The 993,813-nt window shown below is 42.8% G+C and overlaps 5 protein-coding genes and 2 long non-coding RNA genes across 31 annotated transcripts; 2 read left to right on the top strand and 5 right to left on the bottom strand.

The window, feature by feature from the left end:
* Nucleotides 1-78,618: 78,618 nt before the first annotated feature.
* Nucleotides 78,619-105,812, bottom strand: LOC102450762 (uncharacterized). Its single transcript, XM_075922536.1, has 4 exons — nt 105,765-105,812; nt 82,731-82,778; nt 81,945-82,118; nt 78,619-79,126 (listed from the first exon to the last, which is right to left on the bottom strand). Exons 1-4 carry the CDS (start codon nt 105,766-105,768, stop codon nt 79,068-79,070), a joined length of 285 nt encoding a protein of 94 aa, XP_075778651.1. The 5' UTR covers nt 105,769-105,812; the 3' UTR covers nt 78,619-79,067.
* On the bottom strand, nt 93,670-105,643 carry THNSL1 (threonine synthase like 1). Of its 2 annotated transcripts, XM_025180798.2 has the most exons (3): nt 105,480-105,643; nt 98,108-98,222; nt 93,670-97,271 (listed from the first exon to the last, which is right to left on the bottom strand). In XM_025180798.2, the coding sequence occupies exon 3, from the start codon at nt 97,229-97,231 to the stop codon at nt 95,012-95,014; it is 2,220 nt and encodes a 739-aa protein (XP_025036583.2). In that variant the 5' UTR covers nt 97,232-97,271; nt 98,108-98,222; nt 105,480-105,643; the 3' UTR covers nt 93,670-95,011. The 2 variants fall into 2 exon arrangements, with proteins under 2 accessions (XP_025036583.2, XP_006115354.2); XM_006115292.4 differs by lacking the exon at nt 98,108-98,222 and having other exon boundaries at nt 105,480-105,641.
* Nucleotides 105,796-121,833, top strand: ENKUR (enkurin, TRPC channel interacting protein). Of its 5 annotated transcripts, none has more exons than XM_006115290.4 (6): nt 105,798-105,968; nt 106,284-106,378; nt 110,786-110,931; nt 111,723-111,952; nt 119,437-119,607; nt 121,466-121,833. In XM_006115290.4, exons 2-6 carry the CDS (start codon nt 106,302-106,304, stop codon nt 121,637-121,639), a joined length of 798 nt encoding a protein of 265 aa, XP_006115352.2. In that variant the 5' UTR covers nt 105,798-105,968; nt 106,284-106,301; the 3' UTR covers nt 121,640-121,833. The 5 variants fall into 5 exon arrangements, with proteins under 5 accessions (XP_025036584.2, XP_014425137.2, XP_006115352.2 ...); XM_006115289.4 differs by having other exon boundaries at nt 105,798-105,982; XM_025180799.2 differs by lacking the exon at nt 106,284-106,378 and having other exon boundaries at nt 105,796-105,968.
* A 110,162-nt stretch (nt 121,834-231,995) lies between these two features.
* Nucleotides 231,996-427,038, top strand: ARHGAP21 (Rho GTPase activating protein 21). 3 transcript variants are annotated; one of them, XM_075922534.1, is made up of 25 exons: nt 231,996-232,199; nt 302,335-302,517; nt 316,306-316,330; nt 348,867-348,959; nt 353,928-354,006; nt 355,871-355,925; nt 373,913-373,942; nt 375,469-377,407; nt 401,181-401,339; nt 401,505-401,607; nt 401,701-401,737; nt 402,425-402,550; nt 403,533-403,817; nt 408,593-408,657; nt 408,737-408,885; nt 413,866-414,008; nt 414,129-414,284; nt 414,390-414,468; nt 416,066-416,139; nt 416,226-416,315; nt 418,339-418,464; nt 418,645-418,686; nt 419,015-419,120; nt 420,994-421,025; nt 424,484-427,038. In XM_075922534.1, exons 1-25 carry the CDS (start codon nt 232,119-232,121, stop codon nt 426,221-426,223), a joined length of 5,997 nt encoding a protein of 1,998 aa, XP_075778649.1. In that variant the 5' UTR covers nt 231,996-232,118; the 3' UTR covers nt 426,224-427,038. The 3 variants fall into 3 exon arrangements, with proteins under 3 accessions (XP_075778649.1, XP_014425139.2, XP_014425138.2); XM_014569653.3 differs by lacking the exon at nt 231,996-232,199 and adding an exon at nt 276,413-276,669; XM_014569652.3 differs by lacking the exons at nt 231,996-232,199; nt 373,913-373,942 and adding an exon at nt 276,415-276,669.
* Nucleotides 294,297-305,809, bottom strand: LOC112544518 (uncharacterized). Its single transcript, XR_012902076.1, has 3 exons — nt 305,674-305,809; nt 297,634-297,811; nt 294,297-294,431 (listed from the first exon to the last, which is right to left on the bottom strand). It is a non-coding gene; the product is annotated as an uncharacterized LOC112544518 (long non-coding RNA).
* Nucleotides 427,039-434,120: 7,082 nt separating the features above from the next.
* Nucleotides 434,121-983,594, bottom strand: KIAA1217 (KIAA1217 ortholog). 18 transcript variants are annotated; one of them, XM_075922523.1, is made up of 22 exons: nt 983,369-983,594; nt 685,161-685,444; nt 569,336-569,416; nt 561,539-561,734; nt 543,795-543,993; nt 540,776-540,869; nt 497,945-498,777; nt 487,159-487,263; nt 486,579-486,628; nt 475,395-475,564; nt 464,820-464,995; nt 460,094-460,224; nt 459,262-459,409; nt 456,295-456,778; nt 454,919-455,099; nt 448,628-448,782; nt 446,453-446,599; nt 442,737-442,856; nt 438,787-438,864; nt 436,987-438,675; nt 436,401-436,523; nt 434,121-435,717 (listed from the first exon to the last, which is right to left on the bottom strand). In XM_075922523.1, exons 1-22 carry the CDS (start codon nt 983,463-983,465, stop codon nt 435,226-435,228), a joined length of 6,033 nt encoding a protein of 2,010 aa, XP_075778638.1. In that variant the 5' UTR covers nt 983,466-983,594; the 3' UTR covers nt 434,121-435,225. The 18 variants fall into 18 exon arrangements, with proteins under 18 accessions (XP_075778638.1, XP_075778644.1, XP_075778639.1 ...); XM_075922529.1 differs by lacking the exon at nt 983,369-983,594 and adding an exon at nt 746,772-746,972; XM_075922524.1 differs by lacking the exon at nt 983,369-983,594 and adding an exon at nt 693,254-693,532.
* LOC142827364 (uncharacterized) lies at nt 928,505-933,629 on the bottom strand. Its single transcript, XR_012902075.1, has 2 exons — nt 931,036-933,629; nt 928,505-930,782 (listed from the first exon to the last, which is right to left on the bottom strand). It is a non-coding gene; the product is annotated as an uncharacterized LOC142827364 (long non-coding RNA).
* Nucleotides 983,595-993,813: the final 10,219 nt, after the last annotated feature.

Genomic DNA, 993,813 nt, shown 5'->3' with positions numbered 1-993,813 from the left:
TTAAATAACTTGGACATCAAAGCAGCTTTGGAAATGCTAACAAAGAACTTTAATCAGAAAATGTGCTAATTCCAAAGCATATGGCCATTATGATGACTGAGGATCAGAGACTTCAAGTGTATTCAGGGCATCCCCGTTATAAGTCGCCCCAGTATACATCCGTTCCATGCTAAAGTCGTCGATGCTTGTAGGAACTGATGCTTTATAAGTTCTCCTGTTTCCCGCTCTTAAGTCGTGCATCCCTCCCATCCCAATTCGCGCAAATGGAAGTCAGCTGTGAAGAAAAAATTCCCCTCTTTAAGTTGTTTCACTATACGTTCAAGTTTTTTGGAATGTATCTTGGACTTACAAGCGAGAACGGCCTGTTCCTCACTTATCATTCAAGGAAAACTCATGTAGTTAGAGACACCGTCAGCTTGTCTTCGGTCAGAAGAAGATAAAAGAATAGATACTAGGAATAATCCTTCATTGCTGAATTGTTACAGAGACATATGCCAGATGCAAAATAAAGAGCCCCAGAAAGAATATAGGTGCCTCAAAAAAGCCTTTGGAAATTAGCAGTTTTTTACATCACTGCCACCATTTGGAATTACAAATTCTGATTCACCTGTACATATAATTTTGCCTGCTTTAACCTCTTAATGACTCTCATATCCTTTTCTTAGCTAATAACTCTATAGTTGGTTTACTAAAGAATTGGCTGCCAAGATTGTCTTTGGTGTGCAACCTGGAATATTAATCAGTCTGTGCTGTGACTGATCTCTTGGGACTGGGAGCAACCTGATGTGGTATGATTTTAGGTTTAAGGTTCATCACAAAGCCCCATTTGTCTGGATGGAAAAATGGCCTGGAGAGTACCCTTGGATTCCCTCTCTTATTCTTTGCATGTACACCAAGTGCCTCCCACTTCTTATCACAGCGCTGCTGTGGACTAATCTTCAGTCAGAAACAGCAGGTAGTTCTGTTATTTCACTGATCTACTCGGAGCTCTGTTATTTCACTGATTTACTATCTTCTTTGTAGCTGCATAGGGAAAGGTTTGCTGGGAATCTGTCTCACTGGTGCTGTCGCATCTATTTCTGCACCCAGCAATGCAGCACCATTGAGGGGTTCAAAGAGCCCATCACTACTCTATAACACTGGCTTCTACAGGTGTCTTAGGCTTGCTCCTAAAATGGCAAATATGATAAGCACAGTTAGTTAAAGTTTAAAATAAGACACAAGCATATCATAAGCTATCAAAAGAAAGCCACTTCTTTTTTTATAATAGTGATCCTTCAGGTGCCAAAGGGAAGGGATTAACAGATTTCTGCAGCTGGAGTGGACAAATCCAAGGCACCTTCAACATGGAAGAGTTTATCCTGGATCTTCATGGATTGATTTTGGAAAAACAAAGAGGTTATGGGTGATATTTCTCAACATTTGACAGTATGTAGTATTAATCTTATTTTTTTTTAAATTTGAACTTTTAAGGGCAAGTTCACCATTGTACCAAAGCAGCATGAAACTGTCAGATCACACCAAACAGTTAAGCTGACCTTATCAGGGTAACCAAAAAGCAGCTAAATGAAACTGATGAATAAGAACATAAGAACAGCCGTACTGGGTCAGACAAAAGGTACATCTAGCCCAGTATCCTGTCTGCCAACAGTGGCCAATACCAGATACTCCAGAGGGAGGGATCACAACAGGTAATCCTCACATGATCCCTCCACTGTCACCCTCCTCTAGAGAAACAGAAGCTAGGGATACTATTCCTACCCATCTTGGCTCATAGCCATTGATGGACCTAACCTCCATAAATCTGACTCTTTTTTGAACCCCGTTAAAGTTCTAGCATTCACCACATCCTCTGGCAAGGAGTTCCACAGGTTGACTGTGCGCTGAGAAACAAATGGAAGTTTTTCTTTAGTTTTAAACCTGCTGCCTATGAATTTCATTTGATGACCCCTAGTTCTTATATTGTGGGAATAAGTAAATAACTTTTCCTTATTCACTTTTTCCATACCAGCCATGATTTTATAGACCTCTATTATATTCCCCCCCTTAGTCTCCTCTTTTCTAAGCTGAAAAGTCCAAGTCTTTTTAATCTCTCTTCATATGGGACCTGTTCAAAACCTCTAATAATTGTTATTGCCCTTTACTGAGCCCTTTCCAATGCTAGTATATCTTTTTTGAGATGAAGCAACCACATCTGTACACAGTATTCAAGATGTGGGGGTACTATGATTTTATATACAGGCAATAAGATATGTTCTGTCTTATTCTCGATCCCTTTTTAAATTACTCTTAACATTCTATTTGCTGAGTGGATGTTTTCAGAGAACTATCCACAATGACTCCAAGATCTGTCTCTTGAGTACTTGTAGCCAAATTAGTCCCCATCATATTGTATATATAATTGGGATTATTTTTTCCAACGTGCATTATTTTACATCCATCAACATTAATTTCATTTGCCATTTTGTTGCCCAATCACTTAGTTTGGTGAGAACTTTTTGAAGCTCTTCACAGTCTGCTTTGGTCTTAACTACCTTCAGTCCCCGGGTTACGTCAGTCCGACTTAAGTCGGACTCCTAGTTATGAACAGGGGGCCTGCTAGTGCGGGGTGCCTCCCCCACTGTCGCCGCCTCCGGTGGCGCGGGGGACGCTTCCCCCCAGCAGACCAGGGAGATGCGGAGCTAGCACCCCCCCCCCCCCCCCAGCAGACCAGGGAGACACAGAGCGGCTTTTCTCACCGCGAAGGACGCGGGCAGCAGGACCGCGGCGCGTCTCGGCGGTCCCACGGCCCACGTCTCCCTGGTCTGCTGGGAGGGAGCAGACCAGGCTTTTCTCACCGACGCCTGGGGTAGAGCAGCAGGGGGGCTGCCGGGTTGGTCCCACAGCGCTGAGGTGCTCTGCCCAGAGCTTCCTGGAATCAGCCGCTGATCAGTTTCAGCAGTGGCTGACTTGGGGACACCTGGGGTAGAGCAGCTGGGGTGCTGCCAGGTTGGTCCCCACAGTGCCGAGGCGTCCAGATTCAGCCGCTGTTGAAACTGATTAGCGGCTGATTCCAGGAAGCCCGGGGCAGAGCAGCTCTGCCTCGGGCTTCCTGTAGTCAGCCGCTGGTCAGTTTCAGCAGCGGCTGACTTGGGAACACCTGGGGCAGAACAGCTGGGGTGCTGCCGGGTTGGTCCAGTAGCGCCAAGGAGCGGTGCTGCGGGACCAACCTAGCAGCACCCCAGCTGCTCTGCCCCAGGTGTGTCCGAGTCAGCCGCTGCTGGTCAGTTTCAACAGCGGCTGAATCTGGATGCCAGTTCCGACTTACATACAAATTCAACTTAAGAACAAACCTACGGTCCTATCTTGTACGTAACCCAGGGACTGCCTGTATCTTGAGCAGTTTGGTATCATCTGCAAATTTTGTCACCTCACTGTTTAACCTTTCTCTAGATCATTTATGAATAAGTTGAACAGCATGGGTTCCAGGACAGACCTTTGAGGGACCCCAGTAGTTACCGCTCTCCACTTGGAAAACTTACCATTTATTCCTGCCCTTTGTTTCCTGTCTTTTAACCAGTTATCAATCCACAAAAGGACCTTCCCTCTTATCCCATGACAATTTACTTTACTTAAGAGCCTTTGGTGATGGACCTTGTCAAAGGCTTTCTGAAAATCTAAGTATACTATATTCACTGGATCCCCTTGTCCACATGTTTGTGGATCCCCTCAAAGCAGATTAGTAAGGCATGATTTCCCTTTACAGGAACCATGTTGACTTTCCCCCAACAAATTATATTCATCCATGTGTCTGACAATTTTATTCTTCACTATAGTTTCAACTAATTTGCCTGCTACTGACGTTAGACTCACCAATCTATAATTGCCAGGATCACCTGTAGAGCCCTTTTAAAATATTGGGGTCACGTTAGCTATCTTCCAGTCTTTAGGTATGGAAGCTGATTTAAAGGATAGGTTACAAACCACAGTTAATAATTCTGCCATTTCACATTTGAGTTCTTTCAGAACTCTTGTGTGAATGCCATCTGGTCCCGGTGACTTGTTACTGTTAAGTTTATCAATTTGTTCCAAAACCTCTTCTAATGACACCTCAATCTGGGACAATTCCTCAGATTTGTCACCTAAAAAGAATGGCTCAGGTTTGGGAATCTCCCCCATATCCTTAGCCATGAAGACTGAAGCAAAGAAATCATTCAAGTGAAGGGAATCCTCTGAACTGTCATTCATGTTAAAATTTGACACTCTCCGGGAAGGAATGAACAAATACGCAAACTACCTTACCCATTACCAAGATAGCTTCTCCAATTATCACCTCTAATACCATTAGCTCACAGACGTCCCACTCTCCCCACCTCTAATATCAATTCACAGACACTTACCTTCCTTCCTCCCCCCTCCCCCCCCGCATCCCCCTCCTGTTCTGAAATGTGATTTGTTCTTTTCATATGTGTTCATTTTTTTTAATTGTATCCTTTGGTATATATGGTTGTGACTATTTTCTTCCACTATTTGATCTGAGGAAGTGGGTCTGGCCCACGAAAGCTCATCTAATAAACCCTCTTGTTAGTCTTTAAAGTGCTACATTGTCCTATTTCACTAGGAGTGTGGTGAAGCACTGGAATGGGTTACCTAGGGAGGTGGTAGAATCTCCATCTCTAGAGGCTTTTAAGACCCACCAGAAATGAATTTTGTGCCAACTTCACCCAAATATACAGTATGAGGGCTTTGTCCTGCAAGTATTTTACAGTGAGTTAAAGTGCTTCTTACCCTCACTGATCCCATAGAATTCAGTGAACCAATTCATAGTAGAAAGCATGTAGTATTACATATATTCTTAGATCCTGTTGTCAGTCAGGTGTCCCGATGGCTTCCTGACAGGTCTTCTGCTCCGTCAATGATGATAAACTTTTGGCTGTGTGTGTTCTCCCCTGTCTACAGTGTTAACTATGTGCAATTAGTCAACATGACAGACTCCAAGAGAACCCCCAGAGACCACAAATCCAATAAGGTTCGAAAGCACCCAGCCAGGTTTATTGCCAAGCAAGGTACAATAATAGTTGTCAGCGAACAGACTCACCACTGCAACACTACATATATGTATGCCATGACAATGGACTAACACAGACAATACTATGGGTCCAGCATTGCCCTCTAGGTCAGCCAATTACCACTTTTTGGGGTACACTTTTATACACAAGTACAAACAAGTTACACACCACTCCTGACATATGAGCTTGTCACCCTCTGATGTTACCTAGATCCACCCATTTCCTTGTACATGGGATTGGATCACTATATCTATCATGCTATCGGGGGAAGGGGCTGGGGGGGAGGAGGCCAGTGCCGGCATCTGTGCAGTGAGGTGGAGGTGGAGGGGAAGTTTGTCTGGGATGTCCCTTACTCACTTGCTGCAGTCCTCTCTAGCTGGCTGTGTTGTAGGGGGGAAGCAGGCTGCATGGGGTGGGTGAGTGCCAAGTCATTTGCATAATTCCATTTCAAAGAAAGTTTATCTGGGTGTTAATGGCTTACAGTAACAAAAAAAAATATTCTTTAAACAGATTTTTTTGGAGAGATGCAGGTATCTAAAACTCTGACCTTAATGATTTTTTAAAATTCTGTGTTACTAATTAATACATGGTAAGTTTAATTTTATATTAAATATCATAAGCATTGCTCCTTGTTAACTATCCCTTGTTTTAACAGATTTTCTTCCACACATATGGACTGCTTAAAGAAAAAGAGAAAGCGAGCGAGAGAGTGTGTGTGTTTTGTTTGCACTGGTGGTGCATGCACATCCACACACTCTCAACATTGGTGCACATAAGAAATTTCATTCCACCCAAGGATAGAGAATGTTAGAAGAAACACTGACGCTCACCCCTATTTTTCCCCTGTGCAGGCCTGACAACTTTTTCAAAATATTTTGTGGGCTGAATTGGGGAAGGGTTCAGCCTGAGATGATTTCCAGCCCAGGAGTTTGAGGCCTCTGTTGCAGATGATAGAAATTCCTAAAAATAAAATATATTAAAAACAAATTGAAATAGAAAGTAGATATTTGAGGGTGCATTAAAAAAATTGAGACATTGAGGTCTTTGGTCAAATAGGAAATACGATTTCAAATCTAGTGGAAATTGAATGTTTAATAACTAATAGGATGACCTTTGACTCCTAATTGTTAAGGGAGGAAAATCATGCTAAGAGAAGGCTATGGTTACAATTAAGGAACATTCGGGCAATAAGAAAGTTAAGATGACACACACAATCTAAGTCTTTCCTCTTGTGTATTTGCATTATAATGCAGCCTTTAATTACATAAAACATTCTTATCACAGAAGTGTTACTGCTTCAAGATCCTTTACAGAGAAGGAAAGCAGTGCTTCTCTATCTGGTGATTGTCTGACCCCCCAGGAGGGTCACAAGATATGTTTAAGGAGGCTACCTCACAGAGCACCACAATATGATTTATCCCCAAGCAGCAGGGCTCTGGCTATCCCAAGTACTGGCTGCAGCCCCACCCCAGAGTGACAGGGCCCAGCTGATTCAGGACATTGTTTTTCAAGTTTTAGTGGGGAGGGGGTGTATGTCAAGATTTAAGTTCAAAGTGAGTTGCCAGCACAAAAAGATCGAAAAACAACTGATTTAGAGCAAAGCTTTCAATTCACAACACAGAAATAGACAGTGGAGCCAGGGCAGTTCACCCTCAGTGGCTTCATTTATACTAAAAGGAGTGAGAAAAACCAAAGACAGAATAGTAATGAAGCTAGGATAAGCAAAGCCAATATAAATAAAGTAACAATAGAACACTCAATCCAAACTGCCTCCACAGAATGGCTCCCCTTACACAGAGACCAGCTTGCAGCACACACTTCGTGTGAGTTAGGCATACTGCATGTACAGGCAGTCCCCGGGTTACGTACAAGATAGGGACTGTAGGTTTGTTCTTAAGTTGAATTTGTATGTAAGTCGGAACTGGTACATATTGTAGGGGAAACTCTAGCCAAACATTTCTCCAGAGCTCAGTTTTATTCTCCCACACCTAACTTCCCTCAGTCCTTTATTCTCAAGCTGAGGTGTCTGTTGAGAAAAGCCGCTCCGTGTCTCCCTGATCTGCTGGGGGGAAGCAGCTAGTGAAGGGTTGCCTCACCCCGTTTGTAAGTAGGGATCCGATGTAAGTCGGATCCATGTAACCCGGGGACTGCCTGTATAGTATTCCTAACATAGCAAAAAGCTTCAGAACTTAGAAGCTTATGTGCTTATGGTGCCATCCTCAGCTGTGGAGGTACTAAAGTGCATCAGATCTGGGATTTGTCTGATGTACCTTAGGAGTGAAGTACTTCGCAAAAAAGAGTACTTTTGTATTTTCCCCAGCTGACAGACACCTAAGGTGCTGCAGAGCAGATTGGTTCTTCTCCCTCAAGTTCAGCAATATTATTTGCGTGCAAAGCTAAAATAGCTGCACCCGCATGTACAGTTCAACCTTGCTTAGGTGTATTGTTCACTAAAAAATGTACTGCACATTCTGAGTATGTTACTGCCAAATGCTCAGATTCTGTCCCATTAAGCTCAGTTTCTTAAAGGGATTGCACTGGTCCTCAGTGAGGTTATTTCTAGCTCTTGTCAAAAGATTAACAAAAATAATCACAGTTAATCACAAGATTAAAAGAAGAGTCATGTTTAATTGCAGTTTTAATCACTCTGTTAAAACATAATAAAATGTTAATTTAAATGTTTTATAAATATTTTGAATATTTTTTTACATTTTCAATATTTTGATTTCAATTATAACAGAATACAAAGTGTACCGTGTACAGTACTCACTATTTTATTACAAATATTTACACTATAAAAAGATAAACAATAGCAATAATACTTGTCAATTCACCTCATACAAGGACTGCAGTTCAATCTCTTTTGTGAAAGTGCATAAAGGGGCATAAGCATGTTTAGCATATCTGACACAAATACCTTGCAATGCCAGCTACTATAGTACCTGTTGTCACTTTTGTTGACATTGAATAGAAGCAGCAGGCAGCATTCCTTTTTGGTAAATGTAAACAAATTTGTTTGCTTGGCCAAACAAGAAGTAGGATTGAGTGAACTTCTAAGAGGTGAATTGAAAGATACCAGCTCTTTTGTTTATCTGTTTCACAATGCAAATAATTGTAATATGTAATATAATATAAAGTACTGGTAAGCTCTGTACATTTTGCATTCTGTGCTGAAACTGAAATCAGTATATTTAAAAAGTCAGAAAAAATCTTTAAAAGTGTATAATACATTTTCATTGGCATTCTATTATTATTTAAAAGTGAAATTAAACTGTAATTAATTGTGACTTTTAAAAATCTAGTTACCGGTAATTCATTTTGCATTAATCACATACATGAACTACCAATGACAGCTCTAGTTATTTCTATACCAAAATTTTAAACTTTCCAAACTTCAAAAATAACTGGATGCTTTTGTTCAAACTTTAAAGTCACTTTTGGATGGAAACAAGGATGAACAGTTTCTACCTAAAATTTGAGAGCTTTGGGATATTATGATCTACTCAGAAGGTCAGGAGATTGGAATGCAAATTATTCAACCTTAACTAGAGCCAGATATATCAAGCATGTCATTATGAAACTATTTTGTCTATCAGGATAATACCTTTAGCAATAAATGAGTTAGATCACTATGGAATTTCTGTGAAACAATACATTTTAGCAATTTCAATATACATCCTTAGCTTTCAGAAATATCAGAGGAGGAAAAAATCTATTGGTCCAAAAATATCTGTTAGGTCAGTATTAGAGCTATCATCAAAAAAGCTTTATGATAATTGCTTTTTTTTATTAAAGTGAAAATTCTGAAAAACCATTTTAATGATTTGGAGTTTGGGGGAAAAAGAGTAACTAAATCAACATTTACATTTTATTTTGATAGGAAAATCCAACTTTCATTCATGTTGAGTGCCACAATACATACATTATTTTTTTCCAGTGCAGAAAAAAGTGAACATCAGTAGGAGAAAAACACTTACTCAACTTTTCTCCTTTTTCAGCAACCAAAGAAAGATGGGGAGCAGACTGAAAAATAATATTTTTCAAAAAATTATGAAAAAAAATAAAAAATCATGACAATATTGGAATGACAACATTTTATTTTCCAGGAAATATACCTACCTTGCTTTTACCAACTCTAGTCAATATCTGTAACTACATAGTCAATTTAGTTATTGGTAGGCTTGCCAACAGAGTCAGGGGACAAAGAAGCCTGGTGATTCAAAAGGGCCGGGGCTCCCAGCCACAATCGCTCTGGCTGCTGTCACTGCTACAGTAGTCCCAGGTCCTTTAAATTGCCACCAAAATCCCACGCTGCATAATCTGGGTGACACTGAGCCTGTCTGGGGGAAGCTGGCTCCGACTCCGCCCATTCCGGGGACATGGAGATGGCTCCCTCCATCTCACTCAAGGGCCCAGCGAGTCTGTCAGCCCCCCTGGTTTCGGGCATTCTTATATAAAAGAATTTGACTCCATGAATAGTTCTAAATCTGGCAGGAAACAAAACAACCAATTCCTCTACCTCCACACAAATACATTGAACATTTGCTATTCTCCACAAAGGCATTTCTACACTGATATAATCTATATAAAAAGATTTTTTTTACTCATTATAGACTTTGTTAACTAGACATCACCTATCTACATATTCTGACTGTTCTCAAAACCACTTTATGAATACTTGATCTATTATCAGTAATCAAAATAATATTAAAGAAACAACCTCCCACTTAAAAAAATGAAGGGGAAAATGAGCTGAGTACAATGACAGTTACAGTGATTCCTGGAGAATATAGTCTGAAAGAAGCTAAAAAAAATCCTTCCAATTTGTCTATATCAAACTGATCGTGCAAATACTTACTACGAGGTGTAGTGGCTATTCATGTGAATAGTCCCATTGTCAGTCATCCTGATGTTCTCAGTTAGCATTTTGTTTTCAGATGCTTTCAATTTAGGCTTATCACTCTTACACTCTGTAGCCAGACAGAATCTCCCCCTCTCCCCCCCCCCCCCCCCCGACATCCTTGGGAGAGAGAATCCTTGAGGACGAAACTCTGTCTTCAAAGGCTCCAGGGCTCCAGAGGTGATGGAATAACAATGGCCCTGGATGCTAGACAGGAACCAGATAACAGCGGCAATTAGGCCAACAGGTGATCTGAGCCTCAAGCTGCCCTTGGCTGTCTACACACACCGTCCCAGAAGAAGAATCTGCCGCCCCATCAGAAAGAATGTCCGGCCCTAATGATTTAGTTACCTCCACCTCACAGGTGCAAATTAAGCTTTGGACCCCCTGTGGGAATGGGCATCAAAAAGACCTTCCAACTTAATTGGCATTTTAATGACAAGAGAAGCGTTTACGTGACCACAGGGGTATAAAGTGGGGCCCTGTGCCCCACTAATTGGAGATCCACCCATATACCTGCTGGCAGGCGGTCTTGGACCCGCAAGACTTTATGGATGCCTTCGTCTCATATCGTCTGCTTCCCATTGGGATTAAGAGAAACGCTGGCTTCACCAGAGTAAGGATCGCAGAGGTGAGAATATACCTGCTAGGTGTCTGTTTGTGCACATTCAATAAGAGCTCAGGGAACCAAAAGGGTTCCATGGTATCTTTAAGTGACTGTTATTGTATTAAAAAGATGGTTTATTAGTCTTTAAAGTGCTACATAGTCCTGTATTTTGCTTCAGCTACACCAGACTAACACGGCTACATTTCTATTGTTATTGTATTGTCTTTGTAGTGACTGTTATCTGTAACACAGCAGTAACATTTAACAGCTAAGCTTGCCTTGTAACAATAAAATAGTAACTGTTTAAGCTTTAACCTGACTCCTCCTGTTACTGTAACAGAACCAAACACAAACAAAAAGAACCATAGCCGGTTTGGCTATCTTGCCACGGTCGGGGGTAAACACAGTAAGAGCTGAGCATTGAGTCGTGCCGCCTCCACGGGGCAGACTCTTGGGGCACCTGTCCAGCTCCCTGGCTGCCCGCTGCGAAGGGACTTTGTCCTAGCAGTTAAAAACTTGGGTGTGATAGGGCTCACAGACCACTCATTACCCCGGCCACTGGCTAACAGACTCAAAATCTCATCCACTGTTTACTAAAAATGCTACTCTGGATGGAAATGACAAAGACCTTGGTGCCAGATTCACAGGTTACTCAATGGCTCAGTGGTACGGTCTGAGGAATAAGGTACTGAATCATAGTATCAGAATTGGGCCCTTAGGCCTTCTCGGAAGACATACATCAGTTTAATTAAAGCTTAAAGTGTTTTTAAGCTAATTGAATTAAAAAGGCACTTGTGTATATCAGCATTCTTATTTCAGTATCTTGTTCTTTGTTAGCTTAATCCCAAAAACCAGATTAAACCAAACTAAGCCTACTCATTTTGAATTAGGGGTGACTACTCACAAATCTGTATCTCTTTAATTGAAACAAAAGCAGGAGGTTGCTGATTTAAATATAATAGTACAGATTCCCAGGTGGCATAAATTATTGTACCTTCACTGAAGCAAATGAAACTGCACTGATTTCCCCATTTTGAGGCTCTGGCCCATTGCACTTTAATACAGAAGGCTAAATTCATTCTTGGAGTAAATCCATTGACTTCAAAATTCCTAGTAAAAATTTTTCCAAAAGCCATATCATGATCACATTTGTCATAAGAAGCTGCATGTGTTAGCTAATGGAAATACATTTCAAAGGGAGGAAATAATTAACAGCTTATTCACAAATCTATTTTGAAGTCCTCTTTTTATATTATGTTATTAAACAAGGATTAGTCTAAACTTCATTTTAGGTACAGCAACCCCTCATTCATAATTACAGGGGCCTGCCTACACTAGGGAATTATTTCAAAAAAACTAAATTTGAAGTAACTCACAAAATAACAAAATTGAAATAGCCTAGAAATTAGTCCAAGGCAGGCTCTGTTATTGTGAAAGCGCTACCTCAAGTTAGAGCCCCAGGAAGCACTGGGGAGTAATTGCTTTGAGTTACCGTGGGGAGTAGTTATTTTGAAATAGCAGCAGCTGAACATCTACACTAACACTATTTAAAAATAACTATTTTGAAATAAACAACAAATGGTCTGGTAGCACTTACAGACTAACAAAACATGTAGATGGTATCATGATATGATACCATCTACATGTTTTGTTAGTCTTAAAGTGCTACCAGACCATTTGTTGTTTTTTCTGTACAGACTAACTCGGCTACCTCCTAAAGTTTCTGAACATGCAAGATATTTCGAAATAAGTGTTATTCCCCAAGGAAAGCAGGAATACAGATTTTGAAATAACCATCCCATTATATTGAAATAACAGGCTTTGTAGTGTGGATGCTCCACTTACTATTTTGAAATAAGGGGAGACTGTTTCAAAATGTAGTATACCAGGTTGGTCTGGGGCACCTCTGAGAGTGTCAAATCAGGGCAAACTGCTTAGAACCAGGGCTTCTTACAGCCTTCCCTATAAGGCATCAGTCCAGTCACAGAGCACTTCAGCTGCCACCTAGCCAGCAAGAAGTCTCACAAGCAATCCCCTTAGACTCTCCAGCTTTCTCTGTGCCACAGGCAGTGTAACAATATGGTTTTTCTGTAGCCAAATTGGAAGGCCTGTATCTATAATGGAAGGCATAAAGCCTTTCTCTGCAGCCAGATTGAAGAGCTGCAGCCAATAGCTGTAAAGCTTGAAGTCACATGCTTACATTTTATCTAAATTGCATCAAAAATAGTATCACCCCAGGCTGTTACAAGGAGATCCTGTCCTAATGGCACCCATTGTCACCAGATAAAGAAACAGATCTCAAGATGAGTAGAGAACTTTGTTAACAGTATTTCATCTGGCAAGAAACTGTTTATCACACAAATCAGATATACATAAAGGAAATGTACAGAAACCTATTGGGGAACACTTTAATCTTCCTAATCACTGTTTAAAAGATCTTCAAGTGGTTGTCTTGTCACAAACCAGTTCTACAAGCCAGATACACAGAAACATTGGAATTAGAATTCATCCTCCACTTCAATTCACTTGCTAATGGACTCAATCCTGATGAAGGATGGTTGGGGCACTATCAACTTAACAGTCGTTGAAGGTGCAAACAGCTCTTTCATAGACTCCTATGTCAGGAAGGATACTGTCAATGGACTTTGATTCTTATCTGCTTTGTTTTAACTACCCAATCTTCAGATATCAGAGGGGCAGCCATGTTAGTCTGAATCTGCAAAAGTGGCGAGGAGTCCTGTGGCACCTTATAGACTAACCGAAGTGTTGGAGCATAAGCTTTCGTGGGCAAAGACCCACTTCATCAGATGCATGTGGGTCTTTTACCACAAAAGCTTATGTTCCAACACTTCGGTTAGTCTATAAGGTGCCAAAGGACTCCTCGCTGCTTTTGCAGAATCTTCAGATACTTACTGATTCCCTCTAGTTCTCTGTCTCCCCCACTTCTTTTTTTTCCCTCCCCTCACCCCCACTCCCTTCTCTCCTATTTATTTTGGGTCTGCACATCCTAAACTCAAAACTCCGGGCATCTGAAGAAGTGGGCTGTGCCACGAAAGCTCATGATGCCATTTACATGTTTTGTTAGTCTAAAGTACTACCAGACCATTTGTTGTTTTTTCTGTACAGACTAACTCAGCTACCCCGGGAAGCGTCTGTTTATCAAGGGTTGAGGTTGTGGAATCCTCATTCTATGATTATGGTCCTCACTTTCCTGCTGTTTGTCTGTATGGTCTCTGTCTGGTTTTTAATTGTTTCTGTCTGCTGTATAATTAATTTTGCTAGGTGTAAATTAATTAAGGTGGTGGGGTATGATTGATTAGGTAATTCTGTTATAACATACTAAGCAATTACAGTAAAATTATATTAAAATAATTGGATATTGTGTAGCAAAGCAGAACTCAAGTTTCACTATATAAACTGTAGTCCAAGAAGATGACCAGCAGGGAAAGAGGAAAGGAAGAAAGGAACAGGAGGAAGAAGGAGGAAAGGCCTGGAAGAAGAACTCATCTTCAAGACACAGCCTAAGACCAGAGCTACCAGAAGTCTTCTGTACGACCATGACATGCAGCAACTAGGACCCAGAGAGACTGACCTTGCCTGGCCAAAGCGAAGTTTGCCTGCCTTGATCAGGATTGGTGAGCATGACATCTTATGCTTAGCATGTATATTCTGCTTGCTTGGTAATTGTCAATAAATAGAGAATGAGAATATTACTGTGTAAGGCTCTTTCAGTGGCAAAAAATCCTGCAGACCTACAAGAATCCCTAGGAATTGGGTAAAGATGAATGTCCCTAAAATGTGGAACGGATGAGGAAATCTGTGCAGGTAACAGCAGCACTACTCCTTACACAGGGGAGCAGTTATAAAACCCAATCTCACCAACTCCAAAGGACTAGTCAGTCCCAGGTCAATTTATACCTTGGATCTTACCCAAAAGAGCCTGTTGTGCCAATCCTTTAAAATCTAAAATCTAAAGGTTTATTGATAGAAGAAAAAAATTGAGAGTGAGAATGTTAAAGGGAATACATTTACATACATCAGTCATCAAGTTCTTGATGCAGGCTCTTAGCAGAGATGTAACAAACTGTTAGTTTAAAAGTCTCTGGAGTACATCCTATGTTAGAATGGGTCCACAAATTGTTTCAGGCCCTCTGTCCTTAATCAAGGTGCTTCTGGAGCAGAAGACAGGAGTGAAGACAAGACGGAGGCATCCCCAGGTTCCTTTTATAATTTTGCCCGTGCAGAGGGAAAACCCATTCTTCTCCAGTGCCAACTCTGTCCACACATCTATACAAGCAATATCATTACAGGATCTAACCACTTAATTAACCCCTTCAGAGGCTCATTTTAATGCGCATTCACTAATGTGATCAATGCCATCAAATGCCAGCAATGCCCCTCTACCCCTGTGCCATGTATATTGGCCAAACTGGACAGTCTCTACAAGAAAGAATTAGTGGACACAAAACAGATATCCAAAAAGGCAACACACAGAAACGTGTTGGGGAACATTTTAACTTCCCAAGGCACTCATTAATGGATCTTAAAGTCACCGTATTGTTTCAGGCCAATTTCACAAGCCAACTCCACAGGGAAGCCTGAGAACTTAACTTCATTTACAAGTTTCATTCCTATAACAGAGGTATGAATAAAGACATTGGCTAGATGGCCCGCTACATTCGACATCCTAATGACATAAAAAACAAACAATGGGTACTTAAGGACAATTAGTACCTTCTCAATCAGTGTCATGTAGCATGAGCACTCTAATAGACTATTTCTTTCCCTTTTTTTAAATTTATTTTCCTTCTTTTTTCTTCTCTCCTTCCTCCCCCACTTCCTATTAAAGGTCCAGTTTCTAAATTAATAACTCCATTCATCTGAAGTGGGTTGTGCCCACAAAAGCTTATGACACCACCTATGTGTTTTGTTAGTCTCTAAGGTGCTGCAAGACTATTTGTTTTTAAGTTATTCCAGTTACAGACTAACTCAGCTACCCCTCTGAAGCTTACTGACAATGGAATCATGCTGCCAGTTACCAACTTGCTCAAGGTTGTCTCCTGCAAACCTAGAAAGGGAGATTTTCACTGAAAAAGATAATATAATTCCTAGCCCTGTCCCAGTCTTTCCCTTGTATCCTCAAGCTCTTTATAGATCCTGGATCTTTTAGAGTATGTCTACACTTGCACCCTAGTTCGAACGAGGGATGCAAATGTAGGCATTCAAAATAGTCAATGAAGCGGGGATTTAAATATCCCATGCTTCATTAGCATGATCTCGCCGGCATGTTACTCCGATCAAAAGTGAAAAGTGAAAGTACGTGCCGGGATGTGTTAGTTCGAACCAAACTCCTTGGTTCGAACTAATGTTACTCCTCAAAACAGTTGATCGGAGTAAAACGCCGGCAAGATCATGCTAATGAAGTGCGGGATATTTAAATCCCCGCTTCATTGACTATTTCAAATGCCTACATTTGCATCCCTAGTTCGAATTTGGGTGCAAGTGTAGACATACCCTTAGAGAGGTACCATTGAGGTCTGGAACAGTAGAGTCCTGGACATGGATGACAATCCTTCCCTGAAGCAGAAGGGAGATCTCTTTATAACGGGGACTCTTTATATATTGATCTGAAGGAGATAATGTGGGTCACTGCCTTTTCTGTTTATTTGCTCTTGCTATTAGGAGGAGGCCTTATAGGTACACGAAAGATAACTGCTCCTCAATCTCGTTGTCAGGACAAAATTAATTTTAGATACAAATTTCAATGTGCCCAAGTGACTTGGAGCCTAAAAGTGTCATTGACTTTCACTAAGAATTAATCATAAGCATTTATGTCACTTTGGAAAATGGGATTTAGGCTTCAAAGTTATTTGAGCAATTTTTAAAATGTTACTCATTACCTCTGACAAAACTCAAATGTTTTGTATGTTGAAAGAAGCTAAAGCAGTAACCCCTTCCCACAGGTGAGATAGGAGTCTTGAGTATACGGATACCTCTTATGATACGGCATCCGTACCATCCAGTCAAACACCTACTTTTTATGACTAATTCCCCTTCTCCAAAGCAAAACAAATGTATCTTCTTGCACATACACACACAATTTCTCTCAATTAGTTATACACAGATTTATGTGTGTTTTAGGTGTTACAATTCATTGATTTCTAAAGAGACAAATCAAATGCATCTGAAATGTGGAGTTCAACTTTTAACTGTTGTGTGACAACAGATCTGCAAAAACATTTTTACAAGTTGTTGTACTGTGATATGACTCATCTTGGTTAACTTTGCCTCAAATACACCTTTTACAGACTATATCATCAGCAAAAGTAGTATACAACAACAGCTTTTAGTTTCAATATAAAGCCTCACTGTAAAATTAGGAACATTAGTGATCATTCACATTGCCAAACCACACTTTTTCCAGAAGGGATCATTCATCTTGGAAGATGGGTATTTAACAGAATAGGAGTATGAAAGGGAATAGGTTCTTTTTTTAAAGATCTGCAATGTCTGTGATGCTCTATAACAAACAGAGCAGAACAAATTCTACTGAACATTCTAGTGAATAAGTGCTCAGAGTGAGCAAATGAGAGACAATAAGGGAAATCAAATGCAATAGATTTGACAATTATTTCCTCTTCCAGTCTTTCTATTTGACTTTATGTAATTTTATTTAAGGCAGGACTATTGTATGTGGAGCATTTAATATTGTTTTAATTAAATATGCTCATTTAGTTTGTGAAGAAACACTCAACAGTGATGATTTGTGAATTCATTCTTTCCCTGAAGCTACAATCAACTTTAATAGCTTTCCTAACTCTAACAAAGCCTTTATATAACTTAATAAAGGCTGTTTAGAACAACTGCAATAAATGAGCATTGCAGAAAGAAGGTAAGTTGTCTTTCGGGTGCACTTACACCAAAAATGAGAAGAGAAAGGAGATATGTCTTCCAAGTCTGCAAACTATTACAACTTATACAAACAAAAACAATGAGACCACTACAAGAGTCAGCTACTTGCAGCTGCCTCAGGTCCTAACAGTTGGGTATTGTAAGGCAGAAGGAGCTTCATTTTTATAGTTCTGAATGTATTAAATATTTCAGTTTGTCACCCTTTTGATATCCTGGGGCGCGGGGGAGAAGGGAGCAGGAATTCAACTTCATGGTCACAAAGCCAGTCACCTTATCTGTGTGGGCAAAGTGTGGATCTCCCCATCCTGATAACTACAGACCCATTAACCTGAGCTGAGAAGTATGGAAGGCTTTAGAAATTTTGAAGAAAGGAATAGTTAAAGACATGGAGAAAAGCACCATGAAATGAAACATACATTTACTAAAGAAAGACCATGCTAGTCTACACTGATATCTTTTTCTAACATAGCTGATTTGCTAGACAAGGGAAATGTGGTACATCTAGTCTGGACTTCAGAAAGGTTGCATGGGAAATGATTTGTTAAACTGGAGAATGTGAGGATTAGTACAAAAATTGTAAGGAATTAGCTAAAAGTGAAAATGGATGGGCTGAAAGGGGCTGTCCTGCTGGACAGAGGTTACTAGTGGAGTTCCTAAAGAACTGGTCTTGGGTTGATCTTATTTCCATATGTTTATTAGTGACCCATACTCACTGGGCTCCTTATGTATGTGCATCTATCACGTAAGACACACCTGGATGAAAATCTATCCACTGCACTAGTGCTGTTCACCAGCCACATTGCCTTATCCTTGATAAACACCTCTTGCAAACAGTGATAAGCTCTTTAGCAAACTCAGTTCTACTGAATCTATTTTCATTTCCAGCTACCCCAGGAGTGTGCATTATTCATCCAGTTCACAGTATGCCAGTTGGACTCAATTATGTATCCTTGTGTTCCCAAAAGTATTATCTGTGTTTGGACTGGGACATAAGGATTCTCACCCTACCTAAATAATAGTTCAATGCATAACTCCATACAGCCATTGAATCGCTAACTGCCTCAACTTTGTTTGGAGCAACAAGGACAAAGGTTATACAATGAATCTGAGGGTCATAAACTGACAGTCCAACAAATCACTCCTCTTTTTTTCTGCTTTCCTTCCCCTTTTGGTTTCCACACTCCAGAACTGGCCCTTGTTTCTCTCCTGTTATTATCTCAGTGAATTCAGCCGTTCTACAGTTCCACCTGTGCTCAAGTCCCAAGTCTATTCCCTACACTGACCTCTCCCCAGCTATCCAGTATCTCCTTCCACCCATCTCACAGACACTGCTTCTTTGTCCTGTCTCTTCTACTTGGTTTTGTGCCTTTGACAAGGCAAGGAAAATTGCTTCAAGCTTATGCAGTCCGACAGACAAGCACTTATTCTCTCCTTTAAATCCTTCATGAATTCCAGAGATCCTTTCTATTATGTTCTCCCCAGTCTTTTATGAATGTGTGTCTCCCTCTCTGGGAAATGATGCTTTTCTGATGGTAAAATGTTTTTGGTAGACATTTAAAATCTTTGGGCTTTTTCTCTTGTATCCTTCTCAGTCATCTTCCATATTGATGATAATGTATGCAGAATTTTATATTCATTTCCGAAGCCCTTAGAATTCAGCAGCACCCTGCCATTCCTTTGTGCCTTTATACATTCTTGCTTGATGTAGAGACCACCCTTAATCTTCCCTGGAACTGTTCATCACTGCAGGTCACCTGTCATCTTTCCTGCCACAGCTTCTCACTTTCCATATGCTATGCATTTGCATAGTGTAGTCTTTAGCTGAGTTTCATTATGGTGCCTTTTATAACCTTCTCTGCATCATTTTAATCTTGCCTGCTTTTTTGTGCTTCTTCACCTTTCCTTTTTATCCTGCTGATAAAACTCCTGTTAGATAGTTCTGTTCCATATGAAATTCTTTTCACATCAGAGTGTAAGAATCCAAACATTTTTTTTAAAAATTAGCGTGCAACTCCCTAGACCCTGGTGAGCTATGATACTGAAATAAATTCATATCCCAGGGTTTCATATTCTTTCCTGTGTTCAGTGCTAATCAATCTCTTCCAGCCCCTAAGCTAGCTATGCCACTGTGTGTGTGTGTGTGTCAGTACTCGTGGCTCTGTCAGTTTTTTAAATCTCTTCCTTTCCCTATTATTTTGTCCTGCTGTTCTTACATTCACTTTCATTCCTCACATTCACTTTCATTCCTCACTAAAATATATAAAGTCAGTATCACAGGTCTAAACCAACCATTTGGAAAAGGGGGGAGGAAACAACAACAAGAGTTATAGGAGGAGAAAAATCTAGCCAGCAGAAATATTGCCAGATGCACTTAAAAAAGTCATGGCTAAGCCCCAGAACAAAGTGGGCTACAAGATCCTTGGCGCATACAAGTGCTCTTAGAAGCAGAGCAAAGCAGGTAAGGGTCACCCACTGGCTCAGCTGTAAAACTTTCCTGAATTTTGGTGATTTTGTATAAGAAATAATAAAGAGTCATAGAAGTCAGTGTTCTTCCCACTGTTGGTATCTGTACAACAGCAAATGTACTAAATCAATTTTAATACAGAGAGAAGTTTGAATGTAAGTATTAACAAACTGTATTTGTATGTCCATTCCACAAGAATGCATATGTGCACTGTTTCCCTGTAGCAGAGAGACTGTCTAACTTGCTCATCAGGGTATCTTACACATGGTGTGAAACATGCATGCTTGTGTTCCTAAAACATAAATATGGAGCATTAGTAATACCTCTGATAATAGAACCCAGGTTCACCTCACAGTTTTATCATTCATGCAGCTCTGGAGATGGCCCTTTCATACAATAAAAGGTACAGCAGAATCTTAGATGCAAATGCCACAGTTATGGACTGACTGGTCAACTGGGCACCATGTGAAACCAGAAGTAACCAATCAGGCAGGAGCAGAAAACAACAACCAACCACCCAAATACTGTATTGATACCTATGTTGCATCTTAAAAGGTAGGCGCATGTAGGTTGGCTGTCTCCACTCCACCTGTGGAGCAGCCACTTATACCAAAATGAGCTAGTGCTGAGCTGAGCCAGTGGAGCAGCTGTAGTATGCACAGGTTTCACTTTCTCGCCTTGCCCAGAAAATGATGTGCTGTTTTTACACACACATATCTCCTTGACCAGGACGGAGGGAGAACATGTTGGTTTTACCCCATTATTGGCAACCTCCATTCCAAAGGCATTTGTAATTCAGAGGTTCTAGTGTACTTCTAAATGAGCATTATGGGCATATACAACTTATATCCTGTTAGATTCTTAAACAATAATTCTTTGTTTTCTCTTCCAGTGTGATGAGCCAGTAAGAGATCCTCTCTGGCTTGTGGGTGGGTTTAGACTGGGGTGTGCAAATATTGGCCCATGGGCTAGGTCCAGTGTGCAAGGGTCAGCCCCTAGTAGGCCCCCACCACCGTATTTACCTGTGCCACACCAGGTATGGGTGATCGCAGCTCTCATTGGCTGTGGATCATCATTCCCAACCAATGGGAGCTGTAGGAAGTGGTATGTTAGTCTGCACCGCTTCCTGCCACTCCCATTGGTCAGGAAGGATGAGCCACAGCCAACAGGAACTACCACTGCTGGTACCTGCAGAGGTGCAGGTAAATACAATGGTAGCGGCCCACCAGGGACTAACCCTAGCAAACTGCCACTGTTTTATTGCCCACTCATTTAGCTCCACTATCAGTTCATAGAATCATAGAAGATTAGGGTTGAAAGAGATCTCAGGAGGTCATCTAGTCCAACTCCTTGCTCATAGCAGGACCAACCCCATCTAAATCATCCTTGCCAGGGCTTTGTTAATCCAGATCTTAGAAACCTGTAAGGATGGAGATTCTCTCACTTCCCTAGATAACCCATTCCAGTCCTTCACCACCCTCCTATTGAAATAATTTTTCTTAATATCAAATATAGATCTTCCCCACTGCAAAGTTAGACCATTGCTTCTTGTTCTATCATCTGCTACCACTGAGAATAGCCTGGCTCTATCCTCTTTGGAATCCCCTTCAGGCATTGGAGGTTGCTTTCGAATCCCCGTCTTCCCCCCCAGTTTCTTTTTTAAACTATATAAGCCCAGTTCCCTTAGCTTCTCCTCACAAGTCATGCACCCCAGGCCCTTTAATCATTTTCATTGCCCTCTGCTGGACTCTCTCCAGTTCGTCCACATCTTTTCTATAGCAGGATGCCCAAAACTAGACGCGATACTTCAGATGTGGCCTCACCAGTGCCAAATAAAGAGGAATAATCACTTCCCTCGATCTACTGGTAACGCTCCTACTAATGCTGCCCAATATGACTTTAGCCTTCCTGGGAACAAGGGCACACTGCTGACCTATAACTAGCTTCTTATCTGTTATAATACACAGGTCCTTTTCTGCAGAACTACTACCTAACCAGTAGATCCCCAGCATGTAGCAGTGCTTGGGATTCTTCCATCCCAATTGCAGGACTCTGCACTTACTGAAGTACAGATTTCTTTGTCCCAACCCTCCAATTTGTCTAGGTCACTCAGGACCCTATCCCTACCCTCCAGCATATCTGCTTCTCCCCTCAGCTTAGTGTCATCTGAATTTGCTGAGGATGCAATCCATCCTAACCTCCAGATCATTAATGGAGATGAACAAAATTGACCCCAGGACTAATCTCTGGGACACTTCGCTTGATACCGGTTGCCAACTAGACATCAAGCCATTGATCACTACCTGTTAAACCTGACAATCTAGCCAGCATTCTATCTACCTTATAGTCCATTCATCCAAGCCATATTTTAACTTCCTGGCAAGAAAACTGTGGAAGACTGTATTCAAAACTCTGCTAAAGTCAAGGTATATCACATCATCTGCTTTCCCACTATCCCCAGAGCCACTTACCTCATCACAGAAGGCAATCAAGTTGATTCAGCATGACTTGTCTTTGATGTGTCCATGTTGACTATGCCTGGTCACCTTCCTCTTCTCCAAGTGTTCCAAAATTAATTCCTTGAGGACCTGCTCCATTATTTTTCCCAGGGAGATGATGCTGACCAGTTTGTAGTTCCGCAGACCACCTTCTTCCTATTTTTAAAGATGGGCACTACTTTTTCCAAACATCCAGGACATCTCTTGATCACCATGAGCTTTCAAAGATAATGGACAATGGCTCTGCAATCACTTCAACCAATTCTCTCAGCATTCTCACATGCATTTCATCTGGTCCAGTGGACTTGTGCATGTGCAGCTTTTCCAAATAGGCCTTCATGTATTCTTGCACCACTGAGGGATGCTCATTTCCTCCATGCTGTGCTACCCAGTGAAGTAGTCTGGGTGCTGATCTTCTTTGCAAAGATGAATGCAAAGAAAAGCACTGAATACTTCAACCTTGTCCCCATCATTTGCCACTAGGTTGCCTTCCCCATTCAGTAAGGATCCCATACTTCCCCTGACCTTATTACTAACATGCCTGTAGAAACCCTTCTTATTATCCTTTACTTCCCTTGATAGTTGCAACTCCAACTGTGCTTTGGCCTTCCTGATTACACCCTTGCATGCTCAAGTAATATTTTTAAGATAGAATATGAAGGAGCAGTATAAGCTTCCACTTCTTGTAAGTTTCTTTTTTTGTGTAAGCTTCCTTTTTGTGTTTAAGCTCACCAAAGATTTTTCTATTAAGTTAAGCTGGTTGCCTGCCATATCTGCTATTCCTTATGCACATTGAGATGGTTTGTTCCTCTGCCCTCAATAAAGCTTCTTTAAAACACAGCCAGCTCTCCCATGCTCTTCCAGATGTTAGGAAATAAAAGACTTCAGGCTTTTTCACGTTTTGTTTCCCTCCACCCTCTTCTGGCTTGCTATTAATTGGCACTAAAAGTATGGTTAACAGATCCTTATAATACCATTGGTTATGCAATGTTATCTAATCATTAGAATATATTACTGTGCAGTATTTAATCTTAGATATTTTAATATGGGCGTTCTTGATATATATGGCCATATACACAGAGATACATAAAACTGCCTACACTGACCTTTAAGAATCCACAATGTTAAAACATTGAAAAATCTCAGGTGAAATATAAGAGCACTAAGGAAAAGCAATATCAAGTGTCCCTAATGCAATATTTGCAAGATAAGTCTTTATAATAGTTGTTTTAACTTTTGACTGGTTCAGGCCCTTTGTATCTATCATATCGCTACAATATTCATTTTTCTCTTGAAATAATTCACATTTGGCCTGGTTTTCTCATTTCAGATAGTTCCTGTCTCAAAATACCCTGGCTAGGTTCTTCTAAGTGTTCTGTGTGAATTATCCTGTGACACAGCATCAGCTAACCAACACTGTGTTCCAGGGATTCCTTCCAACTCCACAGCTCTTTAGCATCTTGCAGACATTGGTGCTACTCCAAAGGGCAGTTTAATAAATTGGATCAGTCCCTTAGGGGTATTTACCCTCAGTAGTGCATGAATTCATAGTTCCATTTGTAAATAAATACGAGCTGTATGTAAACTTCTGCCTCCCACTCATAGCAAAAATGTCTTCTACATTTCACATGGGAGATTTGCTGACCCTTAAAACAAGATGATTAATCAGAAATCACTTTGAGCAGTTCATCTGACCTCACAAACAGAGCGTGAATCACACTTCATTCATGTCGTTCTAGCCAGTCCTTCAGCCACCAGCTGGCCAACCTGTTGGTGGCACCAGACACATGATCAGCATAGTGCAGGGCTGGGCAAGAGGCTGTCAACAGGCCGGATCTCGCCCACTCAGCACTTTCATCCAGCCTGTGGCAGATCCTGGTCCCACCCCATAACACACTGCTTGGAAGCCTTTGGGGAGTCAGGAGCCCTTTCATCTCGTGCTATTTAAAGGGCTCACGCCTTCCCGGCGGCTGCCAGGCAATGTGTTAGCAGTCATGGGGAAGGCACAAGCCTTTTAAATAGCAGAAGTTGAAAGGGCTCCCAAGCAACACATTAGCAGCAACGCTGGGAGCTGGGAGCCCTTCCAACTGCTTCTATTTAAGGAGAATGTGCCTTTCCTACAGCTACTAAGGTGCAAGCCCTTTAAATAGAAGCGGTTGAAAAGTCTCACAAGCTCCCAGCCCCACTGGTAATGCGTTGCCTGGAAGCCATCAGGGAGGTACGAGCCTTTCACTTGCTTCTATTTAAAAGGCCCACACCTGCTGGTAGGGTGCCAGGCAACGCGGTAGCAGATGCTCGGCAGGCACAAGCCCTTTAAATTGCTGCTATTTATAGGGCTCGCAGCGCCTGGAGCTGGAGCCAGGACCCCCTTAAATAGCAACAATTGAAAGGGCTCCTGGCCTGTGATCACCCTGCCACTCCCCTGCTCCCAGGCCAGTCAAGACCTAGAAGTGTGGGGGGGGGGGGCGAGGGTGCATGCAAAGTCTCCTTCCCTCACCCAGAACATGCAGCAGAGGGAACTGCCAGCTGTTCAAAACAGCTGGCGGTTCTCTCTAGGCCAGGGCTACTCAACTTTGGAAGCCATGGGGGCCACAATGATATTCACAGCACATGCTGAGGGCCACAACTTAAATGTGTTTGCATATACATGCAAATATATATGCAAATAGCTTATTTTACACCAACAGGCATGAATACAAAACACTTCCCACAATGCCCCTGCGCTCCTGGCACCTCCTCCCTGGGGTCTAGAAACGCTGACACCCTGTACCCATTTGTTCCAGCCAGCCCATCTGCTTGAGTCTTTCAGTGCCTTGGAGACACCTCACTATTGTGGAGCATGCTCTCAGTGGAGGCCACGTTCAAAGGATTCCACCCACAGGCTGCATGTTGAGCCCCATGTAAACTCAAACCACATCATGGGCCACAAACAAATGGGCCGCAGGCCGCATGTGGCCCAGAGGCTGCATGTTGAGTAGTCCTGCTCTTGGTCCTGCATGCCCCTGGCGTGGGGGACTAAGATTTCATGTGCTTCCCCATCCCCAGGACCATCAGGGTCTGTGGGTGGCAAAGTCTCCTGGCTCTACGCCTTTCACCTGAGGCCCAACCTTTTCTGGGGCAACCCTCAACCACTTCAGAAATTCCAAAAGTGACTCCCCTTCAAAAATTAATGCCCACCCTGGCATAGTGCATCACATCCCAGAACTTCTGAGAGATCCATCAGCCTCTGCCTCCCAAGTGGCTGGGATTACACCCAACTGTTATACTATTAGCACAAATAAAACTATTCCAGAAGCTTCAGGGGGTAGCTGAGTTAGTCTGTACAGAAAAAAACAACAAATGGTCTGGTAGCACTTCATAGACTAACAAAACATGTAGATGGTATCATGAGCTTTCGTGGGCACAGCCCACCTCTTCAGACATTCAGTAGGCGATTCCCAGTCCTTACAGGACCCATCATAGAGATCTGTGTGTCCAATAAACCCAGCTATTATGCCTAGGAATAAAAAGAGCTTTACAAAGCTCTCCCCCCTGACAAAGGAAATGGCAACCAATCCTGTGTGCGCTGACAGCTTTCATGATTCTCATAACCCTCCCTATAAAAATTGTTCCAGTACTCCTGGTAATAAGTCTCCACCACTTGAATTAAATGACTAAGGACTTTAGTTGCTAGTTCTATTAGACACAAACCTCTTATGTGGGCCAATCTTCAGTAGACAGAGATCCACGCTTTGCTTGTGTGGGTTATGTTAGCACAGACTGACTATCCAGGGATCTCATCCCCATCATCAGTTTGTGGGAATAGTAGGCTTTCCTGAGAAAATGCAGCAGTATGAGGCATGCACACACCAATCCATTAAGCTCCATATTGAACTAACTTATTAACAAGAGACTGGGAAAACAATTAGAAGAAAACAATTAAACTTGCCATAACCACAGAAACACCATTAGGGGGAGCTCTTTTACTTATTCCAATACCTTGTGTCAGTAGCAGCAGGGAAGCCAATTGTCAGAGAAACCAGTTTCTCCCCTGCTTGAATATTGGATTAATATCAGAAGAGGACAGTTTGTTAATGAACTGCATAGTATTGATTATAGAGTTATAGCCAGTGCTAAAGCAGCATGGAAACTGACAGAGTCCAGATTGCTAATGTCAGAAATGGTGCCAATTATCAACAAAATTATGACCCTCTCCAACAGAAGTCGCATCAATGTAAAATTTAACTACAGTCTTTACATGTAGCAGACTGATTTACGACTGGTATTGATAATCAAAGTCAGAGCCTTTCATACCAAGGCCATGTTGCATGAAATGTGCTGGAATGCTCAGTGCAAATTTTAGGACTTGTCTTCTCTTGGAAACTTACCAAAATAAATATTTCACCAGAACAGATATTTCTGCATAAGTCCCCATGTGAACACTTACTGCAAAATAATTAACAGAGGAGAGGAGGAAGGATAGGGAACATAGAGAAGAGGCTGTGACAGAGATGGTATTTTCGTATAATACACTTAGGAGACTTAATTGAATTAAGTTTAAGTATCTTTAAGGCTCATTGTATTAAATGAATGATTTAGGTATTATGTGTATGAACCTCTGAAGAAGGGAAGATGAGAGATGAGACACTGGTAGATTCAAGTGATTTTACTGAAAAACATGCCAGACAAGAAGGAATTTTGCAACCAAAAAAAAATGTGTTAAGTTGATTTCCTGGAGAATATTTAGGGGAAGGTTGTCATGGCCCCCTCCATGCTTTATGAAAATTGGCTTATGAATATGCATAACTAATAGATACTTAATGCAAAATGCATCATGTTACACTCTGCTGAATGTGTATATTCTATTGCTGTTCACGTATCATTTTTATATGTGAAGTGTGGCAGGGTGTTGCCCTGCACTGGCCCTTTAAGGGGCTGAGACTGGAGTGGGGGGAAGCCCAGCTGAGGTAAATAGAGAAGGCCCTGGAGACTAAGAGCAGCTCCTGGGAGGAGGAAAGAGACCTGCCTGCAATGAGAGAGGCTTCAGCCTAGCAAACCCAGGCTACCCGGCCTGAGGCCCAGGGCTGCAAGAAGGCTGTCATGGAGGGCAGGGCTCACATGGCGGCAGCCCTAAAAGGCCGGGCTGCAAGGAGGCAGCTGTGGTAGGCTGGGGGAGTTTGAACCAGGGAAGCCCCAGGCCATAAGACCACAAGGCAGGGTTGCAGAAGGCAACCAGGCAGGCAGAGGTGCGCCTTTGGCCAGGGAGGAATGGCCGGGAAAGACTGCAGTCTGCCTGGAGACAGGGCTAGAGAGGGACTGGCAGTGGGCCACTGAGGCCTGGAGGGTGCTGAGGAACTGTGTGTTCCTGGAGGGAGCTGGGTGTTCCTGGGAAGAAGAACTGGGGATTCTAGGGAGTAGGGAGGACCCTGGACTAAAGGAAGAACAATGATGCCCTCCCCCCCCAGAAGGGGGTTCAGACCAAGACGGGAGTGGTCACTGCTGGAGGGCAATACCCCGAAGACAACACCACACCCAAAGGGGGAACGTTGGCGTTGGAGCAGCCAGCTACTTCCCCAAAGTCACTCTGCGGGATGAGCTGGGCTGAAAGTGAGTTGAACCTGCTACAGAAGTTAGAACTATGAAGTGTGGATTAGTTTATAATTCTAAGTGTGCCATTACTGATACTCCAGGAACATAATGGCTCCGTGATCAAGCCAATGACTGGTGAATGGTTTTATTCTTCCTGTGAGCCCAACCTGTGATCAGTACTAGAAAGACATGTGGCCTGACCACCTAATGCTGAATCCCATTTTGAATCTTGTACTTTTCCACTTAAGAAAAACTTGAACTGAACACAAAGAATACCTGGTTTGGGCAAAAGGGATATAGATGGGGGAGGGCAAATAGGGAAGTTGCCAGATGCCAGGAGACACCCCCCACCCTCCACTTACCTACCACCTATGATGCCTCTTGGAAACATCTAAGACTGAACGGAAGGAAGGATCAGGCCCAAGCTAGGAGGCTGCTTAGCTTACAAAAAAGATGTTAAGAATAACTGTTAGGGTAAGCATTTGGATATAACAAGTTTCCTAGTGGATTAGGATTAGGAGGCATTTTATTTTAATTTAGCAGTTTACTTTAATCTGACTGTTTTCACTTGCAACCACTTAAATCCTACTTTTTGTACTTAATAAAAACACATTTGCTTATCATCAAGCCCAGTGTAAGTAATTGTTACATGGGGGGAGCAACCAATGTGCATTTCTCTTTCATTGATAAAGAGGGTGACTGGATAAACTTTCTGGCTACGTCTAGACTGCATCCCTTTTTCGTAAAAGGGATGCAAATTAGATGTATCGCAATTGCTAATTAAGCGGAGATTTAAATCTCCCCCGCTTCATAAGCATAAAAATGGCTGCCGCTTTTTTTGAGCATGGAGCTTTGCCGGGAAAAAGCGCCAGTCTAGAAGCGAATATTTCAGAAAATAAAGCCTTTTCCGAAAGATCCCTTATCCCTCTTAAAATAAGGGATCTTTCGGAAAAGGCTTTATTTTCTGAAAGATCCGTGTCTAGACCGCTGCTTTTTCCCGGCAAAGCTCCATGCTCAAAAAAAGCGGCAGCCATTTTTATGCTTATGAAGCGGGGGAGATTTAAATCTCCGCTTAATTAGCAATTGCGATACATCTAATTTGCATCCCTTTTACGAAAAAGGGATGCAGTCTAGACGTAGCCTCTCTCTGTACAATTTTTGCCCAGCGCAAGACAGATTTATTTGGGAGTTTGGTCCCTTTTGGGGATTGGTTTTGAGGGGGAAATCTCGCTCCCCTGGGGTACAGAGCCCCCAGAAGGGTCCGAGGCTGGAGGTCAAATCAGTGAGGCAGGAGAGAAACCTAGAAGGGAAAACTTTATGATGCATGCATGCAAGCTGTCACTTCCAAGAGTGAAAGCAGCAGCAATGAGAGACAGATTAAGCATTCTGTATATAGGATACCTGAGAGTTCAGTTGTTGATTGTTCTTCCTTAACATATCAAAGGATCAGCAGAAGTACTCTGAGACTTCTGTTCACTCCAGGAGTGCTAGAAGTTTTTACAGTACACAAAGCCACATGAGAACTTGAGTGGAGGAGTCTACAAGGCAAACTGTGACAAAGATAAGGGTTTACATGACAAATTGTGACAGACTAGGAGTATCCATGAACTTGAGATAGGAGGCATTGTAAGGGTCTTGATTAGAGTTAATTTGATTTCTCTCTGTTACAGGGAGAGAGGCCTGGAAAACTTTAACCCTTACAGCAGTTTTCTTTTAGAGTTTTGATTTCCTGCACAGTCCCCCCCTTGACACAAAATGCAGGACAATGTAGCACTTTAAAGACTAACAAGATGGTTTATTAAATGATGAGCTTTCGTGGGCCAGACCCACTTCCTCAGATCAAACTTTTTGATCTGAGGAAGTGGGTCTGGCCCACGAAAGCTCATCATCTAATAAACCATCTTGTTAGTCTTTAAAGTGCTACATAGTCCTGTCTTTTGTTTCAGCTACCCCAGACTAACACGGCTACATTTCTATCCCTTGACACAGTTGGAGTTATTTGATTTTTTTTCCCCCCCACAGTTTCCTGGGCACTGAGCCCTCTAGCCCTCTCAGAGCTGAACTGGTTCAGTGTCTGTGTTGCTCTGCAGAAAGGCAGTAACCTCAACTTTGTGCCTTGCCTGGGGGAGACCAGAGTGTCTGGCCCAGCAGTACATGGTGATGGGGAGCCCTAGAAGGCAGGAAAGCAGGCATCAGTGGCACGATCAGCCTACTGTGGGACAATCCCAAGGGGACTTCTGCAATCTATCCTGTCAGAAAGGTAAAAACAAATTCCCCAGCTCTGGTTATGCAAAAATCCTGTCTTTTGAGGCTCTTCCCTGAAGAGTGGGCCACTCTCTATGATCACCCCTTGTATGAGACAACTATCAAAGACACAAGGGCTGTGTCTAGACTGGCAAGTTTTTCTGCAAAAGCAGCTGCTTTTGCGGAAAAAATTGCCAGCTGTCTACACTGGCCTCTTGAATTTCTGCAAAAACACTGACATCTCATGTAAGATTGTCAGTGTTCTTCCGGAAATACTATGCTGCTCCCGTTCGGGCAAAAGCCCTCTTGCGCAAATGCTTTTGCGCAAGAGGGCCAGTGTAGACAACGCGGTATTGTTTTGCGCAAAAAAGCCCCAATTGCGAAAATGGCGATCGGGGCTTTCTTGTGCAAAACCGTGTCTAGATTGGCACGGACACTTTTCCGCAAAAAGTGTTTTTGCGGAAAAGCGTCTGTGCCAATCTACACGCTCTTTTCCGCAAATGCTTTTAACGGAAAAACTTTTCCGTTAAAAGCATTTGCGGAAAATCATGCCAGTCTAGACGTAGCCAAGTTGTATAAAAGACTAAACTATTTGTGGATGTTCTGGTTCTGAATTTAGATAGTCATGAATTTGTAGCCTGAAGGAAAACCTGCCTGAGAGTTTGAGGGAGGACACCTGCCACAAACTAAGATTAGCATTGGGATGAGCTTTGGTGAGCTTTTTAGTATGTATGCAGGTTCTTTTATTAGATTTTCTCTGGAATGCTTTCACCTTCAGAATAAATGTTACCAGACAGTAACTGTGGGCAAGCCTTAGCACATATCATCTGGAGAGAAAACAAAGCAAGATGCTGGCCTTTTAGACAGGCTGACTTGCTGGGAATATCGCAGAGTAGGCAGAGAACTGTGCAAGAGTGAAAGTTTTCTGCCTAGGAGATCCCTTCAGGTTTGTGAGTCACTCCTACAGTTTGCTACTTAGGGCAATTCAACTCCTTCCTCCCACACTGACTAGTGTCCTCCCTTTTAAAGGCATCCTCCCTGTCAGACCTAATTGACAGGGTCAGAGCTGTAAGGCTAGCCTTGCAGCCAGGGCCTTTCTGGCCCCTGCCTAGTCCACAATGGGCCTATGCTCCCCCTCACAAAAGGGATGGAAGAAGAGTTGCAGAGAGGGAATAAAGGCATGTTGTGGATGCTGGTGGTAGAGGTCTTGAGGGGAAGATTAGGAGGGAGGATCTGGGAATATGAGGAGAAGCAGCAGCTGGGAGACAGAAGGGATGAGGTAAGCCATTACCAGAGGGAGGGGATTCAGCAATCAATTCTGGTATTATTTAAACAGCAAAATAAATCTTACTGAAGTATCTCATGTGGATGCTTTCACGCATCTAAATAGCCTATTACTAGCCTAGTTATTCCCCTAAAATCAGTGGTGATGTCCTCACAGTATTTGTCAGCCACATTTGAAAAACACCTAACGCAGGGGGAAGAAACCTATATTCAGGTTCTGCAGGCACCATCTGCTAAGCAGGGACACACAGATGTACAGAAAGCTGCCAGCTGGCCGGCCATTTCTCACTCTTGTCAAATAAACATGCAACATGTTTTCAGTAAATTCTGAACATTACGACGTCCCTTATCTCCCTTTCTCACTTACAGCATAATAGAAATAAAAGGGTGAGTGCTATTTATCTCAGCCATATTGCTCTTTTCCAGCAGAATAAACCTCCACTTCAGAAGTTCATAAAAACAGCATGCCCAGATTAATATTTATTGGTCATTTATGAACTGTAAATTGAGTTAAAAGCACTTTGGATGAGGCTAAAGAAATAAGATCTACTTAAAAGATTTCTCTTCCGAGCATAAACCTTAATTAATTATTTCAAGGATATTTCAGTACATGATCTCTCTAAAATTAAGTTATTTTCATCCTAAAGGATGTTTAGCAATTATATACATAAATTGCTGAAAAGCTGCTAGCTCTGGCATGAGATCTGGCAACTAGATAACTCTACCACAATTTGGTTTGAGCCAAGAAATATCTTACATAATTATTGATGAAGCAACAGACACCCACCCAACACAGAATTTGACCAGGATATTGGGGCTAGCAACCCAATTCTTGGAAAAAGAATCAATAACCTCAAAAGGTCAAGACCTCAGAGTTACTTCTCAGTACCAGTAGATTTTGAGAGCTCCTCTTTCTCTATTCAGTGTCTGTATAGGAGTCCAAATAGTTGGTGCTTGCACTTGAAGTGGAATGGAAGGATCAGACTAAAATTGTGAAAAGGGGCTCTAAATGGGGTTTGCACCCCTATGAGCAGCTGAAATGCAATGCCACACCTTCTCCATATGTTTACCTATATAGTTTAGGGTATTATATAGCCATCCTTCTCCTTAGCACTCAAGTATCTTCCATATAAAGTCAACTGTAATTCTGAAGTCCCTAAAGGATTGGCTTTTCCCTTTCTTATTATCTGGAATAAATCCACTGAAATCAGTGCAGTTATTCTGGGTTTACACTAGCTTTCTGTCCCAGTGCTTTATGCAAAGTGCTGCTTTACCTCTTGCATAAAAAGCTTTACATTTTTAAAAAGGTAAAAATTTAAAGAGATTGAAAAATACTTTCATGTTACAAAGATTTTTCATGTTCGTGTTGTGCTTCTTAAAGAATATTTCAGATTACACAATGAGCCAGCCTACAGATGCTTGCAAGCGAAAGCCAATGCACATGTACAGTGCCTAGCAGAATGGGTTCCCAATTCTCTGATGGGACCTCTAAGGTCTGTTGCAATGTAATTAATAAAGAGATCAGACACTTAACTTTTAGTGCTCTATGAAAACTATTAATTCTGTATCCACGAGAGTGCTTTTTCTCATAATGAGCTAACTTGCTTCATCTGGGATCAAGTTCCTTTTCCTTAATTTCTCTTGTTCTAGATTAGCATAGCTTGGTTTAAAAAGAATATACCATTCTCAGAAATGATCTGATCCTGCAAGTACTGAAACATGTGAGTAACTTAACTCAGATGAGCATGCTAACACTTTAAGGGCACTACTTCTGTGAATCAAGTTACTTGTATGCATAAAAATATTTATAGAATCAGAGCCAAAATCAATTGCAGGAATGGTTTCACATCAGGCAATAGCATTTGCATGTTTTTATTGTGATGATGCAAACAATTAGATAAAGGGATGTAAAATCCCGGTTAACCAGTTAAACATTGGCTGTGTCTAGACTGGCTAGTTTTTCCTGGAAAATCAGCTGCTTTTCCGGAAAAAACTTGCCAGCTGTCTACACTGGCCTCTTGAATTTCCGCAAGAGCACTGACTTCCTACTGTAAGAAATCAGTGCTTTTTGCAGAAATACTATGCTGCTCCCGTTCGGGCAAAACTTTTGCGCAAAAGGGCCAGTGTAGACTGCTCAGATTTGTTTTCCGCAAAAAAGCCCCGATTGTGAAAATGGCGATCGGGACTTTTTTGCACAAAAGCGCGTCTAGATTGGCCAAGGACGCTTTTCCGCAAAAAGTGCTTTTGCGGAAAAGCGTCCGTGCCAATCTAGACGCTCTTTTCCGAGCATGCTTTTAACGGAAAACTTTTCCGTTAAAAGCATTTCCAGAAAATCATGCCAGTCTAGACGTAGCCATTATGTTTAACAGGTTAATCACTTAACTGGGATCCTGTGGGCAAGGGAGCCGGGCTGGGATAGAGGGAGGTGGGCCCACCCAGGCTGGAGTAGTCTCCCTTCCCCATCCTGTCTCCCATAGTACAGTGGCTGTGGGTAGGTTAATCTGAATGAATTGACATCTGTTTGAACTTGGTCATGCAGTATATGAAATTGATGTTCAGTAGGAATAGAATTTAAGTTAGTTAGGTACCTAAATATCTTTGTGAATTGACTTAACTCCCACTGATCTCAGTAGGACTTAGGCACCTAAATACTTCCATGAATCTGAGCCTACAGGTTTGACCCAAACAAATTTGAGTGTATTCCCATTTATTTTATAATGCTTTGGGTCAGACAATAGGGCACTTCCATTTCCAGCAAGAGCTAGCATTAAACACTACTCTGACATCAAGTTTCATGCCTCCTAAAAATCTGTCATAAGAAAATTTCAGAATATACTCATCGATGAAGAAAGCAGTAATGTTAGTGGGAGTTTCCACTGAGACAACATAGGAGATCCATAACAATTAGTTTTGTGGCAGCATCAGAGCCAACACTCTTTCCAAATGTATAGGAAGGAAATGCAATTCATTTGAATGGCTAATTCCATTGTAAGAAATGTTTCACATGCTGACACACTCCTTCTGACAATACAAGCACATCCTCACACAATTATTAAGCACACATCCGGAAGTTACACACCAAAACAAAAAGGTCTCAAAATAACCTCAGGATGGACTGAAACAATTAAATCAAGGAAATTCCACGTGAAGGTTGTCACTGCATTGTACAAAGCCATAACAAGTATAGAGGCCTTATAAATAAACTAATGCATAATAAAGGGTACATTTACTGCACTGCATCCCACACAACTCATATCCTGCAGCATTATTTCCTGTCATTAATTACATTGTCTACATCAAAAAGTTGTCAGCCAATTGGAAACATAAGTTAATGAGCTAAATCTCATACTCTGGGGTCAAGTTTTTTCTCCTTCATTTGTCTTCATTAGCAGCTTCTTTCCAGGCTTTCCAAAAATAGAAGATGGGAAATTAGCCAAAGAATTTTAAAATTCTGTCTCAAGAATGCTCAGAAATGAAACAGAGCTTTTAGGACCAATTTTGGATTGTTATTGTTAAATATGATGAACAGCACATCTTTCCCTTGATAGCCATTTAAATTGATATTAATGATGATGATCTCAAATTTACTTAGCACCTCTACCCTCAGGATACCAAAGTACTTTACAGAAATATTAACTGGTTGATATGCTACAGCTAGAATATTATTTCCTACACAGGCTTCCCCTATATAGTGGAATGGTATCTCTGAGATTCCTTTCAGTTTCCTCTACATTCTTCCACTGGTGGATGGGGTTTGCCCTTCCCAAAGACAAAGTTGGTTCAGTCTCTTCCAACCCGCATGTCCTTCATTGTCTGCACAGATATCAGGAGATCAGTGAAAGCATAGGTCATTCACACAGTGGTCCTGTTTCTCTGCACTAGCCCTCAGCCCCTTTCTGTCTCCTGTCACTGTTAGTACAGCAGGAGCCAACAAGAACTCCTCTGCTGGACCTTACACCACGTGAAGGATCTGTATGGAATAGGTGTGGGAGGGGAAGTGGTGAGTTAATGGTGACAGGCTTAGCATTTGTTTCCCTTTAAAATATGCGTGAGGAGATACACGGCAGCTGTCCCTCCTCTCTCCGGGTAGACTGACCCCACAAACCATTCACTGGAGCAGAGGGGAAAGCAGCGCCTCAGAGGCAGCCCTTCTGTGTCCAGTGTCAGAATATGTCTGAGACTAGCCATGCCCTTTGCTCACAGCAGTGGATGATACAACAGGGCTTTATACTCCGATGAATTACATCATGTATTACTGAGATGCATGCACATGTGAGATGAAAATATGGCAGCTGTTTAAAAGCTCACTGCAGTGGAGAGACATGCACCAGTTTGGACAGAAAGTGAAGGATGTCGTATCAGTACATCTAATTGGAACTGCAGGAGGCATTTATAATAGGTGGGGAGAGTATGGGAGAAGCCAGAACACTGAAGAGTGACAACATTGTCCTGTCAAACGAGTCAAAATGTGTTTTAGATAAGTCATACGTGGACATGTCCTTTCATCTTAAAAGGGTTCTGGTCTCCTGCTACGCCGGTTTGTAACCTAAGCTTTGAAAATCACTAATCAGTTCTTTTTGTTCAAACAAACTCTATTTCAATCAATTTTGTTCAAGCCACTAGGCACTCATACATCAGGGACAGCCAAAAATCAGATTGAGGGGTCATTCCATGCCCAGCTTCCACTCATACCCCAAGAAGAGAGCCCAAAATGGTTATTTGCCCACACCCAAACTTTAAAAAAATGTAGGGTTAGCCCCCCTCTCTACCTTCCTTCCCTTCCCTGTTTGACTTGCACTAAGGCAATGTTTCCAAAGTTTGGGATGCACCTCCCTGCTGCGTCGCCAGGACAGGAAGGACCAGCTTGGAAGGAGAGCAAGGAGGCTTTAGGTGCTCAGGCTATCATTCTCCAAAGTGTCTGCTTTATTTATATTTAATTAACTTCCTGAGCCTTGGTCTACACTTGGCAGTTATTTCAAAATAACTCCCCTTATTTCAAAACAACAAGTAGAGCGTCCACACTACCAACCCTGTTATTTCAAAATAATGGGCTGGTTATTTCAAAATAATAACTCCTGCTTTTTATGAGTGTGGGGGTCCCATTGTTCCCCCTTCCTTTTTGCAGTCCTCCCGAGCTGCGTGACTGTAACTGTTAACAGTTTCGATTCCGTTGCACTTCGGGTGCTCAGGGTGGGGGTCTGGGCCCACCCACCCTCACAGACCCCAGCCCAGGGCCCTAAGGACAGAGTCCCCTAGACCTGTCCCACCGGAGGGGGTTATCCCCTTAACCAACCAGTGCGCCGGCTCCGTGCTCTGCCCTGGGCTGCTTCCACCCTACCTGCTTCCATTCCCCATCCCTCCTCCGGCATGCCTTGCTCCTTTCTCCCTGTGAGGGGGTCACTCACCACCGTAGCAGGGGTCCATCATCTGTCCCCAGAATCAGTCCATTCCGCCCGCACAGGCCTCCGTTCACGTGGCGTTTCCCCTCTGGAATCCTCCGATCACGTCATTCTCTTCGCCACACTGCCCTCCGGCAGTGCCCAAGTCACTCGCTCTGAGCCCCCCTTCCGGGGGTTGGTGTCTTTCCAGCAGGCCTTGCCGCAGGCCTAGCAGGCTGGCCGGTTGGCTGTCCTAGCGCCCTGGCCCAGCCTGGCTCTCTAGCCCTGCCCTAGCTCCAGGGAGCGTCCTGCTCCCTCGGCAGCCAGGCTCACACTGCCTTTGCTGAAGCAGCCCTTCCCTTTTAAAGCTCCCAGCTGGGCCTTAATTGGCCAACGCCGCCCAGCTGGGCTGAACTCCCCGGGCCTGCTCCAGGCTGGGGTTTGGCTCCTAAAGGGCCAGTACAGGGCAGCTGCCCTGCTACACTCCCTAACCGCCGCTTTTTCCCCCATACTCGCAAGGGGGGGAGGATTTATACCGCCCCGCATCTCCTGCTCCGGGCATCTGACGTCACCCCTCCCCTCCGCCCGTCGTCACTTCCGGCCTCCATGCCTCCCCACTCACGTGGAACACATTGCCTAGCAACGCCAGCTGTCCCGTTGACCAGCTGGTGCGCGGCGGCGCTACACCGCCTGCAAGCCGTTAGCTCCCGCCGCGCCGTCCCCAGGAGGGAAAGCGCGATCGCGGGATCAGTGCGGGATGGGCCTGCTTCTGGTGAGTAGGCGGGTCCCACCCCGTCACAATGAGGAATAACTCTTATTTCAAAATTGTTATTTTGACAGTGTGAGTGTGGATGCTCCACTGCTGCTATTTCAAAATAATTGACCTCCAGAGCCCTCTCACAGCTGCACTTGTGGCTGTTCTGGCCACACACCTGACAACTCCACTGCTCCCTTTCTCCTGCAGACTTCAAAGCTGCAGGAGAAGGGAAAAGGCTGTGGCACCAGGAGAGCCCTGCCAGCCCTCTGCCACACAGTACCCATCGCAGAAGCCATGAGTGACCCCAGAACTCCCTCTGAACTTCCACAGAACCCTCGGATGCCCCTAGCCAGGGATGAAAGAGGGCTCCGGCCAAGAGCCCTCATTGAGGTCCGTGGGGAGGAGACCAACCTCCAGGATCTCTGCACCAGGAGCAGGAATGCAGATGTCTATGGCTGTATGGCTGCCAGCCTGGCCAAAAAAGGACACATGTGGACCCTCCACCAGGTCCACATAAAACTCAAAGAGCTCTGGCAGGCCTACAGTAAGGCCAGGGAACAAACTGCACGCTTTGGGGCAGCTCCTTACATCTACTGCTACTACGAGCAGCTGAATGACATCCTGGGAAGGGGGAGCAGTCACCCCCCACTGTCATCAAAGAGTCCAGCCAGGACATGCCCGGCACCAGCTTCCAATGAGGACGGGGTTGTGGAGCAGGTGGAGGGGGAGAAGCCTGCCAACCAGGAGCTGCTCTTCACCCTTGAGCCAGTCTCCCGTTCCCAGGATGTCTCCCAGGCTTCAGACAATCCCAGGAAAGGCAGTTCAGATGAGTTCCACCACTTTCCCTATACACACGTGGGGGCAGGTGGCGGCCTGCAAGGGGCTTGTGTTTTCCTCACTTGGCCTTTTCAGCCTGAGGGTTGCACAATAACCTGTGCAGGTGGGTGCACATAGAGTGCCAGGCCAGAGCACTCAGCCCCATGATGTGGTCTCACAGGAATCCCTCACTCCTCCTCACAAGGTTCCTGGAGAGGCTTGCCTTGCTTTGGCCTCCATGGTGGGACACTTTCCCATGACAAGCCACCACTAAGGAGACTGGGGTCATAGAAACACACAGCCCTGCTGCACATGGCACAGGGTCATGCCCGCACTTGGGCAGCATCCAATCCCAGTCAAGCATGGCGATGTGGAGGAGACTGATCCCCCTGCATGGGAACCTGCTGGGGGGAGGAGAGGAAGGAAGAGGAGAGGACCCCAGTAGCACTCTCTCCACTCACACACACCTTCTCCAGCCTCCTCCCTCCCGCGCTCCAGCGGGCAGGAACAGAAGTTCTCTCTCTGTGGGATGCCACCACTGACAGACCTGACATGTGTGGATCTTGGAAGGAAGCTGATCCACCCCACTCCCCACACCCACAGCCTCCTAGCCTGCCTAGCATCTTCTCATGCCTGCTTGCCCCCAGGTCAGGGGTGTTGCAATGCTCCATTGGGATGTCTGTGTCCCCACTGGAAAGTGCCCACTGTCTAGGCAACAGATGGCCTTGCTCAAAGCGCATCCCCGTAATCTGAACCAAGACCATCAGTGTTGGCTCAGAGAGCAGGGCAGACTTCATACAGTGTCTCCTCGGATGACTGGCCTTGTAACTTTTCTTCACAGTTGGGCCAGCTGCAATCATGCCACATCTACCACCTCCCACGCCATCTTCCCAACTCTGTGGGATCTGCTGGAGGGAGCAAATTTGGGAAGACCTGCTGCAGGATCAGATGGCCTGCCTCCAGTCCTTCATCTGGGGGTTCGACGAGGAGCACCAGGAGTGGGCCGCTGACCAGGAGGAGCACCAGGCTGAACTGGAACAGTGGAAGACCATGTGGGACCAGCATGAGGGCATATGCTCATCCATAACCTCTGTGATGGAGTGCATGGCCACGTGCATGGAGCATGCCACCAGCCACCTCCTTGCTCTCACTCCCGCAACTCCCTGCCTCCCCAGCTCTTTGCACCCACACCTGAACCCCTGGATTCTCCCTTTAGTCCCCCAGGGGTCACCGGGGCAGAGGGACCTCTCGGGCAGCCAAAGCTTCCTGAGTTGACTGAGGCAGGCACCAGTCCCAGCCTCATCTCTGAGCCATCCTCTCTCCTTCTTCCTTCTCCCCCATTCCAGGTTCTTTCCCCAGTCCTTCCCCTATTGTATATACCCCAAATAAACAGAGTTGTGTTTTCTAAACAAAAAGGCTCTGGAGGGGTGGGGGATGGTGGAAAGGGAAGGCAGGGGAAGGGAGGAGTGGGGGAGGAAAGGCACATGGGGGCAATTCAGGGTCCCCTTGTGCAGAGGCCTGGGGGAAAGTCTCACAGGTGGCCTTGAACAAAACTTTCCCTCGAGGCTTCCCAGATGAACACACTCCCCTGGTGTGTTCTCTTGATGGGCACTGTTGTTCAGCTGCTCATGAGCCTTGGCCAGATGATCAGCCTCTGCCCTCCCATCCTGCTCTCACATAGGGTGTGGAGCACACAACAGGCCAACACCACATAGGGCATGTTTTGCTCACTGAGGTCCAGGTGGATGAGGAGACTCCTGAACCTCCCCATTAGGCAGCCAAAGGCACACTCCACCACCATGTAGCACTTGCTGAGCCTGGCATTGAATTGTTCCTTGATAGGGTCCAAGCTGACTGCGTAGGACTTCATCTGACAGGGGAGCAAGGATAGGCTGTACATAGACCCTGATGGTGTGGTCAGGGAAAAAATGCCGGTGTGCATCTTCTGGAAGATGCGGGTGTTGTGTGCCTTCCCCGACCAGCCGACATTAATGTCTGTGAACTGACCCTTGTGGTCTACCAGGGCCTGCAACACCATAGAGAAGTTCCCCTTCCTGTTGATATAGTCTGAGGCATGATGGTCTTGGGCCAGGATGGGGATGTACATGCTGTCTATGACTGCCCTACCCGCCTCCCCCGTCACAGTTGGGAAAGCCCATGGTAGCAAAACCATCTACAATTGGGGTCAGCATTGCCCAGAGTGACGACCCTCCACAGCAAAATGGTGTTGATGGCCTTGACTACCTGTAGGAGCACAGCCCTGACCGTAGATTTCTCCATGCCAAACTTGTTCCCCGTGGAGTGGTAGCTGTCTGGCGTGGTGAGCTTCCATAGGGCGATGGCGATGCACTTCTGCAGGGGAATGGTGGGTCTCAGCCAGGTGTTCTGTCACCTGAGGGCAGGGGCAAGCCACTTGCAGAGCTCCAGGAAGGTGACTTTCCACATGCGGAAGTTCTGAAGCCATGAACTGGTCGTCCCATTCCTGCAGGACGATGTGGTCCCACCAGTTGGAACTGGTCTCCCTCCACATTCCACGGTGTGCAAGGGACTGAGGATCATTTGTTGCAGCAGGAGTGCCAGGGCCTGGGTGAAGGGGTCCTCCAGTTGGGACTGGTCATCGTTGTGCTGAAGCAGCACATGGGCAGTTTGAATGAACTACACCATAAGGCGCGGCATGAGGCCTGTGAACCTGGCACTTCCATGCTCTGGCATCTGCAAGGGCAACCAGAGCATACAGTGTGAGTTTGGTGTCCTGGGAGGGCGTAAGCAGTGGAGAAGTGGCGTGTCAGATGTGACGGTAGAGAGGAGCCCCTTTAAGCAAGTGTCTCAGCTAGCTTCAGCAGGACAGGAAGTGTCTGCCCTTCTGGTGCCCTCCCCGGAATGCTTCCAGGGGGCTTTAAATCAAATGCAGGCTCCAATCAGTGTGGACGTGCTATTTTCAAATAATTTTGAGCTATTTCGATGCTGCCTTGTAGTGTGGATGCGCTATTTCAAAATTATTTCTTGAGTTATTATTTCATTTCAAAATAACTTCCTAGTGTAGACATGCCCTAGCTGTCGTAGTCAAAGGAAAGCCTTCACATGGGAAGCAAATGTAAGTGGTGGAATGAAGTCTGCCTGCATCTGCAGAGAGCTTGAACCAATAGTACTGTGATATGAACAACATTCATTACAACACGTACTGACCCAAATGCCATATAAATGTCAGCATGGTTAACTATTTCCTTATTTGTTAGTGTAAGAAAAGTGACAGTTACAAAGTGCTTCACCAGCCTTACTCAAAGTGTTTGTAGTGGTGGGAAATGCAGGAGATGGATAAATTAAGAGATTTTTAGGCCTTTCCCACCATACCACAGGATTGAAGGATGGAGGAGATTGGTTTCCCAAAGTTCGGGAAAGGCTGTAATAAGGCCTGAATTCTGGCCCACAGTCACATGGTCCCTTAATGGTGTATAACCAATTGTGCATTGGACTGACTGATCCTGACCACCACTAAGCCCCAGGTGGGAATGGAGACAAGGAATTCTGCCTGCTCCCTGATCAGGAGACACTTAAGTGAGCAGTAGTTGATGCAAGAGAATCCATGAGCAGCCCTCTTTGGAGTTTTGTCCCTGTATATGAATCATTGTAATAATGGCAACCCTAGGGCGGCAATAACTTCTGCATGAGAATAGGAGAAAGCGCGGGTGGGATCAAGGAAGCATCTAAAAATAAGCTGTTTTTTACTGACAAATCTCTTATGATTCACTTAGGACCCTGCAGATCCCTGCCAAGCTTTGCAGCACGGAGACTCCAAAGGACAGGATCCGGTAGAATAAAGGGTTAGTTTTGTATTGCTTTATTTGTGGGTGTAACTGATAAAAAAAAGTTTATTTAAAAACTAGAGTTGGTGGATAACAGTCACTCATTTCGCAAGTAATCCTCTGCAGTGACAGTGATTTGAGTATTGAGATGTAATGAGTCTCTTGCATGCATTATTTTCTTTTCCCACTACTACTAGAATCTGTGCCAAAAGGTATTATTTATAACAGGTTGTGGGTAGGTTAGTCTGAATGAATTGGCATCTATTTGAACTTGGTGAGGCAGTATATGAAATTGCTGGTGTGTGGAAATAGAATTTGCAAGTTAGTTATGACAAATTCCTAAAGGAAGTGACAGTATCAGTTTTGTTGTTCTCCTTGAGGAGGCTGCAGGGATGAATGGAAATAGCTTGAAATGGCACAGATCCTTTCTCCTATGGAGCCATCCAGACAGTCCCACAGGGCTCAATCATCTCTCCCATATCAATCAATATATTTACAAAACTGATAAAGAAACACTGTTGGAGCTCCAGCAGGGGACAGATGACACCCTGCAATACTTTGGGCCAAAAAATCAGCCCCGCATCTAGACAAAACTGAATCCAGGAAAGACTAGGGTAGTGCTAATAATGAGAAACTCTCTTGAAAGGACAAATCTGCCCCAATCCCACTGGCAGTTGTACTCAGTTTAACAAATGATCTTACATCTATGGTGTTATTTTTTACTCTAATGCTTTTAGATGCTCAGTTAGCCTTGGCAGAAAAACAATGCCCTTTTCATCAGTAATTGGCCGGAAGATTAGGTCTGTGTCTGCTACAGTGGGCCCAAACATTGATCCAGGCAGACACGATCTCCATGATTGATATCTGCAGCCCATATCTAGGTATAAATCCGTAAACTGTGAAAAGCTCCAACTTGTACAAAACACAGCAGCCCATCTTATTGCTCTGAGAGCTCTCCGTTAACACACCACCCCAGCAAACCACTCACTCTCTACCCTGATAGACTCTGTTCAACAAGGAGTTCGGTTCAAGGACTTTGTCTTGATACAGGCTGTACTGCATTGGAAGGAGTCTTGAGTAATATCTGATTCACATGACAGCTCCACTCTACTGGAATCATGAAATATCAACCAATAGCAGGAGACTCATGAAGGCAAGAGACAGGATTTTAAATGGAAAATTGACCTCAGCTACAGAATTCCCTCTGCAAGAAATAGAAATCAACACTAATCTCAGCATGATAAAAACCCAATGGAAATCTCACTTGACTGGCTTTCCTCCATATATTTTTTTCCTCCGCACTAAAACTATGAAAAAAAGAGCTGTAAACCAAAAATTACTCTAGCTACTTCTCTAGCAGACTGGAAAAGAAGGAAAGAGATTAAAGATAACAAAAACAACCACTTGTAGCTTGGATGCCATGCTGAAGAAACTCCATAAGTTCCTAAATAGATGAAACAAGGAAAGTAATTTATCTAATTCAAATTTGAACTGAAAAGAAAAAGCTTGAAAGAACGGCAGGTGCAGAAGCTGAGTTTGAACATTAGGTCCTAAATGACTTGCTGAGTTTCCCCACAAGATGTGGGAAATATCACACAGCCTTCTTTGAGAAAGCCTTTCCACTAGAAAGGACACTCATACTGCAAATACCCCTTTTATTCCCAAACCCATACCAACTCCCTCCCCCCAAAAAACTCCTACTCCAAGCAGAATTCTGATGAAATCCAAAGACAGACAGACAGAATTCTGTAGAAGAGCCTGAATGAGAGGCCATAGGCATGATTTTCCATTGTCTTCAGGGTCAGCTCGAGCCATTCCTGAGCTCCGGACAGTGGGTGCGCGACACATGCGTGGCTCCCCCCCGGACACACGGTGCATGCACGGCCCTGCCCCCCCGGAGCGCTGCGCACCTTACAGCTGCAATTGGGCACGCAGTGCCCGATTGCAGCTCTAAGGGGTGCCAAGTGGCCCCTGGCCCTGGGCGCGCAGCGCCTGATTGCAGCACTAAGGGGCGCCGCACAGCTCCCTGCCCCGGGTGTGCGGTGCCTAAATGCAGCTCTAAGGGGCACCGCGCAGCTGAGCTGGCAGTGCCCCTTACAGCTGCCATCAGGCACCCCCCATAGGTTGGTGCCCTGGGCAGCTGCCCAGCTAGCCCTCCCTTAATCTGGCCCTGATTGTCTTGCACCTTGTATGGTCATTTATATCAACACGGTTTGCAAACTCTATGTCTATACTGCGCTGTTTTGTGCAAGAAATATGCAAATAAGGTGAAACACGGACTATCACCGTGCTCATTTGCATAATTAATGAGCAGCCACTTTCTGCACAAGGGGCTTTTGAGCAATAGCCATTCTTCCGCATTTTTCTGAGGAAGAATGGCTCTTGCACAAAAGCCTCTTGGGCAAAAAGTAGCCGCTCATTAATTATGCAAATGAGGTGCAGCAATATTCCATGCTTCACCTCATTTGCATATTTCTTGCACAAAACAGCGCAGTATAGACATATCCTGACCGAGGCATGAGTGAGTGGAAAGTTCTGTTTCAAAATCACTTTGCGGGTACTTTGCACAACTCCAAATAACTAAACAAAATGCAAAGGAGTGGAGAATCAGGCGCCTGGCTTTCAAATTTCTCTATGGACTTGTTCCAACCTCTCACACACAGCTAGCTATGTCTATTAGACACGCTTTTTGTCTGTATCTTTAGATTATAAAGTCTTCTGAGACATATTGTCTTACCTGGGTGCTTACACAGCACCCATAGCAATGGGGCCCTAGATCTTTGAGTGCCACAGTAAAAAAATATGCCCACTATTAAGTCAGATCTAAGCCCATGACTGCCTAACACTGGATATGAGAGAACAATCACACATTCACCATTCTTGGTGCCATGGCCTTCTCCTCTGCAGTTATTGCTCTTTTGAGCAATCTCCCTCTGTCTCTGCCCATTGATTTGCCATCTCTCTTCAGATCTCCCCTCAGTTATTTATCCTTCTGAATAGCATTCCGTCATTGTGTTGTTTGACTCTAAGCCATTTTTGGTAGCTTATATGAAGGGTGCTGTACTGAGTAAAGCCCATGATGTGGGTATGTTTTATTGCTCCTGGGGCTTTTGCCAACATCCTGCGTTCAAAAAAACCCCCACACATGCTGCTGGGCTCATTGTAAAGATGACACCAGTCTCTGTTTTCACCCGTTTCAGTAGGGCTGGGAAATGACAACACTGGAACTGGCTTAAGCTCTCCACGACAGTAGCTGATTAACAGAAACAATTGTAACACTGACCACCAGGAATCCAGACCTTCTGAATAGTCAGGAAGCCCTACAGATTACACTGAAAAACTCAAAACTCCGGTTATCTGAAGAAGTGGGCTGTGCCCACGAGAACTCATGATGCCATCCACATAAGGGTGGGCAATAATTTTTGCCCGGGGGCCACTTCAGAAATTTTTGAAGTCGCCCTGGGCCACCCCAGAAGGAGCCTAAACAGGAAGGAGTGGGGCTACCCCATCCCCAGACCAATCTAGTCCGGGAGAGAGGGAGTCCCTTTGCCCCACCTTCCCACTAGGCACCCATGCCCTGGAAGAGGCTTGGCATGTTCCCCCAACCCCAGGCCAATCAGGGCCTGGGGGCAGGGGAGCGTGGGAAGCCACCTTCCACCCTGCCAGGAGCATGTGGCACTTTGAAGTGCCGCAGGCTCCTCACAGGGCCGGGGCAGGGCGAAGGAAGCCTCACACAGCTCTCCCACCCCCAGGCCCTGATTGGCCTGGGGTTGGGGGAGTGCACGAAGCCTTCTCTGCTCTCCTCCTGCCCTGTGAGCAGCGTGCAGCACTTCAAAGCACCACGTGCTCCTGGCAGGGCGGGTGGAGGATTCCTGCGCTCCCCCGCCCCCAGGCCAATTAAGGCCTGGGAGTGGGGGAGCGAGCAAAGTCTTCTCCGCTCTGCCTCTCCCCTGCGAGTAGCGGCAGTGATTTGAAGTGCTGCGCACTGCTCACAGGGTAGGGGCAGAGCAGAGAAGGCTTCAGGCGCTCCCCTGCCCCCAGGCCCTAATTGGCCTGGGGGTGGGGGAGCAGCAGGGTCTCCACAGGCCGAATCCACAGAGGCCTTTTTGTCCACCCCGATCTACATGTTTTGTTAGCCTATAAAGTACTACCAAACCGTTTGTTGTTTTTTAAGTTTATCCTGTACAGACTAACTCAGCTATCCTCTGAAGCTTCTGATTACACTAAGACTTCTTAGAAGAACTTTACATTCTTTATTTCATTAAGAAGGGAAATGGATCAGTCACAGCTACAGAGCTATCAACTTTAACAGTTTTGTCCACCCTAGCATTAAAGAAATATACCTATGAACTCCTGCAAGAAAGAGTGCTGTCACTGTCAATGGAAACCAGTCAGTAGTTTGTGAAAATAAAAAGTAATTTTCCTGAACAAATAAAAGAAACACTACACATACACACCTCACACACACAAATAGGCAATTCTGCTCCTGAATTCTGTGGTTCTTCCTCAATTTAAACTAAACCAGGCTTTTCACTTTGCTGTGACATGACTAACAGTGAAGAAAACTAGAAACTCCAACCGCCACCACTGTCCTTGTGTTTAAAGGAATAGGAGCAGGCATTGCGCAAGGTCTTACATATATCACAAGCTTTCCAGGTATAGTACAATAGAACACCCCCAGAAATGTGCAAAGAACCTATAATAGACCAGAGCCTGGCCAAATCTGTCCAAAAGTGAGTTTCTTATCCTTGCTCCCATAAAAAGTATTTTTTCCTCCAGCTCAGTCACTATTAGAGCTTTACTTTCTTCCTTATTATCAAGTCTGACAACTTCAGTTATCTTCTATACTTCTTTTTCATCCCACATCTGGGCATATGAATGAATATTTGCTGAGAAAGAGAGAGAGAGAGAGAGACTTGAAAATGTATTATTGCAATTGTGCTATAGCTGTTTTCTGCATAGTTCACACCACTGATTGCATGGTCCAGGTTTATCTCATAACAAAAATGGAATGTGTCACTGTTCAACAGGAGTCATGAAAAACACTGGAAATGATGGTAGCCAGAAGGAAGAGGTCCCATGTTACAGACATGGTATCATTTTGCATTGTTCACCAGAAGGAGGTTGTACGATAATTAACCTGATACAATTGGAGTGCAAGACATTTTGCAAAAAGAGTGCTATGGATATCCTAAACAAATTGACTTTGTTTTTTTAAACTCGTAGCCAGTTCCCAGCTCCCCTGGCTCACCAACTATCCAAATTGGATTCAAACACTTTGACATATTTCTATATACAGCAAAATCTAATTGGATTCATTATAGCAGCATTTGCATACATTAGCAGCACCAGCAATACAGAGTGAAATTATTATTATGTAACTGTCCTCATTTTCAACAGGCTGTCAGTCAACCACCTCCGGGGTTGGCAGAAAGCATTTTGTTGGCAGAAAGACTTTTCCAACCTCTTTCTACTGTCATTTATTTGACAAACATTATTCTGTCAACCAGATACCTTAGCTATCTGTCATCATGCTGACAGGTATCTGCTCTATCATTAAATAAGGAAATCTCCAAAAAATTTATATAAACATGATAAAATGTATTATTTCAGCAAGTCATTAATCAAATTATACTCTGAGCCAAGTGAACATATATTTTTTCATTAAGATTTTCTTTCTATTTTCCAGCTGGTGAAAAATAAAAAGGAACAGCGTTATGAATAAGGAATTAGGAATAAGCATTACGAATTGCTCTCTACTATTTTGTGTGTGCCTTTAACAAAAAAAGGAGGGGTTCAGCCAATCTTTCTGATTATTAACCATTTTTCCTGATTAATAAATTTGATATGGGGATTGTCAGTGTGGTTGGTCAATGATAGAAGCTGTGGTGAAGTTAATACATTTTGGCAGTTTCACTTTTCCCAGAGAACAAATACAGAGGCTGAAGCTTTTAGCAATCTGATCTACATTTCAGTACCTCCAAATGACATCCTCTTTAATATATGCCCAGAATGAGGTCAGGCCTGTTGATGGCAGAACAAGAGAAAAATTCTTTTCTAAAAAAGAAAAAACAGAAGCAAGAACTTGACAGAGTTTGCCTGGAATGCTTGAATTTAAAATTTGTCTTGTTTCTAAGAGTTTTTTATTTTTATTTAGTACAATATGTTTTCTTGTATTACATACTCTACGTATTCATTTATGTTACACTGAACATTTTTTTACCAACCCCTTTGGTGCATTATGTTATTACATCCTAGTGTTAAAGCAGTGAAAGGAAGCAGATAAGTATAAATTAGGCCTTCAGGGTCTGGATGAACACTACGGGTATGTCTACACTACCCCGCTAGTTCGAACTAGCGGGGTAATGTAGGCATATCGCACTTGCAAATGAAGCCCGGGATTTGAATTTCCCCGGCTTCATTTGCATAAGCGGGGCGCCGCCATTTTTAAATCCCCGCTCGTTCGAACCCCGTGCAGCGCGGCTACACGGGGCACGAACTAGCTAGTTCGAACTAGGCTTCCTAGTTCGAACTACCGTTACTCCTCATTCCACGAGGAGTAACGGTAGTTCGAACTAGGAAGCCTAGTTCGAACTACCTAGTTCGTGCCCCGTGTAGCCGCGCTGCACGGGGTTCGAACGAGCGGGGATTTAAAAATGGTGGCGCCCCGCTTATGCAAATGAAGCCCGGGAAATTCAAATCCCAGGCTTCATTTGCAAGTGTGATATGCCTACATTACCCCGCTAGTTCGAACTAGCGGGGTAGTGTAGACATACCCTACGAATGGTAAAAACTTAAAAAACAACAAATAGACTAGTAACACATTAAAGACTAACAAAGCATGTATATGGTATCATGAGCTTTTGGGGGCACAACCCATTTCTTCAGATGACACAGATGATAGGAATATTAGAAGTCCAGATCCAAAAAAAAATAAGGGGGAGTGGGGGAGAGAAAAAAGGAGGTGGAAAAGAGAAAAAAAAGAAGAGAGAGACACAGTGAGTAGATAGTTCAAATAGTTACAACAGGCTGATAAGAACAATTAGCACCTTTATTGTTTGGTTGGTAGGTTAAGTCATAGGATGTGGAAGGTAGTGTGCAAGCAAGTCAATGTCCTAGTTCATACATTTGCATAAGAATTAAACTTGTAAATGAAGTTAAGCTCCAATCCTTCTCTGTGTATTTGGCTTGCGGAATTGGCCTGAAACAAAACAGTGACTTGGAGATCCATTAATGAGGCTCCAGGGAGATTAAAATGTTCTCCAACAGGTTTTTGTGTGTTGCCTTTTTGGATATCTGATTTGTGTCCATTAATTTTTCTCATAGAGCCTGTCCAGTTTGGCCAGTATATATGGCAGTGGGGCATTGTTGGCATTTGATGGCACAGATCACGTTAGTGACTGTGCAGTTAAATGAGCCTCTGATTTGGTGGCTAATGTGGTTGTGTCCAGTGATGAAATCACTTGTGTAGGTGTGTGGGCAGAGTTGGCACTGGGGCTGATTGCAGGAGTGGATTTCTGGATGATTATGATAGAGATGTGTTGAGTGGTTATTGGAAAGAATTTGTTTGAGATTAGGGGGTTGTCTGTAGGTGAGGATTGGCCTTTCCCTGAAGGCCTCTGAGAATGAGGAGTAATTTTCCAGAATAGGTTGTAGATTGTTGATAATGTGTTGGAGAGGTTTAAGTTGTGGACTGTAGGTGATGACAAGTGGAATTCTGTTGTTTTCTCTTTTGGGCCTGTCTTGAACTACTTCATGTCTGGGTACTTTTTTGGCTCTGTCGATCTGTTTTTTCACTTCTCCGGGTGGGTATTTCAGTTTTATGAATTCTCCATATAGATCCTGTAGGTGTTTGTCTCTGTCTGTGGGATTGGAGCAAATACGGTTGTATCTTAGGGCTTAGCTGTATACAATAGATTGAGAAATACATCTGGGATGGAAGCTAGAGGCATGAAGGTACGTGTATGGTCAGTAGGCTTCCGGTATAGAGTGGTAGAAATTTGTCCATCATTTAATAGTGCTGTAGTATGAAGGAAGTGGATCTCTCATGTGGACTGATCCAGGCTGAGGTTGATGGTGGGGTGGAAGTTATTGAAGTCCCTGTGAAATTCTTCAGGGGTCTCTTTCCCATGGGTCCATATGATAAAGATGTCATTGATGTAGTGTAAGTAGAGTAAGGTTGCTAGGGGGCGAGAGCTGAGGAAACGTTCAAGATCAGCCATAAAGACGTTGTCATATTGTGGTGCCATGCGGGTGCCCATGGCTGTGCCGCTGACTTGAAGATACTAATTGTCTCCGAATCGGAAGTAGTTGTGGGTGAGGACAAAGTCACAGAGCTCTGTAAGCAGGTGTGCAGTGCTATCATCGGGGATGGTGTTCCTGATAGCCTGTAATCTGTCTTTATGTAGAACGTTGGTATAAAGAGCCTCTACATCCATGGTGGCCAGGATGGTGTTTTCAGGACGATTACTGATGTTTTGTAGCTTCCTCAGGAAATCTGTGGTGTCTCGAAGGAAAACCTCCATTGCTTTGCAAAGAAGCAGTTTCCTTCTGAAAATGGCAACTTCATTGATAATTAAAGCACAGGAATTCTAGAGAGGCAAGTAACTGACAGTCACACAAACTGTGCCTAGTGAGTCTATGGCCTCCTTTCTAGATGCAATTGTCATAATCTTTGTGATAAGTGCAAAACAGCTCCTGATTTTAGTATCGTTGTGGATAAAACCTGTGAGGGGGAAACAGAAGAGAGAGTAAGCTTCTGTCAAATACCTGTCAAAGCAAAATACAAATGTCATTTCCCAGACAATGTTGTTGTATTAAATATGCACTCTAAACCACTGCATTATGCAAAGCAGGCACAAGATGGACAGTTTGGCAGAAATTCACTTCTCAGATTCCTGCCAGTTTGTCAGGTAAGTATTTTGCTAATTGACAGGAAAATTACAGTGAATAAACCTGTGCACCATGGGCCAAATGCATGTCCACCAGTAGGACCTACTCCTTATTCTACAGTATGGGAAGCATGTAACAATATACTGTCCACTACCTCTCCCTTCAGACACAGCAGGAAGAGGATGAGAATTCCATGCATAACTCACTCTTCCAGATAGGGACACCTCCTCTGTCATTCCATGGCATGTGCTACTCACACACTACCTCCATATTAGGTCCCTGTTTACACTTCCATAACACCTTCAGTCTAGCAGAATCCCAAACCATTTGACAAGTTTTGTACAGAATCCCCTTCACTCAGCACTGAAGTGCAGTCACCTGTGGATTGTAATACAGTATTTCTATTGAGTAGAGCAGGAAATGAGGAATCTCTTATCACACTGAATAGACAGAGATGGCTTTGACTGGACATGGAGCAGGATGCCTTTCAAAATATTCTGGGGGGTAGCTTCATGACCACAAGTGGGCAGGATCCTGTTTTTCTCAGCCAAAGGAGAATGCCACCAGCAGTACAGTGCAGCCTAGGAGCACACACATTGCTCCTTCAAAGCTCACTCAGAAGTAGAACTAGGTCTATCATAGGAAAAAAATCTTGGACAAATAAATATTTTAATATGAGAGTTTTGCAAAATTTGTCCAATAATTTATTAAAAGTATTTGCAGTTTGGTCCCCCAGCTTTGCAATTTGGACAAATGACGGGAAGGAATGATTTGAAAAATAGCACAAGATTCCTAATGTTACTTTACAAACTTTTAAGTAGCATGGATTAGCTCGTTTACCAAAGGTGTCTGTGTCAGACAGTCAGTGGGAAATCATTTCTTGTCATTGATTTTCACAGTAGAGGAAGGATTTTTAAAATAAACCATAGTTCCTTGGTTGGTTCTACATTAGAGCTGAGATTTTGGGAACAAAAATGTTGTGTTTTGTTTTTTGTTGGAAGAAGATGGATTTGAAATTGAGGGTGCACATTTACCCCCAAAATCCAGCTCCATAGAATATGGGATCGTATAGAGATAAAGAAGCTGTATCCACTCTCTTCATCTTGGAGCTAAGAGATGGCTAATAATTCATCCAGAAAGTTAAATTTGTTTAGTCTTGACCTTCCAAAACATTTACAATTAAGTGAGCGTGACTGAGGCCCACAGAATGTCACTAATCCCCAGGAAGAGCTGTTAACTCAGGATGAATCAAAATGAATCCCAGTGTCATGGACTGAACTAGTGGTCAGAGCAGGAGCCAGGCCAGGTCTGATACCAGACATCAGAGTCCAAGACAGGCTAGAAGGCAAACTGGGAATCAAATGTCAGGACACGGGCAGGGTCAGATTACCAAGAGACTGGGAGGAGGAGCAGGTGTCTCAGAGGAAGCAGTCCAAAGCAGGGAGAACCTGGGTGCATTGTTAACTTCCTGTTCGTATGCTGCATTTATATAGAAGCTGTACCCCCTGCCTCCCTCCCTCCAGCATTCTACCATTTGAAAGTAATTCCTGTTAATTATGGTATCACACGTATTCGCTTTACTTATTATGGGTATCTAATGTGTATCTGTAGTATCACAGCAACAGTAACTACTGCCACAACAGTGACTCTCCATAACTTAATGACAACCAACATAAGAACGGCATGTTCCATTTACAAACAGCATAATTGATGCTGTAAGAAAAGTGCTTATTTTCATATTTTTAAAAACGTGAGAAACCTACAGATAAACAATTGTTATGGACACTATATAAGACTGTATACATAGACTGTTGTGCGACTAGTACCATGTCAACTTTAACTAAAAGTTGAAGAGTTCACAAACACCCTAAAGCTCATGTGCAGAGTTAGAATAATTTCAAAAGTGCGGAATAAGAAAAATGTCTAAGTAAAAACAACACCTTCTTACTCAAAATACACACTCCCACAAAACCACACTTGCCTACCTTCTTACAAAAGAAGTTTTACTTCTCAGTGCTGCAAAGCCAGTACAGACAGGAGCAGCCCACTGGATTCTATTCTTCTTTGTACAACAACGAAATTGTGTGCCAGCTTCTGACTGCCAAATTTTGTTACCAAAGTGGATGCATTGCAGAAAAAATACAATCTGATTTTCAAATCCTGTTTGAGTTGCAGGGTTGGCAATTAAAGAGACATCTTTTGGCTGGGGAACTGAGAGAACAGGATATGAATTTTATTAGGCAATAACCTACAGTGTGGTTTCTGACTACAGTCATGATTTAAACAGTCATTTTGGGGAACTGTTGAAGGCTTGGGTGTTGTATTAGAACACAGAGACTCTTAGGTCACCAGTTAAAATCTAGGCTAGATAACCTATATATGGAATGAGCTGGTGAGCTCCATCTATTTTTTGCCCCCAAAAGTATCCACCTTACAAAAAGTAAGAGAAAGCCAATGACTGACTGGGCATGGAAGCAGAACTCTTTCCTCATTACCACAAATGGTCCCTTCTGACCATTTCAGGGTTGAAATGCACTGGCAGAAAAGAACGAGAAAGCTTGAATTGCCATGTGTGTGCTGTATCTATTCCTATGGATAAACAAAGCAATTTAGCTTCATCTCTTTTCTAGCAGGCCCGCATCTATGGGGCCAGAAAAGACAAAAGGAATCAATTTTTTTTATTTAAATTAAATTTTTATTCATAAGTTTAATACAGATTTTAAAGCCAATTTAAAATTAATTTGAAAATATGACAATATAGTGAGCCTTCAATTTACTATCATTTAAGTTAACTTTAAAAAGTATTTTGCAAACAACTCTTTTTAACCCTTTGTATTATCTCTGTTATGACAGGGCACTATTCACTTGACTGGGAAACATGTGGCCCCTCCAGAGAATTAAGATTCACTCCCTAGAGCATGAAGAAAAGAATATAGTTGATCTTAGCCTGAAGTGTGAATCGTATTAATCATGAACAACATTAGGAGCAGAGGCATAAGTTTTTTTCCTAGGTGCCCCAGAATGAAGAAGACATCCCATTGCTTCAGGAACACATTACAGTGTGAAGCATCCTGCAATCTATGTAAATAAAATGTATATCCCTATATGGAAAAGATACTACCTCTCTCCACTGCTCTGGCTTTCGATACTATCTGAAATCTCACTGCTGGCCAGATCAGTGCCCTCTGAGTCACTGAAGTCTGTGTTATCCTATTTACTTTGGCACTTTAGCACTTGGATTTAGAGTCTGACCTTGAACTTTGATGAGACTTTGTCTTTAATTCCTGATACTGTTCTGGGTCTCCTCTTTCCACCAGGGGTTTGACTGGTAATTGTTTAACAAGGATGCTGCTACTTTTATCTTTTCTCTATATCCACTAAGTTTGATACTTTAAGAAGATGAAAAATTGTGTTTCTCAAGTTCTTTCAGTTCAGTACTCTTTTAGGATTTTATCCTGTACCATGACTGGCTGGCCAACCTATTTTATCAAGGAAAGTGTGACATTTCGTAGTATTGTTGTTATATTTACTGTATTACTATAGTATCTAGAAGTCACACTGATGTACAAATCAGAACATCCCTACTATAGTGGGTTACACATGTACAGAAAACTCGTGATCATAATATGGCCTTTCTCTTTCTTCCATAATTTCCCAATTAGTTTCCTCTCCAAGAGCCTGATATTAGTATCTAATCATTTACCTGTGATTCAGGAAACTGAAATGAAAGAAAATAAACCACCCAAACAAATATATAATGCTACAGCTGAAATTTAGGAAAATAGCAGGGGCCTTAAAGATTTTGGGGAGATCTTCAGCTGGTGTAAATTGTGGCCACTCCACTTTTCAACTGAGCTATGACAATTTACACCAGCTGGGGATCTTTATCTAGTAGTTTCTGAACTGTCAAGACAGTTGCACTCTTTGGACAATTCCTATGACAAAGCCCACCATTAAGCATAGCAGAGCTGAGGATAAAGGGTAACAAAGTTCCAGAAATTAGGCAAACTCAGAATTTGACCAACCTTTTCCATTAGAACTAGACCATTCACTGTTCGCACACAAGAAGTCCCATCCAAAGTAGGACCTCCTGTTACCCAAAGAGGGAGAAGAGCCCAAGATTCCAGTCTATATTTTACATGAAGAGTGTTCAGATGCCACAAATACTTAAAAGATCAAAATTGAGATTTCATTAGTTTCTTCATGGTTCAAACTGAGGCCTTGCCAGATTAACCACAATTCAGTACCTAATTCTGCCTCGTTCTCCCTTCTTTATATTGTGTTATTTGGCGGAGCCCATCCCCAAGGGCGAACAATGAGTCATAGACTGGATCCAAAAAATTAGATTTAGTTATAAAATTGCATTAAGAAATCAGAGCTAAATATCACTCTGGTTCTTTGCCAGGATGGATTTGAGAGGAGATACTCCCAGCCTCAGAAAAAGGCTGAGCTGTTGTTGATGCCACAAGCAAATTAGCATGTCTCAGAGTTCCCAGAGAACAAGCAGCAGTAAGGGCTGGAGGGGAGAGAAGGTTGGAAGTTATTAGAGCAGCAGTACAGAAAAAGGAATTCTCAGCAGGCCAATGTGGAAATGGTGGGTGAAGAAAGAGCATATTAACAGTGGTGATATTAATAGCTCATTTGCAAGTTTTTACTAGAATCCATACACTTCAGAAGCTCAGCTTGGGGACAGAGGTTTTTCAACAAAACATTAGTCTCAATTAACTGAATGTAACTAAGATAAATGAACTGAAAGAGGAAATTTATGCAGATAAAATCTGTGAGGGTATTAATCCGTAAGTGCAGGGAAGATGCTTCAATCAGAAGGTTTCCGAATAGAATCTAACAAAGTCTTCCAAAGCAGGGTCAACATGAAGTGCAGGGGACCCTCTTAGACAAGTAATATGAGAGCCCAGTATTGGCACACTGACCACTGAACAACAGGGTGGTTCATAGCAGTGGTTGTGCACAGCGTGGTTACAATGACTGCTAAGAAGCTTGGGGTATTTGCATGGGTTAGTCCAATAGTATGCAGGCAAGAATGTGGAACTGTCCCATTTCCAATATTTTTAAACAAAGAACTACATCACTATGAGAGAGAACACAAAATCAAAGATTAAGCCATTATGCCTTCTGGCGAGACCAAAAGATAATTATAACTGAAGTCTCTCTTCTTGAACAAGAACTGCTTAAAATTATGCATGTGTATGAGAGTGCTTTGCTGGATGAGGGTCAAAAGTAAACTGAAAAACTGAAAAACAAAGATTGTTTTTGATAATTTCTGTCACTGACATCAATCATAGGTGTTACCAAACACTAGAGGAAGGCCAACGTTTTCAACTAGGCCATTACTAAATGGCTAGTGTCCCTTTAAGAGAGCATTTGCTGATTTCTTCAAAAAGTTCTGTATCCTTGTCTTCTGGATCCAAGCATGTAAAAAGTCCCACACTCAGTATCTTGTGAGAAGGCAGAATCTGCTCCTATGAAGTGTTACTGAGGAATAAGAGACTACATTGGGGATGGCATAAGCAAAATGATCACCATGGAACAGGGGTCATGACAATGCTCAGCTGCTTTTTTAAAAAATATTTACAATACGTTTATCATCCTAGACATTTCCCCTGGGACCCATTACAGCCTCAGCAACACTGCAGAGGTCCAGCAGATGGCTATTGGGTAGGCTCTTAGGGTGTGTCTAGACTATAGGGTTTTGTCAACAAAACTATATCTGCGTCTACACTACCGTCTCATTCTGTCGACAATAAGTCGACAGAACACGGCAGTTTTGTCAACAGCAGTAAACCCCATTTTACGAGGAATAGCGCCTTTGTTGGCAGAGTTCTGTTGACAAAAGGGCAGTGTGGATGCAGGTGGTTTTTTTGTCGACAAAAAAAGACCTCAAAGGAAAACCCCTGCTGAACAGTCCATCTTCAGGGAAAACCTCTATTGTTCCTGTCTGTAGCCATGTTTTAAAGGCACAGACACCCTGGGCAGCCATTCTGACAGGAAGCTGGCCACAGACCAAGACTGTCAGCTCACAGCTCTCCTTGCCTCCCTGCCACGTGGCCATGTGTGAAGACCAAGATCCCCGAGGCCCCCAAGGACCTTCGAAGGAGCCATCTCAGGTGCCCTCTCAAGGAAAAAAGAGAGTGTCAGCCTGGTCAGGGTCAGTGGTCTTGACCCTGCTCAAACTTTGAGGGGAGGAAGAAGCGCTCCAGGCCCTGCACACCCGGCACAGAAATGTGGACATATACGGCCGCATGGCTCTGGGGCTGGCACAAAAAGGGCACCACCCCAGGACATGCAGCAAGTCCGGGCCAAAGTAAAGGAGCTCAGGCAGGGCTACGTCAAGGCCTGTGAGTGCAGCTCCACCTCAGGTGCAGCACCAGTGCACTGTGTATACTATCAGAAGCTTGACCGCATCCTGAGTGGGAGCCCTGGTGCTCCAAGCCCCTGTCCTACGTCTTGTGACCCACTGTGGCTGCACACTTCCCTGGCCTGTACGGCCATGGTGGGGGGGGGGGGGGACAGACAACGGGGCCCCTGTGAGGCCGGGGCAGCTGGCAGGGCCAGACATGGCCTTGCAGTAACAACATTCCCATCCCTTGTTGTAAGAACTGATTCACTGAGCCCAAGCAGGGACAGTGTATGAATTCCTGACACTGATCAGTTCTCCCTCTTCTCCTCCACAGCCGGACCTGCTGCTGCTGACCGCCAGGCAACACCCGTGCCACCACCCACCCCTCAGGCATTGGCGGGTCTACAACAACCTCCTGAGGAGGAATGTTGAGGCCATGGAGAGAATGGAGGACACTGTGGCAGAAAGGGCGAGGGAGGAGGCTCGCTGACACAATCGTCTCCTGGAGGATTTCCTCCCCCAGTGAAGCGGTATGTGTGCCACTGTCTGAGAGGCTCAGGCAGTGCCAGGTCCTCTCCCCCTGGGGCCTCCTCCCGCTCATCCGGCTCCAGCCCCCTCTGCCCCTGCTTCCTCTCCCTCAGCCCCTGCCACCCCTCTAGCCCTGCCCCCTTCTCCCCTCCTGCTAGGACAGAGCCATCTGCAGTCCCTCCCTGCCCCCCACCGGCACAGCCCCGACTGGATCACGAGGATGGCAGGGTCCATGGACCCAAAGTGGCAAAGGTTTGCGGCCCAGGCGATACCGCCATCATCCATAAGCTGCCTGCCCTCCATCCCTCCCTTCCCCCTCCAGGCTAACATCCCCTCTCCTCCCCCAGTTGAAGAGTTTACAAAACAGTTTATTTTTGATTACATGTTGAACAGTTCTATTTTTTTACAAACATTTAGGGTATGTCTACACTACCACGCTAGTTCGAACTAGCGGGGGTAATGTAGTCATCCGCAGTTGCAAATGAAGCCCGGGATTTGAATTTCCCAGGCTTCATTTGCATGAAGCTGGCCGGCGCCATTTTTAAATGCCGGCTAGTTCGAACCCCATGCCACGCGGCTACACGCGGCACGGAGTAGCTAGTTTGGATTAGGAAGTGGAACGAGGAGTACAGCTAGTTCCCTCATGGACTGCTCCCCCCTCTCCCCCCCGAGGGACTTACCTCCATCAACACGGCGCCAACAGTAGATCTCCCCATCCCAAACTGGTGTCTCACTGACTGGTAGCTGTCAGGAGTGGCCAGCTTCCAGAGGGCAATAGCTACCCTCTTCTACAGTGGGATGGCAGGGCGCAGGTGGGTGTCCTATCGTTGCAGCACGGGGACAAGTCAGGTACAGAGCTCCTGGAAGGTGGCCTTCCGCATCCTGAAGTTTCGGAGCCAAGCCTGGTCATCCCACTGCTCCATTACGAGTCGGTCCCACCAGTCTGTACTTGTCTCCAGCCTCCAAAATTGCCTCTCATGGAAAAAGTTCAGTGGTAAGAATAGTGTTGCTGCATCCTGAAGGAGGGGCTCCAGGCTGGGTTCAGAATCCAGACGGGGCATTAACAGCATGAAGGTCTCATGGAGTTGCAGCAGCACTTGAAGCAATATGGAGTGGGGCCATCTCCTGCCCAGGGGCAGCTCTGGCTCCATGGCAAAAAAGGGATCTAAATCAGAAAAACCTCCAAAAAACCTGCAAACTGCTGTGGTGTCCCAGGAAGCAGGGCACTCACAGCAAGCACTGCAAAACCTTTGCTGTCCCTCTAGGAGGTAAGCAAGGCAGCTAGAGAAGCAGAGCAATGGCTGTTCAGGGGGGTCCCTGTAAGCAGGTGTCTCTGCAAAGGGCAGGCAGCAGCACCAGGAAGTACATGCTGCCCCATGCCCTGCCAGAAGCGCTTCCGGGTGCCTTCTTTTGTCGACAGAGCATCCGGCAGTCTGGACCCTCTTTGTTGACAAAGCGGATCGCTTTTTCGATCCGCATAATGCGGTGTCAACAAAGAGCGTCTAGGGAGGCCTGTAGTATAGACTCCAGACATACCCCTGGGCTGTGTCCAGACTCAGGGTTTTTTCGAAAAAAGTAGCCTTTTTTCGAAAAAACCTCACCTGCGTCTAGACTGCAGCCGCATTCTTTCTAAATTAAATCGAAAGAATGCGGCTTTTCTTTCGATGGCGGTAAACCTCATTTCACGAGGAAGAACGCCTTCTTTCGAAAGTTCCTCTTTCGAAAGAAGTCGTTCTTCAATGTAAATAGGGCTTCTTCGAAAGAGAGCATCCAGACTCACTGGATGCTTTCTTTCGAAAAAGCAAGCCGCTTTTTCGAAAGTTCAACGTGCAGTCTAGACGCCCTCTTTTGAAAGAGGCTCTTTCGAAAGTATCTTTCGAAAGAGCCTCTTTCGAAAGAGGCTTGCAGTCTAGACATAGCCTTAGTGTCAGGAAAAGGCAGAAAAAAAAGAAAGAGCTACAGAAATGGTTGATCTCTTCATAAAAGAATGATAATGTTTCCTCCTGAAGTCATGGAAGGCCCAAAGGAGCTACTGAACCCAAAAGCATGTCGGGAGGAATGTTTTCTTTGCTCCTCTAAATATGTTGAACTTTAGGATCGCATAGAAGGTGAGTATATTTTTTAAAAATGGTAAACTGCTTGGCATAAAAGAATCACAGACTGTTGATCCCATTTTGTATGATTAACCACACAAACCGTCAGGAAAACTAGGATGTCAACTAGTAAGGAATTCTAATTAATGTCATTTTACTCATTCTGCTTTTGTCATGGTTTGTTAAAAATGGTGGAATTTCTCACTGCAGGGCAGTTTGTCTGCATTATTTTTAACCAGCTTTTGATAATGCTGGATTTTCCAGGAGCACTAATAAATGTATCTGATGGCTGGTCTATGCACCAGATGGTGTACATTTTCAGACAAATATCTGATAACTGTATAATGACACTGTCACTACATGTAAACCCATGTAGTTTTTCAGGGCCCTCAAAAAAACAAAAACACTGAAAAATACAATGTATTTATAAGCGCTTTCATACAGTAACCCAACATAAACTGCAAAAAATCACTTTAAAGCAACTAAACATTAAAAAGGACAGATATGCAAAATACTGTCCCCCCAACAGACTTGTAAATAGTGGAGTGCTCTTAGCTAATTAGAGTTATTTCTGGCAGTGTATAGTAGATCACTTTAAAGATTATAATATTTCATCTTGTTCTTTATCTCTCCAAGGTAGCTTCAAAGTCTTTCAGTGTTTCACACCTCAGTGACTTCCTTTAATTTTTCATTTTGAAAATGGATATTTCATAACTTAGCAAGGTAGATTTCTATTATCTATTCATACATTTTGAATTAAACAAGACTTTCTACTTAATGGAACGCTGCTTCCTGTGCGTCTCACTGAACAGTGTATATTTTGTCCCAGATGCAGACCTGTACAATTGCTGTGTTACATCTCCCACCGTGCTTTGGTTTTTTGCTGTTGGTTGGTTTTTTTGTTTGTTTGGTTTTGGGTTTTTTAATCAAGAGTCTATTCCCTATGCAATGAATGAGTGTGGTATTAAACCATTCTCATTCCTAGCGGATTGTCCTTATTGCCAAGTGTACCAGTCTCATACAGGTTACATCTCCATTTCACTAGCTCAGTTAGCAAAGAATTGACCAGCTGTTTAGATGCTCTCAGTTCAGCAATTATGTTGCTTTGCATAGGCATGCGCAGGACATTTCATTAGGGTGTACACCCAAAGAATTTTTTAAAAATGTACTTTGACCCCCATTAGCCATACCTCTGACCCTGTTAACCACCCCCCCTGAGCTCCATTGGCCACACCTCTGGAGGTAATACTCTCCTGGAAAGATGGACACATGACCAGAAGTAAAAGGTGTCATGTGACCCCCCCAAGGACTTTTCCCACCATCCTCCTACCAATAGGGATTAGTTTGCCCCCCCTAAGCTCCCCTCATGCAACTATCCTGCAGTTGCATTACCCCAATGTGTGTGACATTAACTTGGGAGCGGAGAGGCTTGTGGAAGTGTTCCCTCTAAGAGTTTCCTCCTATGAGCAGAATTAATTTTGTGTTGTGCACCAGTATTGAGTTCACATGGCTTGTTTGGATGTGCCACTGTGGCACCCAAGTTATTAATAAATATCTTATAAACCTCTACACTTTTCCTCTGCTGCCATGTCTCCTCCCCTTGCTCCATCAGCTCCCCTGGTGCCTGCTGCCCCCCATCCCCTCACCCTCCTCTGCTGTCCTGACTCCTGCCCTTCTCACTGCCCTCAGCCCAAATGCGACCAGCCCCCCTCCACCAGCCCTTCACTCCCCCTGTACCCACTCCTCCAGTAGCCCCACTCTGATCATGTGAGCTACCCCTCCTCACCCCCTCTTCTAACACCTCCCTCTACACACCTGCCCTGCCTCTCTCCTCTGGTGCTGGTCCCTCCCCTGCAGGTGTCTGCCCTTCTGCTTCACTCCAGAATCCCCTGACACCTGCACCTTCCCTTAGCCCTGCATCCTCCTGGTACCTCCCCCTTCCCTCACTGCCCTTGCCCTCTTTTTCCCTGATGCCCATCCCTTCACTGCCCTCTGCCCCCATTCTCCTCATGACCCTGTGCCCTCACACGCCTTGCTCCATCCCCACCTTTCTCACGCCCTCCCCTCCTTTCAAGCCTCCCAGCACCTCCCCCTCCCCCTCTAACCACCAATGCCCTTACTCTCTCCTCTCCCAGCATCATCCTGTCTCCCTCCCACTGACACCTCCCCTCCTGCCCTTTTCCTCATTGTCTCCACCTGGCCCCCTGACATTTGCCTCTCCTCTACCCTGTCCCTTGGTGCTTTCTCCTTTCTTCTCCTGACCTGTCTCCCTCCCCTCAGTACAAGCCCCTTCCTCTCTCACCCCTTCCTCTTATTTTTCCCCCTTCTCCTCCCCTCCCCTCCCCTCCCCTCCCTTGCCTTCAGCTGGGGCTGGAGTCAGAGCTGGCCCAAGCTACAGGCCAGCCAGGCCCTAGCCAGGCGTCTCACGGTGCTGCCGGGCTGGGCGGAGGCATCCCCGGGGCACCTCGGGGGGGCCGCGCGGTGCTGCTGGGCTGGGTGGGGGTATCCCTGGGGCTCCTCGGGGGGGGGCCGCGCAGTGCTGCCGGGCTGGGCGGGGGCACCTCCAGGGTGCCTCGGGGGGGCACGCAGTGCTGCCGGGCAGGGCGGAGGTGCCCCAGGCTGCCTCAGGGGGGCCGCGCGGTGCTGCTGGGCTGGGCAGGGGTGCCTCTGGGGCACCTCGGGGGGGCCGCATGGTGCTGCCAAGCAGGGTGGGGGTGCCGGGCCCGGGGAGTAAAAATGGCTCAGGCCAGCCAGCGTTTGTAGACAGGCCCCAGTTCCTTCTGGAGCTGGGCTGCACGGTTTGAAAGTCTCGAGCCATGACATCACGCTGTGCCCAGGCGTCTCCTCTCTCACCTCTTGTGTGGTGTTTGAGCACGCTGCGCATGCGGTCACTCTGCCCCACAGTTCCCTGTTGATGGCCGCAGGGAATTTAAAGTGAGGGTCTGTGGTGCCCTGTCACAAATCCCTCTCCTCCTCCAACAGCTGCTAGCTGGCCCGAGACATTAGGGTGCACCTGGGCAGACCCGGCACACACCGTACACATGCCTGTGTTGCTCTGTACCACTGTCCAGGCAAAATAACTATCCCCTCAAGCTCCAGTTGTCACAGCTAAGATCTGACAACTGGATAAGGGACATTCCAGTTACATCAACATTTTGTGACAGTATTTCCAAACATTTATATAGGGAAAATCAATCTGGCTACTGTTTTCACATTAGAAGATAGTGTAAAATAGTCTAAATCGGAACTTGCTTCCATTCTTTCCTTCTTAGGCTTTCATAACTTTCTCATGAGTTGGGTGGCAGAGTACTGGAACTATTCCATTGAGGAGTAACAGTTAATTCGAACTAAGGACTTAGTTAGAATTGCCATTTCACTGTCGCGTGTAGCCGCGGGCAGTTACTTCGGACTAATGGAATTTAAAAATGGCGACCAGACGGGAACATGCAAATAAAGCCTGGGATATTTATATCCTGGGCTTCATTTGCAACTTCAAATGCCTACATTAACCTCCCTAGTTCGAACTAGGGGGCTAGTGTAGACATACCCTTAGATTCAGAACCAAATTGCACTCTCAGAAGGAAGGCAGGTATGGATAGTGATAGGTCTGCTGTTGTTACCTGCACAGCATGTGCCATGTTTGTCTTCCTCCCGGAAGAAAAAAGGGATTTCATCTGCACTAAGTGCAAGCTGGTCGCCATTTTGGAAGAAAAAATTAGGGGACTTGAGGCCCAAGTATCGACCCTACGTTCCATCAGACAGGATGAAGTCTTCCTCAATAGAAGGCAGCATTTAATCCTGCAGGTACAGGAGGCTGAAGAGCCAGTCAGGGCAGTACAGGACAAGGAAGAAAACTGGCAGCATGTAACCTCTAGAAGAAGAAGAAGGCCAACTCAGGTCTCCCCTATTCCTGAAGAGGTATGTAACCGCTTTCAGGCTCTCTCCACAGGCATTGCGATGGAGAATGCCGTGGCAAGGACCTTTCAGGGAAGAAATCAGAAGGTAACACTATCTACCAGAAAGCATGGGATGCATAGTCCTAGAGATGGGGGTTCCATGACCACCACTCCCAAAAGAAGACAGGTGGTAGTGATCAGGGACTCCCTCCTAAGAGGGACTGAGTCATCCATCTGCTCTCCGGACCTGCAATCTCGAGAAGTGTGCTGCTTACTGAGAGCTCGCATTCAGGATGTGACCGAGAGTCTTCCAAAAGTGATTAAACCTTTGGATCTCTACCCCTTCCTGCTTCTCTGTGTAGGAACTAACGATACAGCCAAGAATGACCTTGAGCGGGTCACTGCAGATTATGTAGCTCTGGGAAGAAGGATCAAGGAATTTGAAGTGCAAGTGGTGTTCTCGTCCATCCTTCTGGTTGAAGGAAAAGGGCCGGGTAGGGATCGTAGAATTGAGGAAGGTTGCACAGGTGGTGTTGGAGAGAGGGATTTGGTTTCTTCAACCATGGGACTCTGTTCCGGGCACAAGGATTGTTAGGAAGAGATGGGATCCACCTAACCAAGAGAGGAAAGAGCATGTTCATGGGCAGGTTTGCAAACCTAGTGAGGAAGGATTTAAACTAGGTTTGTTGGGGGATGGTAACCAAAGCCCTGAGGTAAGTGAGAAAGTCAGATACGGTGAAGAAACACAAGGAGGAATGAGCAACAAAGGAGGAACCCTGACTAGAATGGAGAAGGTAGGACAATCAGCTGGCTATCTAAGGTGTTTGTACACAAATGCAAGAAGCCTGGGAAACAAGCAGGAAGAATTAGAAGCCCTGGCCCAGTCAAAGAACTATTATTTGATTGGAATAACGGAGACTTGATGGAATGATGCATGACTAGAGCACTGTCATGCAAGCGTATAAACTGTTCAGGAAGATCAGGCAGGGGAGAAAAGGAGGAGGAGTTGCATTGTATGTAAGAGAGCAGTATGATTGCTTACAGCTCCAGTATTTAGAGGGAGAAAAGACTGTTGAGAGTCTATGGGTTAAGTTTAGAGGTGGAAGCAACAGGGGTGATGTTTGGTTGGTGTCTGCTATAGACTGCCGGATCAGATGGATGAGGTAGACGAGGTTTTCTTCGGACAACTGAGAGAAACTTCCAGATCGCAGGCCCTGGTTCTCATGAGGGACTTTAATCACCCTGGGTATGTCTACACTACCACCCTAGTTTGAACTAGGGTGGTTAATGGAGTCATTCGAAGTTGCAAATGAAGCCTGGAATTCCTCAAGGAATCCATTGTGAAGCCCTTGGAAGAGGGGAAAGTGATCAGGAATAGTCAACAGGGATTCACAAAGGGCAAGTCATGCTTGACCAATCTGATTAGCTTCTATGATGAGGTAACTGGCTCTGAGGATATGGGAAAGTCAGTGGATGTGATATACCTTGACTTTAGCAAAGCTTTTGATACCGTCTCCCACAAAATTCTTGCCAGCAAGTTAAGGGAATATGGATAGGATTCATGACCTATAAGATGGATAGAAAGCTGGCTAGGCTGTCGGGCCCAATGGGTAGTGATCAACGGCTCGATGTAAGGTTGGCAGTTGGTTTCTAGTGGAGTGCCGCAAGGATCTGTTCTAGGACCAGTTTTGTTCAACATCTTTATTAATGACCTGGATGAGGGGATGGATTGCACCCTCAGCAAGTTTGCAGGTGACACTCAGCTAGGGGGGGAGGTAGATATGCTGGAGGGCAGGGATAGGGTCCAGAGTGACCTGGACAGATTAGAGGATTGGGTCAAAAGAAAGCTGATGAGGTTCAACAAGGACAAGTGCAGGGTCCAGCACTTGAGATGGAAGAATTCCAAGCATTGTTACAGGCTGAGGACCGACTGGCTAAGTAGCAGTTCTGCAGAAAGGGACCTGGGGATTACAGTGGATGAGAAGCCGGATATGAGTCAACAGTGTGCCCTTGTAGCCAAGAGGGCTAATGGCACATTAGGGTGCATTAGGAGGAGCATTGCCAGCAGATCCAGAGAATTATTCCCCTTTATTCGGCTTTGGTGAGGCCGCACCTGGAATATTGTGTCCAGTTCTGGGCTCCCCACTATAGAAAGGATGTGAACACATTGGAGAGGGTCCAGCAGAGGGCAATCAAAATGATTAGGGGGCTGGAGAGCATGACCTATGAGGAGAGACTGAGGGATTTGGGTTTGTTTAGTCTGTAGAAGAGAAGAGTGAGGGGGGATTTGATAGCAGCCTTCAACTTCCTGAAGGGAGGTTCCAAAGAGGATGGAGAAAGGCTATTCACAGTAGTGACGGCTAGCAGAACAAGGAGCAATAGTCTCAAGTTACAGTAGGAGAGGTCTAGGTTGGATATTAGGAAAAACTATTTCACTAGGAGGGTGGTGAAGCACTAGAATAGGTTACCTAGGGAGGTGGTGGAATCTCCATCACTAGAGGTTTTTAAGTCCCGATTTGACAAAGCCCTGGCTGGGTTGATTTAGTTAGGATTGTTCCTGCCTTGGGCAGGGGGCTGGACTTGATGATCTCCTAAGGTCTCTTCCAGCTCTATGATTCTATGATTCTAGTCATGTGAATAAGTGGAACAGGGTCTGGCTCTCATTAAGTATCACTTGTGGGTTTGCAAAAATCTACACGATGCAAGCATGTAGAAACATGTACTTTCAATGCAGCTGATCCAAAGCTCAGTGAAGTCAATGGGAATCTCTGTTGACTTCGTTTGTCTTTTGATCAATTCCCATGATTATCAGAGTTTTTATTGAGCAATAATCTGCCTAGTAGAAAAGTATCATCAACATTAGAATTCCCTGTCCAAAGCTGATTTTCTACCCAAACTGTGTACTGTACTGGTATGCTACATCTACACTGGCAGCTTCTTACACAAGAACTCTTTTGCGGAAGAGTTCTTGTGCAAAAACTCTTCCACAAGAGAGTGTCTACACTGCCATGTGCTTTTGTGCAAGAGATGTGCTTTTGCACAAGAGCATCCATGGCAGTATAGTTGCTCTCTTCCACAAGAAAGCTCTGATGGCCATTTTAACCATAGTGGCTTCTTGTGCAAGAAATTCATGTTGCCTGTCTACACTGCCCTCTTCTGGAAGAGCTCTTGCACAAGAGAGCTTATTCGTCATGGGGAGAGGAATAACTCTTCCGGAAGAAGCTCTGTTTTACAATGCTATACTGTAAATTTATTTCTGGAAGAATGCTCATGCAGTGTAGACAGCCAGCAAGTTTTTGCGGAAGAACAGCTCTTCTTCCACAAGAAGCTGCCAGTGTAGACATAGCTGTAAAGTGCTGATAGCCAATCACGGAATTCCTAATCTCTTGGAAAATAAACTAAAGTGAACAGTTGTGATTTCACTATTCAGGCCACTAGAGCATTACTGTAACTTCATTTGAAATGGGTGCTAGCTACGGTGCTAGCAGACCAATCTGAAGCGTCTCCTAGAAGTTTGAAATATGGCAAATTTCACACATACTAGAGAAAACTAGAAGTAGAAGACTTTAAAAGGAGGCAGAATGAACTCGGGGAAAAGAAGAAGATAGATGAAAGAAAGATAGCCATGAAAAAAACATTTGGAGAAATACAATTGTAGGCAGAGATGCCTGTAGCTAAGGTTGTCTCCCACTTTTCATTATATAATCACATTTCAGTTGCTTAGAGTTGTGACAAATTTTAACCATTTGGGCTGAAATTTTACATGTTGGATGTCTAGCTGGAGCTAAATTTTTTAGCATTTCAGCTAGGCCCTTGAGGGAAAATGTGCATGATTATGTAATTAAAGACTATCCATGCATATGCTCAAGGGGAACAAATGAATGTTGCATGGACGATCAGGGTATGTCTACACTGCAGGTATTTTTTTAAAATGGCCGTATTTCCGAAAAAACTTCACTTACATCCACACTGCAATCACATTGTTCTGGAAAAAAATTGAAAGAACAGAGGGGGTTTTTTAACATTGGTAAACCTCTTTCTACGAGGAAGAAGCCTTTTTCCAAAAGAGCTCTTTCGGAAAAAGGCATGTGTGGACGGGGAAGAGGGAGTTCCTTCAAAAAATGAAGAAAGAGGAAAAAGCACAGGTGCCCTGGTGGCCACTCTGTCCATAGTAATCACATTTTAAATGCGAGATAGCGCCCATTCAGTGTGGAAGGTCTCTTTCGAAAAAGCAGATCTTTTTTTGATGCAAAGGCTCTCTTTCAGAAGAAGTTTTTTTCAGAATATCTCTTCTGGAAAAGCTTCTTCTGAAAGAAGCTTGCAGTCTAGACATAGCCTCATAAATCTGGCAGTTTCTAACACTTGAGTGCTGAAACCATAAAATTCTTTTACCATAGTTTTTGTGTGCAATAGTATATAGTTTTATAAGCCATAGCCACCTAAGACCCTAAAGGAACTGTGTCCCCCGTGTTTTTGCTTCATTGTGCATACTGTGCGTGAGAGAGAAGGGAGAAGGAAGAAGATATTAAATAAGTTTTAAAATAATCTATTTTGTTTATGTTAAAATGTGTATTTGGTCACTTATTAGGATAGTTGACTTCTAGCACATTATTAAGATGTCAGTATAAGAGACAGGTTCAGAGAGGGACTGTCAGAGATAATTATCTTAACATTGATGAGTATGTAATTTGTGTCCAATTTTCACTTTGTAATAGCCCAATCCTGGTCCTATTAAATTCATTGGAAATTTTTGCTGCACATTTTTAAATGACTATAATCAGATCTTAGCAAGCAGTGCCTAGAACTTACAGTAATACCTAGCACATACATAGCTCTTTCATCCATAAATCTCAAAGTCTTTGCCAAAGGTAAGTCAGGGATATCATCCCCATTTTACAGAAGGAGGACCTAAGGTTATATGACTTACTAAGAAATCATAGACAGTGGCAGAACTGAAAATAATTTATAGACTAATTTAAAAAGTAGTTTCAAACCATATATGATTCCATTTTAAAGTTAAGAGTTCTATTTTATTGCTTGCATTTGTGTTTTTGTGATAAGATTAATGTGGTTTTACCAGTTTCCTTTATACCATCTCATTTAAAATGAGCAATAGATTCACACTCTTGTTTTCAGGAATCCATGTAGTATATTGCACTTGGAAAACGAGAAAAGATTTGTTCAGCTGGGGGGCACAAAGGCATCTCTTATATAACTTATTTCCAGTGGGTAGTTTGTCGCTTTTATAATTTACAAAGGAAGTTTAACATCTCAATCACTTTTTGTAAATAGATTTAAAACTGCATCGTGATAAAGAATATGTTGACTTAATTCCAAAGACATCTGCTCCAGTGTCTTATAAATATACAATAATCCAGGTAATTTATATCTAAATATATACACTTCAAAGTTATCTTAATCATTTTTAGGTTTGCAAAATACCTAAAAAATTGACACAGAATCTTTCCTATCCTCTACAGAATCTGGCAATAAATGGACAGAGTACAGTAAGAGCAGATACTGCCATCATTGTATCTAGGATGCTGTTATTAGTTTCTTCTTTGAGCTGCTACTGTCTCAGTTAGGGTACGTCTAGACTACATGCCTCTGTCGCCAGAGGCATGTAGATTAGGCTACCAGACATAGTAAAATGAAGCGGCGATTTAAATAATCGCCGCTTCATTTAAATTTACATGGCTGCCGCGCTGAGCCGACAAACAGCTGATCAGTCTGGACACACGGGTGTCGACATCAAAGGTATTTGTCGACCACCCAGGTAAACCTCTTCGCCGCTTCATTTTCCTATGTCTGGTAGCCTAATCTACATGCCTCTGGCGACAGAGGCATGTAGTCTAGACGTACCCTTAGGGTGTACATATTCTCCTTTGCCCTGCAGGGCTCTCTGCTTCCTCTTGAAGGTGGTATACCATGAAGCTGTTGGCATCACGATATTAACTGAAACTTTTGAGTCCAAGTATCAGAGGGGTAGCCGTGTTAGTCTGGATCTGCAAAAGCGACAAGGAGTCCTGTAGTACCTTATTGACTAATACATGTATTGGAGCATAAGCTTTCGTGGGCAAAGACCCACTTCGTCAGATGCATGTAGTGGAAATATCCAGAGGCAGGTATAAATATGCAGGCCAGAATCAGGCTAGAGATAACAAGGTTAATCCAATCAGGGAGGATGAGGCCTACTTCTAGCAGCTGATCTGGAGGTATGAATACCAAGAAAGGAGAAGCTGCTTTTGTAGTTAGATAGCCAACTACAAAAACTATTTATTAATACTTAAATCAACCAGTGTTCCTGGAAAGGCTTGTCCCACTTTCGTGTCAATCATGGCTAGCTAATTAGAAAAGCAACTTCTCCTTCTCCTCTCTTGGTATTCACACCTCCAGATCAGCTGCTAGAAGTGGGCCTCATACTCGCTGATTGAATTAACCTTGTTATCTCTAGCCTGATTCTGGCCTGCATATTTATACCTGCCTCTGGATATTTCCACTACATTCATCTGACAAAGTGGGTCTTTGCCCATGAAAGCTTATGCTCCATACATCTGTTAGTCTATAAGATGCTACAGGACTCCTTGTCGCTTTTGAGTCCAAGTTTGTCTCTGCTCAGACTTCCTGTGGCAGAAAGGCACATAGACACTGATCAAAATCCATAGAATCAGAGTCCAATTTATACTGTTCACAAAAAAGTGTAGTCCAAGTAGTTTTGCCCAATGTTTTTCCACTTTGGACACCAAGTCTCCCATTTTGGGGAAAGGTTGTGGATTATGTACAAAAATACAATGAGTTCTTTATTAATAGTTATATCAACCAGTGTTCCTGAAAAGGCTTGTCCCACTTTCATGTCAATCACATTGTGGAAAATAACCCAAAAGATAACATCTGATCTGTGAAACCTTTTTGATTTTATGTTGGCAGATATCTGGATAATGCTACTTATTTTCATTGTATTTTATAATAAAAAAGCCACAGCTAGCTGTGGTGTCCTGCTAGCATATCTTTACTCCACAGCATTTTGGAGGCAAGACAGTTAGGGTAGTAGGCTTCTAATAGTCATCCTGTAAAAACTGGTGATACTTTTGAACAATAGTATTTGCCCATTTTTCTTTCGCTATGGTGAATTAAGCTGTTAAACACCGAGCTGTGGTACAGCTCACTTTCGGTGCCTAATACTACACACACCTACTTTTTCCCCCAACAAATATATTCTGCAACCCCTCTAATAGATAGATGCATAAAGAATTCAAATTCATAGGAAGTAAGGTAAGAATAGTGGGTTTTGCTCTCAGTCTGTTATAGTGCAGAATTGCTACTACATCAGTTCTCTGAGACTGTTCTTTCCCTTTGCAACAACTTTCTCTCCAATATATGCTTCTGCCTATCTTCTGACTGATGCCACATATTGTGTGATGACCAGTGACCCTTCCAGGTTCAGAACACACAAAACGGCACTTGAAGTGCTTAGAGAATGGGTTGGAAGGCAGCCATTAAATCACAATATAACTATAGAATCATTTTATTCCTCTCTGACGTTCTCTCTTTCTCACATGCAGACAAATTTCTACAGTTTCCACCAGTGATTTAATTAGGTACTCTGGAACCAAGCAAATTTGTTCACTGAGTGGATTTTCCCCACTTCATGCCTATATCCAGTTCATTCCACGTGGTTCTAGTTATCTCTTGCCAGTGTCAGACCTCACTGTTACTTTTTAGTTAACATTCAGTTTTGTACAGCATAATAAGCTGTAGTAGAAAGTCATCCAAGAACAAAAGTTTATAGATCAAACTGAGGTCATGTCTTTCTCTCCATAATATGCAGCCTTCTAGCATGACAGCCTAACTTCTTTCCAGATGAAAAGGCTTCTATTCTGGCTACTTTTTATTTCCAACTTTGTACCTAATTATCAGTCTAATGAGTCAACTTTCCACTTAGTCCATTACTCTTTATTGTAGATATTATACTCTTCTGTGACACTTTGCCAAATGTTTAAAAAAATCCATGATCTTCCCTTTCTATACCATTGCATAAATATCTTCAAACACTTCCAATGCATTAATGAACGCTGACCTTTCTTCCCTAACATTGTGGTTGCTCTCCAGCCTTCCGTTTCTGGCTCCATGTTAGTTTTCCATCACTTCTTCATTTCTCTCTTTTGCTTACAATAGTTTCTAAGAACCCCCCCTTTGTCACGTCACATGCGCAGTGACGCCATGCGCATGCGCAGCGGTGCCACGGCACATGCGCGGGGCTTTCTGAAGCACGGGGCCCGGGGCAGCCGCCCCGTTCGCCCTGCCCTATATCTGCCCCTGGTTCAGAGAGGTCTGAGGGTGCCCGTCTCATCTCCACTTTTTATCCCCCAGTCTGTGTCTCTAATTTCTCTCATCAAAGACTGTTTACTCCCACCCCCCTTGTTCTCAAGATGGGGTGACCCAATGGTCAGTCTAACTTTCTCCTATTTGCAAGGAAGCACAGTTCAATAGTCCTGTTGTGACACAATGGTCAGAGTCTATAACTTTCCCCTATATGCAGAGTAGCACAGTTCAATAGCCCCAGTCTATAATTCGTCCCTCCTTGTGGAGGAATACGGCCCAATGATTAAAGTCTATAAAGGTATGGTTAGATAGGGGAAAGGTTTACTTCCCCCAGCAGAGGGGAGTCCAGGCCCTTCCACTCCACTGGACCCCAGCCCAGGGCCCTTTTAGTGATGTGCTCTAGCTACTGTGTCTGCAGGGAATATTCCAGCCACAACACACTGACTCTCTGGCATCAGCTCACTCATCCTGTAGCCAATGCTGTCCCTGGGTTGCTTCCTGCTTCAAGTGTCTCTCCTCACTGATAGGGTTGCCAGGTGTCCAGTATTCACCTAGACAGTCCGGTATTTTTGCCTCCTGTCCGATAAAAAAAAATCAGAAAATACCGGACACCTAAAATGTCTGGTATTTTCTGATTTTTTTTTCCCTGCCAGGAACAGAAAATACCAGACACCTGTCAACCCTACAGATACCCAGCAATCAGGCTCAGCCCCTGGGCCCACCCCCCGACCCAGCCCCAGGGTCCCTCCTAGATTCCCCTCCTCCCCACTTACCTAGTTCCGCAGGGGGAGCTCTCTTCCCACACAGAGTAAGAAAACAAGATGGCCACCAGCAAAAAAAAAAAAAAAAAATAGGTTGGGTTCCAGGCCAGACCCTTTGGGGACCCCACTAGTTACCTCTCTCCACTTGGAAAACTTACCATTTATTCCTACCCTTTGTTTCCTGTCTTTTAACCAGTTATCAATCCATGAAAGGACTTTCCCTCTTATCCCATGACAACTTACTTTACTTAAGAGCCTTTGGTGAGGGACCTTGTCAAAGGCTTTCTGGAAATCTAAGTATACTATATTCACTGGATCCCCCTTATCCACCTGTTTGTTGACCCCCTCAAAAGAACTCTAGCTGATTTGTAAGTATGATTTCCCTTTACAGAAATCATGTTGATTTTCTCCCAACAAATTATATTCATCTGTATGTCTGACAATTTTATTCTTCACTATAGTTTCAACTAATTTGCCTGGTAGTGATGTTAGATTTGCCGATCTGTAATTGACAGGATCACCTCTAAAGCCCTTTTTAAATATGGTGACACATTAAGGTATCTTCCAGTCATTAGGTACGGAAGCCATTTTAAAAGGCATACCTCATTCCACGAGGAGTAACGGTAGTTCGAACTAGGAAGCCTAGTTCGAACTACCTAGTTCGTGCCCCGTGTAGCCGCGCTGCACGGGGTTCGAACCAGCGGGGTTTTAAAAATGGCGGCTCCCAGCTTATGCAAATGAAGCCCGGGAAATTCAAATCCCGGGCTTCATTTGCAAGTGCGGTATGCCTACATTACCCCGCTAGTTCGAACTAGCGGGGTAGTGTAGACATACCCTAAGGTACTACAGGACCATGGTTGTTTTTTAATATATATATTTATTTAAGTTACAGACTAACACGGCTACCCCTCCAAGACTTTTGGTACTGAATGTAAGTGAGTGAAATGCTGTTTCCAATGTTGTAATGTAGGAATACAGAGAAGTAGGACTATGCTTAACCTGTCCCAAATGAGGGGGGGTCACCTCAGTGGGAAAGACCTCACTAAGCCAGGTGTTCAAATGCCAGAGCCCTGTGAAAGTAAGAGGGATGGGGACAGGAGTTCCATTTAGGCAGTGTGGATCTTCCTGGGACTGGTTTCATCATGGGAGTGCTATGCTTCAGAACCCCGCACTGTGTGCTCAGAGGGCTGACAGGCATGGTGCAATCTGGGCAGCGCTAGGGGAAGGCTGCCCCAACCCCGCCCCTTCCATGAGCACAGAGCCACCCCCACACACACATTACCTTGGACCCAGCAGGCCTGTTGGCTGCCCTGACCCTTTGTCTTTGTAACCAAGGCTGACTGTTTCTAAGAGACCACAGCCTTAATGTTAACTCCCCAGTCTTAGAAGAGAAATATGGACATGTATGGGGTGTACTACTCCCCACTAGGCTGGCACCGCCTGTTGGCCACTCTGGGGATAAGTTTACAATTGCAGGAAGGGTGTGCTCATCTCTTTCATCTGCTGCCCCTCTCTTGGTCCAGGAACCATGCTCTCACTGAAGAAACTATAGCATTCTGTTTGTGATTTGGCCCTGCAGCCAGGTCACTCAGTGAAACTACATTCTTCAAAGTCTGTCACTCTCACACTGATTCAGGCAATCATCCAGTCCACTGTGCTGGGTAAGGGAACCCAGGCCTGCCTTATAGTCCAGACAAGGTCTGTTTAGTCCCCAGGCTTGTGGCTTACCCCCGGACTGCTTCTTGCCCTGGTCTGCCAGCCTCTCTGCTCCTTCCTCTCAGAGAGCAACCGTGGATTACTTATCTCTATAGCCCCAGGGAGTGACTGCAGACTGCTCTTTCCTGCTAGCAGCTCTAGCTTTATAGAAACCCTGCCTGATCCTGCATAGATGGATTTCCTTTGCTTTCAGCCTAATAGACTAATCATCCTGGTTGGTCTCCATTACCCCTCTCAGGGTAAGTGAGAGGTGGACACTCTATCACAGGACATTTCAAAGGCTGCCTAATTGTAGTGTACAAGTACTGCTCTTGATTTGCCATCTAAGCTTGCAGCCTGAAAGGAACTTAATAAAATTAGGCACAAAGCTCCTGTTACAAGAAATGATTTTTATAAAGCTCTGATTCTGGCATTTTAAGTTGTAATATAGTGTTTAAAAGTCAGCCCCTGTAAACTTTAATTCTCCTGTAAGAAAGGAATAGAGAATTTTTTTAAATGCTATGCCAAAATGACTTTATGATGATGGACCACAGTGAAGAATTTCAGTGCATTATAGAAACATCTGGTCTGCAAATGAAACTATTTCCAAGGTATTCTCAATGAGGCTCCAAACATCATTTGCTGCATGGATGATCCTCTGCCCTGCCCTCATCTCTCTGCCCAGTAAAAGTGATGTGTTTACACTCCAGCCACAGCCAATCCAATTGCACAAAAAGGAAAAATCTTGACTACAACAGTGAAACAGAGGTGACAGCAAACTCATCTCGGGAAAGACAAAAGACTGAGGCATTTAAAGGAAAAATTTTCTGCTTTTTGTGGCTCATTAATAACCATCTGGCCCAACAAACTGTTAACTGCACAGCAGCAGATGTGCTTTGGTTATGAACTCTTCATATACCAAAATGTAGCAGTGGAAAAGCCTGAAAGCACATCATCCTATTAACACAGGCACAACTCTTGGGACTGAGGTGACCGTGCTCCTGTTCCTATTGAAATCAAGGGAAATTTGGCCTTTGAACTCAGTGGGAACAGGAGGATCAAGGCCAAAAAGGTGACCTTCATCTCTTGCACTCAGCACAGCACTCTTAAGTGTTCACAGCGGGCATGAATACACAGTAAGCAGGAGGCGCAGCTGTGGCACATCTAGTCATAACTACATTGGCTTTGATCAAGCTACCCACCTCGTCAGATCTCAAACCCTTGGCTGCAGCCCAAGCCCAGACACACTTTAAATCATATAGCCCTACAGTCTGAGCCCCACAAACTTAAAGTCACCTGTCCAGGGCCTGCTGCAGGTCTCTTATTCCAGTGTAGACTGATGTAAAATTTCGATTAATTGGCTAATTGAATAGTCGATGCAATTTGCAACGACTATTCGATTAGTTGATGAGGACGCCTCCACCCTTGAAGTGTAACAACAGGCCGAGGGCCAAAATCTCTCTCTTGAGTAGTTGTAGCCAAGTTAGTACCCATCATATTGTATATATAATTGGGATTATTTTTTCCAATGTGCATTACTTTGCATCCATCACCATTAAATTTTATTTGCCATTTTGATGCCCAATCACCTAGTTTGGTGAGATCTTTTTGAAGCTCTTCACATTCTGCTTTGGTCTTCATTAACTTGAGCAGTTTGGTATCATCTGCAAATTTTGCCACCTCGCTGTTTACCCCTTTCTCTAGATCATTTATAAATAAGTTGAATAGGTTGGGTTCCAGGCCAGACCCTTTGGGGACCCCACTAGTTACCTCTCTCCACTTGGAAAACTTACCATTTATTCCTACCCTTTGTTTCCTGTCTTTTAACCAGTTATCAATCCATGAAAGGACTTTCCCTCTTATCCCATGACAACTTACTTTACTTAAGAGCCTTTGGTGAGGGACCTTGTCAAAGGCTTTCTGGAAATCTAAGTATACTATATTCACTGGATCCCCCTTATCCACCTGTTTGTTGACCCCCTCAAAAGAACTCTAGCTGATTTGTAAGTATGATTTCCCTTTACAGAAATCATGTTGATTTTCTCCCAACCAATTATATTCATCTGTATGTCTGACAATTTTATTCTTCACTATAGTTTCAACTAATTTGCCTGGTAGTGATGTTAGATTTGCCGATCTGTAATTGACAGGATCACCTCTAAAGCCCTTTTTAAATATGGTGACACATTAAGGTATCTTCCAGTCATTAGGTACGGAAGCCATTTTAAAAGACTGGTTACAAATCATACTTAATAGTTCCAAAATTTCCCATCTGAGGTCTTTCAGAACTCTTGGGTGAATGCCATCTGATCCCAGTGACTTGTTACTGTTAAGTTTATCAGTTTGTTCCAAAACCTTCTCTAATGACACCGCAATCTGGGACAATTCCTCAGATGTATCTTCTAAAAAGAATGGCTCAGGTTTAGGAATCTCCCCAATATCCTCAGTTTCTCCACTATGACTTTATCATCTTTGAGTGCTCCTTTAGCATCTCCATCATCCAAGGGCCCCACTGGTTGTTTAGCCAGCTTCCTGCTTTTGATGTACTTTAAAAACATTTTACTATTACTTTTTGAGTTTCTGGCTCGCTGTTCTTCAAACTCCTTTTTGGCTTTTCTTATTATACTTTTACACTTAGTTTGTATGTATGGATTTGACTTCCACTTTTTATCTGTCACTGCTTCTTTTACCTGGTTGTTAATCCACGGTAGCACTTTTTTGGTTCTCTTACTGATAGAGGCCTCTTTTTGGTAGATGCAGCAAGGTGGGAGGGAAATGACTGATTGACTAGCATGTTGTCTATCCGACAAGCATTTGCTTATCAGATAGTCAACTAGTCATTCATATCCCTACTGTAGACATACTCTCCATCACACGCTGCATCATGGTTTGGTTGACCAACTTTGAGGCCTCAAGCAGCATGAATTTATCTAATTTTCCAATTTCAGCAGAGGGTGGTGATCGGTTTTTATGCAATTCTTAAGACAAATGGGTCACTGAGAAATGTTCCAAATCTGTCTTGTTCTGGACTGAGAACAGGATCTTTTGCCATTGATTGATAAGTTTACTGTTTTAGTCCTGCAACATATATTGTTACCCAAAGGAATATTTTTATCTGATTGTCTCCCTCGGTGCCTTAGAATAGAGTATTACTGAAATACTGGACTCATGCAGAGTCATTTTGTAACACTACCTGCATGTAACACTACCTGCCCGTGGTCCGTTACTCAGAGACTACGTCTAGACTGGCATGGTTTTCCGGAAATGCTTTTAAAAGAGCGTGTAGATTGGCACGGACGCTTTTCCGCAAAAGCACTTTTTGCGGAAAGGCATCCGTGCCAATCTAGACGCGCTTTTCCGCAAAAAAGCCCCGATCGCCTTTTTCGTGATCAGGGCTTTTTTTGCGCAAAACAAATCTGAACTGCCTACACTGGCCCTTTTGCATAAAAGCTTTGCGCAAAAGGACTTTTGCCCGAACGGGAGCAGCATAGTATTTCCACAAGAAGCACTGATTTCAGACAGTAGGAAGTCAGTGTTCTTGCGGAAATTCAAGCGGCCAGTGTAGACAGCTGGCAAGTTTTTCCGGAAAAGCAGCTGATTTTCCGGAAAAACTGGCCAGTCTAGACACAGCCACAATGTTCTCAAGAGGGCAAATCATATCACTACTCCCAGAATGGCTCTTCTCATCACCTAGCAGAATCTTGCATAGCCAGAAGAGTAAAGCCATTCAAGAACCAATGATTGCAACATTGCGCTCCCTGGAGAGAGCATCCTTTCCTGTTAAACTGCTGCTAGTCAAGGGGCTTATCTGTTGTAATTCAAGAAGACTCTGGTTTTGGAAGAACAGGTGGTTACCAAATGACAAAAGTTATTTTCTTGATTAATTTATCTGTTTGTGTGGAGTAGAAAACAGAGAAATAATTTATCTGTCATGCTTGGTTAGCAAAAAGGATTAAAAATTTCCATAGACTCCTATGCACTAAATCTTCCTGAATTGATGCTTCAAAGAGACACTGGCCAGGCACTTACAATCTACCTCCACAATATTGTCACTTCCTGATTCAGAATGTTCCCTGATTAAAAATAAATAAATAGAAACCAATTAGCCAAAATGACTGTAACTATCTACAAATTCCTGAGTGGGGCTGAAATTAACAATCAGCATCACAGATGCATGATACATCTCCTCTCTTCCTGCCACCTTGGTTCTTGCAAGCTGCCAAGAGGTTGAAATTGATAGGGTTCATGCTCTCGGAAGCTGGAAGAACAGGCATCTCATCGGTTTTTCATTACTCTCTGGACCTGTAAGAACAGAACCAACTAGAGTTAGGAGTACAAAAGGATGACATCATGTGCATTTAAGAGTACTGGATTGAAATTAACCAGTTTTGCTGTGACTGTTACTGGATTGGAAAGTCTTTGTATATTTCACATTTTGGAAGTTTTTTTAAAAACATGAACAATGACACTGTCTTTAATTGTGAGGCAGTATCAAACTGTGGAGTCTATTGGTGTTTGCTGTACTGGAATATTGTGGGAAAATGGAACAACCAACAACAACAAAAAAGATTAAAACCAATGTCCCTATGCAGTTAATCAGTTAGGGCCAGATTCTGCTACTCAAGTTTCCTTAATACCTTACTCTACAAAGAGCCATTAAAATCAGTGGACCAGCCCATAGAATTGCATATTATTCAACATGAATAAGGGCAGCAAAATTCGGTAGTGCTTTGAAAAAGAAAAATGAATCATTCCAGGTCTTAACATGGGTGAATGCTGGATGAGCAGTGTAGGCAATACTGTATAGCAACCTACCCAGTGTAGAAATACTCAACAAAGCTAATTTAGTTTATGAACCAGCCTGATTTAGCAGGGATTAAAAAACATGCCCACCTAATGTATGTTTGGTGGCCCCTATATGAGATGGGTGAATTCCAAGTCCAGCTACATCAGCATAAACTCACCATTGTGAACTAATTTATAACCACTTTGGAGTAGGGACTGTCTTCCTATATGTTTGTACAATGCCTAGGCACAATGGGAACCCAGTCTCTTTAGCAAGAACTTCTGGAATCGGGACTAAAATCACCTTATTCACCTTAAATCCGTGAGGCTTAGCAATACTAAAACACTGAAAAGGGATGTTACTGTCTTCTTCAAAGGAAAATCCCACTTTGAATGCCACTGAAGGTATGAGTACAAAGGAGATGGAGGAATTGCATCTGATCCTCTGTTATTTGTTTAACAGCTTTGTATGAGATCTGATATTGTACAAAGTTAGAATTCTTGTTCCATTATCTTGGAGAATTGAGAGAACTGAACTTTCTGGCATCAGTGCCACTGTATACAGAATTCTATTTAATTGATTGCTGAGTTTGGTCTAGCTTCACCTCCACAAAGAACTTCATCTTGGCACTACACTTTTCTGTTAGGATACGCCTACACAGCAACATTATTTCGAAATAACTAGCGTTATTTTGAAATAACTTAGCCTGCATCTACACAGCAGGCAGTTATTTTGAAATAATGTTGAAATACTGTCAAGCTGGAGGACTTCTTACTCCAACTCCTGTAACCCTCATTGTACAAGGAGTAAGGGAAGCCGGAGGAAAAGTGCTCTATTTCGAAATAAGTGCTGTGTAGACGCTCCCAATTTCAAAATAAGCTGTTTCGAAATAAGATACACAATTGGCGTAGATCAATTTGCATAGCTTATTTCAAGTTAAGCCCTGCTGTGTAGACCCACTCTTAGAAAATGCCATTAAGTCCAGGAGAGAAACAAGCATCTCCTGCATTTTGCTGGCACAACACCAGCATTCTACATTTCTCAAAGGAAAATGAACTACATTTCTTTGTGGTAGGCTAGAGCAATTAATCTGATGGGGTGGAAGATAAAAAGCAGAAAGACAACTACTTCCTTATGTTGTTTTGTTTAGAGACACAACACATTTCTAAACCAACACGTGTTGACTCCAATGTGGATTCTGTGTGTGGTAAATTCTGCCCTTGTACAGATTCAGTTGTGCAATACATTCACTATAAGAATTACTCAACGTATTTAGGTAGTTGGGTGCCTACTTCTATCATGGGAATGTTTGTTGCCTTCTTATAAGTGATGGACTGTAATCAAACATTGATCAGCATTACAAAAAGTGTAATAGATACATTTGTTTATGAAATAATCAAATATAATTAGATCAAAAGCAAGCTCACAAAGACCAAATAAGAAGGAAGTCAGCTAAAAAGAACATTTTCCCATAGATTCTATACGAGTATCATCACATTATTAATATAATACATTATAACACTACAGTTCTATCTTCAGAGGAGCAAAATAATACTCTCCTTCTAGTTTTATTAAATGAGCCCTAATATCTTTTATTTAAAAATACTGTGTGTTTGTTCATTGTTCTTCTGGATGTAATCCAGAACATTTACCCCGTCTATTCAGGCCTGGTCTACGCTACAGAGTCAGGTTGACGTAGTCAGCATCTACACTACACTGTCCCTCCTGCTGACAGGGCCGACTTATCCATTAGGCACAGTAGGCACAGTGCCTAGGGCCCACGATACTTTTAGGGGCCCACGAAAATGTTTTAATTTCTTTTAAAATCAGAAGAAAAAAATGAACTTTTGGGGTCGAAGAAAATGTTTTAATTTTTTTCTCACATCAGAAAAAAATGAAACTTTTAGGGCCCATGAAAATCTATTACATTTTGCCTAAAACAGAAAATTTTTTGAAGTATTTAAAGTTATATCAAAAATAATTTTTAATATTGATATTATTATTGTGGGAGGGGCCCACGAAGGCAAAAGTGCCTGAGGCCCAGGAAAGTCATAATGCAGCCCTACCTGCTGACATAATTCATTTACTACAGCCACTTAATTACTCCACCTCCACAAGAGGCATAATGCGTAAACCGATGTAATTATGTTAATATAGTGGCGTTGTAGACACTGCATTGCTTATATCAACTTAAGTGGCCTCCCATGAGGTAGCCCACAATTCCCACTGTGATTGCTGTGGTTACCATTTTGAACTCCGCTGCACTACAGCCAAGTATACAGATAAATGCTGTTCCCCTTTTAAAGCCCCAGGAAGTTTTAAATTTGCTCTTACTGGTTTTTGCTTGATCTGGAGATCTCACATTAACAACTGTCCTGCTGAGTAGGTTGGCTCTACACATTAAACACGCTCCTGCCTGGAGTATGGTGCTGGTGGAGCTTCTGGGTCCATGGGTAGAAGAGGCTGTGCAGTCACAGCTCCACTTCAGCCACTGGAACTTTGACATCTCTAGTCAAATTGTTCAAGGCATGGAGAAGAGCTTGTTAAAATCAAAAGCAGTGGCAGGCATACCAGGAGGCAGAGAGGAAAACAGTAATTTTGATGTGGAGCCACAGACATTTCCACAAAGAGGGGGCTGGAGTCAGGATGGTGTTATATGGATTGGGGTTGGGGCAGTGGGAACTATCAGGGTGCAGTGCCTCTGATTGTAGGAAAAGAAGGTTTGAAAGGAAGAATGAAAAGAAATGAAATTTAAGCTTTTGCTGGACACACAGATACTTCTGGCATTCACTTTTCCATATAGATGTGAACTTTGCATGGTTAAATTACTGATGGAGGATAGGAAATTGGTACAATTTGTGTGTACCTAGTGTAGATTATTCATTAGAGAAATGAGATTTACTTCTCTTGAGGAAGGTTTTCATGTTAAAAAAAACTCCAGGTTTCAAAATATCTTTACTTTAGTAAATACGTTAAAATAAATTGCAGCATCACATGGCTCTGAACAGCCTAATTAAAGTGAGTAAGTATCATGTGTACTGATAATGTATTTATTACATTACACATATTTAAAATTGGAATGAACTTTTGTTATCTGGAATATATGACGCAGATAGCTACCTTCACAGGGATCACAGATACAGAGTGGTATCCTTTGGACTCTCACCTCTGTCAAAGAAAAGAGAAGAATGTCTCAAAAGTATTCAGGTTTCAGAAAAACCTAGACCAGTGACTCTAATTTCAAGAATTTCTGTCTTTGTACTGCACCTGTACTTATTTTTGCTTTGGTATGCTCTTTTGAATCTATTTCCTCAATTCAGAGCTCATAGGAGTTACTACATTAGCTGTAGAGAAATCATAAGCAAAGGAGACTTAATCCTTTCCTCTTCACAGGTGCATAAGCCCTGATATAAAGCAAAATCACTGTAGGGAGGCAGGAGAAGAGAATCTGAGGGGAGTTTTCTGTATACTTCGTACTGCAGTTTGCTGCATGTGAGTTACAACACTCCACAACAAATCATCAGATAAAAATGTAAATTATCCCTGCCTGAAACAAATTCAAATGTTTGAGGTTTGTTTTAATTTGGATGGAACTTTCTCCAGTCATTTAAATCTTAATTTGAAAAAATACAGTGTTCTGGGACCTCCCTGCACTACTCCATCCCAACAGACACACACATTTCATGTTTTTTCCAAGGTGCAGCAATACCCAAGCACTCCACTCTACTGGAGATTAAATACAATGACAGTCTCACTCGAGCCCGGCTGTGAGATTGATAAGTGCTTGTGATTTCCTGGTTCCCGCCCCTTTAAAGATACTTCCTTTTGCATGTAGGGAGCTTACCTCAGCTTACATAGGTATGTTTGCATGGGTGTGGAATGAAAATCTATTTATGGAAACTGAATTTATTTGCCATCACATGGTGGCCACTGCTGACATTCACAGACAATTGCAATAAGTGCATCTGCATTGTAATTGTCAGGCACACAGAGCAATCATTAAAAGGTTCATAGTATGATGCAAACAAATAGTGCTCAGCTTTTTAACATACTACAACAACACAGTTTTCTGACTCATTGTTAAAATGCTCCTTCAAGGCCTCCCTCAAGCAAATAGTCAGGCACTGAGCTTGTCTTACAGCCTTGTGTTCATAATGAACAGCACAATGCTGAAGAGCAGTACAGGACCCATGCTGTCTGATGGCTTGCTCGCAGGGTACCAGGGCAGGTTACTTGCATGATGTTCCACTGAACCTGCCCTTGATGGCATTGCAAACCCTTCCCAAAACACCCTGCAGCAAGTTGCATAGTGGCATAGCTACCCACAGTACACTGCTCTATGTCAATGCAAGAGCTGTTAAAATGGATGTGCTCCCCCAACACAAAGAACAAAGTGTGGACATACACAACTGACAATTACAGGGGTGGCTTTACAGCGACATGACTTAAACCAACTTTAGTTTGTAACATAGACATGTCTTCACTTAGTGCTACACTCAATTACCCAGGCAGAAACTCAGGTGCTTAACCCAAACTGTAACAACTGGTCATTAACTGTCAATCATTCACAAGTCGATCAACATTTGCTGCATTTTTATTAAGCCTGATCTTTTAGCACAGCCAGTGTTGAGTTACTTGAAGGATTCATTTTAATTACATCAAGATTTTAACTTTAAAATCTATTACTCTTAACTGGGAGATTTACAAAGGTACAAAAGTATCCAAGTTCTATAGAAAATCAATGAGTATTTGTGCCTGTGAAAATCCTCCTGCAAAAACCTGTTAATTTTGAGACTGTTTTACTAAATTATAATTTTTTTCAGTATTAAGAATTTTTGTTCTCTCCCTTATCCCTGGTTTGGGAGGAGACAGTTGCATAGGGTCACCAACTCTCTGAGTTTCGCCTGGAGTCTCGATCTCCCAGAGGATCCTAAAGCCAAAGCAGGAGATTGGCTGCCAACAGTCCAGTGGCACTGTGGAGCAAAGGCAAGGTCCCTGGCCCCAAGCCACTCCTGGAAGCAGCCAACATGTCCCTCCCTGTGGTGCCTAAGAAGGAGAGGATCTCCCCAGCCTAGAGCAACAACTCCACAGCTCCTATTGGCTGGGAATTGTTGCCAATAAGAGCTTCAGGGGTGGTGCCTTCAGGCAGAGACAGCACATGGAGCCACCTGTTCCTCCTTCCCCCTCTCCCCACATCTAGGGGCCAGCCAATTCCAGGAGCAATGCAGGGCCAGAGCATGCACCCACTGGGACTTGTACCTGTCCAAATGCTGCCCAGCCTCAGCCCACACCCCTTCCCACACTCCAAATCCCTGCACCAGCCTGACTGAAATGCAGTTAGGCAGTACCAAGAAAGGAAATTGAAAAGATTAATATAAATGACCTCATCTTGTACCCATTAAATCAGACATGAAACTCCCATTGACTTCAGTGGTATCTGATCAGGTCTTTAATGACAACACCAAAAAAAATGGTTAAAACAAACCATCAAAGTACTTGACATTGTTTTTAGTGCTATTTGTCTCAGGTCTGCACCCTCACTAGTTTAATATGCTGCAGGCTTGCACATGAGTTACATTTTGTCCAAATTTCTCTATTTTAGTAAATGAATACTAGAGAGTATTTTGTTTTTAAAATGTAAAACATTACAAGAAAGCTGCCAAAAGAAATAGGACTACGGAAAGACAGGTCAACTTTTAAGTTTCCTTTTCCTCCATAGGTACAAATGAACTATGAAAAATACAAACTCCACTGAAAGCTGTATTCTTTTTCAGACATCTTTAAAATATGCAAATGATTATGATTATTTGTTACCTGCAAGTCTTCATCTCACAGGCTATCACAAGCCTCAGTTCCCTCTCTCTCACCCAACACCTTCCTCCTCAAAAACATATTACTCACACCAAATCTAAGGGACAGTGTAATTTGTGCCCTTGACTTCAGCACTCTGGATTTGAGATATAATGTTCTGGTTTTGTTCACTAGATTTTGTTCACTAGATTCAAATCTTGCAACTGACATAAAACATGTAACATGGTTAATCTAATATGTTGTTTTCCTGAGCTGGAACAACCAGACCTTGCTATATTTTCCACATATCAAAGAACATGGGTCAGTTGTGATTTTTAATACAATTTTTAAATTGTTTTCCTGTTCATTAAATGTTCTAGTATTAAAAAGCTCATGCAGACCCCTCCCGCCCCATCCCTCTCCTCCACCCCAAGAAGTGTTGTAAATCCTCATCAGTACTAAACTTCTGTTAGGGGCGCCATCTTGTGGTAGAGAGCTGTAAATAACAAGGATTCGAGCTAGGGATATTAAAATACATTTATTTTTGTAAACCTGTAACTGCTGAAATTTTAATCAGTTACACATTTACATGTGGGGGGAAGGGAAGCAGGAGCCAGTGCTCACAGGGAGCCAGCTTGAAAGCCAGCTCCCCACAAGCATCAGCTCCCATCTCTCCCACACTCATATTCCCCACATGTGATACAGAGGCAGCAGCACAGAGTAAGAGGGGGCTGCATGTAACCATGAGGATTATTTGATGACCTGGCTCATTGGTGAGCCATGTACACAAGTTCACGTACACATCCCTAATTCTAGCATATCAAAAGCAAGCTTTGATTGGAAAACACCATTTATGAAGAAGTCAGCTTATTTTAACATTAAGCGCTGTTTAGTGTGTCTTTACAGGCCATTTATGGAATAAAAATGCCAGTGAATATGGTTTTCTAATATGCTGTATGTCTAATTGTTTGTCAAAATGGACACATGGAGAATGGTGAAAATATTGCCCTCCTCGTGGGGTATTAGGGCCCAAATATTAAAGAACTATTTATGTTTCAGTTGTACGTATGGGACTGCTCTGCTGCACTGTTCTCCCCTAGTGGTTTAATCAGTGTAGAATGTTGCTGGAAGCACTGACTGACTGCATTGTTTCAGCACCAGGCTAAAGCCATCTTTATTACTTGTGCTTTCATTGGTGTTTGAGTCTCCGTGTATGCATGCATGTGTCTTTCCTTTTGATGCCTTAGCAGGTTTTATGTCCCCCTGGGGTCTCTTATTTTAATTTTTTATATATAATTATATTGTGTTTTTTAAACTATTGTAAGTCAGCCTCAAATATTTTAAATAGAGAGGTGGATAAAAATATAAAATAAAATAAAATAAAATAAAATAAAATAAAATAAGAAAGATGCCATGGAGGAGAAGGGCATGTGAAAAAAAGACAATGGGGATGGTAAGAAAAAGAGGTTGGGGGCAGACCCAAATAAGCAAGTGTAGAGACTCAGAAGGAAAGAGACTGCAGAACAGAGATGAGATTAGATGAGATAAAGATCAGAGAATGAGGAGAAAAGGGAGGGAAAACCCAAGGGAGGCAGAAAATAGAGTGATGACAGGTTAAGCAGGCATGGGAGATAGGTAAGGCAAGGAGCAACAATGATGGATGTAGCAAGAAATCAGAAGGTAGAGAATAGTAAAGTTAATCAGAGGGGAAAGAGAAGCAGAAAAAGGTAAGTGAAGGAAGAGAAAGCTCAGCAACAGACTAGGCAGGCAGTTCTAGTTCTAAAATTGTTTACATCAGCATTTCCCAAAGTATGGTCCGTGGTCCAGTACCAGTCTTTAGGAAAAAAAATACCAGTCCTTAGAAAAATTATCGCACACGATCCTATTAATTTGTGTGACGAGGTAGCAGTACCCCGCACTGCTGAGCCCGCCACCACAGCGCCTCTGCTGGGCATGCTCCTGGGCGTTGGGGCTAGATCCGGTGGGTGCTAGGACTCAGGGAGAAGGCTGAGCACCGTGCGCACCGACACAGAATGCCCAGCACTGGACACAGCCACGGGAGCTGGCGCCAGCCAATAAAGCAGCCAGGATTGAGGCAAGAAGGGGGGGGGGGGCGGAACAACCCACCAGACAGGAAGGGCCAGCAACACAATTTATTTGCATATTTATCATTTGTTTAATGAATATGCAAATATGCAAATAAATTTTACCAGTCCTCCAAAAGCTTGTGAATGGGTTTACTGGTCCCCAGTATCAAAAAGATTGGGAACCACTGGTTTATAGGTTAGCTGTCAAAACATGCACAAACACATAATCCATGGTTTGATTTTCACTATCACTAGATTTTAGAAAATCTGATTCTCTGGGATGAATATGGTAGAGCCACAGAGTACTCAAATCTAGTTGTGAATGGGAGGTGGGAAATGGAATGCCAGAGTTTGTATGCAGGGGGGAGGGAATATACAGTTTACATTTCAGTTTAGGCTTGGAGGCATTGGTATTACATAGTTTCTTTATGCATCTGATGAAAGATGCCAAGAATATTTGGAGAGTAATGTGGTTTTATTGGGTTTTGGTGACATTTTTCTCAGAACTTGAGTCCCACGTGCAGCTTATCCTAATACAGAATTGCAGTTCAGTGTCAGGTTAGCACATATGTAGTTTTGGTATGAACTTTTAGTGTTAAAAATATTTTAAAATCTAAAAAGAGTTCCTGGCCTTTCAAAAAAATTTAGGGAACACCCTTTGGTTTTCCCCATTTTGTACCTCCATTCAACCTGCCAGAGCCTCCCTATTTGGACCTGGCTGGCTACAAGCGTGTGCCTAACACGTTCTTTCAATGCATTTTCTATTGTAAACATGAAACAATTTTTCAGTATTTCACGTATACGCTTTATCATAGACCATGAGTTGAAATGACTAGAAATATGAAACAACTTCTGTATGAGGGGAAATTAGGAAGACTTGGACTAAAAGAGGATATGATAGAGATCTATAAAATCATGACTGGTGTAGAGAAAGCAATAGGAAAGTGTTATTTACTCTCATAACACAAAAATTGGGGGTCACCAAATGAAATTAATAGGCAGCAGGTTCAAAACAAACAAAGGAAGAATTTCTTCACACAATACACAGTCAACCTGTGGAATTCTGCCAGAGGATTTTGTGAAGGTCAAGACTATAAAAGTGTTAAAAAAAAAGCTAGATAAATTTATGAAGGATAGGTCCATTAATGGCTACTAGCCAGGAAGGGCAAGGATGACACCCCTAATCTCTGTTTGCTAGAAGCTGGGAATGAGCAATGGAGGATGGATTACTTGATGATTCTCTTGTTCTCTTCACTTCCTTTGAAGCACTTGGCATTGACCACTGTCAGAAAACAGGATAATGAGCTAGATCGGGGTCTGCAACCTTTCAGACATGGCATGCCAAGATTTAACTTATTCACTTCTATTTATGGATCTGCATGCTGGGGAGAGAAAGAGGAAGGGGCAAGCTGGTTACAGTGACCATATTTTCTGAACCAGCTGCCACTAGGGCGAATGGTTTAATTTAAATTAATAAACAGACTAAGCATTTTAACTTTGTTACTCTATCAAACTTCATTTTAAATAAAGTAATATATTAATGTGTCCAACACAAAAGACTTCAATGTTTTATTTATGGCAGGGGTGGGGAACCTTTTTTGGGTTGGAGGCCACTAACCCACAGAAAAATCAGCTGGGAAGCAAAAAAACTCCTCCAAAAACCCACAACCCTCACTGATGCGGTCTCCAACTGAAACACCTCACTCCTCTGATGCTCCAACCTCATGAGGTGAACGGAAGGAATAGTGAGGACTGAGGTTCAGGATTACCCACAGGCCAGATTTACTTTTCTGGGGTTCCGGAGTGAGTGAATGTTATGGACAAAAATGAGGGGTTCAGTGTGCGGGACAGGGCCACCAGCAAGTGAAATAGGGATGGGGTGCAGGATTTGGGAGGGAGGTAAAGTACAGAAGGGGAAGAGGTTGTGAGGTATGGGTGGGAGGCAGGGTGCAGAAGCAGGCTGGGGGTATGGGTGGGAGGCAGAGTGCAAGAGCAACAGTGGATGCAGGAGCAGGGTGTGAGGATAGGTGTTTGGCCAGGCCAGGAGGGAGGGTGCAGGACCAGGATGGAGGTAGGGTATCTGGCCAGGAGGGAGGGTGCAGGAACAAGAGAAGGTGTCAGAGCAAGCTGGAGATGCAGGATCTTGGCAGGGGGAGAGGGGAGGGAAGTGAGTGAGGGGGATTGGGGTATAGGGGTCTGAGCATGAGGGGGGAGGCTTACCTGGCTTTGTGCCCCCTTACAGCAACTGCCACAGCCACGCAGTCCCGGGCTGGCCCCAGAGGTGCCACTACCATTGACATGCAGTCCCGGGCTGGCCCTGGAGGCATCGCTGAGGACTCTCAGCCACAGTACTGCCTTCTCCCAACACAACCTAACCTGCTGCCAGGGAAGAGGGCTCTAGCGGCTGCACAGGGGAGGAGGGATGGGGCTGAGCTCCCGCTGTGCGTGCCACTGAAAATTGGCTCACGTACTACTTATGGCACACATGCGGTAGGCAGCCAACCTGAGCTAGATGGAACTTTGTTCTGACCCAGTATGGCTGTTCTTAAGAAAGTAGTTATTGGACCACACACTGCTGCTGAAAGAGCAGCTAGGCTCATGGGCCTAACTATATTCAACTTAAAGGATAACATTTTCCTATCCATTGCCCTACTACATTTCTTGTTCTTCTATTTTTTTCAAAATGAAAGGATACAAACCATCACAATATATATATAATTAAATGAGAAACTGATGAGCCATATTGTTGTTGCCTGATTTTGTATAATTATATATTTGACTTATGCATTTCCAGTTACGCAGCTGCTAATATAAAGGGAACAAGAGGAAGGAAAGGAGGCAGTGTGTGGTCATAAGTCACTGAGGGTATGTCTACACTACCCCGCTAGTTCGAACTAGCGGGGTAATGTAGGCATACCACACTTGCAAATGAAGCCCGGGATTTGAATTTCCCGGGCTTCATTTGCATAAGCGGGGCTCCGCCATTTTTAAAACCCCGCTCGTTCGAACCCTGTGCCGCGCGGCTACACGGGGCACGAACTAGGTAGTTCGAACTAGGCTTGCTAGTTCGAACTACCGTTAAATTATTTTCTCTATATGATGTTTTTGACATGATTTCCAGAGCAAAGCATCCAGCACACTGGGCTTCCAATCCTGATCAAGCTCTCTAGCTGCTACCATAATATAAATAAAACAACACAAAACAAATAAAATATTTCTGTGAAAAGGAGGGGAAAAAACTTGTTTTCCGCCTCCCCTCCTTTTTTTCTTCACCCTTCTCCCTTATTTATTTTGGGTCTTCACATCCTAAACTCAAAACTCCAGTCATCTAAAGAAGTGGGCTGTGCCCACGAAAGCTCACGATACCATTTACATGTTTTGTTAGTCTATAAAGTGCTACCAGACCAGTTTTTGTTTTTTAAGCATATCACCTACATCAGTGGTCCCCAATGCGGTGCCCGTGGGTGCCATGGCGCCCGTCGGGGCATTTATGTGCGCCCGCCTAGTGACCAGGGCCGGCCTGAGCAATTCTTGCGCCCCTTACATCGGATCCCTACTTACAAATGGGGTGAGGCAACCCCGCACTAGCTGCTTCCCCCCAGCAGACCAGGGAGACGCGAAGCTAGCGCCCCCCCCCCCCCCAGCAGACCAGGGAGACGCGGAGCAGCTTTTCTCAACAGATACCTCAGCTTGAGAATAAAGGACTGAGGGAAGTGAGGTGTGGGAGAATAAAACTGAGCTCTGGAGAAATGTTTGGTTAGAGTTTCCCCAACAATATGTACCAGTTCCGACTTACATACAAATTCAACTTAAGAACAAACCTACAGTCCCTATCTTGTACGTAACCTGGGGACTGCCTGTATAGTGAATAGGAACAGATATGTAAGAGTACAAGAAGAGTAGAGAACATAATTTGTTAAATAATTATTTATGATCTTGATCTCCCTGAGTAATGCAGATTTTTTTAAACTGATGTTTTATATAGAGACAATTCTGATAAAATATAACAATTTATATAATGCATACATATAGTATATGAAAAATTAGCATTTTTATTACTAAGGCATTTGAATGAAATCAGGTCTGCCCCTTAGAAATCGGTTTGATTCTGCTGTTCTTTCTTTTATTCAAATGTGGTATTGCAGGTAGTAGCAATTGAAAAAAGAAACAGAATTATGACTGAAGAAAAGTTATGAGCAGTTGGTCAGTTACTAAGCAACACATATCATGATTACATGCAAATACCCATACGCTAAAAAAAAATCAATACAAACATTGTATTGATTAGTGGTAGAGATGTAGCCGTGTTAGTCTGGGGTAGCTGAAGCAAAATGCAGGACAATGTAGCACTTTAAAGACTAACAAGATGGTTTATTAGATGAGCTTTCGTGGGCCAGACCCACTTCCTCTGATCTGAGGAAGTGGGTCTGGCCCACGAAAGCTCATCATCTAATAAACCATCTTGTTAGTCTTTAAAGTGCTACATTGTCCTGCATTTTGCTTCATTGTATTGATTGTCCTTCAAAGTTCTCCATGAAAGACCAGTGGCTCAACAGATGCTCATCTACACTAAGAAGTTGTAACAGTTTAATGAAAACTGTGATGCTACACTAGTTTAGGGAAACCAGAGTCACACCAGCTTTACATGTAGATGCTCTTACATCGATGTAATCCTGGCTTGTATCAAATTGATTTCCAACATCACATCTTTATTTAAACCAGTTCAACGTGTGTGCAGCCCAGGCCTAGAGAGTATTGATATTGTCTGCACATCACAATGTTGACATTATGTTTTCCTGCAAATACTATAAATGTATAGTTTTCCCAGTTGAAGTGAAAACAAAATTATTGCATATCACTAATAGTACATCACAGTATTTGTAACACTAAATAGGTTTCAGGGAACCTTGCATGAAATGAAAGTGAAAATGCATTGGGTTTTTTGGTTTGTTTGGTTTTTGAGTGAATTTATACTCATGAAAGGTACTAGACAGCTTGAGAAACTTATTCTCTCATGTTAATCTATTGCCAGAACAGGTAATACACAATCAGTAGCAGTAGAAAGCTATCTAGTGTCTCTCTACCTTAATTTCAGAGTTCCAAGTATGAAGCTATGTTTTCACTAGAAATGTTGCGGCTGTGCTGCTGTAGCACTTCACCATAGACACTCACTCTAGCCAGGGAAGAGTTCTCCCATGGCTGTAATTAATTTACTTCCTTGAGGGGCAGTAGCTAGGTTGACAGCAGAATTCTTTACACCCCTGAGTGACAGCCTAACTTTTTAGTGTAAACATGGCATAAGCACAAGAGAATTAAATGTTCCATTTCAAAATCCATTCTGTTCTTAGCCCCTGCCTCCCATAAAACAGTGTCACCTGTGATGAGTTCATATCACAGGAATTGTTATCTAGCAATCTGGTTGATTTTTTTTTTCAATAATCAACCAAATTTGAGGTACTTCTGTGAGCTTTGAAATACTGGCATTAATCAAACTAACACTATCCTAAAAAATACTTCTGTTATGTTGAGTATAGCTGCTATCTTATTCCCATTATAAATCAACTACACCAGTTTTACACAGGCTTTTAGCCTAATCTTAGAATCTGTTGGTGGTGGGAGGGAAGAAGGGTTGTGCTATATATTGTTCATTAAATCAAGTTTCTCTTACCACATTATTACATTACAGTTTAAGGTAAGATTTAGCAATGGCCTGAGTTTCAGTGCTGCAACCCAGTCTACCCTATCCTTAAACATCTATATTAGTTTATAACAGTACAGGGTTTGTAATGGCACATACAGTGAGACAATCACATTTACTGTTACTTGGAACTAAAGGGAAAATTCAAACTCAGAGCTCCAGAAGTAAAAGGGTATTCATGCTCTAACACAATGCACAATCAACCTTCTTTTCAATAATAAACTTGCACTACCTTTTTGTAAGACCAATAACGTGCTGCATTAAAGCCCAGCATTTTGCATTTCATTGCTTATTTTAGGCTTTGTTTCTGAAGACAAAAAAACAAAATGTGATTCTAGCATTACTGTGGCAAAATGAAAAATAACTTTAAAAAAAAAAAAAGGAAAAAACTAATAGAAAAAAATGTCCTGAAAAGCTATGAAATAGAAAGGCAAGGAAAAAGAAACAACTACATATATATTACACGTGCACACATAACTTTGTAGTTGGATACACCTTTATTAGACATGAAATGCTATTATTTGTATTAGGTATGATACAACATATACAAACTATTCTTATTTCAATCAGCTTATATTTTCACAAAGCACACTATATTATGTAACAAGTACTTAAATTTTACACCCTTGGTTGCCAAATATAATCTACAATTAGTAGATAAGGTAAAATGATCAAAAAACTTTGACATTCATATCTATTATTTTTGATGCAAAAAAATCTGTTAAACCACTAGTTATTAGCTGATATAGAAAAGGTCTCCTGACCATGTAACCTAAAATAGATTTGCATTTAGAAGCATTTAATTTTAATTTCAATCTTCAGATAATTATTTTCTGTGGTTTCTCAGCTACACAAAAGTTACTCAATCAGAGGAGAAAATTGACATGTTAAGTAAAAGTAATTTTAAATACTTCCCAAAGCCTATGGGGTCCCTAACGCCAACACAAAATGTAATACAAAGATGATAATTCAACAATTGAGTATTTTCATTTACATTTATCCAAGAAGCCCTCTGATATTACTATCCTTTACTGTTAGATAAGATGGTGCAATAAACTTGTGACCTCAACAAAGCCTCAGCAGAAGCTAATGGAAGCTGCAAGAACATTCAGGGAAGAAATATACTTTAAAAGGTCATAAAACAGACGAAAAGCTTTTATTTGATAAGGCAAAATACTGCCCCCATGACAAGAAAAAATCTTTGATGGAGAACAAGAATACATGATTATATAAAAAACTTCAGCTACGGTCAATACAAAAGCAATATATTAAGAGAAGGTATATTGAAATATTGTATGGATAATAGGATATAGGTAATTTTACTTCAAGGATTCCAATTTAAATGTATCCCAGCTGAAGAGAAGATGGAAGCTGTTATTACATCTGAAGGCTCCGCAGTGCCTCAGGTGTAATGAGTGTAATGTTTAGCTAAATTCCCAGTGGACAAGTACTCAAAGCACTTAACATACACACACAACAAACAATTGTAGCACTTGTTAGCCATTTCAGAAAGGATTACCTTTTCACTTTAGATGTGCTGCCTCCAAGATTAGGGCTGAGGCACATTGGCAGAAACCTATACTACTGATTTGTCCATACTATATTTTTTTCTGAAAAAGAGCCCCTCAATCTCTTCAGCTGCCATTAGCATTAGAATTCTCTCATTCATGAACAATTTTAAAAATTCAATGTTAAAGTGTTTTAAACTGAACATGAGAAAGTGTACTCAGAATATAAACTTGAGACCTTGTGTACTATGCATCAATGCGTGACTTTTTTGTGAAGAAAATATTTAAACTGGTATAGTAAATACCAAGCAAGTTTACTTAGAACACTTTCATAAACTTCTTTTGTATTGCAGTTTCTATATATTCCATCATGACACTCACATCAGCAGCACAGATCTGATGTTTCTGCTTTTCATTCTCTTTCAATGTCTTTAACAGGCCCTTATGGACTGGAGGCAAAGGGCTGTAAGAACTCAGTAAGTGAAGCTGACTTAATGGATTTTGTTTTATTTCTGCAATCCTTAAAGCCCGCAAGATAGCAGGTGCAAACTTGGAATAATGAGCTGTAGATGGAATGATAACTGGGCATGTTCTATCTTGTAATCGATCTGCAACTACTTTAGCAACAGCGCTGTGTGTGTCCAAAATATACCCTGTAGTACTGTACACAGAGTGGATGGCAGCTAAACAGTCCTCCTCGGAGCACCACCCAGCTACCAAGTCCTGCTGAAGTTTCTCAAGTAGATCTTTCTGCAACTGAAAGTGACATTTATTTTCCAGGTCACTATATAATTGTGTCACCAGCTGCCCATCACCACTAGCAATCAGATGTAAATGTCGTTCAAGATTGGAAGACTTCAAAATATCTATTGCTGGTGATGAAGTCTGTACTAATCTTCTTCCCCTTAAATCATAGAGACCTGTTCTTATAAAATCTGTCAAAACATTATTGTCATTGGAAGCACAAATACATTTTCTGATAGGGATTCCCATCCTTTTTGCATACAATGCAGCTAATATGTTGCCAAAGTTTCCTGTAGGAACACACACATCTATTGGGCTTCCAAAAGTAATAATATCTTGATGAACAAGGTCAAGGTAGGCAGAAACATGATAAATCACTTGGGGAAGTAGTCGAGCCCAATTTATAGAATTTGCTGCACTTAAAGTTGTTCCATATTCTACAGTAAGAAAGCCAGAATAATCAGAATTAGTAAATATTTGTTTTATAGCTGTCTGGCAAAAATCAAAATCAGATTTGACACCCACTGACCACCCATTTTCTCTTTGGCAGCCAATCATCTGTGATTTCTGAATCTGGCTTACTCCATCCTCAGGAAAGAAGGTGACCACAGCAATTCTTTGCTTGTCAGTATCACTAAGACGACTAAAACCATCCAGGACTGCACTGCCTGTATCTCCAGAAGTAGCTACTAAAACCAAGTAATTGCATCTTTTGGGAACACAGTATGCAAATAGATGAGGCATCAACTGTAATGCCAAATCCTTAAATGAGGCTGTGGGTCCATGAAATAACTCAAGAAGAAATTGGTTGCCTGTCAGATGCCTAAGAGGGGCAATTTTAGAACACGTAAAGTTTTCTCCATAAGCAATCTCAACGATTTCTCCCAGTTTGAAAGCAGGTATATCAGCTGGATGTATAAATCTTTCCAATATAATCAGAGCTCTTTCAACATAAGTTGCTTCTACTAAGCTTTGCCATTCTCCAGCAGTGAATGTTGGAAGACCCTTCTCAGGAACAAAGAGTCCACCATCAGATGCTAGACCCTCAACAACAGCGTCAGTGAAATATTTAACAGAGCCTTTTTGCTCACATGCTTCAGACCTTATATGTCTGGTTGAAATAAAAGTTTCTGATTCCGTATCTTGATATCTCTTTACTGCATCAAGGACTTTATTTGCTACAGCCACTGCTGTAAGTCCACGTTCACAAAAAACACGGATATCATACCATTTTTTATAAAACCGCTTCCTAAACTGAAGTATGTCTCCTATAGAATTTCCAGAATCCTGCCCCACTACACGATCCACTTTAATTAATTCCAGCCTATTAATTATGTCTTTAGTGGGTACATCAAGGTACACAACAATCCCATTTTTCTTCACGTGCTGCATGCTGGCAGCATGCATTGGATTAGACCCAGAAAGGGAAATTACACTTCCAGATGCTGAAAACTTTAACAGGGCTTTTCCTTCCTCTTCTATAAATTGCTGACTACCAACATCCTGCAATTTTTCTGACACACTCATATTCCAGGTTGTTTCAAGGACATCATCATCCACATCTATGACACGACAGCCAAGTTTGTGACCTATTATTCTCCCAACTGTTGTTTTCCCAGCTCCAGGAGGTCCCATCAGGACAATATTCTGATCTCCAACAAAAGAGAGAGTTGAGAGCCATGACTTCCATAGTTGTGCAAATGCAAGAGTTCTTGGAAAAATCAACTTTAGATGTACACTAGAACTAATGTTCTGGCTTATTAATTTTAGATGCTGATACCGAACATGAAACATCTTCTGCTTTTTCAAGCCAACTTGACAAGTAACTTAAATGCTTTAAAGAGAAAAAAAAAAAGGTAATTAGTAATTAATAGAAGAATAATTTAAAAGAGTTGGAAACTGAAAATAATAATAAAAAAAAAGGTCCCTCTCAATGCTGGAGGGATAAATATTTTTCATTCAAATAATAAATCCTGACCTTTTAAAAAGTACCATCTCACTTTTAGTGATGAATTCTTCAGCACTGCAAGATTTTAGTAAATACTCTCCCCCCCATACACCTGAATACAAAATTTAGTGCATTTTTTTTAATGTTGAAATGTTGCAGGATTTCTAAAGATGTTACCAGATACCCAAAACCCAGTTTCTCAGATCTGATGTCTTTGGCACAGTCCCAAAAGGAAGGGGATCTGTATTACACAAGTCTCTTTCTGAGTGCCCTACCTCTATCATTCAGCTCAGCTAAGGGTTGTTTCTGAGTAATTCTGCTTATAAGTGCAAAACAGTAGGTATTGAATGCACATTCAGTAGTGATCTTTGAGTCCGATATCCTCAGGATAAATAAGATTTGTTGGCTGTCAAGAGAACCCCTCAAAACTTAATGCTATAATTCTGAAGTGTATACTAACATGTTTATTTGCTACTTGCTGCTTGTTAGTAATTGAACAATTGTTTCCTTAATAGCACAGATTTGTTTTTAACCCTACATAGCTCCTTATTGACAATGAAGACTGACTAAATGTTTACCTTTTCACAATCTTATTTGGTATAAATATCTGTCCTACATGTCTATGGTTTAGGTTTTGTTTTATTCTTTAAGACAATAAAATGGGAATGCTACACAACCCATGGAAACGTATGGAAAAACGTATGGAAAACTTATGAACCTACTGTAATAATTCTGGCTCTAGCTCATCCAATTCCCTTCTAAGTAGACATGACACCAAACGAACAGCATCAAGTATTCCTGGTGTGGAATCCTATTTGATTTTACACCTTCTGTAGACTGAACATATTTAAAGAAAATAAAGTGAAGTGACTTTATTCTAAGTATAACCTTGCAGTGAGAGCACACTGAAATACTGGATAAATCAAGCTGTTCTCAATAACAGTATCCTGTTTTGCTTGTTTTAGAAAATCAGTGCCAGTGTCAACATGAATTGCACAGCAAAAATTCTGTGTGATGTTTAGGAGTAGTCAAAACCTGCACAAAAATGAAACAATCAGCACAAAACTGCACAAAGGTCCTCTTTTCATTGTATGCAAGAAAAAAACCTGCAACTCTGTTACTGTTATTTCCTAATGGATATTAGCTAAAATAAACATGGTTGTCACAGTTTCTTTGGGGAACTTATAATGAATCTAAAAAATTATAATTTATATATTTGTGGTTACTAAAGACTTTGAGGTCATTCTTGCAATGAAAGGCAGTAGCAATACTGGATATTTACAATTGCTATGGTATTACTGACCATGTTTGGAAAAGCTACATTAAAACTAGAAATGTGAAAGGTTAACTGGAAAGCATTACCCTTAACAGGGAATGCTTAGTGGTTCCAGTTAATCTGTGGGGGCTGGAGCAGCTCCCTGCCCACCTCAGGCAAGGGGCTGCTCCAGCCCTACAAGACCTGCAGAACCTGCCTGTGGTGGGTGGGCTCTCTCTCCTACCCACTACCCCTTTAATTGATTGACAAGTTAAAAACTGTTTAACTTGACACCCCCATTTAAAACTGCTAAGAACTTTTTTTTTAAAACTACAAATTGACCAGTGTTTATTTTCCAGGCCAAAAATTTAACTCACTTAACTCAAGATAACATTTTTTTAAAATTACCCATAACCTATACATAGTTAAAGCCATGAAAACAAAATGTCCTCAAACCTACATAAAACAAAATTAGCAGTAGTTTTAAAAAATAACTTCCAATAACTAAAAAACAAAACAAATCAAAACAAAAACTCTACTGTGCTGACACAGAATAGGTGAGGTCAGCTGTGATTTTTTTGGGATGGTTTTTGCACAGATTTTTTTATTCAAAAGCAAAACTGGACCCAGCTGTTCCTAATTAGATTTTAAGGATTCAGTCTTGGTGCCAATATTCTGCCTACTTGCTTAATAGCATTATATTTAAATGCTTCATTAATTTTCAGACCACTAATTTTTGTGTCTTTGCATAATGCAGAATGCCAGAAAATTTCAGACGAAAATAATGCTTTACTAACTAATAATACATGAAAATGGGAGGTATACTAATAAATTCTAATCCTGAACAAAGACTTCATAAAGGCAATTCTGAATTTATAATTGTATAAATAATCTTAAAGTAAATATACTAAAATATACTACCTAGAACTTTTTTTCAAAATCCAACATTTGAAACTCTAGAAATTAAAAAAAAAAAGTTTATACAAATTTATGTCTGGTCTTGTAATCTATAATACATTCTGCACTAGCTATTTTGTGGCTACAATAAATATTACAATTACTTTTCATATTTTAAATAAAAAAATAAAAAATAATATATTGCGTTGCACACACTGATTCCTCATTCTTTTTTACTTGCAACAGGCAAAGTTACATAGTTTACATTGCCTGTTTTATAGAATGAAACACTCTGATCTCTGCCCAGTATTTATAGACAAGATGAGGTCAGAGTAAGGGTGTGTCTAGACTACAGTAAGGGTGTGTCTAGACTACAGAGTAAGGGTGTGTCGACAAAACTATACCTGAGTCTACACTACCGCTGAGTTCTGTCGACATAACGTCGACAGAACTCAGCAGTTTTGTCGACGCTGGTAAACCTCATTTTACGAGGCATAACGCCTTTTGTCGACAGAGTTCTGTCGACAGAAGGTGTTATTGCATCTAGGGTTGTGTCTAGACTACAGGGTTTTGTCGACAAAGCAGTTTGCTTTGTCGACAGAACTGAATGTAGTCTAGACGCTCTTTGTTGACAGAAACTTTGTCGACAGTATCTGTCGACAAAACTTCTGTCGACAAAAGCCTGTAGTCTAGACATACCCTAAGTATCTGTTATAGGCAGATGACAACACTACAGACTAACATGGAGAAATAAAATTAAGTGTATGGATTGTTTTTTAAACCACTATACAGAGATGAGCAGATGGAAGAGTTTTAAATATACTGCAGAAAGCTGCTTTGATTGTGGGGCATATAGTGAAATAGTAGACAGCAGTAAATGTTTGGAGATTCATAGCTGTGGACTGGATATGAACATGTATATTGGTTATAATGAGCATGGAAAATGGAAGACCTAACACCCCAGAGAATCACAGGAACAAGGAGCTTGCAGGTTAGTTCTTTAGAATCAAAAAGATTCTTTGTCCTAGTTGCTATCTCTTCCATGCAGTCTGTAAGTTCCACATGAGTGCATATCCTGGGTGGCATTCACTGGCCATGATTGAAACAGCAAAAGTTTTATTGATTGCCAGAGGAAGTCCTCAAGGGTTATGTAAAATGTAGTGTGTCACTCAAAAAATGATCATCCACATTTTTTAAAAACACACAAGCCAGTAATCCTCAATGAGAACAAATTAGTAAACCAACCCAATTTAGAGTTCTTAAATACCAAGTCTGGAAGTTTCATCTGATGTTCATTATAAAGCAGGGGTGGGAAATAATTTTTGACAAGGGACCACTTGACAAGATTTTCATAAGTGTTCAAAGTCTGCACTTTTCTAGGGAAGGGTCTGGGACAGAGGTTGGGTACAGAAAGGAGCCCGGGGTATGCGTCTGGGGTGCAGGAGAGGATGTCGGGAGGGAGTTTGGGTGAAGGAGGCAGTTGTGATCTGAGGCAGGGAATTGGGATGCAGGATAAGATTCTGACCTGGGGGAGGGATGTAGGAATGAGTGCAGGCCAGGGTCTGGGTGGGAGTTGGGTGTGGGAGTGGGTGGTATGCCAGAGGCAGGCTCTATCCAAGATATGCTTACCTAAGCAGCTCCCAGCCAGCAACACTCTCAAACAGGCTTTCATGCCTGCCAGCAGCCCCCAGCTGGCTGTTCCATGTTGCTCTCTGCACTAGGGGGAGAGGCTTCTCTGACTGCCCCCAGCCCCAGCAAAATCTCTCAGTTTCTATTGGCCAGAAACAGGCCATTAGGAGCTGAGACATTATGCTGCACTGCCCACACCCCAGAAAAATCTTTCAGCGCCCATTGACCAGTTTCCCAGCACGAAGGGCTGGGTCAACCCCCTTCCGCCCCAGGCACCACCTCTTTCTGCTCCTGCTCAACCCATGCCCCTCTCCACTCTGACTCTTCTCCTGCCCAGGCAGCCCAAAGGTCTAGTAGAACTGTGCCAGCAGCAGGAGACCATAGCATTCTCTCCTACCACCGCAACACATGGTGAAGGTGCAGGAGGAGGTCTGTGGCCATGCCAACCTGGGGGAAGGATGGGACCATCCCAGCACTCCCCAGAAGCAGAAGTGGCCAGAAACACTTTCTACACCACTGCTACCAGTGTGTGTGTGGGGGGGGGGGGGGGCGGATGGCATGGACTCATCAGGGGACTTGCAGGGCCGTTCCAGCAGCAGGAGGTTGCACTCCCACCTCCCCCCCCACACCCACACTCACTCACCAGTGACTAGCACAGTGCAAGATGGCCTGTCTGCACCGCTTCTGGGGAGCAGTGAGACAGTCCCACTGTTTGACCATAGCCACCTAGCCTGCACTTTCCCTGCCATCACAACTGGTGAGTGCGGAGGGAGTCAACAGCATAGATTTCTGCTGCTGGCCCCGGCCCTCCCCCTTCTAGCTGGCTCTGGCCTCTCACTTTGGGGATGCATGTGGCTCCATGTGCACTCCCCATGCAGCACATAAAACTGTCCTAAGATATAACACTGTCCAATGGCTAGGAGTGGAAGCTAGACAAATTAAGACTGAAAACAAGGTGTAACTCTTTATTCGTGGTGGTAATTAGCTACAGGAACAATTTACGAAGTGCCATGTGGATTCTCCATCATGGGACATTTTAAAATCAAGATTAGATATTTTTCTAAAAGGTATGTTCTAGATATTAAGTTTTATAGCCTGTGCTGTACAGTAAGTCAGATAAGGCAATTATAATCATCCCTTCTGGCCTTAGAATCTATGAATATCTATTGATGTTTTTCCTTGTTCTTTGAGTGTGTAACTTGAGATACCTAGTTCCTAATTTGCAGAAGTGCTGAACATATAATTGTAACTGAATTCAATGGGAATTCTGCTCTGAGCAAACAAAGTGCTATAGAATGCCACATTAATATTAAAAATCAAACCCTAGATTTCTCACATTGGGCAATCAAAGTTAGCAGACATTTCTGACCTTAATCTCTATGCTTCAGTTAATTATCTGTAAAATGGGCACAATACTGCCATTTTACCTAACCACTGAGATGTGAAGATAAATGTATCAATGTTTGAGAAGGACTCAGGCCAAGACTTTTAAAGATATTTAGATGCCTAACTCCCACTGACTTCAATGAGAAGTCTAAATACCTCAGGTTTGGGACCTCAGACACTTAACTGAAGAACACCATAACAAAGCCCATGAGAGAATGAATAAATATATTCAGAGCACACTGTGAAGGGTGTGCAGTATTAAGTGCCATGGAGTCATACATTGAACGACCAAGATACAATCAAATATTGAATAGGTATCCATTCAGTGAACACCATTTATCCTGTGCATTGAATGAGGCTGGGGTCTTGTGGTAAAATACATGATCATAAAATTAAAGACCATATCACAATGCACAGACGAGGGGACCAAACTAAGGATGCACAGAATCTTAATTTTGGCACTTCCTAAATTCTCATTACTGAAAATTTCAACTTTAATTTTCTTTTAATGTAATTTTTTTGGGGTGGGGGTATATGTGTGTATATAATTGCAGGCTTATGTGATGTTTTACAATGCGACATAAAAGGATAAGCTGAGGAGCTTTTCACATCCTAAAGCAATATCAGGGATATTACAAAATGTCAGCCAAAATGGAACTATTCAGTAGAGGGGGAAAAAAAATGTGGGAATGTAAGTCCAAAGCGGGGTGGTGTTACCTGCACTGAAAAAAAAAAAGCAGAAAATGGACACAACAGATTCCAGGATACACTTAGGAGGTTTTGTTTGTTTTTCAATATACTATAATTCAGGGATGTGAAAGGTTAAAATAACCAGCTGGCTGATGGGGGTTGGAGCAGCACACCACTCACCATGGGCAGAACAGGGGGGAGGCTCAAACAGGGGCTGCTCTGGGTATAAATCTCTGGGATTCAAAGCTAGAACGCATTTATTAAGCAGTCTTTAAAATATCTGGAAAGAGCCAAATGTAAAGTTCTGATTTAATTAAAATTATCTAACATGTACTTCTAACATATAGAATGAGGCAGAATATGTAGTAGTTCTAAAATAAAAAAAGGATACGAATTATTACTAAAAAGAACTATGCACAAACACAAGGAAGATAGGAAACAGCGGACCTAAATGAAAACTCATAAATGGAATGGCAGTTTAAATTATTACAAATTATATAGAGGAGGTAAATAGAAGAATAGGTAGATATTAAAGTACTGTGGTGATGAGCACTATAAAAGTAATGACACAGAGCAGCGTTTCTCAAAGAGGTCCACGGATACACTGAGAAACCTGCTAACTGGCTGCTCCAGATTGTTTATTTACTAGCGCTGCAGACACAGAGCCTCACAGCTCCCATTAGCTCTGGTTTGTTGTTTGCAGCCAACGGGAACCACCAGAAGTGGTGGCCCAACCAACGCTGCTTCACCTTGGCTGCAAGCAGTGAACAAGAGCCAATGGGGGCCACAAGGCTTTGTGGCTACAGAGCCAGTAAATAAACAAACCGGAGTGGCCAGTTAACAGGTTTCTCAGAGCGGATCTGTGGACCACTTTGAGAAACGCTGACATAGAGCAGAAGCAAAATGCAGGGCAATGTAGCACTTTAAAGACTAACAAGATGCTTCAGCTACCCCAGACTAACACGGCTACATTTCTATCACTATTTGACATAGAGCAATGTTTCCTAACTGGAAGGTCACAGTTCAAAGGGAGGTCACCAAATACAATCAAAGGGATTGTGAGGCACTGAACATTTTATTAAAATTCTAAAGCAAAGAAAGTTTCCAGAATAATGTTGGGGCCAAAATCTTCAATGTTTTTGAGTTTGCATAGGTGACCCTCTTCTACTGTCTCACTCCTTCATACCCATACTCCTCCAGGTTATCTATGGATACAGCTACACGGAGCAGCTATATCAGGATACCGGAGGTATCTCAAAATAGCTACCCCATGTTTTAACAAGCCACCCATTATTTCAAAATATTTTTCAAAATAATGAGCATGCTATTTCGACATCCATGTAACCGTCATTCCCGGAGGTCTCCAAGAAGTGTGTTATTTTGAAATTTGGCGCTGTGTAGATGCACCAAATTTCAAAATAAGCTAGTTTGAAATAGACTTGAAATAAGATAAGCAAATCTTATTTTGAGTGTATAGACGCACCCTATTTTCTGCCAAGCTCTTCAAACACACACACAATAAATTTCATAGGTTTATGATCACAGATACATTTTGACACTTATAGAAAGTGTTAGAGGGTTGCAACAGTTTTCAAAAACTGGGTTGCCAGCCTGAAAAGAAAGCGAAATAGGGAGCTCCAAGCATGGTGCTATAGGTCTGAAGTGTTTACAATGACTGCAAGCTACCAGTTCAAAATAAAGGATGTCCTGGTGACATTCTCTGGTTCACGTGAAAAAAAATTAAACCAACAGAAAGCAAGCAAGCAAAGGTTAGCTATTACACAGTGTGGGGGAAGAGACCGCCCCTCAAAATAAACCGCCTTCCAGACTATGCCCCTGTAACTATCCCGAGTTTCCCCCTACCACCCATCCAGGGCAAAGACTTCTCGGGGCTGGAACAGGGCGGCATCTAGGAGGCAAGAGTGCCGCTCGCAGCAGCGCCCCTTGTCACAGGCAGAGGGGGATGCTGCTCCTCACTGCAATGGGGACCCCCGCGCGGGGAGGGGGAGCTAAGGCAGCCGAACCCCCGCTGCTATAGGGACCCCCCCCCCATGTGGTGAGTTTACGGCTGCCCCACAGGGATCCCTCCGGGGGCGGAGGGATATCGGCAGCACCGCACGGACTTTGAGCTCGCCCAGGGATCCGGCTACCTCGCCGCTGCAGCGCCCTCCAGGACGGGCAGCGGCCCCAGAAACTCAGTCTGAGCCCTTAACGGAGTCACTGAGGGTCAGACGTACCCAGCAGCAGGGCAGGGCCGCGCCGGGCCTGGCGCACGGCTCAGAGCCCGCACGTTAGCAGCAACGTGAGCCTCAAAGTGCCGCCGTGCAAACACAACCTCGCCCTCCGCGGCACCACCTCGCCCGCCTCTAGGCTGCGCATGCGCAGCAATCGCATCGGCAGTCTTCCAGGGCAACAGCGCGTGCGCAATTATTTCCCCAGTGTGGGGCGCCCTCCGCGGCACCGCCTCCCGTCCTAGGTCTATACTAGTGCGCCTGCGCAGCGCCTGGGGGGGGGGGACTCACCCATGCTGCTCAGCTTAGTGCGCGTGCGCGGCTTCCATCTTTTTCTTCTCTCCCACTCCCAAACTACTCGCGGGCTCAGGAAGAAGGAAATGAGGTCACAAATAGCCCAGTCCCTCCACACCAGCGTTGCTAAGCAACGCTTCCCATAGCAACGGAAGAGACAACAGTAGGCAGCTCTCTGGTAGAACCATCTTCTCAGCCGAGGCAAGCGGAGCAGGGTGAGGGAAGGGGGGAGCTCCCGGCGGGGGCGGGCAGCGGGGAGAAGCGAGGGGTGAAGGGGACGGAGGGAATGAGGCGCAGAGGGGCAGGGGGCTGGAGCGAAGGGTGGGAGCGGGTCCCAGGAGGGGGCAGCGAAGAGAGAAGTCGCAGGAGCGCTGGAGATGAGAGCGGCGGGGGAGAGAGAAGGAGGGAGGGGCGGGAGAAGTGGAGGGAGATAAGGAGGGCTGAGAAAATGGCAGAGAAGAGAGAGAGGGGGCAAACCTGAAGGGTGCACGTACAATGTCAATGTACCACCCCCAGGGCCTGCTCAGGCCAAGGATGACCGCGCTGTGCGCCCAAGAAAGCATATATAATCTCCTACCCCGGGTGGAGGAGAAGCCTGTCAAACTACCAAGGTATGTGGGAGAGAAAGAATCAATTTCTTCTGCAACTTTGTCTCAAGTCATACACTCCAATTTTTATTAGCTCACGTGGGGAACTGATATGACAAAACTGTAAATATATATCCAAATAACACACTTGCTGTGACTTGTAACTAATCATTATATTACTATGTAAAAACCAGTTTGAATATAACCTTTTGCACATTCCTTTGATAAAATAAATGGAAGTGTGAATGAGTATCCAGTCTTTGCTCAAGTAGAGGTTCATATTGCTAATTTGTCACACTTCTGGGCTCTGCAGCATCTGTAAGTGAAAAATAAAGCATGTTGCAGGCCCTTTCATCTTTTCATGTTTTATTATTTAATGTACACCAACAATGCTCTTGGCATTCTACAAAATAGAGAGAAAGGTGTTTCCTGCCCTGAGCTTTTCATTTAAATTCTGTTGCAGTACTACCCTCAATACCCTATGGTCTGTGTCTTCCATAACTGGGAAATCACTCCCTTCACTTTTTCTTGTAAGTTACACAAAACATTTAGCACATAAAAGGGGACTTGTCTAATTCACATTTGGGAAGGAAGCGGAGAAAAATCCAGTGATGTAATATAAGAATAATCAAGGAGAGTAGCTGTTCTAAAACTCTTCTCATACCTTTCAAAAGCTCTACATTTTGTTTGTTTGTTTTTAATTTTTAAAGTCATATAAGTGGAAATATCTATCTCCTTCCCTGAATTCAAAGGCCACGACCTCAAATTCTGGTCCTCAGTAACTTAGCTTGCATTGATGAAAGGAAGCAGATTCTTAAATGAAAACCTCAACAATTCTGAAAAATCCTTTCCCCATATTAGGGAAATGTGAGGCCTTTCTTATTTATATGATCAAAAACATAAGGACCACTAGCGGGGAAATTGAAATTCATCTTAATTCAAAGAACAGAACTCTCTCTCTCTCTGTCTCTCTCTGTAGTTTCATAAACTGTGAGCCATGGTAGTTGCAACCTGCTCTGCCCATTCATTCTTATTCATGGTCTAGTTGTGTCTAGTTTGTATTCCACCATAAGCCACACAAAATATTTTCAGGGAAAACACAATAGTACAGTAGAGTGCTATTTATGTGAATCTTTTGAATCCCAATCTTCCTGTTAACCTGAAGGCATTTCCCTGTCTTTTAGATCACCCCCATCTAAAGACAGTAATAAAAATAAGTGATCTGGCTGGCCCTTGCAACACTTTTACTTCTGTGCACATTTTTGATAATGCTGCTACCATGACTCCCATTCAGCTGAGCCTGTTTAACCAAAGCAATTCCTTCTGTTCTTTTTTGATTAACTAGGTTGTATTATAGTCTCTTTTTGTTGCTTTTATCATATGTGAAAATGTGTCACATGCTGTTTGGTAACAGCTTAGGGTTTTGCCATTTGGGAGGATTGGTACAATTTGTTCTATGACTGTCTAATACACTCCTGTTTTTATCTCAGTATTATTGTTATGTATTATTATTAACATAAATGCATTTTGGGGTACTGCATTTTGATACCACAAGGAATCCATATCTTGACAAAAAGATAGATGTACCTATCAAACAGGGGTGCTGAACGTCAGGCCTGGGAGATGAATTCGGCCCCTGGCTTGTCTGGATCTGGCCCCTGAGGCTCAGGGCTCCCCCCAGCACTGGGGAGCCTGCCCTGGCACTCCAGCCTCCCTCCCCCCTCCGCGCTGCCCCTCCATGGGGATGAAGACCACAAAATCTACTACCCTGGGCCACCATAGGTTCTAGTGTATGAGTGGAATGTGGGGAGTGCCTTTCTCCTTCTCAGTTGGTGATGTCAGTGAGGAGTGCTGTTTTGTTTTGTTTTGTATTTTTGCTTCACTTCTGTGAGGCCACCAACTGAGTTTTCTGTGGGACACAGTCTCCAACCCCAAAAAGGTTCACCATCTCTGCCATAAATCCACATGTCTTTTGTTGCTGTTTTTGTTGTTTCTGTTTAGGTTTTTGTCACATACATAAGCATCCCCTTGAACAAAGTAAGTTAGGGTGCTGTTCTCAAGAACAACTTTATTGCATTATAGATATGTCCAGTATTATGGGCCATATAGTATATAAATTCTTCCATGCCTGGACTCTTGGACCTAATCTACACACAAAAGCCAATGACAAAATTGCTATTGATTTCGGTTTTTCAGGAACAGCCCTAGGCCATATAAGAAATATATGGTATTGGAACATAGAACTTGCTGTTCCAGTTCTGACCAGTGGTCCTTTTAGTATAGACTATGTCATTAACAAGTACCATGGAGGTGTGCAATAATTTGTTATAGGGAATCCTTCCAAGAACTTGGTAAGTGGTTATAGGCTGCACTTTTCTATTATATTAATGGAGATGGTGTGGAATCTGAAATGGAAGTTGAGTATAGAAGGGAACTCTGATTGGAGTGTTGGAACGGGTATGGGGTTTGAGAGAGAGTTTGGGTGATGGAAGGAGTTGTGACCTGGGGAAAGGGATTAGGATACAGGAGGAAGTGTAGGGTCTGGATGGGGGGGTTGGGTGCAAGAGAAGATTCTGACCTGGGGGAGGAATTTTGGAAGGAGTGCAGAGGGTTGGATTATGACCCGGGGCAGGAGTGCAGGGGAGCATGCAGAGGGCTTGGGTTGACCTGGGGAAGGGAATTGGCATATGAGAGGAGGTAGGGTGCCAGGTGCATGCTCTGGCCAGGAGGTGCATACATTAGGCAGCTCCCAGCCAGCAGCCCAGCAGGACCTTAGGACAGGCTCCCTGGCTGCCATGCCCCCACATGCCATTCAAAGCGCTGGCTGGTAGGGCCAACATGTGTGTCTCTGAGTGGCACGCCCTTTGGAGATGAGGAGGGTAGCGGGTCTCCATGTGCTGCACAGCTCCCATTGGCTGGTTTGGCTTTGAGTGGCATATGGGGCCATGGCAGGCTATGCCTGGGGATCCCCCTGGGCAGTAGTACATTGACAGCCCAACATTATACTGTAGGCCAGATCCAAATGTGTGGTGGACTGGATGTGGTCCGCTGGTCATATTTTGTCTTTCTCTGCTGTCAGAGCCCTGAAAATTTGAGGCACTGCTGGGTCTTAATGTCCACCCATCTGCCTCTTCCTACCCCTGTTCTGTGGCTTTGCTTCCTCAAGGATCCTTCCTTAAGGATCTCAATAAATAAAAGTGAAAAATCCTGCCAGACATATTAGCAAAACATTGAACCTGTGAAAGAGTCATTTAAGAAGTAATGAAGCCATTTAACAGGCATTTGCCAACCCCTAGGCTGTGTCTAGACTGGCAAGTTTTTCCTCAAAATCATCTGCTTTTGCGGAAAAACTTGCCAGCTGTCTACACTGGCCGCTTGAATTTCCGCAAAAGCACTGACGATCTCATGTAAGATTGTCAGTGCTTTTGCGGAAATACTATGCTGCTCCCGTTCGGGCAAAAGTCTTTTTCTGAAAAACTTATGCGCAAAAGGGCCAGTGTAGACAGCAGAGATTTGTTTTCCACAAAAAAGACCCGATCGCAAAAATGGCGTTCGGGGCTTTTTTGCGGAAAAGCACGTCTAGATTGGCCACGGATGCTTTTCCGCAAAAAGTGCTTTTGCGGAAAAGCGTCCTGCCAATCTAGACACGCTTTTCCAAAAATGCTTTTAATGGAAAACTTTTCCGTTAAAAGCATTTCCAGAAAATCATGCCAGTGTAGACGTAGCCTCAGTGTATACTGTAAGTTTCCAAATTTATTGTGTTATTCTAAAAGACCTTTGTTTATTTGTTTTAAAAATATTTTATGATTTGTATGTCTGAAGATTATAAAATCACATCTCTAAAAAATCATCATCTCCCCTCACCTCCCAATCTGGCTGTCATCAGGCATAGGGGCACCAGTTTAATAGTACTGCATAGGGCCCCGTAAAACCTAAGGCCATCCCTGCCTGCTATACGTGCTCCACTCTAAAATGTCTCATGAATGTAGTTGAAGTCTTCCTTCAGAAAAACTGTATGCATGTTTTCAGTGATCTTTGGGAAAAGTATAATGAAGTTGATGTGCTAATCCTGCTGGAAAGGTGAAGAAAGATGTCATTTTAAAAAGTAGATGATTTAAAAAGAAGACCAAGCAAAGTGTGTAATGCAAATTTATGCTTTTATCTCTTTAAAATGTTGCTATAATGTTTAATTTTTCTTACGCAGTTGTGGAACTGCAACATTTATTTATTGATTGATTTGTATTTATTTATTTAAATATTTTTATCTCACCTCTCTATTTAAAATATTCAATGAGGCTTACAAAAAATGTTTAAACACAATACAAATATATATATAAAAATAAAAATATTTTAATATTAGCGATAGACTGCAATACGTGTTTTATAATACTTTCTCACTTTTAACTTTCTGATTATTTTTTAACATTAAAGATATATATCAACATTTAGACCATCTGTGAAACATGAAATAGAAGAAAGTAGAGCTCCATGGAAAACTATGGGACCAGCAAAAATTGAAGTACCATCTCCAAAAAACTTTCTTCAGAAGCGTTCAAAGGAGCCAAAGCTACTACAGAGTATGTTTTTGGCATAAATATGTGAAAAGTAACATATGTTTCTTGTATTTTTAGGATTTGTAACCATATTGAAAGTGAACCCATCAACCTGAAATCTAGTCATGCTTTTAAAGTTTAAAATTGTTCTATATACAGAACTATAACTGGCCTCGTGTTCTTACTAATATTTACAGTTTTATAAGCGTTGCTCTATATTCTTTTAAAATGTTTTTTCTACCTTCTTTTGCTGTGTAAAATCATTAAACAACAACAAGGGAAAGTGACTAATCAGTTGACTGGAAAACAGTACAACTGACTATATAGAAAGCACAGTTGAATGCACAAAGCAAACTGAAAATAGGGAAAAATCATCTCTTTTGGCTACAGTCATCTGAGATATTAGGTGTAAAAATAGTACATGAAAAATTCTAACAAGTGGGATTTTAAGATTGATGGTGTGCTTTATTTCAATATTCAATTTGGATTATACATCAGCCATTTTATAAATTGGTCATTAATATATTTTTAAACCAAATTATACAAATTTAGAAAGTTAAAAATCGTTATTCACAAAAATGAGGAAATTACATATGGACATTGTCTTAACCCAATGATTTTAAAACTTGAATAGGGTTCCCTAACCCATTCTTATGTTGTTAACCTAGTTCATTTTCATTTAAGAGTAGTTCTGTGCATTTTTTCTTTCAGTTTTAGTTGATACTTCCACTTGAGATACCTGAGAATGCTGACACTGGAAAATTACTTACTGCTTTATATTAGCTACAAGGGTGTTTATATGCTTAATTCCACAGGAAAACAAGATGAAGGAAGAAAGAGGATGCTGACAATACCACCAGTGCCACATGTGACAGATCACCCACTTATGGGAATTCAGAGTAAAAAGAATTTCATGAATACAAATGCAGCAAATGTTATCATGGGAGTGGCTAAGAAGCCTCAACCTATTTGTGTTGACAGAAGACAAGGAGACAAATATCTCCTTGAAACTTCAGGACTTGTTCCAAAATACATTAATAAAAAGGTATGTTTTGCAAATTATAGGGGGAGTTATATTTGGGTTGCCTAACATAAAATGGGTTGCATTTTACAAAATGCATCTGACTTTTTCTGAGAATGGATAATACTCCACTGTTTGCAGCAGACTTTTGAAGTTCACGAAGAGGAAAGCCTTAGGACCAGCAAGAGTTTTTTCTTTTTACCATGAAACTTAGTTCAGGTTTAGGTCAGATATACACTTTTGAATATTTTCATTCCCCTTCTCTTGTATTGTGAACAAACTTTTGTCAGAATGCCCAAATAATAACCAAGTATGAACTAGGGATGTTAAATATTGGTTAATTGAATAGTGAAGTAACCTCATGATTTTTATCAGTTAACTATTCCATAGTCCCAGAGGTGGGGCCTGCAGCCACTTTATCAGAGGCAGCGTACGGTGCCAGACGTGAGTTAGTTCACAAGGAGAGCCAGTTTCAAAACCAGCTCCCCTTGTGGACTGGCTATCTGTCGGCTGGTGCTGCTGCCTCTGAGAAAGAGGCAACTGTGTGGGGTGGCAGCAGCTCCTGTCTAAGGAGGATCTGAGCTCCTAGACCCAGTGCAAGTCAATCTGAGCCCGGCTGTCTGCCGACCTAGCTCCTAATATACTTTAAATGCAGAGCTACAGCAGGGGTAGGTTCTAGACCTGGCATGAGCTGGAACTGAGCCGGGCTGCTGGCCAGCCTGCTAAAAAATTTACTGACAAGGGTGGGGGGGAGGGAAATGCATGTAGTCTATAGTATTAACCTATAAGCGTTTGCTTATTGGTTAACCAGTTAATCGATTACACTATTACATCCCTAGCATGAACACCAAGGGTAGCTGAGTGAAATTGATATGATTTATGACAGCTTCACCACTGTAATCCTGAATGGCAGCCCTTAAAGAGACCATACTAGGCTGCAGTGAAACTCAGAAGAAACATATGAGAAGATGGCATAACCCAGAGTTTGTGGTTCTGGGGTAGTCCTACCACACAGACTGTCTGGCCCAGTCTTGTGGCCGCCTGCTTGGAAACCCTGAGACCTGTGGATGGAAACAGGATTTTCAGGATTCTCCGACTCCTTGTTGCACAGCTGACAGCCAAGCCCTATTTAGAGCTTGGGCTTCTAGGGTACATCTACACTGGAATAAAAGACTGGTTCAGCTGATTCGGTCTGCAATACAGTTGTGTAGGTGTTCAGGTTCAGGTCATGCCTGAAACCCAGACAGCTACACAGCAGTTTTTAACTCTAGTGCTCAAACTCCGTGAGCCTGAGTCACCAGCTCCCACCTGCCCCTTTCTCTCCCCCCTCCCCCCACATTGCTGCCTCTCATACAGAGGCAGCAGCTTGAGAGTGAAGGCAGCTCCGCGGGAGCTGGTACTCATGGGGAGCCCCTGCGCACTAGCTCCTATGGAGCCACCTGGTCTCTCCTTCCTCCTGAGTGTAAACATGTACCTGTTGACAATTTCAGCAGGTAACATTTACCAAAATAAACAAATTTTAACATCCCCAGAACTAATCATTGAGCCATCAGTGGGCACGAGGCTGTGGGAGGACCACAGAGGAGCTGCTCTGCAAGGTTGTCGGTGGGTGCTGAGCACCTACTGTTTTGTTTTGTTTTTTAAAGCACTGATGAAGTTAGTACATAGGCCCCGTGCCTAGGATAGTTGAGCTAGTGGAACACTTTGGGATGGCAAGGTATGTATCTACACTTCATCTTACAAAAAGGTATAGGGTAAATTCTGTGGGCTCTGGGGTCCAAAATGAAAACTGCATTTGCCACAACATTCAGGCTGTACCACTTTTGAATGATGCTATTTGGGCTACATGAAGCTGTAACAACCTTTCAAGACTTCTGGACCAGGTTCTCATAGGTGGGCAATAAGCCACTGCTTATTCAGATGAAATAGTTATATGTAGCCAAGATTGGGACAGCCACCATGGCAGCATTATTGAAATCTTGCCGTTGATCACCAGCAACAGCCGAGCTCCCAATCAGTCTAAGGGCTAAACTAGGGCCTCTGATGTCACCTACTTGGGAATACTGTGGGAAAATGACATATATGCCCAGCTGTGGACAAAATACAGGCTTAAGCTAACTATATGAGGCCAATGACTAAGAAGTAAGTTAGACAATTTCTGGATTTGGCTGGATATTACAGGCACTTCATGCCAAACTTTGCAGTCCACCCCTCTCCTCCCCCTCTCCCCCCCAGATCCGATGGGAAACCACAGAAGGTGCAGTGGTTTGATGCTTGCAGTATGCCTGTAGTATAGAACATAACAAAAGAGGTTATGATGCAAACATATGCTCTTCAACCCAGACTTTTCAAAGGACTTAGATGGACACGTTGAATGAGGTGTGGGGGGCAATACAGATCATCGACGAAGACGAACACTCCATACTGCACCTGATTCAAATTATTTCCATGTGAAAAGGCATACTCAGTAATTGAAAAGGAAGCCTTGCGGACCAGGTGGGCCATGGATACTTTAAATTATTACTTTTTGGGACTGCTTTTTTGCTGATTACAGACCACGTGCCCTGTGATGGCTGCACATAAGGACAAAGCTGCTGCTCAAGTACCCCTGGAGTAAGGCAGTGCCACAGAAAGTTTCTTTTTATTGACCCCAGAAGGAACTTGCTTTGTGTTAAATCTGAATTTTTGCTTTTCCCCCCACTTGTAAATAAAGTAAGGAGGCCCACAAGGGCAGGGCCTGCTGCAAGGGACTAAGAGACTGGCCTATACTGAGTCAGTCCTGTGGTGGTAAGTGGACATGGTGAGTCCAGTAAGAAGGAGCTCAGACAGACACTTTTTACAGGGATTCTCCACCACTGTACATGTCATGGAACAGAAGCTCTCAAACTTTCCAGACTACTTTACCCCTTCAGGAGTCTGATTTGCATATCCCAAATGTTACATTACTTAAAAACTACTTGCTTACAAAATCATATGTAAAAATAAAAAGTGTCAGCACACTATTACTGAAAAATTGCTTACTTTCTTATCTTTACCATAAAAGTATAAAATAAACCAACTGAAATATAAATATTATACTTACATTTCTTTGTCTAGTATATTGAACAGTATAAATTAGTCATTGTATGCCATTTTAGTTTGTACTAACTTTGTTAATGCTTTTTATATAGCTTGCTGTAAAAAGAGGTAAATATCTAGATGAGTTGTTGTAACCTTGGAAGACTTCTGAGTACCCCCCAGGTGCAGGTGTATTCTTGGTTGAGAACCACTGTCGTAGAGATCTTTGTGGTATAGCACTGCATCAAACCTCAGTCCTGGAGGGAGAATTGTGCCTGCTGCTTCCCCATGTCCTATACTAACATCCATGTCCTAGCCAATTGGACAAGCTAAAAAGTCAGTTTTTTCAGCCGTGTAACATTTTAAGTTATAGAAAGACCTTTTATTCGGGATTGAGCTTTGTAATTACATTTTCCCAGATACATTAATTTTCCTTATATTTTCACCAAAACCAGGCTTCCTTTCCATTTGAAATTTGCCCAGCATGCTATGCTGTAGAGTATCAAGGCATGTCTACACTAGAAAAGTAAATCAACCTACATTAGGTCAATTTACAACCACAGCAGTAATGGGGAGCATAGGTGCTGTCCAGAGTCTCCCTGTCTGTGTCTAGACTACACCTCTCTGTCAACAGAGAGATGTAGATTAGGCATGTCGAAATTGCTAATGAAGCAAGGATTTAAATATCCCGCACTTCATTAGCATAAACATGGCTGCCACTTTTTTCCTAAATGGAGCTTTTTCGGGAAAAAAACCAGCAGTCTAGACACAGATCTGTCGAAAATAAACCCTTTTTTGACAGATCCTGTACTTCTCAAAAAATGAGGTTTACAGAATCTGTCGAAAAAGGATTTATTTTCGACAGATCCATGTCTAGACTGCCTTTTTTTAAAAAAAGCTCCATTTCGACAAAAAGTGGCAGCCATGTTTATGCTAATAAAGCACGGGATATTTAAATCCCTGCTTCATTAGCAATTTCGACATGCCTAATCTACATCTCTCTGTTGACAGAGATGTGTAGCCTAGACATAGCCCCTGTGGGAAGCTTGACGGCTGCCCCGAGACTCTTGATCCCATGGGGAATCCTGTGGCTGCACAAAGGCTCCCAGCTCTGAACTATGAGCTTCTCAGACTTCAGACCCAGAGCTCTCCTCCAGGAGCCAAACTCCGTGGGGAGCTAAGACCCCCAAGTGGGCAGATGGGCTCCCAACAGAGAAGAGCTAGGAGCATCCAGGCAGTACCTGGGTTCCCTATGGGGATCTGGGAGCCTCTGGGCAGCAGTCCAGTTAGCAGCAGGGTAGGCACACCCCAGCAGAAAGCCTGGGAAGCAGCAAGACTAGCAGGAGCCCCTCCCTTGCCTCCAGGGACAGCTCGACTTTCTTGTCAACTTTATAGCATCAGCATGGAGCTGTGACATACACAAGAATGACAGCCAACAGTAATTTAAGTAACACAGTTACACAGTCTACTCAGACACTGCTTCTCTCTCACCACACCAGCAGAGGCCCTTCACTTCTCTTGGAGGTGGAGTTATTAGGTTGGTGTAGTAGGCCAGTTATATCAGCAGGAGCAAGGCTGTAATATGCACACTGACATAATTAAGTCAACATAAGCTACCTTACAGTATTCTATCTCTGTAGGGTAGACGAAGCTGACTTACTCTCACTTCTCTCCTGGGCAAGCAAAGAAGTATTGCAAAGGCAGTATGCTCAATAACTGGGGAAACATTCCTTATGTTGCTCTGCAGCAACCATATGCCATTTCAGGAGTGATATTGGTAGGCTTCTAATAGAGCCCAGACTTTCCATTCACTGCTTGGTGGTTGTGGCATGCAGCTTGGGCCAGAGGGAGAAAGGAGACAAAGCAGAAAAATGTCTGTCAGCTTTCAGGGGACCTTGAGCCTCCAGTATAACAAAACAAAACAAAAGCTAAAATTGAAATATTCATTGGTTCACTACTTGCAAAATATCTACAAAATGTAATGTATTTTCCAGAATGTTACTGGAACGTCTTTATCTAATACATTTGCCTAGCATTCATAAATATCAACTCACATCTAAATAATTGTATCTTTATGAACTGTGAAATGAACTTTGATTAGGATTAATATCCTTATACTCCCATCTACAAAAGTTGGGTAAGACTGAGTAAACTGCTGTATGCTGTCTCTTTTACCCAATCACACACATTCCCATACACCTGAGCATCTGTTTTATGTCTAAAAGAGGAGTAACAATCCATCTTCAGATCATAAAACTTGCAAGAAATGCAGAATTTCTGTGTAGAACAAAATATTCATTTGAAAAACCTTATAAAACATCACAAAGGAAATTGCGTATATTCTGTTTCCTTACCCATTAATTTATGCAGAAATGTACATTTGAAGCTATACTGATGCTTATAGATGCTTTGAAAGATCCATTTTAAAAGTATATTTTAATATGTAAAGCCACATTTCAGTCAAGAGCATTTTTGTATGCTTTGTATACTACCTACAGAATTCATAGGACTCTTATGCCTAGTAGCTGGACAAGTGAGCAAATACAGGGGAAGGAGAAAAAATGTTCCCATTCCTTGCATCTCGTATGCAGTGGCCAACCATGGTCACAGTTCCTTCCACCACTACATAGGTCACAAGCCACGGCAAAGATGGGGACGAATTGAGATTTTGCCTCATACATCAGATCTAGCTGGGTGCAATGAGAATACAATGCATCAATCTAAAGGATGATGTAGTTGGTATGTTCCCCTGCACATCTGGGATCTTCTGAAGTAACCTATCACCTTGAAACATAATCACCTTGAAACTGTCTCTGTACTACAATGGGCATGTCTACACTAGGAATCTTCAGGTTGAACCTTCCTAATCTGGCACCCTCAGGACTTGACCATTTCCAAACCAGAACATTTTCTGGACCACGGGAGGTCAATATTATTTAACAGCTTTACCAACATTTCCAATGCTTACTGGCTTGCTAGAAGACTTTTAGGGGTAAATTAGAGCTAAATAACAGCACAGAACACTGAGAGCCAGGACTGCTGGCTATAAACAAACTTTATGGGATTGTGGGAAGCTTGGCCACACCCATGAAAAGTGGGCATCCAGCTAACTAAAATCATTCCAGATGATGTATGTTTCCAAATTAGAGAGTTCTGGACTACAGAGGTTCAACGTGTATTTCAAAATAACTAAAATCAATTTAATAATTCCTGATTTAACAAACTCGAACTAGCATGACCACACTATGGGGAAGCCTCAAAATTAGTCCAAGGCAGGTTCCGTTAATGTGGATGCCCGACTTTGACTTAGAGTCCCAGGAAGCACTGGGGAGTAATTAGTTCATATTACTCTGAGCAGTAGTTATTTCAAAATAGCAGCACCAGAATGTCCACACTAATACTATTTTGAAATTAGTGTTACTTCCCAAGGAAAGCAGGAGTACAGATTTTGAAATAAGTGGCCTGTTATTTTGAAAAAGCAGGCTTGGTAGTGTGGATGCTCTGCTTATAAATTTGACCTAACGGGGGTTATTTCAAAATAAAGCCCCGGGCTGCGTCTACACTGGCATGATCTTGTGCAAGAACTCTTTTGTGGAAGAGTACTTGTGCAAAAACTCTTCCAGAAGAGAGTGTCTACACTGCCATGTGTGTTTGCGCAAGAGATGTGCTTTTGCGCAAGAGCATCCATGCCAGTGTAGACACTCTCTTGTGAAAGAACGCTCTGATGGCCATTTTAACCATAGGGCTTTCTTGCTCAAGAAATTCATGTTGCTTATCTACACTGGCCTCTTGCACAAGAACAGTTGCGCAAGAGGGCTTATTCCTGAGCGGGAGCATCAGAGTTCTTGCGCAAGAAGCACTGATCTCATACATTAGAACATCAGTGTACTTGCGCAAGAATTCACGGCCAGTGTAGACAGTCAGCAAATTTTTGCGCAAAAGTGGTCGCTTTTGCGCAAGATCGCGCCAATGTAGACACAGCCCTAGTATAGACCAGAGCACTGTGTTAAACATTTTGACCTTTTTGTATGGTATATCATGTTACAGCAAAAATCTGTATACATGTAAAGCAAAGGAATGTACATGTCAGAGTATGGCATTTGATGTCATGAAAATATAGATATAAAATAGTTGCACTCTGATTTACTGGTGTAAAGCTGTTCAGTGAGTCTTCTATCAGCCTTTAGATCTGGAGGTTTCAATTTTTACTTCTTCCTGGTTCTGAGGCCTGGTGCATAAAATTGATGAGAATAATTTTCACAGACTTTGGACAGGCTATAGAAGAATCAGGCTTGCTGTTTTTCAGAAGACGACCCTGACATGATTTTTTATTTTTCTGTAGTAATAACCAATATTATGGTATTGTAAGCTAACTTTGTACATTTAAAATGGCATTAGTGATAATATTTATATCATATTGTTCATTTATTTCTTCTTATAAGTTTCTATAGGGAACTTTTCCCTTGACTTTTCAGGATTATGGTCTTACTCCCACATATGTAATTAAGCGAAATGAGGAGGTAAAGAAAGCCCAAGAAGAGTATGATGCCTATGTCAAGGAGACTTTACGACAAAAAGCCATGAAACGGCTCTCTGATGAAGAAAGGGAAAGTCTCCTACAGGTATGCATTTTGATTTAGGTTTAATAAAGATAAGTACAAAAACAAATTAGATTTGTATTTCCATGTACGTAGAAGGAAAGTATTACAATGAATTGAAATACAGTACTGTTGTGTACATGAAACAATGCATTTGAGTTGTCTAGCTTTTCACTAGATGGAGCTCTAAAATAATTATCGGTAGGGCTGGGCAAACAGTCTGATCTGACTCAAATTTCAGAAGTTTCAGATGCTCTAAAGTTTTATAGATATGTTCCCTTTGACGCTTCAGTTCTGGATCCTTTCCCCCATAGCTTCAGTGATGCTCCAGGCAGCTGAAGGGATCCAACACAAGGGATCCAGCTGCAGATTTAGTACCTTTTGAGTCTTAGACTATGTCTAGACTGCAGAGTTTTCTCAGAAAAAGATACTCAAATTGCGAATCGCAATTCATGTATCTTTTTTCGCTTTTTTTTTTTTTTTGGAAGAGGCTTTTCCGAAATTTGGCCTGTCTACCTGGGGCCAAATTTTGGAAAAACCTCCTCTTTTGGAACATCCCTTATTCCTCTCACTGAGAGGAATACAGGGATGCCGAAAGAACGCGCACGCTTTTTTAGAAACTGTTCCAAAGAAGCAAATGCATTCCCTGGACATGTCAGAGCTTTTCTGGGATACCAGAGGTATCCTGGAAAAACTCTGCAGTCTAGACATAGCCTTGGATAAATACAACATCCTATTTTTTGGACTCCCCAGTTCTTCCAGGAGGAAATAAACTATAATAGGTCTGTATACCGGAGTTCATGCAAAAACTACCAAGCTGTGTCTAGACTGGCAAGTTTTTCCGGAAAATCAGTAGCTTTTCCGGAAAAACTTGCCAGCTGTCTACACTGGCCGCTTGAATTTCCGGAAAAGCACTGACGATCTCATGTAAAATCATCAGTGCTTTTCCGGAAATACTATGCTGCTCCCATTCAGGCAAAAGTCTTTTTCCGAAAGACTTTTGCGCAAAAGGGCCAGTGTAGACAGCACAGTACTGTTTTCCGCAAAAAAGCCCCAATCGCGAAAAGTGCTTTTGCGGAAAAGCATCCTGCCAATCTAGACGCGCTTTTCCGAAAATGCTTTTAACGGAAAACTTTTCCGTTAAAAGCATTTTCGGAAAATCATGCCAGTGTAGACGTAGCCCCAGTGTCTTCAGTGTGGCAGGATTAGGCCTGAATTGCACACAAAGGTGACTAAATGACAAATTAATGACACTTCTAGAAAGGTTTCAGAAATCCTATGTTCCTTTTGATTATTAAATGCAAAATAGTAAAGAATTCCTCATGTCTGCTGAACTACAACTAGCTTCATACATATATTTTACTGCCTTTAATTGTAAAAAAAAAATAACATTATAAACCAGCAAGTAAACAGGACCAAGTTCTGCCTTTAGATGCATATGCTGCCATAGTCTTTAACAAAATAATTTACAGATTACATTACCAGATTATCATTAACAACTTTGAAAATAGCCATTACAAATAAAATGCAAACATGCACAAATACATGCTATGAGCATACAGATAAAGCAAATCTTGTAATGCAAAATGTAGTCACTTCAGAATGCCATTTTAAATTCACTAAAAGGTATTCATTGCTTAGATCATAGTGCATATTTTAGGACACCAAGCCAAATTCATCCATGCTATTACTATATTGATTTAAGGTATTAGTGAATTATGTCCATTTATTTGACCCCATTATATATTATCCGGATGTTAATCAATTATTTTAACTTCTGTTGAGTATTACTGAGAGGTCAGCACATATCACAGGGCAGAATGTTAACATTTCAACAAAATAAGTTATTCTTACCAGTTTTCTTTTCATATAATGAATTTAGGGTCTGAAAAAGAATTGGGAAGAAGTACATCATGAGTTTCAGGGCCTTTCGGTAGAAATAGACACCTTACCAAAGAAGATCCATAAACAAAGGCTGGAAACACAGATGAAACAACTGGAGCATGACATTAATACAATTGAGAAGCACAAAATTATCTATATTGCAAATAAGTAAGAACTGCCTTGGAAATATTTTTTTTTTACCCTGAGAAGAAAATGTAGATGCCTAGAAGAAATGTCCATGTTATTCAGAGAAAAAAAAATAGCTAATTTATACAAATAGAATTTTACAAAGTTGTTAAATTTAAGAATTTTTCATCTGTATAATTCACATATTTTTTCAAATAAAATTCTATATTAGTTTAATTATCAATGAGGAAGTACAAGTTTTATTAATTATAGTAAATCTCTTTTATCTAGTTTTTCTATGTATGTTATATAAAAACTGTTAAACGACAGCTTTGATACATTCAAAGCACTTATTTTTTGACATGAAAATGCTATGTAATTGAACTAATTCATCTTAGAAGTGAACTTGGTGAATACACTGAGATTGGAAATCACTTGCATACTACTTATTAACATACTGCTAATAATTGAAAGCTTTGAATTATTCTATTTATAAATAGTTTGGTTTCTGTATGATACATTTCCTTTATTTCTTCATTTTTATTACCAAAAACAATGTTTAATATTTTTACAGTGGAGGAGGCCATTTAAAATGTAATCGTCCATAGTCTTACCATGGATAGCAGGATACATTGTACTGGGGAATGAATGATTCTATAATCCTGTGACATATTTGTATCAGGAAGAGTACTTTTTGGTTGCTTCCATTATACACAGTGTTACATTGAAAATGATGTAACAACACATGGGTCATGATTTGGGCATAATGCAGTGTTGGCATTTTGTGAACCACAGTTGCATTTTATAGGAAAACTAAAACTTTGCTTCTCTCTTCCTGCTATGTTTCTGACATTGCATCATTTCTATAGTAACTAGCAATTGTGCTGTCAGAGATAAAAATGGACTTCATGTAGCATCTGGAACTGGACTTCTTTAACCTAGGTCCTGGACACTCAGGCTAGATTTACACTACAGTCCTTTGTGGGAAAAAGCTATGCAAATTGCGCTCTCCAGAGGCATCCCAGAAAAACTCTGCTGCGTCCAATCTAGATGGGGCCAAATGGTGGAAAAGCTTCCTCTTTTGGCAGAGCCCTTATCCTTCATGGAATGAGATATACGGGACTCCCCGAAAGAGCACGTTTGCTCTTCCACACACAAAAAAAAGCGGAAAAGCAAATGCGTTCCTTGGACGCGGCAGAGTTTTTCCGGGATGCCTCTAGTATCCCGGAAAAATCCCACAGTGTAGACATAACCCCAGAATATGTCTACATAGCAAAGAAAATCTTGTGACTGATATATCTAGCCAACTCAAGCTAGTGGGGGTTGGGCAATGGGGCTGTTTTATTCATTTCAGCCACAGGTTTTCCTTTGCTGTGTAGAAATACTAGGCAGCCCCATCTTGTTAACAATTAAGAGCTCCAGTCCTGGAATCTGATTGGTGCCCCTGGCCCCTATTTTAGTTGAACTGCAGGGACATGAAGTTGTCAGTGCAACTGAGTTCTTCCAGCCTGACTGTTTTCCCTGCAATTCCTGCTCCTACTATCAGTCTCTAGGGATATGTCTACACTACAAAGTTAATTCGAACTAACAGCCATTAGTTCAAATTAACTTTCATAGGTGCTACACATGCAAACCGCTAGTTCGAACTTAATTCAAACTAGCGGATTGCTTAATTCGAACTAGGTAAACCTCATTCTACGAGGACTAACACCTAGTTCGAATTAAGTAGTTCGAATTAAGGGCTGTGTAACCACTTAATTCGAACTAGTGGGAGGCTAGCCCTTCCCAGGTTGCCCTGGTGGCCACTCTGGGCACAACCAGGGAAACTCTTCTGCCCCCCTCCCGGCCCCAGAGCCCTAAAAGGGGCACGGTCTGGCTACGGTGCCCGTGCCGGGTGCAAGCCTGCTAGCACCCAGCCAGCAGACTCTGCACCTGGCACGGGATGAGCCAGCCACCCGCTGCCACACAGCCTCTTCCCGGGACCAGGCTGGCAGCTCCCAGGAGCCTGCCTGGGGCCGCAAAAGGCGGGAGCCCGCCTGGTCTAGTGCGGAGATCGTAGACCTCATCGAGGTTTGGGGGGAGGCCTCCAATGTCCACGACCTCCGCACTAGGCACAGGAAAGTGGTCTAGGGCAGGATAGCTGCCAGCCTGGCCACCAAAGGCCACATGCAAACCCAGGAGCAGGTTTGCATGAAAATCAAGGTGGTCCAGTGAGACCCCCGAACCTGAGCCCTGAGCTTAGAACGGCCGTACTGGTTCAGATCAAAGGTCCATCTAGCCCAGTAGTCTGTCTGCCGAAAGCGGCCAACACCAGCTACCCCGGAGTGGATGGACTGAAGACAATGACCAAGCCATTTGTCTCGTGACATCCATCTCCAGCCTTCCACAGAGGCCAGGGACACCGTTCCTACCCACTGGCTAATAGCACTCCATGGACCGAATCTCCATGACTTTATCTAACTTCTCTTTAAACTCTGTTATAGTTCTAGCCTTCACAGCCTCCTGTGGCAAGGAGTTCCACAGGTTGACTATTTGCTTTGTAAAGAAGAACTTTCTTTTATTAGTCTGAAGCCTGCTACCCATTAATTTCATTTGGTGTCCTCTAGTCCTTCTATTATGGGAACTAATGAAGAACTTTTCTTTATGCACCCTCTCCACACCACTCATGATTTTATAGACCTCTATCATATCCCCCCTCAGTCTCCTCTTTTCTAAGCTGAAAAGTCCCAGTCTCTTTAGCCTCTCTTCATATGGGACCTGTTCCAAACCCCTGATCATTTTAGTTGCCCTTTTCGGAACCCTTTCCAAGGCCAAAATATCTTTTCTGAGGTGAGGAGACCACATCTGTACACAGTACTGAAGATATGGAGTACCATAGTTTTATCCTTTCTCTCCTCCTTCTTCCCCTGGCTTCTCCCTTCCAGCTCCCTCCTTCCAGGTTTCCCCCTCCCCTCTCCCACCCTCTCTCTTCCCCTCTCCCACCTCCTTTTCCCAGTCTCCCCAGAGGTTAATCCCCCCCAGTTTTGTTCAATAAAGAGAGTTTGTATTTTTGGACACCGTTTCCTTTATTTTGTACATCAGGAAGGGGGGCTAGGGAGGAGTAAGTAGAAGGAGGTGAGGGAGGAATGGGGTACGAGCCCCCGATGGGGAGGACTGGGGTGGCTTTGAGGGCTCCTCGGGGTGGAAACACTCCTGCGGCCCCCCGATTGACTCCCTGGGGGTACGTCTACACTACAGCGCTAGTTCGAACTAACTTAGTTCGAATTAGTTAATTCGAACTAAGCTAGTTCGAACTAACGCATCTAGAACTAAAAACTAGTTCGAACTAGCGTTTTGCTAGTTCGAACTAGTAAGTCCACATTGAGTGGACTCTGAACAGGGCTTAATGATGGCCGGAAGCAGTGCCGGCAGGGCATAAAAGGAGGACTTAGAGCGTGGAGATACTGTCTCAGGCTAGCCGAGGGCTGCGCTTAAAGGGTCCCGACCCCCACCCCGGACACACAGTTCTAAGGGGTGCCCCGCTTGCAAAGAAGTTCTGGCTTGGAGTGCCCTGAGTGCCCACACTGGGCACATCACACCACTCGGCCATCAGCCCGGCTGCACTTGCCGCAGGCTGCCATCTGGGGAGAGGGAGTAATTGGGGGGCTGCAGGAGAGCTTCCACCCCCAGAAGCCCGCAGAGCCAGCCCAGTCCTCCCCATCGGGGGCTCGTGCCCCATTCCTCCCTCACCTTCTTCCACTTGCCCTTCCCTAGCCCCCCTTCTTATTGATGTACAAAATAAAGATAACGTTTCTTCCAACATTGACTCTGTCTTTATTGAAAAAAACTGGGGGAGACTGGGAAAAGGAGGTGGGAGAGGGGAAGAGAAAGGCTGGGAGAGGGGAGGGCAACTAACATGATCAGGGGTTGGGAACAGGTCCCAGACGAAGAGAGGCTACAGAGACTGGGACTGTTCAGCTTAGAAAAGAGGAGACGGAGGGGGGACAGGATAGAGGTCTCTAAAAGCAGGGGTTGGGTGGAGAGGGTGCATTCAGAAAAGTTCTTCCTGAGTTCCCATAAAGAAGGACTAGAGGACACCAAAGGAAAGGAATGGGTAGCAGGCTTGAAACTAGTAAGAGAAAGTTGTTCTTCTTGACAAAGCAAATAGTTAACCTGCGGAACTCCTTGCTGCAGGAGGCTGTGAAGGCTACAGCTAGAACAGAGTTTAAAGGGAAGTGAGATCAAGTGATGGAGGTTGGGTCCATGGAGTCCTATTAGCCAGAGGGTAGGAGTGGTGTCCCTGCCCAAAGTTTGTGGAAGGCTGGAGAGGGATGGCACGAGACAAATGGCTTGGTCATTGTCTTCGGTCCATCCCCTCCAGGGTCCCTAGGGTTGGCCGCTGTTGGCAGAGAGGCTACTGGGCTAGATGGACCTTTGGTCTGACCCAGGACGGCCATTGTAAGCTCAGGGCTCAGGGTCGGGGGTCTCAGTGGACCCCCTTGATTTTCATGCACACCTGCTCCTGGGTGGCCAGGCTGGCAGCTCTCCTGCCCTAGCCGGCCACTTTCCTGTGCCTAGTGCGGAGATCGTGGACGAGGTCCACGATGTCCGCACTAGCCCAGGAAGGTGCCCGCCTCTTGCGGTCCAGGGCAAGCTCCCGGGAGCCGCCAGCCTGGTCCCGGCAAGAGGGGGTGGGCTGGGAGGCATCGGGTGGGTGGCTCTGTGCCGTGCCAGGTGCAGGGTCTGCTGGCTGGGTGCTGGCAGGCTTGCACCTGGCACGGGCACCGTAGCCAGCCCGTGCCCCTTTAAGGGGTCCGGGGCCGGGAGGGGGGCATAGAGTTTCCCTGGTGTTGGCCAGAGTGGCCACCAGGGAAACCTGGGGAGGGCTAGCCTCCCACTAGTTCGAACTAAAGGGCTACACAGCCCTTAGTTCGAACTAGCTAGTTCGAACTAGGCGTTAGTCCTCGTAAAATGAGGTTTTCCTAGTTCGAACTAAGCGCTCCGCTAGTTCGATTCAAATTCGAACTAGCGGAGCGCTAGTGTAGCGCATAGGAAAGTTAGTTCGAACTAACGTCCGTTAGTTCGAACTAACTTTCTAGTGTAGACATACCCTCGGATAGTAGCCTGCGGCAAGTGCAGCCGGGCTGATGGCTGAGTGCTGTGATGTGCCGAGTGTGGGCACTCAGGGCACTCTAAGACAGGACTGCTTTGCTGTCCCTTATCGAGGTAGACAAGCAAGTGGGGAACACTGAGAACTGTCTGTCCGGGGTGGGGGTCGGGTCCCTTTAAGCACAGCCCTCGGCTAGCCTGAGACAGCAGCTCCATACCCTTAAGTCCTAACCTGATGCCCTGCCGGCACTGCTTCCGGCCAGCCTTAACTTCGGTTCAGGGTCCACTCAATGTGGACATTCTAGTTCGAATTAGCAAAACACTAATTCGAACTAGTTTTTATGTCTAGATGCACTAGTTCGAATTAGCTTAGTTCGAATTAACTAATTCGATTTAAGTTAGTTCGAATTAGTGCTGTAGTGTAGACATACCCTAGGTAACTTAATTTTTCCTGACACATGAGTCTCGATTTTGCCCTTTGTCTTACCTTGGACTCTGACCTCCCTACCAGGACTCAGACTGACTCCTGCTCCAACTAATAGCACAAATTTCTCATGCCCCTGTCATAACAGTTTGCATGGTTAGGCCACAGATTTGGAACTGATGCCAACAGAATGGACGTGGGTAAATCTTTGGGAGTACTAGCCATGCTTGAGTGGGCTTACCTGCATTCAGGTTGACAACCTAGCCCTGCAGGCCCAAGTCATCCAGCTGATCTCAGAGAATGAGCTCATGGCAGAGAAAGTCACACAGTTGTGTGCAGAAAATGCCATGTTCTGGACATGGCTCATGCAGCCGTGTTCCCTGATACAACTGTAAGAATGGTGTGATGGTAATCTCCAGAAATTCCAGAGTTTTATAAACCAGTTCTGCTTTGTTTTCATGAGCATCCTGTGCTATAATACTGATTGTGCAAAAGGGAGACTGGTCATCAGCCTGCTGTTAGTGGAAGCCTCAGATTGGGCCTTTCTTAGTGTGTGACAGCCCATTACTGTTGAACTGGGAGGTCTTCCTCCAAGCCGTGGCAGTATTATTTGATGACCTTCCTGTCGCAAACACAAATAGTGGAGGCCACCCTAATGAACCTCCAGCAAGAGCAGGGCATTATTGCCTCCCATGCCATGCTGTTCTACCACTTAATGACAATACAGATTGTAGAAGCTGACCCTTTAGTATAGAGATTGGGACTGTCATCTCCGAGCAACTTTGTCCTAAGCAAGTATAACTCCCACGCACCTAGTACTGAAGGAAGCTCACTGCCACAGATCTTATCTTTGAAAACTTTAATAAAGAACTCCTGCAAATAAAAGCCAGGAGTTTGCTATCCACTCCAGATATTCATTGATTATAGAAAATTGGAATACCTACATACATTAAAACCCTTAAACCAACAACAGCTTTGATGGGCCCAGTTTTTCTCACGATTCAATTTTGTATCACGTACTTCTATGGATCGAATATAGCAAGGTTGATGGTATGTCCCAAAGGTATGGTACCAACTTCTGAGGTCTCAACCAGGAAACATCCTCCTTCTCAAACCTCGTAGCTTTCCTAGTGCAGCTAGCCCCCAGGATATATGTAGATTAATATGCTCAGCCTCTGCCTCAGGAATTCCGCAGGAAGAACAAGCTGTTGTCCACAAGCAATCCCATGATTCTTAGGAAGGGATCACACGTGTGAGGGACCATTTCTGTGTTCCCTCGCACCTTGCAAGAGTTACAATCTTGCAATTATCTCATGAGTTCCCCCTTGCAGAACACTCTGGCTGCTCCTGTTGGTGGTCTCGGATGCAACCCATGATACAGTCATTAATTGGCACATCTCTTGCGCAAAAGCACATGGCAGTGTGGACGTGCTCTTGCGCAAGACCTTTTGCGCAAGAAGTCTAGCACAAAACAGTTCTTGCACAAGAAGCTTGCAGTGTAGATGTAGCCTAAGGGTAAAACCCAGCCCTGGGAGAGGGCTGTAAGCAAAACCTGCAGCTGAGGCAGGTACTGCCAATTAGGGCCCAGCTGGGGGCTGTATAAATAAGGGTTGCCAGAGGGAGGAAGGAAGACAAACATGCTCTAGTTAGGAAGAAGAAGGTATCTGGCTGCTAAGGAAGCTTGGCGGCTTCCTAAGACAGAGCAGTGCTAGGGGAAGGCAGGCAGGCAGGGGTGAGGACCTCTGGCCTGGCCTCGCTCCCAGGCTGCAAGACCTGATGCAAGCCTGAGAGTAGTAGGGCTGCAGGGGGAAAGCCAGGATAGTAAAATGCAGCAGGTGCATGCCCCCTTGCTAATGATGAGTGGCTATTTCAGACTGCAATTTGCCCCTGACTAGGTCACTAGTCTTTCGGCAGCAATACTGATTTTATTTGGACAATCCATAATAGCAGTTTTGTATACAGATAAATAAGGGGCTAAATGAAGACTGGCAGTAGATCACTGAGGCAAGGTGGGAAGAGGGGAATTGGGGGCTCCCTTGGAGAGGCGGACTCCAGAGTACAGAGACTGATAAACACCTTCTTCCCCCAAAGGGGGATGAGACAACTATCATGGGCCCTGCCAGAGGGCACCCTCCTGAAGAGGGACACTGTGGTCTGGGAGCAATGTGGGTCCAGAACTGACACAGGGAGGCAGATACAAGCTAATTCCCAGTGCTAATGGCAGGAGGTGCCATGGCAGTGGGTTCCCGCCTTGTGACAATGATACAGAAATCAAAACTGCCCTTCAAGTCTGCTGTGGGAGTTATGGGTGTGCAAAAAATGCAGGATTGAATCCAGTGACCTTGTTTTCAAGCAGATATGTTTATTAATGGAGAGTACTTACTATGGAAGCTGTTCTTGTGTAACTTACATCTGTTTACTCATAACCGGTACTAATACTGTATATTTTAACAGAGCAGATGCTATGGCAATGACTCAGTGAAGTGACACACTCTTTCTGAATTAAGTAGAGGCCTTTCTCAAAGAACACAGACGTTATGGTTATTGTGGATGCTGCTAGTTCCCTTAGAGAAACAAAATTATTTCCATTCTCAGGAGGGCTGTGGAGGAACTGCCTTCCTTCCCAACTGCGTGGAACATTGGGCTAAGCTGTGTCAAGGTGATTTTAGCCTTCCCCCTCCCCCCCTCCATTTGGCAGTACATAGGTGGTCAGGTCGCTAGTCTTTCGGCAGCAATACTGATTTTATTTGGACAATCCATAATAGCAGTTTTGCATACAGATAAAGATTTTCCTCTTGAGGAATGTGTGTAGCTTCTTTCCATTTATTTAAATATGTATTTTGAGTATTATGAGAACTCCTGGGTTTGATAAAACGTTATAATGAAAATCTATTGAAAGCACAGATACTAGGAAAACATTCTTTTGTTTTAACTCTCTCCAGGAAATTTGACACACACACATAGAGAATCCAAGGAATGTAGTTCTTCATTATTATTTTCAGGAAGCACCAATGATTAAGCTGCAGTACACCTGAATCAGGTTCTATGCACTTTCAGCATAAGTAAAGGTACAAAGGCAAATAAACATCAATTGTCTCATTATAATTGTTCTGTTATAAGTGAACAGAATAACAAAAAAAAGTGCCAACTTATTTTTATAGGTCAATCTGTTCTCTGATCTGTAGGGCCGGTCTTGATTCCCATAATCTGTTTAACATGTATGGAATTCCCTAGAGAGCAGCAGACAAAATGTCCAAAATGGGAGCTATTGTGCAAATCAAATAGAGAGAAGCGAAAAATTCTGCTCTCTCATATCTATACACACATAAAATGTTCAAATACTAAGTAACAAAAATGTAGGACTTCAAACATTTCTAGTAGCTCATTTCAACATCAGAGTACCTCCTGTGGTTCTCATTTGTGGAGAAATTAATATTCTTCAGCAGGAACCTGTACACTTACCCATCCTGGGTACCAGTATGACATTCCAACTATTGCCAAGGATGTAAAAAGAGCAGGTCTGCTGAGAATTGTGACAAAGATGAGTGGGTTTTCCTGAATGACACAAGATGAGTCAACCTAGGGAAAGCCTTAAATGTGAAACTTTAAACCCATTGAAGTCAGCAGGAATCTTTAGATTGGCTTCAATGGTCTTTGAATGAAGCCTTCCTTCAGGAGGCAGCTCTGGTTAGAAAGGAAAGATGTTATTTTTTTTTGTTTGATGCTACATTTGGCTCTTCAGATTAGCTTTGCCAACTGTGCCCTACTTATATAATTGCATGGCATAATTGGCAAAAGCGGCAAGGAGTCCTGTGGCACCTTATAGACTAACCAAAGTGTTGGAGCATAAGCAACTCCTCGCCGCTTTTGCAGATTCAGTCTAACAAGGCTACCCCTCTGATACATGGCAAATTGAATCTTGTGCTTGAATAAAATTCAGGCTTGAGAAGCCAGTTATGCTTGTCTAAAACATCCCAGGAATTGAATGTGGGTTGCAGGTGGAGCAGAGATTGTTAGTACATGTGCTGCATCTCTTGGTCAGCTTTACAACTTGCTATAGCCTCTATGGTACCGCAATAAGAATTTGAGCCATAGTCTGCCACCAGTCTTTGTGCAAAATCCTTAAGCTCAATGGGATTTCTGTCCACAGAGTGAGCACAATATTATTCTTTTCAAACATTTTATTTACCTTTTAGAAAACTTTGCATCATAGTCAGGCATCAATAATTTACTCACAAAATAAGGTCAGAATATATCCCATGTAATTTTGTCTAACTGAAGTCCTCTCAACTTCTCCAATTGATTATTGTGACTGTCAATATTAAAGTGAAGCAACTAGGGGGAAAAATCCATACTGTTTACTTATGTTTCTGTGCTACGTAAGAGATGTTGCCACAAATTGAGACCATTTGCTCCTGAATGTTAAACATTGTAAAACAGAATGCCTATTTTTTAAATACAGCAGTGACCAATGTGTCCTAGAACAAAGCCTAGCCTGCACTTATGCATCTACACTGTATTTTAAACCTGAGTTTATAATTTATGGACCTATGTACTGCACTACACAGACCCAAGGCAGATCTTCTTCTGCCTAGTGCACTCACCAGCTGTGGCTGCTCCAGGCCTTTAGTCAGGATACATTATGGGACAATTTGCCCATCCATGTCACAGCTCTTGGCACAGAGATCTTAGGCCATTTCTGATCCATGCTCCCTGCAATTGGAGCCAGCACCAACAGAAGAATTTGAACAGTGTACACTTGATCCTATTTCAGGAGTCAGGCAGAGTACCCGTGAGATGCTGATGGACATTTTGGCAGCAGTTTTGTTTTGCCTGTTTGAAGTTTCTTGTGAAGGGTAGGTGGAAGAGGAATCTGGCCAAGTGGTCGGAACTGACTATGTAGGCATGGCCAGGTGACATGGTAATGATTATAGTCAAAAGTTCTGAAGCTGGCAGGGACTGAGGCTGGAATAGGAGCAACCACTGTTTGGAGCGAGGACTAGCACAGAAAGCAGGTCTGGTGCTGCTGTGGGCACTGAACAGTCACTGCATGCTGCTGCAGTTACTACATGGCTTAAATGGTGATCTGTTGCCCTGTATCACAGAGCAGACACACCTATCTCCCCTCCCCCCAGTGCCTCCTGCTGATGGCTTTGGAAACTAGCTCTTCAGCCCTGGAGCATCCTCTTTCAGCTGATGTCACGCCTGCTGGTACCATCCTAGTTCCATGCCCCTGTGCTCTAGGGTCCTCCCCTCCAAAGGAACCCCCAATTCCCCTGTACCCACTTTGCCTCAGTGACCCACTGCCAGTCATCATCTAGCCCCTTACCTCAGGGCCAAACTGCAGTCTGAAATGGCCACTCATCATTGGCAAGGGGGTGTGGACCTGCTGCTTTTGACTATCCTGGCTGCTCCCCTGCAGTCCTAGTCCCCTCAGGCCCTCCAACCTGGGAGTGAGGTCAAGCCAGAGCTCTCTAGCTCTGCCTGCTTTTCCCCAGCACTGTTCTGCTCTGCTCTGCTCTGTCTCAGGAAGCCTCTAGCTTCCCTGGCAGCCAAGTTCCAGCTAGAGCAACAGTGTCTCTGTTCTCCTCCCTCCCAGGAGCCCTTATTTATACAGCCCCAGCTAAGCCCTAATTGGCAGTAGCTGCTGGCTCCACTGCTCCAGCCCTCTCCCAGGGCTGTTTTAATCCTTAAAGGGCCAGTGCGGGTCAGATGCCCAATCACACCTTTCTATCCCGTCAGAGAGCACAGACAGTTGGTAAGCTTTTATTGAATCCAGATAACCTCAATGGGTTGCTAGGCCACTGTGCACAGAGCCAGGTGAGTACCTGGCAGCTGTGACCTCTCTGATGCTGCAGATGCCACTTGCCATAACCACAGATTTCCCCATTTGTGAACCCGCACTTTTGGGAGCAGGGCCATGAGCACAGAGTAATGGGATCGTGGGGTGAGCAGCGGTGGCTCCAGAACTTTTGCACGAAGAAGTGGACCTTACTGGGACTTTGTGAGCTTCTTGCCATGACCTTTGGGTCTCAGCAGGGAAGCCAGACCAATCTAGAAGCAGGTAGCCATGACCGTCTGGAAGCGGAGTATTCCAGACGGTTACAGATTGGTAGCTAACTAATTTGATGCTGGCAAGGCCACTGCTGGGGTTGTAGTGGTGGAGGGTTGAGAGCTGATGAGAAGTGTTATTTACCCAAAGGTGGTGGGCACAAGCAATGCTCCCGAAATAACTGCTGGTTTTGAGAGCAAGAGATTTCCAAACAGTACCAGGGCCATTGAAGGGACTGATGTGCCCATAGCTTGCCTGCTGCACGCAGCACGTGAGTACATAAAATGAACCAGGCACAACTAACTCCTCCATTATGCAGGCCTTGGTTGACCACAGAGCAAGTACATAGACACTAACCTGCGCTCCAAAGGTGCACGTTGCCAGGTTTTCTAAAATAAGACATAAATAACCTTTATGTACAAGCTGACCTTAATTTATAACAATGTCATGTGGTAGAAATAGAGTTATTGACCCCACTGTAATTCTAGGGGACCCTGCTTACCTCCTTTTACCATGGCTTAAGAAGCCACACCCTGATTTCAGAGGACCTGGCAAAATAAGGCTCAGTGATGCTCCATAGTTGTAGGACGGGAAGGAGGGGGAGATTGAAATCCCCGTGGTGAGGCTTACAGAATGTTTGGATGTCCATGTGATCAGTGCTGTACTAGGGCGCAGACTCGCCACTGCGGTACCTCCTGCTGGCCATTCCTGCTGGGAACGAGCTCATTCAGCAGGATGTCTTGGCTATTGTGTCTCACTCACCACTGTTCTCATTGTCTCCACCATCTTCACAGTTGGACTCGTGTCACTTCCAGACCACAGCATCCTCTCAGGGCATAGCCCTCCAGCTATGCCCAATCTACTGGCTCTTCCCCTTTCCGGGGACCAGCAGCTCCTGGCTTTATCACTTGCCTCAGTGGCTCACTGCAGTCATCAGTCTAGTGCCGTGTTGGGCCACCTGTGGCCCTCAGGCTGCATGCAGACCATCAAGGTTCTGTGTGGCCCAGGAGATATTTTGCTTACAGACTCCCACAAGGTTAGCAGATTCTGTTGGTTTCCATCTACATAGTGTTTTCCTACCAATGTTACTAAAGTGACATACACGTAAAACAAGCACATGGGAAGTGAGGTGCATGCTGGCTGCACACAACATTGATTGTAAGAGCTGTGTGCTCCCTCTTACGTCCAAACCAATCTTTAAGACTTGGTAGCTAGTAAAGCTGCTGCTGTGAAAAGTGATATTGTGTGTTTGTTGATCTCACTCTTCACAGCAGAGGTACTAGCTAGCTTGGAGGCTGTGAAAAGTGACATTAACAAACATACAAATAACATTTTTTTTCACAGCAGACTTATTCAGCCTTGGCCAGACTGGGGACAAATTAATCCCTGGATGGGGAGGTGGGCAGGGAGGCAGTGGGGGCCAGGGACAATGGTGGGAGGGGTGAGCCTGTGCATGCATTACTAACAGACACCAATCTAGATTTCCGTTTAACTGGAACCAGGCTTTTAGTGTATGGTTGTGGTTGCAATGCAATGGACCCCACTGCATGTTTTAAATTTCCTAGGGACACCTTTTTCCATTTTTTGTCCTCATTCTTCTGGCACAGAGTAGTTACTGAAGCCTGCTGTTGGCCACCACTATTTATGACAGGGGATGACAACTTGGGCTCGATTCCATCTTCTAATACATTCATGCAACCTCACTGAGAGGAAAGGCAAACACACCAAGGCTGAGGCATGGAGAGCTGACCTAGTCTGGCATAAAACAAACCCTTATGCTACTAGTCACATGCTTCCTTAAATGTTTAGGTTTCTTATATTTGGGAGACTTTGCAGTTGCAGAGTCTGTTTTGGAAAAAAGCCAAAATCAAATTAATAAAATAATCTGTAAAGAATCTCTAGCAGTTAGTCAACACAAGGTCTGACCCATAACCTACATTCAATTTCCTGACTCTCTTTTTCATGATCATACGTGAATAATTTTTCACTGGATTTGGTATGAACAGCTTTTTATGGAAATAATGTTTCTTTGTTGAGATTTAAATATTTTTCTCAAACTGAGAAAAATATTCATATAATATCATTACTAGAAAAGCAAACAAAATATACTTCCTTTATTTTAACACAAACTTTATTCCAGATAAAAGAATATTATATTAATAATATAAAAAAACATGGATAGCAAAAGCAATCTTCAGGAGCCATGGACCTCTAGAGTAAGACCGTCAATCACTGTACCCTAGCACAGTGAGATTAATAAAAAAAAAAGTTAGCTTTGTATTAAAGATGCTTATCTTGGATCAAATAAGCCCAACATGAAAGTTTTGCCAAGCAGTCTGAATGTGATTACAGTATATTAAAGGTCATACCAAAATTTGTTGACATCTTGAATGTCAGATTTCAACCTCCTATTACAGAAGTAGTGCCATTTTATGATATAGGGCTAGACGGTGTAACTTTTAACCAGGTAGGTGGGCACTGACACACAAATAGTTCCTCTGACTAGGTGAATGGCTGATGCGAATAGGTGCTTATTACTGATAGTAAGGACTATACATAGCTGCCGAGTGCTACAATTTGCTCTGGTAGATTTTGGATATAGTAGTTTTGCTGTAGTATGAGGTTGAACAAGATGTTATGCCTGATCCTAGGCAGAGACACTCAACTTCTGATCAGCTGCAGTAGCCACGTTAATTGCTGCACCCTCACGTCCAGAAGTGTCAGGAAGCTGTTCAGACCATCTGCCTAATTGGATAGCCTCCCTATCCTGCTCGATTCAGTTAAAGTACTTGGAGCACAGTTCAATGGCCCGCAGTATGTCTCTAATCCTTGCCCCTCAATTGGTTTTGATGCATTCAAGGTCTTCAGCCACGTCTGTGAATGCAGGATATGCTGCATAGTTAATACAAAACACTATCCCCATGATAGCTCAGGATTCTGTGGTACATGGCGGATAAGAAATCTGACACCATATAGAAAATTCCTGAGTTGACTGCACTGGTATAAAATGAAAGACTAAACCTAGTACAGCACTGCTTATTTTGTATTGTATTCAGTGATTATTTTGTATGACACTGCCAAGGTAAATGACTAGTTCAGCAATGATAATGGGATTTACCTGCTTTGCCAGGGCTAGGAACTACATGATGTTTTATAAACAGTAAGATTATTTTCTGTTCTGATGCCCCCAGTAAGTTTAGAACAGAGTTTCATCTTTGGCAAACTGCCTCTGCAGCCATGAAATTCAGGGCCAATTTAAGCCACACCCTGGACACATTCTGGATTTTTTTTACTTTATTTGTAATGTTTCTTTAAAATCCACAAAGATAAAACATAACTTTTTCCTTGTTATATATTAATATGGTTTTTAAATGTTTGTAATACATACTGTTGTATTTAATGCACAGATTTAAAGGTTATAACCTGTTTAAAATCAACATTTTTAATGGAAATGCAGAAATTAATAGATCGTGTAATTATTTTTGTTTCATACTTTTATTACTCAAATTCCTCCTCAGCTCTCTTTCTTGTCTTGATTTATTACTATGAATAGATGGATGCTGTGTGCATTGCTTTATGACCTTCCTTAATAGGGCAGGAGGAGGGAATGGCATTTAACTCAAATTAAACAGTTTGTTCTGTGAGGATCCATGAAAGAATTCTTTTCATAAGGGCCTCTCTTAAATATTAGCTGCGCACTTCAGTCATGACTCTGCTTTGTGTTTTGTTTCCTAGTATGTAGCTTTTTCCAGCTACTTCTTGTGTTTTTGGCTATGAACTGAGATCTACTTTTTTGTATGAGTTCATGTTTTACTCTCTTTATTCTTTGTTCCCTTTGATCATTTCCCACGACTATGTATCTACGGGTTGTGTTTATTCTTTTCCCACTCATTCTAACTTTCAAACAGGCAGGTAAACAGAGAAAGAAGACTAGGAAAACATCTTCAGAACTCCTGAAGATTTTCCATAATTAAAATTAAGTATAATCACTCATGCTTTCACCTTTATTATAGAAAATATTGATGATTTACAGTAAGATCATTGAACTTTGGCTAACAAATTAAAGACCTTTATAAATTTTCCTTTCAGCATATGCCTAACCATACCACAGAAAATCTTTGTCAGCCTTCAGTTCTTTACAGAAAAATGCATTATAAATACAGGCCCAAATTGACTCTAATTATTCTGTTAGCTTCTGTGGATTCCCACATGAGTGAATTTATTCCATTGAGTGTGGAGACAAGCTAAACAAAATGTATTTACTACAGAATGTAAAACTTAAAGTAAATATATTGTAATAAGTAAACTAAAATGAAAAAAGTGATAGCTTAGACCAGTGTTTCTCAAACTGTGCTCAACGGAGCCCCAGGGCGCCGCGAGACATCTCCAGAGGCTCCGCGAGGTTGACAAACTGGAAACATACAATCAGTGGACCACTGGGGCTCTGCATACATTTTTACACATGTAAAGGGCTCCGGAGCCCAAATAGTTTGAGAACCGCTAGCTTAGACTGACTATTATAGGTGTCCAGTACGCTAGGCGGGGGAAGGCACAGCCTTCCCAAACTGCCAGCTTGGCCCCGCCCATGCTCATCCTCCAAAGCACCGGCTGTAGGCATTCTGGGGCAGAGTCCTGCTGCCCTCAGTGCTTGCCCTTCCTGTGCTCTAGGGCTGGGGAGGCTGGAGCGCATGTGCCCATCTGCCCTTCTCCCCATCCTATGGTGGTGAGGAGCACATGCAGCACACTGCTTCACCTCCCCATGGTAGGGGACGGGGAGGCGGCTTGACTCCCATGGGGGTGGGGCCTCCCCGAAGGGACGGGCTGGGGGTGGGGCTTGAGGTCTCTTCCAGCTCTATGATTCTACGATTCTCCCCCCATCCCTACCTTCACCGACTGCCCATGCTAGTATCGACTACCTGCTTCCCCCCACTTGCAGCCTCTATGAGAGGAAGTCGGGGGGACAACAGGAGCCAGTGCTGGCAGAAGCTGGTTTAAATGCTGGTGTCCACCCCCAGCACCATCTGCACAGTGCCGCCTGCCCTTCCCTTTCCTCCCTCCCCCCGCTGCCTCTATCAGAGGCAGCAGCGGGGAGGGAAGATAGTGGAGGCTGCTGCAAAGCAGCTTCTGCCTGTGGCAGGCTGAGGTTCACCATGAAGAGAGGCTGCTCTGGTATCAGCCCCTGTTTGCAGCAGCCTGGTCTGGCTGCACACAGGGGCTACTCCAGCTGCAATCCCTGGGTGTGGCCAGGTGCAGGAGCAACCCTTACCCACAGCCAGCAAATCACAACTAGCCCTGTCTCCTGCAAACAGAGGCTGCTCCAGCAGCAGTCCCTCTTTGCAGTGGCCATGGCTAGCCATCGCCTAGGGACTGCTGGACTCAGCATGAGCCAAGACTGAGCAGCCCGGCTTGTGCTGGTCCAGGAAGCTGCATTTTAGATATAGTAAGAGCCCAGCAGCTCGTATTACATCTAAAATGCAGAGCCACAGGGCAGGTGGCTCCCAGAGCCAGCACAAGCTAGGACTACTTAGTCTCAGATTGTGCTAGCTCTTGGAGCTACCCCCGCTGCAGCTCTGCAGAGCAGTCCTTATCGACTAATCATGATTAGCCAGATAACTGCAATTTAACATCCTTTGTGTTATCATCAGAGGCCAAGGAGAACAATTTTTCTTCCTTCTCCTTGTAACAGCCTTTTAGATACTCGAAAATCGCTATCATGTCCCCTCTCAGTCTTCTCTTTTCTGAACTAAACGAGCCCAATTATTTCAGTCTTCCCTCATAGGTCATGTTTTCTAGACCTTAAATAATGTTTGTTGCTCTTCTCTGGACCTTCTCCAATTTCTCCACATCTTTCCTGAAATGGGGTGCCCAGAACTAGACACAATACTTCAGTTGAGGCCTGATCAGCGCAGAGTAGAGCGGAAGAATGACTTCTCGTGTCTGCTCACAACACTCCTGTTAATGCATCTCAGAATCATGTTTGTTCGGGTTTTTTTCAGTGTCACATTAACTCATATTTAGCTTGTGGTCCACTCTGAGCCTTAGATCCCTTTCTGCAGAACTCCTTCCTAGACAATCACTTCCCATTTTGTATGCGTGAAACGGATTGTTCCTTCCTACGTGAAGTACTTGCATTTGTCCTTATTAAACTTAATGCTATTTACCACAGACCATTTCTCCAGTTTGTCCAGATCATTTTGAATTATGACCATATACTCTAAAGCACTTGCAACCCCTCCCAGCTTGGTATCAGCTGGAAACTTAAGCGTACTCTCTATGCTAATATCTAAATTGTTGAAGATATTGAACAGAACCAGTCCCAAAACAGACCCCTGCAAAATCCCACTTATGTCATGTCTTTCCAGCATGACTGTGAACCATTAATAACTATTCTGAGAATGGTTATCCAGCCATTTATGCACCCACATTATAGTAGTCTCACCTAGGTTGTATTTCCCGTTTATTAATAAGGTCATGTGAGACCATATAAAATGCTTTACTAAAATCTAGGTATACCACGTCCATCACTTCTCCCTTATCCATAAGACTTGTTATCCTATCAAAGAAAGCTATCACATTGGTTTGACATGATTTGTTCTTTACAAATCCATGTTGGCTGTTACCTATCAACTTATTTTCTTCCAGGTGTTTGCAGATTAATTCCTTAATTACCTGCTCCATTATCTGCCCTGGCCCAGAAGTTAAACTGACTTGTCTGAAGTTTCCTGGATTGTTCTTATTTTCCTTTTATAAATGGGCACTATATTTGCACCTTTTCTAGTCTTCTGGAATCTTTCCCATCTTCCATGACTTTTCAGAGGTGATAGCTAAAGGCTCACATACCTCCTCTGTCAGTTTCTTGAGTATTCTAGGCTGCATTTCATCAGGCCCAAAATCTCAATTGTTGTTGATGAGATTTTGTAAGTACCCTAATTACATGATTTTATGCAGTGAAGAAACATACAGGATTGAGCTAGTAATGAAGCTGAGCAAGCTCTCGTTTCCCTACATTCCTTTCTAATGATTTTAGTTTAGTCTGGTTCAGATCAAAACAATAGAAAGTGACCTGCAAATAATTCTGAAAACTGTGCAGTTTACTCTGACTGGACAGTAACTGAATTACAATTTTCAGTACATACTGATGTCTGTAGACTCTTGGGGCATGTCTGTACTTATCAGAAGATCAAGGCACCAGAGGTCAATCTTCTGGCATTCGATTTAGCAGGTCTAATATAGACCTGTAAAACCGGATGCTTAGAGCAGTCATTGCCGGCATTCAATACTCCTCCTTTTGCAAGGAGTAAAGGAAGCCAATGGGAGCGTTTGTTCTCATCAGCCTCCCACTGTGTGGATGCTGCCAAGGAATGGCTTAAAGTAAGCTGAGTCCTGCTACACATTTTGCATAGCTGGAGTTGCGTACCTTAAGCTGACCTTCCTGGTCTAGCATAGACCAGGCCTTGCTTATATTCAAGGGTGGGTTAGTAGGATGACTTTGTGTTTTCAATTTGACTGAACTACAGATTCTGAAAATATATCTTTCAATTGCTGGTGGCAAGAAAGTAACATTTTAAAATTGTCCCCCCAAATATAAATAAACTTCAAAAGGAGTGTTATTTTGCTAAAGTATAAATCATGTGGAGGAAATTGTAAAGGATTATGTGGACTAAGCCACTTCACTTAATCCTTTGAAATTAATCAAAAGTATTTATGGTTTCCAGAACATAACTGATTTAAAAAATGTGACCTCTGAATAGCAATCCTGGCACAATAGTCACATTGATGTGCATACACAAGCAAATACATTGACATTATCTGTGTCCTCTTCAGCATCCAGTTGTTTGAAATATATTTACAGCTGTTGATTATTTATTTTGGCATAAACAGAAGCATTTGTGCTACAAAACACTAACAAAACAGGCATTGTACTTTACACGGATTTGAATGTTGTAGTGTATATGAGGCCATTTCAGTAAATGGGCTTGGTAACTCTATCTGCTGTAGGAATATAAAAGCACAGGCCTGTTTTATTGTAGTCATGATTGAATTGTATACCAGTAAATGCAAAGAATAAAATTATATTTTTCTACCTTTACATCTTTTATTGTTGCCCATTTCTTACACCTTAGAAAGCTCAACTGTCTAAATTATCAAAGAATAATCATAGTAGAAGAAATGCATATAAAACAAATATTCATGCATTTTGTAATAGGCAATGACTGTTTCTATTCTGTATATTATCACTGAAATGGATAAATATTTACACATGAAAACAATCTACATGTTTTGTTAGTCTTTAAAGTGCTACCAGACTATCTGTTGTTTTTTAAGTTTACTCAGATCTAGAGAGCCTTAAAAATGGGTTGTAGTTGTTAATGCTTTCACTCATTTAATTAAAGAAGCTCTAAAGAATGCTTTTTAGGTTTAATGATCCATGGCTGCATCTAGACTGTTTACTAATGCTATGATTGTTAGGAATCAACACACAAGTGGCATGAGAAATAGAACTTATGATTTGCTTTAGGAACACATACCTCTTGAGATAAAGGAGAATCTTAGTTCAAGTGGTTACAGTTGTTTTTGAGAAGGTGCAGAAAGTTAGGAGTTCTGCTCACTGTCTTATATAAGTGGTTTAGTTGATGTGACTGTACTGCCTTCATTCACAATATGTGACCCTGGATTAATTACAGATTGATGCCTGCCTGGTGGAATGAATTGCTGTAAACCCCGGGGGCCAAATTTTGCACTGCTTTAAAAATGAATTTAATAGGGTTGCACGAGGAGTAAGCCAGCACAGAATTTGGCGGTATATATTTCAAAACAGCTCTACAGCAAATAATTTGCAAATAAATATTTTTGATCTTTTCAAAATGTGTTGGATTTTGCTGGACAGAAAAACATAGCAAGTAGTTTAGGCCATAGAATACTCTACTATATTGAATGTAATGTCTTTTTACTTTGGGTAAAAATGTTGTATGGTTTTTTTACTAAATTTCACACCTTTTTCCTAATTTGATTTATAAATTTTAGAAACCCTTTTGAGGAGGCCAAACTGGGTCCCAAACTGTCAGATGATGAATACCCGCTACAACTCAGTGTTGCAGGGTTATGTCCTACTTTCTCATTTTCTCAGATGTTAATGCACAACACTTTTTAATGCTTGTATGTGATTGCACTAGTCACCAGAGGCCTCTGTGTCATGGCATACTGGACTTTAAACTTGTCACAGAGCCAAGCTGAAATACTGATTAGCCTGTGTCTCTGTCCGGTGCCATTTCATAGGAAGAAGGAATTTCTCTAGCATATTTTTTTAAATGGCAGCTATTGGAAGCCTCTAAGGTTAATGAAATGTTAAAATAAATTACAGTGGAGTTGGGATTAATGGTGAAGAGAACAGGTGAGCCATCAAAGTGCATAATAATCTCCATGTATTAATAGCTATTCATTTATATGAGTGAATATATTAATATTAAATACAAAAGATTATATTAAAATAATTTTGCAGTTTTAAATTCAAGCATCCAGAGGTTAGGAAATGCCAGAATTTTGCTTGCCTGTCCAACTCCAGTATAGCCCACTTGTACATACACATATAGTCTTGTATAACATCCCATAGAAATGTTGTGGTAGCAGCAGGAATAGAAATTAGCACTCCTAGGCTCCTATCCAGCCCTTAAACACAAGAGGATGTTTTTTCCTTCTTGCAGCTCTCTCCCGCATTCACTGTCCACTGAGAGAAAAAAGGGGTCTTGCAGAACAAGCATGGGATCATGTAATTAAAGTCTGTATGTTGCTGCATGTACTAACAAGAGCTGTTGCATAAGCAACCATCTTTCTGACCCTTTCCTAACTTCTGAGGGCTTGATTTTGCAGCCCTCATGTTCTTTTTACCCAAGTATTTTGTATGTAACTTCCTTTGCTTTTTTTAAAAGGCAAATTGAAAAAAAAATCAGAAATTCTGTTTTGTGGAACCATAGTAATTTGTGGGTCTGGACCCCCACAAAAGCCTGTACCTTTTGAACTAAGGAGTAAGCGGTAGTGGCAGTAGTTTGTTATGCTCTGTCTGGATCAGTCACTAGAGAGGATACCATACAGCCCAGACTAAGTGTTCATTTTGCTGTTTGCTAGACAGTGAAAAATGTTGGGAATCATGATTCCTGGGTTGCAATGAGGTTCTGGAAAGAAATGTCATTTGGGGGCTTAGATGGCAAAGGCAATGATAAATGGGGCTACATAAGTGAGATCTGGGTCTACCATGTTAGAGACAGAGTTCTATTTCCACAGCTACAAAAAATGAACTTGTGCAACCTTTCAGGTATCTCATCTATAAAATGGAGGTATCTGTATTTGCCTGCCTCCAAAGGTAAGGTAGAGTGGCTTTGCTCAATAATCAGACCTTTGAAATTCACACAATTAACAATATTATTCAGTGGAAGGTCTCCTTGTTGTTCCTAGGCCACAGGCAGGGATGGGCGTATTGCTGCTGCTGCTGTCCATGTGTCTCATCTGAATCTCTAGTTGCTTGTATACCAAGTGGGAACTCCATCATGGGACCTGGAGATTGCTTAGTATGGACAAGGGAACTAGACATATATTCAATGCTGAGTTTAGATTTTAGCAGTTTCTAAAAAGCTTTACTGGGCTTGTGCAAATGGAGATTTTTCCAAAGGTTTATAATTTGGCTAAATCCAATTTTTTTCACAGAAAGAGCAAAAGACACCTCTCTGACTTCAGCATTAGCTGACTGAAAAATGTTGAGTTGCTCCAAAACTCAAGTTCTTCAAAGAAATTACTAGAAAGGTTCTTAACTGTGGAAATTTTACCTTGTTCTCAGAAGAGGCGAAAATGTTTTTGTTAATCCTCAAGAAAAAATCAGTATGAGGCAAAAACCAGGCCAGTTCAGCACAAGCTGTTAAAGTGTGGCAATGTCAGAATGTAGGACAGGTCCATGATGCAGGGGAGGAAGAAGGGTATAATGTAAAGTTTCAGAGGGGTAGCCGAGTTGGTCTGTAACAGGAAAAACTTAAAAAACAACAAATAGTTTAGTAGCACTTCCTGTCATCTGAAGAAGTGGGCTGTGCCCATGAAAGCTCATGATACCATCTACATATAATGTAAAGTGTTAGGCAACTTTAACTATAGGATACCAGCTACCTCAATAGTACTACAGATATGCATGCATGGTAGTTTGGTATAAAGGTTTTGAGGGTGTGTGTGGGATGACCATGGCCCCATCACAAAGAAGTGGTAAAACCTCAAGTGAGTATGCAAGTCATCCCAAATCACTGAGTAAAAGCTTTAGACCACAATACTATCCCAGTCTGCATATGAGGGGTACATAGTCAAGTTTTAAACTGAGTTCTTGAAATTAGCTAAGTTCAAGCCGCCAGATTTTTAAAATGATGCTCAATACCAGTAGCATTCATTGATTTTGGTAGGGGGCTAATATTAGGCACCCTGGTTTGAAAATGCTGATCACTATATCTTATTACTTACTACATTGTGATAGTGCTCAGAAAGTGACGGATGACCCAAATACACAAAAAACACAGTTTCTTCGGCAAAGAACTTAGAACCTAAGAAGACAAGCAATAAATGAAGGGTAGGGAAGAAAAATAAAATATAAAAACAATATTTTAAAAGGATATCAGCTATCTCTCTACATAACTTTTATTATTTTATTAATTTTACAGTAGATTGTGTAGGAAAACAATTTTCAGAAATGTTTTTAAAAATTATATTGATGCTATCTTTGATACCCTCTGCCTGTAAAACTAAGCATATTTGTTACCATGAGTGCAACAATATGAGCCTCAGAGGAAGAGAAATTACAATATGTTTTTTTAAATTATTTTAAAATACCCTGAAATAGCTTTATTATTTGTAATATACTATGATTTTTTAAATTCAATATCTTGGAGTTTAAACAAGAATCTAAACAAATGCCATTAAAAATCTTAATGTCTTTTCAATGGTCAAAGTTCCCATTTATAGCCCTTGCAGAAGTGTGAGATATGGGAACTTAAATTCAGCACTGGTCCAAGACTGAATTTTGCCCATACTGCATGTCAGACTGAGTGCAGTCTTGTGAGGAAAGAAGGAAGCACACAATTCTGCAGAAGTTATTTTAATGACAACTATTGGAAGTTACTCAGCGGTCTGGAATATTCCAAGTGGAGACAAATCAGTGGCTATAGCACAGATGAAGCGATCACAAGCATATAAGAAGTTCAATTTACAATCACATGGCTCTGCAATTTCACTTTCGCATATGGAGATACATATGTTATAGATGCATCAAATAATGTACCCCCACACAGGATATATATTTGGCACTCATCTGAATTTTTTATGAACTTTTTTCACAGAAGAAATGAGTCAGTGTTTCAGTGACTCATATGTGAGAATTTTGGGGAAGTTGAACAGAGGTAGGACAAGGCAAAACTGTATAAGAAGCAACAGCTTTGATTACTGTGTGGGCAGAATGAACAGGGTGGCAAAGGCTGAATGACACAGTAGAAACTATTGGGAAAATCAGTAAATCATACCCATCTAGTAATACCAAAGAATTGCCTAGAGCTACTACTCGTTCCATTAAAGCAGTGTAATAATAGTGGCATGCACTGTCACACTCCCATCTCTGTATCCCTCCTTTTCTGTTTTCTCTTCAGCATCTGAGGAAGGGAGCTGTACTCATGAAAGCTTCTGCCCTAATATCTTAATAAATGTGTTAGTCTTAAGTGCTACCAGACTCCACATTATCTTTATTTTTGAGTATTGCTTTCTATTTGTTGTATTGCCTGCCTGTATAGTTGAGCATATTTTCCAGCTTCACAGTTGTGTGTTTTTCTGAATTGTTTATATTTCCTGCTTTCAGACACTAATATAGTCTTTAGTAAAATATCCTCTGTGTCATATTTGATATTTTGTGCCTCCAAATATTAGGTCTAACACAAACTCGATTATAGCACAAACACAAGCGCCATTGATGCAGCAATTTTGTTTCCCATGGTTCCAAAAAAGGTTATACATTCGAATACTATTTAAAAAAAACTGGTTAACTATATTATATCAGGTATGCTCATTATAGGTAAGATTAAATTCCAACATGTATTCTAAAAGCTATTTTTTTCATAATTTTCTCAAATACTTTTCTTTAAGGCTGATCTGTTCCATCTTAGCTCAAAGTCTATTTTATTTGGAATTCTGAAATCTCAAAATGCCTAACTGAGTTTTCTTTGTATATGTGAAAAATTATTTTTAAATCAAAACTGCTAAAATAACTGAAACCCAGCTGAAGCAAGAAAGGTCAAACTTGGCTTGTATCGTGTACTCCAAGTGAGGTCTAAGGAGCAAGCGAAGTTTGAACTAAATTCATTGTTCATATTTTTTACAATTTAAACATCCACAATAGGAAACTTTATGTATGTGGCTACAGAATTTTTACTGCATGTAACTTTTAAGCAGTCTTTATTGAGACAACTCAGAATTTGTATATTCCTAGATGGACCATGTTTAAGGACAGCTAGGTTCAGGGCTTGAGGGCTAGGAAAAGAAGCATCGAGGAAGTGTTCAGACAAAAAATTCCATATCAGTAAATGTACAAATTACAATGAGATTTTCTTTGTTGTTTTTTAAACAGGAAATTCTACACCATAAATAGTAATTGTTTGTTTAGATGTTTACAAACTAACAAATACACCAACCACAGAGTCAGTTACCTCAAGCATTTGTCAAAGAACAAATTATCATACAATATCTAAAATATTGAAATGATACCTTATTAAAATATTTGACTTCATAGTCTATGCAACATATGATACTGCTACTATAGATGGATAAATGATTATACAGATGGGACTTCTGTTCTTACCTGTATTTTGAGTTCTGTGTATATAAACATAGATCTGTCCCTCCAATTTTATAATATGGTGGAACTAAGATCTTGTCTATAGTGGATGGCCAAAAAATGAGCAATGCCCATTCTGTTTTTTAAATAAGACTTGAGGAAGTAAGAAGGCACTATGACATGTTTATACATTGGCAAATATCACCTGGTTCCTTGTTCTTATGCTAACAATATGATTAAGAAGGCATTTCCTTTCATTAAGACTTGAAAAGGAGGATAGTTAATCAAAAGAAGCCCAGGGGCTCTAATTTTCCCAGAGGCATCCCATGACATGCTCTGTTGGCATCTCTTAATCCCAGTTGCTTAAAACAGATCAGAGTATGTGTAATGCTCAGACAGTGCCACACCCCAGAAATGCTGGAATGCGTAAGACAAAACAAAATAGTTAGCTGCTTAAGAATGTGGCAATGCCAAAAAGTGATGCTGTTGCATAACACTTCCCAGTTGTGTGTAACTGCAAGCACAGAACATCTTTAGCATTACACCATTATGCCTAGTAAACAGCAGCTCACATACTTTATGGCAGTACAAATACAACTTTTATCCCCACTGCTTCGCATATGAGCAGACAAATCATAGCACAGCTGGAATTCTCATGAAACTACAAAGGAGGAAATCAGGAGTTTCTCTAGTGAGCATAGACTACTAGAACATACTGTTTTGACAGTTACATGGGATATGACTATTTCTTCCGGAAACGTTTAAGTATTACTTAAATGTTTTCAGTGGACTTCGATGATAATTTCCGTGAATAAGTGCTCTCTAAAAGCTTGACAATCATACAAGATGCCTGCTAGCCAAAGGATTCCATTTTATAATAGGGGGCAAATACAAAATACACCACCACTGTGGTCTAGCAGCAATGAAAAGCCCAGCCCTTGAACTCCCAGCTATTAGGAAGGGGAAGAATATTAGGATTTCTATAAGGCTGGTGGCACTTATAGACTAACAGATTTATTGGAGCATAAGCGTTCGTGGGCAAAGACGTGACATGCATCTGATGAAGTGGGTCTTTGCCCACGAACGCTTATGCTCCAATAAATCTGTTAGTCTATAAGGTGCCACGGGACTCCTCGTCACTTTTGCAGATTCAAACTAACATGGCTACCTCTCTGATATAAGGCTGGTATCACTCCTTTGTTATCAGCCACTAGCCATTTGAGTAATATTTGAAAATTCTTTTTCTGCTTTTGTCTCTCTTTTCACCACAACCAAGATCCTTTTCATTTACTCTTCCAACGTTCTACTACTCAATAGCAGACTGTGTTTTCTGGTGGTTACTGGAAGCTCAGACAGGAGGATCCTATGTGCCAATTCAGACTAAGGGTACATCTACACTGCACAACTATTTTGAAATAAACTATTCCAGAATAGGTATTCCTAAATAGCTTATTTCAAAATAGCACATCTACACTGCAGGGAAGCCTCAAAATTAGTCCGAGGCAGGCTTCCCTAATTTAGACATGCTATCTCGATTTAGAGCCCCAGGAGGCACTGGGGAGGAATAACTTACAATGGCCCTGGTGAGGGGCTATTTCGAAAAAGCAGCAGTGGAGCATTTGCACACTCCTTATTTCAAAATAGCTATTTCGGAATAGTGTTATTCCTCGTACAACAAGGTTTACAGATATCAGAATAAGTTGTCCGTTATTTCGAAATAACAGAATGGCTGTGTAGACGCTCACATTGTTATTTCAAAATAATGCTAGTTATCTTGAAATAACAATGAAGTGTAGAAGCACCCTGGGTCATAAATTCACTACACCGTCGTTGGGATGATCAGTCAATATTTATGTGTCTCTGGAAATATGGCAGGAAAAATAGGTGAAAACAGATGCTGTACCTGAATTAAATTTTACAGAATAAGGAAATTCAAATGAAATTTAAGTAATAAGTTCTTTCCCAAAAGATGTCCACAGCAGCACTGGTGTGAATCAAGGACATGACATTATAGGATTTTGACTGTGGTTGTATCGTGAGGTAATAAAGGTAATCACAGTGAACTTTAACCATAAATTGATATAATAGAATATAATTGTAAATATGTCAAGATGTACACAGAGATACATGTTTAAACATAGAATAGATATAGCTATGATCAGAAAACAATTTGAAAATATTAATACAAGAATGACTATAGCTCTCTTCTGTTTAAAACATAACAAATGACAAGAGTTTATAGAGACAAAGGAAAAAAGTACACCATGGAAGTCCAATTTAAAACAAATTCAAAGGAAAAAATTTAATAATTGCATATTTTAAGAAATCTGAAGTGAAATCCTGGCCTTTCTGAAGTCTATGGAATTTTTGCCATTAACTTTGGTAGGTATTTTGCCTGTATATTAAATGTAAGGTCAGACCTAAAGTGATAGCACTTTGAGAGAGAGATGTGTGCAATAACATGTATTTGTAGCCATTTTTGTTAGGTTTTCCATTATCACTGTATTCCAAAGTTATTTGTGAGACCGAAATAAAGCAAGACCCCGTCTGCTCAGGGTTTCTGCTCTTGCATGGTAGAAATGCAGCTCTTACATTATTTCAGCCCTCCAGAGGCAAAAATCAAGGGGGAAGGGGAATGAAAAACATAAATGTACACACTGTACAAAAATATGCAGGTTTTTATGGGGACTACGTGTACAGCCCGAAGAAGTGATAATGTTACTTTGTTTGATCCTGGAACATAAAACAAGTGGTATGGCGCTATCATGTAGACAGCTGCTACAGCAATAGAAAGGGTTTCTCTGTCATTATAATAAATCACCTGCTCAGGAGGCGGTAGATGGCTCAATGGAAGAATTCTTAGGTCAACTTATCTGTGTCTTGAGCCAAAATTAGGTCACCCTAACTAGGTGGCACAATGTGAAATGTTTCACAGCCTGGAGCAATGTACCCAGTTCAAGCTAAGTTTTAGGTATCAGGCCTGAGGATCCACATCAACATTTTTCACCTGAGGAGGTGGGCAGGGCTGGCTCAAGCCATCCTGCACCCTGGGCAGTGGGCACACAACACATGTGCGGCCCCGCCCCCAGCGCGCTGCGCACCCTACAGTTGCAATTGGGCGTGCAGTGCCTGATGGTAGCTCTAAGGGGCGCAGCATGGCCCTCAGCCCCGGGCACACGGCACCTGATGGGGGGCGCGGTGCCCCTTACAGCTGCCATCAGGTGCCCCCCCATAGGTTGGCGCCCTGGGCAGCTGCCCGGCTAGCCCTCCCCTTAATCCGGCCCTGGGGGTTGGTAGATGTGTGAGTGTGTGTGTGTTTTCAATGCAGAGGATTAATGTAGTCAAAACAAGAGAAAAGAGTTTAACAAGGCACTAGTAAAGAAAATATGTAGCTAAAATAATGCAGTGCCAATTAAGCAATTTCTGAATTACATTACCACCAGGTAGTGTATTTGTTAGAACAGAAAATATGAAATGCTGTAAGCCTTAGTAACACTTATTGACTGTATTTTTCCATGTTTACATTATTACTAGCCAATGGATTTTCAGGTCTCTCCTCCACGTCGGTCTTCTCTCCTGAGCCTCTCGTCTCTCGCTCTCGCTCCCTCTCCCTCTCTCTCTCTCTCTCTGTCTCCTCCTCCTACTGCCTCCCCCCCTCTCTCTCTTTCACTTCTCCTCCCCCTCCTACCTCTCACTCTGGGGACCACAGAGCCCAAACAGCTGTTTGGGCTCCGCACTCCCCGTGCTGCATGGGGGGCACGGAGCCCAAACGGTCACTTGCACCTCTTGCTCCCATGGGGCGGCCTGGCTGAGCAGCGCAGAAGTCATCTGAGCGCCACGGCAGGAGGCGAAGGGGGGCGGAGCAATGATGTTCACGGCCAGGAGGCGGGGCCTGGAGCCACTATCACACCGCACGTCACCGCCCCGCCCCCCTTCACCTCGCACCGTGGCACTCGGCTGACTTCTGCGCCGCTCAGCTGGGCCGCCACAGGGGAGCAAGTGGCACAAGCAGCTGTTTGGGACCCGCACTCCGCATGCAGCATGGGCCGCCCAGAGGGAACAGCCAGCATTTTGGCATTACAGACTCTCAGACACTGGGCTATTATATATATGATTATAAGGTGCTTCCTCTGGTTTTTACTTTCATTCAGAGATGTTATGCCTGAGTTGTTCATTTGTTTACAACCAGCAAAGAAAGAAATATAATTTCAATATTTTTCAATGGAGGCTTGATATTCAGAATGCAATACTTGCAGTTTCCATTGATTTAAACTTGAATTGTGTATGCTGATCACTTCTGAAAATTGGTCTCTGAGGTTCTAATCTTAGTGGCTTTTTCCTGGGCCACTTCAGCCCCTAATCAGAAACAAAATCTTCTGTCTCAGCCATTTAGCTGTAGACATTTTGTGTCTTGGCCTGTCATAGAATACAACTGTACAACAGATGAAATGCATCCTACAGCTTAATGCTGTGCTTTGTGAAATATCTGAAGTGAGAAGACCAACAGCATTTCAGGATCTCACCCAGGATTAGACCAGTCTACAGTGCTATAAATCAGAAGCCTGAGCACCACTCCCTGGGCTGCCAGCCCTCTCCCCACTTTTCTGGTGTCCTCTTGGGTACAGTCCGGAGGCCACACTGTGCCTCACCATAGGGCTGCTCTACTGATTGACTGTTAGGCGTTGCTGCCCCAGGCACTGAGGCTATCAAAGCCTTTAGTTCTTAGACTCCAGGGCAGTGGGGTTGGAGATGGACAAGCGACGTTAATGGTGGTGTCCATAAATCCACTAAACCTCCTTTTGGGACAGGGTGTGCAGACACTGCCCCACGCCCAACAAGACAGCTGTATACTTGCATTGCTTTTGTATATTGCAGTCTGAGATCCCTTTTTGGTACCTTCTGTCCTCTTCAGAGTGGGGGACGGGAGAGGACGCAAGTAAAAGCGTTATGGGCTATGAGAGTCTGGGATATGGCCTATGTAATGCAAATCCTGAAACCTCTGTCCTGAACTCTCTTAAATGGCTGGTACAGGGAAACAGGGCAGATAGTGCCTCTCCCCTGTATTAAATTAATAAAGTTGTGGCCTATTGCTTAAATCCATCCCTGTATCTGTCCTCGTTCACCTGCGAATCCTAAGGAATTGGTACAGTGTCACAAGTGCATTCTTCTCTCTCCCCCCTGTCATTTCTCCCCCCATCACCCTTTCTGCTCAGAAGAGACTCTTCTATTCCCTAGGAATGGACTCATTAGACCAGAATTAAGGCTTATTGGTGGGGTGATGTGTCAGTGATGCTGCTTGTGTGTATCTGTTGTGGGGATAAATGGAAACTTCAAGGTTAGGTACCCTACAGTGACCAAATAGGTGATTTTGTTACATTTCATTTCCCCGGATCCTGAGGCCACCTTCACCAAGAATAATTTAGAGCATGCTTGCAATCGTTCTTAACTATACCCAGCTGCCTGAGGTTCCAAGGGCTAAGCAGTGGAGTGCGGTGTCCCACTGACCCCTGGCTTTGCCCTGGAGATGAGTAACAAAAAGGCAGAAACTTCCCTGAGGGAATACTCAGTGTGGCAGATGTGCCAGATTTGCAGCTACTTTACAGTACTGGCAATGCACAAAGCACGTGGAAATAGGAGCGAAGATCTGGCCTTTCAGTCTTCAAGGCATTTGGTGCTTTTTATGAGCACAGATTAACTGACTTCTGAACAGAAAATGTGAATGAATTGTCCAGGTTGTAGTAAAATAGAATGCAATAAAGTTACATCTCCATTTTATAGTTCAAATGTTCACTTGAACTGATTTAATAAAAACTGCCCTTTTTGTCCTGATTAAAGTATCTTTCATACTTATTGTACAGTATTAATGTAATCCAGATTCCATTCATTTGCTACAGACCAAAGATGTGCAGTGCTTTATGCAACTTTCCGGTGAGCAATGGTGTTTACAAGACATTTTCCTGAGACTACCCAACTCATTTCACTTGTAGATCCATTTCACTTTCACTCATTGGATCCAAGAATTGGTCTCTAAAGAAGTAAAAAAAATGCAATAATTCACTGCTCCACCCTGTTCACAAGACATGACTTAATACAGAAGAAATGTAAAAGGCTGTTCTGGCAGTCAGCAATGAAGTTAAACAAACTGTTACCTTGCAAGCAATCTGAGAAGTGAAGGTAGCAATAGGTATATTTTGCTTTCTTTCTCAATGTCCTCTTAACTTCTCAGGAGACACAGTGAAAGATATTGTGAACATTAAAAATAAATCATTATTGAGTAGAAAAAGTTTTCAGAGCGTAACCATGTCTTCATGGCCTATCTCCTTTGATATGTGTAGCCTTTTTTCCCCCACCTCCTTGTATTTTAGTACAGGTTGAACCTCTCTGATCCAGGACTCTTTGGGTATGTCTACACTACCCCGCTAGTTCGAACTAGCGGGGTAATGTAGGCATACTGCACTTGCAAATGAAGCTCGGGATTTGAATTTCCCAGGCTTCATTTGCACAAGCGGGGAGCCGCCATTTTTAAAACCCCGCTGGTTCGAACCCCGTGCAGCGCGGCTACACGGGGCACGAACTAGGTAGTTCGAACTAGGTAGTTCGAACTAGGCTTCCTAGTTCGAACTACCGTTACTCCTCGTGAAATGAGGAGTAACGGTAGTTCGAACTAGGAAGCCTAGTTCGAATTACCTAGTTCGTGCCCCGTGTAGCCGCGCTGCACGGGGTTCGAACCAGCGGGGTTTTAAAAATGGCGGCTCCCCGCTTATGCAAATGAAGCCCGGGAAATTCAAATTCCGGGCTTCATTTGCAAGTGCGGTATGCCTACATTACCCTCCTAGTTCGAACTAGGAGGGTAGTGTAGACATACCCTGTGAGACTAGCAACATCCAGGGTCCAGCATCCTTGGGAACCCTCTGGATGCTCTAGAGTTGGAGCACTCAGAGGGAAAAATCGTGGCAGCAGAACCAAGGATATTGCCAGACCAGAGAGCCCTGGCAGCAGGTGGGCCTGTGGCCAGGAGCAGGAGCAGAAGCCAGCAGCAAGGGGACCAGCTGGGGTTGGGAGCAGAGTCCAGCAGCCCCCAGGAGCAGAGTCTGGAGGCCAACAGGAGAGGACTCCATTGACCTCCCTTGGTGTGGCAAATTCTCTGGTTTGAGGATTGCTCAGGTCCCAAGAGTGCTAGACCAGGGAGGTCCAACCTGTAGAATTCATTGACTTGATTAGCAAATAACAATGAGGAGCTATACCACTCTAAGGGCATGTCTATACTGCGGAAAAGATCAACTCTCTGAAAGTCGATCTTCTAGCATGCAATTTAGCTGCCCTGTCAGCATTCTGTACTCTTTATTTCAGAATAAGCTATTCCAGAAGAAATACTCCAAAATAGCTTATTTCACAATAGAGCATCTATACAGCAAATGTTGATTGAAATAGCACAGAGCTATTTTGAAATAGAGCATCAACACTCATTGGATGCTGAATTGCATTTAAGGCCTCCTGGAAGTACTTCAGGCAGGGCTCCAGGACAGCACTCTCTTCCTAAAGCTGCTGCCTGAGGTTATCTTAGGCTTGAGCTTAAAGGGACGCCCCTGTACATTCATGTCTCAGGTTTTTCTCCTTTGCCTACCTCATGGAGGGACAGCAAAGTCTTTTCTCTGCCTGCTGTGGTTGCCCCTGCAGACACCTCAGCACTCTAACCATGGAGCCAGAGCTGCCCCTGAGCAGTCGACGGCTCTTACAGGTTGTGCTGCACCTCCTGCAGCACTTTCTGAGGACTGTCTTCCTGGCCCTGCAGGGACACAACCCCAAGCTCATTGCAGGGAACTTCCTCATCCCTCTGTGGGTACTGTTCATGCAGTAGAACCCCATCCATCCTCCCCTGCACACCATGCCCTGCTACTTCTGGCAACTGGACACCAGTTCCGACTGGTGGGACCAGATCATTATGGAGCAGGGGGATGACCAGCAGTGGCTCCAGAATTTCCACATGCAGAAGGAGACCTTTCTGGAGCTGTGTAAGTGGCTTGCCCCTGCCCTCAGGCAATGGGACACCCAGATGAGTCCTGCCATCCTCCAGAAGTGGGTCACCATCGCCAACTGCAAGCTCGCCATGCCAGACAGCTACCGAGCCATCAGGAACCAGTTTGGCATGGGGAGATCGAGCGTTGGGGCGGTAGTCATGCAGGTGTGATACTCTCCAGCTGTTGTCCCAGGAGGGTGCAGAACTTTTGGAATTGGGTTCTGCAGGAAAGTTGGAGAGGAGATGTCAAGCTCCCTCCCCGAGCGGTTTTTCAGTCACGCCTTCACAAAGCCCTGACGAGGGATGAGGTAAGTAGGGGGTTGCTTCTGGTGTGTGGAGGGGAGGAGAATGGACTCATGGACCTCCCGAGGGCCCTGGAGTCCCTGTGATTCTCTGTCTCCCTCTACAGGCGGTGAGGGTCATCAACCTGGGCAATGTGGACCCCATCATTGCTGGCTTTGCCAACATGGGCTTCCCCAACTGAGGGGGGGGCTATTAATGGCACCCACATCCCTATCTGGGCTCCTGACCACCAGGCATCTGAATACATCAACCACAAAGGGTACTTCTTGATGGTCCTGCAGGCCCTTATCGATCACTGCGGCAGTTCATTGACATTGACGTCAGGCGGTTGGGGAAGGCGCATGACACTCGTGTCTTCCACAACTTCAGCCTATTCCAGACGCTGCACACTGGCACCTTTTTCCTCGACCACACTGTCAGGGTCAGGGACGTGGACATGTCAGTCTGTATTGTGGGGAATGCAGCCTATCCTCTGCTTCCCTGGCTAATGAAGCTCTACTCTGGGCACCTGGACCAAAGCAAGGGCTACTTCAATGCCAGGCTCAGCAGGGCCTGCATTGCGGTGGAAGGCGCTAGCGGGTGTTTGAAGGGGAGGTTCCACTGCCTCCTCAGCCACCTGGATGTTGGGGAGCAGAACTTCTGCCAAGTGGTGGTGTGTTGTGTCCTTCACAATATTTGTGAAAGCAAGGAGGAGACGTTCCTCCCAGGGTGGGGGGCAGAGGGCTGACTGGATCGGCAAGGCCTTTGAACAACCATGGACAGCTTCCATCCGGCAGGCCCATCGGAGGCTGTGCACATCTGGAAAGCCTCTAAGGAGAGTTTCACACAAGGACCCCAGTAGTACTCTCCCCTGGGCCTCCCTATAAAGAGCCTCTGCAGTGCCCCTCTTGACCTTTCCTCCCATACCCCTCCCTTCCCCTGCCCTCCCTTCTTCCCCTGCAGAAACAATAAACTATACTTTTTGTTTTCAAAAAATAAACCCTTTGGTTTTATTTGGGGTAAATGTAACTGGGGAGGGGCTGGGGAAGGAACATTGGAGGGGAGAATAAGGGATTTGGAAGGGGGAAGGGAGGATGAGAACATTGGAGGGCGGAGGAGGGATTTAAAAGGGGAAGGAGAACAGAGGAGAGGCTCAGGGCTCAGGCTGGGAGTGGCGGATATGACCCTTGATGCCCAGGCTCTCAGCCATAGACGTCAGCATTCCTGCATCTGGTGTGGAGATCCTGGCGGTTTGCCTCCTCGCCCCAGACCAAAATGAGGTCCAGGATCTCTACACCAGACCAGGAAGGTGATTGCAACCTTCATCCCCTGGCAGGGTCCTGGGAGCTGGCTGCCTGCTCGGCTGCAACCATGGAGGGCTCAGATGGAGCACAGGGGTGGCTCACGGCAGCAGGGACAGCTGTGCAGGCTTCTGCTCTGTGGCTCAGGGCTGCCAGGGCCTGCATTTTGCCACAAGCCCTTTCCCCTGTGGCTGCGGCTTTAAGGGCTGCAGGGGAAGCGGTACGAGAGAGTTGCCCTGAGTGTGGACAGAGGGGCCAGCAGACATCTTATCTCAAAATAACTCCAGGTGCGCGGTCTACACACGCCCTATTCCAAAATAGCTATTTCAGAATAGGCATTATTCCTCCCAGAATGAGGGTTACAAACTCTGAAATAAGCTGCCCATTATTTTGAAATAAATAACAGGCTTGCTGTGTGGACACTTGCATAGACATGCCCCAGGAGTTAGAGACTGGATGTCTAGCTACCGTTCCTATCATGGAATCTGTTGACAAAAACTTTTTTTGTTTTTTTGAAAAATGCTAATCTATGAAAACAAATTTCATGAGACACGGTCAGGATGAATGAGGTTCCCCATCTGAAAAAATGCTGTGTGAAGAAAGGCTTTGGAAATTGTCAACATTATATGAAAATTATATGAAAAATTTGAAACAACTTTTCACTTAGAAAATTATAGACTGAAAGTTCAAATGAAAAGGCAGTGTTTTTGTGTTTAGCAGAGGCACTTAAACTACCATAGCGATAGGTGGATAGGCTGTGTCTTATTTAACCTCTTCATTAGTGCTCTGGAAGAGACAGTAAAGAGTATGTGCATGACATTCCTGGATGATGCTATTTCAGGAAGAAGTTCTAAACCTCAGTAACCACATAGAAATCACACAAAGGAAGCTAAATAGATTAGAAACATGGGCTGGAAATAACAAAATGAGACTCCACTTGGAAAAAAAATACATGTGGGGAAAATAATGTTCTTTCTTTTCATTTAATATCTTTGTTTCAATCAGGGAAACAGCAATGCTGAAAGAAGCCTAGGTGTAAGAATGGACACAAATTAGATGTGACTTTGTAATGTGATACGGCTGCAAAGAAAGGCCAGTGCAATTTTGATGCTGTATACACAGTCTCATAAAGGCATCCACATAGCAGAGATTATCTGTGGATTTAGTCTGACTCCCCCTGACATGCTACATTCAGATATAAGCACTACTTTGCCAAAAAAAAGTTTAATAGACCAGATGAAGTTCAAAGAAAACCAGATATTGTGCAGGCTTGAGAGCAGGGTGAATTGATTTTAAATCAAAACTATTTGTTTCACCAATTTTAATTAGGATTTAAATCAGCAAGCAGGCAACCTGGATTTAAATAATCAACTTTAATAAACACGATGATTTGCAATGAAATGTAACCTGTACACTAAATTTCTCCTGAATGTTTTTTCTTCTCTGAAATCTGTAAAATGTTGATGCTTAAGACTCACTGCACTCTTAATTTGTGATTCTAAATCTGGAGAAGTCAGAAAATTCCAAAGTGAAATTCCAATGTTAACCATAACTGCATGCCTTTCTACGTTTATTATTTATTTGTTTATTTATTATACATTTATATTATGCTGTGCTGTGTAACCATTTGGTAAGTATTTATATTACAGTATGAGTTAGCCATGCCTGAGAAATATTCATATTTTCAAGGTTTGTGTATTTTTGTACTGACATGCAATTTTCTTATCTAGTGGATAATATATAGATACTGATGCATGGCTGTTTCTTTCATGATTATGCAGTTCTCTATACCCAGATTGGTTCTGGAGGTCTGAATTGCCTATTTACTGTATGGAAGTCCCCAATAGCCATACTGAATACTTACACTTGAGTTCTGATATCAATTACAAGCTAATTGGAACACAGATTTACATAAGTGTACAGTGCTGTCACAATAGCTAGTCTTTGAATATGCAGTTCTCTTTCTGATTACCGTACCAATCCCTGTGCTCTGAACCACTCTTGGGTTCAGATTTACCAAACTGTTGACAGCAATGAAGATATTGCTTTAGTTTCTTCCTTTCGGCTGAGGACAAAAATATCAATAGGCAAAGGAAACGGTGTTTTGAAATTGCTGAAAGGGATTTTTTTAAAGCTGGACTTGATGACCTCTCAAGGGGTACGTCTACACTACAAAGTTAGTTCAAACTAACGGACATTAGTTTGAACTAACTTTCATAGGCGCTACACTAGCGCTCCGTTAGTTCGAACTTAATTTGAACTAACGGAGCGCTTAGTTCGAACGAGGTAAACCTCATTTTACGAGGATTAAGCCTAGTTCAAACTAGCTAGTTCGAATTAAGGACTGTGTAGACCCTTAATTCGAACTAGTGGGAGGCTAGCCCTCCCCAGGTTTCCCTGGTGGCCACTCTGGCCAACACCAGGGAAACTCGTCTGCCCCCCTCCCGGCCCCGGAACCCTTAAAGGGGCACGGGCTGGCTACGGCACCCAGCCAGCAGACCCTGCACCTGGCACGGATCGAGCCAGCCACCTGATGCCCCCCAGCCCTCCCCCCTCTTCCCGGGACCAGGCTGGCAGCTCCTGGGAGCTTGCCCGGGACCGCAAGAGGCGGGCACCTGCCTGGGCTAGTGCGGACATCGTGGACCTCATCCACAACCTCCACACTAGGCACAGGAAAGTGGCCATCTAGGGCAGGAGGGCTGCCAGCCTGGCCACCCAGGAGCAGGTGTGCATGAAAATCAAGGGGTCCACTGAGACCCCCGACTCTGAGCCCTGAGCTTACAATGGCCGTACTGGGTCAGACCAAAGGTCCATCTAGCCCAGTAGCCTGTTTGCCGACAGCGGCCAACCCTAGGGATCCTGGAGGGGATGGACCGGAGACAGTGACCAAGCCATTTGTCTCGTGCCATCCCTCTCCAGCCTTCCACAAACCTTGGGCAGGGACACCACTCCTACCCCCTGGCTAATAGCACTCCATGGACCCAACCTCCATCACTTGATCTCACGTCCCTTTAAACTCTGTTCTAGTTCTAGCCTTCACAGCCTCCTGCAGCAAGGAGTTCCACAGGTTGACTCTTTGCTTTGTGAAGAACAACTTTCTCTTACTAGTTTGAAGCCTGCTACCCATTCCTTTCCTTTGGTGTCCTCTAGTTCTTCTTTATGGGAACTAATGAAGAACTTTTCTGTATGCACCCTCTCCACCCAACTCCTGCTTTTAGAGACCTCTATCCTGTCCCCCCTCCGTCTCCTCTTTTCTAAGCTGAAAAGTCCCAGTCTCTTTAGCCTCTCTTCATATGGGACCTGTTCCCAACCCCTGATCATTTTAGTTGCCCTCCCCTCTCCCAGCCTCTCTTTTCCCCTCTCCCACCTCCTTTTCCCAGTCTCCCCCCAGTTTTGTTCAATAAAGACAGATTCCATTTTTGAACACAATTGTCCTTTATTTTGTACATCAAGAAGAGGGTCTAGGGAAGGGTAAGTAGAAGGAGGTGAGGGAGGAATGGGGTACGAGCCCCCGATGGGGAGGACTGGGCTGGCTCTGCGTGCTCCTCAGGGTATAAGCTCTCCTGCAGCCCCCCAATTGCCCTCTCTCCTCAGATGGCAGCCTGCGGCAAGTGCAGCCGGTCTGATGGCCAAGTGCTGTGATGTGCTCAGTGTGGGTAGTCCGGGCACTCCAAGCCAGGACTGCTTTGCAAGCGGGGCACCCCTGAGAACTGTCTGTCCGGGGTGGGGGTCGGGACCCTTAAGCACAGCCCTCGGCTAGCCTGAGACAGCATCTCCACGCTCTAAGTCCTCCTCTGATGCCCTGCCGGCACTGCTTCCGGCCATCCTTAAGCCCGGTTCAGGGTCCACTTAATGTGGACATGCTAGTTCGAATTAGCAAAACGCTAATTCGAACTAGTTTTTAGTTCTAGACGCGTTAGTTCGAATTAGCTTAGTTAGTTCGAATTAGCACTGTAGTGTAGACGTACCCAAGGTTCCTTCCAGTTCCAATATTCTATGATTCTATGATGAACCTTCATTAATCTCCCTCCTAGATACCTCTTTTTCTCCTTTTCCTTTTCTTTAATTCCCAAAGCCAGAAAGGCTTTCTTCCCCACAATTGCTGTGGTATATTTTTGTTTTATTTAGGGGGATCCCACCCTCCACAGTTTGGAAACACAATGTAACAATGTTAGTTTTATTCTGATGAGGCCTCATATGTGCTAGAAGTGGTTCTCCTACACCTTAGGATCTCATATTAACTTGAACCCCAGTAATGTAGGGTTTCTCCATAAGGTGTTTCTCTTCTGTTTGGTGCCAAAACACCTACCCGTAAATATTGAAACACCAGAATTTTACTGCTTCAGAGCTCAGCAATATATCTTTCTTATATAGATTGTTTGTTTTATATTCCATCCATCTGCAAGGGTTCAGAATTTCCCAGGTATATTTTTGAAATAACTTTTTATTGTATGTAGCATTGAAATCACTGAAGAGGTAAAGAATGCAGCTTGTTGGAGGTTGCATTGGAAATCAGAAGGATCATATAAAAGGGGTATTGGAAGATATAATCCAGACTGCTATTTTCTATTCATATGGATGTATTGTGACATGAAAAACATGGGACTTGTTTGTCATAGTTGGGATTGGTCCTGCCTAGAGCAGGGGGCTGGACTTGATGACTTTCTGAGGTCTCTTCCAGCTCTATGGTTCTATGATTCTATGCAAAAACTTCATACTATTTCTTTCAGTAATCAAGTCCTTTAGTAGTGTGCAGACTGTCTGCTGACAGTGGCCAACACCAGATGCCGCAGAGGGAGGGAACTCAACAGGTAATCCTCATGGTATCCCACCCGTGTCACACACCTCCAGAGAAACAGAGGCTATGGACATCATTCCTACCCATCCTGGCTAATAGCCATCGATGGACCTAACCTCCATGAATCTATCTAGCTCCTTTTTTAAATCCTGTTAAAGTCCTAGCCTTCAGCAGGTTGACTATGCACTGAGTGAAGAAAAACTTCCTTTTGTTTGTTTGAAACCTGCTGTCTATTAATTTCATTTGGTGTCCCCCTAGTTCCTATTAAGGATGTTAAGGAAGAGTCAACTAGTTGACAATTGGATAAGCGAATGCTTGGTCTATCCAGTAAGGGCTCTTGTACATTTCAAAGGAGGAATGTGGAAGTGCCTATCGACTAGTCAAGTAGTCAATGAAAATTCCATCGACTACTCGACTAGTAAATTACTTGATATTTAATATCCTTAGTTCTTATATTGTGGGAATAAGTAAATAACTTTTCCTTATTCTCTTTTTCCTCATCAGGCATGATTTTATAGACCTCTATCATATCTCCCCGGCCACTGTCAGTATTTGGTATTGGCCACTTTTGGCAGACAGAATACTGAGCTGGATAGACCATTGGTCTAACCAAGTATGTTATGTTCTTAGAATAGTTGAGTAACCTATGAGAATTCATGAAGTTCTATAGTCCCCGGGGGCAGGGTTGGCAGCCAGTACACTCTGGCCCCACACCAGAGGAGCCCCCTGCCACTCCACACTCCTGCCTCTGTATCAGGACCATCAGCGCGGGGTGTCAGGCAGGAGCTGGTCCGCAAGGGTAGCCAGTTTAAATATCAGCTCCCCTCAAGGTCCGACTGCCTGTTGCCATGTGCTGCTGCCTCTGATACAGCAGCACAGAGTGGTAGGGAACTGTCCACGTTGAGGACTGAGCTCCTGGACCCAGCGCATGCTAGAACTGAGCCAGGCTGCCTGCCTGCCTAGCTCCTAATACACTTTAAATGCAGAGCTGCAGCAGGGGTAGGTCCTGACCCTAGAATAAGCCAGGACTGAGCCTGGCTGCTGGCCAGCCTGCTAAAAAAATTACTGGCAAAGGATGGGGGATGCATGTAGTCTATAGCATTAAACTATAAGCTTTTGCTTATCGGTTAATCGACTACCCTATTACATCCCTAGTACAGGGGTCAGCAACCTTTTCAAACCAAATGCCAAGCTACATCAAAATTGAGAACAAGTGGTCAACAAAAAGCTAGTATAAGAATGGCCATTTACATGACTGGAAATACACAACTTCATATTACTAATAATTGATTTGATGATTAGTAATAGCATAAATGAAACATTATACTCAAGACTTTATTTAATGGGGCTTCTGCTGCATCATCTTTTTGCACGTTTCTTTGAAGTTTACCTCATAACTGGTCAAATCCAGCTTCATGCACGCATTCAGGCAGTCTTCTGTCAGTCTTGAGCACAAATTACCTTTGATGTGATTCCAATGAGAGAGAGCCTGCTCACACGTAGAGGTGGCGCCAAACACTGAAAGTAAGGCCAAGCTGACATTTTGCATGGTGTTATATGTGATAGAAAGTTCTTTCCAAGTTTGCAGATTCAGATTATCATCACGCTTCAATTTCTTCACATCAGTCCATTTGTACAGTTTTGCCAATTCTGCATGTTGTCAAGCAAGGCATCCTAAATAAGAATTCAGCCTGACAAATTTTTCCACCCAGATATCTGACTCCTTGAAATCTGCTATTTCCATTTCAAAATCGCTGACTGAGATGCCTGGAATGACTGTCAAATCCAGTTCTTCAATGGATGCCTTATGTGGACGAATCATGCAAAGCACTGCATTTGCAAAAGTCAAGAAAGTGAAACTTGAATGCCGCCAGGAGCTCAGAAACAAACACGGCAAGTTGCTGCCAATCAAGGCTGTTACTTGGATTCTCTGTCTGATATGAGTCATGAAACGTTCGTAATCTTTCAAAATGTGCCAGTCTTCCCATCTCAATATCTTTGATGAAGACAGTTTTGACTCAGATTCAAATATTGCCTGCTGCAGAGTCAGGATTTTATGTCCTTGTCCTTATAGCTTAAGGCTCAACTCATTCAAATGATCAGTAATGTCAACAAGATAGTAAAACTTGAGCAACCAGTCACACAGTCTGAAAGCTTGGTGGTCTGTCACTCTTCATATTAAAAAATTACTTAATCTCGTTAATGCAGGCAGCAAAACAAGACAAAACTTTGCTGCAATACCAGCGAGCATTCTGTGGTAGTAGATCGGGGTATTCAGAATCTACTTCCTTGAGCAGTGACTGAAATTAACAGTGATTAAGGGCTTGGACAAGAATCCAACTGACCATATGAATGACCAGTCCCATTACATTTCCGAGTTCGGTTCTGCAATATTTAATTTCAAAAAGGGGAACTATGCAAAAATGAGGTTAGTTAAACAGAAATTAAAAGGTAGAGTGACTACAGTGAAATCCCTGCAATGAACACTTTTCAAAGACACCATAATAGAGGCTCAACTTAAATGTATACCCCAAATAAAAAACATAGTAGAAAAACGTAAAAAAAAAACCACCGTGGCTTAACAACCATGTAAAAGAAGCAGTGAGAGATAAAAAGATATCTTTTTAAAAGTGGAAGTCAAATCCTAGTGAGGTAAATAGAAAGGAGCATAAACACTGCCAAATTAAGTGTAAAAATGTAATAAGAAAAGCCAAAAAGGAGTTTGAAGAACAGCTAGCCAAAAACTCAAAAGGTAATAACAAAATGTTTTTTAAGTACATCAGAGGCAGGGAGCCTGCTAAACAAACAATGGTGCCCCTGAACAATCTATATATAAAAGGAGCAATCAAGGACAATAAAGCCATTGCGGAGAAACTAAATTAATTCTTTGCTTCAGTCTTCACGGCTGAGGATGTTAGGGAGATTCCCGAACCGGACCCGTCCTTTGTAGATGACAAATCTGAGGACTTGTCACAGATTGATGTGTCATTAGAGGAGGTTTTAGAATTAATTGATAAACTTAACAGTAACAAGTCACCGGGACCAGATTGCATTCACCCAAGAGTTCTGAAAGAACTCAAATGGGAAATTGCAGAACTATTAGCTCTGGTTTGTAACCTATCCTTTAAATCAGCTTCTGTACCCAATGACTGGAAGATAGTTAATGTAAAGCCAATATTTAAAAAGGGCTCTAGAGGCAATCCCAGCAATTACAGACAGGTAAGTCTAGTGTCAGTACTGGGAAAATTAGTTGAAACAATAGTAAAGAATAAAATTGTCAGACACATAGAAGAACATAATTTGTTGGGCAAAAGTCAACATGGTTTCTGTAAAGGGAAATCATGTCGTACTAATCTATTAGAGTTCTTTGAAGGGGTCAACAAACATGGGGACAAGAGGGATCCAGTAGATATAGTATACTTAGATGTCTAGAAAGCCTTTGACAAGGTCCCTCACCAAAGGCTCTTGCGTAAATTAAGTAGTCATGGGATAAGAAGGAAGGTCCTTTCACGGACTGAGAACTGGTTAAAAGACAGGAAACAAAGGGTAGGAATAAATGGTAAATTTTCAGAATGAAGAGGAGTAACTAGCATTGTTCCCAAGGGTCAGTCCTAGGACCAATTCTATTCAACTTATTCATTAAATGATCTGGAGAAAGGGGTAAACAGTGAGGTGGCAAAGTTTGCAGATGATACTAAACTGCTCAAGATAGTTAAGACCAAAGCAGACTGTGAAGAACTTCAAAAAGATCTCACCAAACTAAGTGACTGGGCAACAAAATGGCAAATGAAATGTAATGTGCATAAATGTAAAGTAATGCACATTGGAAAAAATAACCCCAACTATATATAGAACATGATGGGGGCTAATTTAGCTACAACTAATCAGGAAAGAGATCTCGGAGTCATCGTGGATAGTTCTCTGAAGATGTCCATGAAGTGTGCAGCGGCAGTCAAAAAGCAACAAGGTTCAACAAGGACAAGTGTAGAGTCCTGCACTTGGGACAGAAGAATCCCAAGCATAGTTACAAGCTGGGGACCAACCGATTAAGTAGTAGTTCTGCAGAAAAGGACCTGGGGGTTACAGTGGATGAGAAGCTGGATATGAGTCAACAGTGTGCCCTTGTAGCCAAGAAGGCTAATGGCATATTAGGTTGCATTAAAAGGAGCACTGCCAGCAGATACAGAGATGTCATTATTCCCCTTTATTCGGCTTTGGTGAGGCCACATCTGGAGTATTGTGTCCAGTTCTGGGCCCCCCACTAGGATGTGGACGCATTGGAGAGGGTCCAGCGGAGGGCAACCAAAATAATTAGGAGGCTGGAGCATATGACTTATGAGGAGAGGCTGAGGGACTTGGGTCTGTTTAGTCTGCAGAAGCGAAGAGTGAGGGGGGATTTGATAGCAGCCTTCAACTTCCTGAAGGGAAGTTCCAAAGAGGATGGAGAGAGGCTGTTCTCAGTAGTGACAGATGGCAGAACAAGGAGCAAGTTGTGGTGGGAGACGTTCAGGTTGGATATTAGGAAAAACTATTTCATTAGGGGCTCGTCTACACTGGCCCCTTTTCCGGAAGGGGCATGTAAATTTCACCAGTCGTCATAGGGAAATCCGCAGGGGATTTAAATATCCCCCGCGGCATTTAAATAAAAATGTCCGCCGCTTTTTTCTGGCTTTTAAAAAAGCCGGAAAAGAGCGTCTACACTGGCCCCGATCCTCCGGAAAAAGTGCCCTTTTCCGGAGGGTCTTATTCCTACTTCAAAGGGCACTTTTTCCGGAGGATCGAGGCCAGTGTAGACGCTCTTTTCCGGCTTTTTTAAAAGCCGGAAAAAAGCGGCGGACATTTTTATTTAAATGCCGCGGGGGATATTTAAATCCCCCGCGGATTTCCCTACGACGACTGGTGAAATTTACATGCCCCTTCCGGAAAAGGGGCCAGTGTAGACGTAGCCCCCGAGCGTGGTGAAGCACTGGAATGGGTTACCTAGGGAAGTAGTGGAGTGTCCATCCCTAGAGGTGTTTAAGTCTTAGCTTGACAAAGCCCTGGCCGGGTTGATTTAGTTGGAATTAGTTCTGCCTAGAGCAGGGGGCTGGACTTGATGACCTTCTGAGGTCTCTTCCAGTTCAATGATTCTATGATTCTAAATAGAATGTTAGGAATCATTAAAAAAGGGATAGAGAATAAGACGGAGATATCTTATTGCCCTTATATAAATCCATGGTACACCCACATCTTGAATACTGCATACAGATGTGGTCTCCTCATCTCAAAAAAGACATACTGGCATTAGAAAAGGTTCAGAGAAGGGCAACTAAAATGATTAGGGGTTTGGAACAGGTCCCATATGAGGAGAGATTAAAAAAACTGGGACTTTTCAGCTTGGAAAAGAGGAGACTAAGGGGGGATATAATAGAGGTATATAAAATCATGAGTGGTGTGGAGAAAGTGAATAAGGAAAAGTTATTTACTTGTTCCCATAATACAATAACTAGGGGCCACCAAATGAAACTAATGGGCAGCAGGTTTAAAACAAATAAAAGGAAGTTCTTCTTCACACAGCGCATAGTCAATCTGTGGAACTCCTTGCCTGAGGGGGTTGTGAAGGCTAGACTAACAGGGTTTAAAAGAGAACTAGATAAATTCATGGAGGTTAAGTCCATAAATGACTATTAGCCAATATGGGTAAGGAATGGTGTCCCCAGCCTCTGTTTGTCAGAGGGGGAGATGGATGGCAGAAGAAAGATCACTTGATCATTACCTGTTCGATTCACTCCCTCTGGGACACCTGGCATTGGCCACTGTTGGCAGACAGGATACTGGGCTGGATGGACCTTTGGTCTGACCCAGTATGGCCGTTCTTATGTTCTAAGATTGAGCACAATGCAATGAAAGTTCAAAAGCAGGTGGGTCAGCAGTGCTGACAAGAATAAGGAATCCAGTGTATTTGCCAACTATGCTAGGTGCACCGTCTGTACATGCAGATACAAGATTATCCAACTATACTGCTTTCTCATTTACAAAGTTCATCACAGTTTTAAGGATGTCTGCACCCCTTGTTTGATTTTCCATTGGCAATATCGCAATCATTTCTTTGTGAACAGCATTTCCACAAATGTATTGTCTCGGAATACACAACTGATTAGCACCACATATGTCGGTTGTCTTGTCCAAAGCAAATGAAAAATAAGTAGTTGTAGTCAAATTTTGCATTTGTTCATTGTCAGTTTGATAGGCCATTTTCACAGCTCTGTCATGAACTGTTTTTGCCAGTAATAGCATGTCTTGAATTTTCTGTAAGAATTTGTCTGCGTTGTGAAACTCGCCAAGTAGTTCATGGCCAATTTTTACCATGCATCTCTTCACATAACCCCATCCATGAAAGGTTTCCCCTCTGGAATAATTCTGTATGAGCCCACAGAATTCTGTATGAGCCCACAGAAGGTTTCCCCTCTTGAATAATTCTGTATGAGCGAAAATGGTGATCGGGGCTTTTTTGCGGAAAACTGCGTCTAGATTGGCCACGGACGCTTTTCTGCAAAAAGTGCTTTTGCAGAAAAGCATCCTGCCAATCTCGACGTGCTTTTCTGAAAATGCTTTTAACGGAAAAGTTTTCCGTTAAAAGCATTTTCGGAAAATCATGCCAGTGTAGATGTAGCTCACATGAATATACGGGCTGGGGCGCTCTGGTTCAGCAGGACCATGAATGTTGCTAGACTAGAGAGCCCCAGGAACTAAGAGCAGGGGCCAGCTGGGATTCCAGGGGAGAAGCTGGCAACAGGGAGCGAAGCCAGTCCAGCAGCCGAGAGCAGAGCCAGAGCCCACCCAAGGAGCCGGTAGCCCAGAACCCAGCCAGGGGGCTGAGAGTGGAGCCAGTCTCACAGCCAGGGCCAGGGAGCCTGGCCAGGGCCAGCAGAGGGGTCAGTGGACAAGAGGGGAGCCAGGCCAAGAGGCTGGAGGCCCCCTGGGAGAGCCCAAAAGTTGCAGCAGAGGAGTCACAATTGACCATCCCTGGTCCGGCAAATTCCCTTCAGGACTGGTCAGGTCCCTAGGATGCCAGACCATAGAGGTGTAATCTGTACTGTCAACTGAAATTAGAGGAGCCAAAAAATGCAAAGCTATTTATTTTTCTGTTTTAACACTTACCGGTACTTTGAAATAATATTTGATTGTGTATTATCTTTCTTCTTTCAGAATGATCCCTCTACATAGAGTAAGGGAAGAGGTGATCTTTCAAAGCTGACTGGAAATGTTTGTTAATTTTAAATAGAAAATAGGAGAGAATTTCATTCCTTTTTATGTCACTGTAACTCCAGTACTTGTAGGATTGCAGGGGTGTAACTGGGGCAGACTGTAGCCTCTGTATCTGAATATTGAAGATTCTGTTTTTCGTGTGTTCTGTATAATTTAATTGTGGGACTTGTTAGTTGCTTAACTGAATCAGACAGGATATTGTATTTCCAGTATTTGGCAGTCTGCAGAGCATTCTGTGTGACTGGGTTTCCTTTTCCACTATGGCTGAACATACTGATGAAGAAAGAGAAATAGAGATTTGTTTCATTGAAAAGGCTATTTTGATCCAAGCAGAGCTTTACAAAGCAGTATTTAATGAAATCATTCTTCCTTCCTCTTTAGGCAGATGGTGTATGTGGAAAATAGGCAGAAAAAGTAAGCTTCACTACCCATTTTGTTATTTATACTATACAGGCAGTTATTGTTGTATTAAATGGTGTTGCCTAACATCAATTTCCTTTGTAAAGTAGTTTAAAATGTGACATTGATACAACCATTTACTGTATTTTTTTGTACTATCTCTTACTGAGAAGAGAAGAAAACAGTTAAAATACATTCATATTAAGTAGATTTTGGTGCCTCTAGACCTGGAATGACTAAGTACTATATTCTAAGATATTTTAATAGCAGGAATGTCCTCATTTTGCATTCACAATTCCAACTGGGTGGGAATAGTTCTCTGGATCAAGCCCTAAATTAGTCATATTCTTGCCAAGCATTTCATTTAGAACTTCCTACTTAATTCAGTGTTAGTGGTACCAATTTTTCTGAGAGATGATTTGTACAAATTGTGTCTCTCTCTCCCCCTTACAGGTGAGGCTAGTAGAGCCACCTATTAAGGTTGCCTGACACTTCCTATTTTAATACCTTATTTTCAATTACTTATAACTTCGTACAGATTTTAATCATTGAGGCTGAGAGAGACTTGGAGTGGGAGAGTGAAATGAAGAGTCAGTAAGCCCATAGTGGCAGAAAATAATTGTCTGTCAGGGGATAAGAATTGGGATGAGAAATGAGAATATACGAACAGCCATACTGGGTCAGACCAAAGATCCATCTAGCCCAGTAAGCAAGAGTGGCCAATGCCAGGAGCCCCAGAGGGAATAAACAGAACACGGAATCATCAAGAGATATATTCCTTGTCACCAGTTCCCAACTTCTAACAGAGGTTACAGGCACCATAGCACCAGAGGAGAGGAGAGTGAGGCAATGAAAATGGGACTTGGACAAAGAGCAAGGAGTGGAGAAGGGACAAGAATGAGGCCAAAATGGTCAAGTTGTGGGGAAAGACCGATTCTTCTGCCTACTAGAGCATCATAGGCCTGGCTTCCTCTGGGTTTATGCTCAACCCCCCTGCTCTATCCCAGTCTCCACTCCATCTGACCCCTTTCCTCAAGTCTCTACCCTTGCCCCACCTCTCACCACCCCCTCCTCTAAGTGTGCCCCATCCCTGTACCGCAGCCTTCTTCCCAGAGTTTCTTGCATGTCATGAAACAGCTGGCTGCAGTGGGCAGTAGTCGCTGGGAGAGAGGGGCAGGCGAAGAGCAGCAGAGCTGCCATCAGGCAGGCATGGGAGGGGAAGCTGGCTACTGTTGGGTACTAAGCATGCACTAATTTATTTTCTGAGCACCCCCAGAGTTGGCGCCTATGTAGAGCACATTCCCTTCCAGAGGACTAGGAGGAAACCCAAGATTCCTGAGTCTTACCATTCACCTGCTATCAGCAAATACCTGAAATTCTCTGGCAAGGTGTCCCTCTTGTTCTACTCTGGTACAGGCCACGCAGCAGGAGATAACCTACTACTGCAGTCAGTTATTTCATTAGCTCCAGTGGCAGGGCTTTGTGCAGTGGATGTAATGATGCCAACATACTTTATCAGCAGAACTAGAACAGCATATTGCCACATGATGTAACTTGTTTTTTCAGTGTGTGTTTTAAAAAACCTCAAATTACTATGATATAGCACCCCATATTTTCCATACAGATGCTATGGTATGAATATATGGCATAACTAAGATATGTTCTATGCAAGATGAATCATGTAGGGGTATCATTGGAAAGGATAATCAGCAAATCATAAGCAATTTGTAGGCACATATCATTTTTGTATCTGAAGTTAGGAATATTGCTACTTCGGGTGACACCCACAATAAGCCCATCAGATACAACAATGCAAAAGTCAAACTGGACTGATGACCCATCAGCACAGACACTGGACTGTGAAATAGCTTGGTCTTCCTGTGGATGCTCCAACCAGCCTGTAAGTAATAGCTGCTATAACCCTGTAGAGACATGACTCAGTCACCATCCCATCTTGGAATGCCAGTGTTTTTCCATTGGAAGACAAAGGGTTCCTGCCATGCACAAAACTACATGAGCAGGGGAGTGACGTCATCAAGGTTCTCTCCTGCCATCCCACCAAAAGAGACACTGAGAAACAAGGACTGAACTGGATGTGGAGGGAGAAAGAAGAGCCGAGCCCTGGCTGGCTATGAGTGAAAATACTTGACATTTTAAACTGCAGGCTGGTGAGGCTGGCTTTTAAGAATCTCAGAAATTTGCCTGAACAATGTTTAGGCCAGGGTGAGAAAATTGCTATTGGTAGCCAGTGTCTTTAGTGTATTAAGCTTAGTTTGTGTGTTTGCTGAATGACTGTGCAGGGCAAGGAAGCAGCCTCAGAAAAGTAGAGAGGACTTGCTGCACTGAAAAGTTCCAAAAGATGCATGTGTCATGCACCTTTCCAGACCAGCTGCCTTAACGTTCATGAGCCACCCATTGTGATCCACAAGTGCCTGGAGAACCATGGAGAAATACCCTTTCTGATTAAGGTACTCAGAGGCTAGGAGGTTTGGTGTCAGCATTGGAGTATGCCTGCAGTCTGTCGCCCTTCCACAGTTAGGGAAGCCCATTTGTGCAAATCCATCCACAATTTCAAGCATGTTGCCAGAGTCATGGTGAGTTTCATCAGACCCTGGTGAACTGAAGACATCTAACCTGAGTAATTTTTTACTTTTACTTTTATTTTTAAATGTTATTCTGGCCATAGAAAAATAGCTGTTTGTGACCTAACGTTGCACAGCTGCACAAGAGCCCTAATTTATTTTTCAAGTTTATTTTTTAATGCATATTTATTTTAGTTAACATGCATTATGATGGAGTTTCCCATACTTCTGGTGACATTCCTGTAGAACTGAGTTTCTTTTGTTTTGTTTCAGTGTGTTAACTGTAGTGGTAAAATGACTATTCATATAATATCATGCGTGGATAATAGACATAATTCTGTGTTCCGCTTCAAAAATACTGTTGGTGATATTGTTCACCCTTCATGAGGTTGGAAGGCAATGAAGAAAGGAACCATTTTATTTGTGTGCTGACCTCTCTGCTACCTCTCTGAGGGTATGTGTACACTACAGCACTAATTCGAACTAACTTAATTTGAATTAGTTAATTCAAACAAAGCTAATTCGAATTAGCGCATCTAGACCTAAAAACTCATTCGAATTAGCATTTTGCTAATTCGAACTAGCATGTCCACATTGAGTGGACCCTGAACCGAGGTTAAGGATGGCTGGAAGCAGTGCCGGCAGGGCATCAGATTAGGACTTAGAGCATGGAGCTGCTGTCTCAGGCTAGCCGAGGGCTGTGCTTAAAGGGACCCGACCCCCACCCCGGACAGACAGTTCTCAGGGGTTCCCCGCCTGCAAAGCAGTCCTGGATTGGAGTGCCCTGAGTGCCCACACTCGGCACATCACAGCACTTGGCCATCAGCCCAGCTGCACTTGCCATCCGGGAGGGGTGTCAATAGGGGGGCTGCAGGAGAGCTTCCACCCCGAGGAGCCCGCAGAGCCACCACAGTCCTCCCCATTGGGGGCTCGTACCCCATTCCTCCCTCACCTCCTTCCACTCACCCCTCCCTAGCCCCCCTTCCTGATGTACAAAATAAAGGACACGTGTGTTCAAAATAGAAACTCTCTTTATTGAACAAAACTCGGGGGCTACGTCTACACTGGCCCCTTCTTCAGAAGGGGCATGCTAATTTTGAAAGTGGGAATACGGAAATCTGCGGTGGATTTAAATTTCCCCCGCGGGATTTAAATAAACATGTACGCCGCTTTTTTTCCGACTTGGGGAAAAGCCGGAAAAAAGCGTCTAGACTGGCCCGATCCTCCGGAATAAAGCCCTTTTCTGGAGGATCTCTTATTCCTACTTTCAGGTAGGAGTTTCCCTGGTGGTGCCCAGAGTGGCCACCAGGGCCAGCTGGGGAGGGCTAGCCTCCCACTAGTTTGAATTAAGTGGCTACACAGCCCTTAATTCGAACTACTTAATTCGAACTTGGCGTTAGTCCTTGTAGAATGAGGTTTACCTAGCTCGAATTAAGCGCTCCGCTAGTTCAAATTAAGTTCAAACTAGCGGTTTGTATGTGTAGCGCCTATCAAAGTTAATTCGAACTAACGTCTGTTAGTTCAAATTAACTTTGTAGTGTAGACATACCCTGATTGGCTTTCTGCTGGCACTATATTTGTGCTGCTCTCATGGGTTAATGCAGGATCCAATCTCATGTGCTCAAACACCTCCCTGGCTGCATCATGTTCTCTTTTGATTGATGTTGTCACAGACTGTTGCTGTCTTCTCCTAATGGTTCAGTAGTTTGGGGGACTGTAGATGCTGTCCTAAGCTCCCTGATTGCATGGTTTTGGGATAGAACTGATAGGTAAAAGGATATGGTCCTGGATATCATAGAATCATAGAACTTGAAGGAACCTCAAAAGGTTATCTAATCTAGTCCCTTGCATTATGGCAGGACCAAGCACCACTAGATCATCCCTGACAGGTATTTGTCTAACCTGCTCTTAAATATCTCCCTCGCTGCTTCAAAATCTCCCTCTCAGCTTCAGTGATGTCCAGGCCTTGTTCACAGACTATGTTTTTGTTTGAACTGCCCATAACTGATTAGAGGCCCTGAGCCTGTGGGAGTGTTCCGTCATGCCAGCACGTCAGAGGAAAGACATTGTGGGTATGTCTAGACTACATGGCTCGGTTGACAGAGCCACGTAAACTAGTTTACCTGACATAGTCAACGAGATTTACAGGAGCGGTCGACAAAGGCTTCCCGTGTCGACCGATCCGCATCTAGACTCCCGCACTGTGCCGGATCAGCTGATTGTCAACACAGCTTGGCAGCCATTTTTTATTTTAATGACGCGGGGATTATTTAAATCCCCGCTTCATTGACTATGTTGGGTAAACTAGTTTACATGGCTCTGTCGACAGAGCCATGTAGTCTAGACATACCCTGTGAGGGAGGAATGGTGGAAAGAAGATCTCATCTGGGAGGAATTGCAAAATCATAATTCTCTTTAAATGTAGCCTACACGACAAAGGGAGAAAAGGTGCATATAGGTCATATTTGTGAACACCTCAGTATGTGATTGGCATAACCACTAAGTCTGCCCATGAGAGGAAGAGATTTGAGGTGGAGCCACATGGAAGGTGGATGACATGCGGGAAGTTAATAGTGGGCAGGATTTAGAGTTTGTCATTACGGAAGGAAAAATAAAAAAGTAAAGAGATCCATTGGTTGGTTGAAGAATAAAGCAAAACCCTTGATATTGTTTAGCACTTGTTTCTTCAACAGTGATTTAATAGTCCACCCAGCACTAGGGACCCCGCCCCCCGAGACCAGGGATGGCACTGTAGCATCTCACTGTGCTAACACTTCCTGCCAACAATTACCTCCAATGCTGTGGTGATCTCTCTTATTCACTTAATCAACCCTTCAGCCAGGTACCCGTCTTTGGTTCTCCCCTTCTGGGGTCCCAAAAATGTCTTAACATGACAGAGATTTCTGCTCTCTCTGGGACTATTCCTAATTCTCGGCCCTGTTTTGTTGGAGTCTCCTTTGCCAGGAGAGCTTTGCCCTGCTGACTTAACAATGCTTCAGGGGTATTTCTTGTTCCTTATAGTCACTACAAATTCAGTGACCATTTCCTAGGTCAGTGACCTTTTGCAGCCACTTTTTGCTCTGAGTTTCCTGCCTTTAGGGACCTTCTAGGGTTGCCAGGTGTCCAGTTTTCGCCCAGACAGTCTGTTATTTGTGGCCCCTGTCTGGTAAGACAAAAACAGAAAATACCAGACATGTATTTTCTGTTTTTCCTGGATGGAAGGCCAGTGGGGACATTTCTCCCCTGCTGCGTATGGCGGGGGAAGTGGGGAGAGTGGGGATTTAAAGGCACAGTAACCTTTTTTTTTTTTGCTCAACAAGTTTGGTCCCCCAAACAAGTTTGGTTTTTGTTTTGTTTTTTTGCTCAACCAATATTTTTCCCTGCCATGTTTGGGATTTTTTGTGAAAGTATCTGGCAACCCCAACCTTCTTTCAGCTCTTTTCCCATCTGGGCTTTATCACTGCTTAACCATGGTTCCTTTTTACACAAGAATTGATGATTCCTCTCTGGTGAGGCCCTATCTGTAATCAGTTTGGTTTACCCACAGGCTTTCCCAAAGGATTAAAAAAAACCCCACAATCTGGAGCCAATTATATTAAAATGTGGTAGCTGAGGAGTGATAAGATGTTGCCAACTGAAACTGCAAACACAGAGTTTAGTTTCACCGTCTGCTCACCTAGTAATATTCAGTTACATAGCCTCATACTTGCGGATTAGGGAAACTATGATATATAAGTATGTGCCCATTCAGATTGTGCTTCATTTCCAGCAAGGGAGATTTAGGTTAGATAGTAGGCGAAACTTTCTAATACTAAAGAGAGATGAACTCTGGAACAGGCTTCCAAGAGTGGCTCTGGAATCTCCAGCATTGGGAAATGTTAAGAACAGATTAGATCAGTGATGGGGAACTTGTGGCCCATCGGGGTTCTATTGTGGCTCCTAAGTCATTTTGTTTACTGTTGCCAACAGGGTTGCATGTTTTTTTCCTACTGTTTTACTAAAGTGACACACACGTAAAGCAAGGGCACACCGCGCTGTTCCATCCATAGGGCAGTTTGAGGTAGCTGCTCCAGGCCCTGTGGTGGCTTCCGCAACCATCCTATGGATGGGGCCCAGGGCAACTCAAGAGATTACCGGGGAGGCCTGGCACGGGATGGCAGCAGGCGTCGCCCTCACTCCCACTCATCGCAGTATTGGCAGCCAGAGTGACCCAGCAGCCAACTCTGCCCTTCCCCACTGACCTCTCCCAGCCCACTGTGCTCCTCTTCACTGCAACAGCAGGAAGCAGAGCACCCCGGGACCAAGGCATGCTGCCTCCTGCTGCTATGGTGAAGAGGAGTGCAGTGGGCTGGGAGAGGAGGGTGGGGTGAAGTGGAGCAGGCTGCTGAGTTGCTCTGGCTGCACAGTGAGTGGGGTGTGGGTGGCCCCTGCTACCATCCTGCACCAGGCTCCTCAGTAATCCCCCCAGCTCGCGTTGCTCATGGGATGCTCCGTCATTGGAAGAGCTAGGCAAGAAGGTGGAGTGGAGGTAAGAGGGAAGAGTGGGGGAGGGGATTATGACAAGGAATGGAGTGTAGGCAGGAAGGAGGGAAGTAGAAACGAGGTGGGACCTGTGACAGGGGTGTTGCACCCTGAGCCCCACACCTGAGGCATTGGAGGAGGTTGCCCCAGACCCCACACCCCTCTAGGGATGGCCTTGAAGGCACGTGAAGTGAGGTGCATGCTGATATCATGCAACACTGACTATGAGAGCTGTGCACTCCCTCTGCATCCAAAGTGCTGTTACAGTTCAATCAGCTCAGTCCACAATAGTTATGCAAGTGCAGTTAGCAAAACTTCCCTGTCTCATAGACTCATAGACTTTAAGGTCAGAAGGGACCATTATGATCATCTAGTCTGACCCCCTGCACAGTGCAGGCCACAGAATCTCACCCACCCCTCCTAGAATAATCCTCTCACCTATATCTCAGATATTGAAGCCTTCAAATAGTTTGAAGACGCCAAGATGCAGAGAATCCTCCAGCTGTGATCTGTACCCCATGCTACAGAGGAAGGCGAAAAACCTCCAGGGCCTCTGCCAATCTATCCTGGAGGAAAATTCCTTCCCGACCCCAAATATGGCAATCAGCTGGACCTTGAGCATGTGGGCAAGACTCATCAGCCAGACACCCAGAAAGTTCCCTATAGCAACTCCTATCATCCCTCCATTGACCTATTTACCACTGATAATGAATGGTCAATTAGTTACCAAGATCATGATATCTCATCAAAGCATCCCCTTCATAAACCCATCTAGTTTAATCTTGAAGCCAGATAGATCTTTTGCCCCCACTACTTCCCTTGGAAGGCCGTTCCAGAACCTCACTCCTCTAATGGTTAGAAACATTCGTCTAATCTCAAATCTAAACTCCCTACTAGCCAGCTTATATCCATTTGTTCTGTCCCGGGAGAGTTGGTTACTACAATCTTGTGGCCACTGAGAGGAAGGAGGGCCACTTGTGTGGCCCACTCGGTAGCCTAAGTTGCCCATCACTGGATCAATAACCTTCTGAAAAGGTCTAGGTTAGTGCAAGGAGCTAGACTAGATGACCTCTTGTGGCCACTTCCAATCTTACATTCCCATGATTCTGTGACAAAATGCTTCTTAGGGCTAAAATCTGTCCTTAGATGCACAAGTACTGAGATCCCATGATCATGGGCTTGATATAAGAAATCTGATGGTTATATATATGAGGTGACCATTGAAGTCAGCAAAATCCCCACTAGTGTGTCCCAGGGCAAAATCTAGCCCATTATGGTAGAAATCAGGCAGTCCTCCAACCTGTTTGTACTTCTCTTGTATTGGAGCCCTGTGGGTGAAATCCCTGGTTCAAAGAATTGAACCACTCTCCCAATCTTTCCCGGATATAACTCTAGGTACCTTAGGGGAAGAAACCAAAACCGTCATTTCCCCAGAAATAAAAATATGAAATGGTTCTAATTTTTCTCATGTTTCTTGTTCCAAGATTATTTTTCCTTATTTTATTTTTCATGTTTTACAAAGGATATTGTTGAGACTGGAAGGACTATAACATCTCTGCTTAATGGTGAGAATGTGGCACCTTATAGACTAACCGAAGTGTTGGAGCATAAGCTTTCGTGGGCAAAGACCTACTTCGTCAGATGCATGTCACAGGACTCCTCACCGCTTTTGCAGATTCAGACTAACACGGCTACCTCTCTGATACTTAGCTCTGCTTAATAACATATTAAAATACAAACCAAACATGATTCAGGTGGCAAGGTGAATAAAATACTCACAAAAATCATGTTTAATCATTAGAAGAAAATAAATGGTTAGTCTAATGGTGGCACAACATGATTCCCTAAGTCTGATTTAATTTTGTTGCACTATACCAAGGTCACCAACTAGTAGATCAAGATGCACTGTTAGATTTTGGGGTCTCTGACAAGTGACCCCTGACAGTTTTGGCTGGGAGGCTGGCACCAGCCTAGTCAGGGCCAGAAATCAAAAACCTGCTGTAGCTCTGGTCCCAGGAAGAAGCCCTGCAGGCCTTGCAAACACACTGAAGGAATGCGGACATCTATGAGTGCCTGGCCCAGGGACTGGCCACCAAAGGGCATCACACCCACAACATAGCACAAGTCAGGGCCAAGGTAAAGGAGCTGCGGCAGGGATATGCCAAGGCCCGGGACCAGAGCTCCTGCTCCGGGGCAGCCCCTGAGACCTGCCCTTACTACCAGGAGTTGGGGCAGATCCTGGGTGGTGGGGAAGCCCAGACTCCACTGCGTGTGGTAGAGTCCAGGTTACCCCACCACATCGTGGACCGACCCATCCTGAGGGAGGAAGACCAGGCAGGAGAGGTGGGAGATCTGCACCAGGAGGAGGAGGAGGAAGAGGAGGCAGCAGGAACCCAGGTCCCAGAGGCTTCCCAGGCATCAGTGGACAGCGGGGAGGGAACATCAGGTGAGTGCTTTGAGGGGTCACCACACACGTTGGGTTGGCAGTGTGGGGGGCCATCTAGTCCCTTTGCCACTGTGGGGCCCCTCTGAGGCTTTCAGGCCACTGCCCAGCTCACACGCAGAGTCACATGTAACACCCCTGAGTCTCCTGTCCAAAGGACAGCCCCTGACAGCCACGGCATGCCCTCAGGGACAGCAGGGGTGCACACAGACAGTAATTGTCTCCTCCTCTTTGCCTTCACAGACGGACCCTCTACCCAACAGGGGAGCACCACACCCACCCACCACCATCCCAGACTCATGGCACCCGCAGGCACTGGTTTGTGTACACGGACCTGCTGAGGGAGCACGAAGTGGCCCTGCACCACCTCCGGGATGTTGAGTTCACCCATCTCCAGGCATGTGAGAAGGCAACGGAACCTCCCTTTCAGCCGGCCAAAGGCGCATTCCACCTGGATGCGAGCCTGGATAAGATGCATGTTGAAAAGTTCTTTGCTCGCATCCAGGTGGCTGGTGTAGGGCTTCATGAGCCATGGCATCAGGGGGTAGGCCGCATCAGCCACTATGCACACTGGCATCTGCATATCCCCGAGCTCAAGGTGCTGCTGAGGGAAAAATGTGCCTGCCTTCAACCTGCGGTATAGGTAAGAGTTCCTGAATATGCTGGCATCATGTGCCCGCCCTGACCACCCGACACAAATATCCATAAGGTGTCCTCGGTGGTCGACCAGGGCCTGCAGCACCATGGAATAGTAGCTCTTCTGATTTATAAACTGGGCTGCTCGATGGGGCGGTGTGCGGATTGTGATGTGTGTTCCATTGAGGGCTCCTCCGCAGTTCGGGAATCCAAGGGCAGCAAACCCGGCAATGATGTTGTCCAGGTCCCCGAGATGGACGAGCCTTTTCAGTAGCTCCGCATTGATGGCCCTTATCACCTGCAGCACGAGACAAACAGACAAAAACCAGGGAGTTAGACAGGTTACCTAAGCGCTTGGGAGGAAACCCTCCCCCCCCCAACCCACCCCTCCCCTTGACAGGATGTCCCCCTCCCCCGCATCAGTGCAGGGATGGCCGAGGAGCGGCCTTCACGTGCCACTCCATCCCCCACTCTCCCTTGCCCTGGCCTGGCAGTCCCCCCAACTCAGGAGGACCTGTCCCCCGACAGTGACTTACCTCCATCAAGACGGCCCCAACGGTAGACCTCCCCACGCCAAACTGGTGTCCCACAGAGCAGTAGCTGTCGGGGGTGGCCAACTTCCACAGGGCAAAAACGACCCGCTTCTGCAGGGGGGTGGCGGGCCGCACATGGGTGTCCTACTGTTCCAGTGCAGGGGCGAGCCAGGCACACAGCTCCAGGAATGTGGCCTTCCGCATCTGGAAGTTGCAGAGCCAGTGGTCATCATCCCAGAGCTGCAGGATGAGCCAGTCCCACCAGTCCGAACTCGTCTCGTGACTCCAAATCTTCCTGTCCCCAAAAAAGTTTAGGGGCAAGGACAGAGCTCCTGCATTCCAGAGGAGGGTCTCCTCAGTGCAGTCCGGGTCCATATGGGGAAGGAAATTCATGACAAAGTCATGCAGATGCAGCGGAAGCTGCAGTGTGGCAGCGTGGGGCCATCACCTGCCCAGGGGCAGCTCAGGCTCCATGGCCAAATAAAAGGTGACAAGCAGCAAAAAAATCTGCAAATAAACTGCTGTGGTGTCCGAGGAAGCAGGGCAACCGGAGCAAGAACTGCAGCAGCTTTGCTTTCCCGCTAGGAGGTAGGCAAGCCAGAAGCAGGAGCAGAGCAACGGCTGTCCCGGGGGATCCCTTTAAGCACACGTCTCTACAAAGGGCAGGCAGCAGCACCTGGAAATAAAGACTGCCCCCATACCCTGCCAGAAGCACTTCCAGGTGCCTTCTTTTGTCGACAGAGCATCCGGCAGTCTGGATGCTCTTTTTCAACAAAGCGGATTGATTTTTCGATCCACATAATATAATCTAGTCGCTCTTTTTCAACAGAGGCTCTGTCAACAGACACTGTCGACAAAGCCTCTGTCGAAAAAGGCATGCAGTCTAGACATAGCCTCACATTCTAGAGAGCAGAGGCAGAAATGGAGTGGGAATACTTACAGTTCTGAGGGTATGTCTACACTACAAAGTTAATTTGAACTAACAGCCGTTAGTTCGAATTAACTTTCATAGGCGCTACACTGGCAAACCGCTAGTTCGAACTTAATTCGAACTAGCGGAGCTCTTAATTCGAACTAGGTAAACCTCATTCTACGAGGACTAACGCCTAGTTCGAATTAACTAGTTTGAATTAAGGGCTGTGTAGCCACTTAATTCGAACTAGTGGGAGGCTAGCCCTCCCCAGCTTTCCCTGGTGGCCACTCTGGGCACCACCAAGGAAACTCGTCTGCCCCCCTCCCGGTCCCGGAGACCTTAAAGGAGCACAGTCTGGCTACGGTGCTTGTGCCAGGTGCAAACCTGCCAGCACCTAGCCAGCAGACCCTGCATCTGGCACAGCATGAGCCAGCCACCCGCTGCCATCCTGCCCTCTGTCTCTTCCTGGGACCAGGCTGGCAGCTCCCCGGGGCCGCAAGAGGCAGGCGCCCACCTGGTCTAGTGCAGAGATCGTGGACCTCATCAAGATTTGGGGGGAGGCCTCCAACATCCACGACCTCTGCACTAGACACAGGAAAGTGGCCGTCTAGGGCAGGATAGCTGCCAGCCTGGCCACCAAAGGCCACATGCGAACCTAGGAGCAGGTTTGCATGAAAATCAAGTTGGTCCAGTGAGATCCCCGACCCCTGAGCCCTGAGCTTAGAACATAAGAACATAAGAATGGCCATACTGGGTCAGACCAAAGGTCCATCTAGCCCAGTATCCTGTCTGCCAACAGCGGCCAACACCAGCTACCCCGGAGGGGATGGACCGAAGACAATGACCAAGCCATTTGTCTTGTGCCATCCATCACCAGCCTTCCACAAACAGAGGCCAGGGACACCATTCCTACCCCCTGGCTAATAGCACTCCATGGACACAACCTCCATGACTTTATCTAACTTCTCTTTAAACTCTGTTATAGTTCTAGCCTTCACAGCCTCCTGCAGCAAGGAGTTCCACAGGTTGACTATTTGCTTTGTGAAGAAGAACTTTCTTTTATTAGTTTGAAGCCTGCAACCCATTCATTTCATTTGGTGTCCTCTAGTTCTTCTATTATGGCAACTAATGAAGAACTTTTCTTTATGCACCCTCTCCACACCACTCATGATTTTATAGACCTCTATCATATCCCCCCTCAGTCTCCTCTTTTCTAAGCTGAAAAGTCCCAGTCTTTTTAGCCTCTCTTCATGTGGGACCTGTTCCAAACCCCTAATCATTTTAGTTGCCCTTTTCTGAACCCTTTCCAAGGCCGAAACATCTTTTTTGAGGTGATGAGACCACATCTGTATACAGTACTGAAGAAATGGTGTACCATAGTTTTATACTTTCTCTCCTCCTTCTTCCCCTGGCTTCCCCCTTCCAGCTCCCTCCTCCCAGGTTTCCCCCTCCCCTCTCCCACCCTCTCTCTTCCCCTCTCCCACCTCCTTTTCCCAGTCTCCCCAGAGGTTAATCCCCCCCCTCCCAGTTTTGTGAAATAAAGAGAGTTTCTATTTTTTAACACACGTGTCCTTTATTTTTTACATCAGGAAGAGGGGCTAGGGAGGGGTAAATAGAAGGAGGTGAGGGAGGAATGGGGCACAAGCTCCCGATGGGAAGGACTGTGGTGGCTCTGCGGGCTCCTCAGGGTGGAAGCTCTCCTGCAGGGCCTCCTGGATCCTGACAGCCCCCCGATTGACCCCCCCTGGATGGCAGCCTGCAGCAAGGGCAGCCAGGCTGATGGCCGAGTGCTGTGATGTGGTGAGTGTGGGCACTCAGGGCACTCCAAGGTAGGACTGCTTTGCTGTCCCTCGTCGAGGTAGACTAGTAAGTGGGGAACCCTGAGAACTGTCTGTCCAGGGTGGGGGTCGGGTCCCTTTAAGCACAGCCCTCGGCTAGCCTGAGACAGCAGCTCCATGCTCTAAGTCCTAATCTGATGCCCTGCCGACACTGCTTCCGGCCATCCTTAACTTCAGTTCAGGGTCCACTCAATGTGGACATGCTAGTTCGAATTAGCAAAACATGAATTCGAATTAGTTTTTAGGTCTAGATGCACTAATTCGAATTAGCTTCGTTCAAATTAACTAATTCGAATTAAGTTAGTTCGAATTAGTGCTGTAGTGTAGTCATACCCTGAGATATTAGGAGAAAATGAATATATTTTAAATGTACATTCTCTCGACAAATCCAATTATTATATTTAAAAAATTATAGTTTGTGAAAAAAACATCCCAACCTGATGGACACAGACCTGACAGTAAGTGCTCTTCTGAAAGTTTTCTTTACATCATGATCCAATAGTCCAACATGGCTGTAGCAGTTGCATTGCGCACTGTTCTACCACTACTATGCAGGGTTTCAGCTTTGGCAGTCAGTAACCCAATGGTCAGCGAGACTAGAGACTGCATAGTAATGATTCAAAGTGCTGCAGTTTGGAAAGTCTGACCTCATTAGTATACTCCAGCTAATACACGAAACAGTTGTTTTCAGTCTGGTGTTCCCTGCTGAAAGCTTTGCAAGAATATCATTAATTTACCTGTAACAAGGAAGTGTTTTCCCTTTTATCTTTGCTAACAATACAGGTTAGATTTTCCTGTATTGGACTGACCCTGCACTAATCTTCACATTTACAAAGACTTACACTTGTGCTTAGTTCTGAGCATGTGAATGGACTCGTACATTTAATATGTCTATTCACATACTTAAATTTAGGTATGTGCTTTACTTGTTATAGGACTAGAGTCTTACTTTGTACAGTACTGGCTACATTTGGTGCTATTGTAATATAATAATATTTGCTGCTGCCAAAAGAGAATGCATAGACCTGTATACAGGACTATAAATTGTTACCTATGAATTATTCACTAAAAAGCATCTTTCTTCATTTCCTCTGTAATGAAGTATAGATTGGCTGTACATATACATGCATGTTTAAGAAGCTACAATCCAAAACTTCTCTGCCTTGATTCTGACTCCTTCCACAATTAGAACCACAAGGAGACATCCTACAGCAAAATAACAGTTGTCATCTCAGTGGGCCACAAGATTGTCATAACCAAGATGGTCTCCCAGAATAGGGTAGTTGTGCTAACTGTGCTAAGGTACCAGAAATGGTGGGGTATGCCTATTGAACCATAGCAGTGCTTTGATTAGGTGCAGAGGGGTTTTCACAGTCAATGTTGTGTGCAATCAGCACACCCCTTTCTTCATGTGCACTTGCTTTACCTGCATGTCACTTTAGTAATACTGGTAGGAAAAATCGGACAACCAATGGTAAACAAAAGGTCTCGTTGGCCACACACAGAATCCTGATAGGCTGTATGTGGCCCACAGGCCACAAGTACCCTACTACTGGTATCTGAATCTGAATTATAAGAAATGAACCATTGCAGAATATTCTTGATTTGAACTTTCAAGATGTGATGATACTGGTGTGTCATATATGTATGGATGTACTCAACAGTGTTTAATATACTGAATTTTAATTGAAAGAAAAACAATGGTGAGGCTTCAGTTACTAAACTGTGCTCTTTTATTTACATGGGACATAAGTTACAGAATTAACAAAACAAAATGTTTACAAAAGGCATAATTTATAATAATCAAGTACAAAAGTGTAATGTTTATATGGAAGTTACTCCACTATAACTTTGGTTTTCATAACTTTGTTCAAAATGTTAAGACATTTTTATAGTAAATTGTCTTGTACAGGAGACCCTTGTAATTTACAGAGGTTCAGGGGGGCAGGAATGGTGGGGGCCAGAAGCCACAGGGAACTCACCACAGCTCCTGGCCCCCACAGTGAGTTCTTCATAGCTCCTAGAAGCTGTGATGAGTTCCCCATGGCTTTCGGCCCTGGGGTGAGTTCAGGAGCCATGGGAAGCTCACCGTGGGGGCCAAGAGCTGCAGCTCCCAGTATTCACAAATTTTGCCATTCACAGTGGTGCCAGGAACACATCCACCACAAATGCAGAGGGTTTCCTGCATAGGAATGAACAAGTGACTGGTTAGAAGGGTCCTACTATAAAAACAGTAAGCATTTATAACAAAAACTCATGATCATAAAAACAAATCAGTATTATAATTACTACAAACTCTAGATTTTCTGTGTTCCTTAAAACAGCTTTTTTGAGAAGTTTGTTTATTTACCTGTTGTATTACTTTGAAAATGTAATTATGTGCTGCATACAACTGTTCTCAATAACTTCCTGAAGGAAGCAAATGTCAAGTAAATAACTATAACAACAAGTGCTTTGTTCTGAGTTGCATGGGGTATATTTTTATTAAGCTCTAGTTTCCTTTAAGCTTATGAAGAAACAGTAAGAATACTTATTATAGTATACAGTTGTCTATGATTTTTTTTTCTTGATTCAGTATTTTTACACACTCATTTACAGTCCTTTAAAAATGTGCACTTGGACTAGTAAACAAAACATACCCTATAAATATAATCAGTGGCATAAACTTTTCTTATCTTGTTAAAATCCAATATGTTAATGATATTAAATAGTATATTTGTGGTAATTATTGGGATTGGAAGGAAAATGTTTTAGCACTTCCCCCTTCCTGCCTCAACAACTTCTTTAAATTCATACAGATTCTTGTTCAAAGGTTTTCTTGCATTTAATATCCTCATTCAGTTTGCAAAAGAAAATAAACTATACCCAACTATTCCAATGGAGAAACTGGTAAAGGGAGCTGCATCCCATTTTATTCGATACATTTACGAGTATTGAGGTATTTGATAGTTAGGCATCGTTAGGCTCATTTCTGGAGTTACCATAAATAGTGTGAAAAATGTGTTGTCTTAATTTAAAACGCAATAAAATATGATTTGCTAAATACTATGCACAAGTATTTGATTGAAATAACCTGGGTTGTTGGAAATTCTTTTTTTGTATAAAAAGTCATTGATTACAAGATCAAAATTAGTAACTTGTAAGAATTGTCACTGAAACAAAAGAGATTGATTCAATAGAATTTGAGAGATGTACTTTGATTTAATGGAAAATATATTCTGGAAAACTTGCGGAGTATGTAATGAAGTGCAGTGCACTTTTTATCTCATTTCTTGCTCAGTTATGGCTCCAACAATGAATTTGAGAAGAGTGAAAGCAAAACAGAAAAAAGTGTGCTTTTTACTTTAACAAGACAATAGTCTGTCTAACCATTATTTTTCAGAGTTAGGGAAATCACAAAGTTTACTGGCTGGTCAAAGTTTCAATGTTTATATTAGCTATATTTTTATATCTTCCCCTTACAGAAGTCCTGTACAACTGCTGCATTAAAAATGGTTATAAATCACTAGGCCAATTTCAATAGACAATGTAATCCCTGTGAGCTAAAAGGTACTTTCCCTCCTAATTTCATACTTGAATTTTATTCCAATGAGCAAGTCCAGACATCTCACTTGCCACTCCACACCTAACGAATGTATCCTTCTATCTATCTTCATAATGCAATTTCATATGAAGAATTCATCTCCAATTACTTTCTTTAGCAGTATGATTCCATAATATTGCCAGTGGACACACCACTAACAGAACTGTTCAAAGTATATTTCTTTGGTTAATGCGAATTTCAGTTTCTGCACAGAAAAATTTTGTTAAATGTACACAAACTATTAAAAATAATTCTTACATTTCTATAGATATTTCTTAGTTTAATGTTTATTCCATATCTCACAATGTGCTTTAATTAAAGAGCCAATAAATATTTTTCAACTGTGGTTGCACCCTATGACTCATAAGCTAGTTGTATTTTTTTAAATCAGTTCGGCAACATCTGGTATGTTATATAAGAGGAGAGGATGTTCTTTACAATTGGTTATTTTTCTGGACAATATTTTCCGGTATTTGGCAGACATCCATTTTTGTCTGAATTTTTCTTGAACACTCCAACACGGGCACTCTTTCTTCTACCCCAAAAATAATAACATATCCAGTAATTATATTTAAAGTTACATAAACTTTATTATTTGTCATTTTTTAGACTTCATTGAGTTCATTCATGCTCAAGAGTGGTCCAGTCCCGGAAAGTCTGAAAGTAATTTTCTGATGATAAATCAACTGCAGGAAAAATCCACATCCTGTGATTAGTTTTAGAGCTATATTTTTTAATCTGTGATTTCTTCATATAAAATGCAAAATATTCAAAATATTTAGCAATTTCTGCTAAAGATAGGATATTTAAATAATGCAAATTGTGTCTGTCTGAAGTATTTTTTGTTTCTACGCAATTTGATGCTGCATCCCTTTCTCTATCACAATTATGCAAATAGAGTATAAAATAGTGTCTGTTTTTTCCACTGCTAGCTAGTGGCTTTATCAAGATTATTGAACCTATTGGTAAAATTATCCTAGACTGGAAATACAACATTAAATTCTTGAAGTAATTTGAAAATTCAAACATTTGAAAAGTAGTTTCTAATCTCCTCCTGATCCAGGTTTGTTTTGTTTATACACAATGGGTGTGTCTAGACTACATGCCTCCTTCGACGGAGGCATGTAGATTAGCCAGATCGGAAGAGGGAAATGAAGCCGCGATTAAAATAATCGCGGCTTCATTTAAATTTAAATGGCTGCCCCGATCTGCCGATCAGCTGTTTGTCAGCAGATCGGGGGAGTCTGGACGCGATGCCCCGACAAAGAAGCCTTTCTTCATCGACACAGGTAAGCCTCGTGAAACCAGGTTTACCTGTGTCGATGAAGAAAGGCTTCTTTGTCGGGGCATCGCGTCCAGACTCCCCCGATCTGCCGACAAACAGCTGATCGGCAGATCGGGGCAGCCATTTAAATTTAAATGAAGCCGCGATTATTTTAATCGCGGCTTCATTTCCCTCTTCCGATCTGGCTAATCTACATGCCTCCATCGAAGGAGGCATGTAGTCTAGACACACCCAATGTAGTGCCTAACTGGGGATTTATTTATGATATGGGCCATCATTTTACAACTGGAATTACATTAACTCAAAATACTGCACTTACAATTTTTGCTGTCATTTCTTTTGACTAAAAAGGATACAGTGAAGCCAAGTCACTTACCCTGCATCTGTTTGCATTTTCATTTCTCCAGATAAGATACTATAGGAGTGAAAGATTGTATTCTAATGAAACTTGGCAGGCATCAAGACTGGAATTGACTCCAGATAGCTAGAATACTTAATTCAGTTTTAGTTAAGAATAAGGAGAGGATACCAAAATAAAAAATATAGTAGTTAATGAGAGATAGAAAAGGCTGTTGTCCAGCAGACTTCATTTTGTCATTTTACAACAAGTAAATAGCTAATTAGATTTATTTATTATTGTAGTGCCACCCTCTGAGTCACTTTGTTTAAAGTTCTGCTAGTGCTTCTGTTACCAACCTTGGTTGTCTGTGGTTTCTTATTTAGTGGTGATAATTCAGTCTGCACTGGATGTTGGTATGCAAATTCTTAATCCTGAAGCAACTTTTTAAATTACTATTTTAAAACAAAATGTAACCAGATTGGCAGGTTTTTTTATAAAAGTTTTGCAAATACTGTATAGAAACATGATGTTTGTTGGCTCAAGATTAGGTTTGACAACCCACCAGGAGTCTCCCAGAGGCTCTTGAAGCCGAGATAAAAGTTCAGCAGCACAGCAGGGTTAAGGCAAGCTCCCTGCCTTCCCGGCCCCATGTCAGTCCAGAAAGTGGCCAGCACATCTCTGCAGTCCCTGCAGGGTGCAGGGTTTTGTGCACTGTTCCTGTCCTAAGAATGGGATTCTGCAGCTCCTATTGGTCAGAAACTGAAGCCAACAGGAGCTGTGTGGGTAGTGCCTACAAGCAGGGGCAGCACATGGTGCCACTTGCCTCCCCTCTTGTAGGGGCCACAGGGACATACTGGACACTTCTGGGAGTGATGTGGGGCCAGGGCAGGCATGGAGCCTGCCTTAGTCCTTCTGCGCCACTGATCAGGACTCAGAGACACCCGAGGTAAGCACTGCTTGGCTGGAGCCTACACCCTGGCCCTCTCCCACAGCCCAACCCCCTGCCCTAACCCTGAGCCCCCTTCCAGAGTGCACACCTCAAGCCACTCCTGCACTCCAACCTTGTGTCCCAGTCCTGAAACCCCCGTCACACCCAAACTCCCTCCCAGAGCTCACATCCCCTCTCCTGACCGTAGCTCCCTCCCAGGTTCAGCCCAGGGCTTCCCCAGTCCCCTCCCAGAACCCACGCTCAAGCCCCTCGTGCACCCCAACCCTCTGCCTCATCCTGGTGAAAGTGAGTAAAAGGGGGGGAATAGTAATAGGAGGAGGAGGGATGGAGTGAGTAGGGGCAGGGTCTCAGAGAATGGGCGGGCCTCACGGAAGAGTTGTGGCAAGTAAGGATGTTAAATAGCGACTAACTGACTAATCAAATAGTTGATGCATTTTTCAGTAACCATTCGATTAGTTGATAGGATGATTCCACCTTTGAAGTGTGGCAACAACCCAAGGGCTGTTGCTACACTTCAAAGGCAAAAGCGCCATGTGGAGCCCAGGATCAGCTAGGGACTTCAGCCGCTTTGAAACATCGCGTGCAGCCTCACGCCAAGCTCCCCACAGCTTTTCAAAGCGCCGGTGCCACACAGAGTCTGGGGCTAGAGGGGGAGTCCCCAGCTAATCCTGGGCTCCCTGCAGCGCTGCCATTTTGAAACACTGCATGCAGCCTGGGGACACCCCAGCTGGCATTTCAAAGCAGCAGCACTGCGTGGAACCCAGGGTCTGGCCCCAGGCTTCAAGCGGTGCTGAGGCTCTCCTCCCTCTCCCCGCCACTGCCTCTGTCAGAAAGAGGTAGCAAGGGGGTGGGAGCAACTAGTTGACTAGCATGTCAACTAGTCCTTCACATCCCTAGTGGCAAGGGTGTTTGGGTTTGTGCAATTAGACTGTTGGCAATCTAATCAAGACAATTTAAAAAAAAAACAGTTGAATAATGTAACCTGATATTGAAACTAGCAAGCCATTTTTGACACCTAGTAGCTTTTTCAGTGGAACTGTCCTGTTCTCTTTGCAGCATTTGACTTAAAGAATGTTACAGTTATATCAGGGGAAAGTTTTCAAATGGGAAAAGTGGGAAAACCTGCAGTTGGTTCTGCTATATGATATGAAAACTTGGCTGGTTCCCAAACATTCCAGATGTACGTTATCCCCTGGGGCAAGGGTATATATCAGGGCTACTCAACATGTGGTTCACGGGTGGGAATTAAAGCAAAAAAATAGTCAATATAATGGTGTTCTGTTGATATGCGTTCTAGGGTGTGTCTACACTGCACCGTTATTTCAGAATAACTAGCGTTATTCCATAATAACAATGAAAGCGTCTACACAGCAATTCCATTATTTCGAAATAACATTGAAATAATGGGCGGCTTCTTCTGACTTCTGTAATCCTCATTCCATATAGAAGAACTCTGCTTCTGAAATAGCTACGCCTAGTAGTTAAATTCCTGGACTGTCATTACTCGTTAAAAGTGCTGTCATATGGGTGGAAATTGGGTAAATATTACATTTTATTCATATCAGCAGAACTGACTTAAATGGGGCCTGTGTGTTATGTAGTCTTGCCTTAAACTTTGTATTCTTGCCTTAAACTTAGTATTCATTCATGTGAAAGAAGCTATTTGCATATATTTGCATGTATATTTGCATGTATATGCAACCACACTTAAGTTGCAGCCCTTGGCATGTGCTGTGAGTATCATTGTGGTCCTCGGGGCTTCCAAAGTTGAGTAGCCCTGGTGTGTGTATATATAGTAAATAAAGGTATCTTTAAAAGTAAGTAACAAGAAAATGCTACATTAATAGATAGGTACCATTTACACCCACAAGAAATTTGGAGGATTTTTAACTCTAGCATGCTCAAAACCATTCTGTCGTGGGGAGAAAAGATTGTAGTACAGAGAGAGGCACCTGAGAAACATGGAAGAAAGTATTGAAGTGTGCAGGGCCCATATAGGTATTTTGAAAAAGCTGGGTATGAATGAAAGATGTGAAACATATAAGAAATCTGTATTAACTCCTCAGTTTCTGCATTCTGGTCCATTTGCAGTACAGTGTCAGTGTCTTGAGAGCGCCCTCACAGAAAACTTTAGGGACCAGGAAGTTAAGTGATTTTCAGCCTTCTGTAAGAACGCAAAGAGAGAAGAGCAGTAGTATAGTACAGCACAGAAATGGAAAGAATCCAGGAACGTGAATGATTAGGCTGAAGCAAGAGTAGAAAGCGTTTTGCAATGCTCTTGGATAAGAACATAGCAATAAATCACCACAGCAAATACACATTACTTGTGGTCTTTCTATAAATTAGAGAGAGATGTTAGTTTCTATATTATAAGTAAGGTTGAAGCCAGCTTTCCAGTATAAACTTTTTTCTGACACCCAACCCTCCAACTTTATTAAAACTAAACCAATCAATCTGATTTTTTTCAAGTAAAATGTTGTGCTAAAGTAATATTTATTTTAACTTTTTTTTAGGAGAAGGGGGCTTGTCATATTTCAAAAATGGTTTGGCCTTGAAGCTACAGTTTTTGTTTTATTCACTTATGCTTAGAAGATGAATGTTTTTGACTAGGTTTGGACAGTTCAATGTCAGACTGCCATAAATTATTAACATCAGGAAATCCAAATACAGCCTTCTAGAAAATTACGTAACATTGGTATGTCTTGGAAAACTTGCAAGCTACTGACTTTAAATGTGGTTTGAGCCAGGATTTCAAGTGTGTGTGTGTGTGTGTGTGTGTGTGCGCGCACGCGTGCGCAAATGCACATGCACAATGATGTTTAGCAAAGTCAAATTAATATTAGATCAGTGCTAATAAGAACTAGTCTAAATGAAACATAATTTTGAAACACTTTGGTACAGGATGTCCTGATATTTGCGGTGTTAAAATAGAGAAACATGCTATAACAATTCAGAACTGAAAAGATTACTCTTCTAGCTCATGAAAAATGAGCCTATGTAAAAATTTCTACTTTGAGAATATGCTTCTCAACCATTGCCTACAGAAGCAAAATTATCCAACAGCTAAGTGGGAAATGGTGGGAGATTTTTCTCTTCTTTCCATTAATAACTAGAAGAAGATTTTCCCCAAAATGGAACTCTCTAGTTCTTTATATATAAAACTTCAGATGATTGCAAAGTCTGGGAGTAGCTGCATCAAAGCAAGGAGTAAAGGCATATCCTACTCTCTTTTCTTTATTGGTGTGATTAGATAATTTTATGTAGACAATGTCTCCTACTCAGAAAGTACTGCAATTAGTGAATGAGAAAGCTTGGGAGTCTGGACACTGATCCCTCTCAGGCCTATGACTGTAGCATAAACCATTGGTTATGGATTAATGGGCCTGATCATGTGAGAATAAGCCTTCTTTGAGCCTTGTCCCCTATGGGTGCTTCACTCTGTGCATACTAGTGACTTTTGTGCCTTTGATCAGAGATTTGTCAGAGCAGCATCTGTTTGGCTTGCATATGTCTGCATGTTAGTCTTGTACCCAACCACCGCCCCCGCCACCAGCTCTACCTCCCGCCGGCGGGTTCCTCCCCCTGAGCTCCCCTGGCCAGCCCCGCTCCCTCTGGCCACCCTCCTTTCCCACCGATCTCCCCCGGCCAGCCCCACTGACCAGCTTTGCTTTCCATCAGCCTCCCCCCGCAACCTCCCCCACCCAGCCCCCAACCCCCACTGCCAGCTCTGCTTCCCATCCACCCCTCCTTCCTCCCAGCCAGCCCCGCTCCCCTCCTGGTCAGTCCCTCCCCCCCACCATGAAGTGTGTCCGGTATTTTTCTTAAGACTACCTGGTAACCCTATAATGTCTTAAAAAAAAGTGGCTTTGGCTACGTCTACACTGGCCACCTATTATGGAATAGGCATGCTAATGTAGAACTTTGGAAAAGGCAAATGCGCGGGGGATTTAAATATCCCCCGCGGCATTTTCATTTTCATGGCCGCCGCTTTTTTCCGGCTTGGAGATAAGCCGGAGAAAAGCATCCAGACTGGCGCGATCCTCCGGAATAAAGCCCTGTTCCGGAGGATCTCTTATTCCTACTTGCAAGTAGTGAGGAGTCATAGCATAGTGTCTGACAAAGTATGTGTAGTTACCTTACCAATTGCAATAATGGGCATGTTCTTGTACCTTGGCGGTACAAATGGCTCTTGTAGTATGAGTACATGTATTCAAATAAGTAGAAATATTGCAAGTAGGAATAAGAGATCCTCCGGAATAGGGCTTTATTCCGGAGGATCGCGCCAGTCTGGACGCCTTTCTCCGGCTTATCTCCAAGCCAGAAAAAAGCGGCGGCCATGAAAATGAAAATGCCGCGGGGGATATTTAAATCCCCCGCGCATTTGCCTTTTCCAAAGTTCTACATTAGCATGCCTATTTCGTAATAGGCGGCCAGTGTAGACGTAGCCTTTGTGTTTTAATTTAATTGCATGATACGCTCTTTTAGTTTTAAAGTATGGATTGCTGTATTATGCAATAAGTGCCGAATTGCTCATGTAAAAAACAAATTAAGAAGTACAATGTCCCATACTTAAGTCTGTATTTTTTAAGTAAAGTTTAGTTGTTAATTTAAAAAAAAATGTTTAGTTAAGTTTTAGTTTTTTTAGATTGTTTGATGAATAAAAATAATGTCCTTTATGATTGAGTATTCAATAAATATTCGCCTTTAAAAAAAATTCCCTGGGTCCACACCCTAATGAAATGTGCTGCGTATGTCTATGCTAGTGGATAGGTCACAAGGGTCTGCAGTCTCTAATAAAATACTTTCCCAGTGGATATAAGAACATAAGAACATAAGAATGGCCGTACTGCATTGATTCTTGCTACGAATCTTGCAGTATTCAAACACATTTGAATACATGTACTCATACTAGAAGAGCCATTTGTACCGCCAAGGTACAAGAACATGCCCATTATTGCAATATGTAAGGTAGCTACACATGCTTTGTCAGACACTATGCTATGACTCCTCACTCTGCTGCTGATTCTTTCACTTAGTAGTGAACTCAACTCTTAACTCTCCCCTCCTCCCACCTCAGAGGGAACTTCTGGACAGTCCCTAGAGTGGAGCATCCTTACTGACATTGTGCAAGAAAAAGAAATGGTTATTCACTACATGTAGTAACTGTGGTTCTCTGAAATCACTGTCTGTCTTCCTTCCCCTTTGCTTCAGAGTTCTCTGCTGTGGCGCTTCACTGTAGTGAAGGAACTGAGAGTGGCTTGCCCAATCAGTAAAATAATGGCATGAGGCTGACTAGCTTGTATGCATGGGACAAATGGACAGTTTTATGAAAAATCTCATCTCAAAACCTAGCATGGAGCACATGGCGGGACACATCTCAAAGAAGCTCAGTACTATTTCTTCTTTTTATAAACTCTGCCTGGTTTATTTGGGTGGAAGAAGTGCAGAAGAGGAAGCAGACTCTACAGAATTTACCACAATTCACCATAAGTTCCTCCTCTTCCTTCTTACAGAATGAATACATTGTTTGACTTAGAAGAGGAAGTAAGAAGCAAGCACGTGATTTGGACAAGAGTGGGTAGAAAAATGTGTGGGTTCTTACAAAAACAGTAGAAAAGAGACTGATAAGATGCTTAAAAGACAGGATAAAATGTAGGTAGAGTTATTTTAGTAGTCAAGGTTTTAAACTTTTGTATAAATATTAGAAAATTGTCTAATGATGGATGTAAATTGAATATAAAATCAGACCCACCTTAAGTACCTTGCTAGAGATGGATCTGGTGGTCTTCATTTGTGAGAAAGTCATGTTGCTTTAGAATTTGCTATCATCATGAATCATGATGATATATAGTAGCAGCAGGAAGAGGGGCACTGACACATATCACTACCAGTATTCCCTCTAAGCCAGTGTTTCTTAAACTTTTTAAGACCGAGGAACACCAAACAATTTTTTTAATGAGGAACACCAAGGATTTTTTGGTAAGCAAAAAAAAAAAAAAAATTGCCTGACTCTTTAAGGGCAGCCATTTTGAACTCTGTTATTCTCTGCAGCACACCGGTGTGCTGCGGAACACAGTTTAAGAAACACTGCTCTAAGCTGTGAGGCACCACAGCTTCACAGGTGATTAATCAGCTCCGGCCAGTTAGTCAGCTCCATGCACTGATCCCTGAGCCTCTGACTGGGATGGGCAGGGCTGATTAATCGCCTGTGAAGCTGTGCTGCCACGCAACTTAGAGGGAGCACTGATCACCACCACCCCAAAAAGTGAGAAATTATAAGTAGAGTGAAAATAAATGTATTTTCATCCCAATTCATATGCCTTTTGTGGTTCATTTAATTGGCTAGCTCTTGTTGGTAAAGGAGCCATGTGGGGCAATTGGTCCAGTAATCTAAAGTATATAGTATTCATACCATTAGGAGTCTTCCAGGAAGGAACAGGGCTTTTGGAATAAGGGGTAGTATTCCAAAATTAGAGTTAACCGTTGGAGAAATTGGGAAAGGGCTTGGTTTGGTTTAGAAGAATGTGGCTGCTCCTGGGTATGTCTACACTTGCACCCTCTTTAGAGAGAGGGATGCATATGAAGACATTTGAAATTTCAAATGAAGCTGGGATTTAAATATCCCACACTTCATTTGCATAATCGTGTTATGGCGCTATTTCAAAATAGCGCCATTTCGAAATACATAACACGGTGTAGATGCAGTTATTTAGAGAGCACCCTTCTTCCAAAATAACCTCTATTCCTCATAAAATGAGGTTAAACAGTTATTTCGGAAGAAGGGTGTTCTCCCGAAATAACCTCATCTACACCGTGTTATGTATTTCGAAATAGTGCTATTTTGAAATAGCTCCATAACACGATTATGCAAATGAAATGCAGGATCTTTAAATCCTGGATTCATTTTCAGTTTCAAATGTGTTAATTTGCATCCCTCTCTCGAAAGAGGGTGCAAGTGTAGACAGACCCCCCAGAGAGTAGTAACTGGAGCAGGAATTAGTAGCTCTGAATGGGAGCCCAAGATCGGAGCCTGGATCAGAGGCCAGATGCCAAAACCAAAGGTCAGGGCTGAAATCAGAAGCTAGATGCCAAAGCTAAAGGCTAACACTGAAGTCAAGAACTGGAGTGGATGGTTAGAGGCGAGTTACCTGGAGTCAGGCAAGGCGGGAGCAGGATTGAAACAAGGTGCGAGCAGGGGCAAATGCTTTGAGTAGCTGCCAAATTGCTGCTGCAGGGCTTAAGACCTTGTCTGCTGACTTTTCCCAATTCCCACCAATGAAGTGGTGTAGTCTGTCAGGCTTCCTATAACAGGCCAACTGCCTTGTGGTTACCCACAGACTGGCTCAGTTGCAGGCTCTGATTCCTGATATTTAGGCACTTTGAAAATTACCCTACGTCCTTATCTGTACCCTTTGATGCTAGACTATTTGTTGTTTTTTAATTTTTTTCTGTTATAGACCAACTTGCCCACCCCTCTGAAGTATTTACAGATGTGCACATATTATTACTCAGTTGAGGCATATATGGATAAGTGCGGATGACACAAAGCAGGGAGGGGATTCTAGCATGTTGAAGGCCAGGATTAGAATTCCAAACACCAAATTGGAGAATTGGTCTGAAACCAACAAGATGAATTTCAGCAAAGACAAGTGCAGCAAGTACTACACTTGGGAAAGAAAAATCAAAATCTAAGTGGGGAATAAATAACTGGCTAGGCAGCAGTACTGCTGAAAAGGCTTGGGGATTTATTGCAGATCACAAATCAAATGTGACTCAACAGTGTAATGCAATAGCAAGGGCGGGGGTGGGGAACCTATGGCCCGGAAGCTGGATGCAGTCCCCTGCTTTCCTGGATCTGGCCCCCAAGGCTCAGGGCTCCCCCCCAGCATTGGGGAGCCTGCACTGGCACTCCAGCCCCCCCCCCCTCCAGCTTCTCACTTGTGTGTGGCCCCCGACTGATTTTTCTGTGGGTCAGCAATTCCCAATCCAAAAAAGGTTCCCCACTCCTGCTCTGGGGTGTATTATGAGGAGATTCATATGTAAGACACATGAAGGAATTGTCCCTCTCTGCTTGGTACCATTGAGACCTCAGCTGGATACGGCGTTCAGTTCTAGGTGCCATATTTAAGAAAGATGTGGACAAACTGCAGAGAGCTCAGAAAGGAGCAATAAAAATGATAAAAGTTTTGGCCAAACAGATCCATGAGGAAAGGCTGAAAAAACTGGGCATGTTTTAGTCTCGAAAAAGAAGACTGAGCAGGGAGCAGCTGATAACTATTTGAAGACTGTTAATTAAGAGGATGGTGCCAGACTATTCACCATGTCCAGCAAAGGTAGAGCAAGAAGCAATGGGCTTAATCTGAAGCAAGGGGGATGTAGGTTTGATATTAGAATAGCTTTCTAGAAAGATCGTTAACATGGATGGTCAGTGAAGGTAGGGCTAGGGGGAGGCAAGTCCTCAGTGCCTCTCCCCCCCGCCTTGCCCCTTCTTCTGGGGTCCCACCCTGCATGGTAGACAAGCTGCCTCTCCCCTCCACTACCACCATGGGGAGGTGGGGCAGTATACCACATGCACCCCCCCATGGGAAAAGGGGCTAGTTGGGTGAGTGAGTGGCCCCAGCCTCCCTGGCTTGGAGCACCAGGGCAGGAAGAGGCACACAGCTCCAGCCTCCCTGGCCCTGGAGTACAGGGAGGGTGGGCAGCACACAGCTCCAGTGTTCCAGGCCCACAGCACTGGGGAGGGAAGGGGGCGTGTGGCTCCAGCATGGGGAGGATGGGTAATTGGTAGCCCCAGCCTCCTTGGCCAGGAGCATGGGGAGGGCAGGCACAGGGAGCAGCCACACTCTGCCCCCAGAACACCTACCATAGGCATTCTGGGGGCAGAGTGTGGGCAGGGCCAAACTGGCGGTTTGGGAAAGCTGAGCCTTCCCCCGCCTAGGATACCAGCCTCTGGATGCCCAGGATCATTAAATACTAGAACAGGCTTCCAAGGGAAGTTGTGGTATCCCGGTCATTGGAAGTTTTTAAGAACAGGTTAGACAAACACATGCCAGGGATAGTCTCTGTATAATTGATCTAAGTTGAGTGCAGAGGACTGGATTATATGACTCCTTCCTACCCTACATTTCTGTAATTCTATGTTTTTATGATTTTGTGGGTAAGTGGGCAGCCCTGGAGAAGGCAAAACCCCAAGGGCAGCATTGGCATTGTTGCTAGCAGATTTTAAACATTGGAAGTGAATACTTTATTTAATTTGAAAAGCCCCCTGGTTTGCTTCCAGAAATATCACAGCAGAGAGACTAACCGGCTTGCAAGGCATATAGAATTCTGTGTACCCACGAACGTGCCCAAATATCTTGGTTTGTTCCCACAGCAGAGACAACAGCCCTGCTATAAAATAGCTGTGAGCTGGAATAGCATTCTGGCTATTGACATGCAAATGAGCACACCAAACATCCCTCCTTCTGCAACATTCCTAGAGCCACTATTCTGACAAATAGATTTTAAAAGTAGAGTGTATGCAGGTCAGGTTTGAAACGAGAGATGCCTTTCATTCCATCTGGAGTCACCAACATGTAGCAGTCTAGCCAAAATATATATCAGATATTTTGATATTTTCTCCCAAAGGTCACAAACCAAAGTCCAGAACTTGTAAGTATTTTCCTGACTGTGTTACATTTATTTATGGAAAAGAAGTCAAATATAAGAAGACATTTCCTGAACAGAAAGGAAGAAGGAAGTCTAGGTACGTCATGGTAATACTTCAGAATCTCAGGCTTTTGGGAATGACTGTATTCAAACAGGCCTGGAGGACAGTAACTGATGTTGTTATACTTCTCTCCAACTGTGTTTATAGTATTTATGTTTTGGTGCCATTGGGGGAACATGATAACCTGTTTTTGTGATTTAAAAGTATTCAGGCACAAAGACAATAACATTTTGAATATTAAAAAAAAATCTGAAAATGTAAAAACAAAGGAAAACAAGGAATGTGCATTGTCTGTGTGAACAGAGAAATAAGATCATAGCAACAGGAGGGCTGATCTTTCAAAAAAGTACATACTATTTGAGAATGGGACTATTTATATGCTTAAAGTTAAGCACGTGCTTAAATCTTTGCAGGATTCAGGACATAATTATTAGTAATATTTTTGTAGCAATAGTTGTAACAAACAATGTGGCTGTTGTAACAAACAACCTTTTAGCTTTTTGATACAACAGCACCCATATAAACAAAGAAAAAGCCCATATTATTTTATGTTAAGTCTGAGTGTTTAAATGTTTGTATGGCATTTACTAAATTTCTAAGACTCTATTTTCTGTAGTATATAAGACCATACTACAGTCTTTGTGGGTAAGATCAATAAAAGAATCACCACGCACCAGCATATCCCTGCTACTTTTAGGGTCTTCTGTGTTATAAAATGGCTTACCTGTTTGGACAGAAAAATGCAAGTTGCTATAACCATTCTTGGGAATTTTCTGTAGTCTAGGACTTGACCTAGGCATCATAGGTGGCATGTGAACCGCTGGCTGGGGGAGGCCAATCCAACCCCTTCCACCCAAAGCCCTGACCCTTCCTTGCTGCCTGGAACCCAGAACAAACCCACCACGGCCACCAACCTCCTCCTCAGCCTAACTAATGCTCACAACCCCCAGGACTTAAAAACCTCTAGGAATGGAGATTCCACCACCTCTCTAGGTAACCCCTTCCAGTCCTTCATCACCCTCTTAGTGAAATAGTTATCAATCCTCCCTTACTCTTCTGTAGACTAAAGAAGACCAAATATCTCAGCCTCTTCTCATAAGTCATGTGTTCCAGCCCCCTCATCACTTTCTCCAATGCGTCCACATCCTTTCTGCTTAACCAGTCAGTCCCCAGCCTGTAGCAGTGCTTGTGATTCTTCCATCCCAAGTGAAGGACTCTTCATTTGTTCTTGTTGAACCTCATCAGATTTCTTTTGGCCCAGGTCAGACCTTTGATTTAGGCCCCGGTCAGTTCTGAAGAGCCTCCAGCACAGAGAGATGTTAAATACAAGCACCCCTCTAGTGGATTTGATTGATCGGAAGGATCAAGCACCACAGCTGAGCTGTCATGGAAGGTTGATACAACATTTCGGTGTTATATCTGAGTAGGGTGACCATCTGTCCCGTTTTTACTGGGACTGCCTCGTATTTAAGATGTCTTGCAGGCATCCTGAATTTTTTTTAAAAAGGGGCAAAATGTCCCGTATTTGCATGCCCGCTGCTGGTCCTGGAGTTCCCCAGTCAGCACAGATGCAGCAGCCTTCTATTTGTGGCTGGCAGTAAAACAGGCACCAGCACATGGTGTCTGGAGTCGGGCAGGGAGCCAAGGGAGAAACATAGAAAGAAACTAGGCAGGAGTGTCTTCCCCTCCCTCTGGACCCTAAAAGAAGGGGGAAGTCTGAAAGCCTTTCCAGAACATGAGGCTGAAGCCCTGACCACTGGCGCCCCCCTCCACCGGGCTGAAACCCCTTTCTCTCTTGCCCTCCCCCCCCCCCACCGCTGGTTGCAGCCCGGTTCCCACAAAGCCGTTGCCATGGGACTGTGAAGCCCTTTTGTTACTGCAGGGCTCAGCCCCATTCCCAGGAGGCCCCTGCCTCTGAGCTCAGCCCTGTTCCTGGGTGGCCCTGGCCACAGAGCTCAGCTCCATTCCCAGGCAGCTCCAGCCACGGGAGTGAAGCCCTGTTTCTGGGTGGCCCCACCCACACCACAGGGCTCGGCCCTCACCCTGTCTCATTCTTCCCCCCTCTGCTGTGGGGCTGGATCCCCGAGCACTGGCGGCTCCTCCCCCCCTCCACTGTGGGACTAGAGCCCTGAGCACCGGTGGCTCCATCCTCCCCCCACTGTGGGGGGAAACCCTTAGTGCCGGTAGCCCCCTCCCCTTTGGGCTAAGGCCCCAAATGCCAGCAGCCCCCCATTTGGTGTCCCATATTGAGCACAGGGAAATATGGTCACCCTTTATCCGAGTGGGTAACTGGAGCGAAAAAACTTTTCTAAGACCTGGTCTACACTAGGAGTTTATCCATACCACCAAGTCTGTTCCGTCGACTTAATGCTTGTTCCTACAGCCACATCCATTTACAGCTGCATGGCTTCTGTATTGTCCCATTTTGGATCTCTGCTGCTCCCCTTTCTTGCTGCCTCCTACCTCCTGTTCTAGCTGATCCTCGGACCTTTGCACAGGTAGGAGAAAGATAGTGGTTCATATGGAGTCACTGTTGATTGGATCCCAAGGGTACTAAGGGAGAAGAGCAATGGTAAATTACACTACGAAATTTGAAGTGTAAAGCAAAATCAAACTGTCCTATGTTCAGTCTCATTTTACTGCTACATATAAAGAGGTGAATAATATACAGCAAAACAATCAGAATTATTAAAGACAGTTTTGTCTGTGAAGGTGTAAACATAGAGGAGGGAGAGGGTTTTCTTAGGATTATCTGACAGGAAACAACTGGGAGTAATGAGATGGAACAGAACAAAGGAAAACTACAGGAGGCTGAACATCAGGAAAATACCCCGACAATGAAGTCTATTAGACTGTGGACTAATTTCCCGGGGGAAGTGGTAGAAGCTCTATCTCTCGAGTCATTTAAAACTAGACAAGACAAAGCACTGAAGTAGGGAACAGCCCTACAGCAGTTGGAGTGGGATAAACTAGCTAGCTTAAAAGAACTTTTCAATCTCTGCAGACACATAGAGGAAAATGTTTTGAAATCTGTAAACAATTATGTGTGAATCTCTTGCCTGTTTGTATTTCCTGAAGTTTTGTTATGTGAAAAACTCAATTCTTCTTATTAGGAATGTTTGGTCCGTAGAGTTTTTGTTTTGTTTTGTTTTTCCTGTGCACAGACATTTTCTCTATGAACTGAATTTAACTGTAATACATTTCCTTTGTCCAGGCTGAGATCCTGAGGAAATTTGTGCAATGCCAGAAAATTAAATAGAATAGTAATCTTACTGTGGCACATTCTGTTTTTTCTGGAATTATACAGGTAAATTTCCTGCAACCCTGAGTGACTGCTACAAGTTATGTGGCCTTTGTTATCTCTAGAATCATTCTTGGTCTTTCAGCTTGTAAAAGATGAGGAGGAAGAAAGGACAGTACTTCTTTGTGTGACAACCACCACTGACACCATGCTGTTTTTGGAGATATTATTTTACTCTCCAGACACACAAACTGAATGTTGCCTGTCTTACACCCAGAGGCATAATAAATAAGATTAAACTTATTCCCAGATCTGTGTGCCGAGGGGTGGGGGGCAGGGACAGGGGCAGGCTGGGTATGGTGACCATATTTTCTGAACCAGCTGCAACTAGGGAGAACGGTTTAATTTAAATTATTAAACAGATTAAATGTTTTAACTTTCTCATGTTAGTTTATCAAACTTCATTTTAAATAAAGTAAAATATTATATCCAACACAAAAGGTTTCAATATTTTCTTTATTTATGGCAGGGGTGGGGAACCTCTTTTGGGTTGAGGGCCACTGACCCACAGAAAAATCAGTTGAAGATCATACAAGTGAGAAATAAAAAAATTCCTCCAAAAACCTCCATCCCCCCAACTAAGACACCTCACTCCTCTGGTGTGCTCCAGCTTCATGGGGTAAGTGGAAATGATAGGGATGACTGAAGTGCAGGGTTTCCCATAAGCCAGATTTACTTTTTTGGGATGCCAGAGCCCATGGATTTTACGGACCCTCTTAGGTTGAGGGTTCAGTGTGTGAGACAGGGCTGCCAGCAAGTGGGATAGGAATGCGGTGCAGAATCTAGAAGGGAGGTGGGGTGCAGAAGGCAGAGAGATTGCTATGTGTGGGTGGGAGATAGGGTGCAGAAGCAGGCTGGGAGTAGGGTGTCTGGCCAGGTGGAGGTAGCAAGAGCAAGAGAAGGTGCAGTGCATGGCCAGGAGATAGGGTGCAGGAGCAAGGGAGGGTGTCAGAACAAGCTGGGGATGTGCCCCCTTGCAGCTGACTGCTTTGGGCAAGAGGTCCTGGGCCAGCCTCGGAGGAGCTGCTGCCGTGGCCAGGTGTTCCAAGAGAAATCAGAGATGTGCTCAGAGATCTCAGGCGCTGAGATGCTTTGCAGAGAGCAGCAGAATGTGTAACTTAGAGAGACAGGGGGAAACCGGAGCACAAGCTAGGAGGTTGCTGAACTTCCTTCAGGGGTCAGTACTTCTCTGGGCACGTACTGGGGTGTCAGGCCAGCCTGACACCCCCAGGTTTTGGGGTTTCTTCTGCCCTGCATGTTTCAGAACTCCCATCCCTTCCCTCCCCCCCCCGTCCCTCCTCCCCCAGGAAAGCAGCCCCCTTGCAAAGGGTGCACCGTGAGGAAGAGGAACTAGTGCCACTCATGCACCTGTTGCGCAGGTCTGGATGGGGGCAGGAAGGTGAGGGGGTTTGGCCCCTCAGGCCCCGGGGCCAGCATCAGGCAAGTGAGGCAAGGCAAGAGCCAGGGCTACACAGCCTGGGCCCCCCTCAGCCCAGCAGTGCTGCAACCCCAGCCAGGCAGTAGCTGCCCACAGGCAACACCGAGGGTCCGGGTCTGGCAGGGGGAGGGGAGGCAAGCCCAGCTCGGGAGGGAGACGACCACTATGCGGGGGGGCTCAGGGACTGGAGCCCTCCAGAGGCAGCCAAGATGCACGCAGCGTGATGTGGCCCCTCCCTCCATGCTGATCTGGGGGCAACACCTGCTGGATCTCCCTGAGCCAGCACAGCTGCCTACTCCAGCCGGGCCTGGGCTGTCACTGTTACCCCCACCACATAACCCTGGCCAGAGTAAAGGGGGGCAGGCCAGCAAGAGTCTTTCAAGTCAGAGGCACTTCTGGAAGCCCTGCAGTGGCTGCTGCAGCGGCTCATGTGGGATTTGCACCACTGAGGAGCTTCAGCCCCAGCCACCTCCTCCCACCGCAGCAAACCTGCTGCCGGGGAAGAGGGAAAGCTCCAGCAGCAACACGGGCTCCCTGCTGCGAAGGGGGAGGAGGGGTGAGGCTGAGCTCCTGCTGTGTGCCAGTGCAAATTGGTTCACATGCCACTTATGGCACGTGTGCCATGGGTTGCTGACCCCTGATTCAGAGCCTGCTCCTCTTACACACTTGTGGATGTCAGTGTAGATGAGTGTTACTGTCCAAAACATTTGCGGGGAGTAGAGGGTGGCCAGAAAGTCAATTATTTTACCCAGGTTACCGACTGGTCTCCATTTTAGATAAGCAAACTATCCCATGAACTTTCTTTCCTCTGACTTGTATAATTTTACACAGTTTATTTGTTGAAGAATTCTGTTATATCAAGAGCCTCATTTTTTTTCCCCTGACAAAGAATGATCGATTAACTTCTGCCATCACCTGTTTTACCTGTTATTTCCATCTTGTCTCTTCTATTCCCTTTAATAGTTTTAACATTTACCTTAGTCTTCTAATTTGCAAAGATGGTCTTTCTTTGTCATTTCTTCATTTCACATGTTGTTCATTGCATTTTGCTTCATCACTTGTTCTTCCAAATATTATCTCATATCTTGTTTTCATAACTTCTGTATTCCTCTTGATTCTCCACCGTATAGTTTTAGAGTATGAAATATTCACTTTGCAAAACTTCCCTCACACAAAGATCAACAATAAGCAAGCTGAAAATCATCCTTTTATCATTATATTCCGCAATAAGAAGGACATCTTTTAAAAGATCTCCACCCTACATCTGCATCTCATCCCTGATCTATTAAATGGTTTTAATCTAACTAGAACACATATGTTTCCCATTACAAACTGTCTAAGTGATATCTGTGAGCTAGTTTTAGTAATAGATCTTTGTGTAACTGAACTACTTTGGAGGTATCAAGAGAATATATTCTTCTGTGCTAAACAATAAGTCTTTAGTTTTAAATATCTATGAGTCACATGCGTCCTTCTTACAAGGTGTATAAAGTAAATCTGTATCCATGTAATTGAAAAGAATGGTCACTAAAACCAAATGGTGTGATTTTAAGGGTTATGTATATGATCAGAACAAGTGGAGCAGAAATAAGGGCTCCTACTTTCCCATTGTGTGGATTTTCTACAGAGACAGAAATACTAGTATAGTGCCTTAGGGTATGGTTACACTAGCCAACCTAGTTCGAACTAGGGTGGCTAATGTAGTAATTCGAACTTGCAAATGAAGCCCGGGCTTTAAATATCCCGGGCTTCATTTGCATGTTCCCAGGTGCTGCCATTTTTAAATGCCCGGTAGCTCGAACTACCTGCCCGCGGCTACACTTGGCACGGGCTAGGTTGTTTGAATTAACACTCTTAATTCGAACTACCGTTACTCCTCTTGCAATGAGGAGTAATGGTAGTTTGAATTAAGAGTGTTAATTCGAACTACAGGCTAGGTAAATTACCTTTCGCCACCTAATATCATTAGCTCACAGACATTGACCTTCCTTCCCCCGCTCCCTCTCGCATCCCCCTTCTGTTCTGAAATGTGATTTGTCCTTTTCATATGTGTTCACTTTTTTTTTAATTGTATCCTTTGGTATATATGGTTGTGACTATTTTCTTCCACTATTTGATCTGAGGAAGTGGGTCTGGCCCACGAAAGCTCATCATCTAATAAACCGTCTTGTTAGTCTTTAAAGTGCTACATAGTCCTGTATTTTGTTTCAGCTACACCAGACTAACATGGCTACATTTCTATCACTATGCTTTATTAATGACACAGTGGGCACTCAAGAATGGGTAGGAGACTGTTTGGCTTCCTGGAACCCAAGCTAATTTGAGACTTTTGCAAATTAGGTGAGGATGTACCTTCATTCTCCTTTTCTGGGAAGGGGTAGAGGTGACTTGAGATTTAAAAATCTGTTTATCGTGCCCTAACCTCTGACTGCAATCAGAAGCTCCTTTGGCCCTCACGTGTGCCCCACCATTGAATTCAGTAGTGATGGATACATGTATTTGATAGATGTTCTGTTAAAAATGATCAACAATTAATATTAGACTCCAGCAGAGTTGAGAGAGATGGTTCACACATCACAGAGCTATTGCTTCATGCTGTTTGTTTGCAGTCTCAGGAGAACAACTACACTGAGGCTATGTTTACACTGCCACTTTGTATTGGAAAAAGGTATGCAAATTGCGCTCCACAATTTGTGTATCTTTTTCCGATAGTTTTGTCAGAAGAGACTTTTCTGAAATTTGGCCTGTCTACACTGGGACAAATTTCAGAAAAACCTACTCTTTCGGAAGAGCCCTTCTTCCTCGTGGCATGAGGAAAACAGGGCTTCTGAAAGAGCGTGTCTGCTCTTCCGCAAAAAATGTTGGAAGAGCAGACACGTTCCCTGGACGGGGCAGAATTTTTCTGGGATACCTCATAGTCTAGACATAAGCTGATTTGAATTCCCATTGAAGTCCCATTCTGAAACAGGTTTCCTTTGCAATCTTAAGGGCTAGAGAGTTATCTTTTTAATGGAGGTATAGATTCCACAGTACAATCCTAGGAGAGGGATAGATTGTCTGTTTGGAGAATCATGGAAAACATGAGCCCTGCTAACTTCTTCATGTGGAATAGTTTGGTGAGTAAATGTATTTTTTACATTTATCTGCTTAATTATCTGCCTATGAGAACCCATCTACAGTTTAAAGTATATAGAACAGATTACCATTGCCAAGTGAAATATGCACAAAACAACTTATCATACAACCAACAGATTATAAATTTGGCTTCAATGAATTTGTTTATATATGATGTTCTGGATATTCACCTCCAGGAGAGCCAATTTATATATACGTTCCAATAATTTAATTTTATCTCAAGTTGTGCACAGAAGACCAATATAATATCTTTAAAAGTCTTTCTAATTACCGCTTGAGCTGAGGGAATACTCTGTCCAATTCTGCACTACTATTGAATGGACAGTATATTACAGTCAATAAAAATCATATGTACCAGGTAGATTGGTAGCAATCAAAAGCTTCAACACATAAGCAGTTCTGTACTGTGATGAAAGAGGCTATATTGAAAATCAATATTTTCTTTTTCTAAAGCACAGGAGAAATATTCATTATGATGCTCTTGATCATTACAAGTATTATCCCCAGCAAAAAACTTAACTGACAGTTACAAATGCTGCAGCAAATAGAACCCTTATTTAAATACTCAGAAAGAACATTACAGTTTTTAAACGGCTGAAGCCTTAAAATATGTAAATAATGCAGTATGATAATTTAAATAGCCAATATAGTTCATACATTTGGTTAATGGCTATACAAACAAGAAAAAAAATATTATATACATTCTATTTATTTATTGTTGGGTTAACTGTAACCCATAAAACATAATTACTTTTTTATATGGACATCATTAATTTATGTATATTAGTAATGATCTATAGCTTGCTGCTCATGTTTATGATTTTATGATAGCGGTAATAAATTCTAGACTCTATGTCCAGACAGCTCTCCAGGCTACCTGACTCCACCAGCAAGGGGCTGCCATGCTCCCCAGCCAGGGAAGTCTAAAAAACCATGAACTGATGATTTGGTGAGTGCTTAGTTTGTACTTTATGAGATTTGCATTCACTTCTATGGGTGGCGAATGAGATATGTGTGCTGCTGTGATAGGATGTTTGTTTGGGGTTATTGTATGTGCTGGTTGTGTTGATTTGTGTCTGGGGGGTTGTGCTGAGAGTTTCTGTGTTGATTTGTGTGTGGGTTGTGTTGAGGAGTTTCTGTTGAGTTGTGAATCAGCCTTTAAAGGAATGTTGCAGTTGAACCAAGTAATCCATTAACTGTGTTGTGTCCCTCATATCACTGACACATCACAATTAATAAACTTATTGCATGCAAATTAGCTGTAAAGTAAGTGGTGACTGGGTGAATTATACCTCTAATATCACAATGATCTAGGGCTCTTGGCATGGGTACATTCATGGCTTACTGCTTTAGTGTATTTATAGAGATGTTCAATTATGTCAAACAGCATTGCAAAATTGTTCTCCTGCACTCGCCCTGAGTGTCTAATTCCTTGATGTAGGGTAAAGTACTTCTTGAATTGTACTCTTCATGGTGAAGGGCAGATAAACAGATTTTGTAAGCAAACCAGTATATTTTCATTATAATTTTGCAAAACTGATGTAAGATGTATAGACCTCTGTGATAGATAGGAGGAGTGATGGCCAGCGCTTGGTGACTAAAGGCTTAAACTCAGAGAGCTAAGGTTGTTGTCAGGGAGCTAGAAGAACCAATGGGATAAAGTGCTGAAATGTACATGGTAAATATATACCTGCCGCCTGCTCTGTTTGTGGGAGTTCTAAGTTAGAAGTTGGAGGAAGCAAGATGTATGTTTAGTCGCAATCAGGGTATTTTTCTTTATTTTGCTGTTTGATTAAATTTCTCTGTGTGAAATCCACGTGCCTCCCTCCCTCTCATTCACTATACATAAGATGTGCCAGAGATACCATTTTTTCCTCTGTGTTTTAATCTGCCCTTTTCTTAGTTGCTCTGTAATACTAGCGACCAACTATGCTTTGTCAAGTATATCTTTTTGTTTTGTTAATAAAATCACCTTTTTAAAGGCTATGATTTGATTCTTGTGTCCAGAAGGTAACAGGTCTCTGAGTGTGCTTGCCTAGGCTGAGAGAGATTGCAGATTTTTTTCAAACTAGAGATTACAGTTTGTTTTCTGTTTTCTTTTTCAAGCTTTCTTGTGGTAGAAGAGCTTGGGGTACTTCTCTAGAAGAAGTTCAAGTGATTTTTCCTGGGTTTTAAAAGAAGGACTTGAACACTTGCCAGCCTCTCTCCCAAGGATAGGAACTCTGTAATCTTGGGGAGTTTTTGTAAGCAGAGCCTATAGAGGCAAGGTATTTAAGGTCTCTTGTGGGCCTCCACCTTCTGCACCTGACAACCTCCATGCTGCAAAGTTTCCCATGTGCTTAACTTTACACACTGGGGCTGTGTCTAGACTACATGCCTCTGTCGGCAGAGGCATGTAGATTAGACAGATAGGCAAAGGCAAATGAAGCCGCGATTTAAATGATCGCGGCTTCATTTACATTTACATGGCTGCCGCGCTGAGCCGACAAACAGCTGATCAGCTGTTTGTCGGCTTAGCGCGCTAGTCTGGACGTTCCCCCTGTCGACATCAAAGCCCTTTGTCGGCAGCCCCGTTATTCCTCGTGGAATGAGGTTTACCGGGGCTGCCGACAAAGGGCTTTGATGTCAACAGGGGGAACGTCCAGACTAGCGCGCGAGCCGACAAACAGCTGATCAGCTGTTTGTCGGTTCAGCGCGGCAGCCATGTAAATGTAAATGAAGCCGCGATCATTTAAATCGCGGCTTCATTTGCCTTTGCTGAACAAACAAATCAACATGCCTCTGCTAACAGAGGCATATAGTTTAGACGTACCCTGGGAGTACTCTTCTGAAGTCAGGAGAACTACATACTATGTATAAAGTTAAGCATGTGAACAAATCTTTTCAGGACCAGGGCCATAATGGTGTATATATTGAAAGGGTTTGTAAGTCCAGGGGCCTTGTAGACCTACTAAGTCAGTGGCAGGCAAGGAACATTCTTTATCAGTTGCATGTTGCATAGACAGGAGGGATGGAAAGTATTAATTGCAAAGGCTGTAGAAGTCTAGACCAGAAATGACTAGAGCATAGAATGAAGCTCTGACAAGAATGATTTTTTGAGATATTATAGAGGATAATCAGAAAGATTTAGCAACCAATTGTCTCAGGAAATTAATGGAAAGAAGAGGCTAATATGACACTAAGTTTGCAAGATAATTTGACTGTAGGATACAGTAGTATTGATAGTTACAAAAAAAGAGAGTAGGGAGAGGAATATAAAGATTTTGTTTTTAACTCTGTTAATTTTCTAAAGGAGATGTCAGAGATGCAAATAGAGCACTGAAAAGGAGGACTAGGTCGGTGCAGGAGTCTTTGGTGTAGGGATGATCACTGAAGCCAACCGAGCAGTGGATGTCACCCACTCATTGAGTGCAAGTAGTAGAAGTGAAGTGGACTTCCAACGGAGCAATTGGAGAGGTTGGTGGACAGTGGGAAAAGGAATCTCTGTAGGAAACTCTCAAGGTGCATTCAGAGAGGCAGACAATGAAATCTTATGTACAGAACACACAAATGTTTATGAAAACTATTTTATTGTAGTCTTTTCATTTTTAAACAATGGGTATTTTTCCAAAGTTCAGCTTTAAAATGTGAGAACAATACATGCACAATAGATAACACATTGACAAACTCTTTACTGCATAGTCCTGCTACAGTGTACATTTGCCCTCTAAGGGCATGTCTACATAGCAGCGTTATTTTGAAATAACAAAGTAAGCATCTACACAGAAAACCTGTTATTTTGAAATAATGAGCATCTTATTCTGAATTCTGTAACCCTCCTTTTACAAGGAATAATGACTATTTTGAAACAGTTATTTCAAAATAAGGTGTGTGTAGACAGGGCAGTTGTGGTTATTTTGAAATAAGTGACCTCCAGGGCTTCCCACAGGTACCCTGCTGGCTACTCTGTCCACAGTCATCAGGACTCTATAGTTCCCCTTTCCCTGCAGGCTTTAAAGATTCAGCCTCAGGGGAAACAGTGTATGCCACAAAGCAGGTCCAGCTCACACTATGCCACACAGCTGCACCCAGATCTGCCTGCCCCACTGCAATGGCAGACCACAGCACTGTCTCTGAGCCCCCAACAGCTGCAAGCACAGCTGCAGGCAGTGCCCAAGCTCCTGCCCGGGGTAGGAGAAGTAGGGCCCCATCCTGGATGGGTGTGGAGATCCTGGATCTCACTGAGATCTGTGGAGATGTGAACCCCCAAGATCTCCACACCAGGCACAGGAACGCTGATTTCTATAGCTGGATGGCCAAGACCCTGGACCAGAGGGGACACATGTGCACCCAGTGGTAAGTGTCCATGAAAGTTAAAGAACTCAGGCAGGCCTATACCAAGGCCAGGGAGTGCAGCTCCTTCTCAGAGGCAGCACCCCAGACCTGCCAGTACTACAACCAGCTCCACCGCATCCTGGGAGAGGGGGGTCAGTCCCTTCCCCCCCTTAGTGAGACTCTGGGTTGGAGATGCCCATTGTTACCTGCCCAGATGGCAAACTTGTGGCTGGTGTGGGGAGAAGCAGGCCAGTGAAGCTACCAGGCCCCCAGCCAGGAACTCAGCCAGTCCTTGGAGCCAGTACCACCCTCTCAGGATGTCACCCACGGATGAGATGGGAAGACCCATCAGGTGAGCTCCATAGCTGTCCTTAGACACACATGGGGGGAGGCGGCAGGCAGCAAGGAGCTCCATGCTCCTCGTTCAGCCTTATTGGCCTGTGCACGTGGGTGTACATGGAGCACCAGTCCAGAGCAGATAGCCCCAATGAGGTTGCCTCAGAGGACCCTTGTGCTCCTGCTCACAGAGTGTCGGGAGAGGCCTGCCTTACTCACAACTCTGTGGTGGGACACCCTCCCACCACAAACCACCACCAAGGAAACTGGAGTCCTGGACGGACACACACGCACAGCAGTGCCGCACATGGCACATGAGTATGCCCACTTTCCCGCACAAAATGCTTGGAGGAGTGTGACCGATCACATGCTCTTTCGACCTCTGCCCTTCAAGGCTTATTAAATCTAGCCAGGAAGGGATGACTAGCTGAGTCATTATTAATGCGTCTTTTAGATCTGGTATGGTCCCCACCACCTTGAAAGAGGCAGTGATAAAACCACTATTTAAGAAATCTTTCCTGGACCCACATGATTTGAATAACTATCACCCAGTTGCTAATATTCCCTTCTTGGGCAAGGTACTTGAGCGGGCAATGGCATTGCAACTCCAAGCTTTCTTGGGAGAAACAGATTATTTAGATCCATTTCAGTCTGGCTTTAGGCCAGGTTTTGGAACTGAAACTGCCTTGGTTGCCCTGGCAGACGACATACGCTGGGAGATAAACAGAGGGAGTGCATCCCTGTTGATTCTCTTGGACCTCTCAGCAACTTTTGATCCCACTGATCACTGTGTCCTTCTGGAACGCCTGGTGGAGCTGGATATCAGAGGCACTGTTCTGCAGTGGTTCTGGTCTTACCTGTCAGGACACTCTCAGAAGGTGGAGCTAGGGGCTGCTATTTGAACCCGTGACGATTGTGCTATGGGGTCCCGCAAGATTCCATCTTGTCCCCTATGCTGTTTAACATCTACATGAAGCCACTGGGAGAGAGCATAAGGAGTTTTGGAGGATGGTGCCATCAATATGCAGATGACAACCAACTCTATTTCCCTGTGACATCAGAACCAGGTGTTGCAGTGACTGATCTAAACTGGTGTCTAGAGGCAGTGGTGGATTGAATGAAGTCAAACAAGCTGAAGCTGAATCGAGATAAGGCTGAGGTCATGTGGATCAGGAGGCTATCTGTTCAAGACTGTGGCATGGTACTTGTTCTAGACGGGGTTACTCTCCCCCTGAAAGAACAGTTATGCAGTTTGGGAGTCCTCCTGGACCTTTTTCTAATATTTGAGAACCAGATTTCTTCAGTGGTCAGGAGTGCTTTTGGGCAGCTTCGTCTGATTCGCCAACTGCGACCCTTCCTGAACAAGCACGACTTAGCCACAGTGATCCATGCTCTTGTTACATCCCGACTGGATTACTGTAATGCGCTTTATGTGGGGCTGCCTCTAAAGAGCATTCGGAAACTTCAACTGGTCCAGAATGCAGCTGCTCGAGTTTTAACTAATACTCATTATATGGATCACATTATGCTGCACTGGCTTCCGGTATGTTTCCGGGCACAATTTAAGGTCTTGGTTATGACCTGTAAAGCCCTGAATGGGTTGGGTGCGGGGTTTCTGAAGGATCGTCTTCTCCCATATGAACCTGACTGGGGATTGAGGTCAGCTGGGGAGGCTCTGCTCAGTGTTCCCCCATTTATGGAGATAAGATTAATATCTACGCAGAACAGGGACTTCTCAGCTTTTGCTCCCAGGCTGTGGAATTCTCTTCCTCAGGATATTTGCATGGCACCAACATTAGCATTGTTTCGGCATCAGGCTAAGGCCACTCTTTTTACTTGTGCTTTTATTGGTGTTTTAGTCTGTGTTTGTGAGTTCCTCCTCCCAAGACATTTGTAGCAGGTTTTATATCCCTCTGGGGTCTCGTATTTTAATTTTTTATATATATTTGTATTGTGTGTTAAAAAAATTTGTAAGCCACCTCGAATATTTTAAATAGAGAGGTGGGGTAAAAATATTTTACCTACATACATACATACGTACATACACACACAAATAAATAAATAAATAAATAAATAAATAAATAGTTATTTGACATAATTTGTCTCGTGTGAAGAAGTGTCATCACTGGACAAGAGGGGCATGATCCTGTGAAGTGCTTGGAGCTGAAGGCACAGAGCATCTTGCAGCAAGGGAACTTCACTAATAGTTGCATGTTATGGAGCTTCACTCAGTTCAATATAGGTACCCCCAAAAGCGAGCAATTGAAATGGCCCTCTGGCACGAAAAGAGCTGAAATCACTAGACTCTCATACATTTGTTTTTACATCTCTTTCCAAGTGTATTTTGAGTGTGAAAATACTGCTTTAAGCTGTTTCTTTTTTAAAATTCTTTTTGTTTTTCTGGGGCATGTGGCAATTCAAAAGGCAACATCACTAAATATTATCAAAGTGCTTCTTATTGTGGTATTGGCAATGTTTTAGCAACTGTTTCTTCTTAAAAGAAAGGCAATAAATAAAGGAAAGAAGATTAAATAAACGTAGGTGCTGTCGATAAATAAACGTAGGCGCTGTCAACACAATAAACAATCTAAGTGACCAAAAAAGGTTGACAAATGATGATTAATGCAAATTTTTGTCACTCATTCTCTGGCTTTTATCACACTCTTTCTAAAAGTTACTGATCTTCTGCAAAAGAGGAGCCTTGACATTAGAGAACTTGGGGGATGAGTGAATAAACTTGTGCAGATGGCAGACAGCAAAATGAGGAGAGGTGGTGGGGTAGGTACCAAGCAGAATAGGGATACAGATTAGAATGCAGTAAGGAGTATGGCACCTCTTTCAGATTTCTGTTTTATATTAATTATGTGGACTAATTTAATTGTATACCATGTGTGTAGTATTCCTGGCTTCCATCCCAACAGCTCTTTGCTCCTGGAGTCTCACAGTCCATCTATACCTCATTAAAAGCAAAGACTACTGTTTCTGTATCAAGAAACTGACATTTTATTACTTTTGATTTATGAAGAAAAATGCTTTGGGCCCATCTGTGTTTAGAATTTTGTACTGTTTTTAAGCTGGTGATCAGTTTCTGCCTGAGTGATAAGTTAACTTCTGTTGTTTCTCCTGCCTCCCTTTTAATACTTTGGTCTGCTGACTATAAATAAGGCCCTGCTAAATTTACAGCCATGAAAAACACATTAGTCCACAAAATCCAGTCCCTCCTCCATCCCCTCTCCTGGTGAAATCTGGTCTTTTGTGTGCTTTTACCCTATTCAGATTTCACAGGGGAGACCAGAGTTTCTCAAATTGGAGGTCCTGACCCAAAAGGGAGTTGCAGGAGGTCACAAGGTTATTTTAGGGGGGGATCATGGTATCACCACCCTTACTTCTGCACTGCCTGCCAGCTGAGCAAATGAAGAGTAGCAGCTGTTGGCCATGTGCCCAGCTCTGAAGGCAGCACCTCACCACTAGCAGCGCAGAAGTAAGGGTGGCAATACCATACCATGCCATCCTTACTTCTGTGTTGCTGCTGGTGGCAGCTTGTTTTTGGAGCTGGGATTCTGGCCAACAGCCACCTCTTCACAGCTGCCCAACTCTGAAAGCAGTGCCACCACCACCAGCAGTGCAGACGTAAGGGTAGCAGTACCACAACCCCCCCCACAATAATATTGTGATCCTCTACAACTTCTTTTTGGGTCAGGACCCCTAAAATTACAGCATTGCGAAATTTCAGATTTAAATGGTTGAAATCTTGAAAATTATTATTTTTTAAATCCTCTGACTGTTTAATTAACTAAAATGGACTGTGAATTTGGTAAGGCCCTAACTATAAGATCTTGATAATGTACAAAGCCTTGGGGTGGACAGACCCCTACACTTACAATGAAGGAGCAGGAGCAGTTCTGAGTTGAAATGTTATGATGTTATGAAATAATTCAATTTATTTAACAAGTTAAAACAGAGAAGTTTTAACAGACAAGTTAAATCAGAGAACAAGCAGTGTTGAAAAGAACACCCACGGTAGTCTCATTTAGCAGAAGACTGCTGAAAACATTTTGTTAATGTAGCTTTATTTCTCAGTTCACTATCTTCGTTTCCTCTTCTCAGTCAGTGTTATGTGATTGCTGATCATACTCCTGTGTTGGTCTTTTTTTAAAAAAAAAAAAAGTCAAGATGCATTTAAAAGTCTATAGAATATTGACATAAACTGGTGCAAAGTGGTAATAATTAAGTTAGTCACACTATAAGCACATTATGCCTAATGCTTTAATCTCTGTCAGTTCAAAAGCACATTTCATCTTTATATACTGCAATCTGTATTGGTAATCAGTAGCATAGCTAGTTTTCAGAGATGAAAATAAAACCACATTTCTGTTCATTAAATGCACTGATCTGCACAGCTGGGCCTCCACATATGCTTTTTACTTACTGGCAGATGAGCCACTTCGAACTTGCCAAATATTGGTACTCCTAATTCCTGCTGTTGCTTCTGTGAGTCCCTAATGCCAGATGTTCTGTTCTTGTTAAGCTATTAATTATATGAACTCTCAATACTGGTCTTCAAATGTATTGCAAAAAAGAGGATCATCCCAAACAGTACCACTAAAAATAATGATCCTGATACTACTCAGCTTAGCACCTTATATCTGGATGAAAGAAACATAGAGCTGAAGAGAACAAAAAAGAAATTAAAATACCTACATGAGTCAGACAAGGAGGGGACTGCAGGTAAACATGTATTTGAAGCAGAGACTTAAAGGAACAGAACTCATATGGGGTTGGCACATCTGGGGGACACTGCTTTTACTTGTCCTAGAAATTCTGTCTGAGGCATTCATGAGTTAGGTAGATACACTACTTATGGATGGTGATAAATACATTATAAAATGTAGACCCCTGATTCTGCAGACTGATTCATAAGGGTAGCCCCATGTGCCCATCCAACATCCTATTGAAGTAACTAGGTCTACGTGTGATCACATGCGTATTTGTTCAAGGATCTGATCATAGGTTCAGGGCTATAGGTACTTAAGCATGTAAAATAAATCCTAGCTAGGAAAAGAACAGTGCAGCCATTTATGTAGGTAAGTTATGCTAATAGTAGGCTAGTTATTTGAATAGTCAAATTAAAGAATTTACCATCAAGGCTAATTCCCACTAGAGGTCACAGATCAACACATGGGAGCTGTTACTTCAGAAGGGAGGCATAAGGTAACCCAATTTATCTTGTTTCACTATCTGAATACCTAAACCTTTTCTAACATGAGTGATTTTAAAGAGATTGAAAACAATTCTGAAGAGTAAATAAATGTAAAATGCTGCACATCTTATAATTCTTACTAGTTTTCTAAAGTGAATTCATCATCATTTAACTGACTATCATATCATTTTACTGAAAAAAGTAGCATACCCTGAGCAGGACTGAAGTGGTTCTCTTATTTGTTAAACAATGGAGGGAATTTACAGATATTATATTGGCCAGTGAAGGTCTCCTTACTGTTATGTGAATGCACTAGAAACCAAGAAAATTACAATGGAATAAGATTCGGGTACTACAAAAGATGGATATAAAGGCTATAAAAAGCAAATAATGCACATTCACTAATTTGTACAAAAATCTAGGCTCAGGGAAAGATTTTTTTCATTTAGACTAAAGATTTTTCATTGAACTATTTCAAAACATTTCTGATTCAGAAACCTTTAAATTCTGAAGATTTTTTTTTTTAATCCTGAAACAACATTCTAAGTGTATTTGTTTCCCTGATTTAAAGATCTTCTTGTGTGTACCCAGGCCTGTAAGTCACAAAATATGGATAGACTCCTGAATGCATATGAAGACTCACTGATGGAACAGGGCTATGCACACAAGTAGGGTACGTCTACACTACAGCGCTAGTTCGAACTAACTTAGTTCGAATTAGTTAATTCGAACTAAGCTAGTTCGAACTAACGCATCTAGAACTAAAAACTAGTTCGAACTAGCGTTTTGCTAGTTCGAACTAGTAAGTCCACATTGAGTGGACTCTGAACAGGGCTTAAGGATGGCCGGAAGCAGTGCCGGCAGGGCATAAAAGGAGGACTTAGAGCATGGAGATACTGTCTCAGGCTAGCCGAGGGCTGCGCTTAAAGGGTCCCGACCCCCACCCCGGACACACAGTTCTAAGGGGTGCCCCGCTTGCAAAGAAGTTCTGGCTTGGAGTGCCCTGAGTGCCCACACTGGGCACATCACACCACTCGGCCATCAGCCCGGCTGCACTTGCCGCAGGCTGCCATCTGGGGAGAGGGAGTAATTGGGGGGCTGCAGGAGAGCTTCCACCCCCAGAAGCCCGCAGAGCCAGCCCAGTCCTCCCCATCGGGGGCTCGTACCCCATTCCTCCCTCACCTCCTTCCACTTGCCCTTCCCTAGCCCCCCTTCTTATTGATGTACAAAATAAAGATAACGTTTCTTCCAACATTGACTCTGTCTTTATTGAAAAAAACTGGGGGAGACTGGGAAAAGGAGGTGGAAGAGGGGAAGAGAAAGGCTGGGAGAGGGGAGGGCAACTAACATGATCAGGGGTTGGGAACAGGTCCCAGATGAAGAGAGGCTACAGAGACTGGGACTGTTCAGCTTAGAAAAGAGGAGACGGAGGGGGGACAGGATAGAGGTCTCTAAAAGCAGGGGTTGGGTGGAGAGGGTGCATTCAGAAAAGTTCTTCCTGAGTTCCCATAAAGAAGGACTAGAGGACACCAAAGGAAAGGAATGGGTAGCAGGCTTGAAACTAGTAAGAGAAAGTTGTTCTTCTTGACAAAGCAAATAGTTAACCTGTGGAACTCCTTGCTGCAGGAGGCTGTGAAGGCTAGAACTAGAACAGAGTTTAAAGGGAAGTGAGATAAAGTGATGGAGGTTGGGTCCATGGAGTCCTATTAGCCAGAGGGTAGGAGTGGTGTCCCTGCCCAAAGTTTGTGGAAGGCTGGAGAGGGATGGCACGAGACAAATGGCTTGGTCATTGTCTTCGGTCCATCCCCTCCAGGGTCCCTAGGGTTGGCCGCTGTTGGCAGACAGGCTACTGGGCTAGATGGACCTTTGGTCTGACCCAGGACGGCCATTGTAAGCTCAGGGCTCAGTGTCGGGGGTCTCAGTGGACCCCCTTGATTTTCATGCACACCTGCTCCTGGGTGGCCAGGCTGGCAGCTCTCCTGCCCTAGACGGCCACTTTCCTGTGCCTAGTGCGGAGATCGTGGACGAGGTCCACGATGTCCGCACTAGCCCAGGAAGGTGCCCGCCTCTTGCGGTCCAGGGCAAGCTCCCGGGAGCCGCCAGCCTGGTCCCGGCAAGAGGGGGTGGGCTGGGGGGCATCGGGTGGGTGGCTCTGTGCCGTGCCAGGTGCAGGGTCTGCTAGCTGGGTGCTGGCAGGCTTGCACCTGGCACGGGCACCGTAGCCAGCCCGTGCCCCTTTAAGGGGTCCGGGGCCGGGAGGGGGGCATAGAGTTTCCCTGGTGTTGGCCAGAGTGGCCACCAGGGAAACCTGGGGAGGGCTAGCCTCCCACTAGTTCGAACTAAAGGGCTACACAGCCCTTAGTTCGAACTAGCTAGTTCGAACTAGGCGTTAGTCCTCGTAAAATGAGGTTTACCTAGTTCGAACTAAGCGCTCCGCTAGTTCGATTCAAATTCGAACTAGCGGAGCGCTAGTGTAGCGCATAGGAAAGTTAGTTCGAACTAACGTCCGTTAGTTCGAACTAACTTTCTAGTGTAGACATACCCGTAGAGATCTTACCTGTTTCAATGTGCTTGATTTGGGCCTTTATCAGTCTCTTCCTTGATGGATGTCTTTATACACATTCCATTTCATTGTTTCCCTATAAAATTTTGTTAAAATTACAAAGGAAACAGATTTAAAAAAATAGAGAAATTGAGTTTTTGCTTGCTAATTTATTTTAGTTTTAGCAATTGTGAAAGTTATTTTTAATGATAATATGACACATTCAGAAACAAGTACTGCATTATTTTCATGTTGATGGTATTCTGTTTATCTTACTGTGTTTTTCTTTCAACAAAGTATAAAGAATAAAGTTTTGTTTATTGGCACCTTCTAGTCCCAGTTTCTACATAGTATTGCTAACTAGAATTTTACACTGCAACCAACTCATCCCAGCACACCACGGAATAGGTGTTATTTGTCTCTGGCTGGTCTATGGCTATGTCTATATTACAGGCTTCTTTTGGAAGAAGCTTTTTTCGGAAGAGATCTTCTGCTTCTTCTGAAAGAGAGCATCTATACTGCAAAAGTGCATAGAAAAAGCAATCTGCTTTCTCGAAAGACAGCATCCAGACTGAATGGACACTTTCTTGCATGTAAGCTGTGATTGCTATGGACGGAATGGTCACCAGGACACCTGTGCTATTTCCTCTTTCCTCTTCTTCCGAAAGAACTCCCTTTTCCCCGTCCACACTCACCTTTTTGTGAAAAAGCTCTTTCGTAAAAAGTCTTCTTCCTCGTAGAATGAGGATTACCAATGTTGGAAAAGCCCCTCTATTCTTTCGATTTTCTTTTGGAAGAACGCAATTGCAGAGTGGATGTTCCTCAAGTTGTGTCAGAAAAATGGCCATTTTTCTGACATAACTCTGTAGTGTAGACATACCCTATATGGTGAACTCCTTTGGGTATGGCCATGTTATATTTATTTGGAGGGCACTGAGCTTTCTTTTGGGAGTGGGACTCAGATAGTAATAGTTAAACCCACGTATTCTAGTTTAGTCAGCAGTCTCTTCTCTGCAAAGGCCCAGAATAAGCTACCACTCAGCATGAGAGACAGTGACAAACTGGGCCCTGAAGATCCTTCTCAAACTGCCATTGGAGGCACCAGAATGCTTTTTAACTTCTTTGAGAGGCTTCTATTTCAAAAGGACATCATTTGGGGTTAGATAACGGAGTTGCCAAAAGCCATGAAGTAATGGGCTGCAGTATAAATTTGTATGTAGACCAATTAGTTATGCAGATGCAAACTAAATTGATATCAATGAGCCTTCCCACACAGGTTGTATGGGTCTAACTCAACCAATTAAAGTTTAAATTGGTGCAACTTTTATGCTTAGAAAAGTCTTAATGAAACCATCAACACAAAGATGATAGAGTGCTGGTTGAGAAGAAGGTGATGATGTTATAGATTTATAGAACACAAAGAAGATAGAAGAACTGTGAGGTGTCTTGCATTTTGTTCCCCAATAATCAAAGAAAAAAAAAGAGAAGTTCACATGTGGTTCAATCTCTTGGATTTGTGTTCTAGCTGAGCTTGAATTTAACCTTACCTTAGAACAAAAGCTAACCTAAGGAACACAAAAATGTAAAAGGCAAAATGAGTTAATATAGTAGTCACATAAATACTAACTTTTCCACTCACAAATAGATTTTTATTCATATTAATAGTTTATTACGCATCACACACATTGTCAATAAAAATGCACATTAAATTGGGTATATACATTAGGAAAGATTAGAAAGCTAAACTACATGTTCACACTATGAGGTTAAAGTCTTGCAGTAATGCACTACATTATGTTCCCTGTAACACTCAAACAAATAATTGTTGCAGTTAAAATGAATAAAATACTATCTGTAGAGGATTTGTTCTGGCTAGACTATGTGGGAAAAAGGCTGGTGAGAACAAACTTCTTTCTATAGTTAGCATAATTAAATCAATCCTACTTTTGATAAAACTGTTACTGCCTAACCCTACCTATTTGTTTTATGTAAAACCAGAGTAATTTTTTCTCAGGGTTATTTTTAAAGTTCAAAGTTACATCTGCGTCACACTTGTATGTTAAACGTTTATCCAAATTGCCTGCTATAGTTTGTGGTTTAAAAAAAGAGTTCTGATTTATTTTAGTATAAAATCTTAGTCCCTGTTTAAAGAGGTTGTCTTGTAACAAACAAGATTGCCAAAATACAAATCCTTGCATTAGTATGTAGTTATTGTGACTATTCAACAGAAAAAGGGTTGTAGAAGCATTTTATACAACCACATATGACGGGTTAAATTCATCTGTGGCTGGGTGGGCAATAATTTTTGATGAGGGGTCACTCCAAGATTTTGGAAAGTGGTCGAAGGTTGCACACTTCTACAGGGCCAGCCTAAGCCCTTTTGGAGCCCTGGGCCCGGGCATGTGGGGCTGCTCCCAGGCGCAGGGCGCATGCTCAGGCCCACCACCCCAGGGTGCATGGGCCCACCCCCGGGGCACATGGTACATGCGCTGCCCAGCCCAGCCTGACCAGTGCTGCTGGTGCACGCGCCGGGCCGTGCAGGGCCCCGCAGCCGTGGGGGCAAGGGCGCTGCTGTCCTGCGCCGCGGGGCCGGGCGTGCGGCTCCTGATGGCAGCTGTAAGGGACACCGTGCGCCCTTTACAGCTGCCATCAGGCGCCCCCCATGGGTTGGCACCCTGGGCAGCTGCCCGGCTCATCCATGCCTCTGTCTGGCCCTGCTCTTCTATGATATTAATGGATGAGGAGCAGGTAATTAGATGGAGGCTGGATAGAGAAGGTAGCTTGGGGTAAGGGATTGAGATACAGAATAGGGTGTGGGGTCTGAGAGGGAATTTGGCTGAAGGACACAATTATGACCTGGGGCACTGGCGGAAGTGCAGGGGTTTGGGTTGTGACCTAGGGCAGGGGACTGGGATGCTGGGGTTTGGGTTGTGACTTTGGGCAAGGGATTGGGGTGCGCTGTCTGGGAGGGGGTATGAGTTCAGGAGAGGGACAAAATGTTTGGGTTATGTGGGGCTGGGGGAAAAAGGGGCTGGGGAGCCAGAGGCAGGCTCTGACCTGGAGACTTGCCTGGGTGACTCCCAACCACCAGTCCAGCAGGGTTCACAGACAGCTTCCTTGCCTGCCCTGCCCCCCATCAAAGGCTGCAGAGGCTATGTATGTTGGTGTCTAAGAGCCTGTGGAGAGAGGGGCAGGGTGCTTTGCAGCCTGCCTGTTCTTGAAACAGGCAGCTCCCATTGGCCAGAAATCAACCAATGGGATTGTGCAGGCAGCAGGAGCAGCCCATGAAGCACAAGTCCCCCCTCCCAGGGCTCACAGCTAAGAAAGAGAAATGGTTGCAGCAGCCACTTTTTCCTGAGTGGTGGGTGTGGGTGAGTGAGATAAGCAGGGAGTCTGCCCGAGGCTTCTGGCTGTGTCTGTCTGTGGGTTGGAACAGGTGGCTTGTTGGGCCAGATCTTGCCCGGCCTTGATCTATGGAATAACTTAATTGAAATCAGTGGAGTAAGGTATGGTGACTCAACATATATTTCTCTTTGAATAAACAAATAATTGAAAATTGATCTTTTTATGTCTTGGTTTAATTTTAATATCTGATGATATTTTAAATTAGTTTTTAGGAAGAAATAAAGTTGCATTCCATTGCTCAAAATGGAATAAATGTGAGTATACCTTAGAAAGTTTGTACTGGTACAGATTCATACACAAACATTGTAAAATATTTTAAGCTGGTGGGAACTAATTTTATTGTTTAGGAAATTGGTAGAGACACAGAGCCTTTTGGCTCTCAACTGCCTGTCTACTTCTACCTCAGTGGCTTAGGTTTAAATAAGTTGGTTGTCTTGGTCCAATTCTAAATGAATAGAACAACAGTTATTGTCAGAGTGCATGATTCGGCACTCTGATGAGCAGGGCCAGTTTTAGGAAGTGCGGGGCCCAATTCAAACTGTTTTGGGCTCATTCTACTCTCCACTGTCTCTATGATTCTCTGATGACCTGTGACAAAAAAGGAGGGTGGAAAGGGAAACTGAAGAGAGACCTCTCTAAATTCACCCATCAAAGAGTAACATTGCCAACCCAAAAATCACAAGGAATGCCTACACAAAGTTATGAGACTGGTCTACAAATCATAAGACTCTTTTAAAAATAAAACATGTTGGATTTTTATTGGCCTTTTTTTTTTTTTGAGTATTTAGGGTTCATGTTTTAAAGCTTTCCTCCTTAGCTGTAAGGCCAAGAAGTAGAGAGAACTTTTTTTTAAATGAAAGCTGAGATTCCTACATAATCAATTGACTCCAGGCCTTTAGAAAAACAGCAAATGTTTTGAAACTCATGGTAAAACACTGGAGGAATTCTTGTGAGCCCATGCTTTGCCCACAGTATAAATAAAAAAAAAACAAAACACTATCTTCTCCGCTAAACATCATAATGAAATACTGCAAATGGTGAACTGAATTCAGCAGCTCCTGATATGAACAGGTATCAACCTAGTTTTTCATATTTAAGATGGGTTACCAGGAATCATACATGACAATAGGAAATCTTTCCACTCTCAAGTCAGCATATTCACAAAGCACCTATAATTTTGATCCATGCATTTATTGGATAGTGAAAGAGAAAGGAGGTGAATTAGTGTAGATAAATGTTCAAATTAAAAAAAAAAGCCTGAAGGAATTAGGACTGGGCTCCTACATCTCACGTTCAGAACTGACTAGGACACTTATCACCAGATTTTCAAAGGTGTATAAAGATCGGATAGATATCTTTGAAGATCCGAGTTGGCAACCGTCTCTTTAGGAGCTTAATTACCTTTGAAAATCTGAGCTTAGATTTCCAAGTCCAATTTTCAAAAATGACTTTAGTCACTCAAGTGCTTTTGAAAATTTTAACTGCGGGCCTAAAGAGACAAAAATAGACAAAAGGCATGATATATGGTATTCCCTTTAAAAATGTGTGACATCTATTTTTAACTACATTTTATATTATTTTTCTTCCAAGAGCAACTGACTCCTCCGGCCCCCTCACTATGCCACTGCCCCTCCTCCTGCAGATCTATCCTCTTATGCATGTGCAAGATCTGTGAGAGCCGTCCCATGAATCTGCAGTTAGTGTCTGTGTCGCCTGCTTTTGGGTGGTATCTCAATGCTGCCACATTTACCTCCAAAGAGGGGGCTTCCCAAAGCAGGCCCTTGTTGCAGACCCCCAAGGCATCCACAGGTCCAGTCTCCTTTCAATGGGCCCACTTCCCAGGGCTCATTGATCTTGGATCTGGCTTCCATCCCCTTTCCAAACCCCATCAGAACTACTATGCCCTCCTGGCTTAGGAAAAGAATAATTAGGAGGATTGGAAATAACCAACCCAATCTCACGTCCCCTAGGCAGGGAATGAGCCATCTACATTAGGCCCCAGCTGGAGTATCATGTCACGTTCTGGGCATCACATTTCAGGAAATGAGGAGAAACTGGAGAAAGTCCAGAGAAGACCAACACAAATGATGAAAGGTCTAGAGAACATGAGATATGAGGCAAGGCTGAAGAAATTGGCCTTGTTTACCTTGGTAAAGAGAAGGCTGAAAAGGGACATGAGAGCAGCTTTCAAGTATCTAAGAGTATCATAAGGAGGAGGAAGAAAAATTGTTCTGCTTGGCCACTGAGGTTAGAATGAGAAGCAATGGGCTTAAATTGCAGATATTTAAGACCAGGTTAGACAGACACCTGTCAGGGATGAGCTAGGGCAACTCAACTTCGGAAGCCCCAGGGGCCACACTGATACTTCTAGAACATGCTGAGGGCCTCAACTTAAGTGTGGTTGCATATGCAAGCAAATAGCTTCTCTCACACTGACAGGCATGAATACAAAGATTAAGGTAAGACTACACAACACACAGGCCCCATTTAAGTCAGTTCTACTGATATTAATGAAATGCAATATTTACCCGATTTCTATTCATGCGACAGCACTTTTCATGAGCTATGACAGTCCAAGAATTTAACTACTAAAAAACATATCAACAGAAGATCATTACACTGACTACTTTTGTTTTGGCTCCCACTCGCTGGCCACGTGTTGATCCCCACATAAACCTAAACTGCAGTGTGGGGCACAGACAAACTGGCCGTGGGCAGCATACCATGTTATTAATAAATATTTTATAAACCTTTACCTTTTCTCTCTGCTGCCATGTCTCCTCTTCTTGCTCTATCATCTCCCCTGGTGCCTGCTGCCCCCCAACTCCTCACTCTCCCCTGCTGTCCTGACTCCTGCCCTTCTCACTGCCCTCAGCCCTCCTGCGACCTGCCCACTTTCACCAGCCCTTCTTTCCTCCCTGTGCCCACTGCTCCAGTAGCCTCACTCTGATCACGTGAGCCACCCCTCCTCATCTCCTCTTCCAACATCTCCATCTACACACCTGCCCTACCTCTCTCCTCTGGTGCTGGTCCCTCCCCTGCAGGTGTCTGCCCTTCTGCTTCACCCCCAGAATCCCCTGGCACCTGCACCTTCCCTTAGCCCTGCACCCACCTGGTGCCTCCCCCTTCCCTCACTGCCCCTACTCCCTTTGCCCTCTTTTTCCCTGATGCCCACCCCCTCACCATCCTCTGCCCCATTCCCCTCCTGCCCCTCTGTGCTCTCACTCGTCTTGCTCCATCCCTACCTTTCTCATGCCCACCCCTTCTTTCAAGCCTTCTCCCAGCACCTCCCCCTCTAGCCCCCAATGCCCTTCCCCTCTCCTCTCCTCTCCCCTCCCAGCATCACCCTGTCCCGCTCTCACTGACAGCTCCCCTCCTGCCCTTTTCCTCATTGTCTGTACTTGGCCCCCTGGCATGTGTCTCACCTCCACCCTGCCTCTTGGTGCCTTCCCCTTCCTTTCCCACCCCATCCAAGCCCCTGCCACCGCTCCTGCTCCTCTACCTTCTGCAGGGCCAGTCTGCAAACTGCGTGCGCGGTGGCGTCGGCTGCGTGGCACTTTTCAGTTTTAAAATCCCGGGTGTGATATCACGTCACGCCCGGGCATCTCCCTGCCCACCTGCAAACAGCATGCACAGCAGGAGCAGCCAGCAGTGTGCACAGGTAAGGGTGAGGGAGGGAAGCTGTCAGAGCAAAACCGAGGGAGCCAATTTCTGGGTGCAGGGGCGCGGGGCCCCCTTACGTGCGGGGCCCGATTTGGGCGAATTGGCTGAATCGGCTTAAGGCCGGCCCTGCTGATGAGTAATTCACAGGACTACTTGTGTGAGTAAGATATTAATCAAATACCTTAGAAAGGGGTGTGGTATAACAACCCAAGTAGAATTCAGTTGCTCTTCCTCTGAATAATGTTGACAGAATCAGGTGTGCAACTGGCACCATGGTTGGTAGTTTTCATAAATTGTCAAAAATAGAAATGGTGTAGAGAATGAATCATCCTCTCACTTCTAGAAATGATTCCTACACAATCTGATTGTGGCTAAGGGTAGTGGAGAGAAATGTGCAGTACCATTGCCCGTTCCATCCATGTTCTGTGGATAATATGTTGGAGTGCATGCATTTGCAATCACATTTTCTATACATAGAAAATAAAAACTGGGGTCTTGTCTATGAAGTGTTTTTTGCACCAGTGTAGGTATACTGATACTGCTTCACTGATGGATGTGGCTCAGAGATGTAAAAGAGACTTTCAAAACCTTCACAATCAGACCTGGAGTTCATTTGTGTTGAAAACTGCCTATTAAAATAGTTTGAAAACTTTCTACGGAGATACTACTATGATTATTCAGACTCACAGTTAGCATTACTGTATAGCTTCTATAGCAGAAGTTACTATAGTGCAGTGGTCTCCAACCTTTTTAAGCCACCTTTTTGAATTTAAGTGCAATCCAAGATCTACCTCAAACCCGAACACCCTTGCCCTGCCTCCTTCCTACCCCTTCTCCAAGGCCCTGCCCTTGCTCACTCCATCCTCCCTTCCCCATTCTCACTCACTTTTTTCAAGCTGGGGGCAAGGTCTGGGGTGCAGGAAGGGTTCAGGACTGGGGTTCAAAATGCGGGCTCAAGCTGGGCACCACTTACCACAGATGGCTTCTGAGTGATGGTGCAGGGGGCTAAGGCAGGTTCAACCCTACACTGGCCCTGCTCCACTCCCAAAAGCAGGCAGCAAACTCTCAATCCCTGCCCCCTTCTGCTCTGTGGAGACAGGGTACAGGGTGGAGGCAGGGGCACCCTGACATCAGCACCACCCCCCTTCCACTTCTTCCTGTGCCCTGTACAACAAGCAGAAGATTCCCAGGGCTGAAGGGCACCTCCAAGGCAGAGGTCACAAGCAGCACAGCAGTGCTGGAAGGGGCAGATGAAGTGCCAGCACTTGATAGCCTCCTGGCCAAACCTCTCAGGATCACCTGTCAAAGGTTCCAAGATCTACCAGTAGATCCCGATCTACTGGCTGGTGACTACTTTAGTGCATATGCACAAATCTCAGAGGCTCTTAAACACAATAGATTGTTCTGCAAATAAGCAAAGAGATTAATTTGCAACCTTAAAATAAAAGTTGGTTTTTGCTTATTTTGCTTTTTGATATCAGCTTGTTTACAGGGAAAGGTTTTTTTTTCCATCCTTACAAAAAGTCAAATGCTTAACTTTAGGCGCAGAAGTAGTCTAGCTGAAGTCAATAGACATGCATAAAGTTAAGCAACTGTCTGAGATGTCGCAGGATCAAAACTCAGTGGTGCAATCTCATCCTAATTGCAACAGGTGCAACCATCCCTTATAAGAGAATTTTTACTTAAAGCCTGGTCTCCCTGGACATGAAAGATCCTACCCTACTTTTCGTAGAAGGGATTTAATCCTATTTCCTCACAGTTGTGTAACATGTTCTGTTGGTAGCTGCATTGCATTGATAGTTCTCATCACCAAACCCTATGAAAGGGGCTTCTGCTTAACTAATGGGGAAAATCCTCTTGCAGATATTTCCATTGATGCAAAAGGAGTCAGTATTTAGATAGTCAGATGTCTTTGTTTGGACTGAATAATACAGACACTTTTCTTGGCATAGGGTTGCCAGATGGTTTCAACAAAAATACCGGACACACTTGACATTACATCACAATCGTCACTGCATCTTATTTAGAAAATACTGGACATTTATATTTTCTCAATTTGTTTCCTGAACAGAAAGCTTAAATACTGGACTGTCCGGTTCAAAACCGGACACCTGGCAACCCTATCTTGGCATTGTAGATATATCTTCAGGTTGAGTAAATATTGTGTGATTGAGAAGGACAATTATTTTTTCTGTAAGCCCTCCTAGATCAGAACAGGAAGAAGGTTATGTAGGGCACACTCAACTAAAGAGTATTTTTTTAGTTTACAAAGGTGGGGAAAAGATGGGTTTGAAGAAAAAGAAGAAATCAGCATTATATGATTTTTGAAGTGGAACTTCTATGATCTCAGTTTTAAACAAAAGTAAAAACAAAGGCTTCACATTTTTATTAGGGCTGTGTCTCGACTACATCCCTCTTTCGATAGAGGGATGTAAATTAGATACTTCGAAATTGCAAACTAAGTGTGGATTTCAATATCCTGTGCTTCATTTGCATAATCGCATCATGGTGCTCTTTTGAAAAAGCGCCATTTCGAAAGTAAAACCATGGTTTAGACACAGTTCTTTAGAAAATGGCAGGCTTTTTTGAAAGATCCTGTAAACTTCATTTTTTGAGGAGTACAGGATCTTTCGAAAAAGCCTGCCGTTTTCGAAAGAACCGTGTCTAGACCATGGTTTTACTTAAAAATGGCACTTTTTTGAAAGAGCACCTTGATGTGATTATGCAAATGAAGTGTGGGATATTTAAATCCATGCTTCGTTTTTAATTTTGACGTGTCTAATTTACATACCTCTGTTGAAAGAGGGATGTAGTCTAGACACAGCCTTGGAGGATTAAAGGAGTCCTATTGATCCACTATAACTAAGACCTTCACCAGCCTGAGTAGTACCTGCCCTTTTATAGGAAATCTGCATCCAGAATCCCTGAAGGATTGGCAGGGAAAGTGAATTGGTGGTGTAATTGATTCCGGATTAATTCACCAGGTCTTGAAGGCTGGGTGGGTGGTTTAGGACTCTCTCCAAGACCTAAGGGGGGCTGTAAGGGTCATTGGTAGTTACGGTGGGAATTTATGGTAAGAGAGGATTAGAGGATGCCTGGCCCATCAACTGCTGTGTGAGCTCAGGAGGCAGATGGTGGATTTAGAGGGAACTTGCATGCTTTGGGGAGAGCTGATTCCCTGTGCTGTGCACTCCAGGATAGGTGTCCAAGGGCTTTCCACAGGATCTTGGAATATGTTAGTAAGAATTTAACTAACATAATTTGAACTTAATTTGTTGGACAAAAGTCAACATGGTTTCTGTAAAGGGAAATCCTGACTTACTAATCTGTTAGAGTTCTTTGAAGGGGATAACAAACATGCGGACAAGGGGGACCCAGTAGATATAGTATACTTGGATTTTCAGAAAGCCTTTGACAAGGTCCCCCACCAAAGGCTCTTGTGTAAATTACATGGCCATGGGATAAGAGGGAAGGTCCTTTCTTGGATTGAGAACTGGTTAAAAGACAGGAAACAAAGGGTAGGAATAAATGGTAAATTTTCAGATTGGAGAGGGGTAACTAGTGGTGTCCCCCAAGGGTCAGTCCTGGGACCAATCCTTTTCAACTTATTCATAAATGATCTGGAGAAAGGGGTAAGCAGTGAGGTAGTAAAGTTTGCAGATGATACAAAACTGTTTAGGATAGTCAAGACAGAAGCAGACTGTGAGGGACTCTAAGAAGATCTCACCAAACTGAGTGACTGGGCAACAAAATGGCAAATGAAATTTAATGTGGATAAGTGTAAAGTAATGCACATCAGAAAAATAACCCCAACTATAGATACAGTATGATGGGGGCTAATTTGGCTATGACAAATCAGGAAAGAGATCTTGGAGTTATCGTGGACAGTTCTCTGAAAACTTCCACACAGTGTGCAGTGGCGGTCAAAAAGGCAAATAGGATGCTAGGAATTATTAGGAAAGGGATAGAAAATAAGACCCAGAATATCTTACTGCCCTTGTATAAAACCATGGTACGCCCACATCTTGAATACTGTGTACAGATGTGGTCTCCTCACCTCAAAAAAGATATTTTGGCCTTGGAAAGGGTTCAGAAAAGGGCAACTAAAATGATTAGGGGTTTGAAACGGGTCCCATATGAGGAGAAGTTAAAGCAACTGGGACTTTTCAGTTTAGAAAAGAGGAGACTGAGGGGGGACATGATAGAGGTCTATAAAATCATGAGTGGTGTGGAGAGGGCCGATAAAGAAAAGTTATTTATTAGTTCCCTAAATAGAAGAACTAGAGGACACCAAATGAAATTAGTGGGTAGCAGGTTTAAAACTAATAAAAGAAAGTTCTTCTTCACACAACCCGTAGTCAACCTGTGGAACTCCTTGCCAGAGGAGGCTGTGAAGGCTAGGACTATAATAGAGTTTAAAGAGAAGCTAGATAATTTCATGGAGGTTAGGTCCATAAAAGGCTATTAGCCAGGGGATAAAATGGTGTTCTTGGCCTCTGTCTGTCAGAGGCTGGAGAGGGATGGCAGGAGACAAATCGCTTGATCATTGTCTTCAGTCCACCCTCTCTGGGGCACCTGGTGCTGGCCACTGTCGGTAGACAGGATACTGGGCCTAGATGGACCTTTGGTCTGACCCAGTACGGCCGTTCTTACGTTCTTTATTTAGGCGATGGCAGGCAAATTTCAGAGAAAGGGACCTGGAAGGCTGGTTCTGCATTGGCTGTGTACAGCCCAAACAGTAGGACCAGGCTGGGGATAGCAGGCGGTTGGTGGGAGCAAGGAGGCAGGAGTATGGCTTCTGTTACCACAGCCTTGGGTATGAAGCGTTTTCCCCAGCTCCCTCTGGTGGCTCACCGCAGCCAAGCCAGGGGTGGTTCTGGGGGTGGAGCGTGTCAGGAAGGCATTTTCTAACCTCGCCACCAGGGCCCTGCGTGATGGTGTCCTGTCGGGCTGAGCGTGGAGCTCACGGCCCGCTGCTAGTGTCGGCTGGTGGAGCTGCTAGGGGGTGGGGATTTTGCTCGGGAGCCGCGGATCTCCAAGCTTCTGCTTCCGACCGGGGTGCGGGAACTTTGCTGAGAGCAGCGGGTGTCGGGTTTGGGGGCAGGTCTCGCTCTCGTTAGCCAATGAGAAGCTGGGGGAGAGGGGTCACGAGTCCTGTGAATGATTATCAGAGCCTCAGGGCGACCGAAGGGACCCCATGGGGGAGACAGTGCGGCGTTGGCTTTGGGGGGAGGGGAATCCTCCGGGCAGTGTCTGTGTTGAAGATCGCAGGGGAGTCTCTGGCCCCTGAGGCGAGCCGCTGTAGCAAGTGTATTAACTAGAGCTGGAAAAATAGCCCCGCTTGCACCCTCCGGGCAGTGCCCAGCTGGGGAACGCAGCGCCCAGCTGTCGCCGATCCGGGTGCAGCTGGCACCGTCTGCATGATAGCCCTGGGCACCGCGGTGGGAGAATGAGCGCGAACTTGGCTTTCATTTGCCACGCGTCTTCCCAGAGGGAGTAGCTCAAGCGGCTGCTGCTCCTCGGGGCTGGGCGTGCGAGCTGGCCGGCCAGGCAGCGCGGGCAGGAGTGGTGTTTGGGGTGGGTGTCGGTAGGGAGGGTGCTGTGCGGCTTTGATCAGGAATAGCTCCAGGAACGCAGAGAAACGTGGAGGCGTTTAACACACGCAAGCCAAACTCCCCCCACATCACAGCTCCGACGTTGCCAGGTTTCTCCTGCTGTAATACGCGGGGGTCTCCCTTTGAGGCACCAGAAGGACGGTCTGGGATTTAACACCGGGCCCCTGTAACTCTGCAGACGCCCTCAGTCCTCTGCTTGGCTGCAAGAACGGGAAGCTCCCTGCAGCCTTTACCGAGACGTTGTTTCTCTTCTCTCCGAAGTTGCTCAAAGTTGGCCGGGCCAAGGAGTAAAGTCCCCAAGAGGGCTGCGCCGGGCGGGTTCCTGCCTTCGCCGTGCCTGGGAGGGGGCGCCTCGGCGGCCAGCGGGATTTCTTTCCACGCCCTTGGGTCACCTACCCCCTCCCAGTGGCACGGAGGATTGTGTGTAGCGGAGGCGGTGGGCGCTTCCCGCTCCCCCCGTGTCTGGGGCTCCGGAGAGGAGGAGGAGGAAGATGACGAGCCAGTGCAATTAGCCTAACAAGGGACGGGTGGCGGCGGCGGCTTTACCCCCGCACTGACACATCTCCCCTCTCTCCCTCGCCAGCCATGAAGGTGGAAGCCGGGCACTTCGGCTGAAGTCCGGGGATCGTCCTGTCCTGCCCCATGGCAGCTCGGTGAAGCTCCCCCCCCCCCCCCCCCCCCCCCCAGCGCGGGGCCGGCTCGGGTTGCTGCGGGGCGTTGGGCGGGCGAGCGTGTGTTTTCCAATGAGGGCTCCAGAGGATTTGCTCCTCCTTTGTAACCGGGAATGAAATAATGGCGACCCGATGGGCAGCGGGGCCGCCCGGGGCAGATGGAGGCACCGAGCAGCTCGCGGGCGGCGGCAGCGGCAGCCAGGTAGGAGAAGCGGGGTGCGCGGGGGTGCGGTCCCGTCAGGCGGGGGAGGGGGCGCGCCGTGCTAGGCCCGCTGGCGCTGAGTACCGGGAATGGCTTAGCTGGAGCTGGCTTAATGGCCGCCCCCTCCCTCCTTCCGCTCCTTCCTGCCCGCCCGCCCGCCTCAGAGTGGGACGCTGGGAGCCGGGATCTGCCGCCCCTGGGAGCGGGTGGCGCCGCCGTTCCTCTGGGGGGGATCGCCGCAAAGTTTAAGCGGCTTCTTCCACCCCCAACACACGCTCGTGAGGTGGGGGCATCCTGGCCTCTCCCAGCTTTCGGGTGTTGTCGGTGTGAAGGAGCGGGAGCCTGGCCTGCCTGACCCGTTCACTCCACCCTCCCCCGGGATGTCAGTGCTGGTGGGGCAGCCTGGCCTGGTCTGCCTGCTGCTTTAGAGTGCCATTGGTGTCTGGCTCTCTCCCTCTTCTCCTTTTGCAGGCAAACTCCAACACCTTCCACTGAGAAATGTTTGTGGGCAGATAGATTCCTGAAGCCGCATGAACCTGCTGCCTTAGGCTTTGGTTTAAATCTTTGTGCGAGTATTTGTATACCCAGTGGTGTTAGTGGGGAGTTCCTGTGTGTGTTTAGCTTTTAAAAACAGTGTGTATTGATTACTCTGTTCAGAGTAGTAGACCTGGCATGAAGGGCTCCAACCTTTGCACTTCGTATTGTCACGTTACTTGGTCCCAATGCTTCATAATTAATCTGTACTGGACATCAAGCTTGACTTTATTCAGCTCTTATTATTATAGGGCTTCACTTGAACTGTCTTGGTTCAGAGTTCAATAAGAAAATCAACATGCTGAATATCTATTACAGTGAGCCTACAGCCAGTACAAGTTCTATCCTCTTTCCCATGTGACAATGAAATGTCTGTCCTTTCTATTGAGGGGGGCCAGTCATACTTCTGAATTTCATCAATAACACAAATGCTTCATTAAAGTCACCATAAGTATTGTAATATTAAGATTTGGGTTTTTTTAATACAATTGCCTTGATTCATTCCAGTCACTTGATGTAATAGCAACACACATGGTATTGTAAGTTCATCCTAGTATTGAGAGCCCTGTAATATTTCGCACACCAGGGTGACGTCAGGAGAAAGATTGTCATAATTCAGAAGTTGTTTGCTTTTGTTTTGTTAGTTAAAACCTTAGGGGTTAAAGTGGGATTGTGCTGGATGGTGACAGTGTTAATTCAATTGAGATTTTTTCAAAAGTTATCTGCATAACTGAAAGCCTGAGAATTCTTGGGGAAAATGTATCACTTACCTTTATGGGAACACTAGCTGGACTTACCTGGCCTTGCTCTGGACACCGGAGGAACAAACTTTAGAAAATTTAGGAAAGGAGGGGACCCTGATCCAGGGGACCTGGAGGCTGATGGCTCCTGGCCCATACCTGACCCTGTGAGAGCAGCAGGACCCTCCTCCTCCCAGGACCAAGCAGCCAGCCCCCAGGAGAACAGTACACAGTCATGCACCCTGTAGCAAGGGGACTTCTCTTTGCAAGGCTGGCTCAGGGATCCACCTGCCCTGCCTTGGCAAGCAAAAGCTCAGAGCTCACATCTAACCCTGATGGCTGGAACCAGATATGGAATCCTTTGATTATAGACATAGTTTGTAAGTGTCACGTTTCACAGGCAAATTATAATCTGTTGAAAATAAGATATTTGTAGTGGAGATTCTCACCTACATCAGTTGATACATCTGTCGTATGACTGTGGACAGTATATATGATAGATAAAAATCTTGATGGATCCTTTCAAAGTTTTAATTTAATGCCATTTATATGTTTCTAAATACTCTAGGGTTACGTCTAGACTGGCATGATTTTCCACAAATGCTTTTAACGGAAAAGTTTTTCCGTTAAAAGCATTTGCGGAAAAAGCGTCTAGATTGGCATGGACGCTTTTGCGCAAAAGCACTTTTTGCGGAAAAGCGTCCGCGCCAATCTAGATGCGGTTTTGTGCAAGAAAGCCCTGATCGCCATTTTTGCCACTGGGGCTTTTTTGCACAAAATGGTTCTCAGTTGTCTACACTGGCCCTCTTGTGCAAAAGCATATGCACAAGGGGGCTTTTTCCCGAATGGGAGCAGCATTGTATTTGCGCAAGAACACTGATGATCATACATTAGATCGTCAGTGTTCTTGATCATACATTAGATCGTCAGTGTTCTTGTGCAAATTCAAGTGGCCACTGTAGACAGCTGGCAAGTTTTTCTGCATAAGCAACTGCTTTTGTGGAAAAACTTACCAGTCTAGACGCAGCCTAGAAGTAAGAGTTTTTTGTGAGGCTCTAATTTTACAGAATATAATTTTAACCTTGAAGGTTATCGCAAAAGTTATTTCTAGTTTGGGCCTCCTCCCTCATATGGTTGATTGAATTAGCAGGGCTCGACAAATACTGTAATCTACTCGCCCGTGGCGAGTAGATTACACCCGGAAGAGCCGGTGTGGAGCACAGAACTGCGCGGCTGGCGAGCCCTGAATTAGGATTAGGTGTATAGCATTTATGTAGGTATAAATAGAATTGAACTCTTAAAGAGTGAATTTGTAAGGCTGATAATTTGCACTGGGATATTCAAACATCTTTTATTACAGACATTTAGATGTTTTAAGATTGCAAAAACAGATCCCAGCTAATAGTGGGTTTTAGTCACAGTGTGGTCATCTTGACACCATATAACAGTTATGTGGACTAGATTGTAACAAATACTTTGTCAGTTTGGGGATATACAATTTTTCTTCACAACTCAGTATTGCACATGTACGTTTAATAGTGGACTGCAAATTGATCTACATGTAGATGTTGTTGGTATGATAGGTCCCAAGATACAGCCTGCGTTCACTATTTCGAGAGGAGCTGAGTTTGAGTTTCAATGAAATTATGTCCTCTGTAACTTTTTAGCTAGTTAATACTGTTCCAACCCTCTGTGACAATCAAGTCAAGCATTTCAGCCTTCAGTGTCACCCTTTATGGGAAGAGAAGAAATATCCCATGAGAAGAGGTGTGTTCTGGCACAGAAGTGTGAGAGTGAGGGGATGCATCTTGGATGTTTCAACTGGCACATACTGAATCAATAGTTTCCCACTTTGTACCACCCTCTTTGAGTTTTATTGGTATTTAGTGCTCCCCTTGTTCTGCTATGGCCCTGCACAGTTCCTATTATTTCTTAATTTTAATCCATATTTTCTCCTGTTCTTTACCAGTTTTTCTTTTTGTCTTTGGTTTTTAATTGTGTGGTGGCTTTTTCTTCTTTCCCCTTGAGGAAATTATTATTGTGAAAGCGGAGATCAGAAATTTGGTCTTTGAGACTTCTGCCTGAATTTATGGGGGCAGCTCTTATAAACAGCAGTATTGGGAGCTGGCAGGGAAGAGAAGCAGCTTTCAGTGAAAGAGCAGCATGCTATTTTCTTTGAAATTGTAGAAGTGGAATTGCAAACAGAAGCAATGATCACAGAACTTTCTCTATCACCATTAATCCTTTACCATAAGCAACTTGTTATCCTCCACACATTGGGGAACATACTCCTTGTATTTTTAACATGCTATATATTTTTAACATGCTATGGTACATTAGAAGCTTAGAGATAGAAACACCTTGGAAATGGAGAGTATTCATAACCAGGGCTCGACAAATAATACAATCTACTTGCCTGTGGTGAGTAGATTGTAACCCGGAAGAGCCGGGTTTGGGCCATCTGCGCATGCGCAGAACTCTGCGCATGCGCACATCGCCGGACAGCGCGGCTGGCGAGTGGGGCTCGCCGCGATTCGGTGAGCCCTGTTCATAACTTTAAAATGTTCATAAGTCTGAAGAAAATGTCATAGTTCTTTCAAAAGTTTATAATTGAACACTAACTTCATACAGCTTTTGAAACTTTACTATTCAGTCGCTGCGCTTGCCAACATCCCTCTCATGGGGGGGTAGGTAACCCTGGCGCTGCCCCCCTCCCCCGACCAAATGGGCAGGGTTGGGCTGCAGCTATGCCAGCCTGGGTTCCTTTTCCCTCTCATGGCATGCCAGCCTAGGCCCTCCACCTTTTCCCCCCGCCCCTACCCCAGCCTGGGCCCCTTCTCTCTTTCCCACTGTGTCAGCCCAGGCTCCCCTTCTCCCTCCTCTCCCCTGTTCCACCAGCCTGCACCCCTTCTCCCTCCCCTTCCCCCATAAGCCAGGGTCCCTTCTCCCCCTCAACTTGCTGAACAGTTGATCTATAATCCACATTATGGTTATTATCTTGGATTTCCACTGAGAAGAAAGCATCCAGGTCACCATTTTTATAGCTTTAAAGGTCATTGAGTCCAGTCCCCTGCTCTAGTGGCAGGACCCAGTACCGTCTAGAGTGACCATCTCTGATAGATGTCTATCTAACCTGCTCTTAAATATCTCCAGAGATGGAGATTCCACAACCTCCCTAGGCAATTTATTCCAGTGTTAACCACCCTGACAGGAAGTTTTTCCTAATGTTCAGCCTAAACCTCCCTTGTTGCAGTTTAAGCCCATTGCTGCTTCTCCTTGATCTGAGGATAGGACAATTTTTTTCTCTCCTACTTGTGACACCCTTTTAGATACCTGAAAGACGCTATCATGTCCCCTTTGTCTTCTCTTTTCCAAACTAAACAAGCCCAGTTCTTTCAGTCTTCCTTCATAGGTCATGATCTCTAGATCTTTAATCATTCTTGTTGCCCTTTCTGGACCTTCTCCAGTTTCTCCACATCTTTCTTGAAATATGGTGCCCAGAACTGGACACAATACTCCAATTGAGCCCTAATCAACACACAGTAGAGCAGAAGAATGACCGCTCGTGTCTTGCTCACAACACTCCTGTTAATGCATCCCAGAATCATGTTTGCTTTTTTTTGCAACAGTGTCTCATTGTTGACTCATATTTAGCTTGTGGTCCACTATGACCCCTTTCTGCAGAACTCCTTCCTAGACAGTCACTTCTGATTCTGTACGTGAGAATCTGATTGTTCCTTCCTAAGTGAAGCACTTTGCATTTGTGGAGAAGAAAGATGTGGCGCCCCAGCATTCTGTGGGACATCTCCAGGGGCTCCGTGAGGTTGACAAACTGGAAACATCGATAGGCACACATACAATCAGTGGACTGCTGGGGCTTCGCATAAGTACAACACATACAGTCAGTGGATCGCTGGGGCTCTGTATAAATTTTAATTATAATGTTTCTTTGAAACAAAATGTTTCACTAAAATCTCAGGATGAGAGAACCCCAAAATAAATGTTTATGTTCAGTTTAACTGCCAGCTAAATTGTTGGGAATAGCTATCGTGGAAACTTTTGAAAGCTTTTTAAGTGGGGAATAAATGCTTGGATATGGCTAGGTGTCTAGAAGGCTTCTGTAGGGGAGATCTGACATACAGTAGCAAATTGACAGCTAATCAAAGTGTCAGGTCTGATGAATACTGTATAAGTTTAGTGAGCTATGGACTTTGTGTTCTCATAATATTTATGAACATATTTGTGGTCAACCCTTTAAACTTTCATTGAACTTGCTACCTTCGAAAACCACTACTTTTTCAGCACATTAGTGACTGTGGGACTGTAAAGCTTAGCCACTGTGTAAAAACATTGACTCATAACAAGTTCCTGAATGAATGTACAGAACTTTGTCTCTTAGGATTAGTACTCCTTTCAGTAAGCATATGCAATTTGTGGTGATACAGAGTTATGCACATGTTTCAATCAGAGAATAAGTATGTATAATATAAATTCCAAGATAAAAAGTTGGTGTTGGTTAGGCTTCAAAATGTCTGGGTCAAGTTTTGATCGGTCATTTTAGAATAATGATGCTGATTTCAAAAGTGTTATTTTTGATTGTGTGTGTGTGAGAGAGAGAGAGAATGAATAGAGCAGAAGTTGTAATATTTTCTGCCATACAAAGAGTTCATGTTTGGAAATCCTAAATAGTTTTTATTTTGGTACTATCTTGAGCTAATCTAGGTGAGGGATAAGCAGAACCTTCTAATGCAGTTATTAGTGACAAGTTAGACAATCCCCACTTCCAGCGAGACTAGGCAATAGCTGTTCTTAAAATTCTTAAGTTTGGAGAGACCCTCTGCCATACAATGACTGTTTCAAAGTTCTTGACACATTTGTAGGAGTCACTTAATAGTTTGCAGAATTAATCCTAAAATCTCTGAATGAAAAATAAGTCTGTGTCTGTCTGTCTGTCTGTCTGTCTGAAAATACATACTTGTACACACTGCAGCAAGGAATTCTTTAGTTACTACTTAAACAGTTTCTGGCAGAATTTGAAGCTCCTTTGTATAGGGATGTTAGTGAGTAGTCGACTATACAATAAGCAAATGCTTATTGGATAGTTGAGTAGTGACTCGACTAGCCACTCCATTCCCCCCCTTGCTACTTCTATGAGGGAGGAGGAGCTGATGTTGGGAGGAACCGGCTTTAAATTGCTTCCCCTCAGCCCGGTCTCCATGGGGAGGAGGGAAGGCAGAGGCACAAAGGGAAGGAAGTGGCACAAGTAGGGACTGCTTCAGTCCACACTTGGGCTGTTCCAACTGCGGGTGCTTCTGCTTTTGAACTGTACATTTCAAAAGCAGAAGTGCCACAGGGAACACAGGCGAGCGAGGACTAAAGCAGTCCCTGCTTGCACCATGCTCTCTGTGGCCCACCCATGCTCACAGCAAGTGGGGGGGGGGACAGGAGTTGGTGTTGTGGGGGAGCTGGCTTAAAAGCTGGTTTTCCCCCCGCACCGTCTCAGGGTGCCACCTGTCCCTCCCTACTTCTGGGGGGATAGAGAATGCTGCTGAGAAGCAGGCTCCATCTGCAGGGGTCCCAGCAGGGAGCTGGGCTCCCCTCTGGACAGGCACTGCTGCCACCAAGCAGCCCCTGTTTGTGGCAACCAGGGGCTGCTAAGGCAGCAGCCCCTGTCCATGGCCAGATCACTTTGCAATCTCACACCAGCCCTTGTTCGTGGCGGATAGGAGCTGCTGGAGTCAGCGTGAGCTGGGACTGAGCAGTCCCTGTTAGCACTGATTGCTGCGCTTCTGAGTTTTAAATGTAGTAAGAGCCCAGGGGCTCTTACTATATTTAAAATGCAGAACCATGGCGCGGGTGGCTCTGGAGCTGGCACGAACCAGGACTGCTCATTCCTGGCTGGAGTGGGCTCCTAGAGCTACCCTCACTGTAGCTCTGCACAGTGGCACTTATTGATTAATTTTATTGACTGTACAGTTAGCCAGATTAGCCGGATAGTCGCATTTTAACATCCTTCCACTTGTATAGGGTTTGTATTCACTTTTTGTAAATCTATTTAACTTGAAATTTACCAGTTAATGTTAAAATGACATTTCACTGACATTTCTGCCCCATAACTTTGTTTATTCAAGTTACTTTTTTTCCTGAAAGATTACTGAAGTACTTAGTGGAAACACTTGTTCTGCTGACATGGTTTATATATGGCAGGATTATGCTTTTTCTGAACTTGGCATACTCTTCATAATACACAAAATATCTTTAGTAGTTAGTCGTCTTGTAAAATGTAATTGAATGTTAACAGAAATGGCTTTGAAAATGTGAAAGCTGTTGTGTGTATTTTCTAGGAACACTCAAATGAACACAAGTACATAATGTGTGTGGTGCTGGTGCAATTCATATAAATGCATTTAACTTGTGGACTTTTCATGTAAATTTTTTTTGAACACAATTTATCTTTAGTAGGTCTGTAGTTCAGCTCTCTGCTGACTATTTGGACAACACAACCCAGTTCTCTGTTTGCTGGTGTTTTCCCCAATGATAAGAGCTGGAGGAGGGCAGAAAAGATAAGCTTGTTTATTAGATACTGTTCAATGACTTTTTCTCCACAGTTTGTCCTGTTTTATACAGGATAGAAATAGGTGGTGTGTGTGTTAAAGGAAATTGTTGAATAACAATGGGGTTAAGCTGTTAATATGATATCATTGTTTTGAATAGAGCAATAAAGACTTGAGCTACTAGCTATACAATATACTTACATGCCAAGGTTTGAGGTCTTTATTTTGAGCTTAGTTCATCTTGTACAGTTAGTGACCCTAGTTTATTTGGCTTGATTAAACAATGGATGGGGACAACTGTCTTCCTCTCTTTATAATAATAAAAACATATTTGTACATACTTAGGTAATCCCCTTCATACCCTTTTCACAGATTGTGTTTTAAAACTCATACTCTTTGGGAAAGGAGCCTATGTCTTTGTTTGAGTTATTCAGCAGTCACTACAAAGGGTTATGATTCTGGTTAGAGTCAGTGAGGATTACAGTAAAGGATGTATTAAACAAGACTTGGCTTTTAATTTAAACATAGCCGGCGTATCATTTGCATGTAAGTGTCTAAACCGAGAGTCCCATGTTCACTCCCAGTTTCATGCTGAGATAAATATTTAATAAATGTGTGCAAAAACCTTAAAGCCTCATCAAAATGCATTCTTTTTGCCAGAAATGGGGTGCATTCTGCTTACACTAGCTTTGTGGCTAGAATCCTCAGAATGTCAATGAAACATGCTCTGCCTTGTGACTTCATCTTGGTTTTTAAGATCAGTAAGCTTTTAACTTTACTTTATTTTTGCATTGTAAGAGATGCTAACATTAATGCTTTCCCCAAAAGTAAGATGAGTTTAGAAAGTTGCTATTTCTTAGTAGAAGTGCTTCATGTATGTGAGTATATTGCTAAGCTTTCCATTTTTCCTTTTTAGAGCCATGTCCCCCTCACCTCTCACCAGCTTCCTTCTTCAGTTCCTTAGTTTGTACAGTTCTTTTACCTCAAAGCGCTATTGCTTTTTTTCTGGCTTAGTCAGTGGACTATAACTGAATTGCTTTCAACTGAAAGCAAACTCTGTTTTTGCCTTCAGTTATAACAGCTTGTGTACTGTGAACTCTTTTATACAGATACTACATTACCCAAAGCATTGTGGGCTATCACTAGACTGAATGGGTATTGTAGTTTGGGGAGGCTGGTATGGTTCATGCTGTTCGCAAATACTTTGTGCTAGACATGCGGTTCAGTGTCGGCACTCTTCTTTAATTCTGAAAAATACGAACAGCTGTTTCGGTTTTGAATCTTGCTTGCGGTCATGAGTTTACACTCTTGGGAGCATAGGTAGTGGACCTATTTTTGTTTCCAATTTCTTTATTCCCTTTTGCCAGCTGCTACTGCTTCACTGAGGGTGAATGAGGTGTCTCCTCTGAGGCCTGTACTAATTATGGATAGTCTATTTGCTTTTATGTATGCATCATTTGCATAATGTGTTGGGGGATACTGTATGGTTTGCACAAAGCACTAGAAAATGTACTGTAGGGAATAATCCTGCCCTAGCACCTGGGGGTAGACTATATGATTTGTTCTTTCTCATTTCTGTGTTTGATATTTCTGAGATCTTTCTCTTAAAAAAAAAAAAAAAAAAGTAGAACTCATTAAATCCTATCAGAGGGAGACTCTAATTGTTTCTGTTAAACAGTTGCAATCTGCCCAAGTGAAATGAAAGGAGAACCTCGACCCTGATTCTAACTTGTACTTTTCCTCTCTTGTGTTCATTGAATGAAATGTAAGATAATCCAGTGATACTGGAAGGAGTTTTCGTATAGTCACATTTTAATAGATTAAGCATTAATCGTCTTACTGAAATATTTTTTCACAATTAATGTCTTTTTGGTTTTGTAGTGTCTTGGATTTTTGAGGGATGCACACTTTCCTGTTTCTTGACTACTGGTTTTGTTTAAATCTTTAATTTCTGTGATGCCTTATTCAGATGAAATACAAAGTGGGTGCTACTAGCAATGTTACATTTAGATTAATTGGGTAATTGATAAGAGCACCTCTGACTTTTAAGTGTAGCAACTGGCCCAGGGGGACTCACGCAGTCCTCTGCTGACCATATGCTCCCCGTGGCGTTTCAAAGCAGAAGCACCGTATGGAGACCAGGGTCGGGGGAGTCCACAGCTGACCCTGGGCTCCATGTGGAGCTGCCGCCCTGGGCTGCACACGACGCTGCCGCTTTGATGAGCTGAGTGCAACCCCCATCTGGGCCCGGGCTGCATGCGGCATCTCAGAGCAGCAGTCCTGTGTGGAGCCCAGAGTCTGGCCCCGGGCTGCACGCAGCGCTGCCACTTTGAAGCCCCCTTTCCCCCGCCTTTTTGCTGCCTCTTTCTAATGGCGGTAGCAAGTGGGTGGGGGGATAAGCGACTAGTTGACTAGTGTGTCGACTATCTGATAAGCATTTGTTTATTGGATAGTTGACTAGTTGTTCACATCCCTTGATGCCACTTTCTTATGTTAAGAATTGGGAAAGGATGCGATGGAATTAAGGATGTTTAAAATTCGTGTAATAGAGTAACCGTATAATTGCTGAAAATTTCAGCCGTTACATGGTTACCTGTGCTGTAGAGCCTGCAGCACAGGGAAACCTCCTTAGGATCAGGGTCACCAGCCCCTGCTGCCCTGGCTCTCAGGGAGGAGACTTTGCTGTCCTCCTACAGCGAAGCTGCCTCCCTGGAAGCCTACTGAATGTAACTGAGACCAGCAGCTTATCTGTTAATTGGTTATATCTAACATCCCTAGAGAGAATGGGCACTCTTTTTTTTTTTTTAAAAAAAAATTAGGTAACTACCTTGGAAGGGCTGCTTGGGAATAGTTATTGCATACAAGTTGTGTGTATCTAAATAGCTGAAGTTGTCTGGGACTCTTGGGCTACACTATGACTTTTTTTCAGATACAGCGCAACTTTTTCTGAATGCTTTTCCGCCATTTGGCCCCATATAGATGGGGCCAAATGGCGGAAAAGCCGCCTCCTTTTTTGGAGGAGCCCTTATTCCTCATACAACAGGGTATTCAGGGCTCCCCCAAAGTGCGTGTTCGCTCTTCCACAAGAAAAAGCGAAAGAGCAAACGCATTCCCTGGACATAGCAGAGTTTTTCTGGGATACCTGGATGTGGTGGAGTTTTTCTGGGAGGTATCCCGGAAAAACCCTGCAGGGTAGATAGCCTCACCTGAAGAAAGAGTAAATAGCGTGGTGACCATTTTTATTTTAATGAAGCGGAGGATATTTAAATCCCCGCTTCATTGACTATGTTGGGTAGTCTAATTTTACGTGCCTCTGTCGGCAGAGGCATGTAGTCTAGACATACCCTTAGGGTAAATATGTTGAAACTAATGAAGTTTGTATTCACCCATGAGTTTGACCAAACTGTTGGATTCCATTTACGATAATTCATTTTTATCAGAGTATGGAAACCCTCTAACTTGTTGAAATATTTTCTTACAGGTTTCATCTACACTGAAGGGTTTTTATGCAAGAAGCTTTTTGCGGAAGAGCTCTTGTGCAAAAACTTCTTGTGCAAAAGAGCATCCAGACCTTAAAGTGCATCACAAAAGCAATGTGCTTTTGCACAAGAGGGCATCCACACTGCATGGATGCTCTTGTGCAAGAAAGCTCTGATTTGCCATTTACAGGATGGCCTTCAGAGCACCTGTGCTTTTTCCAATAGGGGTTTCTTGCGCAAAAACCCCTCCGGAGCATCCACACTTGCCTTTTTGCGCAAGAGCTGTAGCGCAAAAAAGTGTTATTCCTTGTGGGGAGAGGAATAACTCCGTCAAAAACCCTGTTCTGTCGATTTTTCTTGCGCAAAAATGCGCTTGAGGTATGGATGCTCTGCTGGTTTTTGCGCAAAAACAGGTGTTTTTGCGCAAAAAACCTTGTTGTCTAGACATAGATGCATCTAAGCTATGCTGTGATAATGTGTCTGAACTCTGATGTTTGATGATTTTTTTGTAGTTAAGTCCCTTTTACCTTATGGGGGCACTATATTTTAACTTTGCTTTGGGGCTCTAAGATGTGACTGTGCTGGTAACTCTAATTAGGACTATAGATAAGTTTGTCTGAAACAGTGTTTAAACACTGGTTCTTATTTCAACTTGCAGCCCATTGTAGATTGGCCAGATTTGAACCTGGGTGTGACTTCAGCTTTCTGTGATTCAAAGGGCTAGAGTTCACTGCATGCCTAAAGGGTGTGGAACAATATGGTCACCAGAAACTTCTCCTTTGCCTCCCAAAAAGTTATGAAACCTTTTCAGGATTTGGGATGAGAAAGGGAGGATCAGATTTGGAGATGCCCACACATCATTAGCTCCACTTCCTTTTTGGCACTGGTTAAGGCTCATTAGGAGATGTTTACCTTTTGGCAGGGAATTCCCAGTCTGCTGGTGAAAAGCAGTTTTGTCAGATTGCTTCCTTTCTCTTTCCCTGTAGTTACTGTTTTTCCTTCTCCTTTTAATCCCTTTCCTGATCAATAGGGGACCTTGCATGATTCCAGTGACAAGTATTTCCATTACAGGCAGTCCCCGGGTTACGTACAAGATAGGGACTGTAGGTTTGTTCTTAAGTTGAATTTGTATGTATGTAAGTCGGAACTGGTACATATTGTAGGGGAAACTCTAGCCAAACATTTCTCCAGAGCTCAGTTTTATTCTCCCACACCTCACTTCCCTCAGTCCTTTATTCTCAAGCTGAGGTGTCTGCTGAGAAAAGCCGCTCCGCGTCTCCCTGGTCTGTTGGGGGGGGCGGGGCACTAGCTTCGCGTCTCCCTGGTCTGCTGGGGGGAAGCAGCTAGTGTGGGGTTGCCTCACCCCGTTTGTAAGTAGGGATCCGATGTAAGTCGGATCCATGTAACCCGGGGACTGCCTGTATATGGCCACACGGCTTTTCATTGCTCCACTCAGTTGGGTAAAATTCTGGTTGCTCACTCTTGCAGGCATATATTTGTGTTGATTCATCATCAGTCACCATGATAGAGGGCAGACAAGTAAACTTTGTACCTGATTTATTCAATTTTTATGGCAGATTTATTAGCCTTTTACTCTGTTCCACGTATTCAAGACTTTATCTTATTGAGCTCCTTTGAATATTGTCTGGGCGTTGACTGTGTTTTCACTATTTGAGGTAGCCTTTCAGAGGCTGCTAAAGGAGAGGAGGTTGGTTGGTTGCTGTAAGAAGTCAATGATTTTAAGAGGTTTCAGAAAGGGGATGGGGGGAAAGGATAGCTCATACAATGGCATTTCTGAGCAGGTGCATTCCAGCTCTATATCTCTATAGATAAGAATCAATGTGATCTAACATAATCATCCTTAGCTCTGCAAAAACCTCAAGCAAAATAGGTAATTTTCAGTATTTATGGCAATCTATAATTTTGGCTAGGAGTCTGGGTTAACTTTCTATCAAGGAATAGTTTTTAGGCCAATATTTGACCCTGATGTACTGAATAAAAAGTTGCAAGGTGGTGAGTCTTCTGTATTATCCAAGTTTAATTATTGGTTAAGCTGAGTCTTTTGCTGCAAATCTGATCTGTGACTCAGTTTGACAGGTGTAGAAATCAGACTTAACTGGTCTCTAGAAGGTTCAGCATAGTTTGTTTTAAAATTCACTTTTTCACTTGGTTATGGTCAACTTTATTTTCCTGTACAATAGAAATCAACTGGTGAATGAGGAGGCAGAGTAACTGATTTGTAGGTGGAGATTTTCATGATATTTATCAACTACGCTCTTTTTTTTTTTATTGTGCTTATAAACTCTGAAAGTACATACAATGCGGATTGTGGACTTGTCTCACTGTACACCATAGTTAAGTGAATTAGGCCTTGTCTATACTACATAGTTTGACATAGGGCAGCTTATGTCAACTCCACTGTGGAGGTATATGTATTGCAATGCCTCTTGCCAATTTAACTCTCCTGCTATGCTGACATATTAAAACCACCACCACAAGAGGCACCTCTTTTATGGCAATGTAGTTAGTGCCGCAGTGTCAGCATTGCTCATGTCTCCCTAACTGGTCTCTAGGAGGTGTCCCATAATGCCCATCATCTCTCTGGTCACCAGTTTGAACTCTGCTGCCCTGCAGTCAGATACATAGGCGTGTGCCCCTCCCCCTTTAAAGCCCTGGGAATTTTTGAAATTCCTCTTCTTGTTTGCTTATTGTGGAGAGCTCACATTTTGCATCTGTCCAGCTAGCTCTGGTGGCTCCCTGTAGCAAATGCACTCCTGCCTGGAGTGCACTGGAGTTGTTGGATGTGCTGAGTCTGGAGGGAGAAGAATCTGTGCACACACAACTCTGCTCTAGCCACAAGAACCAATTGCTCAGGACATGGAGGAGATAGTGCCATGCCAAGATCAAGGAGCTGAGTCTGGGATCCCAGAAGGGAAGGAGGCCAGTTATCAGTGTAGTATATCAACAAAGACCTGATGCTTCTGCAAGGAACTCAACATCATCCTTGGCAGTAACCCTCATCTCTACCACCAAGAACCCCTGGATACTTTCGGGGGCTAGAGATGGTGGTTGACAGAGTGAACCCTGAGGATGATGAAGAGTGGCATTGGAGAAGAATGGGGGGCAGGCAAGCAGAGCCAGGAACTCTATTTAATTCCGGAGGGTCTATCCAATCAGTGATATGGCCCACCTGATGCAGGAAAGGGGGGGGGGTCTCCAGTATGTGCTTTAATACTACAGAGACACATGAGGTACGAGGGATTGAAATAACCAGCTCAGGCGCTGTCTGTATTTGCTTCTCATTCCCCTGAATAAAGGATGCCCTGCGTAAAAGTGTGACGTACATTGAGATGCCTCAGGAAATCTCCACAAAAATCTCTAGGAAACTTTGCTGAAGGTACTTGGCAATACTTTGTCCCGGTTGCTTGTGAGAGGAGCCTTGTTTGCTTTTCCCACTGTAGGAAATTTTGCTACATTAGTTGGCAGGTACTACTTCAGATACCAGTGCTGCTCATTGTGTGCTGTTCATGGGGCAGGTCTGCAACCATGCACAAGCAGAAGATGCATCCTTGGTTACCCACAGGCGCGAGATACCAGCTGCTATCTCCCTACTATGGAAAACTGCCAGTATTCATAAAAGTGGCCCTCTGCATTTGCAGTGATACCCCTCTGCAACTCCTCAGCCCTTAGTTTTATCTTGTCCCTTCCCTGCCCCCTCCAGGCTGAACTTACCATGGCTGGGGTTTGCACCATGATGCACAGAAGGCTGCTATGACTATGGGAATAAGAACATAAGAATGGCCATACTCGGTCAGACCAAAGGTCCATCTATCTCAGTATCCTGTCTGCTGACAGTGGCCAATACCAGATGCCCCAGAGGAAATGAACAGAACAGGTAATCATCATGTGATCCCTCTCCTGTCATCCATTTCCAGACTCTGACAAACAGAACCTAGGGACACCATTCCCGCCCATCCTGACTAATAACCATTGATGGACCTAACCTTCATGAATTTATCGTGTGTGTGTGTGTGTGTGTGTGTTAAACCATGTTTCTTTTTAAACCTCTGGCAAGGAGTTCCATAGGTTGACTGTGTGCTGAGTGAAGAAAAACTTCCTTTTGTTTTAAACTCATTACCTATTAATTTCATTTGGTGACCCTTAGTTCTTATGTTATGAGAACAAGTAAATAACTTTTACTTATACATAATAGTTTTCTCATTGAAATCTAACTTGCCAAAAAGACTCAATGACCCTTTCATTGGTCAAAAGCACATACAACAGCCATTCTGTGCCTGCTGAGTCTTTTGAAGTGCTTGATGCTGTCAAAGTTTCTGGTCTAAGGCTTCATGAGCCAAGGAGTAAACTGTCTCCAGAGATCACTATTGGTATCTCCACATCCCTGACTGGAATCTTCTGGTGTGGAAAGAATCTCTGCTTGCAGCTTTCTCTCCATGCTAGTGTTTCTGAAGATGCATGTGTCATGGACCTTTCATGTCCACCATGTGGTGTTAGTGAAATGACTCTTGTGATCCACTGGAGTTTACTATACCATAGAGAAGTAGCTTTTTCTGTTGAAGTGCTCCGTTGCAAGGTGCTCTGAAGCCAAAATGCAGATAAGTGTGCCATCTATTGCATTGCTATAGTTTGGGAGTCCCGTTTCCAGCAGAGCCATACGCTATTTTCGTTGCAGAATGATTAATGGCCCTTTCACCTGCATTCCTACAACTCCATGGGTGGACTCCCTGATTCCAAACTGATTTGTGACTCAACAGTTGCAAGTTTCCACAGAGTGGTCACCGCTCATGTCTCTCCACTGTTAGTGCAATCTGTTTTGGTATCCTTGGAACCAGAGGGGGTGAGCCTCTTACACATCTGATAGGTTCTGCAGTCACTGTGTGTCTTTCCATACCCACATAGTGATACAGTCCCACCACTCAGCGTTTTTCTTATGCCCAGAACCAAAAGTCCACTGTGTGCAGCTGCTCCATGAATACCAAAACCAACCTTGAATGGTTTCTTTTCATGGCACACAGCAGGGCAGATACCACGTTGTCATTTTCAGATTTTTTTAGCCCATGAAATACTACAGGATCAGCTGTGTTATGTTCATAACACCCTTTGCAGTATCAGAGAATAGTGCAGGATCCATGCTTTCAGACATTGATGATGGGTGTGCCGTTTACAGGATTTTTTTCTGTTACTGTACTTCAATAATTCCGTAAGTTAAACTCCTGCCTTTGCTACATATTTTAATTCTGGTTTGTAGTATGTTTAAACTCTGCTAAAATATTTAATTTTTACAATTGGGAAAACTCTGTTCTCCTTGTCTGGTTAGTAAGTAGTTCCTTGCTTCAGAGAACCTTTGTTCAAAATATTTATTGAGCAAGATGCAAAGCAAACTATGGGCAGAATAAATGCCGATAAGCAAAACATAGATATCGTCAGTGAATGTAGCTCGTGTAATTCTAGATTAACTGTACAGTAATTGTAAACACTACTTCTCTTACATTGATGTGTGAGGCCAGTTAAACCTTCAGTAGCAATGCTTTTAATTAAAAGTGAGAAATATGCTACCGAATTGCTAAGTATTATACTGTCCTGGTAGCATTGTTTGTTTGTGGAGAGGCACTTCATTCTTAGATCCTCTTTTTTGGCATTAGTGATTTTGGCACTAGTGATTTTTCTAGAAAAATCACATCTTTTGGCTGCACCTTCTCAAGTTTATTCTCATCCTAAATATGTTTCTCAGACTTTGAAAGTCTACTTGATTACTTTTGAATTATCACTCTGACCATAAAGGTGGCTTTTAAGTCTTGAATACACTAGTCTCATAGCTTGTATATTTAAATACCTAAGGATCTCTCCTCTCAGCCATCAATGCCTTTGTTACTTCTGAACTTGACTATTGGAAGCTCTACCTAGGGCAGTGATTTGCCACTCATGGTGGATTGGTCACTTGCAGCCCAATCAGCACACGGCTGCAGCCAACGTGACATCCTTGGGACCATACAAGTAGAATATGTTTTGTATGCATATGGCCCACGTTTACACAGAGAACTGCATACGTGACCCACAATGGTAAATAGATCGAGAACCAGGATATAGGGGAGAAACTGTGAAGTCCTTTCAAAAGCTTCAGTACACTCTAAAGGATAGTGAAGTTGGTATTGTCAAGAGCATGTCATGTCTGTTTTCTTATCTCTGTGTTGGCTGCTGGTAATCTTTTGGGTGAAAATAATGGTGCTGTTCACTTCCTTCAAAGGGCAAATACCGTGATGCTAAGTCATCTAAAACATTGGCAATAACCCTTCCTAAAGGTGATGTTTTCAGGAGCTGTGGGCAAGAGTATTCTAGGTAATAAGCCCTCACTTTTAGGAATTCATTTCTTCTGGAATATTTATTCGTGAACTTGGTTGGCTATGTGTAGAATTAAGAGCCATTTCCACCCAGATTGTGGGTTACAGAATTTTGGATATTTATGTGATTAATCTGTTCCTTTTTTCTGCCACAGAGTTGTGGGCCACAGTGTTTTGTTCCTTATATTTGGAAATATTAATGACCCAACCTATGTAACATGCACACTGATACTGTTGTGTTAAGAGCCTTATGAACATGTTTAAATACATATGATCACTGATAGAAAAAAATACATTGCCAGTATTCTGCAGCTGAGTTGTGTACTTACACTATGGAAATTCTAAAGCTGAATATCCTGGCTCCTCTAGGAACAAAAATAATTATCAAAAACTTATTTCCCATCCTCTCCCTCCCCCATTTTAGTTGAGATCTTTATGCCTCACTGAGTCACAGGCACTATGACATTTACCCCTTTACTTTCAGTGAAGATAGACATTAAGAATTCCAGACTGTTTAAGACCTGTCAAATAGAGATCCTGTATTAAGCACACTGCCACGCAGAGTGGTGCTTACAAGCATCAGTAGTAAACGCAAGTTGTCAGGTTAGGGGAGAAAACTTGTTTAGTATTTCATAAGTTCATGCCATAATATTCTTGCTTAATATATTTTTTATGTCTTCAATACTAAATTTTACTTCAGAAAATGAATAATTTGCTTTGATTCTGCTGTGCTAATTATGCTCTTCTATGATTTTTTTGGATTAATCATGTCCTGTCGTCATGATTCAACAGGCTTTGTTCCCCCATTTGCAGGAGGCAAAGTAATAGTAGCATATGCCAAATATTGGCATAGTGATGTATTCATTTGATTTCTCTTCTGCTTTGTCATGCCTGTTGAACCCAGATATCCCTCCACTGCATAAAGTTTAAAGTTCTCATCCACGTTTTCAAGTATTACAAAGGTTGCAGCTGTTGGTTAGCACCCTTTTCAGAAGGGCAGCACAATCACTAGACAGCAAAACCTTGTGAAAGCAGCTCATCCTGCTGCTGTTGTGGATGCTCCTTCTGACTCTCATGATCACTCTAGAGCAGCTCCTATTCTGTGTCTAGTTCATCCCACCCCACCCTACCAGATTGACCACAAGAGGTAGTATGTCACAGATCATAATGAGTATCCTGTTGTGGCCATCCATTTGGCCTGCTGTGAGAGGAATCCAACCCTCTTTGCTGTGGCTTTCCTAGAGTGTGTTAAGCTTCAGGAGCCTGACTGGAGTTCTGTCAGTGCCCCAATTTTAGGAGTCCTAGGTACACTAATGGTGTAGACCTTCTCTCTTGCACCCTCGGAGTTTTGGAACTTGCATTTCAACCACCGAGCCCCGCTGGGCACAGGGCTGACCCTTCAGACACCCCTGTGCTTAAACAAACCCCTCTCCCAGAGTTCCAGCCTATAAAGTGTGAAACTTTTGAGTTTAGCTCCCTCCGAGCCACACAGTAGTTGTGAAGCTTGTTCAATTTAAGATTATGCTCTTTACTTAGTTCTAAAATATATACTAAGGTGTGTCTGTCGGTCTGTGAGGCTATTTGTTCAAGAACTCCTCCTAAACGCTAAGAGCTAGGACCACCAAATTTGGTATGTAGCTTCCTCTTATCAAAACTTGAAGCAAGGTCAGAGTTTGGTTGTACCAGGATAATGGGATGTGTATGGAATGCTATTGTTTCTCATAAATGGAAAGGGAGGAGTCTGACAAGGGAGTTACACTGCAGACCACAGGGCAACAAAGGCCCAGAGATGGGGACAGAGACAGCTACATTCCCATTGGGCCAGCAGGGGGCAGGATGGAGAAAGGGTCAGCTATCAACTATATATTTCAGAGCAGGTGTTTTTTCATTTGTTTACCATCCCTCCCCTTGCTGTGCCCACTGATGCTGCAGTGGACAAGCACTTCTCACTTGGCCTCAAGCTGCTGTGGTGACAGAGGGGTGTGGTTATCCTCTCTCCCTGGGACAGTCTGCATATTTATCCGCAGCCCTGCCCCACAACAATGATTTAAATGAAGAAAAACAAAGCTTAGTTGTGTTAAGGATGTGATCAATTCTGGGTAAATCTTTTAGTAACAGATAAAGTACAGGGAAGTTTCTCCCCCCCTCTCCCCCCCCAAAAAAAACAACAACCCCAACAGGACATTCTAAGCATAATGTCCATCACGATCTGCCCCAAGAATTCCCAATGGGGAGGTGGGCTAGCTAATCTGTGTTCTGTCAGGCAGGCAGGCATGGCCCTCTGCCCCCTTGCCTACCCTGTCTTTGCAGTAGCCACCCCCATCTTAATCTGGTTCAAAATGTCTGTCTCTTCCACATTCCTCTGTGACATTCTCCCCCCAGTCTCTTTATAGACTCCTGCTGGGGTTACCTGCTTCTTTAGTAATTTTCCGTTACTCCTGGCCCTACTTTTCTTGAGACCAGAAGTGTCTTCTTCCAGGTAGAGCAAATCAGTTGTAACAAGGTATTTTACTGCGAATAGACTGCCTTTTGAAGTATTGACAGATGATTCATTGCTGTCCCTGGCATATAACATCACTTTTCCTCTTCATGGAAAGTCCACATACACATAGGCTTTCTGTTACACAGTAATTTCATGCTATAGTTTCATAAAGTGATGCAAAGTTCAGAAGTGGAACGGACAGGACCGATCACAAAGTAAAGCAGTACTTTAAGAGTAGTGACCACCTGTGACTGGTCCGTGTCAGCTGTCTCAGACCCTTGGAGTTGGGCTGGAGCCTGAGCTCTGGAAGCCCAAAGGATGGGGAGCATGGCAAATGTCCCTACTGCTACTTGGGGTCTGCAGCTCACAAAATGCTCCTGAATAATCCCATTACTCAAATAATTGTGAGGGTTGCAAAATGTTTTATGCAGAGGATGGATTCAGAAAGATTAAGAATTGATACTTTACACTAGGGATATTAGATAGCGGGTAATAGAATAGTTGACTAACCTGATAAATTCTTAGCAGTTAGTCGACTATTCTGTAGTCCTTAGGGTGGGGCCAGCAGCCAATGCAATCCAGCTCCACTCCCAGGGAGCCCTCTGCCATCCCACACTGTATTACAGTGCCAGGCAGGAGCCAGTCCGCAAAGGCAGCCAGTTTAAAAAACAGTTCCCCATATGAACCAGCTGCCTGTCGCCCCGCAGTACGGCCTCTAATACAGAGGCAACAGCATGGGGTGGCAGCAGCCCCTGTCCGCGGGGGGTCTGAGATCTCTGCGGATAGAGGCTGCTGGGGCTAGGGAGGGGGGAAACTTCCATGAAGCAGTCTGTGACCAGCAGCCCTGGTAGTAGCCCCTGTCTGTGGGGAGCTTGGACAGGCTGCCTCCCCTCACCCCGGTGCTGCTGCCTCTAATAAAAGCAGCAGCATTGGGGGGGGGGGGGGCAGGTGGCACTCTGGTAACGGTATGGGGAGGAACTGGTTTTTAAGCTGGCTTCCTTCAGCACTTGTTCCTGCTTTCTCTCCCCCCCCCCCATCTTGCTGCCTTGGATACAGATGCAGCATGGGGGAGAGGGAATGCGAGTAGTTGACTAGACTAATGGATATGTATAGGCTTAATGGTTAATCATCTAGGTAACTACTTGTGTAAAGTAGGGATGTGAGCTACTTCTGGTTGGCAATCTTAAAAAAAAAAAAAAAAAAAGTGTGTGTCCAAAAATATTAGGTGCCGGACAGACCCAGCTCTGAATATCTTATAGTCAAAATGACACATTACTTGATGGGTACAATAAGGCAGGGGAGGAGAGGTGGAGTAAGATTGTACACACCTTGTGTAATAGAAACAAATTCCTTCTAGGCAGATGTATTCCTTAGAATACATTTGTTGTTCTTTTCATACTGATAGAGCAGTGCATTTGTACATTTCCTTTGTTTAAAAAAGTAAGATAACGACTTATAAATTTTTGTGGATTCATGTTAACATTTAATATTTTAAAGCGTTTTATGATCTAGCTTGCTTGTATTGTGGGACCTTGTGGTAGTTGATGCAGATTTATTGAGGGAATGGTGTTTTGTCTTAACAATACCAGCCTCCAGGACCCCTCTAGTCATATCAGCCTCTTCTTCCATCTCCTGGACCAAGAGAATGTGACCATAGCTCCCTTTGGAAGCTATCAAATACCATTTGGATTGTCAGCAGACTCCTTGACCTATGTAAAATATTACAAGTGGACAGTAATATATCTGCAGCCTTCTCAGCACCTGTCCCACTGGAACCTGAATGTTGTAAACTGAACTCTGTCCAGATCTGTCAGTCCTGAAGCCTGACACTGGGTCGTGCAAGCTGTCACTGGGTAACAATCCTAAAAGTGTGGAACATCTTGTATTCTTCTTGTGTGCGGTACAATAATTGATTATAATCAGTTTTTTTAAACTTAGTAACCTAATTTGTTTAACTCAAAACCATTTTTGCTGTGTTACAGAGAGAGTGGAGGGATAAGATTGTTTGGGGATAAAATGGGGGGGGGGGGGTAAGATCCTGAGCATCTTGTATGGGGGCTAAGGATGGAGAGTTGGGAGAAGTGAGGTCTCTTCCGCAGCCCACAATTGACCTCTGTTGCATCTAATACTGCTACCTGTTTCCTCTCTAGCTACTTCAGCTTGGCCCTATGTTTATCAGGGTTCCCTTACTGCTGCTGCCCTGTATCTCTTTTACCCTTCTTTACCCAGTTCAGCTATTTGGGGCCCAGAAATCCTTCAGTTTCTACTGCTTAGGAGCAGGACGCCTCCTCCTCTCTTCCACTCCTGTCTCCGAAGGGATCAGAGAGGGTCCTCTGAGGGTGGGGGAGGTGAGAATACCCTTCAACCTGTGTTAGAGCACATCTTGGGGCCTGCTTTGTGCCTAGAAACAACCATTCACTCCTGAGCAGTGCAGCTCCTTCCCTCAGAGGGATTCTTTGTGTTAATTGCAGCAGTGAGAGGAGCCTAGGGCCCTAGAGGTGCTGGAGGGATAGTTTATCCTTTCATATTTGCCAGGTAGTTGCTCCTTGTCTGCAGAATACCACTTCTTTTGGTGGGGTAGTTGAGCATCAGAACTTGAATCCACTACAATGCGGAATGTACTGACAAATGTGGGACACCTGAGAGCTTGGAGTCCCTTGTGTGAGGTGGCACACAGTGACACTGCCATGCACCAGCAGCACTGTTGCAATGCTTGAATAAGTGCTGTATATCCCCTTATATCTTATTTCTTTCCCTCTGCTGTCAGATCTCTTCTTGAGAAGAATTCAGTGTCCCCTGAGCAGCAACATAGGCTTCAGCTTCTTATGTTTTATGCCATAATTGCTCTACTTTAAACAGAAAAAATTCAATTAATTCTAAAATGGAAAGAAAGAGAACTGCATTCTTGTGTCCTGCATAATTCCTTTAAAAGATCTCAACTAGAATTAGTATTCTTTTAAAATTAAGATTACTCTGGTTTTGCTTTAATTTAGCCTTGATCTTTAGTTACTGTGCATTGTTTTTCCATACCACTGTCATGTTGTGAGGAGGGACAGTATTATACTATTGTACTATTTGTACTTTGGCATTCAGCTACTTTAAATCTCTTCATATGTATTAAAACAGTTGTGGTCTGTGATGCTCAAAAGTTTGGCTCCTATTGGAGTGGAATGACTTTAGTATGGAAGCTTTCAGACACTGCTGAGAACATAAATATGTAGAATAATTCTATTCCGAGATGGCTGTGCCTATACTTACTTGGAAGGTCAAATTAAGATATGCAACTCCAGCTATATTAATTGTGTTGCTGGAATTAACATACCTTAATTCGATCTTCGGCACTGCCTTCACAGTGTGAGGTGGTTGGGAGCAAACGCTAGTGTAGACTTCCCTTATCGGCATCCTCACTGTTGCATTTTAGGAGGTCTTTACTAGACCCACTAAATTGAATTCTGGAAGATTTGACTGCCGCAACATTCATCTTCCTGGTAATGAAGATGTGGCCAAAACGTACATCTTTTATTTTCAACCAGGAAGGGACTGTCTTTGCCATTATGTGATTCTCAAATACTGTATTGGGTAGAAATTTTGAATTTATTTCTTAAGTTTTTAAAAATTAAAATCCAGACTTCTTTCTCTGTTTGTTGTTTATTTTTAGATTAATAAATATACCTAACCTAGGGCCCTTGACCCAAAGGCTCCCATTGGTTTAACAGGTTTTCCATTGTTTTAAATGGGTGCTTGGTCAGATCTCAAACTTAAGGACAGTTGTTTCCCCTGACGAATAGTCAGCATTACCCTCCTAGAATAAAAGGTACATAGGTTGACCGTACACAGGTTCTGCAGGAGGCCCAGGGGAGGCTGCTCCGGCAGCAGCCCCTATTCGTGGGGGGGTCCCAGCAGGGAGTTAGCAGCTCCTGTCCACGGGGAGTACCATGGCAAAGCAGCCCATATCGGTGAGAGTTCCCAGCTCCCTGCTGGGACTCTTTGTGGACAGAGTCCGTTGGACCCAGCGTAAGATGGGACTGAGAGAACCCGGCTCCAAAAGCTTGTGAATGGGTTTACTGGTCCCCAGTATCAAAAAGATTGGGAACTACTGGACTACAAGATTAGTCAATAACTAAAGGCGCTCTGCATTGGCTTGTGACAGTCCAGGACCTACACCCGCTGCAACTCTGCAGTTAAAATGTAGTAGGAGCCAGGCATCAGGCAGCCTGGCTTCTTCTACATTTAAAATGCAGAGTTGCAGCAGTCCCAGACTGGTGCGAGTTATGACTGAACCAGCTTTGCTCAGTCCCGGCTTGCACTGGATCCAGCAGCGCCTGTCTATGGGGGGATGGGCTGCTGCAATAGAGGCAGCAGCGCGGGTGAGAGGGGGAGGCAGGCAGGTGGCAGAGACTGTGCTGAGGGCAACTGGTTTTTAAACCAGCTCCCACCAGCACCAGCTCTTGTTCTGCCCTCTTCCCTTGCTGCCTCTGATGCAGTCAAGTTGACTACTCACTCACTTCTCTCAGATGACTGGAGCAAAGACTTGGGAGGTACAGAGTTATGTTAAGGTTAGATGCTGAAAGTTTCTTCAATGTAAAAGTTACAACATTTTGTTAAAGGAAAGTTTAATTTGTACAGAAACTCATGACTTAGCCCTCCATTCCCAAAGTTGCCTCTGCTGTTTTCTACTTGCCATTGACAAGAGTTTGTGTATCTACGAACGGTGGGAGATGGTTTCTTACAGCTAAACTTGGAATGCTTGCCTTCTGCAACATGCTGCTTAGATCAGGGGTTTTCAAACCTTGGTTGTGACTTATAAGGGCAGTTGCTAGCTGGCTGCGAGACCCTTTGTTTACTCGAGCTTCCACAGTTACAGGTGATTGCAGTTCCCATTGGCATTCCTGGCCAATGGCCGCTTCCAGAGGCAGTGTTTTGCTCTGCACCGCTTCCCAAAGCTCCCATTGGCTGGAAATGGCGGCCCATTGCCAATGGAAGATGTGATCACCTGTACCTGCAGAAGCACAGGTAAACAAAGGGTCTTGTAGCCAGCTAGCAACTTGCCCTTATAAGCCTCAACCCAGAGTTTGAAAACCCCTTGTCTTATAGCTGAAGTGGTGATGGGAAGGCAGGTAGATATGTTCCTATTATGGAAAAGAACTGGATTAGAAAGAAGTCATAGTTTGTTCCATAGTTGTCTGTTGCGGCTATTCTTGTACTTTCCTCTGAATCATCTGGTACTGTCTACTTTCAGAGGGCAAACAAACCTAAGATGTCTAGTCTGCTATGACTATTCCTATTGCTTAAGTTCTTTTAAAACAGAGTAAATAACTTGAGAGATGGCCTTTGATAGCCTATATAATAGGAGGGAAAATTTCCCAGATACCAGGCAACAAATATTAAGCAGCAAAAAAACTTCTATAAGGAAGTAACATTGGCTCTGATTCAAATATGAATTTTTAACACTGTTGTCCATTAGTAAGAGTTCCTTGCAATATGAGAGGTGGAGGAGAGCAAACAAATATCAAACATGGTAAGAGGATGCTGAAGAACATATTTAGGATATGCTTCAACACGACTTTCACGTCCAATGAGAACATGGACCCCGCCTTGGAAAAACGAGGGTGAATGACAGAAACATGCAGAATAATAAAGAAGCCATAACTCTCAGAAGCCTGTACAGACCCGTGCTAGACTGAAACGAATGGCAGAAAGTGGTTGGATACCCGATGCACCTGAGGGAATAGGAGAATAAAGAGAATGAAGAAAGAGAAAAAAGTAGTTGAATAAAGAGAAGGAATTTTTCCATAGGAAATATAAGCCAGAATAGGACATCCAGTTTTTTTTTTAATTAAAGTGCATATTTCAGAATATTAGAGAGTAGCTTTGGGAAACTCCTGTATGACTCTGCAAAGATCATTTTTAATAAGATATTACAGGTTGGACCTCCCTCTCATCTGGCACTGATTGGTCCCACATCAGGGATTTTGCTGGACTAGAGGTGGTCATTTCTGGCCCCCTCCCTGCTGGCCCCTGGCTGCCAGCCCCTTCAGGCTCTGGCCCAACTGCTGCCCTCCTAGCTGAGTCCCTCCTCTTGCTGGCTCCGCTGCCCTGTCAGCCATCACTGCTTTATCAGGGAGCTCCGCCACCTCTGCTCTCTGGGCTCCCACTGCTGTGCCAGGCAGCCCACTGCCTATGCATGCACTGGGCTCCTGCTCCAGTGCCTGGCAGCTCTGCTGCCTCTCTGTGCCAGGTTCCCACTGCAGAGCCTGGCTCCTGCTGTTGCTCCGGGCAGCCCTGCTGCCCTACCGGTCTGCTCACAGTCAACCTCTGGAACTTCTTGCCACAGGATGTGGTAAAGGCTAGGACTTTAATAGGGTTTTAAAAAAAAAAAAAAGCTAGATAGAGGTTAGGTGCATCAATGGCTATTAGCCAGGATTGTTTCCCTAGCCTCTGTTTCTCTGGAGGTGGTGACAAGGGAGGGATCATTTGAGGATTACCTGTTGTATTCCCTCCCTCTGAGGCATCTGGTATTGGCCACTGTTAGCAGACAAGATCCTGGGCTGGGTGGACCGTTGGTCTGACCCAGTATGGCTGTTCTTATGCATCCCCTGCCCCAGGTCTCAACTCCCTCCCAGACACTGTACCCCTCCTACACCCTTCCTCCAGGCCAGAACTCCTTCCTGCATCCACACTGCCTCCCTGACCCAGGTCACAAGCCCCTCCTCCACCCTGATAGATCTTGGAGCCTCTGACAGGTGATCCTGTCTGGTTTGGCCAAGAGGCTATGAAGTGTGGGCACTTCAGCTGCCCCTCCCTCCTGCCCTTTGCCTTGGAGCTGTCCCTTCAGGAGCCTCCTGCTTTCAGGGCAGGCTGCACCCTTCTCTTGCTTTGTATCCTATCTCCATGGAGAAGAGAGGGGGCACAAGACTTGGGCAGGGGAGCGTTTGCTGGCTGCTTTTCGAAGTGGTTTAGGGCCAGGACTGGGGTGAGCCTGCCTTCGCTCCACTGTACCACTACCCAGAAGCTACCTGAGGTAAGCAGAGCCCACAGCCTACCCCATTCATGAATCCTCTCCTGCACCTCACGGCCCTTCCCTAGCCCCAAGCACCCCTGCATCCAAATTCCCTCCTAGAGCCTGCACCCAGAATCTCTCCTGCACCTCAACTGCTTGCCCCAAGCTCAGTAATTAGCTCATGCTGTATTTGTAATTGACTCTGCCTTCTGAGACACTGAACTTTTGCAAGTCAAGAGAGTTGAAATTCTTTGACAGATTATCCTACTCTATTGGGGTTTACAATGGCTGGTCCTCTCCTCAATTAAGTGGATTAAGCAAAGACAAAATGTTTTTAGAAACTATCTCTTGTGAAAGGGTGGCAGAATATTCACAACAAACCTACTGTATGTTCTGTAGTAACTACCGAGGGTGGAATTGTTGACTTGTGTGACAAGCATAGTGCCTTTTGGATGTCCATGTCTAGTTAGAGTGTGAGTGTGAGTGTGTGTAAAAATATATATATATAAAAAATAAATTTAAAATTTTCTGTCCCATAGCTTTTGATTGTAAGCAACTAGTGACAAACAGTGCAGCCAATAAAGCTAAAATTGCAGGTTTTCAAGAAGATCATATGACTGATGGCTGTTATACACTTTTTCTACGATGCCTTTGTGAGGGCTGGTGGGTCAGTGCGCATCTGTATTTAAATGTAGGGATGTAAACGAGTTGTTGACTATATGATCAACCGATAAGCCTAGGCTTATCAGTTAATCTTCTTGATTAATCAAATTCCCCCCTCCCCCCTTGCTGCCTCGGTATCAAAAGCAGCAAGGAGAGGGCAGGGGGAAAGAGGAGCCGGTGCTGGGAGGAGCCTGCTTAAAAGCTGTGTCCTCCCCATCCTCCCCCCCAGTACCAGTTGTGCTGTACCACCTGGCTCCCTTTGTAAACCAGCTCCTGCCTGCCCCCCTGTGCTGCTACCTTTGACACAGGGGCAGCAGTGTGGGGCGGCAGGGGGCTCCCTGGAGTGGGGCCGGGAGCGCACTGGCTGCTGGTCCCACCCCCTGGGACTATCAAATAGTTGTGTAACTGACAATATTTTGTGGGTTACACAACTATTCAGTTACCCAACATCTAATATGCCTATTTAAATGCTTGTCTGTTTTTGTTGCAGCCTCATAACTCCTCCTTCCTGTGTTTGTGCTTTGCCCCCACCCCCCCAAAGAAATTCAAAACAAAACCATAATTATCATAAATTGATTCTTGGATTAGTAGGCACTGATGGTTTTATTTGTCTTGAGAGAATCAGGCTTGAGGCAGAGTGCACTCTACTTGGGTAAAATCAGGGTCTGTGTTCTAACCGTCAGGCTAAGTCTACACTTAAAACATTAAAGTGCTGGTGCGGCAGTGCTTTAAAGTGAAAGTATGGCCATAGCACCAGTGCTGGGGAGAACTGGCACCAGCATGCTATATAAATCATCTAAACGAGACACATAGCTCCCAGCACTGGGAATCTGTTCACACTGACGCTTTGCAGCACTGTGACTGGTTGTGCTCCGGAGGTGTGGTGTGTTTGTTTTTGTTTTGTTTTTTAATACCCCTGAGCCAGAATGATGCAGTGCACTAAAGTGGCAGTGTAGACAAGGCTTAAGTAAGAAATCTTCATTTTTAAATGGACTCTTCAGAAGAATTCTGAAAGTAGAAAATGTTTTGAACTTCTACTGTTACCAAACCACCTATCCTTATTGTAGTGGAACAAAATGCTACAGGAAAAAAATCTTTTTGTATGAGGATTTGACAGTACTTTCTTCCTAGTCATTTTCGTTATTTTTCAGTTGCCTGTAGTAAACAAGTGGGTCAGATATACTGTGTGAATCTTTCACGATCAACAAGGGGAGCAGATTCCTAAACATAGGCGCACACACAATTGTAAAAACTGCAACAATTGGGTTTTACAGGGTTAGGTGTAGTACTAATTCTAGCTTTTCTTTTGCTAGCACCCCTTTTAAGTTTCTCTCCCTTGCAATATCCCTTGTAGTATTCTGTGCAGCTAATTATGCAAGCAGCAGCAGTTGAAATAACTTGTGCAGTTGCTCTTTCTCTCAGTAATTATAGTTTTTCATTTTATTGGTGTATGTCTTATACAAAATAATATTTACTCACTTGGTAATGATTAGATTTACACCAAAAGTGGCACCTATGCAGGCTCTGGAAGCCCCTTTCATAAATTATGAAAACAAAATTTGATCTGCAGCAAAACAGTCTGCCTTCTCCCTCTCCCAGATTTTTCTCAAAGGCCCATCTCCTGTGGAAAAATAAGTTGTGCAGTGTGCTCTGAAGGTCGAAAGACTAGGGCTATTTTGGCCTAATATGTGGGAAAGTCTGATAAAAGCTGAGGGCCCTTCATGGATAAAGTATATTTAAGTTATAGTTCCAGTCTAGAAAACACTTATGTGGGACTGATACTCTTGCCCCTATTTTAATATCTTTGTCAAGTGCAGTGGTTGCAGAGAAGGGCGTTTGTCCTATTCCAGACTGAATTTTAGTTTGGCTTCATCTTTTCTCAGAATACCCATTTTGTTACTATATAGCCCTTTGAAGAAGAGGGGGGTAACTGAAATTTGGTCAAGCGGATTAGTAAGAAATTATTCTGAAGCTTCATCAATAAGCTTTACCATCATGATTTTTGCCAAAACGGAGCAAGGCTAGCTGTGCTCATTAGTGTTAACTGTAGAAAGTCTCTAATTAGGTACTGCAGTAGATAAAAAGTAGAACTGATTTTCTTGAGTTGGCGTCTCCGTTAATGTTGGAAGTTGGTAGGAGTTGAATTTCAGGTCAGCTTTTGGGTGGCTCCTGATAGAGAATACCACAGTTCTACATTGTAACATTTTATTGTTCAGGAACTTGAAGGTCACTCCTCATTAGCTTGTTTCTCTGAAGAGTACAAAAAATATGAGGCGAGGGAAGGTAAGATGAACATGAGAACAACACACATTCTTGTATTTTTGTCTTTTGAATAAGTATGACAAATTCTGCTGCTGTGGTATCTGACTTTGGTTTAGGATGGTGAAATTGAGCATGTGCAGAAGTGTTTGGGACAGGGGCCTGAGTAGTTCGGTTGAAATCAGTGTAATTACTTGGGGTAGTAAAGTTTACGCATCCATGCGCATATTTCTGAGATCAGGTCCTTAAATAGCACTTGTATGTGGCGAGTACAGCTAAGATTTATGAATGAGTGATGAGATTTATTAATGATGTAAGACAGTGAGTCACAGCTAGGGGTACAAGTTGGTCTTCCTGAGGGCATGTCAATTAGGGATGTTAGGAAGCGAGTAATTAGCTAATTGTATTGTTGATAGAAATTCTATCGACTACATGATTATTCGATAAGGGAGGAAGCCTCAGTCAGTCTGGGAACTACCTCCCACTGTGGCTCTGCAGATTAAATATAGTAAGAGCCAGGTGGGCAGGCAGCCCCTGTCTGTAGCAGACAGGGCTGGCTGCAGAGCACCCATGAAGGGTCCTAGTGAGGAGCTGGGACCCCCTGTGAACATGGGCTGCTCTGTGGGATATGGAGCAGCCCCTGCCCTGTGCCTACCATGGGCAGAGGCTGCTTCGTGGCAGACTCCTCTGCCCTTCCCATTCCCCATGCTGCTGCCGCCTCTATTGGGGGGGAGGAGGAGACAGGTGGCAGTGCGGAGACGGTGCTGGGGGAGCCTAGCACCGGCTTCCTCAGCTCCAGCTTCTCTTCCCGCCCCACCCCCCCAGCTGCCTCTGACACAGAAGTAGCAAGGAGAGGAGGATACGAGTAGTTGATTCAACTAACTGATAAGACTGGTTAGTTGACTACTTGACTACTCCCGTACATCCCTAATGTCAACTCATCTAGGTATTTGTCTGGTTTTACAACTAGCTATATAAAAAGTACCAGAAAAATTTGTGCAAACTAAAATTTCATACAGAAAATGACTTGTTTATACTGGGTCTGTACTATACACAGAGCATAAGTATATGCACTCCCTGACTTACAAACATCCGCACATACAAACTAAAGCTCACCTGCAACCTCATGGGAGCAGACAAGAGGCACAGGTGGTGGCAAGCAGCCCAAGTGGTGGCTGGAGACTCAGGAGAAGCAGAGGGTGATTAGGCAGCCAGTGGCTGAGACAAGCAGTGCTTTGAAGGGGAAAGTGCTTTTTCTCTCCAGCTGCAACTATTTCTACTATTTTTTTCATTGCAAATATACAGTACTGGAAAATTTACCCAGCATTGCTTGGGTCCTTACCGCAAATAAGTTTTGTTTTTAGGAAAATAAAATGAAAATGTACATGAATCATTTGAATCATTGTTTTGGGGTGGGGCTGGGATGACGGATTCAGCATGTATCCTGCCATGGGGAGAGAGGAGTGCGACTATCCCAGCCTCTGTCACGGCAGAAGCTTGGGGCCAGGCGGGAAGTGCCTCTCTGTGGGCACTGTAGCTCCAGTGTGCACAACCAAGAGAGATGGTGTACACTCCTCATCTGGGCAGGTCCAGGTTCATCTGCTCCCTGAGCTCCCCAAGCAGAATAAGGAGTGCCACAAGCCACTTTCCCTTCACTCCCTGCCAAAGGAAAAGAGCCAGCCATGTTCCCGGGGGAAGGGAAACGGAGCTTCAGTTCCCCGTCCATGTTCCTTAAAGGGTGCCTGGTGGAGTAGGAGGCCTAGTGAGCCCTTTTCACCTGCACGGTGATTCTTTTGTGTGTCATTTTTATGGGAAGAAGTCCCATTCCATATCCTGTTCTCCTGGCACAACAAAACCCTTACCTTGCTTTAAGTTATGATAAGAGGAAACTGTATATCAAATTTGATGGTCCCATTTATTATTATTTAGGAGGTGTTCTTGAACAGACAGACACATGGACATACACATTCTCTCAAATGTATAGTAGATTTCAGCTCAGCTACTTTATGGGGTTTAATAGGCTTATGTGGACTAGCCTGGGAACTGAACTACCATTTATAGCAGGCCTGGGCAAAGTATGGCCCACCAAGCCACCGGATCTGGCCCACGGAGGCATCAGGAAGCCCCAGGCAGGCTCCCCAGCTAGCCCAGCATGCCGTGCAGAAACACAGCTGTAGGGCTCCCTTTCTGTTGTAAAACTGGAGGGGAGGGGGGAAGTTTTAGGTGCTGCCCCACCCCCAGCACATTCCCATTGGCCAGTTTTTGGCAGAAACCAGCCAATGCAAGCTGCTTGTTGGAGTAACAGGCAGCCAAGAAGAACCACGCCCCCGTCTTCTCCGCTCAGTTATTAATGAAGCACATAGCCAGGCAAGCAGGCTGGCTGGGAAACATTTTAAGCTCTGCAGGCAGGCAGGCTAGGGCAGCTGACAAGTCTCTTGTCCACAGCCTGCTTCTGGCACCCCAGCCCTTTCCTGACCCAACTCTCTGACCCCTCCCACTCAACATACTCAAACCTTCTGTCCCTATCTTACACTCAGACCTCCTCCTAGATCTGGCATCCCAATATCCTGCCCCAGATCACAATCCCCTCCAACTCTAGGTCACATCCCAAACCCCTGCATTCCATTCCCCCTGCCCTAGATCAGAACTGCCTGCTTCATCCCAACTTCCTCCCAGACCCCAGTCCCTTTACCCCAAGCTCTCTTCTGTACCCAACCTCCATCCCAGACCTCGCATCTCTTCCATTAATTTCATGGTAGAGTGCGGCCCTCTACCACTTTCCAAAATTTACCCCCATCAAAAATTATTGCCTACCCCTAATTTATATAGCATTGCTTCTATGGGAAAATGTGTTCTAAGTTCTAAACAACTGACTTATGAACAAACATTTGGAACATAACCCATTCATAAGCTGGGAACTTCCTGTACAATATTTATGATTTGAGAAAATAAAAATGAGAGAGTAAGAAATGTTTCAGTAACAGTGTGTGGAGGTGCTCTTGTATTTTTATGTCTGATTTTATAAGCAAGTAGTTTTTAAGTGAGGTGAAACTTGGGGTCTGCAAGACAAGTCAGATGCTTGAAAAGGGAAATACAGTAATTCATCACTTAACACTTGCCAGCTTAACACATTTTCGCAATAGCACGATTTTTTGGGGGGGAACATTTTTCAAACAACACGATCCCTCAACACGATTTTCTCTAGGGCCGGCCGGTGGGCGACAGCTGCGCAAGGCTTCCCCTGCCTCCCTGCAAAGCTGCAGAAGTTTGCCGCTCTCTGTGCCCTTCTCTGGTGACCCCCACTGGCTGGACGCAAGGCGCAGCTGCCGCCAGATGCAAGCCCCTTCCCCTGTCCTTCCCTTCCCTTCTCCAGAGCCAAACACCTCCCCTCCCTGCTATAACCCAGTCCCCTTTCTCCCCCAACCTTATGTTCTAGTCCCAGCTGCTAACAAGTGCAGGCTGGAGCTGCGAGCTCATGTGCACTTGAAATGCAACCCCCACCTTTTCCATTATTTTCAATGGGAAAATTGACCCCACATAACACGTTTTCACTTACCACGATCATTTTCTGAAACGTATCTACCGTGTTAAATGAGGAATTACTGTAGTAGTCTGGAAAGGTTCCTTCAGACTGAGCTTTTATTGGAGCCTTAATCTGGCAATAAGGAAAATCCTGTTTTTAGGTTGTTTTATTATCAATTATGAGTGGGTTTGTGAGTGTGTGGGGTCCCCCCCCAGAAAAAATTTTAAACAGTGTATGTAAAGCAGTCTGTTTTAAGTATCTTTTTGGAAGCACAAGCCCTTGTCTCAAAATCAGGGCCACTGATGATTGCAAGTGAGGGAGGGAAAAGGGAGCCCTGCTCCTTCTGCCTGAGGTCCTGCCAATTCCAGAGTGTGAGGTGTGGAGCAGGCTCTTTTCAGGGCACAGCAAAGACTATCCTCAGCCCCGCTCAAAATGTAACCTTACATTGCTGAATTTGAAATGTAGACATGATTCTACTTTTCAGGAATAATCAGAGTTGCTGATACTTTTATTCAATTCTGGTATCTTTAAATAGAACCTAACAGCTAAATTGAGAATTTAGAAAATATAAATCCGTGCTTCATAATAATAATATGAGATTATTTACATACTTCCCTCGAAGTACTGAGTCTTTTGAATTCTGCGAGCTTTTTGCAGTTGGAGCCAAAACTTGATTTTTCTTTTTAGGAGTGAACATTTAAGCTCTGATGCTGAAATAATGCTCATTAAATCCTGAGGAAGGTATTTTTTTTTTCCTTATGCCAGATGAAGAAGCCTGGAACTGTAATGTGGCAGTGCTTCTAGTAGATGAAAAGGCCAGTATTTAGTTTACCCGTAGCTTTGTTTGTGTCTTGCATGGGCTTTTTTGCTCTCACAAAATGCTTGTCTGTCATCTCATGGTGAGAAAATACAAGAGACTTTTTAAAATTCTGGTACAATACAAGCATTCAGTGTCATGTGGAGTCTCTTTCATGCTGTAGATAATTGCCTATTATATAATGATAAATTTAGCCACCTGGAATGATATGTAGAGCAGTTTCTAGGGTTTTTAATCATTCAGAGCCAGATTACAGTAGAATTTCTGTGAATGTTTTTCATTCTCTCTCAAAATGCTCTATAACGAATTAATTTAATGAATGAAATACTGGTAGCTGTGGAGTGTACTTTCAAAGGCCCAAAACCAGTTTTATGCTCCGCTCTCATTGAAAGTTAAGCACTAAACTACCACTGAACATCTCTCTGCAGACCATAGAGTACACAGTGATGACTTCGATATTAGAATTTACTTTGTTGTTAAAGCATTGGTTAGAAAATCAGTAATTCTGCAAAGAGAAGTCTGCAAAGCCTTCCCCAACAATTTTGTTTCCAAGATCAGGGTCTTTATCTCTCCTCTTTCCAAAATTGCTATGGCATTTCCTTCCCCCCTCCTTGAACTTCTGTGTCGCTCTTGACAGATTTATATGACAATATCATACTTGAAAGATTTATTTTTATTACTGCTAGGAATTTAATTTCAGTTTAAATTGTTTTAAAAAGTTAAGGGAAAGCATCAAGGTTCTTGGGTGTATCAAGGAACAATATATAGAATGATGTAGAAGCCTAGAGAGGAAGGGGGGGTGCATGGGGTTAATGCTTGGAAAGAAGAGTGAGTCTAGCTGGAATAACTGTAGTTTAGTATTGAAGAAAGGGCAGTTGGTGCAAAAATTTCGGGGGGCAGGGATCTAGTTGTTGGAAACTAGTGGTTTCTGCAAGATGGACATCCCATCTGGGGTGGTTCTATATAAAGTTGGCTAGCTAGCCGGATACCTTCTCAGTATTGGATATATTAGTTGGCCTTGTGTTAACTGGAGTAAATATAAAGTTTCAAATAACCAGGTAATTGGTGTTTAGTGATTTTTTTTTTTCCCAAATATTTTATCAGTTTTACTTGAGCAAAGGAAAGTAGTTGGGTAATAAAAACACAACTCTTCTAAAGTAACTTGTGAACTTCAGAGTTAAAGAGCATGTTAGAAAAGGATTCATGCTTCTCTCAAAAGTGAAGGAAACTCTTTTCTTTGTGTGTGTGTATTAGTTGTCACTGAATTAATATTTAGTGGAAGAACAGAAATTTGCTCAGAGGAAGAGGGTTTTGACTTTAAAACCATGCACATTCTGCACAGCAGAGTAGTGCTACAGTTACAGTAGGGATATTACATTGCGGTTAATTTACTAGTCGAATAGTCGATGGAATTTCTATCGACTACTTGACTAGTCGATAGGCACTGCCACATTCCTCCTTTGAAATGTACAAGACACTGGGGCTATTGTGCATTTCGAAGACATGGAGCCTGGGGTCAGCTAAACAAAGTTCTGTATTCATTCATATTTTTCCCAGTATTTCTAATCCTGCACTGATGCACATCCACCCACCCCAGGGCCAGGAAGAAAAATATATGGTGCACAATGTATTTAAAATACTACACTACAGCTCTTCAGAACTTCTCTAAGATGATTTAGGAATCCAAGTGTGAATTTCTTTTAAGTTTTACCCCCCAGCTGACCCCGGGTTCCGAGCGACATATCAGCAGAACCCAGGATCAGCTGGGGATGCTGCCTTGGGGTTTCAAAGCAGCAGCGCCTCACAGCTGATCCCTGGCTCAGCTGTGCGGCTCGGCTACTTTGAAGTACCCCTTCCCCCGCCTCTTTGCTGCCTCTATCTCATAGAGGCAGTGGGGGTAGGGGAGCAAGGGAATCGACTAGTCGACAGACTATGCGATATGCAAATGCTTATCGGATAGTTGACTAATCCTTAACAGCCTTAATTTACAGGAATAAATGAATGAGCAAGGCTATGAAGGGAAAGGACTACAGGCTGCCACTACTATTGCAGTCTCATTGGAAATCTGGTTTGAGTTTATTTAGATCAAAGAACTGAAATCACAGGAGGACAAAAATAGAAAAAAACATGGAGGGAATTTGTGGAATCTGTCCATTGCTTAATCAGCTGACTATATCCAGGTAGAAAGGGCATCAGCTGGCCCCAGAACAGAAGGGAGAGACTGGTAGAATATAATCCTCAACTTCTCCATCTACCAGTGAAGAGTAAACACCCAGATTCCTATCCTAAATCTTTATTTGTGAAAGGCAATTTTTTTTTTAGAGGATGAGGTTAATATAGTTTGATTGGTTTGGTCAAAACTCCATTAGGCTAGTTGTCAAGAAAACAAACAACTTGATAAAATGTATCTATAAGTGCAAAGCAATGGTAGGCCTACCTGGTTATCAGACTTGCATTTTACATACCTCTTTTGCATCTTGTTGAGAAACCCAGTCCACATGCAGCACTTGAGCAGCATGATGATTTCGTTGGGTACTGTGATTGTCTTATTTGTGGAGTGTATGCTGTGTTGTCTAGTTTAGCTAGTCAGGTATTTGCTAAATTTTGGCGCTTTAACCTGTTCTAACTCTGGGGATAGGGATATGGAAGCTCCCATGGTTTTTAACTGTTGTCCCTCCCCCAAGTAGAAATTACAATGTGGAAGTGAGCTATACTACAAGATTTCATTAAGTAAGTAGCTCAAGGTCTGGCTTTGTATGCTTCCTGTGAACAAAGAATTCTCTACAGAACAAAAAATGTGTAAGAAAAATGATGTTCTGGCATATGGATTCCCTACTTGGATAAATTTAAAAATGCACAAGGTTCTTAAACAATGGCTGTTTCTGATTTTGTTCATAGTGATTTCCAAATGTGACTTTTAAAATGATTTTATTTTGCTTGAAACAAATGCTTACAAGCTGGACCAGCTCCCACCCCACTGTAGGCATGGGGATGCGCCAGTCCTGTAGAGCCTGCCCTGGACGGGCTGCTCCTGATGTCCAGAGCAGTCTGTCTGCCACAGGCCCCTACTGCCCCCTTTTAATTGGTTAACCAGTATGTTTAACTGGTTAACCAATTAATTGGGATTTTACATCCCTAACTAGAACCCTGGTGCAAATTATTTTTTCACTGAAGTGTTCAAACTTTAATGAGTGCTAATAATGCAAAAAGCCTGTTTCTCTCTGCAGGCTTGAAATAACACCAAAAATCCTTAAAAGTGCTGCTTAAATCTTAATTTATGAGATTACGGGGAGGGAATGTGGAACGCATTCCCAGAGACTTAAATGAATCCGTGCTTTGAGATCTCTTGCAGCATTGGTCAAGTGGTTCAAAGAGAATGTTCAGCATTCCTGGGAGTCTTATGACAAAATGTGACCGCATTCAGAAGTGGTTAGCTGTGAGCACTCATAGCTATGGCTACAACAAGATGTTTACAGTGGTGTGTATGATTTAGGATGCATGCTTATGGGCCCTATATAATGTACCATTTAATTTCTTTATGCAGGAACTTTTATGACATACAGACAATTTTGCTATTCTGCATTTCAAGAAGTAAAACTTAAAAGAAATTCACACTTGGATTCCTAAATCATCTTAGAGAAGTTCTGAAGAGCTGTAGTGTAGTATTTTAAATACATTGTGCACCATATATTTTTCTTCCTGGCTCTGGGGTGGGTGGATGTGCATCAGTGCAGGATTAGAAATACAGGCAGTCCCCGGGTTACGTACAAGATAGGGACTGTAGGTTTGTTCTTAAGTTGAATTTGTATGTAAGTCGGAACTGGTACATATTGTAGAGGAAACTCTAGCCAAACATTTCTCCAGAGCTCAGTTTTATTCTCCCACACCTCACTTCCCTCAGTCCTTTATTCTTAAGCTGAGGTGTCTGCTTAGAAAAGCCGCTCCACGTCTCCCTGGTCTGCTGGGGGGAAGCAGCTAGTGCGGGGTTGCCTCACCCCGTTTGTAAGTAGGGATCCGATGTAAGTCGGATCCATGTAACCCGGGGACTGCCTGTACAGTAAAACTACCATTAGTCCGGCATCCAATGCTCCGGGACTCCTGATGGTCCGACACCATCAGGAACCCGGAAGTACTGGGGCAGCTGGACAGGCTTCCCCCATTCAGCTGCTGCTGAAACTGACCAGCAGCTGAATCGGGGAAGCCCGGAGCAGAGCAGCTGGGGTGCTGCCGGGTTGGTCTGGTAGCGCTGCCCCTTGGGGCTGCGGGACCAACCCGGCAGCACCCCAGCTGCTCTTGGGGACGCCTGGGGCAGAGCAGCTGGAGTGCTGGCGGGTTGGTCCCGCAGTGCCAAAGGACAGCGATGCGGGACCAACCCGGCAGCACCCCAGCTGGTTTGCCCCAGGCATCAGGATTCAGCCACTGCTGAAACTGACCCAGCAGCCCTCCCCAGTAGATCAGGATCCACAGGTAGATCTTGGAGCCTCTGCCAGGTGATCCTGACTGGCTTGGCCAAGAGGCTATCAAGTGCCAGCATTTCAGCTGCCCCTCCCCCCACTGCTGCTCCTCTCCTGCTCTTTGCTTTGGAGCTGCCCCTTCCCTTGGGGAGCCTCCTGCTTTCTGAGCAGGGCGGGGGAGAGAGAGAAAGGGCACTTTATGTCAAGGTGCTCCCTCTACTATCCTGTATCCTTTCTCCACAGAGCAGAGAGGGAGGTACAGCAGGAGTTGGGATGGAGTTTGATGGCTGCTTTAGGGAGTGATCCAGGGCAGGAGTGAACTTGCCTTAGCCCCACTGCACCACCACCCAGGAGCCACCTGAGGTAAACAGAGCCCAGCTGGAGCTCACATCCCAAACGCCTACCCCAGTCACGAACCCCCACCTGTACCCCAAATCCCTGTACCCCAAGCCTCTTCCCTACCCCCGAGCACCCCTGCATCCAAACACCATCCCATAGCCTGCACCTAGAATCCCTCCTACATCCCAACTGCCTGCCCCAAAAGCAGCTCAGAGCCCCTCTCGCACTCTAGATCCCTTCATCCAAGATCAGAGCCTGCACCCCAACCCTCTGCCTCAGCCTGATGAAAGTGAGTGAGGATGGAATGAGCAGGGGCAGGGCCTTGGAGAAAAAGCGGGAAGGAGGTGGGGCAAGGGTATTTATATTTGAGGTAGATCTTGGATTGCACTTACATTCAAAAAGTGATCTTGTGCTTAAAAAGGTTCGAGACCACTGGGCTATGGGCTCAGTGGCCCTACCGCCCCGTGGACTCCAGCAGCCCTGCCGGCTTCTTGGCTGGACCAGCTCAGGCCCTGGTGCCCTGTGAGTTCTGCTGCCCCACTGGCCCCACCAGCTGGCTCTGCTCCTAGCCACCAGCTGCCTCGGTGATGGGGCTCTCTAGTCCAGCCACATCTGTGGTCCTGCTGGACTACAGATGTTGCCGGACCAGAGAGTCCCGGACCCCAGAGGTTCAACCTGTACTATTTGTAGATTTTCACAAATATGGTGGCTGTACGAATCATTTCACTGAATATTTATTAGGGTATTTGGATGAGGTTTTTTTTTTTTTATAGGTTTGCAATATTTTCTGAAAATATAATATAAAATGTTATAGCTGTTAAAGTGTAGTAGAAAATTTCACATGCATTGTGTGTTTGTGAATTGGTTAGCCATAGTGTGAAATACAATATTTTCTTTTTGAAGATGATGCACTGTGATGCTTTGTTAACTTGCTGTTGAGTTTGACTTTGTTATTGAGAGACAAGTCTCAAGAGTGAATGGTAACTTACCCTGGACACAGCTACCATGGAGAGTATCTCCAAAACAGAAGTAATTGTACCAAATGAAAGGAGATGGATTATGAACTGATTTTACTTTAGATGTCAGATTGAACCCTGAGAGAGAGAATCCCAGTGACTTAATTTGTTAATCATTAATAATTTTTCAGAATAAAAATTTGGAGAATATTCTAGTTGTTTCACACCAGTGATGTAAATTATGTGTGTGTATACACACTAGTCTCTATATTTAGGGAAATGATGAATTGATTGTTACTCCCTGTTGCAATCTAAATTTTTGTATTTGACATTGAATCCTTGCATGTTACATGGTGTATATTTGAAGAGCTGCTGATGTCTTATGGAAAACTTCATCCTGTCTTACTAATCTATTAGAGTTCTTTGAAGGGGTTAACAAACATGCGGATAAGGGGGATCCAGTAGATATAGTATACTTGGATTTTCAGAAAGCCTTTGACAAGGTCCCTCACCAAAGGCTCTTGTGTAAATTACATGGCCATGGGATTAGAGGGAAGGTCCTTTCTTGGATTGAGAACTGGTTAAAAGACAGGAAACAAAGGGTAGGAATAAATGGTAAATTTTCAGAATGGAGAGGGGTAACTAGTGGTGTCCCCGAAGGGTCAGTCCTGGGACCAATCCTTTTCAACTTATTCATAAATGATCTGGAGAAAGGGGTAAGCAGTGAGGTAGTAAAGTTTGCAGATGATACAAAACCGTTTAGGATAGTCAAGACAGAAGCAGACTGTGAGGGACTCCAAGAAGATCTCACCAAACTGAGTGATTGAGCAACAAAATGGCAAATGAAATGTAATGTGGGTAAGTGTAAAGTAATGCACATAGGGGAAAAATAACCCCAACTATAGGTACAGTATGATGGGGGCTAATTTGGCTATGACAAATCAGGAAAGAGATCTTGGAGTTATCGTAGACAGTTCTCTGAAAACTTCCACGCAGTGTGCAGCGGTGGTCAAAAAGGCAAATAGGATGCTAGGAATTATTAGGAAAGGGATAGAAAATAAGACCCAGAATATCTAACTGCCCCTGTATAAAACTATGGTACATCCACATCTTGAATACTGTGTACAGATGTGGTCACCTCACCTCAAAAAAGATATTTTGGCCTTGGAAAGGGTTCAGAAAAGGGCAACTAAAATGATTAGGGGTTTGTAACGGGTCCCATATGAGGAGAGGTTAAAGCGACTGGGACTTTTCAGTTTAGATAAGAGGAGACTGAGGGGGATATGATAGAGGTCTATAAAATCATGAGTGGTGTGGAGAGGGCCGATAAAGAAAAGTTATTTATTAGTTCCCTAAATAGAGGAGCTAGAGGACACCAAATGAAATTAATGGGTAGCAGGTTTAAAACTAATAAAAGAAAGTTCTTCTTCACACAGCATGTAATCAACCTGTGGAACTCCTTGCCAGAGGAGGCTGTGAAGGCTAGGACTATAACGGAGTTTAAAGAGAAGCTAGATAATTTCATGGAGGTTAGGTCCATAACAGGCTATTAGCCAGGGGATAAAATGGTGTCCTTGGCCTCTGTCAGAGGCTGGAGAGAGATGGTAGGAGACAAATCGCTTGATCATTGTCTTCGGTCCACCCTCTCTGGGGCACGTGGTGCTGGCCACTGTTGGCAGACTGGATACTGGGCTAGAAGGAACTTTGGTCTGACCCAGTACGGCCGTTCTTATGTTCTTATGTTATGTTCATAATACCATTATCTTTAAGAACTATCCTCCCTCTACAGTATAATTTATCTAGTTTGTTCATTTCATTTTATTACAAGAGATGCTTTCATGAAAGTAATATTTGGGTCCTGCTGTTCATTACACATCTTTAAATCAAAATAAAAGCTTTCATTTTGACTGGGAAATTAAATTCTGCATCAAGATTCCTAATCTGTGACACTTTCAATGCAACAAATGGAGTATTCTCCAGGAACTTCATTTGAAAACTAATTCAATATGTAAAAAGAATCTTAACTTCAATTTATTTCATACCATCACCAACCTTCATTTTTTTAAGTATACCAAATAGTCTTGTGTTGACTGTGTGAAACTGTATTGTAGAATTTGTCAAGAGTGAAACTTGCTGTTTGAACAGGTTAGCAAGGGGTACTTGGGGATTTTGGTAAAAAATGTAAAAGGCAAGGGTGCAGTAAAACTTAGCTTAGTTTTAGGTTTGTGCCTTTAGGTAAATGGGTTACAGAAGATCAATTTCTTAGAGGACTACTAAGTGACACTTTGATCCAATTAAATTTTATTCAAAAGAAAAATGAATAGTTAGGCATAAATTATTATTACTTACACAATACAGGTTGTACCTTCCTGGTCTGGAAGAAGACACTACAGGACTGACTGTTCATATTTTTTTGTCTTACCAGTTTCAAATAGGTTTCCTAGGTGCCCTCTTTGTATACATGTTGAGAAACTGAAAAGCACATTCAGCAGATAGAGCTTTTGGTTTTAAGGTTTCTTGACCCATTGTCGATCATTACATTCAATCCATTTACATTTCCTCATCGTTATTTTACTTAAAACCTAGGGGTCTTTACTAGTAAATCTTCTGTGAAAATATTTGGGTTTCTTTCAGAAACTATTTAATCAGTTGAGAGAATCATCTTTCTAAAGATAAAGTTTTTGTGGTGTACTAATTGGGCATGTTCTTTTTTTGCTGTTTTCAAACCTAAAAACTTTGAAGTGAGGGGGATAGGTAGGGACAAGGTAGATACTTTTCCTTCTACACTTTTAATAATCAAAATGCATGGCTGCTTTTGGTATTTGCCCCAAAATTGTGGGCACTACAAGTCTGCTTGGCTGCTACAGCTGCATTTAACATCTTCCTTATTTCCATATTTTTCAGTTTCAGAACTGAGAGATTTTCTCTTTTTTTGGCAGCATGACCGCCACCATCTTTCTGTATATGGAGAACTGGACACAGTTAAGAGCCAGTCAGTACAGGTTGGACTTCCCTAGTCTGGCACCATCCGGACCTGACAGGTCCTGAATGAGCAAATTTGCCGGACCAGGGGAGGTTCCTGCTACTGGCTCCCAAGCCCATTGCCTGTTGCTGACAGGCTGCCCCAGCAGGCATTGTGTCTCGCCCTCCCTCAACCTGAACCTGTCAGGGCTGCTTGCCTAGCTGTTGCTGGATTCTTGGGCAGCAGAAGCTCTGGCTCCTGCCACAGGGCTCCAGCACCACACATCTGGGGCTGCTGCAGGGCCCTAGCCCTGCACTCTGGGGGGGCTACTGTGGGATTCTGGCCCTGTGCTGCCACAGAGCTTGACTCCAGCCCCGTGCTCCAAGAAGCTGCTGGGAGATTCCAGTCCTGTGCTGCCGCGGGGCTCCAACCACAGACCTGAGCTCCCAGAGGCTGCTGCAGAGCTCTAGCCCTGCGCTGACCTGTGCTGCCAGGGGACTCCAGCCGAGCCCCGGGGGCTAGTAAAGGTTACCATGGGGCTCTGGCTCCAGTCTCACACTGGCCCAAGTCAGGCTGCTGATCCTATTGGCCTGGCCCTCCTGACCTTAGGCTCATGGGCTTCCTGGTCCAGAAACATCCATGGTCCTGCCGGATGACAGATGTTGCCAGACCAGAGAGTGCTGGTTTTTGGAGGTACAACCTGTACCACTTAATTCACCTGAGAGGCTTCCATTCAACTTTATGAAGGAGAAATTTGGGATAAGTTAAAAGGATTTTATTAAAACAATATATATTCTAAGGTTGGTCACTCTGCTGCTATATTTTAAAACAGTATTGGCATGTAAGGTTCCATGAGCTTTGACAAAACCTTGTCACTATTGTTTGGATTTTTTTTTAAAAAAAAGGTTCAGATACATAAATGTTAAGTTAAATACAATTTGTTACAGCTAAAAGGCCCTTTTCTTTAAGAGCCAAAAAGAGCAAATGAGATATCATCTCAGGATTTATTCTAGTGAGATTTCTTAAAAATTGTTTCTGCCCCCCCCATCTTTTCCCCAAGAATGAATAATTTAGATGTACCAGAATGTATTTAAGTGCACTAAACAGTTCTGCAATTTGCTGTCTTGCTGACTTGACAGATGGGGAGGGAGGAAGGGGAAAGTCCTTGTTCCTGAATCTCATCACTGCATAGCTCTGATGCTGTTGAGTACTATACATACAAAAGCTGAGTCAGAGCAGAGAAGCAACCTGCGCTATAGGCAGACATGGCCCAATTCAGGATTTTAGACTGCATGATCAACCACAACTGGAGTTTGATATGTAACCTGTATTGTGCTTGGAGTGGTCAGGTTTGTCTATTCACTATTTTTACTGCTTATGTAGAGAGTTTTTTATTCTTATTTAGTAAAAAAGAAAAAGCTCCAAAACAATCTCCTCCCCCATCCCCCAAGAATCCTGTTAGAAACATCTGTAAAGTAAGGCTTACCTTTAACCATAGAGTAATCCTTTGTAAATGGTAAACAGTTGTGTATCAAGTATGCTTTATTGTATCTGCTTGCTTTTTTTTTTTTATTTTTTTTTATTTTTACAGACTGTAAACTGTTCTGGCAAAGGATTCAGTTTTGAAGGGCTAATGGCAAATTGCAGAAAGAATGCAGCATATAATGGATAGTTGAGAGAGCAGAGAAATGGGGAAAAAAACCACTAAAACCATTTTTAAAAAGTAAAAAAAAAATAATTTACTCTAACATTACTTTCAACTATCTTGTCTATTTTGATAGAAGAGAACAGTGTTTCCCTTTATTTAGGATAGAATTGCCTGTCATTACAAGATGAAGTTCAGATACATGGAACTATGTTTTTAAAGCATATAAACTAGAATTCTTCCAGGAGACGGTCTAATTTTTAACAGGGACAACATGGAGCCCAATAGAATACTTTATGGCATAATTGAGGAGAAGCCATGGAATGGGTTTTGGAAGATGGTTGGGTTTGTTTATATAAAGTGTGATTTCTCCCTCCCCCCCCATTATTTATCTAGTTGTTAGAATATTTTCAGAGCAGTTGGTTTTACTTTGTGACAGACTTCATGCAAGTCACTAAAAATAAGACTCTAGGTAATGCACATATTTCACTACCATTCCTGCCTAATGTAGGGGGGAAATGTTGCTATTTGTTTGTATAAACCTATAAGTTTATAGATATCTTGATGGTTAAAAAATAACACACAGGCTTCATTAGCCCCTTACATCTCCTTTTAAAAAATTATAAATGGTCTTGAACACCTTATTTATACCGAAGTACTTTTTAATTAAGCAGATATATTGTGTGTTAATTAAATCACTTTTTTTAACAGATACAGATTTGGACAATAGCTGTCAATGTCTCCATTTCTGTGCTAAAGTAGTCTGTAAGACCTATTGAGAACTATTCATATTTACAGTCAGCTTGATTAACTCTTGCCCATATTTTTATCTAGTAATTTGCAGTTGAAAATGTAACTTTGTTGCTTGCTCTCTTACCTCTCCAATACTACCTTTTTTTACTAGCTTTTTATGTATGTAAGAAAGTGCGTCATAGCTGGGCTTTTTGCCAGGAAACTGAGTTTTCTCAGGAGGTTCTTTCATAATGTGGGGAATTTCAAGGAAGGGGAATCTTGATGTCTTATGGTTTCAAGGACTCAACCAAAAAAGCTAACGTTTTACATTATGGTAGTAATGGACTGTAGGTGCTTAAATTGTCAAGAAATGATGAATGTTTCTATTAAGATAAACTAAACACATAATTGAGCCTCTTTTCTCTTCGGTTCTCATTATATTCTCTACAGTGTCTTATTACATTTCTGAATCTATTTTGATTTCTAATCTAGTTTGCTCATAGGAGGCAAGAAATCACCTGTTTAGAGTTCAGTTATCAAACACAAATCAAAGCTTACAACTGCTACCTGTACTTCAGAATTCAAAAAGACTAAAGAAAAGGGGTGGAATTATCACATTTTATTTAAACATTCTGACTATCATAGGTTGATCTTCTTACAAACTGTGGGGTATTGGTTTTTATGGCTGCCAGTAGACAAAAGTAAGCAGAATAAAATAAGCAGGGATTCACACAGTCTACAAAAAGCTACAATTAGATTAATTTTACTTGTGCTAGCTTACAATATTTTTCTAAAACAAATTAGGCTTTTTCAAATTTTGAAGTAAGATTTTTGTTTTGGTCATTAAGCATAACTAATACATTAATTTCATTGAATACTGGTGAAAAGCCTTGTTTTGTTAATTTTATTTTTTTTAAATGGAGGAATGCTGCATAACTTTTCTAGTAAGTGAAATTAAAATCCTTTTGTTGATTGTGCATCCTAGTAAACACACTTGATTGATAATTTTTCTCTGGGCCTTTGTGTTGTGTTTTGTAGAAGAAAGTCTCTCTTTCTGTGGATTGGATGGCCCCAATTGCAGCTCTGCTCCCCCTAGGGAACTACACCCTCTGTACATTGTTGAGCCAAGCTCTGTTTAAGCTCCTTACTTCATAGGGTTTAAGGAGGGTGCTGGTGGGAAAGGAGATGGATGGAGGCTGGATTACTTGTCTGGATTTGCAGCTGCATAAATCTAAGCTATTCCTCCCACACCCTGTGAATGGGGAGCAAAACACAGTACTAGCTTGGGCAACTGCAGTATTGAGACTATTGTGGGGTCCATGGAACAGGTGTAATTTCATAGCCCCTAACCCCAGTAGAAATTCAGGGCAGTTCCATTATGCAGACTGTGTGGTGGCTGTAGATTTGCACACTAAGAGGAATAATTATATTTTTGTTCTGAATAGCCACTTACAGGGATGTCAATGTGTAGATGACAACAAGATTAACAGATGAACCTGGGTTTATCAGTTAATCCTGTCAACTACATGCATTCCCCTCCCCCCTTGCTGCCTCTGGGAGCCAGCTTAAAGCACTGGATCCACCTACCTTTCCCCAACCCCGCGTTGCTGCCTCTCATAGAGAGGCAGCAGCATGGAGGGTGATATGTGTAGGGAACCAGCTTATAAACTGACTCTCTCTGTGCGTATTGGCTCCACATTCCTGCCTGCCCCTGCCTGCTACCTCCTACGGAGGTAGTGGGGGTGAGGGGAGGACAGGAAGGAAGGAAGGAGATGGATGCGGGAAGGTGGCTAAAAAAAACAGGTGTCCCCCCCCCCCCCCCCCAACACAGGCTCAGTGATGCCGCCTGCCGTCTCCTGAGCACAGAGGGTCTATTCTGCAGAGGGTCCGAGTTCCCCTTGCTCAGAGGCTGCTCTGACATCCCATGCCAGCTCCACCCTCGGGAACTATAGAATAGTTGTATAACCATTAAAATTTGATGCGGTTACATGACTGTTCAATTACACGCTAACATTCCTAGCCACTTAATATATCAAGAGAAAAAGAAGCTTTTCTAGGTTAGTTCAAGAGATGAAAGTAAGCCAGCGCTCTCTGGTGCGGCACTCTGGCAACAAAAAGCTGTCCAGCTGGGGCACTCAGCTGTAGCTGCTCCCATCTGGGCTCCCAGGGCTCTATTGTAGGCTGCCTTGCTAAGGTGAAAGTAGCTGGCTGGGGATATGCGCCGCCCCCATCTCTTCTATCTGAGGGTGCCTCAACCCTCTCTCCACCAGCACTTTTTAGGGAAGGCAGGAGGGCTGCAGCTGCACATACCTAGAACTCTGCTGCTCTTCTTCCCTCAACTCTCAGGGAATGAGGGGAAAGTGCACAGCTTGTATGCCTTCCTCTTGCTCCTGGCTGCCCAGGGGAGGGGCATAGGAGGAATGCAGCAGTCTGTGCACTTTCTCCTTCCCCTTCCCCTACCAGGAAGCGAAAAGAGCAACAGTGACTCAATATGTGCAGTTGCAGCCCACTCACACTCTCTGATAGTGCTCCTGCCCTGCCCACACTCATCCCTGTACCTCCCACCTTCAGCTCCCTGCCCTGATTTTAACCCCCCCTCCCACTTCCCTGTCCTGAGACCTTCCTCACCGACTCTTGAACCCTTTCTCCATAGACTACTGTTCTGAGGCATCCCACACTACACCGGATGATTCAATTTCACACAGGTGCTGTTGTATCACCTCTTCCTCCCCCCACCCCTCCAACCAACTCCCTGCCTTGATTGCCCCCTGCCCTGGGGGTGTGATACTACAGTACCTGTAGGAAACTTAAGTTACTTTCATCACTAATGTAGTAGGTACTCATTGATGTAATGCGAGAGTAATTAATCATTTACTCATTAACGTAATGCAAAAGATGCATCTGACTTCTGCAGGCCTTTTTTTCTATTACAACATCCTGAGTTTTTTTTCCAGGACAGGAAAATACACTAATATGAGAAAGACAAGGGATATTTTTTGCTCTGGATTGGGTGTCTAAAAAGCATTATGGCAGTATTAAAAAATGAAAGTTAGTGTGAACAGGAATTACTGTCCTTAGCCTGTTTTGAGGAACAAATACTTTGTGGAATCATCTGTTCTTTAATTCAGTGGAGTGGAAGTCTGTCTAATGGTTGTGTTGCTTTAAATCTCCCAAGATTTTCATTCCCTGGGTCTCCTGTGGATCTGTAATAGTTTTTACTTTTGTTAGGTTGAATATTCTGAGTACATACTGTGTATGTGTATATTAATTTATACTTTAGATGATGTATTGTTTGATACACGTAAACCTATAGAGACAAATCCCTAGCTGGTATAAATCTGCGTCGTTTCTTTGACTTCAAGTTAGGGTTTTTACCACAAGCCCTGCATCATGATGATGATGGCAGTGTGTTTCACATGGTGACACCTATCGCTTCACTTGAAAGCTGTCAAATTTAATTTTTAATTTAACATAGAAAAAGTGCTTGACAGAATTTTTTCTCCTTTTTCCTTCTTTATTGGGCTACTTTTTGGGTCCCCCCCCCACTTCTTAAAATCACCCCATTCTCATTGTGCACTGAGACCTCCTGCTGCTCCTTTCTGCATCATGTATGACTACATCAATCTCCAGGGAGATGGATAGTTTCAACAGTGGGAGATGCACAGACTGTTTAAAACTTCCACATGATTGCAAAATTTAAGGATTAGTGGGGGCGGGGGGGGGGGGGGGAAGGAAGGCGGGTAGCAGATGGCAAGCTTATATCATGTGGGAGATTTGTGCCTTCTAGAAACAGATTTACATGCAAGCCTGTTTGTATTGTATGCATCTCCAAATTGTTCCATCAGAATAATAGATTATACTTGAGGGGAGGAGGAATGAAATCAGTATTTTAGATTTCTAACACAAGAAGAAGGGGGAATAAGCAGGAGATACTTGGTGTTAGTAAATAAGCACAACAGTGATATAGTTGGCATACCAGAGACTTGGTGGGACAATACACATGATTGGAATATTGGTATAGAAGGGTACAGTTTGTTCAGGAAGGTCAGGCAGGGAAAATGAAGTGTTGTCTCATATTAAAAATGTATGCACTTGCAGTGAGGTTAAGATGGAAGTAGGAGATAGACTTGTTGAAAGTATCTTGGTAAGGATAAAAGGGGTGAAAAGCAAGTGGGATCTCATGATAAGGATCTATTACAGATCACCTAACCAATAAGAAGAGGTGGATGAGGCTTTATTACAGTAACAAAATCACCCAAAGCACAGGACTTTGTAGTGATAGAAGACTTCCAACTACTCAGACATCTTTTGGGAAAATAACATAGCAGGGTACAGATTATCCAGCAAGTCCTTGCAGTATATTGGGAATAAATTTTTAATTTCAGAGTGTGGAAAAAGCTACAAGGGAGAGGTTCTAGATTTTATTTTGACAAATAGGGAGAAACTGGTCAAGAATTTGAAAGCAGAAGGCAGCTTGCATGAAAGTGGTCAAGAGGGAAAACAGCAGTATAAAGACAATGGTTGGCAAGAAGGCAGACTTCAGCAAACTCAAGAAGTTGGTAGGTAGGATCCCCTGGGAAGCAAATCTAAGAGGAAAAACAATTTAAGACAGTTGGTAGTTTTTCGGAGACACCTTATTAAGGGTACACAAGAAAAATATCCCACTGCATAAGAAAGACTGGTAGTATGGCCTGGGACCACCCTGGCTTAACCAGGAGATCGCCAGTGATCTAAAAATAATAATAATAATAAAGAAGTCCTAGAAAATGTGGAAAATGCATCACATTACAGAGAATCAATATAAATAAATAACACAAGTATATATGGACAAAAATAAGAGAGGTCAGGGCACCAAATCAGATCCAACAAGATAGAGACATAAAGCATAACAAGATAATGTACTAAAATACATTAGCAGCAAAAGGAAAGTCAAGGACAGGGTAGGCCCAGCTCTCAATGAGGGGAGAAAAACAATAACAATAATCATCATTCAGGGATGTAGTGAAAGTTCTGTTGTAAGTAAGGTATGAGAAGTAATTCTTCCTCTACTCTGCACTGATTAGGCTTCAACTGGAGTCCAGTTCTGAGTGCCACATTTCAGGAAAGATCTGGACAAATTGGAGAAGTTCCAGAGCAGTGCAACAGAAATTAGTAAAGGACTAGAAAACGTGACCCAAGAGGGAAGATTGCAAGAACTGGGTTTGTTTTGTCTGGAAAAGAAAAGACTCAGAGGGGACGTAATGGTTTAAGTACATCAAAGATTGTTACAAGGAAGGAGAAAACTTGTTCTGAATTTCTGATGATGGGACAAGCAGCAATTGACTCAAATTTCAGCAAAAGAGATTTAGGTAGGTTGGACATTAGGAAAAACTTGCTAACTGTCAGGGTGGTTAAGCAGTGTAATACATTTTCTAGGGAGGTTGTGAAATATTAGTCATTGGAGATTTTGAAGAGCAGGTGGCAGAAACACTTACCAGGGTCTACATTGAATATGCTTAGTCCTGCTAAGAGTGCAGGGAATTAGATTAGATGACCTCTCAAATTCCCTTCCACTCCTATGATTCTATGATAATTTATCCCACTGTTAACGAATTCCAGACTTTCTGACAGGACTAGTAATTAAAGCTGTATTTTAGTCACGGATACTTTTACGGCCCATGACTTGTCCTACGTACCTGGTAAATCTTGGGTGCTTTTGGGTAGTGGTATCCCAGGGGTGCCATAGGTGCTCTGGGAGGGTCGGTAGCCTGGGCCTCTCACTGGTGCTTAGAGGGGAATAGGGTTGGAAGGGCTTGCACGCTTCCCAGATAGTTCCATATAGCTCCCCAAAAGTGCCGACATGTCCCTCAGCTCCTATGCAGAAGTGTGCTCCACAGCTCCCATTGGCCAGGAACTTTGGTCATTGGGAGCTGTGGGGGTGGCACTTGTGGGCAGAGGCACCATGTATAGCTGCCTGGCTGTGTCTCTGCCAAGGCTCCGAGAGACATTTTGCCACTTCCAGGGACCCCCCCACCAGAGGTAAGCACCATCCAGAGACTGCAGCCCAATTCCCTGCTTCACCCAAACTCCTACTGCTGCAGGAGGGTGGAGTACAGTGGTCTGAGATTGCCCCAGCAGCAGCGGTTGGCCAAAGGGCTGCCCAAGTTGCTCTGGTGGCCCTGGGGCCTCTGCAGAAATCTCAGAGGTCCCAAAAAGTCACAGCATCCATGATCTCCCTAATGGACTCCATAACACTCGCAGCTGCTTTTTGAGGACTTAATTTTGTCTTTTGAAATGTATTTTAATATTCACAGTGAAATATGAGTGTTACAAGGAATTGGTATACATAGACAGTCTCAGAAACAAAAATCAGTATAGTGTGACCTAAAGAAGCTGTCACTTTCCACACATTGCCAAAAGAAACAGCACTAACTGTACCTCACTTAATTCTTTAACGGTGAGGTGAAGGAACTGTTCCTCCATGTCTTCCTACAGGAAAACAAAATTTCCTTAGCCTTTAACATGCATACTTGTCTTTGAAGTTTTTCTATCTACTTTCTGGCAAAGGTGAACTGCCTAGACAAGTATTTTTGAATTGACCAATACCTTTTCTGTAGTTGATCAGAGGAGCTGCTTTTGAATAAAGTAAGACTATTTTATTTTGCTCTCTTCACAAACATTCAAGAGACCATACATTGAAAGTAAAGAACCCAGGCCCACTGGGGCATGATAGGGATGTAACCGACTAGTCAACTATCTGATAAGCATAAGCTTGTTGGATAGTCAACTAGTGATGTGGCTAGTCAATTCCCCCCCTTTGCTGCCTCTCTGAGAGGCAGCAAGGTGGGGGGGGGGGGGGAGCAGGAGCAGGGCAAGGAAAGTAGAGGCACAGCAGGAAACGGTGTGAGCAGGGACTGAAACAGTCTCTGGTCGCTCCAGTTCTGCTGAGATTCTGCTTTTTGAAATATAAATTTCAAAAGCAGAAGCCCTGCAGGGAGTGTGGGGCCAGAAGCTGAGGGGCTAAAGGCTGAGGTGCCGCAGAGAGTCCCCTGCTGGTCCCGCACTCCCTTTGCGGCTTCTGCTTTTGAACTCTACAAGAGCCGGGCAGGCGTCCTTATAGACTAATCAAATAGTCGATGGAAATCCCATTGACTATTCGATTAATTAATTAATCTAAATTTAACATCCTTAGGCCATGAGTCTCCCAATATAACAACTTCTATTAATTTATGGAGGAGCAGAGCTTCTGAATGTTTGTTTGCTATAAGTTTGGATTTTTTTCATTGCAGCTAATCACATGGTTTCATTGTAAAGAATAATCCTGAAAAAGTGAATGGGTGGAGTAGGGATATTTTCAATTTCATACTACATTATAGTATATAATGAAGTAGGCATATAAAGGAGACTTGTTTTATGTATATTATAGGATGGACTGTAGTGTTGTGGTTTTCTTTTCATATAATGTATTGCAGTTCACTCTGTTTCCAGGTCGTAATTTTGGGGAAAGAGAATGAAACAGTGCAATAGCCTAGCTATCATGTTGCATATAAGTTTTCAAATACAGAAATGCTGCAGAGATTGTTGCGCTGCAGACTCCCTAAAAGAGTTTGTTCATATTAATTTGAGAGCTTTTAAAATCATGTTCTTAGTTAATCTCAAGGACAACAGAATAACAAAGTTTGTTAATTTCCTTTTTGTAATGACTGCAGGTGATAGCTATTTCGGAATTTTTGTGTTTTGAATTGATTATTTTCATATCATAATTTTGCATTCTGTCTCCTCCACTTCCTCTGCAGGAAAACTACACCATATATTTTCATCTTTCATATTGTACAGTGATTTTTATATTGATTACATTTGCTTTAGTTTAAAAATAAAAAGGTTTACAATTATTCATTGAAGGAAACAGTTGATGGTTGAAATCCCTATTGATGGAGGTACCTGTTACAAAATAGGTAAAATCCCATTTAATTAAACATAGTGTTTAACCAGCTAACTGCTTACATGGGGTTGGGTTGGACCAAGGGGGCTGGATCATGATGCAGTGGCGCTGTGGGCCTGCTGTTGGTGGAGGGCTATTCCACCCTGACTGTAGTGCCCCAGCTGGGGAGAGAGGAGCAGGCTGCCAGGTAACTAGCAAACATCAGCTAATAACGTTAACCATTGACATTCCTTTTACAAAAGTACTGTTTGATGTTTGTAAATACTGGAAAATAACTTGGCAACATAAACACTTCAAAAAACAGAGTGTCTCATGCAAATACAAGTAGGCTTGCTTTATAAATAAGCAAATATATTTTATTAAAACAGTATACTGTTACAATAGATATTTCCTGAATGGAGTCTCAAGTATAGGTTTAACACCTCAGCACTGACTGCTATTAGAGAAGCATCTTCAGCACAGACTATTGGAAATATGCAACTTAGTTCTGACCACCTCACAGCTCATTGAAAAAGTTTCAGGAATTACAGGGTGCCACTGGCGCCTGACCTCTCTTGGTGTGAAAAGTTGGAATTCCAAGGTGGGTTCAAAATTTGGGTGTACAACATGCCCATTTTAATGAAGATGGCCTTAGAAAATATACTTTTATGTTTTTGTAGTCTATGTTTTTGTTTGCAATATTCTCTAAGGACAAAAATTGTCAAAAGGGTTTTTTGCCCTTCCATTGCCTATCTAGAGAAGTTAGAATGGCCATGTTTTAGCGAGGGTTGTCAGGCAATTAAAAAATTGTGATTAATTATGCTGTTAATACCATTTATTTAAATATTTTGGCTGTTTCCTACATTTTCAATTTATTTCAATTAGAACACCGAATACAACGTGTACAGTGCTCACCTAATATTTATTTTGATTACAAATACTTGTACTGTAAAAACAGTATTTTTTCAATTCACCTAGTGCAAGTACTATAGTTCAATCTCTTTATCATGAATGCTGAACTTAAAAATGTTGAATTATGTACAAAATAACTGCATTCAAAAATAAAATCATGTAAAACTTTAGAACCTACAAGTTCACTTAGTTCTACTTCTTGTTCAGCCAATCGCTCAGAAAAACAAGTTTGGTTACAATTTGCGGGACATAATGCTGCCTGTTCCCTATTTATGTCATCACCTGAAAGTAAGAACAGGTGTTCGCATTGCAAGATATTTGCATGCCAGATATGCTGAAGAGTCATGTGTCCCTTCATGCTTCAACCACTGTTCCAGAGGGTATACATACTAAGAATGTTAAATATCGGTTAATTTACTAGTCAACTAGTCGATAGGACTTCCTTGTTCCTCCTTTGAAATGTACAAGAGCCGCAGCGCGATCTATTGTGCATTTCAAATTTGGAACTCCATATGCAGCCTGAGCCAGTGGGAAGTCCAGCTGACTCCGGGCTCCACGTGCTTTGAAATGCACACGGCATACTTGCTTTGAAATGTACAAGAGTCCCTAGTGGGAGCTCTTGTGCATTTCAAAGTGGAAGCGCCTGCATGGCACCTGGACTCAGAGTTCCCTGCTGAACCTGGGCTCCATGTAGCTCTGCCACTTTGAAATGCTGCGCAGAGACAGGGTCAGTTCGGGACTTTCCAGCAGTTCCTGGGCTCCATGCAGCATTTCCATTGAACCTGGGGTGCCCCCAGCTGCTCGGGGCTCCTTGTGGCATTTCTGCGGAACTCGGGGTCAGCTAGTGACTCCGCAGGTGATTCTGGGCTCCACCTGTGGCACTTCCACAGAACCTGGGGTTAGCTGGTGACTCCCCAGCTGACACCAGGTTCTGTGGAAATGCCGCATGGCACCTGTGGTCAGCTAGGGAGTCCCCAGCTGACCCTAGGTTCCACGTGACACTGCTACTTTGAAACGTGGCTGTGTTTCAAAGCAGCAGCACCATATGGAGCCCTTCCCAGGTTCCGTGCGGCACTGCCGCTTTGAAGTACCTCCTCTTTCCCTCCCCCCTTTGCTGCCTCTATCTTATAGAAGCAGTAAAAGGGGAGGGGGAAGCAACTAGTCAACTCAACTATCTGATAAGCATTTGCTTATCGGATAGTCGACTAGTCCTTAATACATACATGCTGCTGAAGAGATTTGCTCAATAACAATTAAAAGCAGAACAAATTGATACAGGTGATGAAAATGAACATGCATGAGAAGCCACCAGCAGAAAGTTGCTTTTCTTTTATGGTGGTTTTGTTCTGTAGATTTTGGATGCCACTTCAAATTCTTAAACTTTGGGCCAAGTGCTGTAGCTATTTTTAGAAATCTTGTATTGGTACCTTCCTTACGTTGTGTCAAATCTGCTGTGGAAGTGTGCTTAAAATAAACATGTGCTGAGTCCTCATCCAAGACACTCGCACATATGTGGCAGAAAGAGGTAAAACAGAAAGGAGACATGCAATTGTCCCTTAAGGAGTTAAGTCACAAATTTAAGACAAGACTTTTTTTTTTTTTTTTTTTAACAAGCACCATGAACATTGAAGTATGTCCTCTGGAATGGTAGCGGAAGCACGAAGAGGCATGTGAACATTTAACGCATCTGGCATGTAAATTCCTTGCAACACCAGCTACAAAAGTGCCATGTGAACACCTGTTCTTACTTTCAGGTTTCATTTTAAATAAGTAGGTCATATTCTCTCATAAATGTAAACAAACTTGTTTGTCTTAGCATAGTCTGATCAAGAAGTCTGTTTTGTTTTGGAGTGCACTTATGTCGCAACAGCCTATATTTGTAAGTTGCACTTTCATGATAGTTTGCCGTACAGTACTTGTATGAGGTGAACTGAAAGATATTATTTTTTATCATTTTAGTAGTGCAACTAATTAGTCAAAATTTAAGTAAGCACTGCACTCTTCATATTCTGTTGTAATAGAAATCAATATATTTGAAAATGTAGAAAACCACCCAAAATATTTAGTAAATTTCAATTGGTGTTTTGTTTTACAATGTAATTAATTATGATTTTTTTAAAAAATCAGTTAACTTTTTGAGTTGGTCATATCCTTAATAGCTGTAGTTTTTAATGTAATAGTCTTAATATAGTCTCTGTACAACATTAGCTTGTAACTGAGATGCAACATAGAGAGCATGAAATGCCTGTATTGTATGTATGTGTATAAAAACTTGATTTTGTATGTGTGAAGTTCTTAAATTCTTACTGTATAATCTGTCTTTAAAAAGATGTTATATTTTTAAAGAGTGTTTTAAGCACTAGATTTTATGCCTACAGTTTTTTTTAATGCCTCAATGTTCAAGAACAGTATAATTCATAGATTCCAAAACCAAAGGAACCATTGTCATTATGTAGTCTGGCCTCCTGTATAACACAGACCATTGAATGTCCCCAAAATAATTCCTAGAGCAGATATTTTAGGAAAACATCCAATCTTGATTTAAAGTAATTTAGGTGTACAGTGTGACTGAAAACAAACTTTGATAGGCTGGCTCTTTTGTGTGTATGGGCAGTGGTGGGTTTGGAATTGTTAGTCTGATTCTCTTAGCTTTCTTGTTGTCTCAAACATTGTGAAAAGTGTGTTCTCAGTGTTTGGCTAATGACTTATCTTATTGTGAAATGCTTAGGCTTGAAATGGAAAACCTTTCTATAAAATATGTTATGTAGGCATCCCACCTGCCTATTCCCTCCCCTCCGCCCCCGCCCCTGTGGCTGCCTCTGATATGGTGCTTTTAAACTGGCTCCCCCTGATCTCTGTGTGAGGGTAGGCAGCTCCTTGGAGCCTGAATGTGGGGAGAGCTGGCTTAAAAGTTGGCTCCTCACAGGCACCAGCTCCTGCCTCTCCCCTTCCCCCCCCTTTGTTGCCTCTGATGCAGTGTCCACTATGCTTATCAGTTAATTCGTTTACACGATTATACACTAATATCCCTAGTGACAAGCAGCCCCACTAGGCAAGTCATTTCTGTTGAGCCACCTGGAAGGCTTTATTAGCTATTCCTCTGGAGGGTTTGATTCCTTTTCCTTTTACCCTTGCAAGTATTGTTGCTGGAAACCTCTTTTGGTATTGAGACTCTTCATCAGATAGTGAGGTTACCTGTTGGTAACAGCAATACCTTCACTGCTGAATAAAGAATTTAACTAACAAGCTCAGATCTGACATGTTTTGCTGTTGATGTGCTACCAGTCCAGCAGATGTTTCCTTTCTTAGCAATTTTTAAAGAGGATGTTGCTGTTAAAGAATGGAGGCCTATGTTAGTGAAGCGATAATAAAACTAGGAAGACCTTAATTTCTTTCTTTTTAACAATTTTTTGACCAACGTTAGATGGAATTTTAAGTTTTTTTTAGTACTGTGGTCTGGCATTGGTCTGTGAATGGACACATTAATTACAAGACATTACAAAAAAACACAAAAGAGATTTTATTGTGGAGAATAAGTCCATCAATTACTGTTAGCCAAGGTGGTCAGAGGTGCAACACTGTGCTCCAGGTCTCTAAATCTCTAACTGCCAGAAGCTTGGGACTGATCTATAGGGGATGTATCACTTCATAGATTGTCCTGTTCTGTTCATTCCCTCTTGGAGCATCTGGCACTGTCGGGTGTCTGAAGGCAGAATACTGAGCTTGATGTATCATTGATCTGATCCAGTGTGACCATTATGTACTCCTGTGTTACAGTTTTGTCAGTCATTCATTTGCTGTGCAGTATTTTTTTTCTTTATTTTTGTGATTTGTGAGTAGAGGTACATATTTAATTTCCAGCAAAAGAAAGAAAATAAATATCCCTGGTGCGTTTGAATTTGTGCCCACTTCTTAGGCAGGGATTTCATCTTTCCCATACTTGAATCTTAAACTGGATTAATACATTTTATTAGATGAAAAATGGAAGGGTTCTGATTTCTCAAGAAATGGACCTTTGCATATATTAAAGACTATCTTGTTATACAATAAGATTTTATTTTTCATCTAAGTGACTTTTCTGTGCCCTAATGTCAGCCAGAATGATCAGCTCTCTGGAGGTGCTTGACTGTAAAGGACTTAATCTTTGCTCTCTACCATACAGGGTATGATCTGACAGGATGTGTTGTTTGTTTTATTTATTTATTTAAATATTTTTTACCCCACCTCTCTATTTAAAATATTCAAGGCGGCTTACAAAAAATGTTTAAACACAATACAAATATATATACAAATTTAAAATGAGACCCCAGAGGACATAAAACCTGCTAAAAACGTAGTGTTAGTCTTCTGGGTCCTCCCCAGGCTCTGACCGTTTTAGAGGGACTGCTGGCACAGTGACAGATGCTCAGATATAAACATTTAGGAGAACGAATGGTTCTCCCTTTTGGGTTTAAGCACTGTAGGAGCCATAGAGGCACAAGGCTCAACATTGTTTTATGCTGTTCCACACTATTCGGTGCTGCTGATTTCAACGCTTGTGCAAAATAGGGGACATAGATAGGAAGCAGCCTATCGAAGTATTTACAAAGTTAGATATGGAGCATGAAATTTATTTGAGGTCTGTCGATGACTCTGGGGATTTATAATCCTGCATAGGAGACTTTCATTTTGGGGATGCTGTCTGAAATTAAGCCCAGATCAGTAGTATCTGAAAGATATTACCATCTTATATCGTCTGACTTTCTGCGTGTGAGAGAAGGGATTGATCTCAGCACACCAACAAACATATGTCCATATCATAGAACTGTCTACTGCAGTTATCACTTTTTGTGATAGTCTCAACAGAAAAGTCAACAGCGGAGTATGCTGGAGTATCTTCACAAGCAGATTCGTAGAGGTGTGCCATAAAGTCTGCAATACTGCTGGTCCAGCTATAGCTTTTCTCTGAATAGACTATTTTAGCTTCCAAGGCTATACATGGGGTAACATTTACAAGGACTTTCTGTTTGCACTTAAAAGGCTTTAAACAAGGTTAGTTGGTAAATGGAGTTAACAGAATAGTGTGGGTAAAATTCAGAAACCAGTCCTAACTAGGGATATGAACATGTAACGAGTTACCCAATAAGCATGGCTCTTAGTGTGTGTGATGCTTACCAGGTAATTGTTAACTGGTACCTAGGCCTGCCATGGGTGGAGGGTTGCTGGCTTCCAACCCGCATAGATATGGAGCCAATAGACCTGCTAAGGGCCAGAAGCAGCAGCCTCGCACAGGACCAGCAGAGTTCCACCATTCTCCCGTTAAATGTAGTATTTAATACTACGTTTAACTGGTTAACCAATTAAAAGGGATTTTACATCCCTAATTCTAACCGTGACTTTCAGAACACAAAACACAATATGAAATATGTGAGATCGAGAGCCTCTTTGTCTCTACTGTAGTGGACAAATTTACAAAAAGCGTAAGAGTAACATTGTTGGTCTTACCATGGCAAAAAGGATCCTTACACTTGGTCAGGAATCCCTAATGCTAGGCACAGTACAAACTTAGGTTACAAAGATGATCTCTGCCACAAAAAGCTTTCAGTCTAAGTAACACAAGAGAGAACAGATGAATCGAGACAGACAGGGAAGTACAACGAAAGAATGAGACAAAGTAAGAGGCAATAAGGTCCTAGAAATGCTTTGTCCCTTCTTAGCTTCTGTTCTTAAATTGCAACTCATTGGGGTGTTAGAGAAGTGTTGAAAAAAGATAAATTGATACACTTGTTTTGGCTATAAAACGGTATTCCTCCATGGGGAGCAAAATTCACACTTGTTCAAATTGCTGATTGTAAAACTAGAGACTAGTGGAAGGTGCCATTTCTGTGAGTTTCCACAGTGAATGTATTGGGTTTACTTGAACTAAACCCTCTGTCAGTCCATTCAGTGTTAGAATTAGGGATGTTAAAATGTATTTATTAAAGTAAACATGTAACCGCTGAAAATGTCATTGGTTCCATGCAGGAGTAGAGAGGAAGTCAGCTTCCTGGGAGCCTGTGCATGTGGAGAACTGGCTTTTAAGTTGGCTCCTTACATACACTGGCTCCTACCACCCCTCTTTCCCCACTGCCTCTGATACAAAGGGAGCAGCTTGTGGGGATGGACTGTGACTGGGCTCATTGGTTAACCATGTATACAATTACACTTTCACGTCCCAAGTTAGAATGTGAATGCATGAGGAGGAGGTAGCTTCCCAGCCCAGAATTCTAGCATTGCAGATGGTGGTTTCAAGAGCTCTTCTGCACCAACAATTGTTTGTCCTGAACAACTTGGGATAGGGAGAGAACACAGGAAATATCTGTCCTCTCAGCCATGCATGTTTATGCAGGAGTCAGACACTTCTTCTGGCATGGAGGGGAAATGCAGGAGGAATCTTACTCTCTTCACTCTTCCAGAGTGTGTTTGCCATGGCCATGCTTTGATGTGGGTACTGTGTCGCCAAAAGCTTAGGTAGAGTTGGTTTGACTCTGACCTCCTAATCTTCCCATACGTAACATGACTTGCTGAATTGCAGTGATCTGATCCTATGTATTAATCATCAGCCATGAAACATTGAATAGAGTTTAACTTAATTTTGGGAGAGATTTTGGAAGGTACACAGGGCATCTGGATCTCAACTCCCATAGAAAGAGGGAGAAGAAATAGAAGTTTGGCACCTAATTCATATTTGTCCCCTTTAAAAATCTTTCCCTGTGTATGTGTGTAATAGATCAGACATGCACCTAAAGAATAAGTAATATAACTTTTGATTTTTCTGGTATTTACTTGTACCTTCATTCAGAGAATTAATTTACACTGTAAGTAGTCTCCCGTAATATTTTATTGTTTTATATAAACTAACATGCAGTCAGGGTTGTGACCAGCCCATCACACAATATGCTACAGTTTGTCTACTACTTCAACAAAGACACGTCAACACACAACCCAAGTGATTTTGCAAACCTCAGCTGGAGTCAAAAAAGTTACCACAAATGACTGTTGTTGTATCCATAGTATTTAAACTTTTATGCTAGCAGCTAAATACTTGCAGGGTTGTTCTGAGGATTAATATCCATAGTATTTAAACTTTTATGCTAGCAGCTAAATACTTGCAGGGTTGTTCTGAGGATTAATTGGTTAGTGTTCATCCTTTAATATAAAGTCTCTTTCATATTTTTAAGGCAATTGTTAACATATGTTTGGTGGTGGTTAGTTGTCCAGACAATGTTTGAGTTCTATATGAAGAGAAAGAGAGGTGTATTGAGAGTTTGGGAAGTAAGCCAAATGGAAGATTTTTCTGGATTTAGGATTTTTTTGTTGCAGTTTTCCATGCCTTTATCAAAGCCAGACAGGACTAACTGTAATAAGTGCACAGAAGCTTAATGGTAACCAGCTAATAATTTGTAAAGTAGGTTTGTGCTCTTTATTTGGTCTACTTTATTGTATGAAGATGGTCTGAATAGCTGAATATTTTCTAGGGTTTTTTTTATATGAAATATTTTATTTTTATTTCAAAACATTAAGTATGTCTTTTAATCTTGTTTAATGTTGATGCACAGCTTGTTGGGCTTCCATGATACTAACCTATTAAGAGTCTGTCTATCCTGCAGTCTGTAGATATCTTCACAGTTCAGAAAAGAGTACTGTATTTATTATTAAATGAAATATTCAAGGTGAAATAAAGGAGAAATATTTACTGTAAACTTCAGCATCTCGTGTTTTATGGTAACTTTACAGAAAAGGAAATAGTTTGAGATTTGGAAAAAAACCTCCTTTCTCGCAGCACTAGAAATGTCTTTTAAACTCTTTAGGGACAGGGTACTTAAACTTGGACGGTTCAGCTCTTATCTGTTTTGTTGGTTGAGTTTGACTGGATAATCCATAGAAATTCAGGGATTTAACTTCTGTTTAAAATGAAACAGACACACACAGCTTTATTAAGGTGTATGCTACAAAATAGTCTTTGAGTTTGTCAGAACTTACATTTAATGACCACAAATGATTCATTATGTAACTATAAGTGAAGCTTCTTCAGAGTGAAGTCACCTTTAGGAAATGACACATTTGTGTATTCTTAACTTCTACATGACAATAATATTTATTCAATTCACAAGTAAAAACATGTAGGAGCTCTGCCCTTAGTAAGTCATTCTAGTCTATAGAAATCAACATAATTGCTTTCCTGTATGTGTTTTTTTTCTCTCTCTTGTGTATCATACAGCTTAATTTTATATTGGAAAACTTCCTCCTTTTCCTTTCAAAAAGTTTTTTCTAAAGAGGGAGGTTTGAGTGGATAGGGTGTGATTTTTAGGGAATGCGTGCGTGTATGTGTGTGTGTCTGGTTCATTGGGCTAATAATGTGACACAGAGTTTTTAACTTGTAACTTGGGCGTTGTCTACACTTACCAGGAGATCTGTGCTGAAGGGAACTCTCTCCCCCCAAAAATCGATTAAGCTAAACTGATCACTGAATGCATGCTCATCAATGCCAGTCCTCCACCAGATGGAGAAGCATAAAGCAATTGATGGGAGAGTTTCTCCCATTGACATCCCTCTTTCTTCTCTCCCCGCCACCCCAGGCAGAGGAGATGCCATGGCAACTTGATCTAATGGACATCTATTCATGTAGCTGGAGTTGCATACCTTAGTTCAACGTTGCCTCCTAGTGTAGACCTTACCTAGTTCAGATCCTTCTCTGGTTAGAGAAGTGCCTGAAAATTGCTATTATCTGATGGTTATTTGGGTGAAACAAATTGTGTTTTGTGACATGAGTGCTGCTGTCATTGTAATTGATATTTTCAGACACATTATTGGCAGGTCTCTTACCTTTCCCCACCCATGCAATCTGTCCTTTCAGATGGCGTGGCTACATGGAAAACCTTACACTGCTATTGCTGTAGGTGGTCTGTGAATACATGTCTAACATATTTCATAGACTTCAAAGTAAGATGGAAACATCCTGATCATCTAGTCCAGGGGTGGGCAAAAGGGCCTCTGTGGGCCTGATCCAGCCCGCGGAGGACCTGCTGCTCCCCTGGTCCCAGAGCAATTAGGGTCTGGGGGAGGGGGAGCACCCAAAGCCTTCTCTGTTCTGTGAGCAGTGCCGCACACTGCTTGCAGGTTGGGGGGAGAGCAGAGGAGGCTTCATGCACTCCCCTGCCCCCAGGCCAATCAGGGCTTGGGGACAGGGGAGCTGCGTGAAGCTTCCTTTGCCCTGTCCCGGCCCTGTGAGCTGCAGTGCTTCAAAGTGCCACGTGCTCCTCGCAGGATGGGAGAAGGCTTACTGTTTTCCCCAGGCCCTTATTGGCCTGGGGGCAAGGAGGAGCGTGCGAAGCTTCCTCTGGTCTCCCCCCCACCCTGGGAGCCTAGTGGGAAGGGGGACAAAGAAGCTCCCTCGCCCCCAGGCCAATCATGGTCTCGGGGTGGGGTAGCCCCGCCCCTTCCCATTTAGGCCCTGCCTCTTCCAGGGTGGCCTGGGGCTACTTCAGATTTTTTTTAAGTGGCCTCCAAGCAAAAATTATTGCCCATCCCGGATTTAGTCTGACTTTCTGCACATTGCAGGTCACAGAACCTTACCCATTCCTGAAACAGACCCCCCAATCTCTGGCTGGATTATGGAAGTCCTCGAATCATGGTTTAAAATAACACAGAATTCACCATTTACACTAGTTCAAAGCTGCAAGTGACCCATGCCAAATATTGCAGAGGAAGGCAAAAGAACCCCCCAGGGTATCTTTCAATATGACTGGGTGGAGGGGATTCCCTCCTGACCTCAAATATGACAATCAGGCTTTCAGTGTATGTGTGTGTAAGACCCAGGAGGCAGATACCTAGAAGAGAATTCTCTGTAGTAACTGATTTTTTTTCTTATTTCTATTTGCCTGCTCAAAAGTTTTCAAATGTACCACGTTCTGTACAAAATTGACTTGTATCTCTACACTATTATATGGGAGTTAAATAACTGAATTTCTGCATTATGTCTTGAAAAATTTAGTACTGAAGAGTTTTCCAGTGTTCTGAGGCCAGTGGTTAAAGTACTGTTTGCTCAGTTAATGGGATCAGACCAGCTCTGTCTCTCTTGGATTAGTTCTCTTTTTTTTTTCATGAGCATGTAAGACACTTTTTGAGAGCATTTATTAGCCTTGTTTATATAGCTCAATTGATTGAATTGGAGAAAAAATCACATACAAAATAAGGATGTTAAATGGCATTTAATCAGCTAATCAACTAGTCGATTAGTTGATGGATGTGGGGAGGGGGAACAACCCCACTGCGACTTGGCAATCTCCCTGTCCCAGGAGCTAACCCCGCTGCGGTTCTGCCTTTTAAATCTATTACGATCTGCCAGGCTCTTAATACATTTAAAAAGCACATATGCAGTGAGGTGGGGGGGGGGGGGGGGGACTGGGCATGAGCTGGGAGTTAGCTGATTCCCAGCTCACTCCCGGTCCCCCACTATGTCTCTGCTTCCCCTGCCCATCTGTGGAGATGGTGCTGGAGGCCTGGCAACCGGCTTTTAATCCGGCTCCCCCCAGCACCGGCTTCTGCTCCGCTCTTGCTGCCTCTCTCTGATAGAGACATGGTTATTGGATAGTTGACTAGTCGCTTTCATCCATAATACCGAAACTATGTAGTAAAATGATATAGTGAAGTGTTTTAAAAGCTAACTTGATAGCTATACTAAAAGGTTGAATACCTTAATTAAGCCTGTCTCTAAGTTTTTTTGTCTTGTGTGGTCACCTCATCCCCTCTTGGATTACCCATTTCTACCATGCCAACCACAGGTTTCCTATCTTCACTTGTTGTGTACTCCATCACTTAGGTTCCAGTTGCCAGGATAACTTCTTACGACATTTGCCCCACCCCCCCATTCACTCTGCTGGTGAGACTGACCTTTAGCAACCACTTGTACACTTCTCCTACAAGCATTGCTCACATTCTGCCATGACTTTCCTTTATGCTTGGGAAGAGAGCTTCTCAGTAAAGTTCTCAAATGGCCACCCCAGTCTCTCTCATTCTCCTTAAAACGTATGTTTTCTTTGATGTAGATACTATTATCAGAATAATAAATAACAAACAATATACAAATGACTTCAGTGGACTCACAGCATGAAGAATTTTCATATTTAATTCCCCACAATCGATTCAGCCACAGGTGAAGTGTGATGTGAGGACTATTATCATTCATATTTCTTGGAGAAAATAGCTCATGCAGAAACCTCTCTTCCCTGGACAGTTTACCATTCTTCTCTCCAATTCCGGTTAATTCTAATCTCTCTAATTCCTATAGATTAAAAATGAGTACAGAAAAGTGTTTATATTGGAGACCTAGCCCACTTTTAATCTAATAGATACAGTTTTCATATTACACTTAAACTGTGTGGTTGTCTTACTAATTGAAAAAAAAAATCTGAATGATTTCCAGATCAAATACCCAAAGCAGACAGAGAAGATTAGATCCTTTTTGGAGGCCTCATAGGGTTTCATACACTTAAAAAAAAAAAAAAAAAAAAAAAAAAAAAACATTTTGACTTCAGCTTTGAGGTAAATAAGCATGAAGTGGCATTGGCTTGGAAAATCACAAGTGGATGTCATTATGAATAAAGGATTCCTGCCTGAAGATGCAGCTGCATGAAGGGATAAAATGATATATAATTTAACAAAACTGCATAATTTGAACTATAGTTCATATAGTTATATGAAATCTACATAAATATTTAGGATTATTCTTAAAAACATGGTTTTTTAATGCTTGGGAGGGTGAGGTGTAATTTACAGCAGATGGTATTTTAACTTTGCTACTTGTATAATTTTGGGTGACGTTGGTGGGGGTGAATCACTCTCTAGGAATGAACTCCAAAACAGTTTGCCAGTATTTTCTTGAATAGCAAAAGACTAAATTTATATCAAGTAGACTAACAAATGAAATGGCTTTTTCATTTCTTTTGTCACACTGCTCTACATGTTGTTGTGTAAAGCAGAAATTAGATTTGCTTTTGTCTACACTTTGTGTAATTCCTTTTCAGGGACAGAATATTTAACTTGTGAACCAGTGTAGATGGGCCTGCATGTTTAGTTTTGTCAGATGGAGTGTGATAATTGGAGGGAAGTGAAGAGGTTAAAAAGTAATAACTGATCAGGTTCAGAAGCTACTGCTGCTCTCAGAATACCAATTCTGAGCATACTATGAAGTAAAGAAGAGAATTACCAGACACACAAGTTGTATGATATATTGGGGAAGAAGCATGGCTTTGTAATGGAAATCATGCTTCCTCAATCTATTAGAAATCTTCGACTGGTCAACAAGTATGTAGTTAAGGGTAATCTATGGGATGCAGTGCACTTGGACTTTAAGAAAGCCTTTGGCAAGGTCCCTCATGAAAGGCTTTTAAGCAGAGCAAGCAGTCATTGGATAAGGATGTCCACCTGAGATCAATAACTGGTTAAAGAAAAAAATGTAGGAATAAATTGAGAGCTTTAACAGTGGAGAGGGGTAAATAGTGGGCTCCCCCAAAATCTGTACTGGGACCAGTGTTGTTGAACATATTCATAAATGATCTGGAAGAAAGGCATAATCAGTAAGGAGACCAAGTTTTCAGGTGATACAAAATTACACATTATGCTCAAAGCTGATTGTGAAAATGGCAAAGGGATCTCACAAAATTGGGTGACTGGGCAACAACAGCAGATGAAATTTATTGTTAGAAAACAGAATCCCCAATATATACCTATGATTAGGGTGCTCGCTATACTCACCAACCCCTCTCTTGGCCGGGGCTGAGGCCACCCTGGCCCCAGCTCTGTCCCTGCTCCCTCCAGCTGCTGGGGAGGGTCTGATGTTACCCTTCTTCTTCCTCTGCCCCTATCCCTGGCTCTTCCTCCTCCACCAGCTGCCAGGGAGTGTTCAAGGCTGCCCCAGCCCCCTACCCCCACCCCCAAGTCAGCCCTGGCTCTTGGGCCCTACCACTGGGGAGGGTAGCTGGGTTGAGGTCATGCTTGGCTTTTCCCCCTGGCTGCCAGGGAGGGGCTGGGGCTGGCCCGGCTCTCCTTCCCCTGACCACTGGGGTGGGCCTGAGACTTCTCTGGCTCTTCCCCCTATCCTAAGGTGCCGGGAGGGGTTGGGGTGAAGTCGTACCAGGCTGAAGCCATGCTGGGCCTGGCTTTCACCCTGGCCCTGGGGGTAGGGTTGCCAGGTGTTGGTATTGACCCGGACAGTCCTGTATTTTCGGCTCCTGTCTGGTAAAACAATTCAGAAAATACCGGACACCTGAAATGTCGGTTATGTTCTGATTTCCCCGCCCCCTCCCTTCCCGGGCCAGGGGGCAAAAATACCAGATTGTCCGGGTGAATACCGGACTCCTGGCAACCCTACACACACTCAGCAATCTGGCCCAGCCCTCCCCCTGCTCTCCTCCATGCTGCTTACCTGGTTCTGCAGGGAAGCTGTCTGGCGGAGCAGAGAGGAAGGCAAGATGGCCACCAGCAGCCTTTTAGGAGAGGCAGAGCTCAGCCCCTTCTGTTCTTAAAGGGGCCATGCAGTTTAAAAAAATTTTTTTGCTTAACGCTCTGGGTCCTTCCTCCCCCCCCCAAACTTTGCTCCCCCCCCCCCGTTGTTCAACAGAATTTTTTCCCCTTTTTCTTGGGGGGAGTAGGGGAAGAATGTTCGGTATTTTTGGTTAAACCATCGGGCAACCATAACTGGGAGTGGGGACAGTCTGAGGCCAGGCCAACCCTGGAACTTCTTTCCTGCCACTGGGCAAGGCCAAGGCCATACCAGCCCTGGCTCTGCTCTCTTTCACCAGGAGGAGGGACCAGGCTGAGGCCTCGCCTGGCCAGGCCTAGCCCAGCCACTGTCGGGAAGGGGGGGAGGCCTAGCCAGCCCCAGCTCTACCTCCTTCCCCTTCACCTCCCCCTCAACTCTCTCTCCTCCCTCCCCCTCCCCTGCCCAGCCTGGCTCTCTTCCCTCTGGCTGCTGCAGGAGGGAGGGGAGTTGAGCTGAGCGAGGCTGAGGCCTCACTGTGGCAGGCCCGGCTCTCTTTGCCCCAGCCGCCGGATGGTGGTTGGGCCGGGTCCAGCTGGAAGCTGCGCAGCTTTCCCCCTCCCCCAAATATGGGGGAGGGACAAGGTGGGAGGTCACAGTGTTTGTGGTTCCCCGGAGCACCAGGGAGGGGGGAGGCTGTGTGGCTCGCGGCTCCCTGGAGCACAGGGTAGGGGAGAAGCCGTGTGGCTGAGGGCGGAGGTAGGGGCTGCAGGCAAAGGGAGGGGCTGTGGGACACACTGAGACACATAATGCCCCTTTCTCTCCCCCCTCCCCTCCGCAGGATGACAGAGAGAGAGAGAGAGATATCGAGATATCTATCTATTTATCTTGGAGTCACTGCATACTATTTTCTGAAAACATCTGCCCAAAATCCAGTGGAAGTGTAATACTGTATAAAGTGTAACACTGTAGGGAACCATTAGGAAAGGATAGTTAATAAGACAGAAAATATACTGCTGTTGTGGGCATACCATGGTTTTGTACATCTTGAATACTGCATACAGTTCTGGTCACCCCATCTCAAGAAAGATATTTTATAATTGGAAAAGGTGTGGAGAAGGACACCAAAATCATTAGGGATATGGAACAACTTCCATACAAGGCAAGATTAAAAAGACTTGGGCTATTTAGCTTAGAAAAGAGACAATGGGAGAGGGGATGGAAATATGGTTGTGGTTTATAAAATCATAAATGGTTTGGGGAAAGTGAACAGGGAAGTATTATTTACTCCTTTTTTTTATAACCCAAGAATCAGAGGTCACCCAATGAAACTACTAGGCAGCAGTTTAAAACAAGTATAAAGAAATACTTCCTGTACACAATGCACAACCGACCTGTGAAACTCATTGCCGGGGACATTATGAAGTCCAAAAGTATAGCTTGGTGAAAACAAGCAATTAGATAAGTTTATGAAGGATAGATCCATTGGTGGCTATTTGCCAAGACAGCCAAGGGGACAACTGCATGCTCTGGGTTTCCCTAAGCCTCTGATTGCTGCTAGAAGCTGGGCCTATATGGATGGATCACGCAATATATTTCCCTGTTCTGCCCGTTCCCTCTGAAGCATCTGGCACTGGCCACTTTCAGACATTGGGATACCGTTCGTCTGACCCTGTTTGGCCATTCTAATGTGACATACAGGTCAGGACAGAATGGTCTGTGTACCATATATGTATGTATGTGTATGCTGGGTAAATACCTGACTCCCAGCAGGGACAAAGGAAGCAGATCAGTATTTGTACTTGAGTAAAGTATGTTAGACAAGATTTTCAGTCTGTATGAAACAAAAAACAGGACTATGTAGCACTTTAAAGACTAGCAAGATGGTTTATTAGGTGATGAGCTTTCGTGGGCCAGACCCATTTCCTGGGTCTGGCCCACGAAAGCTCATCACCTAATAAACCATCTTGCTAGTCTTTAAAGTGCTACATAGTCCTGTTTTTTGTTTCAGCTAGACTAGACTAACATGGCTACATCTCTATTATCACTCTGTATGGATCTCCCTAGATGAGTCGAGTACAAATTATTAAACACTGGCACTTGATTTTTTTTGATTGACTTTCTGAGGTAAATATAGTTTCACACAGTTTTAAATATATTCTCAATCAGTCTTAGTGTATTAGGAAAACTTACAGCTTGCTAAAATGATCCTGTGTATATTTTGTTTTGTAAATTCTGTTTCTTGAAGATGGAGTGTCTTGTTTAAAAAAAAAAATAGAATGTACAGCTTTTTTTTCTCACCTAGTACTTTTAAAAATCTGTTTTAGGTGTCAAAACATAAAGATGGAAAAGAGCAGAGTGAAGTTGTATCACCATCAGAGGAAGAAGAAACATTCTCTTGGCCTGGTCCAAAAACAGTTATGTTAAGAAGGACGTCGCAAGGTTTTGGTTTTACCTTAAGACACTTCATTGTTTATCCTCCCGAATCTGCTATTCACTTTTCTTTTAAAGTAAGTAAAATGATTGAGTGATATTTTTCAAAACATTCACGTTTCAGAGATAGAGCTTTATTATGTTGTTTACTTACTATATATGTGTGGCAATTAGGAAAAATGATCCATGCAAAAATAACAATCTCCTTTTAAGATAATAAAAGGTATCCTATTTCCATGAGTGCAAATGAAGGTGAAATACCTTCATGCGTACTAATAAATGTCAGGTTCATTTTCTCTCTCCTTTAGAGAGAGAAACTCTTGATATGCTTTATTCTCACAAGTGCATCTTTCCTAGAAAAATTATTGTTGCGCTGCTGTTCAGATTTAAGTCACAGACCAAAGTCTTCCTCTTTAATTTTTTCCCTTGCAAAATATTACATCAGTGTGGGCCCGAGATTTTATTGTTGAGTTGACTTGATAGAAACTGAAAATAATTACATGAAAAGTCAATTTAAAGATACACTTTAAAAAAAAAAAAGCTTCTGACAATGTTCTTAGATTACTACAAATAAGTTCAGTAATATTTTGTTACTGTAAAACTTGTTACTATAAAACTGTGAAACTTGAATGTACAGGCAGTCCCCGACTTACGCGGATCCGACTTATGTTGGATCCGCACTTACGAACGGGGCTTTCTCGCCCCGGAGCTCACAGGCAGCGGTCAGCCACCTGGACCTCCGGGGTGAGAAAAGCTGCTCCTGGTGCCCCTGGTCTGCTGGGGACCGTCTCCAGCAGACCAGGGACACCGCGAGCAAACCCGGAGCCGCGGCGGGGTCCCGCGCTTCTGAGGCACCCCCCGCTGCCGCTTTGCTCCCTGTGTCCCTGGTCTGCTGGGGGGGGGGGGGGGGCGCAGCTAGTGTGCCCCCCCCCCAGCAGACCAGGCTTTTGTTGTGGACCCTGGGGCAGAGCAGCTGGGGCGCTGCCTGTTGGTCCCGCAGCACCGCTCTGGGCACTACCTGACCAACCCAGCAGCACCCCAGCTGCTCTGCCCCAGACGTCCCCAAGTCAGCCGTTGCTGAAACTGACCGGCGCTGACTACAGGAAGCCCAAGGCACAGTTGCTCTGCCCCGGGCTTCCTGGAATCAGCTGCTGATCAGTTTCAGCAGCAGCTGACTTGGGGTTCTTAAGTTGAATCTGTATGTAAGTCAGAACTGGCGGTCAGTTTCAGCAGCGGCTGAATCTGGACGCCAGTTCCGACTTACATACAGATTCAATTTAAGAACAAACCTACAGTCCCTATCTTGTATGTAACCCGGGGACTGCCTGTATTGCAATCAAACTTGGCAAATTTTTGACATAAAACTATTGACACATCTGTCTGATCCGATCTTTTAAAAATACAATGTAATTGAAAATAATGACACTGTCACAATGTCACATTTAGAGAATAACTTGGAAGGAAGAAGTAAACATGGTAGGAAATCAGTTTAAGTCTGAAATTAGTGTGCTGCAAAGACAGTTTTCATGGTTCTTGTATTTAACTTCCGTAAAGGGCTAGAGCTTTTCAGTTCCCAATTAGTCTTGAGAGTCTTGTATTTGCATATGTTGCAGAAAGTTTGTAAATTTATACAGTATACAGAAACAAATTTCTTTTCTTTAAAACAAATAAACGATGCTATGTAATTGGTTGATATGGCTCAAAAGACAATTGTTGTAATGTTTTAAGTGTCCATTTGTATTCAGTGGATAAAAAATAGTGTGGCTTTTATATTGATAGACAGTAGTAAATGAATTTTGGAGATCTAGTTGTGATTACAGGCAGTCCCCGAGTTACGCGGATCTGATTTATGTCGGATCCGCACTTATGAACGGGGCTTTCTCGCCCCGGAGCTCGCAGGCAGCGGGACCGCCCAGAGCGCAGCGGTCCCCCAACCTTGACCTCCGGGGCGAGAAAAGCTGCTCCGGGTGCCCCTGGTCTGCTGGGGACCATCTCCAGCAGACCAGGGACACCTGGAACAAAACTGGGGAGGCGGAGGCGGCACCCCACCGCTGCTGCTGCTTCGCTCCCAGAGGGAGTGAACCAAACAGGTAGCAATCGAGCAATCTCTCTCGTGCCATTCATTTCTACCCACTTGACAAACAGAGGCTAGGGACACCATTCCTTACCCATCCTGGCTAATAGCCACTAATGGACCTAACCTCCATGAATTATCTAGATCTTTTTAAAACCCTATTATAGTCCTAGCCTTCACAGCCTCCTCAGGCAAGGAGTTCCACAGGCTGACTGTACGCTGTGTGAAGAACTACTTCCTTTTGTTTTAAACCTGCTGCCCATTAATTTTGTTGGGTGGCCCCTAGTTCTTATATTATGGGAACAAGTAAATAACTTTCGTTTATTCACTCTCTCCACACCACTCATGATTTTATATACCTTTACAATATCCCCCCTTAGTCTCCTCTTTTCTAAGGTGAAAAGTCCTAGTCTCTTTAATCTCTCTTCATATGAGACCCATTCCAAACCCTAATCATTTTAGTTGCCCTTCTCTGAACTTTTTCTAATGCTAATATATCTTTTTTGAGATGAGGAGACCACATCTATATGCAGTATTCAAGATGTGAGCATACTATGGATTTATATAAAGGCAATAAGATATTCTGTCTTATTCTTTGTCCCTTTTTTAATGATTCCTATCATCGTGTTTGCTTTTTGACTGCCACTGCTCACTGCATAGACATCTACTACATAAGGAGTCAGATAGTTCTCTGAAGAAGAAAGCAGGCAAGAGAGCTTTGCCACTCTTGTACCAGCTCATTTCAGCAGTCTGCTATGACTTGCATTGTGTGCCTGACAGACTTCTTGAAGCCAGCCAGCAGCAGCAGAAATTGCTAGCTAGCAGAAATCGGGTGAGCATGACATATTTGTCTGTTCTACAGCACGAAATGATCATCAGAGGGTCAGCCAAGAGATTTTTCTGGGTGGATTTCAGTTTGAAGCAGGGGTAGAAGGTAGTGAGGAAGTTTTGGCAGTGCTGAACAAGCCCTCTGAGCCTTGTTGCTTCCTGCTGATGGAGGCCATTTTTTGTAGTCTCCATCAAGAAATCTCAGCAGGTCATTTCCCTTCACTTATCCAACCTCTTCAGTCTTCTCTAGAGGCTCTTCTGTGTTCTTAAACATATGCTTCCAGAGAGATCCCAGAGGAAGCGGAAGTAGATAAAAGTAAATCTTCCTTACTTTAGCTGTAGGTTTTCCTCTCCTGCTTTTGTTTCCAACAGTTCTTCTTCGAGTAGTGTCCCCGTGGGTGCTCTATTGTAGGTGTCGGGCTCGTTCTGGCACCGCAGATCGAAGATCTTTTCAGCAGTCATTTGCCGGACCACACATGCACTTTGGCCATCTCGTGCCTTTCATGCCATTTCTGAGCATGCGATCTGGCTCCCGCCAGTTCCTCCTAACCGTCCCTGGGTACAGACGGCGTGAGCTCTCTCTTGAGTTCAATCCTGTTAGGAATTAAGACACAGAAAAATTGTATATAGTTACCAGTTATTAGTTAGTTTGTTACACTCTGTTGAGCACGTTTGTTTAAACAGACAAACAAACAAACAAACAAAAAAAACCCAAGAAATTTCATCACGATGCTACTATGCCAGGATCACCAGGCTTTAAGAAGTGTGGCACATGCCGTGAGCCGATGCCCGCATCAGATGGACATTCCTCATGCATAAGGTGCCTAGGCGAGGGACATATCACTCAGAAATGTCCCCATTGCTCAAAGCTTACAGCTTGAACTAGGCAGGACCGGGCTATGTGGCTGAAAATGCTGCTTTTCAATAAGGCACGTCAGCCGCAGTTGGATGCCCCTGGCCCTTCGGAATCTCTGGCAGTTGCCAGGCGCCGACCTTCTTCTCTGAAGGCGACACATTCTAAAAGAAGACCTTCTCCCTCTTGCTCCCTGTCATCAACACAAGTGAGCATGGGAGACAAGCCAGGCACTTCGGGCGCAACCACAATCCACCAACCTGACACACAAAAGCAGATTTGAAGTGCGTCGGCACGAAGTCCAGCATCGACAATACAGGTGGCACCCGTAGCGGTCCCGGAAACTAGACCAGCACCTACTGTGGCACTGGCACTGGCACCTGCATCGGTACTGGTACCGGAGGCACACACAACGCCGGCGGTGCCACGCATAACAGCACTGGCTCATACAGCACCGACCGTGTCGACACCAACAAGTCAGCCAGCACCGGGGGGGCCGCCTAGCCTCAGCATCGTCATTGCACACAAATGCACAGCTGGCACTGACGCCCACATCGACACCGGCGTAGTCACCAAGCCAGCACTCTCCGGCACCAACTAAAGCAAGCCGGAAAACTCGTAGGTTGCCATACACCATCCCAAGCCTGCAGCACGCCGCTTTCTCACCAGGACTGCCTTCACCTTCTCCGGCTCCATCAATTCACTCAAGCCATTGTCTATCGAGCCCACATCACTACTCACCGCGTACCTCCCTCTCCCCAAGATATTACCATCAGCACCGATATTCACCACCCTCTCCGGTGTGTTCACAGGGCAGATCCAGATCACCCAGGTCCCCTACACTTTCCACCGGTTCCAGACGCCGGGACATGTACAGAAGCAGGCATTACCATAGATACTCTCCAGAGTATTATGACCTTCGATCCAGGCACAGTCATCATGACAGCCATTATTCATATTCCCTGGAGTGTAACTTACGGAGATCACCGGCCTATCACCGAACTCACACTATGCACGACAAAACTAACTCTCCCACCCTGTCTACAGTGAGACCAATCTGAGCCAGAAGAGGGACAGCTGTTGAATAGAGAAGATCCACAAAACCTGCAGACATATTGTCATCCTCACGCGATGACACTGTTTTCCCTGGAGATTCTTCACCTACTGATGATCTGCATCAATTCCAGGAGCTGTTCAAAAGTGTCACTGACAGCCAAGAGGTGCAGCTGTGAAAAGTCCAGCAAAAGCAACACCGTTTGCTGAGAAACCTATAGCCATCACAGACGTCAAAAGTGGCTTTACCACTCGATGAAGCAATTCTGGAAGTGACCAATGATAAATGGCAAACACCTGCCTCCACTCCAGCAACAAACAAGAAGGCCGAAAAGAAGTACTTCATACCCACAAAAGGGATGGAATTTCTCTTCAACCACCCCCAGCCCAACTCCCTCGTTGTGGATGCGGCACAACAGAGAGCCAAAGCACCACAGTACAGGAACAATACTGGGAATAAGAACAGTAAATGCCTAGACCTTTTAGGGAGGAAGGTCTATTCATTGGCCACTTTAACCTTAAGAATGGCCAACTATGCCGCATTCTTGGCCAATCATAACTTTGATAGTTATTCAAAACTAGTGCCTCTCTTGGAACACTTAGCGGACAGTAAGTGCCAGGTCATTAAGGCTCTGGTGCAAGAGGGATATGCGGCCTCTCGATAAGCCTTGCACATCACCCTGGATACTGCAGATGCGGTGGCACGAACCACAGCCACATCAGTGATTATGTGCAGGGCGTCATGGCATGGCTGCATATGGCAGCCGTGCCAAAGAAGCTTCAATCAAAGGTAGAAGACCTACCTTTTGACAGACAGTCTATTTGCTGAAGAAACTGACCAGGTTCTTCACTGTGGTAAGGATTCTCAGACAATGCTTAGGACGCTAAGCATGTACATACCGACTTCTCATCGGAAGCGCTATGTACCTTACCAGAAGCGAAGACCTTTCTCCTGTACAACAACCCATTTAGGCACTATGACCAACGTTGTCTTAAGCAGCGTCAACAGAGATGGCAGCCGCAAACCAACAGGCCAACCAATCAACAAAACACCAGGCAACAGGTTTGACGCATCGATTGAGGGATTGCAAACCATTCCACTATCTGCTGGCCAACGTGGTACAACGAAACTCTTCCACCATCGTCTGAGGCCGTTTCAACACTGATGGGACGCCATCACCACAGACCGATGGGTCCTACAGCTGATATACGTCAGGCTACACCATTCCATTCACTTCGCTCCCCCTACCTATCCCTCCCTCCACGTCCCTCTTCACGGACCCCTCTCGCGAGTCTCCTCCAAGACAAGAGGTAGCTCGTCTGCTGGATATCAGCACAATGAAGAGGGTATTAGAGGACTTCAAAGGAAAGGGATTTTATTTCCACTGTTTTCTAACTCAGAAGAAGTCAGGGGGCTGGAGGCCAATTTTAGACCTTCGTCGACTAAATTGGTACCTCCGCAAACAACGTTTCAGGATGGTGACATTAGCAACTATCATTCTAGCTCTCGAGCACGGGGACTGGTTTGCATCCCTCAATCTACAGGACGCCTGTTTCCATGTGAGTATCCACCCGGCACACAGATGCTTTCTACGTTTCATAGTGGGATCCGAGCACTTCCAGTACAATGTCTTACCATTTGGCCTCTCTTCATCTCCCAGGGTTTTCTCAGACAGTAGCAGCATTCCTACGACGGTCGGGAATTATAGTATTTCCTTATCTAGACGATTATCTTCTCAGAGCCCCCTCTTTCGACAAAGCACTCCATGCTACCAACACAAGGGCAGTATTCAGAGCACTCGGTCTTACAATCAGCATTCCAAAATCATCTATGGCACTGCAACAATCCATAGAGTTCTAAGGCGCATCTCTATATTCCCCCCCGGCACGTGCGTACCTACCCACAACCAGATTCCACACTATTCAGGACCTTTGTTCAAGTTCTCTCCACCAGTCCCAGGGTTCCTATACTTACCTGTCTACAGCTCATGGGACAGATGGCAGCTATAACGTATGTCTTGGCATATGCAAGGGTACACCTCTGATGCTTTCAACATTGGATGGCCATGGTGTACGTGCCACACAAACATGACGTACACAGGTTGGTGGTGGTACCGCATCTTGTCAAAGAATCCTTAACTTGGTGGACCATTCCCGACAATATGTCAGCTGGGATACCCTTCCACCAACCCCAACCAACCATGCAAATCACGACTGACTCATCCCTACTAGGCTGGGGTGCCCATCTCCATGACAGGCAGATCCAAGGTTGATGGTCTGCACAGGAGTCCCTACAGCACATAAACCTTCTCAAATTGAAAGCTGTCTTCAGCTCCTGGAAGCATTTCCTTCCTCTTATTCGTGGCCATGTGGTGTGTGCCCTGACTGACAATTTGACAATGGAATACTATATAAACAGGCAAGGAGGGGCATGGTCCCATTCCCTTTGCATGGAAGCAATTCGATTATGGAACTGGTGCAATCAGCACAACGTTGTGATTGTGGTGGCGTACCTCCCTGGCAAGGACAATATCATAGCCGATGCTCTCAGCAGGCATTTTACGACACAGCACGAATGGGAGTTACACCTAGACATTCTACGAGTGCTATTCAGACGATGGGGATACTCATCCATAGACCTCTTTGCTACTCAGCACAACATGAAGTGCCCTCAATATTGTTCAAGAACGGGAATAGGACTGGTATCCAAGGGAGATGCTTTCCTCTTCAACTGGAGTAGTCACCTTCTATACACTTTTCCTCCCATTCCTCTGATTCTGAGAGTTCTAGAAAAGATAGCTACGGACGGAGCCACGGTAATATTGGTGGCACCCTTCTGTCCATGTCAAACGTGGTTTCCTTACCTGTTTTGCATGTCGGCCCATCCTCTGTATCGTCGTCCCATCCTCCGTATCGTCTTCCCAGACGACGCGATCTACTGACGCAGGACTACGGGCACTTGCTGCATCCTCAGCTGGATCGCCTCGCATTAACAGCATGACTCCTAATTGGTTCCAACAAGGAGAAATTAGTTGCTTACAGCTGTCAGGCATGTTCTCCTACATAGCAGAAGATCTAACATACATACCACTTACCTGCACAAATGGTGCCAATTCTGTTCTTGGTGTTCGGACAGGAAGTTATACCCTAACACATTACCCATGCAATCTACTTGGACTATATTCTCCACCTCAAACACTTGGGACTTGCACTTTCTTCTCTGAGGGTCCACTTAGCGGCAATCACAGCCTTCCAACAACCTGTGGACAGCTATTCTGTTTTCTCACACCCAATCACAAGGAACAGTCTGGACCTGAGAGAGCTTCACCACATCACAGATTACAAATGATGGCAACAGTGTTGTTTTTCAAAAACTTGTTGGTTTAAATGTAATAACTGCAGGAATCTGGATAGGATGTTGAAAATGAAATTGGCAAGGTACCTTGAAAACACTATCACATGTGCAAGGCTTGAGTGTTGTAAAGGCGGGTAATTTTCTTTATTATGCTTGCCAATGAAACAAGCCAGTTTTACTTGACTATTTTCCAGGGTGTCTCTGCTAGCCAAGGAGAACTGAAAGGCAGGGCGATATTGTGACATATTCTATTGGAAATAGATCGGGAGGGTTAGGCACTTCCTAAATAGTGCACATAGTAACACGTGTGCTGTGTGTTTATCATCTAGGCTATGTCTACACTACAAAGAAAGGTCCAAAAAAGATAAGCAAATTGCAAACCACAATTTGCGTATCTTTCTCCGCTCTTTTTCCAAAAGAGGATTTTCCGAAATTTGGTGCGTCTACGCATCACCACATTTTGGGGGAAAAAAAACCTCTTTTGGCATATCCCTTATTCCTTGTAAAATGAGGTTTACAAGGATGTTGAAAGAGCGCATCCACTTTTCTGAATTTTTTTTTTTCCAGAAAAGCAGACGTGTTCCGTGGATATCAGTATCCTGGGAAAGCACTGCAGTCTAGATGTAGCTCAAGTCAGATGAACTCGTTCTGTTTAGACCCAGTCTATGGTGATCCAGCAGTTGCAGGGCACCACATTCCTTTTAGTTTCTTCAGGGTTCAGATGCTTAAAGTCTGCACAGAATTGGGGAGTCTCAGTACAGGATTGGGGTTGTGCTTCTCTCAGAGCACTGAGGGCCTTGGTTATATTAAAACAATATTTTTCAACCTTTTTGTGCTAGTGACACTTTTGATGTCTTCCCCTCCTCCCCCTAAAACTGAAAAGGTAGGGGGCTGAAGCTGAGTGAGGAAACCTCTCTTTTCCTGAGGCTGGATGATCTCCCTCTCCTTCCAAACCTGTCCCACGGTCCCCCTCAGTGTCACGGGCTCAGGTTGAGAAATATAGTATTAAGGTGATAGTCAATGCCAGCCAAGTAGTTTCTCTCTAAGCTACAATATTAAAAACAAGTACTGCATGGCAATAACTGTGACACAGGCTCTCTTGTCCTAGCACATAACTAGTAAATAGAGAAAGATATGATAGAACCAACCAAATGTGACCTTCTGTTTGTTTATTCCTACTACACTGCCTCAAGAGCAAGAATAAACTTTCTAATGTACCCCTCTCTGAAACAGCCTGAAGAAATATGTACCATAAAAGACAAGAGATCAGAGTTGAATCAGTGATAGAAGTGAGCTTCAGAGTTGAGCATCCTCAACTAAGATCATCCTTCCTTCCTTTCAGGCCGTAGTCTTAGAACTGTAGAGTCTGCCAGTTCAGTGTCTCTGCGACTGTTCCCTGCTCCAGCACTTTTGAGTGTAGAAGGTAGGAGTCCACAAAAGACCTCAAAATACCTTGACACTAAAGGTTTCTGGTTTAAAACTCCCCAGGGTCACAGACTCCCTGACATTGGGTAGTACGCAGCCACCACCCAAATGCAAAAACTTCTTGAAGCTAGGAAAAGGCACTTGGGAACTTCTCCTTGGGGGATAACCCCAAGCTCTTTAATCCCCCCATCAGAAGAGAGCTTGAAAACAACTGCAATTCCTTAACAGTGGCTTTTCAGTCTCAGGCACATGCACACGAACCACCTGCTTTTTCTTAGGACACCGGAATTAGATTATAGTCTTAAAAAAGTGATTGTACTAGCAAAACAAAGATACATTTAGTAAAGCATACTTGGTTGCGAGGTGGTAGAGCAACTAAAATAAGATTAAGGTACCGACAATTGCTTCCCTGAGATTGTTAGAGTACAGTTTAGCACAGAAGAATTTAACCAAACTAAAAAAACACAGAAAATAACCTGATCGTATCTAACTATAAAGATTCTCTGTTCATTTACATATCCTTTGTTTTAGAGTACAGTCTTTCCTGAGGCATAGATATGGTTAAAAAAAATCCATGACTTTATTCCTGGTTCAGTTCATCTCTCTCTCCCCCCAGCTCCTGCTCTAAACTCTCAAACAGATAAAACTGCCTTGTTTCATTTCAAACTTCTCCCACTCTGTTCCCTTTGGCTCTTCTGGCACCCTGCCAACACTCCCTGGATACCCACTATTCTGGTTTTAACCCTTTAGTTATTAACTTGGGATATCTGGAAAAGGGTAGTACCCCTCCTATCCATCACAGCCTCCATTGACCTTCCTTATCAGATAAAGTAATTAAGGTAGTTTCTAAGGTAACCAGGACCCAAACCATAACTGACATAGCTCAGAGCAAACAGCCTGAATTACACTGCAAACCAAATGAGCAGACTGGAGCCACAGGTATTCTCTGGAACGCATGAAATAGGCTGCTATACACCTATATCTATCTATTTTCATTTCATTTTATTGAAATGTAATGTAAAACTTGAATAAGGATGAATCAGTTGTATTTATAAAACATTATAAATCTGGGGTTGTTCCTGGGGAACAGGTTAACTGTTTCCCAGTAAGCATTACCTAGTATGGGTGATGCTTACTGGGGGAACCAGTTAACTGGTTACCCATTCACATCCCTATTTCAAGACAGGGCCTTGGAGATGGGGTGGGGGGAGTGCTGGAGTTGCGGGGGTGAGAGTTGAGGGGTGAGGAGGGGCTCAGTGTTCCCTCACACTTGCCAGGGGCCTGTTCTCTCTCTCTCTCTCTCTCTCTTTCTCTCGCGTGCGCCAATGTTTCTCCCTGGCCCTAGGGGCCTGTTTGCCCTTCTCCCAATCTCCTAAAGGTGTCGTTCCCCCCTCCCCGGCCACTGCAGCCAAAGGTTAGTGGGTGGGGGGAAGGAGGGAGGGGAGAAGGGAGGGAGAGAGGCGGAGGAAGGGAAACCCAGACCTGCTGGCCACTTCTTTGGTGGCATTTCTGCGCCCAGTGGACACTTCAGGATAACTCTCCCCTGCAGGCTCGGTGTCCCCGGTGGCTACTCTTCTATCGTGTCCTTCCAAGCAGCAGCCCTCTCCTTTGTATATTATGGAAAACCTGTCTTTTTCCTAGAGCTTCCTGTTGTCCCGGCATAACCAAACCCTGACCTTTCTTTAAGTTAGGAGGAGAGGAACTGCATACCAAATGTGGTGGCCCTAGCTCTTACCGCTTAGGAAGAGTTCTTGAACAAATGGACTCACAAACTCACAGTGCACATCCTCTTAAATAAATAAATAAATATATAAAAATAGGGTCAAGTCTGATTGTGTTAGGAGTCATACAAATGCATATAAAGTACATGGTCCTTTTTTGAAAGAGCTTTTTATCTAAGAAGGGAAGGTGACGTAAAATAAATGGGAGAGGGATAAATCCAACACACAATGTAGTATACTTCTGTCTCCATAATATATTGTTCTATAGATTGGGCACCAACCAAGCCCTATTTATTGATTTCTTATATGCCTCCTGACCAGGGCTCAACAAACTGTAGAATCTACTCGCCCAAGGCGAGTAGATTTCAGCCGCGCACCCTGTTTACCAGTGGTATGTGCATGTGCAATACTGCTCTTGCGTATGCGCAGTGCGGGTCTGGCAAGCGGCTTTCGCCACTGTTTGTCAAGCCCTGATCATGACAATAGCTGGTCTTGAGAGAGTATATTGAAGTGTAAGGTAGGTAGCTTTATGAGCTAGATCAGGAAGGGCACTCCATATGTGAGAGAAGATTTAAGGAGCTGAGAAATGGGCAGGTGAGACTGATATTGTGGGATTAAAGGTGACAAGGGGCAACGTGATGAAGCAGAGAAGAGTATAATGAACATTATATGCTAAGTTGCCACAGAAGCTTTATTTTTATAAGTGTACTACTTTCTGCATGTTTGTATTGTTATGAATGATGTAATACAACTGAAACAGAATATGCTAAAAAGTTTTGCAGTATATATATGAGGGGAATGTAAAACATGCTTTTAAAATTCAGAAGCACTTGCATTATCAGGTGCTCCAGGTAGTTTTTTTTAGGATTGAGCCCACTGCTTATGTGACATACAAAATACATTCAATAGTAATCTTTTGCAGCTGTTTCCTGATAAAGTTGTGCATGCTGGATGACAGATTTCCAGTTCTTTACAAAATGATACTCATTCTAAAGTTGGCAATCTATTAGTATTGTTCTATCTACTTTTTAGAGATAGTCGACATGTGATCCTTACTAGTTCAATCCTTTCTAAAGTTAATTTTTTGTGTTGAGGTTTTTAAAGCTTCAGCAGACTCATTGATAACTTCTATGGTGTGGTGACAATGTATTGTGATGCAAATTATACTGAATTGCTGGATCACAACAAGGCAGGTTGTAGCTTAGGGGGACCTTTCCCTCTATATTGTACCACATATTATAAACTTTCAGGCAAAAAAAATAAATCATTCACTTGGAGCAAAGGTTGGGATGAAAAGCTATCATTACAAGAAAACAGAATTAATAGGAGAAACATATATATATATAAAGTGTGTGTGTGTGTGTGTGTGTGTGTGTGTGTGTGTGTGTGTGTGTGTGTGTGTGTGTGTGTGTGTGCGCGCGCGCGCGCAGCCTGGACATTTGGAACTAAGGCTCCACTTTAAAAAACAATTTACACTGGTAAGATTACTAAATTTAGCTTTGCCTTCACTAGTTTACCTCATTCTAAGTGAGGCCATGTCAGCAAAGTAAACTCTTAAACCAAGATACTTTTTTTTTAAATGAGAAGTTAATAGACTTCTGAAAAGGTTGGGTGTGTGTGTGTGTGTGTGTGTGTGTGTGTGTGTGTGTGTGTGTGTATATATATATATTTTTTTTTTTTTTCCTTTGGCAAGGTGGGAAGGGACACTTTGTACTGCTTAAGTGTAACTTTCAAGAAAATGTCTACGATGATGTAAGACAATTTCCAAATTGGTAGAATTTTTGTGAAGTTAGGGAGCAGAAAGGTGGGAATCAGCCTTAATATGGAACAGGAGATTGAATTTAACTGTTGGTACTGAATCTCCGTCTTCATTCTAAAACATGGTTCTGGACAGAAAAGTGACAATGTAAAAACGTACCTGCTTATTCAGATTATCTCCTTCCTAACTATTGTCAAGTTATAGCTGCATAGCTCACTGATGCAACCCAGTTTTTAGCTGTTAATATTCAAAACTAAATGCAGCTATGAGAGAGGAAGCATCAACAAACTTGTCACCTAAGACCTGTTCTAACCATAGAAATTGATCACAGTATTACAGATAAAGCTTGATATTTTGATTTTAAAAGGAGTTTGCAGGATTTGCCGTTAAAAAAATATTTTAGACTTCTAAAGTGAACCATTTTGATGGAATCATTGATAGACAAAATGTGGAACCTCTGAATTCAATTTTAGATTGCCACATTTGCAGTAAAGCATTGCATTTTATTGTTTTCTTGAACCAAAAAATGCAATGTGGCTGCTGCTGTGTGACATATCAACTAATATAAGATTTATTATTTTTAAATACACATCCTGCCAAGATTTTTAGTAATTAGTCCCTAATTTTAAAATGTGCTAGACATCCAGCCTCTACCATGTACATCAGACCATTTATTTAAGCATGTAAATATGGATTTATGAGCCTAACCAGGCATCCATTTTTGACACCCTTATCTGTACATATTTTCCTCCATTCGGTAGTTTACATTTTAATTTTATTTTGTTTTTGTTTGACAGGATGAAGAAAATGGAAATAGAGGAGGTATGCATTTTCATTTTTTGTTTTACTATTCCTTATTTGTTGCTTATCAACAATTTATTGTAATAGCTACTTAAGATCTGATTTAAAAATTGTGTGTCAGTGCAAGTTGTTTATAGTTTTTTCATGTGGCATTGGAGCAGAAGTCCATTGAGTACCAGAGGAGTCAGTGTTCCCTCTAAACTGTGGGGCAGCAGATCTTCACAGGTGATTAATCAGCCCTGCCTAGTGCAGGGAGCTGAGTCTCTGACTGGGTGGGGCTGATTAATCACCTGTGAAGCTGTGCTGCCCTGCAGTTTAGAGGGAATAGTGGAAGTGATTTATTCTGTCTCTACTAACTTTAAGTTGAAAAGCATGCAGTATGTAAGTACAGTGGCTATGCTATTAAGAATACTTTACAGGCAGTCCCCGACTTACGCGGATCCGACTTATGTCAGATCCGCACTTACGAAAGGGACTTTTCTCGCCCCGGAGCTCACGGGCGGCGGGTCGCCACCCGTGTCCTCCGGGGCGAGAAAAGCTTCTCCCGGTCTCCCTGGTCTGCTGCGTGGGTCCAGCAAAGCCACTGGACCCCACCCCAGCAGACCAGGGGGACAGGAGCAAAGCCGCGGAGCACGCCCGCAGCGGGACAGCCTGGGCCCGCTTGGGCTGTCCCGCTGCGGGCATGCTCCGCGGCTTTGCTCTCCATCTCCCTGGTCTGCAGGGAGACGGGGAGCAAAGCCGCGGAGCACACCCACAGCGGGACAGCCTGGGCCTGCTTGGGCTGTCCCGCTGCAGGCATGCTCCGCGGCTTTGCTCTCCGTCTCCCTGGTCTGCAGGGAGACGGGGAGCAAAGCCTTGGAGCACGCCCGCAGCGGGACAGCCCGGGCGCGCTTGGGCTGTCCCGCTGTGGGTGTGCGCCGCGGCTTTGCTCTCCGTCTCCCTGGTCTGCAGGGAGACGGGGAGCAAAGCCTGGGAGCACGCCAGCAGTGGGACAGCCGCGGTGCGCCTGGACTGTCCCGCTGCCCGCGTGCTCTGCGGCTTTGCTCCGCGTCTCCCAGGTCATCAGACTAGGGAGACGGAGCAAAGCCGTGGAGGACTTGGGCGGTCCCGCCACCCCTGTCTCCCTGGTCTGCTGGGGGGTGGGTGCAGCTAGTGCCCCCCTTCCCCCCAGCAGATCAGGCTTTTCTTATCTACCCCTGGGGTAGAGCAGCTGGGGGCTGCCGGGTTGGTCCCGCAGCGCCACTCCGGACCAACCCGGCAGCACCCCAGCTGCTCTGCCCCAGGCGTCCTGATTCAGCCGCTGCTGGTCAGTTTCAGCAGCGGTTGAATCAGGACGCCTGGGGCAGAGCAGCTGGGGTACTGCTGGGTTGCTCCAGTAGCGCCAAGGAGCCGCGCTACTGGAGCAACCCAGCAGCACCCCAGCTGCTCTGCCCCAGGCGTCCCCAAGTCAGCCGCTGCTGAAACTGACCAGCGCTGACTACAGGAAGCCCGAGGCAGAGTTGCTCTGCCCCAGGCTTCCTGGAATCAGCCGCTGATCAGTTTCAGCAGCAGCTGACTTGGGGACGCCTGGGTTTCTTAAGTTGAATCTGTATGTAAATCAGAACTGGCATCCAGATTCAGCCGCAGTTGAAATTGATCAGTTTCAGCAGCGGCTGACGCCAGTTCTGACTTACATACAGATTCAACTTAAGAACAAACCTACAGTCCCTATCTTGTACGTAACCCGGGGACTGCCTGTATAAACGTCATTGAATAAATGTGTTACTGTAGCTCTCATGAATTCTTTGTGAGAAACCACCTGGCTTAGCTTTTTAATACTAAGATCCTGATCCTTCAATATGAACCACGCAGGAGCAATCCTGTTGACTTCAGTAGCACTCCACAGAGGTACAGTAGTCCACCTGCTCACAATGTAGGACTGGGGCCTGTTTCTGTATACAAACCATTTTCTCTGTATATTGTGATCAATTAATAACTTCATGGCTCCTGATGCAGTTCATTCTGGTGAAAGCAAACTAGCACTTGATGAGGTCAGGATATGAATCTAGTTGATAAAATATTGGCTGGGATTGAAATAAGCTAAAATTTTACCCACAAATGCAGCATGTAACTTTTAGAAAAATATCTGCTGTATGAACCTAACTAAATTATCACTCAGAATTTTAACAGCATTAATTTGGATTCTCATCTGCTCCAGTATTTTGCTATTTTCATTTTCCATTTCTTCTGAGATTGGACACGTTGAATGTAGTTGAAAGATTCAAGAAAATAAATGTATATGTGAAAAAGTATACACTGTACTAAAACTAGAGGAAAAACCAGTTTTATCCAGTCATTTGTCTGCTGGTTTCCATCCCCCCCCCCCAGCATTCTTTGTATTTTTTTTTTTTTTTTGCTCCATCTTTATTTAATTGAAAATATTAATTTATTTTACAAACCAGAGCAACATTCCTGCTTAACTTAATTCCCCCTTTGGCACTTACAGTTATCTATTCCCTGCCTCCATCTTCTTCTTTTATTTTTTCCTTCCTTACAATGATGAGTATTTTTGATGTGTGAAGAATTTGGCTTCCAAATTAAAGGGGCCTAATCATACTTTCCTTGCTCAACTGTAATTCCCACTGAGCACAGAGTGAACATAGGGAATGCAAAAGATTTATGATTTGGCCCAAAACGAGGGATTAAACATAACATCAGGTGTTTGAATCTGCATTGAGTTTAATGTACAGGTGCAGTTCTCTGAAGACTGGCACATGCAAGTTCAGATTTCTTTGGAGAGCAGCACACTGTATTAAAAGGACACTATTGCAGATTGGTATTCTTTGAGGATGATGCGTGACTGTGGTGCCTCCCAAACAGACTAAGAAAGGAATTGTGGATCTCCCTGCTGCTTCTTTTCCTCTAATCGTGAAGCAGATTATATCCCACCTCCCATGGTTTCAGCTCAGCTGCATTGGCATGCATTTGGTGGGGTGGAGCCAACCCTGCCAACCTATTTCCTACCAACCCGTGTCAGAAAGGAAGCAACAGCCATATGGAAACTGTGTCCTAGTCTGTGCTAGAATACACTGAACACACAGCCTGTAAAGGAGAGTACCACCCCACTGGTTCCTTGGCACAGGCCCATAGAGCAAGAAACACTCTTGCCTTTGGTACTGAAAGGAGTCGATCCTGTGAATAGAACAAGGACTGAATAATCAAGAGTGAATGAACCACTGCCTTACAATACATGTATTTGTTATTGACTAAGTGCTGCAAAACTCCCCATGTGCACATAGTTAGAGCAGGGGTGGGCAAAAGCGCCTCTGCGGGTTGATCTGCTCCAAGTAGCCTGCAGAGGCTCTTCCACTCCCCGTATCCCCAGGTCAATTCCCCCCTGGGAGCGGGGGGAAGTGCGTGAAGTTTCCTTTGCCCTGCAAGGAGCAAGTGGAAGGAGACTTTGCGTGTTCCCCCGCCCCCAAACCCTGATTCCCCTGGGAGTGGGGGGGGAGTGCATAAAGTTTCCTCCCACCACCAGGGGCATGGGCACCTCAGAGGAACCTCAGGGGGGGAGGGGAATACTCTGTGTGCTCTCCCACCCCCAGACCAGTCATGATCTGTGGGTGGGGAAGCAGGGAAGTACAGTAAAACTCCGATGGTCTGGCATCTGATGGTCCGGCACTCCTGATAGTCCGGCACCATCAGGAACCCGGAAGTGCTCCGGGTAGCCGGACCATTGGAGCTGCTCTGCCCCCAGCTTCCCGGATTCAGCCGCTGCTAAAACTGACCAGCGGCTGAATCCGGGAAGCCGGGGGCAGAGCAGCTGGGGCGCTGCTGGGTAGTTCCCGTAGCGCTGCCCCTCGCTGCTGCAGGACCAACCCGGCAGCACCCCAGCTGTCCCCGATTCAGCTGCCGCTGAAACTGACCAGCGGCTGACTAAAGGAAGCCCCGGGCAGAGCTGCTCTGCCCCGGCTTCCTGGAATCAGCCCCTGATCAGTTTCAGCAGCAGCTGACTTGGGTACACCTGGGACAGAGCAGCTGGGGTGCTGCCAGGTTGGTCTAAAAATGAGAAAGTAAGCAATTTTTCAGTAATGTGCTGTGACACTTCTGTGTTTTTATGTCTGATTTTGTAAGCAAGTAATTTTTAAGCGAGGTGAAATTCGGGGGTACACAAGACGAGTCAGACTCCTGAAAGGGGTATAGTTGTCTAGAACAATTGATGACGGATGCCTTATGGAGATAACTCAAATTGATGATTTTATGGAAGAGTTACTTGGAAAAATACATGATGCAAAGGAGCCATCTAGTGGCAACTTCATTGCATAGGTTTTAGGTTAAGGAATGATTGTTTTTTTGTTTAAGGCAGTGTCACTTCTGATTTTGCAGTAACAAGCTTACTTATTTTCTTTTAGCAACTTCATATTACTTAGTAAAATAAGTTAGTAGAATGATTTATCAAATGTCCCACCCCCTCCGAATGAGGTTTTTTTAAGTTTTATGAGTATTATTAAATACTTAAAGGAATTAGGGGAGCAGTATAAAGACCACTTTTTTTTTTTTTTTTTTTTTTTTTTTTGTGGTGGTGGTGGTGAAGTGAATGGGGGACAGGAAAAGTTGGCACTCAAACTTAGAGGGCTGCATAACATTTTATTTTTGTGAAGGAGGCTAAATAGATACTGTACTCTTGCTTGTTTTGAGACAGAAATCTCTTAAATGGAAATTGATTACATTTTACTGTTCTGTGCTTGAAGATATGACTTAGCTGCAGTTTTGTTAAAGGGCTAATTGTAAACATGAACTTTTCTGAAGCACTCACGTAGCATTTTCACTTGAATATTAACATCAAAGATTAAACGAAGGTTGTAATCGCTTTTGTTTCATTTATATAAATTAGATGGGAGTATGTGTAAAACTATTACATTGTTTGCTGAAAATTTTTTTGGAATAGCAGTCCTCTAGTTATTCACACACTTTTTTTTTCCTTTGTCAGGTCCCATCATCTTTATAAGCAAATACAATAATTTCAGAATTGAATGTCTCTTCTAGGGATGTGAATGACTAGTCAACTATCCGATTAGTCTACTTATCGGATAGTCGACAGACTAGTCAACTAGTCACTCCGCCCTCCACTGCCCCCCCTTGCTGCCTCTATCAGAAAGAGGCAGCGGGGAAGGTGAGAAGAAGGGGCGCTTCAAAGCAGCCAGACCCTGGGCTCCACACGGCGCTGCTGCTTTGAAATGCCGTGTGCAGCCCAGGGACAGGGGGGGAACTCTCCGCCACCTTTTCATCTTTGAAGTGTAGCAACAGCCCTATGGCTGAAATGATGAAATGACTAGTATAGTTGATAAGGAAATTAGTGTTGATGTAATACATTTCTTAAAGGCATGTGATTTGGTACTGCAAAACATTTTGGAAAAAAAATTTATGATATAAAATGGTGCACATTAGGGATGTTAATGCGTACCCGGTCATACAATTAACTGGTAAGCCTGGACACATAAATTAATCTTAATGGTTACATCCACCACCCTCCCTTGCTGCCTGTATCAGAAGCAGCAAGGGGAGGGGAAGGCAGGAACCAATACCTGTGGAGAGCCACCTTTTAAGCCAGCTCCCCATGAGCACTGGCCTCCCTGTACCCTGTTCTGCTGCCTAGGGCTGTTGCTGCACTTCAAAGGCAGAGGCGCCCTTATCGACTAATCAAATAGTTGATGCAAATTGCATCGACTATTCAATTAGTCGATTAATCTAAATTTAACATTGCTAGTCTTGACAGTGTTTAGCACTTAGGGATTTGGCCATGCAAGACTAGGACTTGAGTACCCTCAATTCCCACTGATTTCACTAGGAGTTGTGGATTCACAGTAGAGATGTGGATTCTCAGTAGGGATGTAAAAATGCAGTTAAAAAGGTAACTGTGTAATCACTAAAAATCGTAGTTACATGCACTGCAAGCTCTGCAGCTGGGATTGCCAGGTATCTGGTTTTGAACCGGACAGTCCAGTATTTGAGCTTTCTGTTCGGGGTACAAATTGAGAAAATGTAAATATCTGGTATTTTCTAAATAAGATGTAATGTAGATTGTGATGTAATGTCAAGTGTGTCCGGTATTTTTATTGAAACCATCAGGCAACCCTGTCAGCTTAAAGCTTATTCAAGCTTTATACTGCAAAGCTTGCAGTCAAGCGTTCCTGGGAGTGGGACTGGCAGGGGCTGCTGTTGGGTCCGCTCCCAGGAAGGAGACTTCGCTGTGGATAAAGAGAGGTTGAAAAAGAATGGCAGCTGTTGTGTCAGAGATCAGACTCTGGTCATCTTGAAATTCTTTGGTTCAGGATAAGTTTGGTCTTTCAGAAAATTACCATTAATGCTGTTACCTATCACAACACGCGTGTTCCTGAACTACCAAATCTATTTTTCATGTTTGTTCTCTATTTCAAATGGAGGAAGTGTTACTGTGAATGTATTCATGTCAAAAACCCATCTACCATGCTAAAGAACAGAAGTAGCTGACTAGTTAACCACTGTGAATATCCTCCTTAGTGGTACAGAGGCTGTCAGACTGGGGATGGGACCCAATTCTTTTATGTCCCATGAAGTCTTATCTGTGCATCTTTCTGTCTTCTGTCTCCAAAAGCCCATGTGTGGTCAGTGTCTGAGGGCCAGAGCTCCTTGCACCGCATGCACACATAAGTCAGGCAATCATACATGCCACATTCAGTGCAATCAACTGAATAGTCCCCATTCTAATGGTGGATGTCTGCTTGTATACTTTACTCTTATAGCTCTTTCTTTTGCTGTTGAAATTTAAACAGAGGCTGTTTATCGTCTTTAGTTTAAAGAATGTTAATTAAGTTTATCTAGCCACCCCCCGCTCCCAAGCCCCCGCTATTCATGAGCAGACTTTTGAAATCCCTGTAGAATAGTGATAGAAATGTAGCCGTGTTAGTCTGGTCTAGCTGAAACAAAAAACAGGACTATGTAGCACTTTAAAGACTAACAAAATGGTTTATTAGGTGATGAGCTTTCGTGGGCCGGAGGAAGCGGGTCTGGCCCACGAAAGCTCATCACCTAATAAACCATCTTGTTAGTCTTTAAAGTGCTACATAGTCCTGTTTTTTGAAATCCCTGTTCTTCTTGCCCCAGCCCCAGGTTAAAGGTGCTAAACCGCTTGGGGATCAAAGCCTTTTTAGGAAGCTCTCAGCCTGTTAGGCTGCAAGGCTCAGCGTACAGTCCCCCAAACCAAGAGACTACGTGTTTACTTCCATTAAGTAGCAAGCACACCACAAAAGGTGCAAACTACAGATGACAAACTCACACCAAGGGGCATGTAGTAATCTGGGGCACTCCTTCGCAAAACTTCCCTATTGACTGCTATTGTTTGCTAGCTCCTCTGGTCACTTAGGAGCAAGCTTTTTAAACCCCTGTACTCCCTGAGTAGCCCTGCTCTCTGGTTAAGTTTTGATGGGTGCCAAAGGGCTTGGGATCAAAGCCCCATTAAAGCAAGGCTGTGAACTTCTTTTAAACAAGCTAGCTGAGGAGCTTGTTGGCCCATTAATGTTGATTTTCAAAAAGTCTTGGAACACTGGGGAAGTTCCAGAAGACAGAAAGAAAGCTAATATGCCAGTGTTTAAAAAGGGCAAATCCACTGGTCATGCAGGTAGGCATTGTAGGCATGTTAGTCTGACCTAGATCCCAGTAAGATAATGGAATGTCCGATAAAGGGGGCTCATACAAGTCCCTTAATTATTTTTATTAATAAAAAGTCAACATGGGTTCATGGATAATAGATCCTGTCAATACATCTTTGATGACTTTTTTTCTTCATGAAATGGCTAGTATAGTTAATAAGGAAATTAGTGTTGATGTAATAGATTTCGGAAAGGCATTTGATTTGGTACTGCAAAACATTTTGAAAGCTATATATGACATAAAAAAGGGATGTTAATGTGTACCCAGTCACACGATTAACTGGTAAGCCTGGACACATCGATTAATCTTAATGGTTACATGCACCGCCCTCCTTTGCTGCCTGTATCAGAAGCAGCAAGGGGTTGGGGAGGCAGGAGCCAATGCCTGTGGAAAGCCACCTTTTAAGCCAGCTCCCCATGAGCACTGGCTCCCATGGAGCCACCTGCCCTCCCCCCACCCTGCCCTGTGTTATCTTACCTCTGTGTTTGGCACTAGTGCGACCCCTGCTAGAAAACTGTATCCAGTTCTGATGTCTACATTTCATGAAGGATGTTGCTAAATTGGAGAGTATTTAGAGAAGAGTAATGAACGTAATTAAAGGATTAGAAAACAATCTTGATAGGAATAGACTCAGGGAATTCAAACTATTTAACTTAATGAAGAGAAGGTTAAGGGGTGAATTGAATACAGTTTATAAGGGCATAGATGGAGAACAAATATTTGATGATAGACTCTTCAGTGTAGCAGAAAAAGGTATAACACAGTCAAATGACTGGGAAATGCAGTGGAAATAAGGTATACATTTTTAACAGCATGAGTAATTACTCATTAGAGCAACTAACGCAGGGATCATGGTGAATGCTCCATCACTGACAATTTTTAAATGAAGATTGCCTGTTGTATAAAGGATATGTTCTAGGAACTATTGTGGGGAAATGCTGTGGCCTGTGTTCCACCGGAGAATCAAACTAGATGATCATAATGGCCCTTTCTGGCTTTGGAATTTATCAACATTATAAACTCTATTTTCCAAGGGGTTCATACATAAATTTAGCTTAGATTCAAATTACTTTTGCTGATGTTTAGCTTTAGTTTTAAAATATGGCTTGACTTATATAAGCACATTTGTCATGCCAACTATATAATAATTTTTTAGGTTTCTCTCTCTCTTCTGAACAGTTTTATTAAGAATACAGTGTTATCAGAATTGCTCGGGTATATTGATGGTGTCGTCATCTACTGAATGCAGCCACAGAGTTCTTGGAGGCTTCCTAACACAAAGTGGAAAGAATGTGATAAGAATTTGAGAGAGAATGAGTTGCAAACAATAGAAGGAACTAATTTGAATGTATCAACCCCTTTATCATGTGAACTTGCATAATTATCTGCTAGTTCAGTTTTTCCAGTATTGTGGAGCAGGTGCCAGTAGGGGAAATGCAGAAATTGCCAGAGGCCCTTGGACAGATTTCTATGTTCTTTAGTCTCAGCTTTCAATAAAAAAGACAAATTTTAACTGTCATAGTTGTGAATAAAACCTTGAAAGCATGAAGCAAATGTAACTAATGCAAAAGTCATCTGCTTGTGTTGGCTAAGAGCCTGAAACAATAACTCTAAGAGATGTGAACTGCTCGATTCGTTTCAATGGATGGTAAGTCAGGTACTTGTCATAAGAAATTCAGTGTTAACATTATTAACAATTACACTGTTCAAAGCTTGTAAGAGAGAGGAAAAATACCATATTATGAACATTTACACCAGTTTCTCTCAAATTATGTGTCGTGCTATCTGAAGTGCCTCACAACAGTGAGTGTCAATCTCAGGTCAGATTGTCAAAATAGATCACCTCCTCCCCCACCACTTCCAAAACTGGCAGTAAATAGATTTCACCAAGCCACTAACAAATGGGTACTCCTAGAGCTCTTTATTAGCCTTACCACATGGTCATAAACAGTACCATGTCAAGCCCTACCTGGAGTACTAGAGTTTAATGCTGGTTGCTATACCAAATCACATCACATCAGTTTTTTCCCTATCCTAAAGGGTCAGTCACTTACCCCAGGGCAGTGGATGTCCTCAGTGACATAGCAAAGACAAAAGCTGGCAGCCGATTTCTTGAGGTAAACTACCTTAAGAATGATTAGTTAAGAATAAGGGTAATTATTGAGAGATTAAAGCAGGTAAAATACATTAATATGTGAGTCTAAATCCAAAATTATAGCAGAGATGTAGTAATCTGCTCCATAAATCTCTCATGGTTATGCAAAATACCATTGGGGATTTTTGTCTGAGTATTCAGAGGTGAAGGATCATTGCCTGGAATCCATTTTTTAGCTTCTCCAGAAAATAATCTGAACTGTGTCTTCACCCACATCGGTTTCATGTGAGTCTGATTTTTGTATTGTTAAACACAATGGCCCTTGCTTTGAGATTAACAACCTTCATATACATTTCCAAGTCTCCGATCATATTTGATAGATAAATGTAAATTTTAATGTAATAGCACTCAACAATCCTTCCTTAGTCTTCATGAAGTTCACACGTCAAGTAAACCCCCATTTTAGTACTAACACACATTTAATCTAGGGTTATTAATTACAGGGTACCCCTAATGTAGAAGTATTATAATGGTAAACTGCAAATGAAAACCATACAGTCAGCATCATCTTTGATCTAGATCAGCACTCAAATGAGTTAGTTTGAACATATAACACTTTAATATTCCCATACAAATGAATTCTCATGAAACTCTGGTTTGTGCTGGCTTCTGGTCTGTCAGCATCACATTGTGGACTGCACCCCTCTAAAAGGCTCCCTGTTGCATGGTGTCAGCAAAGGGTAGAAAACATCCTGTGATTCAGGATGTGTGAGACTTTAACAACATTTTATGGGACTGGATGGTCACAGGCATTAGTTTTTATTTTTCTGAATAGCGTGGGAGTGAGTAGCCTTTCTAAAGTTTGGAAATCACAATGCTAATCCATAATATAGTGATAGAGATGTAGCCGTGTTAGTCTGGGGTAGCTGAAGCAAAATGCAGGACAATGTAGCACTTTAAAGACTAACAAGATGGTTTATTAGATGATGAGCTTTCGTGGGCCAGACCCACTTCCTCAGATCAAATAGTGGAAGAAAGTAGTCACAACCATATATACCAAAGGATACAATTAAAAAAAATGTGATCACAAAGAGAAAACAGTTTCTTGCCATTTTAACCAGAAAGGACACTCTCTCAATGACTTAACCACCTGCATTCTGCTACAAAGACCTTTTACATCTGCACTTGAAAGGGAATCCTCTGAACTGTCATTCATGTTAAAATTCGACACTTTCCAAAAAGGACTCAACAAACATTTGAACTATCTCACCCATTACCAAGATAGTTAGACAAACATCCATTACCAAGATAGTTTCCCCAATTATCACCTCTAATACTATTAACTCACAAACATCCCACTCTCCCTACCTCTAATAGCATCAATTCACAGACACTTACCTTCCATCCTTCCCCCCCCTGCATCCCCCTCCTGTTCTGCAATGTGATTTGTCCTTTTCATATTCATTTTTTTTTAATTGTATCCTTTGGTATATATGGTTGTGACTATTTTCTTCCACTATTTGATCTGAGGAAGTGGGTCTGGCCCACGAAAGCTCATCATCTAATAAACCATCTTGTTAGTCTTTAAAGTGCTACATTGTCCTGCTTTTTAATCCATAATATAAGAACTTAAGGTAAATGTCATCTTTTTATATCTTGGAGAGATTTGCTGATATTTGGCATTTGCCACCCCACATTGATTACCTATTATTTCATCCCCTCTTAAGTAATGCCATTGTGTATTTACCTTAAATAGAGTTAAAATCAGTAAAACAAGGAGAATTACTTCAGCACTCCACAGACAGCAACAAAGTATGTCTGCACTGCAGCTGGGAGTGTGCCTACCAGTCTGGGTAGGCAGATGTGCACTAACTGCTTGAGACAGCATTTTAAAAGTAGCGGTGTGGCTGTTGTGGCAGTACAGGCTAGCTCAGTGGTGTACCACCAGGAGTATGCATATCCTTGGAGCTAGGCAGGGTCCTTCCAGGGGCTACTTCAACTCATTTAGATATTGCATAGTTTTACAACCGGCTATATAAAAAGCCCTAGTGAAGTCAGTACAAACTAAAATGACTTCTTTGTACTACTCTGTTTACTAAACACTACAATATAAGTACAATATTTATATTCCAATTGATTTATTTTAAAATAATGTGATAAAAATAAGAAAGTTAGCAATTTTTATTCATGTACTGAGACACCTTTGTATTTTCATGTCCAAGATTTTAAGTGAGGTGAAATTCAGTCTTTACGGCTGAGGATATTGGGGAGATTCCCAAACTGAAGCCATTTCTTTAAGGTGAAAAATAAGAGGAATTGTCCCAGATTGAGGTTAGAGGAAGTTTTGGAGCCAATTGATAAATTTAACAGTAACAAATCACCGGGACCAGATGGCATTCACCCAAGAGTTCTGAAAGAACTCAAAAGTGAAATTGCGGAACTATTGACGGTTGTTTGTAACCTATCCTTTAAATCAGTTTCCATAACTAATGACTGGAAGATAGCTAATGTGATGCCAATATTAATAAAGGGCTCTAAAGGTGATCATGGCAATTACAGACCGGTAAGTCTAACATCAGTATCAGGCAAATTATTTGAAACTATAATAAAGAATAAAATTGTCAGACAAATAGATTAACATAATTTGCTGGGGACACATCAATATGGTTTCTGTAAAGGGAAATCATGCCTTATTAATCAGCTAGAGTTCTTTTGAGGGGCTCAACAAACAGGTAGATAAGGGGGAATCCACTGGATATAATATACTTGATTTCCAGAAAGCTTTTGACAAGGTCTACAACTTGGCTACAACAAATCAGGAAAGAGATCTTGGAGTTACCATGGATAGTTCTCTGAAAACATTCACACAGTGTGCTGTGGCGGTCAAAAAGCCAAATAGAAAGTTAGGAATTATTAAGAAAGGAATAGAAAATAAGACACAGAATATCTTACTGTCCCTGTATAAAACTATGGTATGCCCGCATCTTGAGTACTGTGTACAGATGTGGTCTCCTCACCTCAAAAAAGATATTTTGGTCTTGGAAAGGGTTCAGCAAAGGGCAACTAAAATGATTAGGGGTTTGGAGCAGGTCCAAACCTGAAGAGAGGCTAAAGCGACTGGGACTTTTCAGTTTGGAAAAGAGGAGACTGAGGGGGGATATGATAGAGGTATATAAAATAATGAGTGGTGTGGAGAGGGTGAATAAAGAAAAGTTATTCATTAGTTCCCAATAATATAAGGACTAGAGGACAACAAATGAAATTAATGGGTAGCAGGTTTAAAACTAATAAGCGAAAGATCTTCTTCACACAGCGAATAGTCAACCTGTGGAACTCCTTGCTGCAGGCGATTGTGAAGGCAGAACTATAACAGAGTTTAAAGAGAAGCTAGATAAATTCATGGAGGTTAGGTCCATAAAAGGCCAGGGTGTAGAAATGGTGCCCCTGCTCTCTGTTTGTCAGAGGCTGGATATGGATGGCATGAGACAAATCGCTTGATCATTGTCTTCAGTCCACCCCCTCCGGGGCACTTGGTGCTGGCCACTGTTGGCAGACAGTCTACTGAGCTAAATGGACCTTTGGTCTGACCCAGTACGGCCATTCTTATGTTCAGGGCTTCACGAATGGCGGCAAAAGCCGCTCGCCAGCCCTGCACTGCGCATGCGCAAGACCCATATTGCGCATGCGCACGCCGCAAATGAACGGGGCGCCTGGCTGAAATCTACTTGCCATAGGCGAGTAGATTCAATACTTTGTGGAGCCCTGCTTATGCTCTTATGTTCCTCACCAAAACCTCTTAAGTAAAGTAAGTTGTCGTGGGATAAAAGGAAAGGTTTGTTCATGGGTTGATAACTGGTTAAAAGACAGGAAACACAGGGTAGGAATAAATGTTAAGTTTTCAGGGTGGAGAGAGGTAACTAGTGGGGTCCCCTAAGAGTCTGTCCTGGGACCCATCCTATTCAACTTATTTATAAACGATCTAGAAAATGGGGTAAATAGCGAGGTGGCAAAATTTGTAGGTGATACCAAACTGCTCAAGATAGTTAAGACCAAAGCAGACTGTGAAGAGCTTCAAAAAGATCTCACCAAACTAAGTGATTGGGCAATAAAATGGCAAATGAAATTTACTGTTGATAAATGTAAAGTAATGCAGATTGGAAAAAATAATCCCAACTACACAAACAATATGAGGGGGGCTACTTTGCTACAACTACTCAAGAGAGGTCTTGGAGTCATTGTGGATAGTTCTCTGAAAACATCCACTCAGTGTGCAGTGGCAGTCAAAAAAGGAAATAGAATGTTAGAAGTCATTTTAAAAAAAAGGATAGAGAATAAGAGAGAAAATATTTTATTGCCTTTATATAAAATCATGGTATGCCCACATCTTGAACACTGCGTACAGATGTGGTTGCCTCATCTTAAAGATATATTGCATTGGAAAAAATTTAGAAAAGGGTAACAAAAATGATCGGGGTTTGGAAGGGTCTCATATGAGGAGAGATTAAAAAGATTGGATTTTTCAGCTTAGAAAAGAGGAGACTAAGGGAGGGATATGATAGAGGTCTATAAAATCATGACTGGTATGGAAAAAGTGAATAAGAAAAAATTATTTACTTATTCCTACAATATAAGAACTTGGGGTCACCAAATGAAATTAATAGGCAGCAGGTTTAAAACACTCTATCTATCTAAACTTAAAAAAAAATCTTTCTTAAAGCACACCAAAAGACTAAAAATAAAGTTTTCAGCTAGCAGTGTAGGAGAGAGATTGGATGGCTAACAGTTAGCAACTACCTTGAATCGTATTTAGTGTATTTATAAAAAAAAAATTCTTTTTGGTCTTTCCCCTCAACACATTGTGGGATTGCTGCCCCCTCCCCCCCCACACACACTCTGAGGCTGTTGCCCTCCTGGCTTTGGGGCTGCTGCCCCCCATTAGTCTTGGGCTGCTGTTGGGGGTCCTGGAGCCGGCGGGAGCAGCCTTCCTCATCAGCGGCCTGGCGGGGGGGTCCAGGAGCCAGAGCTGCCAGCACGAAGGCAGGTAGGCCACCTAGAGGAGGTTCTGGGGGGCGACCTGGCGAGGGGGGGGATCCAGAGCTGGCAGGGACAGTCTCCCGGGGGGGTTGGGAGCCGGAGCTGGTGGGGGCGGCCTGCCACGTTGGCCACAGCAGGAGCCAGGTGGCAGAGCACTCCTGCAGGAACAGGCAAGGGCGGCCGGCGCGTGCACAGAAGGGGCAATACGCGTGAGCAGGAAGGGCAAGTTGAAAATCCCGTGACAGACAAACAAGAACGGTGACGGCTTAATAGAAAAAATGTCTAAAAAGGAAGTTTTTCTTCCCTCAACGCACAGTCAATCTCTGGAACTTCTTGCCAGAGGATGTGGTGAAGGCCAGGACTTCAACAGGGTTCAAAAAAGAGCAAGATAGATTCATGGAGGTTAGGTCCATAAATGGCTATTAGACAGGATGGGTAGGAATGGTGTCCCTAGCCTCTGTTTCTCCTCACGTGGGTGATGGGAGGGCTCACGTGAGGATTACCTGTTCTGTTCCCTCCCTCTGGGCATCTGGTATTGGCCACTGTCAGCAGACAGGATACTGAGCTGGATGGACCGTTGGTCTGACCCAGTATAGCTGTTCTTATGTTCTTAATTTGTGTGTTTGCAAGAGAAATCAGACTCCTAAGAGAAGTAAGTTGTCTGGAAAGGTTGAGGGCCATCATTACCATGTTTTTCACATGCTGTTCTTTATAAAATGGTGACAATGATTCTATCCTGAATTCACACTGTGGCTGAAATAATTTAATTCAGTGACTGCTGTGTGTGATCAGACTGACTAGCAAATATTTATATTACCCTTTTTCATTCATAAACAGAAGTGTTTGAGCACATATTTCACACGTTTAAATTCATACAAGCATACACAAATCCATGGACAGTTTACAGCATATCCATTGTCATACTATACTCAAAAATTACTTCCCTGGGTTGCATTAATTCACAAATGTTTGTAATAGAGCGGTAAAATCCCATTTAATCAGGCAGCTGGTTAAACATAGTTTAACTGGTTAATCGCTTAAACGAGGCTGCAGAGAGGGGCAACTCCAGCTGGGCTGGAGCATCCCTGCCTGCAGTGCAGGTGGCCAGGTACACCATGGATGGGAGCTGCTCCAGCCCAGCTGGGCCACTGGTTAACCAGTTAATCTTGTTTCTAAACAGGATTGTAACACTTTCTGAATTATGTATACTGTAAGATGTATGTGAACTATATCCTCTATATTGCAGTTGCTGGATGTGTTAAGTTTTGGGAAACGCAGTTCATGCTCTGATATCTCTACCAAGAGAACAGAATGAGCATCTTGATTTTTCTCAATTTAATTTTGGAAAGCAGGTCAGGTGTGTTGTCTTTGGCAAATGCTACTACAAGCTGTAGTTGACCAAGTAGTGCACAGTGTGAAGTGTTAATGCATGGATGCTTAGAATATTTCATTTGATGTATTCCATTAAAGCTATTCAATACATAAGTTTTCTTCCTTTGATCTAAAATAATACTATTTTGAGATCATTCGTTCATAAATTGAGTAAATAGAAGCAATTTGTCTTTCTACAGAATTCTTTTGTTAATATGAGAACTGAACAAATCTATTTGTGTATTGATATTATGGTAAAAAATGAGGTTGGAAATCTAATTCTCGCAATGTATTTTTGGTGTTATAGTTCATGATATTCTAGCTCATCCCACTTTCTATTTTTGTGTAGCAGTATCCATAGCAACTACCATCATTTCAATTTCTCATCTTTTGCTAACAGTGAATGCTTACCTGCAATATGTCAGCTGCTCAGTTTTCTCTCGTAACAGAATATAAATTGACAAGCTACTACAAGACTTCCATGTCTTTGATTTCCTTGGGATCGCTAGGTGCTCAGTATCCTAAAAAATCAAGCTACTTATTTAGGTGCCTAGTTATTGATTTAGGTATCTACATTAAGTTATAAAAATTCTGACCTGATATTTTAAGCCTGTGTTTGGCTTTGGGTAGGTTCTGGTATGATAAATGAGAGTCAAGCATTTATTCTTGTTAGGAATATTAGTCTTGAATATCTTTTGATGTGTTTCCTTCTGCAGATACAGGAAGCTGACTACAGTGACAGCTCTTGTTCTGAATGAATTTAATTCTATCTCCATATTGTGATTTTTGCATTGATACAATGTTTCCAGAAGTTAACCTATGGTATGCTGTGCATGGTGACTGTAGGAGACAGAACACAAAGGAGAATATATTCTGGAGGAGTGTATAAAGGGGGAGAGCGTTCCCTTCTGGATGAAAAGGAATTTGGAATCTGGGGAAGGGAAGAGAGAATAACAATCACTACCTTTATCTCAGGAGTTAGAAGACAATAGTATCCAGATGCATTGCCTACGTTTTTTAGTGTGAATTTTGTGTGTGCATTTAAGATTTAATTTTCAGTCTGAAAAGACCACACATCAGGAAAGTGCAGCTCATGATTCTAGAATACTTTTGGCTGGCAATTCTGGAAGAGTGTTAACTATCTGTGTGTTCAGTCTACACTTCTAGAGCTATCTTCCACTGGTTCCAATGCTTAATTCTTCTACGTCTTGCTAAAAATATATTTATTTAGAAAATGTCGCCATGTTTGTAGCAGAGATGGACCTTTTGTATCCTAATGATCAGTACTTGTCATCCGAGACCACATCTGTACACAGTACTAAAGTTGTGGGCGTACCATAGTTTTATACAGGGGCAGTAAGATATTCTGTGTCTTATTTTCTATCCCTTCTGTAATAATTCCTAACGTCCTATTTGCCTTTTTGACCGCCGCTGCACAGTGTGTGGAAATTTTCAGAGAACTATCCACGATAACCCCAAGATCTCTTTCCTGATTTGTCATAGCCAAATTAGCGCCCATCATACTGTACGGATAGTTGGGGTTATGTTTTCAAAGGTGCATTACTTTACACTTGTCCACATTAAATTTCATTTGCCATTTTGTTGCCCAATCACTGTTTGGTGAGATCTTTTTGAAGTTCTTCACAGTCTGCTTCTGTCTTGACTATCTTAAACAGTTTAGAATCATCTGCAAACTTTACGACCTCACTGCTTACCCCTTTCTCCAGATCATATGAATAAGTTGAACAGGATTGGTCCCAGGACTGACCCTAGGGGGGCACCACTAATTACCTCTCTCCATTCTGAAAATTTACCATTTATTCCAACTTTTTGTTTCATGTCTTTTAACCAGTTCTCAGTCCAAGAAAGGACCTTCCCTGTTATCCCATCACCATGTAATTTACACAAGAGCCTTTGGTGAGGGACCTTGTCAAAGGCTTTCTGAAAATCTAAATATACTATATCTACTGGATCCCCCTTGTCTGCATGTTTAACCCCTTCAAAGAACTCTAATAGATTAGCAAGACATACTAAAACTTCATCCTATTTACCTCAGACCATTTCTCCGGTTTATTCAGATAATTTTGAACTATGAACTTCTCCTCCAAAGCAGTTGCAACCTCTCCCAGCTTTGTATCATCTGCAAATTTAGTAAGCGTACTCTCTATACTAATATCTGAATCATTGATGAAGATATTGAACAGAACCAGCAGGATTGTGAACTGTTAATAACTACTCTGATAGTGGATATCCAGCCAGTTATGCACAAACCTTATACTAGTACCTCTGGTATCCTGGAAAACCCCCACAGTCTGGACATACTCAGGGAGAATGAGGAAATGAACTTATTAGAGACTATCTGCAAGGCAACTCTGTGAAGCAGATGATAGCGATAGCACACATGCTCTGTCTCTAACAATGTATAAAGAAAGTTTATCTTTGTCCGGATTGCAACTGAGCAATGGGAGATCATGATGGTTCCTTGTCTGGTGATGGAGATGATTGCTAGTAGCCTCATCTGATCAGCTCCTACATAATTTATAAGGTTGTTAGATCATGTAATGTTACAGGAAGTATTGCTCAACAGAATTTTCCAACCTAATCTTAGTTGGCCCTCCTCTAAACCAGAGTGGATGACTAAATTCAGGAGCACAACAGTGTCATGATTTTGTACATTCATTCAGTTGTGGCTTCTCTGTGATTAAGGAAGGCAACAACAAATCTTGTGAGATTGAAGATTCCCAATTAATCTGTTATAAGACTTGTGTAAAATTACAAGAGAACTTCACAGGTTGTCCTAGAAAGGCGTAAGTGGATTCTCTAACTTGTCAACATAAATTCCTTTTCTGCCTCATATCTGACCCTGTCTTGATTAGAAGACGTCTTTATGTTTTTTTCCAGCTCTGGCCAGTTAATGAGTTTTGTTAAAGTGATTGCCCTGATATTATGGGAATTGATAATATACTTAGTAAGAAAGAGCACCCTTCTAAAATACCTATGGCTCCATTTTCTTATATTTTATTCCTAGTGGCATTTAACTCTGTATGGAGAAGCATCTTACTTCCCTAAACATTTGTCTTCATGTGGTGTCAAGTTCATATCTGCGCTGTTAACTCCTCTGAGTTTAGTGAGGGCAGTCCCAATGCAAAATAATACTTGAATAGCATGGAGTGTTTTGTATTATCAGCATAGGGCACCTGTGTCCTGAGAGCTTTATTAGCTCAAGTGTTAACTGCACTTACACTTCACCTACACTTTGCTGGACCAGTTGGGTTGAGTTTAAGAACTATTTAACTTCAGCTGGAGATTTTAGTGTGACCATAGTTGGGTTGGGGGCAATGCTGCCATGAAGATGAGCTTTGACTGAGCTAAAAGGAATGCAAATTCAGCACACAGGATTCTTACACTGCCCCCTAAAAGAGAAGCAATCCAATTTCGATGACTGAAAATCCAGACATTTTCTGTAGTTTGAAAGAAGATACAACTTTAAGGCTCTGTCATGGAGAGCAGCGAGTGAAAAGTTGTGCTCGCAAAGGAAGCCAGAGTAAATGGGGGGTCACAGTGAAGTATTGCTACCACTGTCCAGCAGAGGGCATTTGTACTCGGGAGATGAGTTGTGATCCCTCCATTGTGATGCTGGTGCAATGAGCAGATCTAACGGAGTAAGTAAGATTAAGACCAGTTCCCTCTTTAAGCTAACTTTTATTTCTCAATGCAATATTTTTCTGAAGAAATTGATTTTCTATTTCAGTGTCTTCATGTTCTTTATAAACTACCAGCTTTTTAAGTGTATTTTCATTTGACGGTAGTGAAATTGTGAGTCCAAAAATTGTACGTTACACACTTTGTGCTTTTTTTTTTTATTCTGGGAACAAGGGTTAAATAATGGAAAACAGTTAATCGTATATGTAAGATGTATTGAAATCTGGATTATCTTGTTGATGGATAACTTTAAATGTTGCAAACAAAAAGAGTGCAATAACTTTGATGCAGGAAGTCTGGTTTAGATGACATAGCATAGCTGTATGTGTGAAGGAGAAAAAGTATAAATTTACTTGTTAGGCATTTAACTTTAAAAAATGAAAAACAAAGTAGGGCAGCGAGAGAAGAATCTGGAATTTAAATGTCTGGTACCTAAATTAATCTGGGCAAACATCAAAAATTTGGATTTGATAACCACTACTTTCTATGAAGGCTCTCCTGATGTATGTTTGTATATTGTCTATTAAGGTAAGCTTAAACTGAAACAATTTTTTGTTAGTCTTCCCTGTGCATGGCTTTCATCTTCTGATTTAATTACTGCCCTGTAAAAGTTCCCCTTTCCACTCAGCTGACTCACATCTTGTAAGTAGTTTTATTCAAACAATTTAGATAAGGTAATTTTTAAAAGCCAACTTCCCACATGGCTTAATTGACTTCCCCAAATCGCAGGCGGGAGTATAGTGATTTATTTATACCCAATACATTTGCTTGCTCTGCTTTTGTGATAATTTGTGGTCTACCCTCAACTTAGGGACACTATATATAAATTGTTTGGAAGATTTTTCATATTAAAGCAACACAAAGGTAAACATTTTAAGGATAAAATGCTATCATATTTAAAAGATACTCTGTAAATTTTTCTTGTCCGGCAAGCTCAGTGCCTTTTTTACGCCTGCAATTTTATAACCCATGGTAAATGGTTTAGCTTCAATGAATAATAGAATCATAGAATACTAGACTTGGAAGGGACCTTGAGAGAGCAAATACAGTCCTCAGCCTTCACGGCAGGACCAAACACTGTGATCATCCCTGATGTCTATACAACCTACTCTTAAATATCTCCAATGATGAAGATTCCACAACCTCCCTGGCCAATTTATTCCAGTGTGTAAACACCCTGACAGTTAGGAAGTTTTTCTTGTTGTCCAACCTAAACCTCTCTTGCTGCAATTGTCCAATCTAAGCCTCCCATTGCTTCTTGTCTTATCAGAGGCCAAGGAGAATGATTTTTCTGCCTCCTCCTTATAACACCCTTTTAGATACTTGAAAATGGCTATCATGTCCCCTCTGTCTTCTCTTTTCTAAATTAAACAAGCAAGCCCAGTTCTTTAAGTCTTCCTTCGTAGGTCATGTTTTCTAGACTTTTAATCATTTTGTTGCTTTTCTCTGGACTGTCTCCAATTTCTCCATCTTTCTTGAATTGTGGTGCCCAGAACTGGACACACTACTCCAATCGAGGCCTAATCAAATGGACAATTTTCAAATGACTCTATTGGTTAAAAATACAGTTCATGCTGTGGCATTGGAACCATGTGGAAAATTTGTGACTCACAAGTACTCTTGCAGGGTTGTGTGTTTTATTGTGGAGATTTGTAAGGGACAAGACTCCAACTGCCCTCAGTTCTTTTTCACTCTTTGAGATCTTTGCAAAAGTGGAGAAGGGTGTAATTTAATTTCTTCTGTTAGAGATGGAAGAATGCGGTGTATTTTCCAGGTTTATACTGGGAAATGCATATGCTGTGTTAGTCTGTATCTGCAAACACAACAAGGAATCTTGTGGCATTTTAAAGACTAAAAGATTTACTTGGGCATAAGCTTTCATAGATTAAAAACACTTCATCAGCTTTATTTTTTTTTAAACCCATGAAAGCTTATGCCCAAATCTTTTAATCTTCAAGGTGCCACAGGACTCCTTTTTTGGGGGCAGAGGGAGTAAATACCTTGTTCATCTTTTAGTTTTGCTATAGTCTTATTTTTAAAAAGTATAATACAGAATAACTTTTGGATCTCGTTTTTTCTGTGTGTTTTTTTTTTTTTTGGTCTTGTTTTTGGATTCTGAGGTTCTGTCTCTCGTTATGCATTATTAAGTGTGTCTTTACTTCAGGGATTAATTCTGGGGTTACCTTGTAGTTGGCTTTGTTTTGATTCCCTCCAAACCACAAAACACATACAAAGCCATTGATATTTCCATGGTTGTGGTTTCTCCCCTCCAAATACAGTCTGTTACTTGAATTCAGTGTCTGAAAGCACCTAATATGACTTGGTTTGGGTAATCTTGTGTTAGAACTACATGAGTGGTAGCTAAGCCATTGGATTTAGTATTATAGTCTCTGCAATTTTTTGTGTTTTTATGAAAAAGATGTTGGATTGCGGATCTCTCAGAATATCAAGGTAGAGTTATTCTTTGCAGCATAAACTATTGAGACTTAGTATATCGGCACATTTTACAGGTGTCAGTAACTTGACATATTTGAGTCTCATTTTCAGAGGACCCTTAGGGTGCAGATTTGGTGGTGGCCTTTGAAAACTGGAAGCCAGAGAACATATTGGTGTAATACTTCTTTTGCAAACTGATCTGTGTCTACCTGACAATTTCATTTAAATGCAATTTCTTTAACCGTATTTTCTTAAGTGTTGTTGAGTTTATGGAATATATATTTCATTACTCTTTCCATAATGTCTGCTACTGTCTCTGACATTTTGCTTTGCTTGTTCCAATTTGTCTACAATGTGAATATTGTCATTAGAATCCACAATGGGCCCAATTTTCTCTGTAGCAATATTAAGTTATTTTGTGCAGCAAAATATCCCTCACTTTCATGCCCACAAAAACAGATAGCTGTGTCTTGTTGACTTGCAATATCATGTTGAATATTTTTGCCATAACTGTTCCAGAGGATATGGTTTTGTTCTGTCCATCAAGCAGCATAGCTTCATTCCTGAGGCTGTTCAGCTCAGAATTTCCTTTTCCTCATGTATTCCAGGGAAGGGACTGATTGGCCTCTTTGTTACACTATACTTCTCTGTTCTACTCCATAAATACAAGCTGTACTTTTCAGTATTTGCTCTCCAGTATCCTGCTGCCCAGCTCTATGGAATAATGCATAATAGAATGGATTGTGACACATTCCCCACTCTCCCCTCAAGGAAACCTACAGAGAAATCATCAGGTGCAGGCAGTCGTAGCACAGTGGGGAGCTAGAAACCAAAATGCTGGGTATCTGGCTGCTGAAAAATGTTGGATTCCATGGCGGAATTGCTGGATACCATGGCCACGCGGGGAAAAAGCTGGCTAATGCTGGCATGTAATTGTGGCACCCATAAGTCCTGATCTAAAATGAATAGGCTGTCACATCTCTGAGCTATTATTTCAAATTCTTCTTTGAGTGCTTGCTCATGTGCATTTGAATTAGGTGTGCATACACGTGCTGCGTGCACAGATTCTGGAGCCTTTTTTCCTCAGCGGTATCCATCGGACCAGCAGGGAGCCCCCTAGAATGGTGCCAACATAATGATATATACAAGTACTCCTGCTGGCTTTCCCCTCCCGCAGTTCCTTCTTACCACCCGTGACAGTAGCTGGAGTGTTTCATCTCTGACTTTGCACCCAACATATTCATAGTTACCTCTGTAGTTAGTTATTTGAAGTGTAAATAGTTAGCAATTCATTAAGTCGTTGTTCATATAGTTCAAACCTTCCATGATTCTTGTTTAAAGTGTCTGGAAGGCGGGGGGGGGCACCTCACAGAGACTTGCAGGATCTCCCAGGAAGCAGGGGCAGGGGGGATGTCACTGTGAAGACTCGCTGCCTCGACATCTGGAGGCTCCTGGTCCTTCTAGGCACCGGCTGAGCTCGATGCGGCCTAGAAGTCCGATACAGGAGGGCGCTCTTCATGCAGTCAGGCCGTCAAACCCTGAGAGTTTCGACGCTGCGAGGGAGCTAATTGAGCTCTCCTCCTTGCCCATCTCTTCCCCAGCACTGGAGTCGGCACCAAGACAGGGCAGACATGCAGCGCAGATGAATCTTCTGTCCTCAGCTTTGGTGACCTTGTCAGCACTGGGAAACTCTCTGGCACTGGGGGCCTTGTCGGCACCAAGTACATATGGGTAAATGGTGGCCTTGGTGGCACCAGTAACTATGGCGGCACCAGTGGCCTTGGCGGCACCAGCGGCCTTGTCAGCACCAGAGGTCTTGGTGACACCGGTAGTGCCATCAGTGTAGGAAGTTCTGCCACCTTTGGCTCTGGGCCAGTCAGTACCATGAAATGGTACAGACTAGCATGCAGCAGCGGCACCGCCTCAGGGTGTGCCTGGGGCTTTCCCACCTGCTGCAATGAGGCCGCCTTCTCCAGTGCATCGAGGCAAACCTGATTCAATGGCTTGGCACTGGTCTCAACACCTCTCCCAGGCTCCCTCGAAGGCAATGCCTTTGTCTGCGTCCAACTATTCATCGGAATCTGACGTAGAATCAGTATAATCTGGGACATCCTCACACAGGTCCTCTCCTTGGCACCGATCCCACTCACGGCACCAGTCCCAACATCAGGGATACCAACCTCACCAAACGTGGCTGCCCCTAATCCAACTGCAGTAGCTATTCTTGATGTCCTGGGCCTACCACCAAATGCAGGGTACAGCACCATTTACTCAGGGTTCTGTCTAGTCTCAATCCAGAGGCACACTGTCAGTGGCCCCTTTGTCTAGAGTCCCGGCCTCGGAGTATGTAGGTAGCCCTCAGAGGGACCAGTCGCATCCCCAGGCAGAGGGTCAGGGAGCGCAGGACTAACCACAGTCCCTGGCAACCTCCCAGGTGTCAGATCCAATCCAAGACCAGCCAATGGTAAGAGAGTCCTTGTCGTCCTCTCCGGACGAGGCCCTGGCTGACCCAACTCCATCTTTGGATGCTAGAGCCCACCAGGACCTGCTATGGTGTCTAGCAGCCAATTTGGGGTTGCAGGCAGAACTAGTCAATGAAGACTCAGACCCCACGATTGACATTTTGTCGGCAGATGCACCATCGAGGCTGGCACTGCCACTCAATAAGACTGTTTCTAAATTTACCACCAATCTATGGCAGACGCCAGCATCCCATCTCGCCTACTCAGAAAGAAGTAGAGAGGTGCTATTTTGTCCCCCAGACTATATTTGAACGTTTATACTCCCATCTGGCCCCAGACTCACTCGTAGTCCAGGCGGAAGGGAAAAAGGAGAGGCTGGGTCAGCCAGGACCTACCCCCAAAAAGCAGGGAGCTGAAAAAACTGGACCTGCTGTGTAGGGAGGCATATGCCACTGGAAGCCAACCAACAAGCAATGTTAAGCAGGTATGCATATAATACCTGGATGGCAGTGGATAAATTTAAAGAATGCCTGCCACAAGACTCCCACCAGAAGTTTGCAGCACTGACAGAGGAAGATAGGATTATATCCCATACAGGGTTGCAGGTGGTGCTAGATAGGACACTTAGCTGCACGCACAATGGCTCCAAGTGTCGTGATGTGCCATGGGTCCTGGCTGCAAGTTTCTGGCATACCTCCTGAGGTGCAGAACACACTGCAGAACTTGCCGTTTGAGGGAAAAGATCACTTCTCCCAAACATACGGATGCCAGGCTGCATAGTGTAAAGGACTCCAGGGCTACGCTTAGATCCCTGGGAATCCACACACTGGACACGCAGAGGCAGTTCAACCCCAGACCACAGGGCAGGTCCCCCATCAGGGCTATAGGCCTGATCAAACAAGGTGCAGGCCTCGAAACGCCGGCAACAGTAATTCCAATGGACACAACAGGAGGCGTAGGTATCGTTTGGGCTCAGAAAGGGGAGGAGGACCACCCCCTCCTCAGCAACCCAAGTCCTCATTTTGAAGATACACACAAGGACAGAGTACCAGTTCCCGTGTTTGACCGCCCCCCCCCCCCCTTTGGGACAGGCTCTCCCACTTTTACCAGGCTTGCGCCCAGATTACAACCCATAGATGGGTCCTTGGCCTAGAGGCAGTGGGATATTCCAACCCCTTCCCTTGTTTGTCATTCTCCCATCCTCATCCCTTTTCAGGGACCCCTCTCATGAGCATCTTTTGAATTAAGAGGTAGTGTCGCTTCTCCAGCAAGGGGAGGTGCACTGGCTTCCTCAAGAATTCAAGGGAAGGTGATTCTATTCCTGGTACTTCCTTATCCCCAAAGCAAAGGGAGGCCTCAGGCCTATTTTGGACCTAAGGGATCTCAACGCCCTCGTACCAAAAGCAAAGTTCGAGATGGTCACATTGGTGTCTATTATTCCCTCCCTGGAAATGGGGGACTGGTATGCTGCCCTCGACTTGAAAGACGCGTATTTTCTTATTTCTATAAGGCTGCCCACAGGAGGGTTCTCAGGTTTACTGTGGGGCAGGAACACTTCTAGTTTTCAGTCCTCCCTTTCAGACTGTCTATGGCACCAAAGGTATTCATGAAGTGCATGACCGCAGTAGCTGCCTTCCTGAGGAGGCTGCAGAATCCAGGTGTTCCCCTATCTGAAGGATTGACTCATCGGGGCTGCTCCAAGGAGCAGGTGTTACATCACATAGACCTTATCAGAGATCTGTTCAGCAGGATGGGTCTCCTAATAAACTAGGAGAAATCTATCCTAGTACCCACTCAAGTTATAGAATTTGTGGGAGCTTGCTTGGACTCGACCTACAGCCAAAACTGTTTCTAGCTATGATCCTCATCATACAGGGCCTCATAGCCTCTTCAATCACAACAACAAGAAATTGCATGAAGGTGCTCGGTCACGTGGCAGCTTGCACCTATATGGTCAGAGACTCCAGATTGAGGCTCAGACCATTACAGATATGGTTAGCCCGGGTGTTCAACCAGGCACGGGCATGTTGGGACTTGCTCCTCACACTTCCTCAAAATGTCATCCGGTCCCTCGAGTGGTGGACACGAGAGGATGGTGGTACGTGCGGCAGTGCCTTTTGTGAACCCGAGCTCAGTAGTGCAGCTTGTCACCGATGCATCGAATATGGGATGGGGAGTGCATCTGAGTGAGCAATGGACCCGAGGTATGTGCCCAGGGAGCAGGTATGTGCCCAGGGAGCAGGACCCCAGGGAGCAGGATCTTCACGTAAATGTCAGGGAGCTCAGGGCGGCCAGACTAGCCTGCACATGGTGGTCTCAGTCCTGACGGACAACACAGCAGCAGTGTTTTATATCAACTGACAGGGTGGAGCTCGCTCCTCTCCCCTGTGTCTAGAAGCCCTACTCCTTTGGGAGTTCTATATAGCCCACTACATTCACGTGGAGGCCATGTACCTACCAGGGAACAAGAATGTCTTGGCGGATACTCTCAGCCGTACTTTCACAACACACGAGTGGTCCCTAAAGATCAAGATACTAGAGGAGATCTTCCAAATGTGGGCTTGTCCCCAATGGGATCTATTTGCCTCTCTCAGGAACAGGAAAGTGTCCGCTATTTTCCTTGACATGAGAGGTGGGGGGGGGGGGGCAAGAGCCATAGCCCTCCTCCCTCCCCATAGTGCCAATCGTAATCTCCCAGGAACTGGGGGATGGATGGCTATGCCACCCGAACCTGCCATCACTCCACCTGGCGGTGTGGTATATCCATGGCTGACAGAAGTGGAGCAGGAGTGCTCGGAAGAAGTTGAGAGAGACCTTTTGGGAAGCAGGAAACCCTCTGTTAAGTCAGCTTACTCGGCCAAGTGGAGGCAATTTTCTGAATGACATTACAGAAGGGAGTGCAATCCTTGTGGACACCCATCCCACTGATTTTAGACTATCTCTTGCACTTGTGGCTGTCGGGTTTCTCTGTGTCCTCCCTTAGAGTCCATCAGGCAGCTATAACAGCCTAACTCCGCTACCCCACTGAAGTTTATGAAAAAGACTGTTTTACACTTTTCTGAAAGCCATCAGATTTCTGGTTACTCTAACCATCAGGTACTAAGCTTCAAAGCTTTTGCCCTTTTGCTAGGAGTCCTGTCCTCTCTTCGTGCATCTTTCACTCTTGAGGATGACAGCTTTCATAGTTACTTCTTGATTAATGCAATTACAGAAGGGAATCATCAGAGAGAGGGCTTTTCTATGATACCAAAGGCCGTTTCTGTGGAAACTTTAGTAATGACCTGGTATTCTACTAGGAGTACTGCACTGAAGTGTTGTCAGGGTTAATATTGGGGAAGTGGGAGGCTGTATTCTGGATTAATTGAAGGCCCCTCCCCTCTTTTATCAGGTATATGGTCATACCTAGGAATAATGAATGGCAGTAAACCATCTGGCTGGTTACAAAAATGTAGATTGCAATGACTAAGTCACCTGGTAGGACAGAATATGAGCTTCTAGCCAGTCTCTGGGTATGTCTACACTACAAAGTTAGTTCGAACTAACGGACGTTAGTTCGAACTAACGTTCATAGGCGCTACACTAGCGCTCCGCTAGTTCGAATTTAAATCGAACTAGTGGAGCGCTTAGTTCGAACTAGGAAAACCTCATTTTACGAGGATTAAGCCTAGTTCGAACTAGCTAGTTCGAATTAAAGGGTGTGTAGCCCCTTAATTCAAACTAGTGGGAGGCTAGCCCTCCCCAGGTTTCCCTGGTGGCCACTCTGGCCAACACCAGGGAAACTCTATGCCCCCCTCCCGGCCCCGGACCCCTTAAAGGGGCACGGGCTGGCTACGGTGCCCGTGCCAGGTGCAAGCCTGCCAGCACCCAGCCAGCAGACCCTGCACCTGGCACAGCACAGAGCTACCCACCCGATGTCCCCCAGCCCACCCCCTCTTCCCGGGACCAGGCTAGCGGCTCCCGGGAGCTTGCCCGGGACCGCAAGAGGCGGGCACCTTCCTGGGCTAGTGCAGACATCGTGGACCTCGTCCACGATCTCCGCACTAGGCACAGGAAAGTGGCCATCTAGGGCAGGAGAGCTGCCAGCCTGGCCACCCAGGAGCAGGTGTGCATGAAAATCAAGGGGGTCCACTGAGACCCCCGACCCTGAGCCCTGAGCTTACAATGGCCGTCCTGGGTCAGACCAAAGGTCCATCTAGCCCAGTAGCCTGTCTGCCGACAGCGGCCAACCCTAGGGACCCTGGAGGGGATGGACCGAAGACAGTGACCAAGCCATTTGTCTCGTGCCATCCCTCTCCAGCCTTCCACAAACTTTGGGCAGGGACACCACTCCTACCCCCTGGCTAAGACTACTCCATGGACCCAACCTCCATGACTTGATCTCACTTCCCTTTAAACTCTGTTCCAGTTCCAGCCTTCACAGCCTCCTGCAGCAAGGAGTTCCGCAGGTTAACTATTTGCTTTGTGAAGAACAACAACTTTCTCTTACTAGTTTGAAGCCTGCTACCCATTCCTTTCCTTTGGTGTCCTCTAGTCCTTCTTTCTGGGAACTCATGGAGAACTTTTCTGAATACACCCTCTCCACCCAACCCCTGCTTTTAGAGACCTCTATCCTATCCCCGCTCCATCTCCTCTTTTCGAAGCTGAACAGTCCCAGTCTCTGTAGCCTCTCTTCATCTGGGACCTGTTCCCAACCCCTGATCATGTTAATTGCCCTCCCCTCTTCCAGCCTTTCTCTTCCCCTCTTCCACCTCCTTTTCCCAGTCTCCCCCAGTTTTGTTCAATAAAGACAGAGTCAATGTTGGAAGAAACGTTATCTTTATTTTGTACATCAATAAGAAGGGGGGCTAGGGAAGGGTAAGAGGAAGGAGGTGAGGGAGGAATGGGGTACGTGCCCCCGATGGGGAGGACTGGGCTGGCTCTGCGGGCTTTTGGGGTGGAAGCTCTCCTGCAGCCCCCCAATTGCCCCCTCTCACCAGATGGCAGCCTGCGGCAAGTGCAGCTGGTCTGATGGCCGAGTGTTGTGATGTGCCCAGTGTGGGTACTCCGGGCAATCCAAGCCAGGACTGCTTTGCAAGCGGGGCACCCCTGAGAACTGTCTGTCCGGGGTGGGGGTCGGGACCCTTTAAGCGCAGCCCTCGGCTAGCCTGAGACAGCATCTCCACGCTCTAAGTCCTCCTCTGATGCCCTGCCGGCACTGCTTCCGGCCATCCTTAAGCCTGGTTCAGGGTTCACTTAATGTGGACATGCTAGTTCGAATTAGCAAAACGCTAATTCGAACTAGTTTTTTAGTCTGGATCCATTAGTTCGAATTAGCTTAGTTCGAATTAACTAATTCGAACTAAGTTAGTTCGAATTAACGTTGTAGTGTAGACATACCCTCTGATAGAAGTAAGCATTTTCATAGTTGTAGTTGCGTGAAACTGGTAGCAGGAAGGAGTTCGGCACCCCATGCTGGTTTTATGATTTAGGGACAGACTCCATGAATAGATGGTGAAATATGGTAGGTCTTCAGAATGTTTCCCCCCTTTTTATAATATCACTTCCAACTTGCTCAGGTTCACTTTCCTGCCCTGGGTTGATACAGGCAGGCATTGGCATAGATGGTAGGTGATTCTGTTGTCAAAAGAGGTGAATAAAATATTAAAATTAAGATCTGTAAATTGCTGGCATTTTACAATGCCATCTCTCTGTTCACACGATAAACATAATTTTGATTTTAAAAAGGATCAGAGAAGAGAATGGATTGGAGAATGGGAATTTTCTGGGAGTGCTGTGAGGAGGGAGGAACATTTACTCACCATGACTCTCTAAGAACATTCTGAAAGGAAGGAATAAAACAGGTGCAGTGCTTTCCCATTTCCTGATTTGAGGGACCCAGGATGTTGGGAGGTGGTGGAGACTACTCTGCTAGATTCTTAATTTTCTTGCTCAAAATGGGAGTTTGGCTGCTGAGCAGTAGTTGACCATCTGAGTCAAGAGAAGGTTTAAAAATACGATATTGTTATACTCTAATCAAAGGTGCCCTCATCAAAGGTGGTATTTGATGATCTTTACCAATAAAAGTGCCAGATGTTCCAGATGCATCTTTCCAAAGTGATCATAGGTCTGTATGATGGGGTGTGTCAGCCCGATAGGCCCCCCGAGGGAGGTCTCAAGGTTCTACTACATCCTGTCCCCAAAAAAGAAGCAGTAGAACTTAGTCTTTCAAGTGGCCTAGGGAGGCTGCACAGGAAGCCGCTAATGAAAGGGAAGCTGCAGAGAGCAGCCAGTCTAGGCCTAGCAGGCCCATGCAAAAGGGAACTGCAGTACAGGAGGGAGTTTCTATTTCAACCCAGTAGAGCTAGTGGGGACGAGGAGGAGAGGGGAGGGCAATAGGAGGGGTGACAGTTGCACAGGCCCCAGCCCTGCTCATGTTTTTCTGACTCCAGTTGCCAAGGGCCGGCAGCCCTTGTGTCTTCACCTCATAGTTATCTGTGAGTGGCTGCCCCACCTATGGGCTGGGGATATGCAGCCCACATCTTTAAGATGCAAGACAGGAACAGTACAGCATCTGCTTTTTTGTTTGTTTTTTGCCTTCTGATGCTGCTTGACGGATAACTTCTGGTTTCACATGGTGTCTTGTAACTCTGGTGTTTCTTGGAGGCTCTACTTCATCCCTTTTCACAGAACCAAATTTCTTCACTGTTCCTGGCTATTTAAGGTTGTATGATGGTTCTATCACATACAATTGTAACTACTTTTCACTGGGAGTTCAGGGTGCTCAGCTGTTTGCAGAATTGAGCCATTGGACTTGTTTGTTTGTACGCTGTCGGACAAATGCAGAGGCAAGTCTAAGGTGATGTAATGTACTATACTTCATTCTAACTTTTGATATGCTATGCTTAAGACACTCTACTTACAGATGTAACTGACACTACACTCCATCTCCTTATTTTAATTTATACATGCTAACCACTGTTTCCTGCTACACTATTCTGGACCTAGTATGGCTAATACACTTCGACTTGAAGGACCAGATGCAAAGCAGTGTGTTAGAATGGAAGATACGGGTTATTCATGTATGTCAGTGTGCAGGGTGAGAAAGCAAGGGTATTATAAATTTCACTGATTTAGACTTCCTTAAACAAACCTGTGAATGTCTCACTCAGTCTATGAAAGTGTAGTAAATGTACAGTTTTGTACACATACCTGCTATGATTAACCTTGATATGCTTTTTGAACCTCCATCAAAACCAAATTTTCAAATAAGTTTGCTCAGCTTGTCCTGGGGGAGCTATGAGTTGCTGTTAATAATTTGGGTGGGAAGGGAGTTGGTGCTCTCAGGAGCCTAAAAATGAAGAGATGCCTCATTTTTTTCAAGTTACAGGACTGTAATTGTGATTGTCATTTCAGATAGTGTGGTTTCATAAACCTGCCAGATGGGAATCTGGGAAACAAGAGATGGCCCTTATTGAATGCCATGGCCACTTGTATGAGAATGGAATACTGATGAGATGAAAAAGTAAAGCTGAAAAGTGTCTGTTTTCTAATATGTTCATGTGCTACAGTTTTGTAACTACAGCTTTACACAGATAGTTCTAAAGATCTTCCATCTAGCCAAAAGAGAAAATGGTTTTAAATAGAACAGATGTTAGTGCGGTGTTTGCCAAATGAAATAAGAGATCATTTGGATCCTAATATTTTATATGTAGATAAATGTCATGATTAAGTTTTTTCTGAATGGTTTTTGCAATTCAGCATCATAATGCAGCTTAATAAAATGCCTTTCAAAACGTATGCTTTTCTTTAGGGAAGCAAAGAAACAGACTGGAACCGATGGATACCATATTTGTTAAACAGGTTAAAGAAGGTGGACCTGCTTTTGAAGCTGGATTATGCACAGGTGCTGTTCATTTATAGTTACTAATTTAATAAAAACAAAACTATGCGTTTTTTGCAGTCTGGTCTTTCATTTGGATTATTATACTTTTTGGAGCATGATATTTTTCAGAATAAAGATGGAATTAAATATTTGCAAGACTGAAAAGGATAAAATCAGTACAGAGAATATTTTATTTTCATACTTATAAAAAGCTTTTAGAAACCAAGATGGGGGAAAGAATCACACACACACACACACACACACACACACACACACACACACACACACACACACACACACACACACACACACACACACACACACACACAAAATAAGTTACCTGACTGCTTATCATCTTACTATCTGATTAGCTCATGTTGCAATTTCTCTTCCAAAACTTTAGATTGAAATGTATTGTTTTGGCTGTATCTCAGAAATCACCTTCTAAAGCTCTCAGAATTATTAGCCATTTAGATTGCTCTGCTTCTGACACAATCACTTTATTTATAGCGGGCATCCCATTTTTTGAACCCAACTTTTCTTGAGTTGTTCCATTCATACAACCATAGAACAATAGAATTGGAAGGGACCTTGAGAGGTCATTGAGTCCTGTCCCCTGCCCTCATAGCAGGACCCACTACCACCTTTAGACCATCCTTGATAGATGTCTGTCTAACCTGCTCTCAGATATCTCTAGAAATGGAAATTCTACAACCTCCCTAGGCAATTTATTCTAGTGTTTAACTACCCTGACAATTAGGAATTTTTTCCTAATGTCCAACCTAAACCTCTCTTGCTGCAGTTTAAGCCCATTGCTTTTTGTCCTATCTTCAGAGGCTAAGGAAAACAATTTTTCTTTCTCCTCCTTGTGGCACCCTTTTAGATACCTGAAAACTGCTATCATGTCCTCTCTCTGTTCTCCTTTCCAAACAAACTAAGCCAAATTCTTTCAGCCTTCCTTCATAGATCATGTTCTCTAGATCTTTAATCATTCTTGTTGCCCTTTCTGGACCTTCTCCAGTTTCTCCACATCTTTCTTGAAATATGGTGCCCAGAACTGGACACAATACTCCAATTGAGACCTAATCAGCACAGAGTAGAGCAGAAGAATGATCGCTCGTGTCTTGCTCACAACACTCCTGTTAATGCATCCCAGAATCATGTTTGCTTTTTTTGCAACAGTGTCACACTGTTGACTCATATTTAGCTTGTGGTCCACTCTGACCTCTAGATCCCGTTCTGCAGAACTCCTTACTAGACAGTCACTTCTCATTCTGTATGTGAGAGACTGATTGTTCCTTCCTAAGTGAAGCACTTTGCATTTGTCCATATTAAACTTCATCCTATTTCCCTCAGACCATTTATCCAGATCATTCTGAACCATGACCCTGTCCTCTAAAGCAGTTGCAACCCCTCCAAGCTTTGTATAATCTGCAAACATAATAAGTGTATTCTCTATGCCAATATCTAAATCGTTGATGAAGTTATTGAACAGAACCGGTCCCAAAACAGACCCCTGCGGAACCCCACTTGTTATGCCCTTCCAGCAAGTTTGTGAACTGTTAATAACAACTCTTTGAGAGCGGATATCCAGCCAGTTATGCATCCACCTTCTAGTAGCTCCATCGAAGTTGCATTTGCCTAGTTTATTGAGAAGAATATCATGCAAGACCGTTTGATGTCTTACTAAAGTCTAGGTATACCACGTCTACCCCATCTTCCTTACACACAAGACTCATTATCCTATCAAGGAAAGCTATTGGATTGGTTTGACATGATTTGTTCTTTAAAAATCTATGCTGGCTGTTACCTATCACCTTATTATCTTCCAGGTGTTTGCAGAAGAATTCTTTAATTACTTGCTCCATTACCACCTAATGCAACTTATGGTTTTGTTTTATGGTTACACTAAAGAGTTAAAACATATTAGATTTCAAAATGAACTTAAATAGTTTTCATTATTTTGTCAGTTCATATTTCATTGCTGCAAGACATTTATTTTGTATTATTAAATGCCTCATTCATGGTGTGGATAGAGATACCTTATTTGTCAGTGAATCAGTAGCCTAGAAAAACCAAATGTGTCTCACTGTATTATAAAGAGATGTTGTGGTCATTTTGTAAATTTGAATAAAATAATATCTGAACTGCAAAATGGTTTAGTTTAACCATTTGCCATAGCTTTATGCACTCTTGTACTCATAAGTCTAATTTGACTGGTGCTGAGCAGGTCTAACTCCCTATGTTTCACATTTAAACTGTTTTACATCAGAGATCATATCTAAGAATCTCAAACATGATATTTGAAACATGGTTAAAAGCAATTATGATATCTATAACTGCAGTGGGCCTGATTCCTCCATGCTTTGGCTCTTATGTACTTATGCAAAGTAGGTATAAGACACTTGTCAGAACAGCATTTTGCATTCATCTCAATCAAGGCAGGAGAGAATTGGTATCAATGTGTTTGGCTTGATTTCACAACATTGCCAAAAGTAGGTTGTCATTGGATAACTGTCAGAACAAGCTTTCACCTGCTGCTGTTTATCTTTTTCCACAATAAACACACCCTCTCCTTCCATCTTTCTATCTGCAACAGAGCAAAGATTCTTCCACCTTAGTCTTCCTTCAGTTACTTCATTTCCGAGGCTGTTTCTGTTCTGAGTGCCACTTAAACTTCCAGACAATTTCTTTTCTGATTCACTGGACACTTGCTCTGGGCTGACCCACATCATTTCTGCTGGTTCCTAGTCTGAGAGCAGATTTGAATATCAGGGGAAGAGAAATAAAAACACCAGAGGAAGGCAAGTGATCTGAGGCAATCTAAGGATGCTCATAATTACGCAATATTCCTAAGAAAAAACAGGAAGTATCAAATAAGTAGGTAAAGTTTGAAGCTATAATTAAAAAAAAAATCAGTTCTCATTTTCAGTGTCAGAGGAAAGTATATAATAGTATTTAAAAGAAGCCCTGCAATATGGCTGAACTTTTTAGAATGGGATTTAAAACTTATAAGTAGCTCTTGGCCTAAATAATAATTTTTTATCGGCAAATTATTTTTGTAGTTTGAGAATGATTTAACTTTCCAGACTAAATTGTGGTTTCAGAAAAATCCAGCTTTTCAGTGGAATTAAGTAGGAAATTCACAATGATTTACATACATACATACATGGAGTTTCTTTCAACAAGCCAAGATTACTCATTGGTCATGTGGATTACCAGGAGCCAAGAAGTTAGGAAAATAATCAGCTGAAACAAGGGTATAAATGAAGTGTTTACTATGGAGTGAAATTTTGCTGATGTGCTGAAAGCACATGTAGAGTCTCAACCAGTAAAAAGAGGCACAATAGGTCCAATTCTGGGTTTTGGAACCCAGAGAGGTGACATCTTCATGTGGAACTCTGTACAGGTTGGCCCTCTCTAGTCCGGCACCCTCGGAACCTGACCAGTTCCAAACCAGAAAATTTACCAAACCACAGGAGTCAATATTGTCTAGCAGCACTACCAACACTTCTTCTGCTTCCTGGGCTCTTAGAAGACATTTAGGCATAAATTAGAGCTAAATAAAAGCACAGAATACTGAGAGCCCAGAGTGGTGGCTATAAACAAACTATGGGACACTGGGAAACTTCATCACACCTATGATAAGTGGACATCTGGCTAACTAAAATCATGCTGGACCATGGATGTTGCCAGACTAGAGAGGTTCAAAGTGTACTCCGCAAGTTGCCCATCAGCAAAGAGAGGCGATCACTCTTCAGAAGTTATGATTCCAAAGAGTCTCCAGTGAATCTGTAGGTAGTTAATCACTTCTTGGGATATTTGTATAGCCATGATTCAACCTAAGAAAAATTTCTGTTCTCCCTGTCTGTTACTAGAAGCGTAAAGCTTTCTTTTTTCATGTTTTAAAGATTCTTAAGTGTTATCCTTCCTTAAACATTTTTATTTTTTTCTTCTTTTGAGAGAAGTCAAAGAAGTGCACAAGATTTCTTCATAATTCCTACCTTGTGTAGGAGAGCATAGCCTATTTTGCCTTTTATCTTAAATTGCATCTATCCATATTGAGTGAGACACGATCGTAATCAATCGGACACAACAAAACTACTTGGGAAAGCTCAAAGAAACTACAGTTCAATTTTATATTTGATGTAGGTGGCATAGAATTACTTACTGTATCATGTGAATTGATAGTTTGATCATCAAAAAGGTTAAAGTATCAAAAGAGTGATGCTAACACTTTAAAGAACAGAACAGCTTTGGAAACATCCTCCCTTATTGTAATCACTGCTATCTTGTAGAACAAAAGAAAATTGCAGTGCCTGTTGAAAGGACAGAGGTGCTTATGTAACTCTCTTACCTTCTGGGTGTGATGTATTGTCATATCTAGTGTCACTGAGACCACTTACAGAGAGAATGAGTCTGTTTTACACCTTTAGCTGAGAAACAGCTGGATTTTAGCTCATGGTAGAGGTTCCTGTACAGTACTAAACTCCAGAGATCTGAGGTTCAGTTCCGCCTGTCAGGGATACACTGCTGCTTGAGATGTTTTAAATCTAAAATTACCTATTTTTGAAGTCTCTAAACAAAAGTACAAACACTTTAAACTAACACATTTCAATTTAGAGAAGTATGCATCAAAAGTCGTTTTGGAGGCCAAATTCTTAAACTAGTCTCTTATGTTGTTTATGCCTACTTGTGTGTGTTAAGAGCATTTGTATGAGCAAATGAGATGTTTAACGGGTGTGATTAGGGAGCATAGAATTAAGTACCACATCTAAAATTTTCCTGACAAATTTTCAGTTTTTGTATTTTATATACACATAAAGAAATCTTAAATAGCAAAGAATGTGCTTGTAATTTGTTTTTAAAGCAAGCTAAACTTTTCATTGTTAGTGAAGTATATTGAAAAATGAATAGAGAAGTATACAGAGCGCTGGAATAGAAACACATATGATGTATGTTTAACTTTCTGCTTATTTTCCCCCATAGGTGACAGAATTGTAAAAGTTAATGGAGAGAGTGTTATTGGGAAGACATATTCCCAAGTGATTGGTTTAATTCAGAACAGGTAAGATATTTATAAATGTAGTCAATTTTGAGTGCTAGTTCAATACACTGGTGCTTGAGAGGGATGAGTATGTGATTCTACAAAGGTGTGTGTGTGTGTGTGTGTGTGTGTGTGTGTGTGTGTGTGTGTGTATATGTGTGTGTGTGTGTGTGTGTGTGTGTGTGTGTGTGTATATATATATATATATATATATATATATATATATATATATATATATATATATATATATAGTGTACTCCCTCCCATCCCCATACATAGTAATTGCTGGACTGGAAAAGTGCCATGGTCCATCTAATCTAGTAGTTATCTTTAACGGTGGCCTATCCCAGATGCTTTAGAAGAAGAGGAATGGAATAAATAGTACTATGTAGCACTTTAAAGACTAACAAGATGGTTTAATAGGTGATGAGCTTTCGTGGGCCAGACCCACTTCCTCAGATCAAATAGTGGAAGATCTGAGGAAGTGGTTCTGGCCCACGAAAGCTCATCACCTATTAAACCATCTTGTTAGTCTTTAAAGTGCTACATAGTCCTGTTTTTTGTTTCAGCTACATCAGACTAACATGGCTACATTTCTATCGGAATAAATAGTGTAATACTCTGCCCCTCCATAAAGGTCTTTTTCTAATCCCTAATAGTTGGAGATTGATTTAAACAATGAATATGAGGTTCTATGTCTTGTCAAAATTTTTGTTAGGATTAATTTATAACTCTGGATCTTATTATATACAGTGATTTTTGTGGCTGTGTTGATCCCAGAATATTAGAATGACAAGGTGAGTGAGTCTGGAGAATAGCTCTATGTAAACTCAAAAACTCTCACCAATAGAAGCTGGTACAATAAAAGATACTACCCCACCTTGTGTCTCTAATCCTTTGAATCTTGTTAAATTCTTAGCCTCAGTTACATTGTGAAACTCATTGACACAGAATCTAGCAGTGTAGGAAAAAGGATTTAATTTATCAATATTTAAAGTGCCATATTTTATTTCCATTGACTAGCCCCTTATTTTTATGTTATCAGGTAAGGCTAATGGCATAGTAGGAAGCTGCATGTCAAATTTGGTGATACTGGCTCTTATAGTTTAAGAGTTTTTGACAAACAGACTACGGGTACGTCTAGACTACGTGCCTCTGTCGCCAGAGGCATGTAGATTAGGCTACCAGACATAGGAAAATGAAGCAACGATTTACTAATCGCCGCTTCATTTAAATTTACATGGCTGCCGCGCTGGGATGAGGTATACCTGGGTGGTCGACAAATACCTCTGATGTCAACACCCGCGCGTCCAGACTATCGTGCTGAGCCGACAAACAGCTGATCAGCTGTTTGTCAGCTCAGCGCGGCAGCCGTGTAAATTTAAATGAAGCGGCGATTATTTAAATCGCCGCTTCATTTTCCTATGTCTGGTAGCCTAATCTACATGCCTCTGGCGACAGAGGCATGTAGTCTAGACATACCCTAGGACAGATGAACTGACGGATGCATATTTGTAAAATATATAGTCAGATTCCTTTGCTTTGTTTGGTGTAGTATTGAAGCAAGAATATTTAATTATGTTGAATTGGTGTGGTTTAATATATTGTATGTACAAACAAAGCTTCATAAGGTAAATTAATATGAAAGGGGGAAAAAAAGAAAAAATGAATTTATTGGTCATGCTATAATAAATTGCCATTATGATTTCATTTCTAGTGTGAAGAGACTTATTTGAAGGTCATGTATTAACTTTTAATGAGTGATGGAAAAAGTTCTGACATGGAGTGACAAGTATACCATATCTTAACTAGTGTCCTCATTCTTATCCTAACAGAACATAAAATCTCTTTTCCAAAATTGTGAATAATATATTTTGTGTTTCAGTGACTGCATATTGGAACTTAGTGTTATGCCTAAGGATGAAGACATTCTTCAACTGGTATGTTGTGTTTCTGAAAAATGAAAATAAGATATATTTTTGAACAATGTATGCTGTTCGTTGAATACCTTAAATTTGTGAACATTTGCTATTAGGAAGTAGTTGGAATCTAAACATTTATTTTTCTGTTACTCCTTAACTCCCACTCTGCTTGCTCATTATTCTTGGAAATCTCAGGATCGGAAAGCATCGGTAGCTAGAGAGGAGAAAAATAGCTCAATTTGTAACATTTTTATAGTATATAAATACTGAAGCTATATTAAAGAGATTTTTAGAAAGCATGAGACGGACATTTACAGTCATCTGAGTAGGTTTAATTTACGTTTCTTAACAATATGTAACTTGAGAGAGCAGGTTTTTTTTAAAGTCCCTTTTTGGACATAGGACTTTTGTAGGTGTCACAGAATATAAGTGAATCTAAGTTTAAATGGTGTTCCGTGTGGTCAGAGAAACAAGCCAAGAAGATGAAAAGATGGAATGTCTTCAGCAATGAAGACATTAAATTATGATAATATGGACGGGGGGGTTGGCTTTGTGGACCGAGGGAGGGTGCGGAATGAATTTTGCGGATTATGTTGTGTGGTAATAGTGGAAAGATTTTTTTAAAAAGGCCTAAATTAGCGCACAACGCCCAGGTTATGTCCTGAATGACTGGGAGAACGGTGGTGCTGTCCACAGCAATACTGAAGGTTGGAAATGGGGCAGAGGTCCAGCCCGAAGTTGAGCTGTCTATTTAAACTCAACATAGGGGAAAAACTGGACATCTGTGCAGAGATTCAAGACAGGTTAAGAGACTCAAAAGAACAAGAATGGATGAATCATACAACAGGCACATTCCACAGAATTCAATTTATCTGTTTTAGGTAACTTAAATCTTAAATGTTGCCCATAAGTCATGTTCATTTAATTTCATTTTACATTTGCTAGTGCAAGGATGGATAAAGAAGTTCTTTCCAAAACATGTGAAGTATACAGTTGCATTAAGATTTCACTTTTAAACCAGAGGATACTTCATAACATAATATAAAACCTATAGCAAAGGGCTTTAAAATTGAAATAACAGCAAGTATTTATATACTACAACCTGTGCCACTATAATGAATTTTGACTTAATTGTTGCTATTGGAGAGGAGTTTAAATTTTTTTTTAATTGGTGTTTTAATCTTTAGATGTAAGTGTTCAGCTAATAGTTTCTTGAGGCTTAACTTCTAACCAAGAAACATGAACATTAGATTCTATGTCTCTGATTACTGTGTTCTGTAACAATTTATCAGTTAACTTTCTTGTACAGTTATTATCAAAATTATCTCTGATTAGCAAAGACTTGTGTAACATGCTGCTGGGAATACTCTCATCTGTGAACTACTACACAATATTAGCTTTCATATGAGCCCCTATCCCAGGCCGTATTTTCTACAGATATTATTGCAATATTATATGTAGGGTGTGACCCAGGGCGCCTAGCTTCATGACTGGGAACACATTTAATATAGCTTATAATAACATAGGAAGTTATCTTGATTCTTTGATGGTTTTCTTTGTGTGACATAACCCAGCTCCATTTATTGTTCTGAGTCTGAAAAAAATCTTGTCAAGTGTTGAGTATGTAAAATTTAGTTTAGTTAGTCACAGTTGGCTCCCAGAGAGAACAATCTGAGAATCCCTGTTATTCCCCATATCTTTACTGTGATCACCTAAACTTATTGGGCCAGATATCCTGCCAGGATAGAAGAGCTAAGTGAGGCTTTTTACAAATCCATCAACACAACCCAAGCCTGTCTTTTTCTGGTATCCTTCACCCTGACACTTCCGATATGCAGCATTGCCTTTGTAGGGGTCTCGGACTATCATCATGAGAGTTATAGTGTGACTCCATAACCTTGGTATCTCTGCAGAGACAGTCAACATCCAATAACTGGTTAGGCCAGTTAGGAGTCTAAAATATCCTCTTGCCCTTAAAATCACTTCCTTTCACATCATAGTTGAAGCATGTTTATAGTATGATTGTTCAAGCCTTTTGACCATGTTATATTCAGTGTAGTAGATAGTTTAGTGGGATAGTACTGGGGCTCCAGGACTATCAGTACTGCACATCATTTACCAGAGCCCTTACTAGAGAAGCTTCTTTTCCCTTGCTCCAGGTGCTAAGGCTGAACATGTTGTGTATGGAGGAGGGGGAAAGGCACTCTTGAATGATGGATAGTAATAAAAAGATGTGGATGCATTGGAGAGAGAGAGTCCAGTGGAGGGCAACAAAAATTACTTTGGGCTGGAGCATATGACTTATGAGCAAAAGCTGAGGGATTTGGGTTTATACAGAAGAAGAATGGGGGGGGGGGGGGGGTTGATAGCAGCCTTCAAGTACCTGAAGAAGGGGTTCCAAAGAGAATGGAGAAAAGCTGTTCTCAGTGGTGATAGATAACAGAATGAGGAACAATAATCTCAAGTTGCAGTGGGGAGGTCTAAGTTGGATATTACGAAAAACTATTTCACCAGTCGGGTGGTGAAGTACTGGAATGGGTTACCTAGGGATGTGATGGAATCTCCACCCCTAAAGGTTTTTAAGTCCCGGGTTGACCAAGCCCTGGCTGGGATGATTTAGTTGGGATTGGTCCTGCTTTTAGCAGGGGTTGAACTCAGTGACCTCCTGAGGTCTCTTCCAACACTTGGATTTTAAGATTAGTTGATAATTTCAAGAAGTTTCATTGTTGTAACTTTGTCATTTGAATTAGGTTCCTAAAATCAATTATGTTAAAGAGATGGTTCTTTTGCACCAGCTTCCAGGTTCAGTGAAGGACTCCCCAGAGCAGTGGTCCTCAACCTTTCGGGGCTGCCGGGCGCCCAGAGGCGGGGCCACTCATGTGCTGGGCACCCAGCTGTTACACGCCCAGGGGTGGGACCACCCATACGCCGCATGTCTAGGGCTGGAACAGCCCATGCACTGCATGCCCAGGGCTGGCGCCACTCCTGTGTCGTGCGCCCAGGAGCCGGCAGCACCCATGCGCTGCACACCTGCGGCCGGCGCCATTCCTGTGCTGCGTGCTCGGGGGCGGGGACGCCCATACGCCGTGCACCCAGGAGCCAGCAGCGCCCATGCACCACTGGCCCTGGGCACTCGGTGGGCGCACAGAAATGGCCCGGCGGGCGCCATGGCGCCCGCGGGCACCACGTTGGGGACCACTGCCCCAGAGCAAGGCATTCTAGGGATAAGAGCATAGTCTTTAAGAATAACAGAACAAAATGGAACTTTCTTTCCGTTGTCTGTGGAATACTTTTTAGAGTTGAGAATCTGCATTGCATTTCTGACTCCTAAGAACTGTATTGGATGCTGTTAAGTAACCTATTTAAGTTGTGTCAAATCAGACTTTATAGTTAAAATACAAAGTAAAGTTCAACTTCAGAATACAGATTCTCTAAATTTTTTCCTTACTGCCCACAAAGAGAAAGAGTTGGCTTTTTGCTTTGTTGTAGTTAATCAATACATCCATGATTAGGGTTGCCAGATGGTTTAAACAAAAATACCAACCCCCCACCCCCCCCAAAAAAAAACACCAGGGAAAAAATTCTGTTGGGGGGGGGGAATGGGGGAGGGAGGAAGACCAACGTTGCAGAGAATAAATACATAAATAAAAGCATCATGGCCCCTTTATGAAATGCTTTTGAGGTGTTTTTTGGCCTTAACAGGCTGCCCACCATCTTGTCTCCCTGCTACGGGCCAGACAGCTTCCCTGCGGAACCCGGTAAACACACGGGATTTTTGCCTCCTGGCTGGGAAAAAATCAGAAAATACCGGACGTTTTAGGTGTCTGGTATTTTCTGAAATTTTTTTACCAAATAGGAGACGAAAATACCGGACTGTCAGTGTCAATACCGGACACCTGGCAACCCTATCCATGATGTAGATCTTCAGGTGACATTGTTTTCTTGCATCAGAAGCCAATGTAAACCTTTTTAAATTAAACATATATTTTGTACGAAGTCTCAGAATTAATGGTTGACAGTGGTAGTTAATTGATAAAAGGTTTATCTATCTTGGGGGTCATCAAAGAAGCCTCTGCGGGCTAGGGATGTAATAGTGTAGTCAATTAACTGATTAGCAAAAGCTTATAGGTTAATGCTATAGACTACATGCATTTCCCTCTTCCCCCCTCCCTACCAGTAAATTTTTTAGCAGACTGGCCAGCAGCCTGGCTCAGTACTGGCTTACAACAAGTCCAGGACCTACCCCTGCTGCGGCTCTGCATTTCAAGTGTATTAAGAGACAGGCGGGCAGGCAGCCCAGCTCCGTTCTGCCTTGCGCAGGGTCCTGGAGCTCAGACCCCTCCTAGACGGGGACTGCTGCCACCCCACACTGCTGCCTCTTTCTCAGAAGCAGCAGCACAGGGTGACGGCAGCTGGTCGGCGACAGCAGCTGGTTTTTAAACTGGCTTCCCTCACAGACCAGCTCCCACTTGGCACCCTGCACTGCTGCCTCTGATACAGTGGCTGCCGGCCCACTCCCAGGAACTATAGAATAGTCGACTGATAAAATTTCATGAGGCTACTTGACTATTCAGTTAACCAATATACCAATATTTAACATCCTTGTTGTGGGCCAGATCTGGCCTGCAGCCACCCTGCCACTAACCCACTCCCAGGCCAATCAAGCGTTCCATCTCCCCTCCCTGCCAGTGGTGCGTGGCATCAGTGGGAATCATCAGCTGTTTTAAAACAGCCAGTGGTTCTCTCTCTAGCTGCCACGCACCCCTGGCAGGGCAGAGACAGGCGGCAAGAGACTTTGTGCACTTCCCCAACGCCAGGCCCTGATTGGCCCGAGGGGCAGGACCGGCCCTGTTGCCTGCTGATGCCAGGCTAGAGCAGTGGTCCTCCCCCTTCTGCAGGCAGGAGCTGCTCCAGCCCAGCCTTATCCATGACAGGCCTGGACACGTCACAGGCAGTGGTTGCTCCGGGTGACTGGAGCAGCCCCTGTGTGTGATGCACCCGGGCCCACTGCAGACAGGGGCCGCTCTGGGCTTCTGGAGCAGCCCCTCCCTGCATGATGCGCAGGCCTGCTATGGGACTGGAGCAGCCACATGCCTGAAGCAGGTGGGGAGCTACTTGAGCTTCCACTGGATAAGTTAACTCAGACTAGTAAGCATCACCCGTTAAGGGTGACACTTACTGGTTAATCAGTTAACCTTTCATATCCCTCTGTGGTAAGCATTAGGGTGCTTGGCAGTCTCATCAATGTGGGAAGGACGGATTACTGGGGTAAATATAAGAATATGTCACTGTTTTTCTGTCCTTTGAATGCTATTTTATGAACATTATTTTAAGTCTTCATAAACGTCCATGATAGTGTGTGAATATAGACTTTTCATTACATTTATTCCCTGAAAACAGGACTCTGAAGAATCCATTCACCGGTAGCACTTAGGAAGTTTTCAAATGCAAGCGTTATTTCTGTTGCGTGTTTCCCTTTCCTTATTTAAAAAGGGAATTAAGGGTGAAATACTGGCCCTACTATAATCTATTGCAAATCTTTCATTGACTGGGAGGGTGAGCAGGAAACAGTTTTTCCCATCTGTGACAGGGTACCTTCCCGTTAGAATGACACCTCCTCCTGGTCACTCTGAAAAATAATTCTCAAAGTTGACATCCCCTTCCCACAGTTGGACATCGTTTCTCTCTCTTTCTCTCTCCTTTCTTCTCAGGAAACCCCCTCTCCCCCTCCATGAGCTGTATCCTCTTTGACTTGGCCTTCTGGGCAGGTAACTGTATTTTCCCCTTCTGGGGTAGTTTTTTCCAGAGTCTTTGCTCAGCAAACTTAGGAGGTTTTCCCTTTCACTTGCCTCATCGTGCTAGTGGATGATAGAGCAATCCCGATACCCCCTCAAGTCTGAGTTCTGGCCTAGGGACCTCTAGTAGGCAGCCAGGGTCCATTCCCTTCTAGACCTTCCTGCCTTTCCTTGATCCCTTTCATTACCATCTGGTACTCTTCCTCTCTGGGCTTGTAAACTTTCCAACTCTCTCCTTCTGGGGAGTAACTGCTGACCACCTGTCTTTGTATCCTCCAAACACTCCTCCTTTCTCCTAGAGAGTAATTGTAGCCTATTTCCTAGCTTTATAAATCTGGACCAGCTTGAATTGAGTTGGGATTGCTTAGCCACTTGATTCCCTTCAGTGGTGACCTGTTAGATTAATTAACATCCTTCTCAATCTACATTAACCCCTTCAGAGCAAGTGTGGGGTGAACCTCGTCACACTAGCATGTAGAATTTTCAACATTTAAAAAACTGTTCCCCCTCAGGACAGAATTCAAAATTTCTTGGTTTGAAACAGTCAAAATACTTTGATAATTTTCAAACATTTCTTTGTTTTTTACTTTTTGTGAGCTTAAATGTAAAAAATTGTTCTAAACCAAAAATCTACTAAAGAAAGAAAGAAAGGTGAGATGGAACCTTTCAATAATTTCAAAACTTTAGGGGAAAAAAAATAAATTAGATTTCTCAGAACAAAACAACTCCTCTCAGCCTTTTCACATGAACAAATTTAGATTTGTCAATGTAACATTTAAACAAAAAAGTCAATTTATTCCTGAACAGCTTCATGACTTTCAATGGGACAAGATTTCTAGTCTTCATTGCTATTTTTAATCTTTCTTCCAAATATGAACTGAATGAAAATCGCTGAAATTTGTTTCTTAGTCAAAAGAAATTTTCTGAAGCCTTGTCTAATACTGGTAGCTCTTTTCAGGCTTTTTCAAAATTTAAAACTGCAAGAAAGATTGAGGGAATGCCTCTCGAGTTTTGTGGTAGAGTCCTCTGGCTTTGGAAAATTTGGTAGACCTTTCTGGCTTATGAATGAGGGAAGTGACCTGGGTAGAAGTTAAGTAATTTGTGTGTGAAAATGTATATGGAAGAGTAGAGGGAAAGATGGAATAAGTTTAAAAAAAAAAGTGAGGGAGAGCTATGAGTATTTTGTTCTGAAGGAAAAACTGAGACACTGCAAAAATAGACAAGGAGATAAAACACATCATGTGGACACAGGAAAAAGCGGCATACTCTATGGCCAATGTTCTTTCTAAATTTTCCAACACATGTGGAACAAATTTTGTAATGTGCACTAATATGGAAATAGTGTGTGACACCTCGCCTCCATATTGTTGCACATAACAATTCATGTGGTGGGGAGTGGGGATGTGGATTGGAGTGCAGGGGTATAAGGACTCTATCTGAAGTTGTGGGTCTGGGGGGAAAGATTGGGGATTAGGGCATATGGGCTTGGCAGAGAGTTGGTGTGGTGAATGGTAGCTCTAGTTGGGGATGTAGGTTCTGGGGTGGAGCAAGGGATGAGGAGTTTGGGGTGCAGGATATCCTGGGACTATGATGGGGAGAAAGGACTTCCTACAGCAGCTCCTGGGCTGTGGAGGAGAGGTGCCTCTACCCCTCATGGCAGTTCTGTGGCTGAGTTCAGGCCTGTGGGATAAGCACATCGAACGGGACTGAGAGGGTGGTGCCCCTCCCTGGGCTGTCACTGGATGCAAGCAGGGCCGGGTTCTTTGCGCCCCTGTACAGCACTTAATAGGTTGCTGGGCGACCGCACCACTTATAGGAAACAGTCTGAGGTGGAGGCAAAGAAGAAAGATACAGATAACAAAGTAGGAAAATATAAATATTGATTAAACAGGGAAAAGAAGGCATAACTAAAGCAAGACACATCTAACATGTTACCTTCTATATAATTCATTAAACAGAAAACTGAGAACATATGACACATTCAAATCCTTGTTTTTAGTCACTTAAAATTTATTAACTCTTCCAGACTGTAATTTTCTAGATTGGTCCTTTGTTGTGGCATGTTTGAACTTCAGTTGTTGACCTGCTTTTTAAAAAAGTGGAGTTTTTGTAACTAAAAAAATTGTGTAGCATCAAAATAGCTTGGGAAGAAAGCTACAATATAGCATAAAATAGTCCTTATTGAAAAGAACTTTTTGAGCATTTTAGGAAATATAATTTTTATTTGATTTAGCTGAGAGCCTTGGAAAATTCATGCTGTACATATAGTACTATTGGTTTATGATTTTAAGATTTTAAAGACCTGAGGCAAAGGGAAAAAATGTAATTTACGCTTGTGCAAATATTATCTGTGTAGTGTAAAATATCGTAGATATGTAGTGAATGATTTAAGGCTTTATGAAAAGTCCTACCACCTACTCATATCTTCTGAATTATAAGATGCACTTCTCAGAAGGCTTGTGGAAGGGAGGTTCACATGTGAACTTCCTATGGGAAGCAAGAGAAGAGAATCCCTCTTAAGGACTTCAAGGCACATGGGATAGTCTATAAAGGTGTTAGTGATTTATTTATTTATTTATTTATTTATTTATTGTCCAAACAGTTCCACAACTTCATTATACTGTTGCCTCTTCTTTAATTAAATGATTCAATTTTAGATTGTATCTTTTTAATTTGATATATGAAATGTTTTGCTGTATTTGGGTTTTCTATCCTGGGAAATTTTATTTGAAAACTTCTATCCTAGTATATTTTATTTTAAGTGCATATAGAGAATAGTAAGTTTGCACAGTTCACCATTAAACAGTCAGGAAGTGATAATGTTTAGATTTTACTTGCAGCTTCAGTTCTGTCTCCTTGCAATAGGCTTCAGGCACCTGTTCACATGCAGTACAATAAATCATTCTTACACAATATACTGTAACAGAGTAGCAGTTAAAAGTTACTTTCATATATATACCACTTAATTTTGAAGCAAGTTAATTTGAAAGTTAATTGCCTCTAGTGGAAGGAAGGCTTTGCAAAATTAAAAAAAAAAATGTATAAAAGTCTGCAGAATAAACTAACAATGAATTCCTTAAATAAAATTAATAATGTGAATAACCCATATGTGGGATTTTCAGTCACACCTAAAGAAATTAGGAGCATAAGTCCAACTGAATTTTATTTAAGTTGACAAACATATACTGTACTGTCGAAACAGTGAAAATAATGTAATTATGCAAAAATGACAAATATTAATCTGAAAAGGAGCTGTTCTGTTGAGTGGATAAAGAGGAAGAGATCCAGAGGCCCAAATATAAGTGTTTTTGTGGTCATTGGTGTAGGGAGAAGAGATCTAGGAAAGACCGGAAGACGGTAAATAACTGTATAGAGAGAGAAAACAGCTTCTTTGAAAGCAGCAATGAAGCCAGATGCAGTTTTGGATGCTGGCTTCTGTGTAACAATTCAGCAGAATCTAGAGGAAGTGGAATCGGAACAAAGCTTGTGATGGAGCACTGCCCGGCCTGTCCCCCTTCAGCTTTTTGCCCATGAAAATTGCCCAGCTGTGCAGCTAAATTTGTCCCAGAGCAGTGGCCCTCACCATTACATTCTGTTTCAGCAAGTGGCACATCAAAATAATTAATTGGAAATAATTAAATTTTCTGAAAACTAGAATCATGTTGTTAAAATATCTAGAAGCAGGTATCTTGCACAATTGCATTGAATTTTAGAGCATATTGTAGGCAAGAAAGATGCTGAACTGATGCGAGAACAGAATAGTGGGCATTTGACATGAAATATCAGAGTTTAACTGTACTTCATATAATTAGAAATCTGTTTTTCTTTACCCTGAAAGTTTAAAGGACAGAAGCACAGTTGTGTGTTGGTATTTTCTTTACTAAAAGAAACTTTAGAATAATCTCTCACTTTCAGCTGATGTGACAATCAATCAAATGCACTTGGAAACAAAGCTATATTTATGAAAATGTGTATGATTTAACATCATACATTCAGAGTGTTGTCAATGGAGTCAAAATGTGTTCAGACCATCCAGTAAGAGTTGTTATAGACCTCATCATTCTGCCCTGCTACAAGAGCTTAAATATTTCATTTTATAACGTCTCCTTCAAACAGCCCTGTCTGGAACATCTTAGAAGCAGTTGTGTATAACACTAGAGAGAATTTTCTCGCAGGAGCAGAAAGTAGATAGTTGGGGGGAAATGTACAGCCTTTTGCACTTACCCACTTCTTATCTGGCAAGCTAAGGAAGGGTCTAGGTATTAATACTTGTAATCTATCTACTGTGAAATACCTTTTTAAAAGGGAAGTTCCATACATGACTGCAGCTACTGCATTTTTCACGTGCTGTTGCTCCCTGAGCGTTGACTGCGAAATATGTACTTATCGCCAAAAGACACAGAAATACTCTTCCTGTAAATCTGGATCTCCCCTCGCCCCCCTCTCCCATAATTGACCAGCTTTCTATGGTATTGTATAGCTGCTGAATTGGCACTTTTTTCAAAGACAGGAGGGGAAGGTGGTAGCTGTTACCTATTAGGTTTTAAAGGCTAGAGAGAATATAATATGGAGATCCTTAGGGCTCCAAGATGGAGACATACCTGCCATCTTTTTGTTTGTGTTTATCGTTTGTCATACATGGGTAGTTATTTTCTGTTATGAAGCACTCTTCATGTATTTTGGGTGATACGGCTGTAGCACTCCCAACATTTCTGATGCAAAGAGATGCAAGGACTTCCACTCTTTTATTTAAAAAATAAAACCTAAATTTCCTGAATGTCCCATTCAACTTTTTTGAATGACATAAGTGTAAAAAAATTGGGTTGTATTTAATCTAAATATCTTCCAGGGAACTAGTTTAAATATGGGCTAATACGTTAACTTTTTAATCCAGCAATACTCAATGGCAGTAGCTTTTTCTTAGAGGTGAATAATTCTGTTTACTATAAGTACCTTCAGATAAGTTAGTGGCAGTTCACTTTTGTGAGTGTTGTTCTCATGATGGTTCCATCCATTTACTACTCTTAACTCATTTAGCCCTCCCTTTGATGAGATGTGCACAACGTATGAATTATTTCACCACTCCCATTATGCTTTAATTCCATTATTAGTTTGCCCCATCTGTGCTGGAGCACTAATATGTAAAGAGCACAGCAGGAATGTATTGATTAAACACAATAGCATAAATAAAACTACAAATATTATCCTACAACATCTACTCTAAATGCAGTAATGGCAGAAGACAAATAGTTCAGGTCTCTTATAATCCAGTCTCCTATAATCCAGCCCTAACTATTACCCAGATTTTCAATTTTCTTCCCAGTGAAAGTTTTTCACTCATTTCTGGCGCTTTAAAGAATTTAGAGACCACCCCGCTCTCATTTTCCCTTCTCTAGAGATTCCATCATCAGCTGCACAACTCAAAAGATCATCTGTTCTGGTTATATCACATTTTCAACTACTGTACTTTGAAAGATTCAAAACTGCTATCTCCTCTTGTTAACTAGCCCAAAGGCTAACAGAAATGCATCTTTGTGGGTTACTTTTGCAACTCATAGATATAATCTCTGATGTGCACCAGGACTACCAATTGCAATTTTGTCCGAAGGGTATTCTAGCTTGTTAAAAAAACAAAGAAATAAACACTCAGGATAAATTGTGGTTTTAAAAAATAAAGCCATTTTTCAGTTATTGTCCCATTAAAGACAATGTGTCATGGCAGCATATTACAATTTGCTATTCCTCACAAAACTGACTGCATAGTTCTTTTTGAGAGAGAAGAGCAATTCATTTATTTGTAATGTGGCTTAATCTTGTTTTGTTTTTTCTTTAAATTAGAGGTCTTGGACTTTCAGAAAGCCTTTGGCAAGGTCACTCACGAAAGGCTCTTAAGCAAAAGAAGCTGTCATGGGTTAGGGGAGAGTCTCTCTAAGGATGTAAAAGAATAGTCAATTAGTTGACTACTCACATTTCCCCTCCCCCCTTCACCCCGCTGCCTCTAAAGGAAGTCAGCTACTGGCATTCCCCCTTTTCCCGTTTGCTATCTCTATATCAGAGGCAGCAAGGGATGAAGGGAAGCAGGAGCTGGTGCTCCTCCTCCGTGCTGCTGCCTCTATCAGAGGCAGCAGTGTGTGGGGGGTTGGAGGAGGCTGCTCTGGCCGCAGCCCCTGTCCACTGGGGGTTCCTGCAGGGAGTTGGAACCCCCGCAGACTAAGGATGTTAAGTAACAGTTAATTAACCAGTCAAATAGTCAATGGAATTTCTATCGACTAGTCGATAGGCACTTGTACATTTCAAAGGAGGAATGCCGAAGAGCCCCCGGTGGGGAATGCAGAACTCCATGTGCAGCCCGGGGCCAGCGGGAAGTCCCGCTGATTCCAGGCTTTACGTGGTGTACCAGCTTGGAAATGTACAAGAGTCCCCAGCGTGGGCTCTTGTGTATTTCAAATTGGCATCACAGCATGGAGCCCAGGGTCAGCAGGGGACTCTGAGTGGAGTCTGAGTCCCCCGCTGACCCCAGGCTCCATGCTGCGCTGCCAATTTGAAAATGCCATGCAGAACTGGGATCAGCAGGGGACTCCCCAGATGATCCCAAGCTCTTCATGGCATTTCAGCGGAACCTGGGATCAGCTTTGAACTACCCAGCTAGGGAGTCCCCCACTGACCCCAGACTCCACGTGCGGCAGCACCGCACAGTTGATCCCCAGGTCAGTGCTTTGAAGTACCCCCTACCCCTGCTTTGCTGCCTCTATTTGATAGAGGCAGCAAGGGGGGTGGGGATCAACTAGTTGACTGACTATCCGATAAGCATTTGCTTATCAGATAATTAACTAGTCCTTAATATCCCTACCGCAGACAGGAGCTGCTGTGGTGAAGCAACCCTGTCCATGGCCAGCCACTGGGGACAGAAGCCCCTGTTTACGGCCAGCCCCAGCAGCCTCTGTTTACAGTGGCTGGAGTTGGCTATGAAGAGGGGCTCTGGCAGCAGCCCTTGTCTGCGGGGGTTCCCAGCTCCCCACTGGGACCCCCCCAAAGACAGGGGCTGCTGTAGTCGGCTTGCACCAGGTTCAGGAGCTACTCCCGCTGCCCAGCTCTTACTACACTTAAAGTACAGAACCACAGCGGAGGTAGCTTTTTCCTTTAACTACTCATGTAGTTGATACAAATTGCATTGATTACATGATTACCCAGTTATCCGCCTCTGAACATCCTTAGTCCTCTTATGGATCAGTAACTGGTTAAAAGAAAAAAAGGATAGGAATAATCAGTTTCCAGAATGGTAAATAGTTATGTCCTCCAAGGATCTGTACTGTGACCAGGGCTCTTCAGTATATTTATAAATGATCTGGAAAAAAGGGGTAAACAGGTGGTAGAATTTACAGATGATACAAAATTACTTGAGTTAAATCCAAAGCAGCCTGCAGAGAATTACAAAGGGATCCTACATAACTGGATGACTAGGCAACAAAATGGTAGATGAAATTCAATGTTGATAATCCTCACATGTTTTGAGATCACATTTCTCTTTTAAGAACTGGCTCTGGCTTCCTGATTGAGAACAGGGCCCAGGAATAAGGGCTCACAAAAATAACAATTCTGCTGTTGATTTCTCTTCCGTTGGTGGTAGGCAGACTCCCTGTGGTTACTCTCCTTTATATCACTGGCCACCAGTGTCACCCAGCAACCAAAATTAGAGTAAAACGTTACAGCCCACAGGAGGCAAAACTGACAGATTACATGACGTCATTACATGACGGATACTCTGATAATAACACCAAGTCACCTGCATGCAGTGAGGCAGAGGAAGCTGGAAAAAAAACAACAAAAAAAACCCCAAACCCGACTGCTAATCAGACTGGGGAAAAATGCTTCACGATACCACATACAGTGCATATAGAGAATGATTGGTGCCACATGAGAGCTTTGGAAAGCATTATCCAATGTCCCATTCTGATGCTTTAGAGCAGGGGTTCCCAACCTGGGATACGCATACACCCGGGGGTATGAGAAGCTTGTCATGGGAGTACGGGGAATATTTTGTAAATAACTAGATTATCCTAATTGAAATATTCCAAAAGTAGCAGTGTCAGTGAAAAAAGTTGTGGATTCTAGAGTCTAGAATTTATTTCCTTTCATATTGAATAGGGGAATGGGAAGGTTTACTAATAGCCAAAGGGGCACGGGGACCAAAAAAGGTTGGGAACTCCTGCTTTAGAGGAAGGAGACTAATAAAACAAAAAAAATCCATGATCCCAGAGTACATTGGTTACATGAGACTGAGAAAAGAGATTCCCCCTTCTCCAACCTGCTTTTACTAAGGCTGTAGTTATAGTAAGAGGGGCAAATCCTCTTACACACAACATTAGAGTTGTAGAAAAGAAGCACTAGAGTAGCGGATGACCCTGGAAGCTGTCAATCTAATTGAGAGAGGCCCAACAAAGAAATCAATCATTGGTGGTTTTTGTGATGCAGACATGTCTATAAGGAAGTGAACCTAATATGTCAATTCCTTTCACATGCACATCTAAATATGATTGCATTGTAAGTAGCTACCCTGCTGGTGGTGAAAGTCTCCTTTTGCTTATTGCCTGAACCATTTTGTTTTCCTCAAACTAAAGAGTCCATATTGATCTTCCATGGCAATTTAGCATACTTTCAAACTATTGAAAATTTTGTAATCCGGGATGTAGGTGTTATATTGTGACAGTACTCTTGGGGTATGTAACTTAGGCTTTCAGCTTTTGAATTAAAGCAAACATTTATTGTCCACTGAAGTTAATTTAAAGGTTTACCAGTAAACACTTAGGGATGGGAGATGTTGCAGGTGTTATGACTCAAGTAGATGAAGAGATAGAAACAGAGTATTAACCTGCTCAATAAATCTTATGGCATTGAGAAACGATACTTTAAAAAATTAAAATGTCAGTGAGATAAAATGACACATTTAAAGTGACATTTCTTTGCAATAAAATATTCTTTATATGGGTTATATTAAATTTCTGGTGTTTAAGAATTTTAATATTTAACAGGACTTTTCCCACTGTTCACAACTGGAAGGAGAGAGGGTAGGTTAGTGTGTTGATTTCATAGGATAATTGCTCATCAGTAATATGCTGGGCTTTTTTCATTGACCCAAATCTCCTTGAGTATAGTCTGGTCTTGTGACAAATAAACTAACGAAAGATGATGCAAGATGAATGATAAGATGTGTACCCCCTGTTTTAAGAGAGAACTGTGTCTGATACCGTGCTCACCTGTTAATGCAGAATGGTGAAGGGCAAGAATGGGGAAGAGCAGGGGCGGATATAGGGCAGGGCGAACGGGGCGGCCGCCCCGGGCCCCGCACTTCAGAAAGCCCCGCGCATGCGCCGTGGCACCACCGCGCCTGCGCCGTGGCAAAGGGGGGGCCCTGTGGAATTATGCTGCGCAGGGCCCTGCAAAATAGTCATCTGCCCCTGGGGAAGAGCACATTGAAATACAGTAGATTAGTAAAGAAATGGAATCATAAGAAAATGCAACTTGCTAGAGAAGGAAGTAGCCATGCCAAAGAATCTCCAAGATGCTGATGACCTAATGCATATGGGTGGTGCTCCCATTGAAATCATTAGGACTTTTCTTGTGCCTAAAGTTAAGCATGTGCTCAAATGTATTTGTGGATTGGGCCAATGGGTGCAAGTTCTCTGAATACAAAGTTTACCATGATAATCACTTATCCCAGCATATTGTCTTAGTTGTTTCTGAAATAAAAGTTTGTGTGTTAATTAAAATTTGACCAAATGTGATGGCTGCCAGTAATAACCATGGAAAGAAAAGATAAAACTGGGTTTGTATTTTGGTTTTTTACTGTCAAATGGCATAAAATGTATTAGAAATTTTAATATGTTATGTTAATTATTTACTGTAATATGAGGTGTGTGTGTGATTAAAATGGGATGATTTTTTTATTTTAATAATATATGGAGATATACCTATCTTATAGAATCAAGGATTAAACTCACAACCCTGTGTTTAGCAGGCCAATACTCAAGCCACTGAGCTATCCCTGCCCCCGTTGTGCTAGCTGCTGTGTAAATACCTATCTCTGCCCTGAAAAGTTTTGCATACAAACAAAAACAGGATGAAGGGGAGAGAGAACTGTACAGTATTTTATTATATAAATTATTCTTACTCAGCTTGATTAAAAATTGAGTTTTTCTTTCAGTTTATGGCTCTATTTCACTTATCTTTAAAGTAAGTAGTCTGAGCAATAGATTTACAGGATAAGTGTAATTATAGTTCTATAGCATGCTTTCATTGAACCTCATCATATTTTTATGGGAAGTAGGAATGTATTCAGAGTTGTAATGTAGTGCTTTTGAATAATTAAAAAGAGAAACTTTGTGGGTGCTGAGCTTCTTAGTCTCTCAATACATAGATAGGTGTTTAGCAGCTCTTGGCATCAGGGACTTAAATGGGGATGTAATGCTTTTAAAATTCACAAGGCCTCTTTGAGCCACTGTGGTTTGGCTTAATTTTTGTAAACATATGTTTTAGCACAACAAGTTTCAGATACTGCTTTTGTCTTTAATATATTAAACTACCGAGAGGAACTAAAAGACTGAAAAGAATATGCAAATAGGGGTATGAATACCAGAAAATGTATATTGATGCACTGAAGATTCTGGTTTAATTCTTGAACTTATTTTAAAAATTCAAGTGACTTGCTGATTAACACAGTTAAAATTTTTCAGGCTAATATTAGCAGCATCTCATTAATTCATTTCCTCAGTTTATAGGATTATCAGGACAGTAATAAAATGCAGCACTTTCACTTCCCTAAATGTTACACTATTTCATGCAGGCCCAAAACTGGAATTATAAAAGGATTTAATTAATACAAATATGGAAACTCCTTACTCTTTGTTTCCCCTCCCATTGAAAATGAAGCTTTGACTGAATTAGTTCATTAAAGAGTTTTGCCAATCCCTCTGAGCTCTTTTTAACCAACTCTCCTTTCATCACAATACCGGGCCTGCTCTGTGCAGATAGTAAGCACCTATGAGCATAAATACATGCCTTTGTGTACATATGTTTAAAAAACAAGTATCAGTTCTGTGTTGAGCATTCTTAGACCATAGTTATCTTCGGAGGCATATTGTTAATAGTTCCAACATCCAGGTTCCTGTCAGTACATAATTATTACATTTCCAGTCATTTGAAATGTGAGGCATCTTCAGATCATGTCAGTTTAGATCTTAGCATTCTTGTCAAAGTTAATGAAGCATTGTCAGTGGTGGACATATTGTATAAAGATGTAAACGCCAACAGTATGTAAGTTAGGTCTTCAGGAATATGCTAACACTAGGTTAGTTGAGGAGGGAGAACTATTTTATGGTTTGTTGTTTTTACCTTGAAAAGTGACGACAAACTCCCTGTTCTTAATTATATTGCATGATAATAGTCTGTTTCATTTGTATTTTTCTAGGAATCTCTCTTCCTTCCTATTTCTTTTTCAAACCATATTGGGAGCCTGTCAGTATCCTAAGTAGCCACTTACATAAAAGTATAGAAATCCAATTTTTACCTTCTGCTATAGGGGAAAACACATACAATGAATAAAAAAAACCTAGTAGGGTGCAATGTAATGGAAACACAGCTTGCTCCTGTTATGTGAGGGGTGAAAAAAAATGAACACAGTCACATGGGGAGGATATTTCTGCAGAATCATTCCTCTCATTTCAGACACATAAAAGCAGCTGCAGTCAGCTGACAGCTTGTGCTTATGTTCAGATATATGTGGGGAAGGGGTGCACTGTTTCATATGCATGATGAAGACCTCATTTCGTCATCTGGAAGCAGAGATGGTAACAGCTCAGGGGAGATGAGACAGTAATGTTGCTCTGCTGGAAGGGAAGCCTTGTTACACACAACCAGAGCGCTCTGCATGCAGCAGTAAAGATGCACCAGTACAACATGGCACACATGTATTTTGCTTTCCTGAATGGGGAGAAAATAAATGCAAGAAGCAGGTAGAAGCAGGAAGTGGAAATGTCCGCAAAGAATCTGAAGTTATTTTTTTATACTCCACTGCCCTTTACCTCTGTTGGTACTTTCCAGAGAAATTGGTATTAGATGTATTTTTAGCTTGCTGTATCCAGCATCAGTATGACAACATAATTCTGCCTTTACATCTGTGAGCAGCTTTTACTATGTTTTCCTATTTTCTGCCAGCTGCAGTTTACAAAGGATGTCACAGCACTGGTAAGAAATGTACACAGTAGCCATTTCTCTGATTTTTTTGTAAGGCATGTTTTCCTAAAGATTTGTAAGAAGCCAGAATATTAAAACCTGCAAGTTGCTAGAAATTAGCTAGATATGCTGATCGGCTGAATTCCTTTCATAGTGTATAACCCTGTTAATTTGTGGAGTATGCCTGTGTTACTTGGTTGATTTTTTTTTTCCAGTTTGCTTTAATATTCTGCACTTAACTAATGCTCAGCATAATGTGTTTTGCAGCAGTCTTTTAAGTGCCTCGCCCTCCCCCTCAGTACTTGCTCTCAATCTGATGTTTATGGCTGCACTTGGGCTTTTACAACCTGTCTAATGCTAAGACAAGGCACGTCAATTGTCTAAACTGAGCATGTTATGATTTGACCAGGAAATGCTGTAATATGATAGCACACCTAAAGTGTATAAAAGATCTAGGAAATCATTTTAGTCATTTACTGCATTGGCAAGATTGGAATTGTCAGCTCTTTAATTTCATTTTAACTAAACAAAGTCATGCTAAAGTTTTAAAATAATGTGGTAGTGTTAATATAATGCTTGACTTTGATTTTGTATATATGCTGTTTTGCAATGATTACAGAAATGTCTCTTGATGCTAAAGAGAGACTGATGAAACGTGCAAAATGTAATCTAACCATTTTTCTTAGGAGTCAGGCTCTTAAATACAAGGTAAGATGTGAATTATTAAACATACCGAGCAAATTAATTTGGAGTCTTAGTTTCCATTTTACGGTAAAGGTATATAGACAATAGTAAATATGAATTTATTTTCATGTTATATCTGTCAATTTAAGTAACTGATTTTATAATGGTGCCATTTATTGAATGTCTTCTGTATCATGTAAGATTATTAAAGGGTGGTGGGTGTTGGCTGGCAACACAGATGTTATCAGTCACTCTAATTTATTCATTTTATATTTAGAAAAAATGCCTTTTACATATGAGAATCAGTATTTCAGGGAAAAGTGTATACATATGCTATCTGCCCTTCTGTGTGGCAAGACAACAGAGACTATTCTAGCGTTGGTTAAATTTATTATACAGCCATTTAACCTGTCGATTGCTATGAAATTCTAGCTCCCAGCATTAAGCAGCTTAAAAGGGAGGAATATCTAAAGTAATATTGTTGAAACAAATTGGGGCGGGGGGAATTAATCCTTTAGTTTGTGCTCACAGATCTTTGGAAATACATCTCATCTATCTGAATTAATTTCTAGAAATTTATAATTTATTTGGTTTCTACAATGTTTTTCCCCCTTTTCTGTAGTGACTTCATATGTTACTACTCCCTTGCTGTTTGGAGATTTAAGTGAAGAAATGTGCTATTTTTATACATTTTTAAACTGGCCTATTTAAGATCAAATGAAGTATGAATTTCATGTCTAAGCTGTCATTTCTAGGGACTTTATCCTGCAGTTGCAGGAGAAGGGACTCAGTTTAGTGATCTTTCCATATCTGTTTTCTGTGAATTAACACTTTTTAAAATCCTCCATCCACAGGCATATTCTCAAGATGCCTACTTGAAAGGCAACGAAGCCTATAGCGGCACTGCTCACAACATTCCTGAACCACCACCAATATGTTATCCTCGTCTGACATCCACAGCTTCTGTCATGGCACAGACTGTAGACATACCACCTTCTGATTCTTTATTGAACAAGCAGCACGCCAGTAAACCAGTACGGACATTGATGCAGCCAGACAGGGCCTATAGAATGGAAATACAAGTGCCTCCATCACCAACAGATGTTGTAAAATCAAATACAGCTGTGTGTGTTTGCAATGAAACCATAAGGACTGTTGTTGTGCCTTCTGAGAAGGCTGTAGATTTGCCATCCTCCAGAACCAATCATGCTGGTCCATTACACAGGACAGAGGATGTGAGGTATGGCTTAAAGGATCAAACCACTTTAAAAACAAAAGCACGGACCACATCACCCCTGTCTTCAGTGTCTACTGCCATTGTACTTCCTCAGACTCCAATTACAAGGCCAGTAGATCCCACTGGAATGACAAGTAAATCTGGAAATTATGGAGGACATCCAGAAGGGATCTCAAGCACTAGACCTCCTGCAGGTTCTCCCCCAATCTCTACTAATCACTATACTTCTCCAAACTCCCACCAGCACATAGACTGGAAAAACTACAAAACCTACAAAGAGTACATTGATAACAGACGTTTGCACATGTATGGCTGCCGAACAATACAGGAAAGATTGGATAGTTTGAGAGCAGCCTCTCAGAACACAACTGATTATAATCAAGTGGTGCCAAATCGCACTATTTCACAGGTACGACGACGAAGCACCTCTCATGATCGGGTTCAACAGTCTGTTCAGATCCGACAACGGAGTGTGTCCCAGGAAAGACTTGAAGATCCTCTGTTGATGAAAGAGTGGCCAAGAAGTGCTTCACAGGATGCATTAACCTCACCATCTATTAGTTCTAGGAATCACAGAACTCATTCATGGGATTACCTTGGCAAGCAGGGTGAAATAGAAAAATTTTATGCTGAGAATCTTGTTACAGATCCAAATGGAGACAGAAAAAGGACTTATAAGTGGACTGGATTTACTGAGCAAGATGATCGACGAGGTATTTATGAAAGATCTAGGCAGCATGCATTTCATATGTCTCTTCGAGGTCCACATTTTTCGGTGGCTCCAGGTGCTCATAATTCAGACAGGCGAAAAGGCAATAGAGCCTCTATGTCTGCTTCTCAGTTCCAAAAAGTTCCATCAGATGTAAAAACACTGCAGCCTACTAGGGATTTTCAAATAGCAGGTGGAGTTTCAAAGCCTACAACCAGTTCACATGAGAGGGCATCTCTTGTGACAGCCAGAAGTTCTAAAAGTAACTCTTTGAAGACCTCTGCTCCCTATGCAGAAAAATCATCACTTCCCATTAACCAGAGCTTGGATATTGCGGCCAAAGACCAAAGAGCAGTAAATCACGTGCATCAGAGTGATATGTTAAATCATCAGTTACGAATCCGAGGAGAAAGCATCCCAGACCACAAAACAGAAATTGGTAAGAGCATTCAACCCCCTACATCGACTGCAGCTTCTGCCAAACTGGTCCAACAGTTGAGTGAGAGCTCAGCTGCCTCTGATAACTTAGATGTTTGTGTTAGACAAAAGGTTCAAGATTTTGAAAGGGAAAATGCACACGAGCCTGAAATTCAGCAGCCAGACATTCTGGAAAATGAAAGAGACACAGTTGTGTTGCGGGAAAAATCACCTTCTGGTCACCAGACTCCACAGCCTTTAAGACATCAGTCCTACATTCTAGCAGTAAATGACCAAGAGGCTGTTTCAGACACTACCTGTTGGTTACCTAATGATGCACGTCGAGAGGTGCATATAAAAAGGATTGAAGAGAGGAAAGCATCAGGTTCCAGCCCACCTGGTGATTCCTTGGCATCCATTCCATTTATAGGTGAGCTAGCAAAATTAATTGCATCAATGTACAATATATAAAGTATATTGTTTTACTGCTTTGTCAGCATTAATGTGGCTAACTAGAGTTCAATCAAAACTTCCCTCTGTATGGATCTTTTCCAACACTATTTATCCATATAGACATTAGATGATAAATACTAGAGTGTTGCTCAGAAGAGGAAAAATGTTCCATTTGTTATGTGCTCTATAGTATGTTTAGGAAAACCCATTGTGATTCATAATGTTTCTCTAGAATTTTCTTTGATTCTTTACACAACTCCCAAAATTACTTACCCTCTTTAGACTTGTACTATGTGATCTGATCTGATATGCGCACGTGGTCATTTTTTATTCATTACAAATAATTTAACAGAAGCAGTGTTTATGCTTTTCAAAACACTATGAAATATAAGATTACTGTCCTAAGGATCCTTCATCTGTCTTAGAAAACGATTAGTGGCGAACAGGTATGGGTGAGGATCATTGTTATAACAATTTGTGGGGGGAAAATGGTCTTAAGGGTTTTGAATAAATAAACAGAAGCTGTTCATTGACCGGTCTAGGGCACAGCTGTACCAAGTGTAAGCAGTGATGCAAATCTGTAAATAGGGACAATTAAGAGGAATAGTAAGAGCAGGATCCATGGTAGATCGTGCAGATTGTCATGGACAGACACATAAATAGGGACAGAGTTGTACAGAACCTAGACAGTGAGGACAAGAAGCATGACGTTGGTGTGGAAGGAAAAAAAGACACCTGTATTACAGCAAGGAATCCTGTAGCATCTTAAAGTCTAATGGATTTATTTGGGCATAAGCTTTCATGGTCAAAAACCCACTTGTCAAATACATAGAGTAAAAAACACAGAGGCAGGCATATATACTAGCAGATACTAATCTTTTCATGTGCTAGTATATTTATGCTTTCCTCTGTAATTTCCACTCTGTGCATCTGATGAAGTAGTTATGAAATCTTATGCCCAAATAAAGTGGTTAGACTTTAAGATGCCACATGACTCCTTGTTTTCATGGATATAGGCTAACATGGCTACCCCTCTGATACTAAAAGCCTATAAGAGATTTAAGAAGCAGCAGGTAGAGAGGTTTTCAGTGTTCTGGATAAATGGGAGGGCAGAGAGTGAGTTACAGAGGACATTATTTCAGTTTCCAGAATGAGATGCATTCCTGAAGGAAGATTCCAAAGAGGATGGAGCCAAGTTATTCTCAGTGATGGAAGATGACGGAACAAGAAGCAATGGTCTCAGATTGTCATGGGGGAGAGCTAGATTAGATTTTGGAAAGAACTATTTCACTATTCTCACTGGAATGGGTTGTCTAGGGAGGTGGGGGAATCTCCATGCATTGATTGATTAATTTGTGACATTGCTTGACAGGTTGAGTGATAAAAGGGCATATCAGTTGTATTATGTGGCCCTCCTAACCATGGGTCAATGGCAACCATTTTTGTTTAGAACAAATAGTTAAGCTTCCCGACCAAGTTGGGAGTCACTTCATGATATCTAACATGAAATAGTAAAGAGAATTTTTGTGTAGTGGAGAGTGACAATCTCTCAAAGAAGGCTTATTATTTTCTTCATTAGCTTTAATTGTCCTAACAGAGCAACTCTCTCTGTAAATGGACAGGAGGTTCTCCTATTGTCAAGTTGGTATATAAAGCATATAAATTGTTAATTATTGTACAACCCACAATTCTTCCTAGTGAATTAGCATAAGACAGTAAGGTATAATAAACAAACATTTATTTTGTTCAGGGTTGAGTACGGTTTGCATCTCAAAGACCTGAGTTTATCACATAGCAAATGTTACATGAAGTCTGGCTTGGCTATATTAAGAGGTTCTTTATGGTTTTATACATAGATTACATATATGTTGCTTGACTGGTTAAGAATTCTCTAACCACATGCAATTTAAATGGCATGCTTTAACAGGCAAATCATGCCACATTGTGATAAAAAGACTGTGTATAAAAGGATTGGATTTAATTTAAACAAAAAAGATTTGTCATGAACTTGTGACAAATGTGGCTTACTTCCAGATTTAAACAAGTATGCAGATTAAAGTCTAAAGGAGCTTTAAATTATGACAGCTATATATCATTTTGGTAATGGCTCTGCAAGTTAGAAAGAGTTGCCGCTTTCCAAGTTTCTTTTTTGGTCTGCCTTCTCGTAACCCCATGTACTGCAATCTTGTGAGGCTTTCATAAGCTGTATAGCAATCTTTTGCATGGGAGACCTCCAAAGAACATGAAGAAGTGATACTGTTGATTCAGTGGTAGGCACACCCTTGAATCACCACCTAATTTCTTATAGTATTAAGCACGATGCTAGGGATGCATGTGCTGTTTTTTACATGCAATCTTTTGGAAGTGATTTTATATAGTGGTGCCAGCTACTTGTGTTTAATAAAGCTTTGGAAAAGTAGAGAGGTATTAGTTACTAATAATGTGACTTGAATAATTAACATTGTCAACTCCTAAAGTTACAGGTGGGTAGTACTCTTCATTTCTTGTTTTAAACTGTTGCATGGTGTTGCTTCATCTGGCCTCAATAGTGATTGTATTTCAGTGGATGAAGAGTATCAGAGGGGTAGCCGTGTTAGTCTGAATCTGCAAAAGCGACGAGGAGTCCTGTGGCACCTTATAGACTAACTGAAGTGTTGGAGCATAAGCTTTCATGGGCAAAGACCCACTTCGTCAGATGCATCTTATAGTGGATGCATCCAGTGGATGAAGAGTTTCCCTAGTTATAGTTTGATAATAATTGATTAAGCATGATTTAGTCTTTTGAATAAAAGTTACTTGAAAAAAATCTAAGGGATTTTCTATGTACTGTATGTTGGAAGAGAAAAGATTGATTTTTCTGTATAATTTTATCCTGGTATTGGCAGCCTGTTCACATCCTCAAGGCTGTGCAAGTGTGTATACCAGTATCCACTTTGTATAAAATACTGATCCTGTTAGTATGATGGAACTGGGATCCAGACTACCTAGGCTATTACCCAAACTTAAATACTTCAAATAAAATCTTGCTGATGTTATGTAGAACTGACCTTTTTAAATAGGCAGATTTTGCTTCATTTATTACTATTATATTGTTACTTTTTTGTTCCAAATAAATAAATAAATAGATGTGGTCAGTTGTTCAAGATAATTTGATTAGATTTTGGTGAAGATGGGGGAAGATTTGGCCAGGAACAATTTAGTATTAAAGGGGAAATTAGTCAGGAGGCAGGAAGAATGTTGTTTTCAGGGTGCTCTCTGGGATCACATCTTAATACTTTGCATCCTTCACAGAAAATTCAACCAAGTTTCTTTCAAACTTATGTTTGCCAGTTTCTTGCTGTACTTAAGGATGCTCACCTATAGCATACATCTTAATGTATTCCTTTCATGAAATGACATCTTAAGGAGGGTAGTGGTTTAGTAACCAATTTGAATCAGTAAGAAAAATATTTTGATTGAAATGACCTATTTTAAACTTGCTTTCCATTTGTTGTCTTCAGTTATTTATCTAAAAAAAGTTGATTTTTTTTAATTGGTTGGTATAATTTGGAGGTACTTTTGCTCATCAGGAGTATCTGCACACATTTATTTAAATGATTATATAGCTTAATATAATTGTACTCAGATTTTTAATTTGTATAGTGTTTATTGTAGTAAAAATGGTGGGATTTTTATTTATTGTGACTTGTGTTCGGATGCATTTGGATGAAATGTGAATGTAATTAAAAAAGCCCAGAAACAGCCTCTTACATTTTGATTACTTAAATAAAGCTACCTGAAATGATCAGGATATCAAAACATGATCTTCATTTAAAACTGATGTATTTAGCAAAGTGATATTCTCAGTAGTTAGTTGATTGAGCTGGTTACTATGTTCTTCAAGATTTAACTACAGGTTGAACCTCTCTAGTCTGGCATTATCTGGTCAGCAACATCTGTGGTCCAGCATGATTTTAGTGAGCCAGATGTCCACTTACGGGTGTGGCCAAGTTTCCCACAGACCCATAAAGTTTTACAGCCATTAGTCTTGACCCTGTTGTTCTGTGCTCTTATTTAGGTCTAATTTACCCCTAAATGTCTTTTAAGAGCTCAGAAAGCAGTGAAAGTATTGTTAATGCTGCTAGACAGTATTGACCTGCCATGGTTCAGCAAATACTCTGGTTCGGCACTGGTCAGGTCCCAAAGGTGCTGGACTAAACAGGTTCAACCTATAATAGATCTCATCCTCTAACCTCATTTTTGACCAATCAATTTCTCAAGCTTTATCTCTAGCATTTCATGCTTTTTTTTTTTAGTCCCAAGTGGTTTCTCAAGCTTTGAACAAACTGAAACTAGTTAGTTAAACTGAAATTAAGAAAATACTCATCAGCTGCAGAAGAGGCTACTGCTATGGCTACGTCTAGATGCATCCAGGGAACGTGTTGCTCTTCCGCTTTTTTAGACGCACTCTTTCAGAAGCCCTGTCTTCCTCCTTCCACATGGAAGAAGGGCTCTTCCGAAAGATGAGTTTTTTTTTTTTAAATTTGGCCCAATGTAGATGGGCCAGTTTTCGGAAAAGCATCTTCCGATAAAACTATCGGAAAAAGGGACGCAAATTACAGAGTGCAATTTGCATACCTTTTTCCAGTAAAACATTGTAGTCTAGACGTAGCCTGTCAAAAGCTTGTTGAACACTTCAACAAATTATGGCTCCAGGTGCATAGACAGAGACTGACTTTCACCATTTTAGTGGTTTGAAATCCTTTAACACATCAGCAGCCAGCCTGTACTACATAAATATTAATGTTATTTTAATTTAAATTATTTGAGTAAATGATAGTAAGGTTAGGTCTTAATATAGGTTGCAATAATTTCAAATTTAATTGTAAATTGATTTTTACTTTGCTCTTAAGTGCACTTCTTTCATGTATCAATCAACAGCAAATTAAAATTTCAGTTTTTCTATGAGAGGCATGACCAGTATTTAATAAATTAAGACTGATAATGTATCAGTCTCCCAGGAAATGGTATCACTTAAGTCCATTACCAATGTATGTGCTTCTGTAGTTGTGTCTAATTTAGAGAAACTGGGCCAAATGTACAGTAGGGGAGGGCCAGGCGCTGAGTGTTTGTAGGGTTGCCAGGTGCCTGGCGTTTTCACCTCCTGGCCGGGGAAAAATATCAGAAAATACCGGACATCTCAGGTGTCTGGTATTTTTTGAACTTTTTTACCGGACAGGAGGCAAAAATACCGGACTGTCAGAGTGAATACCGGACACTTGGCAACCCTATTTTTGTCAGGGATTTAAAACTTGGCCTGCAAAATAAGTGTAGTTCCAGACTGTAATGTTATTTGGTCTAGGAACACATTTTTAAAATGTTGGTGTATTTAAAGCAGAGGAGCATGAAAACCGCTACAGGTTAATGCTTTCACCTTTCAAACATTAATTTGTGCTTCTGTAACTTAAAATGCATTTGACATTAAAACTTACTTTTTCAAGTGAATAATCGATAACATTTAGAGAAGAACAGATAATTAAAAACAGGTTGGGGATTTTTTTTCAATGGCTATGATGTTTACAATTAAATAAATGCACACATTTTTAACATCAGTTTAGTTTTTAAAAAAAAAAAAACCCTCACGTAATAAAAGGACAGTAGCAAATGTCTTATGCCAGATATGTTGTTTTCCTTTAAAGGTATGATGTGTGTGTTCAGGATTACTCCTAGGGGAATTCTGCATCACTGCCCAGTGTACATTTTTGCAGACATTAACATGCTTGCAGCATTCCCTTTACATCACAGAAGGGAGCTGCAATGCTAACATCGTCACTAGGGGTCACAGGATCTGGTCACACCTAGCTTGCACATAGAAGTCACTGTTGAGTTCTGGGGGCAAGGTGGGTGCAGGTGTCTGAGCAAGAGGGAAGCAAGGTTGGGCTCTGAATTGGAGAGAGGAGTGGGTGTGTCTGGGCTAAGGGGGGCATGGCTGGGCTCTGAGGGAGGAGTTGTGAGAGTCTGGCCCCAGATGGGCTCTAGAATGGAGGAACAGGGCAGAGAAGCAAGAACTGGGTTGTCATAGGGATCTCTTTAACTCTCTACTCCTTGAGTCTATATTGTTAGACATATTTGCTCACAGACTTTGAAATAAATTACCAAAGTATAATCAACACTGGCATTATTATGTAATGTTATTTTGACCATTTTCAGAATTTTTAAATTTTTGGCACAGAATGCTCCCAGGAGTAGAGGGTATTCTATTTAGAGATAACCCCATGTTAGTTTGTAAACCTGGTCATTTGAAAATCTTATTGTGCCTGGTTACTTAGATACCTAGATCCATATATAGGTAGATGGCTACATGTATATGCACATTCTATTTCCTCTTAGGCTAACATTAAAACAAGTATATATGTTCAGTGTAATTAGTAAGTCATACTACAGGCAGTCCCCAGGTTACGTACAAGATAGGGACTGTAGGTTTGTTCTTAAGTTGAATTTGTATGTAAGTCGGAACTGGTACATATTATAGGGGAAACTCTAGCCAAACATTTCTCCAGAGCTCAGTTTTATTCTCCCACACCTCACTTCCCTCAGTCCTTTATTCTCAAGCTGAGGTGTCTCCTGTGAAAAGCCGCTCTGTGTCTCCCTCATCTGCTGGGGAGGAGGGCGCTAGCTTCGCGTCTCCCTGGTCTGCTGCGGGGAAGCAGCTAGTGCGGGGTTGCCTCACCTCGTTTGTAAGTAGGGATCCGATGTAAGTCGGATCCATGTAACCTGGGGACTGCCTGTACTAGTTGTCCAGATCAATTATTTTTTTGTAAAATGGATATAGGGAGAGATTCCTGAAGTTACGACTGCGGTGTCTGCTAGCTTCGAGGGGCATATTTCCCTCCCAAATCTATCACATTCCTTTTTTATAATAATGTGAAAGGAGGGAAGATAGCATGTCCTAATGAACTCAGGCACCAGTATATCTGTTTTCATTATCATGTTTTATAGATGGAGAGCTTGCCCTGGATAGTATTTGATGCCCTATAATGAGCATACACTTTTGTTGTGGAAGCCCCATATATTTCATGTTTGGACAATTTGAGTTATTGCCCTGTCAGTACACTGACTTTTTTTGCCTAGGTATGATTTATTTAGTAAGTGTTGGGCTGCAGTTGTCCATTCTTTAATAGATTTTTATAAAGAAAATAAAATTCACTGAAATATGTATTTATATATACAATTTTAAGATTTGGGGAGGGGAGGTATTGATGTAGTCATATATAATAATACTCTTTTCAGTCCACTAGTATTTAAGGAAGATGTTAAACATAGGCTAGTGATGTTAGGCATTTTTAAATCAGCAGGTACAGATAACTTTATCAAAGAATTTTAAAAGAGTTGGCGTAGGGTCCTCTAGCATTAATGATTTCCATTATCTTTTGTAAAACTGCAGAAGTTCTGGAAGACAGCTTAAGTTTTTGTGACAATATATTAAAAAGGCATATAGTGATGATTTGGATAGTTGATGGCCTATTAGATGATGAAGCATCTGATACTAGACTTGATTAAGACTAAAAGGAAGGTAATGAAATTAATGCAAATTGACATAGGTTTATAGAAAATAGGTTATGTCAAAATAACTTGATTTTTAAAATGAGGTTACAAGTTTGATTGATAAAGGTGGTAATATTCACATAAAAGACTTCTGTAGGGCATTGGACTTGGTACTGCACAGCACTTTGAATCAGCATATGAAATAAAATTAACATGACACACAGTAAATGGAATATAAGGTGACTAACTAAGAAGTCTCAAAAATACAGGTTGAACCTTTCTAGTCCAGCACACTTTGGTCTAACAACATCAGTGGTCCAGCATGATTTCACTTAGCTGGATGTCCACTTACCATGGGTGTGACCAAGTTTCCCACGGTCCCATATAGTTTTACAGCCACTGGTCCTGGCTCTCAGTATTCTGTGCTGTTGTTTAGGTCTAATTTGCCGCTAAATGTCTTCTAAGAGCTCAGTAAGCAGCGAAAGTGTTGCTAATGCTGCTAGACATTGACTGTCTGAGTTTCAGTAAAGTGTCTGGTCAGGTCCCCAGGATTTTGGACTAGAGTGGTTCAACCTGTATCCTCATAAATGGGGCCACTGTGCAGGGATGTTTCCAGTGAAGTCCCATCAAGATCGGTTCTTGTTCCTATGCTCCTTAACATTTTTACATGACTTGGAAGAAAACAAAATAATCACTGGTAAGTGTACATATTGCGTAAAAAATTGGGGGAGTTGTAGTAATGAAGAGGACCATCACCGATTGAGAGAGATCTGGATAAGTTAGTAAACTGGACACCAGTTAACAATGTGCATTTTGGTGGAGCTAAAAAGAATAAACAGTGTAGACCATGTTTTAAGGATTGTGGACTACCTTGAAAGGTAGTGACTCTGAAACAGATTTGGGGGGTAATGCTGGATAATCAGCTGAAACATTAACTCCCTTTATAATGCTCTGACAAAAAGGTTACTGTAATCCTGGAATGCATAAATGAGAATTTCAAGTATGAGTAGAGAGGTTATTTTAAATGTTTATTTGGTAGTGGTGCATCCACTGCTAGCATACAGTGTCCATTTCTGATATCCACAATTCAAGAAGGATATTGATAACATGGATGATGACAGAGAGTATGGTTATTAAGTTGCACATGATACCAAGCTGGGAGGGGTTGCAAGCAGTGTTCGCTCTAAGCTGTGGCTGCACAGCTTCACAGGTGATTAATCAGCGCCAGCCAGTCAGAGGCTCAGGGTTCATGCACAGAGCTTACTGACTGGGTGGGGCTGATAAATCACTTGTGAAGCTGTGCTGCCCCACAGCTTAGAGCAGTGGTCTCCAACCTTTTTAAGCAGGAGATCACTCATTGAATTTAAGTGCAATCCAGGATCTACCTCAAATATAAATACCGTTGCCCCGCCTCCTCCCCCACCCCTGCTCACTCCATCCTCCTTCACTTTCATCAGGCTGGGGCAGAGGATTGGGGTTCAGGCTCTGGTCTTGGATGAAGGGATCTGCAGTATGAGAGGGGCTCTGAGCTGCTCTTGGGGCAGGCTGTTGGGGTGCTGAGGGGGTTCTAGGTACAGGCTCTGGGAGGTGTTTGGATGCAGGGGTGCTCAGATCTTGGGGTGGTGGAGGGGACTCATGACTGGGGTAGGAGTTCAGGATGTGGGCTCCAGCTGGGCTCTGCATACCTCTGGTGGATCCTGGTTGGTGGTGCAGTGGGGCTAATGCAGGCTCACCCCTGCGCTGGCCATGGCCCACTCCCTAAAGCAGCCAGCAAACTCCATCCCAAGCCCTGTTGTGCCCCCTGTCTGCTTTGTGGTGAAAGGATGCAGGTTGGGAGGGGGCACCTTGACATCAGCACCCTCCTCTCTCCCCCCTGCCCTGCACAGAAAGCAGGAGGCTCCCTAGGGGAAGAGTAGCTCCAAGGCAAAGGACAGGAGATGAGCAGCAGTGGGGGGAGCAGCAGCTGAAGTGCTGGCACTTGATAGCCACTAGGCCAAACCAATGAGGATCACCTGTCATGGACTCCAAGATCTACCAGTAGATTCCGATCTACTGGTTGGTTACCACTGGCTTAGAGGGAACACTGGTTGCAGCTGCTTTGGAGGATACGATCATAATTCAAAATAATCTGGACAAACTGGAGAAGTGGTCTGAGATAAATAGGATGAAGTTTAATAAGGACAAATGTAAAGTACTCCACTTAGGAAGGAGTTGGAAGTTCACACCTACAGATTTGGAAGTGACTGTTTAGGAAGGAATACTGCAGAAAGGGGTCATAGCGGACCGTAAGCTAAATATGAGTCAGCAGTGTGACACCAAAGGAAAAAAAAAGGCAAACCTGATTCTGGGATGCATTAACAGGTGCAAGACACGAGAAGTCATTCTTCTGCTCTGTTCTGCACTGATGAGGCCTCAATTGGAATATTGTGTCCAGTTCTGGGCACCACATTTCAAGAAAGATGTGGAGAAATTGGAGACAGTCCAGAGAAGAGCAACAAGCATGATTAAAGGTCTAGAACAGTGTTTCTGAACCAGTGGTATGAGTACCCTTAGTGGGTTCTTGAGGGAAGTCTGGGGGCTACATCAATACAACGGGGCTACGTCTACACTGGCCCCTTTTCCGGAAGGGGCATGTTAATTTCATGAGTCGTAGTAGGGAAATGCGCGGGGGATTTAAATATCCCCCGCGGCATTTAAATCAAAATGTCCGCCGCTTTTTTCCGGCTTTTAAAAAAGCTGGAAAAGAGCGTCTACACTGGCCCCGATCCTCCGGAAAAAGCGCCCTTTTCCGGAGGCTCTTATTCCTACTTCAGTAGGACTTTGAAGTAGGAATAAGAGCCTCCGGAAAAGGGCGCTTTTTCCGGAGGATCGGGGCCAGTGTAGACGCTCTTTTCCGGCTTTTTTAAAAGCCGGAAAAAAGCGGCGGACATTTTTATTTAAATGCCGCGGGGGATATTTAAATCCCCCGCGCATTTCCCTACTACGACTCATGAAATTAACATGCCCCTTCCGGAAAAGGGGCCAGTGTAGACGAGCCCCTGAAGTTGGGAGAAAACGGAATTTTTGTTAGGTTTTATAGCGCTTTATTATTTTTGTGCTTTTTACACCCAAAAATTTCATTGCCTGCCCGGCTACGATTAAGTTTAAACAAATGTGTTGCAATGGTAGAAAAAAAAATTGTCTGAAAACTGTTGGTATTGGGGGTACTTATAATTTTTTTTAAAGGGGTACTTTATTAAAAAAAAAAAAAAAAAGTTGGGAAACACTGGTCTAGAAAACATGACCTATGAGGGAAGACTGAAAGAATTGTTTGGGTAGTTTGGAAAAGAGACATCTTAGAGGGGACATGATAGCGGTTTTCAAGTATCTAAAAGGATGTTAGATGTAGGAGAGATAAAAATTGTTCTCCTTGTCCTCTGGTGATAGGACAAAAGTAATGGGTTTAAGCTGCAGTAAGGGAGGTTTAGGTTGGACATTAGGAAAAACTTAACTGTCAGGGTGATTAAACCTGGAATAAATTGCCTAGGGAGTTTGTGGAATCTCCATCACTGGAGATGTTTAAGAGTAGGTTGGATAGATATCTATCAGGGATGATCTAGATGGTGCTTGGTCATGCCATGAGGGCAGGGAATTGGACTTCATCTCTTGAGGTCCCTTCTAGTTCTAGTATTCTATGATAATTGAACAGCATTCAGAGAAGAGCCACAAGAATGATTAAAGTATTAGAAAACATGCCTTTCAGCAATATACTAAGGAGCTCAGTCCATTTAGTTTAACAGGAAGTGTAAGGAGTCACTTGATTATAGTCTGTAATTACCTAAAAAAGGATCAAATATTTAATAATGGGCTTCTCAATCTAGCAGACAAAGGTATAACAATATCCAGTGGCTGGAATTGAACTGTTTTTTAGCAGTATGTACATTTATAAGTACAACTGATCTTTTATGAACTGTTGATGGTTTTGTGGCTGCATTTTTACAAAATATACATCAAACTCCATTAGGAGTTCAATAGTTAAATTACATGTAAAAGGTAAGATAACTGTTCCTTTTGTGGGAATTTTGTATTAATTGATTATGAGGAAACTGAGAAACAATTTGTGATTTTAAATATTTTGTGTGCAGTAGATGGAACTGGTCTTCTCCGTATTTATTGTGATTGCCTAAATAATACAAGTGTGTGCTGCCTCATTTCCAGGAAAACGTCTGTGACTGTATTATTGTCCCACCAATGAAAATAATCTAGTTTTCTTGTCAGTTGTTTGAGTTCTTCGTGTTTGTCAGCATAATTTCATCTTGCTCACCTTCTCTCAGCTTCCCACCATTCCCTTTCCCAAGTGCATTTTAGTGTTGAGTAACCAAAATTACTGTGCTGATTTTTACATGAATTACTGAGGGGACATGTTAAATAAACAAAACACATTCTATAATATAATATCAGGTGTAGAATTCATAAACTCTGTAAAACTGAATAAATAGAATTTTCCCACCTCTACTTGGTTGTAATTCTGTGGATTTGAACATAAGTGTAATTATTCTGTGTGTGCTGCCTATGCTCTTGAGTCCTCTGCATATAAGCCAACTTAAAACTACTTTTAAAAATCCATCTATACACAAATACATCATTAAGATTCTACATTATAGAGAAAATATGGCATCTTGTAAAACTTTTAAATCATAGAATAGGCCTTGTTTAAATATGTATTTGTTAGAATATGATTTGTGACCACATGTATTAAATTATTATCCCCAATAATGTCCCAGATGCTGCACCTCTGCTTTTAAATGTATTAAGAGCCTGATTTTTAAAATGTATTAAGGCTGGTGTGCAGCAGGGAGGACCTGGGAATCAGCTGTCCGAACTCGCGCGCGCGCACACACACACACGGCTGTGCTTCAGCCTTTTAAATGTATGAAGAGTCTGATGGCTCAATACATTTAAAAGGCAGAGCCACAGCGGAGTTAGGTCCCAGGTTTGGGAGCTAAACCCCTCTGTGGCTCTCGTGCTTACCTATTAGTCAATGGAAATTCCATTGACTAGTCAATTAGTTGATTAAACAAAATTTAACATCCCTAGCTCGGTTAAGGGTCTAATTGCCGTGTAGACATTTGCATGCAGGCTAGAGTACAGGTTCTAGAACCCTGGGAGGTAGGAGGGTCCCAGAGCTGAGTCTGCAGCCTGAGCCTGAAGTCTTCATGTCAATTAAAGAGCCCATTTCAAGCCTGAGTCATCTGGCACAGGCCAGCTGTGAGTTTTTAATTGGAGTCTAGGCACACTCTAGGACTAGAAGATTTTCTAATTTGAGTCAGAGATTTTAGAGAATCTCAGTTCGTTTCCTGGCTCTGCCAAATGCTTCCTATGTAATCTTGGGCAAATGAATTAATGTCTGTGCCTCAGTTTTCTCTCTGCAATATGGAATAATTTATACTCTGCCTTTCTACTGCCCTCTGTCTCATCATATAAATCTTTACAGGTTCAGTCCTTGAGGCTGTCAACATTCTGGGGGTTACTTTCTGTATGTCTGTTGCCTACAACTGCAGGTCCCTGATCTCCATTGAGTTCCTAGGTGATATTGTAATAAAATAGTTATTTTTATCTTAACACTGGGTACCTAATTTGACAGCTAATTGAATTGGAAAAGTATAACTGTCCTGACCTTTTGCAGGTTATGAATCTCTGGTTTAAATTGTATTGCATGTTTGTGTGCATACACAATACTCAAAGCTCACCTTTCCTGTGTATAAAGGTTTGTGTATTGTAAGAAAGTGCAGTCTTATTTTAAAAATCAAATATACTTGTCATATTTCTTGTTGAAACATATTTAACAAGAATAGATTGTTTCAACATTCTGCTTGTCACACCACACTAGTCTAGTTTGCTTGCTGATTCATTTTCGCTGTCTCTTATGTCACTTGGCAGACAATGATGTAAAATAAGCTTTAATCATATTTTGTTTTTAAGAAAGAAGATGGGTTTTAATTTTTCAGTCTGGTAGATTGATCAGCCATCTGCAAGTGCTTAAAAGGATACTGTCAACTGGAAATCTCATATGTACTTACTTTTACAAGTAACCATTGATGTTACTGTAACTGAAAGAAACAGTTTTCTTCTTTAATTACTCATTGGTTGGTTTGCTTTGTGCATTGACAGTTCTTTGTGCACAAGCACTTTCATGGATATATTGAAGGTGCACACCCTTTCACCGGCTCTGGAAGGAATAGTTTGTAAGTAACAGCTGCAGTACAGCTGAAACAGAAGGAACAATTCTGTGCACGGAGAGAAAGGGAGGAGTATATGTGGTAGTGATGGTTTCAGGTCTGAGGAAAAATACTTAGAAAGATAAAAAGAAAGAAAGCACTAAAAACAAGTTCGTGAAAGGAGGAAAAATAGTTTGTACCTATTTCTCCCCCCCCCCCCCCCCCCCATCCCCACTGATCCTTTACCACAAGAGTGGGGAACCTTTTTTGGATCAGGAGCTGCTGACCCACAGAAAAATCAGTTGGGGGGCATGCACACAAGTGAGGAAAAAACCATCACCTCATTAACGTGGCCCCCAACTCAGAAGGAGAAAGACACTTCCAGTATTCCCCAAGGCACACCAGAGCCTGAAGGGGCCCAGCCTACTAGATTTTGTTTGCCCCAGTCTGTGTGGGGCTGGAGCACCAGAGTGGGCTCCCCAATGCGAGGGGACCCTGAGCCTTAGGGGCCAGATCCAGGCGGGCCTGAGGTTCCCCACCCCTGCTTTACTATAAGAGGAGTGGTGGGTAATGGGTGTGCAAAAAAACCCTAAAATGATTAATCATGACATGTCACTGTCACTTGTTTGAGACTTTTTACCTAAAAATGGTGCACGGGGCTTAAATTAAATCTGTATTAAGGGTAATAAGATAGACTGGGGAGGGCAATCTGTGGCCCACGGGCTGTATAAGGGCCACTGGGGCTCTGCTGGTGGACCCTGTTGTCTGCTCCCCTCCTCCAAACGCCTTTCATACACTGGGGCACTGGAGTCCAGCACTTCCTACTCCTTCCTTCCAGCAATTTCGGAGTGCATGAATCATCTGATCACCTCCTGCTCTCTCCCAGAGTTTGAACAGCCACAAACAGCTGATTTGTGGTATTCCAGCTCTGGGAAGGAGGGGGAGGAGCAGGGATGGGGTGCGAATCAGGAAATTCATGCATTCAGAAAATACTGTGAGGGAGACTGGAGGAGTAGGAAGTTCAGGACTGGTACACCAGTGCATTAGAGGTGCAGGGGGGACAGAGGCAGAAAGGAGGAACCATTAGGCCATAGGTGGCTGTGGGTTGCTGTGGCCCACTGAGATGGAGGGCCACTCATACAGCTCATTCCCTTTTTGTTGCCCATCGCTGACCTAGACTGTCACGATACTGTAGCTTAAAAGAAAAAGAATAATTACATCACAGCTTCATAACAAAGGAAAGGTTTTGATATAGGCTGACTTAAAAGCCTACTTGTCTTGGGGATAAGCTTGAAAATATGATAAAGTAATTAGAGCTATGCACAGTTTGCTACAAATGAGATTACTTAAGTTCTGCACATCTCTAAAAGTAGCTTAATTTTGTATACGACTTAGAAAACAAGATGAATGGACAATACACAGCTTATTTGAATAACTTATTCCAAATTTAGCTTTGGTCAGGGAGTAAGGAAGGACATTTTTATTGTGTTGGAATAAATGGGTCATGCTTGTACCATTGGAGAGAGACACAATAGTTGGCATAATTATAGATTTTCCTGTTTCCTATAAATAACTTTTTAATGAAGTTTTTGAAATAAAAACATTGCTTTTTAAAACAAATATTTCTTCTAGTTACTCTTAGCCATTTCATTTGAGTGGTGCCAGATAATGCTGCAAGAAAGGAATTATTTTACTATTCTCAATAAAGCTGCCTTCCTTTTATAACCTGGTTTAGTAATATGATGAGGTTTAACCAGGAGGGTATAGTTTGCTTCCCTTTTACCTCATTTGAGAACAAGAATGCCAATCTTATGGAAAAGAGTTCAGACCATTTTTATTTTGGCCTTCAAGCTTACAGTATTGTAGCTGGGTACTTCACCTCCAAATATTATGATAGTGTAACGTGGTGACACTCCCCTCCTGTGAGCGCCCCCCATCTGGTTGAGTGTGTTTGCCTGCTCTGTCACTTTAAAAGCCATTTTGACTACACAGGCCACTACACACACTGTGAAATACTCAACCCCCTTCTGTGGTATACTTCTAGCAGGGATCCATCCCAGTCCCCTCTGCCAGTGTCCCTTTTAGCCTGTTCCCCACTCAGAGGGTACGTCTAGACTACATGCCTCTGGCGACAGAGGCATGTAGATTAGGCTACCGGACATAGTAAAATGAAGCGGCGATTTAAATAATCGCCGCTTCATTTAAATTTACATGGCTGCTGCGCTGAGCCGACAAACAGCTGATGAGGCATACCTGGGTGGTCGACAAATACCTTTGATGTTGGCAGGGGAGCGTCCAGACTATCGCGCTGAGCCGACAAACAGCTGATCAGCTGTTTGTCGGCTCAGCGCGGCAGCCATGTAAATTTAAATGAAGCGGCGATTATTTAAATAGCCGCTTCATTTTACTATGTCCGGTAGCCTAATCTACATGCCTCTGTCGCAAGAGGCATGTAGTCTAGACGTACCCAGAGAGTGGTGCCTCCCGGGCTTTCCCTGTTGGAGACCACCCTTGCCCCTAGGTCAGCATTTTTATCTCAAATCTCCATCTCCCTTCTCAGTCTGTTCCCCAGTCAGACAGAATGTTGCCTCCAGGGCTTCCCCTCCTAGAGACAGCTTCCTCAGTCAGCCAGGTCTGCATGAGTTCTGCCATTTACTGATGTTGTGTTTTGCAGCTCCCTTTTCAGTTCTCCCTGGCCCCTGATTGGCCAGTTTCTCTTGGCCACTCTAGCCTCTGGGGGACTTCTCTATGGCCCCTTTTGGTCTCAGGGCCTTGTCCCAGACAGACAATGGGATTGCTATCAAGATTTTTTTAATTATTTTTGTTACTCTTATCTTTTTTTTATTTAAATTTTGTACTAGAGGATAATGCAGTACCTCATGTTACAGAGATCACTTGTTAGGCAAGAGTCAACATGCCTTTTGTAAAGGTAAATCATGCCTCACTAATCATTTCCCTGAAGGGGTGGGTAAAGGGGATCTAGTGAATGAATGAATGTCATGTACATCATCTTTCAGAAAGCCTTTGACAAGATCCCTCACTAACTGTTCTTAAACAAAGTAAGCAATCAAGGGGGAAAAGAAGGAAGATTCTCTCATTGGGAAAAGATTAACAAGGATAGGAATAAATGGTCAGTTTTCAGAATGGAGATCAATAAATAGTGGTCTTGTGCAAGGATATGTACTAGGACTAGTACTGTTCAATGTCCTCATATATTCTAGAAAAGGGGGTATATAGTGAGGTGGAAAAATTTGAAAATTATACAAAACTACTTGAGAGTTAAGTCCAAAGAAGATTATAGTGAATTACAAAGGGGATTTCACAAAACTGGCTCACTGGGCAACAACACAGCAGACGAAATTCAATTTTGATAAACTGCAAAGTAATGAACACTGGGAAAACATAACTGCAACTACACAGCATACCAAGTGGTGGGGTCTAAATTAAGTGTTACCCCTCAAGAGAGAGATCTTGGAATTATAGACAGTTCTCTGAAAATATCTCAGTTTTCAGCAGTAGACAAGAAAGACATATGTGCAACTATCCAGACATATGTTCAAAAACTAACACAGCAGGGCACACGTTATCCAATAAGTTCTTGGACTTCATTGGAGACAATTTTTTTACTTCAGAAGGTTGAGAGAGCTACTGGGGGATACTGTTGTAGATTTTATTTTAACAGAAAGGAAGGAACTGGTTAAAACTTGAAAATGGAAGTCAACTTGGGTGAATGTGTTCATGAATTATAGAGTTCGTGATTCTAGGAATGGTAGAAGGGAAAACAGCAAAATAGAGACAATGAAATTCAGGAAGGCAGATTTTCGTAAACTCAGAGAGCAGGTAAGTAAGGTCCCATGGGAAGTAAGACCAAGAAGAAAAACAACTGAAAACAGTTGGCAGTTTTTCAAAGGAACATTATTAAGGTCCCCAAAACAAACTATTCCACTGTGTAGGAGAGATAGAAAGTATGATAAGATAACAAGGAGAAATTACATAGGCTAAAAATCAAGCAGCAGACCCAGGGCCTACATTGTTCTGTGGCTGGTGATGGTGGCAGCAGCAGCGGCTCCAGCCCTGGGAACAGGAGAATTTTGTAGCCAGTGGTGGCAGCAGCCATGAGCAGGAGCATTCTGATTCTGAGTGGCAGCAGCCCTGGGAGAGTCCTATAAAAAGAGGAAGCTAGGTTAAATTACAAACGATGAATATAAGCAAATAACACAAGTAAGCAGGGTCAAAATTAGAAATGCAAAGGCAATGAAATGAGCTAAATCTAACTAGAGAAATGAAGGGTAACAAGAATACATTCTACAAATATATTAGGAGCAAGAGGAAGACCAAGGACAGGGTAGGCCCATTGCTTGGTGAAGAGGGAGAAACAATAATAGGAAACCTGGAAATGGCAGAGGTGCTTAATGACTTCTTTGTTTTGGCTTTCACCAAGAAGATTGATGCTAATGGGATGACTAACACAGTGAATTCTAGTGGAAGTGGGATAAGTTTAGAAGTTAAAATAAAAAAAGAACAAGTTAAAAATTACTTAGAACAGTTAGATGTCTTCAAGTCACCAGGACCCAGGCCTGATGAAATGCATCCCAGAATACTTAAGGAGCTGATAGAGGAGATATCTGAGCCTTTACCGATCAACTTTGAAATGTCATGGAAATTGGGAGAGATTCCAGAAGACTAGAAAAGGGCAAATGTAGTGCCTATCTATAAAAAGGGAAATAACAACAACCCAGGAAACTACAGAACAGTTAGTGTGCCAAGGCAGATAATGGAACAAGTAATTAAGGAATTCATCTGCAAACATCTGGAAGATAATAAAGTTGTAAGTAACAGGCAGCATGGATTTGTAAAGAACAAATCACGCCAAATCAATCTGATAGGATAACAAGACTTGTGGATGAGGAGGAGGTGGTGGGTGTAGTATACCTAGATTTTAGTCAAACATTTGATATGGTCTTGCGTGACCTTCTTATCAATAAACTAAGGAAATACAACTTAGATGAGGCTACTATAAGATGGGTGCATAACTGGTTGTATAATCATTCTTAAAGAGTAATTATTAATGGTTCAAAGTCTTGCTAGAAGGACATAACAAGTGGGGTTCTGCAGAGGTCTGTTTTGGGGCAAGTTCTGTTCAATATCTTCATCAATGATTTAGCTATTGGCACAGAGAGTACAGTCATTAAGTTTGCAGATGATACCAAACTAGGAGGGGTTGCAAGTGCTTTGGAAGATAGGATCATACTTCAAAATGATCTGGAGAAATGGTCTGAGGTAAATAGGATTAAGTTTAATAAGGACAAATGCAGAGTTTCTACTTGGGAAGGAACAACCTGTTTCACACATACAGAATGGGAAGTGACTGTCTATAATAAGAGAAGATCCTGGATAGTATTCTGGACTTCTGCTGAGATCCCACAGACTCGCAGCCATGAGCTGCACCACATAGTGATAACTGGCTACAATTCTTGTTGCCGAATTGGCCAAGCTCAGAGTGGCCTGGAGGGAGGTTCGAGCCACAGTTCTGTCATCTTCTAGGACTGTAGCAAACTCCTGTTGAGGCTGAGGGAAGTAATTCTTGGAACCGAGTCACTATATGTTTAAAATGTGGAACATGCTCTCTAAGTGCCACCAGCTGGTTTGATATTGGGAGCTGGCAGCCCTGCACAGGGGCCCAGCCTTGCTGGAGCAGCCCTCCACCCGTGGCGGGCTGCTCCTTGGGTACCCAGTTAACTGGTTACCCATTAAAATCCCAATAGCATACCAGTAATAAATACTTAATGGTACAGCATACCTGGCCATACTGGCTTACTTACTAGTTTACTAATGTAGAGAAAGTGGAAAGGATCTAAAGGCGAGTGACGAAAGTGATCAGAGATGAAATGCAATCCATATGAGCAAAGGCTGGAACAGACTGTCGAGGGAGGTCATGGAAGCTCCCTCACTGAAGCTTTTCAAATGAGGCTGGATAGCCTTCTGTCTTGGATGGTTTAGACACAAGAAATCCTGCATCTTGGCAGGACTTAAACTGGATGACTATTGTGGCCCCTTCTAAGCCTATGGTTTTATGATTCCCCACTACTGTTTTCTCACTCTGTATAGAGGCATCTAAATGCTTAGCATGAGAAAAATCTCCCAAGAACGTGTGTCACTGCTCTGAGTGATGTGACATACAGAAGTACTATAATGGTAAAACAAATGCCAACAACATTGGCTTTAGTATTGAAAGTACTATAATGGTAAAACATATGCCAACAACATTGGCTTTAGTATTGAAAGTAACGAGCATTAATGTAGCCAGATATCCCATAAGATTGTCCTGAGCTCAATGGAGAGGACCAGCTTATTTCATCTACTATATATTTGAGAGTTTGTCTGTCTGTTCAAGAATTCCTACAAAATGGTAAAAGCTAGTATCACCAAATATGGTATATAGATTCCTCTTATAACTGAAAGTAAAGAAAGGGTTCAATTGTGCCAGGAAAATGGACTAGAATGGGATTGCGTCTCATAAAACCATACAGAAGAAAGACAGAATCGCCAGGCAGGTGAAAGGGCTAGTGGGAGACATACCCTCCCATGTCTAGGACTGCCCCAACCCTGAGCCTCTCACCTCCTGGGTGCCATTTAGGGAGGGAAGGGGGACTGAAGCTTCTTTCTCCCCTCCCCCCGGATTCATACAGGGACGTTGCTGGCTGTTCCCCTTTGTCAGTGCATGAGGGAAAAGTGCAGTTTGCACTTATCTCTGGCTGGGGAGTGCAGGGGGCAGACAAACTTGGACCTGCTCCAGCTGGCGGATGTACACCCCTTCCATTGAGCTGCAGCAGCACTGGAGAGGCGCTTCTCCCCTGGCCCCAGTCTGCTATGGTGAGAGAGGGCTAGAGATGAGAGCAATTAGTCGACTATCTGATAACCAAAATTTATTGGATAGTCAAACTAGTCCCTCGACTAGTCACTTCCCCTCCCCCACCTTGCTGCCTCTAACAGAGGGAGCAAGTTGGGGGGAGCAGGAGCCAGTTCTGGGGAAAACCGGCTTAAAAGTGGGGCAGGGAGTAGCGGGGACCAGGCACAAGCCAGGAATCAGCTGATTCCTGGCTCATGCCCAGTTCCAGATGTTAAGACTCTGCTTTTTAAATGTATGGCAGAGCCGCAGTGGGGTTAGCTCTCAGGACCGGGAGCTAACCCCACTGCAGCTCCCCCGCTTATCAACTAGTCAATGGAAAATTCATCGACTAGTCAATTAGTTAGTTAATGTATATTTAACATCCCTATAGAGGGCTAGTATAGTCCTCTCCCCCTGGGACAGCCTGCATCCCCAGCCCCAACCCTGATTAATGATTTAAATGAAGAAAAACAAAAATTAACTGAGTTAATGACCAGAGCAAAGCTGGGTAAATCTTCTCATATGTATATAATTGAAAAATTTCCATGAATACTGAAAAAAGTAGGAAAATAAATAGTAACTTTGCAAAAATTCTTTCATTCTCTCCACATTCTTTGTCCATTCTGCTGCTGCTCCACCTATAGACTTTGAGCTACAATTTCATAAATTACATTAAAAAACAGTGCAAGAGTTCTGCTGTCAACATGTTTTACTGAGCACTACTTTCATTGAAAGCTGAATGGATCAACTGATTGTTTCATACCTTGCATTTACAGATTATTTTTTTTTAATTCTGTTGCTTTTTAAAGTTTATTTTTTATAAAATTGTTTCAAATGATTTCTCATGGTGGTGTTTCATTACCCCTTGAAATGTGTGTTTGAGCCATTTAAAGTTAGTAAAAAGTAAATATTAAAGTTGAATTATTATGAAAATTAGTAAAGTATGAATCATTGCTGTTATCATGGGATCTTAGACGTTTGTGATGTGTTTTTTGTCAACATAGTTCATGAGTAAAATACCACATACTGTGGGAAATCAGGCAGTATCCTGAGCATCGAGTAACACTTCAGTATTTGTAGGTTGAATAGATGCATTGCAAATGCCAGCGTTTCTAGCCTATGATAAAAGGGATTATTGCATTCTGACTGAACCTCATGGGTTTTTTTTTTTTTAAAAGAGGGGGGACAAGCTGAGCATTCCCAATTTACATGTTAAGAACCAGTTAAAGGAAATAGCATTAGAATCAATCATTTCAGAGTATATACCCTTTATTCTAGTATTCTGGACTAAAGGATTTTTCAGGATTTGCTGTTGGAAAGGATGATCACAGCGTAGTGAAAAGGAAGAAAAGAGGCGTGCGTGCGTGCGTGCACGCTGTAGTTCTGGAAAAAAAATAGGAAAGTAATTACATGTTGAACCTCTCTAGTCCAGCACCCTTGGGGACCTGACCATTGCCAAACCAGAGAATTTGCCGAACCATGGGAGGTCATTGTCTAGCAGCATTGCCTACACTTCCACTGCTTACAGGGCTTTTAGAGGATATTTAGGAGTAAATTATAGCTAAATAACAGCACAGAACACTCAAAGCCAGGACTGGTGGCTATTAAATAGATTTTATGGGACTGTGGAAACTTGGCCACATCCATGATAAATGGATATTCAACTAACTAAAATCATGCCAGACGACGGATGTTGCCGGATTACAGAAGTTCGACCTGTACTAAATTTCTCCCACCTCCAAACTACAATAAGGGAGTGATTTATTAATGTCTCTAATAGCTGCTGTGGAAGTAAGTAAAACATGGAAATTAGGTAAATGTTACTTTTAAGGAAAATTAACTTTTACTTCTAATTGTTTTGTAATTACATAATTTTGAATTGTATTGGTAAGTTCTGCTATAGCCTTTTACATTAGTAAAATGTTAGAACAGCTTTTTAGAACAGACATCATTCTTTTTGTTCATGAAATTACTTCAATTTTCTGCTTTTAAAAAAATGTAAGCATGAAACAAAATTGTGGTGGTACAAGCTCTGTTTTGAACAGAATTGTTAGTGACCACTTGGAAACACAATACAGTGCGTGCAGTTGTGTTCGTACAAAGCAAAGAATAAACCTCTGTTTGTGAATGTGCACAGATTTCAATAGTCTTTTCAGAAGCTCTGCATATTGAAATTCATGGCACCTAGAATACATATGAATTATAGAAGTACAGTTGAGCAGCATGCTCATGATTGGGTTCTACTGTACCTCTGCATTGGAATAAGAAGTATTTTCCTAGTATTTCTTATGTACTTTAAGAGCTGTATATATACTGTCTCTGGAAAAAAAAATTGTTGTGGCTGATTTTTCAATATCTTCCATCTTGCAAGAAATATATATACAAATCATGGAAATGCTTAAGCTTTTCTGGATTATTGCATGATGACCCTTGTTGCTTTTGAGACTGTGAGGTGTTGGACATGTACAGACTGCAGTCGTTTATATGAGCAATTAGTGGAAGATATAATTGGTAGGTAATAAGTAGCAACTTATAAGTATGAGTAACTGCTTAATTGCTTCAGAATTGTTTTTAAATGGATGTTTGGCTATCTTTTAAGAGTTACCATTTCAAAAAATTCTTCTTTAAGCTTTTTTTGTGATTATTTATTATTTCATGATTATTTATTCAGGTCTTATGCATAAATTTTAATGCAATGAATATTACTTGTATTCCATTTATCTTGTGTTTAGCTTTCTTATGCATCAACAATTGAATTTAGTAGTATAGTTCTGACCAACAACATGCTGTTCAACAGCATAACATTTAAACATAAAAATTCTATTGTGCCCATTGTATGAAATAAGAAAACAACACATTCTAGTTTTACTGACTTGCTCTGTATAATCTCTTATGGCATTCTTTATTCTTATTCCAAATATGTAACTAATATAAGTATGTCCATATGATATGGCTCACGTTTTTATTAAGAAAAGTTGATGTTTTAACAATGTGAATTAATTGGGTCCTTGATATTTGAAAGGCTGGATGTTTAAGATATTAGTTTCTGATACATTAATGAAGAGGCAAGTTCAGCCTGTTTAGTCTGAGCTTTTTACTAAACCATTTAATATGCTAATATATTGCATGTTGTCTTGTAGATGAGCCGAGTAGCCCTAGTATTGACCATGATATTGCACATATTCCTGCTTCTGCTGTTATTTCTGCATCTGCCTCTCAAGCTCCCACAATAACAACAGTCCCTCCCAGTCCCACATCTTCAGTTCCTTTAATTCGACGTCAGCTATCCCATGACCATGGTAAGTTTTTTAACATTTTGTTTTTAAACCAAGCCTTTTTCTTTTTAAATTTGTTTTCTTTGTAGGGAAGATATGGCTGCTTATAATGTGTTATTGCTTGAAATGGTCAAAATATAAAAAGTGATTCAAGCCTATTAGTGTTTGATAATTTTGATTAATTTGCAGAATCTATCAGGCCTAGTATATTGGATGGTCAATCTCCTGCAAAAACTGAAAGATCAAAGTCTTATGATGAAGGATTAGATGACTATAGGGAAGAAGGAAAATTGTAAGTCCTGAACAAATTTTTGTATGTATGTGCACTTTTATTAAAAAGTATTCAGAATGTTCATTACAATGCCTACTTTTTTTCTCCCAACAGATCTATTAAACATCTATCTAGTTTAAAGGGTATCAAGGTTAGTAACACATTTAACAATTGAACAAGTGAAGGTACTTGCTGTTAGATTAGTTTTATACCTGAACAAAGACTTTGGTTTTGATTTTCTGCAACCTCTCTGATCAGAGCATAGTATATAATGATATATTCTAAGACAAAAATATCAAAGCAAATAAAGATGAATGTCTCAAGAATTACATTGGCTTGAATAGTGTGTGAATTCACATTTAATTGTTTTGTACTAATGGAATAGTAGAAACGTTCATAGCCTGACAAGTATGATGAGAGTACAAGTTGAACCTCTCTAGTCTAGCACACTCTTGTCCAGTAACATCCGGGATCCAGCATGATTTTAGTTATCCAGAAGTCCATTTATTGTGAGTGAGGCCAAGTTTCTCATAGTCCCATAAAGTTTGTTTACATCTACCAATCCTGGTTCTTAGTGCTCTATGCTGCTATTTAGCTCTAATTTAGCCCTAGATGTCTTCTAAGAGCCCAGTAAGCAGAGGATGTTCTGGGATAAAACATTGACCTCCCTTGGTTCAGCAACTTCTCTGGTTTGGCACCAGTCAAGTCCCAAGGGTGCAGGACTAGAGGGGTTCAATCTGTATTCATAGGCAGAGGCAGAAGTTACCTAAATATAAGACTTCTATAGAATAGCATATTTAGAAGACCTCTTGATATTCAGACTAATGTTTTTCTTTAGGTCCCAGACAGCCAAAAATCTTCAGAAGACTCTGGATCCAGAAAAGATTCCTCTTCAGAGGTCTTTGGTGATGCTTCCAAGGAAGGATGGCTTTATTTTCGACAGCTTGTTTCAGATAAGGGAAAGGTATTGTGCTTTCTAGCATACATAAAGGATAAATATAAAAAAATACAACTGCCAAAATTGGAAGTAAGAAAAGTCAACTTGTAGCCAAGAGATGGTCCTTGTAAAGCTTCCTTCGTATACAGTAAAACACTACATAATGGGCACTAATAAGTGACATTAAGCTTTAGCTTTGTTCACTGCAATCTGTAGACTTACTTGGGCAATTTCCACATTTTCTTTCATAGATTGTCTCTGTAAGTGCCTTCATTTCTGTTGGCTTAAATTCAGAGCAACAGTTAGTAATTTCACATTTCCAATCTAGTTATTTAGCACAAATAATCAACGCCCAGAAAGATTTTTCTTAAGCTAGCAGTGGGACAAATTTGTGTATGTGCAACGTTTTTGCAGTCATATGTATCTCATGGACTGGCTGTAAATGTGTAAGTCACGATTTTAAAAGATAAAGCCTGATTTTCAGATGCGAGGGCAGGTGGCTCAGCGCTTCTTATAATCAAGCCTTTTGAAGGAGACACAAGTGGGGCACCCAGTCACTTTTGAAAATCTTGTTTATAATGCCTGCTGATTCTGCAAGCATGACTTCTTAAAATTTTTGACCTTTTTGCTACTGTCACATTTCCTCACACATAATATTATAGAATGAGAAGCCCTGTGGCACATTAAAGACTGACAGATTTTTTGGGGCATAAGCTTTCATGGGGGAAAACCACTTTGTCAGAAGCATACAGTGGAAATCCAGATTGCGAGTATCTATTTCAGGAAATCCACTCCATGCATCTGACAAAGTGTTCAGGTAGCAGGGAGAGTTGAGAAATGGCCCTTTCCTTGGATGCAAAGCAGTTAGTGAATGGTACTTTTGAATGATGAAGTTGAAAGTTCTGTGTCATGCTGAGTTTATTCTTTGTGTTCTAAACGTTTTGTATGTGGCTTTTAAGTAGATAATAATAATAATACACACAAACACCGACTGGTTCATATTTTCCAGCGAGTTGGTGGCAGCATTCGACCATGGAAACAAATGTATGTTGTTCTTCGAGGTCATTCACTTTATTTATACAAGGATAAAAAAGAGCAGACAACTCCATCTGAAGAAGAACAACCTATCAGTATCAATGCATGTTTGATAGATATCTCATACAGTGAAACCAAGAGGAAAAATGTATTTCGACTCACAACATCAGACTGCGAGTATCTATTTCAGGCTGAAGACCGAGATGATATGTTGGCATGGATTAAAGCTATACAAGACAATAGCAACCTCAATGATAAGGTACTTAGATAATATCTGATGTATAATCTTATAGACAGTTCTTTTATATTGTATTTTATTTTAATATTTTTATTGATAATAGGACAAATATATTTTTGGGGGTTTTTTTTGGTCGACACTAAATTGAAATGGCCATTAAGGGAGAAGAAGAAAAACTTCTTTGAAATTAGATACTCCTATAACTATATCTGTTTACTTAGAATAATAAATTATGAATCTGTCTTTTGATTTAAAGTATACCAGCATGCAGTTGAGCTAATAAACATTTGGCATTTTAATAAGCCAATGTTTAGTTAATTTGCTCTTAACTTGAGAAGTAGTAAAATAAGTTTTGCCCATTAAAAAGCTGTTGTTAAAAATACCTGTTAATTTAACAACAAATATATTTCAAGTTACACTGTTGTATAATACCTGTTAAAATCCCTGTTCTACAATATAATGAGAGAGGAGCAGTCATTTCTGGGCTGCTCTGACCTACCAGACTCCATTGGGAAGTCCTAGCATAGGAGTAGTTTTCACTGAGAAACTTTGCACCAATAATAGTAACTTAGTGAAACGTTGACAGGTGTTTGAAAAAAAATGTTTTGTAAATTTTTTATTCATTTACATAAATTATCTATTCTATATTTTGAAGTTTGTGAATTTGTTTGTGCAAAATAGTCATACTTCGCAAATACCTACATATACCAAATTTTTCATAAACAATCCTGCCACTTAAATTAGCTGAATGCACTACTTTTTGCTCCCAAATATGCTGGGTGAAAGGTTTAAATAATTATTTTTGTTTTTCATTGGAAAAAGTCATGACTTATGATTAGAATTCATAAAAATATTTCCTAACAAAATTAAAATCAAGTCACCTATTCAACTGTCATTTTAGTGCAAAGAAAATTATTACTGTTACACATCACAAATAATTCAAATTAACTATTGAAAGAGTAATGAAAGATTTATGAGTTTCTGATTAAAGTTTACTATGTATGGTAATTATTCAATAAAATGAATAATGTTGAAATCCAGAAATTTAAAACTGTTCTTTTACTTCCCATTTGCAAGCACATTAATCAAAAATTCTATTTCATATATTTATTTTTCTTGAATTTCCCTGTAAGTGTAATCTATGCAAAATGACTTTGCCCAGTCAACAACAGGCCTCACCTGCTGTTACTATATAAACACTGGGAGACGGCATATTGGGGCGCGCGCGCGCGCACACACACACACACACACACACACACACACACACTTTTTATATTACTAGAAGATTTATCCAGCGTTGCTCAGGTCCTTAACTCAATTTAATTTTTGTTTTTTGGAAAATAATATTAAAATTATAGAATCATAGAACACTAGAACTTGAAAGGGACCTCGAAAGGTCATAGAGTCCAGTTCCCTGCCCTCATGTCAGGACTCAGTACCATAGACCATCCCTAATGGATGTCTATCTAACCTGCTCTTAAATATCTCCAGAGATGGAGATTCTACAACCTCCCTAGGCAACTTATTCCAGTGTTTAACCATCCTGACAGGAAGCTTTTCCTAATGTCCAACCTAAACCTCCTTTGCTGCTGTTTAAGCCCATTGCTTGTTGTCCTACCCTCAGAGGCTAAGGAGAACAATTTTTCTCCCTCTTCCTTGTGACACCCTTTTAGATACCTGAAAACTGCTACCATTTCTTCTCTCAAACTAAAGAAGCCCAGTTCTTTCAGTCTTCCTTCATAGGTCATGGTCTCTAGACCTTTAATCATTCTTGTTTCTCTTCTCTGGACCTTCTCCAATTTTTCCACATCGTTCTTGAACTGTGGTGCCCAGAACTGGACACAATACTCCAATTGTGGCCTAATCAGCACAGAGTAGAGTAGAAGAATGACTTTTAGGCTACATCTACACTGGCATGATTTTCTGGAAATGCTTTTAATGGAAAAGTTTTCCGTTAAAAGCATTTTCGGAAAAGAGCGTCTAGATTGGCAGGACACTTTTCTGCAAAAGCACTTTTTGCGGAAAAGCGTCCATGGCCGATCTAGACGCGTTTTTCCTCAAAAAAGCCCCGATCGCCATTTTTGCGATCGGGGCTTTTTTGCGGAAAACAAATCTCTGCTGTCTACACTGGCCCTTTTGTGCAAAAGTTTTTCGGAAAAAGGCTTTTGCCCGAACGGAAGCAGCATAGTATTTCTGCAAAAGCACTGACAATCTTACATGAGATCGTCAGTGCTTTTGCAGAAATTCAAGCGGCCAGTGTAGACAGCTGGCAAGTTTTTCCGGAAAAGCGGCCAGTCTAGACACAGCCCTAATGTCTTGCTCACAGTCGCCTGTTAATTCATCCCAGAATCATGTTTGCTATTTTTGCAACAGCATCACACTGTTGACTCATATTTAGCTTGTGGTTCACTATGATCCCTAGATTCCTTTCTGCAGTATTCCTTCCTAGACGGTTGCTTCCCATTTTGTATGTGTGAGATTGATTGTTCCTTCCTAAGTGGAGTACTTTGCATTTGTCCTTATTAAACTTCGTCCGATTTACCTCAGACCATTTTTTCAGTTTGTCCAGATCATTTTGAATTATGATCCTATCTTCCAAATCAGTTGCAACCCCTCCCAGCTTCGTATCATCTGCAAACTTAGTAAAGTACTCTCTATGCCAATATCTAAATAGTTGATGAAGATACTGAACAGAACTGGTCCCAAAAACAGACCCCTGCAGATCCCCACTTGTTACGCCCTTCCAGCAGGACTTTGAACCATTAAAAACTACTCTCTCAGAATGGTTATCCAGCAAGTTACGCACCCACCTTATAGTAGCCTCATCTAAGTTGTATTTGCCTAGTATATTGATAAGATCATGTGAGACTGTATCAAATGCCTTACTAAAGTCTAGGTATACCACATCCACTGTTCTCCCTTATCTACAAGACTCGTTATTCTATTAAAGAAAGCTATCCGATTCATTTGACATGATTTGTTCTTTACAAATCCATGCTGCCCGTTACCTATCACCTTATTATCTTCCAGATGTTTGCAGATGAATTCCTTAATTGCTTGTTCCATTATCTGCCCTGGCACAGAAGTTTGGCTGGTCTGTAGTTTCCTGGGTTGTTCTTATTTCCCTTTTTATAGATGGGCACTATATTAGCCCTTTTCCAGTCTTTTGGAATCTCTCTCGTCTTCCATGATTTTTCAAAGATGATAGCTAAAGGCTCAGGTATGTCCTCTATCAGCTCCTTGAGTAATCAAGAATGCATTTCATCAGGCCCTGGTGACTTGCAGACATCTAACTTTTCTAAGTGATTTTTAACTTGTCCTTTTTTTATTTTAACTTCTAAACCTACCCCCTTCCCACTAACATTCAGCATTCCTTTATCATCAGACTTCTTGGTGAAGACTGAAACAAAGAAGTCATTAAGCATCTCTGCCAATTCCAAGTTTCCTGTTACTGTTTCTCCCTCCTCACGAAGCAGTGGACCTACTCTGTACATGCTTTATTTAAATCATTGCTCTTGAGTGGGACTGGGGATGAGGGATGCTCCTGTGAGACAGGACTACCCCAGACCCTTCTCACCATAGCAACTTGGGGGCAGGTGAGAAAAACGTCTCCATGGTTGCTGCAGCTTGGGGAGTGGTGTCTGTCCCCTAGCTGGGGCAGGTCCAGGTTTGTCTGTCAACCTGCGTTCTCCAGCCATTGAGAAGAATGCAGCAAACTGTGCACTTTCCCCCTGTTCTTGAGGGGCGGGGATGCGGAGCTGCCGCCTCCCCAATCCTCTCTAGCAGATGGCTTGTGGGATGGGAGGCTTGGTTTGGAGCAGTCCTGGATGGGGAGGGGCACACCCCCACTCAGCCCTTTTCATCCTCCTGGTGATTCTATCTCTCTTCTGTTTTATAAATCCTATTCTATCCTATTCTGGGAACATCCCATTTTCCTGGCACAACCAAAACTTTACCTTAATCATAGAATTATAGAATCCTAGAAGTGGAAGGGGACCTCAAGAGGTCATTGAGTCCAATCCCCTACCCTCTTAAGTTAAGAGGAAGTAGTATACCAAATTTGATGGTCCTAGCGCTTACTGGTTAGGAGGAGTTGTTGAAAAAATACACAAACTCTCTCAAATATATAGTATATGTTGACTTCTGTGTCTAAACAGTGAATTTAGAAAACATTTTTAATATGTTTGCTTTTTTGTTCTGGGAAGAAAAAGATTTGGTGCTTTTTAAGTAGATGTTTGAAGCTGCTCAGTTTTAGAATAGTTAGCCTATGGAAGGTGGATTGAGCAGAATTTTAGTGAGATGATTAAAAGTGTTCCAGTAGCCACGTGATAAATTGTAGATTTGTTAGTGCCACATATGTGGGTAGAGAGTTATATAAATAGGGATGTATTGTAAGTCTATAGATTAAGACTTTCAAAGCAGTGTGGGGAATATAGTTGCACATCTTCTATTGAAATGTCAGTTTGAGGAGATGTGCTTAAATCCTTCACACTTCTTTGAAGTTGCACTTCTGTTGGAATTCTACAATTGTTGCATTTGGAGCCATAGTAAATTGCAGAATTCCAAGAGGAGTAAAGGTACTTATCATAGAATTTAACTTTAAACTTTCTTAACAATGCCTTTATTTCCTTTCTTAGTTCATGAAAATATTCATTACATTTTAGCTTTACTGGAATTGAATTCTACAATTACCCAGTGTATGTGATCTGATTATGGGAATGGTAGTGTGTATTCGAAAGGTGCAGTGGTATTATCAAAACTATGATGATAAAGTAGATATCGATTGCTTTTTATAGGATACCGGTGTCACTAGTAGGGATCTAATTAGCCGGAGGATTAAAGAATACAGCACAATGATGAGGTAAGCAGTATATACACAGCTGGCCATTTTATTAGCCTTAGAACCTAACTTCTTTCTACCAAGTAATATCTTGTTTCAGTTCTTCCAGCAGCAAAACAGAGCCGTCCCCCAAAACACCTCGCCAGAGTCTCAGTATCAGGCAGACGCTCCTTGGCACTAAAACAGAACAAAGGACACAAAGTCCTCACTCTCCCAAGGAAGAATCTGAAAGGAAGCTGCTCACTAAAGGTGGGTTATACTGTGTACATTATTGTTCGTTAAACCTATAGAAAATTTAAATTGTTGAAGGCCAGATGTTCAGAACATAAAAGTTGTTTTAGCCCAGTTCTTCAGAACATGATATACAGATGAAAACGAGCATTAACTAGTTTTTTTGAGCTGTATTTATAATCACTGCCAGTCTTCGGGCCTTTCTCACTACCATGCTGCATCAGTTTCAAATGGATGTAACTTATGTCACTAGGGGGTGGGTTCTTCAGGCCTTTGAAGTTCTTTATTCCAGTCTCCACTGAAGTAAGTGTTCATTCTTTTCCTGCAATTGTGTTCAATTAGCAGCAATTGACAGCAGCAATTAGAATATACCAGTGTTGTTTCTTACAGCCAAGCTCTACCAAGCTTTCCTTGCTCCAGAGAAGATTAATCTTCTCATCTACCACTAGTCTTTCCCTCCCCTGGCTGACCTGCAAATGACTAGGTAGTACCATTTTTTAACTACTCTTAAGTGAATGGAATTTTTTCTCTAAAACCTTTTTTATAACTGTAGAGGATTTTTTTGCCCTATGGATTTAAAGTACGGAAAGGAAAACATTATTCAGGGTGGGAAAAGGAATTATTTTTTCATGAGCAAGAAATTAAACTCTGAGCTCTTTCTAAGGTGCCAGCATATTGAATTTCACAGATGAGTGAACTGTAAGTGTTAAGTCCATAATTGAGCTCCAACAGGTCAAGTCTTGGGCCAAAATTTCTAAAGGGAGTTGCTGGTGCATAGCACTGCTGAAAATCAGCCTACTGATTTGGATAACAGACCAAAGTACTCAGGCATAAACGTGCGCCCAAACTGAGAATAAATTGTATGTTGTGCTCCTAACAAGTTTTCCTTTATACTGTCTCATATAGTATTATGTAATCAAACTGCAGTCGCAGTTTGCTGGCAAGGTAGTGCTGAGTAACCTTCAGGATCTTAACCAGCATCATTTCTTCAGAAATCTCTGAAGAAGAGGACAAGATGACATCAGGAGTAATACAGTGCTAATAGAGCCTCACTTGCACAATATTTGGTTCTCCTGAGCAATATATGTATCATACTGGGTTTTACCTATTGAGACTACATCTATCTAAGCATGAACTTTTCAAAAGCACATAAATCCCATTTTCAAAAGAAATGTAAGCCCTTATCCTGAGTTCCATTGACTTTTAGTGAAATTTCGGCTCCTACATCATTTCTGAAAATGAGACTTGAGCGCCTTTGAAAACTTTACTTGCAGCATAATTAAATTATACGGTATGTCTGATACTACTTCAGCTATTTCTATCCCTAAATCTTGGGACTGAGAGCATCCAAAAGCTGGTGCTGTTCTTTGAGTGCTTGTTCATGTTAATTCCATTCTAGGTGTGCATGTACCCATGTGCATGGGTAGAGATTTTTTCCTTTGTGGTATTCAGAGAGTTGGCTGTGTTGCCTCTTAGAGAGCCACACAGCTCTATATCACACCTCCTCTCCCCTCAGTCTGTGCCCTGTCATCTTCTTCTTCTTGCCCATGCATAGCACAGGCTAGTGGTTTTGTCTATCCTGATTTCAACCCTTAAGGTCATGCAAATAGTTTGTTTATAATAGCTAGTGTTAAGCAGTTAGAAGTCTGAGTCCCATTGGAGACTTCACCACAGCTGGGGCATGTCCTGCTCTCCCAGGTTTAAGCCCATCTTAGACTGCAACAGTTATGCCTGTTGGTGATTTCCCATAGCAGCTGCCTGAAGTGCTTGGGGAAGTCATCTGTGAAAGACAAGTGTTATATCTGTAAAAACTTTCAACCCAGGACCAATATTCCCGCTGATATTTTTTCATCCATCTACAGTATGAATTTTGTTCTGTGCAGCACTAATATAGAGGTAATTGGTGGATGCATGCTACCAGTCCAAACAAAACACCTAGTTACAATGTGGTTTCCTGGCCAGTTCGGCTTTCTTGCCCCATCTGAAGGACAAGGCAGTGCCAGCCCTGATGAGCAATACAACCATGATGTATTACTTTAACAGGCAAGGCAGAGCCAAGTCATTGGCCATTTGCCAAGAAGCTCTCTGCCTTTGGGACTTTTGTGTGCTGCATGATATTCATATAATAGCTGGGACCGGGAATGTATTAGCAGATCACTCCAGCAAGACCTTTCTGTCTTGTCATGAGTAGTCACTGCATCTAGAGGCAGTCAGTACAAATTTCCAGAGGTGGGGGACTCCACTGATGGACATGTTTACATCCAGGCAGTACAGCAATTGCCATGTGTTCTGGTCAATCGGGGGATGAACAGGAGCTCCCTGTCAAATTTCTCATCCTGTGGTTGGGTGCTTGAATATACATCTTCCCCTCAATGCCATTGATTCAGAGTCCTTGTGAAGCTCAAACAGGACAGAAGGTTATCCTAATAGCCCCCAAGTGACCTCGACAGCACTGGTTTGGAAGACTGCTAGACCTTTTAGTTTCAGCAGGTCTTTTTGGGCACCAGAGCCACTTACCTGGCCAAGTGGAAGCAGTTCACATGCTGGACCTCAAAACGGCCTATCTGGGCCAAGCAGGCCTCTCATAGATATCCTGGATTGTCTTCTGAACCTCACACTCCCAAGTTTATCCCTGTCATCACTCAGGGTCCACATAGTCACTATTTCCAAGGCAAGGTTAGTCTTTGCTCATGAAAAGACTGCCCAGTTTTTGAAAGCCTAGAGCATATCTGTATGCAAGTCTCTGATACCACCCTTTCCAGGGACCTGAATGTCATATTGTCAAAGTTTATGGAGCCTCCGTTTGAGCCCCTGGCTTCCTGCTCTTTCCTGGAAGGTTTCATTACTGGTTACCATAACTTCAGCCCACAAGGGTGTCTGAGATCAAGGTGCTTACTGCAGAACCACCCTATATGGTATTCTACAAGGATAAGATTCAGATGCCACTGTACTTAGAGTTTCTGCCCACAGTAGTTTTAGTTTTATACTGGCCAGGACATACCTGTCTTCCTTCCAAAACCTCAGACATCAGAGGACATCCTCTCCATGCTGATTGCATGCCCTGGATGTCAAGAGGGTGCTGGCCTTTTACATGGATAGAACAAAGCCATTCCATAAGCTGATGCAGAGTTGTTCATTGCTGTGGCAAATGGAATGAAGGGTCTCCGAGTTTGCTCAGAGGATTTTGTCCTGGATCACTGCTTGCATCTGCTAGAATTAGGAGCTGGCAAACGTGCCTTTGATGGCAGTTGTGATTGTACACTCAACTAGAGCACAGGCATCATCAATGGCCTTCCTGGTGCTGGTTCCAATCCAGGAGATCTGTAGGGCTGCTACCTGGTCATCTGTCTACATGTTCATGTCTTATTGTGCACTTACCTCGCAAGCTCGAGAGGATTCTGGCTTTGGCAAAGCAGTGCTGCAAGCCGCGTGGCTGTCAACTCTAACCCAACTCTCAGTGTACTTATGAGCCACTTAGAATGGAATTGATATGAGCAATCACATAAAGAAGAAAAAGCCTGTTACTTACCTTTTCATAACTACTGCTCACAATGTGTTGCTCATGTTCATTCCATTATTTGCCCTCCTGTTCCTCTGTTGGAGTTTCCAGCAAGAAGGGGAACTAAGGGTGTGTTTATACAACACCCTTACCTCAAAATTAGCTACGCAATTTGTGCTATGCAAATTGTGTCGCTTATTTTGAGGTAATTTTGAAATAGCTTATTTGAAAATTTAGCACCAAATTTCAAAATAAAGTGCTATTCCAAAATGTCCCTTAACCCTCGTGCAATGAAGTTTTCAGGGACATTGGAATAGTGAACCTGTTATATTTCAATGTAATGGGCTTTCTCTTAAGATGCAGCATCAGGGCCGGCCCACAACATTTTGGCACCTGAGGTGGGCAGCTCAAATGACACCCCCATGCCACCTTTTCGCCTGCCTGCCTATGTCTCTTGTGCCCTCCTTTCTACAGCACAGCACTCCTCCATCTCTCTGCATCTAGAGCAGAGAGAATATGTATGCACCAGCAGCAGACACAATTTTCTACTCTCTGGGTCCTAGTGGGGCCCCCTGAGGTGGCCGCCTAAGTTCACCTCATGGTAAGGCCAGCCCTGCGCAGCATCGCTATTTTGGGATACCAGAGAGATCCCAAAATAGCTCCACAGCATAGATGTAGCCTAAGAGGGCAAGGGCTGTTGGCACCTGATATACTGACACATGAGCGTGGCTCTCAACGGGACACCATAGCCAACACTACAGATATCAGTAAAGCAAATGGACATGAGTAATACATGTCAAAGAATATAGTTACGAAAAGTTGGAAACTGTTTTTTAAAGTCATCCAAAGAGTCAGAAATGGGTGTTTTCATATAACCTAAAGGGGTTGGCAAAATCCGCTCACCCCTTTTAGTGGAGGCCAGATGTCTGGCTGCATTTGAGAAAGTACAAGGAGTTTGGGGAAAAAAGTGATGAAAATGAAACAAATAATGAAAAACTAAGTAGTTGGCCTTTTTTGTTTGACAGGTGGGGGGTATAAAAATTGACCATATGTCCTTTTAATGAAGACAGAGATTACATTTCTAACAAAGCTTGAAGACCTGTCAGAGAATCAAATGAGATCTTATACATTGCTCTAAAGTTTTGAAGTGTCCTAAAATACATGGTGATGAATCCTGTGAAGTGGGATACTGCCCTCTACTACTGCCTTTTTCCTCAGATGGGGTATGCCGCAAAAAATAACAGTTTCAGAATCTGAAATCACCATTCCTAGTGGTTGGTAATGCACAAGCTGAATGGCAAGCTCTTTTCAGTAAGGAAACAATGGGACAGCTGAGGGAAGAAGAAGAGAGAATAAGAAATAAAACATTTGTTAAATGTCTATGGTTTCAAAGACACAACAGTTTTGTGCTTGTGATTTTTGTTGCCTTTAATCAGAATAGGCTTCGATTGTATGATTTTAACAGTTCCATTTTCTCCCCATTTGCTTTAAATTAAAAGATGAGACAAGCCCACCAAAAGACAAGGGAACATGGCGAAAAGGCATTCCAAATATCATGAGGAAGACGTTTGAGAAAAAGCCATCTGCTATAGGAACCTTTGGCGTTAGGCTTGATGACTGTCCCCCAGCTCTCACCAATAAAGTATGAAAGTACAATTTTTCTTTTCATGCTGCTTTGAAAATGCTTGCATGTTCTTACTTGTGAAAGAGACTTTTTGAAACAAAACCAATCATTTTCCCCTGCCTTTCCTCTCTCTCTCAGTATATTCCACTGATAGTTGATATATGCTGTAAACTGGTGGAAGAACGAGGCCTTGAATACACAGGTATATACAGAGTCCCTGGAAACAATGCTGCTATCTCAAGTATGCAAGAGGAACTCAATAAAGGAATGACTGACATTGATGTTCAGGATGATGTACGTGGGAATTCACTGTATTTCCATTTAAATTAATCTCTTCTAGAAAGTTTTTTTTATAGTGATGATAGAAATATAGAGTCTCTCTTTCTTTTGAATACATAGAAATGGCGAGACTTGAATGTGATTAGCAGTTTACTGAAATCCTTCTTCAGAAAACTCCCAGAACCACTTTTTACTAATGGTGAGTTGTCTGTTCTGAGCCTGTTTTAGGAATTTTTTGTCAAATATTAATCCTCATTAGGGCATTCAAATGATTGAGACACAATATCAAGTAAAAACCTAATGAAGTAATAAACTTCCACATTTTTTGTTAAATGAGTTATGGATTATGATTATTAAAATGGCTTACAAGAGTTAGCTGAGAAGTAATTTTTTTCTAACTGCTCAGGAATCACTGTAAAAGGGTCCAAAACGGGAACATACATTGTTAATGTCTTTGCATTGCATGTACAGGCAGTCCCCGAGGTACGTGGATCCGACTTATGTCGGATCCGCAGTTACGAACGGGGCTTTTCCCAGATGCGCTGCAGTCCCGCCGCCCCCATCCTCCCGGGGGGGAGAAAAGCTGCTCCACGTCTCCCTGGTCTGCTGGGGTTGTCCCAGGCTGTCCCGCTGTGGGCGTGCTCTGCGGCTTTGCTCCCCGTCTCCCTGCAGACCAGGGAGTGCTCCAAGGCTTTGCTCCCCGTCTCCCTGGTCAGCAGACCAGGGAGACGGAGCAAAGCCGTGGAGGACGCGGGTGGTCCTGCCACCCGCGTCTCCCTGGTCTGCTGGGGGGGGGGGGTGCAGCTAGTGCCCCTCCTCTCCCCCGCCCCCCCCTCCCCCAGCAGACCAGGCTTTTCTTACCTACGCCTGGGGTAGAGCAGCTGGGGCGCTGCCGGGTTGGTCCCGCAGTGCCGCTCCTCGGCGCTACTGTACCAACCCGGCAGCACCCCAGCTGCTCTGCCCCAGGCATCCTGATTCAACCGCTGCTGGTCAGTTTCAGCAGTGGCTGAATCAGGACGCCTGGGGCAGAGCAGCTGGGGTGCTGCTGGGTTGCTCCAGTAGCACCGAGGAGCGTCCCCAAGTCAGCCGCTGCTGAAACTGACCAGGGGCTGACTACAGGAAGCCTGAGGTAGAGTTGCTCTGCCCCGGGCTTCCTGGAATCAGCCGCTGATCAGTTTCAGCAGCAGCTGACTTGGGGACGCCTGGGTTTCTTAAGTTGAATCCGTATGTAAGTCAGAACTGGCGTCCAGATTCAGCCGCTGTTGAAACTGATCAGTTTCAGCAGCGGCTGATGCCAGTTCCGACTTACATACAGATTCAACTTAAGAACAAACCTACAGTCCCTATCTTGTACGTAACCCGGGGACTGCCTGTAATAGGATAATATACAATTAGTGTCCTATTCATTTTAACCCTTTGCCAAACTAACACATTTTCCTTCTTTCTTCCCTGGTGGATCTCATGTTTCTGAAATGTAACCTAGTATGTCTGAATAGGTGTATAAGCACTATTCCACTTTTGATAGCACAGCTATGGAGATAGAATTTGCTGCCTTTAACTGCAGATGGAGCATATGTTGTTTTTATAGGCTTGATTTAAATAGCATGTTTTTAAAAATCTGTTTAAATTAATATTAGATTAAATTTTATAATTTGAATTCAGTGATATTTCCAATCAATGTATTAGAATTTAACATTTGAATTTGACACACATTCTTTGAGAGCTGCTTTTCCAAAATAGCTGCTTGATATATTATGTAAAAGTAAAAACAGATTAACTTTTCTTTTCTTTGTCAGATAAATATGCAGATTTCATAGATGCCAATAGAAAAGAAGATCCCATTGAGCGGCTGAAGACGCTTAAGAGGCTGGTATGCTGACCCAAAATACATTTTAAATGCAGCACAAATTCAGCACTAAAATATTTAAAACTCCATACTAAGATTTTTTGTTTCAGATTCATGATTTACCTGAACATCATTATGAAACGCTCAAGTTTCTTTCTGCACATCTGAAGACTGTAGCAGAGAATTCAGAAAAGAACAAGGTATCAAATCAAATCTATAAGATATGTTGTCCACATTTTACATATTGAAACATATTTCATTGTGTAGGATTATTTCAGAAGTTATACCCAGCACTTAACTTTACCTACCTTTTTACAAATTAACATAAGACTCTTTGCTGTGTGGATCTTTTGGATGAGACTTGTCTACCTACAAAATGTGTACTGGTTTAACTAAACTTTATTTTTATTAATTTGAAACTGGGTACAAACCCCTGTTTAATACTTTAACTTTGGATATGTGTTAGAGAGAGATTTCGGATATGTGTTAACATGAGAGATTTCAACTCGTTGAACTGGGAACTTCAAAACCAATTTCAGTTAGAATTATGCACATTTTCTATGCAGACCTGAGATGTCTGCAACTGTCTGGTAGCTGATAAAGATCTCATGAAAATAGGTGTCTGCCATGATTTCTTTACAAACATTATTCAGTCTCCCACTGCTGTATAGTATGTTATGCTCTATTTGCTTTTAGTGTTCTGCAGTTGTTGTGATTGGGCCAGTACTTTGTATAGTGCTTTGGGATTCTTCAAGATAAAACTCTTGGTAAAACTTTAAAAAAATCTTCTAAATTCTGTATTCAAATGTGATTTTAATTTAAATGCCTAAGTCTAGTTAACTTTTATTTAATCTTTGGTTCCCAAGCACCTAAATCACTTTTTAAAATTGGACTTAATCTTCTAAATCACTGAAGTGCTTTTGAAAATTTTACCCTCTATTTGAATGTGTGATTTTATTACAAATAATAATCAAATGTTATGGGTGAATAAAAGCACATCTGTAAGAAATGATGATGATAGTACAATCCATTTATAATATAAATGTTTGTACAATGCCTAGAGTGTTCAGGAGGGTGTTAGATGGTAATTAGTCCTTTATAATAGCATTTTATATAGTAAAAGTGCTGTAAAAATGTCAGGTAATGAATCCTCGTAACATTAGGTAAGCAGTGTGGCAGTATCCCTGTTTTATAAAGTAGTGATCTGGCTTACCCAAGACAGCATACTGAGGCAAAGCCAGTATTAGGATTTAGGACATCCTGACTTGATCACTTTACCTCCTATTTATGATTAATTTATTCCATGTCATGAGCAGAAGAAGGATTAACTGTAGGCTACAATATATAATAAACCATAGTAGAAGTGCTGTGCTTCTGGTTGCTTATGGCTTCTGTTGTAAGGTGCTGTTTAAAAAGCAGATGATACATAGAAAGATTGGTTAGTGCATTGAGGAGCTTAGCTGATACATCTGAGCACTAAAATATGATCAACTCTCATAGGTCCAAAATGTTGGGTACCTTCTCCAGAGGTGTAGGGGAGTGGAATGGGTTGTGTACATCATAGCCAGGGTGGGTACAGACAGTAGAGATTTCCATAGCATTTAAGAGAAGTGTTTAATTAGTAGCTGAAATTCTTCCTTTGTTGAATAAAACACGGAGACAGAACACAGTTTGGAAATTTCCCAATACTTAAGGAAAGGCATTGGAAGGCATTGGTTTTTTACAGAGTTACTATTTACATAATCTAGTTTTTAATGTAAATTCAATAGCGCAGATGGAAGATGGGAGAGAGTCTTTTTTAATGTAGCCCTTCCCTGCAGTTGTAAAGCTTTTCCCTGGTTATAAGCAACAGATTGAGTTCTGAACTGCAATAAAGGAGTGATATTACACTGTAATGACCTGGATTAGGTTTTGTATAAAGGCATCATCTTTTTATCTGAAAAATAGATTTATAAAAGTTTAACGTAAAAAAAACTATGTATCAGACTTCCTGCAGTGGTGGTAAGAGCACAGCTGAAAAACCTTGTGAATGTCATTAGTGTTACTGGTTTTGAAAATGACAGTAACTATAAAATGATTATTGTACTTTGCACAAATAAAGACTAAGTTAGACTATTAGGAAGCAAACCTGTTTAGTGCCTGAGAGGCACTTTATTGTAATGGATATTATTATATATCCCTATTATAAATGTGTAATGCAGATCTACTCCCATTGTTTGTTAGATGGAACCAAGAAATCTGGCTATAGTGTTTGGTCCAACTCTTGTGAGGACATCTGAAGACAACATGACACACATGGTTACTCACATGCCAGACCAGTACAAAATTGTAGAAACACTTATCCAAAAAGTAAGTGAATTCATTTCATTATTTAAAAAAAAAAAAACATTAGACTGACCTGCTTTCATGTTTTGCACCAGTTTGGCTCTGAGTCTGTCCCTTGCACTCATTACTGTCCTTTTTAGTGATGTCCACATTTGATTGTCTCAATTCCTGTGGGGTGTTTACTTTTTTTATTTTAAATCGTAGCATGACTGGTTTTTCACAGAAGATGGTGCCGAGGAGCCCCTTGTAAGTATTGTTCCTTAAATATTTGTGTTCTAATTCATTTTAGTTTAGAACACACAGTCCACATACCCTTAGAATATATATATATTTCTTATTGCTTTTGTATACTTCGCTCTTCAGAAACACCTTTCTAGCCCTCCAATCTCTGCAATAATGAAAGAACTAATAAGTTCCATGTGTTTCTGTTAAAAATGATAAAGCAATATGAAAAAAAATAGAGCTCATGAGGAAACTGTCCTGAGGTGAAATAGTGCAGTTTTCTAAATGCTGTTGAATCATAATGAACTAACTGTGAAACGATGATGAAGAGATGTTTGTTTATTAACTGTAGACAACAGTTCAGGAGGAAAACACTGTAGAATCTCAGCCAGTGCCAAACATAGATCATTTACTCACCAACATTGGAAGGACGGGAGTATCTCCTGGAGACGTATCAGGTAACGCTTGCGTGGACAGTGTTAGTCCGTAGGCTAGAATAACCTACTGTATTCATTCACTGTAATTCTCTATTTTCTTTTACTAATATGTTTTTTCTTATAAACAATCATAACTATTTTTAAGTGTCTATAGTGTTGTTTGTATGCAGTGAGATTGGCGCCATATTGGTTCCAGGATATTACAGGGGCACAATGGGTGAAGCAGTATCTTCTATTGGACCAACCTCTGGTGGTGTGAGAGTTTACACAGAGTTGTATGATACAGATTGGCCTTTGCTGATCAATAGAAGTGTAACTTATTGAAAGAATGAGGGCCAACAAGTGCAAGTGCACTGTTATTTATATACAGTTCTACGTGTAATAATCATGTTGCTGTGATAGTAAAAAGTTTTACCTTCTACGCTGTTCTAAACAGAGATTTGTCCCAAAGCTACGAATGCCCTTAAAACTTGAGTTACCTTGCTTGTCAACAGATGACATTTTCTTAAGTATATTGCAATATTTTTATATTAAAGCTGATTTCCTTCTGTTTATCAATTACTCTCCTGTTGTGTGGTTAAGAACTAGTGATGCAGGCGCAATCTTGGTGACTTTTACTCCCACTGTACTGTTGTACTAATTCAGATTGTTATTTTGCACAAAAGTTATCCCTTTGTCTCTAGCTTTTGTTTTAGTTTTTCAAGGGTTGTTCAGCACTTTACTGAATCAGTCACTCTATACTGACATTGAAACAGGTGAAGTGGGAGGAGTCTATCACACGGTGATGTCACTAGTGGATTCTGTGATGTCACTGATGGACAGCTGGAACTGTAGGAAGAAGGAGGACTGTTGCCCACATTGTAGCTGCCTTGTCTGCAGAAACCCCCGATTCTTGTAAATGCAACAAAAAAAATTGATCTGTGTTGTAAATTTTCTTTTAAGAGTATTTTAAACAGATCAATGCTACTTTGTAAAAGTCTTTCTGCTGTTTCTTGTTATTTCTGAAGCAGACCATGAGGAGGAATAGCATGGTATGGTCCACTGGTTTTTCTAGTCATAAAGCATTAGCCATGTGTCAAAAAGGGGTGTGGCATTGGGCTCAGCTCTTTAATTATGGGGGAAAAGATCCTCCAAAGTTGGAAAAAAGTCAAAGAAAACATTTTGAGTCATTGTGCTAGCCCCTTCCTACCCCCTTTATAATTGTATATCCTCCGTTTTTGCTAGACAGTAAAATTATGGTGTTCATTTTTCATTTCATAATAATGCTTGTTACAGAGAAATACAAAACTAGTAGCTGTTCGAATCTAGCTAGGTAAAAGTAAAATTTAACCAATAAGTTACTCAAAGGAAAATACAGATGTAAAATTGGGATTTAAAACAAAGCACAATGTTAAAATATCTTAGCAGTTTGATAAAATGAAAGCAACTGTGAGAACCTCAATTTGCAGCTAGGCCAGCCAACAATACTAAGTTGTTGAGTTTTGCATTGTGTGTTGCATCAGTCACAGGAGAGTACCCAGGGCAATCCTGAAAAGGTCTCTCAGCTGCAGTTTTGCAGGGCTGTATACTTTAAAACATGGAATAAACATTAGTATTTCTGTTTTTTATTTAGAAGAACAGGGCTCCTTTGCCATTCCTGTCATTGAGCTGGTTCTGCCTACAATTCACAGCATCCTTTCATGGCGGTGGCTTTCTGTGGTGCAGCTTGCATCTTTGTGAGCTCTGACTATCCACTCTGTTCTGGTTTTTATTTGCTTTCACATTTTGGTCTGTGCTTGTTCCTCCCCCTGCTCCCCATAAGTCCAGCATTGTCTGTAACCAAAAAAAAAAAAAAAAATGTAGCAGTGAACTGATCATGTTATATCTGATTTTTTTATTTTTTTTTAAACTACAGACTCGGCTACTAGTGACTCAGCAAAATCTAAGGTAAATAATTTGTGAAATTATAAAGAATAAAGCATGAAAGTGGCAAGAGGCACTTGTTTGTAAAGATTGACTCTCAAGATGGGAAGCTTGCAAACTCCAAAGCAGCATTTGTTACAACTGGGGTCTATGTACTTAAACTACTGTGTATTTATACATCTTGTTTAGGTTCTATAGAATGTGCCTCTTCATTGCTTGCTTGCTGTTGAGACTCAGACTAGCATAACAACATTTGCATGTGTGTCTATTTTAGTCATCTGTAATGTATGTGTAGACTACAAGTGAAGCCTCTGCTGAAGGTCTTGGACCCTAGCTCCATAAGAAGCCAGCTAGTATAGGGAAAGATTTGTCTGCAAAAACCTATTAGAAAGTACATTTTGGGTAGGACAGATATCCCTGTGGGTATGATACAGGACCAGGACATGGGAGCTTAGATCCAATTCCAGACTCAGGCATAGACATTTTATGGATATGTCGACAGTGAGGTTAAAAAACTGCAGCTAGTCCCTGCCATCTGGATCAGGCTGTTTAATTGCACGGTAGGCACTCAGGCTGGAGCCCAGGCATTTGGATCCTAAAGATGGGAAGAGTTCCAACCGTGCATTCTGCCATTAACAGCCCCTCAGCTGGCAGGGACCAGCCATGCGTGTCTAATTGCAGTGTAGGCATACCCTATATCAGTGGTTCTTAGCAAGGGTCTGCAGCTTCAGGGAATCCTCCAGATGGCAATAGACTCCCTAGAACCCAGGGCAGAAAGCCAAAGCCCGAAAGGTCCATCTAGCCCAGTATCCTTTCTTCCAATAGTGGCCAAAGCCAAGTGCCCCAGAGCCTATGAACGGATCAGGTAATCACCAAGTGATCCCTCCCCTTTTGCCCATTCCCAGCTTCTGACAAACAGGACTGAGGCCCCAAACCACATTCCCCAGGGCTGAAGCTGAGCTACTTAGCTCTGCAGTGTCCTCTGTGGGATAGGCCCAGGACAATTGCCCTGCTTACCACTCTTTAACTCTGGCCCTGTTTTTACGTGCAGAAAAACAGTTGTGGCACAGCTGGGTCATAGTGCTTTTATAACATGATAGGGAGGCATCAAAGACAAAAAGGTTGAGAATGACATGGTTTTAGGCGTGTCATTTGGTCTAACTTTTAGTCAGCTCCTCATCCCTGTATGGGAATAATTTTTCCCTACCTCGAATTGGTGTTGAGAAGAAAATCTTCAAGTTATTGTGAAGCACTTACAGCCATCACCACCATGAGTTCGAAGTATCTACTAAGGATGTTAAGAAGTGGGAAATTGACTATCAAGTACACAATTAGTCAATAAGGGGCCCTGTGGCAGTGCTGCAGTTTAAATGTAGTAGGAATCAGGCACTAGGATTATTGGGTAGTCGACTACTCAACTAGTTGCTTACATGCCTCGTATCTTACTAGATAATGCTATGTAGCAAGTGATGTTTCCACTTCTTTTAAGACTTCTTATATTTATTTCCCCAGCATTTGTAATTGCTGGATGGTAATTTAGCACAACTGCAAGTGGACAAGCTAAGCAGTTTCCAGTTTTGTTTTAAACGGTGGGGGTATCCTAAATCCTCATCAGTCTTCCAGTCTAGACACAATCAAAGCTTTAGGAGAGTGAGATGTGTAGCTCTAAGGGAAGGGGATCATGAGTCAGTTTGGTTTTTGTTATTGAAATTGACCAGTTAGTATTTGGAACAAAGGAAGAGTTTGTTAAATAATCAGAAACCTCACCCCTTCCGTTAATTTATTGACAATAAAAATTCTCTGAATCCTCCACCTTTTGTTAAAACCAAAGAAGATGGGGGGGAGGGAGGGGAAGAACCACGATGTCAAGTCCTAAAACCTAACTTACGTTTGAAGGTTTTATCAGTATAACTTTGGATTAGGGGTATGATTTTTTTTTAAAGGCAAAATAGTTACACCAGTAAAAGCCATAGTGTGCATACCAGTTTGTACTAATATGACTGGAAATAAGTGACTTTTATTTGTATAGTTATTTCCTTTCCTGTACAGAAACTGCTATTCCAGTATAAAATACTTTTATATTGATAGAACTGCATCTAAATGAAGAGGTTGTACCGCTTTAACCACACCAGTATTATTAAAGTAGTACAACTGTCTAGTGTGGACAAAGATGACAGGAAAATAGAAAAATTTCAGACTGCTTTTATACATAACAGAGAAATGAAACAAAAAAGGGTGTAAACAATTTAAGGAAAACCTTTGGGAGTGCATCTGTAATTGTAGTGATGATTAAAACCAATCAAATAAAAAAGACTGTCCCCAAGGACTTTACCACCTGCCTTTGCTGTAAGCAGTTCATTCATTTTTTGTGGAAGTCATGTTGGAAGTGGGCCCTGGGGATGGAGTTGAATGTGAAGAGGGTAGTGGGTTTGAGGACATGATCAGAGAGAGAGTGAGTTCTATGCACTGGGAATGTCCTTGGAGAAAGCCAAGGGAATTTTATGGCAGAAGCAAACGGATGGGGGAGCTGAGCTCAGTGGGATTGGTATAGTCCTGTGGAAGGGTGATGCAAAAAGAAATACGAGAGACAGAGCTATAGAAGACCTTGAAAGCAAGCGTGAGAAGCTTGAACTTGATGCAGAAGAGCAGTGAAGGTTCAGTGAAAGGACTCCTATAAGGGCACTATAGACAGGCAAGGAAAATTAGCTTACAGTGTACTGTATGGCATAGAGGGGAATAATTGGTTAGGGAGGCCTGAGAAGAGATTACACTAATGTAAACAGGAGATGAGGGCATAAGAGGAAAATTTTAGCTAGAGGGAAGAAAAGAAAAGCTTGATCTCTTGAGTGCTTTGGAAGCGGCAGCAGAATTTGAGCAGGACTTACCTAACATGGTGAAAAGGAAAAGGAAGAGACATACACGACTCTCCCCCAGCTGAATAAGAGAGAGATTTGTGGGCATACTATAAGTGACAGAATGTGGGGTGCAGAGAATGCTTCATGGCCAAAAATGATCTTTCCTGTGTTGAGCTTAAATTGAAGGATACATCCAGGAGGCAGTGTCAGAAAGATGGGCATCGATGTAGGAGATCACCCACAGAAAGTGTGTAAAGCGAGAGGAGGCAGGAAGGACTGGAGTCAGAACCTTGCAGGATGTTTTCTGTAAAACAAAGCACACTAGATTGTGATGTTGGAGAGAAGAGCTCTCTGGAGTCTCCTGCAGTACATAATCAGGCATCCAGTTGTTAATTGCAATTGGACTGTGACAAATAAGAGGGTCTCTGCTGCAAAGGGGAGAAAAAGCTGCAGTGTGCTGTGTGTGGCAGTGCAAGCTGCACACACACAACACAGAAATGTTTCCTGAAGAAACAGGAGTGAGCACTGTGGCTTTAGAGACCAGGCTACTCATAAACTCTCAAAACAATGACACACTGGTACATGGTCTAACTGCTAACCTTGTACCTTGATTTTTGTTTCAAACAGGGTTCTTGGGGATCTGGAAAGGATCAGTATAGCAGGGATTTGCTCGTGTCCTCCATCTTTGCAGCAGCCAGTCGCAAGCGAAAAAAACCAAAAGAGAAACCGCAACCAAGCAGCTCAGAAGATGAGCTGGATAATGTGTTTTTTAAGAAGGAGCTTGCTGAACAATCTCATGGTGATGTTACAAAAGAGGACACAGCAAAAGAGGAATGTGAGAGAGAGAAAGAGGCAGCAGGAAGAAAACAAAGGATGTTTGTTCTGAAAGAAAAAGAGAACAGCACTAAAAAAGACATGGATGTTGTAAAGAATGAAAAGAAATCATTCAGGAAAGAGAGCATGCCCTCAGAGGAACCTTCACCACCTTCCCACCAAAAATATACCAAATCACCGAATCTCAGCCACCGGTTAATGATACACAAAGACAGCCCTAAAATGCCTATTTCACACGCCTCATCCCAGGTTGAAGAGATAGTGTCTGACTCTGGAACTATACTTAGCACTTCTTCCCAGGCTTCCCTGCACAGATTTTCAAGCAAAAAATTAGCCAGCCCTGAAATTAAATGCATTGAATTTTTAGCTGCTGATGTCAGTTCTATCACCTCGGATTACTCAACCACTTCATCTACTACGTACATAACTGGTTTAGATTCTAATATGCTGAGCCCTGAAGTGCAGTCAGTGACAGAAAGCAAGGGGGATGAGGCTGATGATGAAAGAAGTGAATTGATCAGTGAAGGTCGTCCTATGGAAACAGACAGTGAAAGTGATTTCCCTGTCTTTGCTACAAGTTCTGTTGCTGAAAGGATATTCAGGGGGAAAATACAAGAAGTGCCAAAAACAAATCGGAGGAACTCCGAAGAAAGTGAAGTAAGCTGTACTGAGGGAAGTTCAACACCAAAGTTAGACAGCCGCAGACTGTTTAGCTCTCACAAACTTATTGAATGTGATACGCTATCTAGAAGGAAATCTGCCCGGCACAAAACAGATAGCGAGGGATCAGGAGATGCCAAGAGTGAGAAGGACTTGCCTGCAATGACCAAAATGTTTGATATAATGAAAAAAGGAAGATCAACAAGCAGTTTAACTACATCAAGTAGAAGTGAAACAGAAAAACAGGAACCTACCTGGAAACTTAAAATAACAGACAGGTTAAAACTGCGTCTCAAAGCGTCTGCAGATGATATGTTTGGGATAGGAAATCAAAAATCTAGCTGTGCAGAGACCTCAAAGAGAAAAAATATCAGGCGAAGGCACACACTCGGAGGGCAGAGGGATTTTGCTGAAATAAGTGTTTTGAATGCTTGGAAAGCTCATGAGCAGGGTCAAAGTAGAGAGAGAGAATATGAGCTTTCAGCTGTGAATCGGTTGAAGCCAAAATGTCCAGCCCAGGATCTCTCAATTTCAGAGTGGCTTGCACGGGAACGTTTACGCACTAGCACAACTGACCTTAATACGGGTGAAACTGGAGAGCCCAAACTTGAGAACACTAGCTTAACAGATGTATCAAAGGCAGATTTGCCTTTATCTGCAGAGATGCAGGCAGATGAAGGCAGTTCTCCTAGCACCTTGACTTTAATCAATAGAACACCACCTCTGTCAGGACCACTCCAGCCCCCTGACCAGATAAATGGTGAAAGTTATCTGAGCATGAACAAAAGCAACTTTAGTGCAGCAGTTGATGCCCATCCTCATAAACTCTCTGGAACCCAGGTGGTTAGATCTCGATTTTACCAGTATCTCTGAAATGGGGAAACATCCACTACAGCAGTTCAGTAGCTTACTGTTACACTTCCCAATAACTCTGTATATATTTTCCTGTACTGTTGTTTTTATGCAGCCTTCATTTGGGCTGGTTTCATCCATGTGCACTGTGGAAAGTCTTCACAGTGCATTACTACAGCCAGAGGAACATTTAAAGAAAGTTAAAGTATATATCTATTTTAGGAAAAAGTATATATGGCTGCATAAAATGTTGAACAAAGCATCTGATGCACCATGCTATGTAGTGGATACATGGTTTTATAACTGAAAGTTGGCCTGGCATTAGTATGCAGAAAAATTGTTCTTTTGGGTTAGTCACTAACAAGTGCCTCATCATAAATTCATTTGGTTTGTTAGGGTGCCATATTGCTAAGTGTTAAATTAGAGAAACATACTATAAACAAATTCATGCATTTTATTGGTAACATAATTCATTACATTTTACAGATTTTAACACAGGTGGATACAGAGCTTCCATTCCTTAGGCATTCCAGTTGGATCTCTGAGTTTTATATTCCAATTTTAATACAGTTTTTGAGTTTTATGTGACTTGAATTTTTAATCTTTCTGTAAAATAAGTAACTTAAATGTACATATTACATGTGTATCTTTTCTTCAGATACCAGATTTGATATAAATGTTGTAACATAGGCCTGTAGATAGTGGATCCTGGATGGAACTGGTTTCTTTTATTGAGAAGAATATAATTCTGCATGAAGACTTAATGAATCCAACCTTGTATCATGCTTGTGTGCATCTACTTAAACACTGGAAATAAAATTGTTTTGGTGACTCCTTTCATGGCCTGAATTTCATTCTGATAGTTCTAAAATGATTACCTACAATCAGCAACTGCACCCAATATTAGAAAATCTGCACTTATTGGCTGAAATGAATGTCAGGCAGTGTCGAAAGAGACAATTGCAAGGTTTTGGGTTGCAGAGTTTAAAGAGGCTACTATTAAAAATGTGTGAATTATTCATAGGTTAAAAGACTCTGACGTTTTGCAAACCTTTTGTGTCTGTGGGACAGTGCCAAAAGTATAGCATGTAACGAATGTTTGATGCTTAAATTTCTTCATTTTGCTTTTAAACTCCATTTACAATCTTTCCCTACATCAGACACCAAAAATAAGTTTATTTGGGTAGGTGGTCTTCCTTCAATGTGTAGTTTCTATGGTGCTGAGGAAAATATCAGTAATCCTTCAGAATCACAGAATGCTCAATATTTTAACGCTTAGATTTGTTGCTTTCCATATCACCAGCCATATCCGTTCTCTTTCATAATTCATTTTAAAGACCAGCTGGTGGATTGTGAAACATCAGAAAAAATTCTATTTACAAACATTTCTACTTACATGTTATACTTGGTTCCCCTCTTTCTTAATGCCTGGCATGTTTGTTCCTTACATTGTCCACTGCTGGATAAAAAAGCCCTGTTTTCATGAGCATGTTCTCTGTACTAACAAAGCACAATGTCTAGGCAGGCCTGGTTACATAAGGTTTTTTTTTTCATTTTGTTCAAAATTTGCTGTAATAGTTATAGACTTCAGTCTATATCTATCTTATTGTTCCTTGTGAAGAAATTACTATACAAATTTATTTCTGTTGAGAAAAGTATGTATATGTCTGTGCCCAGTAGCAATTGAAATAAAAATGGTTTCTTGTTGTGTGTGTGTGTGTGTGTAATGACTTTTAACTAGCACCTTTTCCAGATGTACTGTTACGCTGGTGTGTAACTAGCATCTCCATCTGAAATAAAAGGAAAAATCAGTCTTTGCTAGTTTCTGAATGTCAGTAATTGATGGTAGTTTAATTTTACTCTACAGTTAGGACCAAAATTTTCCTTTTAAAGTGCATTTCTGCAAGGGACTTCAACACCATGGGTCCTATGTGACTTTGATATTCACATCATAAAAGTATGGAGTGCAGGTGGCCTTTATACATCTTTTCACAACCGAAGCCGATTCTTTTTCTCTGCTAACAAACAAAGTGTGTTTAATGCCTGTGGAACATAGGAGACCCTCCACAATTCATATTTCCTAAATAGAGCATTGAATTGGTATAGCAGTGATCAAACAGAAGAGGAGGACTGCTCTCTATTGGAGTAAAAATGTAAGGCAAATTTCTGGCCTCTGTAGAACTTTAGGACCTTAACTTTGTACAGGGACTGCCAAATCCTTTGCCTGTTTGAGGTCAACAGAAGAAGCAGTCCAGATTCCTATGGAACTTGAGATAAAGTTGGAAACGGGGGGCTAGGTTATGTCATTGCTAAAAGGGGAACCATGAGGCAACAACTAATAGCTCCTTCAGTGTGTCTGGCTTCTAGAAAGGCCACTTTTGAGTCAAAATCAGACCTTTTGTTTAGGTTTTTTTTTTTTGGGAGATAGTCTATCTCTGAGAACTGGAAGGGACCATGAAAGGTCATCAAGTCCAGTCCCCTGCCTTCACAGCAGGACCAGGTACCTTCCCTGACAAATTTTTGCCCCAAATCGGCTTCTGCAAGGATTGAACTCACAACCCCGGATTTAGCAGGCTGATGCGCAAACCACTGAGCTATCCCTCGTCCCTGTGTTAGTCTGTGATAATCAGAAATAGGTTTTGCTGATGAAAGGTGCCACAGGACTACTTGTTTTCAAAGTTAGACTAGCATGGCTACCCCCTGAGACTTTTTGAGCTTGCAAAGGTTGGTGTAACCTTTCCTTTCCTGTCTGGGTCATGTCCTCTATGCCTTCAGGTGAGTTGCTGCCCAGTCTTAGAATCTGGCATCAGTGACAGCATAGTATTCTGAGGCTCTTGAAAAGCCATGCTTTGCAATAGAATGCCCAAAGCTCATCTTTGAGAGGGTTTAACTGAGAGCGCAGGGCTTTTAGAAGGTGTTCCTGAATGCTCGCTCTACAAACGAGGACATTGCGCCTCCAGAAGATGCAGCACTTGTTTGCTGCTGGGTTCTCTGTCTCCCAGAACTAACTAGTTAGGTTGATAGTCTTTTCTATGCTGCCCTATAAAGTGGCAGATTACTAACCTGAGGATGTTGAATAGGGCTTCCAGATGAGTACTTCACTGAATTGGAAGGCACTTCACCGTGTCCTGTTTGCTGACGAAGCCTAGTGGCTACGTCTAGACTGGCATAATTTTCTGCAAATGCTTTTAACGGAAAAGTATTTCTGTTAAAAGCATTTGCGGAAAAGAGTGTCTAGATTGGCAGGGATGCTTTTCTGCAAAAGCACTTTTTGCGAAAAAGCATCCGTGCCAATCTAGACGCGGTTTTGCGCAAGAAAGCCCCGAGCGCCATTTTCACCATCGGGGCTTTTTTGTGCAAAACAGTTTTTAGCTGTCTACACTGGCCCTTTTGCGCAAAAACATTTCGGGAAAAGGGCTTTTACCTGAACGGGAACGTCAAAGCATTTGTGCAAGAAGCACTGATTTCGGACGGTAGAACGTCAATGCTTTTGTTCAAAATCAAGGGGCCAGTGTAGACAGCTGGCAAGTTTTTGCGCAAAAGCGGCCACTTTTGTAGAAAAACTTGACAGTCTAGACGTAGCCAGTGAGAACGAACTTGATACTGTTGCATGTCCTTATGGCTGAGTGGCAAGTTAGGACCTTTACCAGCCAATTGTTTGTGAAAAGGAGATGCTTATGGTGACAATTGAAACTGTACCCCACCACAGTGTTTGAAAGGAGCAGTAGCTGGGGCTGTTACCTGGCTAGAAGGGAGAGTAGACTACTTAAAGATGAGGACCTGTGGTGAATAGAAGGAATGTCTGAGATGGGGCAGGAGGCACATGGAGGTACACATGTGTCCTAGCAATCTGTGGAAGCAAGCACACCTGGCAACAGCTATGATGGACTGCAGCAACTTCCCATTCTGAAGTGTTTAGTGATTAAAGCATTGAGCTCTGACACTAATCTCATTCTTCCTGGCTGGGTGGAGGCTTCAAATGGTAACTAACTAGGTGGAGAACAACAGATTCTTTAGGAATTCAGTCCCATTACTTTGTGCTACAGCTGGTGTTTCAGAAGCCTACCTGTGGCTTTTTTCCCCTGAAATAAAGGTGAGAATCTGATCTTGATTGAAAACTGAGCAAATTACCCTGAAGAGATGACAAAAAACAGAAGAGCAAGTGAGATCTATGGCAATAAAAACTTCCATAGCATGCCCCAAACTGTGCCAGAAGCAGTGTCTCAGAAAATTTCTGATTAGTTTTTGTTGCTGGTAGGTTCTCTGGAACAGAGATCTGAGCCAGAATGTGGTGGCAAATGGATATTTTGTGGATAAGTATGAAAATGTAGATACCGCTTTTTTTTTGGGTGGGGGGAGACCTGTAATTTTTGACATGGGAGGAGTTAGGAACTCAGTTTGCTTAAAATTAAACACTTAAATTTTGATTTTGAGTGGGATCTTCAGCCATCTTCCTGCTTTTCTGTCTTCTTGTAGGGCAGGGAAGGAGAAAGCCACCTGTGGAACTGCAGTTGCCCTTTGTAAATTGAAGACATGGTTTCTCAGTGGCTTGGTCATTTAGAAGATAGGGAGAGAGATGTGCACTTTAAGGTTCAGCTGGAGATGGAGGTTCCATCTGCACCACAGTGATAGAGTCTCTATTCCCTTTGCCTAATCCACAGCAATGCAGCATGGGCCTACCTTTAAAAAAAACACCAAACCCTGAGATTTTAAATGTTACCCTGCCAACCCTTCCCCTGTGCTTTGCTTGGATTTTTGGTCCTATCAAGGAAAGCTGAGCAAGGCCAAAGGGAGTGCATTTCAGTTTCAAAATCTACCACCTCTTTCATTCAGAGCTTCTCTCTAGCCTCCCCCGTGCTCTTATGTTTATGTTCCTCTATGTTTTTCTTCCCTTTATCTTAACAAAACCCTTCCTGGCTTGTCCCCATTCTCCGGTGCACCATGTTCAGATTGCTTTGTCCCCATGGCCAGTAGCCTTGTGCACCCCATGCTACTGTGACAGGCCATGTCTTTTCCATTCTCCTTTGTCCTGTGTTTATGGTATTCCAGGAGTGTTCATTGTAGATCCTCAATTACATCTCTCATTCAAGCTCTGAGCATCCTATGTCTTCTGTTCTCTATGGCCTGGTAAAATTTCCCCTCTGGTGCCATAACCACTTTGTGCCACAATCTTCAGTCCCATAGAAAACAAGGTTGGGTTGCTCACCCCAAGATCAGCCTTACTGCTGCAGTGGAAGGCTAGAGCCTTCTGATTGCTGAGCTTAGGAAGTGCAGACTGTGTGTTAGAAAAAGAAAGCCAATTGCACTTCTGTACTCTACCATTATTTTCCATTGTTCCCCTCTCCACCCACCACAACCCATCCCCAGTACTGTGGTCGGGAGGAGAGGTAGCCCCACAGAGTGGTGATCGATAGGCATGCAGGGGTGGGATTACAGCAGGGCCCCTCTTACACATTTTTGGAGTGGGCTTAACACTACAAGGCAGCAGTTGGGAAAAGAATGTCTCCTCCCTCTTCCCCCCCCCCCCCCCAAGCTACAAGGAACGGGGGAGCAGGTGGATTCTGATTTATTCATGGGGCTGGCACATGGTGGCAAATTAAAATACATTGTCAGGTGAGATTGGGGCAAGTTTATAAAAAACAAAACTCTCCAAAATGAGACTCCAAAGTTGTCAGGGCAGGCAAGGCTCTAAGCTCCCTGTACAGAGAACCTGCTGAGCCATTGCCACATCAGCACCCACACCACCATGAAACACTTGCAATGCTGGTGAGATGGAGTTAGGTCAGGGCATGAGACAGGATGGGCTTGTGGTTCTTAGCAGAGAAAGCCCCCGCTGCCACACTGCACACCAGTTCCCTGGAGCCTATGAGTAACAAGTAGATGGGTGTTATCTTGCTGAAGCAACAAAAGGAAGCTGCCTTTCCCCCAATGGAATCACTGATACCTTTTTTTGTATATGCAAGGGGTTTGTGGTCAAAAAATGCTTTTTCTGTCATCAGCGCTCCCACTAGGTCTGTGTCGCCAATTTGTTTGAATGATACATTTTGCTTTGAAGCTGGTGGGTCTTAGCTATGCAGCCTCTTAATGTTCAGTGCTCCTGGGCATGGAAAGGTGCTAGACAGCCAGTGCTTTGCCTATCATTTACATGAACATAACCCTATGGCCAACTAGGTGGAGCAATGAGTACAGCTGCTTAAGTAGCATAGAGGGGTAAGGCTAGCAGCTGGGTCAAGAGCATGAGAAAGCAGGTCTGCCTAGGTCTGCCTGTGCTGCTGCTGGCTCAAACTGAGCGGGGGGCAGCGATGATCTGCAGCAGCACCTACTGAGGGGGGAGAAGTGCCCCATCATGGCTTTTGCTCAGCTGGATAGATGCAAAATGGATTAGGACACCAGCAATGCCCTGCAGACCAATGCATTTAATCAGTGCCTTTGTGCACCAACATAAACATTACATCGAAGTAGAGGAAAGATTAGCATAGGCAATTTCAGGTGTATAAACTATTAGTCATGCATGTGAAGGAAAATAGCCATGTCTAAAGACTACAACTACTCTTTACCAATTTGCTTAGGTTTGTTTGCACAATTATCTAGCAGATATGAAGATGAGTAGCTTGACATGTTTTGTAAAATGTAACCAACCTCTGTTTGGCTAAAATGGCCCATCTCGGAGGAGACACGCGAATGTCTGGGTGGTGCCGTTCGTATACTCACACTCGCAACGTGTAGCAAACCATCAAGCCTCTGCCTACATACAGGAATCTGTCAAGGTCTCCTGCCTCTTAAGTTTCTCAGCAAATGGCAAGTCAGTGTTAGGAACCTGGATTCACTGGTGATAGGTGAGAGTACAAATAGCAACCACTTTACCCCTGTACTAATGAATTATCCTGTAACTTGTTTGTAGGTATGTATGAAAATTAGATCAGTCATTGATCTAATTTATAGGCAAACAAGCTCTGTAATTGCCAGGAACAAATGTGTGACATTCAGTAAATTAGGCCATAATTTTGGGACTGGCAGGTTCAGCCGAACTGCTTTGGCAGCATAAGCACTGTTGTTTGCAAGCCATATAGTAAAAATCTTGTAGCAGCAGGCTTAATAAAAGGGGGAGCCGCAGCGTTGTCCTATCTTCAGTGTGGAGCAGAAGTTTTGAAGGCTGCATGACCCACTCCATGTTGATGAGTTCCTCCAGTGCATGGAGAGGAAAACAAAGGAAGAAGCACAGGTTGAGGGGGAAGGAGGAGCCAATTGTTTTAGGCAGACAAGGCCATGTGACCAGTACTAAAGCTGCTTATTTCTTGCCTGCCAAGGAACCTTGCACGAAGTGCTGGGCATGCATGCCGGCACAGGCAGCTCAGTCCACCACACTTAAAAATCATGTTGATGCAAAAGTTTGCTGCTGTCTCCCACTTCTAATCCAAAGCAGCCCTACGTCAGCTAGCGTTGGTTCAGATACTGGTTTTACTATGTTTACATCAATACTGATGTGATTACCCTTTGCTGGAATGAGATGACTTGTACACGAGGGCTCCAATGACAATATTACTGCTGCAAGGGACTCGAAGAACCTTTGTGTAAGGGAGCAGAGGCTCCAGGTTTCAGCCTTGAATAACAGCAACTTGAGTTTTTTAATTGTGATAGGAAAAAGAACAGAAAATATACCTCCTCCCTCACCCCAAAAAATGGAAAAAGGAGGCAGTTCCTTTTAACGAAGTATGGTTTCCCATTTCTAAATGTCTTTTGCTGTTTGTACAGGTAACGCTTTAATGGCATTTGGAGGAACTGACTAAGATTATTGCTAAATAAGGTAGAGTCCCAATCTCAAAAAATCACAATTTTGCTCAGTCAGGCTGAATACATAAAAAGTAAAGATTTTGACTTGGAACTACTATAAGTTATTAGTGACAAAATACAAAAACATAGCATGCAGCCCTTTATTTTTGTAAAGTTCTTTGCTTAGCATAGTTCTGTATATTACATCATGGTGTTAAACAAAAAAAATTTATTTACCAAAACACCAGCTATGCAAACTTTTTCCATTTGATCAATAGTCCTCTCTCCCCATATATATATATATATATATATATATATATATATTTAAAGCATGCATAAAAATTAACTTTGGTGTAGTAAAACTACTCTATGTGCCTAGCCACATATAGTATTTATTTATATAGATATTTATAGATATGTACAAAAGATTGTCAGTATACATAACAGTACAGAAGTGTACAAATCCACACTGCAATACAAGTTACCAGGTCTCAATAAAACAAAAAAATGGTGAATTTAGCTAAGAATAAAAGTAATCAGCAAATACTTATATGTAAAAACAAAATTTATTTTGTTGGATTGGCAAATTATTAAATATACTTAGAATGGCAGTGCAATATGTTAAGTTACCTCATATATACTAATACCAGTCTTACTCTGTTTCTTGTGTAAAGGTTTACTGTCCAGCATAACACTTTCAAATGTACATTATAATAGTATCAAAATGTTTTGGCAAAAAGATCTTGAAAGGAACCTTGATGTTTTGTTGACAAAAATAGAAATCTATAACAAAGCTAAATAACACTAAAATAAAAGAAAACATATTTTTGTTTCAGTTTTACATTTGTGTATAATCACACTTTAGTATATCTCTGTTCACTTGTAGTCCCCATAATGAAAATAGCTTTATACAAAACAATTTACTAAAATTTTTGGAACCATACATTTTTTTCCCATGCTCTATACATTTCTGTGTACACGCACACACACGCTCACTCACATATCTTCTGCAGTTTTTGTAACAGGTGCCAGATATAGGCAAAAATGCTCCATTGTCATTAACAGCAACAAAGTTTTACAAAACAGCTTCACTCTAGTCTATTGTATTAATCCAGTACTTACAACGTTTAGTATTAAGCCTCAAACAATAAAACAAAATGATACATTCCATTCCCTTGCTAAAAATACTAGTTGCAGATTCATTGATAATAAACAAAAGCCTTGGTGAAGTTGCATACACTAGTGTTTAGCCTTTAAGCTGTTTCCTTGGCTGAGGAGGTGATTTTGCTGGCGTTTCCATTCTGTGACTTGTAGCTGGTGAAGCTAGGTGTATGGATTGTCCTGATGCTCTTCAGGCCTTGGTTCAGTGAAGTGGGAGAGGTAGACGAAGGGGGGGAAGAGGAGGAAGAAGAGGGGAGTGGCCGCCCATTTTGAGTCTGTAGTGAGAATGAAAGATGGTGACCTTTACCTGCGTAAGGGGGGTTCTGAAACTTTAAGGAGCCATTAGAGACAGAAGGAATGAGGGAGGTAGAGTGAGCAGTGCGACCTGTTTGAGGACTCAGAGGGTTAGAGGAAGGAATGGATGTTTTAGTAGGTAGATTAAGAGGGTTAGAACTGTCACCACTAGAAGCAGACACAGAGCTGCTTTTCCCAGAGGTAGGAGAAAAAGCTGGGATCTTAGAAGCAGGTAGGGTAGGGGAAGTAGCTTTATAGTCCCCACCAGCTTTCTTAGCACTTCCATTAGCCTGCAAATAAAGATGGCAGGAGACAGTTTGTCAGAAAGCCAGTTACATCAGTCAACAGGGCCTGAGAAAACGGCCCTAGAGGAAATAAGAGGGAACTGTTCAAGGCCTGGGCTAAGTTTTGCAGCTGTGGACTGGACCTGGTGGAATCCCCAAAGTGCACAACAAAGACCACATACATTATGGAATGAGAGAGAGACAGAAAAAACAAAGCTTGCACGAGGAGTCACAACAACCTACCAACTAATCACTACAGTTGTCATGCTTCAGGATGGTTAATATGAGAATGGAAACATTTGTAGGGAGCGTTAATGTGCATCTAATGCAATCCATAGAACAGTTAGGTTAGTGTCAGTGGCTTCCTTTCAAACGCTTTGAACAGAGGCTAGCCTAGCTGTCCCGATGCAGCTCAGTTACCAAAGGGAAGAAAACAGGTTTGGCATCTTAAATATACAGCTGAACAGTGGAGTAAAAAGCAGATGTTTTATTGCAGGCATGCACAAGTATGGTGAAAGTGTAATAAGGATCATACAGAGATTTTCATGCCCCAGGGTCCAGGATGTCTAGTTAGATCTCATTTGAAAGTAGAAATCCATTATTTGGTATAATCTATGCCAGAGACTTGACTTACATTTTTTTAACAGCTTTTAATGTCCATCCAAAGATTTGGTTTAGGGTAAAACTACCTGTCTGTATTGGCGCGGATCCTGTAGCTTGTGCTGTCTGCCTGCTTTATCCAGACTTCCTTGTCTACTTTTTGCAGCCATGGGTATTGGCATCCTGCTCGTCTGTGGAGTGGTGCTTGAGCCCTGTTAAAAGGATTGTAGGGGTACGGGGAAGACAAGGAAATCAGTGGTGAATATGAGTGTACTTAAAGAGGGAACTCACGGGCCATGCACAAAGAAGCTTTGTGTGAGAAGCCACAGTACTACATGCAGTGGAACATCAGAGTCATGTTGCGAACCACACCACTCTTGTTAATTTCAAGAATCAAATGGAGGAATCTGCTCAACTACTGATCAAACTGGATTGCATGTCAGTGTCATCTTTTCATTTCACACACAGCAGATTATTGACCCAGCTTCCCTGCATGGCCCATCACCAAACAGCAGCAGAGGTGAAACAATCTATTAGCTGTTAGACCCCTAGTGGGGAGACCAAACAAGCCACCTGAAAGGAAGCAAACAAATCACAAAGACACCTGCTTGCTTAACGGTGATTATTGGCAGATTTTAGAAAGCAGCTGGAGTTTGATTTCTCATACTAAGGTACCTTATGTGAAGCTGATAGGACTGATGAAGGGGATTCTGCACCAGCATGGCTTTCATCCAATGCTACAAGTTTTCTGGGTGCAGCCTCTTGTGCTACATGGGGAGAATAAGAGGCACTGCTTGGTGCAGGACCACATGTGGGTTCAGGGACAGCTCTTGGACTCATCTCACTGATAGTATTCTCCAGCTGTTTAATAGTCTGCTCCAGACTGTCCAGAGTTCTATATGTATTCTTTCGAATTTCATCAGTCCTAGAACTCTTTGCTGAAGACTCAGAAATGGTTTCTTCCTGTCCAGGACTATCTTTGGTAACATCCTCTGGCTGAGACCCAGGGATTTCAAATCTTGTGGCCTCCTTTTGTTGCTTTAGAGTCCCATCTTCCTCCTCCTCCTCTTCATATACCACCACCTGCAAGGTCTTCTTTCCAGTTTTGGTTCCTGTACGTATAGCTTGAGTCAGAGCAGCCAGCTGCTTTTTAGGGAACTTAAATTTAAATTTTTTCTTAGTATCCTGCTTGCTTCCAAACTGATCAGAAGAATCTACCTTCTCTTCTGAATTTAGACCATAAATTTGGCTAAATTTATTAAAATTGGTCTTTGCAACTTCTTGTTCCTCAGTTTTGGTTTCTATAGAGTCAGAAGGAGACTGATGTTTAAATTCATATTGTTGCTCCAGTCCAGGATTTGCTAAATAATCTGTAGTAGCCCTTCCATTATTAATTGTCTGCTCTGCTTCATTCTGTAACGCAGGGATTTCAGATATTTCATTTTCTTCCTCCTCCTCCTCCTCTTCTATCTTCTCTTCAGTCATCATTTTCTCTAACTCCTCATCACATTCCTCAAATATAGTTGAAAGTCTTTTATAAGCTGATCTGATATCCATTGGTTCTTCAAAGATGATGATGACAGGTTTTTTATCCAGACAAACCACAGGTTCTTCATTCTCTGTACTTTCTAGCATACCTTGTTGAGATGTCTGGTCCTTTTTGGCATCAATATTAACTGTTTGTACATCTTCTCCCTTTCTGCTTACTATATCATGAACTTCTCCAGTCGACAGAACCTGGAGAGTTGTCTTGGTAATCATAAAAGCAATGTTCTCTCTTGGTGGGTTTTCTTCACTTGGAGAGCTAGCTGGAGACTCTGTCTCCTCAATGTAGTTTACATTGGTATTTCTAGATACTTTAGGCCTTAGCACAACCGGACTGTAGTCTATTACAGGCATTTCTTGCTCCTGCGATCTGGAAGCCTCCTGAGTTTGCAGTTCTGTTTGCCTGACGAGGGGTGAAACAATGCTGCTTAGGACACATTTGCCTGCACTCTTTAATGGTTTGTTTGGAGGCATGCCAGGATCCGTGTCTCTCAAGATTCCATAATTCAGCTTTTGTTTTCCAATTTCAATAGCTGGATAATGCACCCCTAAATCATCTTGACCCCCTTTTCTTCTGCCATTTTCCGGCAAGCTGACACAAGAGACATTTGTGCTGATATTATGGGGGTTCTTGTTGGAATAGTCTTTATTCCCAGCAAACAAATCTTTACTGACTACAGAATTTTCATTCATTGAAAAGCTACTTTTACTTTCAGAGATCCTGGAAATATCAGAAATCATCTCATCTTCTGTTTTCCCTTCAGTCGTCTCCTTGGGGTGGTCACTATCTTTTGGAGATCCTGTTGTATCCCCATAGACCTACGGGGGAAAGTTGGATTATTTAGTTAATCAGAGTTGTTACCTGCACAGATTTTTTTTCTCCAATTAATCACCATATCCTCAGATGAAGTGAAAACCTTGTGAACTCACCGCTCTGTACACTGCTGCACAGCCGTCTCCATAACGGTCTTCTGATTTCTGAACCTCTTCATAGGAAAATTCCAAATTCTAGTAGGATAGTGTACAACGTATTACTGCTCAAAACTATGTACGCAGCAACTATGGACTCTACTCAAAAACTGTCCTTTTTTTAATAAGGTCTCCAGAATGTGCTGAGCAAAAGCATGTGTTATCTTATTTCCAACACTGTTATACCTTGACCTGGTTGACACCGGATTTCAAAAATTCCTTAGTTTGCATAAGACTGAAGCTTGAACTAGATACAGTATTTGACTAAGATCTGTTGGGAACAATCAAACAGTAAATGAGGAAGGCTGACTGCCGCGCCAAAGGGACTGTTTTGTAACTGCAAATACTGACAGTCCCTACAGCCTGTAGGTTCACTGGGACAGTCTCCATTACTCCTCCCTTCTCAGTGTCACCAGGACACAGTTTACCTTGCCTTGAAAGTAAGCTTTGAAATATGAAAAGCTGCTTTCTAAATGCCTCTGCTGTTCCTTCTGTCTAAGAGGTGATGTTCTGTGTTAATGTCACTGCAGTCTGGGCATACCAAAGCCATTCTCAAATGCCTCCTGCAGATAAAAATGATGCTTAAGCCAAAGTAAAATTTAACACCCTGAAAAATGTAAAACCCAGAAAACAAAATTAAACGTCTTTGTCTAAAGCAACAAGTCCTACAGGCACAAGATGATTTCATCCAGTAGTTCTTTACCTTCCTTGAATGTTAACTGCCACCAGAAATCCCTTTTAAATGGCCAGTTCATATGGACACAGTCCAAAGGAGGCTCTAAAGCAGGGCTACTCAACACGTGGCCCGCGGGTGGTTTGGATTTACGCAGGGCTCAACGTGGCCCGCGGGTGGGATCCTTTGAACAGGGCCTCCCCTGGGAACACGCTCCACAACAGTGAGGCGTCTCCCAGGCGGGGTGAGCATTGAAAGACGCAAGCGGGCGGGCTGGCTGGAACAGATGGGTACAGGGTGTCGGCGTTTCTAGCCCCCAGGGAAGGGGTGCCGGGACACTGTGGGAAGTGCTTTGTATTCATGCCTGTCAGTGTGAAAGAAGCTATTTGCATATATATTTGCATATATATGCAACCACAACTAAGTTGTGGCCCTCGACATGTGCTGTGAGTATCGTTGTGGCCCCCCCGGGCTTCCAAAGTTGATTAGCCCTGCTCTAAAGTAAAGAACTTTGCGGCCAATACTTCAGAGCAGTAAGCAGCTGTGCAAGGAAAGCTTCTTGGAGCAGCTATTTCTAGTTCAGCAGAGTGACAAATCCCTGTGAAAGGGGCTTTGCCCTTCACCATTGCTTTGTTGTTACTTACGGTTTGTGCTGCTGGCACTGGGGGGGTAAAGAGGCATGCTGAATACAACTGATGTGAAATAACAATTCTACAATCAGATGTCTAGTGAAAGTATTGTCAGGACAAAGGTATGACCCACATCAGCTTTGATTGCAGTAAGAAAGCCCAACGAGCTGTTGTTTATAGTGCTTGTGAGTGGGGGGAAAAATGGTTCCAATACATCAAAAGAACAATCAGATTTATATCAACAATAGTTTACCTTGGAGCCAGCAGTTATCAGCCAAGAAATTCAGGCTCCAGCACAGAGGAAACACTAGAGCAGGGGTCGGCAATCTTTTCAAACCAAAGGGCCAAACTATATCAAAATTCAGAACAAGTGCTAAACAAAGAGCTGTATAAGAATACCCATTTGCATGACTGAAAACATACAACTTTGACATAATTGAAATGATTAATAAAAGCATAAATGAAACATTGTACTCAGACTTTATTTAATGGGACTTCTGTTGCTGCATCTTTTTGCACATTTTTTTGAAGTTTACCTCATGACTGGTCAAAATCAGGCTCATGCATGCATTCAAGTTACAGGAGTAATTACGCATTTATAAAATTTTGAATTAATTTTTCATTTAATTTAAAAAGTTGCATGTGTTTTGGGAATGACAAAAGAGCCACATTTGGTTCCATACTGAACCATGGGTTGCAGACCCCTGCACTAGAAGAGTGAAGGTACAGTAACTTAAGTGAAATCATTTAATGGACTTAAGTGTACACTTTATCTCTTAACACAGAGAATCATGCATTATTACATATGAAATTCAGACAGAAGGGCAGAAAGAAAAACAGCCAGCCAGCAGAGGACTAGGTTAATGGTTTAAAATCTTTACTTAACATGCTCCCAGTGTGCTAGCACGAACAGAGATTATGCATTGGACTACACCTACTGAATGGTGTGAATGGGGAGGCGTTATCATACAAACCAACCAAAGCCAGAGACTAATTAAAATTCAGTGTGACGCTCCAGCCACATTTCACATAAGAGTGTGTGCATCAGAGATAAACTGTCAGTCCGTACTTACTTGCTCCTTAAGGACTCAGACCTGCAAGTTGCTAAGGGGCTGCAGTTCTCATTAAAATAAAGGACTTGCAGAACTGGGCCCAATATATTTAATGGCATTTCTTGGGGAGTTTACAGCAGGGGCCCTGGCTGAATTTCATATTGTGATTATGTTCTACCACCCTCCAGTTTCCTGGATTTTTCATGTTTCCATTTTACACTCCACGTCTCATACTTTGGTACAGTGTGGTTGCTGAACACCTCTGCATTTTGTCCCAGAAATAGCATTGGGAAATGAAGTGATACTTGTACAGTGTGCATACCAGTGGGTTGAGTTTGTTAGGCTCCACTGGGTTGAAAGGTGCCAGGGAATGTCATGCAAGATGTAAGCTCGATTAACTGTAATTGCTCGGACTTTGTGGTTGTCACAACCATTATCATTACACTGAACAGTAGTTTTGAGTCAGTTCTTTGGGGAAAAAAATGTTTGTACTGTGCTTTAGAACATGTTCAATGACGCAGGCTGCTGGCTCGTCACTGTCGTACAATCATCTGGCCTTTTCAACACTGAATTTGCACTGCCAAAGAAATCTGGCACAATTTCTCCCAAAGAAAATGTGGACGTAAAAACCCTCCGGCACATCCAACATCAGGATTTAACTGTGCAATGGAGAAAGTCAAAGGCCAGGTTAAAAGGCTATTCCAGACACTCAATGTTGTTTGTAGATATTGAAAAATCTCACTTGGCTTGTGTCATGTGATATAAAATTAGTATTGCGCTACCAGCTGCTACAGGATCAAGCGCGGGACCAGAGAGAGAAACACAGTACTGAGTAGGGATATGAAAGGTTAACTAGTTAACTGGTAAGTATCACTTGTTAAGGGGACTACATACTGGGTCCAGTTAACTGGTGAGGGGCTGGAGCACCTCCCTGCCGGCTGTGGACAGGGGATAGCTCCAGCCCTGCCGTGTCCACCATGGATAAGGACACTCCTGCTAGACTGGAGCAGCTGCTGTCCACAGCAGGCCTGGACATGCCAGCTGGAGCAGCCTCTCCCCGGAGGGTGGGAGGGGGGGTGGAGAGGGCTGCTCCAGCCCAGCCCCAGCTGGTGGGGCAGCTGCTTCCTAGTGCTGAGAGCAAACCTGGGCCTTTGTAGCCTGCTTTTCAGAGGTGCTCACCACTAGTTTCCACAGATTTAACTGGCGCTCAGCACTCACCTGACTTAGTGAAAATGTTCCAAGCTGCCCTTGGCACCTGTAGATTTGAGACCACAGGTTTCACCACTCCATTGGCGGTGGTGGTGTATTTTAAATTGAGCCACTGCCACGCCCCCCCTCACCTGGAATTCTGATGTCAAAGCTTAAGATGCACTGGCCCCCATCTTGGGCCCGTGCACTACTATACCTCCCTCTCCACCAGCCTCGAGTTCAGAAGCAAGCAGACCACTGAGATGGGGTTAGAGAGGAAAGGACACACATGACACAAAATTAGTCTTGAAGCCAGGGAAGAAGGTTATGTGAAGAGCGTGTGGCATATTTATAAGCACCACTTGTTACCTTCTTTTCCTTGTGATGTACTAAAGCACCAGGCCTTGTGTCTTTAACATGTGTGTCATTTCTGGACTGCTCAGCATGACTGTTTGAATTTACATCCGTAATTGAGCACTTCTGAAAAGCCTAAGGAATTAAAATACTGCGGGTTAGTAGGAGAGCAGTTGGCTTTTTACACATACCTCTCCAGAGGAGTTCCGCTTCAAAGAGGAGAGTTGTTTGAATGTTGGAAGCTGGAACCTACTCTCACTTGTCAAGTAAAGCCTGAGATTTAGATTGAGTCAAAGCAAAAACTGAGGGTGAATGTAATTCTACTACTGCCATGAATGTCTGAGTGAAAAACTATTTCAGATTAGGTAGTATCTGCTGGCCAGCAAGCTCACACTTCATTACAAGTAATGAATTAATTTGGTCTCAGGAAACCCTTGTCAGAAAGAGTCTTTTGAGTGTCATTTTACAGCTGGGCATGCTGTGATACAGCAGAGATAGGAGTTGCCTAAAGTCAAACAAAGACCATGGTAGGTCTAGGGACCAAAAACCCAAAACTAAACCCAAAACATCACACAACAGCTCCTGAACTCATATAATCACAACACCAGAAATTATTGCATGTCTCGCCATCCCTGTCTTTCACTTGCATGCTTAACTCTGAACCCGCACTGACCTCGCATAAAGCTACACTTTCAACTAAAAAGACCCAAAGGAAGTGAATGACCCTAAAGGACATGGCTGGACTGCAACAGGAAACCTTCCACCATCGTTCCACAGACTCGCACGCCGGAGGCTGGCGTGCGAGCACTCAAAATGACTGAGTACCCGTTGTGGTTTGAGTGCTGAAACCTGGCGGGAGGGAGAGCAGAGTGGCCCTGCAAGCCTGCATTCAGCCTGAGCCAGGCTGCACACACAGCTATCTTTAGAGCACTAGGACGAGCCCTGAAAGCATGCCTGGGCTAAGAGGACGATGCCAAGGTGCACTACAGACACCCTCAGGATTTGATCGCTTTCTCTCGGCACCCCGGGACTGTCCCCACTGCCCCCAGATTTGTTTCTCTCCCTGACCCACAGCTCCTTTCCCCCACTGTCCCTAGCTATCTGCCTCCAACACTCCAGGTGCAGGCCAACCCTAGGCTGTGGGTTCTTCAGACTGGTATCAGCCACACTACAGCAACCATTCTCCATGGTAGGGAAGAATAAGGAATGTAGGTTCTTCAGGGCCTACAGGCCCCAAATTCTTCTGTAGCAATGCTCTGGTACAAGTCTAGTCCTAGGGGCATGGGTCTGCTATTAGGTCCTCCTCCTATTGCATCCCAGAGTGTGGGCTCTCAAGACCTCTACCTTGCTGTTCATAACTGGCTTCTCTAATTTCCTTGGGGGGGTCCAGCTAATGTCTAGTTCAACAGGAGGGGGCTAAAGGCCATTGGCAGTAGTAGGCGTACAATGCTGACCGCACCCGCAGGCATAGCACTCTGGGAGCTCTGCTGATGCACATTTCCATGCCAGGTTGTCAGTAAGGTAACCTGGCAGTGCTGTAGAGGAAACCTGCCAACAGGGAAGGAGTGGCAATGAGAATTAACACCACCATTATATATGATTCATTCATGTCACTACCATGCAATTTACAGCACTAAATTACTGGCTACAGTCAGGCACATCCTCCAGTTTTACATCCCTCCCTCATTTTCCATTTCCAAATCTACTATATATTTGTGAGAGTTTGTCTGTGTGTTCAAGAATCCCGCCTAAAAAGTAAGAACTAGGACACCAAATTTGGTACACAACTTATCTTCAGAGCAAGATAAGAGTTTAATGGTGCCTGAAAATGGGATTGCTTCTCATAGAACCCTACAGCGTAGAATCAACAGGCAGCTGAAAGGGGCTGGTTGGGGATGTGACACCTGCCGCAACCTCGAGCCTCCCACCACCCAGGCACCCTTTAATGGGGGGGGGGACAAAACTTCCCCCCAATTTGTGCGGGGACATTGCTGGCTGTTCCCCTTTGTCAGGGAGCAAGAGGAAAGTGCATAGTTTGCTCACTCTGGCTGGGGAGCATAGGGGGCTGACGAGCCATGCACTTTGATAGGGACAGGAAGAGGAAGAGCAAGCAGCTCTGGCACAAAACTTGGTGGGGGGGGGGAGGAGCTTTGGTCCCCCTGCTGTCCATCCCCTCTCTTCCCCCCACACACAACCCAGATTAGGGATGTTAGATGGCAAGTAATAGGATAGTCGAGTAACTGCATGAATTCTTATCAATTACTCAGCTGTTCTATAGTCCCCACTATAGCACCGGCTCCTGCTCCCCCCACTCCTCGCTGCCTCTCATACAGAGGCAGCAGGGCGGGGGGGGGGGGGGAGGGAATGCAAGTATCAAGAAGTATCAACTGATATGCCTACTCTTATCGGTTAATTGTATACTTGATTACTTGTTTACATCCCTGGCCCAGATCCCCTCCTTACCCCCCCAACCCTGACTCCTGAACTCCCCGCAGCCTCTGCCCTGAACCCCTCCTTAAGGATTCGACTAATGCTGGGTAAATGTGCTAGTTATAACTAAACAGAGGAAACTCAGAATAGAAAATGGCAGCAAACTCTCCCAGTCTTCTTCTTTCCAAAAAGTTCTCTTTATCGACCCTACTGTTTAATTGGATTCATAGTGGACTTCCCTGCATACCCTCCTTCCAAACCCCATATTACTCGTGTCCCCACTATCCCTCCACTCACAGCCTAGAGGAGGAAGAGCAGAGGGACAGCTGGGCTGCCTGTAGAGAGACAAGAGGAGGGGGAAAGGGAAGCTCACTGCTGAGCCACAGCAGCCCCTGGCAGCCAAAGGACACACTGCAGGGAAAACCTAGCTGTAGATGCCCGCGGCTGATGCCTGAGAAGGGTGGAGATTGAGTGTCACTCAAGATGTCCATCAATATGGAGGCTTGTCTCATGTATCACAAGCGTTTGGAAGACATGTCAAACCCACTGCTGAGTGGGTGGATTAAATAATGTCTGTCTATGGCTCTTCAATACCTGAAGTGCTCCACAGAGACCTAGGTATTGCTACAGAATCTCAGTCTGTCCTAACCCATGTGCTGCCATTTGCTCAGCCCGTGTCTCTTACCAGAGTACAGAGGCAGTACCATAGGAGCATGCAGCTTGGGGCCACTAGAATGTCACTGACTGCGGTGTCGCTGTCAATTATCTAAAACAGCTCCCTCTCCTGCAAAGTGACAGACCGCGGAGTGAGCATCTCTTCTCAGCAGCTGCTGTCACAATGGTGCATCCCATGGTGGGAAGCTAAATTCTGTGCAATATCGAGCATTTAGGCATATATAAACATGAGTCTAAAAAGGAGATCAAGCTTTACTGTCTGAATCCAGTTAGCCCCGTAAGATGACCAGTATCATCTGCTCCCACCAACTTCAGCAAGCAGGGGCAGCAGGCACCTTGCAGGCTGCGCCTCTGTGTGACACACTCAGATCAATGCTGAACATCCTGAATGTGTATAGCTCAGCAAACCCACTTGTGTATCTGTCATGCCAAGCCAAGAGCCACAGAAACCCTGCTTGTCCATTTCCAGGCCCGGACAAGGAGGTGGGTGCGTTATGTGGATGTATATTCACAAAGGGGCTTGGGTGAGACATTTTCCTTTCTGAGCATGGCTAAGAACAGATACAAGGCTTGTACAGGAGCGTGAGATTGAACACCTGTAGCCAGGTGCAACTCAAAGTGCATACCTGCAATTCTGCCATTATTCGGTCTCCTTCCTCCTCCTCCTCATCCTTTGCGGCAGATGCTGGGACAGGCAGTGGTGTCCGAGACGAGGCTGGATCCTCTTTAGGTACTTTGGACTGTGCTGTTTGCCCAGCATCTTCGCTGCCTTCCTGAAAGGGGAAAGAATCACAAAGAGCCAATATACATACAGCATGTTAGTGCAAAGCAAACTCAGTGAAGTCAATGATAATGCAACTCCCCCCTATTGTGGGATTTTGGGAGGGGCTAGGTTGCTTGTCTTTGTTGAATGTCATGTCTTAGGAGCTCACTTTTTTTATCAACTTAAAACAAAAAAAAAATTGTTGCCAGGTCAATATAATCCTGATGCAATCTAGCAGAGGTAGGGAGCCTTCCACCGCCGGGTCGGATCCAGCCCCCTGCTTAATTCAATCCAGCCCATAGCAAGTCTCCACACGCCAGCCAGAGTCCATGAGCTTTGGTTCTTGGCCCCCCTGGGCTGGAGCTGTGGCTACGAGCGCTGCTGCTAGCTCACAGTGATCGGGGAAGCTTAGCACTCAGCTTGCCAGCAGCTCCCACTGGTGGCAAGTGCAGCCAGTTGGAGCTGTGGGAGTGGTGCCTGCAGGCCAGGGCAGTGTGCAGAGCCACCTAGCCCTCCCCCAGGATTACAGGGACATGCCTGCTACAGCCACTTTCAGGAGCAGCAGAGGCACAGGGCTCCTTAGCTTCACTGCGCCATCGAACGGGAGCTACCGGAAGTAAGTCTCCAGCACCCCCTCCACCCCCAGCCCACTCCAGCTCCCTAACTTCCACCCAGAGCCCCAACCTGCTGCCCGGAGCTCCCTCCTGCACCTCAAACCCCTCATCCCCAGCCCCATCCCAGAGCCTGCACCCCCAGTTGGAGCCCTCTCCTCCTCCCACACCCCAATCGTCTGCCTCAGCCAGGAGCCCCCTCCAGCATCCTGAATCCCTCACGCCTTTGCCCCTGGCTGTTTTTTTGGGGAGGAGTCAGCGAGCCCAATAAGGAAAAGGTTCCCCGCCCCGCAATACAGTGTGGTGTGTGAGAGGGAGAGGTAGACCCATACCGCCCCCCTCCTTTTTATTTCAAATGCAACAGATGGGTAAAGGAACCAAAAAGAAACTCTTCAAATGTTTCTGTGGGAACTCTCTTGACTCTCTTCCCCATCTGCATGATACGACCTTTTTATTTTTAATCTTCTTATGACTTGCTGGATGAAAGCCACTTGTGATTGAATTTTGCATTGTTACAGAGATGAGTGGAAGCATAATTCTCATGAAATGACCTATTAGGCGCCTCTCTGGGCCATGGCCCTGTCTCAGCTTTCAATGCTTCAGACCAGAGGTGGGCAATAATTTTTGATGGGGAGCTACTCCAAGAATTTGGTAAGTGGTCAAGTGCCGTACTCTCCCATGATATAAATGGAGGAAGTGAGGGGTCTGAGATGGAGGTTGGGTGAAGGAGAGGATTGGGGTGCAAGAGGGGATGCGGGGTCCTGGAAGGGGTATGGGTGTAGGAGAGGATTCTGTCCTGCGGGAAATGTGTTGGAGGGGCTGCAGGGGCTGCGAGGGGATTGTGACCTGGAGAAGGGGTGCAACAGGGGATGCAGGAGTTTGGGTCGTGACCTAGGGCAGGGAGTTGGGGTGCAGAAGGGAGAGGCAGGCTTTGGGTAGGAGGCACTTACCATGGCTCCCAGACAGCAGCCCAGCAGGACCCTCAGGCAGGCTTCCTGCCTGCTGCACCCGCACATGCTACTCACAGCGGCCGGGTGTGGGGCCCTGTACTCTCTATGTTCCACATGCCACTTGATTGTGGGGGTCCTCCATGTGCTGCCTGCAGAATAGGCCTGGCTCAGGCAGCTCCCATTGGCCAGTTTCCAGCCAATGGGAGCTGGGAAATTGTGCTGGGGGCAGAGGTGACGCACATGGCCTCCACAGCCAACCCGTTTGAATGGTATGGGGATGTGGCAGCAGGGAGCCAGCTTGAGGCTCCCGATGGGCTGCATGATGGCAGCAGACCAGATCTGATGGCTTGACGGGCTGGATCCAGCCTGTGACCTGTATTTTGCCCTCCCTGCTTTAGACACCGCTGAAGTCTGGGAATGTTTCATGTGCCAGCCATTTGTCAATAAGTCAATTAGCTACTGCTTGAATCATCAAACCTTGACAATGGTAGTCTCTTTTCGGATGGTATAAATGACATCTCCTGATCTCGTTGTGGTTAGGCCAGACCCCGGCAGGTAGCTGCGACGTGGAGGTGGAGGAGGTGGTGACTTTGCCACCTTGTCAGCTTCCTGTTCTGCATCGGGAACATCTTCTGCAATGTAACATGGCATCACAGAATTAACAAAGGGGGAAGGCTCTGTTTTCTGCACAGTCTATTCCACTTTAGAGAAAGTCCAGCTGCCAAGAGCTGTGTGAACTCTCGCATACGGGAGATTCTAGCTTTAAAAGGCACTTTCCTACAACTCTGAAAATACCTGCATTTGCAGAGAGAATCCAGGTCATTACACACAGAAAACTGTAGCCATCTCCTCCTTTCATTAAAGGCAACAAGGCCAGGATTTCACCAGAGGTGCATAGGTTAGGCTGCATGATGTACCTAGATGCACTTGTAGTTGGCACATTTTGTAAGCACACGTATCTGTTAACACAAGCACAAGCTGTGTGTTCAGAGGGGTATCTCTGCCATTGCCCCGCCTCTCCCGACCCCACTGCGCCTTCTTTGCAAGCCGGTGAGAGATCTGAGTGCTGCCTCCTATTCTTCCAGCATGTGGCAAGTTAAAAATCAGCACATAATCCTGCTCTGTCCGCGGGGTGCCGTCTGCACTGCACGAGGAAGGGATCTGAATGCCACTGTTACTGTGCAGCAAACACTGGGTTATCTTTGACAGCAAAGATAGCCAGGGAAATAAAAAGGAAATACAATCACATTTTTCAGTAACATACGTATTTGCCCCTGATATTATAAAGTGCTGACTCTAATGCCACCGAGAGACAGTTTCCAAAGCATAATCCAATAGCTCAGATGAGCAACCCCTGAAGGAGGCTGCTGAGTACTCTGAAGGGAACACCAGTTTCCACCACTAGACACCACCCACCCTTACAAACGACTCCCACCGGTAACCACCAGCTACCCCCAGTAGATTACCTTTCCCAGAAGCCCAAGTTCCTAGGGCTGGAAGAGACCTCAGGGGCTCATCCCCCTGCCCAAAGCAGGACCAACCCCAACTAAATCATCCCAGCCAGGGCTTTGTCAAGCCAGGACTTAAAAACCTTTAGGGATGGAGACTCCACCACCTCCCTAGGTAACCCATTCCAGTCCCTCACCACCCTCCTAGACTATGTCTAGACTGCAAGCCTCTTTCGAAAGAAAGCGGCTTGCTTTTTCGAAAGAAAGCATCCAGTGAGTCTGGATGCTCTCTTTCGAAGAAGCCCTATTTACATTGAAGAATGCCTTCTTTCGAAAGAGGAACTTTCGAAAGAAGGCGTTCTTCCTCGTGAAATGCTGCGTTCTTTCGATTTAATTTCAAAAGAATGCGGCTGCAGTCTAGACGCAGGTGAGGTTTTTTCGAAAAAAGGCTACTTTTTTCGAAAAAAACCCTGAGTCTGGACACAGCCCTGGTGAAATAGTTTTTCCTAATATCCAACCTAGACCTCCCCACTGTAACTTGTCAAAGTTACCCAGCTCATGGCTTCAACATGATTCAGTCTTATTTAAAAGGAGTATGTCTGGCTTTTTTCTTACTTATTACAAGCTTTATTTTAATGAAACTAGATGGCCATTATATAACCAAATCAGTCACAGAAGAGAGTTAAAAATCTCACGTTGAGGACTGCAAGCTGCTTGGGGTTCGAGAAGGAACTTTCCCCAGGAGCATAAGTGTCAATTACGGAAATTCAATGCCTACCTCTGAGATATCTAACACTGACCACTGTGAGACACAGAATACTGGGGTAGGCAGAGGTTGAGCTAATTCACAATGGCAGTGCCTATTTTTCTAATGTGATTAGCCTTGTCTTTGTTCTCGTTAGCTCAAATGTTCTTCAAAAAAGGTTAAACTTAAAGAACTGTTCTGATGTATTATGTAAGCCAGTCTGCCCCTTCCCGGTCATCTGGCTGTGACCCACAGCGTCACAACAAAAGTCAACTTCCAGATAAACAGCGATGGGGAACCTTTTTTAGGTTGGAGGCCACTGACCCACAGAAAAATCAGTCAGGGGCTGCACACAAGTGAGAAACAAAAAAAACCCCACACCTCACTAGAGTGGGCTCCCCAATGCTAGGAGGGAGCCCCGAGCCTCAAGGCCTGGATACGGGCAAGCCTGGGGCTGCATCAGGTCCCTGGGGCTTAGGTTCTCCTGCACTAGAGCTTTTCTCTTGTCAGCACATACCATTAGGTATGCTTGTAATGAAATCTGTGTATACTTCTGCCAGGGAAACTAAGAGACTTCCTTGAATCCCAGGCTTGAGGAAATCAGAGTCATTCTCTCATCCCCTATACATTGACACTTAGCAGTTTGGCTTCATAGAGAGAGCCCTGCAAATCTGTGGATATCTGCTTCATATCCATATCCATCAATGTGGATGCAGATATCTTCGGCTCATTTTTGTGGCTACAGATGCAGATATGAATTTTGTATCTTGAACCCCGCAAATTCATGGATATCTGCTTTAGATCCATGAGTATCTGTGTATCATTTTTGTGGATGCAGATTGGAGGTGCATAGGTGTCTGTTATCCAACTTTGTAACCACACAGGGTTTCCATTCATAGATGCTTACAACTAATTGATGGTAGGCCCTGTGGAAGTCTCAGCTCCTTCACAGGCCTGTCCAATCTGCCAGCCTTACAAAGGCAACAATACTAACCACTAGCATCCAAAATGTTCCTTGCAACTACTGAAAATAAGGGTGAAGAAAGAACAGGAAGCACTGAAGGAATGGAGGCAGATTGATTTCTACTGTGTAACCTCCACTAGTGCTTTCCATTAAACTGGAACATAAAAAGGAATGAGTCAGAGAACCAGAAAGAGGAAAAACTGAGAGAATGCACCTGCACTCCATCACAGGCACCACCTGGCATCTCATGAACAAAGCGTTATTGTCAGTTCAACTTCTACCCCACTCCTTGCATGGGAGAGGCTGTAAGAGTATCTGCATGGGCATAACACTAGGTAAAAATCTGAAACTGGGTGTTCTTCTGTTTTCTTTGTTATTTTATCTTCATGTTATTAACCTTTGAGGAAACAGCCTTGAATCATGCTGCTAGAGTGCAGAGGAGACTCAGGGCAAACAGCTCAATTCAATTTGGCCAAGGTTATTAAGAGTGATTAGTGATTTGGGCTGCTTAATAAGAGACATTTCAACAGGTCATGCCTTTCAGAAGATGCTCACCTCTTTGAAAAATTAGGCCCCTCGTGGGTGTCATTCGGGCACTCAAAATTGCTGCTCATGTTAATAAATTTGACACCTTTTGCGTCAATTCTTTCCCAGCAGATATTGCAACAACTGAAAGATTAGAACTGAATGATGATTAAGCTTTGTATCACCACTGGAAAAATCAGACACAACTGTTTCAAAGAATACTGAATAAGAATCTCAAAAATACATAGAGCCCAGATTTCAAAAATGGGTGTCTAAAATCAAGCTCCTGTGTCCAAATTTAGACACAGAGGTAAATGATTTACTCCAGTGGAAGCTGCTGCCAGCTCAGCAGTTTTGAAAATTAGGCCACATATTCAGCTGCACAAATACAGGCGTAAGAGCCTAACTTCAGGCACTCATTTTTTAAAAATGTTACCCTTAGTTCTCCAGAAATAAATATGTCAGTTTCTTCCTAATCTCTTCTTGGTTGGAGGGCAATCAAGACCAGTTTTCTAGCAACATGATCCATCTGTGCTCTGGGTAAGAGCATACAAAGCATTCTATTAATAGGTTGTTTACATACTCTGTGTACTGAATTAATAAAGTATTGGTCTCTCTCTTCCAATATGTCACTCATTTTTCTAGCCATGAGTAGGCAGTAGAATGCTGAAACTTTTTGACCTGCAGGAGATTTGGGTGGTATGTGAAATGTTTAATCAGGGAATTAAGTAAGGAAAAGCTTTGTTGTTCCCTTAAGTTATGTAAATATTATAGGATTCATTATGCAAAACAGAAGGCCGATGTCCCATCATTTCATCAAATTTCTTTGCATATCTGCCAGCTGGATGCCCTATAGAATCTTATTCTAGAAATGGATTAACCAAATATGTGAGTAAGAAAAGGTCCTCTTTGTTATTGTCATTTGCACTTTCTCAGACATTGTCATAGGCTCACAGCTCAGTGCACCCATATCATATTTATTTTCTGATTCTTTCTGTGTTGTGCCATTCACTACACAAGCTAATGCTCTTTGAACCAGTCCGGTCACTCAACTGTGCAGTGATTTTCCAACATTACTATGAAGCTCTCATGTTAATAAATGTTCAAAACCAACAATTGCCACAAACTTCTGTGTTAGAGAGGAGCCTGACACAGAGGGGTAGTTCTGAAAGCACTTCTCCATAATTCTGTAGAAGTTTATATAAATGTCTGAATTAGAAATTTGCAGCTGATTCATATCCAGATATGGGCTGTACCAAAATCTTAGATGAGACAAACACTCCCTAAACTTTGAAAAATTTCAGGAATGGATTTGTCTTTCACAGCTTGCCCATCTGAATGTACCGCCTATAAAAAATCCATGTGCTGCTGACGACATACACCTTGCTAGGTACACCTCACTGTAGATACTTGGCATTATGTGGAATTTAAAAGTGGTGCAATTAACTGTGTGGGTCTGTCCGTGGACTCATCCACAGTGTAGTATATTCCAATTCATAGAATTTAAGGATAGAGGGGCCTTAAGGTTACAGCATCTGACAAGAAGAAACAAAGTGATTGGGGTCTCTCTTCTGAGGGGAAGAGAGGCTATTGACCGACCAGACATGATATCTCAGGAGGTTTGTTAGAGCCTGTGTCCAAAATATTACAGAAAGTCTGACAAGTCTCATTAATCCCTCTGATTACTACTTCTTGACAGACACCACACCATGGTAGAGTCATCCACATGGACACGAATGATGCTATCAGTTCTGACTCTGTACAGACCAGCAGCGACTATAGGCCTTTGGGAGCTGGGGTGAAGGTCTCAGAGGTGCAAGATGTGTTAGAGGAATTATAATCTCCCTACTCATCTTTGATCTTACTCTATTTATATATTCAAAGGATACATTCAGTGTTCTCTACATGGGGTTTGGTTTTTTTTTTTTTTTTTTAAATACTGAGCCGTATATTTCACTGAGTACTACATTTTTGCAGAGGGATGTGTAAATGTGTGGGATGAGGGAGGGTGTGAATGGAGGAGGGCTGTAAGAGGTGTGCAAGGAGGACTGTGTATGCATTCACATGCTCACACAAGTGCGTGTTGAGGACTGCGCACAGGATGTGGCATTGTTTGTGTGGGCATGTGATGAGGGATGTATGTCGAAGGATGTCTGTGATGAGGGGTTTGTAGATAGGCAGGGTACAGATTTGTAGTGAGGAGTATGAAGGGGTTTATGTGTGAAGGGTGAGGGGCATGCAGGGGAGTTTCACACAGGTGGGCAGGGTGAAGGGGTGGGTGTTCAAGTGTCGACATATGCACAGGTGGGGCTGTCCTAAGGTGGCTCCCCCATATCACACAGTCGTACCATTAGCAGGGTCCCAGAAGGAGGCAATACGATCTGCAACAGCAGCCTGAGGAGTCTGGCCAGGGTCTATGTGTGGGGCGGGAAGGCTGTCACACTGCCGTTCCTTGAGGCAAGGGATTTCAGATGGCCCCTCCCACTCCTGGCTGGAGCAGCCTCTGCTCCCACTTCCATTGTGCCCGGGAAACCAAGTGCCAGTCAGGTGGGCTGCGGGGACTTTGATGCATTGGCATGATTTGGCTTCAGCTCTGCAGCTGCCACTGCCCTGAGCTGACATGGCAGAGCCCTCCAGGTCCTTCTCCTGAGCTACTGCCACAAGGAGTATCCTAGGGCCACCCCCCACCATGTCTTCAGCTGGAAATGCTCCCAACTTCTTCACAGCGAGGAGTTGGGGGCCACAAATGCTCGGTCCTGAGGGAGCAGATTAAATTCTTAAAGGGCCACACCACACCCCTTCTGGGGCCACACCAAAGAGATCTGAGCAGCAGGGATTCTGACCTGTGCCGTACGTACAAGATTGCTGCACCAACACACAGTTTGCAGGGATCGTTGCTTGCATTTCCCTCTTATATCCCCTACAGTGGCCTTGCTTTCAAGGCCATAGTCCCCCACTCTGTCTCACAGGAAAGGCGAGGACACAGATGAATCTATAAACTTAAACTATCATTTCAATTAAAAACAGTTTTTCTCATTTAATTTTCTCAAAGATGTAAACCCTCAGTTCACCATTGTTCATCTTACCTGAAACCTCTAACTTGTCAACTGCCTCCACTTTTGGCAGGGTTGTGGCCTGTGGAGGCATCTCTAAGTTAGGAATTGACTTCATAATATTGGCCTGTGCCTCTTCTAAGAGTTTTTCAAACTCCTTTCCGTTATAGTGATCAAGGTTCTGTCTTTTCTCTTCCCATTTCTTTTCTGCTTTCTAAAGAGAAGTAGTACAGCATTCAGTTAGCACTCTTTGATGTCATCGGTCTCTAGTATGGTACTTCTAATCCTTCAAATAGAAACATTATGTATCAAGTATGGTTAGATTCTCTCAGTCCTGGTGATCTGTGAGGTAAGAGAAGTTTCTGAGTTCTGTTTGCTTCCTGCTGGATAGCACCTCATATCAAATATTCACTGCACACTCTTCAACATCTTACAAACCTCTGCTGTGTTGGCCTCCAGAACTGAGCTAGCACTTCTGTTTTCTAAAGAACACTCCTTGCAAGTCAAATCAGCCCGAGAAAACTTACATTTTGCCTTCCTATAGGTTTATTTCTGAACTGCTGCAGGCATGAACATTTACCCAAACAGTATAGGAAAGCTATCATTGATTTGTTGCATAATCATAGAGCCCAGGGAGTCATGAATGAAGACTTCGTTGTGCTTGGTGGGCCCTGTATAAACCAGAATAAAGGTAGCCCCCAAAAGGTTAAAATTTAAAGGAGCAAAGGAAAATTTTAAAAATAGCAAAAGTATCTAAATGTATTGTCCATGTGCAGTCCAGTAATTAAAGTATACCACTGGGAGGCAAGAGATTTGCAATCTGCTACACAGTTGCTGGATATTCTGGGTAAGGTTCTATGCCTCAGCTTCCACATCTGCACTACAGAGATCCCCAAATTCATGGTGGTTTGAGGACCTAGTGAGCACTTCCATATTTTTTTTTATATTTAAAAAAAGCCTCTCACACACCACTCTCCAAATATTCCTACCCGAGTCTCTTTATAATGGCCAAGCAATAATAGAAAGGGACTTAAAGATTTCACCCTGGTTAACACCATTTTTCAGTTTGGGATTTAAAAGGAAGCAATCACCTGGCTCTAGTAGTCATTTCTTTAGGGTCAACAGAGCACTCAGAAATGGCAACTCATTGGATTTTTTTGTTTGTTTATGGTTTTTTCTTTTTTTTTTTTTTAAATATCACAATATTTTGTCTTGGTTCAAAATAAGGGGCTAGATTTTCAGAAGTATGTAAGGAATCATCTCATGGATTTTTCTTTGAAAATCAGACACCCATTTCCACTGGTGTTTTGAAAACCCGACCTAAGGTCTCAAATGCATGCTGGCAGATCCCAGAAAAGTCAAACTTGGGCCCAGAGAGAGTATCTTTGGTAAAAGAGAATACACGGTACCTCAATTGATACAGCTCGGTTCCTGATACTTGCACTGTGGATTTCTTCAATAAAAAGGCTTTGCATAACGGTACCATTGATCTGTGGTGATGGAGAAGTCTGTGCTTGCTGAGTTGCTGCTGTGGACTCCGGTGCAGTGACTGGCATGGTGGAGGTATGATGGCTTGTTGTTGACAAACTTACAGAATGGCTGGTCACCAAAGGTGAATTCTGGGCATGGTGGACCAGTGCTGCAGAGTGCTGAGATGGATGTATGACTACAGGAGAGCTCTGTACATGATGAACTGTCATTGTAGAGAAGGGTAGAACTTCTGACTTGACTGAGGACCCTTGTAACTCTCCTGTGTTTTGCTGGGGGTATCCATGGACATACATTAGCTCTTCTTGATTTTTCAGCATTTCGGTTGCTGTTGCCTTTTCCATGGCAGTGTACTGCATAGCTTGTGAAGGATCCACACCCTTTAGCAGGCCTTCTGTAACATGTCTATTAAAACAAGTCACATACATCATCATTCATTATTTACTAAAGTAGAATATAGTTAATCCAGTCATACACCACAAAATAACTTCAGTGGATATAATCTGGATGCGCTTTTTTGTCTCACTCAGCTGGAAACAGAAATCAATGTGGTAATTTTCAAGTGATAGGAAACTAGATATTAAAAGGTAGTAGGTGTTTTCTGATGTAAGCATGGCAGAATTATTCAATGATTGATAGAATCAGAGAAAAGAGAAAGGGAAAGACAGGTGGAATGAGCTAGTCCATCCTTCTGCCAATACAGGAATATCTCTTCTAAAATATTTTCTAGAATAAAGATGTCAACCCTAATCCTTAAATTAATCTCTCTTTGTTTCTCTCTCTCTCACACACACACAAAGCAGATGTTTAATTTAGCTTTTGCTACGGCACAGACAGTTATTAAAATACTCTGACTCCCTTGGTGCTGGCTATTGGCAAGAAAATTCAGTGCTCATTGCCTCACAAAGTTAGCATGTTTGCTGTTCATGTTTTCTGACAAACATGGATAATGATTATATAAAATTGTTGAAAAAAAATCTCACCTACAGCTTGTATTTTTCTATCACATCTCTCATTTCCAAAGCCCACAGTACAGAACTCTGTGAACTCACAGGCAGACTCAGAAACATTTGCCATTTTTGTCTAGTTCTCTTGTACAAATTTGTTAGTGACACTAACATCATGGAAGCAATGCTTTGGCATTCAAAGAGCTATGGCATTTCAAGAAATGTTATTTCTTAGTGTTATGTTTTGAGGGATTCATGCTGTGTACTCAGACAGTACCTGATCTAACAAAGATTGGTGTAGAATAATGGTCACCAACCAGTATATTGGGATCTAGTGGTAGATCTTGGAGCCTCTGACAGGTGATCCTGACTGGTTTGGCTGGTAAGCACTTCAGCTGCCCCTCTCTGCATTGCCCGCCTGCTCCTGCCCAGAGCCTCAGAGCTGCCCTGGGAGCCTCCTGCTTGTTGTGCAGAGTGGGGGATTCAGAGGCAGGGGGACTGTTGATGTCACTCTGTCTCCTTCCCCTGTGCCCCATCTTCACAGAGTGAGAAGAATGGGGCCTCGGAGAAGGGGTGGAGCAGGGCCTCAGAGAAAGGGGGCAGGGGCATTTGCATTTGAGGTAGATCCTGGACTGACTTAAATTCAGAAAATGATCTTGTGCTTAAAAAGGTTGGAGACCCCAGGTGTAAAATGTCAATAACTGATTAAGTTAGAGATGGGCACAAATGCACATTGTGTGGCTCCTGAGTCAAATGTCCCCAAGAATCAGAGGTGTGTGGGTCAGCACATTTGAATTCAACCCAACCTAGTTAGGGTCTCCTAGAATACTGTAGCTGCTTTAGACAGAGGCTGTATATAGAATGACTGACATCATGATCTGGCAAGCTGTTGGGCTGTTCTAAAAGGAACTCACAGGTAACCCCCTGCTCTCGGATCTCCAGACTGAACCTTTAGGGGCTGTCCTAGACTTGGGACAATAACAATAATGGCTACCAAGATCCTTCCGCCTTATTTTCCAGCATGGTTGGAGTCAGGGGTGGGAACAAGAGGGGTTAGAAAGCCTTGTTGGTGTTCTCTGGACAAGACGTTCATGAGATCAACAGCAAGACAGAGCTACACAGCCCCTGGCTAGCCTGAACACATCAAAGGACTGAGTTTAGTCTCAGTTTTAGTTTGGAATCAGAGACACAGCACAGCTCGGGATGTTCCTGCTAGATTCCCACTCCATATTAAGGGAGATTTTTCACTGTCATAAGATTTCAACTGCAAGATCAGGCAGTTCCAGCCCTGAAATGACCAGCACCCGGTAGAGTAGGAGAGAGAGAATCTTGCACCTGAGACTCCAGGAGGTCTCCCGACCAGAGAATAGCAAACTCAGCTGGAGTCAGAAGAGGACCCTACCCCACTTGGGAGACTTTTGTCTAAGCTGGCAAATGCCACATCATTGCAACACTCTGTCCCAGGAAACTCAACATCAGCCTACCCTCTGCCTCAGAGAGATGCCTACGAGGGCATTGAGGGTTGGCAAACATTAGGAGAACTGGCTGATTCGTAAATTAATTTGTTAACCCTAACCCTTCCTCTATTTTCCTAGTCCCAGGAAGGCCCTCTCTTTGTTACGCTATTATTTTTGGACTGTTATGCCTTTGCTGGAGGGGGTTATTTATTGTATTCCCCTATGTATGAGGCTTTTACACTGCTTGATCTTCCTTCTCGAGGGCAGCATCCTGTGTCTTGGAACATTGAGGAGTCACCAAGCCCTACAAAGTAACCCAGGACGCAACCCACACGCTGGGAGGGAACAGCTACGCTTCCAGGGAGGGGCTATGCATACAATCCTATAAACAAGTCATGACTCTGAAATCCTTTTGACCTGCATGGGAAAAGGCCTTGCAGTGCTCCTTGCTTGGAACCATTCAACGTTTTGAAAAGTAACTCACCTCCTCAGCGTGCTAAGGATATCAGTCATGCTGCGGATTCGTTTCAGCAAGCTGTCTAGTTTATGGGGTTCCTCCTTCAGAAACCTCACCGCTTCCACTTCAATGCGAAGGATTGCCCGCATTTTATTCTGCAATGTTGGAAAGTCACCTGAAAAAACAAGCAGCACCATGTTCAAGAGAAAGTGACATGCAATTTAAAGAGTTGGATGCATGCATGTGTATTCAAGTTACATACCCACCTGGACACAGGGGCCATATACTCAGGAACCCCCCTCACAAGACTTTGAGGCTGTGTCTAGAATGGCAAATTTTTCCGCAAAATCATCTGCTTTTGCAGAAAAACTTGCCAGCTGTCTAGTCTACACTGGCCGCTTGAATTTCCAGAAAAGCACTGACGATCTCATGTAAGATCGTCAGTGCTTTTCCGGAAATACTATGCTGCTCCCATTCGGGCAAAAGTCTTTTTCCTAAAAGACTTTTGCGCAAAAGGGCCAGTGTAGACAGCACAGTAGTGTTTTCCGCAAAAAAGCCCCTATCGCAAAAATGGCGATCGGGGCTTTTTTGCAGAAAACCGCGTCTAGATCGGCCACGGACGCTTTTCCGCAAAAAGTGCTTTTGCGGAAAAGCATCCTGCCAATCTAGACGCGCTTTTCCAAAAATGCTTTTAACGGAAAACTTTTCAGTTAAAAGCATTTTCAGAAAATCATGCCAGTGTAGACGTAGCCTTAGTGTTTTTAAAGAAGGAAAAGATTAGTTCTCAGATCAAGATGCAAACTTACATCACTCCCAAGAGTTAGAACAATCAATCCAAAAAATAAAAGAGAAACTACACCTTTGAGGGTGGCAACAGCTTCTCCCACTTGCCGCAGAAGAAAAGCCCCCTCTTCAACATCTTTCAACGTCACTATCTTGTTGGTGGTGGCAGAGTCCTTCTTCAGGTCTTCAATGAAACCTTCTAGCTCACTGTTTAAAAAAACAAGCAAAAATAGAATTTGAACTGAACTTCCATATTAGAGGTTTGTTTTGTGAAAATATTTGGAACTGAATGGACAAATCTGGACCAGAAATATTGCAGCACCTTAAAAACAGCTCCTGCCTCCTTACTGGCTAGGAGGGTGTGTGAGATAGCTACAACTCCAGCTTCCCAGCAAGGTGACTTCCTCTCACTACGCTGGGGTTTTTGAATATGCGGAGAGTAATATAATATAATATATGGAGATATACCTCTCTCATAGAGCTGGAAGGGACCTCAAGAGGTTAGCATGGCCAGTCCGCTGCCTTCACAGCAGGACCAGGTCTGACAGATTTGTCCCAGATCCCTAAATGGCCCCCTCAAAGATTGAGCTCACAACCCTGGGTTTAGAAAGTCAATGCTCAAACCACTGAGCTATCTCTCTGTAATAAAACATACAGAGACAGCACATGTTATGGGAGGTTTTGCAAGGAACAGGTTACCTACCATGTGAATAATCTGCCTTGATGCAAACAACATAAAACATAAAATGTAGCACTGTGTACCATCTCATAAACAAATAATAAAAATGGCCTTAATTGACACTCATTTTTGACCACTTTCAGGGATTATTTTAAGCTAAAGTGTTTAATATCAGGAATATTCTCAGAAATGGCAAATATTACGTTAATACCAGAGAATTTTCTAAATACATTGAACTGATAATTGTTAATAATTGCATCTGAATCCCGAGTTTAAGAGTTACATGCATCCATTCAATGACTAGAAACAACAGCCTGTGACTTACATGCCCAATTAAAACTGACACCAAAGCTTAATTATCAAATATATGCAACAAACAGCATTCAATAAGCCACAGATCATGGTTATTTGAACACGTTATGTGTCAGATAATTTCAAATAGCAAATGTACCTGAGAAAATCTTACATCTCTCTTGGTCAGTTCAGAAACAGAAGTGGAAACAAATGTGCTGAATTCAGCAATAAGCCTGTATGTGCCTCAGTTTCCCCATTTGTAAAATGGGGATAGTGATTCTTATCTCTTTTATAAAGCACTTTAAGATCTATGGATGACGAATGCTATTTAAGAGTTATGTAATAACCACCATCACCACCACTACCACCACCAGTGATATATTGTATGTGACGCCAGGCACTCAGATATCCCAGTGATGGGCATGTTATAAAGACACATATAGAAAAGATAGCTGTATTACACTGTTCATTTGTTAAGAAAAGCCAGCAGATAGAAAAAGGCATAACTGCCCAACAAACTATGAAAAACCAAATAACAAATAGCCGCTATTTTGGGACTCCAACATCTGTGTCCTACATGCTGCCCTTATAAATGCTTGTCTTTCTTCCACAGCATCTCTAGACTAAGGACTAATCCTTGGGGCAGGCTTTGGTGAGCAAATACAGCATATGAATTTAGCAGCTTTTCTTAACTTCCATCAGGTCAGCACCCTTTGTTACATCACTGACCCCAATGAAAGCCTCTCTCCAGTTGTTCACAGTGCTATTGCAGTGACCTGAAGAAGAGCTCTGTGTGTGTCGCTCGAAAGTGTGTGTCATTCATAGAAGCCTAGGGCTGGAAGAGACCTCAGGAAGTCATCAAGTCCAGTCCCCTGCCCAAAGCAGGACCAATCCCAACAGAAGTCAGGCAAATACAAGATGTTACCTCGGCTCCCTTGTCTTTCCCACCAGTTGCACACTCTTTGGACCGTACATTAAAGGCAGTACTACGCTTTAGTCACAAGCACTGCTACAGCCTGGGGACTGACTGGTTAAGTAGCAGATCTACAGAATAGGACCTGCGGATTACAGTGGATGAGAAGCTCGATATGTGTTAACAGTGTGCCCTTGTAGCCAAGAAGGCTAACAGCATATTAGGGTATATTAGGAGGAGCATTGCCAGCAGAGCTAGAGAAGTGATTATTCCCCTTTATTTGGCACTGGCAAGGCCACATCTGTAGTATTGCATCCAGTACTGGGCTCCCAATTCAGAAAGAATGTGGACTCATTGGAGAAAGTCCCGTGGAGGGCAACAGAAATGATTAGGGGGCTGGAGCACATGTCTTATGAGGAGACAAGAGGCTGAGGGATTTAGGCTTAGTCTGCAGAAGAGACGAGGGGGAGGGGGATTTGATAGCAGCCTTCAACTAACTGAAGGGAGGTTCCAAAGAAGATGGAGAGAGACTGTTCTCAGTGGTGACAAATGACAGAATGAGGTGCAATGGTCTCAAGTTTCAGTGGGGGAGGTCTAGGTTGGATATTAGAAAAAAACTATTTCGCTAGGAGGGTGCTGAAGCACTGGAAGGAGTTACCTACGGAAGTGGTGGAATCTCCATTCCTAGCGGTTTTGAAGCCCTGGCTGGGATGAATTAGTTGAGGTTGGTCCTGCTTTGGGCAAGGGGCTGGACTCAGTGAGGTCTTTTCCAACCCTAGGGTTCTAGGTACTGAGAGCTGACTAGAGCTCCTTGTCCCAAGCAGGGTTTACTTGTTTTTTGTCAGCAGGCAGGGTCTGAAATGTACAAAAGCCCTGTTTGCAAGATCTGGAGAGAAGGATTTGTGTTATTGCAATCAGCCTGCTTGCCAGAATGGGGCAGATGTAAATAAGACACACCTCCGCTGAGCGAGCTCATTTTCCGACCAACTGGACTCCCTGTACAAATGCAGAGGAGAAAAAAGTCTTTTAACGTGAGAGCAGAAATCACAAAAGGGACCACTAGGTGGCACCAACTGAACGACAGTCTGCATTTACAGGGAACCAGGAGGTCGAATTTAACACAGCTATAACAACATAGCCACTGCTCCTGCATTTGCCTTCACAATAAAGAAGACACAAATGCCAGGATACCCCTGAAGAACAGTGCCCATAAAGGAAAGATTTTGCAAAAACCCCTTTCCATCATCATGCCCAGAAAATGTTGCTGTGGGCCCACACCCTCTGGAAGGAGGTTGCTCCACAATCGAAGACCCCTGACTGATAGCTCTGCCAGAAGCACCCCTGAACTTCATCTTGGGGAAGAATGGCTTCTGTGGCCCTGAGAGACCCAGCTGTCTCACCGTTGGGAATGCAAAAGCAGCTCCTCCGGAATCTGGACCCTTAGGACCAGATATCTGAATGGTCTCCTGGCTTGAATGGGGAGTCAATAGCAACACGGACCAGGAGAGTAATCTTTTGTCATGTAAGGGGTACTGTCATGTAGACAGGGATAGAAGGGAGAGGTCTAAATAGCGAGGGATCGTGTCTGTCTTGCTTTTATTCTGAAAGTGAGAGGTAATGCCAGAAGATGGTATGAAAATGTGGGTTCCACCGGATAGTAACATATCCAAAAGTCTTTTCTAGCTGCATTAGAAAATAATGACATACTATGATAAACCTTTGAAAGTAACAGGGACATTTTAAACATTTTAAAAATATTTGGGTTGAAATAGTATGTTTAATCAGTTAACAAGTTAAACATTAGGTTTAACCAATTAACTGCTTAAATTGAGGTGGTGTGGATCAGGCCCGCCACAGCTAATTCTGCTCCAGCTAGGGTAGAGCACCCCTACCAGGTGTGGGTCCCACCAGGCTGGAGCAGCCCTCTACCTACTAACCATAACTAGTAAGCATCACCCGGTAAGGGTGATGCTTACGAGTTAATTGGTTAACTATTCAAATCCCTACTCTACACAATACTCAACTCAAAGAATATCTTCTCCCACTGCACCTCTTGAAGAAAATGTAGCCCCTTTCCATTCTTTCCTTTTACAATTCTGCCTTATTTAATATCTGGGTACAAAGAGGGTCATAGGTGGTGTCTGAAAGTGAAGGTTCATATTTGTTGTGGGCATATGGATGGGGAGTTCTGAAGAGAGAACCTACCATCACAACTTAACTAAGGACCCTCATCCAATCAGAGGCCAAAGAGCTGCACAATGTATGGTCACTTAGAAATAGAGCTGGCTGAATATTTTTAACGCTCAACCATTTTTTGGTGGAACATGCAGATTTGATGACACCAATGTTTTTTGTTACTGTGCATTGATTTTGCCAAATTGTTTTAGTTTAAAAAGGCTAAAAAATTGAAATGGTTTGCTTTAACATTTTTTTAAATGAAATAAAATGAATTATTGTTTAAAAATTTCCTTTACTTTTTATTTAAAAAACAGCCGAGTGTTTTTAAATGGTTGAAATCTAAATAAAATATTTCATTTAACTCAAAACAATTTCTTCTGACTTTTTCCTATTTTTTATTTTTATTTTTTTTAAAGAAATTGGGTTTTGGTTTGTCCCAAAATGAATTCTCTTTCACACACTCATTTTTTTCAGTAGTGTCAGCAAATTTTAAAAAATCTAGTTTTTGCCCTGCTGTAGCTGTCGGTAGCTATCATTTACAATAGCTATCAGACTCCCCTGATCTCTTTCAGCCCATCAGAGTGCATGGAATTATGGAAAGGAGAAACAAAACATGCATGCTAAGTAGCGCATATGAACATGTGATCAGTCCCACCGTGAAGTCAATATTCTATTAAAGAAAAAGCCAAGCACGAAGAACAAACCAGCTCAAAGCACTGGAGAGGTTTTCCCACCCACCATAACTTCTTTACAATCTTTTCCTCTTCATGGAGATATTTCTGCCTTTCTTGCTCCACCAGGATGCGCTGTCGCTGCACAGGATCCTCCAGCCTCTTCACTGTTTCAATCACTTTGCCACTGATTTCCAGCTCAGCTTTCTTCATCATTGCCCTCAGCATCTCCTGGTTCTGCAGCTGTTGCACAAAAGAAATCAACTTCAATTTTCCTGCCTGCCTAGCATCCCCAGCAACTGAATGCATTGCAGCACTCAGAAGAAGGTTTGGGTAAACAGCCCAAAACACTGAATGAAAATACCCCCTCCCTCTTTAACATTATCCATAAATGTTATTTCAAGGAGAAGAGGAGAAAGAGCAAAAATTCCATTAACTTCTAAGGCATGTATCTGACTTACAGTGGCGAGCTGACAAACCGAATGTGCAGATTTCATTATAATGTACTCTGTCTGGCACCAGTTTCACCATATATTTCTGTTGGGACTGAAACCTTTCTACTCGTTTCAGTGTGACATTAGAAAGTGTGTATAAAATATCAATGATGAGTTTCCTGCTTTCTGCTGGGTAAAAAGAGTGCAGCCGCTCCTCTGCGAGCTGTCACCCTAAAGGGCAAGATTCCAGTCTGTATTTGCCTCTTCTTATTTCTTCACAGAATGCGCTGTACGATCATTTGAAAATATCATGAAAGCAGCGTGAAAGCTGAAATGTAATGCCATTCTTTGAGGGCAACCTTTCAGTGTTGCAAGCAGGCGAAACACCACCCAATGGGATGCACTGAAAGACAGACCACTAATTTGCAATGCGTATGCATCAACAAAGAGACTTTTGAAATGTGAGTTTTTTCTCTAACAAGTGACTATTTAAAATGAGAACGTTCTACGGAGATCTACTATTTGTGCATACTCAGCCACAGAGCTTCTCACTTTAGCAAGCAATTTACATTGTAATACAGTTTGGTCCTGTTAACCTTCCAGAGCCAAAACAGTTAGGAGAGAATGAACTGTATTGTGCCCCTCTTTGTGCATCAATTGTGCACTGAATGCTATATTCCGGGCCAACCAGTCACACATGCACAAAATGTTGGGAAGGCAATGGGAATCCACAGGTGTCACTGAGGTTATAGTCTGAAGATGCCCAGTTACCATTTACCTTTTGCCCAAAGAATCTTCATTAGTGGAAAAGGAAAGAAACCACCTTGGCTGTACTGTCCAGCATAGCTTTCAGGGCTGGCAGCTTTTTTAACTTGCAAACCTAGCTCTTTAAATCTGGAGAATACAGAATACCAACTTTATCCTTTAAAGAGAGCGTCTTTTAGAGTAGAGCTGCCCTTAAAGATGTAATACTCCACATTGCAACTAAAAACATCTTCTATTAGAAGACATTGCAAATTACAAAGGCCAGGGGTGATTCATGTATAGATTCTGAGCAAGTTCCTCCTACATTTCCAATGAACCAAACACTTTTTATATGCCCTTTCACAAGTATGTGTAAGAGATTCTAATCGCCCTCCATCAGGCATGGAGTGCTGGGGAGAGGAAGTGGGGGATCTGTTCTTAGGTTCAACACTGGAGCATTATCTTCTGTCTCAGCAGTAAACATTTCTCATCATTATTACAAGTAGAATTCCAAGCGTAACACTCCCCCCCCGCCTTCCCCCCCCGGAAGGCCTGAAATTGCCAACTTTCTATGACTAGTGTCTCCTGCTTTCTGCTTTATTAAGGCCACAACATACAAAGTAGTAAGTGAGGCTTTGTCCAGATAGCACAGTTAGGATCTGTGCGGGCATGAGAATGGTTCTGTGATCCTAGCAATGTTCTAAATACAGAGTGCAATTTTCCAAAGTGCCTGACGCCAGATCTACAGTAGGGAGACAAGCTTGAATTAAGATGTGCAACTCCAGCTACATTAATTGCATAACTGGAGTTGACATACTTTAATTTCAACTTTGGCACCGTCCCCATAGTAGGAGGTCAATGGGAGAAATGCTCTTGTCAACTTCCCTGACTCCTCATGAGGAGTAGGAGTACCGGTTCCGACTGCAGTGCCCTCCATGTTTCATTTAATGGGTCTTTACTAGACATACTAAAACGAATGCCAGAAGATTGACCTCTGGAGCATCAGTATGTGGGTAAGTGTAGACATGGCCTAAGTGTCTTAGGAGACTAGTGTCTTATGCACTTCTTACTGACTTCAAAATTTTATTCCCAAACTCCCTCTAGGACTTCCACCTTGCTGAACAAAACTACAACTGTTTTTATGAGCGCATGAGCATAACTTGAAGAGCAATGCTACTGCCTACAGTGCCTGGAAACAATCACTCAATCTTGCAAAGATGGTAAAGCGGAAAGTGGATTTCAATTCAATAAAACCACCCAGAAGCGGATTTAGGAAGACTGTAACAAGGCAAATAGAAATCAGAGATAGACAAGGCCTGTTATGTCACTGTTCATCTTTCCAGTCAGTGAAGGAACTAAATAGACAAGTCAATATATTGCTTCTGGCTTTCCAGATTTGTACTATCTAATCAGTTCTCTACTGTGCACTCATATGTCCCCATTAACATTAGAGGGATGCACACTGAGAAGCAAGTTAGCTCTTTAGTGATACGATTCTAGGTGCCCAGTGTGTTTAGGCCCTGCGAGGCAGCAGGTGCTATTTCAAAACTGTAGGAGGAAAAATAGAGCAGAAGGCAACAGCTGCAAGTTGAGTCAGAAAAGCTGGGAAATGGTTCTTTAAAAATATATGGAATTCTAAAAGTTTTCAGCTGCTAATGTCCATACTTGACCATTTTAAAAGTGTTCTGCATATATAATTATTCAGTGTGGGGTCAGTGTTTGGATTTACAATAGTGAAAGGCCAGCATGGTAGTTTGAGACACCAAAGAATGCTGCAATGCAAGGCTTCTGGAGTTGGAAACTCTTGTCTCTTTTTTCATAGCTCATATACACACATATTTGAACTTTGAGATGGGAGCAGAGGTCAAGGAAAGGGACCATTCTTACATACATAATACATACACACATAATGCCTAGCTCTCACACAGGACTTTTTACCACAGGTCTCAAAGAACTTAACAACTTATCATTATCTTAAAGATAGGGAAACTGAGGCACAGAGGTGACCTGACATGCCCAAGGTCACCCAGCAAGCCAGTGGCAGAGTCAAGAATAGAGTTCACATCTCTGGAATCAAAGTCCAGTGTTCTATCCACTAGATCTCACTGCCAAAATGATAAAAAGCAAAATGACTAAAGGCAATGGAAGGCACATGCCATGGAGGGTTCATATTTTTTATTATTACAGGTGACACAAGTAGTGATGCCACTTGAAAAGGTTTCCCAACATTTCCCATTACAAGATCCTGTTTTCAGTTGCTTATAATTTCAGGAGTCTTTGACCAATAGGGCTGCAGTTTCTCAGGTCGGATGTCAGAGTTAGTCAGTGTAGACAATGTGTTTCTTATATCAACCGTTGCTGCCTTTCAGAAACCATCCCACAATGCCCCACGCTGGCTTATTAATTGGTGCAAACGCTCCTGGTGAGGACATGCACTGCCAATGGAAGAAGTGTACTGTGAAGGAATGAGGATCAGATAATGGAGTATAAGGAGATGGATAAGCATGGGGGAGGGCGATAGGAAACAGGAGATGAAGTTACAAGCAGAAGGGGACTGGAGACACAGAAGAGGAAGGAACTGATGGGTACAAAGAAGAAAGGAACAGAAACCATGGAACGGGGGGATAAGACAAGTAGAGCCCTGTGTGGATACAGAATGTATGTCCATACATGCAGATGTCGCTGCACTAGCATGAGCAGAGAGAGCTGCCAGTGAACCTGGTGCCTGCCTCACTGGATGGGGTAGGGGGCAATCCTGAACATTGGAAGAGCTGCTGACGTGGCACGGGTGCCTGGGAATGGAAGCCGGACAGGTTGCCGCTTTCATGGTTGCAGCTGGTAGAACCCTGCGGCGCCATGGATACGGATTTATATCTGCAGATAAAAATTGCGTACCTGCACAGGGCTCTACGTATAGGAGCCGAGTGGAACAGAAACAAGCTATGGGCACCAGGGAAGAATAGTTCATAGCCACTACAGCACGCACCCCCTCCAAAACCTCAAACGGAACACATGCATTCCAAGCCTCTGCTATCACACACAGTGGAGAAACCTGTGGGCAAAGCGCATGGCTCATCCCGCTCCAGTGGCTGGCCCTACTAAGTACTCAAGTGGTGGAGGTCTATGCTGTGATCTAAATCCTCCCAATGCCCCAGGCGAATGGTCATTAGGAGCCACATGACAGAATATTTCATGTCTGCTTAAAAAAATACCTCTGGAAATTTTACTGAAAACCCCAACTTAAAAGAAAATTAAGGTGGCATGAAAGGCCTCAAATTTTGGTACTTTGTAATGCTTGAGTCCTTGATTTTTTTAAATAGAGCTCTTTGGATTATAACCCCTTGGCTTTATTTCTTTATAATTTAGTGTTGCAGGCAGAGGTGTGGTGAAGGGAATGGCTAGTGGGGATGAGTTAACAGACTCAAAGGATCCTCTTCCGACTCTCACAGTTCAAGAGACTGCTGAGGCCTTTTGGCTAGCTGGGATGCTCCTCTCTGCCAGCATGTGGGTCCAAGAGGACCAGCCAGGTGTCAGCCGCTGAACTGCTGCTGCTGCCATTACACTTGGCTCTTGCTGGAGAATCTCTGCTGCTAGCAGGGCTGCCCATCCCCCAAAGGGTGCTTATTTTCTAATCTGTTATAACTCACCATGTATTTGAGCACTTTGTGCAAGCCAAGTCCAGGAGAACTGCTGCCGCACGGTCTTTGGAGCCTTTGGAGCCACATACGATGCCCACAGCCTTCTACTGAAATAGCCCCTGATCTACCCCAGCGACATCTGTGTCAGGAGTATATTTTAGCACATCAGCTCCAAAAATGAAAGGCTCATCCACAAATAGGATTTGGCTACAGTGTGGGACTTTCATGTATTTTAATTATCTAATTAGAGTAGCTTGTTGCCAGGCACAGATTTCACACAGTTTTGCCGCCTTTATATCACAGTTAAAAGCATATTTGAATAATTCAATTTTATACTTCTGATACTATTTTAGTGAGTGCCGTGCCCCACTACGACAACACTACTATCACTGAACTTTATTCGCGGGACTCGTTTCCCTGCACGTATTGAAGGAAAACACCCCTCCCACACCCACACACTGTAGCTTAGTAATGTTTTTCTTTTTAAATTGGATGCATTAAAGAAACTGACTAAAGTCAGGCATGGGGATGGGGGAAAGAGCTCACAACATACAAATGAGCCAACAATGTTTCATATTGCAATGAACAAGTTAGCCTGCCATAATCTAAAGTGCTTTTTAGACCTGTTCTATATATGTTCTAATTATTGTCAGTGCCACTATTCTAGGAGAGCAGAGTGAACTACTCTATGTAATTGTCTGCTTGTTTATTGTTCGAGTCATTGAAACAACAAATACAATAGGATCTAGGCTGCAGTCACAGCTCATTTCCTGGCATTGATGATAGAAATCCTTTTGTTCCTCTTACACTGAACTATTATTAAAATAGTTATAACTACTTGCAAAATAGAGCCTAATTGTTAGGGGTACTGAACAGCTGTCTTGGACATCTACTGGAGCTGAAGTTGTTGAGCAACTCTGAAAAAAATCAGTCCCTTAGTAGCAGAAGATAATGCAGGAGTAGGAAAAATTTCTGACCTTAATAAACCTTTGATATATACACTAGCATTTCAATAATTGTAGTTAATTCCTAATCAGTGGGCAGACACAGCCCTATCCTCAGTTTGCATGTGGCTACACTTGCTGCTAAACCAGCTTCTGAATCAATGGCTCACAGTCATTGTTAGCTTTGGATAGTTCTACCGCCATAGACAAGGCGCCTCAGCTTCTCCTGACTTGCTCTCCTTAGCCTGCTCTCACTCAAGTCAGTACCTGGACCATCACCGTCCATTAAGTCTGTCAGACTGGTTGCAGTCCCTTGGCTGTTTTCTTAAAGACAGCTGTTGCCACCTCACTATTGTGACTTTTCTGCTCCTTTTGCTTCTCTGCACTCTCTTTTTACAGCAGCAGGCCTTGTTCCCTCTGTTGTTGCAGCTGGGGTGGGTGCATGCCTCCATGAATGGCAGCTCTAGCAGCTGCCTGGGGTTGTGGTCAAGCAGTTTGCTTGTAAATTAGACAGACTCTCCTCACCTCCAACCTACCTATATTTGTAGACCCCATTACATGAGGCTGAAGTGAATTAATGGGTCCTTTTTATCTCCACTCTCTAGGATTCCAATATGTTAATTAACGGTACCCTGAAGACTAGATTTGGAGTTGATGGTGTACCATTTTTTGTAATTGTTAGAAGCACTGCATCTGTCCCTAAGTCAACATGTCAATTTTTGTGCTGGTCAGATGGGAAGCTCTTGGGAACAGGACCTGTCTTTTTGTTTTGCGTTTGCACAGTGCCTAACACAGTGAGGTCCTAGCTCATGACTAGATACTCCTGGTAATACAAATAAATACTATTTTTTCTAATTTTCAGAAGCAGTTCTTTTTCTGTAGCTATGTGAAATACTTGCACAAATAAAAGAAGAAAATAACTGATAATACAGCACAAACAGTGACACTGACAAAACACAAAGTGTTGTCAAATGTATGAACTAAACAAACAGGAGAAAAAGACTTTTTCCTTTGATGTCTTTCCAGGCAGAAGTGTGATTTGTAAACAGAGGGTGTTAAACCATTATCTGCCTAAAAAACTGTTAGCTCTGTTTAAAGAAAATGAAAGGGGGAGGTGGGGAGGAGAGAGAATCATGCATTCTATGAACTTAAGATCAGCACATATTATAGTACAATAAAACTCCAATAGTCCAGCATCCAATTGTCCGGCACTCCCTGTCACATTACTGGATTTTAAGGGGATCAGACAGGTCACTGCTGCACCCGTGGGGGGGGGGGGGTTTGTCCCAAAAGTTGGTACTAATGGGGCCATGTGAGGTGTCGAATGATAGCTTATGCTTTATTGATTCTGTATATGCTATTCATGTATTCGTATGATATATGTGTGTGGAGTTATAAATATGTGCTCCGTGTTGATGCTGGAAAATTCTCTGTTTGAGGCAGAGCAATGTGCTAGGAATGTTCGTTCAATGTCTATGCTAATTAGCAAGAATCCAGAGACAATAGATCTCTAAGTGCCCGAGACACACCTGAGGAAAGTCTGGATACCTGCAAGCCAGCCAGAATAATGGTTGCTGACTTGGGACACAAGAATAGGTCATTGGACCATGTGACATGCAGTGACCTGCTCTGGCTAGGAAGATGCCTGGGGAGGTATTTAAATGCCATATGGCACCCTCCATCTTGTCTTCAGTTCAGCTCCTGATCCCAGATGCAGCCTTGCAGGGAACGACGAGCCAGAAAGAACTGTGGACCCATCCTGACATAGGATGTACACCAAAGACTTTTCAGATAGCAGTTGTAACATCTCTGCTAAGAGCCTGCAATGAGAACTTGGTGATTCAATGCATGTAATGTATTTTCTTTAACAACCTTACTCTCACGCTTTTCTTTCCTTTAGTAATAAACCGTTAGATTATAGGTTCTAAAGGATTGGCTCAGCGTGATCTTGTGGGTAAGATCCAGAGTGTAAATTGACCTGGGAACTGTGGCTGGTTTCTTGGGACCGGAAGAACCCATTTGGGATAGGGGAGAACCCCTCACCTCTGTGTTAGGCCCGGGTCTGACTGGGGCACAGGAAGAGCTGAGGTGTCAGAGGGGTTTTGCTTGTGAGGTTTCAGGCTGGCCAGATTGGCAGCTGAATCGCTTGTTGTGACTGGTTTATGGCCTGTTTGGGAAGGTCCCCAGTCTGGGGCTGTAAGGAGCCCTGAGTCTGAACAATTCGCCCTGAGCGGACGCCCTCAGCTGTGCCCAGACCCGGTCCGGTCCATCACACTCCCGATAGTCTGGCATCAAAATGGCAAGAGCCTAGTGCAGGGGTGGCCAACCCGAGGTTCCTGACGGAAAAAAATTGCGGCTCCTGACAGAATCGGGATGGAACCCGGAACCCAGAACCGCTAAGGTCAGCCGCTCTCATGGCCGGGCCACTGTGAGTCGCATGTGTGCTCACGGCCCATGCTGTTCCACTCACGGCCCCCAGTGCACTACATCATACCCTGCACGTGCATGCTGGGTTGCACACAGCGTCCCAGCCTGCACGTGCTAGCAGCCAGCTGTTGAGTGCAGGCAGCTGCTTCGGGACCCAGACATAAGGTTGGGAGGAAGAGATGCCTGGCTCTGGAGAAGGGGAAGGGGATCCGGGGGGGAGGGAGGGCGATGGCCCCGGGACCCAAGCATAAGGTTGGGGAGGAGGAGGATTGGCTTACAGCAGGGAGGGGAGGTGTTTGGCTCTGGGAAAGGGAACAGGAGGGGAGGGGGATTGGGTTGTGCACAGCGTCCCGGCCAGCTCATGCTCAGAGCTGGCTGCTCAGCACACATGACCCAGCACCTGGAGGGAGACGCTCAGCTGTAGTGGCGGCACCGGGACCCGAGAATTAGGTTAGAGTTGGGGGGAGGAGGATTGGTTTGGGAGTATGCCCTCTTATACTATCTCCTGATAATCTGGCATATCCGATAATCCGGCACCACCTACGTCCCAAAGGTGCCGGATTATCGGAAGTCTACTGTAATTTTTTAAATAATCTATGTGAATAATCACCTCAAACACACGATCTCCCAGTGCCTACTGGAGTGACCCTCAAGAGAAATGCAGAGGGCATCATCACTGAAATAAATGGAGGAGGGAACTGCTGTCATAAGTGGCTGCAGACCCTTAGAAACCTTTCTCAGAAGCTGTCCTGGATGATACATTTATGCTAGAATAATGCAACTTTACTTGCTGGGAGAGAGATTGAAGGGTAGTACAACTTCCAGGTGGGTATACAAGATAGGTTGATACCAAGATATAGGTGGGCAATGCTATTAATAAATACGTTAATGTGCACTTGTATTCCAGAGATTTATTCAAGCCTAAATGAAAGAGGTAGTACATGGATACAGCAGCACACACAAAATCACCTGCCTGATCTTGTCTACTCCTCTACAGCATCTGAACAAATGAATGAAGAGGAGATCTTCTATCCTAGGGATATACTCTTCATTCTTATTAATCTAAACCTGTCCCCTCCTCAGCTGGTATTCCCCAAACCACACCTCCTGACTAGGGAAGAGGGCAAAAGGCCCGTGTATTCCAATCTATGCTAACAGCATTCTGTTCCATAATAAACCAGAATTGCAAAAGGTTTTAGGTCATTTTCAAAGCATGGTGTCCTGCATGTCAGAATGTTAGTTGGCTGCTTCTCTATCCAGATTGACTTGAAAGAATAAATTTTACATTTCCAGTGACGGCGCATTTATTTATGTATATCTCTATCACCTCTCTCTATATACACACCACATTTGATATTCAGTCTGCAGTTGGGCAAAGGACTGAAGAATTGTAAACATTTCCCCATAGTGTTTTGGATAAGCAGTATATGTATTTACATACTGTATAATGAGTGGTCGAGTCTACATGGGCATTTTATAGTGCTGCAACTTTCTGGCTTAGGGATGGGAAAAAAACACCCCCCACTGGGTACCGCAAGTTACAGAGCTGTAAAGCACCAGCATGAAACAGGCCAAGGCACCATGCTCCCAGCGCTGTTAGCTACTCCCCTCACATAGGTGATTTACACAGAGCACTGGGAGAGCCGTGCCGTGGCCACACGTTCAATTTAAAACTGCCGTGACTGTGCTTAAACTGTTAAGTGTAAAGCCAGTGTGTGTGTCAGATAGCCTGGTAGGACTTCTGAACTGAAATCTGCAGTGATCAGTCACATTTGAGAATCTCTTTCAAATTCTCTCTCATCATCTCTGAAGAGCTGACGCTGTGCAGGTCATGAAAGCATTGGTAAAATACAGACATCACTACAACAGAAACAGTTTTCTCAGCTTCTACTACATTAGTCTTTTTCTTTTCATCCTAGAGGAGGTTGCCTACTTCTTCTTGTGTCTAAAAATCAAAGGCCCTAAAAATTGCACAGCTCTTTCACAGACCCAAAATTATTATATGGCTTCCTCATATCTGAAGTGTTCATTCAGGATGATGAAAACTATTATACTATATAAGATTTTTGGGGCAGAGACTGTATCTTCATACCTGTTTATGTATGGCATGATAGCTACCTGGAGACTTTTGGCATTACGGTACTATAAATATTGAACTAATAACTTATCTAACAATAATAAGCAGGAAGTTATTTTTCTGGCTCTAACCAATTACTCTAAAGTGAGATTCTTTTCTTTATGGAATGTGAAAGGTGCATACATCGTAACAGTTTGGACATGTGTCTTTGTGCCTTTTGATTTTCCTTTTTCTCTATAGCCGTAGTACATCAAACAACACACATAGAAGCAACAGAAGAAAGAAAAGGCAAAAGGCAAAATGCCTTACACTAATCAAGAGGAAAAGGCTTTCAGAACCGGAATGTGGGCTTATGCAAATGAAGTGATGTAACCATACCTGTAACTGCCTCATCTGACGCAGCTGCAGCCGCAGGTCTGAGACGTTGCATCTCATATCATGTAGGCAGACTTGCATTGCTGGGGAGCCTGCAGGTGCAAGGTGACTATTGATGGTAGCGGAGTCAGTAGTTGCTAATGAATTCTTTCCACCAGACATGTGAGCAGCTCCTGCAAGTAATGCCAGCAAAACTCTTCAGTTCACGGAAAGAGAAGGTCCACCCACATTTTCCTCCCCACTGTGAGCGCAGCCAATTCAGCTTGTATCTTAAACGGATGAAGACATTCAGACTTCAGTGCTCATTATCTATCAAATGACTGATTTCCTCAACCAATACACAACTTTGTAGTGAGACAGCTAAGGGCCTGTATGTAATGCAACTTCCACCACATCCACGGAACTGTTCCCCCTGACTGGTTACCACATGGGTCCATTTTGCTGACCATCCACTGGACTGTTCCCTGCCCTATAGAGGTGTGCTGGATCCAGGTTTGGAGATAGCTATGCCCTAACTGGGTCCTCCCAACATGGCTAAAATAGGGGAAGGGGAAGGCAGGTCATTCGTCCAGTTTAAAGGCAGATAGACCATTTTAACACAATTTAATTTTGTTCTTTGTCTGCTACGGAAGTCAAACTGGACATGGTTTTGTGTAGTATCTCAACTGGGCAAAGCCATTTTGAAGAGCTTGCTGCTCTACTCCCCAGCATGACCATGTGAGGTCAGGCTGCCAGGGAGGAGGCAGTATGCACTTCAAAATGGCATCCTTCATGAAGCACGAACTTGCGGACACCATGCACTCAAGGTCATATTGATGGGGGTGGGCCCACACAATTGCTGGAGGTATCAGAGTGACCAGCACTCCAGGGATGTGGTGATGCTCACCCTACATAGGGGTCATCTGAGACTGACTTGATCAGCACACACAAAAATCCTGCACTCCCTGTTTGTTTACTGATTAATGTGGAAAAGTGATGTGTGGAAAACAAGCACAGGAAAATATCCTAGTTTCATGTTCCTAGTTGGCAACTCCACAGGCTGATTCTTAAAAAGTATAAAAAGAGTAATCACTATATTCCCCAAACAGAAATCCAACAGTGGCAAAACTAGGGTGACCATATATATATCCCTATGCCAAACATGGGACATCAATGGGGTGAGGGCCTGCTGGCGCTTGGGGCTTTTGCCTAAAGTGTGTGTGTGGGGGTGGGGAGGGGAGGCTGCTGGTGCTCGAGGCTTTTGCCGAAAGTGTGTGTGTGTGGGGGGGGGGGGGAAATCTGCTGGCGCTTGGAACTTCAGCCCTGAAGGGGGGGCATTCAGGGCTCCAGCCCCAGAGGAGGGATGGTGGAGGAACCACTGGCTCTTAGGCGCTTGGAGCTCCAGCCCCATGGGGGGAGGAAGGAGCCGCCAGTGCTTGGGGCTCCTATGGCTGAAGCGTTGAGTGTCGGCATCTCCCAACCCACCGTGCCCACTGCAGGGATGACGTTCAGCCCTGCAGCATGTAGGGTGGCAAGGGGAAGGGAGCTGCTGGTGCTTGGGGCTTAAGCCACTAAAGCACTGAGTGCTGGCACCTCCTCCCTCCCTCACCCTAGGCACAACAGACACAATCTGACTGTATGCTGCCTCCACTAATCTGCCCATCCCCTCATCTTCAATTGCCATCCGTACACAGACTGCATTTAAAACCAGTGCTGGTTGTACAGGACTCTACACATAATTTTTAAAGTAAACACAAAAATCTCTGAAACTATATTCTTAACAAAAGAAGCATCACAGTGAGGCCAATTCTTTTTATACACATAGTCGTTTTCTTTTTGTAATTCAATCAAATGCAAGATCAGCAGCTAGTATTCACATTTTGGCATTTCTCACTTTTAAATTGTCTTTTTAGTATGATCTCTTCCCCTGGAATAGGCAGAGTGAGAGACTAAGCCGGCCCTGCCTCATTTTCTGAATAACTCCACAGGATTATGTTGTCTTGCACTGTTGCACACCCCATGGTAACAATGGCAAGTCAGTCCCCTGTGCACAGAGTAAGAGGACAGTATGTCTCCAGGTTTCCTGTCTGTTATACATCTGATAGTTGCATTCCTCCTTTCAACCCCCTCCTCCACTCTCAGGAAAAACCTACAGCCTGCATAAATTGAAAGCTACTTGGCAAGGAAGGTAAGAATTCTTTCTGAGCACAGTAGCTTAGGTTACTATTTGCTTCACCCATGCCCCGCATCATGACATGTTTGATTAAACCAAACTAAAGCTAGAATTACAAGCTTTTCTTTGCGGGTTAAGAGTAAATCCTCAATGTAGCGAAGGACACTATGCACCCCACACTCCCTGCATGAAAATGAACCCTGAGGATTATTTGTACGCCAATCATCAATTGCTCTAATAAACTTGGAAAGCATACAAAGATATAGCCCAGCCCACTGCAAACATGTTGTTCCTCAAGCAACAGGTGTACGTGCCTTATCATATTACTTCCTCAAATTCTTCCCATACGAAAGGTGTTTGAAACAAGATGAACCGTCCCTTTTCTGATGTGTCTTTGTTTTCATTTAAAAGGAGGCTAGAGGGCTTGTAAAAATCATGTTTATTTAAATATGCAAAATGAGAAAACAAAGCAGCAACCCTATCCACAAAAGCACATACATAATGGACTGCACCCACTCAATTCACTGCTGTACTGTACCATGGACTTCTTGATACATGAACAAAAGGCTATTCTAACCCATTGCTTGGAGCTGTAATGCTATACCTTAATTCAACACACTCCAGTTAGATCTTAAATGACACCATCTTCATTTCACTGCTGAGCAAGCTACTGCACATTTTTGCTCCACTTCAGTATAATTCAATACTCTCTTGCCTTCCAAGAAGCTCTTTTACCAAATGCAGCGCTCAAGAAATAAGCAGCCTTTGTGTTTATTGCTATCCTGTGCACATTTCACACTGCAGTCTAATATGCATCAATACTTATCTATGCATCTGCCAATATGTATGATGCAGCTTTCTTTGTAAGGAAATGCCTCACTTTCTCCATCCACTATCTATAACTGTTTTGCATACTTTTAAGAAGAAAATTAACTTCACTGACAATACAGATAGGATCCTCAAAAGGTCACTAACTGTTAGCCACAATTCTGGGCTTTTTATTTTTTTAAAGTCTACTGCCTGAGGTAATCTTTTAATTCCTTGTAATTAGCTCCCACAGTTCAGTCATCAAACCAGTGATGAGATGGGCAGGTGCATGCCTCATACCCATAAGCTCTCCTGTAAATCTAGCCCCCAACCAGTACATATGCCTCCCACACTTGTTTGTCCTCCTTGTAACTGGAGCTGGGTTGTGATCAATTTCCCTAAAGGACAAGAGCCCAGCCACTACTGCCCAACCTAATCTCGCTCTCTTCCTGCCACTTGGCTGCCATTTCCTCTCGCAGGTAGGTCCTCTTTATTCTGGCATGCCACCCCAGTCACTGCCAGGAGCCTGCACTTCTCGCTTGTTAGCCATGGTACCCATTGCTTTCTCAAGCACTATGGGAAGGCACAAGGAATGTGAAATGTTAGTAGAGGGCAGGCTCTTGGCTAGTGTGGGAGTGCCTTGGAGAACAGTAGTTGACTTCCACAGACTGATATTTCATCAAAAAGGAAGAAAAAGGCAGCTGAGTGAGAAGAGGGTTGGTATGGGGAGTGTAGCGTCTCTCTGGAAGGAGGCCCAGGCCTTAGCCTGGTGATTAGAAGGCCTGTCAGGTGGAGATACAGAAGACAAATATCTTTAGCTGTGGACTGTTATTGTGCAGAGCTTCTTGCTTGAGCTATGTAAGGAGGAAAAGACATTTTATACTTTGCACTCCTAGAGCATTTTGCATTGAAACATATCCAAGTATTTTACAAAAGTCAGTGAACGAAGCTGACTAGTGATCCCATTTTTAAACAGAGGCACAGAGAGGTGAACTCCCTGTAACATGTTTAGGACCAGAGAGGTAGGCTGTGTCTGAGCACAGAATAAGATCCAGACTTTCTAACTCATAGTCCATTGCTATAGTCCCAAGACCATCGTTCTCTTTCCATTTTACTATTCTTCAGAACATTTTTTTTTTCTATCCCAGCTGCTAAAGAAGGTTCGGACTTGATCCAGACTAGACAAAAGAGAAAGATAAGGCCAAATACAGATTTCTGAAACCAGCTTGCCCATCCCCTCATTAGAAATAGCCTCTTATAGTCTAATATCACAGTCATTTAAATATCAGAAAAACTGGACTAGAGTCCACCAAACAAAATAAGAAAATTCAAAGTTTAGAGCTACAACTTCACCACTAACAAGCTCCAACTTTTCCCCTAACCCAGATTCTGAAGGGTCTCTAAAGAGCAAATCATCCTATATATCATCTTACTTTGCCTGAGACAACCAGGGTGCATTGAGGATCATGTCTCATTTGCAAGAGTAAACAGAGCTTGAAGCTTGGCATGGTCTACTTTCAGCAGGTCTATCCAACAGGGAGGACAATGTTTTTGGAGACATATCTCATTATATAGGAGATTCATAAAGGGCAGGATCTCCACTGCAGTGCAACAGTGACGGATTCAGACAAGTTCAAACAAACACCTTCTGTGCATTATGATCCCTTTCAGTAAATAACAACTTCTTGAAGTTCAGAAATATATTCTACCTCTTTTTAGGAAATTCTCAAGGCCCCCTTTCTCCCATCCTTCCAGGAAAAAGGCAAGAGGGAATGGGTCGCTGAGCTTCTTTGGCAAGCTGTGCTTTTTTCTATCCCAGCCACTTGAAGGGCATGTCTAGACTGAATCCCTCTGCCGGCAGAAGGATGCAGATTAGGCAGGGTGAAATTGCTAATGAAGTGGGGATTTAAATATCCCGTGCTTCATTAGTATAAAAATGGCTGCCGCTTTTTTCCAGCACGGAGCTTTGTCGGAGAAAAGCGGCAGTCTAGAGGCTGATCTATTGCTAAAGAAAGCCTTTTCCGATAGATCCTATATACCTCGTTTTACGAGGCACAAGGGATCTATCAGAAAAGGCTTTCTTTAGCAATAGATCAGCCTCTAGATTACCGCTTTTCTCCGACAAAGCTCCATGCAGGAAAAAAGCGGCAGCCATTTTTATGCTAATGAAGCACGAGATATTTAAATCCCTGCTTCATTAGCAAGTTCACCCTGCCTAATCTGCATCTTTCTGCTGGCAGAGGGGTGCAGTCTAGACATATCTGAAAAGAAAAATAGAAGTAAAAGAGTGAGGGTGGGTGGGTATCTATTGGTATATGTATATCTGGGAGAGAGATAAATCATCATAATGCTTCTAATATGCTTCATGCTTTAGTCACATACTGTTTACAAAGAACAGCTTCTAATTTCTCTTGGCTTTTGGGGGCTGACGTGGTTTGTAGGGACATAATTATGGGATTTCCATTCACGTCTGTGGGAGCTGCACAACTACATTTATGGAAGATCACTGCCTTTTGAATTCTTTTGTGAAGTTAATTATCATTTCTGTGATGTGTGTAACAGGATTATGTGAAAAAAACAAGAGTTGAGTATAAAGAAATAGACATTGATAAAAATAAACCTTGATATACAGCCTTCATGACTGTAACAGTCTTATTTGTTTAATATTTCAAGCTACAGGACCCAAAACGTTGACAAATTCAAAGGACACTGTCTGCAATTTTTTGGCTTATATGAAATACCATATTCAATATCACAATATTAAAGACCGGAAAGGTACATGTAGGTTTGAGTTTGTTTCCAGTCAGCCTTTCCCGTATTATTTCTGTCCGATCAAAGTCTCTTGTCATCAGCATACGTGATGTACAAAATAATGTTGCATGACATTTATGAGTCACTTTTTATCTTGCACAGCTGTTTCTTTGTTAAGGATGGGAAGCTATTCACATTTTTGCTTACCAGTGTTCTAGAAGGGATTGCTCAATCAATGTTCCTACATAGCTCTGTCTTAAAGTGGCATTTGAAATTACAAAAGATGATGGCCATGTATATTGTAATTAAGTGGAAGTGTATATTATAAGAGGCTATTGCCTAATGGCCAGATCTAATACACATCAGGGATAGGTCACAACCAAACGAGAATCAGCAAAACTGGTTTTGGAGGGTGAAGGTCTGCTGAAATTCAAATATGTTTGGAGAAAAATAAAGGCATTATTTAGCATTAGCTGACAAGCTTAGCATAGCTATAAAGGAAGTCGGAGCTCTAATTACTTACATGCCTCCTTGGAACATGTAACACTTTGAACAGAGGCAGTCCTGGGCTTGGTCAGACCAAAGATTATTCTATTACGTAAGGTTTCCATCTATAACCATGCTTTATAACACTAACTTAGCAGAGTTTCTTCTGTAGAGTGCATTTTACATACTCTTTTATTTAAGAACCTCCCTCCCCTTTATTACTACCCCATGCCGGTAAATCTGATTTTATTTCAGATAATAGAAACTGGAACTTGGGCTTAGGTAGCAGCCCTCACTTGTGGGTGACCCAGATAAATCTGAACTCTGACGGAGGGGCAGTCCTGCTGACAGCAATTCCAGGCCCCAGGTCAGAGCAATAAATGGGCTCTATCCCCGCCCCAGCAGGAGCCAGCCCCCAAGATAAACCCTGGAGCCTCCCTCCCCCGGACCAGAGGACACCCTGGCCAGCCACAGCCCCATCTCCAACCTGCCCAGAGGAGTTTCTCCTCTCACCATCTGCCTGCCTGGAGGACCCACAGGCTGCAAACAGCCTGTCCTGCACCTGCTCAGAAGAGTCTCACACCAGCTGCAGCTGCACTTTCCATACATTCCCTAGACCGAACCCAGAGCCCCCAAAACCTGCATAGGGCATATGAAAAGCATCAATGAAGAAACACTTTTCCCCAGAGCAGGTTGGGTATGGGGAAGGGAGGAGAGGCACAGCTGGAGCTGGTCTGGGAATCTGGGTAGGGGGAGAGGGAGGTTAAGGTTTCTCCTGACCCTGTAGCTGGCCTAGGAGTCCTCTGGCTGGGTGGGCTTTGGATGATTTTGTTAGATGTTTAAAAAAAGCCTCATCCACTTCTTCCACCTGGGTAGGTGGCCTATAGTAGACTCCTAGTATGACATCACCTTTGTTTTTAATCCCTTTTAGCCTAACCCAGAGACTCTCAACACTTCTGTCTTCTATGTCCATCTCCACCTCACTCCAAGTGTATGACAGGGCTTGTGATTTCCAACCCTGAACAGTGCTGCAAAAAGGTTCAAGTGAGTTAGTACAGGCACAAGGAGAGCCAGTAGACTTAAACGGTGCACGGTGCCATTACACCAACGCAATACAAAGGTGAGTAGATTTTATGTTTCCAGTTGTTATAAGTGCTGGGTTAATGTGCATGTACTATGGTATCAAAACCAGAAACCTTTCAAATTATTCACAATATATATTGGTAAATAGGAGAGGCACTAGGGACACATGGGAATGGGAACAGTATTGGCTGTCAGGAGAGATTCAGTCATAAGACAGATTTTTTATGCCATCTTGGGAACACCTCCCTACATAATAGTAAGAGAATAAATAATTCTTGCCATGGCTACCTAGTAAAGACATTGTGAAGGTTAATTAGTTATTGTTGGTACAGTGCTTTTATCTGACAAGATCTGATTGCAAAGTATTATCTATTTTTATCATGTAATGAAAATGAACTGGGAAAGAGGATAGAAATGTTACTAAATATGATCCTATTGCAGCTTCTTAGAAAGATAAGAGTATTTCTCACTAAGTTAACTGAAAGCATCGAACTGCCTTCTTTCTTTAGAAACTGTACTATTTTTATCCCAGATTACACTGTCCTACCTACTTAGGACCAGATCTTGATTTCAGTGGTGTTCCATGCATGTTCAGGGGTACAACTGGAGAGATCCAGTTCTAGCATCAGGCTCTTTAAATTGGTCACTGTTGTCAGGATGTGAAGAGGCAGGTAATTGGCTAATTGTGTAGTCGATACAAACAGTTGCTGTTACTACATTTAAAATGCAGAGCTGCAACGGGGACAGGTCCCAGACCCAGCGCAAGCTGGGACTGAGCCGGGCTTGCTTAGGGGGTCCCAGCTGGGGAAGCCAGGCTTGTCCACAGGGGGTCCAAGCAGGGAACCAGGAGCCCCCATGGATAGGGGCTGCTGCTGCAAAGCATTCCCTGTCTGCGGTGGCTGGGGTTGGCTGCAAACACAGGCTGCTCTTGCAGCAGCCCCTGGGATCCCCCCCCAGACAGGGGCTGCTCTGTGCTCGCAGCGAGCATGAGCTGGCTCACGCTGATAGAGGCAGCAACACATGGGGGAGATGGAGGCAGGTGGCCTGCGGCTCCTTCTTCTCCCCCCTTGATGCCTCTGATACAGAAGCAGCAAGCGGGGCTGGGGGGAGAGTGTGAGTAGGCTTAAGCTTATAGGGTAGCTGATTACTTGACTGCTGACTTACATCCCTACTCTGTTGCATATATTCAATATTTTTCTATTAGCCATGTTCAAATCTGACATCACACTTCTGTTTCTCTAAAATTGCATTCTTGGAGGTGAATTAACATCTCCACTGGGATGGATAGTGATTGGTATAAAAGATTTGTGAATAAAACTGTCAGGTTGGCAAACTGTATTTTATGTCAGAACAGATTCCTCTTATCAGAAACAGTGGGGCTAGCAAGCACAGAACTGCATCTGCTTGCATTCAATGCACAGCAACAGAAACACACTGAGGCCCAAGAGACAACAAATTAATAAATGCTGCCGAAGGCTGCCATAGCAACTGATACGTCTGCAAATAATTTAAAGTACTGCAGTTGCATGGGTGCTTATGTTAGGTGATGTGTTCTTTTGTAACATCCTTATCTTACCCCTAGAAAATGCCCAATACAGTTACTCCAAATATGACCTAATCCTCACATATGCTGAGTAATTTCAAATCTTATTGGCGTCATACGGACTGATGACTATCCAACACATCTTAGGAGAAAGCCAATAGTTAGTAACAGATCAATGAGTCTGAAAAATGCTATCTTGCTGACTGCCATGTTTCTTAGCTTCATTATATCTATAGTAGTGTTTCTCAACCTTTTTTTATAAAGTACCCCTTTAATAAAAAAGTACCCCCAGTACATACAGTTTTCAGACACACACATTGTTTTTCTACCTTTGCAACATATTTGTTTCAACAACTTAATTGTAGACAGGCGGGCGATGAAATTTTTGGGTGTAAAAAGTATAAAAAATAATAAAACACACTAAAACTTAAAACAAAAATTCAGTTCTCTCCAAATTTCAGTTGTGTTGATGTACTCCTCAGACTTCTCTCAAGTACCCCTACGGGTACTCTTACCACTGGTTGAGAAACACCGATCTGTAGTACCTTATTGTGAAGCAACCCTAACAGAAAGATCTCATAGAATTTAATAGAGGTGAAATCTACAGGGCTCTTTAGAAATTTACCATGGATCTGTAAAGAGTGACTAAAATCTATAAAATTTACTTTAGAAATATACCTTGTCTGTACAGCTGGTTTGTTTGCTATAAATACCAACAAAAATCATTCTACATCAGAGCTAGAATTATCTATTCAATTCTACAGGATTGTTTAAACACCTTACAGAAAAGTTTTAATTTTCTTTTATATGGGACATTTTCACAATGGATAAAACCCCTTTTTTTCCCTTATTGACTGACAATTTGGATAGGTAAAAAGGTATTTAATAATATTTTTAAACATCTTGATAGAAATGTAGCCGTGTTAGTCTGGGGTAGTTGAAGCAAAATGCAGGACAATGTAGCACTTTAAAGACTAACAAGATGGTTTATTAGATGATGAGCTTTCGTGGGCCAGACCCACTTCCTCAGATCAAATAGTGGAAGAAAGTAGTCACAACCATATATACCAAAGGATACAATTAAAAAAAATGAACAAATATGAAAAGGACAAATCACATTGCAGAACAGAAGGGGGATGCGGGGGGGTGGGAAGGGGGAGGAAGGAAGGTAAGTGTCTGTGAATTGCTGATATTAAAGGTAGGGAGAGTGGGATGTTTGTGAGTTAATGGTATTACAGGTGATAATTGGGGAAACTGTCTTGGTAATGGGTGAGAAAGTTCAAAGACTTGTTAAGTCCTTGTTGGTAAGTGTCGAATTTTAACATGAATGACAGTTCAGAGGATTCCCTTTCAAGTGCAGATGTAAAAGGTCTTTGTAGCAGAATGCAGGTGGCTAAGTCATTTAGAGAGTGTCCTTTCTGGTTAAAGTGGCAAGAAACTGTTTTCTCTTTGTGATCTTGTCTGATATCTGTTTTGTGGGCATTAATCCTTTGGCGAAGTGTCTGAGATGTTTGTTAATACCAATGTTCCCTTTAATCCATTTAAGGATTTTTTCCACCCACGTGCAGAATAATTTTATGTGCACCAAGGCATGTGAGAATGTACACCAAATAAAAACACTAGCTGTGGGCATTCTTCTAATCAGCTGGGCAGCATTTTAATTGCCTCTAAGCAAATGCACAAGCACACACCTTACAGGGAACATTGCTCAACACCCTTTAGTAACAATGCAAGCAATGAGAGCCTGGTCTGCTCTGAAGCTGATTGTGGCACCACAGCGCTTCCTCACTGACTCTGTTGGCTGCTGCTCCTTGCTCTGCAGGAGCTGGTTTGCATACTCAAGCCCACATCATTGCATCAGCTACATTTGGGGCACATTTTCAAGTTTCCTTTGCAACTATAAGGGATAGAAGCCATGTTTTTAAAAATAATGTAAGCAAGATGCTAATATCCTCATATGACTCAGAGCTATAGTTACAGGCAAGTTCCTATGTCTTAATAGTGCCTTGCTTTAGGCTTGAGAGAAGACCCAGCAGAGCACGTGATCATATTCTTTATATCGACAGTCTGATGTTAGTGCTATGGGATTTTAGTATCTCACATAAGAAGACCTTGTCTAGGGTGGAGTTTGTGAAGATACCACTATTTTTCCACCATACCAGCACAGATTGAGGATATGAATAATAGGAGATATGCATAGGTAGTGAAATTCATCCCTTTTCAAAGAACCAGCACAAGGCTTGCCTCTGACACTGTAGTTACAGTTGCACTGGCATTCCTGTAAGATAAGATGTTAATATCTACAAGGCTCTGAGTTACAAGGAAGATTTGTGTATTGTGTACATTTAAAAAAGAATAGCCTTACCTGCACTGTCAATGGTGCTCTTACTGGACATGGTTTTCGTCATCTTCCCACTAAAGAAAGAAAAGAGAAAAAAAGTCAGCCTTAAAATTTCCAATGTTTTTTGCAAATAGATCTTTGAGAAACTATCAAGGATTAGCTGTACTGTAGATTTGCAGTGAAGATTATCATCAATTAATAAAAATTACCTTGTCAACCATACACACTGGGGAGTTTTTGTTGTTTTTGTCAAGTGGTTTTTTTTTTATTTAAATTGCTGTTGGATAAGTGGATTTGTTTTGTTTTGTTTTTCAAAATAAATTTTTAAATACAGATTAAGCAAAGGGGTACATTTCCAGCAATAAGCATAAAGATTTAGCTGTATTATTCCTATTAACTTCAACAAGAACAATGTAGTTAAATCTCCATTCATTGGCTGGAATACTTTTCCCACTCTGCCTAACAATCCAGCTCTTCTCAAGAGTGATAAAGAAAATCAATCTTCATTCAATCTTCTGTTATTACATTAGAAGTTTAATTTTGTAAATTGATCATTAACAATAATTACAGAGAAACAGATTTAATGAATTCTTTTTTTTTTTACCTAGAAGCATCTTTGCTATTACTTGTATTTGGCCCTTTTAAAAGCGCAGACTGAACAAGACCAGTTAAACTGGCAATCTGTTTCTCCATGGCTTGCATCCTCTCTCTGTAAGACAAGAGAATTGTTTGTTAAAGCCACATAGATTTGCTTTCAGACTCATTTTTCTAGATGAATTATCACCACAGGATTGGAAAGATGTTTCTGCAGGGCTCATGAGTATCAATTTGCATACACCTTGTTAAAAAGGCAGGCCACATCCTGGTGTTAGACAAAGTGTCATATGATAACAAGCAGACAATACAGAGACATCTGCCTGGGATAAAAAACAGATGATAAAAAGTATAGATTTAATATAGTGATCTCACAAAAAAGGCACTTAGCTCGTCAGCTAATACCTCCTGGAAACTATTGAAAATCATCTTCTCCAGAAAAAAATCTGCTGCTATACATATATTTCTTGGCTTTTTTTTTTTACACTTCTGCTGGGACTAGAGTTTCACCTGAGTATAAGGATTATAGGATGAAGGATTTCAAGTTCCTTGTTGTTAGTATTTTAACTGTGCCCCAAACGTGAATCTTTGCTTCAGAAGCATTTCATCTTCCCCAGATACCTGCTTCCCACTCAAAATCACAATCCTTTGCATTTGACATCACAGCTGTCAGCTATAGAAATTATTGTAATGTCACAACCACAGGCATAGGATTTCAAGCGCAGCAAGAAGACATTAAAATAAAAAGATCCTATGGTCATTCAAATGCCCCAAGTAATTTCATAAAACATGTAGAAAAGAAATAGCAAACCACTATAGTACATATGGGCTATTGTCAATGCTTTCAGTGAGGTGTCAGTGTGGATAGAGAAGAAGGAAATTCACAAAAAATTGTAGACCTATATTTGCATGTATAGTTAACATGAATGTACATACAAAGCAGATAAATGCCCATGCATTCAGCTCAAAAGGTTCCAAAGTAGCCATTTGTACACACTGTCACTTGGCTTTCACATGTCATCATGGTAACTGCCTGTCTGTAGACACATAATAGTGTAGGGCCTCGATAGTTTACATGTATGTAAAATATGGCATGACACTATATTTTTATCTTTATTTCTCTAGAGAAATCCAACTAATGTCATTCCAGCACATGCGAAGAATCATCCAAACCCCAAGATGATCAGTAACAAACTCTCTCAAAAGATGAGAGCCTGATAGAGCTGTGAGTAGCTGTGGGAGATTATGCATCTCTGAAGCACCCAGAAGATACCAAGGAAACAGGCCACCAGAAACATCTGTGATAGATAAGATCCTCACTGAAAACAGACACAAAGAAGGAGAGGGCTCAGTCAGCTGGCAACAAAGGATAAACTCTGGTGTGTCTGTTCATTGCTTTAACACCCCTTCATTTTCAGGCAGAACAGGCACGTTAAGAGCCCCCTAAAACATTAATGAATCTGATCACATTTATTTTAAACTAAGAAACATGTAGGGTTGCCAGGTGTCCGGTTTTTGCCTGGACAGTTCGGTATTCGGGTCCCCCAACCAGTAAAAAAACCAGAAAATACCAGACATGTGAAATGTCCGGTATTTCCTGTTTTCCTCGGACTGAAGCCCAGTAGGGACAGTTTTCCCCTGCCGCATCTGGAGCGGGGGAGTGAGGGGCCATTTAAAGCCCCCCCCTTTTTGCTCAATTTCCCTCCCCCCCCTTTTTTTTTTGCTCAACCAAGTTTGCCATGTTTGGGATTTTTGTTGAAAGCATCTGGCAAGCCTAGAAACATGCTGTGTCATTTTTGTTCCCACCATTATTGATCTCAGAACTAAGAAAAGTGCTTTGGACTACAGTAAACTTTGAAACCTTCTAGGGGAACAAAGAGCAAGCACTACACGTCTGAGGTAAAAATAATCTAACAAACTTTAATGCAGTGTTTGTAACACTTAATTATGGAAGCAGTTATTTGGGTTATCACCAAAAAGTTTTCTGGATCCAAGACTAAACTGGAGGAGACTATTTGCTTCATGAATGTATAAATAACACTGTTTTTCCATCTCACACTTGAAAGTCTGGAAACAATTTTATTGTTCAAATTAAATTATGGCAATACAAAACGGATAATGAAAGTTTAGGATATTTTTGTGAGAGAAGAGGTAGGCTGAGAAGTAGAAGATGATGAGGAATCAAGCTGTGGAATCAAACCAATAGCCCATGTTATTTGTCACATGGTCAGAACGTTAAGGATGCTAAAGAATGCTTCATACGGCCCAGAATTCTTTATTTTGCAAAAGATGTGGCAGCATTTTTTTTAAAATTGTTTCGTCCTTAAGTCCATGTATGTATTATGACCATCTCAGCCAAAAAATATCAAAAGTTAGTGCTTAAAATTAAGCATCTAAACCCATATTTTGTCAACACGATAAAACTAGCATGATGTTAAGAAAACTCCCACTGAAGTCAATGAATGCTACTGGACCTTTGAAGATCAGAACTGCTATTATTATGATGGTGAATATAAAGTGTCCATGTTTGATAATTTTGCCTGTAATCATTCAATTCTCTGAATAAAAGTTTGCCATCAGACTCTGTCACAGGACGGTACATGAACATTAACAGATCAGATGATCTATCAGGCCCAGTGTTGCCTGTGACTATAAAACCAGCTCTGTCTGGAGAAGAAGAACATAACTTAGTATCCTTTCCCCTCCTTTCTCCGACAGAGGGACTGTGCTGGCAAGCTTTCCTCCCTAAGTCAGAGGGGGGCTAGAAATAATTTGCTGCTGAGACTCCAGTGGCAGGTTGGGATGAAAAAAAAACCAGGAAAGAAGGGGAAAAGAATGTGCTGAACAGGAGCAGGAAAGAGAAGAATGTGCTGCCACAACCTTCCCGGGGAGCCCTCCAAATGCCTTCACGTGAAGAAAGAATGTGCTCTCATCACCCTATGTCCCAAGATTAGCCTCCATCTCCCCCGCAGTGAGAGCCAGGGGAGGGCTGCTTGTTTGCATTGTTACCACAGCAACTCTACAGTCCAAGTGTAAAAAGGACATCACTTGCATTGTTCGGTACAATTTTCATAGGAACACGGGAAAGTCAGTTGTTGTGTGAGGAAAAGGGCAGATCAAAGCCTGAACACACCCGCTGTTCTAACAGCTTTCTTAGGCATACTTGGCACCTCCTGCACAAGCAGCATGATGCCTCAGCAGAGCTAAGTTTTGCTGGAGAAATTTCCCAGTTTTATTCTTCAGGCAGGTAGTTTCCTAAGTCTCCTCCTTAGCCAGCTGTTCAGAAAATAAGACTGTCACAGCCTAACCCAGGGGTAGGCAAAGGGGCCTCCATGGGCCAGATCTGGGCTGCCAAGTGGGTTGATCCAGCCTGTGGAGGCCCTGCTGCTCCCCTACCCCCAGGCCAATTAGGGCCTCAGGGCAGGGGAAGTGCACAAAGTTTCCTCCACCCTGCCAGGAGCATGTAGCACTTTGAAGTGCCATGTGCTCCTCGCAGGGTGGGAGGAGACATCAAGTGCTCCCCCGCCCCGAGCCCTGATTGGTCTGGGAGTGGGGGGAATGCGCAAAGCTTCCTCCGCCCTGCTCCCACCCTGAGAGGAGCACGCGGCACTTAAAAAGTACCGCATGCTCCTTGCAAGGCAGAAGAAACTTCGTGCACTCCCCTGCCTCCAAACTCTGATTGGCCTGTGGGTGGAGAAGCATGTGATGGCACTTCCTGCCCTGCCAGGGGCATGGCTGCTTAGTGGGAAGGAGGGGCAAAGGGGCTCCCCAGCCCCAGACCAATCACGGTCTGTGGCCCAGAAGCATCCTGGCCCCGCCCCTTCCATTTTAAGCCCCACTCCTTTGAGGATGGCCCAGGGCTACTTCAAACATTTTTGAAGTGGCTGCCAGCCAAAAATTATTGCCCATCTCCCCTTCTGAGAGCAGCACAGCAAAACCTAAACCTTGTCCTGGAACCCAGTCGCTGATCCTTCTGAGTCTTCAGAGTTTATAATTAGATTTATTTCTTGTGATTCAGTTGAACTTTGCATGGAACAAATTGTCTCCTCTATTGCAGGTACTTGTACTGGCTGGGGGGACATTTTGTGCTGGGCACTACACTCAGCCAGAATTCTATCCTTTTCTCACTAGGACATATCCAAACATTACTTGTATGTTCCTCTCCTTTCCTGGAGGTGCTGCCTCATGTCTGGTAAAGGAACAAAACAGAAATTCAATCATGTAATCATTCATGTCCATTACCTACCCTAGGCTATATGTGTACTCCACCTGGTATACACATATTCAAATGGCTCTTCAAGTATCAAGTATCTCCCCAGCAGATACTTAGAATGGTATCCCAAAGGCAGCTTTTTCAATGTGATATTTCATGTTTAAACCAAAGTACAGAGTCTATATGATTCACCAAGTCAAAGTCAGCTACAGGCAAAGACGTATTTCCTTGTATTAAACTACATGAAAAGAGCCTGTGTTAAACATTTTAACTTAATAAAAATGACACATTTTTAAGCTGGGATTTTTTGTGTGAACTTCTTCTAGATAGTGAGAATGCCTTGTATTTCTCAATTCCTAGTTAAGAGTGGTATTACAGATCTCACTTGAACCCTCTTCAGCAGGCTAGGTGGTTAAGATGCAGGAACTCCAGGGAGGGTATAAAGCAAAGTATATGGGAATACTCAGCTTTCTGATCCCCAAGTAAAAGGATGCATACAATTAAAGAGATGTTTGATTTCATGTGTACATTGTCATTCATCTCAATTATCTTCTAATAAAATCAGAATTAATCTCTCTGACCTACATGCTAAATTAAAAGAAACACTTTTAAATGCTGGTGTAATAATCCTTGAAAATTCTTATACACAAGCAATTATTCTGCATCAGCTATGTCAATGTCTCATCTTGGTCGCGCTCCTCAAATAGTAAGATGCCAAAGTGCAGGTTCCATTTCCTTATCTACTATATATTTTAGAGAGTTTGTGTGTCTGTCTGTATGTCCATGCATCTGTCTGTAAGTCCGTTTGTTCAAGAATTTCTCCCAAACGGTAAGAGCTAGGACCACCACATTTGGCGCGCAGCTCTTATAATAACTTAAAGCAAGGTCAGGGTTGATTGTGCCAGGACACTGGGATGTGCCTGGAATACAATTGTTTTGTATCAAACAGAAAGGGAGGGGTGAGAGAGCAGGGACAGCTTTACTCACAAATGACCACAGGGAGCAGCAAGTGGCCCAGGGAGCAGCAGATGGATGTTGCATGGCCCCTGCTACCCCCAGGCCGGCCCCAGGGAAAAGCCAGTAGACAGGCTGTGCAGGCCCCCGCTGCCTCTGGACTGCCCCTGAGGAGAAGATAGCTCGTGGGTCAATCTGCCCTCCCCTCCGCTGGGCTGTCCCCACGGAGAAGCTGGCGGGTGGGCAGCATGGCCCTCACCATCCTCAGCCCCGGCCAATGCCAGGTAAGTCTTCTACTACTGTGTAAGTCATACAGGTCCAGCCACTTGGCCTTTACCTAATGAACTGCATGCAGAGAAACTATGTGATTCTGCAGACTACCACTTCTGGAGCAACCCAGGATAACAGTGGTCCCCAACGTGGTGCACGTGGGTGCCATGGCACCCACCGGGGTATTCATGTGCACCTGCCTAGTGACCAGGCCTGAGCCATTCTTGTGCCCTGGGCCCCTGGCGCCCGCGCGGTGCCACCCCCGGGCGTGCGGCAGCCTCAAAAGGTTGGGGACAATTGCAGGATACAAATGAGATGGGTGAGGTGTGCACTGCCATCTGAAGATAGTTAGCTCTGCTGGCAGTAGGAAGATAGGGCTGGGGCCACTACACCACCTCACTCGTTTTGGAGAGGTAAGAGCTAACAAGTGGTGAGAGTGTGGAGTAGTGGCTTTGCTTCCCACAGGCTCTGCACAGGGTTCTAAGGTAGGGAAAAAAACTTGTCGGAGACTTCCGATCACACCTGATAAGAGCCAGCCACAAGCAGGGGCCACCTACCATACCCATTTGTGTTTGGGGGCTAAAAGTGGAGACCTTTTCAGGAAATATTCTTAGCACCAGTAAAAGCAAAGCTCTACTTGGATTGCAAAGCGTAAGACAAAGAAGGGCCCACAGGATATAAATAAGATTGGTTAATTCTCTCATATTGATTCTGTCCAAAGGATCCTGTAGTTAAAGAGTCACATGGCTAAAGGGTCAGAGGATGGGGAGAGTTCCAAAATCTTTACTCAGTAATACTTTTTCATACTTTTATCACTTGACTTTAAATTAACATCCATCAGGATTCTCAAGTGGCACAAAAAGAGGAGGGCAAAAATATGATCTCAGAAAAAGTTCAGTAAGCTTCACAAAACTATTTTGATTGCAAGAAAATGTGTTGTACAAGTATATTGGCAGTTTAGTACCTGATGATAGTTGAGTAACTACTAAATACCCTAGAATTTTACAACACTTAAGTGAAATGTTGTTTCACATGCAATGTAAATAAATAATACTGCCATTTAGTCAAGTTAATTCAGACTAACTGCTGAAAAAAATCAACTTCCGATCTCTCAGGATTTATAGATTTGCACTGCCCACAATAACCTACCCTGAACCAGATAAATGCACCATCCAAAAAATGAAGCTAATCCTTTTTAAAATTGTACATGGCCACTCATTAATAAAGTAAATTCCTCTGAGCCTCAGATTTTAGGGATTGTCATTCTTTAAAGATAAAAGAATTCAATTTTTGATAGTGTTTCCACAATCAACATGGGAGGAGACTTTTAATAACTTTTTGCATAAGAAAGTTCAGATATTTTAGTTTTTTTAACTTCCTGATAACACTAGAACTTTTTTTGTATCACTGTAAAGCAAATTTTGTCACACAATTATTTTGACAAAGGAATTGGTGCAATAATTAATTAGGTGCTCAGGTTGCATGGAAGGGGATGCATAGGAAACAGCAGAGAGAAAATAAGAAAAAAAGATAATTATCTAAAACAAATCAAACATGAAATTCCAAACATGAACCTTGACAAACTTGTTAGTTAGGAGATTGATTTCCTCAGCATATAATCAATCAACATGGGAAACTCCAAAGGGGAAGATGGAAAATAATTGTGAATACCTTTCTTGGACCAACTTAATCACTGCTGACATCAAAATCCCAAAGGCCAACCCCCCATTGTCTATGGAAAAAGCAGCATATTGTTATTAGAAGCCAAACACACTCTACTTCCAAATGTGTTCGTGAAACACCAGTTTTTTTCTAGCCTGCTTACTGCATCCCAGGAAACAGAAAAAAAATCAAGATTTGTAAGGGGAAAAGCGATTTAGTTGAAATTCTATCCACTTACATTTCGTCTGTGCATCTATGCTTAATCAATACACTTTTATCTGGTCAAGAAAGACCTTAGGATAGTTTTTCTAGGTAAGTTCTCAGAGTACACAGTGCAAATCACACTTTTTTCTTTCTAATGCAAAGTATATTGTGACAGTATTAATAGCAGCTCTTAAACTGCTGGTTTGAGGTTTGCAGAAGCCTCAAACCACGTCTAGTCATTTTAAATGAGTCTTTCAATTTCAAAACATCTACATAAAAGATGATGAGAGCACTGAGACCTTCACCGCCTGGCCCCTTAGAAACTGTTTACATACATACAAAGTGATTGTAAAATTGCACGCCACTCTGATGTGGCAAAGCGCGCACAAGAGTCAATGAGCACATAAGGGACAAGGCAGTGCAGAATCTGACATGCTCTACCCACAGGTGATCTTGATGGCTACATTCAGTGCTCAAGATCCCCAACCACTGAAGTCCAGTTGTTCTTGCTTAAATCTGTGAATGTCACTCCCATTCAGAAGGCTGGCATGAGACCTGTGCATCACATAAGTCCCACATAAACCCTCACTAAAGGGCTTATGTAGGACCTTGTGAATTTTGCCACATGTGACTTAAGGGCTGAGTCAGCCCTGTTATTTTATTTTCTTGTTTTTCATGACTTTGCAGCATATAACACAAGACGGGTTCAAACCCCTTCTGATTAGACTATAAATGTGCCACCTCCCATAGCCAGACAGAGAGGATTAATCACTTCTATTATAACTCTTGCCTGTCAGCTGTTGATAACTGAGCTGTAAACATTCAGCTTAAATTGAAACAGAATTCAGCCAGGAGGCTCTTTCTATTATTTAATTTATTTAACACAATTTCAATAAAAATAGTTTTTATTGTTTATGAAATTACAGAAGGACAAAATAAGGCTTAAGGCTCTTTAAAGTGTATAACTCAAAAACATTTCCTAAAGTAATATTTCAGAGCTTAGACAATAGATTAATGTGCACTAATTGCTTATGGTATTTACTATGATTTTTTTTAAATAGCCTAGACACTCAGGGTTTAAAGAAACAACATAAAACATGAGCACTTTCCAGTGTATTTTTTAATAAATACTGGGTTGAATTTTAAAGACATGTATATATTTAGAAGTGCTATTCTACAAATATTGTAGTCATAACTTTAAATGCACTTTAGGAAGAGTACACAGACTGCTGATGCATACATTCCTTCAAACCACCACAGAATTATTTGCAACTTCACCAGTGTGTGTGTTTACACATGCATACGTGGGCATGCCTGTGATTATACTAGGGGGCAAAGGGATGTTAGGAGGAGATAAGCTAAGTAAAGAGGAAAGAGAGTTGCTGATAGCTCTCCTATTTCCAATCTATCTAGGATAAAACGTGTAATCCAAAGCCAATTGCTTGCATTAAAAATGGCAAATATAGTTCAAGTTATCCCCTTGCTCTACCACGGGAAATCTGCAATTAGATTTCAGGAACCTACACATAGTGTTTCAAAAAAGTTGCTTTGACTCTAGACCAATGATGGGCAACCTGAGTTAGTGAGCGAGCCATATGTGTGGGCCGCAAGATTGTTGTAACCAAGATGGTCTCCCAGGATAGGGTAGAATTGCTCACTGCGCTTGCGTGCCTAGAATTTGTGGAGCATGTTGACTGATTTGTAGCAGCACTGTGACTGGATTCATGGCTCTTTCAGTCAATGTTGTGTGCAATCATCACGCATCTCACTTCATATGCCCTTGGTTCTTGGAGCATATCACTTTTGTAATACCAGTAGGAAAAAAACTCTACATGGACGAAAATCAGCAGAATCTTGCAACTGTGTGTGAGCAATGGTAAACAAAATGTCTTTTGGGCCACACACAGAACCCCAATGGGTCACATGCAGCCTTTGGGCTGCAGGTTGCCCACCGCTGCTCTAAACTGAAACTGTCTCTAACTCATATCCTTGATGTGCCACTACCCTGCTGGGCTGGTATGCAATTTTTTGCGGATGGCTGAGATTCTTTTAAGACACATCCTCCACCCATTTCCCCTCTCCTCCCATCCTTGAGACATATGCTGCGTTAATCCTCTCTAGCCAATTACAGTTTGAGGAGTCTCCTTCTGAGCCTGTCAATGAGATGTGTGGTACAAGTCTGCTCAGGTCTTATTTTAAAGCCCACACTGGACCCAAACCAGATAGGAGAGGGCTGAGTCATTTTCAAGCCCGATTCAAACCTATATTTCACCTTTAGCTTGTATCAGCACCGCTGCTGCTGACTCACCCATGGGGCTCAGCGTAGTGACGACTTCCCTCTCCCCACACTGCATGTCAGTACACTCACTTTTTAGCATACATGGCACAGTAAGGTGCTAATGGCCAGCAGCAGGGGGGCACATCACTGCCACTTCACAAACCCCACAGATAGGAGGAGGTATTTGGAGACAATCTGAATGGATCAAGTTGGCTTCAGACCAGAATCAAATGTGACACTTCAGTTGGGTTCTGTTGGGTTCCTATCAGCCTGCAGGCCCTATGTAAGGGGAAGCACTTAAGAGAGATGTGAGGTGCTTCTTCTCTCCCAGGGTCGAGTCATGAGTTACCTTCCACAGTTACTTTTAGCCTTTGAGAGCCTAGCACTGTCTAGCTAACCACCTTCAATTCCCTAAAGAGTTCCATAAAAGCAGCACAGACAATAGTCTATCCATTAGCACAACTTATATGGGGATATCTTAGCCAACTGCCAGTATAACCATTCTTCTGCCTCAGGGCAGGGTCTATGGCAGCAAGTCACCATAAGACCATTGCACAAATCTGACCCTCAGGAATACAGGGGAGATCACCGTCAGGTGATAACTAATCGATAACTCATCAAAGAACCATTTTTGATGTTGGGAAAATCAGCAGGAAGAACATTCTTATTTGAGTTTCTTCAGCAAGACAGACTTGCTGATCTCAGGAATGCTCCCGGGAGAATATATTGAAAACAAACTATTCTATTTTATGCAAATTCATGGTTTACAACAGATAAGACAGCCAGTGATAAATTTTCCCCATTTCCTCACACTAGATGAGAAAAACTCCACTCCATAAAGAACAGAAATTGTAATGTCAGAGTGTCATTCTGAACAGGTGTGAAATATATTCCCTTATTAGCATGAGCAGCATAACATTTGTTCTTGTAACATGATTTACTTGTCTGAAAAAAAAATCCCAGTTAATCATTTTATTTTTTCAAATAACTGAAATGTACACTAATTAATATGACTCTGGATCACCATTAGGATGCAACACTTTTTTGAAAGCCACTTTAGTCCTTTTGGTACATCAGCCCTTTTAATTTATTGACCTAATAATTCCCTAAGGTCCACACCCCATATACTAGTCTCCAATTAGTGAAATGAGGTTATGCACACAGATCATGAGACTCTCTCTCATGTACATACCTCATAGTTTTGCTCTGTCTTACCTTGTCTCTTTGTCTTTGGGCACTGCAGCTGGTCCATAGCCAAACACCTGTTTCTCAGCTGCAGATGGAACTACCTCGACCATGCCAGCTAAACCCATAGCATTCCGTGCTTTAGTTTCCACAAACATCGGTGCTCCTGGCTCTTTTTTAAAGGACTGGCGGCAAGGAGAAGACCTGTCCGACTGCATGACATGAGGGGGCACATGAGTGTTATGCTGAGTATGAATATCAATCAGTCTCATGTCAGTGACTCTGTGAGGAGAGGCAGGAGGAGTTTTAGGACCAAGAGTTGGCAAATGGCTGTCAGGGTATTTTCTTGGTTTTTGTCTGTATAACGATTGCTCCATCATGTCAGGTTGCATAGAAGGGTTACAGTAGGTGTTTGAAGACCTCAGTGCACTGCGATGATAAGCTGCAATGTGATCAGGGACATCAAGAGGGTGTCCAGTATGGGGAGCAGCAACACTCATCCTCCCCTCGTGAAACAAGTAGGGGTCAGCGTAAAGGCCTTCATTTCTAAATGGGGCAAGGGTTTTGTTGCTGAGGTCCTCGTCTGGTTTTACATCCCTTCTTTCCAAAATGGCGCTAGGGCTCGGCGATATGGACCTTGATGTTGGCACGCTTGAGAGCCTGTCTCTGGGAATCGTTGCATTGCCTGGCACACCCATGGGCCGGCCCCCCCCGTAAGGAATTCTGGATGGAGAGGGGGGCACAGAGTGAGGCACAGGTGTAGCAGGCGGGGAGCTTGGAATTGCATGGGAAGGATGTGTAGCAGATCCTGGCCGGGGAGCATTTGGTCCATCGCGGCCTGTGTACGTAATTTCCCTCTGCATCTGAAATAAAGAAAAAATCAAATGAGAAGCTCTTTAGCCAGTAGCCTACACATCATGTCAGCTGCAGCTTAAACATCAACTACAGAAAAAATAATTTAACTTAAATTTCTTTATTGCCTATTTAAATAAAATAAACTCTTTTGAGGCTGCAGCTCCTAATGAAAATATGATCTGAAGAAGGCAGGATAATTGGTTCATGTTAACAGAATATTGGAAAAATTTCTAAATTCATTTACTAACACAAGAACTAGAGTAGGAATAATATCACTGATTCTTTGCAGCAGAGGCACACTGTAAAGCCCTGAACTGAACCTTATTCTGCTAGGTTACGGACATAGAATCATAGAATAATAGGACTGGAAGGGACCTCAAGAGGTCATCGAGTCCAGCCCCCCGCCCTCAAGGCAGGACCAAGCTCCGTCTACACCATCCCTGACAGATGTCTATCCAACCTGTTCTTAAATATCTCCAGAGAGGGAGATTCCACCACCTCCCTTGGCAATTTATTCCAATATTTGACCACCCTGACAGTTAGGAATTTTTTCCTAATGTCCAATCTAAACCTCCCCTGCTGCACTTTAAGCCCATTACTCCTTGTCCTGTCCTCAGAAACCAAGAGGAACAAATTTTCTCCTTCCTCCTTGTGACACCCTTTTAGATATTTGAAAACCGCTATCATGTCCCCCCTTAATCTTCTTTTTTCCAAACTAAACCAGCCCAGTTCATGAAGCCTGGCTTCATAGGTCATGTTCTCTAGACCTTTAATCATTCTTGTCGCTCTTCTCTGTACCCTTTCCAATTTCTCCACATCTTTCTTGAAATGTGGCGCCCAGAACTGGACACAGTACTCCACATGTCCCTAGTAATGATGATCCTCCCTTAAAGAACTTACATGTCAGTCTGAAATAGACATAAGAGTTATGAGTGACTGATTCTATATCTTGGCAATGACAATCAACAGTTTGCGGTGCTTTTCCTTATGTATCACAAATGAAGTGTGAACAGGCATGCAGAGTGGTGCCTGCAGTCCTTACTCGAGCAAAGTAAACTTTTACAGCCAATAGGACATTTAATTCACTGCAGGTTTTGGCCTTCTGATAATATTTTGTCAAGATCATTAATTCTGTGCAGAAAACTGAAAATTACACACTGAGTGTTGGTGATGAGTGTAGGTAATTGCTTCTAGAGGTTTTTTTGATATATATGAAAATAATGTGCATAGAACAGTTTTCTGATCTCAAGCACGTATCACCGACTTGCTGTATCACTTGGCCAAAGATACTGGAGCGTGAGATGATTCGGAGCGTGAGATGATTCAGAGCCACTTACAATCACTTCCAGCTAAAATGGACATAAAAAGGGCTACAGTGACTGCCAACAGGAAGGAAGGGAAAACAGGAAAAAGAAAGAGAACTAATCTTTCCCTGGCTGGCTAGAGACACAGCTGAAAACTCTGCAGACAATGATAAGCTATCTGTTGCAGGGAAGGCAACTTCTCACACTGCTCAGTGCTGACCTCTCCAGATGACTGAGCATTACCACTGACAGGAACAGAGGGGACCTCACTGCTACAAGCTTAATTAATGCCTCTGATGAGGTACCCTTAATGATAAGAAGGGAAGGATAAGGATCGGCTGGGCTCCATCAAAGATGCAGGGGGACATCATTTACAAAGGAAAAAAAATCCTTATTTGGCTTTAAAATGTGTTGCCCACTTGATATGGGTATGTTACACTGCCTGTGGGTGGTCAGCCTCCCAACCCAGGTCCACAGGCTCACACTAGCGCTCTAAAAATAGCTGTGTAGACATTATGGCTCCGGCTCTGAAGCTGTGGAGGAGAAGTTTGAGAGCCTGAGCTGCAATAGCAAAGCAGCAACTACACAGCTATTTTTGGTGTACTAGCATGACCCCTGCTGCCACAAGTCTGAGGAACTGGGCTTGGGGGGCTCGCTCCAAGATGCAGTGTAGACATGTCGACAACATGCTCCATCATTTACACAGGATTCCAGCAAAAAAACAAATTCACCACCAAATTGGAATGACTGCTTCTTTAACTTGTTTAAAAACATGTGACTTATGTATCTTGTTATACACAAGACAGAACTATGTAGTCTCTAAAGTGCTACATAGTTCTGCCCTTTGTTTCAGCTAGACCAGACTAACACGGCTGCATCTCTATCACTATTGTTATATACAGTCTGTTTGAAATCCTTGTGTTCAACTTTTATTCCTTCTTATGATAATGTGGCTGGGATTGCAGCAATTACAAAGCATGCCAGTTAGTGAAGCAAGGGGATGCGTTCTCTCCCTACCCCACCTACAAGTTTTTCCATTGTTAAGAACACTGCCATGCCAGTATATACAGTACAACCTCTCCTCTCACCACAGACTTCTTAATTTGAAATTACAAACTACTCTCTCTAGGACTGAAGGTCAGGGATTTTCAATATCAGGTATCAACAAGCAGAAAGGAATGGAGAGAACTCGGCAGCAGCACCAAAAATAATAAATAAAACACAACAAAGTAGAGCACATGGAAGGCCCATAAAAACAACAACAAATGCCAAACTAGACTGTTTCTGTCACAAAGAGAGGTATGGACAACGAATGAGCATAATTTAGGACTTTAAATAAAAACACAGTACAATGAAATTTGACACACACAACCCCAACTGAATAAAAGCTAAACGGAGATGACATTCTATATATACAGCTGTCGATACTGCTTTGTGAGACTGGACCAGTCTTACATGTGGGCATCATGGTAAGGGGAAACCAAGGTCAAGAGCAGGGGTGGGCAAAAAGTGACCTGTGAGCCAGACATGGTTTGCCAGTGATAGCCCTTAGAGGTCTTGGAGCCAGACACTTTATTTACCTGCATGTCTGAAGATATGACCACTCACAGATCCCACTGACCTTGGTTCACCGTTCCCAGCCAATGGGAGCTGTGGGAAGCAGTTCAGGCCAGGCCACCATGTCAGGAACGGAAAACCATGGCCAAGGGGAGTTGCGAGCAGCTGTACATTAGGACACACAGGTAGATAAAGCATCTGGCAGCCGGCAAGGAGCTAACCCTTTCAAACTGCATCCAGCCCACGGGCCACTTACTGCCCACCCTTGATCAAGAGAATGCCCACGCCCGGGCAGGACAGGAGGCAAGTGCCCACCAGCCAGGCTCTGCTTCCCACCTGTGGTTAGGGCTTGTTGCCCACATGGTGCCCTGGCTCAGTGGGTGGGTTTGGCTGGCTCCCTTCCGATGGGAGGGGCTGAAGTTGCAGGGGTCAGAAAGGAACTGCCCTGGGGATGAGCTGCAGCAGCTCCAGCAGCCAGGGTGAGCACCCAGCAGCGTGGATTGGGGCCTTGCGCCATGCACCAGTCTGCTCGGGGCCGGGGGGCAAGGAGAGCGCCGGAGGCAGGGGGAGAGGGAAGCTGCTTCTCTCCACTGTCTCCTGCACTCACCCCAGACTGCCTGCCAGTGTAGCTGCTTACCTGTCCCCACATGCCACCGGGGCATATCGGGCGCACGTAGGCTAGTGGCAAGTGTTTTTGTGGCTGCATGGCAGGGTCCAAAGGTGGGCACAGCTGAGGTGTTGAGGCAGTGGAGCTTCCTGGACAGGTTCCCAGCAGCTTGGGGAAACAGACCCCGTGCCAGGTGCGTGTTATGCTGAGCTTCAGTGTGTGCTTTGCTGCATTCCCATCCCTCCAGGGCTTTGCACGGTTGCCAGCCCGACGGAGGCCCCATTGTTTTGGGCATGGCACAAACACTTAGACACTGTCTCTATCCTGAAACATTTATAATGTAATTGAAGACATGAGCCAATAAGTGGGTGTGACAATTGGAAGACGGGAACAACAGGTGTGGAAAGAGAAAGCCGGCAGGCACAGACAACAATGACAGGAACACAGGGTTACACAGAGAGGATGCTTGATGAATTGGAGTCCCACAAGCTACTATTGAGGAAGGGGCCCAGTAGTAGGTGTGGCATGTTTCATGATGCATTTTGCCTTCCAGTGCTCCAGTTGAGGCTGCCATGCCATGCTGCCTCTTTTGCTAAGCTGTACCTAAATGGCACAATATCGCCCTTGTCTTTTGTATTTTCCCTTGCAGACAAATGAGGCAGTGTTAGAACAGAGGACCGACACTTTGTTCCCTGCTCTATTATCAACTCACTGTGTCTCCTTAGGCAAATCACATCGCTTCTCTGTGACTTGGTGCACTCAACTATAAACTGGATTTAATGATCATACATATTTTTCTAGAGCTTTGAGATTTTTGGATGAAGAAGCCATGGAAAGCAATAAGTATTATTACAAAAATGATTACTATATTTATATGCAAATAATCTTTTTAAATGAATAGGCTCTGGAATCACTCCACTAGCAACATATCTCATTACTTTCTTAATCAAGTGAAAAATTTAATTAAAAAAACCAAATGGATTAGTTAATGTTTTCCCTCATCATCAGAATAAAGTTAGAACCAAACTGTCCTAACTAACCTGAAATCTTAGTTTAGTAATTGCATTATAGTACAGTTTCTATAGCTGTATTACTGACCTTCCGTTATGGCTTTGCACTGATGAAGGAGTGTTACTACATTTTGCAAATAAATGTCAACTGGAGGGTGTGCCCCCTGCTCGCTACACTTGCCAAACCCCCCCCCCCCCATCTGGTGGCTTTCATGGCCAGAAAGCGTGAGAGCCACACTCACCAACCCCCCTCTCTCTCGCCAAGGGTAGATGTCTCGCAAACATGGAGGTGGCAGATGCAGAGGAGGGGGCAGGAGCAGGCTACTAGAGGTAGGTGTCTGGCTAGGGGGAGGGTGCAAGAGTGGGCTGGAGGTTCAGGGTCTCGGTGGAAGGAGTGAGGGGGCTAAGGGTGCAGGATCTCAGTGGAAGGGATGAGTGAGGGGGCTGGGGCTGCAGGGTCTCAGCAGAGGGTGTCTGTGAAAGGGTTGGGGGTACAGGATCTCAGCAGCATGGTCATGGCAGCAGTTCCCTGCTGGGTCATGGAGCATGGGGCCCTGGATCAAGAAGTGGAAGTGGGGTCGGAGGCAGCTGGATGGGAAGCAGCTGGGATAGGGGAGCAGCAGAGAACGCTGAGCACCCTGAGGCCGTCCCCCACCCAGGCACCGCAGGCCACCAGCGAGACCTGTGGCAGGAGGCAGTGAGGGCATGGGAGCCAGAGCCCGGCAGTAGGGGGCTGGAGCTCTTTCCCACCGGGACCTCAGAGCACAGCAAGGAGCCGCTCCCACCCCCTGACCCTCCTGCAGGGGAGCTGGGAGCCAGTGGGGATCCCAGGGTGCCCACTGAGGAGGGACCAGAAGAGCGACTGGGCTGAGTTGGGACCCGCACCTGCCAGAGCCCCGCCCCCCACAATGCCCACGCCCAGTCCTGGCCTCACTCCTGGGGGAAAAGGGAATTGCCCCAACCCCAGACGGTGAATGGTTCCCATCCTGCCCTGAGCCATGGAGTCCCTTCTGATTCTGCCGAGGCTGGGGATGGAGGGCAGGGCAATGCATATGACGTGATGACATCACTCTGTTGTTCCACAGGACAACTTCTTTTAGAGAGAGTGAGATAGTGCTGCACTAACTGAAATTATCTGTTTTGAAACAACCAGTGCATCTGAAAAATTACAGCGTTGGTATATGGTTTGAAAAACACCAGTAGCCTAAGCATATGGCAAAATGTCACTAGTGCCTACTCTAGCTCCAGCGACACACTCACACTAGAGAACCTAATTGCATGCATGTTGTAGATTGCAAGTTAGTGGTTTTTCCTCCTCTTCCCATCCTACCATTTCATATTTCCATTCCTTAATCATTAACCCTGCAATTTGCCAATGTTAATCAGTGCTTTGGATGCTCCAATTTATTGTGAATGAGGTAGCTTTCCAACTCCCCTGCTCTCTGTGCTCACAATCCTTATGCAAGGCTCATTTCCAGGGAGGATAAAAATTAATGATTTCCAAAAAATCAGATTTTATTTAAATCAGATTTTTTACTTAATTCAGATTTTTTTATTTTTAAAATCATGAATAAAACACTAATTTTTTCATTTAAAAATAACAGTTACAATTAAATCTGAACACAAACATACACTTACAGTCTCATAAAAATAAATTAATGGCTGTAGTCTATCCAGCCTAGCTACTAGCTCTTGATTCTTGAAAGTTCTGGGCTTTCGATGTCTATTTCTCAGAAAACTAAAAAGTAACATGCAAAGACGGACACAGGCTGGACAGTACTGTTTTTGTTCTGTGCTTATGTGGTAGTAGATCTTGGCCAAGCATGGTAGAGTAATTAATTAAGAGATTGTCTTAAAGAAAGACACACACACAATATATAGAAAAGGATGAAGGCACCATTGAAAGGAACAGTAGAGTGGACTGGAAAGAAAAAGAGAAGATATTATTCAGCGTGCACACGCACACATTTCTATGTTCCCCCAGATTTTTGCCACAGAAAAACTATCATGAATTTAGGGGGTAAGAGACACCTATTTGGAAATATTTTGAAGAAATTCATTCCCTGGGCAAAAAAGGAAAATGTGTCAAGTAGAAGTAGATGCAGGGCCTTGTTGCAAGAATGAGACACCATAAGGAAAACTGCTTATTGGGAGAAAATGATGTAGATGAAGATGTGGACATGGCTGAGTGGATCAACTGGTTAGTAATTTAAGTAATTCACTTTGCAATGCCTCATTCTGCAAGACACTCTTTATATCTTTTAATATAAGTGCATCTTTTAGCCAAAGACTTAAGTACATCTTCTGCAGGAATAAAAGAAAATGTTGCTGAAGTCACAAAATTATTTTCTAACAACCATTCTGCTTCAGCTTCACTGAAGAGAGCAGGAGGATCCAAACTAATTCTTCCTCAAGATGTTTGATACAATTCTGTGGTTGATTGTTTTGAACAATTTATGAAGAACTGGCCTACTGTCATAAAACTTTGTGAAGAAAACCGTGATTAAATAGATGGAAGTATCTCATCCAAAGTATCGAACACTGAATTAAAGAGGAACATAGAAGATATGTGCAGTATCCTGAAACCTATTATCATTAGTCTTAAACAACTTCAGAGAAATTGCTGCTGCATTGCTGATCCTGTTGAAATTTGGAAGGCACTTCAAGAGACATTGACAAAAGAAATATCGTGCTAAAAAATTGAACTACGGGGAGTAAAGAAGCAAATGGGTCAAACACAAACTCTACCTTATTTTTTTCTGAACATTCTTAACCCCTGATATAAAGGCAGATGCCTAACTTCTGAAGATGCTGCAGCTATGGCAGGGGCATCTCAAAAATTACTCCTCAGTTATGCCAGTCATAAGGCCAAGAGCAAAACATATAATAAGTAAATGTTTACTGATTATGATTTGAACAAATTAGATGTTGTAAAATACTGCATTGAGTTCTAAATTAACATGTTTTAGTGATCAGACTGATACCTTTATTTAAGAAATACATAGAAAAGTATCAGGGGGAAACTTTACTTAAATGAATGATTTTTTTTTTTTGGTGATTTAAATCAATTCACCCTGCTCACTTTTAAATGGGTGTGTTATAGGAGCCAGTGGGAGCTGTATAGCCTTGGTGAAGGTGTGAAGGTTCAAAAGCTATAATCTCTCCTATTAGCAAGAGGACTTGTACTGTTGAGCATCTCACCATCAGCCTCTGCTACAGGTAATGTTAAGAAAATAATAACGGTCATGCTGAGTTAGACCAGTATCCGGTCTTCTGACACTGGTACCAGAAACCAGCGGGAATGCCAGATACCCCAGTGGGAATGAACAGAACAGGAAATCATCAAGTGATCTATTTCCTGTCACCCAATCCCAGCTTCTGGCAAGCAGAGGCTAAGGACACCATCCCTGTCCATCTATTGATTGACCTCCTCCATGAAAAGGCCCATATGCAGGAATTTCTGGGGGGTTGTGGGTTTTTTTTTTTGTAATTGTGGACCACATTTTTTTTAAATAGAAAGGAGTTCAAAATAGTCATGCAATGAGTGTGCATAAGAGAGGTTAATGAAAACTTTGAGTGGAAACAATGTTTGGTAAAATGATTGTGTTATAGTATACTAAAAGGCTACGTCTACACTGGCCCCAAATTCCGGAAAAGGGATGCAAAGCAGGTAAGTCAGCATAGGGAAATCCGCAGGGAATTTAAATATCCCCCGCGGATTTAAATAAACATGTCCGCCGCTTTTTTTCCGGCTTGGGGAAAAGCCGGAAAAAAGCATCTAGACTGGCGCGATCCTCCGGAATAAAGCCCTTTTCCGGAGGATCTCTTATTCCTACCTTCCTGAAGCGGCGGACATGTTTATTTAAATCCGCGGGGGATATTTAAATCGCCCGCGGATTTCCCTATGCTGACTTACCTGCTTTGCATCCCTTTTCCGGAATTTGGGGCCAGTGTAGACGTAGCCAAAATGTATATTGTAATAAAGGTTTTATAGAAATTACCACCATTGTCCCCCGCTCCCTCAGCTGCATCCGGCTGCTGCTGCTCTACCTGCTCAGAGAGGCCAGAGCCAAGTGAGTGCAAGCGGGGCTGCCAGCCAACGAGGCCAGGCTCAGGCTGCTCTTCATGAATAGGGAGGTGCCATTCCCTGGGCTGTGCTGTGCTGCCACCAGCCCTGCATGTCCATCCTCCCGTAACACAGCACTCTCCCTTCCCCCTAACATAGTAGTTCTCAAACATTTTGGCCTGTGGCCCACCTGGCTCAATGCAAACTTTTCCGTGCACCACCAGTTGCTAATGGAAACTCACCGTTAATTACATAATTATACTTAAGCCATTTTTCTAGTACTGCAGCGAGGGAGAATGGTTTAATTTACCCAGTAAGACAGGAAATATTAATTTAAATTATTAAACAAACTAAGCATTTTAACATTCTCATGTTAATTTATCAAACTTCATTTTAAATAAAGTAAAATATTAATTTATGGCCAACACAAAAGGTTCCCACATTTTCTTTATTTATGGCAGGGGTGGGGAACCTTTTTTGGGTTGGGGGGGCCACTACCCCATGTAAAATTAAATTGGGGACCACACAAGTGAGAAGCAAAAGAACTCCTCCAAAAAACCCAACCCTCACTGATGTGGCCCCCAACTGAGACACCTCATTCTCATATTACTTTAGCCCCATGAGGGGGGAGGGAGTTTGAGGGACAGGGAGAACTGAGGTTCAGGGCTTCCCATAGACCAGATTTACTCTTCCAGGGTTAGTGGATTTTGTGGATGCCTCACCCCCAGGCTCAGTGATTGGAATGGCCCCCCACCCCCAGGCTCTGGGATTGGGTTACGAGGTGTCCAATTTTCTACCAGACAGTCCGGTATTTGCACCGTCTGTCCGGTTAAAAACATTCAGAAAATACCAGACACGTGCAATGTCTGGTATTTTCTGAATTTCCGGCTGGGCGCCGGATCGGAGCCTGGCGGGGGCGGGGGAGTGACTAGGAGGCGGGGCATGATTGGCTTTGGGAGCCTGTGGTCACGTGCAAAAGCCGGGTGTGGCGGGGACTGGGACTCCAAGCCCCGCCCCCCACCCAGCTTCTGCTCGCAACTAAAGGGAGCGGCTGTGTGGTCCCTTGGACTCCGGCTGCAGCCAGTGGTTGCACACACCCTACCCCGGCCAGGTCTGCTTCCTGCCCCACCCCCGGGCCCATGCTGCGGCCCTCGACCCCCCCCAGCTCTGCTTCCCAGCCCCCCCGTTCTTCCCGACCAGCCCCGCGGCCCCTGACCCTCCCAGCTCTGCTTCCCGCTCCTCCTCTCGTCCCCCTCTTCCTCCCGGCTGGCTCCCGGACTCCCCCCCTGCCAGCTCTGCTTCCCGCCCCACCCAAGTATGTCCGTTTTTTTGGCGGGGTCTACCTGGTAACCCTAATTGGGACAAAAACGAGGGGTTTAATGTGCGGGACAGGGCTGCTAACAAAAGGAAGGGGAGTGTAGGATCTGGGTGGGAGGTGGAGTTCAGGAGGGGGTGAGAGTGTGAGGTCTGGATGGGAGGAAGGGTGTAGAAGCAGGCTGGGAGTCTGTCCAGGGGGAGGAGGCAAGAGCAAGGGAAGGTGCAGTGTGTGGCCAGGAGGGAGGGTGCAGGAGCAAGAGTGGGTACAGAAGCAGGCTGGGGGTAGAGTGTATGGCCAGAGGGAGGGTGCAGGAGCATGCTGGGGTTAGGGTGCAGGAGCAAGGGAGGATGCAGGAACAGGCTAGAAGCAGGTCCATGCACTGCTGTTCCCCCAGCTGGGAGAAGGAAAAGGGAAGCACTTCTTGCCTGTGAGCTAGATTGCGCAGCGAGGTGTGAGGCTTTCTCTCTTCCACCCCCTCCAGCGGGAAGCCATCTCTGTTCCAAGCCAAAAAGTTCCAGTCTTATTAATCTCCCCTCGTATGGTAGCTGTTCCATACCCCTAATCATTTTGCTAACTCTTTTCTAAACCTTTTCCATTACTAACATATCTTTTTTTTAAGATGAGGTGGCCAAATCTGCACACAGTATTCAAGAGATACTGTGTGAAACATACCATGGATTTACATAGAAGGAATATGATATTTTCTGTCTTTTTATCTATACCTTTTTAATGATTCCCAATATTCTGTTCATTTTTTTGTCTGCTGTTGCACACTGTGTGGATGTTTTCAGAAAGCTATCCACAATTATGACAAGATTTTTTTCTTGAGTAATAACAGCTAATTTAGACCCCATCACTGAAACCCCTCAAGATGTTGTCCAATATGCATTACTTTACATTTTTTCCCACATCTGCCATTTTGTTATTCAGTCATTTATGAATATGTGACTATTCTAATATAGAGCCGTGGGGGACATCACAATTTACCTCTCTCCATTCTGAAAACCAACCATTTTATCCTACCCTTTGTCAGGGTTGGCCCACAACATTTTGGCACCTGAGGCGGGGAGCTCAAATGTCGCCCCCATGCCACATTTTCTCCTGCCTGCCTGCTATGTCTCTTGTGCCCTCCTTCCTCCAGCACAGACTCCACCATCTCTGTGCATCTACAGCAGAGAGAATACATATGCATCAGCAGCAGACACTATTTTCTATGCTCTGGGTCCTAGTGCTCCCTCGCCTCCCACTGTCTGGCATCTGAGGCGGCCGCCTCAATTCGCCTCATGGTAAGGCCAGCCCTGCCCTTTGTTTCCTAACCAGTTACCACATGCTTGTTGACCTCCTCAAAGAATTCTAGTAGATTGGTGAGGTATAATTTCCCTTTACAGAAACCATGTTGACTCTTCCCCAATAAATTGTGTTCATCTATGTGTCTGACAATTCTATTCTTCAATTACTATAGTTTCAACCACTTTGCCCAGTACGGAAGTGAGGTTTACCAGCCTGCAAGTGCTGAGATCACCTACGGAACTTAAAAATTGCTGTCACGTTAGCTATCCTCCAGTCATTTGGTACAGAAGCTGATTTAAAGGGTCACTTACAAACCATACTTAGTAGTTTTGCAATTTCACATTTCAGAACTCTTGGGTGAATACCATCTCGTCTACATGGGCTTATACAGACTTTCTTTGGTGCTGTGAATATGGGTGTAGGCCTGAGTGCTTGCTAGCCATGAGAAGCATAGTGCACTTTTAAATTTACTATATGGTTGCTGCCTACATGCTCGTGTATGTGTGGGGGGGAGGGCACATATGCAGCTTAGCTAGTACACCACCTCTCCTTCCATATGGTACAGGATCAAGCACATACCTAACATTTTTCTTCATCAAACTCAGTTCTTTCATGTACACCTGCATGTAAACCTAGTCTCTCAGCTATGCAAATGTTTATCGCATGGTGAAGTCCTACGGGGAAACAACAAATACTCATTTAACTTTTTATTGAATATGGAACAAATATATATAACTGAAAGCTATTCACAAAACAAACAATAGCAAAAGTGCTTAAACTCATCTATTGTAAATGTGCACCTTAACCATGGCTTCTATAAACACGTGGAGAAATTCTTCAGGAAGGATTTTAGACTGTTCTTTCGAGTACAGCTTTTCAAACTATGCTTAAATACTCGTATCTCTAATCCATGTATTTGTTCCTATTGTTCTTAGGGTGGTATTAAAACAATACTATTTTTTAAACTACACAACACTGCAACTCAAAGACAAATAAAATTATCCTTGCCAAAGATTTTCATTCTGAAATAATTAAAGCCACTTACTTTTACTTAGGGAAATCACCTGCAAGGATACAGCAGTAAGAAAAACATTTGGTTCCACTTCATAAAACACAGTTCTTTTGTTTTCAGCCTGGAATGTGACTCCTCGGTCTACAATATGACATTTTAGGCATCCAGCCTTCTTGGGAAATTATTTTAAACATTAAAAAGGCTCCTTATTCCCTCTGCTCGCAACAAGTGTGGGCCATCTTTTTTACTAGATGATCCAAATAGTGCTGCTTCAAGAGACTAAAGCACTTTTCCACATGATAAGTCTGCAATTTCTCCTCCCCTTAGAAATTAGTCACTAAATAACCTATCTGGCATGTCACGCAACCACAAACTGTGCATCCTACCGCTATGTAATTCAATCACTGAACAATTTCTTTAATGTGTGTATATAAAATGTAAAGAAGAGACTAACTCTAAAGAATGAAGCAGTAGAGAATCTTGCAAAGAAGTGAACCATAAATTAAACAGCAGGTAAACTTAATTAAGGGAAGAAGGCTCATTCTAAAAGAAAACAATATGAAATACACATGTTAATTATCCAGTAAGAGAGTGCCTTGAATTGTTTCAATTTTAGTAAACCCAGCACTGCAGAAAATGTAGGAAAAACAAAGAACACATTGATTTGAACAACTTTGAAGTAATCAGATTGGTAGAGACATTTAGTGGAGTGAAATGTGAAACTCTTCCTACAATAGAGCACCTGAGCAAAACAGGAGGCTGTCTACTAATTAACCAGTCACCTTAGCAGCTTTACCAAGCTGAACTTTGAGACTATCATAAATCAATTTCATCATTGCTATATCTGCACAACACTGCACAAGCAGTTCAGATCACTTTTGAAAAAAGAGACAATTTTTAAAAAGCAACTGTTAATTTCTTATTTAGAATTATTACAGGAAAAAGACCTTCCTTCTGACCCCACACCCAAATTAGCCAATAATGTTGGCAATATATTTTTTTAAAATACAATACTCACTCAGGTCCAAGAGATGGAACCAAAACAGCAGAGGGAAAACACAACAATATTGCAGTTAGCTTCTGGGTGTTTATTTTAAAAAATGCTGCCTGTGTCAATAGAGTAGGCACTTCCTGGGTAGAACCACAAAGGGATTTAGATGCTTAACTGCCACATTTGGAGCCAAAGCCAAAATTTAGATCTTAAATTTCTGCTCAGCTGCCTCCTTACCCTGTAGGTACCTAAGTTTCCCTAGTATCAATTTCTACTAGTGGGCATATGCACGGCTAGCTGCCCAGGCCCAGACACCTAGACCCCTAAACCTCAATAAAAGTAACAAACTAGGTGTCCCCCTGTCTCTCTTGTCTGCAGGCCTGAATCTGAGAGGAATGCTCTAAACCAGTGTTTCTCAACCTTTTTTTTTTTTTTTAAATAAGTATACTTACAGTTTTCAGACACAATTTTTTTTCTACCATTGCAACACATTTATTTAAACAACTTAATCGTAGCTGGGCGGGTGATGACATTTTTGGGTGTAAAAAGTACAAAAATAATAAAGCGCTGTAAAACTTAAAACAAAAATTCAGTTTTCTCCAAATTTCAGTGGTGTTGATGTACCCCCCAGACTTGTCTCGAGTATCCCTAAGGGTACTTGTACCACTGGTTGAAAAAAACTGCTCTAAGCCAGGGCTACTCCACCTTGGAAGCCCGGGGGGCCACAATGATACTCACAGCACATGCTGAGGGCCACAATTTAAGTGTGGTTGCATATACATGCAAATATATATGCAAATATGTGCAAATAGCTTCTTTCACATTGATGGACATGAATACAAAGATTAAGGCAAGACTACACAACACACAGGCCCCATTTAAGTCAGTTCTGCTGATATTAATAAAATGCAATAGTTACCCTATTTCCACCCATATAACAGCACTTTCATTGAGCAATGACAGTCCAGGAATTTAACTACTAAAACATGTATCAACAGAAGACCATTATATTGACTCGCTGTTGTGGAGCGTGTTCCCAGTGGAGGCCATGTTCAACGGATCCCACCGTAGGCCACGTATTGAGCCCAACGTAAACTCAAACCGCACCATGGGATGCAAGCAAACGGGTGGCGGGCCGCATGTTGAGTAGCCTTGCTCTAAGTACACCTACTACACTGGGCCTTGGACAAAACGCTGCTGAAGACAAGAAGATAATGGTGGTGCTGCCCTTTTTTTAACCTTTCCCCTCTGGCAAGGGCAACCTGCAGCATGACCCTGGTTCAAATCACCCCACTGCCTAATGTGCAACAGGAATTTGAGTTCAGCTCTCTTTGGTGAGTGCCCCTAATCACTAGACTATGGCAGTGATTCTCAAAGTGAACCGCAGACCGACTTTGAGAAAGCTGCTACTGAGCCGCTCCAGTTTGTTTACATACCGGCTCCACAACCATGGAGCCTCACGGCTCCCATTGGCTGCAAATGGTGAACTGCAGCCAATGGGAGCTGCAAGGCTCCATGGCTACGGTACTGGTAAGTAAACAAACCAAAGCGGCCCAGCAGCAGCTTTCTCAGAGTGGGTCTATGGAGCACTTTGGGAAACACTGGACAATGGGGTACTCGGTTGGCAGGAATCCGTCTCAGTCAGTGCTGCTGAAACTGTTCCACTTTGTATAAACAATTAACCATTAGAACAGGAACTGGAGCCTGCTTCTTCCACATCAGCTGAGTGTCCTAACTACAGAGCTATAGAGTCTCTCTCATGCTTGCTCTAGCCCCATGACTGTTAAATATTTTACACAACATGGAACAGCTTCAGCAGGAAAGTGAAAGTGCCCCACCCTAGAGCACCCTATAGCCCAGTGGTGAATTTAACTGAGAGGTAAGAGATTTGGGTTCAAAGCTGTCAAAAGGAGGATTTGCAGCTATGATGCTGCAGCAGGAGACACCTTCCTCCAGCTTACACTTAGGCAACTCAACTCCCTCTCCTGGGCACTGCTTATTGGCTAGCTTAGACAGCGCCCCACCAGGATTCCCTCTAAGCTGCCCGCTTGCACAGGTGCACATAAAAAATTTCCAGCATTCCCTGGAGCTGTGCAGCCGTGTGACAAACAGCAAGTGGCTCCTGCAGTGGCTAGGGCTAGATGAGCCACGAGCCACATTGTGGATGGCAGGAGGCTGGTCTGGCAGCTGGGGCAGGAGGAGCCGTGAGCTGTGTCGTGGGTGGCAGGAGGCTGGGTTGGGGCCAGAGGTGGCTGGGGACAGGTGTCTGGGTGATGGTTGGGGGGGAACAAGCAAGATGTGGGGCTGGGCACAGGTTTCTGGGTAGTGGTGCTTGGGCTGTTGGCACTAGGTCCAGGTTCTGGCTGTTTGTGTTAATAAAATTTTAATATATATAAAATTTTGTTAGTAACTGATAGGTGCCACAATGGCACACATCCGAACAAGCGCACATGACATCAATATTGGTGCACAAGTCAAAACTCACTCCACTCATGGGTGGAAAACCTTAGAGGGAACACTACTCTCCATTCAGTGTGCTGACTTTTGTGGGTCTCATTGTTAGGTTTTGCAACAATGACTACAAATTCCCCTTTGTGGTCCTTTCCCTGTGGGTTTTTTCAACTGGACGGAAAGCATAAAGTGTTGCTGATGAAAGGGGAAGAAAGTGTGCGTTGTACTACTATAGAAAAATTTGCTGGGTTAATTTCTACCTTTCCTCTTTCAAGAGAACCAAACTCATACCATTTTAGCTGTACAAGTATTATACGACTGACATCTGTTCAGTGTGCAGTGGCGATCGAAAAAGCTAACAGAAATTTCAGGGACCAATAGGAAAGAGATAGGATAATAAGACAGAAAATATCATAATGCTTTTATAATAATCCATAGTTCATGCGCACCTTGAATGAGGCATGAAGTTCTGGTGCCCCCACCTCAAAAAAGATATGTTAGAACTGAAAAAAGGTTCTGACAAAGGGAACAAAAATGATTAGAGATATAGATCAGCTTTGATAAGAGGAGAGATTAAAAAGTTTGGGACTTTTAAGCTTGGAAAAGCTCTAAGAGGGATATGGCAGAGGTCTATAAAAACATGACAGGTGCAGAGAAACTGAATAAGAACGTGTTACTTACTCTCTCATAAAACACAAGAACTAGGAGTTGCCCAATGATATTCACAGGCAAAGGCTTAAAAGAAACAAAAGGAAGTATGTTTTCACACAATGCACATTCAACCTGTGGATCTCACTGCCAAGGGATGTTGTGAAGGTCAAAACTATAACAGAATTCAAAAAGTAACTAGATAAGTTCATGCATGATAGGTCCACCAACAGGGGCGGATGAGAGTTTTGCAGGGCACAGGGCAGCACAATATCGCAGGGCACCCCCTTTGGAGAAAAAACAGAAAAAGGGGTCCCCCCCGTGCCCACTCCTCCATTAGCCCCACATTGATCATATGAGCTACCCCCTCCTCATCCCCTCTCCTAACACCACCCTCTACACACATGCCCTGCCTCTCTCCTCTGGTGCTGGTCCCTCCCCTGTAGGTGTCTGCCCTTCTGCTTCGCCCCCAGAATTCCCTGGCACCTGCACCTTCCCTTAGCCCTGCACCCTCCTGGTTCCTCCCCGCTCCCTCACTGCCCTTGTGCCCTTTGCCCTCTTTTTCCCTGATGCCCACTTCCTCACCACCCTCTGCCCCCATTCCCCTCATGCCCCTGTGCCCTCACACATGCCTTGCTCCATCCCCACCTTCCTCACGCCCACCCTCCTTTCAAGACTTCTCCCAGCACCTCCCCCTTTCCCCTTTAGCCCCCAATGCCCTTACCCTCTCCTCTCCCAGCATCACCCTGTCCCCCCTCCCACTAACACCTCCCCTCCTGCCCTTTTCCTCATTGTCTCCACTTGGCCCCCTGGTATTTGTCTCACCTCCTCTTTCTTCCCCTGACCTGCCCTCCTCCCCTCAGCACAAGCCCCTTCCTCTGCCATCCACCTTCTGCCTTCCAGTGTGCAGGGCGGCTGCAGCCCCGGCCCAGGCTCCAGGCCACGTGCCGAACTGTGCGGTGCAATGCTGGGCCATGCGGTTTTAAGGTCCCGGGCCGTGGCGCCATGCCACGCCATGCCTGAGCATCTCCCCTCTCAGCTGTTGCGCAGCGTTTCAGCATGCCGCGCATGCGTTTCCTCGGCCCCACGTGGCCCGTACTGGCCGGCGCCGGGAATTTCAAAAGTGCGGGGCTGCGGCGCCTCGCCACAATCCCCCGCTTCCTCCTCCAGCAGCCGCCAGCCGGCCCTTCGGCGGATGGCCCACCTGGTGCTGGCATGGGGCCTATTGAAGTGCGGGGCCCGGGGCAGCCGCCCCGCTCGCCCTGCCCTATATCCGCCACTGTCCACCAATGGCTATTAACCAGAATGCACAGAGATATAACACCATCCTCCGTGTCCCTAACCTGTTTGCCAGAAGCTTAGAGTGGATGACAGGATGGATCACTCAACAGTTGCCCGTTCTCTTCATTCCCTCTGAAGCACACGGCCTTGGTCAATGTCAGAAGACAGCAGGGGCAGTGTGGGAGGGTACGATGGGAATGTTTTCCTAAGCCCTGGGCAGGCAGGGCAAGAGGCCGGCCAGCAGCCAGCAGGTCCAGGCCCTGGGTATCTGGGAGATTAGTTGGGGGCAGGGAGGAGGCCTGATGTCTGCAGCAGGAGTCCAGTCTCCCCTTTCCCCCTCCCCAGTCACCAGCAGGAGAAGCAGAGCAACATGGTCCCAGCTCGCTCTGCTCTCCCAGAGGCATCGCTCGAGGGAGAGGGTGGGATTGCCCCCACACTCATCATTGAGAAGTGCAGTAATGTGGCCGGGGAGCAGAGTGAACTTCTGCTGCATTGCTTCACTTCGCCTACTGTTGCTGGTGAGTGCAGGGGGCCAGACCCCCGCTGCTGCTGCTGGACACCAGTCCCTGTTAGTCACCCAGGCTGCATCGATTGGGGGAAGAGGCAAGGCAGGGGCAGAGCAAAGGTGGGGAAGAGGCGGGGAGATAGTGGAGCAGGGGCAGGTAAAGGCAAGTTGTCCCAGGCCTCCCCCAAGGGATCCACATGGCTGGTAGCCTCACCAGTTACCCCTGGAAAACAGGGAACTGAACTAGATGAACCTTTGGTGTGATCCACTATGGCTGATTTTACGTTCTTGTGACTCTCTCTCTGTGTGTGTGTGTGTGTGTGTGTGTGTGTGTGAGGGTATGTCTACACTACAAAGTTAGTTCGAACTAACGGATGTTAGTTCGAACTAACTTTAATAGGTGCTACACTAGCGCTCCGCTAGTTCGAATTTGAATCGAACTAGCGGAGCGCTTAGTTCGAACTAGGTAAACCTCATTTTACGAGGACTAACGCCTAGTTCGAACTAGCTAGTTCGAACTAAGGGCTGTGTAGCCCTTTAGTTCGAACTAGTGGGAGGCTAGCCCTCCCCAGGTTTCCCTGGTGGCCACTCTGGCCAACACCAGGGAAACTCTATGCCCCCCTCCTGGCCCCGGACCCCTTAAAGGGGCACGGGCTGGCTACGGTGCCCGTGCCAGGTGCAAGCCTGCCAGCACCCAGCCAGCAGACCCTGCACCTGGCACGGCACAGAGCCACCCACCCGATGCCCCCCAGCCCACCCCCTCTTGCCGGGACCAGGCTGGCGGCTCCCGGGAGCTTGCCCTGGACCGCAAGAGGCGGGCACCTTCCTGGACTAGTGCGGACATCGTGGACCTCGTCCACGATCTCCGCACTAGGCACAGGAAAGTGGCCGTCTAGGGTAGGAGAGCTGCCAGCCTGGCCACCCAGGAGCAGGTGTGCATGAAAATCAAGGGGGTCCACTGAGACCCCCGACCCTGAGCCCTGAGCTTACAATGGCCGTCCTGGGTCAGACCAAAGGTCCATCTAGCCCAGTAGCCTGTCTGCCAATAGCGGCCAACCCTAGGGACCCTGGAGGGGATGGACCGAAGACAATGACCAAGCCATTTGTCTCGTGCCATCCCTCTCCAGCCTTCCACAAACTTTGGGCAGGGACACCACTCCTACCCTCTGGCTAATAGGACTCCATGGACCCAACCTCCATGACTTGATCTCACTTCCCTTTAAACTCTGTTCTAGTTGTAGCCTTCACAGCCTCCTGCAGCAAGGAGTTCCACAGGTTAACTATTTGCTTTGTCAAGAAGAACAACTTTCTCTTACTAGTTTCAAGCCTGCTACCCATTCCTTTCCTTTGGTGTCCTCTAGTCCTTCTTTATGGGAACTCAGGAAGAACTTTTCTGAATGCACCCTCTCCACCCAACCCCTGCTTTTAGAGACCTCTATCCTGTCCCCCCTCCGTCTCCTCTTTTCTAAGCTGAACAGTCCCAGTCTCTGTAGCCTCTCTTCATCTGGGACCTGTTCCCAACCCCTGATCATGTTAGTTGCCCTCCCCTCTCCCAGCCTTTCTCTTCCCCTCTCCCACCTCCTTTTCCCAGTCTCCCCCAGTTTTTTTTCAATAAAGACAGAGTCAATGTTGGAAGAAACGTTATCTTTATTTTGTACATCAATAAGAAGGGGGGCTAAGGAAGGGTAAGTGGAAGGAGGTGAGGGAGGAATGGGGTACGAGCCCCCGATGGGGAGGACTGGGCTGGCTCTGCGGGCTTCTGGGGGTGGAAGCTCTCCTGCAGCCCCCCAATTACTCCCTCTCCCCAGATGGCAGCCTGCGGCAAGTGCAGCCGGGCTGATGGCCGAGTGGTGTGATGTGCCCAGTGTGGGCACTCAGGGCACTCCAAGACAGAACTTCTTTGCAAGCGGGGCACCCCTGAGAACTGTCTGTCCGGGGTGGGGGTCGGGACCCTTTAAGCGCAGCCCTCGGCTAGCCTGAGACAACATCTCCATGCTCTAAGTCCTCCTTTTATGCCCTGCCGGCACTGCTTCCGGCCATCCTTAAGCCCTGTTCAGAGTCCACTCAATGTGGACTTGCTAGTTCGAACTAGCAAAACGCTAGTTCGAACTAGTTTTTAGTTCTAGATGCGTTAGTTCGAACTAGCTTAGTTCGAATTAACTAATTCGAACTAAGTTAGTTCGAACTAGCGCTGTAGTGTAGACGTACCCTGAGAGAGTTGTGGGGGAGAGTCATCCATGATGCAATGTGATTGGAATAATACTTTTTTATAGTGCTTTTCCCCCAACTCTTTGCAAAAATCAATTTAGGTTCTCAGCATCTCAAGGAGGAAGGCATTTTTACACTTGTTTCATAGATGGGTAAACGGAGGCACAATGAGGTTAAGTGACTTGACTATGGTCAGTGGCAGATTGAGGAACAGAAACCAGGATTTCTGATGCACATTTCAGACTTTAACCACTAAATATTTCCAAGTCTACAAGCAGACCAAAGAAGTCTTTCACATTAAAGACAGTTTTGGTATGTTGTGACACATGCAATCTATTTTTTAAAAAAGTATAAAACATCACCACTGGTCATGATTAGACTTTCATAGTATTTTCACACGATATTCTTTAACCCCATCAAATGCAAAAAACAAAAACAAAAACAAAAAACCCCCTAAATTTCACTGTATACATGTATTTTTAAAAATAATAGTTTGATTAAATATCTGCGCTAGAAATATATTAATTTAATGTCATTTATTTGTATTTTGAATTAAATCATTTAGGGTTTTATTTTTGTTTCTCGTGGCTATAGGAAGCAAAATATTCCCTACCATTGAGGCATCTGGTTTACATTTGGCAGCTTTAGCTAGCCTACTCACTTTTCTTGAATGGGGATTTGGATGCTTAATTTAGTTATAAAGCTGTTTAGAACTACTCACCAACTGGACCCCAGAAGCAACAAAAGTGGAAATACAGACACATTATTCTAATACATATTGATACCACAGGTGCTTCCTAATAAAGATACTGTGCATTCTACCAATAGCCTTTTTAAAAAAGGTTAACAATCTTCAATGAGAAATACCATTATTATTTTTGATAAAATATGGAGTATATAGAGAGTTACTATATCTAACTGCGGAGGATCTGCAATGAATTACAAACTGGTGGAATGTACACAAGAACATGAGGATGGTCAAAGACACCAATGGTCCACTTAGCCCAGCATCCTGTCTGGGACTAATTCGAACAGGGACTAATTCCAGGTGCTTCAAAGGGAATAAACAGAACAGACAATCATTAAGTGATCCCTCCTCTGTCTTCCATTCCCAGCTTCCTTTTCCATTATTGGACTCCAGCATGATAAAGTACATGACAGAACATCAGCTGTATTGTGACTGGCTTTCTGCACATCAGACACAATATACAATAAGCTTCAAGTATGTCCAATGCACAGGAAAGCTCTTTTAATTTGAAAATACATTGGAGCAGAAATGTATAAATAATGCATGGACACGCCATTACCAAGGCTGAAATTCAATCTCTGGATTCTGATAATACATACAAACCACTCAAGCATCACTCTATATTTTAATTACTTTACCAGAGCCCCTCAAGGCTTGTCTATCTTGCTGCGCCTTACCCTTCATTTACTAGGTAGCTATTTACTTGTTTATCATGTTCCATATGAGGTTACTTTTGTAGCTTGACACACAATACATACAAAGGGCATGATCCTGGGAGGTACTGAGCGCCAGGATTCATCAGGATCAAGCACAAAATTCTGGGCTATTTGTTGCTCTTAAATCCATGTTAGTAAAAGGCTGAAGCCACCATTGGGCACTTTACTTTACCACGCTCCCTAATTTCCTCTACATCACTAATAACATCATTAGTTTCTTTGACCTTTGCAGCTATTCTCTCTTCCAATTAATTTCTCTTTTTAAAAATCCTTTGAAAAATATTACAACCACAAAGGGAAGAAAAACCATTTATAAAGTCAGTCAATTTTTTTTTTAAAGATCTATTTCAATTTTTAAGTGTGAGACATGGATGTTTCTATTTTATCATCTGACCACTTTGACAATTATTCCACTAGTTAAGCAGCTAGTGCCTTGTTTTTATTTCTGTAAATAACTGTTTCCTTGAACAAACACAGACAAGCTGACTTACATACTAGATGGTTTATATCTAATTCAGGGTCTGAACCTGCTCTCCAGGGCAAACTTTGCCAGGGTAAGGAGTCAATGGGAGTTTTGCTTGAGTACAACTATTACAGTCCCACAAAACCCCCAAACTAAGGTAACTGTGGGAGATGTTTTCACAGATAAATAGCAAGGAAAGTTGATTTCTGCTCTTTTTGCCAATGAGGTCCTCATGTGAATCCCAGAATCTCTGCCACATACTAGCTATCTAAAGTCTTAATCTGGTCCAAGAAATTAGAAGTTGCAGATGAATAAATCCTGTCATCTAGAACAGGGATTCTCAGGCTGTAGTAGGCCAAGTGGATCTGTAGCACTCACCTTTCTCAGGGCAATGGAGCACTGGTAGCCTATAAATAAGGCTATTTGCTCCTTGTTTTAAAAGGAGAGGAGCTGATCTCCAGATCTGTAGCCTTCCATTCTGCAATAGAAATGCTTCTGGCCCATCCTGACCACTCCATGTCACTTTTTCTGCTTCCAGGGAAAAGCAGGAGACAGTGAGGGATACGCACAAATACTCATGTTTACATGCAGCTGGCAGAGTAAAACACTGCTACTGTCCTGTGCATTATTTCCCATAAACTGGAACAACTTTACAATTAGTTTCGAAATTTTCTAAAGCAGCTCTCCAGCTAAACATCTATACTAATAGCCACTTGGATTTCTGTGGCATCCTCAAAATGACTGAAAAATGGACTCCTCAGAATTCTTATCTGAGTTCCAATAGTAGATAGGAGGAGCATTACAAGCAGATCTAAATAAGTGATTATTCCACTTTATTCGGCTCTGGTGAGTATCACGTCTAGTTCTGGGCCCCCCACTATAACAAGGATATGGATGTATGGGAGAGGGTCCAGGGGAGGGCAACCAAAATGATTAGGGGGCTGGAGCACTTGACCTAAGAGGAGAGACTGAGGGATTTGGGCTTATTTAGTCTGCAGAAGAGAAGAGTGAGGGGGGATTTGATAGCAGCCTTCAACTTCCTGAAGGGAGGTTCCAAAGAGGATGGGGAAAGGCTGTTCTCAGTAGTGATGGATGGCAAAACAAGGAGCAATGGTCTCAAGTTACAGTGGGGGAGGTGTAGGTTGGATAGTAGGAAAAACTATTTCACTAGGAGGGTGGTGAAGCGCTGGAATGAGTTACCTAGGGAGGTGGTAGAATCTCCATCCCTAGAGGTTTTTAAGTCTGGGCTTGACAAAGCCCTAGCTGGGTTGATTTAGTTGGGATTGGTCCTGCTTTGGGCAGGGGGCTGGACTTGATGACTTCCTGAGATCTCTTCCAGCCCTAGGAGTCTATGATTCTATCCAGGTGTATGGGGAGGTAAGAGAACAGTTCTAGCACTGTAAGGAGGCTTAGAGTTGTTATAGTCACAGATGAGTCATCTGAGCTCTTAGCTTACCTTCTAATTTGTCTGATTTGTATGGCCTCTTAACATGGTCTTCACAAGGCACTTGCTAAAGCACATTAAGTAAACACAGGTGCTGTAAAGTGCCATCACCTTATATACATTCCAAACTTTCTATTTCTTTTTAAACATCACAAAATATCAACTAGTTTGAACGACTGTAAAGAGCTTTATGGTACTTGTGCTTCAGTACTGGCATAGACTTCCTGTAAGAGATGGCTCTCACATTAGGCAAGCGGTGTCCAAACCCACTGACCCCCTGAGCATATGAACTCTAAGCCAGCAACATTTCTTAGAACAATATACAATTTTTAAATTTTTTAATACTGTGGTTGAAATTGTGTGCTCAGTCATATGGTGGCAGCAGTATTTCAGCAAAATCAGGAATTTCATATGATTAAACATTTATCAGAAATAAAATGCAGGCAAGTGCGGGGTGGGTGAACCTTGTGGGGGCTGAAGATTCTGCAAGCTTCTCCAATTATTTCTGGGGTCACAAAATTAGGGTCAGTATAACAAGCCCCTTCTGAAGTTAAATGAGCAAGATTCTTGCCGATGGGACTGGCTATTTTTTCAAGCTTCAATCCTCCCACTCCCCACTAATTTAAACCTCATGTTTTCTCCCAGAGGTGAATCAATACAAATAAACATGTTTTTTCCAGCTAAAGGAAGTCAGTGGAACACACGTATATGTATGAAAAGTCCGCTCCCCCAAAAAAGCTAAGCTGGCAACAGTGGTTGAGTTACATTATATACATCTACGATAATGCTGATGTAATTGGCGTTTTTCTCTTCTTGCCTACCTGTTCCTCTGTTCGTTCCTTCCTTCCTTCCTTCCTTCCTTCCTTCCTTCCTTCCTTCCTTCCTTCCCTCAATCTACTCTCTGCCTCATTTTCAGCTTTTTTTCATAGCCTTTTCTTCCTGAGATGATAACCAGAATGTTATACTCACAGCTTCTCATGCCTTCCATTATTATCTATCCCACCAAATTTAGGAGAGAGATGAACAGGTGTAAGGCCTATGGACTCTTACCTTAGAACTATAGGGAAAAGTTTTAAAACATGCATTGGGGGTTAGAGGAGAAAACACCCTTTGCCTGATGGATCTTTGCAGAACACTTTTGGAGAGATGGACTTTGGTTGACATGATCTAAGACTACTAAAACAGGCATGTTTTGAAATGACTCAATATTTTCTGTTTGTCAAGTTAAGTTTGTTTGGGTTATAGGAGCTACTGGAAGGCTCTGGAAGGCCAGCTGGTAAGAGCCTGGTAGTTTTCAATGGACTGAGAAATGTAAAAGCTATTGCCTGGGTTTGCTCTGCTTTTTGTCTGTTTGCTCTGCATCTGTCCTTTTCATGTCTTCGGTTATTCTTTAAACTCATGGAGCTAAATGTGTATCATGCCTATTACATTTCAGCCCATAATGCTTTGGAGATTTTCTCAGTACATCACAGCTGGTCTTGGATTTTGTTGCTGCCTGCTCATTTGATGTCATCTCACTGGTTCCAGACACTGAAGGCTTGTCTGCTCTGGCCACAGCATGTCGGAAACATGTAACCACACATCACAGCGAAAAGCAGGCTGTGCCCCTACTGTGCGATGTAGCTACAAATGGCAGTGAAATCTCTGGTGGGGGACAGCCCTTCCCCGCTGCCAGAGCTTTATACTGCAGTGGGGAAAGGCTCTGGTAGCAGAGAAAGCAGGACGCTAAACTGATAAAACCAGTAGGGGAGTCAGGGGAGGCATTGTTGGGCATGTAGAAAACTTTGTTCAGAACATTCCCTACAGTTCTGGTGTATCTTTATCCCCCAACACAGTGCCTCACTGTTTATATATATATATCCATGGCAGAGGCATGTAGTGCGTCTACTCCACATACTTCTGTTAAATAGAGTACCAACCTGAGAGAAGGAGTATTTGTCCACCAGCTGGGCTTTACTTTCATCCACCTTCCAACCTGATCTAAGGTCTCTGCTCACCCAAATAAAGAACTATACCTCCTGCAGCTGACAACCATCATCATCTAAGCACCAACAGACCAGAAAAGAAGCACCTTTTATTTTCCTATTTCCTTTCTCCTTCCTTCTCTTACACTTGCTTATCTGCTTGTCAGACTTACCAAGACTCTCATCACGGTCAGTAAACTGAGAAAGTTCTGACTGTTATATCATCAATATCATTTTCATCATTAAGGAAAAACAACTTTTCCAGTAACATGTAATTTTTACTGCATAATTAGTAAATAAAGCAGGAGGGTAAAAGTGGGTGGTAACTGGAAAGCCTAAAGCACGGCACCACCTCAAAATAATCCATAATAGTGGGGAAGAAAAAGTGAAAAGGAAATTCAGTGTGGGGTGGAAAGTAGGAAAGTGAGGCTGGAAGGCTATCGGGAAAAAGGAGAAAGGCAGAGAAAGAAACATGGTAGGACTTCTATGAGAGAGACTGGAGGTGAGTGACAGAAAGAGAAAGAGAGAGAGAATCTGGGGAGTAAAGACAGCTCCATGGGTGAGTCAGGAAAGGGTTAACAGACTGAGAGGACAGAGATACACAAATAGAAGGATTAGGCCTTGGAGAGAGAAATGGCAGGAGACAGAGGAAGAGAAAAGAACACGAGAGAGAGATTCTAGGAACAAAATGAAGATTACAATGACATAATGGAAGGCAAGAATGGAGAAACTGAAGGAAAGGTAAAAGCTAGAATGTACAGAAATGGTCTTCAGGGTTAGGAGAGATTGGTTTATTGACTGCAATTATAATGGATTAGCTTGTGTCTAACCAACAGAAGATAATAGGCAGGTGGAAGGAGAGGAAGAGATAAAGAGTGCAATTTAAGCCACTATGTGTTGTTTTGTTGGAACAGCTTATTGTGGGGGTGGGTGAAAGAGAAATAGAGCTTAGCCAAATTACAGCTGGGAATGGGACAGATGGGGCAATGCTTCAGGCTCCTCATGGCCTGAGACTGAGGGTACAGGGAGCAGGGACATACCAACACTCCCTGCTGTGGGTGGAGCAATGCTCTAGCCCGCCTCTGACCCTTCATATTTCTATAAATCAGAACAGAGTTTGAATTGTGCTTTCAAAGCTACAAGTGACTCCCAACTACGCATAATAAACTCATCCAATTCTAATGAGGATGAAGCTTCGGGGGAAAGTGACAGGCTCCCCTCGCAAAACGACAAACAACAGTGATGTTCTACACATTGTATTCAGTACAGTAGCCCAGAGACTCCATATGTGCATTACATCTGGGTGCAACGGGAATGGTTCCCAACTGGAAATGCCAGAACAGATGTTCCAACATATGTACAGGCATTTGTGCTTAAGTGAATATGCAACTGCTAGTCTAATTCTGATTATTCATGGAGGACATCTAAAAGTCCCAAGGTTATACAATGGGCGGGTAAGCTTGAACAGGCTCTTTGTATGTGTGTGAGAAGCAGCAAGTTCCCACCTTTTGCACAAAGGGTTGTGTCTCATGCCACTTCCAAAATACAGTCCTACTCCAGACCACACACACATATGATCACTGTCCCAAGGGCATTTATGGCACAGCTTGTCCTTGTCCATTGTCCCACCCAATTGTCTTTCACACTCTTATAAGACCAGACTCCTAGGAATGCATTTGTTTCCTAATGGTAAAACAGGAATGAAAACTACAAGTAAGGGAAATGCAGGTAGGTTAGAGGAGCCTTTAAAGGGATGGATAATAATAATGATGCTAATACATTTAATTTCTTACCTACACTGATTTCAGCTTGGACACAATATCAGTCCAGATTCAGGTAGTATGAAGGGCTCTAAATTTGCACTGGCCTGGTCATATTTTCCCTGAACTCAACTGCATAGCCTTAGCTGTCAGTTACTATAGATTAGTTTTCAATGAAATGGCTTCCTTGTATGCTTGTGGAGTACCATTTAAAGTGGGAGGGAGGAATGAGGCTGAATTCTTCTGTCATTTTTAAGTCTAAGTCATTCCAGTAGGAGCTTCCGGTCCAGCCATGCTAAAGACAAATGGAACACTGCATTGCAAAGACACTGCTGCATGTGGGAGATGCAGAACATTCTGCATCAACATAACCACACACACGCATGCCTGAAATGAAGCCTACCTTGTGGGACTTTCCCCCGTCATCATCAACCTTAATTTTGCCGCACGAGCTGTCTGCCTGCTACCAGTGTGCATAATTCTACCCCTGATCACAAAGGGAAACATCCAGATCTTCTAGCTTAGCATGAATTCATTTCTGAGTATTTATGAGAATGTTTCATGGAGCTGTGTTCTTTTTCCACAAAAAACATAATGTGAAAGTAAAAAAAAAAAAAAACCCACATCGAAACACAACACATTTCTATCCTAAAAAGGTTGGATTTACATAATTATATCATTGGTTTGCCAATATCCACATTTAACTCATCAGCATACTGTGGCCCACCCAAACCAAAAGCTATCAGTCTCTTTGGACAGAACATATAAAAGCTGCCACCGATTTTTGTTGAATTAAGGTAGCAGTTCTTGATATGGCTGGGAATTAATGTTGCACTCAAACAGCTTTGTTTGTTTTTTGTTTTGCTTTTGTACTGCTGCTTTTAGATAGGATTTTAAGTACATAAACAAAGTTGCTTGCTTTGTGTAGAGATAACAAGCATTTCCTTCCCTTCCCCCTTAAGAGATCAAATGCATCATCAAGATAATGCATATAGTCGCCATCAGCCTTGAAAGCCAAATCCTTAAAATCATTCTTGATTCCAGGAATTCCTTAGGGCACTGCTGAACTGATGGATTCATCCATTTTTTCCAAAAAAGGAAGAGTTTCAAGTACATACAGCTCTGGTACAGATCAGCATTTTTATTTGGTTTGAATATGCCTTATATCAGATTTCTTTTTTAAAAAAAAGCAAGTCCTGTGAGTAACTGATCTCATAAATCAAAATAAATGCATGGTTTCTTGAGTTTCTGATCTACTATTCAGCTTTTATTTTTGTTCCATATTTGTAGCTTTTCCTACTGTGCCAAAGCCAAGTAGAATTGAACAACTTCTTATGATTAAACAAGAATAAGGAAAAAAACATAACCTTTAAATCTCATCTGGAATTATCAAATGACTGAGTCAAAACATGTTTTCTATTACAGAAATATGGAATAGGTTAGGATAAAAATAGTAAAGAAAATATATACAACATAGTTTGTAGTTTAAATCCTACACATATTTACACCTGTAACCCACTTGTACCACTCAATAAGAACACAACAGATATGAAAGAACGTGTGATGTCCCACTCAGCTCTATCTGCAGTCCTCATCTTTAGGAAGGAAAGGTCAGTGGTTGAATGTAACAATGGATCCACTAGCTCCTTTCCTTTCCAGCACATAGGAAGCATCCACACATCTGGGTTTTTTGGCATATGCTACTGTAAACCTGCTGAACTGGTCTGCTTTGTTGTGGACTGAATCTTCCACTCATCTAGAGCAGGCCAGTGAGTATTTGCATTAAGATCTTTTACTTTATTAACATACAGTAGAGTCCTGACTATCCAACCTAAACGGGACCGATAGGTGGTCGGATTAACGAAAATGTCGGACAATACGGAGTACAGAATTACCTGTAGTTGATTTGGGTGGCCTGGCCCCTTCCCTCCCTGCAGCCCCCAGGAGCGGGCCAGGAGTATGGCCCTGCTCACTGCCCCGTTGCTCCGGGCGCTGCTGCTCCTGCTGGCACTGCTCGGTCCCCATTCCCGCCTGGCCCCTTCCCTCCCTGCAGCACACGGAGCAATGGGGCAGCGAGCAGGGCCATTCTCCTGGCCAACGTCTGGGGGCTGCAGGGAGGGAAGGGGCCAGGCAGGAATGGGGACCAAGCGACGCTGGCAGGAGTCTCTGACCTGCGGGCTGGACACTCAGTTGCCCGCCGTGCGCTGCAATTCAAGGGTCATCAGCAGCTGGGGAAGGAGAAAGGGGCCAGGTCACATGGCAGGCGGCCGGGGGCAGCGCGGGGTTTTAGTTTTGCTTTCAGGGGCTGCTGCTGGAGCCTCTTCAGCCAGGGAGCCTGCATGCGGCATGGCACCCTAGGGTTTATTCGGCTATGTCAGGTAAAGCAGAATGTCAGATTAGCGAAGGTCGGATAATCGGGACTCTACTGTAATTGCTATCACTGTCTCAAGAGTAATTGTTCTGTTACATGAACATTTATTCTCTTTCAACTTTATTTCCTTCTGTTCAAAATTTGACAAATGCAAAGACAAACTAGCAATCAGTGTACCATGACAGAAAAGTAATGAAATGTGGGGATCTTAGTACTCCACTAATGTGAGCGTAAGGACCACCTGTAACCTGCAATCACTTTAGTACTGCTAGGATTTCAAATACAATTTTGTTCAGCCTTCAGTTAGAGACCACCCTTCCTAGGCACACAATTTTGCTAGTTCACTGCGTGGTTACTTAAGTGAGCTTTCATTGTATACAGAATGAGCTGTTGAGCTGTTGTCACTGGATTAAGGAAAGAGCCATTTTGACAAAAAAAAAAAGTACTTGGGAAGTTTGATTCACATGGGTCCTTCTTGGAAGAAACTTAATGCCACTGTCTGAAACCATGTTGTATAAACACAGTCTAGACCACAGGATCCAATCAGAGGCTATTAATAAAATGATTATTTAGTCTTCTTGGATTTCTTTCACCATAATGGATGGATAAAGCGGGGAGTGTTGGAGGAATGAGACATACATCCAGGGATGTGCTGATACACCAGCAAAGCATCCACCAAGACCATCCTGAGGTTTAGATGGCTAGATGCAAAACTGCTTATGTGGCTAAACTAAATAATTAAGATTAAAAGTAGGTATCTTGAGGATGGAAGTTATTCACGGTGATTAAAAATTGAGTGTTTGAGGAACCGTTACCCAGCAAATCTTTCAGTCCATTCGGTCACTTAATTTGCATGTTAAATTTCTATCACATGCATATTGTCTGAAAGCCTAATGATACATTCCTATACATTAAAGAAAGAGTGGATCCCAAAACCATACACTTTCACATGGTGCACTTTTGCCTACTGATTTTTGTAGGTGTCTTGTTCATGCCAATGCAGGTTATTTTTATATCAGATCTTGTGTGTATCCCAGAAAGGGCCATTTTCACTCCTCACATTTTCAAGAGTCTAATCAGTTTTCTTGACTCCAGATTAGAACTGACACCAGCTAATCAAAGACTATAGTGGTGTGGGGGTGATTCCCCTAAAACAAAAGTGGGGAACCTAAGGCCCATGGACTGGATGCGGTCTCTGGCTTTCTTGGATCCGATCCCTAAGTAGGGTTACCAGATGGTTTTAAAAAAATACCAGACACTCTTGCTCTCAGATGGGGGGTGCGGTGTGAGGAGAACCGGATGGGAGGGGAGCGGGGACTGGCGGGAGAAGGTCAGAGAGGGGCAGGGAACCGGACAGTGGGAAGCAGGGCTGGCAGGGAGGAGGTCAGGGGGAGCGGGTCTGGCCAAGGGAGATCGCGGGAGGTGGGGTGGGGAACAGGGCTGGCTGGGAGGGGAAATCGGGGGGGGGGGGGCGGTGGTGGAACCGGCCAGCGGGAAGCAGGGCTGGCTTGATCTCAGACTGGGGGGGGGGGGGGGAACTCGCCAGAGGGGACTGGCTGGGGGGGGAATAGGCCGGCAGGGAGTGGGGATGGCTGGGAGGGAGCTGGGGGGAGTGGGGCTGGCCGGGGGAGATCAGGGGGAGAACTGGCCAGTGGGAAGCAGGGCTGGCCGGGAGGGCGTTGGGGGGAGCAGGGCTGGCCAGGGGGAACCTTCCGGCGGGGAGTGGGGCTCACTGGGAGGGGGTAAGGGGGAGTGGGGCTGGCCAGGGGGGAATCGGGGGGAACCAGCTGGCAGGAAGCGGAGCTGGCCTGGGCGCACACAGATCCCAGGGTGCTGCCCATCCTGCGCATGGTCCTGGCAGGGCGCATGGGTGGGTCCGGCCCCAGGGATTCCATCCCGCCCCGGCCCCGCCCCCCTCCTCTTTACTGTGTAGTTGCATACTGCCTGGCTGGTAGACAAACTCACGCAGTGCTGATACTCATCATAATAATAAAACTTACTTAATTAGAAAATACCGGACATTTATATGTCCGGTATTTTCTCAATTTGTTTCCCGGACAGAAAGCTGAAATACCGGACTGTCCAGTTCAAAACCGGACACCTGGTAACCCTACCCCTGAAGCTCTCCCCACCCCCCAGCATTGGGGAGACCATGCTTGAACTCCAGCCCCTACTCCCGTCCCCCTGCGAGGCTGGAGAACACAAAATCTACTAGTCTGGGTCCCCTTAGGCTCTAGTGTGTGAAAGGAATGTGGGGAGCATCTGTCTCCTTCTCAGCCAGGAGCCACGTCAGTGAGTGTATTTCTCCCCTGACTTGTGTGTAGCTTCCAACTCATTTTTCTGCCATCAACGGCCCCCAATCCAAAAAAGGTTCCCCACCCTTGCCCTAAAAGATCAGGAGCTGGATCACTCTTCTGTCTCTACGGAAAAAAGAAGATGAAGACAAAGTGAGTTATCTCCCTTGTGGAATCTGGGCTTTTAGGTGCTGTATTTACCTAGAGGAAAGTGATTGGTTTAATAAAGAACTGAAGACTCAGTTGTGTGCAGGGAACTTAGTTCCTATACGAAGAGAAGCACTTCTAGATAGTGTAATATGGAAGGATGCTAGGAATGGCTAAAGTAAAGTTCTGATTAAGTAAAGCAATGTCAGGCTTAAAGAGAGAAGAATGGTTCCTTCAAACTGAGAAGGTGCTATAGAGAGCACAAAAACTAAATTAACCTCAGCAAGGCGATTTTTAACCTTTGTTGAGGCCAGGGCAGATGTGCAAAGTTGCATGGAAGACTGAAAGCCATCTTTGGTTCAAGTGCTATCCCAGCATCTTCTGAATTCTCTTAAGCTTCCTTATTTACAAGGGAAGGTTGGTTTTGGTCAATGGCAGACAGTGCTGTGAGTATGTTTATAATCTGCCATCGCATTAGCAAGTTCTAGCAATGTCTGACTCTGCCAAATACTTAGGAAATGGAGGTAAATAGTCATAGCATTGCAAAGTGACTTGCCAAAAGCAAGAGCTATGAAAGAGTAAAACACCCAAGGATTAACAACTAGGAAACCTTCTGTAAAAGTAGGTGGATTAAGAATAAAAGAAGCAACTAACATGTAAATGTTTAGATCTAACTATTTTAGACCCTAAAATAGACCCAAACCCAATCCTCATGTCTTCATTCAGGGAAACCTCCCATTGAAGGGTACTTTTGCCCAAGAAGGCCAACATCACATCTGCACTTTGTGTTAAAGACTTGACCCTGGACTCAGTCACAGGCCAACAGAAAACTTGAGTTGATCTTAAATACTTCTGAAGCTTCAATGCTATTCACAGCCTCAAAACCAATCCTAACATCAAAATCAAAGAGGCTGACAAAGGAGGGGCTGTAGTCATCATGAACAGGACAGATTATGAACAGGAGGCGAACAGACAATTCACCAATACCAGATTCTACAGGCCTCTCTCCTGTGACCCCACTACAGAATACCAAAAAAACATGAAAAAACTGCTCAGGAAATTCCCTGATGCTACTCAGGAACAAATTTACCCCCCCCCCCCCCATAATCCCCGACCAGGAACTTTCTATCTACTGTACTACCCAAAATACACAAACCTGGTAATCCCGGACTGCCCATCATCTCCAGCATTGGCACACACATCACAGGATTATCTGGCTATAGCGACTCCCTCCTCAGACCCTATGCTACCAGCACTCTTAGCTACCTCCGTAACACCACTGACTTTCTGAGGAAACTTCAAAACATCAGTAATCTTCCTGAAAATACCATCCTAGCCACCATGGATGTAGAAGCCCTTTACACCAACATTCCACACAAAGACGGATTACACACCATCAAGAACACCATCCCCGATAACAACACTGTACACCTGATGACAGAGCTCTGCGACTTTGTCCTCACCCACAACTACTTCCAATTCAGAGACAATTTCTATCTCCAAGTCAGCGGCACAGCCATGGGCACTCGCATGGCACCACAATATGCCAACATCTTTATGGCTAACCTTAAACAACGTTTCTTTAGCTCTCGCTCCCTAAAACCCCTACTTTACTTATATTACATCGATGACATCTTCATCATATAGACCCACGGAAAAGAGACTCTGGAAGAATTCCACAAAGATTTCAACAACTTCCACCCTACTATCAACATCAGCCTGGACCAGTCCACACGAGAAATCCACTTCCTGGACACTACAATACAGTTAAATAATGGACAAATTTCCACCATCCTATATCAGAAATCCACCGACTGCTACACTTACCTTCATGCCTCCAGCTTCCATCCCAGACACATTTTTCAGTTGACTGTATACAGCCAAGCCCTAAGATACAACTGGATATGCTCCGACCCCCCACAGACAGAGATAATCACCTATAGGATCTTTACAGAGCATTCCTAAAACTGAAATACTCCCCCCCCCCCCCCCGGAGAAGTGAAAAAACAAATTGACAGAGCCAAAAAAGTACCCAGACATGAACTACTTCAAGACAGACCCAAAAGAGAAAATAACAGAACTCCTCTTGTTGTTACCTACAATCCACAACTCAGACCCCTCTAACGCATTATACACAATCTACAACCCATCTTGGAAAATGATCCCTCACTCTCAGAGGCCTTGGGAGAAAAACCTATTCTTGCTTACAGAAAAGCCCCTAACTTGAAACAAACTCTTTCTGGTAACCATGCCACACAACCACATCATAAGCCTCCAGGAACCCATCTCTGCAGCCAAAAAAGATGCCAACTCTGCCCACATATCTATACTGGCGAATTTATCTCTGGAGCAAACAACATAAACCACCAAATCAAAAGGTCACTTGACTGCACATCTAGTAATTTGATCTATGCCATCAAATGCCAGCAGTCCCCACTGCTATATATATTGGACAAACTGGACAGTCTCTGCGGGAAAGAATCAATGGACACAAATCAGATATACATAAAGGAAACATAGAGAAACCTATTGGGGAACATTTCAACCTTCCAAATCACACTCTGACAGATCTCCAAATAGCTGTCTTGTCACAAACCAGCTCTACAAGCCAGATACACAGGGAAACATTGGAATTGCAGTTCATCTGCAAATTCAATTCACATGCTAATGGACTCAATAGTGATGAAGGTTGGTTGGGACACTACCAATTTAACAGCCATTGAAGGTGCTAACAGCTCTCTGTGTAGTATACTTCCTGACATGGGAATCTATCGATTGACTTTGATTCTTATCTGCTTCGGTTTAAGTACCCATTCTCCAGATACTTACTGATGCTCTGTCCCCTCCCTCTTCCTTTTTCTTCCCTCCTCCCTCCCCTTACCCTCTCCTATTTATTTCGAGTGTTCATATCCCAAAATCATAACTCTGGTCATCTGAAGAAGTGGGCTGTGCCCACGAAAGCTCATGATACCATCTATATGTTTTGTTGTCTATAAAGTGCTATCAGACCATTTGTTGTTTTTTGTTAAATAATTCTGTCTTACCAGGGAGGAATACTGATATGCTCCAAAGCAAGCTGTTTGCAAGCCTCAGCCAGAAAGAGAGGCCTTCTGAAGGAAACAAAAATCACTTTTTAGTGAGAGTATCATGGTGGGAGTGTGGATCTACTTGTTTACAGAAAACGTTACGGGGGATTTCCAGATGATGAGCTTGTGATAATCTAAAAGGAGAATAATATATAACTGGTAGATTTCTGGTATTTGCAGAGTGGGTGTGGCATACTCATATTCCTAGAGTAGTTGGTGTGGGCTAAAATGCTTTTTTTCAAAGCAAGTTTGATCTCATTTAACATAACACTAAGTAGATAGAACTTGGTTTTAATAGATCCATTATATTCATTGGAAACTTTTTAAAAAGCTACTTTTAGATTACTGGTATATTACAGAATCTATATAATTATATAGAACATGAATGATATTTTTTCAAAATAAATATAATTTAACAAAGAAACAATACCACTTAATTATTTAAAAAAACCACAATGAGATCATCATCAGACGTAGCTCAGCATACGTACATTTAAACAGATCAATTTAGGGGTGATAATTGAGATTTATATTTAGTTTTATTTAAAGCTAAAAAATGAATTCTTAATCTCCTAAACACCTTCTCAATAATCTAGGTCATTTTATGGGTATAATTTTTATACTACACATGAAAGAAAGAGAACAGGTAAATTTACTATATTTATCACAGTTATAGATACAGCTACCTCTCAATGTCTCCTTCCCTATAGCAGCATAAATAACTGACAGTTTAGTAGCAGCTCATTCACTAAAAATAGTAAAACTCATGTCACAGAAACAATCCCAGAGCATCAGACACTATATTGAACTCTCAACCAGATTTAAAATGACAAGTTACAAAATAATTGAATTATTACTTTCAATTCACAGATGTTAAACAAAACATAAAGCCTAATTTTGGTAGCCAACAGAATAAAACATTTCTTTTTCTGGAAGATTTAAGAAGATTCCTACTTTTGATCTCTGGTTTAAATCCCCAGTTATTCTAAAAATATCCTTTAGCCAAAACGAAAAAGGAATTCTATATTCACTATGAATAGGCATCTTACCTTACATCTTTTGGTGAACTCCTTTTCTAGAAGCATCTGGCAGGTATTCAAACACAAAAGTATTTTCAGCTAAGCTTGTTTATACATTTTCTTAAGACTAAACTTATGCTTTTGTTTTGCTAGAAGAAGCTCTTAGACAAAACATGTGGGCTAAAACAGCAGCAGCTTCCTTGTTCAAGAGAATTTCATGGACATTCACAAGATTTGCTTCTGCTGTCCGAAAGTTAAGTCTGAGCAAGAAAGGCATTTTTCCTGTCCCGGAAATCAGTATTACCAAAACCAATGCTGAGCTAATGAGAAATGTTTCTTCCATGTGTTCTGTTTGGCAGACGCTGTAAGTCATATCAAGGAAACACATGATGTTTATAAATACAATATGGCTCATGTTGTCATAACCTCTCAATGACAAAAAGAGCACTAGTAAAAGCAGGCAGCAAAACTGCAGGAAAGAGGATACATGTATCATTTCTGTGTCAGAGATCCATATATTGGAATTTTTCCTAAAGAAAAAGTTGTATAGTAGAGGGAACAGTAAGTCAGTGGATGGCAACTTATAAATATACTACGGGTATACTTAGCATTGTCGTGCATTCAAACAACTATGTGTTTAAATATTTGTTCTCAGTTTTAGGAGTTACGCTCTAGGCGGATGCCTATATTGCAGTCATAGGTTGTGATTACAGTTCAAGTAAACATACCCAGGGCTAGCTTTCACTTAGCTGACTTAGGTCCTGGAGCATGGAAACTGCAGCAGAGTGCATTTAGCATGGCTGTACAAGCTTGCCCAGGAATCATCCACAGGTCCAGTGTGGACTGAAGCACACACTACCTAAGCCTGCTTCATGGAGAAGGGAGCTTCAAGCACAGAGCCGTCCCTTTCAACCCTTCCCACCCATCTGGTTCTGAGGGGGGAAGTGTTAGTGTCACCACGCTGGCCCCTTGTCCCTTGTTGCAGTAGTTTGACCTCTCCCTTCAGCTCCCACACCATCCATAAAGCACGGTTCTCTTCATTCCACCAGCCAAATTCCCCCCTGCTTAATGGTGTGGTACAGTCATTCTGGTCCCTATATTCTATGTAGAGCTAGCTCAGTAGGGCTATAGAAACTGCAGTTACATCTTGTTTTTTTATACAAGAAACAGATAACCATCTTGTTAGTCCTTAAAGTGCTACATTGTCCTGCATTTTGCTTCAACTACCCCAGACTAACACGGCTACATTTCTATCACTATTCTACATGCAAGGCACTACATTTAGCTGTTTGGAATGGAAATCCATCAACCATACGAAGAAACTCACACAGATACAGACAGACATCATCTTTCTATCCAAGTGCAAGAAAATGGACATCGTACCCAAAGGACTGAAAGTGAACAATCCATTAAGATCAACATACTGCACTGACTACAGTGAAAGACTCTGCCTCACACTATCCAAGAAATTAAGAAACCACCTGATAAGTATTTTATACAAGAAACAGATATTAACTCACAAACATCCCACTCTCCCTACCTCTAATATCATCAATTCACAGACACTTACCTTCCTTCCTTCCCCCCCCCTGCATCCCCCTCCTGTTCTGCAATGTGATTTGTCCTTTTCATATGTGTTCATTTTTTTAATTGTATCCTTTGGTATATATGGTTGTGACTACTTTCTTCCACTATTTGATCTGAGGAAGTGGGTCTGGCCCACGAAAGCTCATCATCTAATAAACCATCTTGTTAGTCTTTAAAGTGCTACATTGTCCTGCATTTTGCAGTCACATCCCGTGACTGCAGTATAGACATACCCTACGACTCTTATAAAAATTCAAAAAGTGGGCGACAATTTTGGCAAGACTTACATTTTTACTTCTTGGCTACATCTACACTGCAGGCTTTTTGTGCAAGAATGGCCGTTCTTGCGCAAAAACTTGCAGAGTGTTTACACTGCATGCGTGTTCTGGCGCAAGTAAATTTACAGTAAAGTATGAGAAAAGAGGGCTTCTTGAACAAGTGTTATTCCTCTCCCCACAAGGAATAAGCCCTCTTGTGCAAGAAGGCAGTGTGGACGGGCAACAGAGGTTACTTGAGCAAGAAACCCTTATGGCTAAAATGGCCATCAGCAGGGCTCGCCGAGCTACGGCGAGCCCCGCTCGCCAGCCACGCTGTCCGGCGATCTGTGCATGCACAGATCATTCTGCACATGCGCAGATCACCCGAACCCGGCTCTTCCGGGTTGTAATCTACTTGCCACGGGCGAGTAGATTACAGAGTTTGTCGAGCCCTGGCCATTAGAGCTTTCTTGCACAAGAGAGTGTCCACACTGCCATGGATGCTCTTGCACAAAAGCACATGGCAGTGTGGACACCCTCTTGCACAAGAACTTCTGCACAGAAACTATTGCACAAAACAGTTCTTGCGCAAGAAGCCTGAAGTGTAGATGTAGCCCTAGTGTTTAATGACCTATGCATTTTTTAACTTGAATGCAATGCCATGAAACTCCGCTAGGAAGGTCCCGTAATCTGGATGTTTGTCTGAGGTATCCAAAGAAAACCTGATTTTGCATTTATTATCACCTTGTCTTTCATAAAAACAGTGTAGAGGATTTTTTGCAGGCAGACCCAACTCTTACGGATTAATTTACTTAAGAGGGAACTCTATATTCACATAAAGAAGATAGGAAGAAGTTGGTAAAGTACAGCTAGGAGCTAGAGGAAAATAACTGAACACTGACAACATGTACAAGTCTAAATTCTAGTGGGTGAATTTAGGCTATTCATATAACAGATGCCAGAGAAACTTGGGGAAATGAGGATAACAAATGAGATGAGTAATACCAGGGCACTAATCTATGAACCATCTGATCAGGATGGTGAAAATGATTGTGAAAGACTCAGGGTGATTAGAGAGGCTGCAAAGTGAGTATATGCAATAAATTAATGGAGGATTTTAACTTATGTTGACTGGGTACATGTCAGGACGGGATGTGGAGATAAAATTTCTTGACATCATAAATGACTGCTTCTTGGAACAGCTTATCTTGGAACCCACAAGGGGAGAGGCAATTCTTGAGTCAGTCCTAAGTAGAGCAAAAGATTTGTTCCAGGAGATCAGTTCATAGCAAACATAATATAATTACATGTAACACCCTTCTTTTGGGGACATATGCTAAAGAAGCCCACCATAGCAGTACTGAATTTTAGAAAGGGAGCCATCAAAAATAAGGAAGTCAGTTAAACAAAAATTAAAAACAATAGTTACAAGGGTGACATGCCAGCAAGCTGCATAGAGACTATTTAAATCTATTGACAGGTAAGAAAAATGTATCTTGAGAACATAAGAGATTTTGATTTAAGGATACTTTGTGTATTATGATATGTAATGTTGGCAATTTATTTTTGATGGCTATAAAAGCTTTAACTATTTGAGTCTCAGTGTCTACTGGCATTAATTATTGTCAGAGCCCCTCCATAATTTCACATATCTGAGAAAATTTAAATAATAAAATTAGGAAAAAGCTTTAAAATGAACATTGCTATTATTCATCAACATTATAAAAATAAACATTGAATTCAGCCAATCCTAAGTATAACACAAAAGATGTGTGACGAGATTTGCCTTCATATGGTGCAGATTCACATCTCAAAAGTAACTTCCTAAAAACAGAACAGGCAATAATTGCCTTATCTCTACACTTACTAAAACATAGCACCTGTAATGCTAAGCTCTGTGTTCACAGTCATTACTCCTTCCTCTCCTCTCATTTTAGTGAAGTTAGTTTCAATTTATTCAAGCACAAATATCACTATGGTAAGAGTAGGAAGACTAGAGTGATACATTTTCCACCCACTCACACATTTTCCATATCCTACATCTGTCTGCCTCCATGCAGCTCCAAAATTAATTCAGTCTTACTCTTGGGTTCTCTCTCTCCACCATATATATTCACATGATCACATCCATAAAATCAAGTGTTTCTTTGCAGGCTTCCCTATTCTGCCTCACCAGCTTCCTGAACACTGACTTAACGGGACTTCCTCTCAAATTGAAAAGATAGTTGAGTCACCCATACAGGAGCTAACCAAACCCAACTCCACTGACCTTATGAGATCTAACAAGAGCACATCACCAGGTAAACTGGCTACAGACCAGGAAATAACTATGCGTGGGAGATACGAAGATTTTTTAAATGCCACCACTGGGAAGAAACCAACTCACATAACCACCTCAGAGAGCAGAGCAGAACATGGTAAAATAAATCACATAATCTTAGAAACATAGGGCTGGAAGAGTGCTTAAGATGTCATCTAGTCCAACCCCCAACGCTAGTATAGAGGGGGTCACCTATATTGTGGAATGACACACTACTTTGGCCAGAGGGAAAGAGTTTACCTCTAGTCAGTATTTAATCTGTGGACATAATCTTAGGTGCACATTTCTACATTTTAAAGTGAACCAGAAAAACTGTAACCACTGTTTTTATAGAGAGCCAACATTTGTATTTGAAACAACTTTATTAGATAGTAAATATCTGAAACGGGGCCAAAGAAGTAATCCAGATTGCTGACATTTTGCTTTGGGATACACATTAGCAAAACGCATGTGCAGTACACAACACACACAAATGTTAAATTTAGCCCATCTTTCTTGTGGGACAATAACATTTTAGACCTAATGATTGTAATATCAATGCATTATTATTATAATGGTTAACATACTTACTATAAGCACTGAAAATGTGCCTTGTCCTAAGATATTAAGGATATAACTCAGCTATATCTGGTTATGCCTCTATAGGAGTCAATAACAGTTCAGGATTCTCAACACCTTGCAGGAAACAAACAGCAATTTATCAAACTGGCTAAATACGTTGCTCCCATTCTATATACAGCTTTTTAGCCTGCAGTGAGGTGAATAATCAGGGAAATGGATTTTCTGACCCATCATAGAGATTGTTTTATGATGTTTTAAAATTCAACTTTTAAAGTAATTATAGGAGAGTTGTTTGAAAATACTGCAGGAAAATAAATGACTATTACAACTGTACTGAAACAACAATGCCCTTCCCTGTTACAACTACAAAAGTGCTTAAATATAATCAGACCCAAAAAACAAAGCACTGTGACAGATGCAAAAAAATTGTGAAACCACAAACCAGATGCATAATTATAAACTAATTCCCCCCCCCCCCCTAGTTTCTCATCTGCTTTGGAGCATTTATAAGTTACTAAAAACCAAGCAGTACACCTGTTAGTAACTGAATCCTTCTTTGACCTTGAAGGCTTAATATGATTTTATTATTTCCTATATATTACATTTAAACAAAAAAGAAAACAACAAAAATAAATTTCAGAACTTCCTTGGCAAATTCAAAGGCAAAGAGTTTCACGACTAATAGAATAAAAGTAAACCATATTTTGCTTTGTTGATAAAGGAAGAAAGAATTTGGTGCTCACTAATGAATAAGATCTCAATTTGTATTCTGAAACAAATGACTAAAAAGATTGTGCTGAAATTTCGGTTTTTTAATGTGAATGAATAAGGAATCAGAGAGCTGTTACTCAGTGTTAGCAGTGACAAAGACTGAAGTAAAAGATCAATAAATGAGTTAGTATCATGAATCAATGTAGTCCCCTTGCAGTATGTATACATTCTTGTATATGTTAGTGTAAACATTTCACATAGAAAACAGAAGATAAAACAAAAATAAATATAAATCAACTCTGGCACTTACCCTTATATCTCCATTTACAGTTCTGGATGTATGATTAAATGCGTGTGCAGGATCTTTGTTGTAAACTTTAAGGAAAGATCTGTCCTGAATGTTCCTGGAATCAAAAACATCAACAATGGTAGCAGATGAAAGGAGTTTTATTTTAGACATTTCCTTTGCTTGTCCTATGAATTCAGGCAACAGACATCAACCCAAGAATCATAGAATACTAGAACTGGAAGGGACCTCGAGGTCCAGTCTCCTGCCCTCACAGCAGGACCAACCATCATCACAATATTGTTGCAACTGACCAAAAAACAAAAACAAAACCAAACAACCCTACTGCTATAAAATAGACAAACAAACAACAAAAACGTGCTTCCATTCTCTTTCCCACGAGAAGTATTCTTTCAGTTCCGCTCCACACCCATAAAATCAGGTGGGAGTGAGTTTCTTTCAAGATCCTGATCACAGTGTGAAAACATTTTCTAAGATAATAAAGCTCCAGTATTTACAATGCACTCAAAAGTGCTTAAGCTAATATTTAAATGCTTTACTGTGCACCCTACACAAAGACACACTTTTCTGCTATTCTAACCAGCACAAATCAAAATAAAAAGTCTCCTTCGAAATTATTCTTGAGGCAAATGTAAGTTGCAGTTTGTTCACCAAACTGAACAAATTTCAGTGACTAAGAAGTCATCTGCAAATGTAAAAACAAATTTTCATGCCTCCAATTTTTTTTGTTTTTTTTTTAAAAGAAAGAACAGCTTTGATAAAATCAACTACAAAATTTTGATGCAAATTGTTAGAAGAAAACACCAACAGATTTTTAGCTTAATCCAGTCTTGTCATTCACAAGTCTTTTTTAAAAACTGACTCATTCAGACAACAATCAGATGGCAGACATTTCACATTAGTCTCGTTATTACTTTATAATAATTCATATATTGTAAGATTATTATAGATTAAAAGATTATTACCTTATAATAATTCCATAGATTAAAAATTTGCACGGAGTCCTGCTTATTTCTTGTTCAATTCTAATCAGCAACAATCTAACTAACAGCAACAACCTAAACACACTAACATCCTTTTAAAATTGTGATTCCTTTCATTTTGCAGGAGCAATTTCAAGAGAATTTGCATACAAGACTTGAATACTTTCCCTCCAGGTGCAGCTACATGTTTAGTGGCCTGATCTTAATCATTGGGATTATCATTTAAAAAAAAAATTAAGTGAAGCATACTTGGGCTGCTCTAATTTCTTTCTTTTAAAGTCATACTAGTCAGTGGTTGCTTTGAATCTGTAACTAGTCAGAACTTGCACTGCTTCTGTAGATTTAAGTGGCCTATTAAAAAAACCCACATAGTTTAACAGACAGATCAGTCCTATCTGTTTGAGAAATGTATGGTTAAGGAGAAGTTTAAAGTTGATGAGAGTTAACTACATGTAGAATGCACATGAAAATACCTACCCTGCAGCAAGTTTAAGTTCTTAGTTTATTTATGGCAACATAAACTCTTTTGTGCCACACAAATATGCAATTTTAGATAATATCAGTATCTAATAGGGTGGAAAGTCTACTTTTAGTTAGTGAACAATTTGGGAACAATGTTTATTGTCTGTATAATTAAATAACATTTGAAGCCGAAAGTAAAGATGTTGCATGTAAGGCAAGGATAAAATTCTGCTTAGAGATCTGTGTGAAGAATCTAAACTAGAGAATTCTGCTCTCTCCTTGGATGTGGAATTTTTCTTGGTTAATGTATTTTTCATTGCAAGGAAACTTCTCTAATTTCCCAGTTCACTCTTAGCTCACAAATGATGATGCCATATATAGAGGCAAGGTGGGTGAGGTAATTTCTTGAACTGGACCAAACTTAATTTCTCTTTTCTATATCTAAAATGATGGTTGAGAGAGGTCACCCAACTAATGTCAAATTTGGTTTAAAAATTTGCTCCATAGAAATCCTGTAGAAATATGACAGCTTGAAGTACAGTAGTGTTTTAAGGAAACATAGTATAATTCAGCACATTTGATCTGTGAATGGAATTGTATTTCACACCATATTCCATTCCATCCCACTCCACCTGTAACTTTTCTGGTAACAGGTACACATTTGTGTATTTTTTTATTTGCACATATGTTTTGCATTCACTATATGACTGCAGTTAGAGCTGAATATTTTTCCTTCTGGCTCTCTTTCTCTTCTGCTTCGCTCTTGTAATATTATGTCTTTTCTAATATTTATCATATACTACCTTATGAATAGTTTGGTATAAATATATGTCACATAGCCCTGCACTATTTTTCACACCGTAACAAGCCTATGGCCATCTACATGGTTGTAACTGTTGTGCACATAGGCCATTGGGAAATTCTTGGTGGTTATGGATTAACATTCCAATACTTCTGCTCCAAAGGCACAGATGCCAATTGGTGTCAGAAGTTCAGGGATTAAGAAACATGTTTGAGTGGCTCTGATTCCATCCAACAGAAGACATATACATACACACTCAAACCAGGATTTAACAGTATGCTTTGTATGCAGTACTGGCTGAGCTAATATAAAATAATAACAAATAATAATCATAATAATTTGTATTAATGAAGCAGTGGCAGGTATCCAATTGTCCAGTCCCATGGAAGCTAGAGCTCTGATCTACGACACTCCTTTTCTGCCAACACTGTGCCCCAGAAAATTCACAATTCTTCTCCCACCTTACATCAGGTTTTCTGCCAGCAGAGACATGGATCTGTTGTAAGGCAACTTTGTAAAAGCTAACCAAACTTATCTGTATTGCACAAATACTTAATAAAGTATAACATACATATACAGATTACGCAACAGATGTGGTACATATAGTTTAAGGCACATGTCAAACTGTGAAAAGCCCAAATTATTCAGACATTACTGAACTTGTCTCAATATGTCAGACCTGATATTTGTAAGATATCAGCTTAATGATTTTTCATACTATTGATGCGCTGTAGAAAAAAAACACCGAATGTACTTCCAAATATACTTTACCTACCTTACATCATTTAGTTCATAGTATATATTCCTGCTTTCATCCTTGATGTAAATGGCAACACTAGGAGACTCCAGCATTTTCATTGTCAGCTGCTGGGGGAAGGCACTTACGAAGAGGGCGCGAATAGTGTCTGTACTTGTAATTTCATTCGGCATCCTTAATTGTTTTGTTTCATCTCCATACTGAAGATATAAAACTCCTAAAACCAAAGTACAATTGAAGATTTTTTTTTAAAAAAATGGACTAAACCTAGACTCCAAAGTTCATATAAAACACACATAAAATACTTAATTCTACATTAGACTAAGCATAGCTAGATGTCTCTCTCACACCCACCATTGCTTTTCACTACAATACTGGAATGAAGAATAAAAATTGTGTTATAGATATAGATTATTTGTTTCTATACCACATAGTTTTTCCAGAATGTTATTGGGAGGCATCTGTTTTAGTGTTCTTTAGTTAGATTAAAAGTTTACATTAAAAGAGCTAGTTTTAAATTATGGGAATTTTTCTGTTAGACCAAGGAAAAAATTAATCCTTGTATCACTGGGGTTCTTTTAAGCATAAACTCTGTTTTAGCTTCTCTCTTACTCAACATGGGCTTGATTTTCAAACCAACTCTTCATTTTTGCAAGCTTAATTTGGTGCCCACAGTTGATTTTTTCACAATTTATTTATTTATAAAATTATGGGTAAAATTCACAGCAGGAACAAAGCCAAAATCATTAAAAAGCCCATCCAGCCTAAATATCAGACACTTTCATTTTTAGTGTTTCTGTTAAGCCAAGTTGGTCCCCTGCCATATTTACTGCACATTGGGATGGTTGGTTCCTGTGCCTTCAATAAGACTTCTTTAAAATACTGCCAGCTCTCCTTTTCCCCTTCATATTAGCCTCCCAGGGGATACTGTCCATCAGTTCCCTGAGGGAGTCAAAGTCTGCTTTTCTGCTGCTCTCCTTTCTACTGACTTGCGCGGGATGGGAGCACAGCCCCGGTCAGTCCTGCTCCCCGTCGGCTGATTCACTCCCCGTCTCCTCCTAGCCAGCCAGTTGGTTGATTCTCCCTGACTTTCTCCTCCCGGTCTTCCCTGACCAGTCCCTCCCTCCCTCCCCCCCCCCACCAGCTCTGCCTCCCTCTGTCCGGTTCCTGCTCCAGATCTTCCCCAACCAGCCCCGCTGCACCTCCCGCCAGCCCTGCTTCCGGCGGCCAGTTCTCCCCTCCTCCTTCTCCTCCTGAGCTCCCCCAGCCAGCTCCACACCCACTAGTCGCCCCCCTCCCACATCCTGCGGCCAGCTCCGTTCCGCCCGACCCCCCCCCCACCAACCAGCCCTGCTTCCTGTTGGCCCCGTCATCTCCCCCAGCCAGCCCTGTTTCCTCCCGCCACCCCATTAGCTCTGTTTCCCGCCCCCTGCCCCCGGCCAACACCGCTCCCCTCCTGGCTGGTCCCTCCCCCCCCCCCCATGAAGCGTGTCCAGTATTTTTTTTATGACTACTTGGTAACCCTATACCTATCATCCTGGGTTGTGAGATCTGTGCTCCACTTTGAGGCACAATACAGACTCTCACCCTAGATTTCTTAATTCCTTTACATTTGCTTTCTTTAAATTAAATATTCATATCCTTGTGCTGTTTTATATAACAATGACCCCATCCCTGCCTATGCAGAGTTTAATTAGCTTGAAATCACTGGTTCCAAACTTTCTTATTATTCCCACATTGTCAATTAGTTCCTCTCAACTGCTAAAAAATAGATACTGGACAGATTCTGCTATGGTTAAGGCATATGTATGTTTCTGGAACATACATTTACTTTCTATACATTTGTGAAGTTCTTTATTATGCTTTTTTTTGGCTGTATATGCTATCTTACACATATCTAAATATTTAAATTCCTACAAATAGTTTAACCTGTAAAATCTATAAGCAGCACCTTTGAAGTTCAGACTGTGCTCAGTTCTGGTCAAAGACTTCATAAAAAAAAACCAAAAGCTAGATAGCAAGACACAGAAACTCAGAAGTGTTCTGTGGCTCTCCTGTAGCAAAGAACTGACATGTAAAACTGAGCAGCATGCCCTCCATTTTGCAAGCTCCTGATGGGCCTATGGAAAGAGGAGGAAAAAAATTGGGAAGACTGGAAAAAATAAAACAAACTTAAAAATCTTACTCCTACCAGCTAGAAACTGGACCTACCTAACATGACATTGAATACCGTACACATCGTTCAAACCCAGTGGTGTACCTGTAAACTGTAATGTGAGGGTGTGATGAGAAGAATGTCAGGGTAACATAATCACAAACTCCTGAGGCGGATCTTCCTTGGTTAGTTTCCACAGGATAAAAGTCACAATTCTAGCAACTCATTTTCTCCTTTAAGTCAGCTGGTTTTTGGTAAGGGAACAGAAATGCCTAAATATTATTCCTACCAATGATGATGTGGGGGTTACAGAACAAAATACAAAACCCATTTAGATAGTGATTCTTGGTTTAAAGTCAAAATTTGTTATACCACCAATGATGGGGTGGTGGAAGGGTTTTTATTTTGCATATTCATGAGCTACATCCACCGACTAAAAGTTTGTGCTAAAGTCCTGGGACATGATGCCATTTATAGAAACATATACAAATATATTAATCTAAGATGAAGTATTTTGCTCACTTTGTTGCCCATAATTGCTATAAACGAATGAATGCACATTTTGGCAGGTGTTCCCACAATCAATGAGCAGATAATTGTATGTGGAGCAGGAAAAGGCAGAACATGCTAATTTTATGCATATTAATCAGATTCCTCAACACCAGCTAACCATTATTTACTATTAGGCTCCCTTTAAAATGACACAGTCAGTGCCTTTTCTATAATATCATGGATGGATGATATTGTTATGAGCTGGGTTAAACATTGATATGGGTTGAATTACAGCCTCATTTAAAATGTGGTGTGAACACACAGGTAAGGTGCTATACCTAAAACATTTACATAATCTAGTCTGCCCAGAAACTAGCAACATATGGGTGGATAGTTCCATTGGGCATAGTTCTGACCAGATACATGTGGGACATGGGTGCTGGAAGTAGGGGAGCGGGGCTGGAGGGAGGGTGCTGCATCACCCCCTGGCTTGAAGTGGTTTCCATCATATACAAGGTTTACAGTTTTATTCAATGGCATACAACACTCTCACTATAAAAACTGTTCCAGCACCATTAACGTGTGGGGGAACAACGTAGCAGGAGAGAACAGACAAGAAACTCAAAGGCAGCAAGAAAGACAAGCAGTAGCTGTAACTATAGTATGAGCCTGAAAAAAAAAGCCTAGAAAAATGTTCTGAGTCAGGGGTATTGGCTGAGAGAAGACTGGGCCATATAAACCAAGAAATGACTCTTTTTTATTCTGATTCCTCCCATTCTTGGAAAAGCAGGACTTTGCACATTTCTTGTAAATTAATAGCATTGCATCCAAGAAAATAACAGATGCCATCAGCAACTTATACGTCTATCTGAACCATCCCCATGGTCGTGAAACTGATTAGCTACTCAGATCAAAAAGGGATAACAATATCATCTTCTCTTATTAAGGTTGCACTCAGGTTCCATTATAAACTCTTATTTTTAACCTTTTACTTTGGCAGGCAAAATTGGATTGATCCAAAAATTACCAGATTTACTCCAAAAGGTTTAGGATAATTTTTTTTACATTTATTTTATAAATGGCCTGTACCTCAAAAGCTATTAAGTGAATTTGATTTACTCTGATTTGAAATTCAGATTTTTTTTGTTAAGCATCCATGAGAACGCAGTGGATAGATATGAAGATAATAAACTGTAATTCATCAAGATTTTAATGACCATATGTAATCCCTGTATTCACTATTCTTAAGCACAAAGTTTTTGTGAGTGATTACTTTCAGAATATACAGGAATTTTTCTTTGAAGCTGTTGTTCAAAGTATTTTCCAGTGGAGAAAAGATGCTGAAAATGACACTATGTATTGATGCCATATTTTTTTTAAAAACATAGTAAACAGCCAATAATCTTGTTAATTTTAAACTAAATTAGCTAAGTATGTATGAATATCAAGAATTGTTACAGTTTAAAACAGAAGGGGAAAAAAAACCCTCTAAGTTTAGAACATTCCCAAACAACCTTAATTCTGCCCTTCCTTGCACTCCCTCAATCTGTACTTCAGAAATTTGTTAACAGTTGTTTTACTGTATATTTTCCAAATAAACTCGTATCTAATCTGGAATGATTGTGCCTTAACAACACAGAAATTATATAAAACACATATATAAGCAAATCATAAAGTCCTTTGGTCCATAAACTTCTTAGAGCATTTTCAAAGGCATTATGTTAAATTCTCTTTTTCCTATTCTTTATATTACACACTTTTTAAAAACCACTGCCTTTTCCATTGAGCTGCCTGATCCATGTCATAATATAGAGTACTTTAGGGCATTTCCTGTTTGAGAAAAATAGATGTTCATTCTGAAAAACCCTGTTTCAGCATGATAGAAAAGAAAGGGACTTTCAAATCCATTATTTTAAATTATCCACACAAACACATTCCACAAACACATCTTGTCGGCCTGAAAATGGGACAACTGGCAACACCTTAATGCCCAGCTAGAGGGAAGCAGCTGCGCCACTACAGTCATTTCTTATTGTTAACTAATAAATTACTCACATTAAAACTAAAGCAAGCGGAAATAGTGTCTTAACCCTTGTGCAGCTCTCATTAGGACAACAGGATAGCTGCCAGCAAATCCAATGGAAAGGGAGCCAAAATAAATGAATGCTAATGTTTTCATGCATCCTAATGCTCCTTCTGCACTTACTCTTCTGTCACAACAGATTTGCCATAAAGATTAAGACTGTGCTGAGTTTCTACAGACACAAAACAAACCAGACAATAACACAACATGTAATAGGCTTAACTTCATGAAGACAGATAACATCTATGTAATGAAGGCTATAGTATGTAGCGCATCTGCAAGTAGTAACTCAAGTCAAGCAATGCTACCACTTCTAATTCTAGGTATGTCTATAGCATTTGCATTCTTAGATCTTGCCTACATTTATAGACAAGGTCATTTGTAGACCTAGCTGATCATAGCAAAAATGTCCTTTTGCCAGTATTGCTTATACCAGTTTCCCAAGGGAAATAAAGCTACCCTGGCAAAAAAGCCTGTTTTGCCACTTTATAATTACATAAAGCTTTTGCTGCCTCAGCTATATCAGCAAAAATCACCCCCCTAAACAACATCATCAATATGCTGGCAAGTCTTTTAAGTGTAGACCAGACCTTAGCTTCTTAAAGCATTTTACAAACATTACTTCATTAAAGCTTCATTAACAACACGCCTGTGAGGTAAAAAAATTCAATTTACAGCCAAGAAAACTGAAGAACAAAAAAGTGAAGTGATTTGCCCAAGGATGCAAAGCACAGCAATGGGAAAGCTAGAAGTAGAAACCAAGTCTCTTGATTATCCTGTGGCTTAACCACAAGACCATCTTTTCTCCACATAGAGATCTCTATGAACACATAAAATCCTAATTCTGTTTTTTCTAAGAAGGTTCAATTAGAAAAAGGTTTTCAAAAAGTTAATCCTATACACAAGTTTGCACCATCTTACTTAAAGATGTGATGTCAAATTTGATTTATTAAACCAGTGTTAGACAAGGCCTCAGTGTGAGGACAGTCTTATATGGAAGACACGTGGAACTGAACCAATTTAAGCTACAGGTTGAAACTCTAAACCGGTATAGGGATGTTAAATTCCATTTAAACAGCTAATCAAGTAATTGATGGAATTTGCATCAACCACTTGATTAGTCAATAAGGCGGGAAACTGCAGAGCCATAGCAGCTGTGGCTCTACCTTTTAAATGTATAAGAGCCACCAGGCTCTTAATACATTTCAAAGAAGAGGCGTAGCTAGGGGAATTGTGCAAGCCAGAAATCAGCTCTCCTGACTCACGCCTGGTCCCCCTGGTTGCACCACTGACTTTTAAACATTTTAAGAGCCTGTCTGCTCTTAATACGTTGAAAAAGCAGAGGCACAGCATCTGATTCCCAGCTCGCGCCTGGTCCCTTGCTAGCCTCTGCCTTCTCTGCCCACCCCATAGAGATGGTGCTGGGGGAGAACCGGCTTTTAAGCCAGCTCCCCCCAGCACCAGCTCCTGCTCCCTGCCTCTTGCTGCCTCTCTCTGATAGAGGCAACAATGGGGGGGGAGGGGGGGAGGGAAATGATAATCGAATCACTACCTGACTACCTGATAAGCATATGCTTATTATTGGATAGTTGACTAGTCACTTACATCCCTAATCCAGAACTCCCTCAGAACTTGACTGGTGCTGAACCAGAAAATTTGCCAAACCATAAAGGATAACATAGTCTAGCAGCATTACCAACATTTATACTGCTTACTGGGCTCTTAGAAGACATGTAGGGATAAATTAGAGCTAAATAACAGCACAGAACAGTGAGAGCCAGGACTGGTGGCTGTAAACAAAATGTCTGGGATTGCAGGAATCTTGGCCTCACCCATGAGAAGTGGACATCCAACTAACTAAAGTCATGCTGGACCAACACATGCTGCCAGAGCAGAGAGTGCTGGATTAGGAAGGTTCAACCTGGGGTGTAAAGATATCCACAAACAAAGCTGCAAATCGATTTAACACCTCAACTTCAGTTAAACCATCACATCACCTGTAGGACAGGCATCATCAGGCTTCCAAATCTGATACAGATGCATGTGTGCTGAGAGAGAGAGAGAGAGAGAGAGATGTGCACACAGTTGAAGTTAGACAAATTCAGAATGGAAATAATGTGCAGATTTTTTGTCAGTGGACATAATTAACAATTTACCAAGGGTTGTGATGGATTCTCAATCACTAATAATTTTCAAATCAAGATTGGATGTTTTTTCAAAAGGCCTGCTCTAGTCATTGTTTTGGAAAAGGTCTATGGTCAGCGTAATACAGGAAGTCAGATAATCACAATGGTCCCTTTTGGCATTGAAATATATGCATCTATGAAGCAGTGGAGAAAAACAAGTTAGAACATTTGATAAATTGTTTCAGAATCATTAATACCTATATAGTAATATTGATGTCAAAGCACTTTATAAACATTAAATAATCCTCACATTACTCAATTGAAGTTAGTAAGTACTATTATCCGCATTATACAGAAGGGGAAATTAATGTAAGAAGGGTTAACCAACACTATAGAGGGAGCCACAGCTAAAACTGGAACTAAAACTCAGGAATTCCTGTTTCCACTAAATCACATCTTTCAGTTTGAGGACACCTTCTAATGCGCCATTTACTCCATGACATCATAATATGAATAAAGATATCTAAATCTTACCCAAAGTGAAAATTGGAATATTGATACTAGTGCCCCACAACAAACAGATCAGATTTCACCATGAATGTTATCTGAAACTAATATAGTATAGTACTGTATTTTCCGGCATATAAGGCTACTGGGCGTATAAGACGACCCCCTAATTTTTTAGTTAAAAGATAGGGTTTCGTCTTATACCCCAGCGCCCCTCCGCCTCCTCGGCTTTGCTCCTGGTGTCCCTGGTCTGCTGGAGACGGTCTCCAGCAGACCAGGGACACCGGGAGCAAAGCCTCTGAGGACGCCCCGGCAGCGGGACAGCCCCGGCGCGCCCGGGCTGCCCCGCAGCCAGAGCCCCCCCGAGGCTTTGCAAAGCCGCAAAGCTGTATACCCGGCGTATAAGACGACCCCCGATTTTTGGGGGATGTTTTTTAACATCAAAAGTCGTCTTATACGCCGGAAAATACGGTATGTGAGGGTGAAACAGAAGTCAGATCCCATATTATTATTCTTAGACATGTATCAGACAAATATAGATAACACACACTGGTATCCTTATCAGTGGATTCTGCAGACACAAGCCTAACTTTGCAACAGCAACACTTCTTGTAATGGAAAAGAAATTCCTTAGCATGCAGTTGTTACTATTCCCACACTGAACACTAGCCTATCCAGATTTACAAGACATTCTTTCAGAATTAGTCTGAGATAATTGCCATCATCCTTGTGGTATTTCTAGCCTAAAGCTCTATTTATTATTTTGATTAGCCATTCTCTGCTGATAATACCTATCCTCTAAATTTAAAAAGGGGTCTCAATATTCTTAGCAGTCTTCATAGAATCACATAATAATCAGGTACAATCTGTGGCATGAAATAAAAATAAAAGCATACATTTAATTTAATTTTCATTCCACCAGAATATACTGAATCTTTTTGTTCAAGGCTATTCAGCTGTTAGGTAGTGTTTTACAGTACCTACAGAAATAGTATGGGGTTTAGTTCTTTAAATCTACATAGGGCCAATCTGTCTATAACTGTTACTTTCTGAGACTAGCTGTAATTTTGTATTAGGTCTGTTTCATCATGAAGAGGCTACACAGGAAATGCTAGGATTATATATTATTTCTACCAGTGTACCACATGAAGTTAGGATGTGTATTTCATGAATCACTCAATTGGAAAGATTGTAGAGCTCTGCAACTGCCCACAGCAAGTGAGTGAGTTTAACCTGGGTTGCAGATGAAGTAAAATACTAGGTCTTTTGCTTAGAGAAGAACTGATGAGAATCCAGGTGGTCACAACTAAAACCTATGATGTTTAAACCATCATCTTTTTATATCTGAAAGTTCACAATTCAGTTAGTTCATGTTTCTCAAAACTATTGTTTCAGGATGTCAGAAACTATTGTTTCTGGATAAGACTGCATTCTACAGTAGCACGGAATACAGAGCAGGGTTCTTATTGATATAAAGGACAAATATCCAAGTTAATTCTTTTAAATCTAGAGCCAGACTTCAGCACCATTAGTTGTAAGGTGGTGCTGACCCATTGGACCTGGCGTGGCACTGGTCTATACTACTGCAATGCAATATAGATGGAACTGACTGGGTGTGGATGCAGGTTTCAACCAGTTTAGTGTTCAGTAAATCTTGTGTGACAGATTTACACAAGAGCATAGTGCACAAGGGTTTAGCATATTATAATGGGTCCCCGATGCCAGATATGATTCAAAGACTTGTTAAGTAATTTTTAAATCATTTCATGCTCTAGGAACTTGTCTGGCTACCAGTGAGAGATCATCCTTCACTCTGCATTTTACTGCAGAAGCTGCTACAAGCAAGTGCATTGAGGCTGAAGGCCCATCAGAGCAAAATTCCTAGGGGCCTGCAACAGATATTGTTTGGGATTAAGGGGCAGTAGAGAATTCGATAACCAAGGGGCTCTGTCTGTCATGGCAGCTCCAACTTTTCCACATTAGCATCTTTGGATCATTGTGCCAGACTTGCCACTTGGTATTAAGCATGGAAGAGGCATTTGGCCCATTTTTAGTGTTTTTTATTGGTGATCCATAACTAGCTGACCAATTTTACTGTGCACATGTAGACAGTGACTCCAGTATCTGCCGTATCCCTTGTACCTCCCTCTATTTACTGTCAGCAATATGTTGCATGCCAACACTAAATTATTTCATTTACTAAAGCATTATTCTTGATAACTAGGGTAGGCACTGTTCCAGTTTACAGGTAAGCACTATGCATAACACTGCAGAAGTACAACACTGATTAATGTTTGCAATATAGTGTAGTGGATAGAGCATTAGATTGGAAGGCAACAGTTCAGCCTTGTACCAATTGCTCCATTGTCTCTATGCCTTTGTTCCCTCCCCTCACCGTGCATTTTGGTCTTGACTATTTAGCTTACAAGCTCTTTGGAACAGTGATTGTCTCTCATGACATGTTCATATGTTACCTAGCACAATGGGGCCCGGATTTTGGTTGGGATCCACGAATAAATAAACAGTAAAACTCCAATAGTCTGGCACCCAATTGTCTGCCACTCCCGATAATCCGGCATCAAAATGGCAAGCGTCTCTGACGGAACCGGGACGGAACCCGGAACCGCTCAGGTCAGCCGCTCTCACGTGGGTTACAGCAGGCAGGGGAGGTGTTTGGCTCCGAGGAAGGGGAGGGGGATTGGGTAGCACACGGCATCCCAGCAAGATAATTGAAAAGCCGGCCGCTCAGTGCATGTGTCCCAGTGCCTGGAGGGAGATGTGTGGCTGTACCGGCGGCTCTGGGACCCGAGCATAAGTTTGGGGGGGGGGAGGGAGACGGATTGGGTTGGGAGTATGCAGTACCTCCTGATACTCCGGCATATCCGATAATCCGACACCACCTAGGTCCCAAAGGTGCCGGATTATCGGAAGTCTACTATACAAATAATAAAGTCTTGCTCAAGAAAAACAGCAGGGGAAATAAACAGTCCCAGAAATGTGCTTATGTAGTTACATTTCAAGCTAAACCTGTCTCTGAATACATGCTCTGACTCAAGTGTCTGATGCTCCCCTCCCTTTCAGCAGTGTTACCCCAGTGCAACTGCACTGAAGTCATTCTGGACTTACACACTGGCACAAACTAAGGAGAGGAGATTCAGGCCCCAAATCATTTGACCCATTTGAGCCTATTATATAATGTTTTTTCAACCTTTAAGTTGCAGACACAATGTGAATGTCCTGAAGCTGTATTGCTAAAAAGGATTCTGGTTTCCTTGAGACAACTTTTTCCCCCCTCAGGTGCACACAAGAGATATCCGCTCACACATAAAGAAAGAATGGGTTAAGTAAACAGCACATGTGATTACCCAGTGTCTCTTGGGAAGGTGCACATTTCACACTTCTCCTGGGTATAATCCAAGAAAATGCAGGAGGACAGTAAATGAAGCATAAAAGCTTTTATGGACTAGCATATCCCAGTATGGTTGTTTACCTTGCTTTGTTTTTTCTGCTGCAAAAATGTTTTGAGTAAGATAAAAGATTTCTTTTGAAGCCCAATAAACTTTGGTCATGATTTTAAACTAAGGAGATGAAGTCTAAAAAGACCAGCCCAGAAAAACTAGAGTTACCTTAGGATATTTTCATTTCCTACAGTTACTGTTTCAGCCCCATAATTGAAACTGGTTGTTTCAGGCTGTTTTTCCTGCAAAACTATCAGCTAAATATAATTTTTTTGACTACAACAGCAGATCAGTACATATTCATTTTTAAATGTTGATGTGCTTTTCATGCATTACAGAATCAATAAATAGGGAAAATATTTCAGAGGATTAACTACATTAAAGCCCTACACAGTCCTTATTTGAGATGCAATTCCAAAGTCTTCCAGGGGAGTTCCTCCCTATGGATCACCAGCTGTTTGATGTATGGCCTAATGGCAGTTGCGGATTGAACCTAGATGCCTAATCCAACACCCAATAAATCACTGAGATTTGAATCAGTTCCTAAATGGAGCTGGATCCAATCTTATCAAGGGCCTCCTCCCCAGAAGCACTTATACTTCATGCACTGCCTGGATGATTTAACATGTCTATTTTATTTTTTGACTAGTGAATGCTTAGTAAGAATTCATTAACTACCATATCATCGTATCTTAAAATGTTATGGAATTCTGACATTCATTGCCTTTCTCCTCCTCCCCCCAAGATAATCCCAAACACAAAAGGATATAATCCCAGTTAATCCCATATAGTGGTACACCAAACAGAATCACGAGACCTGGGGTCTATTGCCAGCCACACCACTGGGCTGCTGAGTGACCTCCCCACTCTCTGCTCCAGTTTCCCCATCTGTAAAATGGGGATGATGATGCTGACTTGTGCTGTAAAAAGCTTTGTTGATGAAATGCATTATTTGTGGATAGGGCTAGGCATTATTCAGTTAGGCATTATTAGTTAAACTAATTATGTATTATTATGTCTGGATTATGTGGTAGTGAAATCATTACTCAAACTGTAAAATCTGGCTGTCCCTACTGATGTAGAGAGTCATGAGATCCATCATTAGAGAACATTTTAGAAGTCCATACCCTCACTGTGCCAATATTTAAGCATGCGTATAATGCTACTCTTGTGAGATGTTCCATGGAAGCCAACTGAAGCTTAAGTGTTGGCAGAATTGGGCACTTTTTGCTTACAAATCACTGCTGACAAAATCAATAGCCTACTCTGGTGAGCAGGCATAAACAAACCTCTCAGATTTATGTCACATATCAAACTACATCCAAAAACTACTTCCAAGATTTAGTAATGCTCTGTCACAATGGTGATACAGCTTACTCACCAGGTGAGAGCTGAATGCGATGTAGTGAGAAGTGTATCCCACTGTGTTAAAAGATTATTCAATGATAGCTAAGATAATATAAATGATTATAAAAATTTATATACTATTTAAACTGGAACAAACAGAACTGAATTCTGCCTACCAACAATAACATTCAATAGATGAAGAATATAAAATACACTCATTAACTGCAAGACCCTTTACCTTATTTAAACAATGTAATGCAATGTGCTTATGTGTTTGCAAGAAAGGCACAAATATAAAGACCTGTGAGGGGTTTAAAAGATATTTCAGGGAAGACACTTCTCTGAATGGTTCTCTTCAGATGCTCTGGCTCCCTCTCCCAAAGCAGGGAGCCAGGAATATCACCAGCTATCATACACCAATTTTTGCAGGCAGATTGGCTGGATGGCTACTAGTTGCCCCTCCTCCCTCAGACTCCAACGTGATCTTATCCCAAAGGGTAAGGAAAGAGTCCACTAGACCTCATGGATTCTATCTGTTGTGGCATGGCTTCCCAGTAGAAGTGAGGGGAAGAAACCACTGTACTGGGCACAGAGGGAGGTGGAGGTGAAGAATCCCTCTCTTTTGAATGTCTACAGACTGCAGCCAGCATGTACTGGAGATACTGCAACGTGGGAGCAGGGCCAGGAGACAGCTTTGCAATGGTGTGCTTGACATCTCCCCTTCCCCCCGCCCGCTCCTATTACAACTCTCTTCTGTTCCCAAGTCCCCATGGCAGATCCCAATAATTCTTTTGTTAGTGCCTTCCTCCAATGGCTCCTCAGATCCAAACCTTTATGTATCCATGTATCATCTTCCCAGTCTGGTATCCAGACACTGGTATTCTGCCTTAATCCAACCCTGTTTATATAGCCCAAACCTGAGATACACCAAGCGTCTGCAACTCCCATTCTCTTAGTAAAAGATGGGCAAATACACAGCACTTCTCAGAAATAGGCCTTGACAGCCTCATTCTGTAAAGGGCCCAGCCTCCATGGGCTTTCAATCCTAATTTCCCTTTGTCCCTCTGGCTGCTCTCTCATCCTCTACCTGTAAAGTTGCAGGTGGGGCGTATCCACACTCCTGGAAGAGATGGGGCCTCAGGCAGTAGGGGTGGGGCTGAAGAAGCTAACCCTCAGCACCACCTCTGCCCTTAGAGCTACATAGAGGACAAGATGTAGTGCTCCACCAGCAATTTAAAGCACCAAGGGCTTCAGCCTCTGCCACTGCCAATGGCAGTGGCCAGGAGCCCTGGGCCTCTTTGAACTCCCAGGCCGTAGGGCAACTGTCCCCTTTGTCTAACCCTCCCTCCCCATCAGCAGATCTGCCTAGCAACATCCTCCTCTGATGTTAAAGAGGTTTGAAAGTGTTTGGCACCTGACAAGAATCACGTTTCACTTTTTGCAAACCACAAACAACATTTGTCAGTCTGTATTTCATTAGAGAAGCATTAAAACTATGGCATCAGTGCAAGCAAGCACATGTATGCACATACTGCTGTTTTTGACAGGTTGCATAATATAATTGTGTACTTGTCAATTTTTATTTCCTTTAGGCAAATTGGAAGTGAAGTTTGTTGAGAGCTTTCAAGCTCTGTCCAGGTTTCAGATGATTCTTTTTCTGACAGTTTTGCTAGAATTTCCTCCTCCCCTCCCTCCTCCCAATTATCAAACTGGAAGAAATCCCATCTCTCAAATAACTATTTTTAAATATATTTTATTTTGTCCCTCATGGAGGATTAATTCGTTTTAATTCTACACTTTGTCCTCAAGTGGCATACTGATGAGAAATGTGTTGATTCCTGACAGACTTTTTTTTTTCGGTCAGGAAAGACCTTATATCAAGAATCATGGCTGAAGTTTAAAACGGGTACAGAGCTGGAATGTACTGTCTCCTGGGCTGGCTGAACATAGCATGAATTGGAGCCTAGCTTGTCACAATGATCCACAAACATCATTTATATTGACTGACAAAAACGTAATGCCTAGGCAGTCAACATACATTGCTCCTATTTCCACTAACTCTACCCCCAATAGCCATTTATTCAGTCTGTAACTATAAAAGCAACCTGTTCAACTCAACTTTGAAAAATATGAATGTGACAAGAATAGGGTTTTTAAAATAACACTGTAATATTTATTAAGCTTACACCTATAAAATTGATCATTTTTCCTGTGTCTGAATAGCACAGTGGTCAGAATTAAAATGTAGATTTTATTTAAAAACTTCTAAGTAAATAAAGGGACAAAACACGAATAGAAACATTTTATACACTTTAAAAATTCAAATTAAAAAAGCTTTTTAAAATGTAAATGTTCTTTTGCAGTGTTACAAATACAAACAAAACCAGTGGTGTCATCCTCCTGTATAGGAACCAGGATGTAAAATGGAGTATGTCTCAAATGCACTAGAGCATACCTTTAAACCCATGTAAATCCCTTTGCAGGATGGAAAAAAGAAACCGATGAGGTATTATTCACTCTCCAACTTGCATGAAGTGTGTTAATATGCACCCTGAGTTCAATGTTTACTATTTTTAGTTTAGGTTTTTTTTTTAAATTCCTTGGCATCAGTGAAACTGGTTTTAAAGAAAAATATTGGATGGATTAACAGCAATATAGTACTATATTATCACAACAATAAGTTGTACAAGAAGAATTAATTTACATCTGGGCAATTTTATGACTAATTTTTAGTGTACCTTTAAATAAAATGTATGCAATGAATATTTCCTAAAATAAGAAATCTGAAGTGACAGCTTCAAAGTATTTCCATCTATTTCTTTAGCAGTCTGAACCCAAAAGTTGCAGCAAATTTGAGTCACATGTGTTGTTGTAAACACTTCTGCCCATTTACAGTATGAGAAAAAAAGTCTTATTTCATATCTTAAAATATAATGCCACAAAGATGCTTCAGTCTGAAATCTAAGGGTATTCTACACAGCAGCATTATTTCAGAATAACTAATGTTATTCTGACATAACAAAGAGCGTGTCTACACAGCAAGCCATTATTTTGAAATGGGGAGCTGAAGGACTTCTTACTTTGACTCCTGTAACCCTCATTTTAGAAAGAGTAAGGGAAGTCGAAGGAAGAGTGCTCTTCCTTTGGCTTCCTGCTGTGGAGAAGTTGAAAAACAGTGTCAAATGCCGAATTAACCTATTTTGACATAAGTTACACAATTGATGTAGCTCAAGTTGCATTACTTAATTCAACTTTAGCCCTACTGTGTAGACATACCCTAAATTATTTCATATCATGTTACTTCATTTCCTTCCTTTACCTGTTTTTTTTCTATATAGATTCCTGTAGTGTCTGATGGACAAATTTTCATTTTCAGAAGAAATAAAATGCAGCTCTCTCTACTTTTGCATGGATTTGGGGTGCAGGAGACAAGAACCCACGACGCTGACAAAACAGTTTTGATTGTTTCTTATCTAGCTCAGAGATCCCCAGCTCATTGCTGGGAATGGATGATTTCTTATATGTCTTGGAATGATTCATCTGTGTGCGTGTGTGTACTTTAATATGGATTCCTGAATGACCAAGTTATTGCTAAGCATATGAGTATGCTCTTACCGACAGTTTTTAACAAGATCTCATTGGGTTGGGTTGGCTTTCCCTTCAACGAGTCCTGCATCAGACCAATCTGCCCCTTCCAGCTAAGGTGGATGAAGCTTCCTCCTGGCTTTGGCCAGAGTGAGCTACTGGGAAGGGAACCTCTCTCTTTCCCATCCCCAAATTTGCATGCTGCCCTTTTTAGCACTGCTAGAGCCCACTGGCTTGGAGTACAGTTTTAGTTCTGTTCTCTATTTTTCTTTTGATTTGTTCTATCTGTCAGATATCAAAACACTCTTGACAGAAATTGCCCTGGATCACTGAGGAATAAATAAACCTCTGGGATCAGTTTATGAGCTCACTGTGATGTACGGTGCAGCTTTTGGTTTATGTCATTCTGCATGTAGGGAAATGAGGTCCTACAGAAAAGAGGCACTATTTCATTTTATTACCATTGACAAGCCTGCCTTTCTCAGCAATCTGTATGCAAGCTATGTTGTCTTCCAACATCAGGCTACCTGCCCTGTGGCATTATTCCTCAAAAAAACCTAGTCTCTACCTATGCCATCCATCTATCGAGAAAAGAATTTCTCTAAGAAAAGTAAAGTCTCTTGCAAAACCAATTCCAGTTTAAAAGTAATTTTGTGATCACACTGGGCTAAATTCAGCCTATAGCTGTGGAGGAATTTGCAGCTTCACCTGAGTAGAGTGCCTCCTGGACATGAGGGGTGGAATTGCCGTTGGTTGTGCCTCAACACAAATCTAAAGGCGCAACAACTTAGGAAAAGGAGGGTAGTTCAATCACCAGGCCCATTCAAATCCCTACTCTCTATTCAAAGGCTGTCAAATGATTGCAGCAGTAATGTGAATAGCATCCTTTTCACTAGGAATTGGATCAAGATCACCAGTCAGCCATGAGATATTAATCATTTTTGATTATTACAAATTGGGTTGGATTTGGACACGTAATATACAGATGAAGTTCTCTTGTACCTCATGTCTAAAATTAAGATCCCAATTTGCAAACAATCATCACAGGGTGTGATGTTTACTAGCACTATGAATCTGCAGGAACTGAAACTGTTAATAGACTCTCCAGGGTAAGGTCCATACCTGTCTGTCTGTCTATCTGCATCTGGTGGCCGCAGTAATAAACTCACTACCAACTCTCTGTGCCATCCAGTACGCCACACTGAACAAATCTGAAAAGAATAAACTGGAGGTGTCACAGAAAAGTGCCTTGCCTGCAGCACCCCCTGCTGACTGAGTGTGTCACCGGTGAAGCTCCTTCTGTCTCTTCTTTCCCAAGGGGGGAGTCTCCTTAGTTCTCCATACTCTAGTCAGTGCTGGAAAGGTAGCTTAGCCTCTGGCCAAGCCACATACAACCTAATACTGGGTAGCATGAGTCCACATTAAAAAGTCCCATACAAACAGAAAGGTTCTTTTGCTCTCTAGGGACTTTCCTCCCACTCTGCTTTCTAGGCTACCTTCAGGCATCTCTCTGACTCTGGGATAGAGCACTCAGCCCTCACAGTAGTTTCCTTATAGTACTGTTCTCTTATGGGATCTGTTCCTTGTGTCTTTCCCTGCTCCAGCATAGAGCACTGGAGTCCCCTGGTTCCTTTACAGCACCCTGCCTCCTGCAGACCCTGTCTGAGAACTTTCCACAGGAACCTACCCACTCTCTGTCATTCCACTTTCCAAACTGGGCTTTGTCAGCCTTTTATAATGCCCATGTGTGCATTAACAACGGATCTTCCTTCATCCCACCCCCTCAGACTGGGAAGCTGCTACAGAATTATGGCACAGATGCAGCTGGTCCCCATCTTCCTTTAAAGAATCCTGTCTCCCTTTGACAGGCAGTAACAACAACATGCTTCAAACGTCAATGTTTTGTTAACTCTCAAGCACTATAAAGACAACTTTTAATATGCAGAGAACATGACACCAAAATTGCAGGCCAAGAGCAAAGCAGTGAAGGATTCTGAGAGATATTTTACCTAGTGATCTTTCCTTTGTTTGGTTTGCTGACCTCACCACTGGAAGGCTTGCTCGTGTACGGCTGCCTCTGGAAAATGGGGTTGGAGAATCTCCCTCAGACATGGCTTCTAAAGAATCGGCAGATGCTTCAGACAGATGTTCTGCTTGGTCTCCCAAATTGGGCTGTGGGCTTTGAGACAGCCTTGGACTCCTTGTCTGTAAAAGTGAAATAAATATATTGTTAAAATATTGCAAAGGTCACTAGGAACATCAAGATCCAACTGTCTGAAGAAAAAAAAAGCAATGAAAAGGAGTTTAACCAGCCTCTGAATGCAGCAGTCTACAAGGCCATGTGTACTCAAGGTGAGTTTTATGAAAGTTATTTTAAAAAATACCATCCCTGGGTATTCCATTAAGGTTTTTATTGCTATACATATACTGTACACATTTCATTTCTAAAAACAACCTGAGGCTGACATATTATAGGGTGGATATATGGCAATTCCATTCCCTGTTTCTCAGACAACTATTAACATTGGTTATGACAACCAAGGTTGTGCGTGTGTGTATAGGTGAGTGCGCTCACACACAGCCTCAACTGTTGGATTAAAAATTCATTCAATAAGATTTCTGAGATCTGCTCTCAAAAACAACGAGTGAGTTCTATCAAGAAGAAACTAGAGCATACAAGCATTTGCACTTTTGACAACTAAAATGCTATTGTTAATCATAAAAATCTCTAAAATGTTGCACTACCTTGAGAAAAATATCTTGAAAATAAATTTAGCAGTATAGCTGTCAGATTTCAGCATCAGAATTGCTGCTAAATATGCTGTGAAGATTAAGTTTTAGCAAGGCCACAACAGCAATCTAAAGTTTTTATCAAACATATTAAAAAATCATGAACTAAACTCTGTTTTCATTGATGCCAACATAAATGTGGAACAAGCCTACTGATTAACTGAATTACTTCTGATTCCCAGTGCACAACTGCAAGCAGAATTTAGTTGTGTACAATGAACTGTAATTTAGGCCAGGTTTACATTAGACCTGGAAGTTTGGGTTAAGATATGCAACTCCAGCTACATAAAATACATAGCTGGAGTCAGCTTACCTTAAGCCGAGTTTGGCACCCTCTTTACAGAGGGAGGCCAATGGTAGCAAATGTTCTCGTTGGCTTTCCTTACTCCTCACGACTGCTGGACTTGCTAAATTGAACACCAGAAGATCAATCTCCGGTGTGACAACTGCAGATGCGACCTTACTGTTAACTGCTAAGTATTCTATATTTAAGTCCATTCTACCTAATCAACTCTACTGGCACCAATCCAGGTTTTTATATTAGCTCCTATTATTGGAATTTCTGACTAACAAAAGTAAACTCAACAGGAGATGCAAGGTCCTGAACATTTTCATCTTCTACTTCAAAAAGGGCTTTGTGTTTTGTGAAAGAATATATTAATACATTTTACAACTTATAAGGGAAGTTGCATTGATAAACATACAAGAATTCTGTTTTCTCTTTTGCAAAGAAAAACAAACTTTTGCCATTGTAATTCAGACTTAACTTGGTAGGGAAGTAATTTTTCATAGTTTCTCCAGTAAATTTTACACCCAAAATAAATAGTATATCTACCCCTAAGTACAGCAATACAAAACAAGGAAGGTCCTCCCTCCCCCAAGAACTACACAGGAAATATACACTTTTAAAAAGTAAAGGCCTAAAGACTTAAATTAGTTTATGTTCCCAGGCAGAAAATGCCACATATCATATCCATCTCTCTTTCCTCTCCCATTTTAAGGCCAGAAACATGCATTAAAATGCCCTATTCATAGACTAAAAACAACTCCCAAACTGCGTTTGAAAAGTTAGTCAGATTAAGGACAAGTTCCTGCTCCTCCACTCCAAAAAGGCCAAAACAACACATTTTGCTGGCATGTGGCTCTTTCGGCAGTTTCTCATGTGAGATGGAGAAGCTTGTTGCAGCAATGGCATAAATCATGTAATACTCCCCCTGTGACCCTAAATGTAAGCAACAACTGTTAACTTTTATGAGGTTTTCATTAGACTGCTCTACACCCCCAGCTTCTCTATTGCCAGCCTGTCCGGTTGCTCACATATTATAAGTAGTTGGAAATATCTAATGAGAAAACTAAATTCTCGGGAGCTTGCTTATGAAATGTTAGCTATCATCCAATGTCCTGCAGTGAAATTATTCTGTAGCACTGCATTTTTCCCAGAATTAAAACTAACATTTATCTCTAGCAAACCAAGGCATGTTTTGAAATGCCTCTAACATGATCAACTCCAGTCCACAAAGTTGCAAACACAAGAGACTGGTACATATACAATACTGCCTGAGACTTATGAAGGCCTAAAACATAAGTCCACGTAACACAGGCCTGGTCTGAGGCCTAGCTATCAATGGACAAAACATGGCTAACATAAAGCAAAGCTAAGCTGAGAGAAAGAGGCAGGCCCCAGCTCACAGAACTTGGCACGGACAGGGCTGAGAGTATAAAACACCAATTGGTAATAGGCCCAAGTGTAGAACAGTAATTGGTACCAGGTACTGACTATAAAACAGTAATTGGTATTGATCATAACTTGAAAGTACATGGAAACACCAGCTCATTAAAAAAGAACTTGGTACCCACAATCCCCACAGATACAGATACAGATACAGATATAGATTCAGGAAAGGGTCTAAAATGACAGCACAATGGATAGAGATGTTCTAATCGAACCATGAGGTACTGCGTGATGTGTGGTATCTAATAGTGTCCGAGTGAGTAGAATCATAGAACTGGAAGGGACCTTGAGAGGTCATCAAGTCCAGTCACCTGTCCTTACAGCAGGACCAAGTGCTGTCTAGATCATCCCTGATAGATGTCTATCCAACCTATTCTTGTATATCTCCAGTGATGGAGATTCCACAACCTTCCTAGGCAATTTATTCCAGTGCTTAACCACTCTGACAGTTAGGAAGTTTTTCCTAATGTCCAACCTAAACCTTCCTTGCTGCAGTTTAAACCCATTTCTTCTTGTCCTATCATCAGAGGCCAAGGAGAACAATTTCCCCTCCTCTCCCTGTGACACCCTTTTAGATATCTGAAAACCTCTATCATGCTCCCTCTCCGACTTCTCTTTTTCAAATTAAACAAGCCCAATTCCTTCACCCTTGCCTCATAGGTCATGTTTTCTAGACCTCTTCTCTGGACCTCCTCCAATTTCTCCACATCTTTCTTGAAATGTGGTGTCCAGAACTAGACACAATATTCCAACTGAGGCATAATCAGTGCAGAGTAGAGCGGAAGAATGACTTCTTGGGTCTTGCTCACAAAACTCCTGTTAATGCATACCAGAATCATGTTTGCTTTTTTTGTAACAGTTTCACCCTGTTGACTCATATTTAGCTTGTGGTCCATTATGATCCCTAGATCTCTTTCTGCAGTACTCCTTCTTAGACAATCACTTCCCATTCTGTTTGCGTGAAACGGATTGTTCCTTCCTAAGTGGCACACTTTGCATTTGTACTTATTCAATTTCATCCAATTTATCTCAGACCATCTTCTCCAGTTTCTCCAGATCGTTTTGAATTATGATATTATCCTCCAAAACAGTAGACTCCCCTCCAAGCATGGTATTATCTGCAAACTTAATAATCATACTCTCTATGCCATCATCTAAATCGTCAATGATGATATTGAACAGAACGGGTCCCAAAGCAGACCCCTGCGGAACCCCATTTGTTATGCCTTTCCAGCAGGATTGTGAACCATTAATAACTACTCTCTGAGAACAATTATCCAGCCAGTTATACACCCACCTTACAGTCGCCCCATCTAAGTTGTATTTGCCTAGTTTATTGATAAGAAGGTCATGCAAGACCATATCAAATGCCTTTCTAAAGTCTACGTATACCATGTCCACTGCTTCTCCCTTATGCACAAGACTTGTTATCTTATCAAAGAAAGCTATCAAATTAGTTTGACATGATTTGTTCTTTACAATTTCATGCTGACTGTTACTTATCACCTTATTATCTTCCAGGTGTTTGCAGATGAATTCCTTAATTACCCGCTCCAATATCTTTCCTGGCACAGAAGTTAAATTGGCTGGTCTGTAGTTTCCTGGGTTGTTCTTATTTTCTTTTTAATAGATGGGCACTATATATTTGCTCTTTTCCAGTCTTCCGGAATTTTTCCCGACTTCCTTGATTTTCCAAAGATGATAGCTAAAGACACAGACACCTCTTCTATCAGCTCCTTGAGTATTCTAGCATGCATTTCATCAGTTCCTTGGTGACTTGTGACATCTAACTTTTCTAACTAATTTTTAACTGGTTCTTTTTTTAAAATTTCTAATCTTACCCCATTTCCACTACCATTGATTATGTTAGGCATCCCTTCATCATCAAACTTCTTGGTGAAGACCAAAACAAAGAAGTCATTAAGCACCTCTGCCATTTCCAAGTTTCCTGTTATTGTTTCTCCATCCTCACTGAGCAATGGGCCTACCATATCCTTGGTCTTCCTCTTGCTTCTAATATTTTTATAGAATGTCTTCTTGTTACTCTTTATGTCTTTAGCTAGATGGTAACCTGACATGTCAGGAATGATGTGTAACTTGTTTGTACCTGTATATAAAATGGTGTCTTGAGGGCACAGTCCGTGTCTGACTGGGGGGCGCAGTAGGGGTCTCCCAGTCCACTGTTATGGACTACATATGTGTAGTGGTTCAGTAGAGTCTACTGACAACTATTACTGTTCTTTGCTTAACTGTAAACCTGGCTGGGCACCTTCGAGCCTTATCTGATTTGTGGACTTTGGGGGCTCTTTCAAAATCTGATGCGTTAACTAATTGTGCAAGTCAACACGGCACACATCATTGAACATACTTGCGAGCAGCCTTCTGGTTATCGTCACTGAAATAGCAGGAACTCATCAGAATGAGCCCGCCTGACTGACAATACTGCCTGAGACTTTAAAGAAGTGACAAGTAACCTACACACATGAAGGATTTCAGGAAATCAGTACTTCTTTCATTCTATTATCTGAAATGTAGACAGTGCTACCAAGTCAGGTCACCGTGACTTTAACTTATTGAACAATAAAGAGAACTAAAACACATTATGAAGCTCAGGTTCCAGTAGTGTAAATAGAAAAAACATAAGGCAATATAAAACAAGGCAATTATTAAGCACTATAAAAGAATCAAGGTAGAAAAGCTTATTTTGGGAAAAAATGATTTTGATAAACTAATTTTGCTTTATGTTTTCTCCTGTTACATTTGGTTCCATTGTTCTTCAGACAAGCCGGATGAGGAAGTTGTAAATGTGTTATCAGTTTCTGTTGTTACATTTTTTTTATGCAATTCTTTAGCATTTAATATAAAATGTCTCAGATCCCTCTCATGATTAATGCTAACTTCACATTGACTAACAGAGACACTGCGGCTAGCAATGTTTAATCAAATGAGTGCAATGTTAAGAGGCTTATCAAAAACTAATTAAGCAAGAGTGACTCATATAGTAGATTCTGCAAAAACAAGAAGTCTGATCCTGCACTAAGCTAAATCTGTACGAGTTTCAGTGAGGTCAACAGAGTTACACAATGTAAAACCAATAGCAGTGAGAAGTGAATTTGGTCTATAATGTACAGCTCTCTGCCTTGTAGAAAGCCTCAGGCCATGTGTAGTGCTCAAGTACTTTAACATTTTTAATTTTAAATAGATAAGAACTATCACTGGGGAATGGTGGCCATCCCTGTACTTCTGAGAGATCGATGTATATAAGGACTGGGGTGCAATTTTCTTTTTTTCTCAATGGTGAGCAACAGGTAGGATGAAAGCGATAATTTAAATAAAAACTGTCATTACACTGATTACAGGGGAAGATCCTCACCTGCTCAAGTTGCCATAAAAGCACAAGCAGAAAGAAATACCTAAATATAGGAAGTCCCCAATTTACGAACAGGTTGTGTTCCAAACGTTTATTTGTAAGTCAGCTGTTTGCAACTCAGAATGCATTTTCCCATAGAAACAATGTTATAAATGGTAGTTAGGTTCCCAGGGAAAAAGCTTTGCAATGAAAAATAGTAGAAAATAATACTGTTGCAGCACTAATAATTAAACAAAACAGAAAAACAATAACATTATCTAAGAAATAGTTTTTATTTAACCTTAAATGCTGGTGCTTAAGAAAAGGCAGGTTTAATAAGAGGAAGATAAGGAGATAGGTGGAGATTCTGAAGAGCCATAGGGCCAAACTAATTCTTCTGAGTTCCCCAGGATATTAGATATTTTGGGCCTCCCTTCGGCTCCAGGCTAGGACCAAAAGTGAAGGGTTTAGAGTGCAGGAGGGAGCTGTGGGTTGAGGCACAGTGATGTGCGTGCGAGGAGATGAGGCTTCCAACTGAGGGTATGGGTTCTGGAGTTGGACTGAGGACAAGGTATTTGTGGTACAGTAAGGGATTCCAGGCTGGGGCCAATGGGTTTGGAAAGAGTTCAGGGCAGGAGATGGGAGTGAGGGTGTGAGGTCTGGGTGGAAATTAGGATCCAGGAGGGGGCTCAAGATTGGTGACACCTCAGTTGGAATACTGCATCCAGCTTGGGGTGGCACTCTTTAAGAAAGACATGGACAAACTGTTGTCCCCATGGAGAACAATAAAAAATGATAAAAGGTTTAGAATACCTGACCTATTAGGAAAAGTTAAAAAAAATGGGCATATTTTGTCTTGAGAAAAGAAGGTTAAGTGAGGACCTGATAATAGTCTTCAAAATATGTTAAAAGCTTTTACAAAGAGGGCTGTGTTCAACTGTTCTCCACATGTACTGATTTAGGACAAGATGAGATAAGTTTAGGTTACTGATTAGGAAAAATTAACCATGACAGCTATTAAACTCTGGAATAGGTGTCCAAAGAATCCCTATCACTTGAGCTTTAAAGAAGAGGTTGGACAAACACCTGACTGGAATAGTGCAGGTTTGCTTGCACACGAGGCAGGACTTTTCAAGGTTCCTTCCAGCCCAAGATTTCTATAAGTCTATAATTTAACAAGGAACTATGAGTGTGAGGAACAAGTGTGAGGAACCCTTTATAAAACAGATGAACATTAAAAAGCCAGTATGGAAATTGGGATTGGGAGCCACTTGAAAAGATAATAAGTATATATTCCCCTCCTTGTACCCCTCTTTTGATATGCTCCATAAAGATGTCACTCCAAGAGATGCAAAAATGCAATGTCTTATTTAAGGACATTCCTGTAACTTTCACAGCCACAAGAAAGAACAAACTACATGATAGCTTTGTGGCATGTAATAAAATGTACTTAGGTAAATAAGTGTTCTCATTTCCACAGGTCAATATCTGAACTTTTCTGCAGCTGTTTGACCTCCCAATTAATTAAAAAATGAAAACAAATTTCAAATATACATGAAGCATATAGACATTAAGTGGTTACTAATGCATTGGGGCCACATTCTGCCCTCAACAACATGGGCTCGACTCCCACTGATTTGATATAGTTCGGTGCATGTATCCAAAACAAGAGTGTGGACATTTACCTCTACCATGCTATTATAGAAGCAAACTCAAAAATAAAAAGAATGTCAAAGGATGCACATGCATCAGATTACGGTACCCATTTTTCTTGACATGAACCACATTTCACCGCAGTGGAATACAAAGGGATAAGCATGCAGATCCAGATTTACTCAAAAACACTGATACTAATTGCGAGGCAAACCACACACAGTTAAAAGGTAGCAGGCTCAATCCAAGGCAGAGTGCAGAAAAAGAAAGTACAGTACTAACTCTCTGAGAGGATTCAATTTTCATCAAGTACCTTTGAATGTCAAGTTCTGAATGAAGGGAGACCAACATACACTGCAAAGCCTGTAGAACAAAGTAAAAGACAGAAAGAAGAAAAAAAGAGAATAAGAAAAAAAAAGACAAAATTGTTAAAAGGAAAAACAAATCAAAACACAACAAAAGAGAACAGCCTGTGAATAATGAAACCATACTGCGGCATACCAGCAGCAGAAAGGAAAGGTGAGAGATATATTTTAAAAATATAATGAACATAAGGCAGGATATACACAGCAAGCAATATAGTCTATCAATAGGTAACACAGTTTCATTTCAGTATTCCAAGCAGCAGTTCTACAGCAGTGAACTCAGAAGGCGCATTAAGAACTGGTGAGTTACGGATGTTGACAGCTGTCCTACTATAACCCAAGTTTAAATGAAGACCACGTTATCATTCGCTCATTGTGATGCATAATTTGTGATGCCTCTCATTCCCCACAGTGTCCAGCATCGTCAAAGGGAAGTGACAGGATAACTCGATGGCACAGTCCTTCCTTGAACACATTATGAAGAATATTGCTTGATCTCATGAATTTACTGCAATTTTCACAATTGTTGGTGTTTTCCATAAAGCTCCAGCTCACAGATTCATACGATGATGTTAAAATCACTGCTTCTGTTTAAGAACAAGTTTCTAGCTTTCACAGTTGTGAAGGAAATCTTGAAATTAGGAGGCTTAAGATTCACAATACAAAGTTCTTTTTAAGAACCAAGACTGTAGTACTGTTAACATTTCATGATTTGAGGGGGCCTGAATCGTTATTTCTGAAAACACTTCAAATTGTACATGTAACGCTACATGTAATTTAAATGTAATTTAATCCTTTGTATGAAAAGAAAAGCATTTTACTCTACTTCTAAATCTTCTCCCCTTCAGTATGTGTCAAGCTCCTATTACAATTGTTACGTGCTTAATTTGTGCCAGGGCTTGCACGGGCTGAGTCCCAGCACCTCTAGGCTTTGTAGTTCATCTCCCTGGCACCTCTAGGCCTGCTGCATCATTACAAATGTAAAAAAATTGTAATGAAACAGCATCTTTTTCATTACAAATTATGCATCGCAACTATAATGACCCCATTCAATTCTTTCTGCTATTAGTATGAACCAAAGTGAGAAACTACACTGCTTGGATAACTATTAACTACTGCAAAAACCTTATTTAGAAAGTGAGCACATGTGATATCAGTGCCAACACTACAATTAAGACAGCAACTCAAATAATCTTTCAGTTCTTGTATGAAAAACCCATAATGGTCATATTTGTGTGATATTTCTTTGATTCCAGGGACAAGTATATTAGTAAACAAATATTCTGTTTCTTCAAGATTTAGTCAAATAGATGTATGGTTTTTGGAGGGTGTTATCTCTCTTTTAAAAAAGAAAACAATACAATAGCTGATTGTGGATGTACTAGGAGGTAGGGAAAGAGCTGATTGGCAGGGCCACCAGTGGGTGGAAGGCTTTGGGGGGAGGGAAAGGCATTGACCTGCAGGGCTGCCAGTGCATGCTGAGCATCCATCATTTTTTCTCCCCATGGGTGCTCCAGCCACAGAGCACCCATGGAGTTGGTGCCTATGCTGGGTTCCTCAAACTCTGTCATCCCACACCATGAAACCAAACTGGTACCACTGACTCTGCACTTTTCCCCAACACAAACTTAAGGGCCAGATTTAATTCCCAATTGTGTCCCATTATTAAAGTTAAGAAGGTATCTTTTGAGGGAGGAATGCCTCTGTTATTAAATTTGCCTTTAAAAATAATGAAATTGCATGGAAATTCTTCAGCAGGCAGGCAGGTCAGAATACATAGTTAAAAGTGATCAATACAGTTCATGGATATCTAGAAAACCTAGTACAATGACATATTTTTTGCCCTTCAATATCACACATCATAGCATGTGCACCAAGGATTGGAGGTAGAAGTCTTTGAATGAACATAATCTGACAGGTAAAAACACACACACACACACACACACAATTCTCATGGACAGTTACATAGTATAGGAAGACTCCCAATATAACAGACAAATTAGGGATATGAAGGCAAGTTGAAGATTCCAGTCTGTTGCAGAGGAGGCTTCAGATCATATCAGATGACTACTTGGATATCATAATATGAGCACAATACTTCTAAAATGACTTTTAATTGCTATGATCTCAAATCAGAGCCTCAGTAGAGGTAAGCCCAGAACAGATTTTGAAGAAATTCAGGACTGAATCCAAACTTTGAGACTTGTACACATTTCTAACATTAAACCCAAATATTTCTTATGTACAGGTTGAACCTCTCTAGTCTGGCACTCTCTGGTCTGACAACATACATGGTCCGGCATGAGTTGAGTCAGCTGAATGTTCACTTATCATGGATGTGGCCAAATTTCTCATGGTCTCAAGTTTATTTATAGCCACCAGTCCTGGCTCTCAATGTTCTGTGCTGTTACTTAGCTCTAATGTACCCTCAAATCTTTCAGAGGGGTATCTGTGATAATCTGTAACTTTAAAAAGAATGAGTAGTCCTGTGGCATATTAGAGACTTACACATAGATATAAATAAACCATTTCTTCAGATGTCAGATTATTCCCAAATGCCTTCTGGGAGTCCAGTAAACAGTGGAAGTGTTGGTAATGCTGCTAGACATTATTGATCGCCTATGGTTTGGCAAATTCTCTGGTTTGGCACCACTCAGGTCCTCAGGATGCTGGACTTAGAAAGGTTCAACCGGTGTTTTATGCCCTCCACTCCCTAAAAATCACCTCAGAAAATATTTAAAAATAGAAAACAGTACTAATCTGTTTCCTTTCTTCCAGCCTGTAGCAGAAACAGCTTGATTTTTTTCATGTGGAGGTATGCTTATAAATGTGCATAGACTGCGTTAAGGGAAAGCCAGGTTGAAGAGACGAGCTTTACATTTTAGTTCTCCATGCAATGAGGACTGTAATCCTTCCCTTCTGCTTCAGGAAGGATTTTAATAATATCAGGTCACCAAATCTGAGAAAGTTCTCTCTCACACACCCCTCCTTCACTGGTTTATCATTTCATTGGCCCACTGAAATGTAGCTGTCACAGGATATCACAGGCAGGGAGAGATAAGCAGCTTCTTAGGTAGTCAGGGACAATCCCATGGATAATTTACACTATCAGAAGAGAGATCTTGAACGAGACTCTATTTAATTCAGAGCTAATAAAGAGACTCAAATCCTGGTATGATAAGCTCACAGCACCTTGCATTGGCAAATGGATGGGCTGCTGAATTTTGTACTAGCTTGGACCTTTTTCACGGCTGCAGTCTTGTTCCTACACAGTGGTCCAGATTTGCAACTGGTATACATTAACCTGGCTCCATTAACTTCAATGGAAATACACTGATCTATATTAGGTTAGTATCTGGCCCAGTGAGTGAAATGTACATATATGATTTAGAGGGTTTCTATGTGTCCGTCTGCAAATCTGTTTAAGAACTCCTCCTAAATGGTAAGAGCTAGGGCCACCAAATTTGGTATTCAGCTTCCTCTCCTCCTAGCTTAAAGCAAGGTCAGGGTTTGGTTGTGCCAGGAAAGCCAGAAGCCCAGGAAAAGTACAATATTTTATAACATGCAAAGGGAGGGGCTGCTGTTTGGAGGGATGTGATATGAGAGTGTCCACTGGGGGCAACGAGGCTTCAGGGGAGAGCTGACCTGTGTCCAGCTGTCCACTAGGGGCAGCTGTACCACCAAGGGAGTCGCTGACAGGGCTGGGGCTCCTCCATCTTGCCTGCCAGCACACTGGGTAAGAAGCCTCCCTTCCCAACCCTTTCCCACTCATCTTGGACCTTTGCCACTGTGCCAGGAGGGAGGAGAAAAATGTCCTTGGCAGTGGGAGAGGAGCTTGGAAGTGAGAAAATGCCCTGGTGGGTGGGTGGGGGGAGAGGAGCTGGGGGTAGAAATAATGCCCCTGGCAGGCAGGGGGAGGCTGGGAGGACAGAAAATGCCCCTAGTGGCCAAGGGACCTGGGGAGGAGGGGAGAAAACACCCCTGGCAGTTGGAGAGGATGGGGGGAGAGAAAAGATGGGAGATGCCAGATGGGACCCCCCTGCCCTGAGCCCCTCCTCACATCCAGACCTCACTCTTGTATTCCCCTTGTCTCCAGCTTCCCACACTCACATCCCCAGGCCCTGCCCTGACTCCTGCACGCCACACTGCCAGCCCCCTGCCCTGCAGGACCTGGGCAATGCTGGGTAAGTCTGCTAGTAATGTATATGTGACTATGAGAAATTAGGGATGTAAAATCCTGTTTAAATGGTTAACTGGATAATTGCAGTGTTTGACCGGTTAATTGATTAAAGGGGGAGCAAACTGGGAGGTAGGTGAGGGGCTACTTCAGCCCCCATCAAATAACATCCCTATAAGAAATAGCTCTCACTCCATCCCCGGGACACTCAAAGGAAAGTAGCTTCTGTTGAAAAAGGACACTTCCCCAAGAGCTGAGAAAATAAATAACCTACAAATACATAATATAAAGTGCTATATCCAGCCAATGCTGGATTAGCAAAGAAAGAGACAGCTGAACACACGCTATAAGGATGCAGTATAAAAAGCTGCAGCAGAAAGTCAATTTTTGCTGGGAAAATTTGGAATGCGTAAGAAAAGGAAGAGCAAATACTGAATATATGCAGATGAATCAAGAGTGGAAAAGCCATGACTCTAGGCATATATACTAATAAGTAAGTATGAGAAGGATTTACTATATAGAGAAAAAATGATTTTAGGAGCCAGACTTTACCATGATTAGAAAGGTAACAGGAACAAAGGAAGCAGCTGTAAAACATACTGTTTTTAACTGTAAAAAGAAATGGAGAAATCGGTAGCCTTGGAAAAGGTGTAGAAATCTGAGACTCAAAGAAGGAAGGCAAAGATGCCAGGAATGTGCTGACTCTCATCAGTTTGAGTCCTGAAAAACATCTAATGCCTATAATTGGCAAAAGAATATTCAAATGATGAGTATTGTAACTTAGGAAGAGAGAAAAAAGTTAAATAACTTAGCGTTGAATGTGTTAGTAACTGCCCCGTTACCTGAGGAGAGACTGAATCTGAGTGTAAGATTATCTTGTGCAATCAGCTTACTAAGTAGACCAAGGGAAAGTATTCACTGTACTAAGCAGGATCAGACCTGTTTAGATTCTCAAGCTGCAAAGAAAAATCCAGCTACCTCAAATGCTGGTGGTGGTGATTCAGGAGGAGACATCCTTCTCTCGGAGTTAGTCAGAAGCGACTTTGCAGAATGGTATTAGAAGACCACTGTTCTGTTAAGAGATTTTTTGGAGGAAAAGTAGCACTGCCGTTCTTACTGGCTGTGGTCATTAAAATCTCATTGAAGCTTTTCAGTAGAGAATGGGTGTAAACTTCAGTTCACCAAATCAGTTGTTTTCAATATTTTTTTCTCATGACCCAGTTGAAGAAAATTGTTGATGTCTGTGACCCAGTATAATTTGACTAGAGTGTGAGCTCTGCAGAGTGGCTGAGGATGACAACTTTGGGCTGTATGAGAGGTTTTCAGCTTTGGGGGACAGTCAGGAATGGGGAGAAGGGGCTTACCTTGAATGGCTCCTAGTCAGTGGTGCAGCGGGGGTACTAAGGTAAGCTTCCTGCCTGTCCTGGCACCACAGGCCATGCTGCACTGCAGAAGCACCCAGCAGTAGGTTCCAAGCCAATGGGAGTGTGGAGCTAGTGCATGGGGCAGGGGCAGTACACAGAGCCCTCTCCCCTTAGGTGCCAATCTTGCTGCTGGCCGATTCTGAGGCACAGTGCAGTCTAAACTGCACATCAAATTTAGGTCCTTGTTTTATATTTTTGGTAAATTTCAGAAAGGAAGTAAGTCCTTACAAAGTGAACAAGCTGAATTTAAGAAAACCACTCAGGAAAACTACAAGGCTGCTCATATGTTTTACAAGAGATTTCTAAAGCCAGGTCTACAATATATTCCCATGTAGGAAGCAAAGGCATGTTAGCAAAAAGGCTGAGATGCTATAAAGCAATCATGGAAATGGAATGTGCTTACAATCTATTACCAACTACTCTTTTTGTGGTCATGCAGAATCATGTAAGAAAGTTAATATTGGAGGGAAACAGTAATGGGAAAGCAAAGGGCTGAATATGACTATGTGGATGATGATATATTACTGGGAGGGGTACTGACTCATATGTCCTCTTAAAGAGCTTTGAACTGAAGGAAGGAAATAGGGATCAAATACTGTTTCCCACAGACCAGGTTTTTGTTGGGAGTATGTGAACAAGCCAGATAAGAAAAAAGTAAGGATGGCATTACAACTGGGTTTGAGCCAGAGAGGTTGTTCTACTAGTAATTTTAAAATAGAAGAAATTTGCCAGACAAGGAAAATAATGTGCTTACACCCATATCAGGGTGCAAAAGGTGAGCTCAGATGAATTGCAAGCAGTGTACAGGACAGCTCTTTGGGCGAATTATGATGAAACAGGGATGGACAATGGCTAATGGTTTGAGAGTAATCACAGAGACTATAACATCAGCCAAATGTAGATTGTGAATGTAGACTGAGGGAAGAGAACAAAGCAAGAGTACTGCACGAAACATTCAGATTCAGAATTTGACATTCCATGCTCTAATTAGCATATTCTGCCTTTACAGCATCACACAAAATGCACATGTTCTTTGGCCATTTGCTTATTAAAAATCACAGATGAAAACTATGTACACATGCTGCCTTAGCAACATGAAATACTTAAATCCTCCTCTTCTCTCATATTTATTGCTCTCTCAACATCGAAGGAAAAAATAATTTGTATTATCAACAATTCTTTATTATAAAGAAAATAAGTTAGAAAGAGCTAAATTTGAAAGTGCCTCTCAACTGAATTCAATAAATGCCCACAAATGGCACTTATATATTTAAAAATTAAATCTAAGAAAAGTGAAATTAGTGGCCCCTGAACTTTTTACCTCACGCCCCCTCTCTTATCCCTATTTGCACCCACACACACCAAGGCAGGGCAGGGAGCAAGGTCACAGCTTGGGGTGGGGGACACAGAAAGGGATAAGGGGGCCAAGGTCAGGGACAGGAGTGAAGGAAGAGCCTGGAACAGTATCTCAGCCTGGTGCTGAGGCCAGCTGTCAAGGCCAGGCAAAGGCTGTCTAAACTACACCCCTTTGTCAGCAGAGGGATATAAATTAGACACATCAAAAGTGCAAATGAAGCGGGGATTTAAATATCCCACACTTCATTTGCATAATCGTGTTATGGCACCATTTCAAAAGTAAAACCACAGCCTAGACGCAGTTCTTTTGAAAATGGCACACTTTTTCAAAAGATCCTGTAAGCCTAATTTTTTAAGCTTACAGGATCTTTTGAAAAAGTGCCCCGTTTCGTTCAAAAAAGCACCCCATTTTCAAAAGAACTGTGTCTAGACCGCGGTTTTATTTTCAAAATGGTGCTTTTTCAAAAAAAAATGCCATAACGTGATTATGCAAATGAAGCACGGGATATTTAAATCCCTGCTTCATTTGCACTTTTGATGTGTCTAATTTACATCCCTCTGCCAACAGAGAGGTGTAGTTTAGACACAGCCAAAGGGATCAGAGCTGGACAGTGTTCTCTCCCTGCTTCTCGTAAGGGATGGCTTGGAACCCAGTCATGCCCCCCAAATGTTCCTCCACATCCTTCTGGGAGGTGCCCCACAATTTGGGGACCTCTATGTTAAATAGTCTAGAAATGAAAAAGGAAGGGATCCAGCATATTCCCTAGAACCACATATTCCTTCATCATTCATTGTCACAATCCCCATTGTTTTGGCTGTAACAGAAATAAGCTATTGAATATACACGATTGACTGCTTATCTAGGGTGACAGAATAGAGTTTCCTGTTTCCCTTAGAAACGCTCCCCAGCCTCGACCTTTTGATTCTTCAAAGTGTTCAGTGCTTGGCAGGACCTGGCCAGAGCACTCACGTACATGACATCACTTTTAGGAATCATTAGGACTACTAACATACTTGAAGTTAGGCACATTTTTAATTTCTCAGCAGGAGTGAGGCCAGAATTGCCTTGTAGAACTGAGCCCTAGATCACTGCTCTATTGAATCCTAGCCAACCTTTCATAACCATAAAAGAAGTCTGAGAAGTTCAATAAAGTGAGAAGTGTATCTTACATTCTTACATTTCTGTTTTCTCTACAGTTAGTCAAACACAACTTTGAACAGTGTAACAGGTCAAACCAGATTCTCTGCATCATACTGGAACAAACTGATTGGCTACAGTTCCTCTATGTAAATCCAGTTCAAGCAGTTCTTTCATTCAGGAAAATTCCGTGCACAAGAAGGTTTACAAATTATAGACTTATAACATGGCATAGAAATTTCAGAAAAAAAACTGGCTAAAAATGTGAAACATGGATGCTTAAAGCGAATCATGTAAACCCACATTTAGGCACATTAAACAGCCTGATTTTAAGAAGAACCAACCACCCTTACTCTCACTATTTTTAATAAAAGTTGTTGGGTGCATGGCAACTGAATAATCAGATTATTTTATTTATAAAGTGATTCATATAAAATGTTTAGCTACTTAAACATTGTTTTATGGGTTTAATTTTAACAAGTTTGAAAATGTTAGCAAGTCTTTCCTCTAGTTCTCTTCCAGTTTTGTTTTAGTAGCTGTGACACTTGCACAAACATAGGTTCTTTCTTTTTAAGAAAAAACATCTGTTCCTGTTGTTGATGCCCTACCTGAAGTTATTATCCTCCCTAACATCACCATTTATTGCTGAGAAAACCATTGTGATTCCCCATAAGAAGATTAGGATTTATGGGAAGTAAGCAGCATGCAAAGATAAGCTGTAAAGGAATAAAGATCATGATTTCATGGAAATGTCCCTAGTAATATACAAATATAGGCAAGAGGAAATAAAACAAAATCTTTCTCTCTCACACACACAGGTCCAGGTCTCTCTCTCTCTCTCGCTCTCTCTCTCTCTCTCTCTCTCTCTCCCTCCCCTCCCCTCCCCTCCCTTCCCCTTCCATTTTTCCTCTGGTTTTCCCTCTCATATTTACATAGACAATTGCTGAGCTGGTTATTTGTTTGACAATCAGTGGCATATGTAGAGTTCTGCAAATCTGCAGATATGCACTTTATATCTGCGGATATCCGCATTCACAGATGTGGATGCAGAAATCTGCAGCTAATTTTTGCAGCTATGGATGCAGATACAACTTTTGTATCTAAAACTGTGCAAATTTGTGCATAGCTGCTTTATATCCTTGGTTATTTGCATTCATGGATGTCATTGGGAATATTTGCAGCTCATTTTTGCAGATACAAATATCTGCAGGACTCTAGGTATTTGGCACATGACAGAGAACATAATGACAAACTATGGTCTAATCTGAAAAGCATCTGTTGTATTGTGGAACACATGCCTCATCATTTTTCACTGGCTATATCTAATTGTGATTGATCTTCCAAGAGCTCTTTCTCTTTGGATCTCATTTTTACCTGCACTATTAATTAAATGGCCATTATTTTCTTGTCTGCGGTTAGCTTTTTAAGTTAAACCTGATGAAAGCTATTCAAATGATGGAAATAAAAATGTGAAGATTGGGTTACTTGCAATTCAAATTGTACAGGTTCCTGTAGCTATAACAAAAGAGGGAATAATTATGAGGTAATTATTTAGAAGGAAATGCAGAGAGAAGCCTGACTATACACTGTAACTACAGAATGCTAACTTTGTATGGAAAGCTGGCAAACTCAGGTGCCTAAACGGAAGTTGAGCTCTTCTGCAAAATGGTACGTCACATACCATGCACTATCAAGATACATAACACAATAACAACATTTCTGGAGTACAATGATTAGCTAATACAGAGATAAATAGTAATAAAATCACATTCTAGCTATTTCAACAGAAATGTCAGTTCAAATGTATTCTAAACAGAAATACCGCAAGGCTGCTATTGGCTTCACAAGACACATAAAGCAAGCACATAATCAGAGCTAGAATAGAAATTCAAAAATTGATAATATCATAATTGTCCACCAGCCGAGACAGGACTAATACACCAAGAAGAATCTACATCCTATAAAGCAGTTTTCAACTTACAAGGCAGGGGTGAGGAACCTCAGGCCTGGCCCCGGGCTTGCCTGGATCCAGCCCCCGAGGCTCAGCCTGCTCCGCCCCAGCATAGGGTAGCCTGCACTGGTACTCCAGCCCCGCCCCCCACCTCCTGCTGCCCCACCATGGGGCTGGTGCACATAAAGTCCAGTAGGCTGGGCCCCCTAGACTCTGGTGTGGAAGAGGAATGTGAGGAGTGTCTTTCTCCTTCTCGGTCACGGGTCATGTCAGTGAGGGTGGGTTGTTTGTTTTTGGTTTTGGCTAGGGTTGCCAGATACTTTCACAAAAAATCCCAAACATAGTGGGGGGAAAAATTGATTGAGCAAAAAAACCAAAAACACAAGGGACCAAAGTTGATGAGCAAGAAAAAAAAAATCCACACGCTCCCCGCTTCCCTGACAGATGCAGCCTTTCATCTGAAAAAAAAACAACAGAAAATACCAGACATTTACATGTCCGGTATTTTCTGGTATTTTTAACCAGACAGGGGCCACAAATACTGGACTGTCCAGGCAAAAATTGGACACCTGGCAACCCTATTTTTGGCTTCTCACCTGTGTACAGCCCTGGCTAATTTTTCTGTAGGTCAGTGGCCCTCGACCCCAAAAGGGTTCCCCCACTCATAAATTACAAAGTTTACATGGATTGGTAGTCTATCAAACAAACCAGCCTTCAGCAGTGTCAGTCGCTATGAAGCAGACTAGTATGTGGTTGTCTGATGACAGAACAGTGGAAAACACAGTCAAAAGATCACACACAACTCAATATCCCTTTCATTCTATCTCAGCTGATGTGCTGCTGTTTTAGCATGTTAACTGTAAATGCCCTTAGAAATACTGAAAATATACAAATCCTAAAGTGACAGGAATATTTCATACACACCACCAGAAGAACACACATTAGCCTCATCTGCATACCACACACCCCAAATTCTTCTCCATCTACACCAGAGCACCCCATATTCTTTAACATCTCTACCTCAGTCAACAAATAATATGCCCATATTTGCTGAAGCAAAGAGAGTAAATAAAAATAATATTCGGAAAGGCTGTGCCATATCAATCACCTAGCCAGCAAGGCACAGTTCTTACTACTTGACAAAGTTCATAACTTGAACATAATAAAGGTTTTATTCTTTGGATTTATCCTGGATCACTGAAGTCAAAGGGAGTTTTGCTGTTGACTTCATGATTGTCAGGATTTCATCTACACAGTTTCATATTCCATTAAAGGAGGAATTTGAAATAGTCTATATGAGGTGAGAAAAACTATATTCCAACATATGGTTTCCCAATATGTTTCTCACAGTAATTCATTTCCCAACTGCTGCTGATCCACTGAAATTAACTGTAATACCTAATCATTTTTTAAGACTCAGAGGGATAGCCATGTTAATCTGTAACTTTAAAACAATGAGTAGTCCTGTGGCAACATAGGGCTTGTGTACACTAGGAAATCATGTCTAAGTAATAACTCCTGAAATAACTATTTTGAAATAGCATGTCCGCACATCAGGGAAGCCTAGAAATTAGTCTGAGGCAAGCTCCCTTAATGTGGGCACAATACCCTCGACTTAGAGCCCCAGGAAGCTCCGGGGAGTATTTACACTGAATGATTCTGGCGCGTAGTTATTTCTAAATAGTAGCAAAGCATCCACATCAGACAAAATAACTATTTTGAAATAAGTGTAATTCCTTGTGGAAATCAAGTGGTTGTTATTTCAAAATAACCAGCCCCTTATTTCAAAATAATGGGCATGGCAGTGTGGATGCTCTGCTTGTTATTTTGAAATAACTCTTTAGTGTAGACCAGGGCTTAGAGATTAACCAATATGATCCTATGTATTTGTTAGTCTCTGAAGACTGCGTCTACACAGCAAGCAGTTATTTCTACATAATGTTGATAGAACGTTGAGCTGGATGACTTCGTCCTCTGATTCCTGTATCCCTCATTGTATGAGGAGTAAGGGGAGTTGGAGTAAGAGTGCTCTTTCTTGGACTTCCTGCAAGTGAAGACATGCTATTTTGAAATAAACTATTTTGGAATAACTATTCTGGAATATTTATTTCGAAAAAAGCGTACAGTGTAGATGTACCCTTAGAACAGGACAATAATTTTTGACAGGGGGCCACTCTAAGATTTTGGAAAATGGTTGAGGGCCCCACTCTTCCTTGATATTAATGGAGGAGATGTGGGGCCTGTGATGGAGGTTGGGTGCAGAAGGGAGCTTGGGATAAGGGATTGGGGTTCAGGAGGGAGATTGGAGTTTGGGTGAAGGAGGCGGTTGTGACCTAGAGCAGGACACTGGAGTGCAGGGCTTTGGAATGTGACCTGGGGTAGGCAAGTATTGTGATCTGAGGCAGGAGACTGGGGTGCCAGATCTGGGAGGGGGCATGGGTGTGGGAGGGAGAACAAAGGGTTTGGGTATGTTGAGTGGGGCGGAAGCAGAGGGTTGGGGCAGAAAATGCCTGGGATGCCAGAGGCAGGCTGTGGCCAAGAGACTTACCTGCCAGCTGCCAAACAAGCCTGCCCGCAGAGCTTAAAACGTTTCCGAGCCAGCCTGCCTGCTTGCCTGACCACGTGCTTCATTGAATAATGGAGCTGAAAAGAGGGGTCCTGGTTCTTCTTGGCTGTCTGTTATTCCTGAAACTTCCTCACTCCCTCCAGTTTAAAACAGAAATGGAGTCCTGCAGCCACGTTTCTGCATGCAAGGCTGTGGGGCAAGGAGAGGAGTCTGCCTGGAATTCCCCGCTGCCTCCGTGGGCCGGATCCAGTGGCTTGGCGGGCCGGATGCAGCCTGTGGGCCGTATTTTGCCCAGGCCTGCATTGGAAACTAGAAGGAAAGACTGATTCGCCTCTTCTTGTGCAGAAAATCAGATCAATTTATTTTGTCCCTATTTTTAAAAAAATGAATCCACTTAATTTTATTGGTTAGGAATTCAAGAAGTCACAGAAATAATGTACTTCCTCTATTTCCGAAACAGCCAAAGTTGCATGCACCCTTCTGTTCTAATTGCCAGCAGCAAGAATTCTGTGCTTCACAATTTACAGAAGCTAACCATTCATTCCGTAAGTGTATAGCTTTTCTTTCTTCAGTTTCCTGGAATGCATGTCTTTCTACATGCTTAAATAATAAGCAACCAAATTGTCAGTTCCAATCAAGACAGAGAAGCCCCCTAGGCTATCTTTGAAGTGCTATGGTGCTAGATATTTTGTTCACCGCAAAGATTGATGAAACAACTAGGGACAGCTATATTTGGACTCAAGAATGCTCTCTGGATTGACTATCAGCAGGATATGGCTATCACTGTCATTTATGGAAGGAGAAATTCCAGAGAGTTACTATCTTGATAAAGATTTCAACCAAGATGCCATCACAAAAGAGGAAGGGAGAAATAGCTGAGGTTCTCTCTCAGCATCAAGGTTTAAAAACAAGCCTATTCTTACACTGAGGAGCTGCTCCAGTTAAACTGAGATCTATAAGGAGGGCTAGATAGCTCTTTAGAAAAAGAAGAAAATATTTCACACTTTTAATGACTCATAGAGCTCGTCCTTGCACCCCCATTAATTATGTTCTTTGATTTTAGTCAGTCATTCACTAATTACAGTAATCTAAGGAAGTGGGTCTGGCCCATGAAAGCTCATCACCTATTAAACCATCTTGTTAGTCTTTAAAGTGCTACATAGTTTTTCCTTTTGTTTTAGCAAGATCAGACTAACATGGCTACCTCACTATTACTATTGTAATTCTCACCAGCATTTTAACTTCTCCTGCTGTAAAAGTAATAACTTGCTGAAGGAGGGTTAGGAATTGCTATTAAGAAAGATGTAATGCTTGGATCCAAAGCCTGCTAGTCCAAGGGACAGAAGTAAGGAAAGCTAATGTCTGATCTCAGTTGCACCACTTGCTCATTGTGTGAAGCTTGGTAATTCTCTTAACCTTTCTGTCTTTCACAGAGGTAAGAATACATTATGGAGTTGTGAAGCCTAACTCCTTAATGTTTGCAAAGCACCTTGAGATCCTAGAATGGATGAAGCTACAGAAGTACAAAGAATAGCAGTATTAGTGAAAATGTACACATCTGCATGGTTTTTCAATTTCAGTAAATACATTAAATTATATGGCTGTATAGAGAGTTTAACTCTATATTTCAATACTTTTGTTGCCTCATTGATCTCTGAGGATTACCAGGCTACACATAGTGCAGTAGTTCTCAAACTTTTTGCCTGGTGGCCCATCCAACTCAATGCAGACCTTTCCGTGGACCACCAGACAACCACCCATAATAACAAAATGGGTGCAGGAGGAGATGGGGGTGTGAGGTCTGATGAGGAAGTAAGGTGCAGGAGTGGGCTGGGGGTGGAGGATCTGGGTGGGAGGGTTGGGTGCAGGAGCAGACTGGAAGCTGAGGGGGGGGCCTGATCAGAATGGAGGGTGCAGGAGTGGGCGGAAGGTGAGAGAGCTGGGTGGGAGGTTGGGTGTAAGAGCAGGCTGAGAGTGGGGGTGTGGGCAGGAGGTGAGGTGCAGGTGTGGGTGCAAGGTCTGGACAGGAGGGAAAATGCAAGAGTAGGGTGGGGGTGTTAGGTCTCAGCAGGAGGAGGGGTGCTTGATGGGTAGGAGGTGCAAGGTCTGGGCATAAGGAAGATGGGGGGGCACTTACCAGGCTCTGTCCCTCCCACTGCTTCTAGGCACAGCCCCCTACGTGGAGCCCATTGGCCTTGACTCTGGCCAATAGGAGCAGTGGGGAAAGTTTCCAGGTGAATGGTTTGCTGCATTGCCATTCCCCCAGCCAGTAAGAGGGGGAGTGGCAGCACATGGAGCTGCTTCATGTCCCCATGAGCTGGTTCCAGCCCATAAGGCAGAAGTAAGCTGGTTCTGACACTCCAACTTCATGGGAGGGAGCTGCAGGACTGTAAGTCCACCGGCAAGATGGTCATGGACTATTAGTGGACAGCAGACCACACATTGAGAACCACTGACCTAGTGAAATGGGCTGGTCACCTAACAGTGTAATTGCACCAAAAGAAACTTTACATAGGATTGGGGAGAAATAATACAGATCTCTCAGGGGATTGCCTTCACAGTACCTGGGAGCTAGTGCATGTCTAATAGACTAATACAGTGTTTCTCAACCTTTTTTTGCTCATAGCCCTCTTCTGAGCCTCGTTTACCTCTGTGGCCCCCCTCATAGCCGCTGTTAGTTGGAAAGAAAGGTACATAATTTACCTAATGTTCCTTTTTTCCATGTGGCCCCCTAGAGGTAGGGCATGGCCCCTGGGGAACCATATGGCCCACGGTTGAGAACCACTGGACTAATAGACTACCAGATCATCTGTCCATTGATTGAGCTTTCAGTTTCCACTTACATCTGGAATTTAATAAAGGGTTTATTATTTTGGAAATACCTGAAAAGGGAAGTGCAACCCAGACCAGTTCCAAATTGAATAGAACAAAACTATGCCTGGCTAGTCAATTTGTGCAACATTTTGCATGAATGCAAATTCTGAAAAGAACTACTTGCTTGATCTTTTCCTGCAGTATTAATAATCTCATGGTATTTCGTTATTTTGTGTCAGAAAGATTTAGTGAAAATAGAAGGGCACAACTAACATTCTGGTAGCACTAAGTACTAAAATGCCATCTCAGAGTCTATAGATGTAATGAATCAATTTTTTTCTTACTATTAGAATCACAAGAGAGCTTGGGATGCAAATAGAGAGCTAGATTATTTATTTATTTACAAAAAGAGAGGAAGCGGTTTTCTTCCAAGTATCCCAAAATATTTGAAGTTCTGGAAAAGAGAGAGCTGGAGAAGGATGTAAAAAGTTTAGTTGCTTGGGAAATTTTTGGACAATAGTTTTTCACAATAAATAACACTCCTCAGCATTAGGATAATACATGCTGATGTTCAGAAATCAGGACTATCTGCAGTCTGGAATGCACTTGAGAGACTCCTGCAGATTATAGAGAGAAAAGGTTTGCTATCTCTTATCTCAAGAAGTTACAGTTTATAATATGTTATCGTAGACTCTATTACTTGGGCATGGAAACGATTAGTTGTATAAACTGTTCAAGCCCCAGAGATGTTCATACCTCACTGATGGTTAAAGTGATAACTGTACTGTGTTCACTTGTAAAGTGCTTTGGGATTCTTCTGGCTAACAGGTACTATATTATAAACATAAGATAATTGTCATAAAGTGTATTGCCATTAATCCTTTCTGGAATCCACATAAAGATATGGATTTCCATTGTTTCGCAATGAGGAACTGAAGATAATATTTCTTGCATGGTATTGGCATTTTTTGTACACCCTTCTAAGCCACCACAACTTTTGGATCAGCACATGACAACTAATGAGGCTTTCAACTTTTCCGACTCCTAGTCAATTTAATCTTGGACAGCAGGTGTGTGCCCTGCACTCAGTCACTTCTGAAAATGTGCCAAAATATAATTCACCCCAGAATGCTTCTTTTCAAGAGACAATTACGAGGTGGCATATTTTCTTCTCTAAGCCAAATGAGACAACTGTCTGCAGTGCACTGGGTCAAGAAAAGGTTTGTACTGGTTGGGCTCATCCAGCAGTAAAAATCCACAACCCACAAAGGAACCATTTAAAATAATTTTTGAATGATAAACTTAGTTCTCCCAGTCTGGAAGCTATGATGTGCTGTACAAATCTGAAGAAAATAAATTACATGTATTAATGAGGAAAAACCAAAAATGTTCCAGTGATATGAGTAAAATGAAGGCCACGAGTTGAATAACTGTGGGGGAAAAAGTGAGTGAGCATTGATTTATTTTGCAATGCACAGGGCTCTGATGTCATTATATGAAATAATATGAATTAAAAACGCTGTTTTTATTGGTCCTAACTAGGGATGTAGTTAAGTATCAGAGGGGTAGCCATGTTAGTCTGAATCTGCAAAAGCGACAAGTAGTCCTGTGGCACCTTATAGACTAACAGATTTATTGGAGCATTAGCTTTCGTGGGCAAAGACCCACTTCATCTGACAAAGTGGGCCAGGTCCAGGAGATCAGACCTCACCTGGACAGAGGCTGCTGCCACCCCATGCTGCTGTCTCTGTATCAGCAGAGGCAGCAGTGCAGAGTGGCAGGGGACTCCTTGGGAGTGGGAATGGAGCGCACTGGTTGCTGGCCCCACCCCTGGGTACTATAGAATAGTCGAGTAACCGATAAAAATTCATGAGATTATTCAACTAGTCAATTAATCGATATTTAATATCCCTAGTCCTAACATTGATTATAATGGCAGTTTATTCTAGGAGACATCATCATCATACAAAGGGGGTAGCAGATAAATTTTTAACTAAATGCCAGCTTAGATCCAAGCCTGATTTTATTTCTTTCAATAATTGAAGACCACTCAGATAATTATTCCTCTAGATTAATGAGAACCAATATGCTTGTCAGCTACAAGCTAATGAAAATGAAAAGAATTTTCTCCTGAATAATAGTACAACAGTCACAGTTCACTTAAAAAGCATTTTGTACATAATGCTAATTTGGAAGGTTGATGTCTCATATTACAAAGCCTTTCAATCTAGATAATAAAACCTGTGTGTTTACGTAAGACATTTAATGGAAACTTGGAACAAAAAACAGCTCTGAAAGTGGCATCTCTCTCTGTTTATAACTTTTGAAAGACCTGCTGAAAAATGGATGATACCTATCTAAAATCTAGATGCTAAGAGGTTGCACTAACCCTTTGAAAGCTTTTCCCTGAGTAATATTCACACCATGAGTAGAGGGGGAGTGCAGAATATTAGGCTTTAACAATAACTAGTGTTCCCGTGTTTGTTGGGAGGTGTGAAAGGAAAGAACATGTGTTTAAATAACAATAAAAATGGTTTGCAAACTTCAACTACTTCCTCATACCTAATAAAAGATACCAAGAGGATCTAACATTTACCAACTGCAATTAGGGGTTGCCTCATCTTACTAGAGGGAATGGGCCAGGATCCTCAGAAGCCAATGGGGAATAAAGGTGTCTGTATATCAGTTTTATATGCCCCAGACCACAGGCACAAATTCCATAGGTGGGGAAAGAGGAGCAGAGGCAGACCTTGGGAGAAGGGATAGAATGGGGCACGGGAGGGGCTTGAGGGAAGGGTGGAATGGGGGTGGGGCCTGGAGCGGATGGGATGAGGAGAAATTCAGTTACCATGTGCCAAAACCCTGGTCTTGAGGCTTGTCAGGGGCCATTTTGTGCCCCAACTAATTAAATAAGTTTCTAAGCTGCCCCAAGTTGCACCTGACAGAACCAGCACTCAAGAAGTGTTTCCAGAGATTACCAGAGTGCAACAGCACCACAGCCACACCCTTTCTCCAGCTATGGACCACATACATCTTCTATACAAGTGGTTGTGAGATGGGGATGGGCTGTGTAGAGCCATAACCACTGTTCTCTTACAATTGGGAAATGCCCAAGTGGCCATTCATGGTGGCTTTCTGGCTGCTTTGTGCCACAGTCAGAGGTGGGCAAGCTAGTTGGCAAGACAAGCTGTGGACCATTCCACTGTGAACTACTTGCCTTCCCCTTCGCAATCCTGTTGCTCATTTCCTCTCCTATTTCCAATTGCGCACTCCACAGATCATAGATAAAGAATAGCTACCTATTCTTCATATGAACCTAATAAATTAGAGTTTGGAAGCAGTTATTTTAAAATGCAGTCACAAAGTATTTTGGTAAGGTAGTTCTACTCCTGAGGCCCTGTTCTCCTTGGATAACATGTAAGTAGTGGGTCTTCCCAGTTTGTGGCTCTGAAAATTATATCATGGACAATGAAATCTGGTCTCCAGGTGCACAGCTCTGAAGGTAGAGCAAAGAAACATCTGCTAACCGGGTACCTAGCTCGGAAGGCAGCACCACCAGCAACAGTAATGCAGCTGTAAGAGTGGCAATACCACACCATGCTGCCCTCACATTTGCACTGCTGCTAAATTGCTACCCGTACTTCTGTACTGCTGCTGGCAGCAGTGCTGCCTTCACAGTTGGGTGCCCAGCTAGCAGCCACCACTCTCTGGCCACCCAGGTCTGGCTAGAGGGCATGGGCGCAGTCTAGTACCGGGAGCTGTCTGTTCCCACCCCTTTCACCAATGTGGAGCTGCCACCCCCACACCTGCTCCAGGGGCCCATCAAGTCTGTCAGCTTGCCTGATACATAGTTACAGTTCATGTAGAATACTCAGAGTGTACACACATGTATGCATCTGCAAGGTTCTGTCTCTCCCTTCCTTGGGATTACATAATTCAAAGCAGTTATTTTTTTTGCCAGAAAGAGGTCTTCCCTTTTGCTTACTGAGGGTGCGTCTACACTGCAGGACTTTACTGAAAATAAGAACATAAGTATGGCCATATTGGGTCAGACCTAAGGTCCATCTAGCCCAGTATCCTATCTGCCAACAGTGGCCAATACCAGATGACCCAGAGGGAGAGATCACAACAGGTAATCCAGGTAATCCTTGTGTGATCCCTCCCCTGTCATCCACCTCCTGAGAAACAGAGGCTAAGGATACCATTCCTACCCATCCTTGCTAATAGCCACTGATGGACCTAACTTCCATGAATCTATCTAGCTCTTTTTTGAACCCTGTTAAAGTTCTAGCCTTCATCGCATCCTCTGGCAAGGAGTTCCACAGGTTGACTGTACGCTGAGTGAAGAAAAAATCCTTTGTTTGTTTTAAACCTGCTGCCTATTAATTTATTGTGGTAAACCCTAGTTCTTGTATTGCGGGAATAAGTAAATAACTTTTCCTTATTCACTTTTTCCATACCAGTCATGATTTTATAGGCCTCTATCATATCCCCCCTTAGTCCCCTCTTTTCTTAGCTGAAAAGTCCAAGTCTTTTTAATCTCTCTTCATATGGGACCCATTCCAAACCCCTAATCATTTTTCTTGCCCTTTTCTGAACCTTTTCCAAGGCCAATATATCTTTTTTGAGATGAGACGACCACACATCTTTACGCTGTATTCAAGATGTGTGTGTACCTTCATTTTATCTAAAGGCAATAAGATATTTTCTCTCTTATTCTCTATCCCTTTTTTAACGGCTCCTAACATTCTATTTGCTTTTTTGACTGCCGCTGCACATTGAGTGGATGTTTTTAGAGAACTATTCACAATGACTCCAAGATCTCTCTCTTGAGTAGTTGTAGCCAAATTAGTCCCCATCATATTGTATGTATAGTTGAGATTATTTTTTCCTATGTACATTACTTTACATTTATCAACATCAAATTTTATTTAACATTTTGTTGCCTAATCACTTAGTTTGGTGAGATCTTTGTGAAGCTCTTTACGGTCTGCTTTGGTCTTAACAATCTTGAACAGTTTGGTATCATCTGAAAATTTTGCCACCTCACTGTTTACCCCTTTCTCTAGATCATTTATAAATAAGTTGAATAGGATGGGTCCCAGGACAGATACTTAGGGGATCCCACTAGTTACCTTTCCACTCGGAAAACTAGTCTTTGTTTCCTGTCTTTTAACCATTTATCAATCCATGAAAGGTCCTTCCCTCTTATACATGACAACTTACTTTACTTAAGAGCCTTTGGTGAGGGACTTTGTCAAAAGCTTTCTGGAAATATAAGTATACTATATCCACTGGATCACCCTTGTCCACATATTTGTTGACCCCCCCTCAAAGAACTCCAGCAGATTAGTAAGTCATGACTTCCCTTTACAGAAACCATGTTGACTTTCCCCCAACAAATTATATTCATCCATGTGCCTGACAATTTTATTCTTTACTATAGATTCAACTAATTTGTCCAGTACTGACATTAGACTTACTGGTCTGTAATTGCCAGGATCACCTCTAGAGTCCTTTTTAAATATTGGCATCACGTTAGCTATCTTCCAGTCATTAAGTACGGAATCTGATTTAAAGGACAGGTTAGAAACCACAGTTAATAGTTCTGCAATTTCCCATTTCAGTTCTTTCAGAACTCTTGGATGAATGCCATCTGGTCCTGGTGACTTGTTACTGTTAAGTTTATCAATCTGTTCTAAAACCTCCTCTAATGACTCATCAATCGTGGACAATTCCTCAGATTTGTCACCTAAAAAGAATGGCTCAGATTTGGGAATCTCTCCAATATCCTCAGCCGTGAAGACTGAAACAAAGAATGCATTAATCTTCTCCGCTATGACTTTATCATTTCTGAGTGCTCCTTTTGCATCTCAATCATCCAACGGCCCCACTGGTTGTTTAGCCAGCTTCCTGCTTCTGATGTACTTAAAAATTTTTTATATTTTACTATTCCTTTTTGAGTTTTTGACTTGCTGTTTTTCAAACTCCTTTTTGGCTTTTCTTATTATATTTTTACACTTTGACAAAGTTTATGGTCCTTTCTATTTTCCTCACTAGGCTTTGACTTCCACTTTTTAAAAGATATCTTTTTATCTGTCCCTGCTTCTTTTATCTGGTTGTTAAGCCACAGTGGCACTTTTTTGGTTCTCTTACTATGTTTTTTTTTAATTTGGGGTATACATTTAAGTTGGGCCTCTATTATGGTATCTTTGAAACGTTTCCATGAAACTTGTAGAGATTTTAGTTTTGTCACTGTACCTTTTAATTTCTGTTTAACTAACATCCTGATTTTTGTGTAGTTCCCCTTGCGGACATTAAATGTCACAGTGTTGGGTTGCTGAGGTGTTTTTCCCAGTACAGGGATGTCACATTTTATTCTATTATGGTCACTATTTCCAAGCAGTCCAGTTATACTTACCTCTTGAACCAGATCCTGTGCTCCACTTAGGACTAAATCAAGATTAGCCTCTCCCCTGGTAGGTACCTGAACCAGCTGCTCCAAGAAGCTGTCAGTTTTTAATCTATTTAATACATGCCATATTGATGTTGAATTATCCTAGTTTCTTAATCAAAATGTTGGTTGGTACAAAGTCAAATGTCTTATAGAAATCTAAGAATACTTCATCAACACTATTACCTTATCAAACACAAAATCTAATTAAATAATACCTAGTTAGTTTGACAAAATCTATTTTCTATAAACCGTGTTGATGGGAATTAATTATACTGTTCTCCTTTAACTATTTATGAATTGAGGCCTGTATCAGCCAATCAATTTTTGTGCCCAGAATCGACATCAAGCTGACCGATCTATAATTGCCCCCGTCATCTTGTTTACTCTTTTTCGAATATTGGCACAATACTCGCTTTCTTTAAATCTTCAGTATTCCAAGACTTCTTGAAAATCAATATTAATAATGCAGAGAGCTATATGAATGACATTAGGTTCAATGGCACTTCATATACAAACTAATCAGGCCAAGTCTCTGAGACACGGTATCAATCCTAAGCACAGAGTCCACTCGTCGGGCTCTCAGCTTTGGGCTTCTTCCATGAGGCATATGAAAAAGTTACATAAGACATTGTCGCAGCCTACCATAAAATAAAAACAAACAAACTTATCATGCTTTAGGAGAGAACCCTCTCTCCTCCTGTAGAGAAACCAGATATCATTCTGGGTGTACATCGTTTTGTCTGCTTAGAGGGGCCAAAGACAATAAAGATGTTCAGATGCCACAATAATGGGCATCGTATAAGTACCTGAACCAAACGAAATAGATTTGTCTGTGTTTTGTTGAAGCCTGAGTACACTGTTGCGGCTGCTTAAATAATAATTAATAATAATAATGAGCAGTGCAAGGAGAAGGATAATAATAACCAAGAAATGAAAGTTATCCTTAACGTAGCCTTTTAAAATATTTGCCTGATTGCCTGATAATACAGTGGCATGTGTAAATTTTTTTAAAAGTCCAGGTCTCAAAATAGGCAGAAGTGATAAGGATCAAATCAATCTTCCCTCCCGCCATCCCCCTTCTGTTCTGAAATTTGATTTGTCCTTTTCATATGTGTTCATTTTTTTAATTGTATCCTTTGGTATATATGGTTGTGACCATTTTCTTCCACTATTTGATCTGAGGAAGTGGGTCTGGCCCACGAAAGCTCATCATCTAATAAACCATCTTGTTAGTCTTTAAAGTGCTACATAGTCCTGTATTTTGTTTCAGCTACACCAGACTAACACGGCTACATTTCTATGACCTTATTGAGTAATGGAGGAATGATACCAAGAATCTCATTTCTAAAAAGGAATGCGCATGTATGCATATTTATTAGTTTAGTATAATTTTAAAACTTTTGGTGATACAGGACATACTAGTGGTGTGCAAGTGTCCACTATATGTCACACCCACAGTCTATTCCCATCAGCTAGGTAGCAAGAGGATTATTTAGGGAAGCTAGCACCTTTCTGCAGGTCAATGGACTTTTGGGAAGGCCAGTGATTGCTCTTGGTCCTGAATCTAGCAACTGTTTGGTATAAATTGATGGCCCATTTTAGTTAATAACTGCAAACTTGCCATTATACAGGTTGCAGTGAACACTAAGCAGTGCAATGATCTCATAATGGAGATTTTACCTCAGTTAAAAACAAACCACCTAAAATTAAGTGTTTCTGTGTATACAATCATTACCAGAACACTGCTGAAAATTTTGAAATTAAAATGTTCCCAGTGCCCCCAACTACTCATTTAAAATGAATGTTGTGTTTCAGAGTCACAGACCCATTGAAATTAACCCCAGCTCTGCTATGCCACTCAAGTCCCATTTAAGCCATTAATGTATTATTATTCCTTTGCAGCAGAATTAATTTCACTCACAAGGAATATAAGTTTAAGGTCCTGATCCTACAGTTGGAAATGCTAGTTTTGACTCCTGCCCTCAATGGCCCTATTCCAGATCCCCACAAGTCCAGGGATCTGCACCAGCTTATCTGATTGTAGGAGGAGATTCAATCTATGTTCTAGGACAAGTGTCAAGATATTAATATCACTCCCTAGAAGTCATATTTTTTCAATTGTGTATCATCTGTAACTTTAATTTGACTGATCCTTGATTCATAATTCATATGTTAGGCTCTTTGCTGTTGTTATTAACAACAAACCCTTGAGAAATGTCTCCCAGATTACATGAAATGTTGATAGCAAAAGTTCATTGGACCAAAGCAAGTTTAGTGAGTTCTCCTCCCTCTACACCTCCCCCTGAAAAAACTTGGTATTATCGAAAGGTCTACCAGACACAAAGAAGGTCATTAATTATAAATCCATATCTGACCTTGTAATGACTCCTTTTCTATGTTTCTTTCTGTGTAGCAGTTCGAACTTTTTTTTTTATTTAGTCCAGACAGAATAATTGGTTGGGAAGTTAGAAGAACTGCTAAGAGTTTCTTAATGGAACTTTCTGTTTCAAATCAACATTTAAAAATCATTCCCAGCTGTAAGATCTGAATTTTTAATTGTATATGAATAGTTGAGAATAAGTAATCAGCAAGTTGTGGCTACAATTTGCCATACAGAATGGATAATCATAGATACTTGATTCATGGTTTTTACCACTTCTGGAGAGATGGGCACCAAATTCATTCTTCTAATACTATGATCTAGACAAATACAATTTAATTACAGATTCCTTCACACTTTCTATAGAAGAATTTTGAGTTCACAGTTGAGTTCAGAATTTTGAGTTTCAGTTGCTAAAGTTTCTACTCTTTGCAAATGTAAAAATAAGAGATATATGGTAGTAATTCACAACAGTTTAAAACTTAAATCCAGTTATTGGCCCCAACACTGTGTCTTGCCCCACCTGATATATTTGGAATCTCAAACAAATCTAACAGTAATTAAGGATTAGATTTAAAATAACAAAAGCAGGAAAAATTCAGAGTTCAGTCTGTCACTTCTTTTCCCCATCACCTCGTTGTGCTCCACTCCTGTATTGCAAGGGTCTCAGATGAATGAATGAAGATATGTTCTACATGTGTTGCAAAGTGTTGGCTGACTGGAGAGAGTTAAGAAAAAATGCAAGCCTAACTCTGAGAATGTTCCTGTATTTGAGATCTTCTGATTAGAATATCTTCCAACTTGCCTCCAAACACATCAACATGAATATGTGTTGTGATTTTCCAGATGTGTTGAAGTACACTAGGTCTTAGATGTTTAACACATCCTTGATGTATGTGCAGGACCAAGGCATAGACTTGTAAGTACATCAGTGCATGAACAGTGCAAAGCCTGGGTCTATCACAAGTGCATGCCAGAGATACAGAAAAAATGGATATTTAACATAGCAAATTGTGTCAGCCCATAACATGGAAGCCACTACATTATGGGTGAGATGTCAGCTCTATTAAAAGGCACAATGGAAAAATAAATTAAATACATAAATAACTCATCCATTTGGAATTTCTTTTAAAAACATTGGAAGGCATCAGACACAACCAAGATTAAATGTCTGTAACATTTATTTTTAAATGAGACACATTTTTTGGCCAGGGTATATGAGAACAAAGCAGCACCTAAAACCTCAACAAAGAGAAGCTTTATTGCTGCTGTCTAGAAAGTTTAGGCCAAAGCTTTAATTTATTTTTTTCCTCGTGACTGTGGTTGGAAACTACTGTAGTTTACTTGGCATGAACTTTATCTGTTCTGGCAAAATATTCAATGAGGGCTAAAGATGCCAAGGAAGTGCAGTATTGTGAAGTTCTTTGTGCAAAGCTCTAAACATTTTAGGGATAAACTGAGAATATTATATGCCTCTTGTGAGGTACTCCTCCATGAATGAATCATATACTGCATATTTGAGGCCCAGTTGGCACAGATGGGTTGGTCTTAAAAAATGGCTCTGTAGATACAGAATAATATTGACCAGTAACCACAAAGTACCAAAGAAAACTAATGCCAAAATGTTATACTTTATGTGGAAGAACTTACATCTCAAAATGATTTTTAAAATATTGCTCTCATTAAATTATTCTAATGGTCACTAAACTATTCTTTGGAAGTCATTAGAACAAGAAATATACATACACATGTATTATGTATTTATTCTAGGACACTGATTCACTTAAACTTTAGTGATGTATATTAGCTAAAATGGCTACATATGGAAAGCAGATGAAGCAAGTTGAAATTATTTTGGTAAGTTAAAGTTCTAATTAAAAACATACATTCAGTAGAAAAGCAGTTAAATATATCTTCTGTTCTTCAGAGAACCTGTGGGATATATCTCTGACTGTGTATACATTTCTGAGCACTGAACTAAGATGGAAATCTATAAGACTACTTAAATAACTACGGTATATAAACTCCTCCAAAGGTGCTTTGTTTATAATAATTTATAGTTCTAACGTTTTCTAGACTACACAATACTTGTAGCTTAACATATTAGCCAAGCCCCGACTTCAGACATTTAAAACAAACTTAGCACACTGATATTTTAGCATGGTAGTTACTAAAAATAGAAAAGGGCCACACAGTTAATGGCATCTCCTCTACAAGACTATAGCTGCTCAGACAATGTTTTAATTGAAGATGCTTTAAAATAACTCTGATAAAAGCAGGAGGAATATGAGAGTCATGCATGCAAAGAGACTGGAAAAAGAAATGTACTCTTTCTAGTCAAAACTTGCATCATGGTTTCTTTAATAAGCCTTTGCAATAAGTATGCTAGACTCTTGAGACTCAGAAAGAAAGACTCTAGGACCAGGCCCATACTACACTTTCTAGAGGGTATATCTTAAAGATAGGCCTGCAGGACAAAGGAAATGACAAGTGAGAGAAGGCAATTTGTGGTTTGATGGCAAGATGTCCCAGGACGGCAATTTGTAGTTTGAGAATGAACCCAGAATTGTAATGCAGTCATAAGGCTAGCACCAAACCTTGGAGGAAGGACAAAACAACTAGATGATGCAAAATTTCCTAGGGGCTGCTCTGGATTTGCAGAACTTCCCAGTAGAGCACACTGATAACAGAGACAGAATATAAGCAGCTATAATGGAGGGGACTGTGCATCGAGCCGCCAAATGTCTACTATCTCTTGCAATGTTCCTCTAATCATTTCCATCCATGTGCAGAATAAATTTTCATATGCACCAAGGCATGCACAAATGTACACCACCAGTAGAAACAAAAAAAAACCCAGCTGTGGGCGCTCTGCTAATCAACTGGGCTACATTTGAATCTCTTCTGAGTGGCCACACAAATGCACAGCTTACAGGGAACACTGGTCTCTTGTGAGGGTCACATATTGCCAAATCTCAGCTGGATTTTCATTCACCTGAGTGGAAGAAAAGCAGCAGTTCTCCTTTGTGGTCACTAGAGGCTGCTTATGCTTCAGAAAGATAGGCAGTAAGACAACTCCTTTGTTCCCAGCTGCTGGCAGACTGTGGCAGTGGCTGAGGCTGCAGCACAAGGTAAAAGGCCTGAAAAAGACCCCTGATTCCCTGGCACAAGTCTCAATTTATGCAGCAAACATCCAGCGTACATGATCTGAACATCCCCCTACTCTCCAGGAGTCAACACACTCAGCACCCTCTTAACTCTCACATGACAGCCTTTCTGCACTTCAGGAGCTCTCACAACCTCCTGACCTCCCCCAGGAGTTCTCCATGTCCTAGCAATACTGACCATCCCAGTGCTACTCCCAACTTCCCACGCAGACTCTCCATCCCACGCACCTGACCCAGCCAGAGCTGCCAAGTTTCGTACAGCTCCTTGTCCTATCACTCCTCCGCTGTTTGGGGCAGGGTCTTTTGATCATAAGCTTCTTTACAGAGATATATAAATAACTCGAAATATGTGAATGAACCATTACATAATCTGCCTATAATGTCACAGATGGAGTAAAACACAAGGCCCAAGCCTTACCTTGGTGGGAGCTGACGGTGCTAGCAACGTTTCCCAGTGACAGGGAGAACTCTCCCTGCCTACGTTCATCTGTAAGTGCCAGATTTCTAAGGGGACTTTGGAAGCTAGGTAATGATGTCTGGGAGAAAGGTGCCTTGGGAAAGGGTTGCTTTGAACTTTATAACAAAACTATCAATTTGTTTGGACTTTGGCACCAGACCTTTGGGGACAATCAGGGTTCTTCAGAAAAAGTAACCCCCGGTGGGGGAGCTGCACTGTCTGTGTTTTAAATAAAGATAACTCAGTTGCTGTGCCCTTCAGTGGGTATTGGCCTGCTATATCCCTTTATGTAGTCCCAACTTGGTGGGCTTCATAGATGAAGTGTTAGTAAAATTAGTATTAAGGGCCTACATGATTTAGCTTCTTGTTGCATACCTGCTAATGGATTTTATCACCTTATCCTCTCCACCCCCCTACCCCGGGAAGCTAAAACAGTTAAACGCTAGCACTTAACCAGTTAATAATTTTAATTTACAGCCTACCACCCGGCCTGCCATGGAAGCCCGCTGCAGCCATGAGGTCCTGCCTCTCCATAGCCAGGGTTGCTCCAGCCAACATGGCTGGCTGCCGCCAGAGATATCACAGTATCCTTATCAGTTAACATCCTTACTCCCCAGTTACTTCTGTTCTGCATACACTGTTTGTCTGTGTGTCCACTGCTCCTACAAGCCACTCCAAATCTTCCTTCTCTTCTTCCCCTTACCACATGGAATGCCCTCACCAAGCTAGTCCATAAAGCTACATCACACATCCTCTTTCAAGTCTCTCTAGACTCACTTCTACCAAGAGAATTGCCAATTGATAATAACTAGTCTGGTGGCTTTAAAAATAAAGGACATTAATATTTCTTATTTATGTAGTTACGAAAACATTTCAAGACCTACTAATTAATTGTTAACAACCTGATCTAAACATTTTCTTAACAGTTGCCTTCATTCCCCTCCTCCGAATCCAGTATGTTCCCCTGCTATATCCATGCTGAATCTGACTTAAACTGTAAACTCTCTGGGGCAGCAGCTATGTTAGTCTGCTTTTGAACGGTTCCCATTACAGTATGGCACTTAAGTACTATTATAATACAAATAATATAGTAAAGTCAAGGACAGCAACACTACGTCTAGATTGCGGGAGGTTTTCGGAAAAGGTACGCAAATTGCGCTCCGCAATTTAAGTACCTTTTTCCGATTGTGTTTTTGGAAGAGGCTTTTCTGAAATTTGGCCTGTCTACACTGGGCCAAATTATGGAAAAGCCTCTTCTTTCGGAAGAGCCCTTCTTCCTCATGAAGATGTTGGAAGAGCAGATGCGTTCTCTGGACCTGGTGGAGTTTTCAGGGATACTTCTCCTGGAAAAACTCAGCAGTCTAGACCTAGCCCAAGAGAAAAGACCAAAGTGATCCAGGTGAGGTAAGTTGTAACAGAGGTGCACTAAAGCAGAATTTCACAGGCACATTTAGGAAACCATACTGCAGAAAATGCCTTATATTTACTGAAGAAAGAAGTAGTCAATATTCTATCACAAACTGGCTGTCAGAAGCCAGAGAAATATGCTTGTGAAGTGTGTATGGACATCTCCCCTTCATTAGCCACTCCCAATGAGGATAACCCTGCTGACATTTAACAACAACTAAAGCAGTTACTCCTTTAGCATAAACTGTAGTTAAGCTTTTGCTTTCGATGCTGAAGTTTCCAGGTGTGAAACCAACTGTGTATTTGTGTGCATGTATGCTTTTAGCAATGGCTTTTTATGCAAGGAAGTGTGCAGAAGGGATCGCATACCCTTCTGCAGTCCCTTAATTAAGGCATGAAGCTTCATTAGGTGAACAACAGTGCTTCCGGAGCACTAGTGCCTATGCTTTGCATGAATGCACTGGTGAAGGGAGATAAGGATGAAGAACTAGGGTGACCAGATTTTTAAAGGGACAGTCATGTATTTAAGCCCTCCTGTAAGCGTTCATACTTTTTAACATGCATGGTTACATAAGCCCTCCCTCTGCGCCTGCTCCTGCCTCTGATACAGAGGCAGTAGCACGGGGGTGGGAAAAGCTGCTCCATGAGAGCCATCTCCCTCCAACCCCCCGCCCTTGTAAACGTGTAACTGCTGAAATTTTTAGCGGTTACACGTTTACCTAAATAAACACATTTGAACATCCCTAATAAGTACTAAGATAGGCAAAACATTCATTAAAGCTAATGGACATTTTATGTTACATAGAACAAATAACAAAAAACAATTACTAAGGACTTCAGAATATGGACCCTCTGAGCATAACTGTAAGTTTAGAAAGTTTAGAAGGGTTTGCTGCTGATCATGTTACTCTCTCTCTGTGTATTAACACTGGAAAGGACAGCTAAACATTAGCTCTTAGAACAACACTGTAACTACGATGGCAAGCATGAACCCTGAATGTATAAGATAATGTTGGGGATACTTATGTGACAAAAAATTAAAAAGTCTGCACACAATATTTTTAAAATTCTGCAAAATTCTGGGGATAGTGTATTTGTCAAAATAACTCAATATAATCATGCCAGTTTCATTTATCTTGGTTATTTATTTCAAAATACCTGTCAGCAACTGTGTCTATAACAATAAAAGTTACAAAGATGATTCACAATGTTTTTGTTTTGAGAAATAGAGACCTTACTAGGCATATTGATACAGAGCTCTGAGTACCGTATTTTCCGGCGTATAAGGCTACTGGGCGTATAAGACGATCCCCTAATTTTTTAGTTAAAAGATAGGTTTTCGTCTTATACCCCAGCGCCCCTCCGCCTCCCCGGCTTTGCTCCCGGTGTCCCTGGTCTGCTGGAGACGGTCCGCAGCAGACCAGAGGCACCAGGAGCAAAGCCGAAGCGGCGGCGGGGTGCCGCGCTTCTGAGGCTTTGCTCTGGCAAAGCCTCAGAGGTGCGGGACCCCGCCGCTGCTGCGGCTTTGCTCCCGGTGCCTCTGGTCTGCTGGGGACCGTCTCCAGCAGACCAGGGACACTGGGAGCAAAGCCTCTGAGGACGCCCCAGCAGCGGGACAGCCCTGGCGCGCCTGGGCTGCCCCGCCGCCGGAGCCCCTCCGCGGCTTTGCAAAGCCTCGGGGGAAGCCGGCAGCGGGGCATCCCAGGCGCGCCTGGGCTGTCCCGCCGCCGGAGCCCCTCTGCGGCTTTGCAAAGCCTCAGGGGAAGCCGGCGGCGGGGCATCCCAGGCGCACCTGGGATGCCCCGCCACCAGCTTCCCCCGAGGCTTTGCAAAGCCGCGGAGGGGCTCGGGCGGTGGGGCAGCCCAGGTGCGCCTGGGCTGCCCCGCCGCCTGTATACCTGGCGTATAAGACGACCCCCGATTTTTGGGGGATTTTTTTAGCATCAAAAGTCGTCTTATCCGCCGGAAAATACGGTAATGATTCACTTAAACTACAATAAATAAATGTATTTCTAGCACCTCTCAGTAGCAGTGCAAAGCCTTGGGGGAGTCAGGGGTAACAGTGGAGCTGAGGGAGAGAAAAGTAATGGCTGGGAAGGAACCTGGAAAGTTCTTGTCTGTGTGTGGGAGAAGTATGGAACAGGTTAGGTATTTGGGAGGGCAGGAAGGATTAAGAGGGAGTTGGTGAGTTTCCCCCATGCAGACCCTGACTGACTTCTAGCCTCTCCCATTCAGTCAGGCATATCTATTCCTGTCCCTATGTGTCCTGCACCCTCCCCCCTTCCCACGTGTTCCTGCACCCCCACTCAGCTACCCTCCCCCCCGTTCTCCCACACACAGTAAGCTCCGCACCCCTACTCCCATTCAGCCCTTGGCTCAATGCTGTTACCTCATTAGCTCCAGTGCCTCTACCCCAGTCTGTTCCTTCACTAGCTTTTCGGAATCCCAATTTGTGTGACCCCCTCCCCAGCAGCACCATGTGCCCTGCTCTGTCCATCCCCCATATCCATAGCACATGGTCCTATGGCCAAGGAGCTCTCAGGAAGGCAGCACCTTCACAAGGGAAAGGAAAGGAAAATATATCTTCTGTGGGGGAAAAATGTGTGGGGGACATGAATTCTGTACGTGTGAAATATCACAGAATTCCCAGAGGAGTTAACAGGAATATCAGAGAGGAAGGGAGGTTTCGTTGTTCATGGAGTTAGTGACACCATTACTGAAATGCTGTGACCAGTTCTAGTGAAGATACCTGCAAAAAGAATGTTGAAAAATTGAAAGGGTTCAGGAAAGAGAGTGATGAGAGCTCTGGAAAACTTGTTGTCTAGAGAGAGACTTAAAACAGTCAATATATATAATTTATCCAAAAGAAGAATAAGAGGTGACTTGATCACAGTTTACAAGCATCTGCATGGGGAAGAGACGCCTGATAATAGATGGCACTTTAATCTATAAACAAACCCCACATAACGAGAACCAATTCTGAAAGTTGAGCTAGACAAATTCAGATTAACAATCAAAGTGTGATTTTTAAAGAAAGACAGTGAGGGTAATTAATCATTGGGACAGCTTACCAATGTCTGTGATGGATCCTCCATCACTTGACGTCTTTAAATCAAGAACAAATGTGTTTCTAAAAAATATGCTCAGGCTCAACCAGAAGTTATGGGATTGATATAGAAATAGCTGGAGTAGATTTCTGGCTTGAACAAGGTCAGATTAGATGATTATAAAAGTCTGTTTGAGTTTTAGGATGTATGAATTTATATTCTGTAGGTGAGACTTGCACTTCTGGCAGGGCTGCATTATGACTTTTGTGGGCCCTAGGCACTTTTGCCTTCGTGGGCCCCTTCCTCCATAAAAAAAAAATATTAAAAATTATTTTTGATATAACTTTAAATACTTCAACATTTTATTTTTTTCTGTTTTAGGCAAAATTTAATAGATTTTTGCAGGCCCTAAAAGTTTCATTTTTTTCTGAGGTGAGAAAAAAATTAAAACATTTTCTTCGACCCTAAAAGTTCATTTTTTTTCTTCTGATTTTAAAAGAAATTAAAACATTTTCATGGGCCCCTAAAAGTATTGTGGGTCCTAGGCACTGTGCCTATTGTGCCTATTGGATAAGTCAGCCCTGACTTCTGGAAGTAAGGAACTGAAGTGGTTAACTGAAGGTCAAGATAAAGATTCGGAAATTTAGTGCAGCAAAATCAGGCCACAAGGGGACAGCAATTTTTTCTCACCCAACTTGGTCAGACAGATTTAAAGACTGATCAAGCATTTATTTGTTTATCATTATTAAGTATGATTGCCATGGCAAGATGAAAAAAATATATATATATATATATGTCAAAAGGAAAACTTGGAATAAAATACATATATTATGGCTGTGTCTACACTGGCATCCCTTCCGGAAGAGGGATGCTAATGTAGCACATCGGAATAGCAAAATCTGCGGGGGATTTAAATATCCCCCACGGTATTCGCATTAACATGGCTGCCGCTTTTTTCCGGCTGGAGATAAGCCAGAGAAAAGAGCCAGTCTAGACGTGATTCTCCGGAAAATAAGCCCTTTTCCAGAGGATCTCTTATTCCTTTGAGGAAGTAGGAATGAGAGATCCTCCGGAAAAGGGCTTATTTTCCGGAGAATCACGTCTAGACTGGCGCTTATCTCCAAGCTGGAAAAAAGCGGCAGCCATGTTAATGCAAATACCGCGGGGGATATTTAAATCCCCCGCGGATTTTGCTATTCCGATGTGTTACATTAGCATCCCTTTTCCAGAAGGGATGCCAGTGTAGACACAGCCTATTTGTCAATGGAAATGGGGGGAAAGATCACATAAATATTACTTATTTTACAATATAATTGTTTAATGTAATTTAAAATGTTTAAGAGTTTTAAATAATTATAAACTTTTATATTCCACTGGACTCTTAGAAACACCGTGCAATATCTTACTGGAGAAATTGTCCAAGAGATGCCAACAAGAATATTTGTGGAGAAAAGGAGAACTCAATATGGGCTTTAAACTTTTACCTGTTCTATGCCTGATTCGTGGCAAATTAAATTATGTTATTCTTCCCCCCATCTGGTCTTACCGTGGGTTTCTACAGCAAATGGGAGGCTCCTGCTACCCCATGTTCTCTTGATTTGTATCAAATTCTGTGAAGTATGATCACATCCAAGGTTTAATCTGAGCTGGAAGTGCCAAAGTGGAGCTAAACAACTATTTCTCTTTGTACCCTACTCTCACTCTGTTTTTCTTTTCATTTGCACCATGAAAATAGGCCTCTATATAAACAGAGCTAAAGGCAGTCTACAGCTTGGCTTTATTAGGAATTGGTCAGGAGCTAACAGGTCAGCAAGGATTTGTTTTGAAAACAGAGGTTTGAAGTTATCTGTGTTTTAACAGCTTTCTGCTGAGGAATTTAGTTATCTTTCTGTTGTTCATGTGTCTCAGTTCTTACAGAAAGAAGCCTAGATCTCCCTTCAGCCAAAAAATGAAACCCAACAACAAAAAGGACTATGAAATCTATCAATCTGTAACTAAAGCAAATACCAATCAATAAAGCACAAAAATAATTAACCCAAGCACATTTATAAGGATAAAACTCTATGGAGGGAAAAGACATTTGTCCAGAGAACCAGCTTCTGGTATTCCAAGATCACTTGCTATATGAAAGCAACAGACATACAAGACAGAAATAGGTTCTTAATTCCACTTGTCACCCTATTGACTTCGGAGAGATTGCCCCGGTGCGCTGAGGACGGAATTTGGCTCAGAGACACAATATTAAATCATTTCCGCAGGTGCTGTGCAAAAGGAATGTCTCCCACTAATCTCATTTCTTCAGCAGTTTACCCTGTATGAAGAGTGAGAGAGATTTCCACACCGAGTTCACAGTACAAGGCCAAAACTGACTGGTAAACTCAGACAGTTTGAACAGCAAAGCTCACAAACATTTGTGTCTATGATGCACATTCTATTTAAATGGTCTGTGAATATAACTTGTTGACAGTTTCGTGACTTCTCCTGCACAGTACTGCACTGCAACTGCTCTAACAGAAAAATTACTCTCCAATCAACCAAATTCATATATTTCTGCTAAAACAGAACTATTTTAAGCCAGAAATATCTATGTTTAAGATTAATCAATAAAATAAAAAATATTTATTTTTGTCTTCTCTAGCAGACCAGGGTTCTACATAAAAGAGAGCCAAAACCACAAAGAATGTAGATGACTCATCTTCTGTTCTATGAACTGAATATTGAAATCTCCAAAATATAATGCAACAGCCGCATGCTGAGAAGAGGCTAGAGTGGATAAAAAACCTATTAAATTACCCTTGTTGCTTAACCCAGTATTAATGAGCCCCAAACTCTCTGCTTCATGTATGAAACTCTGTTGAGGCCAAAGAGGATTAAGGACGGCACTGGGCCAGGACCACAAAGGCATCCATTTGAGATTCCCAGTCATTTCCCTGAAAGCATCCACTTTAGAAAGCCATGTCAGCATTCTTTTTGGAATTTTTTCTGAGTAGAGTTTGTGGAGCCAAATCCCAATTCCTGCTCCATCCTCACTAGCTACTCTAGCCCAAAGGGGATGTTAAGATGGATTAAAGAGCTAGCTGGGATTTCCATGCATAAATCTGGCCCATCAGACGCTCTCAGGTTACATCTATACAACAATAGAAAGTCAACTTAAGCTACACCTCTCCAACTACATGAAAACTGTAGCTGAAGTCAATGTATCTTAAGTTGAGTTACTGTGGGCTCTATCCCGCCAGATGGCAACAAGAGTAAGTTTCATGTTGATTTCCCTTACTTTTCTCATCTGGGGTAGAGTAATAGTGTCAATGGAAATGTGATCTGTGGTCAGTTTGGCCGGTCTTAACTAGACCTGCAAAATGGACCGCTGATGGATCCATCTGAGAGCATCAATCCAGGCTGTAGTATAGATGTAGCCTCAGTGTTATTTGCTCCTGTTCCACACAGTATAGTGGCATTCTGAGGACAGTTGGGAGACTCAACTATGCTGTTGTCTATCCACCTAAGCCTGCACAGCAAACTCTAGTGGAGCATTCTAGTCAGCACAAATTAAAGTGCTCCCTAAGGCTGCTCTAACTTGCATCTAGGACCAAACTGGTCCCTGACTGTCACCAGTAGGGATACTGCTCCATATAGTGAGAAAGAAGTACTAGAGCTTAACCAGAAGATAAGAGGAGACAGAATCAGCCTTGATTTCCCCAATATCCAAACTGTCTCACACACATTACCAACAAAACACCCAATAATATTTTTTCTCTGAGGAGGTTTTTGTTAGATGTATAAAACTGAGTTTGAAATGGGAAAATCACTATATTTGATCAACATTATTTCACAAAGTTGTTTACAGATAAGCATTTCCCAAACTATTCCATCCACAAAACATCTCATTATATTAGCTCAATGAAAAGTAAACTTTTAAAAAGCTAAGACTGTTGCAGAGTAAGAGTACCATTTTTGAGGCTTTCAAAGTAGCATTCAGAAATAATGTTTTTCCTGCCTTCATGGATAGTACTGAAGATCTGTATACATAGTTTATAATTATCCTTTTATATAAAAAGAAGTTTGGTTCTTAAAAGGACCAAATAATAATTCTTGATTTAGACTTAAGTGGAGTGCAGGATCTGGTCCAAGGGGTAAATATAACTGGACCTCTTGAAAATAATGACCATAATATAATAAAATGTAACATCCCTGGGAAAAACAAGTCAGCAGCCCAACACTGTAGCATTTAATTTCAAAAAGGGGAACTACACAAAAATGAGGCAGTTAGTTAAACAAAAATTGAAAGATACAGTGACAAAAGTAAAATCCCCCAAGCTTCATGGAAACTTTTTAAAAACACCATAATAGAGGCCCAACTTAAATGTATATCACAAATTAAAAAACCCAGAAAGAGAACCGAAAAAGTGCCATCATGGCTTAGCAACCAAGTAAAAGAAATAGTGAGAGGTAAAAAGGCATTGTGTAAAAACTGAAAGTTAAATCCTAGTGATGAAAATAGAAAAGAGCATAAACTCAGTCAAATTAAGTGTAAAAATATAATAAGCCAAAAAGGAGTTTGAAGAACAAAAAGCAACAGCAAAATGTTTTTTAAGGACATCATAAGCAGGAAGCCTGCTAAACAACCAGTGGGGCCACTGGACGATTGAGATGCCAAAGGAGCACTTAAAGACAATAAGGTCATTGTGAAGAAACTAAATGAATTATTTGCTTCGGTCTTCACAGCTGAGCATGTTAGGGAGATTCCCAAATCTGAACCATTCTTTTTAAGTGAAAAATCCAAGGAATTTTGGAACAAATTGATAAACTTAATAGTAACAAGTCACCGGGGCCAGATGGCATTCACCCAAGAGTTATGAAAGAACTCAAAAGTGAAATTGCGGAACTATTAATTGTGGTTTCTAACCTATCCTTTAAATTAGTTTCTGTACCTAATGACTAGAAGATAGCTAATGTGATACCAATATTTAAAAAGGGCTCTAGAGGTGATCCTGGCAATTACAAACCAGTCAGTCTAATGTCAATACCAGGCAAATTAGTTGAAACTACAGTAAAGGATTAATTTGTCAGACACATAGATTAACATAATTTGTTGGGGGGAGTCAACATGGTTTCTGTAAAGGGAAAGACTTGGGGAAGCGGTGGGACAGAGCAGCCGGGGTGCTGCCGGGTTGGTCCCGCAGCGCTGCCCCTCAACTAAGCGGCACTGCGGGACCAACCCGGCAGCACCCCAGCTGCTCTGCTCAGCCGCTTCCCCAAATCCACCGCTGCCGCTTGCAGCCTCAGCTGGCCTGTCGCCGGTGGCTGCACGGGGCTTCCCCCGCCTCCCTGCAAAATGGCGGAGGGTTTGTCCCTTGCCGTGCCGTTCCCCGCCGACACCCCCCCGGTCGCAGTGCGGTCCTGGCAGACCCGTCACAGCCCCCCCACCGGAGTACCTCCTGATACTCTGGCATATCCGATAATTCAGCACCCCCTGGGTCCCAAAGGTGCTGGATTATGGGAAGTCTACTGTACTTAGACTGAAGCAAGATTAGTGATTTTAATAGGATATTTGAAGAAAATGGCATTACATTATCTTGGGGATGTGGGGCTAATATCAACCCTGGTACCTTCCCTTGCAACAAACCCCGTTGCCAGCTTTGTCCACATATTCACTCTGCTGATACCATTATTGGACTTAACCAAGTGAGTTATAAGATCAAGAACATATATTCCTGCGCATCCAGAAATATAATTTATGCTATCATGTGCTGAAAGTGTCCATCTGCTATGTATATTGGACAAACAGCTCAGACACTTCGCCAAAGGATCAATGCCCACAAAACAGATATTAGACAGGATCACAAAGAAAAAACAGTTCCTTTCCATTTCAACCAGAAAGGACATTGTCTCAACGACTTAATTACCTGCATCCTGCTTCAAAAGCCTTTTAAGATTGCACTTGAAAGAGAATCCTCTGAACTGTTATTCATGCTTAAATTCGACACTTTACACCTGAGTCTGAATAAAGAATCTAATTATCTTACCCATTACAAAGATAGTTTCCCCAATTATCACCTCTAATATCATTAGCTCACAGACATTTACCTTCCCCCAAACCCCATCCCCCTTCTGTTCTGAAATTTGATTTGCCCTTTTCATATGTGTTCATTTTTTTAAATTGTATCCTTTGGTATATATGGTTGTGACAATTTTCTTCCACTATTTGATCTGAGGAAGTGGGTCTGGCCCACGAAAGCTCATCACCTAATAAACCATCTTGTTAGTCTTTAAAGTGCTACATAGTCCTGTATTTTGTTTCAGCTACACCAGACTAACACAGCTACATTTCTATCACTACTTTTATTATGTGCATGTACTTCATATAGAGATGGGCCAGAATTCAACCCCCTATTCCATACATATACATGTAAGTTTTGTTGGCCACTCGTTACTGGCTCCTTCAAAAATCTTTCATTTTTATTTCCTTCGCAGCAATTGCTTTGTTAAACCTCAAGAAAATCATAAAACACAGTAAATCAAAGAGGAATTCTAGCAACCAAGAAAATTTTCTGTGAGGACTAGAGAAAAATTAATGTGTTAAATCATTTGCATTGAATCATTACCAATAGACTTTAGACAGGGATCAGGATCTAAGCAGTGTCCACGTAGTCTCTGCCCCAAAGACTCTGCAGTCAAAGTAATGACAAGTGAAAACAGGTGGACAGAAGTGACAGATGTGGGGGAACACAAGTGATCAGCAAGACAATTGTGAATAGTGTAACAAGCAAACAGAAGGCATTGCCAACTTGCTGAATGCCACGTAGGCATCTTGACAAAAGGAGAGTTTTAAGGAAATATTAGTAGAGGATCCTGTAGTGGCCTTGCAGATTTTTGTGAGGAGCGTCTCACAAAAAGAAGGAGGAAGTTCAAAGGAGTTTGAAGATGTAAATGACCTACCCTGGGGCAATTAAGCATTTGTTAAAGTCACCCTGTGACTGTGCCCCCTCCCTCGGTCTGGTCCGGGGTGCGGTCAGCCATCTCCAATCCAGTTAATTTTATCTCTGTGTGTCGAATCCGACTACGTTTCCCTTTTCCTTGGTTGGGGGAAGGAAGGGGAGCCCGGGCCCGCCCTCACTCACGGGCCCCAGCCCAGGGCCCTAAGGACAGAGATTGCGCTCCAGTCTCGGTCCGGCTGGCGGGGTCGTGCCCCTAAACGCACCAGCCCACAGGCTACTTCACCGCCCTGCCCTGGGCTGCTTCCTTCCTCCCCCACTTTGTCTTCGGGATGCCTTTTACTCACGGGGTCGGTTCCCCCCCCGGGAGATTGTCCCGAGTGCGTCCAGGTCTCTCCACTCCTCGGGGAACCCTGGTCCTCTCTGTGTCCCCCTCCCTTCTCTGGTGGCTGGCGGGCTTTTAAAGTTCCCGCCAACCCGGGAGGGGTTTATGCACCCCACCCCCCTGACGTCTGCCGCGGCACGTCATTGTGCCTCGTCTGACCGGCGGGGCTGGGGCTGACTCAGCTGCGCCATGGCGTTCCTCCAGCTGAGCCGCGGCACTAATCAGCTGAGTCGCGGTGCCGCTCCGCCTAGCCGCGGCGCCGCTCAGCTGAGCTGCGGCACGGGAACAACCGGCGCACCGCCGGTATCCGCTCTGCTGCCCCTCTGCAAGGGCGCAGAGTCCCAGGTGTCGGGTGCGGGGTCTTGGCACCCCATCACACACCCTATCAACCCAAACATAATATGGAAGAGTATGAGACATACCAGAGCAATGCCAGTGTGTATAATTTTCTTGTACAGTGGACTGAACTCCACTAAAAGTTACTTGAGAAGGTAATTCTGGGACCCTTAAAAGGCTCCAGAGTGAAGATTGTGCTGTTGTGCGCGAAGGAACTGATTCACATCTCACTGAAATCAATTAGGCTATGTCTAGACTGCAAGCCTCTTTCGAAAGAGAGCGTCTAGACTGCATGTTGAACTTTCGAAAAAGCGGCTTGCTTTTTCGAAAGAAAGCATCCTGTGAGTCTGGATGCTCTCTTTCGAAGAAGCCCTATTTACATTTAAGAACGCCTTCTTTCGAAAGAGGAACTTTTGAAAGAAGGCGTTCTTCCTCGTGAAATGAGGTTTACCGCCATCGAAAGAAAAGCTGCGTTCTTTCGATTTAATTTCGAAAGAACGCGGCTTGAGTCTGGACGCAGGTGAAGTTTTTTCGAAAAAAGGCTACTTTTTTCGAAAAAACCCCTGAGACTGGACACAGCCTTAGAGTCTTTCCAGTAACTTCAGTGAGTAGTAACATTTTTAAAGTGCTAACAAAATAGACTGGAATTTTCTACCCAAAAAATGATGAGGCCAGAATTCAGGTTGTGTATCTGAGTGCAACTGTGAGGAACTGGATGTATGTGTTCATTATGAATGGTTAGATTTCGGAATTCAAAGGGAGTTTCTGCTGGGGAATTGAGTCGTCTGAGTCTGTTTGCTCAGGAGGGTGACTGAGAGATAAGTCATGTTCATAGACCCTTGTGCAGATATTAATTTTATATGAAATGGTGACAGCTTTGATTTTTAGTGTTTGTGTTGCATGTTAATGAGTTTGTGGGTTTAATGAAAGGAAAGAACTGCTCCCACAATGCTCAGTATTCTGTAACTGAGGATGCATGTATTTCTACAATATCCAAAAGTCATCCCTCTGCCTCAGTTTCCTTTCTTTTATTCTTGACAAGGAGAATTAAACCTTAACCTTAGCTTTCTCCCAGCAGGACAGTTTCTAGAGTATTCCCTCTGAAAAGTCTCTTTGACCCGCTACTCTCTCTCTCATTTTAGAGATCCCTCATTATCCTCCTCAGTTGAGAGCTAATGAAACCCGGTCATTCTGGGTGCTAGATAAGTCAGAACTTCAGCAGTATCTCCATGCAGGGATCTGGAATTTGACATCCTCCAATAATCCATGAAGAACCATTTATTGAAGTCATGTTTATAAAATGTAGGACTCATTGCTCAAACACTTCACATTTGTTTTATGGGACAGTTTGACATGTTCAATGACTTCACTTAAACATTCGTTTCAAAACTGTCATCAACTGCCAAGTGTTACACTAGGTTCACTACTGTAGCAGGATTGAATTAGGAACTCGCAGAGCTGAACATGTGATGATGAGCCACTGAACAGATAACATCCACCTAAGTGATGAGCCATTCTCAGAGTATAAGTCAAATGGATTTTTCATCAACAAAGGCTAAGTATGCAATTCTAGGAAAGTATTGCCAAGCTTGAAACACTGCCAAAAATGCAACAGCCTTCAAATAGATGGCTTTGTGGCTATGCATGTGTGAGCACAATATTACTGCAAGGGCCCTTACATATCTAGCTGCTTTCAGTAAAACTTATTGACTGATGCACAAAAGCCTGATGACAAACTTCTGTAGTCAGAGTTTATATGAAAATGGAGTAAAAATGAAGGAAACATCTTCAGTGAAGACTTGCAGCAGTCTGTCCTACTTAAATTCCCTCTTCAGTTTCAGCTGGATAAAATATACATAGAAGTGAGTTGCACCCACAAACGTTCATACCACCATCTACACGTTTTGTTAGTCTTTAAAGTGCTACTAGTCTATTTGTTGTTTTTTAAGTTTTTCCTGTTACAGACTAACTCGGCTTCTCCTCTGAAGCGTTTGAACATATATGTGGTTATTTGCAATTATTTAGCTTGCCACCATAATCTCTGGTTTATGGTCAATTCTCCTGTCCTAAACAGAACATGGAGATGTGCAAAATGTGCCAGTTTTATGTAAAGATGGTGGGCATTAGGAAGTGGATGTGTGTATTGCCTCAATGGAGGTAAGGTGCCAAAATATCTTTAAAAATATGTCTCCTAGACTCAGTGCCTAAGTTCTTCCTACAAAATAGGGATAACTTCTACCTTACAGGGATATTGTGAAGATAAATACATTAAAGATTGATAGGTGCTCCTGAATTATAGCAACTGGGGCCATGTGAGTAGCTGAGGTACAAACACCATGTAAACACAGAGGCTGTGTCCAGACTCAGGGGTTTTTTCGAAAAAAGTAGCCTTTTTTCTAAAAAACTTCACCTGCGTCTAGACTGCAGCCACGTTCTTTCGAAATTAAATCAAAAGAACGTGGCTTTTCTTTCGACGGCGGTAAACCTCATTTCACGAGGAAGAACGCCTTTTTTCAAAAGTGTTCTTTCGAAAAAAGGCATTCTTGAATGCCAACAGGGCTTCTTAGAAAGAGAGCATTCAGACTCACTCGCTGCTTTCTTTCGAAAAAGCGGCTTGCTTTTTTGAAAGTACTGCTTGTAGTCTAGACACTCTTTTTCGAACGAGGCTTTTTCGAAAGAGGCTTGCAGTCTAGACATAGCCAGAGTAAACAATGGTTCCTGCTCCAAAATAATTTGCAAAGCTAACTGGAACCTTGTATATGAAAGACAGGGAAGATTCAATCATTTTAAAATCTCCTTGTTATACGAATATCAACTACAATTTTGCAAATTCTAGTAACAAAGGTAACGTCTATTATGCTGATAAAAAAAACTGGAAAGGTTGGACATTATCTAAGGAGAGACTGAATACAGAGGGAAGTAGAAGAAATGGTGTCATGGCCTGAGAATTTCTTAATGTAATTTAATATCTAGATCTGAATTTACTGCTCGGCGTCATTGCTTTAATGGGTCTCAGCAAAAGCACAGATCTGAACATCTCCAAACTTGGAATGGTTTGGAACACTGCCCAATTCGAGTGGTTTGAGATCTGTATCTGAATTTCAAAGGTTGGGCTGAATTAGAAAAGGGGAGATAAAGAAGGAACATGACTAAGGTGTAAATATTGTGACGTAAAGAAAGTGGGTGGTATTAAGGGAATACAAGTAAAATATCTTTGTGTAGGGATAGTAGATGTGGAAGGGGCTGTTATGAGCAGCAGCAGCAGTTGAATCTATGATGATATTCAGGAGAGAATTAGACACACAGTTAGAGACAATAATGTTTACAAGTTATGAATGCCAGAATGCAAGCTGGGTGGACCACAGTTTGGCTATATAGACTCCTTTTGTCTGCAATTAGTGTGTTAGCCTTCCCAGAAATCTGCCAAGCGCAAACTTGAAAGGCTCTCTTCCAAAGAGGAAAAAAATACCCAATTATTCTTCTTAATTGAGAGATTCTAATACCATTATAAAAGAGAATCTCATGTAGCGGTGACTCGCCTCATTATTACCAAGGGTGTTATTTCAAGACTTCTCATTTCCTTGTATTCTAACAAGCAATATCATACTGTAGCTCTAAACCAGCCCAGTTTGTCTTGGCCAGCAGCAGCTAACATTTACCACTGCTTGTTAGACCACTGAGGAAGGAGAGCACCAACACAGTAACCTGCTGATAGGGCTGTGGCTACTCTCCCTGAAGAATGGAAACTATTCCAGTAATACCTACCAGGCAGAAGCAATTGACATGGAGAATAGTACTCACTGTCTCTGCTTTCTGTGTCTGAATTACAATGGATGTTGAAACACTGAACAGGAAAGCGCACCTTAGGGATAGAATGTTCATGCTGAGAGAAGGTATCTCATAATTCTCTAATGACCCCTTTGGATTGCAGCTTGCCTCAATTTTCTTTTTATCCATACTGTATAACCACAACTCTTCTGTTTGTCCATTTTCTTTAACTCAATGTCTAAAACTATCCAAAACCTCTCTCTCTCTTTTTTTTTTTATTCTTAAGTCCAGGTACATTAGAAAAACAAGAACACTGCTCACCAAGATGATCAATGCCAATTATCAACTCTCCTCATCTCTTCAGCCTTTCGTCATATATCTACTTAGCACAACAGTACTACACGTATTGCCATTGCACCCACATGTCTAATAATGAATATTGCTCCCCCTTTAACTCACATGGGGCTTGTCTACACCAATTACATGTTTTGTTAGTCTATAAAGTGCTACCAGACCATCTGTTGGTTTTTAGTAAAGTCAATTGTAATTACATCACTGGGGTGTGTGAAAGGGGGTATCTATACAGTGCTATGTCAGTGGGAGATGCTCTCCTGCCAACATATCTTCTGCCCCTCATTGAGATGGAATAGTTACATTAATAGGAGCGTGTTCTTCAGTCAACATAGTGCGTCTTCACCAGACAATCTACATTTGGCACAGTAGCACTGCACAGTGGTGAAGACAAGCTCTTGGTTAATCCATTAAAGCTTGATCTGGTTCACATTTACAGGTGCTTAACATGAAAGCAGTAGTCCCACTGAGATTAATAGTGCTACTCATTGTTTAAAGATAAGTGTGCAGTGCTTGCAGGACCAGATCCTTAGATAGGACTAAGACAAAATGGAGAGTAAGGGAGAAAACACACTGAAATGGAATGATGCGTAGAACAGAATATTCTTTTCTCAAATGACAACACTTGAGTCAAAGTCTGCCTTTCTTTTCACTTTTTTTTAAAACTACATTGCCATTGTATACAGATTTTCATATTTTTTGTGTGTCGCAAAGGACATTAAATGAACTTCCATTTGAAATACATAAAAATTGAATAGAAATGCATTTTGAAAGGAATATATCTGCTAAATTAAATCATCAAATCTCTATACGGTAATAATAAATAATTATTCTTTAACTTCTGAACATTAATGTGTCTATTTTCTCCTTTACTAGCATATTTGTCTCCCATTAGTTGGCATTAACGAAATTCACGTCAGCATTCAAAACAGTATGTCCCTTAATGTACATTAAACATAGCAAATCAATTATTCCCAATCTTCTGGATCCATAAACAATGCAGACCTTTAAAATGAATACTTATTAACATAATTATTTTTGAGGAAGCAATTACATTATGACATTTGTCAGTGTTCCTTTTGTACAAGTAAAAGAGGTGAAATCACATGAAATAATACCGAAGTAAAAAACTCTACCCTAAATAAACCAGAACCCAGAAACATGCATAAATAGGGACTTGCAGCACATTCCAAACATGATAGAGGAGGCAGCAGGGCAAAGAGAGCAAAAGGAGAATTGTCTCATAGGGAAATCAGACTGGACACGGTTAATGTTCCTGTAAGCTGAGTGATTGGACAGCCACCCAGGAGAGATTCAAATTCTGCCCAACTGATTAGCAAAGTGCCCCCAGCTGGCAGTATGTGTTTTTATTGATGGTGTACATCAACACATGTTTTGGTGCAAATAACAAAATTTATTCTGCAAATGGATGGAAAAAATTAGAGGATACACTGAACATCCCAATAATTTGCCATAGCACCAACAGTTCCAAACAGAATCCTGAACACATTACTTGGCAGGTAAGTATCTGATTCTAAGTACATTAAAGGAGAGACATCACATTCTTACTGAAAACAGTGGAAATCTTGCCAGTACTCTTACTGGAGCTAGGATTACCTTCTAAATGTTGAAACCATATTTTATCATGTCACTCTCTTCTGAGATCTCCGTATGGGACTTGCAGTGACTACAGTTTGGTACACAGCATGTTACTGGACTTGTTGCCTCATGTTTAATTTTTAAAATCTGAGTCAATTGTACAAAAATGCCTTGAGGACTAGTATTAAGTTCCCATGAACGGCAGCTGACAATGTAATGCAGATGTGGAACAGCACTACTGGATAATGGCCTCTGCTTTCAGTTATCGATACACAGTTCCCATTAACTTCAGTGAGAATTACTTAGGACCCTCTCAGGACTGGACAATTGGGTTTTGCACCTTCAAACCAGGAATTTCAAGATGTGTAATAAATAGTCATTTTTTGCCTTCCTAGATGGAGAAATTAAATCACAGAAGGTGAGATCCTAAAGTGGGCTAAGTGCATTGAAGCTAAGGGGGCTAAGTTAACACCAACTCAGGATCTGGTCCAGAGTAGTTAAGAGTCCTTGCCCAACATCACTGAAGAAGCGTAAGTTAGAGCTGGGAACAGAATCCAGATGTCATGACTGCCAGTTTTGTGTCAGCCTTCCTTTCTTTCCCAATCACATTGATACAAAGGTCAGCCTTGAAAGCTTTCCAATTTTTACTTTATTAATTGGATACTATTCCCCTTGGTATTCAGGATATTCTTTAAATTAATATTGTAAAAACTAAAATAAGTTGCTTGCCTAGAAGCTTTTAATGGTGACAATAATAAGATAAGAAGAATCAAATATCTCAGATGTCATAGCACACATGGCTCAGGAGAAAACAGAACCTCTTCTACATTCAGAATTTAGAGGGTGTGGTTTTCTTCCTGGCCCTAACATTTTCCTCCGGGGGGGGGGGGGAGGAGGGCGGGAGGGAGGGAAAGGGAGTGACTTTTGCACTTTTGTATGAGTTGTTTTTTTTTTAAACTTTCCCATAGCGTGCATTTGTCTGTGTGCAGAAACAACTGAAATAGAGAGTTGATTTGGAACAATTTACTTATTGTGAAAAGCAGAATGACTGCATCCATTTAGTCCTTGGTGTAACAGAGTTGAACTCTGTATTGAAGGGAGTGTGTGTGTGTGTGTGTGTGTGTGTGTGTGTGTGTGTGTGTGTGTGTGTGTGTGTGTAAAGTTGATGGAAGCCTCACTGCAAATGCCTAAAATATTTCATTTATGACCCTTTTTGACTATTTTAACCATACAAATATGTATCACAAAATATTTCCTCAGACAAATAAGCGCTCCTGAGCCATACTTGTCGAGAGGAAGGGTCTGACTTAGTGTGATAGCCAGAACCACTTCCCAAAGAAACTAAGGAGAGTTTTATGTTTGCTAAATTGTACTTGGGTGCAATCCTGCTTAGTTAGTAAAATCAGACTGGCTCACTGAAGGTCTGTGGCTGTAAATTATCATAATTTCTTCTATATCCTTTGGTTGTCCAAAATCAGACCTGTATATGTGGGGGTTCTGCCATGAGGGCTCTCAGTTCAGACACACGTCTGGCCGACGTGATGGCCACCAAGAGGGAAACTTTATAGGACAGGTGTAGTAAGGAACACGTCGCCAAAGGTTCAAATAGGGGTCCCATAAGCTTAGACAGAACCAGACTGAGGGACAGGTTGCCTGACATGCAGGTAAAGCCTGTTCAGGCCCTTCAAAAATCTGTTCACCACCGGGTCTGCAAAAAGGGTCTTGCCCCTGCTGCCCAGATGGAAAGTGGAAATAGCCGCAAGGTAGACCTTAATCGAGGAGGACAACCCTTGCAACCTGAGGTCCAAAAGGTAGTCTAGGACCCGGGGAACTGGAGCATCTACAGCCAAAAATCCCCTTTGAGTAGTCCAGACATAGAAGCGCTTCCATTTGGCTAAATAAGTAGCCCTGGTGGAAGGCTTCCTTCTACCCAATAGCATCTCCTGCACCTGAGACGAACACTGAAGCTCCGCTGCCATCAACCATGGAGCTTCCATACTGTGAGGTGCAGGGAGTGCAGGTCCGGGTGCCAAAGCCTTCTGCCATCCTGTGTAATCAGATATGGGACCATAGGGAGAGCTATTGGTCTCTTGCATGACGGACTCGGGAGGATTGAGAACCAATGCTGTCTCGGCCATGCTGGGGCTATGAGGATCAATGGCGCCCTGAATTCCTGCACTCACAGGAGCACTCTGTGGACTAGTCGGAATGCATAAAGCAGACCCCCGGGCCAGGGGATGACTAAGGCATCTCCCTGAGAGCCCCGCCCCATTCCCACGAGGGAGCAGAACTTCTGGTATTTCCTGTTCTGTCGTGTGGCAAACGGGTCCAGAAAGGGGAAAACCCCATCTGAGAGACCATTTGTGGCCAGAGAAGAATCTGCTCAGCCGATCTGCCAGATCGTTCTTGGAGCCCGGGATATAGGAGGCCATCGGGTAGATATCTGCCCCAATACAGAGATCCCCCAGGTGTAGGGCTTCCTGACACAGGTGACATGAGTGGGCCCTGCCCTGCCTGTTGATATATGAGACTGCTGACATATTGTTGGGTAGGATGACCACCAACTTGCCCCTGAGTCGAAGGAGTAAGGCCGCGCAAGTGAGGCGGACTGCTCGCAGCTCCCTGACACTGATGTACAGGGAGAGATCATCTGCAGTCCACGTACCTGTGTCCATATGTCGCCGAGCTCTCCAGTCTGTGTCCGACTTGTTTGTCACTAGCTGGAGGGTCGGTAGAGGCCTGGAGAATGGTACTCTGGTGCAAACCTCCCCCTCCCAGGTCCACGAATGCCGAGATCGAAGGACCTTGGAGGGCATGGTCACCACTCTGTCCCACTGGTGGAAGGATGGGTTGTGAGTACATGCCAGTCACATCTGTAGTGGTCACATGCAGAGCCTGGCATGTTGGGTGACATATGTGCATCCAGTTATTAGGCCCAGGAGCCACATGCAAGTCCTGGCTGTGGTTATCGGGAATGCCTATAGCTCCTGTCCAGCTCGATCATCAGGAAGCGGGACCTGGGGAAGGAGGCCCTTGCAGATGTGGAGTCCAGATTGGCACCCACAAACTCTATCACTGGAGCGGGTACCAAAGTTGATTTGTCCACATTCAGGAGTAGACCCAACTCCTGGAAGAGATCCCAAACCAGGGTTATGTGGGTCCGCACCTAGTTTGCAGAGCTATCTTGCAGGAGCCAGTCATCCAGAACATCTGGACTCCTCTTTTTCTCAGGACAGTGACCACAACGGCCAGGCACTTTGTGAAGACCCGGGGGACTGTGGAAATCCCAAAGGGGAGGGTTGTAAACTGATAGTGGTCTCTGCCCATCGTGAAGTGGGGGAACCGTCAGTGCTGGGGAGCAATAGAAATGTGAAAATAAGCATCTGTTAGATCGAAGGCAGCATACCATTCTCTGGAGCTAGGGATGGAATGAGAGATGCAGGGTCACCATCTTGAATTTGGTTTTGATGATGAAGGCGTTGAGATCCCTGAGGTCCAGGATAGTGCAGAATCCTCCCTCCCTTGGCTTTGAGGACCAGGAAATATCAGGAAGAGAAGCCCCTGCCCAGGACTCCCAGGGGAACCGGCTCTGCGGCCCTTAGGGTGAGGAGCTGAAGGACCTCCTCCCAAAGGAGAAGTTCGTGAGAGGGATCCTTGAAGAAAGACAGGGTAGAGGCATGTGAAGGAGGAGCAGAGTGGAAGGGGAAGACATAGGCCCTTGCCACCGTCTGTGGGACCCAGCGGTCTGAGGTACTAGATTACCAGGCCCGGCGAAAAGGAAATAGACGATTCCAGAAGGGGAGAGATGAGACTGGTAAGCTGTCCTCAGGCATACCTTCAAAATCCTTGACGGGGCCCTGAGGACTTGTTAGGTGGGCCCTGCACCTGATCCTGGGGAGGCCGAAGATGACACCTGCCATTTCTCCCATTGCCATTTCTACCCCAGCACCAGAAGAAATCAGGGTGTGTGCCTGCTGGGAAAGCCTCGAAGGATTCCTGCCCAAGAAGGATCGCCGCTGGGTAGCCAGGGTGTGAATGCCTAGTGACTGCAGCATAGCCAGGGTGTCCTTGAGCCGTGTAGGCGCTGGTCTGTGTGCTCAGAAAACAGAGATGGGCCCTTGAATGGAAGTTCTTGGATCGTATTTTGGAGCTCCGGGGGTTCCCCAGATGCTTGCAGCCAAGAGCTGTGGCATAACACAAACCCCATAGCCATAGCATGGTCGGCTGCATCAGCTGCGAGGATGAGTCACAGGGGCCATTCAGACACAATAAAAGGAGAGGAAGCACATGTGAAACTCTTTTTAGTCCTCCTTGCTACAGCCAGTGTCTTTCCTGACCAGCTTCCCAGCCATGATCAGCAGACAGACCCTCCAGAATCTACATGCCTTTGCTCCTTCTGCAACCCATATGCCTGTGTAAGTGTGTGAGTACCTGAGGGCAGGAATGAATGTGTGTGAATGAGTGAATGAATGGAGGGGTGTGTGTGCTTGTTTGTGTGTGTGAGAGAGAGATAACTGGTTCCTCTTTAGTTTAAACCTTCGGGTGGCAACTCTGTATCTTCTTTAGTTTAAACCTTTGGTGGCAGCAATATTTTTGTAGTGCATCTAGTGGAGTGCTAATTCCTCAAATAATAAAGTCATGCTAGTGTAACCCTGGGTGGTCTCCAGTGGGAATTTTTTGGGGTAACAATCTTGGTGCCAAGTCCAGAGCCAAGGCATGGGCCGAGGTTGACACTGCCGCCAGTGCCAGCCCCAGCCAAACCTGCTCTTCTTCTGAGGCACCAGGGATTGGGAGCGGTGCCGAGGTCTGCACTGTGTTGGCGAGGCCTGCGAGTGGCTCGACGCCTCCCACACTGAGGCCGGTGCGCTTTGGGTAACCAGTGCCGGGTCAGAAGCCAGTGCCAGCTGCAAAGCCACCTCCATTAGGATGATCTTAAGACACAATTCTCTCTCCCGCTTTGTGCGCAGCTTGAACGCTTTGCAAATTTTACAGGCTTCGGACAAATGGGCCTCTCCCAGACACTTAAGACAGGCAGAGTATGGGTCACCACAGGGCATAGGCCTCTGGCACTTCTCATAGGGCTTGAAGCCCTGCAGTCCGGGCATGCTCTGCTGCTCGCACTGGGAGCGTGGGGCAGAGACTACGGTGGGTCCTTAACTAAGGAAACCACTTAACAACTACTTAACAAGAACTTAATAAAAACCATAACTATAACACTAGAACAAAGAACTGTAACACTGAGCTGCAAAGGGGCGCTTGCTAAGCAAGAGCAGAAGCACGTCCCAATGACGGTCATGGGCAGTAAGAAGGAACTGAGGAGGTGGAGGACCAGCAGGGGTATATATGGGCCGGTATACCAGCACCACTCCAGGGGGCTCCCCTGCTGGCCCGACGGGTGCTGCTAGGGGCAAAGGTTCCAACGACGCCTGCACGCTCACACCTACATGGAATGGACATGAGCAATCACTTGAAGAAGAAGTGTGATTTTCCTGGACACTTCCTTAGAATCAGCCTCTGACTCCTAAGTATCTAACAGGTATGAAGTGCTCCAAGGTGCTTTCTGCCTCTTCTTCCTATTTCTTGTTACAGGCAGGAGACTTGGAGAGGACAGGTCTCCCATACTGTATGTTTCCAGCTTGAACAATTCCAGTTCCTGCTTCTGCAGCTGTTTACAACTTTCCTAAGTAGCAGCAGGGCAAAAGTAACTTCAATTCCAACTGTTTCACTGCTGCTTAGAAGGTTTTTGAAGCACAATATTGAAACTAACCAACTTGGATAATTTCACATAGTTGCAATTTTATAAACTATGAAGAGCAATCCTGGCAGCAGAGCTATGTGTCTATTTACTCAAGAAGAGATCACGGTTTCAGCTTACATATGAAAATTTAACTTTGTACCCATAAGGATCACAAACTTTTTTAAAGTGACACATTCTACAGAAATTCACACCAGCCATGCCTGGAAAAGCTTCATACTCATCATTTCAGGTGATTTTTCAAGCCCTGCATAAAATCAAATAACAACCATTTATGGCTACTAAAGAATCTATGACACTTTTCCAGTGGCACTTTTCATAAGCTAATGTCTTGGCCAAATTGAAACACAAATAATTATATTCTATCTAAATTCCCTTTACAGTTTCATTTGGATAAGGCATTCTTTACTTTCTCCCCTAAATGTTGTAAAGTGGTGCTGTGAAATTTTGAACAGCTACAATGTTCCAACTGAGCGAATACTTTTTTTCTGATAGATGAAGTAATTTCTGTGCATCTTTGTCACATGGGATCTTTCAAGCGGGAAGGAACAATTGGCATGATCCAAAGCCCATTTTGGTCCAGAGGGTTCTTTCCATGACCTCAACCAGGCTTCGAGCAGTTTAAGATACAATATTTTAAAGTAGGTTCAATTTTGGCATGGCTGTGTAGTTTCCCTTTAAAATACATCCAGGGTTTATGTATCAGGGCTATAATAGCAAAGATAAATGAGGGACAAAGCAGAACTGGAGGGCAAAATCAAATCAGCATCTTAGATGTCTATATACATATGCAAGAAGTATGGGGAATAAGCAGGAAGAACCTGAAGTACTAATAAATAAACAAAACTATGACACAGTTGGTATCACAGAGACTTGGTACAATACAGGATTGGAGTATTTGTATAGAAGGGTACAGCCATGATCTGGCTGTGGCAGACAGAGGGGAGTTGGTGAGTGTAGTGAGCAGGAGCAGGCTGGGGCTAAGGTGTTTGGCCGGGGAGGAGGGTGCAGGACCAGGGTGGGGTGTGGGGTATTAGTGGAGGAGGGAGTGCCTGGGGGTCTGGAGGTGCAGGGGCTGGGCATGAAGGGCTGGGGGGGGGGAATACTTGTTTTCATGCTGTGTGCCACTCCCAAGCACTGGAGACTTTCCCTGCTGCTATTGGAGCAGTAGGGAAAGCCTCCAGGAAATGTGTCAGCATGTAGCTGCTGTTCCCACGGCAGAAGGAGGGCTGCAGCAAGGCACAGCCACTTCTGTACTTCATTTCTGGCTGCTTCAGGGCTTCCCTCCCTCCCCCTGCAGGAAGCCACCACAGGTGCTCTAAACTTGCAGCGGGCCACAAGGCTATGGCACTAGTGCAGGCTCCCTGTTGTGGCGGGATCAAGTGGGCAGCTGGGCTTGAGCATCAAAAGAGCCGTATCTGACTCCTAGAGAGCCATATTTGGCTTGCGAGCCATAGGTTGCTGACCCCTGCTCTAGATAAAGGCAAAATAGTTTCATAGGTCTCAGTAAACATACAGAACGTTTCTTTATTTAAAAAATAATTAGGGGGCTGTGCTCCCTGCTCACTACGCTCACCAACTCCCCTCTTGTCTGCCACAGCCAGATCATGGCCTCTCCTGCTAACCGAGTCACTGCAGGAGCGGGGCTGCCACCAGCCCTTTCTCTGGCCAGATCCAGGCTGGGTCCCAAATGGGGCCTTGTTAGCCAGGCTTCATTTTAAAATAAAATACTACGTCCAACACAAAAAGGTTTCCACGTTGTCTTTATTAATGGCAGGGGTAGGGAACCTTTTCCGGGTTGAGGCCCACTGACCCACAGCAAAATCAGTTGAGGACCACACAAGTGACAAGGAAAACCCCCCCTCCAAAAAACCTCCCCAACCCTCACTAATGTGGCCCCCAACTGAAACCCTTCACCCCCCCAGTGCTCCAGTCCCATGTGAGGCAAGGCAGGGAGAGAGAACTGAGATTCAAGGCCTCAGGCTAGGTTAACTCTTATGGATTCCAGGGTTAGTGGATTTTGTGGGCCCCTTAGTCTCTAGGGTGAGGCCAATATAAGAGGTTCAGTGTGTGGGACAGGGCTGTCAGTGAGTGGGATAGGGATGAAGATGCAGGATCTGGGTGGGAGGTAGGATGCAGCAGGGGTGAGGGTGACTGGCCAGGGGGGAGGGGGCAGGAGCGGGCTGGGGGCAGGGTATCTGGCCAGAGGGGAGGGGGCAGGAGCAGGCTGGGGGCAGGGTATCTGGCTGAGGAAGGGGGACAGGAGCAGGCTAGGGCGTGGCAGGAGTGAGGGGCATTTACTGGTCTTCGGGCCATGCACTAGTCCCAGGCACAGCCTCCTGCTGGTCCCATTAGGTGGATTCTGGCCAATGGGAGCACAGGAAAAGGCTCCAGACAGTGCACTTGTGTGCTACTGTTTCCCCAGCCCAGGAGGGGGAGCGCTTCTTCCTCATGCAGCTAGGCTCAGGGCCCTCTCTCCACCACTCTCCCTGCAGTGGGAAGCCAATGCTAGTTCTCCAGCCGCATGGGGTAGGAGGGAGGGCAAGGCTGCAATGCCAGGCAAAGAGAGCCCAGCCCACTCAAGTCAGTGCTGCCAGGTGCCTCCCCGCCCACCTTGCAGAAACGCCACTCACTGCTGCAGCCCCGCACTGGGCTTTGGAGACAGGCTGGGCTTGAGGCTCACCAGGGCAACTCAGCGCTGGGTTCAGGATGTAGCCAGTCGGGACATGGCGGATGATGGGGCAGCGGGTAGCCTGGAGCACTGGGGTCTTGCTCTGTTCTTGGTGCTTCTCCTGAGCCCTGGGCCTCAAACCAACCAAAGGAGCCCCTGCTTTGGGGGACTGGCTGCCCAAAAGGCTGCGGCCAGGGCTGAGCAGGCAGGACCCTTGGAGGCGAAACCTGCCCAGGCTGGGCTGCCAGGAGGCTTTGCCATCCCCAAACAGGGCAGGGAGCCCATACGAGGGTGGAGCCTGTGGGACGCAGAGTGACATCATGTCACTCTTTGTCCCACAGGAAACGTTTTTTTATATAGAGAGAGAGATTTAAATGCAAGGTTAGGCTGCAGTACAGGCATGAAGGAGTCTCATGTTTTTGATAACTAGTTTTGGAGGAAATATAAATTACAAAAATGTCTCTAAAAAGAGAATGTCTGTAATTGCATGTAGAGGAGTTTATGATTATTTCCTGTAATTAAAGTCATGATTTGCTGGGTCCAAACCTTTTTGCAGATGAGCAAATTCTGTGCTGATTCATGCAATCTTCACTATCCCAGGAAAGTGGAATGTTTTGAATATTAAAATATAAGGACATAGATTTGGTTTTCATATTGTATTTAAATTCTACCCAAATAGAATTATAATCCTTTAAGATTTAAAGTGGAATTACAGGGACTATTGCCTGCCCCCTTAAATAGCACGCTGTTGTACCAGGTGTAGCAGCCCAGTAAGATTTTTGGGCCTGATCTCATCTCACGAGAAAACCAAGCAGCTGGACAGACAGGCTCGTAGAGGCAGTGATCTCACTCTAAAGCAAACCTAGAAGTGGTGTTCATGGGATGAAAGGTTGCTGAAAGGGAGGAAAGGGCAGGAAAACCTCTAGACAGGACATCCAGAAAGAAAAGTGATGTTAACCTGATCTGCAAGTGGTCCAGAATCCTCTCCAGGCATATACAAAAGTAAATGAGAAATGCTTCACGGGTTTGAGCTAAGGCCTGGAAATCAGGTCTCTTGAGTTTGTCTTTGACTTGCTGTGTCACCTTGGGCAAATTTCTTAGCCTCAATGACTAAATGCAACATTTTGAATGGATATTGGAGCCCTGCATTTTTCAGACTCACTTTTAACCAGTATCATCCTCATGTAGCATTCTACACTGAAAAATAAAATAAAATAAAAATCTGCAGCAGCAAAGTTCAGAGCTATGGTCAACTGACTTGGGTTCACAGGGCTCACACTATGGGGCTAAAATAGCAGTCTATGTTCCTGCTTTGGTTGGAGCCCAGCTTTGAGATTCTTACCCTCCCACCCCCACCCCCCCCCAGCTTCATTGCTAGTGTTAGTCTCGTCCTGTGAGCCTGAGTTAGTTGGTCCCAGTTTCTCCATCTATGAAACATGGTTCATCACTTTTCTGCCTTCCTCATGGGATCTTTGTGAGGATTAGTATTAGTTATCTCATGGATTATAGCTATCAAAGCCACTCAGAGGGCACTGACTCTAAGATACTGAGGAAGGGAATACTAGGCAGTTATTTAGGGCAGAGTTTTTCAAACCTGGGCCACCAGGGTAAGCCACTGGTGGGCTCATAGCGCTTTCTTTACTAAATGGCTGTGTCTACATTGGCACCCCTCTCCGGAAAAGGGATGCTAATGAGACACTTCGGAATTGAAATTCCGCGGGGGATTTAAATATCCCCCGCGGCATTTGCATGAACATGGCTGCCGCTTTTTTCCGGCTTGGGGTTTTGCCGGAGAAAAGCGCCAGTCTAGACGGGATCTTGCGGAAAATAAGCAAGTAGGAATGAGGGATCTTCCGGAAAATGGCTTATTTTCCGCAAGATCCCATCTATACTGGTGCTTTTCTCTGGCAAAACCCTGAGCCGGAAAAAAGCGGCAGCCATGTTCATGCAAATGCCACGGGGGATATTTAAATCCCCCATGGAATTTGCAATTCCGAAGTGTCTCATTAGCATCCCTTTTCTGGAAAGGGGTGCCAATGTAGACACAGCCAATGTGTTTACAGCCACGGTGCCTCACAGCTCCCAGTGGCTGCAATCTGTTGTCTCCCCTTGACTGGAAATGGCGAACTGCAGCCAATGGGAGCTGTCAGGCTCTGTGGCTATGGACACATTAAGTAAACAAAGCAGTGCAGACCCACCAGTGACTTACCCTGGTGGCCCTGCAACCCAAGTTTGAAAAATGCTGGTTTAGGGCACGGTATCTACTTTTGGTATAGGGAAAGGTAACTCTGCTCACTTAATGAATATCTCAAGGATTAGGGGATCACTTGTAAGTGAAATGCTTATCAGCATTCCTCTCTGACAGATTTACCGCAATGACTAAATGCAACATTTTGGATGGATATTGGAGCCCTATATTTTTCAGACTGGCCTTTAAGTGGTATCATTCTAACAGTCTTCCAATGCTCATTTCCATATGTACGAAGGCCAGCAAAGAAGAACTTGCTCTTAACACCAGGGATTGATCATACAGTGAGTCTCACTTGGTACTCTCTGGGGGTATGTCTACACCACCCTCCTAGTTCGAACTAGGAGGGTAATGTATGCATACCGCACTTGCTAATGAAGCCCGGGATTTGAATTTCCCGGGCTTCATTAGCATAAGCGGGGAGCCGCCATTTTTAAATCCCCGCTGCTTCGAACCCCGTGCAGCGCGGCTACACGGGGCTCGAACTAGGTAGTTCGGACTAGGGTGCCTATTCCGAACTACCGGTACACCTCGTTTCACGAGGAGTAACGGTAGTTCGGAATAGGCACCTAGTCCGAACTACCTAGTTCGAGCCCCGTGTAGCCGCGCTGCACGGGGTTCGAAGCAGCGGGGATTTAAAAATGGCGGCTCCCCGCTTATGCTAATGAAGCCCGGGAAATTCAAATCCCGGGCTTCATTAGCAAGAGCGGTATGCATACATTACCCCGCTAGTTCGAACTAGCGGGGTAGTGTAGACATACCCTGGGTGTGTCTAGACTACAGGGTTTTGTCGACAAAAGTGGACTACACTGCTGCTGAGTTCTGTCAACAGTAAGTCGACAGAACTCGGCAGTTTTGTTGACGGTGGTAAACCTCATTCTACAAGGAATAATGCCTTTTTTCGACAGAGTTATGTCAAAGAAAGGTGTACATCCACACTGTGCTTTTTCAAAAGAGAGTGTCTTGACTCTCTGTCAAAAAAGCGGCTTGCTTTGTCGATGGAACTGGCTGTAGTCTACACGCTCTTTTTCGACAGAGGCTTTATCGACAGTATCTGTTGACAAAGCCTCTGTCGACAAAAACCTGTAGTATAGATGTACCCTCACAGTCCTGTGTGCATGTTACTTTTCATTCTATATAGTACTGTACTTCAACCACACTCATCACCACAGTATCCAAGCACACCCACGTGAACTACTATGGTTCATTTTCCCCTTATTATCCAGTCACACACACACAAGGCTTATCATTCAAATAAATCTCTCACCACCTGGGGTCTTAACCTACAACCTCTACTCCAACAAAAGTCTTTTGGACATTCCTAAAAGCTCAACTGTCTTCTGGCCTGTCCCTAGGACTTCACAGTCCTTTCCCCTCAGTTTATATGCTTCCTTCTACCCTTTTATTAGGGACCACATGCTGCTGCCTCTGATAGAGAGAGGGGTGGAGGTGACACCGTGGAAGGATACTGGGGAGAACCAAGTTTGAAGCAGCAATGGGCAGGGTGAATACAAGTAGTCAACTCGACTATCCGCTTACCTCCCTAGCATAAAGGGGATTTAGCTGAGGTCTGGAGCATGAGGCTGTAGAAAGCAATAAAGATTTTATATTAAACCTCCGCATGTACTGCTGAGTGAGAAAGCAAAATCCAAGAGGTGTATTAAGGCTGCCACAATACTTTCAACTTTTGTGCTTCAGCTTACCAGAGGCCGTGCAATATCAGCCATAAACACTGTATCAGTGCTTAGATAGATCAGATAGACAAATACAGCCTTCGTGCAGCCTTCTATCAGGGCTTTCCACAACACAATGGACTGAAAGCTTCTTGAAAAGCATGGGAGGTCTAAGTTGCCTATCACGAGACTGAATCCATCCAGATCACTGTTCCAACCCAACACCCCTTCTTCTACACCTACTCAGCTGCATCAGATAATCTTTGTGTGTGCATCTGCAGTATGTAATCCTCCCTTTGGTGTCTGAGGCCTTCTTGATGAAGGCACATTCCAGGATGGCTCACAACTGTTCTGGCAAATACTTCAAAGGATGTAGAACAGGAGTGTGCGTGCCTGGGATGTGGGGGCAGCGGCCTGCAGTACAGCTGAGCACTTTTACACAGCAGGAATGAAGACTCTAAGTGCAGGGTACAGTTTAATAACCTGCTTGTTGGGAATGTAACAGAAGCAGCCCACAGGTCAGAGTGGACGTGTAACACAACTTCCAAGTGGCCGTTTGTCTCCATCTTGGAATGACGGCCTTTAAATGTCAGCAGCCTGGCTTCCTGATGTCACCACTGGTGGCCAGGGTAGGAAATGTAACAAATGATAAGCCTTTGGAAGAGAAACAAGCCTTACAACTTGCAGGTCACTCACTCAGCAACTGGATAAGCAGCCACAAAATCCTGGGGATACGTGTTTACAAATAGGGCAGCAAGCAAGGTATGCATCTGAAGGCACTGGCTAAATTACTTGGGTGCATTGTGGGGCAAGAAGGCAGACACTTGAGTGCATCAATGGCCTACATCATGCACATTCTACTGTGGATCTATTGTTATTTGAGCAGGACACATATGTCTCAAAAGCACTTTCTATCACTAATTTTATTTGATGGTACAAATATCCATTTTAAATGCTACTTGCTGTACATCTACCATTGAGAGTGGTTACACTTGTCAGTTCTGTGCTTCCCACTGGATAGAGGAGAGCACAGTACAGCAAAATGTCATTTTGAATTCCTCCACTGAACACGTCCATTAAGAAAAATGTTGGCTAGATGGCAGGCAAGAGGAAAAATTAGGAAACATTTAAAAACCCTTCTCTTTGCTATTTTGAATGTGTTCACTGATAGATTATTTAAATGTCTTTTCAGGAAACTCTCTGCCCTGTCCATAGCAGTATATGGCTCAATGGCCAATTATGACCCTCACTTTCTATTGGAACCAAAAAACTTAGAAGCCCAAGGTAGTTTTTACCATTCAAAGTGAGTTAAACATAGTTGTTGGATCACAAACTGTGGCTGACAGAGCCACCTGGTTCCTGGGATAAGTGGAGGGAGCATCTCTGAGACACACTTTTCCCTCTCTAGCAGCCTCCTTGTTCCCTTTCCATCTAAAATAGTTCCCCCTTCAAGCAACTGAATCTGCTCAACTTTGAGAAGCCCTGTATTGTAAAAGTTCTTGTTCATATTGTGTGAGAGGTATTTTCATTTAATGAAGCCCTGCTACCTACAGGAGTGCTGCTAAAAGCTGCAGCCTAGCTGGGAAGGGAAGTAGCAGTTTCCCAATGCTTCAAAAGGTCTCACAACTGGCCATGATGTTAATGGGGGCTAGTATGAAACATAATTATTTTCTTTTTCTTTTAATCTGACACAATGGCCATAAGGATTCTTTGCTGTATCTTTCTGCTATGAGGTCCAAGCTATAGTGGCACCAGTGATGAAGTCCTGGGAATGAGGTGCTATATAAATGTGTGTAGTTACTACATTAAATGAACGTTAAATAGCTACCTTAAGAGCTAATCTACAGAGCTGCTGGGATTTTCCATGACCTGATATGGAAGTTAATTCTTTTCATTTTTCAACATTATACAAAAGCTCTTTTTCATTCACATTGCTTTTTGGACCTGTGAATCACGGTGAAACTTTATCACAGCAAAAACAGTCCTAGCAATGGCAAGTTGCTTTGCAGAGTGAGTATCTGAAAAGTATAACTGGGGTCAAAAGAAATGTGATTAGGTCATAAAGAAGAAGTCCATCAATGGTTATTATTCAAGATGGTCAGGAATACAACCCTACGCCCTGGGTGTCCCTAATCTCTTGACTTCTAGAAACTGGGACTGAATTACAGGGAATGGGTGAGCTGATAAAGTGTCCTGTTGCATTCATTGAGCATGTGGCACCAGCCACTGTCAGAACAAACCATACTAGGCTAGAAGGCTGATTGGTCTGGCCTAACACGGCCATTCTTATGGGAGAGGTCATTAATTAAAGAAAATCAAAAAGGGTCTCTACAGAACACTACAGAATCTGTTTCCAGCTTGGACCTCAAAGAAACCATGTGCAGCTCCTTCTGGGATTACCAACATTCTTGTACATAAGCTTCTGCTTTTATAGTACAAAGCTGAATCCCACTAGTTAACTTCTGTATGTGATTAAATGCTGCTAAAAGAACAGAAGATATGTTCCAATTAAAGTTGAACCGCATATCAGCCTATTGTCAGTTTAATATATTTTATCTTGCTTAAGGTTTGACACACTGTTTTTAGTCTTCAAGTGCTAAGTCCTCTGCTTACTCCCCACTGACCTCTCAGCAACCCCTTTGGCAGCAATATAAACCAGTGAGGAACTTGGCCACAGAAGTTCAACTGCAATTCAAACACACTAATTTTTTGAATTTTGGATTTGCAAATCAGTGGACAAAGTCACTGACAAAGTCACTCACAAATAAGCAATCCACAGCATACACATTCACTGTTCATGCTCTTTGGCTAAGATTTTTAAAGGAATTCCTAAGCACCCCAGCCAACATAGTTATCCAGCTACCAGTTTTCTTTGTGGAACATTAAATAAAGCATCTCAAAGGATCAAAGGAAGATACAATACAGACATAAGATAGGAAAAGAGAGTTTATAGTCTTTTTTTTTTTTTTTTTTTTTGGCCCATCAGTTTATTTCCTGACCTTCTGTGAGCAAACTTATTACAGCCTCTTCCCGACTTACGAACCAGTTATGGACCAAGCAATTGGTCGTAACTCGGTTCGTTCGTAAATCGGACCCCATTGAGTTACACGCGACCGCACTGTTCGTAAGCGCGGATTGCATTCATAACTCGGGATCCAAAATTTACGACAGCTTTGGTCATAACTGCGAATGGTCTCAAGTCGACTGCTTGCAACTCGGAAACAGGTTGCACCTTATTTTAAAGAAACATGCAGGAACAAAGTAAGTGCTGAAAATCCACCTGCCTGGGGACACAAAGTTCTCTGACAAACTATGAAAGCAACTGGGTATATTCTTTTTTTTTTTTTTAAAGTGCATTTCATTTACATTTCTCAGGCTTTGATGTAACCTTGATCAACCAGCCCATCACTTTTAACAGAGAGAACATGTCATTTGTGCTTTTCTAGCCAGTCCTTTAGCCATTTGCTGGCCAGGCTGTTAGTGGCACCAGAAACCCGATTGCCCTAGTGCACCACAGCCCAGAACCCTTCAGCAATCCACAAGCCTGAACCTCTCAGAAACATCTGGGATTACAGGCACAGGCCACCATGCCCAACAGGCATTAATATAAATGATTAAATAGGTTCAGTGGTGTGAGAGAGATAACTTAAAAGAGAAATCCTACTTGCATACATTTATATTCCAAAATCAGATAAGAAATAACTGTCGGTTTATATAATCTCTTTAGCAATGATTATAAATTAACCTACTTATTAACTATCTATATATAGGCCCTCAATTTCAGTCAGAGATGTCAGTAAAATGCGAGAACAAGTAATAGTTTTAGGTAATACACCTGTCCAGGGGCTCACTCTGCCAGTTTCTTTGGTTTCATATTTTCCTCTGTAAAGAAAAATAATGTTCTCTCCCTACTGCTGTAGGGAAGACCCACACAAATAAAAGAGGACATGACTAACTGCACAGGGAAAAAAGTGAAAACACCAAAAGCAGAAAGTGAATAAATGGAAAAGTAGAAACATATTTTTCTCTAATCTCTTTTAGTTTGATAATCTCGTATGTTGTTGTAACAGTAGGCACATCAATTCAGTAAGAAGTATAATTTCTTATTTAATAGTGTCCCTTAAAGTGCAGCAGAATCTATGTATAATAAAATATGAATGTAATAGGATGGCCAACTTTAATCTCTCCCTTGACATTTAAATTATAGCAATTTAATCTCAGCAAGCCAACTTTAGAGGTGATATTCAAGAGGACCACATGTCTGCAAGAGGGTGAGAATCTAGGTTACTGTGACTTACATAACGAGGGCACTGAAAGTAAGTTCAAATTACATTTTAAAAATACTTTCTTCTATTCACTTACATCCCCAAGTCTCCGGTTTAGGAGAGAAGGCTGTTGAACTCAAGCAGGGTTTCCTTTATATTGCAATATCAGCTATTGTAAAAAAGTAAAACTCACTTGCCCAACTCTAAGAACCGTCTGATCAAAGCACACTGAATACAGGCAGTCCCTGAGTTACGTGGATCCGACTTATATTGGATCCGCAGTTATGAACGGGGCTTTTCTCGCCCCGGAGGACGGGAGCGGCGGGACACCAAGATGCGCCGCGGTGCCGCCGCCCGCGTCCTCTGGGGCGAGAAAAGCTGCTCCGCATCTCCCTGGTCTGCACTAGCTGCGCCCCCTCCCCAGCAGACCAGGGAGACATGGAGCAAAGCTGAGGATGCGGGCGGGACCGCGGCGCGTCTCGGCGGTCCCGCCACCCGCGTCTCCCTAGTCTGCTGGGGGGGGGGGGGGCACAGCTAGTGCGCCCCCCCCCCCCCCAGCAGACCAGGCTTTTCTCGTCGACAACACCTGGGGTAGAGCAGCTGGGGCGCTGCCGGGTTGGTCCCGCAGCGCCGCTCCTCGGCGCTACTGGACCAACCCGGCAGCACCACAGCTGCTCTGCCCCAGGTGTCCCCAAGTCAGCCGCTGCTGAAACTGACCAGCTGCTGACTACAGGAAGCCCGAGGCAGAGTTGCTCTGACTACAGGAAGCCCGAGGCAGAGTTTCAGCAGGCTGACTTGGGGACACCTGGGACAGAGCAGCTGGGGTGCTGCCGGGTTGGTCCCCGCAGTGCTGAGGTGCGGCGCTGCGGGGACCTACCCGGCAGTGCCCCAGCTGCTCTGTCCCAGGCGTCCAAATTCAGCCGCTGTTGAAACTGATCAGCAGCTGATTCCAGGAAGCCCAGGGCGGAGCAACTCTGCCTCGGGCTTCCTGTAGTCAGCCACTGGTCAGTTTCAGCAGTGGCTGAATCTGGACGCCAGTTCCGACTTACATACAAATTCAACTTAAGAACAAACCTACAGTCCCTATCTTGTACGTAACCAGGGGACTGCCTGTACATCCAATACAAAAGGCAACTTATATGATGGGAAAGCAATGGAATGGGATTGTAATGTTTTTGTAGAGGAGAGGTAGCATAAACAGTGTTTGCAATGAAAAAAGAAACAGCTTGGCTGAGGTTTTGAAACAGAAAAAATGACCTTCCTGGGTGGTGGATGGTGTAGTATTGGTGTGGCAAAATTACAGCTTTCCATGTGTCCTTTTTGTAACCTCTCCCTCCTGGAACAGTCTTTCATGGTGGACTAGTCCTTAGGTAAAGCAAAGTAGCTTCAGCTACCTTATACCTATCTGCCTATGGTAGTAAGGGTCATTCTGGTAATCAGAAATCAGTAAGGGTAAAGAAATTTCCATCTGGGTCCTTTAATCTCCAGATATGCTCCTTCACTTCTGTAAGAGGTAAGATTCTGTAATAGAATCAGTCTCCAATAAATGTGTTTAACAAAAGGAAAATAATGATACTTACTGCTGTAGATAAGTATTAACTTAAAAAGTACATTACATTTAATGGAAAAACTTAAAAAACCAACAAATAGTCTAGTAGCACTTTAAAGACTAACAAAACATGTACAGTAGACTTCTGATAATCCGGAACCTATGGGACCTAGGTGGTGCCGGATTATCAGGAGGTACTATAAACTGGTTTTTATATATATATATATATATATATATACTGTATATAAAGTGTTCTTAACCCTTTTTATTGTACATACTGTATACAGTATACTGTAATTTTTTTAAGCTTTTTTTACCCTTTTTGCTCAGTTCAGCTGCTGCCGCTATTTCCTTGTGACTCCTTTTTTGCCGAAGCTCACTCACTAGGCTCTTGCCATTTTGATGCCAGACTATCAGGAGTGCCGGACTATTGGATGCCAGACTATTGGAGTTTTACTGTAGATGGTATCATGAGCTTTCGTGGGCACAACCCACTTTTTCAGATGACCCAGCCTCATATGTCTGTTACATAATGAGATCTTAAACTATTATATTATAAATGTTGAGTAAAACTTATAAAACTTTTACATGCATTTAGGACTCTTAAAGGGGATTTTACTATAAGAATGTCTAAACACACTATATTCAATATGTAACTGGGTTTGTAAGTTGATCTTAACCTAAGTCACCCTATGAAAAATGTATTACCATTCATTAATGTGCCACCTTTTGAATGGTATAATTCAACCTGATCTCCTTTTTTGAGAAAGTAACAGATTTTTTAGATAAAGGAAATGCAGTTGATCTAATCTACCTCGACTTTAGTAAGGCATTTGATACAGTACCACATGGGGAATTATTGGTTAAATTGGAAAAGATAGGGATTAATATGAAAGTTGAGAGGTGGATAAGCAACTGGTTAAAGGGGAGACTACAGCGGGTCATACTGAAAGGTGAACTGTCACGTTGGAGGAAGGTTACTAGCGGAGTTCCTCAGGGATCAGTTTTGGGGCCAATTTTATTTAATCTTTTTATTGCTGATCTTGGCACCAAAAGTGGAAGTGTCCTAATAAAATTTGCAGATGACACAAAGTTGGGAGCTATTGCCAATTCAGAAAAGGATCGGGATATCATACAGGAAGATCTGGATGATCTTGTAAATTGGAGTGATAGCAATAGGATGAAATTTAATAGTGAGAAGTGTAAGGTTATGCATTTAGGGATTAATAACAAGAATTTTAGTTATAAGCTGGGGACACATCAGTTGGAAGTAACAGAGGAGGAGAAGGACCTCAGAGTCCTGGTTGATTATAGAATGACTATGAGCCGCCATTGTGACATGGCCGTGAAAAAGGCTAATACGATCTTGGGATGTATTAGGCGAGGTATTTCCAGTAGGGATAAGGAGGTGTTAGTGCCATTATACAAGGCATTGGTGAGACCCCATTTGGAATACTGTGTGCAGTTCTGGTCTCCCATGTTTAAGAAGGATGAATTCAAACTGGAACAGGTACAAAGAAGGGCCCCTAGGATGATCCGAGGAATGGAAAACCTGTCTTATGAAAGGAGACTCAAGGAGTGAAGTTCTGGAACGGCCTTCCAAGGGAAGTAGTGGGGGCAAAAGATCTATCTGGTTTCAAGGTTAAACTAGATGGGTTTATGAAGGGGATGGTTTGATGAGATAACATGATCTTGGTAACTAATTGACCATTCATTATCAGTGGGAAATAGGTCAATGGAGGGATGATAGGAGTTACTACAGAGAACTTTCTGGGTGTCTGGCTGATGAGTCTTGCCCACATGCTCCGGGTTTAGCTGATCGCCATATTTGGGGTCAGGAAGGAATTTTCCTCCAGGGTAGATTGGCAGAGGCCCCGGAGGTTTTTTGCCTTCCTCTGTAGCATGGGGTACAGATCACAGCTAGAGGATTCTATGCATCTTGGGGTCTTCAAAGTATTTGAAGGCTTCAATATTTGAAATATAGGTGAGAGGATTATTCTAGGAGGGGTGGGTGAGATTTTGTGGCCTGCACTGTGCAGGGGGTCAGACTAGATGATCATAATGGTCCCTTCTGACCTTAAAGTCTATGAGTCTATGGTATCTGTAATTTAACATATGTACATATCCTTATTTTGTTACTATTAAAACAAATAGAAGGGTAAATAGATCTCAGTAAACACCAAACACATCTACCGGAAACTACAATTACTATAAAGAGATTGTCTTTCATTGCAAACAGCTGTTTATTAATAAACAGTCACTGGAGAAGCCCTCGAAGGAAATGTTGTAGGAGAGAAATAGTATTCTCTCTCTGAAGAAAAGAGACATGCAACTAAAGCCTCAGTGGAACTGCAATCTTGGATCTTCTTGGCACACTTCCCAGCTACCACTTAATTCTACGTCCTGTGTGAAGTTTTACATATCCTCCTATTTGCACTACCCAAACCATAGTTTGTTTCTTTGCCCTACTTGTTTTTGAACTACTGTCGCAATGCTGTTACTATATGAAAGAAACATGTCAGTCAGACCATAGTGGTTTACATCTTCTATTTGTAGTCTGACCGAAGGCAGCTTTTTAAAAAAAAATATCTATAATTTATCTAAAGAGACCAGCTGGTGCTTTGGTATTTTTGTCTATGACATAGGACAGAAATAAGACTTGGATCATCGGAACTAATAAGAGTTTGGAATTCTCAGCTCAGTGTCTATAGTCCTAATGTAACCGTGCAATTCATGTAACTTTAAAACTTAGAAATTATCACTACTGTAATTAATGTATATCATATCTACATTCCACAATTTATTAGGTGCTGGCTAAACAAATAGTAAGACAGTCCCTTGCTCCAACCAGCTCTTTGAAGTAAAACAACAAATGAAAGATGAAAAAGAGAAATCATATAACCAAAGGTTTCCAGTTTTTGTTGTCAAAGAGTTGTCATCTATCTTCATCTAGCCTCTATTAAAATAACAAGGAGTCCTGTGGCACCTTATGATATGTCTACACTGCAGCACTATTTCGGGATACTTCCGGTATCCCAAAATAGCTATTCCGTGTCTTTTGAACAAGCCTGTTATTTCAAAATAGAACAGACTTGCTATTCCTACGTCCCTGTAAATCTTGTTCCACGAGCATTAAGAGACATTTCAGAATGGTGGTTTATTTCGAAATTTGGTGCTGTGTAAACAGTGCCAAATTACAAAACAAGCTATTTCAAAATACACTCGAAATAAGTTATGCAATTTGCGTAGCTCAAATTGTGTAGCTTATTTCGATCTAAGGTTGCAGTTTAGATGCACTCCCAGGGTATGTCTACACTACCCTCCTAGTTCGAACTAGGAGGGTAATGTATGCATACCGCACTTGCTAATGAAGCCCGGGATTTGAATTTCCCGGGCTTCATTAGCATAAGCGGGGAGCCGCCATTTTTAAATCCCCGCTGCTTCGAACCCCGTGTAGCGCGGCTACACGGGGCTCGAACTAGGTAGTTCGGACTAGGGTGCCTATTCCGAACTACCGGTACACCTCGTTTCACGAGGAGTACCGGTAGTTCGGAATAGGACCCTAGTCCGAACTACCTAGTTCGAGCCCCGTGTAGCCGCGCTACACGGGGTTCGAAGCAGCGGGGATTTAAAAATGGCGGCTCCCCGCTTATGCTAATGAAGCCCGGGAAATTCAAATCCCGGGCTTCATTAGCAAGTGCGGTATGCATACATTACCCCGCTAGTTCGAACTAGCGGGGTAGTGTAGACATACCCCCAGAGACTAACAGATGTATTAGGGCATAAGCTTTTGTGGGTAAAACCCACTTCATCAGATGAATAGGAATGGAAGTTATATACCCCTTCTTCTATAACTTGTGTTCCAGTTCATCTGATAAAGTGAGTTTTACCCACAAAAGCTTGTGCCCTAATAAATCTGTTAGTCGCTAAGGTGCCACAAGTCTCCTTGTTGTTTTTGCAGATACAGACTAACATGGCTACCTCTCTGAAGCTTATTTATTTTTGTGCTTCCTGCTTTAATCTTGTAAATAACTTTCTTATTTCTTTTCTTAGTTAATAAATCTTAAGCCAGTCTTGTAATAAACTAACTACAGGTGTCTTTGGTTTGAGTTCTTGTCCTTTGGGAGTGGAAGTAATGTGAATATTGTTGTGATTTTTGGTATAAAATGACCATATATCACATAATCCAGTTTGCCTAGGTGGCAAGATAGACTGTAATGCCCAAGGGAAGTGTGTGTGACTTCATGGTAAGACTGGTATAATGCTTTTAGATGTTACTGGGTCAGCGAAATCTAATTATAGACCATACAATTAGTTTGGACTTTCCATGCTGCTTTTGACAGTTTGCCCTGAGGTTGGCACTCATGGTGAGCCACTCCAGACAGTGTGACAATATCCACAAATTAATCCAGCAGGGAGTCCCATTCCTAAGAGGTTATATATAAGAAAGAAAAAATATGACAGAGAGACGGAGGCAGACATGCATATTGCAAAGTATAAAAGCACAAAGTAGAATACACTGAATAACAAATTATTTTTCTAAAGTAGTTTGACGGAGGATGGGAAATTAGAGAATTTTTTCTAGTGCTACCCCCCCATCAGTAAAAGAGACAAACACGGTGCAACAGAAAAGTTATCAACAGTTCTACAAAACTCTCCTTAAAAAAAGAAAAACATGCTAATAAACATTGATTAAATTACATTGAAAATTTTGTCTGTTTTTTAGCCAAAACGTCAATTGTCTAAAATGACACATTGTCATACCACTTCTGAGGGATAATCAAAGAACTGTGAATTCTGATGAGATGCTGGAAAATAATTACAACCTTTCTTTTATGCTTTCTCCATACCATTCTTTATCCTGTGCTATCAGTTAATTTCATGTTTCATTTTGTGATATTCCCTTGTCTTGCCAACAAAAACACAGTTGCCCAAAGGTATTGAGTTGCATCTTCTTAAGATACCTCAGATGTGAGAGGACCCACACTGCAGCATATCTACACACTTAGCTACATCAGCAGGCACATCGACCTAAGATAATTAAAAACACAGGGCAGGTGCGTGAACTTGAAAAATACTGTTCAAAGCAAGAGAATCATTTCCAAAAATCAGGGACTTGGAGTACATCATGCACCTGTAGCAACATCACCACAAATGAAGAAAGGAAGGCGCAATCATTTCAAATAAGAGATGTGTAGGAATAGGAGGACAAAACAGGAGACATTAATCCAATTCCACTCCCAAACCCAAAATGAAAAACAATCTAAAAGGATAAGAGGATATGAAGAACCCAGGATCTGAGCCATTCCACTTTAATAAAAAAAAAAAAAATACAACAGTCCCTGGTTTTGCCTATTCCTAGTTGAAACCCTGCAAAGTATTTTCAGAACGACTGTTCCAGATTTGTATACATTCATCATCATGATGCCTTAAATGTTTAACCTCTATATGTCAATTAGGGATGTTAAATATCGGTTAATTGAATAGTCAATTAACCTCATGAATTCTTATCAGTTAGTCAACTATTCTATAGTCCCCAGGCCACCTCTGTCCGGGGGGGAAGGGTCTGAGCTTCTGGACCTGGCATGAGCCAGAACTGAGCCGGGCTGCCTGCCAACCTGTCTCCTAATACACTTTAAATGCAGAGCCGCAGAGGGGGTAGGCCCAGGATCCAGTGCAAGCCGGGACTGAGCTAAGCTGCTGGACAGCCTGCTAAAAACTTTACTGGGGGGGGGGGGGGGGCGGGGAGCGGCGCAGGAAATGCATGTAGTCTATAGCATTAACCTATAAGCTTTGGCTTATTGGTTAATCGACTACACTATTACATCCCTAATGTCAATGAGCCAGTGTCTCAGCTTTTCTATCTGTAAAATGGGAATATCAACTCTTTACAGGACATGATCCACAGTTCTTGCTGAACTGTATTCAGCACAACATCTGAGTGGGGAAGAAACACCTATTTTCTCTGCCCCCCACTTTTCCCGCCTCTTCCTGCCCTTGCCCTGTCCTGCCCCCACTTCACCCCTTCCCCTAACTCCCATACCTGCCCTGCCCTCATTTCACTTTTCCCCCCAAGCCTTGCCCTTCTCCACCCCTCCCCTGCCTCTTTCTACCCTTGCTCTGCCCTCTCCCACCCCAACTGCACCCCTTCCCCAAGCAACGTGACCAAGGAATTACCAGAAGTCTGGCATGGGGTGACAGCAGGGGTTGGCCCCACCACACACAGGAGCCACGGAAAGTGGAGCAGTGCAGGCTATTGCGTTGCTCCACTTCTTGCAGCTCCCACTGCTGCAGTGAGTGCAGAAAGGCCTGACTCCTGCTGCTATCCCATGCCAAGCCCCCCCTCCCCCATGATCTCCCACGCTGCCCTGGGCCTCATGGCTAATAATATGGGGGACCATCCTGTCTACAGGACAGTTGAGACAGCTGCCGTAGGGCATGCCACAGCACAGGGCAACCATCCCAAACCATCCTATGGATAGCAGTACTCCAGCCATAACCCTTCCCCAGCGAGGCATACTCCAAAACACTCACTATGCTAGTGGGAGACCCATGCGGAAATTGGCTCTATGTGTCTCATTGAAATTCTCCCTCCTGATGGGAATTCCTGCTACTTCATCAAAGCATTGTCATTGCTTTACAGGTTTCATACTGAGCCTAGGTGAAAAGCTCAGACAAAACTCTCTCCATCTGAAGAAACCTTGCAGCTACAATTGACATATGATATGGAAGCCCTTTTCCCACCCAGGCAGAATTCCATAGCTCTCAGTAGGAGTAGAAGGAGGTGGAGGAGGAGGAGTATCTTCATCCAGGCACACATCATCCACTGCTAAGAATCTGTTCTGTTTGTACTATTATTTCAGAGAAACCTAATGATATTTATCAGCTGCAAGAACATTAATACTACTTCCAGTGATTTCACAGCCAACAAAGCTCAAGTTAATATCTGCAATGTATGTTGCTCTTTCTACATACTTAACACTAGAGGTTAGTTACCGCTATTAAGGGTAACACAAAAACTATTAAAATCCTTAAACAATTCCCTGACAAATTCCCTGTGATTTATACTCTATATAACCTCATTGTTTTGGATTTTCATGGGCTGCAAATTAGAGCAAAAATCTGATTCACTAACTGGATTTTAATCCATACACTTTTTTTAAATCTTTAAGAACAATGGAAGCTGTAAATATAAAGAAAAAATATTTGTTATAGTTAAAATTCAGACAGCTAAAATTCTGTGCTAAAGATGTGTGTGTATATATCACACACACGTATGCACACATGCGCACACATGCAGAGATTTGAACTCAGTTGAGTTTAATTTGGGGTTATACTGCTGTGTTTTCCTAGCTTGCAATGAAATAAACAATAAGGAGTAAACACTTTCTAAAATTTGTTTCCTACAATAAGTATGATTTCCTGTCTTTACGTTTTTAGTACAATAAAGGTCACTCACTCCAGGAACAATTATGGCCTGTGAAGTTAGCCTTATATGGTAAAAGTCTTGATCAGCTCATCTTGTCTATTTTCCTGCTTTATTTCAGTCTGATTAGAAATATGGAAATATTTCTGAGGTTATAAGTAAAATTTGTTTTTTAGTTACTGCAACAAGAAAATAATCAGTAACTCTTTCAAATGATTAGCACATTATTAAATGATGTTATATAAACCCCAAACATGTCTAATCTGAGTATTTCTCAACCTCTTCTCATATATATATATGCCTTTATTACCCAAATAGTACCAGTTATACTAATATAAAATGTTTTATGAATTCTGGCTGCTTCCATATTGCATTTGTGTACTCGTGACTAAAACTGACAGGTCAAAATTCTTGACCCTTATGCACACCCCTAAAATAGGAGAATTCTACAAGAGTTCAAATGGAGAGAGACGCTTGCCAGAAGAGCACAGAGCAGAGGCACTAACCCTGTAATTTTTACCCTTTCCTTCCTTCCACACAACACAGTTCCATTTTACTCAGGGAGTGCAGACCCACTAAAGTGGACTCACTGCTCAGCAGACACAAACTGGTTCCACTGAGTTCAGAGACTTCTACATGGCAGGATGGGGGGGGGGGGGGGGATAATTACCCATTAATATTTTTAAAGGGGCTTAAAAATAGCTGTATTTTTGCATATTGATACTTGCATTTCCTTGATAAGTTCAGCAACATATTTTAAATAACTGTCAGCTTTCGTTTCTTGCTCTTCCAGGGGTATGGAGCACTGCAGAGCTGAGACACAGAGAGCTCCTACACATTTAAAATGTACAAAAAGAAGACATCTTAAACCACTTTTATCAATTAAAGAGCTATAATTCCTGTAACTGGAAGGATACATGATGAATACAGGGAAATATACCTCTTCTTTTCCAGACAGCTGTGTTTCAAAGTATCTTCTCTTTAGGAGGCCATGTAGCAAAGATTTTACTGTATGCAAAACCAGCAGCAAATCAAATGCCAACCGACAGTAGAAAATTGAAAAATCCAGTTCTCCTAATAATCCTACTGTAGAATAACAGTTTCAGTGGCTGAACCTCGACAAGTTCACAGGTTTAGTTCAATATTCAGAGGAAAAATGATTTTTTTTCATCTAAAGCTTATCCTTGTCTTTCTGGTCTATAAATTAAATTGGATATTTTTCAAGACCAGAATCATGTGCAAGAATTCTGGTATTCCTGCCTTTGGCTAGCATGGAAATATGGTAACAGAATAAATTATCTGAAAGCATTTTAGAACATCTACTTACAAAACCAGGAAGAAAAATACAAATTAACAAAACAAACAGAAGCTAATCAAATTCTTGGAACTTTAAAGCAGTTCTGGTTTGAGTTTGGGGCAAACTTTGGATTGTGTTTTATTCTGACTGAATTGGTTGACAACACAAAAACTGGAGATGAAAATTCTCTCTCGATTTCTAATAGTGATATTCCAGATTTTTAAATAATATTTCTCTTGATACACATCTCCGAGACAGGTTGTGAAGTGAGAAACCCGGAGATGAAATTCTCTCTCTGCTCATTCACAGAGTAAATACAACAATAGCTCTGGGAGTGTAATCCAGGCTAAAGTGACTCCCTTCTCCCTTGCCTGCCCTTTAATTGGTTAACCAGTTTAACAATGGCCCCTCTGCTAAAACTAATAGTTGTGATATGCACATCTATCCAATGAGACCTAGACTGAGACCACTAAATTCATTTTACATAGACCAACAAGAAGCATTCATGTGGTCATTAACAATCTGGGGTTAATTTGAAATGAATGCCAAGACAGATAGAGGAAAAGAAAAAAAAACAAGAAAAAAGGGAATGGGAGAAAAGAGAAACCCTTGAAGAAGAAGGTATCCAGTAATTTAATACTGACTACCAATAATCCCTTTGCATAATCTGAATGAACAGTTCATAAAAAATTAATATGTTGGATGGTTTCAATAAAGCATGATTTATTATTAAACTATCAGCACACATTTGTTTAGGGTTAAATGCATTTTGTAAACAATTTGTTTTCAATGCACTCTGGAATAGTCATCAAAAAATCTTTCTATCAACACATTAAGGGTGAAAGTTCCCTCTTTTCCCTCTCCCCGTCTTACACACACACATATCCAAGCTGGGCTATACAGAGCTCCATTTCACCACATACAAGAACCCTTTGAACTTTGTTCTACAGCTACCTACCCATTGTAGCAGCCCTATGTTTCTTCTGAATTGGAGGCCTTCTGTTGCATCTACACTAGTGGGTAGATTTCACATTAGATTCAATATAGTCTTCCACATAATAACTTGATTCTTTTCCAGCCCAGGACAGGTATCCCCTTATTCTTGTATTCAGTAGAGTACTTTTGAAGTATTTCTCTTCATTCCCTTTCAAAACTACTTATGCCTAGAGTTGCCAGTTGGTTTAACAAAAAATACCGAACATCCCCTCTCCCCCCAAAAAAAGCACTGGGAAAAAATTCTGTTGAGGAAAAAAAAGGGGGAGGGCGGACACCAAAGTTGTTAAGCAAAAGCAAAGTTGCTGCCCTTTAAATGGCTCCTCACTCCCCCACCCCCACCGGACATGGCAGGGGAAAACTGTGCCCGCCAGGCTTCCCGCACTCCTCACTCCCCCTCCCCTGTTCCCACGCCCGCCAGACACGGCAGGGAAAATTGTCTCTGCCAGGCTTCTGTCCAAGGGAAACAGGAAATACTGGACATTTCATATGTCCGGTATTTTCTGATTTTTTTTTTTTTACCGGAAGGGGAGACCGAATACCGAACTGTCCAGGTGAAAATCGGACACCTGGCAACTCTACTTATGCCGCTGTGAGATCCCTTCTTCTTCTTTTAAAAGAACATGAGATCATGGTTAGACTGCAGTTACCTTATTTTGTCCCGTCAATTTATCTTCATTACCTTTTTTATACTTTTCTGAAACTGAAATTATCTTCTGCCCAAGACTTGCAGCCTCTTCATGCTAAGTGCTATATTTCCCTTTTCTTGTTTCTGACCCTTTCTGTTACCAGTATCCTCATCACTGAACTGAAAAAGCCTCTTAAATTTACTATTTCATTCTCTGCCCGATCATTCGGCTTTCTATTGCCCTCCATCTCTCCCTTCCCAGTTTTGTAATATCAGTAGTTCACTATCAATTTACTACATATTACATCTCCTGGACCTGATATACATCAGGATTTGTTTTAGTGACACTTTTTTTCCCAGAATAATTTCACTATGAGCTAAATCCTGTTCGGTAATGTTTATAGCAGTTTTCTAGTGACCTCAAAGGAATTAGGATTTTGTCATATTAAGAGAACTTTTATATAACCATATTTGTGTTTTGCGCACTAGTATGAACTGAAACAATGAGGAACATTAATGCTATCTTACATAAATAGAATTCCAGAATGGGGCAAATCCTAAAATCCTTAGTTGTCAAAGCTCTCATTGAAGTCAGTAGGAATTTTGACCAAGAACAGACTGAGCAGGGATTTCAGGATCTGGATCGAAAAGGAGATTTCACTACATGAAGGCCATATCTACACTACAGATCAAATCAAGCAGCTGCAGTCAATCTTCCGTGGTTTGAATTAGTGGGTCTAGTGAAGAGACACTAATTTGAACTGAGAGGGCACTCCCGTTGATGCTGACAGTCCTGCTTCTATGAGGAGTAAGGGAAGTCGAAGGGAGAGTATGCGCCCTTCAACTTCCCACAGTATGGGTGGCACCAGAATTCGAGTTAAGATACTTTGACTTAAGATATGCAATTAAGGTAGCTGAAGTTGAGTATCTTAATTTGAACTTATCTCCTAGTGTAGACGTGGGGTAAGAGTGCACTCAGACTGCAAATTATTTGGGGCAGAAATTATTTAGACATTCTTTGTTCATTTACAATGCTAAGTCCGAATTCCTGATTGAAATGTACTCCAATTGAAAAGAAAACAAACAATCAATAAAAATAAATTATTTTAAAATGTTAGTTATAATTTTGGCAGTCCACCAATCCCACCTTATCCTATTCCAAATTTAAAATTAATCTGTTTCCCAGAGTCAAGGTAATTCTCTCTCTCTGTCTCAAGGCCATGCCTAAACTAAACAGAGGATTGATACTGTGGAGGTTGAGCCTCGAGCATTCAATTTAGCAGGTCTAGTAAGGACCTGCTGAATCGAATCCTGAGGGTGTGCCGGTAAACTCTGGTACTCCTTGCAGTTGCAAGGAATAAGGGAAGCCAACAGAAGAGTTTCACTCATTGACCTCCCACTGTGAGGAAGCCAGAGAAATTTGGCTTAAGGTAAATCAGCTCCAGATATGTTGTTATATTTGTAGCTGGAGTTGTGTATCTTTAAGCCGACCTTCAGGTTTAGAATAGACTTATAGTTCATTCTCTTCATAGCTCCCTATGTAATAAGCTTATATACGAAATTTAAAGAACAAACTTGCCACTTTTATGCTGGTGCTTAAATATGGATATATTTGTTTCCCTATAGGCATCTAATACTGGAAAATTTTTGTCTATGTTTTATTGTATTAAATGCTTATAAAAAGTCCAAGTAAAGCATGTTCATGGTTATTAACTGGTTTTGTTACCTTTTATTAATAAAAAAGTTATTAAGCCGCTAGAGCTATGTTTTCATATTAACAATTGCAACCTTGTCCGCCATACACAGAACTGTAGTTTCAGCCTATTTCAGGATAAGTATTACAGTAATTACTATATTCTTTACAAGACACAATTTCTAGCCTGTGCCCATGGGTCAACAAAGAACAGGCTCCATTTTGCCAGGCACTGTACAAACGCATACTATTAGATGGTTCCTGCCCTGAAGATCTTAGAATCTGAACAGACAAGGCAGACAGAGGGTAGGAGAATAAGTGTAGCAGAGTGAACATATGATACCAGCAAACAACATAGTAATTCCATAATTTTTTTTGAGGGGGGGGGGACGGAAGTTACTTAAGAGGAGATCAACTCAATGTAAAGATAAGGAAAGGGAAGTGAGTAGGGGAATAGGGCAGAGGGGAAGGTGGTGAGAATGGCAGGTGACTGAAGTGAAGGTGTAGAAACTGGACAGTGGGGTGGAACAAACAGCCAATCAGCACAGGGAGGAGATACCAAAGCCATAAAAAAGTCTCTGAAATTCTGAGGAATACAGTGCCAATATAGGCTATGTACTCTAATGTGCTACAATCCCTCAGCTCAGTGAAGCACAGAGTGTTCTTGCAGATTTCTAGTTCTCTGAACCCTCCTGTTTTTGTGGGTTGTTGGACCATTAACTTAAAATGTATTTATTTGTGTGGTTAAGGTTCCTTTAAAAGAATTTGTGCTCATATTTTAAAACATGCAAACTGTGAACAGGATATGCCTAGAAATGGGATAGTGAAACTTATAATTTCTGGATGTATTTATTTTCACCCAAATCAATCTGTGCTCCACCCAATTGAAAGCCATACCAAACAGAAGCAAAAAAGAAGCCAAAAAAAGAAAAAGAAAACCAAGCATGGACCAAAACCTGCAGTGATCTGACAACTTAAAAATAAACAAACCAGTGCATATACACTATCTTCCATCACTGCCTATATGCACTACAGGTAGTTTGTTTAATTGCTAAGCTGACAGACAGTTACAATCTTTTTGGTCATATTAGCAGATGGAACCTTGCTCTTTAATGAAAACAAATCCATAACTGGATTTCAGAAGTTAAGTTCTTCCATTTGGACTCTTTTCAGGTAAGTCATTTCCCCCATTCACCTGAATTAAATATGGGACTTTCCCATCAACATTAGGAGAAAATCTGATGGGAACTTGAGTGTCACCTGGCAAAGGGGTACCTCTGTTCCAGGGGTCGGCAGCCGATTTTGAGTAGCATGAGCATGGTCTGCGGTGGGAGGCTGCAGATTTAGCATTGTGAGAGCGGCGGGCTGGAGGAGGTGAGGACAGGATTCCCAGGAGAAGGCGGCGGAGGGGCTAGAAGGTGGCTCTGTACCCCCTGCTCTCCTCCAAAGCAGGAAAACAGTGCCCCAGAGCAAGTCCCCCTCCTCCTCATGGCCGCTGCACCCCAGCCTGGCTCCAGTCTGCCCCCAGCAGCCGGATCGGGGGCACCTCTAAGCGCCTAGCCACTGTGCATGCAGCCTAACCCACGTGAGTCACCAATCTCTGCAGAGTCAACTTGGATGAAGGGAAAAAATACCCAGGCTCCTTAGGAGCACCAGGAAAATAAACCCAACCACACCCACACACACACCCCCCCACACAGAGGAGCTTAGCAGAAACAGATCCAGTGGGGAACAGAATCCAGACAAACTCCAGCTGTTTCTCCCTCTGCTCTCCCTTGATCCTTTGTGGGGGAGGGGAGAATTTGTTCACTAAGAAACACCACAGCTCCAGAAGGAATCACACATTTGAAAGCTCTTCCTTAGGGGCCTATATGCTTCCCCACTCTTGATCCATAGCTCAGGACAAAATTGGACGATGGAAAAACAGAAAAGACACTCATTTCATGGACCAATATTTACATTTTTTTCATATGGGGCATTTGACCTATTTAGATGGATCATTCTTGAAGGTTAATTTATCCCATGCCACTTTGAGAGGACTTTGAGTGAGAAATGTTATCCCTCTGACAGATTGCTTGTCTGATCATTTTCTAGAATATTATAATGATCTTTTCAACTATCAATGCAGTGTTCCCAAGGCAGCTGCTTCCACCAATTTGTCTTCACAGACTGCAAAGGTGACGAGTGACAGATAACACAACTATCGCACATTAGCAGAAATCCTCTGATGAAGCCAACGAAATGTGTCATAAGATTTTCTTTAAATTCTCATTCTGTGACTGTGCCAATGACAAATGAAAGTCTAATTAATCCAAGCTGCTTAGAATAGGACTGAACTGGCTGTACCTGAAGTAGCTCAGCACTATGTCAAAGGCACAAATGTGAAGTTCTCTTTACATAACTTTCAGATTGCCACAAGTTACTGAAAGGAAAACTGTTCCACAGCCTTCCTGCCTGGCGCCAACCTGGCAATGCATAATGACTTTTCTGGTGATGGAGACTAGCTATCTCTCCTTCAAGGAGAACATGGAGGCTACTGCCCTTTAGAAAGGGCTTGTACCAGCACATCCTTTGATCAAGAAACCCTGTCTTGATTGTTGTAATATGGCCAACAATTATTAACTTGTTTCATTCTTCTCTTTTTGAGTAAGATTGCGAAGAACATGGCAAATGTATACTCACAACAGCTAGCTGACCCTGCGTTTTTGCCTTTAGTCATTCCGGGTTCAGGCCCAGGTATGTTAAGCAAACTGCGCCTGCAATGATAGCTGATATTTTCTCCCTGGCAAAGGATGAAAATGAGCATCCATAGTGATAGTTATTTCAGTGGCATTTGATACCATTTATCACGAGATATTGTTGACTCACTTATGAACCCTAGCAGGAATGGATGAAGCCCATGTTGTGTTTGTATGGTCTCTTCTTTTTGAGTCCTCCCAAAGAATAACGTGAATGGTTAATCGTATGTCTCAAGAGCTCTCTTTTTTGGTGCCCAGCATTCTGCGGAAACATGGGCTTGTGGTACCTTTGTTACACTTTTGACATCTACCTCTAAGTTTCCCTCTTGGGACAGCAGAGCATTTTACTCGGATGGTTGAGACTGAAGCCTGGATGAGCACAAGCAGGCTAAGGTGCATCCAGACAAAACCAAAGTGATACTGGTAGACGACTGAGTTAATCAGAAAGTGTGGCAGACACTACCTCAGTCTACCAGGCTGAATGGGAGCATGTTTGCTAGTTCTTGTATCCTCACCTTCTATTAGATGATCAAATGATAGTTACGGGAAGATTGGTTATTACCATGAGTTCTTAGGCAAGTGATTTTCTTTATTTGCAAACTAAAGAGCATGTGTCACCTTGAAACTGGACCGCTGCATGGCACTATATATGTGGCTGACCCTTAAGATAATTTGGTCAAGTAAACTGGTGTGCAGTATAGAAGCCCACTTGTTGACAGGCATATTGCACTGACAGCACATTATACCACTACTCTGTAGCCTTATCTGATTATCTCTTATTTTGTTGCTGGGTTTGATTATAAAGACCAAAAGTGGTCTGGCACTTTATTACTTAAGAGGCTGCCTCTGTGCCTATGTTACACTGTCCTAGATGCAAGCAAAAGACTCTCCCAAGTGATCACATGCCAAGTTAAACGGCAAGGTATTTTCCATGATCCGTCCTTGACTTGAGGATTCAAGTCCCACATTTGGCATATAATAATTGAAACTTAACGGCAATTACATGATTATCTATTTTCCAAGGTTAAGAGGCAAGGTAGAAAGGCCAGGAATGACTGAAGAAGAAGGTAGGGAATTTTTATTTTTAATGGACTGGTTTGTTAAGTAGGTTGGAGGGGAGCAATCAATCTGTTCCTGGCTCGATGTTCTAATTTTTACTTCAGTGTATATTTAAACCTGTACATGAGCCTAAGGTTTTAGCATATATTAAAACAAATTGTAAAATATAGAGTATCACTCTGCACTTCTAGGCTGTGTCTACACTGGGCCACTTATTCCGGAAAATCAGCCGCTTTTCCGGAATAAGCTGTGAGCTGTCTACACTGGCCCTTGAATTTCCGGAAAAGCAACAACGCTCTACTGTACAAAATCAACTGCTATTCCGGAAAAACTATTCTGCTCCCGCTCAGGCATAAGTCCTTATTCCAGAACACTGTTCCGGAAAAGGGCCAGTGTAGACAGCCCAGTAGTCTTTTCCGGAAAAAAGCCCCGATCGCGAAAATGGCGATTGGGGCTCTTTTCTGGAAAAGCGTGTCTACATTGGCCACAGACGCTTTTCCGGAAAAAGGGCTTTTCCGGAAAAACAGCCTGCCAATGTAGACGCTCCTTTTCCGGAAAAACTGAAAACGGAATAGTATTCCGTTTTAAGCAGTTCCGGAAATTCATGCCAGTGTAGACACAGCCCTACTGTCTCAGTTACTATGCTGAAGAGGAGAACAGTGAATGGATTTTTTCAAAGAACTCTTTGAAAACCACAAAACCGAGTTATGCAAGATGCCTTTAAAGCCCTAGAAAAGATAAGTGAAAAGCAAAGCAAAATGTTAGAGAAGTAGCTCTTTAAAGGTTTGATACTTCTAAATTGCTAAACAAGAAACACCACAGACAAATGTCTTGTGCTTGATACCAAATACAACATTCTAAAAAACACCTGATTGTTCATATGAAAACAGGACAGGTGGCAGCTGAAAGCACAGAACAAAACCAAAATACATTTAATTCCTTTATTGAAGAGGCAAAGCTAGAAGCTCTCTGCTGAAAGACAAAGATAATGTTGAATGTGCTATTACAGCAGTTATTGAATGACTGTCTATACCAACTTCAGACTGCCAGGTGGCAATTACCAGTAAACATACAGGTGAATATTCCTCATTAGCTGCAACCTGCAATAGCTTTAGTTTGATACACTAGAAGTGCAGCACAACACCACCACCACCTAAACTAAAAGGTTATGTAAGCCTTGGAAAATTAATCTTCACAACGACCACTATACAAATTAAAATGGTAACTCTCTTTCTTTCAAACTACATTTGTAGTTGTTTAATTTAAAAGGATTACATTATTTTTTCACCTTGTACAACTGAAACTTCTGTCACTCTTGTTAATCACATAAAGGGCCTAATTCTCCTTCTACATGTGTAACTCATTAACGTCAATTAGACTTAAGGCAGGAGAATCTACCCAAAAATATTTAACAAACCAAATGGTTCTCACAATTATTTTGAGTACAGGCAGTCCCCGGGTTACGTACAAGATAGGGACTGTAGGTTTGTTCTTAAGTTAAATCTGTATGTAAGTCGGAACTGGCGTCAGCCGCTGCTGAAACTGATCAGTTTCAACCGCGGCTGAATCTGGATGCCAGTTCTGACTTACAGATTCAATTTAAGAAACCCAGGCGTCCCCAAGTCAGCTGCTGCTGAAACTGATCAGCGGCTGATTCCAGGAAGCCTGGGGCAGAGCAACTCTGCCTCGGGCTTCCTGTAGTCAGCTGCTGGTCAGTTTCAGCAGCAGCTGACTTGGGGACGCCTGGAGCAGAGCAGCTGGGGTGCTGCTGGGTTGCTCCACTAGCGCGGCTCCTCGGCGCTACTGGAGCAACCCAGCAGCACCCCAGCTGCTCTGCCCCAGGCGTCCTGATTCAGCCGCTGCTGAAACTGACCAGCAGCGGCTGAATCAGGACGCCTGAGGCAGAGCAGCTGGGGTGCTGCCGGGTTGGTCCGGAGCGGCGCTGCGGGACCAACCCGGCAGCCCCCAGCTGCTCTACCCCAGGGGTAGGCAAGAAAAGCCTGGTCTGCTGGGGGGGGGCACTAGCTACACTCCCCCCCCCCCCCCCCCAAGCAGACCAGGGGGACAGGAGCTAAGCTGCGGAGCACGGCCGCAGCGGGACAGCCCAAGCGCACCTGGGCTGTCCCGCTGGAGGAGTGCTCCAAGGCTTTGCTCCCCGTCTCCCTGGTCTCCAGGGAGATGGGGAGCAAAGCCTTGGAGCATGCCCACAGTGGGACAGCCCGGGCGCGCTTGGGCTGTCCCGCTGCGGGCGTGCTCAGCAGCTTTGCTCTCCGTCTCCCTGGTCTGCAGGGAGACGGGGAGCAAAGCCTTGGAGCACACCCGCAGCGGAACAGCCCAGGTGCGCCTGGGCTGTCCCGCTGCGGGCGTGCTCCGCGGCTTAGCTCCTGTCCCCCTGGTCTGCTGGGGGGGTCCAGCAAAGCCGCTGGACCCCCCCCCCCCCCCAGCAGACCAGGGACACCAGAGCAAAGCCACCGCCTGGGCGGCTTTGCTCGTTTGCCCGGGAGCAAAGCCGCCCAGGCGGCGGCTTCGCTCAGGTCTCCCTGGTCTGCTGCGGGGGTCCAGTGGCTTTGCTGGACCCCCCCCCCAGCCGACCAGGAGGACAGGAGCAAAGCCACCCAGGCGGCGGGAGTCCCGCTGCCTTTGTGGCTTTGCTCCGGGGCAAACGAGCAAAGCCGCCCAGGCGGCGGGACTTCCGCCGCCTGGGCGGCTTTGCTCAGGTGTCTTTGGTCTGCTGGGGGGGTCCAGCGGCTTTGCTAGACCCCCCCAGCAGACCAGGGAGACTGGGAGAAGCTTTTCTCACCCCGGAGGACACGGGTGGCGACCCACCACCCGTGAGCTCCGGGGCGAGAAAAGCCCCGTTCGTAACTGCAGATCCAACATAAGTCGGATCCGCGTAATTCGGGGACTGCCTGTATTTGTAAACTTTTAGTTATAGTCTCCTTTTTCTTCCTCAATAGACTACAAAGAAGTTCCCTAACTCCAGCTGGGTTTGCCAATCTACTAGTTACAAAAACACCTCTTCCAGATGTACTGGATGCACAGTAATTCTTGGCAAGCTAACATCTCTGGTGTGGCAAGTGTAATTAAGGCAGAAACAAAATCCAACATGTCAGTTCATTATTCCTTTTCATATAAAGTGATATCTGCTGATACAGCAAAAGGAGGAAAAATTCTCCAAGTCAAAATATTATAACAGTAGCAACAGCAAAAAAGCAAGTTTCATATCTATTGATCTATCTAATCACGTTTCATTGTCTAAGTGATTAAGATTAGAAGACTACAATTTTCTAGACTGTTTAGTATTATTTTCAATTCAGAAGAAGCCCACAAACTACCAATTACATCAGTCATGGAAGATTTCCAATAAATGGTGCACACCTTTCACAGGAATGTTCTTTATCATGAAAAGAACAATGTGTCTTTGGGTTTTCTAAAATAATAAAAAAGGACAGTTTCTCGGAACCATGAGACAAAACTGAATCATAATGTAATATGTTCAAGAGAAATTTTCCACAGCAGTTTACCAACGTCTCTCCCAAGTACAGTACATGTTAAATACTGTTAACAGGCAAATGCTCATCTCTTATTTAAAAAAAATCAAAGTTTATACATATTAATAATAAATAGTAAATGCTTTTGGGTTTATTTCAAACATTCACCCTTTGTGGGAAAAACATTTTTGGATAATCTTATCTACAAGTTGAACTTTTCCAGTGCCAAACTAGACAATTTGCTGGACCACAGGAGGTCAATATTGTCTAGCTGCAGCATTATGACACTTTCAATGCTTACTAGGCTCTTAGAAGACATTTAGGAGTAAATTATAGCAAAATAACAGCATAAAACATTGCCTGCCAGTACTGGTGGTTATAAACAAACTTTATGGGACCACAGGAAACTTAGCCATATCCACGATAAGTGGACATTTACCTAACTAATATCATGACCCCCGACCAGGATTGTTCTATCTACTTCCCAAGATCCATAAACCTGGGCACCCCGGACGTCCCATCATCTCTGGTATTGGCACGCTCACTACTGGTCTATCCAGCTATGTAGACACTCTTCTCAAACCCTTCGTAACCAATACCCCCAGCTATCTCCGAGACACCACTGACTTCCTAAGGAAACTACAAAACATCGATAAGCTCCCCAATAATACCATCCTTGCCACCATGGATGTAGAAGCTCTATATACCAACATCCCACATGAAGACGGATTACAAGCAATTAGAAACACTATCCCAGAGGACACTACTGCCAACCTGATAGCAGACCTATGTAACTTTGTTCTCACCCACAATTATTTCCGGTTTGAGAACAACTTATACCTCCAGATCAGCGGCACAGCCATGGGTACACGCATGGCCCCACAGTATGCTAACATCTTTATGGCTGACCTAGAACAACGTTTCCTCAACTCCCGTCCCCTTTCACCCCTCCTCTACCTACGGTACATCGATGACATCTTTATGATCTGGACACATGGCCAAGAAACACTGGAGATATTCCACAGAGATTTCAACAACCTACACCCCACCATCAACCTCAGCCTGGACCATTCTACACGAGAGATCCACTTCCTGGACACCACCGTACAAATCAACAATGGAAAATTAGACACCACTCTCTACAGAAAACCCACTGACTCATACAGTTACCTACATGCATCCAGCTCCCATCCAGAACACACCACACGATCCATCGTCTATAGCCAAGCCCTTCGATACAACCGCATCTGCTCTAACCCCACTGACAGAGACCAGAAGCTTCAGGATCTCTACCAAGCATTTATAAATCTCAACTACCCACCCAGAGAAACAAAAAAGCAAATTGAAAGAGCCAGACGAATACCTAGAAACCATCTACTTCAAGACAGACCCAAGAAAACCAACAATAGAACACCACTTGTCATCACCTACAACCCCCAACTAAAACCTGTCCAACACATTATCAATAAACTACAGCCAATATTGGAACAGGATACCATACTCAAAGAGGCTCTGGGAGACAGACCCATAGTCTCCTATAGACAACCACCTAACCTCAAGATGATTCTTAGCAACCACCACAGGACATACCACACTAATACCAACCCTGGTACCTTCCCTTGCAACAAACCCCGTTGCCAGCTTTGTCCACATATTCATTCTGCTGATACCATTATTGGACCTAACCAAGTGAGTTATAAGATCAAGAACACATATTCCTGCGCATCCAGAAATATAATCTACGCTATCATGTGCCGAAAGTGTCCGTCTGCTATGTACATTGGACAAACATCTCAGACACTTCGCCAAAGGATTAATGCCCACAAAACAGATATCAGACAAGATCACAAAGAGAAAACGGTTTCTTGCCACTTTAACCAGAAAGGACACTCTCTAAATGACTTAGCCACCTGCATTCTGCTACAAAGACCTTTTACATCTGCACTTGAAAGGGAATCCTCTGAACTGTCATTCATGTTAAAATTCGACACTTACCACCAGGGACTTAACAAGACTTTGAACTTTCTCACCCATTACCAAGACAGTTTCCCCAATTATCACCTGTAATACCATTAACTCACAAACATCCCACTCTCCCTACCTTTAATATCAGCAATTCACAGACACTTACCTTCCTTCCTCCCCCTTCCCACCCCCCCCGCATCCCCCTTCTGTTCTGCAATGTGATTTGTCCTTTTCATATTTGTTCATTTTTTTTAATTGTATCCTTTGGTATATATGGTTGTGACTATTTTCTTCCACTATTTGATCTGAGGAAGTGGGTCTGGCCCACGAAAGCTCATCATCTAATAAACCATCTTGTTAGTCTTTAAAGTGCTACATTGTCCTGCATTTTGCTTCAACTACCCCAGACTAACACGGCTACATCTCTATCACTATGCCAGACCAAGGCTGTTGCTGGACCAGAGAATGCCAGACTAGAGAGGTTCAAACTCGGCTATTCATTCATTTTCAAATGTGAACAGTTAAATGGCTATAAAAAAACTGAGATCAGAATAACTCAGTTAATACTAAAACAAAAGGAAAAACTATGTAGTTAGTCTTTAAAGTGCTACATAGTTTTTCCTTTTGTTTTAGCAAGATCAGACTAACACGGCTACCTCTCTATTACTACTCAGTTAATACTGTGATCATAAATGTGATGTAACTAAGCTTATGTCTCCTTAATTATAACCAAGCATCATACATTATCTTCTCAATATTCCTGTATGTAATTACATTAGCATTAATGGCAGTGATACACTGGTATCAAGAAAGCCTTCCCTTATGTTACACTAAAATCCCAGTATTTGAATGAGATTAACCAGTTGTTCAATTACTGGATTAGAAAAATATCCCTGTGAAATCCTCCTTCTCAGAAGTATCTAGCAGCCGAAGAAAGGACTAAAGAGGAGTAAGGCTCTTTAGTGACTGACAGCAGCAGCAGAAGTTGTGTGAAGGAAATGAAGAGATGGAAAGCATGGGTCACAACATCCGGTGCATATAATGTTTACAGGATAAAAATAAAATAAAATGAAAGTACACTTGAGCCAGGTTTTAAATTCTGTGTCTGATGTCAGAGGAAGAGAGACTTTGTCAGACAATCTATCAGTGGCCTGATCCTGCCTAACTGAAGTCAATGAGAGTTTTGCCATTGACTTCAGTGGGAGCATGTTTAGTAGTAAAAGGACCTTGTATCTCCACCTGCCTCTTAATTTTCAGCTTTTAACACTCCCAATGACCTGAACACTACACTGACTTTCAGAAGCCCTTTTACTGCGGTTTGTTTTGTTTAGAAAAGTCCTTAGAATTTTAATATTTATTTTAAATAAAAGTTGTGATCATAATTATTACACGATACACTGCACTAACCATTTGCACTTAGATACCGTGGTGACAGGCACAATATAAAAATGTATGGTAAAACAGACAAGATAGATTAGATTCAACATGTACATGCTTCTTATTCCTGCTCTCTGACACAGTTGCAATCAGACAGGCAGCAGGGTCCCTCCAGCCTATACAAGTTTTGTTGTAGGTAAAAAGACAGCAACTTCTGTGCACCAGCTGAAAAACTAATAAAAACAATGATGGACACCATTAAAAGTAATTTGCCAACGGTTACTTCCACTTCTGAGATACTGTAATGATCTCCTATTCTATCTGTGGAGGAACGTCATTCTCTCATATCACTAGACAGTAACTGTTCAAATAATATTCAGTTTTAATGGCAACCACCATAAAAAGATTATTGCACTGAGAAAGCTCTTACACATAATTAAGGTGAAACAGACCTTTTTCATAAAAGAATGAACAATGAAAGCATGAAAATTAACATAAATCATCTGTGCATTTCTTTAAGATGTTTCTTTAAGGAGCACAATATGCTTCACAACATGCTAAAATAGGGATTTAATAAAAAATAGATTTTTAAGATCTAAAGTAAATGTGACCACTGTCTTTGTGCTACACTTATACACTCCTTAACAGAGGTGTTTAAATTATGTATTTTTAAGCATGCCATGTCTGTACATTACAGCTAAGGAACTGAACAACACAAACTGAGTGTTATTTAAATCAGCCACCTTATGACGCCCAATTATGTATTTATTCAGTTCACGAAAACGTAAGTGGCACTTATTTTTACTTATTCTAATCAAAGTCAAATATTTGTTCCTTCTGCAAGTAATTTATTATTAATTACAACAGACTGATGTATCACATTATATAGAATGGAAAAGCAGGGTTAGAAAGAATAAATGGAATTGAAAAATAATGTTTGCAAGGACAGAGGGGAAAAGACTTCAGGATGCGTACACACATACCCCAACTTCAAAACATATTGCTTGACTTTACACACCAGCACTAGCATGTCCAAGGCTGTGACCTCGAAGGACATTCTGATTATTAGTCTGGCAGGAAGCCCACAAAGCAAGTCATAAAATTTCAGTCAAGTCATAATTTCCTTCAAATATTTAGCTACAACTATTTTATTGTCAGGACCTAGATGCTGTGGTGACTAACATGTTACAAGTATGACAGGTAGATAGATGGCTCCTACACTGGAACTCCTCCCACTTAAATCTAAGCAAAAGTGCACTGTTCTGAATAGCAGTCCTCAGGTTTTAAGTAATAAACAAGACTCTAGTGGAACCCCATGATGGCTCTCCAGGAGAAGTCCAGAACTAGATCCAATAATCTAGACTGTGGAAGCAGCCTTCACATTAGTGAGCACAGCCTCCACAGAAAAATTTACAGAGAAACCCCTTTTGGCTGCAGGAGGCAGAAAAATCTAAAAACAGACAGGTGGGCAGACACACAGATATACCCCCTCTGAACATCATGGGACTAGATTGGTCAAATTTGTCTGGTGACATCTCAGGTGTCCTGGGATCATGAAAATCAGCAGAAGGGAGCAAGAAAACCTGGTTGAGCCTTTCTGTTGTGTTGCTGAATTCAGGTTTTTCTCAAGGAAGTCTCTGCTACTCCTAAAAGATGGCTTCAATCCCAGGAGATTCTCCTCTGCTTGGGCTGGGCCAAACGCCTGATGCCCTAGAAGACGACATTTTGCAGGAGGGGGCTTCCTTCCTACGCTGGGACTGCAGTGTGAGCAGGGAGAACCAAAAGGCATTATGGCTAATGCCTCTGAGCAGTGTGGACAGCTGACCAAAATATTTGTCAGGAAGGGTATTTTTATTTTGGGCATCAAACAGCTTTTCAAAGCATGTGAAACTTTTTTTTATTATTTAAAATTGTACAAAATTTTGTCAAAACAAAATATCAGTTGCTATTCAAATTAACTATTTTATTATTTTGTTTTCCCCACACACTTTCCTTGTTTTCCACTTTTTTAATCACAAAGCAAGCGGGGGAAAGATGACCTCTAGAAGTGAAATATGATAAGTGTTTTAAAGTAAATAAAAATGAGCATTTATATTCTGAATCTAATCAAAATGGAAGATATCATATTTAAAATATTGTGAACATTTTCAAAGGAAACCATTTTTTTCATTTCCTTTTAAATGTTTCATGGGAACATAAGAACATAAGAACGGCCGTACTGAGTCAGACCAAAGGTCCATCTAGCCCAGTATCCTGTCTGCCGACAGTGGCCAGTACCAGGTGCCCCAGAGGGGGTGGACCGAAGACAATGATCAAGCGATTTGTCTCCTGCCATCCTTCTCCAGCCTCTGACAAACAGAGGCCAGGGACACCATTTCTATCCCCTGGCTAATAGCCTTTTATGGACCTAACCTCCATGAAATTATCTAGCTTCTCTTTAAACTCTGTTATAGTCCTAGCCTTCACAGCCTCCTCTGGCAAGGAGTTCCACAGGTTGACTACACGCTGTGTGAAGAAGAACTTTCTTTTATTAATTTTAAACCTGCTACCCATTAATTTCATTTGGTGTCCTCTAGTTCTTCTATTATGGGAACTAATGAAGAACTTTTCTTTATCTGCCCTCTCCACACCACTCATGATTTTATAGACCTCTATCATATCCCCCCTCAGTCTCCTCTTTTCTCAACTGAAAAGTTCCAGTCATTTTAACCTCTCTTCATACGGGACCCGTTCCAAACCCCTCATCATTTTAGTTGCCCTTTTCTGAACCCTTTCCAAGGCCAAAATATCTTTTTTGAGGTGAGGAGACTACATCTGTACACTGTATTCAAGATGTGGGCGTACCATAGTTTTATACAGGGGCAGTAAGATATTCTGTGTCTTATTTTCTATTCCTTTCTTAATAATTCCTAGCATCCTATTTGCCTTTTTGACCGCCGCTGCACACTGTGTGGAAGTTTTCAGAGAACTGTCCACGATAACTCTAAGATCTCTTTCCTGATTTGTCGTAGCCAAATTAGCCCCCATCATACTGTACGTATAGTTGGGGTTATTTTTCCCGATGTGCTTTACTTTACACTTCTCCACATTAAATTTCACTTCCCATTTTGTTGCCCAATCGCTCAGTTTGGTGAGATCTTGTTGGAGTCCCTCACACTCTGCTTCTGTCTTGACCATCCTAAACAGTTTGGTATCATCCGCAAACTTTACCACCTCACTGCTTACCCCTTTCTCCAGATCATTTATGGATAAGTTGAAAAGGATTGGTCCCAGGACTGACTCTTGGGGGACACCACTAGTTACCCCTCTCCATTCTGAAAATTTACCATTTATTCCTACCCTTTGTTTCCTGTCTTTTAACCAGTTCTCAATCCAAGAAAGGACCATCCTTCTTATCCCATGGCCATGTAATTTACACAGGAGCCTTTGGTGAGGGACCTTGTCAAAGGCTTTCTGAAAATCTAAGTATACTATATCTACTGGATCATCCTTGTCTGCATGTTTGTTAACCCCTTCAAAGAACTCTAATAAATTAGTAAGACGATTTCCCTTTACAGAAATCATGTTGACTTTTGTCCATCAAATTATGTTCTTCTACATGCCTCACAATATTATTCTTTACTATTGTTTCGACTAATTTGCCCGGTACTGAAGTTAGACTTCTGGTCTGTAATTTCCAGGATCGCCTCTAGAGCCCTTTTTAAATTTTGGTGTCACATTGGCTACCTTCCAGTCATTAGGTATGGAAGCCGATTTAAAGGATAGGTTACAAACCACAGATAATAGTTCAGCAATTTCCCATTTGAGTTCTTTTAGAACCCTTGGATGAATGCCATCCGGTCCCGGAGATTTGTTAACATTAAGTTTTTCTATTTGTTCCAAAACCTCCTCTAATGACACTTCAATCCGGGATAGTTCCTCAGATTCATCACCCATAAAGGATGGTGCAGATTTGGGAATCTCCCTAACGTCCTCAGCCGTGAAGACTGAAGCAAAGAAATTATATAGTTTATCCATAATGGCTTTATCGTCCTTGATTGCTCCTTTTATATCTCGATCGGCTAGGGGACCCACAGTTTTTTAGCAGGCTTCCTGCTTCTAATGTACTTAAAAAACGTTTTGTTATTTCTTTTTGAGTTTTTGGCTAGCTGTTCCTCAAAATCTTTTTTTGCTTTTCTTTTTACATTTTTACACTTCATTTGACAGTGTTTATGTTCCTTTCTATTTATCTCACTAGGATTGGACTTCCACTTCTTAAAAGATGCCTTTTTGTCCCTCACTGCTTCTTTTACATGGTGGTTAAGCCATGGTGACTCTTTTTTTAGGTCTCTTGATATGTTTTTTAATTTGGGGTATACATTTAAGTTGGGCCTCTATTATGGTGTCTTTAAAAAGTTTCCATGCAGCTTGCAGGAATTTGGCTCTAGTCATTGCGCCTTTTAATTTCCGTGTAACTAACCTCCTCATTTTTGTGTAATTCCCCTTTTTGAAATTAAATGCCAGAGTACTGGACTGCTGAGGTGTTTTTCCCACCACAGGAATGTTAAATGTTATTATATCATGGTCACTATTCCCAAGCGGTCCTGTAACGGTTATCTCCTGGACCTGATCCTGCACTCCACTCAGGACTAAATCGAGAATTGCCTCTCCCCTTGTGGGTTCCTGTACCAGCTGCTCCAAGAAGCAGTCATTTAAGCCATTGAGAAATTTTCTCTCTGCTTCTCTTCCTGAGGTGACATGTATCCAGTCAATATGGGGATAATTAAAGTCCCCCATTATTATAGAGTTCTTTATTTTGGGAGCCTCTCTAATCTCCCTTAGCATTTCAATGTCAGTATCGCTGTCCTGGTCAGGTGGTCGGTAATATATCTCTACTGCTAATTTCATATTATTGGAGCATGGAATTACTATCCATAGCGATTCTATTGAACATGTTGATTCATTTAATATTTTTATTTCATTTGATTCTACATTATCTTTCACATACAGTGCTACAGCTTAGAGAATCTCTATCAATGGATTCTCCTCTAAGAGAAGTCTCCCTCCGATTTACGTGCATCTCCGTACCAATCGACTTTCCCCCATCTCTTAGTTTAAAAACTGTTCTACGGCCTTTTTAATGTTTAGTGCCAGCAGTCTGGTTCCACCCTGGTTTAGGTGGAGCCCATCCTTCCTGTATAGGCTCCCCCTCTCCCAAAAGTGTCCCCAGTTCCTAATAAAGCCAAACCTCTCTTCTCTACACCATCGTCTCATCCACACATTGAGACTCTAAAGCTGTGCCTGCCTACCTGGCCCTGCACGTGGAACTGGAAGCATTTCCGAGAATGATACCATAGAGGTCCTGGATTTCAGTCTCTTTCCTAGCAACCTAAATTTGGCCTCCAGGACATCTCTCCTACCCTTCCCTATGTCATTGGTACCTACACATACCACGACCACCGGCTCCTCCCCAGCACTACACATAAGTCTATCTAGATGTCTCGAGAGATCCGCAACCTTCGCACCAGGCAGGCAAGTGACCATACGGTTCTCCTGGTCATCACAAACCCAACTATCTATGTTTCTAACGATTGAATCACCCACTACTAACACCTGCCTCTTCCTAACAACTGGCATTCCCTCCCCTTCAGAGGTATCTTCAGTGCGAGAGGATACCGCAACATCCTCTGGAAGGAGGGTCCCAACTACAGGATGGTTTCCCTCTGTTTCCATTGAATGCTCTGTTCCCTTGAGACTTTCATCCTCTTTAAGAGCACTGGGGCTCTCAGACTGGAGGTGGGACAGTACTACGGTGTCCCGGAAAGTCTCATCAACATATCTCTCTACCTCCCTTAGCTCCTCCAGTTCAGCCACCCTGGCCTCCAAAGCCTGAACTCGGTCTCTGAGGGTCAGGAGCTCCTTGCAACGGGTGCACACATACGCCACCCGCCCATAAGGCAGGTAATCATACATGTTACACTCGATGCAATAAACAGGATAGCCCCCAATCTGCTGCTGGGCTTCTGTCTCCATTTTTCTTATGAATAAGTTTAAGTATAAACTGAGCTTCTTATTAAATGTCTAGAATATTGATTATAAAAGTTATGTTTAAAGGTCAGAAGTCACTAGTGCCCTGTAACCTCCCCCTCTAAACTCCCTCTCCAAACTCCCTGTTAGCTGCTCCTGTTCACAAGCTACCTGGTCGCTGACTCACAGGCTTATGAAGCTCTGCTAGCCCCTCCCCCTGACTGAGGCTCAGCCAATTAACAGAGGTTTCTAGATTTCAAACCTTTTAGAAGCTCCTTCAAACAAACAAACCAAACAGAATTAACTTCTATATTTGACCAGCTCTACTAATTTTACATATAATAGACAACCAACCATTAGATGCATAATAAATCTTTCAGCATGACTTAACAGGTGACTCTTCTTACTTGGCTTTTCTGACTTGATTGTTTTGCCTCAGTCGTCCTCTGCTACTTTTGGTTACTTTCCTTTCATACTCTCTTTTGTAGCTTACTCCATGGGCTTGTGTATGTGGTCAGTTAATGTGCAGCAAACTGGATCATAACGTTATAGCACTCTAGCTATATGTTTATTAAGTAACCACGAGGAGGATGCGACCATGCACTAAAACAGGGGTTGGCAACGTATGGCATGTGTGCCATAAGTGGCACACAAGATTATTTATTGTGGCACGTGCAACATGGGGTAGGGACCAGGCAGCTCCGCAAATGGAGCAAGCGGCATGACTTTGTGCTGGGCTCCACATACCGTAAGCATGCACCTCCCAGGAGCTAAAGGGTTAACACCCCTTACTCCCTGATGCAGGCTCTGCCTACTGCTCCAGGAGGGGGCAGCGCTGAGGCTGCTCCGCAGATGGGGGTGGCGTGGCTGACCACACACTGCTACAACCTCCATGGGGCGCCGGGGCCCAGGCTAAGCCATGGCTGCTCCCCACATGTGGGGAGACTCTTCCCTAGTACTCCTCTGTGCCTGGCTGGGGGCTGGAGATAGCCCTGGGCAGCCCCAGGCTCTGCCTGCCTCAGTCCCAGAGCTGCAGCTTGCAGGTGAGGGATGAGCCGCGGGCAAAGGGCAGGGCCGGGACTCTGCCTCACCCTGGCTCCTTTTCACCCCAGCGCTGCTCCCAAGGGGCTGCAAGTTGCAGTGCTGCTGCCCTGCCAGTGTCTGCACTGGGGGCACAGGGATGTGAGGGAAGGAGAGGGGTGAAGGAGGATGCATGGGCAGGATGGGAGGGGGCAGGGCTTGCACTGAGGGGGGTGGGGAAAGTTAAATCTTGGCACACACCACATTTGAAAGGTTGCCAACCCCTGTTCTAGAGGTTCTGTCACACACTTTGACATACTGCTATTGCAAACAGCATCAGGGTAATTGGTTGTACAGGTTGAACCTCTCTAGTCCAGCACTCTCTGGTCTGACAACATCTGGGATTCAGCATGATTTTAGTTAGCCAGATGTCCACTTATGGGCATGGCCAAGTTTCCTCCAATCCCATAAAGCTTGCTTACAGCAATCAATCCTGGCTTCAGTGTTCTGTGCTCTTATTTAGCTCTAATTTACCCTTAAATATTGTCTCAGAGCCCAGTAAATAGTGGAAGAGTTAGTAATGCTGCTAGACAATATTGACCTCTCATGGTCCAGTAAACTTTCTGATTCAGCACCAGTCAGGTCCCAATGGTGCTAGACTAGAGCGGTTAAACCTGTACTTTCACAGCCAAGCTGGCTGTGCACTAAATATCTGTGTGGACAAGCCCCATGTTTAAATGCTACCAAGTAGAATGTAGTAGTGTTTTAAGTAAGAAGTTGGGAGAAACAGTGAGAAAGCTTTCCCTGCTATTAAATCACTACATGACACTTGTACCTCAGGTACCAGACTCTAGAGCAGCTGTTCCCAACCTATGGTCCGCAGACCCCTGGGGGCTCCATGACAGTACTGTAGGAGGTCCACAGAAAGTTTAGGAAAGTAAAGTAAAAGAAAAGTAAGGATTGGGCCCACCACTGGACTGGGACTTTCCACCAAACGCTTCTCACCTGGGGCTTACTGTTCATGACTGGCCACATGCATGCTGCCCTCTGTTCTTGAAATGGGATCTTGATTCCCCAGGAGGCATCATCCATCCTCCCGCCACCAGCTGCCCTGACGTTCACACTCCAGTCCTCTCCCTCTTCCAGTCCCACAGTGGGCCCGATCCTTACTCTTCTTTTCCTTTCCTTTTTTCCCCCTCCCCCAGGGCTCCGTACCCAGCCAAGGGTGTATTACTGTGGCAGGAGCTGCCTTTGGCCATGATAGCCTCTTCGCCATAACCACCATGGATGGGCAGGGGAGGGAGGGGCGGGAACTGAGGAAGCAGTGCAGACCAAGGAACATGCTGGCTGCTACTTCCCACTGCTTCCTTTGAGGAGTCCATAAACTTTTAACAGGTTGCTTGAAAAGGTTGGGAATCACTACCCTAGAGGTTTAGATTATTTAATCTAAATATGAACTCAAAAAGTAGATAAGGAGGAGAGACTAGGCTAGTAATTTGAAATTCTAAAGAATCAGGTCTCACAATACTGGTAAACTCATACAAATTATATGCTACATAATAGAAAAAATCTTGAATATTCAAGTATAAATAAGTTAGGAAATAGAAAACAAAGAATAGCATGAAATGGTCAATTTTCATCATGGCAAAAGGTCCACAGTGGGGTGCCTCAAGGTTCTGTACTTGGTCCCAATTGGTTTAATACCTTTATTAGTGATTAGAAATTAAGTGAGTAGGGAAATAAAATTTGCAGGTGACAATTTTATTGTCATTAGATATGATTAGAAATCACTCTGAGGGACTTCCAAGACAACTAAACAATCTAAATGATTAGGTAACAGAATTGCAAAAGAAATTCAGCATTGAGACATGCAAAGTTATGAACAGTTGAGGGAAATATTTAAATGAGTTGTATATCTTACAGGTCCTAATTAACCGTTTCAAGTAAAAAAGGAACCTGGGTTCAATATAAACATCTGCTGAGTGTTCAGTTGCAGTCAAAGATCAACAAGCTGGTCAGGATGCATAAAAGACAGGGCAGAGAATACTAAAAGAAACTACTTTTATGTCTTTATATAAATTAGTGGTGCAGCCTCATTAGGAATCCTGTGTGCAGTACTGATCACTCCATCGCCAAAGGATATTGCAGAACTAGAGGACTTTCTGAGAAGAACAATGAGAGTGATAAATGGTTGGGAACATGCTCATATGAAGAGAGATTAAAAAGACTGGGATAAATTATATTAGAAATTAGATGCATAAGCGGGGGCATGAAAGAAGTATATAAAATAATGAGTGATATAAAGAAGGTAGATAAAAAACTTCCATTCTTCCCGGTACTCAGCACAAGAACAAGGTGATAGTCAATTAAATTAAAATGAGAACAATCAAAACTATTAAAGGCTTCATGGTTTAAGCCAGTCTCTAACTACATGAGAAGAAATAATCTGGGAGAAACTGGAAGACATTATTCCATCTGCCCATTCTGGGCTTCTCAAAGCTTCCTCTGTAGCACATGTTATTAGTCACCGTCACATAGAGAACACTGGTCTAGGTGGACTTTGGATCTGATTCAACATGGCAATTATTGTACTTAAGAATTCTGTAAAAAAACTGTTCAAAACAACTAAACTTTGAAGATTCAGCAGCAGGACATCAGCCTAGCCAGTGCAGACTAAGGGCTGGTCTACACTACTGTGGTAACTTACACAACTTTAGTTACGTGAATAACATTTCTGAAGTTGATGTTGTTAGATCCACTTAGCACAGTAGCTACACTGAGCTGTCTGGACAGGAAAGTGTTTCCCACTGACTTACCTTACTTTTCTCAGAAAGCTGGAGTTCACAAATCTGATTTAGCATGTCTTCACCAGACCCTTAAATCAACACTCACTGAATCGATTGCAGCAGTGCTCATCCACCAGCAAGCATAGACACAATCTAATGTGTATTTGCTCAGTGATTACTAAGAGAATAGGTTGCTCATGGCTGAATAGGGTCACTGAGGTCTTTTGTGAGGGAGGCCACATAAAATGCAGACATATGGAAGGTATTTACCCTTTGAGAGGAGGTACTGATACCATTTGTTTGCACCACTGAGCATGTCTACTCTGCATTCCTCTTTCGAGAGTGGAATGCAAATACAGCTGAGCGAAATTGCAAATGAAGAGCAGATCTGAATTTCCCGTGTTTCATTTGCATAATCGCGTCCGGCCGCTATTTCGAAATACCCTATTTCGAAATAAAAAACACTGTGTAGATGCAGTTATTTTGAAAGAAACCCCTTCTTCCACAATAACCATTAAACCTAATTTTTTTAGGTTCCTCGAAAGAGGAATGCAATGTAGACATACCCAAAGAACACCCATATCAAAGCAGAATGCCCTTGTTTGTTTGGTTGCTAAAATGCAAAAACTCACTTCATTTCCAATTCTGTATTGGTACAGTAAATCAAACCATGCTCTTAAACTGAGAAAGCAAATGCTACAACACATGGTTCTGGAGAGGCTACGATTGCACTGGTGGGTGACAAATGCAATTTTCAACAACAGTGTTGTTTCAGTTAGTCTATTCATGAGAAGAGAAAGGAAACTGAAAATGCTCTTTCATAAGAGATTTGCTTGAGCTGTTTACTTTTGCTGTCCTAAACACAGCTTTGAAAAGGTTTTTATATCACAGGGATTAGGATAAAATCTGCTCTGGTGAGTCCAAGTTAACCTGCCTTTGTTTAGAAAAACAAATGAAAAAATGTCATTATATACCAATGGTAAGATGTGTGAGGTATGTTTATTTTGCTGTGACTGACACAAATAAATGTCCCGTTCCCATGTTAACATAAGAGAAAAGCATTACAAAAATCCCAACTGTAAGGCTAATGGAATACTCATGTGGATCAAGTTAAACATGTGCATACATGTTTACCGGATCAGAATCAAAGATATAACAATAGTCCTAATCAGTAAAGACATTATCTTTTTCTACCTACTAGCTCAAAAATATTTTGTATCTCATGCATTTCAATTGAATTTAAAGGGATGTGCTTATTTTTCCCTATATATGGCCGCATTAAAACCTGTCCAATGTTGGCTCGCATATTCTAGATCAATAGTTCTCAGCCTTTTTTCATTTGCAGTTCCCTAATAATATTGAATGGAATTGCTGACCCCTCTGGAAACTGCTTGTCTGTATACACAGTTGAATTCTATTCAGTTTTCTGTCTAAGTCTTTTGCAGACCTCTTAGATATAGTCCATGGACCACAGGTTGACAACTGCTGTTTTGCATAGCTCATGAATGCTTCCACTCTCCCTACCTTTAATATCATCACAGACACTTACCTTCCTTCCCCCCCTCCCCCTCCCCCCCCCCCCCCGCATCCCCCTTCTGTTCTGCAATGTGATTTGTTCTTTTCATATTTGTTCATTTTTTTAATTGTATCCTTTGGTATATATGGTTGTGACTACTTTCTTCCACTATTTGATCTGAGGAAGTGGGTCTGGCCCACGAAAGCTCATCATCTAATAAACCATCTTGTTAGTCTTTAAAGTGCTACATTGTCCTGCATTTTGCTTCAGTCTTCTTTAGTCTTCCAAATGGGTTTTTTGCTGGCCTTGCTCAGAGAATTCTCTTTTAAGTAGTGTCAGTGAACAAGAAAACATCTCAAAAAACAATGACAACTAACTATCCATATGGAGCAGTTAGAGATAAAGTATTCCTCATTCAGCCCGCAAACTTACTGTACCCTACTTGTATAGTACCCAAAGATACCCAAGAATTGTCGTTCAGGAAATGCTAATGGCCCACATACTCCATATTCTGTCTCACAGGAAGGTACAAGGAAACTCGTAACAAATAACTATGGTATTTTCTGCCAATAGGGGAATTCCTCCATAATTATATATGTTCCCAATCAGTTTTACTGGGCCCAGGGGCCTGCCTGCAACTAATTAATCTAATGCACATTATTCCATAGCCAATTTGGGCTCAAAAATATCCAAGGCAAAGAACAAGAGTTTTTTTTTATAAGGTTTGTTGCCAATGCAAAACACCAAACAGCCTCCTTGTTAATAGCTAAGCTGTTTGTTGAATAGATAGGTCACAGTGAAGATGAATGCTTCTAGCCTAAAAGATCCTTCCTGTTACAGCTGTTTTTATTCTTTCCAGGGCTAATTCTTATTTGCCATACAAATCTAGAGAGCACCATTTTTCAGTATGATCTACGTTGAGGGGAAGCAACTTTATTAATACATTTTGCTTCTTTAAAAAATAATAGTTATTTTATCACTTTGAACTTGATAAATATAAATGAAGAAACCATATGCTGTAAATATTGTATGGCAGACACAATTTCTACATAAGTTAAACTCCATTTACACCATTCGTGCTTTTATGCTAATTGTTCGACGTGTTCTCTAAAGCAGAGTTTTCGAAGTTGTTTTCTTACAACCCAGTTAAAGAAAATTGCTGATGCCCATGACCCATCATAATTATATCATGAGATAGAATGCGGGCTATGGGATGAGGCTAAGGAATTTAGATTACAGGAGAATTCTGAGGGTTGAAGCAGGGGCTTGGAGTGGGGGAAGGGATGAGGGCTCTGGGCTGAGAGTGCTGGTGCTGGAGATACTTTTAGGGTGTGGGTAGGGCTCTGGACTGGAGTTGGGAATAGGGTGCAGTTTCTGTGATGGGGATGAACCCTTAGGGAGCACAGGGGGCTTCTGGTGTAGAGGGTGACTCAGTGCTGGAGCACAGGGTTGGGGTACGAGTTTAACTCCAGTGGCTCCCGATCAGTGACACAGTGGGCAAGCTAAAGCAGGCTTCCTGCCTGTCCTGACACCACAGACCATGCTGCTACGTGGAGACGTCCAAGTGGCTCCACACAGCTCTCACTTGCAGGCACCACATCCCTCCCCTACCCCCCTCCCCCAGCTTCCATTGGGCCAGAAATGTGGAGCTGGGGGCTTAGTATTCATATCAATTATTAGTACACATGGGACAAAGCAAGATGCACAGAAGCAGCATGGACTCTCTCCTTTCTCCTGAAATGCACGGTCACTCCTTCCACAAGCTTTTGGTTCTGTGAGTTCAGATGGTTTAGATGGCTCATATGTGCTCAATGATCTCCATACTATCCCTTTCAGTATGCGGAAATGTACTGTGCTAGATAATGCTGCTCCTGTCAGAAATATTGGAGTGGAAACCACCTCAACACTTTGGAAAGTGCTTCACATCTCGCAAAGCGTTCCACATCTCAATACGATACCAGGAGGCAGGTCTAGTGGAGTTCTCAGGACACCCCAGCCTCTAATGTCTACACTGCCTAATAGACCTAGACCTGCAGGACCTACCCTTATGGACTTGGTGTTTACGTGCCTGCACATAAGCATACAAATTACACTGAAAATCTTGGCTCACAGTTCCTGGACCTGGGTCTCACACAGATGTACTCACATGTCCCCACTGCACTACACAGACCTTCTGACTTTCATGTAACTTAAACTGCATCCACAATGCAAAATAACAGGCATTGCTCTCAAGTAACAGTGGGACTCCGTCTTTCACACACATACACCCCCAGCAGACTCCCAAGACTCCAATCTTGAGTGCTTGCTGACCCAATTCAGACTGGTTTGTGTATGGGTAGAAGAGGGATTTGGGCTCAAATCCAAGTCAGACTCCAGGCTTATCATGCAGTTTAGACATACCCTAAAAGGGTTTCTAACTGTCAGACTTCCTTTTTTCCTATACAGAGTAACTCGGCTACCCCCTGAAGCTTCCTTACTACAGTATATACTCCATTCTCGTCAAGCCTGAAAAGAGCAAAACTGTGCAACTCTGGCCTATAAAATATAAATGTGTAGACATTTTGATTAAACAACAACAACAACAATCTAAACTAAAAACAGTCATAGATAAGAAAACAAGGGGGTGCTAGAAAAAATGAAGCAGTGCCATAGATGCCAACTAAAAACATTTATACTTACCACCTATAATATTTATGTTTAAATCAAATGCTGCTTTTCTACTTATCAGTACAGACCAAAAATCTACACAGCATGAGTACTCAATAATTCTTTTCAATACCCTTTCCACATTATTAACCCACATCAGTGTAATTAATGAAAATATTTAAGTTCATCTGACATATTGTTCAATAGTACATATTTTAATATTAAAGATGTAATACATCAGATGTTAAAAAATGTTTAGGCTGCAAATTAATTCAGTAATATCCTTTTAATAACTACTTCTAAAGATTGTACTGAGAGAAAAACAAAATAGCGGTGTAATAAACGTATATATATATAGCTTGTTTTAACTTGCAATACAAAATGTCAAGAGCTCTTTATACACTGGTTTTATAACTGGAATTAGATAAAGTGTTTAAAACATTCTGCAGCCTGCTCATTTGCTAAATCCTATTGAGGATTTACATTGAACTGATCAAGTTTCTATCTTGAGTTTACATTTCACAGGTGTTTTCAGACTAAACCTAGATCTTTTCTGGCTTCAAATAAGTTTGGACACTAATTACTCAAAGCCTACCCTTTCTTACCTTTAAGCTAAACTTGTAGATATCAGGCTGCTTCAAGTAATTTTATCACAGCAGTGTCAACGAGAGAACCTTCCCCTGAATATAATTGTTTAATTGGTATAGCTTGTTGATTGCAGTAACACAAAAGTAGTGATAGCTAACCACAAAGAGATTTATTCTGTCTTAAACTTAAAAAAACCCAGCACCTTGGTTTTAACCCCAAAACACAAAACAAGAATTTAGTTCTGCTGTTGGATCACCCATACCACCTAACAACTGTTGTCGACTTCCTACCATATCCGCATTTACCCAAGACAAGTCTTTTAAAAAAAAATCACACTCACAAATTATGTTGCAATATTAATGCATATATTCATAAGAAGTACTCCATTGACTGATTCTATCATCCATTAAAATAAGCGCTTCTGCATTTTGAAGTTCTGAAATGCTGGAATAAATGTAGTTGCAATGTTAATGTTTTGTTTTAACAGTTAAAGGAGACACATCTGGCAACAATCTACAAACAAATACGGTGTCTCAGTTCCTGGTTTCCTCCTAGAAAATACTACCTAGAACATTTTTGCAGCATTATTCATATGATCAGCATAATGCATTATATTTCCTTTCAAATTATTTAGAATCCTAAGTTCAAAAAGAAAAGAAAAGAAAAGAAAAGAAAAGAAAAGAAAAGAAAAGAAAAGAAAAGAAAAGAAAAGAAAAGAAAAGAAAAGAAAAGAAAAAAGAAAAAGAAGCCAGGTCAGAAAGCTCATTTTAATGATTCAGTTTGGCTGCCAAGAGGAACAATGCAGTAAAGCACTCTTCGGTATTTCAAAAACTTTTTACAATAAGTGTAAAGGGGGGGAGAAAGACTTACGTTTACCTAGAACTTGGGATTCCACAGGTGAGGCAGGAGATAATTTATGGAATCCTTTTCTTGTATTCCCGAAAGTTTAGTTTAAAATGAATTCTGTTGTAATCCTTTATGGTTGTCAGGTAAAATGCCCTCCATGTCTCTGCCGTGTTTTCTTTTGCCCTTTTGCAGCAAAACTCAGTCATTTGCATAAAACTCACTTCTAGCCTATAGGATTTTTTGAACAACGACATGTTAAATTAACTGTCCTGACATGCTCTTGTGAGCATGACATCACAAATCTCCATGGTTACCTTCACCCCACCTGTCTGCATGCCAAAGTTACCTGTCAGGTTCAGACCTACCACTTTGCTTGAACTGTACATTTTTTTTAAAGAAGCAACTCCATTTTGTCAGTACAATGGATTTCACAGCAGCAATTAAACAAAATCTAACTTCATTTGCAACTAGATTAACCTGTTCTTCAGAAAACACTGACTGAAATGCTAGGTGTTGCTATCTTCCCCTCCCTGTCTAACAATGTACTTGATCAGTTAAAGAAAAAGCAACAGAGCCACGTGTGTCTCAGATTGTACTTTAAAGTTACATGAAAAACTCAGCTTTTGAAAAGCTTCAACGGATATGGTTTCTACGGGTTTGTTTTCTCTCCTCTTTAAAAAGCTTTTTCTGGTATAACTCGTAAAACAGGTTCACCTAAGGGATTTTTCCCTCCTCCCCTTTGAAAGAAGTTTAACATTTTTAACCTTTTAACTTCAAATACTTTTTCCATTCTCAGAGCCATTTTCCTTGTTTACATACTTCTTCTCCGTCCCTACTAACTGCAGTCACTACCCCCAAAGCTGGCCGCAATTTAACTTACGGGGTTCATATGCCGAGTCAGTACTCCAGTGTCATGTGTTTGGCACCACACTCAGGATGAAAAACATATGCTGCTCCAAAGCAGGAGAATACACTTTCTTTTCTTTTTTAATCTTGTGGTGGACCTTTTCAGTCCCTCGGGATATGTCTAAACTTGCACTCTCTTTCGAGAGAAGAATGAAAATGTACCCTTCTTCCAAAATAACCAATAAACCTCGTTGTATGAGGAATAAAGGTTATTTCGGAAGAAGGGTTTTCTCCCAAAATAAGCACATCTACACAGAGTTTGTTATTTCAAAATAGGGTATTTCGAAAAAGCGGCGATCCACGATTATGCAAATGAAGCACGGGAAATTCAAATCTGCGCTTCATTTGCAATTTCATACAGCTGCATTTGCATCCCTCTCTCGAAACCCTCACTCTCATGAGCATGGAATATGGTCTCAACTAAGGCATGACACAGGCAGGTATTACAGAAGCTGCCACTACACCTTTCTGCCAATATACATCAATCTTGAGCTAAACAGCAACCTGGCTACTGTACTATTCTTGAGACTGATACTGAAAGTAATACCTGCTTAACTCTTACATGGCTAACCATGCAAACAATAAGAATGAAATCACTCACCAGTGTTTGTTTTTTCTACTACAGCACTGCCCAGAATCCCTTGTGCTAGGTACTGCGGAAACAAAGAGAACTCCATTTTGGTGAGTTTCCTGTTTCAAGACAAGAACTACAATAGGACTGGAAAGGGATGATGAGAGAGTGAAAGAGGAATCCATTGTTACAAAGACTATTATGTGCAGAGCTGGGTGTTTTCAAGTATTTAAGAATTAATCTTTTAAAAATTATAAGATACAAATAAATACTGTATCAGCAAACCCCCACCCAACTTTCTGCTTGACTATTTACAGCTGGTATTTTGTTGTAGAAATCAAGGGAGAAGTGAGGAGGGATTTAGAAAAGCAGGGCAATGACTTTATCAAAGGCTTCTGGGAGGGCTTGCTGAGCATGAAACCAGTGTGGAAGAAAGCATGAAGATACTGTGGGAAAAATAAAGGCTGCTATCAATCACAAAGTTGAGGGAACAACACAACATAATTGTCAAAACGCATTTTTACCTCTAATGTTTCACCAATAACAAGAGGCTAAACTCTCTATTGTTCACATTTGCTGGATGCCTGAGAGGAAGGGGGATTGGTACTTGTTCTTGAAACAGGTAGCTCTCATTGGCCAGAAACCAGCCAATGGGATTTTGCTGGGAGCGGAAGCAGCTCATGAAGCACCACCCCCCATCTCCCTGTTCACAGTTTGTGAAAAACAAAAGGTCCAGCAGCCACTTTTTTTGTTCCCTGTTACGTCCATGGACTGGTTCTGGTGGCTTGGCAGGCCAGATCCGGCCCGCAGAGGGTGTTTTGCCAAGGCTTGATCTAGCATCTGGGATTATCTGGAATATAATATATCCTCCTAACCATGCCACTTTGACACTGGGATTACCAGTAGGGTGGAAAGATTTAAATCAAGGCGATTTAAATAGTTGATTTAAATCACAATTTAAATCACCAAAAAGAAAATCAAGTTTCCCTCTGCTACATCGTCACATATTTCTTAAACATTGGTGTAAATCTGATCCCTAAAATATGTTAATTTACAACTTGGTATAGCATTTTACAATATCTAAGAGGATATACTTTTGTAATTTTTTAGATAACAATTTTTATTAATTTAGGAAACACTGCATAATACATACTACCTGTGTCAAGGTGCAGATGCAGTAGCAGTACAATAGAAATGGTAAGAACTAATCATATACACAAACACAACAGCACTTATATTTTATTAAACTAAAACTTAAATATTACATATATGTTTTACATTTGCAATTGTAGCAATCTCCTGAGTTGCTGGTTGATGACTGTCCTTAAACTCTTTTTTTAAATGTATTTTCAAATGTTATTGACTCCAGTCATCAGTACATGTATGGTGTCCATAAAACTTCTACAACTTGCTCTCATCTTTCCCACTCCCACTGTCATTTTGATTCATAGACTGAAACAGAAATATGAGTTTTCCTGCTTTTTCAACTTCAATCTATTTCTTAGATATGAGTGAATTATACCAAATGATGAAAATATTCTCTCTGTGCCTGCAGAGGAAGCTACTTCTGTGAAAAGTTGGCTTAGCAACTGAAGGAACTCTGTTTTAAGGTACCTGGCTAATGTCTTCCACCAGTTCAGAGAACTGACTTTGTTCAAAACATTATCAGTAAACATGCACTGATTATATGGTTTCCCTCCAGCCCTGAAATGTATTATGACTGGTTTAACTGAGGAGTGATTTTGAGATGCCCATGCCATGGCAGCAGCATCATGTATAGAAGTTAGGTATCTATCTTTGTATCTGGGGGTCAAGAATGTTCACAAGAAAATGAGGTGGAGTTGGTGTTTTATCCATTCACTTCTTTATTGCCTGCAGTTTAACTTTCCAGTGAGGTATTTTGTCGTCAATGTCTCTTCCAAATTTTGATAGCATCAGCAATGCAGCAGCAATTTTCCTCTAGTTTAAGGCAACGGATATAGGTTTCAATATACTGAGCCTATTCTCTAGGTTCTTCTTTAATCTAATGTTAGATACTTGGATGAAATATTCCATCTATTAAATCACGATTTTCTTCACAAAGCTTTTTATGAGAATAGGCCAGTTCTTAATAAACTGTTCAAAATAATCAACCACAGAATTCCATCAAACATCTTGAGGGAGAATTAATTTGGATCCTTCTGCTCTCTTCGGTGATGCTGAAGCAAAATGGTTGTTTCGGAAGTATTTTGCAACTACAACATGTTCTTTTATTCCTGAAGACAATGTACTTAAGTCATTGGCTGAAAGATATATTAAATGGGCACTGCAGCCATTGTTATTAAAGAACATATATGCTGCCATTTGTCTAAATACAGGCAGTCCCCGGGTTACGTACAAGATAGGGACTGTAGGTTTGTTCTTAAGTTGAATCTGTATGTAAGTCGGAACTGGCGTCCAGATTCAGACACTGCTGAAACTGACCACCAGTTCTGACTTACATACAGAATCAACTTAAGAACCCCAGGCGTCCCCAAGTCAGCTGCTGCTGAAACTGATCAGCAGCTGATTCCAGGAAGCCCGGGGCACAGCAACTCTGCCTGGGGCTTCCTGTAGTCAGTGCTGGTCAGTTTCAGCAGAAGCTGACTTGGGGACGCCTGGGGCAGAGCAGCTGGGGTGCTGCTGGATTGCTACAGTAGCGACGCTCCTCGGTGCTACTGGACCAACCTAGCAGTACCCCATCTGCACTGCCCCAGGCGTCCTGATTCAGCCGCTGCTGAAACTCCCCAGCAGACCAGGGACACGGGGAGCAGAGCCGCAGCGGCAGCGGGATCCCCCGCGGCTGCGGCTTCAGTCCGGGAGCCTGTGGTCTGCTCTGGACGGTCCCCAGCAGACCACAGGCTCCCGGACTGAAGCCGCAGCCGCGGGGGTCCCCGCGCCTCTGAGGCTTTGCCAGAGCAAAGCCTCAGAGGCGCGGGGAACCGCCGCTGCTGCTGCTTCAATCTGGCTGCCTGTGGTCTGCTGGGGACCGTCCCCAGCAGACCACAGGCTCCCGGACTGAAGCCGCAGCTGCGGCGGTTCCCCGCGCCTCTGAGGCTTTGCTCTGGCAAAGCCTCAGAAGCGCGGGAACCCGCCTGGTGCCCCTGGTCTGCTGGAGACGGTCTCCAGCAGACCAGGGGCACCGGAGCAGCTTACGAACGGGGCTTTCTCGCCCCGACTTCCGGGGCGAGAAAGCGCCGTTCGTAAGTGCGGATCCGATGTAAGTCGGATCCGCGTAAGTCGGGGACTGCCTGTATCTTCTCATCTTTGCCACATTTGCAGTATTGTCTATGACAAAACTGAACATGTGGCAATTGAAGTTTTGTTCACAATTTATTACAGCTTTCACTGCCACTTATAAATATTTTGTTGTGGGGTATTTTCCAATCTATCTATTGTTTCTAAAAGATATGCAATCCCACCTTTTATTGTCACACAAGCACATATTACCGGTTTACTGGGCACCATTGCTCCACTCATTAAGGCTTAAACTGGCAAACGTCCCCTCGGTATTTCTTACACACTATTAGATTCCTTCTCATATCATGCATCTAGTAACCTTCCACCAAAGTCTGCTCTACCAGGTCAAGTGTAGCCTGGTTGTAGGGACTCAACTATATCAATGAATGTGTTTATTGTTAACAATGCACAAAGGAGAATTTTGTGGCATCAATGAACCAAACAATCTTTACACCTATGGTGTCTAGATAGTATTTAGTATCAGAGGGGTAGCCGTGTTAGTCTGAATCTGCAAAAGCGACGAGGAGTCCTGTGGCACCTTATAGACTAACTGAAGTGTAGAAGCATAAGCTTTCGTGGGCAAAGACCCACTTCGTCAGATGCATATTTATTCCTGCCTCTGGAAATTTCCACTACATGCATCTGACGAAGTGGGTCTTTGCCCACGAAAGCTTATGCTCCTACACTTCAGTTAGTCTATAAGGTGCCACAGGACTCCTCGTCGCTTTTGTAGATAGTATTTGCTGGTCCTTAGTACAAATCCACCACTGGTGGGGGTTTTACTGGATGATCTCAAACTTTTACTTCCTACTGATACTTTGTTGTCTAAAATACATTTAGTTGTAGCACTGCAGCTAAAAGTACCCATGGATGATCCTGAAGTTATTGCAGATAGACAATCAAAGTCTCTTATGCTTGAATACTGAATGATTTTGAATAGTCGTTCTTCTCACTCTCATATTCAATTAATCATTTACATTTTTTTCCAGCAAGGATGCCGATCGATTCCAAATTACCAAAAAAGATAAGACTGACTGCGCTTAGAGTGCACTTAATTTTGGAGTGAGCCCCATTGAATTCACTGGCACTTCTGTTTTTTGAGAAAACAAGTGTAGGATGGAGTTCCCTTGGGAAAGCTGAGTTATGCAGAGATAAAATAGGGAATAGACTTATGGCATCACTTGGTCTGTGGTCACGATGTTCCAAAATAAGGGGCATGTATTATGTATTATATAATAAGAAAATGACACTCAACGGCAACAGGAAACTCTAGATTTCTCTTACGGCAGATTTCTCTGTGGTATACTTGGATGATAGATTCTAAACCTAGTTAACTAATTAAACAAGCCATAAAGATTAACTAAGATAAACTTTTTTTCTAGAAACTTCCAACATAGCAAACAATGTGGGAATTTACTTGTTAAATCACACATACTAAAAGAGTCTTGAAAAATAATGCATTTTAAAGTGAATTATTTGTTACTAACCAGTTGATTTATACTGTTCTCCAGACACATCTCCACACCTTCATCCTCATAATTATCTCCCAATAAGCCATTTTCCTCAAGATGATTTATTCTTGAAACTAGTCCCTGCATCTTCTTTTTGCAGTGCTTACACGTAACAAGTTTTCCTTTTTTATCCAGGGAAGGAATTTCTTTAAAATATTCTCAGATCGGGTGTCTCTCATACCCAGAAGCCTTGACAGTTTTTCTGTGGCAAAAGTGTGGGAGAATATAGGAAGCTGTGTATGTACTGAATAATTTCTTCCCAGTCCACTGCACTGTTCCTTTCTACTCTGCCTCCATCCTTTCCTATATATTGTCTCTCTGTCTTTAAGATGGTCTCAACTAACTGCTCTGCCTCGCTTGGCCCAGGATCACCACAACATAAGCACACAACAACAATCCTATCCAGCCTGTGTCTGTCTTCGTACACATGACTTTAGTCTTCTGAGAAACAGAAAATGAACGCCCAGAACTGTCAAGAAGCAGAAGCTGGTAGTTAGGCTGGACACACTAGAGCCATTACATCATTTTTATGAGACTATCAGTGTAAATTTAGTATATTTCTGATGAGATTTAATTTAACTTATTTTTAAATGAGAGAGAAATTTAATATTTTAGTGATAAATAATATTTTAGTGATTTATATATCTATTTTAGTGACTTACATAGCTATAGTGTAGATATATGCATGTATGTAGCATTTACATGCATACACAGACACACTCACCATTTTATAATTATAATATGCTAGACTACAAGTTTTACCAGTGTTGTTCAGGTCCTTAATGCAATTCATTTTTGGCTTTTTGGAAAATAAAATGAAAATGTACATGCTTCATTAAAATCATTACTCAGGGCTGGGGAATGGGGTGAGGGGTTCAATATGCAGGCTGTCTTGGAGAGAGAGGACTACCTCAGGTCTCTTTCACCACAGCAGGTTGGGGCCAAGTGCGACGTGCCTCTCCATAGCCACTGCAGCTCTGGCTGGGGCAGGCCCAGGTTCGTGTGCTCCCCAGACAGAGCGAGGAATGCAGCAAGTGGTGCATTTTTCCCTCGCTCCCTGATGAAGGGGAACTATCAGCAAGTGTCTTTGTAAATGCACACTCCCCCACACTAAGGATGTTAAATAATGATTAATTTATTAGTCAAGTAGTTGATGAAATTTCCATCGACTACTCAACTAGTCGATGGGCACTTCTGCATTCCTGCTTTGAAATGTAGAAGAGCCCCAGCAGAGGCTCTTGTACATTTCAAAGGAGGAATACGGAACTCCACATGCAGCCTGGTGCCAGCAGGAAGTCCTGCTGACTCCAGGCTCAACGCAGGCGCTTCCGCTTTGAAATGGGGGCTTTTGTACATTTCAAAGAGGAAGCACCGGCATGGAGTCTGGGATCAGCGGGGGACTGCTCCATGCAGCGCTGCTGTTTTGAAATGCCAGGCGAAGTCCAGGGTCAGCTGGGGACTGATTCTGGGCTCCGCATGGCATTTCCGCAGAACCCGGGTTCAGCTGAGACTCCCCAGACAACCCTGGGCTCTGCGCACTTTGAAATGCCGTGCTGGAACCCGGTATCAGCTTGAGGCTCCCTGCTGATTCCAGGTTCTGTCAAAATGCTGCACGGAGCCCAGAGTCGGGTATGGACTCCCCAGCTGATCCCAGGCTCCGCTCGGCATTTCAAAGCGGCACTGCTGCACAGAGCCTGGGATCAGCTGGGGACTTCCCAGCTGACTCTGGGTACTGTGGAAATGCCACAGGGAACCTAGGGTCAGCTATGGAGTCCCCAGGTGACCCTGGGCTTCATGCGGTGCAGAGCCCAGGATCAGCTGTGCAGCGCTGCCACTTTGAAGTACCCCCTCTACCGCCCCTTTGCTGCCTCTATCTGATAGAGGCAGCAAGGTGGGGGGGAGGGGGAATCAACGAGTCAACAAGTCCTTAACATTCTTACCCCCACACTCCCTAACGGGCACACGAGAGGTGGAAGTCTCAGGGCTGGGGCAGTCCCAGATGGGGAAGAACACCACCCACACTTCAGCTTTCCCCCGACTGGTGATTCTGTCTCTTTCTTACCTTGTTTTAAGTTATGATAAGAGGAAGCTGCATACCAATTTTGGTGGTCCTAGCACCTACTGTTTAGGAGTTCTTGAACAAACAGACAGACACAAATTCTCCCAAACATATAGCAGATGCACACATATACATAAAGGTAACATAGCATTACAACTTTTACTATGGAGCTGCTAGCATATTTCCATTACACATGAATGAGCACACATGCACAAATAGTAAAGAATGACAAATAGCTCTGAATTGTGTATCTGAGTATATAACACCGCTTGTTACTGGAATGGAAAAACCAGAAGACTGTTCTGACATATTTCTATTACAAAATCTCTTACTACCACATTGATACTTATTTTTGCATGTTTTAATGTGGTTCGTTTGGCTTATGGATGTTTAAAAAAAAAACAAATGATGAATGGATGAGCTCTCCATTTCTGAAAGCACCCAAGAAATGTGGCTTGATCTTTTGATAGTAATTTTGAGATAATTTTGTTTAAAAATTTACACACATTACACACAGTACATATGTCTAATCATCAAAAGATAGAAAAAGGCTACATTCACACAGATTTCTCCCCCAATAAATTATCAAGTATGACACATTTTAAACAAACAGCAAGAATGGTTGCTGCATTCCTTCTGTAATTTATTGGCTTCAGAGAGAGATCAAGTTACCAGTTGTATAGGGTGTCATGCTGTAGGCTGTTCAAACTAGGTTTGCAGTGTCTGCACCACTGGAGCTAAATATTTACATGACTCAGAAAGATCTTATCTTAGCCCTCCCCCTCCCCCTTTATTTAATTGGTACAATACCTTTATCTACCACCCCGCACATTCCACACAATCATGAAAGTTCATGAAAGAGATAAAAAGTATAATCATTGAACAAAATCCAAGACTTTCAAAGGAAGGAAGGGGCCCGTATAAAAATAGAGCATAGATCATACCAGTTAGTAATGAGGACTTCGAGCAAATCTGAACTCATTTTCTTTTACCAACAATTTTATTTTGAAGCACTGGAAAACGCTGATCCTAGATTCCTTGGAATAAATGAGGGAGGAAGGGGGTGAGAAAAGATTGCTCAATTTTCAACACAATGTTCTGACCTAAAGAAAGTCCTCAAAATGCTAGGACTTTGACCATGCAGAGCAAGAATCTCAGAAACATTAACAACCTAAGCTAATAAGCAAGAAGTGATTTATGCAATAATTACCTTCCCCATCACAGGCACACCACTGAGGGCCATTTGAGAAATAAGTGTTCATAGGAGTGAAATAAGAAATGTTTCTATATAAAACATGGGCAAGCACATGAATCCATGGAAAGTCGACTGTTAAGAACTCCAAATACATTGCTAAATTACTTTGATACAGGCAGTCCCCGGGTTACATGGATCCGACTTACATCGGATCCCTACTTACAAACGGGGTGAGGCAACCCCGCACTAGCTGCTTCCCCCCAGCAGACTAGGGAGACGCGGAGCGGCTTTTCTCAGCAGACACCTCAGCTTGAGAATAAAGGACTGAGGGAAGTGAGGTGTGGGAGAATAAAACTGAGCTCTGGAGAAATGTTTGGCTAGAGTTTCCCCTACAATATGTACCAGTTCCGACTTACATACAAATTCAACTTAAGAACAAACCTACAGTCCCTATCTTGTACGTAACCCGGGGACTGCCTGTATTTACTCTCGATTTGCTTGTAGCTGTAGTAGTCAGGATATACTGGTGTGGAGTCCGAACAGGTCTTCTGCTCCCTCAATGATTATAACTGTTTGGCTGTGTGCATGTGTGCCTAATCCTGTGTGTTGTGTTGACTTTGTGCAAGTAGTCAACACAGCAGACTCCGAGGGTATGTCTACACTACCCTCCTAGTTCGAACTAGCGGGGTAATGTAGGCATACCGCACTTGCAAATGAAGCCCGGGATTTGAATTTCCCGGGCTTCATTTGCATAAGCGGGGAGCCGCCATTTTTAAATCCCCGCTTGTTCGAACCCCGTGTAGCCGCGCTACAGTGGGGATTTAAAAATGGCGGCTTCCCGCTTATGCAAATGAAGCCCGGGAAATTCAAATCCCGGGCTTCATTTGCAAGTGCGGTATGCCTACATTACCCTCCTAGTTCGAACTAGCGGGGTAGTGTAGACATACCCTAAGAGAGCTCACAAAGACCACAAAATCAAATAAGGATCAAAGGCGCCTGGCCAGGTTTACTGTCAAGTGAGGTACTGTAATAGTTGTCAATAGGCTCTACTGAACCACGATAAATATGTACCCCCTGACAATGGACACAACTCAGTCTGTAATATGGAATCCATCATTGACTCCTAGGTCGGAACAAGACAGCCCCTCCCAGACACCATTATATATACAGGTACGAACTAGGCATTTCAACATGTAGTCGACTATATGATTAACCGATAAACCTAGGTTTATCAGTTAATCTTGTCAACTACATGCATTTCACCTCTCACCTTGCTGCCTCTGTCTGTGCAGGGAGCTGGCTTTTAAACTGGTTCCTCTTGTGGACCGCCTGGCACCCCCTTATGTTGCTGCCTCTGCATCAGTGGGGTGGTGCCAGAGTGCACTGGCTGCTGGCTCCACCCCCAGGGACTATCAAATAATTGTGTAACTGCTAAGAATTCATGCAGTTACATAACCAGGGCTCGACAAACTATAGAATCTACTCACCTGTGGTGAGTAGATTTCAGCCGCACACCCCGTTTACCGGCAACACGCGCATGCGCAATGCGGCTCTTGCGTATGAGCAGTGCGGGGCTGGCGAGCAGCTTTTGCCACCGTTTGTCAAGCCCTATACATAACTATTCAATTACCGGATATCTAACATCCCTCGCATGAACAAGTTACATATCACTCCTGACATTTCAGGTTGCCACCCTCTGATATTACCTAGATGACACCCATCACCCTGCACCTCATGTTTCAATTAGAACATCTCTATCCATTATTTTAGATCCTTTTCTAAACCTGGGTTGATCTGGTCCTGTTATCTGTGGGGAGTACCAAGATCCTTTTTAACAAGGTGTTGTTACCATACTTCTGAAATGTGATTTCAACATATGACCAGTAGGGATGTCAACGTGCAGTCGAATACACGATTAGCCGATAAGCGTGCATGCATCCTCGCCTTGCTGCCTCTGTATCAGACGCAGCAAGGGGTGAGGGAGGCAGGTGCCGGTGCCCATGAGGAGCCAGCTTTGAAGCCAGCTCCTCACGAGCACCGGAGCCGTAGATCCACCTGCACCTCCCACCCTCTGCATTAGAGAGCAGCAGCATGGAGAGTAAAAGGAGCAGGTGGGAGCTGGTACACGTGGGAAGTCTGTTATCAAGCCCGCTCCTAGCATGTGTCAGCTCCCACAGCACCACTCCCTACCCCCCCCCCCCACTGCTGCCTCTCTATTAGAGGCAGCAGTGTGGGGGAGGGCAGGCAGAAGCTGGTGCTCGGTGGGGAGGCAGAGATGGCTGCAATGGAGCAGCCTCTGTCCATGGCTGGCTCAGGCTCACAGCAGATGGAGGCTGCTCCCAGGGGCTGCTGCTGCCTCACACTGCTGCCTCTGTATCAGAGGCAGCAGCACAGGGTGGCAGGGTGCTCCCCACAAGTGGGCCAGGAGCGCACTGACTGCCAGCCCCGCTCTCAGAGACTACCATGTAGTCATGTAACCACTAAAATTTGATGCAGTTATATGACTATTCAGTTATTTACTATCTAACATCCCTAATGACCATCACAGATTGCTGTTTTACAGTCGGTACCTAGGACCAATTACTGTTCTACACCTGTGCCTATTATCAATTAGTATTTTTAATGATCTGCCCTGTTCATGCCAAGTCCTGTGAGTAGGGGCCTACATTTTGCTCACAGCTTAGCTTTGCTTTATATTAGCAAGGTCTTGACTAATGTTAGCTAGGCCTCATGCCTCAAACCAGGCCTGTGCTACATGGACTTTTGTTACAGGCCCTCATCTTACCATAGTAGATAGTGCTGGAAAACCTTCAAGCACTAAGAAAAAAAAACTTTAAAAAAGGCGGTATCACATCATTTGTTAGACTGAGCACACTGGACACAATGCCCCCCCCCCCCCCCTTCCCCACTCACAAACTGATCTGTACCTGGGTTGATCTGAATTTTTCTGTTTAATTTGCATTTAACTATTTGTACCATAAATACAGGTGTTTTGGGGATTTTTTTAAATCCAGGTAGTGAAAAATTAATTGTGGAACAACATGTTTATTTTTCCGTCAGGTTTATTTACAAAGTTGAATGCTGTAACAGACCACATCACTAAGTCCTGAATAGTTTCATTCGCTACATTCTTTGTGTTCAGAGGTCAGCATGGAAACATTTTCCACCTGTTCTGAGAAATACATCTAGATATCACATCTTCCACACCCATAAAAGCTGCTTCTCCTTGATGAAAATTGACTGCATGAAGCCAAGAAATAAAGCAATGTCAAGCACATTTCTTCAGTATCTGCTGTCAAGATAGTTTGGAGAAAGCTGATACAAATAAACAGGCAACAGACATAGTTGCTGGAACTAGGGATACTTGGGGTGTTGCTGCATCCCCTAACTTTAAGTGGTTCCGATCATATGCAGGCTTTACAGTGTGCTTCGAAGGCTCTCTGCACCCTCACTATAAAAACTGGTCCAGCATCCCAGTAACAGCTCCAAGAATATGTGTATACTACAGAGCTTTGTTGGAAAAACGGCTGTTTTTCCAACAAAACTTGAGGAATGTCTACACTGCAATTGCGTTCTTCCTCAGGAAAATCGAAAAAATAGAGGGGTTTTTTCAGCACTGCTAATCGTCATTCTACGAGGAAGAAGAATTTTTATGAAAGAGCTCTTTCGCAAAAAGGCGTGTGTGGACGGGGAAGAGGGAGTTCTTTCGAAAGAAGAGGAAAGAGGAAAAAGCCCAGGTGCCCTGGTGGCCATTCTGTCCATAGCAATCACAGCTTACGTGTAAGAGAGCATCCATTCAGTCTGGATGCTCTCTTTCAAAAAAGCAGATGGCTTTTTTGATGCACGTAAGAAGCCTGTAGTCTAAACACAGCCCAATTGAGGTAAACCTACACTGTGGACAAATGTTTTCTTTTCTGCTAAGCTTGGCTGCCTAGGCTGAAAATGTTGGTAAAGCTAACAGCTGGTCCCATATTTTTAGATAACATAGTTAGCTGTCATAGGAAGAGGAGATAAACGTTCTCTTTGACTATTCTGATTCAATTTTTGTCTTACTAGACTCTAACATATAAACTCTTCAGAAAATTATTCATTTTAGTGAATGGCACAAAAATAGCATCAAGTAGTCATACTCCTCCCCTTTAAAAAAAATCTAAAAACAAACCAAAAGCCATTCAATTAAATTTGTTTAGGTCTGCTACATTCCAATTTTTTTTCCTAATAATTTAATACTGATTTTTTTAAAGTTAGGAATACTACTTTTAAACAAAACCAATAAATTACTTTTTTTTCATACCTGATCTCTCAGCCTTTCTTGGTGTCCCATTATTGCCGTAGCATGATGGGGGTATTTCTGTTTCAGATGTTCCAGAAAAGCCTCTCTCTTCCTGTCCATTTCTGATGTCTGCATTCCTAGTATTTCTTTGGAACTGCGAGGTCCACCTACAGTATGTCTGCGAGGGATGTTGCGGGTAGGCTTTGGATTGGAAGTGTGATTGTTTCCACTTGCAAGGATTTCTTTAGATCGAAGACATTGTGCATCGTCCAAGGATGTTACATGAAAATTGTTTTTTCTCTGGTCTGAAAAAATAGAGGGTATTATAAAGACATAACCCCAACAGTCACATATATTAGGAATATAGTTATGTCAATTTAAAAAAAAAATCAGTAGTATACAATATCCTGTTCCACACCACTGATGAGGAAATACAAGCTAATAAGCTTTTATAAAATACACAAACAGAATTGCTTATTAGAAAACTGATCATTTAAGATGTTCCTTTACACCATCTTCACTATTGTCTGAAGTACAAAGAAGATATGGCAGAGCCTTTTTTTGCCTGACCTTTAAAATCTATAGGATGCTTACCACAAAAAGAAACAGTTTTCTTCAATATGTTACAGTACATTTAATGAGCCTATATTCTCCTCAGGGATACCAACTGATAAACTTTCTTTGACAAAGCAGATTTGAAATCCTTATTCTTTTCAAAGAGTGTTTTCCACATGCTCTGAAACACCTTTGAAATAGTAAGACAAGCACCTGGGTTTTGTTTCTATTTTCTAACTATAGCCTGGTTTTAAATTTCATGGATTGCACTTGGATTTTATACCTCTCTGAGACAGCAGATTGGAAAATACAACATCACTTTTTCAATAAACCATTCCTCAAGAAATAAAATAAGCAAGTTTTACGTGACAGAAAAGAGAAAAAAAGTCAGATAAACTTTACAACTTTCAAGTCTTCTTTAAGACTAATGGCCATGGGTACTTTTGTAAAAAGATTGCTAGACACAGAGTATGTTAGTGCTAGCTTACCTGCAGGTAACTGCGTAACATGAACCCTCTGGTGCCTGAAAAAGTATAGGTTGAAGGTCCATTACCTAATACCTATGAAAAATCCCCCTCTTTTGTCAGCAAAGAGGAGTAACAACAGCAGCATTGAAAAGCTTCTTAAGTACAGCTGTAGCCTTACTCAACTTCGTTATGCATCTATAATTATCCTTATTAACATTAACTCTTTACAGGCTATAAATACAACAAATAGTCCTGTGGCACCTAAGAGACTAACACAAATATATAGTATCATGAGCTTTTGTGGGTAAAACCCCTCTGAGACTTTAAAGGTTCATCCCTTTAAATTTCTTGCATAATTTATAAACTGCTGTTTCATTAATAGTTCTTCATCCTCATAGTGTTACCAGTGGATCCTTCTAAACATACTCCTTTGCATATTACTGTATTTTGGGAATCAATACATTCTCCCAATTTTCATAGATTCATCAATTTTAAGAATGGAAGGGACTATCAGATCAACTGATTGGACCTTATGTTTTATGACCCCCTGTATAACACAGGTTACCCAGTTGTTTTCAATACCATCCTCACTTGTCTGTCAAATCCATTATCTAGGTTCCAAGCATGTGGTCAGATGTACCCCTGTGTTGCCTCACTGATTTCACCTTAATTTGCATATTCTTCAGCGTATGGAATGCTTCGGTGAACTAACACAGTGGCTCTCAACCAAGGGTACTAGTACCTCGGGGGTACGCAGAGATCTTCCAGGGGCATATTAACTCATTTAGATATCTAATTTTACAACAGGCTCAAAAAGCACTAGCAAAGTCAATACAAACTACAATGGTATAGTGACAAAATAAGAAAGTAAGCAATTTGTCACTAATAGTATGCTGTGACACTACAAACACAAAACCAAGCAGTTTTTAAGTGAGGTGGAACTTGAGGGTTTGCAAGACAGATCAGACTCTTGAAAGGGGTACAGTCTGGAAAGTCTGAAAAGTTTGAGAGCCACAGTGTTCTGAACCTATAGATCATTAAACCTACTACTAATAGAGATAAGCCTGAAATAAAAACCTAAGTGGAAGTGTCACCAAACTTGAAGAAGTGTGAATTTGGCGGCTATCTCTGCAACATGATGAACCTCAATTTTGAGCCCAAATGGATCCAAACCCTACACAACTTTCTGAGTGTTCCTAGCCTCTGTTTCTCAGAAGCTGGGACTGGATAACAGAGATGGGTCTCTTGATGATTGCCTGTTCTATTCATTCCCTGTGATGCATCTCACATTGGCCACGGTCAGAAAACAGGCTATTGGGCTAGATAGAGATTTGGTATGATATAGCATGGCTGTCCTTATGTTCCTAACTAGGGATGTTAAAAGTCATTTATTTTATTAATCGTGTAGCCACAACAATTCTTAGCAATTACAGTGTTACTAAAATGCTCCCTCCCCGCAGGGAGTGGCCAGCAACCATTGTACTCCAGGCTTCATTCCCGGACAGCCCCCTGCCACACCATGTTGCTGCCTCTGTATCAGAGGGAACAACACAGAGTGGCAGGCAGGAGCCGGACCGCAATGGGACCCAATTAAAAAATCGGCTCCCCACAGAGACCACTCCCACCTGCCGCCCCGTGCTGCTGCCTCTGATACAGCAGCAGCAGTGTGGGAAGGCAGCAGCCCCTGTCTGAGGCGGGCCCTCAGTTCCCTGTGAACAGAGACTGCTCTGGCAACCCATAGAGCAGCCTCCGTCTGTGGCAAGCCCGGGCCTGCTGCCTGAGCCCAGACCTGCTGCAGATAGAAGATGCTCCACAGCAGCAGCCTCAGTTCATGGGGGACCCAAGCTCCCTGAAGACAGAGGCTGTTCTGGAATCCCATGGAGCAGCCTCTGTCCATGGCAAGCTCAGACCCACCACGGAAAGAGGCTGCTCTTCAGTGGGTGAGCCAGCCTGCTAGTCCGAGTTTTAAATGCAGAGCACACAACGAGGGGGAGGTCTCAAGTTGATCGAGACTGTTAACCAATAAACAATCACTAGCCACTAACATCCCTGTCCCTAACCCTTAGGGTTGCCAGATGGTTTCAATAAAATACTGGACACACTTGACATTACATCACATCTACATTACATCTGATTGAGAAAATACTGGACACTTCTATTTACTCAATTATAGTTTCTCAATTTTTTTCCCGAACAGAAAGCTCAAATACTCGACTGTTTGGTTCAAAACTGGACACCTGGCAACCCTACTAACCCTGGAGAAGTTTACATCTGTATCTAGATTCAGACTTTCTAACAGAGAGCAACACTACATAAAAGCTACAGAAGGATGACTTGCCATAGACTCAGAACATTACACTCCCTCACGGTCATAGCTTTCTTGCATACCTGTTGGGAAGTGGCAATGCACTTCTCGTGAAGGAAGCCCTGGAGTTCAAAGCCAGACTTTTATACTAAATTTGCCTCCTTAAGGTGCTCCTTTAAATATGTGTAAAACCAAAGAAACATAATTAACACAGCTTTAAAATCTCTAGCTGATTTTCAGCAAGCCAACATTCCACAAGCGTCTCAACATCAGAACATCAGAGGCTGAGCTGCAGCCACACATGTGGAGAGCTATTGGACCATGCAAATTTTCCATGTGTAACTTAATTACAAAAACACCCAACTTCAATAACTGTGATGATTCTTTCAGAAAACTCAGGGAGAAATCCTACCACCAGCTGCACAGACATTTGAAAGAAGTGGTAAAAAGGAGTATTTTGTGTGCAATAAAGAAATGTGGCTATTCCAAAGGCTCCCATGCTTCAAAAAGCTTCTGGAGGCGGTGCACCCACATCAATGGATCTCAAGTAAGAAAGAGGGATAATCAGGCATTTTTAATCCATCACACCCCAAATATAGACATTATTTCTCTGAACTTGTTGAAATAGAAGTGTCAGGCAAAAAGAGGTTCTGTATTTCTCATTGAACAGGGGCCATTGCAAGTGTCTGCGCATTACACATAAGCATAGCTTACTCTTATCCATATACCCTAATGTAAGAGTCACAATAGCAGCTGTGAGCTCTTCCTTGAGGATACAATACAGGCCTTGTCTACATGTGGCATGCAGAGTATGTGTAGTTACATGCCAGAGTGAAAGACAGGCTGTGTTCACACTTGTTGCTGTGGTGTGTGAAAGACTCTGGCAGCAGGGAAAGGCTCCGGCAGCAGGGAAAGGCTCCAGTAGCAAGGAGCTGCCTTTACCTGTTGCCTCCCCCATGCCAGAGTCTTTCCTTACTTACTGACCTTTTCACTGAAGTGGGGAAAGACTCTGATTGCAAGGAGACAGTGAGAAATTACATTGCTGAATACAGAAGTATAGCCATGGGAGGCACTGCTTATGTGTGTAGAATAGGGCTAGTCAACATCGCATGCAGCTCGCAGCCTGTTTGTTTGCGGCCACGGTGCGGTTTGGGTTTACATGGGGTTCAACACGCAGCCTACAGGTCAGAGCCAAAACAAAAAAGTCGTCAGTATAATGGTCTTCTGTTGATATGCATTTTAGTAGTTAAATTCCTGGACTGTCATTGCTCATTAAAAGTGCTGTCATATGGGTGGAAATCGGGTTAATATTGCATTGTATTAATATCAGCAGAACTGATATAAATGGGGCCTGTGTGTTGTACTCATGCCCCTCAGTGTGAAAGAAGCTAGTTGCATATATTTGCATATATATTTGCATGTATATGCCACCACCCTCAAGTTGCGGCCCTTGGCACGTGCTGTGAGTATCATTGTGGCTCCCGGGGTTTCCAAAGTTGAGTAGCCCTGGTGTAGAGAGCTGTGTAGGGTACATACTCTAGCATGTCCTCACCTAAGCTTTCCCTCATTGTTTACACTGTTATTTGCCCCTGTGCTAGCTGGGTATGGAGTGTCTCTGTGCTTTACACACTGCCATGTACCTTATATGTACAACATAAAGCCAACCAAACCAAAGTGTTTTATCATTATTTGTTATAGGAATTTCAAAAAAGACCTAAAATATGTGGTGCTCTGTTAGCCTTTTCTAGCACTATATGTGGGAGAAAAACAGCCCATTCAGGGTTCCCTCTAAGCTGCAGGGCAACACAGCTTCACAGGTGATTCATCAACCCCATCCAGTCAGAGGCTCAGGACTCTGTGCAGGGAGCTGACTGACTGGGCGGGGCTGATTAGTCACCAACAAATCTGTGCTGAGGGAACACTGATCCCATTCCTAAAATCCAATTTGTATGAGGTCTCCCCCCTTCCCCCCCCCCCCCCCCCCACACATTACTGAAAGGAAACAAATGCAAAGTAATTGTTACCTTTGCCATGTTTAGGGTGTGCTACTACAAAGCACTGCATTAAGCTGTATGAAGTGGAAATGCATCAACTACACAGCAAGGCACTACTAATATATGTCACATATGCTGTTCTTTGCATGGCACTGACAGACATGTATCATGCTACAAAACACTGCAAGTCCCTACTGTTTTCTTTTGATGCACAACCTAGTCATTAGGAATGGACAAACTAACTTGGATAAAATAACCTCCCTGCCTGAAATCTGAATCACACTGAACTCCAACCCTTTCTGGAGCTCTGGAACGTTTGCATGAAAAAAAACTCTACTCCAGTCTCCTTCTAAATGTACTTCCCTTGCACTTCTTACCTGGTGGCAGGTCACCTTGGTGGAAGACAAGAGTAGAGATTGTGAAATACTACAATGCACCTTGGGGCATTTTAGCTCCAGAGTCTGTGTGAAGATCATAGAGTCCGAGGCAGCGAAATCTAACAGCAAGTTTGTAGATCATGCTATTACTGAGTAGCAGCTTTACATACATCAGAAAATACAAAGGGAGTGAGAGGGCATTGAGGAAGGAGTCAGCCTAAAACCATCCCCCCAGAAAACTTTGTAAAGGATAAAGAATCATCTGATTGCCCCCAGAAGAGTCCCCTGCAGGTGCAAGGAAGATTCATGTATCGCCCCTTAAAATGGAGTATGTGATAAAGAATGTTCTGAGGACTTCAGGAGTAAGGAATATGATAAGTCTGCCATGCTCTTGAGGAGGAGAACCTGTACCTGCTGGACCTTTATCTGCTATCATGGCAGGTGGAGAGGGAGAGAATAGGACTTGCTGAATGACTGAGTAAAGGCTTTATGAGGATTAGGATAGTACTCAGAAGACCTGAATATCTGAACTGGGTGTTTATCTGAATTAAACTCAAATTCCAAGTTTTCTGACATTCATCCATCCATCACTCTAGGGCACCCTTTTGGGAGGGCAGGAGGGGCTACAGACATGCATACCAGACACTACTTGCACTTCTTTCTTTGCTTTTGTGACTATTTAAAGGGTCCTGGGCTCCTTCTGAATCACTGGGCCCCAAGGCAACTGCCTCTTTCCTTCCCCTCCATCGGCAGGTCTGGCATCACTTACTCCCTCTGCCCGCTCCCTCACAAGCTGGGAGTGAGAGGAATTTACACAAGTGGTGTACTTTCCCCTAGTTCCCTGGTCATGAGGGAATGGGGAAGAACAGTAACCAGCATCCCAGTAATCATGGCTATGGCTTCTGCCTCCACCCCTTCCCTCCCAAAATGGTGCCCTTGCCATCACTACAGGAAATATAATTAAATGGAGAAAATTTTATGAGAGCAAATAACTTAAATTATTGGCCTACAACGTGCCCATGATAATCTGCCATGATAATCTTTTGGATTAATTTTTGTGACTTTGATCTTTCAGTTTCAGGAGTTGGCCCAAACTGTCCTCTGCTTTCTACCATCACAAGAATTTCAGTATATTTTGCATGAGTAGCAAGGAAGTCATGTTATTTCTTTTTGCCATTCAGCAACACATTTTAGTGAACATTTTGCTGTCCATACACACAAGGGTGATGTATGCACATACCCAATCGATATGGATGAACTATGAGTTACCCATTACTTAAATAGTTGCAATAGTCTTGCACAGCAGTTCTCAAACTGTGGGTTGGAACCGCAAAGTCAGTTGCAACCCCATTTTAAAGGGGTTCCTAGAGTTGACTTCGATTTGCTGGGGTCCATGCCCCACTGCCTGGGGCTGAATCCCTTGGGCTTTGCCCTCTATCCCCCTACCTGTTCTCAGGCTTCAGTGTCCTCCTCCCTCCTAGAGTCATGTAGAAGTTTTTATTGCAGAAGGGGGTTGCAGTGCAATGAAGTTTGAGAAACCCTGTTCAGGCAGAATGACTATTTTGGAATTTTGTTTGTTTTATGCTTTTTCAGAGTATGCCACCTATGTGATATTCACAGATATTATTGATTTGTAATACCAAACTATATTTTCAATTACTATTTATAACCAAACATATTTAATTTATACAATCACAGGAGCATATATGTTTCACTGAAATCTGCATGAAAAATACAATACAACATGCATGTGTGTTGGAAGTATTCACAAAAGCTACCATGATTGGTGTTCTATAAATAACTATAGAAGATAAATTTAGATTAGGTATCTGTCATGCTACTTGAATGTTGGTACCAAGTAGAGTACCCTACATAAAAATTCATCGAGAGACAGTTTGCATTAGGCTTCCCACAAAATATAGTGCAATGGCAATTTTACAAATGCACCACAGCTGACCTTACATGAAAACCATGCTCATAATTTCTTGGCTTCATTCCAGAACCAACCCACCTAGTTTCACACAAAGTAAATTAAGCTCATGACAATCTACTGTAGATCTCTGTATTCTAAAATAGGAATTTAAAAAAACACTGTAATCTCAATATTGCTTCTATAAAAATGAAGTGTTTCTCTGCTTCTGCAGCTGGAGAATAGAGAATTTAGAAGGCAGCTGATAGTACTTATCTTTCCCTAGGGAACTAACATGCTCCATATCACATTGCTTAGTATGTCACAAAATGTGACATCAATATACATACTCTGCTTTAGCTAGTAAATAAAAATCTCTTCAAAAAGAAAGTTAAACATCACATGCAGAAGCAGCACACTTTTTATTCTCTCTACCTCCAGTTAAAAAAACAGCAATGAGGGACGTGTTTAAATGCAACTCCATCTTTGCCTGATTCTGTTACTTACCCTTCATCTGTCTGCTGTCTGTTGAACAAGCCAGGCACAGCTCAGATTTCTGGCTTTCATTTTCCTCCATTGTGCCTGCCTACTTCACAGGCTTTCCTTGAAAACTTTTAAACTGCAGGGTTAAAAACTACCAGAAACAGCCTCCAGGAGAAAAGAAAGAAAACTAGCCTCCTCTACAGTACAAAGTTCCTTTCAAAAATGAAGTGCATTCCAGAAGTACAAGTATCCGTTATGGAATGGTGGGCAGTACTTTCAGAGGCTGCTGCTTTTGCTGCTGCTGCTGCTGCTGCTGCTAGAATAGTCCCTGAGCACTTCTCAGTGAGGGCCCCAACAGGTGATGGTCTTTTCTGCGGGAAAGACTCTAGCCGGCTTGTTTTCCACTGCTCCCAACTACAGATATACTGCAGCCAAGTAGTATTATGAAAGGGAACATTTCAAATAAGATTATAGGCCTGAATCTCAGCTGGAATCTGAGTCTTTAGCTTTCTAAATCTCTGTCATGGGACACAGCCTTTCCACAGAGTATTTTTTTAAATGCATAACCACTGAGCCCACAAACATCCTGATAAATGCTCCTCTGTCTATTTTAAATGTGCAGTTTTAAAGTAATTCATTACGTAAAAACTGAAGGATTTTTTTTTTGGTTGACTGCTTTCAAGATGCTCAGAAACCAAGCAGAACATAATTAAGACATACAAATCCTACCTTAGTGAAACCAATAGACCTGAGTGAAAACTACAGCAAGTAATGTATAAGATGGAAGTTTGCCTTAAATGGAATTTGAAGAGGAAACAGTAAAATATATTTATTTGTATATCAAGAGATTATTTTTCAGTAGCTCAGAAATTAGAAGCTTGCTTGAGATTCAGTAGACACGTAGGATTATGAGACTGTAAAGGAAGTTGAGGAAAATAAAAACGTTGCATCTGTCTCCATGCTTTTGGGAGCATACCAAACCAGAACCTATTTCTTTAAGGTAATGAAAAGGGGGGTGTTGCCAAAGATTGAGAAGTGAAAAGACAAGGCGCTGGAACAAACTGATAAATTAAGGAACAAACCACCAAAAGGATCAGATGGAAAACGCACCCAAGAGTTTTGAAGGATCTTAAGGATGAAGGGGGTCTGAGATTTTAATGGAGCCATGCAATCTCTCAATCTCAGATACTGTCCTGGAATACCAGAGATTAGTTAATGTGGTAGATACCTAGTACTGATTTTCTAGACACCCCATCTGAGAAAGAACAGAGCAGAAATTGAGGTGGTTCTGAGAGGAGTGGTGAAAATTATTAGAGATAAAAAAACTTCCCCATGAAAAGAGATTAAAAAGACTGAGTCAGTTCAGTTTAGAGAGAAGATTAATTAAAGGATGGGATAAAAGATATGCAATTTTTTTTTAACAGAACACAGAAGGAAAATCAGGTGATTGAATGTATAAAGGCAAAGCCCTATGAAAAAAACTCCCATTGACTTCAATGGGCTTTCAATCAATGAAATTGAAAGGCAAATTTAGAAAAGGATTGAACACTGATATGGATATGTACAAAATCACCCCACAGTTACTTGGATGACAAGTTCTTCCTTAATACCCACTTGAGTACCTGTTGCACCTTCCTCCAGGGAACTACTATTAGTCCTGTTGGAGAAGACAGAACAATGGAACAATGACTCACTGCTCTGATTCAGATTAAAAATGCTTATGTTTCTACTGTGTGAATAGAACAGCCCCATCCCTACTGAAACACAGGGATTTTGGTTCTTAAACCCAACAGATCTACAGTACCTGGCTGAATTAGGGTGACCTACACTGGCCCTGTGCCTCTCTGCATCCCCTCCTATCACCTTCTGGGAGAGGAACTACTGAAGTCTCTCTCAGACGCAGCTTCTCTGGAATGACCTCTTAAAGAGGATTCCTCTCTGAGTGTAGATTTCCTGATCAGACACACAGACCTAGAGAACCTTCCACAAAGTTAGAGGAAGGGGATGTGAAGGAGACTGAATTCTCTATATCCCTCAAACCAGAAGAGATTTGTTCCTGGAGGTTCTTTTCTGTATTTTTATCTGGCTGAAATTCTGAAGCTCTCAATTTGAATTTTTGTACACCAAAATTTTGTAAATTAAATGCAGAGAACACAGCTTCTCCACGCCCTGTACCAATGGTCCCAATCATAGCAAGAGAAACTCCAAATCCTTTGACTCATAGACTCATAGACTTTAAGGTCAGAAGGGACCATTATGATCATCTAGTCTGACCCCCTGCACAGCGCAGGCCACAGAATCTCGCCCACCCCTCTTAAAATAATCCTCTCACCTATGTCTCAGATATTGAAGCCTTCAAATACTTTGAAGGCCCCAACATGCAGAGAGTCCTTCAGCTGTGATCTGTGCCCAATGCTACAGAGGAAGGCGAAAAACCTCCAGGGCCTCTGCCAATCTACCCTGGAGGAAAATTCCTTCCTGACCCCAAATATGGCGATCAGCAAAACCCTGAGCATGTGGGTAAGACTCACCAGCCAGACACCCAGAAAGTTCCCTATAATGAATGGTCAATTAGTTACCAAGATCATGTTATTTCATCCAACCATCCCCTTATCATAGAATCATAGAACTGGAAGAGACCTCAGAAGGTCGTCAAGTCCAGCCCTCCGCTCTAGGCAGGACCAATCCCATCTAAATCAACCCGGCCAGGGTTTTGTCAAGCTGAGACTTAAACACCTCTAGGGATGGAGACTCCACTACTTCCCTAGGTAACCCATTCCAATGCTTCACTACCCTCCTAGTAAAATAGTTTTTCCTAATATCCAATCTGGACCTCTCCCACCACAACTTGAGACCTTTGCTCCTTGTTCTGCCATCTGTCACTACTGAGAACAGCCTCTCTCCATCCTCTTTGGAACCTCCCTTCAGGAAGTTGAAGGCTGCTATCAAGTCCCCCCTTGCTCTTCGCTTCTGCAGACTAAACAGACCCAAGTCCCTCAGCCTCTCCTCGTAGGTCATATGCTCCAGACCCCTAATCATTTTGGTTGCCCTCCGCTGGACCCTCTCCAATGCGTCCGCATCCTTTTTGTAGTGGGGGGCCCAGAACTGGACACAGTACTCCAGATAACACAGTACTTTGAGTTCATTACTATTAACAATTGAAAAATAATCAAAACCACTGTGGTTTATATGATCTGGATTAACTCAGATACACATATTCTCTTATTAAAACTTCCTACAAATATTTATTTTGTTCCTTACCAATAACTTTTACTGAGTCTTGGAAACTGGCAAGGTTCCCAGAAATGGAAAGTAACGCACAAAATGCCCATATAGAGAAGATTAGAAAGGTAATCTAAATATTTGTGCTGCTATTTAAGATTTCCAACATAGCATACTAATTGCTCTGAATAAAATTATTCTATCACAGTCCAACAATTTAAAGAAAACACGTGGTGGGATGTACAGTATTACTAATACTGTAGTATTTTTTATTAACTTCAAGTTATACTCTGTCTACTCCGAATTTTGCATAAGATACACCCCAAAGTTATGGCAGACCTATGTAATTGAAGCTGACCTGTAAGCACCTGTGTATTTAAATTACATATTGAACATCTCCTGTAGCTAAGAAGATAACAGAAGTCCAAAAGGGGCCCATAATGTGAGCAAGAAAGAAGAATTAGTCAAAGCAGGAAAGTTCTACGCACTCAGACAATGTCTACACTGCAGGTTATTTTAGGAAAAAGGTAATTTGCGTACCTTTTTCCAATTCTTTTTTCAGAAGAGGCTTTTCCTACATTTGGCCCATCTACACGGGACCAAATGTGGGAAAAACCTCCTCTTTCAGAAGAGACCTTATTCCTCATATGAGGAATGCAGGCCTTCCAAAAGAGCACACCTGGTTTTTTGGAAACTGATTCAAAAAAGCAGACACTTTCCCTAGACACGGCAGAGTTTTTCTGAGATACCTTCGGTATCCCAGAAAAACTGTAGTGTATACATAGCCTCAGAATGGCAAACTTTAAGAGCATTGTTCTAAACTTCACTTTAGCAAGATGAAATTTCCAGTAAGTTAAATCAGTCCTTTAACAATTATAGGTTGGACCTCCCTTGTCCGGCACTCTCAGGACCTGACCAATCATGCACAAAACAAGGTACCCGTCTGTCATAAACAGGAGCTGCTAAGAAGAGTCTGACTTACCTGAAGAGTGAGGAAAGGGTTAAGCAACTGGCGATGCACCTAGGGAGGGGTTTCGGGCAGTCAGCCAATAAAAATACAGATAGGAATTTCAAACCGGGAAAAGAGGTTTTTCTTTCTCTCTTCTTTGTTCGAGATCAGAGCAGTTTCTCTCAAGTATTGAGGGAGATGGGAGATGCTCTATCTCTCCAAGAATGGACTTCTTGAAATGTGTAAATAGGGAAAAGACTAGATAGTCTGTCAGGGTTTATTATTTTCCTTGTTTGGAGGTTTGGAAATTATGTCTGAGCTGGCTAATTGTTTTTCTCTTTTGTAACTAAGGCTGTGTCCAGACTCCATGCCTCCGTCGACGGAGGCATGTAGATTAGCCAGATCGGAAGAGGGAAATGAAGCCGCGATTAAAATAATCGCGGCTTCATTTAAATTTAAATGGCTGCCCCGATCTGCCGATCAGCTGTTTGTCGGCAGATCGGGAGAGTCTGGACGCGATGCCCCGACAAAGAAGCCTTTCTTCATCGACACAGGTAAGCCTCGTGAAACCAGGTTTACCTGTGTCGATGAAGAAAGGCTTCTTTGTCGGGGCATCGCGTCCAGACTCTCCCGATCTGCCGACAAACAGCTGATCGGCAGATCGGGGCAGCCATTTAAATTTAAATGAAGCCGCGATTATTTTAATCGCGGCTTCATTTCCCTCTTCCGATCTGGCTAATCTACATGCCTCTGTCGACGGAGGCATGGAGTCTGGACACAGCCTAAGGATTATAGCCCAGGGTTGTTCCCTGAATCTAAGTCACTTCATGGCTATTTAACACTAGTCACCTATTATGCTTGCAACAGTAGTTTTGTTTTGATAATAAGTTTTGTTTTGATAATAAAAGAGTTTTCCTTTTGTTTTGATTAACCGGTATTGGTTGACTATTGTGTCCTTATGGTTATGTGCGTAGTTACCCGGGCAAAGCCCATTGTTCTCTGTTTGTTTTCCCAGCTCCAAGCAAAACAGAGGTTGGGGGCATGAGGGAGAACTTTACCATAAGGAGGGGATTCCCAAGTGATCTCTTCCCTGTAAAAGCGTTTATTTTATATTTTCTTTTAGTCACTTGGGTGGAGGCAGCAAGGAACCAGTCTTTTGTCTTTTTTGGATCTCAGAGGGACTGAGATCGAGCAAGTTTGTCTCTGGGAGACACTAAGAGAGGTTTTGCAGAGTTTATTCTACTAGCTGCCCTTAGGGTTGCCAGATGGTTGAAACAAAAATACCAAATGACCCCCACCCCAAAATAAAACCGGAAAAAATGCTGTTGAAGGGGAAAAAAAGGGGGGGGGGGAGAAACCAAAGTTGTTGAGGAGGAAAAAAAAAAAAGGACTCCAAGGACTATTAAACAAAAAAACAAAACAAACAAATTAAAATAAAAGAACATTAAAACAGCATGTCCCCTTAACAGTGAGTGCGAGGTTAGGAACAGGGGAGCGGTTGAGCACTAAGACACAGGAAAAGCATAGGGGAACCAGGTAAGCATGGGGGCTGGGCTCGGGGGGCTGGAGTTGTTGGGGGCTTGGGGCGGGCTCAGGGGGTGGAAGGCCAGGCGCTGAGTGTTTGTAGGGTTGCCAGGTACCGTCATTTTCGCCTCTTGGCCAGGGAAGAATTCAGAGAATACCGGACATCTCAGGTGTCCGATATTCTCTGCATTTTTTTTTACCGGACAGGAGGCGAAAATACTGGACTGTCCGGGTGAATACCAGACACTTGGCAACCCTAGCTGCTCTCTGCACTCAGAGTGTCAGGTTGGGGAATTGAGCCTGCAACCCTGCAAGCTTCTGATAGCATTGAGGGAATACCAATGCAGCTGGAGAAGAGGTAGAATTGGCAATTTTTATAGAAGTATTCCAGAAAGCTGACAAAGGAGATGCCACTTGGTTGAGGACAGTGGTATTTGAACTAGAGTATGTGAATATGGTAGTTTTGGAGAAAGCCTACAACTTTCTAATAACTTCCATTCAAAGCCATAAATTACCTATGATTACACAACAGCCTATGTGAGCAAAACTTACATCACTCAGGGGTGTGAATACAGATAGAAATGTAGCCGTGTTAGTCTGAGGTAGCTGTAGCAAAATGCAGGACAATGTAGCACTTTAAAGACTAACAAGATGGTTTATTAGATGATGAGCTTTCGTGGGCCAGACCCACTTCCTCAGATCAAATAGGTGTGAATACAAGCGCTCATGTGCACAGCGCTATGTTGGCAGGAGAGTTTCTTCTGCTGACATAGCTTCTACTTCTCTCTGTGCAGTCCTCTCCCACCACCCACCATGTTTGGGCAGTTGTAGGGGGAGTTCCTGTTGCCTGCCCTGGCTGGGTAGCTGTGCAGAGTCCCTGCTGACCCCCATTGGACAGCTGCAGGGTGACCCCCTGGAGTTGGGAACTCCAACCCAAAGACAGAAAATGTCATGGAATCATGTAACTCTTCAAAAATACATCATACAGTTACTCAAAATTAACTAGCACAACACAGCTCTAGAGAAATCCAATCAATAGGCTACCTTTCTGGGTAATACAGGCAGTCCCCGGGTTACATGGATCCGACTTACATCGGATCCCTACTTACAAATGGGGTGAGGCAACCCTGCACTAGCTGCTTCCCCCCAGCAGACCAGGGAGACGCGAAGCTAGCGCGCTCTCCCCTCCCCCCAGCAGACCAGGGAGACGCGGAGCGGCTTTTCTCAGCAGACACCTCAGCTTGAGAATAAAAGACTGAGGGAAGGGAGGTGTGGGAGAATAAAACTGAGCTCTGGAGAAATGTTTGGCTAGAGTTTCCCCTACAATATGTACCAGTTCCGACTTACATACAAATTCAACTTAAGAACAAACCTACAGTCCCTATCTTGTACGTAACCCGGGGACTGCCTGTATAGCACTGAATCTGAGAAATCCTGTTCTTTTACCCTTTTTGTACAACATAAAAGTAACTTACATTTGAACTCAACATGCAGGCAAACTAAAACATATACAGTATTTGGGTAAGAATAGAGCCCTTCACATTTCATTTATTTCAAAATATTTGCTAAGACCTGAATCTGTGAGAAGTCTACAAAATGAGGCCAATCACTTTGCAAGATCAGATCCTCGCTGCAGTGGTTATCTAAGCCATGAAACGGTCAGCAATTGTTCCCACATAACCTTGACGAGTTGAATAGCTGAAAAGAGATACAATTGAATACTGAAAACTTCAATTCTAGGGGACTGATACAAATCTGGTCATTCTTGGTAGTAAACAAAAGTCATTCTTACCAGACAGATTTGGTAGATTAGATTAAATATGAGAGAAAACAATTTTCTGTAACTATAACAAACTGGGTTAATTATAGGATCACTATGCAAAGGCCGTGTGCATATTAACACTAATTTCTACTTTATTAATAATGTCTGCAGAGGAATATGGGACTAAACAGGCTTGGGGTATGTCTAGACTACAAAGTTAATTCGAACTAACAGACGTTAGTTCGAATTAACTTCGATAGGCGCTACACATACAAACCGCTAGTTCGAACTTAATTCGAACTAGCGGTGCGCTTAATTCGAACAAGGTAAACCTCATTCTACGAGGACTAACGCCTAGTTCGAATTAAGCAGTTCGAATTAAGGGCTGTGTGGCCACTTAATTCGAACTAGTGGGAGGCTAGCCCTCCCCAGCTTTCCCTGGTGGCCACTCTGGACACCACCAGGGAAACTCGTCTGCCCCCCTCCCGGCCCCGGAGCTCTTAAAGGGGCACAGGCTGGCTACAGTGCCCATGCCAGGTGCAAGCCTGCCAGCACCCAGCCAGCAGACCCTGCACATGACACGGCACGAACCAGCCACCCGCTGCCACCCAGCCCTCCGCCTCTTCCCGGGACCAGGCTGGCGGCTCCCGGGAGCCTGTCCAGGTCCGCAACAGGCGGGCGCCCACCTGGTCTAGTGCGGAGATCGTGGACCTCATCCACGACGTCCACACTAGGCACAGGAAAGTGGCCGTCTAGGGCAGGATAGCTGCCAGCCTGGCCACCCAGGAGCAGGTTGGCATGAAAATAAGGGTGGTCCACTGAGACCCCCGACCCTGAGCCCTGAGCTTAGAATGGCCGTACTGAGTCATACCAAAGGTCCATCTAGCCCAGTAGCCTGTCTGCCAACAGTGGCCAACACTAGGGACCTTGGAGGGGATGGACCGAAACAATGACCAAGCCATTTGTCTCGTGCCATCCATCTCCAGCCTTCCACAAACAGAGGCCAGGGACACCGTTTCTACCCCCTGGCTAATACCACTCCATGGACCCAACCTCCATGGCTTTATCTAACTTCTCTTTAAACTCTGTTATAGTTCTAGCCTTCACAGCCTCCTGCAGCAAGGAGTTCCACAGGTTGACTCTTTGCTTTGTGAAGAAGAACTTTCTGTTATTAGTTTGAAGACTGCTATCCATTCATTTTATTTGGTGTCCTCTAGTCCTTCTATTATGGGAACTAATGAAGAACTTTTCTTTATGCACCCTCTCCACACCACTCGTGCTTTTATAGACCTCTATCATATCCCCCTTCAGTCTCCTCTTTTCTAAGCTGAGAAGTCCCAGGGTATGTCTACACTACCCTCCTAGTTCGAACTAGGAGGGTAATGTATGCATACCGCACTTGCTAATGAAGCCCGGGATTTGAATTTCCCGGGCTTCATTAGCATAAGCGGGGAGCCGCCATTTTTAAATCCCCGCTGCTTCGAACCCCGTGTAGCGCGGCTACACGGGGCTCGAACTAGGTAGTTCGGACTAGGGTCCTATTCCGAACTACTGGTACTCCTCGTGAAACGAGGTGTACCGGTAGTTCGGAATAGGGACCCTAGTCCGAACTACCTAGTTCGAGCCCCGTGTAGCCGCGCTACACGGGGTTCGAAGCAGCGGGGATTTAAAAATGGCGGCTCCCCGCTTATGCTAATGAAGCCCGGGAAATTCAAATCCCGGGCTTCATTAGCAAGTGCGGTATGCATACATTACCCCGCTAGTTCGAACTAGCGGGGTAGTGTAGACATACCCCCAGTCTCTTTAGCCTCTCTTCATATGGGACCTGTTCCAAACCCCTGATCATTTTAGTTGCCCTCCCCTCTCCCACCTCCTTTCCCAATCTCCCCGAGTTTTGTTAAATAAAGAGAGTTTCTATTTTTGAACACACGTGTCCTTTATTTTGTACATCAGGAAGGGGGGCTAGGGAGGGGTAAGTGGAAGGAGGTGAGGGAGGAATGGGGTACGAGCCCCCGATGGGGAGGACTGGGGTGGCTCTGCGGGCTCCTCGGGGTGTAAGCTCTCCTGCAGCCCCCCAATTGACTCCCCCCGGATGGCAGCCTGCGGCAAGTGCAGCCGGGCTGATGGCTGAGTGCTGTGATGTGCCGAGTGTGGGCACTCAGGGCACTCCAAGACAGGACTGCTTTGCAAGCGGGGAACCCCTGAGAACTGTCTGTCTGGGATGGGGGTCGGGTCCCTTTAAGCACAGCCCTCGGCTAGCCTGAGACAGCAGCTCCACGCTTTAAGTCCTAATCTGATGCCCTGCGGCAGTGCTTCCGGCCATCCTTAACCTCGGTTCAGGGTCCACTCAATGTGGACATGCTAGTTCGAATTATCAAAATGCTAATTCAAACTAGTTTTTAGGTCTAGATGCACTAATTCGAATTAGCTTAGTTCGAATTAACTAATTCGAATTAAGTTAGTTTGAATTAGTGCTGTAGTGTAGACATACCCTTGGAGACTAACTACTCTCATATTCCTAGACGTCATCTTGTCTGCTCAGGCTGAGGCACACTGACAAGCAATAAGGGAGTGTTTATATGCTGTGGTACATATTCTATAGCTCAGGAATCAGGTTCAGTGGCCAACACTGTCTGGACCTAAATTCATTCCTAAAAGAAAATGACTGTATTCATACAGTGTATTACAGGGCCACCTATGGGGAGGAGGAAGCAGGAGGAGGAGGAACAAAACTAGGCATTTGCCCCAGGGCTTGGTGATTTAAAAGGTCTGGGGCACACGGACTTTCAAATTGCCGCTGGAGCCCTGTGCAGCACAGTCTGGTTGGCACTGAGGGCTAGCTGGAGGAAGTGCAGTGTGGTCTGGGTGGGGTTGAGGACTGGCTGCCACAGGGGGCCTGAAGCCAAGCCCTCTTGACATTGCCCAGGACCCAGCGAACTCTCTCGCCAGCCTGGTGTATTACCTCAAACAAGCAAAACAAAAACAAAAGCAAATAATCAGTGAAGTCTATTGATCATAGAATCCTAGGGCTGGAAGAGACCACAGGAGGTCATCGAGTCCAGTCTCCTCCCAAAGCAGAGCTTTGTCAAGTGGAAACTTAAAAACCTCTAGGGATGGAGATTCTACACCTCCCTAGGTAACCCATTCCTCCAGTGCTTCACCACCCTCCTAGTGAAATAGCTTTTCCTAATATCCAACCTAGGCCTCCCCCACTGTAACTTGAGACCATTGCTCCTTGTTCTGCCATCCCTCATTACTGAGAACAGCCTCTCTCCATCCTCTTCAGAACCTCCCTTCAGTAAGATGAAGGCTGCTATCAAATCCCCCCTCACTCTTCTCTTCTGCAGACTAAATAAGCCCAAATCCCTCAGCCTCTCCTCATAGGTCAAGTGCTCCAGCCCTCAATCATTTTGGTTACCCTTGCTGGACCCTCTCCAATGCATCCACATCCTTTCTGTAGTGGGGGGGCCAGAATTGGATACAATATTCCAGATGTGGCCTCACTAGTGCCAAATAAAGGGGAATAATCACTTCTCTAGATCTGCTGGCAATGCTCCCTCTACTGAACCCTAATATTCCATTTGCCTTCCTGGCTACAAGGGCACACTGTTGACTCATATTCAGTTTCTCATCCACTGTAATCCCCAGGTCCTTTTCTACTGAACTGCTTCCTAGCCAGTCGGTCCCCAGCCCGTAACAATGCTTTGGATTCTTCCGTCCCAAGTGCAGGACTCTGCTCTTGTCCTTGTTGAACCACATCAGGTTTCTTTTGGCCTCTAATCTGTCTAGGTTACACTGGACCCTATCCCTGCCCTCCAACTTATCTACCTCTCCCTCTAGCTTAGTGTCCGCAAACTTACCGAGGATGCAATCCATCCCCTCATCCAGGTCATTAATGAAGATGTTGAATAAAACCGGCCCTAGAACCGATCCTTGGGGCACGCTACTTGAAACCGACCGCTAACCAGTCATCGAGCCATTGATCACTACCTGTTGGGACAAACAATCCAGCCAGCTTTCTATCCACCTTACAGTCCATTTATCTAATCCATAGTTCCTTAACTTGCTGGCAAGAATATTCTAAGAGACTGTATCAAAACATTTGCTTATGTCAAGGTATATCACATCCACTGACTTTCCCATGTCCACAGAGCCAGTTACCTCATCATAGAAGCTAATCAGATTGGTCAGGCATGACTTGCCCTTGGTGAATCCATGTTGACTATTCCTGATCAGCAGGGCTTGATGATCGCGGCGAAAACCACTCACCAGCCCCTCACTGCGCATGTGCAAACCGCCAGTGAATGGGGCGACCGACTAAAATCTACTCACCATGGGCGAGTAGATAACCGGATTTGTCGAGCCCTGCTGATCAGATTCCCCTCTTCCAAGTGCTTTAAAATGGATTTAGTTCACCAATAGTTCTGCAAGGGAGAATTGCTTTTTGCTACTGTTTTAAGATTAAGCTATTTCTGGTTATGAAGTACATTATAATCAGGGCTACTCAACATGTGGCCCACAGGCCACATGTGGCCTGGAGCCTGTTTGTTTGCAGCCCACAAATTAGCACTAAAACAAAAAAGTAGTCAAAATAATGGTCTTCTGTTGATATGCATTTTAGTAGTTAAATTCCTGGACTGTCATTGCTCATTAAAAGTGCTGACATATGGGTGGAAATCAGGTAAATACTGCATTTTGTTAATATCAGTAGAACTGACTTAAATGGGGCCTGTGTGTTGTGTAGTCTTGCCTTTATTTTTGTATTCATGCCCCTCAGTGTGAAAGAATCTATTTGCATCTATTTGCAAACACACTTAACTTGCGGCCCTCAGCAAGTGCTCTATCATTGTAGTCTCTGGGGCTTCCAAAGCTGAGTTGCCCTGTTATAGATTAATAGATTTTAAGGCCAGAAGGCACCATGTTGATAATCTAAACTGATTTCTTGCATATTACTGGCCGTAAGACTTTCCTGAAATAATTCCTGCCTCTACTTCCAATATTTGTGCCTGAGCTAGCGCAAATATTTTTGAAAAAACATCAATCTTTATTTTAAAAATTACAGTGATACAGAGTCTATCACAACCATTGGTATCAAGTATCAGATAGTCTGAATCTGCAAAAGCGGTGAGGAGTCCTGTGGCACCTTATAGACTAACTGAAGTGTAGGAGCATAAGCTTTCGTGGGCAAAGACCCACTTCGTCACATGCATCTGACGAAGTGGGTCTTTGCCCACGAAAGCTTATGCTCCTACACTTCAGTTAGTCTATAAGGTGCCACAGGACTCCACGCTGCAACCAGTGGTATGTTGTTGCAATAGTTAATTATCAAGTCTGTTAACATTTTCTACACATTATTTCTAGTCTGAATTTGTCTAGCTTCAACTTCCAGCAACTGAATCAAGTTACATCTTTGGTCTGATAGATTGAAGAGTTCTTTGTTACTAAGTTTTGTTCCCCATGTAGGTACTTAATGTAATAAAATCACCCTTTGAGCAACTCTTTGATAAACTAAGTAGATTGTGCTCCTTGAATACTTCACTTAAGGCAAGTTTGCTAATCCATATATTGTTGCTTGCAATCAACTTACCAAGCAAGCTAGATCTGTATCAGTGACATGTGCTCTTCGTTATTTACCATTCCCTCAATCTTTGAATAATCTCTGAATATAATCACTAATGACAAATTTATCATTACTTCGGCCATCCTGTTATCCTTTTAAAATGGCACATTAGTTTTTTCAATCATCAAGAACTCCACCAGTGCCCAAAGACTTAACTTTAAAAAATCAACACTAAAAGTTCAGAGTCCCTGGGACTGCTCTTTAAAAAGTCTTGGATGCAAGTTATCCAGATCCACAGATTTCAAAATGTCAGACTTTAGAACTAGGGGTTTTTTTTTTAACATTATCCTGATTTAATTTTGAAATAAAAAGTATTTCATCATCAATTGCCTAGCTTTTTACCACATACAAAACAAAAAAATGTAACACAACTGTCTTTTCTACACTGTATTATTAACAATTCTAAAATTTCAATCTAATAATGCATCAATACCAACATTAGGGTTACTTTTGTTCCTCTTTACTGTACTTAGCTCAGCCAGAAAGAGATTTCTTATTGTGTCCCTCACCAATTTTCTAGTTTCTAGCTTCTAAGCTCTATTCATTGTGATAATTTATCCCCCTTTTATCATTTGTTATATATTGTATTTTTTAATTGCTGCTTTCACTTCCCCTGTAAGCCCAGATCATTTATAGCTGATTGTGGCCAGACTAGTTGTGTTCAATCAACACTACCTATCTAATACCCAATCTAAAATCAGAGACTTTGTTTCTCTAAGCTCCATACAGTGCTGAGTACTTTAGTATAAATATGGTAAATGAACCCAAACCTGTATGAGGATACATGACTTAGGGTCTGTTTAGGGCTACCAGATGGTTTAAAAAAAATATTGGACACACTTGATCTCAGATGGCGGGGGGGGGGGGGGAAACCGGCCAGAGGCGGTTGAGGGGAGCAGGGCTGGCCAGGGGGGAATAGGCCGGCAAGGAGCGGAGATGTCTGGGAGAGGGTTGGGGGGAGCAGGGCTGGCTAGGGGGGAATAGGCCGGCAAGGAGCGGAGATGTCTGGGAGGGGGTTGGGGGGAGCAGGGCTGGCTAGGGGGAACTGGCCGGTGGGGAGCGGGGCTTACTGGGAGTGGGTAGGGGGGCTGACCAGGGGCAAATGGGGGGGAACCAGCTGGCGGGGAGTAGGGCTGGCCTGGGCACACGCAGATCCCGGGGTGCTGCTTGTCCTGCGCATGGTCCCAACAGGGCGCACGGGTGAGTCCGGCTCCAGGAATTCCATCCTGCCCCGGCCCTGCCCCCCTCCTCTCTACTGTGTAGTTGCATCCTGACTGGCTGGTAGACACACTCACGCAGTGTGAACATGTCCCAGCCAGGCAGTACGCAACTATGTACTGATACTCATGATAATAATAAAACATACTTAATTAGAAAATAGAGGACATTTATATGTCCAGTATTTTCTCAATTTGTTTCCCGGACATAAAGCTCAAATACCGGACTGTCCGGTTCAAAACTGGATACCTGGCAACCCTAGGTGTGTTCAAGGTTAATGCACAGTCATTGTTCTGTGGAAAGGAAGTAGCCCCTCTTTCTGAGAAAGTGGAAAGAGGTGACCTCTCCCCTCATAGGAAAGGGAACTGACAATTGGAGGTGTATAGGAAAACAGTTGAGGAACAGAGGCAGGTAGCAGGGAGCCTGAGATACACACACAGAGCAACAGTCTGGAGAAAAAGCGGGAGAAGGTGACAGAGCAGCTGGAGGGAAACCAGGACTAACAGAAACTGAACAGGACAGACAGATGATCAAAAGAGAGTCCTTTCAGTGTGCAGCTGGCTAGACAAGTCAGTCTGTATTTCATGGTATGTTTCTGAGCATATCTTCCTCTTTGTTCCTGACCACTAGTTCCAGACACCTCCTGCCACTGACCCATGTGGTCCCACAATAGGAGAAACAGAGACCTTTAGATCTCAGGGGTCTGTTTTAATGTGCATGCACATAAGCAGGCATTACCGGACTTGAGGCCATGTCTTCAGGAAATCACAACTGAGGTTTGAGGCTCAAAGACTGACGTGGGCAACAGCAAAAATCCCATGAGATATTTAAAGGGGAACTGTGAATGAATAATGATAATAATCTATAAAACAATAGCCTGTACATATAGAGATAAATATAGATTTTTGTATTTAAATGATTATATGTAGTTTTATTGTGTGTATGCATTCAATTTTTTATTATATATATTATTTGTATACTTAATGTTATCGTAGGTGGGTGGAATCCAGTTTCATTTGTTCCAGTTTAAATAAAATTCCTGTTATGTTATTTTTGACAACCAATTGTATTATTTTATCGTCCACTAAACAACCTTTTATCACAGTGCAACACACCCTAGCTCTCATCTGCCAAGTAGATTATACCACCACTGAGACAGACCATTATAAAATCTTGGGCAGTGGTTTGGGGACAGGCGGGTCCTAGAATGTATTTCAAATTATAACACAATGACCCTACTCTGAAAGGTCAGTTTACATAAAAGATCATGTAGCCGTACAATAATACTTTTGAAGCCTATATTCTGGAATCCCTAACCTTCCCCCATTTTTGCCAGTACCATGGGAGTATCTGAATACATTTATGTACCATATGTATGGAACCATATGAACAGCCAACATTTTTTGAGAAATATTAGTATTTACTGAGGGATTGGTGATAATATTGTAACTGAAAGCTAGAATAAAAGAATACAAAAATTAATCATTCATATGAGCTTCTCTGACTGATTCTGCAACAGATGTAACTCATGATGCACAACGCCTTCAGAATTCAGTCTCTTTAGAGCACATCAGAGGCTGTTAGTTGTGCCAAATTCCAAAATAGCTCTTACAATCACAGAAGTCAGTTATGGAAAGATATACTGGAGCACTGAATCCAGCTCCCTGCCAAGCCAGGCTCTCATTCATAAATAGGGAGCATAAAGAGATACTGCACTGCAACACTGCTGCACAGAACATCCTCAGAGATGCGCAGAGGCTATATGTGAAGACCACCTGACGGAAGAGAAAACTCAGATCCCTCGCACACTGGCTACAAATGTGCGGAGCAGGGGCACCAGAACAAGGGGGATAGGAATCTATGACCCTCCTACTTTTTACTGGACATAAGGGCAAGTGATTGGGGTGCAAACCCAGGGCTCACTTCAGTTTTTTGCTAATGTGGCTTCTCTTTAATTCCCTTGGAAGACTATTGCACAAGTTGATACTTCTCACAGCGAGGAAGATTTTCTTGATATTCAGACTACATTTTTTTCTTGTCTGAATTTCAGAATGTATGCCAAATTGCTTGAGGGGATTTTATAGTTGGACACCTGCAAGAGTGTAAACTGAGACCACCAAATACTTTTGTATGAGACTGAGACACAGATTTTTTTCCAATCCTCATTTCAACTCTCATGTGCTTGAAGCAAATGATGAAGCTTTAAAAACAGTAAACACTTGTGTATATAGTTTATTGAGCCACGGAAAAGGTCACTGTCATCATGAATGAACATTACTATTTGAGTTGAACAAAAGTCAACACAACTCATACTACAGGTTGAATTTAAATTACATGAATATCTGGGTACCCTTAATTTGGTCTTGTTTTCATGTACTTTTATCATTCGGAGCAAGGATTATACAATAATTCCTCATTTAACACATGCCCGCTTAACACATTTTCGTGATACCACGATTTTTTTTTTAGGGAACATTTTTTGAATTACATGACCGTCCCCGGGATAACATGATTTCCCCAGCCGGTCCACTGCCGGCGGCTACACGGGGCTTCCCCCGCCTCCCTGCAAAGTGGCAGAGGGTTTGCTGCTCGCCACACCTTTCCCTGCTGACTCCCCCTTGCCGGACACCTTGCCCCCTCTCCTCCACCCCCACTTGCAGGCCAGCAGCTGGGTTTCCCCAGCTGGCCCGTCCGGCAGCTGTGCAGGGCTTCCCCCGCCTCCCTGCAAAGTGGCAGAGGGTTTGCTTCTCGCCACACCTTTCCCTGCTGACTCCCCCTTGCTGGACACCTTGCCCCCTCTCCTCCACCCCCACTTGCAGGCCAGCAGCTGGGTTTCCCAGTCCCGCAGCTGTGCAGGGCTTCCCCCACCTCCCTGCAAAGCGGCGGAGGGTTCCCCGGCAGACCCATCACAGGAGCATACTCCCAACCCAATCCCCCTCCCCTCTCCTCCACTTCCCTTCCAAGAGCCAAAAACCTCCCCTCCCTGCTGTAACCCAGTCCCCTTTCTCTCCGAACCTTATGTCCGAAAATTGACTCCGCATAACATGTTTTCATTTAACACGATCATTTTCTGAAACATATCTATAGTGTTAAATGAGGAATTACTGTATTGCTACATTGCTGCCACCACCAGGACAACACTGTACTCAAAATGCCAGAAAGCTGCAATCTCTCCAATCTCTCTCCAGAGATATCAACTTAACTGAGATTTCTCTAGCTTCAGGGGGGAGCCGAGTTAGTCTGTTACAGAGAAAAAACAGCAAGCAAATGGTCTGGTAGCACTTTATAGACTAACAAAACATGTAGGTGGTATGAGCTTTCGTGGGCACAGCCCACTTCTTCAGATGACTAGTTCAGTTTACTCGGCGTAGACTCTCAGAGTTGTGAATATTTCGCTAATGGAGGTTGTTCATAACTCTGAAATGTTTGTAACTCTAACATTGGTTGTTTTATTTTTTCAAAGGTTTACAATTGAACATTGACTTAATACAGTTTAAAAACTTTATTATGCAGAAAAAATGCTGCTTTCCATTTTTATTTAGTAGTTAATGTTTAACACAGTGCTGTACTGTATTTGCTTAATTGCATCCCAATCTATTCCTCCCCATTTTTTTAATTTAATTTTATTTGTTGATCTCTACTGCTGCCTGATTGTGTACTTCTGGCTCCAAATTAGGTGTGTGGTTGACTATTCTGCTTGTAACTCTGAGGTTCTAGTACACACCATTCAAAAGTGTTGACTTCTGCTTTTTGTAAGACATCAAACATATAGCTTTAGAAATAAAATGACCTTTTGTTCTTGGCTGTTGCAACAAGTACAGTTTAATCAAATAAAAAGCTGTCCCTGGGTGGGAGGGAGAGAACACAGCATGGGGCTGTTCTTGGGGAAGCAGGGAAAAGGAACTTCTAGCCTTTGCAAACTGTTTTATGTATTTTTCAACTTGCACATTTAAAGCAGGGGAGGGGAAAAGGCATTTTAAAATCCATCTGCTGTATCTTCACATTCTTTCGCCCCCAAAAGTAAGCATTTTGGTTTTGAAACATCCCATTTTGGAGGAATTGCAAGGCTGTGGTGAGCTCTAAAGACCCAGCTTTTGGCTAATGCTAGAACAACAGGCAATTTCTGAAACACAGGCTACGAGGCTAAAGCTGGCTTTACTGATTTTAGCAAGATCTGTTTGCAAATGAACATGCAAACATGCCCTAGTAATCAAAGCTAGTGAGTTTCATCTCTATAAATTATAATTACATTTATAAGAAATCATGACATACTATTTAATGTGGCACTTACAAACAATATCTGGAGGTTGTGAAATGGGCAGAAGATGGCATTTTTGTTCAGGAACCCCTCTTGACTGACTAAGATATAAAGTGTACTTCAATGGCTCTTAGGTCTTTTCTAAGAATAAAATACAAAAATAACAAACAGGACCCTCCTTACAAATCATGATGCCCTTCACAGCCAGAGCACCTGCACTTTCCTAAGGGGACAGGTCAGCTGCTCCACAGAGGGGCTGTGTTCAAGAGATGCAGGCTTCAGGGGCAGGAGCTGTGAGGGGCAGACACAGGGCCATGGAGGGAGGGGGAAAGGAGCAGGGCAGGGAAGCGAAGCGGATAGGGAACCAGGCTATGAAGAGACTTGCTAGGCCCTGGGAAAGGTATGGGGACAGCTCCAGCCTCCGGAAGGGGCAGATTTAAAGGGCCTGGGGCTCTGGCGGCAGCAGCTGCTGCAGTAGCAGCAGCTGGGAGACCTGGGCCCATTTAAGTCACCGTACCCCTCGGCAGCTGTCTCCTTTGCCCCACATGGGCAGCCCTGGCTGAGGAGCAGGCAGGAGACATGAGCACCAGGCAGTGAGCAGCGCAGCTTGAGCTGTGGGCCTGCGGCAGAGCAGGGGGTGACCACGCAGCCAGCTGGAGACAAGCAATGGAAATAGCTGGTGAATGGTGGCTGGATGCAGCCTGCAGAAGGGCTGGCCAGGGAATAAAGCTGGCTACCAGAGCCGGCACCACTGCATATGTGGCACACAGCTGCCCAGGGAACCATGAAATATGAGGCAATGGATGGTGACCCAAATTTCATGGTGCCCTATTCAGCTGCACATTCTGTGGGGCCTGCATTTTCCAGGAACAGCCCTGATTTAAAAAAACCCACAAAAACCTAGATCAGTCATATTCCTGCTACTGGTCTAACATGCTTCCATGTTTTACTTGCCTTCTGCTTTCTGAGTATTGGTCCACATCTTCACGCTTTTCACCACATCCAGGAGGGCTAGAAATGTACTTTGTTTTTAAATGAAAGCTGAGATCCTCATGTTATTATTTGACTCCAGGAGTTGGGTCTTGAAGAAAAAATATTAAATAATGTGATATTATGAGACTCAGAAACACTGTATTAAAGTTTGTGCCAGTGAATTATGACTTCTTATTTTAAAAAGGTCTTTATTTGACATTTCTTTTGCTTTCCTACTCTGCAAGTGACAGAAAAAGAGGATACAACTTTTGAAAGGAGTTGAAAAGCTAAGAGAACACGTCCCTACAGGTCTGATTCCACAAGGAAATGCTTTTAACCCTGTCTGGAATATCACAGAGGCAGATTCTGGCCTCATATAAAAAGATAAGAACATAAGAACAGCTATCTTGGGTCAGACCAAAGGTCCATCTAGCCCTGTACCCTGTCCTCCAACAGTGGCCAAGGCCAGGTGCCCCAGAGGGAGTGAACAGAAACAGGTAATCATCACGTAAGCCCTTCACTATCACACATTTCCAGCTTCTGAGAAACAGAGGTTAGGGACACCATTCCTACCCAACCTGGCTAATAGCCATTGATGGGTTTAACCTCCATGAATGTATCTAGTTCTTTTTTGAACTCTGTTCAAGTCCTGGTCTTCATAATATCCTCTGGCAAGGAGCTCCACAGATTGACTTTGTGTTGTGTGAAGAAATACTTCTTTTTGTTTGTTTTAAATCTGCTACCTATTAATTTCATTTGGTGACCCCTAGTTCTTGTACTATGAGAACAAATAAACAACAAATCCTTATTCACTTTCTCCAAACCAGTCATGATTTTATAGACTCCCCCCGCCAGTCTCTTCTTTCCAAGTTGAAAAGTTCCAATCTTTTTAACCTCTCCTCATTTAACAGTGGTTCCAAACCCCTAATCATTTTTGTTGCCCTTTTCTGAACTTTATCCAATGCCAAGATGCAGCCCCACAGGCTTTCATTTATAAAAGTTCCCTTTGTATGCTGCAGAGTGCATGAACTCTATCTTCCGCTGTTTCCTATTTGTAAATACACATGGCTTCTCCCACATTCCGCACCTTTTGTAAACTTTCAAAAGAAAAAAAAATAGCCCTTTGAACCTTCCCACTGTACACTGATTCCTTCATTAAACTAGCTGATTAGTGGGAAAGCAATCACACAGCTGACAATAGAGGTATTCATAGTCTCTTTAAATGCCATGATCTCTGATCTTTAGGGATATCCAACTATTTTAGTCAGTCCAGACTTACCAAAACAGTCCAGTATTTAGAATTGTCACTTTCAGATTCAATATATGAACATGAATGAAGAAATTACCTGGAACTACCTTAGAAAATATTGGCATACAGCAGGGCTTGCTGGGTGGTCTTGCAAACGTGCAACCTACTGCTAAGTGGGGGAAAATAACTTCAGGTCCCAAGCTAAGAGCCCTGCTAGAACTGCCAACTGTCTAACCACACAGATCCAAACAATCCAATCCTGGCCCTGCCCTCAATCCATTTTCCCACCCTTTACCCGAGGCCTCCCACATCCACTCCATCCTTCTTCCTTCGCTCGCTCACTCTCTCCCATCCTCACTCACTTTCACTTGGCTGGGGCAGGAGATTGGCATGAGTGAGGTAGGGTGCACAGGCTCTGGGTGGGAGGCGAGGGTTCAGAGTCTGGGAGAGAGCTCTAGGCTGCTGGTTAGGGTGCAGGAGAATGTGTGGAATGAAGGCTATGGCCTGGAAGTACTTAACTTGAGTAGCTCCCTGTTCTTCTTGCCTTGGCCCCATCCCACTCCTTAAAATGGCTGGCATGTCCCGGCAGCTCCTGGAGGGGGAGGGGGACTCCACGTGCTACTTGTTCCTACAAGTGCCACCTTTCAGCTCCCACTAGCCACAATTCTTGACCAATCGGAGCTGTGGAGTCAGCACTGGAGGCAGGGGGCAACGTACAGAGCTGATTGCCTTCCCAGGGCCACAGGGATATGCCAGCTGGTTTCAGGAGCAGCACAGTGCTGGGGCAGACAGGGAGAGTCTGCCTTAACCCACTGCATTGCTGGACTTTCAGTGCCTTTTAAAATCTCCCCACTTGGCATCATTAGCCTCTGAGAGAAAGCGAGCCTGAATCCAAGAGACTCCCAGCAAAATTGGGATGGTTGGCAACCCTAAATCCTACCCCTCACCGGTTGGAACAGATGGGGAGGAAGCACCATTAGCCCCTGGGAGAAGGGGAAGCATTCTTCATACCAGGTGGTCATTGGCTCTTCCTTCAGACATTGTGTTGCATGGTCAGGGCTCAGAAAGTGCAACTTTATATTTTTCCCTCATTGGAAGGAAGGTTCCTATTGTGCAGGGCAGGGATCTCAAACTCAAACCTCAGGGCCAATGCCTGTGCTCAAATCCTCCTAGCGGGCTAATAATGTTACTGAAGAATCTTCACTCTCACTTCCACCCCCACCTACCCAAGACACTAGGAGGAAGTTTGGATGGGGGAGAGGTGCAGACTCCCAGAGGGAGTCAGGGTACAGGAGGAGTGAGGGAACAGGCTCTGGGCCCACAGGGACTCTTGTGCCAGCAACTGCACACCGCCATCATGAGAGAATTTAATTCCCATCATTATGTAACAGCACCCATTGGCCTCTCAGCCAGGAACTCAGGGGGTCCCCGCCACTGAGTAGGGGCAGCCCGCAGCTCCTGGCCACCATGGGTGAAAAGAGGCAACAGTGGAGGGACCATGAAACTCTGGGGTGGTTGGGGGGGGGGGGGGGACATGGCACAGACTAGGCCCCTGCAGCAGCTTAGCCAAGGTGGGTGGCGTGAGAACCCTGCAGCTGAGCTCCCTATTTTGTCACTGATATTTTTAGTACAAGTCACAGACAAGTCATGCATTTCCGTGAATTTTTCTTTATTGCCATGACCGTCCAGGACTTTTACTAAAACTATTCATGAAAAAATCTTAGGCTTGAGTGTAACTACTTATTTATCGAAACACTTTCTACCCACAATATATAAAAAATGGTCACTCACCTTCTTGTAACTGTTGTTCTTCATAATGTGTTGTTCATGTCCATTCCAATCAAGCATGTGTGCACACTTGCAGTACCTGGAAGATTTCCCCCCTAGCAGCTAGCCATAGGGTCAGTCTGGGTGTCCCTTGGAATGGCACCTTCATGGTCCCCAACATAGAGCCTTGCTGACATACCCCCTTCTCTGTTCCTTCTTGCCAGCTACTCTGACAGCAGGGAAGGAGAGAAGGGTAGATATTGGAAAGGACGTGAATAACGCATCCCGAAGACCAGCAGTTACAAGAAGGTGAGTAATCATTTTTAATTCTTCAAGTGTTTGTTCATGTGCTTTCTGATCAGGTGACTCACAAGGCCCAAGTTCAGGTGGTGGGGTCTGAGTCTTGCACGGATGGGAGCACTGCCCCGCCAAATGTGGCATCCCCTGCCCAGATCTCAGACTGGTTAAACATTAGGTTAACCTAGCATTTAACCAGTTAACTGATTATCCAGAATTTTACATCCCTAGTTTTAGGTGGAGTCCAGCACTGCTCCTACAAACTCTATCCTCTGAATGGGGGACAGAGTGGATTTTACATCAGTTGAGATTATCAAAGGTGACTCTGATGAATGAAAGGTAGGTGTCAACTTGGGTCTTGGAGTGACCCTTGAGCAGCCAGTTGTCAGGATGCAGAAAAACTTGCATGTGACGCCAATGAGGAATGTGGCAACTACTGCCATGCACTTGGTGAAGACTCTAGGTGCGGCTGACAGCCGGACAGGAAATGGGGGGAAGGGAGGAAGGGCACTGAATTTGACAGTTTATCCCCTCTACTGCATGATCTGAGATAATACAGGACCATGCATTGTAGAAAGAGGATAGATGGGATGAGAAGGTAAGTTGGGGAGTGTCCAGTCGTGCACCATCTGCTTATGGCCTGATGAAGGTTTTTGTTGGTGAGAGGCCTGGCCAAAGGACTGTTGGGGGCATCTCCCAACACTCCTATTTCTTCTGTACGTCATCCTGGAGGTTTGGCCGTTGGTATGGGTATGAAGAAGTGCGAGGGGTGAAATGCTTCCAATGTGTAGCAACAGTAGTGATGACCAAGGTGTCTGGAGTGTCTCTGGAGTAATAAGGCTGCGTAGTCTCTTGTCCATCTTTTCGAGAAGAGGGACAGACCTTTAAAGGGAAGGTCTTGAATTGTTTGTTGAACCTCATGGCGATCCCTGTGGCCCTGACACGGATGTTCACATCTGCTAGTCCAGTGCTGCTTGCATAGATGCCCTGGAGCTGAATTTGTATTGTTTGACCAGTGCTGAAAATTCATCACAGGAATCCTGTAGCAGCAGCTCTGCAAATTTTGCCATTGCGGTGGGGGTAGCATAGGAGTACCTACTGATGATGGCTGCTGGTCTGAAATGTGGAGCTGCAAGCCACTGGTAGAATACACCGTTCTCCCATAGAGATGTAGGCATTTTGCTCCCCTATTTTGGGGGAGGGTTCTTGGAGCCCTGGCACTCATGCCGGTTTGCCGCACTGACCACCAGCAAGTCAGGGGGAGGGTGGGTGTAAAGGTACTCATAGCCCCAGGATGGCACAAAACAGCATTTTTCATTGCACTTTGCCTTGGGGGGCACCGAGGAAGGGGTCTTCCACAGAACCTTTGTATTGTCCAAGATGGTCTTCGTATGCTGTGGGGGAATGCATGTAGGTCCTGAGGGGTGAGGATGTCATCCATTGAGTTGACATCCTCAGCCACCACTTCTGCCTGGATGCCCAGGCACTGGGCAGCCCTCCTGAGAAACTGCTGGAGCTCTCTGTTCTCATCTTCCTGCACTGGGTCTGTAGTGGTTCCCACCAGATGTGCTCATCTGGTGATGATGAGGATGAGGCCTCAACAATGGGTGGTCATTCCCTGCCCTCCAAGGGCTCGGGAACATGAGACTCTTGGACTGACACGCCACCCAGTGGTAAAGTGCTTTCTGGTGCCAGCAGTATATAAAGAAGAGCAGGCTCACTTTGCCCCGAGATATCCTCGGTGTCAATGTGACAATGGATGCAGGGACTGCCTCCTATACCGTAGTCATCTGTGCCAGGGCCAATGCCATTGATGTCAGAGCCAGCATCACCACCACTGGTGCCAGAGTCCCCCTAGTCAGTGCTGAAGTAACCAATAAGGGTACATCTAGACTACATTCTTCTTTCGAAAGGAGATATGCAAATTCCGCACTAATTTGCATATCTTCTTCCAATCATTTTTTCGAAAGCTTTAAAAAAAACAGTTTAGACGCGGTTCTTTTGAAGAAAAAAAAAAAACCTTTTTCAAAAGAACCCTTCCTCCAAAAATGAGGTGTGCAGGGTTCTTTTGAAAAAAAAAACACTTTAAAAAAAAAACTGCATCTAAACTGCTTTCTTTTTCGAATAAAACTACTTTCGAAAAAGCAATCGGAAGAAGATATGTAAATTAGCACCAAAGTTGCATATCTCCTTTTGAAAGAAGAATGTAGTCTAGATGTAACCCTAACAGTGCTGGAGCTGCCAGAGCTGGTGCTGTTGTCAATAATGGTGCCGGCTTTGGAGAACCAGCATCTCAGAGTGGTGGAGCAAGTCCTGATCCTGCAAGTGCCAGTGGTGCTAGGGGGACAGAGTAATAAGGCCCTGTAGTAGGGACTTCAACCCTGACCCTGGATTTAGTGGAAGGCCCAGGGTTTCCAAAAGGGCCACTGTGTCGACAGCTGCCACTATATGGGCCATGCTGCCAAGTACAAACAGCAGTCCTGGATCACAGAGGACTTTCTGCTCTTGCTGGACCTATAGGAGTCCAACTCTGACTCCAAGATGCTGAGGACCATAGAGGAGCTATACTCCCAGGTGCCAAAGGGTCATGGTTAAGGCTTCTGGAGCCTCAGGGCAGCTGAGTCTGTTCCAAATCCGTATGGTGGAGGTTTGATGGACATCATTGCAGGCTTCCCTGAGTGGGAAGGCAGGAAGTGCTGGCGACCTTTCATGCTTAGGCATAGAGAATAGCACCAGGCAACGTAAGAGTTATTGCGCCATGTGGAATACCTCTGGTGTTGATGGAAGCGGCAACTCTCTTCTTGGACATAGGGATGGAGGAAGGTGCAAAGTCAGCTGCCGGTCCATACAGGTGGGAGTTGACACAATCTCTTGGAGTGGTGCATCCTTACTAGTGTGGTCAGGCACAGGTCTCACAGCCTTTGACTCCTTAAGGCTAGCTGTGGGAGATCGTTTCCCATCTGGCCTCTTCTTTTTCTGCAGCACCGGGGATTGGGAACAATGCCCGAAGCCACATGGGGGTCTTGAGCATTGACTATATAGTGCCGTGAGACCTTGTCTTTACTCACTGCCAGGCATACCAGTGGTGCCAGGGCACTCTGTACCAATGATGAGGTAATTGATTCAGGATCCATGAACCCATGGTCAGATTGCAGTCAGAAAGTCACCTCTACTAAGAGAACCTTTAGGCACCGAGCTCTGTCCATTAAAGCTTAGGGCCTGAAGGCGTTGTAAACAGCAATCCCTTAGAGCACAGGTTCCCAAACTGGGGGGTGTGAGGTGACTGATCCTCCCCCCTACCCCCCCCCCCCCCCCCCCGTTCATCACCCCCTCCAAGAAAGAGCCCAGTCCATCCAGTAAAAAAAAAAAAAAAAAAATCAGAAAATACCATGTTAAATGTCCGGTATTTTCTGCTTTTAAAAGGGCAACCTTTTTGTGTGTATGTGTGTGTGTGCGTGTGTGTGTGTGTGTGTAGGGAGGGTGTCAACAACTCCCCCCTCCCCTTTTTTTTTACACCGGTCCTGGAAATTAAAGCCGACTGTTTTTCGGCTCCAGTCAGTTCCTTTTTTTTTTTCCTCAACAAGTTTTGCTGCTATTTTTTGGGGAGGGGCAGGCATGAGGGTTTCTCAAAAATCAAAAAGGGGGCATGATGCCAAAAAGTTTGGGAACCATTTGACATAGATGGCTCTCTCCCAAACACTTCAGACACAAAATGTGAGGATCACTCTTGGGCATGCACTTTTCACAAGTTCCAGAGGCTTTAAAGCCTGGAGACCAAGGCATTCCCCAGTGTTGGGAATGCATGGGAGGGGAAGCCTTACCAAGGACCCGCAAACTAACTCTAATTAATTAAAATACACACTACTAACTAAACTAGAATGAGAACTATGAAGGTTAACTGCTGAGCCATTGGGTGGCCACCCAGGAGAGATTCAAAAGTCTCCCAACTGATCAGCAGATCTCCCAAAGCACCCACAGCCAGTAGCATGCATTTCTAGTGGTGGTGCAAATCTGCACATGCATTGGTACACATAACAAAATTTATTCTGCCCATGGATGGAAAAAATAAGAAGGAACACTGGTTGATAGGGCACTATATTGGGTGCCATGAAGGTGTCATGCCCGGGAATGCCCACACTGACCCTAGGGCTAGCTGGGGAAAATCTTCCGGCTCTCATGTATGTGTGCGCACACTTTCCTGATTGGAATGCACATGAACAAATAGTCAAAGAAGACTTGCTAATTATTAAACGTAGATGATGTAGTTTAGACAGCCACTAAATAGAAATCTATTAATTACACTACTATATATCGATATATTTCAAGTGCGCTGTGTGCATCTTAGTTGCAAAAGTCCAATTCTATTATGTTAATTATGACTTAATTTGATCTTCGATTTCTCATTTTCATATATTAGCCCTCTTAATTTCCCCCGTTTAACATGAAATGGTAACGATGAATTAGCATACTTTTTATTTTTGCCTGTTATATTACATCATCATCTTCACAAGGAGTGCCTCAAGGTACAGTGGGATTGCGCTTTAAAACTTCTTACAGCACTAAGGAAAATTCCAGACAGAGTGCTACAAGGGAATCCACATCAAAACCCATATGTATGACACATCTAGAGTATTACTGCATAAGTACAGTTTCAGTTAAGTTTAACAAAGCCACAAAGGGAAATTTTACAACATCAGTATGTCCCTGCAAGTCCTTGTTCACTGCTAAGAAAAAAACATACATGTGGCAGACTCTGGGAATGCTTCAGGGGCAGGTTTTTGGGTGAGCAAGGTGTTAGTCTGCCTGCAACACTTTAGTAGCACTTACTTGGTAGTTCTGATCTGATAAATAACTTTTGTGAGGAATCTGCGTGAGAACTGAGAAATTTGGGATCCCAATGTAGTAGCTCTCTCTCCTGAGGAAAGGAAAATACTGAATGGCTGGCAGTCAGCTTATCAAAGTCCTTGAGAGAGTTTTGGAGGCCAGATTGAGGTACAAGTGTGAGAAAATACAAGAAAGGAGCAATATGACTTTAGGAAGGGAGGGAGTACCGTAGACACCATATTTGCAATGAGACAGACATTTGAAAGAATGCTAAAAGGCTGACATACGTGCTAGTTACCATTCACTGAATCCGAGATAGGGTTGCCAGATGGTTTCAACAAAAATACCGGACACACTTGACATTATATCTTATTTAGAAAATACCGGACATTTATATTTTCTCATTTATATTTTCTTAATTTGTTTCCCCGAACAGAAAGCTCAAATATTGTACTGTCCAGTTCAAAATCAGACACCTGGCAACCGTAATCCAAGGATACATCTGACTTGGTTCTGTGGGAGCTGGTGTATGAAGTACTAAGTACATCACTGCTTTGCCACCAATTTAAAGGACCAGATTGCTCCATAGGACGCTTCTACATGAAAGAATGGACAGAAACTGAATTTTCTACCTAAGTTAGAGCAAGCACTTGTCTCGTGGCTGTTGTTGTGGGAGCTCTATTCTTAAGCATTTTTCTATTTTTATTGGTTTACATTTTCACAGTTGTGGTAAATTGGGGAAGGGTGTCAGATTCTAACAGCTGAGCATCAAACAGTTCAAGCTTTATTATCATTAAAGGACAAATTTCAACATTAGGCCAAAATATATCAAGTAAATATCCTTTGTTCAAATCAAACTTTAAAGCTGCATTTTTCCTACTTTGCCTATCTGTAAATTTCAATTAATAGTGACTGAAATATTTTTTCTTCAGTTTGTGAGAGAATGGCCAAATCAACATTCAACTGTCTTTTACAATAATCAAATCTTTTCAAGCCCTATGTGACTGATTGAATTTTAAGGGTATTAATTCATTGAGGAGTTGACATCTCACTGAGCCATAAGCAAAAAGTTCAACTAATTTCAGACAATTTAAGAGACTTCCATTCACCATCTATTTTAAAGTGTGTAATATAGAAATTCACATTTAAACAGATAGCATTTTTACATTTTCATTTATTTTTTTATCCTCTGTCCTGCTTCCTTCTGCAATAACGTATCTTTGTTAATGCCTGTGCTTATAGCCATGTCATTTTAAAGTTTAAATTGCTCATGTATTAAAAAAGCTAAATCATGGGATGTTCAATGTACTTGCAATTCAGCTCCTTTTTTAATAAAAGAAAGTTTTATAAAAAAAAAGCGAGGCAGCCACCAGGGGCTGAAAGCTTTTGAAAACTGCAGCTGCCACTAACAGCTGATTTTTAAAAATCAAGCATTATCGTCTGTTCTAATCATGTGGGCTTGGACACAGCTTTCAATAAACCAGAAATTTATCCACACAGGCACTGCCACTTACAACTCATGTTTTTTTGTTTTTTGTTTTTGTTTTTTCTTGAAGGAGCTAAAATAGGAACTGTAAACACTTCTTCCTGACTCTAGAAAGCAGTATGAGATAATCCACAAAGGGGCCATTAGCACATCACAGGTGGACAAAGGAAGCCTGATACAAGTGGAAGGGGTCAGTGTAAGATAATAAATACAATTAATCCTATTTGTGTTATTTTTACATAGCACATTGTGTCAGCTAAAACGTGGTGAAATCTTAATGCAATGTTGCCTTTGGGAGTACCTAGAACAAGTAATTCCATGGGGTCACCAAGGTAGCATGAGAATTTAAAGTGCAAACTCTCCCATTTCTTAATCCCTATGGGACAGAGCAGAAGCTCTAAAGCTCATTGTTCTTTGGCCTTGCATTCTCTAATAGCATTACAGAGTAGCATGCACATTAAATAAAAAAAACCTCTCAAAATCCAAACTCTACCAAAAGAAACCCTGCCATTGCACTCACAATTTTCCCACAAGGAGAGGAGAGAGAAATGTTAGCCATGTCACTTAGCCCTGGTCTACACTAGGGGATAAAGTTTCAGAGGGGTAGCCGTGTTAGTCTGTAACTGAAAAACTTAAAAAACAACAAATAGTCCTGCAGCACCTTTGGGTACATCTACACAGCAAAGTTATTTCGAAATAACTGCCCTTATTTTGAAATAACTTTCCTAGCATCTACGCAGCCAAACCGCTATTTCAAAATAAAATCGAAATAGCGGAACGCTTAGTTCGAATTTGGTAAACCTCATTCTATGAGGAATAACGCTAAATTCAAAATAGCTATTTCGAAATAAGGGCTGTGTAGCCTTCCCAGGGTGCACTGGTGGCCATTCCAGCCTCAACCAAGAACACTTCTCTCCCTCTCCCGCTCCCCAGAGCCCTTAAAGGGGTAGACTCTGGCCACAGAGCCTGTGCCAGCTCCAAGCCTGCCAGCCCAGAGCCAACAGTCACTGCCCCTGACCTAGTGGCACCAAAACATGAGCCAGCAAGCCACTGGCAGCTAGAGCCAGCCCTCCACGCTCCCCAGGAGCAATCTGCCAGCTCCCAAGAGCCTGCCAGGGCCCAGGGAAGGCGAGTGCCTTCCTGGTCCAGGGTGGAGATCATGGACCTTATTCAGGTTTGGGGGGGATGCCCCCAATGTCCATGATCTCCGTACCAGCCTGGCCACCAAAGGCCACATTCAAACCCAGGAGAAGGTTTGCATGAAAATCAAGTTGGTCCAGCGAGATCCCCAACCCTGAGCTTCCCCTTACTTCTCCCTTCCAGCTCCCTCCTCCCAGGTTTCCCCCTCCCCTCTCCCACCCTCTCTTCTCCCGTCTCCTGCCTCTTTTCCCCAGTCTCATCAGAGTTTCATTCCCTCCCCTCAAGTTTTGTTAAATAAAGAGAGTTTGTGTTCATGAAAATACGTGTATTTTATTTGACATTAGGAAGGGTGGTTAGGGAGGAGTACGCAGAAGGATGTGAGGGAGGAATGAGGCACAAGCCCCCAGTGGGTCAGACCAGGGAGGCTCTTAGTGTTCCTCAGGGTGGAAGCTCTCCCGCAGGGCCTCCTGGATGCTGACAGCCCCCTGATGGACCTCCCGGATGGCAGCCTGCAGAAAGTGCAGCTAGACTCACAGCAACGCGTCCGAGAGAAGCACCAGAGTGCCCAGGGGCAGCTCTGGCTCCATGTTGCAGAGTGCTATGGTGTCCCGAGTGAGGGCAACCAGAGCACACAGAGACAAAATGCTTTGCTGTCCCTCATCGAGGTAGACAAGTATGCAGGGAAACCTGAGAACTGGCTGTCCGGAGGGGGAGGAGGGGGGAGGTATCCCTTTAAGCACAGACCTCAGATAGCCTCAGGCAGCAGCTCCACACAGTAAGTCCTGACCTGGTACCCTGCCAGAACTGGTTCCAGCCAGCCTTAAATGCAATTCAGAGTCTACTCAGTGTGGACGTGCTATTTCAAAATGCATTTTGTGTGTAGACGTGTTATTTCTAAATAAGCTATTTCAAAATAACTATTTTGAAATAAGATATTTTGAAATAACACTGTAGTGTAGACATACCCTTAGAGACTAACAAAATATGTAGATGGTATCATGAGCTTTCGTGGGCACAACTCACTTCTTCAGATGAATGGAGTTAAGGAGTCCAGGGTAAAAATAAATAGCAGAGAAAGGGAGGGGAAGGGAAGGGATGGGAAGGGAAAGAGAAGGAAAAATTAGGGGAAAAATATTGTCAGAATGTCTGTGCTAAATGAGGCTAAGAGTAGGCTCCAAGTACCTGGTGCTTAACTTTTTATGTAATTAGGGTTTGGAATGTAGTGGCCCATCTAGTTCAGGTCTTCGTTCAGACCTCTATTCATTTGAATTAAGGTACTCAACTTCAGCTATGTTAATTGTGTATTTAGAAAATACCAGACATTTATATTTTCTCAGTTTGTTTCCCTGAACAGAAAGCTTAAATACTGGACTGTCCGGTTCAAAACCAGACACCTGGCAACCTAATCCGAGAACACATCTGACTTGGTTCTGTGGGAGCTGGTATGTGGAGTACTAAGTACATCACTGCTTTGCCACCAATTTAAAGGATCAGATTGCTCCATAAGACACTTCTACATGAAAGAATGGACAGAAACTGAATTTTCTACCTAAGTTAGAGCAAGCACTTGTCTCGTGGCTGTTGTTGTGGGAGCTCTATTCTTAAGCATTTTTCTATTTTTATTGGTTTACATTTTCACAGTTGTGGTAAATTGGGGAAGGGTGTCAGATTCTAACAGCTGAGCATCAAACAGTTCAAGCTTTATTATCATTAAAGGACAAATTTCAACATTAGGCCAAAATATATCAAGTAAATATCCTTTGTTCAAATCAAACTTTAAAGCTGAATTTTTCCTACTTTGCCTATCTGTAAATTTCAATTAATAGTGACTGAAATATTTTTTTCTTCAGTTTGTGAGAGAATGGCCAAATCAACATTAATTGTGTTAATTGTATAGCTGAAGTCGAAGTATTTTAACTTGAATTTTGGCACTGTCCACACTGTGGGAAGTCAAAGGGAGCACAGTCACATAGCATATGCATGTTCCAAAAAGTTGACAGTTTAGGCAAGCCCCATTAAAGGTTACCTTATCTGCATTTTTGATTTCCCAATAACCCTACCAAAGCAAGTTACGCAGAATGTAAATTAAATTGATGTAATAAAAAAAAAACCTACCTCAAAAATAAAATGGCAGCTCTTTTAAACAAACTTGCCTTGGGAAGGCAGCTACCACACATAAGATTGTACCTGTAAACCAGGAGTGGAGAACCTCAGTACTGGGGCCAGATGGCTTACCTGGATCTGGCCCCCAAGGCTCAGGGCCTCACCCCCAGCACCCGCATGATGGTGTTCCAGTCCCCCCCACTGCACACCACACAGCTGGAGCACACAATCTACTAGGCTGAGCCTCCCTAGGCTCTTGTGTTTAAGGAGAATGTGGGGAGTGCCTTTCTCCTCAGTTGAGGGTCTGGAGGCCATGTCAGTGAGAGACTTTTTTTTTTTTTTTTTTTTTGCATGTGTGTGGGCCCCGACTGATTTTTCTGTGGGTAATCAGCCCCCATTCAAAAAAGGTTCCCCACACCTGCATAAACTCTAGCTTGCCTGTGACATCCACTCCTAATCACTCACTTGCATGTGGTGTAGCTCTTTTTGTTTGTAAATTAAGGTGATAAGCAATTCAATTAGCTTAAAAACCATTCAAGCAAACACTGCAAATCTAAAGCTGTTTCCTATAGGTACTGTTCAGCAGAGATACAGGAAATTCTGTCACAGGGAGTGAACATTCTTGTTTATACAAAATTCTGTTATCAAAACCTCTGCATTATCTGAATCTCTTCCCTGTCTCCCATGTATCTCAAGCTGGGGGACACAAAGGGATTCTGATAATGTGTGGAGAAGTTCAAAGAATTCAGCAAAGAATCTTGGCCAGGACTATAAAGGAACACAAGTAGCCTACAGCCATGGGAGAGTCCACTCAGCTGCTGAATGGCTCCTGGAAACACAGGGAGCCCTCTGCAGCCCTGCTGTCAAGGGAGTGAGGGAGCAGAGGCCATGACAGTGGAGCTAGGATTGCCAGGTGTCCGGTATTGGCCAGGACAATCCGGTATTTGTGGCCTCTGTTTGGTAAAAACAAACAAACCCATTTTCTGTTTTTCTCAGATGGAAGCCACTTGGGACAATCTTCCCTTGACACATCTGGTGAGGGCGGGGGGAGCAAGGAGATTTAAAAGTGCAGCACATCTTTTTGTGTGCTTCCCCCTCACCAACAACAACTTTGTCCCCCCCCTTTTTTTTTGATCTACCAATTTTTTTCCTGCCACGTTCAGTATTTTTTGTGAAAGTATCTGGCAACCCTAAATGGAGCTGCAGTGGACTCCAGATCTAGTGTTGCTAGGTGTCCGGATAGTCCGGTACTTTTGTCTCCTGTCTGGTAAAAAAAATTCAAAGAATACCAGACACCTGAAATGTCCGGTATTTTCTGGGGGGGTTTCCCTGTCAGGAGGCGAAAATACCGGACACCTGGCAACCCTACGACACACTCGGCAACTGGGCCCAGCCCCCTGCTTACCTAGGCGGGGCTCGATTAAGAAAACAAGATGGCCACCAGCAAAAAGCCTAAGGACCTGAAGCAAGGGGAAGCAATGCCTTCCCTGGGTCTTAGTGATCAACCTCTCCCATCTTGCACTTAAAGGGGACCTGCTATTTTATTTTATTTTTGCTTAACTCTTGAGGTCCTTTTTTTTTCCTCAACACCTTTGGTCTTCCCCTTTCCCCTTCCCTCCCCCCCCCCCCAGAATTTTTTTCCCCGGTGTTTTTTTTGGGGGGGGGGGGTGTTCGGCATTTTTGGTTAAACCATCTAGCAACCCTATACAGATCCTCGCCAGCTTAAGGTATAGGGAAGTCAGAGGTCCTGGTAGGGCAGAGCCAACTCCTGTCCAGAGGTCTCTTCTCTGTCTTGCCCCTTCAAGACAGGCCCTAAGGCAGTGCAGGGAGCCTTCTGCAGTCCCATAATTCCAGAAGTGAGTGACTGAGACTAAACAGAAAGCCTGGCCAACACTGAGATGAGACTAATGAGCCCCAAGGCATAGGAGAGGCCAATCTACTGCAGAATGGTTCCTGCCCACTTAATTATCTGAATAAAATCAATGCTCCCAGGCTATTCAGATGTGTACTGTGTACGCATGTGCATTGCTTGTAGAAAGCTCTGTTTTACTATCTTTTTATTTCTTGTTCTACTGTGAGCACACAAATAAGATAATGCTCTTATTGTTGAAATTAGGGATATAAGCAACTAGTCGAGTATTCGATAAGCATAAGTTTATGGATAGTCGACTAGTGATGTGACTAGTTGCTTCATCAGCCCCCTTGCTGCCTCTATCAGAGAGAGGCAGCAAGTGGGGGGGGAGGGGGAGAGCAGGAGCTTAAATGCCAGTTCCCTCCAACACCATCTCCGTTGGGGGCAGGGGAGGTAGAAGCACAGTGGGAAATGGCACGAGCGGGGCCTGAAGCAGTCTCTGCTCACGCCACTTCTGCTGTGATTCTGCTTTTGAAATGTACAAGAGCCTCAGCAGGGGAGTCCCCACTGTCCCTGAGAGACTTCTGCTTTTGTGGGATTGTTTATCTGCTTAGTGGATTTGTGATAAATTGTAATTGTTTCTTGTGTGCTTCTAGAGCTTCTCATTGTGATGCTAGCAATAATAATATTCCTGAGGCTTTAGCCTTCAGAACTCTGAACTTTTATTGACCACAGTGATCTAAGAGATCAATCCATTAACTAGGCCACATTATCAAGGTTTCTAACCTACTCTTCCCTTCCATTTCCAAGACAGTTTTTGGTAGTCTGAAGGTTGTGGAAGGGCAAACAATAAAATCCTTTTATTAAATAACTATGCCCAGTACGTAACTTTTACTAATAATTTTTCAGGAAATATTATGACTGACTTACTTACAAGAGGCCTAACCAGAATCTCAGCATCAGATTTTCAAGTACCGGTACTTAAAAAAACCCTTTACCCTGAATTATCAGACTTGCAGGAAGCTGTTGGGGGTTTAATATCTGAGATTGTGTAATACACTTCCACTTTAAAAGAGAAGGTGATCATATCAATATGGAACACTGTATGTGGGGACCAATTGTCACCATAGACATCTTTACCTTAAAATAACGGTTTCCCCAAACCAGGGCTATATAGAATCTACTGAATTAAGAATATTTGCAATCCATTTATGAGTGTGACTAAAGACTGATTTCCAATAAGCGGTGCCTATCACATCATCATTTTATGTGATTAAGTAACCCAACAGCGCCATTTCTTTACTACCTGAAGCTGAAGAAGTGCTTGTGGAATTGTGCGCAGACATACCTAAAAGCTCTGAAGGGGGACAAGCCTACAAACCATGTAATTTCTTCCAATGAATTGACTGCATTCTGCTGCATGTGCAGAGCAGCCAAACCAGCACTCTGCTGGAGGTTGCTGCACCTAGACACAGATTGGAGCAAGGGGATGTGGTTGGGGAGAAAACAGGAGGTCCCGCTAAAAGTAAGTTTAACTGGTTAACTGATTAAGCAGGATACCAGGCAAGAGACCACTCCAGGATGCTGAGCAGCCCCCAGGCCGTGGGGCTCTCAGCTCTGCCTGCCCCAGTGTAGGGAGCTGGTATCTCTGCCAGCTCAGTCAGCCCCAGCAGGGCTCCCGGTTCCCAGCCCCGTGGCTGGGCTGCTGGTTCCTAGTATGATGGGTCTGGCGGGGCTGGAGCAGCTTTCTGCCCACGGCAGGCTCCCGGGTGCTGGTTAACTGTTGTTCGCTAATCATCACCCAATAAGGGTAATGCCTACCAGGGAACAGGTTACCCGTTCACATCCCTACTCCACACACAACAGTCTATCATTTGAACTAAGTAGTGCTTTAAACATGAGCTAGGTCAGCGATGGGCAACCAAGAATATTGAGAGGACTGCATGAGTGACCCTCCATCCTCTCAGAAGCCTGCAGCTCATCTGCAGGGACAGAGTGATCTGTGGTGCTCCAAAAGTGCTGGGAGGAAGAGGAAGAAGTAGGAAGTGGAGGGCTCTGGTGCCCTGGTGCACAAGAGACACATGGGGGAGGGAGACAGACAGGGAGTCGTGCAGGCTGCAGGTTGACCATGACTACACTAGCTGGTCTGTTGGGGGCATGGGTTGATGCTTACTGTTGCTGATTCCAGAGCTAATAATGCACTGGGAACACAGGTGCAGACTCTTCAGCTGCTAATCCTATCACTCCATGGAGCTTGGCTGTTATTTCATACAGAATGACCCCTCTCACTACAACTAGGCCAGCTGGAGTGAAATAACGTAAGCTAAATGTTGCTATGAAGACAAGCCCATTAGGCCGTAAGTTTGGGAACACCAGCTTCTCGCTGCAACAAAAATCAAAAACACACTTGGTTTGCTTTGTTTTTTTAACTCAGGTTAGCTAAACTGAATTATCTAACACTGGTTCAAACAGCAATGAAGACATGGTAACCCAGCGTGCTGCGTTTAAATCCAGTTAGCAGTTTGATTTCAACCTCAGGGTCCCCTACAGGGTTTAACACATGCAAATTAAAAGCCAAATTGCCATGTCTTCATGGCTATTTTAACTAGTGTTAGATAATTCAGTTTAGCCAACACCAGTTAATAAAACCCTCCACTTTTTGCAGTGAAGACATACCTAGGGATCCACATCTGCTGTCTGCATGTTCCTGCAAAGCCTTCAAGTTAGCCATTTCACCATTTTTTCACAATTATGTCTACGTTTACACTAACTTCATGCCAAATTCCCAAAGCTGACATTTAGCAGATTGATATGCTTCTCTCCCTCATTGAGGGCAAAAGGACATATCTAGTCTCTCCCTGGATCTTGAAAAATATAAAATCCTGAAAATCCTGAAAGCAGCTGACTGTCAAAATGACTTTCCATGACACACAACGAAACCTATAACCAATTACAATCAACTTCTGAAGAAGGTTAAGCAAAAAATAATGTTAAGTGCCACACAAGGAGCTAAGAGAATCAATTCACATTGTATTTGGTTTAATACTGATCCCTTCTCTTCTGCTGTGTACTAACCCTGATGGTATCACTCTTTACTACCTGTCAATAAAATACACTTCTACAAAAACAAAAAGTCTTCTACCATGGAAAGTCCCAAAGCACTCACAGAAAATATGTTGGCTCAACCCATTGTCTGCTTTAAAGCTTCCTTTGCCGCTTCAATTTACAGCACTATAATGGGAAATAAGGGGGAAACCAGCTGAACAAAGAGGTCAGACTTCAGCCATAATAATATTAATATTCAGAAGCCTCAGAATTGTTTCAAGACTAAGGATCTTTTTGATGAATATTTCTCATTTCTAAATACACAAAAGAAAGTCCACAGAAAACTAAAGTATATTCTACCATTTTCCCTTCTGGCTATTAACTATACAGAAAGATGTTCTGTGAACTGTATCACTGAATACCTCAGCACCATGGCTTGTCAACTTGTGTACCACTGCCCTCTACTGGATAGAATACATCTCAGCATCATATTAATTTTTAGCCTTTTCCTCTTGGGGCTAGAAACATCTGTCCCCCTCCCCATAAATGGGCTTTGCAGAGAGTTTATTAGAGGTTCATGGCATTTTACAAAATCAAGTGAAGACAGAGTCCTCACGCCAAAGAGCTTAGATTGTTTCGACTGAGTGACAGGTCAATAGTTCCTCTAACGAAGTTACTCAAGAATAAAAGCACATCTCCTGGAAGGACAATCATAAATGACATTTTTCCGGAGTTACACAAGGCAAGGGATGTCTCAGGAGCAGTCAGAAAAAAGAGCTGGTTCCGACAGAGTGAGGCACAGAGTCATGATGAGCACCCACAACCAGTGTCCTAGAGCTGTTTCACGGCCTATGTGTATAAACTGAGATCTTCTAACATGTCTCTCAGAATATCCATAATCCAATAAAAAAATGTACATAAAGAAACAACTGGAGAAATATTCTCCCAAAATTAACTATCCCCACAGACCTGAGCCTGCCACTCAAGCACATGCTTAGAAAACTTTTCTGTTCTTCAGTTGATAAGATGTTTAAAAAAAAAAAAAAAAAGGTCTTGCATACCATTCAGTTGGAAGGCCAGCAAGATCAAGTTCTGTCAGACCAGTAGGGGAGATGAATTCCAAAGAACACCAGCTTCCTGATGTATAAATCTAGGGTCTGTTAACTCAACACCCTCAGTTGCTACTGCGGTGCATAGGAACTAAAGCAGTCAATCTGGTAGTCAACCAAGCGCAGTGCTTTATAGAGCAAAGTCAATCCTTTGATTTAAGCTAACAGGGAGTTAGTACAATTCCTGGAGAGCTACTGTGATAAAATCTTTGTTTCCTATATCATGTACCAGCCAACCAAATTCTGTTCCAGTTTTAGAGTCCAAAGGACCTTTGGAGACAGCCCTAAGTAAAATACATTGCAAAGATCTAGTGTTGAAGTCACAGAGGAGCTAAATTTTATGGCAAGATCCTGACGAGAAAAAAAAATTGAATTCTTTATCACATCTGGATGACTCCTAGGCATGACCACGCTGAGATAACTGACATGGATGTGGAATTCAATAGCTCTCCCTCAAATTAACACCTTCCTGAGCAAATGAAGGTCAAACTTTCTCTATGGGCATGTCTACACTGGGGAGTTATTTTGAAATAATAACTCCCCAAATCACTATTTTGAAATAAGTTTATTTCTCTTCACAAGCCCGTTATTTAGAAATAATGGGATTGGCAGCGTGGACGCTTGCCTTGTAATTTGAAATAAGAGGAGTTATTTTGAAATAACTCTCCTGTATAGATGTGCCCTCTAAAAAGGGGCGTTATACAACTTTACAATACCTCCCTTCCCTGTTCCCTAACATCCCCTATCTCTCCTCATGTTTCAACCTCAGTGCTCACCTTCATTCAACTCCCAACTATGGCTAGGAGCTAAGGACAGAATTAACCCCTGTACTCAGGCCAGTGCAAGACCCACGAACAACTTATGTCCAGTGATCTTGTTACTTGGTTATGTGATTAAAGCCTTGTGTCTACTTCTATATGGGGGGTGAATTCACTCTATGAGAGCAGATACTTCCTCATATCATTTTTATTAGTTTCTGGGGGAAATCTGAGCCACTGTGTAATGCAGAAGTTTGCAGAAATTAATGTTGGGTATGCAGAATTTCCTTTTTTCCTTCACAGAAATGGGTATAAAAAATGTTGGCTGCCACTAAGGGCCATTGGACCTGGCAGAGTCCAGTTCACAAACAGAAATCAAGGCCAGGAGGAAGGGAAAAGGAGGGAACTGTAGGGTTTCCAGCAGCTGCAGTTCCCAGCACATCCTAAAGTAAGGAAGCAATGGTATGTGGAAAACTCCAAGACCAAGAGCCAGCATCAGGCTGTGTCTCCCTTTGAACCCCTGGGTTCTAAGACAGTAGGGTTTGTGAGTGCCTGGGCTGGGAGGGCCTGCAGCTGGTTTCTAGAGAGTAGCGGGGGTGAGTGTCTAGCTCTCCAGCTAGGCTCTAGAGGGGAGTGGGGGAGTAGCAGAGAAGCAAGAACTGGACTGTCATAAGGATTTCATTAACTCTCTACTCCTGGGGGATATTTTTGTGCATGTCTCAACTATTACAGACATATCTGCTGACAAGTATTTTGAAATAAATTACCAAAATAATTGAAACCGATGTGATTATATAGTGTTATAAAATTTACAGTATTTTAAAATATTGTCTACAGAATTTTTAATGTCTGGTGCAGAATTCTTCCACGAGTAGTTCTTGTACTCACATTTATGATGCATATTCAATTTTCAAATCATAATTCCCTCAATATGAACCATAAAGATTTAACCTTTAAAGAGACAGTTATTTTATAGCTTTCTTTATTCTCATTTCTCATTTGCTGAGAGTATAAGTTTTTAATCAAGCATCAAATATAATAATGGCAGATACAACAATGCAAAAACATTACTGAATTGCACATGAGTTACTCCTTATATATTTTGTATGTTTTTTTAAAACTTACTTCATTTGCTTCTCATGGATGTGGGTAAGTCTAAATCCCAAGAGCACAGTAGAGATGCCGATGGAAGGAAAAATACTCAAGGAATTTATGTCTGATATGCAGAAAAAACTTTCACCTGGCAAAGTCTTCATACGTACAGTATTAAATAAAGGACTTAGAAAACAGATGCTCCTTCTTTCAAGCAGCCAAGTTCTTCTAATATCCCAACATCTTAATCAACCAACATATGGTACCACTTTAGCAAAACACACTAGCATGACTTTGCATTTACATGGTTTTTCCAAAGAAACTATTGTAAAAATTCAGTCATTGATGTGGAATCAAGTGATAGTCATTTTTCATTCCACATTTTAAAATGTATCAGGAAATGAAGAAGTGCTAGAAAAGCCATTTTGATTTTTCAAAAGATTGAAAAGTCACTCACACATTTAGTCACTTATCAAAACCACATTTCCATAGGGCTTCATATAATGTGTGAATTTAATTAAATATATTTTATAGGATTTAGGTGATCTTTTCACCACTCAAAAGTTGTTAAAAGCACACTAGAATTCACTGTGGAAGTACAACATTAAAATGTTGCTAAGAATTTGACTGTAATCAGATAAATTAATAGTCCATGTCAAATTTCCACAATAGAGGCAGAATTTTATGTACCTGGGTAACACAATTATAGGTGTCCCATCTTTGAATACACAAGAGGCCAGATACTAAAACTGTGAATTTTTTATTTGTATTCTAAGGGCATGTCTACACTGGAGAGTTATTTCAAAATAACTCCCCTTATTTCAAAATAACAAGATGAATGTTCCCACTACCAAGCCTTTTATTTTGAAATAATAACTCTAGCTTGTGAAGAGGAATAATCTTATTTCAAAAGTTATTTCAAGAGTTATTACAGAAGACCCAGGACTTGCGACGCGATTGGTTCTGGGGGAAGCGTCATAACTCGAACCCGCATTTACAGTAGGCACCGTGCACCATCGTAAATGCAGGCTGAGGATGCAAGTTGGGGGTTTCCGGACCCTTCCGCACTTACAAAAATGGTTGTAAAGGCGGGGGGGGGATCAGAATTTGGGCGGTCGCATGTTGGGGCCTCCTGTATTTCAAAATAACCTGGTGATATAGACATAGCCTTTGATACTGTAAAATAAGTAGCTTGTTATTTTAAATACAGGCAGTCCCCGGGTTATGTACAAGATAGAGACTGTAGGTTTGTTCTTAAGTGGAATCTGTATGTAAGTCGGAACTGGCATCCAGATTCAGCCGCTGCTGAAACTGGCCAGCGGCTGACTACAGGAAGCCCGAAGCAGAGTTGCTCTGCCCCGGGCTTCCTGGAATCAGCCTCTGATCAGTTTCAACAGGCTGAATCTGGACGCCAGTTCCGATTTACATACAGATTCAACTTAAGAACCTCAGGCGTCCCCAAGTCAGCTGCTGCTGAAACTGATCAGCGGCTGATTCCAGGAAGCCCGGGGCAGAGCAACTCTGCCTCGGGCTTCCTGTAGTCAGCATTGGTCAGTTTCAACAGCGGCTGAATCAGGACACCTGGGGCAGAGCAGCTGGGGTGCTGCCGGGTTGGTCCAGTAGCGCCCAGAGCGGCGCTGCGGGACCAACCGGCAGCGCCCCAGCTGCTCTACCACAGGCGTCCGGAGAAAAGCCTGGTCTGCTGGGGGGGGGGGCGTACTAGCTGCGCCCCCCCCCCCCCCCCCCAGCAGACCAGGGAGACGCGGGCGGCGGACCGAGACGCACTGCGGTCCCGCCGCCCAGGTCCTCCGCGGCTTTGCTCCGCGTCTCCCTGGTCTGCTGGAGACCAGCAGACCAGGGAGACAGGGAGCAAAGCCTCTGAGGACGCCGTCAGCGGGACAGCCGCGGCGCATCTGGGCTGTCCCGCTACCGGCATCCTCAGAGGCTTTGCTCCACATCTCCCTGGTCTGCTGGTCTCCAGTAGACCAGGGAGACGCGGAGCAAACCCCGTTCGTAACTGTGGATCCGACATAAGTCGGATCCGCGTAACTCGGGGACTGCCTGTATATTTTTTATAAATGTAAATTTTGAAGCAATGGACCATCTATTGTCCACATGGTAGACCATACTGTCTCCTGAAGAGCCATTATTGCTCATCTGGAATAGGATTCTTGTAACATTCACCTAGCAAAGAAAATATTTTTAAAAAAATTAAACCTAGAAATGTATTTAAATAATAAAAGTGTATTGCTTTATATTGGTCTTGCTTCCCTCAATCCTCTAATTGTCTAAGTTACTTATTATCCATCTGCTAGACCTCAATGCCTTCTGTTATTGTTGTCCATCTTCTCTGCAGGTCTGTTCCATATCTTTTTTTGTTGTATCCATAGACCCTGCACTTCATAGATGGTATAATCTATCTCTAGGGTCTACTGTAGCTCTTTCAACTACATTTATATTGTGTGTTCTGCCCACTGATTAATGAAGTAGAAGGGATAATGCTGAGATTTTTCATTTCAAATCACTGGGAATAATTTTAGGGGCAGGAAAAATCGCCATGATGGACACCCAAGCCTGTGGAGCAGTGAGGTTTTTAAACTATCTTTTTAAAACCGAACGAGCCAGAGGCTTTTGTACTTTTAATGAAATCTTAGATAAGAGGGTGTAAAGCAGAGAGATTCACCAGACCTTTCACTGAAGCGAGCACATGTAGGAATTACCATTCACCTGCCTCAAAATTGGTGGAAACTTGATGAACCCAGCAGCAACTGGGGTAGCCCAATAGTATATCAACCCATTGGCTGTCTTGGAGAATAAGGAAGCCCCTCTTATTAATTTAAGACCTAACCCAGGCCACAAAGAGCCTCATTTTGCTTCATGCCAGCAGTCCCACCCTGTATGAATAGCCTCAGACTGTGTTCTGGAAATGCTGCACATCTGACCAATCACCATTTTTCGGGTCAGGAAGGAATTTTTGCTTCTCAGAGTGGCCAAATTGGCAGAGGCCTGCAGAGGTTTCACAATCCTCACAGCTGGAGGTACCATTAAGTTTAACAGGAACTGCATATAGGAATTAATGATAGTATTTGTAAATATGTTAAGTGTGTCACAATTTTCAGCCAATTTCCAGTGAAGTTAAAAGCAATAGCTTCAACAGTAAAATACATGAAATTTTAATGATGGGTCGTACATTCATAGGACAGGAGACAGAAGCAGACTGTGAAGGACTCCAAAAAGATCTCACCAAACTGAGTGATTAGGCAACACAATGGCAAATGAAATTTAATGTGGATAAGTGTAAAGTAATGCACATCGGGAAAAATAACCCCAACTATACGTACAGTATGATGGGGGCTAATTTGGATATGACAAATCAGGAAAGAGATCTTGGAGTTATCGTGGATAGTTCTCTGAAAACTTCCACAGAGTGTGCAGCGGCGGTCAAAAAGGCAAATAGGATGCTAGGAATTATTAAGAAAGGGATAGAAAATAAGACACAGAATATCTTACTGCCCCTGTATAAAACTATGGTACGCCCACATCTTGAATACAGTGTACAGATGTGGTCTCCTCACCTCAAAAAAGATATTTTGGTCTTAGAAAGGGTTCAGAAAAGGGCAACTAAAATGATGAGGGGTTTGGAACGGGTCCCGTATGAAGAGAGGTTAAAACGACTGGAACTTTTCAGTTTAGAAAAGAGGAGACTGAGGGGGATATGATAGAGGTATATAAAATCATGAGTGGTGTGGAGAGGGCGAATAAAGAAAAGTTATTTATTAGTTCCCATAATAGAAGAACTAGAAGACACCAAATGAAGTTAATGGGTAGCAGGTTTAAAACTAATAAAAGAAAGTTCTTCTTCACACAGCGTGTAGTCAACCTTTGGAACTCCTTACCAGAGGAGGCTGTGAAGGCTAGGACTATAACAGAGTTTAAAGAGAAGCTAGATAATTTCATGGAGGTTAGGTCCATAAAAGACTATTAGCCAGGGGATAGAAATGGCGTCCCTGGCCTCGGTTTGTCAGAGGCTGGAGAAGGCTGGCAGGAGACAATCACTTGATCATTGTCTTCGGTCCACCGTCTCTGGGGCACCTGGTGCTGGCCGCTGTCAGCAGACAGGCTACTGGGCTAGATGGACCTTTGGTCTGACCCAGTACGGCCGTTCTTATGTTGTATCACCTTAATATTAAAACAATAAACATTTTCTGCAAGATTATGAAATCCAAACAAGAGCTCTAATGCAGAAGTTCTCAAGCCTCTCATAACATCAACAATATCTTAATAGAGTGAGAGAGAGTATGTTTGGCTACCTATTTGCAATCTCATAACATCCCTTTAGCAACTGTAGCAATTACTTATATGGAAAAGTAACTTTGGGAAGTACTGGATCTATTTTTAGCACTCTTTAATTCATTAAGTATTTGTTTCATCTCAATTTTTCCATCGTTTCTGATGCACTCCATTGGAAAAAAGGGGAATGAGCCAACACATGTGACCAGCCTGTTCTCCACGGACATTCAGCAAATACTCCACAGATTTCAATTTGCGACCTACTTATCTAGTGCACCCCAGTACGAAATGAAATTAAAACATCACTTGTTATTGTTAAAACCACAGAAAATTTACTTTAGATCGAAATATTGTTGGGGTAGTAACCTTGTTTTATACCTGCCTGTAGGAGGATGGAAAAGTACACTTGAGACATCCTGATGTGAGGAATTTACAATCCTATATAAGAGGTAAAAGTATTTTGCAGACAAACTGTGGTGTTAAATCAGGTGTGTGTGTTCAATCAGCACCAAATCTGGAAAATAAAAAGGAAGGTCTGTCTCTTTGGGGCAATGGAAACCACAAGCAGAAACAAGAGATTTGGAAAGGAAAGCCTATGGACCATCAAGCTTGGGGAAGAATGCTTAGGGAATCATTTGTGTTTTGTGTGTGTGGGGGGGGTTAATAAAAAATAAAAACAAAGGAGATACATTTGGATTGTGTACACAAGGCATGTCTTCTGTTTGGAGAGGGATAGGAACCTATATTTTTACCATAATGCACAGTTATGACATAATTAAAAATAACCCCTTAAATAAACTATGAAAGCTTGTTTACCAGCACATAAGAACAGAAGAACAGCCATACTGGTTCAGTCTAGGGATGTGAAGGACTAATCGACAGGCTAGTTGACTAGTCGCTTCTGCTCCCCTTGCTGCCTCTATCAGAAAGAGGCAGCAAGGGGAGGGGAGAGGGGGTACTTCAAAGCGGTAGTGCTGCTTGGACCCTAGAGCCAGACCCTGGGCTCCAGGTGGCACTACCGCTTTGAAACGCTGCTTGCAGCCCAGGCCAGCTGGGGTGTCCCCAGGATGCACGTGGTGTTTGAAAGTGGCAGCGCTGCATGGAATCTGGGATCAGCTGGGGACTCCTCTGCTGACCCTGCGCTCCATGCGGCACTGCCACTTTCAAACACCACAGGGAGCCCAGTCTCAGACTCCTTGAGGCATTTCAAAGTGGCAGCACCACATGGAGCCCGGGGTCAGTGGGGGAGTCCCCAGCTGGCCTGGGCTCCTCACGGTGCTTTCACCTTTGAAGTACAGAAACAGCCTTAAGGCACCCTATGAACTAATCAAATAGTCAATGCAAAATTCATCGACTATTTGATTAGTCGATATTTAACATCCCTAGATCAGACCAAAGGTCCATCTAGCCCAAAGTTCTGTCTTCTGACAGTGGCCCCAGAGGGAATTAACAGAACAGGTAAGCATCAAGTGATCCGCCCCATCAACCATTCCTAGATTCTGCCCATACTGGTTAAAGGCTGCCTCAAAGTTTTATTGTTTCATAGGCAGCATGGTAACCACCCCATTTCTATAAAAATAAGCTAATTGCTTTTATATTTGGTTTTATATTTGCCTTTATATTAGGCCAATGCCAAATATATTTTAAAAGGCTTTATGATGCCTTTAAAGTACTGAGATTTCACCATTGACTCCAAGGGTTAAGAGAGCATTGCTGCTCTCTGAAAGTGTGAAATTTGGCTTACTTGATTCCTGAACAGAAATCTGGGATTTTGGCTTGCAAGGTTTTTTGTTTTGTTATTTTATCCTTTTAGCATCTCAAAATAAAAAAAAATACAGCAATCTGAAACTGAGTGCAAAGTAAATAATCTTCAGATTAAAAAATTGTAACATCTGATTTACTCAACATTTGAAGTTTTCTAAATCTATGTAGTTGGAAGACAGCCTGGTTAAGCTTGTTTATTCATTATTAAATATTTAACAAATCTATTTCTGTGTATATAAAATCACACCATATGTAACTATGTTACTTATCTTCAGAGAGATTACAAAATCCTTCAAGCAGGGACTGAGAGCTCCTTTGCAATTTTACAACATCTAGCATGGGGCCCTATTTCTTGACAGGGCCTTTCAGGAGGAGATCCATTCTACCCATAAAACAACCACAAGAATGGTTTAAAGATTAGAAATCTGTGTTACAGTGATAAATTGAAGAAGCTCAATCTACTTAGCTGAACAAAGAGAAGGTTAACGCATGACCTGATCACAGTCTATATATACCTGCATTGGGAACAAATATTTGCTAATGGGCTCTTCTTGGATCTAAAAGCCAACGGTATAATAAGAGCTTATGACTGGAAGTTAAAGCTAGACAAATTCAGACTGGAAATAAGGTGTACATTTAAACAGTGAGAACAAATAACCACTGGACCCAAAAGTTGTGGTGTTTTCTCTATCACTGGCAATTTTTAAATCAAAATTGGCTGCTTTTCTAAAAGACATGCTGTAAGAAATATTTTTGGGAAGTTTTATAGCCTTCATTAAATAGCAGATCAGACTAGATGACCCAAATTGACCTTTCTGGCCTTGAAAACTGTGCGTCTATAACAATGAAGTATAATAATTCCTTCTCAGTAAAATGTTTCGTTTCCATCTAAACAAATACAGTCAGAAATCCTGCACAATGTCCACATTAACGGCCTGTATTTGTCTAATAAATACAGCACCAATAGTCTCTGACATGGGTACACATGCTACAGCAGCCTTTCAAAGCAACTACTTGAGGTGGAAGATAAAAAAAAAAGTCTTTTCAGTCATGCTTGGTTTTAGTTTATTTTGTGGGGGAGGTGAGAGGAGACAACTCCTTTTGCCGGCTAACACATCAGATCAGTGATAAATGTCAGAGGGCATCACACTGGAGCATAAAAATAGCTTCAATGAGTAACGCAAATACTGTCAGCTCAAGGGAAATGTCAGAGGATGCTTTGATAAATTACCTGGCCTAGTTTGTTTTTTCAGTCTCACCTTTTCTTATTTATTTTATTCTGCTGCAACCAGAAAAGAGAAAAAAAATCCACCCACCCACCCCAAAACCATGGCACCTTCAAAGTGAAAGTGAACTTTTATCTCTAAAAGTTTAAACAGTTTTGGGCAGTGTGTGTGTATGTGTTAGTGTGTGCACACGAGTATATGTGCATGTGAAAGAGAAATTCTAATTAACAGGGCTTGACAAATGGCAGCGAAAACCGCTCGCCAGCCCCGTACTATGCATGTGCAAGAGCCGCATTGTGCATGCTCACACCGCGAATGAACGGGGCGTGGGGCTGAAATTGTGTAGCTTGTCAAGCCCTGCTAATTAATAAGGCATAGGTAGGGTTACCAGGTAGCTTCAAAAAAAATACCGGACACACTTGATCTCAGATTGGAGAGGACACCCCGGTCAGGAGGGGAGTGGGGCTGGCCAGGAGGATGTGTGTGTGGGGGGGGAACCGGCTGGCGGGAAGCAGGGCTGCCGGGGGGGGCAGTTTCAGGGGCAGTGGGGCTGGCTGGGGAAATCGGGGATGTAGGGGGGACTGGCTGGCGGGAAGCAAGTCTGTCCAAGAGGGGGTCGGGGGGAGTGGAGCTCGCCAGGGAAGATCGGGAGGAAGAGGGGAGGAGAACCAGCTGGTGGGAAGCAGGGCTGGTCAGGGGGAGCGGGGCTGGCCGGAGATCGGGTGGGGGGGACCGGCCAGCAGGAAGGGGGGCTGGCAGGGAGAGGGTCGGGGGGAGCGGGGCTGGCCAGGGGAGGAGTGGGGGGAGAGAATCGACTGGCAGGGAGCAGGACTGATCCGGGCGCACGCAGATCCCGGGGTCCTGCCCATCCCATGTATGGTCTCGGCAAAGCACAAACGAGTCTGGCCCCAGGGATTCCCTCCCACCGTGGCCCCGCCCCCTCGCGTAGTTGCATATTGCCTGGCCGGTAGACACACTCACACAGTGTGAGCGTATCTACCAGCCAGGCAGTTCGCAACTAGGTACTGATACTCCTAATAATAATAAAACGTACCTAATTAGAAAATACCAGACATTTTATATGTCCAGTATTTTCTTAATGTTTTTCCTGGATAGAACCATCGAATACCAGACTGTCTGGTTCAAAACTGGACACCTGGCAACCTTAGGCATAGGGATGAAAGCAAGGATGAACTTTGTTAGAAATGACTGCATGGAATTTTGGACCTGTTCTTATTTTTATCAAAGCAGTTTACCTTCTCACACTGAAAACAGAACAAATTGCTTATGCTATTAGAACAGATGTTTCTGAAAAAGGTCAGCAATTATTTATTCATTTATGATCTTACTAGTTTTCAGTTAAGCTAGAAAAATAGTATAGCTATGTGAACACTAACTTTAATAAGGTCTCATCAAATCAGTTATTCTGGGCATGCATACAGGAATTTGTATACAGGCAGTCCCCGACTTACGCGGATCCGACTTATGTCGGATCCGCAATTACGAACGGGGCTGCCCCAGAGTACACGGACTGCGGGACCTCGCGGTCCTGCCGCCCGTGTACTCTGGGGCTTTGCTCTGCGTCTCCCTGGTCTGCAGACCAGGAAGACGCAGAGCAAAGCCGCGGAGGGGCTCGGGCAGCGGGGCAGCCCCGCTGTCCGAGTCCCCCCCACCCCCCGCCCACCCGCGCGGCTTTGCACAGCGCGGGGAAGCCGGCGGTGGGGCAGTCCAGGCGCGCCTGGGGTGCCTCGCTGCCCGAGCCCCCCCGCGGCTTTGCAAAGACGCGCAGCATCTCGGTCCGCCGCCCGAGTCTTCCTGGTCTGCTGGGGTGGGGGGGGCGCAGCTAGTACGCCCCCCCCCCAGCAGACTAGGCTTTTCTCCGGACGCCTGTGGCAGAGCAGCTGGGGTGCTGCCGGTTGGTCCCGCAGCGCCGCTCTGGGCGCTACTGGTGCAACCCAGCAGCACCCCAGCTGTTCTGGTCCTGATTCAGCCGCTGCTGGTCAGTTTCAGCAGCGGCTGAATCAGGACACCTGGGGCAGAGCAGATGGGGTGCTGCTGGGTTGCTCCAGTAGTGCCGAGGAGCGGCGCTACTGGAGCAACCCAGCAGCACCCCAGCTGCTCTGCCCCAGGCGTCCCCAAGTCAGCTTCTGCTGAAACTGACCAGCGCTGACTACAGGAAGCCTGAGGCAGAGTTGCTCTGCCCCAGGCTTCCTGGAATCAGCTGCTGATCAGTTTCAGCAGCAGCTGACTTGGGGACGCTTGGGGTTCTTAAATTGATTCTGTATGTAAGTCAGAACTGGCGGTCAGTTTCAGCAGCGGCTGAATCTGGACGCCAGTTCCGACTTACATACAGATTCAACTTAAGAACAAACCTACAGTCCCTATCTTGTACGTAACCCGGGGACTGCCTGTATTGCATTAACACTTTAACAGATATTTGAACAGAACCATCTGACTCACCAAAGCACCCCAAAAAAATCTTAATCAGAGAAGAAGGTGCATGTTATAACATCCAGAGTAGTGATATTACTGGTCTTCTTTTATCCTGGCTCTTGAAACCTATTTTAAATATCTCAGGCAAGCACATAGGCAACCTGTCTTGATGATTTACATTAAAAATGCAGTTCATGTGCTATAGGCACATTTTTTTCATAAAATGTTACCTCATTCCCAGATCACCAAACTGTTTTTCTGCTCCATTCCCTGTAATTACACACATTATGTGCCATACCCCTTTCCCTCAGAAAGCAAGTAAATCGTTTTAGATTTCCAGCTCAAGCAGCTTAATTTGCAGATAAAATCAAACTGTACAGAATCAAAAGCTACATACTGAACTTTTAACTTACTTAACTATCATCCTTCTCCAACAAAACCTTCTATCCCAGCTATCAGCAATAAAAAGTGTATTTCCTCCTTCTTAAACTTTCTTGACACAGACTTCAATAAGTCTTCCTTTTCAAGTTAGCCTTCAACAGCAACAGGAAGCTAGATTCAAACCTACACTCATCTACAGGCGCACGCACACATATAAATTTTTGGCTACAACCTTTCTGCAAGTCAGCATAGCATAGCAACAGAATTTAAGAAAGAAGATCTCTGAGCTTTGAAAAAACAATTTACAAATCATTTCACAACTGCAGAAGCATGAAGTTATGGCACAATGCTTACTCTCCCTTTCTCTCAGGTTCAGAAAAGGTATTTCTTGAGATCAGTTTTAATAAGGAAGTCAGTCTTCCCTGACCTGTGGATGCATACAACTGCACTCTTATAAATCATTCCTCATAAATAATCCAGCAAGAGATCTGAATTGTAAAAAGGGAGAGATTGCCTTATCTCCAGAATAGTCAACATTAAACATCAAAACAGCTGCATCTACACTATCAGCTAAAAAGCCTCCCATCCCACTCTTGCATCTAAATTTTTCCATTCATGTGGAGAATAAATGTTATGTGTACCAAGGCATGTGCAGATGTGCACCACCGACTGAAATATATGCTGCCAAGTATGGATGGCTGTTGGCTCTCTGGTAATCAGCTGGGTGGCACCTGAATCTCTCCTTACAGAGGACAGTGTGAGCAACTGTGGCTAATAAACAAAGGACTTGGGTGTTTTACCACTGTGTACTAACCCTGCTCAAAAAAGATGTCACCAGAGGCAAAGCAGGGTAATAAGTTCCAGAGCCCTTTTTAACAGCTAGTCTTAAAAAATCCAAATGACACAGTCCCGAATAGCCTTGACTTTAAGAATGCAGTGATGTGGAAACTCAATGAACCTCTAAAACAGTGATGGGCAACTTGCAGCCTGAAGGCCGCATGCAGCCCATTGGGATGCTACATGTGGCCCATGTGATATTCTGTTTATTGTTGCCCATGGGCAAGGTTGCCCAATTCTGCTGGTTTCCCTCCACTTATTTTTTTTCCTACCAGTACTACTAAAGAGACATGCCCACAGTGGAGAGTACAGTAAATTGTTTCTGACCACTTATTTTCCATCCACTTATTTTTTACTAGCGAGACATGCACTCGAAGTGAGGCGCAGGCTGACTGCACACAGCCTTGACCGTGAGAGCCATGCTCTCCCTTTGTCTTCAAAGCAAGGCTACAGTTCAATTGGCACACGCCACTAATTCTAGGTACGCAAACGCACTTAGCAAAACTACCCTATACCAGAAGACCGTCTTGTGTACGACAATCTTGTGGTCCACTGAGATGAAGGAGGGCCACTCATGTGGTCCATTCACTACCCTAGGTCGCCCATTGATGCTCTAAACAATCTACTGGACTCTCCACTGTCGGCAATGTTAGTCTTCACGTTTAAGCCCACACAATTCTCCAGGTCTATGGGAAAATTTAACATTTGACATCAACTGGTAATTTGTTGCGTCAAGTAAGAGAAAAACAGGTGTGCTCTGTTCTATAAGCAATGTGTGTGACAATCCACATTTCATTCTCTCCCTCCCTTTATTTTCCTACACTGAGTCCTCTCCTGTGTTAAAAGATGAGGAAGGGGCTATTTAGGAAAAAATGTCCATGAAGATCTTTTCATGGGGATGCTCTCATATTAGATGGTAACTTCTGCTGTCCTCCAACCGAGAGAGCCACAGAGCAAATTTGCAATTCTGGTGTAACCAGGGAAATGTGGGAGGTCAGAGTCATCTGTGGAAAGAGTCTGCATCTCTGCACTGGTATTCACCTTCTCTAACTCCACTGGAATAGGCCTGGACACAGCAAACTCGGGGTCAACCCAAGGAGACTACAAGGAACAATATATAACTTTTTTCCAAGGATTTTCTTCAGTGTGTATCTCCCTCTGGCCTGAACATTTCCCCCATATCCTTATCTTTTTCATCTTTCCTAAAGACATGCACCTAGGAAACACAGGAGAGCACCATGTGTGAAGAGAATCCTCCATAGATACATCTATGACAATCTGACACACTGAACACTAATATACTTAAAAAATAAAGAGCCAAATTGAAGCTAATCCCTGACTCAAAGCTTCATTCTAATAATTACTTTTTAACATGGAAAAAATGCAGAATATAGGCACTTGCTCACCAAGTACAGAAACAGTGATGATAAACTAGAAACAGAAACATCAAGAAACGAAGTATGCAGGCAATCGAAAAAGAAATACTTTATTGCCAAAGTAACAAAAGGAGAGAAGGTTGCAACTGAAAGATACTAGCTACACCTTTGGAGAAAATATGAAAAAATACATGATACTGCCTCAAATTATCTGGCAAAGTAAGAAAACTTCAATTAAAGACTAAAGAAATAAAACTGAGAATACTTCTAGGACAAGTCAAAGTAACAGTAGAAATAACTTAAAAATGTGTGACAACCAGTTATCTGTTTTGCATGAATGCTACTACCAAAAGGACACAACATACAAATATTTACTGATACTCTTTGAAGCATTATCCTGGGCTGATATGTGGCTGTATTTTATTTAACATGGGCAAAACTTGTACCTCTTGTAATCTTAACAAGATACTATGCATATCAATTCATATTATGATTATTTCATCTGAGAAAAAGAGGTAACACTTTAGGCTAATTTGATTTGCATGCTGATATCTAGGACTTTCTAAATATTGTGCTAAATGTCAACACATCTAAATCTAAGCTATCGGCTGCACCCAAAATCCTATGTAAACACTGCAAATTGAAGTAGTGAAAACATATTTCAGTTTTGTCCTTTACTAGGTCCTAGCTGTACCAATCTTGTAAACTGTGCCTTTAATGTACATCCTAAAAATTATGTACTTATTAATAAAAGCCATAAATAGATAGCCTGTTAAGAACACATCTTTAACAGAAAACTTAGACTCATTTAGTATAATATAGAATTTTTGACTGTCAATAATAAATATTTACTGCAGTCTCACTGACTTAAAGATACGCTTAGACAAAGAATAATAAAAATAGACAAAAGGTTTAAGGTCCAAAAAAACTATTTTACAGTATTTACAATGCACTTTATCCAGTGAGGTAAACAGAACAGAATTCTTACCTAATGGAAGACAGACTGCTACTTTCTCTGTCAGAAAGTTTACCAATTGTTTATCTAGGAAGCAGAGGGAGCGGAGGGCGGGAAACAGAAGGAGTTACTATACCCTGTTATGGAATTATTCTTTGAAGAAGTAATTCTGCAGTCTACAAGAATCTTCAAACACTTTCACACGTGTGCAGATTAATATACTGTAGAGGGAATGTGCAAGTATCATTATAAAGACCTATATCTATTTCAGTACATTTCAAACTAATTCTTTTCTTACCTAAGTGTTAATCTTGCAATAGAAGTTCATTTTTTAAAATTCTGGTTCTCATTCGTATTACAACAGGCACAGCTGTATATTTATACAGCACCAAAATCTATATTTTAGACAACTTGTGCTTACATATTTCATAAAATATACTTTACAAGCCGTACTTAAGATTTTGACTGTGAATCAGAGGACGTACGTACTACGTGCACAGGACTCAGGAGTTTATTATCTTTATGATGTCAGTCACAAGGACCATTATCCTGCACCTAAGTAGACACATTAATTATTACTACTTATTATTTTCTACAGGTTGACCCTCTGTAGTTCAGAACTCACTGGACAAGTAGCATCTGAGTTCCAGCATATAGGTGCGAAGTTCATGGGAGTTGGAGCACCCATGGGGAAAAATTAGTGGGTGCAGGCTGCAGAGCACCCATCAGCAACAAGCTACCCCCCTCTCTCCCTCCTTCCGTGCCTTGTGCATGCCAGAAGTCACCTGCTCACCTACTCCTCCACTTCCCTCCCAGTGCTTCCAGAATGTCACAAATCACTTGTATGTGGTATTCAAGCTCCAGTAGAGAGGGGGAAGAGCAGGCATGGGGCACAAGTGGGGGAGGAAGTGGGGAAGAGGATCGGGGGGCTCTGTCCATGCCCCTCACCGGCCCAGGCTGGTAACAGAGGGGCTAGCAGATGGGTCCCTGGGTGGCAGCAGAGTCCAGCTGGGCACAAAGCCTGAAGGGCTGCAGCACCTCCCACACCCATACTTCCCGCACTTAAGGAGACCCACTGTCACTCTATGTTGGCCTCCCGTGCTTTAGCAAATTCTCTGGTTTGGCACTGGTCAAGTCTCGGGGGTAGTGGAGTAGACAGGTTCACCCTGTATGTGTTTAGGGCAACACCAGAGGTGAAAATAAGATGGTGCACCCTGGCGTGCTGTTCCACTAAAAGCCAGCTGGGGCTGGGAGACTCTGCTGCAGGCGGCAGCGCAGCATGTGTTCAGCCAAGCTCCTGGGGCTCTCCTGCAGGCTGCCTCACTAAGCAGCAGGCAACCAGGCAAGTTAAAGGGGCTGGCTAGGGATGCACTCCCCGCCCCTATTCAGGACTGTGCCTGCCCCAAGAGGAAAGCACAGTGTCCCTGCACTCCTCTCCCTCCTGGCAGGGGCAGGGTGGGGGCAGAGGAGTGACCAATCCATGTTGCAAGCTTTCCCCTTGCTCCCTGAAAGTGATGGAAGAGGAACAGCAAGCAACAAGCAGCTTTGGTAGGAATTGGAAGGCTTTAGTCCCCTCTAGCTGCCCAAAAGGGAATCCTTGCCCCTTGCAATCTCCAACCTCACAACCAACACACCCAACCCCTCCTTGAGCCCTGCATACCCTCAGCTCCCTGCACTGATTCCTGCATCCCCAACAGCCCAGCCCTCTGTCCTGAAGAACCCTCCTCACCCCACCAACCATGACTCCTGCAGTGCCCCCACAGACACCCAAACTCTCTACCCAGTGGCCCATACTCCCAGCTCCAATTCCCTCACCCTTCCACACACTCCAGCCCTGACTCTGCCCTGAGCCCCTTCCTCACTTCGCCCAGCTCTGACTTCTGCACCACTTCCAGGCCAAGCTGAACTCCTCCTCACTTCCCCCAAACTTTACTCCTGCTACCATCACAGCCCCTCCCTGAGCCCTCCAAACTCCACCCTAATTTCTTACAAGTACTGCCACATCACACCACCGAACTTCTGCCATGAGCCCTCCTGGAGTGGGTGGGGGGAGTGGGGAAGCATACAATGGTACCTGTAGGAAATGTAAGTTACTTTCACCCCTGGGCCACACTTACTATGTACTACATGCTCTCTATACTTTCACGAAGGGATGGTGCCTGCTCCAAAAAGCTCAAGTCTCAGACCAGACAGAGGTAGGTGGAAGTGAACAAAATCAACTCAATTCACTGCAAACTGAATGGTGGCAGCAGCAGTTCTTTAAAAGGAACTGTTTAAAGGTAGACAAAATACAGGCCTTGCAGGCAGATGAGTTCAAGCAGCTACCTTACACAAGGAAGTGCATGGGAAAAATTTACAAAGGGATGACAAACCTGAGAATATGGGCTTAAATTGAGCAAGAGAGGTTTAGGTTGAACAACAAGGATGAAGGTAACTTAAATATCTTACAGGACCTGTACTATCACAATCCCTTTCTCCCCTTCCCCACGAGGGGATTTCCGGGCAGGGGAGGTCTGTGATTCAACAGTACCTGTAAGAAATTTAAGTGTGGAGTGGAGTGTAGGGGATTCAGGGCAGAGGGTTGAGGTGTGGAGGGTGCAGAAATCAGGTCAGGGGGCTGGGAATGTGTGTGGGGGGGGGAGTGCAGGAGTCAGAGCTGGGGTGGATGTCAGAGTCAGTTGAAGTGTATGAGGGACTCAGGGCAGGAGATTGGTGTATGTGTCTGCAGGCGGGGCAGGAGTCAGGGTTGAGGTGTATGAGGGGCTCAAGGCAGTGTGTGTGTGTGTGTGTGTGTGTGTGTGTGTGTGTGCGCGTGCGCACATAGAGCGGGGGCTTAGTGTGTATGTGTGTAGTGGGGGGGGGGGCTTAACTTACATGGCCAGGATCGGGACACTGCAACCAATTCCACCTCCCCCTTCCTACCCTCACCATGCAGAAACAGGACTAGGATACCATGGTCAGATGGGGCCACTGCCAGCCCATCCCATGGCAGATGTCGAGCAGACCACAGGGCCAGGGCCAGAGTCAGGCTGCTGCAGCTGGACAGAGACCAGTTCTGCAGCCCACCCTCTGGCAGGAGTGAGGCCAGGGCTGGGCCACCACAGCAGGAGTGGGGCTGTCGGCATATGAAGATCAGACCACAGGGCCTGCCCCAGGATCAGGCTGGAGCTAGGCTGCCACAGCTGGACAAGGGCCGATTCCATACTCCTCCTCCTCCACAGGAGTGAGGTTGGGGCCACACTGCTGCAACAGGAGCAAAGCCGCCACCTGCCCATCCTGTGGCAGATCTGGGCCGGGGGTGCTGAAGTCACAGCCTGACTGTAAGGGGGCTGATTCTGATTCTCCTCCAGCCCCCGGCAGGAGCAGGTTGGGGACAGGCGCTCTGGCCAAATGGGAGCTGCTGCCAGCTCCTCCTAATAGCCTGGCTGGGCAGTGCGTGCTTCCCTTACAGCGCGCCCCCGGCTGGCCCCTTTAAATTGCCTGCCTGCCTTCTGCAGAGTGGCTGCCCCCACTGGTCCTTGCCAGAGCGCAGCCCACACTTCCTGGAGCATGGACAGCCCAGTGAGAGGGAGACTGATGCAAAGCTTGACAAGGAAGTTTAAAGAGAAAAGAGCTGAGACATGTAGGCTGTGTCTACACTGGCATCCCTTCCGAAAAAGGGATGCTAATGTAGCACAGCGCAATTGCAAATTCCGCGGGGGATTTAAATATCCCCCGCGGGATTTGCATTTACATGGCTGCCGCTTTTTTCCGGCTTGGGGAAAAGCCGGAGAAAAGCTCCAGTCTAGACGTTATTCTCCGGAAAATAAAGTAGGAATAAGAATAAGAAATCCTCCGGAAAAGGCTTTATTTTCCGGAGAATAACGTCTAGACTGGCGCTTTTCTCTGGCTTTTCCCCAAGCCGGAAAAAAGCGGCAGCCATGTAAATGCAAATCCCGCGGGGGATATTTAAATCCCCCGCGGAATTTGCAATTGCGCTGTGCTACATTAGCATCCCTTTTCCGGAAGGGATGCCAGTGTAGACACAGCCGTAGAGCTTTGAAGGAGGTAACAGGAAACTCAGTGGATGGAGAGATTCCGGGAGGGCACCCACATGAGCTAATTGATAGGCAAGGAAAATGCCCTGATGATAAACATAAAGCTCAGGTCGCAATGAGCTGCATCACAAATGGAACCTCCAATCCCGACTTCCTGGAATTTTTGGGAAAGCTTCATTAATTCCCCAATCTGCCTCTGCCAGAACTATTTTGGTTTTTCCTGTACTCAAAATCAGAGAGGGCTCGTTTTTGATAATGCTTTGTATTATAATTGTCAGTTGTTTCTGGCAGTGCTCAAAATGCTCTAGGCATCTTATAAACAGAGAAGGGGGTACAATTGCTGTGCTGAAAACCTGGGAGTCCAAAAAGACAAAGCAAACCAAGGGACAGAGAAATGAGGAATGAGTAAAAGATAAAAGTAAGATGGTCAGTTAGGGACTGTCCGTGTTCTAATAGTAAATGATGTTACATTTTAATACAAAGACAATAGATGATCATGCCCAAGTATCAACAACCTCACTGAAATCAACCAGTTAGCTCAGTGATGAGCAACCAAGACCAGTAAGTGGATGGCATGAGTGGCCCTCCTTCCTCTCAGTGGGGCTGTATGACCAGTGGTGGGCAACCTGCAGCCCACACAATCCTTGTGTGTCCCCTCCCCCGTGTCCATCTCATGCACTGGGCTATTGGAGCACTGCACTGACCTCCCCGTCCCAGCACTTTCAGAGCTTTATGAATCCACTGATTCATGCTCCGTCCCCTCTCCACCTCCCTCCTAGAGCTTGAACAGCTGCAAACAGCACAGTGACCCAACACTGGCACTGTAAAGCACAACAGCACAGAAGTGTGGAAAGTTTGCACTGTTGCTGCCAACGTGATAATGGTTCTGTGACAGTCTTCAGCGCTAATCTAATACCTCATAGGACCACTAAAATTAACTCTGAAACATGGCTCCAATCATGTTGTCTTTTTCCCTTTTTTTCGTACTCTTCAGTATGGATAATGTATTTTTATACTGGGCAAAACTTTATCATCAGGGTTTTAGAAGAATAACTGAAAGGAAAGGGAAGAAATAACTTCAGAGCCCTAGGAGGGGCAAAAGGCAAGTAGTAAGGAGCTAAGGAAAAAGGAACCTCAAAAATCTAAAATAGAGGGTCCAGTAGGAAGTTCCTGTAGAGAGATTTGATCTGCTATTGTATTCAGATCCTGGCATTACGAGTTAAGGTCTAGAAGAAGTCATCATCTTGAATACATCATCTCCTTCCTACTGTTCCTTAAAGCAAAGAAGCTGATTAAACATCCTGCCACACTCTGGTAACTCTAACAGTACATTTTTTCATTTCACGCTGTAAAAGGTCAGTCTCATGTTAAATTGCTCTTCTCTTTGCAAATTTACCACAAAACTCACTTGCACTTTTGGTCTTTTAAACCAACCATGAAAGCATTAAAATGAAGCATCACACAATCCATCACATACACACATTAGGAACAAATATTTGCCTCTCTTTAAAGAGCTTGACTTTTACATTAATTTATATAAGCCACAGTTCTTCACATCTTCACAATTATTCTTTCTTTACACCCACATGAGATGAATGAAGGTAAGATCCTATTATAAATATTTAACTTATCTTGCTCTCACAACTTTGTTAAATAATATAAATAGAAGACAGTTTAGACAGGGATCATAGCATTACAGTGCCACATTTCCTTCAAAACGTAATTTTATTTTTTAATGGAAAGACTGAAAATATAAAAATCTGAAAGCATTAAAAATTTAACTCCTATTAGCATTTATTTTCCTCCTAGAGCCAATGTTGCTCCAAACACACATTTAGGAGCACCCAAGTTACCAACTAAAAAGAAGCCATTTATAAACAGCTGCCAAATAAAATGTATAATTTTTATTTATATTTTATGAGAGATAAAAGTGCCAGTGACTGAAAACACTAGGCTCTCTGCTGCAGTGCAGTTAGTGAGATCCCTGGTACTGCCTGGTGGGTTCTTACAGACTTCTCTGCGATTTTTAATTAAGTACTAGCTTGAGCTCATGGGGATGTTAGAGGTGGGTCATTTATGGGTTCACATCACTCACCTACTGGAAATAAATGGGACCTAAGCAACTCTGCAAACTCCCTATGCAGATAGTGTGGTCCAGTGGATAGACTACTGTACTGGAGAGTCAAGAGACCTGGGCTTTATTCCTACCACCATAACCTTCAGCAACTCGCTCTCTCACAGCTTCCCTATCATAAAAGGGAGATAATGATCCTTACGCTCCAGTGTGATACATTTTGGGAGCTACAGATTATGCACACAGAGAATCATTATTACTTTCCTTTGTCCAATGCTATTCATGCACTTATGTTCATCTTGTGTGTATATTAAATACAATCTGAAACTTGCTTTTTCTAAAATGTTTTCAACCTCATACTGGGATGTAGTCAAAGTACATTTCAAGGAAAATAAATAATAAATAGAAAAACCCAACTCCATGTTCCCTCCTGCCTCAACTGAGAGCCCACCATCCATCTGGCAATAATGAGATCACTTTTACATGAACCTGCTTCCAATGAAATTAGAGTTTTGTCATTTTTGGTGGGAAGATGTGCAAGAAATGGACCTATTGCCTCAGGCCTCATGTCCATCTCTCCCACATTCCACAGGCAGGAAGAGGTGGAGTTAAATGAGGCAGGAAGAAGCCATCAGGCCCCTCCACTAACTACCTGGTAAGGATGCAGGCTGGCCCTAGTCTCTCTCACCTTTTCTAGGGATTTCTGTAGTATAGAAGACTCCTTAGTTGGTGCTGTCTACGTACTCCTTCTTGCAGCCCCTGGACAAAAGGGACATTTCAAGGTTTAAGCCAAATAAAAGGGAAAGTAACCAGGGAACCATTCCTGATAGTGGAATGACCACTTGAGGGTCAAAACAAATAGGCAAAACACAGAGCTGCCAAAACACTGTTCTCAGTTGCTCTGAGTCATGCAGCAGCTGAAACTCTAGAAGGGACCAATCTCACATCAGCTGCAATAAGCAGTGCTTGGCTGCACCTGAGCACTGAGCTACATGTTTGTGAGGCATCCTGGATTCCTGTAAGTTGAAAGGCAAGACCCGCATGGAAGATGCAATGCATCTGTACATCTGATAGCTCTGCTGTGAAATATAGCTTGGGGTGTTAATAATAGTCCACAGATATCAAGCACTAGACCTGAGTTTCACAGGAAGCTCATCTCTCCAGTCACAGAAGCAGCATAAAGCCATCTTCACATAACAAAGCAATGTATCATCATGCATATGGACAACATATATCACATCTCTTTGAATTTGCATGCCTGACTTTTTAATCTCATCATGCAACATTAACATTCTCTTAAAATAGTTCTCTATATGGAATTTCCGGATTTAAAAGAAAAAGGAAACAATTCCATGCTGTCCACTACTACTGGAATGTCATGTACACTTTTTATATCTTATGAAACATACTTGAGTGAAGCCAGTGCACAGAAGTTGTGTCTGATTCAGTTCTCACCTTACAAGATACAAACATTCACTGCACAGCTAAGCTGGCCACAGACTCCTGTGCAGGACAAGTCAGAGCCACTGCACCAGCTGGGATCTCCTTCTACCACCCTTTTTCAGGACCTGAACACCAGCAGCATGGGAGAGGAGTACACCTACAATGGGGGTGAAGGGCCAAAATCCCAATAATATGTATGTAAGATCTTGACCACAGTCTCTGTTAAGAATCTTTCACATAAGCCCAAACTGAACAGGCCTGGTCTGAGGCATGAGACTTAGTTAACAATGGACAATACATGGCTAAAGAAATGTTGAGATAGCAAGAAACAGACATGTTTGTTTAACCAGCCATAAACAAGCTAAGACAGCACAACCCCAGGTGGGGAGCAGTAATTGGGGACTTATCATGAATTACGGGCACATAACTCACAGAGGGGGGCCTCGGAGTCTACTCCGTGGTTCAGGACAAGATAACAGTACTTACCCCCTGAATGCCAACCAGAATTCAGGGAGAGGGCTAGCATGTCAGCATAAGTTATGGCATCCGTCCCTCACAGATGCCAACCCGAGCTCAAGAGGACACATTGATAAACTATACACAATTGTCATTGCTGGGTACTGTTTACTGTTCTTCTTGCTTTGAGACCCTCTAGGAATGTACCTGCGGGTCAACCTGTCTGAGAAGTGCCACCATCATTTCTATAGACCTGAAATCAGGATTTAACACCTTGCAAGAGGAAAAGTTTGAGGGATAACCCTGTATAATAGCAAACATGTTAACCTGAGCTATGGGCGGAGCAATGATGTAAACTTTTAGATTACTGGCTTATTGTGCTAATTTTGTCTTGCTGCTAGAACCTATCTAGGGGCTTGGGCTTGGGAACTCCCACCCCATCGTTTCTCTCCACCCATTGGCACCCTATATAATCTATTGTAATCAATTGTTTAGTAGTGTCTCATTGAGCCTAATAAGCGAAGTGACACTGCGCCAGCGCTGTGCATGATAAACCCTTGTGCTTGGATCTATACGGTGTCGAATTTCTGTTCCTTCTGGGGGCACAAGGCAATACCACATATCAACCATCAGGAATCAGACACAAAGGACCTCTATAAGCAGCAGGGCCCCAGGAAACCAAAATATGCAGCAGCAGCAGCCAGAGTTGCTGCACTAACAGGGCGGGGAGTTAGTGGCCCTACCAGAGCTATACCTGATCCTGAACAAAGGAAATGTTTGAATGAGCTGTACCTCAAAAATGTTTTTTTAAAATTGTCTTCAAAATATTTACAGAAATTGTATCTCTTTTGCCTTCAGAGTACATCCAGTGTTTCTCAGCCCAAAAGGTTTTCCCAAGCTAAAATCATAGGGAATTACAATGGAAAACTCAAGCTGACGAGAGGCTGTCACTTTTCTGTATCTGTGTATTTTTTGTGAGGAGAGGGGGTTAGCTTTTTTTTTGTTCTCTCTTGAAGGGATAGATTTTTTTTTGTTTAATTATTTTCCCCAAGAGGAAGGCTTCCTTCACTGAAAAGTGTCAACTGGTGGTGAATAAGCTTGAAAGCCTTCTGTACCTCAGCTTGATGTTCTGGTGATGGGAGTGGAGGGGAGAGAAAAAAGTTGCATTGGAAAATTGTGAAATGATAAATTTGAGAAAACATAGCTGCATACTTTGTATCAGAAATTTAAGTAATCATTTTTCTGCTCTTTTGTGTTTGCGGCAATATTAATCTGCTTCAAGGCAGAGCAGTTCAATTTAAGTGCTATTTGATGTTGCTCCAGATTTTATGGTCACACTTTCCTGACAAACTGGCCCAAGAGAAAAATCCTAGACCAGTGAATTCAGTCTCACAGAATATGTCAGTGATAATGTCTTTCTATTGTTTCCCATTACTTTTTAATTGTAAATATAGGCTACAGGAAAAAAAATTATCTCAATTCAAACTAAATGTTTACTATGCCCAAGTATTAGGAAATCCCCTAACTCCTGGAGACTTCAAATTAGAAACTGCAGTTCATTGTAATAATACAATTAATTATACAATAATATGCTAATAATAGAGTACAGAACTCTATCTTTGTATGTCATCTTTAACTAGAAGCATTCTAAAATATGTATAATATCCCATGCTTTTGTTTTTTGAAGACCATTCACCTTCCCCCCTTTCCCCGAAACGCAACAACCTCTGGGCTGCAATGTGGGCCACTGCTATGTGTTAGAATCACTGTACATAGGTTTTTAGGAAGATAAATTGAGAGCGAGAAAGAAAGCAGACAGCTCTTATATAGCATTTTTCATTAGTAGAACTCAGTGCACTTTACAAAGCAGGTCAATATCATTACCCCTATTATTTTACACAGGCAAAGAGAAAAGATGTGATTTGCCCCCCCCCCCCCCCCCCCCACACACACACACACGCCACTCCCAAAACAAAAGCAACCATGCAAGCACCCAGACTGGAATTAGGCCAAGGCCCCAGCATTAAAGTACCATGGGAACTCTAATGATGAGTGTGAGACACACTGTTTTAGGTGTGATCCAACAGGCAACTGCAGTTACAGGAATGCTACTAAATGCACAACATAGTTTAGCTAAAAATTACCAGTGCAATATATGGAAGGGAAAAATCCTACCATTAGGTTCTATTTGGAGCCTGTGACCCTGGCTCATCCTGAGTTCAAGCTCTGATAATCAATGTGCTTGAAGCTCATCCTGGTATATAATAGAAAATTCTGCTCCATTTCCTCTGGGACTTCATGCTCATTAGTCACAGCACACCAATTAAAAGCTTTGTTAGAAAACCAGAGGAATGTGACATAGCACATGTACAAACCAGGAAGCTTTTTTCACATATAACATGGATGAATGGATTTGTATGGAATGCTGAGCATTGCATTAGTAGGGCGTGTGCATCAGCATGCAAGATCAACAAAAGAAGCACAAGAATTTTTAAGTCAGCACTCTTAGTAAGCAACTGTTTTAAATTCTGACCGATAAGAATTCAAATGTTTGCCACCCCCTAACATCTTCCTTCTCACAAAAGCAATGTGAAAGAAAACTTTTAAAAAGATGCATGCTTATACACATTGTCACTCACGTGATAAACTTCTAAAATTATTAAACACGATCTCTGGCTATTGACAAGATTCTTTTCTTAGCCATCAAAGGTGAAGTTGGGGTTAATGCCCTGGCAAACTGCTTATGAACTAGAACAGCAACTATTTTCAAAAGGGATTATTGCCATTATAAACCACTGTCAAGTGTTTGCAACAGCAATTCTTAATTAAGAAAATAACAGGACTCAGCGTCTGTGCTCAGATCATGCAGCTAACAACTGACTTTGGCTCAATCAAAACACAGAATGGAATACAACACATACACTGAGGTTTATTTTTGTAATGATTTATGCTTGAGAGCTAAACTAAAGTACTTAATGTGAGACTTTAAATATAACCATTGGCGACAGCTTCCAAAAATTTCCATTACATTTTTATGAACCCCTGGATTTTCTTTCACCATTTCCCTATAGCAAATCTATTGTTTCCAGAGAGGTCCTAGGGTTAACATTTCATACTGGCAATATGCTATAAACCTTAGTGGAGGCAATAAACTCCACCTTTCATCTTATATTTTCATTTGTGCAGTTCAGATGCAGGATAATGGTACTATTTTGCATATTTTTATACCTCAGACAGAATATTTTGTGAAATATTCCATATGGTGTCAGATATCATTACAAATTATGTCTATTGCACCTTGAGAGATGCATCACAGAAATGTGCACAGAATAGAAGTGATTTTCATAGCATAAGAGGTCCTTCAAAACTCTTGGGAATGTGCAGCCAGAAAGATTATGTAGGCATCTCAAAGGCCTTGTCTCCACTTACCAGAAGATCAACTCCATGGAGATCGATCTTCTGGGGTTTGCATTAGTGGGTCTTAGATCCTCTAAATCAGGGTATGTCTACACTACCCCGCTAGTTCGAACTAGCGGGGGTAATGTAGTCATCCGCAGTTGCAAATGAAGCCCGGGATTTGAATTTCCCGGGCTTCATTTGCATGAAGCCAGCCGGTGCCATTTTTAAATGCCGGCTAGTTCGGACCCCGTGCCGCGCGGCTACACGCGGCACGGAGTAGCTAGTTCAGATTAGGCTTCCATGAGGAGTACAGCTAGTTCGGATTAGAAGCCTAATCCGAACTAGCTACTCCGTGCCGCGTGTAGCCGCGCGGCATGGGGTTCGAACTGCCGGCATTTAAAAATGGCGCCGGCCGGCTTCATGCAAATGAAGCCCGGGAAATTCAGATCCCGGGCTTCATTTGCAACTGTGGATGACTACATTACCCCCGCTCGTTCGAACTAGCGGGGTAGTGTAGACATACCCTCAGTGTTTCTCAAATTGTGCTCCGTGGAGCCCCAGGGCTCCATGAGACATCTCCACGGGCTCTGCGAGGATGATAAACTGGAAACATGGATAGGTACAACACATACAGTCAGTGGACTGCTGCGGCTCCGCATAAATTTATACACATGTAAAGGGCTCCAGAGCCCAAAACGTTTGAGAACCGCTGCTCTAAATCATTCACAAATCTACCAGGTTGTAAGGAGTCAGGGAAGAAGACTAGAGAGTTTCTCCCACAAATCTCCTGCAATGGGGACACCACAGAAATCTGAACTAAGGTACATCAGCTCCAGCTACACTCTCCACATAGCTGGAGTTGCATATCTTAGTTAGATTTTGTTCCCTAGTGTAGATCTGGCCATTGACTACGGAGGATACTGGGACTGGTTGCAGCAGGGCTACCAGATCCACAAAACTTCTACACATCTGGAGTGTTTGTAACAACTGTTCTATTCTGTTAGTTGTAAAAGAGAAGGTGCTTTGCCACCACACAGCCTGCTGCAAGAACAGGACACAGGAATTCATTCCCTACTTTAATCTTGACAAGATCCCCACACTTTGGCTATGTCTATACTGGCAGCTTCTTGTGCAAGAACACGTCCACACTGCCATGTGCGAGGTGTGCTTTTGCGCAAGAGCATCCATGGCAGTGTGGACGCTCTCTTGCACAAGAAAGCTCTGATGGCCATTTTATATTTATTTATATTTATTTAAACCCCTGTTGTGCATCCACACTGCCCTTTTGCGCAAGAGCTCTTACACAAGAGGACTTACACCTGTTAGAAAAGAGCATAGCTCTTGTGCAAGGAGCCCTCTCTTACCACACTTTATTGTAAATCTTTTTGCGCAAGAGCAAGTGGTCAGCGTTGATGCTCTGCAGAAGAACGGCCCTTCTTGCGCAATAACCCACCAGTGTAGACATAGCCCTAGTGTATGGTGCATGTTTCACTATTTTATTGCACTTCTCATAACCACTGCTTTATTCAACAGGAAATTCAGTCAGAGCAGAGACTCTATAAATTAATACAGTAGCCATTGTGTTTTCATTAGGAGAACACAAAGAAATTTGTTTGTTAGCCAGTTTGATTGAATCTAAGGATATGCCTAGCTCTTTTCTTAATGGCCACATTTATAAATGTGCCTTAACTTAGGCCTCCTTTTCTGTACCTTCTAATAACTGTGGCTGTAAATGAGGATTCTTCAGTTATCCAATTTGCTGGTGCCATGCAGTAATCAACGATATTTGTGAAATGGAGAGGTCATGTTTAAAACATTGGGCCTGAAATGTTCACCTGGACAGGCATAGATTAAAAGTTACCACAATTTAATGTAATTAAAGTTATCACAATTTAATGTAAAGGGCACTGTCTTCCATACTGCAGCCCATCCCTCCACATGCAACACCAGTATCTAAGGAGTTCTTTAAACTACTCAGTTCAATCTTTACTCTGGAGCCTAAATAATACCACACATCGACCTCACATCATGCTTTTGCTTTGCAAAACTGCTTGGCAATAACAGGGATTTCATGGCAATTTTTAATTTGACAATCTACTACCTCAATTCTCAAGTGTCAAAAGAACTATGCAAGGCCCACTACTGAACTATTGAAATTATAAAGCCATAGTGTCCAACCAGTTCTAATCTGAAGCAGTGGCTACTGCTATAGTGAACTAGCCACACTCATTTGGCCAAACAGCCACATTGTTCAGGCCAACTAGCCATACTCAACTGGCCAAATAGCCACATGTGGCTAGCGTGTTCAACATCACAGATATCTAAAGGAAAGTTGCCATATACGCTAAGTAAGTGACTAAAGGTGCAGAGCCAACCACTGCCCCATACAGACACATATCCTGCCACCCCAAAAAGACTTCCTTTTTTATATTTTCTTCAGACCCAAACCTAATGAAGGCTTTGTGCCAGAAGAGGTATGGTTTTGTGAAGATAAAAGAACAAAACCGCCTTTGTAAGAGTCAAAAAACATGACAAAAATGCCAGATTTTTCACTTTTTCTGTATCCAAAGAATGCTGAGAGGGGCGCACACTCACACTGGTTAGATGGAAGCTAATGAGCTCTTCTGGGCCTATGCTATGCTAACAAAGTGTTCATGCAAGGCCTGTTCGGCTTGGAGAAGGAGGAGCTTAAAAGAGAAAACTTACCCCGGAATGGGATGTGTGAATGAGAAGAAGGCTGTTCCACCCAGAGACTGAGGGTAATAGAGGCAGTCCTGTGGAGGGGGAGGCAACTGTGGGATATACCACTTTTGGAGCTGTTCTGGCTAACAGCAAAGCAATGTGCTCAAAGGCAGGGCTACTCAACACATGGCCTGTGGGCCATATGTAGCTGCAGACCATTTGTTTGTGGGTTTATGCCGGCCTTAACACGCAGCTTGCAGATGGGATCCTTTGAACATGGCCTCCACTGGGAACACGCTCCACAATGGTGAGTCAATATAAAGGTCTTCTGTTGAAATATGTTTTAGTAGTTAAATTCCTGGACTGTCATTGCTCATCAAAAGTGTGGTCATCTGGGTGTAAATTGGGTAAATATTACATTTTATTAATATCAGCAGAACTGACTTAAATGGGACCTGAGTGTTGTGTTGTCTTGCGTTATTCTTTGTATTCATGCCTGTCAGTGTGAAAGAAGCTATTTGCATATATATTTGTATGCATATGCAACCACACTTAAATTGTGTCCCTCAGCATGTGCTGTGAGTATCATGTGGCCCCTGGTGTTTCCAAAGTTGAGTAGTCAGGCTTTAGGGCAATAAACTTTGAGAGACTAAAGCCTTGTCTATACTGCAGTTAGCTACCTTATATCAGCCTATCTCTCTGTAAGCATCTACATTATAATGCTGCTCCTGCTACACTGATCTTCACCCACACGAAAGATGTATCTCTTAGGTCAATGCAGTGCCCATATAGATACTGTGTTGCTTCCATGACTTGGTGCTGCCTTTGACAGTCCACATCCCACTGCCCCAGAGGTAGTCAGTGTTGCTCAGGCTGCCAGTCTCTTGGTGACAGAACTTGGGCTGACATTGCCCCACCATGACCTGCTGCAGTTGGTGCAAGCAGCCCTGTTGAGATGTGCACTGCTGACAGAAAGGGGGTAGCGTGGACATGAAGAGCCGACTTAATTACTGTGGTGGCTGTAGGACAACCTAAATTAGCTCAGCTTAATTTTGTGGAGTAGAGATGCACTAAGCCTATAAAGCCAAACAGGGCTGTCAGGGTACGTCTAAACTACATGCCTCCGTCGACGGAGGCATGTAGATTAGCCAGATCGGCAGAGGGAAATGAAGCCGCGATTAAAATAATCGCGGCTTCATTTAAATTTAAATGGCTGCCCCGCTCTGCCGATCAGCTGTTTGTCGGCAGATCGGGGCAGTCTGGTTTCACGAGGCATACCTGTGCCGATCAAGAAAGGCTTCTTTGTCGGCGCGTCGCGTCCAGACTGCCCCGATCTGCCGACAAACAGCTGATCAGCAGAGCGGGGCAGCCATTTAAATTTAAATGAAGCCACGATTATTTTAATCGCGGCTTCATTTCCCTCTGCCGATCTGGCTAATCTACATGCCTCCGTCGACGGAGGCATGTAGTCTAGACACACCCTCAGAGACTAGCCTTTGCTCTGATCCATATACCTAGTAAGGGAAAAAGAAGACTCAGGCCTCTGCCAGGGTTCAGTTTTTTCGGAGAGTTTCCCAAGTGTTGTCATATGGGATAGAAAAAGAGAACATACATGATGGACAGTAGGATGTTGGAGGATGGATCTAGGGAAACCATTCTCCCCGAAGACAGGATTTGGGTCTTTTGGGATTTGAGAGGTTTTTTTGGGGGCGGGGGGGAGGATTGCCAGTTTTATAGCCCTCTAAATATAAATCTGTGCCCTGGAGTGGTACTGGAATCTAATGCACAATGTTACAGTAGCGGCTAACACAAGTGTATATTAATCAAGAGTCAGCCGCCCCCTCCAAAAAAATCTGAGAATTTCTTACAATCTTCGGATTAAAAAAAAATACATAGTATTTGTATTTCGGCTTTCTGAGCCTTTAGGATAAAGTCAGGTAACATTTTCAAACTCTTCTATGCAACCATGAGAGGCTAACAACTTAATTAAATCTGTAAATGAAAGCCGTGATTCTCACAGGACTTCAGGAATGGGGACTTTAAGAAAAACAACACATTTTGCAAGATTCAAGCTAAAAATCTCCAGGGTCTCAGTATCAGAAACTTCTTTTTTATACTGATGTTTGTGAAACAGAAAGCAATATAAATAGAATTTTTTTTTGACTGAACGTAAAGGCCATAGCACCTGGGTTAACATTTAAGTTTACTTTCCAGTGAGCCAAAATGAACCAAAAACACAGTTTTGGGGCCAGCCTGATGGCAGCTAATAGCACCTTTACTGATTTTTAAGAGACTGCAGTAAGCCAGTTGCTGGTTAATGCTGAGCAAGGCAAGCCACAAAAATACTTTCAAGTAAATGCATCAAAACGTTAAGAAAACTAAAGACAATTTGAGCTACACGAAAAGAACTGAAGGCAGAATTTGATCCAAAATCTAGAAGGGACTGTGTTTTCCCTAAACAGCAAATTAACAATGTTTTCATTTTTGATAGAACTTAGTTTTTTTATTTTATTTTCTAGTGAAACAGAAGGCATTGACCTATAATTTTAAAAGATAAGGCCCAAGAGACTTAATTAAAAGGTGTAATAAATACTAGTTTAAAAAAAAGCAGGCTAAAAAGTTGATTCATAATAAATACATAGAGAAAATAATTATTTAACAAAACACTTTTAAAATAAAAAATGTGTATGTGTATATATTTATAGATAGGGTGTGGTGGTGAATTATAAACTCTTCTTAGATTTACAACATACAAACTACATTTAAATTTGCTAATTTACAAAACAAACTTTCGCTATATTGTAAGATTAATTCTCCATTTCCTTTACTTTAATGAAACCTCAAAAGAAAATCTACTTACTTGCAATTTTGTTGTTAAAATAATTCAGAATTTCCAGTTAGCAAATGAATGTAAAGCATTTGAGAATTTCTGTGCTTTGCTCCTCAAGGGGTGTGGAATCATTTTGGATTTCTTCACATTACATTTCTCCCCATGCCAGTGTTACCACTAACTCTTAGTGAAAGCACTGGATATTTTTTTAAACAAGCCTAGCATAAGGATGAATAACCCAGCAAAATCGCCATGCCCTTTTGAACGGTTAGCTTGTATTCCTAGTGACATTTATGGTCACCCAACTCGTGTTATGTTACAGCACTGTGTGGACATTTGGAGCAAAATGAAACAAGCCTCTGAAGCTATGTGTGTTAAAGAAAAACATGTGGAGGATTTCCTGCTGTGTACTTCCCACTGAGGCACATATTCAAAGGGGTGTGGAATTCACTTGTTAAGGCTCTCTGTCTGCTTGTAGCCACAGCACCCCGTTCTAGCAATGAATGGATGAGTTGATTACTACTGCTCTTCAGATAACTCTGCAATGCCACCCCCATCCCTAAAAAATGCTCACAAACATAGATATCTGGGAACAATAAAGAATTGGCTTCCTCTGTCTTCTACTGTCTCTAATGGCAAGTGGGGATTTTTGAATTTTTTTTAAGATCCCATTTAAACTTTCTAAGAACAAAAGAAATGGGTATCTATATTCACATGCAGATGCTGAGCATAGCCATTTGTTTCTTTCTTTCTCTCCTGTGACCTCCTTAAGGTTCCCCTTGCCTCCCTGCCTTCCCCTCCTTATCTAAGATAAGCAGCTTCAGGTTACACACACACTATCTTGTAAAAGCATGGTCTGGAAAATTAAATCGTGAAAGGATTAATGTCTTTTTTTCTTCCCTTTACAAATACGTTTTTGCTTCCAGCGACTACGTTTCGATTTATGAACCAAAACCATTGGCCACTTTGGCACAGAGGAGCACTTAACATCCATGCAAAATGGAAACTACACAATCCTACTCCAGGGATAATTTGTCTGAAAAAGTAACAACAGTATGTCTAGCTCACTGAAATAGCTAAACATGTGGAAAAGTAAATAAAACAATTCCTTAAAGAAAATAAGCTGAAAGGCACTGTCACATTTTTAATGATTTTTAAACTGGATATGTTCACTCTCTATCCTTCGTAATAATCACTAGGAGTTTGAGTGGGAGAAGCCCCAATTATTTCCTTGTCCTTTTGTGCTTTGAATATAGCTGAATTCTAGGCCCTTTCAACGTGTTAGTGACGGGAAGGTTTATTTCTCCTCTGCCCTGTTCCATCCCCTCAAAACCAACCACCTCCAAAAACTCATATGCAAATCAAATACTACCACCAGTCAGGAAGAAAAAAAACTTCTCCTTAAACCAGGGCTTAAACCATGTTAAACTCAAACCTGGTGTATCTCATAAAGTTGATGACCCGGGAAAATGGAACCAACTTCAACAGAGCACAATTACAAGAGAGTCTATTTTGTCTCTCTTGTAGACTTTTAGATTCTAAGGCCATTATCTAGTCCAATGATAGATGAATACCCGTGGTCTGCCAGGGTTAGCTCCTGACAGGCATCCACATCACTGCATTTGTGTGTGCCTCTGCAGATAATCACAGTTTCCATTGGCTGCGGATCACCAGTCCTGGCCAATGAGAGCTGTGATCATCCAGACATGTGGAAATGCATGTAAATTTAATAGCAGTGGCCAACCAAGGGCTAACCCTGGTGAACCGCCACCATTTTATTGCCCACCCCAAGCTAATCCAGCCTCCCATGTATCACGGGCAGCAGAACTTCCCTAAAATAATTCCCAAAGCACATTTTTTTAGAAAAACATCCAATCTTGATTAAAAATTGTTAGTGAGGTTGAGTCTACCATGAACTGAAGTAAACTGTTCCACTCATCAGTGATTCCTTTCTGCTCACTTTCTGAGGTTCCATTTTAAGGGTGGTTTCACTATCCAGCTCCCAGCTGCTCCATTATCTTGCCCAGGATCGATGTCAGACTGTAGGCCTTTAATTACTTGGGTTATATTGTTTACCCTTGTTTAAATAATTACTTTCATTTTCTTTCAGTCTTCTTCAATGTTCCAAGACTTATTGAAATATAAACATTAACTTTCAAGCAAGCTCCTCAGTCCTCTCTTTTAAAACTCTTGGATGAAAGTTATCTTGACCTGCTGATTTAGAAATGCCTAATTTTAGTAGCAGTGGTTGAATATCTTCTGAGATACTAATGAAACAGAAAGAATGTTACAAGGAGTCCTGTGGCACCTTATAGACTAACAGATGTACTGGAGTGTAAGCTTTCGTGGGCAAAGACCCAGTTCGTCAGATGCATGTAGTGGAAATTTCCAGAGGCAGGTATAAATATGCAGGCCAGAATAAGGCTAGAGATAACAAGATTAATTCAGTCAGGGAGGGTGAGGCCCACTTCTAGCAGCTGATCTGGAGGTGTGAATACCAAGAGAGGAGAAACTGCTAAAGGAAAGAATGTTAACATCCATCATCTAATATGGATTAAATTGTTTAGATCAGAGTGGGCAATAATTTTTGCAGGGGGGCTACTTCACAAATTTTAGTATGTAGTCATGGACCAAGCCCCCAGAAGGTGTGGGGCCTCAGGCCAGGCCTGGCCTGGCAGGAGGAGGAGACTTGACACACTCCCCCACCCACTTGGGGCCTAAAGTCAGAGGAGCACACAAAGTCTCGTGCTCCCTGCTCCCACCCTGCCAAGCAGAGTAGGCCCAAGCTACGGGCTGACTGGGCTACCATTGTAGGAGGTGCCGCGCGGGGCTGCTGGGCCGGGTATGGGTGGCACCACGCATGCTCCATGCACCCGGGGCGGCGCCACGCATGTGCCAGGTGCCCAGGGGTGGGGCCACGCATGCATCGCACTTCCAGGGGCAGCGCAGCAATCCCGGGGCGCACGAATGGCTCGGGCCAGCCCTGCTGCCAGGGGTGCGCAGCACTTAGAAAGAACTGCCAGCACTTTTGAACAGCTGGTGGTTCTATCTAGGTGCCGTGCACCCCTGGTGGGAGGGAGGAGACTTTGCATGCTCCCCTGCTCCCAGGCCAACTGAGAGCTGCCAGGTGCATTGAACAGCGAATAACTTCGTTCACTCCCCCATCCCCAGGTCTCGATTGGCCTGGGAGTATGGGAGCGGCAGGGTGGGCCACAGGCTGGATCAAACAGTTTGACGGGCCAGATTCAGCCCAGAGGCCATATCTTGCCCATCCTGGTTTAGATATTTTCCCCAAACATAAAACCAAAATATTTATTAAACATGTCTGCCTTTTCTTCATTATTATTTTTGCTTCTGCCATTTCCATCTAGTGGTGGACCATACCACTGTTCGGATTCTTTTTGTTCCTAATATTCTTAAATTTATTTTGTTCCTAAATATTCTTAAATTGTATCCAATCTCCTTCAACCTCATAATCAAAGTTCACCAATGGCCCATTTGGCCTTATAGTTTCAAGTTTTTTCCTCTTAAAGAAGCCATTTTGAAAAAAAAAACCTTATCTTCATTGGTGGGAGGGATAGCTCAGTGGTTTGAGCATTAGCCTGCTAAACCCAGGGTTGTGAGTTCAATCTTTGTGGAGGCAATTTGGGGCAAAAAAAATTGTCAGGGATGGTACTTGGTCCTGCTGTGAAGGCAGGGGACTGGACTCAATGACCTTTCAAGGTCCCTTCCAGTTCTAGGAGACAGACAACCTCCTTTAATTTAATTTAAATAAACCTTTCTTCCCAGGCTTCTCAGTGTCTCCTGTCATAGAAATACTCTTCTATTTGTTGTAAGGGTCTGATTACAAAACCCAGACATCCAGTTTGGAAGGCTGATGTGGAAAACACCTCAAATCATTATATGACAGAAAAACGGATGTTTTCAGTGCTTTTCTGGCCTTCCATTTTCAAGAGAGCCAACACTTAAAGGACCTCTGGGACCAGAACAAGGCTGCTTTACTTTGTATAGTTGTTGAATTAGCTTTTCAAGAACTGTTATACACTCCACCAACAACATATTCCTTCCTACTACATACAAAGAAGGAGGGTGCCCAACCAAAAACATACAGAATAGAAAATGAAAAAGGAGGGAACAAGGAAGAGAGAAGGAGAATCATACAATCTGGGAATGTGAAAAAAAGAAGTGATAATGGTGGAGAAAAAAAGAAAGATGCATAAAAATGAATGGAGAAGAGAGAAAAGAGAGTGAAAGACGAGGTAGGAATACAAAAAAATGAACAAAGCAGAAGTGAAAACAAATGTGAGTAAAACAAAGAAGAAGATAGAAATGAGACTACTTTACAAAAATGTGAACTTTTGAAGCCCTCTCACAGTTTTGACCCATCAAAAGAAAAATGAAACCATCTAAAAATAGATACATACCTACTTCATTGGCATTATTGCCATTTTCTGACATTGGCTATTACTACTCTTTCTGTAGAGTGTTACTGTTAATCCGATCAGAGTTAGTAACCTAGGGAATTTGCTGTGGATTTCTGTCCCTTTCCCAGGCATTCCAGTAGTATATTGTAGACCAGTTTCTGATATCAGTTACGCTGCTGTAAGCTTGGAATAGCTCATCTGAAATAAATGCAGCTGCATGGATGGAACCAAGTTCAGTGCGATGTGAATGTATGTAGAAAAGGACAATTCATTTACAAAGAAAACACTAGCATAAAACAAAATAATCAAAGAGGAGGCGTTCATATCTGGCTGATATCTCATGTAATTACCCATAAATATTATACTCTAGTGATACTTGTTCGTCAGTGAAAAACATGAAAGTAGCTTTGCTAAAATGCCATAGACCCCAAACAAAACTATGCATAACAGTGACACTAACACTTCCTTATAACACATTTATTCACTGAAATCACTTAAGGCTGTGTAAATTGCCATAATTTACCTAAAATGAGCGGAATTAATGAAACCTTAACCAAACACCTTTCCCCCTCAGGAGTACAACATTATGTCTTTATGCCACTGAGGCTTTCTACTCTATCAGCAGGAAAGGACAGACACTCTAGGAGAAAATGCACACCACAATGCCATCAAAGTTAGAGCTGTTTCCTTCACACACAATTGAGACTTCTACATTTCACAAATCAAAAAACAATTTGAGCTATTTTAGATACTGGTCTTTTCTATCTCAATGGGACTTAGCTCCTTAAAGATGAAAAAAGAAAATAAAAAAACTGCATAGCAAAAGTGACATTACAAAATATAGCCTGGAGCAGCAGATATTTTTATGTGCATTGAAGAAAAGATTGCATTACTGAGCTAGATCAAAAGTCATTTCCAACAGAGTCCCTTCATCCTTATTTGCTCTATTTACATGCCAAGAAGGGGGTTACATTACATAGCATTGCACTATACCCATTTATTCCCTTATTTTTAAAAAATAATACTACAAAAATAATCAGCACAGCAATAAAGTTTATGCTCCAGGAAGTATCAAGAAAATGTATTTTAATTCAGATACCGAACATCAAAAATCATTACCGTTACAAACATATTGCAAGATGAGGTCACGTTTGATACACATCAAGATTTTATATGAAAATTTAACATAATGCCAGCTGCATATGGCTTTTTCAGATATATGCTGTCAAAATTACTTGTGATGAATAACAGTCATGTGATGAATGAATACATTGAGCAGAAAATTATTAGAAATTTAAATAGATTTCAGTTTTGTTTTAGCATATTAACATACATTTTGAGGAGACTCTCCAACTAAAATGCAGGCAGTATTCAAAATGTGCAATTATTTATATTTATTTTTCCTTGAAGCATGAGGAAAATATACAGTATTTATCTCCCCATCCTTTTTGCTCCTCCCCTTCCTACGCTCCCTGAACACATTCATTTTCAATTTAAATGGATACTGCCGTTCTATTTATATAAATACTAGAGGATTTACCCAGGATTGCTCAGGTCCTTAATTTAAGTAAGTTTTGTGTTTCTTCATTTAAATCATTGCTCTGGGATAGGGCTGGGGATGAGGGGGTCAGTATGCAGGCTATCCTGGGGAGAGGACAATCCAGCCCTCTCTCACCACAGCAGTTTGGGGCCTGCTGAGAAACACCTGTTCATGGCTGCTACAGCTGCAGAGGGCACAGCTAGGAGAGTGATGCATGCCCCCCAGCTGGAGACAGACAGACACACAGACTCTCAGTAGATAGCTGTCCTTTTCTCCTTCCCTTTCCCCTGCTGTCCCAATGGGGTTATAGCTGTCCTAGTCCCCATCTCTGGCTCCCTGCTGTCCCCTGTGGTCACTAAACAGTATAACTCTCCCTGATGACAGACCTTTCCCTTTATGCTTCATGAGAAACAGCCACATTCCAGGCAAATCCCATTGTCCTGAAACATCCAAACCCTTGCCTTGCTTTAAATTATTATAAGAGAAAGCTTATCACCTGTGAAATCCCCATCAAACTGAGATATTTAAGAGCAGTTTGGATAGACATTTACGTGGGATGATCTAGATGGTGCTTGGTCCTGTCATGAGGGCAGGGGACTGGACTTGATGATCTCTGGAGTTCCCTTACAGTTCTAGTATTCTATGATTCTACAAAAGCTGCATACCAAATTTGGTGGTCTTAGTTCTTACCATATAGGAGGTGTTATTGAACAAACATACTCGCAGGCAGATAGGCAAACTGTCTCGAATACATAGTAGATTTCAGGCAACCTTCTTTCTTTCTTTCTTTCTTTCTTTCTTTCTTTCTTTCTTTCTTTCTTTCTAGGTAATTACACATCTAAAACTTAAATTTTACATTTTTCAAAATAAATTTGTCCTCTAATTTTAAGGCAACTTCTTTTGTACTAACATTTCTGAAAATTAAGGTAATATATACATAGCTTCTGGAATCTGCTCATTTGCACGCACTTGGATCAGAAACACATACATGCACTGATCTGAAAAACTGCTTGCTATTTTATTTCCTAAACCAGGATTTGACAAGCGTGATATCCAGAGATGGGGATTTGATACAAACATTTCATTTTCAACATATTACATTAGTGTTTACAAATTACTTTCATTCTTTAAAAAAAAACAAAAACATGTGGACCCAACCAATAACTTTCATGTCCCTCTTTTATAATCGCCATGGCTCCAGGCCAATTTTTGCCATCTAATAAAACCCATTTGGGGATCAACTCTATCTTCAGACACTGTCTGGATTATACCATAGATAACAGCTGTATATTCCAATGCTCTCTCCAATATCTCCCTCCCTAAAAGCATTAGCATCTCCTTGCCTACTGTCTACAACTATTTCCCTCTAACAGCCCCAGATTTTCCCCCTTACCTTCCATTTTGGAAACCCCACAAAATAATCTGCACAATTCCACCAACAATCAGTCCCTGTAATTAGCCAATCTCACCACAAGCCTTGTTTAACTGCATTGTCCCTGGCTGAATGTCCAAACAAGTGGTTCTCAAACTGGTCTGTGATGCAGTTGTTAATAGTCTGTGAGTTGTTTATGTCCCAATAATGAAGCATTTGTTAGAGTGGAAGCAGAGATGTTTTCTGCTTTTTTAAACCCAAAGCTGGACTCTTTTAGCATTGCCAGGGTGGTGGTGGTTTGTGTTTATCAACTAAACTCAAAAAATCCAACTGCCTCTTCATCCAACATGGTCGCTATGTTCTAATAGGAGTTCTTTGGCATAAACACAACTATCACAAATCTTGAGGCCGAAATCCACAATGGACAGGGAGTAAATACAGAAGGAAAGAAGAAAACTGCAAAGTCACATGAAAATATAGGTTGGACCTCACTGGTCCAGCACCCTTGGGACCTAAGCAGTCCCAAACCAGGAGTCTCCCAAGCTAAACTGAGAGTTTGCCGGACCAGGAGAGATCAGTGCTCCCATGCTGGCTGCTGGCCAGCTACTGGGCTTCTCTTTTCACTGGGGGGCCCCCCGGAGCCTAGGCTCCCCGCCCTGCTGCCGGCCCCATACCACTGGGGCTCCCTGGTGTCAGGCTCCTTGGGCTGAGACTCCCCAGTTGCCACTGGTCCTGTGGCCGCCAGGGCTCCCTGGGGTTCCCAGATGGGGCTGGGGATTCCCACCAACCACATGGACCCAGTCATGGGGTCATTCCCAGCTAGAGCCAGGGATTCCCCCTAGCCACCACCAGCCCTGCTCCTTGTGGTGCCCCTAGCTCCAGTCATGATGGGGGTTCCCAAGCAGGACCGGGGATTCCCCCCAGCCACCACCAGCTCCCCTGGCACCTGCTCCCCAGTCCCCACCAGCACAACCTCTGCACACCCATCCAGGGCTCCCCAACACCCACCGGACTCCCAACTGGGTCAGGCTCCCAGCCTCCAGGACTCTTTGGTCCAGCAACATCTGTCGTCTTCCCAGACCATGGATATTGCCAGAGCAGAGAATCCTGGATGTGGGAGGTTCAACCTACATCAAAGTGGTAGAGCTTTGAAGATTACAAGATTTTTTCCTAAGAAATGTAACTTCCCCCACCTCCCCCTACACACACAGAGAGATGAAAAGAGAAAGAATATAACCAAATAGCCATGCATTTTCCATTCTTTGCTTCCCATGACCAAAATCTTTTGCTGCAATTGCTTAGGTTTTCTCAGGGCTGTATTGAAATTTCCCTTCTCACATTACCCCGTGTTGCAGTGCTGCCTGCTCTCAAGATTTTACTATGAGTCTCACAGTATTTGGTGCTTCTCTTAAAGTCTTAGCTCCTAGAACCATAAATCTCAAAATGTCAGTTTTTTGGAGTAACTTTATTTATCTCATGACTACATGGAAGAACTTGAAAATATTAATCCCATAGGCTCAAAACGAAAAGGCAAATAAAAAGAACCAAACACTTAACTAAATAATAAGAACCACCAAATGATAAGCCCAGGCTTGCCAGTTAACCGTTTGAACAGTTATACTGGTACATCCCTACTATGTACTTATGCATTAGTGTTCAGACAAGTATATTGTTATTTTAATGTCAGTGCAATCACATTCCTTTAACAATGTTTGGGTTGCAGAAAACTGACATTGTTATTTCTCTAGAACTGATCTTAAAAAATCATAAGGATTATTGCTCCAGGAATACACAATTGGATTCACGTTCTTTTAAGAAAAGGTACCTCTGGGTATGTCTACACTACAAAGTTAATTCGAACTAACGGACGTTAGTTCGAATTAACTTTGATAGGCGCTACACTAGCGCTCCGCTAGTTCGAACTTAATTCAAACTAGCGGAGCGATTAGTTTGAACTAGGTAAACCTCATTTTACGAGGACTAAGCCTAGTTTGAACTTACTAGTTCGAATTAAGGGGTGTGTAGCCCCTTAATTCGAACTAGTGGGAGGCTAGCCCTCCCCAGGTTTCCCTGGTGGCCACTCTGGCCAACACCAGGGAAACTTGAATGCCCCCCTCCCGGCCCTGGACCCCTTAAAGGGGCACGGGCTGGCTACGATGCCCGTGCCAGGTGCAAGCCTGCCAGCACCCAGCTAGCAGACCCTGCACCTGGCACGGCTCGAGCCAGCCACCCGATGCCCCCCAGCCCTCCCCCTCTTCCCGGGACCAGGCTGGCGGCTCCTGGGAGCTTGCCCGGGACCGCAAGAGGCAGGCACCCGCCTGGGCTAGTGCGGACATCGTGGACCTCGTCCACAACCTCCGCACTAGGCACAGGAAAGTGGCCGTCTAGGGCAGGAGAGCTGCCAGCCTGGCCACCCAGGAGTAGGTGTGCATGAAAATCAAGGTGGTCCATTGAGACCCCCGACCCTGAGCTTACAATGGCCGTACTGGGTCAGACCAAAGGTCCATCTAGCCCAGTAGCCTGTCTGCCGACAGTGGCCAACCCTAGGGACCCTGGAGGGGATGGACCGAAGACAGTGACCAAGCCATTTGTCTCGTGCCATCCCTCTCCAGCCTTCCACAAACTTTGGGCAGGGACACCACTCCTACCCCCGGCTAATACCACTCCATGGACCCAGCCTCCATGACTTTATCTCACTTCTCTTTAAACTCTGTTCTAGTTCTAGCCTTCACAGCCTCCTGCAGCAAGGAGTTCCACAGGTTGACTCTTTGCTTTGTGAAGAACAACTTTCTGTTACTAGTTTGAAGCCTGCTACCCATTCCTTTCCTTTGGTGTCCTCTAGTCCTTCTATTATGGGAACTAATGAAGAACTTTTCTTTATGCACCCTCTCCACACCACTCATGATTTTATAGACCTCTATCCTATCCCCCCTCAGTCTCCTCTTTTCTAAACTGAAAAGTCCCAGTCTCTTTAGCCTCTCTTCATATGGGACCTGTTCCAAACCTCTGATCATTTTAGTTGCCCTCCCCTCTCCCACCCTCTCTCTTCCCCTCTCCCACCTCCTTTTCCCAGTCTTCCCAAGTTTTGTTCAATAAAGAGAGATTCTATTTTTGAACACAATTGTCCTTTATTTTGTATATCAGGAAGGGGGGCTAGGGAGGGGTAAGTGGAAGGAGGTGAGGGAGGAATGGGGTACGAGCCCCCGATGGGGAGGACTGGGCTGGCTCTGTGGGCTTCTGGGGATGGAAGCTCTCCTGCAGCCCCCCAGTTGTCCCCTCTCCCCAGATGGCAGCCTGCGACAAGTGCAGCTGGTCTGATGGCCGAGTGCTGTGATGTGCCCAGTGTGGGTACTCCGGGCAATCCAAGCCAGGACTGCTTTGCAAGCGGGGCACCCCTGAGAACTGTCGGTCTGGGGTGGGGGTTGGGTCCCTGTAAGCACAGCCCTTGGCTAGCCTGAGACAGCAGCTCCACGCTCTAAGTCCTACTCTGATGCCCTGCCGGCACTGCTTCCGGCCATCTTTAACTCCAGTTCAGGGTCCACTCAATGTGGACATGCTAGTTCGAATTAGCAAAACGCTAATTCGAACTAGTTTTTTTAGTCTGGATGCATTAGTTCGAATTAGCTTAGTTCGAATTAGCGCTGTAGTGTAGACATACCCTCTGTCCTAACCAGATTGACAGTATTCCTTTAAAATAGTGTAACACAGAAAGGGTTCAAAAGATTTTCTTGAGCGTTTACCCCATTGGGAAAGTAGGTCATAGAAATAACATCTAATCTTTTACAGGTAATAATCACAATACCATATTAAGAGCAAGTATTACATAATATACAGTCCTATGGTTAGATTAACCAAGCCACATTTTTAAACCATTGTTAGAGACAGTAAATATACCTTAAATCAGGGAGTGTTTAATTATATTGACACCTTGATCGTGTGGACACTTTGATGGTCAACAGTTATTTACTATTTTTAAATAGATATCTCCTTGACAGACCCATCCACTGAAGTGTGAGTGTTCTTACTATAGTTCCCCTTAAACATCATCAATTGTTTGGGTTCCCACAGGCAGGGCTGATAATGCAAACATAACTCACCGCTGCCTGAGGGATGCTGTCTGAAGAGAAGCCTTTCATTCTTTCATTCCTCAGTCAGAGGAATTGATGTGTGCAGTCCTCAGGAGTTGGTTCATACAGAAGCACTCCCTGGCTGCTAATCTAACAGCAGCATTCTAATAGTATTAATTAAACAAGACAACTAGGCACTCAGGGTTCCTAGTAAAGACAAATAAAGAGGTTCCCAGGCTCCATGAGGCAGACGAAGTTGAGGTGAAAGGGAGAAATATAAAGGGAAGATGTTTAGAAAGTGATGGGAGTATATTGGGAGAAACATCTTAATAATTATTTTTAAAATCTTAATGTAACTACCAAAAAGCGCATATACCTCAGATTTACAGCCAGAAGGACCATGAAACAGATGATATAGTTAGGCCTTCTGTATATCACAGGCCATAGAATTTCACCCAATTACAACTCGTGTTTAACTAAACCTCATCTGAATTACACAAAAATATACCACCATAACATATTTTCCTTTATCCTTCAGTTTCCTATCCCAATTCTGCATCACACCAAAAATAAGATTCTCAGATCTTGAGAATAGGGGCCTGTGGCTATTTGACAGTACTATTGAGTGCCCAACACACTTTTGGATGCTGTAAAATCAATAACCATCATTCACAACAAACAAGTTCCTGTGAGGGACTAAGCTTTAGCACCAAAAAGAAATAAGCCCTGTTTGAAGTGGATTTCAATGTCATCTGACAAATTATATTAGTTTTTTTAAAGGTTGGGAATGGGTGTAACAACATCACAGTACTCCATTCTTAGCAACATCCATCCTCTTTCAGACACATTCTCCGTGTCACCATGCTCTTTAGATTGCTTAACGGCTTTTTGAGCAAACAACACCTAATATAAAAAATGGTTTATTCTGTCGAAGGTGGTTTAGAGGGGAGATTGAGGGTTTTTGCCTATTTTTTAAACATTTAACCCAATGAACTGAGAAGTCTGTGAAAGAGGAAAGTCCACAGCTTAGACATATCTCTTGCGATCTTTGTAGAAAATCAAGATTTGTCTTCTCTCATTACTTATAACAAAGCTAAAATATTTAGAAATATATTATAGATCTATTACTGCATGAGTTTGGATTCAAATACAGAGCACATGCACAAGTAATGAAACATCTCTTGTTGGGAGTGGGAAGGAGGAATCAAATCAGACCTTTGAAAGTTATTGCAGTCAGATTCTGGTGTGCTTTGGGTGCTGGATACACCGACTGTACAATATTATTGATCCACTCCTATTCTAAAACATATTTCACGTTATGATTTGCTGGGAGCATTGACTCTCAGCTGAAGTATTTTATTCCTCCATTTCTCCCTGATTCACTAGCAAACAAATCAGGCAGTACATTTTTTCCAATACGTCTTACCCAGTTTAATAAATAATAAAAATGAAATAGGCCTGTGTAAGGGCAGATCGTTACACATAGGACTGTTTTTCACCATTGTTTCCTACAAGTGTCAGAACACATCTATAATTTGGCTATGTAATATTCCCATTCATATTAATAGTCAACCCACCTTCACCAAGATTCAAAAATCAAAATTGACATTTTTAAATATATTTGTATTGATCTTCTGCATAAATAGTGCTGCAATATCCATTAAGAGAGAGATTACAGTATTTTCAACACTTCCAACACAAACTACTTGCTTTTCACATTTGGGACACTTCCATTTAGCATTATTGAAATCATTTGTTCATATTTCCTCCATTAAAAATAGTAATATTTTCCACACATATCGTCTTTAATTCCAAGATCTCAAAGCACTGGAGAGCTTCAAAGCGGGAAAGTTAAATATCATTATCCCCATTCTAGTGATGGGAAAAACTCAGAAATGGAAGTTAAGCAACTTACCTCAGGTCACATGGGTCAATGAGTCAAGCATCAAACAGGTCTCCTAATGCACGGCCCCTTTTAATACCATTTAGCTCCTGAAAATAAGGAGAAAAAGCACCAGCTCTCTGAAGCTTACAGACCACAGTTAGAAATCTCTGTCACTCCATAAATCAGCTTCTTCAAGGTGCAAGTGTATCCAACTGCATTTGTGCACTTTCCGATTGTGTTGTTTCCTTATTGCAGTTAGACGTGATACATGTGTTGGCAAGGTAGTCCAGCAAACTTTCTGTGCTATCATGCAAGGCCAAGACCAGAGAAGTTATACAACAGACAAATCTACTGGGTGTGGAGACTTTCTGCGCTGATGTAAAATGATCATAAGTTTGCATTATTGACTTTCCAATAAGTCAAGAGTCTCAAACTCAGTTTTCCTTAGGGCCAATGCTAGTTCTCAAATCCTCCTAATAGGCTAGCAGGCACCTCTCTCTGGCAGGGCTCCAGGAGGATGTTTCCACATGTCCTCTTCCTCCCTCCTCTTCCCCCCCCCATCTCCTACTGGCCCACGTGCTCCTGCCCTTGCATTCCTCAGCCCCGCCTGCTGCTCCCAGGCAATTTAACCCTCCTGGCAGGTCTCCAATGCAGCAGGACTAAAGTGGCTCTTGGCTACTAGCTCTGCACCATTGCCAGCACATTCCTGGTGCCTAGGGGAGGTGAGTGCAGAGCTGTCCCATCCATAGGATGATTTGGCACAGTCGCCCAGGGCCCTGCGGTTTCCAGGGCCCCGCAGCAGCCACCCAACGGTCTTATGGATGGGATGGTCCCCATATTCAGGTTAGCCCTGGGGCCCTAGGTGGGTTGAGGCTGGCAGCAGAGGTCGAACTCTCCCCAGCAGTGGGAGCTTCAGGAAAGTGGAGGTACGCAGCGGCCTGCTCTGCCATCATTTCCTAAGCTGGCCTGCGCTGGGGCTGGGGTGCTCTGCTCTCTGCCGCTGGGGTGAAATGGAGCAACTGGGCTGGCCTGGGAAATGGTGACAGAGCAGAGGCTGCTGCATAGCTCCCCTTCCCCATAGCTCCCACCAACATGGTGAGTGCGAGGGAAGCAACTCCTGCCACTGCCCGATGCCTGGCCCCCCGGTAATCTCCTAGGCCATGTTCTTTGAAGGAGGAGGCGTGAGGAAAGGGATGTGATGGGGGAGTGGCAGTGAGATCAGGGTGGGGAAGGAGCAGAAGCTGGACTTGGGGGAAGAGTGCATACAGCAGCCATTGTGGAACTGCTCGAGCTGCAGATGGCCCCTTAGCTGTGAGTGAGATATAGTACCTGCAATAAGCAGTTTATGAGGTTTAAGTTTACCAAGTTACATCATTATATGAGAATTAACTACAGGTCAGAGTGGCTTAGAAAAACCTCAGATTGTCACAGGCATGACAGACCATTCTACTTTACAGCAACTTAACAACTACTGAAAAGATTGGGGGCCACATTAGAGCTATATTGGATTACAGCCATATAATTTCCAAAACTCTAACACCCTAAGCCTCTGCAAGCTAAAGTGATTTTCCATACAAAATTTTTTACATTAAATAACATTAAGACTGCATGGTTAAGCACTCAATCAGTGCCAAAGTTAAGGTTGCCACCATCACAGGCTGCCAATATTTTAAAGAGAGAGTCCTACAAAAATGTTCTTCCAGAAAAATGTTAGTCAGAGGTCAAACCTGTGTATGGCATTTCGGACATCTGTGCTTACAGACAGTATGGGAGAAAAAAGAGAGACTCTCACATGTATAAAATCGCACTCATGCTTTCAGTTATAATTTATCTCATATTTTGAGTGCTATACCTTTCCTCCAGCTCTCTTTAAATTTCTACCGTTTGAAGAGCCAAATGCAAATACCTTTAACCATCAGTTAAACTAGCTCACCTCTATGAATCTTTGTTAGCTGGCTTTGATGGAATAATGATTCATAACATATGTTAGCGAAGTGGTGTGAAATTCCCCATATTTCTCTTTTAAAATTTTTCAGCTATGAGGTGAAGGCAACTTCTGCCTTTCTCTAGGGGTGAAAAATGATCTTTTTTTTTCCAGATTGAAAAATGTAATACATATTAAACTGTGAAAAAACTTACAGTAGTCGTGGAATATTGAACAGGAACTACTAAACTAAAAAGAAAACCAATCAACATTTTCAAACCTTCATGCCTAAAGTTAGGCTCCTAAATATATATTAAGACATTTAAATAAAATCAGGACAGAAAAGGACCATTGTGTTTAACACTGCCTCAGTCGGAGGTGATAAGCCTCAGTGGAAACAAAAGGTTAACCACAAGCACCAACACAATATTAAGCATAACTCTTATAGAATCATACATCTAGAAAAGACCTCAGGAGGTCATCAAGTCCAACCTCCCACTAAAAGCTGTTGATGGCAAGAGTAGTTCTTGAGGGTCCATGGAATTGAGTACTCACTCTGGTGTGAGACTGGATGAAAAAAGGGCTCTGGTTTCAAGAAACCCTCATACTCAGAAGATAGTGCTGGGAATGGCTGAGCCATCAATACCGTCAGGGGTTCCAGGAGAATCAGTAAAGGTTCATCCACTGGAGAACAGAAGACAGAGATGGCTGGTGCTCCCAAAAGAAGGAGGGGGTCCAGCATAGTGAAAAGTAACTTCTCAGTGGACAACAGCAAGTTCATGCAGCTGGCAGTGACAGGGAACTTGCAGGAAAATCCGAAGCAATGCTCCATGTTCCACGTTCCACGTTCCATGTTCCACGAGGCGTACAGATAGTTTGGGATGGGAAGCCTAGTCCGAACTATCTAGTTCGTGCCGTGTGTAGCCGCGGGCACGGAGTACGCACTAGTGGTCATTTAAAAATGGCGGCGCCCGGCAACATGCAAATGAAGCCCGGGAAATTCAAATCCCGGGCTTCATTTGCAAGTTCATATGACTACATTAACCACCCTAGTTCGAACTAGGGTGGTAGTGTAGACATACCCTTAGATAGTCTAAGAGCACAAAGGAATAGTGGGTTCTGACTCTGGCCATGCAACGTGAAGAGGGAACTCAAGAGGGGTCAACCCACATGGCCTATTACAACCTTAGATGGGAGCAAGGGGAGACACACCATGTGTGCAAGTCAGCCGACAATGCTATGAAGCCTTCTGGCTCAGGTGCATGATATGCATGTGCTTCCATATATGGAATCTATATAGGGACCATTGCTCAAGGAAAAACCTAATTTTCTAATGAACACAAGCCATAAGAATGTGTGGTTTCTGTGGAAAAGCAGTGATATGTTTAATTAAATTTTTGTCTGACCTGGTTGCCTCTGATCACTTTAGATCAAGAGTCACAACATGAGCGTGCTGGGACAGCATAACAATCAATTACAAGTGCTTCTTCATTTGGAAGGGCCATACATTTTGATTATCATCTGGGTCACTCAAAACACAGCATTAGGCCAGGTCCGCTCTTATAAGCTTATTGCAATACACCTGTAGTGATACTGTAAAAATGCTCATATAGGTGCATTATGCTCGCCCATCAACCTAATAAAACCAACTCAACAAGCAGTGGTATCTATTTTGGCAGGAGAGTGTTTCCCACTAACACAATACTGTGCCACGTGAGTGCTTATGCCGACAAAACTTATGCCTCTCAGATGTGGGTTTTTCCACATCCCTTAGCAGCAAGTTTTGCCAACATATGTCAGTCTGCCACTAGAGTATTGTTTGCAGTTGCATAGACTTAACATGGAATGGAACATGTCAAATATGAGATTTGTTTTTAAAAAACTGAAGATAAGAAAAATCATTAAATTTGTTCAAGCAGTAAAAGAACAAGGTGCTTTTTTCAGGTGAAGTTACAAAGTAATGAGTCATTCATAACCTAACTCTGAACTATGCCTGGTGAAAGTCTACTCATGTGATCTTTTCTTAACAATGCAGTGATTTGACAGGCATCCAAGGAGGGAATATTAACCTTTCCAGATTTTTCTTGCACTCAGCGAATTTAAGATTGACTATAAAAAATACAATATGTAATGACAAAGCTTTAATATCCAACAGCTTAGTTTTAGAACAGCCTTCACTAGAGTCCTATGGCTGACTCCTTCATTTCATTGCCATAGGGAATTAATATGAAACACATTTTAGGCATATTCTTGAAAGCAAGAAGGAAATCAATACAGAGAAAGTTAATAGAGGTTTTAATCATGGACTGGTTAGTCCTCTGATTTTCAAATTCCCAGCATTAGACAGAATAACTGGGCTTAAAACTGGTGTCGATTGGTCAGAAAATGAGTGTAAGAGACTAATGTATGTCGCTTGAAATAATTTTGCATTCGTTGATAGTGCAAAACCAGTTTAAATTTACAACTTTATAGTTTTCTGGGGAAAAAGCCTAAATTCAGATCCTGGTGAAGCAGGTACATCTCTAAATACAGGCAATGGGGCTGGATTAGGCCTAAGAGTCCTGGAAATTGTGCAATTTAAGCTAAAACAGAGGGCTTACTTTATTTTACACGCTTCTGTTAGTGGTTGGACTTCTACATCCACTTTGTAAATTTGCTCATTTTGCACACTCACTTAGTGGTAAGTCAGTCCTAGTTATTGTACTATTTTTCTACTATTTCTTCTCCTGACCAACTCTCATCAACAGGAGACGTAACCACACTTTACATCAGGGCTACTCAACATGCACCCCACGGACCACATGCGGCCTGCAGCCCATTTGTTTGTGGCCCGTGGAGCAGTCTGGGTTTACACGGGACTCAACATGCAGCCTGCAGGTGGGATCCTTTGAATGTGGCTTCCCACTGGGAACATGCTCCACAACAGTGAGTCAATATAATGGTCTTCTGTTGATATGCATTTTAGTAGTTAAATTCCTGGATTGTCATTGCTCATTAAAAGTGCTGCCATATGGGTGGAAATCGGGTAAATATTACAATTTATTAGTATCAGCAGACCTGACTTAAATGGGGCCTGAGTGTTGTGTTGTCTTGCATTAATCTTTGTATTCATGTCTGTCAGTGTGAAATAAGCTATTTGTATATATTTACATATATATTTGCATGTCTATGCAACCGCACTTAAGTTGTGGCCCTTGGCATGTGAATATCAGTGTGGCCCCCAAGGCTTCCAAAGTTGAGTAGCCCTGGTTTACATTATTACTGATTTTGCCCCAGAGACTTCCATGGGAGTTGTACCTGTTTACTCCAGGCTGCATTTAGCAAATATTCAACAATTTAACCTAAATTAAAGGGGACTACTGCCTCCACTGCTGCTGCTACCTTTCAGCTCAGTGTTACTGGTTTACTGCCGTCTAAACAAAAATCTAATGACTGAGAAAACTAGCTGTAAACCGAATGCTAACAAGAACAATGATGGAAATCCTTTTATCCAGGGCCAAAGGATAAAAGACCAAAAAAGAGCTGTTGTGTAGGTAATAAAAAGTAAAGGTCTGACAACACATATTATGAGTGGTGGCAGTAGAAGTGATACAAACCCTTTTGATTTTATCACAAGTCTCAGGATACTTACTGGTTTTCATAAAGCCCGAACTCTAGGAGTCATGCGAAGAATCTGTACTTTTTTTTCTTTAAAAGAACAGCTTCTAATGCCAATGGTTATAGAGAAACACTTGAAACCATGACCCAAGTGTATCCGCAAGATCAAAAAACAGAAGGCAATTATTAAGGACCTAAAATGTTTTCGTTTTCAAAGTTCATGAGTTTTAAGTCAGTTTCATAATTTTGAAGGACATGATACATAATTTTTTAAATTCTTGAGGTTAGTAATAATTTAGAAATTCCCTTACAGCAAGCTGCTGTCTCGACTCAGCTTCTGAGATTTAACATATATGTATGGTCAGTACTTAGCTGAGAAACTACTTTGAAAATGATTTTGACTCAACGTGTGATACTTCTTCTTGCAAGTTCTCTCTATATCAATCAATACTCTAGCATGGTGTTAAGTTTGTGTGTTCTGTGTGTGTGTGAGGGGCCCTTTCTTGATGAGAGTTCATCTTTCAGATTCAATGCATAACGAGGCTTCTTAAATATCATAACAGTACAATTCAGAATAACATGGTGATAGTCGTACAGAGCGAGATAAATTTTAATTTCAGTAACTAAATTCAAGATACAATACTCCCTACAATTTCAGCTGGGAAGGGAATTTTTCTTAATTTTATTTTTTAAATAGCCATACTGTATTGCTATGCACTGTTAAATGACTGTTATATTTAATACTCAATATTGCTCCCCAGTTCCCTTCACTTCTAGAGTCCCACATCTACGGTACAGAAACCTGGGACATCTGGAATCCTGAGCACACAAAACTGGACAGCTAGCGCTGCAGACTGAGCACCTGTCCAGATGTCCCAGAACAGCTGTCTCAAGAGAGGGACGATCCTGTGCCTCTTACACTGGAGGTAACCCTGTCACTTCCACTTCCCTTCTCTGAAAAAGTAGCAGCTCTCTGAGGCCAGTTTGCATCTCCTTTAGCCTTCCTATGAAAACACGGCAACAGCAATTGCTCCCCTCCATGAAAAGAACAAAACAGAAAATCTTTTGGGCCTTCAGCTCCTTTGCCTCCCCTTCAATTTCAAGGAGCAGAGAGAAGCCTTAAGCTGTTTTGCTTCATGCCTTCTCTCTCTAGTACTGAGTGTGAACAGATGATCAAATGTCCCAAATTTGTTACTGATACATGTATAGTTAATATTTATCATAAGAGCATAGTTTTAGATGCACCGTACTGATCAGATGTTCCCTTCCTTACACACACAGTAGCATCAGCAGAGGCTTGCTTTTGTATGATGATTTTAATTTTATATTTTGAAGTCCATGCAATAGGGTTGCAAATGCTCTTAGGAATTAGGATTAAAAATAATTAAAGGGATTAGAATAAAAGAATTAGAGAGAAAGCAAGAAAGAGAGGGAGGGAGGGAACATGAAAAAAATCCACAAAGAACAGTTTAAACACAGAAGAGGACCGTTAGCAAAGCTGTTGTAGAGTTTTTTTGTTTTGTTTTTATTATGAAAACATGCTGTCCTTTCCTCCTTCATCAAATAAGGGGAATACTTCCTAATGAACAGCCTAAATTATGTGGGTTGAGCTGGAAACTTGTCCACTGCATAACAGTTATATTTAAAAAAAAATTCCTAAGGTGGGGTCTGCTTCCACATCCAGTTAAGGTTTACCAAGCGCTTAACATCAAGCAAACGTGAAACTAGTAGGAGAGGGGAAAGGAGTCAAATCTCCAGATCTAAACTAGATCTGATGACTCTGAAACCAAAATTAGGAACGGTCCAGATTCAGGTTCAAGCCTGGAGCAGCTTGAACTCCCACAGAAAACATCTGAGTTTGATATTTTCTGCCACTTTGGGCTCAGATTTAGCTTCTCAAATCCAAATTGTATTTTAAAGGTAATTCACATTAAGGTGGTATTTGTCTGACTTTTACTGTATACCCTGATACTAAAATACAGTGATCCAAATTCAGCCTTGGCAAAAGGGGATGTGCCCACAACAGTGTATAAAATTACCATAAAATTATACATAAAAATGTTAATAATTCCATACAGAAATTGTACACACATTACATGTGTGAAATTGATAGCCATATGCTAAATTGAGAACCACGTGGCATCTTTAAATATCTCACCTGCACTGTGCCCACCTATCCATCTGCCCATAATTATTCAAACATTTCAAATGTGGTAGCAATTTCACATACTCACATTTTGAAGAAAACCAACCTACCAGAAGAATGTTAACTTATTCTCCTCTTAGATGTGGCATTTCCACATCCGACCCTTCCAAAACTATCCCTGTCTGATCAAGTCCTGAGGTACCAATTGCTCTTGGGAATGTTAGATAGCATGTAATTGAATAGTCATGTAACTGCATGAAACTTTAGTGGTTACATGATTATTCGATAGTCTCCAGAAGGGGGGCCGGCAGCCAGTGTGCTCTGAACCTACTCCCGGAGAGTCCCCTGCTATCCTGTGGTGCTGTCTCTTTATCAGAGATAGCAGCATGGAGTGGCAGGCATGAGCTGGTGCATTGGGTGAGCCAGTTTAAAAAGCCAGGAGTGCACAGTGGGCGGGGTGAGGCAGATCCGGTGCTCATGGGGAGCCAGCTTTTAGCTAGTTCCTCATGGGCACCAGCTCCCACCAGCCCACGCTTATTGGTTAATTGTGTAGTTGTCTATACATTGACATCCCTACTTAAAAGCGTATTGGCTTCTAAATCTAGTACCGTATAGAATCAGAAATGGTTGCTTTGTATTATTAGGAAGGGAGACTGCTAGCCTCCCAATGGAATCCATGGCACTCTTGTAGTTCTGGGAGGTCCCCAAAAAAGAGGTTACAAAGTGAATATTAGGGATGTAGCAGTATAACCATTTAAATGGTTAACTGAAAACCATGAGCTTATTGCTCACCATAACAGTTATATACCAGCTCCTAACCCCACTGCTGGGGAGCCTGCTGCCCCCTACCCCCACATTCCTGGCTCTTATCAGAGCCCGCACTACAGGACAGCAGCCCACTTCCTGGGAGTGGGGCTGGAAGCCAGTATCAGAGGCAGCAGGTCGGGGTGGCAGCCAGCTCCCCAGTATAAGCTTTATACTGCAGAGCCTGCAGCACGTAACTGTGTGACCACTAAGATTTTCAGTGGTTACACGGATACCTAATTAACTGCTTTTTAACATTCCGAATGGATATATTTCTATGGTTAGAATAAGAGTGGATTCTTTTATGTCTCCCCCTGAGCCCTACACAGCTAGATCCCTGGTAACTAAGGACAGCAGTTTTAAACTTGTATGTTTAAAGTTAGGCACCCAAATCTAGAATCTAATTTCTTCTCAGAAGTGCTGAGATCCAACTTAAGAACTGTACATATAATTTGAAATTAAAAGAAACATGCTTCTCTTCTTACTCCACATTTTTAATCCACATATCAATAAATAAACAAATACATTTACACTGAAGACAAAAGACTTTATTCTTCCTCAAAAGCTACTTAACAATACCAATATCTAAATTGTTGATAAAAATATTGAACAGAGCCGGTCCCAAAACAGACCCCTGCGGAACCCCACTTGTTATGCCTTTCCAGCAGGATTGTGAACCATTAATAACTACTCTCTGAGTACGATTATCCAGCCAGTTATGCACCCACCTTATAGTAGCCCCATCTAAGTTGTATTTTCCTAGTTTATTGATAAGAATATCATGCGAGACCATATCAAAAGCCTTACTAAAGTCTAGGTATAACACATCCACCGCTACTCCCTTATCCACAAGACTCGTTATCCTATTAAAGAAAGCTATCAGATTGGTTTGACATGATTTGTTCTTAACAAATCCATGCTGGCTGTTCCCTATCACCTTGCCACTTTCCAAGTGTTTACAGATGATTTCCTTAATTACTTACTCCATTATCTTCCCTGGCACAGAAGTTAAATTGGTCTGTAGTTTCCTGGGTTGTTCTTAGTTCCCTTTTTATAGATGGGCACTATATTTGCCCCTTTCCAGTCTTCTGGAATCTCTCCTGTCTCCCACGATTTTCCAAAGATGATAGCTAGAGGCTCAGATACCTCCTCTATCAGCTCTTTGGGTATTCTAGGATGCATTTCATCAGGCCCTGGTGACTAGCAGGCATCTAACTTTTCTAGGTGATTTTTGACTTGTTCTTTTTTTATTTTACCTTCTAAAACTACCCCCTTCCCACTAGCATTCATTACGTTAGGTGTTCCTTCAGACTTCTCAGTGAAGACCGAAACAAAGAAGTCATCGAGCATCTCTGCCATTTCCAAGTTTCCTGTTACTGTTTCTCCATTATCCATTAGAGATAGAAAGGGATAACTAGTTAACTGGCATGATTACTGGATAATGCTTACCAGTAACCAGTTAACCAGCGATCTGGACAGGCTGCAGCAGCAGAATAATCACTTCTCTCAATTTGCTGGCAATGCTATGACTACTGCCGCCAAATATACTGTTAGTTAGCCTTCTCAGCAACAAGGGCTGAGATGTGGAGAAATTGGAGAGGGTCCAGAGAAGAGCAACAAGAATGATTAAAGGTCTAGAGAACATGACCTATGAGGGAACGCTGAAGGAATTGGGTTTGTTTAGTTTAGAAAAGAGAAGACTGAGGGGGGACATGATAGCAGTTTACAGATATCTAAAAGAGTGTCATAAGGAGGAGGGAGAAAACTTGTTCATCTTGACCTCTGAGGATAGAACAAGAAGCAATGGGCTTAAACTGCAGCAAGGGAGGTTTAGGTTGGACATTAGGAAAAAGTTCCTAACTGTCAGGGTAGTCAAACACTGGAATAAATTGCCCAGGGAGGTTGTGGAATCTCCATCTGTGGAGATATTTAAGAGTAGGTTAGATAAATGTCTATCAGGGATGGTCTAGACAGTATTTGGTCCTGCCATGAGGGCACAGGACTGGACTCGATGACCTCTCGAGGTCCCTTCCAGTCCTAGTATTCTATGATTCTAAGGGCACACTGTTAACTCATATCCAGCTTCTCATCTACTGTAATCCCCAAGTCTTCTGGACAGCCAACCTAAACTGCCTCACAGATTTCCATAACTTCATCCACCACCACCACCACCTGTCCATTAAAGCTCTCTTCACATCCCCACACTAGCATCAGCTTTCTGGACACCATGATTAGCTCCACCTATGAAACCCTACAGACAACTCCATACAAGAAACCCACAGACCACCACACCTGCATTTACAGATCTAGTACCTATCCCAGGCACACTGAAAAATCTTATCTATAGTCAGGTGTTCAGAAATAACAGATTTTGCTCTGAGTAAAAAGTCCAGGATATGTTCTAGGGATGTGAACAGCTAGTCGAGTAGTCAACTGATAAGCAAATGCTTATTGGTTAGTTAATACAGGAGTTGACTAGTCATCCCCCCACCCCAATGGAATTTAAATCTCCCGCACTTCATTAGCATAAAAATGGCTGCCGCTTTTTTTCGGCACGGAGCTTTTTCGGAGAAAAGTGCCAGTCTAGACGCTGATCTTTCGAAAAATAAAGCCTTTTCTGAAAGATCCCTTATCCCTTATTTCAAGAAGGATAAAGGGTCTTTCGGAAAAGGCTTTATTTTTCGAAAGATCAGCGTCTAGACTGGCACTTTTCTTGGACAAAGCTCCGTGCCGAAAAAAAGCGGCAGCCATTTTTATGCTAATGAAGCATGGGAGATTTAAATCCCCGCTTCATTAGCAATTGCGATACGTCTAATTTACATCCCTTTTCCAAAAAAGGGATGTAGTCTGGACGTAGCCAAAGAGGTACCAGACTGTAACAAAATAACAAATGCAAAACCTGCAGCTATATCTCCACAGTACAGTGATCTAACACCCCTCCACCATAACACAACTTCCAAATCTGGGTCTGACACATGCCTATCACAGGTAGTGTACCTTTTCCAGTACACTAAATGCCCCAGTAACAACTCTGTGGATGAAACCAGACAATCACTACATTTTCAAATGAACTCACAGAGAAAAATGATAAGAGATAAAAGCACCGTATTACCTGTGGGTGAACACATTTCACAAAGCAATTGTTCAAAAGGCTGTTACATGAAGCCGGGAGAAAAATTGTTCTCTTTAATCTCTGAGGATAAGAAAAGAGCCATTTAGGTTGGATATTAGGAAAACTTCTTATCAGGGTAATAAAGCACTGTAATAAATTGCTTAGGGAGGTTGTCCGTAAAATTATAACTTCAGTTGGACTGTATCATCTGCCCTCTTCCTACTAACCCACCTCCCTGAGACTTACTTGACTCCCTACCCGTGTCAGTTAAATGTTTCCTCCTTTACCCAAATGTTTGGGGAGGAAAATTCTAGTACATCTTCCCAACCCATATGCAAAATACACAGCTGAATGAGGCAGCACAAAAATTGAGGTATCAAATTGCCCCAAATTTCACAGTGCCATATGCATCTGGGTGCTGCTTACAGGCTTTGGCAGCCCCCAACCCCTTCCCTCACATGCTCCTCTCACACGTTCAGTGCCAGGGCTCCGACCACAATCCCCATCCCCTGGCCATCTCCACCACAGGCTCTGTACCAGCTCTGGTTCCCATCCACAGCCCCTGGCCATACCCTCCCATGGGCTTTGCCCCGCCTCCCACACACCAGGTGTCAGCGAGTAGCATGAATGTGAGCCAGAGGACTCAGGAGGAGCTGGGGGGCAGCCCAGCTGGTGGCTGGAGAGAAGTGCTGGTTTCTCCATCAAAGCACCACTTCTCTCCACTCCACTGCACAGCCGCTCTCTGCTCCTCCTCAGTCCTCTGGCCTGTGCTCATGTCGCTTGCCACCCTTGCACCTCCCCTGAGGCTGCAGATGAGCTTCTGTCTCTGCCTTGCTCAGGTTGCCAACTCTCCCAGGAGAGTTAGCAACCCTGTACTGCTTCTGGCCCCCGCAGCTCTCTCCCACAGCGTGGTCGTTCCTCCCATGGGGCTAGAGGGCCAGTGCTGGCTGCCATGGGTGTCCGGTAGCCTAGGTGGGGGAAGACTTTGCCTTCCCAAACCTCCAGGCATGGTCCCACTCACACTCTATCCCCAAACACCTACTGTAGGTGTTCTGGGGGCGGGAGTGTTGCTGCCCCCAGTGCCCTCTCCGTGCTCCGGGGGCCAGGGAGGCTGAAGCCCCATGGCCTCCTCCCTCCCTGGCACCGTGGGAGCAGGGCAGGTTGGGGCCATGCGGCCTCCTCCCTCCCTGGTGCTCTGAGGGCTGGGCAGGCTCTGCTCCTCTGCTACAGGTGGGGCAGGGGGCCTACCTCCCACAGCTCCAGCTTCACTGACCGTCCATAGGGGTGATGGCATTGGTAGGGTCAGCCCTGAGGGGTAGGATGTGTAAGATACAGCTGCGAGCCAGTAATGATTTTGTACTTAGAAATCTGATATTGTGGGATATTCCAGAGTTAGAAATGGCAGTTCTATATCATGGCGAAGGAGAGATTCCCAGCTCTCCAATGGCATCCAAATGTTATATCTAGTCTTGAAGGGCTAGAGATATGGGCTCTTATGGTCATACCATCCTCATGTATCGAATAACTATTTCAGATAATTTTTTGAGAGGTTTTGTGCTTGCTAATTTAAATTTCCCTCCTTCTAAATCAAGCACTCATCAATCAATCAGGAAGTGCAAGAATTAAGATGATTTTTGAGTGCTTGTCTTTACATTCTTAATATCCTTTCAGTCCGCTCCTTGTCTGTATATGATGCCATCTGTCAGAGTAAAGCTATTTTGAGAATGTGCACTTGTGGGAATATTTTCTTGTATCTCGCCATCAGCAAAGCTATGGTTCTTAAGATTCCAACTGTGCAGGATTCAGAGGGACAGACATTTATTAAACTATCTTCTCAACACAGCTGTGCAGTGAGAGTGCAGTATTATTCTCATTTTACAGGTGTGAAACTACTGCATACAGAAATTTAGGTCAAAAGTGTTGACTAATTTTGACTGACCGATGTAGGTGAGTAGGAGTTACATCATATAGCAGCTCATATTTTCAAAGAACAACTTCTTTTGACTTCAGCTGCAGCTCTGAGTGCTTATCACTTCTGCAAATCAGGCCCCAGATCTCAAGAAGGGCAGCCATAAATGAGGCTCACACAATAATGATTAGGTGAGGAAATTATGGTTTAAGTGACTTGCTCAGCTTTGCATAAGAACTCTGTGACAGAGACTGGGATAGAATCCAGTTTTCCAGAGCATTCAGGGTACGTCTAGACTACCGCATTTTGTCGACAGAAGTTTTGTTGACAGATACTGTCGACAAAACTTCCGTCGACAAAGAGCGTCCAGACACATTGAGTTCTGTCGACAAAACAAGCTGTTTTGTCGACAGAACCCCGTAGTCTAGACGCAACCCTACAGGCAATAACACCTTCTGTTGACAGAACTCTGTCGACAGAAGGTGTTATGCCTCGTAAAATGAGGTATACCAGCGTCGACAAAACTGCTGAGTTCTGTCGACGTTATGTCGACAGAACTCAGCGGTAGTGTAGACGCTGGTATAGTTTTGTCGACAAAAGTCCACTTTTGTCGACAAAACTCGGTAGTCTAGACACACCCCTCAGTGCACATGTAAGGGGACTGTTACCCCTTACTAAAACTCTGTGGGAGTTTTTGGTTTGCCAGCTCGCAGTATCTGAAGGGGAAGAGTTCATTAGACTGACTGACCCCAGAGACAATGGAAAGCAGCCAACACTCCAGCTCAGCCTGATTGACAGGTTGGACAGGCCAGTGAGAAAGGGGAGAGGCCAGGCCCCGTCCTCCCTGTGAGCTGGGATTGTTCTGGCTTTGTCTCTGAACAAACAAGCTGTGTGCAGAAGAGGTCCTGCAAAGACAGAGAGCTGAAAAGAGCAGTGCAAGCTGTATGAAGAAGTCCTGCAAAAGGAACAGAGAGCTGAGACACTGCTAAGAGGAGTGCAAGCTGTGCTGAGGGGCAGTTTTGCAGCAGCAGAGCCAGGCATACACAACTCAAGGAGAGCAGAGCCTGTGTAGAGCAGCAGACTGGCAGTGCTCAGAGCCAAAAGGAACAGAGAAGCAACACAAGGAGCTGGAACTGGCCAAGCAGCACAGCCTGCAGCTGGATGTGGTGAGCACCTGGGACCAGCAAAGTGTGGGGAAAGGCTCTGGACTAGGAGAGGGGTCTGGCCACTTCGAGCTTGAGACTGTGTGGTCACTACCAGAGCTAGCGTGTCCAGCCTGTAGCCCCCCCTGCAGCATATCCAGGGCCTCTAAGAAAGAGACTGTGGACTGTCCTTACACCCTGCAGACTGCTATTTTGATGTCCCTGTGCTACAGAGCAGGGCTGTGTGTTCTCATTTAACCATTCTCATTTTGTCTTATTCTTTTCTCTTTAATCAGTTGTTGTTTAATAAATTGTATTTGCTTTGAACCTTATGAAGTGATCACTGGGCCAAGAAGGCCTGCAGTGTAAAGAGAGCACCTCGGAGTGGGGACACCCTAACTCCTGCCCCTAGTGACTACAAGGTCAGGGATTAAGCCCCAGGAAACCTGGGCCCAGCCTTGTTGGGGTTTCAAGGGCTCTGCTACTCAGGAGAGTGGAGGGGGAACCCTCAGGATCAGGGAGCCGTGGGGTAAAGGAAGTGGGAGCGGGGACTCAGATCCTTTCGCTGGTTCATTTCACCGGGGTGTATAGAAGCCAGGAAAGTTCCCCACAATAGCGGGATCATTCCCCCGCTTACACACACCTTTTAGATTCTGCAACAAATGAGTCAGGAGTCCATATACAGAAACTGGTTTACTTCACTACACAAACCAGATTAAACCCTAGAGCAAGCCCATCCCACACTGAATGAGGCGGGAGGGGGCAGTGAAAAAAACAGTGTGTTGCCCTGTAATTAAAGGTCATATCAAAAGGCATACTCACAAAAGAGTGCATGACATGACCTTAAATGCTGGACTTTGCAACCTTAAAATTGCTTTAACACAGGGGTTTGTGTGTGTAATTTCCTAATTTAAAATCAAACAAAAAAACTGAAAAAACCCTCCATCATGGGAAATCTATTATGTATTGACATACACAAGGATATCCAGCAGGGTTGGAATGTTATACCTATCATGCAGACCTTTACCACATGTGCTTAAAAGGAAGTGATCACAGTCATAGGTGTTTATTCGCTATGTAGATTAGGGATGTGATAGTATAAATGTGAGAACAGTTAACCAATGATCCTAGGCTCATCAGGTAACCTTCATGGTTAAATGTAGGCCCACCCCCACCCACCCACTCTTGCATCTATCACAGGCAGCAGTAGGAGGCAGGCGTGAGCAGATACATGCAGAAGGCTGGCTTTTAAGTGGGCTCCCTGCCCGTACTAGCACCCAGAGTGCCACATCCCCCCCGTGGGGAGTGGCTCATGGAGATACAGAGGCAGCAGAGCTCCCCACACCTGCCAGTTCCCATGCAGCCGCATCCTCCCCCCCCCCCCCGCATGTGTAAACGTGTAAAATAAACACATTCTAACATCCCTAATGTGGATTGGCACAAGTGAGATAAGACACACACTTGTACAGAAGATTTCACAGCTATTTGCTGACAGCAGAAGAATGGTGAGATTGAGAACCTTAGATTCTATTGTAGATGGTGGATGGCAGTGTGATTTAGACCCTTCTTCCCCCAGTTTCCTGTAACTCAATCCATTCTGCCCCTAGACACTCTGGCATGTCCGTGTTCCGGTCTTGTCTCTGCCCTTCTCTGCTTCTTATCCCTTAGGAACAGCTATGCTGGGTCAAACCAGTGATCTATCTTGTCCAATATCTGTCTTCCAACAGTTGCATCCGGTGTTTCATAGGGTATGAACAGGGCAATTAGAGTGACCCAGCTCCTGTTATCCAGTTCCAGCTTCTAACAGTCAGAGGTTTAGGGTTACCCAGAGAATAGAGCTGCACCCCTGACCATCTTGGGTAATAGTCATTGATGGTCTTGTCTTCCACAAACCAATTTAATTCTTTATTGATCCCAGTTATCCTTTTGGCCTTTACAACAGCCTCTGGCAAAAGTTCCACAGGTTGACTATGTGTTGCGTGAAGAAATACTTCCCTGTGTTTGATTTAACTTGATGCCTGTTTGTTTTATTGGGTGACCCCAGGTTTGTATGAAGGTGAAAATAACACTTCTGTATTCATTTTCTCCACACATGCATGACTTTATAGTTCTCTATCATGTCCCACCTCAATCATCTCTTTTCCAAGCTGAACAGTCCCAGTTTTTTACTCTCCTCATGGAAATTGTTCCATATCTACATCATTTTGTTTTCCTTCTCTGTATTTTTTCCAATTTTAATATACCTTTTTTTTAAGATGGAATGACCAGAACTGCTTGCAATATTAAATGTTTGGGCATAGCATGGATCTGTATAAGGCATTATTATATTTTCTGTCTTCTCTTTTTTCTAATGGTTCCTCAGATTTTGCAATTTTGTACTTGGACTGGTTCCGTCCTATTGCTTTAAGCAAACTCTCTGCTCTCTCAGCATACGTCTACACAGCAGGGCTAAAGTTGAATTAAGCGACGCAACTTCAGCTATGCCAACTGCGTAGCTGAAGTCAAAATAGCTTAACTCGGCTTTTGGCGTTTTCTACACAGCAGGAAGTTGAAGGAATAATACTCTTTCTTTGAATTCCCTTACTCCTTGTGAAATGAGGGTTATTATTTTGAAATAAAGGCTTGCAGTATAGACACAGTCTTTGTTATTTAGGAATAACATCAGTTGTTCTGAAATAACGCTGCTGTGTATAGGTACCCTCAGGGAAATCTTTTTCTCTCTGGAGCTGATGGTTGGAGTATATTGAGGAGCTAATGCACATTCTTAAGGAGGAATTCTGCCTGTATAGCCAAGGCGGCAGAAATAAGCCTCAGGAGGTCTTGTGTGCTCCAGTATCAAGGGAGAGGAAGATTCCAGCACAGTAGAATCAGCTAGGGAGGATGAGGAGGCTGTCTACTGCAGCAATGATGGATCCTGTTTTTGTACCATTGCACCCTGTCGGAAGACCCACATAGCACCAGAGGGAACAGATTTAGCAGTCATGGGAGCCATTGTCATGACAGTGATCACACTCTGGTGCATGTTGAAGAGCTGGTGCTCAGGGAGACACATCTGAGGAATTCCTAGGAGGCCTGTAGGCATACAGAGAAGGCAGTGTTGGACACTGAGCTCCAGGCCAGAAGCCAGAAATCTGCAGGGCTGATTTTGATCTCAGTATTGATAGTGTTCTGAGGATGATCTCTAGCACCTATCTGGTGAGGAAAGGGAAGATAAGCCAAAGGGAGGCTTGAAGAATCCCAGAGGTTCATTGATGACAACAGGGAAGCGAGCCTGGATGGGGCAACCCACTGGTCAGATTCATCCGAAGACCAACAAGGAGGTGGCATCGATGCCAAAGTGGAGTGGGGAACTGGTCCTGGAGACACATTCCCCCATGGTACTGAGGAAAGCATCAGCTCCACGTCTCGTTCTAAACTTGACGGTGGAATCTGGCACCAAGAAAACGGCAGTGCCAAAGGATGCCCCCGCATCAAGAGGGCTGCCAGTGTCAGCCACAGTTTTCACACAATAGTCTGCAGCTCAGACAGTGTGAGCTGCTGTGCCAGTGGACCTGGCCAGAAGATGTGAAGGACACAGTATAGACAAGCCGATAGATACCACAGTACTAGAGAACCCCTGAAATGGTGGAGAGCCCAGAACTAAGAGGGAAAACAGGTCTGATGCTGCCTGATATGATATTGGTATGGAAATAGTTAGTGCTGCCTCCACCGTCATCCATATTGGACCCCATGTCCAGAACTGTAGTCAGTAGTTCAGTGCTTGGAGCTTCTTGGAAGCAGTTTGGATGGATCTACTGCATCCCACATTCCAGAAGGAGAATGTCAGTCAGCACTCATTCTTAGATGAGGTGGAGGAATCTCTCCCAGCCCTGCAATGGTCATAGGCCATATTATGGGACCTTTTCCTCACCACAACAGAAGATGTATGGGACATGCCAGAGCCCAAATGTGGAGCAGCATAATTTGTTGGGTTCAAAGTTGATCATGGATCAGATGAGAGTCTTGGTGCCAAAGTGGGCTCCATGGCCTGCTTCAGAAGGTGCAGTTTAAACCACAGGTCTCTCGCCACACGGGTCGTCTTTCTGAACAACTTTCAGATTGAGCACCTGTTTTTAATGTGTTCCTTGCTGAGACACAACAAGCATCTCATATGAAGGTTGCTGTTGGAGATGGCACCCGAAATGATGGAGAAGAGCTTTACACAAGGCAGCCAACTAACCTAACACTTAACTAACCTTAAAGTTCCATGATTACTATATACAAGGAGTTCTCAGAAGCTGAGACAAAAGTCTGAGGCAAGGATACCATACAGAACTCTGACTCTGGGCCATGGACAGTAAGAAGAATCTGAGGTGGTCGGGGGGTACCACACTTATACAGCCAAGGGATGGGCTACAGTCATAGACCTTTAACACCACTCCTATGAGCAATGATAAGCAAAGTTTTCTGGCTCTGTTGTGTATACACCCACATTGAATACTCAAAGAAGAACATCATCTTTCAAATCAGTGAGGCCCAAAATCTAGAGTTTGGTGACTAACACAGCCTTAAATACTCCCAACCATACAGTCAGAGAAAAGGAGCACACCACACACTTCCATGTAACACTGGGATCTTTCATAAGAATGAGTAAAAACCACTATTATTCAATATGTTTTATATACAAATAATTTACAGAAACTTTTTGCTTAACCACATAATCAAAATTCATAAAATCCATTACTTAACAGGGATTGATTCATGCTCCAGAAAACAGCAAGCAGAGTGCTATAAATACTGAAGGCACATAAAAGATTTCTACTAGGCTTGTCTACTACAGAAATCACATCTAAAACACCAAGCAGTGTATACAGCCATTATTACTACAGAGCATTATGTAGCTCAACAAACATTTCAATAAAAAAGGTAAAAACATGCCCAAGAGCTTCATAAAAGTCACAACCCTTAAATGGATCTAGTTAATATGCTGTTAAGTCTGTATAACTTCCCTTCTCAAGGCACCAAATAAATGAGGAACAAAGGGGGCAGACTACTGTTTGAAAAACCCTAATTGTGTTTCTGTTTGCATAGCTGATTTTAAAAACAGGCAAAAACTGGTAACCACACAGTTACAGGGGGCATCTGGTACAGTTTTTAAACTTTATAAAACTTTGTTGGGAAATACAGAGAACATATTTTATCATTTGCTGTAGAGATAATGTACAGCTAGTTTAAGCAGAAAATATGCCCCCCCCCCCACACACACACTTAAATAAAGGTTTTAGCTTCTTACATACATCAAAAGATCAGAGAAGAGGCTCCACATTATGCAACCAAATACACAAAATGGTGCACAAGTGATACTAGGAGTTTAAGCCCTCCCAGACCCAGTTGTTAAATTTGCTATTTCTGCCTTTTATCAAGTGCTTCAAACCCACTGTGCTTTGTACAGACCAACAGATCACCCATCTCACTGGATAAGATTACGTGTCATCACCTCTCTTTTCATTGTGTAATAATAAAAGTCATGCAGAAGAAAAAAATCTTTTAAACCTTTCTCAGCCAAGAACAACAGTTATAACCTTTGATGCCTTACATGTGACATGAAACGCTACAGTTTCAAGTTACACTAGTCAGTGATTTACTTTCTTTCTACAAGTTTATAATGGAAAAGGGCAGCAATTTCCATTTATGAAATGAAGTGGATTCTATAGCCTACGCACATTATTAAAATATGACAATGTGTTTATTTCTTAATACATTTACAAATTAATAACTGATTGTCATTATAAAGACTAAATGTCTACTTTTCAACACAGTTATACACAGATTAATGTAATAAAATCTTAATATTTCTTAAGAGTATCCCTTAATAGACTAAAGAAAAATATTATCATCTTATCAGCCATACTCCTATTGTCCCCTGAATTATTTCTTGAACTGTGAAAGCAATCATTTTTGAAAATGAATCCTTCTGTGGTGTTTCACAGGAAGCCATCTCAAACTGACTTGCTGGGATTTATAACCTGGAGTTTTACTTACTATGTCAAATGAGACATTCCGGCAAGTAACTGATCAAACTATTTCAATTTTTCCTATGATATTTTACAACTCTGGTACATAGTTTCATATTCATGAATCACAAAAATTTAAAAGTACATCAAGGCTGTAGAAAACACCATTTGAGAAGGGTTTAAGAAAATGTCATTTATTTTTAGGTTGCATTTAGTAGAATAGCTAAAGACTGTGAGGTTTTTTTAGTTCATGAACTGTTAATCATAACTGAAAAATCTGTAATTCAGAACTAAATTATGTTGCATATGCACATGTACAGTGGTACTGAGAAATAACTAGTATGGGGGGGTGCTTACTGTCTGTAACTGCAGGGGCATTTATTTAGTAGAAGGAATAAATTATTACCTTTCAGAATTGAAGACCTCCGATGAACAGGCACTTCTGTGGTTTGCACCTGCTGTTGCTGTGGCTGTTTAACCAAGTTGCCTTCACTGCCAACTCTCAAAATCTTTTCACTTAAACTAATTTCTCTCCATCTACTATTCAACTCTTCTGTCCTACATGAAAGCAATTTAGATGTTGTATTAGCTGATGAAGGTCTAGCCATGTGAGAAGGTTTGGACATTTTGAATATGCAACGATATTACCTGCTCCAACAGCAAATTCTAAAAATCCTTGTCAGCTTTACATTTCAGAGAGGCAGACTCTGGACTTACTGAATGCTGTGCTGCCGGACTTAAAGTGCTGTGCTGCTAGTTTGAATCAAATGGAATTTCAATGGTCACATAGACAATTTACCAAACCTACAGAATGGTAAAGGTGCATTAGGAGAGAACAGATGATGGCTCTCCATCGGTGAATTCTCAAAGTAGTAGTGAAGAACTGATGCTCTGACATGGATTACAAAAAGCTCTTGGCATATACAGACTAGATAGACACTGAGAACCATTAAAGTGGAAAAGAATGCCCCAGCTACACAGGTAAGATAATAGAAAATAAGCCAGATGTGTGGTTTATATTTGAATGAAGTAAGTTACTGCACTCCATTTCCAGATTTTAATTTCAAATAAAGACTTCCTAGTTTTAGCCCACTTTTCTATCATATACCATGTTTAAGCATTATACAGTAATGTTTAAGCATTATAAAGTAATGGTTCAATGTCAAGAATAATTATTTTGCCTGTATTAAGCATGACAGAAGCTTGCATTGGATTAAAAGAGGTCTATCTTGCTATCATATCTGTTAATTCAATAAAGTAAAAGAGGAACAGACACTGAATATCATCTTACATTTAAATATGCCCAGGATCGCTCATTATTAACAAACTAATGCTCACAGTGGTTATTTGGTATAGTAATATCAATACCGTCACACAGAATTCCATTCATTATAGTTTCTTTCATTGATTTTACTTACCCACACACCCGAGCGCATGACCTCTTCAACACTCAAGATAACAATTTTCCTCCTTGCCTCTCCACAGAAATCATTTTATGATCTCGAGTTAAGTTATTTCAAACCTCAACTGTTGGATGTTCCCCTTTGAAACTGCATAGGGAAGATGTATGTAAATGTCCCCAGTACATTTTGTATATGTGATTGGTGGCAAGGCTCAGAATGTGTTGGATCAGACGAGCAGAAAATTCACTCAAAATGTAAGCATAATGGAATTTTTCCAACAATCCTCAATAACTGTAAGACTGTATAAACCAGAAATCACCACAGCTTACCACTACCATAAAATCTATACGCTACACCTGAAAACCTTTTCTTTAATCCCACAAGGAAAGTCAACAATATTCTACCTGATCAGGAACAGGAGAACTGTGGACCATATTATCACACAAATGAAACCAGTATTATCTCCCCTATTGCTGCATTGTGTAAGTAGTAGTTTAGGGATAAATATTTAACAAGTACAAATAAAACACCAGTAGAAAAAATACTATGTGCACACAATATGACTACCTTTTTGTTGCTGGAGGAAACTCAACTTCTGTATATCCACACTTTTTTCTGGGAATTTATCTGTACATACTTAATGTGGCATTTTTTTTCACTGACTTTTCCTGGATTACTTTTTAAACAGGAAACAAAAGTTTCAATCCCCAAAGTAAAGAGTCATTTATACCTCCTCAATGAAACATTATATCTCAGCCCCACACCTGTATGAAGCACTTAATATATGCAGGCAGGAAAGCAAATTCCCCGCCCTCCCAAAGAGTTCACAATCTAAATAGTGGGAAAATAGCTGGGCCACATCAAGAGTTACAACATCTTGACAGTTGCATGGGTTTGGAAATATGTTGGTTTATAGAAGTGTTTATATAAATGCATATTTGTGTATATAAACACACACACACACACACACTTTTGTTAACACAGGTGGAACTATAAGGGAGTTGGAAGACTAGGATGTAAAGACTTGGTGAACGATGGCATTTCCAAGCATTGATTTGAAGAAAAAGAGGAATGATGTATGGAGATTGGGTCGGAGGCGAGAGGGGGTGTTTAGGGACGGGGATTCATATGTAAGAAAATAAAAACAAAACCCCCTCAGAAATGAAATCAGAGCATGAAGGGGTCAGTGAGTCACACATCTAGAATAAGTGAAGAGGATAGTAGGTAGCAAAAAGCAAAAACATAAGAAGTACATGGGAGTTAAATTTTACAAGGTTTTGGAAACGTTTTTTATGACTCTTTAGTACAGTGCATGGCTGAGATTCTTTAGATATATAAACATGTTTTCCAAAAAAATACAGTGTTTCAGAAACACTGTTTACAAAGTTTAGATTTAAACAGACTGTCACGTTAAATTCATTTTAGGTTATGCGTAATTTCAAAACAAAGTGAGAACATCCTGTTTTAATCTTCCACCAGGTGCTGGGCTTACACCCAGTGCGGACATGGCAGTATTGTAATGATGAGAGCTGGGGATGAGCACAAGATATTAAAAGTGAGATCTCTAGTTGCTGTCCATGCAGATCTTTAAGAGGACATGGCACTTATAAAAAAGAAAGATAGCACAATATCCTGAACAACATGCCCTCTCAAAATAAAACAGGCTCTTTGGACCAAAGCTGAGCAAGAAATATTGCCAAGTACAAACTGAACCCATCATTTGCTTATGGCCATTGCACAAAATGTCTGTATGTTCATAAACTCCAACTCATCTGATGGAGTGGGTTTTACCCTCAAAAACTAATGATCCTATATATGTGTTAGTCTCTAATTTGCCACAGGACTGCTAATTGTTTTTAAAGTTACAGACTGACATGGCCACACCTCCAAGACATATCGTGAAAGGAACTTCAGTTTATGCTGAATATTTTAGTCACTGAAGGATCGATCTTTTAAGCTATAGAGGCACTTAATGGTGCAGACAGGATGCTTGTGAGATTTTCTAACATGCCTAGGTACAGAATTTCCCACTGGGAGTTAAAAGTTGGTTCCAGACAGCCTGGTAGAGAGACTCCCAACCCTCCTGCCTTGGTCTTGAGCAGCGATATCCGCCCACACTAGCTTTTTACCTGTGCTGGGAGTAGCTTCTCTTCTGTCCCTTACTCCAGCTTGCCCATGGCTGGCAAGGAGCTGGGGAGAGATTTGTTTCTCCTCCCCAGTGGAAAGCTCTTTTCTTTTGTCCCCACAGAGAGGGAGTGGGACAAAATTCGGTAAGGATCCAATATTGCTTTTTTATCAATTAAGACATGTCACTTACATTAATCCTCACTTTTCTCAAATATGTAGCTGGTGATTCCAGCTACTCATGAATGTCTCTCTCACTTCAGCTTTTCAAAAAAAATGTAGGCTGCTCAGCTGTCATTTTTACATGTTGGACAACCTTAAATAAAGTTTTACCATCTCATTAATGGACCAACAAAGCATTTGAGAGTGTGTGGCCCAGAGTAATTTTCTTCTCATTTCTTTTATTCAATGACCAATTTCCCTAAGGAGATGAGTGTTCCTTTCTAGCTCTGTAAAACTCACCTTTTTCAGACCCCTCCCTTTCTCACAATTGGGTATAATGAATCTCTCTAGTCATTAATCTTCTTTCATCAGCACTCTGAATTTTTTTCCCAAGGCCCTGTGTTTTTCTTAAACCACTAAAAAACAAAACAAAAAACCACCAATATGTTTCTCTTAGAGTTCTAACTCAAGCTATTTATGAGGTACACATCATATTGATGTAACATACCATTAAGCAACAAAGTAGTTCAATTTGTCAGGTTTACATGAAGTATTGTGGGAAGTTTTCTATTGCTTTAGGTCAGTGAATAAGCCCTGTCATAACTTTACATACACAGCAGAACTAACAAAAGAGGATCAAGAATGCAGTCTTTTTCTTCCAATAACCAAATGTATGTAAACAAGTAATATTTTTAGAATACAACGTACTTTCCACATACTACTTAAAACAATGTTCTATTAGTTTCAAAATGCAACTCTTCTTTCCTGCTTAGAAAATAAATTACTTCTGAAGTATGACAGAAAGCATTTGCTACAAGTTAGCTAACAGAAGGCATTTGTACCATAGCATATTAAATAGGTTATTATAGCCCCATTAACTTAAGTACACGTTTGTGCCCCCTGGCTTAGAAGAAACACTACTGCAGATGCTATTAATCAAAACAAAGAATTTGCAAAGCTTAAAGTTTCCTTTTTTGGATACTCAAAGATTCAGTTTATATTAGAACATAAGGTGTGTGCATGCAGGGGAAACAGTTCAGTTTGAATCAGAAAAATGTAGCTGAACCCCCAACTGCACAGTCTGCTATCTGGCATTTTTTGTGTCTCTACGAAATAGACTTTGCAAAAAATGACCCTCCTCCTCTGTCACCAAACCCCATCCAACATTTTGAGATGCATATATCCGAAGAAGAGACACAAGCACATATACAACATTACTGTCTCTGAATATATTTTTCAAAATAATAACCTGCTGGTGCTGACAGCCAGCAATTGCCATTGAACTAAATATTGCAGGTGCTTCAAAAGAATAAGTCCTATGTAAATGAGGTCGTCTCCACACAGAATTAAATAAGTAACCAGATGGCATAGCATTTTCAATCAGAAATAAGAAATAAATGTATATGTTCAGAAAGAACAAGATCTGTGATGAAAACAATTTCAGATGCAAATCACAAATAGGCATGTAATGTGGCAAAAAGGTTTAATATTTCAAAAAGGTACATTTTCTGGTAACTGAAGCAATGTAAAATTAGTGACAAGTTAATTTTGCAGATGTTGAAGCTTTCTTAAAGCTATGTGGAAGAGTTTTATTTTTCCCTATATGATTACAAAATGCTATACATAATACATAAGGTATATAATGTTCCATATATTATGGCTCATTTTAAAAAGCATTTCACACACAAACTCATATTTTTCTGGGGAAAATAACCCACACAAATATTAGACAGTAATTCTGTGACACCACAACTTCTCCATTGTGCTACGCCACAACAACACAAAATGCCTAATAATGGCAAACAAGTTCTCTTTCATTTTGTCCAGCAAAATTTTGTTTAGAATCCTTCAGTAATACACTAATCTGCCTCCAAGAAGCAATAATCAAAGCTTAGTTACCATTTCTATCAGAAAATTCTATTTTCAGAGATGTTTAACTCAGCTTTAATACTTCAATTTCGGTTCCAATCTAAGAACCAAAAAAAAAATCAAATTTAGAAAAAAGTCTATTTAAATTTATTTTCTTGAACTTTCAGAAAATGGTATAAAAGTTAACTTAATGCTGGCTAGAGGTACAAGACTTACAACCCTGAAATCTGAACTCCTTCATCTGCACCAAAATAGGTTCCGCAAAAAAAATGGCAGTACAAATTTCTCTTTATTAACCCACCAAGTTTCAGTGTTAACTTTGACCTGAAATATCATATCAAGAATGTAACACTGTAAATATGTCTCAGTGTTCAGTCTCTTTTGCATAGTCTACCATTTTTGTACCAATATAGCTACTTCCATTAGGAGTGTGATTTTTTTTTTTAGGCATACACTTAGGCTACGTCTAGACTGGCATGATTTTCTGCAAATGCTTTTAATGGAAACGTTTTTCCGTTAAAAACATTTGCGGAAAAGAGCGTCTGGATTGGCACGGACGCTTTTCCGCAAAAGCACTTTTTGTGGAAAAGTGTCCGTGCCAATCTAGACACGGTTTTGTGCAAGAAAGCCCCGATCGCCATTTTCACCATCGGAGCTTTTTTGCGCAAAACAGTTTTTAGCTGTCTACATCGGCCCTCTTGCGCAAAAACATTTCTGGAAAAGGGCTTTTGCCCGAACGGGAACGTCAAAGCATTTGTGCAAGAAGCACTGATTTTGGACAGTAGAACGTCAGTGCTCTTGCACAAATTCAAGTGGCAGTGTAGACAGCTGGCAAGTTTTTCCGCAAAAGCAAGTGCTTTTGCGGAAAAATTTGCCAGTTTAGACGCAGCCTTAGGGTGCGTTTACACAACAGGGTTTAACTTGAAATAAGCTATGCAAATTGAGCTAAATCAATTGCGTAGCTTATTTCGAAATTGGGAGCATCTACACAGCACATATTTCGAAATAGAGCACTCTTCCTCCAACTTCCCTTATTCTTCATACAATGAGGGTTCCAGGAATTGGAGTAAGTAGTCCTTCAGCTTGACAGTATTTCGACATTATTTCAAAGTAACTGCCTGCTGTGTAGACGTAGACTTAGTTATTTCAAAATAACACTAATTATTTTGAAATAATGTTGCTGTGTAGATGCTCTCTTATATTGGTGTAGTTTATTCCCCTTCTCATAGCTATCCCACTATATAAGCACACATACCACTATATAAGTACAGTTACACTACAAACAGAAATTATCTAAACTGGGACCAGCAACCCTGGTCCAGCAAAATCCCTCATCTGAGACTGGTCAGGTCCCGAGGGTGCTGAACCAGGAAGGTCCAACCTGCAGTAGGGATGTCAACATGTAATCAACTATACAATCAACCGATAAACCTAGAGTTATTGGTTAATCTGGTTGACTACATGCATTTCCCCCGACCTCTGCTGCCTCTGTATCAGAGACAGCAATCGGAGGCAGGAGGAATGGTAGCTGGTGCCTGTGAGGAGCTAGCTTAAAAGCCAGCTCCCCATGAGCACCAGATCCACTCCTCTCCCAACCACGCTGCTGCCGCTGATAAAGAGGCAGCAGCGTGGAGGGTAAGTGGGACAGGCTGGAGTTTATACATGCAGGGAGCGCCTTTCAAGCCAGCTCCTGCACATATCAACTCTGCAGACCCACCTGCTTAAAGGCTGGTTCTCCCCAGTACTAGCTCTGTGGTGTTGTCTGTCCCGCTCCCATGCTGCTGCCTCTGTCAGAGGCTGCACTATAGGAGGGGGACAGGGGAAGATATCACAGAGCAGCCTGTGTCCACAGTGAGCCTGGGCCCACCGCGGCAGCCCCTTTTCACAGGGAGGGGGGGAGCAGCTCTCTGTGGATAGAGGGTGCTCCGCATTCCATGAAGCAGCCTCTGTCTGCAGCAAGCCTGGGCCCACTGCAGGCAGAGGCTGCTTCACAAAAGCAGCCCCTGTTTGCGGCCGGGGGAGGGAGGGGGATGTCCAAGTTCCCCTTGGGCAGAGGCTGTTCCGCATCCCATGGAGCAGCTTCTGTCCATGGGAGCGTGAACCCTCCACAGACAGGGTATGTTGCCACCCCATGAGGGAAGCTGTTTTTTAAACTGGCTCCCCTCGTGGACTGGCTCCCCCTGCCACTCCACGCTGCTGTTTCTGATACAGTGCGGGTTAGAAGGGGGCTCCCAGGAATGGGGCTGGGAGTGCACTGGTTGCTGGCCCCGCCCCCTGGGACTATCAAATAGTTGTGTAACCTCTAAAATGTCATGTGGTTACACGACTATTCAATTACCCAATAGCTAACATCCCTAACTATAGTATAAAAGTGTACATGGGAGGGACCGTACCACTTTACTATGCCAGCATAGTTCAGGAAGTACAACTCCTATATATAAAGACTACTATGTTTGATCTCTTTGGCAAGATTGCTAATAATGCCTACTGTGATGGGAGTTTGTACTATCCACTGAATGGTAACTAAGCTAAAATTACTAAATAGGTTTCACAAGGGCCATCATATAGTAAAAGCCACTATAACAGCTGAACATGCAATTCACAATGAATAGTTTGAGCAATTTGACCTTGCTGTCTTTGTAAACTACTCAGTCACCTTGAAAAATTCACCCGTGTGTTACTCAACTTTATTTACCAGTCTCTTAAAAATTGTGGTCTTCAAAATATTTGTACTTCCTGCTATGTTAGTCATTGAAGTGAGAGTAGAAGTATTGAAATTGCAAAAAAATTAGTATACATTTTTTGTTAATTGAGGTTTTGATCAAATTAAATGGAGGAGCCTTATAGAAGTATTACAATTATCTAGTGATAGCTATGTCACCATGTCACTATTGATTAAATAATAAGAAAAAGTATAAATAATATTACTTTGCATGTCTATGGTGCACTTTACCCAAGAAATTTGAAAAAGAAAAATGAATTCATAATTTAATAAAAAAGAAAACTTGATATATTTCAATGCTATTTTGTGGGCTATTAATTCTTAATGCCTTTGGGAACTTGAAAGGGAAAGGGAGGATAAACCACAAGAAAAGCTGCACAGATGAGATTCAAGAAAAATATTGCTTTCAAAAGTCAGTCTTTTGGTGTGGCTGTGGCTTCCCATAGTTGCTCACCCACAGTATTTTTAAACTACCATTCTTTAATAAAAATAACAACTCTAATCCTGAAAGATTTCTAGCAAATCACTACTACAGTGTGAAAGACCAGTCTGCTTTATGGAAAATAAATATGGCTTGGGGGAACATTTTCAGTACTGAGCAATTCAAATAAATCTCCATACCTGCACTGGAAGGAGTGTTGGGAGAGTGCAAGGGGAAAGGTTGGGTGCGCCAAAAAAGAGAGAAAATATGGCAGATAAAGTGGCTCATCTGCAATTCTCACAAATCACCCACTCGGTAGCCATTTTCACTGATTCTGTCTGTTCCTGTTTTCCCTGGGTGCCCTGCTTGAGCTACGTTAGGGGAGTAAGGGAAACAGGCGCTGTTGTTAAGGCCACCCAAGATACGGTTCTGATGGTTCCCATGAAATTGTCTCTCTTTTGGGCAGCTGCTCATTGCCTCATGACTTACATTGGAGCCTGTATTCTTGCAAGCCCAGCAGCCTGAAACACAACACAGCTCAGTTTATTTCATCAAATAGGATTATGAGTTACAATGCACTGAGCTCAGCAGACCTAACTGTGGCTCAGCATGACACTCACATCATTCATCTGCATCACCTCAGGAGAGATTGAAGTGAAAAATTAGCTGCAAAAAAGATTGTCAACTAATCCTGAAGTTTCTATTTTACAACAGCTTTTTTTTATTATTCTATTGCTTTGCCTCATGTGTCATACTGATTAGGTGTGCGGATGCATGTAGGTATGTACAGAAAGACAGACATACTCCTGAACTCCCCACAGGACCCCTTGTAAATTTAATTTGCATTTAGATGTGTGACTTCTCCACCAGAAAAAAGAGCATTGCATTATTGATCATGCCCTTTTCTGAGTTACACAAAACAAAATCAAAGAAATTAAAGCACAGAGGTACTAATGCTTAATACAGTCACTGGCTAAGCGTGTCCTTCCATTCACAGGCACGTTATCTCTAAGTAATGGTGGCTCCCATTGGGACAAATATTCCACCTCTGTGGTGAAAGGAAATAACTGTGAAGATTCACCATCATGGTGGGAAAAGTGGAGTTTTTCCTTTTCCAGGGATATGGACTATAGGGCTTGGCTCCATAGCTGGCAAATACCCAGGAATGCAAATTCCATGCAGATCCCAGATGATAGGTGAAGGATGCCAGGTTCACCCCAAACAGCAGAACTCTAACAGTGCAATTCCAGTAGAACTTCACTAAAAAGACCATCCTCAGCTGCAGCTGCCATCAAGAGAAATGTAGGGAACAAGCTACACAGAAAATATATCTCAGCCTGAGGATGTACCATCTCCTTTTCAGGATTCTCCCTGAGGAAAAATAAAGACTTCCTGGCCCCACTCCCAGCGGATCCTCTAGCCTATCTCAGTGTCCATCTCTTCTGTGGCATCATCTTTGGCTTTAGTTAAACTCTTCACACACTGCATGTGCAACCCAGACACTTACTGGGTGTGGATCACTGTCCCATGTAACAGCATTGAGACAACTTACAGAGAGAAAGAATGAGTCTGCTCTACAGCCTTAGCTGAAAGCCAGCTGGTTTTAGCTCAAGCTGTAGAGGCTCATACACTAAGCTTCAGAGGTTCCCAAAGTTGGTTCCAATCTGTGAGTGTCACACATACATATACACACTTTGCACACAGGACTCTTCATAAACTGGTGTTAGAGGAACAATCCAGGTCAGAATCTTCTCAGTTTCATTCTGCTGTTTCTTAAAAAAAATGATGAGCAACAGCAGAGGTATTTAATTTGCCAACAGATTCAGGAAGAGAGTACCTCATTATTTCACATTCACAGGGTTTTTCTGCAGCCACAAGGCAAACAATAAAACAAAGGAAAAGCTTAGATTCCACAACTAAGATTTAGCCACCCACCCACCTATAAAAAGTTTATATGTGACTAGAATTTTCAGAGTAAATTTTCAATACTTGGTAAAATAGTCTGCTGTGTTTGTCCAAGTCGTGCGTTTTGGTTTCCTTGTACTTCCATCTTTCAGAGCAAACACACTTATGTTTCCTTTCACTTATCAATCCTATTTAAAATTTGTGTAGTCATTTACTATTTGTTTTATTCTTTATATAATGTTGTTTAACTTAAGACTTATTATGATTCAGACTCTCTTTATAAGATAATTGGTGCTAGATAGGGTTGCCAGGTGTCCGGTTTTGAACCGGACTGTCCAGTATTTGAGCTTTCTGTTCGGGAAACAAATGAGAAAATATAAATGTTCAATATTTTCTAAATAAGATGTAATGTACATTGTGATGTAATGTCAAGTGTGTTTGGTATTTTTGTTGAAACCATCTGGCAACCCTAGTGCTAGATTAGACACACTCTTTCAGATGGGATACTATTAGCATCTTAGACCGTGTCCTATAGTACTATCATGGATTTATACTGAATTAAGTGTTTATAAATAGTTGACTGATCCCTTGCAGTCTAAGCACCTCAGTGCAAACTGCAATAAAGATATACTTAATCAAAGTAAACAAAAAATTTGTCATAACACAGTCCAATTAAGATTTTAGCTAGTCTTTAGGTTGTCATGACCGCCAGCCATCTGAAAACATACATCTTATTTTAACTACGCACATATTTCTAAAGATGGAAGATTCAGAAACCAGGAGATACTATGCAGATTATGGAATGCCACAATTTGCATTAGTTGATGAATATACATTACTTTATTTACATAAAATGACAGCAAGGGTCCTGATTACTAGAATTTAAGCCTGAAAAGGCTGCACTATGGAATGGGGAGGGAACACAAATTAACTAGCAATGGTAAGCATAGTATACAAAATAGAAAAATTACATAAAGCCACTGACAGTCTATTACTAAAATACGAGGATATATAAAACACTGTATTGATAATACTGCATTGTCACCATACTGACTGAAATGTATGCACACTAAATGCCTTTAGAAAAGGAATTAAATATCCATTTGTGAAAAAGAGAATGATACTTAGAATGACAGGAGAAGAAAGGAGAGGCTATGAGCATAAAGTAGCTCAAGCTGCTACTGCAAATTTGGTTTCTCTGGATATTTCATTTCCTGGACAATCCCAGTTAATTGACTTTTCAATAAACGATTAAAACAAAATTGAGACACTACAGTAAAATAGGCTATAAAGCTTTGTATAATTGCTATACAAAATACATCAGAAAAGTTCACCTCACGAGGAGGACAAAAGAAAACAGAAAAGGACGAGGGAGAAAGCAGAAAATGGGAAAGAGGACGATAACTGCCAAACTATAGCATGCAGGTAGTGGACATCTGACCACAAATCAATTATGAGGGAGGCTGAGACAAAAAACGAACAAACCAGGAACTGGGTGGTATTTTTGTCATCTAATACACGCTTCTTAAAGCAATCTCAATATTAATTCATATATTTCAGTCTACATTTTTCTCAATTTCCCTTACCTGTAGAAATTTGCCCTTTTGAAGCACCAAACCTATTATATATATATATGTATATATATATATATATATATATGTATATATATATATGGTTGGGACTGTCCTCTGTACATACTGAATGTCAGATCATGATCATTTGTCCTTAAGAAACCACAAACTTTCAGTCCAATGATGATTTCACTTATTCATAATACTTTATTCCAAATGAAATTGCAAAAGGAATTTTGGGTGGGTAGAATTTATGCAAATCAGAATCTTTACTGGAGTCAGGACTTAATACTAGTTTTGCAAGAAGTGCTATGATGTGTTAAACCATTTCTCACCTGTCTTCTCATTATGTTTCTCTAATCTTGGTCCCTTTTCTATCCAAGTCACCTGGACTCTCTACAGTTAGAGACATTCTTTCACTTGTCCTTCCTCATCTATTTTATGATGCATCTAATTGTAATGTGTTAAAGAGACCACAAACACAGGGGAAAGCAAATCTTGTCATTCACTGGTGACATCACCCAACAGTGACATTTCAGACAGGAGTGCTGAGAGAAACTCACAAGCAACTCTGATTTCAGATAGGTTCCCCAGAGCAGCATTTCAACAGAGGCTATAATGAGAACATGAACCATTGGTTTGGAAAGGAAAGAAGACAGAGAAAGCCAGAAAATAGGAGAGGGTAGCGATGAAGATAAAAGCCAATGTGGCAAGATTTAACAAACACATACACACTGAAGCTATACAAAATAAACAGATTTTTTAAAAGTAAGAGTCTGTGTATATTCAGTCTGGGAGCTGCAGATATTGTTAGAAAAGTGTATTTTGATAGTATTCGGGGGCTTTGATAGTATTTTTATGTGGCTTGGTTTGGGCATTAGTTCTCAGCTGCATACAAGCAGCAGTGGATCCCATTGCCACCACAACATAGCCCCAAAAGCTAGGTAGTCAAACACAGGAGGGCTTGTTGCAGGGTAGGCGATTTGTCTGGGCATGTTTTGCTGGTTTAGTAGTTCTTACACTTTTGCACCTTCACATGCATACTATCAAGATTAAGGACAAAAGGGTGCAGCCCAGGATTCCCTATACTCCTGTGATCCTTGGTTCCACCAATGGATTTGGCAGCATGTATGATTTACAGTAGCCCCCCCAGAAACTCTAATTTAATCCTGAGAACCAGGCCAGGATCAAGGGAGCACTGTGGTTCTTTAAAGGGCCTTTTACACATATGTATGTGTGTGCATAGGCATGCACGCACCCCCCCTCCCCGTTTCTCTCTAGTGAAAACTTGAATCAGGTATTTTGGTCACAGAATGTTGCCAACTGCATGAGCTTTTATTTTGCTTATTATGAAATAACCAAGTTGAGACCTGCTATTAGCTGGTGTATCCCCAGTCTGTGCACACCTGACAAATTTGGCCTTCCAATATTTTATACATTTTTGAAACCCATTTTAAAGGCATATTTGTGTAATTAATTAATGCTATTTGTTAATTAAACTGAGTATGAGTGACAGACATTTGTATCATGATTATGTTAAATAGAGATGAATATATATGAAAGTACACTGTTGTGTGAAGTCTTATTAATGCTCAGTATTTAGGAGAAAAACTTTCCTAGCAATATTCCTCATAAACACAAGTGACAATGTCTTACCTAGCTGACAGTGTATCACAGCCTCTTCTTTTTGTTCAGCAATAATAGGTGCAACATGCTTTTCTCAGCAGATTGACTTTTCTTCTGCTAACTAATGGAAGGCTGTCAGTTAAACATATGCCTGAACAGTTAAGGGCGCATATAAGGAATTTAAAATGTTAATGTAGTATGTGAGAACTTTAATTTTAGATGGATTCAGAACTGTTGATTAGATCCTAAACAACAATGTGTTATTAACTGACGTGAGGGATTCCAACCCCCATTATATTCACAATATAGAAATTAGGATAAAAGAGCAGATCAATAGGTTTATTTATATTGATTGCTGTTATACACCAAGTAGAATTCAGGCATTTTGATAAAGAGTATTTTTTTTTCTTTCCTTAATTACTATTGGTTCAATTTTAATTAACTTCAAGTTTAGTAAGAAACAATGGTGAAATCTTTGGTGACACTATTGTTGGCAGCTAGCAGTGATAGATGCTAAGTTCATTCCTTGTTTCATTGAAGACATCCATCTTTATATATTATTCCTACACCATAGCAACACAGAAACCAAAGATCAAGCAAATAAAAGGTAGAAAATAATCTATTTAATTTTAATTGAATCTATAGAAACTAAAGTTTTAAAACCTTGCAGCAGCCCTCAAGATAACTCACGTGCACATTCACCTCTCTAAAAAAAGAGCAATGAAGAAAAATATGCACTGTTTAGAAATATGTAAAAAGAAAACAAACAAACAACCTACATTCATTGAAGAAAAGAGGAAACCTATTGGCCATGAGTCCCAGGACCATCCTTAATTCTATGTTGTATGTCGTGATTTTCTGAAAAAGTTCCAGGCCCTGCAGTAAAGGTAAGCTACCCTGCCTCTGCAGCTTACAAACTGTAGTATATGTGGTAAAAAAAAAAAAAAATTAGGCACAGATTCTTGTATCTCCCAAACACACTACACAAAGTCTACTTTTGATAGGAAATTAAAATAAATAAAAAGTGTTTTTAGGCTGATTCTGCTCCCTTAACATTTGTATTAATTCTAGAACCATTCAGCTTGTATTAGTGTTAGAGATGTCTAGTCTAGTGCAAGGCAAAACTCTCTGAAGTGGTTAATTTGAACAGCTATCCATGACATTTACACATACTTTATGAAATGGGACAAAAGTGGGGATGACTTCAGCCTTAACTATCAGAGACAAAGAGACTTCAGCCACAGATAGGATTTTTGCCTTTATGTACAGATGCTTTCTTAGTCTTGGCAGCTGTGAAAAAGGGATTATCCAGCTCCGGCCATCTCAAAGCCTTTTGGCATCAGAAAATATAATTCCAACAGAAGGAAAATAAGTTCTACAGTGTGCTCAGAATCTCAAACCATCGAACCTCTAAAATCCTAAGGTTTTACACAGAACTGAGATTCTTCAGCTGTTGACGGTTGCTCTTCTTTGACCGCAGGCGAGGTGAAGGTGTGGCTGGCGGCAGCTGGTGGTCAGTATCGGAGAGACGCCTACTCTCTATGATTTTATGTGATGAGCACAGGGCCTCAGTATTTTTGTATTGCATTATACTGGAAAGAATAACATGTTTATTTATGATAGGGATGTAATAGTATAGTCGATTAACTGATAAACCAATAAGCAAAAGTTTATAGCTTAAAGCTATAGACTACATGCATTTCCTCCCCCTCCCCTTGCCAGTAAATTTTTTAACAGGCTGGCCAGCAGCCCAGCTTAGTCCCAGCTTGCACTGGGTCCTGAACCTACCCCTGCTGTGGCTCTGCATTTAAAGTGTATTAGGACCCAGGCGTGTGTGCAGGCAACCCGGCTCAGTTCTGGCTCCAGGAGCTCAAGGGGCTGCTCAGGGACTATAGAATAGTCAACTAACTGATAAGAATTCATGAGGTTAATCAAGTATTCAATTAACCAATATTTAACATTCTTAATTTATGATGGCTGAGGTGTATGATTTATGATTCCTCTTAGTAGTTATTTCCTTGCTTTTAAGAATGTGGATATTGTAAATACAGTAATAGTTTATTACATGGTTATATGTACTGTTGTAGCCATGTCAATCTGAGATATTAAAGAGTCAAGGTGGGTGAGGTAATATCTTTTATAGGATCAACTTCTGTTGCTTAGAGAGACAAGCTTTCGAGCTTACACAGTACTCTTGTTCTTCAGGTCTGGAAAACACCTGTAACACCCTGAGTACATTTCCCAGACCTGAAGAAGAAAAAGAGCGCTGTATAAAGCTTGAAATTTTGTCTCTCTAACCAACACTAGTTTGTCCTGTGAAAAGTATGACTTTACCCATCTTGCTCTCTAACATCCTGGGACTGACATGGCTCAACTACACAGCAGTTACACAATTCCCATTTAACTACAAAAAGCCTGTTATGGTTATAGGGGTTTTTTTACAACATTTTATTTTTGGAATAAAAAACTCCACACATTTTAAATGGTTTTAAACCTCCCTATACTTTCCTTTTAAATAGTATTTTTATTTTTGTTCAGTTGTACAGGTTCAACCTCTCTAGTCCGGCACTCTCTGGTCCAGCAACATCTGTGATCCATCATGATGTTAGTTAACTGGATGTCCATTTATCATAGGTGTGATCATGTTTCCTGCGGTCCCATAAAATTTGATTATTTCCATCAGTTCTGGTCCTCAGTGTTCTGTGCTATTATTTAGCAATAATTTTCCCCTAAATGTCTTCTAAGAGCCCGGTAAGTAGTGGAAGTGCCAGTAATGCTACTAGACAATATTGATCTCTCATGGTTTGACAAATTCTTTGCTCAGGTCCAGACAGTGCCGGACTAGAGAAGTTCAACCTGCAGTTATTTATCTTCTGAAAGCCTATTTACATACATTTTCATGAAAAAAATCCAAATAGATTTTAAAATTAATGCTTTTCTAAGAATGTATATAATACACCTCTTCTCCTGGACCAGGATGTGTTGTATTTTTAGGAAGTTAATAAGCTTTTTCTAGTTAACCAATGTCCAAGTCTGCAAAATATTTGTTGATTTGGGATTTTGTCTCATTGATACTTCTTCTTCAAATTTGTGGGTTGTTATTGTAGTCCCCTTACTAAAGGTGACTCTGCTTATCTTCTGGGAAGACCCTGTGTGCTGCAATCTAGTCTCACAGACTACAATTCCCATGAGCCCTTGGGGAAAACAGGAAGGAAGTGGCTCTTGTGTGGGAAATGGGGGGAGAGGGTGTCTCTCCATGTGCATGAGAAGAGAGGCCTAGCAGTCTGCCCTTTGATTTTGGAACAGAAGGGGAGTCAGGCTGCTATGGTGGAGTTTGATCCAGTCCAGGGGCTGTTGGAGTGCAGCTACAGACTGGGACTGGAGGCCTTTGGAACTGGGATCTAGCAGGCTGCTTCTGATAGGCACAGCATGAGACCGTAAGTAATTGGGCCTTTTTGGGAAAGTGCTGCCTGGGACAGAGCTGCTGCCTAGCTTGGACCCTCATGCACACTTTCTACAGAGAATCTCCACTACAGCTGCAGTTCTTCAAGCGCGCTCACGAAGGAAGAGTCTGGGACTCTGAGTCCAGGGATGTGCACATTCTGGGGTGGGATCAAAATTGGCAGTGCAAATGCTAGCTATATAAGTTCTAGTTATTGTTGTGCACTTTGTTAATGCTATTCATTATTAATCAATTAAACCCTGTTTATTTAAGTTAAGTAAAGATTGTTTATTTTAATGTAATCTATTAGATGTATATGATTTGTAGTTGCTATTCTGGAATTAGATCCAGATTATTTCTGGAATGAGTTTATTCCTGGAGGCTCTCAAGGCACACCCGTAAGTGTGTACAAGGCCAGCCAGGTGGAGGCATCGCCATTGTATGTTCCTTATGAGCAAGGGATTGCAGAAAGGGGGTGGATAAGGTTTTCCCCAACTAAACATCATCACCACTGGGGTTCTCAGGATCTCCTTTTATATTGAAACCATCAGGCACCCAGGCACACCTGTGAGTGTGACCTGCTCCTGAGTAACCCAGGGAGGAAAAAGGGGGTTACATTATTAAACACAGCAGACACCCGCAAATATGCCTCCTCCCCCAACAAACTGAACTAAAAACTAAAAAGATTGTGTAGGCTTTGTCATATAAGAAACACTAATTTAAATAACCCCCTTGGGAATACCTTTATCTGTGTAAAATAATATAAGTAAAAAGTTTATTTTTTATTAAAATACTGAAATAAAAGTCATAATTTTTGCTTGCTGCATAGAAGTTCAATTAAAGGAAATTTTTTTAACCTATTGTGTGCTGTGATTAGCTCTTGCACCCTCTATAAATATTTTGTTGAACTAACTAATGGAAATGTTCATATTGTGTATATGAGAGAGAGAGGGTAAATGTGTATGTGAGAGGCAATATTATAAATATATGGTTAAAACATGATTGCTTTCTGCTTTTGACAAAAAACACAAAATGGAGACTCTGTTTCAAAACCCACTGTAAACATCACGTGTATTGTATAATTCTCTTGCCAAGGAATTTGCTGTAGAATCCATCTCTTGCTGTAAAACTGTACATTTTAGGTGTTCGGTATTTTCTGAATTTTTTTACAGGACAGTAGGTGAAAATACTGGACTGTCCGGGTCAATACCGGACACCTGGCAACCCTAGCCTTAGGGGTGATGCAGCCTGCTGGCCAGGAGACACTTAGGTAAGCTATTCCCAGCCAGAGCCTGCCTTTGGCACCTCAACCCCTCCTGTACCCTAACTCCCTCCCCCAGATCATCATCCAAACCTTCTGCACCCCCTGCCCTGGGTGACAACTCCCTCCCAGACACTGTACCCCCTCTTACATCCCTCCCCTAGGCCAGAATCCTCTCTGGCACCCACTCTCCCTCCCTGACCCTACACCCCAATGCCCTGACCCAGGTATAACCCTCTCCTCCACCCAAACACCCTCTCAGACCCCACATCGTCTTCTGCACCCAACCTCCAAACTAGTCCCCACGTCCCATCCGCAGAAAAGTGTGGCCCTTTTTCCTCCCAGCATATGAACATAACTCCTATTATTGATAATAACTGATCCATTCTGGCCAATTAATGATTTGGTTACATCTGAAGGAAATTTAGAGGTTTTACAATATTTCCCTTACAACAGTAGTGCAATAATGTCTAAAACAGGATTAATATTTAACAAATTAAAATTAGCTAAGAGAAATGCAAAATGTACACTTGTATGGAAAGATAAATATTACACAGGGCTAGAGAGAGAAAACAAAGTGATTTGAGAACCACAAAGTAGGAATCCATTAATTTAGGGCAGGAACCTGCAGTTTTCTTCCCTTTTTTTCTTTCAACTCTTGTCCATCACTTATTCTAATGTTAAATTCAGCAAGTCAGAATTGTTGCTTTTACCCATAGCATAGAGCCATAGAACATTTACAAAGGCAAAAAACAAAACTGACTCTCTAATTCTCTTTTCCATGTCCTGTGGTATTAACAACTTTACAATGCTGTAATTTTAATGGTATATTATTACAATCATCTCTTGTTATGTCACATATATTCTAACGTTTTTATTCACACTATTGGGACTGATGTTGCTATCACAAATGGATTGCTGTAAACTAGCTAAATAAAAAGACTATAGATAAGAATGTAGCCTAAGTACTGTAATAACCTATGGTATCATGAAAGTATGCTGACAAATCAAAGCAAGATTAGACAGCTGAAGATTGCCATATAGATTGTTTCCCTGTTAACCATCTATCTTCAAGTACACACCCTGCATTTTTCATCATTATTAATTTTATGAAAGATAGTCATTCTCTTGGACTCATGCACGCTCTGGGTGCATCTACACTGCACCCGTAACTCGAAAAAAGCTACACAATTTGAGCTATACAAATTGTGTAGTGTATTTTGAAAGAGAGCACTATTCCGAATGTCCCTTAATCCTTGTGGAACAAGGTTTAAAGGGACGTCAGAATAGCAAGCAGAATAGTAATAGAAATGTAGCCGTGTTAGTCTGGTGTAGCTGAAGCAAAATGCAGGACTAAGTGGGTCTGGCCCACGAAAGCTCATCATCTAATAAACCATCTTGTTAGTCTTTAAAGTGCTACATAGTCCTGCAATTTGCTTCAGAATAGCAAGCCTGTTATTTCAAAAGCTATTTTGAAACAACAGGCTTGTTTAAAAGATGTAGAAGAGCTATTTCGGGATACCCAAAGTATCCTGAAATAGTGCCACTGTCTAGATGCACCCTCTGTGCAGCTGCTCAACATCATCTCAGGTAGCCAGTCAGGCCCTGCTACATAATTAATATCATAAGAAATGTTTGGATAGTCAAGGGATATAGAGTTTGGGCAGAACTAATAAACAATTACTATTCATACAGTGAGTTCAAACATGAATGGCACAAAGGAAACAGTGCCATTTTAATACAGGCAGTCCCCAGGTTACGTACAAGATAGGGACTGTAGGTTTGTTCTTAAGTTGAATCTGTATGTAAGTCGGAACTGGCGTCCAGATTCAGCCGCTGCCGAAACTGACCAGCGGCTGACTACAGGAAGCCCTAAGCAGAGTTGCTCTGCCCCGGGCTTCCTGGAATCAGCCGCTGATCAGTTTCAACAGGCTGAATCTGGACACCAGTTCCGACTTACATAAAGATTCAACTTAAGAACCCCAGGCGTCCCCAAGTCAGCTGCTGCTGAAACTGATCAGTGGCTGATTCCAGGAAGCCCGGGGAAAACTCTGCCTCGGGCTTCCTGTAGTCAGCGCTGGTCAGTTTCAGCAGCGGCTGACTTGGGGATGCCTGGGGCAGAGCAGCTGGGGTGCTGCTGGGTTGCTCCAGTAGCGCTGCTCCTCGGCACTACTGGACCAACCCAGCAGCACCCCAGCTGCTCTGCCCAGGCGTCCTGATTCAGCCGCTGCTGAAACTGACCAGCAGCGGCTGAATCAGGACGCCTGGGGCAGAGCAGCTGGGGTGCTGCCGGGTTGGTCCAGTAGTGCCCAGAGCGGAGCTGCGGGACCAACCAGCAGCGCCCCAGCTGCTCTACCACAGGCGTCCAGAGAAAAGCCTGGTCTGCTGGGGAGGGGGGCGCATTAGCTGCGCCCCCGCCCCCCCCCTGCAGACCAGGGAGACATGGGCGGCGGACCGAGACGCACCGCGGTCCTGCCGCCCGGGTTCTCCGCGGCTTTGCTCCGCGTCTCCCTGGTCTGCTGGAGACAGCAGACCAGGGAGACGGGGAGCAAAGACAGCCGCGGCGCGTCTAGGCTGTCCCGCTGCCCTTGTGCTCCGCGGCTTTGCTCTGCGTCTCCCTGGTCTGCTGGGGGGTGGTTCCCCCCCAGCAGACCAGGGAGACGCAGAGCAGCTTTTCTCGCCCCGGAGGACGCGGGCGGCGGGACCGCGGCGCATCTGGGCGTCCCGCTGCTCCCGTCCTCCGGGACGAGAAAAACCCTGTTCGTAACTGCGGATCCGACATAAGTCGGATCCGCGTAACTCAGGGACTGCCTGTATATAAAAAGACTTGCAGCTAGAGTCCAGGTAAGAGACTGCTGTACCCTATGGTAGGCTTTCAATCAAGTAAATGCCTTTTGGAGAAGTTTGTCTAGTATGTATTGAAAGGGAAAAAGTGAGTTAAATAATTTTGAGGCTTATGAAAGGGAAGTACATGGGATAAGGTCGTTCCATGAAAAAAGCAGCACCTCCCAGGATCAGGCCCCTAATGTGCAAGCCTGTACTGATGTGTGCAAGTGACAGGACTGCTTCCCTGCTGCTGGTCACTTCTGAAATAGCCAAGCTTTGGGTATGTCCCAGAAATTCTAATGGAGTCAAAATAAAATGTAATATATATTCTACAAGCATGGAAAAAAGGACATTGTGATATGACTTATTAAACAAAATGTATTAAAATGATTTCTAAAATAAAACTTTCAAACGCATTCTCACTAGATTCAGCAGCATCGGTTTGTCACGAGAGAACAGGAATTGAAGGTGACTGGCTCCATATAGGATTGGGCCTCAGAGGAGAAATTTACTTTAGGATACTACAGGTTGGACCTTCCTGCTCCAGCACCCTCAGACCTGACCAGTCCTGAATGAGGAAATTTGCTGGACCTTGGAAGGTTAATGTCCGCACCGCTGCCACCACTCTGATAGGCCACCCGGCCCCCAGCAAAGCTGCCGGCCCTGCTGCTGTTGCCCTGCTGCTGTTGCCTGGTCACCGTCCTCCTTCCCCTCCCCCCCCGACACACAGCCACTTGCCAGGCTGAACTGCAGGCCCCAGAAGGCTCACAGCTGCTGACACTCCTGCCACCGGGGCTCTGTGATCCAGTAACAGTCATCATCCTACAAGACCACAGATGTTGCCAGACCAGAGAGTCCCAGTTTAAAGAGGTTCAACTTGTATGATGCTACACTGTTTTCATCAGCTTTTTAATATACCCATCTCTGGCAACCACCTATAGCTAAGGATCTGGAGCAGTAATATTAATTATTATCAATAATACCTAGCTATTATATAGCAGTTTTTGCCAGTAAATCTCAAATTGCTTTACAGGAGGTCAATGTCATTATCTCCATTTTACAAGTGGGAAAAGTGAAGCATAGAGAGTTGAAGTGACTTCTGTAGGATCAGCCAGCAGATCAGTGGCCAAAATGGGAACGGAACCCAGGTAGCCTCAGTCCCTGTCTAGTGGTTAGAGCATAAAGTATACTATGTAACTCAGTACAAGTTCAGTGAAAAAAAACAGAACCCGGTGAAGATGGTATAACTTTAGTTAAAATTAGGGCAACATCTTGATGAGCATCAGTGGAGACTGAGGAAGAGAAAGTTTTGGATGATAAAATGTGTAAAATCATCTCACGCTAAAAAGTCCCATAAACTGCATGCAAATGCTATCACAAAATGAAGTCTGGAAAGGATATTCCTACTTATTTGCTTTCCACCTCTATTAAAAAGCAATAAGAACCAGATTTCCAGATAGGGGGGTAAGTTGATGCATCATTGTGCAAACTACATGAATGAACACTTTATATTTTATCTTATTTGCTCAAACTGGTAGTAGTCTATGCCTTTAGGGCTCAAACCTTTTCTGAAAACTAAGAAAAGCCTAACCTCCTAAATAATTCTTGCTATTCTCTCATCTACTACTGTAAACAGCAAAAACAACCCAGAGTCCTGTGACACCTCAAAGAATAACAGATTTATTTGGACATCAGCTTTTCCACGTGGCAGATTCATCTGACAAAGTGAGTTTTTGCCCATGAAAGCTGATGCCCAAATAAAGCTGTTAGTCTTTAACGCATCACAGGACTCCTCCTTGAGACCACAGACTAACACAGCTACCCCCTGATACTTTAAACAGCACATCACCCCAAAGTAAGAGCCATTATATGATACTATGCAGTGAAATAGACTATACCAGCATGGTAAGTTGTCTTGGGAAGATTTCACAGATGCTATATTCATTACTAAAGTTGGCATCACACTGGGTAAAAGACGCTATTCTGCTTTGGATGGTTTGCTCTGCTGTATATTTTCCATTCACTTATAACACTTATACCACTGAAAGAGGAATCTATAAAGTTTTATCTATTTATCAGTTGTTTAGGTTTGGCAGAATTTAATTTCTATTTTTATCTGTAATTTTGACAAATATCAGTATTTATTTTAAGCTTTTTTAGATTTTTACCAGTAGTAGAGGCTGAAATTAAAAAAGTTAAAGCTTGATAACTGGTAATACACAAATAGTCAACATTACACATTGAAATATACAATGTTAATATCCTTAAAACAAATTATAATACATTTTTGAGCAGCATTTTTCTTATTTTGACTATCTGTAACTTTCAATTATTACTGATAGAAATATGTTTGTCTGTTTGTGGGGTATTGTGAAATTGATATTTACTGACATTTACCAATAAAAATCTAACAATAAAAATCTAACATTCTAAGCCTATAAATAGAGCAAGAAACAAAGGATAATCAGAGGGTATTAGTCGAACTTTTATTTTGACTAGATGCTAAACCATCATGTGCTCAAATGTTTTGGATCCATTTTTCCTATTGAAAGAAGAATGACTTAGCATCTTTTTATGCATTTTATTAAAATACTTAAAAGTAAAAATCAATACAACATATCAAATTAAACTATTATTAATCTTAGTTACAAAGATTAAAATTTTTATTTAAATTAAATACAGATTATTTTAAAATAATAATAATTTAACATTAAAATTTGAAAGTGATAGCTTTTGTTAAGGTCTAAAACTTATCTACCAAAATCATGTAAATTAAATACAAAAGTATATTAATCAGTACGTTTGCTACCAAGTTTTTAAGAAAGTGGAACCATTGAACTTATGTAGGTCATTGGCCGAGATCCTGGAACTAAGAATGTTAACTAATGGTTAATTGACTAGTTTAGTCGATAGGCACTTCCGCATTACTACTTTGAAATGTACAAAAGCCCCGCTGGGGTTCTTGTACATTCCAAAGGAGGAATGCAGAACTCTGTGTGCAGCCCAGGGCCAGTGGGAAGTCCCGATGACTCTGGGCTACACACAAGTGTACCAGCTTTTAAATATACAAGAGTCCCTAGTGGGGGCTCTTGTACATTTCAAAGTAGCAGCACAGCATGAAGCCCGGGGTCAGCAGGGACTGTGAGGTCCCCCACTGATCCCAGGCTTCATGCTGTGCTGCTGATTTGAAATGCCATGCAGAGCTGGGGTCGGACCCCCCAGCTGACTGTGGGTTCTGTGTGGCATTTCCCCAAAACCTGGAGTTAGCTGGGGACTCCCCAGCTAATCCCGGCTCCGCGGAAATGTCGCGCTGGAGTCCAGGGTCAGCTGGAGAGTCCCCAGCTGGCCCTGGGCTCCATGTGCGGCACTGTCACTTTCAAACGCCACCTTGGTGTTTCAAAGTGGCAGTGTTGCACAGCTGATCCCAGGCTCAGCTGTGCATCTCTGCCACTTTTAAGTACCTTATCTCCTCCCCCACTTTGCTGCCTCTATCTTACAGAGGCAGCAAGGGGGGAGGAATCGAATTGTCGACCAGTCTACTGACTATCTGATAAGCATTTGCTTATCAGATAGTTGACTAGTCCTTAACATCCCTACCTGGAACCCAAGTTTGTTGAAGCACTAAACTAGTTTTTGAGAGCAGTAGGCTCTTCTGCAGGAATAGAGAAAACATTTTCTTCATTTCAATTTATTCAGCTAGCACAGTTCAAAGAAAAGTTCATTCACGTAGAGTTTAAAAAACAGGACAGGTTGTTTTCCTCTTCTGATTTATGAATAAAAGCTCATTTGAAAGGATGAATTATACTAGTTCTAAAATCTTGAAATAAATAGTGACCAGAAACAATCAACTCAATTCACTAGTTACAGATAATTACAGCCCTACCAAACTCATGGCCATGAAAAATGTGTCACGGATGGCAAAATCCGGTATCTCCATGAAATCTGGCTATTGTTGGGAGGTCATGGCATTGCCACCCTTATCTCTGTGCTGTCTTCAGAGGTGAGTGGTTTGCTGGCTAGACATCCAGCTCTGAAAGCATGGTATGGGGAGATGATACTTTTGGGGAGGAGCAAGATTGACCTTATGATGAGTGACCACCCACGGCATCATGGTCAGGGGGTTGCTATAGTCACCCAACCCCCACCACCACTACACACAGAGGCCCCTTTTCCCCTCAAGCACAAGGGAAGAGCAGGGCAGGGGTTGCCCTGGCCAGGGGCTCCTACCTTGTGCCTGGTTCCAGCTGCTAGCCGCAGCTAGGCTGTGGAGTCATGCGACTTCTTCTGTCCCTGAACAGATGGGTCCTGAGGCTGGGTGAGATGCATCTCCCAGTGTCAGTGCAAACATAAGAATGGCGACACCATCACACCCGGCCCCAACAGCTCCTTTTTGGGTTTGCCTCCCTCCCCTGCCCACAGTTCCAATACCATGAAATTCCAGATTTAAATATCTGAAACTGTGACATTTAAGAGTTTTAAAACCTTATGACTGTGAAATTTACCAACATGGATTGTGAATTTGATAGGGCCCAACAAATAATACTTAACTTAATAAATCAGTTTTAAATACAAAACGTGTTTTAATAAATGTTTTCTACTATATCTGGCATTATGTAAAAAATTAAGATGCTATTTTTGTGCATTATTCATTTATTTGAATTTCAAACCAAACAGAGCTTGACACAAATGGCAAGTAAAAAGATTAATTATCTAGTACAGGCAGTCCACGGGTTACATGGATCCGACTTACACTGGATCCCTACTTACAAACGGGGTGAGGCAACCCCGCACTAGCTGCTTCCCCCCAGCAGACTAGGGAGACGCGAAGCTAGCCCCCCCCCCCCCCAGCAGACCAGGGAGACACGGAGCGGCTTTTCTCAGCAGACACCTCAGCTTGAGAATAAAGGACTGAGAAAAGTGAGGTGTGGGAGAATAAAACTGAGCTCTGGAGAAATGTTTGGCTAGAGTTTCCCCTACAATATGTACCAGTTCCGACTTACATACAAATTCAACTTAAGAACAAACCTACAGTCCCTATCTTGTACGTAACCCGGGGACTGCCTGTAAATAAGAAATGCAGCTTTCACCATTTTAGCATAAAATCCTAATTAAGAACCTGAATAAATGTAAATTAAGTTATATGACCACTTAAATAAATGTATACAGACATAGCATAGCCTTCTGATTAGCAAAAAGAAATACCATATTTACTATAGAAGATATAGATATTTGCAAATCAGCATGATTTAATGGTTACCAATCAATGAGAATCCATCTTGCCTTAGAAGAAAAACTAAGACATGGCCGTGAAAAAGGCAAATACGATCTTGGGATGTATTAGGCGAGGTATTTCCAGTAGGGATAAGGAGGTGTTAGTGCCATTATACAAGGCACTGGTGAGACCCCATTTGGAATACTGTGTTCAGTTCTGGTCTCCCATGTTTAAGAAGGATGAATTCAAACTGGAACAGGTACAAAGAACAGCCACTCGGATGATCTGAGGAATGGAAAACCTGTCTTATGAAAGGAGACTCAAGGAGCTTGGCTTGTTTACCTTAACCAAAAGAAGGCTGAGGGGGGACATGATTGCACTTTTTAAATATATTAGAGGGATAAATACCAGGGAGGGAGAGGAATTATTTAAGCTTAATACCAATGTGGACACAAGAACAAATGGATATAAGCTGGCTAGTAGGAAGTTTAGACTTGAGATTAGACGAAGGTTTCTAACCATTAGAGGAGTGAGGTTCTGGAATGGCCTTCCAAGGGAAGTAGTGGGGGCAAAAGATCTATCTGGCTTCAAGATTAAACTAGATGGGTTTATGAAGGGGATGGTTTGATGAGGTAACATGATCTTGGTAACTAATTGACCATTCATTATCAGTGGGAAATAGGTCAATGGAGGGATGATAGGAATTACTAGAGAACTTTCTGGGTGTCTGGCTGATGAGTTTTGCCCACATGCTCAGGGTTTAGCTGATCGCCATATTTGGGGTCGGGAAGGAATTTTCCTCCAGGGTAGATTGGCAGAGGCCCTGGAGGTTTTTCGCCTTCCTCTGTTGCATGGGGCACAGATCACAGCTGGAGGATGCTCTGCATCTTGGGGTCTTCAAAGGCTTTGAAGGTTCAATATCTGAGATATAGGTGAGAGGATTATTCTGGGAGGGGTGGGTGAGATTCTGTGGCCTGCACTGTGCAGGGGGTCAGACTAGATGATCATAATGGTTCCTTCTGACCTTAAAGTCTATGAGTCTATGAGTCTATTATTAAAATTGATTATTTTAAAATCAAGCCACCCTGCCATTATCAATATTACAGTTGCAGGCAGGAGCCAGCACTTCAGGACGCAGCCTCCAGCCTGATGGCAGCAACACACAAATACCAGGCTCCAGATGCCACTGGGGGAGAGAGGACCAAGGGAACCATGAGATAACAAGACCACAAGCTGCAGAGAAGCAAGTAGGAATTAACCCAGGGAGTCTTTGTGGCATTAGTTAGAGAACTGAAGACTAGCTTGGTGTGTTTTGGCTGGATCCCAGAGGAGCTGGTATCAGGCAATCCAGCCATCAATTGGACCTGAGTTGGAATTTGGTGGGGAGATAAGGAGGGACCAGGTCTCCCTATCCTGGCTTCCATCCACCCTGGGCTAAAACCATACTTCAGGGCTGTGTTACTATTGGTACAAAACCCCTGCCTAGCCACCAATGATGTCCTGCCCTTTAAAGGACTAAACCAAGTAACCAAGTCTCCCAGACATGGGGAGAGGAGGAGAGAGGAGGGAAATGAGCTAGGTTTACCTTAGCCTGCCTAATAACACTAGGAGTAGTTCTAGTTGAGAAGCAACCTCCCTATCTCTCTCTTCCACTTTGACAGTGACTGGAAAGACTCACAGATGCCCCATGACTGACCTTACGTTATTCCTTTGCAGATCCCTGCAATAAATGTAAGCATCTGTGGGTCTTTAGTAGAGAACTGGGTTAATTATCCCATTCTTCCCTTCACCAGGGGCAATGTGTATCACCCTATCACAGGCAAATAGATAAAGAGTTTCAAAGGTTCTGGGCAATCAAAACTTCTACTGTTTCTAAGAGACACTGCAAATTCTTGTCACACCAGCCAGTCGAGTTGTATATGGATTTGGATGTCTAAAATTGAGTACTCAAGTTTGAAGATTTTGCTTTATTAAAGCTATCATGTCCAGTCCTTTTTCTCCCTTATCCACACCCGCAATCCCTTAGTTATTTGTTTTTAGATCTTTTATCCTTTGTCAGTCATTTTTGTACTTGTCCTTTTTTAGCGGAATAACTATTTGTTTATGCTGTATTTTTTATGAGTCTATTTTTGTCTTGTTGAATATCTATTGTTTACAATTCCTCAGCCAGAAACACTACCCCTTAAATAATTTGCTACTGAGGAAATACTAGTAACGATTACTGCATGAGGTAATGAGTTATGAATAATATGAATAATGAATAATTAACAAAAGTGTTGTGTTCATGACAAAAAAACAACAACAACCTGCAATAGAAAGAAGAATCAATCTTTGAACAGAAAATATATTTATATTTTACCATTCTGGGCTGAGGGTGTTCCTATTCTGCAAAATATCTAGCTATAAATAAACAACAAATAGATGAGCATAATTCCTAATGTCTACTAGTATGTTAGTTGCATACACAGCATGCGTTCTGACGAAAAGCATAACCAAACACAGCAGGACAAATTCTACTGTCACATATAAAACTCTACTGGACATAACAACATGATCACCAAGTTTCATGAGTTACATGTGTGTAGCAAAGTAGAATCTGTCCCGGCACACAGATCTCATCTAAAACCTGTACAATATTCTGCATACTTCTATTGTCACAGTATTATGTGCCAGAATCATCCCAGAGGAACAGGAAAATAAGTTACTGAATAATGTCCTTCTCTCTATCAGAACGTTAATGGAGTGTGAGCTATACCAAAGGAGCACAAAGAAGAACATTCACTGCATATTTTTACTCAACAGTAGTCCAAACTATTATACATCAGGAAATGAAAATAAGAAATGAAGAGAAAAAATACTTTATTACATCAACACCCTATTGTACTAATAGAATAAAAACCCTCCAGTCTCTGCTGACCATACATTTTCCCTCTTCCCAAGATGGAACTCATACACTGTCTACCCAGAGAATTTCAATGCCCACAAAATGAAGATATACCTGAAAGCAACTAGTTTCTTCTACTATGTTTCTAAGACTTGTTTTAACACTTCTTAAGTGAAAAGTACATATCTATGGCAAATGACAAATATTCCATCTTGATCACAGTAGAATAACATTGGACATTTAGGGTAAGTCTATATCAGTGTTTCTTAAACTTTTTAAGACCAAGGAACACCAAGGATTTTTTGCTGAGGAAAAAAAAAAGGTTGGGAGGAGAAAAAGGGTCGGGGAAAGTTTAAAAAAAAAGGATCGGGGGAAGTTATTGAGGAAAAAAGGTCATCTGCCCCTTTAAGGGCGGCCATTTTGAATGCTGTTGTTCCTTGTGGCACACTGGTATGCCATGGAACACAGTTTAAGAAACACTGATCTACACTGCAACACTATTTCGAAATAACTAGCGCTACTCCAAAATAACTTAGTCCATGTCTAAACAGCAGGCAGTTATTTCGAAATAGTGTCAAGCTGGAGGACTTCTTACTCTGACTTCTATAACCCTCATTGTATGACGAATCAGGGAAGTCGGAGGAAGAGTGCTCTATTTTGAAATAAGTTCTGTGTAGATGCTCCCTATTTCAAAAAAAGCTATTTGAAAATAAGATACCCAATTGATGTAGCTCAATTTGCATAGCTTATTTCGAGTTAAGCCCTGCAGTGTAGACGCACCCTTACAATCACAAACTTGGCTAACATCTGCAGCACTGACATACCTCTATTTTTCAGTGACCAGATGCATGCTATTTAGTTGCTTAATATATTGCAAATAATCTAAAATTCCAAGCAGCAACAGAAAAATGAGACATTGCAAAAAATTGCAATAAAAGTTATGATACGGAGTTTAAGTTCAGTTACTTCCAAAATACAACCTGTGCTATATAGTTTTTGGGGTAGTCAGTCACTAGACCATTAGGATATTTTTCACAAGTGTACTGAAGATCTTTGCAGATTACATAGGATCACTTAAGATTTTCAGCAGAGCAGTGCCTTACATCTACCTAAATATTAGTATAATGTATGTATTACTCATACTGCTACACATTTATTTTTCTCTCATTTAGATTCCAAGATACGAATTCTGTAAAGTGAATTGCAAGGTTGGACCCTTATTCTAAAAACAGAGCCCCACTCACACTAACAAGAATCCATGCTTGGAGATCCCTTTGCAGAATTAGGATCTGATTTTCCATTCTGCTGCCTATACATAGCATAGAGAAATAGGCTCCATGAAGTGAAATTCTGCAAAGTTTAAGGGGCAGAAATCATAGCTGTACTCTACCACAGTGATTCCCAACCTTTTTTATACCAGGTGTAATGGGAGTCCACACTCCTGCACTATAAACCGCCTGAGCGCGGTGTTGCGGTGCATGCAGGCCTGCGAATGCCAAGCCTGCCACACCTGCACATAAGCTAGCCTCCCCGAATGCGGCAGCACAAGGACCCAGAGGCCGCCGCGTGTCCGCAGCATGGAAACGCCGAGCGACGTAGCATGGAGATTTCAAAAGTGCGGGGGAGTTGGAGAGGCAGGGGGAGAGCAGGGACTGGTTGTGCTCTCTCCTGCAGGAGGTCCAGAGGAAGTAGCCAGTGTGATGGGACTGGAAGGGCTGACGCAGAGTCTCCAGGACCAAGGCGAAAGAGTTTGCCAGAAGGAGGACTCGGGCGAGCATGGATGGTTAACAACAACCAGGAACGAACTTGTGGTGACATTGGGATGGAGGCATCTGTAAGGGAGATGTTAGGCGGGGTGGTGAGCCCCAGGGGGACAGAGGCAGGACAAAGAAGGGGGGGGGGTGAGCGGCATACCCCAAACCTTGACCTTGCCACACCATGGACCAGCAAACTTCTGGCAGACCAGTAACATTTTATTTGCATATTTACCATGCAAATAATGAATATGCAAATGTGCAAAGAAAATGTTACTGGTCCACCAAAATATGTACCACAGCCCTGGCCCCCAAAGCCGCCATGAACAGCCGGCTTCAGCTCTGTCAGCTGCAGGAGCCCACCAGCCAGTGGTTTGCAGTCCACCATCGGTCTGCGGACCAGCAGTTGGGAACCACTGCTCTACCATATGCAGAGGTTTGATCAATTGGTCTGCATTGTGAAGGATCCACAAGCCATGTCCTTAACCCTTAACTTCCATCTACTCCAGAATGGACTGCACCTCTCCTTCCTTCTCTCTTCCTGTCACCCCGTATCTCTCTTTGATTCTTTCCTCTCTTTCTCTCTCCATGGTCTTCATGCTTTCCCATCGATACAGCCTTTTTCCTACACCTATGTAACTTAAATGTGTCTCCATGATATTACCAAGAAGGCAAACAATCCAAACAAGGCCACTACAAATTTGGCATTAATGGGAAAAATTCCTTCCTGACTCCTTAAACTGTGATCAGTCACATACCTCAATCAAAAAAAACAAAAGATATCAGTGCAAACTAAAGTTCTCCATATGAGAGTAGGTAAGGAAAAGATCTGACTCTCACTCACATGTAGCTGAACTGACAGAGCTGAATCACTTTATTTAATTCCAAATGGCATGCTGCAGGGACATATGTGTGTGTGTGTCTCTCTCTCTTACACACACACTCACACACACACACACACACACACACACACAAATTTAAACATCATTGTGTAAAGCGAAGGGAAAAAGAAATGTAGATTATTAAAATTTGGGAGGTGCATCACAAAAAATTAAAATATATGTGAATTTATTTTAAAATACAAACATTTATTTGAAGACTCTTCTACCCTATTTCATGGGCTGCAAAGGAATTATCAAGTTACAAGAAAATTAATTGCGACTGAGAGGGAACCTTTCAAGTTCCTAAAGGGCTGTTATAAGGAGGAGAAAGAAAAATTGTATTTCTTAACCTCCAATGACAGGACAAGAAGCAATGGGCTTAAATTGGAGCAAGGGAGTTTTAGGTTGGACATTAGGAAAAACTTCCTAACTGTTAGGGTGGTTGAATGCTGGAATACAGTGTCTAAGGAGGCTGTGGAATCTCCACCAGAGGAGATTTTTAAGCGCAGGTTAGATAAATATCTGTCAAGGATGGTCTAGGAGATAATGTTTGGTCCTGCCATGAGTACAGGGGACTAGACTCGATGATCTTATGAGGCTCCTTCCAGTTCTAATATTCTGTGTCAGAAATTTGGGTGTACACTGTTGTGTGTCTTGTCAACTTAGCTCCAGAGAAGGTTTACATATGTACAGCAGTCGATTTTTACATGACAGTAGGTAGCCATTTCTTCTCAAATAACCGAAACTGCCCTAGTTAATTACTATTAGGATTATTATTAGGTACTAGTGCAGAGAGGCCCCAGCCAAGGTTGGAGCTAGATCGTGTAAGGTGCTTTACAAACATGATAAGAAAGAATCCTTACCATGAAGAATTTACAATCTAAAAAGGCAAAATAAATTATGTGTGAGAAGGGAAACATATGGATTTTGTCCATGAAAGCTCATGATTCTACATATTTTTGTTAGTCTCTAAGGTGCCAGGGGACTACTTGTTTTTACAGAAAGGTTTGATGGTCCCATAGCAGGTCAGTGCCAGAGTCTGCAACTGAAGGGCCCTATCCACCAGATCACTTTGGCTCCATACATATAAGGAGCATTTTATACACATGCCTATGAATTTCCAAAATTTTTCCACAGTATAAATTGGGGTTCTGACCAGTTCTAACATATATATGACATCTCAATTTAATATGTCTCTCTCACTGGTTTATCATTATGTGGATGACTGCCACAGTAAGCAAAACAATAGCAAACTATATTTATATGTAGTACTTTTGATCTTTTCTAATAGTATTCTGATCTTTCTTGTACTTTTGTAGACATGCCATGTACATTTTTTCCTTGAATGCCCAATGGGAAAATAAATGTAAATTTGTCTGCTAACATGTGATCTTGTGAGGAACTGAGCAGGGGATGAGAGTGTAAGATATAAAAAGATGCTGTAGCCAGTCATAGCTGACCATGGAAATGCATGTAATAGAGGAAAATAAAAACAAATACCTTTTTTTCTTGCGCAAATGCTAGTCACGTACTTAGAATTTTTCAAATTTAAGTGCACCCAAACTGGCTGTATGTCAGCAGAGCAGCTATAAAACAGCATCATGAAAGACGACATCATACCCAGGCTTCAGCTATTTAATTTGCTAACAAATCCCCAGTTCCTTAACCAGATACAATTAACTCCTTTCCATTTTTGCAAAGGGTACTGAGTCTCAAAATAAAAGAGAAAAATGTCAACACAGAAATCTATTGCCTTTTTTTATTGTATGTAAGCCAAATTGTTTAGCAAGTAGAGCACAGGACTGAAAATCAGGACTCCTGGGTTTTTTATTCCTAGCTCAGCTATTGATTCAGTCTATGTCTTTAGAAGTCTCTAAACTTCACCCTAACTATTGATACTGAAGGCATGGTATTCTGAACCCACTGCTTGAAAAAAAGAAAAAAAAAGGAAAAAAAAAGAAAGAATAATATTAACCCTGGCAGAAATCTGGGGGGCAAGAGTCCCTACATATTCCCCCCACACATCGCCTCTGCTTCATGATTCCTACATTTCCTCATCTGGCAAATGGATATTATACTTATCCACTTCACTGAGACATTGTGAGTCTTGTTTGTCAGCACCTTGAAAGTATAATTTTGATTCCCTTTTCCTCAGAAAGCTGTACTACCCCAGAGAAAATAAGACCACAATGTACAACATTTAAAAAAAATACTTTTGTGGTCTTGCTTCATTTCAACTAAGGGCTGGTTTACTGAAAAAAAAAAAGTTCTGTATTTGGCAGGGTTAAAAAAAGAAAGATTTGTCCCAATGAGTAGATTTTTTTAAATAAAATGGTAATTAAAGCTGCTCAGAGATCTGGCATGTAACAGGTATACCCACTGGAGATGGATTTAGGACATACACAGAGAGCAGCTCAGGTTGCCTGAGCTGCATGATAAATACAGAACCTATATTCTGCAATTTATCATATGTGCATCACATATGTACATGTGTGTGCACACACACCAACAGCAGGGTTTGATAAAAAATGCATGCTTATATCCATGTGTTCACCAGAATTACTAGTTACCTTTATCTACTGCAGGGCTACTCAACTTTGGAAGCCCCGGGAGCCACAATGATATTCATAGCACATGACGAGGTCCGCAACTTAAGTGTGGTTGCATATATGTGCAAATATATATGCAAATATCTTATTTCACACTGACGGGCATGAATAGAAAGGTTAAGGCAAGACTACACAACACGCAGGCTCCATTTAAGTCAGTTCTGCTGATATTAATAAAATGCAATATTTACCTGATTTCCACCCATATGAAATCACTTTTAATAAGCAATGACAGTCCAGGAATTTAACTACTAAAACGCATATCAACAGAAGACCATTATATTGACTACTTTTTTGTTTTGGCTCCCACCATGTGTTGAGTGCCACCTAAATCCAAACCACACCACGGGCAATGGGCCACATGTTGAGTAGCCCTGATTTATTGTTATATTTTATAACTGAAAAAGTTCATTTTCCATTGCATGACCTTCATGATTAGAGACTCTCTAACTTCTTCTTGGTCTACCCTTCAGTAAATACTCGTATCTGCAACTGCTTTAATGCTTTTTAGGAATACTGCTTCATGCCAATTTAAATATTTTTCTTGTTACCTGGACTGAAAAAAAAGCAGTGAAAAAGGCCACATGAGGTATAACAAATATTAAGATTTACATCTGTTGAGAACTATAAAAAGGTAATATGAAGTAAAGGTGGCATAATTGTTATAGTACAGCTGCCAAGATATGAGACAGATAAATAGTTTAAAAATAGAACACCATGGAATTTTATAGAAACTGTATTTTATATGGTTCTGCTAAAGTCTGTAGTGACTTATGAAAATTCCTACCTTTAATATATTCTAAGGAATTTCAGATAATAATTTCCAATAAAATGTCCACAATTCTCAAGAGTATCTATAAAAATCTTTTGTTTCCTAATAGTTGCTAGAGTATAATTTCAGTGTGGTAAGGTTAATAATGTATTTTAACCTTCTAAAGTTAAAATGCTCTACTTTTAACCTGTTAGGCTAAGTGCTTTCCCCATGCAAAGTTAGGATTATTTCAGTAATTCTTTCTCACTAGTTTTACTCTTTTCAATATGTACCAATGTTGTCAAGTGATTGGTTTCCTTGGACATTACACCAAGTTTAATTTAATTAGTGTTTACTAGGTATAGCCTTCCAGGCTTTGTTTTTAGAAGACTATTTTGTAGATAAATAAGACACATCAATTAAAAGCTGTTTTAAAGTTACTCTCACTATTTATTTTTATAAAGTCTCAGAGAAACAGACGTGTTAGTCTGTAACTTTAAAAACAAGTAGTCCTGTAGCACCTTAGAGATTAACAAAATATATATAGAATCATGAGCTTTCGTGAGCAAAACCCACTTCATCAGATGTTTTTCCAGTCCATCTGATGAACGTTTTACCCATGAAAGCTCATGATTCTATATATTTTTGTTAATTTCAAAGGTGCCACAGGACTCTCATTTTTAATTGATTTTATATTACCTTTACCATTTTTAGATCCTCTCTTCATTTCTCAATTATCTGTCACTGATGTCACCACAATGGAAGGTTTTAATCCTGTCAGATTTGGGGGGGTTTATTTGAAGTGTGTTTACTTATCATAGATGGTGCTCAGATGTTGCATCTACACTTAAACCTCTACGGTAGCACAGCTGTGGTGTTGCAGCTGCATCACTTAGCACTTCCATGCAGACACTCTCTGTAGTGACAGGAAGAGTGCTCCCATTCTTGTAGTTCTTCCACCTCTCCAATATGTGGTAACCAGGTCCACAGAAGAATCCATGCATCAATACAGTGCTGTCTACACTGGCTTTGAGTCAGTTTAACTACATCTCTCAAGGGTGTGGATTTTTCACTCCCTTCAGTGATGTGCCTTTTAGTATGGACCTTGCCACCCAATGGCTTCTTCTAACACCCAAACATATGCTGGGAAGGCAGATGGTAGAGATGAAGCGGGATTCCCAAATGGGGAGAAGAACAGGTTAGTTTTACAGTATTCACAGTGTGCGGCAGCATTCTGGAACCACAGACAGGACACCACGAAGAGCAAATCAACTATATATCTATGTAAGCCTAAAGATGCTACTGTTGTGATTTATATAATGGTATGTAAATTGGTATATGCAGGTACCTAAAAAGATGCAGTGCAATACTGATTAATGTGTCTCACCTGTTTTCTATGTTCTATGGGTTAAAATTATGTATAAAACACAGGATGATAAACAATGAGAGTAAATCCTGCCTTTCCAATTTCATTGTAAGAGTTTTCTGACTATTTTACATCCGGCAGGGCAAGAAATGAGAAAATTTAAAACAATTTTAAAATGACATGGAGGATATTGCAACTTCTGTGCTGAATCAGTTTTGGCATTAATCTCGTTCTTACCTCTCTAATTATATTTCCTTGTAGTATCCTAGACAACTTAAATATTACTTTGTTCTGCAGACCATATAATTTTTCATGGATTAAGGTTTTGTGGATATTTGATCACATGATCAGAAAATTATACTTCACATACACCCACATGGCGAAGATTCAGCAGTTAGCATATGTTAATACTACAGGAAAATTATGGGTTACACTGTGAACTAGGTGATTCAGTGATGAACTCCGCAATTTATTTAATGTAGCTTTAGAAAATACACACAATATATACGCGACTGGGTCTTACTGATTGTTGGATAACATATCATGCACATATGGATTAATCTTGATTGTAGGGACAGAAATTCAGTTTTTGTCACAAATATTAAACATGATACACATGTTTCTGAAACCTATAAAACTCATTACATATTAATTTCATCACTGATCTGATATGTGTTCTGTAAAGCCATTCACAAAATCAGGTATAGTACAGGGGTGGAGGGGATGCCAAGGAATTTTTTAAAACTTACATATTACTCCAAAAACAACAAGCAGTTCTGTTGCACCATAGAGACCAACACATATATTAGGTCATGAGATTTCATTGGTAAAGCTCACTTTATCAGATTAGTTGGAGTGGAAATACAGAATCCAGGGTATATATGACAGCAAAAGAGATTACCTGTCAATTGTAGGACCAGTGTTAATGAAAGCTGGAAGTGTCCCATTCATAGCATTTTATGTCGAAATGCAAATATCAAAGGCAGGGAAAATTGCCTTTGTAGGTGTGTTATCTAGTTAATATCTTTAATTTTATTCAAGCCTAAGTGGACAGTGTTGAACTTGTAAAAGAACTACAGTTCAGCAGTATTGCTCTGTAATTGGGTGATAACATTCCTTGGTAGGAGAATGGCTACTTTTAAATCCATTATTGAATGTTCAGGGAGGCTAAAATGTTCACTTATAGGTTTATTTTTCAAATGTTAGTGGTTAAAACAAAATAACCGATTTTAGACTAACCTGTGAATTCTACCAGGTATCTTGATTATGAAATGATAGTACCTTGGGGTAGGAACTGAATTTTCTTTTAAGTCTGATAGGGTATGTCTACACTACCACCCTAGTTCGAACTAGGGTGGTAATGTAGGCAACCGGAGTTGCAAATGAAGCCCGGGATTTGAATTTCCCGGGCTTCATTTGCATGTTGCCGGGCGCCGCCATTTTTAAATGTCCGCTAGTGTGGACATCGTGCCGCACGGCTACACGTGGCACGGACTAGGTAGTTCGGACTAGGCTTCCTATTCCGAACTACCGTTACTCCTCGTTCCACGGTAGGAAGCCTAGTCCGAACTACCTAGTCCGAACTACCTAGTCCGTGCCGCGTGTAGCCGCGCGGCACGGAGTCCGCACTAGCGGACATTTAAAAATGGTGGCGCCCAGCAAGATGCAAATGAAGCACGGGAAATTCAAATCCCGGGCTTCATTTGCAACTCCGGTTGCCTACATTACCACCCTAGTTCGAACTAGGGTGGTAGTGTAGACATACCCATATAGAGCCAAACACAGTGCTGATACTTAAAGAAATAATAAGGATGAAAATAAAAATAGAGGTCAGGACAGGTAGGGAGGGATAGAAAAGCATTAACTAATATTGTGGCTGCTCTGCGTTCTATAGTTCAAAATTGGAGGAAAAAACCCCACAAAAATATACCAGAATACATTAAAAAAATCAGTAATGTGATGGAGGGGGTTTGAATGGATTTGGCAGAGTTCTTCTTTAGAAAATCTCCCACCAAATTAAAAATCTGGAGTCATTTCTTTGCCTCACATGGAATCAGCCTCTCTCTGGTTATTGCAATGACCCTTGCCAGAAGTGACTTAAATCTCATGAAAAATATTTCACTGGAGCAAATTTCTTGTCTTCAGAAAATATTAGAGTTAAGTACCAAATACTTTAAAGAAAAAGTCTCCCTTTGACTTGCTTACAGGGGATTAGACTCCACAACCACTATTCCTCACATTCAGCCTTACGGCATGCTAATGTAGGGTTACCAGATATCTGGTTATTCAATGGGAACATCCAAGGAAAAAGGGACTCTGGTGGCTTCGGTCCACACCACTGACTGGACCATAAAAAGTCTGGCTGGCAGGCTTGGCAGGCTCCCTACCTGTCTCCGCAGAGTCCCCAGAAGCAGTGACATGTCCCTCTGGCTCCTAGGTTGGGGGACAACCAGTGGGGCTCCACACTCTGCTCCCAGCTCATGCACTGGCTCTGCAGCTCCCAGTAGCCAGTAACCACAGCCATTGGGAGCTGCAGTAATGATGCTTGCATGTGGAGGCAGCATGCACCGCACAGAGTTGCATGGCTGCACCTCCATCTAGAAGCCAAGGGACCTGTCGCCACATCCACCAAGCTCCACAAGGTAAATGCTGCCTGGAGCCCATGCTCCTTCCCACAACTCAACCCATGCCTCAGACCAGAATCCCCTTCCACACCCTGAAACCCTCAGCTCTATCCCACCAGCCTGGAGCTCCCTCCTGCACTCTCAACCCCTCATCTGTGACCCCATCCTGAAGTCCACATCCCAGCCTCCTTCCCCATCCTAGAATCCCCTCCCTCATCCTTAAACCCTCATTTCCACCTCCACCCTGTAACATTCATCCCCAGCCAGAGTCCTCACCTACCCAGAGCTATGACACGCGGTCACTTCCTGGTCAGTTATGCAGTTACAAGTCTCCCAGACGTTTGGAGTTCAATATGACTGCATTAATGGTATGCACTTGAGGGAAACAGATATACAGACATGGTGGGATAGTACACAGGTTGGGGGTAACCAATTAGTAGATTATACAGGTTGTATGTTTCCTGCTCCTCCTCAAACCTGATGGTGGCCATTATCACAGTGCACTTAACCAATCTCGTCTAATTACACCAAATCTAGTCTAATTAGGTGGAAGGGGAAGGAAGCATTACACAATCATAATCACTGTGCCTAGGCTGTAAGAATGCTGGATGGAATCATGGAACTGAAAAGAGTGGGATAAGAACAGTTTTTACCATCAAAGTTTAAATGGAATATAGCCTATCTAGTAATGAAACCAAGAAGCAGACCATCAAGAGATGGGTTTCTGTCCATGGTTCTACTGTGGTCTTATTCTGTGTCCTTAGACAAGTCACGCAATTGATCTGTGGCTAGTCTCAAAAATCAGTAAAATCATAACATCTCAATGACTTAACCACCTGCATTCTGCTACAAAGACCTTTTACATCTGCACTTGAAAGGGAATCCTCTGAACTGTCATTCATGTTAAAATTCGACACTCTCCGAGAAGGAATGAACAAATACTCAAACTATCTTACCTATTACCAAGATAGCTTCCCCAATTATCACCTCTAATACCATTAGCTCACAGACATCCCACTCTCCCCACCTCTAATATCATCAATTCACAGACACTTACCTTCCTTCCTCCCCCCCCCCCCCCCCGCATCCCCCTCCTGTTCTGAAATGTGATTTGTCCTTTTCATATGTGTTCATTTTTTTAATTGTATCCTTTGGTATATATGGTTGTGACTATTTTCTTCCACTATTTGATCTGAGGAAGTGGGTCTGGCCCACGAAAGCTCATCATCTAATAAACCATCTTGTTAGTCTTTAAAGTGCTACATTGTCCTGCATTTTGCTTAAAATCATAACAGTAATGGCAATCGTCTACATTACACAACTAAGCCACTGATGTTTCAATACCATTGTGTTAGGTATCTGAGATAGTTTTATAAGTCATTTTCACATCCTCAGGTGAAAGCCATACAACTGAAAAACATTATGTATATCAGTTAGAATTCAGCAGCAGAGTGAGAAAAGAAAGGAAGCAAGAATTCATAGTCAGACTGAAAACTTTTTGGGGCAGGCAGAATCTTTTTATTTGCACAGGCAAGAATCTTTTTATTTGCACAGGCACATTGACTGGGAAAGTGGGGCCCCAATTCCTGGCTGGGATCGAGATGATATTGCATACAAATGAATAGTTAAGTAGTAATATCCCTGCTTTTCAGTTCTGTCAGATTAGTGGAAGCTTTTTGAAACAGTAAAGTAAAATGTAAGTTCTAGTACAGCAACCAAAATGTAAGTCATAATGCAATCTTTTCTCTATGATGTTAGAGTTGAAAGCCATGTCAACATTTTAAGTTTGTTTACATTATCAAAAATAAATATATTCCAGATGTTGTTTTTCACTAAATAATATTTTATTCAATTTTACAAAAATGAAGTCTCCAAAGAATCAAGATTATGTCTGCTTATTTCTCCAATTTATAGCTACAATTTTAGCTAGGTAGCTGAATTTGTGTATCTGCAATATGCACTGCATAAGTAAAATAATCACTGTCAGAGGAATAAACCCACAATAGAGAAGCATCAAAGTTGTCCCTAAGTCTTTTTACAAATTAAATGTATAAATATTTCCAACAGGGAAAACACAGCTTGAACCATCAGCTAATTAACAGAATAGTGAATAAAAACCAGTGCAGTGGGTTTTTTTTCTCCTAACTCAGCTGTAAACACCAGGTATGTGATTGGTAATTGTGCCAAAGCAATTGCTATCTTCATTTACTACAGTGCTCCCTTAGTATAAGACCTCCTGTTACATAATCCTTGCATCTCTTGTTTTTAATTGCATTAAAATGAATCCACTCCCCCATTCAAAACAATCACCTGCATATAGAAGACAATTTTATTTTTCATTAGACTTAATACAAAGGAGAAGGAAGCATCCTTGGAATGTTTTTGATAAACATCAACAAAACCAAGATAAGTGTTCTTAGCCTAAATACAAGATGTTGTCCAAACCTTTTCCAAGAATTGGAACCCTTTTATTTAGGATTTAAAAAATGTTCCTTTGTACTTCAATGAGGAATTCCTAGGGTCAATGAAGATAAAACATGCTGCTAGCTGAATGCATTTGACCTCTTAATCATTCATACTCATCTTGCGTTGCTCCTGGCTTGGTCCTCTACTGAACACGTGCATTTCAGCCTAAATGGAGACTATTTGTTCAATCATCCAAAATGTGAGATAGCAAAAACAGAATCAAAGGTCCTGTAACAGGCCAGGATGTCATGAAAGAAGAAAGTTTTAGGAAGGAATTTGAATGAACAGATGGTAGTAAATTGACATGCCAGAAATGAGACTACATAAAAGTGGATGTGCAAAGAGTAGGAGAATAATTTTAAAACATGAGACATTCACGAGGTTCTGTCCTCCATTTTCTATGTTCCCTTAACAAAACTGGAAAAGGAAGCCACAGGAGTACACTCACAGAGAAGAGTGTTAACTTGCTTCTAAGATTCTATAACTATATAGGTCATGAATTTTGCTAATTACTTTGCAAAAAAAGTAGGATACAACCAAAAATATTGTATGGGGATGAAACAATATTAACAAGGGAAAGACTGAAGAAACCTAGCACGCATTAAAATGTATTGTATTGGAACTAATAAAGCTCTCCCTAATAATGTTTCTATATACACAAAGTGAGTTACAGGATGTCCTTGTGAACTGTTTTTTTGGATTGTTAATAAAGATAATTCAATATTGGCTTAGTCCAAAACTTGGCGAATATAACTCTGGGCTCAAATTTCCTGGGCTTTCGAGTGCACTTTTTATCCCAGAATGCACTGATACCATAGGTGTTTAGGAGATTTGAAATACAGCAGATTCTTATGGACTCCATCTGAGCTTCCAGCTCCCACACATCTCAAGCTCTCTTTAACCCAGTTTCAGGGAAGCTCCCAAATTTAATCCCTGGTTCCTCAGTGCCACTGGCTCTCGTGCTCCCTCGCTGACTTACAAACACCACAGCAGCACATCCATTAAGTGCACAAAACGTAACTCTTGCACATGTAAAAGACTGCATATTTCATGAAGGGAACCACTGTAGTAATTACAAAGAACAAGTCTCTTCCTTCTGGATCAAAAAACGTGTGGTTTTTGGGGATCGTTAGGAGTTTTTTGTTTGTTTTGTTTTCAAGAAAAACTAGGAAACTAAGTAAACAACAAAATAAAATAAACCTACATTAGGAAAGTCAGGAAATACCAAAGCAAAGATTCCAATAGCAATGTTAAACCTGCCATGCTACATATCATATTTTCTATTTTGCTTTACTTTTTAAATACACAACCTGCTACACAGTGGGTTAGATTACTGTTTCTATTGTTAAATGTATTCAGTTCCACTTTTGCTCCTCTTCAGATCTGCCATTACACTAACATTTAGCCCAAAGGCATCATCACAGCCACTTATCAATTTACATATGGTCTAACAGAGACTGTAAAAAATTGCCTTAGCATTGAATGAAATGCTCTGATCAACTTACACATTTCTGAGATGAGAAAAATGAACTTCAATTTCTTTACTGACCAGTCACTAATGGCTTAAGAGGTATGTGTTTGGGGTATTTATTATCTTTTAATTGTTAATATTATACAGGCAGTCCCTGAGTTACGCAGATCCGACTTATGTCGGATCCGCAGTTACGAACTGGGTTTGCTCCGCGTCTCCCTGGTCTGCTGGAGACCAGCAGACCAGGGAGATGGGGAGCAAAGCCTCGGAGGATGCCGGCAGCGGGACAGCCGCGGCGCGTCTGGCCTGTCCGCTGCCCGCGTGCTCTGCGGCTTTGCTCCCTGTCTCCCTGGTCTGCAGGTCTCCAGCAGACCAGGGAGACGCGGAGCAAACCCCGTTCGTAACTGCGGATCCGACATAAGTTGGATCCACATAACTCGGGGATTGCCTGTATAATATTAATAATTAAAAGATAATAAATACCCGCTGCCGGCGTCCTCAGAGGCTTTGCTCCCCGTCTCCCTGGTCCGCTGGTCTCCAGCAGACCAGGGAGACGGGGAGCAAAGCAGCGGAGCATGCAGGCAGTGGACAGCCCAGACGCGCCGCGGATGTCCCGCTGCCGGCGTCCTCCGAGGCTTTGCTCCCTGTCTCCCTGGTCTGCTGGAGACCAGCAGACCAGGGAGACGAGGAGCAAAGCCACGGAGCACGCGGGCAGCAGGACAGCCGCGGCGCGTATTGGCTGTCCCGCTGCCCCCGTGCTCCGTGGCTTTGCTCCGGACGCCTGTGGTACAGCAGCTGGGATGCTGCCGGTTGGTCCCATAGCGCCGCTATGGGCGCTAGTGGACCAACCCGGCAGCACCCCAGCTGCTCTGCCCCAGGCTTCCTGATTCAGCCACTGCTGGTCAGTTTCAGCAGTGGCTGAATCAGGACGCCTGGGGCAGAGCAGCTTGGGTGCTGCTGGGTTGGTCCAGTAGCGCTGAGGAGCGGCGCTACTGGAGCAACCCAGCAGCACCCAAGCTGCTCTGCCCCAGGCGTCCCCAAGTCAGCCGCTGCTGAAACTGACCAACGCTGACTACAGGAAGCCCGAGGCAGAGTTGCTCTGCCCCGGGCTTCCTGGAATCAGCCGCTGATCAGTTTCAGCAGCAGCTCACTTGGGGATGCCTGGGGTTCTTAAGTTGAATCTGTACGTAAGTCGGAACTGGTGTCCAGATTCAGCCTGTTGAAACTGATCAGCGGCTGATTCCAGGAAGCCCGGGGCAGAGCAACTCTGCCTCGGGCTTCCTGTAGTCATCCGCTGGTCAGTTTCAGCAGCAGCTGAATCTGGATGCCAGTTCCGACTTACGGACAGATTCAACTTAAGAACAAACCTACAGTCCCTATCTTGTACGTAACCCAGGGACTGCCTGTAATCACAATAGTGACTATAATGGAGAGGGTCTAAATTTAAATAGTGATGGTGTATATTTTTAATCATATATAATGGATACATTTTGAAAGGTATTACAGTAGAACCTCAGTTATGAACATCAGAGTTACGAACGGACTAGTCAACCACACACTTCATTTGGAACTGAAAGTACACAATCAAGCAGCAGAAGAGAAGAATATATATATAAAAGAACTTTTTAAAAAGACAATATTTCTAAAAGTGCACCAAAAAAGACTAAATGTAATAAAAAAGTGCACCAAAAAGTCAAAAATAAAGTTTTAAGCTAGCAATGTAGGAAAAAGATTGGATGGCTAAGTACGAGTCAAGGTAGTTGCTAAATGTTAGCCATCCAATCTTTTTCCTACATTGCTATCTTAAAGCTTTATTTTTGACTTTTTGGTGCACTTTTTTATTATTATTTTTAGTCTTTTGGTGCACTTTTAGAAATATTGTCTTTTTTAAAAGTTTTTTTTTTTTTGACTTTTTGGTCCTAAATCTAGTGTGTTTCAAATAATAAAAACTCCAAGGTTCATTTTGATATGCTTATGTATTCTGAGCTAGACTGTTTTACAAAATGTTTTTTGCACTAGGTATTTAATTTTTAATTAAAACCAGTTGTGTTTAAGGCAAGGATAAAGTAATTGAGGTGATTGATCAATTGCTTTGTTGGTTAAAAGGAGGAAGGCTTCAAAGATGCTGTAATTCTTCTAAGGTGCATCTTTATGACCCACATTGTCACCCATGTATATGTTTGGGTTGATTTTGTTGATCTCTACGCCTTCCAAAGAACAGACTTTAGTGAGCACAACAAATTGTTGAGTTGGCACAAAGTATTGAGAGCCAAGGTTCACAACTGCTCTACCAATCCCAATCAAATTGAACTTTCCAGAAGCCCTTCCAACCCTTGCAATACAAATACAATACACACCGTGTGTGTGTGTGTGTGTGAGTGTATTGAAAATCCCATGACAGACAGACAAGAATGGTGGCCGTTTAATAGAAAGAGTGTCTAATAAAAAGAAGCAAATATAGTACAGAACTATGTTAAATGTAAACTATTAAAAAAGCAAAAGTTTAAAAATGATTTGACAAGGTAAGCAAACTGTTTCTTTGTTTGTTTCATTAAAGTAAGATGGTTAAAAGTACCATTTTTCCTGCAAAGTTTCAAAGCTGTATAAAGTCAACGTTCAGTTGTGAACTTTTGAAAGAAAAAACATAATATTTTCTTCAGGTATATGAACATTTCAGAACAACCTCCATTCCCAAGGTTTTGTAACTTTTGAGATTATACTGTAAAAGTCATTGTCTCAGGATGCCAGATGTTGCCAATGGCAAAACGATACAACACAGAGTAGATGCAAAACTCATACTACAATGGCATTTACAAATTTATATTTTGGAGCTTTGCAGGAGATGGAGTCCAAAGGAATGGTAATTTTTTTGTTTTGTTTGTTTGTTTGTATTCCCTTCATATGGCCATTGTGTCTGTTGGCCTTTTGAAAACGTGTATGTTTGATCTCCACTACAACAGACATCCCTCACTATTTAGATAGACTATGGATAGAGAGAAAGATAGATAGATATGAAAAAAGAATGGAACAGTAAGAAATTACCCATCTGTGACATGGCTAGAACTAGAAGTGGAAAAAATGTACATAAAGATCTTCTCACCATCTTCCCAACCCTATACAAATGCCTTCTGTGTTGGCTCACACAGCAAAGCTCACCAGGCCAAGTCAGGAACTGCATATAAAACCAGGCAGCTGGAACTATGCAGCTTTAACATCTTACCGTTTCATGACAGGCCACATTTTCCCTTCATTATCCTCATCCATCATTTCACAGAACACTGTTCTTGCCTAACAAAGCAAACCACCAGCTCTCCTTGAGGAATATCCCTAGTCCCTCCTGCATAATTTTTCCTGTCCTGTAAACATAAGGCATATGCTACACATTATATTAACAGTAGTCCTTGACTATTCAGGCTAGGCCCAGATGTTACTTCACAGCCTACCTCACATCAACATATATATACACTTTACAGTGATCCAATTAATCCAGTTTGAAAAATCAGAATATGTAATTTAAATAATATGTCGCACACAACTGTAACAGTATATTTACTATCAGACATATTCACATGCAGCAGAATTGAAATTAGTGATGTTAATGGTTAACCAGTTAGCTGGTTATCCAGCAGAGGCTGGAGCAGTACTTAGTCTGGAATGGGCAGGAGGCTGCTCCAGCCCTGTGGGATTCACTGCAGGCAGAGATGCTCCTGCCCAGCCAGGGTAGCCCTTGTCTGTGGGGTGTGTGTGTGCTTCAGCCCAGCTGCAGAGGGCAGGCTGGCAGCTCAAGCCCCCCATTTAATTAGTTAACTGGTTAAACTTAATATTTAACTGGTTAAACAATTAAATGGGATTTTACATTCCTAATTGGAAGCAGTCTCATATAGAGGCTGAATAAGTAGTTCCTACAAGGGAAAAATAACTTCCCTGATTATAGCAAGTGTTATGTAGCTCCTTGGGTGTGAATTGCATTTGTGAGAGAGACAGAGAGACTGCTGCAAAGAACTTTCAGCCAATCTAACTAGCAGTTACAGGGTGCAGCTAGAGAACATCTACCAGTGGAAAGAGGAACTTTTACAAAACACAAAGTTCTGAGGCTGGATTTTTTAAAAGCAAAGCACACATTTAAATCTTTTCATTTAGTAAAACTGTCCGAGACTGGGGACACTGTAGGGTCCAGACAAATCCTGACACATATTGCTCTACAATTCTTCTTCAAACTGACAAACTCTTGTCCGCACCTCATTACTATAAACTACATCTTTCATCTCAATACACACACCTCCAACCGATAAAAAATGTTTGTGCTGTAATCATCTTCCTCTCTCAGTATGATCATGCTGTGCACCTCTTTATACAATACCATTAATTTCTCTCATCTTCTGCATCAGGTTTGTGCTTCTTTGGCCCTGCTCAACTCTGTCTATCTACTGTCATTTCATCTGCTCTCCCTTCCAACCACAGGTACCTCTAGAGGGAGGTAAGCAGGACATTCCCTCCCTGCCTTCCCAACCTTTTAGACAAGTCTCCTTGTCCCAGTTCCAGCTTTTTGAAAAGGTCCATTGCTCATGCAAACTGCCAAATCCTAGTGTTCATGTCATAAAGGATTCTGTTCTCCCTACCCGGTATTGTAATTAATTAAGTTTCTTTTGCTTCCAAGTAGCTTTTGTTTTGGAAGGAAAATAAAAGCTTTCAAGAGCGCTGTGCTTGGGGGGAAAAGAGCTTTAATTGATTTTGCCTTCTGCTACTGATATTTTTCCTCCTGAGATTTTTCTACTCATTGTTTGTAGTTACAGACTAACATGGCTACCCATCTGAGATATATGTGCTGTAGCAGATATAGTGGGTGATCTGTTTTCCATGTACATTTGTCATAGTAAAATCTTAGAAGAAAAATCCACTACAGAACCAACATGTTGGGTGCACACAAACTAACAGCACCAGGAAATAGCCCCTTGTGTTATTTCTGCACGGTATAATGCAGCATGTGTTCTGAATAACAATGGAGATAATGGAAGTTTCAGACACAATCTACAATACCAATAGAGTGAGAAGGATAAGGATGCATTTTGCAGTTGGTCAACAAATTTATCCATTAAGGACACAAGAAAGCCCATACTGGATCAGACCAATGGCCCATCTAGCCTATCTTTGCTTAGTAATTATTATTTCCCTACTAAAATATATTAAATTGAGGGACTCTCATTGTATTTAAAGGATAAAGTCCATACTTATAGACTTCACACAGGAAAAGCATGCAATTTGTAAAGATAAAACTTAGAGTGGAAGTAATTTCAATGATATTTGGATAATGATGATATCCCTGTTGCCACTGCAGCAAATGCACCAATTCAAAACACTGAATTCAGAACAGTATGGTTGCCAGATAATTTCACAAAAAAATTCTGAACATGGTGAGGAAAACAAAAACAAAAAAACGGGGCATCAAAGTTATTGAGCAAAAAGAAGATCACTGCGCAGCAGGGGAAGAATGTCCCCACCAGCCTTCTATCTGAGACAAACAGAAAATACTAGACATTTTACTTGTCCAGTATTTTTTTTTTTTTTTTTTTTACCGAATAGGGGCCACAATTACTGGACTGTCCGAGCGAAAACCGGACACCTGGCAATCCTCGTTTAGCAGACACTAGTACAGAAATACAGTCCCAGAGTGTTCTACTTATGAACATTCTGACAATTGGAGAAGCTATCAATAAAGGTAAGAGGAATTCTGCACATGCTCTAGACGCAATTCGAAATTCTGGCACTTAAAACTTCTTCCTCTAATATTTATATTCTGTTCTTTACATTCACTTTTGCTAGACTAATGAAATGGTTATTTCATAACAAGTAACATTACCCACAACAAATTACTTTTTGTATCAGTGAACCAGAAAGTAAATAGGTTTTGAAATACTAAATTTAGCTTTAGCACTTGAACAAACAGAGAGGCAGATACATTGTGTTCATTTTTCTCTTTGATGTTTGTTTTGATGTCTGCAGGCATCAGTCTACAAGAATTCTTCAGCAGCCCCCTTTTCTGCTGGAAGGCAATATTTTTTCCTCACTTTCTTTCTTGCAGAAAGCGAAATTATATTTTCACTAACCAGCAGCAATATTTGCCCAGTCAGCACAGTGCAGATAATCTACCACTGCCCACTGACTTCCTCTATCTACAGCCCCAACCTCTCGTTTGATTGTTTGAAATAACTCCCCTTATTTTGAAATAACAAACAGAGGCTATGTCTAGACTACAAGCCTCTTTCGAAAGAGAGCGTATAGACTGCAACCACTTCTTTTGAAAAAGCGATCTGGCAATCTAGATGCTCTCTTTCGAAAAAGCCCGGTTGGCATTCAAGAATGCCTTTTTTTGAAAGAGCACTTTCAAAAAAAGGCATTCTTCCTCATAAAATGAGATTTACCACGGTCGAAAAAACGGTGCATTCTTTCGATTTAATTTCGAAAGAATACGGCAGCAATTGAGATCCAGGGGAAGTTTTTTCGAAAAAAGACCACTTTTTTCGAAAAAAAACCCTGTAGTCTAGATACATCCTGAGTGGCCATACTACCAAGCCTATTATTTCAAAATAATAGCTCCTGCTTTCCACAAGGAATAATGCTAATTTCAAAATAGTTATTTAGAAATAGTGGTAGTGTGTTTGTTCCAGTGCCACTATTTCCAAATAACTACTCCGCAGAGTCATTCAGACTAATTACTCCCCAGTGCTTCCTGAGGCTCTAAGTTGAGGTGGCGCATCCACATTAATGGAGCCTGCCTCAGACCAATTTTGAGGCTTCCCCATAGCGTAGACACGCTATATTGAAATTATTTCTGGAGTAATTTCACAATAAGTTATTTAGAAATTATTTCCCAGTGTAGACACACCCTGTAAGTAATCTGTCAGCCACCTCTACTTCTCTGAGGAGAAGGGTTCTTTTGTAACCTGTCCTTAGAAAGCCCACTAAAGTAAGAGTCTGCACTCACCACAGATCACAAATTAATCAATAAATGAGGAATGTTATTTGCAGTGTTTATGCTGGTCCCAGGATATTAGAGAGGCAAGGTGGGTGAGATGCTAATCTTTTTTTTTAAGAGCTTCTGTTGGTGAAAGACTCAAGCTTTTGTGCTTACACAGAATTATTCTGTGACTTGGCCTAAAGCAGAATAGACACTGGGCTGTGCATAGCAGTGCCCTCTCACCACAGGAGAGATAGCAAGTGACTAGAGCCTGAGGGCAACTGAAAGTAAAGGAGGTTAATGGGAATCTTTGGCCCCTTCACACTGTTCCCTGAAGGAAGAGCTTTTTACAGAAGTCCATTTAAGTACCTTGCAGTTAAGGGTGTATGCTGAGGTATCTGCACATTCAACTGATAGTGAATGCTGAACAACAGCTTTGCAAGGCCTAGCCAATGACACTTCCCTCTCTGGCTCAAGAGGTGACTGTAAGCTTAGTGGAGCAGACAATAAGTTTTATAGAACTGGGAACTCTGTAGCACAGGGATAACACATCTGACCCCTTTTGGAATGATGCATGTTACCATTACACCTTCATACCAGGAAAAAATGAAAGAGGAGCCATCCCCCTGAAGGTGTCATTCTGATCTGTCCAAGGACAAAACATGCTTCAAAAGGCCTTCATGATGTCCTGGATTTGATCCTTCCTGGCATGGAACATGGAGGTCGCCTCAGAAGGGAAGAGTCCTATGTTATTTAAGAAGACTATCAGCAACGGCGACAATTAAAATATTTTGAAATAAGTTGCTGTCTGAGGCCAAGATAACACCATATATCTTGTTGGAGGCAAGTAAAGCTGGTGTGAGTGATAACCAAATTACTGCTTGTGGGTGAGGAGAGGGAGTGATGTGTCCGCTCACAAAAGATTCCGCTGGAAACCCTGAAGATTTAGAAGGGTAAAGGAATCTCAAAATGATTGGAATCATAAAACCTAGTTTCTCTCTGTGCACCTGAAGGACAGTTCTGTCGCTACGACACCATGATATTTTAAACTTTTGGAACAGATGTTATTCTTATTTATCCCTGTGCACACATAAATTTAATGCATACTACATCATAACCATCCTGTGGGGAAATCAAAGAACACTCATTTTACTTTTTATTATTAAATGTAGTGCAAACGTGCAAGCCTCTGAACTACTGTAGCTGCAGAAGAGACTTACTGATATAAAAATAAGTTACCACTTAATTCTTTTGTAGATCATTGAACATATTAATTTTGAATCACACAAACATGCAGAGTAAATTTTCACTACAGAATGTCTGCCTTCCAATATATTATTTTAAAACTAAGCGCATTTTATTATTCTAGTGTTTTGAACCTGAAAGTTCCTAGACTGTTGTTAAAAATGACACCTTTTACTATATTGTGCCATGATTAGAAAAACAAATATAATTATTTTATTCCAATTTTTAATTCTAAAAAAATAAAAGCCACTACCTTTTATTTAGAAGGCAGCTGTATGAGAGCTGAAGAAACAGAAAAATTGAAATCACTTAAAAATAACAATTATTTTCAATTCTATTCTTGGATATTCAGTTTGTATATGGGATGTCACTTTTTCTAGGGGAAAAAAAGGAATAAAATACCTCCCAAGTTCTTCATAGTCTCTCTGTTCAGTGACATGGGTCATCAACTGTAAGCAACACTGCTTCGATCACAGCATGAATTAGTTTTTTCTCCACATAAGCTAATTTTTCCTTCTAGTATAAATTGGATAATTAATAACCTCTTTGCCTACCTAGCTCGAACTAACGACATACCCTAACTTTAACTGTGGATAATCCCATTGACTTTGCTTTAGCGCTTCACATGCTTACACTATGTAGGTACTTACTTCCTTCCTGAATCAGGGTACAAGTACCAAAAATTGATCACATCAAAGTCAATAGCAAAATTCACATGTGTTTCAACAGGAGCAGAATTTCCCCAATCACTTCCTTGGTTTTATTTTGCCCAATTCTTTACTGTGTTAAAACCTGGACAACTAAAGTCTGTTTGAAAAAGCGATGACATTTTTATGGATCTTTAATTATACTTTCTGTTCAGAATTCACGAAGCCCAGTGGTCCACCTTTTTCACCTAACATCAGCGGAAATGTTTCACTATTGTGGAGATGAGAATGATACTTGTCTGGAGTCAACTGTTGCCATAATCTTACATACATATGTTTGGTATGTGAAGCACATAAAGGAGCTTTATTTTTCTCTTTACAAAATGATTATTTCCTGCACTATTTTTGTGCAACATCAAGCTTGTAATAAATAAAGATGAATAGCAAATATCTCCATTGAAATTAGCTCATTAAGAAAAACATTAACCCATTCAAGAAATGCTCTTTGATTTTTTTTTTTAAATCAAAGAGCACTTTAAGAATAGGCAATAAAAAGGCACCTAACAACTGTATTTATGAATATGACTCCATATCAAATGTCAGCATATCACTTTTAACAAAAATACTGAGAATGTTTTCTGAACTCTGGTGTCATAGCAATATTGCTTATTTTAATTCAGTACTTAATATTTTAAGCAGCCAAAACCTATAAACCAGTCTGTACATCAAAAGGTAATCAAATTATCTGATCACATGCTTGTTTTCACTTTGCATTTTAAAATCTTATTAGAAAGATTATCAGAAGTACTGTCCATCAAAGTGTTTTCCTCCTTGAAATGTAAAATACCTGATGTCAGTCAGAATCCTGTAGTTTTGGATTCCTTCCCATATCCACAAACATAATATGTATTTGCTTCAGACCAGACTAATCCCAAAAAATAGGAAATACTCATGTAAATTTAAAAGACAGCAAAGCACTTAGAGCTTTATTGACACATCTATGTACAAAGAGTTGCATCCTTCATCTAGGAAAGAAAAATAAATTAAGAGACAAAGCCAACCTATATTAAATGCGTATGTATTTTTACATAAGGATCTCAATGGACATAAATAAGGAAGATGAAGGTCCACATAGGAAACCTAAAAATTGGACAGACCTCTCTCTAAAATGCTGAAACAGAAACCATTTCACCATACTGAATAGAGAAACATGGTGGGGGGAGGCAACATCTTTCATTGGATCAACTTCTATTAGCGAGAGAGACAAGTTTTTGAACTACATAGAACCCATCCTCAGGTCTGGCAAAGGCACTCAAGGGGTATGTCTAGACTACAGGGTTTTGTTGACAGAAGTTTTGTCGACAGTATGCTTCTGTCGACAAAGAGCGTCTAGACTACATCCAGTTCTGTCAACAAAGCAAGTCTCTTTGTCGACATAACAGTGTGGACGCAAAGGACAGTGTAGATGCAATAATGCCTTCTATCGACAGAACTCTGTCAACAAAAGGCGTTATTCCTCGTAGAATGAGGTTTACATACGTCGACAAAACTGCTGAGTTCTGTTGCCGTTATGTCAACATAACTCAAAGGCAGTATGGACGCAGGTATAGTTTTGTCGACAAAAGTCCACTTTTGTCGATAAAGCCCTGTAGTCGAGACACACCTAAGGTGTCACAGCTAAATACAAGGTCGAACAGATAGTTTAATTTAAGTAAATAGCATATATTCCAAAGGACCATTCCAGAAGATGTGCCCCATTAACAACCGTGTAGTCACAGGACAAACAGAGGGGCTAATGGGTTACATATTGTTATTAGCCATAAATCAGTGTCATTATTAAGACCATGATTTTCAGTGTCTTGCAAAGTTACGAGTTCATTTGAAAATGTACTCATTGTCTGCCTTCATCCATATTTAGTGTCCTGGATGAGTTATACCACTTGCAGGGGGTGATGCATGGGAGGCACATGCTCCCAAACAGCATGGGTGGGAGAGGCAAGGAAATGGCGAGAATCTGTGGGGCCTGAGTCTCTGAGCATCCAGAGGAGTTAGCATGGAGGGGGCCTGGCACCCACAGCAGGTATCCAGCCCCGCAACACTACTCAGCAGTAGTAAGGGAAAGTGGAGCAAAGCAGCCCATTTGCTCTGCTCTTGCCACATGTTGCTCAAGGGAGAAGTGGAACCACCCGCTCACTCATTTGCGGTTGGCAGAGCAACACATTCAGGTGAGTAGAGCAAGCTGGGGCCATGTTGCTCCACTTGTCCTGCCACTGCTGGTTTGGAGGGGGGCGGACCCCCAGCCCTTCTAGTCTTCTAGGTCCCATTGGTTGGGGACAGAGCCTGACAGAGGATGAAGCAAGGGCAGGGAGGGAAGGGTATGGACGGGGAGGGGGAGGGCCTCGGGCAGAGGAAGTTTCTACTGGCCCTTCCCCAGGCTGGGGCAGGGGTCACGTGGCCAGTGGTCCTCATGTCTCCGCTTACCTCTTGCCCAGACCACATGTGATAGGCACAATATCAACCACCACCACTTACCATTAAACATGCACTGGAACACTCCCAAACCAGCATCAACTTCCTGGACACCATGACCAGCTTCAGCAATAGACCCTTACAGACAGTTAAATACAAGAGCCCCTCTGATCACCGCACCTACCTTCACAGGTCCAGTAACCACCCCGAACACACCAATAAATGACCAGGGGGCATATACCACAGGAGGAGAAGATTTGAAGTATAAACCTTAATACACACACACACCCCTTCACCAAACAAGAACACTCCACCAGAGCAGCAGATGTGTTCATGGTCATCCAAATAGACTGAGAGAACCTTCTTCTATACTGAAATAAAATGCTGTATGTTGTCACCTACTACTCCCCCAGTGGAACTTATATAGCAAATCATCAAACAGCTGCCACCAACACTTGATGGAGACCCACCCTGAAAGAAGATCACTCACCCAGTGCAGTAACTGTGGTTCTTTCAGATAGCTGTCCCAACAACTATAATCCTCACTGAGGACCTGCACGCACTCCATCAGAGCACTCTCTACATCGATAAACTTCCTCCACAACGTGCTTATTAAAGACATCTGCAAAGTATCAACCTGTGTGTCGGCTCACACAATCACAGAGCATTATGCCAGAGAGCAATGCTTGTCATGCTCTACTTTAGACTTACAGTTTTATGATCTGCCACAGCTCCAAAGTCCCTTCCTTCCATTGATAGGCACTGCTCTACAGTCACTTAAAACGGAATGCCCACAAGAGGAAGAGATGACAATGATGCTGATGAAGAAGGGGAGACAGTTACTCACCCTGTGTAATAACTGAGGTTTTTCGAGATGGTTGTCTTTGTGATCTTTGTGATGCTCCACTACCTTCAACTTTGGAAGTAACACTAAAAGCATGGCAGAGAAGCAATGGGGTGTGTGAGTGTGTGTGTGAGAGAGAGAGAGAGAGAGAGAGAGAGAGACACCCCCCAATCAGGCACACACTACTACTGAGAGAGAGAGAGACACACACCCCCAATCAGGCACACACTGCTACTGAAAAAGAATGAAAATCTTCCCTGAACCCTCTCTTTTGGACTTTAAGCAATCCTCCAACCCCTTCCTTAGAAGCAAATTTCCCACAGACCTGGACACACCAACTCAAAGCTGTGCCAGACACTGCCAGAACAGACACAAAGCCTGCAGATATATCTCTATTGCTATCTCATCCCCCACATCCATGGGTTCTATACATGCCTATTAAAATATATGACATTCCTCAGCCAGTGTACTAAATGCATCACTAACTATGTGGGTGAAACCATACAGCTGCACACGTGTCAAATGAATTTATGTGGGAAAATAATATGAGACAAAGTCATCAGATCATCTGAGGGTGAACACGTCATAAAGCAATCACTCTGTAAGGAAATCACGTCTACACAGCAACGTTATTCAAAATAACTTAAGGCCACATCTACGCAGCAGGCAGTTATTTTGAAATATTGTCAAGCTGAAGGACTTCTTACTCTGACTCCTGTAACCCTCATTGTACAAGGAGTAAGGGAAGTCAGAGGAAGAGTGCTCTATTTCAAAATAAGTGATGTGTGGAAGCACCCAAATTAGAAATAAGCTATTCTGAAATAAGCTATGCAATTGACATAGCTCAATTTGCGTAGCTTATTTCGAGATACACCCTGCTGTGTAGACACACCCCAACTGACCTACTGGTCTTCACTCTCAAAGGAAACCTGCAAAATACCTTCAGAAACTGAAGCCGGGCACTTAAATTCATAACTTTGTTAGGCACTAGCAATCATGGGCTAATAAAGACATTGGATGTATGGCTTATTATTACAACACTCAGTAACCCACTAACCTCATTTTTTTCTCCTATAACTACAAGGGTATTATTACTGGGCCACTTACATCTTCAATGGTCCCGTACATGTGCTAATTACTGATGTTAAATATCTATTCGACCTTTTATTTAGTTTTGACACTGAGTATCTTTCCCAGCCAGACTGAGGAACAGCTTGGTATAGATCAAAAGCTTGACTCTGTCACCCACAGAGATATTACCTCACCTACCTGGTCTCTCTAATACCTTGGAATCAATACAGCTATACCACTGCATAAATATTTTAATAATATGCAGTACTGATTACAATAATAACAGGATGGTAAGGTGCTGCCAGACTATTCGTTGTTTTTTAAGTTTTTCCAGTTACAGACTAACTCAGCTACCCCTCTGAAGTAATAATTAGATTTGGCTTATCCCAATTTATTACAACACTGGAGACTTGGGGAGAGAGGAACCCCACAGAACAGACTCAGGTGAGGTCTCTCTCTCTGACACACACTCACTTCCTCTAACTAACATTCTGCTGGCAGATTAAAGGGAAAACACCAGAAAAGCAGTGAAAGCTAAAAGCCTCTTTCGAAAGAGAGCATCTAGACTATAGCCAGTACAAGCAGTCTGGATGCTCTCTTTTGAAAAAGCACAGTTCACATTCGATAGCTCCTTTTTTTGAAAGAGCACTTTCGAAAAAAGGCATTATTCCTTGTAAAATGAGGTTTTCCACGACCGAAAAAACTGCTGTGTTCTTTCGATTTACTTTTGAAAGAACGTGGTGATAGTCTAGATGCAGGGGAAGTTTTTTCGAAAAAAGTCCACTTTTTTTTTTAAAAAGCCCTGTAGTCTAGACACACCCTATGTGAAGAAAGCCCTTAGATTCACTTATTTCAATGAATACATGTGTCTTATAAGTTTGGTTATAGAAACATTTCATATGTTTATAGCTCTAAATTTTTAGAGGAATGACAATAATTAGGCAGCCAAATTTCATTGAAATTCAGTAGAGTTTGGACACCTAATTTCTTTATGGTCCTTTAAAAAATTTAACCATAATACTACTAATTGTCATTTATATCATTGTTCTATTTTCAAGAAATGTCTTACGCAGAGATGATATTGTGTGTGTGTATGTATCACATGGATCCTTGGAATAATATTGTAGCTATTAAACTAATGGAAACTATTTAGTAGTTTCATCACTTTTCCTTTGTTAGAAATCTTTTTTTTAATGAAAAAGTCTCCCCCCCCCCCCGAATATTTTCTTGCAGACTTTTTAAAGCATTTTATGGGCTTGCTTTGTTTCTCTTGTTCTCAGATTCTCATTTGCTGCCAAGCTTCCTTTTGAAATGGGTTACTCTGCGAGAACCCAACTTTAGCAGTGGACTAAGATACAATAAGGAATGGAAATAGGAATAAACATGGTCAGGCAGTTTTCATTAAAAATTTCATATTTGATGCATGCTCTGGGTGTTCCCACACTTCTGCATGTTAGAAGCTGAGGTTGGATGTTAAAGAATGGATTGCTTGATAAATTGTCACATTCTGAGCACTCCCTCTGAAGCATCTAGCACCAGCATTGTTGGAAGACAGGATACTGGGCTAGATGGACCATTGGTCTGACCCCGCTATTTTCATTCTAATGCTTTTATAAAGCACAGTCACTCTTGGGGAATTTTTCTTTTAAAAATACTAATGAACATTCTTGTGTTTGAAGAAATGAGTGGTTGTAAGTCAGATAAACTAGCACTGCGTGTACTGTACTTACATGTACCATTTCAGAAAATAGAATGTTAATCAGAAAACTATGGCTCCCCAGAGGAATTACTTATCAACAGTAAAGTTACTAAAATGAGATCCAGTCAGAGAACTATTGTTAGTAATGAGCTAGAAAATGAAGAATTTAACTTCTCTTCTACAACAGGTTTATTTTGCTGGCTATTTGTACAAAGCAGAGGCAGTAAAAATGATTGCTGAGTCCTTTGTCTGGGCATCAGCACAGAGACTGCTTTGATAAAGTCAATAGAAACCAGCTATGAACTAGCAAACTGTGATGTAACTTTCAGAAGGAATCCACTTAAATTGTACCCAGCAATCCTGTGCACAGAAAATGGGGACTTGGCTGAGAAAAATCAGGCCAATTTTCACATTCAGAGTGGGACTTATTCGAGTAATTTTGGCATCCATTGAGCTTGAGACTTCAGAAATTGACATTTACTGTGCTTTTTCATACCACATACAATGAGCTAAATTATATCTCCCCACAGGCAGATGTGTAGAAAAAGTTAAAAGGCACAAGTAACCAGAGCCAACAGCAAGGTGGGGGGAAAGGGCAGCTCCACACTCCTGGAAGAGGCAGCATCTCAGGTGTACGGAGTGGGGCCAAGGGCAGCGGGCCCTCAGAAATACCCAAATTTCCCCCTCCTCCCAGCATTGCCTCTAGCACCACATACAGTACCTCTACCTCCCCATGCAGGGCTGGGCAAGAGGCTGTCAGTGAGCCGGATCCGGCCCACGCAGCACTTAGATCTGGCCCATGACAGCTCCCAGATCTGCCGCTAACGTGTTGCCTGGGAGCTGCCAGGGAGACGTGAGCCCTTTCATATCCTGCTATTTAAAGGGCTTGCAGCTCCTGGAACTGGAGCCAGGAGCCCTTTAAGTAGCAGCAATTGAAAGGGCTCCTAGCCTGTGGCTGCCCTGCTGCTCTCCTGCCCCCAGGCCAATCAAGACCTCAGGATGGGGGAGCATGCGAAGACTCCTCCCCCTGGCACCAGAGTGAACTGCCAGCTGTGCAAAACAGCTGGCGGTTCTCTGTAGGCACTGCACAGCCTTGGCACAGTGGGGGTGGAAGAGGGGTTAAGACTTTGCATGCTCCCCCAGGGTTTGTAGACAGTGAAGTCTGCTCCCCCTTCAGCTTGAGGCCCCGCTGGGGCAGCCCACAACCATTTCAAAAATTCGTGAAGTGGCCCTCACTTCAAAAATGATTGCCCACCCCTCCTAAGAGCCACCTAGAGCATGGCAGTGCAGCACTCCAGCAGCAATTTGAAAAGTTCAGGGCTCCAGGTACCGCTGCTGCCACTGCAGCAGCAGCAGCCAGAGCCTCAGGCCACTTTGAATCACCAGGGTCCAGGAAAGTTGCCTGTTGGCCCCCCATCAGTGGGCTTGGGTACAAGAGCCCTCCCCAGATCCATCCTTCCACTGGCCTGCAGCATTGGAGAGTGTCTAGTGGCTCCACATAGGGCATTTCAGGGTGAAGTTAGGGCAGGACACTAAGATGTGATGTGTGGGGAGTGGTAGCTGCACTTGTTGAAAGGAATAGCAAGGGATCCTCCCTTCTTAAAATCAAAGGACTGGAAGGGACCTGTAGAGGACATCTAGTCCATTTCCCTGCACTCATGGAAGGACGAAGTATTATCTAGACTAGGGATGTGAATAGGTAACTGGGTAGCCAGTTACATGGTAAGCATCACTGGGTAAAGGTGATGCTTCCCAGGTAACAGTTAACTGGTTCCTCAGGAACAGCCCCCTGCCACAGCCTGTCATGGGCAGAGAACTGCTCCAGCCCCACCAGGGCCCTCTGCGGGACTGATGGTTGGGGGCTGGCCTAGCACTTCTGGGACTAGGGGCCAGGATCCAGTGGGACTAGGGACCAAGAGCTAAGAAATGGGAGCCGGTAGCCTGCTCCGCGGGGGATTGGGGCTGGGAGACTTGTGGGCTGGGGGCTGCTTCAGACGGGTTGGAGCAGTCCCCACTTAGAATCCCACTTAGTGGGTTAACCAGTTAAATGTAAACTTAACCTAATGTTTAACTGGTTAACTCTTTAATTAGAATTTTACATCCCTAATCTTGACCATGTCTCATAGGTGTGACGTCTAAGTGAAACTATACTTCCAGGCTCCTTGTGGGTGAAGCTGTTCTCACTCTCCAATACAGGTCAAACTCACAACACCCACAAAAGTGGCCAAAATATTCAGAAACATCTGTGTAACAATATGGTTTTTCTGTAACCATTTTGGATGGCCTGTGGTAGGCCTAAACCAAAGCTTTCTTCTGCAGCCAGACTGAAGAACAGCAGCCATTAGCTGCAAGGCCTAGAGTCACACACTCACATTCCATCTAAATTGTATTAAAATAGTGTCACACTAGGTTGTGAAAGCGATGAGGAGTCCTGTGGCACCTTATAGACTAACTGAAGTGTAGGAGCATAAGCTTTCGTGGGCAAAGACCCACTTCGTCAGATGCATGTCAGACATGCATCTGACGAAGTGGGTCTTTGCCCACGAAAGCTTATGCTCCTACACTTCAGTTAGTCTATAAGGTGCCACAGGACTCCTCATCGCTTCTGCAGATTCAGACTAACACGGCTACCCCTCTGATACTAGGTTGTGAGATGGAGATTTTTGTCCTGATAGCTCCCCCACTCTCACCAGATAAAGAAACAGATCTCAAAATGGGTAAAGAAAACTTAAGTAACACCATTCTGTCTGGCAAGAAACTGCTTATCAATACTTGAGGTTGTGAAATCCTCAATCTGTAATTATTGTCATTACACTTTCCTATTGTTTGACTGTGTGATCTCTGTCTGGTTTGTAATTGTCCCTGTCTGCTATATAATTAATTGCTAGGTGTAAATCAATTAAGGTGGTGGGATATGATTAGTTAGGTAATTTTGTTATGATTGGTTAGTAAAATTATACTAAAATAATTGGTTAAGGTATAGATAAGCAAGATGGGTTTCATTATATAAACTGGGGTCCAAGAAGGAAAGAAACAGAAGGAAAGAATCAAAAGGCTGAAAGAAGACCAAAGGGAAACAAGGAACACCAAGAAGAAGGCGGAAGACCTGAAAGAAGAACTGCCTCTAAACCACAGCCTAAGACCAAAGCTGCCAGGACTCTTCTGCACAACAGTGACATGCAGCAGCTAAGATCCAGAGAGACTGATATTACCTGGCCAACAGGGGAAGTCTGCCTGTACCAGAATTGGTGAGCATGACACTGTATGCTTAGCATGTGTATTCTGCTTGATTGGGAATTGTCAATAAATAGAGGATAAGAATATTACAGTGTGAGGCTCTTTCAGTGGCTAAAGATCCTGCAAAACCTGCAAGAAGTTGCACCCTGAGCCCTAGGAATTGGGTGCAGGTGGGTGTGGAAATTAACAGGATTGCACCTTGAGCCCTAGGAACTGAGTAAAGGTGTGTGTCCCTACAGTGTGGAAGGGAGAGAGACATTTCTGTGGGTAACAAATTGGCCAAAATATTCAGAAACATCTGGATGCCGATATTACAAATATGATTCACAGATTAAAAGGCCAGAAGGGAAAAAAATAATCTTATCTCCTTTATAGCACAGGCCATAAAACTACCCCTAAACATTTCCAGAGAAAATCTTTCAGAAAAACAACCTGTCTTTAAAATTACCAGTGGTATACAATCCACCATGACTCCTAGTAAAATGGTTCAATGGTTAATTACTCTCACTAGTAAAAAATTATGCCTTATTTCCAGTCTGAAATTGTCTACATAAGAATGGCCATACTGGGTCAGACCAAAAGGTCCATGTTCTGACAATGGCCAATGCCAGATGTCCTAGAGGGAGTGAACAGATCAAGTGATCCTTCTCCTGTCATCCATTTTCAGCCCCTGACAAACAGAGATTAGGGATACCATTCCCATCCATTCCAGTTACAGTAATAAGTACTGATGGCCCTAACCTCCATGAATACATTCTTTTTTTTGAATCCTGTTAAAGTCCGGGTCTTCACCAGGTACAGTCCACAACATTTTAGCACATAAATGGGAGCTCAAATGACGTCCCCAAGCCACCTTTTCTCCTGCCTACCTGTTATGTCTCTTGTGCCCTTCTTCCTCCAGCACATAACTCCGCCATCTCTGTGCATCTAGTATATGCACCAGTAGCAGTACATATGCACCAGTACATATGCACCAGTAGCAGAAACAATTTTCTATGCTCTGGGTCCTAGTGTTGCCTCCCCTCCCCACAGTCTGGCACCTGAGGCAGCCACCTCAGTTAGCCTCATGGGAAGGCCTGCCCTGGTCTTCACAACAACATCTGGCAAGGAGTTCCATAGGCTGAAGAAAAACTGTGTGAAGAAAAACTGCCTTTTGTTTGTTTTAAGCTTGATACCTATTATTCTATTCTACTATTCTATTATTCTAGCTTCAACTTCTAGCCATTGTCTCATACTACACCTTTGTTTGCTAGACTGAAGAGCCTGTTATCAAATAATTTTTCCTCATATAAGTATTTACAGACTGATCAAGTCACCTTTAACCTTCTTTATAAATGTGAGCTATATTTCTCGTAGGTTAGAGAGAACACTGACTTCCAGATTGTTTTCTATCTATTGGGAGATGATGTTATCAGAGTCGTTCCTTCACTTGGTATACTGCATTCTTGCATCTTACTTATGTAGTCTATAAGAAGTCAACCACTTACTGAATTTAAATTTCCAAGTTTATCCTTAATCAAGAACACAGGTGGGAAGCAGAGAGAAAAAGGCTACATTATGATATCAGGAATATAATCTTCTGTAGATGCTTAATATATTTTTAATAATTATATTACTTTCCTTTGTATTTTGCTATCACCCACATTGTGCTAGACATTCTTTAAACACATAAAAAGACACAATCTGCACTTAAATTGTGAGATGATGCAGGGGAGAGGTGTCAGGACAAGGATATACTACAGAAACAGAGGATACATGCATTATTATTTCCAGTATTTTGGTGTTTGCAGGTGGCAGGGGGTGGGTGGGTTGATTTTTATATGCAGAACCTATCCAACTGGTTTTCTATCTAGTGAATATTAGCAGATTGATTTCTTGTAGGCATCAAGTTAGACATGGATTTCAAGGAGTTATCTGCATTGGTTCAAGACAAGAGAGTAGATAAATACCAGTGCTGAAATATTTATTCTGATTTTATACTGCTCATGTCTACTTAGAGACTGGCTGTCAAAGAGGCGCCTGTGGTGAATCAAAGATTTATACCTCTGCTTCATCTCTTTCAATATGACGAATCTCCAACAGGTTACATATGACGAATCTCCAACAGGTTACATATAATGCAAGCATCACAACCATGCTTATGTCAGAAGTGCTGGGAAATATGCTTTGTTGAAAACAACATAACTGTTTGCATGAATATTCTCTATGCATAGAGAAAAATCTGAGACCCTATGATGCTTTCCTTGTGAAGCCAATTTGCAAGCAGATGCACTGACACTGTTCAACACATTTCTATTTATGTACAGGAAAATGAGGAATAATCCTCCTGGTGTTTAGAATTACACAAGAAAAAGCAGATGTGAAACTCTCACAATAGAGTCAAAACAGCAATAAGTAGTTGATTGAGAATGAACTAATTAACAGTAGGAAGTAAATCCATTTATTCATGTCTGAATATCACTGACATCACAGCAGAAAAATCTAAAGCTTTCATGATTCATCATTAGTGATAGGGTGCAGTTAAAATTCCCTGAATCCTTATTTACAGATTTTGGTTGATGGACAACAAGGAAAACAACTACATGGATTATCGAAAATTGCAATTTGTAGGAACTCAGCTTTCAAAAATAATTTTTTGAGTCTTTGCAGGGATTCTTTAATAAAACAAAATGACAAAGTTTCTGGAAAATGAAAATTTAGCTGGGCTTGCAGTTTTTCTTCATTCTAGCTCTTAGGAGCAGAAGATATCCATCTAGATTTTTTTCCATTTGCCTCCTAAGATCACTGAAGGCACCATTTCACTGAAGCAAGTCAGAAAGAGGTATTTTTACATTATTTACACTCTCTATTATGACTCAATATCCAAAATATACATTATAACTAAGATAAAAAACAAGGTAGATATGATCCACCACACAAGTGAAGCAACACAACAGCAGGATATCTGTCTGGTGCACTGAAAAAAGAAGCCTCCAATCAATATGGAGACTGAAAGTATCAGTGCAATTGATGGAAAAACATATTTAATTACATATACATTCTGTACAGCAAATTTCTATTTCTATTAAGTTTTCAAATGTTAATGCAATAATTCAATTGTTAGCTAACAACAGAAAAGTAGCAGGGGTTCAGAAAATTTCCTGTTTATTCTGAGTAATGAATAATTAAGGTGAAAACACAAGTGAAGAAGAAGTTACTCACCCTGTGAAGTAACAATTGTTCTTTGAGATGTGCCCGATGGGTGCTCCACTCCTGGTGTCGGGTCCCATCCCGGCACCGCGAATCAGAGAGCTGTCAGAGTCGTGGTCCACCGGACTGCACGTGCGTGGCTGCCTGAGACGGCATTCGCGCCTTTGATGTGTTGCGTGCGGTCCGGCTTGCTCAATTCGTCTCAGCCGCTCTCTGAAATGAGACAATGAGAAATTTTGGAGTGGGGAGGAAGGGAGGGTCGTGGAGCACCCACAGGGCACATCTCGAAGAACAATCATTACTTCACAGGGTGAGTAACTTCTTCTTCTTTGAGTGGCCCCGTGGGTGCTTCACTCTAGGTGACTTCAGAGCAGTACTCGAACACTTGAGCGCTCCGGAATTAAGGTTTTTGGATGTGAGAAAGAACTGCCGTAGCCACGGAGGAATTGGCAGCAAATTGATTTGCTACAGTGTAGTGCCTCATAAAGGTAGAATGAGAGGACCATGTTGCTGCCTGGCAAATGTCTCAAAATGGGACACCTCTCAAAAAAGCTGTAGTCGTGGCTACTGCTCTCGTAGAATGGGCTTTAAGTGAACACAGAAGAGGTTTGTTACATATGGAGTAACAGGTTGTAATACGCGACACTATTAGTCTTGCAATCCGCTGGGAAGTTAAGGGTTGTCCCTTGGATCGTTCCACTAGTGACACTATTAGGCGGTCCGATTTCCTAAAATGCCGCGTTCTTTTGATGTAGAAGGCTAGCATCTTCCTCACATCGAGCGTATGCAGCACTGCATCTTCCCTCTAAACATGAGAAACAGGGGAGAACAACTGGCTCATTGATGTGGAACAGAATTTCGGAATAAGCGCTGGATGAGATCTCAAGGTCACTGACTCCTTAGTAAAAATTGTGTAAGGTGGTGATGATATGAATGCAGCTATCTCACTCACTCTACGGGTCGATGTCAAGGCAAGCAGAAAGAGCAATTTAGTGGTCAGAAGTTGTAATGATATCGTAGCTAAAGGTTCTAATGGAGGTCGTGTCAGGGAATTCAGAACGAGGTCCAAGTCCCAGGAAGGTGGTGGTGGTCGTCGTGGTGGGTTGAGGTTTGTAAGGCTCTTCAGAAACCTCTTTGTGATGGGATGAGCAAATACAGAAAAACCATCCTGCCCCCGAAAAGCACTAATTGCTGCTAAATGCACTCGTAAAGAGGCTATTGCAAGGCCCGTGTCGTGAAGGTGCAAAATATAATCAAGTATCTGGGATACTCTTGTCACATGAGGGTCCCTGACATCAGTGCCACACCATGCTTCAAATCTGGTCCACTTGGCCAGGTAAGTCTTTCGAGTAGAATCCTTCTTGCTATGCATTAACACTTGCTGTACTCTCTGTGAGCATGAGCATTCAATCAGGTTGAACCAAAGAGCATCCACGCCGTGAGGTGTAAGGTTTCGGGTGACAAAGGATGCCGTTGTCTTGAGTCAAGAGGTTCGGGAGCAGAGGAAGGGCGTACGGTGTCCTGATGGACATTTGGAGGAGTACTGAATACCAAGGCTGACGTGGCCACGCTGGGGCTCTGAGGATTACCTGAGCCCCTTCTATAGTGATCTTTTCCAGGACTCTGGGAACCAGAACCATCGGGGGAAAGGCATAAAGCAATGACGTTCCCCAGTGTCAAAGGAAGGCATCTTTTAAAGAGTTCCAACCTATCCCCGTCCTGGAGCAATAACTTGGGCACTTGGCGTTGGCTGCAGTGGCAAACAGGTCTATCGAGGGGAACCATTGGGTGAAAATATGATGCAGAATGTCTGTGCGAAGTTCCCACTCGTGGTCATGGGGAAAAGCCCTGCTGAGTGAATACGCAATAGAATTCTGGATGCCCGGCAAATAAGAGGCTGTCAGGAAGGACGGTGTTGATGCGAGTACACCAGTTCCACAAACGCATTGCCTCTATACAAAGGGATCAGGATTGAGCCCCTCCCTGTCTGTTTACATAGTACATGGTGGCAATATTGTCCATAAGGATTCTGACCGTCATATTCCTTATATGGGACCGAAAATGCTGATATGCGTGGCGCACTGCTCTGAGCTCGAGAATGTTGATGTGTAAGAGCCTCTCCTGCGTAGACCAGCAACCTTGAACTGTCATACCGTCCATATGCGCTCCCTAGCCAGTAAGGGATGCATCCATCGTTATTTGTTTGGACGGTTGTGGGTGGTGGAAAGGAATGCCCGCCATAAGATTGGGTGTTTTGGTCCACCATTGCAGGGATTGTTGCACATTTGGTGGTAACGTCACTACCTTGTGGATGCTGTCTTTTACTGTGGTCAGCCAGTGTTGGAGGCAGCAAAAATGTAATCTTGCATTTTGAACAACAGTAGTTGAGACAGCCATATGTCCCCATAGTAGTAAAGACACTCAGACAGGAACAGTCGGAGCATGCGTCAGCGTGTGGACAAGGTCTCGGATGGCGGTGAAATGTTCGGGAGGTAAGTAAGCGCGTGCTGTTCTCGAATCAAGCCTTGCCCTTATGAAGATCAACTCTTGTCTAGGTTCTGGCGAGGACTTCTGCGAGTTTATAAGAAGACCCAGAGAGTCAAAAACCTGAAACGCTGTTGTTACCATAGTGTTTGGCCTCTGAATATGTTAGGCCTCTTATCAGGCAATCGTCCAAATATGGGAAAATTGTCACTCCTAGTCTGCGCAAGTGGGCAGCCACTACCCCTAGGGTTTTGATGAAAATTCTGGGTGCGCATGCCAAGCCAATAGGCAGTACTCTGTAATGGAAATTCTCTTGGCCTAGCCGGAAACGGAGAAAATGCCTGTGTGCCACATGGATAGCTATGTGGTCGTAGGCGTCTTGCAGGTCGAGGACTGCAAACCAGTCTCTCCTGTTCAACGATGGAATGATGGCATTTAGGGTCACCATCTTGAAGCGATGTTTCCTGAGATAGTGGTTTAGCTTGCGTAGGTCCAAAATGGGTCTCCATCCTCCTGTTTTCTTTGGGGTAAGGAAGTATCGGGAATAAAAACCTTTTTCCCAAAACTGTCTTGGTACCCTCTATATCGCACCGATATTCAGAAGGCGCTGAACCTCTTGCTTCAGGTGGTGCTCATGAGAGGGGTCCCTGAAAAGGGACGGGGTAGGTGGGGTGGTAGGAGGAATGGATAGAAAGGGGATGGAGAGACCGGATTGTACCACTTTGAGTACCCATTTGTCCATGGTGATATTGAACCAGTGATGGTGGTACTGCTTTAAGCAATGATGAAACAGGTGTAAAGAATCTTGTGGTACATTGAACATGGGAGTCGTGCCTGCGTCCTCGACGGGAAAGTCAAATTTGCTGCTTCAGCACAGGCTGATTAGACGAACAGTTCGCTTGGGATCTCTTACGTTGAATATGCTGTCGGAAATGCTGATTGTCTTGGGTACGCGGTTGCTTCTTATTGAACGTATAATCGTGCCTTCGTTGGTAAGGGTAGTAGCGCTTGCGTCTATAAGGAGGCGTGTACATTCCCAATGTACGTAACATGGTACGGGAGTCCTTGCCAGAATGGAGAACCTCGTCAGTGTTACTAGCGAAGAGCTTTTGTTTATCGAAAGGTAGGTCTTCAATTTTATTCTGGAGCTCCCGTGGGGTTCCTGCAGATGGTAACCAGGAACACAGTCTCATTGCGACACCCGTAGCCGTGGCCCGTGCAGCCGTGACGGCCACATTCACGGCTATCTGCAAAGTAGTATTGCAGTCTATGTACCCCTCTTGTACTATGTCTTTCAATAAGGGCTTTTTAGCATCAGGGAGATATTGTAGTAGTTCCGTAAACTTTGAGTAATTATCAAAGTTGTGGTTCGAGAGATGAGCCAGATAGTTTGCAATATGCAATAATAGCATAGCCAAAGAGTAAACCTTTCTCCCAAACACATCTAATTTCTTATTATCCTTGTCTTGGAATGTATTTTTGTATTGAGGAGCCTTAGCCCTCCGCTGTACCGCATCAACTACAAGGGAGTTGGGTTGAGGGTGGTTGAAAAGGAAATCTAATCCTTTAGCAGGCACAAAATACTTTCTATCGACCCTCTTACTAGTTGGAGCCGCCGATGTAGGGGTCTGCCATATTTCGACTGCCACTTCCATGATGGCCTCATCGATAGGGGGGGCGATTTTTGCCCGTTGTTGTTGCTGCAAATTCTTCAAAAGATGATGTTTATTCATGGGAACGTCCGTTAATTGTATTTCCTGTGTTTGCAACCCTTTTGAATAGATCCCGGAACTGCTTCAGGTCATCCAAGGGAGAGGTGTCATCCGGAATCATTGCTTCATCCGGTGACGACGACGAGGAACAGTCAGCTGGAGAAATGTGTGGCTGAGGATCTTCTGCCTCGGACAGTTGGCCCTCTTCTGGTTCCGAGTTGGCCATCCCTGCCTCTGGCACAGCAGCCCAGAAATGGGCTGATGAAATGGTTGGCTAAGTCTACACTGGCCCCTTTTCCGGAAGGGGCATGTAAATTTCATGAGTCGTCGTAGGGAAATCCGCGGGGGATTTAAATATCCCCCGCGGCATTTAAATAAAAATGTCCGCCGCTTTTTTCCGGCTTTTAAAAAAGCCGGAAAAGAGCATCTAGACTGGCCCCGATCCTCCGGAAAAAGCGCCCTTTTCCGGAGGCTCTTATTCCTACTTTGAAGGAAGGGCGCTTTTTCCGGAGGATCGGGGCCAGTCTAGATGCTCTTTTCCGGCTTTTTTAAAAGCCGGAAAAAAGCGGCGGACATTTTTATTTAAATGCCGCGGGGGATATTTAAATCCCCCGCGGATTTCCCTACGACGACTCATGAAATTAACATGCCCCTTCCGGAAAAGGGGCCAGTGTAGACGTAGCCCTTATGTTTTCTGACGGAGGTAATGAAAACAATTGCTGTGGACGCTCAGGTAAGTGTTGCACACCAGGTGATGGACGGGTACATGAAGAACCCCTATAAAATAGGGTAGCATCTCCAGGGTGGGAGTGGTCATATTCAACCCTATGGTAGCGCCCATAATAATGGTCAGACCGTGCTGGCGAGGAGTATCTGGAGGATCTTGAACTGCGGATGTAGTAGATCCGCCGCGGTGACTGCCTAGGTAATCTATGCCTTGGTGACCTCCTGGGGGAGCAAGAATGCAATGGGGAGTGTCTTGTTTCTATATAGACCGTGTCCCCATGGGAAGGTCTTCTAAGCACTTGGTAAGATGGAGAAAGGCTATAGTCCCGGTGCCACCGGTACCTGGGTGGAGAAGGAGATGGTCCTGGAGAGAAGGTAGGCGACGGGGAAAGCGCCCTGTAAGTTTCTTTTCCCACAGCTTTCCAAGGCAGTGAAGCCTTGTCAATTTCATCTGCTGGTGAAGAGCTCGGTGCTGAACGTGGCTGCAGTGCCACTGTATCTCCACATGGGGGCGGCGCTGATGGTGCCGAGGAAGAGCCCGGTGCCTGCAGATCAGACAATGCCAGTGGTGCCGTCTGGGAGACTTGCTGGCTCGGCACCGAGGGATTTAAAAACGCCACAGCCGGTGCCGCTTGAGCAGCCGTTGGCGGTGCCGGTTTTCGCGCTCCTGCCGATGCCAGCTTCTGCGCGGTTATTGGAGCCGGTGCTCCTACTCCTTGCGATCCCGGCTCATGCAATCTCCTCGCTCTAGAAGCCTGTTGCTGTCCTGGGGCAGCTGTCCCAGATGCCTTGTCAGGGCATCGCATTTTGGTGATGGCTGGAAGCGATCGAGCTGGGGACGCCTTAGTATTTTTCGTAACGGCTGTCACGAGAGACATTGCTCGGCGTTTCTGGACTGCTGTGCCAGAGGCAGGGATGGCATCAGACTCTAGCACCTTTCCATAAAGAATCAGCTTCAGGCGCAAGTCCCGATCCTTTTGTGCCCTCGCCATTAGTTTGCTGCAGTGGATGGATTTTTTGGGAACATGCGACTCACCCAAGCACCTGACACAAGAATCATGCCCGTCAGATGCCGGCATGGGTTCCCGGCAGACTGAGCACTTCTTGAAACCGGGGGACACTGGCATACTGAAGCAGCAGGGAGAGAGAAATTGACTATGTACAATCTCTCCTAGGCTCATCCCCCTAACTTGTTGTGCTGAGACTCAGGCCGTTTTTTTTGTTTGTTTGTTTGTTTTACAGATAGCTGCAGGGATTGTCCAAAGTCTGTAGAAAAATTGTTTTTTGTTTTTTTAAGAACTGGTAAATTTAACGAAGAAGTAAGGAAGGATAGCGTTCTGAAACTATTTACAAATGTGAAGGCTCTGGGGGTATGTCTACACTACCCCGCTAGTTCGAACTAGCGGGGTAATGTATGCATACCGCACTTGCTAATGAAGCCCGGGATTTGAATTTCCCGGGCTTCATTAGCATAAGCGGGGAGCCGCCATTTTTAAATCCCCGCTGCTTCGAACCCCGTGCAGCGCGGCTACACGGGGCTCGAACTAGGTAGTTCGGACTAGGGTCCTATTCCGAACTACCGTTACTCCTTCACGAGGAGTAACGGTAGTTCGGAATAGGACCCTAGTCCGAACTACCTAGTTCGAGCCCCGTGTAGCCACGCTGCACGGGGTTCGAAGCAGCGGGGATTTAAAAATGGCGGCTCCCCGCTTATGCTAATGAAGCCCGGGAAATTCAAATCCCGGGCTTCATTAGCAAGTGCGGTATGCATACATTACCCTCCTAGTTCGAACTAGCGGGGTAGTGTAGACATACCCTGAGAGAAAACTGTTGGAAATGAAACTGACAAGAAGGAGCTCTCATCCGCAACTGAAGGCGGCTGAGAGGAACTGAGCAAGCCGGACCGCACGCAACACATCAAAGGCACGGTCCAGCGGACCACAGCTCTGATAGCTCTCCGATTCGTGGCGCCGGGATGGGACCCAACACCTGGAGTGGAGCTCCCATGGGGCCACTCGAAGAAGAATCTAACTATCACTAAGATGTTCGAAGTTTTTAAAACATATGCACACACAAGCATACAAACATGAACATACAGTGATAGTGAAAAACAAGATTTATACAATTTTGAAACCTGTGAGGAATAAGGGGGCTTCCAAAAGAGGGGTTTTTCCAACATTTGGCCCTGTGCAGATGGGCCAAATATCAGAAAAACCTTTTCTGGAAAAAGAATCAGAAGAAGATATGCAAATATGAGTGCAATTTGCATACATCATTCTGGAAAAAAAACACAAAGTGTAGCCTTACCCATGACTAGCCATCAGAAGAGGGACAATCTCCATTCAGCAACATGTCTGATTGTATATAATTGCAGTTCAGCGTTATTCTCACTTACAGCAATAAGGTTGTGTGTGTTAAGTGTTTGAACTGTTCGTGTCACCCACTTATCAGACAGAGATGCCATGTTCTTGGGGAATTCCTGAGACCACCTGAGCATAGTGAAACCCTTGGAGGGCAATGGATTAAGTGAGATTGAAAGGGGTGGCCGAGAAGATGAAACTGACACAACCAGAAATTCAGCAGTGAGTGGAAGGGTAGGATCTAAGACTGATACCTTCGCCCTACGTTAGTGTGAAAATTATGTTAGGAAACTTAGCACTGGGGCATATCACTGGACTGAATGGGAGAAATAAGGAAGGCCAACACAAAAAGGAAGAGTTAAGTGGTGACGACATGTGGGAAATGATGCTGAGAGAAAGGTTGGAGGGTTTTGTTTTAAAATTTGTAAACTGTCCTTGGAAGCCTGATTCCTTTGCTGGACTTGGTGCATATAGGCAATGATATAACAATGGGATCAGTAGTTGAAGTCTGAAAAAAGGGCATCTTTTGGGGAGCCACAAAGTAAATCCATTTAGTCGTGTCTGAGTATCACTGATATCACAGCAGACTCTTCTACAGCTTTTGTGATCTGTCATCAGTGATGGGGGGGGGGAGAGAAGGAGTTAAATTCCCTGAATTTCTCTTTATGGCTTTTGTTTGATGAACAGATGGAGAAAAAGGGAACCATTTGGGGAGCCACAAACAAGAAGGTCAAAATAAGAGCGGCTCTGCAAGATGGCAGCTATAGTCTTAAATAAAGAAGTGGGAAAGCCTGAGGATGAAGATATAGAAATTAGAAAAGGAACAATTAATAAGAAAAAGAAATGAGAGGAGGAAAGGTTAGTGAAAGAAAAGGAGTTGATCCATCTGAAGGCAGAGGCTAACAGCTAAGAGCAGTGACCTTGAGGTAGGCAGCTCAGATTGTTGGAATGGTGATTTCCCTAATTTGTACTATGGAGGATATAGCCCCAAGGTGCTCCCCCGGAGATTTTACAGCATGCATAGAGAGTCACTGGCAAAACTAAAATGACCTCCTTCCATGACTCCAGTAATTACATCAATGTCACTGAGAAGTTGTGCAGGGTAATCACAGAGGACAAAAGGTAAGACTTTGCTCCAACACAAATAAGGGCATTGAGTAAATCTACATGTACCTTAAATACTGACACAGTGACTGACTGGCACACCTGCTATACATGGGATAAAAGGTACAGATGTCTTAGCCATGGTCAGAGAGTACATGGGTTCAGAACAGGGATGTTAAATTTTGATTATTTCACTAATCGAATAGTCAATGCAATTTGCAATGACTATTCGATTAGTCGATAAGGGCACTTCCGTCTTTGAAGCGTAGCAACAGCCCCAGGGTTATTGCTACACTTCAAAGGTGAAAGTGCTGCAAGGAGCATGGGGCCAGCAAGGGTCCTGATTGAGTCCTCCACTGGTCCCGTTCTCCCTATAGTGTTTCAAAGCGGCAGCACTGCATGGGACCTGGGGTCAGCTGGGGACTCCCCCGGTTAACGGTGGGCTCTTTGTGGCACTGCCACTTTGGAACGCCATATGGAGCCCGATGACCCACATTTGCTTATCGGATAGTCAACTAGTTTATCAGATAGTTCACATCCCTAGTTCAGAACATTTTCTGGACTCCCCTATGGGGACAACATTAAAAACACAGAAAGGAAAGTGCTGAAGTTTTTCTTCCCAAATGAAGATTCTGAGACTTGGTTTCACAGAGGAAAAACAGCAGCTAGGGAAAGACCAGAATTCACATATGAGACACAAAAATAAGTGTTTCCAACCTCAAGAAAACAGCCTGAAAAGGTATCAGTGTTAAACTTCTCCAGTAACGGTCCTCAGGGAAAAGGGTGGTAGGAATAAAGTACAGGGGACTCTTGATGTCTAGAGAAATAGACAAATCAAGAGAGAACTATACATATAGCTCCCCTTCCACTTAAGAAAGGAGCTGTGCAGGGGAACCACCCCCAGTCTCTCCTGTGTCAGCACAGAACTTTGCTGGCTTGGTGGCATCTATCTGGGGGAGACCCACAGTGCATGCGATTTTTCAAGGAGGTACATTCGGTCAAAATACATTAATAGATCATACAGGTGACACCTATCCATTGATTTGTACTAATAATCAGAATTTAATGAGGCAGAGAATGAAGTCCAGTTTAGGAACCAAAAGGGTACAGACAGTATGGACACGAAAAGTAAAGGCTCATAAAAATACCGAGGAAGCTCACTGTTAGAGCAGAAAAGGAGGCTAAAAAGGGTGCCAAGAAAGAAGCAAAATAGAATGAATAGATCTGATATCCTGACAAAAAAGGGATTCAGAAATTAAAAAAGCTGGTAACTAAAGGGGAAAGTCTGGCACAACAACAGGCATTTGGGCTATCATGAAACCCCTTTCTCAAACTGCAACTAGCCAAACAAAGAACAGTCAGTAAATAATTGTTTGCCTAGTGCCATCACCAATGCAGATGCTAGATTTGTAAAAGGGCTCCAAGGTCATCAAGGAATAGAGGGTCCCTGATTATTCTGGTCAATTTCCTAAAACTGCCAAAGGAAATTAACAGCATTTAAAAGCAGTACATTCCTTTATAAACTGGGTGGATGTGAGGCCCACAAGAAACACTGCTCTGACCACAGCCTATACCCTAAGGGTGCATCTACACTGGCAAGATTTTGCGCAAAAGTGATAGCTTTTGTGCAAAAACTTGCCAGCTGTCTACACTGGCCGCTTGAATTTGCGCAAGAGCACTGACGTTCTAATGTAAGAATTCAGTGCTTCTTGCGCAAATACTTTGACACTCCCACTCAGGGATAAGCCCTCTTGCACAAGAATACTTGCGCAAAAATATACATGCCCAGTATAGACACACTTTTGTGCAAGAAAGGCCGATGGCTAAAATGGCCATTGGAGCTTATTTGCGCAAAAGTGCGTCTATACTGGGCATGGATGCTTTTGCTCAAAAGCATCCATGCCAATCTAGGCGCTCTTTTGAGGAAATACTTTTAACGGAAAAACTTTCGCACAATCATGCCAGTCTAGACGCAGCCCAAGTGTACCCGGAGAAACAGACTCTGGGGAAGGAAAATCACACAGGACTTTGTTAAGCATTTGGGATAAAAAAAAAATTACACATAGCAGAGCAGCCTCAAAGCTCAGGAGAAGTGGAAAGATTCCACTCTTCACAACTGAAACAATGGAAGGGGGACCCTGAAACGGGTTGCAAAACTGATCTTGTATATTGCAAAACTGATTGTGTATATTGTTTAATATTCCTGCTATAAAGAGGGGAAAGGGTTTTCCACTTATTGGCTGCGTCTAGACTGGGAAGTTTTTCCGCAAAAGCGACAGCTGTCTACATTGGCCGCTTGATTTTGTGCAAAAGCACTGACGTTCTACTGTCTGAAATCAGTGCTTCTTGTGCAAATGCTTTGACGTTCCCGTTCGGGCAAAAGCCCTTTTCCTGAAATGTTTTTGCGCAAGAGGGCCAGTGTAGACAGCTAAAAACTGTTTTGCGCAAAAAAGCCCCGATGGCGAAAATGGCAATTGGGGCTTTCTTGCACAAAACCACGTCTAGATTGGTATGGATGCTTTTCCGCAAAAAGTGCTTTTGCAGAAAAGCGTCCGTACCAATCTAGATGCTCTTTTCCGCAAATGCTTTTAACGGAAAAACTTTTCTGTTAAAAGCATTTGCAGAAAATCATGCCAGTCTAGACGTAGCCATTGGGTAAAGGAAAACAACCCAGATGACTGAAGAAGAGGTCCTATTCGTTCTGGTTCTTTTGGGCTGCTGGATCCTGTGACTTTGAAAGTTGCTCTGCCAACAAGGAAGACGCAAGAAAAAAATACAGTGAAAGGAGTCTAATTTGACTGCTCTTGTTTTCAACAATGTCAGCTACTTCTTTTTATTCATTAACTTGACAGACAAAATGTTAAGAAATTGGGTCATTGAGGTCACAACGAGAATTAGTGCTACATATCAATACGAACATAATGGAGCCAGTGAAGCATAGGTTAAGGCCATGGACAAAACTTCTATGTAGAAAACAGTAAAGCTTGAAGCTTATATGGCCAAACATGAGGCTGGATGCAACCATATGATATTTTCTTGAACCCTGAAAAAGGAAAATACCACTATCAATTGAATCATTTCTTATAAAATGAGTCTGTGGCTGTATTAGAAGATGGTGTAGCTCATAATCCTAAACACAATCAATGGTTGTGTAAAGTAGTTGCAGTAATCAGGAATGGTTTTAATTTTATGCTACCTAGCATAACAAAAGAACTTAAAATCCAATATCAAATGTATAAAAGTGTTAATTAGTGCTACTAGGAACTAATATAAACTTAGTCAAACACTTGTTTCAGTATGTTACATTGCCAACGCAACTGCAAAAAGCTCAGGAAAATGCACAGAGTCACAATCACTTTACATCACTCAGCTAATGACACTGAACAAAGTTGTGAAGCAAGTGTAAAAAAAAATACAGCAGCCGTCCTCAACTGGGGGGCTATGGCCCTTGGGGGATTAATGAGCCCTACCACTGAAACTCAAAGCCTAAGCCATAGCACCCACATGCAGCTGAAGCCAGGTGTCACAGGAAGCCCTGATCTCCAGCACCCAAGGGACTGAAGCTGGGAGACATGACTGAATCCCAGAGCCCCAAGCCATGGTGCTCTGTGTGTGTGAGAAAGAAGGCCAAAGCCCATGGGTAGGACTGGGGATATGGAGGACATTGCCCCCCTGCAAACTGCAGCGCAAGAGCAAGGCAGTTTTGGGGGCAGCTCCATACCGTCTCCCCATCTCCTCTCCCCAGCCAATTTGGGGGCAGGATGCTGCAGGTGGACAATGCAGGCAGCTACTGCTCTGGTTGGTGCCATGGAGCAGGCAGTGGCACCATTCCCTCATCTCTTGCTAGTGCCCCAGGTTGAAGCTACTCAATGAGCCCCACCCCCTGCACTTGACCAACCCAATTAGCACCCCTGAATCCCCTCCCTCCCACCCTGCTGAGCCTTAACCAGCTGCACCTGGATCCTTACCCCCACCAAGTACCTGACCCCTACTGAGCTCTCCACACCCAGACACACGTGCCCTAAGCCCTCACCATTTCCCCGGACTCCTCTGCAGAGTACCATTTCCCCTGCACTTAGAGCCCCCCAAAGAGCCTATATGTATATCCGCTCCCACACTGAGCTTCTCTCACCCAGACTGCCCCAGAGATCTCTCACCTCACACCAAGCCCCTCTACACTTAAAAAAAATAGCAAGCAAATGCTCTGGTAACACTTTATAGACTAACAAAACGTGTAGGCTACGTCTACACTGGCCCCTTTTACGAAAGGGGCATGCTAATTTTAAACTTCGTAATAGGGAAATCCGCGGGGGATTTAAATATCTCCCGCGGGATTTAAATAAAGATGGCCGCCGCTTTTTTCCGGCTTGGGGAAAAGCCGGAAAAAAGCGTCTAGACTGGCCCGATCCTCCGGAATAAAGCCCTTTTCCCAAGGATCTCTTATTCCTACTTCCTGCTCACACCTGGTGTATCTAGCACGGAGGGACAGGCCTGGGGCCTTTACATTGTGTCTGGGTTGGGGTGGAGCCTCACCGCCGAGTCCTTGTCCTAGAGGGGTTAGAAGCTGCAGGGTGAGCTGCCACCTCTGTGCAGCCAGTGGCCTGAGCTCTCCATTGCCATGCTGCAGCATCCACATTTATTTACTGACAACATTTGCACAATTTTAAAATATTGTGCACAGAAGTGTGTGTGTGTGTGCATGTGCGCACACGTACTACATAATTCCCTCGGGAGCAATCCTGTATAGGTTCTTTTAGTGCCTTCATCACAATAATATCCAAGTGCCTTCTAACAGCACATTGAGCAATATTTTATGTGCGGTTTGCGCTCATTCTCCCCACAGGGGAGAATAAATACGTATGCAGTGCAGCATTTTATTCTGGTATTTTTTTTGTTGTGGTGTTTCTGATTTTTGTACTTAAACGCTGTCTTGAATAGAGATGCCTTTCCAGAACCAGGGCACTCTTATGGGATTACTTGCATAAGTAACTTTACGGCTGCCATCTATGCATAATACAGCCATTCTGCATGCATACTGATAAAAACTTTACACCACCATTCACTTCTCAGCTATGTTTGTGTGTACTCATTCACACACACACACACACACACACACACACACACGTTAAACAAAATACTAAACACAACAATTTACTTGATACCACTGCAGCATGTCAAGATGACCTTGAGTTTTAATGTCTGGGTATATTTTTGAATATGGGATTACTGTTCTGTTGCCAAACTCTAACAAGGTGCTTGAAAGGCATCTGGTTTATTTATATTTCATTAGCTAGTGAAATTAGTCATAGCGCTGAAAGCAAGCTATGTTAGCTTTATCTCTGCTGCTGCTGCTCTCTAGTGAGCAAGTTGAAAATTAAACAAAGTTTAAATGTTCATACATTGGATCATTTTAATTTCAGTTTTTTTAAATTAAAAATCTTGACTATTTTTTTAAAATCCACAACTTTACAGTAAAATATTTAAAAATGTGTCAGCATCAGATTTTTGGAATTGCTGTTTCTGAATTTTAACTTGGAACATTTAGATTGGAAAATACATTAGAAAACACACTGAAACAATCCTGCCCTACTGAAGGAATGGACTAATGGACTTATAGGTCAATTACATGATTTTTTTTCCAGGGCACCTCATCTCTTTTCATCCTCCTCTGTGTGATAGGAGGAGCGGATTTCTGGATTGACATTTTGGTTTGGAGGTGGGTTTTTACCTTTTTCTTTAAGTTGCTATGTAACACACTAAATGCACACATCAAAAGAATTTTTCCCTTCATAAAAACTACTTGTCTTCTTTCCTCAGAATAACATGCTAGGGGGAGAGACAATTTGAATTTTTGTAGAAGTTTTGAATATTTTGGTAGCAACAATCAGACAGCAAATGATGTTTTACACTAAAGACAGGGAGGAAATAACATCAAGGGCATCCTGTGAAGGTTACCATGTTGCCACTGTTTTCTCATCCTCTGTCCCATTCTTAGCTCTTTCCCTGTCTCTTTCTGAGGATTAAACAGATGGTAAACAGCAGCTAATGCCAGTGTAAGTCCCTGTCTGTGTCTCAGATGTTTTTGCACAGGCTCATCAGAATTTCTGCTCCATTCAAAATCCTCCATGACACAGGTTCGTCTCCAAATATCTTCATAACATAGTTAGTATTTGTAGTTTGCATTGATTAAGTAGCAGCTCATTTAGAACATAATGACGATCTTTAATTAACCAAAATATCAGAAGTGGGAATAGACCCAAGTTTCCTCAGGAAAAGCTTCCCCCATTATTTTTCTTGTTTAGATATTTGCCTTTTAAAAAAATCCAGTGATGTGGAATTTTCAAATAGGTCACACAAATAAACAGGCAAACAGCAAATTGCTCATCATAAAAAGGCAAAACATTAAAAAGCATATCAAGACAGAAGCTTATCTGAGGTACAGATTAACTTGCTACATAGGTTATTACTGAGAGATTCACAAAAGCAAGAGGAAGAGTGACAGGGCCAGTTTTTCTCTTTCCACTCAACAGCATTGTTGCTGTATCAGGATAAGTCTACACGGGCACTTTACAGCGCTGTAACTTCCTGAGTTAGGTATGAAAAAGCACCCCCAAGAGGCAAGCACAGCAAGTTACAGCACTGTAAAATGCCAATGAAAATCAGGCTCCAGTGCTGGGAGCCAAACCGCAATGGTGTTAGCAAAACTCCCCTTGTAGAGATGAATTACATAGGCTATGTCTACACTACATGCTTCTTGAACAAGAAGCCTTTTGTGCAAGAGTTTTAGCGGAAAAACTTCTTGCACAAGAGCATGTCCACACCTCAAAGCACATCGCAAAAACGATGTGCTTTTGTGCAAGAGAGCGTCCACACTGCATGGACAAGAAAGCTTTCTTGTGCAAGAAAGCTCTGATGGCCATTCACGGAATGCCCATCAGAGCACCTGTGCTTTTTCCCATAGGGGTTTCTTGCCTTTTTGAGCAAGAACTCTTGCGCAAAAGGGAGTTATGCCTCATAAAAGGAGGTTTATTTACAGCAGAAAAAAAGCCCTCTGTTCTACCATGTTACTCGATTTCCTTGCGCAAAAGCACATTTGAGGTGTGGACGCTCCACGGGTTTTTGCGCAAAAACCTTGCAGTGTAGACGTAGCCATACAGCATTGGGAGAGCTCTCTCCCAGCAGTCCTGCCATGGCCATGCTATCAGTTTAAAGGGCGGACACAGCAGCACTCCCTTGGCTGTCTTTAGAACTTTTAAGTGTAGACAAGGTCAAACGCCATTTTGTTCTCCTATCAATGTCAAAGAGTAGTGGCCAGAAAATTCACAGTTTGGATGATATAAGCAAAAAGTTAAGCACTGGAAGCAGTGGAGTTTCAGGAGACTGATAGGGACAAAAATACATCAGATTGTGTGAGGAAATCTAAGGCAACGACTTGAAGAGGGGACATACTGGCATCCAAGTGAGGGCCAGGAATGCTAGTGTCATGAACTGTCATTAGTTCATCCAATTAGTGCCCTCAGACCTCAAATCTTCAAGGTATTTGTGAATAACCAAACTGAAAAGCATACACATAGGTTGCTGTGAAGGATAAATATTGGAACACTATCTCTTTACCACATAAATGAACATAAGATAATTAGAATGGCAATAGAAGAGATGAAATCAAGGCTAAATCCTGCTAGAAAGCCACTATACTCAACTGACTAAGGATTCCCCCTGCATAGAAGAATCTGTAAGTAGTGTAGAGTTATAGCCAGCTCTGTGCCATCACCTTCCCGGACTCAGTGTGGCAGGCATTTCAGTGGGGCAGCTGGAGCACTACTGTGTGTGTGTGATTCCCAAACACTCCAGTGGCCTTCTGTGGGCTATTTCAGCCAATGGCTATTAGAGCAATCCTGAAGCTGTGTGAAGTTTCTCCAAGGGGACTGAATGAGAAAGACAGCCAGCACGGAGAAGGGAAGGAGACCACTGAACTACTTCTGAGGGAAAAGCCTGCATGGGATACAAAGATCAGCCATTGGATGGCTATGGTAGACATGTGGAGACAGGCAGTAAAGAGGAGAGGAAGAGCCAGAAAAAGCCCAAACACCTGAGGGACAGAAAAGCACCCACAAAAGAGAGGGCAGTACTGCCGTCAGCCTATCAGCAGCAGGACAGAAGTAAGGGTAGCAGTATTGCAACCCCTCAACTCTTTTTTGGACAGGACCCCTGCAATTACACCACCGTGAAATTTCAGACTTAAACAGCTGAAATCAATTAAATGTATTTTTTTTAATTTTTTTTTAAGGCAGAAGTCATGGGGATAGAGAATACTAACACTTTTCAAGCATTGAATTGAAAATCAGCCACAAATATGAGGCAAACTTTATTTTTTTTTCCTCTACATAAAATTAACCCAGAAATGATCATCATAACCCCTGACAAATTTCAGATCTCCACCTTATTTACAAAACTGCTGTTGGCAATACTCTTCCAATCTGGACACCTATGTGTACAAATAGTACCTATCAGTGTTCCCTCCAAGGTGTGTGCCTCCGCGGGCGCACACCAGCAATTTGCCTCCCATCCATCTCCCCCTCCCCAAGAGCAGCAGAGCAGCCACCACACAGCCCTGGCCCTACCTTCAGCCCTTCCCCAGGGCTGGAGTTGCAGCCTGTGTGGGCCGCATGGTGGGCAGCAGTTGCTCTGGCAGCCCTAGCCAGAGACACATGGCTGCTGCCTGGAATCTGGCTGGGGCTAGAGCCAAGTGGCAGATGGCAGCTGCTGCTGTGGCCCCAGCCCTGAATTCAGTGTTTTAATACAAAGGACTTGGGCCTGATGCTGCGTAATACCTCTGAGAGTTGGTAAGTCTGCCCTGTGCTCTACCAAATAGTCCAGCTGAGGTGGAGGAAAGTGAGTGTAAGACAATTGTATCTAATGAGCCCCGGTATCCCCATTACATGTGCCAGTTCCAGGCAGGCCTGCCGACAGCAATTCTGGACCCAGGGCAGAGCAGTCAATGGGCCACCACACACACACAAGCTTCACCTGCACAGAGGTGGTCCACTTGACACTTGGGTGGGCTGGCTGGTGCCCAGCAAGCTAATGGCTGCAGAGTTGGGCATTCATTCTGGCACAAATAGGGCTCCCACATGCTCACCTGGCAGAGTTGCCAACTGTCTAACTGGACAAATCCAAAGACCCTTGCCTTGCCCCTTCCCTGAGGCCACTCACCTGTCCCACCCCTTTTCTGAGGCCTCCCCTCATTCCATCCCCTTTCCCCTTCATTCTTGCTCTCCCACCCCCTCACTCACTTTCACCAGGCTGGGATAGGGGATTGGGGATGTGCGGTGCAGGCTCTGGGAGGGAGTTTGGGTGCCAAGGCAGTGGTGTTGCAGAGTGCAGGTTCTGGGAATGTGTTTGGAAGTGGGAGGGGGTGCAGGCTCCAGGAGGGAGTTTGGGTGCGGGAGGGCATGCAGGCTCTGGGCTGAGGCCAGGATGCAGGAGGCATTTGATAGTTGATGCTTACCTTGGGTGGCTCCTAAAAGCAATGGGCACACCCTCTGGCAGGGGCTTGTAGGTGGAGGAGTCAGAGGCAGTATTCCCTCTAAGGTGCCCACCTGTGTGGGTGCACACCAAGAATTTGCCTCCCATACACCTCCACAGCAGAGCCGTGCAGTGACTGGAAAAGGGCTGGTTTAGTATTCTCTCTTCCATAATATATATATAAATGGATATGATGTTAGTAACAGGTGGGTGCCACAGTGGCACACATCCAAACAAGTGCACACGACGTCAATATTGGTGCACAAGGCAAAACTCATTCTGCTTAAGAATGGAAAATCTTAGAGGGAACACTAGTACCTTGTCAGGCAATTAGCTCTGTTGATTTACATAGGTTTTCATACATGAGCAATGTTTTGCAGGCTTTGGTCTTAAATCCATTTTAATAAGAACTTTTTATTTCTCCATTTGTGAGTGCACACTGGCGTGGAAGCACAGTGGTTTTCGTCACATGTACTGAACTACTGGCATGAATAATGTTTGAAGAGCACTGAAGTATTCACTTAAAAATTAAACTGTCAAAAGCCACATGAACTAGGCAAATATCTGAAAAGTGTTTGCAAGTGGGGAAAATCTGGGGCCTGATTATCCAGGACTAAGGGTGTGTCTAGACTACATGGCTCCGTTGATGGAGCCATGTAGATGAGTTTACTAGACATAGCAAACGAGGCATAAAGGATCTGAGGACAAAGGGTTCTGGGGTCGGCTGATCCCCGTCTAGACTATCGCACTGTGCCGACAATCAGCTGATCGGCACAGCACGGTGGCCATTTTGATGTAAATGAAGCAGCGATTATTTAAATCATCGCTTCATTTTGCTATGTCTAGTAAACTCATCTATATGGCTCTGTCGACAGAGCCATGTAGTCTAGACACACCCTCAGTGCCCTCGTCTTCTACTGAAGATTTTACTTGTCATGGGCGATGAACTCCTCACTGGCTTCGATTCTTATTTACAAGTTTACTAAAACTCATAATGGCAGGTATGCAAATACACTACTCTCTGGTAATACAGGCAGTCCCTGAGTTACGCGGATCCGACTTATGTCGGATCCGCAGTTACGAACGGGGTTTGCTGCCCGTCTCCCTGGTCTGCTGAAGACAAGCAGACCAGGGAGATAGGAAGCAAAGCCTCTGAGGACGCCGGCAGTGGGACAGCCGCGGCGCGTCTGGGCTGTCCGCTGCCCACGTGCTCCGCGGCTTTGCTACACGTCTCTCCAGACCAGGGAAACGGGGAGCAAAGACGGGGAGCACGCGGGCAGCGGACAGCCCAGACGCGCCGCGGCTGTCCCGCTGCTGGCGTCCTCAGAGGCTTTGCTCCCCGTCTCCCTGGTTTGTTGGTCTCCAGCAGACCAGGGAAATGGGGAGCAAAGCCATGGAACACGCTGGCAGCGGGACAGCTGTTCCACGGCTTTGCTCCCCATTTCCCTGGTCTGCTGGAGACCAACAAACCAGGGAGACGGGGAGCAAAGCCGCGGAGCACGCGGGCAGCAGGACAGCCGTGGCGCGTCTGGGCTGTCCCGCTGCCCCCGTGTTCTGTGGCTTTGCTCTGGATGCCTGTGGTACAGCAGCTGGGGCGCTGCCGGTTGGTCCGGTAGCGCCGCTCTGGGCGCTACTGGACCAACCCAGCAGCACCCCAGCTGCTCTGCCTCAGGCGTCCTGATTCAGCTGCTGCTGGTCAGTTTCAGCAGCGGCTGAATCAGGATGCCTGGGGCAGAGCAGCTTGGGTGCTGCTGGGTTGGTCCAGTAGCACCGAGGAGCGGTGCTACTGGAGCAACCCAGCAGCACCCAAGCTGCTCTGCCCTAGGCGTCCCCAAGTCAGCCGCTGCTGAAACTGACCAGTGCTGACTACAGGAAGCCCGAGGCAGAGTTGCTCTGCCCCAGGCTTCCTGGAATCAGCCGCTGATCAGTTTCAGCAGCAACTTACTTGGGGATGCCTGGGGTTCTTAAGTTGAATCTGTATGTAAGAACTGGCGTCCAGATTCAGCCTGTTGAAACTGATCATAGAATCATAGAACTGGAAGGGACCTCGAGAGGTCATCGAGTCCAGCCCTCCGCCCTCAAGGCAGGATCAAGCTCCGTCTACACCATCCCTGACAGATGTCTATCTAACCTGTTCTTAAATATCTCCAGAGAGGGAGATTCCACCACCTCCCTTGGCAATTTATTCCAATATTTGACCACCCTGACAGTTAGGAATTTTTTCCTAATGTCCAATCTAAACCTCCCCTGCTGCACTTTAAGCCCAACTCTGCCTCGGGTTTCCTGTAGTCAGCCGCTGGTCAGTTTCAGCGGCGGCTGAATCTAGATGCCAGTTCCGACTTACATACAGATTCAACTTAAGAACAAACCTACAGTCCCTATCTTGTACGTAACCCAGGGACTGCCTGTATACATTTCCCACTCCATATATTACTCAGAAGCATTATAAGGAGTTACATCATTGAGAGCTCTACATAGGTTTAACAAGTTACAGCATTTTAGAACATGCAGTAAATAAACATACGGTCACATTTTTCAGGATATTTAAAGAGGAATAGGTTCTTATTTCTTCAGCACAGTATTCTGACATTTCAAGAGAAAAAAATAACTCAGCGTGAATATACTCAAGTTTACTCAAATGTACTTAGCCTAACTTTTGAAATGGCAGATTTCCAGGATGAACAGCATGGCTGCAGTTTTCACAATTTGGATTCTGACAAGGAACAGAACTACATAATAAAACATTCATATAACAGTACTGTACAAGTAAATTTCTGCACTGTGCAATAGATTGCATGTGCTTTATATATTAAAGAAGCCAAACAAAATGATGCCTACTTTAATTCAAGGCATGCAAGCTAAGGTGCGCTGTGCCACTACTTTCTTTAGCTTGGACCATTAAACAGGTACAAGGCTTGATTAGTATGACGAAATGAGAGGTATGTCGCACACCTGTGATTTGGCCACCGAAAAGAAATAGCCATACCACTGTTTAAATATTACATCCAACCTGAAAGTAAGTAAGTATTTGGCATACCTTTTATTACATGATATAAACACATGATACCTAACTTTACAGCCTGTCCTAAGGAATTTAACTTCCTGATGACTATAAATATGACTTGATGTAGGACACAATATGTGGAGTTACTTGAATGTGATTTTATTATATGCAACTTGTGGAAAACATCATCTGTGACAAGCCATAGTAGAACTACCTTTAAGGCAAAACTTTAGACCTAAACTAAAAGAAGAAAAGGTCATGTATAATGGAAAAATCATTTATTGTACATAGCATAGAAGAAATCCATTTACACACACTAAGTTTTATTTAAAAAAAATAAATACCTTGATTTCCACAAATTATTTCTAACCAGTTTCCTCCTCTAAATTAGAAGTCATTCAGTTATCAAAATATATTTTGCATGTCTCTATTATTTCATATGCAGAATATATTCACTTTATGACAATATATTAAATTATAAATATGCTTTAGAAGATTAATCAAAACTAATGGCATTAGTTTACTTGTACACAACTATAAAGAGCATGGTTTTAGAAAATCATTACAACAAAAAATTCACTTCAAATGATAATATTGTCTATAGTAATGTTTATCTTTGTTCATGTGTATTCAGAGACATTTGAATAGCTTAATTTTAAAGGAAATACAGTCTCTCCACTGAAAGAAACTCTTAGAATCATAGAATCATAGGACTGGAAGGGACCTCAAGAGGTCATCGAGTCCAGCCCCCCGCCCTCAAGGCAGGACCAAGCTCCACCTACACCATCCCTGACAGATGTCTATCTAACCTGTTCTTAAATATCTCCAGAGAGGGAGATTCCACCACCTCCCTTGGCAATTTATTCCAATATTTGACCACCCTGACAGTTAGGAATTTTTTCCTAATGTCCAATCTAAACCTCCCCTGCTGCACTTTAAGCCCATTACTCCTTGTCCTGTCCTCAGAAACCAAGAGGAACAAATTTTCTCCTTCCTCCTTGTGACACCCTTTTAGATATTTGAAAACCGCTATCATGTCCCCCCTTAATCTTCTTTTTTCCAAACTAAACAAGCCCAGTTCATGAAGCCTGGCTTCATGCAAGTACCTGTAACATTTGTTACGTCTGGTGAAAGTGATTCATTTTATTAGCAGCTATACAAAACTAAACATTTTAGCAAGAAATCGCAGATAAGTTTCTCAGGTCTGGAAGTATCTGGGCATTGTAACAGTATTCCCTTATAAGATGATTTGTACAACAAATTTGCAACAAGATTTAAATAAGGGAGCTACTTGCTCTCCTTTTGAGCAGCAAGTAAGGCATTCCACACTCCAAATGTGATGAAAGGCTAAAGATGAATAGAGGCAAGTAAAAAACTTCAATCTCTTTGTGGTCTAGCCCAAAGCAGGGCAAGATGCAGCTAAGGGGCTGGATCTTGCCCACCTAACACTGTGGTCTGGCCCTGGAACTGCATCTGGCTGCTTTCTATTTATATTCTGCTGCCTGTGACACTGAATTTCCAGGCAGTGGTTCACGCAGCAGGATCCTATTTAAATGGCTCACGGTTGCAGTGCTACCCCAGCAGGGGAAGGAGAAGTGAACCTTTTAAATAGCCACAGCAACCCCAAGCAGCTGCCAAGCAACAGGGAAGCAGCAGAGCCGGGAGCTGTGAGCCTTTTGCTGTGTTTTTAATTTAAAGCCTCCAGTCCTAGACAACTCTGGGAGGAGGCTAGTCCCAAGCCCCAGCCCCGCCCCTTCCATCCCAGGCCCTGCCCCTTCTGAGGAGACGGGAGCCGGCCTGCATTCACATAGCACAATTCTTTAAGTGGCCCTCTGTGAAAATTACTGCCCCCCAAGTCTAGCCAGTAAGACAATAAAAAGCCTCTTTGGAAAAGAAGTGAGGCAAAGGAAGAGCCATAATGAACAAATCTGAGATAAGGATGACCACAAAGACAATATATTCTTTAATTTACTAGGACACCTCTGGCTTTCTACTGTTTTTGACTCAATTTAAGTGTTTGTTTCTTGGAGCCCTTAAGAACCAGTATTTAAATTGTATCAGTTTGTCTTCGAACCTTTTCTGGTGACATTGTTTGTTTATTTGCAGACACTGAACTACAATATATTTGGACCAATCACAGTTATGGAAACAGAAATGAACATTGCATAAGTATTCCTCTGGGGAGATTTTTTCCCAATTCTTTCTTCAGTATATATAGATGAGTTTAAAAAAAAGACAGCAGAGTTGTGAGCAAGATCCAGCCCTGCGAGCCAGATTTAGCCCAACAAACCTTTTAATCCAGCCCCTGACCAACACCACCAGGACCCTCAGGTACAGAACAGCTCCACACCACTCAAAAGGGCTGGATGCTCCATGTGGCTATTTGCACTGCATGCTGGGGAAGAAGGGAGGCTTCGCATGCTGGCCTACCCCTGGCACAATCTCTCAGCTCCTATTGGTGAGAAATCAGCCTCCTCATACCCTCTGGCACATGGCACAAAGGGCCACATAGAACAGCCAGCCTCTTTGAGCAGTCTGGGGCTGCTGGCAGGCAGGCAGGGAGGCTGCTTGAGGTTTCTGCTGGGCTGCTGGCTGGGAGCTGCCTAGGTAAGCACTTCCTGGCCAGCCTGAACCCCTCTCCTACAGCCCCTCCCAAGGCCAGAATCCTCTCCTGCACCCATACCACTTCCCAGACCTTGCACCCTTATCCCTTACCCCAGGTTACAACCCCTTCCTTCACCCACACTCCCTCTCAGACCCAACACCCTCTCCTGCACCCGAATCCCATACCCCAAGCTTGCTTTTGCACCCAACCTTCATCCCAGGCCCCATAACCCCAAGAAGGATAATTAGTGGCTAAATCCCATGTAACACACTGGAAATGTAACCCAGAGAACTTCTTAGATATGGAGTTGGATTAGCCTGTTTTATAAAACTAAGTAGTACCAGTGAGCCGTTCATTTCAATTAAATACTGTTTGATGAGAAAGACTTTCTTCAAACAAATTAAACTAATTACACAAACTGAATGAATGAAATAGCTTAATAAATTCTAAACACAGTTACAAAGGTTTGCAGAAGACTTGAAAGGATAGCACTTGATCTGGAAGTAAAACACAACTGTCCATAAGAGGTAAATTAAACCATGACACAAATATCTTCTTCAAAGAAATACAATTCTTTAACCAACCTTGTCCCACATCACATATAATGTGTGATCCTAACATAGGGTACATCTACATGGCAGCATTATCTCGGAATAACTGATGTTATTCTGAAATAACATAGTGCGACTCTACACTACAAGCCTTTATTTCGAAATACTGTCGAGCTATAGGATTTCTTACTTTGACTTATTTCATGAGAAGTAAGGGAAGTTGAAGGAAGAGTGTTCTTCCTTCTACTTACTACTGTGTAGACAGCGCCAAAAGCCGAGTTAAGCAATTTCAACTTAAGTTACACAATTGACATAGCTGAAGTTACATAGCTTAATTTAATTTTAGTCCTCCTGTGTAGATGTACCCATACTGATTTCCTCAATCAGAAAAAGAGGGGAGAGAAAACTCAAAATTGAATCTGCTATCCCACAAAAATGACAGTGCTGACTATAGCCACTACACTTGTGCATCCCTCCTTGTCCAATAGAGTCAGTATGTTTGGGGGAGGGGGAGGACTCTGAAATAATACAGGAAGAAAAATCACACAGAGGGGGAAAAAAAATCTTACTTTAAAAATAGTTTGGTACAAGACCAACTGCTAACAAGCAGTGGTGTAGCGAGGGTGTTATGTGCCTGGGGGCCAAGGCAAAATTTGTGCCCCCCCAATCATTTGTTACTTATATGTTATTTATTTCTAAGTCAGCAAAAATAAGAACATAAATAAAAAAATATTTAAAAAACAGAGGCGCAGCATCTGGGACCGGGCAGAAGCCAGGACAGCTGATTCCTGGCTCACTCCCATTCCCCAACTAGCCCCTGCCTCCTTGAGGAGATGGTGCTGGGGGGGGGGGTCGGGGGACTGGCTTTTAAGCTGGCTCCCCCCAGCACTGGCTCCTGCTCCCCCCCCCTTGCTGCCTCTCTCTGATAGAAGCAGCAAATACTACAGAAAACAGCAGCAGTAGTTATATACTATAAATATCCTCAGGTAAGGACAAAACTTCAAGTTTCGATCTTCCATGATAGAGACATGCTACTTTGATAAAACTAATTTTACCTATGGCAATAGGCATTTTAAAAAGGGAAGGGATTGAGGGCTTGCTCCACTCTGCACTCCTACCAGGGTGCAGTGCTGGGGGCTGGCAAGCCCGCACACCATAATCCCACTCCATGGCTAGAGCACCAGAGCAGGGCAAGGCCCAGTTCTGCTCCTCAGATGCAGAGTCAGACATGCAGGGAGAGTAGAGCAAGATTCTGACCTTGTTTTGCTGCTGGAGCACTGGAGCAGGGCAAGCGCCCCCGCCCCCCACTGCGCCCTGACCCTGCTTCCAAGCAGGTGCACCAGACGGAGGAGTGGTGCAAAGCATCTGGTTCAACTCCCCAGCAGAAGCACCCTGCATGCAGAGCAAGCCCTAAGCATCAGGTGAGTGGGGGTATCAGGTGCACACTTGACAGTGCCCTCTGTTTTCATGGGGGGCCCTGGCCAGAGAATCTATCCCTCCATCCCCTCTGCAAGGCTGGCTAGAGGGGGAGAGTCAGTCCCATGACTCCCACCTTCATGACTGCCTACCCAACTGAAGTTCTCAACTGAAGTCCGCCCACTCACATCCTGGGTATGCCTTTGTTTTAAGAGCCCTTAACCTTCAACCGGGACTAAAGCTCAAGGCTAGAGATGCACCTTTTGGGCTCTGCACTCCTTTTAAGGAAGGGGATAGATGGTAACGTCCCAGCAATGGATTTGTTGCAGGAACCTGGATGGAGAAAAAGGGAGAGCTGGCAAAAGCCCATAGGGTAATAACAGAATGAACATGGGGGTTACCTGGACTGTACACTTATCTGCCAGGTAGACTCTGACATCTAATAATGAAGTTACGCCTGATTAAACCCATATCAAATGTTTCCTGTCCTTCTTTTGGCATAGCCAGACATTCCCCTAGAACAATTACAGATATCAATTCTTCCAGAATTGTTAATCTACACAAAAATGCAGTATCATTTTCATCACAAAATTCTAGTTCAGACATATGTTCATTCTGGCAAACACCCCTACATCAAATATTACTGATCTCTTATGTGGAAATTTATAAAATATTTTCTGCCAATCACAGTATATGAAGCAGATTCAGAATCCCAGCTTCCTATACAGTACCAATCTTAGGGCATTATTTTGGAATAACAAAGAACGTGTCTATGCTGCAAGCCATTATTTCAAAATCACATTGAGCTGGAGGACTTCTTACTCTGACTCCTGTAACCCTCATTTTATGAGGAGTAAGGGAAGTCTATTTCCTGCTGTGTAGACAGAGCCAAAAGCCGAATTAAGCTATTTCAACTTAAGCTATGCAACTGACGTAGTTGAAGTTGCATATCTTAATTCGACTTTAGCCCTGCTGTGTAGACATACCCTTTGTCTATGTCTATACTATTAGTTTTCTCGGCAAAAAATATGCTACTAAGGGACTCATTCACATGAGTTGCAATCTTATGAGTTGCAATCTCATTTGCATATTTTCTGCCCATCTGTTTTTGCGCTGGGGTTTTTGTGCAAAAACAAGCAGTGTGGACGTTTTCGTTTTGTGCAAAAAACCCTTTTTCCAAGAATTTTTTAGCATATTTTTTGCTGATAAAACTCATAGTGTAGACGTAGCCTTAGAGTTGAACAAGTCAGTAAAAATGTGGACTTGTCTTACATAGCCAGGATGTCTCCTTGAGGAAGATACATGTGAATGGTTATCCTATGCCCAAAAAAGTGCACACCGTACCCAATGGTGCAGCTGTCAGTAAATTATACATTTAGAAATTGTCAAAGAAAACCATAGAACACTGCAGAGTTTTAAAAGGAATCATAAGACTATTCTGCTACGTACCACAATCATGAAACATTTCTGAAAACACAGCACATATCTTCTACAAAAATACTTCTGCATTTCAATTTCTACCCTATTAATTCTTACCCTCCCACACCTTCCCAAATCAATATTTCTTTTTCCTAAAACAATGCTCACTGCTCTTAATGAAGCTGTGGTCTTCTGAGTGTTCTCCCATGTGATCTATTAAATAGTTTTTAACAGTTTACCTACAATTGAACACCTGTAATTTCCTGATGTGTCCTGAGGCTGTTTCCGGAGTTCTGTTACCAGTTAAATACTGGCATTCTATTGACTCTTTAAAAGTCTTCAGGGATCTCTCTCAAGCTAAGTAAGCATTTTAAAAATGGTAGCCACAGCACTTCTTTTAACATTTCTGGATTTATGTTGTACTTTTGGGTGCTCTGAGTTAATTTGGGAAGGTAAAAGAGGTGATTGCCCCTTTTATATTTTTATCTTTCCAATTAATCTCATTTCTAATAATCCACCTCTCAAACCTCTGTCCCTTTCTTTTTAAAATCTAATGTCTTTTGTTTATATCCAAATTATCCACTATTCATCTTAAGATGATAAATATTTTCCTTAACATTTTATGATGCATTTCTTAAGCATTACTATTCTGAGTTTCAGTTGCTGCCTTATGTTATTATTTTTTCTATCTCTTCACTTGAACATAGTTTAAAAATAGTTTAGGAATGAAAAGCAACTAACTCCCACAACAGTTGAGAGACTAAAGACAGGACATTTTGTCAAACTGATTACAAAATAATCTCTCACAAGGGTGACAAGAGAGGGTTCCAGTTTGTTTGTTTGTATTTTCCTCCATTCGAGGGATGTAAAAGGTTAACTGATGACCCAGTAAGCATTCACCTTACTGACATGCTCACTAGGGTAACCAGTTAACCTGCAGCTTGGCTGGAGCAGCCCCCCACCCAGGACACAGCGGTCTTGACCCAGCCTGGCTGAAGCAGCCTGCAGAACGGCAAGCACATCCGGGCTGGAACAGGCCCCTCCACCCGCCAAAGGATCTCAGTTAACCAGGTAACTTTTTAAATGGGATTTAACATCCTGACTCCATACAGCACTAACATATTAAAAATTATATGCATTATACACCACTATTTTGCTAACAGTATAGAACTTAGAACAGGAATATTACTTTTCTTCTCTTCAAATACGAGATGCAGAATTGATCCTGAGATTCTTGGTGTTAAAAAAAAAGAGAGAGAGAATGGGTATGTGGCATTAAAGTTATTAAGTAAAATTAATCCTGAAGGACAAATCTTTTAGCAGGCTGACCAAAATGTTGATAATTCTTCCAATATATACAGTATAAATTTAATACTTATTAAAAGGACTAGCTTTTATTTGCCTTAATTTGTGTACTTATTTCAAAAGAATGAAGTGGAATTCATCCTGCAAGTCAGAATTTAGTTTATCTGAAAAAGATCTATTTTCAGAACTACTTAATGCATGAAAGAACATCCATAATATGTAAACATTCAGGAATTTCAGTCAATCAAATTATAGCTCTGGCTCTAATAGATAAACTGTTCTGGAGGAACCAGATTATAAGTGACACTTTATTAATCTATGTACATAATTTTTAATTAATTTCTGCACTTTTTACTTCAGTAATAATAAATCATCATAAAGAGTTAAATTCTCCACACCCATATCATAGCTGTGAATGAAGCGATAAATATCAAGTGCATGGGCATTCTGGGGAGAAATTCTGCAGTCTCCTACAACTGCTGTCCCAGCAATGTATCAGGAAAGATGACATAGTGTCTCAATACCACTTGCTGAGGCTGTCAGGATTATTCAGTCAGCACTGTGCAGTGGAGCTGACAGACTCACCCGGCCCCGGGCAAGGCAGGGGTACGGGTCCATGTCAGTGTTCCCTTTCTTTTCCATCCATGTGAAGAATAAAATTTGTGTGTCATGCACAGATGTGCACCACCAATAGAAACACATTCTGCCCACTGCTGCCAAGTGTGGATACTCTGCAAATCAGCTGGGCAGCATTTGATTCTTTCCTGGATGGACACCTAAGCCTTTAGCTTAGAGAGAAACTGCTCTGTGCCCCTAGAAGGGACTGGGGTTTGGGTGGAAGTGACAGAGTTGGAGCTAGCATCCTCAGGCAATCCTTAGCACCACCCAGAGCATGCCATGTGGGGGACTGGTAGTGATGGCAGACGGGAGCCCTAAACTGTTTTTTAATTTCCAGGTCCTGAGGTTTCAGACTGTTGAAGCTCCTGCAAGACTACTACTTCCCATGATTCTCTCAGGACAACCATACCATGGGGTTTAAATAGTCCCTAACACAAACGTAATGCAAAATGGCTTACGGTTACCAACAATTATGGTTCTATGGCATTTTCTCATACAATTAGTCTGCTTCCTTTGTGCATCCACCCACATTAATGACAAAATATTTTACTACTTTGTTACCCTGTCAGCACTGCAGCACCAACACAGCAAAAATAGAGGGAGCTAAATCTAGCTCCTACATCACGAACTGAACAAGGTCACAATTTTAATTTCAAGAGCATCGCTGTAACTTTGGAATTAACTCAGTGAATTTGATGAAGTATTGCAGATTTAAACTGATGTCACAGAGTAGAATTTGACTCCATTCTAGACCAAATGCTAGCCACAGTTACACACTGAAAATAGTGAGTTTCCGAAGATGTAACAGAAAAATTTGTCCAGAGAAACATTTACTGTTATTGTTATTGGTAAGTTATTGTTACTCTTGCTGATCTTGTTCTTGCCAAAATTAATCTAGCACATGTCTGACTGTGAAATCTTAGACTAGACTGGCAGGTAGGGATGTAAGTGACTAATTGAATAGTTGACTGATAAGCAAAAGCTTATCGGAGAGTTGACACTCTAGTCAACTAATTGCTTCCCCAAGTCCTTGCTGCCTCTATCAGAAAGAGGCAGCAAAGTTGGGAAGTGGAGAGGGTGCTGGGGGGAACCAGCTTAAAAGCCAGTTCCCCTCAGCTCCAGCTCCCTGGGAAGGGGCAGGGTCAGCGTTCCATCTTTGAAACGTACAAGAGTCCCCGCTGGGGCCCTAGTAGATTTCAAAGCAGAAGCACTCAGAGTCCCCCACTTGCCCCAGGCTCAACATGGCATTTCAATCTTTGAAATATGCAAGAGCCCCTGTTGAGGCTCTTGTACATTTCAAAGGCAGAACGCTGCTTGGCACTTCCACCTTTGAAATGTAGCAACAGCCAGGTGGGCTCTTGCTACATTTCAAAGCGGAAGTGCCCTTATTGAATAATCAAATAGTCTATGGAAATTTCATCGTGATGGGACCTGTTTTAACTTATAAACTATCCAGATTTTATCTGAAAGTCATTGGCAGACAATTAACATAAACCTCATTATATCGTTTCTATTAAAAATGTTCAGAGCAGGATCATATTTTAAATGGTATTTTTAGACATGAGAGACTAGTCTGAAAAACTAAATATGGATTCAGCCCTAACCAACAAAACTTCTCATTTAATATCTTTACTGTGTGTTTAAGAATAAAGAGAATAAATTTGTGCGAAGATTTAATAAAATCAATTCTATATTTATACAAAGCATTATTATTGAATAGAGAATGAGTAATATAACAATTAATTTCTTTTCCCCTTAGCAAAGGGGAGAATATATATTCATATTTTCACTGTGAATATATAGAGATTACTTATTTGTAACTGTAGATTTTTGTGGTCCCTATCTGGATTGCAAACATGGGATACGCATATGCACTATGTGCCTGAGTTGAGAATTTTTTGCAAGCAGTGTCGGTTGACCCGCATGTGTCTGTAAATCTCCTGGTGTTGTGAACCAGGGGCATAAAAGGTGGAGTGGGCCAATTCCTCTCCAGTTTCCCATTCTTTGCATAGTTCAGAGGGGTTGGCGGGAAGGGAATAGAATTTAGAAAGGGACCACAAAATAACTTCCAGTTACTCGTAAATAATCTCCATTTTTTTCTTTGAGTGATGGTCCCTATGTGTATTCCACACGAGAGAGATTAACAAGCAAAAGTCAGAAAGGGGGTGGATGCAAGGTCACATAAATGATGGTTGACTGTAGTATTGCTGTTCACAGTCTGGACCAGAGCATAATATTCCATAAAGATAGGCAAAGAGCTCCAAGTAGCTGCCTTATATATCTCTAAGGAGTCTATATCTCAGCCAAATGTCATATCCTGACCTAAGCTATAGTGGTCCTAGATTGGGGCGTTGCATTAGAAGGTGTGGAAATATGGGGATGTTAATGAGTGAGTGAATAGAAAGCTTCAACAAATGGGCCAGTTGGGCACAATCAGGATAACTCAAGCTCTGTTTTGGCAGATTTTCCATAGAACTTGTGATATTAATGGGATGAGAGGGAAGATGTACCCCAGGCAACCCTTTCATGATACCAATAGGGCATCACCCATCTACCCTGGAGCTCAACTAAATAAATATCCTACTCTCCTGAAAGCTGAAATATGCTGCTGAGAAATTACGTGATGGCTGATGAACCAATTCCAGACAGTGACTGCCTTTATGCACAGAGAGATTTCAGTCCCTCTTGCTTTTCTGGGGGGTGGGGGGTTAGGGGTTTGGGCATTTTGTTTTCTATAAAATACAGTTGTCACGTTATCGGACTCTGTTTGGATATGTCTAGACTGGATGACCTGGAGGAAGATATGGTAGGTTCAATGGACTGCCTGGAGTTCTAGTAAACTGATACGCAGTTTGGACTCCTATAGGGTCCGAATGCCTTGTGCCATATGATCATTCATATGAGCATGCCAAGAGGAAGATATCATAGAATACTAGGACTGGAAGGGACCTCAAGAGGTCATCAAGTCCAGTCCCCTGCCCTCATGGCAGGACCAAATACAGTCTAGACCATCCCTGATAGACATTTATCTAACCTGCTCTTAAATATCTCCACAGATGGAGATTCCACAACCTCCCTGGGCAATTTATTCCAGTGTTTGACTACCCCGACAGTTAGGAACTTTTTCCTAATGTCCAACCTAAACCTCCCTTGCTGCAGTTTAAGACCATTGCTTCTTGTTCTATCCTCAGAGGCCAAGATTAACAAATTTACTCCCTCTTCCTTATGACACCCTTTTAGCTATCTGAAAACTGTATCATGTCCCCCCTCAGTCTTCTCTTTTCTAAACTAAACAAACCCAATTCCTTCAGCGTTCCCTCATAGGTCATGTTCTCTAGACCTTTAATCATTCTTGTTGCTCTTCTCTGGACCCTCTCCAATTTCTCCACATCTTTCTTGAAATGAAGTGCCCAGAACTGGACACAATACTCCAATTGAGGCCTAACCAGCACAGAGTAGAGTGGAAGAATGACTTCTCATGTCTTGCTCACAACTCATATGTTAATGCATCCCAGAATCATGTTTGCTTTTTTTGCAACAGCATCACACTACTCACTCATATTCAGCTTGTGGTCCACTATAACCCCTTTCTGCCGAACTCCTTCCTAGGCAGTCGCTTCCCATTCTGTAAGTGTGAAACTGATTGTTCCTTCCGAAGTGGAGCACTTAGCATTTGTCTTTATTAAACTTCATCCTGTTTACCTCAGACCATTTATCCAATTTGTCCAGATTATTTTGAATTATGACCCTATCCTCCAGATTAGTTGCAACCCCTCCCAGCTTAGTATCATCTGCAAACTTAATAAGCGTACTTTCTATGCCAATATATAAATCATTGATGAAGATATTGAACAGAGCCAGTCCCAAAACAGACCCCTGCAGGCCCCCACTTGTTGTACCTTTCCAGCAGGATTGTGAACCATTAATAACTATTCTCTGAGTACGGTTATCCAGCCAGTTATGCACCCACCTTAATGATGCTGGTTATCTCAGGAGGTGGTGTGAGGAAAAGGGTCCTCACCCAAACCTTTCCTGATTATGTCACCAGCTGAAAGTGTAAAACTTAGAGCAAAATTGTCAGCTTGCCAGTAATGTTCTTCTTTTCCAGTGAGTACACTGAGAGAACCCAGTCTTGTAGGCTGTGAAGGTGAACTCCAGAGAATGGCACCAAGTATGTATGAGGATATGTGGCCACAGAGAGAAAGGAAGTTCTGATTCACGTCCTGGGTCTGATAGTGACCTGATATACAACAGCTCACATAGCCTAACACCTCTCAGTAGGTAGCCAATCTTTTGCTGTACTTCAGTCCAAAGTCACCTCTATAAAATGTATAAATCTATAAAATATTTAAATCCAGAATGGACCTTTTTTTGTGATTAACAGACACAATGAGGGAAGGCAGATGCCTGGGCAGAATACTGATTGCCCACTGGACTTCCTTGTAGCAACTGCCCATCACTCCCCTGACATCAGGGAGAGGAATTTATAGTCTTCCCTTACTTCTTATCCTAGCTGCCACTACTGCAAAACTTTTGTAAAGACCCTTGCTGCTGTAACTAGGTTACAAGGGAAGACTGAATTAGCAATGCTCTTGATTGAAGAGGAATCTCCTGTGGACTGGATGTCTATATGGAAAATATGTTAACAGCCAAGAACCTTGTGTCGTCCTCCTTATTAGGACTTTCCATGACATCATAAATATTTATATATAAACATTTAATACTAATAAAGAGAATTCTGATGGAAAAAGTCACACAGAAATTGGAACTTTGAATGCAATACGTTGCAATGTAAGTGAAATCAATATCTGCTCTGTCCTAAACTAGACACAGTGCCAAATGTACAGAAAAACTACGCTTTACCAATGAATTTCATTTCATTTGTCTACAAAATCCTATTTAGAAATCCCTGTGCCTCTTTCCCCTATAGAGACGATACCTGCAAAAAGAACCTACTGAACTGTTATTGTACTGAACCCAGGCATAGCCCCCAGTTACTGAAGGCAAGCAAATCACTAGGTATGAACCACACTGTTACATATATAGAAAAAACCTAAACGGATGACAATATAAATCACTTTCATTCTCTATGTACAGAGAATCACTCACATTCACCCTGACCTTCTAGAAATTTGCTTTGCCAAGTCAGGGTTATCCAGCAAGTAATCTAATCTGAACAAGCCTCTAGGAACATCAGTACCTGTTTCTAAAAATAGGCTTATCTGGTAAAGCAATCTAACCTTAAACTTACTTTGTGTTTCTGCCCAGACTGAGCGGCTTCAGAACACATAATTAGACATGATTGGAGAAACAAGAGCAGTTGAGATAATGATGAAGCACTGGAGTCATACCCATCATTGGAATCAACTACCTCTGTATTCCACAGAACCACTGACAGATGCTGACAGCTTTGTAATGAGTCATCCTTGAAACAGTAAGAGGGATAAGTTTACACTATGGCTATGTCTACACTACTTTTTTTGCGGAAGAGGCAATGCAAATGAAGTGCTCATTAGCATTTTCTTGCGCTTCATTTGCATAATCTCTTCCGATCCGTTTTGCACAAGAGGTTTTTGCACAAAAACAAGCAGTGTGGACATGTCCATTTTGCACAAAAAACCCTTTTTGCACAAGATCCTTATGCCTCTATTTTTGTTAATTCAGCCTATATTGCTCTATATTTTGAGAAAAAGTGGATTTTGAGTGCACTCCTGACAACACTGTTTGTACCCATAACCTGTGCATTCTGGGTTGTCAAAGTAGCTGTCTCACAGTGCCTCCCCTTAGTGAGAACTTGAACAATAGATTTTAGAAAAAGTGTCAGAATGGTTGCTTTCATGTTGCTAGAGCCTATATTGCTCTATATTTTGAGAGTGTATTCTCACAAATCTGTTATGGCTTGCATATGTGTAAATTAGACTTTCTGCTTATGCTGAAAATACAACTGTGAGTTTGAATGTCACAATACATACGTATAAAGCACAATTAGTTAAGCAGTCAAAATGTACAGCTTTAAATATGGTTTGAAGGAACTGGAAAGGTGAGGGAATGATGCTGTGTGAGAAAAGGCTGGTAAGATTATAATCAATAAAAATACCCCAGCAAATACGGCTGTACCATCTACTTCCTCCAAAAAAAACCCAAATAAATAATCATTATGTATCAAAATACAAGTTAGTTCTACTTGGGAAAAACTCTCTGTTCTATTCTCTATATCACAGAAGAAAATAAATACAAGTATCCACACAACTATGAAAAGCACCTTTGAAATTCAAAAGGGAGGGTGATAATGTCCGTCCATCCTTTGTGAGGAAAGAGGTGAACAAGTCAACAGAAACAAATTCTAATTATAAACAGAGGAAAGAAAAACAAAAAGCTTATAACAATGCCAGTTCCAAGACAGTGCAGACAGAGATAAAGGGAATCAAAACATAGTTTCATCTTCACCAGATGGCTCCATTTCAGAATCTGAGCTTAGCACCCTTTCTCCAACAGTAATTTTCTCCTGTGCCTGTGCAGAGAACACACATCAAAACAGAAGTTTTGTTGAACATTTCTCTCACATCAGCTGGAAAAAAGAAAAATGGTGTTCATAGATGCTTTAAAAAACCCTATACTCCATACTTTCCAGCTTTAGTTTCAGTACTCAAACAAGGAAAAAATAATGAAGTGGTGTAAATTATTTAATTTAGAAAAACAAAAACAGAATACAACATTAACATAATTTCCTTGTCTCTGGAATCAAAAGAGTGACCATGACATTAAATTTGCAACAGATTTACACACAGGGTTACCAGATGGTTTAAAAAAAAATACTGGACACACTTGATCTCAGATCAGGGGCGAGAGGAGAGACCGGCCAGGAGGGGAGAGGGGCTGGCTGGGAGGGGGTTGAGGGTAGCGGGGTTGGCTGAGGGAGATCGGGGGTGGGGAAGAACTGGCCATCGGGAAGCAGGGCTATCCAGGAGGGGTTGGAGGGAGCAGGGCTGGCCGGGAAGGGGTTGGGGGAGCAGGGGGGAAACCAGCCAGCAGGGAGCGGGGCTGGCCAGGAGGGGAGCGGGGAGCGTGACTAGCCAGGAAGGGGTTGGGGAGAAGCGGGGCTGGTCAGGAGGGGGCCAGGGAGCAGCGGGGGGAACCAGCTGGCAGGGAGCGGGGCTAGCCAGGAGGAGAGTGGGGGGGGGGGGGAGAGTGGCCGGCAGGAAGCGGGGCTGGCCCAGGCGCACGCAGATCCCAGAGTGCTGCCTGTCCTGTGCACAGTCCCGACAAGGCGCATGGGCAAGTCTGGCTCCTGGGATTCCATCCCACCCCAGTATTTCAGCCCTAACCCCGCCTCCAAGATAAGCCTGTAAGCAGGTGGAATTCCAGCCCGGCTTAGAACACTTTATGCAGACTGTACAAAGTTCAAACTCATCCTTGTTATATTGTTCAGAGTTACAGAGTTTAGAAAGAAACTGCTTGAAACACAGAGAGCTTGAAGCAGTTGCAAAGCTTCCATTTATTCCATAACACAGAACCAACTAGAACCAGCCCAAACTGACTGGCCTGACCCCAAAGACCCAACTCAGTTACTATAACAACAACAACAAGATTTATATCTACAACAACCCAATACACAACATATTCCTCCCCCCTTAATAAGAACATCCCCTTAAACAAATGAACACTAAACTGGGGAATGAGGCTAGACTGTATCAAGTTCCAAACTAACCTCGGGGATTATTGTGCCCTATAACTGTGGGTTAACCTTAACTAAAGGTCTAGCCGTTGAGGAGGCCTTCTTTCTCTAGGTGGATTATGGTAGATGTGTGCTGTTCTTGCACCTGAAGGTGTTATGGGTGCGGGCCTGACAATGGGTGTAGAGGTTCCAACAAAGGTGCATTCCTCATACCCTGCCATGAAATACACTTCCTTCTCTTCAATGGCACTGCCCAAGCCAGGCCACCAAGCATATTTACAGATGCACAAAGCTATTTTTGACCCAGATCAATCTTGCTGAACTTTTGCCCTCCAGCCAGACCCACAAAGAGGTCACTGATGTGGGGAAGAGGGTATAGCTATACACACAACACTGGGTAACAGTGACCTTAAAATCTCCACAAATCCAAATGGCAATTCAGCAGTCTGTCCATTGAGCTCCACCTTAACATCAGTAGTACCCAACAGGGACACTGCTTTTCCCGTATGTCTTCAGAACGATCTTTGTTGCCTTAAGTGGAAGATGCTTTAGGTTTTCCTTACACACAGCATCTGAGGCCAACAAAACTGCTGCACCAGTGTCCACTTCCATACGTACAGGTTTGCCATCCAACAATGGGGTTACCCAGTATTCCTGGGAGCCTCCTGGGAGCTCTCTGCCAAAAGCAAAATGTAGCAGGGTACTTCTTCTACTGACAAGGTGTCACTTTGATCATCATGAGTCTGCTCAATGATACGAAGTTTTTCCTTTTTTGTCTGCCAGAACACAGACCTTTTTTCTTTTGTTTGAAGGCATGTTCAACATGTCCTTTTTTCCCCCCCACACTGTCAACAGACTAGGGCTGTATCTACACTGGGCCACTTATTCCGGAAAAGCAGCCGCTTTTCCGGAATAACTTGCTAGCTGTCTACACTGGCCGCTTGCTTTTCTGGAAAAGCAATGACGATCTACTATAAAATTGTCAGTGTTTTTCCGGAAAAACTATGCTGCTCCCGTTCGGGCAAAAGTCCTTTTCTGGAATAACTGTTCCAGAAAAGGGCCAGTATAGACAGCACAGTAGTCTTTTCCGCAAAAAAGCCCTGATCGCGAAAATGACGATCGGGGCTTTTTTCCGGAAAAGCGCATCTACATTGGCCACGGACGCTTTTCCAGAAAAAGTGCTTTTCCGGAAAAGCATCCTGCCAATGTAGACGCGCTTTTTCCGGAAATACTTATAACGGAAAACTGTTCCGTTTTAAGCATTTCCGGAAAAGGGTGCCAGTGTAGACGTAGCCCAGGTCTTTACATCAGAGTTCTGATACACAGTGACCCAGTTTACCACAGTAGTAACAGTCCTGTCTCCCCACAGTTTTGTGGGTAGATTCTCGGGACACTTTATGCACTAGGGCATGCACTGTGGTACTGCGCCTTCTGTGTGGCCAGTTCCATGGGGACTGCAATATCAACAGCCTTCTGTAGGCTGAAATAAGCCTCTGTTAATAGACATGTCTATACAGCTCCACTGTGCAGGCCACACACTAACACGTCACAAATGGCGTCATTTAACATCTCCTTAAATTCACAGTGTTCTTCAAGCTTTTTCAGATTTGCTACAAATTGTACAACTGTTTCACTTTCTTTTTGATGTCTGTTGTGGAACCTATACCTTTCTGCAATTACCAATCATTTCTGGAGCATCATGTGACCCCAGGATTTCCACAATAGCACTGTAAGATCCGGTCTGTGGCATAGCAGGGAGCAGCAAACTGCGTAGCAGGGAGCAGGTCTTAGGCCCTACAACACTTAAGAATATTGGCACCTTCTTCTTTTCCTTAATGTCATTTGCAGTAACAAAAAGTTCAAAATGCTCAGTATATACAAAATGCTCTATAGTCTCCTCAAAAGGTCCCAGTGGCCCTGTAAGTAGCCATGCTGTTGCATCTCCTTTCTTGCTTTCTTTTTTTTTTTCCCCCTCCCCACCTTTGGGCTTCACTGATTTTAATTTCAGTTTGCACTGTCAGTGTAACGGTCAGTTCTCAACCCCACCTCCCAGAACAGCAAAAAGGTTTGTTTTCTTACACTGACGTCTATTTCTTCTGTTGCTAGAGGCAGCATGGGCATCCCATCCTCGTCACCACTTTGTTATACTGTTTGGAGTTACAGAGTTTAGAAAGCAATTGCTTGAAACCAGAGAGCTTAAAGCAGTTGCAAAGCTTCCATTTCCATTACAAAGAACTAACAACAGTAGTACCAGCCCAACTCAGGGAGGCTGACCCCTAGTGACCTAACTCAAGTTACTATAATAACAAGATCTAGATCTACAACCCAATACACAACAATCTTCTTCCTGTGGGTTAGTTTTATTGATAAAGTCACCACACCATAACATTAATTTCACTCTAACTTTCTCATTAAGCTTTTGTGTTCGTAGGCATTTTCCTGCATGACCTCACTGTAACACACCCTTGTTTTTTTTGCACCTGTATCTCACATTATTCCCACGACCATCATTGTTGTCAGCGTTTGGTCAAACAAGGATAGCAGGATTTGGCTGACTTAAGGTAGCATAGTGATAAGGATGGTAATGTAATGCAAACCAGAATTAATTACACTGTGTCAGACTGCCTGGGTTGAAGATCCTGACAGCTTGAAGACTTAACAGAGGAGCTTTGCAACCACCAATATATAAATGGACACCATTATGTAAAAGAGGCTGGAGCTAGAATTTGAGGCTGTTGCACAGCTTTCTCAGGTCTGACCAGCTTCCTTACTGATGCAATGATACCAGTCAGTAGCTGCCTGGGAAGGGAAGTATGTTCATATTCTGCCCTTTGACTGGAGACCGTGTACAGGCCAGATTCAGACATTACATTAACAGAGACAAAGCCAAAGAGCTAACTGCTGCACAGTTACAATGCGTGTGCACACAGACATACTCTCTTGTTTAAACTCTGCCAATGCTTTTCAGCTGCTGACACTTGCGAGGGAACAATGCTACTGAGCTGCATCCTGGCTGCCTGGTCTAAATTCATTCATATCCACAAAGAGCACTCTTACACTCCTGCATAAACACTAAGCTAACAAAGTTGCTGGCACTCAGAGATGGTCTTTGTTAACCTTCAGAACCTGCACAAGAAAAGAAGTGGAATGTCACGGTTCCAGATATGTGAACCAATTTTCAGATCACCGGCTCTGCATGTGCATGTGTTGCCTGTACATTAGCTTTGGGGGAGGAAATAAAAAAAAAAACCCAGAAGGTGTTTGAAGGTTGTGTGAAGAAAGTCAATAATGGATCAGCATCTGTAATCATCAGGACACCAAACTGATTTGGAAAGTGCCTGTGCGCACACTGTATATAATCTGCAGTAAAAACTGCAGCTGACTAAGGGCTCGTCTAGACTACACTGAAGTTTCAAAAGAGGATATGCAAATTGTGAAAGCGGAGTTTTGAAAGTGAAAGTAGTCAGGACGCGTTTTTTTCGGCAACCCCCCCCCCACACTTTTTCGAAAAGCCAGGTAAATCTCATTTTTTGAGCCGCGAAACTTCTGCTTTCGAAAGTGAGATCGGAAGAAACTCTTTTGAAACTTCAGCATAGTCTAGACATAGCCTAACTCTTCTTACTTCCCTGAACTGGACAGTTTAGCATATGGTCATGGGTTGGTCAATATACACTGCTTGCACACAATCACTTTTTCAAGAAATCTGTTTTTCCTTCTGCTGGAAATTTCAGATGGTTGGGAATGAACATGACATTCACGTGCTGTGAACTCTAGGCACAAGGCTTGTAGATCACCCAAGACAGTACAGTAAAGAAGATTGTGGGGAAATGGTATTTTTTCCACAGTTTTAGTTATGCATCATAAAAAAGTGTGTCCTTGCATTCATTCAATGTTGTGATTTTTTTCCACACACAGAAAGGGAGTGGTCTAAAGTTCAATTGGATTAGTTATTCTATAAGAAAATGTTCACTCCTTCTCAATAAAAATCACCACCACAAGGCACTCCGCCTAACATGGTATAATGAAGCAACCTTCAGAATACTTCAGCTCTCTCAAATGCTAATTATATAAATGACAATGACTGCGAATATAGATGCCACATTTCATTAAAAAGAGCATGTACTGTCAGTATGGTTTAAAGTAAGATTCCAAAGATCCAAAGATTATCTTGTGGAAATGAGACAGTCATCTGAGTATGTAACTTTGTCCAATCAGTTTTACCACTACTGATGAGAAACAATGCGCTAAAACATTTTTGTGAGGAAAACGTAATGTAGTCTGTTGGCAACTACCGGTTGTAAAACTTAAAACACATAAATGAATTAGGCTGAATTTCCAAAGTGGACCCAAACAAACCCATAATTTGCACTCCTTCTGAAACACATAAATATCAAAATTCCTTTTGAAAATTCAACCTTTGTGTCATATAATAATGATCACATGATTTATAGTTATATATATATATATATATATATATATATATATATGCGCTTATAAAATGGAATTTAAATACTATTTACATTTAAAGGTCAATCTTTTGCAGAGCATTGACTATTCTTACTGAAATAACTGAGTAGATATTGGAGAACTGATATTTTAGCATGATATTGTAGAACTGATACTTTACCATGCACTGGCCATCATGTTTGTCTTCCCCCTCTCTTTGTAGTTTTCATTTGCATTTGGCATCAATTTAATATAACTGTAGAAATTAATTGATGGACTCCTTAGCTTTAAAATTATGAACCTCCTATTAACATTATACATAGATTATTGTGTTCTTAAAGTACCATTTAATCTGAAGTCTCTACACTGCCTTGATTAAGTTATAATACTTAAACAGTATAAATTAAAGCAGATTCAAACAAAGCTAAAGTTATTTTTTCTTAAACCCTGCAAGAAATTGACACACTGCCAATCGATCTTCCGGGCTTTGATTTAGTGGGTCTACTAAAGACCCACTAAATTGAATGCTGCAGGTGACCCATCTGTGCCAGTACTCCTTGGTCTCATGAGGAGTAAGGGAAGTCCACGGGACATCCCACTGTGGGGCTGTCCCACAAAATCGATGCAAGGTACGTCAACTCCAGCTATGCAATTCTCATAGCTGGAGATGTACATCTTATATTGATTTTCCCCACCAGTGTAGACCTTGGCTTACACTCATTCAAGTTCTTGACCTTAAATTGCTACTACATCAGATCTCCCCTAGATGTCAATATACTACAGTAGGATATGAAATTTTGTATCCTCACTAAACTATTACTTCAGCAGGTTTAAGTCTCCTCACCTGAATTTGGGTTGCAAAACCCAATATACAGTTAGTTTAAAAGAAAGTTATGTCTCTATCGCTTAATAAATGTTAATCTTATTCTGAATAAATGCGCAAACAGCTCCTCCTACAGTCCAAATGTAATGTCTGCAAGGTCCTATTATCCAATGTCTTAAAGGACTGAGCATATAAATTTTGATTTTCAAAAGAAGAAATGAAATGACTACCAGGAAAAACACTAAGGCAGTAAACCATTTTTCAGAATACAAAACTATATAATCCAACAAAACTGGGAGACTGGGTGTTAATCAGTCCAGTATCAGTTTGTATTTGAAGTAGTGACTATGAAGACACAATATCTTCTTATTCAGTATTTCAACCAGTCATGAGAGTGAGAGCCACATTTGATATTTCCTTGTGCATCATCATCATCATCAGAAATGTTCCAATTCTAATTAATTATTCTTCTGTAACTCCATTGGCTTCAGTTGGTTTGCACAAGTATTGTGACAGGCATAATAGGAAGTAACTGGAATTATTATGTATACGTCCATGAGAACATAATCAGTAATAAAGATTTTGCAAGTTAAATTATAAGTGATGATGTTAAAAACTAGCTTGACTCTTGGATAATAGACTGAATTTACAGGCTGGAAGTCAAACATGCATTTTTACTTGTAAAATGAGCAAAATTTTAAATGGAAAACATTGAGACACAGGAAGCATGAGTCTCTTCAATGTCATTTTTGTCAATTTTCAGAGAAGAAAAGCACTGCAAGGATAGATATGGAGAAGTAACTTGAAGCAAGTCACTCAGCAACCTAAAACGGGGTATAGTCCTACCCAACTAATTAAAATTATTCCCTAGTAAATTATGCTCAGAGTGACAGACTTTTACATCAAACTATCTTCTGATGACTATTCTGGTCTAAAACAACAAGGGAGATGCAGAAATGTGTAAGTGTCTCAGATTAAATCTGAATTATAAAACAAAATCTGTTTGCAGAAGAAAAGGGATGGTGAAGTGAGAAATGGCCTCAATGAATCTCAAGCTATTGAGGAGGCAGCGCTCTCACACATACATTCTCTCTCTCTACCCTTCCCTTCCTCTCTCCCCCTCCCTCTCTCCGCCTCCCTCCCTAAAGGTGAAAGTCCATTATACAATTGGGTTAACAGTGATGTTCAGGGATAAGAATCCCACAGACACATTCAGAAAATGCATTTTCTTTTTAATAACAATCTTGATGTCTCCCACGGCTATTCATATAAAGTTATAACAATCCTAGTGGAGAATGCAGGATGAGATTTCATTTACATTAACTTCCCATCTTTCAGCCAGATTTGCAATTGTGGGCAATTATTTGTGAGTGGTAATTTCTGAAGGATACCGGCAAGAGGAAACGTCGTTCATGGGGATCTAAACTTTTGGTCAAATAGGTTTGTCTGCCATGGAGTCATTCTCTAGAACTCTTGGAAGCACTGAAGGATTGATTGGCTTCTACTCTTAGGGTTATCCACACTTGATACACTCCTGCAGCTGTGGAGTTTCAGTAAACAATAAACATGCCAATAAAAACTGTTTCTGTCAACCTGTCTACATTGGCAATTAGATTGGATTAACTGTATGACTCAGAAGGTGTCAATTTTTATGTCCCCTTGTCCCCCTCCCCCCTCCGGTGATATAGCTGAATTAACCTCACTTTTTCCTGTAGATCTGGTCTGTGTGTTTTGGCCAATGTAGTATAATGACCCAAGCAACTAGGCTTCTACATGCCTTGTAAGACAATCCCACCACCTAGCAGACATCTCACCATTTAAAATGTCTTCCTCATTTCTTCCTACTCAACATAAACGCTCTTTTCTTTCATTTCATTTTCTCATCTTTATAACCAACAGACCAAACAGTGGGGGAGAGCTGCCTCCAAAAAAAGGCAAAAAAGCAGATGCAAACACCTTTGGAAAGAAAGGTACTTAGCAGTCACCAACAAAGAGGAAACGAGAACTGAAAGAAGCTATCCAGGGAGAAGAGAAAGTGCCAAGAGAGGACAGCAGCCAAGGTGACAGGAAGAGAGTGAAAGTGAAAGCATCAGCAGGGGCTCATCTAGACTAAGCTAGTGTTAAAAGAGGATATGCAAATTCAGCAGGAATTTGCATATCTTCTTCCGATCTCACTTTTGAAAGCAGCACTTTCGAAAGTGAAAGTAGTTTAGACATGGCTTTTTTGGCAAACCTCCCCCCTTTGTTGAAAAGCCGCTCTTCTTTAACAAATGAGGTTTACACAGCTTTTCAACAAAGGGAGGGTTTTCCAAAAAAAGGCACATCTAAGCTACTTTCACTTTTGAAATTGAGATTGGAAGAAGATATGCAAATTCCCACAGAATTGCATATCCTTTCTCGACACTCTAGTGTAGTCTACATGAGCCCCAGGAGATAAGATGTGAGCATAACACAATTAGCATTTTGAAGGTGACCATAAATCTCATTTTGGTTGGTACAGGCCCCTTATTAAACCCTGTCCTGGGCATCCCAATTTTATGTCAAAATTGGGCATTTGTCCCAGTTGTCCAGGTTTGGTGTGGAGGTTTTTTTGTGTTTTGTTTTGAATTTTAATGAAAGTGGGACACACAGGAAAATTGTTGGAGGGGAGAGCAAGCAGCTCAGGCTAACTCAAGTCCAGTGCACAGGAGGTGGCCCAGGAACCACATGGGCCAGACCCACATGAGGGAGGGAGCTCAGGCCAGCCCCATGCACACAGGAAGGGAGGCCAGGCAAGCCCCACACACTGTCCTGTCCTCCCTTTGGTAAATATGGTCACCCTAAGCATTTTACTATCCCTTGCACATCCAGGATAGAAGCTACTGCTCGAATTAAGATGAAACGGTAATTCCAAATAGCAACAGCTAAATATGAATAAGGAAACCGTATATCAAAGCTTACTTAGACTCAAGTGGATAAACTTGAGTCACTAGCATAACACTGGTGACAGCACAAGATGGTGTAAACTGAACATTAGTACAAACAAATCTACATGGTAAGTGTCATTTTCTCCACACCGCAAACCACAAAGATGTAGAATAGCACACAAAAAAATTTCAAAGGGAAATAGAATGGTAAAACTCAAGTAAACTGAGTTTTTGGTGTTTAAAAAAAAGATGAGTGAATGAAAAATATCACTGATTCATATTCTGATGCAAACAGAAAAAGATTGAGAATTTGATTCAAAGTCCAACTAGATTCTGTAGCACACTCCATATAATTTGATAAAGCATTTTCCAATAATTTAATTACAGCTTTCAGTAATCATACACACTATTATTTCTAAACTTGAAAGAACATATACAGTATCATGTAAGAATGATACATCTGACCTTTTCCTATGATTAAATATATATATATATATATAGTGTAGTCTTATACTTTTACCCCACATAGCACATTACATTTACACTGATATTTTATAAAAATTACTTTAGTATAAAGTAATAAAATTTTTCACATAGTTGAGGCTGCACAGAAACAAAGCTGACTACCAACTCCATGGGAGCACAGTTGTTAACCACTTTATTTATTTTTTAGAATTACTCTTAGAACCATGTCTGAGCATGTTTTATTATTACTTTATTGCTCAAAGCCAGCGAGGTCAGTAGCAGTATTGAACGAAAAGGTCATTTGCTTTATTAAAAATAATCAGTTTTAAAGATAGATAACATACAGAATGGAGCCTAAATATCTGATTGAGTCCCTTTAACATAATTACTTTTTCAGAGCCAGTTCATGCCTTATCTAGAGATCAAGTAGTTAAAAAAATGAAATTTAAAGAATTAGCTGCATTTACATGTTGTCAGTTTAGTGAGTAACCCCCCTTTCCTCTATGCAATATGACTCTGAAAAGGACCCTATGAGAAAGCAGTTTGGGTGGCATCAGTCTCACTCCTTGTGAAAAAAATATCCTAAATTAAACCGAGTTCTAATAACTACCCTGTGCAGATGCCAAATATCATCCATATTCTACACTAAAGGTGGCTGAACTTTAGTGGCTGGATAGGCTTATTTGCGATAAATAACTTTTAGAGAATGAAAATCACTACGCACATGCCTTAGCAACCAGCTTGTGTTAAAATAGTTGATATTCACTTGCTCCACTATAAGCTACTGAAAACACCTTACAAAATCATCTCTCTTGTCACTCTGACCACATCACCCTATTCTCTCCGGCTGGCCATTGTGCCAAGTATCAAGTTCAAACTCAACTTTGATTTACAGACTTCATATTATAGACCTCCCACTTACTAATTTGACATGATTGTCTTTCATCGTGCTCTCAGCCTCCCTAGGCTGGTCAGAATGCCAGCCTGGTTATTCCTTTCCTCTACGTTTTTTCAAATATATCCATTATGCCCTTCCAAAGATCTATTAACCAATCCTCCCATTACATCTTACTACAATTTATCCTAAAAATACCTCACAATAGAATTAGATTCAAAATAAATATTCACACTTTAATTAAAGAACAGCATTTGAACTTCCTACACATATGTTTTCATAAACTGAATAACAATACAATCTTATTTGTATAACCTAGATCCTTCTTCTTCAGCCCCCAACATGTGGTATATTAGAGCCTTGCATATTTTAAACTCAATATTTAAGGCTATAATGGGCCACCTTTATCCACCACAAGTAATACCTTACCCTGTGTGAACACTCTCGCCAATTTCAGTTTTATAAAATAAGGTATTACTCAATGGAAGGGCAGCCAAATCCGTCCTTTGGAAAAAGCTCTGGAGACACTCAATCTGGAGCTCCCTATGGCTTCGTCTAGACTGCATCCCTCTGTGGACAGAGGGATGCAATTCAAGCACATTGAAATTGTTAATGAAGCACAGATTTAAATATCCCATGCCTCATTAGCATAAACATGACAGCCGCTTTTTTCAAAATGGAGTTTTATCGAAAAAAACCCGGCAGTCTAGAAGCAGATCTGTCGAAAATGAAGCCAAATTGGCTACAGAAGAGAACATTCAACTACAGGAAAATAAGGAAAGCAATACTAGAGCGTGCCCAGAAGACAAAAGCTACATACCCATAGTCACAGAATATTTTCGAATTACAGACAAGCTAAGTGTGCAGGATGGGATCATATTTCCAGCACAAAGAGCTGCTACAGCTTTCTCAGATGTGCTTAAATTGTGTTTACTCTCCAAGAAAACACACACACTTGCACAGCTTGATAAAAGGGAGGGAACACCATCTGGTCAGCAGAAAGAGACTCTTATGCCTGAGCTGCTTACCCATACATGGGAAAAGGTAGGAGCAAACTTATTTTTCTTCCATTAAAACCAGTAGTTGATTACAGTGGCCTACTATTCAAGTTTGTGGGGGATTGATACAATAAGCAAGTTAGTGATTAGCAAACCAAAGGCCCACTTTGTAAGATATGGCTTTCTGGACACTGTATGCACTGACAATGAACCCCGGTTTGCTTTGGAAGAATTCAGTGAATGCATCTAGGCAACTGATTGTTTGATCAGCTGACCTCCTCCTTAGCATATCCACAGGGAAATGGTAAGGCAGAATCATCTTTAAAGAACGTTACACAAGGCTGTTTCTTCTGGTTCAGACCTATCATCAGCATTTTGGCACACAGAAATACTCTGCCTCAGAGGTACCAAAAACTGTCAGGTATAGGCACTGATGGGATGAAGGACCAAAAGGACCAGCGAGGGGACACATATTGCAACCAGGAGGATAGTGATACGGCTGAGAGGAAACTGCACACAGAGAGAGCATGTACTGAGTACGACAGGTTAGTCAGGGACCTACCAACCCTGCCAACAGGCATTAGGGTAAGGATACAGCCATTTGAGAAATACCAGGAATGGAACACCAGCTACAGAATGGATTGAAAGCTGTTTAGGCTTACCAGGCTGAAAGCTAAGAGTAAGATTTCCACTATGCCCATCATGGAACTTCAGTATGTTGATGACAATGCAGTTTTTACCCACTCTGAGAAAGATCTTCAGGCTATCTTGAATGGGTTTGCTGATGCTTATGCATGTCTTGATCTCACCCTCAACATCAAGAAAACCAAAGTGCTCCATCAGCCTTCTCCAAATAAGGAATAATGTGCCCCATCTATTAAAATCAATAGAGAGGTACTAGAGAATATCAATAATTTTCTCTACCTTGGAAGTTGTCTTTTATCCAAAGCAGATATTGATGTAGAAATCAAAAATCCAGTGCAGCCTTTGCTTGTTTACGGCACAGGGTTTTTGAAGATCATGACATTCGAACAAACACCAAACTTGTTGTCTATCAAGACACCATTCTCCCAACACTATTGTGTGGGTCTGAGATCTGGATAATCTACAAACATCACTTGAAAGTCCTTGAGGTATCACCAGTGCTGCCTCCACAAGTTCTTGAAGAGCAAATGGTAAGACAGGCACACTAACAGCAGTGTTCTGGAAAAGGCAAAGACCACCAGTATTGAGACAATGATCATCTGTCAGCAACTTCCCTAGATTGGCCACGTTGTTCAGATGCCCGACCATCGCCTCCCAAAACAGGTCCTGTTTTCTCAGCTGAAAGAAGGATACTATAACGTGGAAGGACAACAAAAGCACTATAAGGACTTCCTAAAGGATAACTTAGAAGTGCAACACTGATGTTGACACTTGGGAGACACTTGCCCAAGATCACTCAAAATGGAGACAAATCCTACGCAATAACTCCCTGCATTTTGAATTTGTCCACTGACATGCAGAAGAGAAGAGGCGCAGGAGGAAGGTGCAGGCTTTTAGTCACAGACAGCAGCCTCCTGCTGTACCTGGAAACATCTGTCCTCACTGTAACAGAACTTGTGGTTCAAGGATCAGCCTCAGCAGCCACCTGAGGGTCCACAACTCCAGTAGACGATGATCATACTTAGCAGCAAGTTATCACCCATCATCATCATCAGGAGCAGACTAAAATAATTGTGAGGAGTGCAGTGGCACCAAGGTCATACAAGGTGACTCAGCAAGAGGGTCAGATGACCCAAAGGAACAGAAGGTACTTATGAGCCAGAAGCAGCAACACTCCAGAGATAACACTCCCATGAGCAGCAGAAGTTATCACAACAGGCAAAGCTCAATTATTCAATCAATTTTGGTGTGTCTCAGACACCTGCGCTGATAAGATATAGTGGGTCAAACCCCAACAGAGGAAGCCCCTCTTGGCTCTTCCTCTCTATGCCCCTTCCTGTTATGGGTTCTCCAGTCTTCCTGCCAAGCTCCAGACCCCTACAGAGTCAGTCCTCTTTTCTGGAAAAGACCAACAGTTTGAATTCCTCCATCAAAAATTCACAGCTGCATCTACCATACATAGGTGATGTCACTAACCCAGACACACACACATATTCCTGGGGATGCCTTGAAGGAACTTTTCTAGCACATGAATGACCAGATTCACCTAGCAACGGCTCAGTCCATCAGCCTTTGGGTGAAAATGCCCAAGGCTGCAAACCACAACCACACTTGCAGATCAAACTTCTGGAAGTATTTCTCAGAGAACTGTCTCTCCCTATCCACGATGGTCACCTTCCCCACCTCGTAATTTCTGGCCTACTCCTCACTCAGAGCTATCTAGGCCACTTTGATTTGGACTCAGCTGCCAATGGACTCAAGACAACAGATTTTAAGTCATGACATTTTTAATACATCAAAAAGCTAATGTAGGATATTTTCAGAGATGTTTTTTATGATTCCCTCTGAACCCTGTACAGATGGACAATCCCAAATCAATTGTTTTTATATCTATCGTTATAGCTCCCATCTCTCATTTAAAATCAGTAATAGAACGCTCTTCCTGCTCAATCAGTAGAAAAATAGCTTGATTCAGTTTTATTTGTATGCAGGCATGCACACCTCATTTAAAAGTGCTTTAAGTCAAGCTGTCCAAGAAGAAAGCTTGTGCATGTATATTTAGTGAGCAGACAAAACATACACATGACTTGGGATGGAAAATATCATTACCTGCTGATGAAGCATTCACCGATATTCTAAACTAAAATTTGTCAGCTTTTTTGTGAAATTAGCAGTAGAGACAGATGCCATGTTATTCTAGAGAATTAAACCTTAGAGCAGCTAAATGTGTGTTGGCAGGGCAAGTTCTTCTACCCTGCCATGACAATGAGCCTCATTCTTGATCTTGATTCTTTGTACAGATACTATCTCTACACCCAGTTAATCCCTTTTTGTTGTTGTTGTTGAGACTGTTGCTAATAATTCTCAGTTGAGAGGTGACACTGACTACCTGTCCATTAGAAAGTGAACGAATGCCATCAACTAATGTCATGTAGACTTCTCAACAGTCATCAGATGATGTTATTTATCCATCAACCTTAGCAGGACGTAGAAGGTTTTCTATCATTATCGATAGTCTAAGTCATCCTCAGCCCATCCCCAGGCTGGATTCTCATTTCAGATGTGCTATGCTGCAGAGCTCAAAAAAATCTTACTGTATACAATTACTTGAACTATCTGGTAGTTCAGTGCTCAGCTGAGGTTCAAAAGTGAATAGGGAGATCAGAGCAACAACAATAAAGTCAGATCCTGTAATGTTCTGGCTACTTCGTACTTCTACCACTAATCTATGTCTACACTACCACCCTAGTTCGAACGAGGGTGGTAATGTAGGCAACCGGAGTTGCAAATGAAGCCCGGGATTTGAATTTCCCAGGCTTCATTTGCATATAGCCGGGCGCCGCCATTTTTAAATGTCTGCTAGTGCGGACTCCGTGCCATGCGGCTACACGCGGCATGGACTAGGTAGTTCGGATTAGGCTTCCTATTCTGAACTACCGTTACTCCTCGTTTACGGTAGTTCGGAATAGGAAGCCTAGTCCGCACTAGCGGACATTTAAAAATGGCGGTGCCCGGCTATATGCAAATGAAGCCCAGGAAATTCAAAACCCAGGCTTCATTTGCAACTCCGGTTGCCTACATTACCACCCTAGTTCGAACTAGGGTGGTAGTGTAGACATACCCTAAGAGACGGTATAAGACAAACTCAAGTGTATATATATATTTTATATATATATAAAAACAACAAGGAGCTCAGTAGCACCTTAAATACTAACAATGATATTAGGACATAAACTTGGGTGAGTTGCAACTCAATTGGTCAGATGCATGAAGTAAAAGAATCAGACGGCAGGGAGATACAGATAGGTGTATTAGATCAGAGCTAATTCACTCAGGGTGCATATGTGGCCACTTCTAACAGTGATAAGCAGGGGAGAGTATCTGAAGGGGGAAATTACTTATTGTAAGAGAGCCACTCCCAGTTTCTATTTATACCAATTCTGATGGTGTCAAATTGCATATGAAGTCCAGTTCCACAGTTTTACACTGCAGTCTGTTTGTGAAGGGTTTTTTTTGTTTGGTTGGTTGGTTTTTTGCTTAAGAATGGCAACTTTCAAGTCAGTAACTGAGTCCAAGGAGGTTAAAATGCTCTCTCACTGGATTTTGTATACCACCATTCTTGATGTCTGATTTGATGGCCATATCTTCACCCATGAGCAGTAGGGCTCAGGCTTTTCTCCTGGGCACAGCAAATCTATTCCCAGCCCTGGCAATAGCATTAAATCAAGATCATGACCAGTGTTTCCTCTAAGCTGCAGGGCAGCACAACTTCAAAGGTGATTAATCAGCCCCGCCCAGTCAGAGGCTTAGAGCTTCATGCACAGAACTGACTGACTGGGAGGGGGGGCTGATCAATCACCACAGCTTAGGGGGAACACTGGTCATGACTTGCTTTGGGGTCCCTACCCACAGTTTGAGAACTGATGATCTAGAACATATGATGGTGTTTCTTAGGAACAATGTTGCACGGCCTTAAGACAATTTCAGAGGGGTAGCTGTGTTAGGCAGTAACTGAAAGAAACTCAAAAAAAACCCCACACGAAATAGTCCTGTAGTACCTTACAGACTAACAGAAATGTAGATGGTACCGTGAGCTTTTATGGGCACAACCCACTTCTTCAGATGAATGGAATTAAGGGGTCCAGGGTACAAATAAACAGCAGAGAAAGAGAGAGGATGGGGAGAGAAAGAGAAGGAAAAATAGGGAAAATATTGTCAGTTAGTGTCCATATTAAATGAAGCTAATAGAGTGGGCTCTAAGTACCTGGTGCTTAACTTTTTATGTCATTAGGGTGTGGAATGTAGTAGTCCATCCAGTTCAGGTCTTAGTTCAGACCTTGATTCCAAGTATCAAACTTGTAAATTAAACAAAGTTCAGCAGCTTTTCTCTCAAGTTGCTTTTTGAATTGCTTTGTAATAATATTATCACTTCTAGATACATTAGTGAGTGCCTGGGCAAGTTAAAATGTTCCTCAGCAGGTTTCTGTGTGTTACCATTAGTGTTTATTAATTCTTTGTCATAGAGACTGTCCAGTTTGGACAATATACATGACACAGGGGCATTGCTGGCACTTGATGGCATGGATCACATTGGTGGATGTGCAGTTTTATGAGCCTCTGATGTGGTTAGGTCCTGTGATTATGTCACTTGTATAGATGTGTGGACAGAGTTGGCACTGGAGTTGATTGCAAAGGTAGGTTCCTGGATGAGTATGATGGAGGTGTGCTGTATGGTTGCTGGAAAGATTTTGTTTCATGTTAGGGAGCTGTCTGTTGGCGAGGACTGGCCTGCCCCCCGAGGCCTGTGGGAGTGAGGGATCATTTTCCAGGATAGGTGATAGGTTGTTACTAAGGCGCTGGAGGGGTTTAAGGTAGGGGCTGCAGGTGATGACCAGTGATGTTCTGTTGTTTTCTTTGTTGGGCCAATCTTGAAGAAGCTGATGCCTGGGTACTCGTCTGGCTCTGTCAATCTGTTTTTTCACTCCCCAGGATGGATATATATCAGACATACTCAAAACTTAAATACCTATCTGCATTTTTTGTTAGTCTCCAAGGTGCTACAGGACTAATTGTTGTTTTTTTAATTTTTTTTCACCTTAAGAAAACTTATCTTTTCATAATCAAGCATTGTAACATGCAATGTCTTCCAAAAAGTGCCATGTTATCATACTAGCTACTCCTTTTTAATGAAAATAAGCTATATATTGGCTCCAAATTCTAAATAATTTAATACAGCAATTTAATTTGACAATCTGAAAGACTCCATGGAGGACAGTCCTTATGCCTACATGGATCCCTTTGCAGTAAAATATTAGCTATAGTAAATAAGGTCAGTAAGTCTCTTATTTAATGGATCTTTAATGAAAGAAACACTTGAATAATGGAATTAATGAGCCACATTAATTATATATTCTTATATTTTTCATTTGGTTACTAAGCAGAAAGCCATATATTTTAAGGCCATTTTAAAATAGAACTTGTGTGTGTGTGTGTGTGTGTGTGTGTGTGTGTAAAATTTCTTTTATACATTTTGATTCATCCAAAAGATAGATGCAAGAGATGTTTTTTTTTTTAAATCTGATAAATGTGTCATTTAATTGGTACCTTTCCAAACATATAACTGAGTATATATTTCAAATTCTGGAAAGTAATATTCTTTTTTTCCTATACTATACGACGCAGTGCCATCCAGAGCCACCAGAATGTTTGCGACCATGTGTTCTGATGAAAAAAAAAAAAAAAAAAAGAGACACCTGGCAACCTAACAAAGAAAATGCCAGTCTAGTCTTCCAGTTAAGAAGCTATTCTATTAACTAAGCTAGTCTGTCTTTGGATTGGTGCGCTAGACTCTCATTGAGGTCTACATGAGGCCACATGCATATGAGAAAGCAGAATAGTAGGAAATAATGAATGGCAATCTTTTGAAGTTTTTTTTTTTAAGGAGCTGTAATTCTTTAAAAACACAACTATATTGTTAGACTTTTAAAAAATGTGGATTAATCATAATGGACTTGATTCTCAGCAGGCCTCAGATGAAAATTTGTGGAAATGGGACTTCTTGAGCAATCATGAGCTCAGCAGTGTGAGCTCAGAAAGGTGTTTGTGAGTGGGTTAATTAGCACTAGCACACTAAAAGACAAGAAAATACACCAGAAAACTACCCACATGAAACATGTTCTTGTAGAGCCTGGACATTGAAAATTCTTAGTGCAGCATGATAAAATATGATGGATTGACAAATCTGGAAACTGGAGTCCTCTTGTCAGCAATGGAACAAGAACAGCATAAGCCACAGTAAGTGTGCCCCAACTGTAACCTAAAATGACCATGTTAGGGCCAAAAGGGCAATGCAACCTCTATGACCATTTAAATCTACTGAGAATTCCAACTGGGATGCCAAATATGGGATTTTTTTAAAATATGGACACACGTCCACTAGAAACTACATATGGGGAACCAATAGTTGATTTAACTAGGTTGTTTTTCCCCTGATAATAGTCTTTGGTCACTACAGTGAGTGAATGTAAACAGTCTACTAAAAGATAACAATACCATTTCCTCACTATCAATTTCTACAAGCCATATCATTTTTCCCCAAAGTACAAATATCTCTATACTATAGTCAGTTGCTAACAACATTGGGTCTTGTATTTCTTAGGAAATATACTAAGAAAATTGGACTCTTGATCTTCGCTTAACTACTATTACTGCCATATCTGCAGTATATAATTTAGAGTAAAACTACAAAGGAAGCCAGGTGATATATTTCAACAATTTACTTTTAGAATCTGGGCATTGTTCCAAAGTAATTCCCCCATTTAATATTTAATTCTTTTTAGAACAGGCACTGCCTTTAATTTTAAGAGAAATCATTTGAGTTCATCATTCAGGTATATAAAAGTAATTTTGCTTTACAATTACCTCTCAATGGTATCAGATGTGTCTTAGGGATAACTATGTTTTATGTATCAGAGGGGTAGCCATGTTAGTCTGGATCTGCAAAAGCGACAAGGAGTCCTGTAGCACCTTATAGACTAACAGATGTATTGGAGCATAAGCTTTTGTGGGCAAAGACCCACTTTGTCAGATGCATCAACCATATATTTTATTGTTATAGAAGTTGGCATCATGAGAATTCAATCGTATTTTAAGGATAAAGTAAAGAACATATAATATACTAAAGGATTCTCTAAAACCAGTCTTATAAGAAATTACCAATACATTAAATACACATCCAGGGAAGAAGGTGTAATTTTTCTTTATGCTAACCAACTATTTCTTGTTACATAGATTTTAACGGCACCTCTGGATACTTACTGTCAATAGTCAGATGGTAAACTCAGGAATAAAAGATGAGGATTCTATTGAAATGGATTGCACAGCTGAATTTTTCAACTACACAAATAAACTTTACATTTTGGTCATCCATATAATATGTATTGATAACTTACTTAGAGGCACGCTGCTGAATTGAGCCCTGATTCAAGAAGGCACAACTGGCTTTCTTGAAAACATATTCATGTATATCATAGCTGAATTTGGCCCATTTTAGACTGCTAAAATCACTGCTCTAAGAAAAAAGAATATTTCTTACATCATGCATCCACCTACAGACTGCAAGAGGAAAAGAAAAAGGAAAATACTGAAGAATATGCTAGCATTTTATTTATATACTAGCCAATAGCTCGTCATAAGACAGGATTTCCGGGTCTCTCCTCCACGTCCTATTCCCTTTCTATCTCACTCTTCTCTCCTGAGCCCCCAGTCTCTTGCTCGGTCTTTCTCTCTCTCTCTCACTCTCCTGCCTCCCGCGGCCCTCAGCTCTCCTCTGCCTCCTGCCTCTCTCTCCATCTCTCTCTTTCTCTTCTCCCCCTTCTGCCTCTCTCGCTCTCCGCTGTCCTCCGCCTCCTCTCTGTCTCCTCCGCTCTCCTCTGTCTCCGTCGGAGATGCATGCTCGTCCAGGACCTGCCCCCTGGCCATGTACGTCACTGCCCCGCCCCGCCCCCCTTCCCTTCCTGCCGTGGCGCTTGGCTGACTCCTGTGCCACTCAGCCGGGCCGACACGGGAGAGCAAGCGGCACATGCGGCCGTTTGGGCCCTGCACTCCCCATGCAGCACGGGCCGCCCAGAGGGAACAGCCAGCATTTCAGCAACAGCGCCCCCCAGAGGGAACAGCCAGCATTTCGGCATTACAGACACACCCACACCCCCACCATCAGAGGCAGTTTCTTACAATGTGTCCTACCACATGACTAGTGAGAGAAGAAAGTATAGCTACGGCTTTGATATACGTGCTAGAAACCAGAGGAATCTCAAAACAATCCCTGACAATAAGAATTAATGGAATTGATAATTCTGGTCAGAAAATGCAATATGAACATATGAATAGCCATACTGGGTCAAACCAATGGTCCCTCTAGCTCATTACTCTGTCTTCCAACTTGGCCACTGCCAGATGCTTCAGAGCAAGTGAACAGAACAGAGCATTTTATCAAATGATCCATCATTTGTTGTCCAGTCCCAATTTCTAGCAATCAGAGTTCTAAGCACACAAAGAGACTGAGTTGAATGCATGACCTCTTAGCTAATGGCCATCTTCTATGAACTTCTGAATTATTTTATGAACCAAGGTATATATTTTTGACCATCACAGACTCCCTTGAGAACAAGTTCCACAGGTTGACCATGTGATGTATGAAGAGTTAGAATGACCAAAACTACATGCACTAGTGAAGATATGAGTGTACCATGAATTTATATAGTGGTATGATATTTTTACTTTTATAATGTATCCCTTTCCTAATGGATCCTAAGAGTCAGTTAGCGTTTTTGACTGCTACTGTACACTGGGCAGATGTTTTCAGAAACCTTTCCATGATGACCCCAAGATCTCTTTCTTGAATGGTAATATCTAGTTGAGACGCCATCATTTTGTGTGCATAATTGGGGGTATGTTTTCCAATGTGCATTACAGGCAGTCCCCGGGTTACGTACAAGATAGAGACTGTAGGTTTGTTCTTAAGTTGAAGCTGTATGTATGTCGGAACTGGCATCCAGATTCAGCCGCTGCTGAAACTGACCAGCGGCTGACTACAGGAAGCCCGAGGCAGAGTTGCTCTGCTCCGGGCTTCCTGGAATCAGCCACTGATCAGTTTCAACAGGCTGAATCTGGACACCAGTTCTTACATACAGATTCAACTTAAGAACCCCAGGCGTCCCCAAGTCAGCTGCTGCTGAAACTGATCAGCGGCTGATTCCAGGAAGCCCGGGGCAGAGCAACTCTGCCTCGGGCTTCCTGTAGTCAGCACTGGTCAGTTTCAGCAGCAGCTTACTTGGGGACGCCTGGGGCAGAGCAGCTTGGGTGCTACTGGGTTGCTCCAGTAGCGCTACTGGACCAACCCAGCAGCACCCAAGCTGCTCTGCCCCAGGCATCCTGATTCAGCCACTGCTGAAACTGACCAGCAGTGGCTGAATCAGGACGCCTGGGGCAGAGAAGCTGGGGTGCTGCCGGGTTGGTCCAGTAGCGCCCAGAGCGGCGCTACGGGACCAACCGGCAGCACCCCAGCTGCTGTACCACAGGCGTCCGGAGCAAAGCCACGGAGCACGGGGGCAGCGGAACAGCCCAGACACGCCGCGGCTGTCCTGCTGCCCACGTGCTCCGCGGCTCTGCTCCCTGTCTCCCTGGTCTGCTGGTCTCCAGCAGACCAGGGAGACGGGGAGCAAAGCGGAGCAAAGCCGCGGAGCACGCCGGCAGCGGGACAGCCGCAGCGCGTCTGGGCTGTCCGCTGCCCGCATGCTCAGCAGCTTTGCTCCGCTTTGCTCCCCGTCTCCCTGCTCTGTTGGTCTCCAGCAGATCAGGGAGACGGGGAGCAAAGCCGCGGAACACGCGGGCAGCGGACAGCCCAAACGCGCCGCAGCTGTCCCACTGCTGGCGTTCTCAGAGGCTTTGCTTCCCGTGTCCCTAGTCTGCTGGTCTCTAGCAGACCAGGGAGACGGGCAGCAAACCCCGTTCATAACTGCGGATCCAACGTAAGTCGGATCCGCGTAACTCAGGGACTGCCTGTAATTTGCATTTATCGACATTCAATTATACCTCATTTTGTTGCCCAGCCACCCTTTGTAAGATATCTTTGTAATCTGTCAGCTTGAACCTATCTTGAATAATTTTGTATTGTTTGCAAAAGTTGCCACTTCGCTATTTACCAGATCATTTTTTAATATGTTGTACAGTACATATCCTTGGAGAACCCCTCTGTTTACCTCTCTCCATTGTGAAAGGTGACAGTTTATTCTTAGCCTGTTTCCCATCTTTTTTTATTATTATTATTACCAGTTATCTATCCATGAAAAAACAGATGCCTCTTAAAACCCATGGTTACTTGTTTTGCTCAACACCCTTTGGTGAGGGACTTTGTCAAAGCTTTCTGAAATTCCACAGACACTATATCCACTGGATCACCCTTGTCTGCATGTTTCTTGACCCCCTCAAAAAATATAATACAATAATGAGGCTTTATTTCCATTTACAAAAAGCCATACTGGTTCTTCTCCAACAAACTGTATTCTTCAATTAAGGATGTTAAGTAATGGTTAAATGACTAGTTGAGTAGTCGATGGAATTTCCATCAATTACTCGACTAGTCAATAGGCACTTCCACATTCCTCCTTTGAAATGTACAAGAGCCCCTACTGGGGCTCTTGTACATTTCAAAGTGGAAGCACAGCATGGAGCCTAGGGTTAGCGGGGGACTCAGAGTCCCTCGCTGACCCCAGGCTCCATGCTGCACTGCTGATTTGAAAGGCCATGTGTAGCCGGGATCAGCTGGGGACTCCCCAGCTGATCCTGGGCTCTGTGTGGTATTTCAGTGGAACCCAGAGTCAGCTGGGGATATTTCTGAATATGTTGTACAGTGCAGATCCTTGGAGATCCCCTCTGGTTAACTCTTCCCATTGTGAAAGGTGACAGTTTATTCTTAGCCTTTGTTTCCCATCTTTTTTTTTGATCAGTTATTGATTAATGCGAGTCCCCAGCTGACCCCAGGCTCCAAGCACGCACACTCTGGGGCTCAGCTTTGCAGCGCTGTCCCCCTCTTCCTTCTTCTTTGCTGCCTCTTATAGAGGCAGCAAAAGGGGGAATTACTTGTAGACTGACTATCCGATAAGCATTTGCTTATCGGATAGTCTACTTGTCAACTAGTCCTTAACATCCCTAGTTTCAACCCAAGTTAGGGTTACTGGACTGTAAATGCCAGGTTTGCCTCTGAAGCCTTTAAAAAAATATATCACATTAGCTAGCCTCCAGCCATCTGGTTGAGAGGCTGGGATAAGCAATAGATTTCATACACCTCCAGCCATCTGGTCGAGAGGCTAAGTGAAGCAATAGGTTTCATACCAGAGTTAGCAGTTCTTGAATTTCCAAGAACTTGTGTGAGATCATCATCTGGTTCCAGTGACTTATTACTGAGGCTATGACTTTGACATGGAGGTCACACAAGTGACCGCCACAGACCTCCAGGAGTTCAGCCCACCCTGCCTGCGAACAACAGGGTCCCACTGACTGTGGCAGCTGGGAACTGTGGGGCTCCCTCCCTTGTTTCTTAGGTTAGGGCACTTACATTCCAAGCCACAGGCAGTGCAGGGATCCTGCCACTCCAAGTCAGCACCACCCCCTCCTCCCAGGGAAGTGTTTGAACCTTATAGCTCGTCATGTTTTCATGCATATTTTAGTAAAAGTCATAAATATTTCACAGGCTTCCATTAATTTTTCTTTATTGACAGTTACCTGTCTGTGACTCACTAAAACTGTGTGACACAAAATCTTAGCCTTAGTTACTACAGTTCCAAAACGTCCCCTATTACCATCTCAACCTGGGATCATTCCTCAGATTTGTCAGCTAAAAAGTTTGAGTCAGATGTGAGAATCTCCCTCACATCCTCTGTAGTATAGCCTGATGCAAAGTATTCATGTAGCTACTTCGCAACGGCCATGTCTTCTTTACTGCCCTAGTTGCTCAGAGTCCCCACTGGTGGTTGGGCAGGCCTCCAGCTTCCAATGTACTTTTTAAAATTGTTTGCTGATAGTTGCTCTTCAGATTCATTTTTGAGCTACCTAATTATACTTTTACACTTGACTTGCCAGAGTTTATGCTTCTTTCTATTTTCCTCAGTAGCATTAGACATCCCTTAACAATTAGACATCTTTTTTGTCTCTAATGGCCTCTTTTACTCTGTTTAACCATAGCGGATTTTTTTTGTTTCACCTTTTCCTTTTTTTATTTGAGGTATACTTTTAATCTGAGCTACTATTATGGTGGTTTTTAAAACGTTTCCATGAGGCTCGCAAGGTGTTTCACTCTTATCTTTTTATTTTTCATTTAACTTGCCGCCTCATTTTTTGTGTAACTGCTTCTGTAGTGGGTTTCTTTGGAATTTTGCCCACTGCAAGGATGTTACATTTAATTACATCAGGTTTACCATACAATTCAACTATTTTCAGGATCTCTTGTGGACCAGATCCTGTGCTCCAATTAGGACTAAATCAAGACATGCCTCTCCTCTTATTGCTTTTAAGACGAGCTATTCCAAAAAGTACAAATTAATGGTTCCTAGAAATTTTATGCCCGCATCCCAACCTGATGACAAGTATTTAGTCAATATGGGAATCATTGAAACCCTCCATCGTTATTCAGTTTTCTGTTTTTGTACCCCTCTAATTTCCCTGAGCACTTCACAATCACTGCCAATATCTTGGTCAGGTGATCAGTAGTATAGTCCTATTGCTACATCTTTCCAATTCAGGCATGGGATTTCCTTACTGCTTGTATTTCTACAGGACTATTCAAGTCATTTAATATTTTTACAGTATTTGATTCTATGCTTTCTTTTGCATATAGTGCCACTCTCCTCCCAGCACAACCCACTGTCATTCCTATATATTTTGTACCCAGGTATTACCAAGTTCCACCGATTATCCACCAAGTTTCTGTGATACCTATTATATCAGTATTTTCATTTAATCTAGGCACTTAAGTTCACTCACTTCATTATTTAGACTTCCAGCATTTGTATACAAACACATATACAATTTGTCAGTACTGTATGTAGTTGTCTGCTTTCAAGTGTTATAATTGAATGGGACTTTAACATTATCTCTCAAGAGATACACTGGTGTTGAAAAGGGTACAGAGAAGGGCTCTCTTCAATAGGGAGTGAAAGGGGATTCGGTAGGGATGGATAGAAAGGACTAGAAGACTATACTAAGATACAGAGCATCTCCTTAGTAAATCCTCTCCTCGGTGTGTCTGTGAACTGTGTGCTCCTCCTCACCTTTTTACTTCCCTTGTACTTGAGCCTTTAGTTTAAAAGCACCTCCTCAAGCTTTTCTATTTGACATGCCAACAATCTGGTTCTGTTTGGGTGAAGACCACTCTTCCTGGATATGCTCCTCTGTCCCCAAAAAGGTTGCACAATAAACCGAAATTCCTCGACCAAACACCATGTCTTATCCTCACAGTGAGGGCCTACAGGTCTCGATTTCAAACTGGCCCTGTGTGTAGAACTAGCATTCTCAGAATGCTACTACGGAGGTCCTGGGCTTTAAGCTCTTTGCTAGCAGCCTATATTTCGCCTCTAGGACCTCTCTCCACTCTCCCCCAATGTCACCTTCAAGAGGGCTGCAACCATCACACCCAGCAGGCAGTTCTACTTTGATTCTCCCGGTCATCACAAACCCAGCTATATATTTTTCTAATAGTCAAACCCTCCGTACTACTACCTTTTTTCTCCTAACCACTGGGGTTTCCTCCGCCACAGGAGTATCCTCAGTGCGAGAAGAAGCAATGATATCATCTTGAATGAGGGTCTCAACTATGGGAACGTTTCACTCTGTGCCAGCTTGATGGTCTCTTTCCCTGGGACTTTCAATCTCTTTATCAGCATGAAGGCTATCAGACTCGGGGAGGGACCGCTTTAGTGTGTCCCAAAAAGTCTTCTCTATGTACCTCTTTCTCTCAGCTCCTCCAAGTCAGGCATTCTGGTCACAAGAACCAACTTAGAGTCTCTGAGGCCAACGAGTCACTTGCACCAAATGCATATATGTATTACCTGCCCACAAGGCAAATAAGTCATAAATATGTCATTCGGTGTAATAAATTGGATAGCCTTCACTCTGCTGCTGGAATTTCGCCTGATTTTTTTATTATTATTATTTTTTTTTTTTTTACTCTTTGGGTTTTTTGTGTGTTCTGGGACAGGGCGAGGAAGGGGCTTTTGGGAGGCATGGTATTAGCCTATATTTAGAGAGTGTTTATTAGGAATATCTGCCCTCATATTCCCTCTCTCAGTACTCCACTGTTTGCTAGCTCCTCTGGTTGCTTACAAACTGGGTTTTAAAAGCCCCTGTTCTCCCTGAGTTAACCCTGCCCTTTCATCCAGAGATCCTAAAGGGACTAGGGGTCAAAGAATGACATGCTCGAACCTTATGAGGAAGCTCTCAGCCTTGCCTGGCAAGCCTCTAAGCTCAGCACACAACCCCACAAACCGGCCATACTATAAGCATCAAACAGTAAGGCAAATGGCAGCCAAGCAAGCACAAACAACAAACTAGCAGACAACTATCTCATCTCAAGGGGCATTACCCTTCTGTCTGGAGGACTGCCTCGCAAAACTCCCGTCTTTATTGGTCCCATTGGCTGACTATCTGTTTGCTTACGAGCTGACATTTTAAACCTTAGTTCCTCATAACTTAGCCCCACCCTTCATCAAGGGATTCTAAAAGGATAATAGATCAAAGGATGGCATGCTAAAGCGTCATTAGGAAGCTCTCAGTCTCACCTAGCAAGGCACTAAACTGAACATGCACACCCCCAAATGGACCACATTATTAAACTTCCATCAAGCAGGCACACAACAAGCAATCACACAACCTAATTTTCTTTTACAGGAGAAAACAACTCTGCTATAATAGACTTTCCTTTTAGGAGGAAAATAAACTTTTACATGAGCTAATCAGGTTCACCCAATGCTCTCAGTGTTGCACAAGATTTTCCTTGTGCTTCATTTACAGTAACTTTCCAAAACAACTTCCAGTAAAAGCAGCTTTGTTTTTGTTTCTCATCCACTCCACCTCACAGATCAGCAGGCCTTTTTTCAGCATGATCTGAGAAATGACTTATACACTAACCTTATTAAAATAATCTTTTGGCCATGCCACAAATATTAGAACATATTGTATTAAAATTTTAAAATGAAGGCAAATATCAGAACAATATAAGAAAATGGTTAACTTACCATTTGGCCAGAACTCAGCGTTAGATACATTTGGTATTTTTCAGGAAGCAGGATTGCAAAACTGACATTTTGTATATAAAGGAAGATTTTTCATAGTGCTTTATAATAAATTAGAGAACATGAACATTTTAGCCTAAGTGGATTCCCATATTTGGAATTTCACCTCAGTATCTGAGATCCTTAATAGATGTTACTCCTGAGGGAATTCTCTGCCACTGAACAATTCAGAATTTGCACAACATTAACTTTGTGTGCAGAATTTCCTTTTTCCCTGCAGAAATGGGCTGTAGCGCCACTGGTAGCCACTAGAGGAAGATTCTGGGCAGCGGCAGTCAGAGCATACCTTTCAGGAAGAAGGCAGTGTGCAGGAACCATCACATAAGTTTGGGACCCAACATCAGGCTTTTTTTTCCTCTCTGAAACCCTGAGCTTATGAGTGGCAGGAATGAGAGGCAAGGGGAGGCAGTGACTCCCCTTGGTCCTAGTGCTCGACCTCTCCCCTCTTCAGATCCCTATTCTGACCATTCCTGAAGGCTCCCACAGCAGCTGCTGCAGCTTGCAGACTGGTGACTTCCCTGGAAGTGGATCTGTTAAATTAAAAGTGAAAAGCCTTCCTGCTTGCCAGACCTATTAGCGTAACATTGAACTTGTGAAAGTGCCATTAAGTGGTAATTAAACCATTTAACAGGCATCTCAACCCCAGTTGTGCATTACTATGTTACAAGACCTTAGTTTAAAATTTACTTTAAATATTTCATTCATTTGTGGCTGAACATTATAAAATTATATCTCTAAAAAAATCCATGCATAGATAGATAGATGCACAATCTGAGTTATCAGCTTTAGCCTTCAATGCTTGGATCCTCAGACATATCCTCCCTCCCTCGCTATATATATATATATATATATATATATATATATATATATATATACACACAAATAAAAATTTACATAAGAACATAAGAACGGCCATACTGGGTCAGACCAAAGGTCCATCTAGCCCAGTAGCCTGTCTGCTGACAGTGACCAGCACCAAGTGCCCCAGAGGGGGTGGACTGAAGATAAAGATCAAGCGATTTGTCTCGTGCCATCCATCTCCAGCCTCTGACAAACAGAGGAACGACAGAGTGATGTCAACGTCACTCTGCATCGCCCCGCTCCTCCCCCCCCCACCCCAGCTTCCTCAGAGTCAGAAGGGGAAGCAGCAGCTATGGCTCAGGGCTCCCACAACTCCTCCTCAGGTGGCATCCTGGGTTCCCCGCTCACCCCTGGCTCCCCTGCAGGAGGGCCGGGGGGCGGCAGTGGCAGCTGCCTCTGGCCCCGCTTCTATTTCCTGGTCCAGGGCCCTGACACTAACCGCTGCCGCTTGCCTTTGGCCAGGCGCTCAGGCCGCTGCCTGCTTGGCATTCCAGCCTCATTCCTCCCTCTCCCCCACCAGCAAGATTACAGCACCAGTACAGGCTTCCTGGGGGGGAAAGGAGGAGGACAAAGCCCTGAGCACTGGACCCAGCTTGCAGAGAAGTGTGTGCGGTGCTGTGGGCACCAAGGAGGTGTGCCTGAACCATGGCTGCCGCTTCCCCTTCTGACTCTGCGAAAGCGGGGGAAGGAGGGCAGGGTGACACAGAGTGACCTGAGGCAGGCAACAGTGGTGGCTTCTCCATTAGAGCAGCATGGAAAGCCTCTGCTGCCCTCCTGCCCAGATCCTGCACCCCCAGTGCCTCCCACATCCCCTCCTCCACTGCACCCCCAGTATGCTCCTGCCTTCTCCCCCAGCCTGCTCCTGCATCCTCCTCTGCTCCTGCACCTTCCTTCTTGGCCACACACCCTGTCCCCAGCCTACTCCTGCTCCTGCCCCCCAGCCCGCTCTTGAACCTTCCCTGCTCTTGCCCTCCCCCCACCCCAAGCCACACAATGTGACCTCAGTCCACTCCTGACCCCTCCCCACAGCCAGATACTCTGCCCAATTGGAGCTCAGGCCCCATCTGGCCTCACCATCCTCTCCCTGACCTCGATCCTGGGGCAGGCCTCACGGTCCAGCCCTCATGGTCCAGCCCCCATCTGGCTGCAGGAAGGGCTTGTAGCAGCCCCCCTCCTGCTGCGGCATGGGTAGCAGGGGAGGCCATGATCTGACTGGAGCGGACAGGTAGGGGGTTGGAGAGCGTAATGAGCAGAGAGTGCAGCCACCTAGTAGTTTTTTAAATAAATTCTTCAAAAGAGCACTCATCTTCCTGTCCATCCCTACTCTCCTTTCACACAGCCCCACTGCAGAGAGCCCTTAAAGGGAAGACATTCCTTTTCTGCCAAATAGCTGGACAAATGAGTTTCCCTTTTCGGACTGATTAACTAGTTTTAAGAGACTCCTTCACCAAAATCAGTTCCTTACTAAGATATAAAAGCCCTTGATATGCCTAAAATCTTTGGAAATATATTTTAAGATAAACAGAGTGACATTTCATTAACATGAAATAGTTATGAAAATCACACAAAATAAATTAGTGTTCCCTTTTTGTAAAAGCAATGACCTTTGTTATAAACACACTAAACTACTTGGTTGATTAAATTTAAAATAATATTTTTGTTTCAGTGAGTTTAACTATGTAGTAATCTGGAATCATCATGTTATGAAGGCTTAAGAGTACATTTAAAACATAAAAACCGGTTAGAAATATTGACAAAGAAAATATCCATATTCCAGAATATGTAATGTTGTATTCAGCAGGACAACTGACTTGCCCTTAGTACAGTGGAGTATGGGAGGGCCCATAGACTGGGGAACTTGCCTCCCCAAGCAGACGCTTTACTAGGGTTGCCAGATGTCCGGTATTCACCCGGACAGCCCGGTATTTTCAGCTCCTGTCCAGTAAAAAAATTCAGAGACTACCAGACACCTAAAATGTCTAGTATTTTCTGAATTTTTCCCCGGCCAGGAGGCAAAAATGCCAGGCACCTGGCAACCCTACAAACACTTAGCGCCCGGAACTCCTCCCCCCCCCCACCAAACCGCCCCCGGCCCCCAGCTCCCATGCTTACCTGGTTCCCCAAGGCTGCCAGCACAAAATGGCTGCTGGCCAAAAGACCTAGGGGAAGCAACTGCTCTTCTATTCCTATCCCTGCACTAACTCTTAAAGGGGACATGCTGTTTTAACTTTTTTTTTTTTTTGGCTTAAGTCCTTGGAGTCCTTTTTTTCCTCAACAACTTTAGTCTCCCTCCCTTTTTTTTCCCCCCTTCAATGGATTTTTCTCACTTTTTTGGGGGGGGGGGGGTTAGGTATTTTTGTTTCAATCATCTGGCAACCCTAAGCTTCACCCAGTGCCCATTCCTGGGCTCTGAGGGTTATGAGGTATGGGCATCTGGGGGCGGAGGTGCCATGCAACTTGGCTCTGGGGTGTAGTGGAGATGAGTATCTAGGCAGGAGGGGTCCTGTGGCTGGGTCCCATAGCTTATTTTGGCTTTAGCCCTGCTGTGTAGATGTGACCTTAGAGAGAGAATTTATTCCCATTACAAAATTTTGTCATGAAAATAAGTGCCTTACTTCACTGAAAACTAAACAGGGCTAATCACCAACACATCAATTTAATATTTTCTATAGTATCTGCAGGTTCAGGCAGCTCACGGCTTTTTTGGTGTATTGCCAACCTCAAGCATTCAAAAATCATGAGATTTTTAGAAAATAAATGTGGGGTTCTTTTTATTGCCTATAGTGTTTGACTTTAGGTTCCATGTTTTTCATTTTTCCAAGATTTTCATCAAAGCCATGATGGCTAGGGACTTGCTTGTGTTTGTAATCAAAGCTGAGAGCCTTACATAATAACAGGACGGTATGTGTGCGGCTTTTGGGAAAACACCAAATAGTATGAGATTCCTTATAAAATAATGAACATTGGCAACACTAATCACAGAAGGCAGGAGTGCTTCTAGTACTCCTTTTCACTCCACCTCCACACCATCACCAGCTTTGAAGGGGTCTACTTCCTCCTTGCCACCAGCTGCAAAGGGGTCTTCTATTGTCCCAAGAAGCAGCAGATTACTTGCAGCTGGACTTTACTTGGCTGTCCTGAAGCCTCAAACAACAGGTCAACTCTTCTTACAGTGCTAAACCTCTACACACCCTCCATTCCCACTGAGCATTCTGCTTTTCTTCCTTTGATACAGCTAAGTTAAGGAGGAGGGGGGAAAGGGTGACAAACTAACTCTCTGGGAATGTAGCATTTCTCCTCCAGCACTAGCAACTTTAGCATCAAAATCCACAATAAGCAAAGTGATAGTCCAAGTTCTAATCCCTTCCCCACATCGGGCAGAACAGGAACTGAACCCAGATCTCCCAATACCCAGCTATGTGCCCTAACAAGTGAGCTAAAGGGGAAGTGCTGGGTCCTCCTCTAATCCTTTTGTGACTCTATCACCAGCTTTTGTAAAAGTGCCTAAAATTCAAAATCTTTTTTTTTTTCATTTCAACATGACCAATGAATCTTTAGGTTTGGTCAAAAGTACTTGGTGAACTTAGTTTTCATTTGACCTGAAAACACACCACTGTAAAATTAAGAGTGGAAAAGTGGTGAATCTTAGCTTCCATCTACTTTGCTTTTCTTCAGTTAAAAAAAGAAAAGAACAAGAATATTCGTGAGGCAAGGTAGATTAGGTAGTTTAGTTTACCTCACCCACCCTGCCTCTCATGGCCACAACACCGCAAACAAGAACTTTCAAATATGTTTGCTACAAATTTTACTATAAACAGGGCACTTAAGCTAATTTTTTGAATGAGCATATTAATTATCTGGTTAAACAGGGATTAAAAAAAGCCATACAGAATGAAGATTCATTATTTGGCCTGGTCAGTGTAGAACCTCAGATTCCTTGCCAAAGTCCTATTTCTTCAAAGTCTTACTCTCACAAGTAGTGCCACTCTCGCACACATACCAAAATCTAAAAAGATCGTTAGAATATTTTGTGTATAGAAAAAGAATATACTTGTCTCCAAGGAGAGTACAAAGTGTTGCTTCCCCATGCACAGCACTAAGATAACACCTGAACAGTTTGCCAGGGAGATGTGTTTCCCTACAGGCACACTGTTCTTGGACAAGCTTTGGCATGTGATGTGTTGCCTAGCAATGCACTTTAAGTAAAACGAAAAATGTTGCAGGTAATATGCTGAGTACCAGTTAGTGTGACATTTCAAACAAACATACTGCTTCCCTTATTGCCTAATTTTACAATAAAATAATGGATGTTACCATTTGATATTTTATTAAAGTACAAAATTGTTTATTCCTGTAATTTTTAAAAGCTATTTACACATTGCTATTTTATGGGTTTAATGCTAGAAGATTTACCTGATGTTGCTTGGGTCTTTAACTCAAATAAGTTTTGTTTTTCTTCCTCTAAATCATTGCCCTGGGGTGGTGCTGAGGATCAGGGAGTCCCTATGCAGGCTGTCCTGGGGAGAAAGGACAACCCCAGCCCACTATCACTGCAACAGCTTGGGACCAGATGAGAAACACCTTGCCATGGATGCTGTATCTGCAGAGGGCACAGCTGCGGGAGGGACAAAGAGACACACAAACTCTTAAATATACAGTAAATAGCTCTCGCTTTCTCCACCCCTGACCCCTGATGGGCCAATAGGATTATATCTATCCTGGTCCCCATCTCTGGCCCTTTGTTGCCCCCATATGGTCATACTGTAGTACAAGTTCCTTCCACCAACCTCTCCCTTTCTATTTTATGAGAAAAAATAAACAACCAACCCCGACTTTGCTTTAAGTTATGACAAGAAGAAGTTGCATACCAAATTCGGAGGTCCTAGCTCACCGTTTAGGAGAAGTTCTTGAACAATGGACTCACAGCCTAATGGACAGACAAACATTTTAAAGATATATAGTAAGATAACTTAGGTAAAAAATAAAACAGCGTATTTCCTTGACAATATAACCTTAAAAATGATAATGTAAATTTCAAAATTTATTCCTCATGAAAATTTTATTTAGGAAGATCTTTTAACAATCCTTTAGATTCCAGAAATGGATGCGAGCTGTTTTATGTCAGCTATTTCAACATTCTTTGGCTACCACATTGAGCCCCTAATGACTTGTGCAAGCAGTAATTTTTTTTTTTTCGGTATCATGAAAACTTTCCAGTGAAGTATCCAACACTGTGCTAAGGTAGAGATCTTTAAATCTGTCCTCAAATTCAAGCCTCCTTTAAAGCAGTTCACTGATTAAATCATTGCTAATGAAAGTGCCTATGATATAATAACTTATTTTTAAAGCTACATTTTTCATGCCATTCCACTTATAAGAGTCTGCAAACTTTGTGTAATGTAAAAAATGTAAATTACTGGTTAGCTCTAATTTGACCTTAAAATATGAAACTGTTTGACAATGTTAGGCAAAGTATGGTAATTAAAAGTATTTTAAAATGTAATTGTGACCTTATATCACAAATATGTTCCCCTTAGAGACATTATTGCACATCTGTTCACAGCATAAAACTCATCAAACACTGCTGGAAATACTTTGACTACATCTAAACTGTAACCAAGGGTGTGATTTGCAACTTGTGTTAAGGCAGTGGTCACCAACCAGTAGATCTTGGAGCCTCTGACAGGTGATCCTGACTGGTTTGGCCAAGGGACTATCAAGCACAACACTTCAGCTGCCTTTTCCCTCACTGCGGTACACCTCCTGCCCTTTGCCATAGAACTGCCTCCTCTTCCCCCTTCCCCCCCACAACCTTCTGCTTGCTGTGCAGGGCAAGGAATGGAGAGGAGGAGGTGCTGATGTCAGGTGCCTCCCTCCTACTCTGTATCCTATCTCCACAGAATGGAGGGGGAGCACAATAGGGCTTGGGATGGAGGGAGTTTCTGGCTGCTTTTGGGAATAGTGCAGGGCAGGGGTGAGCCTGCCTTAGCCCCACTGCACCACCACCCAAGAGCCACCTGTGGTAAGCAGTGCCCAGCTGGAGCCAGCTTGCTCCAAACCCCTGCCCCAATCATGAACCCCCTCTGATACCCCAATCCCCTGTCCTAGCCCTGAGCCCCTTGGACCCAAACTCCTTTACAGTGCTTGTACCCTGAGCCCCCTACTGCACCTCAACTCTTTGCCCCAGGCTCAGCTCAGAGCCCCAGTCACAAGGCGTCCCTGTCACCGCCTCCTCCACACCGTGCCTCAGTGCCCCTATTCAACTGTCTTCACTCGGTCCCATGCAGGGCCGCCTACAGTCCGTCTCGGGAGCTCATCACCGGCCATAACCTCTCTCTTTCCCATATCAGCCAGGCCCTCTTAAACCCTTTTTTCAGCGCCGCTGTGGCCCCCTCGGTACGCCCAGAGTGGTGCCGCGGCAGGGAGAAGGGGGGCCCCAGACCAGGGACCTAAGGACGCAGATCCCGGTGAGGATCCGGTCCGGTCGGTGGGGCGAGTAGCCTAAACTCACCGACCCGCCAACCACACCGGGTTCTGCCCTGGGCTACTTCCCCCAAGTAGGCCTTTCCGCCACGGCGCCTACCTTCCCCTTTGTGGACAGGATTGCTGGTGGGGCCGCGCCGGCTCAGGGCAAGTGTGGCTTGCTTCGGCTCTGTTGTGGGGCTTCCGCTCCTGCCCGGGCCCTCCTACCAGGGTCGGACCTTCCTCCTCCCCCCATCTGGACCAGCAGGCCCTTTTTAAAATGGACACCGCCGCCCTGACCAGCCTATCACGGGCCAGTGCCGACTCGAGGGCTTGCTCCGGCCCTACCCAACGCGGGCGCCCCGCATCCCGTCCTGGGACGTTATGCACCCCACCTCCTTCCCCGGGGGTGGGGCCGTTAGTCGCTCCCTCCGCTCGCCCGGGGTCTCCCTGACGTCATCCCCGCTGACGTCATCCCGGAGCGACACCTTTGTGGCGTGGGAGCAGGCGGTGCACGGGCGAGTCTCCCCGCCGGGGCATCTGCCCAGGGCTTCCCCAGCCGCGGGTAAGGGGCGAGGTGAGGATGCCCCGTCACAGCCCCTCTCACACTCCAAATCCTTTAGCCCAAGACCAAATCCTGTGTCCCAAACTTCTGCTCCTGCCTGGTGAAAGGGAGGGAGAATGGAAAAGGGAGAGAGGACAGTGAACAGAGGCAGGGTCTCACAGAAGGGGCACAAAGGAGGCGGGGCAGGACATTTGGGTTTGAGGCAGATCGTGGATTGCACTTAAATTTAAAAAGTGATCTTGTGCTTAAAAAGGTTGGAGACTACAGGCAGTCCCCGACTTACGTCGGATCCGCACTTACGAACGGAGCTTTCTCGCCCCGGAAGTCGGGGCGAGAAAGCCCCGTTCGTAAGCTGCTCCGGTGCCCCTGGTCTGCTGGAGACCGTCTCCAGCAGACCAGGGGCACCGGGCGGGTTCCCGTGCTTCTGAGGCTTTGCCAGAGCAAAGCCTCGGAAGCGCGGGAACCGCTGCTGCTGCCACTTGGGTGCCGGTGCCTGTGGTCTGCTGGGGACCGTCCCCAGCAGACCACAGGCACCGGGACCCAAGCGGCAGCAGAGGGCAGGTTCCCGCGCTTCTGAGGCTTTGCCAGAGCAAAGCCTCAGAAGCGCGGGAACCCCCGCTGCTGCCGCATGAGACCCGGTGCCTGTGGTCTGCTGGGGACCGTCCCCAGCAGACCACAGGCACCGGGACCCAAGCGGCAGCAGCGGGCGGGTTCCCGCGCTTCTGAGGCTTTGCCAGAGCAAAGCCTCAGAAGCGCGGGAACCCCCGCTGATGCCGCATGAGACCCAGTGCCTGTGGTCTGCTGGGGACGGTCCCCAGCAGACCACAGGCACCCGGACTGAAGCCGCAGCCGCGGGGGGGTCCCGCGCCTCTGAGGCTTTGCCAGAGCAAAGCCTCAGAGGCGCGGGGAACCGCCGCTGCTGCCGCTTCAGTCAGGGTGCCTGTGGTCTGCTGGGGACCGTCCCCAGCAGACCACAGGCATCCAGACTGGAGCGGCAGCAGCGGCGGTTCCCCGTGCCTCTGAGGCTTTGCTCTGGCAAAGCCTCAGAGGCGCGGGACCCCCGCGGCTGCGGCTTCAGTCCGGGTGCCTGTGGTCTGCTGGGGACGGTCCCCAGCAGACCACAGGCACCCTGACTGAAGCCGCAGCCGCGGGGGGTCCCGCGCCTCAGAGGCTTTGCCAGAGCAAAGCCTCAGAGGCGCGGCACCCCGCTGCCGCTGCGGCTCTGCTCCCCGTGTCCCTGGTCTGCTGGGGGGGGGGGCGCAGCTAGTGTGCTCCCCCCCCCCCCAGCAGACCAGGCTTTTGTTTTGGACTCTGGGGCAGAGCAGCTGGGGCGCTGCCGATTGGTCCTGCAGCGCCCGTGGGCACTACTGGACCAACCCGGCAGCACCCCAGCTGCTCTGCCCCAGGTCCTGATTCAGCCGCTTCTGGTCAGTTTCAGCAGCGGCTGAATCAGGACGTCTGGGGCAGAGCAGATGGGGTGCTGCTGGGTTGGTCCAGTAGCACCCCAGCTGCTCTGCCCCAGGCGTCCCCAAGTCAGCTTCTGCTGAAACTGACCAGCGCTGACTACAGGAAGCCCCAGGCAGAGTTGCTCTGCCCCGGGCTTCCTGGAATCAGCTGCTGATCAGTTTCAGCAGCAGCTGACTTGGGGACGCCTGGGGTTCTTAAGTTGATTCTGTATGTAAGTCAGAACTGGCGGTCAGTTTCAGCAGTGTCTGAATCTGGACGCCAGTTCCGACTTACATACAGATTCAACTTAAGAACAAACCTACAGTCCCTATCTTGTACGTAACCCGGGGACTGCCTGTACTGTGTTAAGGTATCCATGTTAGCTGTACTCTAGCTAGGTTGCTAAAAATAGCAACAATGACACAGTTGCATAGACTGTGGTTTGGGTCACAAGTTAGTAAGAACCTAGTAGGGGAAAGTGGGCATATGCAGCCAATGTTGAAACCAGAATGACCACATTTTCACTGCTCTTTTTAGCAAGTTATCTAAAGAAAAGCTGTTTACACAAGGTGCAATCACACCCCTGCTGCAGTGCATAAGCATCCTTGGTTCTATTGAATTTAACACAACTAAACTTATCAATGTTTGTTATATACAGCCATAGATTAGTTATAAATAAACAAATAGTTTAAGAATATTTTAAATAGGTTTACTTTAAATGTGTGTGATTGTTTTGTATTTTTAATATTAGCCCTTAGCCACCACCAAGGAAAAACTTGATTAAAAAAAAAAATTGTACAATGAAAATTAAAGAGAACAAAAGAAGCCTAGAAGCCTTTTGTTCGAAGGATTCCTTATATTTTAAAACAAATGTAATCTAAAAAAATAAAAAACTTCTAAACTCAAGTGCACATTTTTTCAGGAATTATAAAATAATTCTTGACATTTAATTCGCTTTTTATTTTATAAACAACACTTGTTGCTCTGTTTCAGGGAGTCAAAATGGAATCTTAAACATCCATCCTCTTTTCTTTGGACAATTCTTTCATTGAGCAATGAACTCATCACGGCATCATAGATGACAAACTTTGGTTTTGGACAATATTTGTGAACAATATAAGATATTGCAACTATTAGTGTGAAAGAATAGAAACAAGAAAACCATCTGTTGCTAAATATTTTATTTTGCCTCATATCTGAGGGTATGTCTACACTAGAAAGTTAGTTCGAACTAACGGACGTTAGTTCGAACTAACTTTCCTATGCGCTACACTAGCGCTCCGCTAGTTCGAATTTGAATCGAACTAGCGGAGCGCTTAGTTCGAACTAGGTAAACCTCATTTTACGAGGACTAACGCCTAGTTCGAACTAGCTAGTTCGAACTAAGGGCTGTGTAGCCCTTTAGTTCGAACTAGTGGGAGGCTAGCCCTCCCCAGGTTTCCCTGGTGGCCACTCTGGCCAACACCAGGGAAACTCTATGCCCCCCTCCCGGCCCCGGACCCCTTAAAGGGGCACGGGCTGGCTACGGTGCCCGTGCCAGGTGCAAGCCTGCCAGCACCCAGCTAGCAGACCCTGCACCTGGCACGGCACAGAGCCACCCACCCGATGCCCCCCAGCCCACCCCCTCTTGCCGGGACCAGGCTGGCGGCTCCCGGGAGCTTGCCCTGGACCGCAAGAGGCGGGCACCTTCCTGGGCTAGTGCGGACATCGTGGACCTTGTCCACGATCTCCGCACTAGACACAGGAAAGTGGCCGTCTAGGGCAGGAGAGCTGCCAGCCTGGCCACCCAGGACCAGGTGTGCATGAAAATCAAGGGGGTCCACTGAGACCCCCGACACTGAGCCCTGAGCTTACAATGGCCGTCCTGGGTCAGACCAAAGGTCCATCTAGCCCAGTAGCCTGTCTGCCCACAGCGGCCAACCCTAGGGACCCTGGAGGGGATGGACCGAAGACAATGACCAAGCCATTTGTCTCGTGCCATCCCTCTCCAGCCTTCCACAAACTTTGGGCAGGGACACCACTCCTACCCTCTGGCTAATAGGACTCCATGGACCCAACCTCCATGACTTGATCTCACTTCCCTTTCAACTCTGTTCTAGTTGTAGCCTTCACAGCCTCCTGCAGCAAGGAGTTCCACAGGTTAACTATTTGCTTTGTCAAGAAGAACAACTTTCTCTTACTAGTTTCAAGCCTGCTACCCATTCCTTTCCTTTGGTGTCCTCTAGTCCTTCTTTATGGGATCTCAGGAAGAACTTTTCTGAATGCACCCTCTCCACCCAACCCCTGTTTTTACAGACCTCTATCCTGTCCCCCCTCCGTCTCCTCTTTTCTAAGCTGAACAGTCCCAGTCTCTGTAGCCTCTCTTCATCTGGGACCTGTTCCCAACCCCTGATCATGTTAGTTGCCCTCCCCTCTCCCAGCCTTTCTCTTCCCCTCTCCCACCTCCTTTTCCCAGTCTCCCCCAGTTTTGTTCAATAAAGACAGAGTCAATGTTGGAAGAAACGTTATCTTTATTTTGTACATCAAGAAGAAGGGGGGCTAGGGAAGGGCAAGTGGAAGGAGGTGAGGGAGGAATGGGGTACGAGCCCCCGATGGGGAGGACTGGGCTGGCTCTGCGGGCTTCTGGGGGTGGAAGCTCTCCTGCAGCCCCCCAATTACTCCCTCTCCCCAGATGGCAGCCTGCGGCAAGTGCAGCCGGGCTGATGGCCGAGTGGTGTGATGTGCCCAGTGTGGGCACTCAGGGCACTCCAAGCCAGAACTTCTTTGCAAGCGGGGCACCCCTTAGAACTGTGTGTCCGGGGTGGGGGTCGGGTCCCTTTAAGCGCAGCCCTCGGCTAGCCTGAGACAGCATCTCCACGCTCTAAGTCCTCCTTTTATGCCCTGCCGGCACTGCTTCCGGCCATCCTTAAGCCCTGTTCAGAGTCCACTCAATGTGGACTTACTAGTTCGAACTAGCAAAACGCTAGTTCGAACTAGTTTTTAGTTCTAGATGCGTTAGTTCGAACTAGCTTAGTTCGAATTAACTAATTCGAACTAAGTTAGTTCGAACTAGCGCTGTAGTGTAGACGTACCCTTAGACCCTTGACTGATCTGTACAGCTTTTTTGGGGAAGGAGATACAGCAATGATCCTTCAATCCCGCCCCCATTTTTTTTTTTTTGTTTTTTTTTAAGAATAACAATCAAACTTTGAACAAGTCTAATGCTCCAAATTAACTGCAGCAAAGGTAAAGAGGATTGATAAAGTCCCACTTGTTCTGTACAGGGCCATGAACTAGAACCCAGAGTGGATGGTAGGACTGGGTTCCTCTACCAGATCCAGTAAAACGGCTACAAGCTGACTTTAGAAAACAGATTTGAGGAACAGCCATAGAGAGAGCAAAATGATCTGTTTTGCATGAAGACACTTGTGGAACTTTTTATTTGGATCCTCGATGGGGTGGTCCCTAGGCTGTAACCCAACTGAAGGGCTAAGTCACTGCCTGGATCACTGGATGAGTTACTGGCAGAAAAAACACTGCTGTGTCAGAATGACCATCACCAGGGGATGCTAGCTGTGGCCAGAAGCAGGTATCTAGTAGTGAGTGGACTTTACATCCATATACTTTTACAAAATAGTTTTTTTAGTCCTCATAGCAGTCTCTTGTTATTCCCTGCTGTCCTCTTTTATTCTTCTTCTGGGCATAGCTGGAAGAAGGCAAAAGGAAAAGTTGATTAAATCAAGAAAATGATAAGGCACTAAGAAATGGGCATGCACTACATGCACCCAAAACAAAGGCAGCAAACAGAATAGGATGGGAGTGGGCAGGCTAGTTCATAAATACTGGCCCAAATTCAAGTCTTTTGCCTCTGTGCTTCCTAGGAAGTGGCGCTATAGTGCTTAGTGTAATAATCCTTTTCTATTGTCTAATGAGGATACAGTGCTATAAAACTTGTACCTGAACAGCCCCCTCCACCACCACCACCCATGACAAATGACTGTTGTGATATTTTCTGCTCATGCTGTGATGTGATTGGCATGGGCGGATGCATGCAGACTGAGCTCCATGGGGAGCCTTTGGCAAACCAGGATCTTTCTGTGTGTTATTGCAGCCCTAGCTAGGACATTCATAGGCTTCTTCAGCCTTTTGGTGTAACAGGAAGACTTCAAACCCCTCCACACGTACTCTGGTTCTGCACACATACCTTATTCACCCAACCTCCTTCTTCTGTGGGCTCAATCTTCTCCCACACACAAGCAAAACAGCTGGTGTTAGGTGGACAAAGGTGGAAAATGCTGCACTCTGAATATCTGTCTGCACAGCTAAGAGGGAGCTCCATCAGAATGGCTTCTTAGCAGACCCACCAATTTGTCTGAACAACTTCTGTAATACCAGCATGCCCAGGTCAGTTGTCAGCAGTGGGGACTGAACCAGGAATCTTAATACACGAGCCTCTATTATCTGAGCCTTCTCTACATACGCAGTGGCACGCAAGGTAAGTGGCATGCTGCTGTGAAAAGCAGGGTGTCCATGCTGTGGCAGTGTGAGGCTCTAGTGGGGGAGGCAGCAGAGGAAGATTCTGGCAGCTCTCTGCCGTTGGAGCCTTTTTCCACAGCCTCTCTTCTGCTGGAGTCTTGTCTCACTGCTGAAGCTTCTCCCTGCATAGAGGAAAGGCTCCGGCAATGGGACACTGCACTGTTATAACCAGCTGTGTCGTTGGGGGAGGGACTGCTTGAGCATGTGGAGAGCCACGTACATATCGTAAAGGTTCACTAGTGTCTTTTGCCTAATCAGTGCCTCACCAACTACACTGCTAATTATGCTGCGAGAAGGGTAATAACGTATGTATGCTACATGCAGCCATAAGGAGTATGCAGGTTAGGCATACCCTTCACCAGGGCTGTAGCAGGCTTATCAATACCTGGCTGGCCTCACCACCACTAGTGAGAGACAGTGTGCTACACTGTGTGGGCATGGCTTACCTTCCCGTTTCTCCCCACCATACTGAACCGTGACATTTAATACAGCCATGAGGAGGCACTACCAGTGGAGTTTTGGATGGCATTCAGCCTCATAACACCCCTAGGAGTTCCTGAGCTGTGCTGAGGAGAGAGGATGGAGTAAAAGTCTACAGCCCACAACAGGTACAGGAGTTTGGCTAGCACATAGGAAAGGGAAAGCTGCAGCTCTCCAAACGCTCGACGGTATTAGCCTCCGTGCCCTTAGGAGCTGAGCTTCCCAAACAGTCTGGGTGGGATGCTGTGCAGCTTTGGCTATTACAGCCAGCCTGCTGGGACTACACAGCATACAGCTGAGGTGTTACCAACCTTGCTGATTTTGAAAAGCTTTGGTGGCAACAACAAAAATCTTTAACCACCACCAAGTGACTTTTGGAGCTACAAATTACTGTCCTGTGTTGAAATTGGGGTAATTTTACTTGGGGTCCCAATGCTCCCTGTTCCTATTTCTTTGCTGTCACCAGGTGGCCTTTCAGATGACCAGCCACCAATGCACATGTGCCACAAGATCATTTCCCTGGCCACAAGACCACCTACCCTAGCTAGCAGAAGCCACATGACACATGTGCTGTTGGAAAGAAAGCCCTACAACCCACAGCATAATGGGGCTCTCTGTTGGCCACAGGATGCAGAGAGATAGCCCCTGGAATGGCAGGGGCAGGGTGTAAGCCAGAGGCAGCCCACAAGTGAGTGAGTGTGGCTACAGTGCTGCCACAATGACTTCTTTTGAAATGGCAAAAAGTCAGGTTTTTAAAAACAATCTTGTCATTTTGTGATTTTTAGGCTTTTTTTAACATGCTGTTAGCAAAACCTTGACCTTGGAGAAGGTTGGTGACACTGTCAGGCACTCCGTGATCAATGAACACATCACTTTCTGCTCCCTTTTCAGTCAATTGCTCCCAATAGGGGTGCAGCTCAGAAGCAGCCTTGATGCTGGCTTCTCAAGGCTTTGGGGGGATGGCTGCTTCTTCCTTTTCCTTCCATTGCCTGCTACATGGCTACATCAGGACTAACTGCAACCTAGCTTGCAGCATTTCCAATCTAAGGCTCTCTCGACACTGGGAAGGTTTGGCCATGAAAGTGCTGTCGACGTGCAAAAGTCGCCAAAAGTGAAAACTGGTCAAACTGGTTTTTCAGCCTTCCATTGCCAACATTTCATGGCCCATTGCTAGCACTCTATCGATGGATAGAGCATTGCAATGTGCATAAACATCCCACTCGCGGTGTTGTGGGAAGTCAGGGCTGATCCCTGCACTTCTTTGGATTCCTTCCTAGCTCTGTGAGCTCTCCATGCTAAGGAATGTCAAAGCAGCCTAATTATTTGTTCTTTCTTTGTTCCCCGAAGGGAACAGTTCACTCAGCAGTTTTGATACTTCCTGGAGCTTTGAAAGGAGAGGGGTGCATGCCTGCAGTGAAGCAGAGATCACAAAACACTGACAACAGCCATCAGGGCAGGCGTTGTGGGACAGTGGTGGAAGCCAGTTCGCTCAACAAAAAAACAGCAGAGACCACACGGGCTTTGTTGACAATAAAGGGAGGAGAAAAGAAAAAATCTCTTGCAGGGATGGAAGTTTTTTTGTTGCCAAAACTAGGGATTTTTCCTGACAAAAGTTGCATTGCCGTGTAAATGCTGTCACTGTTTTGTTACCAAAAGGCAATTTTTGTACACAAAGCATGCCAGTGTAGACAAGGCCTAAGGCTTGACTGAAATCCTTACTTGCAATGAATAATAATGAAAGATTACTCAGTATGAGCAAAGGTTAAAGAAGTAGGCTACTAACAGCCTCTTCTAAGGTAAAAAATATTCATGTAAGGTAACATTTTTCTTTATTTTTATAAAACAAGTACAATATAGAATATTAAAATACTTTAATGCACTTGAACCTCTTTAATCTGGCAACCTTGGAAATTGGCTACACCAGGTTATGTAATTCTCTGGTCCATGGGCGTTAACCATCATGAAGGGTAAGCAGAGTCTATTATTCAAACTTTTGTATACACAAACCATTACAGAGTATAGTACATGTATAATAAGTCATAAAATAAATCCTTAATGCACTGTATTTAAAATGTTATTGGCAGTGGGGGTGTAAGATCTGGGAAGGAGGTAGAGTGCAGGAGTGAATTGAGGGAGGGGATGTGTGGTCTGCAAAGGCCATGTAGGGGTCCGAACCACAGGTATTCTTGGATCACAGACACCCAGACTAACGAGGTTCAAGTGTAATACTGTGATTTATCTATTATTAATAATCACCACCTAGATCTTCTATAGTTTTCTACATCAGTATCTCTCAAAGTGCTTTGCAAAGGTTCAGTATCATCCACATTTCATGGGGGGGTGGGGATAGGAGAGAACTTTAGTCATAAGTTTTTTAAAATTTTGGACGTTTTTAAAATTACAGTTCCATTTACTCTGAACAACATCAATGACCACTGGAACAACAAAGCATTTGCTAATTCCTCTTCTCAAAATGTTTATTACATTAAACAAGCAATATGGTGCTCTATAGACTCAGATCCCTGAAAGTACCTCTATTCTAACAGCAGCTTTTCACAAGCATGACCATCTGTCCAAAATTTAATTTGCAAACTCTTGCTCAGTATTAATTTTGCATGCAACCAATTCTTGCAGGATGCTTTAAGTGATTTGTTATAACAATTACATATGTGAAAGATGTCTGTAAGTTTCTCCCCATTATTGCCTCCTCCACTCCTTCTGTCCCAAGATCATAAACCTTCATTTCCCTTTCTACAGAAGCCCATATTTGTAAATAATATTTAAGGCAATACAGCATGGATACCTGTAAATCTAAAAGAATTGATAAAAGGAGCCAGGTTAAAACTTTTTGATAAATTAGTCTGAACATGAATAGTCCACTAGACACAACACAAATGCAAATTTAATTTAGCTTCTTGAAACCATTAGCCCTTAATAAATTATTTTTGACACTCATAACATACTCTTATAGCTGATGAGAAAAATATGTTCTAAAACCTAGCTTAGTAACAGAGACAACATAAGAAAAATCCAACCTCCTGGAGGAACTTTTTGACTTCCACAATGAGCTAACACAGATCTGGAAATAACTTTTCAAATATAACACACTCACTCAAAACTAAACTGCTACTTTTAGCAAATGTACTATCCATGCACCACACTGGAAATCTACCCCACACTTGCCCCAGAGATTTAGTATTCTATTGTGAAGTAGCTTGGTCAGGTCAACACTATGCCCACCCCAGTGGTTGACCTTCTGCCTGGTCTACACTACATAGTTAACAACATCATCTTGTCCCCAACAGGATTTTACAGAAGGATAACTAACACATTTTTTCCATCAGTGAACAGTCTCCATTGGGGAGGCTGGAGCTGTGAGGCGAACTCACAGTCAAACCAGGACTGCTCACACAGCTGCTCCCGTGTGTCAGCCCTCAGGCAGCCTATCACCGAACAGAGATAGGAGCAGATCACCCCAGACTCAGATATGTCCACAACCTCAGCAGAGCTTCAGATCAATATGTGCAACTGCACTACCTGGCCAGGACCCCTTCCCACTGCCTCACAGTGCACAAGACTCCACTGACTGAATCCCAGCCTGCTTCTGGCCCTAGCCTTGCCTGAACCCTGTCCTTGCCCTAAACAAGCCTCGCTACAGCCTTGTCACTGACCTGCTCCAGCCTTGCCTCCAGATGTCCCTTAAACCCTCATACTCTGACTATCTAGTTTCCAGCCTTTGGCAGGTATATAGCCGCAGGCTTCCTCCTGACTTGTCTTTGGACTCTGATGACCAGGCTTCCACCTGGACACTAGCTGCGGTTAGGGTTGCCAGGTGTCCGGTATCCTACTGGACAGTCCGGTATTTGCGCCTTCTGCCCGATAAAAAAAAAACAAAAAAAACAGACAATACCAGACACATGCCGTGTCCGGTATTCTCTAATTTTTTTTGGCTGGGCACCGGAAGGAAGCCTGATGTGGGCGGGAGGAGTGGCTGGGACTCCTAGCCACTCCCCTCACCCCCACCAGGCTTCCACACAACCACAGGCTCCGAGCAGCAATCGTGGCCTCGCCTCCCAGCTGGGACTCCCAGGCTGGGAGGCAGGGCCGTGATCACCACTGGGAGCCTCTGGTCACGTCAGAAGCATGGCGGGGGCTAGGGGAGTGGCTGGAAGGCGGGGCACAATAAAAATTGATAAAACATTGATAAAAGCTGCACAATCCAATGCAAAACATATGGTGCATGATGTAGACTGTTGAGTTTTTGAAAAGTAAAAATTGTATAAAAGCTACACAATCCAATGCAAAAGAAGGTATGGTGTAGGATGAAGACTGTTTATAATAAAGTTAAGTATTAAACATAGTCATGTGTATTTGTAGTTTTTTCTTTTTTTGCTCAACAAATTTTTGGTTCAGTATTTTTTGGGAGACCATCTGGCAACCCTAGCTGTGGTCCTGATTTTGGTTTGACTACAGACTCTGAACTCAGTATTGATCTGTTCCCAGATCTCAGTTCTAAGACCATCCTTGGCTAAGCCCCAATCCTATGCCTAGCTGTGACCCTTACTCCAACCACTAGGCCTGATTATCAGAGGCATTGTCTGACAGGAAGCGGCTGTTGTTGTACAGCAACTAGACTGACACTGGTGTTATCAGTGAATAGTCTAGTAGCACCTTAAAGGCTAACAAAACACATAGATGGTATCATGAACTTTTGTGGGCACAACCCACTTCTTCAGATGACTGGAGTATTAGAAGTCCATATCCAAAAATAAATAAGGAAAGGGGGGGGAGGGAAGGAAGTAGACAGTGAGTGGATTGTTTAAGTAGTTATAAGAGGCTGATAAGAACAATTAGCATTGTTTGGTCAGTTAGTTAAGTCATTAGGTTGTAGAAGGTAATTGTGCCAGCCAGCCAATGTCTCTGTTCATTCCATTCACATAAGAATTAAACTTGTAAATGAAGTTCAGTTCTAACCCTTCCCTGTGTATTTAGCTTGCGGAATTGGCCTGAAACAACTCGGTGACTTGGAGATCCATTAATGAGTGCCTAGGCAGGTTACAGTGTTCTCCAACAGGTTTCTGTGTATTGCCTTTATGGATATCTGATTTGTGTCCATTCTTTGCTGTAGAGACTGCCCAGTTTGGCCAATATACTTGGCAGTGGGGCATTGCTGGCATTTGATGGCATAGATCACATTAGTGGATGTGCAGTTAAATGAGCCCCTGATGTAGTGGCCAATATTGTTGGGTTCAATGATGAAATCGCTTGTGTAGATGTGTGGGCAGAGTTGGCACTGGGGCTGATTGCAGGGGTGGGTTCCTGGATGCTTATGATGGAGATGTGTTTCATGGTTACTGGAAAGAATTTGTTTGAGGTTAGGGAGTGGTCTGATTGTTGATAATGCATTGGAGGGGTTTAAAAACAGATTGACAGAGCCAAAAGAGTACCCAGACACAAGGGCAGCCCGTAAGTATAGGCCAACTTGGCCGTCGCCTAGAGCGCCACCACCCAATGATGACATCACGCCGATGTAACGCCATTAAGGGCCGTGCAGGCGGGGGTGCCGATCGTGCATTCCGCCTAGGGCACCAGCTGCCATAGCCCGCCTCAGGCCACCTCTGCCCAGACATGAACTACTTCAAGACAGGTCCAAAAGAGAAAACAACAGGAGCACTCTTCCTGCAACTTCCCTTACTCCTCGTACAATGGGGATTACGAGAGTCAGAGTAAGAAGTTCTCCAGCTTTACAGTATTTTGACACTATTTTGAATTAACTGCCTGCTGTGTAGACAGGGACTAAGTTATTTCAGAGTAGCGCTAGTTATTTTAAAATAGTGTTGCAGTGTAGACATACCCACAGTAGCAACAGTCACTTATTTACACAGAATGAACTACTATGACCTTCATAAAGGATTAAAGAACTCCCATGAGAAAGCTATGACTAGACCAGCTCTGACTATGTAAGAAGCATAAAGATGCTCAAGGTTAATCTTAGCCAACACTAAACATTTAAATAAAAAAATTAATGTTGAAATGATCACGTAGAGCTGTAAGGAAGAGAGGTAGCACTTTAAATGTATTGAAATGTTAAGATTTAGACATCAATTTCTGCTGGTCTTCTACAAAAAACAGGTCTCAGCAGAATGTACCAAGTACACACTCTTCCGGGGCCAGTCCCGCTTAGAGATCACTTCACCACTTTCAAAGTACTAAGTGATCAACTTAACTCTGAATGTCTGAATTATTCAAGTGAAGTTAATGTTTTGTTATTTTAACAATAAAAAAATAAAAAATAATCCCGAGAAGGACAACAACAAAATAGAGGAATTGTGACAGCTCTGGAGGGGCTTCTGTACAAAGAGAATAGAATTACTAGATGATTTAGTTTGTAGGGGAGAAGAGGAAAGTGAAGATATAAAAGCAGAATATAAACTACATTTTGTATAGTCAAGGACCATTGGGCACTGCGAATTTTCAGCAATTCACATTGTGAAATGAAAGGTTTTTTAAATGCACTACATATTAAGCTGTGGAATTTACCACCTACACTCAAGAACATACAGTATTTTAGAAGGATCCATAGAAGGCCAAAGTATCTGCATTTATTATGTAGCTAGGATAAAAGTTGCAAGGTATACTCCATGCTCATGCTTCAAGGCATCACACAATTGATTGCTTGGGTCAGGAAGAAGCATCCCTATAGACACAGAATGATGCAGCAGATTTTGTGTCATCCACTGAAATATTTATTACAGGTCTGTAAAATAGTGAAGCAACTCAGCAAAAGTAATAATTACAGGATCAACCAGTCACATCCCTTTTCTTGGGGGCAGCTTTATTTAATCAATAGCACAATGATAGTTAATGGAGATACTAAGAATTCTTTAAGAGCTTTTGTTGTGTTTGTGCAGGAGATAAAAGGTGTTGTTGCCTTTACCACCGAGTTTGCAAAATGACAAACAGCACACTGTCCCAGGTACAGAATAATTTGGTTAATCCAAGATGTTTCCATCTGTGCTGAGAATTTATTTATTTATTTTGGGGATAAAAATGTTCATGTTTGCATGTGGCTTTCTGCATCCAGAGTTGCAATGCAATATCTGTAGGGGACAAATGCAGTCTCTTCTCTGAATTTCAGACACCGATGCTCACAAATGTTGAAAGAGAGCACTAGAGAAGCCACTACTCAAGAAACCATCATTTGAAGTTAATGGCCTTGCTGGTTATATACCATTCTTGACTGTCCCACATTGGGAAATAGTTTCTGGGAAGACAGTCGTAAAGCAGCTGTAGCAACATTTGAAGTCTTCAGATTTCCTAGCTGATCTGTCTTTAAATCCAGTTATGGGACAGAACTAAACTAGCAGTAACTTAAAAAAACAATGAGTAGTCCTGTGGCTAATGACTTCCTAGGTAATGGTGAGATTGTTTTCACACAGACTGTTAGATCCACCAGCTGTTGCTGATGAAGTTGATCATGAGATATTGTTGAAAAACGGTTGACTTTAGAAAGGATGGCACTGCTTAGAATTGGCTTTGCTGCTCTGCACATGGCAGGATGCAGTGTGATTCTGCATGAACATTTGCCCACTTGTAAAACACTTTCAAGGAGTGCTGCAGGACCTGGACTCTGTCCCTACTTGCACTTGATGAATGTTTTTCTTCTAGGAAGTTTAATCAGGAGACATGGTTATTCTGTCTGCAGTAAGCAGTAGGGATGTTAACAGGTAATGGTTAACTGGTACCCAGGAAGAGCCCCTCACCTGCAGCCCAGCAAAGCCGGGAGCAGCTGGACTGGAGCAGCCATTGCCTGTAATAGAGTCCGCTTAATCTGATTCCAGTGGGGAGGGAGGCCACTCAAGTCCCACTGAAGTGGCCACCCCATCCACCTCCCTTTAATCTGGTAAATGCAGTGTTAGCACTGCATTTAACCAATTAAATGATACTTTACATCCCTAGGAAGATGACAATAATAAGTTTTACATATCCATTATTGCTACTCCATCCGATGCAGTGGGATCGATGTCCTGTGGTCTCCTATAAAGACTGGGGCTTGAATGAAAGTCAACTGGTTCAATCCAGATAATACAGAGATGATATTAATAAGTAGGGAGAAGCAGTAAGAAGATTTGGCCAGAATTATTCCAGCACCATTTACTGATCACAGGCTGCCATTATTTATTAATCGGGTTTGTACCTCAGTCTCTCTCGACCTGGGCAGTTGGATATTATGAAGAGTGCATTTTTCAAGTTGTGCACTGAAACACCAAGTGCAAACCTTTGTTTTGAATGTGGTCCTTGCTATGCTTATCCATTATTTGTCACCTCACGATTGGCCAACGGTGCTCTACATAGTGCCAGCCACACCTTGGGACCATTCAGAAACTGATATTTAAACTGCATGTGGCTGCCCATCTGGTAAGTTCACTTTTCACTAGGAATATAGTAACATTGTTTCTCCAGGAATTGCAATGACTGCCTGTGGAGCTCCAGGTGGATTTCAAGTTGTCAATTTTTGACCTTTAAAGCCCTAAAGCATGACTACTCAACTTTGGAAGCCCTGGGGGCCACAATGATACTCACAGCACATGCCGAGGGCCGCAACTTAAGTGTGGTTGCATATACATGCAAATATATGCAAATAGCTTATTTCACACTGATGGGCATGAATATAAAGATTAAGCCTTAAGCTGCGGGGCTAGACCCAAACGTGGCCAGTGTGAGCCAGACAGTACCTCTCAGGCTCGTCCACAAGGACAAGCCAGCACTTCCCACAATGTCCCAGCACTCCCGGCACCTCCACCCTAAGGGCTAGAAACACTGACACCCTGTACCTGTCTGTTCCAGCCAGCCCATCCACTTGCATCTTTCAATGCTCACCCCCCGGTGCCCCAGGAGACACCTCGTCATTGTGAAGCATGTTCCCAGTAGAGGCCATGTTCAAAAGATCCCACCCATGGGCCACGTATTAAGCCCTGCATGAACCCAAACTGCACCACAAGATGCAAACAAATGGGACATATGTGTTGAGTAGCCCTGCCCTAAATGGTCAGGGTCTGGGTTACCCAAAAGACTGCTTCAGTACTCATTCAAGACTGACATAATTGCTACGAGCAACAGTATTTGGGCTGGAGCACCATCAACAATATGAACAGTTGCCAACAAGGAGTTTTCTGTGAGGGCTGCAAATCCAGGAATGAATTTTCCCCTCAAACTGCCACTACCTGAATTTGTTCATCTGCCAGGCATGTTCCAAAATCCACTTTTTTGGCACACATCCTTCAGGAGGAAATGAAATGAGGGTGGGAAGAATGTTGAGTTGAGTTATTTAGCAGCAATCTTGTTATGGGATAGGTACAAATTACTGTGGTCAGCAGTAGATTTTAGTGGTTCCATGATGTGAATTACTGTATTGTTTTAAGTACTGAAAGGGGCTTTCAGACACGGGGATGAGTTTTCCCAGTTAGTATAAATATCTACTACAATAGCAGAAATGTAAGTAGGCAAATTCCCCAGTACAGGCTTTACAACCGAGACTCCTATTTAAAATCCAGCTCCTCAGTTTTACCTTCAGTGTTGACAATTATCATAGTTTTACTGCAACTTTCACAATATCTAGTGTTCTCCTTACAGAGACAACTCTTGGAATCAAGTGGTTACATGAGAACTTATGCTTCATTTCAAAATAAATATCTACCCCATACAGGTGCAAAGAAAAAGCTTCAGAATGTCACAGTCATAGAGTGTAAGGACAGAAGGAACATCAAATTCTTCTAATCTGACCTGTATAACTCAGGCCACTAAACCTTCCCCATTTACACCTAGACTGAAGCACAATAACCTGGATTCTTGTCTCAGAACCATAATACTTTAGTCAAAACTATTATGTGCCAGAATTGGAGAAACTGAGGTGTGCTAATGTCCAAGCCTTCTGCAATGGCAAGGAATTGACTAGGCAAGATGCACTTGGATTCTCCTCTGCAGCATTGCTGGTAAGGATGTTAAAAATCCCCAGTGACCTTGCCAATCTGACAGAGGCAGAGGGGAAAATTCTTTTCTAACCATCCAAATGGTAAAGAGTTTGACCATGAGAAAGTGAACAAGATCCACCAACCAAGAAATCAGAGAGAATTCTCTGTACCACCTTCAAGTACTAGTCTATCCTATCCAGTATTCCTTCTCCAGCTGTGGCAAGCTCACAGTACTTCAGAGATAGGTTAAAAAAAAGGCAGAATATTCTGCCCCACCAACAACTGACTGACACCCTGAAGCATGAGATTTAGGAGCAGAAGACCAGAATGATACCCCTGACCAAGCCCACCTTCCCCATCATAAATGTATCAAATGCTATCTTAAAATTAATTGTTGAACTCCGAATCGGAGTTCAGTTGGCACACATCCTTCAGGAGGAAATGGAATGAGGGTGGGAAGAATGTTGAGTTCATTTCTAGAACCTCACTCTTCTGATAATTAAAAATCTTCTTCTAATTTCTAGTCTACAGTTATTCACATCCACTTTATATCCTATGTTCTTGTGCTAACACTGTCCTTTAGCTTGAGTCACCCTTTTCCCAGGGTGTTAATCTCCACAATGTATTTACAGAGAGCAATTATAACCCCTTTCAGAGGCCTGTAGGCCAGGCTAAACAAACTTTTTGGAACCTCAAATACAATACTCAAAAAGGCAGAAGCAAAGAGATCTCAACATTTTAAAAATATCTCATGATGTTTAAGTCTCATGAATTCGAGGGGCCTGATTCATGGGTTTTTAATACTACAGGTTGACAATACTGACTGTGTAAGCCTATATTATTAACTCCACATTTGCCAGAGACTTGCAGACATAAGATTTTAGGAGAAATTAACCATTAGCATTCTTCAGCATAGCAGTGCCTATGTCTATATGCTTTATATTTAATACCCTTTTTGAAATGGCAGAATTACAGAGTAAACAAAAAAAACCTCTTAAAATATGCTAGGAATGTTGTTGCAAAACAACTTTCACTGATGCTGTAAAAAGAGAAATTTTCAAAGTAAAAGAGACAGTTCTTCCAAACAGCCCTCAAATTAATACAGCACCGGACTCCAAATTCTCTCTCACAGGTTCACTATGTATGAGTGAAAATATTTCATGGCCAACCACTAATGTAATAGATCCATTACATTCTTAACAGTAAATAAGTGTTGCATACATATCCATTAACATCGGTTCCACCAATATGCTGTTATGCCTGAAATACTACACACGTGCTATATGTTATCGAAAATATGTCAGATGCTCCCAAAGATAAAGATGCCAAAAACAAGAGACAAATACTACAGAAATGTATGCCCTGCATCAGCTACATTTGGAATCTATTATAGAGCATTTAATCATTGACCTTTATTCATCATTTACTATGAGCTCTTTGTAGGCTCCAGTTTTATTTTCAATGAAGTGACTGTCTCAAGAAAAGGAAAAGGGAGGGATGGGGAAAGATTGTTCAGTTTCGCTGCACAAGTTGCTCTTTGCTTCTTGTTTTCTCAGAATAATTGTTGCAGATGTTTTTAATTCACTATTTTAGTCCTGTCCATATACAGGACTAAACTTCCTGCTCTCACTCCCATTTTCGGTCTAGTTAACTATCTATTTCACAATTCTGTGATCTATCATTCATTTTACAATATACACAGTGAAAAATGCCTTAGTTGTCTGTCATTTTTCCCTAGGCTAAAAATTATATTCAAGCCAGATGCAATGCCAAATAACCAAATCTGACTGGCTAGGAAAATACATCATCTGACTCTGAAAAAATTCTTCAGTTTGCACACCACTCAACTTTTTCAAATGACATGAGCATTTTTCCAGTGAAGAGTATTTTGTACCACAACAAATGTGGTTATTGGGCATTCATCTCTAACTGCTCTTTCATACTTTGGCGCTGCAGGCCTCATTCAAACATCGTCTAGAGATCTTCAAGAATAAAATGGTAACATTAAAAAAGAGGACAAAGGAGAGTACTATGTATGAAACATCTACCGAAGATGAACTAGATCCAGTGAACCCAGGGATATGATTCCATTTCAAAGCACCTGAAAATATTATCCTGAAAATAAAAATGACATGAAAGGCCACATTAAAGGAACACTGCTACATATGGTCATAGGGTTACCAGGTGTCCGGTTTTCAATTGGAATGCTGGGTCAAAAAGGGACCTTGGAGGCTCTGGTGAGCAGTGCTGACCAGGCTGTTAAGAGTCTGGTCCATCCCAGAAATGGGAGGGGTTTGTGGTTTTCAGGCTTTGCTCACCTCAGGCATCTTCCAGGAAACAAAGATGTGTCCTTGTGATGCAAAGGTGGCCTGGGAGGCTCCACAAGCTGCCTCTGCATCCACAGCTCCCACTGACTGTGGTTCCCGACCAATGGGAGCTGGGGAGCCAGCATTCAAGGATAGCTGCAGAGCCTTCCTGGCTGGCCCTCTACCTAGAAGTTGAAGGGACCTGGCAGCTGCTTCCAGGAATCACCTGAGGTGAATGCTGTCCCAAGCTCATATTCCACACCTCCTTCTGAGGCCCCAACCCCCTACCCTGTCCCAGCCCTAGCCCTCTCCCATACCCCAACTCCCTTCTGGAGCCCACAGCCCAAGCCCCTGTCCCTAGCCCCCTCCTGAACTCCAAACCCCTTATCCTTGTCCCCACTCGAAGCCCACACCCCCAATCAATGTCCTCATCCCACTGCACCTCAATCCCCTAATTCCAGCTTGGAGCCCTCTCCTGTACCCTGAATCCTTCATTTCTGGCCCCCAGCAGGAGTCCTTATATGCTTCCGCACCCCAACCCTATGTCCCAGCCCAGAGCCCTCTCCCACAGTCTGAACTCCTGCAGCCCAACCCAGAACACCTTACTGCACTCTGAACCCTTCATTTCTGGCCCCACTCTGGAGTCTCATCCCCATCAGAGAGGCTGTACCTCCCTCATACCCCAACTCCCAACCCTCAGTTGGATGTCCAGAGCCTGCACCCCAAATCCCCTCCTTCACCTCAAATCTCTTCCTACACCCCTTGTTCCAGCCTGGTGAAAATGTGTGTGAGGGAGCAAGGATGGGAGAGGACAAGCAATGGAAGTAGAGCTGATGAAGTGAGTGTGTCCAGGCCCTTGAAGGAGGAGTGGGTTTGGAGGCTGGTGATTGGTATTCAATTTTCTGCACATTTAAAGTTGTCATCCCCGCACACGGATCTGCTCTGGTGATTTTCCTATATTGTAAGATTTTGCTTCAAAATTCCTGCACTGAACTTTTTAACTTCATCTTCAGAATATCCCCAAATTTTAAAAACAAAGCCAAAAGCATTAAACCTACGAAGTGCCCCAATTTGAGCAAGCAGATACTCTGCTATCACAGGAAAAAATAACATTTAAAAATGTCTAAAAGTAATGGTATTGCCCTCAGACCACATACATTTGATAAATGATAATAATTTGTAATGCAATCACCTACAATTATGTGCTAAATATCTCAAACACCAAAAGTAAGAGCAATATAAAGCACAGAGTATGATAAAATTGACCTTCACCTCAAGTTGTCTGGAGTTCCAGTAGCTTCTGCTTCTCTATGACAATCAAACAAGTATCATGCTCTTTTGTCACAACTACCAGGTATATAAAACCAGCCTTCAGTATGGTCAAGTAAGTAGCAATCAGCAATTTAGAGTTAAAAAAACATTACTGGGCTGTTGCAATATTTCCCAAACCAAACATTATAAACCCATTGCCCTGAAATAATTATGCATTATGATAAAGGCACTTTGGTATCTGTTCAGTATTTACATTAAACTGTTTTTTAAAAGACAAACTTTTTTCTCCTCATTGTTTCATTACAGGGCAGAATTAAGACTGGTTAGTCACATTAACATGTTTGGATTTCTTTATGTGTAATTTTAAAGGGCTGTCAAGCAATTAAAAATTAATCATTAACTGCATAATTAAAAATGAATTGTACTTAATGGAGCTATTAAACAGAATAAATAGAATACCATTTATTTAAATATTTTGGATGGTCTACATTTGTAAATAGATTGATTTCAATTACAACAAAATGTTGTATACTAAGTATACAGTGCTCACTTTATATTATTTTTCAATTACAAATATTTTCATTAAATAAATGTAAATCTTTTTCAATTCACCAAAACCAGTACTGTTGTGCAATCTCTGTATCATGAAAGCTTATAAAAACTTACAAATATACATGTACGTACAAAAATAATTGTGCTCAAAAACAAAACAATGCCAAACTAAAGACCCTACAAGTACACTCAGTCCTCCTTCAGCTGACCATTCATCTAAACAAGGTTGTTTACATTTGCAGGAAATAATGCTTCCAATTCTTGTTTACAGTGTCACCTGCAGTAAGAAAGGGCAACATTATTTCTCATATATGTACACAAACCTTCTTGTTTTTAGTAGTTGACTGAACAAGAAGCAGGACTGAGTTAATTTGTAGGCTCTGAAGTTGTACATTGTTTTGTTTTTGAGTGCAGTTATACAACAAAAAACCACACGTGTAAGTTGCACTTCCATCATAAAGGCATTGCACTATAGTACTTGTTTGAGCTGAACTGAAAAATACTATTTATTTTATTATTTCATGGTACAAATATTTGTAATATAATATAAAGGGAGTTCCATATATTTTGTATTGTGTTGTAATTGAAATTGTAGAAAAATGTCCAAAATATTTAATACATTTCAATTGATATTTTATTGTTTAACGGTGCATTTAAAATTGCAATTAATCATGATTTTTTTCAGCTAATCACATGAATTAACTACAGTTAAATAACAGCCCCAATTTTAACTCTGAATTTCCAGTTTGTAATGCCAGATTCTGGGATAATTTCAATATCCCCTTATTTTTCACCTCTAAATTGCTGGTGTGTGCTTCCGTCCTTAACTCCAATTCTATGTATTTTCATCTGTTAATTTAGATTAATAGATTTTAAGGTAAGAAGTAAGGCAGTTAAACCCTGCAACTGCTGAGATTTTCAGTGGTTATACGGTTGCCCACGCTGTGGGCTTTGCAGTATGAAGCTAAGCTTTATACTGCAGAGCCCACAGCAAAGCTTCCCTGAGTGCAAGGCTGCCAACCCCTGCTGGCCCAAATCCCAGGAAGGAGGCTTCACTACCTTAGCAAAGCCTCCTCCCCACCAGGCTCAGCAAAGCCTCCTTCCCAGGAGTGGAGGGTTGCTCACTCTGCTCTCAGGGAGGAGCCTTCACTGTGGCAGCAAAGCCTTTTCCCCATCAGACAGCCCTTGCCTGCCCGGCTTCCGGCAAGTTGGTTTTACTGCTCTGTGGCAGTGAAGCCACCTCCTTGGCACACCCTGGCTCTTGATTGCCAGCCCTATTCCCTGGGAGTTGTGTGCGCTGGGGGATCTGCAGTATAAGCTTTATACTGCAGAGCCCACTTCATATAACCATGTAGTCGCAAAGATTTTTATCAGTTACACAGTTACATAAACTGTTTTTTATATCCCTGGTATGCACAAGTTGAAATTTAATAGAAGTCATTTAAGACCAGATTCATCAGTATACCAACCCATAAAACAATGAAAAGTAGCAGAGTTTACTGGTTAATCTGGGTTCAAAGCTGTTTAGGCATAAATAATGCCTAAATAGCTTTAAAAATTGGGGTCTGAGCCCCAAGGTCTCTGTGCTTTAACAGCACTCCTTGCCTCAATTCCCTATCAGTACCACCTTGATGCACAGTGAAGCCAAGACAGCAGTGCCATGGAGGTCATGCAAAGCACTGATTCAGCCACAGAATCTTCAGACAGCAATGACAATTGGGCCAAGAATCTCCCAGCAGAACCCCACTGATACATATCCACTCTTCCTTATAATACTGAGTCATAACAACCCATACAATTTTTCAATGTAAATTAGCTGTAGAGCAGGGGTGGGCAATTTTTTATGGGGAGGGCACTCCAAGAATTTGGAAAGTGGTCAACGGCCACAGTCTTCCATGATATTAATGGGAGAGATTCAGGGTCTGGGATGGAAGTTGGGTGCGGAAGGGAGCTTGCGGTAACGGATTGGGGTGCAGGAGAAGGTGTGGGGTCTGGGAAAGAGTTTGGGTGAAGGAAGCAGTTGTGGCTGGGGCAAGGGAGTAGGATGCAGGGGTTTGGGTTGTGATTTTGCACAAAATCATTCCTCTGCTCCAGGTTGTGACCTGGAGCAGAGGAATGAGGTGCAGGAGTTTAGGTTGTGACCTGGCACAAGGGTTTGAGGTGCAGGATCTGGGAGTGAATGTGGGTGCAGGAGGGGGGCAGAGGGTTTGGGTTATGTGGTGGAGGAGCAGAGGTTTGGGATGCCAGAGGCAGGCTCTGGCTGAGAGACTTACCTGTTGACTCCTAGCCAGAAGCCTTCTCAAGCAGAATCCCTGCCTGCCCCACCCCCTGCTGGGTGCAGGGACCATGTGATCTTTGAATAGCTATGAGCCTGAGGAGAGGGGGAGAGGTGCTTCTCAAGTTGCCTCTTAACAACAGGCAGCTCCCATTGCCCAGAAACCAGCCAATGGGATTGTGCTGAGAGCAAGGCAGCACATGAAGCCTCTCTCCCCTCCCCTGGGCTCTCAGATACGTTACTAAGTGGCATATGGGGGGCAGGCGGGGAGCCTGCCTGAGGCTCCCCAGTGAATCCACGGGTGGAATCTGGCCCACAAGCCATATTTTGTGCAGGCCTGCTGTAGAGGAAGGGTAACAGTTGGTTGAGCAATTTCTGAGGTCATGATTGCTCCCCTTAAGTGTTGTATAAACACTTGACCTGAGACTGACTGTAGCCGACATAGTCATTAAATTAATTTATAAATATTACAACACAGTTTCTTCAAATATAGTCTATACACGATTTAAATTAATTAACAATATAGAAATTTTGATGTCTGATTTATTTCAATGAGCAGTCCTGTGGCACCTTAGAGGCTAACAAATACATAGTATCATAAGATCATTTTAGTCAGAAAAGTGACAAAAATGCTAGATATCTGAACAGACCATTTTGAAACTCACTGTAACTCAAATTAATTAAATCAGTTACAGTAGATTCTGTTTAATAGCCAGGAACCAATCCCTTCCCACTGCCTTTCATGTTAACAGGATTTTAGATATTGGCAAGGGCAAGCCACTATTAAACTTCCTTGAAAAGAGAGAGAGAGAGAGAGAGAGCGTCCACCTACAGGCAGGTTTGCAAGGCTGCAGCCAGGGAAGAAAGTGCTGGAGCTCCAGAAACCTGCCTGTGCACAAGGACCACACAAGGGGGTTAGAGATGCAGACTGAGAGCAGAGAGAAAAGATTGTCTGGACAGGGTAGTAGTGGGAACTAGGGCAGCAGCTAGAAGCCAAAGCTGCCCAATACAACCCAGTTCTGCCAGAGGGCTGCACATAAGGAAGGAGGTACTGTGACATGCTGAACCCAGACACTCAAAAGCATAGTGAGAGGGTACAGTGCAGTCCCATGACCCCTGGCACTTCTGTTTTGAGTAGAAAGCCCTGACACATGGGCTCCTCTCTCTGTAGGCAGATTACCTAGACTGCAGCCAAGGCAGGCACATCCAGTGCTTCCTTTCCTGGTTGCTGCCTTCCAAAGGATAAACAGACACAAATCAGACATCAGGAATGGTAGCACACATAAACCTGTAGGGGAATATTTTAACCTACTTGGACATTCAATAATGGATTTAAAAGTAGCCATTCTTCTACAAAGGAATTTTATCAGCCATTTACAGAGGGAGACTGCAGAACTGGAATTAGTTTACAAATTTGATTCTGTCAACCTGGATTTGAATAAAGATATTAACTGGGTTAACGCACTACAAAGGCAATTTCCCCAGCTTTTGACATTCACATTTTAACATCAAAAGCTATGAATGGGGCACATCCAGCCCACATCCAGCTTCATTAGCATGGGTCCTACAATTGGCAGGTAACTGCTTTTACTGTTATATATACCTTGGATTCTGTTATTTCCACTCCAACTCATCTGATGAAGTGAATTTTACCCATGAAAGCTCATGATCCTATCTATTTTTGTTAGACACTAAAATGCCACAGGACTACTCATTTTTAAAGTTAGAGACTAACACAGCTACCCCCCTCAGACTTTTTTCCCTCTTAATCGTAACTGCCAGATAACAGCAACTTTACACTGGCAACTTAGGAGTTACTAATAAGCAGAATCTATTGTTGCCATAAAGAATCCCCAACAATTATTCTGTACTCAAAAAGCAATGTTTTCTCTCTATGGAGGACATGCTACATTTTTTCATACAAAACAAAGAGGCTGAATCCCATACTTGCAGTGAAAACTGAGTATCAAATTTAACTATTGTGCAGTAACTACCACCTCCACAATACATTGAGTGTATACATATAAACTTACTTTTCTTTTTGAGAACTCATAATAATATCTATTAAACTTTGATAAGGGGAAATCTGAAAATTGCATTAACTAGAGAAATGTATGATGGAGAAATGGTAAAATATCATTTTTAAAAGGCAATTGGTATGATATTACACAACATGGAAGTACACTTTATTTAATTTTTAAGTAACAAGTGCAACATCAGCAGTATGCTTTCCAGTAATGTTAGCTCATTAACTCTAACAAAGATCTTTGTTCCCTATTAAATAACCATCTGTAAAAAAGTAAGTTATGTAAATTTAAGCACAAAGGTAGAAGGTTATCTATGGTCATTTTAGCAAACAGCTGCTCATGATTTTGGTTTTGTGTTTGCATGTTGTTCTTGGAAAAGCAACAGATTTCAATAAATATCAGACATAGCCAAGTGTTCACAGTAAAATGCTAGTAGTTATAAGTACGACAAAAGATTAGTGAATAAATAAGCCTTGCATTAAAAACATTTTTCTAAGTCTATAACAGAGCAGCTGACTTATTGTTGCCATGAATTATTCTGATTTTTTTAACTTCTCTGAAAAATATGTGCTTATTTGATGTGCTGCTCAGCTAATTATTTCTCCTTTTAGAAATGACACAATTGCAAGGGAACAACCATGAACTTAGTTTGAACTTTAAAGCAGAAATGTTATGTATTTAATGAAGTGAATCAACCTTTTGCTTTGGTGCAGTGGGGCTTATGGAGTAGCCTTTAATCTCAAAAGACAGGAGGTCAAATATGCAAGCAATGGCAGAGCAAGTTTACTAGTTTCCATTTTCTTTCTAGCTAACCTCACAAAAATACCACACTACTTTTCATAGTGCAGAAAAAGCCAGATCTGGAACAGAAAGGTATTTCAGAATGAAAGAGCCCTGCGGAAGCTGTATGAACCAATACAGGCAGTCCCCAGGTTACGTACAAGATAGGGACTGTAGGTTTGTTCTTAAGTTGAATCTGTATGCAAGTCGGAACTGGCGTCCGGAGCAAAGCCGCGGAGCACGGGGGCAGCGGGACAGCCCAGACGCGCCGTGGCTATCCTGCTGCCCTCGGGCTCCGCGGCTTTGCTCTGCTCTGCTCCCCCTCCCCCTGGTCTACAGACCAGGGGGAGGGAGAGCAGAGCAGAGCGGCGGAACACGCGGCCAGCTGACAGCCCAGACGCGTGTGGGCTGTCAGCTGGCCGCGTGTTCCACCGCTTTGCTTCCTCTCCCTGGTCTGCTGGAGACCAGGGAGAGGAAGGGCCCCGTTTGTAACTGCGGATCCGACATAAGTTGGATCCGCGTAACTCGGGGACTGCCTGTACTAATAGTTTGGACCAATAATGTACTGTTTTAAACCCTCTGCAACCTCTGTGAAATCCATGGGATTGAACAGGATATAAAACATGAGTGAGTACAGAACATGGGCCAATCTGTCCATAACATTCTTGGTTTTTTGCCAGTATCATGAGCCTCCCACTTATATAATTACTGAAATTCTTAAATATGTAATTTGATGTAAAAGTTTCAGTAATAATATAGCTATAAATGTAGCCATGTGTATGATTTAATATATATCAGAGTGTGTATTGTGCATGTATGTATGTAATTGTAACAGTGTCTAGCATAATGGACCTTAATATCTTTACCAGGGTATCTAGGTACCAATGGAATATAAGTAGTAGTAATAAATCTGAAAATAACATTTCAAAATAATGTTGAAATATTGTCAAGATGGAGGACATTTTACTCCATCTCCTGTAACTCTCATTGTACGAGGAGTAAGGGAAGTTGGAGGAAGAGTGCTCGATTTCAAAATAAGTGCTGTGTGGACGCTCCTATTTTCAAAATAAGCTATTTTGAAATAAGCTATGCAATTGACATAGCTCAATTTAGGTAGCTTATTTTGAGTTAAACCCTGCTGTATAGATGCACCCTAAGCTATCACCATATAAGTCTGGGTCTCTAGGATGTAAACTCTAGACTTTACATCAATTAGGCTACTACAAAATAGACAAATTACCATCTATTGCCCTCTCCCTAGATTTAGATTTACTTGGCGACAACAATGTCCAAAATTACACACCTTACACCTAATGGAATAATTTTCCATTACTCTACATCTGCCTTCTCCTCAACAAAGAAAACAAAAATAAAAGCATCTTAAAATCATTAAGGTTCATGGTGATGCTTTAAAACCTGATCTTGTAATCAAATCCTCTATGCCTTAGAAAGGAGGGACTTGGTCTCAGGCTCGTCTGGATGGCATACCTCTCTCAAAAGAGAAATGAAACAGTTCAAAAATTCAAATGAAGCGCAGATTTACAAATCTTAAGCTTCATTTGCATAATTGCGTCCACGTGCTTTTTTGAAAAAGGGGTTTTTGAAAAAAAACCCGCAGTCTAGATGGGGTTCTTTCGAGAAAAAAAACAAAAACACATTTTTCGAAAGAACCCATGCTCCTGCAAAAATGAGGTGTATAGGTTTTTTCAAAAAAAAAAAAAAAAAGGGTGGGTTGGTTTTATTTTTTTTTATTTTTTTTTTTCCTGAAAGAACCCCATCAAGATTGCAGGGGTTTTATCGAAAAACCCTCTTTTGAAAAAGCGCTCAGATGCGATTACACAAATGAAGTGCGAGATTTGTAAATCCGCACTTCATTTGAATTTTCAATCTGCTTCGTTTGCATTCCTCTTTCAAGAGAGAAATGCAATCTAGACATACGAGATGAAAACATATTGCAAAATTTTGGTAGTCATAAAGGAAGATGCTCCTAAAGGAACCTTTTCCAGTTATATGTAAAACAAAAAAATGAGAGTCCAAGTCAGAAATTAAAGTCCTTTAATTAATAAAAAAGAAGGATCAAATGAAATTCAGTTCTACATTTTTAAGTATTCTTTTGCACCTCAGAATTCACAGCAATTGAGAAGTTGGCATTTCCCTATATATTTACTGTTGGACAATGCTGCATGTTTCCCTTCTCATATGATATCAAAAGCATACAACTTTGACAAATTCTCAGCGAGGCTTCTAAAGAGGAAGACTGAACCAACCTCAAAGGCATGAGGCCTTTGTCTGGACCAAAGTGAGAACGGTGTCGTAGCTCCTTTAAGGGTCTCTCCCCCAACACTAGATGGCTATAGTAGGAAGAGAACATCACCTGATATTGTGGTCTGGCTGGTAAGACTCAGGTAAGCCACTAGCTCCAGAACAGCTGGGAAAGGGTATAAGCGCCAAACTCCCTCATGTGTGAATTTATATCTCTCAAACCTGGGATTAGAGTAGAACCAGAGAGTTTGGTCCACTCAATAATCATCTTTCTTTAGGACTGGCCAGGTTTTTCCCTCACTGCCAGACTGGTCAGGGTGGAATGGGTTTTCCCCACAGCAGCTCAGGGATCTGATTGGGTATGTCACTAGGTACAGTTCAAACTGTTGCAGCTTAGGGGTCTTTTGTCCCCTACGGGATCTCGGACCCTGATAATTAGAATTGGAAGTGTACTCAAAGGAAGGCATCCCTTCAAGAAGCAGGGGAAAATGGGCTAGGCCTTCTAATGTCTGGTGCAGTGAGGAAATGACCCCTTTCTCCCCCAGTCCTTTAACCCTCATATAAGGAGAGGACAGTGGGGTCCCCGCAAGAGGTTGTGACCCAGTGCAAAAAGGCAGGCAGGGGTGGCTGATGGCAGCATTCAAACATGAGGAAATCATAAAATCACAGAACTGGAAGGAACCTTGAGGGATCATCAAGTCCAGGCCCTGCCCTTATAGTAGGACCAAGCCCTAGGAAAGAATGATTACTTGCCTTGTGAGATTGCTGGATAGTTCCCAGATAAGTTACATTAGTAAAGTTGTGGCCTAATTGAACCATATTCCTTGCATCTTATCTCTTCCTGTACGTATGGCACTGTAGAGAACATATAGAATCATGTTAAGTTTGAATGCACTTTTTTTGCTCTCCTCCTGCTGGGCCACCAATAAGCACTCTGTCAGCAGTACACACCGTACACAGCTCCTGAACAGCAAAAAAAGATGAAAAAAAGGTGTGAAGATAATGAGGTGTCAGTTTAATCATTAAAGGTTGTTCTTAGACTGTGGGGAGGGAAAGCTGGAAGAAGTTGACATACAAAAAAAGAGCAGAAGTGGGGTGAAGAAAGATATGGAGAGAAATGAAAGCACAGAAATTAATTGCTTGATCTTAATGTGGAAACTGTATCTGAGACTCTTCAAGTAATCCCATTAATAGAGGTATCAAGATTGGTAGCCAGAAGTAGCTCAGAAATAATACTCATTTCTTAAAATGTTCAATTCCTAAAAATGAAAGAGCAGAACAGGGGGGAGTTCACTTTCCCACACACCCAAAAATGAAAGCACAGTTTATGCATCATGAGAACAAAAACATCAAAACATAAGAACAGCCATACTGGCTCAGACCAAAAATACATCTATACCAGTATTCTGTGTGCTGACAGTGGCCAATACCAGATGCCCCAGAGGGAGAGAACACAACAGGTACTTCTCACGTGATCCCTCTCCTGTCATCCATTTACAGAAAAACAGAGGCAAGAGACACCATTCCAGCCCATCCTGGCTAATAGCCATTGATGGAACTAACCTTCATAAATCTATCTAGTTCTTTTTTGAACCCTGTTAAAGTCCTAATCTTCACCACATACTCTGGCAAGGAGTTCCACAGGTTGACTGTGCATTGAGTGAAGAAAATCTTCCTTTGTTTGTTTTAAACCAGCGTCTATTAATTTCATTTGGTGACCTCTAGTTCTTATCTTGAATAAGTAAATAACGTTATCTTATTCACTTTGTCCATACCAGTCATGATTTTATAGACCTCTATCGTATCCCCGTTAGTCTCCTCTTTTCTAAGCTTAAAAGTCCATGTCTTTTTATTATCTCTTCATATGGAACCCATTCCTAACCCCTCATCATTTTTGTTGCCCTTTTCTGAACCTTTTCCAATGCCAATATATCTTTTTTGAGATGAGGAGACTACATCTGTATGCAGTATTCAAGATGTGGGCGTACCATGGTTTTATATAGAGGCAATAAAATATTTTCTGTTTTATTCTCTACCCTTTTTTTAATGATTCCTAACATTCTATTTGCTTTTTTGACTGCGGATGCACATGGAGTGGATGTTTTCAGAGAATTATCCATAATGACTCTAAGATCTCTCTCTTGAGTAATTGTAGCTAAATTAGTCTCCATGGGAGGACATGACCACTATAATTATGAGAAGACGCTGGAGATGGATAGGGCATGTGATGAGAAGGGAGGCAGATGTCATTGTAACGGTAACACTTCACTGGACGCCTGAAGGACGACAGAAACCCAAGAGGCCCAAGACAACATGGCAGGGTACTGTTGAGGCAGATATGAACTGGGACACACTGGAGAAAATGGCCAAAGACAAACAAAAATGGAAAACCTTTGTTGCTGCCCTACATGCCAGCGGGCGTAATAGGCATTAACTTATTGTATGTATAACTGGGATTATTTTTTCCAATGTGCATTACTTTATATCTTGAGCAGTTTGGTATCATCTGCAAATTTTGCCCCTCACTGTTTACCCTTCTCTCTAGATCATTTATAAATAAGTTGAATAGGACTGGTCCCAGGACAGACCCTTGGGGAACCCCACTAGTTACCTCTTCTCTACGTTGAAAACTTACCATTTATTCTTACCTTTTGTTTCCTGTCTTTTAACCAGTTATCAATCCATGAAAGGTCTTTCCCTCTTATTCCGTGACAACTTACTTTACTTAGAAGCCTTTGGTGATAGACCTTGTCAAAGGCTTTCTGGAAATTTAAGTACACTATATCCACTGGATATATCCCTTTTGTGCACATATTTGTTGCCCCCTCAAAAAAAACTAGTAGATTAGTAAGGCATGATTTCCCTATACAGAAACCGTGTTGACTTTCCCCCAACAAATTATGTGTCTAACAATTATATTCTTTACTATCGTTTCAACTAACTTGCCTGGAACATTAGGCTTACTGGTCTGTAATAGCCAGGATCACCTCTAGAGCCCTTTTTAAATATTGGTGTCACGTTAGCCATCTCCCAGTCGTTAGGTACAGAAGCTGATTTAAACACAGGTTACAAAACTGCTTACAAAACACAGTTAATAGTTCCGCAATTTCACATCTGAGTTCTTTCAGAACTCTTGGGTGAATGCCATCTGGTCCCTGTGACTTGTTACTGTTAAGTTTATCAATTTGTTGCAAAACCTCCGCTAATGACACCTCAATCTGGGACAATTCCTCAGATTTGTCACCTAAAAAGAATGGCTCAGGTTTGGGGAATCCACTCTATCCACTTACATTTCAAGCAGGAGCACATATGCAAATGTGTGTGTTTGGGTATATCAATAGTGTATAACATACTCTGAGCAACTCCATGGCTGCGTCTAGACTGGCATGATATTGCGGAAATACTTTTAAGGGAAAAGATTTTCCCGTTAAAAGTATTTCCGCAAAAGCACATCTAGATTGGCACGGATGCTTTTGCACAAATAGTGCTTTTGCACAAAAGCATCCATGGCCAGTCTAGACGCGATTTTGTGGAAGAAATCCCCGATCGCCATTTTAGCCATCGGAGCTTTTTTGCGCAAAACAGTTCTTCCCTGTCTACACTGGCCCTCTTGCGCAAGTATTCTTGCACAAGAGGGCTTTTTCCTGAGCGGGAGCGTGAAAGTATTTGCACAAGAAGCACTGATTTTGTACGTTACAAAGTCAGTGCTCTTGCGCAAATTCAAGTGGCCAGTGTAGACAGTTGGCCAGTCTTACCAGTCTAGACGCACCCCATCTGTATAATGATGGTGCATAGAGATTAAGAAATTTCTTTCTCTCTATATGTAAATAAAACAATTTTTCCTGCAGGAAAACAGAGTGACATCACATCATCTGCATCTTCATGTCACCACCTGCCTTTGCCTCCATCCTCAGACACTTGCTGTGGCCAGCCTTGATACCATCCTCTCGGGCCATGGGCTGTTCCTGCTACTGCTTCATGCCCTGGGGGGCTGCATTGCCAGGGAGGAGCTGCTGGGGCTGCGTCCCCTCTGTCACCAGAGGCCGACACTCCCTCCCACGCTGCACTGGGTCCCCTCCGCCATTCGAGCCTGACCTTTGCCCCCAGGCTGCGCCAGGTTCCCTCCACCATCTGAGCCTGACCCAACGTCCCCTGCCCAGGCCTTGCCAGATCCCCTCCACCATCGAAGCCCACCCTTCCTAGGCTGCCCAGGGTTCTCTCCGCCATGCAAGCCTGACCCCTCGCCCCCCATCTCCCAGCCACGCCAGGTTCTCTCCGCCATCTGAGCCTGACCCCTTTCCACTCTGGGCTGCACTGGGTCCTCTCCGCCATCTGAGTCCAACCCCCGCCTATCTCTGAGTCACGCTGGGTCCCCTCCATCATCCGAGCCCAACATTCCCCCACACACAGGCCACCCCGCATCTCCTCCACCATCCAAGCTTGACCCTCCCCTAGTCCCTTCACCCCTTCTGCCAAGATCCCGCACCCCCAGCCTGCTCCTCCCCCCTGCTCAGACACCTACCCCCGGAGAGAAGGGGATTGGCGCATGTAGCAAGCAGTGGGCGCAGCCCCCCTAGGGATTATGTAAAGAAGAATGACTTTCAACAATAAGATGCCATTTGAAAATACTGTAACCATCCTTTCCTTTATCTATATACACACACACACACGTAAAAACATTAGCTTCAATTCTTACTGAAGTACTTTATATCTATAATAGACTTTTTAAACTGGTTTTGGATAAAAGGAAACCTTCATAAATTAAGTAACTACTTTTATTTTATATGAAATCCGACAGAAAATTAAACAATTGGGCAATCTAGTTTGTCCATTCAAAGGAAAATTTCATCAAAAAAATATAACATCTTCCTTCAGGATTGTCTCCTTCTCACATAGAAAATAGCACAACCCATAGACTCATTGAATACTAGGACTGGAAGGGACCTCGAGAGGTCATCGAGTCCAGTCCCCTGCCCTCATGGCAGGACCAAATACTGTCTAGACATTTATCTAACCTACTCTGAAATATCTCCACAGATGGGGATTCCACAACCTCCATGGGCAATTTATTCCAGTGTTTGACTACCCTGACAGTTAGGAACTTTTTCCTAATGTCCAGTCTAAACCTCCCTTGCTGCAGTTTAAGCCCATTGCTTCTTGTTCTATCCCCAGAGGCCAAGATGGGCACATTTTCTCCCTCCTCCTTATGACATGAAGGAGGGAGGAAGTATAAATGGTAATACTTTTAAAATATTTACATAATCATATTTATATCACTGATTCTAAACCATCTTAAACTCATTCAATGCCTTTCATGTGTATTTGTTCAAAATTTTAAAATGAGAGCCATCAAAATGCACATAAAAGGTAAAACTAGACTGCCATTCATTAAAAGTTGGGAGCAACTAGATAGCCTTAATACATGCTGGCAGGCAATGCAAGAAAGAGACTTCTATTCTTGCTCTGAACGTAGTGGCCCTGTCCCAAGTAACCTTTAAAATTCCCTTGAATGCAGAGAACAGTGCTCATCTCTGAACATTGAGAAACAAAGTCTCAGAAAGAGGAGAGTGAAAGTCACAGTGTTCTGTAAAGACAAAATCCTGCTTCCTGCACTCAGCCCAAATAAACGGGACATAACAGGAGGCGCCTGTAAGGGATGGAATGCCTATTCTATGCCCCTTGAACTCTGAGGGAATGTAGTCATTCTGCTCCTACGAGTGAAGTCTCAGGGCTGCATTAGTCCCTAAGTTTGTTGTGCCCCTTCATATGGTTGGAGAAGGTTTCAGGACAATGGGACTACAATGTTGTAAAATTCTTCCTCTGTACACTAAGGGCACATCTATACTTAATGCGAGATCAATGCTCTGGAGATCAATCTTCTAGTGTTTGATTTAGCAGGTCTAGTATAGGCCCATAAATCGAATGCTGAGGACAGCCCCCATCTGTGTCCGGTACTCCTCCTTTTGGAAGGAGTAAGGGAGGCTGATGGGAGTTTTGCTCTCACCGGCCTCTTGCAGTTTGGATGCCACCACAGCTCAGCTTAAGGTAAGCTAACTCCAGCTATGCATTTTGCGTAGCTGGAGTTGTGTACCTTAAGCTGACCTTCCAGGTCCAGTGTAGACCTGGCCTATGGAACACAGCTCATCCTTGGCAAGTGTCTGTGGATTTTATCCATAGGTTCCTGCAATTTGTCTCTCCCTTTAAAACAGAATTGTGCTAGTTCCACGCTCTATTTGGTATTTTACACAGATGGGAGCAGGATTTGCCCCCCCACATGAGCAAAAGTATTTGAATCAATCCACTGCCTAACTAGAAGCCAGTGAATGCCTACTCTATGTAATATTGAGAACTCGTGTCCACTGAGCAATCAAGGACTAGTTTTATGCTAAATAAAGATCATTAAGAGAATTAGTGGGACATCCTAGAAAATAATCTATTATAATCAATTATAGCCACCGAGGCAGGCAATTATGAAATCACAGATGAGCAAATCCCAGAATGGAGGTGGGAAAAGATTAGTGGATGCCTTAAAACATTCTGCATGTGGTAAAAAAATTACTACAATATTTGTGATATACTAGCCAATAGCTTGAGGCACAATGGCTATGGTTCTTGAAAATAGGATAAATGGGACTACTAGTAATAGAGGAAAAGCACAATAATCTCAGACCAAAGAAACCAAAAAGAAACAATTTTCATTGCCTCCAATTTAAATCAAATGCTGACATGATACATAAAAAAAATCAGAAGACAATTTGAGCTGGACACATTCACTGCATCATATGAAACATCTTAACCAATTATAAGGTTTCAGATAATATATTTATAAACATAATGTGTTATTTCACAGGTCACAAGGAAATATAAAAAAATAATAATATTACAGCAGCATCCAGAGGGTCCAGTCTAGACTGAGGCTATGTCTAGACTACATCCCTCTTTTGAAAGAGGGATATAAATTAGACATATCAAAATTGCAAAGGAAATCGGGATTTGAATTTCCCACGCTTCATTTGCATATCGCGTCACGACTTTTTTTTGAAAAACACTATTTCGAAAGTGAAACAGCTGTCTAGACGCGTTTTTTTTTTAAAGAAGACTTTTTCGACAGATCCTGTAAATCTCATTTTTTGAGGAAAGAGGGATGTAGTTTAGACATACCCCAAGACTCTAGACGCTGTACAAACACATTCAAAAAATTTCTGACTTTGACTTTGTCTACATTAGACTTTGCCTTGAAATCTCCCACCAGTGCCTCTGTTCCATAAGAACGGACATACTGGGTCAGACCAAAGGTCCATCTAGCCCAGTATCCTGTCTACCGACAGTGGCCAGCACCAGGTGCCCCAGAGAGGGTGGACCGAAGACAATGATCAAGCGATTTGTCTCCTGCCATCTCTCTCCAGCCTCTGACAAACAGAGGCCAAGGACACCATTTTATCCCCTGGCTAATAGCCTTTTATAGACCTAACCTCCATGAAATTATCTAGCTTCTCTTTAAACTCTATTATAGTCCTAGCCTTCAGAGCCTCCTCTGGCAAGGAGTTCCACAGGTTGACTACACGCTGTGTGAAGAAGAACTTTCTTTTATTAGTTTTAAACCTGCTCCCCATTAATTTCATTTGGTGTCCTCTAGTTCTTCTATTTAGGGAACTAATAAATAACTTTTCTTTATCAGCCCTCTCCACACCACTCATGATTTTATAAACCTCTATTATATCCCCCCTCAGTCTCCTCTTTTCTCAACTGAAAAGTCCCAGTCGCTTTAACCTCTCCTCATATGGGACCCGTTCCAAACCCCTAATCATTTTAGTTGCCCTTTTCTGAACCCTTTCCAAGGCCAAAATATCTTTTTTGAGGTGAGGAGACCACATCTGTACACAGTATTCGAGATGTGGGCGTACCATAGTTTTATACAGGGGCAGTAAGATATTCTGTGTTTTATTTTCTATCCCTTTCCTAATAATTCCTAGCATCCGATTTGCCTTTTTGACCGCCGCTGCACACTGTGTGGAAGTTTTCAGAGAACTGTCCACGATAACTCCAAGATCTCTTTCCTGATTTGTCGTAGCCAAATTAGCCCCCATCATACTGTACGTATAGTTGGGGTTATTTTTCCCGATGTGCATTACTTTACACTTACCCACATTAAATTTCATTTGCCATTTTGTTGCCCAGTCACTCAGTTTGGTGAGATCTTTTTGGCATCCCTCACAGTCTGCTTCTGTCTTGACTATCCTAAACAGTTTTGTATCATCTGCAAACTTTACTTCCTCACTGCTTACCCCTTTCTCCAGATCATTTATGAATAAGTTGAAAAGGATTGGTCCCAGGACTGACCCTTGGGGGACACCACTAGTTACCCCTCTCCATTCTGAAAATTTACCATTTATTCCTACCCTTTGTTTCCTGTCTTTTAACCAGTTCTCAATCCAAGAAAGGACCTTCCCTCTTATCCCATGGCCATGTAATTTACACAAGAGCCTTTGGTGAGGGACCTTGTCAAAGGCTTTCTGAAAATCTAAGTATACTATATCTACTGGATCCCCCTTGTCCGCATGTTTGTTAACCCCTTCAAAGAACTCTAATAGATTAGTAAGACAGGATTTCCCTTTACAGAAACCATGTTGACTTTTGTCCAACAAATTATGTTCTTCTACATGCTTCACAATTTTATTCTTTACTATTGTTTCGACTAATTTGCCCGGTACTGAAGTTAGACTTACTGGTCTTTAATTGCCAGGATCGCCTCTAGAGCCCTTTTTAAATATTGGTGTCACGTTGGCTACCTTCCAGTCATTAGGTACGGAAGCCGATTTAAAGGATAGGTTACAAACCACAGATAATAGCTCAGCAATTTCCCATTTTAGTTCTTTTAGAACCCTTGGATGAATGCCATCCGGTCCCGGAGATTTGTTAACATTAAGTTTTTCTATTTGTTCCAAAACCTCCTCTAATGACACTTCAATCCGGGACAGTTCCTCAAATTCATCACCCACAAAGGACGGTGCAGATTCAGGAATCTCCCCAACATCCTCAGCCGTGAAGACTGAAGCAAAGAAATCATTTAGTTTCTCTGCAATGGCTTTATCGTCCTTGATTGCTCCTTTTATAGCTCGATCATCTAGGGGACCCACAGGTTTTTTAGCAGGCTTCCTGCTTCTAATGTACTTAAAAAACATTTTGTTATTTCTTTTTGAGTTTTTGGCTAGCTGTTCCTCAAAATCTTTTTTTGCTTTTCTTTTTACATTTTTACACTTCATTTGACAGTGTTTATGTTCCTTTCTATTTATCTCACTAGGATTGGACTTCCACTTCTTAAAAGATACCTTTTTGTCCCTCACTGCTTCTTTTACATGGTGGTTAAGCCACAGTGACTCTTTTTAAGTCTCTTGCTATGCTTTTTAATTTGGGGTATACATTTAAGTTGGGCCTCTATTATGGTGTCTTTAAAAAGTTTCCATGCAGCTTTCAGGGATTTGGCTCCAGTCACTGTGCCTTTTAATTTCTGTTTAACAAACCTCCTCATTTTTGCGTAATTCCCCTTTTTGAAATTAAATGCCAGGGTGCTGGATTGCTGAGGTGTTCTTCCCACCACAAGAATGTTGAATGTTATTATATTATGGTCACTATTCCCAAGCGGTCCTGTAACGGTTATATCCTGGACCTGATCCTGCACTCCACTCAGGACTAAATCAAGAATTGCCTCTCCCCTTGTGGGTTCCTGCACCAGCTGCTCCAAGAAGTAGTCATTTAAGCCATTGAGAAATTTTATCTCCGCTTCTCTTCCTGAGGTGACATGTATCCAGTCAATATGGGGGTAATTAAAATCCCCCATTATTACAGAGTTCTTTATTTTGGTAGCCTCTCTAATCTCCCTTAGCATTTCAATGTCAGTATTGCTGTCCTGGTCAGGTGGTCGGTAATATATCCCTACTGCTAATTTCTTATTATTGGAGCATGGAATTACTATCCATAGTGATTCTATTGAACATGTTGATTCACTTAATATTTTTATTTCATTTGATTCTACATTATCTTTCACATGCAGTGCCACTCCGCCACCCAGCTGGCCTGCTCTATCCTTTCTATATATTTTATATCCCGGTATGATTGTGTCCCACAGATTTTCCTCATTCCACCAGGTTTCGGTGATGCCTATTATGTCAATCTCCTCATTTAATACGAGGTACTCTAGTTCACCCATCTTATTAGTCAGACTCCTAGCATTTGTGTTCAAGCACTTTAAAAATTTGCCACTGCTTATTTGTCTGCCCTTCCCTGATGCATTGGATTCCTTTGTATGCGGTTGTTTGTCTGCTCTGGCCCATGGTTTGCCCCCCCCCCCCCACTCTCTTTCTGACTACAGCTTAGAGAATCTCTATCAATGGAATCTCCTCTAAGAGAAGTCTCCCTCCGATTTACGTGCATCTCCGCACCAATCGGCTTTCCCCCATCTCTTAGTTTAAAAACTGCTCTACGGCCTTTTTAATGTTTAGGGCCAGCAGTCTGGTTCCACCCTGGTTTAGGTGGAGCCCATCCTTCCTGTATAGGCTCCCCCTCTCCCAAAAGTGTCCCCATTTCCTGATAAATCTAAACCCCTCTTCCCTACACCATCGTCTCATCCACGCATTGAGACTCTGAAGCTCCGCCTGCCTATCCGGCCCTGCGCATGGAACTGGAAGCATTTCCAAGAATGCCACCATAGAAGTCCTGGATTTCAGTCTCTTTCCTAGCAGCCTAAATTTGGCCTCCAGGACATCTCTCCTACCCTTCCCTATGTCATTGGTACCTACATGTACCACGACCACCGGCTCCTCTCCAGCACTACACATAAGTCTGTCTAGATATCTCAAGAGATCCGCAACCTTCGCACCAGGCAGGCAAGTGACCATATGGTTCTCCCGATCATCACAAACCCAACTATCTATGTTTCTAACGATCGAATCACCCACTACTAACACCTGCCTCTTCCTAACTGGCATTCCCTCCCCCCCCCAAAGGAATCCTCAGTGCGAGAGGATACCGCAACATCCTGTGGGAGGAGGGTCCCAACTACGGGATGGTTTCCCTCTGCTCCCATTGAATGCTCTGTTCCCTTGAGACTTTCATCCTCCTTAAGAGCACTGGGGCTCTCACACTGGAGGTGGGACAGTACTACAGTGTCCCGGAAAGTCTCATCAACATAGCTCTCTACCTCCCTTAGCTCCTCCAGTTCAGCCACCCTGGCCTCCAAAGCCCGAATCGGTCTCTGAGGGTCAGGAGCTCCTTGCAACGGGTGCACACATATGCCACCCTCCCACAGGGCAGGTAATCATACATGTTACACTCGACACAATAAACAGGATAGCCCCCACTCTGCTGCTGGGCTTCTGTCTCCATTTTTCTAATGAATAAGTTTAAGTATAAACTGGGATTCTTTTTAAACCTCTGGAATATAGATTATTCTAAGAGTTATGTTTTAAAGAAGGTCAGAAGTCACTAGTGCCCTCTACACTCCTTCTCCAAACTCTCCTGTTAGCTGTTCCTGGTCGTGCTCTCCCTGGTCGCTGAGTCACAGGCATATACAGCTCTGGTAGCCCCTCCCCCTGACTGAGGCTCAGCCAATTAACAGAGGCTTCTAGATTTCAAACCTTTTAGAAGCTCCTTCAAACAAACAAACAAACAAACCAGACAAACACAAGCTCAGCACACTGCAAATAACTCCCCCACACACAAACACACTCCCCAGACAGGCACTTACCACAAGGGTCCCGTTTTTACTCCTCTTTTACCTGGAGAACTCCCTCTCCAAACTCTCCTGTTAGCTGTTCCTGGTCGCGCTCCAGAAACAAACCACCAACAGCACAAACAGCAGGAGCACTAGCACAGAAAGACAGCTGGTGATCACTGGCATTTTAAAAGCCATGACATCTGGATGCTTTGCCTACATATGTTACTTTTCACACTGTCACTACTAGTGAATCTTCACCAGTGGGAAATTCAGAGAAATTTTAATATAGACATAGCCTAAGAGCTAAGGATGCTACCAGACTATTTGTTGGTTTTTCAGTTCATCTCTAATTTGTTCAGCACCAAAAACAATGCAGTCCTTGGCTCAATTAAGGCATTTGGAAGCTACTTCGTTATAATTAAATGAATAATAATAAAGGTTGACTCCATGAACAAACAACTAAGGAAACCTGAAAGGAAAAAAAATAAAGTTTCAATTTGGACCATAATGTGTGTCATTGTTGGAAGTAAGGGGTACCCTAAATAACTTTAAAAGTGAGTATCATATTGGCAAGTAGCAATACTCTCAACACATTATTGCTTTGTATGAAATGAAAACTGAAAAGGAAGATAGTAAAGTGTGGAAACTAGTTGAGACAGTGTAAAACACTCTGTCTTCACCAAACCTTTGTCTAACTCCAAACAAAACACTGAGCAGATTCTACTGGGCAGCAACCAGAGCACAGGCCACAAAAATGTTTATTGAACATAACAAGCATATGTGTTTGCAAAATTACAGTTCTGTGCAAAACCACATAGCCATATATTCAATGTTGTTGTTTTGTGATAAGCATTCTTTGCTAAATTAAAAGACTGTGACTCTTTGCAAGTTTCAGAAGTCAGGCAACAATGTTACCTTTACATAACTAGCTACTACAGAAGAGCCGAACTTTAGTTTCATATCAGCTATTTATATCTGTTGTTCTCAACTACTGCTGATTTTTGTATTCTCTTGAAAAATTTGGCAAGGACCTTACCATACTGGCAAGTTCAGACTGTAAAGAACATATAGCTGTTAGTCAATTAGGCCTCTTTATTGACCTTGCCATTGTAAATGAATCTTCCAGAGACACTTTTTCCTGATGATCTCAGCATGAACAGAGTTTTTATTAAAGCCAATTAAACTAATTCATTACTTTTGGGGGTGCTCTCCAGCTTTTTATACAGTGGTTATCCTGTAATTATCCTAAATAAAGTGAATTCTTTCAATGTAATGATATTGTATGTTTAATATAGTCTACCCATGATGGTAAATAATTGTTCTCCATGCCCACTGAATGTAAGACAAAAAGCAATGGGCTTAATATATAGCAAGAGAGATTTAGGTTAGATATTAGGAAGAACTTTCTAATTACAAAGGTAGTTACACTCTGGAATAGACCTCCAAGGGAGGCTGTGAATCCCCACAAGACAAATGCTTCTCGGGGCAGTGTAGGACAGGTATACTGATCCTGTGCCAGCACAGGGACTCGGACTTGATGACCTACCGAGGACTCTTCCAGCCCTACATTTCTATGATAAAAATATACAGTAAACTTCGATAATCCGGTACCTTTAGGACCCAGGGGGTGCCGGATTATCAGATATGCCGGACTATCGGAAGGGGGGGTTATGAGGGGTCTGCGATGGGGTGGGTGGGGATGCCATCCCAGACCCCTCATAGCCCCCCCTTCCGATAGTCCGGCTCTGCCCCAGGCATCCCCAGTTCAGCCGCTGGTGGTCAGTTTCAGCAGCAGCTGAATCGGGACACCTGGGGCAGAGCAGCTGGGGTGCTGCCAGGTTGGTCCCGTAGCGCTGCCCCTCGGCGCTGTGGGACCAACCCGGCAGCACCCCGGCTGCTCTGCCCCCGGCTTCCCCGATTCAGCTGCTGGTCAGAGAGCAGCTCCAATTGTCCGGCTGTCCGGAGCACTTCCGGGTTCCCGATGGTGCTGGACCATCAGGAGTGCCGGAGCATTGGATGCCGGACCAATGGAGTTTTACTGTACTAGTAGGCTTCACCTTCTGCTCGCTATGCTCGCCTACCCCCTTCTCTCTGGCCGCTTTCACTTCGCTGAGAGAGTCTGTTGATGTTGATGACACTGATGACATCATTTTCTCAGCTGACAGGAACATTGTCATCCAGCAGAAAAAACTTTTTATATAAATTATAAATTGCTGTAATCAGTGTAACTATTACATATTAAAATACAGCTTTTTTGTTTTTATTCTAAACAAACTGTTTTCTCACCCACTAAATTTACAACAAATAGCTACAACCAAAACAGTAGTTATATACCACTGGACTAACTAAAGTATACATATAATCAATCTCTACTGATTCTGACACAATGTGATTGCTAATTCTGCATGATCTGTCACAACATACAGTAAGGGTATGTCTACACTACCACCCTATTTCGAACTAGGGTGGTAATGTAGTCAACCAAAGTTGCAAATGAAGCCCGGGATTTGAATTTCCCGGGCTTCATTTGCATGTTGCCGGGCGCCACCATTTTTAAATATCCGCTAGTTCAGACTTCGTGCCCCGCGGCTACACGCGGCACGAACTAGGTAGTTCGGACTAGGCTTCCTATTCCGAACTACCGTTACTCCTCGTTCCCTAGTTACAAAGTAATATCATTGCAAGGTTCATACTACTTGGAGATGGAAGGGACTATTAAATCAGAGACCATTCTCTTGCCAGACAGAACATAGGCCTTCCAAAAGAAGATGAGTCACTAAAGTGATACTACATTTAATCTTAGCTTGACAGCTTGCTTGTTTTCTGTTTTACACGCTCTCAAGAAAACCATGTAGAAATTTCGATTTTTTTTTCTCCAAATTACCAATGCCAGTATAATGCCAAACTTTGACATACTTGTACAAGGGTCAGTTCTGTTTCTAAAGGATAAATGCTTTTGCTATTTTGTGTAAGATGTAGGAATTTTTTTTAATATCAGGAAGTAGCTACTGTACCAATGATAAAACCTACTATACTGAATTTCACTATTAAGAGCACTGTTAGACCCAGATGCTGTGCACAATTTATTTATTTATTTCTACGGCAATGAATAAATGTATAATTACAAACAAGGTCTTGTACTATTCTGCACATTAAGCCTAAATTATGCAGCACGGCTCTTGATTTATGCAGCATAACTCCAGTGACTTCTAGGGCAAACAGAATTATGTGGTAATGTTAATCATGCATTAACTCAATCAATAACCTTCAATGTTATTGAAATTCTAAAAATGCATCACAAATTGAAAAAATAAATTAATGCATGTTATTTATTTGCACTATAGCAGACGAATACCTCTGCTCTCTGGATTGGGAGTTTCATAGGAGAGAATCCTGTCTGAACTACATGACCAGCCATGGAGACTGGAAGTTGGACATGTACCAGCATGATTGTCAAAAGGGCTGCAATACTGTGTACAGAATGGAAGGCTTGAAAGAGGCACGACTGTCCAGAGCTACACAAGTTCAGAGCATGATTTTTACAGAGGGGGCTCTTATGCTGCACCATACAAAGCTATATATAAACATTAGCACATTTATCTGGCATTGCTTGGGTCATTGAGGAGGGGCTCAGAGCAGGGGCCTGGGGTTGTGGGGGTGAGGAGGGGCTCTGGGTAGGGGACTCTGTGTGTGTGCGCGCGCACGCGCGCACGCAGGAACCAAGATTTATACAAGGGTGCTTGCTCTTCCCCTGTTAAGTAACAAGAGCAAAGTGCACAGCTCATCTGCCCCCTGCACTCCCCAAATAGGAAGAGGAATGCAACAAACTGTGCACTTTCCCCTCACTCCCTGATGAAAGGGAACAGCCAGCAATGTCCCACACAAATTGGGGGGATGGGGAAACTTCAGTCCCCCCACAAAGGGTGCCTGGGGGTGGGAGGTTCGGGGCTCAGGCAGTCTCGAACGGGGGGGTGCATGTCCAGCCGACCCCTTTTACCTACCTGCTAATTCTGCCTCTTTTTTGTATAGTTTTATGAGAAGTAGTCCCATTCCAGGCACATCCTACTTTCCTGGCACAACCAAACCGTCATTTTGCTTTAAGTTATGATAAGTGGAAGCTTTATACCAATTTTGGTACTCCTAGCTCTTACCGTTTAGGAGGAGTTCTTAAACAGACAGACAGACAAACTCTCTCAAATATATAGTAGAAGAGCAGGGCTTCACTCCTATAAGGTACATGGTGAGGAACAGTGGTTGCCATGCAAAATATCTAAGTCTAACAAGTGTGCTTTACTTCTTTGTGCCTTCCTTCCAATGAGAGGAGAGACATTGGGCCAGTTGAGTTCATCTTTGCTTCCCTGTATCTGAAAGAATTTTCCTCTGACTGCTTTCTTGCACTCTCCTTCAAATGGCAGAAGCACTGAAACAGACACTGGAAAGTCACTCAGCTCCCCTTTGTGGGGAAACAGAAATGCAAAAGGAAAAGTAGTAGGCAGACAAAGTGAGGAAAAGTGGCAGGATCCACGTGGGCACAAATGGAGTTTCATCCGCTCAGTGTCACACCTGGCAGTATCATTTGTGCCCACGTGGATGAGTTTCATCCTTTTCTTCTTTCTGGGCAAAAATATAGAGCACATTAGCACCCCCTTCCAACCAACTGCACTAGTCATTCAAATGGAATAACAGAAATTCCACAGTTAAGAGAGAAATTGTTATGTACTGAGCTTGTATTTTTTCCTTCTTATGAACCCCATTTGCCACTAAAAAGTTGCAATCAAAAGAAAGCAATATGATTTGATTATCTGCACACAGCCACTTACCCCCACATCCCACCTAACCAATTTGATGACACCTTTTCCGCATTTAAATTCTCACTGGCTCTTCCCTTACTACTACCCATAATTCTAGTGTCTACAGAATTATTGTGAGGATCTGTGAACAAATCCAAGATTTAACAGCAAAGATATCAGGGCTTTTCCCATATCTTCATGCCCTTATTTGGTAGTTTTTCATTAGAGAGTAGTTAAATTAACTACACTCTCATTATTTAATACATTCCCAGAAAAAATGTCTGGAAGAGCAAGTCATACCAAGTCCAATTTAAATAAATTAGAAAATGGAGTTACACAGTATATCATATAGTGATAGGTCTCAGACTACAGAATATTGTTGATATAGTGGTTGTAACTGCAGTCTCATGAACAATTATATATTAAAACTAGTATAACTCTACCTAAAAAGAGCATAACTCCTCCAGCAGTCAAGTGACTTCTAAAATCCAAATCCTGCAAATTCTTGCATGTATGCTTAAATGTAAGCATGTTTGTAAGTCTTTATAGGATGAAGGCCTAAGATGCTAACTTTTGTTCAGTTAAAGGGATGTTCACAGTTGCTGAAGGCTTCAGAATACCATTTCCTTACATCAAAGTACAGGCAGTCCCCGGGTTACATGGATCCGACTTACATCGGATCCCTACTTACAAACGGGGTGAGGCAACCCCGCACTAGCTGCTTCCCCCCAGCAGACTAGGGAGACGCGAAGCTAGCGCTCCTCCCCAGCAGACCAGGGAGACACGGAGCGGCTTGTCTCAGCAGACACCTCAGCTTGAGAATAAAGGACTGAGGGAAGTGAGGTGTGGGAGAATAAAACTGAGCTCTGGAGAAATGTTTGGCTAGAGTTTCCCCTACAATATGTACCAGTTCCGACTTACATACAAATTCAACTTAAGAACAAACCTACAGTCCCTATCTTGTACGTAACCCGGAGACTGCCTGTATAACATTTAAGAAAAGGCAATTTATTTTCTACATAATTCAAGAACCACTGATGCTTCTTGGAGAACTGAAAATGCTATGTTTAAGGAGGGTGGATGGCTCAAAGGATTGTAATGGGCTAAAGAGGCTTTCATCTCTTGGTCAGGGATTCAAATTCATCCCATGCTGTTAATAAGCGAACAGAGTTACTATCTCATGACTGTCTGAAAGCCTGGATAAAATTACTTGGATGGTTTCAGGTCAGTTTCCGGGAAAGAGGTAAGGCTATTACCCTCTTGAATAGCCTTAGAAGAGAAGGACCTGTCCTCTCACTAGAGCTGGAGTTAAAAAATTGACGTGCACATGTAATACTGTTTCTACTCTACCAAGCTTGAAATCCTGTCCACAAGAACAGTGGTTTTCAGACTTCCTTTTCATGATCCAGTTGAAGAAAATTATTGATGCTTGCAACCCAACATTATTTGACTATAGTGGGCTCCAACGTGGGACTAAGGATGAGAGCTTTAGGATGTACGACAGGGCTCCAACTTTCAGGGTGTCAGGGCTGTGGCAGAAGGGTCTTACCTTGAGTGTCTCCTGGTCGGCAGCGCAGTGGGAGTGCTAAGGCAGGCTTCCTGCCCCTGCAGAGCATGCTGTGCCCTGGAAGCAGCCAACAACAGGTTCCTAGCACGTGGGAGTGCAAGCTAGTGCTCAGGGCAAGGGCAGTGCACAGAGCTCTGTGCACTCTTCCCCACCCCACCACACCGAGGAGCCAGGCCTGTTGCCAGCTGCTTCTGGAGTGCGGTGCCAGGACAGGCAGGCAGCCTGCCTTAGCACCCCCACTGGTCACCTGATCCCCATGAAGCAACGAGGCCCAGTGCCTGACATTCCATTAGCCAGTACCGGGTCACAGCACGTAGTTTGAAAACCACTGACCAAGAACGCAGAACAGTTTGCAGAACCCACATTAAGGAGGGTCAGTAAGATGATTCTTTCAACCTCAACCAAGTTACCTCTCTCATTATATGTAAAAGACGGATATCCTATCATCTTTGGGATAGCACCAATGTCCATGGATGCAGTAATGAAGCTGCTAGTCAGCGCAGGGATCTAAACACCTTCCAGCTTAACTTTTTCTCCCTGGATTCTTGTAAACTTTAAATTATTCTCTTTGTCTCCAACTTTGTAACCACAGAATTCAGCTTATCTAGAAATATTAAATATGAAGAGATGTTCAAAATAGCCATCCCATTTTGCGCTCCAATATTTGCAAAAATTAAGGACATATGATAGAGAAATACACAATATAACAGCAAAAATAAAATAAAATTAATTATCCTAAAATTGTTTATTTTCTTCTTTAGTTCTTCTCATCGCCTGTATCTAACCCATTCTGCACATTGCTATACCATATTTTTCTAATGTATGTCTACAATAAATCAAATAAATCAGTCTGTCCTCTCTTTTCTTCCTTCAACAACCAACCTCTCCTTTCCTTCTTTTTCAGACCTGGATTTCATTCCACTGGTCTCTTCCCCCATTACATTTGCTCTGTGCTCTCTCCCCCCAATCACTGTAGTCCCTTCTGTTCACTGTGTTGTCCTCTCTTGGTACTATTTGCTTCCCATTCCATCTGCATTATGTTGTTTCTTCATTGTCTTCCTGAGTACTAATAAGTAAGTAAAAAAAAATAAAGTTACATAGTGTTTTGGAAACTAATCAACCACCATAACAACTAAAAAATATGCAAGTTATATCTATGTTTTACAACAGGAAAATCAATCTAGATAATAAAATCTTTAAGACTAGCACTTTCCCTTTCTATATGTTTCTATTATAATAATTAATAATAATTTTATATAGTGCTTGTCATCAGAAGATTTCAAAGCCGTTCAAAAGCTTTCATGTATTTATTCCCACAACAGTTTTGTGTGTGCATATAATTCCCAGAAAACTAGGGCCCCAATACACTGCAAATAAGACGAAAGGTGACTACCAGGGACAACTAAACTCAGGGTCTGAAATAGAAACAGGAGCCTCTTGATCTCCATTTCTTGCTTCACCCACTGAACCATGCTGCTTACTCCCAATAGAGTCCTGTCCCCTTTTCTTGCAGCCTGGTGCTTCGTTAGGTACTCAGAAGAGGAGAGAGGCTAACTCCCAGGAGAGTATGTTTGCAAAGGCCCAAGCACCATCAACAGCATCTAGGTATTCCATCACTTCAGCAATGCCACTGACCATGCCTCTTATGTAGACTGAAAACTTCAGTCTCCAGAGCTGATAAAATGGGACCTTTCATTAGAACTAAAATTCACACTAAAAAAAATTAAATTGCTCTATTAGAAACAATTCTACCTATGTCAGATATTAAGTTTTTTTTTAATTGCTCAGGAATGTTTGCATGAATATACATTTTTTCTAAAAAGTCATCTCTTCCTACTGCTTAAGCCTAACATCATAATTAGTCACATCTGTGACATGGCACAGTGACTTATTGTACAGTCATAAACAGAATAGTATGATTTCAAATGAGGGACACAGTAAAAGGAGGCCAGCTTTTCAGGAAAAGACTTACTTTACAAAGAGAAAAGGCTTGAGTGAACTATATAATGGCAAAGACCCACTGACATTTGCAAGAAAACAAAAAAATTCTAACATCTACTAAGTATTCTACTACTTTTCTTGAAGATGTTCTAGATGATTTCAAATTACAATCCAGACTATGTAGCCAGTTTAATGTACAACAAAGTAGCAAAACACTTTTTTAAATAATTCATCTGCATTGCAAAGCTAGGTAATATTTTAAGGCGTAGTGGCATTAAAAATACTCAGTGGCAAGCCTACTCCTATAATTGGCAATGATCTGCTGGGAAAATTTGGCTGAAAACCAGGAACTTTAACAGTGATCTAACAAAATGTACACAAACTTTGTGCCCATTTATTTCAATAGTTTTGGTATGCAGAGAATGCAGGGTCAGACTCAATATGTCCCCAGTCCTGAAGAGACCTGTGGTAGTGCTTAACCTTAACCATGTAAGCACAGGTACAATGAGACTATTTTCAGAAATACAGGCATGCATGTAAATAAGTCTTTGCAGGATCAGGCCCTATATTAATTAGGAAACCTCTTGAGGACCAAAATTAGTCAAAAATTAAGATGAACTAAATCTGTAATTATTTTTTGTTACATTTTACTTTCTTGGTAAACTCAGAGTAAAAAATGTTACAGTATTTAGCCAAAGACTTCCCTAGCTTGGTCACTGGATACAAAAACATGTAGCTCTTAAAGACATGGGTTGATCAGAGAACAAAGATAATACCCAATTCTATGCAATAGAATAACAGTCACTGTATTTTGTTTACATGGTTCAAGAATAACAAATTATGCAATTTTAATTCTCGTCCCTAGATGTCTCATACTGTGAAATGTTTTTATTTTGACTACTATTCTCACTACACTTTTGCTAATGAAAATATGAATACTGAGTAAATACACCTGAGGTGAGAAACAGTGAACCTCTTGAATTTCCTCAGACATGATAGTAGCCAGCCAGTAATTAAACTATACAATATTTAGTAGTTTTGAGTGTATATGGTGGGAAAAGTGCAAGAAACAAGAGTTGATTCTTTAAATACACACACACAAAGAAAACATGAAATGTAAACTTTAAAATTATGTAGCACTACCCATATCCATGACTACAAACCATAAATAAATTGTGCCACACAAGGAAGGGCCCAATTCTGTGTTCATCCATATAAATGGCAAAACTCTCATTAACTTTAGTGGGAGCAGCAGAAGATTCTGTAAAATGTTGGCTGTTTGTAGCAGAAGAACGGACCTCTGCATTCACAGAAACACATCTGCACACTATCCTAAAAGCTTTTTACTCCAAGAAACTAAATATCAACCAACCATCCAGTCAAGCCTCGAAACCATCAAATCCTGAGGTTATTAAGAAAAAAAAAAAGAGCCTCGCTCGCTATTCTGAGAGCTCCTCTGAATTTGAAAAGGAAATATTTTATACAACCCAGAAGATGATTACCAAGCCTTCCACTGATGGACAATGTGTGCAATACAACCTTCTACTTTGCCAGTAGTTGGAAAATTGTCATTTTCGCAACATTTACGATTTATCCGCGGCAATCCCCTTTTACAAAAGAGAAAGCCATGTAAGCTTACGTACATGTACAAAAAATTGCCTAGTTTGTCCAATTCTCAGGAACAGCCTGATCTAAGTCTGACCACAATGACTAAATCGTTTTCAGTTCTCAGGGATGACTAATTAACTGTTTAAAGCCTGGTTATAACTAAAGCCTACATTGCCTGCCACCCACTTCTTCAGTCAGGGAGCCAGCAGGGGAAACCATTTAACGCAGACCGCTTGAGTCCTCTGCAACTGCAAAGGGACCGTGGGACAAGCAGCAGCGCTCACTGCAGCAGTAACCAACTAGCGAGCTTTGGAGTTTTCCCTTCAGAAGTTTGGTCAGCTGCACCTCCCCACTGCGCCGCAGCCAGGGGCTGCCATCCCGCCACCCGAGACCCAAGTTCGAGCCCTGCTAGCCCGCATGGCTAAGCCAGTTTCCAGCCCCGCGGGGAGCGGACTCCCGCACACGCACCAACCTAGAGAGCTCAGCAACTGAGACGCCCCTGCTGGGCTCGCTTGGCCCCAGCCCCAAGGTCACTGCCCCAGGGACTCTCCTCGCTGCTGGGGCCGGGCGAGGGGACACTCCCTCGCTAGCCCCTCACAGCGCGCTCTGCGGGGCGGGGATGCGCGGCACCGGGAAGGGAACCCAGCGCAAACTTTCGGCGCCACTTACTTGGCGGCTCGCGGCTGCCTCCCCCTGCTGCGCTGACGAGCCTCTGGGCGGGCGGCGGCTGCCCCCTGGCTGGCGGGACTCCCGGCGCTGCGAACATGCCCCGGCGGCTCAGCGTGCGCCACTCTAGGGGGCGGCGGCGCTGCACGGAGGCGGGGAGCGCCCTGCTGGCTGCGCGCTCCGCCTGCCCCAGCCGCTGCCAGGGCTGCAGCAGCCCGCGTCCTTCCCTCCCAGCCGGCGACTTTCAATTCACCTGCAGGCGGGCGGGGCGCGGAGCCCTTGGGGCGGGCACGCGGCGCGGCAGGAGGAGACCCCGAGAACGGGGCCGCTGCTCTTCCGCTCGCCGGAGCGCGCTCTCCGCTCGCCCGGGCAGCTCCGCAGCTCTCCCCGGGACTGCAGCAGTCATTGCGTCAGCGCCATCCCCACCCTGGCCGCGGGGGGAGCTGCTGCTGCAGGAGCCGGGGTGCTGGCTGGGGGAGGCGGGCGCCGGGGGAGCGAATTCCCAGCCCCTCTTGGGGAGCGCTGCGCTGGTGCCCCGGGCAGGACCCGGCTCTGCGCGCGGGTGGGTGGGGAGCTGGGCTCGGTGCCTCCCGGGGCGGGACGCGCAACGGAGCTGCGTATGTCAGCGGCTGAGTCCGGGGTGAGATCGTTCGCAGCCGCCCCAAGTAACCAGGGTCCCCGCCAGCCCTGGCCGGGCTCTCAGCCCCCGCTCCGCGCCCCGCAGGCTCAGCTAGCCGCCCGCCCGCCCCCTCCGCGGGCTCTCACCGGGTGCTCTGGGAACAGACAAGAGCCCAGCGCAGGGTGACCGGGTCACTCCAAGGCAGCTCACGGGGAAATCCCCGAGCCGCTGAGTCTCTGAGCGCCCCGGCTTCCCCCCGGGAACACGTCTCTCAGCGGGGACATGCCGCAGGGGTAGAAGTGTAAATAGGCTCGGCCCTCGCTTCCCCTAGGCGCGAGGGGTTTGGTCGGAGGTCTGTCTGTCAGAGTGAAGGGCAGGAGACCTTTCCTGCTTCCTCGCAGAGTGGCCTGTTTGCATTTGTCCATTCTGTTAGCCTTCTCGGGCGACCCAGTAGACGGGGCTCGTTTGGGAGCTTTCGAGCAGGTACGCTTATTTCCACAGCTAAAAGTTTCCTAGGGGGACACCTTCCTCTCGGGATGCCCCCACTGTGCCACTGTGCAGCATTGGAAAGGCCTGACTGTGACTGGGATGATGTTGAAGGTTCTTGTGCCCCCTTGATGTTTGGGAACAGTCTTGTGATGCCACCTCCAGAGAGTCCCCAGGCCATGGTATCCTGGCTGCAAAGGGTGATGTGGCTAGATCGGGAATGCAGGATCATTTCCCTAAAATTCTTGCCGTCTATACCGCTCATTTTTCAGTATTTGCTGAGCCTTGCCCTTCCTTATAGCCTGAGAATAGTGTTATTCTGTGGGCAAGTTAATGATAGGAAAGGTAAAGAATGTGTCATTTGAGTCCTGAAAATCTGCAGCATCAGAGCAGAAGCTTAATTTCTGTCAATTTCCTTCCTCAGTTATAAGAGTAAAGCAGCTCTGCAGTTACCTATAAGCCCCCTTGAATTTTCCTGAAAAGTGTTCTTGCTGGTTTCATTATAGGCTGCTGCTGCCTACCAGTAATTTCTTTGCCCCACTGTTTTTCAACTCACTCAATCTTTAAAACCGTGGTCCTCAAACTTTGTGGCCCATCTGGCTCAATGCAAACCTTTCAGTGGACAACCAGTTACTAATGGAAACTTGTTAATTACATAACTATGCTGGAATGGTTTAATTTAACCAGTAAGAAAGGAAATATTAATGTAAACTATTAAACATAAGAATAGCCATACTGGGTCAAACCAATGGTCCATCCAGCCTAGTATCCTGTCTTGCTGACAGTGGCCAATACCAGATGCCCCACAGGGAGGGAACACAACAGGTAATCCTCATGTGATCCCTCCCCTCCAGAGAAACAGGCTAGGGACACCATTCCTACGCATCCTGGCTAATAGCCATTAATGGACCTAATCTCCATGAATTTATCTAGATCTTTTTTGAACCCTGATAAAGTCCTAATTTTCACCACATCCTCTGGCAAGGAGTTCCACAGATTGACTCTGCACTGAGTGAAGAAAAACTTCCTTTGTTTGTTTTAAACCTGCTGCCTATTTCATTTGGTGACCCCTAGTGGGAATAAATAAATAACTTTTCCTTATTCACTTTTTCCATACCAGTCATGATTTTATAGACCTCTATCATATCCCCCCTTAGTCTCCTCTTTTCTATGCTGAAAATGCCAAGTGTTTTTAATCTCTCTTAATATGGGATCCATTCCAAACCCCTAATCATTTTTGATGCCTTTATCTGAACCTTTCCCAATGCCAATATATCTTTTTTGAGATGAGGCAACCACATCTGTATGCAGTATTCAAGATGTGGGGGTACCATGGTTTTATATAGAGGCAATCAAATATTTTGTTTTAGACTCTTTCACTTTTTTAATGATTCCTAACACATTCTATTTGCTTTTTTTCACTGCCACTCCACACTGAGTGGATGACTCCAATATATCTCTCGAGTAGTTGTAGCTAAATTAGCCCCCATCATATTGTATGAATAGTTGGGATTATTTTTTCCAGTGTGAGTTACTTTACATTTGTCAACATTAAATTTCATTTGCCATTTGTTGACCAATCACTTAGTTTGATGAGATCTTTTTTAAGCGCTTCACAGTCCGCTTCGGTCTTAACTATCTTGAGCAGTTTGGTATCATCTGCAAATTTTGCCACCTCACTGTTTACCTCTTTTCTCTAGGTCATTTATAAATAAGTTGAATAGGACTGGTCCCAGGACAGACCCTTGGGGGACCCCACTAATTACCTCTCTCCACTCGGAAAACTTACCATTTCTTCCTACTTTTTGTTTCCTGTCTTTTAACCAGTTATCCATCCATGAAAGGACCTTCCCTTTTAATCTCATGACAAGTTACTGTGTTTAGCGTATATAACCCGCAGGTTATGCAAAGTTTTACAAACCCTGCCTCTGCCCCCCGTGGGTTATACTTGTCCATGTGTTATACAGGTGGGTTTTTTTTACTGAAAGTACAAGAAGACAAGACTGACTCTTACTTGATAAAAGCAGCATATTTTAATTTAATAATTGAGGCAGTTATGTTAAAATACATTAAAATACATTCTACTAGTAAAAGAATAAATATATGGTAAAACTATTTAAAAGAAAGCCATCTTTGCATTGTCATAAAATACATAAGTTCATTCACTCTGAGCTCTAGAATCAGTGACAGCAGCATCCTCCTCAGCATCTGAGTTTTCAAAACCATCAAAACTTTCATCGTAGTCACTGTCACACAAAAATCCATAAAATCCATAGCCAAAGTTAGGTGAGCTTCAGTGACAGTTGATGTCTGTGGTGCCGAGTCAGAATCGCTGTCATAGTTGGATGCAGAGCTAGAAATGTCAACGTCAGGAAGAATGTCACATTTACGGAATCCATTGTGAATAGTAGCCGGTTTTATTCTGTCCCAAGCAGCCAAAACCCATCTGCAAACTTCCATGTAAGTTGCACAGTGCTGTTGACCTGCCGGAGTGAACGTGTGTTCCCCATTTGTCATCCAATTGTCCCATTCCTCTCAGATGAAGCACTTGAACGGGTGATTGACAGCCACATCAAGCAGCTGCAACTTGCCAGTCAGTCCACCTGGAATTATGGCAATATGTGCACCCATGGAGTTTATATGTTTCTAAAGTGAAGTTTCTTTGTGGGCAGCCAAGGAATCTAAAACCAGCAGATTTAGGATTAAAAAACCCCCCCACCTTTTCATGCATGAAAGCAGCTGTCTGTCCATGTCTTCATAACTTCTGTGTTCATCCAGATCTTTCTGTTACAAACCACACAAACGCCAGCCGGCAGTTTCTTTCTAGACACCGTTAGCCTCTTAAAAATCACCATAGGTTTTAATTTATCACCATTTGCTGTGCATGCCAACACTACAGTAAAATAGGTGTGTTCATGACTGGTGATTGCTACACAAACTGTTTTCGTTCCCATTTCCGCAACAGACCGAGTAGTGGGTATGTCAAATGACATGGGCACCTCACCCATGTTAATAACATTGCTTGGTTGCAAGCCCAGCTGGTCAATTTCTTTATGTACCAAAGTTTTAAAATCATCCATTTTCTTTTCCCATTCGTCGGGAAGCTATTGGCCAGCACATGTCCATGCGTGCACTGACAGATTGTTTCTCCGCATAAATTTGTACACCCAATTTCCGGAGCCCCCCCTTAAAATCATAGATTTTCTGTTCCATAGCCATAAGTTGAACCTTGAGTTGTATGGCTACTGTTGACACCACCTGTTTGCTCTCTTTCTGTGCACATACCCACTTCAACAAGTTTTCTTCCAGGTTTGGCCACTTGGCTTTCTTTCTGCATCACGCTCTTTTCCTAAGGTGTAATTTTTCAAGCTCTGCTTCTTCCTTTCTCCACTCCCAAACAGACTTTTCGTTCATAGAGTATTTTCTCCCTGCAGCTCTGTTTCCATTGTCCTTTGCATATGTCACAACACACAATTTAAAATCAGCTGTATAGGTTTTGTGCTTAGGAATGTTTAAAAAGTTTAAAAAGTGTAAAAAGTTTAAAATACCTTTTTAAAATTCAGTACAAGTTAAAACTACTAAAGGAATAAATGAATGGTAAAATGGTGGTTAAAAGGGGTTATATACCAGCGATAAGGGTTGTAACATACTTACTGTTCAGTGTTATCAACTACAGCTCATTAACACTTAATTACAGGTGCTGTTCATTAACAGTAACCACGGTTCATCTCCCACGGGCTATACAAGAATATTTTTACTCAATCAGGAAAAACCGTGGGGTATACACAGGTGCAGGTAATACTTGTGCGCAGGTTATATGTGCTAATTTACGGTACTTAAGAGCCTTTGGTGAGGGACCTTGTCAAAGGCTTTCTGGAAATCTAAGTATAGTATTTCCACTGGATCCCCCTTGTCGCACATGTCCAGATTTAAGCACTTTAACTTTCTCATGTTAGTTTATCAAACTTGAGTTAAAATAAAGTAAAATACTAATTTATGTCCAACAAAAAAGTTCCCATGTTTTCTTTATTTATGGCAGGGGTCAGAGGCCACACAAAGGAGAAGAGGAGAAAAAAAACCCCAACCCTCAACTGGTGTGATCCCAGCTGAGATATTTCACTCCTCTGGTGCTCTAGCCCCACTGTGGGAAGGGTGGAGGGACAGGGAGGACTGAGGTTCAAGACTTCTTATAGGCTAGATTTACTCTTCTGGGGTTCCAGAGTTAGTGGATTTTGTGGACCCCTAGGCTCTGGAGTTAGGACAAAAATTAGGGGTTCAAGCAAGAGGGTTGCGAGTGCAGGATCAGAGTGGGAGGTGGGTTGCAGGAGAGGGTGGGGGGCTGGACTCGATGACCTCTCGAGGTCCCTTCCAGTCCTATGATTCTATGATAGGTAGGGTGCAAGAGCAGGCTGAGAGAAGGGTATCTACTCAGGGGGAGGGGACAAGAGCAAGCAAAGGTGTAGTATTTGAGCAAGAGAAAAGGTGCGGGAGCAGGCTGGAGGTGCGGGGTCTTGGGAGGATATGGGTGTGTGAGGGGATGGGGTGCAGGGGGCTGGACATTAGAGGTGGGGGAGCACTTACTTGCCTTTGCACCATGTGCCACTCCCAGGCATGGCCTCCTGCTTCTCCCATTGGCTGGATTCTGGCCAATGGGAGCAGTAGGGAAAACCTCCAGGCAGCACGCCTATATGCTGCTATTCCCTCAACTGACGGGATGGGGGCACTTCTTCCACGTGAGCCAGATCATGCAGCGAGGCTTGGGGCTTCCCTATCCCCCAGCAGGAAGCCGGCATTGGCACTCCAACCTTGCACGGGAGGGCGGGTGAGGCTGGAGTGCCAATGCAGTCTCCCTGCTGCAGAGGGAAGGAGAGGGCCTGAGCTTAAGGTGTGGACCACCCAGAAAGTGACTGCAAACCACTACGCAATTTGAGAACCACTGCTTTAAAATATACAAATTCTTAAATATCATGTGAACTAAATAAAGCTATACTGAATACTTCATCCATGTCACTTGTATGACCTAGATCTCCCAGTAATGCACTTGTTTAATCTTAATTCCTTTAGCAGTGTCTATGCTGGAAAATATATCATGTTACAACATATATTTAGTAACCGATTGTTAAATAATGTATTCCCTTTTGCAGGCACATGATTTATGGTCACATTTATGACAAGCTACTGTGTTTAAGTAAGTCTCTCTCTATTTGCATTTTTAATAATAGAATTTTTAAATATTACTGTTCTTGTTCACACTATTTTAAGTGTCCACCTAACCTTTTGTTTTAAATAAATCTGGCTAAAATAACTCCTTAAATTTAAGATGGTGCAATTCTGCATGTATACTAGCTCTAAATTGGGACCTGTTCCTACTCCTTTTGAAGTAAATCTCAATTGCCAGTGAATTTACTTAGGGTTGCCAGATGGTTTCAACAAAAATACCGAACACACTCTACATTACATCTTATTTAGAAAATACTGGACATTTATATTTTTTCAATTTGTTTCCTGAACAGAAAGCTCAAATACTGGACTGTCTGGTTCAAAATGGGACACCTGGCAACCCTAAGTTTACTGAGAGCAGGATTGGAGTCCTTACAGAGGAGTCAAGCAACACTTGTGCTCTACTGAAGTGGAATTTTTCAAAGGGAATCTTCGTCTTGAAAAGGATGTCTGTATTTGACATTCTTTCTCCAACGAAGTGTCTCTATGTACTGTAAATTTGTACATCTGTTATGGACAGCAAGATACTATATATATTATTGCTATTCTCAAGGAGAGCACAAGAAGCAATAAATAAGTTAAGAGGATTGAAAACAGGAACTCAGCTAAAGATCAGTGTTTTGAAAATATTTTTTTAGATGTGCTATTCCCCTACTTTTAGGTTAGCTTGTGCTACAGTAAAACTTTTCATTTATGAACCATTTCTGATTCTCAATTATCAAATGTAAAAAATAGAGGATGCTGATTACATGCACTGTCCATAAAACTGCTGATTTAATTACCCTGGTTTTGCTTTAATTTTGCATTGTGTTAGAAACAACTTAAATCATTTAGCATTTGGAAAACATGCCAAAAGGAACCCTTTTGCACTTTCAGAGAAGTAGTAGTGATGGGGGGAAGTTATAGAAGAGAACTATCAAAAGTTAAACCTTTGACCTTTTTATAATCGTCAGAAACAATCTGATGGAAAACTCCCCTCAATTCCTCCTCCTGCTGTTCCAAAGGTTACAGCAACACTTTATTTTTTGTGAATGAGGAAAAAATACACATTTTGCTCTGTTTCTGCATTTGTGCAGTACTGATTATTCTGGGCAATGACGAATTTGTAACTCACCTGAATTGATTAATTATAGTATTGCACTGCTGCAGAATTTCTTAGCACAGGCATTGTTCCCAGAAAGCACAGTCCACAGCAACATAGAACTCCTGCAACAGACCAAAAACTCTGTAAAGGTCAGGGAGTTTAGAATTCAGAATGAGCCAATTTCTTAACAATCCTACTTTTGCAGTCAATAGAAAATTAGTTTACCGCTCAAAATTTTCTCTGTTCATAGGGAGGCGAAAGGAGGCTGTTTCTTCCTTTTTAAATTTTCTTTAAAAAGATATATCCTTTTTTATTTTGTTGGACTTCAGATCTCCAAATGGTGAGGAAGAACTACAGAAAAATTGTCCTTCAGAAATTCCCCAATCAACAATGTTGAAGGAAAGAACATGCAACAAACTACAGTTCATGCTAGCATTATCTCTCTCCTTTCAAAACACAACTCTTCACTAAAGCTACTATAAGCAGACAAAATAATTAAAAATGACACGTGTAGGTATTTATCTCAGGTTTATAATATCATCCATGATCACAGTATCTAATCTCCGATGGAAATAATGCCATAAGAATACAAAATTCTCTCATTATAATACTGTTGTTTGTTCGGGATATTAGATACGAAAGGAGCCAGTAAACACCAAGGATAAACTATATCTCTAACTTTATTATACACAGAATAGTAAAGGAAAGCAATGCAGAGTTACATAAATCCATTCCAATAAATAGGATAGGTAGGACAGCAATATAGTAACACCTACACCTAGGAAAATACACAATATATTTAACTTGAAGGCTGAAAGCATACATGTACTTATTTCTATAAATCTCACAGGCTACATCTATACTGCAATCTTCTTATGAAAAAGCCTATGCAAATGACGTGCAGATTAGCATATTGCCACACTTCATTTGCATAATTAATTAGGGCCCGTTTTTGCACAAGAGGCTTTTGCGCAAAAAGGAGCTGTGTAGATGACTCCTTTTTGCACCAAAACCCTCTCTTGTGCAAGAGCCGTTCTTCCTCATTTTTTCAGGCCTGGGTTTTTAGAGACCCGCACTGTTGTCAAGGCAGTTCTTTGTATATGCCATAGATTATTAAAGCAACAAATGTTTACAAATCTAACAGATTTTATGGTATTTATCTTTTTCTGTTTTACTATGATTGGACAAAGAAATTAGTGATCTGTTAATGGTGACCTATAAAAGGAACAAAAATAGATTTGTGTTTCTCTTCATTAGGATTTAAATAATGCCTGGGAGATTTTATAAACTGTAGAAATACTATAAGCTGTGTCTACATTGGCACAATCTTGCGCCAAAGCGGCCGCTTTAGCGCAAAAACATGCTACCTGTCTACATTGGCGGGGAGTTTTTGCGCAAGAACACTGACGTTCTAATGTGTGAAATCAGTGCTTCTTGCGCAAGAACTATGATGCTCCCGCGTAGGAATAAGCCCTCTTGCGCAACTGTTCTTGCACAAGAGGCCAGCGTAGACATGAATTTCTTGTGCAAGATGAATTTCTAGGCAACATGAATTTCTTGCACAAGAAAGGCCAATGGTTAAAATGGCCATTGGAGCTTTCTTGTGCAAGAGAGCATCTACACTGGCATGGATGCTCTTGTGCAAAAGCACATCTCTTGCATAAAGGCACATGCCAGTGTAGACACTCTCTTGCGCAAATACTTTAACGCAAGAATTCTTGTGTTAAAGAGTATTTGCACAAGATCATGCCAATGTAGACGTAGCCTAAGTGTTTTCTCTTTTTTTCTTGGCTTTTCTGGAGGTTTTCTTGAAGAATCCAGAGAGATATGGATTGGGAGCTCTCCTTGCTCTAATTGATAAGATGGGGAACAAAAATACTTTTTCTAACTGTTTGGCAAAACTAATTTTAGATAATTTGGGGGGGGAACACTTTTTCTTTCAATCCTGTTTCACTTTATACCTGTAATTTAATTAATTTATACCTGTATGCCTCTAATGTAACTGGATGAATGAGTCCTAAATTTCTAATATAAAAATTCTAAGCATATTGTTATTTACATTACAGTAATGTTAATGCTGCCAAGTACAGAATATATGAAGACCCATTCCCTTCCACAAAAAACTTACCTCTGCCTCTGAGGTCATTTCACCTTATTTATTCTGGTTCCCACACTGTCAATTCACTGTTGGAGTGGCTGGGTTATCATACCTGCAAGATAGCCTTGACACTTGAAAATGTTTTGAATTTGAATTATGAATATTCTCTTTGAGATATGTTTTATAAAGGATGTTGATGGCTTTTTTATATTAGACTAAAATTTTTTATCTGAACTACTATACTTCATGATGAGCGACAAGATTGGTGAGGTGTAATATCTTTTATTGGGCCAACTTCTATCAGTGAATGAAAACAACTTTCAGGCTACACAGAGCTCTTCTTCAGTTATATATAGCTTTAAAGTTTCTTTCACCAACAGAAGTTGGTATAATAAAAGATATTGCCCCTTGCCCACCTTATCTCTCTAATATGTTGATATCAATATAGCCACAACACTGTAAACACACTTCACATTATCCATTTAATTGTTGCTGAAAGCACAGAAAGTCAAAGCAGTGTGTTATCCTTTAGGATGGAAAACTGAAATGACTTAACTCACCAGTTAACTCTGAAATGGAATCACTAATCCTATATCCTGAAATTCTGTTCCAAGTTCAATTTAAACAAGACTACCCTTGTCTATAATAAAAGCAGAGTAGTCAATTATACATTATGGGCTTAAAAGTCCCTTTACTCTTCCCCTTTCAATCTGATTTATTGAGCAAACCATTTAAAGATTGCAGTTACCACCTCATATTCTTTAGGGGCAACTTGATGCCACATCCTTGTCTACACTACTAAAAATACCCATAGCTGTCAATGTGCATAAGTAAGCCAATGATAAACATCATTTAACAGCAACTGTAGGCCAAATACTATTATGTAATGTGGACAAAGTGATAGAAAAAGAGGCAAGTGTTTGTTGCATAATATAACTGAC

Source organism: Pelodiscus sinensis, chromosome 2 (genome assembly GCF_049634645.1).
Source record: "Pelodiscus sinensis isolate JC-2024 chromosome 2, ASM4963464v1, whole genome shotgun sequence".
NCBI lineage: Eukaryota > Metazoa > Chordata > Testudines > Trionychidae > Pelodiscus > Pelodiscus sinensis.
The sequence above is the reverse complement of the archived record's forward strand: the minus strand, read 5'-3'. Positions and strand labels throughout refer to the sequence as shown.

Bases quoted from the DNA above. Each gene is read 5' to 3' on its own strand.
- KIAA1217 (XM_075922523.1), bottom strand. From the start codon at position 983,465: ATGTTCGCAGCGCCGGGAGTCCCGCCAGCCAGGGGGCAGCCGCCGCCC. The intron at 498,778-540,775 runs GTAAGTGCCAGA...TCTTTATTTCAG, and splicing joins CTGTAAATGGAGATATAAGG to ATGCAGAGGGAAATTACGTA. The intron at 446,600-448,627 runs GTTTGATGATTC...TTCCCCTTTCAG, and splicing joins AAGAGACTACCATTGTCAAG to GAAGGCAGCGAAGATGCTGG.
- ENKUR (XM_014569650.3), top strand. From the start codon at position 106,263: ATGTCAATGTACCACCCCCAGGGCCTGCTCAGGCCAAGGATGACCGCG. The intron at 106,379-110,785 runs GTATGTGGGAGA...TTAACATTAAAG, and splicing joins AAGCCTGTCAAACTACCAAG to ATATATATCAACATTTAGAC. The intron at 110,932-111,722 runs GTATGTTTTTGG...TTAATTCCACAG, and splicing joins GGAGCCAAAGCTACTACAGA to GAAAACAAGATGAAGGAAGA.
- ARHGAP21 (XM_014569653.3), top strand. From the start codon at position 276,586: ATGGCCCAATTCAGGATTTTAGACTGCATGATCAACCACAACTGGAGT. The intron at 355,926-373,912 runs GTATGTTGTGTT...ATTTTCTGCCAG, and splicing joins ATGAAGACATTCTTCAACTG to CTGCAGTTTACAAAGGATGT. The intron at 418,687-419,014 runs GTAAGTATTGTT...TATTAACTGTAG, and splicing joins ATGGTGCCGAGGAGCCCCTT to ACAACAGTTCAGGAGGAAAA.
- THNSL1 (XM_025180798.2), bottom strand. From the start codon at position 97,231: ATGTTTCATGTTCGGTATCAGCATCTAAAATTAATAAGCCAGAACATT.
- LOC102450762 (XM_075922536.1), bottom strand. The intron at 82,119-82,730 runs GTAGCTATCTGC...CAATTTGACTAG, and splicing joins TATCTGTGATCCCTGTGAAG to AGATGTCAAAGTTCCAGTGG. The intron at 79,127-81,944 runs GTAAGAGCAAAT...CTGTTCTTACAG, and splicing joins TCCAGATCAAGCAAAAACCA to GTCCAGAGAGTAATGAAAAA.